We start from the raw sequence: 1,153,433 nt of genomic DNA, 5'->3' as shown, positions 1-1,153,433 counted from the left end.
GGGCAGGGAAAATGGAGTACGAGAAGAAACTTGCAGGGAACATTAAGACGGATTGCAAAAGTTTCTATAGATATGTAAAGAGAAAAAGGTTAGTAAAGACAAACGTAGGTCCCCTACAGTCAGAATCAGGGGAAGTCATAACGGGGAACAAAGAAATGGCGGACCAATTGAACAAGTACTTTGGTTCGGTATTCACTGAGGAGAACACAAACAACCTTCCGGATATAAAAGGGGTCGGAGGGTCTAGTAAGGAGGAGGAACTGAGGGAAATCCTTATTAGTCGGGAAATTGTGTTGGGGAAATTGATGGGATTGAAGGCCGATAAATCCCCAGGGCCTGATGGATTGCATCCCAGAGTACTTAAGGAGGTGGCCTTGGAAATAGTGGATGCATTGACAGTCATTTTCCAACATTCCATTGACTCTGGATCAGTTCCTATGGAGTGGAGGGTAGCCAATGTAACCACACTTTTTAAAAAAGGAGGGAGAGAGAAAACAGGGAATTACAGACCGGTCAGCCTGACATCGGTAGTGGGTAAAATGATGGAATCAATTATTAAGGATTTCATAGCAGTGCATTTGGAAAGAGGTAATATGATAGGTCCAAGTCAGCATGGATTTGTGAAAGGGAAATCATGCTTGACAAATCTTCTGGAATTTTTTGAGGATGTTTCCAGTAGAGTGGACAAGGGAGAACCAGTTGATATGGTATATTTGGACTTTCAGAAGGCTTTCGACAAGGTCCCACACAAGAGATTAATGTGCAAAGTTAAAGCACATGGGATTGGGGGTAGTGTGCTGACATGGATTGAGAACTGGTTGTCAGACAGGAAGCAAAGAGTAGGAGTAAATGGGGACTTTTCAGAATGGCAGGCAGTGACTAGTGGGGTACCGCAAGGTTCTGTGCTGGGGCCCCAGCTGTTTACACTGTACATTAACGATTTAGACGAGGGGATTAAATGTAGTATCTCCAAATTTGCGGATGACACTAAGTTGGGTGGCAGTGTGAGCTGCAAGGAGGATTCTATGAGGCTGCAGAGCGACTTGGATAGGTTAGGTGAGTGGGCAAATGCATGGCAGATGAAGTATAATGTGGATAAATGTGAGGTTATCCACTTTGGTGGTAAAAACAGAGAGACAGACTATTATCTGAATGGTGACAGATTAGGAAAAGGGGAGGTGCAAAGAGACCTGGGTGTCATGGTACATCAGTCATTGAAGGTTGGCATGCAGATACAGCAGGCGGTTAAGAAAGCAAATGGCATGTTGGCCTTCATAGCGAGGGGATTTGAGTACAAGGGCAGGGAGGTGTTGCTACAATTGTACAGGGCCTTGGTGAGGCCACACCTGGAGTATTGTGTACAGTTTTGGTCTCCTAACCTGAGGAAGGACATTCTTGCTATTGAGGGAGTGCAGCGAAGGTTCACCAGACTGATTCCCGGGATGGCGGGACTGACCTATCAAGAAAGACTGGATCAACTGGGCTTGTATTCACTGGAGTTCAGAAGAATGAGAGGGGACCTCATAGAAACGTTTAAAATTATGACGGGGTTAGACAGGTTAGATGCAGGAAGAATGTTCCCAATGTTGGGGAAGTCCAGAACCAGGGGACACAGTCTAAGGATAAGGGGGAAGCCATTTAGGACCGAGATGAGGAGGAATTTCTTCACCCAGAGAGTGGTGAACCTGTGGAATTCTCTACCACAGAAAGTTGTTGAGGCCAATTCACTAAATATATTCAAAAAGGAGTTAGATGAAGTCCTTACTACTAGGGGAATCAAGGGGTATGGTGAGAAAGCAGGAATGGGGTACTGAAGTTTCATGTTCAGCCATGAACTCATTGAATGGCGGTGCAGGCTAGAAGGGCCGAATAGCCTACTCCTGCACCTATTTTCTATGTTTCTATGTTTCTATGTTTCTAAGATTGGGAAAATTTTAAATGACAGCAAAGAATGACTAAGAAAGCAATAAAGAAAGGAAAGATAGATTACGAAAGTAAACTCGCGCAAAACATAAAAATAGATAGTAAAAGCTTTTACCGATATATAAAACGGAAGAGAGTGACTATAATAAATGTTGGTCCCTTAGAAGATGAGAAGGGGGATTTAATAATGTGAAATGTGGAATTGGCTGAGACCTTAAACAATCATTTTGCTTCGGTCTTCACAGTGGAAGACACAAAAACCATGCCAAAAATTGCTGGTCACAGGAATGTGGGAAGGGAGGACCTTGAGACAATCACTATCACTAGGGAGGTAGTGCTGGACAGGCTAATGGGACTCAAGGTAGACAAGTCCCCTGGCGCTGATGAAATGCATCCCAGGGTATTAAAAGAGATGGTGGAAGTTATAACAGATGCATTTGTTATAATCTACCAAAATTCTCTGGACTCTGGGGAGGTACCAGCGGATTGGAAAGCAGCTAATGTAACGCCTCTGTTTAAAAAAGGGGGCAGACAAAAAGCAGGTAACTATAGGCCGGTTAGTTTAACATCTGTAGTGGGGAAAATGCTTGAAACTATCATTAAGGAAGAAATAGCGGGACATCTAGATAGGAATAGTGCAATCAAGCTGACGCAACATGGATTCATGAAGGGGAAATCATGTTTAACTAATTTACTGGAATTCTTTGAGGATATAACGAGCATGGTGGATAGAGGTGGACCGATGGATGTGGTCTATTTAGATTTCCAAAAGGCATTCAATAAGGTGCCACACAAAAGGTTACTGCAGAAGATAAAGGTACGCGGAGTCAGAGGAAATGTATTAGCATGGATAGAGAATTGGCTGGCTAGCAGAAAGCAGAGTCGGGATAAATGGGTCCTTTTCGGGTTGGAAATCGGTGGTTAGTGGTGTGCCACAACTGTTTACAATATACATAGATGATCTGGAAGAGGGGACAGAGTGTAGTGTAACAAAATTTGCAGATGGCACAAAGATTAGTGGGTTGTGTAGAGGACACAGAGAGGCTGCAAAGAGATTTAGATAGGTTAAGTGAATGGGCTAAGGTTTGGCAGATGGAATACAATGTCGGAAAATGTGAGATCATCCACCTTGGAAAAAAACCAGTAAAAGGGAATATTATTTGAATGGGGAGAAATTACAACATGCTGCAGTGCAGAGGGACCTGGGGGTCCTTGTGCATGAATCCCAAAAAGTTAGTTTGTAGGTGCAGCAGGTAATCAGGAAGGCGAATGGAATGTTGGCCTTCATTGCGAGAGGGATGGAGTATAAAAGCAGGGAGGTCCTGCTGCAACTGTACAGGGTATTGGTGAGGCCGCACCTAGAGTACTGCGTGCAGTTTTGGTCACCTTACTTAAGGAAGGATATACTAGCCTTGGAGGAGGTACAGAGACAATTCACTAGGCTGATTCCGGAGATGAGGGGGTTACCTTATGATGATAGATTGAGTAGACTGGGTCTTTACTCGTTGGAGTTCAGAAGGATGAGGGGTGATCTTATAGAAACATTTAAAATAATGAAAGGGATAGACAAGATAGAGGCAGAGAGGTTGCTTCCACTGGTCGGGGAGACTAGAACTAGGGGACACAGCCTCAAAATACGGGGGAGCCAATTTAAAACTGAGTTGAGAAGGAATTTCTTCTCCCAGAGGATTGTGAATCTGTGGAATTCTCTGCCCAAGGAAGCAGTTGAGGCTAGCTCATTGAATGTATTCAAATCACAGATAGATAGATTTTTAACCAATAAGGGAATTAAGGGTTATGGGGAGCGGGCGGGTAAGTGGAGCCGAGTCCACGGCCAGATCAGCCATGATCTTGTTGAATGGCGGAGCAGGCTCGAGGGGCTAGATGGCCTACTCCTGTTCCTAATTCTTATGTTCTTATTATGTTCTTATGAATTGCCTTCAGGAAGAAATTTAAGGGAGCTTCTTATCTCTGAGGTTACTCGGTTCTCTCAGGACATTAGTCAGGGAGAGCCTGTGATAAGACAGGTTGGAGATGGTCTGTTTCAAAGGTCTAGATGGGCTGAATGGCCTTTTCACAATCCATACTTTCTTCTGTGCTTTTAAAAATATTTCCGTTGAGTCTCGAGTGTAATCCCTGATCTCAGCTGGCTGATGATAGGTCAGTGCTATCCAATACGTTAGCGCTAGCCGCATGTGGGTAATTGGGAATCCAGAGAGGGGCTAGGAAGTGTCTAGTCATGATGTTCCAGCCATTTTGAGTGTGGCGGAGACTTGATGGAGCAGCTGGTCTTTACCTGCCCGTCAGTGCCTGCGAAGAGACACTCAGTCACTCAACCAGGAAACACCAGGACTGGTTTGATGAGAATGACCAGGAGATCCAAGAGTTAATAGATCGCAAACGCAGGGCAGTTCTGAGCCTTAAACAACAGCCCAACTCGGGAGCAGCAAGACAGAATTACAGACGGCTTAAGGCCGAGGTCCAACAAAAAACTCGGGACCTAAAGAACAGGTGGTGGATGGAGAAAGCAGCTGGCCGACAGCCATGATGTGTGAGGATTCTTCATCGCAGTCCAGGTCACCTCTGCCCAAATACCCCACCCTGTTGCTGGCCAAGAATGGGGAAATATTCATCAAGGACACCGAGGCAGTCAGGGCCCGCTGGAAGGAGCACTTCAAAGATCTCCTCAATCGAGACTCTGCCTTTGACTTGAGTGTTCTCGACTCCATCCCGCAGCATGCTACCCGCCACCACCTCAGTAAAACCCCAACACTGCATGAGGTAGAAAAAGCCATAAGACAGCTTAAGAACAACAAGGCTACGGGAGCGGATGGAATCCCCGCTGAGGCACTGAAGTATGGCGGAGAGGCACTACTGGCGCAAATACACGACCTCATCTCTCTCATCTGGAGGGAGGAGAGCATGCTGGGAGATCGCAGAGACGCAGTGATCGTGACCAGCTTTAAAAAAGGGGACAAGTCGACTGCGGCAACCACAGAGGAATCTCCCTGCTATCAGCCACTGGGAAAGTCGTCGCTAGAGTCCTCTTCAACGGTCTAGAGGCTGAACTCCAAGTCATAGTCAACGTATTCACTGAGGCTTACGAAAGCTTGGGCCTTACGCTAAACATCTGTAAGACAAAGGTCCTCCACCAACCTATCCCCGCCACACAGCACTGCCCCCCACGGCGCGGCCCTGGACAACGTGGACCATTTCCCACACCTTGGGAGCCTCATATCAATAAGAGCAGACACTGACGATGAGATTCAACGCCGCCTCTTGTATGGCTCAAAGACATGCACCATGTACAGTAGACACCTCAAGTCGCTGGAGAAATACCACCAACGATGTCTCCGCAAGATCCTGCAAATCCTCTGAGAGGACAGACGCATTAACGTTAGCGTCCTCGACCAGGCCAACATCCCCAGCATTGAAGCACTGACCACACTTGATCAGCTCCGCTGGGCAGGCCACATTGTTCGCATGTCAGACACGAGACTCCCAAAGCAAGCGCTCTACTCAGAACTCCTTCACGGCAAACGAGCCAAAGGTGGGCAGGGGAAACAACGTTACAAGGACACCCTCAAAGCCTCCCTGATAAAGTGCAACATCCCCACTGACAGCTGGGAGTCCCTGGCCAAAGACCGCCCTAGGTGGAGGAAGTGTATCCGGGAAGGCGCTGAGCACCTCGAGTCTCATCGCCGAGAGCATGCAGCAATCAAGTGCAGGCAGTGGAACGAGCGTGCGGCAAACCAGTACCACCTTCCCTTACCCTCAAAGACTATCTGTCCCATCTGTGACAGGGACTGTGCTTCTAGTATTGGACTGTTCAGCCACCTAAGGACTCATTTTTAAAGTGGAAACAAGTCTTCCTTGATTCCGAGGGACTGCCTATGATGATGATGCTGGTGATCTGCCCGTCAATTCCATAAGTTTGTTTGTTGCCCTCCGATCCTCCTCCCTTTCCTTCTGTAGGTGCTGGCTCTCGCTGGGATACAGCCCCACCATTGCTGGGAGCCTTCTTGTTCCTCACAATGGGGTGAGCCTAGATTATGGGTGCCAACAGGTCTTTGAGAGTAACACAGCTGAGCCCAGCCCTGTCCTAACTCATTGTCCACAACCACACACATAGATTTTCCAACAAGGGTCATTGGTTAGCAACTAAGAGAGAGAAGTCCAGTTGATTTTTTTATTTTCCTTAGTCCCAGCACACATGAACTAACCCTGTCTATTCCAAAGTGCTCCTGGCTGGCCTCCTACATTCTACACTCCGTAAATTGGAGATCATCCGAAACTCTGCTACCCGTGTCCTAACTCGCACCAAGTCCCGTGCACCCATCACTCCTGTGTTCGCTGACCTATATTGGTTCCCAGTTAAGATTTTAACATTCTCATCCTTGTTTTGAAATCCTTCCATGGCCTCACCCCTCCCTATCTCTGTAACCTTCTCCAGCCCCACAAGCCTCCGAGTTCTCTGCGCCACTCAATTTTGGCCTCTTGAGCTTCCCCGATTTTAATCGCTCCACCATTGGCGGTCATGCCTTCAGCTGCCGAGGCCCGAAGCTCTGGAATAACCTCCCTAAACCGCTCCGCCTCTCTTTCCTATTGTAAGACACTGTTTAAAACCTACTCCTTTGACCAAGCGTTTGGTCGCCTGTCCTAGTGTCTCCTTATGTGGCTCGGTGTAAAATTTTTTTTGGAGCGCTCCTGTGAAGCACCGTGGGACATTTTAACTACGTTAAAGGCACTAGATAAATACAAGTTGTTGTTGTGTCATTTTTGGATAGAGTAGATAAGTAATTTGAGGCATGACGTGTAGTAGGTGTAGCGTGCTTGGGAGGAACTGGTGTCTTTGGACCTATGGTTCCTAAAGGTCTCCACCATTGGGGGCTTTGTTCACCTCATGTTTGGGTCTGTTGTGAACTAACTAATCAAGATTGATTGCTGTGATTGGTCAACAACTCCATTATAATTGTATCGTCGTCGATGGTAGAAGGCGAACCAGATGGACCTTGGTCTTTTCTCTGCCCTGGTAGCAATCAGCCCTCTCAGCTCAGACCCACGAATAAAATGACAAAAGCCAAACACTGTGGATGCTGGAAATAAAAACAGAAAACGCTGGAAACACTCAGTGGGTCAGGCAGCATCTGTGGAGCAAGAAACAGAGTTAACGTTTCAGGTCGATGACCCTTCGCCAGAACACAGAATGACAACGTTGTTTGTTGACCTGCTCTGAGCTTTGTCACCAAGGAATTTGGTCAACTTGCACCTCAAAGTTTCATTACCTAGTTCCGTTTGTTTCAAACCCCTCCATGGCCTCGACCTTCCCTACCTCTGTAATCTCCTCCAGCCCCACAACCACCGCACCATCCCCCACCCCCCCACCCCCCCCGAGATGCCTACACTCCTTTAATTCTGCCCTCTTGAGCATTCCTGATTATAATCGCTCAACCATTGGTTGCCTTCTGTTGCCGAGGCCCCAAGCTCTGGAACTCCCTCCTAAACCTCTCCGCCTCTCTACTTCTCTTTCCTCCTTCAAGATGCTCCTTAAAACCTACCTCTTTGACCAAGCTTTTGGTCACTTGCACAAATTTCTACTTATGCTGCTCGGTGTTAATTTTTCAAATCTCATAATACTCCTGTGAAATTCCTTGGGACGTTTCACTACGTTAAAGGCGCTATATAAATACAAAAAACAAGTACTGACTGTAGAAACTGCACTTAGCTCTAGATTCGAGAACAACACCATTTCCAGTTGCCGCATCTCGTAAATAGTCCAGAACCAATGACAGCTACAGTAAGGAATGAAGTCTGGAAACTATCAGGGCTGCGGTATCTCACAGGAAACATTCAATTTGACTCTGGCATAAACACTGCAATTTCTCTTGTTTACACAGAGCAGTTTTACCTCAGTTGGGACGTTCAGTCAGTTCCAGCTATTTTCAGAAGTTTCAATTCCTGTTTACTGCATATTTCCAGCAACCCCCTCCCCAAAATCTCATTCTCTTTCTTGTCCGGATTAGGCGCTTTTGTCCTGCTTGTAGTTTTGATCGGCACACGGCCCGCCTCATGGCTTGCACACACTGGATATTTTTAGAGCCACGCAGATAACAGCCGGCCAGATAAAAATAGTGGAAACAATGGCAAAATGGAAACCACTTTAGATCCATTCTAATGAGGCCAGCCTCCTGTGTGAAGTCAGCCACATTGACTGCAATCTCAGAGACTTGAACGTACAATGTAGGCTGATATAAAAACGGAAACACTCAGCAGGTCGGGCAGCATCTGTGGAGAGAGAAACAGAGTTAACAGTTCAGATCGATGACCCTTTGTCAGAACTGGAATAAGTTAGCAAATTAACAGGTTTGAAGCAAGTGCAGATGCAAGGAAAGGGGGGAGGGGAGGAAAGAACAAAAGGGAAGGTATTTGATAGGGTGGAAGGCAGGAGAGATTAAGAGACAAAAGGGATGGTGATGCAAGGCAAAAGGAGACAGTAATGGGACAAGTTAAGAAACAAAAGATGAGTCTAGATAGGGTGTAAATGGAAATGGCAGAATCATCAACAGCTGCCGTGGGAAAGAGAGAAAAAATAAATAAATAAAATCTAGGCTGACAGTTCAGCACAGTACTGAGGGAATGCTGCACTGTCGGAGGTGTCATCTCTCCGTTGAGGCGCTAAATCGAGGTTACACCCCGTCTGCTCTCTCAGATGGAGATAGAAGATCCCACAGCCACTATTTTGGGGAGCAGGGGAGTTATCCTTGGTGTCCTGGTCAATGTTCATCCCTCAGCCAACATCACTTAAAAAAAAGATTAACTGGTCATTATCTCTGGAGGACCTTAAATTAGCTGCAACGTTTCCCTACATTACAGCAGTGACTACACTTCATGAAAGAACGTCATTGGCTGTAAAGCGCTTTGGGGCACGCTGAGGTCATGGAAGGCACTATATAAATGCAAGTTCTTTCTTTATCTGTCCTCTGAGATGTACAGCAACAGGGTCTGTAATGGGAGTCTGATTTGTATCTGTTCCTGGAAATCATAAGGCTCCACTGACTTTTGGTTGGTGTCCAATCCTGAGACAATGGAAATTGTTCCAGTGATCTTTGAACAAGTAGTTTTGATTGTTTTGAGTCCCCTCCTCCTCCTCAGCCCCTCAGCCCAATTTAAGCTCCACTGCTTCTGATGGATGTTCCATTTTCTACCACTATAGCAGTACCTTGACCATTGAGAAGAGAGTAGTGACCTCTGTGGCTGACAGCTAGTGAGATGGGCCCTTCTTTTTCATAGAATCATAGACTGGTAACAGCACAGAAGGAGGCCATTCGGCCCATCGAGCTCATACCAATTCTCTGCAAGAGCACTTCGACGAGTCCCACTCCCTTTCCCCGTAGCCCTGCAAATTTTTTTCCTTCAGGTACTTATCCAATTTCCTTTTGAAAGCCATGATTGAGTCTTCCTCCACCACCCTTTCAGGCAATGCACTCCAGATCCTAACCACTCGTTGTGCCAAAAAGACTTTCCTCATGTCGCCTTGGTTCTTTTGCCAATCACCTTAAATCTGTGTCCTCTGGTTCCCTTCCGCCAATGGGAACAGTTTCTCTCTATCTACTTTGTCTATACCCCTCATAATTTTGAACACCTCTATCAAATCTCCTCTCAACCTTCCCTGCTCTAAGGAGAGCAACCCCAGCTTCTCCAGTCTATCCACATAACTGAAGTCCCTCCTCCCTGGAATCATTCTTGTAAATCTTTTCTACACCCTCTCTAAAGCCTTCACATCCTTCCTAAAGTGCGGTGCCCAGAATTGGAGACAATACTCCAGTTGAGGCCAAACCAGTGTTTTAGAAAGGTTCATCTTAACTTCCTTGCTTTTGTACTCTATTCCTCTATTTATGAAGCCCAGGATCCCGCATGCTTTTTTAACCACTTTCTCAAACTGCCCTGCCACCCTCAATGATTTATGTACATACACCCCCAGGTCTCTCTGTTCTTGCACTGCCTTTAGGAAGTGTCATCTATGGCTCAGTGAGTAGTACACTCGCCGCTAAGTCAGAAGGTTATGGGTTTAAGTCTAACTCGAGCATATAAATCTAGGCTGACACTCCAGTGCAGTGCTGAGGGAGCGCTACACTGTCAGAGGTGCCGTCTTTTGGATGAGACGATAAACCGAGGCCCCGTCTGTTCTCTCGGGTGGATGAGAAAGATCCCGTGGCACTATTTCAAAGACGAGCAGGGGAGTTATCCCCGGTGTCCTGGCCAATATTTATCCCTCAATCAACTTAACAAAAAAACAGATTATCTGGTAATTATCACATTGCTGTTTGTGGGAGCTTGCTGTGCGCAAATTGGCTGCAGCGTTTCCCATTTTACAACAGTGACTACACTCCAAAAAGTACTTCATTGGCTGTAAAGCGCTTTGAGACGTCCGATGGTCATAAAAGGCTCTATATAAATGTAAGTCTTTCTTACTTTGTACCCTTTAGTTTATATTGCCTCTCCTCATTCTTCCTGCCAAAATGTTTCACTTCGCACTTTTCTACGTTAAATTTAATTTGCCACGTGTCCACCCATTTCACCAGCCTGCCTACGTCCTCTTGAAGTCTATCACTATTCTCCTCACTGTTCACTATACTATATTCCTTTCGATTTCAAGTCTCACTTTAGGCTTGCTTAATTTTATTTTCCTCTAGTTCTGCACTGATAATCTAAATTAAAAAACTAATATTTACATTATTCATTACTTTCAGTGCTTCAACAAACTGGATCAAGTCACTCTCAGTCTTCTTTGCTCTAATGACGACCAGTTCAACTGCTCATATTCTAAGGGGAAGAAATTCGACCCGTTATGGGGCGCAAATGACTTATGATGTCATCACCGTGTGTAGCGACCCATTTTACCCCCGGAGCGAAAATTCGGGAGCGCCCTCTGAAGCGGCACCAGGCGATGCCAGCTTCAGTGGGCACGTACCGACCGGTCTGTCGGCCTCTCAAGGGGCGAAATTTAATGGAGAGGTGACGCGTTGAAGAACAAAATCATCTTACTTACCGGTCGCGGATTGCTACATGGTGGATCGCGGGGTTCCGTGCCGCGATCTGGCAGCCCGGCACTCCCCAGACTGATGCCATGGCACCCCCGCTCCCTGGTGGTCCAGGTAGGGACCAGCAGCCTGTCCCTGCCCTTTAATGAAGGGCAGGGTCCTTTCTACGCATCCCACCGTGTAGCGCTGTGTCCCCTCACTGATCCCTTCCTCCCCACTCGCGCCTCACAAAGCAAATGGTGCGCGATATTTTGCATTCCACCTGTTCTCGTGGGTGGTAATCTGTATATAGCTCGCAGGGCGGGACTTCAATGCCTGATGCAGGAAATCCTGCCTCGTGGCTGCTACCACCCCCCTAAACAGGGCGCTGTGCAATTCCCCCCCTCCCCAGAGACCTAAGTCTCAGTACAGAAAGAAGCCATTCAGCCTAACTGGGCTATATTTATGCTGCACATGAGCCTCCGCCCACCCTACTTCATCTCACCCCATCAGCATTTCTTCCTATTCCTTTCCCCCTCATGTGCTTATCTAGCTTCCCCTTAAATGCCTGTGGTTGCAAGTTCCACGTTATCACCACTCTCTGGGTAAAGACATTGCTCTTGAATTCCTGGATTTATTATCTATATGGACATTCATTTGCCATTTATACGCCCATTTTTCAAGTTTTTTAATGTTTCCTTGTATTTTGATGCAGGCGCCTTCAGTATTAATGATTACTCCCCATTGTTGGTGAATGATCCTGATCATTCCTTTCCGGGCCCATTCCGATGCATGGGTGTTATTGTAAGGTGGAGTGTGCAGAGCGGCACACTGTATTTCATATGTAGCTTCACCAGTGAACAGTTCAAAGTTAAAATAACTTGTTTCAATTTACAGTCAAATGCCCTTGACACACATCATTGTATTTGATCAGCATTGCTGATAACAACATGACATTATTAACATCACATTATTAACTGGAATTTTCTAAATGCTCAATAATCAAACCCTTTCTTTGCTAGTGGAGACCCTTAATTGTGTACTCTACACATTTGTGTTTCCTGTAACACTAATCTGCATCAAACTTAATTTGCTATTCCCCAATTGGCTCAGTCTTCTTGTATTTTTTAAAAATGTATTCGTTCACGGGATGTGGGCGTCGCCAGCAAGGCCAGCAATTATTGCCCATAAGGTGGTGGTGAGCCGCCTTATACAACTGAGTGGCTTACTAGGCCATGTCAGAGGGCAGTTAAGAGTCAACCACATTGCTGTGGGTCTGGAGTCACATATAGGCCCACACCGGGTAAGGGTGGCAGATTTCCTTCCCTAAAGGCCATTAGCAAACCAGATGGGGTTTTATGACAATCCAGTAGTTTCATGGTCACCATTACTGATACTAGCTTTCTATTCCAGATTTTTAAAAAATTTAATTAACTGAATTTAAATTCCCGAGCTGCTGTGGTGGGAACTCAGATCATTAGTCCAGCTCTCTGGATGAATAGTCCAATAACATAACCACTATGCTACAGTATCCGAGAAATACAATTCGTATTACAACAATAGCCCTTCAGACATTACAAGATGGACAAATAAAAAGGTGGATGGAAAAAGAAAGGGAGAGTGGAAACATTTAGAGATGGGAGCAAAAGAGAATGTGGAAGGTGAGGGTTTTTAGCAGTGTTTAAAAGCCAGGGGGTCAAGTGGCAATGTGACAGGATCGGTGGAGGGAGTTCCAGACTGCAGGGGCACACAAATCAAACCTTGAGGTGATGAAGGCCTTGACCAAGGGTTCAACGTCAAAAGGAGAAAGATAGGGAGTGGAGGTAGGCAATGCTGCAGAGAGAAGGCAGAAGGTTTGGTTATGTAATTGGATGTGAGTGGAAGTTCAGCACGAGTAGTATTTTAAAGCAAGGCGTTAGAGGACCAGGGTTTGCGAGCCTTGGTACAGGGTATAATACTGGCAGCAGAGTTCTGCGTGAGCTGAAGTTAACAGAAGGTGGCGGATGAGAAGCCTACAATGAAAACATTCCAATAGTCCAATCTAGAGGCAGTACAGGCTTCAGTGAGTTTCGATGGCAGATTTCTCGGGTTGGCATGTTACTTTGGTGAAAACAGTTAACAGGGAAGACACTGGATCTCTTTTGTTCCCATCACTAAAGTTTTCCACTCTCCCTTCCTTTTCCCACCCACCTTTTTATTTGTCCATTTTGTAATGTCTGAAGGGCGATTGTTGTAATACGAATTGTATTTCTCGGGTACTGTAGCAAAGTGGTTATGTTATTGGACTATTCATCCAGAGACTAATGATCTGAGTTCAAATCCCACCACGGCTCAGGGTCGCATAGGATACTGATGTCGGGAACAGTTTGATGCAGTGTTCACGGAGGGAATTGAGTTAGGGGCAAGTTTGTTGGAAGGCCAATGTTTAGCTGGAAGAAATTGCTGCTCAACCAAGACAGGATGGCAAACAAGCAGTTTGACAGCATAAAGCAATGGAGGGATTTAGAGAGTGGCAGAGAAAGAAAGACTTGCATTTATATAGTGCCTTTCACGACTACCGGACATCTCAAAGAGCTTTACAGCCAATTAAGTACTTTTGAAGTGTAGTCACTGTTGTAATGTGGAAAACACAGCAGCCAATTTGCACACAGCAAGCTCCCACAAACAGCAATGTGATAATGACCAGATAATCTGTTTTTGTTATATTGATTGAGGGATCAATGTTGGCCAGGACACCGGGGATAACTCCCCTGCTCTTCTTTGAAATATTGCCATGGGATCTTTTACATCCACCTGAGAGAGCAGAAGGCACCTTGGTTTAACGTCTCATCCGAAAGACGGCGCCTACGACAGTGCAACACTCCCTCAGCACTGCACTGGAGTGTCAGCCTAGATTTATGTGCTCAAGTTTCTGGAGTGGAACTTGAACCCACAACCTTCTGACCCAGAGGCAATGCGTTACCCACTGAGCCACAGCTGACAGAGAGGTAGAGACAAGACAAGTTGGCAAGAGTTGGCCTTGGGGATCCTGAGTTGTTGAAAGACTAATCAGTTAATGACCCTCAGCTTACCAGAAAAGACTACTGGTAAGCTTCCTACTGACTGCTTAGCCAAGACCATCATAGACATAGGAACAGGAATAAGCCAGTCAGCCACTCGCCATTCAATGAGATCATGGCTGATCTGTACCTCACCTCGATTCACCCACCTTAGCTCCATATCCCTTACCCTTATCTAACAAAAATTTATTGATCTCAGTCTTGAAAGCTCCAAATCCACAGCCTTTTGGGACGTTTTTCTCCTAGTTGTGATCTCTACTAACTTTTGTATAAAAAAAGTACTTCCTGATTTTGCTCCTGAAAGGCCTAGCTCTAAGTTAAAGATCATGTCCCCTCATTCTTGATTCCCCCGCTGGAGGAAATAGTTTATCGCAAACTCTAAACATGTTAAACACTCCTCATTCTTCTATAGTCAAGGGAATACAAGCCAAGTTCATATATAGGCTAGGGTTGTTTTCTTTAGAACAGAGGAGACTGAGGGGAGGCCTTATTGAGGTGTATAAAATTATGAGGGGCCTAGATACAGTGGATAGGAAGGATCTATTTCCCTTAGCAGAGGGGTCAACAACCAGGAGGCATAGATTTAAAGTAATTGGTAAGAGGTTTAGAGGGGATTTGAGGGAAAATCTTTTCACCCAGAGGGTGGTGGGGGTCTGGAACTCACTCCCACATTTAAAAAATACTTGGATGTGCACTTGAAGTGCTGTAACCTGCAGGGCTACGGACCAAGAGCTGGAAAGTGGGATTAGGCTGGATAGCTCTTTTTCGATCGGTGCAGACACGATGGGTCGAATGGCCTCCTTCTGTGCCATAAATTTCTATGATTCCATCTCTCTCAGAATTGGTTATTTAGAGATGACCGGGAAGAATTCCAGCTCTATTGTTCCATCCATCCTCCAAGGCCCATTAACAAGTTACACTGGATTGCCAATCAGAAATAGTGCCCTGGAAGACCTAGGATCTGCCTGACTTAAGTACTGGATAACTGAGCCTCCCACGGAGCATCCAACCTCCGATCCCCTTTGGTCTCCTTATCTAAGGAGGGATATACTTGCCTTGGAGGCGGTGCAACAGAGGTTAACTCGATTGATTCCTATGATGAGAGACTGTGTAGAATGGCCCTATACTCGCTGGAGTTTAGAAAAGTGAGAGGTGATCTCATTGAAGCATACAAGATTCTGAAGGGGATTGACAGGGTAGATGCTGAGGTTCCCCGGGCTGGAGTGTCTAGAACCAGGGGTCACAGTCTCAGGATAAGGGGTCAGCCATTTAAGACTGAAATGAGGAGGAATTTCTTCACTCAGGGGGTGGTGAATCTTTGGAATTCTCTACCCCAAAGGGCTGTAGATGCTGAATCTCTGAGTATATTCAAGGCTGAGATAGCTAGATTTTTAGAGTCTAGGGGAATCAAGAGATATGGAGATGGTGCAGGCAAGTGGAACTGGGGTCGATGATTAGCCATGATCTTATTGAATGGCCGAGCAGGCTCAAGGGGCCGTGTGGCCTACTCCTGCTCCTATGTCTTAAGTTCAGATGATGTCCAGCAATGTCTTAGAACAAACTCAATCTTAAAAAGTCTGTGCTAACTTAGAAAGGTGGAGCAGACAACAGGTGAGATTATTCTACTCAGTTAGTGATGGCAATAGACTCCAGTGCTGAGGTGTAATAAACTGCAATGGCACACCCAATCAAGACACTAAAACTACAATGGTCCACCAGATCTACCACAGTACTACAATTAAGATGCTGTGAACCAAATTAGTGCTGCAAATAAGCACCTTGGGCTACAGACAGGTTAGCTGGAGGATGCCACTCCTGTGTGCTCCATTCACCTAATGATGTCCAATTCATCCAGTCATCAAGTGCAGTGTTCTAAATGAAGAAGAATGAAAACATAAACTGATCTTTCTTGTGCATTCTGTAGCATGAGTGAGAAAGGGTTGTAGAATCATCTGTCTTACTTCTTAACAGGGTAGATGCAAGGCGGATGTTTCTCCTGGCTGGAGAGTCTAGAACCAGGGGTCACAGTCTCAGGATAAGGGGTTGGCCATTTAGGACTGAGATGAGGAAAAATGTCTTCCCTCAGAGAAAGAAAGACTTGGATTTATATAGCACCTATCACGGTCATCTCAAAGCACTTTACAGCCAATTACCTTTCAAGTGTAGTCATTGTTGTAATGTACAGGGTGGTGAATCTTTGGAATTCACGACCCCAGAGGGCTGAATCGTTGAGTATATTCAAGGCTGAAATAAATAGATGTTTGGACTCTTGGGGGATCTAGGGATAGTGCAGGAAAGTGGAGTTGAGGTCGAAGATCAGCCATGATCTCACTGAATGGCGGAGCAGGCTCGAGGGGCCGAACGTCCTATTCCTGCTCCTAATTTTTATGTTTTTATGTTCTTACTTGCATCACTGCAAAACATTACAATGTCTTGTGACAATCTAACATGACAATCTAACATATCCAGACGCTTGGAATTATTAATGTTTGTACAATTTGTACATTATTTGTAACAGTTCAATGATCAGATTGTTTAGATTACTAGGAGTAGGTACTCAGCTTTTATTACAATTATGAACTCTTTCCATCTGTCCTGATAATTTGAGATCTAATGTGACCTGCTACATATAGCTTTGCACTCAGAGCCTGCGTTACATCGGAACCATCAGTTACTGGATCTTTTGAACTGGCCCAGTGAGTTCAGCATCTGCCTCAGAAATCTCAATAAGAAGCATAGAATGGTTACAGCATGGAAGGAGGCCATTCGGCCCGTCGAGCCCATGCCAGCTCTTTGCTAGAGCACTTCAGCCAGTCCCACTCCCCCGGCCCTTTCCCCTTGGCCCTGAATTTTTTTTCCTTCAGCTACTTATCCAACTCCCTTTTGAAAGATAACATTGAGTCTACCTCCACCACCCTTTCAGGCAGTGCATTCCAGATCTTAAACATTGGTACATAAGAGCATAAGAATTAGGCATAGGAGTAGGTCATTCAGCCCCTCGAGCTTGTTCTGCTATTCAATGAGATCATGGCTGATCTTCTACCTCAACTCCACTTTCCTGCATTATCCCATATCCATATATGTAAAAAACAATTTACTTATGTCGCTTTTGGTTCTTTTGCCAATCACCAAAACCTGTGACATGAGGAAAAGTTGAGGAGGTTGGGCCTCTACTCATTGGAATTCAGAAGAATGAGAGGTGATCTTATCAAAATGTATAAAATTAGGAGGGGGCTTGACAAGGTGGATGCAGAGAGGATGTTTCCACTAATAGGGGAGACTAGAACTAGGGGGCATAATCTTAGAATAAGGGGCTGCCCATTTAAAACTGAGATGAGGAGGAATTTCTTCTCTGAGGGTTGTAAATCTGTGGAATTTGCTGCCTCAAAGAGCTGTGGAAGCTGGGACATTGAATAAATTTGAGACAGAGATAGACAGTTTCTTAACCAATAAGGGAATAAGGGGTTATGGGGAGCAGGCAGGGAAGTGGACCTGAATCCATGATTGGATCATCCATAATCGTATTAAATGGCGGAGCAGGCTCGAGGGATCATATGGCCTACTCCTGCTCCTATTTCTTATGTTCTTATGTTCTTATATGTCCACAGTTCCATAAAGGTAGCAGACCAGGTAGATAAGATAGTTAAAAAGGCATATGGAATGCTTTCCTTTATTAGCCGAGGCATAGTATATAAGAGCAGGGAAGTTATGCTAGAACTGTATAAAACACTAGATAAGCCACAGCTTGAGTACTGTATGCCATTCTGGTCACCACATTACAGGAAGGATTTGATTGCACTAGAAAGGGTGCAGAAGAGATTTACGAGGATGTTGCCAGGACTGGAAAACTTTAGCTATGGGGAAAGATTGGATAGGCTGGGGTTGTTTCCCTTGGAGGAGACTGAGGGGAGATTTAATTGAGGTGTTTAAAATTATGAAGAATCTAGATAGAGGGGATAGGAAGGACCTAGTTCCCTTAGCACAGGGGTCAATAGCCAGAGGGCACAGATTTAAAGTAAAGGATTAGAGGACAGTTGAGGTGAAATTTTTTCACCCAGAGGGTGGTGGGGGTCTGGAACTCACTGCCTGAAAGGGTGGTAGAGGCAGGAACCCTTACCTGGATGTGCACTTAAAAAGACATAATCTATAGGGCTACGGACCTAGTGCTGGAAAGTGGGATTAGGCTGGGTAACTCTTTTTCAACTGGCACGGGCATAGTGGGCCGAATGGCCTCCTCCTGTGTCGTAATGTTTCAATGATTCTATGATTTTTCGTCCCAATTTGTGCTCTTCAGTCTTCAAACGCTGGCCTACTGCTCCTTAAAATCTACCTCTTTGACCAAGCTTTTGGTCATCTGCCAAAATTTCCCTTTAAGTGGCTCGGTGTCAAATTTTTTTTTATAATGCTCCTGTGAACATTATACTGCATTAAAGGCGCTATGTAAATACAAGTTGTTGTCACTGTATGACACACCTTATTCTGTGCACTGTGCATACCAGCCGAAATAGCCCAGTTGGGAGAGTGTTAGACTGAAGATCTAAAGGTCCCTGGTTCAATCCTGGGTTTTGGCGGGGAAGGTGGCCCTTCTTTTGTGTCCCATTATCACCTCCCTTTGCCTTGCACCATCAGCCCTTTTGTGGCTTCATCACTCTTGCACTCCACTCTGTCCCTTTGTGTTCCTTTCCCTGCTCATTGTCTTCATCATTTTTCATTCCTGGAAAATAAACACCAATTGTTAAAACATTCAGAGGCAAAGTTAATGAAAGCTGCAAGAAAGAGAAAACTTATGACTCTACATTAGGATGGAGAATGAAACAGTTAATTCAGAGACCATGGTCCAGAACTTAAAGAAGGGTAACTTTGAAGGTATGAGGCGTGAATTGGCTAGGATAGATTAGCGAATTATATTTAAGGGGTTGACAGTGGATGGGCAATGGCAGACATTTAGAGACCGCATGGATGAACTACAACAATTGTACATCCCTGTCTGGCGTAAAAATAAAAAAGGGAAGGTGGCTCAACCATGGCTATCAAGGGAAATCAGGGATAGTATTAAAGCCAAGGAAGTGGCATACAAATTGGCCAGAAATAGCAGTGAACCCTGGGACTGGGAGAAATTTAGAACTCAGCAGAGGAGGACAAAGAGTTTGATTAGGGCAAGAAAAATAGAGTACGAGAGGAAGCTTGTAGGGAACATTAAGATGGACTGCAAAAGCTTCTATAGATATGTAAAGAGAAAAAGGTTAGTAAAGACAAACGTAGGTCCCCTGCAGTCAGAATCAGGGGAAGTCATAACGGGGAACAAAGAAATGGCAGACCAATTGAACAAGTACTTTGGTTCAGTATTCACTAAGGAGGACACAAACAACCTTCCGGATATAAAAGGGGTCAGAGGGTCTAGTAAGGAGGAGGAACTGAGGGAAATCCTTATTAGTCGGGAAATTGTGTTGGGTAAATTGATGGGATTGAAGGCCGATAAATCCCCAGGGCCTGATGGTCTGCATCCCAGAGTACTTAAGGAGGTGGCCTTGGAAATCGCGGATGCATTGACAGTCATTTTCCAACATTCCATAGACTCTGGATCAGTTCCTATGGAATGGAGGGTAGCCAATGTAACCCCACTTTTTAAAAAGGGAGGGAGAGAGAAAACAGGGAATTATAGACCGGTCAGTCTGACATCGGTAGTGGGTAAAATGATGGAATCAATTATGAAGGATGTCATAGCAGCGCATTTGGTAAGAGGTGACATGATAGGTCCAAGTCAACATGGATTTATGAAAGGGAAATCATGCTTGACAAATCTTCTGGAATTTTTTGAGGATGTTTCCAGTAGAGTGGACAAGGGAGAACCAGTTGATGTGGTGTATTTGGACTTTCAGAAGGCTTTCGACAAGGTCCCACACAAGAGATTAATGTGCAAAGTTAAAGCACATGGGATTGGGGATAGTGTTCTGATGTGGATTGAGAACTGGTTGTCAGACAGGAAGCAAAGAGTAGGAGTAAATGGGTACTTTTCAGAATGGCAGGCAGTGACTAGTGGGGTACTGCAAGGTTCTGTGCTGGGGCCCCAGCTGTTTACATTGTACTTTAATGATTTAGACGAGGGGATTAAATGTAGTATCTCAAAATTTGCGGATGACACTTAGTTGGGTGGCAGTGTGAGTTGCGAGGAGGATGTTATGAGGCTGCAGAGTGACTTGGATAGGTTAGGTGAGTGGGCAAATGCATAGCAGATGAAGTATAATGTGGATAAATGTGAGGTTATCCACTTTGGTGGTAAAAACAGAGAGACAGACTATTATCTGAATGGTGACAGATTAGGAAAAGGGGAGGTGCAACGAGACCTGGGTGTCATGGTACATCAGTCATTGAAGGTTGGCATGCAGGTACAGCAGGCGGTTAAGAAAGCAAATGGCATGTTGGCCTTCTTAGCGAGGGGATTTGAGTATAGGGGCAGGGAGGTGTTACTACAGTTGTACAGGGCCTTGGTGAGGCCACACCTGGAGTATTGTGTGCAGTTTTGGTCTCCTAACTTGAGGAAGGACATTCTTGCTATTGAGGGAGTGCAGCGAAGGTTCACCAGACTGAATCCCGGGATGGCAGGACTGACATAACAAGAAAGACTGGATCAACTGGGCTTGTATTCACTGGAGTTCAGAAGAATGAGAGGGGATCTCATAGAAACGTTTAAAATTCTGACGGGTTTAGACAGGTTAGATGCAGGAAGAATGTTCCCGATGTTGGGGAAGTCCAGAACCAGGGGTCACAGTCTAAGGATAAGGGGTAAGCCATTTAGGACCGAGATGAGGAGAAACTTCTTCACCCAGAGAGTGATGAACCTGTGGAATTCTCTACCACAGAAAGTTGTTGAGGCCAATTCACTAAATATATTCAAAAAGGAGTTAGATGTAGTCCTTACTCCTAGGGGGATCAAGGGGTATGGCGAGAAAGCAGGAATGGGGTACTGAAGTTGCATGTTCAGCCATGAACTCATTGAATGGCGGTGCAGACTCGAAGGGCCGAATGGCCTACTGCTGACAAAATGTCTAGAACATGAACTTGTTATAACCAACACCTTGTTCCGCCAGAGGGACAAATACAAGGCATCGTGGCAACATCTTCACTCCAAACACTGGAACTTGCTCAACTATGTCATCATCCGAGCCAGGGATCGCAAGATTGTGCACATCACCTGCGCCATGACAGGAGCTGACGACTGCTGGATGGACCACCGCCTAATCCGATCCATCAATGATATCATCATTGCCCCAAAATGGAGGGGGCAGCGGAAGCAGTGCCGCAAAAAAGTAAATGCCGGGGCACTTAAAGACCCAGCTAAGAGAGCCCTATACAGTCAGTGCCTCAAAACTAACCTGGCGTGCCTTGATGACTCCGAGATGCAGAATGCCCACAGCGCTTGGTCTGCCCTCCAGGCCTCCATAACCAGTGCCTGCGAAGAGACGCTCGATCATTCAATCAGGAAACACCAGGACTGGTTTGATGAGAATGACCAGGAGATCCAAGAGTTAATAGATCACAAGCGAAGGGTATTTCTGAGCCTTAAACAACAACCCAGCTCGGGAACAGCAAGGCAGCATTACAGACGGCTTAAGGCTGAGGTCCAACAAAAAAACAGGGACCTAAAGAATAGGTGGTGGATGGAGAAGGCACAGGAGGTACAACAGCTGGCCGACAGCCATGATGTGCTAGGATCCTTCATCCAAACACCCAAGGCCCCACCCCACTGCTGGCCAAGAACAGGGAAACACTCATTAAGGACACCGAGGCAGTCAGGGCCCGCTGGAAGGAGCACTTCGAAGATCTCCTCAATCGAGATTCTGCCCTTGACTCGAGTGTTCTCAACTCCATCCTGCAGCATGCTACCCGCCACCACCTCAGTAAAACCCCATCACTGCACGAGGTAGAAAAAGCCATAAGACAGCTTAAGTACATCAAGACTATGGGAGCGATGGAATCCCTGCTGAGGCACTGAAATATGGCGGTGAGGCACTGTTGGCACAAGTACATGACCTCATCTCTCCCAGCTGGAGGGAGGAGAGCATGCCGGACGATCTCACAGATGCAGTGATCGTGACCATCTTTAAAAAAGGGGACAAGTCTCACTGCGGTAACTACAGAGGAATCTCCTTGTTATCAGTCACTGGGAAAGTCGTCGCTAAAGTCCTCCTGAACCGTCTTCTCCCTGTGGCCGAGGATCTCCTCCCAGAGTCACAGTGCGGATTTCGTCCCCTGCGGGGCACAACGGGTATGATTTTTTTCAGCGCGACAACTGCAGGAAAAATGCAGGGAACAGCGCCAGCCCTTATACATGGCCTTCTTCGACCCTACAAAGGCCTTTGACACTGTCAACCGTGAGGGTCTATGGAGTGTCCTCCTCCACTTCGGATGCCCCGAAAAGTTCATCAACATCCTTAGCCTGCTCCATGACGACATGCAGGCCGTGATCCTTATCAACGGATCCATTACAGACCCAATCCACTTTCGGATCAGGGTCAAGCAGGGCTGCGTCATCGCCCCAACCCTCTTCTTAGTCTTCCTCGCTGCCATGTCCACCTCACAGTCAACAAGCTCCCCACTGCAGTGGAACTAAACTACAGAACCAGTGGGAACCTGTTCAACCTTCACCATCTCCAGGCCAGATCCAAGACCACCCCAACCTCTGTCGTCGAGCTACAGTACGCGGACGACACCTGCGTCTGCGAACATACAGAGGCTGAACTCCAGGACATAGTCGATGTATTTACTGAGGTGTACAAAAACATGGGCCTTACGCTAAATATCCGTAAGACAAAGGTCCTCCACCAGCCTGTCCTCGCCGCACAGCACTGCCCCACAGTCATCAAGATCCACAACGCGGCCCTGGACAACGTGGACCACTTCCCATACCTCGAAAGCCTCTTATCAACAAGAGCAGACATTGACGACGAGATTCAATACCACCTCCAGTGAGCCAGTGCAGCCTTCGGCCGCCTGAGGAAAAGAGTGTTTGAAGACAGGCCCTCAAATCTGCCACCAAGCTCATGGTCGACAGAGCTGTAGTAATACCCGCCCTCCTGTATGGCTCAGAGACATGCACCATGTACAGTAGACACATCAAGTCGCTGGAGAAATACCACCAACGATGTCTCTGCAAGATCCTACAAATCCCCTGGGAGGACAGACGCACCAACATTAGCGTCCTCGACCAGGCCAACATCCCCAGCATTGAAGCACTGACCACACTTGATCAGTTCCGCTGGGCAGGCCACATTGTCCACATGCCAGATACGAGGTTCCCAAAGCAAACGCTCTACTCAGAACTCGTTTACGGCAAACGAGCCAAAAGTGGACAGAGGAAACGTTACAAGGACACCCTCAAAGCCTCCCTGATAAAGTGCAACATCCCCACTGATACCTGGGTGTCCCTGGCCAAAGACCACCCTAAGTGGAGGAAGTGCATCCGAGAGGGCGCTGAGCACCCCGTGTCTCATCGCCGAGAGCATGCAGAAATCAAACACAGGCAACGGAAAGAGCATGCGGCAAATTGCCTCACCCACCCCTTCCCTCAATGACTATCTGTCCCACCTGTGACAGGGACTGTGGTTCTCATATTGGACTGTTCAGCCACCTAAGGACTCATTTTAAGAGTGGAAGCAAGTCTTTCTTGATTTCGAGGGACTGCCTATGATGATGATGATGAGTCGAGATTTCAGGAGAATGCCATTTTGATTCTACATCGTCTGCATGTTAATTCTCTAAATGTGCTATGCAAGGAAACGAGAGTTCAAAGGCTTTTTTTGTATAAAGATGAGAGTTTGACTTACACACGGTAGACACTGCACATTCGGAAGGTGTGTGCCTCACAAGTAGCCACTGGAAATCGGAACAAGCAGAAAGCTGGCTTGTGAAGTGTTTGTGTCTGAGTAGCATCATACTGGGTTTGTTTTATATGAATGTTTAAATAAAAGACCTAATCCTGCCATTACTACAACTGAGTGTGTGTGTAATTCAACGTTTAAAGCAACAAAGCAAAAAGAGCAAGACAGCTCTCCAATATCTTGGTGACCCCGACGTGATTTTCAAAAGTCCGTTGGCTGAGTTGTTCGAAGAAGTGTTTCCAATACATCAGTTCGAGGGGTAAGCATTCTTTCAGTGGTCAGAGCTCAAAGGGAACTCCAGTTAGTAATGGGAGGATCAGGGAATATTCCAGATGAGGTCCGGTCATTTCTTAATGAGTGGATTAAGTCGAAAGGGGGAACCTTATGGGATAGGGCAGGAAATGATGACAGGGGGATGGAGGGAGATATGGCAGTCCTTAGTGGAGAGTGTCCAGTTAAAAAAGATTAAAGTGGTTTGGGTTAAAAAGTGATAAAAAGAGAAAAGCGTTAGTGTTGCAGTGTCTAATGCTGGGGATTCAAAAGTTAGGAGAAGAAGCTGAGGCTAGAGATATGGAGGTCTCAGAACTCAGAGAGCAGCTAACAGCAGTGAGTAAAGAAGTAGAGAATTGGCGATTTCAGGCACTCGGAACAGCCAGGACTGTTCTGATGCTGGATCAGCATCTTTCTGATGAACAGAACCGTAATCAAGAGCTAGAGAAAAGATTATGTAAGCTGCAGAATGCAAAAATGGCGGAGACCCGAAGGAACATCATAGTTAAAGGGGTCTCTACCTCCCCATGTCCTGTGCAGGAGATGGGGGGGGCAGCAGGTATTAGTTTGCCCAGCGGAGACAGCAATTGATGAGGCCTGGTGGTATTCGGAGGATTCCCCAGGTCTGAGAGTTGAAAAGGGGATTAAGGGACAGGGAGAATACCCACCGTTCCCTTCCGCACCTCCGTTGTCTTCTCCGACTTCGGAGCCTCGAACCCGTGTGGTTCGCGTGGCAACGTTAGGTACAGAGGCGGAACAATTAGATGCCTCAGTTCCTCAGACACTTCACTCCCCGCAGCATTACACACGACCTTCCGGTAATGTGGAGAGTGGGAGAAGCACATTCGGGCAGACAAGGCGAGAGAAGGATCATGATTCCTCTACTCCCTATGTAGCTCGTGAAGGGAACACTATCTTAAGTGGTTTTGGGGATTCCTGGTATAAGCGAGGAGGGGTAAAGTAACAGGACATGAGAGCTATCCTTAGTGAAGTGGGACCTGCACCCCTTCAGGAGCTTAATAAGTTTGCCCAATGGTGGTGTAATATTCTGGGATGGTGGCAGTCAGGGAACATATCGGAAAAACAGAGGGTTCACATGGTTCTGCAAGCTTTAGGGAATCATTGGGGAAAGGTAGTAGGTTTTGAAACAACTTCCAGGGCTCTGGTTGGTCGAATCATAGTTGCAATCTTTGGTGCTCACTCAGGGCCATAGTTAATAAAAAGCGGCTTGCATTATTACCAGGGGAAGGACCCAGGGAAGCGAGGTGAACATATATTCCAGTTTTGTAAAAGTTTGCGAACTAATTGGATTACTATCAGTCATTACGGGGATGATACACATAGAGCGATCATTTTGACTCTCCTACCCCCTTCAGTAGTTCTGGAAGTAGCTGACTGGGGCGGGGATGATAGTTTTAATAAATGGTTGGCAAAGGTAGAAAGCTTGTATCAGAGAGTTGCAGGTATCCCAGTCATGGAAGTGAGACAGGGGTTACAGCGATGGAAGGCAGAAGGGCCTGAGTGGATAAATCCCGGGATGAGTTGTATGAAAGGAGTAGGACCAGGTGGTGCTTGGATCCCGACCCGTCAGTTGATAGAGGACAGGGATAGAATGGCTAAAGAATTGGAAAAGTTAAAAGAAAAACTGAAGAATCAGGAAAGAGAAGCTAGAGTCACAGACAGGAATGATACCTCGGTTCAGTTGGTGAGGTCAGGGGCAGATTCCCCAAGTGAGGGATGATTGCTATCGGGATGCCATGCCTCAACCACACATGACATTCCTTTAGGACCCGTACTTCAGGATAGGGGTGGCCATCCCCTTATCGAGGCATGTGTGGAGGGGCAGCGGGAAATAGTTTTGATTGATACAGGGTCCACGTTTACATTTGCAGATACTTCTGTTCCCCCATCTACTGTTACAACTATTCACGGTGCCACTGGTGTCCCAGAAGTCGTTCTCATTATGCATGATGTTTTGATTCAAATAGGGAATAGGATAGTTGTGGGTGAGTGTGGATGATTACCTTTACAGAATCCCATTTGATTTTTACTGGGGACACCGACCCTTACACAGTTAGGAGCAATTGTTGATCTGGTAAATATACAGTTATGGAGAACAGGATCAGGAAATGAGCCAGTTACAGTGTCAATGGCTAATGCAGTTGGGCCCGTTAAGCAGGTGGGTCCAAAGGAACCACCCCCTCTCCCCATGGGGTCCTTTGTTGGCAGTATGGGCACCCCACTCCTTGGCTGCTGGATGAATGAATGTTGAGATGGTCCTGGAGGGAGGGGATCTCCCCTCCGCAGAGACAATACCGCATACCTCCAGACGCGTGGGGAGCAATTATTGAGACCATGCAGGGACTGTTAGACGAAGGCTTGATTTGAACTTGTAGCTCCCCATGTTCATCGCCCATATGGCCTGTTCAAAAGCCTGATGGGAGGTGGCGTTTCACTGAGGATTATTGGGAACTGAACAAAGTCTCTAAGCGGGTGGCACCAGTGTTTGCAACTTTCCCTGAAATGATGGCGTGTTTGGATCCGGAATCCAAATGATTCACGGTTCTGGACATCGCTAACGGCTTCTGGTCCCTCTCCTTACATCCAGGCAGTCAGTATCGCACTGTGTTTACCGTGGCTGGAGTGCAGTACTGCTGGAATGTCTTGCCACAGGGGTACTGTGACACGCCTGTGACCTTTCACGTGGCGGTGAAAGGTGTTTTATAGCCCGGATTCCCTTTAGGGATCGAATCATTCAGTATGTGGATGACATATTGATCCAGTCTCCATCTGTGGAGCAACACAAGACTGAGGTCTGGTATGTACTCCAGACATTGTTAGAGGAAGGTTTGCTGTGTAATCCCAGTAAAGCCCAACTGTGCAAACCATGGGTTATATATCTGGGCGTTCAGTTGGAGGTCTATTGCGCAGGACCGAGTTAACCAACTGTTAAAATTACCCCTCCCCACCGACAATAAGGCAATGCAGTCCTTCTTTGGACTTAGGGGGTTTTGTAGAGAGTTTGTGCCCGACTATGCACGAATTGTTGAGCCGCTCCAACAGTTGTTGTGCAGCTCCTCTTTTGACTGGACGGAGGAGCGTACTGCTGCTATAACATGTCTGAAACAGCTGCTCAGTAATGCACCAACACTGATTGTCCCACACATGCATAAGCCTTTTATAATCTACCCCATGGCTTCTGATCTGATAACCGCAACTGTCGTTGTGCAGGCTGTGGGATCTCAGGAGCGTCCGGTTGCCTACTTGAGCAGAGTGTTGCAGTCCCCGCAGATCAAATTTGGCCCTAGTCATTGGAGTATTGGCAAAAATCAAATACCTGACTGGGGATCAATCCGTCATTCTACGCTCCCACCACGATCCTCTACAGTTAATGAGAGGTGGTAAAATTTGAGTACTGTTTCCAGCGTACGGATTCTGTCATGGATGTGTATTCTCCTGTCTGCTAATGTCACGTTTGAATGGCTAAAAGGGCCTCGCACGGAGGTTATGGGCCTTATAACGGGAGAAGTGCATGAATGTGAAGTACTCACAGCCCCTGCAGCACATCCAGTGTTTGTGGAGGGCCATGCAGTCGAAGCAGATTTTTAGATGGTAGTTCTTTTATTCAGGACGGTAGCCATCACACAGGATTTGCAGGCGCTCTTATTACAAAGGGCCAGGTCCAGCAAGAGTTTGGATTCAGAGTTAAAAATGGGGACGCGCAGGCTGCGGAACTAATGGCCCTGGTACACTTAGTGGTCGAGGTCTTCGACAAGAACCAAGATATTACAGTTGTTGTAGATTCGGATTACGTATTCAAGGGGGCTCTACTCACTTTAGAATGGTGGGCTTGCAACGGCTTTATGGCAACCAATGGGTCAGACATTAAGCATAAACAATTATGGATTGTTTCACATGATACAGCCGTGAGCAATGGTGGGAAAATCCGCTTGGTTAAGGTTAAAGCACACGTAAATAAACAGAATCGGTGCTCCATTCTGACATCAGGGAATGTGGTGGTTGATAAGAAAGCCAAAACAGCGGCTATCGAGGGTTCAATATGGCCAAAAGAAAATTCAATGGCCTGGAATAAAGTGGTATCAACTTTAATCGTGCAAACCAGGGGAATGCCTGCAGCAGCAGAGTATAATTGGTTAGGGGATATGCAGCGCTGTGATCCAGAGATAGCGCCTCTGTTCGAGGGCCCAGGGACCCTGTGGGGTAAGAAAACAAGTCGTGCATGATATGGTTATGGTAGAAGTAGAGGAGGGTCAGTGGGCGTGGTTGGTTCCTGAACCTATTGGAAGACTTCTCATGTCATGGATACATGGCTCAATAGTTGGGGGGCACCCGAAAGTAGAGGAGGCAGTTTCACGGTTAATGAAATTCGCTTGGAAGCTTTGTTTAACTTGTGCATAGCAAGATCCCGCACACTACAAATCAAGGGGGGGCGCTATTGCGGCAAGCTCGCAGGGGCCCTTGGGAACGGATTCAGATTGATTTTGTCAGACCTCTCCCTGAAATTCGAAAGAAAAGCTTTCTGTTGGTTGTGGTGGATGCACTCACTCGGTGGGTGGAGGCATTTCCTACGGTCAAGCAGACTAGTGCCACAACTGCTCGGATATTAGTGCAGGAAATCTTTGCACGGTGGGGATTGCCACAGGTGATTGACTCAGACAATGGCCCAGCCTTTGTCGGGGAAGTGTTCAAAGAGTTAAACGAATTCCTGGGAATCCCACAGCAATTTCATATTTCATATCATCCCCAGGCCGATGGGTAGGTGGAATGCATGAATTGCACACTTAAAGCTGAGTTATCCAAAGTATGTGATCGTGTTGGGGGAGATTGGGTTAATCTTTTGCCATTCGTACTCATGCGAGTGAGGTCCCGGGTGAATCGAATGATTGGGTTATCACCATATGAGGCCTTGTTTGGCTGATCCATGCCAACGTGGGAGAACCTGTTTGTACCCATGGACCCGAGCTTGACATCCTCGTGACAGAGGAGTGGGTCACCTCGCTCCAGAGGCACCGACATTTGGTTAATGGCTTGGCAGGACATATTGATGCTGAGCAAGCAGCTCGCATGAAAAAGGAATTTGATCAAAAAGCTGACCTTCGTGCCTATCAGGTCAGTGATCAGATTGTGGTGATAAAAGATAGGAAGAGGCAAAAATTCCCCAAGGGAGATTGGGATGGGCCCTACAGAGTAATCGATAAATTGAGTTCCTCTGTGTATCTAATCCCGATGGGCACTGCATTTGTTTGGAGACATGTGACGCAACTGAAGCTTTTTGGGAAAACAGCGGAGCGCACGGATTAATGTTGCGAATGAAGCAGAGAGGCGGATAATGTTGGGTAATGCATTTTTGCTGTTACGTGTTTACCCTTTCAGGATCAAGAAGTATGATACAGTATGTGAATTGGTGGTTGGGGCTGTGGGCGATGTCAGGACTTTTGTGTTACCCCTCCGGACAAATGCAATATCTCGACGAGCAACCTGACACTTAGTGCCTTCCTGGGACATCCCGTAAACGTGACATGGAGCTGGTCTGAGAGTGTCAGCTTGGTCCAGCTGGAACACAAAATGGGACGGATTGAACATTGCACCATGGTAAATTGTATTGTGTATAATCTGATTCTCGATTTAGCGCAGCACAGGGCCTTTCAGGAAAAGGAGCAGGTGTTTGTAAGCATGACGTTCAACACTATCACGGTGTCAATTGCAAACATTACATGATCCTAGTTGGGCATCGGCCAATTGACATCGAGCACGTTCCCATAATGTATCGGATGGATTGAGCACATAATAATCTTAGGTATGAGTGATCAGGCTGTGTAGCAGCCAGCTGGTCGTCTGCAGCTACAGCTTAATCACCCAATCCGTGTTATTCTAGATGCTCAGTTAAGAATGACCACTTAAAAATTTTCCCCAATTCTACCATGGTTGCTCAGTTGTACCCAGAATGCTCTGATTATATTAAAAATGAGGTGTCTTTTCAGAAGACGTGGTTCACCTCAGCACCGACAAAAAAGGGAATTGTTTGATACTGTCTTGAGATCCATAGGGGTCGGGACGGGGTTATTAAATTCAATGGATGTCGAAGTCCTGAGGAATAAACTGCTGGCGATGATCCAGGCTGAAACAAAGAGATGGGCACATGAGATTCTGATGACAGAGGACTGGAAGGTCCTAACTAATGCTTCAATTAATTTTAACCAGAATATCCACTCAGTCCTGATGGCTTTGGGGAATTTAACACTGCAGGGATTAAATGAGGCAGCGTGGGCTAGCCTTTGCCAAAATGTGCAATTGAGTCTGAATGAATTAGTCAGGAATATCGTGCAAGCTTTATTCCATCGGAATTGGCCACTGGATCTGGCTTGAACAGGCCTGGGACTATTTGAGCCTGAATGGGTTAAGGCTTACCTGGGAGATTGTCAGTTTGATGGTTGTTTATTTGTGGCCCTGTATCCATGTAATGGCAAGTTGCATTTCCCATCATAAATTTTGGTTATCTGAGTGACAATGTCACAATGAGAGCCCAATGTATGCTCTATATAACGAAGCCAGTCAGACCTACTTTGAAATTGATTTGAGATTTTGTCGAAGGTTTGACGACAAGTACACCTGCGATAATACCCATCAGAGCAATAGTAATTTAACATCTTGTATGGAACGATCTCGCTCATGCAATGTTGAGGTTCGGTGGTTAAACAAATCTATAATTGTGAATATGGGGTTTGGCCAATTATGTGTATATAATGTGCGTCCTTGTAACGGTTTTGTTGTTACTAATGACCAGCTACAAATATATATGCGTCTGAAGGTTGGATCTTATTGCTCTAATCGATCTCTTCTAATTGTGAAGTGTGGTCATTTACAATTCTATCGACACAAGGTGATCACAGACCAACAGACTTTAAAATGGCATCCTGAGAATTTGAATCTGCAGCAACCCTACTTTGACCCTAATCGTGCTGCTATTTGGAAGAAGGAAATGCGGAAATGGAGTACAAGATTTTAACAGCTACAAAGTTTGAATCAAGCAATTGTTGTGGACATTAACCATCACACTGTGGAAATTGAGAACTTTGGATCAGATTGGACATGTAAGCTGGTGGGAGTCATTGTTTGGATGGAGCCCAACGGCAACTGGTGTGATGAACACAATGACCCTGTCCTTATGCGGTGCTGTTTCAGTTGATTGTGCTGGTCATTTTGATTTACTATAGATGGCGTGTTCGAAAACAAGGACTACAACTGGAGAATGCTGCTGACCGAGCTCAAATGGCCATACAAATGTTACCCAGATAAGGCCTGGCAGACAGGCAAAGAGAAGAAGTGGGGGAATGTAGGAGCGCAAGCTCGCATTTCTGAAACGCTTTGCTTTGGCGCAGTCTGGAGATATCGAAAGGGTTAAAAGTTGAAGATTGAAGTTTGGATTAAAACAGGATGTTTGGATCGAAACAGGCTGCTAGACGATATGGAGCCAGTTAGCCATTGAAATGTGTCTATCTGACCACCTGTGTGTTTACAGTACTTCGTGGTGGGAGTCGATTTATGGCAGTGAGACTTGACTTCAGGATAATGAGTAGCTGGTCATTTATCTGTATGTTAAGTATTTGAATGTACCTTGCTTCTCGGCCTTTTGGCTAAGATCAAGTGTAGTATCTGTTCTTATCAGTTTAATATCCCCTATGGGGACATGATATTGAATTGATTTTTGGACAGGGAGCTGGATCAGGGGCATGCCCCGTCCACTCCATGCACCGACCTTGTATTGCAATATTTCCAGGAACGGTGCAACTTCGCCTCTCGGCCTTTTGGCCTAATATCAAACACATTGGCGCAAAGTGATCTTTGGCGTTAGAGTTGATCTGGAACGAAATTGGATATTAAAAAAAAAAATTTGAATGTACCTTGCCACTGGACCAAGACCTAGCTCTGTCAAGCCCGTGTGGTGGCTGGTGTGCAACGGCCACCACACATTAAAAAAATCTACTCACAGGCATCTTCCACCCTTCAGGATGTAGTTCGGGATCCGGAATATTAGGTCCTTCATTGAAACATCTGTGAACTTTTTTGGCGTGGAAGCAAGTCATCCTCGTTTTGAGGGACTGCCTATGCTGCTGATGATGATGGTGATGAGTACCTTTGTTACTATGTGAGGAAACGATCTGGTTTGTGTATAGTGGTTCAGAAAGCAGTTAGTTGTGATTTCAGGACAATGCCATTTTGATTCTACATCGTCTGCATCTTAATTCTCTAAATGTACTATGCAAGGAAACGAGAGTTCAAAGGCTTTTTTGGTATAAAGATGAAAGTTTGACTTACACACGCTAGACACTGCCCATTCGGAAGGTGTGTGCCTCACAAGCAGCCACTGGAAATCGGAACAAGCAGAAAATTGGCTTGTGAAGTGTTTGTGTCTGAGTAGCATCATACTGGGTTTGTTTAGTATGAATGTTTAAATAAAAGACCTGATCCTGCCATTACTACAACTGAGTGTGTGGTAATTCGGCATTTAAAGCAACGAAGCAAAATGAGCAAGACAGCTCTCCAACAGATGGTGCAAGGTAAAAGGAGTTAATAATGGGACAAGTAGAGAAACAAAAGATGGGTCTAGAAGAGGTGTAAATGGGAATAGCAGAATCACCAACAGCTGCCATCTGAAAAAATAGGAGCAGTAGTTATGGTCTGAAATTGTCGATGTTGAGCCTGGAAGGCTGTGAAGTGCCTAATCGAAAGATGAGGTGCTGTTCCTCGAGCTTACGTTGAGCTTCATTGGAACAGCGTAGGCGGCCGAGGACGGAGAGGTCAGAGTGGGAGTGGGACAGAGAATTACAGTGACAGGCAACCAGAATCCCGGGGTCACGTTTACGGACTGAACGGAGGTGTTCTGCAAAGCGGTCGCCCAATCTTTTACCTAAGATGTGAACATTGGAATGAAATGGAAACGTACGATGGTTCTGTATTTTCAGCTGCACCTACATCTCCTTAAACTTGTCTCCTTTATCTGCTCCTGTAACTTCCCTAGAAGATCTAAAATACGTAGCTAGGCCTGTATAGGGAATAGGATTTACTGGGCAACTGATTTGCATTTCTACAAAGTTACAAAGTATTTACAGGACAGACACAGGCCATTCTGCCCAACAGGTCCATGCCGGTGTTTATGCTCCACAGGAAACATGAGAAAGTAAAACGCATTTCCATTTTAAGAGCATCAATCACATGCATTTCTATAGCACCTTTAATGTAGTAAAATTATCCAAGGCGCTTCACATAAGAAATAGGAGCAGGAGTAGGCCATTCAGCCCCTCGAGCCTGCTCCGCCGTTCAATAAGACCATGGCTGATCTGATCATGGACTCAGTTCCACTTCCCTGCCTGCTCCCCATAACCTTTACTCCCTTATCGCTCAAAAATCTGTCTATCTCCGTCTTAAATATATTCAATGACCCAGCCTCCACAGCTCTCTGGGGCAGAGAATTCCGCAGATTTACTCAGAGAAGAAATTCCTCCTCATCTCAGCTCTAAATGGGCGACCCCTTATTCTGAAACTATGTTCCCTAGTTCTAGATTCTCCCATGAGGGGAAACATCCTCTCTGCATCTACCTTGTTGAGCCCCCTCAATATCTTATCTGTTTCAATAAGATCACCTCTCATTCGTTTAAACTCCAATGTGTATAGGCCCAACCTGCTCAACCTTTCTTCATAAGACAACCCCTTCATCTCAGGAATCAACCTTGTGAACCTGCTTTGAACTGCCTCCGATGCAAGTAAATCCCTCCTTAAATAAGGAGACCAAAACTGTATGCAGTACTCTAGATGTGGCCTCACCAATACTCTGCACAGTTGTAACAGGACTTCCCTGCTTTTATACTCCATCCCCTTTGCAATAAAAGCCAACATTCCATTTGCCTTCCTGATTACTTGCTGTATCCTTGTGTTTCATGCACAAGGACCCCCAGGTCCCTCTATACTGCAGCATTTTGAAACACAGGAGTGTTATGAGACAAAATTTGACACCGAGCCACATAATGAGATATTAGGACGGGTCTTGGTCAAAAAGGTAGGTTTTAAGAAGAGAGAGGTAGAGAAGCGGAGAGGTTTAGGGAGGGAATTCCAGAGCATAGGGCCCAGGCAGCTGAAGGCACGGCCACCAATGGTGGAGCAAAGGAAATCAGGGATGCGCAAGAGACCAGAATTGGAGGAGCGCAAATATCTCGGGGGGCTGGAGGAGATTACAGAGACAGAAAAGGATATTCAACAACTTCAGGACAAAAGAAGAATATTATTGGGAATTTATTTTTTAAATATAACAAATTCTTGAATTGGAGCGAGGAACTCTCGACCTGCCTGAATCTCCAGGCACTGACAATAGTTGGACAATTCATAACAGTCCTAACAGCCAGGCTCCAGTCTTGCAGTTCTAAAAAGTTACCCGAGGAGCAAAGTCCAGTAAGTTTTGGAAAGTGAAATGCCCCAGTCAAATGCATAGACATCGAGGAACACATCATATGAAAACCGCTCAGTGTAATTTTAATTCTAGGTTAATAATTGACCTGAATTTAAAGTCTGTACGTGCCTTAACAAAGCTTGCGGAACCATCTGCAGCAAGTGTGCCATGTTTGCTTATCACCTGAAAGACTCATGAGCTAGGAGACTTTCTCTGGAAACTAGGCGTGGCTGTAGTAATTTAGCTTTGAAGCTCAGAATTCCTTAAAGCCAGCACTTCAACCGCAGCAAATAAGAGGTTTGGGTCAAAAGCAAAATACTGCGGATGCTGGAATCTGAAATAAAATGCTAGAAATCTCAGCAGGTCAGGCAGCATCTGTGGAGAGAAACAGAGCCAAGGTTTCGGGTCTGTGACCTTTCGTCAGAACTGGAAAAGTTCGAGATGCAACAGATTCTTAAGGAAGTGCAGGGGCACTGAAAGGGGGAGGGGAGGAAAGAACAAAAGGGAAGGTCTGTGATAGGGTGAAAGACAGGAGAGACTAGAGAGAAAAAAGGGATGATGGGCAAAAATGAGATGGTAATGGAACAAGTTAGGAAACAAAAGATGAGTCCAGATGGGGTGTGAATGGTAGAATAATCACCAGCTGCCATGGTGATTATTTTGGGCTTGTAAAAATAAAGGGAGGAAAGGGGGAAAAAAATATGGGCAGAGGTTAAGGTCTGAAATTGTTGAACTCAGTGTTGAGTCCAGAAGGCTGTAAAGTGCGGGTAAACAAAAGATGAGGTGTTGTTCCTCGAGCTTGCATTGAGTTTCATTGGAATAGTGCAGAAGGTCGAGGACGGAGAGGTCAGAGTGGGAGTGGAGCAGAGAATTAAAGTGACAGGCGATCGGAAGCCGAGAGTCACAATTACAGACTGAACAGAGGTGTTCTGCAAAGCAGCCACCCAATCTGCGTTTGGTCTCCCCAATGTAGAGGAGACTGCATCGTGAGCAACGAATGCAGTTTACTAAATTGAAAGAAGTACAAGTAAATCGGTGTTCATCTGGAAGGAGTGTTTGGGGACCCTGGACAGTGGAAAGGGAGGAGGCAGAAGGGCAGGTGTTGTATGTAAGAGGTTAGGGTCATTGGGTCATTTTGAATGCATGAAGGATCTGACAGGTAGGGCCCTTCTCACCGCCAACTAAGCTACATCTTGGTGCTTGTGTGAAAACTCTGGCGATGAGACGTTCTGCCAGACGAGTTCGACAGTCTGCTCGGGGAACCACCCGACAGGGTCCACCCTCTCCTTTCGTAGGGTGTCCAGGACCTTACGTGCCGACCACTGCTTCATGGCCTTGTGGTCAAAGGGGTTTTTTCTGAAAAACTTTTCCACGAAGGACAGGTAGACAGGCATGGTGCAATTGGTGGGGGCATTTTGCGGCAGTGTGGCCAGACCCATCCTCCGCAACACCGGGGACAGGTAGAAACTCAGCACGTAGTGACACTTGGTGTTTGCGTACCGGGGGTCTGTGCACAGCTTGATGCAGCCGCACACAAAGGTGGCCATCAGGATGAGGGCCACGTTCGGAACATCCTTTCCTCCACTGTCCAGAAATTTGTACATTGTGTCTCTGCGGACACGGTCCATTTTGGACCTCCAAAGTGGAAGACGGCCCGGGTGACTGCCGCAACACAGGAGCGTGAGATGGGCCAGACCTGTGCCACGTACAACAACACCGAGAGCACCTCACTCCTGATGACCAGGTTCTTTCCTGCAATGGAGAGGGCGCGCAGCTTCCACCATCCCAGTTTTTGTTTCACTTTGGCGATACGCTCTTCCCAGTTTTTGGCGCACGCCCGTCCGCTCCGAACCATATTCCCAACACCTTCAGGTAATCTGGCTTAACGGTGAAGGGAATAAAGGATCGGTCGGCCCAGTTGCCAAAAAACATGGCCTCGCTTTTGCTGCGATTGACCTTTGCTCCCGAGGCCAATTCAAACTGGTCGCAGATTGTGAGCAATCTGCGGACCGACTGCGGATCTGAGCAAAAGACGTCCATGTACAGGGAGGTCTTGACCTGAGCGTCTCCGCTGCCTGGGATCGTCACCCCTCTAATGCTCGCATCCTTCCTGATGGACTCGGCAAAGGGCTCGATACAGCACACAAACAAGACAGAGGAGAGGGGACAGCCTTGCTTGACTCCAGACCTGATTGGAAAGCTTTCAGTTTCCCACCCGTTGATTAGAACTGTGCTACTGATGTCTGTGTAGAGCAGTTGGATCCAATTGCGGATACCCTCCCCAAACCCCATCTTTGTGAGCACGTCCATCAGGTACGTGTGCGATATTCTGTCAAAGGCCTTCTCCTGGTCCAAGCTGATTAAACAGGTGTCCACCCTCCTGTCCCACACGTAGGCGATCATATCCCTGAGTAGTGCGAGGCTATCAGAGATCTTCCTGCCGGGGACAGCACAGGTCTGGTCCGGGTGGATCACCAGCTCCAGAGCAGACTTGACCCTGTTTGCGATGACCTTTGACTGGATCTTGTAGTCCACATTGAGCAGCGAGATGGGCCGCCAGTTTTTGATTTCCTCCCTCTCCCCCTTCTGCTTGTAGATGAGGGTGATGATGCCTTTCCTCATTGATTCTGAAATACTGCCGGCCAGAAGCATACCCCCGTACACTTCCAGCAGGTCTGGGCCCATCCAGTCCCACAGAGCCGAATATAACTCGACCGGTAAGCGTCGTTTCCGGGAGTTTTATTCGTCGCGAGGGACCGGACAGCCTTTGTCAGCTCATCCAGAGTTAGCGGGTGGTCCAGACTCTTCCGCTCGCTGTCGTCTAAGACCTCTGAGATAGACAACAGGAAAGACTGGGAGGCTAGTGATCACAGAGCTCCCCCTGTGTACCTTTTGGAAGAAGAAATGCGAAAATGTCTCATCCTGCTCGACGGAGCAGACTCTGGAGTGGAAGATGATTTTGGAGGACTCTGAGGCAAGGAGCGAGGCTTGCTGGCCCTTCACCTTTTGGAGTTCCTCCACGACATCGACCCCCATCGACTGCAGCAGGAGCAGGTTTTGCATACTCTTCTGGAGTTGGGACAATTCCCTCCGTCTCCCTCTCGCCTCCTGAACACCTTTGAGGATGAAGAACCTCTTGATGTTTGTCTTGATTGTTTCCCACCAGTGCATCGGGGAATCGCAGAGGGGTTTTACGGTTCTCCAACTTTTGTAATCCCTCTTGAGTTCCTCAATGTTTTCCGGGGTCAACAGTTTCACGTTGAGCTTCCATATCCCCCTGCCAACTTTCTGGTCTTTCTGTGGGAGGCAGTTGGCCAGTAGGAGGCAGTGGTCAGAGAAGAACATCGGCGTGACGTCGGTGGATCTGGCCTTGAGCATGTGGGACACAAACAGGAAGCCTATTCTGGAACGGACGGACCCGTCTGGTCTCGACCAGGTGTATCTGCGCGGTGCTCCATCTGCAGGGTTGCTGAAGACATCGCACAGCTTGGCATCTTTTACCGTGTCCATCAGGAGTTTGGATGTGGTGTTCAGTTTGCTGTTGGCTCTGCTGGATCATTCAGCCGCATCGATGATGCAGTTGAAATCACCGCCCAGAACGACCGGTCTGGATGTCGCCAGCAGCAGTGGGAGCTGCTGGAGGAGGGCCAGCCGCTCGCTTCTGAGAGACGAGGCATACACGTTAATTAGCCTTAGAGGAACATTTTTATACAATGCATCTGCTACGAGGAGGCGGCCGCCCACCACCTCCTTAACTTTGGTGATGGTGAAGTGGCCTCCCCGCAGCAGAATGCCCAGGCCGGAGGAACGGCAATCGTTGCCTCCTGACCAGACGGATGGTCCGTGGGACCACCATTGCGACCACTGCTGGTAACTGCTGAAGTGCAGCAGGCTGCACTCCTGCAAGAACAGCAGGTCTGCCTTGACCTTGGCGAGCTATCCCAAGGTGGAAACACATCGCGTAGTTGACTTAATGCTATGCACGTTAATGGATGCAATCTTTAAACCCATTTTTAAATTGGTGATTACAATCCAAAACATTACATTTCGAACACGCAGTTCTTTGGCCCTGTGGCCTGTTCCCGTATACATAGGTTAACTTTAAACTTTTTTACTGCACCTTGGCTGAGATATGGTTCGACCAGGGGACGCCAGCAGTGTGGACGGGTGGTCCTCCATGTCAACTGGGCTGCCCTCGCCTGGTTGTTCCTCGTGTGCATCCCCTGTGGTGTCGTCACTCACAGTGTTCTGGAGCTGGGGTGCATCTATCGCTTCGTTGCTCCCAGAGATCCGGAGCGGGGGTGCATTGGTGGCTTCGTCGCTCCCGGACATCCGAAGCGGGGGTGCATCCGTTGCTTCTTTGCTCCCGGAAATCCGGAGCTGGGTTTCATCCGTTGCTTCGTCGCTCCCGGAAATCCGGAGCAGGGGTGCATCGGTGACATCACTGCTCCCGGGGTCCCAGAGCTGGACTGCGCTGGTCGTATTGGCGTTTTGCCTCTTCTTCTGCTGGTGGTAGTGGGGGCTTTTGCCTCGCCCTTCGTCATCGGAAGAGCTGCAGCCACTGCTGTCTGTCGTGGACACGGTAGCCGTCTTTTGCCTCTCGTTTCTGCAGGAGGCCTCTTTTCCTTTGACTGTGGGCCGCCTTCTTATTCTTGACGAGCTGCCATTCCTGTTTTCCTTCTGCTCCTGTTCCCTCATGTTCCATGGAGTCGGTGTCTCGGGGGGGGGGGGGGGCGGGGGGGGAGTTTCACTGCTGAGTGTTACTGTCTGGTGGCTTGCCGTGGCAGACTTCCCTTCTCCTCTCGGTCAATGTCGACTAGGGCAGTGGTTTGTTCGCACGGTGTCTTGGAGGGGAGGGAGGTGTCGGTCTCCTCTTGGGCGTTACACTACTCAGCTTTCTCCTCACATGTCACCATGTTCTTTGCCGCCTGCGCATAGCTGAAATTCCGCTTGGGGCAGGCCTTATACAGATGTCCAGCCTGACTACAAAGGTTGCAGCACTTGCTCTCTTTACAGTCCTTTGTCTGGTGTCCTTCCTTCTTGCAGTTGCGGCAAATGATTGCTTTGCAGCTTGCCACCACATGGCCTGCTTTTCCGCAGGTTTGGCACACATTGGGTTGTCCGGCGTACACCATGTAGCCCGACTTCCTCCGATGGTGAAGCTGGAGGGGGGGTGCAGGATGGTTCCACTGGCGTCCACTTTCATGGTGACCTGGATCTGGCGCTTGCTGGTCCAAATAAACCCCATGGAAGTCTTTCAGGTCGATGCTATTTCCTACCCCATCGACAAACCTGGCGAGGAATGTTAGCACATCAATGACTGGGATGTGGGGGTTGTACATGTGCACTGTGATAGTGAGTTTCCTCTGCGACGGGAGGGTGAACAGTGGTTCCCAAGTCAGCATTGACCGCAGTGGTTCACTCCCTTCAGGAATTTCAGGCATTGGGTGACATTTCTGAAGCTCTCTTTGGGATGTCCTGCAAGGCGAAGACATCCGCGACTTTCATGCCACAGGTTCCCAGCAGGATTTTCTTCACAAAGAGGTCCCGGTTGATCGTCGTCTGTCCTTCCACTTTCTCCACAGTCACTCTGATGGTGTTTCGGACGCCCTGGCGCTCGGTTGGCCGCCATCCAGATTGCAGATTCCTCCTTTCAGCTTGTGTTTTGGCCGAAGCTTTCAATCTTTCGTGGTGCCAGTCTGGCACCTTGGCAGTCCTCCTGGTCCACCCATTGGTCGGTCGACATGCAGATTTCTTCTTCTCTCCAATTGGTGCTTGTCCCGATCCAAAAGGCCAGACGCAGCCAAACTGGAAAGACGAGTTTCTGCAATTAGTCAATTAGCTCAAAATAATGGCAATGCATGAAAAGAGCCAGCACTCTCTTTCAGGCAAAACCTCTCCAGTCTCTCCACTTAACTGAACTCTTTCATCCCTGGTACCGTTCTAGTAAATCTCCTCCGCAACCTCTCCAAGGTCTTGACATCCTTCTTAAAGTGTGGTGCCCAGAATTGGACACAATACTCCAGCTGGGGCCTAACCAGGGTTTTATTACAGTTTAGCATAACTTCATTATTGTACTCTATGCCTCTATTAATAAAGCCAGCAATCCCATATGAATCATTGACTAGCGATCAAGAGCAGGAACCCTGGCTGTTTCTTGTCCCCTTCCTAGCCCATGGGGACTGCAGTGCTCTTATTTCTGCAATGAGTGAGATCAGCGAATCTCAGCAGAAATTGGAATCAAACCCAAGATCTTATACTCTACTATGGATCAGTACTAAACCAAACGAGCTTTCAGGGGAGCTACCCTGATTGTTATTAATCTGAAATACTTACTGCACGGGTCATAGACTCATACAAATTTACAGCACGGAAGGAGGCCATTCGGCCCATCGTGTCCGCGCCGGTCGACCAAGAGCTATCCAGCCTAATTCCACTTTCTAGCTCTTGGTCCGTAGCCCTGTAGGTTACCGCACTTTAAGTGCACATCCAAGTATTTTTTAAATATGGTGAGGGTTTCTACCTCTACAGGCAGTGAGTTCCAGACCCCCACCACTGTCTGGGTGAAGAAATTCCCCTCATATCTCCTCTAAACTTTCTACCAATTACTTTAAATCTATGCCCACTGGTTGTTGACCCCTCTGCCAAGGGAAACAGGTCCTTCCTATCCACTCTATCCAGACCCCTCATAATTTTATATACCTCAAACAGGTCTCCCCTTAGCCTCCTCTGTTCCAAATAAAATAGACCCAGTACCTCCAATCTTTCCTCATAGCCAAAATTCTCCAGTCCAGGCAACATCCTTGTAAGTCTCCTCTGCATCCTTTCCAGTTTTCTGTAATGTGGTGAACAGAACTACATGCAGTACTCCAGCTGCAGCCTAACCAGTGTTTTTTTTCCAAGTTCAAGCATAACCTCCCTGCTCTTGTATTCCATGCCTCGATGAATAAAGGCAAGTATTCCATATGCCTTCTTAACCACTTTATCTATCTGGCCTGCTCCCTTTAGGGATCTGTAGACCTGCACTCCAAGGTCCCTTTGTTCCTCTACATTTTTCAGTGTCGTACCATTTAATGTGTATTCCCTTGACTTGTTAGACCTCCCCAAATGCATTACCTCACATGTATCCGGATTGAATTCCATTTGCCACTGTTCCGTCCACTTGACCAGTACATTGATAGCTTCCTGCAATCTGCAGCTTTCTTCTAAATTATCAACCATAGCTTAATTTAGTGTCATCTACAAACTTCTTAATCATATCCCCAACATTCAAGTCCAAGTCATTGATGTATACCACAAAAAGCAAGGGTCCCAGCACTGAGCTTTGTGGAACCCCACTGGATACAGCTTTCCAGTCATAAAAGCACCCATCAACCATTACCCTTTGCTTCCTGCCTCTGAGCCAATTTTGGATCCAACTTGCTATTTTATCCTGAATCCCATGGGCTGTTACTTTCGTGACCAGTCTGCCAAGTGGGTCGTTATCAAAAGCTTTGCTAAAATCCACATTTTTCATTGACTTTATTCCAATTCACAGCATATCTTGTATATGCACTTAAAGTGCCGTAATCTGCAGGGCTTTAGACCAAGAGCTGGAAAATAGGTTTAGGCTGGATAGCTCTTTTTCGGCTGTCACAGACACAATGGGACACATGGCCTCCTTCTGTGCTGCACATTTCTATGATTCGCATCAAATGAAATTATTCGGAGATCCGTGGCAAATTTTCCTAGTTCCATATCCATTTGAGAGAATCCTGGTTCCAGCCCGGTGTGGACTGGGAATAGGAACATAGGAATAGGAGTTGGCCATTCATTTTGGTAGGAAGAATGAGGAGAGGCAATATAAACTAAAAGGTACAATTCTAAAGCGGGTGCATGAACAGAGAGGACTAGGGGTACATGTGCACAAATTGTTGAAGGTGGCAGGGCAGATTGAGAAAGCAATTAAAAAAAAGATTACAGGCCCCCATGCTTCATAAACAGAGGCATAGAGTACAAAAGCAAGGAAGTTATGATGAATCTTTATAAAGCACTGGTCGGCCTCAACTGGAGTATTGTGTCCAATTCTGGGCACCGCACTTTAGGAAGGATGTGAAGGCCTTAGAAAGGGTGCAGAAAAGATTTACAAGAATGGTTCCAGGGATGAGGAACTTCAGTTATAGAAACATAGAAAATAGGTGCAGGAGCAGGCCATTCAGCCCCTCCAGCCTGCACCGCCACTCAATGAGTCCATGGCTGAACATGAAACTTCAGTACCCACTTCCTGCTTTCACGCCATACCCTTTGATCCCCCGAGTAGTAAGGACTTCATCTAACTCCCTTTTGAATATATTTAGTGAATTGGCCTCAACTACTTCCTGTGGTAGAGAATTCCACAGGTTCACCACTCTCTGGGTGAAGAAGTTTCTCCTCATCTCGGTCCTAAATGGCTTACCCCTTATCCTTAGACTGTGACCCCTGGTTCTGGACTTCCCCAACATTGGGAACATTCTTCCTGCATCCAACCTGTCCAAACCCGTCAGAATTTTAAATGTTTCTATGAGGTCCCCTCTCACTCTTCTGAACTCCAGTGAATACAAGCCCAGTTGATCCAGTCTTTCTTGATAGGTCAGTCCCACCATCCCGGGAATCAGTCTGATGAATCTTCGCTGCACTCCCTCAATAGCAAGAATGTCCTTCCTCAAGCTAGGAGACCAAAACTGTACACAATACTCCAGGTGTGGCCTCACCAAGGCCCTGTACAACTGTAGTAACACCTCCCTGCCCCTGTACTCAAATCCCCTCGCTATGAAGGCCAACATGCCATTTGCTTTCTTAACCGCCTGCTGTACCTGCATGCCAACCTTCAATGACTGATGTACCATGACACCCAGGTCTCGTTGCACCTTCCCTTTTCCTAATCTGTCACCATTCAGATAATAGTCTGTCTCTCTGTTTTTACCACCAAAGTGGATAACCTCACATTTATCCACATTATACTTCATCTGCCACGCATTTGCCCACTCACCTAACCTATCCAAGTCACTCTGTAGCCTCATAGCATCCTCCTCGCTGCTCACACTGCCACCCAACTTAGTGTCATCCGCAAATTTGGAGATACTACATTTAATCCCCTCGTCTAAATCATTAATGTACAATGTAAACAGCTGGGGCCCCAGCACAGAACCCTGCGGTACCCCACTAGTCACTGCCTGCCATTCCGAAAAGTACCCATTTACTCCTACTCTTTGCTTCCTGTCTGACAACCAGTTCTCAATCCACGTCAGCACACTACCCCCAATCCCATGTGCTTTAACTTTGCACATTAATCTCCTATGTGGGACCTTGTCGAAAGCCTTCTGAAAGTCCAAATATACCACATCAACTGGTACTCCTTTGTCCACTTTATTGGAAACATCCTCAAAAAATTCCAGAAGATTTGTCAAGCATGATCTCCCTTTCACAAATCCATGCTGACTTGGACCTATCATGTCACCATTTTCCAAATGCGCTGCTATGACATCCTTAATAATTGATTCCATCATTTTACCCACTACTGAGGTCAGGCTGACCGGTCTATAATTCCCTGCTTTCTCTCTCCCTCCTTTTTTAAAAAGTGGGGTTACATTGGCTACCCTCCACTCGATAGGAACTGATCCAGAGTCAATGGAATGTTGGAAAATGACTGTCAATGCATCCGCTATTTCCAAGGCCACCTCCTTAAGTACTCTGGGATGCAGTCCATCAGGCCCTGGGGATTTATCGGCCTTCAATCCCATCAATTTCCCCAACACAATTTCCCGACTAATAAAGATTTCCCTCAGTTCCTCCTCCTTAATAGACCCTCTGACCACTTTTATATCCGGAAGGTTGTTTGTGTCCTCCTTAGTGAATACTGAACCAAAGTACTTGTTCAATTGGTCTGCCATTTCTTTGTTCCCCGTTATGACTTCCCCTGATTCTGACTGCAGGGGACCTACGTTTGTCTTTACTAACCTTTTTCTCTTTACATACCTATAGAAACTTTTGCAATCCGCCTTAATGTTCCCTGCAAGCTTCTTCTCGTACTCCATTTTCCCTGCCCTAATCAAACCCTTTGTCCTCCTCTGCTGAGTTCTAAATTTCTCCCAGTCCCCAGGTTCACTGCTATTTCTGGCCAATTTGTATGCCATTTCCTTGGCTTTAATACTATCCCTGATTTCCCTTGATAGCCACGGTTGAGCCACCTTCCCTTTTTTATTTTTACGCCAGACAGGAATGTACAATTGTTGTAATTCATCCATGCGGTCTCTAAATGTCTGCCATTGCCCATCCACAGTCAACCCCTTAAGTATCATTAGCCAATCTATCTTAGCCAATTCATGCCTCATACCTTCAAAGTTACCCTTCTTTAAGTTCTGGACCATGGTCTCTGAATTAACTGTTTCATTCTCCATCCTAATGCAGAATTCCACCATATTATGGTCACTCTTCCCCAAGGGGCCTCGCACAATGAGATTGCTAATTAATCCTCTCTCATTACACAACACCCAGTCTAAGATGGCCTCCCCCCTAGTTGGTTCCTCGACATATTGGTCTAGAAAACCATCCCTTATGCATTCCAGGAAATCCTCCTCCACCGTATTGCTTCCAGTTTGGCTAGCCCAATCTATGTGCATATTAAAGTCACCTATTATAACTGCTGCACCTTTATTGCATGCACTCCTAATTTCTTGTTTGATGCCCTCCCCAACATCACTACTACTGTTTGGAGGTCTGTACACAACTCCCACTAACGATTTTTGCCCTTTAGTGTTCTGCAGCTCTACCCATATAGATTCCACATCATCCAAGCTAATGTCTTTCCTAACTATTGCATTAATCTCCTCTTTAACCAGCAATGCTACCCCACCTCCTTTTCCTTTTATTCTATCCTTCCTGAATGTTGAATACCCCTGGATGTTGAGTTCCCAGCCCTGATCATCCTGGAGCCACGTCTCCGTAATCCCAATCACATCATATTTGTTAACATCTATTTGCACAGTTAATTCATCCACCTTATTGCGGATACTCCTTGCATTAAGACACAAAGCCTTCAGGCTTGCTTTTTTAACACCCTTTGTCCTTCTAGAATTTTGCTGTACAGTGGCCCTTTTTGTTCTTTGCCTTGGGTTTCTCTGCCCTCCACTTTTCCTCATCTCCTTTCTGTCTTTTGCTTTTGCCTCATTTTTGTCTCCCTCTGTCTCCCTGTATAGGTTCCCATCCCCCTGCAATATTAGTTTAACTCCTCCCCAACAGCACTAGCAAACACTCCCCCTAGGACATTGGTTCCGGACCTGCCCAGGTGCAGACCGTCCGGTTTGTACTGGTCCCACCTCCCCCAGAACCGGTTCCAATGCCCCAAGAATTTGAATCCCTCCCTGCTGCACCACTGCTCAAGCCATGTATTCATGTGGATAGACTGGAGAAGTTGGGGTTGTTTTCCTTAGAGCAGGGAAGGTTGAGAGGAGATTTGATAGAGGTGTTCAAAATCATGAGGGGTCTAGACAGAGTAGATAGAGAGAAATTGTTCCCATTGGCGGAAGGGTCGAGAACCAGAGGTCACAAATTTAAGGTAATTGGCAGAAGAACCAAAGGCGACATAAGAAAAAACATTTTTACGCAGCGAGTGGTTAGGATCTGGAATGCACTGCCTGAAAGGGTGATGGAGGCAGATTTAATCATGGCTTTCAAAAGGGAATTGGATAAGTACCCGCAGGAAATAAAATTGCAGGGCTATAGGGAAAGGGCGGGGGAGTGGGACTGGCTGAAGTGCTCTTGCAGCGAGCCGGCACAGGCTCGACAGGCCGAATGGCCTCTTTCTGTTCTGTAACCATTCTATGATTCAGCCCCTCGAGCCTGTTCCGCCATTCAATGGGATTATGGCTGATCTATATTCCAACTTGGTTCCATATCCTTTTATGCCTTTGGCTAGCAAAATGAAATATTCCCTGCTGTAAAGATTTTCAGGAGAATACAGAAATGATAAAAGGGGGTGACATCGTTAATTAAGGAGAAGATTCCAACTAAAGAAAGGGAGTTTGCATTGATGATGTTGCTTAGGGAAGGAATCTGTTACCATATTGAGGGAGCATTACAATCTACAAAATAATGGGATAGAAATCAAGAACGGGTTTGGTAGGCAACTTGGAAAGGGTTACTGTGCTATCTTCTACTGGAATCAGATAAAGATCATGGTCAAAATGGGAAGGGGTTCTTAGGAAATATCCAGGATTGGATGTTTTTTCCTTATTCGGTTAATAGCATGTCCAACAAGGAAGGTTTCAGTGCTAGATCTGATTCTGGGCAATGAAGCAGGTTGTGAGTGAAGCACATGGGAAATAGTGATCTCATTAAGTTTGTATTAAAAATAGATTAAAAAAATGTTGGACTGGGAATTAGCTAATTTCATTTCTGACAGCGCGGCACTCCCTCAGTACGAGCACTGAAGTGTCAGCCTAGATTTTTGTGCTCAAGTCTCTGGTGTGGGACATAAACCCACAACCTACTGAATCAGACGCACGAGTGCTACCCACCGGGACACGACTTGACACCTTTCTTCTTTGGAACCACTTCCTTTAAAGATCCTGGAGGCAAAGAATATGGATTTCATCACGTGCCAATTGGCTATGCTCTGGACAAGGGGTTGGGTAGACTTTGTTGCACCACTCAAAAGACTGCAAAGCTGTATCCCTCAGCTGTATTCTTCTCCTGGGAGAGTATGTTTCTATATCCAACGTCTCTCTGCTAATTTTAAGAATTGTACAGGCTCATTCAATGGATGCGTTTAATTTTTAACAACTTCAGATTGGCCAAAACAAGGTTGGTTCTCACCCCTGTGTTCGCTAACCTACATTGGCTCCCAGTGAATCAACGCCTCGATTTCAAAATTCTCCACCGTGTTTTCAAATCCCTCTATGGCCTCGCCCCCTCACTATCTCTGTAAACTCCTCCAGACCCACAGCACCACCCCGCCCCCCCCCCCGGGACATTTCACTATGTTAAAGGCGCTATATAGATACAAGTTGTTGTTGTTGTTGAATTGCATCAATCGGTTGCTACCGCTTTCTCACAGGCTTAATCTACTATTTGAGAGTCAGATTTTCCTCAGCCCTCAACTAAATATTAGGGTCTCAAGAGGCAAGGTTTGGTAAAGAAGACTTGGTAATAAATATTCTGGACATCTGCAAAATCTTTCCGTCAAAGTATTTCCACACAAAATCATTAAGGTTAGAATGGAAATGTCAAAATAGCCACTTCACATTTCTTGAACTGCGACAGCCCAGCAATCTTGCTTCATCTACAATCTTTAGCCAGGGGTCACAGTCTCAGGATAAGGGGTTGGCCATTAGGACTGAGATGAGAACTGGTGCTCTCCACTCTCTCGTCCTGCGACAGTTGGAGCTGGTGCTCTCCACTCTCTCGTCCTGCGACAGTTGGAGCTGGTGCTCTCCACTCTCTCGTCCTGCGACAGTTGGAGCTGGTGCTCTCCACTCTCTCGTCCTGCGACAGTTGGAGCTGGTGCTCTCCACTCTCGCGTCCTGCGACAGTTGGAGCTGGTGCTCTCCACTATCTCGTCCTGCGACAGTTGGAGCTGGTGCTCTCCACTCTCTCTCCTGCGACAGTTGGAGCTGGTGCTCTCCACTATCTCGTCCTGCGACAGTTGGAGCTGGTGCTCTCCACTCTCTCTCCTGCGACAGTTGGAGCTGGTGCTCTCCACTCTCTCTCCTGCGACAGTTGGAGCTGGTACTCTCCACTCTCTCTCCTGCGACAGTTGGAGCTGGTGCTCTCCACTCTCGCGTCCTGCGACAGTTGGAGCTGGTGCTCTCCACTCTCGCGTCCTGCGACAGTTGGAGCTGGTGCTCTCCACTCTCGCGTCCTGCGACAGTTGGAGCTGGTGCTCTCCACTCTCGCGTCCTGCGACAGTTGGAGCTGGTGCTCTCCACTCTCTCGTCCTGCGACAGTTGGAGCTGGTACTCTCCACTCTCTCTCCTGCGACAGTTGGAGCTGGTGCTCTCCACTCTCTCTCCTGCGACAGTTGGAGCTGGTGCTCTCCACTCTCCCGTCCTGTGACAGTTGGAACTGGTGCTCTCCACTCTCCCATTGGTGTAGAAGGGAGGGCTTTAGTTTCCTGAACAATTGGGACCGCTTCTGGGGAAGGTGGGATCTGTACAAGTCGGACAGGTTACACCTCAACAGAGACGGGACCAATGTTCTCGCGGGTGGTTTTGATAGTACGGTTAGGAGGGCATTAAACTAGCTTGGCAAGGGGATGGGAACCCAGGAGAGGGCTCTGAGCTAGTTAAAGTGGGTGAGAGCTCAGATGAACAGAACCCCAAGAAAGAATGCGAAAGGCAGGAGGCAACAGAGCAGAGTAGCACTGGGTTAAGTGTAAACCACAAGGTGATAGGAAGGGACAATATGTATGAATATAAAGGGGCTGTAGGAGGGGTCAAAACTAAAAATCGTGGTTTAAAAACTAGTATTAAAACACTCTACCTAAACGCACGCAGCATTCGAAATAAAGTAAATGAGTTGACGGCACAAATCATTACAAATGGGTATGATTTAGTAGCCATTACAGAAACGTGGTTGCAGGGTGGCCAAGACTGGGAATTAAACATACAGGGGTATATGACAATTCGGAAAGATAGACAAGAAGGGAAAGGAGGTGGGGTAGCTCTGTTAATAAAGGATGATATCAGGGCAGTTGTGAGAGAAGATATTGGCTCGAATGAACAAAATGTTTAATCATTGTGGGTGGAGATTAGAGATAGTAAGGGGAAAAAGGTCACTGGTGGGCGTAGTTTATAGGCCCCCAAAAAATAACTTCAAGGGAATAATGGAGGCATGTGAAAAAGGAACGGCAGTAATCATGGGGGATTTTAACCTACATATCGATTAGTCAAATCAAATCGCATGGGGTAGCCTTGAGGAGGAATTCATAGAATGCATACGGGATTGTTTCTTAGAACAGTATGTTACAGAACCTACAAGGGAGCAAGCTATCTTAGATCTGGTTCTGTATAATGAGACAGGAATAATAAACGATCTCCTAGTAAAAGATCCTCTCGGAATGAGTGATCACAGTATGGTTAAATTTGTAATACAGATTGAGGGTGAGGAAGTAGTGTCTCAAATGAGCGTACTATGCTTAAACAAAGGGGACTACAGTGGGATGAGGGCAGAGTTGGCAAAAGTAGACTGGGAACACAGACTAAACGGTGGCACAATTGAGGAACAGTGGAGGACTTTTAAGGACCTCTTTCATAGTGCTCAACAAAAATATATTTCAGTGAAAAAGAAGGGCAGTAAGAGAAGGGATAACCAGCCGTGGATAACCAAGGAAATAAAGGAGAGTATCAAATTAAAAACCAATGCGTATAAGGTGGCCAAGGTTAGTGGGAAACTAGAAGATTGGGAAAACTTTAAACGACAGCAAAGAATGACTAAGAAAGCAATAAAGAAGGGGAAGATAGATTACGAATGTAAACTTGAGCAAAACATAAAAACAGATAGTAAAAGCTTTTACCGATATATAAAATGGAAAAAAGTGACTAAAGTAAATGTTGGTCCCTTAGAAGACGAGAAAGGGGATTTAATAATGGGAAATGTGGAAATGGCTGAGACCGTAAACAATTATTTTGCTTCGGTCTTCACAGTGGAAGACACAAAAACCATGCCAGAAATTGCTGGTCACGGGAATGTGGGAAGGGAGGACCTTGAGACAATCACTATCACTAGGGGGGTAATGCTGGACAGGCTAATGGATCTCAAGGTAGACAAGTCCCCTGGTCCTGATGAAATGCATCCCAGGGTATTAAAAGAGATGGCAGATGTTATAGCAGATGCATTCGTTATAATCTATCAAAATTTTCTGGACTCTGGGGAGGTGCCATTGGATTGGAAAGCAGCTAATGTAACACCTCTGTTTAAAAAAGGGGGCAGACAAAAGGCAGGTAACTATAGGCCGGTTAGTTTAACATCTGTAGTGGGGAAAATGCTTGAACCTAACATTAAGGAAGAAATAGCGGGACATCTAGATAGGAATAGTGCAATCAAGCAGACGCAACATAGATTCATGAAGGGGAAATCATGTTTAACTAATTTACTGGAATTCTTTGAGGATATAACGAGCATGGTGGATAGAGGTGTACCGATGGATGTGGTGTATTTAGATTTCCAAAAGGCATTCGATAAGGTGCCACACAAAAGGTTACTGCAGAAGATAAAGGTACGCGGAGTCAGAGGAAATGTATTAGCATGGATAGAGAATTGGCTGGCTAACAGAAAGCAGAGAGTCGGGATAAATGGGTCATTTTCGGGTTGGAAATCGGTGGTTAGTGGTGTGCCACAGGGATCGGTGCTGGGACCACAACTGTTTACAATATACATAGATGACCTGGAAGGGGGGTGAAGAGAGTGTAGTGTAACAAAATTTGCAGATGACACAAAGATTAGTGGGAAAGCGGGTTGTGTGGAGGACACAGAGAGGCTGCAAAGAGATTTAGATAGGTTAAGCGAATGGGCTAAGGTTTGGCAGATGGAATACAATGTCGTAAAATGTGAGGTCATCCACCTTGGGGAAAAAACAGTAAAAGGGAATATTATTTGAATGGGGAGAAATTACAACATGCTGCGGTGCAGAGGGACCTGGGGGTCCTTGTACATGAATCTCAAAAGGTTAGTTTGCAGGTGCAGCAGGTAATCAGGAAGGCGAATGGAATGTTGGCCTTCATTGCGAGAGGGATGGAGTACAAAAGCAGGGAGGTCCTGCTGCAACTGTATAGGGTATTGGTGAGGCCGCACCTGGAGTACTGCGTGCAGTTTTGGTCACCTTACTTAAGGAAGGATATACTAGCTTTGGAAGGGGTACAGAGACGATTCACTAGACTGATTCTGGAGATGAGGGAGTTACCTTATGATGATAGATTGAGTAGACTGGGTCTTTACTCGTTGGAGTTCAGAAGGATGAGGGGTGATCTTATAGAAACATTTAAAATAATGAAGGGGATAGACAGGATAGAGGCAGAGAGGTTGTTTCCACTGGTCGGGGAGACTAGAACTTGGGGGCACAGCCTCAAAATACGGGGGAGCTAATTTAAACACCGAGTTAAGAAGGAATTTCTTCTCCCAGAGGGTTGTGAATCTGTGGAATTCTCTGCCCAAGAAAGCAGTTGAGGCTAGCTCATTGAATATATTCAAATCACAGATAGATAGATTTTTAACCAATAAGGGAATTAAGGGTTATGGGGAGTGGGCAGGTAAGTGGAGCTGAGTCCACGGCCAGATCAGCCGTGATCTTGTTGGGTGGCGGAGCAGGCTCGAGGGGCTAGGTGGCCTGCTCCTGTTCCTAATTCTTATGTTCTTCTGTTCTTATTAATGTTGGGGAAGTCCAGAACCAGGGGTCACAGTCTAAGGATAAGGGTTAAGCCATTTAGGACCGAGATGAGGAGAAACTTCTTCACCCAGAGAGTGGTAAACCTGTGGAATTCTCTACCACAAAGTTGTTGAGGCCAATTCACTAAATATATTCAAAAAGGAGTTAGATGTAGTCCTTACTGTTGTAGGAGGTAGGCACCTTTAGAATATACCAGAATACTAGGCATTAGGCATCTGCTAGATATATCTAACCGCATATAAGTTTAAAGTGGCCACACATAAAATGGCTGCCCAGGCATGATAGGAAATCAGGTAGTCAAGCTGTGAACTGTTGAATGTTCAATGACCGAGCAATAACCCTGTGAGGCCCACTATAGGAATGCCTTGGATGCAGGATAAGAATAATGAGGAGAGAACCCATCTCCCGTATTCAAGGCCATAAACCAATTAATTCCGCAGGAAGAAAGAGATAAGAGAACCCATCTCCTGTAAATAAGGTTATAAACCAATTATTTCTCCAAGAAGAAAGAACTAGTGAGAGAATCTATCTCCTGTAGTAAAGTTATCAATCAGCCCAAGCTGACAAGAACCAAAAACATGGTTCCTGAGACATAAGGGGAATTCTATTGGGTTAAAAGAACCTATATGTAATCTATAATCGTTGTGATTGGCTTGTGTCCAGCCGTGATGGGCTGTGTAACTGTAGTAAACTGTTTGTAACTGTTGTGAAACATATAAAAGTGCATGTAACCCTTTGTTCTGTGGAGAGAAGCCTGGACTCAGTCTTGTGATTTCCTCCCCGCTAAGCGTAATTAAGGCCGCGACGGCATTGGAACCGACTCTGAGTGTTGAGTGATTCTTCTGAGAAAACACTAACGGCTAACACTTACTATTAGGGGGATCAAGGGGTATGGCGAGAAAGCAGGAATGGGGTACTGAAGTTGCATGTTCAGCCATGAACTCATTGAATGGCGGTGCAGGCTCGAAGGGCCGAATGGCCTACTCCTGCACCTATTTTCTATGTTTCTATGAGGAGGAATTTATTCACTCAGTGTGTTGTGAATCTTTGGAATTCTCTACCCCAATGGGCTGCGGATGCTGAATCTTTGAATATATATTCAAGGCTATGATAGAGAGATTGTGGACTCGAGGGGAATGAAGGGATATGGGGATTGGGCGAGAAAGTGCAGTTGAGGTTGAAGATCAGCCACAATCTTATTGAATGGCGTGGCAGGCTCGAGGGGCCAAATGGTCTACTCCTGCTCCTAATTCTTATGTTCTTATGTTTACTCAAACTGAAACCCATCAGAGAGCACATTCACTTTCCTAACAGAAGTGATGAATACTGATGAGTAATGTTGCCCAGCACTGCTGAACTCAAGACCAGCTTGCTGCTTACTATTTGCCAGTAAGAGAGAATGTCAGACGTGTTAAACCAGGACTCAATCTATTACAAGAATGCCCTTGCGTATTACCCATGCCAAATTTTGTAATTGAATAAAGTTCAGGGAGCTGGATGTGCCCAGTGCTATCAGATTTCCGAAGCTCGGGATTAGGGATGGGTTGGGGAAAGGGAAAAAACAAGGAAAAGAAATAGAAAAAATTCTTTAAGCCAAACTATTTTTCCCAATTGACAGTGGTCAGAGCATTTAAAGTGAAAGGGATTTCATGTACATCTTTTCAACTCGTTTCAATATTTCTGCATCTCGTGTTCCGCTCCCCAGCCAGTCCCACATTTAGAGATTCACTTATTGCAGAGGGAGGCAACTCAAAACACATTATTTCTCTACAATACCCACGAACATAAGAAATAGGAGCAGGAGTAGGCCATACGGCCCCTCGATCCTGCTCCGCCATTTAATACGATCATGGCTGATCCAATCATGGACTCAGGTGCACTTCCCTGTCCGATCCCCATAACCCCTTATTCCCTTTGGCAGAAAAAAAATCAAAAAGCAAGTTATTATTTAAAGGAGAAAGATTGCAAAGTGTCGCAGTACAGCGGGACCTGGGGGTACTTGTACATGAAACACAAAAGGATAGTATGCAGGTACAGCAAGTGATCAGGAAGGCCAATGTTATCTTGGCCTTTATTGCAAAGGGGATGGAGTATAAAAGCAGGGAAGTCTTGCTACAGCTATATAAGGAATTGGTGAGGTCACACCTGGAATACTGCGTGTAGTTTTGGTTTCCATATTTACAAAAGGATATTCTTGCTTTGGAGGCAGTTCAGAGAAGGTTCACTAGGTTGATTCCAGGGATGAGGGGGTTGACTTATGAGGCAAGGTTGAGTAGGTTGGGCCTCTACTCATTGGAATTAAGAAGAATGAGAGGTGATCTTATCGAAACGTATACAATTATGAGGGGACTTGACAAGGTGAACGCAGAGAGGATGTCTCCACTGATGGGGGAGACTAGAACTAGGGGGTTTGATCTTAGAATAAGGGGCTGCCCATTTAAAACTGAGATGAGGAGAAATTTCTTCCCTCAGAGGGTTGTAAATTTTTGGAATTCGCTGCCTCAGAGAACTATAGAAGCTGGGACATTGAATAAATTTAAAACAGAAATAGACAGTTTCTTAAATGATAAGGGGATAAGGGGTTATGGGGAGCGGGCGGGGAAGTGAAGCCGAGTCCATGATCAGATCAGCCATGATCTTATTGAATGGCGGAGCAGGCTCGAGAGGCCGTATAGCCTACTCCTGTTTCTTATGTTCTTATGAGTTAAGAAACTATGTCTGTCTTAAATTTATTCAATGTCCCAACTTCCACAGCTCTCTGAGGCAGCGAATTCCACAAATTTACAACCCTCAGAAGAAATTCTGCCTCATCTCAGTTTTCAATGGGTGGCCCCTTATTCTAAGATCATGCCCTCTAGTTCTAGTCTCCTCGATCAGTGGAAACATTCTCTCTGCATCCATCTTGTCAAGCCCCCTCAATCTTCAATAAGATCGGCTCTCATTCGTCTGAATTCCAATGAATAGAGAACAGTGTGGGTCACACGGTGGATAAGTACTAACGTGTGACCTTTCCTGAAATAACAGAAAATGCTGGAAATCTTCAGCGGGTCAGGCAGCATCGGTGGAGAAACGGAATTAACGTTTCAGGTCAATGACCTTTTGTCAGAACTGGAAAAAGTCAGAGATGTAACAGGTTTTAAGCAAATACAGAGGCAGGAAAAGGGGGAGGGGGAGGAAAGAACAAAAGGGAAGGTCTGATAGGGTGGAAGGCAGGAGAAATTAAATGATAAATTAGAGCCAGACCTTTCAGGAGTGAAATTAGGAAACACTTCTACATGCAAAAGGTGGTAGAAGTTTGGAACTCTCTACCACAAACAGCAAGTGATGCTCGATCAATTGTTAATTGTAAATGGGAGATCGATAGCTTTTTGTTAACTAACGGTATTAAGGGATATGGGGCAAAGGCAGGTATATGGAGTTAAGTCGCAGATCAACCACAATCTCATTGAATGGCGGAGCAGGCTGAAGGGGCTAAATGGCTTCCTCCTGTTCCTATGGGAGGAAGGTGCAAGGCAAAAAGAGATGGCAATGGGACAAGTACAGAAACAAAAGATGGGTCTAGAGGAGCTGTAAATGGGAATGGCAGAATCAGCCATAGCTGCCGGTGCGAAAAATTTCCTGACTGCAGTAATAAATGTTCCCTGGACTTTGAAATCAATTCATAGCAGTATGATTGGACGGGACACACAAAGGTATCAGTTTTATGGCACAAACACATCTCAGGGTTCGAATACTAAGGCTGAATGAGCTGTGGGTGGGGAGGGCTTGTCTGCCAAGCGTGCTTATTTGGAAATAGCAGGCCGTGTGCCCACAATTTCTCCATTCAGAATTGGCTAATGAGGCAATGCATACTCAAGATTAATGGTCCTCTTTTTCCACTTGCGGTTTATAGAACAAAAGAAAGACTTGCATTTATACAGCTCCAAGCGCTTTACAACTAATTCGCTCTTTTGAAGTGTTATACTGTTGGGAAATGCAGTAGCTAATTTTGCAAACAGCAAGTTCCCACAAACAGCAGGTCAATTGTTGTTGTGATGTTGGGCGAGGGATAAATATTGGCCAGGGCACTTTATGCTGTTAAAGCCTTGAAATTGGACAAGGTAACTAGCAACTGAGCACTCCAACTTGAAGTAAAGCAGGGGATCAGAACGCTTATTAAAAACTTGCATTTATACATCAAATCCACAAGACATTTCACAGCACATCTCCATCAATAGAAAGAATGAATTTGCATTTACATAGCACCTTTCATGATCTCAGAACATCCCACAGCATTTTTGCACCCAGCGAAGTATTTTTGAAACATGATCACTGTTGTAATATAGGAAACACAGCAGCCATTTTGCGCACAGCAAGCTCCCACAAACAGCAATGAGATAATGACCAGACAATCTGGTTTAGCGATGTTGGTTGAGGGATAAACATTGGCCAGGACACCGGGGATAACTCCACCTGGAGCTATTTCAAAGAAAAGCAGGGGAGTTCTCCAGTGCCATGGGATCTTTTACAGCCACCTGAGAAGGTAGATAGGGCCTCAGTTTAACGTCTCATCCGAAAGACGACAGTGGAGCACTCCCTCAGTACTGCACTGAAGTATCAGCCTAGATTTTGTGCTCAAGTCTGTGGTGTGGGACTTGAACCCATGGCTATCCACTGAGCCACGGCTGAGATACTTTAAGAACCATCACTTATATAGTCAAACGTGGCACAAGGTCCCACAAACAGCAAATGAGATGAATTAATTCTTTTTTTGTTTGTGTCGTTGGTTTGGGGTAGAATCATGGCACAGGATACCAGAATTCCCTACTTCTTCTCTTCAAATAATCGCCATGTCTTTTATGTCCACCTGACTGGGCAGACGGGACCTCAGCTTCATCTAAAAGACGGCACTTCTAACAATACAGCGTTCCCTCAGTACTGCATTGAAATGTCAGCCGAGATTTTGTGTTCAAATCCCAGTAGTAGTATTGAACCTTTCAATTCAGAGACGAGCGCGTTACCAAACTGACACGAGGGAAAGTTAATGCAGAATATGACGCAACTTTCACAGGTCCTCGGAGTACAGGGGGAAGGAAACAACTTGAATTAAATTTTCTGATTAGCAGTCAGGCTCTGATAGAGCCAGGTTGCATGGACCAGTACTGACAAATTGAGAAGCAAATTTGGATTCTCTATGCACGGATCAGATTTTCATGTGAATTTTATTGCAGACTTACACACGCTTTCCTGGCAATGTGTTTGCTGCTTAAAAAGTGGCACCCGCAATTACCACACAAGGCTCGCTCATAGAGTGTACCCAACTCACAAAATCAGGCTTGTTCGTCATTGAACAGGGTATCTTGAGAAAATATGATAGTTCACTAGCAGACTACAACATTTTGAGTGTGGAGTACACATTTTTAGTGTCCTTGACCCCGAGGGACTGCCTATGATAACAACAACTTGTATTTATATAGCACTTTTATCGTAGTGAAACGTTCAAGACGCTTGGCAGGAGTATTAGGAGATAAAAAGTTTGACACCGAGCCGCATAAGGAGAAATTAGCGCAGGTGACCAAAAGCTTGGTCAAAGAAGTATTTTTTAAGGAGCGTCTTGAAGGAGGAAAGAGAGGCGGAGAGGTTCAGGCAGGGTTCCAGAGCTTGGGGTCGAGTCAACAGAAGGCCACCAATAGTTGAGCGATTATAATCAGGGATGCTCAAGAGGGCAGAATTAGAGGAGCGCAGACATCTTAGTGGGGTGTGGGGTGGGGCTGGGCTGGAGGAGATTTCAGAGATAAGGAGGCGAGGCCATGGAGGGATTTGAAAGTAAGGATGAGAATTTTGAAATCAAGACATTGCTTAACCGGGAGCCAATGTAGGTCAGCAAGCACAGGGGGTGATGGGCGAGTGGGACTTGGTGCGAGTTAGGACATGGGGCAGGCAGCCGAGTTTGGGATCACCTCTAGTTTACGTAGGATAGAATGTGGGAGGCCAGCCAGGAGTGCTTCGGAAGTGTCAAGTCAAGAGGTAACAAAGGCACAGATGAGGCTAAATGAAAAGAAATTCAGTTTACAATGTGGCAAATACTCCGATACTGTCGCAGATATTATGAGCAATTTAGTGTTGGTTATCTGTAACCTTTGGACTATGCTTTGCAGCTATAGTCCCACCACTATTGTCACAAGTGTACCAGTGCAGCCATTGGCCACCTGAGGAAGTGTATGTTTGAAGACCAGACCCTCAAAACTGCCACCAAGCTCATAGTCTACAGGGCTGTAGTAATACTTGCCCTCCTGTATGGCTCAGAGACATGGACCATGGTCAGCAGACATCAAGTTGCTGGAGAAATATCACTAACGATGTCTCTGCAAGATCCTATAAATCCCCTGGGAGGACAGGCGCACCAACACCAACGTCCAGGCTAACATCCCCAGCACTGACCACACTTGATCAGCTCCGCTGGGCAGGCTACATAGTTTGCATACCAGACGCGAGACTCCCAAGGCAAGAGTTCCTTCACGACAAACGAGTCAAAGGTGGGCAGCGGAAACGCTACAAGGACACCCTCAAAGCCTCCCTGATAAAGTGTGACATCCCCACTGATACCTAGGAGTTCCTGGCCCAAGACTGTCCTAAGTGGAGGAAGTGCATCCGAGAGGGCGCTGAGCACCTGGACTCTCAACGCCGAGAGCATGCAGAAATCAAGCGCAGGCAGCGGAAAGACCGTGCGGCAAACCAGTCCCACCCATCGCTTTCCTCAATGAATATCTGACCCACCTGTGACAGAGTCTGTGGCTCTTTTATTGGACTGTTCAACCACCAAAGAACTCACGTCAGGAGTGGAAGCAAGTCTTCCTCGATTCCGAGGGATTGCCTATGATGATGATGTAAATACACTGCATTGATGAAAGGTACATTTGAAAGTACAGGTTAGCACAGCCTGTGACGTAGGTTACAATCTAGCCCAGATTGCCGAGCTGAACTTGGACAGTTGGAACTCATTTCCAATATCCCCCACTAAAACAATCAAAAAAAACTATCAAGAATTTAGCTGTCTATAAAGCTGGCTGGAAAACAAACTTGTTAGACTGGTACAAATAGAACAGTAGGGGGTCCAAGGTTTTTGTTTTATCTTTATGAGCCAATTATAAGTGACAGCCTTGGCTCAGTTAGCAGCAGTCTTACCTTGGATTCAAAAGATTGTGGATTCAAGTCCCACTCCAGAGATTCGAGTGCAAAATCTAGGTCGGCAGCCCAGCACAGTCCTGATGGAGCACTGCACTGTTGGAGGTGCCGCCTTTCAGATGAGATGTTAAACAAAGACCCTGTCTGCCCCCTCAGGTGGACGTAATAGATCCCATGGCACTATTTTGAAGAGCAGTGGAGTTCTCCCCAGTGTCCTGGCCAATATTTATCCCTCAACCAACATCACAGATTATCTGGTCATTACCTCATTGTTGTTGATGTGATCTTGCAGTACGCAAATTGGCAGCCATGTTTCCCTACATTACAACAGTGAATACACTTCAAAAGTACTTCATTGGAGTGGAAGTGCATTAGGAGATCCTGATGTTGCAAGTCCTTTCTGACCACATAACCACAGCATAACTAAGACCGCTTTTTCCCACCTCCGTAACATCGCCCGTCTCCATCCTTGCCTCAGCTCATCTGCTGCTGAAACGTTCAACCATGCCAGTGTTACCTATGGACTTAACTATTACAACACACTTCTGGCTGACCTCCCGCATTCTATCCATTCAAACTTGTAATCCAAAATGCAGTTGCCCATGTCCTAACTTGCACCAAGTCCTGCTCACCGATCTACATTGGCTCCCGGTTAAGCAACACCTTGATTTCAAAATTCTCACCCTTCGTTTCAAATTCCTCCATAGCCTCAACCCTCTCTATCTCTATAACCTGCCCCACCCTGGAAGATATTTGTGCTCCTCTAATTCTGCCCTCTTGAGCATCCCTGATTATAATCGCCGTGCCTTCTGTTGCCTCGTCCCAAACACCCTGCCTAAACCTTGACGCCTCTCTACTTCTCTTTCCTCCTTGAAAACGCTCCTTAAAACCTACCTCTTTGACCAAGCTTTTGGTCATCTGCCCGAATTTCTCCTTATGCGGCTTGGTGTCAGATTTTTGTGTCTTATAACACTCCTGTGAAACGCCATGGGACATTTTACTAGGTTAAAGGTACTATATAAATACAAGTTGTTGTTGATATACTTCCAAAGAGAAAACTGCTAAAACTATAGAACTGCTCACATGCATCATGTGTATCACGCCACAAATCACTTGCCCTATTTAAGATGCACCAGTGAGAGAGGGCAGAGGAAGCTTCATCGCATACCTGGCTCACAATACAGCTCAATGAAAAGCAGAAACTATCCATTCTCTATTCAAACATTTTTCAACTTTTAAATCTTGCTCTCAAAATCTCAGGTAAAAGCACTTTTTTTGGTTTTGCTTCATACAATGCAGAAACGTCAAGGGTTCAATCCACCTTGACCAACCTCTAGCTGGGCAGCAGTGAGTTACTACAATTGGCTTGTGTTCCTCCCCCCACCACCCTGAAATAAAGGAAGAGGTGGAAATGGGGAGGACAGGACATTTTTAAAAAAATAAAAAGTCTGCTGGATTCCCACTTGGAACCACTATCTGTCCACCTCGACTGGACAACGTGATCAGGCTAGGGTTGCGATTTCTCTTCAGCTCGTAGTTAAAATGCATCATCATAGGTAGTAGTCCCCCAAAAATCGAGGAAGACTTGCTTTCACTCCAAAAGTGAGTTCTCAGGTGACTGAACAGTCCAATACAGGAATTACAGTCTCTGTCACAGGTGGGACAGAGTGGCTGGAGGAAAGGGTGGGTGGTGGTTCTGGTTTGCCGCACGTTTCTTTCACTGCCTGCGTTTGTTTTCTGCATGCCCTTGGCGACAAGACTCTAGGTGCTCAGCGTTCTCCTGGCTGCTCTTCCTTCACTTAGGGCGGTCTTTGGCCAGGGACTCCCAGATGTCGGTGGGGATGTTGCACTTTATCAAGGAGGCTTTGAGGATGTCCTTGAAATGTTTCTTCTGTCCACCTGGGGCTCGCTTGTCATGTAGGAGTTCTGAGTAGAGAGCTTGCTTTGGGAGTCTTGTGTCGGGGCATGCGAACAATGTGGCCCGCCCAACGGAGCTGGTCGAGTGTGGTCAGTGCTTCGATGCTGGGGATATTGCCTGATAAAGAACACCAATATTGGTGCGCCTATCCTCCCAGGGGATTTGCAGGATCTTGTGTACCAATAATGGTCATCAAGGATGGCTGCTGGGGCCAACTGCAGTCATACCCACATGAAAATGCTGATAACGCTGGGATCACTAAATGCCAAAACATTTTAAATGGTTCAGAACACTGTCATAAGTCAGGATACTACATGAAAACCAGCTTCAGCAGTGCACACAATACTGCGTTCGTACTTAAACACACATGCAGACAAAAAAGTTAAGTCATTGTGTATTAGTGCATAGCAATTCATGCTGTTTCAGGAGAGCAATCTCTCTACTGCTTTTATTCATTTGGGGAACCTGCATTACTTTAACTATCTCCTTTATCCCAACAGAATTGTAGATTAGATGGGGTAAATTATATTTGGGGGAGGCAACGCCTCAATTTCAAAATTCTCATCCTTATTTACAAATCCCTCCAAGACCTCACCGCTCAGCTTTAATCTCCTCCAGCATCACAACTGCCTCCCCACCCACACCCCATCCCCCACCTCTTTCCTCCTTCAAGACGCTTCATCAAACCTACCTCTGACCAACCTGCCCTCATTTCTCCTTATGTGACTGTCAATTTTTTTTCCATAATACTCCTGTGAAGCATCTTGGGACATTTTCACATTAAAGGTGCTATAATATAAATTGTTGGTGTTGAGGTGAAAGAGAAAGTTTTGTTGCAACCAGAATCAGCAATTTCCCCATTTCACTTAGTTACAGCTAAATAAAATGTATCCATTCATTATCAAATTCAATAGAAAATAGGAGGGGAAGAGAGAATGGAGAGGGGAGACATTAACACGGTTTACAACTTGCATTTATATAGCACCGTTAATGTAGTAAAGCATCCCAATGCAATTCACAGGAATGTTAATCAGACAAATGTCAACACTAAGCCAGACACATTAGGGCAGATGATGAAAAGCTTGGTCAAAGGTGGGTTTTAAGCAGCCTATTAAAAGGTGTAGAGAAAGGGAATGTCCAAAGCTTATGGCCTATATAGCTGAAGGCACAGCCACCAAGGAAGTGGGGATGCACAACAGGCCAGAGTTGGAGGAACACAGAGCTCTCATGGGCTGGAGGATAAGGAGGAGCAAGGCTATGGAGGGATTTGAACACTAGATTGGCAGATGGGGAGCCAACGTAAGTCAGTGAGCAACAATGAGTGGTGGACATAAAAACGTAATGATTTTGACACAAAATTGTGGAATTAAATCTCAAACCACTCGTAAAAGTCTCAGGAGCCAATGGAAAAAAAAAGGTAATTTTAATTTAATCACACCGATAGTTTAAATAAAAAACTAAAAGCAAAATACTGCAGATGCTGGAAATCTGAAACAAACAGAAAATGCTGAAATTACTCAGCGGGTCAGGTAGCATCTATGGAGAAAGAGTTGACTTTTCAGATCGATGACTGGAAAAAGTTAAAGATGTAACAGATTTGAAGCAAATGTAGATGCAAGGAAAGGGGGAGGGGAGGAAAGAACAAAAGGGAAGGTCTGTGATGGGGCGGAAGGCAGGAGAGATTCAATGACAAAAGGGGTGATGGCGCAAGGCAAAAGGAGATGGTAATGGGACAAGTAAAGAAACAAAAGATGGGTCTAGAAGAGGTGTAAATGAGAATAGCAGAATCATCAAAAGTTGCTGTCATGGGAAGAATTGGGGCAGAGGTTATGGTCTGAAATTGTTAAACTCGGAGTCCAGAAGGCTGTCAAGTGCCTAATTGAAAGATGAGGTGCTGTTCCTCGAGCTTGCGTTGAGCTTCGTTGGAACAGTGCAAGACAGCTGATAGTTTTAAGCTGCTTATATATTTGGTTGAGTAGGGTGCTGGATTGTTAGCTCCCCATCTCCTGGTCTTGTGTTGTGGCAACACCAACACCTGCTCCAGCCAAAGCAAATTTAACTCTTTAATGAAAAAACTGGGTCTTCCTGACAGTGTCTTAGCAAGCCTGGCAACTTTACTTTGGGGTTGCCACTGGCTGCAGGAGAGCCCGCCAGGTAAAAATTAATTTTTAAAAAATCAGCATAAACTCTGCTTTAAAAACTGCACCCTCAGCTCAAATAACCATATACCAGCACCAGTGTAAATACTCGGGTGATGAGAGACAGATATCAGCAAACCCTAGCAGCTGCGATGCTGTCCTGCTAATGGAGAAACAGCCGATGACTAATGTTCCCTGGAAGCTGTTCTTTCTCCTCCGCGGCCCGTCTCCATTAAATTTCTGCACACAATGTAAAAGCCAGTGAGTGGCCTGCGTGGGACCTTTCCGATTACCGTGTGGCCAGCTATATACCCTGTATTTAAAAGACAGGTTAGTGTGTTGAAGGAGGTCAATTTCAGCAGCAACGAGAAAAATTAGTTAAAAAAAAAAGTAAAATAAAAACCAAAGCACAAGAGACTCTTACCACAAAACAAGATTTTATTTATTTATGAACAGTTACGCACAGGAATACAGAGGTATTTGACATTTCAAATAATATGGAATGTTCGTGAAATATTTAAAATAAATAGATATCTGCGAGTGCCTTTCTGCGGCACCAATGTAGGAAATGCCCATTCCGTTGGTCTCCTGCCGATGAGTATCTACCACCGGGTCCACGAATGTCCATGACCTTGAGATTGGTCAGTCGATAATCTGACTACAAATAAAACCTATTCACAACAGCAGCGTTACGCTTTTCTATTTTATTCATTGTTGTCATCTCTTATTTCTTTAATAATAGTTATTAAATTTTGAAGTCCAAAGATATAGCCAGTGTCCTGCCCTTCGTGGACCACACTGTCTTCACCGAAATACTTGCACGTTGTGTGGGCGAAGTCAATCATGCGGACATCGACCATGCTGCTGCTGGAGTTCGAGTAAGCGTACGCACCCGCAGACTCATCAGCCGACTCCTCGGAAAGGTCCTCCGAGTACTCTGAATCGGAATCCACAGTCGAAGCCTTGCCGTCGTAAATGATAAGCAGGGAACTGGAGTAGAAACGATACGACTCCTGTTTCTCCAATACGGATTTGAGTTCAGACAGTTTCTTAAGAACAGGTTCAAACAGGTCCCTGCGTAAGTACTTCCCATTATTAAAAAACTGGTAAAGTGCTTCTTTAAACCCTTGTACGGAAAGCTTCCTTCCGTGGTACTTGTTCATGAACATGAGTTGGCCAGAGTCCAGTTGATATACCTAGAGAGAAAATAATGACATTGATCATCAAAATAAGACTGCTTTTCAATTACATAACATTTTATAAACTGGTCTGTACTTGAAAGAAAATGCTTCAAGCTTCTTGGTTGTCACGCAGTATCAGCAACTGCCAAGGAATAGCTTGAATTCTCACCCCAAAACCCAGTTTTAAAAATAGCACAACTGGTTGGACATTACTGTCCATCCTTTCGCACGTGTGCATAGCCAACTCAGGCCTTGCACCAATTTGATCACAAATCCATGCAAATCCCCAGGCACTTTTGTTCAATACCCGACAAATCCATTTCCAGCAAAATTGGTCATTATACCTTTGGATTACGAAATAAACTGGCCAAAGACAATCCTACAATTAACAGGATTGAGTCATTTCTGCTGGGAAAGAATGTGGTGTATTGCTGGTAGAAATATCTTGGGTCTACAATTCTTTTGTTAATTAAAGTACTGCACAACATAAAAAGTGGCAAAGCAAATACTGATTACAAAGACCTCACATTGTTCTGTATTACTTGACTACGACTATTGGACATATTCCAAGTGGAATGCAACATGGTGCCATTTTTCTCAAGCTCACAAACTTGGTCAATATGCTTATACCACTCCCTTAAAAGCTGTCCTTGCATGTTTAAGTAATTAAAGCCACAATATTATACAAACACTAGCAGAGAAGTTTACGCAATCTAGTTCTTTATGGCGATGTGCAGATTTTCACTTAAATCTCTTGGTGCTTAACCAAACAAGCATCTTGGTCAAGTTAAAAGAAACCACAGAGCTTAAAATTGTACACTTGCAGTACTAAAGGACACAGTTAATCATTAGTTGTTGAGAGCACTCTATGAACAAACTTGTAAATGTCCAATTGTTTTATTCCAGCTTACATTTCTCCAATGTATATTTTATGATGAAATTAGATCTGGAAATGTTAACTTATCAGCTGGTTACAAAACGCTTTCACTGCAGAGGTTTTCAAAGTAGAATCAAAGTCCGTGAGGGGATCCCCGCTCACCACATTTCTGCATTTGTTGACAGACTAGGATTGTGTGTTACTGAATACCAATAACTTTCGGCATTGATAGCACTAGTTTTCTTTTGAGTAGCTGACACTGTCTTTCAGAAGCTAGGACCAAGGTGTTTCCCCAGGAGTGTGTCTATAATTGCAAATCACAGCAATGATTAACAAAATCACTTACTGCAAACTTTCCTTCCCCTGGTAGTCTCCTAGTTTCAGTCTGCTGTACCCGGTATAGTTGTTCCATAACAGACAGAATACAGCCTCCTTTCATTCCCACCCACCGCCCCCGCCTTGTTCGAGCAGTCAGTATACATACCTGCATCCCACAGACTCGAACACCAATAACAGCTGAAGTACTCTGCTGACATTTACGGATTTGATTAGCCTTCTTTTCCTCCGAAGCATCGTCCCCATGCTGGCGTGTTCCCATTTTCAAGTCCAGAACACAGGGGACTTCATACCGGCAGGTCAAATTCTCCAGTAAAATAAATTCTGACAATAGCGTTAAGGCAACATACGGATTTTCAATACAAAAAGTTATTTAAATTCTGGTTCGGGGCCAATGTGTGATATCTAACTATGATGCAGACTGACTGGCATGTTGTAGTTTTAGAATACTGACTCACAATCCTGCAACTTCACTGCACGATGAACCCAAATAGGTCAAATATTAAAATCAGTTTTATGGCACTTTACCAAGCAAACAAAACCTCATATCTGCAATAAAATTAATCTCACTAGCAAAAGAAATCTTATGGATGGGAAATACCATCTTTCCTCTACAAATCCCTTCAAACAGAAGCGACGTAAACTCCTTCCACCATGCCCAAGACGGCATTAATAATTCATTTCACCTTCAAGATGCTCACTTCTAAATTCTGACTGAGCAGCACCTGAGCTAGGAAAGAATTGTGGCACCAACTGTTTGATTCTTAGAAGAAAAACAGCGCTCCTTTCCATGAGATCCTTTAAATACACATTGACACAAGTACTTTAAAAAAAAAAAGTTTTTATATATTTTGTTAACTTTTAACCAGACCCAACTCTTGGTTGAGGGCGAAGTGACTATAGCAAGAGAGAAATACACCAATTAAAACAAGTCAGGCTCAGTCTCCGACTGGAACTGCACACGTACCAAAATCAGTCTGGGCTCTTTCGTGGGAGGTTCACCAAGCACATACCACACCCACCACAAAAGGCAACAAGACATGATCGCTCGTATGCAGGACTTGCTCCTCATCCATCACCACCCCCAGAAATCAAATCAAGCAAGTTGCTTCAATGTCTCAACCAGCACTGCTCTCAGCATAAGCAGAGTCATGCTAAGACACCCAACTGTGGCAATACACTCTCAATAAGTAATCAAAATGTATAACTCCTTTATAAAATGTGAACCCACTTTCAGAAAATGTAGACAAGTGCACATTTTGAAAATTCAACTAAAATAGGAGAGAAGGAGCAACAGCGTGAGCGAGTTTTGTTGAGATGCCAGTGAAGAAAAGGATACTATATTGGTTTCTGTGCTTGGCATTATCCTTCATACGCTTCAGCTGTTGTTGGTGACACTTCATGCTCCAAGGATTATGCTTTACCTTCCCCGACTTCTTCTCGATACTATAAAACAACACCTCAGATTTCTTTGATTCAAATTCCTCGTCTAGTTTATGGCTACAAAGACAGAATCAGAGTTTAGTTGTTAAATTCAGTCTCTATTCTACTGAGATTTTTATTACATATATGACATAAAATGTAAATCATCACATAGTTCTTAATCTGTATACCACAAACAAAGCAGACCTCCTAAATCTGCATCTCTTTACTGGTTAAATACAAAACAGTGCTCATGTTTTAAAAAGGAAAAAAGTACACATTTCCTTTTAATAAAAAAAAGCAAAATCATGAATTGCAATTGTTATGGTATTGAAGTGGCATGTTGGAGGAAGTCAAAAGCTTCCATTTGATGTAAATGGAGTGAATGGTGTGTGACCTGTTCAACTCAAAAATTACCCTCCAGAAGACTGGCTTTTTGGGGAAGAACTGGGACACGGTTTCGTCCTGTAGCAGTTTCTGCCAAAACAGAGCGTTGTAACTACTTAGAAGTTCGAACAAGGAATGCCATAATTTTCCCAGATTATTTAACAGAAAAGTGGTACCAAAAATTGACAGCCGACAGGCTGCGCCAGTTTAATCCTTAAACGATCAATAAAGAAATAAAAGACAAAGGCAGGCAGGCTTTCTACAAGCTCCACTGTGGTGTAGACACATTAAAAAATGAGATTAAATCCAACCAGTTACAGGACCAGAGAGACCCAACCCAACCCAATAGTTTAAAAAAAAACACTGTGTTTAGTTATACAATACTTCATTTTAAAATACTACAGAATTTAAAAAAAAATCAAGTGCTTCACTTCTGAAACCAACCTTTTCATTTTCTCCTCTTTCCTGTTCTGCCTGCCCCGCTCCTTGCTGTAATTGTCATTTTCTAATAACACAGGTTTTTTATTACTCCATTTTATTAGCTTATTTTTAGGTTCACATTCGGAGTGATCTACATTTTCCAAATCAGCTTGGTCCCCTGATAATGGGTAGGCAATTAGGCATAGATTTCCTTCTTCATCTTCCTCAAAACTTACAGAAACGACTCCTACAAGAAGAGCAGAAAAGGCAACAATTGTCAGGGGGGCTGAAAGCAGACATGAAAAAATCCTTAGCAACTAGATGAAGTCACGAGATTGTACAGAGTAACAGTGACAACAAAAACAGCCTGTTTGCTTACCCAAGCCTTCAGTTTTTTTATGCAGTTGTGCCGGCTTTCAACCTAACAAATATCAAAAGAAAACTAGACAAAAGACACCTTTGTAACCTGGGAAAAAAATAAACTTCCAATTTATACCAAACAGCCCACCCCAAACACTGCACGTACATCAGCATATAATAAAATAGGAGTCAATAAAACAAGGGAGACAAAGAGACTTGAGGAAGTTGTTTATTGGAACTGAAGTTACTTTTTTGTGCAATTTATTGAGAAAAATGTATGCAATAGAGCAACATGGAAAATACTATTCCATCCAAATTTGAGGCCAATGAACCACAGTTCTCCAATTATGAAACAGATCATAGCAATGCAATTCACAAAGCCAAATGATAGAGGCTGATGCAGAATAGTGAATACAAAGCTTGCTGCAACATTCTGATACAGTGAAATACAGAATCCTGTAAAGCTTTGTCAAAACTCAGGTAAACTGCAATTATGAGACAGACAAGCCAGCATATAATCCCTTGCAAACAAACCCCATAAACTCTACATACAATTACAAGGTGAAATCAAGGAAAGGTATTACATTGCAATTTTTGCCAATTATGTTTAAAAAAACACCAATTCATAGTTCCATTTATTATTCTGCAATTCATTGTAGATGTAGTGCATCTCCCACCCCTCCTCCCCCAAAACGCAGTCAATGACCTGGGCTTGCTGCTTCGCAAGTTCATTGAAGAGGTCTGTAAGTAAATCTGAGGCCAGTCTTTGGTTTGGCTCAATAAGATTACAAAGAATTTGGTTCAGCTGTTGTTGACTGCTGCTTCAATCCTAACTTCGGCTTTTTTTTTTGGAACAGTCCAACAGCAGCCTGAATGGGTCTTTTGTCATCCTGCACGACTGCCAGACAGAGCATTCTGGATGAAGGAACCCGTAGTTCAGAGTCTCAGCTTCGTGCACTGAGCAGCTGGCCATGGAGTAAACGTCAAGAATGGACCTAACCAGGGGGTGGCGGAACGGAACCCAGGTTGTCCTTCAGACAGACAGGCAGGGTTAACTAAAGGAAGCTAGGACAAGGCCTCGGGCTTTATTCTGGAAAAGAAACATGAGGGGACGAAGAGGAGCTTTGAGCCCCACCTCCCCCGAAGCACAAGATAACACATCCCTAAAAGAGAATTCGAACTGTACATCAAGCACAAGTTTTACATGTTAATATTAACCTAAATTACTTCTGTTACTCAAACTTAATTTTACAAAATTCTCTTTAGCGATTGCTTATCTAAAAAATTCATTGCAACAGGGTTAAAAGCTTATGTCTTTCTGAAAATATACAACTTAATCTTTCACATTAAAGCATTCCAAATTACTGTTAAGGAAAATAAAACTACACCCCACACCCCAGTACTGAGCTTAACCTATTCATTTCACATTACTTTAATATTCCAAATACTGATAAGAAACTAAATCTGTGAACATTATTTCCTCTACAGTTTGTGCACATTACTTTCTTCCCTCTTAAAATGAAAACTGCATGTGAGATTGCAACATCCAGATGTCGTCACTTACTGTACTAGGAACTTCCCCAACTACAGCCTACAACAGAACTGGCTGACTCACACACCCTGGTGGAGCTAGTTGTTCCAGTCGGTCCCGTTCCCTCTAGATGAAAGGCGGCCGGCTCTGAATACTGCTTTTCCAGCTCTTACCTCAACTTTAAAAAGCCTGCTAAAGCCTACTGAAATCGTTAGAGAGAGAAAAACTCCAGCGGTTTCATTTACACTTCAATTTAAGAAAAACATACAATTTTGCAGATCTTTAGAAACTGCATTAATTTATTTAAAATCGACTTTATGTTCAAGATCAAAACCTAAAAGCAAACTTTACAAATATTTAACATTTGCTCCACCTTGGGTGAACTTACCTCCATCAGCAGAGCCACTAAAGCATAGCAGAATACAGGCTACTCAAGCGTCACGCAACTACACTGCGATCTAGCTGGCAACTGGGCCCCACCTGTCAGATCACGGCTTTCATCTGATAGATTTGGAAGAAAAACAAGAAACAAATTTTCTTCTCCCCACCCTCCCAAGATACCCCAACACCATTACAGACTTTGTACAAGAGCAATGAAGGAAAGAAAACTAAAAAAAAACACAGAACATGTATGCATTCTCAGACTAGAAAAGGTTTTTGTACTTACCTTTATATTGTGGTGTAAACCGGCGCATCTCTGGAGGCAGTGTTTCGTAAAACTGGTGTTCCCGTTGAATGAGGGGTTTGCAAATGGTCTTGTCATTAAAGCGAAGGACACAAGAATGTCCTCCCACCTGGTGAACAAACGGCTCTAGGAGGACTCCCTTTGCATAGTTCTCCACTTCCATTGCTCCTAGTGCTGGGCTCATCCTTAAAGCACATTAGACAAAACACGTACAGCGGGCTGTAAGAAGACTATGGCTATACCAAGCTGCAGTTTCTGTTCCCTCGGTGTACTGCCAGGATCCTGCAATAACAATGAAATTCCCAAGGTTTAGCTTCTTCCAACTACACAGCCAATATAATTCCCTCTTGAAGCACGCCAGGCAAGCATTCCAGTAAACAATCTCTTTAGTTAGCTGAAATGCAACTGAGCTGAAACACTGGGAAGAGCAATGAAATACTGAACTGTGAGGTCACACACACAAAAAAAAACTGATCCAATTATATCCCTCCTACGTCACAAAGTGTGACCAATTGACAGACACTTACTTTCAGTGGGAAGGCGGTGGCAGCGAGCCAAACAGGGAATGAGGGGGCGGGGAAAGCTGCAGAACATTGCTGCGCTCAGCTGCTTTCCATCCACTTCACAGCATTTCCTTATCGTGAAAGGATCAAAGTGCAACATTAATGCACTTAAACAATGCACACAGATCTAAGCTATCCTGAAAAAAGGCAATAAGCCTCAAGAATTTTTATCAAGATTAGTGAAAGATTAAACTAAAAAAGATTACTAATGCGCAGGATGCTTTCTCAGATCTAGAAGTTATAAAGAGATGAGCAAACACAGATATTTAACACTTCAGTAATGCAGAGAGCAACTCTGAGCAAAATCAATGTTTTGTGCCCTTCATCTTCTTCCAGCCGAAACTGGCAAACCTGGTCCTAAAGGGACTGGTTCCCCATGATCTTGTTGAATGGCGGAGCAGGCTCGAGGGGCTAGATGGCCTACTCCTGTTCCTAATTCTTATGTTCTTATGGAAAGGTCTCTTGCAACTGAACTGAACCCTGCTCTTCCAGCTGGGAGCCTGGTACTTCAGTGCTGCAACTACCAGATTTCGGCTCGTTGTTATAAAAGACTAATAACCATAGTATTTCATTAACTCCCAACACTGCACAGAATAAAAGCAAAAACAAATGGTCGAGAAGATGCCTTGTTACAGTCAGCTTTTAACCACTTCCTGATTCTACAATTATTGGCAATTATTTTCAGAAATCAAACTTAATTTTTAATGACTTTAATAACTGCCAATACAAGTCAGGAGACATGCTCTGGTGTTGTTTTGCACCCCCCCGAACAAATGCTGTAATTTTTCAAAACTGCAACCAGCAATCTGCGTATCCTCAAGTTTGCACCCAGTAAAATTAATGTAGCAAAAGTTTAAATATACAACAAAAATCAGCAATGCAGTCTGTGCATCGTAATAACATTAGTAGGCATTCAACAGGCCAAGAGAAGATAAAACGCTGCTCCAGAATCGATTAAACAAACTAACAGCACAAAATCTCAGGAGCAGTATGGGTTCTATAATGCAAAAATTCAGCTGTGTGCTTCAGCTACCTATTTGCCTCCAACAAGTTTGCTCTTAAATGATCTATTTACAGCTGTGGAGGGAGCAAAGATCAGAGACATCACTCCACTTCGCAGTAAAAGACAAAGTTCGATAAACTTTAGAATTCAGATCCAGCTCTAGTCGAAGACAAAGGATTTCACAATGAACTTAGACACAAACAAGTAGCACCATCTGCTGAGTCACGAGCTAATGAATCTCATTGCTGAATACTAATCTCGGCGAAAACTAAAGGCCACAGCCCCTGCTGTCTAAAAAACACGCCCTCGCAGCAAGAAAACAAGTCACATTACCCGCATACCTCAATGATGAAACCAACACAACCACCACAGTCCACAGCAACATACATTCCTCAACTACAATTCGAACGTGATTAATGGGTACGAGGATGACCAAATGGCAGACAGAACACAATGGTCCCTGTGCTGCTGCCCAGGGAATACGGAATATATACAATACAGCTGGTTAGAGCTGATAATATTGAAGGTTGCAAGAATGCAACAGATTACCGACTTTTTGCTTCAATGTGTTTGAAGTGTCAGAAACATGTCGAAAGTTTTACATTCGTGAGAGGTTTTTAGTTGTGATTGTTTACCTCTTTCAGGCGCATAATCGACCCAACTCATTCCAACCGATTTAACAGACCAGTTCATGACTCAGCAGGTTTTTTTGAAGCCTTAAAAGACTAAAATATTGATGGGAACCACTGTACCGTATACCTGGATGCCAGCAGACGCAGATCATATCTCTGCATTTCAAAGGACAGTTGCTAATCCCAATCCAACTTCAGCCATTTAACTTCTCCTCCCCCCACCACCCCCATCTCGTCATCAAGAATCTAATTATTTGAATGAAGATTGCATCTTCAAGTTTTCTTGTTAATCCCAATCCTGCATTGAAGGATTTCATCATAATGAGATCTAGGTAATTCCTGACCAAGAATGTTTTCCCTCAAGGCTTTATATATCGTCAAGGATCTGTCAATAAGTCTTTACGTACACCCAACTTTCTGCACAATATTGCACGATGGTGACAAATGCAAAAAGCCTGTTTTCCACCATGTTTAATGCAATGGAGCATTGGATTCGTTTCTGTCACTGGCCCTTTTCAAGCTAACTTTCCTTCTGAAAAGTCATTGTGGCTCGTTGACAGTTTAATGCTTCTCTGGTACTTTGCCCAAGTAGACAAGGTCATAAGCAAAACAACAGGGCCGTTTTTTCTAAGCCTACCTCAGGTAACCTTACAAAGCAGACTGTGAACAAACCTACAACGGGGAGTGGCCATTTTCTTCGTAACACTAGCGTGATGCTACTATTGGACGATAAGCCAGTTACTGGGATGAAGTGTGAGGATAGTTATGCAGCATGAGTTCAACAGAATTATTTGAAACCGTGAACAATGCATTCACACTGAAAAATGAAATCACCAAATTGTACGAAGAATCAAGGTACTTTGCATGGATACGAGTACATGCAAACCTATAGTCCACACAAAACTCAATTTAATGGCATAGCCAAGTTATCCAGAAGTCAAAGCTAACATTAGAACAGCTTTAAATAAATGCCAAATGTGGTTGCAGTTCATGGCTTCAGGATGGAACATAACATTCCATAAGATTAACAATTTTACAAATTATGATACTTAAAATGCTGTTTTGAGTTAGTTTGAAACAACCTTGTGGTACAAGTATACAAGGCTCTGGCAAATACAGCTAATTTGCTAATACCAAATTGGTCACAAAACTTACAACTATATGTTTTCCTTCTACACCCTCCCCCAATGGACTGAGTTGCCCTATTAACCTTCAAATAGGATAGCTTATAAACAGGGCAAGGACATTTAAAAAATTTGCAACCACCACCATCATTCCCCTTCACAAATCTTCTGCTGTCATGATCAATTAACAGCCAATGAAATTCCAACTATTTGATGAGATGAACATTCTTCAATATTTACTGAGATCTTTCCATCAGATCAGCCAAACGAGACTTCACATAGGTTCAAAGAATCATACAATACAGGCCATTCAGCCCATTGTGCCTGCTCTTTGAATTAGTCCCACTCCATGGCTCTTCTTTCCCCATAGTCCTGCAAATGTTCCCTTTTCAAGTATTTATCAAATTCCCTTAGACAGATACTATTGAATCTGCTTTCACCACCCTTTCAGGCAGTCGTTCTAGATCAGAACTCACTGCGTAAAACAAACTTTCAGCTTTTCTCTGTTTCTTTTTGCCAATTATCTTTAGTGTATGTCTTCTGGTTACCTGCCCTCCTGTTGGTGGAAACAGTCCGAGTACCTGGAACTCTCCAAGATACATAATATTTAGATACCAAAGAAGCAGACAGTGACTAGAACAGGGTGGTTCTTAGCATCACTGTGGACACCATGGAACAGATTACCAGGTTGTACAAGGGGCGATCAAAGCGGTAATGTGGGGATGGACTACTAAAGATAGGGGATTGGTAGCACTGGGAGATTCTATTTGCACTAGTACTGTAGACATGTCTGGGTGAAGGAGTTAATGGAACGGGGGCAGAGGGAAAATAATCTTGACTGTTGCAGCGGATTCTCACCATAAGCCCAGTGGCTGGGTTCTAACCCAAGCTTGGATTTCCACTTGGCCTTTGTAAGGCATGGGGGTCTCCATCCACCTCTTACAAGGCCAGTGCCGCAGACTGGACTAGGGGTAGGAACACCAGCGGTAATGGATGCAGAATATGAAAGTGTCCTACTTTATTCCTGTTTCTCTCTCCACAGATGCTGAGATTTCCAGCATTTTCTGTTTTTATTCCAGATTCCAGCATCCACAGTATTGTGCTTTTGTCCTACTTTATTGTTGCCTGCAACAATTCTAAAATTTGCTGCACTCATTAAGTACGGATGAGGGAGACCATTTGGCCCATCTAGCTCATCCATTCTCCGTCACAGTGTCTAACTGCCTTTCGAATGATTCCTCAATATTGGCCTCCAAAAGACCATTCCAGATACTGATCACTCTGAAGTGTTGCCTGACACTAGTCCTGAATGTGTCTTATACCAGGCTTCCCTCCATCTTCTGGTCCTACAATGGTGGTTTAATCTGAAACCATGCTCCGATTACATCTCGCTTAGTCGGGTGGGAATTCAGATCTGCGATACGCTGAACACCATTACACAGATGTTAACCCAAATGAAAATAGCACACACGGGAATGCAACACTAGCTCACTACGCGTCAGCTGTAATGCTTCCATTAAATCTCCAGTATGACAATTGGAACCCTCACAAAATGTCAGACAAACTCAGAATTCTAAATTTATGCATTCTGCTTTTGACACGAGATTAGGGAATGACTCATGGTCACAAAGAAACATTTTAAATGATGCACCACACATTGTACCATTAGGAAACCTTGAATGGACTCAAGCATGCATGTTTTGATATTTCTTCAGAGAATATTTAGGTATTTGGAGGAGTAAAATACAAAATTATTTGAACAGCTTCATTTGATGCGAGCAAGCAAAGTGATTCTTTATCCCGTAGGAGTGAAATTCTGCTGTGATGAAAGTTTAAAATTAACCACACACCTATTTAGCACAGAATCCAAGCAATAGTTGTTCCTACCCGCTACATAACTTAATACTGTGTGACACTCCAGTTCTGGGGGTTTCACTCAATGATTGCACATTAGATATAAAGTCTGGTATGCGCTGGATAGAAAAAGCTATAAAGACCCCAAAAAGAAAAAAAAATGCACAATGCATAAACTATACGGAAGGTAGGCAAAGGTAAAAATAATCCTAAACAGAATACAATGCTTAGCAATCTAGTAAGGAGGCCTTTTGGTGTAGGAGACTATAATCAACTATAGAAACAAATCAATACAGTAACTGCAGGGGTGAAAATACAAGTTCTTGAGCTGTATCCTTAGATAAATATGATGCAACATAATCAGTAATCACCCAAGAACAGATTTTGTTGCTGCAAGTGGGCAATGATCACAGGATAAGAATCAGAGAAATGCTTTTGGTATGTTAAATGTTCTTTTGGCACAAAGTCTAAATAGGCACCAGTAGCATGCACTGCTTTTTCAAGCTTTGTTTTTTGGGGGGAGGGGAGGGAGGGGAACAGTGATAACACAATGGGTTTCTTAGGAGTATTTCACTTAACGTACAGAATAAATTTCAATGGTAAAACATCTTTTCTATTTAAAAGACTAAGGGACTGCTTGTGACAAAACTTTGGGATTTGAATTTACTAGCCAACTGTATGAGCAAAAAAGTTATACACTAAATCTCACGTTTTACTGGTTAATGATATTCATTTGGATATAAAATTCAGCATTGCTTTCAAATGGAAGATACAAGCAAATCTGTACAGGATGCTGGGGTAAAAGTGGATCAGCAACCGATCAAACCATTTTAAAACATCAAGTACAGAGAGGAAATTTGAAATGTAAACAAGCTTTTGGGAGCTCAGAGAGCAATGTTCATCACCTGCTCACCATCTGTCAGTTTTATCCACGCAATGACAGGAGGTTCCTTTCAAATGTATACCGAATTGCGAACTATATTTACATCTAAATGAATGGTTGGGTGCTAGTGGCTGCTGTCAAATTAAAGCGTCAGACAACTCACCCAAGAGAAGTTAAGCAGGAATACGCATAACACGCTGAATGCAGAACAGGTTTTTCATAAACCACTGCTTTACCCTACAAATAATCATTCTGCAAAGTGCTAAACCAGTTTCCTGTCTGAGAAAATTTAGCCACGGGGAAAATTAAAACTGCAAAAATTTAAGTAAATAGAAAAAAAAAAGTGAAGCCCAAGCCCGAACATGTTTGGATTATTATTTTTCCAGCCACTAAAACAGGCCCACTGAACAAAAATTGAACATACAATTGTGTTTTGAATTGGATTACAAATGATTAGTGCAATGGTTTAATTCAAGTTTCAAGTGATGATCATTTGTAAAGCACTATTTTTCAGTAAATACTTTTTTCTTGTCAGCTGACCACACAGCTGGCACCATAAACTTGAAGAAAAAAAAACATCTTCCACATGGCAATATGAAGTACTATTAAAATAAAATTACTTAATTCTAAGAAAAAAGCAAGTCAGCTGATGGAACTGGGAACAGCAAAAAGGTCACAAAAACAAATTACACATGTTTGGAATGGAACACACAAGCTATTCTACCAACTCTGCCTGAACTTCACTTTTATGATCCAATCAGCCATTTAAATCCCTGGTATGTTGCTGTCAACATCTTGCCCTTTCGCCCAAATCATCTACACCAGCTCCTAATGCAGGCAGGGGTACTTGTACTTAGCCGCAGGAAATATACTTTCCGTCACTTGCAAGTGATAAAATGGCTGCATCCCAGCCATATACGGTCTCAGCCAGCCTATGACACTTCCACAAACTTTACATGAGTGGTTCAGGACTCATTATAAGCAACGTCCATCATAAACACTTAATTGCAAAACAAGGCTGGTTTAACAGTTCCACAGCTGTATTTTTGATAAAGCTAAACAAATGACTGAATTAATTGCCACACAATCTAAGCAAGTGTAATCCAACACCTGTTCATGGGAAAACAAATCCAGCTTTATTAGATGACGATTGCAATGGGAAATTAAATTCCCCTTTCGGATGCTGACAAACCTACTGTGTCCCACATTTTCTGTTTCTATTTTATAACTAAAAATGCCGAAAATACAATCCTTCAGTAGACTGTCAGCTTCCTAATAATTTTCTTGACAGAAGACAAACAAAATGGATTACAGTATTAATAGAACTAAATACAGTTAAGACAACCAGAAATATCCTCAACAGGATTAACATTCTAATCAACGGGTCAGTTTATTAACTATATTGACAAATACCTTATGGCCTTGAGAGAGAACGCAAGAGCTATTAAAATGAGCAAGGGATCTACTGCATGAAATTGTACAGAAGATAGCAAGTTTCTTGGCATTTATCTAAAATAATGTAATATGCTGAGGTCCGGATTCATTTTGCACCGAACAATGAAACAACTACTTATGAAATTCTCAGGGAGGGACCCAGAAGGAAATGGCAATGGGTTACAGGTAGCCATCCCAGTTTCTTGAGCTTTGTTCTCAGTTCCCTCGATTGAATTACCATTCCAGCAGCCTTTCTAAATTGCAGCTCACTGAAACTACAAACTAAACACAGACCCACAGAAACAGGTCACCTCCAGAGCAGGAAACTTGCACAGCAACCGAAAAGGTCTCTCCCTCCCCACCTCAAACATCTGATTTGATTATTAGAAACACGAAACCAACCAGTTAGAAAGGGGATGCGATTGGTTTCAGTATATGATCAGTGAAAAACCAATCAGAAAACTTAGATATGAGCCTAGTCAGTCACTGTTCCAACATTTATTTTCACAATTTTTCTTCTATCTTCTGAAGACACTAGTCTTGCTGAGATATGATTTCACAGATGCCAGCATTCTCCAATACTTCACCCAGACATTCACAGGTGTTGCTGGACAGCATACTGGAGTGCGAACCTGGCCCGATTTCTTCCCTAACCCCAATGTGGATCCCGCAGGCGAATTGTAGCCACCAACAACTACCTTGGCTAAGATCAAGTGACACGGCATTGACCAACAGTTAAACCTTCCAGGTCATATGATTTAGTATGACACCTTGTGACGTCTAATCACTAGGGTATCAAGGGAGCTGAAGTCTGTTTTATTGCAGATAAAGCAGGTGGATTGTAATATTACCCATTCTGATGCCAAAATTCTGACATCATATGAACTGTTTGGTAGACCTTTCTTACCATACAAGTCTTGATTGTTCAAAAGCCCTTGCAAAGATTTATTATCCAAAACAGTGTCCAGTCTGTAGTGCTAACAAGAGCTGCATCAGAGATTGATGGGTCAACAAGCGTAATAAATGTTGGCCTTGGCAGCGACACCCACATCCCATGAACGAATTAATTAAAGAAAAGTCCCTTTAGCCTCAAACTGCAGAATCCTTCAGGATGCAAAACAAACTTAATGTAGCAAATTGCTTAAGATATAGATGCTTTACACAAATCAGCTATCTTATTTTGATAATTGAAATCTCCTGAAACAGAAATGCCTTGAATTGCTAGTCATTCACTTTGGCACAATAGTATCATATTTTTGGAAATTGCAATTTCAGATTGTTCCAATTCAACAGCCCAAACAAACTAGATGCTCAGGTACATATTTAATAATAGAAATGCTATAAATCAATTTTGATAAAACTATAGATCGAACTGTGGGATAACTATGAACTTGAAAAGAAAGACTTGGATTTTATATAGTACCTTTCACAACCACCGGACGTCTCAAAGCACTTTACAGCCAATGATGTGTAGCTACTGTTGTAATGTAAGAAACGTGGCAGTCAATTTGCGCACAGCAAGGTCCCACAACAGCAACGTGATAACGACCAGATGTTTTTGTCATATTAATTGAGGGATAATATTAGCCAGGACACCAGGGATAACTCCCCTGCTCTTCGAAATAGTGCCATGGGATCTTTTACATCCACATGAGAGAGCAGATGGGACCTCGGTTTAATATCTCATCCGAAAGACAGTGCAGCACTCCCTCAGCACTGCACTGGAGTGTTAGCCTAGAGTGGGACTTGAACCCACAAGCTTTAAAAGTGGTGGAATCCAACACTTGACCTTTCCACTTGCACTCGATACTTCCATTAACCATGTACAGAAACCGATACGGGCAAATGAACTTTCCTGTCTCGACATTAGCTTCTTTAGCCACAAGCCGCACAAAATTATAAGAAAACTGCCAATAGGTTTTGAAACTACAATAGTTGAGGATATGATACAATTTTAGTGAACTTAGCTTAATAACCAAGAGACAAAACATTTCACATGAGTTAGCAATTATTTTGACGATACAAGGGAGATTCTACCCAAGCAGCTACCAGGTGAGCGAGAGCACAACTGTAAGGTTACACATCAATGCTAAGATTACTTGTAAATTTAAAGAGATTTTTTAAATCTCCCTTAAAGTAATAGAAACAAGCAACTAAAATATAGTAAGTGATTTTCTGCAGTTATACAAACAAAAATGCAGCTGGCAAAAAGCTGCAAGCACTTAGCCTGTGCTGATCTAATCTTGAACAGCTTTGATAGTTCGGAGAAAAAGTGCTCTCTGGGGGCCAAGCAGATTTTTCGATCAAAGTCCCATTTTTAGGCCAGTGGTGTCGAAAGTTACCAGATTTTGTTTTGTTGAAAGATACAGATCACATTAGACAAATACATTTCTCTTTCATTATAAGTATTACAAAAATGTTTTTAGTTCCACTCCTGTAAAAGTCACACTTCACACTTCAGTCTACAAGTGGACATTGATATATTAAATGTAAGATTTAGGACAGAGAGCAGGAGAAACTTTGTTTTTCCAAAAAAGAGAGGGTTGAGACACTGTGGAATGCACTCAGTTAATAACTGAAGCAGAGACCATATATACATTTAAAGAATATGGTGGGATAGATGGTTGAAAAAAGAGGGGAATAAAGGACTGGGAAAAGAGCAGACACATGGGATTAGAACTACTGCTCCTGTGGAGCATAAACACCAATGTGCATCGGTTTCCATTTTGTGATTTCTATGCAATTCATAAAACAATTATTGTAAAATCCAGTACTTAACAATTAAGTTGTTCCACATCGAATTATTACAAAATCAATGATAAAATGCTTTCAACTTGGTACCGATACAAATTCAAATAGTACAACTCAAGACAGGTTCAATCCCAAGCTCATCTGCTATTTGCTTCATCTTAATTATCCGCTTCAAAAATTACTGACGGACACCAAGAGGAGTGGAGGTACCTCGACGGTTAAGGCAGGAAAGAGAAAACACAACACACACCCCAGATTGCATTTCAATAACAAGGTGAAGAAGCCTGCCTATATCAACATCAGTTAAGGACAGATAGGCGAACAAGATCCATTATTCTCCCCGATTTGCATCAGTACACATCACCACTACGGCAATCGAAGTAAAATTTCAATGCAAGATTTCTAGAAACTAAATACAACAGAATCCAAATTATAGACAACACTTCAGGATTTTAAGAATTCATTCTTCAAATTACATATAAACCAGACAACTCTCAAGGGGGGAATATCAAGTACAGTCTTGGAAAAGAAAATTATATGCAAGCAAGTGCCGGCATAAATAATTCTACAAACTGCTGAAAAGTTCAGTTGATACTATAACTATAAAAGCCAGACCAGATCATGTACATTAGTCCATCTAATGAGTGGGAAACAAGGGGTTAGGTCCTAATCGGACTATATAATCTGATTAATAAGTAACATTTGACAACAATCTCACAAGATTTACCATGTTGGATTAAAATAAGGAGCAAACAACCTTCAAGCTTCAACAAAGTCTGTTGGATAATTAGTACAAGATATCAAATTTCAGTAAATTAGCGAGTTTTACAAATTGAAGGCATCTTGATCTTAAGCTTCTAACAAAAGAATGGCTTCCACCATAAACCCGGTAACAATCTCTCCATCACTGTCCACAGTTCGTTTTGCTTTAAACCAATCCGATCAAGAGACTAAAGCATTCTCCAAACTAAACTAGTTGCTCCAAAAAACTAGGAGCAACTCCACCTGAAACTTGGGCTCTAAATTACACCTTTTTAAAAACGTTGAAACTAGCACAGTATTTTGTAACACTAAGATTTAAAGATCTTATTCCAGTTGCAGGAACCGTTTTGAGTTGAATATATATCTACAGCCAACACTGTGAAAAACCACCGATTACAAGCTTCTACATAACAAATTATGTATAACCACTGCTCAGTAAATACAATCTTCAAATAAAGCAGAACCACAACAGGGCGACACCATGAGTGGTACCCCACAGTATAAACTTAAAATCTAACAACAAAAAAGATGAGCAGTCAGCATAACAGAACTGAATATTTTACACTATGGAGTACATTATTTTATATAAAAAAGGAGTTACTTGGCTAGGAACAAGTGCTATAGTACAACGAAAGACAATTCACCAACATCCCAAGAATTGGGACCAGTCAAGCACACCACGACCAGCTCTGCTGCTCTCCAGACATAGCAACAGTAGCCTTTCTCTAGCTAAAGTGACTATAAATGACAAATACCATTCTCTAAAATGGTCCTGTTTAGCATTCAAATTTCAAATGGTAGGCTCTTTGGGAAAAACATATTTCAAATTGATTTTCTCCATTGCTACAACTGCAATCGAGCACATTAACCATTTAATTTGAAAATAGAATCCTGGTGTAAATGGAGCCTTGTACAAAGTGTCCGAGTAATGCTGATCTCCAGGACTCACTAATTACGAAGAGCATTTCCCAGTTTCCAAGTGAAATAAACTACCCACTCAATTTGCACTTAAGCACAAATACCACTGCACTTTTATTAAAAGCAGGACATCAGAAGGTGGGGAACGTAGAAGTTATTCCTCCAAACCTCTCATCACAGCTGAAAATATTCCCCATCTCAAATACAGTTAACCTGCACAAAATTAAACCAATTGCCCTCATCGACTCTGGATATGTGCCAGTCAAAACAACACCCATGATGCTGCTAATCCTCTCGTATAAGGGCAGTAAACATTGCCAAAATTCTGCCTTCTATGGGAGGGACTTGAATAGAATTTATTACATCACCCATATCATTCGCATTTGACATCTACTGGGAACCAACAGATTCTATTATTCATCAAGCAAGGTGCAAACTGCAAACAATACAAAAAAAGCACGTACATTTTATAGTCCAAAACCAATGGTGACGTACACAACAGGCTGAATTATGTTTCCTGCTATGGAATTAAAACAGTCAACAATCTAACTGTACACCAAGTCCCAATCACTTTGAAAGATAATGGAACAAGACCCAGTCTGTTTTTAAGGGCAAGGTGCATACATAAAATTGGCATCCCAGGGAGTTGACTAATCGCCCCAGGATGAACCCAGGCATTGTGCATTCATAAAAGGCTACACAGGAATTAGATGACCCAAATGATATTAGTGAAGTAAAGCGAGATAGCGCAGCTGTGGTTAAACTCGCTCAATTTCATTTCCTAACACATTAATGTACAATTTGCTCAGTTGGGCTCCAAGATATACATTCCATTCAGTCTTAAGAGCTTATGGAGCAAATATCTACAAACTCTCCAAGAGAAAACTGGAAGGGAACAGATGATCCATATTGGAGTGCATCTTTAAGACTTTTGAGAAACATTTTAAATGCAATGTATGCTTAATACTGCCCATCTCACCCAGCAGACTGTGGGAATTCAAGTGCAACTTAATCCACCATAACACACGTTCTGTTTGGAACCTTGTTACTGCACTGGACTATCTCTGCCCACGAGCTTCAGGACACCTACGGCCGCCTGAGGAAGAGAGTATTTGAAAACCAGGCCCTCAAAACTGCCACCAAGCACATGGTCTACAGGGCTGTAATAATACCCCCCTCCTGTATGGCTCAGAGACATGGACCATGTACAGTAGACACCTCAAGTCGCTGGAGAAATACCACCAACGATGTCTCTGCAAGATCCTATAAATCCCCTGGGAGGACAAACGCACCAACATCAACATCCTCGACCAGGCCAACATCCCCAGCATTGAAGCACTGACCACACTCTATCAGCTCCGCTAGGCAGGCCACACTGTCCGTATGCCAAACACGAAACTCCCAAAGCAAGCGCTCTACTTGGAACTCTTTCATGGCAAACAAGCCAAAGGTGGGCGGAGGAAACATTAAAGGGACACCCTCAAAGTCTCCCTGAAAAAGTGCAACATCCCCAGTGACACCTGGGAGACCCTGGCCAAAGGCCGCCCTAAGTGGAGGAAGTGCATCCGGGAGGGCGCTGAGCATCTCAAGTCTCATCGCCGAGAGCATGCAGAAATCAAGCGCAGGCAGCGGAAAGAGTGTGCAGCAAACTAGTCCCACCCACCCCTTCCCTCAATGACTATCTGTCCCACTTGTGACAGGGACTGTGGCTCTCGTATTGGACTGTTCAGCTACCTAAGGACTCATTTTAAGAGTGGAAGCAAGGCTTCCTCGATTCCGAGGGATTGCCTATGATGATGATTGCAGCCCCAAAACATGGCAAAAACACAGTGGCATCTCATACTAAATACATGATAAGGGGGGAAAAAAAAGTTATTGTCGTCACTGGAAAACTGCACCAGATTTCACTCTGCTGCAAGCTGGAGAATGTAAAGGAAAATTAAACAGAATAAAACAGATTTCAAAAACAAAATTCTGCAGATGCTGGAATCTAAAATAAAGCAGAAAATGTTAGAAATAATTAGCAGGTCAAGCAGCATTAGTGGAGAGAGAAACAGGGTTAACGTTTCAGGTCAATGAACCTTCGTCAGCCGGTTTCTCTCTCCACTGATGCTGCCTGACCTGCTGAGTATTTCCAGCATTTTGTTTTGAAAAGTTTTCAAATGGACTGTGCAACTCATGGACTACTTAAATTTTATATTTAACATACATATAAACTATAAATAAAATAAAAGCTTAAAGAATGTGCCTTTTAACTTCCTTTAAAGGTTTTTCCATACAAAACAACTTGTATTTATGCAGCGTCTTTAAATTAATAAAACAAAGGCACTTCACAGGATTGATTAACAAAATTTGATACCGAGCCACATAAGGAGATATGAGGACAGGTGACCAATAGCTTGGTCAAAGAGGTAGGTTTTAAGGAGTGTCTTAAGGGAGATAATTCCAGAGCTGAAGGACTTGGCAGCTAAAAACACGACCACCAATGGTGGAGCAGTTAAAATCAGGCTTGCTCAAAAGGCCAAATTTAGAGAGCCGATATCTTGGAGCATTGTTGTGGGGCCGGAGGAGATTACAGAGATACGGAGGAGCGAGGCCATGGTGGGATTTGAAAACAAGAATGAGAATTTTTTAATCGAGGCATTGCTCAACTGGGAGTTAATGCAGGTCAGCGAGCACAGGGGTGATGGGCGAACGGGACGTGGTGCGAGTAAACTGTGCAAGAACATGTATTGGGGATTTTCTGTATGAGGAACGCTGTATTGGTTCAGAGTACAGGGTGAAAGAGAGGGATCCAGGTAATCCAGCTCTGTTGCTAGACTGGTATATTGGTTACTAATACATGAGAGTCAGGACATGGGCAGCAGAATTTTGGATGACCTCAAGTTTAAGGAGGGTAGAATGTGGGATGTCAGCCAGGAATGCGATGGAATATTCAAGTCTAGAGGTAACAGAGGCATGGATGAACTTGAAGTGAAATGAAACAAGACATCAGAGAAAGGTTTACACTGGTCTGCTGACAAAACAAACTGAAATTGCAATTGTTCATTCAAATGCTGAACGCAAGACACTGGATTCAATGTAATTTACATGTGATACTAATTCAGTGTCCACACCAGTTTGGCACTTTGTTTAAGAGGCAGCCGTTGAGAAACAGTAATATTCGGTGGTTTCCCCCTAACTACTATGGCTGCAAATGTTTTACTTTTTAAAAAAGATGCCAGATTTCTTTCAGGCGGTCCCCAATGACACAACTCGGATGTACAGGAGAACCACCAAGTAACAGCAGCATGGTAAAATGGCAGCCTTTTGGCAGAACTGGACATCAGTTTGCTCTACTAAATGGGGGGTTTGTTGCAACTTCTACACCCATGTGCGAGTACAATGTGGTATTGCATTTATATAACGTCTGAACAAAAAGCAAAACCTTCATGCATGAGCACAACACTTTGAACAGAAAACATCTATTGGTGCAAGAAATTGAGTTGTACTTTGGTTGAGCCACACTCATTTTTACAGATTGCAATGGTCCAGTGGACCAGCACAGCTTCTGATTCTTAAGTGGCATTCTTAGCTACTCAAGCATTAAAAGAGAAAATTCCCAGATCTTCAAAAAAAAGGCACTCAACATTAACATAAGAAACACACAAGGATTTCAACACGAGATTGGAAAGTTTGACAGATCGAATCTAATATTAGAAGTTTCCATGCTAATCCAGACTTCATTCATGTATGGCGTCAAGTATCGCATCCAATGTCTAAACATAGAACTTTGCAGCTATTATGTTCAACAGTATCTATTTACAGTATCTCATGAATATTTGGACACCCATTCTTCACATGTAAAGGCTCAATTCTATTTACAAAAGAACATTCCCTTAATCTCAAAAAAGGTCCTTAAACATTCCTGCTCTTAAAAGCATATTTTCCCTGCCTCCCCTAATTACCAGAGGATTTACATGCAGTACTAAATAGTTACCTAAATAATTCCATTTGAAAACAGAACTGAACTTTAACAGGTTTGATCATATGTTTCCATGCGCTGTGTGGTAGCTTACACTGATGTGATGAAAGATCATGGTAGATGTGATGAAATACCAAGTGCATCATTCTGACCATTTCACTTTCAAGATCATAGCAGCCCTCGTCAATGCCAAGTAACCACAGTTGCAATAAAACTTTGTGTTCTTGCTTAAAACCCAACAAGACATTTACAATATACTCTGCAGTACTATTGGTCAACATTTGTTTGAAAGTAATTAGTGATTAGGAACAGATATCACTTGCAAGTCATTATGTGATCAGAAAAATGCATACACAATTGCCTAATCATTTTACAACCATGTGTTAAACAAGGTGGTCATTTATCTTTGTGAATTATAGTCCAGGGCCATGTTCAACTAATAAATCATATCTTAATCTATCATTAGTTTGCATAGGGGATGAGGAGTGAGATTCCTTGGAACATATTGAAGGAACCAAGAAATGTGTTTAGTACACTTCCATAACTGTGGCATGGTGCAAGATGGCTGCCGAGGTGGCAGCTTCCCAGGGATCTCCACTGACCCTCCCAATGCCTTCCCCAACCAAGCATCAGACCACCTACCATCAAGGGTGCTACACAGCGCCAAGCCTGCGGCCAACATCTCTCCGTAGGCAACTAGGCCCATACAGCAGTGCCTGGTCTCCAGTCGTCTTCGACCCTCTTGCCACTGAATCAAGACCGTGCTCAACTAAGCCTGTCTGGTAGCCGGTGTGCAACGACCACCCCACGCACAGGCATCTTCCAGAAGTTCGGGACCTGGAACATCAGGGCCCTCATGGACAACTCCCAACAGCGACAGGCCGGAACGCTGCACGCCATAGCTGCCCGGGAACTTAAGACACCCACCCACCCTTTCCCTCAACGACTATCTATCCCACCTGTGACAGGGACTGTGGTTATCGTATTGGACTGTTCAACTACCCAAGGACTCAATTTAAGAGTGGAAGCAAGTCTTCCTCGATTCCGAGGGACTGCCTATGATAAAATAGTGAAAGCAGCCATATGATAAAACAAGATCGATCACAGCCACCAGTTGGGTAATTCTGGAACCTTTTCTATACCTTCACGCTTTCACTGGAGGTTACTCAGTATTTGTAATCATTGGCGATTTAATAAATAATCATTTTGACATCAGTTACTGTAATGCAACACAAAATGCACAATAGGCTAAACCTGCTGCTTCATGTGATCCAAAGACCAGCCTTGCAATATCATAGAGGCAACTTTTTTTTTTTAAAAGACCTCTTGTATAATCAGGTGCAACGAGGCAAAGATTGGAACCTCAAATTTTAAAAACTTTCAGATATTTTACTTGGGTCTTATGTTGCAAGGTGTAAACAAGATCAAGAAACATCTCAACTTTTCCAATTCTGACGAAGGGTCACAGACCTGAAACGTTAACTCTCTTTCTCTTCACAGATGCTGCTTGACCAGCTGAGATTTCCAGTATTTTCTGTTTTTATTTCAAGATTCCAGCATCTGCAGTATTTTGCTTTAGTATCAAGAAACATATGCCCTTATGTACACAAAATAATCTAAAAGTCCAAGGTGACTAAAATAACTGTCATTGGGGATTCATGTCATAGGTTTAAACTATTTGGAGCTTCCTCTGGGAGCAAGAATCACCACTTACAAAAATGAGATGCTAATCAATAATGCTCAAGAGATTTTACAGCAGTTTTATTAATATATTGCAATATGCATCACCACCCAAGTGTAAAATCCCATCACTTCTCACCAAGTTGTATAGTTCTAAAGAATTTAGTTACTTGAATTAACACAAGAGACCAAATAAATCACCCCCGTCACTTTGGTTTCAGTGCTGTTTTGAGACCTTCAACTAAGTCACCAAAGGGATGTCCAAAAAGAACAAAGTTTGACTCCATAATTTGTTTTATGAAATATAGCAATGAAGGATTTAAACATTTTCTGGGTCAATTCTACTGTAGTGTAGAAGCAGAACCAAGTTCACAGCAAGCAGTTCAGGCAAAAACATTCTTTACTAAATATGAAACTTCAATTAAATATGCAAGTTTCAGTGTGCAAGTTTCAGTTTCCTTTTTAGTCAAATTTAGGTCTTCTCCTTGCTGCTGAATATCTTTGGTTTACAATAGCTAGGATTTAGAGTGGGTATGGATTTTTCTTTTTAAAACAAGCTTGGAAAAGCTTAACATTTTGACATCAATCCAGTTTCGAGGAAAGGTTTCAGTTGCAAATTATTACCACAGATCATGAAAAATTTGAATCACGAAATGCAGTCCATCAAGCTTCAGATTTCATCACAAACAACTTAAGCCACTGAAACCATCAGAACTGACACCAGAAACTACCAGAGACACGTTCAAATCTCATTTTACAAAACACAACTGAAAGAACTGAAACAAATGTCAGTCATACTGTATGTACTCATAGCAATTAGCTGGACAAGTGACATGGTGTCTTGAAGAATGGAATCCAGCTCAGCTGCAGTACGTTCAATGTGACTATGTTACTGCAAAACACTGAATGTCTGTGCACGCTGGTAGTATATAAGAATTCATGTACCCAATCAGATTAAAATTACTTTCCCATTTCATTTATTTTGGATCAGACAATCAAAGTCAAGAAGTGTATCACAAGGCATTAATAACCAAAGGATTATTTTATTTAAAATATGCAAGACCACAGGTCTCGATATTAAGCTGAAAGTCTGGGGTTTCAGGCTGTGGGATTCTCCTAACCGCTGATACATATGCAGATAAACACATACTTGAGCCAAACTATAGTCCCACTTTTGATCCATACAAGGGGATGGGGAAAGAGGAAAGGGCAGCATTGATTTAAAGTACCTCTTGCATATCCCATAGCATTTTTCTTTTCACACCACCCCCAAGATCAGGTTTGGGCATCCACGTGCAGAAGAACCTCCAGCAACACTGCTGTTTCAATGCCATAAAGTTTGAAAATAAATCTAATAGCAACCAATAAAACACAACTTAACGGAACATTAGTTCACGGGTTAAATGTGGAACTCGATAACCTAAAATGATATAGATATAGAAGGTGCACTTAAACGCTCCCTTAATTCCTTGGTTCCACAATCCTTCACCGACCTCTAAATCCTGAGCCACCGTATTATCCTAATTATTGAAGTTCGCATTATTCAGTACCATGTTGCAAATCGTTAATCTCATTTTAATTGAGGGGAGGGACTAACCTGCAAGTAGTTTTTTTTAATTTTTAATTTAAGCATTCTAAGTTACTGGATTTAGAATATAGCTGAAAATGTTAAACAGCCACAAGTGGGGAATTCAAAAATCTCCAAATGAGGTAACCGTTAAGTTCTACATAGATGCCAGCTGCAACTCGGACACGGACACACCAATAAAATAGCACCACTTCCTGTTGCTTGTGTTACTGTATTGTACCCACAAATCCATTTTGAACAAGAAAGGCCCCTAACATTTAATCAAAGAACCGTGAAGGCAGTTTGAGGCTCGAGATACGTGGCCAAGAAATGTAACTCAATAACTTGCATTTAGTTAATGAGCACCAAGGTCTCAAGGCGCTTCACAGAGGCTTAATCAGAAACAAATAGATGCCAAGCCAAAGGAAGAGATTTTAGGAGGGGTGATCAAAGGCTTAGGAAAAGGTGGGTTTTAAAAGGAGGTGGTGGCAGTGGAGAGACAGAGGGGTTTATGGAATTCCAGAGGATAGGGCCTAGGCAGCTGAAGATACAGGCTCCCGAATGAAGGGAGTGGGATGCACAAAAGGCAAGAGTCAGCAGTTTTTTTTTGGGGGGGGGGGGAGGAGGGGGAAATTATGGTCTGGAGGAGGTTAGAGATAGACAGGGACATGAAAGCATTTAAATCAGAGAATTGGAATTTCAAATTCAAGAGATTGAGGGGGCCAGGAGCCAGTATAGGTAATTAAGGACAGGAAGATAGGTAAGTGGGCAGGATACTGATAGCAGAGTTTTGTATCAGCTAAATTTTACAAAAGAAGAATGGGAGGTCAGCCAGAGTGGAATAATTGATCTGGAGGTGACAAAAGGTATGAATGAGGATGGAATCGGTGGCGAGGGTACAGAGTTTGTGGTGGGAACCAAGACGATGATTTCAGTCTTTGACGTTTTAACTGGAGAAAATTGCAGCTCATTCATGACTGGATATCACAAGCAGTCTGACAAGAGGCATGGATGGATTGAGAGAGGTGGCGAATAGATTGAGCTGGACGTTGCCAGCGCTCGTTAGGAAACTGACACCATGTCTGCGAATGATGTTGCCGAAAGCAACATATAGATGAGGAACAGGAGGGGCCCCCAAAAGATGGATTCTTAGAAAACCCTGGAGGTCATGGCACAGGAACGACAAGAGAAGCCATTGCTGGAGGTGCTCTGGCTACGGTGGAATAGGCAAGAGTGGAGCCAAGCGAGGACAATTCCACAGAGCCGGACAACGGAGGAAAGGCATTGGAGGTAGATGGTGGGGTCGACTGTGTCAAAGGCTGTGGAACTGCCTTGTGATTTGAATCACTAGGTCTTGTGACGTCCAGCTTTACTCAACCCAAGCTCCATAGTGCTATTATTCAGGAGCTTTATTCGAAACCAACAACTGCATAACTTTCCCAGTACAGCTGAAAAAGACATGATGATAGCAAGAATATAGTTTGTGTAATGAGTTTGAAAACTAATGATCTACAAATCTCATTGGGATAATTGACCAACTAGTCTTTTACAGTGAACTGGTTTACCAGGCGATACATAACATTGCCTGGACTAATATTTTGTAGAATCAATACAACCAATAATCAATTAAATAATTTACACCAGACTATAAACCCATTTCACAGGCATGTGTTGTACAGTACAAGGAGGGATAGTGATGCCAAGTTCTATTTTTTTTTTAAAAAAGGTATAGTTTGAGGGAACACAACTCATTTCAGTATTCAACAAAATATTCTGTTCTATCATTTTGGCATGGCCAATGTCACGCAAACATTGTCACGCCACAGCCAACAAAGCCTACCCAATGAAAAACAGTGATCATTCATTGCTTAATTGGGCTTGGTGAAAATACACTAAACTTCCATTTGGCAAAGTGTCAGCAAGTAAAAGGTCATAGGATTAGCCCCATTTGAGGACTAGAGCACATAAACTAAGGTGATATTTCAGTGCAGCACTGTCAGAGCTGATGTATTTTGGATGGAAGTATTAAATTGCAACAGCCCCCAACCACACTCTTGCTCAGGTAGATGTAAAAGATTCCATGGCACCATTCAAAGAAAAGAAGGTAATTCTCGCAATGTCCTGGCCAATTTATTTTCGTCAACCAACACTATCAAAGCAGATTAAATGTGAAGTGCTCTGCAGTGTCCTATAAGTAAGTGCAAGCTCATCTAAAAACAAATTGCACTCTCCTGGAACTTTTTCTATTTTAAAATGTATTGAATCAGCAGAGTATTTAAACGCAGGATTATTCAGCTTCCATAAAATCACCTTTCCAGGTCATCATATGTTAGCGAGGATACTACTCAGCTTTAAGCTTGCCTTAATTCCCTCCCCTGCAAAAGATAACCTGCATCAAATCTTCCATTGTTAGTGCCAATGTAACTCCACACTGAACGGATAGATTATACTTACTGCAAAAAAGTTCAGATACAGTTTCTGTTCCATAGGTATCATTCAGCCAGGGTTAGAGTGTTAATTTTAATAGAGAGGGACATCCCAAGTCAGCTTGTGAGCTAGGGGCCGGAGGAACACCTTAACAATGTACGAGCCGAATTTCCGATTTCCACCTAAAAACCAGGAGGATCAGACCGGCAGGGCTCAAAATGCCTTTACCTGCACATAATGACACTGGAACTGTAACTAGCCAAGGGACTATACTGCAAAGCCAGAAGATGCTCATTGCACTCACAAATGAAGCTTTTTGTACAGAATTTTTTTTTTATATAAAAGAAAATGCGCCCAAATCTCAGTGTAATTACCACTAGACTCAAAACATATTGGGGCCTAACATATCAACAATAGTATCTATCAGTGCACCCACAACAGGAGTTTGTTTCTTACTAACAGAGACAGATCTTTACCTATAAAAGAACTTGTTTTTATATCTGCATTTATGATGTCTTCAGGGAATTACTCTAAAATATAACCCCACCATTACGTTGGGCAAAATGGCAGCTAATTTGAACATAGAAAGTGACCAAATCATCAGGATTCTTTTGATCTGTTTGAAGCAGGAGTGGCTCCCTTCATCAAACAGTGCCAAGGGATCTTTAACGGGGCTTCTGTTTAATATGGTGACAGGAAGTGTCAGCTTAGTGTTCATGTGCGCAGTGGGGGCTTGTAACCCACAACTTTCTGACTAAGAGCTAAGCAGACACTACAGTTCAGGAACATAAAGAAAGACTTGGACTTATATAGTGCCTTTCACAACCGCTGGATGTCTCAAAGCACTTTATAGCCAATGAAGTACTTTTGCAGTGTAGTCACTGTTGTAATATAGGAAACGCGGCAGCCAATTTGCACACAAGCAAGCTCCCATAAACAGCAATGTGATAACGACCAGATAATCTGTGTTTTTGTTATGTTGATTGAGGGATAAATATTGGCAATGACACCAGGGATAACTCCCCTGCTCTTCTTCGAAATAGTGCCACGGGACCTTTTACGCCCACCCGAGAGAGCAGACAGAGCCTCGGTTTAACGTCTCGTCCGAAAGACGGCACCCCCAACAGTGCAGCACTCCCTCAGCACTGCACTGGGGTGTAGATCTAGATTTTATACTGCTCAAGTCCCTTAGGTAAACTTGTCTTCATTAGCGCGAAACAGACTGTCAAATCTGATCAATTGAGGGAAATTAGACAACAAAAGCAATCAGAGAAAATAAGAGGAACAAAAGCAAGTACTGCACGTCAAACAGTGATTTTAACCAAAGCAGAAGACTCCAGGCATGATGCTATTCTGAAATTGCAGTGATGATCTTACAATGTTCACTGACAAGCAGGTCATAATCACAATCATCATCATTTAAGAAGCTGTGCTTTTCATATGATCATTATGCACCAGCAATGGGCACATGAATTTTTATGGATGATCACAGAATTTCTTCAAGTTGTCCCCTATTCTGAAGAGATCAGGATCGAGGTCAAAAAATCAAAGTGCTAGCTCTGGTGCATTTCATTTATCACTGATCAAAAAAAATGGGCATTTAAGAACATTTCAAAAAAGGACCAGCACAAAATAATTTGTTTGCTGACCGTGGACCCACGCAGGACACAAGCACATGCGCTGCAGGCGGTGAATTAGGAAACTCGCTCAGCAAGCAATTCCAACATTGGGTGTGTAATGGGAGCCAGTTACTGTTACGAAGCTCCCGTCAGATACAAGAACCCTGCAAGAGAGTTGCATTATCGATTAGTCAAAGCAATAAAATAAATAAAAATTTTGAAAAGAGTAATGCTCTCCAAACTGGCTGAGCAGACCAAGATGGTCATATTTAATCACACCTCAAGATAATGGGAGAACTGAGTACATTTAAGAACCTAAACTAATCCTGTGTTTACTGCTGTAGATTTAACGCATTCCATCTTAAAGTTTTTAATCAAACTTTGTTTTCTCACACTACTGGATGAATTGTAGAACCCAGCTCTACTTTAAAATATGCATTTGATATATACAAGATTTCAACCGTTCTTCAGATGGTTTTCTAAAAGGGGCAAGCAACCATCAAAAGCTTTATCCCTAATAGACAATACAACATCTTCACTGAACTTGCAACTAAACTGTGGATAAAAACATTTCCAGTGAATATGAATTGGTAAAAGGTCTATTTAAATCCAATTGAGTGGATTCTGATAAATTACATCCATCTGGTCATTCAGTATTCAATTATACATTTTTTTTTAAAGCTGCAAGGAAACAAAAAGCAGGAATATCCACTGGATATAAACTGGCAAAAGATCTCTATTTAAATCCAATTGACTGGACCCTGATAATTTACATCCATCTAATCATTCAGTGTCGAATTATATATTTTTTTCAATTTAAAAAAAAGGCTTAACAGGAAAACAAAAAGCAGGAATATCCAGTGAATATAAATTGGCAAAAGATCTCTATTTAAATCCAACTGAGTGGATTCTGATAAATTACATCCATCTGGACAGTCATTGTTCAAAATATGTAAATATATATATTTTTTTAAAGCCATAACAGGGAAACAGAACACAGGAATATCCAGTGAATATAAATTGGCAAAAGATCTTTATTAAAATCCAATTAATTGGATTCTGATCATTTACATCCATCTGGTCATTCAGTTTCCACATATTTTAAAACCCCAACAGGGGAACAAAAAGCAGGAACACAGATTTTTAAAAATAGACAGAAGAGCGATTTTGAGGAGACAATTCAAACAAGGGCACGGTCTCACACAAACACACAGGCAGGAAATGAAGACTAGAAAGAGCTTTGGCTTAAATTAATTCAATTAAAAAGATTTACAGGCAAAATATTAATTAAATTTAACTCGAAACTGGAAAAAAATACGGTACATTTTTACAAAGAGATGTAGGCACCCCTTTCCCAAGTCACTAAGCAACCAGAGAACCTCGCCTCAAAGATGCTGCAGGAAACCATTGATGATCAAATTTTTTTTAACCCCCGATATTTAGGGCGAGGGTTTATATTTACGCGGGGTATTTATGGTCGTTGTAATGTGTGGGATGTGCGCGTGTGGTGGTTTTTTTTCAGGGATAATCTCCTTACCTGCGTTAAGACGCCTTTATTTTTTTGCCTTCTCTCTCTCTCGCCGCTTCTTTCTTTGTTCTCTGACGCTATAAAATGGCGGCCGCCTCTTCCCGGGTGACAACAAGCGCTGCGGACCGGGGGGGGGGGGGGGTGTGGGCAACACCATCAGCCCCGCCCCCTCTTTCCCCCATTGGCTGCCCGTCTGGCCCAAAGCAGCTCCTACCCGCTTCTCACGCCCCAGCAACAGTCCTCCGATTGGACGGTGGCCCCCAAACAAAACACTGGCGCTCCTCCCCCCCCACGCCCATTGGTTGCCGCGGGAAAGCGCTGACGTCATTGTTGTTAACGTTTTTTTTGAACGACAGATTTTTTTTCCCCCCCTTTTCCCCCTCCCCCACTCAGAATAGTTATTTACAGCAGCCAATCTTACAATTTCTTACTATCTCCTATTTAAAGGAATATAATTTCTCTTTTTATAATGATCAATAACTATGTTTCCTCTTTCACCCCCAGTATGTTCAGATTCCCAGCATCTCTCGTATTTTGCTTTTATAAAAGAAAAAGGCAAACTTGCATTTCTATAGCGCCTTTCACGACCATCGCACCTCCTGAAGTGCTTTACAGCCGATGAGGCGTTTTTGAAGTGTAGTCACTGTTGTAATGTAGGAAAGGTGGTAGTCAAATTGTGCAAAGCAAGTTCTCACAAACAGCAATGTGATAATCTGATTTAGTGATGTATGTTGAGGGATAAATATTGGCCAGGACACCAGGGCGAACTCCCCTGCTCGTCTTCAAAATAGTGCCATGGGATCTTTTATATCCACCTGAGAGAGCAGACGGGTCCTCGGTTTCTCGTCTCATGCGAAAGACGGCACCCCCGACAGTGCAGCACTCCCGCAGCACTGCATTAGAGTTCCCCTCCCCGGCGTCCTGGCCAATATTTAAACCTCAATCAACATAACAAAAACAATTATCTGGTCATTAACACATTGCTGTTTGTGGGAGCTTGCTGAGTGCTAATTGGCTACCGCGTTACCTACATTACAACAATGACTACACTTCAATGACTACACTTCATTGGCTATACAGCGTTTGGGACAATCTGGTGTTCGTGAAAAGCGCTATATAAATGCAAGTCTTTCTTAAAACCTACAATCTGTCCTAATATCTCCTTATGTTCGCACTGTGTCAAATTCTGTTTGATTACGCAGCGCCTAGAGGCATTTTTCTACGTTAAAGGACTATATAAATGCAAGTTGTTGTTGAAATAGCACCAGACCTGTCAATATTGCTCCATTAAAAACCTATTTACATATAATTTGCGAAAACACACTCGGCTCCATGTATTGAATAGGTTTGCAATTAATCTCAATCTTCGTGATAGTTAATCTCACTCCTAACATTTCTCTAGCCCTAAATAAACTGATGCTATCTGACTGAAGGAAGTCATGGAATTATCACGTGGTGAGATAACATATCAACTGACATTACTTCTCCTTTCTAATTGCTGTTCCAATTGCTGCCTTAGGTGTACGACCTGCATTTAATGTTATGGTAAGATTGGTTCTCCAGCTCCCAATGCAAAGACCTCACGAAGCGAGCTGCAACCCAAATTAAACGGAGCCACCAGCAATGCTCCCACTAATTTGTTTTGGTCCGCTCAGCCCCTTTAATAGGCTGCGTGGGCCATTCAAAATTCTGCGCATGCATGATTTTTCTATTTAAACACTGGCTCACTGGCTGCTCGGGACCTTCAGAGCACAGCGCAGGCGCTCAGCTTAAAGTAAATGTTGGTCACAAGCAGAGTTCTTGGTTCAGTTTCCTACGTTACAAAGGTGTCAGCTGTGGCTCAGTGGGTAGCACACGTGCCTCTGAGTCAGAAGGTTGTGGGTTTGGGTCCCACTCCATAGACTTGAGCACGTAAATCTAAGCTGACGCTCCCAGTGCAGTGCTGAGGGAGTGCTGCACTTTCGGAGGTGCCTTCATTTGGATGAGACATTAAACCGAGGCCCTGTCTGCTCTCGCAAGTGGATGTAAAAGATCCCATGGCACTATTTTGAAGAAGTTTAGGGGAGTTATCCCCAGTGTCCTGGCCAATATTTCTCCCTCAATCAACATAACAAAAACAGATTAGTTGGTCATTATCACATTGCTGTTTGTGGGAGCTTGCTATACTCAAATTGGCTGGCCAGTTTCCCACATTACAACAGTGACTACACTCCAAAAGTATTCCATTGGCCGTATAGCGCTTGGAGACATCCAGTGGTCGTGGAAGATGCAATATAAATGAAAATCTTTCTATCTTTCTTTGAAAGTATCCCATTGGCTTTAAAGCGCTTTGGGGTGTTCTGAAAGGCACTATATAAATGCAAGTTTTTTCTTTCTTTCTTTTAGCAAGTTCTACCTGCCTTTCTTCCACCACGAACCCTCTCTGATTTGCCAGATTTTGCATGCTTCCCTCCCTATCTACTATTCTGTTGTAACCATTTACATTTCCGCCGGACCCAGCTGTCGTCTCTTCACTTGTTTCCCTTATCACCACTTTTTGCCTTGCAGCAGCATCTCTTTTGCCACTTGTTAAACAGACAGGGAGAGAATATTGGTAACCAGATCATCTTATGTCACTTTCCACAATCTTCTATCAGCCACACCCTCTCAAATTTGCCATTTACAACAGTGAAGCGTTCATACTACAACAACAACAACTTGTATTTATATAGTGCAACGTCCCAAGGCGCTTCACAGGAGTACTTTAAGACAAAACAAATACATTTGACACTGAGCCACATAAGAAGAAATTAGCGCAGATGACCAAAAGCTTGGTCAGAGAGGTAGATTTTAAGGAGTGTCTTCAGGAGAAAAGAGAGTTAGAGAGGCGGGGAGGTTTAGGAAGGGAGTTCCAGAGCTTGGGACCCAAACAGCTGAAGGCACGGCCACCGATGGTTGAGCGATTATAATCAGGGATGTTCAAGAGGGCAGAATTTGAGAAACAGACATCTCGGGGGATTGAGGGGCTGGAGGATATTGCAGAGATGGGGAGGGGCGAGGCCATGGAGAGCTTTGAAAACAAGGATGAGAACTTTGAAATCGAGGCATTGCTTAATCGGGAGCCAATGTAGGTCAGCGAGCACAGGGATGATGGGTGAGTGGGACTTGGTGCGAGTTAGGACACGGGCTGCCGAGTTTTGGATGACCTCAAGTTTACACAGGGTTGAATGTGGGAGGCCGGCCAGGAGTGCGTTGGAGTGGTCTAGAGGTAACATTGGCATACTAAAGAAAGAAAGAACAAAATCAAATACTGCAGATGCTGGAGATCAAATAAAAACAGAAAATGCTGGAAACACCCAGGGGTGCGTAGAGAGGAGCAGAGTTAACATTTCAGGTCAATACCTTTCATCAGAACTGGAAGATGTTAGAGATGAACAGCTTTTAAGCAAGCGCAGGGCCGTGGTGGGAAGAGGGGCAGGGAAAAAACGAAGGAGAAAATCAGTGATCGCGTGGAGAGCAGGACTGATTAAATGGCAAAAGGGCTGATGTTGCAAGGCAAAAGGGGGTTCTCATAAGGGGGGTCTACCCTCCTTGCTCCACCACATTCCCAGGCCGAGGGAGTCCATGTTACTCTCCCCCTCTGCTGTGACCATTTACAACTCCTCCTGATCCATCGTTTGTTTCTTTACTTGTCCCATTACCATCACTCCTATCCGCCACCCTACCACAGACAGCCGTGACTCAGTGGGTAGCACTATCTCGCCTGAGTCAGAAAGTCGTGGGTTCAAGTCCTACTCCAAAGACAAAAATCTAAGCTGACACTCCAGTGCGGTGCTGAGGGAGTGCTGCACTGTCAGAGGTGCTGTCTTTCAGATGAGACATTAAACCGAGGTCCCGTCTGCTCTCTCAGGTGGATATAAAAGATCCCACGGCACTATTTCGAAGAAGAGCAGAGGAGTAATCCCAGGTGTCCTGGCCAATATTTAACCCTCAAATTATCCCTCAAATCAACATAACAAAAGCAGATTATCTGGTCATTGTCGCATTGTTGTGTGTGGGAGCTTGCTGTGTGCAAATTGGCTGCCGCGTTTCCTACATTGCAACAGTGACTAACTTCAAAAGTACTTCATTGTCTCTAAAGCACTTTGGAACATCCGGTGGTTATGAAAGGCGCTATAGTAATGCAAGTCTTTCTTACTTTCTTTCTAATTCCACATGATGACAACAGAGTATCAGATGCCCTCTATCAGGGTAAGTACCAAAAGGGAATAAAAACACAAACCTAGAAATTCATCTCGACTGCTGACCATTATTCGTAGCGCCTCACATTCAGTTCCATTGCAGTGAACCTTCTTTGCACACCCTCTAAGGCAAGTATATCGTTCCTTAGGTAAGGAGACTACCTGTACTGCTTCACCCCTATCTCCCAGACTGTAATTTTAAATTGCAGGCGGCAAGGACACCTGCCCCAAGCCTGCGGGATCCTCTAAATATGCGGATCGGGCTCCAACGATGTAATCGGGGCCTCATCGTTCATTTTAACCTGAGGACGAAGCTCCCAGGAACAGCAGCCAGGGCCAGTTTCCTTGTGGACAGTAATGCTTCTCCAGGCCCCACAAGGAAACCTTGGGCCTCCTCTGCCCCGGGCTTCATACCCACCCCGCCCCTGTCGCTCCCCAATACCGGCATTCTTAGCACTTAGCTTGTGTCGGGGACCGTACATCGAGGCACTGCAGCCACTTCCCTCAAGTGGACAAGTGGATTGCTAATGAAATCCGGCCATTAAAATCGGCACTATTTTGAAAAGAAGCAGGGGAGTTCTCCCTGGTGTCCTGGCCAATGTTTATCCCTCAACCAACATCACTGTAACAGATTATCTAATTCTGGGGTCTTGCTGTGCACAAACTGACTACTGCATTGTCCTACATTACAACAGTGACGACACTTCACTGTTGTAATGTGGGACGTCCTGGGGTCCTGAAAGGTGCTAAATAAATGCAAATTCTTTCTTTCTGTTGTTTTTCATTGAGTGCAAGTCCCATTTCCTTGTCAGACAATCATCAATCTATCTTTGTAATAGGGTACAATAACATGAAGAGCATTCATTTTTCCAGTCAATCTCTATGTTACTGGGTGGAGACCATTAGCACAGAATCAAGAATTAGTTTGTTCTCTGAAAATCGACTTCTCTTACCTTTAACCTCTGACCGCTCTCTCTGTCACAACCTGTCTTGCCTTTCTTTACTTTATTGATAGCACCACGGTCATTGCTCGTCCAAACATTCCTCTCTATCCTGCTAAGTTCAGCATCTGCCATCACATCATTTTTTCTGCCTACTTGCATCTTCATGTTGTTGAAATCAAGCCTCAGTGCACTGTTTCCTTAATTCATTCTTTTCCAGTAAAAGAACGACTTGCATTTATATAGCGCCTTTCACGACTACAAGACGTCTCAAAGCACTTTATAGCCAATGAAGCACTTTTTGAAGTGTAGTCACTGCTGTAATGTAGAAAACGAGGCAGCCAATTTGCGCACAAGCAAGCTCTCACAAACAGCAATGAGATAATGACCAGATAATCTGTTTTTTGTTATGTTGATTGAGGGATAAATATTGGCCAGGACACCAGGGAAAATTCACCTGCTCTTCGAAATAGTGCCACAGGATCTTTCCCATCCACTTGAGAGAGCAGATGGGACCTTGGTTAACGACTCATCCGAAAGGCAGCACCTCCGACATTACAGCACTCCCTCAGTACTGCACTGACAGTTTTGGACAGGTAGCGTGTTGTGGTATTAACCTGGCTTGGTTTGTAGCACATATACCTCATTTAAGGGAATCACGCCTGGGTTGCCACTCCAGTGCTGCTTTGTCGAGGAGCTGCATTGTTGGCGTTGCTGCCCTTCGAAAGCGATATTAAACTGATGTCCTGTCTGCCTGCTCAGGTAGGCTGGCACGGATTGGTATTCTGAAAGGATGAGATGAAATGGACTAAAGAACCTTCTGCGTGTCATCCCAATCTACCTTTTAACTGGTACAGACACAGCTGCAGACGACTGCTGTAAAACAGAACAATAGGTGCAATGCCAAGAGATGATTGACTCAACCGTTCACAAATTACTGATTTTTGACTGTGTTATTGTGGCTCGTCTCAGATTATCTCATGTACAAGAAACAATTTGTTGCAATCTTTAAATTCACTCCAGCTTTTGCAGAGTTGCACGGAGGACAGAAAGCACCTGGGTGTTGTCAATGGCTCATCCAGCCAGCAACTATACAATTATAGCTGTTAATTGTAGCAAATACTCCTATTATTATACTTGTAAGATGATTATCCTGGTATATCATCATCTGCCCGCACTTCCATAGTCAGCATTTCATGTCTGGGGTGGAGCTCCAGTTCAGCTTGGGGTTTACACTCTATTTGTGGCAGAATCCCAAAGGAATAACTAATGGAGAACCGGCATTAGACTCTTACCTACACAAAGCCAAGGCTTCTTCGACAGAATCTCCCAAACCCGCGACCTCCACCACCTAAAAGGACAAGGGCAGCAGATCCATGGGAGCATCATCACCTCCAAGTCACACACCACCCTCGCTTGGAAATATATCGCTGTTCACTCATTGTCTCTGTCTCCTGGAACTCCCTCTCTAACAGCACTGTGGGAGTACCTTCACCACATGGACTGCAGTGGTTCAAGAAGGCAGCTCACCACCATCTTCTCAAGGGCAATTAGGGATAGGCAATAAATACTGGCCTTGGTCGCGACGTTCGTATCCCGAGAATGAATAAATATAAATACCAATACACGTTCACTAGACTCACAAGTTGCAATAGTGTAGGAGATGCAACGCCTGCCCTTTTACCTCCTCCCTTCTCACCATCCAGGGCTGCAAACACACCTTCCAGGTGAAACAGCGATTTACTTGTACTTCTTGCAATTTAATATACTGTATTTGCTGCTCACGATGTGGTCTTCTCTACGTTGGGAAGACCATCATCATTATCATAGGCAGTCCCTCGGAATCGAGGAAGACTTGCTTCCACTCTTAGAATAAGTCCTTAGGTGGCTGTACAGTCCAATACGAAAACCACAGTCCCTGTCACAGGTGGAACAGATAGTCGTTGAGGGTAAGGGAGGGTGGGACAGGTTTTCCGCACGCTCTTTCCGCTGCCTGCGCTTGATTTCTGCATGCTCTCGGCGATGAGACTCGAGGTACTCAGCGCCCTCCCGGATGCACTTCCTCCACTAAGGGCGGTCTTTGGCCAGGGACTCCCAGGTGTCAGTGGGGATGTTGCACTTTATCAGGGAGGCTTTGAGGGTGTCCTTGAAACGTTTCCTCTGCCCAGCTATGGCTCGTTTGCCGTGAAGGAGTTCCGAGTAGAGCACTTGCTGTAGGAGTCTCGTGCTGGCATGCAAACTACGTGGCCTGCCCAGCAGAGTTGATCAAGTGTGGTCAGCTTCAATGCTGGGGATGTTGGCCTGGTCGAGGACGCTAATGTTGGTGCGCCTGTCCTTCCAGGGGATTTGTAGGATCTTGCGGAGGCATCGTTGGTGGCATTTCTCCAGCGGCTTGAGGTGTCTACTGTACATGGTCCATGTCTCTGAGCCATACAGGAGGACGGGTATTACTACAGCCCTGTAGACCATGAGCTTGGTGGTAGATTTGAGGGCCTGGTCTTCGAACACTCTTTTCCTCAGGCGGCCGAAGGCTGCACTGGCGCACTGGAGGCGGTGTTGAATCTCGTCATCAATGTCTGCTCTTGTTGATAAGAGGCTCACGAGGTATGGGAAATGGTCCACGTTGTCCAGGGTGTTGGGGAGACCAAACGCAGATTGGGTGACTGCTTTGCTGAACACCTCCGTTCAGTCTGCAAGTGTGACCCTGAGCTTCCAGTTGCCTGTCACTTTAATTCTCTGCTCCACTCCCACTCTGACCTCTCTGTCCTCGGCTGCCTACGCTGTTCCAATAAAGCTCAACGCAAGCACAAGATACAGAACCTTATCTTTCGATTAGGCACTTTTACAACCTTCTGGACTCAACATCGAGTTCAACAATTTCAGACCATAACCTCTGCCCCCATTTTTTCGGACAGCAGGTGCTGGTAATAATTCTGCTGTTGCCATTTACAGCTCCTCTAGATCCAACTTTTGTTTCTTTAATTGTCCCATTTTGCTCCTTTGGCCTTGCACCATCATCCCTTTTGTCATTGGATCTCTCCTGCCTTCCACCCTATCACAGACCTTCCCTTTTGTTCTTTCCTCCCTCCCTTTCCCTGCCTCCGTACTTGCTTAAAATCTGTCACATCTCTAACTTCTTCCAGTTCTGACAAAGGGTCACCGACCTGACACGTTAGCCCTGTCTCTCTCTCTCTCTCCCCACAGGCGCTGCCTGACCTGCTGAGTACCTCCAGCATTTTCTGTTTATATTTCAGATTTCCAGCACCCACATTTTTTTGCCTTTTGTAGCTGATTTATTAGCTTCTGCTGTTTCAATTGCAAAAACATCCTGAATATAGGCTGATGACACAGTTAGACTGAAAGCGCAGTGCAGATTGTCACAACTGTTCTAGCCAACATTCCATCATTTGAACCACAGAAAATTCTGGCAAATACTTGTTTTTTTCCCCCTCATTTCTTGTGGTGAAAATGTGAGCCATTCAGGATATGTATTAGTAGTAAAAACAAAAAATGCTGGAAATACTCGTTAGGTCAGGCAGCATCTGTGGAGAGCGAAACAGAGTTAACATTTCAGGTCGATGACCCTTTGTGCATTGGTAGTCTTTGTTGCTAAACTTGATTACTGAATTTTTAAAAAATTGCATATTTGGTTGACACAGAAGTAATCTTTTCCCACTTCCCCATCCAACGCTTCTTCACCTCCACTCTTCAGTCCATACTGATGCTCTTAAGCACATAAATCTAGGCTGACACTCCAGTACAGTACTAAGGGAGTGCTGCACTATCGGAGGTGCTGTCTTTCGGATGAGACGTTAAACTATAACGCCTTTCATGACCACCAGACGTCCCAAAGCACTTTACAGCCAATTAAGTTCTTTTTGAAGGGTAGTCACTGTTGTAATGTAGAAAACAGGGCAGCCAATTTGCGCACAGCAAGCTCCCACAAACAGTAATGTCATAATGACCAGATAATCTATTTTAGTGATGTTGGTTGAGGGATAAGTATTGGTCAGGACGCCAGGGATAACTCCCCTGCTCTTCTTCACAATAGTGCCATGGGATTTTTTAATGTCCACCTGAGGTGGCAGACAGATCCTCGGTTTAACGTCTCATCCGAAAGACGGCAGCTCTGACCATGCAGCACTCCCTCAGCACTGCACTGGAGGGTCAGCCTAGATTTATGTGCTCACGTCCCTGGAGTGGGACTTGAACCCATAGCCTTCCGACTCAGAGGCAAGAGAGCGAGCAACTGAGCCACGACTGACACCAGACCGAAGCCATGGTCTTCGGCCCCCACCACCGATTCCATCCCTTTCCCTGGCCCCTGTCTCGGTCTGACTCAGACTGTCCTGAAACTTGGCATCCTATTTACCCTGACCGCCTACTTCCACCACTATAACATCACCTGCCTCCGCCCCTGCCCCTCTGTCACTGCTTAAAATCTCAACCGTGCTTTAGTTACCATCAGACTCAACTATAGGTTGTACCTCTCCAGTCCGGGACTCTTTGGTCCGGCAAGATCCCTGGTCCGGCATCATTCCCAGCAGGGGAGTCGCGACCTGCACTGTGTCCTGGGGCTGGCTGCTCCTCTTCTCCTCGCTGCCTCCGGTGTTCCCTCCTTGATCGGGTCAGCGTGGACATTAGAACATAAGAAATAGGAGTGGGAGTAGGCCATACGGCCCCATGAGCCTGCTCCGCCATTTAATACGATCATGGCTGACCCGATCATGGACTCAGGTCCACTTCCCTACCCGCTCCCCATAAACCCTTAATCCCTTATCGGTTAAGAAACTGAGGGAGAGGGAGCAAGGAGCGTGGCGGCTGACTGAGGCACCAAAGCTGGGCCTGAGAAATGCTGCGCAGTAAGCTTCTGTGCAGCGCATCTGCAGAACACGGCCGGGTCGTTGTCAGCAGTGTTGTCAGCAGTACCCGGTAAGTCTAGGGTACTGCTGACAACACTAGGGTCAGCATGACCTTCCGTGGTCTGGAAAATTCTCTGATCCGGCCCCAGTCAGATCCCAAGGGTGCCAGACTGGAAAGGTACAACTGTATTCCAATGCTTTCCTGGCCAAACCTCACTCCTTCCATTCTACATAAACTCGGGCTCACCCAAACTCCACTGCCTGGCTCCTAATCCGCAACAAGTCCCACTCACCCTGCTTGCTAATCTACATTGACTCCCGGTACAGCAAATTTAAAGTTCTCATTCTTGTGTCAAATCCCTCCATGTCCTCGCCCTTCCTATCTCTATAACCTCCTCCAGCCCAACAAACCTCCGAGAACGCTGCGTTTCTCCAAGTCTTGCCTCTTACGCACCACCCACTCCCTTTATCCCACCACTGGAGGCCATATCTTCAGCCATCTAGTCGCTAAGCCCTCTTCCACCCTCTACCTCTCTTTCTTCAATGTCTCATCCGAAAGATGGCACCTCTGACAGCGCAGCGCTCCCTCAGCACTGCACTGAGTGTGAGCCTAGATTTTTTTGTGTTCAAGTTCCTGGAGTGGGACTTGAACAACAAATTGTATTTATATAGCACCTTTAACTGAGTGAAACATCCCAAGGTGCTTCACAGGAGTATTATGAAATAAAAATTTGACACCAAGGCCCATAAGTCGAAATTAGCGCAGGGCTTGGTCAAAGAGGTAGGTTTTAAGGAGCGTCTTGAAGGAGGAAAAAGAGGTAGAGAGATGGGGAGGTTCAGACAGGGAGGTCCAGAGCTTGGGGCCTAGGCAACAGAAGGCACGACCACAGATGGTTGAGTGATTATAATCAGGGATGCTCAGGAGGGCAGAATTAGATGAGCGCAAACATCTCGGGGGGTTGTGGGGTTGGAAGAGATTACAGAGATAGGGAGGGGCGAGGCCATGGAGTGATTTGTAAACAAGGACCAGGATTTTGAAATCAAGGTGTTGCTTAACCGGGAGCACAGGGGTGATGGGTGAGCGGGACTTGGTGCGAGTTAGGACACGGGCAGCTGAGCAGCCACAACTTTCTGACTCAGAGGTGAGAGAGTGCTAACCATTAAGCCGCCGCTGACACTGAGAAAATTGGAGGGGTAGGGAGGGAGGAGAGGGAAGAAAAATCCTTAATGCGAGGGGAAGGGGGTTGGCTGCTGCACTCGTCTGATTCACTGTCAAACAGCGCAAAGACCGGCAGCTTTCACACTACCGTGACTTTCTAAATTTCCATGGTACGAGCCAACGGCACATTCCTCGTAGCAGGCAGGTCGGGTTAGTAATTAAGCTGATTTAAGATCAAAGGAGTCACTGAAGAATGACGAATTGGCGAAATACCAGACACTGGTTGCAGCCCATTGGAACCGTACCCCAGCAAGGAGTCAGCACCTTTGAGGGAAGAGGGGCAGAGGACTGGAGCACGAAACAAATCGTGCCGAGCAAGTCCCTTACACGCTGTCAGACATGACTCACTCGAACATTCTAAAATTCCTGGTCCTGCTCAGCTGACATTATCTCCTAACTCAGCCAGTCAAAGTAATAATTAGCTACTGGCACAATTCATAAGCTGCACAGTAGTCAGAATTGACGCTGAGGTGGTACTTACTGTTGCAAGCCACATTGTCCGCATGCCCGACACGAGACTCCCTAAACAAGTGCTCTACTCGGAACTCCTACACGGCAAATGAGCCCCAGGTGGGCAGAGGAAACGTTTCAAGGACACCCTCAAAGCCTCCTTGATAAAATGCAACATCCCCACCGGCACCTGGAGTCCCTGGCCCAAGACCGCCCAAAATGGAAGAAGAGCATCCGGGAGGGCGCTGAGCACATCGAGTCTCATCGCCGAGAGCATGCAGAAATCAAGCGCAGACAACGGAAGGAGCGTACCCACCCACCCTTTCCTTCAACCATTGTCTGCCCCACCTTTGACAGAGTCTGTAATTCCCATATTGGACTGTACTGTCACTTGAGAACTCACTTTTAGAGTGGAAGCAAGTCTTCCTCGATTCCGAGGGACTGCCTATGATGATGATGATGTCCTGCCACCTTCAAAGATCTATGCACATGAACCCCCAGGTCCCTCTGTCCCTGCACACTCATTACAATTGTGCCATTAAGCCCAACCAGTCCATGCCGATGTTTATGCTCCACTCGAGCCTCCTCCCATCTTTCCTCATCTAAATCTATCAACATAACCCTCTATTGCCTTCTCCCTCATATGCTTGTCTTGTCTCCCCTTAAATGCATCGATACTATTCGCTTCAACCACTCTCTGTGGTAGTGAGTTCCACATTCTCACCACTCTGGGTAAAGAAGTTTCTTCTGAATTCCCTTTTGGATTTCTTGATGACTGTCTTATCATTTAAACTAGCGGAGGAGCTGGGAGTCTACTTTCTGCTGAGATACCTGATAGTCCAAAGGGCATTGGTGTTGTGCTGGTAAGCTGATAGGGTGGTTTCAATGGCTATCATAATTCATATAGAATTCTGACAGTGTTTCGGCTTCAGCTGTTACACTAGCCAACACAGAAGTATTCTGGCATTAGGCCACTTGCATGAATGCTCTCAGTGGAGATAGAGCAGAGAAATTGGAATGCGATTCGGCAACTGATGTATAAATTCTAGGCAGTTTCCTCGAGGGTTTTCCCCATTGGCTGCCTTAACTTCATCGGAAGATCGGCGTAAATTCCTGATGGAAGTGTAAACAGGGTTTCTGGCGATCATCCGCCCAAGTTACGGCAGCCAATCGGAAGAAACCCCTGAGGAAAGTCCCAGCGGCATGGGGCGGACTCAATCTTATCTTTCAAAAGGGAATTGGGTAAGTATCTGAAGGAAAAGAATTTTGCTGGGCTATGGGGAAAGGGCAGGTGAGTGGGACTAGCTGAAGTCGGCACAGCCTCGACGGGACCAATGGGCTTCTTCCGTGCTTTAACCATTCATAAGAACATAAAAAATAGGAGCAGGAGTAGGCCACTTGGCCACTCGAGCCTGCTCCACCATTCAATAAGATCACAGCTGATCTGTTCATGGGCTCAGCTCCACGCCCTGCCCGTTCCCCATAACCCTTTATTCCCTTATCGCTCCAAAATCTGTCTATCTCCGCCTTAAATATATTCAATGACCCAGCCTCCACAGCTCTCTGGGGCAGAAAATTCCACAGATTTACAACCCTCTGAGAGAAGAAATTCCTCCTCACCTCAGTTTTAAATGGGCAGCCCCTTATTTTGAGACTATTGGGCTCAATTTTCCCCAGTGATTTGCACCGTTTTTTTGGAGCAGACTGCTTTTTTTGGCCTGTTAAAAAAACCACAGTTCCCCAATCAATTTGCACCAGCGTAACTCAGTTAGTTATGACTTTTTTTAGCTAAGTTTTTTTTCAGCCAAAGGGGGCACAACCTGCCAACCGCGCCAATTCTGGCCAATTAGGCAAGTTTGACCAGCTGCGAGTTACTCCAGTTCTGTTTAGGCCAGCGTATGTGGCCTCTGCAGAAAATCTTCTGGAGAGTTAAAAAATCGGCGCAGGTAAGGAAATCGGCGCATGTAAGTGCAGCAGATGTCCGGACAGCAGCAGCAGGAAAGGTAAGAGAGAGGGGGAGAGAGAGGTCGGGTGGAGGGGAGGGGAGAGAAAGGTGGGGGGAGGGAGAGGAGGTGGGGGGAAGCCTTTCGGGTGTAGTTAGGTGCGGGGACTGTGAGGGAGGAGGCCATTCGGCCTGGGATAGGGCAGGGGAGCGGACCGGGAGGCCACTCGGCCAGGGCCAGGGGCGGGGGAGCAGACTGGTAAGGCACTCGGGGCTCGGGGCGGGCTAGGGAAGCAGACCGGCAAGCCCTTCGGCCAGGGCTAGGGGCGAGGGTAGAGGGGCCGGCTTTAATAATTGGAGGTTAAGTTGCTGCAATATATTTTAATGTGTTTTTAACTTGATGCAATGTGTTTTAATGTGTTGCAAGCTGGCTGTATGTTTCACTTTGCAGCCTCAGCTCGTATTGTGGCCCTGATTACCATGGCAACCCGATCTTTTTGGCGCAGATCAAGGCTCCACCCCCAAAACTAAAGGACAGGTTAGGCCACGCCAAAATGAAGAAATTCAACGGGAAAACTTAGAACATTTTTTTTTTGGCGTACTTGGACCCCAAAAAACGTCCCCTAGTTTTAGTTTCCCCTATGAATGGAAATATCCTCTGTGCATCCACCTTGTCGAGCCCCCTTATTATCATATGTTTCGATAAGATCATCTCTCATTCTTCTGAACTCCAATGAGTATAGGCCCAACCTGCTCAACAGAGCTTCTATGATTCTATGACGTGACTTCACACTGCTACTGTCATGACTTTACCACAAATTCTAAAAGCCATAGGTTAACCACGAGAGGGTACAGAGGAGATTCACGAGGATGTTGCCTGGACTGGAGAATTTTAGCTATGAGGAAAGATTGGATAGGCTGGGATTGTTTTCTTTGGAACAGAGGAGGCTGAGGGAGACCTTATTGAGGTGTATAAAACTATGAGGGGCCTAGATAGAATGGATAGAATGGACCTATTTTCCTTAGCAGAGGGGTCAACAACCAGGGGGCATAAATTTAAAATAATTGGGGGAGGTTTAGAGGGGATTTGAGCGGGAATGTCTTCACCCAGAGGGTGGTGGGGGTCTGGAACTCACTGCCCGAAATGGTGGTAAATGCAGAAACCTTCACCACATTTAAAAAGTACTTGGATGTGCTCTTGAAGTGCCGTAACCTACAGGTCTACGGATCAAGAGCTGGAAAGTGGGATTAGGCTGGATAGCTCTTTGTCAGAGGCCTCCTTCCATGCTGTAAATTTCTATGATTCTATGATGTTAAACACTACAATCAGCACATGGTGACTGATTGTAGGATTATCGAATCAAGCCTACATATAATATTAACACTAGCCGAAGTAACGAACATTGAGCTGGATTTTTGGATTGTTGCCACCTCTGTTTGCACCCCGGAGGGGCGGTAATGTCGGCGGAAAGCATTTCCGGGCAGGCGGGCAGCTCCCAGCACCCCGCCGGGACATTCGGTGCCGGGTTTGTGGGGGGGGGGGGGGTGCACGGAGCACTACCGCCCGGGAGAGGCGAGCCGGTATGCAACGCCCCTGGTTGCGACACTGGCTTGAAATTTGAAACTTGCCCGTTCCGTAGCGCCCCACAGCGCTCCCTAGTGAGACCGCCTGTGAAAGCGGGCGGTCCGAGCCGTACCTGCCGCAGTGAGGGAAGGAACGTCTACCTGAGGTAAGTGTGATTGTTTTTTATTTTTTTATTTTTGCGATTCATGTGGATGTATTGGGAATATTTTTGGTGTTTTTTTAATCAGATTATTTTTCCCACGGAAGACTCTCTTGTGCACTCCGATGCCGGCTGTTTACCTCAGGATTTTCATTTGCTCATTCGGCCTAGCGCCCTAAAAGAGGTGTGGACCTCCCTTAGTGCTCTGTCCCACACAGGGCCCAGCTGGTGAATTTTGCGACTGGAGACGCAAACCATTCCCCGGTGCAAAAGTTACCGCCCCACCTGGGTTAACACCGCAACAGAGGCGCGACCGAATTTCCCCCCCATGGAGTTATCGTGATATGCTGTCCAACGTGTGGTGTGTGTGCAGATGGTGAAGGTTTGCTGGTGTCATGGCTGATCTCTGCTGGGGTGGGAGCACTATAAGTTTCCCCGGCTGGAAGGGTTCCTTCCTATCCCTGATCGCTATCTAGTGAGACTTACTGGAATTGTGTGCTTGAATGTCAAGTGAAAAGGGGTTTGTGGGCTTGACTGCAATGTCTCCCAAGTACAAATAGCCCGCTAATAGTCTGTCCAGGCTCATAAGTGTAACCGTACACCAGCACAATGGATGGGTGGGGATGGCTGGCTAAGCTGTCAATGTAGCCCAGCTGGTAGGACTTTAGCCTTTCAATCAGAAGATTGCGAGTTCAAGTGCCATTCTGGGACTTGGCTACATAAACTATACCGATACTTTAGTACAGTGTTGAGGCAGTGCTTCAGTGGAGGTGCTGTCCTTTGGTGGAGATATTAAACAGGAGTCCTTAATCTTCCTGTTCAGATGGACATTAAGGATTCCACGGCACTATTCAAGGAAGAGTTGGAAGTTCTTCCACTATTTTAGCCAACATTCCTACCTCGGCCAACATCACCAAAAATGAACAGATTGTCAATTAATCGTTCATCTCACTTTTACCCCTAAGTCACAAGTTTGTGGGTTCAAGTCCCACTTTGGGGACTTGAGCACATATTCTAGGCTGGCACGACAGTGCAGTGCTGAGGGAGCGCTGCACTGTCGGAGGCGCCATCTGCTCTCTCCGGTGGACGTAAAAGATCGCATGGCACTATTCAAAGACGAGCAGGGGAGTTACCCCCAGTGACCTGACCAATATTTATCCCTCAATCAACACCTAAATCAGATGCTCGGATCATTTATTTCATCACTGTTTGTGGGAGCTTGCTGTGCGCAGAGTGGCTGCCGCGATTCCCACATTACAACAGTGACTACATTTCAAAAGTACTTCATTGGCTGTAAAGCACTTTGGGACATCCTGAGGTTGTGAAAGGCGCTATATAAATGCTTGTCTTTCTTTCTTTCACTGCTGTTTATAGGATGCAGTGCACAAAATGGCTTCTACAATTACTTGCTTCAAAAAGTCACTGCATTTCAAAGTTTGTCATTGTTTTGAAGCACTTTGAGATATTTCTGAGAAGTGTGACAAGGTGATATGTAAATACAAATCTTAACCTAATAGCCACATTAGGATACAAACTGTCAGCAGGGTCGCTGGAAATCCATAAAAAGAAAATTGCATCGAATCTTTTAAGATGCTCCTTAAAACCTACCTCTTCGCCCAAGCTTTTGGTCGCCTGCCCTAATATCTTCTAATGCGGCTCGGGGTCAATTTGTTTTGCCTCATAATACTCCTGTGAGACGCCTTGGGATGTTTCACTAGGTTAAAGGTGCTATATAAATATAAGATGTTGTTGTTGTAATCTGCAAGGCATTAGACATTTAAAATATCCGCGAGTGGCTTCCTTTTATATTAAGCAACATGCTTACTGTCAAACATATGCTAAATTGTATCACTGTCCTCGGTTGTTCAAAGATGTCAGTCATCTGGTGTTGAATCAGTTGTTGACGAACTAAATAAAACATGACATTTCAGCAGGGCAATTTGACCAATAAATCACAGAGAGAGTAAAGCAACTCACTGAAGCTGCATACTGACAACATCAGTCACATGTACTTATTTTTCCTCATTCACTTAGTCACTGCCGATCCTTCGATTCTCGAACAAACTTGCTGCAGACAACTTGAGAACTTAAGATGCCTGCGACATTTGGCGATAAATGTAATCATCGTGTGAAAAGGTTTTCCCAAACAACTGGTCGATACATGCAAGTCCTATTTCCGGGCTGGGCTGCCGCACGCTGCTCCCTCCAATGGCACGGTCCTGGCCTGCAAGACCATCAGCAGGCCAAGGCCATTGGAGGGAGCAGCATGTGGCAGCAGACCACTGCAGGGAGCAGCGCAGTGCTGCTGCAGGAGGACGACGGCTGCGCAGCCAGGTCGCTGATTGCAGTGCGGGCAGGCACAGCAGGAGGGGCGAAGGAGCGGCAAGAATTTGTAGAGGGAAGTGACCGGGGCCCAAGAGAGGTGCGAGTTTGGGGCTCAGAAGAGGCGAGGGCCCAGGAGCAGCACGGGCCAGCCCTCACTGCGAAATGTGTGCACGCTCGGTCCGTGCAGCAGAGCAGGACTCCAGTCGGCTTGGGTAATCCTTGCCACTGGACCAAGACCTAGCCCTGTCAAGCCCGTGTGGTGGCTGGTGGGCAACGGCCACCACACGTTAAAAAAATCCACGCACAGGCATCTTCCACTCTTCAAGATGTAGTTCGGGATCTGGAATATTAGGTCCTTCATTGAAACACCTGTGAACTCATCCCTTTTTGGCGTGGAAGCAAGTCATCCTCGCTTCGAGGGACTGCCTATGATGATGATGATGATGATGACATGCAAGTGAGACAGCCAAACGGAAATTCCCCTTGGATTGGTAGCTCGCTGACAGATTGGGCGGATGAAAGGGATATTCTTAAATTCGCTCAGCCGACAGTGTCTCATTCACATCTGGGAAAAGTAACATTGTCTACTCAAGCTGGAAGATCACCAAAGGAATGCTCCATCATGTCATCATCGAGTATCTAAGAAATATTTAACTGCAATGGTTTCGCTACTGAGCGCAGGCAACATTGTGAAAAACATTACTTTGTTACGTTGATGTCTCTGTGTCAATTTAATTTCCATCTACATCTAAAATTGACAACTTCTAACTATAATGTAATGTACTTGTTGAACAGAATACACAATGAGAGCACCCTACTGTGGGTAACTGCATTGCCTGGCAAAGTACTTACATAGTCTTACTGCAATTATATAGGGCCCTGTTGAGACCACACTTGGAGTATTGTGTACAATTTTGTTCTTCTTACCTAAGGAAGGATATACTTGCCATAGGGGGAGTGCAACGAAGGTTCACCAGACTGATTCCTGGGATGGGGGAATTGTCCTATGAGGAGAGATTGAGTAGACGAGGCCTATATTCTCTAGAGTTTAGAAGAATGAGAGTTACATAGAAACATAGAAAATAGGTGCAGGAGTAGGCCATTCGGCCCTTCGAGCATGCACCACCACTTAATAAGATCATTACTGATCATTCACCTCAGTACCCCTTTCCTGCTTTCTCTCCATACCCCTTGATCCCTTTAGCTGTCAGGGCCACATCTAACTCCCTCTTGAATATATCTAACGAACTGGCATCAACAAATCTCTGTGGCAGTGAATTCCACAGGTTAACAACTCTCTGGGTGAAGACGTTTCTCCTCATCTCAGTCCTAAATGGCTTACCCCTTATCCTTAGACTGTGACCCCTGTTTCTGGACTTCCCCAACATCGGGAACATTCTTCCTGCATCTAACCTGTCCAGTCCCGTCAGAATTTTCTATGAGATCACCTCTCATTCTTCTAAACTCCAGTGAATACAGGCCCAGTCGATCCAGTCTCTCCTTATATGTCAGTCCTGCCATCCTGGGAATCAGTCTGGTGAACCTTTGCTGCACTCCCTCAATAGCAAGAACGTCCTTCTTCAGATTAGGAGACCAAAACTGAACACAATATTCCAGGTGAGGCCTCACCAAGGCCCTGTACAACTGTATTAAGACCTTCCTGCTCCTATACTCAAATCCCCAGCTATGAAGGCCAACATGCCATTTGCCATCTTCACCGCCTGCTGTACCTACATGCTGACTTTCAATGACTGATGTACCATGACACCCAGGTCTCGTTGCACCTCCCCTTCTCCTAATCTGTCGCCATTCAGATAATATTCTGCCTTCATGTTTTTGCCACCAAAGTGAATAACCTCACATTTATCCACATTATACTGCATCTGCCATGCATTTGCTCACTCACCTAACCTGTCCAAGTCACCCTGCAGCCTCTTAGCATCCTCCTCACAGCTCACACTGCCACCCAGCTTAGTGTCATCTGCAAACGTGGAGATATTATACTCAATTCCTTCATCTAAATCATTGATGTACATTGTAAATAGCTGGGGTCCCAGCACTGAGCCCTGCGGTACCCCACTAGTCACTGCCTGCCATTCTAAGAAGGACCTTTTTATCCTTACTGTCTACTTCCTGTCTGCCAACCAGTTCTTTATCCACGTCAATACATTACCCCCAATACGATGTGCTTTAATTTTGCACACCAATCTCTTGTGTGGGACCTTGTCAAAAGCCTTTTGAAAGTCCAAATGCACCACATCCACTGGTTCTCCCTTGTCCACTCTATTAGTTACATCCTCAAAAAAGTCTAGAAGATTTGTCAAGCATGATTTCCCTTTCATAAATCCATGCTGCTTTCCAAATGCACTGCTATTTCATCTTTAATAATTGATTCCAACATTTTCCCCACTACTGATCTCAGGCTAACCGGCCTATAATTCCCCGTTTTCTCTCTCCCTCCTTTTTAAAAAAGTGGTGTTACATTAGCTACCCTCCAGTCCATAGAAACTGATCCAGAGTCGATAGACTGTTGGAAAATGATCACCAATGCATCCACTATTTCTAGCGCCACTTCCTTAAGTACACTGGGATGCAGACTATCAGGCCCTGGGGATTTATCGGCCTTCAATCCCATCAATTTCTCTAACACAATTTCCTGACTAATAAGGGTCTCATTGACACAGGGTAGTTGCAGGGAGGATGGTTCCCCTGACTGAGGAGTCTAGAACCAGGGGTCACAGTCTCAGAATAAGGGGTTGGCCATTTAGGACTGAGATGAGGAGAAACTTCTTCACTCAGTGGGTGGTGAATCGTTGGAATTCTCTATCCCAGAGTGCTGTGGAGGCTCAGTCTTTGAGTACATTTAAGATGGAGATTGATAGATTTTTGGATTTAAGGGAATCAAGGGATATGGGGATCGTGCAGGAAAGTGTCGAGATAGAAGATCAGCCATGATCTCATTGAATGGCGGAGCAGGCTCAAGGGGCCGAATGGCCTACTCCTGCTCCTAATTCTTGTGTTCTTACATAGTATTTACAGCCTGAAACAGACCATTCAGCTCAACAGGTCCATGCCGGTGTTTATGCTCCACTCGAGCCTCCTTCCACCCTAGTTCATCTCACCCCATCAACATCTCCTCTGCTCCTTTCTCCTTCATGTCCTTATCTAGCTTCCCCTTAAATACTAGTTGCCTCAACCACTCCCTGTGGCAGCGAGTTCCACATTTTCACCATTCTCTGGGTAAAGAAGTTTCTCCTGAAATCCCGATTGGATTTATTGGATACTCTCTTATATTTATTTTCCTAGTTCTGGTTTCCCCCATAAGTGGAAACATCTTCCCTACGTCTACCCTAGCAAACCCCTTTTGAATCTTAAAGACCTCTATCAGGCCACCCCTCGGCCTTCACTTTTCGAGAGAATAGAGCCCCAGCCTATTTAATCTTCCTGAGTATTTAGTATTGAGCCAGGCAGATTCCCAGGAAGAGTCAGGAAGACCCCAGCCTCTGCTGTGTTACGTTTTTGGGGTGGGGTGGGGGGCAAGGGGACAGAGAGAGAAATTCTACAATTCAGCAAGAGAGAAGGCGGGGGGTTGGGGCAAGGAAATATAAGGCAGTGTTCCCCACTCTCGATCACCACCCAGTATCTCCTGCTGAAAAGCGTGCATGTTCTCGCATCGGATGGGGATGAGATCAGCTCCAGCTGTGAAGCCTCACATGCACGAATAGCTCGCCTACACTCGAACTCTGAAATTCCTGGCGGGCAGCTGCGCCACTGGAATTTCAGAGGGCGGGACTTCCGCCCACAAATCCGGGCTGGCATTGAACCCGTCCAAACACGAGGGGTGTGGGGGCATTTGCATAAAGGCGGCACAGGCCTATTTTCAGTACTTGCTGGCCGACTGCCCAACGAGAGTGACTTGTCCCTCCAATGGTGGGGAGGGGCTGAAAATGGAAGAAACCATCAGCAAAAAATCAAGCAGTGTTCTTGGTATGTATGAAGAAGGAGTTTGACTGGATACTGTGAGCTCAAAGTAAAGTGTGACCTTAGTCTTTTATTACAGGTCTCCAGAGTGCCTCTCCAACTTGTGGGGCGTCCTTAAGTACCTGTGCTCCCAAGGAATCATGGGATCCCTTGGGACTCCAGGGGATAAGCCCTCTGGTGGCTGTACAAGTTTATATATATAACAACACTGCCCCCCGAAAGTCAACAGTGTAACTATTTACAAGGTGAGTCGATCTGGGACCCTTCTTGCCCTGGTTGATCGTCTCAGTGCAAATGCTGTCACGCAAAATTGAAATTAATGATCCTGTATTTGCATTCAATTATGGACAAGGTCCCAAGTGGCTTCCCGGCACTGTTGTGGCCAAAGAAGGGAGAGGGTGTTTCGGGTCAAACTTTCAAATGGACTCATTCACCGGAAACACTTGGGCCAAATCAAACTCAGATTTATGGACTATCCTGATCACCCCACTTTGGACCCTACCTTCTTTGACCCCCCCAACATACACACCAGTGGCAACTGACACCGCGATTGGCCATGAAGCAGAACCCATCATCCACAGCAGCTCAGCAGGACTCACCACACCAGGCAGCCCAGCAAGGCCGGCTGCACAGCAGCCCAGCGAGGGCCCAACCAACGATTCAGATAGGTGAGTCTGCAGTGAGCCTTCAGTTACCCTCTTCAAGCCCTGCTTGATAGTTTGCACTTCTCTTTCTGCCTGACCGTTGGATGCTGGTTTGAACGGGGCAGATGTGACATATTTAATCCCGTTGCGGGTCATGAATTCTTTGAACTCGGCACTGGTAAAACATGGCCCATTGCCGCTCACAAGGACAGTGGACAGGCTGTGCGTGGCAAACATGGCCAACAGGCTTTCAGTGGTGGCAGCGGACATGCTTGCTGACATTATCTCACATTCAATCCATTTGGAGTACACATCTACAACCACAAGGAACATTTTATTCAAGAACTGGCCTGCATAGTCGCCATGGACCCTAGACCATGGTTTGGAGGGCCAAGACCATAAACTTAGTGGCGCCTCCCTGGGTGCATTGCATAACTGCGAGCAAGTGTTACATCAGTGCACGCAGGACTCTAAGTCCTCATCGATACCGGACCACCACACATGGGATCTGGCTATCGCTTTCATCATTACGATGCCTGGGTGGATACTGTGGAGGTCACTGATGAAGGTATCTCTGCCCTTCTTGGGGACCACTACCCGATTGCCCCACAGAAGGCAGTCTGCCTGTACAGACATTTCATCTATGCACCGCTGGAACGGTTTTATCTCTTCCTGCATTTCCACTGGACCAACTCCCGTGAAGCACACAGTTTTTAACTAGGGACAGTAAGGGGTCCTGGCTCATCCAGGTTTTAATCTGTCGGGCAGTGACGGGTGATTGCTCACTCCAAATGCTTCCATAACCATGACTAAATCTGCGGGCTATGCCATTTCCACACCCGTGCTGGGCAATGGTAGCCTACTGAGAGCATCGGCACAGTTTTCTGTGCCTGGCCTGTGGCGGATAGCGTAGTTGTATGCGGACAACGTGAGCGCCCATCTCTGGATGCGGGCCAATGCATTGGTATTTATCCCCTTACTCTCGGGAAACAGGGATATTAGTGGCTTATGGTCAGTTCTAATTCTAATTTTAGCCCAAACAGATATTGATGCATTTTCTTTACCCCATAGACACATGCTAACGCTTCTTTTTCAATCATGCTGTAGGCTCTCTCAGCCTTGGACAAACTTCTGGATGCATAAGCAACTGGTTGCAATTTCTCAAAATCATTAGCTTGTTGCAATACACACCCGATGCCATACGACGACGCATCACATGCTAGTACCAAACACTTACATGGATCATACAACACAAGAAATTTGTTTGAGCATAACAATTTTCTAGCTTTTGCAAAGGCACTTTCTTGGCTTTTGCCCCATACCCATTCATCCTCTTTATGCAGTAAGGCGTGCAGTGGTTCTAACAGTTTGCTGATTCCCGGTAAGAAGTTACCAAAGTAGTTCAGGAGTCCTAGAAACGACCGCAGCTCCATTACGTTCTGTGGCCTCGGTGCATTCTCGATTGCCTCCGTCTTCGCATCAGTGGGCCTGATGCTGTCCGCCGCAATCCTCTTCCCCAGAAACTTCACTTCAGGTGCCAGGAAAACGCACTTCGAGCGTTTTAACCTGAGCCCCACGCGGTTGAGACGACTAAGAACCTCCTCCAGGTTCTGCAGATGCTTGACTGTGTCCCGACCTGTAACCAAGATGTCGTCCTGGAAGACCACCGTGCGTGGGACCGACTTCAGTAAACTTTCCATGTTTCTCTGGAATATCGCCGCCGCTGATCGAAATCCAAACGGGCACCTGTCATAAATGAAGAGACCTTTGTGCGTGTTGATGCAGGCAAGGCCCTTCGATGATTTATCCAGCTCCTGCATCATGGAGGCTGAGGTCAAGTCCAGTTTCGTGTATGTCTTTCCTCCCGCCAGCATTGCAAAAAGGTCTTCAGCCTTTGGTAGTGGGTATTGGTCCTGCAGGGAGAAATGATTGATAGTTACTTTGTAATCACCACAGATTCTGACGGTGTTGTCTCCCTTGAGGACTGGAATGATCGGGCTGGCCCACTCGTTGAATTCGATCGGTGAAATGATGTCCTCTCTTTGCAGCCGGTCTAGATCGATCTCTACCCTTTCTCTCATCATGTACGGTACTGCTCTCGCCTTGTGATGAATGGGTCGCGCCCCCGTAATTAGGTGGATCTGCACTTTTGCTCCTTGCAATTTCCCGATGCCTGGTTCGAACAGCGAAGGGAACTTGTTTAAGACCTGGGCACACGAAGTGTCGTCAGCGGGCGATAGCGCTCGGACGTCGCCCCAGTTCCAGCGTATCTTTCCCAGCCAGCTCCTGCCGAGCAGCGTGGGACCATCGCCCGGTACCACCCAGAGTGGTAGCTTGTGCACCGCTCCATCATAGGAGACCTTTACAGCGGCACTGCTGATTACGGGAATCAGTTCCTTTTGTGTAAGTTCTTAGTTTTGTGCGAATTGGAGTCAAGACTGGCCTTGAGGCCTTGCTGCACCACAATTTTTTGAAAGTCTTTTTGCTCATGATGGACTGGCTCACGCCTGTGTTCAGCTCCATTGACACCGGGAGTCCATTGAGTTCAACCTTCAGCATTATCGGGGGACACTTTGTGGTAAATGTGTGCACCCCATATACCTCTGCCTCCTCGGTCTGAGGGTCTGCTTCGTCGTGATCCGCCGTGGATCTGTCCTCCTCTGCAACATGGTGGTTTGCAGGATTAACAGGATTTGCAACTTGCCTGCACATACGTTGGAGGTGTTCCATTGTTCCACAGTCCTTGCAAACGTACCCTTTGAAGTGGCATGAATCGAAATGATGATCACCCCCGCAGCGCCAACAAGATGTTCATGGCTTTGCATTCATCACCCTTGATGGTGGACTCTGAGACATCTGCAGACGTGCAGCTGTAGAAATGTGGGGCCTGCCCTGTACGTTGCGATTTGAAAACAACATCACTTTGTTCTCAGTACTTGTAGCAGCACTTGTGTGCTGAGAGATTTGCTTAGTATTGTCACTGGTGGCAATGAATGCCTGGGCTATCGCTATGCCTTACTCAAAGTTGGGGTCTCTACAGTCAAAAGTTTGCGAAGTATCAATTCATGGCCAATGCCAAGTATAAAAAGTCTTTGAGCATGTGCTCCAAATGTCCTTCAAATTGGCAATGTCCTTCAAGGTGTCTTAGCTCCGTGACAAAGCTTGCCACTTCCTGGCCTTCAGCCCTTTTGTTGGTGTAGAACCGGTACCTCGCCATCAGAACACTTTCCTTCGGGTCAAATGCTCCTGGACCAGTGTGCACAAATCATCGTATGATCTCTCTGTGGGTTTCGCTGGGGCAAGCAGATTTTTCAATAGGCCATACGTTGGTGCCCCCAGACAGTGAGGAGAATCGCCCTTCGTTTGGCAGCATTCACTTCTTCTTCCAGCTCATTGGCCATGAAGTATTGGTCGAGTTGCTCCACAAAGGTTTCCCAATCATCTCCCTCCGAGAATTTCTCCAGGATGCCCACTGTTCTCTGCATCGTTGGGTCTGTTATCTGTATCTCATCGCTAGTTGTTATGTATGAAGAAGGAGTCTGACTGGATACTGTGAGCTCAAAGTAAAGTGTGACCTTAGTCTTTTATTGCAGGGCTCCAGAGTGCCTCTCCAACCTGTGAGGCCTCCTTAAGTACCGTGCTCCCAAGGGATTATGGGATCCCTTGAGACTCCAGGGGATGAGCCCTCTGGTGGCTGTACAGGGTATATACAAGTTTACATACATAACAGTTCTGTTGATACTTTCCTAATGGCAATGGATCACTCTGGGAAATGGCATCCTGGGCTCCACCTATGCCATCCCATAGCTACCATGCCTGGATCAGGAAACTTTTCATCAGGTAAAGTAGAACTGGTGGGATTTCTGGTTAGGTTGGGGGGGGTGTATCATTTGGTGGGAAGATCTAAGCCATTGTTTTCGGTCCCCGCCTCAAACTCCGTTCCCTAACCACACCTGGAATACTGCGTACAGTTTTGGTTTCCATATTTAAGAAAGGATATACCTGCTTTGGAGGCAGTTCAGAGAAGGTTCACTAGGTTGATTCCGGAGATGGAGGGGTTGACTTATGAGGAAAGGTTGAGTAGGTTGGGCCTCCACTCATTGGAATTCAGAAGAATGAGAGGTGATCTTACCGAAAGGTATAAGATTATGACGGGGCTTGACATGGTGGATACAGAGAGGATGTTTCCACTGATAGGAGAAACTAGAACTAGGGGGCATAATCTTAGCCCAGTTAAAACTGAGATGAGGAGGAATTTTTTCTCTCAGAGGGTTGTAAATCTGTGGAATTCGCTTCCTCAGTGAGCTGTGGAAGCTGTGACATTGAATATATTTAAGACAGAGATAGACAGTTTCTTAACTGATACGGGAATAAGGGGTTATGGGGAGCGGGCAGGGAAGTGGACCTGCGTCCATGATCAGATCATGATCGTATTAAATGGCGGAGCAGGCTCGAGGGGCCGTATGGCCTACTCCTGCTCCTATTTCTTATGTTCTTATGACTCCATCCCTCTCCCAACTTCGGTCTGAGGCTGAACCACACAGTTCGCAACCTTGGTGTCACAGTTGACCCTGAAATGAGCTTTTGACCACATATCCACAGCATAACTAAGACCGCCTGTTTCCACCTCCGTAACATCATGGCAGATGACAAAAGCTTGGTTAAAGAGGTGGGTTGAAGGGAGCGTCTTAAAGAAGGAAAGAGAGGTGGAGAGGTTTAGGCAGGAAGTTCCAGAGCTTGGGGCCCAGGCAGCTGAAGGCACCGCCACCAATGGTTGAGCGATTAGAATCAGGGATGCTCAAGAGGGCAGAATCTGAGGAGCGCAGATATCTCGGGGGGTTAAGAGGTTGAAGGAGATTACAGTGATAGGGAGGGGATACAACAGTGACTGCATTTCAAAAAAATTACTTCATTGGCTGTCAAGCGCTTTGGAATGTCCTGAGGTAGTGAAAGGTGCTATATAAATGAATGTCTTTTTTCTTTTATTATCTTGCATGGCTCCTCCTTATGCAATCTCTATCAAGGGGTGCAATAAACATTAAATGGATGGAACGCTTCCAAAAAAGACACAAATTCCACCACACATCAATCAATAATAAGGACCAAATGAAACTCAGCAAACTACTTTTGCAATCTCAATGCACACATCAAATAATTCATAAGATTACTCACCAAAATAACTTGTGTTTCTAATTTTCTCCCCCATCTTTCCTGGAACCGTTGACTCATGTTATGAAACCATTGACTCATGCTACTCTCCACTTTCCATGTGAGGGTCTGGACAGGACTAGGGAGGGAGGTGGGGGTTTCTCCTTTTGGAAACAGAATTCCAGTGGGGGAGAAGGAGGTGCGATCTCCTACCCAACCCTCACCCAACCCAACCCAACCCATTTCCCTGGGTCGAAGCTCAGTAAATATGCACAATGCGATCCCGGAGATAAGAGTGAGCCCGTCAGGGCAAAGGACCAAAGTCCAGCGGTACTGCGACAGGGACGTGATCACAACACCAGAAGATGCGGTGAAGAAAGAAAGACTTTCTCTTTCCGATGCTGAGTGGCCTGCAGTTATTAGCTGTATAAAATGCAAGTCCTTTGCCTTTTTTTCTGACATTCACACATTCTTGTCTTTTATCTCTGATTGTTGTTTGCTGAGATAAGAAAGAAAGACTTGCATTTATATAGCGCCTTTCACCAGCACCAGACATCTCAAAGCGCATTACAGCCAATGAAGTACTTTTGGAGTATAGTCACTGTTGTAATGCAGGAAACGCAGCAGCCAATTTGTGCACAAGTTAGCTCCCACAAACAGCAATGTGATAATTACCAGATAATCTGTTTTTAGTGATATTGATTGAGGGATTAATATTGGCCAGGCCACCGGGGATAACTCCCCTGCTCATCTTCAAAATAGTGCCATGGGATATTTTACGTTCACCTGAAAGAGCAGATAGGGCCTCGGTTTAACGTCTCATCCAAAAGACTGCACCTCCGACAGTGCAGCGTTCCCTCAGCACTGCACTGCAGCGTCAGCCTAGATTTATGTGCTCAAGTTCCTGGAGTGGGACCTATTGTGTATGTAGGCACCTTTGGTAATGACTCCACGAGGCAGGGTATGGCACTTAAACTGTCTAGACTGTAGTCCTTTATTTGCAGCTCCTCGAATGAGGACACCGAGCTGTGAGTTTCCTTTTATATTGGGTTACCTGCAGTGTGCAGGTAACCCTTAGGTCTCCAGCAGCAGCACCCTCTGGTGTACAGGTAAGGTATGTACAGTGTAAAGGTACATTCAGTGTTACAGACATCATACAACAATACAAGCATGCATACATAACAACACTCCCCCCTAAGCATTTTTCAAGTCCTTATTATAATGACCTGGGGAGGTGATCAGTAGTGGGCTATGGGAGGTTGTGGTGAGGGTTGTGTGGGTGCCAGGTGTGATCCCTGTACTTGAGGCTGGCCTCATACATTTCCCTCCCCTCACACACAGACCATGTGGGTGTCACTTTTGTGGGATCCCTCAGTGGGGTAGCCATTGCAGCAGTGGGTAGGATGCATACTCTGTGATGTGGGTAATTGTGTGGTGCTGGGCAGGACCACAGGACTGGGTGGGCTGCTTGTCCTCCAATTGGGATGAGAGTCTGGTCATCCCAGGGTTTGCCAGGAAGGCTGGAGGATATTGGCCTCTCGCTCCTGGTGTTGGCCAGGGGGTGTAGGGCTGGTCTGGGGCAGGTTGCCAGTGGTGGTGGCTGTGCTGCCCATTGACCACTTTCCCTGTAGTGGGTCTGCTCCCACTAGGTGTGTGTGGGGCCTTCCTGGGGCATCACATTTGTTCCAAAGGTCCAGGCTACATGGTCTGGTAGCCAGCTGGACCTGGGGGTCTCCCACGGCGGGGGGTGGGGGAGGGGTTCCTCTAGCATTTGCATGGTTCCTGTAGAACCCAGTGTCCTTTAGCAGTGTCCTACCTGTATACACGACACCTTGGCTCTGATCACACATAGTCGAGCCTACATTATTGACGCCGTTACATTATTAATAACAGCATTTGCATCACTTTTTGGTGTCATGGTCTCACCAGACATGACTACATTTCAAACTCTCTATCATAATCCTCAAACATAACAAGCTTGTTCTTAACCTTACTTAAACAAGCATTCATTTCATTTTTCACATTAGTTACACCAGCATCACAACTCATGGTTACATTATCATACTTACACCCTTTTACTGCATTTTTAGTTTTAAGTCCCTGTCATCATTAAGTTGAAACTGTCCCTTTAAATTTTTTTGGTTACCTGTTTCCTTTAAGGGAGCCTTCCAATCCGATTGGCCGCTCGGTGCCACGTGTCGCTCCTCCAATGCTGCCCCTCATGGTTTGGCCGCGGCCATTTTGATTGCAGGTGCAGACGCCATCTTCTCGCTCTCCTCCAGATAGCCTGTGGTGGTCTTTACTTCCTCAGGTTCAGCCATGGACATCGGGAATCCACTTCTTTTGACGATGTTCACCTCTTGGAGTCCTGCCCCGGCCCGGAAAGTGGAATTTGGGTTTTCGGTCCTGGAGATTTCGCCGCGATGTTGTGGAGTCGTCACCACGCAGTCGAGCTGCACGGTGGGATCTCTAGATGCAGCGATGGATCCATGTTTGATGTCAATTGCTGGAGCCTGGAGGCCGTTGCCACTTCGATTGACTTAGACCGGGTTCATCCAATTCCTTTTCAGCATCGTGGGACCATCGCCAGCTACGATCCACAGGACGAGTTTGTTCAACACGCCGCCCTGGGAGACCTGGACGTCCACGCTGCCAACGACCGGGATTTTATCTTTGGTGTAGGTGAGCAGCTTCACTTGGACAGGATGCAGTTTTAGTCGATTGGCAGGATTTATCCAAATTTTTTCAAAGGTCGTTTGGCTCATCAGAGACTGGCTTGCCCCTGTGTCGATCTCCAGAGAAGCTGGGACCCTGTCGATGTCTACTTCCATCGTCCACTTTCGGTATAAATTCCATACTCTTCTTCCAGGGTTTGAGCAGCTTCATCTTCATCTGTGTCGGAGCCCCGGTGATCAGCCAATTCATCGGTGGCATGGTGAGCAAAGCTTTTTCTGCACATTCTTTGAAGGTGCCCTTTCTCTTTGCAGCCTTTGCATGTATAGTCTTTGTAGCGGCACTGGTGGGCCCTGTGGTTTCCTCCACAGCGCCAGCACAAGGCCATCCGGTTTGCCCCATATGGCGGACTCAGGGTTGTGGGACTAGGGGCAGCATTTCTGCATTTAGAAGTAGCCATGCGGTGCACTGCGTTCGCCGGTTTAGTGTCCTGGGTCAGTATTTGCCTGGGGTCGCCAGCTGAAACTATGTAGGCCTGGCTCACTTGAATTGCTTTCTGCAGGGTAACTGTGATGTCTGCAGAAAGCAATATGTGTAGGAGGCCTTCGTGGTCGATTCCGATGACAAATATGTCCCTTAGTGCTTCATTTAGGTAGTCGCCAGTCTCTTTAAATGTGCAGCATACTTAGCAATTTCTTGGCCTTCGGGTCGCCGGTAAGTGTAGAACCGGTGCCTGGCTGTGAGGATGCTTTCTTTTGGCTTTAGTTGCTCCTGTATAAGTGTTACAAGTTCCTCATAGCTCTTGGTGGTTGACTCTCCAGGGCTAGCAAGTTCCTGACGAGACAAGGTATAGTGGGCCCACGACTGCTGAGCAGGATCGCCCTGCATTTTTTCGGTCGTGTAACCAGTGTGTCCCCATCTAGGTCATTGGCTAAGAAGAAATGTTTCAATCTTTCTACAAAAGCATCCCAATCTTCCCCATCGGTGAATTGCTGACAGTTGCTGAGATTCGACATGCTGAGCGTGCAGTTCGTGACCTCGTCACCAGTTATTGTTTATGTAGGCACCTTTGGTAATGACTCCACGAGGCAGGGTATGGTACTTAAACTGTGTAGACTTTATTTGTAGCTCCTCGAGTGAGGACACCAAGCTGTGAGTTTCCCTTAGGTCTCCAGCAGCAGCACCCTCTGGTGTACAGGTAAGGTGTGTACAGTGTAAAGGTACATTCAGTGTTACAGACATCATACAACAATACAAGCATGCATACATAACAACACTCCCCCCTAAGCATTTTTCAAGTCCTTATTATAATGACCTGGGGCGGTGATCAGTGGTGGGCTATGGGAGGTTGTGGTGAGGGTTGTGTGGGTGCCAGGTGTGATCCCTGTACTTGAGGTTGGCCTCATACATTTCCCTCCCCTCACACACAGACCATGTGGGTGTCACTGTTGTGGGATCCCTCAGTGGGGTAGCCATTGCAGCAGTGGGTAGGATGCATACTCTGTGATGTGGGTAATTGTGTGGTGCTGGGCAGGACCACAGGACTGGGTGGGCTGCTTGTCCTCCAATTGGGATGAGAGTCTGGTAATCCCAGGGTTTGCCAGGAAGGCTGGAGGATATTGGCCTCTCGCTCCTGGTGTTGGCCAGGGGGTGTAGGGCTGGTCTGGGGCAGGTTGCCAGCGGTGGTGGCTGTGCTGCCCATTGACCACTTTCCCTGTAGTGGGTCTGCTCCCACTAGGTGTGTGTGGGGCCTTCCTGGGGCATCACATTTGTTCCAAAGGTCCAGGCTACATGGTCTGGTAGCCAGCTGGACCTGGGGGTCTCCCACGGCGGGGGGTGGGGGAGGGGTTCCTCTAGCATTTGCATGGTTCCTGTAGAACCCAGTGTCCTTTAGCAGTGTCCTACCTGTATACACGACACCTTGGCTCTGATCACACATAGTCGAGCCTACATTATTGACGCCGTTACATTATTAATAACAGCATTTGCATCACTTTTTGGTGTCATGGTCTCACCAGACATGACTACATTTCAAACTCTCTATCATAATCCTCAAACATAACAAGCTTGTTCTTAACCTTACTTAAACAAGCATTCATTTCATTTTTCACATTAGTTACACCAGCATCACAACTCATGGTTACATTATCATACTTGCACCCTTTTACTGCATTTTTAGTTTTAAGTCCCTGTCATCATTAAGTTGAAACTGTCCCTTTAAATTTTTTTGGTTACCGGTTTCCTTTAAGGGAGCCTTCCAATCTGATTGGCCGCTCGGTGCCACGTGTCGCTCCTCCAACGCTGCCCCTCGTGGTTTGGCCGTGGCCATTTTGATTGCAGGTGCGGACGCCATCTTCTCGCTCTCCTCCAGGTAGGCTGTGGTGGTCTTTACTTCCTCAGGTTCAGCCATGGACATCGGGAATCCACTTCTTTTGACGATGTTCACCTCTTGGAGTCCTGCCCCGGCCCGGAAAGTGGAATTTGGGTTTTCGGTCCTGGAGATTTCGCCGCGATGTTGTGGAGTCGTCACCACGCAGTCGAGCTGCACGGTGGGATCTCTAGATGCAGCGATGGATCCATGTTTGATGTCAATTGCTGGAGCCTGGAGGCCGTTGCCACTTCGACTGACTTAGACCGGGTTCATCCAATTCCTTTCCAGCATCATGGGACCATCGCCAGCTACGATCCACAGGACGAGTTTGTTCAACACGCCGCCCTGGGAGACCTGGACGTCCACGCTGCCAACGACCGGGATTTTATCTTTGGTGTAGGTGAGCAGCTTCGCTTGGACAGGATGCAGTTTTAGTCGATTGGCGGGATTTATCCAAATTTTTTCAAAGGTCGTTTGGCTCATCAGAGACTGGCTCGCCCCTGTGTCGATCTCCAGAGAAACTGGGACCCTGTCGATGTCTACTTCCATCGTCCACTTTCGGTATAAATTCCATACTCTTCTTCCAGGGTTTGAGCAGCTTCATCTTCATCTGTGTCGGAGCCGCAGTGATCAGCCAATTCATCGGTGGCATGGTGAGCAAAGCTTTTTCTGCACATTCTTTGAAGGTGCCCTTTCTCTTTGCAGCCTTTGCATGTATAGTCTTTGTAGCGGCACTGGTGGGCCCTGTGGTTTCCTCCACAGCGCCAGCACAAGGCCATCCGGTTTGCCCCATATGGCGGACTCAGGGTTGTGGGACTAGGGGCAGCATTTCTGCATTTAGAAGTAGCCATGCGGTGCACTGCGTTTGCCGGTTTAGTGTCCTGGGTCAGTATTTGCCTGGGGTCGCCGGCTGAAACTATGTAGGCCTGGCTCACTTGAATTGCTTTCTGCAGGGTAACTGTGATGTCTGCAGAAAGCAATATGTGTAGGAGGCCTTCGTGGTCGATTCCGATGACAAATATGTCCCTTAGTGCTTCATTTAGGTAGTCGCCAGTCTCTTTAAATGTGCAGCATACTTAGCAATTTCTTGGCCTTCGGGTCGCCGGTAAGTGTAGAACCGGTGCCTGGCTGTGAGGATGCTTTCTTTTGGCTTTAGTTGCTCCTGTATAAGTGTTACAAGTTCCTCATAGCTCTTGGTGGTTGACTCTCCAGGGCTAGCAAGTTCCTGACGAGACAAGGTATAGTGGGCCCACGACTGCTGAGCAGGATCGCCCTGCATTTTTTCGGTCGTGTAACCAGTGTGTCCCCATCTAGGTCATTGGCTAAGAAGAAATGTTTCAATCTTTCTACAAAAGCATCCCAATCTTCCCCATCGGTGAATTGCTGACAGTTGCTGAGATTCGACATGCTGAGCGTGCAGTTCGTGACCTCGTCACCAGTTATTGTGTATGTAGGCACCTTTGGTAATGACTCCACGAGGCAGGGTATGGTACTTAAACTGTGTAGACTTTATTTGTAGCTCCTCGAGTGAGGACACCAAGCTGTGAGCTTCCTTTTATACTGGGTTACCTGCAGTGTGCAGGTAACCCTTAGGTCTCCAGCAGCAGCACCCTCTGGTGTACAGGTAAGGTGTGTACAGTGTAAAGATACATTCACTGTTACAGACATCATACAACAATACAAGCATGCATACATAACATGACCCAGACCCATAACCTTCTTGAAGACTTCTACCACTGGGAACAATTAGAGCAGCAATGTTGTGGGAACACCCATCACCCCCAAGTTCCCCTTCAAGCCACATGCCATCCTGGCTTTTGCAGGTCCTTTCGTGGTCACTGAATCAATATTCGGGAATTCCCCACCTAGCACAGCTGTTCAAGGGGAAATCCCGTCACCATCTGGGGGCACTGGAGAAGGTGCAAAAAAGATTTACGAGAATGATGCCAGAACTGAAAGGTTATACCTATCAGGAAAGCTTGAAGAGGCTGGGGCACTTTTCTCTAGCAGAGAGAAGACTATGGGGTGACCTGGTTTTGGTCTTTAAGATTATGAAAGGGTTTGATGGGTTGACATAGAGGAGATGTTTCGACTTGTAGATGAGACCAGAACTAGGGGCCATAAATATAAGATAGTTACCAATAAATGCAAAAGGAAATTCAGGAGAACTTCTTTACCCAGAGAGTGGTGAGAATGAGGACGAGCATTCAAGGGCAGCTAGATAAATATATGAGGGAGAAAGGAATAGAAGGATATGTTGATGAAGTTAGATGAAGAGAGGTGGGAAGAGGCCCGTGTGCAGCACAAAACAACAGCATGGACCTGTTGGGCTGAATGGCCTATTTCTGTGCTATAAATAAAAGAAAGAAAGACTTGTATTTATATAACGCCTTTCACGACCACCGGACGCCTCAAACCGCTTTACAGCCAATATGAAGTACTTTTGTAGTGTAGTCATTGTAATGTAGGAAAGGCAGCAGCCAATTTGCGCACAAGAAAGCTCCCACAAACAGCAATACTATGTAAGGCTTTGTAATACCTTATCAGGGCAACTAAATGTGGCCTTGCTAGCCAGGCCGGAGGTCAGGGGGAGATCATGGGCCTGGCGGGGCGGGGCAGTCGGTTGATCACAGGGGGGCGGGGGGGGGGGTCCGATCGTGGGGAGGGTAGGCCGAGGGAAAGCACTCCTACTCCTCCTGGCCCACAAGCAGTGCGGGAAAGTCTTGTAGGCCAGTTGGATCCGGCCCTTCCCGCTCCCTCCCAACTGTCGGGTTTCCTGAGCTCTGGGAAACCCGGCCTGCCAGTTAAATTTAAACGTGTGCTAAAATTTGAGTTACGCAATCTCGTTATCATATTTAAATACAGACCTGCCTCTGGAGAGCAGATTAGTCGCCCATCCCCAACCTGCCTCTGTTAAAACTGGAAACTGGATGTGGGTTTCTGATTTTTGACATAACCCACCCCCTGCTGCTCTCCTGCTCGCCCTGGGGGATTAAAGTTACTCCCTTTGTCTCCTCAATCCTGCCTTCAGAATACCATGCAATAAATATGACATTTCACTTATCCACTCACTGTGAAGCAGTGGTCTATATTCCCCACAGATCAGCTATGATCTCATTGATCGCCCCTCCCTATCTCTGTAATCTCCTCTAGCCCCACAACCCCCGAGATGTCTGCACTCCTCTAATTCTTCCTTCTTGAACATCCCTGATTGTAATCGCTCAACCATCGGTGGCCATGCCTTCTGTTGCCTAGACCCCAAGCTCTGGAACTCCCTGCCTAAACCTCTCCACCTCTCTACCTCTCTTTTCTCCTTTAAGATGCTCTTTAAAACCTCCCTCTTTGACCAAGCTTATGGTCACCTAATTTCTTCTTATGTGGCACGGTGTTAAATTATTTGTCTTATACACTGCTGTGAAGCACCTTGAAAGAAAGAAACATTTACATTTATATAGTGCCTTTGCAACCACCAAACATCTCAAAGCACTTTACAGCCAATTAAGTATTTTTTTAAGTCTAGTCACTGTTGCAATGTGAGAAACACGGCAGCCAACTTGCACACAGCAAGCTCCCACAAACAGCAATGTGATAGTGACCAGATAAATTATTTTTGTTATGCTGGTTGAGGAATAAATATTGGCCAGGACACCGGGGATAACTCCCCTGCCTTGGGATGTTTTACTATGTTAAAGGCGCTATATAAATATAAATTGTTGTTGTTGATGAATGGCAGAACAGGCTCGAGAGGCTGAATGGCCTCCTCCTGTTCCTGTGTTCCATCCCACCACCAGGAACGCCAGTTGAAGAACTGGTACAATGTCGCAGGGCGCTAACAAATCCTGTCTGTCAGGTATATCTCTGCCACATCCAACTCTCTAGGCGTCACCTCAGCCAAACCGTGGCAGCTGCTTCTCTGTCCACACATCTGTCTTCTTCATTTGCCTCTGCTCTTTTATATAAGCTGCAGTATCTCCCCTTTGTAGGTCTTTATCTTATTGTTCAAGGGGTCCTTTTTTATATTAGTTCCGGGATGTGGGCGTTGCTGGCAAGGCCCGCATTTCTTTGCATCAAAAGAGGTTAGATTTATTACTGGAGCACTGGGTGTTGCACGAGATAAGAATACGGCTCCATTCAACCTCAGAGCCTCTGTGGCTGCATCGTTCAAACAACTCGGTGGAAATTGAGACTCATTACACTAACTCCTACTCAACTCATTCTAGAACATAAGAACATAAGAATTAGGAGCAGGAGTAGGCCATTCGGCCCCTTGAGCCTTTCCACCATTCAATAAGATCATGGCTGATCTTCAACCTCAACTCCACTTTCTTGCACTATCCTCAGATCCCTTGATTCCCTAAATGTCCAAAAATCTACCCCAGGGCTGCAAAACAGAGGAGCTCCTGATGTCTCCCCCTCCCTCAATCCGTCTTTCCTCCTATAATTAACAGGTTTTTAAGCTGACCTGTCAAGTCTCAATCTTTTGGAGTGAGAATCCCTCATTTTGGTTAAAGAATATTTTGATATATCGCCCAGCCATTGCAGTCAGTTTCACACTTTATGATCATAAATCTTACTCCCATTAATGTCGCCAGATCTATAGAAACCCAAGCTTGGTGTCCTCTAATCAGTAATTACATAAGAAATAGGAGCAGGAGTCGGCCATCCGACCCCTCGAGTTTGCTCCGCCATTCAATAAGATCATGGCTGATCTGATCTTGGCCTCACTCCACTTGCCTGCCCGCTTCTCTGAACTGCCTCCAATGCAAGTATATCCCTCCTTAAATAAGGAGACCAAAACTGTACACAGTACTCCAGGTGTGGTCTTACCAACACCCTGTACAGTTGTAGCAGGACTTCCATGCTTTTATATTCCATCCCTCTTGCAATAAAGGCCAACATCCAAATTGCCTTCCTAATTATTTGCTGTACTTGTAAACTAACTTTTTGTGTTTCATTTGCGAGGACACACAGATCCCTCTATACCGCAGCATTCTGTAGTCTCTCTCCATTTCTTGATTTACCATATCTTCTTTCCTATTTATTTCCACTATGGGCTTTGGCCCCTTACCTAGGTTTCTCAATGATAAAAATATACTGAGAGAATATCCTTTCCAATGGAGTGATGCAAGGAATTGAGATAAGAACATAAGAACATAAGAAATAGGAGCAGGAGTAGGCCCCACAGCTCTCTGAGGCAGCGAATTCCATAGATTCACAACCCTCTGAGAGAAGAAATTTCTCCTCATCTGAGTTCAAAATGGGCGGCCCCTTATTCTAAGATCATGCCCTCTAGTTCTAGTCTCCCCCATCAGTGGAAACATCCTCTCTGCATCCACCTTGAAAAGCCCCCTCATAATCTTATACGTTTCGATAAGATCAGCTCTCATTTTTCTGAATTCCAATGAGTAGAGGCCCAACCTACTCAACCTTTCCTCATAAGTCAACCCCCTCATCCCTGGAATCAACCTAGTGAACCTTCTCTGAACTGCCTCCAAAGCAAGTATATCCTTTCGTAAATATGGAAACCAAAACTGCACGCAGTATTCCAGGTGTGGCCTCACCAATACCCTGTACAGCTGTAACTTCCCTGCTTTTATACTCCATCCCCTTTGCAATAAAGGCCAAGATTCCATTGGCCTTCCTGATCACTTGCTGTACTTGCATACTATCCTTCTGTGTTTCATGCACAAGTACCCCCAGGTCCTGCTGTACTGCAGCACTTTGCAATCTTTCTCAATTTAAATAGTAACTAGCTCTTTGATTTTTTTTCTGCCAAAGTGCATGACCTCACACTTTCCAACATTATACTCCATCTGCCAAATTTTTGCCCACTCACTTAACCTGTCTATGTCCTTTTGCAGCTTTTTTATGTCCTCCTCACACATTGCTTTTCCTCCCATTTTTGTATCGTCAGCAAACTTGGCTACATTACACTCAGTCCCTTCTTCCAAGTCGTTAATATAGATTGTAAATAGTTGGGGTCCCAGCACTGATCCCTGCGGCACCCCACTAGTTACTGATTGCCAACCCGAGAATGAACCATTTATCCCGACTCTCTGTTCTCTGTTTGTTAGCTAATCTTCTATCCATGCTAATACCTCCCACCCCGTGAACTTTTATCTTGTGCAGTAACCTTTTGTGTGTCACCTTGTCAAATGCCTTCTGGAAGTCCAAATACACCACATCTACTGGTTCCCCTTTATCCACCCTGTTCGTTACATCCTCAAAGAATTCCAGCAAATTTGTGAAACATGGCTTCCCCTTCATAAATCCATGCTGACTCTGCCTGACCAAATGTTGCTTCTCCAAATGTCCTGCTACTGCTTCTTTAATAATGGACTCCAACATTTTCCCAAATGTTAGGCTAACTGGTCTATAGTTTCCTGCTTTTTGTCTGCCTCCTTTTTTGAATAGGGGTTACATTTGCAGTTTTCCAATCTGCTGGGACCTCCCCAGAATCCAGGGAATTTTGGTAAATTACAACCAATGCACCCACAATCCCTGCCGCTACTTCTCATAAGACCCTAGGATGCAAGCCACCAGGTCCAGGGGATTTATCTGCTTTTAGTCCCATTATCTTACTGAGTACCATCTCCTTAGTGATTGTGATTGTGTTAAGTTCCACCCCCCTATAGCCCCTTGACTATCCACTGTTGGAATATTGTTAGCGTCCTCCACTGTAAAAACTGATACAAATACTTGTTTAGAGTTTCTGTCATCTCCATGTTCCCCATTACTAATTCCCCGGTCTCGTCCTCGAAAGGACCAACATTTATTTTAGCCACTCTTTTTCTTTTTATATACCTATAGATACTCTTGCTATCTGTTTTTATATTTTGTGCTAGTTTACTTTCATAGTCTATCTTCCCTTTCTTAATCATTTTTTTAGTCATTCTTTGCTGACTTTTAAAAGCTTCCCAATCTCCTGTCCTCCCACTAGTTTTGGCCACTTTGTATGTCCTTGTTTTTAATTGGATCCCATCCTTTATTTCTTTAGTTAGCCATGGATGGCATTCTTTTCTTTCACACCCTTTCCTCCTCACTGGAATATATTTTTCTTGAGAGTTCTGAAATAGCTCTTTAAATGTACGCCACTGTTCATTAACCGTCCTACACTTCAATCTGTTTTCCCAGTCCACTTTAGCCAACTCTGTCCTCATACCTTCATAGTCTCCTTTATTTAAGCTTAGTACACTGGTTAGAGATTCAACTTTCTCACCCTCCATCTGAACTTGAAACTCAATCATGCTATGATTACTCATTCCAAGGGGATCCTTTACTAGGAGATTGTTTATTAACCCTGTCTCATTACACAGGACCAGATCTAAGATAGCCTGCCACGTGGTTGGTTACGTTACATACTGCTCAAGGAATCCGTCCCTTATGCACTCTATGAACTCTTCCTCAAGGCTACCCTGACCAATTTGATTTGTCCAATCAATATGGAGGTTAAAATCACCCTGATTATTGCTGTTCCCTTTTTACAAGCCCCCACTATATCCTGGTTTATGCTCCTACCAACAGAGTTGCTATTGTTCGGGGGCCTATATACTACGCCCACCAGTGACTTTTTCCTCTTATTATTCGTTATCTCCACCCAAACTGTTTCAACATCCTGATCCTTTGAGCCAATATCGTTTCTCACTATTGCAGTGATTCCATCCTTTATCAATAGAGCTACCCCACCTCCTTTTCCTTTCTGTCTGTCTTTCCGGATTGTCAAATACCCCAGAATATTTAATCCCCAGTCCTAGCCACCTTGCAACCACGTCTCTGTAATGGCTATCAGATCATACCCATATACACACTGCATCACATTAATGTTCCCGCTCATTTTTTCTTGTGCGGGGTCCCTTTAAGTTTTCCGCGCATGCACGGTATTTTCCAGTGGCAACAGCTTGTGAGCGGCCTGCGCAGGTCCTCCCGATCGATGTCTGGTTGTGTGCCCGCACACCTTCGGGGAACACCGCGCCACACACTGTAGTACAATCAAATTCACTGTATTACAGAGTGCACCAATTATCATAGCGTCTTAAAGGAGGAGGGAGAGATAGAGGCGGGAGGTTCAGGGAGAGAATTCCAGAGCTAAGGGCCTAGGCCAAGTCCCGCTCACCCATTACCCCTGTGCTCGCTGACCTACATTGGCTTCCGGTTAAGCAACGCCTCAATTTCAAAGTTCCCATCCTTATTTTCAAATCCTTCCATGGCCTTGCCCCTCCCTATCTCTGTAATAGTAGATGATATAAACATAGTGAGAGAGGAAGTATTAAGGGGCATTCAGTGCGGTGGCCCCAGCCTGCAAGGATCAGTGCAAGGTACAGTGTGTGCTGGAGAGCGATGGCTGTGAAGAGGACGACTGGATTGGACGTCACCAGAATCCAGGTCGGTGATTGGAGCGTGGGCAGGTACAGAAGGAACAGTGAGAGATTGCAGAGCGATGTGATCGGTGCCCAGGAGAGGCATGAGTTTGAGGCCCAGAAAAGGCGAGGGTCCAGGGCAGCAGGGGCCAGCCCACATTGCAATATGTGTACGGACTAGGTCTGTGCAGTCGTCCTGGTTAACCCTTGCTACTGGACCAAGACCTAGCTTTGTCAAGCCCGTGTGGTGGCTGGTGTGCAACGGCCACCACATGTTAAAAAAATCCACGCACAGGCATCTTCCATCCTTCAATATGTAGTTCGCAACCTGGAATATTATGTCCTTCATTGAAACACCTGTGAACTCATTAAACTCATAGCTATTTGGCGTGGAAGCAAGTCATCCCGATACGAGGGACCGCCAATGATAAATCTCCTCCAGCCCCACAAACCCCCCCAAGATGTCTGCGCTCCTCTGATTCTGCCCTCTTGAGCATCCCTGATTATAATTGCTCAACCATAGTGTTTGAAGACCAGGACCTCAAACCCGGCATCAAGCTCATGGTCTACAGAGCAGTAGTGATACCTGCCCTCCTATATGCTTCAGAGACATGGACTATGTACAGCAGGCAGCTCAAAATACTGGAAAAGTACCACCAATGTTGCCTCCGCAAGATCTTGCAGATCCATTGGCAGGATAGGCACACCAATGTCTGTGTTCTCGCTCAGGCTAACTTCCCCAGCATCGAAGCATTGACCACACTCGATCAGTCCCAATGGGCAGGCCACATCGTCTGCAAGACCGATACTAGACTCCCAAAACAAGGCTCGACTCAGAGCTCCAACACAGCAAGCGAGCCCCAGGTGGGCAGAGGAAATGCTTCAAGGATGCCTTCAAAGCCTCCTTGAAAAAGTGCAACATCCCCACCGACACCTGGGAATCCCTGGACGGGAGCACATGGAAGCCAAGCGAAAACAGCGGAAGGAGCGTACAACAACCCAAACACCCCACCCACCCGTCCCTTCAACCACTGTCTGCCCCACCTGTGACAGAGACTGCAGGTCCCGCATTGGTCTCATCAGTCACCTGAGAACCTGATATGTCCTTACTATACAGTATAAATGCACACGAGGCCCATACTTGAGAGAAGGTCACTCTGTGACCAGTAACCTTTATTTGCCAGCACTGAAGTGATGAAGGTGGGTGGAGCTTCCCCTTTTATACCTGAAAGTCCAGGTTAGGAATGTCTCCCACAAGTTCATCATCTAGTGGTCAATGTTCTCACGGTGTACAACTCAGGTCAGTTTACACATGAGTTACAATGACAGTTGAATACATGACATCACCTCCTCCCCAAAATCTTATTGGGATCACAGGTTAAGTCTCTCAGATGGTTTACGCTCCCTTGTAGAGCGCCTGAGTTGGGGCTCCGGTTGTTGGGAGCTGGCTGAGTGTCTGCTGTTTGCGGTGCCTCAGGCCTGTCAGGACTGCCCACAGTGACTGGGCTCTCCTCCACTTGGTTCCGGTGTTCGGTCACCTGTGGTGGAGTGAACTCTACATCGTGTTCTTCCTCTGCTTCTTCTGTGGGGTTGCTGAATCTCCTTTTTGTTTGATCCACGTGTTTGCGGCAGATTTGTCTTTGGTAAGTTTAACTACCAGAATCCTATTCCTCTCTTTGGCAATCACGGTGCCTGCGAGACATTTAGGCCCTGCAGCGTAGTTGAGGACAAAGACAGGGTCATTGACATCAATACATCGCGCCCTCGCATTCCCTTCATGGTAGTCACATTTTGACTGGCGTCTGCTCTCAACAATTTCTCTCGTGGTGGGGTGTATAAGGGATAACCTGGTTTTGAGCTTCCTTTTCATTATCAGCTCTGCGGGTGCACCCTGTGAGCGAGTGTGGTCGGGATCTATTGGCCAACAGGAGACGTGATAAGCGGCTTTGTTGGGAACCTCCTTGGATTCTGAGCATCCCCTGTTTGATTATCTGCACTGCTCGTTCCGCCTGGCCGTTTGAGGCTGGCTTGAATGGTGCTGTTCTGACATGGTTGATACCATTTCCTGCCATGAAGTCCTGGAATTCAATGCTTGTAATGCACGGGCCATTGTCGCTGACCAAGACGTCCGGTAGACCATGGGCGGCGAACATGCCCGTAGACTTTCTACCGTGGCAGAGGATGTGCTTGAATTGAGAATGTCACACTCAATCCATTTGGAGTAGGCGTCTACTACAACCAAAAACATTTTTCCCATGAAAGGACCTGCGTAGTCCACATGGATGCGTGACCATGGCTTGGCGGGCCAGGACCAGGGGCTAAGGGGGGCTTCCCTGGGTGCGTTGCCCAGCTGAGCACACGTGTTGCACCTGTGAACACAAAGTTCCAGGTCTCCATCTATACCTGGCCACCAAACGTGTGACCTGGCAATTGCCTTCATCATGACAATGCCCGGGTGCTCATTGTGGAGTTCCCTGATGAACATCTCTCTGCCCATCTGGGGCATGACTACTCGGTTTCCTCATAGTAGACAATCGGCCTGAATCGAGAGTTCATCCTTGCGCCTGTGAAATGGTTTGAATTCCTCAGGGCATGCCCTGTACATGGCTGCCCAGTTCCCATTCAGGACACATTTCTTGACTAAAGACAGTAGCGGGTCTCTATTTGTCCAGACTTTAATCTGGCGGGCCGTCATGGGTGAGCCTTCGCTTTCGAAAGCTTCAACAGCCATGACCATCTCAGCAGCATGCTCGGTTGCCCCCTCGGTGGTGGCTAGTGGGAGCCTGCTGAGTGCATCAGCGCAGTTTTCAGGGCCCGGCCTGTGCCAAACTGTAATAGTCATAGGCATGAGTGCCCACCTGTGTATGTGGGCCGATGCATTTGCATTTATGGCCTTGTTGTCGGCCAAAAGGGATGTTAGGGGTTTGTGATCTGTCTCCAGCTCAAATTTCCTGCCAAACAGGTACTCATGCATTTTTTTTTACAGCATATACACATGAAAGCGCTTCCTTTTCTATCATACCGTAGCCCCGTTCTGCCTGGGACAGACTTCTCGAGGCATAAGCTACCGGCTATAACTGACCATTGGCATTAACATGCTGCAACACACACCCGACCCCATAGGACGATGCATCGCATGTTAAAACAAGTTTCTTACATGGGTCATATAGCGTTAACAGATTGTTGGAGCATAACATATTTCGTGCTCTATCAAAAGCCCTTTCCTGGCTGTGCCCCCAGACCCATTCGCGACTTTTGCGTAGGAGCACGTGTAGCGGCTCTAGCAGCGTGCTCAATTTGGGAAGAAAGTTACCAAAATAGTTCAGGAGCCCCAGGAACAAACGCAGCTCCGTCGTGCTACGGGGTCTCGGTTCTCTCTGGATCGTTTCTGTTTTGGACGCAGTAGGTCTGATCCCGTCTGCTGCTACCCTCATCCCCAGGAATTCTACCTCTGGAGCTAGGAAGACGCACTTCGCCTTTTTCAGTCACAGACCTACCCGGTCCAGTCTGCGTAACATCTCCTCCAGGTTGCATAGGTGTTCTTCAGTATCACAACCCGTGATGAGTATGTCGTCTTGAAAAACCACTGTCCTTGGAATTGACTTGAGGAGGCTTTCCATATTTCGTTGAACGATCGCGGAGGCCGAACGAATCCCGAACGGACATCTGTTGTACTCAAACAATGCCTGTGTCGTGATGGTGGTCAGTTTCTTTGACTCACTTGCCAGCTCCTGGGTCATGTAAGCTGAGGTCAGGTCCAATTTTGAAAAAGGTTTGCTACCGGATAGCGTCGCAAAGAGGTCCTCCGCTCTTGATAGCAGGTACTGGTCTTGGAGTGACACCCGATTGATGGTGGCCTTGTAATCACCACATATCCGACCCATCCACCTTGAGCACTGGCACAATCGGGCTCGCCCAGTCACTGAACTCGACTGGCGAGATGATGCCTTCCCTCAGCAGGCAGTCCAATTCGCCTTCTATCTTTTCCCGCATCACGTACGGCACCGCTCTGGCCTTGTGGTGTACTGGCCTGGCGTCTGGGTTTATGTGAATCACTACCTTGGTCCCCATGAAAGTGCCAATGCCGGGTTGAAATAGTGAGTCAAATTTGTCCAGGACCTGTGAGCATGATACTCGCTCCACAGAAGAAATTGCATTGACATCGCCCCATTTCCAGTTCATGACAGCAAGCCAACTCCTCCCCAGCAGTGCGGGACCATCCCCCGGGACAATCCAGAGTGGCAACCTGTTCTCCGAATCTTTGTGGGTCATGACTACCGTGGTGCTGCCTAGCACCGGAATGATCTCCTTTGTATATGTCCATAGCTGTGTGTCAATTGGCAATAATCTTGGCCTCCTGGCCTTGGACGCCCACAACTTGTCGAACTGTTTGATTGTCATCAGGGACTGGCTGGCCCCTGTGTCTAGCTCCATTGATACTGGGATGCCATTGAGGAGCACTTCCATCATTATCGGTGGCATCCTGGTGTATGAACTCGCTGAACTTCAGCTTCCAGCGATTTCCCCCAGTGTCCATTTGGCCTCGTAGGACTTACATCAACCCGTCCTCCTCGTACATCAACCTGGCTGCAGGCTTCCTGCACATACGCGCCAAGTGACCGCTGACATTGCAGTTTCTGCAGGTATATTGCTGATACCTGCAAGCTCTGGCTGTGTGTTTGCCTCCACACCTCCAACATGAGCCGTTGTTGGAAACAAAAAGTCCATTACCAGTCGATCGTCTCTGACTGTCTCTGTAACTGTCCTTAAGCGCACCATTGACAGGTGTTGATGGCTCCATTACTGGCCGCATTGTCCCTTGCGATGGCATGAATCGCCGTTCAGCTAGCCATTGTCTCTGTTGAATTCCCCCTTTGGGTTTGACTACATGCTCGGGCATGTCCGATTGCCCCTGTCTGCCTGGAGAACTGTGTGCCGCATTAACAATGTTGACTCCCTGTTCATTTGCTGCATTTAAACCAAGATTTTTGCCAAACATCATTCTGGCCTCTTCCTCTCCTGAGATAAATATCTGGGCCATCAAAGACGCCGTTTCCAGGGTCAAGTCTTTGGTCTCAATCAATTTCCTGAAAACCCCAGCGTGCCTGATGCCCTCAATAAAAGATCTCGCAGCATCTCCGCTCTGCATGCATCTGGGAACTTACATAGGCTCGCCAGTCGCCGGAGGTCTGCCACGAAGTCTGGAATGCTTTGCCCTTCTCACTGCCGGTGCGTGTAAAACCGGTGTCTCATCATATGCATGCTACTCGCCGGCTTAAAGTGTTCCCTGATCAACTTACTGAGCTCTTCAAAAGTCTTGTCCGCCGGCTTCTCTGGCGCTAGAAGGTCCTTCATCAGGGAGTACGTCCTGGATCCACAAATCGTCAGGAGATGAGCCCTACATTTGTCAGCCGAATCCTGTCCCAACCATTCCTTAGTGACAAAACTTTGCTGTAGTCTCTCAATAAAATCGTCCCAATCATCACCAACACAGTACCTCTTGTCTGTGCTGCTAGTGGTCATGCTTGCATGGTTTAAATCCCAGTTTCTTGTCGCCAATGATATGTCCTTACTATACAGTATAAATGCACACGAGGCCCATACTTGAGAAAAGGTCACTCTGTGACCAGTAACCTTTATTTGCCAGCACTGAAGTGATGAAGGTGGGTGGAGCTTCCCCTTTTATACCTGAAAGTCCAGGTTAGGAGTATCTCCCACAAGTTCACCACCTAGTGGTCAATGTTTTCACGGTATACAACTTAGGTCAGTTTATACATGGGTTACAATAACAGTTGAATACATGACAGAACTCATATTAGTGTGGAAGCAAGTCTTCCTCGACTCTGAGGGACCGCCTAAGGGAGAGAGAGAGAATTAGTGGCCATGCCTTCTGTTGCCTAGACCCCAAGCTCTGGAACTCTCTCCCATAACCTCTGTGCCTCTCTACCTCTCTTTCCTTCTTCAAGACATTCCTTAAAACATACTCTTTGACCAAGCTTTTGGTCACCTGCGCTAATTTCTACATGTGGCACAGTGTCAAATTTTAATTGCATAATGCTCCTGTGAAGCGCCTTGAGACATTTCACGACATTAAAGGCGCTATATAAATACACGTTGTTGTCGTTGTTGCAGGCGGCTGAATGCACGGCCGGTAATAATTGAGCGATGAAATTCGGGGATGCTCAAGAGGGCAGCATTGGAGGAGTGCAGAGATCTTGGATTTTTGTAGGGCTGGAGGAGGTTACAGAGATGGGGAGGGTCGAGGAACCCATTACCTTTCAAGTTAACATACTCTCAATATTTAATTACAGAGACATACCCTATTTGTTCTGCCAACCTCAACATGCTGAGCATCCTCTATCCACACATTTCAGTTCCGCACCCAAAGAGCCTCTGTGTAAACATCCCATTACACAGATGGCAAAACTTGGCACAGAGTGGTTAATTTATGACATTGTGGCTTATGGATCATATCATGTTAAACAAATAAAAATAAAAGCTTAAACTTATATAAAACAAAGCATGACAGGTTCCCTGTTGGTTCCCAGTCTGGCAAAGTCTTGATTTTAAAATTCTCATCCTTGTATTCAAATCCCTCCATAGCCTCACCCCTCTCTACCTCTTTTGTCTGATTATGCTCCCGTGAAGCCTCTTGGGATGTGTTACTATGTTAAAGGCATTATATAAATGCAATTTTTTGCTGTTCGGATGAAATGTTAAACCCAGACCCCAGTCTGCTCTCTCAGGTGGACGTAAAAGATCTCACGGCACTATTTTGAAGAGGAGCAGGGGAGTGCTCCCCGGTGTCCTGGCCAATATTTATCCCTCAATCAACATCACTAAAACAGTTTATCTGGTCATTGTCACATTGCTGTTTGTGGGAGCTGGCTGTGCGGAAATTGGCTGCCATGTTTCCTACATTACAACAATGACTACACTCCAAAAAAATAGCACTTCATTGGCTGTATAGCACTTTGGGACATCCGGCAATCGTGAAAGGCACTATTCAAATGCCAGTATTTCTCTCTGTTGTTGTTGATGGTTCCCTTGTCAATCAAGTTAAGCCACAGGATCTCGGCTGCTGTCCTGATTAACCCTATCCATGCTGGTCTAATACGGTGTCCCTGTACAGTATCTATCAGATGTGGAAGAACGACTGATATAATACCGATGGGCTTTCCGAGGATAGAATCTTGACCTTTGGATGAAACCAGAAGTAATGAAACACAGAGATTTGACCAAACTGAGAAAGAAGGGCTATGAGCAAGGCAGTTGATTGAGGGGTGCGTCGCAGAACAATGGGCAGAACTGGACCCCCTGAATACTCTGCCAGTATCCTGCAACCCCGTGTCGTAAAGATGGAATTTGACATTCAGTCAATGTAATCAGCCGTCCTGTTTATCTGGTGATTAAAGGCAGCCAGATTGTGACCCACTTTGGCTTGCGTCACCCCATATGCCACTCAGCAGCTTGCAGGTTCAAGAACTGAATGCTGATCCCCTGCTGACATGCCGCAAATGGATGGATTAAAGATGGGGGAGTAGGAGATGCTGAGTTGTAATTTCTATACCCTATCTCTTAGCCTTTGAAGATTCCGATGTCAGGATGACGGAGCGGGTTTTTAGTAATGTAGACGCCTGGGCTTCATATGATGCAACATCTTTAAGCATCATTGCCCCACAAAACTGTCTATCTGTGGCTCAGTGGGTAGCATGCCTGCTTTTGAGTCAGAAGGTTGTGGGTTCAAGTCCCGCTCCAGACTGATACTCCACTGCACTGTCAGAGGTGCTGTCTTTTGGATGAGATGTTAAACCAAGGCCCCGTCTGCTCTTTCGGGTGGATGTAAAAGATCCCATGGAACTATTTTGAAGAAGAGCAGGGGAGTTGTCCCTGGTGTCCTGGCCAATATTTATCCCTTAATCAACATAATAAAAAAACAGATTATCTGGTCATAGAAACTTAGAAACATAGATAATAGGTGCAGGAGTAGGCCATTCGGCCCTTCGAGCCTGCACCACCATTCAATAAGATCATGGCTGATCATTCCCTCAGTAGCCCTTTCCTGCTTTCTCTCCATACCCCTTGATCCCTTTAGCCGTAAGGGCCATATCTAACTCCCTCTTGAATATATTCAATGAACTGGTATCAACAACTCTCTGCAGTAGGGAATTCCACAGGTTAACAACTCTCTGAGTGAAGAAGTTTCTCCTCATCTCATTTGTAAATGGCCTACCCCTTATCCTAAGACTGTTTCCCCTGGTTCTGGACTTCCTCAACATCGGGAAGATTCTACCCGCATCTAGCCTGTCCAGTCCCGTCATAATCTTATATGTTTCTATGAGATCCCCTCTCATCCTTCTAAACTCCAATGCATAAAGGCCCAGTTGATCCAGTCTCTCCTCATATGTCAATCCAGCCATCCCAGGAATCAGTCTGGTGAACCTTCGCTGCACTCCCTCAATAGCAAGAATGTCCTTCCTCAGATTAGGAGCCCAAAACTGAACACAATATTCCAGGTAAGGCCTCACCAAGGCCCTGTACAACTGCAATAATGCCTCCCTGCTCCTATACTCAAATCCCCTAGCTATGAAGGCCAACATACCTTTTGCCTTCTTCACTACCTGCTGTACCTGTATGCCAACTTTCAATGACTGATGAACCATGACACCCAGGTCTCGTTGCACCTCCCCTTTTCCTAATCTGCTGCCATTCAGATAATATTCTGTCTTCATCTTTTTTCCCCCAAAGTGGATAACCTCACATTTATCTACATTATACTGCATCTGCCGTGCATTTGCCCAATCACCTAACCTGTCCAAGTCATCCTGCAGCCTCTTAGCGTCCCCCTCACAGCTCACACCGCCACCCAGTTTAGTGTCATCTGCAAACTTGGAGATATTACACTCAATTCCTTCATCTAAATCATTGATGTATATTGTAAAGTGCTGGGGTCCCAGCACTGAGCCCTGCGGCACTCCACTAGTCACTGCCTGTCATTCTGAAAAGGTCCCGTTTATCCCGACTCTCTGCTTCCTGTCTGCCAACCAGTTCTCTATCCATGTCAGTACATTACCCCCAATACCATGTGCTTTAATTTTGCACACCAATCTCTTGTGTAGAACCTTGTCAAAAGCCTTTTGAAATTCCAAATACACCACATGCACTGATTCTCCCTTGTCCACTCTACGAGTTACTTCCTCAAAAAATTCCAGAAGATTTGTCAAGCATGATTTCCCCTTCATAAATCTATGCTGACTTGGACCGATCCTGTCGCTGCTTTCCAAATGCGCTGCTATTTCATCCTTAATAATTGATCCCAACATTTTTCCCTGATGTCAGGCTAACCGGTCTATAATTACTTGCTTTCTCTCTCCCTCCCTTTTTAAAAAGTGGTCATTATCACATTGCTGTTTGTGGGAGCTTGCTGTGTGCAATATTGGTTGCTGGGTTTCCTACATTGATTGGCTGTAAAGCACATTGAGACGTCCAGTGGTTGTGAAAGGCACTATATAAACCCAAGTCTGTCTGCCTTTCTTACAAATCAACAGTGACTGCACTTCAAAAGCAACTCGTTTGCTGTGAAGCACTTTGGGACCTCAGGATGTTCCATGCAGGACCACTCAATGCGTTTATATTAGAAAGAAAGACTTGCATTTATATCATCATCATCATAGGCAGTCCCTCGAAATCGAGGAAGACTTGCTTCCACTCTAAAAGTGAGTTCTTAGGTGACTGTACAGGCAAATACGGGAATTAGTCTCTGTCGCAGGTGGGACAGGCAGTCGTTGAAGGAAAGGATGGGGGGCGCGGGGGGTGGGGGGGGGGGGAGGGTGTGGTGGGGGGGCTTGGTTTGCCTTCTGCTGCCTGCGCTTGCTTTCTGCATGCTCTCGGCAACGAGTCGTGAGGTGCTCAGCGCCCTCCCAGCTCTTCCTCCACTTAGGGCAGTCTTTGGCCAGGGACTCCCAGGGTCGGTGGGGATGTTGCATTTTATCAAGGAGGCTTTGAGGGTGTCCTTGAACATTTCATCTGCTTACCTGGGGCTCGCTTGCCGTGTCGGAGTTCTGAGTAAAGCGCTTGCTTTGGGAGTCTTGTGTCAGACATGTGAACAATGTGGCCCGCCCAACGGAGCTGGTCGAGTGTGGTCAGTGCTTCGATGCTGGAGATGTTGGCCTGATAGAGGACACTAACTTTGGTGCGTCTGTCCTTCCAGGGGATTTGCAGGATCTTGCGGAGACATTGTTGCTGGTATTTCTCCAGCGATTTGAGGTGTACACGGTCCATATCTCTGAGCGATACAGGAGGGCGGGTATCACTGCAGCCCTATAGACCATGAGCTTGGTGCCAGATTTGAGGGCCTGATCTTCGAAAACTCTTTTCCTCAAGCGGCCGAAGGCTTCGTTGGCACACTGGAGGCAGTGTTGAACCTCGTCGGCGATGTCTGCCCTTGCTGATAATAGGCGCCCGAGGTATGGAAAGTGGTCCACATTGTCCAGGGTCGTGCCGTGGTTCTTGATGACTGGGGGGGGCAGTGCTGTGTGGTGGGGTTAGGTTGGTGGAGGACCTTTGTCTTACGGATGTTTAGTGTAAGGCCCATGCTTCTTTCACAACCACTGGACGTCCCAAAGCGCTTTACAGCCAGTGAAGTACATTTGAAGTATAGGTGCTGTTGTAATGTGGGAAATGCAGCCGCCAATTTGCGCACAGCACGATCCTACTAACAGCAATGTGATAATAATCTATTTTAGTAGTGTTGATTGAGGAATAAATATTGCTCCAGGACTCCAAGGATAACTCTCCTGCTTTTCTTTAAAATAATGCCATGGAATCTTTTACATTCACCTAAGAGAGCAGACGGGGCCTCAGTTTAACATCTCATCCAAAAGATTGCACCTCTGACAGTGCAGCACTCCCTCAGCACTGCATTGGAATGTCAGCCTAGATCTTTGCGTTCTAGTCTCAGGAATGGGATTTAGAACCCACAATCTCTGGCTCAAAGGTGAGGGTGCTACCCACTGAGCCACAGCTGACACTGAGAAAAGGTGAAGGTCTGTGATAGAGTGGTGGTCTAAATGCCAAATGTGATGATAGTGCACGGCAAAATGGGACAAGCATGGAATGAAAAGATGGGTCCAGATAAGGTGTAAGTAGTTAGAGAAAATGGGAGCAGTGATTATGGTCTAAAGTTGTTAAACTCAATGTTAAGGCCAGAAGGTTGTAATGAGCCCAATTGAAAGATGAATGGGTGGATTTTTGGGTCTTCTGCACTCCGTTTTTCGCCCTAGAGCGGCGGCAATGATGGCGGTGAGGTGTTTTGGCCGGGGGTTCAGCCTCCAGCACCCCGCAGCGATCCTCGGGTCTGGTTTTGCGGTGGCGCAGAGCAGCATTTCCCGGAAGAGTTGCCCTGGCGCGAGTTTTGATTCTTGCCCGACACATCCGCTGGAAAGCGCGCCTCGAACTGACCGCCTGGGAAATCAGAGCGGTCCAACCATCCCGTCAGCGAAGAGGTAATAATGGACTCCTAAGGTAAGTGTGATTGTTTGTTTCTTTTCATTTATTTTGCGATTTGTGCTGTGGTGGCGTGGGCAATGTATTGGGAATGTTTTTGTCGGGTTTTTAAAAGTTTTTTTTTTCCCCCAGGCGTCTCCTGGCCCGGCTCTTCAGCTCAGGAGTTTCCCATCCTAGCTCCCATGAGAGGTGCACAATGCCTCCCTTAGTGCTGAGCCCCCTGACGCAGGGCCCAACTTCCCAAACTTAATGGCCCTGAAATTCCGTTTTGTCTTTCCCGCGGGCATTTTAGAGAAAAAATACGCACCTACCTTTAGCTGCTGCCCACGTTCGACTTTCCGATGCTGAGGCCTCTCCTGACTGCGATTCGCAGCGCGTGCACATCGGGACATGCGCAGGCCTCGAGCTGGAGTCACATGGCTCTGGGCAGCCAATCAGGTAAAGTATCATAGTAATAGGAGTTCTGTAAGGTCCTAAACTCCTATTACATTGATTGAGAAACAGCCCCAAACACCCAAAACATAGCCCCAAACACCGAAAACACTGATAAAAAATAGAAAATATACACTACATTCATTTAAATTGAAGTTATTAATGTCTTAAAAAAATACATATTTTCCCGATTTTTAAAAAAGTTTTTAAAATAAACTTACCATTGTGGAGAGGGTTTTTAATGATAAAATATGTTCTCATAACTTTATTTTTATGTTTTTGTGTTTTTTAAAACACTTGCGCCTGTAAAAGTAGGCTATGTGCCTGATTTTTCAGACGCAAGATTTTTGAGGACAGTTGTATGCATAAATATTGGAAATTTGCACTTACAAAAGTCCTCGCTCCCAATCTGTGGATGATCTGTCAAGCCAGAAACTTGACAGATCGGAAAAGCTGGTTTTCAGCGCATGCGAAAACCGGCTTTTCTGATGCCTTCCCGGGTCTATACAGACTTCATGCGGACCCGGGAACATCGGAATTTCAGGGCCAATTACTGAGGCGCAAAATATTCCCTGGCGCTAACTTTCCCGCCCCGTCGCCATTATTGCCCCCAAAACATCAAAGCTGAAAATCTAGCTCGAGGTGTTGTTCCCTGAGCTGGCGTCAGGCATCATTGGAACAGTGTAGGTGGCGAAAGACAGAGAGGTCAGAGTGGGAGCGGGCCTGAGTTTCAGTCAGAGCAGTAGCGTGCTTGACACGTCCATATGGGATTCATGAGCTAACTAGTACAAAGTGCTATCGTCTCGTGATGTGTATTATTCTACACCCACTGGCTTTTGTTTTGCTATAGATGAGCTTTGAATGATTGCACAGCGAGGACTCAAAGCCTCTATTGTCCAATGAGTCTATTCCTACACACAACTGTTTCGGTTTTTCCAAAGTGACGCTCAAAGTTTAATCAATATGCAAATTTTGATATTTTAACAATAATTAAAATATCCTTGTGAAGAATCAGGTGCAAGCAAGTCATTGATAGCTCTGTAATGCAATTTAATTTAGTTAATAAATATTAATTATATGTGGACCTATATTCTATTGACAATAAGCTGTAAAGAGGCATGCTGGGGATGAGATCGTTATATCCCAGTTTCCATTGCTTGTCCAGGGAGTTTGTGAAGGCCCTTCATGATGTTTAGAAGGTGCTTCTGCAGTCTGGATCACAGGAGAGAAATGTCCGTGCATCACTCAGCACCATTACATCACGGACACCATGGGGCCAAAATTGCCCCTTCCCTTAAGGCATGTTACCGCCAGAAATCGGCAGCCATGTAGCTGATTGCAATGTCCGTCGATTTTTCGTGGAATGGCCGCTATTTTGAAAGTTATGCTCCTGCGGTATCCTGGTAGTGACCCGCTCCACTCCCACTACCGCTCCGCTGCTGCCGATCCGTCCTAAGTGCATCATCACAGCATCCACCCCCGATCGTGAAATTCCACCGAGGAAATCTTGCTCTTTGACAGATTTTTCTGTCAGTGCACGATGCTTGGAGTGCTTGCAAAATGGCGGTGCGGCTGCCATTAAAGGGGAGGACCTACTGCCACGGCCGCCATCTCAATTTTTTTTTGACTGCCATGTCGGGCCAACATTATGCCCCCGTGTTCGGCCGGGCCGCCATCAGGCAGCCTGGCACTCCCTCTTGTGTGCCAAGCCGCTGGCCCGGTGCTACACTGATGAGTGACAGTGGCGGACATTCCGCCCGCCCCCAACTTCCGCCTCTCTAGACTGTGAACTTGCGCTCACCGATTCACTTCCGCCCCCATTAGGACCGACTTCCGAGCCACTGGGAAAAAAAGCCAAAGAGCGGAATTTTGCTCAAGAGGCCACTACATCCACCGCGCCGGTAAAAACAGCTGAAAGAGGGTAAGTGCACCACGTTTCTGGCGGTGGTCAATTTTGGCCCTCAGCTCCCTTGTCACGACAGCGGAATCATTGTTCGACTAAATCTGGGTCAACGATCCTGGGATAAAAGAGTTGATTTTATCAATGTAAGGCTCGGATGATTCTCAGCTGTGAGCTGATTGAAGAGCAAGCATAAAAGAGCCTATAAATTGTACCACCAGCCCAGCACAGATAACAGGAACCCAGTAGTCATGGTGACAGAATGCACTTTCAAGTTAAATTCAGCTTGCAGGTGAGCAGAGTCAAACTGATGCCGTTAAGCCGCTCTCCTATCGCCCTTTGCCTCCACTTCTCCCGACCTCTTGGAGCTCGATTCATAAAATAGAAATTCAACACGGACACAGGTGCTGGTTCTCCATTTCTTGAATCAGCTTCCTCAAATGGGCTAACAAGAGAGTGGTAGCAAAAGATATCCGACCCTCCAAGATCTCTGCTCTCCTTCAATTCTGGCCTCTGATTTTCATTGCTTCACCATTGGTGGCCGTGCCTTCAGCTGCCAGGGACCCCAAGCTCTGAAATTCCCTCCCTAAATCTCTCTACCTCTCTACCTTTCTCTCCTCCTTTAAACCTACCTCTTTGACCAAGCTTTTGGACACCTGTCCTAATATCTCCTTGTACGGCTCAGTGTCAAATTTTGTTTTATAATACTCCTGTGAAGCATCTTGGGTCGTTTTATTACGTTAAAGGCACTACAAATTGTTGCGAGATATATTTTATCACCTTTGAATTGTAAAACTCCCCCCGAGCTCCTCCCAGATGGCCTAGAAATGGAGGCTGAACCTGTCTCAATGCTCGCATCATGATGGTACATTGTGCGGAAATGCAATCGTTGGTGTACTGAACCAGCTTAATGTGTGCATCAGGCCAAAGGAAGAGGTCACTGTTCTCATATACACATAGAATACATACATTGAATGTACAGAAACAGGCCATTCGGCCCAACAGGACTGCGGCGGTGCTTATGCTCAATATGAGCCTCCTCCCACCCTACTTCATCTAACCTTATCCTTCTATTCCTTTCTCCATCGTGTACTTGTCTAGATTGAGATTTATATAGACCTTGGCTGGAACTCATTCTAGCACAATGGTGTGAGAGAGCAGGCCAACGGTTAATCACGCCAAGTTCAGGCCAACTGCACGGGTTTGCATGGAATTAGACAGCCTTCACACCGCAGAAACAGGCCATTTGGGTCAACTTTCGCGCAGGAGAACAGGCAACCCCCGATAGTGTGGGGCTCTATTGGTGTTGGCTGTACTTTCTCTCAGAGGAGTATGATCGATTACTGGGGCACCACAGTTCAGCAGCCAACGCCACCCACATGAAGAAAAAACTTGCATTTATAGAGCGCCTTTAACAACCTCAGGATGTCCCAAAGCGCTTTACAGCCAATGAAGCTCCCCTGCTATTCTTCACAATAGCACCATGGGATCTTTTACATCCACCTGAAAGAGCAGACAGGGGCCTCGGTTTCATGTCTCACAATAGCACCATGGGATCTTTGACTTCCACCTGAAAGAGCAGACAGGGGCCTCGGTTTCATGTCTCACATGTAGCACGACACCTCCAACAGTACAGCACTCCCTCAGCACTGCACTGGGGTGTCAGCTTAGATTTTTGCACTCAAGTCTCTGGCATGAAACTTGAACTCACAACCTTCTGACTCAGAAGTGAGCGTGCTACCAACTGAGCTATGGCTGACACCAGGCTGGATTGTCAGCTTTGATGTTTTTGGGGCAGTAATGGCGGCGGAGTGGTAAAGTTTGTGCCCAGGAACAATTTGTGCCTCAGTAAGTAACATTGGGCCGCTGGGGCCTGAGTCAGTGGGTGCAGCGCTAAGGGAGGCGTTGTACACCTCTTTTAGCTGATAGCATGGGAAAATCCCGAGCCAAGGAGCCAGGCCGGGAGCGCTCTGAGAGAGGCCTGGGAGGGGGGGGGGGGGGAATGGTGGGGGGAACCCTAAAAAAAAGCCACAAAACCATTCCCTAAACATTGCCCACACCACCACAACACAAAGAAAAAACAATCACACTTACCTTAGGAGTCCATTTCTCACCTCTCTGCTGTCGGTATCATTGCATCACCTAATTTCCCAGGTGTTCACTGCAGGGCGCGCTTTGTGGCGTACGGGTCAGGCTGAAGTCAAAACTCGCGCCGATGTCACAACCAGGGGCGTTGCACACCGGCGCAGCTCTTCCGGGCAGTGCTGCTCTGCAAAACCGGACGCAAGGATCGCTGCGGGGCGTGGAGGCTGACCGCCCGGCCAGAACACCTCACCGCCGCCATTGCCGCCACTCCAGGGCGAAAAACGGAGCGGAGAGGATCCGAAAATTCTGTCCCCCCATATGTAAAAGCACCTTGAGGAAATCAACCTACAAGAGTGACACTGGCCAGCTGTCACATGCCACGCTGCACTTATACCACAACGGAGGCAGTGGGCAACAGTCAGTAACATAAAGAATGGATCACCCCATGCTGCCACTGCTGGACTCTGTGGGCTGCCACTTTATACCAAGGCTGATCCCTTAGCCTGCCTGAACAGGCGGGAAATGTGGTGTTTGTACTGGCGGTCTCAGACACTGAGGAGTGACCACACCCAGAAACCTCATATGTAATTGTGGCTTTTGCACAACTGCATGCTTTTATTCTAGGATATGGCAGTTATTTCATGAATTCTGCCCCACAATGCAGGCAAGGCAATTTCAGAGCACCCAGAGCTGAGGCATGATGCAATGGAAGCAGTTCCACGATAACCTAAATATAAACTAAAGGGTACAATCCTAAAGGGGGTGCACGAACAGAAAGGCCTGGGGGTATATGTGCACAAATCAGTGAAGGTGGCAGGGCAGGTTGAGAAAGCGATTAAAAAAGCTTTCGGGATCCTGGGCTTCATAAATAGAGGTTTCGAGTACAAAAGTGGTGGAGTTATGATCAATCTGTATAAAATACTGGTTCGGCCCCAACTAGAGTATTCTGTCCAATTCTGGGCACCACACTTTAGGAAGGATGTGAAGGCCTGAGAGAGGGTGCAGAAAAGATTTACTAGAATGATTCCAGGGATAAGAGACTTGTTACGTGGATAGACTGCAGAAGCTGGGACTGTTCTTCTTGGAGCAGAGAAGGTTAAGAGGAGATCTGATAGAGATGTTCAAAATCATGAGGGGTCTGGGCAGAGTAGATAGGGAGAAACTGTTCCCATTGGCAGAAGGGTCAAGAACCAGAGGACACAGATTAAAGTGATTGGCAAAAGAACCAAAAGCAATGTAAGAAGAAACTTGCTTGCGCAGCGAGTGGTTAGGATCTAGAATGCACTGCCGGAAATGGTGGAGGAGGCAGACTCAATTTTATCTTTCAAAAGGGAGTTGGATAAGCATCTGAAAGAAAAAGAATTGCAGGGCTACGGGGAAAGGGAGGGGGAGTGGGACTAGCTGAGAGTCGGCATGGAATCGACGGGCCGAATGGCCTTCTTCCGTGCTGTAACCATTCTATGGCTCTATGAATCTAACCAAGTCAAAAGATCATCAAAGCCGAGAAAGTACAGTGCAGAAGGAGTCCGTTTGACCCATCACACCTCATCATCATCATAGGCGGTCCCTTGAACGACGATGACTTGCTTCCACAAGAGTTCATAGATGTTTCAATGAAGGGCCCAATGTTTCAGTCCTGAACTCCAATTGAGAGGGTTGAAGATGCCTGTGCGTGGATTTTTTTAACGTGTGGTGACCGTTGCACATCAGCCACCACACGGGCTCGACAGAGCTAGGCCTTTACCCAGTGGCAAGGGTTGAACCAGGACAAATGGAGACCTGCTCTGCTGCACGGACCTAGTGCACACCTACGCCAGCACACCAACTGGCACCATCTATATAATCCCATTCCCAGTACTTTTCCCCAAACTTCTTCACCTACAAACATTAGCCACATAACTGAGCAGCTTGCCGATGTTATGGTGGTTATGGTGGTCAAGCCATGTTGATGCACACAGGGGCAGGATGTGGGCAAGGGTCGAACATTTCTGCACACGCCCAGTCCCTATCCTCAGCTATAATGCTATTTAGGCTAGAGATGTAGAATCAAGGCACAACCCTTTCCTCAAGCGGATGCAAAAGTGGAGAGTCTCGATCAAAAGAAAAGAAGGACTTGCATTTATATAGCGCCTTTCACATCCGCCGGATGTCCCAAAGCACTTTACAGCCAATGAAGTACTTTTTGAATTGTAGTCACTGTTGTAATGTAGGAAACGTGGTAGCCAATTTGCGCACAGCAAGCTACCGCAAACAGCAATGTGATAATGATCAGCTAATCTGTTTTAGATGTTGATTGAGGAATAAATATTGCCAGAACACTGGGGCAAACTCTCCTGCTCTTCTTCAAAATAGTGCCATGGGATCTTTTACATCCACCTGAGAGAGCAGAAGGGGCCTCGGATTAACGTCTCATCCGAAAGACGGCACCTCTGACAATGTAGCACTCCCTTGCTACTGCACTAGAGTGTCAGCCTAGATTTTTGTGCTCAAGACTCTGGAGGGGGATTTAAACCCACAACCTTCTGACTCAAGAGTGAGAGTGCTACCAACTGAGCCACAGTCAACATTGGCTACCTAGGGGTCATAGTCTCAGGATAAGGGGTTGGCCATCTAGGACAACTTCTTCAACCTGAGGGTTGTAAATCTTTGGAATTCTTGACCCCAAAGGGCTGTGGATGCTCAGTCATTGAGTATGTTCAAGGCTGAGATCGATAGATTTTTGGACTCTAGAGGAATCAAGGGATACGGAGATCGGGCGGGGAAATGGAGTTGAGGTCGAAGATCAGCCACGATCCCATTGAATGGCAGAGCAGGTCGAGGGGCCGAATGGCCTACTCCTGCTCCTAGTTCTTATGTTCTTATGAAGGGCGGGGGGGGGGGGGGGGGGCGGGGGTCTGTCCCACAGGACTCTTGGGAACGTTTCAGCAACTGGCTCAGAAACTCCTTTGTCAGGGTTGGGCAGTTTGCCAGCCTGGCTGGCTGTTGAAGAAAGAGAAATGACTCGGATATAAAATGAAGGAAAGCAGACGCTGAAGTTTCAGGAAAGTGCTGATGTTTCTGAATCTAGATGTACACAAGGCACTTGTTATGGACCAAGGCGCAGAGATCCAGTGACACAGCAGACATAACATCATCATTCTTGGAATCAGTGGGCTCCCACAGAAATAGACTGTTTCAGAACTGATCCAAAAAGCTTGCAGCAAGTTCCCAGTCGAGTTGGATTAACATTTCAGCAGCTGTGTGGAGATATGGGATACAACTTCAGAGACTGGTAGGAGAGATGCAAGTACTCAATCTTGGACTCTTTGACCCCCCCGCAGTCTTGCAATCAGCAGGCCTTTTAAAACCCAAGCCTAACATCATCCAGCCACAACTATGTGCCTTCTCTCCTACTCTTTCGAACATTAAGAACATAAAAACATAAGAACTAGGAGCAGGAGTAGGCCATACGGCCCCTCGAGCCTGCTCCGCCATTCAATAAGATCATGGCTGATCATCGACCTCAACTCCACTTTCCCGCCCGATCCCCATAAAACTTGATTCTCCTCGAGTCCAAAAATCTATCTATCTCAGCCTTGAATATATTCAGAGACTCAGCATCCACAGCCCCTGGCAGCAGAGACTTCCAAAGATTCACAACCCTCTGAGTGAAGAAATTCCTCCTCATCTCTGCCTTGAATGGCCAACTCCTTATCCTGAGACTGTTCCCCTATCTCTGGACTCTCTAGCCAGGGGAAACAAGCTCTCAGCTTCTACCCTGTCAATCCCCTTCAGAAATCTTGTACGTTTCAATGAGATCACCTCTCAGTCTTCGAAACGCCAGAGAGTATAGGCCCATTCTACACAGTCTCATCATAAGACAGCCCTCTCATCCCAGGAATCAAACTAGTGAACCTCCATTGCACCGCCTCCAAGGCAGGTATATCCTTCCTTAGATAAGGAGACCAAAACTGTGCATGTGCTCCATTGATGTTGCTCTGCACTCCCAGGTCTTGGCCCTTCACCAAGATTCTTCAATAAAAGCCGTAAATCTGAGTGAGGGGTTGAACCAAAAGAAAACATGTTCTTTTTCAACAAGATGCATTCTTCATTGTCACGTTAAACTGGACTGATGGGTTGTGGCGGCCAGGTACTTGACCAGTGCTCCAAAGCTAAGGGACCAAATTCCATCAGCGGGCAAACCGCTACCATGAGTGAAACGGATGCCCGCCCGGCATTTTTTTAAATTCATTCCTGGGATGTGGGCATCACTGACAAGGCCGACATTTATTGCCCATGTCTATTTGCCCTTGAGAAGGTGGTGGCGAGTCACCTTCTTGAACTGCTGCAGTCCGTGTAGTGAAAGTACTCCAGCGGTGCTGTTAGGGAGCAAGTTCCAGGATTTTGACCCAGCGACGATGAAGGAACGTATGTGTGGCTTGGAGGGGAACTTTCACGTGATAGTATTCCCATGCACCTGCTGCCCTTGTGCTTCTAGGTGGTAGAGGTCTTGGGTTTGGGAGGTGCTGCCGAAGAAACCTTGATGAGTTGCTTCAGTGCATCTTGTAGATGGTACACACTGCAGCCACGGCATGCCGGTGGTGGAGGGAATGAATGTTGAAGGTGGTGGTTGGGGTGTCAATCAAGCGGGCTGCTTTGTCCTGGACGGTCCAGCATAGTAAAACCAAAAATGGCCATGAAAACTTGTAAAAGGCAGGCCCATTATATTTTGTGACGGAACACACCATTCAGAATCCAAAATGGTCAGAACTGGACAATATAGTCAGACATTTCCAAGTGTTTCAATGTTAGGCCCAATTTGGATTTGATTTACAGGCCTGACTTGGGATGGTCAATGGATTTTTTGTTCTGTCTGAGATTTTGTTTCAAAGTGGCTCAACCTGACTGTTTCTCTGAGGAAAGAATCGGCTCCAAAGACTGTGACATAACTTTCTAGAGAGAACATATGATGACTTTACATTTTCTTTCCCCCAAAATATTAATCACGAAATACAGAGAAAATGTGCCATCGAAGTTGCAATTTATCATGCTTTGGATCAGATTGTTTGGTTGGATTTATTTGTCTGGGATGTCCAGAATTCCTTTTATTGGAAACGTGGGATTGAAAAGTCAGGAAACTCTGAGGGGCGGAATCCTGGCATAAGTGTCTGTCATGTATGTAACCTCTATGTAACACCACTGCAATACTGTATATACTTAAGCAATGCACACCTTGACCACAGGGGGTGAACTTGTGGGAGACACTCCTTACCTGGTCATCCAGGTATATAAAGGGAGATCCCACGCAGGGTGCAGGCTAGAAGGGCTGAATGGCCTCCTCCTGCATCTATTTTCTATGTTTCTATGTTTCTATGTTTCTATGGGCTCTCACGCTGGCTGCTTACGACTACTCCATCCGGCACCGGCCGGGCACCGAAAATTGCGCTGACGCGCTCAGCAGGCTTCCACTGGCCACCACCGAGGGGGCAGCGGAGCAAAGTGCTGAGATGGTCATGGCCGTTGATGCCTTTGACAGCCCAGGCTCCCCCATCACAGCCCGCCAAATCAAAATCTGGACAAACAGAGATCCCCTCCTATCTCTGATTAAGAAATGTGTCCTGACTGGGGATTGGGCGCCCACACATGGAGCATGCTCTGAGGAGGTCAGACCATTTCACAGGCGGATGGATGAGCTCTCCATCCAAGCTGACTGCCTACTATGGGGCAGCCGGGTAGTCATGCCCCAGAGGGGCAGGGAGGCATTCATCAGGGAACTCCACAGTGAGCATTCTGGCATCGTTCTGATGAAGGCCATTGCCCGGTCACATGTTTGGTGGCCGGGAATTGATTCAGACCTGGAACACTGTGTTCGCAGGTGCACGACGTGTGCTCAGCTGGGCAATGCCCCCAGGAAGGCCCCACTCAGCCCGTGGCCCTGTCCTACCAGGCTATGGTCACGTATTTATGTAGACTACGCGGGCCCGTTCATGGGAAAAATGTTTCTCATTGTGGTAGATGCGTACTCGAAATGGATCGAGTGCATCATTTTGAATTCGTGCACGACATCCACCACTGTGGAGAGTCTACATGTGGTCTTTGCAACCCACGGCTTGCCGGACATCCTTGTTAGCGATAATGGCCCATGTTTCACGAGCTACGAATTCCGGGAGTTCATGTCGGGCAATGGCATCAACCATGTCAGGTCAGCACCGTTCAAGCCAGCCTCCAATGGCCAGGCGGAACGTGCGGTCCAAATCATTAAACAAGGTGTGCTCAGGATTCAAGGACCCTCCCTTCAATGCCGCCTATCGTGCCTCCTGCTGGCCTATAGGTCCCGACCGCATTCGCTCACAGGGGTCCCGCCCGCTGAGCTACTTATGAAACGAACACTTAAAACTTGGTTGTCCCTCATTCATCCAGTCCTGACCGACATAGTTGAGGGCAAGCACCAGTCCCAAAACGAGTACCATGACCGAAACTCAAGGGGGAGATGTATAGAAATAAGTCACCCCGTATTGGTCCTCAATCACACCGTGAGGCCCAAATGGCTTGAGGGTACTGTAATAGACAAAGAGGGGAACAGGGTCATCGTGGTTAAACTTAACAATGGGCAGAAAAGCCGTAAGCATCTGGACCAAGTAAATAAAAAGGTTCAGCATAGACACTGAGGAACCCGAGGAAGATCATGAGATGGTGCTCACACCACCGCCAGTGAACGAGCAACAAGAACATTCAGCAGCATGCACAGTCCCGGCGGTCAGCCCGGACAGGCCGGAATCATCACAAGTGACAGACACTTACGCCAAGGCTCAACAACCAAAGCTCCAACTGCGGCGCTTCACGAGGGAGCGTAGACCACCTGAAAGACTTAACCTATGATCCCAATAAGACTTTGGGGGGGGGGAGGTGATGTCATGTATGTAACCTCTATGTAACACCACTGCAATACTGTATATACTTAAGCAATGCACACCTTGACCACAGGGGGTGAACTTGTGGGAGACACTCCTTACCTGGTCATCCAGGTATATAAAGGGAGGTCCCACGCAGGGTCATCACTCCTTAGTCACAGGAATAAAGGTTCAGGTTACAGAGTGATCTTGTCCATAGAATGTGCCTTGTGTGGTTTTTGTGCCATCGAGTAAGGACTTTACAGTGTCTGTAATGTATGCACCTGTAATAATGCTCACAGGTTTGTAGAGCTGCTGCATTGTGAGTGGCTCAGCCAGTCACATGATGTTCACAAGACTCAATAAAACCCCAGTCAGCTGGATCTAGATCATCCATGATGAGGTATGCAGTTGTGAGCCTGGTGAATGAACTGGTAATGTGTAGTGTGATTGTTAAACCTTTGTGAATAAACCAACTAAGTTCTTAATAGCAATGTGTTGCTATGAATTCTTAAGCAAAGAACCCATGAAGCAAATACATTACAGTGTCAGCTGGCAAAGTCCGCCACCAAACCTGGCAGAGTTCCTGGGGTCATGGAGGAGGTTCCCCTATTTCCAGACCAAGAGGAGCCATGGCACCTCACCCACGTACAGGCCCAGAACAGGTAAGCTCGACTGGTTTCCTTCTCTAAAGAACATCAGTGAACCAGTTGGGTTTTTACGACAATCTGACAACTTCATGGTCACTATTACTGATACCAGCTTTTTATTTCCATGAGGTGTACCGGTACCTGGCGAATCGGCAGACTGGAGACGAGGAAACAGCCGAGCTGGGAGTCCCCTCCCACCTTGACCCTGCTTCCCCCCTGATGTGGGTGACCTCACTTAGGGCAGCTGTTGAAAGGCCCTGTTGAAACCGATGCAGAAGGCTGAGATCTTGCAGCAGTGCCAGCCTACGGGATGGGCAGCATACAGGACAACCCACCTCGCATGCATCTCATACAGCACCACGTTAATATCAGCTGTAGGTCAGTGGGCAGCACCCCAAGCCTCTGAGTCAGAAGGTTGTGGGTTTGAGTCCCACTCCAGGAACAAGTACAAAGCTGAGGGAGCGCTGCTCTGTCAGAGGTGCCGTCTTTCGGATGAGATGTCAACCAAGGCTCCATCTGCGCTCTCAGGTGGTTGTAAAAAAGTTCCATGGCCCTATTTTGAAGAAGAGCAGGGGAGTTATCTCTGGTTTTTTGGCCAATATTTATCCTTCAATCAACACAACAAAAAAACAGATGATCTGGTCATTATCACATTGCTGCTTGTGGGAGCTGGCTTTGCGCAATTTGCCTGCCGCGTTTTGTACATTACAACAGTGACTACACTTCAAAAGTACTTCATTGCCTGTAAAGCGCCTTTGGACGTTGTGAACGGTGCTATATCAATGCAAATCTTTCTTCCTTTTCTTTTTTCAGCCACCAGGGTGGAGAAATTGGGTGCTCGGTCACGAGGGTTGCCAGCTCTGGTTGGCCATATTCCTGGAGGTTCCATCACATGACTTCCTGCCTCCAACCGCCTTGCCCCCACACTCCTGTCATTGGTTGGCCAACATGTCCAACGCCATTGGACCCCGCCTTCCCAGGGCCAATCGGAAAGCGAGGAGACTCACTATTCGATTGGCCGATGCTCGAATCTCCGTCGAACAGCCATTTTTCCCATGTCTGATATTTTTATAACTACTAAACAAAAATGTTCAAGTAATTTTTTGAAACAAAATCCACAATTTTTTTAATGCCTCAATGATTTTTCTCCTGGGTTTTGGCTCGCAGCAGCATCTTGGAGATGATTCTTTAATTCCTGGAGACTCGAGGGCAATCCTGGAGCATTGGCAACCCCATTTGTCGTGTCCGCACCAGCCAACAAGAGGCTATCCAGCCTAATCCCACTTTCCAGCTCTCGGTCCGTAACCCTGCAGGTGACGGTAGTTCAAGTGCACATCCAAGCACTTCTTAAATGTGGTGAGGGTTTCTGCATCTGCCACCCTTTCAGTAGTGAGTTCCAAACCCCCACAACCCTCTGGGTGAAGAAATTTCCCCTCAAATCCCGTCTAAACCTTCTACCAATTTCTTTAAATCGATGCCCCCTGGTTGTTGACCCCTCTGCTAAAGGAAATAGGTCCTTCCTATTCACTATATCCAGGCACCTCATAATTTTATACACCTCAATGAGGTCTTGCCTCAGCCTCCTCTGTTCCAAGGAAAACAAACCAAGCCTGTCCAATCTGTCTTCATAGCTACAATTTTCCACTCCCGGCAACACCCTCATAGATCTCCTCTGTACCCTCTCCAGTGCAATCACGTCCTTCCTGTAATGCGGTGACCAGAACTGCATGCAGTACTCCAGCTGTGGCCTAACTAGTGTTTTATACAGTTCAAGCATAAACCCACCTGCTCTTATATTCTATGCCTCAACTTTCTCTCTGGCTTCAGGTGTGGTGCCAGAGGACTGGAGGACTGCTAACGTGGTACCTTTGTCTAAGAAAGGAGAAAGGGATAGACCGAGTAATTACAGGCCAGTCAGGCTAACCTCAGTTGTGGGATATGTTTGCAGACTAACATGAATAGAGATTTTCTTCAATTAAATATTGGGAAGACCGAAGCCACTGTTTGTCTCGGGATTTTCAGTTGCTCAGCCAGCCTAGCGCCCTAAAAAAGGTGGGAACGCCTCCCTTAGCGCTCCGCCACACACTCAGGGCCCAGCTGGTGATTTTGCGACTAGAGAGGCAAACCATTTCCCGGAGCAAAATGTACCGCCCCGCCTGGGTTAATGCTGCAACGGAGGCACGACCAAATTTCCACGTCTTTGCCACCTGGCCTTATAATTTAACCCTTCTAGCCCGGTAATAATTCTGGTGTATCTGCAGTGTTCCTGCTCCAAGGCCAGTATATCCTTCCTGAGGTGCAGTGCCAAGAACTGAACACAGTACTCTAAATATAATCACTATATTACAGTAAATCACTGCTATTACCACATTCTGTTCCTGCCACTTGGTTAACCAGCTGACAGTAAGTCTGTCAGATTGAAACATTCTCCCTCAGATCCTCACAGGCTGGAATTACAGATTACTAGCCACATTCACCCTCCGTCGCAGATCATTTACTGACTTTCTCTGTGCCTGACGCCAGTTTTAGATCTTGTTTGACATCGCAGTAACTTAAACAGTTTGAAATGTTTACAGCATCCCGAATTCTCTTTTTTTGCTGGAGTCTCAGAACTGTGGGAGATTTAACTCCCTCACTCTTTTCTTTCTGTAATTTTTCAATCCACATAATTATTAACCCAAAGACTGATCAACATTGAGAATGGATTTCCAGGTGGGATAGTATTCATTCCTGGGATGTGGGCGATGCTGGCAAGGCCGACAATTACTGCCCATCCCTAACCAAGTGGCTTGCTAGGCCACTTCAGATGCCAGTTAAGGGTCAATCATGATGGGGTAGGACTGGAGTCACATGTAGGCCAGACCAGGGAAGGACAGCATATTTCCTTCCCTAAAGGACATTAGTGAGTCAGATGGGGTTTTTAAGACAATCCAAAAGCTTCATGGTCACTTTTACTGATACATTTTATTTCCAGATATTTAAAAAAAATCGAATTTAAATTCTCAAACTGCCGGGTTTCCTGCACTGCCATAACCTGGTAACCCCTGCCAGACAATGTTTTGCTGTGTGGATGTTGGATGAAAGCAGAATCTTGTTCAGCTGTGAAGCTCCCATGATGGAATAACTTGCCAACATTTACTGTCTGGGCTCATGCAAGTAGAGTGTTGAATTGGGCAAGGGCATGGAGGGTGGCAGAATCTGTGCAACTGAACCAATGCCTTTAAAGAAAGACTTGCATTTATATAGCGCCTTTCGCGACCTCAGGACATCCCAAAGTGCTTTACAGCCAATCAAGGAACTTTGAAGTAACTTGGTAATGTAGGAAACATGGCAGCCAATGAGCTCACAGCAAGCTCTCACAAACAGCAATTTGATAATGACCAAATCGTCTGTTTTTTAGTGATATTGGAGGAGGGATAAATATTTGTCAGGACACTGGGGGTAACTCCCCTGCTCTTCTTCTAGTGCCGTGGGATCTTTTACCTCCACCTGAGAGAACAGACGAGGCCTCAGTTTAACGTCTCATCTGAAAGACGGCACCTCCGACAGTGCAGCACTCCCTCAGTACTGGAGTGTCAGCCTGGATTTTATGCTCAAAACTCTGCAGTGGGACTTGAATCCATGATCTTCTAACTGAGAAGTGAGATTGCTACGGCTGACATGTCTCTGTCAGATTCACCGAAGGATACACCCCTACCTCCTCGGCAGAAATCCCGCCAGTTTTGCATTTCCCACAGCCAATGAAAATTTTCCTGATGCAGAGGAAGGCAATGGCCTCGGTTTAACGTCTCATCGAAAAGGTGGCATCTCTCACAGTGCAGCACTCCCTCAGTACTGGACACTGGAACGTCACCTGAGATTATGTGCTCAAGTCTCTGGAATGGGTCTTGATTCAGCAACCTTCTGACTCAGAGGCAAGAGTGCTACCCACATAGGAAACACAGGAAACAGGAAACAGGAACAGGAGTAGGCCATTCAGCCCCTCGAGCCTGCTCCATCATTCACTATCATGGCTGATCTGCGACCTAACTCCATGTATTGAGGCTCTGGAAAGGGGGCAGAAGAGGGCCACTAGACTCATTCCAAGTCTAAAGCATCTTAGTTATCAAGATAGGCTAAAAGTGTTGGGACTCTATACCTTAGATCAGCTTAGACTTAGAGGGGATATGATTGAGGTTTATAAGATAATGAAGGGAATAGACGGTGATCCAGATGACAGTTTATTTCAATTAAATAGGTTAGGCAGGACCAGGGGGCACAAATTTAAGTTGTATAGGGCTAGATCTAGGTTAGATGTCAGGAGGTGGATCTTTTCACAGAGAATAGTCAACCTCTGGAACAAGCTGCTGTTTCATGTGATGGATGCAGACTCACTGAATTCCTTCAAGCGAAAGCTGGATTTGTTTCTGGCAGTGGCGGAGATTAACTCTTACAGAAGATGGGTACTGCAGGGAATTTAATGGCCAGAGTGATCTCCTGGAAGAGTTTTGATCGCCTAGATGGGTCGGAGAGGAATTTCCCAGATTTTCTTTCACGAATTGGCCTGGATTTTTTATCTGTTTCTTTGCCTCTCCCAGGGGATCACATGGTTTGGGGTGGAGTGTATATGTTGTGATACACAAGGTATCGGGATTGTGTGGGACAGGCTCAATGGACGAGATGGTCTTTACCTGTCTGTCATTGTTTGTATGTTCGTACCTGCCTTTGGCCCACATCCAGTAATACCTTTGGTTAACATAATGTTATCAATCTCCGATTTAAAACTAACAATTGATCTAGCATCAATTGCCATTTGCGGAAGAGAGTTCCAAACTTCTGCCACACTTTGTGTGCAGAAGTGTTGCCCTAAGTGGAGCCCAGAATGCCATTTCCCAGAGCAATCAATTGCCATTAGGAAAGTGGCAACAGAACACTGCTTGATTACCTTTTAGATGATTTATCCTATCTAGGGGAGGATAGGAGAAAATTGGAGGACAAGAACAAGTGTAACTCCCCCTCTGGTGAGAAGCAATCTGAACGCGTTCTCTTCGTGTGTCTGCGCAAAGCAATAATACGCGAATCGTTTTTGCAAAGGTGAGCAGATGAATACCACTGCAATCTCTGTGTGGTTTTGTTTTGGCCACTTCCTGCTGTGTCTCAGCCGATCATACAGCAACGAGATTGCAGCAATAGGTCTCGTGCCATCTACTGAACCCACCGCTGTGCGTAACATCTAGACGCTTCTTCCTGTGCACGTCCTGTTTATGTCTAGAAGCTCCAAGTTGCGTGCAAATTTGAAACTGTGGCTTTTTAGAGGGTTAGTGCGACAAAGTTCTTTTTAAAGAGCAAGAACTCATATTTCTATAGCGCACTCAATGTCATAAAACGCCCCAAGGCGCTTCACAGGAGCTTAATCAACCAAAATTTGACACCGAGTAACATAAGGAGATATTAGGAAATATGACCAAAAGCTTGCTCAAAGAAGGAGGATTTAAGGGGAATCTTAAAGGAGGAAAGAGAGGGAGAGAGGCGGAGAGGTTTAAGGAGGAGTTCCAGAGGTTAGAGCCCAGACAGCTGAAGGCACGGCTGCCAATGGAGGAGTGATGAAAATCGGAGATGCACAAGAGGCCAGAATTGGAGGAGCGCAGAGATGTCAGAGGGTTGTAGGGCTGGAGGTGGTTACAGAGATAGGGAGGGCCGAGACCATGAAAAGGGTTTGAATGCGAGGATGAGAATTTTTAATTAGAAGCGTTGCCGGACCGAGAACCAAGGTAGGTCAGAGAGCACAGGGGGTGATGGGTGAGCGGGACTTGGTGCGAGTTAGGATACTGTAATGTATGCACTTGTGAGTATGCATACAGGTTTGTAGAGCTGTTGAGTTGGGAACTCCTATATAGCTCAGAGACGTGGACCATATACAGCAGACACCTCAAAGTGCTGGAGAAGTACCACCAGCACTGCCTCCACAAGATCCTGCAAATCCACTGGCAGGATAAACCACCACCGTCAGTGTTCTCGCTCAGGCCAACATCCCCAGCATCGAAGCATTGACCACACTCAATCAGCTCTGTTGAGCAAGCCTCATCGTCCACATGCCTGCACAAGATTCCCAAAACAAGCGCTGTACTCAGAACTCCTACATGGCAAGCATGCCCCAGATGGGCAGAGAAAACTCTTCAAGGTCACCCTCAAAGCCCCCTTGACCAAGTGCAACATCCCCCACAGGAATGCAACATCTGGCATCAGCAGCCCTGGGCTACGGAGGTTAAAATAAGTCAGTCAGCCAGCTCCTGATGGTGCCCTCTGGACGTTGAGTAAGGACAGGATTGGGCTTTGCTTTGATAACCCCACCCATGGCCCAATACACAGCTGAGATTCGATCTAGCCATTTGGCCGAGGTACCGGAAGGCTACTGGAGTCTGTGGGGCAACCGCATCATTGAGAACTTGATAAAATGCAACATCCCCACCAACACCTGGGAGTCGCTGGCCAAAGACCGCCTTAAGTGGAGGAAGAGCATCTGGGAGGGCACTGAGCATCTCGAGTCTCGTCGCCAAGAGCATGCAGAAAGCAAGCGCATGCAGCGGAAGGAACGTGCAGCAAACCAGACACCCCACCCACCTTTTCCTTCAACCACTGTCTGCCCCACCTGTGACAGAGACTGTAATTCCAATATTGGACTGTTCAGTCACCTAAGAACTCACTTTTAGAGTGGAAGCAGGTCTTCCTCGATTTCGAGGGACTGCCTATGATGATGATGATGATGATGATGAGAACTTACAGGAGAGGGGGAGGGGAGGTTGGGAAACTCACACAAAAAATGAAATGGACAATTTTCCACCTAAAAACATGCAGTGAATGATTTCATTTGCAATGTCATTCACTTTGTGTCAAGTATCATCACATCTGTTGATGTAATGCTTAAAAATCATGTCCCCTGAACAGCAACAGACTTTCTCACCCAAATGTGGGTTCCAGTTCCTGCCACACTTCTCTAAATGTCCTCTAACTTTCTTTTTATATCCTGCAGTTTCCATAAGCTCTTTCAGCCACCACTCAGCTCTCCCCTCTATCTGTTTTTGCAGCTGTACAGCTGTGTTTGCCTGGCAACAGATGAGAAGCCATTTTATTTTCAGAACTAAGGTTATACTCATCAGGAAAGGCCGATCAGGGTGGGGTGCTTTTCCCCAGAGAAAAGAGAAGGCTGAGGGGTGACCTAAAAGAGGTCTTTAAAATTATAAAGGGGTTTGATAAGGGTAGACAAAGAGAAGATGCTTCCATTTGTGGGGGAGACCAAAACTCGAGGCCATAAGTATAAAATAGTCACTAATAAATCCAAGAGAAACTTCTTTTTTCAGAGAGTGATGAGAATGTAGAATTCGCTACCACAGGGAAGGGTTGAGGAGAATAGTATAGATGCATTTAAGGGGAAACTGGATAAACACATGAGGGAGAAAGGAATAGAAGGATATGGTGATGGGGTGAGATGAAGAGGAGTGGGAGGAGGCTGGTGTGGAGCATAAACACCGGCACGGAGCAGTGGGGCCGAATGGCCTGTTTCTGTGCTGTAAGTTCTATGTCATTCTTGTTGAGTCTATGGGCTGATGGAAAGTTATATAAAGAAAGAAAGACTTGCATTTCTATAGCGCCTTTCATGACCTCAGGACATTCTAAAACACTTTTCAGCCACTGAATGTAGTCACTGTTATAATTTCGGAAAGGAGGGCAGCCAATTTGCGCACAGCAAGCTCCCACAAACAGCAATGTGATAATGACCAGATAATCTGTTTTAGTGATATTGATTGGGGGATAAATATTGGCCAGGACACCGGGGATAACTTCCCAGCTCTTCTTCGAAATAGTGCCCATGGGACCTTTTACATCCACCTGAGAGAGCAGACGGGGCCTCGGTTTAACATCGCATCCAAAAGACGCACCTCCGACAGTGCAGCACTCCAATGGAGTGTCAGCCTAGATTTTTGTGCTCAAAGCTCTGGAGTGAGACTTGAACTTAAAACCTCTGACTCAGAAGCAAGATTGCTGCCCACTCAGCACAACTGACACAGAGTCAAAGGGAGAAATAGTCCATTGTTTTCTAGAAATCCACCTGTGTCATTCTTCGACTGCAGGCCTCTGCCATTCCCACTCTAGAACTGGCCACTAGGAGTCCCTCAAGAAAGGTCTGACTGTCATTGTCAGATTGTCCCCCACCACCACCCACCTCGGCCACCTCCCACTGCCCCACTCCCCTGCGACCACCCCCCCCCCCCGCCTCCCACCACCCCGACACTTCCCACTCCCTCACTACCCACCATCGCGCCACTAAACACTCCCCCCCGCCATTCCCCATCAATTCCCCACACCCCCCGTCAATCCCCCCCACTCCCCCGTCACTCCCCCGTCAATCCCCCCCACTCCCCCGTCACTCCCTCATCAATCCCCCCCACTCCCCCCACTCCCCTGTCACACCCCCGCCACAGCCACGCAGCCTCCTCACTACCCCACAAATTGACTGCCACGTTTCCTACATTACGACAGTGACTACACTTCCAACGTGCCTCATTGGCTGGAGTGTTTTCCAGCATTTTTATGACATTTATTTCAGGTTTCCAGTCATCTTCAATATTCATCTTTTTTCTGTTTATTAATTTTGTAAAATGTGTCCAATTTGAAAGACCTTGCGCCCGAAATCGGTGAAACCGAAGGCCCGCCCAAGTGCCGCTCAAAGGACCGCCGATGGCCACTGAGAGACCAGGCCTTACTTTGCCAGGAAGATTCCACTAAAAGTAGTGGCAGTACCGCCCGGCGCAAAATAACGGCTTACGCCGTCAATCTGGGCAGCAGCGAGCAGAAGCTCTCAATCTCGGCGGCAAAGGCTCATGTTGCCCAAGTGCCGCCGAAGATGGAGTCGGGCCCAGGGAGGGTGGAAGAACTGAAAATAAAAAGCATCATAAAAAAAAAACAACAGAACACCTTCAGGGGATCCCATCCAGGTAAGTCGCTGTAAAAATGTTTTTTTAAAAGATGTTCATGAACCTTTTATTGCTGGTCTTCGTACTTACCATTGGGGTGAGACCTGCCTCCATGCAGCGGTCTTTTCCCCCCGCTGGCGCCCACTCCCTCTGACTCGCGCCCGCCCCAACCTGGCAGCTCGGCAGGCAGCAGGTCACTTATGCTACTTGGCCGCCAGAAGCCATCAGCGGGCAGCTCCTGGCGGTACTCCACTCCTGCCCGCTCCAGCCCGTGGAAACTGGCACAGAGGGGAGACCAGAGGCAAAACTCGGCAGCAGTCGGCGGCAGTGGGTGGCATTGGGCAGTAAGGCCACCAATATTGGGGCCCTTAATTCCATTCAGCAGATCGTCAGATAATTAAACTATTGTGTTTGTACCCTAATAACCCACGCTTCTTGGAGAGTCATTTCATGCTCTGGCTTTCTAAGAACTTACATCTGATAGCCTTTGAATACATTCTAGTACATCTGTCACTGTTACAGAAATAACGAGTCAATTTCCATTTACCGTGTGACTATAACACACTCTACGAAATTAATTTCAGTGAATCGAGGTTTTGTGTTTGTTTTCTTGGAGGGTTCTGACAGGGCCTGTCAGCCCATCCCGCTCTCACAGTATTTCAGCTATAAGGAGCCCAGCCTTGCTCCAAGTCCCAAACAACATCGAGGCAGCTAGAGATTTATAGCTTAGTGTAAAGTGATAGGGAAGAGGGAGGTGGGATCACACGGGCTGAGTGATAGGGTAGATAGAGAGAAACTTTTTCCACTGGTGGGGAAGTCTAGGACAAGGGGACATAACCTTGAAATCAGAGCCAGGCCATTCAGGAGGGAAGTCAGGAACACTTCTTCATGTAAAGAAGTGTGGAATTCTCTCCCGCAAAAAGCAGTGGGTGTTATTTCAATGAATTTTTAAAAAAAACACGTATAGCACTTTTCATGACCTCCGGACGTCTCAAAACACTTTGCAAGCAACGAAGTACTCTTGGAGTGCAGTCACTGTTGTAATGTACGAAACACGGCTGCTAATTTGTGCACAACAAGCTCCCACAAACAGCAATGTGATAATGACTAAATCATCTGTTTTAGTAATGTTGATTGCGGGATAAAGATTGGTCCAGGACACCGAGGATAACTCCCCTGCTCTTGTTCAAAATAGTGCCATGGGATCTTTCACATCCACCCGAGAGGGCAGACAGGGCCTCAGTTTAACATTTGATCTGAAAGATGGCACCTCTGACAGTGCAGCACTCCCTCAGCACTGCACTGGAGTGTCAGCCTTGATTTTTGTGCTCAAGTCTTGGAGTGGAACTTGAACCCACAACCTTCTGATTAAGAGGCGAGAGTGCTACCCACTGAGCCACGGCTGACACTTGCAGTTTTCAATCTGAGATCTTTTGCTTCATTGCACTCCTGTGAAGCGCCTTGGGATGTTTTACTATGTTAAAGGTGCTATATAAATATAAATTGTCATTGTTGTTGAGATCGATAGTTTTTTGCTCCACAAGGGTACAACAGGATGTGGAACCAAGGCAGATGGATGGAGTTATGGTTCAGATCAGCCATGATCTCATTGAATGGCGGAACAGGCTGAATGACCTACTCCTACTCCTATTCCTATGTTCCTATTATTATGTATGGAGAAAGAGTCAGACTGAACACTGTGAGCTCAAAGTAAAGTGTGACCTTAGTCTTTGATTGCAGGTCTCCAGAGTGCCTCTCCAACCTGTGAGGCCTCCTTAAATAACTGTGCTCCCAAGGGATTATGGGATCGCTTTGGACTCCAGGGGATGAGCCCCCTGTGGCTGTACAGAGTACATACAAGTTTACATATATAACAACACTCCCCCCATCCCCTACCTCCCAAAGTCAATAGTGTAACTATTTACAATGTGAGTCGATCTGGGGCCCTTCTTGCCCTGGTTGATCATCTCGGTGTGAAAGCTGGTGTTGTTGAATCACTTGTTGGGCCCTCGCTGGGCTGCTGTGTAGCTAGCCTTGCTGGGCTGCCTGGTGCGGTGGGTCCTGCTGGGCTGCTGTAGATGATGAGTTCTGCTTCGTGGTCAACTGTGGTGCCGGTTGCCACTGGTGTGTATGTTGGGGGGGTCATAGAAGGTAGGGTTCAAAGTGAGTTTGCTCAGGGTAGTCCGTGAATCTGAGTTTGATTTGGTCCAAGTGTTTCCGGTGAATGAGTCCATTTGAAAGTTTGACCCCAAACACCCTGCTCCCCTCTTTGGCTACGACAGCGCCAGGAAGCCACTTGGCACCTTGTCCATAAATCAGTACAAATAAAGGATCATTGATTTCAATCTCGCGTGACACATTTGCGCTATCATGGTTGTTGAAGCTGCCTGCTCTCTACCTGTTCATGCAGATCAGGGTGAACCAACGAGAGCCTTGTCTTAAGTGCTCTTTTCATGAGCAGTTCAGCAGGTGGGATCCCAGTGAATGAGTGGGGTCTCGTGCGGTAGCTAAGCAGGACTCGGGATAGGTGAGTCTGCAGTGAGCCTTCAGTTACCCTCTTCAAGCTTTGCTTGATGGTTTGCACTGCTCTCTCTGTCTGACCATTGGGCGCTGGTTTAAACGGGGCAGATGTGATAGTTTGATCCCGTTGCAGGTCATGAATTCTTTGAACTCAGCACTGGTAAAACATGGCCTGTTGTCGCTCACCAGGACATCGGGTAGGCCGTGTGTGGCAAACATGGTCCGCAGGCTTTCAGTAGTGGCAGCGGACGTGCTAACCGACATTATCTCACACTCAATTCACTTGGAGTACACATCTACAACCACAAGGAACATTTTACCCAAGAACGGCCCTGCATAGTCGATGTGTACCCTAGACCACGGTTTGGAGGGCCAAGACCATAAACTTAGCGGCGCCTCCCTAGGTACATTGCTTAACTGCGAGCATGTATTACATCTGTGAACGCAGGACTTTAAGTCCGCATCGATACCGGGCCATCACACGTGGGATCTGGCTATCGCTTTCATCGTTACGATGCCTGGGTGGGTACTGTGGAGGTCACTGATGAAGGTGTCTCTGCCCCTCTTGGGAACCACTACTCGATTTCCCCACAGAAGGCAGTCTGCCTGTATAGACATTTCATCTTTGCGCCGCTGGAATGGCTTTATCTCTTCCTGCATTTCCACTGGGACACTGGACCAGTTCCCATGCAGCATACAGTTTTTGACTCAGGACAGTAAGGGGTCCTGGCTCATCCAGGTTTTGATCTGCAGGATGCTAGATCAGCAGGGTGCGCCATTTCCACCCCCGTGGTGGGCAATGGCAGCCTACTGGGAGCATCGGCGCAGTTTTCTGTGCCTGGCCTGTGGCGGATGGCGTAGTTGTATGCGGACAACGTGAGCGCCCATCTCTGGATGAGGGCCGATGCATTGGTATTTATCCTTTTACTCTCGGAAAACAGGGACATGAGTGGCTTATGGTCAGTTTCCAATTCGAATTTTAGCCCAAACAGATATTGATGCATTTTCTTTACCCCATAAACACACGCTAACGCTTCTTTCTCAATCATGCTGTAGGCTCTCTAAGCCTTAGACAAACTCCTGGATGCGTCAGCAACCGATTGTAGTTTCCCAAAATCATTACCTTGTTGCAATACACACCCGACGCCATATGACGATGCATCACATGCTAGTACCAAACGCTTACATGGATCATACAACACAAGCAATTTGTTTGAGCATAACAATTTTCTAACTTTTGCAAAGGCATTTTCTTGGCTTTTGCCCCAAACACCTTCGTTGCCTTTACGTAGTAAGACATGTAGTGGTTCTAACAATGTGCTGAGATCTGGTAAGAAGTTACCAAAGTAGTTCAGGAGTCCTAGAAACGACCGCAGCTCCATCACGTTCTGTGGCCTCAGTGCATTCTCGATTGCCTCAGTCTTCGAATCAGTGGGCCTGATGCTGTCCGCCGCGATCCACCTCCCCACAGTTTGAGCGTTTTAACCTGATCCCCACGTGGTTGAGTCGACTAAGAACCTCCTCCAGGTTCTGCAGATGCTCGACTGTGTCCCGACCTGTGACCAAGATGTCGTCCTGGAAGACCACGGTGTGCGGGACTGGCTTCAGTAAGCTTTCCATGTTTCTCTGGAATATCGCCGCGGCTGATTGAATTCCAAATGGACACCTGTTATAAATGAAAAGTCCTTTGTACGTGTTGATGCAGGTGAAGCCCTACGATGATTCCTCCAGTTCCTGCATCATGTAGGCTGAAGTCAAATCCAGCTTTGTGAACGTCTTTCCTCCCACCAGCATTGCAAAGAGGTCATCGGCCTTTGGTAGTGGGTATTGGTCCTGCAGGGAGAAACGATTGATAGTTACTTTGTAATCGCCACAGATTCTGACGGTGCCGTCTCCCTTGAGGACTGGAATGATCGGGCTGGCCCACTCGTTGAATTCGATCGGTGAAATGATGCCCTCTCGTTGCAGCCGGTCTAGCTCTCGCCTTGTGATGGATGGGTCACGCCCCCAGAATTAGGTGGATCTGCACTTTTGCTCCTTGCAATTTCCCGATGCCTGATTCGAACAGCGAAGGGAACTTGTTTAAGACCTGGGCACACGAAGTGTCGTCAGCGGGCGATAGCGCTTGGACGTCGTCCCAGTTCCATCGTATCTTTCCCAGCCAGCTCCTGCCGAGCAGCATGGGACCATCGCTCGGTACCACACAGAGTAGTAGCTTGTGCACTGTTCCAACGTAGGAGACCTTTACGGTAGCACTGCCGATTACGGGAATCAGTTCTTTTGTGTAAGTTCTTAGTTTCGTAGGAATTGGAGTTAAGACTGGCCTTGAGGCGTTGCTGCGTCACAATCTTTCAAAAGTCTTTTTGCCCATGATGGACTGGCTCGCACCCGTGTCCAGCTCCACTGACACCGGGAGTCCATTTAGTTCAACATTCAGCATTATCGGGGGACAATTCGTGGTGAATGTGTGCACCCCATGTACCTCTGCCTCCTCGGTCTGAGGCTCTGGTTCGTCATGATCCTCCGTGGATCTGTCCTTCTCTGCAACATGGTGGTTTGCAGGATTAACAGGATTTTCAGCTCGCCTGCACATACGTTGGAGGTGTCCCATTGTTCCACAGCCCTTGCAAACGTACCCTTTGAATCGGCATGAATGGAAACGATGATCACCCCCGCAGCATCAACAAGGTGTTAATGGCCTTGCATTCATCACCCTTGATGGTGGACTCTGAGACATCTGCAGATGTGCAGCTGCAGGCATGTGTGACCTGCCCTGTACGTTGTGATTTGAAAACAATATCACTTTGTTCACAGTACTTGTAGCAGCACTTGTGTGCTGAGAGATTTGCTTAATGTTGTCACTGGTGGCAATGAACGCCTGGGCTATCGCTATGGCCTTACTCAAGGTTGGAGTCTCTACAGTCAAAAGTTTGCGAAGTATGGTTTCATGGGCAATGCCAAGTACGAAAAAGTCTCTGAGCATGTGCTCCAAATGTCCTTCAAATTCGCAATGTCCTGCAAGGCGTCTTAGCTCGGCGACATAACTCGCCACTTCCTGGCCTTCAGACCTTTTGTAGGTGTAGAACTGGTACCTCGCCATCAGAACACTTTCCTTTGGGTTCAAATGCCCTCGGACTAGTGTGCACAAATCGTCATACGATTTCTCCATGGGTTTCGCTGGAGTAAGCAGATTCTTCATGAGGCCATACGTTGGTGCCCCACAGACGGTGAGGAGGATCGCCCTTCGTTTGGCAGCGTTCTCTTCCCCTTCTAGCTTGTTGGCCACGAAGTATTGGTCGAGTTGCTCCACAAAGGTTTCCCAATCATCTCCCTCCGAGAATTTCTCCAGGATGCCCACTGTTCTCTGCATCTTTGGGTTAGCTATCTATATCCCATCGCCAGTTGTTATGTATGGAGAAAGAGTCAGACTTAAATACTTGTGCTTCCAGGGGATTATGAGATCCCTCGGGACTCCAGGGGATGAGCCCTCTGGTAGCTGTACAGAGTATATACAAGTTTACATATATAACACCAATAAACTGATCTGAAACCCTGAATTGAACAAACTAATTCCCAATTTATATAGAATTGTACAGCACGGAAAGAGGCCATTCGGCCCATTGTGCCTGTGCTGGCTCTTTGAAAGAGCGATCTAATTAGCCCCACTATGCCTATCTTTCCCCATAGCCCTGCAAATTCTTCCCTTTCAAGAATATATGCAATTCCCTTTTGAAAGTTACAATTGAGTCAGCTTCCACCGTCCTTTCAGGCAGTGCATTTGAGATCACAACAACTCGCTGCGTAAAAACATAATTCTCCTTCACTTCCCATTGGTTCTTTTGCCGATTACCTTAAATCTGTGTCCTCTGGTTACCAGCTCACCAATAAGACTCAAATACAGTAATGGGAATGTTCGGAATACTTATTTATATGCAACTAGATTGGAGAATAGCTTTTCTTATGCCTTGCCAGATTCCTGCTGTAATTTTGGTGGAACCTGCTGGAATATGGTTGCTCAGGTCCCAAGACCACTGATTGCCGGAATTTGTTTTATTCACTCACGGGATGTGGGTGTCGCTGGCAAGGCCGGCATTTATTGTCCATCCCTAATTGCCCTTGAGAAGATAGTGGTAAGCCGCCTTCTTGAGCCGCTGCAGTCCGTGTGGTGAATGTTAGGGAGGGAGTTCCAAGATTTTGATCCAGCGACGATGAAGGAACGGCGATATATTTCAGGATGGTGCGTGACTTGGAGGGGAACTTGGAGCTGATGGTGTTCCCATGCGCCTGCTGCCCTTGTCCTTTTAGTCGGTAGAGGTCATGGATTTGGGAGGTGCTGTTGAACAAGCCGTGGTGAGTTGCTGCAGTGCATCTTGTAGATGGTACACACTGTAGCCACGGTGCGTCGGTGGTGGAGGGAGTGAATGTTTAAGGTGGTGGATGGGGTGCCGATCAAGTGGGCTGCTTTGTCCTGGATGGTGTCGAGCTTCTTGAGTGTTGTTGGAGCTGCACTCATCCAGGCAAGTGGAGAGTATTCCATCACACTCCTGACTTGTGCCTTGTAGATGGTGGAAAGGCTTTGGGGAGTCAGGAGGTGAGACACTCGCTGCAGAATACCCAGCCTCTGACCTGCTCTTGTAGCCATAGTATTTATGTGTAGAGGCCTTGTAAGGTTTGAGTCCTCCACCCGCCTCTAACAAGGCCGATGATGTCGGGCAGTGGCTAGGGTTGTCAACCCTCCAGGATCGCCCTGCAGTCTCCTGGAATTGAAGATTAATCTCCAGCAAGAAACCTGGGAGAAAAATTACAGGAGCGTTAAAAAAATGGTGGTTTTTTTCATTTTCTTGGAACACTTTTGTTTATAAGTTATAAAAACACAGGAGGTAGAAAAAAATATCATAAAGAGTCTGTTCGCTTTCCAATTAGCCATGGGGAGGCGGGGCACCATGAAGATGGACCTGTTGGGCGACCAATGAACATCCCTGATTACAATCGCTCAACTATTGGTGGCCGTGCCTTCTGTTGCCTAGGCCCTAAGCTCTGGAACTCCCTGCCTAAACCTCTCCACCTCCCTACCTCTCTCTCCTCCTTCAGGACGCTCCTTAAAACCTACCTCTCTTTGACCAAGCTTTTGGTCAACTGCCGTCATTTCTTCTTATCTGGCTCAGTATCAAATTATTTTTTTTTGTCTTATAACACTCCTATGAAGCTTTACTACATTAAAGGGGCTATATAAATACAAGTTGTTGTTGTTGGTGTTTTAAAGCGCTTTGAGAAGTCCGGTGATCGTGAAAGGTGCTATATAAATGCAAGTCTTTCTTTCTTTGCTTATCAAGTAGCGATAATACCTGACATTTCTGACTCGGATGTGGTTGATGTGTGTGTGTGTGTGTGTGTGTGTTGCGGCAGGGGATAATGGGAATGGCAGGAGCTTGTGTTATGCTAACAATTCAGCCTTGACCTACAGCCTGAGATAGGCACTGCACCAGATGTCATTTCCATTTAGTCCTTGATCTCTCGCTAAGCTACGAATGCCATTTAAGCCCCAAATAAATGAATTAATTGTTTAGCCAGAGGTCGCTTATCTACTTAGTTTTTTTATTCTCAGTGTGGCTGCGTTGTGACATTGTCCATGTCCATCAGATGCTGTGCTGCTTTACAATAGCAGGAGTCACGTGATGCCCAATGTATTATTCTGCTCCTAAGGAGGAGCTTTAAATCTTAAAGAAAAAGGCTTGCATTCATATAGCACCTTATTTCATCCCTCAGAAATATGCCGAGGCATTTCACAACAATTGATTTGGAATGCGTGTTACGTTTTGGGTTTTTATGTGCAAAAAGAAAAAAGACTTGCATTTATATAGTGCCATTCATGACTGTCATGTATTCAATCAGCATTGTAACCCATGTATAATCTGACCTCCACCTAGTGGTCATTGTTCTCACAGTGTACAATTTAGGTCAGATTATACATGGGTTACAATGCTGGTTGAATACATGACAATGACCACCGGACGTCTCAAAGTGCTTTACAAGGGAGGGGCGAGGTACTGGAGCGATTTGAACACAAGGATGAGAATTTTGAAATCGAGGCATTGTTTAACCAGGAGCCAATGTAGGTCAGCGAGCACAGGGGGTGATGGGTGAACGGGACTTGGTGCGAGTTAGGACACGGGTAGCCGAGTTTTGAATGAGCTTAAATTGTAAACTGAAATTGTGATTATTGGTGGATATGCTGCCGTGGGGACATCAGCAGCCAACTACACTACTCAGTATCCTCAGTACCCGCAGTTAATCAGAGAATTAAACCATTGCGTCTGTACCCCAATCACCCACATTTCTCAAAGAATTATTACATGTTTTGGCTTTGACCACTTTACACCTGCTAATCTTTGAATACATTTTTATGTCATTACAAGATCCTCTCCGCTGTGACAAATCCAGCTAAGCCGAGCGATATTATAATGTTTGAGTACACCTGTGACTGGGTGCTAAGAATTTTAAATATGTACTTTAAATATATGAACTCGAGCCAATTTTCATTTACTGTGTGACTAATACATCCTTTGAAATTAATTTCAGTGAATCGAGGTTTTGTGTTTGTTTTCTCGGAGGGTTCTGTCAGGGCCTGTCAGCCCATCCCGCTCTCACAGTATTTCAGCAACAAAGAGCCCAACCTTGCTCCGAGTTCCAAACAACCCCGAGGCAGCTAGGGATTTATAGCTTAGTGTAAAGTGATAGGGAGGAGGGAGGTGGGGTCACAATGGGCTGAGTGATAGGGTAGATAGAGAAAAACTTTTACCGCGGGTGGGAGAGTCTAGGACAGCGGACATAACCTTGAAATCAGAGCCAGGCCATTCAGGAGGGAAGTTGGGAAACATTTCTTCACCCAAAGGCTGGTAGAGGTTTGGAATTTTCTCACCCAAAAAGCAGTAGATGCCAGCTCAATTAATAGTTTTCAACCTGAGATCTTTTGTTTGATAACGCTCCTATGAAGCGCCCTGGGACATTTACTACTTTAAAGGCGCTATATAAATGCTACTTGTTGTTGAGATCGATAGATTTTTGCTAGACAAGGGTCTGAAAGGATTTGGAGCCAAGGAACCTAGCCATGCTCCAAGTTCCAAACATCCTCAGCACCTCCTTCAGCTAGAGATTGATAACTTCGTGTAGAGTGAGGGACATCACATCAATCTGAGTAAAAATCTCATATAAATAGTATAAGCATCGGCTCCCCAAGGATTGTTGGGCATTATCTGGACATTGTGGTTTTAATATTTCTCACTGCAGAAAGAGCTGGCAGCCTGTTGTGGGAGGGGCCCAGGTATTTTTCCATGTTGTACACGAAATCCACATCTGATGGGCGAGGGTGATCTGGGACAAGTTACAATGGCCAGTAAAAGCAACTCATCACAGGTAATGGGCAAAGATGGAGGATCCATTGTTAAGCAATGTGAACTCGTCAGAGATAGATTGGTGGATGTAAACTGGTCAGTGATTAAGCCATTACCTGGATGAGATAACCCCAAGAGGCAGGAAACCAGAACAAAAGAAAGCCATTAAGCCCCAGACTGGTTGGAAGCAAAAACCCATCACCAGCCATCGCTAGAATACACATGAGCCACTCAGACAGAAGCCTCGAAACAAGGAAAAACTTCATTTGGCCAGAAGAAGCAAAGAGACTTTGGATATAAAAGGTGGCCGCATGGCCATTGCTCTCTTTTATTTGCTCTCACTTACTTCACCTCTACAAGGACGGAGCACTCTGTCTGAGACAGAGAGAAGAAACTACCAATGAGCAACCAGAGCCTCGCTATTCAACTGTGAGACTGGGACTTGGATACGATAGAAGAGACACGTTTTCACCAGGAGAAGCAGTGAGTAAGCCAACGAATCGGTGAGCATCATCCCTGCCCTCGCATCTTTAAGATCACAGCCATTGTGTGAGGAGGTGTTGTGTGTTCTCCCAACCAAGCCTTAGAAGGGTTTTATTGGGGAGGTTTTGCTGCAAGGACCGTAGGAGTACAGATTCGATGGTACACTGTGGATCCAAGCAGAGGGTTTAGACATTGGGTACTTCGCGATAGGGACGGTTTAGACATGCCAGGGTATTGGATTGTACTGCATCGTCACTGTATTTACTTGTAGTTTTGCTGCGTTGAGGTAGCTTTAATAAAGGTTGACGGTTCAGACCGAGGTATTTGTCCGTGACTCATTCATCTGTTCAGTACAGTAATCTGTTCAGTACAGTACAGCCTGAGGAAAAGAGTGTTTGAAGATCAGTCCCTCAGTTTGAAGACCAAAACTGTGCGCAGTACTCCAGGTGTGGTCTCATGAACGCCCTGTACAGTTGTAGTAGGACTTCCTACTTTTATACTTCAGGCCACTTGCAATAAAGGCCAGCATTCCATTTGCCTTCCTAATTACTTGCTGTGCCTGCATAAGGAGCGGCGTGCGGCCCAGGGTGCAGCGTGGAGGCCCCGACCTGCGAGAAACCATCAGCGGCAGGTCGGGGCCATAAAAGGGGCGGCTTGCGGCCCAGGCAGCAGCGTGGAGGCATGCCACTACAAGGTCCAGCGTGAGCTGGTGCAGGAGGGCGACGGCAGCGAAAAGTGATGTCAGCAAAGTCCAAGTCGGTGATTGGAGGGTGGGCAGATGCAGCAGGAGCGGCGAGAGACTGTGGAGGGATGTGATCGGGGCCCAGGGGAGGCGTGAGTTCGGGGCCAGGGACCCAGGGGCAGCACGGGCCAGCCCACACTGCGATAGGTGTGCGCACTAGGTCTGTGCAGCAGAGCAGGTCTCCAGTTGTCTTTGGTAATCCTTGCCACTGGACCAAGACCTAGCTCTGTCAAGCCCGTGTGGCGGCTGGTGTGCAACGGCCACCACACTTTAAAAAAATCCACGCACAGGCATCTTCCACCCTTCAACATGTAGTTCGGGTTCTTCATTCGAAACACCTGGGAACTCATCCTTTTTTTTTTTGGCGTGGAAGCAAGTCATCCTCGTTTCGAGGGACTGCCTATGATGATATGATGACAGTAATCACTCCCAGGTCTAGAACGAGTGTAACGTGGGGGTGCGTCGAAAACAGCTAAGGGAAACCACTTACAATAGAAAGACTTGCATTGATATAATGCCTTTCACGATCTCAGGATGTCCCTAAGGACTTTACAGCCAGTGAAGTACTTTTTGAAGTGTAGTCACTGTTGTAATGTAGGAAACGCAGCAGCCCAGTTAGACACAGCAAGATCCTACAAAAACAGTGTAGTCACTGTTGTGATGCAGCCACAATTTAACTTGCACCGCATTAATGGAGCCTCACTTTCAGGATCCTTTTCAAAATATACTCAGTTACAGTGGATGGTGATTGGAGGGTGGGCAGATGCAGCAGGAGCGGCGAGAGACTGTGGAGGGATGTGATCGGGGCCCAGGGGAGACGTGAGTTCGGGGCCAGGGACCCAGGGACAGCACGGGCCAGCCCACACTGCGATAGGTGTGCGCACTAGGTCTGTGCAGCAGAGCAGGTCTCCAGTTGTCTTCGGTAATCCTTGCCACTTCTTTTACTCCGTCCACTTCTGTCATTTATTGGGCTCAATTTTCCCCAAAGCTGTTTTGTGGCATACTTGAAGAGTTACGCCTGTTTTTTTGGGGCCCAAGTACGCCCAAAAAAAATCTTCCAAGTTTTCCCATTTGATTTCTTCATTTTGGCGCCACCTAGCCTGTCATTTAGTTTTGGGAGTGGAGCCCAAAATCTGCACCAAAAAGATCGGGTTGCCACGGTAACCAGGGACACATTGCGGGCTGAGGCTGGAAAGTGAAACATACAGCCAGCTCACAGCAACCTGCACAAGCACACTAAACATTGCAGCAACTTACCTCCATTAAATTATTAAAGTGGCCCCCCGCTCCCGTTCTCGGTCCCCGCTCCTATTCCAGGCCGACTGGCTCCCATCGCCAGGTCCCCGCACCTATCCCAGGCCGAATGGTCTCCCAGTCCCGGTCCCTGCTCCTATCCCAGACCGAATGGCATCCCCGTCCCGGTCCCCGCTCCTATCCCTGGCTGAATGGCCTCCCCCCTCAAGGTCCCCGCTCCTATCCCTTGCCAAATGGTCTCCCGGTGCCGGTCCCCGCTCCTATCCCAGGCCGAAGGGTCTCCCAGTCCCGGTCCCCGCTCCTATCCCAGGCCGAAGGGTCTCCCCCCGTCCCGGTCCCCGCTTCTATCCCAGACCGCATGGTCTCCCCCTTCAAGGTCCCCACTCGTATCCCAGGCCGAATGGCCTCGGCCTCTCCCGGTACCCTCACCTAACTATACCCGAAAGGCTCCCCCCCCTCTCTCCCACTCTCTCGTGCTGCTGCTGTCCGGGCATCTGCTGCACTGATTTACTCGCGACGATTTTCTTAACTCACCAGAAGGTTTTTCTGCAGAGGCCACCTGCGCTGGTCTGGTCTAAGAAGAACGGGAGTAACCCTGAGCTGGCCAAACTTGCCTAACTGGCCAGAATTGGCGCGGGTGGCAGGTTACGCCCCCTTTGACTCAACACAAAACTAACCTAAAAAAATCGTATCTAACTGCGTTACGCTGGCGCACATTGATTGGGGAAACTTGTATTTTTTAACTTAAGCCAAAAAAAGTGGCGTGCCCCCAAAATAAATCACTGGAGAAAATTGAGCCCATTATTTTTTCCCCCTCCCTCCATTTCTCTTGCCTTCGCTCTTGATAACACTGCTTTGTGCTGGGAGGTACTCCAGAGATACTGGCGATCCGCTTGTATCTCACCCAAGTTGTCCCTCTTGGTATACGGTGAAGCCATTTCGACAGAGAAGGGAAGTAGCACTGACGAGCCCACTGTTCTCACTCACGCCCTTTCCGATGGAGGTCACTGAATCGCGATCACCAGAGGGAACATTGGACGATTTCCTTTCCTCTCCTTCGCCCAAATCGATTGCATCATCATAGGCAGTCTCTCGAAATCAAGGAAGACTTGCTTCCACTCTAAAAGTGAGTTCTCAGGTGACTGTACAGTCCAATATGGGAATGACAGTCTCTGTCACAGATGGGACAGACAGTGGTTGAAGGAAAGGGTGGGTGGGATTGATTTGCCGCATGCTCCTTCCTCTGCCTGCGCTTGATTTCTGCATGCTTTCGGCGACGAGGCTCGAGGTGCTCAGCTCCCTCCCGGATGCTGTTCCTCCACTTAGGGTGGCCTTTGGCCAGGGACTCCCAGATGTCGGTGGGGATGTTGCACTTCATCAAGGAGACTTTGAGGGTATCCTTGAAATGTTTCCTCTGCCCACCTGGGGCTCGCTTGCCATGTAGAAATTCCGAGTAGAGCGCTTGCTTTGAGAGTCTTATGTCAGGCATGCGAACAATGTAGCCCGCCCAATGGAGCTGATCGAGCGTGGTCAGTGCTTCGATGCTGGGGATGTTGGCCTAATCGAGGACACTAACGTTGGTGCGTCTATCCTCCCAGGAGATTTGCAGGATCTTGCGGAGACATCGTTTCTCCAGCGATTTGGACTTCGCCTAAATCTATTGAAGTCAGTTGTAGCATTCGAGCTGCTCTCTGTCTGAACCAAACTATGAACCACCCTGGTTTGTACAGATCCGTCTTTCAGATGAGCGTTAAACCGAGGCCCCATCTGCTTTCTCAGGTGGATGTCAAAGATCCCATGACACTGTTTCAAAGAAGAGCAGGGGGAGTTCTCCCCACTGTCCTGGGCCAATATTTATCCCTCTAACATCACTAAAACAGATTTTCTGGTCATTATCACTTGCTGTTTGTGAGAAAGACTTTGAGACGCCCTGTGCTTATGAAAGGCACAATATAAATGCATTAAGAATAGAAAATGCTGGAAATCTCTGTGGGTCGGGCAGCATCTGTAGAGAGAAAAACAGAGTTAACATTTCAGGTGGGCGAGAGCAGGAAACTGCACTGATACCAATGTACCAGAAAAAGAGGTGAGACTCGGACTGGAACAAAGCATGTTCCACATATCCCACGGAAAGGCAGGCATAGCTAGGGCCCATGCGGGTTCCCATAGCAACACCTTTAATTTGGAGAAAGTGAGTGGAGTTAAAGGAGAAGTTGTTCAATGTGAGAACAAGTTCAGCCTGGCGGAGGAGGGCGGTGGTGGATGGGGACTGGTTGGGCCTCTGCTTGAGAAAGAAGTGAAGTTCTTTGTTCCTTTGGATCCGGTAATACATTTACCAATGAAGCCACAGGGGATCTCCATTGTGTTTTTGAAGTCAGTCAGTCAGAGAGAATATTCATAAGAACATAAAAAATAGGAGCAGAGTAGGCCATTTGGCCCTTGAACCCGCTCTGCCATTCAATAAGATCATGGCTGATCTGATCCTGGCCTCAACTCCACTTCCCTGCCCACTCCCCATAACCCTTGACTCCCTTATCGTTCAAAAATCTGTCTATCTCCGCCTTAAATATATTCAATGACCCAGCCTCCACAGCTCTCTGGGGCAGAGAATTCCAAAGATTCACGACCCTCTGAGCGAAGAAATTCCTCTTCATTTCCATTTTAAATGTACAACCCCTAATTCTGAAACTATGCTCCCTAGTTCTAGATTCCCCCACGAGGGGAAACATCTTCCCTGCATCTACCCTGTCCAGCCCTCTCAGAATCTTATACATTTCAATAAGATCACCTCTCATTCTTCTAAACTCCAATGAGTATAGGCCCAACCTGCTCAACCTTTCTTCATAAGGTAACGCTTTCATCTCAAGAATCAACCCCTTCATCTCAGGAATCAGTTAGGTAAGTAATGCCGACCTAAGGTAAGTGTGATTGTTTGAAAATAAAATTAGCGATTTATGTTGTGGTGGCATGAGCTATGTTTTGGGAATGTTTATGGTGCTTTCTCCCTCCTTTCCCCCTCCCTCCTCCCCCCCGAAGTTGGCTCTTTAGCTCGGGATTTTCCCTTGCTCAGCCATGCCTAGCGCCCTAAAAGAGGCTCACAATGTCTCCCTTAGCACCCCGCTCCAAACTCCGGGCCCAGCTGATGAATTTTGCGGCAGCAGACGCAAACCATTTGCCGGCGCAAAAATTTACCGCTCCGCCCGGGACACCACCCCAAGTGAGGCGCGACCCGATATGCACCCTAGTGTGTGTTAAACATTTGTACGCTGTTACCCCACGGTGTAAATTCGAGGGCAAAAAATAAATCAACCTGGCCTCAAGCAACTGCCTCCGAGGTGGCGTGCGTGACTCACAGTTGTGTTTACCTGGATATTTGCAACGACAGACACAAGTGGGCGAGAGTTAGAGCCCAGAGTGCATTGCTTTACACCACACCCTGGGTTATTAATTGCTTTGAGAAACAATCACACATGGGTTCTGATACAGACGCCGGATGGAATGCTCTTCAACTTCTCTCACGTAACCAAATGTTTTCTCACACGCTGCCAACGGAATATATATATTTTTTTTGCTGATGTCCTTTGAAACAAGAAGCCCTGGGGGGTGGGTGTTAGTCCAGCAGAGTTTAAATATAACATCAAGGCATGGCAGGCATCTTCTCTGGCAGTTTAACAGTCTCGCACAAACAGAGTCCTACACTGACCCTCTCCCCCTTCCCCCGCACCTCCCGCCACCCTCTGAACAACACAGAATGACCTCTGTATTAGCACCGTGCCACTGCGTCACTGTGGCACACTCAAACAGCATGCTAAATCTCTCCATAGACATTGGGCTTAAAACCTGCCACTGAATTCACAATCTGAATGTTTTTACAAACTATCTCGGCGTTACTGATTTGACCTGCAGTGCTTGGGTTAACTCTGCCACTTTTTTCTATAGACTCACTGGCCATGCTAAGACGTCACCTGTCAAGGAAGCCCAGGGGCTGTATTTTCGGTTCTGCTGATTTCGGGGCGGTAATGGCCACGGGGCGCTAAAGTTTGTGCCCCGGAAACAGTTTGCGCCTCAGTCAGCAAAATTCATCAACTGGGCACTGAGTGTGGGGCAGAGCGCTAAGGGAGGCATTGCACACCTCTCTTAGGGCGCTAGGCCGGCTGAGCAACTGATAATCAGGGAAGTGGAGCAGAGTCCATGATCAGATCAGCCATGATCTTATTAAATGGCGGAGCAGGCTCGAGGGGCCAAATGTTCTTATAATCCCGAGCTAAACAGCCGGCCTCGGAGTGCAATAAGAGAGGCCTGGGGGTGGGGGGGGGGGGGGGGAAACCTGAAAAAATCCCACCAAAAACATTCCCAATACATCATCAGCATTATAGACAGTCCCTCGAATTCGAGGAAGACTTGCTTCCACTCTAAAAGTGAGTTTTCAGGTGACTGTACAGTCCAATACAGGATTTACAATTGTTGTATATGCAGATTATGGATGTACTCTCTGTGTGGGTCACTGTGTGGTTGCATAAGGTGGAGACTTGTTTACCTGATGTACTTTCAATAAGGTTTACACTGTGTGTATACATGCTGGCACCACTAGAGGGTGCAACTGGTGGAGACCGGGGATTTCCTGCCCTGGTGGCAGGGCCCAGTCTAAAAGGCTGCCCACCATGCTTGTGCCTCACTCTGGAGTTTGGAATAAAGGTCAAAGGTCACAACAGTTTGAGTACAAAACATTGCCTCGTGGAGTCATTCATAAGTACATTACAGATGAGAATACGGACTTTCACGCGATCATGGCTACCTTTGGCACACTAAAAGACTTCGCAGAAGGTGCTGATTGGGATGCCTTCATGGAAAGGCTCGAGCTATATTTCGTAGCAAACGTCCTGGCAGGGGAGACGGGCGCATCGGCGGAGAAGTGCAAGGCTATACTGCTGACCAGTTGTGGGCCCGAGGTCTACCGCCTTGTCAGGGACTTGCTGGCACCTATGAAGGCCAAGGATAAGACATGCGATGAGCTGACTGAACTAATTCGCGACCAACTAAAACCAAAAGAGACCATCGTCACGGCCAGGCATAAATTCTACACCCACCACAGACCTGAGGGCCAGGAGATTGCAAAATAAGCTGCCGACCTCAGGAGACTTGTGGCACCATGTGATTTTAGCACGCACCTCAACGAAGCATTGTGAGACATCTTCATTATGGGAATTGGCCACGAGGGCCTCCTTCACAAGCTATTATCTGCCGACACCACAGTCAACCTGCAGAAGGCCATCAGCATCAGTCAGGCGTTCATGACCTCGACCTGCAGTACCAAGCAAATTATTCATTCTGTGGACTCAAACCCGGCAAGTACTGTACACACAATGGTGCCTTTCACAGGCAAGACTGTAGAACGTGGCTCTGCCCAGGGCAGCGAGCACAGACCTCAGGGATCCAGAACTCAGAGTCCGCTGAGGGGTGCTAATCAAGTAGCACCATGCTGGCATTGTGGAGGAAACCATAGGGCTCACCAGTGTCGGTTTGCTGAGTATGTATGCAAAGCCTGTAACACAAAGGGCCACCTCCAGCATATGTGTAAAAGAAATACGACTCACCGTCTTGCAGAGGAGTCAATAGATGACTTTTAATCCAGTGGGGTGTATGATGATTTGGCCAGAGAGGCAGCTCAGCCCCAAGAAGAAGTGTATGGAGTGTATACCTGCACCACCGATTGTCCTCCAGTGAAGATGGAAGTCGAGATAAACGGCGTTCCAGTCTTCATGGAAGTGAACACGGGAGCGAACCAGTCAGTGATGAGCCAGGATGCCTTTGAGAGGCTATGGAACGAAAAACGACCCGAACTGGTTCCAGTACAGGAAAAGTTGCGCACCTACACCAAGGAGCTGATCCCAGTCCTCGGTAGTGCGGATGTAAGTGTACTTCATAAGGGCGTGGTGCAGGTGATGGTCCAACGCTATTCGGAAGAAGGTGGATGGGGAAGATCCAGTGGAAATGGGAAAACCTCCTCACTACAGCAATCGATGTCCCCCATGCTCAGAGGCAGAGCAAAACCTCACCTTCGCTTGGGCCAGGCACCAGAGAACAGACCAGTGCAGCACCTGAGACATAGACCGTCCATCATGACTGCGTGGCAATGATCCGACCGGAACGACCAAAAGTACCTTCCCGGCTCCAGTGGCAGGACTGCTGGGGAGGAAGATCGAATTCACAGGCACTCTTCCAGCTTTTGTGGCAGAATTGAGGGAGAGAAGGGTCAAGGCAGTTGACCTCGAGGACAAAGGCAAGGTGGCGTCCCTGATGCAGCGAGGGGCAGCGTGGCTGAAAAAAAAGATGGCCACGGCCATATCACGAGGTGCAACGCTGAGGGACCAACACATGGTGTCTAACAAAAGATTAACAGCAGGGTTCTCTTAAAGGAGATTGCAACCAACTGAACTTAAAGAGACATTGTATGCATGGCAATCAATGTAATGAACCGATTAAGATTGTGAACAAAATGTTGTTGCGAATTGTCAGTACTATTCCTAATGTAAAGAACAAAATGTTGTTGCGAGATGTCGGGAATAGAGTGTCCCCAAAAGTAGCAAGCGAGCGGCCTCAGGAGGGTGAAGGCACTGATCCTGATACCCTGCCCCAGGTCTATCCCACGCTGCAGACACCCGATGGCACTATTCACCACGGACCTGGAAACGGAAACGGCGCCAATACGCGCAGTCGGCCACCGTTGCCCACCACCCGGGTGGAGACGGCACAGCCCCCAGACCCAGTCACTACCTCGGCCATGTCCCGGAGCGAAAGGTCAGAACCAACGAGTTCCCCAAACGGGACCTGGAACAGCCAGGTTCCCAACACCGTTAGAGAGCAGGCAGAAGATTCTGCAGCCCTCAAAGGAGGACAGGGAGGCCAAACACATCTGTGGCTCTAGCCACCACTAGGCAACGGCAAAGGCCCTGAGCCCTGGCTAGGTGAGCGAACCTAGCCCACCTCGCTAGCAGGGGGCGCGGCGCCACCATCGGATGACTAGGACCCCATTCGGTTGCTCTGGAACCAGCGTCCTCGCATACCTGTACTGCTACCTCAGTACTGACCATGACTGAACCATGAATGCAATCTACCCAATCCTAGCGCACGACCATAAAATGTAACGAATGTAAATCACTGCACCACGGTGTCACGATACAAACTTAAAAAATTTTTCTTCCTTTCTTTGTACTTGCTGTGTCCGATCCTGTATGATCTCGCTGTGTGGGGGGGTGGAAATGGATGTATGTAGCCATGGACACACACATGGATCACACCCAGAACCCACTGGAATCTCCACTGCATCATCGAACCATCCAATCTGGTAACCACAACCCAATGTTGTGGCAAAAGGACTTGGAGGTTAACAGGGAGAGAGAGCCAAGCCAAAGCACAGCCAAAGTGCAAGGGCTATTGGCACTTAAGTTTGGGGAGAGCTAAGCTGGAGCAGATAGTGCAAAGGTAATTGGCACAAAAGACTTGGGGGAGAGTGATGTTGTATATGTAGACTATGGATGTACTCTCTGTGTAGTCACTGTGTGGTTGCATAAGATGGAGACTTCTTTACCTGATGTACTATCAATAAGTTTTACACTATGTATATACATACTGGCACCACTAGAGAGTGGAGACCGGGGGTTTCCTGCCCTGGTGGCAGGGCCCAGTATAAAAGGTTGCCCACCATGCTTGTGCCTCACTCTGGAGTTTGGAATAAAGGAACAAGGTCACTACAGTTTGAGTACAACACATTGCCTCGTGGAGTCATTCATAAGTACATTACAGACATAATAACAGTCTCTGTCACACGTGGGACAGACAGTGGTTGAAGGAAAGGGTGGGTGGGGAGTCTGGTTTGCCGCACGCTCCTTCCGCTATCTGCGCTTGTTTTCTGCATGCTGTTGGCGACAAGACTCAAGGTGCTCAGTGTCCTGCCGGATGATCTTCCTCCACTTAGGGTGGTCTTGGGCCAGGGATTCCCAGTGGGGATGTTGCACTTTATCAAGGAGGCTTTGAGGGTGTCCTTGAAACGTTTCCTCTGCCCACCTGGGGCTCGCTTGCCGTGTAGGAGTTCCAAGTAGAGCACTTGCTTTGGGAGCCTCGTGTCGGGCATGCGAACAATGTGGCCCGCCCAACAGAGCTGGTCGAGTGTGGTCAGTGCTTCAATGCTGGGGATGTCGGCCTGATCGAGAACACTGACGTTGGTGCGTCTGTCCTCCCAGTGGACCTGCAGGATCTTGTGGAGGCAGCACTGCTGGTATTTGTCCGACGCTTTAAGCTGTCTACTGTATACGGTCCACGTCTCTGAGCCATACAGGAGGGCGGGTATCATTACTGCCCTGTAGACCATGAGCTTGGTGCCAGATTTGAGGTCCTGGTCTTCTCAACACTCTTTTCCTCAGGCGGCCGAAGGCTGCACTAGTACACTGGAGGCGGTGTTGGACCTTGTCCTGATAGTAGGCTCACGAGGTTTAGAAAATGGTCCACGTTGTCCAAGGCCCTGCCATGGATTTTGATGACCAGGAGGCAGTGCTGTGTGGCGGAGTCAGGTTGGTGGAGGATGTTATGTCTCAAATAAAGCAATGTGACTGAGTACTGTAGACTTGAGTAAGTGTGACCTTAGTCTCTTTATTCTAACTCCAGAGTGCTGGCACAGCACGGGAGGCCTGCTTATATGCAGTGCTCCCAAGGGATGCTGGGATCCCTTGGGAGTCCAACAGATGCGCCCTCTGGTGGCAGTAGAATGCTGGTTACAAGGTGTTGCATACATAACATCACTCCCCCCCAAAGTCAATAGTATACTTATTTACAGGGTGAGATGATCTGGGACTTTCCGCTCCCTAGTTCATCGTCTCGGTACAAACACAGGTGCAGGTGAGTTGGTTGGGCCTTCGCTGGGTTGCTGCGCAACTGGCCTTGCTTGACTGCTGGGGATGATGGTTTCAGCTTCGTGGTCGACCGTGATGTCAGTTGCCACTTGTGTGTGTATCGGAGGGTCAAAGTTGGTGATGTCCTCGTCAGGTTGCTCGTGGCTGTCTGTGAATCGCAGTTTGGTTTGGTTCAAATGCTTTCTGCAAGTTAGTCCATTTGCAAGTTTGACCTTCTTTGGCTACGATAGTGCCAGCAAGCCATTTGGGACCATGTCCATAGCTGAGTACAAATACAGGGTCATTGACTTCAATATCATGTGACAAATTTGCGCGATCATGGTACATACTTTGTTGATGCCACCTGCCCTCGACATGATCATGGAGATCAGAGTGGACTTGAGAGAGCCTTGTTTTGAGTGCCCTTTTCATGAGCAGTTCAGCAGGAGGAACCCCGGTGAGTGAGTGGGGTCTTGTGCGGTAGCTGAGCAGGACTCGGGACAGGCAGATCTGCAGGGCGTCTTCCGACACCCGTTTCACGCTTTGCTTGATGGTTTGGACTGTCCGTTCTGCCTGGCCATTAGATGCGGGACTTGAACGGCGCAGATGTGATGTGGCTTGATCCCATTGTGGGCCATGAATTCCTTGAATTCAGCGCTGGTGAAGCATGGCCTGTTGTCGCTGACAAGGACATCAGGCAGGCTGTATGTGGTAAACATGGCTCGTAGGCTTTCGATGGTGGCAGTGGACGTGCTTACAGACATTATTACACACTCAATCCATTTTGAATAAGCATCCACAACAACCAAAAACATTTTGCCTAGAAACGGGCCAACGAAGTCAACGTGGTTTGGAAGGCCATGACCACAAACTTAGCGGTGCCTCCCTGGGTGCATTGCTCAGTTGAGAGCAAGTGTTGCATTGGCGCATGCAAAACTCCAAATCTGAGTCAATGCCGGGCCACCACACATGGGATCTGGTTATAGCTTTCATCATTACTATGCCTGGGTGGGTACTGTGTAGGTCACGTATGAATGTTTCCCTGCCTTTCTTAGGCAAAACCACACAATTACCCCACAAAAGACAGTCCGCCTGTATGGACATTTCGTCTTTGCACCGCTGGAACGGCTTGATCTCTTCATACATCTCTGCTGGGACGCTGGACCAGCTCCCATAGAGGACACAGTTTTTTTACAAGGGACAGTAAAGGATCCTGGCTGGTCCAGATCCTGATCTGGCGGGCCGTAACGGGTGACTTTTCGTTTTCAAATGCATCCATCACCAAGAGCAAGTCTGCAGGCTGTGCCATTTCCACCCCGGTGGTGGGCAATGGTAGCCGACTGAGGGAATCAGCGCAGTTCTCTGTGCCTGGTCAGTGGCGGATTACATAGTTATATGCAGACAGCATGAGCGCCCATCTTTGGATGTGAGCAGAGGCATTGGTAGTAATACCTTTGCTCTCTGAGAATAGCGATATGAGCGGCTTATGGTCAGTTTCTAACTCGAACTTAAGGCCAAACAAATACTGGTGCATTTTTTTACCCCGTAAACGCATGCCAGAGCTTCTTTTTCAATCATGCTGTAGGCCCTTTCGGCCTTGGACAAACTCCTGGACGCATAAGCGACCGTTTGCAATGTTCCCGATTCGTTTGCTTGTTGTAACACACACCCGACCCTATACCAAGACACATCGCAAGCTAGCATTAAACATTTATATGGGTCATACAGAACAAGCAGCTTTGTTGGAACATAACAGATTTCTGGCTTTCTCAAAAGCGGTCTCTTGTGATTTCCCCCATACCCAGTCATCTCCCTTGCGTAGCAACACATGTAGAGGTTCTAGCAAGGTGCTTAACCTGGGTAGGAAATTACCAAAATAATTGAGGAGTCCCAGGAGACCGCAGCTCCATCACGTTCTGTGGTCTCGGCGCGTTCTTGATGGCCTCCTTTTTGGCGTCGGTGGGTCTGATGCCGTCTGCTGCGATTCTTCTCCCTAAGAACTCGACCTCTGGTGCCAGGAAAACACACTTCGAGCATTTCAACCTGAGTCCCACACGATCTAGCCGACTTAGAACCTCTTCCAGGTTCTGCAAGTGTTCGATGGTGTCCCAACCTGTGATCAATATGTTGTCCTGGAAAACCACGGTGCAGGAAACTCTCCACGTTCCTTTGAAAAATAGCCGCGGCCGATCGAATCTCAAATGGGCATCTATTGTAGATGAACAGACCTTTGTGTGTGTTGATGCTGGTGAGGCCTTTCAAAGGTTCCTCCAGCTCCTGCGTCATGTAGGCCAAGGTCAGGTCCAACTTGGTGAACATCTTCCCTCCTGCCAGCGTCGCAAATAGGTCGTCTGCCTTGGGTAGCGGGTACTGGTCCTGCAGCGAAAAACGGTTATTCGTTACTTTATAGTCCCCACAAATTCTGACTGTGCCATCGCCCTTGAGAACTGGCCCACTTGTTGAACTCAACCGGCGTGATGATCCCCTCTCGTTGCAGCCTGTCCAGCTCGATCTCCACTTTCTCTCGCATCATTTATGGCACCGCATGTGCCTTGTGGTGAATGGGTCATGTACCGGGAACCAAGTGGATCTTCACCTTCACCCCAGAGAAATTTCCGATGCCTGGCTCAAACAATGAAGGGAACTTGCTCAAAACCTGCGCACATGAGGCGTCGTCGACGGATGAAAGCACTCGGATGTCGTCCCAGTTCCAGCGGATTTTTCCCAGCCATCCATAATGGTAGTTCATGCACCGCTCCATCATAGGAGACTTTTAGTGCTGCACTGCCAATTACAGGGATTAGCTCTTTAGTGTAGGTTCTCAGCTTGGTATGAATAGGGCTCAGTTGGGCCTTTGTGCCTTGTTGCACCACAACCTCCTGAAGGCCTTTTTGCGCATGATAGACAGACTTGCACCCGTGTCCAATTCCATGGATACTGGAATTCCGTTCAGTTCAACTTTTAACATGCTCAGCGGACATTTCATGGTGAAGGTGTGTACCCCGTACACTTCTGCCTCCTCGGTTCGAGTCCCGAGTTCAGTTTGTTCTGCCATGGATCGATCTTCCTCTGCAACGTGGTGGTTTGCAGGGTTTGCAGCTCGTCTGCACATTCGCTGGAGGTGTCCCATTGTTCCACAGCTTTGGCACCCATAGTGTTTGAAGCAGCATTGATGGGCTCAATGATCTCCTCCGCAGCGCCAACAAGGTGTTAATCCGCGTTCACACTTGATGGCGGACTCTGAGTCATCTGAGGTCGTGCAGTTGCAGGCATGTACGTTCTGCTATATGCATTCCTGCCTGAAAACGACGTTACTTTGTGTACAGTACTTGCCGATGCATCTTTATGCTGCAAAATTTGTTTGGTGTTATCGCTGGTGGACATAAATGCCTGCGCTATCGTTATGGCTTTGCTCAGGTTCGGTGTTTCAACAGTCAATAGTTTGCGAAGGATAACCTCATGGCCAATGCCAAGCACAAAAAAGTCTCTTAGCATTTGCTCCAGGAATCCATCGAATTCGCAATGTCCTGCAAGGCTCCTTAGTTTGGCAATGTAGCTCGTCACCCACTGGCCTTCAGACCGTTGACATGTATAAAATCGATACCTTGCCGTGAGAGCGCTCTCCTTCGGATTTAGGTGCTCCCGGACCAGTGTACACAGTTCTTCATACGATTTGGTTGTTGGTTTCACCGGAGCAAGAAGATTCTTCATGAGGCCATAGGTTGTTGCCCCGCAAACGGTGAGGAGGATCGCCCTTCGTTTGGCAGCGTTCTCATTCCCTTCCATGAAGCCGCGAAGTATTGGACAAGTCACTCCAAGAAGGCTTCCCAATCATCACCTTCTGAGAATTTCTCCAGGATACCAACAGTTCTCAGCATTTTCGCGTGATGGTTCGTTATCTATTACTCGTTGCCAGTTGTTATGTCTCAAATAAAGCAATGTGACTGAGTACTGTAGACTTGAATAAGCGTGACCTTAATCTCTATATTCTGACTCCAGAGTGCTGGCACAGCATGGGAGGCCTGGTTATATACAGTGCTCCCAAGGGATGCTGGGATCCCTTGGGACTCCAACAGATGCGCCCTCTGATGGTGATAGAATGCTGGTTACAAAGTGTTGCAGACATAACAGAGGACCTTTGTCTTACGGATGTTTAGTGTAAGGCCCATGCTTTTGTACGATGGCTTGGAGTTCAGCCTCTGATTATGCGCAGACACAAGCGCGTCCACGTACTATAAGTCGATGACAGAGGATAGGATGACCTTGGATCTAGCCTGGAGGCGACGAATGTTGAACAGGTTCCCACTGGTTCTATAGTTTAGTTCCACTCCAGCGGGGAGCTTGTTGAGAGTGAGATGGAGCAAGAAGAGCGTTGACGCGATGATGCAGCCCTGCTTGACCCCGGTCCAGACATGGATTGGGTCTGTGGTGGATCCATTGGTCAGGATCACGGCTTGCATGTCGTCGTGGAGCAGGCGGAGGATGGTGACAAACTTTTGGGGACAGCCGAAATGGAGGAGGACGATCCATAATCCCTCACAGTTGACATTGTGAAAAGCCTTTGTAGGCCATATACAAGGGTTGGTGGTGTTCCCTGCATTTCTCTTGCAGTTGTCGCGTGGTGAAGATCGTGTCCGTTATACCCCATAGTGGACGGAATACGCACTGTGACTCCGGGAGGAGCTCCTCAGCCACAGAGAGAAGACGGTTGAGGAGGATCCTTGCAATGACTTTCTCAGTGGCCGAGAGCAGGGAGAGTCCTCTGTTGTTGCCGCAGTCGGACATGTCCCCTTTTTTAAAGATGGTCACGATTATGGCATCTCATGAGATCTCCCGGCATGCTCTCCTCCTTACAGGTCCCAATACATAGCTCACACCACCACGACATAAATCGCACAACAAATAAAATAAAAAAGAATCACACTTACCTGAGGTCGGCATTACTTACCCCACTGTGGCCGCTATAGCTCGGACTGCCTGCTTTCACAGACGGTCCCAGCAGGGCACTCTATGGAGCGCTACAGGTCGGGCTGGAGCCAAATATCAAACAGCTGTCGCAACCAGGGGAGTTGGTACCTCTTCCGGGCGATACTGCTCCGCGCCCCGTCGAACCCGGCACCAAATGTCCCAACGGGGTGCTGGAAGTTGGCCATCGCCTGGAAGTGCTTACCGCCACCATTGTCACCCCTCGGGGCGCCAACAGGGGCCGAAAATCCAGCCCCAGATGTTTTTTTTTTCCTTGGGCAATATATTAAAACTAATTTGTTTGCAGGCAAGGTAACTTTCTCTCCGGCCACCCGGGATGGCCCAACAACATGAGTGAGGTCAATGGCCTCAGACCAAGACGTCCTGAAAGTACCCGCCATGCTTGCCTCCTGATGATGTCTCACTTGTGACAAGGATTCCACCACCCCCAACCCCCAGGCAGGAAATCATAGAAATTTACGGCATGGAAGGAGGCCATTCGGCCCATTGTGACTGTGATGGCCGACCAAGAGCTACCCAGCCTAATCCCACTTTCCAGCTCTTGGTCCGTAGCCCTGTAGGGTACGCACTTTAAGTGCACCTCTAAGCACTTTTTGATTCAGATGAGTGTTTCTGCCTCTACCATCCTTTCAGGCAGTGAGCTCCAGACCCCCATCCCCCTCTGGGTGAAGGAATTTCCCCTCAAATGCCCTCTTAACCTCCTACCAATTACTTTAAATCTATGCCCCCTGGTTGTTGACCCCTTTGCTAAGAGAAATAGGTCCTTTCTATCCACTCTATCCAGGTCCCTCATAATTTCATACGCCTCAATCAAGTCTCTCCTCAGCCTCCTTTGTTCCAAAGTAAACAACCCCAGCCTATCCAATCTTTCCCCATAGCTGAAATTCTCCAGTCCTGGCAACCTCCTCGTGAATCTCCTCTGTATCCTCTCGAGTGCAATCACATCTTTGCTGTAATGTGGTGACCAGAACAGAGTAAAAGCTGGCTGGCTCTTCGCTTGGACGGTCTCCCGAGCTCTTGCGGAATTGCCAAGTATTCAGTGCAAAAACAAGTTTGCAAAGTTAACTGGGAAAAACATCGAGTGAAGCCCGTCAGGACCTGCCCAGCTCCATTATGTTGGTTTGTCAACTGGAATAAATCTAGTGGATCAATTGAAAACGTTGATTTTGTTTTTAATGTCGTGCCAGAAAATGGATTAATCCTGGAATTTCCCCACATCTGGTGTTTACGCCAAACCCAATGACCACAGGCTTTGCCTGTTACATAACAATTGACTTCTACGCTTTGGTTACTTCATGTGAAAGGCAAGGCAGGGCCTCGACAATAATTTTTTGGGTGCGGGGACCCTTTAAGGGGCTGCGCGGCCCGTTCAAAATACAGCGCTTGAGTGTTTTTTCTCACTGAAGAGCCAACTGCGCAGGATGTCAAGAGAGCTGCGCAGCTGCACGGCTTAAAGGGAACTTTGAGTTTTACCTCAAACAAACAGTACAGTACCGTGTAGAGCAGACATTACAGTACTGCAGAAGCTGAAATATCAGAACCAAACTTTAACATTTTTAAAAATTAAAAACTTGTCATTCTTAATCATATTAATGTAAAAGTTTGACATTCCACAAATATAAAATTAACTTTTCAGGGCTCTCTCAACAAGGCTTGAAGTTTTAGAAGGGTTTTAACAGCGATATTCCATCATTAAAAATGGGAAGCTTTCGTACTCGACCAGCTCCGTTGGGCGGGCCACATTGTTCACATGCCTGACACAAGACTCCCAAAGCAAGCGCTCTACTCGGAATTCCTACATGGCAAGCGAGCCACAGGTGTGCAGAGGAAACGTTTCAAGGACACCCTCAAAGCCTCCTTGATAAAATGCAACATCCCCACCAACACCTAGGAGTCTCTGGCCAAAGACCGCCCTAAGTGGAGGAAGAGCATCCGGGAGGGCGCTGAGCACCTCGAGTCTCATCGCCGAGAACATGCAGAAATCAAGCGCAGGCAGCGGAAGGAGAGTGTGATAAACCAGACTCCCCACCCACCCTTTCCTTCAACCACTGTCTGTCCCACCTGTGACAGAGACTGTAATTCCCTGTTCAGTCACCTAAGTAATCACTTTTAGAGTGGAAGCAAGTCTCGGTTTCGAGGGACTACCTATGATGCTGATGGTACAGGATCAATTGATTGTCGACTCTGGGGAGCTCCACAGCACTACCTGTGGTAGAGCAGTGAATGACTAGAGAAGGCTAAAAGGAGATTGTTTCCAATGGCTGAAGGGCCGATAACCAGAGGGCACAGATTTAAGGTGATTGGCAAAAGAACCAGAGGCGACATGCGGAAAAGCTTTTTTACGCAACAAGTGGTTCGGACTTGGACTGCGCTGCCTGATAGGGTGGTGGAGGCAGATTCAATAGTAGCCTTTGAAAGGGAATTGGATAAATACTTGAAGGAGAAAAAACTTGCAGGGATATGGGGAAAGAGCGGAGGAGTGGGGTTAACTGGATGGCTCTTCGAAAGAGTCGGCGCAGACTTGATGGGCCGAATGGCCTTCTTCTGTGCTGTACTGTTCTATTATGCACGGGTTTTAGGGGTAGGAAAAATACTTTGGAGGGTTGAAGTTAGGGCCACAGGGGGCTTAGACAATGGGTGGGGGGGAGTGGGAGTGGGGCGGGGAGGGGAGGGGTGGGAGGTTGAGGGAGAGGTGAAGGATGGTAGCAGATAGCCAGAGGAAGGTTTGTTCGAGGAGAGCTTCCTAGGGAGCTGCTATCCCATCCGCCAACTTGCTATGATTCTATGACTGACAGCAACTTCAGGATTTCTGTGTGTATCTGTGCATGCGCTAAATCCTGGTTTTGGTCAGTTTCAGCAGGGCAATGATGGCAAACGCTGACAGATTCGCTGTCATTATCATCGCAAAATCTGGGCCAAATTTTAGTAATGTTCTTTGAGGGACAAATGTCAGCAAGGGCAATGGGGAGAGCTCCACTGCTTTTCAAAATAGCTCTGTGGAATGGTTTGGTGTCCACCTGATTGGCTCCTCAGTTTAACTTCCACAAGATATCACCTCCCGACAGTACGGCTCTCCCTCAGCACTGCACCGGGAGCGTCAGCCTAGATCTTGTGCTTAAATCTCATGGAGTGAGATTTGAACCCACAACCTTCTGACTCAAAGCCAAGGGTACCGCCCACAAAGCCGCGGCTGAGAACTGTTTGCACTAGTATGTGTTGAGAGATCTCGAAGGTCGGGCGCCCGTTACGGAAACTGCTGAATGAACTTTCCGCTGCAAAGGGAATTGGACACTTTAGGGCTGTGGGGGAAGAGCGAGGTGGAGTGGGACTAATTGGAGAGCTCTTGAAAGAGCCAACACAGGCACTTTGGGCCAAAAGGCCTCCTTTTGTACTGCAGGATTCGATGATCCCAAGTCAACGGAATGGACAATTGGGCGGGGTGCTTAACCGGCGAAACGACCCACAGCGTCGGTCTCTTGCTCCGCGGGTGAGTTGAAAATGACTCCCCCACCCCCTTTTTCCCGAAGCCGATAGCAGGCGGATCTCTGTAGCTACGAGCGGCGTGGCAGTATTTTTGTTCATTGTGACTGCTCCGCGGTGAGAGAACACCACTGCTCTGATCCTCGGAGGCTCCGCTCCCTCTCCAGCAGCCCCACTTTTACATTCACGCCGTGCGTGTGACGCCCAGCTGGACCCCGGAACCACGAGAGACAAATATTTTTACACCTTTCTGTCCCATTCTCAGATTCCACCCGGGAGGCAGCATCCAGGAGACTCACGACTGAAATGGGACTTGAGCATGGGCCAGTGGCACGTTTCCACAGCAACCCTTCTTTTAATCATTTTTTTTAGGTCAACGGCATAAGAACATAAGAAATAGGAGCAGGAGTAGGCCATTGGCCCCTTGAGCCTGCTCCGCCATTCAATAAGATCATGGCTGATCTGATCATGTATTCAGCTCCACTTCCCTGCCCGCTTCCCATAACCCTTTATTCCCTTACCGCTCAAAAATCTGTCTATCTCCGCCTTAAATATATTCAATGACCCAGCCTCCACAGCTCTCTGGGGCAGAGAATTCCAGAGATTTAAAACCCTCTGAGAGAAGAAATTTCTCCTCATCTCAGTTTTAAATGGGCGGCCCCTTATTCTAAGACTAGGTCCCCTAGTTTTATTTTCCCCTGAGTGGAAATATCTTCTCTGCATCCACCTTGTTGAGCCCCCTCATTATTTTATAAGTTTCAATAAGATCACCTCTCATTCTCTCCAATGAGTATAGGCCCAACCTATTCAACCTATCTTCATAAGTCAACCCCCTCATCTCCGGAATCAACCTAGTGAACCTGAGTTTAATAATTCAATTTCTTATATCATATTGTTTTTCCACTTTTCTCCCTTGTCCTGTGTCAGCTGTGGCTCAGTGGGTCACATTCTCACCTTTGAGTTCGAAGGTTGTGGGTTCAAGTCCCATTTAAGTGACTTGAACACCAAAAAAATCTAGGCTGACACTCCAATGCAGTGCTGAGGGAGTGCTGCACTGTCGAAGGTGCCGTCTTTTGTTTGAGGTGTTAAACCAAGGCCCCGTTTGCTCTCTCAAGTGGACGTAAAAGATCCCATGGCAATATTTCGAAGAAGAGCAAGGGAGTTAGCCCTGGTGTCCTGGGGCCAATATTTATCCCTCAATCAACATTACAAAAAAACAGATTATTTGGTCATTATCACATTGCTGTTTGTGGGAGCTTGCTGTGAACAAATTGGCTGCTGCGTTTCCTACATTACAACAGTGACTACATTCTAAAAGTACTTAATTGGCTGTAAAGCGCATTGAGATGTCCGGTGGTCATGAAAGGCTCTATATAAATGCAGGTCCTTCTTTTTTTCTGAATGCAGAGCTGAGTCCCTGGCAACGCTCCCAGTACCTCACCCAAACAACTATCCTTCCTGCAAATGCCCCGACGAGTAAATTTAAAAGTTACCTATTACTCACACTTAAAAAAAAAGCCAACAGCATCTACATTTTAATACGGAGGCCATTTGACTGTGGTGGCATTACAGCTGAGTCTAATCCTCGCCGTCTTACAGCAGTTGCTGGAAAGTGATCAGGAGCAGGGATGATTTCCTGCCCTGCCACCCCAGCACCCCACTACGGAGACACTGAGGCAGACTGCATCATCCCGACTGGCTTTCCCAGCTGATGATCCATCTTTATATATATATATATATATATATATTGAAGTTAAGATCTTTTTTAGATCAATGATGACTGGGTCTGAACAAAACAAAAAGCAAACTAAATTGCAGTTAATGGGATGGATATTCCTCCGTTTTACGAAGTGGAGAATAGGAGGAACCACAGGCAGCCTTGGACACCTGGGCACTAAGCCCCTTTCAAAATGGAGCCGGTTGCGTTGCCGGGGGCAACCGGATGGTAAGGCTGTCGACTACATTTTGAGGTCTTTAATGCCCTGTTAACCCCAGGCAATGCAAGTGAAAATCGATCCCAATGCAGTACAGTTGCACCTGGGGGTACTTGTGCATGAAACACATAAAGTTAGTATGCAGGTACAGCAAGTGATCAGCAATGCCAATGGAATCTTGGCCTTTATTGCAAAGGAGATGGAGTATAAAAGCAGGCAAGTCTTGCTACCGTTATACAGTATTGGTGAAGCCACACCTGGAATACTGCGTGCAGTTTTGGTTTCCATATTTACAAAAGGATGTACTTGCTTTGGAGGCAGTTCAGAGAAGGTTCACTAGGTTGATTCCGGAGATGAGGGGGTTGACTTATGAGGAAAGGTTGAGTAGGTTGGGCCTCTACTCATTGGAATTCAGAAGAATGAGAGGTGATCTTATCAAAATGTATAAGATCATGAGGGGGCTTGACAAGGTGGATGCAGAGAGGATGTTTCCACTGATAGGGGAGAGTAGAACTAGAGGGCATAATCTTAGAATAAGGGGCCGCCCATTTTGAACTCAGATGAGGAGAAATTTCTTCTCTCAGAGGGTTGTGAATCTATGGAATTCGCTGCCTCAGAGAGCTGTGGGGCCTACTCCTGCTCCTATTTCTTATGTTCTTATGATCTTGCGGCTGGAGTGAGGAAATGAAGCTGTGGACAGTGACCAACCTGCGCTGAATCATGTAGTTTGTAAGGTAGATTATCTGGAGTTATGCTTGTTTTGGGGATCAGGGGTATTTATACACAACTTTCTCCCAGGGGATTCTATGAGTGGGATGGTCCATGCTTAATGGAAAATGTAAAAACTGAAATCCACAGAAACATAGAATCCTAGAGGGTTACAGCACAGAAGGAGGCCATTCGGCCCATTGAGCCCGTGCCGGCTCTCTGCAAGAGCACTTCAGCTAGTCCCACTCCACCACCCTTTCCCCGTAGCCCTGCAAAACAATTCTTTCAGGTACTTATCCAACTCCCTTTTGAAAGCCGTGATTGAGTCTGCCTCCACCACCCTTTCAGGCAGTGCACTCCAGATCCTAACCACTCGCTGCATAAAAAGGTTTTTTCATATGTCGCATTTGGTTCTTTTGCCAATCACCTTAAATCTGTGTCTTCTGGTTCTTGACCCTTCCACCAATGGGAACAGTTTCTCTCTATATACTCTGTCCAGACCCCTCATGATTTTGAACACCTGTAAGAGGTAAGTCATTTAGGACCGAGATAAGGAGAAACGTCTTCACTCAGAGAGTGGTTAACCTGTGGAATTCTCTACTGCAGAGAGTTGTTGAGGCCAGTTTGTTAGATATATTCAAAAGGGAGTTAGATGTGGCCCTTACGGCCAAAGGGATCAAAGGGTATGGAGAGAAAGCAGGAAAGGGGTACTGAGGTTGAATGATCAGCCATGATCTTATTGAATGGCGGTGCAGGCTCGAAGGGCCGAATGGCCTGCTCCTGCATCTCATTTCTATGTTTCTATGTTTCTATGTATCAAATCTCCTCTCAATCTTCACTGCTTTAAGGAGAACAAACCCAGCTTCACCAGTCTATTCACGTAACCGAAGTCCTTCATCTCTGGAATCATTCTCGTAAATTTTTTCTGCAACCTCTCTAATGCCTTCACATCCTTCCTAAAGTGTGTTGCTCAGAATTGGACACAATGCTCCATTTGAGGCCAAACCAATGTTTTATACAGGTTCATCATAACTTCCTTACTTTTGTACTCTATGAGGCCGAAATTGCCCCCTCCATAAGCTCCATTACCGCCTCTAAGAGGCAGGAAATGACCCCGTATCGAATTGCCCTGCGAGAGTGCCGCCGCTGGTCGGTGCCACTAACAGCTTTCCCCAGCGGGGAGCTGTCTGTGGCTGGGCGACGCATCCACTCTTAAAGGGGAGGTCACGCTACCACGGTCACCATATTTTTTATTGTCGGCCGACTGCCAGGACAATTATGCCCCCGGGGTTTGGCCGGGTCGCCAACAGGCAGCCTGGCATCCCCTCTTGAATTCCAGGCCACTGGCCTGGCCGAAACCCTCCCTGGTGGCCCAGTGGACCTAACTGAAAACTCTACAGAGCTCGCAGCTTCCCTCCCCTTTAACACGCCTGCGTCGTGCAGATGGTCCGGACGGCTGACCCGCTGCAAGGGCACTTTCTCAACCTGCCCTGCCGCTTCAACAATTTGTGCACATGCACCCCCAGGTCTCTCTGTTCATGCACCCCCTTTAGGATTGCCCCCTTTAGTTTATATTTTCTCACCTCATTATTTCTACCAAGATTTATCACTTCACACTTTTCTGCGTTAAATTTCATCTGCCACGTGTCATTCCACCAGCCTGTCTATGTCCTCTCCTCCTCACTGTTCACTATACCTTCAAGTTTTGTGTCTTCTGCAACTTTTGAAATTGTGCCCTGTACACCCACATCCAAGTCATTAATATATAACAAGAAAAGCAGTGGTCCTCGTACCGACCCCTGGGGAACACCACTGTATACCTTCCTCCAGTCCAAAAAACAACCGTTCACCACTACTCTCTGTTTCCTGTCACTGAGCCAATTTTGTATCCATGCTGCCATTGTCCCTTTTATTCTATGGGGTTTAGCTTTGCTGGCAAGCCTATTATGTGGCACTTTATCAAAAGCCTTTTGGAAATCCATGTACACCACATCAACTGCATTGCCCTCATCAACCCTCTGTTACATCATCAAAAATCTCGATCAAGTTGGTTAAACACGCTTTGCCTTTAACAAATCCGTGCTGAATTAATCCACTGTGACTGTTAATTTTATCCCTGATTATTGTTTCTAAAAGCTTCTCCACAACCGAGGTTAAACTATAGTTGCTGGGTTTATCTTTACACCTTTTTTTGAACAAGGGTGTAACACTTGCAATTCTCCAATCCTCTGGCACCAGCCCCATTTCTAAGGTGGATTGGAAGATTATGGCCAGTACCACTGCAATTTCTTCCTTCACTTCCCTCAGCCTCCCATCCGGTTCTGGTGACTTATCTACTTTAAGTACAGCCAGCCTTTCTAGTTCTTCAGCTTTATCAATTCCTATCCCATCCAGTATCTACTCTACCTCCTCCTTTACTATGTCTATGGCAGCATCTTCTTTCTTGGTGAAGACAGATGCAACGTACTCAGTTAGTACCTTAGCCATACCCTCTGCCTCCATGCGGAGGGCTCCTATTTGGTCCCGAATAGGCCCCACTCCTTCTCTTACTATTGCTAGATTTTTTTAGGGAAGGGTATTAAAGGTTACATTCAGAAACAGATCAGCCATGATCTAACTGAATGGTGGAACAGGCTCAAGGGGCTTAATGGCCTCCTCCTGCTCATAAGAATAAGAAATAGGAGCAGGAGTAGGCCATTTGGCCCCTTGAGCCTGCTCTGCCGTTCAATAAGATCATGGCTGATCTTCTATCCCAACTCCATTTTCCTGCACTATCCCTATATCCCTTGATTCCCTTAATATCCAAAAACCTATGGCTCTCTGTCTTGAATATACTCAAAGACTGAGCCTCCACAGCCCTCTAGGGTAGAGAATTCCAAAGATTCACCATCCTCTGAGTGAAGAAATTTCTCCTCATCTCAGTCCTAAATGGCCGACCCCTTATTCTGAGACTGTGACCTCTGGTTCTAAACTCCCCAGCCAGGGGAAACATCCTCCCTGCATTTACCCTGTCAAGAAGTTTGTATGTTTCAATGAGAGCGCCTCTCATTCCTCTAAGCTCTCGAGAATATAGGCCTAGTCTACTCAATCTCATCTACGCTCCTATGTTCCTATGATGGCAGATTTTACAAGGTCAGTGGAAGGAATGTGCATGACTGCGCTGTCGGAGGTGCTGCCTTTTGGATGAGATGTTATTTATCAGGTGCACGTAAAAGATCCCATGGCACTGTTTCAAAGAAGAGCAGGGGAGTTTTCTCCGATGTCCTGGTCAATATTTATCCCACAATCAACAGCACTAAAAAAAACTATTATCTGGCAATTATCACATTGCTGTTTGTGGGAGCTTGCTGTGTGTGCAAATTGGCTGCTGCGTTTCCTACATTATAACAGTGACTACACTTCAAAGAACTTAATGGACTGTAAAGTGCTTAATGGACTGTAAAGTCCTGAGGTTGTGAAAGGTGCTATATAAAAGAATTTTTTTTTTTCAACTGTCTATTTTTTGTGCAATATTGAGGCACATAGGGGAGGGAAAATTGTGGGGGTGGGAGGCCATTGCAAGAAGTTTCCTCTAGCCGTGATGGCGGGAGAGGGGAGTGGTGATGAATATGTTTATCCATATTTGTGTGAATGTATTTAAACCTTATGTAAATGAAGAATATCCTAATTGGATGCATTTACCTTCATTAATGTCTCAGCGTGCCGGTGTTGCTAAGGAGACGGCTGGGGGAGTGGGGATGATGGGTGGGGATGAGGGGCTTCAATAGTTAACGACCTGCAAGCCAAATTCAATCAACTCGGCGAGCGTGCTAATTTAAAAAGCTAGGACATCAAAAAGATTATGGACAAGGAATTCGACCACGAAACGCCCATTTCTTGGATACAAGACGACCTCCCAGACCTCCAATATGGCGGGCAGAAAATACACGCTCCTTACAGGCCTGAAGTGTGATGCCCGCCATATTGGTAAAGGTCAAAGAACTGGCGTGCGCTGCCCATGCCTGAAACAGGTGTGAGGCCCTTTGCAAATGCAAATGAAGAGCCTGCTGCGTAGTTGAGGCCCCCACTGCATGATTGCTTTGCCCTGAGGCTGCCTTTTTTCCCCATCTCCAACATTTGTTAAACAAACAAACAAAAGTGTCCGAAGAAACTGAAAGAAAAACACACCCGGTGGGCTGGATTTCCCGGTCCTTTGCGCTCGGGGTTTCACCCCGGAGCGGCGTGAAAGGCGGCCGTGAGGTCTCCAGCGCCCCCTCCGGTCGGGTTTTGCAGCAGCACTGCCAGGAAGAGCTGCGTCCGGTGTGCAATGCCCCTGGTTGCCACACTGGCGTGAGTATTGAGTCTTGGCCGACCTGTCCGCCTGGAAGTTTGCCCGCAATGGATGCCTGTAAAATCAGGGAGGTTCGTTAATCCCAGCGACACTGACTACAAGAGTAAGTGCGAGTGTTTCTTGTTTTAAATTTTTGTGTGATTTATGTTGCGGTGGCGTGAGCAATGTTTTAGGAATGTTTCTGTGGGGTTTATTTTTGGTTTCCCCCTCCCGCCCTCCCCAGGCCTCTCTCCTGGCCCGGCACTTTAGCTCCGGAGTTTCCCATCCCACTGCCCCAAGAGAGGTATACAACGCCTCCCTTGGCACTGCGCCCCCTGACTCAGGGCCCAGATGCCCAAACTTAAATACTAAAGTGCAAAATATTCCCGGCAGCTAACTTTCCCGCCCCACCGCCATTTTCGCCTCGAAAACAGAAAAGTCGAAAATCCAGCCCGGTAATTGTTTTCCATGTTCCCTATGATTTTCTCCTTGCAGCGGTGACCAGGAGATTGGTCTTTAATTCCCGGAGACTCCTGGACGAACCTGGAGAGTTAGCCACTCTACACTCCGCCCCTTGTTCCTAAGCGAGGGTACATGGAGTTAGGTCACCGATCAGCCGTGATCTCATTGAATGGAGGAACAGGCTCGAGGGGCCGAATGGCCTCCTCCTGTTCCTATGTTCCTACATTCCTTTCTTGGCCACCTAAGGAAAGTGGAGGAGGAACGTTGACATGGAATACATCGTTACCCCTTTAAGGACAGAACCAGCAGTTCTAGGTGAAAGTTCACTGTTAAGGGCTAACTATTACTGCTTCCAGCTTCCGAAGAAAGGAGTACCCTTCAAAGCTGACCTATGGAGGTTTTTGGTAACCCAAAGATTATTTACCTAAGATAATGAAAATCAAGAACAAATAAATATCAATCAGCTCATCCAAGTCTCCTATCACATAACAACACATAAACATAAGAAATAGGAGCAGGAGTAGGCCATTTGGTCGCTCGAGCCTGCTCCGCCATTCAATAAGATCATGGCTGATCGTGAGCCGCCCCGACCTATGTGAGAACACCACCTCAGGTCGGGGCTATAAGTAGAGCTGGAGCGCCGGGCCCTAGAACATCGTGGCGGAGGTGTAGCGAATGAGGGTATGGGGCCCAGAAGAGCCGAGGGCCCAGGGGCAGCACGGACCTGCCCACACTGGGATATGTGAGCGCACTAGGTCCGTGCAGCAGAGCAAGTCTCCAGTCGTCCTGGTTAATCCTTGCCACTGGATAAAGGCCTAGCCCTGTCAAGCCCCTGTGGTGGCTGATGTGCAACGGTCACGTTAAAAAAAATCCACGCACAGGCATCTTGCACCCCCTCAATTGGAGTTCAGGACTGGAACATCAGCTCCTTCATTGAAACATCTGTGAACTCTCTTGGAAGCAAGTCATCCTCGTCCAAGGGACTGCCAATGATCATGGCTAATCTGATCATAGACTCAGCTCCACTTCCCTGCCTGCTCCCCATTACTCCTTTACTCCCTTATTGCTCAAAAATCTGTCTATCTCCACTTTAAATATATTCAATGACCCAACCTCCACAGATCTCTGGGACAGAGAATTCCACAGATTTACAGCCCTCTGAGAGAAGAAATTCCTCTCCATCTCACTTTTAAATGGGCGGCCCTAATTCTGAAACTATGTCCCTAGTTTTAATTTCCCCTATGAGTGGAAATATCCTCTCTGTATCCATCTTGTCGAGCCCCGTCATTATCTTATATGTTTCAATAAGATCTCCTCTCATTCTTCTGAACTCCAATGTGAATAGGCCCAACCTACTCAACCTATCTTCATAAGTCAACCCCTCATCTCTGGAATCAATCTAACAGCCTCCAATGCAAGTATATCCTTCCTTAAATACGGAGACCAAAACTAGACGCAGTACTCCAGGTGCGGCCTCACCAATACCCTGGACTTCTCTGCTTTTATACTCCATCCCCCTTGCAATAAAGGCCATCATTCCATTTGCCTTCCTGATTACTTGCTGTACCTGCATACTAGCTTTTTGTGTTTCATGCACAAGGACCCTCAGGTCTCTCTATACTGCAGCACTTTGCAATTTTTCTCCATTTAAATTATAATTTGTTTTTCTATTATTTCTGCCAAAACATCACTTGCCTTAGACACAAAGGTTCACCAGACTGATTCCTTGGATGAGATGGTTGTCCTATGAGGAGAGATTGAGCAGGTTGGGCCTATAGTCTCTGGAGTTTAGAAGAATGAGAAGTGATCTCATTGAAACGTATAAAATTCTTAGAGAGCTTGACAGGGTAGATGCAGGAAGGATGTTTCCCCTGGCTGGGGAGTCTAGAACCAGGGGGCACTGTCTCAGGATAAGGGGTCGGCCATTTAGGACTGAAATGAGGAGAAATTTCTTCATTCAGAAGGTTGTGAATCTTTGAAATTCTCTACCCCAGAAGGCTGTGGATGCTCAGTCATTGAGTATATTCAAGGCCGAGACCGATAGATTTTTGGGCACTAATGGAATCAGGGGATATGGGAATAGGGTAGAAGATCAGCCATGATCTCATTGAATGATGGAGCAGGCTCGAAGGGCCGAATGGCCTACACCTGCTCTTATTTCCTATAACATCCAGCTGGATTTTGTACGCCTCGAGCGTTTTTTTTTCCACTACACTGCTGGGGAGATTTTTCCAAATATTTATCTCATGTCAAGTTAAGTTGTTCCTAATATCTATTTAAACTTGACTGTCACTGCTTTAAATTTCTGTCCTCTGGCCCAGCTTTCCAGGAATACTGGGTTCAGTAAATCTTTTTTTACAATTTGTCTGGGGGTGCATTTTCACAAATCTTTGAAGGTGGCAGGGCAAGTTGATAAGACGGTTAAAAAAGCTTATGGGATACTGGCTTTGTAAATAGGGACATTGAATACAAAAACAAAGAAGTCATACCAAACCCTTACAAATTACTGGTTAGGCCTCAGCTGGAGTATTGTGTCCAATTCTGGGCACCACACTTTAGGAAGGATGTCAAGGCCTTGAAGAGGGTACAGAGGAGGTTTACCAGGGTTGAGGGACTTCAGTTATGTGGAGAGATTGGAGAAGCTGGGATTGTTCTCCTTAGAGCTGAGAAGGTTAAGGGGAGACCTAATAGATGTTTTCAAAATCATGAGGTGTTTTTGATGCAAGTAGGGAGAAACGGTTTCCTCTGGCAAGCGGGTCAGTAACCAGAGATCATAGATTTAAAATAATTGACAAAAGAACTAGAGGGGAAATGAAGAGAAATGTTTTCAGAGGGTTGTTAAGATCTGGAACGCATTATCTGAAAGGGCGGTGGAATCAGATTTGCAGGGTTATGGGGAAAAAACTAGGGTATTAAATTGGACAGCTCTTTCAAAGAGCCAGTACAGGCACAATGGGCCGAATGGCCTCCTTCTGTGCTGTAAGGTACTATTCTATGATTCTCTGATGTGGGTGAACAGGCAAGGCAGATATTGCCCATCAATATTTGCCCAAGCAGGTGGTAGTGGGCCTTCTCCTTGAATCGATTCAGTCCTTGCAATTAAGATGTTTCCTTGATGGTGTTAGGGAGGGAGTTCCAGGATATTGACCCAGCGACAGTGAAGGAATGGCTGATATTTGTCCGAGTCAGGATGGGGTGTGGCTCGAAGGGAATGGTGTTCCCAGGATATTGCTGCCCATGTCCTGCTCGGATCAAGTGGAGAGAGCTGCCTTACAATGTAGATTGTACATACTGCAGCCGGTAGTGGTGGAGGGGGTTTGGTATTGAGTTCAGTGGTAGGGGCACTGATCAAGCAATCTGCTGTGTCCTGGATGGTGCTGAGTTTCTTGAGTGTTATCGGGGCTGCACCCATCCACACGAGTGGTGAGTATTCCAACACACTCCTACCTTGGACCTTGTAAGAGGTGGAGTGGATCTCAGAGGGCAAGCATTACAGTGGCTCAGTGGACAGAAGGTTGTGGGTTCAAGTCCCTCTCCAGAGACTTGAGCACAAAATCTAGGCTGACACTCCAGTGCAGTGCTGAGGGAGTGCTGCACTGTTGGAGGTGTCGTCTTTCGGATGAAACGTTAAGCCGAGGCCCTGTCTGCTCTCTCAGTTGGATGTAAAAGATCCCATGGCACTATTTTGAAGAACAGCAGGGAAGTTATCCCCGGTGTTCTGGAAAAATATTTATCCCTCAATCAACAGATCGACTATTTCGCAGTTTGTTTAGTCTAAACCCATGTTTGCCTTGTACCAGGAAATGGAAACTCCAGTGGGGCAGATAAACCCCAGCCTCCTCCTTGGCCCTCCAACCTCTTCCCTAGCTAGCCCCTGTCACATGAGTCATAACGTTCCTCTGTGATCAGGCTCTGACTGACCCCTGAACTTGCACATACTCTACTATGCAACTTGAACATGGTTGACACCAGCTTCTGTACGGTGCAATTTGTACTAAGGATTATTAATTGAGGATCTGGTGACTTGTGGAATGCTTTTAACCACAGCAAGCTCCCTGATATGCCCCTTCATTTTCCTTTGCTGTCTATCTTTAATTAAGAACATAAGAACATAAGAATTAGGAACAGGAGTAGGCCATCTAGCCCCTCGAGCCTGCTCCGCTGTTCAATAAGATCATGGCTGATCTGAGGAACAGAATTGAGGTGTATAAAATTATAAAGGGCCTAGATAGAGTGGATAGGAAAGACCTATTTCCCTTAGCAGAGGGGTCAACAACCAGGGGGCATAGATTTAAAGTAATTGGTCGAAGGATTATAGGGGAGATGAGGGAACATTTCTTCACCCAGAGGGTGGTGGGGGTCTGGAACTCACTGCCGGAAAGGGTGGTAGAGGCAGGAACCCTCATCACATTTAAAAAGTACTTGGATGTGCACTTGAAGAGCCGTAACCTACAGGACTATCGACCAAGAGCTGGAAGGTGGAATTAGGTTGGGTAGCACATTTTCGATCGGCACGGACACGATGGGCCAAATGGGCCTCCTTCTGTGTCGTAAATTTTCTACGATTCTATGGAGCCGAAATTCAGCTCCCCAAAAAGGTCGCTTACCGCCAGAAAGCAGCAGCCAAGCAAAATTCAGCTCGGGGACTTTTCTGGCGGTCCCCACTTCCGCCCCGCTGATACTGACCATCCTAAGCGCACTGCAAATCTCCCGCACCTCCATCACACCTCCCACCAAATTTAGCTGTAAAAATCTTTGATCCGCCGTGCGGTGCCCCCGACAGTTTTTTCTGCCGGTGCACCTTGCTTTCAGTGTGTGAGCCACAACAGCACGGCGGCCCTTCAAGGGGAGGGCACACTGCCGCGGCCGACTGCCAGGTTGGGCCAATAATTATGCGCCCGGGTTCGTCCGGGCCGCCAACAGGCAGCCTGGCACCCCCTCTTGGGTGCTAGGCTGCTGGCCCAATTTCGGTCCCTGTGATTCTATCCCCATTTTGGGCCTACTGGTACTGAGAGGACAGGACAGGTGGGCATGTGTCATGGTCCAGTGAGGACCATCCAACCAAGCAACGATAAATGACCAGGTAATCTGTTTTAATGATGTTGGTCGAGGGGAGAGCTCTTCTTTGATATAGTACCATGGGATCTTTTACGTCCACCTGAGAGGGCAGAGAGGGCCTCAGTTTAACGTTTCGTCTGAAAGACGGCACTTTTGGCATTGCAGCACTCCCTCAGTACTGCATTAGGTGCGTCAGCCTAGATTTATGTGCTCAAGTCTCTGGAGTAGGACTTGAATGCACAATCTTCTGACTCAGCGGTGAGAGCGCTACCCACCGAGCCATGGTTGACACCTTCCAATTCTTCAATCAACTGGAATCTCTGAAAGGACTGTGTTGTACCCAGTCACCTGTCAAATTGTCCTTAATTCATTGATATCATTGAATAAATAAGAATTAGGAGCAGGAATAGGCCATTCGGTCCCTCGAACCTGCTCCGCCATTCAATAAGATCATGGCAGATCTTCTACTTCAACTCCACTTTCCTGCACTATCCTCATATCCCTTGTTTTCCTTAACATCCAAAAATTTATCGATCACTGTCTTGAAAATACTCAAAGACTGAGCCTCCACAGTCCACTGGGGTAGAGAATTCCAAAGATTCATCACCCTCTGAGTGAAGAAGTTTCTCTCTGTTGTAGGAGGTAGGCACCTTTAGAACATACCAGAATACTAGGCATTAGGCACCTGCTAGATATATCTAAACGCATATAAGTTTAAAGTGGACACACACATAAAATGGCTGCCCAGGCATGATGGGAAATCAGGTAGTCAAGCTGTGAACTGTTGAACGTTCAATGACCAAGCAATAACCCTGTGAGGCCCACTGTAGGAATGCCTGGGATGCGGGAAGACAGAGATAAGAAGGAAACCATCTCCTGTGAACAAGGTCATAAACCAATTAATTCCCCAGGAAGAAAAATAAGAGGGAAACCATCTCCTGTAAACAAGGTTATAAACCAATTATTTCTCCCAGATGAAAGAACTAGGGAGAGAACCTATAAAGTCATCGATCAGCCCAAGCTGACAATAACCGAACATATGGTTCCCGGGATAATAGGGGAATTCTATTGGGTTAAAAGAACCTATATGTAATCTATAATCGTTGTGATTGGCTTGTGTCCAGCCGTGATGGGCTGTGTAGCTGTAGTAAACTGTTTTGTAACTGTTGTGAAACATATAAAGGTGCATGTAACCCTTTGTTCTGTGGAGAGAAACCTGGATACGGTCCTGAGTTTTTCCTCCCCGCTGAGCGTAATAAAAGCTGCATCAGCATTGGAACCGACTCTGAGTGTTGAGTGATTCTTCTAAGAAAACACTAACGCTAACACTCTCCATCTCAGCCCTAAATGGCTGACCCCTTATTCTGAGACTGTGACCCCTGGTTCTAGACCCCCCAGCCAGGGGAAACATCCTCCCTTCATCTACTCTGTCAAGCCCTGTAAGAATTTTGTATGTTTCAATGAGATCACCTCTCATTCTTCTAAACTCTAGAGAATATAGGCCTAGTCTACCCAATCTCTCCCCATCCCAGGAATCAGTCTGGTGAATCTTTGTTGCATTCCCTCTATGGCAAGTATATCCTTCCTTGGGTAAGGAGACCAAAACTATACACAATACTCCAGGTGGTGTCCCACGAGGGCGCTATATAATTGCAGTGAGGCATCTTTACTCTTATACTCAAATCCTCTTGTAATAAAGGCCAATATACCATTTGCTTTCTTAATTGCTTGCTGTACCTACATTTTAACTTTCAGTGATTCGTGTACAAGGACACCCAGGTCCCTCTGAACACCAACATTTCCCAATCTCTCACCATTTAAAAAATACTCGGCTTTTCTATTTTTCCTACAAAAAAAAGTAACATTTCTGGTTTTGGCAGAGAATTACTGATGCAGTAACCCTGAGGTTAATAAGCTGTCTGGGAATGAAACTAGTCATTATGAAAAGTGTGGGAAAACAAACAAGCTTTTCTAATGATGGTATCAGTGAGAGGACCACAAGCCCATTGTACATGTTTGTGAGCAGATGCATGAGGGTCGAAGCAGTTGGCCTTGTCATCTACATACTTTGCAATATCAACAACACAAAGGTTTCTCCATAGTTTGCTACGTAATTTGTTTACTGACTGCATTATTTTCCTTGAAATCAATCACTAACTAGTTCGAGACACTATTAATCTCTCAGTCCGCACCTTGCTCAATGCTTCCTGTGGTGATTGCTTTATTGAAGGATATTTTCATCTGGTAAGATCTGCTGGGGAGATATTTTTTTTTTGTGTGAACTTTGCACTTGTCCAAGACAGGGATGTCAGTGCTGGGGAGCTTGTCTATTTCAGGTATCTAGTGTCTGCATTGAGCACTCTCAGATCAGCTATTCGTTCATGGGATATGGAGGTGCCTGCTTATCAGACGAGACGTTAAACCGAGGCTCCGGCTGCCCTCTCAGGTGGAGGTAAAAGATCCCACGGCACTATTTTGAAGAAGAGCAGGGGGAGTTCTCCCCAATGTCCTGGGCCAATATTTATCCCTCAACCAACATGACTGAAACAGAATATTTGGTCATTATCACATTGCTGTTTGTGGGAGCTTGCTGTCCGCAAATTGGCTCCAAATTCCTACATTACAACAGTGCCTACACTTCAAAAGTACTTCATTGTCTGTAAAGCACTTTGCTGTGCCGTTAAAGGCATTATATAAATTCAAGTCCCTCTTTTTGTCTCCCTAAGACTCTCCGCGTCTCTACCTCTCTTTTCTCCTTTAAGATGCTCCTTAAAACCTACCTCTTTGACCAAGCTTTTGATCATCTGTCCGACATCGCCTTATATGGCTCAATGTCAAATTTTGTTTTGTTTGATAACACTCCTGTGAAGCACCTTGGGCCATTTTATTATGTTAAAGGCGCTATATAAATATAAGGTGTTGTTGTCTTTTGTTCTTCTCTCCTGAGTGGAGTAATTCATGTTGGAGTTCTGTTCCATACCTACACAGGTCAGTGGTCGAATGATTATACCCGAACCCAAACCTGTCCGTGATTCCTATATTACAACAATGACTACACTTCAAAAGTACATAATTGGCTGTAAAGCATCTTGGGACGTCCTGAGTTTGTGAAAGGCGCTATAGAATTGCAAGTTCTTTTGATGAGGAATTGCCTGCACACTGGAGGCCAGCCTGCATTGGTGTGGGACTGTATGTCAACAGGTTCAGGAGAGAAGGGGAGAAAATTCAAGGAGAAATTAAAAAAAACACTTCACTTGATTGACCTTATTTAAGAAAAATTGAATTTGAAATGGCAAAAGCACATTGCGCTGATTTACTGAACATTGCATGCTCAGACTTGACTGAGCGGCTTCAGGCGTCGTTGAGAGTACCCCCAGGAAATGCTCTAACACGCTTCAGTAACATCAACTCTGCACAACTCCCCCCCTGGGGTGTTAACATCACTACCAATAATCTTTGACATAGATGCATTCACGGGGAAGCTCGATAAACACACGAGGGAGAAAGGAACAGAAGCTTAGGCAGAAGGGGTTAGATGACATAGCGAGGGAAAAGACTCATGTGGAGCATTATCACTGGCACAGAGCATTTGAGCCGAATGGTCTGTTTATGTGCTGTAACATTCAATGTAATTTCTTTATAAACTGAGTGCCACATTCAAACTGCCTCGATTTCAAAATTCTCATCCATATTTTCAAATCCCTCCAGGGCCTCGCTCTTCCCAGTCTCTGTAATCTCCTCCAGCCCCACAATACCCCCGAGATGTCTACGTTCCACTAATTCTCTGATTATAATCACTCAACCATTGGTGGCCGTGCCTTCTGTTGCCAAGGCCCCAAGCTCTGGAACTCCCTACCTAAACCTCTCCGCCTCTCTACCTCTCATTCCTCCTTCAAGACGCTCCTTAAAACCTACATCTTTAATCTACGCTAATTTCTACTTATGCGGCTCGGTGTCAAATTTTTTATCGCATAATACTCCTGTGAAGCGCCTTGGGATGTTTCACTACGTTAAAGGGGCTATATAAATACAAGTTGTTGTTTTTGTTGTGCTCACACCAGATAAAGGCAGGAAGTCCGTGATGCCCACACCTGTCACAGGTCGCCACCTGCTATGTTCCGCTGTGTTCCCACCCACCCAATGAACCTCACATTGACCCCCATCTATAAATCCTGGGGCAAGCTCATCTCAACATTTCTGGGCAAGAGGCCCTGCCAGCAATCGCATAATTATGCTGAGAAGCCCACAATATATGTGGGATCCCCGAGGAAGTCTTTAAAGGGCAACAGCAAGATGCACTACAGCAACTCTATGACAGCACCTCCCAAACCCACGACCTCTACCACCTAGAAGGACAAGGGCAGCAAGCGCATGGGAACACCATCACCTCCACGTTCTCCTCCAAGTCACAAACCATCCTGACTTAGAAAAAAGCGGGCGTTCCTTTATCGTCGATGGGTCAAAATCCTGGAACTCCCTCCCTAAAAGCACTGTGGGAGTACCTTCACCACACGGACTGCAGCGGTTCAAGAAGGCAGCTCACCACTACCTTCTCAAGGGCAATTAGGGATGGGCAATAAATGCCGGCCTTACCAGCAACGCCCACGTCCCGTGAACTAATTTAAAAAAAAAACATGCAGGATTTAAAACTGAACTGCTCTTGAAACAGAACCAGCCTGCAGCAATTTGAAACCATGGATCGAAAAAGGAACCAGGAAGATAAAGCCTGAAACTTCTGGGAGGGTCATGTAAATATTGTTCTAAGTGAAGTTAGTCACAATGGTGGGGGGGGGGGGGGGAGGGGTAGGGGCAGTGTGGTGAATAATGGGAGTGGGTGGTAAGGGATCTGTCAATATAGCAGGTATATGGTAAGAAGAGGCACAAATATTCATTGGGAACTCCCTAACCCCTCCAAGACTTCTCTCCAAAGCAGGATGAGATTTAATGACCTCACAAGGTCACCAAAGATGAGTGCGATGGCTGAAAGCCGCTGTTAATGTATATTCAGGATATTTCAGACAGTCGACCTATATGTACCTTACAAGTGCGTTCGTTAATGGAAGGGTGATTACCCTGTGCACTAAATGAACTTTTAACAGAAAACATCCATTAAAAGGATACAAGATCCTGTAATACAATGTATGCCCACTGAAGCCTTGTTATCTCTGTGGAAAATACTGGAGAGAATTCTCAAATAGTTGGCAAATTAAACAGTCTGTGACTGGCAATAACAACCCTCCTTTTGTCATGCAGGAACAGATGACGCACATTTCCCAAGATGGACAGGTTAGAGGAGAAGGGACAGCGGGAGGAGGAAGCAACGGAAATCCCTGGAACTCACTCGGGTAATGCTGTAGGGAATGGATGTGTGGGAGTTTCTCCTGGCTGGGGAGTCTAGAACCAGGGGTCACAGTCTCAGAATAAGGGGTCAGCCATTTAGGACGGAGATGAGGAGAAACTTCTTCACTCAGAGGGTGGGGGTGGTGAATCTTTGGAGTTCTCTACACCAGAGGGCTGTGGATGCTCAGTTATTGAGTATATTCAAGATACAGATGGATATATTTTATGGATATTAAGGGAATCAAGGGATATGGGGATCTGGCAGGTAGGTGGAGTTGAGGTGGAAGATCAGCCATGATCTCATTAAATGGCAGAGCAGGCTCAAGGGGCCGAATGGCCTACTCCTGCTCCTAATTCTTATGTTCTTATGAGCAACCATTGCCATAATCGTCAACATCTGGTCCTGCCTGTAAACAACCAATTACATTTATATAGCACCTTCAAAGTAGCACAACTTGCTAAGCTGCTTCACAGAGGTGTAATCAGAACAACTATGAAAAATTGTCCCACTCCATCATGAACCCTATCACCTACAATCATTAGTTCAGAGAGGTTAGCTCAGGGAGATACAAAGAGGCTAGATGAAGGAGTGACCTAGGTTGATTCTCAATTCATTAGAGAGCCAGAGGATGAGATATTGGGCATGGAATATATAGGAACATAGCAACAGGAGTAGGCCATCCAGCTCCTCGAGCCTGTTCCGCCATTCAATGAGATCATGGCTGATCTGCGACCTAACTCCATATACCTGCTTTTGGTTCATATCCCTTAATAGCTTTGGTTGACAGAAAGCTAACAATCTCAATAAGCAAGCACTCTACTCGGTGCTCCGACACGGCAAGCGAGCCCAAGGTGGGCAGAGAAAACGTTTCAAGGACACCCTCAAAAGCCTCCTTGATAAAGTGCAACATCCCCACCAGCACCTTGGAATCCCTGGACCAAGACTGCACAAAGTGGAGGAAGAGCATCCAGGAGGGCGCTGAGCACCTCGAGTCTCATCACCGAGAGCATGCAGAAACCAAGTGCAGGCAGCGGAAGGAGCGTGCAGCAAACCAGTCCCACCCACCCTTTTCTTCAACCACTGTCTGTCCCACCTGTGACAGAGACTGTAATTCCCGTATTGGACTGTACAGCCACCTAACAACTCACTTTTAGAGTGGAAGAAAGCCTTCCTCGATATCAAGGGACTGCCTATGATGATGATGATCAAACTCCGGTTTAAAATTAACAATTGATCTAGCATCAGTTGCCATTTGCGGAAGGGAGTTTCAAACCTCTACCACCCTTTGGGGCCGAAATTGCCCACCACCTGAAAGGAGTCGCACCTACCGGAGCAATTCAGCACTTGGAACTTTTTTTAGGGCGCAGGGCGGAAGTGGCCTCATTATCGGGGCGGAAGTGGGGGCGGGTCGGAGTAGCCGACGTTCAAAGTCATCAGCGCTGCACTGATGATGTCATCGCGCTGGCACGTCACAACGTCCCCTCCCCATCAGTTAAAGGGGTGGGCCGCTGCAAGTTCTGCAGCCACTTTGGTGGCAAACACTGGGTCACCAGGGAGGATTTTGGCCATGCCTGCAGCCTGGCATCCAAGGGAGGGGGTGCCAGACTCCCTGTTGGCAGCCCGGCCGAACCCACGGCCAGCACCAAAGAAAACTGTCGCAGCCCAATGGCTATCCCGGGTAAGTTCTGCCGTGTCAGCGCATGTCAAACCGGGAAACCTCCCTAATCTGTAGGAGTTTAGCGACACACCAGGGCACACTTATCCGCTAAATCGCTACTTAATGCTATTACTGTATTGGCTGTAAGTAGGTTAAAACCACAGGGTGTGCAACCTTCCTGAAGCAGCTTGGTTTCAAACAGCAACACATGTTTGCGCTGTAGGCCCTGTTCTTGTGTGTTATTCGCAGAAGAAACCCTGGCACGAAGCCCAGAAGCTATTCTAAGAATCGGGCTATTGGACTCAATTCACAGTTCACAAGCCAAGGGCTTGGCTCCAACTGCTTTAAGGCAGATGGAAACTTTGTTTTTGTCAAATTGGTGCGGATCTTGTGTGAGTGCTGGGGAACGAGTACAAGCATCCAGTGTCCGCATCCAACACTCCCAGACCAGGTATGGCCAGCTTCGATTTCCAGAGGCTTTGAAATGATGCTGTGGGAAAACAGCTCCCAATGCTTGACATTTTCTTCACTTTGTTGAAGGCTCCTCCTGAGTAAAGCTCCCACTACCCTGCAGCAACAACATGCCCCGGTGCCAAAATAAACACTTCCACCTTGTGAGAACATTGTGTTTCCTCAGGTACGGTCGTGTTACGGCTGCGTTACTGGACTTGTCACCCTCAGAGCCTGAAATAACAGTCGGGGAAGAACGCAATTTCAAAAATCCCACCATGGCAGTTTGAGAATTTGAATTCAGTTTTTCAAAACCTGGAGTCGGTAAAAGTGATCATGAAGCTGTAGGATTGTCGTTCACAACTCCAACTGGGTGACTAATGTCCCTTAGGGAAGCAAAATCTGTCATCCTTATCTGGTCTGGCCTATAAGAACATAAGAAATAGGAGCAGGAGTAGACCATTCAGCCTCTTGAGCCTGCTCCGCCATTCAATGAGATCATGGCTGATCTTCTACCTCAACTCCACTTTCCTGCCCGATCCCATATAGCTTGGTTCCCTTAATATCCAAAAAATATATCCATCTCTGTCTTGAATATACTAAACGACTGAGCATTCACAGCCCTCTGGGGTAGAGAATTCCAAAGATTCACCACCATCTGAGTGAAGAAGTTTCTCCTCATCTCAGTCCTAAATGGCCGACCCCTTAAACGGAGAATATGACTTCTGACTCTAGACTCCTGTATGCGACTCCACTCTCACGCCACCGTGGTTGGCTCTTAACTGCCCTCGGAATTGGCCTAGCGAACCACATAGTTGCAGCTACTACTCAGGGCACCTAGACCTGGGCAATTGATTTCGGCTTTGTCAGCGGTGCACACATCCTGAGAACATATAAGAATAAGCCACCCCATAGCCTTTGAGCTAGGTTGTCACTTTAGGACTGAATTTGTGATGCAGGCCCATCTACACCAGGAACTGGCTTCAGCTAGCTCATTTCACATCACAGCCAAGAGAACAAAGAGACTTTAATCCAAATGATCTGGGTTGGATTTGAATCTAGGTGCCAGAAGTGAAAGAAAAAAAAGACTTGCATTTATATAGCGCCTTTCATGACCACCGGACGCTCCAAAGCGCTTTACAGCCAATGAAGTACTTTTGAAGTGTAGTCACTGTTGTAATGTGGAGAAATGCAACAGCCACATTGCGCACAGCAAGCTCCCACAAACAGCAATGTGATAACGACCAGATAATCTGTTTTAATGATGGTGATTGAGGGATAAATATTGGCCAGGACACCAGGGATAACGAAGGTCATCGACCTGAAACATTAACTCTGTTTCTCTCTCCACAGATGCTGTCTGACCAGCTGAGATTTCCAGCATTTTCTGCTTTTATTTCAGATTCCAGAATCCGCAGTATTTTGCTTTTGCACTAGGGATGACTCCCCTGCACTTCTTCGAAAAAGTGCCATGGAATCTTTTACGCCTACCTGAGAGAGCAGATGGAGTCTTGGTTTAACGTCTCATCCAAAAGATGACATCTCCGTTAGTGCGGCACTCCCTCAGCACTGCACTGGAGTGTCAGCCTATCTTTGTGTGCTCAACTCTCTGGCACGGGACTTGAACCCACAACCTTCTGGTGTTATCCACTGAGCTACAGCTGACTCTCGTGAATGTCTAGTAAGAGTGTGATCTTTATATGCCTGAATATCTGTACAAGTTAGATGCAGATATCATTTTTAATTTTTCCCAATTATTGAAAACCCAAAGTTCAAACAGTAGTCAAGTACTGTGACCTATCACATATGTACAATATCTCTTTCAATCTTGTGTTTTATCCACGGTTTTGACAAAATATATTAGAATTCATACTTTAGCACACATCTTGATGGTAATCCGCCACTTCAAATATTTGTTGGAAGCTTAATTCAACAGCCAAGAAAAATGAGACCATGTATTGATCTCACTCTCTAGTGTTTTGCATGTTTGGAATACAACAGTCGATGAGGAACTATGGAAAGAAGGAAAAGAACTTGGATTGATACAACGTCCTATCAAACTGCAGATAATTTAGGCCCAGGGTCCGAAATACGGCTGGACTCACAGACGCATTAGAAGTTTTGTTGTACTGAAGATACCCCATCAACTCTAGCTAGTGGTTAGGATCTGGAATGCATTGCCAGAAATGGTGGAGGCAGATTCAATCATACCTGAAGGATTTTTTTTTATAGGGCTACGGGGTTAGTGGGACTAGCTGAATTGCTCTTGCAGAGAGCCGGCACTGGCTTGACGGGCAGAATGGCCTTCTGTGCTGTAACCAACAATAATAACAACTTGTATTTGTATAGCGCCTTTAATGTAGTAAAGCATCCCAAGGTGTTTCACAGGAGTATTATGAGACAAAAAATTTGACACTGAGCCACATAAGTAGAAATTAGCACAGGTGACCAAAAACTTGATCAAAGAGGTAGGTTTTAAGGAGCATCTTAAAGGAGGAAAGAGAGGTAGAGAGGCGGAGGGGTTTCGGATGGGAGTTCCAGAGTTTAGAGCCTAGGGAACAGAGGGCATGGCCACCAACGGTTGAATGATAATAATCAGAGATGCTTAAGAGGGCAGAACTAGAGGAGTTCAGAATCTCAGGGGGTTGTGGGGCTGAAATTGATTACAGAGATAGGGAGGGGCGAGGCCATGGAGGGGTTTGAAAACAAGGACGAGAATTTTGAAATCGAGGCATTGCTTAACCGGGAGCCAATATAGGTCAGCGAGCAAAGTGGGTGATACGTGAGCAGGACTTGGTGCGAGTTAGGACACGGGCAGCCGAGTTTTGGATTAGCTCAAGTTTATGTAGGTAGAATGTGGGAGGCCAGCCAGGAGTGTGTGTTGCAATAGTCAAGTCCAGAGGTAACAAAGACATGGATGAGGGTTTCAGCAGCGGATGAGCTGAGGCAAGGATGAAGACGGGTGATGTTCATAATCATCATCATCATAGGCAGTCCCTCAGAGTCGAGGATGACTTGCTTCCACACTAAAAGTGAGTTCTCAGGTGACTGAAGAGTCTAATGTGGAACCTACAGTCTCTGTCACAGGTGGGGCAAATGATGGTTGAAGGGACGGGTGGGTGAGGTGCCTGGGTTGCCGCGCGCTCCTTCCGCTGTCGATGCTTGGCTTCGGCTTGCCCTCAATGAAGAGACTTGAGGTGTTCGGTGCCTTCCCGGATGCTTTTCCTCCACTTTGGGCGGGCTTGGGCCAAAGATTCCCAGGTGTTGATGGGGATGCTACATCTTTTCAAGGAGGCTTTGAGGGTATCCTTGAAATGTTTCCACTGCCCACCTGGGGCTCGCTTGCCGTGTCGGAGCTCCAAGTAGAGAGTCTCGTGTCAGATGATGTGGTCCATCCACCAGAGCTGATCGAGCGTGGTCAGTGCTTCAATGCTGGGGATGTTGGCCTGAGCGAGAACATTGACGTTGGTGCTTCTATCTTGCAGGATCTTGTGGAGGCAGCTTTTAATGGTACTTATCCAGTGTTTTGAGGTGCCTGCTGTACATAGTCCATGTCTCTGAGCCATATAGGAGGGCGGGTATCACTACTGCCCTGTAGACCATGAGCTTGGTGCCGGGTTTGAGGTCCTGGTCTTCAAACACTCTCTTCTTCAGGCAACCGAAGGCGGTGTTGGACCTTGTAGTCGATGTCTGCCCTTGTTGGCAGTAGGCTCCCGAGGTATGGAAAATGGGCCACATTGTCCAAGGCCTCAATTTTGATAACCGGGGGGCAGTGCTGTGTGGCAGGAGCAGGTTGGAAGAGGGCCTTTGTCTTACAGATGTTTAGTGTAAGGCCCATGCTCTCGTATGCCTCGGTGAAGGTGTTGACGATGGCTTGGAGTTTGGCCTCCGAGTGAGCGCAGTCGCAAGCATCGTCTACACGCTGTAATTCGATGACGGAGGATGGGACGACCTTGGATCTGGCCTGGAGGCGGTGGAGGTTGAACAGATTCCCATTTGTCCTATAATTTAGCTCCACTCCAGTGGGGAGCTGGCTGAGAGTGAGATGGAGCATTGCAGCAAGGAAGATCGAGAAGAGCGTTGGTGCAATGACATTGCCCTGCTTGACCCCGGTCCGGACGTGGAAAGGGTCTGTGGTGGATCCGTTGGTCAGGATCACGGCTTGCATGTCATCGTGGAGCAGGCGGAGGATGTGACAAACTTTTGTGGGCAGCTCAATCTGAGGATGATTGCTCCATAATCCCTCACAATTGAGAGTGTCGAAGGTTTTTGTGAGGTCAAAGAAGGCCATGTACAAGGGTTGCTGCTGTTCCCTGCATTTCTCTTGTATCTGCGCGTGGTGAAAATCATGTCCATTCTGCCGCTTAGTGGGCGGAATCCGCATTATGACTCCGGGAGAAGCTCTTCAGTCACAGAGAGAAAACGATTGAGGAGGATTCTTGCGATGACTGTCCCGGTGGTCGACAGCAGGGAGATTCCTCTGTAGTGACCGCAATTGGACTTGTCACCTTTCTTGAAGATGGTCACGATTACAGCGTCTCTGAGATCTCCTGGCATGGTCTCCTCCTTCCAGATAAGAGATATGAGGTCATGGATCCGCTCCAGGAGTGCTTCTCCGTCATGTTTTAGTGCTTCAGCGGGGATTCTATCTGCTCCTGATGCCTTGTTGTTCTTCAGTTGTCGGATGGCCTTTTCAACCTCAGGTCGGCTGGAGTTGTGCTGAGATGGTGGTGGGTGACATGCTGTGGACGATGTCACAGAGGTGGAAATAGGCGGTCTGAGTAATGCTGCGGATATGTGGTCTATGATTCTATGAATTCCCCCCCACCCCCCTGCCCTCAATTGAATAGTCTAAGCCAAAGTATTGGTGGGCCGAGTGAACTAAGTGTGTTTATGTAGCGCAGACAAAACCCACCCTGTGGGAACCCTGGCTGATTTTCTCTTTCCTCTCTATAATGTGAACTTCTACTGTGAACACTTCTGGTTGTGGAAGCACATTCAATATAACTTTCAAAAGGGAATTGGATAAATACTTGAAAAGGAAAAATATTGCAGAGCTGTGGGGAAAGAGCGGGGGATGTGGATCTAATTGGATAGCTCTTTCAAAGTGTCGGCAAGGGCACGATGGCCTCCTTCTCTGATGCCTGATTCTATGAATACCCTTTTGAAAGTTGCTATTGAATCTGCAGCAAAAAGGTGTCTTTTGTAAACAACCTGTGCACAAAACGGGTGGAAGTTCATGCCTCGAGTACAAGTTTCTTCAGTAGCAAAATATTTTGTCAGGAAATATTATCTAAAGTGACTCAGATTATATTGTTTGTTTCTGCACTTTCAGCAAATAACAAGCACTTGGAAATATTATACAGCCTGTTTCTTTATTAATTCTGAGTGTCAGTTGATAATTAATAATGAATTACCTGATATGCACTGGATGGTGTGATACGAAGCCACACAGACTACATGGCTGTAGCTTCAACAAAACAACTATGTTTGCATACATATAGCGCCTTTAAAACATATTAAAACATCCCCAGGTGTTTCACAGGAGTGTTATCAAAAAAGATTTGACACATGCCATATTAGGAGATGTTAGAACAGATGAACAAAAGCTTGATGAAAGAGGTAGGCCTTAAGGAGCATCTTAAAGGAGGAGAGAGAGGTCGAGAGCCATGTTTCCTATTAGCTGCGTGGCTGAGTGATCACGCAGCTCTCTGCAGCTCCCGCACAGCCTTAAAGGGGCAGCATGGGCCGGAAAATTAGAGGGAACATTGATAGAGAGGCGGCGAGGTTTAGGGAGGGAATTCCGGAGCTTGGGTCCTTGGCAACTGAAGGCTCAGCCGCCAATGTTGGAGCGATGAAAATCGAGGATGCGTAAGAGGCCAGAGTTGGAGGAGCACCGGGATCTCAGAGGGTTGTTCCCTGTAACGTTCCCGGCAATGTTGCCTGCAATTTCTCTGGGTGGTGCGGTCCATTCAAAAGTCTTCAATTTAACAGCCAGCTCACCGACCATGCGGGACCTGAGCAGCTCCGTGTAGCCACATAGCTTAAGGGGAACATTGGTAGCTGGGCTTTGCTGCTGAGTTGGTACAATCCGTACAATCTTCGATTTTCTCAGATGGTATCGAGGATGAGGGGCTTTAGTTGAGAGGAGCGACAGAGAAGGTTAAAGGGAGATGCGACAGGAGTGCTCAAAATGATGAATTCGTTTTGTTAAGCTAAATAGGCAGAAAATAGTTGGTGACTCAGTAACCAGAAGGTATAGATCATCACCAACCAAAGGGAGAAGTCAGGTTAAAAAATGTTTTTATGCAGTGTATTATTAAAACACCGAAAGTCCAACTAGTGGTGGAAGCAGAGACCATATAGGGAATGAGCAAGAGGAGTGGGACTAAATGGATAGATCTTTCAAAGAGCCAGCATGTACATGATGGGCCGAGTGGTCACTTTCTGTGCCGTATGATTCAATGAATTCCATTTTGAAAGTTACTATTGACTCCACAGTGAAAGGGTCCTGCACAATATTTAGTCCTCAACCAACATCACTAACACAGAATATTTGGTTATTATGACATCACAGTTGTGGAACCTTGCTGTGTGTGAATTGGTTCAACATTCATCATCATCATCATCATCGGCAGTCCCTCGAAATTGAGGAAAACTTGCTTCCCACTCTAAAAGTGAGTTCTCAGGTGACTGTACAGTCCATTGAGGGAATTACACTATCTGGGATAGACAGTAGTTGAAGGAAAGGGTGGGTGGGACTGGTTTGCTGCACGCTCCTTCCACTGCCTGCTCTTGCTTTCTGCATGCTCTCGGCAACAAGACTCGAGGTGCTCAGCACCCTCCCGGATACACTTCCTCCGCTTTGAGCGCTCTTGCGCGAGGGATTCCCAGGTATCGGTGGGGATGTTGCACTTTATCAAGGAAGCTTTGAGGGTCTCCTTGACACGTTTCCTCTGCCCACCTGGGGCTCGCTTGCTGTGTAGGAGTTCCGAATAGAGCGCTTGCACTTCAAAATAATCAGTTGGCTGTAAAGCGCTTGACGCCCTGAGGTCATGAAAGGCGCTACATAAATGTTTTCCTTTCTTTAATGCCTAGAAAACTGCTCCCCACCGTGAATCAGCATTAGCGCCTGTACAACCTAGTCCCAGTTTGAACCAGCGCCCAGAGCAGAAGGAGGGGAGACACTGGAGAAAGAAATGGACAGCTTTTCCTGTTATGTTGATAAACAGAAATTTAATTAGGGGTACAAATGAATCGGTGCATCATGTCACCATCCTCCGCCTGCTGCACGACGACATGCAGGCCGTGATCCTTACCAACAGATCCATCACAGACCCAATTCACGTCTGGACCGGGGTCAAGCAGAGCTGCGTCATCGCCACAACCCTCTTCTCAATCTTCCTCGCTGCCATGCTCCACCTCACAGTTGATAAGCTCCCCGCTGGAGTGGAACTAAACTACGGAACCAGTGGGAACCTGTTCAACCTGCGCCGTCTCCAGGCCAGGTCCAAGACCACTCCAACCTCTGTCGTCGAGCTACAGTACGCGGACGATGCCTGCGTCTGTGCATTCACAGAGGCTGAACTCCAGGACATAGTCAACATATTTACCGAGGAGTATGAAAGCATGGGCCTTACGCTAAACATTAGTGAGACAAAGGTCCTCCACCAGCCTGTCCTCGACGCATAGCACTGCCCCCCAGACATCAAGATCCACGGCGCGGCCCTGGACACCATGGACCACTTCCCCTATCTCAGAAGCCTCCTATCAACAAGAGCAGGAATTGTCGACAAGATCCAACACCACCTCCAGTGTGCCAGTGTAGCCTTCGGCCGCCTGAGGAAAAGAGTGTTTGAAGATCAGTCCCTCAAAACAGTCACCAAGCTCATGGTCTACAGGGCCGTAGTAATACCCGCCCTCCTGTATGGCTCAGAGACATAGACCATGTACAATAGACACCTCAAGTCCCTGAAGAAATATCACCGGCGATGTCTCCGCAAGGTTCTACAAATCCCCTGGGAGGACAGACGCACAAACATTCCCAGCATTGAAGCACTGACCACACTTGATCAGCTCCGCTGGTCAGGCCACATAGTTCGCATGCCAGACATGAGACTCCCAAAGCAAGCACTCTACTTGGAACACGTCCACGGCAAACGAGCCAAAGGCGGGCAGAGGAAATGCTACAAGGACACCCTCAAAGCCTCCCTGATAAAGTGCGACATCCCCACTGACACCTGGGAGTCCCTGGCCATAGGCCGCCCTAAGTGGAGGAAGTGCATCCAGGAGGGTGTCTCCGAGAGCATGCAGAAATCAAGCGCAGGCAGCGGAAAGAGCGTGCGGCAAACCAGGCTCCCTGCCCACCCTTTCCCTCAATGACTATCTGTCCCACTTGTGACAGAGACTGAGGTTCTCGTATTGGACTGTACAGCCACCTAAGAACTCATGCTAAGAGTGGAAGCAAGTCTTCCTCAATTTGGAGGGACTGCCTATGATGATGATGATGCATCACCCATTGAATCACTGCATCACCCATTGAATCTTGTTAACATAAGAACATAAGCACATAAGAATTAGGAACAGGAGTAGGCCATCTAGCCCCTCGAGCCTGCTCCGCCATTCAACAAGATCATGGCTGATCTGGCCGTGGACTCAGCTCCACTTACCCGCCCGCTCCCCGTAACCCTTAATTCCCTTATTGGTTAAAAATCTATCTATCTGTGACTTGAATAATTTAAATGAGCTAGCCTCAACTGCTTCCTTGGGGAGAGAATTCCACAGATTCACAACCCTCTGGGAGAAGAAATTCCTTCTTAACTCTGTTTTAAATTGGCTCCCCCGTATTTTGAGGCTGTGCCCCCTAGTTCTAGTTTCCCCGACCAGTGGAAACAACCTCACTGCCTCTATCTTGTCTATCCCTTTCATTATTTTAAATGTTTCTATAAGATCACCCCTCATCCTTCTGAACTCCAACGAGTAAAGACCCAGTCCACACAATCTATCATCATAAGGTAACCCCCTCATCTCCGGAATCAGCCTAGTGAATCGTCTCTGTACCCCCTCCAAAGCTAGTATATCCTTCCTTAAGTAAGGTGACCAAAACTGCACGCAGTACTCCAGATGTGGCCTCACCAATACTCTATACAGTTGCAGCAGGACCTCCCTGTTTTTGTACTCCATCCCTCTCGCAATGAAGGCCAACATTCCATTCACCTTCCTGATTACCTGCTGCACCTGCAAACTAACTTTTTGGGATTCATGCACAAGGACCCCCAGGTCCCTCTGCACCGCAGCATGTTGTAATTTCTCCCCATTCAAATAATATTCCCTTTTACTGTTTTTTTTTGCAAGGTGGATGACCTCACACTTTCCGACATTGTATTCCATCTGCCAAACCTTAGCCCATTCGCTTAACCTATCTAAATCTCTTTGCAGCCTTTCTGTGTCCTCTACACAACCCGTTTTCCCACTAATCTTTGTGTCATCTGCAAATTTTGTTACACTACACTCCGTCCCCTCTTCCAGGTCATCTATGTATATTGTAAACAGTTGTGGTCCCAGCACCGATCCCTGTGTCACACCACTAACCACCAATTTCCAACCATAAAAGGATCCATTTATCCCGACTCTCTGCTTTCTGTTAGCCATCCAATTTTCTATCCATGCTAATACATTTCATCTGACTCCGCGAACCTTTATCTTCTGCAGTAACCTTTTGTGTGGCACCTTATCGAATGCCTTTTGGAAATCTAAATACACCACATCCATCGGTACATCTCTATCCATTGTTGGGGAACAGTGCCCATAATATGGTAGAATTCTTTATTAAGATGGAGAGTGACACAGTTAATTCAGAGACTAGGATCCTGAACTTAAGGAAAGGTAACGTCAATGGTATGAGACGTGCATTGGCTAGAATAGACTGGCGAATGATACTTTAAGGGTTGACGGTGGATAGGCAATGGCAAACATTTAAAGATTACATGGATGAACTTCAACAATTGTACATCCCTGTCTGGAGTAAAAATAAAACGGGGAAGGTAGCTCAACCGTGGCTAACAAGGGAAATTAAGGATAGTGTTAAATCCAAGGAAGAGGCATATAAATTGGCCAGAAAAAGCAGCAAACCTGAGGACTGGGAGAATTTTGTAATATCGCAGAGGACAAATTAGGAGGGGGAAAATAGAGTATAAGAGGAAGTTTTCTGGGAACATAAAAACTGACTGCAAAGGCTTTCATAGATATGTGAAGAGAAAAAGATTAGTGAAGACAAACATAGGTCCCTTGCAGTCAGATTCAGGTGAATTTATGAAGGGGAACAAAGAAATGGCGGACCAGTTAAACAAATACTTTGGTTCTGTTTTCACGAAGGAAGACACAAATAACTTTTCGGAAATACAAGGGGACCGAGGGTCTAGTGAGAAGGAGGAACTGAAGGATATCCTTATAAAGCGGGAAATTGTATTAGGGAAATTCATGGGATTGAAGGCCGATAAATCCCCGGGGCCTGATAGTCTGCATCCCAGAGTACTTAAGGAAGTAGCCCTAGAAATAGTGGATGCATTGGTGATCATTTTCCAACAGTCTATCGATTCTGAATCAGTTCCTATGGACTGGAGGGTAGCTAATGTAATGCCACTTTTTAAGAAAGGAGGGAGAGAGAAAATGGGTAATTATAGATCGGTTAGCTTGACATCAGTAGTGGGGAAAATGTTGGAATCAATTATTAAAGATGAAATAGCAGCGCATTTAGAAAGCAGTGACAGGATCGGTTCAAGTCAGCATGGATTTATGAAAGGGAAATCATGCTTGACAAATCTTTTGGAATTTTTTGAGGATGTAACCAGTAGAGTGGACACGGGAGAACCAGCGGATGTGGTGTATTTGGACTTTCAAAAGGCTTTTGACAAGGTCCCACACAAGAGGTTGGTGTGCAAAATTAAAGCACATGGTATTGGGGGTAATGTACTGACGTGGATAGAGAACTGGTTGACAGACAGGAAGCAGAGTCGGGATAAACGGGTCCTTTTCAGAATGGCAGGCAGTGACTAGTGGAGTGCTGCAGGGCTCAGTGCTGGGACCCCAGCTCTTTACAATATACATTAATGATTTAGATGAAGGAATTGAGTGTAATATCTCCAAGTTTGCAGATAACGCTAAGTTGGGTGGCGGTGTGAGCTGTGAGGAGGATGCTAAAAGGCTGCAGAGTGACTTGGACAGGTTAGGTGAGTGGGCAATTGCATGGCAACGTAGTATAATGTGGGTAAATGTGAAGTTATCCACTTTGGTGGCAAAAACACGAAGGCAGCATATTATCTGAATGGCGGCAGATTAGGAAAGGGGGAGGTGCAACGAGACCTGCGTGTCATGGTTCATCAGTCATTGAAAGTTGGCATGCAGGTACAGCAGCAGGCGGTGAAGAAGGCAAATGGTATGTTGGCCTTCACAGCTAGGGGATTTGAGTATAGGAGCAGGGAGGTCTTACTGCAGTTGTAAATGGCCTTGGTGAGGCCTCACCTTGAATATTGTGTTCAGTTTTGGTCTCCTAATCTGAGGAAGGACATGCTTGCTATTGAGGGAGTGCAGCGAAGGTTCACCATGCTGATTCCTGGGATGGCAGGACTGACATATGAGGAGGGACAGGATCAACTGGGCCTTTATACACTGGAGTTTAGAAGGATGAGAGGGGATCTCATAGAAACTTATAAGATTCTGATTGGACTGGGCAGGTTAGATGCGGGAAGAATGTTCCCGATGATGCGGAAGTCCAGAACCAGGGGACACAGTCATAGGATAAGGGGTAAGCCATTTAGGACTGAGATGAGGAAAAACTTCTTCACTCAGAGAGTTGTTAACCTGTGGAATTCCCTACCGCAGAGAGTTGTTGATGCCAGTTCATTGAATATATTCAAGAGGGAGTTAGATATGGCTCTTGCAGCTAACGGGATCAAGGAGTATGGAGCGAAAGTAGAAAAGGGTATTGAGGTGAATGATCAGCCATGATCTTATTGAATGGTGGTGCAGGTTTGAAGGGCCGAATGGCCTACTCCTGCACCTATTTTCTATGTTTCTATGCTTCTATGTCACCTGTTGAATTACTGCATCACCCATTGAGTCATGTGTCACCCGTTGAATAGTGTGTCACCCAATGAAACACTGTGTCACCCACTTATTGATTCGATGCATCACCATTGAATCGTGTGTCATCCATTGAATCGCTGCATCACCCATTGAATCACTGTGTCACCCATTGAATCGCTGCATCACCCATTGAATCGTGTGTCACCCATTGAATCACTGCATCACCCATTAAATTGTGTGTCACTCATTGAATTGTGTGTCACCCATTGAATCACTGTGTCACCCATTGAATCACTGCATCACCCATTGAATTGTGTGTCACTCATTGAATTGCTGCATCACCCATTGAATCACTGTAGCACCCAAAGAATCGTGCGTCACCCATTGAATCACTGTGTCACCCATTGAATCGTGTGTCACCCATTGAATCACTGCATCACCCATTGAATTGTGTGTCACCCATTGAATCACTGTGTCACCCATTGAATCACTGCATCACCCATTGAATCGCTGCATCACCCATTGAATTGTGTGTCACTCATTGAATCGTGTGTCACCCATTGAATCACTGCATCACCCATTGAATTGGGTGTCACCCATTGAATCGCTGCATCATTCATTGAATCACTGTGTCACCCATTGAATCACTGTGTCACCCGTTGAATCGCTGCATCACCCATTGAATTGTGTGTCACCCATTGAATCGCTGCATCATCCATTGAATCACTGTGTCACCCATTGAATCACTGTGTCAGCCATTGAATCGCTGCATCACCCATTGAATTGTGTGTCACCCATTGAATCACTGTGTCACCCATTGAATCTCTGCATCACCCATTGAATCACTGTGTCACCCATTGAATCACTGCATCACCCATTGAATTGTGTGTCACCCATTGAATCACTGTGTCCCCCATTGAATCACTGCATCACCCATTGAATCGCTGCATCACCCATTGAATTGTTTGTCACTCATTGAATCGTGTGTCACCTATTGAATCACTGCATCACCCATTGAATTGTGTGTCACCCATTGAATCACTGCATCATCCATTGAATCACTGTGACACCCATTGAATCACTGTGTCACCCATTGAATCGCTGCATCACCCGTTGAATTGTGCGTCACTCATTGAATCGCTGCATCATCCATTGAATCACTGTGTCACCCATTGAATCGCTGCATCACCCATTGAATTGTGTGTCACCCATTGAATCACTGTATCACCCATTGAATCTCTGCATCACCCATTGAATCACTGTGTCACCCATTGAATCACTGCATCACCCATTGAATTGTGTGTCACCCATTGAATCACTGTGTCACCCATTGAATCACTGTGTCACCCATTGAATCGCTGCATCACCCATTAAATCACTGCATCACCCATTGAATCACTGCATCACCCATTGAATTGTGTGTCACTCATTGAATTGTGTGTCACCCATTAAATCACTGTGTCACCCATTGAATCACTGCATCACCCATTGAATTGTGTGTCACTCATTGAATTGTGTGTCACCCATTGAATCACTGTGTCACCCATTGAATCGCTGCATCACCCATTAAATCACTGCATCACCCATTGAATCACTGCATCACCCATTGAATTGTGTGTCACTCATTGAATTGTGTGTCACCCATTGAATCACTGTGTCACCCATTGAATCACTGCATCACCCATTAAATCACTGCATCACCCATTGAATCACTGCATCACCCATTGAATTGTGTGTCACCCATTGAATCACGGTGTCACCCATTGAATCTCTGCATCATCCATTGAATCACTGTGTCACCCATTGAATCACTGCATCACCCATTGAATTGTGTGTCACCTATTGAATCACTGTGTCACCCATTGAATCACTGCATCACCCATTGAATCGCTGCAACACCCATTGAATTGTTTGTCACTCATTGAATCGTGTGTCACCCATTGAATCACTGCATCATCCATTGAATCACTGTGTCACCCATTGAATCACTGTGTCACCCATTGAATCGTGTGTCACCTATTGAATCACTGCATCACCCATTGAATTGTGTGTCACCCATTGAATCACTGTGTCACCCATTGAATCACTGTGTCACCCACTGAATCACTGCATCACTCATTAAATCACTGCATCACCCATTGAATCACTGCATCACCCATTGAATTGTGTGTCACTCATTGAATTGTGTGTCACCCTTTGAATCACTGCATCACCCATTGAATCACTGTAGCACCCAATGAATCGTGCGTCACCCATTGAATCACTGCATCACCCATTGAATCGCTGCATCACCCATTGAATTGTGTGTCACTCATTGAATCATGTGTCACCCATTGAATCACTGCATCACCCATTGAATTGGGTGTCACCCATTGAATCACTGCATCATCCATTGAATCACTGTGTCACCCATTGAATCACTGTGTCACCCATTGAATCACTGTGTCACGCATTGAATTGTGTGTCACTCATTGAATCGCTGCATCATCCATTGAATCGTGTGTCACCCATTGAATCACTGTGTCACGCATTGAATTGTGTGTCACCCATTGAATCGCTGCATCACACATTGAATTGTGTGTCGCTCATTGAATCGCTGCATCATCCATTGAATCACTGTGTCACCCATTGAATCACTGTGTCACGCATTGAATTGTGTGTCACTCATTGAATTGCTGCATCACCCATTGAATTGTGTGTCACCCATTGAATCACTGTGTCACTCATTGAATCGCTGCATCACCCAGTGAATCACTGTAGCTCCCATTGAATCACTGCGTCACCCACTGAATCACTGCATCACTCATTAAATCACTGCATCACCCATTGAATCACTGCATCAGCCATTGAATTGTGTGTCACTCATTGAATTGTGTGTCACCCATTGAATCACTGTGTCACCCATTGAATTGCTGCATCACCCATTGAATCACTATGTCACCCACTGAATCGCTGCATCACCCATTGAATTGTGTGCCACTCATTGAATCGCTGCATCATCCATTGAATCACTGTGTCACCCACTGAATCGCTGCATCACCCATTGAATTGTGTGTCACCCATTGAATCACTGTGTCACTCATTGAATCGCTGCATCACCCAGTGAATCACTGTAGCACCCATTGAATCACTGTGTCACCCACTGAATCACTGCATCACTCATTAAATCACTGCATCACCCATTGAATCACTGCATCACCCATTGAATTGTGTGTCACTCATTGAATTGTGTGTCACCCATTGAATTGCTGCATCACCCATTGAATTGTATGTCACTCATTGAATCACTGTGTCACCCATTGAATCACTGTGTCACCCACTGAATCACTGCATCACTCATGAAATCACTGCATCACCCATTGAATCACTGCATCACCCATTGAATTGTGTGTCACTCATTGAATTGTTTGTCACCCATTGAATCGCTGCATCACCCATTGAATTGTGTGTCACTCATTGAATTGCTGCATCACCCATTGAATCACTGTAGCACCCAATGAATCGTGCGTCACCCGTTGAATCAGTGTGTCACCCATTGAATCGTGTGTCACCCATTGAAACACTGCATCACCCATTGAATCGCTGCATCACCCATTGAATTGTGTGTCACCCATTGAATCACTGTGTCACCCATTGAATCACTGTGTCACCCACTGAATCACTGCATCACTCATTAAATCACTGCATCACCCATTGAATCACTGCATCACCCATTGAATTGTGTGTCACTCATTGAATTGTGTGTCACCCATTGAATCGCTGCATCACCCATTGAATTGTGTGTCACTCATTGAATTGCTGCATCACCAATTGAATCACTGTAGCACCCAATGAATCGTGCGTCACCCATTGAATCACTGTGTCACCCATTGAATCGTGTGTCACCCATTGAATCACTGCATCACCCATTGAATCGCTGCATCACCCATTGAATTGTTTGTCACTCATTGAATCGTGTGTCACCCATTGAATCACTGCATCACCCATTGAATTGGGTGTCACCCATTGAATCGCTGCAGCATCCATTGAATCACTGTGTCACTCATTGAATCACTGTGTCACCCATTGAATCGCTGCATCACGCATTGAATTGTGTGTCACTCATTGAATCGCTGCATCATCCATTTATTCACTGTGTCACCCACTGAATCGCTGCATCACCCATTGAATTGTGTGTCACCCATTGAATCACTGTGTCATTCATTGAATCGCTGCAGGACCCAGTGAATCACTGTAGCACCCATTGAATCGCTGCTTCATCCAATGAATCACTGTGTCACCCATTGAATCACTGTGTCACCCGTTGAATCGCTGCATCACCCATTGAATTGTGTGTCACCCATTGAATCGCTGCATCATCCATTGAATCACTGTGTCACCCATTGAATCACTGTGTCACCCATTGAATGGCTGCATCACCCATTGAATTGTGTGTCACCCATTGAATCACTGTGTCACCCATTGAATCACTGCATCACCCATTGAATCGCTGCATCACCCATTGAATTGTTTGTCACTCACTGAATCGTGTGTCACCTATTGAATCACTGCATCACCCATTGAATTGTGTGTCACCCATTGAATCACTGCATCATCCATTGAATCACTGTGACACCCATTGAATCACTGTGTCACCCATTGAATCGCTGCATCACCCGTTAAATTGTGCGTCACTCATTGAATCGCTGCATCATCCATTGAATCACTGTGTCACCCATTGAATCGCTGCATCACCCATTGAATTGTGTGTCACCCATTGAATCACTGTGTCACCCATTGAATCTCTGCATCACCCATTGAATCACTGTGTCACCCATTGAATCACTGCATCTCCCATTGAATTGTGTGTCACCCATTGAATCACTGTGTCACCCATTGAATCACTGTGTCACCCACTGAATCACTGCATCACCCATTAAATCACCGCATCACCCATTGAATCACTGCATCACCCATTCAATTGTGTGTCACTCATTGAATTGTATGTCACCCATTGAATCACTGTGTCACCCATTGAATCACTGTGTCACCCATTGAATCGCTGCATCACCCATTGAATTGTGTGTCACCCATTGAATCACGGTGTCACCCATTGATTCTCTGCATCATCCATTGAATCACTGTGTCACCCATTGAATCACTGCATCACCCATTGAATTGTGTGTCACCCATTGAATCACTGTGTCACCCATTGAATCGCTGCATCACCCATTGATTCGCTGCATCACCCATTTAATTGTTTGTCACTCATTGAATCGTGTGTCACCTATTGAATCACTGCATCACCCATTGAATTGTGTGTCACCCATTGAATCACTGTGTCACCCACTGAATCACTGCATCACTCATTAAATCACTGCATCATCCATTGAATCACTGTGTCACCCATTGAATCACTGTGTCACCCATTGAATCACTGCATCACCCATTGAATTGTGTGTCACTCATTGAATTGTTTGTCACCCATTGAATCGCTGCATCACCCATTGAATTGTGTGTCACTCATTGAATTGCTGCATCACCCATTGAATCACTGTAGCACCCAATGAATCGTGCGTCACCCGTTGAATCAGTGTGTCACCCATTGAATCGTGTGTCACCCATTGAAACACTGCATCACCCATTGAATCGCTGCATCACCCATTGAATTGTGTGTCACCCATTGAATCACTGTGTCACCCATTGAATCACTGTGTCACCCACTGAATCACTGCATCACTCATTAAATCACTGCATCACCCATTGAATCACTGCATCACCCATTGAATTGTGTGTCACTCATTGAATTGTGTGTCACCCATTGAATCGCTGCATCACCCATTGAATTGTGTGTCACTCATTGAATTGCTGCATCACCAATTGAATCACTGTAGCACCCAATGAATCGTGCGTCACCCATTGAATCACTGTGTCACCCATTGAATCGTGTGTCACCCATTGAATCACTGCATCACCCATTGAATCGCTGCATCACCCATTGAATTGTTTGTCACTCATTGAATTGTGTGTCACCCATTGAATCACTGCATCACCCATTGAATTGTGTGATCCATTGAATCGCTGCATCATCCATTGAATCACTGTGTCACTCATTGAATCACTGTGTCACCCATTGAATCGCTGCATCACGCATTGAATTGTGTGTCACTCATTGAATCGCTGCATCATCCATTTATTCACTGTGTCACCCACTGAATCGCTGCATCACCCATTGAATTGTGTGTCACCCATTGAATCACTGTGTCATTCATTGAATCGCTGCATCACCCAGTGAATCACTGTAGCACCCATTGAATCGCTGCTTCATCCAATGAATCACTGTGTCACCCATTGAATCACTGTGTCACCCGTTGAATCGCTGCATCACCCATTGAATTGTGTGTCACCCATTGAATCGCTGCATCATCCATTGAATCACTGTGTCACCCATTGAATCACTGTGTCACCCATTGAATGGCTGCATCACCCATTGAATTGTGTGTCACCCATTGAATCACTGTGTCACCCATTGAATCACTGCATCACCCATTGAATCGCTGCATCACCCATTGAATTGTTTGTCACTCACTGAATCGTGTGTCACCTATTGAATCACTGCATCACCCATTGAATTGTGTGTCACCCATTGAATCACTGCATCATCCATTGAATCACTGTGACACCCATTGAATCACTGTGTCACCCATTGAATCGCTGCATCACCCGTTAAATTGTGCGTCACTCATTGAATCGCTGCATCATCCATTGAATCACTGTGTCACCCATTGAATCGCTGCATCACCCATTGAATTGTGTGTCACCCATTGAATCACTGTGTCACCCATTGAATCTCTGCATCACCCATTGAATCACTGTGTCACCCATTGAATCACTGCATCTCCCATTGAATTGTGTGTCACCCATTGAATCACTGTGTCACCCATTGAATCACTGTGTCACCCACTGAATCACTGCATCACCCATTAAATCACCGCATCACCCATTGAATCACTGCATCACCCATTGAATTGTGTGTCACTCATTGAATTGTATGTCACCCATTGAATCACTGTGTCACCCATTGAATCACTGTGTCACCCATTGAATCGCTGCATCACCCATTGAATTGTGTGTCACCCATTGAATCACGGTGTCACCCATTGAATCTCTGCATCATCCATTGAATCACTGTGTCACCCATTGAATCACTGCATCACCCATTGAATTGTGTGTCACCCATTGAATCACTGTGTCACCCATTGAATCGCTGCATCACCCATTGATTCGCTGCATCACCCATTTAATTGTTTGTCACTCATTGAATCGTGTGTCACCTATTGAATCACTGCATCACCCATTGAATTGTGTGTCACCCATTGAATCACTGTGTCACCCACTGAATCACTGCATCACTCATTAAATCACTGCATCATCCATTGAATCACTGTGTCACCCATTGAATCACTGTGTCACCCATTGAATCGCTGCATCACCCATTGAATTGTGTGTCACCCATTGAATCACTGTATCACCCATTGAATCTCTGCATCACCCATTGAATCACTGTGTCACCCATTGAATCACTGCATCACCCATTGAATTGTGTGTCACCCATTGAATCACTGTGTCACCCATTGAATCACTGTGTCACCCACTGAATCACTGCATCACTCATTAAATCACTGCATCACCCATTGAATTGTGTGTCACCCATTGAATCACTGTGTCACCCATTGAATCACTGTGTCACCCATTGAATCACTGCATCACCCATTGAATTGTGTGTCACCCATTGAATCACTGCATCACCCATTGAATCGCTGCATCACCCATTGAATTGTTTGCCACTCATTGAATCGTGTGTCACCCATTGAATCACTGCATCACCCATTGAATTGTGTGTCACCCATTGAATCACTGCATCATCCATTGAATCACTGTGTCACCCATTGAATCACTGTGTCACCCATTGAATCGCTGCATCACCCATTGAATTGTGTGTCACCCATTGAATCACTGTATCACCCATTGAATCTCTGCATCACCCATTGAATCACTGTGTCACCCATTGAATCACTGCATCACACATTGAATTGTGTGTCACCCATTGAATCACTGTATCACCCATTGAATCACTGTGTCACCCATTGAATCGTGTGTCACCCATTGAATCACTGCATCACCCATTGAATCGCTGCATCACCCATTGAATTGTGTGTCACTCATTGAATCGTGTGTCACCCATTGAATCACTGCATCACCCATTGAATTGGGTGTCACCCATTGAATCGCTGCATCATCCATTGAATCACTGTGTCACCCATTGAATCACTGTGTCACCCATTGAATCGCTGCATCACCCATTGAATTGTGTGTCACTCATTGAATCGCTGCATCATCCATTGAATCACTGTGTCACCCACTGAATCGCTGCATCACCCATTGAATTGTGTGTCACCCATTGAATCACTGTGTCACTCATTGAATCGTGTGTCACCCATTGAATCACTGCATCACCCATTGAATTGGCTGTCACCAATTGAATCACTGCATCATCCATTGAATCACTGTATCACCCATTGAATCACTGTGTCACCCATTGAATCGCTGCATCATCCATTGAATCACTGTGTCACCCACTGAATCGCTGCATCACCCATTGAATTGTGTGTCACCCATTGAATCACTGTGTCACTCATTGAATCGCTGCATCACCCAGTGAATCACTGTAGCACCCATTGAATCACTGCATCACCCATTGAATTGTGTGTCACCCATTGAATCGCTGCTTCATCCAATGAATCACTGTGTCACCCATTGAATCACTGTGTCACCCATTGAATCGCTGCCTCACCCATTGAATCGTGTGTCACCCATTGAATCACTGCATCACCCATTGAATTGTGTGTCACCCATTGAATCGCTGCATCATCCATTGAATCACTGTGTCACCCATTGAATCACTGTGTCACCCATTGAATTGCTGCATCACCCATTGAATTGTGTGTCACTCATTGATTCGCTGCATCATCCATTGAATCACTGTGTCACCCATTGAATCGCTGCATCACCCATTGAATTGTGTGTCAATCATTGAATTGTGTGTCACCCATTGAATCACTGTAGCACCCATTGAATCACTGCAGCACCCATTGAATCACTGCATCACCCATTGAATCACTGCATCACCCATTGAATTGTGTGTCACTCATTGAATTGCTGCATCACCCATTGAATCACTGTAGCACCCATTGAATTGTGCGTCACCCATTGAATCACTGTGTCACCCATTGAATCGTGTGTCACCCATTGAATCACTGCATCACCCATTGAATTGGGTGTCACCCATTGAATCGCTGCATCACCCATTGAATTGTGTGTCACTCATTGAAACGCTGCATCATCCATTGAATCACTGTGTCACCCATTGAATCGCTGCATCACCCATTGAATTTGTGTCACTCATTGAATTGTGTGTCACCCATTGAATCACTGTGTCACCCATTGAATCACTGCATCATCCATTGAATGACTATGTCACCCATTGAATCACTGCATTACCCATTGAATTGTGGTCACCCACTGAATCACTGTGTCACCCATTGAATCACTGCATCACCCATTGAATCACTGCATCACCCATTGAATTGTGTGTCACTCATTGAATCGTGTGTCACCCATTGAATCACTGCATCACCCATTGAATTGTGTGATCCATTGAATCGCTGCATCATCCATTGAATCACTGTGTCACCCATTGAATCACTGTGTCACCCATTGAATCGCTGCATCACCCATTGAACTGTGTGTCACTCATTGAATCGCTGCATCCATTGAATCACTGTGACACCCATTGAATCGCTGCATCACCCATTGAATTGTGTGTCAATCATTGAATTGTGTGTCACCCATTGAATCACTGTAGCACCCATTGAATCACAGTAGCACCCATTGAATCACTGCATCACCCATTGAATCACTGCATCATCCATTGAATCACTGTCACCCATTGAATCACTGCATCACCCATTGAAATGTGTGTCACCCATTGAATCACTGTGTCACCCATTGAATCACTGCATCACCCATTGAATTGTGTGTCACTCATTGAATCACTGCATCACCCATTGAATCACTGTCACCCATTGAATCACTGCATCACCCATTGAAATGTGTGTCACCCATTGTATCACTGTGTCACCCATTGAATCACTGCATCACCCATTGAATCGCTGCATCACCCATTGAATTGTGTGTCACCCATTGAATCACTGCATCACCCATTGAATCACTGTCACCCATTGAATCACTGCATCACCCATTGAAATGTGTGTCACCCATTGAATCACTGTGTCACCCATTGAATCACTGCATCACCCATTGAATTGCTGCATCACCCATTGAATTGTGTGTGACTCATTGAATCGTGTGTCACCCATTGAATCGCTGCATCACCCATTGAATTGTGTGTCACTCATTGAATCGCTGCATCACCCATTGAATTGTGTGTCACTCATTGAATCGCTGCAACACCCATTGAATTGTGTGTCACCCATTGAATCACTGTGTCACCCATTGAACCATTGCATCACCCATTGAATCACTGTGTCACCCATTGAATCACTGTGTCACCCATTGAATCGCTGCATCACCCATTGAATTGTGTGTCTCTCATTGAATCGTGTGTCACCCATTGAATCACTGCATCACCCATTGAATTGTGTGTCACCCATTGAATCGCTGCATCATCCATTGAATCACTGTGTCACCCATTGAATCACTGTGTCACCCATTGAATCGCTGCATCACCCATTGAATTGTGTGTCACTCATTGAATCGCAGCATCATCCATTGAAGCACTGTGTCACCCATTGAATCGCTGCATCACCCATTGAATTGTGTGTCACCCATTGAATCACTGCGTCACCCATTGAATCTCTGCATCACCCATTGAATCACTGTGTCACCCATTGAATCACTGCTTCACCCATTGTATTGTGTGTCACCTATTGAATCACTGTGTCACCCATTGAATCACTGCTTCACCCATTGAATCACTGTGTCACCCATTGAACCACTGCATCACCCATTGAATCACTGCATCACCCATTGAATCACTGCATCACCCATTGATTTGTGTGTCAACCATTGAATCACTGTGTCACCCATTGAATCATTGCATCACCCATTGAATCGCTGCATCGCCCATTGAATTGTGTGTCTCTCATTGAATCGTGTGTCACCCATTGAATCACTGCATCACCCATTGAATTGTGTGTCACACATTGAATCGCTGCATCATCCATTGAATCACTGTGTCACCCATTGAATCACTGTGTCACCCATTGAATCGCTGCATCACCCATTGAATTGTGTGTCACTCATTGAATCGCTGCATCATCCATTGAATCACTGTGTCACCCATTGAATCGCTGCATCACCCATTGAATTGTGTGTCACCCATTGAATCACTGTGTCATTCATTGAATTGTGTGTCATCCATTGAATCACTGTAGCACCCATTGAATCACTGTAGCACCCATTGAATCACTGCATCACCCATTGAATCAATGCATCACCCATTGAATTGTGTGTCTCTCATTGAATCGTGTGTCACCCATTGAATCACTGCATCACCCATTGAATTGTGTGTCATCCATTGAATCACTGTAGCACCCATTGAATCACTGTAGCACCCATTGAATCACTGCATCACCCATTGAATCAATGCATCAACCATTGAATTGTGTGTCACTCATTGAATTGCTGCATCACCCATTGAATCACTGTAGCACCCATTGAATTATGTGTCACCCATTGAATCGCTGCATCACCCATTGAATTGTGCGTCACCCATTGAATCACTGTGTCACCCATTGAATCGTGTGTCACCCATTGAATCACTGTGTCACCCATTGAATTATGTGTCACCATTTGAATCGCTGCATCACCCATTGAATTGTGTGTCACTCATTGAATCGCTGCATCATCCATTGAATCACTGTGTCACCCATTGAATCGTTGCATCACCCATTGAATTGTGTGTCACTCATTGAATTGTGTGTCACCCATTGAATCACTGTGTCACCCATTGAATCACTGCATCACCCATTGAATGACTATGTCACCCATTGAATCACTGCATCACCCATTGAATTGTGGTCACCCATTTAATCACTGTGTCACCCATTGAATCACTGCATCACCCATTGAATCACTGCATCACCCATTGAATTGTGTGTCACTCATTGAATCGTTTGTCACCCATTGAATCACTGCATCACCCATTGAATTGGCTGTCACCCATTGAATCGTTGCATCATCCATTGAATCACTGTGTCACCCATTGAATCACTGTGTCACCCATTGAATCGCTGCATCATCCATTGAATCACTGTGTCACCCACTGAATCGCTGCATCACCCATTGAATTGTGTGTCACCCATTGAATCACTGTGTCACACATTGAATCGCTGCATCACCCAGTGAATCACTGTAGCACCCATTGAATCACTGCATCACCCATTGAATTGTGTGTCACCCATTGAATCGCTGCTTCATCCAATGAATCACTGTGTCACCCATTGAATCACTGTGTCACCCATTGAATCGCTGCCTCACCCATTGAATCGTGTGTCACCCATTGAATCACTGCATCACCCATTGAATTGTGTGTCACCCATTGAATCGCTGCATCATCCATTGAATCACTGTGTCACCCATTGAATCACTGTGTCACGCATTGAATTGCTGCATCACCCATTGAATTGTGTGTCACTCATTGACTCGCTGCATCATCCATTGAATCACTGTGTCACCCATTGAATCGCTGCATCACCCATTGAATTGTGTGTCAATCATTGAATTGTGTGTCACCCATTGAATCACTGCATCACCCATTGAATCACTGCATCACCCATTGAATTGTGTGTCACTCATTGAATTGCTGCATCACCCATTGAATCACTGTAGCACCCAATGAATCATGCGTCACCCATTGAATCACTGTGTCACCCATTGAATCGTGTGTCACCCATTGAATCACTGCATCACCCATTGAATAGTGTGTCACCCATTGAATCGCTGCATCACCCATTGAATTGTGTGTCACTCATTGAAACGCTGCATCATCCATTGAATCACTGTGTCACCCATTGAATCGCTGCATCACCCATTGAATTGTGTGTCACTCATTGAATTGTGTGTCACCCATTGAATCACTGTATCACCCATTGAATCACTGCATCATCCATTGAATGACTATGTCACCCATTGAATCACTGTGTCACCCGTTGACTCGCTGCATCACCCATTGAATTGTGTGTCACTCATTGAATCGCAGCATCATCCATTGAATCACTGTGTCACCCATTGAATCGCTGCATCACCCATTGAATTGTGTGTCACCTATTGAATCACTGCGTCACCCACTGAATCTCTGCATCACCCATTGAATCACTGTGTCACCCATTGAATCACTGATTCACCCATTGAATTGTGTGTCACCTATTGAATCACTGTGTCACCCATTGAATCACTGCTTCACCCATTGAATCACTGTGTCACCCATTGAACCACTGCATCACCCATTGAATCACTGTGTCACCCATTGAATCACTGCATCACCCATTGATTTGTGTGTCAACCATTGAATCACTGTGTCACCCATTGAATCATTGCATGAACCATTGAATCGCTGCATCACCCATTGAATTGTGTGTCTCTCATTGAATCGTGTGTCACCCATTGAATCACTGCATCACCCATTGAATTGTGTGTCACTCATTGAATTGTGTGTCACCCATTGAATCGCTGCATCATCCATTGAATCACTGTGTCACCCATTGAATCACTGTGTCACCCATTGAATCGCTGCATCACGCATTGAATTGTGTGTCACTCATTGAATCGCTGCATCATCCATTGAATCACTGTGTCACCCATTGAATCGCTGCATCACCCATTGAATTGTGTGTCACCCATTGAATCACTGTGTCACCCATTGAATCTCTGCATCACCCATTGAATCACTGTGTCACCCATTGAATCACTGCATCACCCATTGAATTGTGTGTCACCTATTGAATCACTGTGTCACCCATTGAATCACTGCTTCACCCATTGAATCGCTGCATCACCCATTGAATTGTTTGTCACTCATTGAATCGTGTGTCACCCATTGAATCACTGCATCACCCATTGAATTGTGTGTCACCCATTGAATCGCTGCATCATCCATTGAATCACTGCAGCACCCATTGAATCACTGCATCACCCATTGAATTGTGTGTCACCCATTGAATCGCTGCTTCATCCAATGAATCACTGTGTCACCCATTGAATCACAGTGTCACCCATTAAATCGCTGCCTCACCCATTGAATCGTGTGTCACCCATTGAATCACTGCATCACCCATTGAATTGTGTGTCACCCATTGAATCGCTGCATCATCCATTGAATCACTGTGTCACCCATTGAATCACTGTGTCACCCATTGAATCGCTGCATCACCCATTGAATTGTGTGTCACTCATTGAATCGCTGCATCATCCATTGAATCACTGTGTCACCCATTGAAGCACTGTGTCACCCATTGAATCGCTGCATCACCCATTGAATTGTGTGTCACCCATTGAATCACTGCGTCACCCATTGAATCACTGCATCACCCATTGAATCACTGTGTCACCCATTGAATCACTGCTTCACCCATTGAATTGTGTGTCACCTATTGAATCACTGTGTCACCCATCGAATCACTGCTTCACCCATTGAATCACTGTGTCACCCATTGAACCACTGCATCACCCATTGAATCACTGCGTCACCCATTGAATCACTGCATCACCCATTGATTTGTGTGTCAACCATTGAATCACTGTGTCACCCATTGAATCATTGCATCACCCATTGAATCGCTGCATCACCCATTGAATTGTGTGTCACTCATTGAATCGCAGCATCATCCATTGAATCACTGTGTCACCCATTGAATCACTGCATCACCCATTGATTTGTGTGTCAACCATTGAATCACTGTGTCACCCATTGAATCATTGCATCAACCATTGAATCGCTGCATCACCCATTGAATTGTGTGTCTCTCATTGAATCGTGTGTCACCCATTGAATCACTGCATCACCCATTGAATTGTGTGTCACCCATTGAATCGCTGCATCATCCATTGAATCACTGTGTCACCCATTGAATCACTGTGTCACCCATTGAGTCGCTGCATCACGCATTGAATTGTGTGTCACTCATTGAATCGCTGCATCATCCATTGAATCACTGTGTCACCCATTGAATCGCTGCATCACCCATTGAATTGTGTGTCACCCATTGAATCACTGTGTCACCCATTGAATCTCTGCATCACCCATTGAATCACTGTGTCACCCATTGAATCACTGCATCACCCATTGAATTGTGTGTCACCTATTGAATCACTGCTTCACCCATTGAATCGCTGCATCACCCATTGAATTGTTTGTCACTCATTGAATCGTGTGTCACCCATTGAATCACTGCATCACCCATTGAATTGTGTGTCACCCATTGAATCGCTGCATCATCCATTGAATCACTGTGTCACCCATTGAATCGCTGCATCACCCATTGAATTGTGTGTCACTCATTTAATTGTGTGTCACCCATTGAATCACTGTAGCACCCATTGAATCACTGTAGCACCCATTGAATCGCTGCATCACCCATTGAATCACTGCATCACCCATTGAATTGTGTGTCACTCATTGAATTGCTGCATCACCCATTGAATCACTGTGTCACCCATTGAATCGCTCCATCACCCATTGAATTGTGTGTCACTCATTGAATTGTGTGTCACCCATTAAATCGCTGCATCATCCATTGAATCACTGTGTCACCCATTGAATCGCTGCATCACCCATTGAATTGTGTGTCACTCATTGAAACGCTGCATCATCCATTGAATCACTGTGTCACCCATTGAATCGCTGCAGCACCAATTGAATTGTGTGTCAATCATTGAATTGTGTGTCACCCATTGAATCACTGTAGCACCCATTGAATCACTGTAGCACCCATTGAATCACTGCATCACCCATTGAATCACTGCATCACCCATTGAATTGTGTGTCACTCATTGAATTGCTGAATCACCCATTGAATCACTGTAGCACCCAATGAATCGTGCGTCACCCATTGAATCACTGTGTCACCCATTGAATCGTGTGTCACCCATTAAATTACTGCATCTCCCATTGAATCACTGCATCACACATTGAATTGTGTGTCACTCATTGAATCGCTGCATCACCCAGTGAATCACTGTAGCACCCATTGAATCACTGCATCACCCATTGAATTGTGTGTCACCCATTGAATCGCTGCTTCATCCAATGAATCACTGTGTCACCCATTGAATCACAGTGTCACCCATTAAATCGCTGCCTCACCCATTGAATCGTGTGTCACCCATTGAATCACTGCATCACCCATTGAATCACTGCTTCACCCATTGAATCGCTGCATCATCCATTGATTCACTGCGTCACCCATTGAATCACTGTGTCACCCATTGAATCGCTGCATCACCCATTGAATTGTGTGTCACTCATTGAATCGCTGTGTCACCCATTGAATCACTGCTTCACCCATTGAATCACTGTGTCACCCATTGAATCGCTGCATCACCCATTGAATTGTGTGTCTCTCATTGAATTGTGTGTCACCCATTGAATCACTGCGTCACCCATTGAATCTCTGCATCACCCATTGAATCACTGTGTCACCCATTGAATCACTGCTTCACCCATTGAATTGTGTGTCACCTATTGAATCACTGTGTCACCCATTGAATCACTGCTTCACCCATTGAATCACTGTGTCACCCATTGAATCACTGCATCACCCATTGAATTGTGTGTCTCTCATTGAATCGTGTGTCACCCATTGAATCACTGCATCACCCATTGAATTGTGTGTCACCCATTGAATCGCTGCATCATCCATTGAATCACTGTGTCACCCATTGAATCACTGTGTCACCCATTGAATCGCTGCATCACGCATTGAATTGTGTGTCACTCATTGAATCGCTGCATCATCCATTGAATCACTGTGTCACCCATTGAATCGCTGCATCACCCATTGAATTGTGTGTCACCCATTGAATCACTGTAGCACCCATTGAATCACTGTAGCAGCCATTGAATCACTGCATCACCCATTGAATCACTGCATCACCCATTGAATTGTGTGTCACTCATTGAATTGCTGCATCACCCATTGAATCGCTGCATCACCAATTGAATTGTGTGTCAATCATTGAATTGTGTGTCACCCATTGAATCACTGTAGCACCCATTGAATCACTGTAGCACCCATTGAATCACTGCATCACCCATTGAATCACTGCATCACCCATTGAATTGTGTGTCACTCATTGAATTGCTGCATCACCCATTGAATCACTGTAGCACCCAATGAATCGTGCGTCACCCATTGAATCACTGTGTCACCCATTGAATCGTGTGTCACCCATTGAATTACTGCATCTCCCATTGAATCACTGCATCACACATTGAATTGTGTGTCACTCATTGAATCGCTGCATCACCCAGTGAATCACTGTAGCAGCCATTGAATCACTGCATCACCCATTGAATTGTGTGTCACCCATTGAATCGCTGCTTCATCCAATGAATCACTGTGTCACCCATTGAATCACAGTGTCACCCATTAAATCGCTGCCTCACCCATTGAATCGTGTGTCACCCATTGAATCACTGCATCACCCATTGAATTGTGTGTCACCCATTGAATCGCTGCATCATCCATTGATTCACTGTGTCACCCATTGAATCACTGTGTCACCCATTGAATCGTTGCATCACCCATTGAATTGTGTGTCACTCATTGAATCGCTGCATCATCCATTGAAGCACTGTGTCACCCATTGAATCGCTGCATCACCCATTGAATTGTGTGTCACCCATTGAATCACTGCGTCACCCATTGAATCTCTGCATCACCCATTGAATCACTGTGTCACCCATTGAATCACTGCTTCACCCATTGAATTGTGTGACACCTATTGAATCACTGTGTCACCCATTGAATCACTGCTTCACCTATTGAATCACTGTGTCACCCATTGAACCACTGCATCACCCATTGAATCACTGTGTCACCCATTGAATCACTGCATCACCCATTGAATTGTGTGTCACTCATTGAATCGTGTGTCACCCATTGAATCACTGCATCACCCATTGAATTGGCTGTCACCCATTGAATCGCTGCATCATCCATTGAATCACTGTGTCACCCATTGAATCACTGTGTCACCCATTGAATCGCTGCATCATCCATTGAATCACTGTGTCACCCACTGAATCGCTGCCTCACCCATTGAATCGTGTGTCACCCATTGAATCGCTGCATCATCCATTGAATCACTGTGTCACCCATTGAATCACTGTGTCACGCATTGAATTGCTGCATCACCCATTGAATTGTGTGTCACTCATTGACTCGCTGCATCATCCATTGAATCACTGTGTCACCCATTGAATCGCTGCATCACCCATTGAATTGTGTGTCAATCATTGAATTGTGTGTCACCCATTGAATCACTGTAGCACCCATTGAATCACTGTAGCACCCATTGAATCACTGCATCACCCATTGAATCACTGCATCACCCATTGAATTGTGTGTCACTCATTGAATTGCTGCATCACCCATTGAATCACTGTAGCATCCAATGAATCATGCGTCACCCATTGAATCACTGTGTCACCCATTGAATCGTGTGTCACCCATTGAATCACTGCATCACCCATTGAATTGTGTGTCACCCATTGAATCGCTGCATCACCCATTGAATTGTGTGTCACTCATTGAAACGCTGCATCATCCATTGAATCACTGTGTCACCCATTGAATCGCTGCATCACCCATTGAATTGTGTGTCACTCATTGAATTGTGTGTCACCCATTGAATCACTGTGTCACCCATTGAATCACTGCATCATCCATTGAATGACTATGTCACCCATTGAATCACTGTGTCACCCATTGAATCGCTGCATCACCCATTGAATTGTGTGTCACTCATTGAATCGCAGCATCATCCATTGAATCACTGTGTCACCCATTGAATCGATGCATCACCCATTGAATTGTGTGTCACCCATTGAATCACTGTGTCACCCACTGAATCTCTGCATCACCCATTGAATCACTGTGTCACCCATTGAATCACTGCTTCTCCCATTGAATTGTGTGTCACCTATTGAATCACTGTGTCACCCATTGAATCACTGCTTCACCCATTGAATCACTGTGTCACCCATTGAACCACTGCATCACCCATTGAATCACTGTGTCACCCATTGAATCACTGCATCACCCATTGATTTGTGTGTCAACCATTGAATCACTGTGTCACCCATTGAATCATTGCATCAACCATTGAATCGCTGCATCACCCATTGAATTGTGTGTCTCTCATTGAATCGTGTGTCACCCATTGAATCACTGCATCACCCATTGAATTGTGGTCACCCATTGAATCGCTGCATCATCCATTGAATCACTGTGTCACCCATTGAATCGCTGCATCACCCATTGAATTGTGTGTCACCCATTGAATCACTGTGTCACCCATTGAATCTCTGCATCACCCATTGAATCACTGTGTCACCCATTGAATCACTGCATCACCCATTGAATTGTGTGTCACCTATTGAATCACTGTGTCACCCATTGAATCACTGCTTCACCCATTGAATCGCTGCATCACCCATTGAATTGTTTGTCACTCATTGAATCGTGTGTCACCCATTGAATCACTGCATCACCCATTGAATTGTGTGTCACCCATTGAATCGCTGCATCATCCATTGAATCACTGTGTCACCCATTGAATCGCTGCATCACCCATTGAATTGTGTGTCACTCATTTAATTGTGTGTCACCCATTGAATCACTGTAGCACCCATTGAATCACTGTAGCACCCATTGAATCGCTGCATCACCCATTGAATCACTGCATCACCCATTGAATTGTGTGTCACTCATTGAATTGCTGCATCACCCATTGAATCACTGTGTCACCCATTGAATCGCTGCATCACCCATTGAATTGTGTGTCACTCATTGAATTGTGTGTCACCCATTAAATCGCTGCATCATCCATTGAATCACTGTGTCACCCATTGAATCGCTGCATCACCCATTGAATTGTGTGTCACTCATTGAAACGCTGCATCATCCATTGAATCACTGTGTCACCCATTGAATCGCTGCATCACCAATTGAATTGTGTGTCAATCATTGAATTGTGTGTCACCCATTGAATCACTGTAGCACCCATTGAATCACTGTAGCACCCATTGAATCACTGCATCACCCATTGAATCACTGCATCACCCATTGAATTGTGTGTCACTCATTGAATTGCTGCATCACCCATTGAATCACTGTAGCATCCAATGAATCATGCGTCACCCATTGAATCACTGTGTCACCCATTGAATCGTGTGTCACCCATTGAATCACTGCATCACCCATTGAATTGTGTGTCACCCATTGAATCGCTGCATCACCCATTGAATTGTGTGTCACTCATTGAAACGCTGCATCATCCATTGAATCACTGTGTCACCCATTGAATCGCTGCATCACCCATTGAATTGTGTGTCACTCATTGAATTGTGTGTCACCCATTGAATCACTGTGTCACCCATTGAATCACTGCATCATCCATTGAATGACTATGTCACCCATTGAATCACTGTGTCACCCATTGAATCGCTGCATCACCCATTGAATTGTGTGTCACTCATTGAATCGCAGCATCATCCATTGAATCACTGTGTCACCCATTGAATCGATGCATCACCCATTGAATTGTGTGTCACCCATTGAATCACTGTGTCACCCACTGAATCTCTGCATCACCCATTGAATCACTGTGTCACCCATTGAATCACTGCTTCTCCCATTGAATTGTGTGTCACCTATTGAATCACTGTGTCACCCATTGAATCACTGCTTCACCCATTGAATCACTGTGTCACCCATTGAACCACTGCATCACCCATTGAATCACTGTGTCACCCATTGAATCACTGCATCACCCATTGATTTGTGTGCCAACCATTGAATCACTGTGTCACCCATTGAATCATTGCATCAACCATTGAATCGCTGCATCACCCATTGAATTGTGTGTCTCTCATTGAATCGTGTGTCACCCATTGAATCACTGCATCACCCATTGAATTGTGGTCACCCATTGAATCGTTGCATCATCCATTGAATCACTGTGTCACCCATTGAATCGCTGCATCACCCATTGAATTGTGTGTCACCCATTGAATCACTGTGTCACCCATTGAATCTCTGCATCACCCATTGAATCACTGTGTCACCCATTGAATCACTGCATCACCCATTGAATTGTGTGTCACCTATTGAATCACTGTGTCACCCATTGAATCACTGCTTCACCCATTGAATCGCTGCATCACCCATTGAATTGTTTGTCACTCATTGAATCGTGTGTCACCCATTGAATCACTGCATCACCCATTGAATTGTGTGTCACCCATTGAATCGCTGCATCATCCATTGAATCACTGTGTCACCCATTGAATCGCTGCATCACCCATTGAATTGTGTGTCACTCATTTAATTGTGTGTCACCCATTGAATCACTGTAGCACCCATTGAATCAATGTAGCACCCATTGAATCGCTGCATCACCCATTGAATCACTGCATCACCCATTGAATTGTGTGTCACTCATTGAATTGCTGCATCACCCATTGAATCACTGTGTCACCCATTGAATCGCTGCATCACCCATTGAATTGTGTGTCACTCATTGAATTGTGTGTCACCCATTAAATCGCTGCATCATCCATTGAATCACTGTGTCACCCATTGAATCGCTGCATCACCCATTGAATTGTGTGTCACTCATTGAAACGCTGCATCATCCATTGAATCACTGTGTCACCCATTGAATCGCTGCATCACCAATTGAATTGTGTGTCAATCATTGAATTGTGTGTCACCCATTGAATCACTGTAGCACCCATTGAATCACTGTAGCACCCATTGAATCACTGCATCACCCATTGAATCACTGCATCACCCATTGAATTGTGTGTCACTCATTGAATTGCTGCATCACCCATTGAATCACTGTAGCACCCAATGAATCGTGCGTCACCCATTGAATCACTGTGTCACCCATTGAATCGTGTGTCACCCATTGAATTACTGCATCTCCCATTGAATCACTGCATCACACATTGAATTGTGTGTCACTCATTGAATCGCTGCATCACCCAGTGAATCACTGTAGCACCCATTGTATCACTGCATCACCCATTGAATTGTGTGTCACCCATTGAATCGCTGCTTCATCCAATGAATCACTGTGTCACCCATTGAATCACAGTGTCACCCATTAAATCGCTGCCTCACCCATTGAATCGTGTGTCACCCATTGAATCACTGCATCACCCATTGAATTGTGTGTCACCCATTGAATCGCTGCATCATCCATTGAATCACTGTGTCACCCATTGAATCGCTGCATCACCCATTGAATTGTGTGTCACTCATTGAATCGCTGCATCATCCATTGAATCACTGTGTCACCCATTGAATCGCTGCATCACCCATTGAATTGTGTGTCAATCATTGAATTGTGTGTCACCCATTGAATCACTGTAGCACCCATTGAATCACTGTAGCACCCATTGAATCACTGCATCACCCATTGAATCGCTGCATCACCCATTGAATTGTGTGTCACTCATTGAAACGCTGCATCATCCATTGAATCACTGTGTCACCCATTGAATCGCTGCATCACCAATTGAATTGTGTGTCAATCATTTAATTGTGTGTCACCCATTGAATCACTGTAGCACCCATTGAATCACTGTAGCACCCATTGAATCACTGCATCACCCATTGAATCACTGCATCACCCATTGAATTGTGTGTCACTCATTGAATTGCTGCATCACCCATTGAATCACTGTAGCACCCAATGAATCGTGCGTCACCCATTGAATCACTGTGTCACCCATTGAATCGTGTGTCACCCATTGAATTACTGCATCTCCCATTGAATCACTGCATCACACATTGAATTGTGTGTCACTCATTGAATCGCGGCATCACCCAGTGAATCACTGTAGCACCCATTGAATCACTGCATCACCCATTGAATTGTGTGTCACCCATTGAATCGCTGCTTCATCCAATGAATCACTGTGTCACCCATTGAATCACAGTGTCACCCATTAAATCGCTGCCTCACCCATTGAATCGTGTGTCACCCATTGAATCACTGCATCACCCATTGAATTGTGTGTCACCCATTGAATCGCTGCATCATCCATTGAATTACTGTGTCACCCATTGAATCACTGTGTCACCCATTGAATCGCTGCATCACCCATTGAATTGTGTGTCACTCATTGAATCGCTGCATCATCCATTGAATCACTGTGTCACCCATTGAATCGCTGCATCACCCATTGAATTGTGTGTCAATCATTGAATTGTGTGTCACCCATTGAATCACTGTAGCACCCATTGAATCACTGTAGCACCCATTGAATCACAGCATCACCCATTGAATCGCTGCATCACCCATTGAATTGTGTGTCACTCATTGAAACGCTGCATCATCCATTGAATCACTGTGTCACCCATTGAATCGCTGCATCACCAATTGAATTGTGTGTCAATCATTGAATTGTGTGTCACCCATTGAATCACTGTAGCACCCATTGAATCACTGTAGCACCCATTGAATCACTGCATCACCCATTGAATCACTGCATCACCCATTGAATTGTGTGTCACTCATTGAATTGCTGCATCACCCATTGAATCACTGTAGCACCCAATGAATCGTGCGTCACCCATTGAATCACTGTGTCACCCATTGAATCGTGTGTCACCCATTGAATTACTGCATCTCCCATTGAATCACTGCATCACACATTGAATTGTGTGTCACTCATTGAATCGCTGCAACACCCAGTGAATCACTGTAGCACCCATTGAACCACTGCATCACCCATTGAATTGTGTGTCACCCATTGAATCGCTGCTTCATCCAATGAATCACTGTGTCACCCATTGAATCACAGTGTCACCCATTAAATCGCTGCCTCACCCATTGAATCGTGTGTCACCCATTGAATCACTGCATCACCCATTGAATTGTGTGTCACCCATTGAATCGCTGCATCATCCATTGAATCACTGTGTCACCCATTGAATCACTGTGTCACCCATTGAATCGCTGCATCACCCATTGAATTGTGTGTCACTCATTGAATCGCTGCATCATCCATTGAATCACTGTGTCACCCATTGAATCGCTGCATCACCCATTGAATTGTGTGTCAATCATTGAATTGTGTGTCACCCATTGAATCACTGTAGCACCCATTGAATCACTGTAGCACCCATTGAATCACTGCATCACCCATTGAATCACTGCATCACCCATTGAATTGTGTGTCACTCATTGAATTGCTGCATCACCCATTGAATCACTGTAGCACCCATTGAATTGTGTGTCACCCATTGAATCGCTGCATCACCCATTGAATTGTGCATCACCCATTGAATCACTGTGTCACCCATTGAATCGTGTGTCACCCATTGATTCACTGTGTCACCCATTGAATTATGTGTCACCCATTGAATCGCTGCATCACCCATTGAATTGTGTGTCACTCATTGAATCGCTGCATCATCCATTGAATCACTGTGTCACCCATTGAATCGCTGCATCACCCATTGAATTGTGTGTCACTCATTGAATTGTGTGTCACCCATTGAATCACTGTGTCACCCATTGAATCACTGCATCACCCATTGAATGACTATGTCACCCATTGAATCACTGCATCACCCATTGAATTGTGGTCACCCATTTAATCACTGTGTCACCCATTGAATCACTGCATCACCCATTGAATCACTGCATCACCCATTGAATTGTGTGTCACTCATTGAATCGTGTGTCACTCATTGAATCGCTGCATCACCCAGTGAATCACTGTAGCGCCCATTGAATCACTGCATCACCCATTGAATTGTGTGTCACCCATTGAATCGCTGCTTCATCCAATGAATCACTGTGTCACCCATTGAATCACTGTGTCACCCATTGAATCGCTGCCTCACCCATTGAATCGTGTGTCACCCATTGAATCACTGCATCACCCATTGAATTGTGTGTCACCCATTGAATCGCTGCATCATCCATTGAATCACTGTGTCACCCATTGAATCACTGTGTCACCCATTGAATTGCTGCATCACCCATTGAATTGTGTGTCACTCATTGACTCGCTGCATCATCCATTGAATCACTGTGTCACCCATTGAATCGCTGCATCACCCATTGAATTGTGTGTCAATCATTGAATTGTGTGTCACCCATTGAATCACTGTAGCACCCATTGAATCACTGTAGCACCCATTGAATCACTGCATCACCCATTGAATCACTGCATCACCCATTGAATTGTGTGTCACTCATTGAATTGCTGCATCACCCATTGAATCACTGTAACACCCAATGAATCATGCGTCACCCATTGAATCACTGTGTCACCCATTGAATCGTGTGTCACCCATTGAATCACTGCATCACCCATTGAATTGTGTGTCACCCATTGAATCGCTGCATCACCCATTGAATTGTGTGTCACTCATTGAAACGCTGCATCATCCATTGAATCACTGTGTCACCCATTGAATCGTGTGTCACCCATTGAATCACTGCATCACCCATTGAATTGTGTGTCACCCATTGAATCGCTGCATCACCCATTGAATTGTGTGTCACTCATTGAAACGCTGCATCATCCATTGAATCACTGTGTCACCCATTGAATCGCTGCATCACCCATTGAATTGTGTGTCACTCATTGAATTGTGTGTCACACATTGAATCACTGTGTCACCCATTGAATCACTGCATCATCCATTGAATGATTATGTCACCCATTGTATCACTGCATTACCCATTGAATTGTGGTCACCCATTTAATCACTGTGTCACCCATTGAATCACTGCATCACCCATTGAATCACAGCATCACCCATTGAATTGTGTGTCACTCATTGAATCGTGTGTCACCCATTGAATCACTGCATCACCCATTGAATTGTGTGATCCATTGAATCGCTGCATCATCCATTGAATCACTGTGTCACCCATTGAATCACTGTGTCACCCATTGAATCGCTGCATCACCCATTGAACTGTGTGTCACTCATTGAATCGCTGCATCCATTTAATCACTGTGACACCCATTGAATCGCTGCATCACCCATTGAATTGTGTGTCAATCATTGAATTGTGTGTCACCCATTGAATCACTGTAGCACCCATTGAATCACAGTAGCACCCATTGAATCACTGCATCACCCATTGAATCACTGCATCACCCATTGAATTGTGTGTCACTCATTGAATTGCTGCATCACCCATTCAATCACTGTGTCACCCATTGAATCGTGTGTCACCCATTGAATCACTGCATCACCCATTGAATCACTGCATCACACATTGAATCGCTGCATCATACATTGAATCGCTGCATCACCCATTGAATCACTGCATCACCCATTGAATCGCTGCATCACCCATTGAATCACTGCAGCACCCATTGAACCACTGCATCACCCATTGAATTGTGTGTCATCCATTGAATCGCTGCATCATCCATTGAATTGTGTGTCACCCATTGAATCACTGTGTCACTCATTGAATCGCTGCATCATCCATTGAATCACTGTGTCACCCATTGAATCGCTGCATCACCCATTGAATTGTGTGTCACTCATTGAATCGCTGCATCATCCATTGAATCACTGTGTCACCCATTGAATCGCTGCATCACCCATTGAATTGTGTGTCACCCATTGAATTACTGCATCACCCATTGAATCACTGTCACCCATTGAATCACTGCATCACCCATTGAAATGTGTGTCACCCATTGAATCACTGTGTCACCCATTGAATCACTGCATTACCCATTGAATTGTGTGTCACTCATTGAATCACTGCATCACCCATTGAATCACTGTCACCCATTGAATCACTGCATCACCCATTGAAATGTGTGTCACCCATTGTATCACTGTGTCACCCATTGATTCACTGCATCACCCATTGAATCGCTGCATCACCCATTGAATTGTGTGTCACCCATTGAATCACTGCATCACCCATTGAATCACTGTCACGCATTGAATCACTGCATCACCCATTGAAATGTGTGTCACCCATTGAATCACTGTGTCACCCATTGAATCACTGCATCACCCATTGAATCGCTGCATCACCCATTGAATTGTGTGTCACTCATTGAATCGTGTGTCACCCATTGAATCACTGCATCACCCATTGAATCACTGTGTCACCCATTGAATCACTGTGTCACCCATTGAATCGCTGCATCACCCATTGAATTGTGTGTCACCCATTGAATCACTCTGTCACCCATTGAATCGCTGCATCACCCATTGAATTGTGTGTCACTCATTGAATCGCTGCATCATCCATTGAATCACTGTGTCACCCATTGAATCGCTGCATCACCCATTGAATTGTGTGTCACCCATTGAATCACTGTGTCACACATTGAACCAGTGCATCACCCATTGTATCACTGTGTCACCCATTGAATCGCTGCATCACCCATTGAATTGTGTGTCTCTCATTGAATCGTGTGTCACCCATTGAATCTCTGCATCACCCATTGAATCACTGTGTCACCCATTGAATCACTGCTTCACCCATTGAATTGTGTGTCACCTATTGAATCGCTGCATCACCCATTGAATTCTGTGTCACTCATTGAATCGCTGCATCATCCATTGAATTACTGTGTCACCCATTGAATCGCTGCAACACCCATTGAATTGTGTGTCACCCATTGAATCACTGTGTCACCCATTGAACCACTGCATCACCCATTGAATCACTGTGTCACCCATTGAATCACTGTGTCACCCATTGAATCGCTGCATCACCCATTGAATTGTGTGTCTCTCATTGAATCGTGTGTCACCCATTGAATCACTGCATCACCCATTGAATTGTGTGTCATCCATTGAATCGCTGCATCATCCATTGAATCACTGTGTCACCCATTGAATCACTGCATCACCCATTGAATTGTGTGTTACTCATTGAATCGCAGCATCATCCATTGAATCACTGTGTCACCCATTGAATCGCTGCATCACCCATTGAATTGTGTGTCACCCATTGAATCACTGCATCACCCATTGAATCTCTGCATCACCCATTGAATCACTGTGTCACCCATTGAATCACTGCTTCACCCATTGAATTGTGTGTCACCTATTGAATCACTGTGTCACCCATTGAATCACTGCTTCACCCATTGAATCACTGTGTCACCCATTGAACCACTGCATCACCCATTGAATCACTGTGTCACGCATTGAATCACTGCATCACCCATTGAATTGTGTGTCAACCATTGAATCACTGTGTCACCCATTGAATCATTGCATCACCCATTGAATCGCTGCATCACCCATTGAATTGTGTGTCTCTCATTGAATCGTGTGTCACCCATAGAATCACTGCATCACCCATTGAATTGTGTGTCACCCATTGAATCGCTGCATCATCCATTGAATCACTGTGTCACCCATTGAATCACTGTGTCACCCATTGAATCGCTGCATCACGCATTGAATTGTGTGTCACCCATTGAATCGCTGCATCACCCATTGAATTGTGTGTCACCCACTGAATCACTGTGTCACCCATTGAATCTCTGCATCACCCATTGAATCACTGTGTCACCCATTGAATCACTGCATCACCCATTGAATTGTGTGTCACCTATTGAATCACTGTGTCACCCATTGAATCACTGCTTCACCCATTGAATCGCTGCATCACCCATTGAATTCTATGTCACTCATTGAATCGTGTGCCACCCATTGAATCACTGCATCACCCATTGAATTGTGTGTCACCCATTGAATCGCTGCATCATCCATTGAATCACTGTGTCACCCATTGAATCGCTGCATCACCCATTGAATTGTGTGTCACTCATTTAATTGTTTGTCACCCATTGAATCACTGTAGCACCCATTGAATCACTGTAGCACCCATTGAATCGCTGCATCACCAATTGAATCACTGCATCACCCATTGAATTGTGTGTCACTCATTGAATTGGAGCATCACCCATTGAATCACTGTGTCACCCATTGAATCGCTGCATCACCCATTGAATTGTGTGTCACTCATTGAATTGTGTGTCACCCATTAAATCGCTGCATCATCCATTGAATCACTGTGTCACCCATTGAATCGCTGCATCACCAATTGAATTGTGTGTCAATCATTGAATTGTGTGTCACCCATTGAATCACTGTAGCACCCATTGAATCACTGTAGCACCCATTGAATCACTGCATCACCCATTGAATCACTGCATCACCCACTGAATTGTGTGTCACTCATTGAATTGCTGCATCACCCATTGAATCACTGTAGCACCCAATGAATCGTGCGTCACCCATTGAATCACTGTGTCACCCATTGAATCGTGTGTCACCCATTGAATCACTGCATCACCCATTGAATCACTGCATCACCCATTGAATTGTGTGTCACCCATTGAATCGCTGCTTCATCCAATGAATCACTGTGTCACCCATTGAATCACTGTGTCACCCATTAAACCGCTGCCTCACCCATTGAATCGTGTGTCACCCATTGAATCACTGCATCACCCATTGAATTGTGTGTCACCCATTGAATCGCTGCATCATCCATTGAATCACTGTGTCACCCATTGAATCACTGTGTCACCCATTGAATCGCTGCATCACCCATTGAATTGTGTGTCACTCATTGAATCGCTGCATCATCCATTGAATCACTGTAGCACCCATTGAATTATGTGTCGCCCATTGAATCGCTGCATCACCCATTGAATTGTGCGTCATCCATTGAATCACTGTGTCACCCATTGAATCGTGTGTCACCCATTGAATCACTGTGTCACCCATTGAATTATGTGTCACCCATTGAATCGCTGCATCACCCATTGAATTGTGTGTCACTCATTGAATCGCTGCATCATCCATTGAATCACTGTGTCACCCATTGAATCGCTGCATCACCCATTGAATTGTGTGTCACTCATTGAATTGTGTGCCACCCATTGAATCACTGTGTCACCCATTGAATCACTGCATCACCCATTGAATGACTATGTCACCCATTGAATCACTGCATCACCCATTGAATCACTGCATCACCCATTGAATTGTGTGTCACTCATTGAATCGTGTGTCACCCATTGAATCACTGCATCACCCATTGAATTGTGTGATCCATTGAATCGCTGCATCATCCATTGAATCACTGTGTCACCCATTGAATTGTGTGTCTCCCATTGAATCGCTGCTTCATCCAATGAATCACTGTGTCACCCATTGAATCACTGTGTCACCCATTAAATCGCTGCCTCACCCATTGAATCGTGTGTCACCCATTGAATCATTGCATCACCCATTGAATTGTGTGTCACCCATTGAATCACTGTAGCACCCATTGAATCACTGTAGCACCCATTGAATCACTGCATCACCCATTGAATCACTGCATCACCCATTGAATTGTGTGTCACTCATTGAATTGCTGCATCACCCATTGAATCACTGTAGCACCCATTGAATTACGTGTCACCCATTGAATCGCTGCATCACCCATTGAATTGTGCGTCACCCATTGAATCACTGTAGCACCCATTGAATTATGTGTCACCCATTGAATCGCTGCATCACCCATTGAATCGTGTGTCACCCATTGAATCACTGTGTCACCCATTGAATTATGTGTCACCCATTGAATCGCTGCATCACCCATTGAATTGTGTGTCACTCATTGAATCGCTGCATCATCCATTGAATCACTGTGTCACCCATTGAATCGCTGCATCACCCACTGAATTGTGTGTCACTCATTGAATTGTGTGTCACCCATTGAATCACTGTGTCACCCATTGAATCACTGCATCACCCATTGAATGACTATGTCACCCATTGAATCACTGCATCACCCATTGAATCACTGCATCACCCATTGAATTGTGTGTCACTCATTGAATCGTGTGTCACCCATTGAATCACTGCATCACCCATTGAATTGTGTGATCCATTGAATCGCTGCATCATCCATTGAATCACTGTGTCACCCATTGAATCACTGTGTCACCCATTGAATCGCTGCCTCACCCATTGAATCGTGTGTCACCCATTGAATCACTGTGTCATCCATTGAATCACTGCATCTCCCATTGAATTGTGTGTCACTCATTGAATTGTGTGTCACCCATTGAATCACTGCATCACCCATTGAATCACTGTCACCCATTGAATCACTGCATCACCCATTGAATTGTGTGTCACCCATTTAATCACTGTGTCACCCATTGAATCACTGCATCACCCATTGAATCGCTGCATCACCCATTGACTTGTGTGTCACTCATTGAATCGTGTGTCACCCATTGAATCACTGCACCAACCATTGAATCACTGTGTCACCCATTGAATCACTGCATCACCCATTGAATTGTGTGTCACTCATTGAATTGTGTGTCACCCATTGAATCACTGCATCACCCATTGAATCACTCTGTCACCCATTGAATCGCTGCATCACCCATTGAATTGTGTGTCACTCATTGAATCGCTGCATCATCCATTGAATCACTGTGTCACCCATTGAATCGCTGCATCACCCATTGAATTGTGTGTCACCCATTGAATCACTGTTTCACCCATTGAACCACTGCATCACCCATTGAATCACTGTATCACCCATTGAATCACTGCATCACCCATTGAATTGTGTGTCACCCATTGAATCAGTGTCACCCATTGTATCACTGCATCACCCATTGAATCGCTGCATCACGCATTGAATTGTGTGTCTCTCATTGAATCGTGTGTCACCCATTGAATCACTGCATCACCCATTGAATTGTGTGTCACCCATTGAATCGCTGCATCACCCATTGAATTGTGTGTCTCTCATTGAATCGTGTGTCACCCATTGAATCACTGCATCACCCATTGAATTGTGTGTCACTCATTGAATCGCTGCATCATCCATTGAATCACTGTGTCACCCATTGAACCGCTGCATCACCCACTGAATTGTGTGTCACTCATTGAATTGTGTGTCACCCATTGAATCACTGTGTCACCCATTGAATCACTGCAACACTCATTGAATCACTGCATCACCCATTGAATTGTGTGTCACTCATTGAATTGCTGCATCACCCATTGAATCACTGTAGCACCCAATGAATCGTGCGTCACCCATTGAATCACTGTGTCACCCATTGAATCGTGTGTCACCCATTGAATCACTGCATCACCCATTGAATTGTTTGTCACTCATTGAATCGCTGCATCATCCATTGAATCACTGTGTCACCCATTGAATCGCTGCATCACCCATTGAATTGTGTGTCACTCATTGAATTTTGTGTCACCCATTGAATCACTGCATCACCCATTGAATCACTGCATCACCCATTGAATCACTGTGTCACCCATTGAATCACTGCATCACCCATTGAATTGTGTGTCACCCATTGAATCACTGTGTCACCCACTGAATCACTGCATCACCCATTGAATCACTGCATCACCCATTGAATCACTGCATCACCCATTGAATTGTGTGTCACTCATTGAATTTTGTGTCACCCATTGAATCACTGCATCACCCATTGAATCACTGCATCACCCATTGAATTGTGTGTCACTCATTGAATTTTGTGTCACCCATTGAATCACTGCATCACCCATTGAATCGCTGCATCACCCATTGAATTGTGTGTCACTCATTGAATTTTGTGTCACCCATTGAATCACTGCATCACCCATTGAATCACTGCATCACCCATTGAATCACTGTGTCACCCATTGAATCACTGCATCACCCATTGAATTGTGTGTCATCCATTGAATCGCTGCATCATCCATTGAATCACTGTGTCACCCATTGAATCACTGTGTCACCCATTGAATCGCTGCATCACCCATTGAGTTGTGTGTCACTCATTGAATCACTGTGTCACCCATTGAATCGCTGCAACATCCATTGAATCAGTGCATCACCCATTGAATCGCTGCATCACCCATTGAATTGTGTGTCACTCATTGAATCGTGTTTCACCCATTGAATCACTGCATCACCCATTGAATCACTGTGTCACCCATTGAATCACTGCATCACCCATTGAATTGTGTGTCACCCATTGAATCACTGCATCACCCATTGAATTATGTGTCACTCATTGAATCGTGTGTCACCCATTGAATCACTGCATCACCCATTGAATTGTGTGTCACCCATTGAATCGTTGCATCATCCATTGAATCACTGTGTCACCCATTGAATCACTGTGTCACCCATTGAATCGCTGCATCACCCATTGAGTTGTGTGTCACTCATTGAATCACTGTGTCACCCATTGAATCGCTGCATCATCCATTGAATCAGTGCATCACCCATTGAATCGCTGCATCACCCATTGAATTGTGTGTCACTCATTGAATTGTGTGTCACCCATTGAATTGTGTGTCACCTATTGAATCACTGTGTCACCCATTGAATCACTGCTTCACCCATTGAATCGCTGCATCACCCATTGAATTGTTTGTCACTCATTGAATCGTGTGTCACCCATTGAATCACTGCATCACCCATTGAATTGTGTGTCACCCATTGAATCGCTGCATCATCCATTGAATCACTGTGTCACCCATTGAATCGCTGCATCACCCATTGAATTGTGTGTCACTCATTTAATTGTGTGTCACCCATTGAATCACTGTCGCACCCATTGAATCACTGTAGCACCCATTGAATCGCTGCATCACCCATTGAATCACTGCATCACCCATTGAATTGTGTGTCACTCATTGAATTGCTGCATCACCCATTGAATCACTGCGTCACCCATTGAATCGCTGCATCACCCATTGAATTGTGTGTCACTCATTGAATTGTGTGTCACCCATTAAATCGCTGCATCATCCATTGAATCACTGTGTCACCCATTGAATCGCTGCATCACCCATTGAATTGTGTGTCACTCATTGAATCGCTGCATCATCCATTGAATCACTGTGTCACCCATTGAATCGCTGCATCACCAATTGATTTGTGTGTCAATCATTGAATTGTGTGTCACCCATTGAATCACTGTAGCACCCATTGAATCACTGTAGCACCCAATGAATCGTGCGTCACCCATTGAATCACTGTGTCACCCATTGAATCGTGTGTCACCCATTGAATCACTGCATCACCCATTGAATCACTGCATCACACATTGAATTGTGTGTCACTCATTGAATCGCTGCATCACCCAGTGAATCACTGTAGCACCCATTGAATCACTGCATCACCTATTGAATTGTGTGTCACCCATTGAATCGCTGCTTCATCCAATGAATCACTGTGTCACCCATTGAATCACTGTGCCACCCATTGAATCGCTGCCTCACCCATTGAATCGTGTGTCACCCATTGAATCACTGCATCACCCATTGAATTGTGTGTCACCCATTGAATCGCTTCATCATCCATTGAATCACTGTGTCACCCATTGAATCACTGTGTCACCCATTGAATCGCTGCATCACCCATTGAATTGTGTGTCACTCATTGAATCGCTGCATCATCCATTGAATCACTGTGTCACCCATTGAATCGCTGCATCACCCATTGAATTGTGTGTCAATCATTGAATTGTGTGTCACCCATTGAATCACTGTAGCACCCATTGAATCACTGTTGCACCCATTGAATCACTGCATCACCCATTGAATCACTGCATCACCCATTGAATTGTGTGTCACTCATTGAATTGCTGCATGACCCATTGAATCACTGTAGCACCCAATGAATCGTGCGTCACCCATTGAATCGTGTGTCACCCATTGAATCACTGTGTCACCCATTGAATTATATGTCACCCATTGAATCGCTGCATCACCCATTGAATTGTGTGTCACTCTTTGAATCGCTGCATCATCCATTGAATCACTGTGTCACCCATTGAATCGCTGCATCACCCATTGAATTGTGTGTCACTCATTGAATTGTGTGTCACCCATTGAATCACTGTGTCACCCATTGAATCACTGCATCACCCATTGAATGACTATGTCACCCATTGAATCACTGCATCACCCATTGAATTGTGGTCACCCATTTAATCACTGTGTCACCCATTGAATCACTGCATCACCCATTGAATCACTGCACCACCCATTGAATTGTGTGTCAGTCATTGAATCGTGTGTCACCCATTGAATCACAGCATCACCCATTGAATTGTGTGAGCCATTGAATCGCTGCATCATCCATTGAATCACTGTGTCACCCATTGAATCACTGTGTCACCCATTGAATCGCTGCCTCACCCATTGAATCGTGTGTCACCCATTGAATCACTGTGTCATCCATTGAATCACTGCATCACCCATTGAATTGTGTGTCACTCATTGAATTGTGTGTCACCCATTGAATCACTGCATCACCCATTGAATTGTGTGTCACCCATTGAATCACTGTGTCACCCATTGAATCACTGCATCACCCATTGAATCGCTGCATCACCCATTGACTTGTGTGTCACTCATTGAATCGTGTGTCACCCATTGAATCACTGCATCACCCATTGAATCACTGTGTCACCCATTGAATCACTGTGTCACCCATTGAATCGCTGCATCACCCATTGAATTGTGTGTCACTCATTGAATCACTGTGTCACCCATTGAACCACTGCATCACCCATTGAATCACTGTATCACCCATTGAATCACTCTGTCACCCATTGAATCGCTGCATCACCCATTGAATTGTGTGTCACTCATTGAATCGCTGCATCATCCATTGAATCACTGTGTCACCCATTGAATCGCTGCATCACCCATTGAATTGTGTGTCACCCATTGAATCACTGTGTCACCCATTGAATCACTACATCACCCATTGAATCACTGTGTCACCCATTGAATCACTGCATCACCCATTGAATTGTGTGTCACCCATTGAACCACTGCATCACCCATTGAATCACTGCATCACCCATTGAATTGTGTGTCACTCATTGAGTTGTGTGTCACCCATTGAATCACTGTGTCACCCATTGAATCACTGCATCACCCATTGAATCACTGCATCACCCATTGAATTGTGTGTCACTCATTGAATTGCTGCATCACCCATTGAATTAATGTAGCACCCAATGAATCGTGTGTCACCCATTGAATCACTGTGTCACCCATTGAATCGTGTGTCACCCATTGAATCACTGCATCACCCATTGAATCACTGCATCACACATTGAATTGTGTGTCACCCATTGAATCGCTGCATCATCCATTAAATTGTATGTCACTCATTGAATCGCTGCATCATCCATTGAATCACTGTGTCACCCATTGAATCGCTGCATCACCCATTGAATTGTGTGTCACTCATTGAATCGCTGCATCATCCATTGAATCACTGTGTCACCCATTGAATCGCTGCATCACCCATTGAATTGTGTGTCACTCATTGAATTGTGTGTCACCCATTGAATCACTGTGTCACCCATTGAATCACTGCATCACCCATTGAATGACTATGTCACCCATTGAATCACTGCATCACCCATTGAATTGTGCGTCACCCATTGAATCACTGTGTCACCCACTGAATCACTGCATCACCCATTGAATCACTGCATCACCCATTGAATCACTGCATCACCCATTGAATTGTGTGTCATCCATTGAATCACTGTGTCACCCATTGAATCACTGCATCACCCATTGAATCACTGCATCACTCATTGAATTGTGTGTCACCCATTGAATCACTGTGTCACCCATTGAATCACTGCATCACCCATTGAATCACTGCATCACCCATTGAATCACTGCATCACCCATTGAATTGTGTGTCATCCATTGAATCGCTGCATCATCCATTGAATCACTGTGTCACCCATTGAATCACTGTGTCACCCATTGAATCGCTGCATCACCCATTGAATTGTGTGTCACTCATTGAATCACTGTATCACCCATTGAATCGCTGCATCACCCATTGAGTTGTGTGTCACTCATTGAATCGCTGCATCAGCCATTGAATCACTGCATCACCCATTGAATCACTGTGTCACCCATTGAATCACTGCATCACCCATTGAATTGTGTGTCACCCATTGAATCACTGTGTCACCAATTGAATCACTGGATCACCCATTGAATCACTGCATCACCCATTGAATTATGTGTCACTCATTGAATCGTGTGTCACCCATTGAATCACTGCATCACCCATTGAATTGTGTGTCACCCATTGAATCACTGTGTCACCCATTGAATCACTGTGTCACCCATTGAATCGCTGCATCAAGCATTGAATTGTGTGTCACTCATTGAATCGCTGCATCATCCATTGAATCACTGTGTCACCCATTGAATCGCTGCATCACCCATTGAATTGTGTGTCACTCATTGAATTGTGTGTCACCCATTGAATCACTGTAGCACCCATTGAATCACTGTAGCACCCATTGAATCACTGCATCACCCATTGAATCACTGCATCACCCATTGAATTGTGTGTCACTCATTAAATTGCTGTATCACCCATTGAATCACTGTAGCACCCAACGAATCGTGCGTCACCCATTGAATCACTGTGTCACCCATTGAATTGTGTGTCACCCATTGAATCGCTGCATCACCCATTGAATCACTGCATCACCCATTGAATTGTGTGGCACTCATTGAATCGCTGCATCACCCATTGAATTGTGTGTCACTCATTGAATTTTGTGCCACCCACTGAATCACTGTGTCACCCATTGAATCACTGCATCATCCATTGAATCACTGTGTCACCCATTGAATCGCTGCATCACCCATTGAATTGTGTGTCACTCATTGAATCATGTGTCACCCATTGAATCACTGCAATACCTACTGAATTGTGTGTCACCGATTGAATCGCTGCATCAACCATTGAATCACTATGTCACCCATTGAATCGCTGCATCACCCATTGAATTGTGTGTCACGCATTGAATCACTGTGTCACCCATTGAATCACTGGATCACCCATTGAATCACTGCATCACCCATTGAATTATGTGTCACTCATTGAATCGTGTGTCACCCATTGAATCACTGCATCACCCATTGAATCACTGCATCACACATTGAATTGTGTGTCACCCATTGAATCGCTGCATCATCCATTAAATTGTATGTCACTCATTGAATCGCTGCATCATCCATTGAATCACTGTGTCACCCATTGAATCGCTGCATAATCCATTGAATCACTGTGTCACCCATTGAATCGCTGCATCACCCATTGAATTGTGTGTCACTCATTGAATTGTGTGTCACCCATTGAATCACTGTGTCACCCATTGAATCACTGCATCACCCATTGAATCACTATGTCACCCATTGAATCACTGCATCACCCATTGCATTGTGTGTCACCCATTGAATCACTGTGTCACCCACTGAATCACTGCATCACCCATTGAATCACTGCATCACCCATTGAATCACTGCATCACCCATTGAATTGTGTGTCATCCATTGAATCACTGTGTCACCCATTGAATCACTGCATCACCCATTGAATCGCTGCATCACTCATTGAATTGTGTGTCACCCATTGAATCACTGTGTCACCCATTGAATCACTGCATCACCCATTGAATCACTGCATCACCCATTGAATCACTGCATCACCCATTGAATTGTGTGTCATCCATTGAATCGCTGCATCATCCATTGAATCGCTGCATCACCCATTGAGTTGTGTGTCACTCATTGAATCGCTGCATCACCCATTGAATCCCTGCATCACCCATTGAATCACTGTGTCACCCATTGAATCACTGCATCACCCATTGAATTGTGTGTCACCCATTGAATCACTGTGTCACCCATTGAATCACTGGATCACCCATTGAATCACTGCATCACCCATTGAATTATGTGTCACTCATTGAATCGTGTGTCACCCATTGAATCACTGCATCACCCATTGAATTGTGTGTCACTCATTGAATCACTGTGTCACCCATTGAATCACTGTGTCACCCATTGAATCGCTGCATCAAGCATTGAATTGTGTGTCACTCATTGAATCGCTGCATCATCCATTGAATCACTGTGTCACCCATTGAATCGCTGCATTACCCATTGAATTGTGTGTCACTCATTGAATTGTGTGTCACCCATTGAATCACTGTAGCACCCATTGAATCACTGTAGCACCCATTGAATCACTGCATCACCCATTGAATCACTGCATCACCCATTGAATTGTGTGTCACTCATTAAATTGCTGTATCACCCATTGAATCACTGTAGCACCCAATGAATCGTGCGTCACCCATTGAATCACTGTGTCACCCATTGAATTGTGTGTCACCCATGAATCGCTGCATCACCCATTGAATCACTGCATCACCCATTGAATTGTGTGCCACTCATTGAATCGGTGCATCACCCATTGAATTGTGTGTCACTCATTGAATTTTGTGTCACCCACTGAATCACTGTGTCACCCATTGAATCACTGCATCATCCATTGAATCACTGTGTCACCCATTGAATCGCTGCATCACCCATTGAATTGTGTGTCACTCATTGAATCATGTGTCACCCATTGAATCACTGCAATACCTACTGAATTGTGTGTAACCGATTGAATCGCTGCATCAACCATTGAATCACTATGTCACCCATTGAATCGCTGCATCACCCATTGAATTGTGTGTCACCCATTGAATCACTGTGTCACCCATTGAATCACTGGATCACCCATTGAATCACTGCATCACCCATTGAATTATGTGTCACTCATTGAATCGTGTGTCACCCATTGAATCACTGCATCACCCATTGAATTGTGTGTCACCCATTGAATCGTTGCATCATCCATTGAATCACTGTGTCACCCATTGAATCACTGTGTCACCCATTGAATCGCTGCATCACCCATTGAATTGTGTGTCACTCATTGAATCGCTGCATCATCCATTGAATCTCTGTGTCACCCATTGAATCGCTGCATCACCCATTGAATTGTGTGTCACTCATTGAATTGTGTGTCACCCATTGAATCACTGTAGCACCCATTGAATCAATGTAGCACCCAATGAATCGTGCATCACCCATTGAATCACTGTGTCACCCATTGAATCGTGTGTCACCCATTGAATCGCTGCATCACCCATTGAATCACTGCATCACCCATTGAATTGTGTGTCACCCATTGAATCACTGTTTCACCCATTGAATCACTGCATCACCCATTGAATGACTATGTCACCCATTGAATCACTGCATCACCCATTGAATTGTGGTCACCCATTGAATCACTGTGTCACCCATTGAATCACTGCATCACCCATTGAATTGTGGTCACCCATTGAATCACTGTGTCACCCATTGAATCACTGCATCACCCATTGAATTGTGGTCACCCATTGAATCACTGCATCACCCATTGAATCACTGCATCACCCATTGAATTGTGTGTCACTCATTGAATCACTGCATCATCCATTGAATCACTGTGTCACCCATTGAATCGCTGCATCACCCATTGAATTGTGTGTCACTCATTGAATTGTGTGTCACCCATTGAATCACTGTGTCACCCATTGAATCACTGCATCACCCATTGAATCACTGTGTCACCCATTGAATCACTGCATCACCCATTGAATTGTGTGTCACCCATTGAATCACTGTGTCACCCATTGAATCACTGCATCACCCATTGAATCGCTGCATCAACCATTGAATTGTGTGTCACTCATTGAATCGTGTGTCACCCATTGAATCACTGCATCACCCATTGAATTGTGTGTCACCCACTGAATCGCTGCATCACCCATTGAATTGTGTGTCAATCATTGAATTGTGTGTCACCCATTGAATCACTGCATCAACCATTGAATCACTGCATCACCCATTGAATTGTCTGTCACTCATTGAATCACTGCATCACCCATTGAATTGTGTGTCACCCATTGAATCGCTGCATCATCCATTGAATTGTGTGTCACTCACTGAATTGTGTGTCACCCATTGAATCACTGTGTCACCCATTGAATCACTGCATCACCCATTGAATCACTGTGTCACCCATTGAATCACTGAATCACCCATTGATTTGTGTGTCACCCATTGAATCACTGTGTCACCCATTGAATCACTGCATCACCCATTGAATCGCTGCATCACCCATTGAATTGTGTGTCACTCATTGAATCGTGTGCCACCCATCGAATCACTGCATCACCCATTGAATCACTGTGTCACCCATTGAATCGCTGCTTCACCCATTGAATTGTGTGTCACTCATTGAATCGCTGCATCATCCATTGAATCACTGTGTCACCCATTGAATCGCTGCATCACCCATTGAATTGTGTGTCACTCATTGAATTGTGTGTCACCCATTGAATCACTGTAGCACCCATTGAATCACTGCAGCACCCATTGAATCACTGCATCACCCATTGAATCACTGCATCACCCATTGAATTGTGTGTCACTCATTAAATTGCTGCATCACCCATTGAATCACTGTAGCACCCAATGAATCGTGCGTCACCCATTGAATCACTGTGTCACCCATTGAATCGTGTGTCACCCATTGAATCACTGCATCACCCATTGAATCACTGCATCACACATTGAATTGTGTGTCACTCATTGAATCGCTGCATCACCCATTGAATCACTGTAGCACCCAATGTATCGTGCGTCACCCATTGAATCACTGCATCATACATTGAATTGTGTGTCACTCAGTGAATCGCTGCATCATCCATTGAATCACTGTCACCCATTGAATCACTGTGTCACCCATAGAATCGCTGCATCACCCATTGAATCACTGCATCACCCATTGAATTGTGTGTCACTCAGTGAATCGTTTCATCACCCATTGAATTGTGTGTCACTCATTGAATTTTGTGTCATGTACTGAATCACTGTGTCACCCATTGAATCAGTGCATCACCCATTGAATCACTGCATCACACATTGAATTGTGTGTCACTCATTGAATCGCTGCATCACCCATTGAATCACTGTAGCACCCAATGAATCGTGCGTCACCCATTGAATCACTGTGTCACCCATTGCATCACTGCGTCACCCATTGAATCACTGTGTCACTCATTGATTCGACGCATCAGCCATTGAATCGCTCCATGCATAGAAACATAGAAACATAGAAAATAGGTGCAGGAGAGTAGGCCATTCGGCCTTCGAACATGCACCACCATTAAATAAGATCATTGCTGATCATTAAACTCATTACCCCGTTCTTGTTTTCTCTCCATACCCCTTGATCCCTTTAGCCATCAGGGCCATATCTAACTACCTCTTGAATATATCTAACGAACGGGCATCAACAAATCTCTGCGGTAGAGAATTCCACAGGTTAACAACTCTCTGGGTGAAGAAGTTTCTCCTCATAACGGTTCTAAATGGCTAATCCCTTATCCTTAGACTGTGACCCCTGGTTCTGGACTTCCCCAACATAGGGAACATTCTTCCTGCATCTAACCTGTCCAGTCCCGTCAGAATTTTATATGTTTCTATGAGCTCCCCACTCATCCTTCTAAACTCCAGTGAATACAGGCCCAGTCGATCCAGTCTCTTCTCATATGTCAGTCCCGCCATCCTGGGTATCAGTCTGGTGAACCTTCGCTGCACTCCCTCAATAGCAAGAACATCCTTCCTCAGATTAGGAGACCAAAACTGAACACAATATTCTAGGTGAGGTCTCTCCAAGGCCCTGTACAACTGCAGTAAGACCTCCCTGCTCCTCTACTCAAATTCCCTAGCTATGAAGGCCAACATACCATTTGCCTTCTTCACTGCCTGCTGTACCTGCATGCCAATGAGTGACTGATGAACCATGACACGCAGATCTCGTTGCATCTCCCCCTTTCCTAATCTGTCGCCAATCAGATAATATTCTGCCTTCATGTTTTTGCCACCAAAGTGGATAACCTCACATTTATCCACATTATACTGCATCTGCCATGCATTTTCCCACTCACCTAACCTGTCCAAGTCACCCTGCAGCCTCTTAGCATCCTCCTCACAGCTCACACCGCCACCCAGCTTAGTGTCATCTGCAAACTTGGAGACATTGCACTCAATTCCTTCATCTAAATCATTAATGTATATTGTAAAGAGCTGGGGTCCCAACACTGAGCCCTGCGGCACCCCACTAGTCACTGCCTGCCATTCTGAAAAGGACCCGTTTATCCCGACTCTCTGCTTTCAGTCTGTCAACCAGTTCTCTATCCACGTCAGTACATTACCCTCAATACCATTTGCTTTGATTTTGCACACCAATCTCTTGTGTGTGACCTTGTCAAAAGCCTTTTGAAAGTCCAAATACACTACATCCACTGGTTCTCCCTTGTCCACTCTACTAGTTACATCCTCAAAAAATTCCACATTTGTCAAGCATGATTTCTCGTTCATAAATTCATGCTGACTTGGACCGATCCTGTCACTGCTTTCCAAATCCGCTGCTATTTCATCTTTAATAATTGATTCCAACATTTTCCCCACGACTGATGTCAGGCTAACCGGTCTATGATTCCCCATTTTCTCTCTCCCTCCTTTTTTAAACAGTGGTGTTACATTCGCTACCCTCCAGTCCATAGGAACTGATCCAGAATCGATAGACTGTTGGAAAATGATCACCAATGCATCCACTATTTCTAGGGCCACTTCCTTAAGTACTCTGGGATGCAGACTATAAGACCCGGGGATTTATCGGCCTTCAATCCCATCAATTTCCCTAATACAATTTCCCACCTAATAAGGATTTCCTTCAGTTCCTCCTTCTCACTAGCCTCTCGGTCTCCTAGTGTTTCCGGAAAGTTATTTGTGTCTTCCTTTGTGAAGACAGAACCAAAGTATTTGTTCAACTGGTCTGCCATTTCTTTGTTCCCCATTATAAATTCACCTGAATCTGACTGCAAGGTACCTACGTTTGTCTTCACTAATCTTTTTCTCTTCACATATCTATAGAAGCTTTTGCAGTCAGTTTTTTATGTTCCCAGAAAACTTTCCTCATACTCTATTTCCACCTTCCTAATTAAATGCTTTGTCCTCCTCTGCTGAATTCTAAATTTCTCCCAGTCCTCAAGTTTGCTGCTTTTTCTGGCCAATTTATATGTCTTTTCCTTGGATTTAACACTATCCTTAATTTCCCTTGTTAGCCACGGTTGAGCCACCTTCCCCGTTTTATTTTTTACTCCAGGCAGGGATGTACAATTGCTGAAGTTCATCCATGTAATCTTTAAATGTTTGACATTGCCTATCCACTGTCAACCCTTTAAGTATCATTCGCCAGTCTATTCTAGGCAATTCACATCTCATACCATCGAAGTTACCTTTCCTTAAGTTCAGGACCCTAGACTCTGAATTAACTGTGTCACTCTCCATCTTAATAAAGAATTCTACCATATTATGGTCACTCTTCCCCAAGATTGCTAATTAATCCTTTCTCATTACACATCACTCAGTCTAGGATGGCCAGCCCTCTAGTTGGTTCCTCGACATATTGGTCTAGAAAACCATCCCTGATACATTCCAGGAAATCCTCCTCCACCATATTGCTACCAGTTTGGTTAACCCAATCTATATGTAGATTAAAGTCGCCCATGATAACTGCTGTACCTTTATTGCACACATCCTTAATTTCTTGTTTGATGCTGTCCCCAACCTCACTACTACTGTTTGGTGGTCTGTACACAACTCCCACTAGTGTTTTCTGTCCTTTGGTATTCGTAGCTCCACCCATACAAATTCCACATCATTCAAGCTAATGTCCTTCCTTACTATTGCGTTAATTTCCTCTTTAACCAGCAATACTACCCCACCTCCTTTTCCTTTTTGTCTATCCTTCCTGAATGTTGAATACTCCTGGATGTTGAGTTCCCAGCTTTGGTCACCCTGGAGCCATGTCTCCGTGATGCCAATTATATCATATTCATACCAACTCCTCATCGTCGGCATACCTGACATGACGTTCCAAAAACTAGCGCTCTACTCGGAGCTTCGACACGGCAAGCGACCCCCAGGTGGGCAGAGGAAACGCTTCAAGGGCACCCTCAAAGCCTCCTTGAATTAGTGCAACATCCCCACCGACACCTGGGAGTCGCTGGCTAAAACCGCTCAAAGTGGAGGAAAAGCATCCGGGAAGGTGCTGAATACCTCGAGTCTCTTCGCCGGGCGCAAGCTGAAGCCAAGCGTCGACAGCGGAAGGAGCGCACGGCAACCCAGGCACCCCACCCGCCTGTCCCTCCAACCACCGTCTGTCCCACCTGTGACAGAGACTGTAGGTCCCGCATGGGACTCTTCAGTCCCATGAGAACTTATTTTTAGTGTGGCAGCAAGTCATCCTCGACTCCGAGGGACTGCCTAAGAAGAAGACCAACTCCCTTAAATAGAGCAAATATTTGAAACACGTTTAGTCTCTACACTGCCATTAAATTGTCTGTTTTCTCTTGTGTGCTGCCTGGTTCAACCCTTTTCCTGCTTGTGTTTTGTCTTTAAACCCACCACAGATTCAAGATGATGCCATCAACGAGAGATGATGCAGCAACTCTGCGCCCGCCAACCCCCTCCTCTAAAATAACCCTCCCTCTCCCTCCCCCCTTGCATCCTGCTGTGCGCACTACCTGGGGAATTACCACGTGCCACAATGTCCCTTTAAAAAGTAAAATGTGCCGTGAGGATTGAGAGCTGCTCAACCTGCTATTTGATCTGGGATCCGGCAGGTCATGCCGGGGCTTCATTAAGTTTTAAAACAGAAGGAAATCTGAGAGAAGTAAATGGAGTCGGCTAATGCTCCTGAAGTCTGCAAATAACTCTTGTGAAAATTGAGCATCTGCCTGTGTAAGCGACATGGGGAGAGGCAGAGGGGAGTAGGGTCGCCAACTCTGCTCGGACGTATTCCTGGAGGGGTTATCACATGATCTTCCGCCCCACCCGCTCAAATAGTCTTTTTCCCCCCCATCCCCAATATTTTTTTGCAACTAATAAACCAAAGTGCTCAAAGCAAATGATGCAAATGCACATTTTTAAAAATTCCTCGGTGATTTATCTCCCGGGTTTTTGCTCGTAGCAGTATCCTGGAGATTAAGCTTCAATTCCTGGAGACTCCAGGGCAATCCTGGAGGGTTGGCAACCCTAGAGTAGCTGGGAGGGCAGGGGAGGGGAGTTGTTCTCCTGTCTGCCCTACAGATCACTCATTGCACCTAACTCAGCCCCCCCTACCCCCCGCCCCCCCAACCCCAAAACAAATGTGAAGTGCTTTGAGCTGTTTAATCCTCTATAAATATGAAGTATTTCTTTCTGTTTTTACAGTGTTAGCAGGGCTCAGTGGATAGCACCCTCGCCTCTGAGTCCAAAGGTTGTGGGTTCAAGCCAAATGGCCTACTCCTGCACCTATTTTCTATGTTTCTATGCAAGTCCTGCTACAGGTAGTTGAGCAGAAAAATCCAGGCGGACACTCCAGTGCCAGAACTGAGGGAGCGCTACACTGTCGGAGGTGCCATCTTTCAGATGAAATGTTAAACCGAGGCCCTGTCTGCTCTCTCAGATGGATGTAAAAGGTCCTATGTCACTAATTTGAAGAAAAGCAGGGGCGTTATCTCTGGTACCCTGGGGCCAATATTTATCCCTCAATCAACAAAAAACAAACAGATTATCTGGTCATTATCACATTGCTGTTTGTGGGAGCTTGTGCAAATTTTTGCTGTGACGTTTCTTACTTATAACAGTGACTGCACTTCAAAAAGTACTTCATTGGCTGTAAAGCGCTTTGGGACATTGTGAAAGGCGCTATATAAATACATGTCTTGGTTTCCACTTTCGAGGAGGTTTTTGAAGAGGTAATGTTTTTTTCTCCTGATAAAGGTCCCTCAAGTCGTTGTATCCCTGTTTATCCACAGTCTCATCACTCACTCCCACTGGCTGTTACAAGATTGTATTTTTTTCTTGCTTATGTTTTCATCAAAATATTAAAACTGCACTAAAAAATGACTACCCTCTAGATAGAAAAAACTCGCATTTATATAGCGCCTTTCACAACCTCAGGACGCCCCAAAGTGCTTCCCAGCAAATGAAGCACCTTTGAAGTGTCATCACTGTTGTAATGTAGGAAATGCAGCAAACAATTTGTGTACAGCAAGTTCCCACAAACAGCAATTAATGAATGACACCAGAACAACTATCCCCATTTCCCTCTCAACCACAAGGAGACACTTCTCAGGTGCATGCAAATCCCACAGTGCATTGCATGTATCCCATAATGCACTGCACAATGAAGTATTATGCATTATGGGAAAATTCCTACATTTCCTTTGAAAACTTTGCATTTTTGGTTTAAAAAGCAGACATAAGCTAACTAAAGTTTGCATCCTGCTTCTGAGGCTACCTAAATCTGTTACACCTTCTGAGTACTGAGCATTGCAAGTGATGCAGAAGAGACAAAAAAAATACAGACAGATCATGTGTGGTGAACTAATCAGTCCCATGGCACCAATTCCCATTGCTACTCTTGGTTCAGTCAACAAGCAAATGATCCCAAACAGAGCAGCCTTCGTACAATGAACTCAAAGGGTTTCCAAAAATGGAGCATTATTATCCTTCCTCTTCCTCCCCACCATTACCAAAAACAACAAACAACTTGCATTTGTATAGTGTAAAATGCCCCAAGGCGCTTAACAGGAACGTTATCAGACAGAATTTAACACCGAGCCACATAAGGAGATAATGGACAGGTGACCAAAAGCTTGATCAAAGAGGTTGGTTTTAAGGAGTGTCTTAAAGAAGGAAAGAGAGGTGGAGAGGTTTAACAACTGTAATGTATGCGCTTGTGAGTACGCTCACAGGTTTGTGGAGCTGTTGAGTTGGGAGTGGCTTAGCCAGTCACATGATGTTCACAAGACTCAATAAAACCCCAGCCAGTTGGGTTTGGGGGATTCACGATGAGGCAGGTGGTTGTCAGCCTGGTGGATGAACCGGTAATGTGTAGTGTGATTGTTAAACCTTTTGCTAATAAACCAACTAGTTCTGAATAGCAATGTGTTGCTATGAATTCTTAAGCAAAGAACCCAAGAAGCAAATTCATTTCAATAACAATAACTTGCATTTATATAGCACCTTTGACGTAAAGGCACAATCAAAAAATGGAGCTGAGCCAAAGAAGGAGATACTGGGATTGGGTGACCAAAAGCTTGGTCAAAGAGTTGGGTCTAAAGAAGGGCCTTACAGGAGAAGGGGGGGAGATGTTCAGGGAGGGACCCATGCAGCTGAAGGCACAGGCACGAATCAATGGGCAAAGGGAGACGAGGATGCGCAAGAGAATTAAAATTTGCATTTTAACTACTTTGAATAGCTGACAAAAATATAAGAATCAATTTGGGTTGGACATACTTGAACCAAAAATAGCACAATATAAATCAAGCATTTTATTAAAGTGTCTTATCTGATTGCCTGGGGTGACATACCGCCCTCATTCTAAAGCTACTGAAAAAAAGAACACTTAGAAAGTAAAAATAACTGAATGCTACAGGGATGGAATTTGTTTTTTTTTAAACTTTACCAATATACTGTGAAGGTCAATGAGTGGAATGTTGAACATCTGCAATTTCTAGTGGGTGTGGACGTGTGTTAGAGAGAGAAAGGAATGCGATGGAGAAAGCAAAGAGTGTTTGAGGAGGGAGGAGAGAAACAATTCCTCATTGACTTTCTTGATGTATTTATCAATGACTGGAAACATGCTACTTGTCTGCAAAATGGAGTTGCGTGAGGAGTCAGGATGGGAACAGGCATGACAGGAATGAGAAAGACATTGAGGGTCATTTTAACTCTGGGCGATGGTGTGAAATGGAAGCTATCGAATAAACTGCCCGTTGTACACCCCCCCTCCCCCGCTTTCCATTCCCGTTGAAGTCAATGGAAGGGTGGAAGGGGGAATTAAGTTGGCCGTATAATGGACCACCAATTCGATAGCGCCCACTTGACACTTGACATTAAACTTAAAATAACCCCCATTAAGTCTGATGCTTCCAACCGATCATCCACAACTTGCACTATAATGCAGCCCACCCCCGCCATGTAACTTCTTCTAAACCGTCAGGTAATTAAGCAAACCTCCACTTATCGAACTAGATTCTTGAACCCTGACCGACGGCATTCTGCAAATGACATCCCATGGAATCAAAAGCACTCAGTATGACAAGCATTTCCTCCCACAAAAGCTCTTAACTCTCTGAAGGCCAAACTGTCAGAACTTGTTCCCATATTTGGAGAGGCTTTTGTAGCACCTCTCGCACTACTTGATAGAAGAAATAAAAAAGCTTATCATCTGATAGGAAATACTTCTCTCACTTCAAGCCACCCCTCCACACCCGCCCCCCCCCCCCCCCCCCCCGCAACCTCTGAATTCTCCTATGTTCCAAATACTTTGTCCTATATTCCCTTTGTCATCCCTGTGTTAAAATAAAGAGTCATTTTTCTCTAACCTATTCCCCTCCCAACACTTCAAACCTTCACCTCCTGGGCAGCAGCCTTTCGGAGCAGGTTATCGAACCACCATTGTACAACTCGTCCAATTTTCAATCTCATACGGAGAGAGAGAGAAAGAGAGAGAAAGAGAGAGAAAGAGAGAAAGAGAGAAAGAAAGAAAGAAAGAAAGAAAGAAAGAAAGAAAGAAAGAACTGTGGGAGTGCTGCACTGTTGATCAGATGTCTTTCAGATGAGACGTTAAACCGAGGCCCCACCTGCTCTCTCAGGTGGACATAAAAGGTCCAATGGCACTATTTTGAAGAATAGCTGGCTGATACTCATTATCCCGACGCACACATGATAATTAGCCAGCTGGACAAGATACCAATGGGCTTCCTGTATCCATGGAACCATATTGCAATGAACCAGTATCATCAGGGGAAAGAGGAGGAAATTATCACACTGATTCTCCTGATTGGTCAGAGAAATCACAGGCCTTTAGCCCAGAATGTTCAGTCCCTTGATTTAGATGGATGGTTAAAGGTTTCCCATCCTGTCCTCACTGGGAGCACTGCTTATCAGGCCAGAATGCCTGATTCTGGCCTCTTCCTCCGCAGCTGTGGCTCAGTGGGCAGCACACGTGCCTCTGAGCCAGATGGTCATGGGTTCAAGTCCCACTCCAAAGACTTGAACACTTAATGCTGCAGTGCAGGGCTGAGGGAGTGCTGCACTGTTGCAGGTGCTGTCTTTTGGCTGAGACGTTAAACCGAGGCCCCGTCTGCTCTTTCAGGTGGACATAAAAGATCCCACAGCAATATTTCGAAGAAGAGCTATCCCCAGTGCGCTGGCCAATATTTACCCCTCAAACAACATCACCAAAAACAGATTATCTGGTCATTATCACATTGCTGTTTGTGGGAGCTTGCTATGTGCAAATTTGCTGCTGCGTTTTCTACATTACAACAGTGACTGCACTTCAGAAAGTATTTAATTGGTTGTAAAGTGCTTTTGGAAGTCCTGAGGGCGTGAAAAGCATAAATAAATACAAGTCTTTCTTCAAAACCAAACAAATACTGGTTTGCCGAAAACTTTTTCAGTGCAATACGCTGTCTCTTGAAGGCAAGGGAACACATTCACAACTTCCATAACTGCTAGGTGAAGCCTGGTGAAGGTGACCGGACGACAGGATGAAGAAAATGATTCAGTCCATTTAATAAACAGAACACAGAGTTCTCCCAGTATCCTGGACAACATTCCTCCCTCAAAAAAGACACAGACTTAGTGTTAATTCAGGTTGCTATTTCTGCTTGGATTCATCACAGGACCTCCCCACCTCCCATGCTCCCGTCATTGGTCACCCGATATGTCCATCCTCGCAGAGCACCGCCCTCCCTGGGCCAATTGGAACGTCAACGGGCTCTTAATTACTCAACTGAGGCCATCCAAAACTCTGCAGCCCATGTTCTAACTTGCACAAACCCCGTTCACCCATCACCCCTGTGCTCGCCGACCTACATTGGCTCCTGGTTAAGCAATTCCTCGATTTAAACTCTCATCTTTGTTTTCAAATCCCTCCATGGCCTCGCCCCTCCCTATCTCTGTAATCTCCAGCCTCACAAAGCCCCCCCCAACCCTGCCCCGCAGAGATATCTGCGCCCCTCTAATTCTGATTATAATCGCTCCACAATTGGTGGCCGTGCCTTCAGCTGCCATGGCCCGAAGCTCTGGAATTCCCCCCCTAAACCGCCTCTCTACCTCTCTTTCCTCCTTAAAACCTACCTGTTTGACCAGGCTTTTGCTCACATAGAAACATAGAAAATAGGTGCAGGAGTAGGCCATTCGGCCCTTCGAGCCTGCACCACCATTCAATAAGATCATAGCTGATCTTTCACCTCAGTACCCCTTTCCTGCTTTCTCTCCATACCCCTTGATCCCTTTAGCCGTAAGGGCCACACTTAACTCCCTCTTGAATATATCCAACGAACTGGTATCAACAACTCTCTGCGGTAGGGAATTCCACAGGTTAACAACTCTCTGAGTGAAGAAGTTTCTCCTCATCTCAGTCCTAAATGGCTTACCCCTTATCCTTAGACTGTGTCCCCTGGTTCTGGACTTCCCCAACATCGGGAACATTCTTCCTGCATCTAACCTGTCCAGTCCCGTCAGAATTTTATATGTTTCTATGAGATCCCCTCTCATCCTTCTAAACTCCAGTGAATAAAGGCCCAGTCGATCCAGTCTCTCCTCATATGTCAGTCCTGCCATCCCGGGAATCAGTCTGGTGAACCTTCGCTGCACTTCTTCAATAGCAAGAACGTCCTTCCTCAGATTAGGAGACGAAAACTGAACATAATATTTCAGGTGAGGCCTCATCACCAAAGCCCTGTACAACTGCAGTAAGACCTCCCTGCTCCTATACTCAAAACTCCTAGCTGTGAAGGCCAACATACCATTTGCCTTCTTCACCGCCTGTTGTACCTGTATGCCAACTTTCAGTGACTGATGTATCATGACACCCAGGTCTCGTTGCACCTCCCCTTTTCCTAATCTGTCGCCATTCAGATAATATTCTGCCTTTGTGTTTTTGCCACCAAAGTGGATAACCTCACATTTATCCACATTATACTGCATCTGCCATGCATTTTCCCACTCACCTAACCTGTCCAAGTCACCCTGCAGCCTCTTAGCGTCCTTCTCACAGCTCACAACGCCACCCAGTTTAGTGTCATCTGCAAACTTGGAGATATTACACTCAATTCCTTCATCTAAATCATTAATGTATATTGTAAATAGCTGGGGTCCCAGCACTGAGCCCTGCGGCACCCCACTAGTCACTGCCTGCCATTCTGAAAAGGACCCATTTATCCCGACTCTCTGCTTTCAGTCTGCCAACCAGTTCTCTATCCACCTGTGCTAATATCTCCTTATGTGGCTCGGTGTCAAATGTTTTGTCTTATAACACTCCTGTGAAGCGCCTTGGGATGTTTTATTACGTTAAAGGCACTATATAAATATAAGTTGTTGTTGTTGTTGATTGGATGATGGTTGACTGTCAGCCGAACAGCGTTTTTTATCCCGTCTCCAATATTTTTAGAACTAATAAATGAAAGCATTAATTGAAAATAAACAATTATTTACAATTCAAAATTCTCATCCTTATTTTCAAATCCTTCCATGGCCTCGTCCCTCCCTATCTCTGTAATCTCCTCCAGCCCCATAACCCCCCCTCCTACCTCCTGAGATATCTGTGCTTCTCTAATTCTGCCCTCTTGTGCATCCCTGATTTTAATCACTCAACCATTGGTGGCCGTGCCTTCAGCTGTCTGGGCCACAAGCTCGGGAACTCCCTTTCTAAAGGTGCATAATTTTTTTTTTAAAGTCCCTATGATTTTTCTTCTGGGCACTTGCTCTTTGCAGTATATTGGAGATTAATCTTTAATTCCTGGACAATTGTGGCAGGTTAGCAAACCTACTACTTGTTCATTTTAATATTGGCGCAAAATACTTGTTGCATTTGTCTTCATGCTTGTGTGTTTGCTGTGGCACTCTTGCCTCTGAGTCAGAAAGTTGTGGGTTGAAGTACCACTTCACATACTAGAGTACAAAATTCGAGACTCACACTCCAGTGCAGAGCCGAGGGAGTGCTGCACGGTTGTAAAATCTTAGATTGGTTACAACACTCAAGGAGGCCCATTGACCCTGTGCTGACTCTCTGCAAGAGCACTTCAGTTAGTCACCTTTCCCCGTAGTCCTGCAAATGTTTGTCCTTCAGGTACTTAACAAATTCCCTTTTGAAAGCCACAATTGAGTTTGCCACCAGGGCAATGCGGGTGATGTGGTATACATGTTCTTCCAAAAGGCATTTGATAAAATGCCACATAATAGGTTTGCCAGCAAAACCCGTGGAATAAAAGGGACAGTGGCAGCATGGATAAGAAATTGGCTAAGTGATAGGAAACAGAGAGTAGTGGTGAACGGTTGTTTTTCGGACTGGAGGAAGGTATACAGCGGTGTTCCCCAGGGGTCGGTACTGGGACCACTGCTTTTCTTGATATATATTAATGACTTGGAATTGGGTGTACAGGGCACAATTTCAAAATTTGCAGATGACACAAAACTTGGAAGTATAGTGAACAGTGAGGAGGATAGTGAAAGACTTCAAGAGGACATAGACAGGCTGGTGGAATGGGCGGACACGTGGCAGATGACATTTAACTCAAAAAAGTGCGAAATTATACATTTTGGTAGGAAGAACGAGTAGAAATTAAAGGGTACAATTCTAAAGTGGGTAGATGAACAGAGAGACCTGGGGGTATATGTGCATAACTCAATGAGGGTGGCAGGGCAGATTGAAAAAGCAGTTAAAAAAGCTTATGGGATCCTGGGCTTCATAATTAGAGGCATAGAGTACAAAAGCAAGGAAGTTATGATGAACTTTTATAAAACACTGGGTCAGCCCCAACTGGAGTATTGTGTCCAATTCTAGGCACCACACTTTAGAAAGGATGTGAAGGCCTTAGAGAGGGTGCAGAAAAGATTTACAAGAATGGTTCCAGGGATGAGGGACTTCAGTTACGTGGACAGACTGGAGAAGCTGGGGTTGTTCTCCCTAGAGCAGAGAAGGTTGAGAGGAGATTTGATAGAGGTGTTCAAAATCATGAGAGTCTGGACAGAGTAGATAGAGAGAAACTGTTCCCATTGGCGGAAGGGTCGAGAACCAGAGGACACAGATTTAAGGTGACTGGCAGAAGAACCAAAGGCGACATGAGGAAAAACCTTTTTACACAGCGAGTGGTTAGGTTCTGGAATGCACTGCCTGAAAGGGTGGTGGAGGCAGACTCAAAAGGGAGTTGGATAAGTACCTGAAGGAATAAAAATTGTAGGGCTAAAGAGAAAGGGCGGGGGAGTAAGACTAGCTGAAGTGCTCTTGCAGAGAGCCAGTACGGGATCAATGGGCTGAATGGCCTCCTTCTGTGCTGTAACCATTCTATGATTCTATGACTACACTTCAAAAAGTACTTTATTGGCTGTAAAGTGCTTTGGGGTGTCTGGTGCTATATAAATACAAGTCTTTGTTTCATAACATGCAATTACATTTTTGAAAGTAATTCCTGATGTGAAGTCTTTTGTGACATTTCAGTGCTATATCTGCAAAATATAAATGCAAGTAACATTTATATTATAACAACAATGGGGAACTAAATGATTATGAGGCAGTAATCAGACTTCAGGGCTCAGATGACAATTTCTGACAGCGCGGTAATCACATAGCAGATTTTTGATTGCGGTCGTCAGCACAGTTATTTTGACGATGAAGTCCTGACAACAGATCCAGTGTAGCTGTGTGCACAGAATCTGGAAGGAAGTCAAGTTCTGTTGATGTTTTGCTGCAATCTGGGAATGGCTCCATCCCAGATCACAGCACCATTCAGCTGTCCTAACTTATCCCGAAGTAAACCTGCACCTTGCCATCAGCGCCTCTGCTAAAAGTAAACATATTTAGTGGGTGGCGTATTGTGTTAGTGCATGGGTTCACATGCAGCGCAAACTAACGGAAGAAGAGTATCTTTGATCTCTTCGCGATAGCGGAACCAAGTGAAATTTATTTGGCCGTCTCGTCCCAATTTCTAGAAATGAACATAAGAACATAAGAAATAGGAGCAGGAGTGGGCCATACGGCCCCTCAAGCCTGATCAGTAAAATCATGGCTGATCTTCAACCTCATCTCCACTTTCCTGCCCGATCCCCATATCCCTGGATTCCCCTAGAGTTCAAAAATCTAACTCTCTCAGCTTTGAATATACTCAACGATTCAGCATCCACAGCCCTCTGGGGCAGAGAATTCCAAAGATTCACAACTCTCTGAGTGAAGAAATTCATCCTAATCTCTGCCTTAAATGGCTGATCCCTTATCCTGAGACTGCAACCCCTAGTTCTAGACTCTCCAGCCAGAGGAAGCAACCTCTCAGTATCTACCCTGTCAACCCCCCTCAGTATCTTATTGCCCTGGTTAATATTTATCCCTCACACAGCATGGCTTAAAAAAAACAGGCTCTCTGATCATTATCATGCTGCTGTTGGGAGCTTGCTGTGCGCAATTTGGCTGCTGAGTTTCCAACATTACAACAGTGACTCCACTCCAAAAAGTGCTTCATTGGCTGCAAAGCGCTTTGAGAAATCTTGAGATCATGAAAGGCGCTATAGAAATGCGAGTTCTTTCTTTGAAATTTCCCTCGTCACTGATTCCATACCCCCCCCCCCCCCAACATCTGTCTGAGGCTGAACCAGACTGTTCGCAACCTTGGTGTCATATTTGACCCCGAGATGAGCTTCCGACCACATATCCACAACATAACTAAGACCGCCTATGTCCACGGTGCAGGCTCAAAGAGCCTACTCCTGCACCTATTTTCTAGTTTCTATGTTTCACCTCTGTTACATTGCCCTTCTCCGCCCCTGTCTCAGAATTCCCCCACCCCACCAGTTTTCATGACCATTTTATTTATTTTTTGAAATGTCGATACAGTCCAAATCCAGACTTGCAGCAACCTCACTTTAAGAAAACAATAAGCATTAAGGTCATATGTGCATTTAGGCAGCCAAGTTTGCAAATCATTAATTATTATAGAACCATCAATCTGCCCCTTGTTTATCTGAAAGTGGGTGAAACTGTTGACAGCCTGGAGCTACAGGTGGGCATTCTGATAGTGCTCACAAATCATGGGAAATTACAGGGCGCGGACAGGAATAGTGAGTTATGAGCCAACGAACTATTCTTCCCCTTGCTAGAAATTAATCAGTTGTTTGTTCTTGATGTTAGGTTATACAATGGCCATAAATCCTTTAATCGGCACATTTAATTAAGGCTGCAAGGAAACAACATGGGCCATTAAATACTGTAATGTTCAATGTCTCGTTTAATCTCAACATTTCCTGGTTGCTTATCAGCTCATTTGACTTTAAATGGAGGTAGTTAATTACAATTACAATTGTTTGTTTGTGAGGAATGTGCTGCAGGTGTTGTGAAATTTATCGCACTTGGTCTTTGAGATGCTTGGCAATGAATCAGGAAAATCACCCCTTCCCCATCCACCCCCATGTGATCTTAGGCTTCCATTACAGGAGGCAGTACGTGAGGTTAGGTTTTTAACCAAACAGAGCATTCGCCCACTGTCCCCTCCACTTACTTCTGTGTCTAAGGTCAGGCGACTTATCCCCAGCATCCTGGGCTAATATTTAGCCCTCAACTAACATCAATAAAACTGATTATCTGGGTCATTATCACATTGCTGTTTATGGGAGCTTGCTGTGCGCAAATTGGCTGCCGCGTTCCCCACATTACAATGGTGACTACACTTCAATAAGTACATAATTGGCTGTAAAGCGCTTTGGGACGTCCTGAGGTCATGAAAGGCGCTTTATAAATGCAAGTTCTTTCTTTCAGTTTGACAATAAAAATGGCAAACTGCAAGGTCTATTCAAAGTGACATTCGTGTATAAGTGCATGCGATGTATATTTTCTGATGTATTCACCACTTTTCAGTAGTAACCCTCCTCATGTCTGCTCTCTAGGGGCACTACTTCTAAGCGCGCCCCCTAGCTGAGAGAGTAGCAATGACAGCTGTCAACCGGCCAGTTACACGAGACCGGTAAGGCGCGTCGCCTGTAGCTGAGACTTCCACCCAATGTACCTGCATTGATGTCGGGAAGGCCTTTGTTTGAGCTACTGGATGTTTCCAAAGACAATGCCTGCATGAGCATGGTGGAACCAAATCACACTGATACGAGTTGGCACTTCTTAAGCATTTCCACTCAAGCTACTGCTGGAGGGCAGGACCTCCCAAGTTCCCTGATCCCTCTGACACAGAAAGCCAAACCGCCAGGAGTTTTCTCAATCCTACCCTCACAATTGTTTGGCTGCTGAACCCCTCATCCATGCCTTTGTTACCTCTAGACGCACTCCTGGCCGGCCTCCCACATTCTACCCTACGTCAACTTCAGGTCATCCAAAACTTGGCAGCCTGTGTCCTAACTCGCACCAAGTCCCGCTCACCCATTAGCCCTGTGCTCGCTGACCTACATTGGCTCCCGGTTAAGCAACGCATTGATTTCAAAATTCTCAGCCTTGTTTACAAATCCCTCCATGGCCTCGCCCCTCCCTATCTCTGTAATCTCCTCCAGCCCCACAACCCCATGAGATGTCTGTGCTCCTCTAATTCTACCCTTTTGTGCATCCCTGATTATAAATCACCCAACCATTGGTGTCCGTGTCTTCTGTTGCCAAGGCCCTAAACTCTGGAACTCCTCTCCCCCTCTCTACCTCTCTTTCCTCCTCTAAGGGGATCCTTAAAACCTACCTCTTTGACCAAGCTTTTGGTCATCTGCCCTAATTTCTACTATTGCAGCTAGTTGTCAAGTGTTTTATCTCATAAAGCACCTTGGGACGTTTCACTATGTTAAAGGCGCTATATAAATACAAGTAGTTGTTGTTGATGTAAGTGAGTTTGAAGTCAGCTCATATTACCATGACAAATATTCGTACAACAGCCAAGTTGCTACGATATTGGATTAGCAAGTCCAAATCTCATCAAGTTGTGTATTTCAGTTTATTGTGTCTGATGATTGTGGGTTAACACCAGAAAAGTTATCATGGAAACCAAACGGGCTCAATAATGCCCTTCAGGGAAAGAAAGAAGAAAGAAAGAAAAGCTTGCATTTATATAGCACCTTTCACAACCACCAGACGTCCCAAAGCGCTTTGCAGCCAATGAAGTACTTTTCGAGTGTAGTCACTGTTGTAATGTGGGAAACGAGGCAGCTAATTTGCGCACAGCAAGCTCCCACACACAGTAATGTGATAATGACCGGATAATCTGTTTTTTGTTATGTTGATTGAGGGATAAACATTGGCCCCTGGACACCGGGGATAACTCCCCTGCCCTTCTTCAACATAGTGCCATGGATCCTTTACGTTGAGAGAGCAGACGGGGCCTCGGTTTAACGTCTCATCCGACAGACGAATGGGAAGGGAAGGGGACCCATCGGCCACTCCTCTGTCTGGCCAAACGTTGTGTGGTTGATTCTTACAGCCCTCAGGGCAACGAGCGTTGGGCAATAAATACGGACCTTACCAGTCTCGCCCACATCTCGAGAACAAAACCATAATCCCAAATGAATTTCAGCATTCTAACTTAATCAAGAGACTAGTTTCATAGACAGAGGATAGGTTAATAACAGGTAAATGTCATCTTGACATTTTGTACTGAAATGTTAAGTGCTTAATCAGAGTGAGTGTAATTTTAAGTGCAGTTATGTTTTTAATAGGATTGCTAAAGTGTGTCTAGTTGGTTAAGTGACTCCCTGTTGTGAGTCATGTACACTGCAGTACTGGAACACTAAATTAATCTCCTTGTTGAGCTCCCTGAACTCAGATGTCACCATCGTTTTACTCAGGAGGTGCTAAGTTCGCACCAAGATATGAACCAACCTTTTAAAGGGATGGATTGTAGAATACAGTCCACTGGTGGGATACCTGGGCATTAGGTTAAACCTTTGCTGTAAACACATTAATAAAGAAATGCAGTTGAAACAATCTTGTGGCTCTTTGTAAGTAAACAATTTATTTTTTGGCTCCTGAATCCCTAGGTCTGTCAATCTGTTCTAACCCAGATATGGCACTGCATAATTTAGCACGCTGAAATGAATTAATTTCTCTGCATTAGAAAGAGGTAGTAAAAAAGAAAGACTTGCATTTATATAGCACCTTTCATGGCCACCGGACGTCCCAAAGCACTTTACAGCCAGTGAAGCACTTTTGAAGTGTAGTCACTGTTGTAATGTGGGAAACGCGGCAGCCAATTTGCGCACAGCAAGCTCCCACACACAGCGATGCGATAATGCCCAGATAAACTGTTTTTGTTCTGTTGATTGAGGGATAACTATTAGTCAGGACACCGGGGAGAACGCCCCTGCTCTTCGACAAAATAAAGGCTGTAAGATCTTTTACGACCACCTGAGAGCACAGACAGGGCCTCAGTTTAACGTCTCATCCCTTAACAGTACCTCCAACAGTGCAGCGCTCCCTTACTACTGTACTGGAGTGTCAGCCTAGATTTTGTGCTCACGTACTCTGGAGTGGGACTTGAACCCACAACCTTCTGATTCAGAGGCGAGAGTGCTGACCACTGAGCCACGGCCGACACAAAAGAAATAGTTTGTAGAATACAATACATTGGTGGGATACCTGGGCATTTAGGTTAAACCTTTTCTGTAAACACATTAATTAATACATGTGGTAAAAACAATCTTGTGGCTCTTTGTAAGTAAACGATTTACTTTTTCTTAGCTCCTGAATCCCTAGGCCTGTCAATCTGTTCTAACCCAGAAATGGCCCTCCACGCCCCACACAGAGAGAATAATTTGGCACACTGAAATAAATTAATTCCTCTGCATTAGTACAAGGGAGCACATTAAACAGCCAATCCACGGAGGTGTGTGGGGGACCTGACCCATCCACCTCCATGGCGCGAACCTGGTATTGCAGTACTTCCAGGAACGGTGCAGTGGCTCTAGGCCTTTTGGCTAAGAGCATTGGCGCAGAGTGATCCTTGATGTGTGCAAGGTGACCTCTGGCGTTTGTGATTTGACAAAGAATTGGAACGATTGGCTACGAATTTCAAAAAAAAAAAAAATTAAACAGCCAATCTATATCAGCCCTTTACTGTTACATTGTATTATCTATGAGTACTGTGAAATTATGAACCCAAAGTTATAAAGCACTTGCCTTATCCCCAGACTAAATCTTACCTTCTGGGATATGGATCATGGGACCTGTATCAGAATGAACCAACCTAGCAATGCTCACAAAATTGCAAGATTCTGCTTTCACTATTCTTCTTATTCTCTTAGAAGGTAATTGTTGTGTATCTGTAAAGCACGCACTCCTATGTTCCGCCACCAGGGATCTTATCCCCTGAAGTTCCAAGGGATCCCAGTATCCCTTGGGAGCACTGTATATAAGCCGGCCCCTAAGGCTTGTTCCTCACTCTGGAGTGACTTATTAAAGACTGAGGTCACTGTTACTTTAACTGTGTGTAGCCTCATCTGTGTTAGGAACACAATAACTGGCGATGAGAATACGAATCCAATGCAAAGATACAGCAAACTGTGGGCATCCTGGAGAAGTTCTCGGAGGGTGAAGACTGGGAAGCCTATGTCGAACGGCTAGACCAGTACTTTGTAGCCAACGAGCTGGACAGAGAAGAAAGCGCTGCAAAAAGGAGAGCGGTCCTCCTCACAGTCTGTGGGGCACCGACCTACAGCCTCATGAAGAATCTTCTGGCTCCGGTGAAACCCACAGATAAGTCGTATGAGGAGCTGTGTACACTGGTTCGGGAGCATCTTAACCCGAGGGAGAACGTGCTGATGGCGCGGTATCGGTTCTACACGTGCCAGCGATCTGAAGGTCAGGAAGTGGCGAGCTACGTTGCCGAGCTGAGGCAATTTGCAGGACAATGTGAGTTTGATGGCTACCTCGAGCAAATGCTCAGAGGCTTTTTTGTACTGGGCATTGGCCATGAGACCATCCTACGAAAACATTTGACTGTAGAGACACTGACCCTCAGTAAGGTCATTGCGATAGCACAGGCGTTTATGTCCACCAGTGATAACGCCAAACAAATTTCTCAGCACACAAGTGCTAACATGTGATGCATCGTTGTACGGAGTCGGGTGTGTATTACAACAAGCTAATGTTGCTGGGAAGTTGCAACCTGTCGCCTATGCTTCCAGGAGCTTGTCTAAGGCCGAGAGGGCCTAAAGCATGATTGAGAAAGAGGCATAAGTGTGTGTGTTCGGGGTAAAGAAAATGCATCAGTACCTATTTGGCCTCAAATTTGAGCTGGAAACCGATCACAAGCCCATCACATCCCTGTTCGCTGAAAACAAGGGGATAAATACTAATACCTCAGCCCGCATACAAAGGTGGGCACTCGCGCTATCAGCATATAACTATACCATCCACCACAGGCCAGGCATCGGGAACTGTGCGGATGCTCTCAGTCAGCTACCATTGCCCACCACGGGGGTAGAAATGGCGCAGCCTGCAAACTTGTTGATGGTGGCGCAGCCCGCAGACTTGTTGATGGTCATGGAAGCATTTGGAAATGATAAATCACCTGTCACGGCCCGCCAGATTAGGACTTGGACCAGCCAAGATCCTCTGCTGTCCCTAGTAAAAAACTGTGTACTGCATGAGAGCTGGGCCAGCACCCCGTTGAAATGTAAGAGCCAATCAAGCCGTTCCAGCGGCAAAAGGACGAGCTGTCCATTCAGGCAGACTGCCTGTTGTGGGGTAACCGTGTAGTGCTACCCAAAAAGGGCAGGGAGGCGTTTACCTCGGGTCTCCACAGCACACACCCGGGAATAGTAATGATGAAAGCGATAGCCAGATCCCACGTGTGGTGGCCCAGTATTGACTCTGACTTAGAGTCCTGTGTATGGCAATGCAGCGTATGTGCTCAGTTGAGCAACGCGCCCAGACAGGCACCACTAAGTTTGTGGTCCTGGCCCTCCAGACCATGGTCGAGGATCCATGTCGACTGTGCAGGCCCGTTTCTCGGTAAAATGTTCCTGGTGGTGGTGGATGCTTTTTCAAAATGGATTGAATGTGAAATAATGTCGGGAAGCACCGCCACCGCTAGCATTGAAAGCCTGAGGGCCATGTTTGCCACCCACGGCCTGCCTGACATACTGGTTAGTGACAACGGGCCTTGTTTCACCAGTGCCGAATTTAAAGAATTCATGTCCCGCAATGGGATCAAACATGTCACCTCGGCCCCGTTTAAACCAGCTTCCAATGGGCAGGCACTACGGGCAGTACAAACCATCAAACAGAGCCTTAAACGAGTCACAGAAGGCTCACTCCAAACCCGCCTGACCCGAGTACTGCTCAGCTACCACACGAGACCCCACTCGCTCACAGGGGTACCCCCTGCTGAGCTACTCATGAAAAGGACACTTAAAACCAGACTCTCGCTGGTTCACCCCAACCTGCATGACCAGGTAGGGAGCAGGCGGCAGCAACAACAAAATGTAAACGATGGTCGCACCATTGTGTCACGGGAAATTGATCTGAATGACCCTTTGTATGTGCTAAACTATGGACATGGTCCCAAGTGGATTGCGGGCATGGTGATAGCTAAAGAAGGGAATAGGGTGTTTGTAGTCAAACTAGACAATGGACAAATTTGCAGAAAGCACCTGGACCAAACAAGGTTGCAGTTCACAGACTGCCCTGAACAACCCACAGCAGACACCACATTTTTCGAGCCCACAACACACACCCAAAGGATCAACGACACCACCCGGGACCAAGAAATCGAATCCATCACGCCCAACAGCCCAGGCTCACCTAACAGCCCTGCAGGGCCAACAACACGCCAGCCCAGCGAGGGCACAGCCAACACACCAGAACAGACATTTGTACCGAGGCGGTCCACCAGGGAAAGAAAGGCTCCCGACTGCCTCACCTTGTAAATAGTTTTCACTTTGACTTTGGTGGGGGAGTGATGTTGTGTATCTGTAAAGCATGCACTCCCATGTTCCGCCACCAGGGAGCGCATCCCCTGAAGTCCCAAGGGATCCCAGCATCCCTTGGGAGCACTGTATATAAGGCGGCCCCTGAGGCCTGTTCCTCACTCTGGAGTGTCTTAATAAAGACCGAGGTCACTGTTACTTTAACCTCCCTGTGTGCAGCCTCATCTGTGTTAGGAACACAATAGTAATCATGAGCAGCTGGGAGCCGAAATTCATCAGCCCACCGCCCGCTGCCACCGACTGCCGCCCACTCCCGCCGACATTCCTCCTGAAGATCCGCCCAGCGCCACTTTGGAGGTGGCCTGGAGCGGGCGGGAGGGGAGAGCCGCCAGGAACCGCCCGCTGAGGCCAGTGGACGGCCGAGTGGCGCAACTGTCCTCCCGCCCACCGAGCTCCCAGATTCCTGTGGGCGGGAGTCGGCGGGACCCGGCGGCAGAACAGGGGTGGACCGCTGGCTGGAGGCTGGTCTGTCCCCGACGGGGAGTCTGAAGAACCTGAAAAAAAGGTAAGTGAACAGTTTAATACTTTGTTTCAACAGCGACTTACCTGGATGGGGTCCCCTGAAGATCTCCGGATAGTTTTTGTATTTTTTGTTGGAGAATTTTTTTTTTCAGGTCTCCGACCCTCCGTGGGCCCGACTCCATCCTCGGCGGCACTTGGGCGGCAAGCATCTCTGCCGCCGGGAAAGCGACCTCCCACCCGCTGCCGCCCAGATTGGCGGTGTATGTCGATCATTTGCCACTCGCCGACCTTCGAGGGACCTCGGCCGTGAATATCCTGCCAAAGTACCGTCCGGTACCTCGGCGCCCACCGGCGGCACTTTGGGCGGCACTTGGGCGGGCGGAGACCTTGATGAAAATCGGCCCACAGGAATCCAAGCTGGTCTTGCTGTTTTCCAGCCCAATTTTGCAGAGCACAGTCCCAACAGGATGAATGGGCTGTTTTACATAACATAAGAAATAAGAGCAGGAGTAGGCCATTCGGCCCCTCGAGCCTGTTCCGCCATTCAATAAGATCATGGCAGATCTGAGCTTGGCCTCAACTCCACTTTCCTGCCCACTCCCCATAAACCTTGACTCCCTTATCATTTTGTTTGGTGGTGATGTTGACCAGGACAACTCTCTGCAGCAATACAAAATCAAAAAGCTGCAGGTGCTGGAATTCTAAAATAAAAACAGAAAATGCTGGAGGTACTCAGCGACTGTGGAGAGAGAAACAGAGTTACCAGTTCGTCAGAAAGGGGAGAAGGGAGGAGAACCCCACTGGTTGCTAACCAGAGAATGAACCATTTATCCCGACTCTCTGTTCTCTGTTAGTTAGCCAATCCTCTATCCATGCCCCCAACCCCATGAACTTTTATCTTGTGCAGTAACCTTTTATGTGGCACCTTGTCAAATGCCTTCTGGAAGTCCAAATACACCACATCCACTGGTTCCCCTTTATCCACCCTGTTCGTTACATCCTCAAAGAACTCCAGAAATTTTGTCAAACATGACTTCCCCTTCATAAATCCATGCTGACTCTGCCTGACTGAATTTTGCTTTTCCAAATGTCCTGCTACTGCTTCTTTAATAATGGACTCCAACATTTTCCCAACCACAGATGTTAAGCTAACTGGTCTACAGTTTCCTGCTTTTTGTCTGCCTCCTTTTGTAAATAGGGGCATTACATTTGCAGTTTTCCAATCTGCTGGGACCTCCCAGAATCCAGGGAATTTTGGTAAATTATAACCAATGCATCCACAATCCCTGCCGCTACTCCTCTTAAGACCTTAGGATGCAAGCCATCAGGTCCAGGGGATTTATCTGCCTTTAGTCCCATCATCTTACTGCGTACCACCTCCTTAGTGATTGTGATTGTGTTAAGTTCCTCCCCCTCATAGCCCCTTGACTATCCACTGTTGGAATATTTTTTGTGTCCTCTACCGTAAGGACTGAAGCAAAATATTTCTTCAGAGTTTCTGCCAGATCCATGTTCCCCATTGCTAATTCCCCGGTCTCGTCCTCTAAAGGACCAACATTTACTTTAGCCACTCTTTTGCTTTTTATATACCTATAGAAACTCTTGTGTTAGTTTACTTTCATAGTCTATCTTCCCTGTCGTAATCATTTTTTTAGTCGTTCTTTGCTTTTAAAAGCTTCCCAATCTTCTGCCCTCCCACTAGTTTTGGCCACTTTGTATGCCCTTGTTTTTAATTGGATACTGTCCTTTAGTTCTTTAGTCAGCCACGGATGGCTATCTTTTCTCTTACACCCTTTCCTTAGTACGCTGGTTAGAGATCCAACTTTCTCACCCACCAGTGACTTTTTCCCCTTATTATTCCTTATCTTTACCCAAACTGTTTCAACATCCTGATCTTCGAAATGCTGCCATGGGATCTTTTACGTCCACCTGAGAGAGCAGACAGGATCTTGGTTTAACGTCACATCCGAAAGACGGCACCTCCGACAGTACAGCGCTCCCTCAGATAGGAAACTAAATCAGTGGTAAGGTTAAAATATTCTTTTTATAGTGATGGGTGGGGGCAGGGAGGGCATGCACATGTGACACAGTGACATTTTAAGGACAGACAGGCGCACACAATGCATGACATGCTGCTGCAGGAGGTTGTTAAACCCAAAGGAAATGATAGTCCCAAACAGGACCATGTAAAAATGAATGCAAAATTTAATGAGCTCCCTTCACCCTTGAAGGAAACAGCTCTTCAAACGAGCCTCTTCACACAGAGATGTGGAAAACGTACATAATCACAACGAGCAGTCAGTCAGGCAGCTATGTCCCCAGTAGTAAACTAACTATTAACCACAACAGCTTTGCTGACATTCCACTGGATTGCCTGAACATTTGAGGGCATACACGCTGGAGATGGAAAGACAAGGGGGTGGAAATTCGGCCGCGCCTCATTTGGGGCGGGAACCCAGGCGGAGCGGTAATTTTATCGCCTTGAAAAAGTTTGCGCCCTCTGCCCAGAAATTTGTCTACGAATCAGGCGATGAGCTGACAGGGGCGATAAATCAGCCATTGCACACCAGAGCTGGGGGGATTATGCCATAATGAAAGTTTGGTCGGGAAATTTGGCAAAGCCATTGTGCATGCACCAAGCTCCGAGTCAGACCCCAGCGACAGCTGAGTCTAAAAGGCCTGGCAAAGTAATGCACCCATTACAGTTTTCAACCTGTACTGTTATGTCTGTCTGCCGCTGCAAACTCGGAGGTTCACACACCGTGCTGTGTGTAAACGTTGCACTGACTGTGACCTCCGAGGGAAGTGCTTCCTCATCCCTTTAAGTAGCCACCAGTTAATGACTCTGCAAGCCTGTACCGATGTTGTTCTTGGTGGGCGCTCAATAAGGCGGCCGCTCCTAATTTTCCAACCTGGGCACAAGCGTGTGCGTTGCACCAGTAATACGTCAGGATCAACTGATTGTCAGCAGCCGGGCACTACTGGTTTACTTTTTTTTTTGAAATTCGTAGCCAATCGTTCCAATTCTTTGTCAAATCACAAACGCCAGAGGTCATCTTGCACACATCAAGGATCACTCTGCGCCAATGCTCTTAGCCAAAAGGCCTAGAGCCACTGCACCGTTCCTGGAAGTACTGCAATACCAGGTTCGTGCCATGGAGGTGGATGGGTCAAGCCACCCCACCCACCTCCTATTTCCAAAAAAGCAAGCATATACCTTCCTGATCCAGGGAGAACCACCTTGGGGTTATGGTGGTTACTCCCCTGTCAGGTCAGTTACGCATGATCTTAGCCAAAAGGCCGGGCACTACTGGTTTACGCCCCTGGTGAGCCTCTCATGAATTTTCAGTCGGGATGCTAAACGTTGTGCTCTCGGTCAGTAACCTCTTATGCTCCCATTAATGCCCTCTCTGGCCGCTAACTGAGATGTTAGGCAACCGAAAAATCAGCCCAAGGAGTTGGAGTTGAAATTGAACTTTGCTAAGATCACCATCCAAATGCTTTGTCCAAACGCAAAATAGCGAAATGTACAGCAGGCACCTCAACGCACTGGAGAAGTACCAACAACGCTGCCTCCGCAAGGTCCTGCAAATCCATTGGGTGGATAGGCGCACCAACGTCAGTGTTCTTGCTCAGGCCAACATCCCCAGCATTGAAGCACTGACCACACTCGATCAGCTCCGATGGATGGGCCACATCGTCCACATGCCTGATACTGGACTCCCAAAACAAGCGCTCTACTCAGAGCTTCGACACGGCAAACCAGTCCCAGGTGGGCAGAGAAAACACTTCAAGGACACCCTCAAAGCCTCCTTGAAAAAGTGCAACATCCCCACACTTGGGAATCCCTGGCTAAAACCGCTCAAAGTGGAGGAGAAGCAACCAGGAAGATGCTGAAAACCTGAGTCTCGTCACCGAGAGCACGCAGATGCCAAGCATAAACAATGGAAGGAGCGCACAACAACCCAGGCACCCCACCCACCTATCCCTCCAACCAGCATCTGCCCCACCTACGACAGAGACTGTAGATCCTGTATTGATCTCATCAGTCACCTGAGAACTCATATTAGTGTGGAAGCAAGTCATCCTTGACTCCGGGGGACTGTCTTAGAAGATTTGCATATAGGAGCATTGCAAAATCATTTGTGCTATGCTGGAATAATATTGTTCATCAAGCTGAGGCTTGTCAGGGCTGGGTTTTGTCATCTGCTGTTAGGATGAAGCATTGCAAAGTTTGTTACATAGCCAGTTCGGTGCTGCCTACACTGGCCCGATAAGGTGCCTCAATATGAACTTCAGTTCTTCTGTCCAATGTTTCCATTTTCTAAATCAACTATTCATAGCATCATAGAATCTTACAGCTCAGAAGAGGGCCATTTGGCCCAATGTGCCCATGCCAGTTCTTTGAAAAGAGCTCTCCAACCAGTCCCACTCCCCCTGCTCTTTCCCCATAACCCTGCAAAATTTTTCCCTTCGAGTATTTATCCAACTCCCTTTTGAAAGTTACTATTGAATCTGCTTCCACCGCCCTTTCAGGCAGCGCGTTCCAGATCACAACAACTCGCTGCGTAAAATTACAACAGTGACTACACTTCAAAAAGTACTTCATCGGCTGTAAAGCGCTTTGAGACGTCCGGTGGTCGTGAAAGGCGCTAGATAAATCCAAGTCTTTCTTTCTTCTTTTAAAAAAAAATTGCCTCACCTCTCCTTTCTGTTCTTTTGCCAATCATCTTAAATCTGTTGTCCTCTGGTTACCGACCCTCTTGCCAGTGGAAATAGTTTATCTTTATTTACTCTATTGGAGCTTCCGAGTCCCTTGGAGCAAAGTTACAATTTGGGTTCCAGTGAGATTACAAACCCCCAAAGGCACATTGGTTCATCGCATCCATGCTCACACGACAACCTCAGTTGAGATCACTACGTTCCAGTCAGGATGATCTAAACTGAATTTGATACTCAAGGCCCAAAGTACAAGACACCACCGAGGTATGAAAGAGTAGGAGGGGGAGGCAAGATTGATCAAGCAGCAGTGGTCAGACAAACCATGCCTAGGTTTTGAAAGCCCACGAATTATAGGCGGAAAGGGAGACGGAAGGAGAAAAGTCCTAGGGTGTTGAGGACCTGAGAAAGAATGAATGCCTGGATTCACCTTACCTGGAATCCAGACCTAGGCACAAACAATTCCAAGGGATTCACCACAAAGCACTTAGATAATGCTTTTAACATAGCGGGATATCCCAAGGTGCAGAAAACTGTTACAGAAGCAAAGTCGCCAACTCTGATTGGGTGTTTCCCTGGAGGTTTGTTCAAATGAACTCGAACTACCTTTCCCCTACACGCCAGCCATTGGTCCATCCTCCAGGGGTCACCGTCTTCCCACGGCCAATTGAAAAGGAAACATACTCGTTACCCAATTGGATTAATCTTGACTGTTAGTGTCTGCGCTCCTCAAATTGTGCCCTCTTGAGCATCCCTGATTATAACTGCTCAACCATTGGTGGCCGTGCCTTCAGCTGCCTGGGCCCCAAGCTCTGAAACTCCCTCCCTAAACCTCTCCGCCTCACTATCTCTCTTTCCTCCTTTACGACGCTCCTTAAAACCAACTCTTTGACCACGCTTTTGGTCATCTGCCATAATTTCTTCTTATGTGGCTCGGTGTCAAATTTATTTGTTTTGTCTTAAAACACTCCTGTGAAACACCTTGGGACATTTTACTATGTTACAGGCGCTATATAAATACAAGTTGTTGTTGCAGCGAAACAGTCTTGTTTTCCCCATCTCCAATATTTACATCACTAATTACTGAAAATTGTCAAAGAATTTTATTTTTAAAACCACCATTTTGTTGAATGTCCCAATGATTTTTCTCCCTGGTTGGTCGCAACAGCATCCAGGAGATTAATCTTCAATTCCTGGAGACTCCAGAGCAATCCTGGAGGGTTGGTAATCCTTTGCAGAAGGGGGTGCTCCTCTGTGATTGGCCTGAGGCCCGATGTTAGAGTAGGAGGAGCTTCGGTTTGCTCCTGACTTTCCTACACCTGACCTGGAATTGCTCTGGTCTTGACACCGGATGCCTGTAATTGACGAGCACAATAGTCACAAAACGACCAAAGACTTGGTGTGACATGCACGGACAAAGTTCTTTGCCTCCAAAAAAAAGTTAAAGAAATCATCATTATTTTAAAAGGAACAAGTTCAATGGCACATTAAGTACATTTCTAAGACACTGGCTCGGCCTCAACTGGAGTATTGTGTCCAATTCTGGGCACCGCACTTTAGGAAGGATGTGAAGGCCTTAGAGAGGGTGCAGAAAAGATTTACAAAAATGCTTCCAGGGATGACTGACTTCAGTTACGTGGATAGACTGGAGAAGCTGGGGTTGTTCTCCTTGGAGCAGAGAAGGTTGAGAGGAGATTTGATAGACGTGTTCAAGAACGGTTCAAGAAGGTGGCTTACCATTAATCTTCTCAAGGGCAAGTAGGGATGGGCAATAAATGCTGGCCTTGCCAGCAACACCCACATCCCAGGAACGAATTTTAAAAAAATAATGAGGGGAGTGGATAGAGTAGATGGAGAGAAACTGTTCCTATTGACTGAAAGGTCGAGAACCAGAGGACACAGATTTAAGGTGATTGACAGAAGATCGGAAGGCAACATGAGGAAAAACTTGTGGCTAGGATCGGGAATGTATTGCCTGAAAGGGTGGTGGAGGCAGACTCAATCGTGACTTTCAAAAGGGAATTGGATAAGTACCTGAAGGAAAAAAAATTGCAAGGCTACGGGGAAAGGGCAGTGGAGTGGGATTAGCTGAAGTGCTCTCGCAGAGAGCCAGCACGGGCTCGATGGGCTGAATGCCCTCCTTCTGTGCTATAAGCATTCTATGAGTCTATGTTTGGCACTGATCGCTGCTGATCTGATTAGCGACTTGTGTATGTCCTGTTTTAGTTTTAAAAAAGAATGCATTTCCACTAACATTCTCACAGGGATGGGTTGTCTCTTGTGGGGGAGGATTAGAAAGGAGTGTGGGTGGGGAGGGAGGCGCAAGTCACTTGAGCCAGACAAACAAGAATTTTAAGTGCTCGTGTAAGTCACATGACTCCATCTATTTTTGGGCGTTGGGTGGGCAGGCTTGTTACAACTATTTTAGTTGTGCACTTTAATCAAGTGCTCCCTGGTTAAAGACGGGGGCACACTCCAAACACTTTCAAAACAACTGCTCCCTTGTTTTTGTTTTTTTTGAGGGCACTAAAAACACAAATTATACAAGTTCCCCCTGGCTCAAAGGGAAGGTGGGGGAGAGGGTGGGGGGAGCAGGCTTGTTACAATCAAATCAAGTGTCCTTGATTAAAGGGGGAAGGACACTCCAAAAACTTTTCAAGTGCCTCCTTGTTTTTGAGGGCACTGAAACTCAAATTATACAAGTGCCCCCTGGCTAAAAGAGGGTGTGGGGGGCACTAAAACCAGCAAATTAAACAAATTAACATTTAGACATAAAATCAAATTAAAATTTGGGTGCCGGGGGTGATGATGCACTCCAGTCCCTCCGGTGCCCACCTCTCGCGGAAGGCCGCGAGCGTACAGGTGAACACCGTGTGCTCCATCTCCAGGGACACCCTGGCTCGGATGGAACCGCGGAAGAGAGGCAAGCAGTCGGGCTGAATGGCCCCCTCGACCGCCCGCTGTCTGGACCAGCTGATGGCCCCCTTGGCCATGCCCAGGAGCAGTCCTACGAGGAGGCCATCCGACCTGCCCGCGCCCCTCCGCACAGTGTGCCCAAAAATCATAAATTACAAGTGACCTGGGAGCCTGTGGACCGACTTAAAAACTTGTTTCTCTGTGCACCACCCTCCAGGCCAAGTCCCCAGTAAATAGTGGGAGGACTCCCGTGTAGAGTCCACTCCTTTGAGGATCCCCGCCTCCTCCGGACGGCAAGATGGTGCGCCATGGCGTGTCCGGACAGCAGACGAGGATGGCAAGATGGAGAGTGTGTAAGAGCAGCCCATTCAGGAAACTCCTCCGCGCAGAACTGAAAGGCACGGAGGAGATTTCCCTGAGGAGGCTCAAGTTGTGAGGCTCCCGAGGGAGGTTTCGGGGTTTGGCTCCGATGAGGAATTCCGTCCGGACGGGGGTCAGTTCAGACGGGATCTCCCCACATGCTTGAGCCTCCTCGACACACCTAACGGAGTCAGGGTCCGGTGCTGTTTTTAGCGACTCGATGGCATTGGCCAAGCACTAGACATCGGCCCAGGATAGGCGCGTGCCAGCACATCTGGCACCATCCAGCCCGCTTCTCCGCCATCGAGCAGGTCCCTGACCCTGGTCACCTCGCCAGACACAGCCCTCTCGTCCGCCTGCCACCTAAAACCGCGGTCGTGGAGGTACGGATTCCTGAGCAGCGACTCTTGCAGGACAGCCGCCACTCCAGACGGTGAAGAGCTGCGCTTGGTGGTGACTCTGTTCCAGACCTTAATGAGTTCCTGGCAAAAGGCAGGCAGCCCCTGCACGGCGGTCCTGACGCCCCCAGGCTCACCATCAGGAGCTGCATATCATAATTGAGGCAGTACTGCTGGCGGAAGAAATACGTCGCCAGCGCTCACCATCTAGGAGGGGGCTCAACATAGAGGTATCTCTGCAGGGTCTGAAGATGGAAACTCACTAGCTGGGTGCTGACGCACACCAATGACTGACCGCCCTCCCTAAGCGGGAGGCTCAAGACCGCGGCAGAGACCCAGTGCTTCCTGTTGTTCCAGAAGAGGTCGACCAGCTTCTTCTGTATCTTGTCAACAAACGAAGGGGGAGGGGTCAAAGTGACCAGCCGGTACCACAGCATAGCGGCCACCAGCTGGTTTATGTCTAGCGCTCTACCCCTGTAGGACAGAACTCGCAGTCCTGTCCAGCGCCCTAGGTGAGCAGCGACTTTGGCCTCCAGCTCCTGCCAGTTCGCCGGCCAGGCTTCCTCGTCTGGGCTAAGGTGGACTCCCAGATAGAGGAGATGGGTCGTGCTCCAGGCAAACGGCCTGAGCTCCTCCGGCAGGGAGTCCACCCGCCATTAACCCACCAGGAGTCCGGAACATTTCCCCCAGTTGATCCTGGCGGAGGATGCGGCTGAGTAAATCTCCTGGCACTCACGCATCCTCTGCAGGTCAATGGGATCCTCAACCATGAGGAGCACGTCATCGGCGTAAGCCAAGAGGACGACCTCCACGCCCGGCCTTTGCAGAGCCAGTTCCGTCAACCTCTTCCACAAGAGGTGCAGGAAAGGCTCCACGCAGGTGGCATATAACTGGCCGGACATGGGGCATCCCTGGCGCACCCCTCTCCCAAAGAAAAGGGGCGCCATAAAAGACCCATCAACCTTAATCAGACACTCTGCAGCGGCGTACAAAAGTCAGATCCAGGCGACGAAATGTGTCCCGAACCCGAAAGCACGCAGAGTTCCGAACAGATACTCGTGATCCACCCTGTCGAACGTCTTCTCCTGGTCTAGGGAAAGGAAGGCGACAGACAGACCAGCCTCCTGAGAATGGTGTACAAGGTCACGGACCAGATGGATGTTGTCGTGGATTGTCCGGCCCGGGACCATGTAGGAGTGATCGGGGTGGATCATGTGATCCAGCACGGCGCCAAGGCGAGCAGACATCACCTTGGCAAAGATTTTGTAATCCGTGCTGAGGAGGGAGACCTGTACCAGTTCTTTAGTAGGTGGAGATTGCCCTTCTTAGGCAGCAGGATGATGACTGCCCTGCCCCAAGAGAGGGCCATCTCCCTGGTCGCCAGACTTTCCCCCGGGACCTGCGCGTAGTCGTCCCCCAAGATGTCCCAGAATGTCCTGTGGAACTCCACAGTCAGCCAGGCAACAGGAAAATCATCTGTCACCTGATTCGACTTAGCATAATTTATAGAAGTCAATTAGGTGGCTGTTTTCTGTCAGATTGTCACAACAGTATGAAACCCATTTAACCCTGGAGTACAAACCTCCCCGAGCCCACGTTATTTTGACTGTAACTAAATGCTATGAAATGGTATTTAATGAAGAGATGGTCCGTGTACATTACACTATTCACCTTCAAAATCAACAGAAAATGATGACAATGCTCAGCAGATCAGGCAGCAACTCCGGGGAGTAGAGTTGAGTTAACGCTTCTATGTGTGGATCCTTCGTGAAAACTCACACTATTCAACATTGCAGTTATTGCTGGACTGCCACTGGTCCAACAACAACTTGGATTTATATAGCGCCTTTAGCATAGTAAAATGTCCCAAGGAGATTCACAGGAGTGCTTTAAGACAAAGAAATAAATTTGACACCGAGCCAGATGAGAAGAAATTTCGGCAGGTGACCAAAAGCTTGGTCAAAGGAGTAGGTTTAAAGAGAGCCTTAAAGGAGGAAAGAGAGGTAGAAAGGTGGAGAGGTTTAGGGAGAGAATTCTAGAGCTTGGGGCCTCAGCAGCTGAAGGCACGGCCACCAATAGTTGAGCGATTATAATCAGGGATGATCAAAAGGGCAGAATTTGAGGAGTGCAAATATCTTGGGGGGTTGTGAGGCTGAAGGAGATTCATAGAAACATAGAAGCATAGAAAATAGGTGCAGGAGTAGGCCATTCGGCCCTTCTAGCCTGCACCGCCATTCAATGAGTTCATGGCTGAACATTCAACTTCAGTACCCCATTCCTGCTTTCTCGCCATACCCCTTGATCCCTCTAGTAGTAAGGACTACATCTAACTCATTTTTGAATATATTTAGTGAATTGGCCTCAACAACTTTCTGTGGTAGAGAATTCCACAGGTTCACCACTCTCTGGGTGAAGACGTTTCTCCTCATCTCGGTCCTAAATGGCTTACCCCTTATCCTTAGACTGTGACCCCTGGTTCTGGACTTCCCCAACATTGGGAACATTTTTCCTGCATCTAACCTGTCTAAACCCGTCAGAATTTTAAACGTTTCTATGAGATCCCCTCTCATTCTTCTGAACTCCAGTGAATACAAGCCCACTTGATCCAGTTTTTCTTGATATGTCAGTCCCGTCATCCCGGGAATCAGTCTGGTGAACCTTCGCTGCACTCTCTCAATAGCAAGAATGTCCTTCCTCAAGTTAGGAGACCAAAACTATACACAATACTCCAGGTGTGGCCTCACCAAGGCTCTGTACAACTGTAGTAACACCTCCCTGCCCCTGTACTCAAATCCCCTCGCTATGAAGGCCAACATGCCATTTGCTTTCTTAACCGCCTGCTGTACCTACATGCCAACCTTCAATGACTGATGTACCATGACACCCAGGTCTCGTTGCACCTCCCCTTTTCCTAATCTGTCACCATTCAGATAATAGTCTGTCTCTCTGTTTTTACCACCAAAGTGGATAACCTCACATTTATCCACATTATACTTCATCTGCCATGCATTTGCCCACTTACCTAACCTATCCAAGTCACTCTGCAGCCTCATAGCATCCTCCTCGCAGCTCACACTGCCATCCAACTTAGTGTCATCCGCAAATTTGGAGATACTACATTAAATCCCCTCGTCTAAATCATAGGCAGTCCTTCGGAATCGAGGAAGACTTGCTTCCACTCTTAGAATGAGTCCTTAGGTGGCTGAACAGTCCAATATGAGAACCACAGTCCCTGTCACAGGTGGGACAGACAATGGTTGAGAGTAAGGGAGGGTGGGACAGGTTTGCCGCACGTTCTTTCCGCTGCCTGCGCTTGTTTTCTGCATGCTCTCGGCAATGAGAGTCGAGATGCTCAGCGCCCTCCCGGATGCACTTCCTCCACTTAGGGTGGTCTTTGGCCAAGGTCTCCCAGGTGTCAGTGGGGATGTTGCACTTTATCAGGGAGGCTTTGAGGGTGTCCTTGTAACGTTTCCGCTGTCCACCTTTGGCTCGTTTGCCATGAAGGAGTTCCGAGTAGAGCGCTTGCTTGCTCTCGTGCCTGGCATGTGGACAATGTGGCCTGCCCAACGGAGCTGATCAAGTGTGGTCAGTGCTTCAATGCTGGGGATGTTGGCCTGGTCGAGGACACTAGTGTTGGTGCGTCTGTCCTCCCAGGGGATTTGTAGGATCTTGCAGAGGCATCGTTGGTGGTATTTCTCCAGCAACTTGAGGTGTCTACTGTACATGGTCCATGTCTCTGAGCCATACAGGAGGGCGGGTATTACTACAGCTATGTAGGCCATGAGCTTGGTGTTAGATTTGAGGGCCTGGTCTTCGAACACTCTTTTCCTCAGGCGGCCGAAGGCTGCGCTGGCGCACTGGAGGCAGTGTTGAATCTCCTCGTCAATGTCTGCTTTTGTTGATAAGAGGCTTCCGAGGTATGGGAAATGGTCTACGTTGTCCAGGGTCGCACCGTGGATCTTGATGACTGGGGGGCAGTGCTGTGCGGTGAGGACAGGCTGGTGGAGGCCTTTTGTCTTACGGATGTTTAGCATAAAGCTCATGCTTTCGTACGCCTCAGTAAATACGTCGACTATGTCCTGGAGTTCAGCCTCAGAATGTGCGCAGATGCAGGTGTCGTCCACATACTGTAGTTCGATGACAGAGGTTGAGGTGGTCTTGGACCTGTCCTGGAGATGGCGAAGGCTGAACAGGTTCCCACTGGTTCTGTAGTTTAGTTCCACTCCAGCGGGGAGCTTGTTGACTGTGAGGTGAAGCATGGCAGCGAGGAAGATTGAGAAGAGGCTTGGGGCCTCTAAATGGTTGAGCATTTATAATCAGGGATAATCAAGAGGTCAGAATTTGAGGAGTGCAGATATCTTGGGGGGTTGTGAGGCTGAAGGAGATTACAGCGATATGAAGGGTCGAGGCCATGAAGGATGAGAATTTTGAAATAAAAGACATTACTTAACCGGGAGCCAATGTAGGTCAGCGAGCACAGGGGCAATGGGTGAACGGGACTTGGTGCGAGTTAGGACATGGGTAGCAGAGTTTTGGATCACCTCTAGTTTATGTCGGGTAGAATGTGGGAGGCCAGCCAGGAGTGCGTTGGAGTAGTCAAGTCTAGAGGTAACAAAGGCATGGATGAAGATTTCAGCAGCAGATGAGCTGAAGCAGGGGCAGAGGCAGGCAACCTTACAGAGGTGGAAATAGGCGATTTTAGTTATGCCGCGGATAACAATCACTCTACACATTAGCAGTTCATCCACCAGACTCACAACTATCTGCCTCATTGTGAATCCGCCGAACCCAACTGGCTGGGATTTTATTGAGTCTTGTGAACATCATGTGACTGGCTAAGCCACTCCCAACTCAACAGCTCCACAAACCTGTGAACGTACTCACAGGTACATACATTACACCTCTCAATCTAGATTTTTTGATATTAAGGGAATCAAGGGATATGGGACAAGTGCAGGAAAGTGGAGTTGAGGTAGAAGATCAGCCATGATCTCATTGAATAGAGGAGCAGGCTCGAGGGGCCGAATGGCCTACTTCTGCTCCTAATTCTTATGTTCTTATGTTCTTATACAATTTGTTGAAACGCTATCCCTATCGTGCATACAGAGCTCACAAAGTCTGTGGCTCACATCGTCCCTCTCTCACTCTGTTACACCGTTCTTGTGCTTTACCGTAGCATTTGTCTGCAGAGACTGAAGCAAACTAACTGGAAAGAGTTACATTATCCTAAACATGACTGGAAATACTGGGCTCAAATCCATGTAAAGGCCCCGTGTGGAATGAGTTTGCATGGCCTCAAACCAGTTAGTAAGATTGGGAATAAAAACAGAAATGCTGCAAATCTCAGCAGTTCAGGCAGCATCTGTGGAGAGGAAGCAGAGTTAATGTTTCGGGTCGATGACCCTTCATCAGACCCAAAGCTGTCTCTAATTTGTGACTAAATGGCAATGTTACTCAATCAAGCCCAAGGCAATGGCTGTTGTGGGAAGTGGAAGAAAATGTCACCTTAGTGGGGGATGGGGAGGGAGGGGGGGCGGTATGGGAGGACAATTCTGACATTTGCACCTAAGAATGTAGAATAGAGGGACCTTTATCATGCGTCTGGCTGTGCTGTAGATAGAAACATAGAAACATAGAAAATAGGTGCAGGAGTAGACCATTCGGCCCTTCGAGCCTGCACCGCCATTCAACAAGATCATGGCTGATCACCCACCCCAGCACCTCCCCCCCACGCCCCCTCCACACTCCCCGCCACCCCCCCCCAGCCGCAAGGACCACATCCAACTCCCTCCCGAACACATCCAATGAACTGGCATCAACAACTCTCCGCGGCACGGAACCCCACAGGCCAACAACTCCCCGAATGAAGAGGTCTCTCCCAATCCCAGCCCCAAACAGCCCACCCCCCATCCCAAGAGCATGTCCCCCCCACCCCGTCTCCGGACCCACCCAACACCGGGAACACCCAACCCGCCCCGTCCCGTCAGAATCCTTCCCAAATGCCGAACACCCCCGGATGTCGAGCCCCCAGCCCCGGCCACCCCGGAGCCACGCTCCCGCGACGCCAACCACACCACATCCACCAACCGCCATCTGCGCAGTCAACCCATCCACCCCACTCTGAACACTCCCCGCACCGAGGCACAGAGCCCCCAGGCCCACCCCTCCAACACACTTCGCCCCCCCAGACCTCCGCTGCAATGTGGTCCCTCCTGTCCCCCGCCCTGGGTTTCTCCGCCTCCCACCTCCACAACTCTCCCCTCCATCCCCCGCCCCCGTCTCCCCTCAACTTCCCTCTGCCTCCCCGCACAAGCTCCCATCTTGGGGGCGGTAACCTTCTGGGTCAGGGAATTTTAGCCCCCAGCGTGGAAGTCCTGCTCCCGCCGCAGAATTGGCCTTACCACCCCTCAATGGAAGCGGAGTGCAATTTCCCACACTCCACTTCCTTTGGGGCAGTTACCGGGGCACAACTGGATGCTCCTGTGACAGTGGGAACTGGTGCTCTCCACTCTCCCGTCCTGTGACAGTTTGAACTGGTGCTCTCCACTCTCTCTCCTGCGATGGATGGAGCTGGTGCTCTCCACTCTCTGTCCTGTGACAGTTGGAACTGGTGTTCTCCACTCTCCTGTCCTGTGACAGTTGGAACTGGTGCTCTCCACTCGCTCTCCTGCGATGGATGGAGCTAGTGCTCTCCACTCTCCCGTCCTGTGACAGTTGGAACTGGTGCTCTCCACTCTCTCTCCTGATGACCTTGGAGTGCTTGATGCTCACCTCTGCATCTATGACTCCTGACCCTACTGGGTATTAACCCACCCCAGGCAATAAAGGAGGCGGGAAGCAAGATCACTTTCTTGCTTTTCTCAGCCAACAAGAGGGAGACAGGAATAGAAGGATATGCTGATATGGTGAGGTGAAGAGAGGTGGGAGGAGGCTGGTGTGGAGCATAAACACTGGCATAGACTAGTTTGGCCGAATGGCCTGTTTCTGTGTTGTAATTACATAGGATATACAGCTCAGAAACAGGTCATTCGGCCCAACCACTCCATGCCGGCGTTTATGCTCCACTCAAGCCTCCTCCCATTTTTCCTCATTTAAATCTATCAGCATAACCCTCTATTCCCTTCTCCCTCATATACTTATCTAGCCTCCCCTTAAATGTATCTATACTAATCGCTTCAACCACTCCCTGTGGTAGCGGGTTCCACATTCTCACTTCTCTGGGTAAAGAAGTTTCTTCTGAATTTCCTGTTGGATTTCTTGGTGACTATCTTATATTGATGGCCTCTAGTTTTGTTCTTCCCCACAAGTGGAAACACTCTCTCTGTATTCACTCTATCAAAACCTTTCATAATTTTAAAGACCTCTATTAGGTCACCCCTCAGCCTTCTCTTTTCAAGAGAAAAGAGACCCAGTCTGTTCATCCTTTCCCGATATTTATACCCTCGTATTTCTGGTATCATCCTTGTAAATCTTCTCAGCACCCTCTCCAAAGTCTCTGTATCCTTTTTATAATATGGCGACCAGAACTGTATGCAGTACTTCAAGTGTGACCGTGCCTTCTGTAGCCTAGGCCCAAAGCTCTGGAACTCCCTGCCTAAACCGCTCTGCCTCTCTATCTCTCTTTCCTCCTTCAAGATGCTCCTTAAAATATACCTCTTTGACCAAGCTTTTGGTCACCTGCGCAAATTTCTACTTATGCAGCTTGGTGTCAAATTTTTATACCATAATGCTCCTGTGAAGCACCTTGGGACGTTTCACTATTTTAAAGGCGCTATATAAATACAAGTTGTTGTTATGTCCATCATATGGAGCAGGACTTTCAGCACCTGAGCACCACGTGTCCTTGCTGTGTCATTGCGATCAATTAGTCCAGCCATTTGGTGAACAGCGGCTCTTTAAGAGGTGCAATGCTACTGCACCAGTAGCCTATCCAAATTTATCAGAGAGACTCCCATCGCAAGATTTAGCAAGGGCCATCACCCGCGTTGCTGATCGAGGCTCAAAAGAAAAAAAAGAGAAAGAAGCATTTCTAAAGTGCCTTTTATGACCTCAGGACATCTCAAAACTCTTTACAGCCAATGAAGCGTAGTCACTGTTGTAATGCAAGAAACGCGGCAGCTAATTTGCCCACAGCAAGTTCCCACAAACGCCAATGTGACAATGACCATATAATCGGCCCATTGACTCTGCACCGAAGAGCAATCCTGTCAGTTCCACTCCCACACCCCATCCTTGCAATTATTTCTCCTTCAATAGCGAAGGAAGTAAAGCTGAAATTGGAAAGCAAGAATGCAGAAAGTGAATCTGTAAGACAGAGGAAACAAGGGTTAGTAAGTAGTAATCAAGGAGGTCTTCCTGTGCTAAATGGTATATACTTCAATGCAAGGAGTATAGCAAATAATGCAGATGAGCTGAGAGCACAGGCAGATACTTGGGAGTATGATATAGCCATTACAGAGTCATGGCTGAAAGAGGGGCAGGTTTGGCAGCTCAATATTCCTGGTTACAGGATTTTTAGACAGGAAAGAGAGGAGGGTAAAAAGGGGGTGTGGGAGTCACGGTATTGATTAAAGAAACTATTACAGTGGTGAGGAGGGATCATCAAATGAGGCCATATGGGTCGAACTGAAAAATACAAAAAGGGCGATCACACTGCTGGGCGTGTATTATAGACCCCCAAACAGTGGGAGAGAGATAGAAGAGCAAATATGTAGACAAATTTCTGTGAAATCTAAAAACAATAGGTTAGTAATAGTAGGGGATTTCAACTATCCTAATATTGATTGGAACAAATATATTGTGAAGAATATAGAGGGTGCAGAATTCCTAAAATGCATTCAAGAGAGCTTTTTTAGTCAGTATGTCACAAGCCCACCACGAGAGGGGGCAGTTCTGGATTTAATTTTGGGGAATGAAGCTGGGCAGGTAGAAAGGGTATTAGTGGGAGAGCACTTTGGTACTAATGACCATAATTCAGTCAGATTCAAGATAGTTATGGATAAGGAAAAGGATAGACCAGGAATAAAAGTCCCAAGTTGGGTAAAAGCTAACTTTGCTAAGTTAAGGAGGATTTGGCCGCAGTGGACTGGAAACAGCTACTTGGAGGTAAATCAGTGTCGGAACAGTGGGAGGCATTCAAGGAGGAGATCCGGAGGGTTCAGGTCAAACATGTGCCCTTAAAGAAAAAGGGTGGGAATAACAATTCTAGAGCTCCCTGGATGTCTAGGGACCTACAGGGGAGGATAAAGTTAAAAAGGGAAGCTTATGTCATATACCGATGGTTACCGTAAATACTGTAGAATCTCTGGAGGAATATAGAAAGTTCAGAGGTGAAATTAAAAAGGAAATTAGGAATGCTAAGAGAAAGCATGCAACATTCTTGGCAAGTAAAATCAAGGAAAACCCAAAGATGTTCGATAAATATATTGAGCAAGAGGATAACTAAAGAAAGGGAAGGGTCTATTAGAGACCATGAGGGTAATCTGTGTGTGGAGGCGGAAGATGTGGTTATAGTTCTAAATGAATACTTTGCATCTGTTTTCACAAAGGAAAGGGGCAATGCAAATACTGCTATCGAGGAGGAGTGTGAAATTCTGGATGAAATAAACATAGTGAGAGAGGAGGTATTAAGGGGTTTAGCAACTTTGAAAGTGGATTAATCCTCAAACCCGGATGAAATGCATCCCAGGCTGTTGAGCAAAGCAAAAGAAGAAATAGCAGAGGCTTTGACCATCATTTTCTAGTCTTCTTTGGATTCAGACATGGTGCTGGAGGATGTGAATATGATACCCTTGTTTAAGAAGGGAGGAAGGAATAGGCCGAGTAATTACAGGCCTGTCAGCCTAACCTTAGTGGTGGGCGGTTTTGTTCAGGGAAGATCGTGTTTGAATAACCTGATTGAATTTTTCGAGGAGGTAACCAGGAGGGTTGATGAGGGTAGTGCATACGAGGTAGTGTATATGGACTTTAGCAAAGTTTTTGACAAGGTCCCACATGGTAGACTGGTCACGAAGGTAAAAGCCCATGGGATCCAGGGCAAAGTGGCAAGTTGGATCCAAAATTGGCTTAGAAGTAGGAAGCAAATGGTAATGGTTGATGGATGTTTTTGTGACTGGAAGAATGTTTCCAGTGGGGTTCCACAGGGCTCAGTACTAGGTCCCTTGTTTTTTGTGGTATACATCAATAATCTAGATTAGCACAGGCCAATAGCGAGGCTGTGAGGTCATGAGGCTCACATTGCGTACTATAAATTCCACATAGAGAGAGGTTCTATGGGAAGGAGGAAGGAAGGAGGAGAGTAGGAGTATGTTTGAGTCTGTGTGTATATTGGCACATGCGGCGTAGCCTGGTCTCCAGTCATCTTGGATCCCTTTGCCACTGGACCAAGACCTTGGTCCGTCAAGCCCTGTGGTGGCTGGTGTGCAGACTTCACGCATAGGCACCTTCCACCATTTAAAATGAGTTAATCAGTCACCTGAGTACTAATTTTTAGTGTGGAAGCAAGTCATCCTCGACCCCGAGGGTCTGCCTATGATGACGACGATGATGAATCTGTTTTAGTGATGTTGATTGAGGGATAAATATTAGGGATAACTCTTCCGCTTCTCTTTGAAATAGTGCCATGGGATCGATTATGTCCACTTGAGAGGGCAGACATCAGATTTAATGTCTTATCCAAAAGACAGCACCTCCGACAGTGCAGCGTCCCTCAGTACTGCACTAGAGTGTTAGCCTAGATTTTTGTGCTCAAGTCACTGGAGTGTGACTTGAACCCATGACCTTCTAACTCAGAGGCAAGTGTGCTACCCGCTGAGCCACGGCTAACCCTAACAAGCCTATTTAGCCTAAAAATTCCTGGATTTCCTAGACTTCTCCTTTCTCGCACAGGAGTGTAAAATTCACCACCCTCCAGTCCCATTCTGAAGGCGTGGTCAGTTTTGCTCCTGTTCTACGCTGACATGTGTCGATGCTCTCCATGGTTGAATAATCTGCTGGCCAAGTCGAGAACGATCACCTGGGCAAAGTTCCAAGAGGCTGCGGGCGCCCATGGGAGCATAGCCCACTCCGAGTGAGCACCTTCGGGGAGAAGATTGGGAATAACGTGAACGAAAAGACTCTCTCTGTCTCTGGCGAGACAGGCGATCTAATTAAACAGATTTCCGTCCCAGATTCCAGCTGCAGCCTGTTTATAAAAACACTTGTACATTTTGCTCTGTATCTGTGCCCTGTGAGTGCAGCAGTAAGGGATTTGTCCAACCGGCTGTGCTAGTACAAAGTGCTACAAAAATAGATCTGTTTATATCCCCTAGAGGTGCACTGTCAAGGTTCTGCCCAGTGTAGAGATTTACGACAGAGATTATGACATGATAAGGGCTTGAAATTACACAAGGCTTTTTGAGATGTGGCAGTAACACGGCCTAAATCTCCAGCCTATTAAAGGACTAGCCCGAGATAAGCCTTTTTCCAAGTGCCGAAATAGTTTTTGCTTGTTTTTCTAAGGGTGGGATTATCTTCTGTCCTTCAACTTCCTTGGGTTTCTCTGGGCCGTTAACATTCCTGACCTGGAGAACTGGAGTGGGGAAAGTGCTCAAAAGGCTCCTGTTGATGCTGTCTCTGAACCAGATTGATGCAGTGTCTCAGTGGGCACCATGTTGGAAGTATGGTTGTCAACCCTCCAGGATTGCCCTGGAGTCTCCAGGAATTGAAAATTAATCTCCAGGATACTGCTGTGACCATAGGAGGCATTCAATATAATCGTGTGTGATTTTCTTTGAACATTTATTAATTATAAAATATTGGAGACAGGATAAAAAGTTTGTTGGACAGACAGCCAAGTATCATCCAATCGGGTAATTAAGAGCCTGTCGGCTTTGCCATTGAGGGAGTACAACAAATGTTCACTAGACTGATTTCTGGGATGGGGGGATTGTCCTATGAGGAGAGATTGAGTAGACTAGGCCTATATTCTCATTGAAGCATACTAAATTCTTACAGGGCTTGACAGGGTAGATGCAGGGAGGATGTTTCCCCTGGCTGGGGAGTCTAGAACCAGGGGTCACAGTCTCAGAATAACGGGTCGGCCCTTTAGGACTGAGATAAGGAGAAATTTCTTCACTCAGAGGGTGGTGAATCTTTGGAATTCTCTACCCCAGAGGCCTGTGGATGCTCAGTCGTTGAGTATATTCAAGACAGTGATCGAAAGATTTTTGGATATTAAGGGAATCAAGGGATATGGGGATCGGGCGGGAAAGTGGAACTGGGTCCGTGATCAGATCAGCCATGATCTTATTGAATGTCAGAGCAGGCTCAAGGGGCCGAATGGCCTTCTCCTGCTCTAAATTCTTATGTTCTTTCCAATTGGCCATGGGAAGGCCGGGCCCCATGAGGATGGACGCGTCGGGCGACCAATGGTGGGAGCGCGAGGGCAGCGGTCGTAAGCAGTCAGTCATGCAAGGAAACCTCCAGGAATAAGTCCAACTAGAGCTGGCGGCCCAAGTGGAAAATCATCAATTTACCAACGTGCAAACAGAGCCCGGCAACTGGCAGTTCATCACCATGATTGGTTAACAGTGGGCTCTTCTGGTATTCAGAAAAGAGTTTTTCTTCTTAGAAAAAAAAACAGCTTGTTGTTTTCGGTATTTGAAGAGGAACTTTCTCTCCTCTCCCTGGAAGTCAACAAAGACTGTGTTGAAAGTTGGAACAGACTGTTCAAAGGAGAACGTAAACAGATTACATCAGCAGCCAAGTTCACTGTGTCCTGGTCATGCAACAGCAGAAAAGAGAGAATGTCACGGAGCAGCAGAGATTTTTTTTCGCTTGTTTATGCTAAAAATGAAAAAGTCGAGATTCTTCACCAACTAGCAGTTTTACCTAGATCAGCTAACAAGCTAGGTTTTCTTTTTTAAATATTCGTTCATGGGACGTGGGCATCCTAGCAAGGCCAGCATTTATTGCCCATCCCGAGTTGCCCTTGAAAAGGTCGTGGTAAGAAAGAAAGACTTGCATTCATATAGCGCCTTTCATAACCACAGGACGTCCCAAAGCGCTTTACAGCCAACGAAGCACTTTTTGAAGTGTAGTCACTGTTATAATGTAGGAAACACGGCAGCCAATTTTCGCACAGCAAGCTCCCACAAGCAGCAATGTGATAATGACCAGATAATCTTCTTAGTGATGTTGATTGAGGGATAAATATTGCAGTGCCTTTAATAGAAAGAAAGAAAGAAAGAAAGAAAGAAAGAAAGAAAGAAAGAAAGAAAGAAAGAAAGAAAGAAAGAAAGAGTGAGTTTTACAGCCATTGAAGTACTTTTGGAGTGTAGTCACTGTTCTAAACTGGAAAACACGGCAGCCAATTTGTGCACAGCAAGCTCCCACAAACAGCGATGTGATAATGACCAGATAATCTGTTTTTTAGTGATTTTGATTGAGGGATAACTATTGGCCAGGACACCGGGGAGAACTCCCCTGCTCTTCTTCAAAATATGGGACCTTATCGACCAGACAGGGCTTCGGTTTAATGTCTCATCTGAAAGACGACACTTCCGACAGTGCAGTGCTCCCTCAGCACTGCACTGGAAGTGTCAGTCTGGATTTATGTGCTCAAGTCCCTGGCGTGGAACTTGAACCCATTACCTTCTGTCGGGATTGGGTAAATGGAGTTAACGTACAGATCAGCAATGACCTAATTGAAGGGCGGAACCTGCTCGATGGGCCGAATGGCCTGCTCCTGATCCTATGTACCTATCAACCTGGCCAAGTTTCTAGGACCAAGAGCATTTCCGTAAAGTGAGCGAGTGCCCACACCAGTAGCAGCACAGCTGGGGTACCCCGCTAGGTGGGCAGGGGGTGGGGGGCGGTGTTTGGGGGTAGCGGGAGCAAATTCACAAGAGGATGTTGGCCGATTCTTTCCTAAACAGAAAGAAGCTGCTGTACCACAGATACCTGGCACCAACCCTTCGAGGCGGGAGCGCTTGATGCCGGAGCAGAGATCGCTGGAGTGGAAGCGGGCGGGGGGAGGGTGTGGGGGGAGGGGGTTTGGGGGGAGTAAAATCGGCAGAACTAGCGGGAATTCTGCTGGGTGCCATCACGTTGCGAGCAAGCGGACGGACGCAAGCCGGAGATGAAGGGGTTGACTTATGAAGAAAGGTTGAGCAGGTTGGGCCTACACTCATTGGCGTTTAGAGGAATGAGAGGTGATCTTATTGAAATATATAAGAGACTGAGGGGGCTCAACAAGGTAGACATAGAGTGGATGTTTCCTCTTGTGGGGAAATCTAGAACTAGGGAACATAGTTTCAGAATAAGAGGTTACCCATGTTAAAACTGAGATAAGGAGGAATTTCTTCTCTCAGGGGGTTGTAAATCTATGGACTTCTCTGCCCCAGAGAGCTGCGGAGGCTGGGTCATTGAATATATTTAAGGTGGCGATAGACAGATTTTTCAGCGATAAGGGAGTAAAGGGTTATGGGGAGCGGGTGGGGAAGTGGAGCTGAGCCCAGGATCAGATCAGCCATGATCTCATTGTATGGTGGAGTAGGCTCGAGGGGCCAAATGGTCTACTCATGGTCCTATTTCTTATGTTCTTACAACAGTAACGACACTTCAAAAGAGTACTTTATGTGGTTGACTCCAGTCTAGCAAGCCACTCAGTTGTATCAAATGGCTACAAAGAATACAGACTGCAGCGGTTCAAGAAGGCGGCTCACCACCACCTTCTCAAGGGCAATTGGGGATGGGCAATAAATGCCAGCCTTGCCGACGACACCCATATCCTGAGAACGTGTCATTTTTTAAAAACTGAGCCAATGAATCAGTCACACAGATCTCCAGGCCTGCACTCGCCAAGCTCTGCATCCTATGCAACCACTCACAGTCGTCTGATGTCTAAAACCACCGGGTCTGTCATCACTTCCTACCATAACATTGATGTCTCATTCACACATAAAACTCCTATTGCATAGCAACAGTGACTACACTTCAGAAGTGGTCATTATCACATTGCTGTTTGTGGGAACTTGCTGTGCACAAATTGGCTGCCGTGTTTCCCACAGGGCAGGAGAGAGTTCTCGATTTTCTTTTATTAATTTTAGGAGTTTTCCAAAAGTACTTCGTTGGCAGTAAAGTGCCTTGAGACATCCAGTGGTCGTGAAAGGCGCTATATAAATGCAAGTCTTTCTTTCTTTCTTTTAATTTTAGGAGCTCTCTTTTGAAAGAAACGGTGAATCAGGAATCAAAACTGACAGGTTGTTGCTTCCTGCTGGGAATACAGAACTGAAACTGGATCTCACTATGATTTCATTATTCCCCACTCCTTTCCTGTGCCCGACTAACTGTTGACATAGAAGGTTCGTCAGGCATTTGACAACACTCCTGGTATCTTCACCCCCACCCCCACCATTTTCTCGAGCATAACTAGGGATGGGCAATAAATACCGGCCTTGCCAGCGACGCCCACATCCAAAAGAATGTTTTTTTTTCCACAAAGTGTGCTGGGCCAATATTTATCCCTCAATCAACATCACTAAAACAGATTATCTGGTCATTATCACATTGCTGTTTGTGGGAGCTTGCTGTGCGCAAATTGGCTGATGCATTTCCCACATTACAACAATGACCACACTTCAAAAAGTACTTCATTGGCTGTAAAGCGCTTTGGGACATCCTGAGGTCGTGAAAGGCGCTATATAAATGCAAGTCTTTCTTTTTTTGAAAAAAAGTGGGGCGAGGGTACGGAGCACCACTAAAGCAACTGTCTTGACAATAACTTAATGAAAAATTCAGCACGAGCACAAAATGAAATCTCCCAGAATTTCAGACAGTTTTTTCTTGGTTTCTTTTTCTCGGAATGTGGGTGTTCCACCGGCAAGGCCGTCATTTATTCCCTGCCCCGTTCCTAGTTGCCCTGAGGAGGCGGTGGGGGTGTAAGCCTTCTCCTTGAACGCTGCAGTGCGTGTGTGTGATGGTCACTCCCTCTTCTTCTTCTTAGGCGGCCCCTCGTATCGAGGATGACTTGCTTCCACCAAAAAGCGATGAGTTCACAGGTGTTTCAATGAAGGACCTAATATTCCAGGTCCCGAACTACATATTGAAGGGTGGAAGATGTCTGTGCGGGGATTGTTTTAACGTGTGGTGGCCATTGCACACCAGCCACCACAATGGACGCTCCCACAGTGGTGTTCAGTCGTGAGTTCCCGCACGTTGACTCAGCGGCAATGGAAGAAAAGAAAGAAAGATTTGCATTTATATAGCGCCTTTCACGACCACCAGACGTATCAAAGTGCTTTACAGCCATTGAAATACTTTTGGAGTGTAGTCACTGTTGTAATGTGGGAAACGCGGCAGCCAATTTACACACTGCAAGCTCCCACAAACAGCAATGTGATAATGACCAGATTATTTGTTTTTGTTATGTTGATTGAGGGATAAATATTGGCCCCAGGACACCAGGGATAACCCTCCTGCTCTTCTTCACAGTTAATTCAGAAACTAGGGTCCTGAACTTAAAGAAAAGGTAACTTCGATGGTTTGAGGCATGAATTGGCTAGAATAGATTGGCAAATGATACGTAAAGGGTTGACGGTGGATAGGCAATGGCAAACATTTAAAGATCTCATGGATGAACTTTAGCAATTGTCCATCCCTGTCTGGAGTAAAAATAAAACGGGGAAGGTGGCTCAACCGTGGCTAACAAGGAAAATTAAGGATAGTGTTAAATCCAAGGAAGAGGCATATAAATTGGCCAGAAAAAGCAACAGACCTGAGGACTGGCAGAAATTTAGAATTCAGCAGAGGAGGATAAAGGGTTTAATTAAGAGGGGGAAAATATAGTACGAGAAGAAGCTTGCTGGGAACATAAAAACTGACTGTAAAAGCTTCTATAGATATGTGAAGAGAAAAAGATTAGTGAAGACAAACGTAGGTCCATTGCAGTCGGATTCAGGTGAATTTATAATGGGGAACAAAGAAATGGCAGACCAATTGAACAAATACTTTGGTTCTGTCTTCACGAAGGTCTACAAAAGGCCAGTGAGACCAGGAGCAGCGCGAGTTCGGCGAGAGGCAGGAGTTCCAAGGATCGGAGAGGCCTACAAAAGGCCAGTGAGACCAGGAGCAGCGCGAGTTCAGCGAGAGGCGGGAGTTTCGGGGATCGGAGAGGCCTACAAAAGGCCAGTGAGACCAGGAGCAGCGCGAGTTCGGGGAGAGGCGGGAGTTCCAAGGATCGGAGAGGCCTACAAAAGGCCAGTGAGACTAGGAGCAGCGCGAGTTCAGCGAGAGGCTTGTGCAGCTATAGGGGGAAGGCAAAAAAGAAGTAGAAAGAAACAGAAAGGTGACGTCACAGCCAAGGGGTAAGTGATTGGCTGGTGATTGGCGAGTAGTTTTTCTTTTTTCTCTTCTATAACAGCGAGTAAACTTTAGCATTGTTGTTGCCAATTTAAGGGTATCTAAGGGTTAAGTCATGGCAGGAGAGCTCGGTCACGTGATATACTCCTCCTGTACCATGTGGGAACTCAGGGACACTTCCGGTGTCCCTCCCTGACAACTACGTGGGCGGGAAGTGTATCCGCCTCCAGCTCCTGACGGTCCGCGTTGCGGAATTGGAGCTGAGGGTGGATTTACTCTGGAGCATCCACGATGCTGAGAATGACGTGAGTAGCACGTGTAGCGAGTTGGTCTTACCGCAGTTGAAGGGTCCACAGCCAGCTAGGGAATGGAAGACCAGCAGGAAGAGCAGTGCAAGGAAGGTAGTGCAGGGGTCCCCTGCGGTCATCCCCCTGCAAAACAGATACACTGCTTTGAGTACTGTTGAGGGGGATGACTCATCAGGGGAGGGCATCAGCAGTCAAGTTCATGGCACCGTGGCTGGCTCTGCTGCACAGGAGGGCAGGAAAAAGAGTGGGAGAGCGATAGTGATAGGGGATTCGATTGTAAGGGGAATAGATAGGCGTTTCTGCGGCCGCAACCGAGACTCCAGGATGGTATGTTGCCTCCCTGGTGCAAGGGTCAAGGATGTCTCGGAGCGGGTGCAGGACATTCTGAAAAGGGAGGGTGAACAGCCAGTTGTCGTGGTGCACATTGGTACCAACGATATAGGTAAAAAAAGGGATGAGGTCCTACGAGATGAATTTAAGGAGCTAGAAGCTAAATTAAAATGTAGGACCTCAAAAGGGATTGCAACCAGTGCCACGTGCTAGTCAGAGTAGGAATCGCAGGATAGCTCAGGTGGCTTGAGCAGTGGTGCAGCAGGGAGGGATTCAAATTCCTGGGGCATTGGAACCGGTTCTGGGGGAGGTGGAACCAGTACAAACCGGACGGTCTGCACCGAGGCAGGACCGGAACCAATGTCCTAGGGGGAGTGTTTGCTAATGCTGTTGGGGAGGAGTTAAATTAATATGGCAGGGGGATGGGAACCAATGCAGGGAGACAGAGGGAAACAAAAAGGAGACAAAAGCAAAAGTTAGAAAGGAGATGAGTAAAAGTGGAGGGCAGAGAAACCCAAGGCAAAAAACAAAAAGGGCCACTGTACAGCAAAATTCTAAAGGGTCAAAGTGTAATAAAAAGGCAAGCATGAAAGCTCGGTGCCTCAATGCAAGAAGTATTCAGAACACAGGAGAGGGATCTGAGCTAGTTAGAATGGGTGAGAGCTCAGATGAACAGGATCCCAAGAAAGAATGCAAAAGACAGGAGGCTACAGAGCAGAGTAGCACTGGGGTAAGTGTAAACCACAAGGTGATAGGAAGAGACAATATGTATGAATATAAAGGGGCTGCACAACTAAAACTAGTATTAAAACACTCTACCTAAACGCACGCAGCATTCGAAATAAAGTAAATGAGTTGACGACACAAATCATTACAAATGGGTATGATTTGGTGGCCATTACAGAAACGTGGTTGCAGGGTGGCCAAGACTGGGAATTAAACATACAGGGGTATCTGACAATTCGGAAAAATAGACAAGAAGGGAAAGGAGGTGGGGTAGCTCTGTTAATAAAGGAAGATATCAGGGCAGTTGTGCGAGACGATATTGGCTCTAATGAACAAAATGTTGAATCATTGTGGGTGGCGATTAGAGATAGTAAGGGGAAAAAGTCACTGGTGGGCGTAGTTTATAGGCCCCCAAATAATAACTTCATGGTGGGGCGGGCAATAGTCAAGGAAATAATGGAGGCATGTGAAAAAGGAACGACAGTAAATATGGGGGATTTTAACCTACATATCGATTGGTCAAATCAAATCGCACGGGGCAGCCTTGAGGAAGAATTCATAGAATGCATACGGGAACAGTATGTTACAGAACCTACAACGGAGCAAGCGATCTTAGATCTGGTCCTGTGTAATGAGACAGGAATAATAAACGATCTCCTAGTAAAAGATCCTCTTGGAATGGGTGATCACAGTATGGTTGAATTTGTAATACAGATTGAGGGTGAGGAAGTCGTGTCTCAAACGAGCGTACTATGCTTAAACAAAGGGGACTACAGTGGGATGAGGGCAGAGTTGGCTAAAGTAGACTGGGAACACAGGTTAAACGGTGGCACAATTGAGGAACAGTGGAAGACTTTTAAGGAGCTCTTTCATAGTGCTCAACAAAAATATATTCCAGTGAAAAAGAAGGGCGGTAAGAGAAGGGATAACCAGCCGTGGATAACCAAGGAAATAAAGGAGAGTATCAAATTAAAAACCAATGCGTATAAGGTGGCCAAGGTTAGTGGGAAACTAGCAGATGGGGAAAATTTTAAACGACAGCAAAGAATGACTAAGAAAGCAATAAAGAAAGGAAAGATAGATTACGAAAGTAAACTGGCGCAAAACATAAAAACAGATAGTAAAAATTTTTACAGATATATAAAACGGAAAAGAATGACTAAAGTAAATGTTGGTCCCTTAGAAGATGAGAAGGGGGATTTAATAATGGGAAATGTGGAAATGGCTGAGACTTTAAACAATTATTTTGCTTCGGTCTTCACAGTGGAAGACACAAAAACCATGCCAAAAATTGCTGGTCACAGGAATGTGGGAAGGGAGGACCTTGAGACAATCACTATCACTAGGGGGGTAGTACTGGACAGCCTAATGGGACTCAAGGTAGACAAGTCCCCTGGTCCTGATGAAATGCATCCCAGGGTATTAAAAGAGATGGCGGAAGTTATAGCAGATGCATTCGTTATAATCTACCAAAAGTCTCTGGACTCTGGGGAGGTACCAGCGGATTGGAAAGCAGCTAATGTAACGCCTCTGTTTAAAAAAGGCGACAGACAAAAGGCAGGTAACTATAGGCCAGTTAGTTTAACATCTGTAGTGGGGAAAATGCTTGAAGCTATCATTAAGGAAGAAATAACGGGACATCTAGATAGAAAGCGTGCAATCAAGCAGACGCAACATGGATTCATGTTTAACTAATTTACTGGAATTCTTTGAGGATATAACGAGCATGGTGGATAGAGGTGTACCGATGGATGTGGTGTATTTAGATTTCCAAAAGGCATTCGATAAGGTGCCACACAAAAGGTTACTGCAGAAGATAAAGGTACGCGGAGTCAGAGGAAATGTATTAGCATGGATAGAGAATTGGCTGGCTAACAGAAAGCAGAGAGTCGGGATAAATGGGTCCTTTTCGGGTTAGAAATCGGTGGTTAGTGGTGTGCCACAGGGATCGGTGCTGGGACCACAACTGTTTACAATATACATAGATGACCTGGAAAAGGGGACAGAGTGTAGTGTAACAAAATTTGCAGATGACACAAAGATTAGTGGGAAAGCGGGTTGTGTAGAGGACACAGAGAGGCTGCAAAGAGATTTAGATAGGTTAAGCGAATGGGCTAAGGTTTGGCAGATGGAATACAATGTCGGAAAATGTGAGGTCATCCACCTTGAAAAAAAAACAGTAAAAGGGAATATTATTTGAATGGGGAGAAATTACAACATGCTGCAGTACAGAGGGACCTGGGGGTCCTTGTGCATGAATCCCAAAAAGTTAGTTTGCAGGTGCAGCAGGTAATCAGGAAGGCGAATGGAATGTTGGCCTTCATTGCGAGAGGGATGGAGTACAAAAGCAGGGAGGTCCTGCTGCAACTGTATAGGGTATTGGTGAGGCCGCACCTGGAGTACTGCGTGCAGTTTTGGTCACCTTACTCAAGGAAGGATATACTAGCTTTGGAGGGGGTACAGAGACGATTCACTAGGCTGACTCCGGAGATGAGGGGGTTATCTTATGATGATAGATTGAGTAGACTGGGTCTTTACTCGTTGGAGTTCAGAAGGATGAGGGGTGATCTTATAGAAACATTTAAAATAATGAAAGGGACAGACAAGGTAGCGGCAGAGAGGTTGTTTCCACTGGTCGGGGAGACTAGAACTAGGGGGCACAGCCTCAAAATATGAGGGAGCCAATTTAAAACCGAGTTGAGAAGGAATTTCTTCTCCCAGAGGGTTGTGGATCTGTGGAATTCTCTGTCCAAGGAAGCAGTTGAGGCTAGCTCATTGAATGTATTCAAATCACACATAGGTATATTTTTAACCAATAAGGAAATTAAGGGTTACTGGGAGCGGGCGGGTAAGTGGAACTGAGTCCACGGCCAGATCAGCCATGATCTTGTTGAATGGCGGAGCAGGCTCGAGGGGCTAGATGGCCTACTCCTGTTCCTAATTCTTATGTTCTTCTGTTCTTATGTTTATGTAAGGAAGACGCAAATAACCTTCCGGAAGTAGTAGGGGACCGAGGGTCTCGTGAGAAGGAGGAACTGAAGGATCTCCTTATTAGGCAGGAAATTGTTTTAGGGAAATTGATGGGATTGAAGGCCGATAAATCCCTGGGGCCTGATAGTCTGCATCCCAGAGTACTTAAGGAAGTGGCCCTAGAAATAGTGGATGCATTGGTGATCATTTTCCAACAGTCGATCGAATCTGGATCAGTTCCTATGGACTGGAGGGTAGCTAATGTAACACTACTTTTTAAGAAAGGAGGGAGAGATAAAGCGGGTAATTATATACCGGTTAGCCTGACATCAGTAGTGGGGAAAATGTTGGAATCAATTATTAAGGATGAAATAGCAGCGTATTTGGAAAGCAGTGACAGGATCAGTCCAAGTCAGCATAGATTTATGAAGGGGAAATTATGCTTGACAAATCTTCTGGAATTTTTTGAGGATGTAACTAGTAGAGTGGACAAGGGAGAACCAGTGGATGTGGTGTATTTGGACTTTCAAAAGGCTTTTGACAAGGTCCCACACAAGAGATTAGTGTGCAAAATCAAAGCACATGGTATCGGGGGTAATGTACTGACGTGGATAGAGAACTGGTTGGCAGACAGGAAGCAGAGAGTCGGGATAAACAGGTCCTTTTCAGAATGACAGGCAGTGACTAGTGGAGTGCCGCAGGGCTCAGTGCTGGGACCCCAGCTCTTTACAAGATACATCAATGATTTGGATGAAGGAATTGAGTGTAATATCTCCAAGTTTTCAGATGACACTAAACTGGGTGGAGAGCTGTGAGGGGGACACTAAAAGGCTGCAGGGTGACTTGGACAGGTTAGGTGAGTGCGCAAATGCATGGCAGATGCAGTATAATGTGGATAAATGTGAGGTTATCCACTTTGGGGTCAAAAACGCGAAGACAGAATATTATCTGAATGGCGGCAGATTAGGAAAAGGGGAGGTGCAACGAGACCTGGGTGTCATGGTTCATCAGTCATTGAAAGTTGGCATACAGGTACAGCAGGCGGTGAAGAAGGCAAATGGTTTGTTGGCCTTCATAACTACGGGATTTGAGTATAGGAGCCGGGAGGTCTTACTGCAGTTGTACAGGGCCTTGGTGAGGCCTCAACTGGTATATTGTGTTCAGTTTTGGTCTCCTAATCTGAGGAAGGACGTTCTTGCTATTGAGGGAATGCAGTTAAGGTTCACCATAATGATTCCCAGGATGGCAGCACTGACATATGAGGAGAGACTGGATCAACTGGGCCTTTATACATTGGAGTTTAGAAGGATGAGAGGGGATCTCATAGAAACATATAAGATTCTGACAGGACGGGACAGGTTAAATGCGGGTCGAATGTTCCAGATGTTGGGGAAGTTCAGAACCAGGGGACACAGTCTTAGGATAAGGGGTAGGCCATTTAGGACTGAGATGAGGAGAAACTTCTTCACTCAGAGACTTGTTAACCTGTGGCATTCCCTGCCGCAGAGAGTTGTTGATGCCAGTTCATTGGACATATTCAAGAGGGAGTTAGATATGGCCCTTACAGCTAAGGGGATCAAGGGGTATGGAGAGAAAGGAGGAAAAGGGTACTGAGGGAATGATCAGCCATGATCTTATTGAATGGTGGTGCAGGCTCGAAGGGCCGAATGGCCTACTTCTGCACCTATTTTCTATGTTTCTTTGAAATAGTGCCATGGGGTCGTTTATGTCCACCTGAAAGAGCAGACAGGGCCTCAGTTTAACATTTCATTCAAAAGATAGCACCTCTGACAGTGCAGCCCTCCTTCAGCACTGCACTGGGAGTGTCAGCCTAGATTATTGTGCGAACCCTCAACTTTCTGACTCAGAGGCAAGGGTGCTACCCACTGAACCAGGGCGAAGTTAGGATGGTGTGTGACTTGGAGAGGGTACTTGGATGTTCAGTGCCCAGATGAGAAGCTATGGTTGCCCAGAAGCTGATGGGGGAAAGTACAGCACTTACCCCAGGCTCTAGTTAGTCTATTGGCCAGGAGGGACAGGATGCTCCCGTCCACGCTCAACAATCAATTACATGAAACTCACTGTGAAATTACCAGAGAACAATATCTTCGACTGTATAATAACATGAGCCATTCTTACACAGAAAAAATATCAAGCTCCAGTCTTAGGGCTCTGAGCAGCCTTGAATCACGCTGGTAAACAAACGGACAATTAGAATCGGTTTTGTGGGCCAGCTAGGGCAGGGGGAGGAACAAAGATGCTAATTCTGTAGTTTATGCATCTCACGTTGAACAGAGTCAATCAAATCCATTGCTAACTTTGACTGCTGCTGTGTAAAAGAAAACCATGCATTTATATAACACTTTTCACAACCCCAGGACGCTTTACAGCCAATAAAATACTCTTTGAAGTGTCACTGTTGTAATGTAGGACACACAGCAGCCCATTTTTGCAGTAAGGTCATAGACACAGCACGGTGATAATGAACAGATAATCTGTTTTAATTATGTTTTTTGAGGGATAAATATTGGCCCAGGAAACCAGGCATACGTCCCGTCCCCTCTGCTCTGCTTCAAAATAGTGCCTCTGTTTTAACATCTCATCAGAAAGACGGAACCTCCCACGGCACTATTTCGAAGAAGAGCAGTGGAGTTATCCCTGGTGTCCTGGCCAATATTTATCCCTCAATCAACATCACTAAAACAGATTATCTGGTCATTGTCACATTGCTGTTTGTGGGAGCTTGCTGTGCGCTAAATGGCTGCCGTGTTTCCCACATTACAACAGTGGCTACACTCCAAAAGTACTTCATTGGCTGTAAAGCGCCTTGGGACGTCTAGTGGTCGTGAAAGTCGCTATGTAAATGCAAGCCTCTTTTTTTAGTGATATTTATAATTAGATAACAATTCAGAAGAATGCAGCTCCCTGAAAGCACAGTGTGGACTTTGTTTGTGGAATTAGTTTATTGTGTGCACGTTGGTGGAGTGAAATCATCGACGAGACTCTCTGCAGGCCACAGATTTACATGCTACTCCATACACTAGGATTTGCTTTTCTGATTGGAGCTACAGATGGGTTCAGGTGCTCAGCGATGTAAGTGAGGTCACCTTAACCACCAAAGAACAAAGAACAGTAGTCAAATGAATCTCTTCTCATTCCTCATGCGATGTAACGCAAGTACAAAGTGTACCACCAGCGACCACACCACAACATAGCAGATCGATTTGCTCGGCTTTAATCCTTTCCCTTCCACACGCTGCCTGGGCTTCTGGGGCCCTTTCACGAGGCACAATTCTGATCATTGTTGTGACAAGTGCCCTTTTGCTAGGTCACATCTCCTTTTCCATGTTGGCATCGCCGGACCAGCCCCCTTCGGTGGCTGCGCCAACTCATGCCCATCAGAGTGTGCATCTGTGGAGAAGGTCTGGGTCTGGTCTAGCCAGCTTTCACTGTCTGCCTCACCATTGACATGCATTACATCATCCCCTTCGTAAACTAGAGGTGAACCAAAACCCGGCTGCCCCGTGTCCTAACTCGCACCAAGTCCCGCTCACCCATCACCCCTGTTCTCGCTGACACACATTGGTTTCTGGTTAGGCAAAGCCTTGATTTCGAAATTCTCATCCTTATTTTCAAATCCCACCATGGCCTCGCCCCTCCCTATCTCGTAATCTCCTTCAGCCCCACAACCCCCCCGCCACACCGAGATATCTGCGCTCCTCTAATTCTGCCCTCCTGAGCATCCCTGATTATAATCGCTCAACCATCGGTGGCCGTGCCTTCTGTTGCCTCGGCCCCAAGCTCTGGAACTCCCTGCCTGAACCTCTCTACCTCTCTTTCTTCCTTCAAGATGCTCCTTAATACCTATCTCTTTGACCAAGCTTTTGGTCACCTGCGCTAATTTCTACTTATGCGGCTCAGTGTCAAATTTTTATCACGTAACACCCCTGTGAAGCACCTCGGGACGTTTCACTATATTAAAGGCGCTTTATAAATACAAGTTGTTGTTGTTATTTTTGTTAGTCTAGCCAGCTGTCGCTGTCTGCCACACCATTGACCAGCATTGCATGTCGTGAAGTTGCTGTATTTGCGATACTAAGTCCTCCGCAGGTATTTAGAGCTAGTAATTATAAGAGTAAGCATCCTTTTAACAACATGAAAGGTGTTGATGACCTCTCTGGCACTGAAAATGAACAATTCTAAGTGCGGAGTCCCAATCCTTCAGGTTTTGAATTTTTCAGGGAGATTTTTAAAATGTCAGATTTTAAATTTATGTTTGTTTTTCTTCTGGCCTCTTTTTTGTCTGTCTCTCTCGCACTCCACTCTTTCTCTCTTTCCCTCTCTTTATTTCTCTTTCTGCACCTGATTTGACATTGAATTTGTCCCCTTTCTGCACAGTACTTACAATGGAGAAGCCGGTGAGTGGCCTGCCTGGGACCTTTCCCATTGCTGCGTGGTCATGCAGCTTAGAGAGAACATTGGTCTTCAGTCCCCACCACAAACTCCGTTCCCTGGCCACCAACTCCACCTCTCGCCCTGGCAACTGTCTGAGGCTGAACCAGACTGTTCGCAACCTTGGAGTTGTGTTTGACCCCGATCATCAACAACAACTTATATTTATATAGCGCCTTTAACCTAGTGAAACGTCCCAAGGCACTGCACTGGAATATTATGAGATTAAAAACAATTGACACTGAGTCGCGTAAGTAGAAATTAGCACAGGTGACCAAAAGGTTGGTCAAAGCGATGGATTTTAAGGAGCATCTTGAAGGAGGAAAGAGAGGTAGAGAGGTTTAGGCAGGGAGTTCCAGAGCTTGGGGCCCAGGCAATAGAAGGCACGGCCACCGATGGATGAGCGATTATAATCAGGGATGCCCAGGAGGGCAGAACTAGAGGAGTGCAGACGTCTCGGGGAGGTTGTGAGGCTGGAGGACATTACAGAGATAGGGAGGGGTGAGGCCATGGAGGGATTTTTAAACAAGGATGAGAATTATGAAATCAAGACGTTGCTTAACCGGAAGTCAACGAACACATGGTGATGGTTGAGCAGGACTTGGTGTAAGTTAGTACACAGGCAGCCAAGTTTTGGGTCACCTCTAGTTTACGTAGGGTAGAATGTGGGAGGCCAGCCAGGAATGGGTTGAAATAGTCAAGTCTAGAGGTAACAAAGGCCTGGATGAGGGTTTCAGCAGATGAGCCGATGCAAGGGCGGAGATGAACGATGTTACGGAGGTGAACTCGGCGTTTACCAAGATCACCTACCTCCATCTCCATAACAACGCCCATCTCTGCCCCTGCCTCAGCTCATCTGTTGCTGAAAAGCTCATCCATGCCTTTGTCACTTATAGATGTGACTATTCCAAAACTCTCCTGTCCGGCCTCCCATCTTCCATCCTACATACACTTCAGCTCATCCAAAGGTCTGCTGCCCGTGTCCTAACTCGCACCAAGCCCCCTTCACCTATCACCCCTGTGCTCGCTGACCTACATTGGCTCCTGGTCCGGCTACGCCTCGATTTTCAAATCCCTCCATGGCCTCGACCCTCCCTATCTCTGTAACCTTCTACAAGCTTCTGCACTCCTCCAATTCTGGCCACTTGTGCATCCCCGATTTTAATTGCTCCACCATTGGCAGCCGTGCCTTCAGCTGCCTGGGCCCTGAGCTCTGGAATTCCCTCCCTAAACCTCCCCGCCTCTCTCCCTCTCTTTCCTCCTTTAAAACGCTCCTTAAAACCTACCTCTTTGACCAAGCTGCCCTAATATCTCCTTGTGTGGCTCAGTGTTAAATTATGTTCGATAACGCTGCTGTGAAGTGCTTTGGGATGTTTTACTATGTTAAAGGCGCTGCATAAATACAATTTATAAGAACATAAGAATTAGGAGCAGGAGTAGGCCATTAGGCCCCTCGAGCCTGCTCCACCATTCAATAAGATCATGGCTGATCTTTTACCTCAACTCCACTTTCCTGCACTATCGCCATCAGTCTTGATCCCTTTAAGATCTAAAAATCTAGCAATCTCTGTCTTGAATATACTCAACAACTGAGCTTCCAAAGATTCACCACCCACTGAGTGAAGAAATGTCTCCTCATCTCAGTCCCAAATGGCCGACTCCTTATTCTGAGACTGTGACCCCTGGTTCTAGACTCCCCAGCCAGGGGAAACATCCTCCCTGCATCTATCCTGTCAAGCCCTGTAAGAATTTTGTATGTTTCAATGAGATCACCTCTCAGGCATATGAACACTGGGAACCTGAGCACTTTGAATGCCCAATATCAAACCAGGGATGTCACAGGGTAAATAAGGAGTGATTCCACAATGCGACAGTCTCAGGAAGCCTTTAGGAGATTGAAAGGCACACATTCATCTTAATGGATGATATTTCACAGCTGGGTGCCTGCGGTTTGCTGTGAGCACAACCGTTCACTGGGATCACCAGGTTACTGATGCAACCCTTGTACGGCACGGGTTAGATACAGAGAACAGCTCCCTCTGGACAGTTGCAGCAACATGCCTTATCTCCAAACTCGGATGGAAGACAATGAACAGTAAGAATGTTTACGATCCCATCGACTCTCTTTGCGGACCAACAAAAGGTCGTTGTACGTCGATGTACATAGAGGCTTTCACTGCTTCCAGAGTACGTAGATGGCGAGACAGTGAGTGTAGAGCTAGTTGTGGGATGTTGGCCTGCACCAGAGCACTTGCTCGGGATAGGTTAAGGCGAGGGCAAAGCAGCTTTACTGTTGAGTTCCTTGTTTATGAAAAATAAGACTGAAAGTTTTTTGTTTTTAGCCTGGTATTTGCTGACATCACCACACTGGAGGGAAAAAAAGGAAGCATTCAGTTGGCTGATGAATGCATGTTTTCATGAAATGCAGCCAGAAGTTCTTACAATGTACCCAGGGCAAAAGACAGATTAAGATTAGAGTTGTGCTCGGCCATGGAAACATGTGACATGAGGTCACATGACTAACAGAATGTGCTCTCGTAAATATAACCTGATGACTACCTCGGACAATCACAGTCTTCAATCGAGGTCACATGTGACGATACATTCTTACTGAAAGAAAGATTAGGATTCTATATTGCCTTTCACAACCTCAGCACGTCCCAAAGCGTCTTACAGCCAATGAAGTACTTTTTGAAGTGTAGTCACAGTTGTAATGTAGGAAACGCGGCAGCCAATTTGCGCACAGCAAGCTCCCACCAACAGCAATGAGATAAATGACCAAATAACGGGCCGTAATTGGCAGCCCCTACGGGTACGTACGAGGTGCACACATGCCCGTAGGGACTGCTCAAGAATTCTCTTGACAGATCCAACAAATCCCCAGGAAAAGGGCCTCCGTGGGCGGTGAGTTGGGCTATTTGCCCAACTTCTGGCCAAAGAATGCCCGTGAAATTCTTACGCCCGGTAAAGGCAGCCGTTAGGCCTACTTTTACCAGCGTAAGAGTTTTAAAAAACAGAAAAGTAAATTTTTAAAAATAATTTATACATTTAAAATCCTGTGCAATAAGGTAAGTTTATTTTTAGCCCCTTTAAAACATGTCAATTTATTTTTCAAAAAATTACATTTTTGTTTCAAATGTTTAATTAAATGCCATTTTAATTAATATTAAAAATGTGATGGTCTTTTATATTTACTTGAAGTGTAGATGTATTTTTGGGGTATTCGCATTCATGCTTATAGGGTTCCCGTACATACAGAATCCCCATAAGCATGAATGGGGATCCCCTTCTGTCATTGGTTGGGCCGGTCCATGTGATCCGAGGGGTGCTCGCGAACCGCCTGCTCCCCTGAGATACGTGAGCCTTGACCCGCGGGTACCCGGAGAGGGCCCAGGACCGCGAGTCTCCGATCCTCCTGGACCACCATTTTATTTGCAGGTCGGAGGTATTTCCTCGCGAGAAGCCTCCAACCTGCAAATTCAAGTCAGTCTGGTTTTTTTAAGTGATGTTGGTTGAGGGATAAATATTGGCCCAGGACACCGGGGAGAACTCCCCTGTGGCGGGGGGGGGGGGTGGGCTTTGTGCAGGTTGATGAGAGGAGTTAAACTAAATGAGCTGGGAACTGCTGTGGGCTCTGCGGTCTGGGCAAGGGACTGCTGCCAGCGATGAATGAACAGTTTGCCAGAAAACAAATAATACAGGGAGCAAATTATTTGAAGCTAAAACTGAATGGGAACAATGTTGGAAAAGAAAAGAAAGACTTACATTTATATAGCGCCTTTCACCACCACTGGATGTCTCAAAGCGCATTACAGCCAATTAAGTACTTTTGGAGTATAGTCACTGTTGTAATGTGGGAAACGCGGCAGCTAATTTGTGCACAGCAAGCTCCCACAAACAGCAATGTGATAATGACCGATAATCTGTTTTTGAGTGATGTGTTTGAGGGATAAATATTGGCCCGGATTCCACAGAGAACTCTCCTGCTCTTCTTCGAAATAGTGCCACAGGATCTTTTACATCCTCCTCAGAGAGCAGACTAGGCCTCGGTTTAACGTCTCATTCGAAAGACAGCATCTCCAACAGTACTGCACTGGAGTGTCAGCCTAGATTTTTGTGCTCAAGTCCCTGGAGTGGGATTTGAACCCATGACCTTCTGACTCAGAGGTGAGTGTGCTACCCACGGAGCCACGGCTGGTACTGAAGCAGTCGGCACGGATCTGGCAGTAGCAACAGGGAGGCTTGGATGACTTTAAACGCTACCCGGCCAACAAAACCAGGAAGCAGCTGCCCAGCTGTTAAAATTGGGCACCTCAGAAGCCGAGACCAGGGACCCGCAGGGATCTGCATGAGGAGAGTGGCTGTGAGAGGTGGGGTAGAAAACCGATGAGGGAGGTGAGGGAAGCCCAGGGCTGGGGAGGCCTAAGCTTCCCTCGTGGGGTCTGGAAGAATGTTCCTCCTCTTCCTGGTCCACATACAAGGAAACTTAAACAATTTTATAAACTTACCTCGTGGCCGTGGCTCCTGGTCGGGAAGGGAAGCTACCAATGCTCAGGCCTCAGGTTAAAATTGCAGACCGGTCCCCCTGACACCATCAAAGCCCAATCTGCATATTTAAAGGGGACCCCGCTGGCTTCATAGACTCATAAAATGGTTACAGCACAGGAGGCGGCCATTCGGTCCGTTGAGCCCCTGCCGGCTCTCGGCAAAGCACTTCAGCCAGTCCCACTCCCACTCCACTCCCCGCCTCAACCCGCCCTTTCCCCCATAGCCCTGCAAATTTTTATCCTTCAGATACTTATCCAACAGATTGAATCTGCCCCCATCACCCTTTCAGACAGTGCATTCCAGATCCTAACCATTCACTGCGTAAAAAAGTTCTTCCTCCTGTCGTCTTTGGTTCTTCTGCCAATCACCGTAAATCTGTGTCCTCTGGTTCTTGACCTTTCTGCCAATGGGAACAGTTCTCTCTATCTACCCTGTCCAGACCCCTCATAATTTTGAAAACCTCTATCAAATCTTCTCTCAACCTTCTCTGCTCCATGGAGAACAAACCCAACTTCTTCAGTCTATCCACGTAACTGAAGTCCCTCATCCCTGGAACCATTCTTGTAAATCTTTTCTGCACCCTCTCTAAGGCCTTCACATCCTTCCTAGGAGCTAGGAGCTAAATTAAAAAGTAGGACCTCAAAAGTAGTAATCTCAGGATTGCTACCAGTGCCACGTGCGAGTCAGAGTAGGAATCACAGGATAACTCAGATGAATACGTGGCTTCAGGAGTGGTGCAGCAGGGAGGGATTCAAATTCCTGGGACATTGGAACTAGTTCTGGGGAAGGTGGGACCAGTACAAACCGGACGTCTGCAACTAGGCAGGACCTGAACCAATGTCCTAGGGGAAGTGTTTGCTGTTAGGGAGGGGTTAAACTAATATGGCAGGGGGATGGGAACCTATGCAGGGAGACAGAGGGAAGTAGAATGGGGACAGAAGCTAAAGATAGAAAGAAGAAAAGTAAAAGTGGAGGGCAGAGAAACCCAAGGCAAAAAGCAAAAAGGGCCAAATTACAGCAAAATTCTAAAGGGGCAAAGTGTGTTAAAAAGACAAGCCTGCAGGCTCTATGCCTCAATGCGAGGAGTATTCAGAATAAGGTGGACGAATTAACTGTGCAGATAGCAGTTAACGGATATGATGTAATTGGCATCACGGAGAGATGGCTCCAGGGTGACCAAGGCTGGGAACTCAACATCCAGGGGTATTCAACATTTAGGAAGGATAGACAGAATGGAAAAGGAGGTGGGGTGGTGTTGCTGGTTAAAGAGGAAATTAATGCAATAGTAAGGAAGGACATTAGCTTGGATGATGTGGAATTGGTATGGGTGGAGCTACGGAATACCAAAAGGCAGAAAACGCTAGTGGGAGTTGTGTACAGACCACCAAACAATAATAGTGAGGTTGGGGAGCATCAAACAAGAAATTAGGGATGCGTGCAATAAAAGTACAGCAATTATCATGGGCGACTTTAATCTACATATTGATTGGGCTAACCTAACAGGTAGCAATGCGGAGGAGGAGGATTTTCTGGAGTGTATTAGGGATGGTTTTCTAGACCAATATATCGAGGAACCAACTAGAGGGCTGGCCATCCTCGGCTGGGTGATGTGTAATGAGAAGGGACTAATTAGCAATCTTGTTGTGCGAGACCCCTTGGGGAAGAGTGACCATAATATGGTAGAATTCTATACTAAGATGGAGAATGACACAGTTAATTCAGAGAGAAGGGTCCTGAACTTAAGGAAAGGTAACTTCGATAGTATGAGACGTGAATTGGCTAGAATAGACTGGCGAGTGATACTTAGAGAGTTGACAGTGGATAAACAATGGCAAACATTTAAAGATCAGATGGATGAACTTCAACAATTGTACATCCCTGTCTGGAGTAAAAACAAAACGGGGAAGGTGGCTCAACCGTGGCTAACAAGGGAAATTAAGGATAGTGTTAAATCCAAGGAAGAGGCATATAAATTGGCCAGAAAAAGCAGCAAACCTGAGGACTGGGAGAATTTTGTAATACAGCAGAGGAGACCAAAGGGTTTAATTAGGAGGGGAAAATAAAGTATGAGAGGAAGCTTGCTGGGAACATAAAAACTGACTGCAAAAGCTTCTATCGATATGTGAAGAGAAAAAAATTAGTGAAAACAATCATAGGTCCCTTGCAGTCAGATTCAGGTGAATTTATAATGGGGAACAAAGAAATGGTGGACCAGTTAAACAAATACTTTGGTTCTGTCTTCACGAAGGAAGACACAAATAACCTTCCGGAAATACTAGGGGACCGAAGGTCTAGTGAGAAGGAGGATCTGAAGGAAATCCTTATTAAGTGGGAAATTGTGTTAGGGAAATTGATGGGATTGAAGGCCGATAAATCCCCAGGGCCTGATAGTCTGCATCCCAGATTACTTAAGGAAGTAGCCCTAGAAATAGTGGATGCATTGGTGATCATTTTCCAACAGTCTATCGACTCTGGATTGGTTCCTATGGACTGGAGGGTAGCTAATGTAATACCACTTTTAAAGAAAGGAGGGAGAGAGAAAATGTGTAATTATAAACCGGTTAGCCTGACATCAGTCATGTGGAAAATGTTGTAATCAATTATTAAAAATGAAATAGCAGCACATTTGGAAAGCAATGATTGGATCGGTCCAAGTCAGCATGGATATATGAAAGGGAAATCATGCTTAACAAATCTTCTAGAATTTTTTGAGGATGTAACTAGTAGAATGGACAAGGGAGAACCAGTGGATGTGGTGTATTTGGACTTTCAAAAGGCTTTTGACAAGGTCCCACACAAGAGATTGGTGTGCAAAATTAAAGCACACGGTATTGGGGGTAATGTACTGACGTGGATAGAGAATTGGTTGGCAGACAGGAAGCAGAGAGTCGGGATAAACTGGTCCTTTTCAGAATGGCAGGCAGTGACTAGTGGGGTGCCGCAGGGCTCAGTGCTGGGACCCCAGCTATTCACAATATACATTAATGATTTGGATGAGGGAATTGAGTGTAATATCTCCAAGTTTGCGGATGACACTGAGGTGGGTGGCGGTGTGAGCTGTGAGGAGGATGCTAAAAGGCTGCAGGGTGACTTGGACAGGTTAGGTGAGTGGGCAAATGCATGGCAGATGCAGTATAATGCGGATAAATGTGAGGTTATCCACTTTGGTGGCAAAAACACAAAGGCAGAATATTATCTGAATGGCAGCAGCTTAGGAAAAGGGGAGGTGCAGCGAGACCTGGGTGTCATGGTACATGGTACAAAGTTGGCATGCAGGTTCAGCAGGCGATGAAGAAGGCAAATGGTATGTTGGCCTTCATAGCTAGGGGATTTGAGTATAGGAGCAGGGAGGTCTTACTGCAATTGCACAGGGCCTTAGTAAGGCCTCACCTGGAATATTGTGTTCAGTTTTGGTCTCCTAATCTGAGGAAGGACATTCTTGCTATTGAGGGAGTGCAGCGAAGGTTCACCAGACTGATTCCCGGGATGGCAGGACTGACATATGAGGAGAGATTGGATCGACTGGACCAGTATTCACTGGAGTTTAGAAGGAAGAAAGGGTATCTCATGGAAACGTATAAAATTCTGACGGGATTGGACAGGTTAGATGCAGGAAGAATGTTCCCGATGTTGGGGAAGTCCAGAACCAGGGGAGATAGTCTAAGGATAAGGGGCAGGCCATTTAGGATTGAGATGAGGAAAAACTTCTTCACTCAGAGAGTTGTTAACCTGTGGTATTCCCTACTGCAGAGAGTTGTTGATGCTAGTTCATTGGATATATTCAAGAGGGAGTTAGATATGGCCCTTATGGCTAAAGGGATCAAGGGGTATGGAGAGAAAGCAGGAAAGGGATACCGAAGGAATGATCAGCCATGATCTTATTGAATGGTGGTGCAGGCTCGAAGGGCCGAATGGCCTACTCCTGCACCTATTTTCTATGTTTCTATGTTTCCTAAAGTGCGGCGCCCGGAATTGGACACAATACTCCAGTAGAGGTCAAACCAATGTTTTATAAATGTTCATCATAACTTCCTTGCTTTTGTACTCTATGCCTCTATTGATGAAGAGCGGGGGTGGGAATTAAGTGGATCGGTCCCCTGCTTTATTTTAACTGTGCTGGGTTTGATCCTGAATTAAGTAATCTTGACTGGGATGGTGATGGGGTTCCTTCAATGGGCCCCTTTGTCACTGGGCTAGGGAAGGTGAAAATCAGTCAGACCACAGGCTCATTGGCTAAACTACGGCAGATGCAGTTTAATGTGGGTAAGTGTGATGTCATCCAATTGGTTCCCAATGTATCCTGGCTAACACAGCCTTTAAAATTTTATGGGAGAAATTATGTACATTTGCGCCTCCCTTTTGCTCCCCCGTGGGCACAAATGGGGCGCAAATGAGTTAACGACCAGGCACGGTGCTGGTAACGACTTCCCACCATATTGGACAGGAGTTTAGCGACGGAGCTACGGGTTTGTGCCCCGATCTCCTGCGCCAGGAGATCGTGACGTTATCACTACAAGCATCGCCCCGTTAGTGCCCCGGCTCCGGCCCCGAAATTGGCTTTTGCCCCCCCCCCCCCGCAGCAGCGCCGGGCGAAGACACCGACAGACGCAGCGCACACGTCTCAGGCGGCCGGCCGCTACCGGAGCGAAAATTGAAGGTGAGGCGGCCGAGTGGAAAAAAACCTTATCTTCTTGCTGCCACTCCTGATTTGGTTTCTTCGTGGGGTCATGGCCGCGATCGCTTTGTTTGAGTGCCGGGATAATCACGCGGCACCCCTGCTCCATGGTGGTCCAGGTAGGTCTCTTTCTCTCATGGAGAGTCAGCAGTGTGGGCCTTTCCCTTTAAGTAAGGGACGGGCCCCTCGGATACGGCCCAGTGTGCAGCGCTGTTGAGGTGTCCGCCCAGTTCGTGTCCCTGGAAGGAAGTGGAACGTTTGATTTAACGATGCACTTCCTTCCAGGGTCGGTAACCCAAATTTCTGGAGCAGGGCAAGACTTCAGCGCCTGCCGCTAAATCTCACACCTCCCGATTGTCACCGCCCCCAAACGGGGCGAAAGTGAATTTCTCCCCTTTTATGTTAACTCATTTACAAGAACATTTCTCTGAAGGTTGACATGTTCTTTCTACCCTCTAGATATTGCTACAGTCAGAGTTTTAGAAAAAGCTGGACAGAACCATTTTTAACCTCACCAAAAGAAAGCATTAATGGGGTAAAATATAAATGGCGAGCTACATTAAAGTTGGGCCTGGTGTATTGGGGCTTCAATGCAGAGCTGGTTACCAGCAATCCCCCCCCACATGGCGGGCCATGATTTCAACCTGGCCACAGTGGGAAGGCGTTGAGCTCATGCCAGGGCTGTCAATGGTTAAGTGAGAGGGGAAGAGCAAGGAAATGAAGGAACAGACACTATCACGCACCCGGATAAACACATGAGGGAGAAAGGAATAAAAGGGAATGTTGATGGGGTGAGATGAAAAAGGGTGGGAGGAGGCTTGTGTGGAGCATAAATGCTGGCAGGGACCTGTTGGGGCGAATTTGTAATATTTTGTAATACTATGTAATACGAGTTCAGGTCGATGGGAGGGGAGAGCCTAGGGGGTGGGTGGGCGAGGGGGAGTGGGGGAGTTTGGATTGGCGGGGTAAGGGAAGGTAGCAGTAACAGCTCAATGTTAGTGAAGCAGGTTAAAATATTTCTATAGAGGATAGTAGGAGTCAAGCAGCAGAAAAACACAAAATCCCCAGTGAATTCAACAAAGTCTTTGACAGAGTTTGACACTAAAATCCACTTAAGTTGCTGCACATTTGAACATACAACTTTCACGGACTGTTAAGGTGTCAGCCATGGCTCAGTGGGTAGTGCTCTTGCCTGAGTCAGAAGGTTTGGGTTCAAGTCCCATACCAGAGACTTGTGCACAAAAATCTAGGCTGACACTCCAGTGCAGTGCTGAGGGAGTGCTGCACTGTTGAGGGGCCGTCTTTCAGATGAAGCGTTAAACCAAGCGTGCTCTCTCAGGTGGATGCAAAAGATCCCATGACACTATTTCGAATAAGAGCAGGGGAGTTCTGCCCGGTGTCCTGGGGCCGATATTTATCCCTCAATCAACATCACTAAAACAGATTATCTGGTCATTATCACATTGCTGTCTGTGGGAGCTTGCTGTGCGCAAATTGGCTGCCGCACTTCCCACATCACAACAGTGACTACACTCCAAAAGTAATTCATTGGCTGTAAAGCACTTCGGGATAGCCTGAGGCAGTGAAAGACGCTTTATAAATGCAAGTCTTTCTTTCTTAATGCCTTCACTCAGAAAATATCCAATGAATCTTCCACAGGGGAGAAGGATAATATTGATAAAGGGAATAAAGTAGTGGTCACTGAGTCATGGTTCAAGAGTTGGAGAGGTGATGAAAGCTCGGTCAAAAAAATGAATGTAGCAAGTTTTCAAAGGTGGATAGAGTCGTGGTAAGCACTAGAGATAGTAGGGCCAAGGCAACTGAAGAGAATTGCTGCCAATGGTGGGACCAATGGCCTGAACTATTGCTTGGAAGGTTGTGGGAGGGTGCGCAAGGTTGGAAGTTGCAGAGATAAGCATCGCGAAGCCATGGAGAGAAATGAAGACAATGTTGAGGATTTTCAACTTGATGCTCAGTGAAATGAATCCAATGTAGGTCAGGGAGGAGTGGGGGTGGGACTGATAGGCGAAAGGAGCTTAATGCATGGCTTAATCTGGTGGGATGGGTTCTGAACAAGTTGAAGTTTGTCCCAGCCATGATTAAGATCTGTATGAATGAACAAAGAGAGGAGCTTTCGATGGCGTATCAGTGGTTCCAGCTACTCTTGGAATTAATTACCCTGTCTACTTTTCCCAGACCTCTACCTTACATCCTTATATTACACGTATATAAACCTCTCAATTAGATTACTGGATTTCTATCATTTCCAGTTACTGTTCCACCACAGACCCAATCCACGTCCAGACCGGGGTCAAGCAGGACTGCGTCACCGCGTCAACTCTCTTCTTGATCTTCCTCGCTGCAATGCTCCATCTCATGCTCAACAAGCTGCCCACTGGAGTGGAACTAAACTATAGAACCAGTGGGAACCTGTTCAACCTTCGTCGCCTCCAGGCTAGATGCAAGACCGTCCCATCCTCTGTCATCGAACTACAGTACACAGACGACGCTTGCGTCTGTGCACATTCAGAGGCTGAACTCCAAGCCATCATCAACATCTTCACCGAGGTGGACGAAAGCATGGGACTTACACTAAACATCCATAAGACAAAGATCCTCCACCAACCTGACCCCACCACACAGCACTTCCCCGCCCCCGGTCATCAAAATCCGCAGTGCGACCCTGGACAATGTGGACCACTCTCCATAGCTCGGGAGCCTACTATCAGCAAGGGCAGACATCGACGATAAGGTCCAACACCGCCTCCAGTGCGCCAGCGCAGCCTTCGGTCACCTGAGGAAGAGAGTGTTCGAAGATCAGGCCCTCAAATCTGGCACCAAGCTTATGGTCTACAGGGCAGTAGTGATAACCGCCCTCCTCTATGGCTCAGAGACATGGACCATATACAGCAGACACCTCAAATCACTGGAGAAATACCACCAACGATGTTTCCGTAAGATTCTGCCTTATCATAGGCAGTCCCTCGAAATGAGGATGACTTGCTTCCACGCCAAAAAGGGATGAGTTCACAGGTGTTTCAATGAAGGACCTAATATTCCAGATCCCGAACTACATCTTGAAGGCTGGAAGATGCTTGTGCGTGGACTTTTTTAACGTGTAGTGGCCATTGCATACCAGCCACCACACAGGCTTGACAGAGCTAGGTCTTGGTCCAGTGGCAAGGATTACCCAAAATGACTGAAGACCTGCTCTGCTGCATGGGCCTAGTGCGCACATATATCGCAGTGTGGGCTGACCCGTGCTGCCCCTGGGCCCTCGCCTCTTCTGGCCCCGAACTCACACCTCTCCCGGGTTCCGATCACATCCCTCTACATTCTCTCACCGCTCCTCCTCCCCGACCTCGTTGCTCCCACTGTACCTGCCTGCTTTCCAATCACCGACCCGGACCTTGATGACATCCCTCTTCGCTGCAAATCCACTGGGAGGATAGACGCACCAACATCAGTGTTCTCGATCAGGCCGACATCCCCAGCATCGAAGCACTGACCACACTCGACCAGCTCTGTTGGGCGGGCCACATTGTCCGCATGCCCGACACAAGACTCCCAAAGACTTGGAACTCCTACACGGCAAGCGAGCCCCATATGGGCAGAGGAAATGTTTCAAGGACGCCCTCAAAGCTTCCTTTATAAAGTGCAACATCCCCATCGACACCTGGCCAAAGACTGCCCTAAGTGGAGGAAGAGCATCCGGGAGGGCGCTGAGCACCTCAAGTCTCGTTGCCGAGAGCATGCAGAAAATAAGCGCAGGCAGCGGAAGCAGCATGCAGCAAACCAGACTCCGCACCCATCCCTTCCTTCAACCACTGTCTGTCCCATCTTGACAGACTATAATTCCCCAATTGGACTGTACAGTCACCTGAGAACTTACTTTTCGAGGGACTGCCTATGATGATGATGGGCGAATGGAGCTTAATGCGTGGCTTAATCTGGTTGGATGGGTTCTGAACAAGTTGGAGTTTGTCCCAGCCAAGATTCATCATCATCAGGTAGTCCCTCGAACGAGGATGACCTGTTCCACATGAGTTCACAGATGTTTCAATGAAGGACCCGATGTTCCAGTCCTGAACTCCAATTAAGGGTGTGGAAGATGCCTGTGTATGGATTATTTTAACGTGTGGTGACCATTGCACATCAACCAATACACGGGCTCGACAGAGCTAGGCCTTTATCCAGTGGATCTACTCTGCTGGATTAAGATCTGTATGAATGAACAAAGAGAGAAGCTTTCAATGGCGTAACAGTGGTTCCAGCTACTCTTGGAATTAATTACCCTGTCGACTTTTCCCAGTACTCTACCTTACATCCTCAGGATATTTTATGAGGTTTTTTTATTATGTATACAAACCTCTCAATTAGATTACTGGATTTCTATCATTTCCAGTTACTGTTCCCATATAAATATAAATCACAACAACTGCCTTGCAATTATTCATCATACTCTGTGCAAGGCAGAACTGATATATTCTGCACAGCACATTTTCCAGATGCCGTATTTCACTGCAACCTACCAACCAAACAGACTTTGACTAGACTGCCGCTCCTCTCACATCATTAAACCCTGTGTCCTGAGGCCTTGGTTCTTCATCACACAGGCCTGCATTCAAACTTGGACACCAGAGGGAAGCTGTCTCATCAAAGACACAAACCACGTAGCAGATCCAAACATTTAGATTCGGCACCAGGCAGCAATTCCTCAATAAGAAGATAAGAAATAGGAGCAGGAGTAGGCCCCTCGAGTCTGCTCCACCATTCAATAAGATCATGGCTGGTCTGATCTTGGCCTCAACTCATAATGTAAAAAAAAACTTAGTTTTTCCACAAAATGGGATTGGTGATTCAGGCCCACCTGATCTGGTCATCCCGCAATACCAATTGCAACATCTCCCCATTGCAGCACACATTGCGTTCTCTGCACCCACTGCCACTTGATTACTTTCAAAAAGATTTTACCACCGCCCCCTGGGTGCTTTCGGGAGAAAAGGGAATCAGACGTGAAAATTCACAAGAGGCAGGTTTCCATTGACATTGTAGGTTAGATGTTGGATCTAGGTTAGACGTCCGGAGGTGGTTCTTTTCCCAGAGAATAGTCGACCTCTGGAACAAGCTGCCGTTTCCTGTGGATGCAGACTCACTGAATTCCTTCAAGCAAAAGCTGGATTTGTTTCTGGCTGTGGCGGAGATTAACTCTTACAGAAGGTCGGTAATGCAGGGAATTTAATGGCCAGAGTGATCTCCTGGACTAATTGCGATCGCCTAGATGGGTCAGAGAGGAATTTCCCAGATTTTTTTGGCCTGGTTTTTTTATCTGTTTGTTTGCCTCTCCCAGGGGATCACATGGTTTCGGGTGGGGTGGATTGTATATATTGCGATACACACGGTATCGGGATTGTATGGGACAGGCTCGATTGACCAGATGGTCTTTACTTGTCTGTCATTGTTCGCATGTTCGTAGATTGCAGTGGTCCTGCCCCCTTAAATCCCCATTGGAGCTTTGATTGCCTGAGGGATTATCCAGCAAGGGGCAGGTCTCAAGATTGTATTGGAGCTCTGCAGTTCAATCACAATCCCGTAAACAGGTTGGAGAAACATTTCGATTCCACCAGTCAAGAGTCAGTAGCAGCATAATTGGTTTTGGGGGTGATATTCTTCAGTAGATACTCTCTTAATTAATTGCTGGTAAAAACTGACTTCAGATGCTATGCAGATCACTGCCCAATCCTCCTTGTCCAATGTACATTCAAGATTACATTTCCCCACCCCAACTTTCTCTCCTCCTGTCCTGAGGGCACCGATTGTTAGTGGGGTATGGAGTTATGAGTTCCAGGAGCCCTCGAGTACCTCACCGAATGGTTGTTCTTGAAGTAAGAGCCTATAATACCATTACAATCATAGAAATTTACAGCACAGAAGGATACCATTCAGTCCATTGTGTCTGTGCCGCCCGACAAAAAGCTATCCAGCCTAATCCCACTTTCCAACTCTTTGTCCGTACCCTTGTAGGTTACGGCAATTCAAGTACCTATCCAAGTATTTTTAAAATGCTATGAGGGTTTCTGCCTCTACCACCCTTTCAGTCAGTGAGTTACAGACCCCCACCACCCTCTGGGTGAAAAAAATTCTTCTCAAATCCCCTCTAAACCTCCTTCGAATTACTTTAACTCTATGCCCTCATTTTGTTGACCCCTCTGCTAAGGACAATTCCTATCCACTTTATCTAGGCCCCTCATCATTCTATACATCTCAATTAAGTCTCCTCTCAGCCTCCTCTGTTCCAAAGAAAACAATCCCAGCTAATTGGGGTTGGCAGGCAATTTAACATGGAGGGCAGCATCATCAACCCTGTGTGTCCTCACTGTACTGACTCGCACCCTCCAGCAGGGGGGAGTGAGAAACATGGCTGATGTTGCCTCTCCCCAGACCAGGAGAAGCCAAACCACACTGACTGTTGCTCCAAGTGAGAGGAGTTAACTCAACACAGACAAAGGAACTGAGCCACAGATCTTCTTTAGTATCAGCAGTGGCTCAGTGGCTAGCACACTCGCCTCTGAGTCAGAAGGTTCTGGGTTGAAGTTCCAATCCAAATCTAGGCTTACACTCCCAGTGCAGTGCTGCGGAAGTGCTGCACAGTCAGAGGCGCCGTCTTTCGGATGAGACATTAAACTGAGGACCCATCTGCTCTCTTGGGTGGACGTAAAAGATCCCATCGCACTACTTTGAAGAAGAGCAGGGAAGTTATCCCGGGTGTCCTGGCCAGTATTTATCCTTCAATCAACAGAACAAAAACTGATTATCTGGTCGTTATCACATCGCTGTTTGTGGGAGCTTGCTGTGCGCAAATTAGCTGCCGCGTTTCCCAGTGACTACACTCCAAAAGTACTTAATTGGCTGTATAAAGTGCTTTGAGACGCCTGGTGGTCGTGAAAGGCGCTATATAAATGCAAGTCTTCCTTTTTTCTTTCTTTTTCTGGTTTGTAGGAATTAGTGCTACACCAGGTGGTCCATTGCCAACCAGGCCAAGATTGGATTTTAATGCTAACTTCATCGAGTTCCAAAGCAAATCAACAGCACAAAGCAAGCTCATCAACATTACATCTGTCGGTTCAATGGTTATAAAATCCTCCAAAGTCACCAAGAAGTCTTTCAAAGTAAAATGTGCTCTGATAGAAGTCGAAAAAGTGTCAATGCCTACAAAGTGAAATTGTGTTGCAGTGATAAGATCCAGGCCTAGAAATTCGTTTGGAGCAGTGACATAAAACGGGCTGGATATCGGATTGACCTCCCGCTATATGCAACGTCTGATATTCACTCCCGTTGCAGTCAATATCTTCAGGAAATTGGTAGACATTTAAGGATCTGCTCTCCCAGAGGACACAGATTTAAGATGAATAGCAGTAGAACCAAAGGTGACAGGAGGGAAAACTTGTTTATGCAGCTAGTGGTGAGGATCTGGTATGAAGTGCCTGAGAGGGTGGTGGAGGCAGATTCAATCGTGGTTTTCAAAAGGGAGTTGGATAAGTACCTGAAGGAAAAAAAATTGCAGGACTACAGGGAAAGGGAGGGGGCAGTGGGATTGGCTGAAGTGCTCTTGCAGAGAGCCGGCACGGGCTCGACGGGCCAAATGGCCTCCTTTGTGCTGTACCCATTCTGTGCTTCTCTGTACCACTCCCCATTCCACACAGTTGGGTTGAGTATTAGTCACACAAGAGCGTCCTGTCGACCAAGACACAAGCGTTCAAACTATGGCCCATGGACCAAAGGCAACTTGAAAGCATCGGCACTCCAACCCACAAGCTAGCCAACTCAGTTCTACTTGACCATATGTTAAGTATTCACCGGTTTGTCCTGTTTGAATTCTGTGGACCTGGAATTTGGAAACGGCAGTTCCAAATTAAACTGTTTTGAAGACTTTTGGATACCCCACCTAATATTTCCTTGGCTCAACATTGCATTAAAAGAGGAAAGAGATGGCTCTGAATTGTTACATAATATCGGCGGCATTATCAAAACCGCCTATTTCCATCTCCGTAACATCGCCTGTCTCCGTCACTGCCTCAGCACATCCACTGCTGAAGCCCTCATCCATGCCTTTGTTACCTCTATACTTGACTATTCCAACGCACTCCTGGCCGGTCTCTCACATTCTATCCTACGTAAACTAGAGGTGATCCAAAACTCACCAGCCCGAGTCCTAACTCGCACTAAGACCCATTCACCCATCACCCCTGTGCTCTCTGACCTACATTGGCTCCCGGTTAAGCAACGACTCGATTTCAAAATTCTCATCCTTGTTTTCAAATCCCATCATGGCCTTGCCCCCTCCCTATCTCTGTAATCTCCTCCAGCCCCATAACCCTCCACAATGTCTGCGTTCCTCTAATTCTGACCTCCTGAGCATGCCTGATTATAATCGCTCAACCATTGGTGGCCATGCCATCAGCTGCCTAGGGCCCAAGCTCTGGAACTCCCTCCATAAACCTCTCCGCATCTCTACCTCTCCTTCCTCCTTTAAGGCACTCCTTAAAACCTATCTATTTGAACAAGCTTTTGGTCATCTGCCGTTTCTTGTTATGTGGCTCGGTGTCAAATTTATTTTTTTGTCTTATAATACTCCTGTGAAGTGCCGTGGGACATTTTACTATGTTAAAAGTGCGATACAAAAACAAGTTGTTGTTGTTGTAATCGTCAACGTTACGATGGGAGATTTTAGGGATCTATCCTTACCCGTGGCTCTGTCTTCCTTTGTTCCTGGTGTTTCATATTTTAAAACTGGTAGGCAGATGCAAACGGGGTATTGGGAACAAGTATTTTGTGCAAAGTCTGACCTTCAGTGCTCGAAACATAGGAACAAGAGGAGGCCATTCAGCCCCTCGAGCCGGTTCTGCCATTCAACGAAATCATGGCTCAGCTGCACCTTAACTCCATCTACCTGCCTTGACGTGCTGCCCAGCGACTGCTTGAAGTGAGAGCACCCATGGGCACAGAAAACTAAGGATTACATAAGAACACAAAAACAAACCTATCCTTCAGAGGGCGGCAGCTCTAAAGTACTCGAGCAAAACTTGTTTTGCTTGTAATCGTACAATACGATGACTCAGCTTACCCCAAAACACATGACATCATTTGCATGTTTTCTCATCCTTGTTTACAAATCCCTCCATGTCCTCGTCCCTCCCTATCTCTGTAATCTCCTCCAGCCCCACAAACCCCCCCCAGATGTTTGCGCTACTCTAATTCTGCCCTCCTGAGCATCCCTGATTATAATCACTCAACCATCGGTGGCCGTGCCTTCTGTTGCCTAGGCCCCAAGCTCTGGAACTCCCTCTCTAAACCTCTCCGCCTCTCTTCCCTCCTTCAAGATGGTCTTTAAAACATACCTTTGACCAAGCTTTTGGTCACCTGCGCTAATTTCTCCTTATGCGGCTCAGTGTCAAATTTTTATCTCATAATACTCCTGTAAAGAACCTTGGGACATTGCAGTACGTTAAAGGCCCTATATAAATACAAGTTGTTATTGTTGTTGTTCACGATGCTCCTAAAAACCTACCTCTTTGACCAAGCTTTTGGTCATCTGCTATCATTTCTTCTTATCTGGCTTGGTGGCAAATTTATGTTTTTTTCATAACATTCCTGTGAAGCGCCTTGGGACATTTTACTACATTAAAGGCACTATATAAATATAAGTTGTTGTTGTTGTACCAGCCTCATTCCAAAAATGGCATATCACTTGTGTGTTTTGCACTCAGACAAAATAAGGTTTGAAAAACGCTTCCTTCTCTGATGAAGACGAATTGGTTGTTTTTAAACTGGTTGTTTAAATCATTCTTTTAATTGGTTGTTTTTTGCTCTCTTGCCTCTAGCCACAACCTTTCACAGGCCTCTATTTTATTGATACCACTATCCTGTAAAACTTCTCCTCTTGTTCCTTCTAAGCTCCAAATATGTCAGTCTACAATCCCGTGCTTCTTCTTCTACCCTTGTTGTGTTAGAATAAAGACTTGTCGCACAACTAAATATTGGGAAGACCAAAGGGCTAGAAATTTGGTTGTTTAGCGCCACCATTAGCACCAAAGAGAGGCGCAAAGGGGCCGCTAAACACCTCCCTGTCGCGAACTTCAGTGAAGGTTTAGCGATGGCGCTGACAGTTTGCGCTGCGCTCACTAGCGCCCCCCACTGGGTGACGTCATCAAATGTGCAACGCCCCCGTAGCCCCGCGTTTGCGCAATTTACTCTTTCGCCTGTGGTAACGCCTGGTGCTGAGACCGGCGGGGGAAAGCAGTCGGTCCAGTGACGATCCTGGGGCGATATCGTCCACAGTGGAAGGTCAGTGCTGAAGTTTCACTTTTTAAACTTCTATTTATTTGTTGCAATAGTGGGGAAGTGTGGGTGAGGTTTATTGAAATTGTCACAAAGATTTTGTTTTCATCTTCTGGCACTAGGATGCCGGCATTCTATTAGCACCCAAAGAGGAGTGTGCAACGTTTCCCTTAGTGCTCCACTCTCCTCTTGGGGCGATACAACTGGATATCGCACTTTGAGGCGGTAGACATCGCCCTTCTCTAAAGGTAGCTCCCCGACGACATCACCGCCTCAAAGCAGGTGATACCGAATTTCTAGCACATAGTCTTTGGACCCCGCCACAATCTCCACTCCTCAGCCACCGACGCCACCCCCCTCCCTGGTCACAATCTGGGGCTGAACCAGACCATTCTCAGTGTTGGTGTTCTATTTGACCCCGAAATGAGCTTCTGCCCATATATGCGCTCCATCACCTCCATAATATCGTCTGTCTCCGACCCTTGCCTCAGCTTATCCGCTGGTGAAACCCTCATCCAAGCCTTTGTCACTTCTAGACTTGACTATTCCAACGTTCCCCTGGCCGGCCTCCCATCTTCCACCCTCCATAAACTTGAACTCATCCAAAACTCTGCTGCCCATGTCCTAACTTGCACCAAGGATTGCTCACCCTATGCTTGCTGACCTAAATTGTCTTCCGGTCCGGCAACACCTTGAATTTAAAATTCTCATCCTTGTTTTCATATTCTTCCATTGCTTTGCCCCTCCTTATCTCTGTAACCTCCTCCAGTCCCACAATCCCCCCCCCACCGAGATTTCTGTGCACCTCCAATTCTGACCTTTTGGTCATCCCTAATTTTCATCACTCCACCATTGACGGCCGTGTTTCCAGCTGCCTGGGCCCTAGGCTCAGGAATTCCCTCCCAAAGCCTCCAATTCTTTCTCCTCCTTTAAGATACTCTTTAAATCTACCTGTTGAACCAGGCTTTTGGCCACCTGTCCTAATATCTCTTTAGGTGGCTCCCTATCTGCTCTTTCTGGTCTTGATTGCGTTCTTTACCTTGTTGTCTTTGCGGGTGTAATGTATTTGTTTCATGGGTTCTTTGCTATTATGAACAAGTTGGTTTATTAACAATGGATTAACAATCACACTACACATTACTAGTTCATCCACTAGGCTCACAACTTCATATCTCATCGTGGATGACTGAGACCCAACTGGATGGGGTTTAATTCAGTCGTGAACATCACATGACTGGCTCAGCCACTCACAATGCAACAGCTCTACACACCTGTGAGCATACTCACAGGTGCATACATTACAGTGGGTTGCATTGATGTGTAGCATGTAGCCCCAGGGGTCACATACACAGTGAAATTGCACAGTGACTTGCCAACACTAAGGGATCTTGGTGTTCTGATTGAGGATTTATCCTCCCAATTAGCCAACAGCATTAGTAAAAGTTCTTTCCACACCTCCAGACCCACAAGTTAAAAATAAGAAAAGTAACTACAAATAGGATTAAATTGTCACATCTAAAGGGCTGCATGTGGCTCATGGTCCAGGGTTTGGATATTCCTACCCAAGGGCCTTGATCCTACAGCTCAGTCAATAATTATCTTGCTGTTCATTGATGCTAATCACTTGCTCCTCACGGCCATGTACTTCCACGTTGGCATCAGTTTGAAGGACAGAAAAATGAGCCGTGGACAAGGAGGTTTGAGGCAGCAGGGCTTTACTCGAGATCAGGAGTACAGCAGGCCAGCTGATACTAGGGCAAGGTTTACCCCGTGTGGCCATCGATTGAATTCAAACAGCAGCCCACCCGTACCTTAGCTCCCAGCTCCATTCCTAGGATTGTGGAGCGAGCGGCTTAACTACTCGATTCCTGAAAGTTTAGAATGTTTTTGTTGTGGAAAAAAGTAGAAATAATTAATCTACCGCTTGTGTTCAGTTACATGAATTAAATGCCTGTGATATCAGGGTAACATTGGATTACATAGTATATACAGCTCAGAAACAGACCATTCGGCGTTTATGCTCCACTCGAGCCTCCCCCCATATTTCCTCATCTAAATCTATCAGCATAACCCTCTATTCTCTTCTCCCTCATATGCTTGTCTAGTCTCCCGTTTAAATGCATCTATACTATTCGCCTCAACCACTCCCCGTGGTAGCGAGTTCCACATTCTCCCCACTCTCTGGGTAAAGAAGTTCCTTCTGAATTCCCTATTGGATTTCTTGGTGACTATCTTATATTGATGGCCTCTCGTTATGCTCTTCCCCACAAGTGGAAACACTTGCTGTGTGTCTATATCAAAATCTTTGATAATTGTAAAGACTTCTATTAGGTCACCGCTCAGCCTTCTCTTTCAAGAGAAAAGAAACCCAGCCTGTTCTAGAGCAAAAATCAAGACTATAAGGGAGATGACATATTTAATGCTTCTTTTCCCTCCCCTCCCTCAAATCATTTCCTCCCCTCCCTCAAATCATCTGCTCCCCTCCCCTTCCTCTAATCATCTCCCCTCCCCTCCCTCAAACCATCTCCTCCCCTCCCCTCCCTCAAATCATCTGCTCCCCTCCCCTTCCTCTAATCATCTCCCCTCCCCTCCCTCAAATCATCTCCCCTCCCCTGTTAATTACCAGCTCTAATTTTCTGCAGCAAATTTAATTCCAGTTTAACATGTAAATCGAAAACGTCTTATAAATGAGATGGAGGTTGGGGGCGAGATGCTGTTTTGTGCGAAGCTAACAATGGAGCGGCATAAATTGAGCAGCAAGTTCTGCCGATTCACAACTCACGGCGCGTCGCGTCTTCACCCGAACGTATTGGACAATTTACGTATTAATAATGGCGTGCACGTGAAGCCAACGCTATTTTTCCAGCGAGGTTTGAGAAAGTTGTCACAGAAACTTAACTAATTCCTTTGCTCGATTAAAAAAAACCAGACGAGAGCCATTCCCTGTGATTAAATGGTAAAAGTTATGAAGCGATTACTGGGGTTTGAATCCCCTTTAATAACAAAACAAATTTGAGAAAGTCAGCAAGTGTTAGCAGTTAAGTTATTCATTCCTATGTTTGTGATACTCAGCCACATACTGTTTTGTATCTTAAATTTAAAAAAGAAAATGCTAGTTAAAGAATGGAAAGCAAAGGCAAAAAGACAGACTTGAATTTATATAGCGCCTTTCACGACCTTGGGACACCTTTAGAGCCAATTAAGTAGTTTTGAAGTGTAGTCATTGTTGTAATGTAGGAAATGCGGCAGCCAATTTGCACACTGCAAGCTCCCACGCACAGCAATGCGTTAATGACCAGATAATCTGTTTTTGTGATGTTGATTGAGGGATAAATATTGGCCAGAACACCAGGGATAACTCCTCTGCTCTTCTTAGAAATAGTGCCATGGGATCTTTTACATCCAGTTGAGAGGGCAGGCGTCTCATCCAGATGACAGAAAGAAAAAGAAAGAAAGACTGTGATATATATTGTCTGGCCCCTGTAATCTAAGAAAAGCGAGCGCTTCAAATGCTTGTCCAATACCTGTAGCGCCCCCTCGCCTCTGGTTCTTGGTTATACATGCCAACATTAGTTGTGTCCCAGTGGCAGCACTCTCGCCTGAGTCACAAGGGCATGGATTCTGTCCCCACCCCATCTCTAGTTGTGAGAAATTACTTTTGGGCAATCAGAGAGCTGATGTCAAAGGATTGACTGAAGCGAGATGGAGGACTGAGTGAATTAAACAATTGTCAAATTATCAAGCTTGTTGCTGTTATATCTTGAGTAAAGAATCTGACCAAATTCTGTAAGCTTAAAGTAATGTATGACCATAGTCCTTTATTACAGGTCTCCAGAGTTCCTCTCCAGCTTGTGAGGCCTCCTTAGGTACAGGTGCTCCCAAGGGATTGTGGAATCCCTTGGGACTCTAGGAGATGAGCCCTCTGGTGGTTAAACAAGGTATTTACAGGTTTATATATATAACAGTTGCAATGAAATGAGTTATCATATTTTAAACAATGTCAATCGTGAATCTCGCCTCGGAGCGAGAAAGTCGTTGGTTGAAGTCTGATGCCAGAGATTTGAGCACATTGTAATGTATTTGCTTCATGGGTTCTTTGCTTCAAAATTCCCATTTGCTGTAAAGAACTAGCTGGTTTAGTAGCAAAGGTTTAACAATCAAACTGAACCCTACTAGTTAATTTAGTAGCAAAGGTTTCACAATCAAACTGAACCCTACCAGGCTCACAACTGCAGGCCTCATCGTGGAGAACCTGAACTCAATTAACTGGGGTTTTATTGAGTCTTGTGAACATCTTGTGACTGGCTAAGTCACTCACAGTGCAACAGCTCCACAACTATTTTAGTTGTATCAGTAATCAAATGCCCCCCTGATTAAAGGGGGGGGGCACACTCCAAAAACTTTTCAAGTGCCCCCTTGTTTTTTTGTGAGGGATTTTGAGGGCACTAAAACACAAATTATATAAGTGCCCCCTGGCTAAAAGGGAGGGGGGGGGGCGGTGATGGGAGAGGGGGGGACACTAAAACCGACAACTTAAACAAATTAAACTTTAGACATTAAAATAAAATTAACATTTGGTTGCCGGGGGGGTGATGATGCACTCCAGTCCCTCCGGTGCCCACCTCTTGCAGAAGGCCACGAGCGTACACCCGGTGGACACCATGTGGCAGCAGCTCCACAAACCTGTGAGCATACTCACAGATGCATACATTACACATATAATCTAGGCTGGTACTGAGGGAGTGGTTCCATTGCTGGAGGCGCTATCCCTCAATGTCCATCCCTCAGCTACCACAACAGCCGAGGTTCGTCTGGCCAATTGTCTAGCTAGTCATTCATTTGCTGTGTGTGAAATGAATGTGTAAAAGATCCTGCAGCACTATTTTGAAGAAGAGCAAGGGGATTTCTCCCGGGGGGGCGGGGGAGTCCTGAGTCCTGGAGCAGTATCCATCCCTCAATCAACATCACTTTATAAAAAAACATTTTCTGGTCATTATCTCATGTGGGAGCTTGTTGTGCACGAATTGGCTGCCGCGTTTCCCCACAGTACAACAGCGACCACACTTTAAAAGTATTGCATTGGCTGTCAAGCGCTTTGGGAAATCCTGAGGTGCTATATAAATACAAGCTTGCTCTTTCTTAAAGCTCTTTGGGACATTCTGATAGAGCGAAAGGCGTTATATAAATGTTCCTTTTTCTTTTCTGACCTGGTTTATGCTAGTCAATGCATGAAACAGACCGTTCGGCCTCGCAGTGCCAGATCTCTTGAAGACTCCAAGCTAGTTTTTAATCTTCCCTTCCTAATTCAACAACAACTTGTATTTATATAGCGCCTTTAACGTAGTGAAACATCCCAAGGCGCTTCACAGGAGTATTATGAGATAAAAGTTTGACATTGAGCCACATAAGTAGAAATTAGCGCAGGTGACCAAAAGCTTGGCCAAGGAGGTATGTTTTAAGGAGCGTCTTGAAGGAGGAAAGAGAAATAGAGCGGCGGAGAGGTTTAGGCAGGGAGTTCCAGAACTTCGGGCCTAGGCAACAGAAGGCATTTCCACCAAAGGTTGAGTGATTATAATCAGGGATGCTCAGGAGGGCAGAATTAGAAGAGCGCAGACATCTCGGGGAGTTGTGGGGCTGGAGGAAATTAGAGATAGAGAGGGGAGAGGCCATGGAAGGATTTGAAAATAAGTATGAGAATTTTTAAATCAAGGCATTGCTTAACTGGAAGCCAATGTAGGTAAGTGAGCACAGGAGTGATGGGTGAGCAGGACTTAGTGCGAGTTAGGATACGAGCAGCTGAGTTTTGGTTCGCCTCTAGTTTACATACGGTGGAATGTGGGAGGCCAGCCAGGAGTGCGTTGGAACAGTCAAGTCTAGAGGTAACAAAGGCATGGATGAGGGCTTCAGCAGTGGATGAGCTGAGGCAAGGGCAAAGACGGGCAATGTTACGGGGGAAGAAATAGGCGGTCTTAGTTCTGCTGCGGATATGTGGGTGAAGCTCATATCAGGGTGAAATATAACACCAAGGTTGCAAGGAGTCTGGTTTAGCCTCAGACAGAAGTTGGGGAGAGGGATGGAGTTAGTGGTGGGGCTGAAAACAATGGCTGATTGAAAAGCAGTGTCCATTTTTGGAATTTCCAGCAGTTCTATTTTCTAATGTAACAGGCCAATTCTTGAGTTTTGACAGATCAGACATATTACCGGGGAGGCTCAGTATAAATTCCTTCCTTTCATACCTTTAAGGTTTTCCAAACATGCGATAAATCTGAGTTTTTAATAATCAAACAAAAAGCTTAAATAAATATTGAGCTGCACTTGGCTTTAGTCAGCAGTGAAAATTTTTTTAAATTGTTATGTGAAAGATATTCTCCGTTTACATTAACCAGGTCTACAATGTTTATGAAATGTGACTGTGCCAATTATCACCTGCGCTGCTTTAATCCGGTTGGTTCACTGATCAATTAGGTTCCTGGAATTGATGTTCACAGAAGTGCAAAGGATTCATTCTTATAGAAGAAAAACAGTTAAAAAGAGAAAGCCTTAGAATCGTACAGCCAAGGAGGAGGCCATTTGGCCCACTGTGCTTGTGTCGGCTCTGTGAATGTGCTCTCCAACTTGCCCCACTCCTCCTGCTCTTTTTTTGTATCCTTGCAACTTTTTCCTTTTCAAATACATGTCCAATTCCCTTGTGAAAGTTACATAGAGTTACACAGCATTTACAGCACAGAAACAGGCCATTCGGCCCAACTGGTCCGCGCCGGTGTTTATGCTCCACACGAGCCTCCCCCCACTCCCCACCCCTCTTCATCTCACCCCATCAGCATATCCTTCTAATCCTTTCTCCCTCATGTGTTTATCTAGCTGCCCCTTAAATTCATCTATGTTTATCGTCTCAACTACTCCTCCGTCCTTGCAAATTGCCACCCCATCTCCAACCTCCATTTTCTCTCCAAAGTCCTGGAAAGCCTCCCAGCTGTGTGCCCACCTTTCCCACAACTCTATGTTTGAACCTCACCAATCGGGTTTCCGCCCCTCCCACAGCACTGAAACAGGTCTCATCAAAGTCACAAATGAAACCCTATGTGACTGTGCCCCTGGTAAACTATCCCTCCTCATCCTTCTTGACCCGTCTGCAGCCATTGACACAGTTGACCACACCATCCTCCTCCAATCCTCCGTTGTCCAGCTGGGTGCTACTGGTACTGCCCTCACCATTGCCCATCCCTAGTTGCCCTGAGAAAGTGGTGGTAAGCTGCCCTCGAAAGCAAATGTTTCCAACTAAGTGGCTTGCTATGTCACATCAGAGGACACTGACAATCAGCCATGCAATTTGGTCCTGGAATCACGTGTACGCCAGGCTGGGAACGGGGTGACTCGTTTCTTTCTCTGAAGGAAGTTATTATTGAATCTGCTTCCAGCAACCTTTCAGACAGTGCATTCCAAATCGTAATGAATAGCACCTGAAGGAAAAGAATTTAAAGAAAGAAAGACTTGAATTTAGATAGCGCCTTTCACGACCAGTAGACCTCTCAAAGCGCTTTACAACCAATGAAATACTTTTTGAAGTGTGGTCACTGATGTAATGAGGGAAATGCGGCACCCAACTTGCTCACAGCAAGCTCCCACAAACAGCAATGTGATAATGACCAGATAATCTGTTTTTTTTGTCATTTTGATTGAGGGATAAATATTGGCCAGAAAACCAGAGAGAACTCCCCCACTCTTCTTCGAAATAGTGCCAGGGATCTTTTACATCCACCTGAGAGAGCAGACAGGGCCTCGATTTAACATCTCATCTGAAAGACTGCACCTCTGGCAGTGCAGCAAGTCCCTGGAGTGGGATTTGAACCCACAACCTTCTGACTCAAGAGACAAGAGTGCTAGCCACTGAGCCATGGTTGACACTGGGCTCAAAAGGGATCAAAGTGCATCTGCCAATTAAAAAAAAATAAATACAGTTGGTTAGTTATCAGTTGAGATGGTTCAATCCCTGGCCTGTGCTGAAGTACCTAGGAAATGTGCAGTTTTAGATCAGAGCATATGTTGGGAGCTGGTAATGCGTTTCAGAGTTCAGTCACAGACAAAGCTTCAACTCACAAGCCAGTTATAAAAAAAAAGTTAAGGCCTGGAATTTGTGATCAGCGGCGAAATAAAGGTGTTTGCCACTGGCACCAAAGTACATAAATACCTCATGATCCCTGCATCGAGAACTCCGGGTTTTCCAACCTTCAATTTAAATCAATGGAAGTTAGTGGGGATTCCCTTGTGCGAGCTGCTGTGACATCGACAGGCTGTCTAAGCAGCCAATCAAAAGGCAGAATTCTCACAGTCAGCGAACAAGGAAGTGAGTAAGCTCTTAAAATTCTAACTTTTGGATACATTTCACACTGCACAAAAGTAAAAATAGTTTTCCAGGCCCTTAACCTTTGTTTAGTGGTAATAACCCCAGTTACACCTAATCCCTTTGGGTCTAACGTTTAGTGAAGAATTTATCAGCGTACTCACTGCGGAAGAGTCGAAGTTTCTATCAGTTTCAGTGATTTGGGTAATTACACTAATTGCCGGTTCTGTGTGGGGAGGGGGAGCGCACAGCGCAGCCTTGGAGGAGCAGTGAATGACAGACCACAACTTCAGGATTTCTGCATGCTCCAAATCCCGAAGTGCGGTCAGTTTCAAAGGCAAATTGATGGTCAACGCTGCCAGTTGTTCACTGTCACCCCGACGGCAAATTCCGGGCCGGTCACTGCAGTTTTAGGGCTTCGGTGCTGCAAGTTTTTTACCTACTGGTGAGAGACCGAGTGATCTTTCACTGTACTCAATCTACTTCTGGTAGTTACTTCTTAATGAACTTGGCTGTAAGTTTAGCCTGAGATATACAACACATCACAGCACAGCTATCTGTCAGAGATCTGGAGATGGTATTCCATGCTGTTTTAAATGGTTACAAGGGTTCACTATTGAGCCTGATATCCCTAGATTACTTCATATACAAGGTCACTTTTCGATGAATGGGGAGTGGGAGCCTGCTTGTGAAAATAGGCTTTTGCACGGAGCACAACAAAACTTATCTGATGAAACTTCAATGATGATTAATGGGCCTCAGTCCTTTCAAGTGGGAACCTGGCTCCCTGATCCATTCCAGGCATTTCTGAAAGATGATGCTTTGTTTGAATTCACTCGAGGAACTGATCCATTCCACTCACCATCTTGAACAGTGGGATACAGTGGTAGGTAATCTTAAGCACAGTATTATTGTTTGGCTCAAGAGGCGATCTCAAAAGCTATTGACTAGAAAATACAGGAAATCTCTCCTTAAACCTCTCTGACTATCTCTTCTCCTCGTCCTCACCAATCTACCTGTCGCAGATGCAACTGTCCATGACAGCATTCGTAGCAGTGACCACCTCACAGTCATTGTGGAAACAAAGTCCTGTCTTCACACTGAGGACACCCTCCATCGTGTTGTGTGGCACTACTTCCGTGCTAAATGGGATGGATTCAGAACAAATTTAGCAATTCAAAACCGGGCATCTTTGAGGCACTGTGGGCAATCAGCAGCAGAATTGCATTCCACCACGGTCTGTAACCTCATGGCCCGGCATATCCCTCACTCTACCATTACCATCAAGCCAGGGGACCAAACCTGGTTCAGTGTAGAAGAGCATGCCAGGAGCAGCACGAGGTGTACCTAAAAATGTACAAGGCCTTGGTGAGGCCACACCTTGAATATTGTGCACAGTTTTGGTCTCCTAATCTGAGGAAGGACATTCTTGCCATTGAGGGAGTGCAGTGAAGGTTCACCAGACTGATTCCCGGAATGGCAGGACTGACATACGAGGAGAGACTGGATCGACTGGGCCTGTATTCATTGGAGTTTAGAAGAATGAGAGGGGATCTCATAGAAACATATAAAATTCTGACTGGACTGGACAGGTTAGATGCAGGAAGAATGTTCTTGATGTTGGGGAAGTCCAGAACCAGGGGTCACAGTCTAAGGATAAGGGGTAAGCTAGTTAGGACCGAGATGAGGAGAAACTTCTTCACTCAGAGAATTGTGAACCTGTGGAATTCTCGACTGCAGGGAGTTGTTGATGCCAGTTCATTAAATATATTCAAAAGGGAGTTAGATGTGGCCCTTACGGCTAAAGGGATCAAGGGGTATGGAGAGAAAGCAGGAATGGGGTACTGAAGTTGCATGATTAGCCATGATCATATTGAATGGTGATACAGGCTTGAAGGGCCTAATGGCCTACTCCTGCGCCTATTTTCTATGTTTCTATGAGGTGCTAACCTGGGGAAGCTGCAACACAGGACTACATGCATGCTAAACAGCGGAAGTAACATGCTATAGAGAGGGCTAAGCGATCACACTATCAACGGATCAGATCAAAGCTCCACAGACCTGTCACATCCAGTTGTGGATGGTGGTGGACCATGAAACAACTAACGGGAGGAGGAGACTCCACGAATATCCCCATCTTCAATGATGGTGGAGCCCAGCACGTGAGTGCAAAAGTCAAGGCTGAAGCGTTTGCAATGATCTTCAGCCAGAAATGCAGAGTGGATGATCCATTATCAGCCTCCTCCCGAGGTCCCCACCATCACAGAAGCCAGTCTTTAGCCAATTCGATTCACTCCACGTGCTATCCAGTAACAGCTGAGTGCACTGGATACAGCAAAGGCATCCCGGCTGTCGTGCTGAAGACTTGTGCTCCAGAAGTAGCCGCGCCTCTAACCGAGCTGTTCCAGTACAGCTACAACACTGGCATCTACCCGACAATGTGAAAAACTGCCCAGGTATGTCCTGTCCACAAAAAACAGGACAAATTTAATCCAGCCAATTACCGCCCCTCCAGTCTACTTTTAATCATCAGCAAAATGAGGGAAGGTGTCGTTGACAGTGCTATCGAGCGGCACATTTAGGGTTAGGCTCACCGATGCCCAGTTTAGGTTCCGCCAGGATCACTCGGCTCCAGACCTCATTACAGATTGGTCCAAACATGGACAAAAGAGCTGAATTCCAGAAATGACGTGAGAGTGACTGCCCTTGACATCAAGACAGCATTTGACTGAGTACGTCATCAAGGAGCCCCAGTAAAACTGAAGTCAATAAGAATCAGGGGGAAAACTCTCCACTAGCTGGTGTCATACCTAGCACAAAGGAAGATGGTTGTGGTGGTTAGAGGTCAATCATCACAGCCCCAGGGCATCGCTGCAGAAGTTCCTCACGGCAGTGTCCTAGGCCCAACCATCTTCAGCTGCTTCATCAATGACCTTCCCTCCATCATAAGGTCAGAAATGGGGATGTTCGCTGATGACTGCACAGTGTTCAGTGCCATTCGCAACTCCACAAATAATGGAGCAGTCCATGCCTGCATGCAGCAAGACCCGGATGACATTCAGGCTTGTGCTGATAAGTGGCAAGTAACATTCGCGCCATACAAGTGCCAGGCAATGACTATCTCCCATATGCGAGAGTCTAACCACCGCCCTTGATATTCAACAGCATTACCACCGCCGAATCCCCTACCATTAACATCCTGGTGGTCATCATTGACCAGAAACGTAACTGGACCAACCGCATAAATACTGTAGCTACAAGAGCAGGTCAGAGGCTGGGTATTCTGCGGCGAGTGTCTCACCTCCTGACTCCATCTACCTTTCCACCGTCGACAAGGCACAAGTCAGGAGTGTGATGCAATACTCTCCACTTTCCTGGATGAGTGCAGCTCCAACAATACTCAAGATGCTTGACACCATCCAGGACAAAGCAGCCCGCTTAATTGGCATTCCATCCACCCCCTTAAACATTCACTCCCTCCACCACTGGTGCACTGTGGCTGCAGCGTATACCATCTACAAAATGCAACAACTCGCCAAGGCTTCTTTGACAGCACCTCCCAAATTTGCGACCATTACCACCTAGAAGGACAAGGGCAGCAGGCACATGGGAACACCATCATCTGCAAGTTCCCCTACAAGTCACACACCATCCTGACTTGTAAGTATATCGCCATTCATAAGAACATAAGAATTAGGAACAGGAGTAGGCCATCTAGCCCCTCGAGCCTGCTCCGCCATTCAATAAGATCACGGCTGATCTGGCCGTGGACTCAGCGCCATTTACCCGCCTGCTCCCCGTAACCCTTAATTCCCTTAATGGTTAAAAATCTATCTATCTGTGACTTGAATACATTCAATGAGCTAGCCTCAACTATTTCCTTGGGCAGAGAATTCCACAGATTCACAACCCTCTGGGAGAAGAAATTCCTTCTCAACTCGGTTTTAAATTGACACCCCCGTATTTTGAGGCTGTGCCCCCTAGTTCTAGTCTCCCCTACCAGTGGAAACAACCTCTCTGCCTCTATCTTGTCTATCCCTTTCATGATTTTAAATGTTTCTATAAGATCACCGCTCATCCTTCTGAACTCCAACGAGTAAAGACCCAGTCTACTCAATCTATCATAAGGTAACCCCCTCATCTCCAGAATCAGCCTAGTGAATCATCTCTGTACCCCCTCCAAAGCCAGTATATCCTTCCTTAAGTAAGGTGACCAAAACTACATGCAGTACTCCAGGTGCGGCCTTACCAATACCCTATACAGTTGCAGCAGGACCTCCCTGCTTTTGTACTCCATCCCTCTCGCAATGAAGGCCAACATTCCATTCGCCTTCCTGATTACCTGCTGCACCGCAAACTAACTTTTTGGGATTCATGCACAAGGACCCCCAGGTCCCTCTGCACCGCAGCATGTTGTAATTTCTCCCCATTCAAATAATATTCCCTTTTACTGTTTTTTTCCCCCAAGGTGGATGACCTCACACTTTCCGACATTGTATTCCATCTGCCAAACCTTAGCCCATTCGCTTAACCTATCCAAATCTCTTTGCAGCTTCTCTGTGTCCTCTACACAACCCGCTTTCCCACTAATCTTTATGTCATCTGCAAATTTTGTTACACTACACTCTGTTCCCTCTTCCAGGTCATCTATGTTTATTGTAAATAGTTGTGGTCCCAGCACCGATCCCAGTGGCACACCACTAACCACCGATTTCCAACCCGAAAAGGACCCATTTATCCTGACTCTTTGCTTTCTGTTAGCCAGCCAATTCTCTATCCATGCTAATACATTTCCTCTGACTCCACGAACCTTTATCTTCTGCAGTAACCTTTTGTGTGGCACCTTATCGAATGCTTTTTGGAAATCTAAATACACCACATCCATCGGTACACCTCTATCCACCATGCTCATTATATCCTCAAAGAATTCCAGTAAATTAGTTAAACATGATTTCCCCTTCATGAATCCATGCTGCGTCTGCTTGATTGCACTATTCCTATCTAGATGTCCCGCTATTTCTTCCTTAATGATAGTTTCAAGCATTTTCCCCACTACAGATGTTAAACTAACCGGCCTATAGTTACCTGCCTTTTGTCTGCCCCCTTTTTTAAACAGAGGCGTTACATTAGCTGCTTTCCAATCCGCTGGTACCTCCCCAGAGTCCAGAGAATTTTGATAGATTATAACGAATGCATCTGCTATAACTTCCGCCATCTCTTTTAATACCCTGGGATGCATTTCATCAGGACCAGGGGACTTGTCTACCTTGAGTCCCATTAGCCTGTCCAGCACTACCCCCTAGTGATAGTGATTGTCTCAAGGTCCTCCCTTCCCACATTCCTGTGACCAGCAATTTTTGGCATGGTTTTTGTGTCTTCCACTGCGAAGACCGAAGCAAAATAATTGTTTAAGGTCTCAGCCATTTCTACATTTCCCATTATTAAATCCCCCTTCTCATCTTCTAAGGGACCAACATTTACTTTAGTCACTCTTTTCCATTTTATATATCTGTAAAAACTTTTACTATCTGTTTTTATGTTTTGCGCAAGTTTACCTTCGTAATCTATCTTTCCTTTCTTTATTGCTTTTTTAGTCATTCTTTGCTGTTGTTTAAAATTTTCCCAATCTTCTAGTTTCCCACTAACCTTGGCCACCTTATACGCATTGGTCTTTGATTTGATACTCTCCTTTATTTCCTTGGTTATCCACGGCTGTTTATCCCTTCTCTTACCGCCCTTCTTTTTCACTGGAATATATTTTTGTTGCACACTATGAAAGAGCTCCTTAAAAGTCCTCCACTGTTCCTGAATTGTGCCACCGTTTAGTCTATGTTTCCAGTCTACTTTAGCCAACTCTGCCCTCATCCCACTGTAGTCCCCTTTGTTTAAGCATAGTACGCTCGTTTCTGACACAACTTCCTCACCCTCAATCTGTATTACAAATTCAACCATACTGTGATCACTCATTCCGAGAGGATCTTTTACTAAGAGATCGTTTATTTTTCCTGTCTCATTACACAGGACCAGATCTAAGATAGCTTGCTCCCTTGTAGGTTCTGTTACATACTGTTCTAAGAAACAATCCCGTATGCATTCTATGAATTCCTCCTCCGGGCTACCCCGTGCGATTTGAGTTGACCAATCGATATGTAGGTTAAAATCCCCCATGATTACTGCCGTTCCTTTTTCACATGCCTCCATTATTCCCTTGATTATTGCCCGCCCCACCATGAAGTTATTATTTGGGGGCCTATAAACTACACCCACCAATGACTTTTTCCCCTTACTATCTCTAATCTCCACCCACAATGATTCAACATTTTGTTCATTAGAGCCAATATAATCTCTCACAACTGCCCTGATATCATCCTTTATTAACAGAGCTACCCCACCTCCTTTCCCTTCTTGTCTATTTTTCCGAATCGTCAGATACCCCTGTATGTTTAATTCCCAGTCTTGGCCACCCTGCAAACATGTTTCTGTAATGGCCACCAAATCATACCCATTTGTAATGATTTGTGCCGTCAACTCATTTACTTTATTTCGAATGCTGCGTGCATTTAGGTAGAGTGTTTTAATCCTAGTTTTTAAACCATGATTTTTAGTTTTGACCCCTCTTGCAGCCCCTTTATATTCAGTGGCCCTTTTTGTTTTTTGCCTTGGGTTTCTCTGCCCTCCACTTTTACTCATCTCCTTTCTGTCTTTTGCTTTTGTCTCCTTTTTGTTTCCCTCTGTCTCCCTGCATTGGTTCCCATCCCCCTGCCATATTAGTTTAACTCCTCCCCAACAGCACTAGCAAACACTCCCCCTAGGACATTGGTTCCGGTCCTGCCCAGGTTTGTACTGGTCCCACCTCCCCGAGAACCTGTTCCAATGTCCCAGGAATTTGAACCCTCCCTGCTGCACCACTGCTCAAGCCACGTATTCATCTGTGCTATCCTGCGATTCCTACTCTGACTAGCACGTGGCACTGGTAGCAATCCCGAGATTACTACTTTTGAGGTCCTACTTTTTAATTTAGCTCCTAGCTCCTTAAATTCATCTCGTAGGACCTCATCCCTTTTTTTACCTATGTCGTTGGTACCAATGTGCACCACGACAACTGGCTGTTCTCCCTCCCTTTTTAGAATGTCCTGCACCTGCTCCGAGACATCCTTGACCCTTGCACCAGGGAGGCAACATACCATCCTGGAGTCTCGGTTGCGGCCGCAGAAACACCTATCTATTCCCCTTACAATTGAATCCCCTATCACTATCGCTCTCCCACTCTTTTTCCTGCCCTCCTGTGCAACAGAGCCAGCCACGGTGCCATGAACTTGGCTGCTGCTGCCCTCCCCTGATGAATCATCCCCCTCAACAGTACTCAAAGCAGTGTATCTGTTTTGCAGGGGGATGACCGCAGGGGACCCCTGCACTACCTTCCTTGCACTGCTCTTCCTGCTGGTCTTCCATTCCCTAGCTGGCTGTGGACCCTTCACCTGCGGTAAGACCAACTCGCTACACTTGCTACTCACGTCATTCTCAGCATCGTGGATGCTCCAGAGTGAATCCATCCTCAGCTCCAAATCCGCAATGCGGTCTGTCAGGAGCTGGAGGCGGATACACTTCCCGCAGATGTAGTCGTCGGGGACACCGAAAGTGTCCCTGAGTTTCCACATGGTACAGGAGGAGCATATCACGTGACCGAGCTCACCTGCCATGACTTAACCCTTAGATACCCTTAAATTGGCAACAACAATGTTAAACAGTTACTTACTGATATAAAAAATAAAAAGAAAAGCTACTCACCAATCACCAGCCAATCACTTACCCCCTTGGCTGTGACGTCACCTTTTGATTTCTTTCTACTTCTTTTTTGCCTTCTCTCCCCGCTGCAGCTGCACCGGCTGGGCCTTTATAGGCCTCACCAACGCCCCGAATTCCCACCTCTCGGACTGCCGCCGCGCTTTCATAGGCCTCACCAACGCCCCGAATTCCCACCTCTCGTTGTTTCTTCATTGTCGCTGGATGAAAATGCTGGAGCTCCCTCCCTAACAGCGCTGTGGGAGTACCTTCACCACACGGACTGCAGCGGTTCAAAAAGGCGGCTCACCATCACCTTCTCAAGGGCAATTAGGGATGGGCAATAAATGCTGACCTCGTCAGCGACGCCCACATCCCAGGAACGAATAAAAATACAAAGCTTTGAGTCACCCCTCCAAATATCTCGTGTGGTCCGGTGTCTGTTCCTGTCTGATTACGCTCCTGTGACGTTTTCCTGCGTTAAAGGCGCTACATATAAAATGTAAGTTGTCGCAGTTGGTGCTTCTAGGTTTGTGATCGATGGCCTTCCTTTGACATATGTGCAGGATCTAAGACAAGCTGTGAACGGGATTTATAACTAAGAGTAGGAGGCGGTTCCTGGTCTGTTTCTCAATATCTGCAGGAGGAAGTCAACCCGATGGCTGGCACCTCATTACCAAAAGCCCTTACACAAGGAGCTGCATTAACAACTTGTAATTCTATAACGCCTTTGACATAGTAAAACGTCCCAAGGCGCTTCACAGGAGCTTCATTGGCTAGAATAGATTGGCGAATGATACTTAAAGGGTTGACCGTGGATAAGCAATGGCAAACATTTAAAGATCACATGGATGAACTTCAACAATTGTACATCCCTGTCTGGAGTAAAAACAAAACGGGGAAGGTGGCTCAACCGTGGCTAACAAGGGAAATTACGGATAGTGTTAAATCCAAGGAAGAGGCATATAAATTGGCCAGAAAAAGCAGCAAACCTGAGGACTGGGAGAATTTTGTAATACAGCAGAGGAGGACAAAGGGTTTAATTAGGAGGAGGAAAATAGAGTATGAGAGGAAGCTTGCTGGGAACATAAAAACTGACTGCAAAAGCTTCCACAGATATGTGAAGAGAAAAAGATTAGTGAAAACAAACGTAGGTCCCTTGCAGTCAGATTCAGGTGAATTTATAATGGGGAACAAAGAAATGGCGGACCAGTTGAACAAGTACTTTGGTTCTGTCTTCACGAAGGAAGACACAAATAACCTTCTGGAAATACTAGGGGACCGAGGGTCTAGTGAGAAGGAGGAACTGAAGGAAATCCTTATTAGGCGGGAAATTGTGTTCGGGAAATTGATGGGATTGAAGGCCGATAAATCCCCAGGGCCTGATAATCTGCATTCCAGAGTACTTAAGGAAGTAGCCCTAGAGATAGTGGATACATTGATGATCATTTTCCAACCATCTATCGACTCTGGATCAGTTCCTATGGACTGGATTTCCCTTTCATATATCCATGTAACACCACTTTTAAAAAAAGGAGGGAGAGCGAAAACAGGTAATTATAGACCGGTTTGCCTGACATCAGTAGTGGGGAAAATGTTGGAATCAATTATTAAAGATGAAATAGCAGCACATTTGGAAAACAGTGACAGGATCGGTCCAAGTCAGCATGGATTTATGAAAGGGAAATCCTGCTTGACAAATCTTCTAGAATTTTTTTGTGGGTGTAACTGGTAGAGTGGACAAGGGAGAACCAGTGGATGTGGTGTTTTTGGAATTTCAAAAGGCTTTTGACAAGGTCCCACACAAGAGATCGGTGTGCAAAATTAATGCACATGGTATTGGGGGTAATGTACTGACGTGGATAGAGAACTGGTTGGCAGACAGGAAGCAGAGAGTCGGGATAAATGGGTCCCTTTCAGAATGGCAAGCAGTGACTAGTGGGGTACCGCAGGGCTCAGTGCTGGGACCCCAGCTATTTGCAATATACATTAATGATTTGGATGAGGGAATTGAGTGTATTATCTCTAAGTTTGCAGATGACACTAAGCTGGGTGGCAGTGTGAGCTGTAAGGAGGACACTAAAAGGCTGCAGGGTGATTTGGACATGTTAGGTGAGTGGGCAAATGCGTGGCAGGTGCAGTATAATGTGGATAAATGTGAGGTTATCCACTTTGGTGGCAAAAACATGAAGGCAGAATATTATCTGAATGGCGGCAGATTAGGAAAAGGGGAGGTGCAGCGAGACCTGGGTGTCATGGTTCATCAGTCATTGAAAGTTGCCATGCAGATTCAGCAGGCGGTGAAGAAGGCAAATGGTATGTTGGCCGTCATAGCTAGGGGATTTGAGTATAGGAGCAGGGAGGTCTTACTCCAGTTATACAGACCTTAGTGAGGCCTCACCTGGAATATTGTGTTCAGTTTGGTCTCCTAATCTAACGTTCTTGCTATTGAGGGAGTGCAGCGATGGTTCACCAGATTAATTCTTGGGATGGCAGGACTGACATATGAGGAGAGACTGGATCAACTGGGCCTGTATTCACTGGAGTTTAGAAGGATGAGGGGGGATCTCATAGAAACAAATAAAATTCTGACGGGACTGGAAAGGTTAGATGCAGGAAGAATGTTCCCGATGTTGGGGAAGTCAAGAACCAGGGGACATAGTCGAAGGATAAGGAGTAGGCCATTTAGGATGAGATAAGGAGAAACTTCTTCACTCAGAGAGTTGTTAATGCCAGTTCATTGGATATATTCAAGGGGGAGTTAGATATGGCCCTTACGGCTAAAGGGATCAAGTGGTATGGAGAGAAAGCAGGAAAGGGGTACTGAGGTGAATGATCAGCCATGATCATATTGAATGGTGGTTCAGGCTCGAAGGGCCAAATGGCCTACTCCTGCACCTATTTTCTATGTTTCTATGTAATCAAACAAAATTCGACACCAAGCCACAAAAGGAGCTAAAACGCCTTTCCACCATCTACAAGGCACAAGTCAGGAGTGTGATGGAATACTCTCCACTTGCCTGGATAAGTGCAGCTCCAACAACGCTCAGGTGAGGAGTAAACAACAACAACTTGCACTTACATAGCGCATTAAACATAGTAAAACATCCCAAGGCGGTTCACAGGAGCGTAATCAAACAAAATTTGATACCAAGTCACAGAAGGAGATAAAGAGGTAGGTTTTAAGGAGCATCTTAAAGGAGGAGAGGGAGCTAGGGAGGCTGCACAGCATTGAACTTGGACATCTAGAGCATCAAGCTGGCTGGCATGTTGCAGTCTTCCCTATAGTGGTCCTACCGCCAAGTGACGGCGAACTTCTGAAACTCGAGGCACCAGCTGGAACGCATCACCTGGAGATCTGGTGTGTGAACCAGGATTTGGTGAGCAGCTTATTAAGTTAAAATTTTTTTTAAATTATTTATTTGTTTACGGAATGTGGGCGTCACTGGCAAGGTCGGCATTTATTGCCCATTCCTAATTGCCCTTGAGAAGGTGGTGGTGAGCCACCTTCTTGAACCGCTGCAGTCCGTGTAGTGAAGTTACTCCCACTGTGACTTTGCCGTAGCAGTTTGGTAGGCCATTTCAGAGGGCAGTTAAAAGTCAACCACATTGCTGTGAACTGTAACGCGGCGAGCACTTACTGCTCGGAAGAAATGACTGAGGGGGGGGGGTTATAGTGTAAAACGGGCGATATCTGATCGACCGCCCGTTGGACACCTCGCCCGAGTTTCTGGTCTGAAAATTAAAATCGGGAGCGACGTATAATGGGCTGATCCGATCTTGCTTGCTTAACACTATCGGCCAACGTTAAAATTACCCCACACCCTTCCCCTGATGTCTTGTGTTCAGCGAGGGCTCAAACCCACATTTATCAGTTGTCTGATGAGCAACTTGTGACTATCTACCCCACCAGGGGGGGATGAGTGGGGTTGGGGGAAGGGCTCTGTGTGAAGGAACCCAGGACTCTTGGGGGTCAAATTGACTCCAAGGTGATACTTGGTGATGGGAAATTGGGATTCAGTCAATTTCGGCGACAGACCTGAGAATCTGTGATACTTAAACCCGACTGTTCATCCAGTCTCGGTTATTGCCCTCAGAATAAGAGGAGGAAATAAATGAGGCAAATAGATTCCTACCTGCTGTAACTGGCAGTGGCAAGCAACGAGATATCATGACATAGTAGCACACATTGATAATCTCTTAACAGTTGCTCTTGGCGCTCCTAGGTTTGTGATAGATGGTCTTGAACATGTGCAAGGTCCAAGTTGAGCTGTGAGGTGCCAAAACTGCGTTGAGTACATTTTTTTTAAATCACTTCAATTGCATTCAATAAACAACAAAGTGGTGAAAGGGCACATAACCCCACACTGGAGAGGTCCTGAGGAGGCACCAGTCTCATGGCGGACTGTGGTAGCATCATGTGTTGTCTCCCTCTGGTACCTCACCCACAGGGCTGATCACTGATTAAGTATTGGTAGCTGTTTGGCGCCTGTCCTGCAATGCGCCTGTGAAAGATGGGAATCACCCACTGATGATTGATGGGGGAGGAAATTGCATCTGTTTATAGGTGTTAGATAGAGTGCCAACAGGAAGCATTAACACTGGGACTTACTGCATAGCTATCCCACAGCCGCACTCCATGGCAAGAGCACATTGCTGTAGCTTCCGTAAAAGTATTCATGGAAAATGTTTGGACAAACGCTCTTACATATATCAACATAAAACAAAGCTCTTCAATTGTTAGTGATTACTAACATTAGGGGCGTAACAACTTGCATTTCCATAGCGGTTTTAACTTAGTAAAACATCCCAAGGCACTTCATAGGAGCCTTATCAGACACAATTTCACACCGAGCCACATAAGGAGATAGTAGGACAGTCGACCAAAAGCTTATTCAAAGATAGTGTTTTAAGGAATGCCTTAAAAGGAGGAGAAAGAGGAAGACAAACAAAGAGGTTTAGGGAGGGAATTCCAGAGCATTGGAACATTGCAACATTGGAACACTGCCTGAAAGAGTGTGGAAGCATCCAATTAGTCTGCTCTTTCTCCATAGCTGTTAATTTTTCTTCCCTTCAAGTATCTGTCCAACTCCCTTTTGAAAGTTACTATTGAATCTACCACCGCTATCCTTTCAGGCAGTGCGTTCCAGATCACAACTCGCTGTGTTAAAAAAATTCTTCTCATCTCCCCTCTGGCTCATTTGCCAATTACTGTACCTTAAATCTGTTTCCTCTCAGCCACTGGAAACAATTTCTCCTTATTTACTCTATCAAAACCCTTCATGATATTGAATACCTCTATAAATCTCCCCTTAATGTTCTGCTGTAAGGAGAACAACCCCAGCTTCTCCAGTCTCTCCACATTACTGAAGTCCCTCTTCAATGATATTCTTGTAAATCTCCTCTCTACCCTTTCCAAAGGTCTTAACATCCTTCCTAAAGTTTGGTGCCCAGAATTGGACAACACTACTCAAGCTGAGGCCTAACTAGTGATTTATCAAGCTTTAGCATAACTCCCTTCCTTCATTTCTCAATTAAAAAAAATACATTGTACTGTGTCCAATTCTGGGCACCAGACATTAGAAAGGATGTCAATGCCTTGGAGAGGGTGCGGAGGAGGTTTACGAGAATGGCACTAGGGATGAGGGACTTCAATTATGTGGAGAGACTGGAGAAGCTGGGGTTGTCTCCTTAGAGCAGAGAAGATTAAGGTGAGATTAAATCGAGGTGTTCAAAATTATGAACAGTTTTGATAGAACAGACAGGAAGAAACAGTGGCAGGAGGGTCGGTAACCAGAGGTCACAGATTTAAGATAATTGGCAAAAGAATCAAGGGGAAGACGATGACACTTTCTTTTACATAGGATTACATCGGATATACGACACAGAAACAGGCCATTCGGCCCAACCAGTCCATGCTGGCGTTTATGCTCCACTCGAGCCTCCTCCCGTCTTTCCTCATCTAAATCTATCAGCATAGCCCTCTATTCCCTTCTCCATCATATGCTTGTCTAGCCTCCCCTTAAATGCATCTATACTATTCGCTTCAACCATTCCCTGTGGCAGCAGGTTCCACATTCTCACCGCTCTCTGGGTAAAGAAGTTTCTCCTGAATTCCCGATTGGATTTCTTGGTGACTATTGATGGCCTCGAGTTATGCTCTTCCCCACAAGTGGAAACATTCTCTCTGTAGCCTGTCAAAACCTTTCATAATTTTAAAGACTTCTATCAGGTCACTTCTCAGCTTTCTTTTTTCAAAAGGAGACCCAGCCTGTTCATCCTTTTCTGATAGGTCGACCCTCGCATTTCTGGTATCATCCTTGTAAACCTTCTCTGCACCCTCTCCAGTGCCTCTGTATCCTTTTTATATTATGGTGACCAGAACAGTACGCAGTACTCAAAGTGTGTTTACACAATGTGTTGTTATGATCTGGAGTGCAATGCCTGAAAGAGCGGTGGAATCAGATTTAATAGAAAGTTTCATAAGGGAATTGGATAAATACTTGAAAAGGAAAAGATTTCAGGGCTATGAGAAAGAGCAGAGGAGCGGGATTAATTGGATAGCTCTTTCAAAGAGTTGGCACAGGCATGATGGGCTAATGGCTTCCATCTGTGTTGGAAGGTTTTATTATTATTGATGCAGTCACTATGATCAGTCGACAAACCCATTAAAATAGACAAGTCATTTACACTAGCCTTAAAAGTGTCGATGGCCTCTTAAGTTTTCCTCCTCCCCTGATCAGTGCTGATTCTATAACATAAGAAATAGTAGCAGGAGTAGGCCATTCGGCCCCTCAAACCCGCTCCGCCATTCAATAAGATCATGGCTGATCTTCTATCTCAATTCCGCTTTCCTACACTATCCCCCGATTCCCTTAATATCCAAAAATCTATGGCTCTCTGTCTTGAATATACTCAAAGACTGAGCCTCCACAGCCCTCTGCGGTAGAGAATTCCAAAGATTCACCACCCTCTGAGTGAAGAAACTTCTCCTCATCTCAGACCTAAATGGCCGACTCCTTATTCTGAGGCTGTGACTCCTGGTTCTAGACTCCCCAGCCAGGGGAAACACCTTCCCTGCATCTACCTTGTCAAGCCCTGTAAGAATTTTGTATGTTTCAATGAAATCACCTCTTATTCTTCTAAACTCTCGAGAATATAGATCAAGTCTACTCAATTTCTCCTCATCCCCAAGACAATCCCTCCATCTCAGGAATCAGTCTGGTGAACTGTAAAAGTGTAAAATTCAGGTAAAGGGCCAAGGTCCAAAGTGCAGGTCACCATAAAATTAGGAAAGAAAATGTAAAAAATTGAGACACAAAGCTGTAAATCTAGCTGACACTCCAGTGCAGTACTGAGGGTGAGCTGCACTGTTGGAGGTGCCATCTTTCGGATGAGACTTCTGCCCTCTCAGGTGGTCGTAAAAGATCCCATGGCACTATTGCGAAGAAAAGCAGGGGAGTTATCCCCAGTGTCCTGGCCAATATTTATCCCTCGATTAACATAACAGAAAACAGATTATCTGTTCATGAACACATTGTTATTTGTGGGAGCATGCTGTGCGCAAATTGGCTGTCTCGTTTCCTACATTACAACAGTAACTACACTCCGAAAATCACTTCATTGGCTGTAAACATAAGAAATAGGAGCAAGAGTAGGCCATTTGGCCCCTTGAGTCTGCTCCGCCATTTAATAAGATCATGGCTGATCTGATCTTGGGCTCAGCTCCACTTCCCTGCCCGTTCCCCATAACCCTTCACTCCCTTATACTTCAAAGATCTGTCTATCTCCACCTTAAATATATTCAATGACCCATCCTCCACAGCTCTCTGGGGTAGAAAATTCCACAGATTCACGACCCTCAGAGAAGAAATTCCTCTTCATCTCAATTCTAAATGGGTGACCTTGGGACATTGATGTCATGAAAGACGCTATGGAAATGCAAGTCTGTCTTTCTTTCTTAAAAACTCGAATTTTAAAAGCCTTTTTATTGTCACAATGTTTCCTAGAACTGAACAAGCTAGAGTAGAAGGCGATGCGATGGTTTTAACACGGTGTGACAGGCTTGTGAATTACACCGGATAACTACTTCTGTGAATTCACAGCCCCCTACTACCTGCAAAGTGTGGCCAAAGCTGCTTAATATAAACACACAGGAACTAGCCCCCAAACCAGGTACTACTTGTGTTCGAAGTATTTGATCAGAGTCCTGCACTGAGATGCAAGAGTTATCTTGGGCTGCTGTTGCAACAGCAAAGATCCTAAAGACTAGAGCTGGCATGGGCTTGAAATTACGGTTGCAGGACAACTAGTTGCCATAGTCACAGGCTTGGAAAAAAAACACTCATTCAGAACTGGTTTCAAATGAAAAATACGTCTTGTATATAGAGACAATTTGTTCTCGCAAACTACCACGCACCATCGCCAACCTCCCTTTCCTCTCCAAAATCCTTGAATGTGTGTCGTCTCCAAAATCCGTGACCATCTTTCCCCGTTTGAACCACTCTAATGAGGATTCCATCCCTGAAGTGCTTTATAGATACAAGTGTTGTGTACAAATCCTGCATAATATGCTTACTGCCTGGGTGAAAACTATGACAGTTGGAATACATTCACTAGTCTATTGGATCAGTCACACACTGTTCATTTTTCTTCTGCCGAAAGGGGCGAAGGAGCTGTGAGAAACTATGGAGGGATGTGATCGGGGCCCAGGGGAGGCGTGGGTTCAGGGCCAGGGCCAGCACGGGCCAGCCCACACTGCGATATGTGTGCGCATTAGGTCCATGCAGCAGAGCAGGTCTCCAGTTGTCTTGGTCAATCCTTGCCACTGGACCAAGACCAAGCTCTGTCAAGCCCATGTGGTGGCTGGCGTGCAACGGCCACCACACGTTAAAAAAAATCCACACACAGGCATCTTCCGCCCTTGAGGATGTAGTTTGGGTTCTTCATTCGAAACACCTATGAACTCATCCTTTTTTTGGGGGACAGCCTATGACGATGACTACCTGGACAGGGACTGTTCAAATTTATTTCACTTTGAACTTTTAAAAGCAACGTAGAGGCAATTTAAGTCCATCAGTGTCATTTGGATTTCAATTTAATATCCCCTCCTCGGCCACAGATTAAATAGGGAATATCCAAGTGACTGCAAGTCAGTAATGTCACTGAAAGATTCAACCAATACTCTAAACACATCCGTCTTTAGGATGAGACGTTAAACCGAGGCCCGTCTGCTTCCTCAGGTGGACGTAAAAGAGCCCATAGCACTATTTCAAAGAGGAGCAGCGGAGCTATCCCCGGTGTCCTGGCCAATATTTATCCCTCAATATTTACAATATACATCAATGATTTAGATGAAAGAATAGAGTGTAATATCTCCAAGTTTGCAGATGACACTAAGCTGGGTGGCGGTGTGAGCTGTGAGGAGGATGCTAGGAGGCTGCAGAGTGACTTGGACAGGTTAGGTGAGTGGGCAAATGCATGGCAGATACAGTATAATGTGGATAAATGTGAGGTTATCCACTTTGGTGGCTAAAACATGAAGGCAGAATATTATCTGAATGGCGGCAGATTAGGAAAAGGGGAGGTGCAACGAGACCTGGGTGTCATGGTACATCAGTCATTGAAAGTTGCCATTCAGGTACAGCAGGCGGTGAAGAAGGCAAATGGCATGATGGCCTTCATAGCTAGGGGATTTGAGTATAGGAGCAGGGAGGTCTTAATACAGTTGTACAGGGCCTTGTTGAGGCCTCACCTGGAATATTGTGTTCAGTTTTGGTCTCCTAATCTGAGGAAGGACATTCTTGCTATTGAGGGAGTGCAGCGAAGGTTCACCAGACTGATTCCCGGAATGGCGGGACTGACATACGAGGAGAGACTGAATCGACTGGGCCTGTATTCATTGGAGTTTAGAAGAATGAGAGAGGATCTCACAGAAAAATATAAAATTCTGACTGGACTGGACAGGTTAGATGCAGGAAGAATGTTCCTGATGTTGGGGAAGTCCAGAACCAGGGGTCACAGTCTAAGGATAAGGGGTAAGCCATTTAGGACCGAGATGAGGAGAAACTTCTTCACTCAGAGAGTTGTTAACCTGTGGAATTCCCTGCCGCAGAGAGTTGTTGATGCCAGTTCGTTACATATATTCAAGAGGGAGTTAGATATGGCCCTGACGGCTAAAGGGATCAAGGGGTATGGAGAGAAAGTAGGAAAGGGGTACTGAGGGAATGATCAGCATGATCATATTGAATGGTGATGCAGGTTCGAAGGGCCGAATGGCCTACTCCTGCACCTATTTTCTATGTTTCTATGTAACATAACAAAAACAGTTTATCTGGTAATTATCACATTGCTGTTTGTGGGAGCTAGTTGTGCGCAAATTGGCTGGCGTGTTTCTCACATTACAACAGTGACGACACTCCAAAAGTACTTCAATGGCTGTAAAGCGCTTTGAGACGTCTGGTGGACATGAAAAACGCTACATAAATGTAAGTCTTTCTTTCTTTAAACTAAAATAGATTAGAATTAAGTAATGGTAAACAAGACGTAAATGCTGCGTAAACATGCTGCGTTACCTTGGAGTTATTCCTGCTGTTAAAATGTTTGGAACCAAAGTGGTTTGCAATTCAGTATTAAAATCATATTCAGAAACTACAAGATGGCAAATATCATACTGGTGCAGTTGGGGCCCTCTTCCATATTTGGACTCAAGTACACAGTTGGTGCAGAGAAAGCGGACCTTTACTCTCTGCACCGTACCTGACCTGGGAGTGTTCGATGTGCACATGAAGTGCCCTAAAATGGAAAGCATTCCATTCATCAGAGCGAACACTTTCACCTTGACAAGAGCAATGTTACCCAAAAACAATGATGTGACGACATTTTAAAAAAAATGAACAGAATTTGTTGCGACACAGCTGAGTGAATGAAACCTCATGGTGCGTGAGTCAGTGACATCTTGTGGGCACAAGTACAAACTACACTAGCATAGGCGCACTTAAGGTACACAAGGGAGAAAGGAATAGATGATATGCTTTTAGGGCGAGTTGCAGTAAATAAAGTGGGGGGAGGCTCATGTGGAACATAAACACTGACACAGGCTGGTTGGGCTGTATCTGTGCTGTAAATTCTATGTACAACTACAACAACAACTTGTATTTATATACAGTGCCTTTAACATTGTAAAACGTCTCAAGACGTTTCACAAGTGTGTTATGAAACAAAATTTGATATCGAACCACATAAGCAGAAATTAGGGCAGGGTCAAAGAGGTAGGTTGTAAGGAGCATCTTAAAAGAGGAGAGAGAAGTAAAGAGGCAAGCAAGTTTAGGGAGAGAATTCTCGAGCTTAGGGCCTAGGCAGCTGAAGGCATGGCCACCAATGGTAGAGCGATGAAAATCGGAGGAATGCTCAAGAGGCCAGAATTAGAAGAGCGCAAATAACTCGGGGGGATATGGGGTTGGAGGAGATTACAGCGATAGGGAGGGGCAAGGCCATGGAAGGATTTGAAACCAAGGATGAGAATTTTAAAATCGGGGCGTTGTTTAATGTACACACCTTATGTGATAAATCAGTAAATGTGCTCAATGTGGAAACTAAACGGGTGAAAAATCAAAATGGGAAATCTTATTTTCCTCCTTTGACACTGAAAACAAGTAGGTTTTCAAAATTACACCTCGATTTCAAAATTCTCATCCTTGTTTACAAATCATTACATGGCCTTGCCCCTCTCTATCTCTAATCTAATTCAGCCTCACAACACCACCCCCCCGCACCCCTGCCAAGATATCTGCGCACTTCAAATTCTGGCCTCTTGAGCATCCCTGATTATAACTGCTCAACCATTGGTGGCTGAGCCTTCAGCTGCCTGGGCCCCAAGCTCTGGAACTCCCTCCCTAAACCTCCTCTACCGCCTCTACCCCTCTTTCCTCCTTTAAGTCACTCCTTAAAATCTACCTCTTTAACCAAGCTTTTGGTCATCTGCCATCATTTGTTCTTATGTGGCTTGGTGTCAAATTTATCTGTTTTGACTTAAAGCACTGCTGTGAAGTTTTACTACGTTAAAAGTGCTATATAAATAAAAGTTGTTGTTAATCTTACATACATACACTCATATGCAAAGCAAGAAATTGATCTCTATTATGGGCTAGGAGCAGGTGCCTCAATGCTGTCTCAGGTTTTTCTCACTTTCCCCCCCCCACCCCCCACAAGCAGGGCATAGACTGCAGTCTCAGTGTGTGATATTTCAATGGCAGCGTTCCCCCCCCCCCCAATTTGGCCCCTCGAGCCTGCTCCGTCATTCAATAAGATCATGGCTGATCTGATCTTGGCCTCAACTCCATTTCTCTGCCCGCTCCCCATAACCCTTGCCTCTCCTATTGTTCAAAAATCTGTCCATCTCCACCGTGAATATATTCAATGACCCAGACTACACAGCTCTCAGGGATATAGAGTTCCAAAGATTCACGACCCTCCGAGAAAAGAAATTTCTCATCTCCGTTTTAAATGGGCGGCCGCTTATTCTGAGGCTGTGACCTCTATTTCTATATTCCCCACGAGAGGAAACATCCTCTCTGCATTAATTTCAGGGCCTATGCTGTCGATGTAAAATTGGAAATGAGCACCTTCATCTTCAATACAGGGGAGGGATTTAAAATCAGCGGCAGGAGTCTGGAGCACAGTCAGGAGGCAAGCGATGCCATTTAAATATCGCAGTGCCGGTGGAGAAAGGCAACAGCTGAGAAGAACGCACTGGTTGAAATAAGATATGTGGATACCAGCCAAAGGCAGACAAGAATTTTGATGGATAGGAGCTGGAAATGTTGACCATCCTCTTACACATGGTGTTATGATACTTTGGACTTGTACACAAGCCCCACATAAAGTTGCTTAAGGGTAGTGTGCTCAACAACAAACCCCCTTCACTATTGGTGTGTACATTGGACATAATATAGTTCACCAGCAGAACTCATGGCCTCTCCAAAACAGGTAGAAAAAGAGTTAGCATGCAGATATAGCAAGCAATTAGGAAGGCAAATTGCACATTGGTCTTTATTGCAAGAGGGTTGGAGTACAAGAGTAAGGAAGTCTTGCTACAACTGTACAAGACTTTGATGAGACCAGACCTGGAGAACTGTGCAGTTTTGGGGCTGGATTTTTGGTTGTCTATAGCCTTAGTTAGCAGCCAGAGGGGGGCGTTAATGGGAGCGTTAGAGCTTAGCGACCGGGCGCGCAGCTTTTAGCGTACCGATGAGAAATTCATTAGAGGCTCACCGGGGGGCGCAAACCATTTGCGCCTGACTGCTAACGATCACTCCGATCATGACGTATTCCTGGTGCAACGCGCACACTTGCTAAAGTGCTTGCGCCTCATTGAGCGGCCGCCTATAACAACGTATGGAAAAACAGTCGGTCCAGGCTTGCATAGTCGTCAACTGGAGATTACTTAAAGGGATGAGGAAGCGCTTCCCTCGGAGGTCACAGTCAGTGCAACATTTACACACAGCACGCTGCATGAGCCTCCAAGTTTGCAGCGGCAGACAGACATAACAGTACGGGGGGAAAACAAGTGATTTTGAAAACTTTAATGGGTGCATTACTATGCCGGGCCTTTAAAACTCGGCTTTTCCCAGGTTCTGATTCAGAGTTCCGCTCACGCGCAGTGGATCGGTAAAATGTACTGACCAAACTTTCGTTATCGCGCCCCCCGCCAGCCTCTGGTCTGCAACGGCTGATTTATCGCCCCTGTCAGCTCTTTGACCAATTCTGACAAGCTTCTGAGCGGGAGACTCAAATATTTTCAAGGGGCTAAAAGTACCACTCTGCCTGGATTAACGCAGCAACAGAGGGAGACTCCCCTGCTCTTCTTCGATAGTGCCATAGGATTTTTTATATTCAACTGAGAGGGCAGACGTCTCATCCGAAAGTCGACACCTCCAACAGTGCAGCACTCCCTCAGTACTACACCTCCAACAATGCAGCACTCCCTCAGTACTGCACCTCCAACAGTGCAGCACTCCCTCAGTACTGCACCTCCAACAGTGCAGCACTCCCTCAGTACTACACCTCCAACAGTGCAGCACTCCCTCAGTACTACACTGGGAACGTTAGCCGAGATTGTGTGTTCAAGTCTCTGGTGAGAACCCATTACCTTCTGACTCAGATACAAGAGTGCTACCCACTCTGACACATAGGAAGTGCTGCAAACCTTGGTTGTATCTTTCTCTAACTTAAAGTCAATAAAAGCTAATGGGATTAAAGGGACAGTGGCAGCGTGGGTATGAAATTGGCTAAGAGACCGAAAGCAGACAGTAGTGGTGAATGGTGCAAGATATGCAGTGATGTCCCCCAGGGGTTAGTATTTAGGCCACTGCTCTAAGGAGAACAAGCCCAGCTTCTCCAATCTCTCCATGTAATTAAAATCCCTTGTGTAAAGTCCTGACCCTGCAGTACAGACGAGGCACATGCTGAAGTCAAAGTCACTCAGGACCTGCACCTTTATTTCACAGCTCTGCAATGCCACACTTGCCTGAGACCTGCCTTTATATAACTGTCTGGTGGTAAGGTGTGCTTGTGGTTACAGGTCATATCTAGTTACAGTCATGTATAGCATGGTAAGATATAGTTATGTACAGTAGTGTGAGATACATGACATCACCCTCCCCCAAGTCTTATTGTCTTTATAGATTCAGTCTCTCAGGTGGTCTACGCTCTCGTGTGGAGTGTCTTAGTTGTTTGCCTTGGTGCCTGTTTTTCTTTCGGTGTGATTGTTGGTATCTTGCCTGGGCTGTCTGTTTCGTTCAGTATGATTGTTGATATCTCGCCTGGGCTGTCTGTTGAGATTGCCCTTTCCTCAGGTTGTTCCCTCTGTCTGTCTACCAGGTGTGGTGTGAGTTCCACATTGTAGTCTGCCTCTGGTTCTGCAGTGTTGTTGGTGAATCTACTTTTTACTTGGTCTACATGTCTCCGGCAAGTTTGGCCATTGTCCATTTGTGCAACCAGTAGCCTGTTTCCTTCCTTGCCTGTTACTGTCCCTGCAAGCCATTTGGGACCCTGCCATAGTTCAGCACAAACACTTTGTCCCCTACCTCATTCCACCTCCCCCTCGAATTTTGGTCATGGTACTCAGTTAACTTTTGACACTTAGCCTCAATAATTTTACGCAAGTCTGGGAGGATTAACGAGAGCCTAGTCTTTAAGGTCCGTTTCATCAATAGTTGCGCAGGGGGAACCCCAGTCAACGAATGCTTACGAGATCTGTATGCCAGCAGCAGTCGCGACAGGCGGCTCTGCAGCGTGGGACCTTGAATTTTAAGCATGTCTTGTTTAATGATTTGCACTGCTTGCTCCGCCTGGCCATTGGAGGCCGGCTTGAACGGTGCCGTCTTAACATGATTTATGCTGTGGTCAACTATAAAATCTTGGAATTCTGCGCTGGTGAAGCACGGACCATTATCACTGACCAATATGTCAGGAATTCCGTGCATTGCAAACATGGTTCTAAGGCTCTCCACAGTGGTGGAGGTGGTGCTCAAGTTTAAAATGGTGCATTCGATCCACTTTGAAAATGCATCGACGACTATGAGGAACAATTTGCCCATGAATGGGCCCACATAGTCTACGTGTGCCCGCGACCACGGTTTGGTGGGCCAGAGCCAGGGGCTCGGGGGGCCTCCCCTGGGGGCATTGCTGAGTTGGGCACAAATGGTGCACCGTCGGACGCAGAGCTTCAAGTCCGCGTCAATGCCAGGCCACCAGACGTGAGATCTGGCTATGGCCTTCATGAGAACGATCCCCGGGCACTCGCGGGGGAGCTCCCAGACAAACGCCTCTCTGCCTCGCAAAGGCATAACTACTCGGCTGCCCTACATCAGGCAGTCTGCCTGTAGTGATAGTTCATGCATGCGCCTATGGAAAGGTTTGATCTCCTCGGGACAGGCATCGCGAGCCTCTGCCCAGTCACCAATTAGAACACATCTTTTGACTAAGGATAACGTGGGGTCGCTGGTCGTCCAGGCTCTGATTTGGCGAGCCATCATGGGCAAACCTGTGGATTCAAAGGCATTGATTGCCATGACCATCTCATAGTCCTGTTCATCGGACCCTTCCGTGGTCGCCAGGGGTAGCCTGCTAAGCGCGTCGGCAGTTGTCTGTGCCTGGACTGTGCCTTATTGTGTAGTCGTAAGAAGCCAGCATGAGTGCCCACCGTTGAATGCGCGCCGAGACGTTGGCGTTTATTGCCTTGCTCTCAGATAGCAGGGACGTGAGGGGTTTGTGGTCGGTTTCTAACTCAAACTTGGCCCCGAAAAGGTATCGGTGCATCTTTTTGACACCGTACACACACGCGAGCACCTCCTTCTCCACCATACCGTACCCGCGCTCCGCCCACGAAAGTGACCTGGAGGCATAAGCAATGGGTTGCAATTTACCCGCACCATTGACATGCTGTAAAACGCACCTGACCTCGTACACTGACGCATCACCTGGGTCAAAAAAAGCCAAAACACTGTTGGAACATAGAAGGTTGCATGCCTTATTGAAGGCACGCTCTTGGGTGTCCCCCCAAAACCAATCGCACCCCTTTCTGAGTAGCACATGGAGAGGCTCCAGCAGCGTGTTCAAGTTCTGCATAAAGTTCCCAAAGTAATTGAGTAGCCCGAGAAAGGCGTGCAGTTCCGAGACATTCCAGACGAATTGCTTCGGTTTTGGATTCTGTTGGGCGGATTCCATCAGCGGCAATCCTTCTGCCCAAAAATTCAACCTCGGGCGCGAGAAACAGATACTTGGATTTCTTAACTCTGAGGCCGACTCGATCCAATCGACTGAGTACTTCCTCCAAATTGCGGAGATGGGAGTCGGTGTCCCTGCCCGTGATGAGTATGTCGTCTTGAAACACAACCGTCCCCGGGATGGACTTGAGTAGACTCTCCATGTTGCGCTGGAATATAACAGCTGCCGACCTGATGCCGAATGGGCATCGATTGTACATGAAAAAGCCTCGATGTGTGTTGATGGTGGTGAGTAGCTTAGACTCTTTAGTCAGTTCTTGCGTCATATACGCAGATGTGAGATTTAGTTTCGAGAAACGTTTTCCTCCATCCAATGTGGTAAATAGGTCCTCCGCTCTTGGTAGCAGGTATTGGTCCTGCAGGGAGACTCTGTTTATGGTAGATTTGTAATCCCCACAGATTCGTACGGATCCATCAGGCTTCACGACGGGGACGATGGGACTTGCCCAGTCGCTAAATTCCACGGGTGAGATAATGCCTTCCAGCAGAAGCCAGTCCAGTTCATGTTCCATCTTTTCCCTCATCACATAAGGCACAGCTCTAGCCTTGTGATGGACCGGTCTAGCATCCTGCGTGATGTAGATTTTAACTTTAGCCCCTTTGAAGGTGCCCACATCTGGCTGAAAGAGATGTTCAAATCGACTTAGAACTGTTGAGCAGGAGATCCGTTCCTCTGACGACATGGCATGAACATCATCCCATTTCCAATTTAGTTTTGCCAGCCAGCTTCTCCCCAACAGTGCTGGGAGATCTCCGGGGACAATCCATAGGGGAAGTCGGTTCACCGTTCCTTTGTGTGTGACCGAGAGCCTGGCGCTGCCAAGGACTGGGACGATTTATTTGGTATAGGTCCTTAGTTTGGTGTCCACCCTTGTGAGTTTTGGTCTGTTGCTTTTGTGCGGCCACAGCTGTTCAAATTGTTAGACGCTCATGAGAGATTGACTCGCTCCCGTGTCCAGTTCCATGTTGACGGGTGTCCTGTTGAGTAGGACCCTCATCATTATTGGAGGCATCTTGTTGTAAGAACAGTGGACATTGATCGTGTTGACCCGCTGTACCTCGGTGTCCCGGGCACTGTCCCCCCCGTCTTCTGGTCCGCTTTCCAATTCGTATACCAGCCGAGCTGCTGTTTTTCTGCACATGCGGGCCAGATGCCCTGTATCGTTGCAGTTTCTGCAAACGGCATGCTGAAATCGACACCCCCTTGATGAGTGCCTTCCCCCACATCTCCAGCACAGACCGCTTCTATTGTTTCCGAAGGATGAGCTGCACCTGGCTGATCTCTCTTGAGCTTCTCTCAGTTTGTTGATTACTCGCATTGTGGGTTGATGAGGTGTGAACGGCCGTTCAGGTGGCCCTTGATGGCTTCTGGCGCCACTGCCTGCTGTTGAGGGCCTGCTCTCCTGCCTTTGTCTGTGTGTGGGGGTAACGGCTTGTTTCACGCTGTGAACCCCTTGTTCCGATGTTTCGTTAGTTGTCGTACCCGCAGCATATATCAACCTCGTTTCTTCTCCCGCCAAGAATGTCTGTGCGACCAGTGCTGCTGCCTCTAGGGTCAAGTTCTTGGTCTCTATGAGCTTTCAGAATATGCCTGCATGGTCTATTCCTTCAATAAAAAAGTCTCTCAGTATTTCTCTCCTTAGTTCATCGGAGAACTCACATAAACTAGCCAGCTTCCGAAGTTCTGCCACAAAGTCGGGTATGCTCTGGCCCACACAGCGTCTGTAGTTGTAGAACCTGTGTCTGGCCATGTGTGAGCTGCTCGCTGGCTTCAGGTGGTCTCTCACCAGTGTGCTCAACTCTTCAAATGACTTGCTTGCTGGTTTCTCGGGTGCCAGCAGGTCCTTCATTAAGGCATATGTTTTCGAGCCACAGCTGGTCAAGAGATGGGCTCTTTTCTTGTCTGCCTTATCATCGCCCAACCAGTCTTTGTTTACAAAGCTTTGCTGGAGCCTTTCTATAAAGTCCGCCCAATTATCTCCGGTATTGTATTTCTCACCTGAGCCGTTAGTAGCCATTCTGTGGATTCTGTGATCCCGTACCTCGTCGCCACTGTAAAGTCCTGACCCTGCAGTACAGACTTACATGAGGCACATGCTGAAGTCAAGGTCACTCAGGACCTGCACCTTTATTTCACAGCTCTGCAATGTCACACTTGCCGAGACCTGCATTTATATACCTGTGTGGAACAGGTATGCAGTGTCTCCTGCAAGTGCACCCCTGGTGGTAAGATGTGCTTGTGGTTACAGGTCATATCTAGTTACAGTCATGTATAGCATGGTAAGATACAGTTATGTACAGTAGTGAGAGCTACATGACACCTTATTCCTGGAGTCATCCTGTAAACCTCATTTGTACCCTTCCAAGGCCTTGACATCCTTTCTAAAATGTGATTCCCAGAATTGTACATAATACTCCAGTTGAGGCCTAATCAGTGATTGTAAAGGTGTACCATGACTTCCTTGTTTTTCTATTCAATGCCCTTATTTCTAAAACCAAGTGACCCATATGCTTTCTTAACTTGCCTGGATGAGTGCAGCTCCAACAACACTCAAGAAGCTCAGTTACCCTGCCACAAAATTAGTGACTATACAACACCAGGTCCCTGTGTGTTTGCCCCTCCACCCCTAAGATAGTATTATTTGGATAACACTGCCTCTCCCAAAGTGTGTCACTTTCCTTAGCCAAGCACATACCCAACTTACCAACATACTTTTAATATCATGTTTCCATTTTCCAAATATGGTGTGGTACATCATTAAATGCCTTTTGAAAGTCCATATATACATCTACTGACAAGATCAACAACCCTCTCCATTACTTCCTCAAATAGCTCAATCACGTTAGTGAGACACGATTTGTCTTTAATAAATCTGTACTGACTGTCCTACGCTTCTCTAAATGAGAATCAATTTTGTCCTTGACAATCATCTCGAGTAGATTTCCCACCACTGACATGACACTGGCTGCCCTGTAGTTACCTCTCCCCTTTTTGAATAGGGTGTAACAATTGCAATCCTCCAATCCTTTGTCCTCGACATTCAATGGCATTGCCATCGCCGAATCCCCCACCATCAACATCCTGGGGGGTCACCATTGACCAGAAACTTAACTGGACTGGCCACATAAACACAGTGGCAACAAGAGCAGGTCAGAAGCTGGGTATTCTGCGGCGAGTGTCTCACCTCCTGACTCCCCAAAGTCTTTCCACCATCTACAAGGCACAGTCAGGAATGTGATGGAATACTCTCCACTTGCCTGGATGAGTGCAGCTCCAACACTCAAGAATTTCGACACCATCCAGGACAAAGCAGTCCGTTTGATTGGCAGCCCATCCATCACCAATGCACCGTGGCTGCAGTACCGTCTATAAGATGCACTGCAGCAACGTGCCAAGGCTTCTTCGACAGCATCTCCCAAATTTGCGACCTATACCACCTAGAAGGACAAGGACAGCAGGCGCATGGGAACACCACCACCTCCAAGTTCCTCCCCAAGTCACACACCATCCTGACTTGGAAGTATATCACCGTTTCGACATCGTTGCTGGGTCAAAATCCTGGAACTCCCTCCCGAACAGCACTGTGGGGGCACCTTCACCACAAGGACTGCAGGTTTAAGAAGGCAGCTCACCACCACCTTCTCAAGGGCAATTAGAGAATGGGCAATAAATGCTGGCCTTGCCAGAGACGCCCACATCTCTGGAACGAATACAAATAATTCCCATATCCAAGGAGGATTGAAAGATTGTGGCCACAGTTTCTGCTTCCCTCATCAACCGAGGATGTATCTCATCTGGACCAGGTGACATGTTAACTGAGTGATGCCAATCTATTCAGCACCTCTTTTCTATTTTTATCCTATCTAATGTCTCTACAGCCTCCTCTTCAACTGTGACATAAACTTCATCCTCTTCTTTTGTGAAAACAGATGCAAAGTACTTGTTCAGTACCTCTGCCCTGCAAAAATATTCCTTTTGTGTCCTGAATTGACCCCACCATCCCTTTAACTATCCTTTTGCTTTTTATATGTTTCACATAGTATCTATTTGCCCTTCTTGTATCCCTTTTGAATTTTCCCTTACAACTCTGTATTCTGCCTGGTTTTCTGCTGCATTCTGTACCTGAATTTGTCATAAACTCCTTTTGTTGCTTTATTTTAATCTCTATTTCCTGTCACTTAGGGAGCTCTAGCTTTGAATGCCCATAGAATCATAGAATGGTTACAGCATAGAAGGCTAGTCAAGCCTGTGCTGGCTCTCTGCAAGAGCATTTCACCTTGTCCCACTCCCCCGCATTTTCCCCGTAGCCCTGCAAATCTTTTTCCTTCAGGTACTTAGCCAACTCCCTAATGAAAGCCTCAATCGAGTCTGCCTCCACTACCCTTTCAGGCAGTGCATTCCAGATCCTAACCACTCGCTGCGCAAGAAGTTTTTTCTTATGCCACCTTTGGTTCTTCTGCCAATCACCTTAAATCTGTGTCCTCTGGTTTCCGACCCTTCTGCCAATAGGAACAATTTCTCTCTATCTACTCTGTCCAGACCCCTCATGATTTTGAACACCTCTATCAAATCTCCTCTCAATCCTCTCTGCTCAAAGGACCTCCTTATGAGAATATGCTTGGTTTATATCTCTGCCTCGAAGGCCTGCCATTACTTATTTTCTGTTTTTTTGGTCAATCTTTGTTTCCACCTGTGCTAGATCTCTTCTCAAATCACTGAAATTGGTTCTCTTCCAGTTAGGTCATTTCACCTTTGATTTTCTTTGGCCCTTTCTGTAACTACTTTAAACACAATTATATGATGATCATTATTACCCAGATGTTCTCCCACTTAAACACATTCATTCCACTTGCATTATCTCATTCCTTGGAACTAGATCCAGCATGGCTTCCTTCCTGTTGGGCTAGCAACATACGGATTAAGGAAGTTCTCCTGTACATATTTTAGGAATTCTTCACTTTTCTTGCTCTTTACACTGTTCCTCCCCCCACCCCACCCACCACAGTCTACATTATGATAGTTGAAGTCCCCGTATATGAATGCTCTATCATTTTTACATTTCTGTGCCTACAGATTTGCTCTTCCGTCTCCTTCCCACAATTTGGGGGTCTAGAGTAAACACCCAGCAATATAACAACTCCTTTTCGGTTCCTTAACTCTAACCAAATAGATTCAGTCTTTGAACCTGAAATGACCAACTGTCCGCCTATTTCCACCTCCATAACATCGCCTCTGCCTCAGCTCATCTGCTGCTGAAGGCCTCATCCATGCCTTTGTTACCTCTAGACTCGACTATACCAACGCACTCCTGGCTGGCCTCCCACATTCTACCCTACATAAATTAGAGGTGACCAAAAACTTGGCTGCCCTTGTCCTAACACACCAACTTCCCATCACCCTTGTGCTCACTGACCTGCATTGGATTCCGGTTTAGCAATGCCTACATTTCAAAATTTTCATTATTTTCAAATCCCTCCATGGCCTTGCCCCTCCTTATCTCTCCAGCCACCCGCCCCCTCCCCCCTCCGAGATGCCTGCGCTCCTCTAAAGCTGCGCTTCTGAGCATTCCTGATTGTAATCCTGCATAGGACTCATTAGTCACCCGAGAATTCATTAGTGTGGAAGCAAGTCATCCTCGACTGAGGGACTGCCTAAGAAGAGGAGTACTAGAATGATGCAGATCAAGAATTATTCTTTCATTTTTTTTTTCTTTGCTCATCCTTCAAACTGTTTCAGGATGATTGGCTCAAGAGACCTTCACCTCCCAGAGTATCTGCCAATCCTAAAATTAACAACCCAAGACTGGTCTGCAACGTGACTACACAATGGATCAAATCCTAATGGAGCGGGGCATCTCTCAGCGAAAGCCATTGGACTTTTTCCTGCATCCTTCAGCTTGCAAGTTTTTTGTGGCGTAACTTAAGATAAGAACATAAGAATTAGGAGCAGGAGTCAGCCATTCAGCCCCTCGAGCCTGCTCTGGCATTCAATATCATGGCTGATCTTCTACATCAACTCCACTTTCCTACACTATCCCCATTATCCTTAGATCCCCCTAGAATCCAAAAATCTACCAATCGCTACCTTGAATATACTGCAGGAACTGCAAGCTGATAATGGCATGGTGGGGGCAACGGGGCATCTGGGACATTGAATGGTGGGATCAACAGTGTATCTCTATAACCAGTGGGATTTAAGGATTGAGAAAGAAACAGACGATGGAATTAAGAGTCAAATCAGAGAAAGACAAACAGAATTAAGAGGAAAAAAGACAGAACGGAAAATAATTTATTTTAAATTTAAAAAAAATTCTAACAATTGACATGTATGAATGAGGTTGAAAAGCTTAAATTGTTTCCTTTCTGGACCAGAGAGGTTGCTCAATTAACAATTATCACGTCATTAAAAAGGTACCTAATTTAAGTCATCTTTGATCCCGAGGGACTGCCCAAGAAGAAGACTCTTTTAATCAGCAGCTTTAACCTTCTGCAGCGAGTTTCATAGGCAATTAATGTACAAATCCAGCAAGCTAGTAAGTTCTTAAAAATAACAGCGAGGCTAAGGGCAAGATACCGTGTGTGCGAAGCAAATGATGCAGCCGCATAAATCAACCAGCAAATTCTGGAGATTCGTACCTCATGGCGTGTCTCTTAAAATCCTGAACTTGCTGCCCGATTTGCGCATTAATAACAACGCGAGTTGTTAATACGTCAATGGCCCTGAAATTCAGATGTCCTGGGTCTGTACGAAGTTTCTACGGACCCGGGAAGGCATCGGAAAAGCCGGGTTTCAGCGTGCAATGCGCATGCGCTGAAAACCGGCTTTTCCGATCTGTCAAGTTTCTGGCTTGACAGATCTCGTGCATATCGGGAGCGAGGACACTTGCAGGGCAAGATCCCTGATATTTACGAATATCTTGCCCTGCAAATGTCCTTTAAAATCTTGCACCTGAAAAAGCAGGCGTATAGCCTACTTTTACAAGCGCAAGTGTTTAAAAATACACAAAAACATTTTAAAATAAAGTTATAAAAACATTTTATTTTTTAAAACCCTCCACAAAGCGGTAAGTTTATTTTAAGGTTTAATTTAAAAAAAAGTTTTTTTTTTTAAATTCGGGAAATTTTTTTAAAATAAGAACTTTAATTTAAATGAATGTTAAATATGTAGTTTATTTTCTATTTTTTTTAAAATTGTGTTTTGGGTGTTTGGGGGGGGGGGGGGGGGTGGGGGTTCTCATTCATAGTAATAGGAGTTCCGGACTTACGGAGCTCCTATTACTATGAATGAGAAAATATACTAACCTGATTGGCTGCTGTCTACAGCTCCCGGCTTGCGCACATCCCCACGTGCACGCGCTGCGATGCGCAGTCACCAGGGGCCTCAGGCTCAGAAGTTCGAACGGGCGCAGCAGCAACAGGTAAGCGCGCATCTTTTTCCCCTATTTCACTCGTTGCCAGTGGGAAGACCTCAATTGGAATTTCAGGCCCAATTCCAGCAATCTTCGGCCCAATACATCACAATGACAATTGTCATTATATATCTGCCAAGGATACGTGATTTTAAAATGGAGATCATGATGTTTTTTTTTAAAATGGCAAGAGCCTCGATTCAAGTACAAAAGCAAATCAGTTTTGTTAATGAAACAACATCACTGAAATGAGAACACAACACATAGAATTCCATTTTTTATTTTCAATTTTATAGTCTTAGTAAAGGACAATCTTTTGTTTTCAAAAATAATAAAATGGGGCGGGGGGTGGGAAGAGGGGGCTTCAGAAGGAAAAAGATGTCATTGCTTTGACTGTACAGAAATCATTCCTTGGCTAGAGAGGTCAATGCTTGGAGCAGAAGGTCAAGAACCTTTCCACAGGCCTGCAGGTCCCAGTAGCAGAATTACTGGACACCATAAACACGGATACCTGAAATCCCAGCGGATACACAACAGAGCTGCATTAAGTCAACATGCAAAGTAGGATTTCTTTTTAAGGAGAGGGGGATGGGGTTGAGATTTAACCTCCCACCCATCCCGCTGTCAGTAGCCAACGAACCACCACACCAGAACGTCTCTTTTCCAAAAGGCAATGATACGGCAGCCAGCATTTTAAAGAAAAGATCAGATGTTCAGGGTCGGAAATCATATTGACCACTGCATTTTGCTTTTAAAAAGTGGCCCACTTGTTACATTAACATTACAAATGGTCAGGCCACCCAGTTTAACATTTCTAAACTGCAATCATTTTGTTTCCTCTTTGGGAGAAGGGTGAAGGTGATTTTCTGCCACTGCGAATACAATAACATGGTACAAGGTTCAAAATCCAAGAACACTTGCTGCTTATTTGAACCATCAGGAAGGTTTGTGTAAGCAACACAGCAGAGGCAGCATTCCATGGATGGTGCATCCCATGTTTTTTGTTTAAAACGATTTACCCCTACATCCATACAGGGTACAATACTGTGCAACGGCCATTTAAATACATATAATATATACAGGAGTGTTGTACCTCTATAAAACAGAGGGTTAGTATTTCTCAGTAACAACCTTCTCTTACTGTGATGCCGACCCCTACTAAGACTCTGGTCTAACATCGTTATGTTGTAAAGCTCTTCCCCAGCATGCTATACCCCAGCAGCCATAAAGTGGCAGTAACAAACTCCAATGGGAAAAGCTCCGAAGAGGTTGAAATAATAAAAAACTCAACTGCATATAATAAACAAATGGTGTTTGGAGTCTGCTCAAGGCTGCGGACTGGAGGCTCATCACTGCATGGTATACTCTTGGCTTTACTCTCTATGGAATGCATCACCTGCTGAAAACAGCAGAACCGGTAAAATAACAGATTCATAGCAATACTCGAACCGCACAATGCAGTGAGAAAAAGTTGAAGGTTAACACGATTCAGCGCAAGCCTTGCATCGGGACTACTCTGATGGAGCATCCCATCCAAAGTGTTAACCTCTGCCTTTTCTCTTTCAGAGGCTGAGTGATCTGATGCATATTTCAGATCAGCCATGATCTCATTGAATGCCCTACTCCTGTTCCTATGCTCCAGCTCTGTAATACACAGTTACAGCACTGCAACATAGGAACAGGTGCAGATCATTCAGCAGTATGAGCAGTAATACACGGTTTTTACATGGAGTTACCACTTTCAGTCATAGTAAAAAATGAAACGTCCTCTGCAGTCGGTCAACCCTAATACTCAAATAGTCCACTAGCGAAATAAAATGGCCGGTTTATTTCTTCTTTACATGAAGTATGAGATTTTAATATAAAAACACTGCAATCAACACGCAAATCCCTCGTTTCCTCCTCTCTTTCCGACAAACTAATAAGTATCCAGATGATGTTAGATAGAAAATAATTGATAACCTAAGTGTGATAACAAGACAGTAAGCTCACGAGGGAGGGACAGCTCATATGGCAGCAAAGCCCAAGATTAAAACAGTCAAAGTAAAAAGAGATGAAATGCTTCCGATCATTTTTTTTTTTATAATTGTTTTTGTACCACAGACTGGGTTTCATTATAGTTTATTCAGTTTTAGGGCCTTTTCGATAACAATACCTTTCAAGGTAATTATTAATGTCGTGGCAGCCAACATCTAGAACATGGGATGAAATTACTAAAACACTCAAACATGTTAATACCAATTTCTAAAAGGCAGCTCAATGCTTCACCAATCTTACAGAATTCTTTGAAAAACAGCGAGGATAAAGGAAATGCTGTGTATCGAGCACTATGGATTTCAAAAAAGCATTTGGGAAGGTGTCTCATAAGTGACTACAGCAAGGATAATGGTACATGGAATCAAGTGGAATGTGGCCGCATGGACAGAGATATGGTTTTGGGCAGAACGCATTGTTGCGATTAGTGGTGTTCCACAGGGAGTGCTATTGGGATTGCTCTGATTTACTATATAGACACATGATCTGGTTTTAGCAATTGAGGAAACAATATTGAAATTTGCTGAAGACATCAAATTGCCAACCATGCCAAACATTCTGAAAAAGTGTAGGAGCGCATCAATAGGTTAGCAGGATGGGTAAGTGAAGGCGGCAGATGAAGGTCAATTTTAAATAGTATGAAGCAATGTATTTTGGTTCAAAAGAACAGGAAAAAGAAATACAGCTTAAACTGTAATGGAGAAGAGGAGTAGAGAGACTTTGGTATGCAGATACAAATATATGTGCTTGGGGCAACGGACATCCTGTCCACAAACATTACTAGATCTAGTCACATTTACTATTGTAAACTACTATGGTCAATGTTTCCCATTCATTTCTGCAGTGCCACCTGTCACAATGTAGCAGGCTTTGGCCACTATAACTGATTGTGTTCAACATCACTGCCAATGCACTAATATGATTATATATACATTGGGTATACCCAAAGATGATTGGAAAAGCCCCTTTATGATACACAAAGACCTGTACAGTGTGGGCGACACGATCTTACCAATGTTGCCAGTATAAACAGAGTACAATTTTGTCTGCTGGGTTCTGTACTTTAGCTTCACCACCAGGGACTGCTACATTATAAAGTGTAGGTAAGTTCTTAGCCGAGAGGTTCGCTGCGATGCTACAACTGGACTTGGTGCCACTGGGTTAGAGGGTGGAAGCAAAAATAAAAACAGGCAGGGTTTCCACCCTGAGTAGCAATAATTCTGGTCAGGAAGTGCGCACATATGGACAATGGGGCAGTGACAGGATCGGGCTTTGCTGTGATGCATTCCACAGCCCACTAGCCTATCAGGACTCACTGTCCGGGCTCGCTCAGGCAGGGCGATTCCGGTGCCTCTGAAAATATACATAGAGAACCAGAACTACAAAAGGTAGCAAGTAAAAGTGGGGCAGGCAGCAGCCAAACTGTTGTGCAGCCATATAAAAAAATAATTGGCAAGGATCTAAGTCACCAAACAGTTTCCCTTTTAAAGGTGAACTAACTGCGGTCAGAATAGCCTTCTTTTCCTCCTCTACCTTCAGCGCCTTGTTGGAATGTCACTCAATACGTAGTTGAGATCAATAAATTCTAATGTTATAGCCCCTTCAATGTAATACACACAGCAAAACTAACTAGTATCTCTCTGTTCTTTTCCTTTTGAGGTCAGAATGTCAGGCTGAATGTCAATTCTGTGTTACAAGTTGTAAAAATTGAAGGAAAACAGGCTTGAATTGTGCAATGAGCTTGAATTAACATAACCTTGCAAGTCTCGGCACAAAGAACACGCACATTGATGGTGGATGGAAAATCGATTATCCACACAATACCAAAACCAAAGTGGTCCCATGTGGAACAGTGGATCAAAAGTCGAGTAGAACGGGACAAGTGGAGAACGCAATGTCCAAGCACTGCAGTGCTTCCTGCCACCATATTACTGGGCACGGAGGGCAGGGAGGGCAAGATGCTGCAGATGCACGCTGTTAGAATTCTCAACTTGCATACACACATACACCATATGCAAGGCTTATTATGGACCTGGATTTTGTTTAAGAGGCTTACCCCACGATGTAGCTAGAGTGCATCAACAGCACTGCAGCTGCTCAACACTTGTTACTCTTATCTGGAATTTATTCCCCATAGGCGGTCCAACTGGGCCACCTTGCTCACAGACCTTGATGCTGGTGCTGACCATCTCCCGAAAAAGACTGGCACCTTCAAACCACCACCAGCCCTTTAGGAGCTGCTGGTGCCAGAAATCTCATAGTGCAGCATGCACAACATGCTTTAACATCCTCTCCCCCCCCCCACCCCCTGCTAATTAGCTGACCTTGCATTATCCACTGATGGTAGCACTTGGCTCTCGGGCATGACCAGCGTATGATGTGCTGGAGTCCAGGCGTTGCTCCATCAAGACCGCATTATCAGCCCCCTATTGTTAAATCTAGCAGCAAATACAACAGGTGCACACCTTAGTGAAATGATAAGAACTCAAATTAGCACAAAATTCAAAAAATAATAATTATTAAAGCAAGCTTGCTCATGTCAAAGAAACCTTTAATTTATTTCTATCTTCCCCTGCCAATTTTCTCCCCTTCCTCATCTGAAGGTATCGACTCCTTGATGGGGTCTGGTTCCACAGACACCAGTTGGCCCTTCTGTATCTCACGCTTGTGGCAATTCTTCATGCACGAGTCTCAGCAATGAATGCCAACAGGATATTTGACCACCCCCGCCCCCCCCACACCTCCTCCCCATCAAGCATGACCCTGCCCTCACCCGATGTCCAATTCTCAGCAGGAGAGTGATCAAGAGTGGGAATGATAGCCAGCTCGCCTCTACCCAATCCATAGGTGTTGAACCTTTCAAAGATCTCCAACAGCAAACTGGCTTAGATGAACTAATTCAACCCAGGACCATCTTGACAAACTTACTACTTGTTAAGTAATTAAGCATCCAAGAAATCTTTGTAATAAAAGTTTGGTGAATTTTCACAGCAGCTTCTTGTATATTTACCAGTATTTCTGCACAGACAATAGCCAACTGCATCTACTATTACTATGGCCAAGTAAGAAAAACTCAAATGATTATATTGTTAGATTTATTGAAGGGTGAACCACAGGTTTACGGAAGGAAATATATACTAAACATAAAAAGTGACCTTAATCAAATTTTTCTATACCTTAGGACCCGGGAACTTCTCAACTTGAGAAGCTTGGAGAAATCATTTGGTCCTGGATAAAATGGTGGCTGTAATCACTTTATTGCAACCAGTTACACCACATTAATAAAAAAATTCTAAGACTAAGGCCAACAACAACCCTCATGATTCAATGATTGCAGGTACATCTGTATTGTGGGACAGGGCTCTCAATGAGTCCGGTCACACATCAAATCCTCAATAACCTTTCCTAATAATTACAGTTTAACAAGCCATGACTCTCGGCTAACTAGACGTGTGCCTAGATCTCTCAGTTAGGGGATATGAGAGCTCAAATATTAATCTGCCCAATACGTCCCTGATGGGGTGCAATTAGGTCAAGGGTTGGGGGGGGGGGGGTGGGGAAATGGGGAAAGAGAGCAGGTAGGGAAAGTAACTGGGTAGAGATGCTTCTTGCACGTCACTCAAGTGTACCAATTCCTGAACACCTGTCTGGTGAGCTGAAAACGCTTCATTCTTCCTTGCCTAAACATTGTGTGGATGCAGAAGGCATTGGGGAAAGGGAAGAAAAAAACGGAGACAAATATTGAGCAACAAAATGGAAGCAAAGGAACAAAAGCACAAAATTCCTCACCATCTTTTGCTTGTAGACACTATATAATAACACAAACTGCGAGCTACGGTGGCCACAAGTAACATGCACAAGGTGTACCAGATAACCAGTGCTCCTAAGCATTTGAGGCTCATTTGTTTAAAAAAGAAATGCACACTTTGACCCGAGCCCACTGCAAAACCTCAAGAAAAAAAGCTACAGTAAAGGACATCTGTGGACAGGTTTTAACAGAAACACTGGACGCAAGTGGATAGGAACGGCACTGTTGTTCCAGGATGTCTGTGTTGTTAAGTTAACCGCACAGAGCAACGGACTGGAGACCAGCCATACTGATGTAGTTGTGCAAATTGGCAATGTTTCTCCCCCCCTCCTCTCCCACTCCTTATTCTGAAGGACCATCACTTGTCATCTGACCTCTGGATTGTTTCATAATGTGGAACTGTACCATGCAGAATACCCACTATGGATGCACAACTGTTCATTTTGGAAACCCCTCGATTTTGGAAACCCCTCGATTTGAAGCAGCTCTTGTTGTCTACGTTTAACACAATTAAGAGAGCTTTAAAGAAGCCGGCTTTATATGAAACATTAAAACCTACCCAGATACTTTTCAAAGTAACACTCAGTGGTGAAGCGATCAAAGCTTTACAACAATCATACTTTTTTTTGTTTTTTTTTGGCAATAACTGGTCACCTACTTATAGAAGTAACAAAGAAACACTGAATCTGTTAATTTCATCTTATCAAAAATTACATTTAGTATGTGTCTTTGTGGTTCAGTTTGGTAATTCATAAATCAACATTTTTTTTTCTAGTTTTTTTGAAAAAAAAACAACCCAAGATACAGAATATGCTTTTAAACCCAAAAAGGCAGATAACAAAAAAACCCAGAACATATGCCACATATTTTCCCATCCCTGGCTGGGCGGTAATGTATTTCATCATCACATGGTGGTAGCCCCACGGGATGGAAAGAGGCAGAAAATGCTGCTTTGCCCATTTACTGCGTTTTCTGTGGGGAGTTTTTTTAAAAATGTGTCTGGATATTTTTCACTTTGTTTTCATCAAACTGAGAAGGCACTGGATAAGAACATGCCTATATACCAGGATTCTCCAAGTCCAAACTGGTACCAAACAAGGAGACAAGTTGTTCTTCATAATTCACTATATTTCTCTTCATGATGTCCATGCAAGGGCCTAGCAATCTTTCAAATGCTTGAATATCCATCACTGCAAAAGAGGAGGCAAACAAAAAAAATTATTTAAAACCTTTAACAAGCTTATTTATTAGACTGTTAAAAATTTTGCATTTGCGCTTGCTTAGGAGGCCAAAAACATAGAGGAGATGCGAGGGGGAAAATAGATCAAGGCAAGCTTCAGGAACAGTATCTTAGTGGCCAAGTTTCGGCCTGAGTTGCTCCTGTTTTTTTGGAGCAACTGGTTTAGAATGGAGTATCTTAGAAATTGCAATTCTCGGCATTTAGCTTGCTCCAGTTCTAGTCAGTTAGAACAGTTTCAGTTTGGAACAGATTTTTTTTCCAAAAGGGGGCGTGTCCAGCCACTTACGCCCGTTTTGAAAGTTTAGGCAGTGAAAACTTACTCCAAACTAACATGGAATGGAGTAAGTGTAGATTTTTGTACGCTCAGAAAAACCTTGCCCACACTTAGAAAATCAGGCGTAGGTTACAAATCAGACGTAGGGATGGGGGGAGGGTTTAAAGGGAAGTTTACAAACATTAAACACTTCAGTTTTACAAATAAAGAGCCATCATCAATAATAAATGATGAATACATCAATAAATCAACTAATAAATCAATCAGGGGGGGGCGGGGGGAGGGAAATCGGGTCGGGGGGGGGGTGGTTTGAGAGCCAGCTGAAGGGAGGAAGTGGGAGGGTGCAGCCTGATCCACGCCACCCCAGTGAGGCCAGTCGGCCAGGGCTAGGGGCTGCGTGATTCGGGCCCCTCTCACACAGTTTTGGGCGCCTAGGGCTACTGCACACGCGCACCCACTGTAGCGCGCATGTGCAGAGGTCCCGGCACTTTTTTCAGCCCAGGGACCTGGCTCCGCACCCCACAGCTCGTGCTGCACCACGCCCAGCTCCAGAGGACCTGCAGGAAGCCGGAGAATCGGTAAGTATTTTTTAGGCGCACTTTCGAGCGCGAAAAACGGGCGTCCAGGTCGGAGCTGCGCCGTTCTAGACGCGGCACGAAACTTGGGCCCTTAATCTTTGTTCTGGGCAATCTGCAGCTCCTTGAAATGAAACACTCCTTCGGGACAGCACTGAAACATCAGCCAAGATTATTTGTTCAAGTATCATATATACTATGAAGTAAACAGTACATGCTCCAGTAACCTAATATATTGCAAATCATGTTCCTACAGTACCACCCTTAGTGTATTTTCACCATCTCTATTGTACAAATCTCGTTATTGTGGATCCCCTTGGGGATGTGATAGGGAGTCCACAACATTATTAGATTTGGGTGTCCAAGGCGGAAAACATCCAATCACCAAACACAGACATTCATTGCAAAAAGAAAATCAATGGGAATGAAACTTACTCCTACTGCACTTATCAACAACAAGTTAAATCGGAAGGTAAAGAATACTTGCCTAAGCACTTGACATTTCCAACGGCATACGCTGAAGCCGCTCTGGGCTTGTTGGTAACCAGTGCTAACTCTCCAAAATACTGCCCCTTGACACATCTGGCAATCTCGACCTCTGCATTGTCCTCTTGATCTGCCAGTGTCTGGGAGAGGAACAGACACAGGAGGTTGGGTACATTAGGTAATGTAGAAATAAACGCAGTTTGAATCAAGACAGGTTGAAGAAAGCACTGAAATACTGTACTGCACAAGGGTTCTTCACAGGAATGGGCAGAAAGGCTTCAGCTTTGGAGGGCCCATATCCCTAATTTTAGTTCATATTGTTTCCTAGTCCTGCACCCTCTCTGAATAGACCTCCAAAGTTGAATTTGGATATTCAGATACCATAAAACAAGGTTCAACCACCCAAAGCCAAATCCTAAAAGCACAATCCTAGTTTTTGCAAACTGTCCATGGAAACTACAAGAGTGGCATCAATGTATTGGCCAATAAAAAGAGTTTGCTTTTTCTTTGGGTAAATGATAAAAGTTCGCTGATGCAGTAAGCTACATTCGCAATAAAGAAGGAAGCATGGCTTCAGTGACCAGAAGCAGAAAACGTTGCAAATGCAGCAGAATTAGCCAACATCTGAAAAACAAAGTCTGGTCGACATTTCACATGTGGCCCATCATCAGCTGACCCATTAACCTGCCTTTCTCATTCAGATGCTGTTCATCTGTGAATGCCAGTAGAATTATCTATTTTTGTTCCAGATTTCTGGAATTCCCTTAATCTTAGTTTCTATCTCCTAATATAGTTTTTTTTTAAAAAAAGCAGAGGAGGCAGCTTCAATCGGACTTGGAATGTCCTTCTCCCTTTCAAAGCTATTGTAATCCCACCCCTCAATAAACCCAGCTTCTATCCCTCTGTCCTTGCTAACTACTGCCTGATCTGCAATCCCCCTTTCCTCTCCAAAGAGCTCGAATGTGTTGCTGCTTCCCAGATCTACACCCATTTCTCCTGCAACTCCATTTTAATCCCTCCAATCCAGTTTCCACCCCGACCCCCCACAACACTGAAATGGTCCTAACCTCTGCACTGTAGACCACACCATTCTTTTTCAATTCCTCCCATTATCTAGCTGGTCTTGCCCCCATTTGGTTCGACACGTACACTGATGATATCCAGCTGTACCCCTTCACCACTGCCCTCTCCCCCCACCGGCCCCCCCCCCCCTTTTGTGCTGTCAGACTGCACATCCAACATGAAATCTTGGATAAGCCATAATTTCCTCCAGTTAAACACTGGAAAGACTAAAATCTTCGATCCCTATGACAAACTCTGTATCCTCATCACCAACTCCACACCCCATTTGAGCCACCATGTCAGGTTAAACCAAACTGTCGGGACACTCGGGCATCCTGTTTGGCCCTAAGCTGAGTTTCTGACCCCATATTTTAACTGTCACAAAGACCACCTATTACTTCAAACTCCATTTGCACTGTCCAACTCCACCTCAACCTATCTGTCGCTGAAACCCTTGTGCTTGCTACTGATTACTCCAATTACCACCGGGCCGGCCTCCCACACACTATAAATTTCAGCCCATCCAAAACTCTGCTACCTGTTTCCTATCCCATATCAAGTCTTCACTGAAAATTGTAGGAAAATTGGCTTTTGGCCCACGGCCCCCCACCAATGCCTTATAATTTAAAATTTTCCACCTTGTATTTAAATCCCTCCATTGCCTCAGCCCTCCCAAGATCCTCCATCCCTCTGTGCACATTTTTTTTTAAGCTTCTGTGAAGTGCCTTGGGACATTTTGCTACGTTGACGGCATTATATAAATGCAAGTTGTTATTACTGTAAGGGCAAGCGGGGGGGGGGGGCAACTTATACTTGGGCCTTTTGCTCAAGCATAATGCCAGGTAGCATGCGAGAGATGGGTAACTCACTGTGCCCCAACAGCATAGCCAAATTCAGCAATTCATCACAAGGAAAAAATTCCTCTTTGTAATATGTGTAACAAAATAATAAATATGTTTACAATTCTCTTACATTTGCTGCAGGGGAAATCTCACCACTTGAGGCAAATCATGAGCACATTCCTGCGGTCTACCAATCAATCACAAAATGTATTCGAGCATAGTTGTGCTTAAGCCTAAGTTGCCAAGAGATCACTTTTTTTTTGAAGTGTAATTGTAGAAATACCGACAGAGCAGCAAAGCGATCCAGCTGCAGCATGCACGCTCTCGGCCGCACCGACTCACTATTTTAGAGCTGTCCTGGTCCTTCGCTTCATCCAACACTTTAACAAAAAACTTTTTTTCTTTCCCTTCATGAGTCAAGGACTACAAGCGTCAACAACTCTTTAGATACCAACGCCCCTCCTGATCCTTTTTCCCCTTTCCTTTCCTCTGACCCCCCGATACTGAGGGGGCTCAACAAGATATATGCAGAGAACTCGTCGGGAAATCTGGAACTAGGGGGCATAGTTTAAGAATAAGTGGCCGTCCATTTAGAACAGAGACGAGGAACAATTTCTTATCTCAGAGGGTCGTAAATCTGTGGAATTCTCTGCCACAAGAGAGCTGTGGAGGCTGAGTCATTGAATATATTTAAGGTGGAGATAGACAGATTTTTGAACGATAAGGGAGTAAAAGGTGTCATGATTAAATGGCGGAACAGGCTCGAGGGGCCAATGGCCTACTCCTGCTCCTATCTCTTATGTAACATGATGCCGAGCTCTTCTTCCGTCGCCTTGATGCCCACTTCTTGGCCGAGGAGACATCCCACCGCACAGTAGACCCTTTTCCTGTCTTCAGAATTCCTATTCCACGTGGACTCCTCCTTCTGGCCTCTTACCCTCTCGTGACCTTTTCATTGAGAACTGCTGTTGCGACATCGGCTGTCTCAATTTCTCTATTGCCCTCACTCACTCTAGTCTATCTCCCTCCAAACTTGCAGCACTCTGTTCTCTCAGGTCTAACCCTGACATCATTAAACTTGTTGACAAGGGTGGCGCTGTTGTTGTTTGGCATCTGCTCCTATCCCTCCATCCCCGGAAGATGATTCCACCGCCGAACATCAAGCCATCGTTTTCCAGGCCGTCACTGACCTCATCTCCCCCCTCTTCCCCACACCCCCATAGTCTCGAAACTCAGTCCCCCCCCCAGAGCCTGCTTCTACCTCCTTCCCAAGTTCCACAATCAGGATTTCTCTGGCAGATCCATTGTTTCAGCTTGTTCCTGCCCCACGGAACTTATTTTTTCCGATCTCAACTCTATTTTCTCACCCCTTGTCCAGTCGCTTCCGACCTACATCCTCGACTCTTCCGATAGCCTCCGCCACTTTACCCATTTCCAGTTTCCTGGCTCTAACCGTCTCCTTTTCATCATGGAGGCCCAGTCCCTCTGCACCTCCATCTATCACCAGAACGGCTTGTGGGCTCGCCGCTCTTTCCTTGAACGGAGGCCTGGCTGAATTTGTTCTCACATTGAACAATTTCTCCTTTAACTCCAATCACTTCCTCAAAATAAAAGGTGTCGCTATGGGAATCTGTATGGGACTTAGCCACATGCCTGCCTTTTCATGAGATAAGTGGAACATTCTTTATTCCAGTCCTACTCAAGTCCACTTCCTCACCTATTTTTCCAATACGTTGATGACTATATCGGTGTCACTTCTTGCTCTCGCTCCGAAGTGGAAAATTTCATCAATGTTGCTTCTAATTTCCACCCCACCCTCGTCCATCTCCGACCCTTCCCTTCCTCGACTTTTCTAGCTCCATTTCTGAGAATAGGCTGTCCACCAATATCTACTATAAGCTCACAGACTCGCACAGCTACCACAGATCCTCCAACCCCATTTCCTGCAAGGACTCTTTCATTCTCCTAGTTTCTCCGTTTCTGTCGCATCTGCTCTGAAGATGCGGGCTTCCACACCAGTGCTTCCAATAGGGTCTTCCTTTTTCCTCATCTGAGGAATTCCCCCCCACCGTGGTTGACAGGGCCCTTGACTGTGTCCATCCCATTTCCCACACTTCTACCCTTAACCTTTCTCCTCCCTCGCAGAACCACGACAGGGTTCCCCTTGTCCTCACCTTCCACCCACCAGCCTCCACATTCAATGGATCATCATCCACTATTTCCGACACCTCCAGCGCGATGCCACCACTAAACACACCTTCCCCTCCCCTTTCAGCATTTCGAAGGGACCACTCCCTCCGTGACACCCTGGTCCACTTTTCCATCAGCCTCAACACCTACTCCCCATTCCCATGCAAGCACAAAAGATGTACACCTGCCCTATCAACTTCTCCCTTCCACCATCCAGGGCCCCAATCATTCCTTCCAGGTGAAACAGCGATTTACTTGTACTTCTTTCAATTTAGCATACTGTATTCACTGCTCACGATGTGGTCTCCTCTACATTGGGGAGACCAAACGCAGATTGGGTGAACACTTTGCAGAACACATCCGTTCAGTCTGCAAGTGTGACCCTGAGCTTCCGATCACTTGCCACTTTAACTCTCCATCCCACTCTGCCCTCGGCCTCTGAAACTGTTCCAATGAAGTTCAATGCGAGCTTGAAGGACAGCCTCTCAGCTTTCGATTCAGCACTTTACAGGCTTCCGATCTCAACATTTGAGTTCGGACCCATCTTTTGTTTCTTTACTTGTCCCATGACACACACTTTTGCCTTACACCATCATTGTTTTTGTCATTTACTCACTCCTGTCCTCCACCCTATCACAATCCTTACACATTATTCTTCACTCACCCTCCCCCACCTGCACCCCCCATTCATTTTCCCTGACTTTGCACTTATTTCAAAACAGTTAAACCTCTAACTTCTACCAGTTCTGATGAAAGGCCATTGACCTGAAATGTTAACTCTGTTGCTCTCTACTCAGATACTGCCTGACCCGCTGAGTATTTCCAGCATCCGCAGTATTTTGCCTTTGTATTTGTTGCATATGATCACTTGTTCTCTACTTGTGGCAGTGAAATTGCTCACCTTGCTCTTGATCATGATCTTCACTTCACCCGATTCTACAATGAAGAAACAGTCTGCTTTATCTCCCTGTGTAACAACAAAGAGATTTTTCAATATTATAACCTAACATAAATTAATTGTATTAAGGGTAGCACTGTACAATTATTCAAATTACTTAACTGCTGTAGCCTGAAGAACTAAACTTTTCTTTCTGCTGATAATTTTACGAACATATTATGAATAAACATTAAAATATAGATGAACTAGGTAGTGGAGTGGTTCAGATACTTTGTTCCTCCAGAACAAGAGGGCGTAATCTTAAAATTAGAGCTAGGACATCTAGAAGTGAAATCAGGAAGAATTTTTTTCCCACACAAAGGGCAGTAAAAATGTGGAACTCGCTCCCATAAAAGGCTGTGGATGCTGGGCCAATTGAAATTTTTCAGATTGATTTTTGTTAGGCAAGGGTTGGTTATGGAACAAATGCAGGTAAATAGATTTCAGGTACAGAGCAGAACAGACTAAAGGAGCTGAAGCCCTATTATTCTTCTTTGGTATGGTAGTAACAAAGCAAATCTAATGTCAATATCAGATATTCAGGCCAAAGCTCTAGCATGGATAGCTTGTCAACTGCCTGAGAATTTTCTCTGAGGGCAGTGCTTAATGATATGCACCAGGATCTGATTAGGAGCTCCACAGTGGCATGATGGAGATGCTGTAATCTTCCATCTATGGAGAAGATGGCAGCATCTTCCATGACCAGCTTGGATTCTGCCCTATTCACCTTTGGGACCAGACTTTAACTACAGCACAGACAGCATGACAGTCCTCTCCACTCGTTGGCTGTAAAGTGAAGTTGGACAGGAACTCAGAGTTCAAAGTGTGCATGTGCCAACTGCCCAATTCCCATATTGCAGGGCACTGGAAATAGTAAGAGGTAGCACCAAGCTTGGGTATGCAAAATCTGAAAATTGAGGGAGGAGGGAGACACTGATGGAGATAAATAATCCCACAGTTTCGAGTTTATGAGAAAGAATACACTAGAGCAGGAGTGTGCTGATCAGCTGTGATTTCAAGACAATGAGAGGGGGGACGAGGACTGAGAGGTAGGGGCTAGGACGCCATATATCAAACTTAGGAAGAACAAAAAAAAGTTCAGGAGTACTGGTTGTAGCGGCATTGATAAAACAAAGACTAGAAAGGTTGTAGCAGAGAGGCTAGATGGACTTCTCATCAAGAACTAACATTTTTCCGCCCGCCTTTGGGATTTACAATCTTTAGATCTTGGTAATCCTAAAGTTCAGTTGCTGCAGTAAATCAGTGATTTCAGAATCTCCAGGGTTAATCCAATTGGTTCACGAATGTCCTTTAGGGAAGGAACCCTGCCGTCCTTACCTGGTCTGGCCTATAGGCCATGCCAGTCCCACACCAGCGTGATTGACTCTCAAATTCCCTCTGATGTGGCCTAGTAATCTACTAAGTTGTATTACCAACTTCTTAGGAAGGGCAATAAATGCCAGAGACGCCCACATCCCCAAAATGAATAATAAATAAAATGCAAAAATCAGCATCGGCTTTGTTACCCATATGTTAAACAACTGGGTTATGGAACCTTTAGTTTGAAAGTTGCTCATCACCCAGTAGCTGAGCAGTTGTTTAAGCAGTGAGCAGCTGAGTCATACAAAACAGGAAGATTTGCTGTCTATGTGCAGTTAACAGATCTCGGTCAGGCCTTACAATTGATCTCAGCACTCCTGGATAAGGGATGGGAAAACGAGCCAGAGTTGCTACACCCGATCAGCATCAAGTGATTCCCTACTAGAAATTTTATAATAAATAACAACTTTTATTTATATAGCTCCTTTAACATAATAAAACATCCCAAAGTATTCATGCGAGGCCATGAAATGAGGATTAGCTCAGGGTCGTTTGTGCTGACTTGCATTGGCTCCCGGTTAAGCAATGCCATGATTTTAAAATTCTCATCCTGGTTTTCAAATCCCTCCATGGCCTCACCCCTCCCCATCTTTGTAATTTCCTCCAGCCTCACAAACCCAGAGATATCTGCGCTCCTCCAGTTCTGGCCTCTTGAGCATCCCCGATTTTAGCTGCTCAACCCTTGGTGGCTGTGCCTTCAGCTGCCTAGGCCCTAAGCTCTGGAATTCCCTCCCTAAACCTCTTCACCTCTCTACCTCTCTTTCCTCCTTTAAGATGCTCTTTAAAACCTACCTTTTGGTTATCTGATGTAATTTCTTCTTATGTAGTTCAGTGTCAAATTTATCTGTTTTGTCTTATAACACTGCTGTGAAGCACCTTGGGACGTTTTGCTACGTTAAAGGCGCTATATAAATAAAAATTGTTATTTTTGTTGTTAAAACTTACCTCTTTAACCAAGCTTTTGGTCATCTGACCTAATTTTTCCTTACGTCAAATTTTGTTTTATGACACTCCTGTGAAGTGCCTTAGGACAGTTTACTATGCTAAAGGCGCTATATAAATACAAGTAGTTGTTGTTTTTGTTGTGCTGTGCTTCCCCCTGCAGTTGAATAGCCTACTCACACACTCATCATCTAGGCTCACGTGTGAAGATTGGCTACTTGTATGCAGGAGTGGAGGGCAACTGGTGCCTCTGGTACCGTACTCTAGCAAGGACACCTTCCAAGGAGAAAATCAGCAGAGAATAAGTAAAAAAAAAACAAATGAAGTAACTGAACCTGGAGTTTGAAAGTTACTTACTCAAGTTGGTCAAAGAAAAAGGCCAAAGAGGCTGCATCCTGAACATGTAATAAAACTGATTTGTTACTGGGTGAACCAACTACTGACCTGTGAAATGATAAGTTCATCGTCGTGATACGATCTCTCTCCTATTACATCAACAATCTTCATTCTTTCTGAAAGCTGAAACACAAATAGTTATCACTGAGAATGCTATTAAAATTCTGCAAAGTGCAGTTAAATGGGAAACAAATAATTTGGCTAGGTTTACAATGTAATGAAGATAGGTTTAAATATCACATCCAGAAGTTGGATGGTTTTATTAACAGCATTTAAACCACAAGAGTAAAGAAATCTTTTAATATCAGTCTAAAGTACCTATTATTTAATAGCCACGTAAAACAGAAAAAGTAAATGGCACGATGAGGTACTGCTCAATATGGGTCGATTGAAATTGGGGAAAGCGGAGGTCACTCCCACACACCTCCAAGCATCCGCCGTAGAGTAACATTGTGGGTAAAAAAAAAGAGTTGCATTTATATAGCGCCTTTTATGACCTCAGGAAAACCCAAAGCGCTTTACAGCCAATGAAGTACTTTTTGGAGTGTAGTCACTGTTGTAATGTAGGAAACGCAGCAGCTACTTTGCGCACAGCAAGCTCCCACAAACAGCAATGTGATAACGACTAACTTGGCAGTCATTATAGCATTATAGGCTATTTTGTTCTCTTTGTTCCAGCCTGTACTGTACCCAACTCCACTTACTGCAGCTGAGATGGGCAGGCATCTAATCTTTTCCCCAAACTTTGCTTGTGTTCTGCCAGGTGGTCGCGCCAGAATGCAACATGAAGTGAAATCATCTAATTGGATAAACAAAATGGGCATAAACTTTTTAAAAAAAAGAGGTGACGGGGGGGCGCGGTTTCGCAGTTGTTTTGTTTTCTTTAAAAATTCCTTATGCGCTAAACACCTCACAGTCTCTTGATGCTGCACCTGGCGGTTCAAGAGACTGACATATCTTGGCTGGGGGCCTATTTGACCAACTGCAGTCGAGGATTTTCACCTTCCTTTTTAAAAAAAAACGTGATATTGATTGAGGAATAAATATTGGCCAAGATACTGGGGAGAACTCCGTTCTTCTTTGAAATAATGGGCTAGAACCTCCACTTTTGTACTTATTGCCCAAAAATGGGCGTTATTTCCGGCGTCGGCGGTAAAAAAGGGTTTTCAGACCGCCAGCTTCTCACCCATTCTCAAAGCACCGAGTCTCCATTTTTGAAAATGGGCGTTACCGCGAGCGATATGAAATGGGCGGTAGTGTTAAATTTTTTTGACCTTCTGCCGTAAAGTGTGGCCGTCCTTAGCAAAGGCATGGCAACACTCGATTCCCGCGATTCAGGAGGTCAAGGGTCAGCATGACATGTGCAGAAGAGGAGACAGAGAGGGAGGGAGCTCAGAGGGACTGAAGGCGTGTCTGCTTTGGAAGGAAGGAGGGAGACTTTAGGGTTTCACAGCAAATAGGCAAACAAAAATTAGCTGTCACCAGCCACATATTTGCCCGAATTTGGCCTATAATGGAGCGAGAGGAGGAGGCATGCTGTGGAGACTGTCGCTGGAGAGAGCAGTGAGGTGGGAGAGGAGCACATTGGAGGGCGTAAAAGAGCCAGGAGATTCTCTGACGAGGCAAATGCTTCCCTCCTGCAGGAGGTTAAGTTACGCTGGGGTGATTTGACACTCAAAGCCTCCCTGATACAGTACGACATCCCCACTGACACCTGGGAGTCCCTGGCCAAAGACCGCCCTAAGTGGAAGAAGTGCATCCGGGAGGGTGCTGAGCTCCTCGAGTATCGTCGCCGAGAACATGCAGAAATCTAGCGCAGGCAGCGGAAGGAGCGTGCGGCAAACCAGGCTCCACGCCTACCCTTCCCTTCAACCACCTGTGACAGAGACTGTGGTTCTCGTATTGGACTGTACAGCCACCTAAGAACTCATGCTAAGAGTGGAAGCAAGTCTTCCTCGATTCCGAGGGACTGCCTATGATGATAATGATGATGATGATGGATTGACACAGGGAGGGCGTGGGAAGCCCACTCCAAAGGCCTACCAGAGGATATGGACCGAGATAGCAGAGGTGGTCTCGTCGGCGACCAACGAGGTTCGTGAGGGCAACCAATGCAGCAAACGATGGAACGACCTTGTGGGATCCACAAGAGTGTTACATTGATTTACACGTACTTATGTATTTATATAATTTGATTTGTAATAGTCAATGACTATCATCAGGTGTGAGGTCTTTCACTTTTACCGGGAATGTTTTACTCAAAGCCTGTGGTCACGGTGCACGTTAGGTAAAGAATTTTCATAATAACCATGATTACATCTGTCGGTTATGTGTTACATCAGTCTCTCAGGCCATGTCGTCCTGTCATCTTTTATAGAAGAAGCTATCGACGATGAGGTCCGTGCAGAGGCGAACGGGTGGGGGGGGCCACTAGTCACCAGCTACATCACTGAGATGGAGGAGTGGGTGCTCGCACTCGTGGGGAAGCACCCACAGACAGCCATGGATGCATCTGCAGACCCTGAAGTGATGCCACGTGAGTAAAGCTTACACCATTGCGTGATATGAAGTCAATAGATGCCACACCCACTCATATCCGAACAATCATATTTGATAGATGATTTCTAAAATTGTCATAGAAATAATGATGGCCTAATGAAAATCATTGCAATGCAAATGTGTTGATGGTCATGAAATGTGATGTCTGCGCTGATTTTGAGAGCGGTGGTGCTTTTGTCATGCCTATGCTGTGTGTAGCGCTAGACTCACCTTGTGACCCCAGTACCCACTTCTCCTCTAATAACTTCATTTGTGTTTTGTAGCTCAGCCAGAAGCGCGTCCCAAGGCAAGACCAGAAAGACCAGAAGGTGGGGGAGCGGGGCCCGACTCTCTGGACAATCCAACATCTGATGCTGAGGAGCTCCGATTCTCACCAGTCAATCCGCTGGATCTGTTCTCCACGGATGAGAGCACGGACTTTGAGGAACTTGCATCGCCACGCTCCAGAAGCCATTCCACCCCAAGGCCATCTAGTGGTCCTCCGGTCATTCTCGCCTCCGCTCTGGAGGTACCGGCCCCAAGCCTCACCACAGGGCACCCCATTTGTCTCCAGGACGGCGCCGACCCCGTGGAGGTCTCATGGACGTGGCAGGTCTGTTCCACGAGTACCACATGACAGCGGAGAGATGGTACAGTTGTCCAGGAGGACTGTAGACATTGGTGACCAGCTCATCGAAGCATTGCGGGGCATATCCTGACAGCTGGCCACCATGACCGAGTACATTCCGCGGATGGCGGAGGCCCTGGGTGCGATAGCCAGGAACACTGCTGGCACAGGCCGCCCAGTGGTCCCCGAGCGGGGCACTCCACCCCTAGGTTCCGCACCACCACTGCGAATGGCAGATGAGAGCAAGGACCAAGATCCTGCTTCTGCATCAGAGAATGTTGCCCCCCTCGGCACCCGCCGCTCCCGTACCCCTGCAACGACTGCATCTGCCTTCATCCCCCCAAATGAGGAGCTCCTCGGCCAGGCAACATGGAGCGAGGAGGGAAAGGGGTAGAGGTGGGGAGTAGAAGGGGGGGGAAAGGAAAGTGAGGTGCATGTCCTCAGGTGATGGCTGTGTTATATCTCCATCTGGGTGTGTGCAATTTGTTGTAATGTATGGTGGCTGGGGACAACCCTCCTGTTTTGCCTTTGTATTCTGTGTTGCTGGACATGTTGAACATTTGATTGATGTCAATGGTGGAAAAAGTGGGGCGGAGGTTGGGTGTTATTGCCTGTGATACTTATAATTTCAGACCAATGTTGGTAAAATGTTTTTGTTATTGAACATAACCTTGTTGCGCATCGTCTCAGATAGCTGCACCGTTACACACTGGTGATTCCTTAACATGAAAGGATTAAATATAACTTAACATCAATCAACGTAAACTTTAACTGGCACCAAGATGATGGGCACCATTGATGTCTGAGTTGCACACACACAGCAGCGTGTCAGCGTTGTCACTCACATCAACGCTCTTTCAGGCAAATCGTTCAGATATCAGCTCCTCACTTAAGAGTCTTGCAGCTATGTAGCCACCACGGGCCCTTTCCTGCGGTCTGGAGGGGGTCGTGCGCATGGTTGCATAGCCAGCCTGATTGCCTGGCTCTAGGTCAGCATTCGGTCCCTTGTCGTCCTCTTCCTCGCTCTCCTGAGGTGAAGCATCAGTGCCTTCTGGCAATTCTTGATCTCTCATGATAGCCGTGGTTGTGCACACGACCATGGATTTGCCTACTTGCTCAGGATTGTATTGTAGCTCACCTCCTGAGTGGTCAAGACATCTGAAGCGCTGCTTAAGCACAGTTATTGTTTGGTGGCCCCATTGCATTGCAAGTATAATAGCGATTGATCAGAAGCAATGATTTCCTCACTAAAATACACCTGGAGTGAAGCCCCAATAGTCCAGAGTCTGAAAATATGTCTGTTCAGATGTTCACTTCACCTGAGAAGAACTCCAGAGTCAATGCAGACTTCCCCGAAGTTGAGGCAGCCTTTTGAATGCAGCGATTTAAAAAATGCCAGCCACACTGCTGGCATTCGTTCAGAATAGTTCCACTTTTTCTGGGTGTTTTTTTGGTCAAGCGATATTGTGGATGATATGTGCGCGAGGTGGTGAAAGTGACGGTGGGCGATCGATCTCCTGAGCGCTAGTTTCGGCAAATGTGCTCTTTACAACAAAAAAAGTGGGCGGGCGGTATTATTGAATCTCGGCGTTAATTCCGTGCGGAAAGTAACGCTGGGCGATATTCTGGGCGTTGATTTCACCCATTCTGAAGATTCCACCCTAAAAATGTGGCCGGGCGGCAATATATTTTCCCGGCGTTCAGCGATATATGGGCGTTATACATCATTTCAGCGGTAAAATGGGCGTTAAGCATACAAAAAAAGTGGAGGTTCTAGCCCAATGTCTTTTATATCCACCCAAGGGACCAGATAATCTGTTTTAGTGATGTTGGTAAGAGGGATAAATATTGGTCAGGACACTGGTGAAACTCCCCTGCCATGGGATCTTTTACGTTCACCTGAGAGGGCAGATGGGGCCTCGGTTTAACGTCTCACCTGAAAGACAGCACCTCTGACAGGGCAGCACTCCCTCAGTACTGCACTGGGACGGTCAGCCTCATGCTATTAATGCAGCTCAGTTTCCCTGGACAGTAAAGGAAGGTGCAAATCCTCGACAGATACGGTTGGTCAAATAGGCCCCCAGCCAAGAAATGTCAATCACTTGAGCCGCCAGGTGCAGCATCAAAAGACTGTGAGGTGTTTAGCGCATAAGGAATTTTTAAAGAAAACAAAATGACTGTGAAACTGCACCCCGCGCACCCCCCCCCCCCCCCCACCCCTCTATCACCTCTTAAAAAAAAAAAGCCCATTTTGTTTATCTGATTAGATGATTTCACCTCATGTTGCATTCTGACGTCTACCACCTGGCAGAACACAAGCAAAGTTTGGGGAAAAGATTAGATGCCTGCCCATCTCAGCTGCAGTAAGTGGAGTTGGGTACAGTACAGGCTGGAACAAATAACAAAATAGTCTATAATACTATAGTGACTGCCAAGTTTTAATTTATGTATATGTATTCTTTTTCTGATCCGAATAATGTCTTTTCTAAAAACTGGAAATCTTCCCACGCACAAAACCAAATTAACAATGTGTTTCACAGTGAAAGAAAAGCACCGAAATATGAAGAAAAATAAAATGTTAAACACTAATGCAGCATTTGCAATGGAAATTCTTACATAAATCTTTCTCGTCTCCCAAAGAACTATAACAGAATATATTCCCATAACAGCAGTGCAGTGCGAGTTTAAAGCTAGAAAGCTGCCTAACAATAGGGCTTTATGGTAGGTTTTTCTTACCCGGCATTATTCCTGCAAATTACTTGGGATAAGCACTTCATTATGAACATTAAATGTTGCATTATTAATTCCAACTAACTATTTGTGGATTCTATTCATGGTTGCAACCCCCACCCTGGCACCGTCACCTCCCCCCTATCCCAAGCTTCCTCCCTTCCTCTGTTGAAGATGCTCGCTCTTGTTCCAATAAGCACAGGCAAAACAGGACTCCAGTATCTCTCAGAATGAACGGGGGCGTAGAATTAAAGTAATTGATAGAAAGATGAGAGAGGAATTGAGGAGAGCTTTTTTCACCCAGAGGGCGGTGGGGATCTGGAACTCACTGCCTGAAAAGGTGGTAGAGACAGAACCCTCATCACATTTAAAAAGTACGAGGATATGCACTTGAAGTGCTGTAACCTACAGGGCTACGGAACAAGAACTGGAAAGTGGGATTAGGCTGGATGGATCTTTTTCAGCCAGCAGACATGATGGGCCTCCTTCTGTGCCGTAAATTTCTATGATTCTGTGATTTTTCATGTGTGAGTCTACACAATGCGCATTGTCAAGCTATTCGTAACAGGAGCATTAATGTGGTACCTGTTGTCATTCTCAACAACACCCATGCTTATTCAGCAGGAAGCCAGGCTGATTTCTCCATCACCTATCCTGACCCCTGTGGCCATTGGAGCACTTCTACTGATGCCTTGGCCAGGATCAGCCAATTCAGTACAGACAGGAATGAAACCTGGGACGTAACCGGGCTGTACGGCTCAGTTGTACATTACCTTTACCAACTGAGCCAGTGCGGAGCTTTGCTTCAAAGCTTAAGTATGGGATTGTCAACTTTGCATTCATTATTTTTCATTCCAGTTTTAACTGTTCTTAACAGCTCGGTTGACAGCAATGCTCCCTTTAAGCCGCGCAGAGTCTGGTGCTCCTGCACAGCCGGCTCACCAGCTTTTAAATGCAAAAACGACGCACGTGGGGACTTTTGAATGGGTCGGCAGCCCGAAGAAAGATTAGCGGGAACATTAGTTAATGGCTTTCTGGGCTCCTCCAATTCTGGCCTCTTTCATTGCTCCATCATTGGTGGCCATGCCTTCAGCTGCCTTTACTGGGAACAGTAGCCTCGTGGTTATGTTACGAGATTAATAATCCAGAGGCCTGGGCTGTTGATTTGGAGACTTGAGTTCAAATCCCACCACAGCAGCTGGGGGAATTTAAATTCAATAAATCTGGAATAAAAAGCTAGCATCAGTAATGGTGACCATGAAACTACTGGAGTGTTGTAAAAATCCATCTGGTTCACTACTGTCCTTTAGGGAAGGAAATCGGCCCCCCTTACCCGGTCTGGCTAATACATGATTCCAGACCCACAGCAATGTGTTTGACTCTTAACTGCCCTCTGAAATGGCCTAGCAAGTCACTCAGTTGTACCAAACCACTACAAAGATCAGCAGTTGAAGGTGGCGGCTCACCACTACCTTCTCCAGGGCAATTAGAGATGATCCAGAATTGCTGGCCTTGCCAGTGACACCCACATCCCATGAACGAAAAAACCCCCTCTGGAATTCCTTCCCTAAACCTCTCTGCCTCTGCACCTCTCCTCTTTTAAGACGCTCCTTAAAACCTCTCTCTTTGACCAAGCTTTTGGTCACCTTAGTGGCTTGGTGTCACATTTTGCTCCTGTGTAGCACCCTTGGGACATTTTACTAGATTAAAGCAGCTATATAAATGCAAGTTGGTGTTGTTGCTGCTCTTGGTTCTGTAAAATGAAAGGAAGACGACTGTACCTCCAGGGATTTCAACAGGGGTACTGATTCAATGAATGCTTCATATGCCCTCCTCTTTTTTGCATTGTTTTTTACAATTATTCTTCGAAACGTAACACGATCCTGCAAAGAAGGACAGGGAAATGAACCGATGGAAATCTAAACCAAGAGAAAACGCCACATGTTTAAAATACATGAATACTTCAGGTTACACGTCCCAGAAATCTCAAATAACCATTGTTTTTTTTTTTCTTTGTCTGTGTGCACCTACAGAGAAAAGACAGCAGCACGATTGTGTACCAGAGGCCGGTGCCCTTATTATCACACAATGAAATATATCACTATTTTAAATTCTCCTGATTCTTTTTTGGCATGAATAACTCAGTCTCATTAGGGTTGCCACCTCTCCAGCGTTCGGCAGCTTTTAAATGGCCAGCACAGAAAATTCAGAACTGTGAATCAGACGCCAAATGCCTGCAAAATAAAAGTCAGCTTTTCACTTATCTTTCTATTGAGATCATTGATAAATTTCTACCACCAAGAGAAATATCAAAATTAGGAACTTAGGAATCTCCTCCAGCTCTAAAAACCCACTGAAATATCTATGCTCCTTCAACTCTGGCCTCTTGAGCATCCCCTATTTTAAGCACTCCGCCACTGGCAGCCCTGCCTTCAGTTGCCTGTTCCCTCAGCTCTAGAATTTCCTCCCTAAACCGCTCCGCCTCTCTTTCCTCCTTTAAGCCACCCCTTAAAACTCTCGGCCCTAATATTATCTTATGTGGCTCTGTGTCAAATTTTGTTTGGTAACGATCCTGTGAAGCGCATTGCAATGTTTTACTACGTTACGTGCTATACAAATACTTGTGATTGTTATTGTAAACAAAAAAAGCTAGAGTGCTGGTGGAACTGGGTCCTATCCTAAACACCACCTCCACCCGCACCTCGGATGAGCCTCACGAATTTCGGGAGCGTGTGTCTCTTTAAATAAAATTTGAATTCTTTCCAAGAGAGCATAAAAGTAACTTGTGAAATTTTGCTCTTGTGTCAAGCGAAATACTTCCCACCTCTCAGCTTGATTTATAAAGAAAGATTGCAAAGGAAGGGAATTTGTTTCTCGGTCACTGATTCAGTTCAATTTAACTATTCGAGGACTGCAGTAGGTTTTTCCTTTCATCGCCTTAAAACAGCTTCACGTTTTCTGTGGAGTAAAAAAAATATAGTTCTGTACAGACAATAGCCCAGACATTTATCTCAGGGGAGGAAGAGACCAGAATGATGTATGACAAAAATCTTGGCTATCAGAGCCGCCGCTTCCAAGGTCAAGTCTTTGGTCTCAATCAGTTTCCTGAAAACCCCAGCGTGCCCGATGCCCTCAATAAAAAAGTCTCGCAGCATCTCCGCTCTGCATGCATCTGGGAACTTACATAGGCTCGCCAGTCGCTGGATATCTGCCACGAAGTCTGGAATGCTTTGCCCTTCTCGCCACCGGTGTGTGTAAAACCGGTGTCTCGCCATGTGCATTCTTCTCGCCGGTTTAAGGTGTTCCCCGATCAACTTACTGAGCTCTTCGAATGTCTTGTCCGCCGGCTTCTCTGGCGCTAGAAGCTCCTTCATCGGGGAGTACGTTCTGGATCCACAAACTGTCAGGAGATGAGCCCTGCGTTTGTCGGCCAAATCCTGTCCCAACCATTCCTTAGTGACAAAACTTTGCTGTAGTCTCTCAATAAAGTCGTTCCAATCATCACCAACACAGTCCCTCTCTTCTGTGCAGCTAGTGGCCATGCTCGCGTGGTTTAAATCCCAGTTTCTCGTCGCAAATGCTCACGAGGCCCATACTTGAGAGAAGGTCACTCTGTGACCAGTTACCTTTATTACCAAGACCTCAAGTGATGAAGGTGGGTGGAGCTTCCCCTTTTATACCTGAAAGTCCAGGTTAGGAGTGTCTCCCACAAGTTCACCCCCTTGTGGTCAATGTTCTCAAGGTGTACAACTTAGGTCGGCTTATTCATGGGTTACAATGATAGTTGAATATACGACACCCCTCATCTCCGGAATCAACCTAATGAACCTTCTCTGAACTGCCTCCAAAAGCAAGTATATCCTTTCGTAAATATGGAAACCAAAACTGCACGCAGTATTCCAGTTGTGGCCTCACCAATACCCTGTATAACTGTAGCAAGACTTCCCTGCTTTTATACTCCATCCCCTTTGCAATAAAGGCCAAGATTCCATTGGCCTTCCTGATCACTTGCTGTGCCTGCATACTATCCTTTTGTGTTTCATGCACAAGTACCCCCAGGTCCTGCTGCACTGCAGCACTTTGAATCTTTCTCCATTTAAATAATAACTTGCTCTTTGATTTTTTCTGTCAAAGTGCATGACCTCACACTTTCCAACATTATACTCCATCTGCCAAATTTTTCCCCACTCACTTAACCTGTCTATGTTCTTTTGCAGATTTTGTGTGTCCTGCTCGCACATTGTTTTTCCTCCTATCGTTGTATCGTCAGCAAACTTGGCTACATTACACTCAGTCCCTTCTTCCAAGTCATTGATATAGATTGTAAATAGTTGGGGTCCCAGTACTGATTCTTGCAGCACCCCACTAGTTACTGGTTGCCAACTTGAGAATGAACCATTTATGCCGACTCTCTGTTTTCTGTTAGTTAGCGAATCCTCTATCCATGCTAATATATTACCCCCAACCCTGTGAACTTTATCTTATGCAGTAACCTTTTATATGGCACCTTGTCAAATGCCTCGAAGTCCAAATACACCAAATTGTGACTGGTGGCCCAGGCCCACGTGATCCCGGGATGCGCGGGCCTCTGCGCTGGACTACGCAGCTAGGCCTCGGAGCACAAGTGTTTATTCCTCCGGGACCACCAGGTACTTTCGTAAAAACATTTTCAGCCGGAGGCATTTTTTGGAACATTGTATTAAAGATCTTATGTCTGCGTGCACTAGAAAACCTAATTTTCTGTCATAATTTTTTTTTTAAATCACTTTTGTGTCAACTATTATAAATTCCTATGTCCAGATTTGTCATGCTGTAATTACACCATTCAGCCAATGTCAGCACTCCAGGACCTCAGTTTGTATCTCCCAGCTCTTGGGCCTATACTGCAGAGAGACACGTATCCTCTCGCTAACGCTACTTCTTGGCTTCCCAAATTGCTGCAAGTATTTTTCTTTAGCTATAAATAAGAATATCAAAGTATTGTACAGAAATGACAGAATGGATGACTTGAAAATGGGGAGTGAGTTATGTCTACACATCATGGTCTAATTGTCCCCAACCCACTTCAGCTGAAGACGACATGGAATGCCATGGGAGTTTGAAGAGAGTATTTTAATTATATGTTGCGAGAGTACATAGGTGCAAGGCTGCAACTGGCCACAACGAGGATTTTTCAGTGAGTGACTGATAGAATTGTTTTAGGAAAACGATTGAATTCAAAAGTGACAAACAGTCATTGAAAAAGTGAAATTTTGTTGCCATGCACTCCAAATCATGAAAACATCTACCTTCTTCTGTAATGCACCTTTTCAGTGGTATGTATTCATGCTACACACTGTACACATAGGGCTGGAATTTGGTCAGCATTTCCGCCATGTTTTTCTGCGGTATTCCTGTATTTCGGTGGTAAACCGCCTGGTGCGAGTTTGATCAAAGTGTTCTGCCGACGGTTTTGAAATACCGCTGGGTAGCAGACCACCGGCATGCAACACCGGAAAAACCGCCACTGCCCGAGTTTGGTGGTAGCAGTGATCCATAGTTGCTGGGGAAAAAAAAATGCCCAGTAGAAAGCAGCCGGAGCAGCCCTCCGATCGGCGGTAGGTATGAAACCCTGCAAAAAAAAGATAAGTGGAAGCTTTTAAAAATTATTTTGCAGCGATTCACTGGAAAAGGGTCTTATGAATGTTTTCAGATTGTTTATTTTTTGTTTTGTTGAAAACTATTTTGTGTGTTTTGCCCCCTCCCTTGGCCCAACTCGCAGCCTTGGACTAAATTTCACTAAATATGACTGAATTTGACCAGCATCGCGTTTTCCGCCGAGAATCCACGTGGAACACTGATTTTTCCCACTGGGTGGAATTTAAAAACATGTTTTGATTAATTTTCCGCCGATCTTAATTAAATAATCACAGCGTTTTTTTGGGTGGTAATCCGCTGGTGGTAGTCCTAAGAGCTACATGAATTGTACGTTAAGTAAAAGGGGGTTCTATGACTCTTTTCCCCTCAGTTCCTTCCATTTATTCAAAGGCCATTTGCCTGCACATCAGTCACTGCACTTCAAAAGCAATTCATTAAACAAAGAGCTTTTTTTGAATCTTAGAGAAGTGACAAGGTTTCATAAAAATGCAAGTCTTTCTTGTCCTTTTAATTATTCTACTTTTCTTTTATATTTTTGAAGAGTTAAGAAGCACTTCATATTCAGCTGCTTCACCGATAGGCTTTAGAAAAAGGAATTCTGAGCCAGCAATGAAAGCATCGGAATAAATGAGCCTGGAGGTGACAAATGCATCATGATCTGAATTAATGCAAAGAAATCTGTGAAATTTTGAATTTTGCGATAAAAGGAGTGGTAATTTAAACAGGCACACACACATAAACACATGTGCAAATACAGATAGGTATTTATCCAGTATATATTTTATACAATTTCAGGTATTTATCGAGTACACAAGGGGCATTTTTTAGCTGGTTTGAATTGCTTGTGCAAGTCCGAAATTGCAATACATCTCCCAAGTTTTCCTCTATGTATTCAGTGACGTGTGTCTAGACAGATTAGATACACATCTATCACATCTTTTTGCAGATTCCTGTGAACTGGTCAGATTTTGTGTATATGCCCAAGTCTGATTGAATCCCTCACTCTCTGATTTACATTCTGATATTAAAAGGGTTAGAAGCATGTGCGTATGTCTGTGTTTAGAGGTTGGGACCAATCTCCTGATGATAAGTTCTTGCAAGCACAATCTTTTCCCCCAGCCTTAAAGCAACATTATAAGATTTAAAAAAAAAGCTTGGCTCCTCTGTGGTAACTCTCTGCGTGTCCTTCCGGTGCTTTTAGTAAAGTGCACAAATCAAAATTAGTTGGTACAATACTTCTGAAGGTCCAGCAGGTGGCGGTGTTGGAGTAGATTTCCAGTTTCCATCAAAGCTGCCAATCTAATTTGAAGTACTGTATAAAGAAATAAAAATAAAAAATGCTAGAAATACTCAGCAGGTCAGGCTACATCTGTGGAGAGAGAATTAACGTTTCAAGTCTATGACCCTTTGTCAGAATTTCTGACCTGAAACTCTGTTTCTCTCTCCCCACCTGACTTGGAGAGTATTTCCAGCATTTTCTGTTTTTATTTCAGATTCCAGCATCTGCAGTATTTTGCTTTTGTAGTACTGTATAAAGAAGTCAGATTTAGTGGTCCGGACTCGAGCCAGAACTGGTACTTGTGAGGTAAAAAATTTGCATAGATTAGTATCCTGCCGAGTTCATACATTTTTTTCTAAATTTCACAGTCAGCATTGGGAATGTATGAAGGGGCAAAGTTATACTGCAGCTGCCAATCATTGTCAACAGTACCTGATCCATACCATCAGAACGAAGACAGAGCTCTGCACTCAGTCGTTAAGATTGAAATCTATTGAGAGCGTAGGTGCCTATGTCCGGACTTGGTGCATTTTTTAAAAAGCACTGTGCAAGCGTCCAGGAGGTCCAAAGCATTCCCCGAGTAATTTGTAGACCAAGTTTGATACCACACTGCAGTTATACTCCACTGATCGTCAAATACGACCCGTCTGGCATCAGGTCAGAACCCAACTCTGAAGTTATATAGCAACTTCAGCGTTGCACCCTAAAATGGCTACCTTGTCAAAAAAAGCGAAAGCCAATTTAAAGGGAGGAAGCACTGACATTTCATGTACTTGGAGCTTGGTTAGTTACAGCAGAGTGTGTTTTTTTATGTGGTGTTGCACAAGAGTACAGGCAAAAACCATGGCACCTTGTGTGTTGGCAGAATGGGAAGCATACCTACATTTCACTGACACATAGTTGCAGACAATACATATGGCTTCAAGCATTTTAAGCCTGACTGCAAATATCTTCCCTCAAACCACTCAACTGGTAAGCAATATCAAGGAACACAGTCACAGTACCAGAGCAATCTTTGTGTGTCCATACACTTGTGTCTGAGCTTTCTCATCAGTTCAGTGCTTCTACTATCTGATGGATATCAAAGTTGTTTCGCATTTTTGCTTCCATGACCAATTCTAATTATATTTCACAAAAACAACTAAGCAAGGGAATGGGTAAAGAAATTGTTCCCTTTCAGCTGCCATGAGAGTTCCCTGCTTCAATCTCGATAGACAATTTGTGAAACCAAATTTCTAATTTAGCTCTGAAGTTCAGCAATGCCATAAACACCTGACCTGGCAGCTTGTTCCTTGCCAGTCCCTCTAACCGTACCAATACCATCACTACCAGAAATAAAAGAACAGAAAATTATGGAAATACACAGGTCAGTCAGCATCTGAATAGAGAAGAGGACATGCTATTATAAAAGCAAAATACTGCAGATGCTGGAAATCTGAAATAAACTAGAAAATGCTGGAAACACTCAGCAGGTCAGGCAGCAGCTGTGGAGAGAGAAACAGAGTTAACGATTCAGGTTGATAACCTTTCATCTGACGAAACGCTAACTCTGTTTCTCTCTCCCCAGATGCTGTCTGACCAGGCGGATTATTAGTCAGCATTTTATGTCCATATTTCTGTTTCATTTGCAGTTTTCCTTTTAATTTTACTGTCACCATCTTTGATTCCAATACGCTCCTCACTCATGTTACTAGCCAGACATTCCCCGCGCCCCCTACACCTCTCTGAACCTCTGATTAGCCTCGACCCATACCCTGCTGCTAACACCCCACTTGTAATGTATTTGCTTCATGGGTTCTTTGCTTAAGAATTCATAACAACACATTGCTATTAAGAACTAGTTGGTTTATTAGCAAAGGTATAAAAATCATATTACACATTACCAGTTCATCCACCAGCCTCATCGTGGATCCCCCAAACCCAACTGGTTGGGGTTTTATTGAGTCTTGTGAACATCACGCGACTGGCTAAGTCACTCCCAACTCAACAGCTCAACCAACCTGTGAGCATACTCACATATGCGTACATTACACCACCCTAGCCTGCTCTAGTGTCACCATCGATCACAATATGCTCAGCCTCATGCTTGAGCTGTGAGTAATGCACAGGGAGATGTACCTGTATATTGACTTCAGCAACGAGATTTCAAAAGACATAGAAAAATAGGTGCAGGAGTAGGCCATTTGGCCCTTTGAGCCTGCACCACCATTCAATAAGATCATGGCTAATCATTCACCTCAGTACCCCTTTCCTGCTTTCTCTCCATACCCCTTGATCCCTCTAGCCGCAAGGGCCATATCTAACTCCCTCTTGAATATATCCAATGAACTGGCATCAACAACTCTCTGCGGTAGGGAATTCCACAGGTTAACAACTCTCTAAGTGAAGAAGTTTCTCCTCATCTCAGTCCTAAATGGCTTACTCCTTATCCTTAGACTGTGTCCCCTGGTTCTGGACTTCCCCAACATCGGGAACATTCTTCTTGCATCTAACCTGTCCGGTCCCGTCAGAATTTTATATGTTTCTACGAGAACCCCTCTCATCCTTCTAAACTCCAGTGAATACCGGCCCAGACGATCCAGTCTCTCCTCATATGTCAGTCCTGCCATCCCGGGAATTAGTCTGGTGAACCTTCGCTGCACTCCCTCAATAGCAAGAATGTCCTTCCTCAGGTTAGGAGACCAAAACTGAACACAATACTCCAGGTGTGGCCTCACCAAGGCCCTGTACAACTGCAGTAAGACCTCCCTGCTCCTATACTCAAAATCCCCTTATGAAGGCCAACATACCATTTGCCTTTTTCACCGCCTGCTGTACCTGCATGCCAATTTTCAATGACTGATGTACCGACACCCAGATCTCGTTGCACCTCCCTTTTTCCTAATCTGCTGTCATTCAGATAATATTCTGCCTTCGTGCTTTTGCCACCAAAGTGGATAACCTCACATTTATCCACATTATACTGCATCTGCCATGCATTTGCCCATTCACCTAATCTGTCTAAGTCACCCTGCAACCTCTTAACATCCTCCTCACAGCGCACATCACCACCCAGCTTAGTGTCATCTGCAAACTTGGAGATATTACACTCAATTCCTTCATCTAAATCATTGATGTATGTTGTAAATAGCTGGGGTCCCAGCACTGAGCCCTGTGGCACCCCACTAATCACTGCCTGCCATTCTGAAAAGGATCCGTTTATCCCGACTCTCTGCTTCCTGTCTGCCAACCAGTTCTCTATCCACGTCAGTTCATTACCCCCAATACCATGTGCTTTAATTTTGCACACCAATCTCTTGTGTGGGACCTTGTCAAAAGCCTTTTGAAAGTCCAAACACACCACATCACTGGTTCTCCCTTGTCCACTCTACTAGTTGCATCCTCAAAAGATTCTAGAAGATTTGTCAAGCATGATTTCCCTTTCATAAATCCATGCTGACTTGGACCAATCCTGTCACTGTTTTCCAAATGCGCTGCTATTTCATCTTTAATAATTAATTCCAACATTTTCCCCACTACTGATGTCAGGTTAACCGGTCTATAATTACCCGTTTTCTCTCTCCCTCCTTTTTTAAAAAGTGTGTTACATTAGCTACCCTCCAGTCCATGGGAACTGATCCAGAGTCGATAGACCATAATTTGTAAAATTCAATTCTTGAACAAAGTAACTGAAGCACAATTTCAGAGGACCCGAGATACATTGTGCTTCAAGAATAACCAAACTAGGCAGACCTTCATAAACATATATATGCTGTAAATAGATACATTCTTCACTTTTAATGAGGGCCACCTTCTGAATGCTTGACCATAAGACAGCATTACTTACCAGCCCCCAGAGGGCTCCTTCTGTGGTAGCAACAATTGTAGCAGCTCTCGGAGTGTTGTACATCAGTGCCAGCTCGCCGAAGCTGCCATGATTGTCGTATTTGCCAACGAGTAGAGGCTGCCCATCTTTCATTACATAAATATCATATGTACCTCTGTCAGGAGAGATTCAAGAGAAAAAATTTGAGAATTTTGGCAAACTCAGATCTTGCACATTTCATGCCTTAAATAAAGTTTCAAAACATTCAAAACTTTGTGAGAAGCCCTTTTTTACAACAGTGAACATTAGCTGACTTGTTACAGGTGTTAGACCAATGTCGATAGTGGCCATGTGTTTTACTGGGATTTGCTAAAATCACCTATTGAATTATCGAGGAAGCTCTTCCAATGACTCAACATGTATTTATACAGCACCTTTAACATAGTAAAATGTCCCAAGGTGCTTCACGGGAATGTTTTAAAACAAAACAAATACATTTGTCACCGAGCCACACAAGAAGAAATGACAGATGAGCAAAAGCTTGGTCAAACAGGTAGGTTTTAAGGAGCGTCTTGAAGGAGGAAAGAGAGTTAGAGAGGCAGAGAGGTTTAGGGAGGGAGTTCCAGAGCTTGGGGCCGAGGCAACAGAAGGCACGGCCACCAATGGTTGAGCGATTATAATCAGGGATGCTCAAAAAGGCAGAAGTTGAGGAGCGCAGATATCTTGTAGGAGAGATTGTGAGGCTGAAAGAGATTACAGAGATAGGGAGGGATGAGACCATGGAGGGATTTGAAAACAAGAACGAGAATTGTGAAATCGAAGCACTGAAATCAAAATCAGTTGGTAAGTTCAACGTCTTAATGTGGATCAGAGCCATACAGAGCAGGAAAGTCAGAAATTCAATCGCCACTGTGCTACAGTAATGAATCTCAGATGGGGTTGGTAGTAGGAGCCTCACTGTGTGGGGAAAGGCTGAATAGTGCACATCCAGTGTTGGCTCACACAGCTGGTGATTTGAACGAGGTATTGGTCAATAGCACCATAACCCAGCCCTCGGCAGATAAAAGGAGGGAAAGTCAAAACAGCCTTCAGCGGGGCAAAGATAATGCAAGAAAGTGAAAGTAATTAGACAGAATTATGGGGTTACGGTCATGCAGAGTTTTGCAAATGTTTTTTAAAAATTATTTATTCATTCACGGGATGCGGGCGTCACTGGCAAGGCCGGCATTTATTGCCATTGCTATTGCTAATTGACCTTGAGAAGGTGGTGGTGAGCCACCTTTTCGAACCTTTGCAGTCCTTGTGTACTCCTAGTTCTAACTTTGTCATAGCGATTTGGTACAACTCAGTGGCTTGCTCGGCCATTTCAGAGGGCAGTTACAAGCCAACCACATTGCTGTGGGTCTGGAGTCACATATAGACCAGACCAGGTAAGGACGGCAGATTTCCTTCTCTAAAGAACATTAGTGAACCAGATGGGTTTTTACGAAAATCCAGTAGTTTCATGGTCGCCATTACAGATACCAGCTTTTTAATTCCAGATTTTTTTAATTAACTGAATTTAAATTCCCCCAGCTGCCGTGGTGGGATTTGAACTCATGTCTCTGGATTATTAGTCCAGGCCTCTAAATTACTAGTCCAGTAACATAACCACTGTGCTATAAAACGAGTCATAAAGCAGAACTGTCGGACAAAATATTAGTCTCCTATTTGCTGTTCAAGGAGTCTGTTTGGATTAAATGTTAGGCTTGGGTCAATGATGAGAGATGTTAATTCTAAATAGTTCAGTGAGCCTTTTTGAGCTGTACAGCTGTTCGAATCATGGCCATTTGAAATATTCAACTTGAGGAAGGAAGCAACTTTGAACGCGATCTTTGAACAGTGAAAAAAGCTCTCCAGAAGAAAGCTACATCATAATAAGAGTTATGTCACTAAGGGGTATGAAATTTCACCTTGTAAAGCAAAGAAAAAACAATGTGATTAAACGTGCACAACTGGTATTTATACCTAGATAGGTTTTTTGCATTTTTCCATTCATTTTCTACCATTCTATTCTGGGCTAGTTCCATAGGCACTGACTGTCTTCAAGTATCTCACCCCAGGGTTACCGCTCTTTATGCCCGAGGTGAATATCCGTAGGCTTGTGATCAGAGGGCATTCACAGCAGAGCCAGATCCTATGCTCACCACATGTTCACCCATGGGCCTTTTTTAGGAGCAGTCACTGAATGGAAAATTAGGAGTAGGGACCTTGGGTGATTTTTTTGTCACCCCTCCCAAAATATCCTGATTTATCACAGACAAGGAGACCTATTGGTCTGGATGTCTACCCCAGAAGGAGCCTTTAACCACTCAGCCATTGGGGGCACTGTATTTCTGCTCTTTGGAAATGTACATCAGCTATTCGTCAAAAGATTCACCCCTTGCATTGCCGAGGCACATTATCTTGACTGGGCTGCCAGCATTACAACGGTTAGCTTCTTAATTTGAAATTTAAACATTCATTTAAAAGTTGACCTGCACACACACACACACACACACACACCTATTGCATGACTGCATCAGAAGTGTTTTAGGATTTGAATGGGTGGAAATGTAGCTTTAGGGCATCATGCCCAAAATAGATAATGAAAGCAAGGACAAGTCAAAATATTTGAACTTTATTTTACAGCGTGACTGTGTGCGTGCGTGTGTGCCTACGCACGTGTACACATACATACACAAACTCACACACATGTATATTTAAGAGACCAGAAAATAAAATATTGATAAGCTACGATATATTTGATATACACAGATATAACAATAAAAACAGAAGGGGTGCAGGGAAGAGGAGAGAATGGGAGGGAGGAGGAAGGACAATTGGACTAGAGTGCCTAAACTTCATTTTTTAAATTCATACTCTAGTATTTGAAGGACTAAAGTACTCCTGACACTGAACTAACTTTTATCACAGTAATGTTGGACCTTGTTTCAGTCTCTCAGATTGTGAGCTGAAAACTTTGAAAATTGGCTGGTTCAAGGAGTCTGAAATTCACAGCAGTCAATGGGTTAAAACATAATATTGCAGTTGTAAGACTTCAGGAATTGTGTAGCAACAGTCTGCTTCATGAGGGCCATACACACATTGCGTATGCCCCCTCCAGCAAGTCAAGTTCAAATAAACACTACACTGTCATTCAGGGCCAGCTGAATAATCTTTAAACAAAGAATCTTTATTTCAGTTTATATCAGCACACTTATTTTGACAAGTTTAAGGATGGTGAGTGAGGGAGAGTAAGCAGAATTACATAACATAATAGGAGCTGCTCCGCCATTCAACAAGATCACGACTGATCTTCTACCTCAACTCCACCGTCCCGCACTATCCCCATATTCCCTTAGTTCCTAAAATTGTATCAACCTCTGTCTTGAATATACTCAACGACTGATCATCCACAGCCCTCTGGGGTAGAATTCGAAAGATTCACAACCCTTTGAGTAAAGAAATTTCTCCTCATCTCAATCCTAAATGGCCGACCCCTTATTACGAGACTGTGACCCCATGCTCTAGATTCCCCAGCCAGAGGAAACATTTTCCCAGCATTAACCCTGTCAAGCCCCTTAAAAATGTTATGTTTCAATGAGATTACCTCTCATTCTTCTAAACTCTGGGGAATATAGGCGTAGTCCACTCAATCTCTCCTCATAAGGCAATCCCCTCATTCCAGGAACCAGCCTAATGAACCTCTTCGAGATTCAGCATTGGGAGCAGAAAATCTACTACAGATATTTTTCTCATGAGCAACACTCTGGAAGATTAATTAACGAGAAAAATGTTAACTTAGTTAGGATTCTCCATGACAATTAACTTTGCTGTACAAATGTATTTCTTCTGAATATTTTCATCTCATTTCTTAACTTTAGACTGCTGTGCTTCATTCGATTTGGTTTAATTTGCTGTTTTTTCTCTCTTCATTTTTCCTTTTATTCAATCTTTGCTGAACTTAAGCTTGAACAAAATTAATGAAGATCTATTGTCATTTTCCAAGATTTGCGCCTGGGAGGAATTATAATTCAATTTATATTCTGATGTTGCTATTGAACTAAATTCAACCCCCAAGCGGTTAACCCGCAACACAAAAGTTATCTGGGAATGTTGATTCGGCCCATTAGTTGCGGCCAGATGAAATGGCTAACTGGCCTGTGCTTCTCACATACCATACCAGTCCGAGACAATGGGGTTTCATACATTTTCACTTGTAATGTTGAAATGGCTTCCCGTCATTGGACACAGCAAGGGTATTAGCTGAGCAGGCATTATAGGTGCTATGGGGGGAGGAGGGTGTTCTGATTTGAGATAGCACTTTTTAATCGGCAGCTCAACAAGCCACTCCTCAACACAGAGGTGGAAGGTCGTCAAAATCAGCTTTATCTATTCATGTCTCCATGGAAAAGACAGCCGGCAGGTAGTTTTGAATTTGAAACAGTCAGAGGGGCAAATAACTTCTCTTTCCCCTAAAGTTAGTGCGAGGCACATCAGCCACTGCCGACTTATAAAGTGAACCGAGGCCCATTTCAAGAACGAAGTTTGCATGATTTATTATTTTTGATGTTCCAAGGAGTGACAGTAAAAAGTCTGAGTTTCAATGGAAATTATATTCTGTTCAGTATTGTATAAACCGGTTTGTTGGTTTACAATTGGCCTCACCACGCCAGACTGCTCATCGGTCTCCCTTCCAGAAGATTGGAGAAAGATCGTGGATTCCAACACGCACAATGGAGGGATTGTATTGTTACGGCCCCCTGCTCAATCCAGCATGTGACTAAATATTGGGAGGTAAAGGTATCCCACAGATCATAGGGGGTGCTGGGTCTACTTACGGAGTAACCAGTGAGGCTGTGTCAGAGAGAATATTTAGTGCTGACCTGACATTTGTAATCCCTAGTCAAGCTGTAAACCCCCTTGCTGGTCCAGGCAAGCAGAGGCTTTACTGCCTGCAATGTGCATTTCCAATCTCTCGTTTAAGTGCAATGATTGTGAAGTCCGATGATATTGCACCAATGTAACAGACCTGAAATGTAACGATCCAAGTGTAATCCAAGTCCCAGCAAACCAAATATAGGAAGGTGTGTGTAAAATGTAAGCAGACATCTGTAAAAGCTGTTTGGAATACAAATTAATAAATCGAAGGAGGATTCAAAGCTGTAGTCTAGAACGTTTTGTTTGCTTTTAGCAAAAGAATGGTGAGAAATAAATCTATGCAAAACAAATATCTGACGAAAGGTGGCTTCATGAAAGTTGCATTAAAAAGCCAGCAAGTCAATAAGCTGAACTGTTCTCATCACCTCTTAATTTTCAGCTCAAAGTGACATAGGTAGGGGCAAGTGATTTGACACCGTGAAACAGCCGAAACATTTCTCGAATTACTGTGTGTAGTGCAACTTGCTACCTGGGAACTGTAATTTTTCATTAAAAGTTGTGGAGACAGCAGTTTCTGATCACAAACTTTATTTACCCTGGGTGTAATGTCAAGAAAGGGGTCATCATTCATCCTTTTTACAGTAAAGCAAGATGCGGTAAACTTAAAGGGGAGAAATTTGGAAAAATAATCTAAATCTTCCAAGGCAAGAACTGCTGTGCAATTAACACTTAGACCAGTTTTATATTAATAGAGGTGCTTTTAAGTCCAGTAATTATACTGGTTTCAATGGTGCCGAATCTACCCACTTTATAGAGTGCAACAGATTTGGCAACAAGGGTGTGAATTTTACGCATGCACAGCAGCGGAAAATTACATTTGCAACTTTGCAATGTGACTGCAGGTCTTCTCCAGCGCTGTCCAAGTATCTGCACAAGCCAGCAGTGTGGAAAATGCACTGCTGGCCTATATGTACAAGTGGAGGGGTCCGCCCGACTGCAGCCGGGCCCCAGCACAGTAAATAGCAGACTGGAACTTCGTGCCAACAACACTAACTGTTGACATTTGCCACCGCCGGAAAGGATACAGATGGTTGAGTTTGTGATCAGCCGGGAAAGAGAAAGGGGGAGTGGGACTAATAGCATAGCTCTTCCAAAGAGCTGGCGCAGTCACGAAGTGCCGATTGACCTTCTACTGTGCTGTATGATTCTGTGATTGCGGATTTTGGGAAGACAGTGAGGTGCACTAGAGAGAAATTGAGTCTGGAGGTGACAAAATGCAAACGGGAACGATTTCAGCAAATGGAGAGGCTAAATACAGTCAGAGGCAGGCAATGCTGTGGAGGTGTAATAAGCAGATTTGTTAATGAACAGATGCGAAGATCAGCTCAGGTTCGAACAGGATGCCAAGGTTTCACACAATCCGACTTAGGTCAGAGGAAATGAGTGAAAACCCCCATTCCAGAAGGCTGTCATTGTTTCTAACCAGGAATTGGAACGTTACTCATACTACAAGGTCACCACAGACTGTGCTCTTGACGTCACTGGCAATTTAGTGGCATAAAGGCAGCATTAAATGTGGAGCAGCTGTCTTTAAACAGTGCTCTTGGAAACTAAAAGATGACACCTTTACTCAAATTGGAATTTTACATTAGCTGTTGTGCGCATCGGCAATGGTTAGCAGAAAGGAAAGCTGCTCTCCTCACATCCAGTTTGACAGATTCATGCCATTTAAATGAGGTAATGGCTAATTGGCCAAATGTGCTCCTTTTCCCCGCTTCACGAGTGTCATTCACAGTCATAGAAACATAGAAAATAGGTGCAGGAGCAGGCCATTCAGCCCTTCTAGCCTGCACCACCATTCAATGAGTTCATGGCTGAACATGAAACTTCAGTACCCCCTTCCTGCTTTCTCGCCATACTCCTTGATCCCCCGAGTAGTAAGGACTTCATCTAACTCCCTTTTGAATATATTTAGTGAATTGGCCTCAACTACTTTCTGTGGTAGAGAATTCCACAGGTTCACCACTCTCTGGGTGAAGAAGTTTCTCCTCATCTCGGTCCTAAATGGCTTACCCCTTATCCTTAGACTGTGACGCCTGGTTCTGGACTTCTCCAACATTGGGAACATTCTTCCTGCATCCAACCTGTCCAAACCCGGCAGAATTTTAAACGTTTCTATGAGGTCCCCTCTCACTCTTCTGAACTCCAGTGAATACAAGCCCAGTTGGATCCAGTCTTTCTTGATAGGTCAGTCCCACCATCCCGGGAATCAGTCTGGTGAATCATCGCTGCACTCCCTCAATAGCAAGAATGTCCTTCCTCAAGTTAGGAGACCAAAACTGTACACAATACTCCAGGTGTGGCCTCACCAAGGCCCTGTACAACTGTAGCAACACCTCCCTGCCCCTGTACTCAAATCCCCTCGCTATGAAGGCCAACATGCCATTTGCTTTTTTAACCGCCTGCTGTACCTGCATGCCAACCTTCAATGACTGATGTACCATGACACCCAGGTCTCGTTGCACCTTCCCTTTTCCTAATCTGTCACCATTCAGATAATAGTCTGTCTCTCTGTTTTTACCACCAAAGTGGATAACCTCACATTTATCCACATTATACTTCATCTGCCATGCATTTGCCCACTCACCTAACCTATCCAAGTCACTCTGCAGCCTCATAGCATCCTCCTCGCAGCTCACACTGCCACCCAACTTAGTGTCATCCGCAAATTTGGAGATACTACATTTAATCCCTTCGTCTAAATCATTAATGTACAATGTAAACAGCTGGGGCCCCAGCACAGAACCTTGCGGTACCCCACTAGTCACTGCCTGCCATTCTGAAAAGTACCCATTTACTCCTACTCTTTGCTTCCTGTCTGCCAACCAGTTCTCAATCCACGTCAGCACACTACCCCCAATCCCATGTGCTTTAACTTTGCACATTAATCTCTTGTGTGGGACCTTGTCGAAAGCCTTCTGAAAGTCCAAATACACATCAACTGGTTCTCCTTTGTCCATTTTACTGGAAACATCCTCAAAAAATTCCAGAAGATTTGTCAAGCATGATCTCCCTTTCACAAATCCATGCTGACTTGGACCTATCATGTCACCATTTTCCAAATGCGCTGCCATGACATCCTTAATAATTGATTCCATCATTTTACCCACTACTGAGGTCAGGCTGACCGGTCTATAATTCCCTGTTTTCTCTCTCCCTCCTTTTTTAAAAAGTGGGGTTACATTGGCTACCCTCCACTCGATAGGAACTGATCCAGATTCAATGGAATGTTGGAAAATTACTGTCAATGCATCCGCTATTTCCAAGGCCACCTCCTTAAGTACTCTGGGATGCAGTCCATCAGGCCCTGGGGATTTATCGACCTTCAATCCCATCAATTTCCCCAACACAATTTCCCGACTAATAAAGATTTCCCTCAGTTCCTCCTCCTTACTAGACCCTCTGATCCCTTTTATATCCGGAAGGTTGTTTGTGTCCTCCTTAGTGAATACTGAACCAAAGTACTTGTTCAATTGGTCTGCCATTTCTTTGTTCCCCGTTATGACTTCCCCTGATTCTGACTGCAGGGGACCTACGTTTGTCTTTACTAACCTTTTTCTCTTTACATACCTATAGAAACTTTTGCAATCCGCCTTAATGTTCCCTGCAAGCTTCTTCTCGTACTCCAGTCAAACACTTATGAGGAATCTTACATAACTGAGCCAAGAATTGTAAACTTTAACAAAATTCCACTATTGTGATTTGTTGCGGCTTTTATTTTCCTCAAAACACATAAAACAGAATCCACTGTGGTGAGGAAAAAAGTACAGGACTAAACATTAGCTTGAGTTTATAAGAACATAAGAAATATGAACATGAGTAGGCCATTCAGTCCCTTGAACCTGGATTCAATACGATCTTGGCTGGTCTGATCTTGGCCTCAATTTCACTTTCCTGCCTGTTCCCCATAACCCTTCACTCCCCTATAGAATCGGTCTATCTCAGCCTTGAATATTTTCAATGACTCAGCCTCCACAGTTCTCTGGAGTAGAGAACTCCAAAGATTCATGATCCTCAGAGAAAAAAATCCTCATCTCTTGTGGGCGACCCCTTATTCTGAAACTATGACCCTGAGTTCTAGATTCGCCCACAAGGGGAAACATCCTCTCAGCATCTATGTAGCATATTTAACCTAGAAAATATCCAAATGCACTTTACAGAGCGAGGCCAGGCATGGGAGATACTTGAAGACAAGAATTAAGATTTTAAAGTTAGTATTGGGAGCCAATGATGGGCGAATGGGACTTAGCTAGGGACAGGATCCAGACGGTTGACTTTTGGACCGTTTGGAGGTTATGGAGGATGTGAGGCCAGTGTGGTGAATACAAGAGAAATCAAATGAAGAGGTGACAAAAGCAATGGGGAAGGGTTTCAGAGGTGGAAGGATTAGAAGCTATCAATGATTCAGATGTGGAAATAAACAGTCTTGCTGTTGGATAGGATGCGGATTTTGAAGTTCAACAAGATATGATGGTCTGGTTCAGCCCAAATAAATGGCCGGAGAGGGAGAGGGAATGGAGTTTGCAGCAAGGGGTGAAAACGATTACTTCAGTCTTCCCGCTGTTCAGTTGTAGCAAGCTGTTCCTCATCCATGACTTGATTATCGGACAGGCAGTCTGACAGCACTGTCATAGGTTCGGGAGAAGTGAAGGAGAGGTATCAGCCTGTAGCTGAAGGAGGAAGAGGAGGGGGTGAATGATCAAACACTGGGGTAATTCAGAGGTGGCAGCACAAAGGTGGGATGAGAAGCCATTGCTGGACAACAGAGGATAGGTGTTGGAGTAGGATGGTGTACTCGAATGCTATGGGAGGTCAAGGATGGAAAATGCACCACAGTCGCAGAGGATATAACTGCTGACTTTGCCTGGAGCAGTCTTGGTGTGGTGAGGGAGATCAGGGATGTGGCAGCAGTTGCAGAGGATGGATGGGTTGATGGTTGGTTTTTGCACGAGGAGGTTTTTTTGAAAGGGAGAAGAACGGTGTCTGAGGAAAGGGAGCCAATTATTATACCAGCTAACATGGGAGCCAGGATGCAGTGATTAGGTGAGGACAAGCTTGGGTTAAAATTCTTAAGACTGTAGGAGGAAGAGAAGAACGAGGGAGGTAAGCAGCTCACAGTGATTTTGAATGTGAATTCATGCTCGAGGTGGTCATGCATGGACTATGGAAGGAGCTGGGTTGATGGACTGAATGCCCCTTTCTTGTTGCAGGTTTAGATTTGGAAAAGGAAATAGTGTATTTAATTTTAATTTCAACATAGCATCATTTATTTTACTGTATTTACTATTAGAAAGGATGTTTTTTTTTTTAAAAAGATGGAAATGATCTCATAAAGACACACTTCATTCATATTATGCATCAATCCCCTAACGTGTAAGGTAAATAGGGAACATATTCCCAAAGCCACTGCCAAATATTGCCTTGCAACTGACTGCCAAGACATTGAGAACATGGGACTGGGTAGCAACTCGCACTTGAAAATATGGATAAAATCAGACCAAGAGCAGAATTGCAGGTGACCAAGTTTCTACTACTCTATTGCAATGCAGAAGCCCAATTCTAACATTCCATCAGCTGCTTTTAGGTGAAATAGCAAGCAAACTGGATAGAGGCAACTATGACAATTAAGTGATCAGAGGCATAACAAATGATCCACGATTCCTCCTGTTAAGGCTACAGCTATCAAATTACGCAGTTTTACTCTTTTCTCTTAGGCAGTCACCCGGAGTCAAGAATGATTTGCTTCCACACTAAAATAAGTTCTCAGGTGACTGATGAGACCAATGCGGGATCTACAGTCTCTGTCACAGGTGGGACAGACAGTGGTTGGAGGGACGGGTGGGTGGGGTGTAAGCTCCTTCCACTCTTTGTACTTGGCTTCCGCGTGCTCCCGGCGAAGTGACTCGAGGTGTTTGGCGCCTTCCTGGATGCTTCTCCTCCACTTTGAGCGGTCTTAGGCCAGGGATTTCCAAGAGTCAGTGGGGATGTTACATTTTTTCAAGGAGTGGAGTTAATCTACAGGACAAGAGGGAAACTGTTCAACCTCTGACGCCTCCAGTCCGGATCCAAGGTTGTTCCAACCTCTGTCATTGCAGTTTTACTATTACATCCTCAACTACACAAACATAGGTTGGTTACTAATGTTCCCTGTAAGCTGCGTGGTTACGCGACACTCCAGGGATCCCGTGCAGCCGGCTTTTCAATACAAAAACCGTGCACGCGCAGTATTTTGAAGTGGTCGCGAGGCGCCAAACAAAATTAGAGGGAGCATAGTTGGTGAGTAAGAAATGTTCAGAATTTGCTTCGCTTATTTGAGAGGCTCTGTTACGCCATCAAGCTACAGACAATTACTTAATTCTACAAGGCAGGGTTTCCAGTGGCAGGCCTGCTCCCTTTTAATAAGACTGACTTCTCCATTCTCCAGTCATAGAATAATTGCATATTGGATGAGGATCAGACAGTAATCTTACCAAAGGGTTCAAATAACATCAAATCATAAAGTGCAAAGCTCAAGTGGTTTATAACTATCATCTCAATCCCAAATACTGCCTTTTAACCACACTTAGGCATTCCCTATTTATATAGCTTTTGTACTGTGGGAACAGTTTTCAAGTGGTTGCACTCTACTATTTTGACAGCACCAGATGTCATAGATGTTCTGTCATTGATGGTTCGGCACACAGTGAAGCTGATGAGTGATGATACCTTCAGTAAAGAACCAGCAGCGATCAAGTAACCAAAACATTTGAGTATTAATGTTGCAGTTGATCGTCAGAAATTTACAGCCCGCAAACAAACACAGTTACAGTCAGTTAGATTCAATAACCTTAGTGGTAGCATTCTCATCTCGGAGTCACAAGTTCATGGGTTCAAGCCCCACTCCAGGACCTGAGTTTAGTACAGTTCTGAGAGTGTGCTGCATGGTCAGCCAGATAGGGCCAAAAATTGCAGTCGGATGCCTCCAACCGAATTTTTTTACGAAAGTACCTGGTGGTTCCGGAGGAACGAACACTTGCGCTCCAGCGCAGAGGCCCACGTATTCCAGGAGCATATGCGCATCCTGGGATCACGCGAGCCTGGACCACCAATCACAATGTAGTATCCTCATTCATAATAATGGGAGCTCCGAGCTAGGGTTTTTAAATATAACATTTATTTTTTTCTATCAATTAAAACTCTTACACACTAAGGCCTGCTTTTACCAAGCGTAAGAGTTTGAAGGACATTCGATGGGCAAAAGCTGGGCAAATAACCCAAATCTCCGCTTGCGAAGGCCCTTCTGCAGGGGATGTGTGCGATCTGTCAAAAGATCACAAGTGCTGGGTGCAGGTGCTTGCGGAGTCACTTCGGGCACGTGCACAGATCGTACATATCCGAAGAGGCCGCAATTGCAGGGCCATTGTCTTTTGGATGAGACTTTAAACTAGGTCTGTCTGTTCAGGTGGACGCAAAAGATTCCCGGATACTATCTGAAGAAGAGTGGAACAGCTCTCTTCATGCCCTGACCAACATTTATCCCGCAAACAACACTACCAAAAACATTTATCTCACTGCTGTTTGTGGGAGCTTACTGTGTGTAAAGTGGCTGCTATAACAACACTGATTACACTTAAAAGTAATTAATTAATTGATTATGAAGCACTTTGAGATAGGACCAAGAACTATACAAGTGTAAGTACTTTTTTTGTATGGGATCATCCCAAAGAGAAAAATGCTGCAAATTAACAAACCCACCGCACTCCAAAATATGAAGGCTATTTCTTCAGTCGGGTTAAAACCATCATTCGCAGAACTGGGACAATGAAATACAATTGGATAGCTGACTTTCCAAAAGATAGCCAGAACAATTCTCGATCTCAACAGTGACAATCGGCTACTATGCACCAAAAACACCTTGGATTAGTCCATCTTTTAGAAATCAGCGGAAATTCAAATATTCTGCGCTGTGCAGGGCTGAATCGGTGTCGACTTTTTTGCTTGAATTTAAACTTAAATTTGCTTAGTTTCTCTAAAATGTAAAGAAGTTTCGGGTGGGGTGGAATGTGTAGATTGTGATACACAAGGTACCGCAATTGTGTGGGACTCGATGAACTTTACTTGTCTGTCATTTTTCGTATGTTGGTTAAGTTCAGACTTCTGACTTCCAGTCCACCTCAAAGCGGGAAGGTGGGTTTGAGGCTGCATTGGTGGCAGCTGTAGGCACCCACCAGGCAAGCAGGGTTTTTTTCCACAATATTATAAGTTTGCTATCAGTCCAGATGATCCTTGAGTGAATCGATGTCAGCACTGATTTCAGGTTAAAGCGTTCCAAGAACCTCTAAGCCACCATGTACTATTTGATAGACATGACGGAAACATTTGCTGTTCAATAACTGAAGGAAAGAAGTGTTTATTGAAGCACAAAGTCGAAGATGTTGATCCCATGGAAGAAACAAGTAGAGCCAGGCAAAAGAAAAATACCACTTGGGATTCACATTGCCTGGTTTTTGATGAAACCCGTCTACCGCAATGTGGTGTTTGTGCTGAAGATCTTGCTCGGGATAGCATGAAATCAAGCCAACTAAAGCGCCACTTGGGAGACCAAACATCCTGCCCTCAAAGATAAGACACAAGAGCTTTTTCAAACTAAAGCTCTTTCAACTGACGATAATCAAGTCAGTTCAACTGCTTTCTCTTGGCAAAGTTTGGCAAGTATCCGTGAACTCGGAGTGCCACCACGTTTCTGATCGACTCTGAGTCATCACTTCACCATCATTCCGTCCACCAGCGCTTCCATGTTTTACTGGGCTTTTGACATATTTGACAGGCTCAATGAACTTAACCTTGCTTTTTGCTATGGAGTAGCTATGTGCAACAAGACAATGTAACTACATCTTCATCATTTTATTTTATTATTATGGACTGTAGAGTATTTGTCCTAGAAGTTTAAAATGTAATTCTGCAGCATGTGTCTCAGCTTTCCACAAAATTTTCCTTCCGATGTTCCTAAATTCAGCAAATATTTTCCTGAAAGAGGATTTCGCCTGGGTTCGAAATCCGTTTTCGGAGGACTTCATAGCAAAGGCCAAGATTTCCACAAGTCTAAATGAGAATTTGATCGATGGTGCTGGTGACTTCCTTTTTAAGACATGCTCCTTGATCAGTTCTGGCTCTCAACTGAAAAAAGAGTCCCCTGAATTGTCTCCAAGAGCCGTTGAAATATCGCTCACTTTGCCTCAATGTATCGGTGTGAAATGGGATTTTTTTTCACTTATTTGAACCAAAAACAAATACAGAAGCAGCTTGAATGTAGAGACTGATTTGCGGTTGAAACTCACTGAAATCAAACCGAGATTCCACAAATTGTGAGCTAGCAAACAGGCTCATCCTACATACTGAGATAAGGGGGAGTCATCAAGTGTTCATTTATGTTCAAGCTTATTCAGTTATATCAGACTGGTACTGTGCTACCTTATGTTGCTTGCTGTCTTAAGAAATATATTATGTTAGCTGAGAAAGTAAAATCCTCGTGTTCTATGCAAAAAATGCAGGGGCGGGTGCTGAAATTTGTCTAAGCAGTAGAGCCAAGTGGCCTCAAACGGAGTCGTTGACCTCAATGGAAAAGAAAACTGTGTGCATTGTAAAATGGGCTGAAGATTTGCTAACATAAGAACGTAATAAAAAGGAGCAGCAATAGGTCATTCGGTACTACAAGCCTGCTCCGCCATTCAATAAGATCGTGGCTTTTCTTCTACTTCAAATTCATCTTACAAAAACCCAGGACCTAAAGAACAGGTGATGGATGGAGAAAGCACAGGAGATACACAGCTGGCAGACAACGATGATGTGCGAGGATTCTTCATAGCAGTCAGGGCCACCTACGGGCCAAACACCCAAAGCCCCACCCCACTGCTGTTCAAGAATGGAGAAACACTCATCAAGGACACCGAGGCAGTCAGGGCCCGCTGGAAGGAGCACTTCGAAGAACTCCTCAATCGAGACTCTGCCTTTGACTCGAGTGTTCTCGACTTCATCCCGCAGCATGCTACCTGCCACCACCTCAGTGAGACACCAACACTGCACGAGGTAGGAAAAGCCATAAGACAGCTTAAGAACAACAAGGCTACGGGTGCGGACGGAATTCCCGCTGAGGCATTGAAGTATGGCGGATAGGCACTGCTGGCGCGAATACACGACCTCATCTCTCTCATCTGGAGGGAGGAGAGCATGCCGGGGGATCTCAGAGATGCAGTAATCGTGACCATCTTTAAAAAAGGGGTTAAGTTCGACTGGGGCAACTACAGAGGAATCTCCCTGCTACTATCAGCCACTGGGAAAGTCGTCGCTAGAGTCCACTTCAACCGTCTTCTTCCCGTGGCCAAAGTCACAGTGCGGATTTCGTCCCCAACGGGGCACAACGGACATGATTTTTGCAGCGCGACAGCTACAGGAAAAATGCAGGGAACAGCGCCAGCCCTTATACATGGTCTTCTTCGACTTTACATAGTCGACGTATTTACTGAGGCGTACGAAAGCGTGGGCCTTACGCTAAACATCCATAAGACAAAAGGTCCTCCAACAGCCTGTCCTCACTGCACAGCACTGTCCCCCCCAGTCATCAAGATCCACGGCGCGGTTCTGGACACCGTGGATAACTTCCCCTATCTCGGGAGCCTCCCATCAACAAGAGCAGGCATCGACGACGAGATCCACCACCACCTCCAGTGCGCCAGTGCAGCCTTCGGCCGCCTGAGGGAAAGAGTGTTTGAAGACCAGGCCCTCAAAACTGCCACCAAGCTCATGGTCAACAGGGCTGTAGTAATACCTGCCCTCCTGTATGGCTCAGAGACATGGACCTTTTACAGTAGACACCTCAAGTTGCTGGAGAAATATCACCAACGGTGTCTCCGCAAGATCCTACAAATCCCCTGGGAGGATAGGCGCACCAACATCAGCGTCCTCATTCAAGCAAACATCCCCAGCATTGAAGCATTGACCACACTCGATCAGCTCCGCTGGGCAGCCACATAGTTTGCATGCCAGACACGAGACTCCCAAAGCAAGTGCTCTACTCGGAGCTCCTTCATGGCAAAAGAACCAAAAGTGGGCAGTGGAAACGCTACAAGGACACTCCTCAAAGCCTCCCTGATAAAGTGCGACATCCCCACTGACACCTGGGAGACCCTGGCCCAAGACTGCCCTAAGTGGAGGAAGTGCATCCGAAAGGGCGGCAAGCACCTCGAGTCTCAATGTCGAGAGCATGCAGAAATCAAGCGCAGGCAGCGGAAAGAGCGTGCGGCAAACCAGTCCCAACCACCCCTTCCCTCAACAACTATCTGTCCCATCTGTGACAGAGTCTGTGGCTCTCGTATTGGACTGTTCAGGCACCAAAGTACTCACTTCAGGAAGCAAGTCTTTCTTGATTCCGAGGGACTGCCTATGATGATGATGATGATGATGACCTCAATGGAAAAAAAAACTGTGTGCATTGTAAAATGGGCTGATGATTCGCTAACATAAGAACATCATAAAAAGGCGCAGCAATAGGTCATTCAGTACTACAAGCCTGCTCCGCCATTCAATAAAATCATGGCTCATCTTCTACCTCAATTTCACCTTCCCGCACTATCCCCACATCCTTTGATTTCCTTAGTATCCACAAATCTGTCGATCTCAGCCTTGAATATACTCAACGCCCGAGCAGCCGCAGCCACAGCCCTCGGGTAGAGAATTCCAAAGTTTAGAAACATAGAAATTTACAGCGCAGAAGGAGGTCATTTCGGCCCATTGTGTCCGCGCCGGCCGACAAAAAGCCGCACGGCCCTTGGTCAACAGCTCTAAAGGTTACATATAAACCTATGAACAATGGCAGAAAGGCAAAGAGCACCCAGCCCAACCAGTCCGTCTCTCAACTGCGACACCCCTTATACTGAAACATTTTACACTCCATCCCAACCGGAGCCATGTGATCTCCCGGGAGAGGCAAAAAATCAGATAAAAACACATGCCAATTTAGGGAGGAAAAAAAAAATCAGGGAAAAATCCTCTCCAACCCATCCAGGCGATCGAAACTAGTCCAGGAGATCACCCTGGCTGTATTCAATTCCCTGCAGTACTTACCATTATATCTGCGCCATCCAACAAAAGGTCATCCAGTCTAATCCCAATTACCAGCTCTAGGTCCGTAACCCTGCAGGTTACTGCACTTCAAGTGCCTATCCAACCATCTCTTAAAAGAGAGGGTTTCTGCATTCACCACTCTTCCAGGCAGCGAGTTCCAGATCCCCACAACCCTCTGTGTAAAGAAGCCCCCCCTCAAATCCCCTCTAAATCTTCCCAAACCACCTTAAAACTATGCCCCCTCATAATAGACCCCTCCACCAATGGAAATAGACCCTTACTTTCCAGTATGTCCAGGCCCCTCAATATTTTGTACACCTCAATGAAGTCTCCTCTCAATCTACTCTGTTCCAATGAGAACAAACCCAGCCTATCCAATCTGTCCTCATAACGAAGATTCTCCATTCCAGGCAGCATCCTAGTAAATCTCCTCTGCACCCTCTCTAGTGCAATCATGTCCTTCCTATAATACGAGACTAGAACTGCACGCAGTACTCCAGCTCTGGCCTAAACAAAGTATTATACAATTTAAGCATAACCTCCCTGCTCTTATATTCTATGCCTCAGCCAATAAAGGCAAGCATTCTGTATGCCTTCTTAACCACCTTATCCACCTGGCTTGCTACTTTCAGGGATCTGTGGACAAGCACTGCAAGGTCCCTTTGTTCATCTACACTATTAAGTGGCCTACCGCTTCATGTGTATACCCGTGCCTTATTAGCCCTCCCAAAGTGCATCACCTCACATTTCTCTGAATTAAATTCCATTTGCCACTGCTCTGCCCATCTGACCAGTAGATTGATATCTTCCTGCAGCCCATGACTTTCACCACCTATTGAGTGAATAAATTTCTCCTCATCTCAGTCCTAAATGGCCGATCCCTTAGCCCGAAGCTATGACCCATTTCATGCTACCAGCGAAGACTAATTTCACCCACAGTGTTTGATATGTCCTTACTATACAGTATAAATGCACATGAGGCCCAAACTTGAGAGAAGGTCACTCTGTGACCAGTTACATTTATTAACAAGACCTCAAGTGATGAAGGTGGGTGGAGCTTCCCCTTTCACATTGTGACTGACGCCTGTCTCAACAATTTCTTTCATAGTAGGGTGTATAAGGGATAACCTGGTTTTAAGCATCCTTTTCATTAGCAGCTCTGTGGGTGGAACCCCTGAGAGCGAGTGAGGTCGGGATCTATTGGCCAACAGGAGGCATGATAAGTGGCTTTGTAGGGAACCCCCGTGGATTCTGAGCATCTCCTGTTTGATTATCTGCACTGCTCGTTCCACCTGGCCGTTTGAGGCCGGCTTGAACAGTGCCGTTCTGACATGGTTGATTCCATTGCCTGCCATGAAGTCCTGGAATTCAGTGCTTGTGAAGCACGGGCCATTGTCGCTGACCAAGACGTGGCGATCATTGCCCATAAACTTTCATGGCAGAGGATGTGCTTGAATTTAAAATAGCACACTCAATCCATTTGGAGTAGGCGTCTACTACAACCAAAAATATTTTTCCCATGAAAGGACCTGCTTAGTCCACATGGATGAGTGACCATGGCTTGGCGGGCCAGGGGCTAAGGGGGGCTTCCCTGGGTGCGGTGCCCAACTGAGCACAGGTTTTGCACCAGCGAACACAAAGTTCCAGGTCTGCATCTATCCCTGGCCACCAAACATGTGACCTGGCAATTGCCTTCATCATGACAATGCCCGGGTGCTCATTGTGAAGTTCTCGGATAAACACCGCTCTGTCCATCTGGGGCATGACTACTTGGTTTCCCCACAGTAGGCAATCGGCCTGAATCGAGAGTTCATCCTTGCGCCTGTGAAATGGTTTAAATTCCTCAGGGCATGCCCCATACGTGGCTGCCCAGTCCCAATTCAGGACACATTTCTTAACTAAAGACAGTAGCGGGTCTTTATTTGTCCAGACTTTAATCTGACGGGCTGTCACAGGTGAGCCTTCGCTTTTGAAAGCTTCAACAGCCATGACCATCTCAGCATCATGCTCAGTTGCCCCCTCAGTGGTGGCTAGTGGGAACCTGCTGAGTGCATCGGTGCAGTTTTCAGTGCCTGGCCTGTGCCGAATTGTGTAGTCATAGGTGCCCATCTCTGTATGCGGGCCGATGCATTCGCATTTATGGCCTTGTTGTCGGCCAAAAGGGACGTTAGGGGTTTGTGATCTGTCTCCAGCTCAAATTTCCTGCCAAACAGGTACTGATGCATTTTTTTTTACTGCATATACACATGCTAGCGCTTCCTTTTCTACCATCCCGTAGCCCCTTTCTGCCTGGGACAGACTTCTGGAGGCATAAGCTGCTGGCTGTAACTGACCATTGGTATTCACATGCTGAAACACACCCGACCTCATAGGACGACGCATCGCATGTTAAAATAAGTTTCTTACACGGGTCACATAACGTTAACAGTTTGTTGGAGCAGAACAAATTGCGTGCTCTATCAAAAGCCCTTCCTGGCTGTCTCCCCAGACCCAATCGCGACCTTTGCGTAGGAGCACGTGTAGCGGCTCTAACAGCGTGCTCAATTTTGGAAGAAAGTTACCAAAATAGTTCAGGAGCCCCAGGAACGAACGCAGCTCCGTCGTGTTACGGAATCTGGGTGCTCTCTGGAGTGCTTCCATTTTGGACGCATTAGGTCTGATCTCATCTGCTGCTACCCTCTGGAGCTAAGAAGACGCACTTCGTCTTTTTCAGTTACAGCCCTACCCGGTCCAGTCTGCGTAGGACCTCCTCCAGGTTGTGGAGGTGCTCTTCAGTATCGCGACCCATGCGGAGGATGTCATCTTGAAAAATCACCGTCCTTGGAATTGACTTGAGGAGGCTTTCCATATTTCGCTGAAAGATCACGGCGGCCGAACGAGTCCCGAACGGACATCTGTTGTACTCAAACAACCCCTTGTGTGTCGTGATGGTGGTTAGCTTCTTCGACTCACTCGCCAGCTCCTGGATCATGTAAGCTGAGGTCAGGTCCAATTTTGAAAAAAGTTTGCCACCGGATAGCGTCGCAAAGAGATCCTCCGCTCTCGGTAGCAGGTACTGGTCTTGGAGCGACACCCGATTGATGGTGGCCTTGTAATCGCCACATATCCTGACCGACCCATCCACCTTGAGCACCGGCACGATCGGGCTCGCCCAGTCACTGAATTCGACTGGTGAGATGATGCCTTCCCTCAGCAGGCGGTCCAATTCGCATTCTATCTTTTCCCGCATCACGTACGGCACCGCTCTGGCCTTGTGGTGTACTGGCCTGGCATCCGGGTTTACATGAATCACTACTTTTGCCCCCGTGAAAGTGCCGATGCCGGGTTGAAATAATGAATTAAATTTGCCCAGGACCTGTGAGCATGATACTCGCTCAACAGAAGAAATTGCATTGACATAGCCCCATTTCCAGTTCATGACAGCAAGCCAACTCCTCCCCAGTAGTGTGGGACCGTCCCCTGGGACAATCCAGAGTGTTCTCCGAATCTTTGTGGATCACGACTACCGTGGCGCTGCCTAGCACCGGAATGATCTCCTTTGTATATGTCCGTAGCTGTGCGCCAATCGGCAATAATTTTGGCCTCCTGGCCTTGGACACCCACAACCTTTCGAACAGTTTGATACTCATCAGGTACTGACTAGCGCCGTGTCTAGCTCCATTAATACTGGGATGCCATTGAGGAGCACTTTCATCATTATCGGTGGTGTCCTAGTATGTGAACTGTATATGTGCTCTACATAAACTCGCTGAACTTCAGCTTCCAGCGATTTCCCCCAGTATTCATTTGGCCTCGTAGGGCTTATATTGGGCCTGTCCTCCTCGTACATCAACCTGACTGCAGGCTTCCTGCACATACGCGTCAAGTGACCGATGACGTTGCAGTTTCTGCAGGTGTATTGCTGATACCTGCAAGCTCTGGCTGGGTGTTTGCCTCCACACCTCCAGCATGAGTTGGAGGCCCCGTTGTTGGAAACAAAGGTTCATTACTAGTCGATCGTCTCTGACTGTCTCTGTAACTGTCCTTAAGCGCACCATTAACAGGTGTTGATGGCCCCTTTACTGGCCGCATTGTCCATTGCGATGGCATGAATCGCCGTTCAGCTAGCCATTGTCTCTGTTGAATTCCCCCTTTGGGTTCGACTACATGCTGGGGCATGTCCGATTGCACTTGCCTGCCTAGAGAACTGTGTGCCGCATTAACAATGTTGACTCCCTGGTCGTTTGCCGCATTTGAGCCAGGATTTTTGTCATACATCTTTCTGGTCTCTTCCTCCCCGGAGATAAATGTCTGGGCTATCAGAGCCGCCGCTTCCAAGGTCAAGTCTTTGGTCTCAATCAGTTTCCTGAAAACCCCAGCGTGCCCGATGTCCTCAATAAAAAAAGTCTCACAGCATCTCCGCTCTGCATGCATCTAGGAACTTACATAGGCTCGCCAGTCGCCGGAGATCTACCACGAAGTCTGGAATGCGTTGCCCTTCTCACCACCGGTGCGTGTAAAACCAGTGTCTCGCCATGTGCATGCTGCTCGCTGGTTTAAGGTGTTCCCCGATCAACTTACTGAGCTCTTTGAAAGTCTTGTCCGCCGGCTTCTCTGCCGCTAGAAGGTTCTTCATCAGGGAGTACGTTCTGGATCCACAAACCGTCAGGAGATGAGCCCTGCGTTTGACGGCTGAATCCTGTCCCAACCATTCCTTAGTGACAAATCTTTGCTGTAGTCTTTCAATAAAGTGGTCCCAATCATCACCAACACAATACCTCTCTTCTGTGCTGCTATTGGCCATGCTCGCATGGTTTAAATCCCAGTTTCTCGTTGCCAATGATATGTCCTTACTGTATAGTATAAATGCACACGAGGCCTAAACTTGAGAGAAGGTCACTCTGACCAGTTACCTTTATTACCAAGATCTCAAGTGATGGTGAGTGGAACTTCCCCTTTGATACCTGAAAGTCCAGGTTAGGGGTGTCTCCCACAAGTTCACCCCCTTGTGGTCAATATTCTCAAGGTGTATAACGTAGGTCAGCTTATACATGGGTTACAATGATAGTTGAATACATGACACTGTTCCTTAAAAAGCAGAGGCGGAGGAGGGGGTGGCAGGAGGGAGAGGGGGATGAATGCGCATGGGACATTAATTACAAAAAGGGATCTCAACTAAAGAAGTTTGGGACCCTCTTGCCTAGTGTAAATCAGTCATTCAAGAGAGACGATGAGAGAAAGTCGAAAGCGGGGGGAAAGACAGTAATCTAATTATATTTACCTGGCCCCGCAGGGCCCTAGAGTAAACAACAAATGTGAATAAATACCATCAAAACAGGTTCTAAAAGCATTCACAAATAGAACAAAAAATAGAAAAGGCAGCACGTTGATTATAATGGTGTCGTTGGAACATTGCTGTAACATCTATTTTAAGTATGGTTAATACGGCAATGGGTTATTTTAATTGAAAACTCTCTACAATAACCAATACCAGCATATTTCAAAGGATTAAGTACACATTAGTGTTCACAGTTGCCTTCCCATGAAGTAGAAGCATTTCATGACCACACAAGACAATGGAACCTATGAATACTAACCCAAACAAATTGTTCCAAATGGTAAAGATAATCAGACATAACTACTTGAGTGTCAGCTTGGAAGAATTTTTATAAGAATCTTCCAGACCTGGTAGTCGCGACAAAAGCATCACTCGAGTTCAAAATTCAGTTGTGAAGAGAGTTTCGAGTATTCGAGGGCCGTTTGTTTAATGTTCTTCTTGTAGACTAGACAAGAGTTACTACCAATGTTCCCTTTATGCTGCATGGCCACGTGACACTCACCAGCTATTAAGTGGAAAAACCACACATACGTGAAATTTTGAATGGGCCGCGCAGCCAGTGAAAGGGACCGCACGGCCCCAACATTTTTTTTTTAAAAAGAGGGAACATCTTATTTTGGAGCAGATTGTCCAGTTTTGCAATTGAGCTATTTAGAAATTTCTCCAATGTAAATAGGAAACTAAATGGTCACATAACATATGGGCAATAGTTATTGATGTTTTAACAAAGCAAATTTGAAAACTTCAGCAATGATTCATCTCCCCGTCCAGTTTGGCTCATTGGATAAACCGAAATTTGCATCCAGTGCTAGTGGAACAGCTAAACACATTAGTATTTCAATTGCACAAGCTTACATGCCAATCACACAGAGCAGTCAGGAGGTGAGGATTTCGGTGAAGGTGGGCACAGAACTTGAATTGTTCTGGTGCCAGCAATAATTCTGGCATCTTGGTGCGCAAGCATGTTTGTTCTGAGAAGCTTTACTCAGTGACTGAAGTGGTCAATCGGGAGTCGCACAAGACTGCAAAAGCATTTAAGTCAGGTGATGTTTATTCAGAACTGGTCATTGTGCTTTTTTCTCTACTCTGAGAAAGTGCACCAAATAAGAATGGGCTGCATGATTTTATTAGGACCTTGCAGGAAATGGGCACTTCATATAGGAGAAATTGCTGTGAACAAAGAATATTTGGTACAAGTATTACCCTCAGCAATGATTTACTGCTGACTTTTCACTATTAATGCTCAGTTCAAGTGACGGCTAAAATGATTGGCATCACAACTTTCACCAGCAGGTATTTTATCTGTTAGCCAAGGACTTTTCTCTTTGAACTGAATGACATTGTAGTTCAAAATCCCTACCACGAATGAATCAACTGTTGCTTAAAATGTTTTTTTTTCTCCAAACTTTATATAAAAGGACTTTAAAAAAATCGGCATAGACTTTTAAAAACATTAAAATCATTAAAATGGAGAGCATCGTGGCTCCAAAATGGCTTTTATTTTGGAGAGGTGCAGATGATAGCAAGCGCACAGTTGTCCTGCCATCAGCTACATCTTAAATATAAAATAAATGACTTAACTTTTGTTATTTGTTTTCAGAATGTGGGCAGCTCGGAGGGGCGCCCGTTTTTTATCGTGTGGAAACTTGGGCCCCTTATCTCTACAACTGGATCTCTTTGCTCCATCTCCTAGATCATCAATGTTAAATGTGAATGAAGGAACGGAAGGCGAGGAGGAATTAGAAGGAAGAAAGGAGGTAGTGGACACAACAAATGCCTTTAGACTTGTTGCAAAAGATGCATAGATCTTCTCCACATTTTATGGACTCAACCAGCTGGATTGAAATGTGTACTTTAAGTGGCCCAAGTTCACCACAGCTATCACACTGGAGTTAAGCACCCACTCTTATTGCAGCCCAGAGCTACCTGTGAAGGTTCAACTAGAACTGTGTTAGGGTTGCTGATCAGTCTATATGTAAACAGCAAGAGTTTTCCAGTCATCCCATTACGATTTGATGTCAAATTTTTATCTCAATACTCCTGTGAAGCGCCTTGGGACGTTTCACTACGTTAAAGGCGCTTTATAAATACAAGTTGTTGTTGTTATAGTGCAGAGCAGATAACACTCTTGCTCCTTCTTCACCAGAAGTGCTTTAAGGTGTGGATTATTTTATTAAATACTGAATACATTACAAAGTCCATAAAGTCAAATTCAAGCAAAGTAGGAACAGTTTATCAATGGTATTTGAACCTAAACATAGTATGGGTAGAATGTTCAAAATCTAGAGTTCTAAAAGCCGAATTGTTCGAAAACCAGACATTGTGCAGATTGCAAGAGTCGTCGGGAATCCAGAAATATTTCCCGAAAACCAGACTTTAAAGCTGCACATACCTTTCTCCAAGCAGGAATCCCCAAATTACGCACCTGGCACGGCCTGGCCTTGAGGTTGCCATTGGATGTAATGTTCCAAAATCCGGAAATTCACAAAAATCGGTCCAAGAGTTTCCAGATTCGGGACGTCGGACTGTCTCCGAAATCTGGAAATACCCGAAACTAGGCCCAAGGGTGTCTGGATTCGGGACGTCGGATTGTCTCAGAAATCCAGAAATTCCAGAAATACCCGAAAATCATCCACGAGGTTTCCGGATTTGGGCCGTCGGATTTTCGGCTCCCAAATCCGGAAATACCAGAGACTCGGCCCAGGGGTTTCCGGATTCAGGGCATCAGATTTCTTCTCTGAAATCCGGAAAAATCCGAAAACCGGAATGGCCTTGGTCCAGAGGTTTCCGGTTTCGGGACGTTCTACCTGTTTTACAATACATTTAAATTTTTTATTTCACAATATAAACAGCCTTATTTGATACAGTACTGAGGATGTAATAAGCAGTGTGGATAAGGAGGAATCAGTGGATGTGGTATATTTGGATTTCCAGAAGGCATTCGATAAGGTGCCACATAAAAGGTTACTGCACAAGATAAAAATTCACGGGGTTGGGGTAATATATTAGCATGGATAGAGGATTGGCTAACTAACAGAGAACAGAGTCAGGATAAATGGTTCATTCTCTGGTTGGCAACCAGTAGCTAGTGGGGTGCCGCAGGGATCAGTGCTGGGACCCTAACTATTTACAATCTATATTAATGACTTGGAAGAAGGGACTGAGTGTAACGTAGCCAAGTTTACTGACAATACAAAGATGGGAGAAAAAGCAATGAATGAGGAGGATACAACAAATCTGCAAAAGGACATGGACAGGCTAAGTGAGTGGGCAAAAATTTGGCAGAATGGAGTATAATGTTGGAAAGTGTGAGGTCATGCACTGAAAAAAAAAATCAAAGAGAAAGTTATTAATTAAATGGAGAAAGATTGCAAAGTGCCACAGTGCAGCGGGACCTGGGGGTACTTGTGCATGAAACACAAAAGGATAGTATGCAAGTACAGCAAGTGATCAGGAAGGCCAATGGTATCTTGGCCTTTATTGCAAAGGGGATGGAGTATAAAATCAGGAAAGTCTTACTACAGCTATATAAGGCCACACCTGGAATACTGCGTGCAGTTTTGGTTTCCATATTTACGAAAGGATATACTTGCTTTGGAGGCAGTTCGGAGGTTCACTAGGTTGATTCCGGGGATGAGGGGGTCGAGTAGGTTAGGCCTTTAAGCATTGGAATGAGAGGTAATTTTATCGAAACGTATAAGATTATGAGGGGGCTTGACAGGGTGGGTGCAGAGAAGTCCTGCTATAACTGTACAGGGTATTGGTGAGGCCACACCTAGAGTACTGCATACAGTTTTGGTTTCCATATTTAAGGAAGGATATACTTGCATTGGAGGCTGGTCAGGGAAGGTTCACTAGGTTGATTCCGGAGATGAGGGGTTTGAGTTATGAAATAGGTTGGGCCTGTATTCATTGGAATTCAGAAGAATGAGAGGTGATCTCATTGAAACATATAAGACAATGAGGGGGCTTGACAAGGTAGATGCCGAGAGGATATTTCCACTCATAAGGGAAACTGAAACTAGGGGACATAGTCTCAGAATAAGGGGCCGCCCATTTAAAACTGAGATGAGGAGGAATTTCTTCTCTCAGGAGAGCTGTGGAGGCTGGGTCATTGAATATATTCAAGGCGGAGATAGACAGATTTTTGAACGATAAGGGAATAAAGGGTTATGGGGAGCGGGCAGGGAAGTGGAGCTGAGCCCATAATCAGATCAGCCATGATTTTATTAAATGGCGGAGCAGGCTCGAGGGGCCAGGTGGCCTACTCCTGCTCCTATTTTCTTCTACTATCTTCAGTTAGTATCGACTGTCAGTCCACAATGGAAATATTTTGACATTCTACTTCAAATAATGTGACCTGTTTTGTTTTAATGTGCTTAAATTAAGATAACCCTAGAATAAGGGCTTTATAGGAAAATAAGATGCATTTTGTGACGGTGTAAAGGATTTAATCAAAGGCTACGGTTAAACTATGATGCCTGTGTGAGACTGACATAGCTACAAAGATTACTGGCAGCCCTGCAGGACCCTATTTATATAGTATAACGGAAATCAAACTCCCACAGCCAGGAGGGAGCTGGTTTGTTTAATTGCATGTGATAGCCTCCACTCTCTGGCTGGTAAATTGTGTATTTTATTGATGCGGTAGCATCCAACTTTTTGAAAACATAACCCACAAAATCTGCTTAATTTTGTCAAGTACCCAGGAAGTTGAATAGACTCCGTCCTCCCTCCCTCCCAAACACTTCCTAAATCCAGTTTCAAACCACATCGGAGTTGCACGCCACATGGTGTAAAGCCCAAAATGAGAAGGTCTCATATCCCTATCCTTCAGAATCAGATTAGGACCCGAGTGTTGAATGATACTTCTGACGAAAAGTCATCGATCTGAAAACTTAACTCTGTTTCCACACATGTAGCCCGACCTACTGAGTATTTCCAGCATTTCAGGATTTTATTATGTTGAGTTATACTATTACTTTTATCTCATTGCAAAGAGGAAAATGCTTGTACATTACATGCTGACAAGCAATAACCTAGTGAAAAACTTTAGATGACATCGAGCCATGACAGCAAACTCAATATAAAAGTTAACTGAACACAAGATAAGATTCCTGGCTTGTAATCTTTAGGGCACTCCAAATGATCTTTCATCGTATTGTTAAATACATCAGATTGCTTCATTACCTATCTAACTGTCCCATTCGACATTACACCTTCTTTATTGATTATCCTCCTTGGTTTGATATCTTCAAGGTCTAAGCGGCTCGGAAACCTTCATGTTCCACACCACACTTGATTATCACCATCTATATTGATTCTTATAACCTTCAATTCTAATCCTAACTAGATATTAATCAAGCTAAAGGTCTCAGCCGCCACAGCATTAACCGTTGTAGCTGGGAGTCTATTGCACATGTCCAGCACTCTGTAGGCAACCATTTCTTCTCATCTTCGCCTTGTGCAAGGTTCATTAGCTTTCATCTCATGACTTTGAGTTGTACAATAGATTTGAAATGAAATAACCGGCTTGCATCCATGTTATCCATTCCTTTCAGCATGTTAAAAAAATAGATCTTTGCTCTCAATCGCCTTTACTGAAAACAAGCTCAGATCTTTATCATTTAAAGCCCCAATTCGCAGAATAATTAAAAAATATATATTAGTTCCTGGGATGTGGGCGTCACTGGCAAGCCAGCATTTATTGCCCATCCCTAATTGAGAAGGTAGTGGTGAGCCACCTTCTTGAACCACTGCAGTCTGTGCAGTGAAGGTACTCCCATGGTGCTGTTAGGGAGGGAGTTCCATGATTTTAACCTAACGACGAAGGAGGAACGTAATGGTGAATTTTCTTCAATAAAGCAATGTCCTTCTGAAGATAGGATACCCAAAACTTACATGTGAATTATTTGTTTTTATTTACAATTAAATGTCCTAAAAGTGTATCATTAGCCTCATGGACACCGACCAGACACTTTCAATGGATGGTTAACAATCTCACCCGAATCGTTTACAGGTTTGCTATATAGGCAAACAGTGTCATTGTGAATACATTTTACTTGTACTATTCCAATATACATAACCTTATGTTTATCTTCATCTGTCTACATGCTCAAATGTCAACAAAAATAATTCAGGATATCAAAGCTATAGTTTCATATCTTTGGCTTCAGTAAGTTTTTATGAGAGTGTGGAATCTACAAATTAAGCATATTGATATTTCTTATCTACATGCTGCCACTCGGTGACATCATCCGATAACACAGCGTCAGCTTGCACCCAGCTCGACCTTACCACCACCTCTCTCGATCCTACCACTGTCACTAAATTGTCAGATTGCTTGAAGAATCAGAGAAATTCACGGCATAGGAGGCCGCCATTCGGCCTATTGTGTCTGTGCCTGCCAAAAAAGAGCTATCCAGCCTAATTCCACTTTCCAGATCTTGGTCCGTAGCCCTGTAGGTTAGTTACGGCGCTTCAAGTGTATATCCAAGTACTTTTTAAATGCAATGAGGTTTTCTGCCTCTATCACTCGTTCGGGCAGTGAGTTTCAGACCCCCACCACCCTCTGGGTGAAAAAATTTCTCAACACCACTCTAATCCTTCTACCAATTACTTTAAATATATGCCCCCTTACCTCTCTGCTAAGAAAATTATAGAGTGGTAGAGTGGCAAGAAAGGGCCCATCTAGGCCCTTCATAATTTTATACACCTCAATTACATCTTCCTCCAGGCTCCTCTGTTCCAAAGAAAACAACCCCAGCCTATCCAATCTTTCCTCATAGCTAAAATTCTCCAGTCCTGGCAACATCCTCGTAAATCAGCTCTGTACCCTCTCTAGTGCTTGCCCAACATCCAGTACTGGATGAGCAAAAATATCTCCAACTAAATATTGAGAAGACTGAAGCCACTGTCTTCGGTCTCCGCCACAAACTCCGTCCCTAGCCACCGACTGCATACCTCTCCCTGCAACTGTCTGATGCTGAACCAGACTGTTCGCAACAGTGATGTCATATCTGACCCGTATCCACTCCATCACCACCTATTTCCATCTCCGGAACATCGCCCGACTCTGCCTCTGCTCATATGCTGCTGAAACCCTCACCCATGCATTCGTTGCCTCTAGACTTGACTATTCCAACGCACTCCTGGACAATCTCCATACCCACCATAAACTTGAGGTCATCCAAAACTCTGCTGCTCATATCCTAACTCACACCAAGTCCCGTTCATCCATTGCCCCTGTGTTCGCTGACCTACATTAGCTCCCGGTTAAGCAATGCCTCAATTTCAAAATACTCAACCTTGTTTTCAAATTCCTCCATGGCCTCCCCATCTCTCTAATCTCCTAGGTATGGTGGCATAATGGTTATGATACTGAATTAGTAATCCAGAGGAATGGACTAATAATCCGCAGACACAAGTTGGGGAATTTAAATTCAGTGAATTAAATAAATCTGGAATAAAAAGCTAGGTGACCATGAAACTATTGTTGTTAAAAACCCAACTGGTTCATGTCCTTTAGGGAATGAAACCTGCCATTTACATACCTGGTCTGGTCTATATGTGACTCCAGACCCACAGCAATGTGGTTGACTCTTAACTGCCCTTTGAAATGGCCACTCTTGGGTATCATAGATGACCTGGATGAGGGGACAGAGTGTAGTGTAACAAAATTTGCAGATGACACAAAGATTAGTGGGAAAGCAGGTTGTGTAGAGGACACAGAGAGGCTGCAAAGAGATTTGGATAGGTTAAGCGAATGGGCTAAGGTTTGGCCGAAGGAATACAATGTCAGAAAGTGTGAGGTCATCCACCTTGGGAAAAAAAAAAAACAGTAAAAGGGAATATTATTTGAATGGGGAGAAATTACAACATGCTGAGGTGCAGAGGGACCTGGGGGTCCTTGTGCATGAATCCCAAAAAGTTAGTTTGCAGGTGATCAGGAAGGCGAATGGAATGTTGGCCTTCATTGCGAGAGGGATGGAGTACAAAAGCAGGGAGGTCCTGCGCAAATGTATAGGGTATTGGTGAGGCCGCACCTGGATTACTGCGTGCAGTTTTGGTCACCTTACTTAAGGAAGGATATACTAGCTTTGGAGGGGGTAGAGACAATTCACTAGGCTGATTCCGGAGATGAGGGGGTTACCTTATGATGATAGATTGAGTAGACTGGGTCTTTACTCGTTGGCGTTCAGAAGGATGGGGGGTGATCTTATAGAAACATTTAAAATAATGAAAGGGATAGACAAGATAGTGGCAGAGAGGTTGTTTCCACTGGTCGAGGAGACTAGAACTAGGGGACACAGCCTCAAATACGGGGGAGCCAAATTAAAACAGAGTTGAGAAGGAATTTCTTCTCCCAGAGAAAACTGCTTCAATGTACTGCAGCAGTTCAAGAAGGTGGCTCACCACCACCTTCTCAAGGGCAATTAGGGATGGGCAATAAATGTTGGTCTTGCCAGCGACGCCCACAACCCATGAATAAAATTAATCTCCTCCAACCCAACAAACCTTCGAGATATCTGTGCATCTTCAATTCTGGCCTCTTGAGCATCCCCAATTTTAATCGCTCCACCATTGGCAGCTGTGCCTTCAGCTGCCATGACCCTAAGCTCTGGAATTCCCTCCCTAAATTTGTCCACCTCTCAAACTCTCTTTCCTCTTTTAAGACACTCCTTAAAATCAACCTGTTTGACCAAGTTTTTGGTCATCTGCTCTAATATTTTCTTATGTGGCTTGGTGTCAAATATTGTTTTATAGCACTCCTGTTGAGACTTGGGGCGTTTTACTACATTAAAGGCATTCTAACAAATACAAGTTATTGCTGTTGATAAATACATCATAAACAAGTCAACTAACCAATATCAAAAGTTGATTTTACTGTAATACAGTAGGCTATAGAAAGTTCAAAACTGTTTTATCATCACAGTTAAGAGAATGAATCATTGGCCTGTAATTTGCAGTCAGCAGCAAAGCAAAGGCGCTCACCGCTGGCCCCATAGAAAGCCTCCCACAAAGATCTCGTGAAGTTCCATTTTTGCGAAGTTCCATCGAAATCAGTGTGAGTTAATGGGAAATCTCATGTCATGTCAACAAGCTGGCTAAACAGCCAATCACAATACAGAATTCTCAGACAGGGAAGCAGGAAATGGGAACTTGCTTTTATCCCGACTTTAAAAAAAAAAGATAGATAGAGAGCAAAACAAAAATTGTGGCTCTTACATTTGGGAAAAGGGAAATCTGAAATAATGAACAAACATTTAAAAAAATAATTTTTTGTTAAAAGTTTCTTAAATACTGTTATTTTTATTAAAATTGATAAATTTGATACCATAAATTGTTTTGAAAATTTCAGGACCATAAAGTTTGTTTAGCAGCCAATACACTGTTAAAACCCCAGTTAGCCCCAGCTAATCCAACAAGATCTAACTTTTAATGGGGTATTTAACAGCAATGTTACTGCAGAAAAGCCCAAGTTTTCATCAGTTTCCCTGACTACACTGATTGCCGACTTGGGGGGGCCGGGGGGGGTAGAACCATGGTACAGTCTGTGTCGGAGCAGTGAATGACAAACCACAACTTCTGCATTTCTGTGATAGGATGCGCATGCACTAAATCCTGAAATTGTGGTCAGTTTCAAAAGTGTAATAACAGTCACTGCAAATTCCAGGCCATTATTCTTAACGATTGTGAAAGGCATAAATCCAGACAGGCAGAATGTAATTCCAAGCACAGATAGTATCTTCCAGTAGCTTAACGTCTTCCAGGAACTGCTGCTTAATCGAACGCTCCCAATGAAAATGACAGTGCAAGACAAATGGCTGCTTTCCACCACTTATCTACACGATGGCTGTGTTTTCAATTTACTGGGAAAGAGCCATATCCATTAACTCATTGAATCACGGTCAGCTCCAGGCAGAAAAAATCTCAATGCTACGACAGAAATCAAGGAAATGGTTGAATAGTTTGAGTCAGGATTTATCCAAATAAAGCAAGGGAGCGAATATTTCTGCAACACACCTATATATTTATAATATTCCCAGAGGGGCTCAACTCCATTTTAAAAGTGTAGCCAGCTTCCTTCCATAGACTGTACGAAACAGCTCACCAGTTTTACATTGTAGAAACAGAATACACTTAAAACAAACCTCCCAGGAGTGTCTTCGATAAGAAAAAAAAAGTCTGAAGCAATTTTGAATGACTGTGAATGGTTAAGAAACTGAACTTCTAATACTGAAGAAATGTTTTTTTTTTTAAAATGGAGTTGCTTCTCAAAAGGGTACTTTCCCACATCAAATGGATTTTTCTTAGAAATGTAGGGTATACTGTAGGCGCTTGACAAAAGAGTGGCTGTGAAGAACTTGATGTCTTCGTGAAAAAGTGAAGATCAATCGTAGATGACTCAATCATCAATAATGTAGAATGGAAAATTCAAAGAATTTCCAATGCCCTTCCCAGCAAAACACTTACCTTGGTTATTTGATCCATTTAACTAGAGAAATCATTTCATGAGGAAGCACAACATAAACAATGTACGTTGATAAGTAAAAGACTCCCAAAGTGCTGGATATACTAACAGAGTGTAGAGTATAAGACTCAAGAGGGCCTGTATCATGGCATTAGTCCAACACATTCTTATGGTTTTGATGAATTTAAGATCTCTTGAAGTTTCAAAATCAAAATTTAAAAAAAAGCATTAAAAATGCTTGGCAAGTGTTCATAGCTCAGCACGTACTTATCACCAGCCGCATTAAATCAGACCTGGCACACTATTTTCAAATTGCTCATGACACGATGCTCTTCGACAGTGGAAGAATATATTATCTGTCCTACTCACAACTCCACTTTAAGTGGGCATCAGTTCCACAGTACTAAAAGAGAAACTTGACAGCAAAAGTAAAACTGCTCGATAAGTTGTAGTGATTATAGAGAGGTTTCACACTTGCTAAAGAATAGGAATTCAATTCTTCTCAATTAGCTTCAAATTGATCTCTCTCAACTTATAATAGTATCATGGTACAGCACAAGAGGCCATTCAGCCCACAATGGCCTCCTTGAAAGAGCTATCCAATCAGTTCCGCTCCCCTGCCCTTTCCCCACAGCTCTGCAAATTTCCCCCCCTTTCAGTATTTATCCAACTCCCTTTTGAAAGTTAACATTGAATCTGCTTCCAGATACATATAAAGGAAACAGAAAAAAAACTAGGGGGAAAAAAATAAAAAGAAGAAAAAAAAAGTGAAGAAAACAAAGTATTTTTATACTGGGCAACATCCAACATTGCATTTTACCAAAATCAGTGATATCTGGTAAGATTCCTGTTTTATTTGATATGAATCACCTGTGTCTATCAACTCCACGCAAAAAGTGTACTTTGTGTCATTAGCCACAAACTTCAAAACTGTTGCTGCTTTGAATATTCTCATTCTCTGCTTATCTTTTGCAAATGGAGACCATGTGAGTAGTTTTGACCTTTCCACGTGACATCTGCTCAGCCAGGGAGTAACACAAGGGCTGGAATTTTGCCTACCTGGACGGGTCCGGTGCGGGTGGTGGCTTTGGCGGGTCGCGACCCCGCTGCTGGCTCCATTTCGCTGCTGAAAATGACTTTCCCTTAACGGGGCCTATTTTATTTGGACAGATTTATGTGCACCTTTGTAAGTGGCTGAGTGAGCTGCAGTGAATGATGAGATATAATGGTACCTCCAGCAATGGTGTTGTGTGTGAAAGGAATGGCTTGGTTATTGCAGGGATGCTTTCTGATGTTGCTGTGGGGTGGTGCCAACCTAGCACATCATGTAGCAGCCATATGGGTGTACAGCATCAAGTGAAGTAAATCTGGCCATGATGAGGCCATTCCTGACCTCCCGCGCAGCAATGTAGTCGGGGGCTGATGCCCTCTGTCCTGTGCAGCATCAGGTGATTGCGGAGAAGGTTGGTGGTGATGTTGTTGGTGCTGCTGATGTTGGGGCTCATCATGGTCAGATTCTGAGGACCAAGGTGAGACAATATAAACCGATGGAATAGATGGCAGGTGAAGTAGCAATGTCAATGATGAGAGAGGTTCTTCCATTGAGATCTCACTGGATGGAGACTTTGCTGGAAAGACTGCAGTCTGCAGAATTGTGTGCTGGGAATGCAGTGAGAAACAGCTTCTGCTGACGAAAGTGATCATCTGTCAAGTGGGATCTTTTACAGTACATTTGATGCTGTCAATCAATCAGCTGGAGTAATGGCCACTGAACTCCTGCCTCAGGTTCCTGAGCAGCGTGTTGCCCGTGGCCATGCAGTAAAATTTACAAGGCAAGGTGAAAACCACTCTTAACGGTCTGACAACTAGCAACCAATAATTTAAATTGGGTGGCCCACCTCTGCTGGTCGGGTCGGGTCTGCGCTGACAGATGCGCCTGTGGGAAGGGTGCATGGGAGCAAGATGACAGCGGGTTTCTGACCCACTCCCAAAAATATTTAAAAAATCAATTCACAAAATACATCATCAGTAATATAGTTTATGTTCTTAGCCAAAAAAGTTGGTGCAAGCAGATTCAATAGTAACTTGAAAAAGGGAATTGGATAAATACTTGGTAAAAAAAATCTGCAGGGCTATGGGAGTGGGATTAGTTGGATAGATCTACCAAACAGCTGGCACAGGCACGATGGGCCAAATGGCCTCCTTCTGTGCTGTATCATTCTTTGAGTCTATAGTAAGAAACAGTTGCAGAATCAATCAATGCAGGATTTGATTCCCATTTGCCGCTAGTAACATATTTGTTTAATGAAAAGGGATTTCCAGAAGTCTTGCACTGCAGAAGCAATTTATTTTTTCAGTAAAATATAACATGGCCACTAGCCCAAAATGCCTTAATCACTTGTCAATACAAAAATGTAAAAAAAAAATTAAGTTCTTCCAGGGTCTTGTATAAAATTGTATAAAACTAGTGCATTTAAAAATATTTTGAGAAAAGTGATCTTTCAAAATACTACAAATGTGCCAGCATGTTGTATGTAGTAGTTGATGGATCAATACATTTTCTTTACATAGTAAAAGTATCTTTCTTTACATTAGGTCACCAGACCCGACCTGGTTGGGAACAACAATGGAGCAGGAGTGGAGCCTGGTCTCCAGTCGTCTTGGATCCCCTTGCCACTGGACCAGGACCTTGCTCTGTCAAGCCTGTGTGGTAAGCTCGTGTGCAACGGCCACCCCATATTAAAATAATTCACACACAGGTATCTTCCACACTTTAAGATGAAATTCTGGACCTGGAACAATAGGATCCTCAGACAATCCCAACAGCAACAAACTTGAACGCCGCACCGCTATAGTTGCCCGGGAACTCAGACGCTTCGACATAGACATCACCGCCCTAAGCGAGACCCGGTGGGCGGGGAAGGCCAGCTCGAAGAACAAGGTGGTAGCTACACCTTCTTCTGGAAAGGCAAACCAGAAGTAGAACACCGCCTCCATCGGGTTGGCTTTGCTGTAAAAAAACGAGTTAGTGGGCCGTCTCAGAGACTCCCCATGCGAGATAAATGAACGCCTCATGACTCTTCGGCTCACCCTAGCCAGGAACTAGTGTACTACAGTCTTCAGCGCATAGGCCCCAACACTGGATGCTACAGACGAGACCAAAGAGGAATTCTATCCCTGTCCCGAATACCAGAGGACGACAAGCTGATCCTCCTTGGCGACTTCAACACCCGAGTTGGAAAGGACACTGACCTCTGGGGAGATGTGATCGGCAGAGAGGGGGTAGGGAAAACCAACTCCAATGGCACCCTCCTCCTGATGAAATGCTCAGAACACGGCCTCCTCATAACCAATACCCTGTTCCTTCAGAAGGACAAATATAAAACCTCATGGCAACACCCTCACTCCAAGCACTGACATCTGCTAGATTACATCATCATCTGAGCGAGGGACCACAAACACGTGCAAATCACCCGTGCCATGACAAGAGCCGATGATTGCTGGACGGACCAATGCCCAATTCGCTCAGTCATCATCATCAACATTGCCCCAAAACTGCAACGGCAACCTAAACAATGCCACGGAGAAAATCAATGCTGGAGCACTCAATGATCCTGCTAAGAAAGCCCTATTCAGCCAGCGCCTCGCTACCAACCTTACGCCTCCCAGTGGCCCAGAGACGCAGAGTGCCCACAGTGCCTGGTCTGCCCTCGAGGCCTCCATTATTAGCACCTGCAAAGAGACGCTCGGTCTCGCAACCAGGAAACGTCAAGACTGGTTCGACAAGAACGACCAAGAGATCCAGGAGCTAATATGCCAAAAGTGCAAGGCAATTTTGGACTGGAAACAGCAACACAACTCGAGGGCAAGAAAGCTACAAACATCTGAAGGCCGAGGCCCAACAGAAAACCTGCGATCTGAAAAACAGATGGTGGGTGGAGAAAGCACAAGAAATCCAGTAGCTAGCCGACAACCATGACGTGCGAAGATTCTTTAGCCCAAGCACCCAAGGCCCTACCTCACTATTGGCCAAGAATGGAGAGGTGTTCATCAAGGACAGAAAGGCAGTCAGTGCCCGCTGGAAGGAGCACTTCGAGGATCTCTTTAACCGAGACTCTGTCTTTGACGTGAGTGCCCTTGACTCCATCTCACAGCATGCCACCCATCACCATCTCAGCACAACCCCAACGAGGTTGAAAAGGCCAGCCGACAACTGAAGAACAACAAGGCATCAAGAGCAGATGGAATCCCCGCCAAAGCACTAAAACATAGAAACATAGAAAATAGGTGCAGGAGTAGATCATTCGGCCCTTCGAGTCTGCACCACCATTCAATATGATCATGGCTGATCATGCAACTTCAGTACCTCTTTCCTGCTTTCAAAATCTCCATACCACTTGATCCCTTAAGCCGTAAGGGCCACATCTAACTCCCTTTTGAATATATCTAACAAACTGGCCTCAACAACTTTCTGTGTTAGAGAATTCCACAGGTTCACAATTCTCTGAGTGAAGAAGTTTCTCCTCATCTCGGTCTTAAATAGCTTACCCCTTATCCTTAGACTCTGACCCCTAGTTCTGGACTTCCCCAACATCGGGAACATTCTCCCTGCATCTAACCTGTTCAATCCCGTCAGAATTTTATATGTTTCTATGAGACCCCTCTCATTCTTCTAAATTCCAGTGAATATAAGCCTAGTCAATCCAGTCTTTCTTCATATGTCAGTCTTGCCATCCCGAGAATCAGTATGGTGAACCTTCCCTGCACTCCCTCAATAGCAAGAATGTCCTTCCTCAGATTAGGAGACCAAAACTGTACACAATATTCAAGGTGTGGCCTTCCAAGGCTCTGTACAACTGCAGTAAGACCTCTCGCTAAGAAGACCAACATGCCATTTGCCTTCTTCAACGCCTGCTGTACCTGCACGCCAACTTTCAATGACTGATGTACCATGACACCCAGGTCTCGTTGCATCTCTCGTTTTACTAATGCGTCACCATTCAGATAATAATCTGCCTTCCTGTTTTTAACCACCAAAATGGATAACCTCACATTTATCTACATTATACCGCATCTGCCATGTATTTGCCCACTCACCTAACCTGTCCTAGTCACCCTGCAGCCTCCAGCATCCTTCTCACAGCTCACACTGCCACCCAGCTTAGTGTCATCTGCAAAGTTGGAGATACTACATTCAATTCCTTCGTCTAAATCATTAATGTATATTCTAAATAGCTGGAGTCCCAGCACTGAACCTTGCGGGTAACTCTACTAGTCACTGCCTCCCATTCTGAAAAGACCCGTTTATTCCTACTCTTTGCTTCCTGTCTGCCAACCAGTTCTCTATCCACGTCACTATGTTACCCCCAATGCCATGTGCTTTAATTTTGCATACCAATCTCTTGTGTGGGACCTTGTCAAAAGCCTTTTGAAAGTCCAAATACATCACATTCACTGGTTCTCCCTTATCCACTCTACTAGTTACATCCTCAAAAAATTCTAGAAAATTTGTCAAGCATGATTTCCCATTCAATAAATCCATGCTGATCCTGTCACTGCTTTCCAAATGTGCTGCTATTACGTCTTTAATAATTGATTCCAACATTTTCCCCACTACCGATGTCAGGCTAACCGGTCTATAATTCCCTGTTTTCTCTCTCCCTCCTTTTTTAAAAAGTGGGGTTACATTAGCTACCCTCCAGTCCTTAGGAACTGATCCAGAGTCTATAGAATATTGGAAAATGACCACCAATGTGTCCACTATTTCTAGGGCCATTTCCTTAAGTACTCTGGGATGCAAAATATCAGGCCCTGGGGATTTATCGGCCTTCAATCCCATCAATTTCCCCAACACAATTTCCTGACCGATAAGGATTTCCTTCAGTTCCTCCTTCTCGCTAGATCCTCGGTTTACTTCTTTTGAAGAGGGTAACTTCAGTTTGATTTGTTTTAGTGCAGTTCTGCCTGCAAGCTTATCAGAAGAATTTTATCCTCATTCACAAAAGCCAGCAAAAAAAAAATCAGTAGCCTGTTAAAACATTGGGCCAGAATTTGCAGTGAGTAATAACGGCAAACTAACAGCGTTCGTCGTTATTACTGCTTTGAAACTGACCGCAACTTCAGGATGTAGGATATGCACATCTAAACTTGGAAATCCTCTTGTTGGATTTTTCCGCAGTAATATCGCTGTTAAATACCCCATTAAATGTTCGCCTTGTTGGATTAGGTGTAACTGGGGTTTTAGCAGCGTATTAACTGCTAAACAAACATTGCGGCTCTGAAAAACTAATTTAAATTTTGTGGAGTGTCAAATTTCTCCATTATGATAAAAAGTTTAAAAAAATGTTTTTAAAACTTTTGAAAGATTTTTTTAAAAAAAATATATATTTTTTAAAAGGTTGTTAATATTTCAGATTCTACCTTATCCCCATGCGAGAGCCGCAATTTTGTTTTGCTAAGATTTTTTTAAAAAATCAGAATAAAAGCAGGTTCTCATTTCTTGCTTCCCTGTGAGAATTCTGCATTGTGATTGGTTGCTTAGACAGCTTGTTGCCATCACAGCAGATCGCTTTAGGGAGTCCCCACTATAGTGCACTGAAATCACTTACACGTCGAAAAAGGCAAACTTCTTGCTACAGAGATCGCAGCTCTCTTCGGGACCAGTGGCTTCGTCGCTGACCGTAAATTCTGGGACGTTATTAAAGACATTTAAATCAGCTCTACATAGTGGTGAGCAAGGGGAAGGGCGGTTGTGATAATTAGCTATCATATCATGTGTTTTAACCTCAGAAAAATATTTCCCTCAAGTTGGCTGAGCATTCATATTTATTGTAAAGCAGATTTATTGCAAGTGACAGAAATTTTTTTTTTTTAAATGTGCTGAATAAAAATTACTGGATAAAATATTAGAGATAAAGCAGGTAATAAATGCACAGCAGTTTATTTTATGGCACTGAAATAAAACTTTACATCGGGTTTGAATAAATCAATTCATGTAGGCATACGCATTTCCTTTCTATCTGTGTTTGGATAGTGGTAGGTCTAACTGATCACTGAACATTACAACTCAGCTTCCTTGACTTCTCTGCCACCAAAGCATCTTCTTCCAACCCTACAATGTTACTCCGTAAATCTTCTTTATTTAATATGTATAAATAACAAAAATGTGCAATGGCTTTTCAAGAGAGGATTATATCTTGTGTGTTAAGTGGAAGTTTATAAACCAAGCACTTGGTATAGAATTGTGACACTTCAATGCAGTATGCCTTGTTGCTATATAATCTATTCTTCATTTTTATTAAATATCTACCGCTGGTCAATCTCCCATGGCATTTCACACAGGGAGTCACAATCAAATACAGTCTTTATTTTGACAGATCGCAAGTTTTGGGTTTAGGCGCACATGTAGTGTGCGTCTGCGGGAGCATGCACACATCGTATGCACATGGAGAGGCCGTGATTTCAGGCCCAATATCTCAGAGTAGGAAGTACCTCAGGAGGGCTCCCTCCACACGACTGGGGGTGGGGGTGGGCGGGAATTAAACACACAGCAGGGAGAAAAAAGGAGAGAGAGCAGGAAAACTAACTCATTGGAGGGAGGACCAGCATTAAAACTACTTCAACTAAGGAGGGAGGAAGAGGAGGATAGCAAGAAAACCAAATCAGCTTGGTGGGGTGGGGGGGGGGTCTGCAGGGAGAGAGAGGGAAGTGATGGAAATAATACAAGAGGAATCAGTGCTGGGGAAGGGTTGTGCCTCGGGAGGAAATCAGGGAACACTATCAGTGGTTGGACAACAAAGTTAATTCAGCAGGAGGAAGGTCACACTGGCCCCAAGTTTCTGGACGTTCATTAAAGAACTAATGAAAAGGTCCAGTTTTTAAATTGCTTTGAAGGAGGTGCAGTTTTATCGGGCTCAATTTTCTCCGAGCCCGTTTTCTGGCATATTGCCTAAGTTGATGTTGCCTAAGAGAGGGTGTGGAGCCTGCGGTCTGCGCTGGAAAAAGGAGCCGGGCCTTCTGCGCATGCGCTGGGGAAAAAACTGATATTCTTGACGCCGCTGAAATGGCCGCGCATGCACAGTAGAGCTCCGAGTGAAGTGCCTTCTTGGTCAGCTGTGGCGAGTACCCTCCCCCGCCAAGCCTCTCCGGTGCCTTCCCACCGCTCTGTGGCACCCGATTTCGTGCCGGTCCATGTCTGCTCCGCTTCCCGCCCCTAGCCCAGGCTGAATGACCTCCGATGTACTTACCTGCGCTGATTTCTTTAACTCTCCGCAAGGGTTTTCTCGAGAGGCCACATACGATGGCCTAAGTAGAAATGGAGTAACTATTAGCTGGCAAAGTTGTCTAAATGGCCAGAATTGGCGTAAGTGGCTGGTAACATCCACTTTTGAGGGAAAAAAAACGTACCTAAAAAAAACGTAACTAACTGAAGTACGCTGGTGCAAATTGATTGGGGAAACTGGGGATTTTTAAATTAAAGCAGCCTCCTCCGAAAAAAATGGCGCAAATACTGGGGAAAATTGAGCCCATAGATTTTCAGGAAGTCCTGAATTTACCGTTTCTATGCAGGCTATGATTAGTTGTTAACTGCAGAGATAGATTTCTTAATTTCTATGCAAACAATGATGGGGAGTCAGGCCGTCATGTAATGTTAGTTCAGAGCTGTTCGGCTGTCGCATATCTTAAGCTCGAAGCTTGACCTATAGGTGTAACAAGTTTTGCCATGCAATGTGGTGGCCCATCTGCCAAATCAAATATATAATGGATAGATTTATATTATATTTGAAGCCTTAGAAAGAGGCGCTCCTAGTTCCTTGCACTAGATAGAGCTTAAGAGTTTTGAACACAAGTCATGAGGGATTGAAATATGAATCTGAAAGCATCTAAAATTATTACAGCAACAAAGCCAGTCAGTTGCGGATATCGACGGCAAATAAACTACAGTACAGTTCACAACAAGGTCTCAGAGACAAAAGAACGGAAGGAGATGACCTGATTAAGAATTTTGCCCCTTGCACATCCATCTCAAAGGGACAATGTGTTTCGACTTGCTCCCTCTCAGATGTCATGACCAACACTCCTATTTATATGTAATGACTGATCAAACTAGGAGAAATATAATTTGTTGCCTATATTGAAGCATAGTTAAACTTGCCAGCATACAGTGTAAATGGCTCCGTGAGTTCACAACTGCCTTTTTTCCAGTTTTCCTTGATGCAGGCAACATGCTAATCAACAGCAGCAACACATAAATGATTCTTTTTTTATTAAGACCCTGGGGGAGGAATTCGCATCCTCTGCACCCCCGTACCGCCTCCAGCGAAACTGCGCTGAGTTATCGGAGGCGCAAACTGACAGTACCACGCTCCCGCCAGTAGCACCCCGGGCCACTGTGCCGGCGGTGACGTCATTGCCGTGCGCATTGACCCGTTTTTGCCCAGGAGCGTGAGGCTGCCGCAGGCGATATTCGTGGGTTGTGAACCGGGCCGCACTCCGCTCACAGGGTGAAAATTATGCTGCTATTTTGTCTCAATGGCCAACTTACCGGTCGCGGCCTTGCATTGAAGATTTCGCGGGGTCTGTGCCGCCATGGTGGAGAAGTGGTGGCCCCCTCGCCCAATTGCAGAGCTCGCAGCATGCCCTCCTCTCTAACGAAAAAGCTGGAAAATTCCCGCGCTTTGTCCCCCCGACCCCGCCCCCGAGAGGAGGTGGAGCGCCCGATATTGCACTTCATTTCCTCTCGGAGCCGGGGCGGGACTTTCACACTGGGTGCAGGAAATCCCACCTCGCCACGGTTACTGCCCCCAAACGAGGTGTTACCGAATTCGGGCCTCTCATTTTAAAAAACAAACATCCAGTTATGATACTGCGATTTTGTAGCATAACATTAAACTTGCAGTGCAGTGCTGAAGCAAGCATTCAACGTGTTCAAGAACAGATACAATAGTTATTCAATACAAAGACAATGAGATTTTTAAAAACGCCCATGTCAACAAAGACCATTTTATTCTTCTCAAAAATACAAGCTGTAATGTTAACTGGTTGAAAATGAAAGGTCAGTGGTTAGACTTCAAAGTTAACCATTAGCTAAATTTTACTAACCTGGAAATGCATTAACAAGGATCTCATTGTTTTATATGTACATCAGTCTTCAGTTATAACATTCTGGTGAAATCCACCCAACATCAAAAGGGATTCTTCATTTACACAAGCATATTATAAAATAGTAAGTATCAAACAGAAACCCAGCACCACTACACGATTTAAATTCCTTACCGTTCAATTACATAGAAATTGTCTCCATCATCATTTTGATCAATGACGTGCTCTGAAGGCTCAACTTTCCTCTCGAACATTGCATCAAGGATTTCAAATATTTGTTCCTGTTAAAAATAATGGGGCATGATCAATTGATACAATTTAAAACAGAACATATTCCCAGCCTCTCCTTTCTGAAATGCCCCCCTTTTGTCTACCCTCTTTCAGCTATGTGAAAATAAACCATAATGAATGTAGTTTAGGCACCAAGGGAGTTTTTTGGTATGATGAAAAAGATCATGCATTTTTAGCCAATACTGCATCAATTCTCCAAACCTTCTGGTGACAAAGTATATTGGTGTAATGTTCCATTATTAAATACAATTCATAGTTGAAGAAGTATTCAAAACAACAATTATTTTAAAGCAAATTTGTGTATGGTTAACATTGATTTTTCAAAGTGTGCTACAATCATAATGCAATCAGCACAGATCTTCATACACATTCCATCCATTTATAATGTCTTGCACATAGCTCCATCTCCCCGTGTCACTTACTTCCTCTCTCACTTTGTTGATCAGCTCAAAATAGAGCAGCAGCAATTAGAACAGAAGAAATAAATTCAAAGCAAGGATACTGCCATGGGATACTACTAAGGATTAATGAAAACCACCAATCTTGAATTGGCAGTCAGAAGAACTACCAAGATAGGAGATGAAACCACTTCTTTCGGGGGGGGGGGGGGGGAATCAAACTTGCCTTTTTCTCAACAAGTGACATCTTCAATGCTCAAAATAAAAACAATCACAACTTTACTTAAACTTACAATAACATGGGAACATTTACTAAATATCAAATTACCTAAACCTCTCCGCCTCTCTATCCTCCTTTAAGATGCTCCTTAAAACCTACCTCTATGACCAAGCTTTTGGTCATCTGCCGTAATTTCTTCTTGTGGCTGAGTATCAAATTTATCTGTTTTGTCTTATAACACTGCTGTGAAGAGCCTTGGGATGTTTTACTACGTTAAAGGCACTATATAAATAAAAGTTGTTGTTGTGTGTTTCAGTATCTTCAGTCATGCTTTTACTTCAAGACCTTAATCTGGCTCAGCCCAGTTGTAGGGAGTTAACCAACCACACTTGTGCATTATGACCACAAGCAAATGGCAGAATTTCCCTCACTTAGCAGGAGGTTTCTCTGACTTTGTGTAGAAGGAATTTTTTTCTTGGAAATAAACTGAACATTGAATTCCCAAAACTTTATTTCAGGAATGTTTCATGTTTAAAGAAACAATAATTGCTCCTTTTCTATCATGAACTGAACATTAATGAATTAGAACAGAAAACTGCCAAATACAATTAAGAAAAACGTCTCAGGTATACATAGCCAATAAACTGTTGCTGGCTTGAAGAGACATGCAACAGACACAGACTGACACACACCAGAAAGGGTAGAAAATTGCCTGACCAAAAGTGCAGTTTACTTAAGGGAATTCTCCACATCACAAAAAAGTGGCAAATTTAAAACAGACCTAAAAAGTAGCTAAGATTATTCATTTTTCAATTGGGATCTATTTTACACTGGGGCAAACAAGTTGCATTCGCTGCATGTCAGCTAATCAAAATCGAAGCTGACAGTTTCGTAGAGAATTGTTTTCCGCCTGTGGTGGATGTCAAGTCACATCAGCATTCAAGATCAGGTCTGTAGAATTTTTACGGTGTTCGAACATAAATACTTAAATCATAATGAGTGTTAATAGGCCACAAAACCCACTGCAAATTTGCCAGTGCTTGTCCTTTTCAACAGAAGCCATCAGTGGAGGGGAAAAAATAAAGCATACTGCAGTCTGAGTTTAATTTAGACAAAGAGAAATGCAGCTGCTGGGCAGGTGCTTCTTACTGCAATGGACTAAATGTTCCAATTATGCTGGGATAGTCAAGTGTCTTGGTGTACAAATGTACCATTGAGTTGTAGAATATAGGCCGACGCTGAGATTTTCTCAATGGTCATGAACAACATGTTTAAGAAAGTATCAATCGGTGCTAATTTATAACCCTTTTCAGCATGTGAATAAAAAGTTCAGCAATTCAACTTGCATGGCCTTTGCACACCATAGGCTGCTGCTGTCAGCTGCAGAATTAATCATGGGGAAGCCTGCAAAAGGGGGTAGAAAATAACAGGTGTGCAAAAAAGTACAAAAGTATTTAGCATGAACAAGATCAATCCTGCAATTAACTACACAGAGCTTCAGTAATTAATTAAAAATCTCACTTCTATTCGAAAAGCAATTCGAAGGAAATACATGGCCGTACTGTTGAGAAACATAATTACCTCACACCGAACTACAACAGTTGAAGATGGCTACAATTGGTAGCACTTACCTCCAGCGGCGATTGTGGAGTTAGGCCCCACTGCAGTACTGGAGCACATAATCTAAAGGTGGTGCTACAATGCAGTGCTGTATTATTGAAGAAGCCATCTTCAAAGAGCAGCAGGGAGTTTCATCATTGCCGTGACTAACACCCCTCCTCTCAATAAACAACAGTAAACAATAAACAACAGATTAACTGTTCACTTATCTAACTTGCCATTTCCATCCATCATCCCTCCACTAACACTCAGAGAGCTATCCAATCAGTCCCCTTCCCCTGCCCTTTCCCATAACCTCTCAAATTTTTCTTTTTCAAATATTTAAGAAACAATTCTTCCACGACTGTTTCTCCCCAAATAATCCTCTTCAGAGTTAACCAATTATCTCTGTAATTGCAAATTTTGATATTGTACCCCTTATATGCAAGTCTAGATCACTGGACACATATTGTTTTATATATATTTTTTGAGAATAGCAATGGTCCTAAAAGCTGACCCCCAGAGGACAACACGGCTTCCATTGCTCAGGTGAAAAAAGTATCCATTAACCACCTTAATATTCATGCTGACAAATTCCCTTGATGATGCATCTCAATTATATCAATAAGCCTCCTATGTGGCACCTTGTCAAATGCCTTAAAATCCATATACATGGCAGACACCATTGTTTGATCAATATAATCTGTTATTCCTTCAAAGAAATCTATTAAATGTTAGATACGACATGGCTTTTACAAATATGCACTGGCTCTTCTTAAACAACCCATTTATTTTTAACTTACCCCATTTTATTACCATTGGATTAGATCCTAGTTATCTGGACTATTCCTTTGACTCTGCTTGAACAGAGGTGTTATAAAGGCAACCTTCAAATCCTCTGACACAACTTTGAAAGACTGCGGTCAGAGTCTCTGCTATTTCTCTCAGATTCCCCTAGGCATTCTAGGATGCGTGCCATCATGGCCCAGTTCCACCAACTTTTTTAAACAGGTACTCCTTCCTTACCCAGTTAGCCTATCTAATTGCTTCATCCCATCCTCTTGTACCCTTTCATAACCCTCTATTCCCTTCTTCCTTATGTTTGTCTAGCCACCCCTTTGTCTAGCTGCATCTATACTATTTGTTTCAACCACTCCCTGTGGTAGCGAGTTCCACATTCGAACCACTCTTTGGGTAAAAACGTTTCTTCTGAATTCTCTATTGGATTTCTTGGTGACTATTTTATATTGATGGCCTCTAGTTATGCTCTTCCCCACAAGTGGAAACATTCTCTCTGTATCCACTCTATCAAAACCTTTCATAATTTTAAAGACCTCTATTAGGTCACCCCTCAGCCTTCTTTTTTCAAGAGAAAAATGACCCAGCCTGTTCATCCTTTCCTGATAGGTCTACCCTCGCATTTCTGGTATCATCCTTGCAAATCTTCTCTGCACCCTCTTCAGTGCCTCTGTATCCTTTTTATAATATGTAGTACGCAATGTGGTCTAACCATGGTTCAATGCAGGTTTAGCATAACTTCCCAACTTTTCAATTCTATACCTCTAGAAATAAACCCTAGTGCTTAGTCTGCATTTTTTATGGTCTTGCTAACCTGTGTAACAACTTTTACTAATTTGTGTATTTGTACTCCGAGATCCCCTTGTTCCTCTACCCCACCAAGACTCGAACCCTCCAAGTAATAAGCAACCACCCTATTCTTCCTACCAAAATGCAATATCTCACATTTATCCGTGTTGAAATTCACTTGCAATTATATGCCCATTCTGCAAGTTTATTAATGTTCTCCTGTAATTTGTTGCAGTCCTCCTCAGTACTGACTACCTTGCTCCCAATTTGGTGTAATCCGCAATATCGTTAATGTAAATTGTTAACAACAGCACTGATCCTTGTGGAACACCACTACCCACCTTCTGCCACTGCACTCCACAGCTGACTAAGTACTTAATGTGTGCCTCTTTCCTTATCCTCAATTGTCCCCCTTAAGGCTTTATTCATCCATGGAGTCTCATTAGTGTTTAGTTTGTTCTTTTCTTTTAGTGGAATATATTGTTCCTGCACTCTGTTGAACACCGTTTTAAATGTTTCCAATTGCTGTTCTACATCGTTGTTTGCCAATATTGTTGCCCATTTTACTTTCCTCACGTTCTATTCTCTGTCCCTCAAAATCAGCATTTCTACAATCTATTAACAAGGCTTTTGTCATATTTATGTCCTTCTCAATTATTATCGTAAAGTGTATTATATTATGGTCACTATTGCCTAGATGTTCCCCTACTTTTACTTCTCTTATCTGCTCTGGTTCATTCCCCATTATTGATCCAACGACGAATCCTTCCTTGTTGGTCTTTTCGCATTTTGGGTTAGAAAAAAGTCCTGTACATATTGTAGGAACTCCATTCCCTTAACCCCTTTACCTACCTCTTCTGTCCAATTAGTATCAGGGTAGTTGAAATCCCCCATGATTATTATTCTATGTTTTTTACTAATTTCCCTAATTTGTCTGAATATTTCTTCCTCCACTTCCCTTCCACTATTAGGTGGTCTGTAGACTACGCCTATTAGTGACTGATCCTTTATTATCTTTTATCTCTATCAATATGGATTCTATTTTTGTCTTGCTGATATCTGTGTCACTTTTTCTACTGCCATATGTTATCCCTAATAAGTACAGATACTCCACCTCCCCTTTTTCCCCCCTCTATCTTTTCTAAATATATTATACCCGGTAATGTTTAATTTTCTTTTATTCGTTCACAGGATTTGGGCGTCGCTGGCTCAACTCCCCTGTTTTATTACGGACACTGTGTCCATTGCTGCACAGACAGTTTAAGTCATTTTTAATAGGATTTCCTCTCACTTTATGTTTAACCATCTTTTTAAATTCCTGTTCTATAACTCTATTTATTCCCTTGCTATCAATGTCCCCCCTTACTTTATTCTTTCCTATGCTCTCGTTTCCTGTTTTGTTTATATTTAGGCTGGTTACATTTCTTGTAGATCCCTTCCCCTATCTTACTAGTTTAATGCCTTTGCCAGCTCCCTATTTACCCTTTCCGCTCAGACATGGGTTCCATCCCGGTTCAGGTGGAGCCTGTCCCATCAGTACAGCTCCTCCGTGTCCCAGTACTGGGTCCAGTGTCCCATGAAGAGAAACCCCTCTTTCCCACACCAGTCCTTCAGCCACATGTTAATTCTCCTGCTCTGTCTGCTTCTATGCCCCATTTGCATGTGGCTCAGGCAATAATCCAGAGATTATTACCCTCAAGGTCCTGCTTTTTAATTTAGAGCCCAACTCCTGATACTCTTTCAGCAGGACTTCCTCCTCCCTGTTCCGACCGATGTTGTTTGCTCCAACATGGACTCCCTCCCTTTCTAAATTCCTTGCCAGCCCACCTCGAGATATCCCTCACCCAGGCACTGGGTAGGCAATACACCTTTCATGATTCTTGTTCTTGGCTACAGAGGACGCTATTATCCCCCTAATTATAGAGACCCTATTATCTCTCTTCGACACTGCTCTTCCCCTCCCCGCCCTCCCCACCCCCACCCATGGAGAGCCTTCTGCGCCTCGGTGCCTTGTGGTTGTCCTCTCTGCAGTCTTTCTCCTTGTCCTCACAGGTAGCGAGTACCCATACCTGTTGGACAGGACCAGTGTCTGCAGGACCTCCTTATCAACTTCTCCTAAATCCGCGCTCCTCAATGGTCACACCCTCCCTTTCCTGTCCTTTCACCTTCTTAAAAATGTGTTAACTCCAGCAATGACTTTACAGATCACTTTTTTTTTGCTGCAAAATGCAGCTGACTGTATTCTAGATGAAACTGTCCAGAAATTCCTCCCCCTCCCTTATGTCTCGGAGTGTCTCCAATTCGCACTCCAGCTCAAAGGACTGAGTGGGAGAGATTCGAGGTGAAGACATCTCCTGCAGACATGTGTGCTCAGGACAGTCTCGCTGTCCATAAACTCCCACATACTGCAGTCCAGGCACACAACCTGCCCTGCCATATCTTAAGTCTAGGCTTATTTTATTTATTTAATTTGTTAAAATCTTTATTTAATAATTACTTATAGATATATTACAGACTGGAATTTAGAAGAATGAGGGGATCTCATAGAAACATAGAAAATTCTGACGGGATTGGACAGGTTAGATGCAGGAAGAATGTTCCCGATGTTGGGGAAGTCCAGAACCAGGGGTCACAGTCTAAGGATAAGAGGTAAGCCATTTAGGACCGAGATGAGGAGAAACTTCTTCACTCAAAGAATTGTGAATCTGTGGAATTCTCTACCACAGAAAGTTGTTGAGGCCAGTTTGTTAGATATATTCAAAAGGGAGTTGGATGTGGCCCTTAAGGCTAAAGGGATCAAGGGGTATGAAGAGAAAGCAGGAAAGGGGTACTGAAGTTGCATGTTCAACCATGATCATATTGAACGGTGGTGCAGGCTCGAAGGGCCAAATGGCCTACTGCTGCACCGATTTTCTATGTTGTTATGTTTCTATTAATTAGTTTAACTGTTAAGCTATCAATTTAATACAGTACTTTTTAGTTTTCTAGTCCTAGTTTAAACCACTATCCTCGGCTCAAGAGAAAAAAACCTTCATATTCACCTACCTGCTGTCCTGTGACGTCACTCCTTGTTTTTTGGAGGAAATCGTGGAAGGTACCTCGCTGCTGCTTCCAGTTATTATTCTTCTTCTTGGCCGGTCCCTTGTATCGAGGATGACTTGCTTCCACACCAAAAAGGGATGAGTTCACAGGTGTTTCGATGATGGACCTGATATTCCCGGTCCCGAACTACATGTTAAAGGGTGGAAGATGCCTGTGCGTGGATTTTTGTAACGTGTGGCCATTGCACACCAGCCACCACACAGGCTTGACAGAGCTCGGTCTTGGTCCAGTGGCAAGGATTAACCAAAATGACTGGAGACCAGCTCTGCTGCACGGACCTGGTGCGCGTATCGCAGTGTGGGCTGGTCCATGCTGCCCCAGGGCCCTCGCCTCTGCTGGGCCCCGATCATGTCGCTCCATGATCACTCGCCGCTCCTTCGCCCCGACCTCGCCACTCCTGCCCACACTCAAATCACTAACCTTAGTGACCTCGCTTCCAGTTAGGTCCGCACTGTCTCTCCACTTGCTGCTTTATGTCCTGCTGCCACCGTCGCTTGGTTACAATTAGATAGTTAAAAGTGGAACCAAGTGAGGGTAGTCACACTCGGCTGGACAATGAAGGAGTGACGTTGGAGGAGGTTGGTGTGGTCAACCGTATCAAAGGCTGTAGAAGTGTTGAGACGGACAAGGAGAGATAGAGCACCACAGTTAAAGTCACAGAGGAGGTCATTCTTGTCTTTGATTTGGGCCATTTCAGTGTTGTGGTAGGGTTGGAAATCTGATTAGAGAGATTCAAACATGGAGTTGCAGGAAGGACGGGCATGGATTTGGGAAGCAACAACGCATTCAAGGAATTCAGAGATGAAAGAGAGAGAGGAAATTGGGTGTTAGTTTACAAGGACAGAGGGATTGAAAGCTGGGTTTTTCACGAGTGGGACGATGATGGTGGATTTGAAAAAAGAGGAAACCATTTACAATGCCAGGAAGCACATGGGCCAAGATGGGTAGATGGATGGTGAGCAGTTTAGTGGAAATGGGGTTGACAGAGCAGATGTTGGGTCTCGTGGATAAGATGACCTTGGAGAGGGCAGATGGGGAAGGATAGGAGAGAAACTAGAGAAAGACGCAAGTTTTAGGTATGTAAGAACTTTGGGGGATGCGTGGCTTGGTGGGCAAGGGGAAGGGGGGTTGTGACAAAGGCAACTGAATGGCTGGACTTAATCTGGTCCATGAGTTTTTCCACTCTGTTGGTCAGAGGGAGTAGGGAAGAGGGGTTTAAGGAGTTGGTTGTCAGTGCAGAAAAGTAGACCAGGGTTATCTTTGCCTTCTAGGATAATTCAGGAGCAGTGAGCGGTTTTTGCAGAGGAGGGCAAGGCCCAATACAATGTTCCCTTTAAGCTGTGTGGCAGTGCAGTGCTCTGAAGCTCTTGTGCAGCCGGCTCATCAGCTTTTTTTTTAAATACATACATACGCAGTATTTTGAATGGGCCATGCAACCTAGTAAAGGGGCCGCTCTCACAAAAAAAAAAGTAAAGGGAACATTGGCCCAATAGTGCTTGATGTGGTCCAGCCAGATCTGGCAATGGGTGGCTTAACCAGTTATGCACCAGATACACTGAAGTCTGTGCACCTTGGGCCCGAGTGTGAGAAAATGGGGGGCATACCAGACCGCACGACTAATGTGGGAGAGTGTTATGGGTTTGTACGGGGTGAAAGGGAATCAAAGACGGAGGTGAGGGAGTGATTGCATATATCGATAGCTGCACAAAGTATCATGGCGAATGGCGGGCTAAAGGCTGGACACAGTTGGGACTACATTTAATCTCTCTGCCACTCCTTCATCCTCTACAATATGTCCTGTTTTTCTCTCTAATTGCCCTACCTTTTCTTTAACCATTCTTTTGCATGTTTATAAAATCCTTGAATATTTTCTTCGTGTTATCTGCCTATCACATACCTTCAGCTTTTCCAATTATTTTTTGCTTTTCATCCATATTTTCTATTCTTCCTTTGATTTTATTTTGTACCGTTAGCCCTAAATTTCTCATGTGCCTCTAATTCTCCTTTCAATTTTTCTACTCAGCCTTGCTTGATGCATTTGCCAATTTTTCTTCCCATTTTATATGTAAAGTTCCCTTTTGTCTTGTTGAAATTTGTTATTTCCCCCACTCAATTATCTTAACCTTTCAGCATTCCCTCTCTTTTTCAATTTTATATCAAACCTAATTATGTTTGGTCACTGTTTCAGCTGTGGCTCAGTGGGAAGCACCCTCCCCTCTGAGTCAGAAGGTTGTGGGTTCAATTCCCACTGCAGAGATTTGAGCACAAAAATCTAATCTGACATGCCAGTGCAGTACTTAAACCAAGGCCCCGTCTGTTCTCAGGCAGACGCAAATGATCCCATGGCACTATTTCGAAGAAGATCTGAGGAGTTCTCCCCGGTGACCTGGCCAATATTTATCCCTCAATCAACATCACTAAAACAGATTATCTGGTCATTATCACATTGCTGTTTGTGGGAGCTTGCTGTGTGCAAATTGGCTGCCACATTTCTTACATTACAACAGTGACGACACTTCAAAAGTACTTTACTGGCTATAAAGCGCTTTGAGAAGTCCAGTGGTCGTGAAAGGCGCTATATAAATGCAATCTTTCTTTTTTCTTTCTTGCATAAGTTACTTGCCTCACTTCATTTTGTTGAACAAATTGGACTAAAAACACAATGATCTCAAAAGTAGTCCTGGAAGCACTGTAGAAACCACTCCCTTGTTTCTACTTGCATTACATATTATCCAAGGATAACTGAAGTCATCCATTTTATGGCCCTGTTATTTCCGCATATTTTCTAACATGTCTATATTTTACTGCCTCTATTTCCTTTCCACTGTTCTGGAATCTGCGACAAATTTCTAAAACAGTAGCAGCTTTCTTCTTATTGCTTAACTCTAACCAAATAGATTCCACTTGTGCACCATCCCTACATCGTGCTCACTTGCTTGTGTTGCAATGGTAACTTTGCTACTGCCACCCATCCTCCCTTTTTTCCTATTCTTTCCTCCCAGAATACTTTGTAACTAGGAATGTTTAGCTCCCAGTTCTACATTAGCCCAAGCCAAGTCTCTTCAAGCTTTTATGTCAGACCCATCCCCTCATAACAATTTGTGCCTCTCACTCACCAAGTTTATTTCGAATATACTTTCTGAATTTATATACGTACAACTCAAACCTATCACTATCCAGCTAACAGTTTTACTCTTTCAGTACTTTTCCTTCTGATCTGTTCTTAATCAATTTTCTGTTTAGCTCATGCTTCATTGATCACTCACTTTGCTTTCCTATCTGTTTTTGTCTCCTTCCCCCTGTTTGTAGTTGCACTCACAACGCATGCAGTGATACTGCACAGGTGAGCAACATTTGGATTCTTTGCATGTGCCTTTTGATTTTTTTTGTGGAAAGTCAGCAGTGCCATTGAACTTGATGTGAATTTGTGGAAATTTGGGGCCATCTGTTCAGCCTTATAATATTAGATTTTTGCAAATCAGCATTTAATTTGCGGGAAGTTTTGTTCGTCTCTATCTTCAGTGTCAGCTGTGGCTCAGTGGGTAGCACACTCACCTGAGTCAGAAGGTTGTGGGTTCAAGTCCCACTCCAGGAGGTTGAGCACATAAAAAAAAATCTAGGCTGACACTCCAGGGAGCGCTGCACTGTCGGAGGTGCTATCTTTTGGATGAGATGTTAAACTGGGATCCCGTCTGCCCTCTCAGGTGGATGAAAATATCCCATGGTATTACTTTGAAGAATAGCGGGAGTTATCTCCACTGTCCTGGCCAATATTTATCCCTCAATCAACATAATAAACAGATTGGTGGAGAAATTGCCCCACGCCCCAAAAGCACAATTTGAATTGAGTATTGAGCGCCGAGACGGGCCGCTAAATGTAGCTGAATTAGGGTCTTTGTCTGAAAATGAGTTGCGGGGTGGTATCGGAGGCATGATTCGCCTCCGTGGCGCGGTAGTGCGGCGTTAGCGGGCGTGAGGCTCAGCACCGCACTGATGACTTCATAAGGGGAGGGCCTCTTTGAACACTGCAGCTACTTTCCTGGCGCCCACTGAGCCACTAGGGAGCGTTTCGGCCGAGCTGTATGTTGGCATCCCAGCCGAACCAGCGGCTGCCATTGTCGGCCGACCAGAAAAAGATGGTGGCCATGAAACAAGGCCCTTCCCTTTCAAGGCAGCCGGGGCGTCCCAGCCACGACAGCTTCACGACCTGTGGGGCACAAAGGGGTCGGCACGCACGTCAATGACATCATCGCCGTATGTGCCCTGCCTGGGGCGAAAAGTAAGGGATGCAGCGCATTCGCCTGCGGCATCTAGAGGGCATCTCAGGGCGAGATGATAAATCATTAGCGACCCGTTAGTGCCTCCCAGAAGCGCTATAAAAAGGGGAAATATCGGCTCATTATCACATTACTGTCTATGGGAGCTTGCTGTGCGCAAATTGGCTGTTGTATTTCCCACATTTCAACAGTGACTACAAGTACTTCATTGGCTGTAAAGTGCTTTGCGACGTCTGGTGGTCGTGAAAGGCACTATATAAATGCAAGTCTTTCTTTCGTTAAGGCCAAAGTTCTCAAAGGGTCATTGGTTTTCAATAAAATCCAAACAAAATGCTCCAGATAAAAATATATACAAACCAAGAATGCCAATTTAAAGAATAAGTCAAATGTTCTAGCCATATTAAAAGTACTATTTATTCAAAGTTGGACACCAACGAACAGCGGCTGCTGTTGACCACCAACTTCTTATCAGCATGCATCCAGGCAGACTAAACCAACTTCCAGAGTCTCATGAAAACACCTCGTATAATACTGGAAAGGAAAATGAAATCCTCCCATTAACCTGGCACACCACTCTAACCACAAAGATTAAAATCTGCATTCCTCTACCAGACACAGGTAGATGAAGGCTCCAATTTTGGAGAAGCAGTACATCTTGGCAAACACGAAAGATTTCTACAGAGCTTGTGTCCGAATTACCTTCATTATTTAAAAAAATAGAAGCTCTCTCTACCGTACAGCATTCCTCGGCCTTTGTAAGCCAACATTCTTGGCTGCTCACCGGAATCAGCATAAGCAGCCCATGATGATTCAACCTCTGTTTTTCTCTAACATGTGCTCCGCATGGCCCCTCCCCAAACAGCTCAGTCAGGAAGTCACAGGAAAAGTCTTAGGCAAAAACAACATGCTGTCTTTGTATGCAAGAGGACCAATCCACTACGTCACTCAAGGTACACAATGAACAAAAATGCCAGCACCAACGTCAACTCCTGCCTCTGCCTCTGCCTCCGCCCCCCCGTGCCCCCCCCCGCCCCCACACCCCCACCTCCTCTTCACTCACGCCCTCCAAATTGTGGGAGAAATGAAGAATGGGTTAACTCAAGCACCAGCTTCTTTACCTCTTTCTTATTGCATCAATTTACTTGCAGAGTCCAGGAGACAAGCACATTTCTGGCTTCTTTCTCAGGAAACAATACACAAAGGGAGAGGATAGAAGGAGGAAGATATTCATTTTTGGGATCCTTACGAAGGATGTTTTGCCTTTATTGAAAGCACTACATAAATGCAAGCTGCTGTTATACTATTTACCACCCCCAATCAGTATGGCTATGATAATTTGTATGATGTACATTAACTCAATTATTTTAAATGGGTCAACACCTCCATTCAAATAGTGGAAAAAGGAATGTCATACCACTGTATCAAGCATTAGTTGACGAATATTGCCAACATCAGGCGGCTTTGATCTACTCTACAAATGAGCAGACTATTTCACTGATTCAAAATCGGCCTAGTTATGCCAAACAATTTTTCCGATGGAGGGGATAAAATAGACAGTAGTCCACATAAGACCCCAAATCATGCCCCCACCCGTTCCCAAGGGTACTTGCATACAAGCAATACTCACCACTGAGATGGGTCTAATTTTAACGAACACAAAAAAATTCATATAATCTGTCTAATCCAGCACAGTGCATCCTTGCCACTGAATGAAATGAAAATAAGACGAAACACGAGTTTGTACTTGTGCGCTTGATACATTATTATTTACATAACGAATACAATTAAAATAGATACTTGTGGTGACACAAATTAGAAATACATACACAAAGGGCCCAAGTTTCCACATGATTCGCGCCTGATTTTTAGGAGCAACTGGTGGAGAACGGACGATCTTAGAAATCGCAATTCTCCACATTTTTTTTTCTGCAGTTCTAGTCAGGTAGAACAGTTCTACTTTAGAACAGAATTTTTTCTTCAAAAGGGGGCGTGTCCGGCCACTGACGCCTGATTTGAAAGTTTCCACAGTGAAAATGTACTCCAAACTAAAGTAGAATGGAGCCAGTGAAGATTTTTGTAGAACTGAAAAAACCTGTTCTACACATTAAAAAATCAGGCGCAGGTTACAAATTAGGCGTCCAGAACGAGGTGGGGGGGAAGGGAACTCATTAAATTCGACAATAAATCCTTATTTATACTTCTACAAATATTATACAAATAAATCCAACCTGAATAAACATTTATAAGCCAAGAAAAGATTAAATAAACCATCTTCCTACCTGTGTGAAAGGGAGAATTCTGCAGCTGTTCGTGCTGCTGAGCGAGAGAGGGAGGGAGAGAGGGGAGAGAGGGAGGAAGGGGGAGGGGAGGGGAAGAGGAGAGGGGGGTCGGGGAACAGGAGCGGGGGTCGGGGGTCGGGGATCGGGAGGAGCGGGGCGGGGGGGGAGAGCGGGTGTCGGGTCGGGGCGGGGGGGAGCGGGTCTCGGGGGGAGAGCTGGTGTCGGGTCGGGGCGGAGAGCGGGTGTCGGGTCGGGGGGGGGGGGGGAGGAAAGAGAGCGGGTGTCGGGTCGGGGCGGGGGGGGGGGGGGGGGGAAAGAGAGCGGGTGTCGGGTCGGGGCGGGGGGGGGGGAGGAGGAGAGCGGGTGTCGGGTCAGGGCGGGGGAGCGGGTCTCGGGTGTCGGGTCTCGGTCGGGGGGGGGGAGCGGGTGTCGGGTCTGGGGAGGGGGTGTCGTGTCTCGGTCGGGGCGGGGGGGGGGAGCGGGTGTCGGGTCTGGGAGGGGGTGTCGGGTCTCGGTCGGGGCGGGGGGGGAGCGGGTGTCGGGTCTCGGTCGGGGCGGGGGGGAAGCGGGTGTCGGGTCTCGGTCGGGGCGGGGCTGGAGCGGATCTCGGGTATCGGGTCTGGTCGGCGGGGGGGAAGCGGGTGTCGGGTCTCGGTCGGGGCGGGGCTGGAGCGGGTCTCGGGTATCGGGTCTGGTCGGCGGGGGGGAAGCGGGTGTCGGGTCGGGTCGGGCGGGGAGCAGGAGCTGGGCGTGGGAGGAGCCTCATTCACGCAGCCCCAGTGAGGCCATTCGGCCAGGGCTAGGGGCTGCGTGCTTCGGGCCCCTCCCACACAGTTCGGCGCCTGGAGCTACTGCACATGCGTGCCGACTGTAGCGCGCATGTGCAGAGGTCCCGGCACTGTTTTCAGCGCCGGGACCTGGCTCCGCCCCCCCCCCCCCACAGCTCGTGCAAGTCGGTGGAGAATACCGAGGATTTTTTTAGGCGCCGTTTTAGGCGCGAGAAACAGGCGCCCAGCTCGGAGGGGCGCCCGTTTTTTTTCTTGTGGAAACTTGGGCCCATAGAAGTTACATATTTCTTCATGCCATTTCCTTCATCCACCTATCCAATCTAATCGCCTCTTCTCAATCTTCCTCGCCGCCATGCTCCACCTCACAGTTGACAAGCTCCCCGCTAGAGTGGAATTAAACTACAGAACCAGTGGGAAGCTGTTCAAACTTTGCTGTCTCCAGGCCAGGTCCAAGACCATTCCAACCTCCGTCGTCGAGCTATAGTAAGCGGACAACACCTGCGTCTGTGCACACAGAGGCTGAACTCCAGGACATAGTCGACATATTTACCGAAGCGTACGAAAGCATGAGCTAAACATCAGTAAAACAAAAGGTCCTCCACCAGCCTGTCCTTGCCGCAAAGTACTGCCTCCCAGACATCAAGATCCACGGCACAACCCTGGACAACGTGGACCACTTCACTCATCTCGAGAGCCTCCAAAACTGCCTCCAGTGCGCCAGTGCAGCCTTCGGCCGCCTGAGGAAAACAGTGTTTGAAGACCAGGTCCTCAAAACTGTCACCAAGCTCATGGTCTACAGGGCCGTAGTAATACTGCCCTCCTGTGTGGCTCAGAGACGTGGACCATGGACAGTAGGTGTCATGTATTCCACTGTCATTGTAACCCATGTATAAACTGACCTAAGTTGTACACCGTGAGAACACTGACCACTAGGTGGTGAACTTGTGGGAGACACTCCTAACCTGGACTTTCAGGTATAAAAGGGGAAGCTCCACCGACCTTCTTCATTTTAGTGCTGGCAAATAAAGGTTACTGGTCAGAGTGACCTTCTCTCAAGTATGGGCCTTGTGTGCATTTGTACTGTATAGTCAGGACATATTATTGTCGACGAGAAACTGGGATTTAAACCACGCGAGCATGGCCACGAGCAGCACAGGCGAGAGGTACTGTGTTGGTGATGATTGGGACGATTTTATTGAGAGACTACAGCAAAGTTTCATCACTAAGGAATGGCTGGGACAGGATTCGGCCGACAAACGCAGGGCTCATCTCCTGACGGTTTGTGGATCCAGGACATACTCCCTGATCCCTGATGAAGGACCTTCTAACGCCAGAGAAGCCGGCGGACAAAACTTTCGAAGAGCTCAGTAAGTTGATCAGGGAATACTTTAAACCGGCGAGCAGCATGTGCATGGCGAGACACCGGTTTTACATGCACCGGCGGCGAGAAGGGCAAAGCGTTCCAGACTTCGTGGCAGACCTCTGGCGACTGGTGAGCCTATGCAAGTTCCCAGATGCATGCAAAGCGGAGATGCTGCGAGATTTTTTTTATTGACGGCATCGGGCACGCTGGGGTTTTCAGGAAACTGATTGAGACCAAAGACTTGACCCTGGAAACGGCGGCTTTAATGGCCCAGACATTTATCTCAGGGGAGGAAGAAACCAGAATGATGTTTGACAAAAATCTTAGTTTAAATGCAGCAAATGGACAGGGAGTCAATATTGTTAACACTGCACACAGTTCTCCAGGCAGACAGGGGCAATCGGACATGCCCGAGCATGTAGTCGAACCCAAAGGGGGAATTCAACAGAGACAATGGCTAGCTGAACGGCGATTCACGCCATCGCAAGGGACAATGCGGCCAGTAATGGGGCCATCAATACCTGTCAATGGTGCGCTTAAGGACAGTTACAGAGACGATCGACTGGTAATGGATCTTTTGTTTCCAACAACGGCTCATGTTGGAGGTGTGGAGGCAAACACACAGCCAGAGCTTGCAGGTATCAGCAATATACCTGCAGAAACTGCAACGTCAGCGGTCACTTGGTGCGTATGCGCAGGAAGCCTGCAGCCAGGTTGATGTACAAGGAGGCAGGGCCCAATGTAAGCCCTACGAGGCCAAAGGGACACTGGGGGAAATCACTGGAAGCTGAAGTTCAGCGAGTTCATGTGGAGCACATATACAGTTCATACACCAGGACGCCACCGATAATGATGAAAGTGCTCCTCAATGGCATCCCAGTATCAATGGCGCTAGACACGGGGGCGAGCCAGTCCCTGATGAGTATCAAATAGTTCGACAAGTTGTGAGTGTCCAAGGCCAGGAGGCCAAAATTAGTGCCGATTGACGCACAGCTACGGACATATACAAAGGAGATCATTCCGATGCTAGGCAGCGCCACGGTAGTCGTGACCCACAAAGATTCGGAGAACAGATTGCCACTCTGGATTGTCCCGGGGAACGGTCCCGCACTACTGGGGAGGAGTTGGCTTGCTGTCATGAACTGGAAATGGGGTGATGTCAATGCAATTTCTTCTGTGGAGCGAATATCGTGCTCACAGGTCCTGGACAAATTTGTTCAACCCGGCATTGGCACTTTCATGGGGACCAAGGTAGTGATTCACATAAACCCAGACGCCAAGCCAGTACACGACAATGCCAGAGAGGTGCCGTACGTGATGCGGGAAAAGATAGAAGGCAAATTGGACTGCCTGCCAAGGGAAGGCATCATCTCGCCAGTCGAATTCAGTGACTGGGCAAGCCCCATCGTGCCGGTGCTCAAGGCGGATGGGTCGGTCAGGATATGTGGTGATTACAAGGCCACCATCAATCGGGTGTCACTCCAAGACCAGTACCCGCTACCGAGAGCGGAGGACCTCTTTGCAACGCTATCCGGTGGCAAACATTTTTCAAAATTGGACCTGACCTCAGCTTACATGACCCAGGAGCTGGCGAGTGAGTCGAAGAATCTGACCACCATCACAACACACAAGGGGTTGTTTGAGTACAACAGATGTCTGTTCGGGATTCGCTCGGCCGCCGTGATCTTTCAACGAAACGTGGAAAGCCTCCTCAAGTCGATTCCAAGGACGGTGGTTTTTCAAGACGACATCCCCATCACGGGTTGCGACACTGAAGAACACCTCCACAACCTGGAGGTGGTGCTACGCAGACTGGACCGGGTTGGCCTGCGACTGAAAAATACGTCTTCCTAGCTCCAGAGGTAGAATTCCTGGAGATTAGGGTAGCAGCAGATGGGATCAGACCTACTGCGTCCAAAACAGAAGCGATCCAAAGAGCACCCAGACCCCGTAACACGACGGAGCTGCGTTCGTTCCTGGGGCTCCTGAATTATTTTGGTAACTTTCTTCCCAAATTGAGCACGCCGTTAGAGCCGCTACATGTGCTCCTACACAAAGGCCGCGAACGAGTCTGGGGGGACAGCCAGGAAAGGGCTTTTGATAGATTGTTGGAGCATCAATGGGGTCAGGTGTGTGTTGCAGCATATTAATGCCAAGGGTCAGTTACAGCCAGTAGCTAATGCCTCCAGAAGTCTGTCCCAGGCAGAAAGGGGCTACGGGATGGTAGAAAAGGAAGCGCTTGCATGTGTATATGCAGTAAAAAAAAATACACCAGTACCTGTTTGGCAGGAAATTTGAGCTGGAGACAGATCACAAACACCTATCGTCCCTTTTGGCCGACAACAAGGCCAGAAATGCAAATGCTTCGGCCCACATGCAGAGGTGGGCATTCACATTAGCCGCCTATGACTATACAATTCGGCACAGACCGGGCACCGAAAACTGCGCTGATGCACTCAGCAGGCTCCCACTAGCCACCACCAAGGGGGCAACCAAGAATGCTGCTGAGATGGTCATGGCTGTTGAAGCTTTCAAAAGCGAAGGCTCTACCGTGACAGCCCGTCAGATCAAAGTCTGGACAAACAGAGATCCGCTACTGTCTTTAGTCAAGAAATGTGTCCTGAATGGGGACTGGGCAGCCATGTACGGGGCATGCCCTGAGGAATTTAAACAATTTCACAGGCGCAAGGATGAACTCTCAATTCAGACCGATTGCCCACTGCAGGGAAACCGAGTAGTCATGCCCCAGATGGGCAGAGGTGTCTTCATCCAAGAACTCCACAATGAGCACGCGGGCATTGTCATGATGAAGGCAATTGCCAGGTCACACGTTTGGTGGCTAGGGATAGATGCAGACCCTGAACTTTGTGTTCGCAGGTGCAACACGTGTGCTCAGCTGGGCAATGCGCCCAGGGAAGCCCCCCTTAGCCCCTGGTCTTGGCCCGCCAAGCCATGGTCACGCATCCATGTGGACTACGCAGGTCCTTTCATGGGAAAAATGATTTTTGGTTGTAGTAGATGCCTACTCCAAATGGATCGAGTGTGACATTCTCAATTCAAGCACATCCTCTGCCACGGTAGAAAGTCTATGGGCAATGTTCGCCGCCCATGGTCTACCAGACGTCTTGGTCAGCGACAATGGCCCGTGCTTTACAAGCATTGAATTCCAGGACTTCATGGCAGGAAATGGTATCAACCATGTCAGAACAGCACCATTCAAGCCTGCCTCATACGGCCAGGCGGAACGAGCAGTGCAGATAATCAAACAGGGAATGCTTAGAATCCAAGGGGGTTCCCTACAAAGCCGCTTATCACGCCTCCTGTTGGCCAATAGATCCCGACCACATTCGCTCACAGGGGTTCCACCCGCAGAGCTGCTAATGAAAAGGATGCTCAAAACCAGGTTATCCCTTATACACCCCACCATGAAAGAAATTGTTGAGAGCAGGTGCCGGTCACAATGTGACTACCATGACAGGAATGTGAGGGCGCGATGTATTGATGTCAATGACCCTGTCTTTGTCTTCAACTACGCTGCAGGGTCCAAATGGCTTGCAGGCACTGTGATTGCTAAAGAGGGGAATAGGATTCTGGTAGTTAAACTTACCAATGGACAAATCTGCCGCAAACACGTGAATCAAACAAAAAGGAGGTTCAGCAACCTTATAGAAGAAACAGAGGAAGAACACGATGTAGAGTTCACTCCACCACAGGTGACCGAACACCGGAACCAAGTAGAGGAGAGCCCAGTCACTGTGGGCAGTCCGGACAGGCCTGAGGCACCGCAAACAGCAGATACTCAGGCCAGCGCCCAACAGCCAGAGCCCCAACTCAGGCACTCTACAAGGGAGCGTAAACCACCAGAGAGTCTTAACCTGTGATCCCAATAAGACTTTGGGGGGAGGGGGGGGGGGGAGGGAGGTGATGTCATGTATTCCACTGTCATTGTAACCCATGTATAAATTGACCTAAGTTGTACACCGTGAGAACACTGACCACTCAGTGGTGAACTTGTGGGAGACACTCCTAACCTGGACTTTCAGATGTAAAAGGGGAAGCTCCACCCACCTTCTTCACTTCAGTGCTGGCAAATAAAGGTTACTGGTCACAGAGTGACCTTCTCTCAAGTAAGGGCCCCGTGTGCATTTGTACGATATAGGAAGGACATATCAGTAGACACCTCAAGTAGCTGGAGAAATACCACCAATGATGTCCCTGCAAGATCCTACAAAGCCCCTGGGAGGACAGACGCACCAACATTAGCGTCCTCGACCAGGCCAATATCCTCAGCATTGAAGCACTGACCACACTTGATCAGCTCCGCTGGGCAGGCCACACAGTTCGCATGCCAGACACGAGACTCCCAAAGCAACGCTCTACTCGGAACTTGCCCACGGCAAACGAGCCAAAGGTGGGCAGCGGAAACGTTACAAGGACACCCTCAAAGCCTCCCTGATAAAGTGCGACATCCCCACTGACACCTGGGAGTCCCTGGCCAAAGACTGCCCTCAGTGGAGGAAGTGCAACCGGGAGGGCGCTGAGCTCCTCGAGCATCGTCGGCGAGAGTATGCAGAAATCAAGCGCAGGCAGCGGAAGGAGCGTGCGGCAAACCAGGCTCCCCGCCCACCCTTCCCTTCAACCACTGTCTGTCCCACCTGCGACAGAGACAGTGGTTCTCGTATTGGACTGTACAGCCACCTAAGAACTCAAGCTAAGAGTGGAAGAAAGTCTTCCTCGTTTCTGAGGGACTGCCTATGACGATGATGATGATTACTGACCATCTTAGGTGGTTCCTCGAATCGAGGATGACTTGCTTCCACGCCAAAAAGGGAGTTCACAGGTGTTTCAATGAAAGACCTAATATTCCAGGTCCCGAACTGCATATTGAAGGATGGAAGATGCCTGTGCATGGATTTTTTTTTTTTTTTTTTTAAAAAACGTGTGGTGGCTGTTGCACTCCAGCCACCACACGGGCTCGACAGAGCTAGGTCTTGGTCCAGTGGCAAGAATTAACCAAGACGACTGGAGACCAGCTCTATTACATGGACCTGGCACATACACATATCGCAATGTGGGGTAGTCCATGCTGCCCAATGGCCCACGCCTCTTCTGGGCCCTGAACCCGCACCTCTCCTGGGCCCCAATCACATCGCTCTGCAATCTCTCGCTGCACCTTCGCCCCAATCTTGTCACTCCTGCTGTAATCCTCCAATTACCGACCTGCGTTATGGTGACGTCCAATCCAGTCGCCCTCCTCACAGCGTCGCCCTCCCGGACCGGCTCACGCTGTACCTTGCAGTGGGATGCCGCCACGCAGTTCATGGCCGCCGCTCGCTGCTCTTTTTATGGCCCCTAACTGCCGCTGATGGTCTCTTGCAGGTAATGGCATAGTGGGCAGTAAAGAGCACACGCCTGGGTATCAAGATGTTGGGGGGTCGGGTATTATATCTCCCCTCACCCTCCGAGGGGCCCATCACTTCTTCTTGCTGCTGTGTTGAAGATTCTTTTGGCACTGGATGCAGCCGTCATCTTTCGGGTTTTATGCTGGATTTTCTCTTGGATTAAGCTACTCCTGTAAGCGGACTCCAAGTTCCTTATTGACATAACTTCTGCCTCAACCACTAACCCTGGAAGCAAATTCTACAGCCTGAAAATTTTCCGTGTAAAGAAGTTTCTCTTCCTCTCTGTTCTAAATTTCTTACATTTAATCTAGTATCTGTGACCTCCTCATATACTGGAAACAGTCTACTTCTATCTATCTTATCCCATCCTTTCATAATTATAAACATTTATGTCAGCCCATAATCTGCATTGTGCTACCAAATTCAGTCCCAATTCTCCAAGTCTTTCTTTGTATATTTATTTCCTTACACAGGCATCATCCTAATGAATTTGCATTGTACCATCTCTGAAGCCTTAATATCTGTCCTATAACATGGAGCCCAATACTGCATGTAACTCTTAAAATTTTATTCAAATTTTATATAGTGTTCACTTTGTTCCAGTAGGCTGTAGTTAAGCAGTATGTCCACATGACCACACATCTGACCGATCAGAGCCGATTGCTGGGTTTGAGGCTCTTCTGCATTTATGTGTATAGCTTCTGGTTTTCCGAGAAACAATTATATTTAATCATACAGTGTCTGGGGGCTGCATATGATTTGAAGAATGAAGACACTTATAAAATACACAATCTAACTTTGCAGTGACCTGAATTTCTGCCTCAGCTGGGAAGGAATAAGCCTTGAAGGACCTTCGCAAAAAGAACAAATCTGGTCAGGTGTTAGTTTACTTTAAAGTAAATACGAGTGGTTATCATTTTAATATAATAATCTTACTGTGAGATACAAGAGCAACAAGATTTTTGTTAGCTCACAAGAACAAAAAACTATTCTCTATTTCTTCTAGATTTGATTGCAAGTTTCATAATTTTAGACTTTTCAACAGCATCCCCTGGCACAAAATTCAATTTTTTAAAAAAGCAAGTGAAGTTAGTCGTGTTAATTACACTAGCTTCTGTTAATAGTGCCTCAGGTGTGGATTCCACTTAAATTACAATCCTTTGCGTTATTTTAGTAATTATTAATTGATACTCAAATATTTGACATTTCTGACTGTTACGAATTATGATTAAATGACTATTCCTAATATGGAAAAAAAAAATCATAGAATCATACAGCACAGAAGGAAACCATTCGGCCCATTGCGTCCACGCTGGCTCTTTCGAAGAGCAACCCAGTTAGTCCCACTCCCCCCACTCTTTCGCCAGATCCCTGCAATTTTTTTCTTCAAATATGTATCCAATTCCCTTTTGAAGGCTACTATTGAATTTGTATCCACTACCCTATCAAGCAGTACATTCAAATTCTACCCACTCGTTCCATTAAAAACGTTTTTCCTCATGTTGCCTCTGGTTCTTTTGCCAATCAACTTAAATCTGTGCCCTCTTGTTATCGACCCTTCAGTCATTGGAAACAGTTTCTTTTTATTTACTCTATCTAAACCCTTCATGATTTTAAACACCTCTATCAAATCTCCTCTTGGTATTCTTTGCTCCAAGGGGAACAGATTTTGTCTCCTTAACCACAGGAGTTACAAAGGGTCAAATAAAATATATATTACAAAAAAAACAAAGCAGTACAACAATCTCACCTGGTTAAGCTAAACACCATGCATTGGACACTGTTTGATAGATTTGAGAAATACCAGGTTACTGCTGATTCACTCAAGTTAGCTTAACAAGTGATATGGACTTAGTTTTCCTTCATTGGAAACTACAAAATCTAGCTGGTATTTTTGCACTCCATGGCAGCTATTCTTCTATTTCCATATAGTTTTTATTTCAGATTTCCTGCATCTGCAATATTTCGCTTTGGTTTTACCTATTTCTTGTTCATTATTAGATAACATATTAAGCCACATGCATCATTTAAAGGATTGCATCCAATTGTGAAGGTTGTGGCAGCAAGACCCACTCCAGGGACTTCAGCGCATGATCTTGGCTGACTGAGGGAGTGCTGCTTTGGTGGATCTTTTGGATGTCGAGAAACCAAGACCCCGTCTGCTTGCTCAGGTGGGTATAAGTAATCCGATGGAACTATTCAAAGAGCAGGGACATTGTGTGTGTCCCAGCCAACATGTATTCCTCAACCTATGCTACCAAAATAGATTAATTTTGCATTTATCTCACTGCTGTGCCCTCTTGTTATCGACCTGAAAATACAGCCCGAAGTGATGTTGCAAAGGTCTCATGGCCCAGTGTTATACTTGCACAATTACACAGCTGGCTGACACCCGTGAACTCTTAAACGGCTACGTTCTTGATCTCAAAATATCGCTCAAGATATTTGAATTTAAACAATGACAAATTAATCCATCATTGACTGAATAAATCACAGTCCTCTTTCAAAGACCAGAATGCCGTCCCAAGAGATATCAAGAGCACTCGGTAATGATCCATTTTTCCAAGTAGAACGGGGTGAATTCATAACTGAAAACAAAACATTTAATACCAAAGGTCAATTGTGTAAGATTTCTGACAGTTACTAAATGTGCGTTTCCCAACAGTCACAGGAACTCTGTCAAATCAAGATAAAAACAACAGACTTTTCATTTGGCTCTCGGTAAATTTCCAACTCCCAATAACTAAGCAACTTCACCCTATGCGGATGGCTATAATATTTCAACTACAAAGATAATGGAATAAAGCTCTGATTTGGAAGAAGGGACCGAGTGTAACGTAGCCAAGTTTCTGACAATACAAAGATGGGAGGAAAAGCAATGTGCGAGGACACAAAAAATCTGCAAAAGGACATGGACAGGCTAAGTGAGTGGGCAAAAATTTGGCAGATGGAATAAGGGGCCCAAGTTTCCACATGATTTGCGCCTGATTTTTAGGAGCAACTGGTGGAGAACGGACGATCTTAGAAATCGCAATTCTCCACATTTTTTTTTCTGCAGTTCTAGTCAGGTAGAACAGAACAGAATTTTTTCTTCAAAAGGGGGCGTGTCCGGCCACTGACGCCTGATTTCAAAGTTTCCACAGTGAAAACGTACTCCAAACTAAAGTAGAATGGAGCAAGTGAAGATTTTTGTAGAACTGAAAAAACCTGTTCTACACATTAAAAAATCAGGCGCAGGTTACAAATTAGGCGTCCAGAACGAGGTGGGGGGGGGGGGGAAGGGAAGTCATTAAATTCTACAATAAATGCTTATTTATACTTCTACAAATATTATACAAATAAATCCAACCTGAATAAACATTTATAAGCAAAGAAAAGATTAAATAAACTATCTTCCTACCTGTGTGAAAGTGCTTCAGCCAGGGACAATTCTGCAGCCGTTCGTTGCCGCTGAGCGTGAGGGGGGGGGGGTGGGGGAGGAGAAAGCCGTTCGTGCCGCTGAGCGGGAGGGGGTGGGGGAGGGAAAGTCATTCGTGCTGCTGAGCGGGAGGGGGGGGGGGAAAAAGAGAAAGCCGTTCGTGCCGCTGAGCGGGGTGGGGGGGGGGGGGAGGAGAGAGAGAAAGCCATTTGTGCCGCTGAGCAGGGGGGGGAGGGGGAGGGGGAGAGAAAGCCGTTCGTGCCGCTGAGCCGGGGGGGTGGGAGAAAGCGGTTTGTTGTTGTGGAGGGGAGGGAGGGGAAGGAGACAGCTGTTTGTTGCCGCGGAGGGGAGGGAGGGGAAGGAGACAGTGAGAAGGGTAGCCTCAGTGTTGATGGCAATGTGATTTTATTAAAAAATTTTCAAAAATTAAACAGCTACAAAGAACGACAAAAATGGCCGAGTGCCAATGTTTTTTTTCCACACTGAGCATGCGCGAACGCTTCAACGCGCACGCGCAGCGTTGCCGGTAGGAAAAAAACTAATTTAAATAGTACCCGCCCCCTCCCACTTACAAAATCGGCGCGAGTGTAGGCTCCGCCCCCCCCGGGCGCCGCGCCAAACAGACAAGGAGCTGCAAAGCGCTCGAGAATAGCGCGTTCTTTTTCTGGCGCCGTTTTAGGCGCGAAAAACGGGCGCCCAGCTAGGAGGGGCGCCCGTTTTTTATCCTGTGGAAACTTGGGCCCATAATGTTGGAAAGTGTGAGGTCATGCACTTTGGCAGAAAAAAAAAATCAAAGAGCAAGTTATTATTTAAATGGAGAAAGATTGCAAAGTGCTGCAGTACAGCAGGACCTGGGGGTACTTGTGCATGAAACAGAAAAGAATAGTATGCAGGTACAGCAGGTGATCAGGAAGGCCAATGGAATCTTGGCCTTTATTGCAAAGGGGATGGAGTAGAAAAGCAGGGAAGTCTTGCTACAGTTATACAGGGTTTTGGTGAGGCCACACCTGGAATACTGCGTGCAGTTTTGGTTTCCATATCTACGAAAGGATATACTTGCTTTGGAGGCAGTTCAGAGAAGGTTCACTAGGTTGATGCCGGAGATGAGGGGGTTGACTTATGAGGAAAGGTTGAGTAGGTTGGGCCTCGACTCATTGGAATTCAGAAGAATGAGAGATGATCATATCGAAACGTATAAGATTATGAGGGGGCTTGACAAGGTGGATGCAGAGAGGATGTTTCCATTGATGGGGGAGACTAGAACTAGAGGGCATAATCTTAGAATAAAGGGCCGCACATTTAAAACTGAGATGAGAAATTTCTTCTGAGAGTTGTGGATCTTTGGAATTCGCTACCTCAGAGAGCTGTGGAAGCTGGGACATTGAATAAATTTAAGACAGAAATAGACAAGTTTCTTAAACGATAAGGGAATAAGGGGTTATGGGGAGCGGACAGGGAAGTGGACCTGAGTCCATGATCGGATCAGCCATGATCGTATTAAGTGACGGAGCAGGCTCAAGGGGCCGTATGTCCTATTCCTGCTCCTATTTCTTATGTTATGTTCTTATTTTACTGTGAGCAATGACCTACAACATCATTTATGTGGGAAACATCCCAAGGGGCTTTATAAAGGCAAAGAAACAAGCAGTTGTGGGGGAATTTGGCGAAATGACTGAAAGAGATGGTCAAAAAGATAGAGTTTGAGTAAGTTTAAAAAAAAAGATGGGGCAAAAAAAAAATTTGCATTTCACAACCTCAGGATGACCCAAAGCACTTTACAGTCAATTTACTTTTGAAATGTAGTCACTGTTATAATATAGGAAATGCAGCAAACAATTGCGCACAGGAAGCTCCCACAAACAGTAATGGGGTTATGACCAGATAACCTGCTTTTGTTACGTTGATTGTAGGATAAATATTGGCCAGGATACCAAGGACTACTCCCCTACTCTTCTTTGAAATAGTGTCATTCGATCGTTTACATCCTTGGTTTAATGTCTCATCCGAAAGACGGCACCTCCGACAGTGCAGCACCCCCTCAGCACTGTATTGGAGTGTCAGCCTATATTGATGTGCTCAAGTTTCTGGAGTGGAACTCGAACCCGCAACCTTCTGGCTCAGTAACGAGAGTACTACCCACTGAGCCACGACTGACACACTAATTTCAATTTCAATACAGGTGTAACAATACACTATTCCCCTCTTCCACGCAGCTAAAACCAACATTAAGACATCATCCCTCGGTGTCTCCACAATCATGTTTCCAATGGACCGCATTGTAGCACTGGAGCTGCGGGTGGATCCACGATGCTGAGAATGACGTGAATAGCACGTTTAGCCATTTGGTCTTACCGCAGTTTAAAGGTACACAGCCAAATAGGGAATGGAAGACCAACAGGAAGAGCAGTGCAAGGAAGGTAGTGCAGGGGTCCCCTGCGTCATCCCCCTGCAAAACAGATACACCGTTTTGGGTACTGTTGAGGGGAATGACTCATCAGGGGAGGGCAGCAGCAGCCAAGTTCATGGCACCGTGGGTGGCTCTGCTGCACGGGAGGGCAGGAAAAAGAGTGGGCGAGCTATAGTGATAGGGGATTCGATTGTAAGGAGAATAGATGGGCGTTTCTGCGGCCACAACCGAGATTCCAGGATGGTATGTTGCCTCCCTGGTGCAAGGGTGAAGGATATCTTGGAGCGGGTGCAGGACATTCTGAAAAGGGAGGATGAACAGCCATTGTCGTGGTGCATATAGGTACCAACAATATAGGTAAAAAACAGGATGAGGTCCTACGAGACAAATTTAGGGAGCTAGGACCTCAAAAGTAGTAACCTCAGGATTGCTACCAGTACCATGTGCTAGTCAGAGTAGGAATCACAGGATAGCTCAGATGAATAGGTGGCTTGAGGAGTGGTGCACAAGGGAGGGATTCAAATTCCTGGGACATTGGAACCGGTTCTGGGGGAGGTGGGACATCTGGGCAGGACCGGAACCAATGTCCTAGGGGGACTATTTGCTAGTGCTGTTGGGGACGAGGTAAACGAACATGGCAGGGGGATGGGAACCTATGCAGGGAGACAGAGGGAAATAAAATGGAGGCAGAAGCAAAAGATAGAAAGGAGAACAGTAAAAGTGGAGGGCAGAGAAACACAAGGCAAAAATCAAAAAGGGCCGCATTACAGCAAAATTCTAAAGGGGCAAAGTGTGGTAAAAAGACAAGCCTGAAGTCTCTGTGCCTCAATGCGAGGAGTATGAGGAATAAGGTGGATGAATTAACTGCGCAACTAGCAGTTATCAGATATGATGTAATTGGCATCACAGAGACATGGCTCCAGGGTGACCAAAGCGGGGAACTCAACATCCAGGGATATTCAACATTTAGGAATGATAGACAGAAAGGAAAAGGAGTTGGGGTGGCATTGCTGGTTAAAGAGGAAATTAATGCAATAGTAAAGAGGGACATTAGCCTGGATGATGTGGAATCGATATGGGTGGAGCTGCAGAATTCCAAAGGGCAGAAAACGCTAGTGGGAGTTGTGTACAGACCACCAAACAGTAGTAGTGAGGTTGGGGACAGCATCAAACAAGAAATAAGGGATGTGTACAATAAAGGTACAGCAGTTATCATGAGTGACTTTAATCTACATATTGATTGGGCTATCCAAACTGGTAGCAATGCAGTGGAGGAGGATTTCCTGGAGTGTATTAGCGATGGTTTTCTGGATCAATATGTCGAGGAACTAACTAGAGAGCTGGCCATCCTAGACTGGGTGATGTGTAATGAGAAGGGACTAATTAGAAATCTTGTTGTGAGAGGCCCCTTGGGGAAGAGTGACCATAATATGGTAGAGTTCTTTATTAAGATGGAGAGAGACACAGTTAATTCAGAGACTAAGGTCCTGAACTTAACGAAAGGTAACTTCGACGTATGAGGCGTGAATTGGCTAGAATAGACTGGCAAATGATACTCAAAGGGTTGACGGTGGATAAGCAATGGCAAACATTTAAAGATCACATGGATGAACTTCAGCAATTGTACATCTCTGTCTGGAGTAAAAATAAAATGGGGAAGGTGGCTCAACTAACAAGGGAAATTAAGGATAGTGTTAAAACCAAGGAAGAGGCATATAAATTGGCTAGAAAAAGCAACAAACCTGAGGACTGGGAGAAATTTAGAATTCAACAGAGGAGGACTAAGGATTTAATTAAGTGGGGGAAAATAGAGTACGAGAGGAAGCTTGCCAGAAACATAAAAACTGACTGCAAAAGCTTCAAAAATATGTGAAGAGAAAAAGATTTGTGAAGACAAACGTAGGTCCCTTGCAGTCAGATTCAGGTGAATTTATAATGGGGAAGAAATGGCAGACGATTTGAACAAATACTTCAGTTCTGTCTTCACGGAGGAAGACACAAATAACCTTCTGGATGTACTAGGGGACAGTAGGTCTAGTGAGAAGGAGGAACTAAAGGATATCCTTATTAGGTGGGAAATTGTGTTAGGGAAATTGATGGGATTGAAGACTGATAAATCCCTGGGGCTTGATAGTCTGCATCCCAGAGTACTTGAGGAAGTGGCCCTCGAAATAGTGGATGCATTGGTGATCATTTTCCAACAGTCTATCGACTCGATCAATTCCTATGGACTGGAGGGTAGCTAATGTAACACCAGTTTTTAAAAAAGGAGGGAGAGAGAAAATGGATAATTATAAACCGGTTAGCCTGACATCAATAGTGGGGAAAATGTTGGAATCAATCATTAAGGATGAAATAGCAGTGCATTTGGAAAGCAGTGACAGGATCGGTCCAAGTCAGCATGGATTTATGAAAGGGAAATCATGCTTGATGAAACTTCTGGAATTTTTTGAAGATGTAACTAGCAGAGTGGACAAGGGAGAACCAGTGGATGTGCTGTATTTGGATTTTCAAAAGGCTTTTGACAAGGTCCCACACAATAGATTGGTGTGCAAAATCAAAGCACATGGTATTGTGAGTAATGTACTGACGTGGATAGAGAACTGGTTGGCAGACAGGAAGCAGAGAGTCGGAATAAACAGGTCCTTTTCAGAATGACAGGCAGTGACTAGTGGAGTGCCGCAGGGCTCAGTGCTGGGACCCCAGCTCTTTACAATATACATTAATGATTTAGATGAAGGAATTGAGTGTAATATCTCCAAGTTTGCAGATGACACTAAACTGGGTGGTGGTGTGAGCTGTGAGGAGGACGCTAAGAGGCTGCTGGGTGACTTGGACATGTTAGGTGAGTGGGCAAATGCATGGCAGATGCAGTATAATGCGGTTATCCATTTTGGGGGCAAAAACACGAAGGCAGAATATTATCTGAATAGCGGTAGATTAGGAAAAGGGGAGGTGCAACGAGACCTGGGTGTCATGTTTCATCAGTCATTGAAAGGTGGCATGCAGGTACAGCAGGCGGTGAAGGCGGCAAATGGTATGCTGTCCTTCATAGCTTGGGGATTTGAGTATAGGAGCAGGGAGGTCTTACTGCAGTTGTACAGGGCCTAGGTGAGGCCTCACCTGGAATATTGTGATCAGTTTTGGTCTCCTAATCTGAGGAAGGATGTTCTTGCTATTGAGGGAGTGCAGCGAAGGTTCACCAGACTGATTCCAGGGATGGCTGGACTGACATATGAGGAGAGACTGGATCAACTGGGCCTTTGTTCACTGGAGTTTAGAAGGATGAGAGGGGATCTCATAGAAACAAATAAGATTCTGATGGGACTGGACAGGTTAAATGCGGGAAGAATGTTCCCGATGTTGGGGAAGTCCAGAACCAGGGGACATAGTGTTCGGATAAGGGGTAGGCCATTTCGGACTGAGATGAGGAGAAACTTCTTCACTCAGAGTTGTTAACCTGTGGAATTCCCGACCGCAGAGAGTTTTTGATGCCAGTTCATTAGATATATTCAAGAGGGAGTTAGATATGGCCCTTACAGCTAAAGAGAACAAGGGGTATGGCGAGAAAGCAGGAAAAGGGGTACTGATGGAATCATCAGCCATGATCTTATTGAAATGGAAGTGCAGGCTCGAATGGCCTACTCCTGCACCTATTTTCTATGTTTCTATGTTTGACTGCTCTGTTGATTGATCTGTGGACAGTTGATATGGTAATCAACAATCGAGTACAGGTTGAACCACCCTTATCCGGGACTCCCTTATCCGGCACCACCCCTCGTCCGGCACCATTCCCGGCCATCGGGTAGCACATGCGCAGAACTCCAATATGAACAAATTGAAGTCCTTCCTCGCTGTCGACTCCAGCAATCGCTGGCATGACCCCGCGATCCACCCCCGCGCCCGCGTTTCCCCCCGCCCCCCAGCAACCCGATCTGTGTGTCGCACTCCCAGCCCCAATATACCCTTGCTCAGTACCTGTACCATCCAATTTAACGTGACCTCCCCTCGTCCAGCAAAATCCCTTATCCGGCACAGACCAGGTCCCGAGGGTGCCGGATAAGAGAAGTTCAACTTGTATTACATTTCTATGGTGATGACACACTACTGTGCAAACATACACAGAAACTACAAGTAGCTGACAGAGATAGCAAGGCAAAGGGGTTTAGAGAGGGAATTTCAGAGAGTATGGCCGAAGTAGCTGAAGGTCAGGTTTTGTAAATGAGGATGAGGATTTTGAATATGATGTATTGGGAGGATGTGGAGCCAATGAAGGTCAGGCTGAAGGGGGATTGAGACCCAATATGAAACAGGAAGTTAGTGAGAAGAAAATTCAGCGGTGAAGAGGATCAAAGGAAAAGCCTTGTGATTTAAATATTTGTTCAATTCCAATTTGCAGTATTCAGTATTTAAATTCCTGGGATAATTACACATACATTTTATGAAAATTACCAGGGAATTTATTACTCAGTTAGTGGGAATATTGCTGCATGCACAACGACAATAAGTTAAAGGATGATCTTATGGTGTGAGATTTCAGATGAAATTAACCTTTTCTCTCCCGTTCCTCTCAGTCATGCAAACCAACTGAAACACTGGCTTTACTGGCATTAAAATTTATACTTCCTTCTCACAAATATGCTTGGAAGAAATGCACAGCATCAGCAAACATTAAAATATTTGTTTTCCTTCACCTTCTGACCAACGCTGCTTTTACAGCATTTTCTCTTTTTCGTTCAGATTTCCAGCACTCGTGGATGTTCAATCTACTCAATGCATTAATTTAATTTCAATACAGGCATTACAATACTATTCCCCTCCTCCACACAGCGAAAACCAACACTGAGATATCATATCCCTCAGTGTCTCCACAATCATGTTTCCAAGTGTTTGACTGCTCTGTTGCATGGCGCTGTGGACGGTTGACATGGTAATCAACAATCGACTATTACATTTCTAAGGTGCCAACATACACAGAAATCGCAAGTAGCAGAGTGAAAACGATGTTTACATGCTTACATTTGGAGTAGTTCACAGAACCCCTACTGAGTGTAATCATGTTTAGTTTAGTTTTGTTCAATCTCAGGAATACAGTATCCGAGAGTCTATGGCGTTGATTTTAACCCCTCTCGCCCAGCGAGAATGGTGCTTGGGAGGGGTTAAGATTAGGCCGTTTCCACACCAGCTGAGGCCATTGCATTAACCACCCGGCACCATTTTATCTTCGCCGACTTGAGCCCTGCTACGGGCAGGCAGGCAGCTACTTTAAATTCAAACACCGTAGCCCAATGACATCATCAGTGCTGCGACATGTTCACAGTCATGCATTTCAAAGCATTTTATGGGGTCTCCAATGTGATCAAGTCAAATCTAAATCCCAATTTCAAATGTGGAACTCTGACTTTAAGATTACTGAACTTGAAACTTGGGTTCAGATCTCTCACAAATGCAATCAGTAGCTATTGCAACACCTGACATTATGCTTATTTTGTTTGGTTACCAAGATGGTGTCTAATAGGCCAGTTATACTGTGCCGCTTGCATTGAAGTGAAGCAGTTTCAGCTGCACATCATTGTAATTCTGGTGTGATGTCACCCAATTGTCACTTCGGCAAACTGTGTGAAATCACCTTCTAGGAGTTAATCGCACACTGCTTCAGTTTCTCACGGGCTAAAGTGTAACGCATTATGGGGACTGTGCAGGCATGTGGAGTTCAGGTCAAAGATCAGCCATGATCTCACTGAATGGCAGAGCAGGCTCGAGGGGGCAAAATGGTCTACTCCTGCTCTTATTTCTTATGTTTTTATCCAGATAGTGTGTCTCACACTGCATGCAATCTAACAACCAAACCATGGTGGCAGGTGCAACCAGCCAGAAGAGGCTATGGTAAGTTTATAAAAATGACTTTTGTCAGAAATCCTTGTGGGCCAGGAGGAGCAGGTGCAGATTATGTCAAATATACTCATTATTCAGGATCTCTCACCATTGCATCCACACTCTTCAACCTGCACCATTGGATTTGACACTTCACTTAGCTTCCTTAATAGAAACAAAATTTTCTGAGGCCATGGAATAGTAAATCTTCCAACTGCTGCAGACTTCAGGCCATCGTTTATCTCTCGCTAGTGATATCGTTTCTAAATACCTGACACAGAATCATATGTTAGAGCATAGAAACAGGTCAAGTTAACGCTGATGGTTTTTCTCCATATGAGCCACTGAGTCCAGACCCATGGTCCTGTACATTCCCTATAATCTTTAATACTCTTTTTCAAGGAACTATCAATTCCTTTTTAATGGTTTGTCACAGAGAATTCCACATGCTAACCGCATTTGGTGTAAGAAACCTTTCTAATATTCTCTTCAATTCTTATTATCTTAAAATTGTGCCCTATCTACCAGTGGAAATAATCCATCACTATTTACTTCATCATAGCCCTTCACAATCTTAAAGCCCTCTATCAGTTCACCCCTTAACCTTCTGAGCTCTACTGCAAAAGACAATTATCCATGAATCATTTTTAATCAAGTCGGCACAAACATTCAGCTCCATGGCTTTCTAATCACGTGTTTTTAAAAAAAATCTGCCTGATGACCAAGGTGGCAGAAAGAATTTAGAAGCATTTGCAATGACCACCAAAGGAATTTTATTGGTTCGAGGTTTTGCTCAAACTGTCACGAGTAAATCAAGATTGTCAGATTATTGAAATTTAGCACTATAGTGATCTCAACCTCAAACCAAAACATGTAGACGCCCTACAAATTAGTTAATGCGGTCAGTTAACTGCTTTATCATATTCAGCAAGTTAACTCATCATGCCCAAGTTCAGACTGCTGTGTTGCAACTTTCCTTGTGCATTACAATTGCCCTTAATGTAAGTTATAACAAGTACTGTACAAGATGTAACTGATGGACCTATGTTTAACTTTGCCCTGAAGCATTAGTACAGCATCCAAAGAGATAACTGCTACAGAAGCCAATTTAATTGAGGATTAAAATATTATTGTTGGCCTCTCATCTTTAATTATTCTGGTTTAGCATGATGTGATAACAATGCAGCCAACTGAGGTCAGTGGAAAGATGTGCATTACAAAGGCCATTGGGAAGTTACTTGAGCACTGCACTGACAATTTGGTGCAATGACATTACACCCTAAATTTATCAGAGCTTCTCAACAAAACAACCAGGTGACCTTAATCAGGCCTGAAATTAGCCTGCGCTTCTTTTAGCAAATCTCCTTAGGTTGCCAACGGGTAGTCTGTGGCTTAGAGCAGGATTGTGATGTTTAGCTACAAAGATGGAACTGTGTCTAATCTGGCCTGACCTACGGAGGGTACTTCTCAAGTACTCCCTGTGGGGAAAGTAGTCTAAATAGGCAGGTCCAGGTAAATATAGCTGTTTGTGAATGCTTGAGCACACTAAGAGGTTAAGTATATATAAAAGCAAAATATTGTGGATGCTGGAAATCTGAAATAAAAACAGAAAATGCTGGAAATACTCAGCAGGTCAGTTAACATCTATGGAGAGGTCAATGACCTTTCGTCAGAACTGATAGGTTAAATATACCCATTTGTAAATGACTGATTCTGGGTCAGAAAAAACTGTCAGAATTTAATTTTGGATGCCAACGATTGTGCCTCTGTGAAATTCAATATAGATGCACAAGACTCATTATATAGGAACATAGGAACAGGTGTAGGCCATTTAGCCCCTTGAGCCTGTTCCGCCATTCAATGAGATCATGTCTGATCTGTGACCTAACTCCATATACCCGCCTTTGCCCCGTATCCCTTAATTCCTGTAGTTAACAAAAATCTGTCTATCTCATTTAAAATTAACAATTGACCAAGCATCAATTGCTGTTTGCAGAAGACAGTTCCAAACTTCTACCACTTTTGCATGTAGAAGTGTTTCCTAACTTCACTCCTGAAAGACCTGGCTCTAACTTTTAGTCTAGTCCTAGATTCCCCAACTTGCGAAAAGAGTTTCTCTCAATCTACCTTATCAGTTCCCATTAATATCTTGAAAAATGCAATCAAATCACCCCTTAACCTTCTACGTTCCAGGAAATACAACCCTAGTTAGTGTAATCTCTCCTTGTAACTTAACCCTTGAAGTCCAGGTATCATTCTGGTAAATCTACACTGCATTCCCTCCAAGGCCAAAATATCCTTCCTAAGGTGCGGTGCCCAGAACTGCTCACAGTACTCCAGGTGTGGTCTAACTCGGGCTTTGTATAGCTGTAGCATAACTTCTAGCTCCTTGTATTCTAGTCCTCCAGATATAAAAACCAGCATTCCATTAGCCTTTTTGATTATATTCTGTACTTGTTCATGACATTTTAATGATTACATGGACATGGAGCCTCACAGTTTCTCGCTTTTAGAAAGTACTCTGTTTTATCCTTTTTATGTCCAAAGTTGACGCCCTCACAATTGCCTACCCTGAAATCCATTTGCTACGGTTTTTCCCGTTCACTTAATCTATTAATATCTCTTTGTAATTTTATACTTCCATCTACACTGTTTACGATGCTGCCTATCTGTGTGCAAACTTGGGGATGTGGCTGTCTATCCCATCAAGTCTTTAGAGATTGAGAGACAGAGAGGCAGAGAGAAAAAGAGAGTATGTAGATCTCCCATTGAGTTTCTCCTGGAAATGTTGGAAACAATCCATTTTATAATGATATACAATGTAACATACAATGTATTATTCCATGGCATTGTTCAGAAAAATGTTACCTCTTCCTATAACTGCATCTCTGCTTCTTTCTCATTTCAAACCTTTGTGGCATGCTTTATGTCTTCCACCTTTTTTCTCTCTCTGCATGGCTATCACACACTTCTTACTAGGGTATCTCGGTCACTCTGTCCAACTCGTTCTCATTATCATCTCATGCTCTAATTGTGTCTTATAAGAGTCAACCTTTGCTCAGTAGTACCACTCACCCTCTGAGCCCCACTCAATTGAGCACATAATCCAAGCTGACACTAAAACAGTACTGTCGGAGATGCTGCCTCTCGGATGAGACGTTAAACAGAGGACTCGTCTGCCTGAAAGTAATATTGGAGGATGGAATGTGGAATCACTGGGGCCTAAAAGCACCTCAATAGCTTGTGATCTGGGTTCTGGGTTAGGTGCACTGGCGAGGACTAGGTTGTTTGCATGTCTGACAGCGGGCCATAGATAAGTCACAACTTTCTTCAGGTAAACATCAGAAGAGCAAAGCCATCCATCATTCTTGGTGCCTGCCATAAACATTGCTCCAGACACCGATTCCACCCTCCTCAGCCAGGCTAAAACAGATTATGCAAAACCTTGTGCATCTGTTTGAACCTGAGCATGGCTGCCTCCATCACCACTGAAACCCTTATTCTTGTTTTTGTCACCCCGTCCTCAGTTATTCAACTGCTCTGTTTCATTATTCATGTCGATGTTTCATTATTCCACCTTGTCCAAAATTCAGTTGCCCATAATCTGTCGTACACTAAGCTCGGCTCGCTCATTACTCCCTTCTTCATGGACCTAGACTAGCTCCCTGACCCCAAACATTTATTTTAAAATCCTCCTCCTTATCGCCAAATCCATTTGTAACCTTTTTCCACCCTATGCCTGCAACATCCTCCGGACTTTCTTTCCCTCTTCCACTCTCAGGTCTTTGGACTCTGGTGTCGTGTACATCCTCTCTTTCAACGAACTAGACGCAGCTCTCTGGAATTCTCTCCCTAACCCCTATACTCTCTCTGCTTCTCACTCATCCTTTTAAAAGCTTTTCATCCAAGCCTTCAATCACCCTGCTCTGGCTCAGCATTCCACTCCTCTTACTAATACTCTATTAAGTACCTTGGGACACTTTATATGTTAGCACCGATATATAAATAAAAGTCGTCGTTATATTTGCTCTCCTCTTTCACCTCTCGGCGGACCGGGAAATACTCTGGCTGTTGGGTGAGACAATGCATTTCAACAACAATTTCTTGTATTTATATAGCGCCTTTTACGTAGTGAAACGTCCCAAGGCGCTTCATAGGAGTATTATAAGACAAAAAATTTGACACTGAGCCACATAAGGAGAAATTAGGGCAGGTGACCAAAAGCTTGGTCAAAGAGTTAGGTTTTAAGGAGCATCTTGAAGAAGGATAGAGAGGTAGAGAGGTGAACAGATTTCACAAGCAGGTTGGGAAGATCAGTGATAAGATAAGCCAGGAAGCACATGGAGAGGTTGGGGAGGCAGGCAGGTTGGGAAACAAGTGGTCTATTGGGACAGGGTGAGATGTATTCAGGGTGGATCCTGGACCCAATAAGTGAGCAAGTAGGTGAATAAGCCCTCAGGCCAGACCGGGAACCACTCGGGCTAAATGGGTAGGCAAACAAGCACTCTCAAGGTCAGAAGATTATGGGTTCAGATCTCACACAAAGTGCACAAAGTGATGCATTGTCAGATGTATCATCTTTTGAATGAGCCACCTGCCCAATTAGGTGGATGTTAAATATTCTGGCGTTATACGAAGAAGAACGGGGATGTCCCTGTATTCTTGCTAACAACACTCCCTCAATGAATGCACTAAAACTGGTCATTTATCCAGATGTTTAGTCACTGTGCTTTCACAATTCAATGGTGTGATTAGGGGCTTGAAGAATACACTGAAGGATCAATTATGTCAATCTATTCAGAGCCAAAGATAAACTTAAAAAAAAAAAATCTACTCTAAATGGAAACGACATCCTCCAATGCTGCCTTATCACCTACAGCCCCACGGGAGACCTATTCCCTCTTGTAAAGCATGAGAAACAATGGGCCCAAGTTTCCACATGATTCGCGCCTGATTTTTAGGAGCAACTGGTGGAGAACGGACTATTTTAGAAATCGCAATTCTCCACATTTTTTTTTCTGCAGTTCTAGTCAGGTAGAACAGTTCTACTTTAGAACAGAATTTTTTCTTCAAAAGGGGGCGTGTCCGGCCACTGACGCCTGATTTGAAAGTTTCCACAGTGAAAATGTACTCCAAACTAAAGTAGAATGGAGCCAGTGAAGATTTTTGTAGAACTGAAAAAACCTGTTCTACACATTAAAAAATCAGGCGCAGGTTACAAATTAGGCGTCCAGAACGAGGTGGGAGAGAGGGAGGGGGAAGGGAACTCATTAAATTCGACAATAAATCCTTATTTATACTTCTACAAATATTATACAAATAAATCCAACCTGAATAAACATTTATAAGCCAAGAAAAGATTAAATAAACCATCTTCCTACCTGTGTGAAAGTGCTTCAGGCAGCTCAGCGATGTTCCCACGAACGGGGGGGAGGGAGGGGCAGGCAGAAACTGGCAGCAAACAGCTTTCCACTTGAGGTGGAAGCCTTAGTCAGCTCAGCGATATTCCCGTGAACGGGGGAGGGAGAGGGAGAGGTGGGGAGAGGGAGAGGTGGGGAGAGGGAGAGGTGGGGAGAGGGAGAGGTGGGGGGAGGGAGAGAGAGGGAGGGGCAGGCAATGTTTTTTTCACACTGCGCGTGCTCGAACGCTCCAACGCGCACGCGCAGCGTTGCCGGCAGGGAAAACTAATTTAAATAGTATCCACCCCCTCCCACTTACAAAATTGGCGCGAGTGTAGGCTCCGCCCCCCTGCACGCCGCGCCAGGCAGACAAGGAGCTGCAGAATGTTCGAGAATCGCGATTTTTTTTTTTAGGCCCCAGCTTGAAGGGGCGCCCGTTTTTTTTCTTATGGAAACTTGGGCCCAATAAGTGGCCTTAAATCCCAGTTCTATAATGCCAGGCACCATATGGACTTGTCTGTATCAGTTAGTGTGTTGATAAAATTGCAACAAACATTTTCTTCAAATACTATCACTTATATTTCCAGTTCAAATATGCAAAGCAAGATCTGTACTCAAGTAAAAGCAAGAAAAATCAGGAGTAGGAACCTTATTTTGAATAGGTTTTGATAAATATCACAATGCAGTCACGCCAACATTTTTGCTGAAGTAAACAGCATAAAAAAAGGTTTTGCTGAATTCGGAATCAGTAGGTCCTTCTTGCTACAAAGTCAGCACAAAGCACAATGTTTTCTTTTTGTTAGTTTTTTTGCACTAAATTTCAAAGAACTGTTTAATATTTTTTCTTAAAATTGCAGCCCAAATGTTATATGAAACTTTTTTCAGAAAGGGACGTTTTGCATACTACAATCTCTAGTAGAAATCTTCAAAACATGTGTAAAGCGACAATGAATCATGACATCCTTCTGTTCTATCTCAGTGAAAGCAATTGGAGTGCACCTTGTTTAACGAACCCACATGAAAGAGTCAGCGACGTTAATGAACATAATGCTCCTATTGTTTCCAGCAAGTCACTCATTAACAAAATAAATTTGCCAGTAATGTGACCTTGGGTAAATTACTGAACACCTTGAAATAAAATCTGTATTAATCCTCTTAACGTACACACCTTGCAACAACTTAGCCTAGCTTAATAGTGCCTACTTTCAGATACAAAAAAGCTCAACTGAAAATTTTAAATTCTGAGTTTTCAAAGCTAATATGCAAAGCTAAACCCTCCAGTCATATTTTCCACAAAATCTGCTGTCAGTCAATTGGTTCACAAAATGTAACTGCCATAAGAAGAATATTTAATATACAGGTGGAACGCCTGAAATCCAGAACCGAGACTGTTCTGGATTTCGGGTATTTCCGGATTTCGGAACGTCATTCCGCCATCCCTAAACTGGAAACATCCGGGCTGAGGTTTGGGAATTTTGGAACGTCTTTCCGATGTCCCCTAACCGGAAACGCCTGGGCCAAGGTAAGGAGCAGGGTGGGGGGACCGAGTAAGGAGCGGCAGGCCAAGGTAAGGAAGCAAGGGGGAAAAGAGAGCGTCGAGGTAAGGAGCGACAAGGAGTTGAGGTAAAGAGCAGGGGGGGGGGGGGGGCGATGTAAGGAGCGGCAGGCCGAGGTAAGGAGGGGCGGGTAGCATGCTGTGGGATGGAGTAGAGGACACTCACGTCGAAGACAGAGTCTCGGTTGAGGAGATCTTCGTAGTGCTCCTTCCAGCGAGCACCGACTTCCTCTCTGTCCTTGATAAGTACCTCTCCGTTCTTGGCCAGCAATGGGGTAGGGCTTCGGGTACTTGAGCCGTAGGTGGTCTTGACTGCGCTGAAGAATCCACGCATGTCGTGGTTGTCGGCTAGTTGCTGGATCTCCTGCACTTTCTCCACCCACCATCTGTTCTTTAGGTTGCGAGTTTTTTGTTGGACCTCGGCCTTCAGACGTCTGTAGAGCTGCTTTCTTGCTCTCAATTTGTGTTGTGTTTCCAGTCCAAGCATGCCTTACGCTTGTGGCTTATTAGCTCCTGGATCTCTTGGTTGTTCTCATCGAACCAGTCTTGGTGCTTCCTGGTTGAATGACCGATCGTCTCTTCACAGGTGCTAATTGTGGAGGCCTTGAGGGCAGGCCAGGCGCAGTGGACATTCTGCATCTCTGGGTCACTGGGAGTCGCCAGATTGGCAGTGAGGCATTGGCTGAATAGTGCTTTCTTAGCTGGGTCGCGGAGTGCTCCAGCGTTAATTTTTCTGCGGCATTGTTTCTGTTGCCGTCGCTGTTTTGGGGCTACGTTGATGGAGTGGCATCAGCAGACCTGACCTGTTGGGAAATACCAACAGCAACCCTGAAGATAGCAAGGGAGCAACACGAGCCACCCTGAGAATGCGACGGAACCACAGAGGGTGACAAAACCAGCGTCACAGGATCACAGGTAGCTGATTGGAGGTCGAGACCAGTGGTGGGGTCAAGACCCAGGAGAGATCGGCAAGGAGAGGTGAGGGAGGCCCGGAGGTCGGCAAGGAGAGGGGAGGGAGGCCCGGAGGTCGGCGAGGAGAGGGGAGGGAGGCCCGGAGGTCGGCGAGGAGAGGGGAGGGAGGCCCGGAGGCTGGTGAGGAGAGGGGAGGGGGGAGGGAGGCCCGGAGGTCGGCGAGGAGAGGGGAGGGGGGAGGGAGGCCCGGAGGTCGGCGAGGAGAGGGGAGAGGGGAGGGAGGCCCGGAGGTCGACGAGGAGAGGGAGGATCAGAGGTGAGCGAGGAGAGGGAGGCCCAGGGATCGGAGAGGGTAAGGAGGCCCGGAGGGCAAAGGGGAGAGGGAAGCTCGGAGGTCGGAGGGGCCCCAGAGATCGGTACCTCATCCACCACCTTCAACATTCACTCCTCCACCACCGGCGCACCGTGGCTGCAGTGTGCACCATCTACAAGATGCACTGCAGCAACTCGCCAAAGCTTCTTCGGCAGCACCTCCCAAACCCGCGACCTCTGCCACCTAGAAGGACAAGGGCAGCAGGCGCATGGGAACACCATCATCTCCAAGTTCACCTCCAAGTCACACAGCATCCTGACTTGGAAATATATCGCCGTTCCTTCATTGTTTCTGGGACAAAGTCCTGGAAATCCCTCCCTACCAGCACTGTAGGAGTACCTTCACCACAAGGACTGCCAGGGTTTGAGAAAGCGGCTCACTACCACCTTCTCAGGGGCAATTAGGGATGGGCAATAAATGCTAGCCTTGCTAGTGATGCCCAAAACCCGTGAATGAATAAAAAAGAGTGGGCATAGGACCAGTAAGAAATGCTACACAATTAAAACACAGCATTCTCACTCAGCACGATTTTAATCAAAAGATAAAAACAAATTGTGCACTCCAATTTCAGTTTAAAAAAAAATGAAATTCGATCTCGAGTGGCTGAGCTGGTTTATAGGAGAGTAGCTGAGCCATACAGAGCAGGTGGGTCCAAGTTTCGATTCCCACTCTGCTGAGTTACCCAATCTCAGTCACAACAGCTAAGGTGGGGGCTGCAATTTGCCTCAGAAATCCTGGATTGGGAACGAGAGAAAAAAATATCAGCTGGGGTTGTCGTCGTCATCGTTCCCTCCCCCCGACCATCCCTCTCAATCCCTATCCAGTAATTCCTGGGAATGGTGCATGCAAGTGATGTCACTGCCGAGTCGGCTTCTGTCTTTCATGGACTGAATAGCTTGCAAACAGTTGCAGAGAGGTTTAGAGAGGGAATTACGGAGCTTTGGCAGCTGAAAGCACTGCCGTCAATGGCAGAGCAAATAAAATCGGGGATGCCAAGAGGACAGAATTGAAGGAGTGCAGAGATCTGGAAGGGCTGTAGGAAGTGACAGAGCTAGGGAGGGATGAGACCATGCAGGGATTTGAAAACAAGGATGAGAATTTTTAAATCAAGGCATTGCCGGACCAGGAGCTAATGTAGGTCAGCGAGCACAGGAATGATGGATGAACGGGACACAGGCAGCAGAGCTTTGGATGAGCTTAAGTTTACGGAGGGGGCATAAGGAAAGCATTGACCATAAAGGTTAGGTGCCGGAGGGTACGTGTTCACCAAAGCACCAATTCTTTCCAGGGGTAGGGAATAGAAACATAGAAAATAGGTGCAGGAGTAGGCCATTCGGCCCTTCGAGCCTGCACCACCATTCAATAAGATCATGGCTGATCATCACCTCAATACCCCTTCCCTGCTTTCTCTCCATACCCCTTATGGGATCTTTTACATCCACCTGAGAGAGCAGATGGAACCTCAGTTTAACATCCCATCCAAAAGACAGCACCTCTGACAGTGCAGCACTCCTTCAGCACTGCACTGGGAGTATCAGCCTAGATTTTTGTGCTCAAGTCCCTGGAGTGGGATTTGAACCCCCAACCTCCTGGCCCAGAAGCAAGGGTGCTATCTACTGAGCCACAGCCGCCAATAAGGGACAAAGAGCAAGACAGAAATTATATAAATAAAATTATTTTGTTTCCTTCAGATTGTTAGCAGCTTTATGTTTTCATTGCCTTAAAACAGCATATTTACCATCATGCCCTACAGCTGAAACTGTAAAAAGGTATCCATACATTAAAATATTTATCTAAATTACACTTATAGCCCAAGATGAATAAATTATATCAACGGGCATGGACACAAATGATTATCTCTAAAACAGACAATTGATTTAAATTCTTTATATGCTTCTCTGCAAAGATTCTGTAATTCACTATTAAGAAATCTTTGTCATTATAATCTCAGTCGTAATGTACTTCAGAACCCGGGTCGATATTCCAAAAGAAAATTATTAGTAATCATTCAGAAATCCAACTTCATAATCACATCAAATTGTATATGTAAGATTACGCCTTGTGTTAGTAACTACTCGACACTGCTTCTCTTCTGGAAACTATAATGTAACGCTAGCGCTTTGTGACAAACTCAGACACAAACTAGAAGTTGCACATAAGCCAAGTCTGAAACAGACCTTCATCCACCATGTCTGCCGAATGATCAAACAGATTACATCTTGTAATGCGTCAGTTTTAAATACAGGGGGTCGCATTTACCCAACTAAACACAACACGCAATCTCGGCAGATTTATTTCTTTTCAGTCACAAAAATGAAAGTTGGTCTTGTTTTTTGGCACTTTTTATAATATTGCGACATCGTGTGTGTGTGTGTGTGTTTGTGTGTGTGTGTGTGTGTGTGTGTGTGTATAGCCCATCCTGTCCCCTTTTATGGAACAGAATTACTTTCAGAAGCTTCCTCCCTCCCGATAAAATCACATCAGTATGAGATGGGATAATTTTATGAGGGCAGTTTCAGCAGCAATCAAAGAAAAATCACCACTGCCTCCAGCTTAACCAGACAAAACCCTCCCGAGCACACTTGTACCCTCCCACACACGCCTCCTGTGGTTGCATTCAAGCATTCTCGTATGGTGTTTAGCTATCATCGTGAGAAATAAACTAATTTAGCAGGAATAAATGTGAAGATAAGAGACTAGAAGTTATATCACAATATAAATAAATAAATGGCAGGGGAGGGATAGGAAAGAAACAGGGGCCCTGATGCAGTGCCTCCTCTTCCTATCCCAGATGTAGTATTTTCTGTTCTTACACAAGTACCCAAATCACAAGTCACTATGGCATCTTTACTTGTTCCATTACCATCTCCTTTTGCCATCATCCCTTTTGTCACTTAATCTCTCCTGCCTTCCACCTATCACAGACCTTCCCTTTTGTTCTTTCCTTCCCTTTTTGTCATATGGAGACCAGAACTGCACATAGTACTCTAAGGGCTAGAAATTCCATTTTTAGTCATACTGGTATTTGTCCACCAAAAACAGCGAAATATCGCCGAAAAACCTGGCGCAAGGTTGGGGAATTTCCAGTCCCAAGTGTGGTCTAACCAAGGTTCTATACAAATGTAACATTACATCGCGGCTTTTGTATTCTATGCCACTGGAAATGAAACCCAGGAATTTTTAAGAACATAAGAAATAGGAGCAGGAACAGGCCATACGGCCCCTCGAGCCTGCTCCGCCATTTAATACGATCATGCCTGATCCGATCATGGACTCAGGTCCACTTCCCTGCCCGCTCCCCATAACCCCTTATCGGTTATGAAACTGTCTATCTCGGTCTTAAATTTATTCAATGACCCAGCTTCCACAGCTCTCTGAGGCAGCGAATTCCACAGATTTACAACCCTCAGAGAAGAAATTCCTTCTCATCTCAGTTTTAAATGGGTGGCCTCTTATTCTAAGATTATGCCCCCAACTGTTTGTGCAGCAACTCATATCAATTTAGCTAAGTCAGTTTTAAGTTAACAGAACCCGATATCCAAGCCTTTGTGATTTAGCCTTCCTGGAGTTCACATAGCACTGTCCCATCAAAGTTCAAGTTCGGTAACACCTTGAGGTCATTTCCATATTAAAGGACTCCTTTATTAACAGTCTTTCTTAAAAGAAAAGAAAAAGAACATCGATTGTGGCTTTCCTGCCAGCCCAATGGGTTAATTCATCAATTCTGACCCCCTTTCTGTTACGGAGGGAAACATCCACTCAAATTCGAAACTTAAAATGTTCTTAATTTTAAAAATGCTCAAAATATTTACATTCATCTCTGCACAAGGTGTCGCTTTCTGAAGTCTTGTGCAGAGATTACCATCTCTTTTTTCTGCATTTTAAAAGTTGCATTACCTTCTATACTCCATGCATATCAAAGGTTTTTACACAGACAGGCTTTCACACACAACACATTTCATGACTTCTCAAACATCTATAGTAGCAAATTCTATGTTTTATTTCTCTCAGCAGGAAAGTTAGAAGCTGAAGTGTCAGTTCACCTTCTTAGACTCCTAGAAAATGTATGCATTGTTTATAGCATTAACTTGTCTACATTTAGCGGTATATTTGTCTGTGTACCCAGATCTCTTTGTTGTTCGACCTCATTTAGTTTATCTTCCATGGAAAAAATGGCCTCCTCATTCCCCCTACCAAAATGAACTACCTCACACTTCGCTATATTGAATTTAATTTGTCTGTTATCCGTCCATTCTGCAACCTGTTAATGTCTTCTGTATTTTAATGCTGTCCTCCACATTATGAGCTCATCGCCCCCCCCAATTTAGTATCATATGCAAATTTCAATCCCATACCTCCAAATCATTTAATGTATATGGTTATCTGCTCAGTTTAATTTTGTATTGCTGGATCAAGAAAATGCTTCTTCCCTTGTGGTTGCTCTGTTTTAGATTCTTGTATAACTTCACCAATCAAAAATGTAAGTGTGAAATGCACCATTTTCTCTTCCACATACCCCAAGCTCCAGCTGAGAGGATGAGCATATGACTTTGTACATTTTCATACCATTTATGAATGCCACTGAGCAGCTAGCACTGAGAGACTAGAGAAGTACAACCCAAAGTGGAAAACTACCAATTTCCCCTTCTCTCATTATTGAAATGCCTCAGAGTACACCCAACATAGTCAAGTTTGGCATATTTCCACCTGAGGGGGATGCTTCAGTAGTTAAGTCTCTATTCAAGTTCGGGTGTCTCAGCCCATGATCTGCACACCCCAAGTGCAACACTTGAAAATATCTCAAATACCCTCAAAATTATTTATGGATTAATAGCTGAGATTTACTCGCAGCTCAGATCAGCACAAAAAAAACAAGGTAAGCCATGTTAAATTATAATGAACTTACCTGGTCAAGACTTTTGAACAGAACGATATCCTTACAGGCTTGCTGTAATCGAGTTCGCTGATCATCTGTCTTTGGGTAAACAACCTGAAACAGAAGGAGCAAGCTTTTACGAAAGTAATAAAATGTAAATAATGGTGCATAAATAAAAAAGGAAAGAGAGAATGATGGAATCTGCATTTTTGCATCACCGTACATTCTCAGGATATCCCAAAGCACTTAACCCTATAACATCAGGGTTTGTGCTTTATTTAGACGCTAAAGCCAAGGTCTAAATCTAGATTTAGGATACGAATCTCTGAAACAAAGCAGTAAATACACCCCAAGTTAGATAGATGGATACTGCAGCACAGATTTTTTTTAAAACAGAAAGTGGTACGAATAAGCACAGTATCTAGTTATTCATTTTTTAGATATACAAAATGAGGGTTTCAAAGGGGCAGACAACCTACAAAGCACAGCAGTGGAGGTGAAACACAGCAGTAAAAGAAAAAATCAATGCTACAACAGTAAGAGGACAGAAAAGCAGTTAAAATCCTAAAAGATATAAACAGGCTTGAACTTGCGGGGTGGGGGGGGGGTGGTGGCGTGGTAGGAGAGGAGGCGGCAAACACAACAGTAAATATTCTGATTACTTCCTCCAAGTAGTCACAAGGGAAGGGAGGATTACTTCCTCCGGCACAGGCTCAATGAGCCGAATGGCCTCCTCCTGTACTGTAGCCATTCTATGCATTATTTCCTCCAATTTTTTTGTGCGTGGTCCCTTTAACTGGCTGTGCAGCCCATTCAATTTTTTGTGCAGGCAGGGTTTCTTCCATGTAAAAGCCAATGTGCGGCCTGTGCAGGGCCTTCAGACCGCTACTCGGCTTAGCGGGAACGTTGACAACACACCCTTCCCAGAGATAACTCTAGAAAAAAGTGACTTTGATATAAATGATATGGAAGTTCTACAGATGCTAAAACAAAAAAATCATAAGGGCTAAATGGTATTTATCTCAGAGTGCCAACAGAGACGAGAAAAGAGATTTAAGAGATTCTAACATTTATTAATGTCAAAAATTAATGGGATTGAAAGCCGATAAATCCCTGATGGCCTACATTCTAGGGTTTTGAAAGAAGTAGCTATAGAAATAGTGGATGCATTACTTGTCATCTTCCAACATTCCATAGATTCGAGAAAGGATCCTGCGGATTGGAAGGTAGCAAATGTAACCCCACTATTTAAGAAAGGAGGGAAGAGAAAACAGGGAACTACAGACCAGTTGGCCTGAACATCAGTTGTAGGGAAAATGCAAGAATCTATTATTAAGGATATGGTAACAGAGCACTTAGAAAATAATAATAGGATTGGGCAGAGTCAACACAGATTTATGAAAGATTTGTCAAACATGATTTCTCTGTTCAGAGTTTTTTGAGATTGTAACTAGCAGAATAGATAATGGGGAACCAGTGGATGTGGTGTATTTGGATTTTCAGAAGGCATTCAACAAAAACTGATTGCAAAAGCTTCTACAGATATGTGAAGAGAAAAAGATTAGTGAAGACCAACGTAGGTCCTTTGCAGCCAGAATCAGGTGACTTTATAATGGGGAACAAAGAAATGGCAGACCAATTGAACAAATACTTTGGATCTGTCTTCACTAAGGAAGACACAAATACTAGGGGTTCGAGGGTGTAGCGAAAAGGAGGAACTGAAGAAAATCCTTATTAGTCAGGAAATTGTGTTAGCGAAATTGAAGGCTGATAAATCCCCAGGGCCTGATAGCTGCATCCCAGAGTACTTAAGGAAACATAGAAACATAGAAAATAGGTGCAGTAGGCCATTTGGCCCTTCTAGCCTGCACCGCCATTCAATGAGTTCATGGCTGAACATGCAACTTCAGTACCCCATTCCTGCTTTCTCGCCATACCCCTTGATCCCCCGAGTAGTAACTAACTTCATCTAACTCCTTTTTGAATATATTTAGTGAATTGGCCTCAACAACTTTCTGTGGTAGAGAATTCCACAGGTTCACCACTCTCTGGGTGAAGATGTTTCTCCTCATCTCGGTCCTAAATGGCTTACCCCTTATCCTTAAGACTGTGACCCCTGGTTCTGGACTTCCCCAACATTGGGAACATTCTTCCTGCATCTAACCTGTCTAAACCCATCAGAATTTTAAACGTTTCTATGAGATCCCCTCTCATTCTTCTGAACTCCAGTGAACACAAGCCCAGTTGATCCAGTCTTTCTTGATAGGTCAGTCCCGCCATCCCGGGAATCAGTCTGGTGAACCTTCGCTGCAATCCCTCAATAGAATGTCCTTCCTCAAGTTAGGAGACCAAAACTGTACACAATACTCCAGGTGTGGCCTCACCAAGGCCCTGTACAACTGTAGCAACACCTCCCTGCCCCTGTACTCAAATCCCCTCGCTATGAAGGCCAACATGCCATTTGCTTTCTTAACCGCCTGCTGTACCTGCATGCCAACCTTCAATGACTGATGTACCATGACACCCAGGTCTCGTTGCACCTCCCCTTTTCCTAATCTGTCACCATTCAGATAATAGTCTGTCTCTCTGTTTTTACCACCAAAGTGGATAACCTCACATTTATCCACATTATACTTCATCTGCCATGCATTTGCCCACTCACCTAACCTATCCAAGTCGCTCTGCAGCCTCATAGCATCCTCCTCGCAGCTCACACTGCCACCCAACTTAGTGTCATCCGCAAATTTGGAGATACTACATTTAATCCCCTCGACTAAATCATTAATGTACAGTGTAAACAGCTGGGAAGTGGCCCTAGAAATAATGGATGCATTGGTGATCATTTTCCAACATTTTATTGACTCTGGATCAGTTCCTATTGACTGGAGGGTAGCTAATGTAACACCACTTTTTAAAAAAGGAGGGAGAGAAAACAGGCAATTATAGACCGGTTAGCCTGACATCGGTGGTGGGGAAAATGTTGGAATCAATTATTAAAGATGAAATAGCAGCGCATTTGGAAAACAGTGACAGGATAGGTCCTAGTCAGCATGGATTTATGAAAAGGGAAATCATGCTTGAAATATTTCCGAGAATTTTTTGAGGATGTAATTAGTAGAATGGACAAGGGAGAACCAGTGGATGTAGTGTATTTAGACTTTCAAAAGGCTTTTGACAAAGTCCCACACAAGAGATTAGTGTGCAAAATTAAAGCACATGGTATTGGGAGGGTAATGTACTGACGTGGCTAGAGAACTGGTTGGCAGACAGGAAGCACAGCGTCGGAATAAACTGGTCCTTTTCAGAATGGGAGGCAGTGACCAGTGGGGTGCTGCAGGGCTCAGTGCTGGGACCGCAGCTATTTACAATATACATCAATGATTTAGATGAAGGAATTGAATGTAATATCTCCAAGTTTGCAGATGACACTAAGCTGGGTGGTGGTGTGAGCTGTGAGGCTGCAGTGTGACTTGGACAGGTTAGGTGAGTGGGCAAATGCATGGCAGATGCAGTATAATGTGGATAAATGTGAGGTTATCCACTTTGGGGGCAAAAACAGGGAGACAGAATATTATCTGAATGGTGACAGATTAGGAAAAGGGGAGGTGCAACGAGACCTGGGTGTCATGGTACATCAGTCATTGAAGTTTGGCATGCAGGTACAGCAGGTGGTGAAGAAGGCAAATGGTTTGTTGGCCTTCATAGCTATAGGATTTGAGTATAGGAGCAGGGAGGTCTTACTGAAGTTGCACAGAGCCTTGGTGAGGCCACACCTGGAATATTATGTTCAGTTTTGGTCTCCTAATCTGAAGAAGGACATTCTTGCTATTGAGGGAGTACAGCGAAGATTCACCAAATTGATTTCAGGATGGCAGGACTGATATATGAGAAAGACTGGATCAACTGGACTTGTATCCACTGGAGTTTAGAAGAATGAGAGGGCATCTCATAGAAACATATAAAATTCTGATGGGATTGGACAGGTTAGAGGCAGAAAGAATGTTCCTGTTGCTGGGGAGTTCCAGAACCAGGGGTCACAGTCTAAGAATAAGAGGTAAGCCATTTAGGACCAAGATGAGGAGAAACTTCTTCACTCAGAGTGGTTAACCTGTGGAATTCTCCAGCGCAGAAAGTTGTTGAGGCCAGTTCGTTAGATATATTCAAAAGGGAGTTCAATTTGGCCCTTGCTGCCAAAGGGATCAAGGGGTATGGAGAGAAAGCAGGAAAGGGGTACTGAGGTTGAATAATCAGCCATGATCGCTTCTCGGCCTTTTGGCTAAGATCTGCATAACTAACCTGACCAGCCACCATGACGTCCGGGTGGTTTCTCCCTGGTCAGGAAGGTATATGCTTACATTTTTGTAAAACAGGAGGTGGGTGGGATTGGTGACCCATCCACCTCCACGGAGGTGTGTGGGGGACCTGACCCATCCACCTCCATGGCACGAACCTGGTATTGCAGTACTTCCAGGAACGGTGCAGTGGCTCTAGGCCTTTTGGCTAAGAGCATTGGCGCAGAGTGATCCTTGACTGGTGCAGGGTGACCTCTGGCGTTTGACAAAGAATTGTAACGATTGGATAACGATTGGACATGAATTTAAAAAAAAAAAAAAAAAAAAAAAAAAAAAATCAGCCATGATCTTATTGAATGACGGTGCAGGCTCGAAGGGCCGAATGGCCTGCTTCTGCACCTAATTTCTATGTTTCTATGATAAGGTGCCACACAAGAGGTTATTGAATAAAATTAGAGCTCATGGAGTACTGTGTACAATTTTGGTCTCCTTCCCCAAGGAAGGATATACTTGCCATAGAGGGAGTGGAACGAAGGTTCACCAGACTGATTCCTGGGATTGGGGGGGCGGAATTGCCCTCTGAGGAGAGATTGAGTAGACTCAGCATATATTCTCTAGAGTTTAAAAGAATGAGAGGTGACCTCGTTGAAACATACAAAGTTCTTACAGGCTTGACAGGGTAGATGCAGGAAGGATGTTTCCCCTGGCTTGGGAGTCTAGAACCAGGGGTCACAGCGTCAGAATAAGTGGTCAGCCATTTAGCACTGAGATGAGGAGAAATTCTTTACTCAGTGCGTGGTGAATCTTTGGAATTTTCAACCCCAGAGGGCTATGGAGGTTCAGTTTTTGAGTATATTCAGAGATCGATAGATATTTGAATATTAAGGGAATCAAGGGATATGGGGATAGTGCAGGAAAGTGGAGTTGAGGTAGAAGATCAGCCATGACCTTATTGAATGGCGGAGCAGGCTCGAGGGGCCAAATGCCCTGCTCCTAATTCTTATGTTCTTCTTACGAGGGAGGTGCGCATATTCTAAAAGGGAATAAAACAGACTCAGGTAATCGAAAACCCACTAGTCTTACTTCCAGTTTGTACAAAATAAGGGAACTGATTATCAGGAATAGACTGACAATCTATACAACAATAACTCAGCAAACATCAGTGAACAGTTACAGAAGGGGAAGGTCTTGCATGACCAACCGTGGTATTTTTCCAAGGAAGTTCCATCCCAAATGGACTGTGCAAAGCCTGACATGGTGCCCCCAGACTTTCAAAAGGCATTTGACCAAGTTCCACAGAAAAGGCTGTTAATTAAACTCAAATTTGTAATAATTCAGGGTAATTCATGGCAATGAATTAGAAGTTACCTAAAACAACAGGTACTGGTTACAGGAGTTTTGTCAGTGGAAAGCAGCGAAAGCAGTGAGTGGGATGTCCCAGGGCTAAACGTGGGGGCCTACTACTGTTTTTAATTTACATTTCTGTCTTGGATTCAGAATTTGCAAAATGTACCCAACGAGCAAGGGCAGCTCAAAAATTGCAAATGAGTTGAACAAAATATTCAAATGAGCACAGCAATGGCAAATGAAATTGAATGCAGAAAATTGGACCTAGTGCACATAGAAAGAAAAAAAGTGACAACACATACTCCATGAATGGTGTTGAAGTAACTACGAGTGATGCCAACAGAGACCTAGATACCTTCCCTGTCTCAACATTTATCGGGCTGGATTTTCCGGTCCTTTGCGCTCCGGTGTGGCGTGATGGGCTGCGATCAGGTCTCCTGCGCCCCTTCGCGATCTTCCGGTCCGTTTTGCGGCGGCACGGAAAGAGCTGCGCCGGGTGTGCAACGCCTCTCGTTGTGACACCGTTCGAGTTTTGACTCGAACCCTACCCGTGCGCCTGGAATTGCGCCTCGCAATGACCGTCTGGGAAACCAGAGCGGTCCAGCCATGCTGGCGGCGGTGAGGAAGATAAAATGCTGTAAAGGTAAATGAGTGTTTGTTTTGTTTTATAAACGATTTGTGTTGTGGTGGCATGGGCAATGTTTTATGTTTTGTATTTCTCTGCACCCCCCCCACCCCCCGGCAAGGCACTTTAGTTCACAAGTTTCCCATTTTTGCCCCTCGAAAGTTGTACAATGCCTCCCTTCGCGCTGCGTACCCTGGTGCAGGGCCCAGATGGCGAAAATTCCTTAATAGAGTGCAGCCTATTCCCGGCTGGTAACTTTCCTGCCCCGCCCGTTTTCGTTATGAAAAGCCTAAAATCCATCCCAACATGTCCAACCAAACTGTTGGCAGAAGGGTCGAGAACACTAGGACACAGATTTAAGGTGATTGGCAGAAGAACCAAAGGCAACATGAGAGAAAACATTTTTACGCAGCGAGTGGTTAGGATCTGGAATGTACTGCCTGAGAGAGTAGTGGAGGCAGGTTCAATCGAGATTTTCAAAAGGGAATTGGATAAGTACCTGAAGGAAAAAAAATTGCAGGGCTACAGGGAAAGGACGGGGGAGTGGGACTGGCTGAAGTGCTCTTGCAGAGAGCCGACACGGGCTCGACAGGCCAAATGGCCTCCTTCTGTGCTGTAACCATTCTATAAAGCACAGCAGCAGCAACAAAACCATGAGAAAACAGTAGAATGCAAGTTAGATGACATCAGGTCCAAACTGTATATCTTATTTACTTAGAGATCAAAGGAATTATTTTTATTCACTTTCAGTTCAGCACAAGTCACCGGAGGAAATTAAAGACTCACCACGACCTTCTCAAGGCCCATTCGGGATCGGCCATAAATGCATCGTATAGATTGTGCTGTAATCTTGTGAACACACCCTTAACACACTTCAGATCGCGAAGAAACTGAGGAGAAAAACAAATTAGAGGGAGGAGGAGAATTTGGTCTCGCTCCTCACCCCATCTGCCTGTCAGAAATTGACAGTTATGGATACAGCCCTGTGATCCTTCAGTGAGAGAAAAGCAAGGGAATGCCATTGGTGGATAAGACTAGTGTATACTGTGACAATAGACCTCGCACTCAACCCGAAGTGTGAGTTATTACATGTAAGCCATGTAAATGTTTCATTTCAATCAGCATTTTCAATCACAAATAGTTAAAAAAAAAGTTTAAGAGCATTTTCACAAGATTGCATTGATCACTTTGTGTGAAGAATTTTCAGACCTTAATTTACCATATACTAGTTTGAATACATGGCCTCAATTTTGGCCCAGCCTGTTTTTCGGCGCACTTCCCAGAGTTGCGCCGCTCTTCTCCGTTCCGAAGTACGCCGAAAAATTTCCTTCCCACTTTGGCCGCTGTTCGGCCTCTTCCCTGTAGTCGCGCAACGTGGCCAGTCAAGTCGGGAGTGGAGCCAGCGTCCTGTGCCGAAAACAGTGCCGGAACGTCTGCACATGTGCAGTGGAGTGTCCGCACATGCGCAGCAGCTCCTCGCCCCCAGCCTCTCAGTGTGCTTGCTACAGCCGCTGTGTGGGACCCGATGCCGGCCAAATGTTGTGAGTATGGGTATGGAGTGGCAATTGCACGGATTGCTTAGTTCCATTGATCTATGTGAAACAGTGCTGCCTGAAGCATATGAGCCAGACTGTGTCAAATTGCTTGCTGAAGAGGTTGGCGGGTGACAGTGTGTTTGATAACATGCGAATGTATGGGGGAAGAAGGTAGAGGAGAAACATTGTGAAGTTTTAATAATTTGGTTGGAAAATGTCTATTTATGGACTTAAATTGGAAAATACATTGCTTATTGGGGAGCTGTGTGTGCATTAACAGGTGATGCAGTCAATTTAAGTAGCATGTTTCTTTAGATACCCACGTTGAAAAGCCTTAACCCTACTTTGGTAAATGCATCAATTTGAAGCTTTAATCACTTTAATCTTAGAAATCGCCAGGGCTAGGGGCGGGCGGGCAACAGAACTGATAGAAAGTTCTGCTGCCCGCCCGCCCCTAACCCTGGCTGAGTTGCCTCCCGCACCAGCTGGCCTGCTGCTTTCCCAGGCCGAATTTGAAGATGAAGGTAGGACTTCCTTCAATTTTTTATTTCTTATTGAATTCTTATTATTTGCTTACAAGGTTTGGTGGTTTGTAAAGCTTGGTGGTTTAGGTGCAGGCAGGTCTTCTCCGCTTCCTGCCCCTATCCCAGGGCGAATGGCCTCCGATGTACCTACCTGCTCCGATTTCTTTAATTCTCCACAAGGATTTTCTGAAGTGGCCACATACGCTGGCCTAGGTAGATTTGGAGGAACTATTAGCTGGCCAAAGTTGCCTAAATGGGAAGAATCGGCATAGGTAACGCCCCCTTTTGAGAAAAAAAAAACGAAACTAATAAAATCGTAACTAACTCAGTTAGACTGGTGCAAACTGATTGGGGAAAAGGGGAATTTTTAAAGTTACGCCAAAAAAACAAATTACTCCAAAAAAAACGGAACAACTCCTGGCCAAAATTGAGCCCCATGTCTCTTCACCCTACTCTCGCAAATAATATTCTGGATTTACCCTTCTATTCTCTTAACTATATAAAATACCTCCAAGATCTCCTCTCAGACACCTTCTTTCCAGACTGAAAAGTTCAAGTTCCTCCAGTCTTTCCTCAGACTTTTGACACTCGGCATTGAGTACTGAAGCTCTCCTCTACTGTCTCTAGCACTTGAATGTCTCCTTTTCATCTCTGTGACCAGGACTAGACAGTTGTACTCAAGATGTGGTCTGGCCAGAATGCTGTACAGTTCTTGAACCGCTGCAGTCTGTGAGGTGAAGGTGCTCCCACAGTGCTGTAGGGAGGGGGTTGCAGGATTCTGACACAGCGACTATGACGGAACAGCGATATATTTCCAAGTCAGGGGAGTGTTCCCATGCACCTGCTGCCCTTTGTCCTTCTAGGTGGTAGAGGTTATGGGTTTGGGAAGTATTGTTGAAGAAGCCTTGACGAGTTGCTGCAGCGCATCTTGTAGATGGTACACACTGCAGCCGTGGTGGAGGAAGTGAATGTTTAAGATGGTGGATGGGGTGCCAATCAAGCGGGACTGATATAATGGTATAAAGGTGGATTCCAGTCAGAATTCGGGTAGGTAGAGTGGTATTATATTGGTACCTTTTCATCTTGGACACAACATACAGGTTAATTTTTCTTTTAAACTTGTGACTTTTATCTGAAAAATGATGAATACTTTTTAAAAATTCACAACTGCAGACTGAGAAATTAAACTATGTCTTGACATTGTGAACTGATTCTAGTCTGAAGCTAAAATAAAAAGGTGGAAATGCACGAGTCCGGATGCTTGGCCTCTGCCCGAAAGGTTAGCAGGTTGACTGATCTGCGATGTATTGCATGCATTTGCTGGTTTTATTTCAGATTTCCATCTTTTTTTAAAAATATAAAACATGTTGAGCCTGAAGCTTTCAGATTTAAACCCACTTCTATTCTGATTGTACACTTGGCCCTCAGTGCAACGTTCAGGTATATAACGTGATCTCAACGATATTTATCACTGGTCTCCTTTATGGTGGACTAAATAGTCCTCAAATTCCATTTTTTATCCAGATATTATGATGGCAGTCACTTCACTGTACAATCCACCTCTCTCTTTCCCTCCTGTGAAGCACCTTTTGTTATGTGAAAAGCACTATAAAGTATAAATTGTATTAGAATGCCCAAGCTGCTAGTTTAGCTGTACAGTAAACTACAGGCATTGCAGTACTTAAAGACTTAAAGTTTCTGAATTTTTACAAATGAGCATGCATGGGTAAAACGTGAATCAAAATCGCAAAGACATCCAAGGTTATGTGACCAAACTTTTGTTAAACAAGTCTAAACATTAACTTGCTATTGAGATTTTATATTTTTTTCTGCACTTTGTGCCACTGAAGTCAGCAGTGTCTCCTCATGAGTTTGGGAATGAGACTTTAAACAACCCTCTAAACTTAAGCTTAGCTGACAATAATTCACACAGCTCAGTGCTGACCTGACCTTGTGTGGTAGGTATCACATCATCATAGGCGATCCCTCGAACGAGGATGACTTGCTTCCACACCAAAAGGGATGAGTTCACAGATGTTTCAATGAAGGACCCGATATTCTAGTCCTGAACTCCAGGGGTGGAAGATGCCTGTGCGTGGATTTGTTTTAACGTGTGCTGTCCATTGCACATCAGCCACTACACGGGCTTGACAGAGCTAGGCCTTTATCCAGTGGCAAGGGTTAACCAGGGCGAATGGAGACCTGTCTGCTGCACGGACCTCGTGCGCGCACACATCGCAGTGTGGGCTGGCCCGTGCTGCCACTGGGCCCTCGGCTCTTCTGCGTCCAACTGGTTGGCAGAAAATCAATTTCACAAGAACAAGGCAGTAGCTTTAATGGAAGAGGCAGAATGAGTGGAGCTACACAATCATTGCAGGAAGTCTACCCTGCAGAACAGCTAATTGGCATCGGCTCACCATTGTTTCCACTAATCAATTACATTCCCAATCCCTTTATCCCTAAAGCAACAATAATTACTTAGACTAAAACAATGGGTGGGAGCTAATTAGAAACATATGGCCAATTTACATTCAATCAATGCTTCAATAAACAAAACATACAGAACACACAAAGGCTCAGATGACCGTTTTCCAACACAGATACAGCATTTAGCACTAAACAGGAAATATGAAAGTAAAACAGAACACACAAAAGTGAAATAAAAGCCCTACTAGATATTTTCCTGCTAATTCTTCAATGTTTTTAAACTTCTCGCACTTAGGGGACTTTAGGCTTCCAAAATGATTAACTAATCCATTTAGAAATCTCAAACAGGTCTCGCTCAATTTCTGTAATGAAGCCTATATTGTAATTTGTCAAAAAAATTAGCTAAATATTATGCTGCATTAATTAATAGTTTCAAGATTGCTTCAGTACTGTGCTTGCCCAACTCCCCACCCGCCCGACAAAAATCAATCACACCTACCACAAAGAGAATGACTAGAGTAGTTAGTTAAAAATCTGTCCTAGCTCATTAAAAGTACATGCCACCAATTACGATAATTCTGCCAAGACAAATTGAGCCCATCAAAATTTTGAACACAGGGAACCCCTGCTTAATCTCAACAGTGATGCATCAGTTTTCCGATCAAGTGTTTTTTTAAAAATCAAGATTACATGCAAAGTCACAGGACTTTGAAAACATTTTCTGCTTGCGAAGAAAACCAATTCTTGCTTTATTTTTTTAGCTGGGGTGTTTGAGCAAGTTTAGGGGTACGGTAGCGTAATGGTTATATTACTGGACAAGTAATCCAGAGATCTGCACTAATAATTCGGAGGCACAAGTTCAAATCCAACTACGGCAGCTGGGGAATTTAAATTCAGTTAATTACAAACAAAAGCTAGCATCAGCAATGGTGACCATGAAACTACCGGATTGTTGTAAAAACTCATCTGGTTCACTAACGTCCTTTAGGGAAAGAAATCTGTCGTCCTTACCTGGTCTGGCCTATGTGACTCTCGACCCACAGCAATGTGGTTGACTCTTAACTGACCTCTGAGGTGGCTGAGCAAGCCGCTCAGTTGCACCAAATCGCTACAACAAAGTCACTGTGGGAGAACCCTCACCACACAGACTATATCGGTTCAAGAAGGCAGCTCACCACCACCTTCTCAAGGGCAATTAGGGATGGGCAATAAATGCTGGCCTTGGCAGCAATGCCCACATCCCATGAATGAATAAATAAAAAGAAAAAGTTTGCTCCTCTTTCACATTTCTTTATCTATCTGGTCTGCAGTGAGCAGGCAAAAGGACCGTGACAGGGCCCACACCCACACCACTGGAAGGGTATCAGGGACTGCCCAAGCATGATTCTCACTTTTAAATTTCACTCCCTTTTTTACACATGCCATAGTGCAGATTTGGAACCGAGTAGAAAATAAAATATTAGCAGAGTTTAAAGTTATTGCGGTTTTCAGATTCCATATTTATTAACTAAAATGTCCCAACTGAAGTGCTCACCCTGGGTTCTGTATCTTCATCGTCATCATCTGGGTTGAATGCTTCTGCACAAACTGTTTGGGAATGAAAAAACATAGTCGGAATCAACAAAAATGTAACTTGCAAGCATACACTTTAATTGCAATAGTCCCGGGGTTAAAATATTTCTTTTCATTAAACTAGAGGCAAAATACAAGAAAAGTGCAAAATACAAACAAAGCTGCTTCGGTTAACATTCACAGCACCTAACGTGAAGATTCATTTTCTTTCTTCAGCTACTCTCGTCCACCCCCTTCCTTAATTTTTACAATAGCGGGGGTTATTATTTAAAAACATCATTAATGGGTCAGGCAAATACATTTCAGAGCTGGTCATGGTCATTGAAAGGTTCATTTTAAGTTTCATATGAAGGTAGTAGCAAAAAGGAAAATATATACCTCACAAATATTACTTTCAGTACTTTTGATGTGAAGGATTCAATATTTTGAGAGTAACTGAGTTACAGCAGGTTAAGTCACTTGTCCTTTCAACTTCTAGGACAGAGAGCTCCAATCCAACCCGGACTGGTGGGATGAAAGAATCTTCTCAATAGGGGCTAAAATGAAATGAGTTTTCAGACAGTCTCTGTCCAGCTTCCAGTGGACTTGAATCCAAAAGCACATTGCCCGCAGGTTCAGCACAAATTCCTCTCAGTTGGCAGTGTCACTCAGAAAGTCACAAAGGGGGATATTGCAGGAAACTGCATGGTGGATAGAAAAGTACATGCTGGATGAGGGAAGGGGGAAAGCATGGAGATGTTCCATTCCCAAGAAAAATGAAATTAGCCCCAATTTATTTATAGTACATACGTTTTGATCAATTTTGGCCCACCCCTTTTTTCGGAGCACTTACCGGAGATGCGCCGCTATTCTCCGTTCAGAAGTGCGCCGAAAAAAATCACTCCCCACTTTGGCCGCTGTCCGGCCTCTCCCCGGTCGTCGCGCAGCATGGCCAGTCGAGTCGGGGGCGGAGCCAGCATCCTGCACTGAAAACACTGCCGGGACGTCTGCACATGCGCACTGGAGTCGATTCACGATGTCCACGCATGCACAGTAGCGCTGAAAGTTGGCAATCGGCCATTTTTAAAGGGATATGTAGCTGCTTGAGTTTTGGTGCCAGAAGGAGTGCTGTGGAATGAAATTAACTGCTGAATTCAAGAAGCAGTGCTCTGTGTGTTAATATCAATGCTGCATGCCAGCAGAAGTGCCAGAAGGAGTGCTGTTTTTCCGAAAATCATTGTTGCATGCAAAATAAGGACTGTTTGGAAAAATCACTGTGTGTCTAAGAGCAATGGAAAAGTGCTGTGTCAATACAGCAATGCAACAACGTGCACCAAGAACGAAGAATTTCTTGCATGACGAAGTGGAAATACTAGTTAATGTCAGTGAGAACAGATGGCAGGAGAGGTCGCACAAAAGTACCACCCAAAGAAATGAAGAAACACTGGAACCAAGTTGCAGAAGATTACTGCGCAATGGTGAACACCAAGAGATCTGGAAGCCAGTGTAAAAAGAAATGGCAGGACCTTGGTCAAGTAGTTACTGCAAGTAATATTTTCATTTATTCAATGCAATTGCAATTGTCAATGTGACCAGCTGCATATGCCCTACCCAGCAGAAAGACACCCTCTCTAAAAAGTCCCACAACAAAAGGGAAAGAACTCGAACAGCAGGAGGCCCGCCAAATCTGCACCTACTGACACCCTTGGAAGAGAGGATCGCTGCTTTGATGGGTCCTACCTGGAGAAAAGCAATCAGTATCTTACAAGCTGGGCCCACACGTGAGGGAGAGGGCAAGTCCTGAAAATTCATCGTGGCCCTTCAAATCAACTTGCTGCCTGGCCTGCTATGTGTGAGCCTACTCATTCCATCCATCCTGCCCCCTCTTCTGCTGCTAACCATTTGACTGTTGTTATATTTTGCAGAACCTGATGCCAATCGTGAAGATCCAGAAGAAGAGTCAGACGTGGACGCGGATGAGCCTGAGCACGAGAACATCTTACAAGCCAACCCTGCAGACCAACATGGGGGGGCGTGGATGGAGATGGATGAAGGGGACAGTGTTCTACTGAATATGGATGAGGTCGCGTTAATGGAGTTGGTATTGGCAGACCCTTCCATTAGTTCTGGTGCGACATTCCTTGGTTTCCCAGCGTCCGAGGTTGCGGGTCCCAGTGGTGGTGGGATGCAGCATGGAACACCCAAGTCCCCACCGTCCGAGGTTGCAGGTCCCAGTGGTGGTGGGATGCAGCATGGAACACCCAGGGCCCCATCGTCCCAGCCTGCACCTCCCACTGGGGTGCAGCGAGGCAGACCCAGGGTGAGGGGAAGGGGAAATCAACCACGCTCTCCTGAGATGCAGGATGCATTGAGTGGGGAAAGCACTAACCTTACCCGATCACTCGTGGACACCATCAATGGAGTGAGTGATGAGGTAGCGGGACTGTCGGGAGAAGTAACAGTAATCGCATGGGAAATGGGAACGATATCCGGGAACATCAGTGAGGGAATAGTGTCCATGAGGGAGGGAATATCAGAGGTACTAGAAAGGACGACACTGGCCACGAGGGAGGGAATGTCAAGAGTTAGTGGAAATGAACAAGGGAACACGTGCGCCATTGACAGAATCAACTGCCAATCCCCACACCAGCCTCTGAAGAGACCCAACTTTAGAGGTGATCTTAAAATTTGTGATCTTAGAATGTAAGTGTTTTCAAATTGAAAGTTTTTCGTAAGTTATGTAACTTTACAAGTTTATAAGTGATCTTAAAGAGTCATATTAAAGTAAAGTTTGATAGAAGAAGAATTTTATTACACTAAAGTACATTGTAAACTTTTGAATAAAATATATTTTACATTAAAATTGAATCATGTTTCATTAACACAACATTTAGGAACAGCTCCAAAAAATAAACATGTCCATGCAGAATAGTTGTCGCTGAGCCCTCAGGCATCAGTGAAGTGTTCACGGATGAGTTGCTGGCGCAAGGCTCGAGCAATCATTAAAGGAACACGATGGCCCGCCCTCCTCAGACGTCGTGCTCCGGCACTTGCATGGCTTCCTCATTCTCGTCATCATCCTCCTCCTGCTCGTCACCTGCATCTTCCAAATCATTATCATCAGCCACTCTTACTGCAGGTGGGTCGTCTTCTTCCATCGGCTGCTGCTGCCTCATGATGGCTAAGTTATGCAGCATGCAGCACACAACAATGAACTGACCGACAATCTCGGGAGTATTGCAAGTAGCCTCCGGAATGGTCCAGGCATCGGAAATGCTGTTTCAAGATGCCAAAGGTCCTCTCTATGATGCTGCGCGTTGTAATGTGCGACATGTTGCATTGATGGTCAGCTTCCGTCCAGGCTACGCATAAGGGCGTCATGAGCCAGGTGGCGAGGCCGTACCCTTTGTCTCCCAGTAGCCAGCTCTGCCCTTCTGGCTGCTGCTCAAACAGGTCAGATATGATGCTGTCACGAAGGATGAACGCATCATGGGTGCTGCCAGGCTATCTTGCATCGACTGACATGATGCGATGCACATTGTCACACACGAGCTGCATATTCACGGACTTGAAGCCTTTTCTATTCCCGAATAGCTCGGCATCCTCCAAAGGTGCTCGCAAGACGATGGGGGTACAATTAATGCAGCCCTGTACCTTTGGGAAGCCAGCAATCTTGAAGAACCCCACAGCCCTGTCATGGATTGCTTGGGCGATTATTGGGAACTTGATGAAGTCATTTCTCCACGCATACAATGCAGCAGTGACCTGGCGAATGGAGACATGTATTGCATGTTGAGAGATGGCGCACACATCTCCAGTTGTAGCTTGAAATGATCCCGAGGCATAGAAGGAAGGTGCAGCTATAACCTTCACTTCAACTGACAAAGCAGTCCACCTGCCGCTTCGCGGCTGTAAGTCTGGTCTCAGCAAGTCACAGATCTCACGGACAACTTCTCTGTGGAAACGCAGCCTTCTGACACACTCTGCATCACTCAGGTCCAGTTACGAACAGCTGACTCAAAATTGCCGAGGTGGGAAAGGCCTCCTGCCCAGCAGCTTACGGGCTTTGATGTTCTTGATGTAATGAGCTCCAATCAATTGTCTCCTACACAGCACAATGATGCAGAATGCTCGCAAAAGATATGGCATTGATATTATTGCCCCCATAGTTAAAGCTAAACTTTCAAGGGTCAAAATGGCAGGAAAGCAGGCAGCACAGCACAGCACAGGTTCGCAGTTCTCTGTCTGTCTGTCTGTCTGTCTCTCTCTCTCTCTCCCCCTCCCCCCCCCCAAAGGTCTTTTGTCCTCTTCCCCTCAAGTCATGTGACCTCTCTCTCTCTCTCTCTCTCTCTCACTCTCTCTCTCTCTCTCTCCCCCCACCCCACCTCAGCCTGAGTTTGCTTCCTGCAGCCTGTGTGTGCTCCGATGTCGGCAGTTTCCGCCCCTATCCCTGGCCAAGTGGCCTCCCGGTACGTTGTTGTCCTGCACCTATCCCAGGCCGAGTGGCCTCCCGCACCGGCCGGCCCGCTGCCTTCCCGGGCCAAGTTTTCAGATGAAAGTAGGACTTAATTTTATTTTTTACTTGTTCTTGAATGCTTATTACTTTTTGTGCTTTGATTAGTTGTATTGTAAGTCTTGGTGCTTTAAGTGCAGGTCCTCTCTGCTTGCCTTCCCGCCCCATCCCAGGCCAAATGGCCTCCGATATATCTATCTGCGCTGATTTCTTAACTCTCTGCAAGTGTTTTCTGAAGTGAACACATACGCTGGCCTAAGTAGATTTGGAGTAACTAATAGCTGGGCAAAGTGGCCTAAATGGCCAAAACTGGCGTTGGTGGCTGGTAATGCCCCCTTTTGAGAAAAAAAAGTAAACTAAAAAAATCCTAACTAATTCACTTACACTGGCAAAATGGGGATTTTTAAGATACTCCAGAAAAAGCAAGTTGCTCCAAAAAAAACGGAGCAACTCCTGGCCAAAATTGAACCAGTTATCACTAACAGCAGGAAATATTGCTCTCAATTACAATGGGATTATCCACCTGTCCATGGTATATGGAGCATATCTTCATTCCCAGGTGACTAGTTCATTGGAGTACTGCTAGATTATCATCCATAGATGTGAGCTTTCCAATTCTTCAGAAAAAAATTAACATTGGTATACCTAAAGATGCCCCTTTGGTTAAGTTATATTCCCTGCTCCATTATTTGCAAGGCCTTGACCTGAACTATAACCCCATTTCTTTGGCAGCAAACGCTCCTGTGACGAGGTAACTGAAAATAAGAGCTTGTGGCAGAGATCGTGTACATGCGGGAGAGAAAGAGGTAAATTGCTCAAGAATGCGCAATTGAGAGCGAGCGCACACAGATAGTGCTCACAGATGAGAGGAAAAAATGGAAGAGAACATTAGAGCGAGCACAAGCTCACACCTGCTTCCAGCATCATAAGAACAAAAGAAATAGGAACAGGATTAGGCCATTTGACCCCTCGAGCCTGCTCCTGCAATAAGATCATGGCTGAGTTGATCTTGGCATCAACTCCACTTCCCGGCCCGTTCCCCATAACCCTCGATCTCTTATCGCTCAAAAATCTGTCTATCTCCATCTTAAATATATTCAATGACCCAGCCTCCACAGTTCTCTGGGGTAGAAAATTCCAAAGATTCATGACCCACTCAGAAGAGATTTCTCCTCATTTCCATTTTAATTGGGAGACCCTTATTCTGAAACTATGCTCCTTAGTTCTAGATTCGCCCATGAGGGGAAACATCCTCTCTGCATCCACCCTGTCAAGCCCCTTCAGAATCTTGTACGTTTCAATAAGATCACCTCACATTCTTCTAAACTCCACTGAGTATAGGCCCAACCTGCTCAACCTTTCTTCATAAGACAACCCCTTTATCTCAGAAATTAACCTCGTGAACCTTCTCTGAACTGCCTCCAATGAATGTATATCCCTCCTTAAATAGAGACTAAAACTGTATGCAGGACTCCAGTGTGTGGTATCACCAAGGACCTGCACAGTTGTACCAGGACTTCCCTACTTTTATACTCTATCCCACTTGCAATAAAGGCCAACATTCCATTTGCCTTCCTGATTACTTGCTGCACCTGCATGCAAACTTTTGTGTTTCATGTACAAGGACCCCCAGATCCCTCTGTACCACCGCATTTTGTAATCTCTCCCCATTTAAATAATAATTTGCTTTTTTACTTTTCCTACCAAAGATAACCTCACATTTTCCCACATTATAGTCCATCTGCCAAATTTTTGCCCACTCACTTATCTCATTGCAGATTCTTTGCATCCTCCTCACAACTTGCTTTCCCATCTATCTTTGTATCAACAAATTTATTATTACTAACTTTTATTTATAAAGTGCCTTTAACATAGTAAAACGTCCCAAGGCACTTCACAGCAGTGTTACAAGACAAAACAGATAAATTTGACACCGAGCCACAAAAGAAGGAATTAAGGCAGATGATCAAAAGCTTGGTTAAAGAGGTAGGTTTTAATGAGCGTCTTAAAAGAGGTAGAGAGGCGGCAAGGTTTAGGGATGGAGTTCCAGAGCTTAGGGCCCAACAGCTGAAGGCACGGCCACCGATAGTTGAACAGTTATAATGAGGGATGTTCAAGAGGGCAGAATTTGAGGAGCACAGACAACTTTTTGGATTGTGAGGCTGAAAATTTGGCTATTTTACACTCGGTCCCTTCATCCAAGTCATTAATATAGATTGTAAATGGTTGAGGTCTCAGCACTGATCCCTGTGGCACCCCACTAGTTACAGTTTGCCAACCTGAAAATGACCCATTTATCCCGACTCGGTTTTCTATTAGTTAGCCAATCCTCTATCCCTGCTAATATATTACCCCCAATCCCATGAGCTTTTATCTTGTGCAGTAACCTTTTATGTGGCATCTTATCGAATGCCTTCTGGAAATCCAAATACATGACATTTACTGGTTTGCCCTTTATCCACCCTGCTCGTTACATCCTCAAAGAACTCCAGCAAATTTGTCAAACATGATTTCCCTTTCATAAAACCATACTGACTCTGCTTGACTACATTATGATTTTCTAAATGTCCTGCTACTATTTCCCTAATAATGGACTCCAGCATTTTCCCAACGACAGATGTTAGGCTAACTAGTCTCTAGTTTATTGTTTTCCGTCTCCCTCCTTTCTTAAATAGGGGCGTTACATTTGCGGTTTTCCAATCCATTGGGACCGCTCCAGAATCCAAGGAATTTTGATAGATTACAACCAATTGCATCCACTATCTCTGCAGCCACTTCTTTTAAAACCCTAAGATGCAGGCCATCAGGTCCACTTTTAGTCCCATTAGTTTGCCTAGTACTTTTTCTCTAGTGATAGTGATTGTTTTAAGTTCCCCCCTCCCAATAGCCCCTTTATCAATTATTGGAATGCTTTTAATGTCATTTACCGTGAAGACTGATACAAAATATTTGTTCGAAGTCTCTGCCACTTCCTTGTTTCCCATTATCAAGGCACCAAAATACTTAGTGAACGCAGGTAAGCTGTTACAAGCAGCAGGCTTGCAAGTAACAGGAGAAAACTTTATTCTAGTCTATCAGCATCCACAGCACGAGTAGAATAAGTTTACTTCTTCACAATTGATTACTGTAGGGCTAGGGAATAAAAGAATATAGATTGCATTATGCAAGTAGCTGTTCTCTGCTTAGTGATGGGTTTAATTCAGATTTTGTTCCCACAGGCAACAGTTGCTTGTTTTTCTGAGTTCTCCTACTTCTTTCCAGGTACAAGCTGTGCAGTAAATATACGATGCATTTAAGGGGATGCTAGCAATGTTCCCTGTAATTTTGGGGGGGCTGCTTGGCCCATTCAAAATTTTGTGCAAGCGCAGTTTTCCTACTTAAAAGCCAGCAAGCCAGCTGTGAGAGACCCATGGAGCGCTGCACAGCTTAAAGGGAACATTGGATGCTAGATTAACACGAGGGAGAAAGGAGCATCATTAGTTATGCTGATAGGGTTAGATATAGGAGGAGGAACATTGGTTTCCGTGCCATACTTTCTAAGTAATTCTGTGTTAAAAAGAATCGAAGAGACACGAGGTGGCAGGTCATGATAGCCTGAGATACGCAAAACTCAAAACTTCAGTAAAAATGACAGATGCTGTCTACTAAGCGATTTACCACTTGCAAAACGAGGTACAGTGGGTCTACCAAATACTCAGCCTCTTACTCCAACAGAGCCAGCAAATAGTTTTGAAAGAAAGTTACAATCATATAGGAACATTGGCTGGTTCAGAATCAAATTTAAAACCTAAACAGCAGTTACACGATGAACAAATGCCTCAACCGTTTAAGTACTTAATCTGGACTTTGTACGATGATTGGCAGTGACTTTCTGCCAACAAGTGGTAAGCCATACGGAGATAATTGGCCATACAGAGATAATTGGAATGTCACATCACAGCAGGTGAACATCTTGGATTTGGCAGTGTGTGAACCTTAATGTTTGAGACGTTTCCAGGTACCAACAGGCAAATTACAAATCTCTGGTCAAGCTGGTCACCTGAGAAGCCATGCTGTCAACTAAGAGTTTTACAAGTTGCTCTATTATATCTGGCCTGCTGGCTTTAATTTGATAGTGGTTAATTGTTGCTTAAGACTAGAATGTCAGAGAAGCAGGCCAATGGTAACTGTGGTTTCTTCCACCTGAATCCTGTATATTGCTCTGGGTATCAGAAAATTGAAAGAATGTAGACAGAAACCTCTAGTTGCAGTTATCTCAAGGCACACAGCCTAGCTGAGTCCACTCCTGTTCCAGAACCCATGTAACAAACTGTTTTGAAGTTTGCTATGACTGTTGTTAGAAAGCTTCACTTGTCAAAGATGACTAAAAGAAATAACTTGTATTTCTATAGCGCCTTTCACGACCTCAGGAGCAAAGTGCTTTACAGCAAATTAAGTGCATCTGAAGTAGTCACTGGTGTATTATCAGCACAAACATCTCCTTGTGTGGCTCGGTATCAAATGTTGTTCTGTGTTCTGCGAAGCGCCGAGAGACGTTTTAACATATCAAAGGTGCTATATAAATGCAAGTTGTTATGATTTTGTTGTAATGTAGGAAGCTATGGTCGCGGGGTTGGAGATCATATATTAGCATGGATACAGGATTGGCTAACTAACAGGAAACAGAGTCGAGATAAATGGATCATTTTTCGGTTGGCAAATAGTAACTTGTGGGGTGCCACAGGGATCGGTGCTGGGGCCTCAACTATTTACAATCTATATTAATGACTTGGATGAAGAGACTGAGTGTAATGTAGCCAAGTTTGCTGATGATACAAAGATTGCAACGGAACACGGTGGACGGCAGTTAATTGATGAACGAGGAGGCGTGGTGGGAAGAGGAAAAATATATCTCGAAAATTGATCAGGGCAACACGGGAACGAGTAAAAGTGAGGTGAGAAGCGTTTTTTCTCGGTTGAGCTCGGTCGGTGATCCGCTTTGGCCAAGTGACTGGGCCTCAGGCCATTAGCTCGAGCGCTGCCCGCGCACCCTGCCTGAGGGAGAGGCCGGGGTTTGACACGGGGCCGCTGTGTCTGTGAGGTGTGTGTGTGTGTGTGTGTGTGTGTGTGTCTCTGTGTGGGGGAGATGATCCATTCGCTCCGCAGGGCGGCAGTTGGTTTTGTTGAATCGTTTCTCAATGTGTTTGAGCAGCTGTTCGCAAGCCGGCCCGTGCCCGCGGTTTGATCTTTGGCGCCATTTCTGCGCCGCCAGCCAATGGGGGTTCTTTGCTTAGTGGGCCAATGGGGGCTCTCTGATTACTTGGCCAATGGAGGCTCGTTGCTTAGTGGGCCAATGGAGGCTCGTTGCTTAGTGGGCCAATGGGGGCCCGCCGGTTACTTGGCGAATGGGGGGGCTCTTTGGTTAGTGGGCCAATGGGGGGGCTCTCTGATTAGTAGACCAATGGGAACCCACTGCATACTCGGCCAATGGGGGCCTGCTGGTTACTCGGCCAGTGGGGGGTCCTCTAGTTAGTGGACCAATGGGATCCCCCACCGGTCAGTGGGCCAATGGGGAAGCCACTATTTTAGGGCACAAGTTTGGCCAAGTGACAGTGTCACGGGGCAGCTGCCCGCCATCAAACTATTGAAGGCTTCATATATTTTTTGTTTATATTTTGCGTATATATTTATCTTTAATATCTGTTTATAATGTACAATATTTTTTTTTTATTTGTTCCTGGTATGTGGGCATCGCTGGCAAGGCCAGCATTTATTGCCCATCACTAATTGCCCTCGAGAAGATGGTGATGAGCCGCCACCTTGAACTGTTGCAGTCCGTGAGGTGAAGGTACTGTTTCCCACAGTGCTGTTTGGAAGGGAGTTGCAGGATGTTGACCCAGCAACGATGAAAGAGCAGTGATATATTTCCAAGTCAGGGCAATGTGTGACTTGGAGGGGAACTTGGAGATGATGGTGTTCGCATGCACCTGCTGCCCTTGTCCTTCTAGGTGGTAGAGACTGCGGGTCTGGAAGGTGCTGTGGAAGATATATATATATGGCACAGAAACTGGTCATTTGGCCCAACTGGTCCATGCCGGTGTTTATGCTCCACACGAGCCTCCTCCCATCCTCTTTATCTAACCTCATCAACATGAGGGAGTGATCAGCCATGATCTTATTGAATGGCGGTGCAGGCTCGAAGGGCCGAAGGGCCGAATGGCCTACTCTAGCACCTATTTTCTATGTTTCTATGTTTCTATGGGTGGGAAAGAAAATTGTGAGGAGGACACTAAAAAATCTGCAAAAATTTGGCAGATAGAGTATAATGTGAGAAAATGTGAGGTTATCCACTTTGCCAGAAAAAATAGAAAAGCAAATTATAATTTAAAGGCAGAAAAATTGCAAGTGCTGCAGTAAGGAGGGACCAGCATGAAACACAAAATGTTAGTATGCAGGCACAGCAAGTAATTAGGAAGGCAAATGGAATGTTGGCCTTTATTGCAAGGGGGATAGAGTATATAAGCAGAGGAGTCCTGCTCCAACTGTACAGGGATTGGTGAGACCACACCTAGAGTACTGACTACAGTTTTGGTCTCCATATTTAAGGCAGGATATACTATACTTGCATTGGAGGCTGTTCACAGAAGGTTCACTAAGTTGATTCCAGAGATGAGGGGGAGGGGATTGACTTATAAAGATAGGTTGAGTAGGTTAAGGTTAAGGTTAAGTAGGTTACATCAGAACATCAAAAATAGAAGCAGTAGTAGGCCATAGCTCCTAGGGGGGAGTGTTTGCTAGTGCTGTTGGGGAGGAGTTAAACTAATATGGCAGAGGGGTGGGAACCTATGCAGGGAGGCAGAGGGAAATAAAAGGGAGACAGAGGCAAAAGATAGAGAGGAGAATAGTAAAAGTGGAGGGCAGAGAAACCCAAGGCAAAAAACAAAGGGGCCACATGACAGCAAAATTCTAAAGGGGCAAAGTGTGTTAAAAAGGCAAAGAGTATTCGGAATAAGGTGGATGAATTAACTGCGCAGATAGCAGTTAATGGATATGATGTAATTGGCATCACAGAGACATGGCTCCAGGGTGACCAAGCTGGGAACTCAACATCCAGGGGTATTCAACATTTCGGAAGGTTAGACAGAAAGGAAAAGGAGGCGGGGTGGCATTGCTGGTTAAAGAGGAAATTAATGCAATAGTAAGGAAGGACATTGGCTTGGATGATGTGGAATCAGTATGGGTGGAGCTACGGAATACCAAAGGGCAGAAAACACTAGTGGGAGTTGTGTACAGGCCACCAAACAGTAGTAGTGAGGTTGGGGACAGCATCAAACAAGAAATAAGGGATGTGTGCAATAAAGGTACAGCAGTTATCATGGGCGACTTTATTTTACATATAGATTGGGCTAACCAAACTGGTAGCAATACGGTGGAGGAGGATTTCCTGGAGTGTATTAGGGATGGTTTTCTTGACCAATATGTCGAGGAACCAACTAGAGAGCTGGCCATCCTAGGCTGGGTGATGTGTAATGAGAAGGGACAAATTAGCAATCTTGTTGTGCGAGGCCTGTTGGGGAAAAGTGACCATAATATGGTAGAATTCTTTATTCAGGTGGAGAGTGACACAGTTAATTCAGAGACTAGGGTCCTGAACTTAAGGAAAGGTAACTTCGTTGGCATGAGGCGTGAACTGGCTAGAATAGACTGGCAAATGATATTTAGGGTTGACGGTGGATAGGCAATGGCAAACATTTATAAATCACATGGATAAACTTCAACAATTGTGCATCCCTGTCTGGAGTAAAAATAAAACAACCGTGGCTCAACCGTGGCTAACAAGGGAAATTAAGGATAGTGTTAGATCCAAGGAAGAGGCATATAAATTGGCCAGAAAAAGCAACAAACTTGAGGACTGGGAGAAATTTAGAATTCAGCAGAGGAGGACAAAGGGTTTAATTAGGAGGGGGAAAATAGAGTATGAGAGGAAGCTTGCTGGGAACATACAAACTGACTGCAAAAGCTTCTATAGATGTGTGAAGAGAAAAAGATTAGTGAAGACAAACGTAGGTCCCTTGCAGTCGGACTCAGGTGAATTTATAATGGGGAACAAAGAAATGGCAGACCAACTGAACAAATACTTTGGTTCTGTCTTCATGAAGGAAGTCACAAATAACCTTCCGGATGTACTAGGGGACCGAGGGTCTAGTGAGAAGGAGGAACTGAAGGATATCCTTATTAGGTGGGAAATTGTGTTAGGGAAATTGATGGGATTGAAGGCCGATAAATCCCCGGGGCCTGATTGTCCGCATCCCAGAGTACTTAAGGAAGTGGCCCTAGAAATAGTGGATGCATTGGTGATCATTTTCTAACAGTCTATCGACTTTGGATCAGTTCCTATGGACTGGAGGGTAGCTAATGTAACACCACTCTTTAAAAAAGGAGAGAGAAAATGGGTAATTATAGACCGGTTAGCCTGACATCAGTAGTGGGGAAAATGTTGGAATCAATTATTAAGGATGAAATAGCAATACATTTGGAAAGCAGTGACAGGATTGGTCCAAGTCAGCATGGGTTTATGAAAGGGAAATCATGCTTGACAAATCTTTTGGAATTTTTTTGAGGATGTAACTAGTAGATAGGACAAGGGAGAACCAGTGATGTGGTGTATTTGGACTTTCAAAAGGCCTTTGACAAGGTCTCACATAAGAGATTGGTGTGCAAAATCAAAGCACATGGTATTGGGGGTAATGTACTGGCGTGGATAGAGAATTGGTTGGCAGACAGGAAGCAGAGAGTCGGGATAAATGAGTCCTTTTCGGAATGGGAGGCAGTGACTAGTGGAGTGCCGCAGGGCTCAGTGCTGGGACCCCAGCTCTTTACAATATATATTAATGATTTGGATGAAGGAATTGAGTGCAATATCTCCAGGTTTGCAGATGACACTAAATTGGCTGGTGGTGTGAGCTGTGAGGAGGATGCTAAGAGGCTGCAGGGTGATTTGGACAGGTTAGGTAAATGGGCAAATGCATGGCAGATGCAGTATAATGTGGATAAATGTGAGGTTATCCACTTTGGGGGCAAAAACACAAAGGCAGAATATTATCTGAATGGCGGCAGATTAGGAAAAGGGGAGGTGCAACGAGACCTGGGTGTCATGGTTCATCAGTCATTGAAAGTTGGCATGCAGGTACAGCAGGTGGTGAAGAAGGCAAATGGTATGTTGGCCTTCACAGCAAGGGGATTTGAATATAGGAGCAGGGAAGTCTTGCTGCAGTTGTACAGGGCCTTGGTGAGGCCTCACCTGGAATATTGTGTTCAGTTTTGGTCTCCTAATCTGAGGCAGATCGTGCTGGCTATTGAGGGAGTGCAGCGAAGGTTCACCAGACTGATTCCAGGGATGGCTGGAAGGACATATAAGAGACTGGATCAACTGGGTCTTTATTCACTGGAGTTTAGAAGGATGAGAGGGGATCTCGTAGAAACATAAGATTCTGACTGGACTAGACAGGCTAGATGCGGGAAGAATGTTCCCGATGTTGGGGAAGTCCAGAACCAGCGGACACAGTCTTAGGATAAGGGGCAGGCCGTTTAGGACTGAGATGAGGAGAAACTTCTTCACTCAGAGTTGTTAACCTGTGGAATTCCCTGCTGCAGAGAGTTGTTGATGCCAGTTCATTGGATATATTCAAGAGGCAGTTAGATATGGCCCTTACGGTTAAGGGGATCAAGGGGTATGGAGAGAAAGCAGGAAAGGGGTACTGAAGGAATGATCAGCCATGATCTTATCGAATGGCGGTGAAGGCTCAAAGGGCCGAATGGCCTACTCCTGCATCTATTTTCTATGTTTCTATATTCTATTCCCTTTGCAATAAAAGCCAAGATTCTATTGGCCTTCCTGATCACTTTTGTGCTTCATGCACCAGGACCTCAGGTCCCGATGCACTGCAGCACTTTGCAATTTTTCTCGGTTTAAATATCATGCTCTTCAATTTTTTCTGCCAAAGGGCATAACCTCACACTTTCCAATATTATATTCCATTCGCCAAATTTTTGTCCACTCACTTAGCCTGTCTATGTCCTTTCGCAGGTTTTTTTTATGTCCTCCTCACACATTGCTTTTCCTCCCATCTTTGTATCGTCAGCAAACTTGGCTACATTACACTTGGTCCCTTCTTTCAAATCGTTAATATAGATTGTAGATAGTTGGGAGTCCCAGCACCGATCCCTGCAGCACCCCACTAATATCTGATTGTCAACCCGAGAATGAACCGTTTATCCCGACTCTGTTTTCTGTTAGCGAATCCTCTATCCATGCTAATATATTACTCCCAATCCCGTGAACTTTTATTTTGTGCAGTAACATTTTATGTGGCACCTTGTCAAATGCCTTCTGGAAGTCCAAATATATCATTTGCAGTTTTCCAATCTGCTGGGACCTCCCCAGAATCCAGGGTATTTTGGTAAATTACAACCAATGCATCCACAATCCCTGCAGTTACTTCTCTTAAGACCCTGGGATGCAAGCCATCAGGTCCAGGGGATTTATCTGCCTTTAGTCCCATTACCGAGTATCATCTCCTTAATGATTGTGATTGTGCTAAGTTCCTCCCCTGCTATAGCCCCTTGACTATCCACTGTTGGAATATTTTTAGTGTCCTCTACCGTAAAGACTGATACAAAATATTTGTTTAGAGTTTCTGCCATCTCCATGTTCCTTGGTCTCGTCCTCGAAGGGACCAACATTTACTTTAGCCACTCTTTTCCTATATCTGTAGAAACTCTTGCTATCTGTTTTTATATTTCGTGCTAGTTTATTTTGAGAGTCTAACTTCCCTTTTTTAAATCATTCTTTGCTAGCTTTTAAGAACTTCCCAATCTTCTGTCCTCCCACTAATTTTGGCCACTTTATAGACCCTTGTTTTTAAATTGGATACTATCCTTTATTATTTCTTGTTAGCCACGGATAGCTATAATTTCTTTTACACCCTTTCCTCCTCACTGGAATATATTTTTTGAGAGTTATGAAATAACTCCTTAAATGTACGCCTCTGTTCATCAACCGTCCTACACTTTGATCTATTTTCCTCTACCGCGGTTGGCTACCACTTTAGCCAACTCTGCCCTCATACCTTTGTAGTCTCCTTTATTTAAGCTTAGTACGCTGGTTTGAGATCCAACTTTCTTGCCCTCCATCTGAATTTGAAATTCAACCATGCTATGATCGAATTTGAAATTCAACCATGCTATGATCACTCATTCCAAGGTTGAGCCTATACACATTGGAGTTCAGAAAAATGACAGATAATCTTATCGAAACATATAAAATAATGAGGGGGCTCAACAGGGTGGATGCAGAGAGGATATTTCCACTCATAGGGGAAACTAAAACTAGGGGACATAGTCTCAGAATAAGGGGCCACCCATTTAAAACTGAGATGAGGAGGAATTTCTTCTCTGAGGGGGCTGTAAATCTATGGAATTCTCTGCCCCAGAGAGCTATGAAGGCTGGGTCATTGAATATATTTAAGGCGGAGATAGACAGATTTTTGAGCGATAAGGGAATAAAGGGTTATGGGGAGCGGGCAGGGAAGTGCAGCTGAGTCCAAGATCAGATCAGCCATGATCTTATTAAACGGTGGAGCAGACTCAAGGGGCCAAATGCTTTTTATGTGCAACTCATGAAGAAACTATTTATGAAATTGGATAATCCATTCCTTCAATCCGTTGCATCTTCTATATTCTAGAACCGATCTTTTTTCCGATCTCCTCCTTAGTTTCTCCTGCGTGTGAAATCTCACATACTTTCACAAGAACTTTGCAGAATTCAGATGTGGGGGGAGGAATTAATTACACACATTGGAACATGGAGGCTCTTCACATGGATTCACTGGAGCCAGCAAGAATCACTGAGCACTAATCGAGCAAGAATCCGGCCCAATTCAAGGGTGCCAAGGTCAATTGTGGCACTTGGATAACTCAGCACGCACTGGTCATCAAACCTGAATCTTTCTTGATCCATTTGGCTCAGCATTCCTGTGATAAACACGCTGAACCATCAAGGGACCCTCAAACAGCTTGCTTATTAACAGCCCCAGAAAATTATTCATCAGGTCTCTCTGCCATGAATTTCCAATCAGCTGTGGTTTTGAATGGCATCCTCTCATGGATTGTTGTGGGGTATGAAATGCAATGGCTCTCAAGTAGCTTTTCTCTCTTTCCAAATTTCAAAGTACAGCACAACAAGTACAAGCTCATCTGCAGTGGCATAACTGCAGATGAGAAATGTTCAGAGTCATTACTGAAAGATAACTGCACGGTATTCTCCAAATAAAATTGAAGATGGAACATAAATTTAAAATATATTTTCCACGTATTAAAATTTTCACAGTAAAATGAAAGGTTAGCAAAGAATATGGAAAATAGCTATTCAATTACATTTTCAATTTGTGCCTTTCTTTGCTACATCATTGCAAATATGTTATAGGGTCTAACTTAAATGCAAATATTCCTTTTTAAAAAATGCTTTTCTGTTAACATTTGTGGTCAAGGCAATAGGCCCTAAATTGATTACATGTTCAACAGCCTGTATTATCAAGCTGTCCCAGTTCAGACAGATGTAGATTAAAATTCCCTCGGTTCTTGCCGAGTAATTACCTTATGCTGCACCCATGTGACACTTGCGTGTTCTACACCAGCTAACTTTTGAATATTTGTGCTAATTATGACAATTTTGTGCTGTGGGCTTGTGCCCAAGACAATTGACAGTAACCAAACTTATCTTTCACTGTACAATTAAAAAGGCAGAGAAAGGAGACTTTAATTTACTGTTTGCTTTTCATGCACGGGCATCTGGTATCTCCATCTCAGAGTGAGGCAATGGTGAACATATAACATGCTGAACACCAGGATCTAACGTATCCTTAAATTTGTCTTTAGCAAATGAAGTCTCAATAGTTAAGTATCCTGAGCAATCCAGGAAATCCTCTCTTCCGCAGAGAAAGGAAGAAGAAATGGTTAAATCCTGATATGGCCAGAATCTTTTGAGGTTGCACAATCTGGTGGATTTCAGCACATTACGCACCAAGTTCCCAGGCCTGGAATCAATTGAGCCTCAAGGGTGATGATTTGCAAAAAGTGTAGGGAGACTGCATAGATTATACGCTGTTTGCTTCAAAGGTGCTTATTTCCTGTCCCAAACAGGATGCACTATTAGTATGGCCCCAAGTTTCCACATGATTTGCGCCTGATTTTTAGGAGCAACTGGTGGAGAACGGACTATCTTAGAAATCGCAATTCTCCACATTTTTTTTTCTGCAGTTCTAGTCAGTTAGAATAGTTTCACTTTGGAACAGAATTTTTTCTTCAAAAGGGGGCGTGTCCGGCCACTGACACCTGATTTCAAAGTTTCCAGTGAAAACGTACTTCAAACTAACTTAGAATGGAGCAAGTGAAGATTTTTGTAGAACTGAAAAAACCTTGTCTACACATTAAAAAATCAGGCGCAGGTTACAAATTAGGCGTCCAGAACAAGATGGGGAAGGGAAGTCATTAAATTCTACAATAAATCCTTATTTATACTTATACAAATATTATACAAATAAATCCAACCTGAATAAACATTTATAAGCAAAGAAAAGATTAAATAAACCATCTTCCTACCTGTGTGAAAGTGCTTCAGCCAGAGAGAATGCTGCAGGAAGCCTCACAATTTGAGGCAGCCGTTCGTTCCCGACGGCAGGGGGGGAGGAGGCAGCCGTTCCCGACGGCGGATGGGGGGGGGGGGGGGGGAGGGAGGAGGGAGGGAGGGCCCGACCGACCACAGCGGGGGGGGTGGGAGGGAGTGAGTGAGGGCCTGACCGACGCAGCGGGGGGAGAGGCAGCCGTTCCCGACGGGGGGGGGGGCGGGGCAGTGAGAAGGCTGCAAGAAGCCTCAGTGCTAATCATGGAAGGGCAATGTGCTTTTATTAAAAAATGTTCAAAAATTAAACAGCTACAAAGAACTACAAAAATGGCCGACTGCCAATGTTTCCTTCACACTGCGCGTGCGCGAACGCTCCAACGCGCACGTGCAGGGTTGCCGGCAGGAAAAAAAACTAATTTAAATGGTACCCGCCCCCTTCCACTTACAAAATCGGCGCGAGTGGTAGGCTCCGCCCCCCTGGGCGCCGCGCCAAGCTGCCATGGAGCTGCAGGGCGCTCCAGAATCGCGCGTTTTTTTTCCGGCGCCGTTTTCAGCGCGAAAAACGGGCGCCCAGCTTGGAGGGGCGCCCGTTTTGTAGCGTGTGGAAACTTGGGGCCAATATGTCTACCCAGGTGTGAAACCTAAGATCAAGCATGACCTGCAACAACTCATTACAGCAATTTTCTGTACTGATTGCTAATTAAGCATGCTTAGGGCTTCTTCTCATAAATGCAACAAAGCCAACTCATGGAAAAGGGTGACGCATTCCTCGATTGACGCTGGAGTTACTTATTTAGCATCTTTATTAGGGACAACAATGTAGACTTACGCAAACACTGACATCAATGTAAATTATAAACTGTTGTTATATTAGTTGAGCGTCCCGAATCCGGCAACCTCGGGACCGAGGCCAAGCCGGTTTTCAGAACGTCTGGGGGTGGGTCGCCAAGCCATCAGCCCCCATCGCCGTGGAGCTGTTCGTGTGGGGCCCCGCTACCGAGGAAGTGTTCGGGCGGGCCAGCCTTGGAGGAACAGTTCGGGCAGGGCTCTGCCATCGTGGAGCTGTTCGGGCGGGTCCCTGCCACCGTGAGGTGTTTGCGGGGGACCCCGCCACCTAGGTGGAGTTCGGGCAGGGCCCCGTCCTCCAGGAGGTGTTTGTGAGGGGCGGGGGGGGGGGGGCACTGCTTAGGAGCTGTTTGGGGAGGGGGATCCCCGCCGCCCAGGAAGTGTTCAGGCGGGCTCTTATGTCGTGGAGCTGTTCAGGTGGGGCCCCGCCGCCTAGGAGGAGTTGGGACGGGCCATGCCAAGGTGCAGTTGTTCGGGTGGGACCCGCCGCCAAGGAAATGTTCAGGCCAGCGGGCCCCGTCGCAGATGAGGTGTTGGGGCGGGCCGGTGAGGAGGCCCCTGAGGTAAGGGCAGTGGCAGCGGGGTAGGCGAGCAGCGGCGGGGTAAGGTCAGCGGCGGCAAGGTGAGGTCCGAGGTCGGGCAGCGGCAGGGCCCCGAGGTAAGTGCAGCAGCGGCGAGCGGGGTGAGACGAGTGGAGGCGAGGCCCGAGGTCGAGCAGCAGCGGGGCAACGAGGTCAGCAGGTCCGGATTCCGGAACATTTTACAGATTCCAGACAACCCTGCCACTAATTGGTCCGGAGTCCGGATTTTGGACGCTCAACCTGTACTACTTGTTTAGCTCGGATCATGGGGACAGCTTTCATGTGGCAGCTTTCAGCATTTATATTATTTATTCCAATAGCTGAATCATTGACCCAGAGAAAAACGGGTTATAATTCTGCTGTCAAGATTAAGTGTGCCTTACATTTTCACAAAAACAGATGTGGATGCCTTGGAGATTGTGAGGAGTAGAGTTTAGGAGGCCAGCTAAGAGGATGCTAAAATGATTAAGCATTGTATCAACAAAGGCATGGCTATGGGTTTCAGCAAAGGTAGGCAGGGATAGGAGTTACGTTTTGGCAGTGAAAATAAATGATTTTAGTAATGGAGTTTGAAGCACAGCTCCGGATTGAGCAGAACACTAAAGGTTTGCACAGTCAGACTGAGCTTGAGTAGCCAGAGAAAAAGGTGGAATCAGAGACAAGGATAAGAGAATAGTGAGAACTAAAGATGATGATTTCAATCTTGCCAATGTTTAGCTGCAGGAAGTTCTTGTTCATCCACAACTTGATGTCACAGAGGCTGTTGGACAGCACAACTGTGGAGTTGAGGCTGATGCCAGTCAGGTAACGCCAAGTGTCCAGCCTTGGCTGAGTGGTAACACTCTCTAGCCTCCGAGTCAGGAGTTTGTTGGTTGAAGTCCCAATCCAGAGACTAGAGCACATAATTGAAGATGACACTTCAGTGCAGTGCTGAGGGAGTGCCACACGGTCTGAGGTGTATTAAGACATTAAACCGAAGTCCCATCTGCCCTCTCAGGTGGACATCTCGCGGCACGATTTCAAATAAGAGCAAGGGAATTCTCTCTGGTGCCAATATTTATCCCTCAACCTACATCGCTAAAATAGATTATCTGACCATTATCTCAACACTTTGTCCGACCTTGCTGTGCGTAAATCAGCTGCTGCATTCCCTACATTACCACAGTGACTACACTTCTAAACTGTCTGTAAAGCGCGATGAAAATTCCTGAGGTTGAGAAAAGTCTTGAAGCCGCTGAATAATGTCATCGAGGGGCAGCATCTAAAATGAGGAAGTGGGTATGGCCAAGGGCGGAATGTTGGGACAGAGTGCAGATAATTGTGCGGCTGCAGGAGCAGGAGCCACTGCAAGTGATTTGCTGGCTACTATGTGGGGCAGGGAAAACTGAAACTACAAGAGGGAAGTGCCAAAGAGAAGGACCAGAGCAGGATGGAGGGTGATTGAAACCGCAAGTTCAAGGCTCCAAAATCACTTATTTTGTTTTTGCTCCAAAAATAATTCTCAGATGTACAATCTTATTTTCTTTCCCACAATCTCTTGGAGGTAATATAGATCAAAAGCCCAACCTTCTGCTGAATGAATATCTTATAGTAACACTGTATATTTAGTAACACATATTTTCTTAACTTTATTACTTTTTTGTTCTTGAGATTTGGGAGATATCAGGAAGGCAGCATTTATTGCCCATGTCTAGGAGCCCTGAAGTGGTGCTGGGCCTTCTACAATAGCTTTTGTTTAAGTTACATAGAATTAGATTACATTGAAATTTCAGCACAGTAACAGGCCGTTTGGCCCAACTTGTCTGTGCCGGCGTTTATGCTCCACATGAGCCTCCTCCCACCCCACATCTCACCCTATCAGCATATCCTTCTATTCCTTTCTCTCTTATGTACTTATTGCGCTTCCTCTTAAAGTTGAGTAGTTTAGTGAAACTTTTTGGTTTTTAACCACAATCCGGAGGATCTCACGGCCATTTTTTTCTACTCTGGTAAATGTAATTTTACAACTTGCCTTGATGGGGATTTGAACTTTTGGGTAGCTCGTCTAGTATCGAAACCACTATATTACTGCACTCTAATAATCATTGCTGTTACCTTCACTGGTAACTCGGATCATTTCCCAAATTGCAAAATACGGTCACAGTAAAAAGAAAATGACGTATTACAAACTGAGATTTATTAAATTCAATGTTGCATATTTTTGAAGACAGTTTTTATGTGCATTGTGTGAGGAACACACCTGAAATTTTGCAAGTGCTGACCCTTGTAATTTTAAGAGCTTTTTTGGTTGCCTTTTATGTGTTTATAACAGAAAGCTGATGGATGGCTGTACCCGGTGAGTACAACATCACAATGGTGTGTAGTAAAAAAAGAGGCATGACCGAGTGCATTTTTCACACTCGAGCTGTTTGATTAATGCTCGAGCTTTTCAATCTTGTACTATAAATAGACAAACCTAGTAAGTTCACTAGAAAATAATTTTAAGAAACTGGAATAGGATATTTAACCCAAAAAGACAGTACCGTTTGACTTGGAATCATAGAATTTTATAGCACAAAATGGGGTCATTCATCCCTTTCCACTTCGTCTGATCCCCGGCCTTTTCTCCATTCCCTTTTAATACCTTATTCAAATATTTAACCAGTTACATTTCAAAAGCCATTATGGATTCTGTTTCTAGTAGGGCATTCCATATCCTAAACACCCTAAAACTGCCTAACCTCTCCTCTCATTCTTGGTGATTATTTTAAATTTTAGTTAAGACCAATGGAAATAATTTTTCCCAATTTACTTCATTAAAATCACATTTAATTTTGAACATCTTTCTTGGATCTCCTCATAGTTTTCTTTGTTCTAATGAAATATCCAAGCACCCATTTCTCTCAAGTCCTTGAACATTTAAATCCCTCCAATCCAGTTTCCACGCCTGCCACAGTACCAAAATGGCTCTCATCAACGTCACAAATGAATGATATCCTTTGTGACTGTGACAAAGGCAAACTATTCCTCTTCATCCTTCTCCACTTGTCTGCAGCCTTTTACACAGTTGACCACTCTATCCTTCGCCAACGCCTCTCCACCATCGTCCAGCTGGGTGGAACTGCACTCGCCTGGTTCCATTCTTATCTATCTAATCGTAGCCAGAGAATCACCTGCAATGGGTTCTATTCTCACCCCCACATTGCAACCTTGGTATCATATTTGACCCTGAAATAAGTTTTTGACCACATATTCGCAACATAACTAAGACCGCCTATTTCCATCTCAGTAACATATGCCCTTGCCTCCACTGCTGAAGCCCTCATCCATGCTTTTGGTACCTCTAGACTTGACTATTCCAACCCAATCCTGGCTGGCCTCCCACATTCTACCCGATGTAAGTTAGAGGTGATCCAAAACTTGGCTGCCCGTGTCCTAACTCGTACCAAGTCCTGCTCACCCCTCACCCCTGTGCTCGCCGACCTACATTGGTTTCCAGTTAAGCAATTCCTCGATTTCAAATTTTTCATTTTCAAATCCCTCCATGGCCTCACCCCTCCCTAATCTCCTCCAGTCCCACAACCGCCCCCCGCCCCCCCCCGGTCCAGAGAAGTCTGCCCTCCTGAGCATCCGTGATTATAATCATTCAATCGTGCCTTCTATTGCCTAGGTCCCAAACCCTGGAACTCCCTGCCTAAACCTCTCCACCTCTCTTTCCTCCTTCAAGACGCTCCTTAAAACCTCTCTCTTTGACCAAGCTTTTGGTCACCTGCGCTAATTTCTACTTATGCAACTCGATGTCAAATTTTTAGCTCCTATGAAGCGTCTTGGGACGTTTTACTATGTTAAAGGTGCTTTTTAATTGCCAGTTGTTTGTTGTTGTTGAAGAATCCCTGTTTCTCTAGTCTCTGAGAATACGTGTATATATTTTATGACTTCTTCATAATTTATCAAAGTATATCATACTTTACTTAAGGGAAAATATATTGCCACATTTGGGATTGTCCATATGTATACATACTGGGAATAATGTGCTTTTGGAGGTCAAGATCATTTGACAATAATCCCAGTGGGACTGGGTTCTTAAAGATGTAGGCCCCAAGTTTCCACATGATTTGCTCCTGATTTTTAGGAGCAACTGGTGGAGAACGGAGTATCTTAAAAATCAGAATTCTCCACATTTAAGTTTTCTGCAGTTCTAGTCAAGTAGAACAGTTTCACTTTTGAACAGAATTTTTTTTTCGGCCACTGACGCCTGATTTGAAAGTTTCCACAGTGAAAACGTACTCCAAACTAACTTAGAATGGAGCAAGTGAAGATTTTTGTAGGCTTGAAAAAACCTTGTCTGCACATTAAAAAATCAGGCGCAGGTTACAAATTAGGCGTCGGGAACGAGGTGAGGTGGGGCGGGGGGGGGGGGTAGCGGGGGGAAGGGAAGTCATTAAATTCTACAATAAATCCTTAGTTATACTTATACAAATATTATACAAATAAATCCAACCTGAATAAAAATTTATAAGCAAAGAAAAGATTAAATAAACCATGTTCCTACCTGTGTGAAAGTGCTTCAGGCAGGCCTTTCAGGCAGCGATTTGCCATCGGGACCGACCAACGGCAGGGGGAGGGAGGGAGAAAGCTGCAAGAAGCCTCAGTGCTTGAGGCAGCCGTTTGCCGTCGGGCCCGACCGATGGCAGGGAGAGAAAGCTGCAAGAAGCCTCAGTGCTGATCATGGAAGGGCAATGTGGTTTTATTAAAAAATGCTAAAAATTGAACAGCTACAAAGAATTTGAATAGTCTCAAACAAGTGCATGTGTCCTGTTTATCACAGTCTATCTTTAATTACAGAATGCACTCCCTCACCCTCACACACAGAAATATCAAGAAAATTAAAATGCAAGCCTTTGCAAGGGTTCAATAAACAAATTTTCACTTTTTCTGCAGCACTTTTTAAAATGGCTGAGTGCCAATGTTTACTTCAGACTGCGCGTGCGCGAACGCTCCAACGCGCACGGTTGCCGGCACGAAAAAAAACTCATTTAAATTGTACCCGCCCTCTCCTACTTACAAAATCGGCGCGAGTGGTAGGCTCCGCCCCCTGTGCGCCGCGCCAAGCAGACATCGAGCTGCAAAGCGCTCGAGAATAGCGCGTTATTTTTCACACGCCATTTTCAGCGCGAGAAACGGGCGCCCAGCTCAGAGGGGCGCCTGTTTTGCCGCGTGTGGAAACTTGGGGCCGTAGTGTCATCTTTCTAGTTATTTAGGACATTGACAAAATCCATAAAATATTTTTCAGTCCCCTAGATTATTTCAATGCATTATGTTGTTTTTGCCATTTCAGGCAGCTATTCAGCAAATACGATACCATTATAACATGGAGAAACAATGTCATTGCAACGATTGGAAAATATATGCTCAGCAGACATTTTATTCAATACTTCAGTTGTGGTCCAAGGAAGGATTAAGTGTTCTAGTTGTGACTAGTTTTGCTTGCAAATCTTTGTTAAATGAATGATGGCACAATTTTGGGTATCTAGAGCATTGTTTTCTCTTAACTGTTTAACATAAGAACATAAGAATTAGGAACAGGAGCAGGCCATCTAGCCCCTCGAGCCTGCTCAGTCATTCAACAAGATCCACTTACCCGCCCGCTCCCCGTAACCCTGAATTCCCTTATTGGTTAAAAATCTATAACTGTGACTTGAATACATTCAATGAGCTAGCCTCAACTGCTTCCTTGGGCAGAGAATTCCAGATTCACAACCCTCTGGGAGAAGAAATTCCTTCTCAACTCAATTTTAAATTGGCTCCCCCGTATTTTGAGGCTGTGCCCCCTAGTTCTAGTCTCCCCAACCAGTGGAAACAACCTCTCTGCCTCTATCTTGTTTATCCCTTTCATTATTTTAAATGTTTCTATAAGATCACCCCTCATCCCTCTGAACTCCAACGAGTAAAGACCCAGTCTACTCAATCTACCATCATTAGGTAACCCCCTCATCTCCGGAATCAGCCTAGTGAATCGTCTCTGTACCCCCTCCAAAGCTAGTATATCCTTCCTTAAGTAAGGTGACCAAAACTGCACGCAGTACTCCAGGTGCGGCCTCACCAATACCCTATACAGTTGCAGCAGGACCTCCCTGCTTTTGTACTCCATCCCTCTCGCAATGAAGGCCAACATTCCATTCGCCTTCCTGATTATCTGCTGCACCTGCAAACTAACTTTTTGGGATTCATGCACAAGGACACCCAGGTCGGGTGGCACCGTTTAATGTTTTATGTTTTGCAGGTGAACTCCAAAAAGAGTTTCATGCACAAGGACCCTCAAGTCCCTCTGCACCACAGCATGTTGTAATTTCTCCCCATTCAAATAATATTCCCTTTTACTCTTTTTTTTCCCCCCCAAGGCAGATGACCTCACACTTTCCGATATTGTATTCCATCTGCCAAACCTTAGCCCATTCGCTTAACCTATCTAAATCTCTTTGCAGCCTCTCTGTGTCCTCTACACAACCCGCTTTCCCACTAATTTTTGTGCCATCTGCAAATTTTGTTACACTACACTCTGTCCCCTCTTCCAGGTCATCTATGTATATTGTAAACAGTTGTGGTCCCAGCACCGATCCCTGTGGCACATCATTAACCACCGATTTCCAACCCGAAAAGGATCCATTTATCCCGACTCTCTGCTTTCTGTTAGCCAGCCAATTCTCGATCCATGCTAATACGTTTCCTTTGACTCCGCGTACCTTTATCTTCTGCAGTAACCTTTTGTGTGGCACCTTATCGAATGCCTTTTGGAAATCTAAATACACCACATCCATCGGTACACCTCTATCTACGTTATATCCTCAAAGAATTCCAGTAAATTAGTTAAACATGATTTCCCGTTCATGAATCCATGCTGCGTCTGCTTGATTGCACTAATCCTATCTAGATGTCCCGATATTTCTTCCTTAATGATAGCTTCAAGCATTTTCCCACATAAAGCATTATTGGCTCCTGGCTCTCATCTGTCAAAATTGCTCACTATTCCAGAAACACTTTGTAATGTAAAGATAAACCCCAGCTTCTATTCTCCACTGCTAACCGTCTTTTTAAACCCCTCTCCCCAGCCTCTACCCTCAGCTCCGACAATAAGTTTGAGGAGCTCATGGACTTTTGTCTCTAACATTGAGACCATCCGTTCGGCCGCCTCTGCCATTTCCCTTCCTTCCCCTAGCCCACCGAGCCAAACTTCATCTAAGTAGCCCCCTTGCCCTAGCCCTAGCCCTGACCTCGCATCTTTCTCCAGTTTCTCTCCAATCTCCTCCCATGATCTTTCTAAGCTCAGTGTCCATGAGACTCACTGCCTTCTCCCTTGACCCTATTCCCACCAAACTACTGACCACCCAACTTCCTTTTCTGTCTCCCATGTTAGCTAACATTGTTAATGGTTCTCTCTCCTCAGGTACTGCCCCCCGCCCCCCCGCCTCAAATCTGCCATCATCACTCTCCCCTCAAAAAAACAATCTTCAACCCATTTGTCCTTGCAAACTACCGCCCCATCTCTAACTTTTCTTTTCTCTCCAAAGTCCTTGAACGCGTTATCGCAAATCCGTGCCCATCGTTCCCACAATTTTATGTTTGAATCCTTCCAATATGGTTTCGGCGCCTACCACAGTACTGAAACAACTCTCACCAAAGTCACAAATGACATCTTTTGTGACTGTGACAAAGGCAAACTTATCCCTCCTCGTCCTTCCTGACTAATCTGCAGCCTTTGACACGGTTGACCACTCTATCCTTCGCCAACTCCTCTCCACTGTCATCCAGCTGGGTGGGACTGCACTTGCCTGATTCCATTCTTATCTATCTAATCGTAGCCAGAGAATCACCTGCAACAGCTTCTCTTCCAACCCCCGCATCGTTACCTCTCGTGTTCCCCAAGGATCTATCCTTGGCCCCCTCCTATTTCTCATCTACATGTTGCCCCTTGGCGACATCATCCGAAAACACAGCGCCAGTTTGCACATGTACGCTGACGACACCCAGCTCTACCTCACTGCCACATCTCTCGACCCCGCCACGGTCTCTAAATTATCAGACTGCTTGTCCGACATCCAGTTCTGGATGGGTAGAAATTTTCTCCAATTGAATATTAGGAAGGCCGAAGCCATTTTGTTTTCAGACCCTGCCAAACTCCGTTCCCTAGCTACTGACTCGATCCCTGTCTCCAACTTCTGTCTGAGGCTGAACCAGACTGTTCACAACCTTGGTGTCATATTTGACCCTGAATGAGCTTTCGACTACATATCCAAAGCATAACTTAGTCCGCCTATTTCCACCTCCATAACATCACCCATCTCTGTCCCTGCCTCAGCTAATCCGCTGCTGAAGTCCACATTCATGCCTTTGTTACCTCTAGACTGGACTATTCTAATGCACTCTAAGGTTACAAATCTTCAGAAAAGCACAGAACAATGCCACAGACTCAAAAGCTGATTACTTTGATTTGCTACAAGCTTTTGGAATTAACTGGACAATGGGAGCAAAAAAGCGGCAGCCTGAGGGCAGGTGGTGACTTACCTGGGGGTGTGTGTCCCGGGGCCGTACTGGGGGGCAGTACGCCAGCTGAACAAGACGTGCGGATAAACCTCCTAGGACTCCGACGAAAGCACCCCGCACCGGCCCACTTCGATCCCAGGCCGAAGGGACCCCGCACCGGCCCGCTTCTACCCCGGGCCAATAGGACCCCAAGGCCCGCTGGCTATTCTGGGCCTGCCAGCTCTTCCGAAGCTTGCCAGGGCCCACCGACTCTTCTGGGGCCCGCCAACTCTTCCGGGGACCGCCGACCCTTCAAGGCCCGCCGATTCTTCCGGGACCCGCTGGCCCGCCGGCCATAAGGAAAACGCCGTAGTGTGTTCCGGCAGTACTGTGAAACAATCTGCCCGGGACCAGCGGTGAACCAGCCGAAGGGACTCCGGCGCCGGCGCTGAACCAGCCGAAGGGACTCCCGCGCCGGCGCTGAACCAGCCGAAGGGACTCCGGCGCCGGCGCTAAACCAGCCGAAGGGACTCCCGCGCCGGCATCGAACGGCCGAAGGGACTGAATTTTTAAACTTTTAATCAACTTTTAAACTTCTTAATCAAGTCTGGAAAAATTTTACATTTTTTATCAACTTGGAGAACTTTTTTTCGATAACATGTAATCAACTCTTAATCTACTTATTAAACCTTCAATCAACCTGTATAACCTTTTTTTTTTAAATGATCTGGAAATACTTTTAAACTCAAACTTTTAAAACAACTTGGAAACCTCTGGGGAAATTTTTAATCTTGGAAGAAACTTCCCAAAACATCCCTCGGAACCCCAGCGGGCAGCAGACCTTCCCAATGCCTGCCCCCGAACCAAGCCTCAGGCCATCTACCATCAATGGCGCTACTCAGCGCCGAGCTTGCGGCCAACACCTCGCTGTAGGCAATTGGGCTCATAGAGCAGTGCCTGGTCTCCAGTTGTCTTAGACCCCCTTGCCACTGGACCAAGACCTTGATCAGCTGAGCCCGTGTGGTTGCCGGTGTGCAGCAGCCACCCCATGTTAAAAGAACTCACGCACAGGCATCTTCCACCTCACTCCTCTGAAGTTCTGGACCTGGAACATCAGGACCCTCATGGACAGCAACAGGCCGGAACGCCGCACCGCCATAGTTGCCCGGGAACTTAGAAGTTTTGACATTGACATCGCCAACTAAGCGAGACCCGACGGGCAGGAGAAGGCGTGCTCAAGGAACATGGTGGAGGTTACACCTTTTTCTGGAAAGGAAAAGCAGAGGAAGAACGCCACCTTCATGGAGTCGGCTTTGCCGCCAAAAATGAACTGGTCGATCGCCTCAAAGACTCCCCATGCGGGGTAACGAACGCCTCATGACGCTTCGTATTACCCTATCCTGGAACCAATGCGGCAGAGTCATCAGTGCATACACCCCAACACTCGATGCAACGGATGAGGCTAAAGAGGGTTTTTAGACCAACTCGAGACATCCCTGTCTCGCATCCCCACGGGCAATAAATTGATCCTCCGAGGTGACTTTAATGCCAGGGTCGGCAAAGACACAGCCCGCTGGGGAGGCGTGATTGGCAAAGAGGGGGTAGGGAAAGCCAACTCCAGCGGTACCCTATTCCTGACAAAATATCTATAACACGAACTCCTCATCACCAACACCCTGTTCCGTCAGAGGGACAAATACAAGGCATCGTGGCAACACCCTCGCCCCAAACACTGGCACCTGCTCGACTACGTCATCATCTGAGCCAGGGGTCGCAAGGATGTGCACATCACCTGCGCCATGACAGGAGCTGATGACTGCTGGACGAACCATCGCCTAATCCGATCCATCATCAATATAAACATAGCCCCAAAGTAGAGGGGACAGCAGAAGCAGTGCCACAAAATAGTTAATGCCAGGGCACTTAAAAGACCCAGCTAAGATAGCCCTATACTGCCAGCGCCTCACAGCCAATCTGGCGTGCCTTGATGACCCTGAGATGCTGAATGCCCACAGTGCTTGGTCTGCCCTCCAAGTCTCCATAACCGATGCCTGTGAAGAGACATTTGGTTACTCAACCAGAAAACACCAAGATTGGTTTGATGAAAATGATCAGGAGATCCAAGAACTAATAGATTATAAGCACAGAGCATTTCTGAGCCTCAAGCAACAACCCAACTCGGGAGCTGCAAAGCAACGTTACAGATGGCTCAAGGCCAAGGTCCAACAAAAAACCCGGGACTTAAAGAACAAGTGGTGGATGGAGAAAGCATGGGAGATACAACAACTGGCCGACAGCCACAAATTGCAAGGATTCTTCATTGCAGTCAAGACCACCTACGGTCCAAACTCCCAAGGCCCCACCGCACCTGACCAAGAACGGGGAAACACTAATCAAGGACAGCGAGGCTGTCAGGGCCCGCTGGAAGGATCACTTTGAAGATCTCCTCAATTGAGACTCTGCCTTTGACTCGAGTGTTCTTAACTCCATCTCGCAACTGCGACCAGCCACTAACTCAGTGAAATCCCAACGCTGCACGAGGTAGGCAAAGCCATAAAACAGCTCAAGAATTACGCGGCTACGAGTGCAGATGGAATTCCTGCTGAGGCGCTAAAGTATGGCGGAGAGGCGCTTTTGGCGCGGATACATGACCTCATCTCTCTCATTTGGAGGGGAGAGCATGCCAGGAGATCTCAGAGATGCAGTGATCGTGACCATCTTTAAAAAGGGGGACAAATCCGACTAAGGCAAGTACAGAGGAATCTCCCTGCTATCAGCCACTGGGAAGACTGTCACTAGAGTTCTCCTCAACCGTCTTCTCCCTGTGGCCGAGGAGCTCCTCCCGGGATCACAGTGCGGATTTCAGCCCCTACGGGGCACAACAGACATAATCTTTGCAACGCGACAGCTGCAGGAAAAATGCAGGGAGCAGCGCCAGCCCTTATACATGGCCTTCTTCGACCTTACAAAGGCCTTTGACACCGTCAACTGTGAGGGTCTATGGAGCTTCCTCCTCCGTTTTGGATGCCCCCAAAAGTTTGTCAACATCCTTCGCCTGCTCCAAGATGACATGCAGGCTGTGATCCTTATCAGCGGTTCCATTACAGACCCAATCCACATCTGGACCTGGGTCAAACAGGGCTGCGTCATCACTCCAACCCTCTTCAAAATCTTCCTCGCTGCCATGCTCCAGCTCAGTCAACAAACTCCCCGCTGGAGTGGAACTAAACTACAGAACCAGCGGGAAGCTGTTTAACTTACACCGCCTCCAGGCCAGGTTCAAGATCACCCCAACCTCAGTCGTTGAGTTTCAGTACATGGATGACGCCTGCGCCTGCGCACGCGCACATTCTGAGGCTGAACGCCAGGGTATAGTTGATGTATTCACCGAGGCATATGAAAGCATGGACCTTACGCTTAACATCCATAAGACAAAGGTCCTCCACCAGCCTGTCCTCGCCGCACAGCACTGCCCCCCCCAGTCATCAAGATTCACGACGCAGCCCTCAACAACATGGACCACTTCCCATACCTCGGGAGCCTCTTATCAACAAAGGCAGACATTGATGCGGAGATTCAACATCGCCTCCAGTGCAGCCTTCGGCCGCCTGAGGAAAAGTGTTTTCAAAGACCAGGCCCTCAAATCTACCACCCAGCTCATGGTCTGCAGGGCTGTAGTAATAGCCGCCCTCCTGTATGGGCAGAGGCATGGACGATGTACAGAAGACACCTCAAGTCGCTGGAGATATATCACCAACGATGTCTCCGTAAGATCCTGCAAATCCCCTGGGAGGACAGGCGCACCAATATCAGTGTCCTCGCCCAGGCTAACATCCCCAGCATTGAAGCACTGACCACACTCGATCAGCTTCGCTGGGCAGGCCACATAGTTCACATACCAGACACGAGGCTCCCTAAGCAATTGCTCTATGCGGAGCTCCTTCATGGCAAATGAGCCAAAGGTGGGCAGCGGAAACGTTACAAGGACACCCTCAAAGCCTCCCGAGTAAAGTGCAACATCACCATTAACACCGAGGAGTCCTTGGCCAAAGACCACCCTAGGTGGAGAAAGTGCATCCGGGAGGACGTTGAGCTCTTCGAATCTCAACGCTGCGAGCATGCAGAGGTCAGGCACAGGCAGCAGAAGGAGCGTACGAAAAATCAGTCCCATCCCCGCCTTTCCCCGACGAATGTCTGTCCCACCTGTAACAGGGTCTGTGGCTCTCGCATTGGACTGTTCCGCCACCAAAGGATTCACTTTAGCAGTGGAAGCAAGTCTTCCTTGATATAAACATGCGAGCTAGAAGCAGCTCAGAACACCACCAGTCAGCCATCATCGTTCGGCGGGAAACGGAAGAGTGGTACCGAAACAAAGCGAGGTACGGAATGTACACGGAAGAAACAGCACTGCAGAGAACGGCCAGAAGAAGAACCAACCAGTCATGGAATCAACGACCACGAACCTACAATAGCTACAACCTGGAAGGATGATTGTATGTCTTCAGTTGATTTGTCTCAGAAGTCTAGTTCTGTAGTTTTAGTTAGTTTTTGCATAATAAAAGACTGCCTATGATGATGATGATGATGGCAACTCACCACCAATTAAGGATACTCTCTGTGGTCAGGAACCAGACTGACTTTATGCATACCAATGGAGTTGTTACATTTTTATAAGTTAACTGATAATGCCGTGAACTTGATTGGCGGGGGGGGGGGGGGGGCAGGACACAAAGCTCGCTGGAGACACCAAGTCTGCAAGAAGACCGGACAACAAAGAGATCCTATCAGGTGCACGTTTTTAGGGAACGAGGTGTTAAGATGAGGAGTCATCTTGAGCCTTGAAGACTCGGTGTGCAAACTGGGAACAGTCGAGTCCCTTATTGCAGTCAATCAACCAAGATCACCACAAAACAACGTATCGATGCAAACACATTATCTGAAACCGCACTGGCGGGAGATCAGTCATAACTTGGATATAAACATGCGAGCGAGAAGCAGCTCAGAACACCACCAGTCAGCCATCATCATTTGGCGGGAAACGGAAGAGTAGTACCGAAGCGAAGCGAGGTACAGAACGTACACTGAAGAAATAGCACTGCAAAGAACGACCAGAAGAACTACCAACCAGTCATGGAATCAACGACCACAAACCTACAATAGCTACAACCTGGAAGACGATTTCTGTGAAGTCTAGTTCTTTAGTTTTAGTTAGTTTTTGCGTAATAAAACTGACACTGGGTTAAGCCTAAATTTTGTGCCACGTGTTGTCCTTTTCCCGAAAAGTCCTGAGGTCTAAGAATCAGGGTAAACACCCCTACAACTCCTGGCTGGCCTCTCACCTTCTACCCTATGTAAACCAGAGGTGATCCAAAACTTGGCTGCCCGTGTCCTAACTCATACCAAGTCCCGTTCACCCATCAACCCTGTGCTCAATGACACACGTTGGTGACCGGTTAAGCAACGCCTCGATTTCAAAATTTCCATCCTTGTTTTCAAATCCCTCCATGGCCTCGCCCCTCCCTATCTCGAATCGCCTTCAGCCCCACAACCCCCGCCTCCTCCAGAGATCTCTGCACTCCTCTAATTCTGCCCTCTTGAGCGTGCCTTCTATTCGTTACGCCTTAAGCTCTGGAATTTCCTGCCTAAACCTCTGCACCTCACTTTCATGCTTCAAGACGCTCCTTAAAACCTACCTCTCTTTGACCAAGCTTTTAGCCACCTGCCCTAATTTCTCCTTTTGGGGCTCGGTGTCAAATTTTTTTATCTCAATACTCCTGTAAAGCACCTTGGGACATTTCACTATATTAAAGGCGCTATATAAATACAAGTTGTTGTTGTTTGTTCTTCATTCTGCAAACCTTGCTGAATGCACAACACAACACTGTTACTCTGCTCATGTTAGTCACATATGGTTGTTGAAACTTTAGCAAGGGCTCAAGACTTTTCTTCATTACCTGTTCCTCATGTAATATGGGTTAAAAAACTGACATACACTCAACCTCTACAACTAGTACAATCAGTAGAACTGTGTATCAACTCACCGAATAAAGGTAAGGAGGACTGATAACACCCTACTGCACTCAAGAGTTCAATGCAGAGACACATTTTCATCTGCACTTATATCCTGTCAGTAACAAACCTTGGCCATTCGCCCAGGTCAGTATGACGTCAAACCACTAAGTGGTTTTTAGCAAGATATAAAGAATAGCATTTGAAACATGCTCATGCTTTCCAATCTCCCCATCTACCTAGATTAATTGCAGCTTATTAAAATACTGCTTAAAACAAAGCTGGACCACAAAGGAGAAGGTAATGATGTTTTCACTCTTCAGTTCTTAATGAACGGGGAAAAAAAAGATGAGCAGCTTGGACAGATGTTCAGGATGTAATGTACTCCCAAAAGGTTGTTAAATAATTGATTACGGGTCAGTGTTATGGTCTCTTTGATTAGCAGATTACAAACAGTACCAAACAGGTGCTCTGTGCCTCTTCAAACAAGGCATGCATTTCACACTTGGGAAGATCAATGGCATTGTCCAAGATAGAAACATAGAAACATAGAAACATAGAAAATAGGTGCAGGAGTAGGCCATTCGGCCCTTCTAGCCTGCACCGCCATTCAATGAGTTCATGGCTGAACATGAAACTTCAGTACCCCATTCCTGCTTTCTCGCCATACCCCTTGATCCCCCTAGTAGTAAGGACCTCATCTAACTCCTTTTTGAATATATTTAGTGAATTGGCCTCAACAACTTTCTGTGGTAGAGAATTCCACAGGTTCACCACTCTCTGGGTGAAGAAGTTCCTCCGCATCTCGGTCTTAAATGGCTTACCCCTTATCCTTAGATGGTTCAGGAACAATTCACTTGGATACTGAGAGTTTCCCCAAACATCAGGGGATCACCTATGCAAGCCAGCAATGCCAAATCTTGCCTCCCCCGCCCCCAATCTTTCTTTGTACCAAGTCGAACGCCAACCACAAAAGCTATTACAGCGCAGATATCATGATCGCTATCCACTTATGTCACTTCCCTGCAGTACCTTTCTCTCTATATCCACTGCACAATCGGTTTCAGTAAAGCCTTGCAAGTTGCTATGGAAAAAATTAAATTACTCCAAATTATTCAAAAGCAGCTACTGGCTTAATAATACTGTACCCGAGTTGTGCAGTTAGTCAACAATGAATCAAACCTAGAATATTTGAGGAAACAAAGCAAAGTATCATATCTTAGCTTTTAAGATTAATCAAAAGGATTGAAACTGGTATGGGGAGTGGCACACATTTTTACTATTATTAATCATCATCATCATAGGTAGTACCTCAGAATTGAGGAAGACTTGCTTCCACTCTTAAAATGAGTCCTTAGGTGACTGAACAGTGCAATACGAGAGCCACAGTCCCCGTCACAGGTGGGACAGATAGTCGTGGAGGGAAAGGGTGGGCAGGACAAGTTTGCCGCACTCTCTTTCCGTTGCCTGCACTTGATTTCTGCATGCTCTCGGCGATGAGACTCGAGATGCTCAGCGCCCTCCCGGATGCACTTCCTCCACCTAGGACGCTCTTTGGCCAGGGATTCCCAGGTGTCAGTGGGGATGTTGCACTTTTTCAGGGAGGCTTTGAGGGTGTCCTTGTAACGTTTCCTCTGCCCACCTTTGGCTCGTTTGCTGTGAAGGAGTTGAGAAGAACACTTGCTTTGGGTGTCTCGTGTCCGGCATGTGAACGACGTGGCCTGCCCAGCGGAGCTGATCAAGTGTGGTCAGTGCTTCAATGCTGGGGATGTTGGCTTGGTCGAGGACACTAACGTTGATGCGTCTGTCCTCCCAGGGGATTTGCAGGATCTTGCGGAGACATCGTTGGTGGTATTTCTCCAGCGACTTGAGGTGTCTACTGTACATGGTCCATGTCTCAGAGCCATACAGGAGGGCAGGTATTACTACAGCCCTGTAGACCATGAGCTTGGTGGCAGTTTTGAGGGCTGGTCTTCAAACACTCTTTTCTTCAGGCAGCCGAAGGCTGCACTGGCGCACTGGAGGCAGTGTTGAATCTCGTCGTCAATGTTTGCTCCTATTGAGAAGAGGCTCCCGAGGTATGGGAAATGGTCTACCTTGTCCAGGGCCCCGCCGTGGATCTTGATGACTGGGGGACAGTGCTGTGGTGGAGGACCTCTGTATTACAGATGTTTAGTGTAAAGACCATGCTTTCATACGCCTCGGTAAATACGTTGACTATGTCCTGGTGTTCAGCCTCTGTATGTGTGCAGCGAGGAAGATTGAGAAGAGGGTTGGGGCGATGACAGCCCTGTTTGACCCCAGTCCAGACTGGATCCGTTGGCAAGGATCATGGCCTGCATGTCGTCGTGGAGCAAGCGGAGGATGGTGATGAACTTTTGGGGGCATCCGAAATGGAGGAGGACACTCCATAGACCCTCGCGGTTGACAGCGTCAAAGGCCTTTGTAAGGTCGAAGGAGGCCATGTATAAGGCTGGTGCTGTTCCCTGCATTTTGCCTGCAGCTGTCGCGCTGTAAAAATCATACCCGTTGTGCGCTGTAGCGGACGAAACCCGTACTGTGACTCTGGGAGGAGCTCCTCAGCTACAGGGAGAAGACGGTTGTGAAGGACTCGAGCGACGACTTTCCCAGTGGCTGATAACAGGGAGATTCCTCTGTAGTTGCCGCAGTCGGACTTGTCCCCTTTTTTAAAGATGGTCACGAAGACTGCATCTCTGAAATCTCCCCACTCCAGATGAGAGAGATGAGGTCATGTATTCGCGCCAGCAGGGCAGTTGTGAGAGACGATATTGGCTCTAATGAACAAAATGTTGAATCTTTATGGGTGGAGATTAGAGATAGTAAGGGGAAAAAGTCACTGGTGGGTGTAGTTTATTGGCCCCCAAATAATAACTTTGCGGTGGGGGGGCAATAATCAAGGGAATAATGGAGGCATGTGAAAAAGGAACGGCAGTAGTCATGGGGGATTTTAACCTACAAATCGATTGGTCAACTCAAATCGCACGGGGTAGCCTGGAGGAGGAATTCATAGAATGCCTACGGGATTGCTTCTTAGAACAGTATGTTACAGAACCTACAAGGGAGCAAGCTATCTTAGATCTGATCCTGTGGAATGAGACAGGAAAAATAAACGATCTCCTAGTAAAAGATCCTCTCGGAATGAGTGATCACAGTATGGTTGAATTTGTAATACAGATTGAGGGTGAGGAAGTTGTGTCAGAAATGAGCGTACTATGCTTAAACAAAGGGGACTACAGTGGGATGAGGGCAGAGTTGGCTATAGACTGGAAACACAGACTAAACGGTGGCACAATTGAGGAACAGTGGAAGACTTTTAAGGAGCTCTTTCATAGTGCGCAACAAAAATATATTCCAGTGAAAAAGAAGGGTGGTAAGAGAAGGGATAACCAGCCGTGGATAACCAAGGAAATAAAGGAGAGTATCAAATCAAAGACCAATGCGTATAAGGTGGCCAAGGTTAGTGGGAAACTAGAAGATTGGGAAAATTTTAAACAGCAGCAAAGAATGACTAAAAAAGCAATAAAGAAAGGAAAGATAGATTACGAAGGTAAACTTGCGCAAAACATAAAAACAGATAGTAAAAGTTTTTACAGATATATAAAATGGAAAAGAGTGACTAAAGTAAATGTTGGTCCCTTAGAAGATAAAAAGGGGGATTTAATAATGGGAAATGTGGAAATGGCTGAGACTTTAAACAATTATTTTGCTTCGGTCTTCACAGTGGAAGACACAAAAACCATGCCAAAAATTGCTGGTCACAGGAATGTGGGAAGGGAGGACCTTGAGACAATCACTATCACGAGGGGGGTAGTGCTGGACAGGCTAATGGGACTCAAGGTAGACAAGTCCCCTGGTCCTGATGAAATGCAGGGTATTAAAAGAGATGGCGGAAGTTATAGCAGATACATTTGTTATAATCTACCAAAATTCTCTGGACTCTGGGGAGGTACCAGCGGATTGGAGAGCAGCTAATGTAAAGCCTCTGTTTAAAAAAGGGGGCAGACAAAAGGCAGGTAACTATAGGCCGGTTAGTTTAACATCTGTAGTGGGGAAAATGCTTGAAACTATCATTAAGGAAGAAAAAGCGGGACATCTAGATAGGAATAGTGCAATGAAGCAGACGCAACATGGAGTCATGAAAGGGGAAATCATGTTTAACTAATTTACTGGAATTCTTTGAGGATATAACGAGCATGGTGGGTAGAGGTGTACCGATGGATGTGGTGTATTTAGATTTCCAAAAGGCATTCGATAAGGTGCCACACAAAAGGTTACTGCAGAAGATAGAGGTACGCGGAGTCAGAGGAAATGTATTAGCATGGATAGAGAATTGGCTGGCTAACAGAAAGCAGAGAGTCGGGATAAATGGGTCCTTTTCGGGTTGGAAATCGATGGTTAGTGGTGTGCCACATGGATCGGTGCTGGGACCACAACTGTTTACAATATACATAGATGACCTGGAAGAGGGGACAGAGTGTAGTGTAACAAAATTTGCAGATGACACAAAGATTAGTGGGAAAGCGGGTTGTGTAGAAGACACAGAGAGGCTGGAAAGAGATTTAGATAGGTTAAGCGAATGGGCTACGGTTTGGCAGATGGAATACAATGTCGGAAAATGTGAGGTCATCCACCTTGGGAAAAAAAAAAACAGTAAAAGGGAATATTATTTGAATGGGGAGAAATTACAACATGCTGAGGTGCAGAGGGACCTGGGGGTCCTTGTGCATGAATCCCAAAAAGTTAGTTTGCAGATGCAGCAGGTAATCAGGAAGGCAAATGGAATGTTGGCCTTCATTGCGAGAGGGATGGCGTATAAAAGCAGGGAGGTCCTGCTGCAACTGTATAGGGTATTGGTGAGGCTGCACCTGGAGTACTGCGTGCAGTTTTGGTCACCTTACTTAAGGAAGGATATACTAGCTTTGGAGGGGGTACAGAGACGATTCACTAGGCTGATTCCGGTGATGAGGGGGTTACCTTATGATGATAGATTGAGTAGACTCGTTGGAGTTCAGAAGGATGAGGGGTGATCTTATAGAAACATTTAAAATAATGAAAGGGATAGACCAGATAGAGGCGGAGAGATTGTTTCCACTGGTCAGGGAGACTAGAACTAGGGGGCACAGCCTCAAAATACGGGGGAGCCAATTTAAAACCGAATTGAGAAGGAATTTCTTCTCCCAGAGGGTTGTGAATCTGTGGAATTCTCTGCCCAAGGAAGCAGTTGAATGTATTCAAGTCACAGATAGATAGATTTTTAACCAATAAGGGAACTAAGGGTTACAGGGAGCGGGCGGGTAAGTGGAGCTGAGTTCACGGCCAGAACAACCATGATCTTATTGAATGGCGGATCAGGCTCGAGGGGCTAGATGGCCTACTCCTGTTCCTAATTCTTATGTTTCTTATGTTTCTCTCCGCCATACTTCAATGACTCAGCAGGGATTCCATCCACTCCCGCAGCCTTGTTGTTCTTAAGCTGTCTTATTAAACAAGTATAATGATGTACCCTCACTGCAATTCTTTAGCATTACTGAAACTTAAACCCTGCCAACGCCACTTTTCTTGACTCAGTATCTAAGCCATGAAGCAACAAACATAGAAATGAGGCTATTATTTCTTGCTGCTGTACAACATTCCACCAGGGTAAACAGTTCAAGCTGTACTCAGCCACAAACTCACAGCTGATGTTCCCTTGATACGGATATGTACAAAATGGCTGTTGTGCGTTCATAAGAGCAGTATTTTTCTCAAAATTCATTTAGGATATGCAGCAGGGATTGCACTAATCTTATTAAGGGATTCTGATGGCATCATGAACCACGAGAGTGAAGCTCAAGCAGTTTATATCAATTGAATTCTGAGATAAAGTTACTTTGTTTGGAATCATGCCCAGAACGGGTTTTTTAAAATATATATAGTGCAGAGTTGTTGGGAAGCTTTGTAACATACACAAATCTTTAAAGTTGGTAGGACAAGTCGATAAATCTAGTAAAAACACACCTGGGATCCTTGGGTTTAGAGGCATAGAGTACAAAAGCAAAGAACTTATGGTAAACTGTTCTAACTCACCAGTTGTGCTTCAGCTGGAGTCGTGTCCAATTCTAGGCACTCCACTTTAAAAGGAACGTAAAGTACTTGGAGAGTGCGGAGGAGATTTACTCGAATGGTACCCGGGATGAGGGACTTCAGTTATGTGGAGACTAGAGAAGCTAGGATTGTTCTCCTTAGAACAGAGAAAGTTATGGGAAGATTTAACAGAGGTTTTCAAAATTATGAGGGATTTTGATATAGTAGATAGAGAGAGAAAGTGTTTCCACTGGCAGGAAGGCCGATAATGCAGCGAGTTACTGTGATCTGGAACGCATTGCCTGACAGGGCGGTGGAAGCAAACTCAATAATAACTTTCAAAAGGGAATTGGATAAATACTTGAAGTGAAAACATTTACAGGGCTGTGGGGAAAGAGCAAGAGAGTGGGACTAATTGGAGAGCTCTTTCAAAGATCCAACACTAGCACGATGGGCCAAATGGCTTCCTATGCTGTACCATTCTATGATTCTATGGGGGAAGGAGAATATCATGCACTATCTTTATGAAAATTTGGGCAAACAAAAGTATATTCAGTTTTATCTGGAAGTGATAAATTTGAGCTAGTGCTCTTCTAAGCTGTTTTCTTCAATTCCAATCTCGAGATCACCAAGAACGTTAGCTGAGTGAAATATTTGCAAACAGATTTTGCGGATAAATTTTACACTACTTTCCTAAACTTCATATGCCTTTCACCATTCTGAATCATGAATTTCACGGTGTATTAAACTCAAAATTCTTTAGGACAGCAAGCTGTATTTATCAGGTACATTCAAAAGGAATCAAATTTGGAAAAAGAAAATGCTGAATTGCGTTAAATTGACAAAAGGAAAATCATGACAAGGATATGTCATCGACCCAAAACGTTAACTCTGTTTTTCTCTCCACAGATGCTGCCTGGCCCACTGAGATTTTCTCTGTTTTTAATTTCAGATTCCAGCATCCGCAATATTTTGCTTTTGTATGTAAAATATGTTTGGTTTGCGGAACTGCTGACACTGTCGGGAGGCTCCAAACCAACTGAACTACATCAACACCACTTACTTTCTGGGTTACGGTTTCATTCAAGACTCGTAACACACAATGAACTCGAGTATTCTAAAGCAGAATGTCATAGATCTGTGAAAGCATTGAACTGTCACATACGGTTAGAGTATGTGAACGACTGCTGCTTTAAAGTTTTCAACTATAAGCTCAAGGGAAGAGAGGAAGCAGACTTAATATTTTTACAACAGCTCTCACTAGTGCTTGGATTCCTTGCTCTATAAAACATAATTTTTACATATTTAAATGGCAAAAGCTAACAAAAGAAAATCGACACTAATTTAAAGCATGAAGTATTAAATAATAGCAAAATGAACATTTTTAAAAAAGCTTCACAATAAAATCTGAAAGTCATCATCATCATGGGCAGTCCCTCGGAATCGAGGAGGACTTGCTTCCACTCTTAAAAATGAGTTCTTCGGTGGCTGAACAGTCCAATACGAGAACCACAGACTCTGTCACAGGTGGATCAGATAGTCGTTGAGAGAAGGGTGGGTGGTACTGGTTTGCCGCACGCTCTTTCCACTGCCTACACTTGATTTCTGCATGCTCTCGGCGATGAGACTAGAGGTGCTCAGCGCCCTCCCGGATGCACTTCCTCCACTTAGAGTGGTCTTTGGCCAGGTACTCCCAATTGTCAGTGGGGATGGTGCACTTTATCAGGGAGGCTTGGAGGGTGTCCTTGTAACGTTTCCTCTGCCCACTTTTGGCTCGTTTCCAGTGAAGGAGTTCAGAGTAGAGCACTTGCTTTGGGAGTCTTGCGTCAGGCATGTGGACAATGTGGCCTGTCTCGCGGAGCTGATCAAGTGTGGTCAGTGCTTCAATGCTGGGGATGTTGGTATTCAATTGGAATATAGAAAACTAGGTTGCTTCATTTCAAGGAGCCGAAGAGTCCTGAACTGATGGACGACTTCATTTTATTTACATGAACAAATCACATTCGACCACGAATTCCACCATAGGATTTTGTGAATACCATTGAATTGCTTTGATGATTTCTCGAGAACTTGCATTTATGTTCTGCCTTTAACACAGTGAAAAAGTCTTGCGTCGCTTCAGGTGAAAACAGACAGGGTGGTATGCAAAGACACGGTTAGAGGTGTTTTTTTTTGACGATTGCAAGGAAGAGCCAGAGGATGGACCGATGGAGGTGCCACCACTGATGAGGGAGCGGACAGGGGATGATGAGGAGGTAAGTCAGAAGAGCGAAAAGTGTGCACTGGCATGCAGGCCTTGAAGAAGCTGCATAGGGAGTACAGGGCAAGACATAAAAGTATTTGCAAACAAGGACAAAGATTTATGTTGCTGTGTGAAATAAGAGTGACTGCCCTTGACATCAAGGCAGCATTTGACAGAGTGTGGCATCAAGGAGCCCGAGTAAAACTGGTGTCAATGGGAATCGGGGGAAAATTATCCACTGGCTGGAGTCATACCTAGCACAAAGGAAGATGGTTGTGATGGTTGGAGGTCAATCATCACTGCCCCAGGACATCGCTGCAGGAGTTCCTCAGGGCAGTGTCCTAGGCCCAACCATATTCAGCTGCTTCATCAATGACCTTCCCTCCATCATAAGGTCAGAAGTGGGGATGTTCGCTGAAGCCTGCACAGTGCTCAGTGCCATTCGCAAGACCTCAGATAATGAAGCAGTCCATATCTTCATGCAGCAAGACCTGGACGACATTCAGACTTGGGCTGATAAGTGGCAAGTAACATTCGCGCCACACATGTGTCAGGCAATGACTACCTCCAACAAGCGAGAGTCTAACCACCACCCCTTGACATTCAACGGCAATACCATTGCCGAATTCCCCACCATCAACATCCCAAGGACCAGCATTGACCAGAAACTTAACTGGACCAGCCGCATAAATACTGGGGCAACAAGAGCAAGTCAGAGGCTGGGTGTTGTGCGGTGAGTGACTCATCTTCTGACTTCCCAAAGCCTTTTCACCATCTACAAGGCACAAGTCAGGAGTGTGATGGAATAGTCTCCACTTGCATAGATGAGTGCAGCTCCAACAGCACTCAAGAAGCTCGACACCATCCAAGACAAAGCAGCCCGCTTGATTGGCATCCCATCCACCACCTTAAACATTCACTCCCTCCAAAACAGATGTATCATGACTGCAGTATGTACCATCGACAAGATGCACTGCGGCAACTCGCCAAGGCTTCTTCAGCAGCATCTGCCAAACCCACGACCTCTACCACCTAGAAGTACAAGGGCAACAGGTGCATGGGAACATCACCACCTTCACATTCCTCTCCAAGTCACACACCATCCTGAATTGGAAGTATATCACCATTCCTTCATCATCGCTGGGTCAAAATCCTGGAACTCCCTCTCCTTAACAGCACTGAGGGAGTACCTTTACCACAAGGACTGCAGCGGTTCAAGGCGGCGGCTCACCTCCATCTTCTCAAGGGCAATTAGGGATGGGCAATAAATGCTGGCCTTGTTAATGATGTTCACATCCCATGAACAAATAAAAAAAATGTTTTTTAAAATCTTGAGCCCAGAATGAAGTTGGAGAAGTTGAGCCAAAACAGGCTATTCAAAAGTCACCAAGCTACGTTATTTCAAAACCTTTTAATTAATTATTCCAGATATCCCTTTTTATACGACATTATATTCTAATTTGGATCTGCAATTTATATACATCATCTTGCTTGAAATGTGTTGATCACCTTGCCACTTGTGGTCGTGACACAATTGCTTATCCATCACCGACATGTAATGATGATCATTACACATCAACTAGACCAAGTGCACCAGTTACCATGACAGCCTGGAGCAGAAACAAAACCAACTGACGCAAATCAGAATAAACCCAACCCACAAACTTCAGTGCATGCATTTTGTTTTGAAGTTACACACAAAAGATTTGGATTATTGGTTTAACTATCAAGATTCAGTCTCATTGCTTATAACAAAACCTAAATTCCTCAATAAGATTACTGCTAAAAAAAAAATCACATATCTATTTCACGAGCAATGGAGTTTGCTTATTTTTTTATCTACAGTGTACCCAAGGGTATTACTATTTCCCAATAACACTGAGTGCTAATCTAGGATTGAGAGGAGAGGGAAGGACGCAGTAAGCAGACTGGATCAAGAGTAGGAAGTGGATCCACAAAACAGCAACTGCAGAAAGGGACAAGAGATTGCCCAAGAAGTTTTGGTATAGCTTTAATATAATTAAAAAGGAGCAAAAATAAAGTTTAGTTAAAACATGTTTTATAACAAACCCTCCCCTTCATTTTAAAATGTAATTCATAAAAGGCAGAGATCAAAACGGCAAAGCACAAAAGATTTAGCGGTCGAAATTGCCCTTCGTCCCAAACGGAGTGCACATTTCGAAATAAATGATTATTCTCCATTCCAATCCAATGGAGCGGAGAATAGCGGGAAATTGGCCTCTTTAAATGTTTTAATTTGTCCGAGCGGTGTTTTGGGCAGCTGAGGGGCAGAAGTGGTTTCGGAGCAAGGTGGAAGGTGAGCGGTGTCGTCAGTGCGACACAGACGTGCCTCGTCGTACTGACACGTAGCAACGTTCCTCCTCTTCAGTAAAAGGGGAAGGCTGCTGCAAGCTGTGCAGCCACTTTAATGGCACCCACTGGGCAACCAGGAGGGTTTCAGGTACCAGGCCGCTGGCTCGGCCAAGAGGAGGGTGCCGGGCTGCCAGGCTGTCGGGCTGACTTCAGAGTTGGCCAACAAGTAAAATAGAATGGTGGTTGTAGCGGAGTGCCCTCCCCTTTAAGGGCGGACGCGCCATCCAGCCACTGGCAGTTTCCCGCCCTGAGAGGCGGACCTTAAGGTGGAGGGCAATTTCTGAGAATACAAGCTCGGAGCAAGCAGAGGCATAATTGAAAAAGGGGTAGAATTTTGAAATGCAGGAGAGCAAACAACCCTTGAGGTGTTCAGGAATTGTTACAGCCCTAATTTAAATTCATTAAGTGTCTGTATTTTCTGAGCTGTCAAAACTGAAGCGTCAATAATAAACTGTGCTCGCTGTAACAAGGCTGCTCTTGTTGGAGAGTTTATTTGAACAAGTTGTTTTAACAAGTTATTTATCCATGAGGGGCCTGGATAGAGTGGATAGGAAGGAACTATTCCCTTAGCCGAGGGGTCACCAACCAGTGGGCTTGGAATTAAAGTAATTGGGAGGAGGTTTAGATGGGATTTGAGGAGAATTTTTTTCACCCACAGGGGGGTGGGGGTCTGGAACTTACTGCCTGAAAGGGTGGTCGAGGCAGAAACCTTCCCAATATTCAAAAAGTACTTGGAGGTACACTTGAAGTGCCATAACCTACAGGGCTACAGACCAAGAGCTGGAAAGTGGGATGAGGCTGGATAGATATTTGTTGGCTGGCAGGGACACGATGGGCCAAAGTGGCCTCCTTCCATGCTGTAAATTTCTATGAATAGTATTATTTTTCTCCGTGGGTAGCACTCTCACTCGAGTCAGAAGGTTATGGGTTCAAGTCCCACTCCCAAGACTTGAGCACAAAAAGCTAAGCTGACACTCCAGTGCAGTGCTGCGGGAGTGCTGCTCTGTCGAAGGGGCCGTCTTTCAGATGAGACGTTAAATTGAGGCTCCATCTGCTCTCTCGGGTGGACATAAAAGATCCCATGGCACTATTTCAAAGAGCAGGGGAATTATCTGCAGTGTCTTGACCAAAATGTATTCTGCAATCAACATAACAAAAGAGAGGTTGTCTGGTCATTATCACAGTACCGTTTGTGGGAGCTTGCTGTGCTCAAATTGGCTGCTGCGTTTCCCACATTATAACAGTGACTACACTTCAAAAAGTACTTCATTGCCTGCAAAAGGCTTTGGGACGTCCTGAGAGCATAAAAGGTGCAATATAAATGCAAGTCATTCTTTTCTTTCTGATGCAAGATCAAATACAACATCCTCAGATGTCAGTTGAAATACAAAGCCCTAAAATGAGGAACCTTTTGATATAGCACAGAACCGCCATTACTTTAAAAAGCTGTACTACCATCCAGTGACATTAGGTAACTGCGGCACTAGGCTTTCCATAATCCATCAACAGCAAAACAGATACACCGTTTTGGGTACTGTTGAGGGGGATGACTCATCAGGGAAGGGCAGCAGCAGCCAAGTCCATGGCACCGTGGGTGGCTCTGCTGCTGAAAGAGTGGGAGAGCTATCGTGATAGGGGATTCTATTGTAAGGGGAATAGATAGACGTTTCTGCCGCCGCAACCGAGACTCCAGGATGGTATGCTGCCTCCCTGGTGCAAGGGTCAAGGATGTCTCAGAGCGGGTGCAGGACATTTTGAAGGGGAGGGTGAACAGCCAGTTGTCGTGGTGCATATAGGTACCAACGATATAGGTAAAAAACAGGATGAGGTCCTACAAGACAAATTTAGGAAGCTAGGAGCTAAATTAAAAAGTAGGACATCAAAAGTAGTAGTCTCAGGATTGCTACCAGTACCACGTACTAGTCAGAGTAGACATTGCAGGATAGCTCAGATGAATAAGTGCCTTGAGGAGTGGTGTAGAAGTGAGGAATTCAAATTCCTGGGACATTGGAACCGGTTCTGGGGGAGGTGGGGCCAGTACAAACCGGACGGTCTGCACCTGGACAGGACCGGAACCAATGTCCTAGGGTGAGTGGTTGCTCGTGCTGTTGGGGAGGGGTTAAACTAATATGGCAGGGGGATGGGAACCTATGCAGGGAGACAGAGGGAAGTAGAATGGGGGCAGAAGCAAAAGCTAGAAAGAAGAAAAGTAAAAGTTGGGGGCAGAGAAATCCAAGGCAAAAATCAAAAAGGGTCACATTACAGCAAAATCCTACAGGGGCAAAGGATGTTTAAAAAGACAAACCTGAAGACTCTGTGCCTCAATGCGAGGAGTATTCAGAATAAAGTAGACGAATTAACTGCGCAGAGAGCAATTAATGGATATGATGTAATTGGCATCACGGAGGCATGGCTCCAGGGTGACCAAGGCTGGGAACTCAACATCCAGGGGTATTCAACATTCAAGAAGGATAGACAGAAAGGAAAAAGAGGTGGGGTGGCGTTGCTGGTTAAAGAGGAAATTAATGCAATAGTAAGGAAGGACATTAGCTTAGATGATGCAGAATCTGTATGGGTGGAGCTACGAAATACCAAAGGGCAGAAAACGCTAGTGGGAGTTGTGTACAGACCACCAAACAGTAGTAATAAGGATGGGAACAGCATCAAACAAAAAATTAGGGATGCGTGCAAGAAAGGGACAACAGTTATCATGGGCGACTTTAATCTGCATATTGACTGGGCTAACCAAATTGGCAGCAATGCGGTGGAGGAGGATTTCCTGGAGTGTATTAGGGATGGTTTTCTAGACAAATATGTTGAGGAACCAACTAGAGGGCTGACCATCCTAGACTGGGTGATGTGTAATGAGAAACGACAAATTAACAATCTTGTTGTGCGAGGCCCCTTGGAGAAGAGTGACCATAATATTCTTTTAAATTCTTTATTAAGATGGAGAGTGACACAGTTAAATTCACAGACTAGTGTCCTGAACTTGGAGAAAGGTAACTTCGATGGTATGAGACGTGAATTGGCTAGAATAGACTGGCGAGTGATACTTAAAGGTTTGACGGTGGATAGGCAATGGCAAACATTTAAAGATCCCATGGATGAACTTCAACAATTGTACATCCCTGTCTGGAGTAAAAATAAAATGGGGAAGATGGCTCAACCATGGCTATCAAGGGAAATTAAGGATAGTGTTAAATCCAAGGAAGAGGCATATAAATTGGCCAGAAAAAGCAGCAAACCTGAGGACTGGGAGAATTTTGTAATACAGCAGAGGAGGACAAAGGGTTTAATTAGGAGGGGGAAAATAGAGTATGAGAGGAAGCTTGCTAGGAACATAAAAACTGCTGCAAAAGGTTCTATAGATATGTGAAGAGAAAAAGATTAGTGAAAACAAACGTAGGTCCCTTGCAGTCAGATTCTGGTGAATTTATAATGGGGAACAAAGAAATGGCGGACCAGTTAAACAAATACTTTGGTTCTGTTTTCACAAAGGAAGACACAAATAACCTTCCGGAAATACTAGGGGACCGAGGGTCTAGTGAGAAGGAGGAACTGAAGGACATCCTTATAAAGCGGGAAATTGTTTGGGATTGAAGGCAGATAAATCCCCAGGGCCTGATAGTCTGCATCCCAGAGTACTTAAGGAGGTGGCCATAGAAATAGTGGATGCATTGGTGATCATTTTCCAACAGTCTATCGACTCTGGATCAGTTCCTATCGACTGGAGGATAGCTAATGTAACACCACTGTTTAAAAAAGGAGGGAGAGAGAAAATGGGTAATTATAGACTGGTTAGCCTGACATCAGTAGTGGGGAAAATGTTGGAATCAATTATTAAAGATGAAATAGCAGTGCATTTGGAAAGCAGTGACAGGATCGGTCCAAGTCAGCATGGATTTATGAAAGGAAAATCATGCATGACAAATCTTCTGGAATTTTTTTGAAGATGTAATTAGTAGAATGGACAAGGGAGAACCAGTGGATGTGGTGTATTTGGACTTTCAAAAGGCTTTTGACAAGGTCCCACACAAGAAATTAGTGTACAAAATCAAAGCACATGGTATTGGGGGTAATGTACTGGCGTGAATAGAGAACTGGTTGGCAGACAGGAAATAGAGAGTCGGGATAAACGGGTCCTTTTCAGAATGGCAGGCAGTGACGAGTGGAGTGTCGCAAGGCTCAGTGCTGGGTCCCCAGCTCTTTACAATATACATCAATGATTTAGATGAAGGAATTGAGTGTAATATCTCCAAGTTTGCAGATGACACTAAACTGGCTGGAGGTGTGAGCTGTGAGGAGGACGCTAAGAGGCTGCAGGGTGACTTAGACAGGTTATGTGAATATACTGCATCTGCCATGCATTTGCCCAATGTGGATAAGTGTGAGGTTACACGAAGGTAGAATATTATCTGAATGGCGGCAGATTAGGAAAGGGGGAGGTGCAACGAGACCTGGATGTCATGTTTTATCAGTCATTGAAAGTTAGCATACAGGTACAGCAGGCGGTGAAGAAGGGAAATGGTATGTTGGCCTTCATAGCTCGGGGATTTGAGTATAAGAGCAGGGAGGTCTTACTGCAGCTGTGCAGGGCCTTGGTGAGGCCTCACCTGGAATATTGTGTTCAGTTTTGGTCTCCTAATCTGAGGAAAGACATTCTTGCTATTGAGGAAGTACAGCGAAGGTTCACCAGACTGATTCCCGGGATGGCGGGACTGACCTATGAGGAGAGACTGGATCAACTGGGCCTTTATACACTGGAGTTTAGAAGGATGAGAGGGGATCTCATAGAAACTTACAAGATTCTGACGGGACTGGACAGGTTAGATGCGGGAAGAATGTTCCTGATGTTGGGGAAGTCCAGAACCAGGGGACACAGTCTTAGTATAAGGGGTAGGCCATTTAGGACTGAGATGAGGGGAAACTTCTTCACTAAGAGTTGTTAACCTGTGGAATTCCCTACTGCAGAGAGCTGTTGATGCCAGTTCATTGGATATATTCAAGAGGGAGTTAGATATGGCCCTTACGGCTAAAGAGATCAAGGGGTATGGAGAGAAAGCAGGAAAGGGGTACTGAGCGAATGATCAGCCATGATCTTATTGAATGGTGATGCAGGCTCGAAGGGCCGAATGGCCTACTCCTGCACCTATTTTCTATGTTTCTATGTTGAACTGTTTTTTGGCTTTAAAGCAGGAGATTTAATTATTTGCCATCATCGTGCACTTCTTGCAAATCACTGCAGGCGTATACAAAAACACAAAGGCATAATAAACACACGTTATAGCTAAAAGAATTTGGCTTGACTGCAAGATTCAATGCTTTCAAGATAACCATGTTAACATGCATTGCAAATAACCCTGAATCCCCGAGGTACAACCTGTACTTGTACCACTCACACTCAAACCTGACTAGAACCTGACCCAAGGAAACAGCAAGACCTTGACCAACTCCAATAAAGATTTTGGTGGATGAGTAAACAAACACAATATTCAACTAGCTTTTTTAGAAAATCAAAAGATTTTCCAGCTTTTCATGATCAAACACTATGGTCAACAGTTTTAATCTACTGTATCTTCATATCCATTTAACTGGCAACTGATCAAAGCAATGTTTAACTTCATCTGCTCCAATTCGCAGAATTAAGTTATTTCCTTGAATCTAAAAATTGAAGGTGACATCATACCCCAAAGATTGAAAAATGTTTCTGACCTAGACAGAAGTTTGGGTTAGAGCAAAAGTTGTTAAGTACATTGGAATATCATACCATAATAAAAATGCAAGCTCTTTCTTATATGGTAAATGTTCATTGTCTAACTCTTTATTTTGATATGTTTTGTGAAGAGCCTGTACAAAACTCCACAGAATTATGATAGTGATTCTTTAAATCATCACAACAGACTGTAACACTATGGTTGCAGTGTGTACCATCTCCAAGATGCACTGCAGCAACTCACCAAGGCTTCTTCGGCAGCATCTCTCAAACCCAAACCTCTACCATCTGGAAGAACAACGGCAGCAGTTGCTTGAGAACACCATTACCTGCAAGATCCCCTCTAAGTTACACATCATCCTGACTTGGAAATATATCGCCGTTCCTTCATCGTCAAAATCCTGGAACTCCCTCCCTAACACTGTGGGAGTACCTTCACCACACAGACTGCAGCGGTTCAAGCAGGCAGCTCACCACCACCTTCTCAAGGGCAATTGGGTATGGGCAATAAATGCCGGCCTTGCCAACGATGCCCACGAATAATTTAAAAAACATGCTAATGGCCACCTCTGGTGTCGGATGAGTGCTGCGTTTGCTGAATAAATTATGTTGTGGCTTAATATCTCAATGATACACTAATTGTTTCCAGCACTTGTGTGATTACCAATAGGATATGTTTCTGAAATAATACAGCACTGGTTTCTTTCTGATATACTTGAGGCCAAGTCAAAAGAATCCGGCCATCATGGCATGGGGCAGGCTTGATGGACCTAACTGGTATTTTCCTGCATGTCAATTTTGTATGTCCGTAATTTAAGGCAATTTAAAAATGTGCAGCTGCAGAAGCCATTGAGTGTGGTAACTTTCTTAAAAGAATTTGTTTTTAAGTTAAGGAATAGAAACATAGAACCATAGAAAAATAGGTGCAGGAGTAGGCTATTCGGCCCTTCTAGCCTGCACCGCCATTCAATGAGTTCATGGCTGAACATGCAACTTCAGTGCCCCCTTCCTGCTTTCTCGCCATACCCCTTGATCCCCCTAGTAGTAAGGACTTCATCGAACTCCCTTTTGAATATATTTAGTGAATTGGCCTCAACTACTTTCTGTGGTAGAGAATTCCACAGGTTCACCACTCTCTGGGTGAAGAAGTTTCTCCTCATCTCGGTCCTAAATGGCTTACCCCTTATCCTTAGACTGTGACCCCTGCAGCACTGGTTTCTTGCAGTAGAGAGGATCCATAAACAATGAATAAAAATATTCCAGTTATGTTCAATCCAAATTCGTAATAAAGATCTCTGTACGCACAAACATAAGCAAAAAAAAATATTGTGAAATGGTTACATGGAGTTGGTTTCATTTCACCAACTACATGCACAGACAAAGGCCTTTGCAACGGAATTCCAGTCAAACAGATGATTTTATATATTAGCAGTGTTCATCTACATGAAATGCTTCAAATTACAGTTATGAAGCATAGGTTATAATACAGCTGCTGAGATAATTGAAATAGCCCCACAATGAACGCCTGATATAAACACAAAGACATTTCCAATCATCCCGATATATTGCCAACACCACACAGCAGTTTAATGATCTTTAGATTAGCGACTACATGTATTGGCTTTAAGTGCGGTTTAATCTGTATACAAAAATGTGTCTTTGAATTAGGCATGGGGGAAGGAAATAAGGACACTGCCTCTAAAAATGTGTCACAAGAGGACCTGTCAAAATTGTGTGATCACTCCTGACTTACCTCTTGATGTACTCAGTGCTTCTTTAAGAATAGCTTTCCCTACCGCCCACCGCCCCCGATATATGGCGACATCAATGGGCCCAATTTTGGCCAGGAGTTGCTGTTTTTTTTTGGAGTAACTTGGTTTTTCTGGCGTCACTTAAAAATCCCCATTTTGCATATTCAACTTGCACCAGTGTAAGTTAGTTATGATTTTTTTTTAGTTTAGTTATTTTTTTCACAAAAGGAGGCATTACCAGCCACCTACGCCAGTTCTGCCCATTTAGGCAACTTTGGCCAGCTAATAGTTACTCCAAATCTACTTAGGCCAGCGTATGTGGCCACTTCAGAAACCCTTGGAGAGTTAAGAAATCAGCGCAGGTCGGTACAACGGATAGGGACAGGAAGGGAAGCAAAGAGGACCTGCACTTAAAGCATCAAGATTTACAAAGCACCAAACCTTGGAAATAAAAAGTAATAAGCATTCAATAACAAATAAAAAATTGAAGTAAGTCCTACCTTTTTCTTAAAACTCAGCCTGGGAAGGCAGCAGACTGGCCGGTGCGGGAGGTCACTCGACCTGGGCTAGGGTCGGGATGACAACGCACCGGAAGGCCACTCGGCCTGAGCTAGGGGCGTGAGCAATTGAATTGCCGACTCGGGGGCACACAGAGCGGCTGCAGCAAGCAAAATCATTGGAGAGGCTGTGGGGGGGGGGGGGTAGCGGCGGAGGGAGAGGGAGAGGAGGTCACAAGACTCATGGGGTGGTGGGGGGGGGGGGCGGGGGAAGGAGAGAGGACACAAGACTCAGGGGAGAGGGGAAGAGGAGAGGACAAAAGACCTTTGGCTCTGGTCTATATACAGACCTGGGCAGCAGGGCGGGGGGGGAAAGAGAGAGAGAGAGAGAGAGAGAGAGAAAGAGAGAAAGAGAGAAAGAGAGAGAGAGAGAGAGAGAGAGAGGGGGAGGGAGAGAGAGGAGAGAGAGAGAGAGAGAGAGAGAGAGAGAGAGAGAGAGAGGGAGGGGGAGGGGAGGGGGAGAGAGAGAGAGAGAGAGAGAGAGAGAGAGAGAGAGAGAGAGAGAGAGAGAGAGAGAGAAAGAAAACTGCAAACCTGTGCTGCCTGCTTTCCTGCCGTTTTGACTTCTTGGTTTAACTTTAAGTATGGGGGCAATACTATCAATGCCATACCTTTTGCGAGCATTCTGCAGCATTGTGCTATGTCGGAGACAATTGATTAGAGCTCATCACATCAGGAACATCAGAGCCCGTAGGTTGCTGGGCAGGAGGCTTTACCCACCTCAGCAATTTCAAGTCAGGCGTTCGTACGTGGAACTGAGTGATGCAGATTGTGCCAGAAGGCTGCGTTTCCGTAGAGAAGTTGTCCGTGAGATCTGCGAGTTGCTGAGACCAGACCTACAGCCGAGAAGTGGCAGGTGGACTGCTTTGTCAGTTGAAGTGAAGGTTACAGCTGCATTTTCCTTCTATGCCTCGGGATCATTTCAAGCTACAACTGGAGATGTGTGTGTCATCTCTCAACATGCTCCATTCGCCAGGTCACGAGTGCATTGTGTACGCGGAGGAATTATTTCATCAAGTTCCCAATGACCGCCCAAGCAATCCATGACAGGGCTGTGGGGTTCTTCAGGATTGCTGGCTTCCCAAAGGTACAGGGCTGCATTGATTGTACCCCCATCGTCCTGCGAGCACCTTTGGAGGATGCTGAGCTGTTCAGGAATAGAAAAGGCTTCCGCTCCGTAAATGTGCAGCTCGTGTGAGACAACATGCATCGCATCAGGTCAGTCGATGCCAGATACCCTGGCAGCACCCATGATGTGTTCATCTTTCGCGACAACATCATATCTGACATGGTTGAGCAGCAGCCAGAAGGGCAGAGCTGGCTACTGGGAGACAAAGGGTACGGCCTTGCCAGCTGGCTCATGATGCCCTTACGCGTAACCGGACGGAAGCTGACCATCAATACAACATGTCGCACATTACGACGCGCAGCATCATAGAGAGGACCATTGGCATCTTGAAACAGCATTTCCGATGCCTGAACCATTCCGGAGGCTTCTTGCAATATTCCCGTGAGATTGTCACTGTTGTGTGCTGCATGCTGCATAACTTAGGCATCATGAGGCGGCAGGAGCAGATAGTGGAAGAAGAAGACCCACCTGCAGTGAGAGTGGTTGATGATAATGATTTGGAAGATGCAGGTGACGAGCAGGAGGAGGATGATGACGAGAATGAGGAAGCCATGCAAGTGCCGGAGCACGACGTCGGAGGAGGGCGGGCCATCGTGCTCCTTTAATGATTGCTCGAGCCTTGCGCCAGCAACTCATCCGTGAACGCTTTACTGATACCTGAGAGCTCAGCGACAACTATTCTGCATGGACATGTTTATTTTTTGGAGCTGTTCCTAAATGTTGTGTTAATGAAACATGATTCAATTTTAATGTAAAATATATTTTATTCAAAAGTTTACAATGTACTTTAATGTAATAAAATTCTTCTTCTGTCAAACTTTACTTTAATATGACTCTTTAAGATCACTTATAAACTTGTAAAGTTACATAACTTACGAAAAACATTCAATTTGAAAACAGTTACAACAGTATCAACAACAACAACAGCAGCAAAGAAAGGCTGCACCCATCTCTCATCCCCCTTAGTCTAACACTGCCCGCCGCACTTGGTTTTGGACTCTTCACCACTCCTGCCCACAGGCGGTGGCGCAGTGTATTTTGGCTTGGTACCAAGCTTAGTCCTTCGAACACCTCGGTGCACTTCTTCATGGGTGGTCGGGGCGGGGGATGGGTCAGGTGTTAGTGGAGTGCCCAGCTTGGGTCTCTTCAGAGGCTGGTGTGGGGATTGCAGTGGGAATGGCAGCTGATTCTCTCAATGGGCGCATGGTCTGGGTGTGTTCCTTTATTTCAGCAGCTAACTCACACATGCCCTCCCTCATGGCCTGTCTCATTGCCAGTGTCATCCTTTCCACTACCTCCGACATTCCCTCCCTCATGGCCACTGTCGTCCTTTCCACTACCTCTGACATTCCCTTCCTCATGGACACTATTCCCTCACTGATGTTCCCGGACGTCGTCCCCATTTCCCGTGCGATTACTGTTACTTCTCCCGACAGTCCCGCTATCTCATGACTCACCCTACTGATGTTGTCCACGAGTGATCGGGGTACGGTCAATGCTCTCCCCACTCAATGTCATGATCTGAACCACATCTGTTGCATCCTGCATCTCAGGAGAGCGTGATCGATTTCCCCTTCCCCTCACCCTGGGTCTGCCTTACGGCACCCCAGTGGGAGGTGCAGGCTCGGATGGTGGGGCCCTGGGTGTTCCATGCTGCATCCCACCACAACCTCGGATGGTGGGAAACCATGGAATGTCGCACCAGAACTCAAACCACTAGTCACAGAAGGGGCTCTGATCGCCAACTCCATTAAGGCGACCTCCTCAAGATTCAGTAGAATAGTGTCCCCTTCATCTATCTCCATCCCCTCCCCCTCCCTCCCCATGTTGGTCTAGAGGGTTGGTTTGGAAGATGTTCTTGCCCTCAGGCTTGTCTGCCCCTGAATCTTCTTCTGGATCTTCACAAATTGGTATCGGGTTCTGCAAAATATAACAGAACAGTCAAATGGTTAGCAGCAGAGGAGGGTGCAGGATGGATGGCATGAGTAGGCTCACACATAGCAGGCCAGGCAGCAGCTTGATTTGAAGGGGCACGATGAATTTTCAGGACTTACCCTCTCCCTCGCGTGTGGGCCCAGCTTGTGCTGCACTGATTGTTTTTCTCCAGGTAAGACCCATCAAAGCAACGACCTTCTCTTCCAAGGGTGGCAGTAGGTGGAGATTTGGCGGGCCTCCTCCTGTTCGAGTTCTTCCCTTTTTGTTGTGGGACAATTTTTTCTGCCAAGATGAAAATGCAACTTTTTAGAGCGTGTGCCTTTCTGCTGGGTAGGACCTATACAGCTGGTCACATTTGCAATTGCAATTGCATTGAATAAATGAAAATATTACTTACAATAACTCATTGACCAAAGTCCTGCCATTTCTTTTTGCACTGGCTTCCAGATCTCTTGGTGTTCACCATTGCGCAGTAATCTTCCAGCATTTTCATTTCTTTGGGTGGCACTTTTTTGCGACCTCTCCTACCATCTGTTCTCAATGACATTAACGAGTATCTCCACTTCATCATGCAAGAAATTCTTCGTTCTTGGTGCACATTGTTGCATTGCTGCAGCTGCTCGGAGACACACAACATTTTTCCAGTGCTCTTAGACACAGTGATTTTTCCAAACAGTCCTTATTTTGCATGCAGCAATGATTTTCAGAAATACAGCACACCTTCTGGCACTTTTGCAGGCTTGCAGCACTGATATTAACACACAGAGCACTGCTTCTTGAATTCAGCAGTTAATTTCGTTCCATAACACTCCTTCTGGCACCAAAACACAAGCAGCTACGTATCTCTTTAAAAATGGCCGATTGCCAACTTTCAGTATTACTGCGCATGCGCGGACATCGGCACCAGACTCTATTGCGCATGTGCAGACGCCCCAGCACTGTTTTCGGCGCAGGACGCTGGCCCAATCCTCGACTCGACTGGCCACGCTGCACGACCACAGGGAGGAGGCCGCACAGCGGCGAAAGTGGGAAGGAATGTTTTCGGCGCAATTCTGAACGGAGGAAAGTGGCACATCTCCAGTAAGTGCGCCGAAAAACAGGCTGGGCCAAAATTGAGCCCAATAAGTTGAGACAATAAAAACAGCTGTAAATGCGATCATAAACAGAATCAAAAGGGTAGCTGTGCAGAGAGCGAAATCCATTCAAAGAAAGATTGTATCGATGATACACAACTGGTATTGTTGTTCATTTGTTCAACCTCCACTGACAAATGAATTGCATCAAAGTAATACACAAACACAGATGTGAGATTGTTTCCAACCTTCAAACTTAATTGCACAGAGTAGAAGAGGAGTGCCAGTGTTTTCCTTGCAAATCATAACAACAATGCTTTATGAAAATAGACAACTTAGTCCACACAGAATTTTTAAAAAAATACACAGAAAATACAGTGGGTCAAGAAATCTGAAATTTGAGAGAAGATAGATCGAAACTCTGGGTATGAAGTGTCGCACTCAATTTTAAACTGCCTTTGAGTTGCCTACTGACCAACTCTGCATTTCTCTTAATTTGTTTTTAAAGCCTTGAACTGTAAATTAGCCCACAATGTGGACCCAGAACAAGTTCCAGAATATTGAACATTTCTTTGCAATTCCCTAATAATTAAGAAATCACATAATGGGATACATTCTGCATTCCATTGGCAAAACACCATTTTGTAGTGGGTTTACCTCCATATTTGTTACCAATTCCCTGGACTGGCAAATGTCCTCAGTTCTGTCGACTTGGTGAATGTCAAAGTGAAACTCCCTTTCAAGCAGAAACTGTGCTGTGGCACACAAAATTTCCACACCCAACGAAGAAACTCATTTTAGCAATGAATTCTAAATGTGGTCTGAACGACTACATGCCAAACTAAATAAGATCGCACTCCCACAAGAGCATTAAGCACATTTATTTTGGCTCAAAAGGTAATGCAAGTGGATTAAGTCTTAAACATCAAAATCAGAAGCAACTACTGGTTCAAATATGTTGAACATAAATCTGTGCAAAACAATGTTAAAATCACAGGCAGATGTGGTTCGCCATTCCCAGGATTTATTTCCCATGCATTTAACAAAAACCGAGATCTCAAGTGTTGGACTACCCACCAACAGAGACAATAGGATGCAATCACTATTTTATGAGACCTTAATAAACTAACCAAATGGTCTTTATTAAGTAAATACTATAGTTACAAGAGTTTTTTTATTTCAAGCACAAACCACAAAAAACATCGACAGACACTGGCCAGCTGTTATGACAACTTGGCTCAAAATATGCAAATTAACAGCACAGAAGGAGGCCATTTGGCCTATCGTGTCTGTGCCGGCCGAAAAAGAGCTATCCAGCCTAATCCCACTTTCCAGCTCCTGCTCTGTAGCTTTGTAAGTTACAGCACTTCAAAGTGAATATCCAAGTACTTTTTAAAGAGAATTTCTGCCTCGACCACCCTTTCATGTAATGAGTTTCAGAACCCCACCACCCTCTGGGTAAAAAGAGTTCTCAACTCCACTCTAATCCTTCGACTAAGTACTTTAAATCTGTGCCCCCTGCTTATTGACCTCTCTGCTAAGGGAAATACTTTCTTCCTATCCACTCTATCTGGGCAACCTCATAATTTTATACACCTCAATTAAATTTCCCCTCAGCCTCCACTGTTGCAAAGAAAACAACTCCAGCCGATTCAATCTTTCGTCGTAGCGAAAATTCTCCAGTCCTGGCAATGTCCTTGTAAATCTCCTCTGTACCCTCTCTAGTGCATCACATCTTTCCTGTAATAGAAATATAGAAAATAGGTGCAGGAGTAGGCCATTCGGCCCTTCGAGCCTACACCACCATTCAATATGATCATGGCTGATCATGCAACTTCAGTACCCCATTCCTGCTTTCTCTCCAAAATCCTTCATCCCTTTAGCCGTAAGGGCCACATATAACTCCCTTTTGAATATATCTAATGAACTGGCCTCAACAACCTTCTGTGGTAGAGAATTCCACAGGTTCACAATTCTCCAAGTGAAGAAGTTTCTCCTCATCTCAGTCCTAAATGGCTTACCCCTTATCCTTAGACTGTGACCCCTGGTTCTGGACTTCCCCAACATCGGGAACATTCTTCCTGCATCTAACCTGTCCAATCCAGTCAGAATTTTAGATGTTTCTATGAGATCCCCTCTCATTCTTCTAAATTCCAGTGAATATAAGCCTTGTCGATCCAGTCTGTCGTCATGTGTCAGTCTTGCCATCCCGGGAATCAGTCTGGTGAATCTTCGCTGCACTCCCTCAATAGCAAGAATGTCCTTCCTCAGATTAGGAGACCAAAACTGCACACAATACTCAAGCTGTGGTCTAACCAAGGCCCTGTACAACTGGAGTAAGACCTCCCTGCTCCTATACTCAAATCTCCTCGCAATGAAGGCCAGCATGCCATTTGCTTTCTTTACTGCCTGCTGTATCTGCATGCCTACTTTCAATGACTTATGTACCATGACACCCAGGTCTCGTTGCACCTCCCCTTTTACTGATCTGTCATTATTCAGATAATAATCTACCTTCCTGTTTTTGCCACCAAAGTGAATAACCTCACCCTTATCCACATTATACTGCATCTGCCATGCATTTGCCCATTCACCTAACCTGTCCAAGTCCCCCTGCAGCCTCCAAGCATCCTCCTCGCAACTCGCACTGCCACCCAGCTTAGTGTCATCTGCAAACCTGGAGATATTACATTCAATTCCTTCATCTAAATCATTAATGCATATTGTAAATAGCTGGGGTCCGAGCACTCAACCCTGCGGCACCCCACTAGTCACTGTCTGCCATTCTGACATTAATTCCCACTCTTTGCTTCCTATGTGCCAACCAGTTCTCTATCCACGACAATACATTACCCCTAATACCATGTGCCTTAATTTTGCACAGGAGGGCAGGAAAAAGAGTGGGAGAGCAATAGTGATTGGGGATTCAATGGTGAGGGGAATAGATAGGCGTTTCTGCGGCCGCAACCGAGACTCCAGGATGGTATGTTGCCTCCCTGGTGCAAGGGTCAAGGATGTCTCGGAGCGGGTGCAGGACATTCTAAAAAGGGAGGGAGAACAGCCAGTTCTCATGGTGCACATTGGTACCAACGACATAGGTAAAAAAAGGGATGAGGTCCTACGAAACGAATTTAAGGAGCTAGGAGCTAAATTAAAAAGTAGGACCTCAAAAGTAGTAATCTCGGGATTGCTACCAGTGCCACGTGATAGTCAGAGTAGGAATCGCAGGATAGCGCAGATGAATACGTGGCTTGAGCAGTGGTGCAGCAGGGAGGGATTCAAATTCCTGGGGCATTGGAACCGATTCTGGGGGAGGTGGGACCAGTACAAACCGGACGGTCTGCACCTGGGCAGGACCGGAACCAATGTCCTAGGGGGAGTGTTTGCTAGTGCTGTTGGGGAGGAGTCAAACTAATATGGCAGGGGGATGGGAACCAATGCAGGGAGACAGAGGGAAACAAAAAGGAGGCAAAAGCAAAAGACAGAAAGGAGATGAGGAAAAGTGGAGGGCAGAGAAACCCAAGGCAAAGAACAAAAAGGGCCACTGTACAGCAAAATTCTAAAAGGACAAAGGGTGTTAAAAAAACAAGCCTGAAGGCTTTGTGTCTTAATGCAAGGAGTATCCGCAATAAGGTGGATGAATTAACTGTGCAAATAGATGTTAACAAATATGATGTGATTGGGATTACGGAGACGTGGCTCCAGGATGATCAGGGCTGGGAACTCAACATCCAGGGGTATTCAACATTCAGGAAAGATAGAATAAAAGGAAAAGGAGGTGGGGTAGCATTGCTGGTTAAGGAGCAAATTAAGGCAATAGTTCAGAAGGACATTAGCTTGGATGATGTGGAATCTATATGGGTAGAGCTGCAGAATACCAAAGGGCAAAAAACATTAGTGGGAGTTGTGTACAGACCTCCAAACAGTAGTAGTGATGTTGGGGAGGGCATCAAACAGGAAATTAGGGGTGCATGCAATAAAGGTGCAGCAGTTATAATGGGTGACTTTAATATGCACATAGATTGGGTTAACCAAACTGGAAGCAATATGGTGGAGGAGGATTTCCTGGAGTGCATAAGGGATGGTTTTCTAGACCAATATGTCGAGGAACCAACTAGGGGGGAGGCCATCTTAGACTGGGTGTTGTGTAATGAGAGAGGATTAATTAGCAATCTCGTTGTGCGAGGCCCCTTGGGGAAGAGTGACCATAATATGGTGGAATTTTGCATTAGGATGGAGAATGAAACAGTTAATTCAGAGACCATGGTCCAGAACTTAAAGAAGGGTAACTTTGAAGGTATGAGGCGTGAATTGGCTAGGATAGATTGGCGAATGATACTGAAGGGGTTGACTGTGGATGGGCAATGGCAGACATTTAGAGACCGCATGGATGAACTACAACAATTGTACATTCCTGTCTGGCGTAAAAATAAAAAAGGGAAGGTGGCTCAACCGTGGCTATCAAGGGAAATCAGGGATAGCATTAAAGCCAAGGAAGTGGCATACAAATTGGCCAGAAATAGCAGCAAACCCGGGGACTGGGAGAAATTTAGAACTCAGCAGAGGAGGACAAAGGGTTTGATTAGGGCAGGGAAAATGGAGTACGAGAAGAAGCTTGCAGGGAACATTAAGACGGATTGCAAAAGTTTCTATAGATAAGTAAAGAGAAAAAGGTTAGTAAAGACAAACGTAGGTCCCCTGCAGTCAGAATCAGGGGAAGTCATAACGGGGAACAAAGAAATGGCGGACCAATTGAACAAGTACTTTGGTTCGGTATTCACTGAGGAGGACACAAACAACCTTCCGGATATAAAAGGGGTCAGAGGGTCTAGTAAGGAGGAGGAACTGAGGGAAATCCTTATTAGTCGGGAAATTGTGTTGGGGAAATTGATGGGATTGAAGGCCGATAAATCCCCAGGGCCTGATGGACTGCATCCCAGAGTACTTAAGGAGGTGGCCTTGGAAATAGTGGATGCATTGACAGTCATTTTCCAACATTCCATTGACTCTGGATCAGTTCCTATGGAGTGGAGGGTAGCCAATGTAACCCCACTTTTTAAAAAAGGAGGGAGAGAGAAAACAGGGAATTATAGACCGGTCAGCCTGACATTGGTAGTGGGTAAAATGATGGAATCAATTATTAAGGATGTCATAGCAGTGCATTTGGAAAGAGGTAATATGATAGGTCCAAGTCAGCATGGATTTGTGAAAGGGAAATCATGCTTGACAAATCTTCTGGAATTTTTTGAGGATGTTTCCAGTAGAGTGGACAAGGGAGAACCAGTTGATGTGGTATATTTGGACTTTCAGAAGGCTTTCGACAAGGTCCCACACAAGAGATTAATGTGCAAAGTTAAAGCACATGGGATTGGGGGTAGTGTGCTGACATGGATTGAGAACTGGTTATCAGACAGGAAGCAAAGAGTAGGAGTAAATGGGGACTTTTCAGAATGGCAGGCAGTGACTAGTGGGGTACCGCAAGGTTCTGTGCTGGGGCCCCAGCTGTTTACACTGTACATTAATGATTTAGACGAGGGGATTAAATGTAGTATCTCCAAATTTGCGGATGACACTAAGTTGGGTGGCAGTGTGAGCTGCGAGGAGGATGCTATGAGGCTGCAGAGCGACTTGGATAGGTTAGGTGAGTGGGCAAATGCATGGCAGATGAAGTATAATGTGGATAAATGTGAGGTTATCCACTTTGGTCGTAAAAACAGAGAGACAGACTATTATCTGAATGGTGACAGATTAGGAAAAGGGGAGGTGCAAAGAGACCTGGGTGTCATGGTACATCAGTCATTGAAGGTTGGCATGCAGGTACAGCAGGCGGTTAAGAAAGCAAATGGCATGTTGGCCTTCATAGCGAGGGGATTTGAGTACAGGGGCAGGGAGGTGTTGCTACAATTGTACAGGGCCTTGGTGAGGCCACACCTGGAGTATTGTGTACAGTTTTGGTCTCCTAACCTGAGGAAGGACATTCTTGCTATTGAGGGAGTGCAGCGAAGGTTCACCAGACTGATTCCCGGGATGGCGGGACTGACCTATCAAGAAAGACTGGATCAACTGGGCTTGTATTCACTGGAGTTCAGAAGAATGAGAGGGGACCTCATAGAAACGTTTAAAATTCTGACGGGGTTAGACAGGTTAGATGCAGGAAGAATGTTCCCAATGTTGGGGAAGTCCAGAACCAGGGGACACAGTCTAAGGATAAGGGGTAAGCCATTTAGGACCGAGATGAGGAGGAATTTCTTCACCCAGAGAGTGGTGAACCTGTGGAATTCTCTACCACAGAAAGTAGTTGAGGCCAATTCACTAAATATATTCAAAAAGGAGTTAGATGAAGTCCTTACTACTAGGGGAATCAAGGGGTATGGTGAGAAAGCAGGAATGGGGTACTGAAGTTGCATGATCAGCCATGAACTCATTGAATGGCGGTGCAGGCTAGAAGGGCCGAATGGCCTACTCCTGCACCTATTTTCTATGTTTCTATGTTTCTAATCTCTTGTGTGGGACCTTGTCAAAAGCCTTTTAAAATTCTAAATGCACCACATCCACTGGTTCTCCCTTATTCACTCTTACTAGTTACATCCTCAAAAAATTCTAGAAGATTTGTCAAGCATGATTTCCCTTTCATAAATCCATGCTGACTTGGACCGATCCTGTCACTGCTTTCCAAATGCGCTGCTATTTCATCTTTAATAATTGATTCCAACATTTTCCCCACCACCGATGTCAGGCTAACCGGTCTAAAATTCCCTGTTTTCTCTCTCCCTCCTTTTTTAAAAAGTGGGGTTACACTAGCTACCTTCCAATCCATAGGACATGAACCAGAGTCCATGGAATGTTGGAAAATGACCACCAATGCATCTACTATTTCTAGGGCTACTGCCTTAAATAGTCTGGGATGCAGACTATCAGGCCCTGGAGATTTATCGGCCCTCAGTCCCTTCAATTTCCCTAACACCATTTCCTGACCAATAAGGATTTCTCGCAGTTCCCCCTGCTCGCTAGACCCTCGGTCCCCTAGTAATTTCGGGAGGTTATTCGTGTCTTCCTTAGTAAAGACAGAACCAAAGTATTTGTTCAATTGGTCTGCCATTTCCTTGTTCCCCATTATGATTCTGACTGCAAGGGACTTACATTAGTCTTCACTAATCTTTTTCTCTTCACATGTCGAAGAAGCTTTTGCAGTCAGTTTTTATGTTCCCTGCAAGCTTACTCTCATTCTGTATTTTCTCCCTCCTAATTAAACCCTTAGTCCTCCTCTGCTGAATTCTAAATTTCTCCCTGTCCTCAGGTTTGCTGCTTTTTCTGGCCAATTTATATGCCTCTTCCTTGGACTGAACACTTTCCCTAATTTCCCACGTTAGCCACGGTTGAGCCACCTTCCCTTTTTTATTCTTATGCCATACAGGGATGTACAATTGTTGTAGTTCATCCATGTGATATTTAAATGTCTGCCATTGCCTATCCAGCATCAACCCTTGAAGTATCATTCTCCAGTCTATCCTAGCCAATTCACGTCTCATACCGTCAAAGTTTCCCTTCTTTAAGTTCAGGACCCTAGTCTCTGAATTAACTATGTCACTCTCCATCTTAATGAAGAATTCTACCATATTACGGTCACTCTTCCCCAAGGGGCCCCGCACGACCAGATTGTTAATTAATCCTCTCTCGTTGCACAAGACCCAGTCTAGGATGGCCTGCTCTCTAGTTGGTTCCTCGACATATTGGTCTAGAAAACCATCCCTTCTACACTCCAGGAAATCCTCCTCCACAGTATTGCTACCAGTTTGGTTAGCCCAATCAATATGTAGATTAAAGTCACCCATGATAACGACTGTACCCTTATTGCACGCATCCCTAATTTCCTGTTTGATGCCATCCTCAACCTCCCTACTCTGTTTGGTGGTCTGTACACAATTCCCACTAAGGTTTTCTGCCCTTTGTTGTTTTTCAGCTCTACCCATAGATTCCACATCATCCACGCTAATGTCCTTCCTTACTATTGCGTTAATCTCCTCTTTAACCAGTAACACTACTCCACCTCCTTTTCCTTCCTGTCTGTCCCTCCTGAATATTGAATACCACTGGATGTTGAGTTCCCAGCCTTGGTTACTTTGGAGCCATGTCTCCGTAATCCGAATTATATCATATCCATTAACAGCTATCTGCGCACAGTCAATTCATCCACCTTATTACAAATGCTCCTTGCATTGAGACTCAGAGCCTTCAGGCTTTTTTTTAAACGTGGAAATGAGTTTGTTTTAACTATGGTATTTACTTAATGAAGACTTTTTGGTTAGTTTATTGAGATGTGTTGATGAGGTTAGATGAAGAGGGGTGGGTGGAGGCTCGTGTGATGCATGAACACCAGCATGGATCTGTTGGGCCGGAATGACCTGTTTCTGTGCTGTAAATACATCGTAATACTTTGTAATGTAAAAGTCTACACCAGCAGTTGCAGCTCATTGTATAACCTCACCATCAAGTGTTGTTTCATATGGCAGGAAAAGCTTATAAATGACATGTCCAGTTTGGCTCTCCATTCAATGCCTCCTGAGATACTGGGTGGAGAAATGAGATGCCTCCCGCAACAGATCTCAGTGGGCAGGTTGATGAGGCGTTCCATGATCTGGCACTCATGGCCATAGTCGCACTTCGGGTTGTCCCTCACCTTCCACTTATAGAGCAGGTGGCCGCATTCTTCCATGCCCTGTGCGGATTGAGTTGAGCGCTGTCCACTGTCCTCGCGGGAGGTCGAACTCAGGGACCTCTGCTGGGTCAGTGAGGAGGTGTTGAGCCCCAGAGTCAATAAACTTGTTTTTCATGTTTTTGTTCTTTGTAGGCCCAAGTACAATTTTCCATCCCTTGCTTCAATGGATGTCGTCAAGATTTTGTTTCAAGTCGGTCTTCTGAGCACAATTGTACAGCAGCACGCAGGTTGATCACCAGTTTGCTCAAATTGCCAGATTACACAAATGGTCCACTTTACAGATGCCATGGGGATGTTCAAGCCCAGCACGCTTCCTTGAAGAACACAATCGATTTTATTTGCTGTAGATGTTGAAAGCTTTATTCAGACTTCAATGGGACAATTTGACAGATTAAAATTGAACCACTTCTGCAACTGGTCAAAAATATCTTCAAACCTCAATGTCCAAACTCATCTAAAGCCCCATTAATAGCTGCAGCTACAAATGATACAGCACTGCTACTAAGATTCCCATATATATGCTAAGTAAGCAAGCTGTGCTATGACCTCACAAAATTCACATTCTGAATAGTTTATCTGAAGACTATGAAATAAATGCTTCTGTCAAACAGCTGTTAATAGATTCTGTTACCTTGCGTATAACACTTAAGTGATATTGGACGATAATAGCATATGTTATACTTGCTCTTTTTAGGATACTGGAGATACCAACTGTATAGCACTTGTAACACATATTTTTCAGTCTAAACTGCATACTGCTAAGCCGCACCTTCAATGAATCAGAGGGGTGATCAGCCACTGCAGAAACGGAGCACTTTTCAGCAGGTGTTTCAGAATATCTCTTTTTGCATCGCTCTTTGTGTTTGTATATGCTTGTTGAAGCAAAATATCAAGTGGCCAAGAAGTCACTTATTCCTTCAGCAACAATGGAACAAATTGCTTATTCTAAATGTGTAGACAGTGAGAATATCTAATCATCACATTTAAAAAAAAAATGGTATGTTGATTATTGGTTGCCACTCTGAAGACAAATTCTATCCAACATAAAATACCAATGGCATTGTATCTAGACAGCAAACAATGCATTGCATATCAATTGCAGAAACATTTTTTCTTCCTTTCAGGAGTCAAGGATCGCAAGCTTCAACATCTATTGGACACCAATGCCCCCCTGTAAAATCTTCTTCCCCATCACTTCCCTCTGACCCCATTCTCTTCTTCTAATCTCACCCACTGCAGTGCTTTCAACATCCCTTTTGACCAACCCCTCTCTGACCCCGAACGCCTGAGCTTCATCTCCATACGCCTCCACCTCAATGAATTTGCTCTTTCTCCGTCACCTTCGTCTCCGTGCCCACTTCTTTAGCCAAGAGTCTTCCCCCCGCACAGCAGACCTTTTCGCACACTTTCAGAATTCTCGTTCTACCTGGACCCCACTCTGTGGCCTCTTACCCTCTCTATACCTTTTCATTGCTAACTGATGGGGCGTCTAGAACCAGGGGTCACAGTCTCAGAATAAGGGGCCGGCCATTCAGGACTGAGATGAGGAGAAACTTCTTCACTCAGAGGGTGGTGAATCTTTGGAATTCTCTACCCCAGAAGGCTGTGGAGGCTCAATCTGAGTATATTCAAGATAGAGATCGATTGATTTTTGAATATTAAGGCAATCAAGGGAAATGGGGACAATGCAGGAAAGTGGAGTTGAGGTAGAAGATCAGCCATCACCTTATTAAATGGCGGAGCAGGCTTGAGGGGCCGAATGGCCTACTACTAATTCTTATGTCGACGTGACATCGGCCGACTCAATTTCTCTGCTCTCCTCACTCACTCCAACCTACCTCCCTCTGAACTTGCAGCATTCTGTGCTCTCAGGTCCTACCCCAAAATAGTCATTAAACCTGCTGACAAGGACGGTGCTGTTGTTGTTTGGCAAACCTACCTCTACCATGCGGAGGCTGAATGGCAACTCTGACATCTCCTACCTCCCCCTGGTCCATGGCCCCACTATCAAATACCATCGTTATCAAGATCGCATCTGCTCTGGAGATCTTCCCTCCACGTCATTATCAACCTCATTATCCCCCAACTGCATATAGCAGGCTTCCACCTCAGTTCCAAGATCCATAAACAGGACTGTCCTGGTAGACCCATCCTTTCAGCCCATTCTTGCCCCACGGAACGGATTTCTTCCCATCTCGATAAATTTTTTCTCCCCTTGTCCAGTCTCTTCCCACCTACATCCGTGACTCTTCCAATGCCCTCTGCCACTTTAACGGTTTCCAGTTTCCTGGCCCCAACCGTCTTCTTTTCACTATGGACCAATCCCTCTGCACCTCCATCCCCCACCAGGACAGCCCGAGGGCGCTCCTCTTCTTCCTTGAACAAAGGCCCAACCAGTGCCCATCCACCATCACCCTCCTCCAACTGGCTGAACTGATTCTCACATTGAACAACTTCACCTTTGACTCCACTTACTTCCTCCAAATAAAAAGTGTTGCTATGGGAACCCCCATGTGCCCTAGCTATGCTTGCCTTTTCATAGGATATATGGAACATTCTTTGTTCCAGTCCTCCTCAAGTCCCCTCCGTCACGCCTTTTTCCGTTATACTGAAGACTGTATTGGTGCCATTTTCTGCTCTGGCTCAGAACTAGAAAATTTAATTCACTTTGCTTCCAATTTCCACCCTTCCCTCACCTTCGCATGGTCCATCTCAAACTCTTCCCTTCTCTTCCTCCACTTCTTGTCTCCTTTTCTGGGGATAGGCTATCGACAAACATCTATTATAAGCCCACTGACTCCCACAGCTATCTTGACTACACTTCCCTGCCCCCCAACCCCGTTTCCTGTAAGGACTTTATTCCATTCTCCCAGTTTCTCCGTCTCCGCCGCATTTGTTCTGATGACGCCACCTTCCACACTCATGCTTCCGATAAATGTTCCTTTTTCCTCGACCGAGGATTCTCCTCTACTGTGGTTGAAATGGCCCTCGACCATGTCCGAGCCATGAATAACTTCTGAACTAAATACTTTTTTTTTTTTAAATGGCTTTGCACATCTCCCAGTAAATCATGTGGCTCAAGAATGTACCCGATGACGGTGGTATTTTAAACTGTGCTGCATTGTGGCAATGGAATGCAATGATTTAGAGTCACCCAAGAATCTATCCTTGGCCCTCTCCTCTGTCTGATTAATATAAAATTTCTCAGTGACAATACCCACATTCAGGGGGTTAGCTTTCACATGTACAACTGACATTCAGCGATAGAAGGATTTAAACATCAGAACAAGGAGTTCAAATTTAATATTGTGGGTGATAGGGAACTGATGTAGGCCAGCGGCAATGAGGATGATGGGTGAGCAAGATAGAGAGGCTGCGTGTTGGACAAGTTAGCATTTGTGGAGGTGGAAGATAGGAAGCCAAAAAAGAGCACACTAGAATAAGAGGCTAGAGGTCACACAAACATGGTGTGGTTTCAGCAGTGATGGGGTTGAGGTGGAGATGGACAATTTAGCACACAGAAATGGGCAGTTTTGGTGATGGACAGGATATGGGTTTAAAGGTCAGCCAGCTCAAGGTCATTAGAACTCCAGTGTTTTGCATAGTTTGGTTCAGTCTGAACAACTGGCCAAGAAGGATAGATTCGGTGACAAGGGATCAGAGTTTATGGCGGGATCCCAAAACTATGATTTCGCCTTGCCAATGATAAGTTGGAGAAAACTGCGGGTCAAACTAAAAAAAAAAAGTGCTCTGCTTCATCATCAGATAAGTAAACTATTCCGTCCCATCTGCCACTGCGTTGTTGTCCATGTTCCTTGCCACCAGGAGGGTGCTGTGCCCAGAACAAGCATGCTGAAGGAACATTTCTCTCTCAATCTCTCTTCTACCCTCGAGGCAGAAGTTCACTTCATCTCAGTCCTCCCGACCAAGAGTCTCCCTCATCCGTTCCCAAATTAGATGGGAGAATTCCACCTTCTCTACATTATTAAATGCCAGCCTCTCTGGATTCATATTCTTGAACACTGAATTCACACAGCGAAAGAACACAGATGGCTCCTTTGATCGCCATGACAGAACAATAAGCTTCAATCTGACAACGGTGTTTGTCAATTTCATTTTTGATGTGATACAGAAGCTGATCTCCAAAGTCAGATCAGTTCCTCGAATTAAATGGCAAATGACTGTATCATAATGAATAGCAGGAGTTTTCTGTGAATTGGGAACATGAATTGAGTGCATCTCGGTAGACAAAACTATGTACCTTCTGTATAAAATGCTGCTGTATACATTTCATTTAATACAAGTAGGGAACAGTGTTCACATGCTCAAGAAATCATCTACGGGCCATCCCTTATACTAATGCTACACGTCTTTATTTAATTTGACCCGAGACAGACAATGTTTGAGATTTTCCAGGACGGATGCTTTGATACCTAATAGGTTAAAAGCATGAGTACGTCAGGGTCACTACTGATTCTTTCCGAAACTCTGGTACACAAACAAAGGCCCTTCTGCTCCATGGAAGATTTCCGTCCTCCCTTCGGACACCTACGTTACACTGTGACAGGTGTACCGTGCCAGCCTGAGTGACACATAAAAACACAGAAACATAGAAAATAGGTGCAGGAGTAGGCCATTCAGCCCTTCGAGCCTGCACCACCATTCAATAAGATCATGGCTGATCATTCATCTCAGTACCCCTTTCCTGCTTTCTCTCCATACCCCTTGATCCCTTTAGCCATAAGGGCCATATCGAACGCCCTCTTATCCAAATCCCCAAAATAACAATTTGCCATTCAGAAACAACTTTGTTCAATATTGATCATATTTTTGTATTCGAGCCAAATATGTTTACAAAGGTTAACTGATCCATCACAGACTTTCCTTTTATAGTCAGGCTTGCATAATGTTAAATCACCTTTGTTATAATCTGCATTCGGCGGTCAGTCCTGGTCATGTTTGATATGTTTTGTACCTAGTTCAGTTTGTGTATTGTTACATTTGTAAAATGTTATCATTCATGTAATGTATGTAAATTTGCAGTCTTGTTAACAAAAGATTGAATAAGGTTATAACATATTTCAATTCTCTCAGGTTTTCAGTGCGTATGCAAAATTTAACAACCACAGATTTACCTGACTGAGTCCATTTGCTCATAATTGCTCTAATCGCTTAGCAGGCTGGGGATGTTATTTAGGAGAAGCTGTTAAAGTACAATATTTTAGTGCCCACAACAACTACAGGCAACTCTCGATTATCTGCACATGGATCCAACAGGAAACCATTGTAACAGGATTTAAAATTTCGGCCCGGGAAGGCATTGGGCCACTGACATCAGAGTCCTTTCAACCCGGGAAGGCATCGGGTTTTAACTTTATAATGTCAATCGCTCTAACGGAGAAATCGTTGACCCGGCATAGCCCAATTCCCGAGGGACTCGGATAATCGGGAGTTGCCTGTATTATTTTTGTGAAAATAGAATCAAATTAAAAAAAGAAAGCAAACAGCTGAATTTGAGGCACAAGTACATTGGTCTGGGCAAAAAGCTATGATATCCTGAATCAGCAAAAGAACGTGGAGTCACTCAGACAGCCATCAGCAAAACCTACAAACAACAGATTTCTGTGATGAAGTGAGTCAGAAATGAAATAAAATAGTCGCGCTCTTCTAAACTTGATGTTGGAGCAGAACTTCTTGAATGCTTCAATTCAGCGAGTGATGATAAATTTCAGAACAAAGTTCATTGCACAGCCATCAATATTTCAGAAGAAATCAGATTTATCAATCTCTCCAAAGTTAACTTGAGATGGATCAAGAGATGAAACAAGTTCATGCCATAACTCAAAGAAATGGTCAGAAAAGCCAAGTGACCTCTTAAATCACAAATGAGTATCTTTCACCAATTCTGCCCGCATTACTCCAGAAGTGCGAGACTTGTGATGAGGTTCTGTCAGGGCAGACTTGCACCTTTCACAACAGGAAGTGCGCTGGTTGAGAAACAAAACAAAGCTGCACACGCCTTTTCTTCTGGACGCCAATACAGATGGATCTGAGAAGCTGCTGTTTTTATTCATCGAGAAAAGTCAGCAGTAAAGGCGTTTGAGAAATGCTCAACACTTCAGTGATTTTGGATGGCTTCTGAGATTTTTTGAAGGGTACACTTGATCTCTGGACAGAAAGGTTAGAGCTCAGGGTAGAAGCGTGTTCAACATTAGGGATAAATGTCCTGCGCATCCTGAAATTTCTGGTTTAACGTATGTGGTACTTGTCAGTCCTCCAAAGAATACCACATCTAAGCTTCAAGCCAGTAGATGCTGGAGTCATCAAGCTTCTCGAGGAGGAGAAGGGTGAGGAGGAGGAGGAGGAGGAGGAGGGTGAGGAGGGTGAGGAGGGTGAGGAGGGTGAGGAGGGTGAGGAGGGTGAGGAGGGTGAGGAGGGTGAGGAGGGTGAGGAGGGTGAGGAGGGTGAGGAGGGTGAGGAGGAAGAGGAGGAAGAGGGTGAGGAGGAGGAGGAAGAGGGTGAGGAAGAGGGTGAGGAGGAGGGTGAGGAGGAGGGTGAGGAGGAGGGTGAGGAGGAGGGTGAGGAGGAGGGTGAGGAGGAGGGTGAGGAGGAGGGTGAGGAGGAGGGTGAGGAGGAGGGTGAGGAGGAGGGTCAGGAGGGTGGTGAGGAGGAGGGTGAGGAGGAGGAGGAGGAGGAGGGTGAGGAGGAGGGTGAGGAGGAGGAGGAGGAGGAGGGTGAGGAGGAGGAGGAGGAGGAGGAGGAGGGTGAGGAGGAGGAGGAGGGTGAGGAGGAGGAGGAGGGTGAGGAGGATGAGGAGGGTGAGGAGGATGAGGAGGGTGAGGAGGAGGAGGAGGGTGAGGAGGAGGAGGAGGGTGAGGAGGAGGAGGAGGAGGAGGAGGGTGAGGAGGAGGAGGGTGAGGAGGAGGAGGGTGAGGAGGAGGAGGGTGAGGAGGAGGAGGGTGAGGAGGAGGAGGGTGAGGAGGAGGAGGTGAGGAGGAGGAGGTGAGGAGGAGGAGGTGGGTGAGGAGGAGGAGGAGGGTGAGGAGGAGGAGGAGGGTGAGGAGGAGGAGGAGGAGGAGAGTGGGGGGGAGGAATGAGGAGGGTGGGGGGAGGAGGAGAGGGGTGGGGGGAGAGGAGGAGGAGGAGGAGGACAAGGACGACGACGAGGAGGGAGGAGGGAGGAGGGAAGGAGAGAGGAGGGAGAGAAGAGGAGAGGAGGGAGGGAAGGGGAAGGGAGAGAAGGAGGCTGAACGGCTGGGCCCCAAGACTTCGGGCTGGATTTACATTTGGTGGTGTCGGGGGGGGGGGGGGGGAGGGGGAGTCGCGGAGGGGGGGTGGGGGTAAGTCGCAGAGGTCGGGGGGGGGGGGGGGGGGGAGAGAATGTAGGTCGAGTCGCGGAGGTCCAGGGGGGGCGGGGTCCGGTCGGGTGGGAGGAGCCTTATCCACGTAGCCCCAGTGAGGCCATTCGGCCAGGGATAGGGGCTGCGTGCTACGGGCCCCTCCCACAGTTTTGGGCGCCTGGAGCTACTGCACATGCGCGCCCACTGTAGCATGCATGTGCAGAGGTCCCGGCACTGTTTTCAGCGCAGGGACCTGGCTCCGCCCCCTACAGCTCAGGTTGCGCCGCGCCCAGCTCCAGAGGACCTGCAGGGAGCCGGAGAATAGGCAAGTTTTTTTTAGGCGCACTTTCTGGCGCGAAAAACGGGCGTCCAGGTCCGGGCTGCGCCGTTTTAGGCGCGGCCCGAAACTTGGGGCCCAATAATTCTAGAACCCCTCGATGTCTAGGGGCTTACAGGCGAGGATAAAGAAAAAAAGGAAAGCTTATGTCATATACCAATGGCTAAATACTGTAGAATCTTTAGAGGAATATAGAAAGTTAAGAGGCAAAATTAAAAAGGATATTAGGAATGCTAAGAGAGAGCACGAGAAATTCTTGGCTAGTAAAATTAAAACCCTAAGATTTTCTATAAATATATTAAGCGTAAGAGGGTAACTAAAGAAAGGGTAGTGTCTCTTAGAGACCAGGACGGTAATCTTTGTGTGGAGGCGGAAGATGCTGGTAAGGTTCTTAACAAATACTTTGCATCTGTTTTCACAAAGGGACAATGCAGATGCTGCTATCGAGGAAGTGTGTGATATTCTGGATGAAATAAATATAATGAGAGAGGCAGTATTAAGGGGTTCAGCAGCTTTGAAAGTAGATACGTTCCTAGGCCTGGATGAAATGCATTCCAGGCTGTTGAGCGAAGCAAGAGGAAATAGCAGAGGCCTTGGCCATCATTTTTCAGTCCTCTTTGGATTTGGGCATGGTGCTGGAGAATTGGAGGACTGCTAATGTAGTACCCTTGTTTAAGAAGGAAGAAAGGGATAGGCCAAGTAATTACAGGCCTGTCAGCCGAACCTCAGTGGTGGGAAAATTATTGGAAAAAATCCTGAAAGACAGGATAAATCTACATTTGGAAGGGCAGGGATTAATTAGGGACAGTCAGCAGATTGTTAAGAGAAGATCGTGTTTGACTAACCTGATTGAAGTTTTTGAAGAGGTAACCAAGAGGGTCGATGAGGGTAGTGCATACGACGTACTGTATATGGACTTTAGCAAAGCTTTTGATAAGATCCCACATGGTAGATTGGTCAACAAGGTTAAAGCCCATGGAATCCAGGACAAAGTGGCAAGTTGGATCCAAACTTGGCTTAGAGGTAGGAAGCAGAGGGTAATGGTTGATGGTTGTTTTTGTGACGGAAGAATGTTTCCAGTGGGGTCCCACAGGGCTCAGTACTGGGTCCCTTGCTTTTTGTGGTATATATCAACAATTTAGATTTGAATATAGGGAGTATGATTAAGAAGTTTGCAGACAACACTAAAATTGGTTGTGTGGTTGATAATGAAGAAGAAAGTCATGGGCTGCAGGAGGATATCAATCTACTGGTCAGGTGGGCAGAGTAATGGCAAATGGAATTTAATTCAGAGAAGTGTGAGGTGATGCATGAATGAGGTGAGGTGAAGGGCGAATAAGGAAAGGGTATGCACATTAAGCAGTAGGCCACTTAATAGTGTAGATGAACAAAGGGTGCTTCAGGCCAGGTGGATAAGGTGGTTAAGAAGGCATACAGAATGCTTGCTTTATTGGCCGAGGTATAGAATATAAGAGCAGGGAGGTTATGCTTAAATTGTATAATACTTTAGTTAGGCCACAGCTATAGTACTGCAATCAGTTCTGGTCGTCATATAATAGGAAGGAAGTGATTGCACGAGAGTGACCAGAATGTGGTGGAATTCTACATTAGGATGGAGAAGGAAACAGTTAATTCAGAGACCATGGTCCAGAACTTAAAGAAGGGTAATTTTGAAGGTATGGCTAGGATAGATTGGCGAATGATACTTAAGGGATTGACATTGGATGGGCAATGGCAGACATTTAGAGACCGCATGGATGAACTACAATAATTGTACATCCATGTCTGGCGTAAAAATCAAAAAGGGAAGGCGGCTCAACCGTGGCTATCAAGGGAAATCAGGGATAGTATTAAAGCCAAGGAAGTGGCATACAAATTGGCCAGAAATAGCAGCGAACCCAGGGACTGAGAGAAATTTAGAACTCAGCAGAGGAGGATAAAGGATTTGATTAGGGCAGGGAAAATAGAGTACAAGAGGAAGCTTGCAGGGAACATTAAAATGGACTGCAAAAGCTTCTATAGATATGTAAAGAGAAAAAGGTTAGTAAAGACAAACGTAGGTCCCCTGCAGTCAGAATCAGGGGAAGTCATAACAGGGAACAAAGAAATGGCAGACCAATTGAACAAGTACTTTGGTTCGGTATTCACTAAGGAGGACACAAACAGCCTTCCGGATATAAAAGGGGTCAGAGGATCTAATAAGAAGGAGGAACTGAGGGAAGTCCTTATTAGTCGGGAAATTGTGTTGGGGAAATTGATGAGATTGAAGGCCGATAAATCCCCAGGGCCTGATGGTCTGCATCCCAGAGTACTTAAGGAGGTGGCCTCGGAAATAGCGGATGCATTGACAGTCATTTTCCAACATTCCATAGACTCTGGATCAGTTCCTATGGAGTGGAGGGTAGCCAATGTAACCCCACTTTTTAAAAAAGGAGGGAGAGAGAAAACAGGGAATTATAGACCGGTCAGCCTGACATCGGTAGTGGGTAAAATGATGGAATCAATTATTAAGGATGTCATAGCAGCGCATTTGGAAAGAGGTGACATGATAGGTCCAAGTCAGCATGGATTTGTGAAAGGGAAATCATGCTTGACAAATCTTCTGGAATTTTTTGAGAATGTTTCCAGTAGAGTGGACAAGGGAGAACCAGTTGATGTGGTGTATTTGGACTTTCAGAAGGCTTTCGACAAGGTCCCACACAAGAGATTAATGTGCAAAGTTAAAGCACATGGGATTGAGAACTGGTTGGCAGACAGGAAGCAAAGAGTATGAGTAAATGGGTACTTTTCAGAATGGCAGGCAGTGACTAGTGGGGTACCGCAAGGTTCTTTGCTGGGGCCCCAGCTGTTTACGTTGTACATTAATGATTTAGACGAGGGGATTAAATGTAGTATCTCCAAATTTGCGGATGACACTAAGTTGGGTGGAAGTGTGAGCTGCGAGGAGGATGCTGTGATGCTGCAGAGTGACTTGGATAGGTTAGGTGAGTGGGCAAATGCATGGCAGATGAAGTATAATGTGGATAAATGTGAGGTTATCCACTTTGGTTGTGAAAACAGAGAGACAGACCATTATCTGAATGGTGACAGATTAGGAAAAGGGGAGGTGCAACGAGACCTGGGTGTCATGGTACATCAGTCATTGAAGGTTGGCATGCAGGTATAGCAGGCGGTTAGGAAAGAAAATGGCATGTTGGCCTTCATAGCGAGAGGATTTGAGTACAGGGGTAGGGAGGTGTTACTACAGTTGTACAGGGCCTTGGTGAGGCCACACCTGGAGTATTGTGTACAGTTTTGGTCTCCTAACCTGAGGAAGGACATTCTTGCTATTGAGGGAGTGCAGCGAAGGTTCACCAGACTGATTCCCGGGATGGCGGGACTGACATATCAAGAAAGACTGGATCAACTAGGCTTGTATTCACTGGAGTTCAGAAGAATGAGAGGGGATCTCATAGAAATGTTTAAAATTCTGACGGGTTTGGACAGGTTAGATGCAGGAAGAATGTTCCCCATGTTGGGGAAGTCCAGAACCAGGGGTCACAGTCTAAGGATAAGGGCTAAGCCATTTAGGACCGAGATGAGGAGAAACTTCTTCACCCAGAGAGTGGTGAACCTGTGGAATTCTCTACCACAGAAAGTTGTTGAGGCCAATTCACTAAATATATTCAAAAAGGAGTTGGATGTAGTCCTTACTACTAGGGGGATCAAGGGGTATGGCGAGAAAGCAGAAATGGGGTACTGAAGTTGCATGTTCAGCCATGAACTCATTGAATGGCGGTGCAGGCTCGAAGGACCGAATGGCCTACTCCTGCACCTATTTTCTATGTTTCTAGAGAGTGTGCAGAGGAGATTTATTATGGATAGCCTGGAATTGAGAATCTTAGTTATGAGGACAGATTGGATCGGCTGGGTTTGTTCTCATGGAACAGAGGAGGTTGAGAGGAGACCTCATTGAGGTGTACAAATATTGAGGGGCCTGGACATAGTGGACATAGCCTATTTCCATTGCTGGAGGGGTTTATTACGAGGGGGCATAGTTTTAAGGTGGGTGGTGGAAGGTTGAGGGGATGTGAGGGGAGCTGGAACTTGCTGCCTGGAAGAGTGGTGGATGCAGAAACCCTCACCACTTTTAAGAAATGGTTGGATGGGCACTTGAAGTGCAGTAACCTGCAGGGTTACGGACCTAGAGCTGGTAATTGGGATTAGACTGGATGACCTTTTGTTAGCAGCTGTAGTATTAATGGTAAGTACTGCAGGGAATTGAATACGGCCAGGGTGATCTCCTGGACTAGTTTCAACCGCCTGGATGGGTCGGAGAGGAATTTTCCCAGATTTTTTTCTCCCTAAATTGGCCTGGGTTTTTAATCTGGTTTTCGCCTCTCCTAGATCACACAGCTCCAGTTTGGATGGAGTGTAGAATGTTTTCGTATAAGGGGTGTCGCAGTTGTGTGAGGTGGACTGGTTGGGCTGCATGCTCTTTGCCTCTCCGTCATTGTTCATAGGTTTATATATAACTTTCAGGGCTGCTGACCAAGGGCCAGCTCTTTGATGGCCAGAGTGAACACAATGGGCCAAAATAGCCTCCTTCTGCCCTGTAAATTTCTATGTTTCTATATGTTCCTGTGTATCTAGGATCCATATATATATATATATAAAAATATACCAGCTGGTGTCTCAGTTCAAATTTAAAAAACACTTGTATAAATGAAAAATTAATTGCCTTAAATTTACATAAAAAACAACTGTAGTTGTATGGCAAGACCTGTGATGGGGTCAAGATTTCTTAGGATGCTTCCAATCATGGTTGATCTGTACCACAACTTCACTGACCTGCCTTTGCTCCATATCCCTTAATACCTTTACCTAATAAAAATCTATCATTCTCAGTTTTTAAATTTTCAATTGACCCAACCTCAGTAGCTTTTTGGGTAGAAGAGTTCCAGATTTCCACTACCCTTCGTGTGAAGAAGTGAGAAGTGCTTCTTGACCACCCCTAAATGGTCGAGCTCCAATTTTAAGGTTATGTCCTCTTGTTCTGGAATCTCCCACGAAAGGAAATAGATTCTCTCTATCTACCCTAGCAAATCCTTTAATCATCTTAAAATATCTCAATTAGATCACCCCTTAATCTTCTCTGCTCAAGGGAAAGAAGCCTCGTCTATGCAACCTCTCCTGATAATTTAACCCTTTTAGCCCCAGCATTCTGTGAATCTGCGCTGCAACTCCTCCAAGGCCAAAATATCTTCCGAGGTGTTGTGCACAGAACTGAACACTGTACTTTAGATGCTGTCTAACTAGAGCTTTATACAACAGTAGCATAACTTCCACCTCTTTGTAATCTACCTGCTTAAGATAAATGCCGACATTCCATTAGCCTTATTCATTATTTTTGTTACCCGTCCAAAATCTTACATGGATCCCTAAATCTCTGTTCTTAAGAACATAAAAAATAGGAGCAGGTGCAGGCCATATGGCCCCTCGAACCTGCGCCGCCACAATGACTGAGCATCAGCAGCCTTCTGGGACAGAGAATTCTAAAGATCCACAACCCTCTGAGATGAAGAAATTTCTCCTCAATGGCCGACCTCTTACCCTGAGACTATGACCCCCTAGGGCTAGAAATTTGGTAGCGCCCCATTTAGGGCACTAATTTTTGAAAACTTGAAAAATTAGCACCAGGCGCTAATGATTGAGCTTCCAGTAAATTGGTTGTTTGCACTCCAGGAAAAAAACTGGTGTGCTAAATCAAGTGCAAGTGACCTCAGTGGGGCACTACAGGGGCGCTCCCAGCAGAGCGATAATGAATTTAAGGCGCAATGCAATCGGGAATGATCCCTTCCCACTGGCTCCTTCCAGCTCTTAAAGGGGAGGTTCCATCATTGTGCAGATCCTCCTTCCAGCTATTAAAGGGGAGGTTCCATCATTGTGCAGATCCTCATCGTCAACATTGCTGGCTGTGAAGGCAACCGGCAACATACTGAGTCCGGTGATCGTCATGGCTGATCCCACTCCAAGGGAGAGAGCTTGCAGTTTCAGTGACCAGGCATCGGAGGCATTGGTCACAGGAATGAACAAAGGAGGGCAGTGCTGTCCCCAGCCACTGGAAGGAGGCCATTGCCCCAGTTTGTCCTAAGTCTGAAACAGTGCCCGAAGAAATTCAACGACCTCACTCGGATGGTCAGGGTGAGTGCATGCTTCAACAGGTCCGACATACCAGCATCTGAACCCTACTCTGTAGACACTGCACAAACCACCACAACCCCGCCATACATCTGCACCTACTAAAACTCACATCCACATATCACGCCTTGCCTACAATTACAACTATTCAACTATGGCACGCACATCTCCAAAACACACAGCTGAACTCTCACTCACACACATTTGTTTCGCTTGCAGGCAAAGATGACCCTCATTCGAAGGGAGCAGCAGAGAACAGGCTGGGGGGTGATATGCAGCTCCAGCAACTTACAGACCTGGAGGAGCAAGTGCTGCGATTCATTGGGCACCAAGTGGCCGGCGCCGTGGCTGTCGGGTACATGGACCCCATTGGGGGCAACAACAGTATCTTCATCCCCTGTCCTCTCATCCCACTTCCCCCTCACATCACAAGCCTGTCTCACTTTCCAGCTTCTGATACTGTCAGCATCCCTTGCTCCATTCCTGCCCCCCTGCCTGAGTGTTGTGCCTTCTTTGAGGATATAACGAGCATGGTGGATAGAGGTGTACCGATGGATGTGGTGTATTTAGATTTCCAAAAGGCATTCGATAATGGTGTTACACAAAAGGTTACTGCAGAAGATAAAGGTACGCGGAGTCAGATGAAATGTATTAGCATGGATAGAGAATTGGCTGGCTAACAGAAAGCAGAGAGTCGGGATAAATGGGTCCTTTTCGGGTTGGAAATCGATGGTTAGTGGTGTGCCACAGGGATCGGTGCTGGGACCACAACTGTTTACAATATACATAGATGACCTGGAAGAGGGGACAAAGTGTAGTGTAACAAAATTTGCAGACGACACAAAGATTAGTGGGAAAGCGGGTTGTGTAGAGGACACAGAGAGGCTGCAAAGAGATTCAGATAGGTTAAGCGAATGGGCTAAGGTTTGGCAGATGGAATACAATGTCGGAAAATGTGAGGTCATCCACCTTGGGAAAAAAACACAGTAAAAGGGAATATTGTTTGAATGGGGAGAAATTACAACATGCTGCGGCGCAGAGGGACCTGAGCATCCTTATGCATGAATCCCAAAAAGTTCGTTTGCAGGTGCAGCAGGTAATCAGGAAGGCGAATGGAATGTTGGCCTTCATTGCGAGAGGGATGGAGTACAAAAGCAGGGAGCCCCTGGTGCAACTGTACAGGGTATTGGTGAGGCCGCACCTGGAGTATTGCGTGCAGTTTTGGTCACCTTACTTAAGGAAGGATATACTAGCTTTGGAGGGGGTACAGAGACGATTCACTCGGCTGATTCCGGAGATGAGGGAGTTACCTTATGATGATAGATTGAGTAGACTGGGTCTTTACTCGTTGGAGTTCAGAAGGATGAGGGGTGATCGTATAGAAACATTTAAAATAATGAAAGGGATAGACAAGATAGAGGCAGAGAGGTTGTTTCCACTGGTCAGGGAGACTAGAACTAGGGGGCACAGCCTCAAAATACAGAGCCAATTTAAAACCGAGTCGAGAAGGAATTTCTTCTCCCAGAGGGTTCTGAATCTGTGGAATTCTCTGCCCAAGGAAGCAGTTGAGGCTAGCTCATTGAATGTATTCAAATCACAGATAGATAGATTTTTAACCAATTCGGGAATTAAGGGTTATGGGGAGCGGGCGGGTAAGTGGAGCCGAGTCCACGGCCAGATCAGCCATGTTGTTGAGTGGCGGAGCAGGCTCGAGGGGCTAGATGGCCTACTCCTGTTCTTATGTTCTTATACTTTCAGATAATTAGCAACCAGATGACTCGCTTGTCCCCGAGCCTCCCAGTGAGAGTGAGGAAGAAGAGGAGGAGGAGCAAAGCAACGCATCACTACATCTCTCACCTCCAGGCACCACCTCAGATACTGGCACTACGTGATCTTTAGAGACAAGTTTAGTGGAGGGGGCTGCACTGAGGATGAGCGGGCTGCAGCAAGGTCAGGGGAAAAAAGGTAGCTCGGGAGCCAGCTCCCCAGAGCGAACGTTCACGGGCGGGTTCGGCTGCACAGGAGTCAGATGAGGACCTCGATGGGGATGTGTTCACAAAAAGGGTGATGGTCATGCACTTGCAGATACGAGGTGCAATGGCAAGAGTGCTCGAGCGCTTCTCGGCAATGCTGAGGAGCATGGAGGAATCAACCTCAAACATTGCGCCATGCTCTGCACACACCACTCTGCAGAGGATGGTGGGCTCCCAGAGAATGTATGGCTGCAGACCTCATTATGACGTGGTAGCTTCCATTGCAGCACAGGTGGAAGCCACGCAACGTCTTAGTGTTGGAATGCAGACAATGGTTGGTGGCATCAGTCTCAGATTGCTCTCATGCAGTCTCAGCTGGATGCCACGCAAGCTCGGACTGCTGTAATCGTTGCTGGGTCCACCACAGTCCACCGGGGATCTCATGGTGTCGCAGCAGGCCACTAATCTGTATCCGTGCTCAAGCAGATTGGTAGGAATATTGAGGTGCTCCCCCGGGGGAGTGGCAGTGGGTTAGTGGAGCAGGAACCTGCTGTTCTCTCTCAGGATGACAGCATTCCTGATGCCACTACTGCCACTCCGCCATTGCACGTCGCTGCCTGTTATCCAGCCAGCCCACCCTGTCGCCACCCATTCTGAGGTGGTGCAGTGTGCAGCTGGGCCTGCCACGCCCTGAGCTGATCCGAGTGTGTTCTGCAAGACCATCTGTAGTCTCTGGCACGGACACACAGGAGCCTTCCACCAGCCCTGCAGCAGCCACTGGGGAAGCACTTCATAGGAGCAGTAGATTAGGAAAAGGTACTTTAAAGAGGGGAAGTAAGAGTTTGCAAAAGGTGATTAGTTAATATTATTGTTGTATATATGCGGTTACTGATTTGGATAAATCTATTAATGCAATGTGGCAAATTTGGTGCTGTGGCTCATTTCAACTTTGGGGTGTGATGTGAAACGAAAAATTGATGGAATGATCGAAACATGCTGAGCAACCAGAAAGTGGCCTCGAGTTCATTGGAACCGAAGCCTGATGAGGCGGTCACGGACCACCCTTCCACAGGCCGATTGAGTGGCTGCCTCCTCTCTTGCTGCTGTTCGTCCTCCTGTTTCTCCTCCTCCTGATCAACCTCATCCTCCTCTTCCCCCTCCTGAGGTGGTACGGCTATGCCTGGTGGCAATGGCTGCGCTCTCATGATGGCCAAGTTGCGCAGCAAGCAACGACGAAAAGGGACACCCGCTCGGCCGAGTACCGGAGGGCTCCTCCCGAGCGGTCAAGCCAGCCGAACCATTGCTTAAGCACTCCGATGGACTACTCAATGATGTTCCTGGTGCTGGGCATGAGTATTGGGGATGCAGAGGGGACTCATGAGCCTGATGGAGAGCGGATAGCCCTGGTCTCCCAACAGCCAGCCGCAAGCTTCATGTGGTGGCTGGAACAGAGCTGGCACACCGGTCTGGTGCAGGATGAAGGCATCGTAGCTGCTGCCAGGAGAGCGGGCATTGACAATGAGGATGCGTTGTGTGTGGTCGCACACCAACTGCACATTAAGTGAGTGGCAGCCTTTGTGGTTACGGAATATCCCAGGATTGTTATGCGGTGCACACAAAGCGACGTGGTGCTTCTCTCTGTTGATGGGGAAAGAAATGTAGTCCTTTCACCTTCTGTAGAGAACATTTGTGACTTCGCCGATGCACGACAAACTGCGATGTGTTCGATATATCTCCTGTTGCACACTAGAAGGATCCGCTGACTTAGAGATTGAGGGCGATGGTGACATTGACACAGAGAGCCATTGTCATCCTGGTCTGAGGTTGGAGGTCTGGTTGCAGGAGGTGGCAAAGCTCTGTGACCATGTCCTTGGTGAAGCAGAGCCTTCTAAGACACTGTTCCTCTGTTAAATTGATGTAGAGGAAATGTTCCCAGAATACCCTGGGAGGGCAAGGCCTCCTGTTGGCCCTCCTCTTCCTGGCCATATTTTGCAATCTTTCTCTCTGCCTCAGCTGCCTCTGACGTTGAAGCTGAAGCTGGAGGGCGAGGTTCAGTGCTAGTACAGCCCCTGATCCGGAGCAGTAACAGGGCACTGCGCATCGGATGACGTCATGATCAATGGGGTGCAAGGAACCAAAGCGGTAAATCTTAGCTCCAGCGCAAAACCAGGCCGGAAGTTCGCGGGTGTCTTTGAATTCGCCGCGCCAGGTCGGAAATCCATTTGTGCCGCCCGCACCCCCCCCCCCCCCCCCCCCAACTATGAGGTGCTGATGAGAAGCGCAAATCAGGGCAATTTCTCCCCCCTCGATCTTGACTCTCCAGGTGAAACAGCCTCTCACGTCCTCTAAGAATTTGCTACATTTCAATTAGATCACAGTTCTAGCTTCCTCCAGTTACTAGTTTCTTACTATTTAGAAAATACTCTGATCTATCTTTCTTGGTACAAAGTGGATTATCTCACTCTTCCCCACATTGAACACCATCTGCCACAGTTTTGCCCACTCACTTAGTCTATCAATGTCCCTTTGCAACATTTCTGCTCTCATCTACATTATTGTGCCACCTAATTTACTGTCGACAGCAAACTTGGATACACTGCTCTCCATTGCTCCATCTAAGGTCGTCATTGATAGAAACATAGAAACATAGAAAATAGGTGCAGGAGCAGGCCATTCAGCCCTTCTAGCCTGCACCGCCATTCAATGAGTTCATGGCTGAACATGAAACTTCAGTACCCCCTTCCTGCTTTCTCGCCATACCCCTTGATCCCCCGAGTAGTAAGGACTTCATCTAACTCCCTTTTGAATATATTTAGTGAATTGGCCTCAACTACTTTCTGTGGTAGAGAATTCCACAGGTTCACCACTCTCTGGGTGAAGAAGTTTCTCCTCATCTCGGTCCTAAATGGCTTACCCCTTATCCTTAGACTGTGACCCCTGGTTCTGGACTTCCCCAACATGGGGAACATTCTTCCTGCATCTAACCTGTCCAAACCCGTCAGAATTTTAAACGTTTCTATGAGGTCCCCTCTCACTCTTCTGAACTCCAGTGAATACAAGCCCAGTTGATCCAGTCTTTCTTGATAGGTCAGTCCCACCATCCCGGGAATCAGTCTGGTGAATCTTCGCTGCACTCCCTCAATAGCAAGAACGTCCTTCCTCATGTTAGGAGACCAAAACTGTACACAATACTCCAGGTGTGGCCTCACCAAGGCCCGATACAACTGTAGCAACACCTCCCTGCCCCTGTACTCAAATCCCCTCGCTATGAAGGCCAACATGCCATTTGCTTTCTTAACCGCCTGCTGTACCTGCATGCCAACCTTCAATGACTGATGTACCATGACACCCAGGTCTCGCTGCACCTTCCCCCTTCCTAATCTGTCACCATTCAGATAATAGTCTGTCTCTCTGTTTTTACGACCAAAGTGGATAGCCTCACATTTATCCACATTATACTTCATCTGCCACGCATTTGCCCACTCACCTAACCTATCCAAGTCACTCTGCAGCCTCATAGCATCCTCCTCGCAGCTCACACTGCCACCCAACTTAGTGTCATCCGCAAATTTGGAGATACTACATTTAATCCCCTCGTCTAAATCATTAATGTACAATGTAAACAGCTGGGGCCCCAGCACAGAACCTTGCGGTACCCCACTAGTCACTGCCTGCCATTCTGAAAAGTACCCATTTACTCCTACTCTTTGCTTCCTGTCTGACAACCAGTTCTCAATCCACGTCAGCACACTACCCCCAATCCCATGTGCTTTAACTTTGCACATTAATCTCTTGTGTGGGACCTTGTCGAAAGCCTTCTGAAAGTCCAAATATACCACATCAACTGGTTCTCCTTTGTCCACTTTACTGGAAACATCCTCAAAAAATTCCAGAAGATTTGTCAAGCATGATCTCCCTTTCACAAATCCATGCTGACTTGGACCTATCATGTCACCATTTTCCAAATGCGCTGCTATGACATCCTTAATAATTGATTCCATCATTTTACCCACTACTGAGGTCAGGCTGACCGGTCTATAATTCCCTGCTTTCTCTCTCCCTCCTTTATTTAAAAAGTGGGGTTACATTGGCTACCCTCCACTCCATAGGAACTGATCCAGAGTCAATGGAATGTTGGAAAATGACTGTCAATGCATCCGCTATTTCCGAGGCCACCTCCTTAAGTACTCTGGGATGCAGTCCATCAGGCCCTGGGGATTTATCGGCCTTCAATCCCATCAATTTCCCCAACACAATTTCCCGACTAATAAAGATTTCCCTCAGTTCCTCCTCCTTACTAGACCCTCTGACCCCTTTTATATCCGGAAGGTTGTTTGTATCCTCCTTAGTGAATACTGAACCAAAGTACTTGTTCAATTGGTCTGCCATTTCTTTGTTCCCCGTTATGACTTCCCCTGATTCTGACTGCAGGGGACCTACGTTTGTCTTTACTAACCTTTTTCTCTTTACATACCTTTAGAAACTTTTGCAATCCGCCTTAATGTTCCCTGCAAGCTTCTTCTCGTACTCCATTTTCCCTGCCCTAATCAAACCCTTTGTCTTCCTCTGCTGAGTTCTAAATTTCTCCCAGTCCCCAGGTTTGCTGCTATTTCTGGCCAATTTGTATGCCACTTCCTTGGCTTTAATACTATCCCTGATTTCCCTAGATAGCCACGGTTGAGCCACCTTCCCTTTTTTATTTTTACGCCAGACAGGAATGTACAATTGTTGTAATTCATCCATGCGGTCTCTAAATGTCTGCCATTGCCCATCCACAGTCAACCCCTTAAGTATTATTCGCCAATCTATCTTAGCCAATTCACGCCTCATACCTTCAAAGTTACCCTTCTTTAAGTTCTGGACCATGGTCTCTGAATTAACTGTTTCATTCTCCATCCTAATGCAGAATTCCACCATATTATGGTCACTCTTCCCCAAGGGGCCTCGCACAATGAGATTGTTAATTAATCCTCTCTCATTACACAACACCCAGTCTAAGATGGCCTCCCCCCTAGTTGGTTCCTCGACATATTGGTCTAGAAAACCATCCCTTATGCACTCCAGGAAATCCTCCTCCACCGTATTGCTTCCAGTTTGGTTAGCCCAATCTATGTGCATATTAAAGTCACCCATTATAACTGCTGCACCTTTATTGCACGCACTCCTAATTTCCTGTTTGATGCCCTCCCCAACATCACTACTACTGTTTGGAGGTCTGTACACAACTCCCACTAACGTTTTAGTGTTCTGCAGCTCTACCCATATAGATTCCACATCATCCAAGCTAATGTCTTTCCTAACTATTGCATTAATCTCCTCTTTAACCAGCAATGCTACCCCACCTCCTTTTCCTTTTTTTCTATCCTTCCTGAATATTGAATACCCCTGGATGTTGAGTTCCCAGCCCTGATCATCCTGGAGCCACGTCTCCGTAATTCCCAATCACATCATATTTGTTAACATCTATTTGCACACTTAATTCATCCACCTTATTGCGGATACTCCTTGCATTAAGACACAAAGCCTTCAGGCTTGCTTTTTTAACACCCTTTGTCCTTTTAGAATTTTGCTGGACAGTGGCCCTTTTTGTTCTTTGCCTTGGGTTTCTCTGCCCTCCACTTTTCCTCATCTCCTTTCTGTCTTTTGCTTTTGCCTCATTTTTGTCTCCCTCTGTCTCCCTGCATAGGTTCCCATCCCCCTGCAATATTAGTTTAACTCCTCCCCAACAGCACTAGCAAACACTCCCCCTAGGACATTGGTTCCGGTCCTGGCCAGGTGCAGACCGTCCGGTTTGTACTGGTCCCACCTCCCCCAGAACCGGTTCCAATGCCCCAGGAATTTGAATCCCTCCCTGCTGCATCACTGCTCAAGCCACGTATTCATCTGCGCTATCCTGCGATTCCTACTCAGACTAGCACGTGGTACTGGTAGCAATCCCGAGATTACTACTTTTGAGGTCCTACTTTTTAATTTAGCTCCTAGCTCCTTAAATTCTTTTCGTAGGACCTCAACTCTTTTTTTACCTATGTCGTTGGTACCAATGTGCACCACGACAACTGGCTGTTCTCCCTCCCATTTCAGAATGTCCTGCACCCGCTCCGAGACATCCTTGACCCTTGCATCCTGGAGTCTCGGTTGCGGCCGCAGAAACGCCTATCTATTCCCCTCACCATCGAATCCCCTATCACTATCGCGCTCCCAATCTTTTTCCTGCCCTTCTGTGCAGCAGAGCCAGCCACAGTGCCATGAACTTGGCTGCTGCTGCCCTCCCCTGATGAGTCATCCCCCCCAACAGTACTCAAAGCAGTGTATCTGTTTTGCAGGGGGATGACCACAGGGGACCCCTGCACTATCTTTCTTGCACTACTCTTCCTGCTGGTCTTCCATTCCCTATCTGGCTGTGGACCCTTCTCCTGCGGTAAGACCAACTCACTTCACGTGATACTCACGTCATTCTCAGCATCGTGGATGCTCCAGAGTGAATCCACCCTCAGCTCCAATTCCGCAATGATAAACATAGTGAAAAGCTGAGGCCCCAGTACAGATCCCTGGGGGAAAAACACTAGTCACATCCTGCCAATTGAAGTACTTACTCATTATCCCTACTCTTTGTCTTCTACTTCCGAACCAATTTCCTACCCAGGGCAACAGGTTGCCTTAATTTCCATGCACTTTCATTTTTGCTAACAGTCTGAATAAATATGTTTATAACCATGCTTATAATCTGAAATTCATCCCAAATGAAAAGATCCCAATCTGGCAAGTTTATTTCTGAAGGTATTAGCGTTCAAAGTTGGCAGCCCGATTTGAAGGGTTAAAATTTGCACGCAAATGTTGCATTTGGTCTCTCATTCAGTAATCTTTGCAAAACTCAAAATAAGGGAAAAATAAACGAAGTGACTATTTGTACTAATGCTGTTCTTGTCCTTTTGCGCCTGTGTTCTCCGGATTCCGCACCCCCCCGCCCGAAACTGGAACCAATTGATCCTGACCACATTGACCAACTGAGCGGCAAGCCGCTGAGTCTCCCGCCGAGTTGAAAGCCGCCAAGCCCTCAAGCCCTGAGCCCCCCCACTGAGCCGCCGAGCCCTGAGCCTCCCGCAGAGCCCCGAACCAGCCACCGAGCCGCCTGCCGAGCCCTAATCATGTTTGGAGAATTTTGCACAATGCAACTTGATTGTCTTTTATGGTCAATAAATTTCATTACGTTTTTTACATTATTTCGGTGTCATTTGGGTCAGCGGCTATTGCCAGCTCCTAGGAATGCACTTGTGCTAAGGTAAGGGACTTTGGCAGGGGGAAGGATGCACTTGTGCAAGAGACTTCGGCTGGGGGAGGCAGCACTTGTGCTGAGGTAAGGAACTTCGGCTGTGGAAGGCAGCACTTGCGCTGGAACTTAGGAGGCTTTTGCTGGGTTGTTCAAGATCTGTCCTCTATGGCTTCAGAAGGCAACGTGGATCAAATTACAATTTGCAAAGTCAGTGAGAACTTGGGCTGGGCGGTTCCATTTACACATTCCAGAGAAACTACAGGGTGTGGCTTATCCTCCAAGGGGACCAATCAGTAATAGGTTATGTGATAATGGAGAGCCAATCAGAGACATGGCGGCCATTTTATGAGTACAAATAGTTGTGTCCAAAACTAAAAGCATATTATTGTAAATTGTTTTCTCTCATAAATGTAAAAATCCTATAATCGATAACAGATGTCTGCAGCAATTCTTGTCCACAAAACCTTATTTGCTGTTGTCAAATTTTGTAACACTGCCAACATTATCATTCTAAATTCCTTTGTCTATATTTATAATAGAAACTGCATATCTAAACTTGTCACCCTGTAATCCTACCCTCCTGAAGTAGTGGCACGAGAGCACTTTAGTTTTGCTTCTCACAGCTCCTCAGCCTGGACTGCATAGCAACTGCTATTCTCCCAACCAGCTCCACTTCCCAAATTGCCATAGGTTTCGCTATTTAATGATAAATAATATAAAATCGAAGTATTATACAAAATAAGGATAGAATGTAAACATTCTAAATGGGGACTAACTTATATCTGCATGCCCTGGTCCAATCCCCCCTGCCTTCTAACTCACTTCACCTAAGACTGCGCTTGGTCCTGACTCCCCAGGTACAATGTCACAGGTGTGTGTGCACGTGTGAAGAAAAATAGGACTGTTTGTCAGAGTGGCTGATTAAATTAATAGATTTAGAACAATCTGAGATAAAGGCAAAGATAACAAGTGTAAATCACCGGCTGTAGCTTTGAAACCTGGTTAAAACTAACTATGGTACAAGCCAGGCTTGTTGGCTTATTGAGCACTCTCAAACTCATGTCAAACAATTTTGAAAAATATCTACAATGAAGTGCCCATTACAACGAATCATCTATCTGTTCGATCACAAAGTATTTACAAAGTCAACATCGCTATATTTGTGTTTTGGCTCAGTCTGTATTGGCAATACCGCAATCCGATGTAATTAGGCTGAACATTCTTTGTGTGGTGTAATTGAAGAAGTAAATGTGTATCTGATATAGCTATTACCGAAATTACATATTTCAACAACTGCACATGCAAGATGAAGATCTAGATACATGGCTCCTACCCATCAAAATGTGTTGCCAAAGTAAAATGGAAACTGCTTATGGGCCCAATTTTGGCCATGACTTGCATCAATTTTTTTTTTGGAGTAAGTTGTTTTTTTCTGGCGTAAGTTAAAAAATTTCATTTTCCCCCAAAAGTTTGCTCCAGAGTAAGTCAGTTAGGTATGATTTTTTTTAGTTCAGTTTTCTTTTCAAAAAGGAGTGTTCCCAGACACTTACTTCAGTTTTGGCCATTTATGCCACTTTGGCCAGCTAAAACTTACTCCAAATCCACTTAGGTCAGCGTATGTGGCCAGCTCTGAAAAACCTTGCGGGCAGTTAAGAAATCGGCGCAGGTTTGTACATTTAAAGCACCAAGACTTACAAAGCACTAAACAAAGCATAAAATAATAAGCATTCAATAACAAATAAAAAATAGAAGAAAGCTGAGGACCTGCACCAAGACTTTCAAAGCACTAAACAAAGGCCAAAAAGTAATAAGCAATCAATCAATAACAAATAAAAAAAGAGAAGTCCTATCTTTATGCCACAATCAAGTTTTTTTTTTAGTTCCTCCCGCCCCATCAAAACACTTTCTCCCCGCCCCCAAAACACTCTTTCGCTCTTCCCCCCACCCCCCCTCCCCATCCCCCCACCCAAATCAAAACTCTCAAGCAGAACCATCAATGAATACAAAATAAAACTGAAATCCTACCTTGCCCGGGAACTCAGTGGGCCAGCCGGCCGGGGATAGGGTGCGGCGAGATCGGGGCGGGGATAGTGGCTGTGAGCATTGGGTTCTGCTCACAGCTCACAGGACACGCTGGGAGGGCAGGAGCATGCGCGCAGACTTCACTGCACATGCGCGCAAGTGCCGGCATGGTTTTCGCCGCTGGCCTGTTGCTCCGCCCTCCACTTCATAAAGCACGCCACGCTCCCCACTTCACAATGCACGCCACGGGGACTCGGATGAGCAGCCAGGATGGGGCGACTTTTTTCCGGCGCCGTTTCCAGCGCGCAAAGTCGGCGCACTTAAAGTAAGTGCACCGAAAAAAGGGGTTGGGCAAAATTGAGCCCAAACTACTGCCAGCTACTGTTGAATTTACTCAGATTCCTCTCTTGACCACAGAACAAAACACAATGGGCTCAATTTTCCCCCAAGCTTTTTTTGGGCGTACTTGAAGAGTTGCGCCCGTTTTTTTTGGAGGCCTAAGTACGCCAAAAAAGAAAGTTCCAAGTTTCCCCATTGGATTTCTTAATTTTGGCGTGGTCTAACCTGTCCTTTAATGTTGCAGATGGAGCCTTGATCTGCGCCAAAAAGATCGGGTTGCCATGGTAACTAGGGACACAATACGAGCTGAGGCTGCAAAGTGAAACATACAGCCAGCTCGCAACACATTAAAACACATTGCATCAATTTAAAAAACACATTAAAATATATTGCAGCAACTTGCCTGCCGGTCCACTTCCCCGCCTGACATCCCAAAAAACGGCATCTCTCCATCTCTCTCTCTCTCTCTGCGCCGATTTCCTTACCTGCATCAATTTCTTTAACTCTCCAGAAGGTTTTTCTGCAGATGCCACATCCGCTGGCCTAAGCAGAGCTGGAGTAACTCTTAGCTGGCCAAACTTGCCTCAATGGCCAGAATTGGCACGGGTGGCAGGTTACGCGCCCTTTGGCTGAAAAAAAAAATAACCTAAAAAATCGTAACTGAGTTACGCTGGTGCAAATTTAGTGGGGAAACTGTGTTTTTTTTTTAAAACAACTTAGGCCAAAAAAAAAGCAGCCTGCTCAAAAAAAACAGCACAAATCATTGGGGCAAATTGAGCCCTATATGCCTAATTATTTACATTAAGTATAGTGTTTTTCTGTCTGAGATCTGGACATCGCCATTCCTTCATCTCCGGTCAAAATCCTGGAACTCCATACCAAACATGGGAGCACCTTCAGCACACGGACTGCAGCAGTTCAAGAAGATCCACCAGTACCTTCTCAAAGGCAACTGGAGGTGGACAATAAGTGCTGGCCTTGTCAATGAGAATTTTTTTTAAATTAGCTTGATATTGATCCGTGATTAAGGGATACATGTCAGTTCTGGGGACTGGGCAGCATAACCAAATGTTTACAAAGATCCCATGGTTTTGCCCGGACAATGTTCCTTAAACTCACCTTCAGCAGAGAACCACCTATTAACCCAGTTATCCTTACTTTCTCGTTGAGTAGGGTTGTCAACGATTCAGTCCAAATTAACAGCTTTGTAATGTGGCCCCCACCAATGTAAACTGTTTTATTTCACAACAGTATCAGAGAGACACAGGCTTTTGTTCCATCGGTGTTGGCTAGTTTCAAACTTAAGTTCTCTAGAGGGAACAACGGTAGGCTAACCAACAGAACCACCGCAGTTTACAAATGATGAACTAATGCTGCATTCCCTTGACATCAGTAATCATGGGGGACCGCTGGGATTAAGCCTACTCTAGCTAATTATAATGATATTTTGACATGATCCTCAATTGTACATGTCCCTGATTTCTGTTCCCCTCTATTAGTACTGCACATTCAACCAGAATCAATTTCTTAAGGCAAAATGAACTAATCTGGAGCAGAACTTCAGCTTTCAGGCTCCCAAAATATAATTTCAAGGTAGGGGTTCAGGAAGAAAGAGCAAGAACAAAAGGTTTTCTCTTCAATCTGAGGCAACCACTACTTACCAAGATTTAAATCAGGCTGGAAGATGGGCAAGTTGAACAGTAACATGTACTGGCACTTTTCTTCAGTACAATGTTTTTACATCAGTTGTTACAGCCAAATTCATGAGGGTGCATGTGGTGCCTTACTAGCATTGACACTGGAAAGGCTAAATGTAGATTTTAAATCAGTAACTGACTTATTAACCGTAACATTTTCATGCTATTTTATGTTGATTTTTTTTTTCTCTCTTTGAGGCTATCCTTTGGTTTCAAAGAAGGCATACCTTTTTCATCAAGGAGAAGACTCTGATTCTTATGTGAAATAGATTTGGCAATCTGCCCAGTACCACATGGATGGGGGCCTATACTACAAAGCTGTAAATTTGTACTGAATTGTAAACCAGCAGTCCTTAAAATAATCAAATAACATTGGGCTAATTCTATATATTCAAGACCAAAACCATCCATAATAGTTGCACAATCTATGAAGACCATATGTGGCAGTCCTGAACAACTTACAGTGCATTTAACATAGCAAAACGTCCCAAGGCACTTAACAAGAGCAAGATCAACAAAAACAGGAGGTGGTATCAGGACAGCTGACCAAAAGCTTTGTCAAAGATAGGTTTAACAGAACATCTTGAAGAAGAGAGAGGCTGAGAGGTCTCGGGAGGTAATTCCAGAGTTTGGAAGGTGAAAGCACGGCTGCCAATTTTGGAGTGATTAAAATCGGGGATAAAGAAAGACCTATATGCAAGAGGGATGCACAAGAAGCCAAAATTGGAGGAGCGCAGAGATCTCGAAGGCTTGCAGGGTTGGAGGAGGTCACAGAGATAGGGAGGAGTGAGGCTGTGGAGGAATTTGAAGAGAAATGCAATGCTAATATATTTCAGTAGTGCGTGTTTATTTTACTTTCACTGAGTACATAATTTATTTATTTTCCAGCAACCTCCTGTTATTAACTAAACGGCTAACCTCTTCAACTCAAAATTAGAGATTTAGTTTTAATTCCGAGATATAAAAAAATCAAATCCTAAAACATCTAATTCTGAAAATAAACAAGTCAGTCAGTACCTTAGAAAACATTGATATAATTCTTAAGTAAAAGTGACCCCTCTTTCTTTGGCAATTGCTAACTGACCTGTTATGCTTTTCTAGCATTTTCTGTTTTATTGTATTCTAATTTTCTGCAAATTTGAGAAAGAAATTTGCCGCAAAGACATCTAAATCTATACAGAAACAAACAACTTTAATATATCTCTCATTGATGAACACATATAGGAATCAATTCAGGATTAAAGTAAATATCAGTGCATCAGGAGCTTCAAAAATGCAGATAAAATTCAACAACTGAACTACAAAAAGGACAAATTAGTAAATCAAACTATAGTCCAGAACATAATCTTTCTCAAAGATGGAAGGCACAACAGCTTCAGATAAAGGCTTCACTTCTGCTACAGCCTAACTATTAAATGTTCCCCATGCTCTTGTCCTTACTAAAATGCTGTTGATATCAGTGTCCAAATGGGTAATTAATTTAGTATTAATTCAGCCAGGTAAGGGCAAGGCTCTTCCCAACAATAAATTAAACCCTAATTAGAGAAATTGGGCTTAATCTAAAACTTTTGTAACGCAAATCCAATCTGATGTGGTAAGATTAAAATCAGTGTAAGACAAGGCTTACCTGAAACCCTTCTGTTGAATCTGTTAATAACTGGTTCTGTAAAAAAAAGTAAACAAAATTAATTCTCTGAAACCCAACTTAGCATTTCTACAACAACTCAATAGAGCAAGTTGATGTGTTTACAATATGCAACAGTCTTACAATAATACATTAGGTAGTACAGCAATGGCTGCTATTTGTTTTACCACGTTTGTTTTACTGCCATTATGATTTTAGCATATTCGAGACCTTGGTATGTAAAGTCAAAGCCAACGAGCCCATCCTTATTCCCTCAACTCCAAAGGCATACAAGTAAAACAACATTTAGGCATCACCAAATTAAAGTGATCACTTTACGTCCGTGTCAATATACCCAATATACTCAGACTGAAAGCCAGCATGCAAAAGCTGATTCACTAACTTTCAAATTCTCTTGTCCCTTTTAATGTATTGATGCTTTTAAATGCTGCTTTTTAGCCTGAGTATATTGGGTATATTGACACGGACATAAAGTGATCACTTTAATTAGTTGTCCCTTTCGTGCTGGAAGAAAATCTGCACATGCTCACTCAGGGTCTTATGAATGTGTGAGGAGGAGTGGAGGAGAAGACAACCCAATATTTATCCTCTACAAATATCTACTTGTGGGATTATGACTGGGAAAAACACACAGCGTACATTGTTATTTTCCTAATAGTAATTAAATATTATACATATATTTAAGAGAACTAATGTATTTTTAACATGTGCCCTGATTCTGTATATGCCAACCTGGAAAGTACCATAGAAAGTTAGCCACTAAAATCTCAATACAGGGTTAGTATTTAATCGTTAATTTTTTTTTAAATACCTAGTTAAAAAATTGAATTTTATATTATATTCGGCTTCTTGCTGTAAATATCAGTATTCATTCGCAAGGTCAAACAAAGCTTCCATCACCTCCCCAAACACCAGGCACAACATAATATTGCTGCTGAGAGGAACATGAACAGCAACAGATAACAAAGCACATCCCATGGGATTCATAAGCAGCTATCAATCAAACCTCAAGCTCCAGATCACCCCATCTGCCCTATTAAAAGAGCCAATCGCTAGTACTATACCATGTAAGCAGATATATACCCATTTACTTTTGTTGTGAATAGCCAGGACTTAAGTATTAGCACAGAATGATACAGAATTTAAAGTTTCTGGAACTCGGATTACTTGAGCCCCATCATATTGGCCCCATAACCTTGGCTATTCTATTGGGGAAAAGCCTCAATTTTCCAAGCAGCCACTGCACATGCCGGAAACACTAAAGAAGGTTCGGAGAGAGGAAAGTAGGTTAAACCTTTCAGTTCGAAGACCTTTCATCAGCCCCCAATTTTTCAAGCCTTTCTTCATATTTGTATTTCCCACCAGCTAGCATCCCAGCAAATCGGTATTGTACCCTCTCTAATGTCTCAATATCCTTCTGAACGTGTGGAGACTAACACTGCACCTTTATACTCTAAACCTCAAATAAAACCTAGAATTCCATTTGCATTTTTCATGCCCTGTGAACCTGTAACTCCCATATCAACCTGTTCTTCCGCAGCACCAAGCTGACTCCCATTCAGAATAGAATTACTGTTATGTTTATTTAGCCAAACTGTATTGCTGTGCATTTACTGAATTCCATCTGCCACTCTTTAGTCCACAAACTGACATGAGGGAAAACTTTTTTTTAAACCAACGAGTGGTTAGGGTTTGGAATGTCCTGCCTGATAGGACCATCAAGACCATCAGCAGGTCGGGGCCATGAGAGGGAGCAGCGTTCGGCAGCATACCACTGCAGAGAACAGCGCATGCTGCTGCAGGAGGGCGACGGCTGATTGCAGTGTGGGCAGGTACAGCAAGAGTGGCGAGGTCGGGGGCGAAGGAGTGGCAAGAGTTCGTAGAGGGATGTGATCGGGGCCCAGGAGAGGCGAGAGTTCAGGTTTTAGGGGCAGCACGGGCTAGCCCACACTGCAATATGTGCGCGCACTAGGTGCGTGCAGCAGAGCTGGTCTCCAGTCGTCTTGGTTATTCCTTGCCACTGAACCAAGACCAAGCTCTGTCGAGCCGTGTGGTGTCTGGTATGCAACAGCCACCACACGTTAAAAAAATCCACGCACAGGCATCTTCCACTCTTGAAGATGTAGTTCGGGATCGGGAATATTAGGTCCTTCATTGAAACAGCTGTGAACTCATCCCTTTTCAGCGTGGAAGCACGTCATCCTTGTTTCGAGGGACTGCCTATGATGATGATGGTGGTGGTGCAAACATACTGAATAGTAGATTGCAGGGATTCAGGGAAAGAGCAGGGGAGTGGGAATCACTGGGAGCCAGCGCAGACTCGATGGGCCGAATGGTCTTCTGTGCTGTACTATTCTATGTTATGATTCTATATACAAGTATGCTGAGAGCTAGGGAACAAAGTCAGTTCATGGCATCCAACATTACCTGTGGCAACAGTTTGCTTTTGCCACTGGTAGTGCGAAGAAGGGGGTGGGAACCCTGATGTGGGTCTCCAGGCCGTCCCCATGCATTAAATGAAATTTAAAGTAGATTACTCTCTCTACAAATATCCAGACATCATCTCGACACGCAAAAGCTGCGCATGAATGGAATCCCTTCTAATAACATTTAATGCGATAGAAACATAGAACATCGGTACAGGAGTAGGTCATTCGGCCCTTCGAGCCTGCACCACCATTCAATATGATCATGCAACTTCAGTATCCCATTCCTGCTTTCTCTCCATACCCCTTGATCCCTTTAGCTGTAAGGGCCACATCTAACTCCCTTTTGAATATCTCAAACGAACTGGCCTCAACAACTTTCTGTGGTAGAGAATTCCACAGGTTCACAATTCTCTGAGTGACGAAGTTTCTCCTCATCTCGGTCCTAAATGGCTTACCCCTTATCCTTAGACTGTGACCCCTGGACTTCCCAAACATCGGGAATATTCTTCCTGCATCTAACCTGTCCAATCCCGTCAGAATTTTATATGTTTCTATGAGATCCTCTCTCATTCTTCTAAATTCCAGTGAATATAAGCCTAGTCGATCCAGTCGTTCTTCATATGTCAGCCCTGTCATCCCGGGAATCAGTCTGGTGAACCTTTGCTGCACTCCCTCAATAGCAAGAATGTCCTTCCTCAGATTAGGAGACCAAAACTGCACACAATACTCAAGCTATGGACTCACCAAGGCCCTGTACAACTTCAGTAAGACCTCCCTGCTCGTATACTCAAATCCCCTCGCTATGCAGGTCAGCATGCCATTTGCTTTCTTTACTGCCTGCTGTACCTACATGCCTACCTTCAATGACTGATGTACCATGACACCCAGGTCTCGTTGCATCTCCCCTTTTACTAATCTGTCACCATTCAGATAATAATCTGCCTTCCTGTTTTTGCTACCAAAATGGATAACCTCACACTTATCCATATTATACAGCATCTACCATGCATTTGCCCATTCACCCATCCTGTCCAAGTCCCACTGCAGCCTCTGAGCATCCTCCTCGCAGCTCGCACTGCCACCCAGTTTAGTGTCATCTGCAAACTTGGAGATATTACATTCAATTCCTTCGTCTAAATCATTAATGTATATTGTAAATGGCTGGGGTCCCAGCACTGAACCCTGCGGCACCCCATTAGTCACTGCCTGTCATTCCTAAAGGACCCGTTTATTCCCACTCTTTGCTTCCTGTCTGCCAACCAGTTCTCTATCCATGTCAATACATTATCCCCAATAATGTGTACCTTAATTTTGCACACTAATCTCTTGTGTGGTACCTTGTCAAAAGCCTTTTGAAAGTCCAAATACACCACATCCACTGGTTCTCCCTTATCCACTCTACTAATTACATCCTCAAAAAACTCTAGATTTGTCAAGCATGATTTCCCTTTCATAAATCCATGCTGACATGAACCGATTATGTCACTGTTTTCCAAATGCGCTGCTATTACATTTTCAATAATTGTGGGTTTGCGTGTGTGTAGAGAGATGTGATCGGGGCCCAGGGGAGGCATGAATTCAGGGCCAGGGGCCCAGGGGCAGCACGGGCTAGCCCACACTGCGATATGTGTGCACACTAGGTCCGTGCAGCAGAGCAGGTCTCCAGTCGTCTTGGTTAACCCTTGCCACTGGACCAAGACCTAGCTCTGCCAAGCCCGCATAGTGGCTGGTGTGCAACGGCCACCACACGTTACAAAAATCCACACACAGGAATCTTCCACCTCTCAGGATGTAGTTCGCGACCTGGAATATTAGGTCCCGCATTGAAACACATGTGAACTCATCCTTTTTTGGTGTGGAAGCAAGTCACCCTCGTTTCGAGGGACCGCCTATATGATGAAGAATAATTGATTCCAGCATTTTCCCCACCACCGATGTCAGGCTGACCAGTCTATAATTCCCTGTTTTCTCTCTCCTTTTTTAAAAAGTGAGGTTACATTAGCTACCCTCCAATCCATTGCAACTGAACCAGAGTACATGGAATGTTGGAAAATGACCACCAATGCATCTACTATTTCTAGGGCCACTTCCTTAAGTACTCTGGGCTGCAGACTATCAGGCCCTGGGGATTTATCAGCCTTCAGTCCCATCAGTTTCCCTAACACCATTTCCTGACTAATAAGGATTTCCCTCAGTTCCCCCTTCTCGCTAGACCCTCGGTCCCCTAATATTTTCAGGAGGTTACTCGTGTCTTCCTTAGTGAAGACAGAACCAAAGTTTTTGTTCAATTGGTCTGCCATTTCCTTGTTCCCCATTATGAATTCACCTAATTCTGACTGCAAGGGACCTACATTCGTCTTCACTAATCTTTTGTTCTTCACATATCTACAGAAACTTTTGCAGTCAGTTTTTATGTTCCCTGCAAGCTTACTCTCATACTCTTATTTTCCCCCTCCTAATTAAACCCTTCGTCCTCCTCTGCTGAATTCTAAAATTTCTCCCAGTTCTCAGGTTTGCTGCCTTTTCTGGCCAATTTATATGCCTCTTCCTTGGATTTAACACCATTCCCAAGTTCTCTTGTTAGCCACAGTTGAGCCACCTTTCCTGATTTATTTTTATGCCACAGGGATGTACAATTGTTGTAGTTCATCCATGGGAGTCTGCCAGTGCCTATCCACCATCAACCCTTTAAGTATCATTCTCCAATCTATCCTAGCCAATCCACGTCTCATACCGTCGAAGTTTCCTTTCTTTAAGTTCAGGACCCTAGTCTCTGAATTAACTGTGTCACTCTCCAGCTTAATGAAGAATTCTATCATATTATGGTCACTCTTCCCCAAGGGGCCCCGCACAACTAGATTGCTAATTAATCCTCTCTCGTTACACAAGACCCAGTCTAGGATGGCCTGCTCTCTAGTTGGTTCCTCAACATATTGGTCTAGAAAACCATCCCTTATACACTCCAGGAAATCCTCCTGCACAGTATTGCTACCAGTTTGGTTAGCCCAATCAATATGTAGATTAAAGTCACCCATGATAACTACTGTACCCTCATTGCATGCGTCCCTAATTTCCTGTTTGATGCCATCCTCAACCTCCCTACTCTGTTTGGTGTCTGTACACAACTCCCACTCACGTCTTCTGCCCTTTGGTGTTTCGCAGCTCTACCCATATAGATTCCACATCATCCACGCTAATGTCCTTCCTTACTGTTGCGTTAATCTCTTCTTTAACCAGTAACGCTACCCCACCTCCTTTTCCTTCCCGTCTGTCCTTCCTGAATATTAAATACCCCTGGATATTGAATTCCCAGCCTTGGTTACCTTGAGCCATGTCTCCGTAATCCCAATTACATCATATCCGTTAATAGCTATCTGCGCAGTCAATTCACCCACCTTCTTACGAATACTCCTCGCATTGTGGCACAGAGCCTTCAGACTTGTTTTTTAACACACTTTGTCCTTTTAGGATTATGTTGTAATGTTTGCCCTTGATTTCTCTGCCCTCCACTCTTGCTTTTCTCCTCCCTACCTTTTGCTTCTGCCCCCTTTTTCCTTCTCTCTGCCTCCCTGCATAGATTCCCATCCCGCTGCCATTTTAATTTAAACCCTCCCTAACAGCACTAGCAAACACTCTGCCTGGGACATAGGTTCCGGTCCTGCCCAGGTGCAGACCGTCCGGTTTGTACTGGTCCCACCTCCCCCAGAACTGGTTCCAATATCCCAGGAATTTGAATCCCTCCCCCTTGCACCACTCCTCAAGCCACGTATTCATCCAAGCTATCCTGAAATTCCTACTCTGATTAGCACGTGGCACTGGTAGCAATCCTGAGATTACTACCTTTGAGGTCCTATTTTTTAATTTAACTCCAAGCTCCCTAAATTCAGCTTGTAGGACCTCATCCCATTTTTATCTATATTGGTGGTACCTATATGTACCACGACAGCTGGCTGTTCACCTTCCCCCTCCAGAATGCACTGCAGCTGCTCAGAGACATCCTTGACTCTTGCACCAGGGAGGTAACATACCATCCTGGAGTCTCGTTTGCTGCCGCAGAAAAACCTATCTATTCCCCTTACAATAGAATCCCCTATCACTATAGCTCTCCCACTCTTTTTCCTGCCCTCCTGTGCAACAGAGCCACCCCTGGTGCCATGGACACCACCTCCATATCCTCTCATCCTGTCCCAAGTGCTCTATAAATTTGTTTTAAATAAAACACAGCTCCAGCAAATACACACCAACACAAATCAGATATTGGCACTTGGTTCACAACCTACAGAAACAGTCGCGGCCCTTGATTTACTACTGACATTCACAAAGGTGGTTTCCCACTCCCCGTGTGTACATTTTTGTGCTTTCAAAGTGAATGCCATCACTACTAGAGAACAGAACACTTGTCTGGCGTGCAGATACATTCGCGCAGTGGTTGTTATTATTGGACAAATAATCCAGAGAACGTCAATTCAAATCCCACCATGGCAGTTTGAGAATTCGAACTCAGTTTTAAAATAATCTGTAAAAGTGACCATCAAGCTGTTGGATTGTTTACAACAATGTCACAAATGTCCTTTAGGAAAGGAAACCATCCATCCTTACTGGGTCTGGCTATGTGATTCCAGTTCCACACTGACGTGGTGGATTGGCAACTATCCTCTGAAGTGGCCGAGCAAGCCACTCAGCTGCATCAGTGCAACCAAGGAAGTGTCCACGACTGAGTGTTGCAAACTGGTACATTCCAAGGTCCAGGACTAGCTGCTGAGAAATACACTGAAGCTTGGTGCAGCCGCCGCAAAGGTTCAATGGGGAGAAAAGTCACAGTTTAAGCATTTCTGGCCCCTTTTAAGCCCCCCAACTGTTATAGGGCTGGAACCCTATAAACCCTGCCTCGGGCTGAATATATAAGAAAAATGTTTAATGTAATGCAACTGTAATCTGTACTGAATGTGGAATAAGGCACCCTGGAGTGCCATGGACTGTATTTACCCTGTAGGATCTGTATTGTCTTATTTGAATTGTGACATTTGGATTGTACTGAACCTACATTTGCAAATTTTATGAATAAATTGCATTTTATTTTTTTTAAATGGGCAAAAAATGCCAGCCTTGCCAGCAACGCCCACATCCCAAGAATGAATATTTTTAAAAATCCTGAAGATAGACGTTGAATTAAAGTACTTAATCCATTGAGTATAGGTTTTTCTTTCTCATTGCAATTCCAGCCATTATCAACCCTTCCCGTTAACAGCATTTTCATGTCAGATGGTATCTGTTTTAGCACCTGAAAGCATGTCAAACAAATTAAATTGCATCACACACTTAACACGGACACGATGGGCTGAAATGGCCTCCTTCCGTGTTGTAAACTTCTATGACTAGATAGAAATTCTTAAACAAAATTGTAGTCTCAGTGCCAATCAAATCTGTTAACGTCCGATTATACCAAAAACTGTGGCTCACCTTTCAAAAACACAATCCCACTCAATACATAAAAAGTGAGAATCAAGCACTCCTAGCTGCCCTCTGCAAGCAACTTCTATTATGGCAGAGATTCCCAAACTGTGGTACGCAAGATATCTCTGGGGTGGGGGGGCGGGGGGGTTTACATGGGAGAAATTGTCTAATTATATTAATTAATTATTTTCTCTATGTATTTATTGCATTTTTATAATAGGCTACTCAGACGAAGCTTTAAAACTCTGGAAATTTGTTATGTAAAGAAGTTAATTTACTTCAACGTGCACTAATGTTTGGGCAATAAAGTGATTAAAATGTTAAACCTGTATGTCGGTGAGGGTACACGGGCAACTGGTCGATCTGGAAGTCAGTACGCAGCAAGTCAAGTTTGGAAACCTTCATTATGAGATACCAATCTAAATGTTAATAATGATCGACAATTGTTCAATGAATGCAGCTTCTCTCCATAGAAAAGACAGCGCATGACAAATAAAATGTCACTTCTTCAACCATATCTGGGCCTCGTGTTCATGACAACCACAGAGACAAAAAGTATGGTAATTTTTTTGCTTCAACTTTACAAATGTATTCCATTATAAAAGGGTAACCTTCATAAACTTCTTAAATGCTGACAGATGTTAATTAGTTCCTTTATTTTAAAAAGTTTGTAAAAGGTCTAAAATTTGACCTTGCAAAAGTCGGTGCTTTCAATTTCTGGTCATGCAATCAACACAATCTTTCAATTTGCACTGAATTCCCTTTTCGTTCATTATATAACTTTGAATAAATTAGTGGCTTCATAAAATAGAATACAAAAACAGTTAGTCATATTCTACAGATATAAAACGGAGCACAACAAATTTAAGGAAAGCAAAATGGTGATAAATTTGTTTTGCTGATTTCAGATCACAGTCAGAATTCAATAGAAATGCAAAAATATCAATCCTAATCAGCTAGATCGTAACAGCTTCTAACAAATTCTCACACCTCTACTCCCATATTTCAAACTACTGCTTTCCTCTCAAATGGCATTTGTATTCATTGTATTCCTGAGGCGAGGGGAGGCGAGTAAAGCCGATCATCATTCCTATTTCCTTGATGCCACCATTAACTGCTGTTACTCCAACGTGCAAATCGATGCAGAACAGCATACTCTTGTAAAGAGACTCTCACTAGATCCTCCAAAGGCACTTTAATAATAACTAAGAACGTGTTCCCATCTTGAGAAAATAGCCTGTGAGAAGCTGCCTTGCAGGTGTTGCGCCTGCTTTTATTACAGTGCTGCATTCCAATGCGTAATATTGAGACCCAATTGCCTACAATGATAACCAGCTCCCCAACATCATCAAATCAAAGAAATTTACGGCACAGAAGGAGGCCATTTGGCCCATCGTGTCTGTGCTGGTAACAGGAAAGCAGAGCCCAACGTCAGACTCATCAACCCATATTTTAATGATTCTGCAATGCTAGTACTCCTGTAATGTAAAAGTTCCTTTAAAAGAGCACACTGAACCATCAACACACCTCATGGCACCAGAATACCTTGAACGGCAGGGACGAGCACAAGAAACAGTCAATGGATTTTGTTTTGAGAATCTATAGACTTGATGTCTGAATGATGGCTAGCAATACAATTTTGAATTTTTCCTTTGTCCACAGACCATCTGGAGTCTTTCCACTTGTTTTGGAAGGCTTGGGGTGAGAAGAAAAGGGAAGCTTATGAAGCAATGCAAATAGAAATTTAGTCTTGGCTTTATCAGCATCGAGATACTGTTAAAGATTTGGCAAATGCAACAAAGTCCACCTTTTAATAGAATGCCAAGGCAACCCAACTTCGGTCATTGGATGAGCGGTGGCACAATGGCAGTGCATTGTGATGGGGTCTCCAACACACAAGTTACAATGTTGAATCATGTCCGCTGGTTTGGGAATCCCAAGTACCCTGTAGCACAACGTTCCAGTTATGGGATCTTTGTTATTTTCACAGATGACCAGAATTGTTATTTTTGCAGCCATTTTGCTCACCTTGGCCTTCTGAAATAAGCACCAATGACCATAAAAGAAAGCCTGCACTTCAAATTGGCACTGAATCCCCACATCAACATCCTGGGGGTCACCATTGACCAGAAACATAACAGGACCAGTCACATAAATATTGTGACTACAAGAGGCTGGGTATTCTGCGGCGACTGTCTCACCCACTGACACCCCAAAGCCTTGCCACCATCTACAAGGCACAAGTCAGGAGTATGAAGGAATATTCTCCACTTGCCTGGATGAGAGCTCTAACAACACTCAAGAAGCTCGACACCATCCAGGACAAAGCAGCCCACTTGATTGGCACCCCATCCTCCACCTTTAACATTCACTCTCTCCACCATCAGCAAACTGTGGCTGCAAGTGTGCACCATCCACAAGATGCACTGCAGCAACTTGTCAAGGTTTCATCGACAGCACCTCCCAAACCCATGACCTCTGTCACCAAGGGCAGCAGACGCATGGGAATATCATCACTTCCAAATTCCCCTCCAAGTCACACAACATCCTGACTTGGAACTACATCGCTGCTCCTTCATCGTCACTGGGTCAAAATCCTGGAACTTCCTCCCCAACAGCACTGTGGGAGTACCTTTGCCACACGGACTGCAGTGGCTCAAGCCGGAGGCTGGCCATCACCTTCTCATCCTTAGATATGGACGGGGTGCCAGAGGACTAGAGAATTGCAAATGTTACACCCTTGTTCAAAAAAGATGCAAGGATACAAAGTGGGCTGCTTTGTCCTGGATGGTATCGAGCTTCTTGAGTGTTGTTGAACCTGTACAAAACACTGGTTTGGCCCCAACTGGAACACAGTGTCCAATTCTGGGCACCACACTTTAGGAAGGATGTGATGGCCTTAGAGTGCAGAAGAGATTTACGAGAATAATTGCAGGTATGAGGGACGTGTATAGACGAGAGAAGCTGGGGTTGTTCTCCTTAGAGCAGAGAAGGTTGAAAGGAGATTTGATGGAGGTATTCAAAATCATGAGAGGTCTAGACAAAGGGAAACGGTTCCCATTGGTAGAAGGGTCGAGAACCAAAGGACACAGAATTAAGGTGAACGCAAAAGAATCAAAAAGTACAACATGAGGAAAAATATTTTTACAAAGTGAGTGGTTAGGATGTGGAATGCACTGCCTGAAAGTGGTGGAGGCAGACTCAATCATGGCATTCAAAAGCAAATTGGATAAGTACCTGTAGGAAATACATTTTCAGGGCTACGGTGAAAGGGCGGGGGAGTGGGACTAGCTAAAGTGCTCTTGCAGAGAGCCGGCAAGGACTCGATGGACTAAATGGTCTACTTCTGTGCTGTAACCATTCTATGATTCTCACGGGCAATTAGGGGTGGGCAATAAATGCTGGCCTTGCCAGCGATGCCCACATTCCATGAACGATTTTTTAAAAAAATCTATAGCAATCCACCCAGCAGCACAGCCCTCATGTCAACTGGACCAGGCTGAACCTGTGTGAACTCAGAACAGGACAATAGGAGAAACGGCACTACGTAAAGGTACAGGAAAGTAAAAATTATGCAACATGAATGCCCGCTCTCAATAAGCCTAAAAGCTCATGGACGGTACATGGAGAATAAGGAATACAAGAACCTGGCAAGGGATTAGGAGTACTGTTCATGTGAAGAATAAACACCAACACATGCTAGTTGAATCAAACAGCATGTTCTGTGTTGCAAACTCCATGTAATCTCAATTCATCCATCCAGAGAGATCATGTTCGCCATCCAGTTTATCTCCGGTTGGTGAAGATGGCTCCCAGACTGGCAGCTCCTGATTGAGTTATTCTCTTTTGCAACTCTATCCATGGTCATTCATTGCCCTTTCCCCTTCCCACTCCCCACCCCCAACTGCTCAACCTTTCCTTCCTCCAATAATGGGAACATTTTAACACAAGCTACACGTATAGAGCACATTGCTCCCTTCACCCTAACCCAGCTTCTTCTGTAGTTCAACTGTGTTCTTTTTAAATGGATTGAACTCTACTCAAATTTAATTTCTTGGACGTGTCTGCCATCAGTGCGCAGGTGCTCTGCTAGACTATACTGTATACTTCAGCCTACCTTGGCCTACTGATTGCTGTTAACCAGATTATTGTTCTACGGATTTATACAAATTTACTCCTGATAATTGACTCCATTACTTTATATAGAATGGAAGTGGGACACATGGATCTGTAGTTGCTAGCATCTGTTTTATTACCCTTTTAAATATGGACACCACATTTCCAATCTCGTGGTACCTCCCCAATGTCCATTCAGTTCCCCCCTTCCAAATAACAATCAATAGGTCACAGATCTTCCTGGAGTCTCTCAGCGCCCTGGGAGGATCTATCCCTGGCAGGATTAGCAGCACAGAAATGTAAGTAAATGATTCATCTCACATTTCTCTGAACAGGTTTGCCATTTCTTTGTGCCCCACAAGTCTCAGAACATTCTTGTGCACATCCAGAAACCAATATGAAAATAATCTGCTCATCTTAAAAAGTAGTATGAAGATGTAACCTCAATTTGTAATATGAGATGTTATGGTTATGTGAAAATCACCACTAGGGAGTACAACGTACCACAACATCTTGAAGTTCCTCTAAACTTAGTATTAATTATAAACTTTGTTTCATCTACCTCTGCTGCATATTAATTTTATATAACATCTGTGGAAACTGAAAACCACTACACCCTTGAATAAGCACAAAAGCATGTAAAACATTATTCATGTCATTTGAGGTTTGAACAATTATCATCCTGGCAATGTTTTTGAATATCCAAGAAGCTGTAATGTTATTGTTTTTATCAGGATGATTCCTCGTTACTGAACTCAGAGGTCTCAGCATTTTCTAATTCAAATTCAATTAAGACCAACTTTTCAACATTGCTCAACACAAACATTTCAATGCACTATCGATACAACACATATCTTAAAACTTGTGTTTGCAGTAAGTTATAAACAAATTAATTAATTTCCAAAATGTTGCCATACAGTTTGCTCATTTTAATTTAGCAGGATTCAAAAGAGATGAAAACTTACCCTGACAGTAGGAATATATTGTGAACTTGAAAGATCAGTAATTCATAAACTTCAGCGGAACAGGTTCTTGCTGAATTAATTAGCTAAACTGCACATGGTGCTGTCACAGTGAGTTATTCTCCATTATGCTAGTGCCTATTTTAAGACAAAATGCGCAGTTAATGGCAGGAAGCCTTTTTTAAATTGCTTATGATGATTGTAGTAAGGTGGAGGAATAGTAAGATTTACGATTGGGTATCACCAAGTCATTACTGTCCAAGAACTGTTTTTTTAGGCATCAATAGAAAAATATACGTGGAAAGCTTAATAGAAACGCACAATACTTTGTAATCTACCAGAGCCTACTCCATTATGCCTCGTATAAACTCAAACTCATACACTGAATGCCAGTAGCTGTAGAGCAACCAGACTGATACTCTACAAAAAAAGCATCTCACCACGATGTCCCTTCAGGAATATGCTAGACTTTCCACTTAGATTGCTAGTGCTCTAAAAATGGCCAATGTTCCAACCTTAGCAATGTTTCAGCCTTCATGATCGCTGGAACATCACCCATTTTTGGAATCGCAATTTTCGGCTTTTTTGGGGAGGCGATAGCCCAGCGATGTGAAATAGGCCCTAGCGATGCGAAACGGGCCTCAGCGATGTGGAAGGCCAGGCTTCCCAAGCAACTGCACATACGTTTTTTTTTGCAAACAGGTTTTCCCGTGATTCGGGAGGTCAGGGTTCATCCACCCAAGAGCAGAAGGCAAAGGGAGGGGGAGAGCGAGAGGCAGACAGAGAGAAAGACAGAGAGGATAGGGAGAGGAGGAAAGGCAGTGACAGAGAGGAGAGAGAAAAAGAGCAGTTTGAGTTAAAGATAACGAGCAGTTTGAAATGTCTGATTCAGATCATAGCTTGCAAGATGTGGAGGAGGAGGGTCAAGCCCTTCACTGACGAGGCGAACAAGGCCCTAGTTGCTAAGGTGCTCTCCCTGTGGGCCGAATTAACCCGGGGTGGGCGTGGGAAACCTCCACCCCGGGTCTACAGAAAAATATGGGGCGAGATCGCCGATGTAGTCTCGTCTGCGTCCCACGAGGTCAGGGATCTGACCAGTGCCGGAAGCGCTGGAACAGCCTGGTTGCTTTGGCAAAAGTATAGATTTTAAATTGTAATGATGCAAATTGTAATTATAATTATAAATCTCCAGGATTGAAATTAAGCTAGTCATTCTTACATATATTCCCTGCCAAGATCTGGACAGCGCTCGGAACCTGCGCCCTTTTTAAGTCTCTCCGGCTGCTGTCACTTACACAGTGACCCAGCCTGGACTGGGGGAAGAGATGCCCTTGCTCACTGATTGCCCTGGGACACTTTACCTCCTGTCATTGCTGAATTCACCAACTATCCTGATTCCGACCACCCCCAGTGGGCCCTTCAATGGAGATTGTAGTTGAGAGAGATGTTTGTGGCAAGCATTCGATCCTAAACACGATCTTTGTTATAACCATGCATCAATTGTGGATACAAACCCTATTAGCATATAAAGTTGGAATCTGCAGTCTTTATTTGATAGTACCTAGTCAATTAGTTTATGCCATGCTCTTTTCACATTTGCAGAAGAAGTTATCGAAGAATCGGGCTGAGCACAGGCACACCGGAAGAGGCCCTGCCCAGCTAACTCCGCTCAGAGTTAGAGGAACGAGCTGCGACACTAGTCGGAAGCCACACTTGTTCGGCCACCCATGGTGAGGCAGAGCCCTCACTTGCATCACGTGCGTAATGCGTCAAGCAGTGTTAAAGTAATGTAACATAATTTCATTATAATATACAAATGATGTTATAAGAACATAAGAAATAAGAGCAGGAGTAGGCTATTCGGCCCCTCGAGCCTGCTCCACCATTTAATACGATCATGGCTGATCCAATCTAGGACTCGGGTCCATTTCCCTGTCCGCTCTCCATAAACCCTTATTCCCCTATCGTTTAAGAAACTGTCTATTTCTGTCTTAAATTTATTCAATGTCCCAGCTTCCACAGCTCTTGGAGGCAGCAAATTCCACAGATTTACAATCCTCAAAGAAATGTTTCCTCCTCTCGGTTTTAAATGGGCGGTCCCTTATTCTAAGATTATGCCCTCTAGTTCTAGTTTCCCCTATCGGTGGAAACATCCTTTCTGCATCCACCCAGGCAAGCCCCCTCATAATCTTATATGTTTCGATCGATAAAGGGGAACCAGTGGATGTGGTGTATTTGGACTTCCAGAAGGTATTTGACAAGGTGCCACATAAAAGGTTACTGCACAAGATAAAAGTTCACAGAGTTTTGGGGTAATATATTAGCATGGATGGAGGATTGGCAAACTAATAGAACAAAGAGTCGGGATAAATGGTTCATTCTCTGGTTGGCAACAGTAATTAGTGGGGTGCCGCAGGGATCAGTGCCGAGACCCCAACTATTTACAATCTAGATTAACGACTTGGAGGAAGGGACCGAATGTAACGTAGCCAAGTTTGCTAACGATACAAAGATGGGAGGAAAAGCCCTGTGTGAGGACACAAGAAATCTGCAAAAGGACAGAGACAGGCTGAGTGAGTGGGCAGAAATTTGACAGATGGAGTATAATGTTGGAAAGTGTGAGGTCATGCACTTTGGCAGAAAAAAATCAAAGGGCAAGTTATTTTTAAATGGAGAAAGATTGCAAAGTGCCGCAGTACAGCAGGACCTGAGGGTACTTGTGCATGAAACATAAAAGAATAGTATGCAGGTACAGCAAGGTGATCAGGAATGCCAATGGTATCTTGGCCTTTATTGCAAAGGGCATGGAGTATAAAAGCAGGGAAATCTTGCTACAGCTATACAAGGTATTGGTGAGGCCACACCTGGAAGACTGAATGCAGTTTTGGTTTCCATATTTACGAAAGGATATACTTGCTTTGGAGGCAGTTCAGAGAAAGTTCACTAGGTTGATTCTGGGGATGAGAGGGTTGATTTATGAGGAAAGGTTGAGTAGGCTGGACCTCTACTCATTGGAATTCAGAAGAATGAGAGGTGATCTTATCGAAAGGTATAAGATTATGAGGGGGCTTGACAAGGTGGATGCAGAGAGGATGTTTCTGCTGATGGGGGAGACTAGAACTAGAGGGCACGATCTTAGAATGAGGGGCCACCCATTTAAAACAGAGATGAGGAGAAATTTCTTCTCTGAGGGTTGTAAATCTGTAGAATTCGCTGCCTCAGAGAGCTGTGGAAGCTGGACCATTGAATAAATATAAGACAGAAATAGACAGTTTCTTAAACGATAAGGGGTTATGGGGAGCGGGCAGGGAAGTGGAGCCGAGTCCATGATCAGATCAGTCATGATCTTATTGAATGGCGGAGCAGGCTCAAGGGGCCGTATGGCCTACTCCTGTTCCTATTTCTTATGTTCTTATGTTCTCCTCTCATTCTTCTGAATTCCAATGAGTAAAGGCCCAACCTACTCAACCTTTCCTCAGAAGTCAACCCTCTCATCTCCGGAATCAACCTAGTGAACCTTCTCTGAACTGCCTCCAAAGCAAGTATATCCTTTCGTAAATATGGAAACCAAAACTGCACGCAGTATTCCAGGTGTGGCCTCACCAATACCCTGTACAACTGTGGCAAGACTTCCCTGTTTTTATACTCCATCCCCTTTGCAATAAAGGCCAAGCTTCCATTGGCCTTCCTGATCACTTGCTGTACCTGCATAGTAACCTTTTGTGTTTCATGCACAAGTACCCTCAGATCCCGCTGTACTGCAGCACTTTGCAATCTTTCTCCATTTAAATAATAACGTGCTCCTCAATTTTTTCTGCCTCAAACTTTCTAACATTATACTCCATCTGCCAAATTTTTGCCCACTCACTTAGCCTATGTCCTTTTGCAGATTTTGTGTGACCTCCTCACACACTGCTTTTCCTCCCACCTTTGTATCGTAAGTAAACTTGGCTACGTTGCACTCAGTCCCTTCCTCCAAGTCGTTGATATGGATTGTAAATAGTTGGGGTCCCAGCACTGATCCCTGCGGCATGTTATGCATGCAGCTGTGCTGATTCCCATGCAGCCTCTGTGCCTCTCTCAGGTTGACAACAGAAGAGGTAAGAGCAGGAGCAGGCCATCTGTCCCCTTCTCTGTCCGCTCCCCATAAACCTTCACTCCCTTATCATTCTGTCTATCTCCAACTGATCCAGCCTCCACAGTTCTCTGGGTCACTGAATTTCAACTTGGATTTACTACCATATGTACTTCCATGTGATGTGTTATTATGTAACGTCTCTTGGTCTCATTTATTGTAGTCGTGCTGCTCCTCCTTCGTATGCCAGCACAGCACAAGAATGTGTACCCTTCCGTTCTAATAAGCTCAATTGTATGTTGCAGGTCCCACAACAGCAATGCACAGTGAGGCAAGACCTGAACCTGCACCGTTGCAGGTGGTCCTCATCACAGGTGGGGAGGAGGAGACAACCGAACCTGAGGAGGATGAGGATCTGTTGGAAACGGAGGAGGACGCCCCTAGCATCCCCCTGCCTCTGCTTGATATACCTGTGGGACCTGCAGCCATAACGTCAGCTTCGACAGAAGAGGTAGCGGGACCGAGCGGCTTGCAGCCAGCGATGCCAAGGCACGTTAGTGCTCACGCCGACCCTACGGAGGTTGAGTCAGCGAGGTCAGCACACCTCTGGCCGATCGTAACGAGTGCTTGACCAGACTGTGCATGGAGAGTTTCGCGATAAGTCACGAGATCCTCCAGGAGTTCGTGGTATACACGAGGGACATGTCCCAGGCGTCAGGTTGGACAGGTTAGAGGCAGGAAGAATGTTCCCGATGTTGGGGAAGTCCAGAACCAGGGGTCAGAGTCTAAGGATAAGGGGTAAGCCATTTAGGACTGAGATGAGGAGAAACTTTTTCACTCAGAGTGTTGTTAACCTGTGGAATTCTCTACCGCAGAAAGTTGTTGATGCCAGTTCGTTAGATATATTCAAAAGGGAGTTAGATATGGCCCTTACGGCTTAAGGGATCAAGGGGTATGGAGAGAAAGCAGGAAAGGGGTACTGAGGTTGAATGATCAGCCATGATCTTATTGAATGGTGGTGCAGGCTCGAATGGCCTACTCCTGCACCTATTTTCTATGTTTCTACGTTTCTATATCTGCTCGCAATTCGGAGGATACGCAGCAGATGATCCGGGAGATGCGTGCGCGCCTGCCTCCGTCCATGCCTTGTGGCATGCGATAGTGGCAGGACACGGCACTGCACTCCAAGGTGCCATCGCACAAAACCACCAGCACCAGCACACAAGCGAGTCAGGAGTAAGCACCTCCTTCTGACTAGGAAGGCGATTCCACAGCTACGTCTCCCACTCCAACACCCCAACAGCCGATCGAGCCACCGTCACCACCCCCACGGCAGGAAGTCTTGCCGTCGCATGCCAGACTCATCTCAGTGCCCGGGGACCAAAACGGGTGAGGGGGGTTAAGACACGCCTAAAGGACCTGGAGGGAAACATGGCCGCAGGTAGGGAGGGGGGGGGTGCTTTATTGTTATTTTACTGTTGTTGCTGTTATTGTTGTTATATTGTTCATTGTTGTTTTTTTTTAATTTATTGTTGGTTCATTGTTGGGGTTGGGGTGGAGGGGCGGGGGGGGGGGGGGGTGTTGCAGTTAAATTCTTAAATTTTGTTAAATAATTTTTTTTAATTATTTCACTTCACTGCAGTGTCTTCTAATAATGTACGATAAGGTTAAACATGAATACGATTGTCGGAAAACAATGGCCAGGCCAGACCAGACAAGGATGAAACTTGACGCAACTGCAACTGTTGTTTTTCTGTCACTGTAACTGTAACTGTCCCAAATGTAAGTTCATGCAAAGCGTTCATTCATGAATTGCTGGTGCAAAAGCTTTGCAGTCGGGTAACTCCCACAGGACTTTTCCAGTCTTGTGGGGGGCGGAGGGGCCATGGATTCATCGCCAGACAATTTGTCCTCTCAGAGGTCCTCACCAGCCTCCTATTCCTCCTCCTCCTCCTCCTCCTCCTCGTCTGCCTCTTCCGCCTCCACTCCTTCCTGAGGTGGACCGGCAGCCCCATCTGGCAATTGTTGTCCTCTCCTTATAGCTAGGTTATGCAACATACAGCACACCACAATAAACTCAGTGACCTGGTCAGGGTGATCTTGTAGGTTGCGTCCAGAGTGGTCCAGGCATCTGAAGCGCTGCTTCAGCACCCCAATTGTCTTTTCGACGATATTGCGTGTGGCTACGTGGCTTTCATTGTAACGCTTCTCGGCTTCCATCTGGGGATTACGCAGGAGGATCATGAGCCAGCTGGCAAGGCTCCTTTATCCCCCTGCATCCAACCATGACCTTGTGGCTGACTGTTACAGGTCAGAGACAGTGCTCTCACGCAGGATGTGTGCATCATGGATGCTGTCTGGAAATTTAGCATTTACTGCCATGATTATTTGGTTGTGGTTGACAACGAGTTGCACATTCAGGAAGTGGAATCCCTTTCGGTTATGAAACACCTCTGCAGCTTGTAAAGGGCTTGAGTCACCTGTCGAATGGAGCAATGTGTGGCATGATGAGATATACCACAGATGTTGCCAGCTGAAGCCTGAAAGGAGCCCGATGCATAAGATCGTGCCGCAGTCACCTTTACCTCAACGGGCAGTGCGGTCCTGATGGGGCTGGTAGGCTGCAGATCACCCTTGATGAGCTGACATATCTCATCGATGACCTCCTTTCGGAAGCACAGCCTCCTAAGGCACGTGTTATCGGACAAGTTGAGGTATGATTGCTTTTCCCTGTAAGTTCGTCGGGTGTACGTTCTCCTCCTCCGCATTAGTCTGCCACCTCTTTGATTGGGCCCTTCACTAAACCCAACTTCAGACTCCAGCACGTGAGCACTTACAAGTAATGGTAGGGAAGTTACAGATCACATCACTATCATTATTGCTATAAATGCCCTTTGTACTAAAATAAATATAAATGTGAGTGGATTAATCAGTAACTAAGCCCTTAAATAACTCACAAATTATAAGCCCCTTCTTTAAGCAGCCTCTCACTTCCTCCAACGTTCAAAATGGCATCCGTAGTGCCAAGATCTGTGAGGAACACCAGGTAAGAGCAGCTTTTCTCCAGCTATTTTCTCGGCGAGCGATCAGCCCGGCGATGTGCAAAATGTTGCGCTGGGCGATCACCTTGGCGATGTGGCACGAACATTGGGCCGGCAATTTTTTGGCGATGTTCCGGCCCAACATTCGCTTTTCAAGCGAAATGGGCGATAGCCTGCTTTTTTGGGTGATAAATGGGCGCTAGCCCAGCGATCTCAAGTGGAAAGCCCATGGTCTCCAAACGGTCACAGATCAGCATCTTTCTGCTTACAAAATGTCCACCAACAGCTATGAAATAACTCTTCAGTACAGGATTACTGTTCACATGTGCGAGTTAGAAACAAAGGGGCCGTAATTGCCCATCAGAATGGCCCGAGCGGGGCGCGGTGGCCAGAGCACCTCCTTTCTCCGTGCCCCCCCTCCCCCCATCCCCCAGGAATTGCCCCGGGGCTCTGCCAGCATGGCACAAACACAGCAATGACATCATTCATCATGCGCGCCAAGCCCTTATCACCCGTTACCGTCCCCAACATTATTTTTTCCCGAAGAGGCGAATTCTAGGCCTGTGGCAGCACTTCCTGCCCCAGCGCTAACCTAATAAACTGATAAGCAACACTTTAAGAATATACTTGGGAAAGAAAAATGAAAGAAATATTCCAAATCCAATTTTGAAAATAATCCTCTGTCACATTTCTGGATTTCCTTGACCATTTTTTCCACAGAAAGAATTTGGAAAATCTGCAGGGTTTTTGAAAAAGCAACATATATTTTCATGAGTCTAAAAAAAAGTCATCTGCCAAAAAGGCGGTGAATATGCAAAAGAAATGTTGCTTCTCCCCAAGGCCAAGCAAAGAGTGATTTGTTGGCTTGTCTGGATATTCGGAAGACACCCCTCACCACTGTGTTAGAAAACCCTTTGATTTCAGTTGATCTGCAAAGAAGACAAGCTTTTGACACAATGAGAGGCGCTTTTTAAAAAAAAAGTCATTAACAGATACCAGAAATCAGTCGCTAGAAGTTTTAAAAAAGGGCATGTTCAGCAGGGAGTGAAGTTGTGTCTGGGACTGTAGGACAGGATGCAGAAGTATTAATCCGTTCAAGTTAGGTAAAGTACTTCACTGAAGTAGTGGTTGTGTTGCAGTTTCTTATTTAAGGCAGGAAATACTTGCTTTGGAGGCTGTTCAGAGAAGGTTCACTAGATTGATTCCGGAGATGAGAGGGTTGATTTATGAAAATAAGTTGAGTAGGTTGGGCATTGGAGTTCAGAAGAATGAGAGGTGATCTTATCGAAACATAAAGATAATGAGGGGGCTCGACAAGGTGGATGCAGAGAGGATATTTCCACTCATAGGGGAAACTAAAACTAGGGGACATGGGGCCCAAATTTGGTCCTCCATCCTTTGGAAAGCGGTGACATGATAGGTCCAAGTCAGCATGGATTTGTGAAAGGGAAATCATGCTTGACAAATCTTCTGGAATTTTTTGAGGATGTTTCCAGTAGAGTGGACAAGGGAGAACCAGTTGATGTGGTATATTTGGACTTTCAGAAGGCGTTCGACAAGGTCCCACACAAGAGATTGATGTGCAAAGTTAGAGCACATGGGATTGGGGGTAGTGTGCTGACATGGATTGAGAACTGGTTGTCAGACAGGAAGCAAAGAGTAGGAGTAAATGGGTACTTCTCAGAATGGCAGGCAGTGACTAGTGGGGTACCGCAAGGTTCTGTGCTGGGGCCCCAGCTGTTTACACTGTACATTAATGATTTAGATGAGGGGATTAAATGTAGTATCTCCAAATTTGCGGATGACACTATGTTGGGTGGCAGTGTGAGCTGCGAGGAGGATGCTGTGAGGCTGCAGAGCGACTTGGATAGGTTAGGTGAGTGGGCAAATGCATGGCAGATGAAGTATAATGTGGATAAATGTGAGGTTATCCACTTTGGTGGTAAAAACAGAGAGACAGACTATTATCTGAATGGTGACAGATTAGGAAAAGGGGAGGTGCAAAGAGACCTGGGTGTCGTGGTACATCAGTCATTGAAGGTTGGCATGCAGGTGCAGCAGGCGGTTAAGAAAGCAAATGGCATGTTGGCCTTCATAGCAAGGGGATTTGAGTACAGGGGCAGGGAGGTGTTGCTACAATTGTACAGGGCATTGGTGAGGCCACACCTGGAGTATTGTGTACAGTTTTGGTCTCCTAACCTGAGGAAGGACATTCTTGCTATTGAGGGAGTGCAGCGAAGGTTCACCAGACTGATTCCCGGGATGGCGGGACTGACCTATCAAGAAAGACTGGATCAACTGGGCTTGTATTCACTGGAGTTCAGAAGAATGAGAGGGGACCTCAGAAACATTTAAAATTCTGACGGGGTTAGACAGGTTAGATGCAGGAAGAATGTTCCCAATGTTGGGGAAGTCCAGAACCAGAGGTCACAGTCTAAGGATAAGGGGTAAGCCATTTAGGACCGAGATGCGGAGGAACTTCTTCACCCAGAGAGTGGTGAACCTGTGGAATTCTCTACCACAGAAAGTTGTTGAGGCCAATTCACTAAATATATTCAAAAAGGAGTTAGATGAGGTCCTTACTACTAGGGGGATCAAGGGGTATGGCGAGAAAGCAGGAATGGGGTACTGAAGTTGAATGTTCAGCCATGAACTCATTGAATGGCGGTGCAGGCTAGAAGGGCCGAATGGTCTACTCCCGCACCTATTTTCTATGTTTCTATGTTTCCACGCACCTTCGAGCCCACCGCAGACTTTTTACCTTAAGAGCTGCACTGAAAAAAACTTGTTGCGATCATGGCCGCTTCTCGGGCCAACTGTGGAGCTGGCATGGCGTACAGAGAGGGGGGCGGAGCTAGGTCCGTGCTGGCCACGCAGAGCCGGCAGGGCCTCCTAATCAGAGTGACTGTGTGATTGCCAGCAGCACACGCATGCGCGTTGCAGCGTTCATGCATGCTCAGTGGGGCATTAACATTGGCAATTGGCCATTTTTAAAGGGGCTACCTCCTCACTGAGTTTTGGATGCCTGCTTGATGTTTTGAAAGCTATAGGAGTGCTGTTTGGAGTACTCTGCAATAAATCAGCTGCTAAACCTCCACAAGGAGTGCTGCATAGGTGAGAATAATTCACTGCTGCAAGCAAAATGAGGACTGTGTGTTTTTAAAAATCACTGAGTGTCAATTCAATAGAGCAATGCAACACCGTGTCCCAAGAACGAAGAATTTCACGCATCAAGAAGTGGAGGTACGAGTGCATATAAATCAAGGAAAGATGGCAGGAGCTGGATACGAGCAAGAGGTCAGGTAAAAATGCCACCCAAAGAAATTAATAAACGCTGGAACAGACTTGCAGAAGATTACTGCGCAGTGGTGAATATCACGAGAAGTGGAAGGCAGTGTAAAAAGAAATGGCAGGACCTTGGTCAAGCAGTTAGTGTAAGTAATATTTTCATTTATCAATGGAATTGCATCTGTAAATGTGACCATCTGTAGATGTCCCACCCAGCAGAAAGACACCCTCTCTAACAAGTTATGTTTTAATATTTGCAGAAGAAATTGGCCCACAACAAAAGGGAAAGAACTCGAACAGGAGGAGGCCCTCCAAATCTGCACCCATTGACACCCTTGGAACAGAGGGTCACTGCTTTGATGGATCCTAACTGGAGAAAAGCAATTAGTACTGCACAAGCTGGGCCCTCAAGCGAGGGAGAAGGCAAGTACTGAAAAGTACTCGTGGCCCTTCAAATCAACCTGCTGCCTGGCCTATGTGTGAGCCGACTCATGCCACCCATCCTGCCCCCTCCTCTGCTGCTAACCATTTGACTGTTCCGTTATATTTTACAGAAGATGATTCAGACGCGGGCAAGCCAGACCAACTTTGTAAGGGGGGGGGGGGGGAAGAGGGTGGCCATGGAGAGGTATGAAGGGGAGAATCATGAACTTGCAGCATGGAACACCCAAGGGCTCACTGTCTGAGCTCTGGGTCCCACTCCTGCTGGAATGCAGCATGGAACACCCAGGGACCCACTGTCCCAGCGCTGGTGATTTCTGATTCGTCATTCCATGGTTTGAGCGCGGCCCAGTCCCTGCATAGCGGTTTAGGGTCTGGTTCGACATTACGTGGTTTCAGCTCATCCCAGTCCTTGCATAGTGGTTTACGGTCTGGTTTCAGCTCGTCCCAGTCCCTGAATAGTGGTTTAAGGTTTGGTCCGACATTGGATGCTTTCGAAAGTCCAGAGGTTGCGGGTTCCAGTGCTGCTGAAATGAAGTATGGATCATTCAGTGCCCCAATATCCCAGCCTGCACCTCCCAGTATTGCTGGAATTCAGTATGGAACACTCAGGGGCCCACCATCCGAGGTTCTGGATTCCAGTCCTGCTGGAATGCAGTATGGAACACCCAGGGACCCACTGTCCCAGCCTGCAACTCCCACTGCTGGTGGAATGCAGCCTGTAACCCTCATGGCCACACCGTCCCAGCCTGCACCTCACACTGGAGGGATTCCGTTAGACAGACCAAGGGCGAGGCCAAGGAAAAATGTACCATGCTGTCCTGAGCTGGAGGGTGCAACAGATATGGCTCAGGTGATGGCATTTGGTATGGAGACCAATGAGCTTACCCGATCACTTGTGAACGTCAGTGGGGTGGGTGATGAGGTAACGACACTGACGGCAGAAATAGCAATACTGTTACGGGACATGAGGGAGGACATTTCAGAGGCATAGGCCATCAGGGAAGGAATTTCAGAGGCAGCAGGAATGACGGCACAGGCCATCGGGGAGGGAAGTTCAGAGGCAGCCGAAACGACGGCACATGCCATCAGGGAGGTAGCTGCTGCAATAAGGGAACACAGCCAGGCCAATCCACTGCCACTCCCACGGCAATCCCCGCACTAGTCTCTCTCGAGACCCAAGCCATAGCTGCCCCCCATCCCCACCACCACCACCCCGGATGAAGCAGTGCACAGAGATGTGGATCTGAGATGGGTGCAGCCTTTCTTTGCTGCTGTTGTTTTTGTTGGTTTTACTCTTGTAACTGTTTTCAAATGTAAATTGTTTTGTAACTTTACAACTTAAGTGATCTTAGAGTGTAAATGTTCTCACATTTTGTAAGTTATTTAATTTCGCACCGAAAAAGTGATCTTGAAGTTTAAGTGATTTTAGAGTGTAAGATTTTTCATACTGAAATTGTTTTGTAGCTTTTGTAACTTTTGTAACTTTACAAGTTTTTAAGTGATCTTAAAGAGTCATATTAAAGTAGTCTGATAAAAAAATTATTTTATTACACTAAAGTGTACATTCTAAAATTTTCAATAAAATAATTTTTACATTGAAACTGAATCATGTTCCATTAACACAACATACAACCCAGCTCTTCTCACTCCCAAAACAAGGTAAGAAACCCAAAGGTCTTTTTGTTCTATCCCCCTCCAGTCATGTGACTTCTCTATCTCTCCTTGTCAGCCTCCCCACCCACCCACCCCCCCAGCAGAGTTCTGCCTTCTCCCTCCCTCTCACCACCACCAGCTCCCCCCGCCCCACAGCCTGCAGAGTTCTGCCTTAACCCCCCCCCCCCACCGACAGCCTGCCGCATTCTTTCTCACTCTTCCCGCCCCACATTCTCCCGATTCTTCGAGTCTTGCCCTGGCCGAAGGGCTTGCCGGTGTCCCGCACCTTGCCCGAACGGACTGCAGCACGGCCAGCCTTCAGTTTAAGGTAAGATTTGATGCAGTACTTTTATATATTACTTTAATTATTTACTTTACTTCTTTATTTTTTGTCAAATTGTTATTACTGCTTGTGCTTTCTTTGGTGCTTGAAATGTTGTTTAGGTACAGGGTTCCTTCTTTTTTTTTAATTTATTGATTGCTTATTACTATGGTCTTGGTGCTTTAGGTGCAGGGTTGCTTCTATTTTATTTGTTAATTAATTGCTTATTACTTTCTTTGCTTTGTTTGGTGCTTGGTGGTGCTTGAAATGTAGTTACTTGCACCGATTCCTTAACTGAGTACGGTCTTTCTGTGCGGACAAAAGTGGACACATACGCTGCCCTAAGTTAGTTTAGTACAACTTTTTTCTGGCCAAATTGGCATAAATGGTGTAAGTGGCTGGGAACGCCCCCTTTTTGAAAAAAAAACTGACCTAACAAAAAACCTAACTAACTCACTTACACTGGCGTAAATTAAATGGCCATATTTGCAACTTAAAAGATACACCAGAAAAATCAAGTTACACCAAAAAAAACGGTGCAACTCATGGGAAAATTTGGGCCCATGGTCTCAGAATAAGGGGACCGCACATTTAAAACTGAGATGAGGAGGAATTTCTTCTCGGAGGGTTGTAAATCTGTGGAATTCTCTGCCCCATACAGCTGTGGAAGCTGGGTCATTAAGTATATTTAAGACAGAGATAGACAGATTTTTCAGCAATAAGGAAATAAAGCGTTATGGGGAGCGGACAGGGAAGTGGAGCTGATCAGCCATGATCTTATTAAATGGCGGAGCAGGCTCGTGGGGTCAAATGGTCGACTCCTGCTCCTATTTCTTATGTTCTTTACTTTATGCCATGATGCCATTCTCAGATCTATACTCCACATACGCTGGCAAGACCGGGTGTCAAACCTTGATTGTGCTCTCTCCAGAACCTCAACTAATATTGAGGTGATGATCATGCGAGCCCAGTTCCGGTGGGCTGGACATGTCTTCCGCATGGATGAGTCAAGGATCCCTCATCAGCTTCTTCACGGCGAGCTCGGTGAAGGCTGAAGACACCAAGGGTGCCCCCGCAAGCGCTATAAAGATTGCATTAAGGCTAACCTCCAGTACTGTGGCATCTGACCAAAGGACCTCGAGAATACAGTAGCTAATAAAATCCAGTGGCGAACCCTCACGAGGACTGCTTGACAGACCTGCGAAGAAAGCCGATGTCAACGCCTGCGGGACACTAGAGATAGATGACATCAGGTCAGCATCAGGCATACTAAAGTTCCCTTGTCCGGTGTGCGAGACTATGTGCATCTAGAATTGGCCTATACAGCCACTTGAAGACACATGCCATTGATGATTAGCACAACAACGTCTTTGTTGGATACGACAGACCACCAAGATGATGCCAATATAAGTTGCTCCAATTAAACGAAGCAATTCTGCTGTTCTGTACATTTCACCTAACATGGGAATAAAGCAGCGTAACAATTCAAACCAAACTTCACCTCATCTAGGGGTCAAGTTTCGGGCCGCGCCTAGAATGGCGCAGCCCCGGCCTGGACGCCTGTTTTTCGTGCCTAAAAGTGTGACAGAAAAATACCTCTTAATTCTCTGGCTCCTTGCTGGTCCCTGGGAGCTCGGCGCGGCGCGCACATAGCAGCAGGGGGCAGAGCCACAGAGTCGTGCCGATTCTGTAAGTGGAGGAGGGCGGGGCCAAGTTAAATGAGGAGACGTCGTGCCGGCAGCCCTGAGCGTGCGCGTTGGAGCGCGCGCAGTAGCCCAGAAATATTGGCACTCGGCCATTTTTAAAGGGACCTAAAGAAAAGTGTTGATTTGTTTCGTGGATCCCTGCAAAGGCTTGGGATTGAATTGGTGATTTTTTTTTGTGTCTGAAGGAGTGCTTTTAGCAGCACTGTTGAATAAATCACGTGCTGAAATCAGTGAGTGCTGCTTTTCACTGCTAAACCTCCAGAACAGGTGCTGCATTGGTGCATGCAAATTAAGGACTGTGTGTTTTGAAAAATAAGAGTGTCAATTCAATACAGCAATGGAACAAGGTCCACCAAGAACAAAGAATTTCTTGCATGAGGAAGTGGAGATATTAGTCAACGTCATTGAGTAGAGATGGCAGGAGCTAGATACCAGCAACAGAGGTCGCATAAAAGTGCCACCTAAAGAAATGAAGAAACGCTGGAACCAAGTTGCAGAAGATTACTGCGCAGTGGTGCATACCATGAGATCTGAAAGCCAGTCTAAAAAGAAATGGCACGACCTTGGTCAAGTAGTTAGTGCAAGTAATATTTTCCATTTTTAATGTAATCAAAATTGTAATGTGACTATCTGTATGTCCCATCCTGCAGAAAGACGCACTCTGTAAAAAGTTGTATTTTACTCTTTGCAGAAGAAATTGGCCCACAACAAAAGGGAAGCAACTCGAACAGGAGGAGGCACGCCCAATCTGCATCCACTGACACCCTTGGAACAGAGGGTAGCTGCTATGATGAGTCGTACATGGAGAAAAGCAATCAGTACAGCACAAACTGGGCCTGCACGCGAGAAAGAGGGTAAGTCCTGAAAATGCATCGTGGTCCTTCAAATCAACCTGCTGCCTGGTCTGCTGTGAGAGTACTCATGCCACCCATCCTGCCCCCTCCCTTGCTGTTAAACATTTGATTGTTCTGATGTATTTTTCAGAACATGATGATGATGATGATGATGATGCTGCTGCCGCCAACCCTGAGGATCCTGAAGATACAGAAGAACAACCAGTACAACCAGTTTCGGACAATCCAAACTGGATGATGGTGGCGATGACTGAAATGTCTACAGGGGAGAGTTTCCAAATTAATGTTTATGAGCCCCCATTAAGGGACATCAGAGTTTCAATCCCTTGCATAGGTTCTGGTTCCACCTTCCATGGTTTTGATTCCGATGTTGCGGGTCCCAATGGTGCTGCTGGTGTAATGCAGCAGTTTACAGCCAGTGCACCACCGTCCGAGCCTGCGCCTCCCACTCGCATAGGTTCTGGTTCCACCTTCCATGGTTTTGATTCCGACATTGTGGGTCCCAGTGATGCTGGTGATATAATGGAGCAGTTTACACCCATTCACCCACCATCCCAGCCCACCGCTCGCACTCAAGTGCTGCCATCTGGAACACAGAGCATCCCACCATCCGTGATCGCGCCTCCCAGTGTAGTGGTGCCACGAGGCAGACCCAGACAGAGGAGAAGGAGATTGGAGACACGCTCTCCTGAGATTCAGCGTGCAACAGATGCGGCTCAGGTTGCGGCATTGGGTATGGAGACCAATGAGCTTACCCGATCACTCATTGGTAGCGTCAGTGCAGTGGGCGAAGAGGTGACGGTCCTGACAGGAGAAATAGCAGTAATGACACGTGAACTTAGGGAAGGAATGTCCGAGGGAGTGCAATCGACGGCACAGGCCGTCAGGGAGGGCATGCAATCGACGGCACAAGCCATCATGTAGGTAGCTGCTGCAATAAGGGCACACAGCCCCGCCAATCAAATGACACCCCCATGAAGTGAACATTCACCGAGATGTGGATGAGAGATGGTTGCAGCCTTTCTTTGCTGCTTTTGTTCTTGTTCTTGATGTAGCTGTAGTAGTGTTTTTCAAATTTAAAATGTTTTGTAAGTTTTGTAACTTTACAAGTTATAGCGATCTTAGGGTTAAGTGATCTTATATTGTAAATGCTCTCACATTTTGTATCTTATCTAATTCTGCACCTAAAAAGTGATCCTGAAGTCTAAGTGATCTTAAGAGTGTAAGATTTTTCAAATTGAAATTGTTTTGTAACTTTACAAGTTTTTAAGTGATCTTCAAGAGTCATATTAAAAAGTAAAGTTTGATACAACAAATATTTTATTATAGTGACGTTAACTTTTCAATAAAATATTTTTTCATTAAAACTGACTCATCTTCCATTAACACCACACGACGTAGCAACAACTGCAAAGAATAAGCATGTCCATGCGCAACAGTGGTTGAAGAGCCCTCAGGCATCAGTAATTGAAGCGTTCACGGATGAGCTGCTGGCACAGGGCTCGAGCAATCGTTAAAGGAGCGCGATGGATGGCCCTCCTCCGACCTCGTGCTCTGGCATCAGTCACTTGCATGCTTTCCTGATCGTAGTCATCATCCACATCCTGCTCTTCCGTAATACTATCATCATGCACTGGACCCTCACGTGGGTCTTCTGGTTCCACTACCAGCTCCTGCTGCCTCATGATGGCCAAGTTATGGAGCATGCAGCACACAACAGTGAAGTGACCGACAATCTGAGAAGAGTATTGCAAGTGGCCTCCGGAATGGTCCAGGCATCGGAAACACTGTTTCAATATGCCAATGGTCCTCTCAATGATGCTGCGCGTCGCAACGTGTGCCATGTTGTATTGACGGTCAGCTTCTGTCCGTGTCACGCGTAGGGGCGTCATGAGCCAGGTGGTCAGGCCGTACCCTTTGTCTCCCAGTACCCAGCTCTGACCTTCTGGCTGCTGCTCAAACATGTCAAATATAACGCTGTCGTGTAGGATGAACGCATCATGGGTGCTGCCAGGGTATCTCGCATCGACTGACATGATGCGCTGCTTGTCGTCACTCACGAGTTGCACATTGATGGAGTGGAAACCTTTTCTATTCCTGTACTGCTCGGAATCCTCCACAGGTGCTCGCAAGGCTATGTGGGTACAATCAATGCAGCCCTGTATCTTTGGGAAGCCGGCAATCCTGAAGAAGCCCACAGCCCTCTCATAGATCACTTGTGCGGTCATTGGGAAATTGATGAAGTCATTCCTCCGCGCATACAGTGCAGCCATGACCTGGTAAACGCAGGCATGTATTGCATGTTGAGAGATGGCGCACACATCTCCAGTTGTAGCCTGAAACGATCCCGAGGCATAGAAGGCAAGTGCAGCTGTTACCTTCACTTCAACAGACAAGGCAGTTGGCGTTCTTCCTATAGGCTGCAAATCTGCTCTCAGCATATCACAGATCTCAACGACAAGTTCTCTGCAGAAACGCAGCCTTTTGACACAATCAGCCTCGCTCATGTCCAGGTACGAGCGCCTGGCTTGATATTGCCGACGTGGGTAAGGTCTCCTGCTCATCAGCCTACGGGCTATGATGTTCCTGATGCGGTGAGCTCTAATCAATTCTCTCCTATGCAGTGAATTGCTGGCGAACCATTGCACAATCCGTGGTATTGACAATGCAGCACCCATTCTGCAAATTTAAGTTCCAAACTGGCTATCTGGCTGCCTCTCCCTGTCCCTGGCCGAATGGCCTCAGTCTCCCTCGCAGTTCGAAGGCTGCTTGCTTGTGGTGTCTTCGGCTGCCGTCGAGTCACTGACGCCGCCCCTGTCTCCAACATGGAAGGCCTGCCTGAAGCACCGCAGGTCGAAGGTTGCTGCTGCTTCATACAGGTAGGAATATTCAATATTTTGTCTTTGCTTTGTTTATCATTTTTTAGTCAGGATGGCTCTTTATTTGTATAAGTAAGACTGTTGAATGCTTGTAGAATTTAATTACTTCCCTCCCCCCCAGCCCCTCGTTCCCTACGCCTGATTTGTAACCTACGCCTGATTTGTAAAGTGTAGGCAAGGTTTTTCTGAGCATATAAAAATCTACACTTACTCCATTTTAAGTTAGTTTGGAGTAAGTTTTCACTGCCTAAACTTGCAAAACAGGTGTAAGTGGCCGGACACGCCCCTTTTGGAGAAAAAAATCTGTTCCAAAATGAAACTGTTCTAACTGACTAGAACTGGAGCAAACTAAATGCCGAGAATTGCAATTTCTAAGATACTCTATTCTAAACAAGTTGCTCCAAAAAAATAGGAGCAACTCAGGCCAAAACTTGACCCCCTAGTCTTAACTCAGTCCACCTTTGGAGAGACTAAAGAAACGGGGATATCCAGTTCAGGTCACAAGGGGGGTTCCTACTGTTAGTTTCACAATTCCCACTATCGTATAAGTAAACATAAGGCAGCGCAAGTCAACTCCCATTAAAGAAACAACACACAGATCGCTTGCGGGAATGAATCTAATGCCACTGAACGAGAAATTATCCACAGCAGACTGAATTTTTAACATCCATATCCGGAGTGCTCCTGCTGATCAGTCAAGCCGAAGTTCCTACATTTCAACGATGAAGTAATGCAGGAATTGGGTCCACCACAGTTTAATAGCTTGCTAACAGTCACTAACTTGGCTCACATATGACAAAAGACCTCAGCAAAAAGAGCTGTCGGTACTAAATAAACGACTCCAGCATAAAACAGCATTTTTTTTTAAATAAAAGAGGGGGTAAAATTGGAGGGACAAAATGTAAAAAAAATCAAGCATCAGCAGGAAAATTGTAGCACTATCTACTTATTAGTTACATTTCCACTCAATTTATAATTAAACATTTGGATTAATTGCACCGAACTCAAAGCAACCAGTTCAAGTCCAAATTAGCTGTTCCCAAGAGAGAATTCCAACTTGAATTAAGCACTTTTGCCAATTGCATATTTAAGTCCTTCACCTCTGCCTAGAAATGTACCATCCTACTTCTGATAAATTTGAGGTTTCCGACATTAAAACCATATCCTCAGTTTTCTTAAGTCCACATTTGTCAACATTCACATTTTTGAATTGTACGAGATCAAGCCTATAGGTAGCCTAGCAAAAAGTCTAAATGAGGTGACCTGAAAAAGCATGAGTTAGATATAAAATCTTCCTGCAATTACTACAAATAGAAGTTCAGTCAGCTCTAACACTGCATTTTTATGCCAGTATTTTAAAAGCCTGTTCGTAACCTGACGGCTCAGCAAGTTTATCCAGTAATTAGATAAAACCTGCAGACCAAGAAAACCAAGTCAAAGTCCAAATGCAGTTCAATTCTAGGTTTGTGCTGAAATAGCTGATCTCATCCAGAGCACCAGCAAGACACTGAAATTGGCCTCAGCACCCATGGGTTAAGAAGGATAAAATTGGCCAAATCCCGACTATCCAGCAAGCCTTGATAGAAACAGGTGCAGATGGGTGCAAGGTGAGGAGAGGACTATGATTGAATCCCTCAACAATTCAAGATGCTCTTTGTAAATATAAAATCCATAACTGTGCTTCTATGTACCTTTCCAAAGTTCAGGTGAACACAGCATGTAAATTTCACACCCTTATAGTTACACTTTGCAGAAATTCTATTGACAACACTTTCAATCTTTGGATTTAAGGGGAAAAGGTTCTAAAACAAGATAGATAATGGAACTGTTTCTGCAAAATACTTGTACTTGAATAAATCTGTAAGAGTCAACATACTTGCCTGAAAATGATCCAAACTCAACAATTTAAAAAAACACAAATCCGAGCCATGCCTGACTGATTACTTCACAAACACCAGGATCAAGATGTCAAATACTTTTAGTATGACCGAACACAACAATCATTTTCAGTGAAATTCTCATATTTCTTCAAACTGTACACTTGAGAATATAATAAACAGTATGCATCAAATCCCTGCCTTTGTGGTAACACCAGAGTACTTCAGTTTCATGCCTGCCAGTACCCACAGAGCCAATTTCTCACCAGTCAGACTGTCAAATGGGCACTATATGTAAAAGGAAGCACAAATATTGGACAGCAAGTCAAGTCAAGCCAACCAGTTCTCCGTGGCCTCTTGGGGTCCATTTACAGCACACCTGCAGCACCAGTGCAAAACTACTTGTTTTGCACCAACAACCTAAATCCAACCCACCACCAGACTTACACAGGGTGGTGTCCGGCTGGGCTTCTACTCCAGATTTGCACTATACAAACTTAGCATTGGGAGCAAGCAGAAACAATCTGCACCAACATCAAGTGTAAGTGCACCCTTTGTAGTCTTGCAAAGGAACACAGGTAGAAATTGCAAGAGTCCTGTACCTACCTTTTCAGCAGCAATAACATGGGAACATATTTCTACCAGAAACAGCACATCGTGGGACCATTTCCAACTCCCTCATTGAACCTGATGCAGTGCCCAACCAGACGGTTTATCACCTGGATGTCCTGTTTGAACAGTTTCAGATCCCATATCCTTGCCATCACAAGGACTGCTTACTTTCACCTCTGACAATGCCTGCCCTCGCCTGTACATTAGCCGCTTCAAAGCTGAATCCCTCGTACATGCATTGCTCACCTTTAGACTAGATTACTCCGAAGCTCTCCTATCTCAGCCCCTTCCTCCATCGCCCATGAACTCCAACTTATCCAAAACTCTGCCAAACACAGCCTGTTCCTCTTGCCAAATCAATCACCCATTTCCCTGCTGTTCTACATTGGTTCTGTGTCAACACTAGAAATTTAAAAGGGTAATTTTTAAATCCCTTTGCAGCCTCTCTTCCACTCTATCTCCTCCACTATATCCTTTCTGAACACTCTATTCCTCTGATGCTGGTCTTTTAATGAATTACTGTTAAAAGTGTACACACTGTTAGAGCGCATTGTTGGTTAATCTATGAGCAAAACCCCATGAAAGTGATGCTATTTCTACGTTCTGGCTGAATTCTTCAAGTCTGGTAATATGAGTAACATGGAGTTTTTGTAGTTTTACTCCAGCCAAAACAAGTTGAATTACAGTACGTATCTCAGATAAAAATACCAGGTTGTGCAGACTACAATTTGTCAAAGTTGGTTTTAAAAACATGCGGCTGACAAACAGACACAATCTGTCAGTGGAGCATGGCCCTCAAACAGCTGTGTATCTATTTAAATTTGAAGGGCAGAGCAAAAGATACCATGTCCTAGACCCGTAACAACTTCCATATATGCTGTTAAATATCAAGGCCAATCAGGTCAAGAGAAAAAGCATCTTCTCTCAAGTATGATGTAGGACAGAAATTTCACTGCAAGACATACTTAGATATTTTAATCCTCTGCTAAAATAAATTTAAATGGGAAAAAATTGAGTGTTCTAAAATGGTGCCAATTACAAAAAAGCACATGGAAACAATCATTTTACATGTTGGTTGGTGAACAAATAGATTTTTTTTTAAACATGTAATTTCCTTAACTCCACTTTTCCATTGATTTATTTTAAATATTTTTTAATTGGGATCTGGTCAGCTTTAACTAGCCCGTCCTACTTCCATCCATCTGTACTGATGAGATAACAAGCTCATCACTGAACCACAAGCTGTCCAGGTAATACGGTCAACCTTCAGGTGCTTAGATCTCCCACAAGCACCATGTTTTTCTCCTATTATAATTGATGTAGCATAATCATTACCACAGTATGATCTCATAATTGTACAGTGGTACTTGCCTGTGTGTTGAATGCCTTCAAGATTCCTTATCCAGCTCTAGAACAGAACAGCATGCGTTTAAGTGCATAACGGCTGCATTCGGACACTGAACAATCGAAGCTGCGAACTGCCCCAAAAACAGAATGCGATCTACTTGTACATGTATACTTCAATGTCAAAAGTTCTGTGTCAATGTTATATCTTATGAGAAATGCAAACTCATTTCACTCAATTTGCCTCATTGGAGAGAGGATATTTTGGTTGCCTCAGTTCAGGCTAGATTTCAAACCAGACCCTGTAGGTGAAATTGCCTCATTTTAATCCATTACATCCATCAAGAATTATATTTGACCATTACTGATAGATCAGTGAACAGTTCTTGTTCTATTCTACAGGTACTCGAAGTTCTACTGGATTTGAGACTAAACAAACTTTTAAACTTCATCGCACCATTGTTCTATAGCTGGAAAGAAAGAATGTTGAAGGCATTCAACACACAGGCAAGTACAATTACAGGATCCTGCCTTTCAGTTCGGATTGCAGGAAGCCAGTCTCCGTGCACTCACTCACCACATTTGCACTATTAAATCTCTATTACAGACCCACAATTTTGTTGTCAAGGAGAGAGAAGATTTTGCAGTATGTACCTGGGAAATTGGCATTTAAAGAAAGACTTGCATTTATATAGCATCTTGCACAACCACCGGACATTCCAAAGCACTTTACTGTCATAATGCAGGAAACACAGCAGCCAAGTTGTGCACAGCAAGCTCCCATAAACAGCAATGTGATCATGACTTGATAATCTGATTTAGCAATGTTGATTGAGGGATAAATATTGGCCAGGACACCGGGGATAACTCCCCTGCTCTCGTCAAAATAGTGCCATGGGATCTTTTACCTGAGAGAGCAGACAGTGCCACTAATCCGAAAGATCGTAGCTCAGACAGTGCAGCATTCCCTCAGTACTGCACTGGAGCATCAGCTTAGATTTTTGTGCTCACTTGAACTCACAACCTTCTGACTCAGAGGCGAGGGTGCTACCAACTGAGCCACAGGTGACACATAAACAAGTGCCATCATAAAAGTGCTTTAAAAAGTTGAATATAATGCTGCGATATCACTTATCGTCATAGTTATGGTGTCAAATTAATTCCTGTACAGCAACAAGTATGATGTTATCTTTTACTGTCTTCCCTCACCAAGTGATCAAAACTCTCAATCATATAACTTCCTTGCTTTTGTATTCTATGCCTCTATTAATAAAGCCAAGAATCCCATAGGCATTTTACAAAAAGAAAACAGCCTTTTCAAATTGTCCTGCCACCTTCAAAGATTTGTGTACATACACCTCCAGGTCTCTCCATTCCTGCACCTTCTTTAAAATTGTACCATTTAGTTCATATTGCCTCTCCTAAATCTTCCTGCCGAAGTGCATCATTTCACACTTCTCTGCGCTAAATTTCCTCTGCCATGTGCCTGCCCATTTCACCAGTCTGTCTGTCCTCCTGAAGTCTGCTACTATCCTCCACGTTGTTGACTCCATTTCAGAGTTTCGGGTCATCTGCAAATTTTGAAATTATACCCGGTATATCCACAGTGATATGCACAAACCCATTCCATAATTAAACCAGAGGTATACGTACTTTCCGAACATCTGAAAATGACGGACATGAGCACAAGAACATAAGAATTAGGAACAGTAGGCCATACGGCCCCTCAAGCCTGCTTCACCATTCAATAAGATCATGGCTGATCATCTACATCAACTCCACTTTTCTGCTCGATCCCCAAATCCCTCGATTCCCCTAAAGTCCAAAAATCACTATCTCAGCCTTGAATATACTCAATGTTTCAGCATCCACAGCCTCTGGAGTAGAGAATTCCAAAGATTTACAATCCTCTGTGGAGACATTCCTCTTCATCTCAGTCTTAAATGGCCGGCCTCTTATCCTGAAACAATGGATCCAATCCTAGCCATGACTTGTATCAATTTTTTTTTGGAGTAAGTTGTTTTTTCTGGCGTGAGTTAAAAAATGCCATTTTCCCCAAAAAATGTGTTCCAGAGTAAGTCAGATAGGTACGAGTTTTTTTAGGTCAGTTTTTTTTTCCCAAAAGGGGACGTGCCCAGACACTTATGCCAGTTTTGGCCATTTATGCCACTTTGGCCAGCAAAAACTTACTCCAAATCGACCTAGGTCAACGTATGTGGCCAGCTCTGAAAAACCTTGCAGGCAGTGAAGAAAAAGCAGTGCACATTGGGCAGACATTAGGCAGGGATAGGGGAGGGAAGGGAACTGGAGAGGACCTCAAACAACCAAGCACCAAACATTACAAGGAAAAGCTCAAACAAATAAAATACTAATAAAAATTAAGTAAATCCTACCAGAGAAATGCGAAGCTGCTGGCCGTGATGTCACGGGAGGGGGGGGGGAAGCCAGAGAGACACTCTTTCTCTCCCTCCCACCCCCAATACACTCATTCTCTTCCCCCCCCCTCCCGCCCAAAACTCTCCTCCTCCCTCCCACTCCACCCCGCCCCTCCTTAAACTCTCCTCCTCCCTCCCACAACTCTCCTCCTCCCACCCTTCCCTGCCCCTCCCCAAATCAAAAGTCTCAAGCACAGCCACACAAGCATAGCCACTAAATAAAAAATAAAAGCGAAGTCCTACCTGCCCGGGAACTCAGCGGGCCAGCCGGCCGGTGCAGGAGGCCACTCGGCCGGGCATAGGGTGCGGCGAGATCAGGCGTCCCTTCGGCCTGGGATAGGGGTTGCGAGCATCGGGTCCTGCTCACAGCCCACAGGACGCGCTGGGAGGGCAGGAGCATGCGCGCAGGTACCGGCAGTGCTTTCTGCGCTGGCCTGTTACTCCATTCCCCCCCCCTTCAGTCTCCACGCCACAACACGACTCCGGGGACTCCGATGAGCGGCCAGGATGGGGCCCCTTTTTTCTGGCGCCCTTTCCAGCACGCAAAGTCGGCATGCTTCAGCTAAGTACACCGAAAAAAGGGGTTGGACAATGTTGGGCCCTCTGTCCCCTAGTTCTCGACTCTCCAGTCAGGGAAAACAATCTTAGCCTCTAATCTGTCAATCCCCCTCAGAATTTTCAATGTTTCAATGAGATCACCTCTCATTCTAGGCCAGTCAATCCATCAAGCCTGCCCCACACTCCATTCCTTTTCCCCGTGCCAATTAATTTTGGGATTAGTAAGTTGCAACAATCTCAAGGAGCAGCCAGCGACAGTCGGAGAGGCCCATAAAAGGGCGCGACCATCGGGGAGCGGCCACAGGAGCAGCCAGTGGGAGTTCGAGGAGCTAGCTGGTGCAGGGGCAGAAGGTAAAAAAGAAGTGAAAAGAAATCGAAGTGTGACGTCACAGTCAAGCGGGTAAGTGATTGGTGAGTATTTGATCTTTTTCTTTTTTTTTTAAATCAGTAGAAATACTTTGGCATTGTTGCCAAATTAAGTTAATCTAAGGGTTAAGTCATGGCAGGAGAGCCCAGACTCGTGTCATGCTCCTCCTGTGCTATATGGGAAATCAGGGTCGCTACCAGTGTCCCTGACTACTATGTGTGCAGTTGCAGCTCCTGACAGACCGCATTGTGGCATTGGAGCTGCGCATGAACTCACTCCAGAGCATCCGCGATGCTGAGGATGTCATGAATAGCACATTTAGTGAGTTGGTCACACCACAGGTAAAGGTTACTCAGGAAGATAGGGAATGGGTGACCATCAGGCAGAGCAGTGGAAGGAAGGTAGTGCAGGGGTCCCCTGCAGTCATCTCCCTCCAAAACAGATACACAGTTTTGGATACAGTTGGGGGAGATGACTCATCAGGGGAAGGCAGCAGCAGCAGCCGCCAAGTTCATGGCACCATGGATGGCTCTGCTGCACAGGAGGGCAGGAAAAAGAATGGGAGAGCTATAGTGATCGGGGATTCTATTGCAAGGGGAACAGATAGGCGATTCTGCGGCCACAAACGAGACTCCAGGATGATATGTTGCCTCCCTGGTGCAAGGGTCATGGATGTCTCGGAGCAGCTGCAGCACATTCTGGAGGGGGAGGAGGAACAGCCAGCTGTCGTGGTGCATATAGGCACCAACGATAGAGGTAAAAAACGGGATGAGGTCCGACAAGCTGAATTTAGGGAGCTAGGAGTTAAATTAAAAAGCAGAACTTCAAAGGTAGTAATCTCAGGATTGCTACTAGTGCTACGTGCTCGTCAGAATAGAAATTGCAGGATAGCTCAGATGAATACGTGGCTTGAGGAATGGTGCAAGGAGGAGGGATTCAAATTCCTGGGACATTGGAACCGGTTCTGGGGGAGGTGGGACCAGTACAAACCGGATGGTCTGCAACTGGGCAGGACCGGAACCTATGTCCTAGGAGGAGTGTTTGCTAGCGCTGTTGGGGAGGGGTTAAACTAATATGGCAGGGGGATGGGAACCTATGCAGGGAGGCAGAGGGAAGTAAAAAGGGGGCAGATGCAAAAGGTAAGAAGGAGAAAAGCAAGAGTGGAGGGCAGAGAAATCAAGGGCAAAAATCAAAAAGGGCCACATTACAACATAATTCTAAAAGAATAAAAAGTGTTAAAAAAAACAAGCCTGAAGGCTCTGAGTCTCAATGCGAGGAGCATTTGTAATAAGATGGATGAATTAACTGTGCAGATAGCTGTTAACGGATATGATGTAATTGGGATTACGGAGACATGGCTCCAGGATAACCAAGGCTTGGAACTCAACATCCAGGGGTATTCAATATTCAGGAAGGACAGGAAGGACAGGAAGGAAAAGGAGATGGGGTAGCATTAATGGTTAAAGAGGAGGTTAACGCAATAATAAGGAAGGATATTAGCTTGGATGATGTGGAATCTATATAGGTAGAGCTGCAAAACACCAAAGGGCAGAAAACGTTAGTGGGAGTTGTGTACAGACCACTAAACAGTAGTAGAGAGGTTGGGGATGGCATCAAACAGGAAATTAGGGACGCATGCAATAAGGGTCCAGCAGTTATCATGGGTGACTTTAATCTACATATTGATTGGGCTAACCAAACTGGTAGCAATACGGAGGAGGAGGATTTCCTGGAGTGTATCAGGGATGGTTTTCTAGACCAATATGTTGAGGAACCAACGAGAAAGCAGGCCATCCTAGACTGGGTCTTGTGTAACGAGAGGGGATTAATTAGGAATCTGGTCGTGCGGGGCCCCTTGGGAAAGTGTGACCATAAAATGGTAGAATTCTTCATTAAGATGGAAAGCGACACAGTTAATTCAGAGACTAGGGTCCTGAACTTAAAGAAAGGAAACTTCAATGGTATGTGACGTGAATTGGCTAGGATAGACTGGCATATGATACTTAAAGGGTTGACGGTGGATAGGCAATGGCAGACAGGTAAAGATCACATGGATGAATGACAACTATTGTACATCCCTGTCTGGCGTAAAAATAAAACAGGAAAGGTGGCTCAACCGTGGCTAACAAGGGAAATTAGGGATGGTGTTAAATCCAAGGAAGAGGCATATAAATTGGCCAGAAAAGGCAGAAAACCGGAGGACTGGGAGAAATTTAGAATTCAGCAGATGAGGACAATTGGGAGGGGGGAAATAGAGTATGAGAGTAAGCTTGCAGGGAACATAAAAACTAACTGCAAAAGCTTCTATAGATATGTGAAGAGAAAAAGATTAGTGAAGACTAATGTAGGTCCCTTGCAGTCAGAATCAGGTGAATTCATAATGGGGAACAAGAAAATGGCAGAACAACTGAACAAATATTTTGGTTCTGTCTTCACTAAGGAAGACACGAATAACCTCCCGAAAATATTAGGGGACCGAGGATCTAGCAGGAAGGAGGAACTGAGGGAAATCCTTATTAGTCAGGAAATGGTGTTAGGGAAATTGAAGGGACTGAAGGCCGATAAATCCTCAGGGCCTGATAGTCTGCATCCCAAAGTACTTAAGGAAGTGGCCCTAGAAATAGTAGATGCATTGGTGGTCATTTATCAAAATTCCATGGACTCTGGATCAGTACCTATGGATTGGAAGGTAGCTAATGTCACCCCACTTTTTAAAAAAAAGAGGGAGAAAACAGGGAAATATAGACCGGTTAGCCTGACATCAGTGGTGGGGAAAATGCTGGAATCAATTATTAAAGATGTAATAGCACCGCATTTGGAAAGCAGTGACAGGATCAGTCCAAGTCAGCATGGATTTATGAAAGGGAAATCATGCTTAACAAATCTTCAAGTTTTTTTTGAGGATGTAACTTGTAGAGTGGATAAGGGAGAACTAGTGGATGTGGTGTATTTGGACTTTCAAAAGGCTTTTGACAAGGTCCCACACAAGAGATTAGTGCGCAAAATTAAGGCACATGGTATTGGAGGTAACGTATTGACGTGAATAGAGAACTGGTTGGCAGACAGGAAGCTAAGAGTGGGAATAAACGGGTCCTTTTCAGAATGGCAGGCAGTGACAAGTGGGATGCTGCAGGGTTCAGTGCTGGGACCCAGCTACTTACAATAAACATTAATGATTTAGACAAAGGAATTGAATGTAATATCTCCAAGTTTGCAGATGACACAAAGCTGGGTGGCAGTGTGAGCTGTGAGGAGGATGCTAAGAGGCTGCAGGGTGATTTGGACAGGTCAGGTGAATATACTGCATCTGCCATGCATTTACCCAATGTGGATAAATGTGAGATCATCCACTTTGGTGGCAAAAACAGGAAGGCAGATTATTATCTGAATGGTGACAGATTAGTAAAAGGGGAGGTGCACGAGACCTGGGTGTCATGGTACATCAGTCACTGAAGGTCGGCATGTAGGTACAGCAGGAAATAAAGAAATCAAATGAAATGCTGGCCTTCATAGCGAGAGGATTTGAGTATTGGAGCAGGGAGGTCTTACTGCAGTTGTACAGGGCCTTGGTGAGACCACATCTTGGAGTATTGTATGCAGTTTTGGTCTCCTCATCTGAGAAAGGACATGCTTGCTATTGAGGGAATGCAGCGAAGGTTCACCAGACTAATTCCCGGGATGGCAGGACTGACATAGGCAGAAAGACTGGATCGTCTAGGCTTATACTCACTGGAATTTAGAAGAATGAGAGGAGATCTCATAGAAACATATAAAATTATGACGGGACTGGACAGGTTCGATGCAGGAAGAATGTTCCTGATGTTGGGGAAGTCCAGAACCAGGGGTCACAGTCGAAGGAAAAGGGGTAAGCCATATAGGACCGGGATGAGAAGAAACTTTTTCACTGAGTGGTGAAGCTGTGGAATTCTCTACCACAGAAAGTTGTTGAGTCCAGTTCATTGGATATATTCAAGAGGGAGTTAGATATGGCCCTTACGGCTAAGGGGATCAGGGATATGGAGAGAAGGCGGGAGTGGGCTACTGAAGTTGCATGATCAGCCATGATCATATTGAATGGCGGTGCAGGCTCGAAAGGTCGAATGGCCTGTTCCTGCACCTATTTTCTATGATTTTATGTTTCAACTCCACTGATGTTTGTTCGTAGTATATTTTATATTGTTTTGAGTGGCCCTAGTTTACTGCCTCCGAGTATTACCAATGGAAGGGCATGTTAAGCAATGCCCTGCTAATGTGCACACTTCCAATGAGACTTCCAGTAGACTCAGCTGTAGTTATCGTGCCAGAGCTCGAACCCAACATCTTCAACAAAACTGCACTGAGATCGTAAAAGGTAAATCAGGTCATTCCATGACATTGAAAAAAAGTACAAAGCAACAATCGAATTTATTGTGCTCTTACTTTATGTCATTGTCAGCAAAAGCAGTCAGAACTTGAGCTGCAGCACAGTAAATTAAACAAGCCCAATGTTGATTTCACCGGAGAGATAACTGGAGACCCACCAGAAGAGGTTATTTCCCCCATGGCCATCTCTAAAGACAGAGAAAACCGTGACAGGAATATCAACATTACACCATGTTATCAGGATACCAGTGGCCAGTCTATCAAACAGTTCAGCAATGTTGGTTTGCACTTGCTGGCCTATATGTACCTTCATCGTCCATTGGAGAAGATGTGGCAGTCTGAGAACGCTGGAAATCACAAACAGATTAGGCTCTGCATTGTTGAGGTCCTGATGAAACACTACAGAATTGTTTCTTGCAGTGTCTCTTGGATAGGTAAGTGCGATTCGATACCATTTAAGATACCAATGCAGTGATAATGCACCATCACATTGACATTCCCCAGACTCTGGCTTACAATTGGCTTAAAAAAAAGAGCATAGGTGATGAGCTCCAGCCGCTCTTCCTTGCATCTACCCAGTTATCTAACAAGTCGAACCACTGGTAAGGTCAGCCATCCTCACTGCTTAGTAAAGATTTAATCCATCATGGCGGGAATCCTGGATCCAAGCTAATGGAATATTAAGGTTGGTTTATTGTCAATAAGTGATGAAAGCTGCAAACTAAAAAACAAGTTGGGCCAATTGTGGAACTAGTATTTGAAGGCTTCGGCTTCTCTCCCACTTCACCAGTCACTTGCTCATATCCAAAATATGTGGCCAGGTTGTGAAGACCAAGAGATTCCAAATACAATTAAAAATACAAAGCCAAATCACTTAAAAGCAAAGCTATGAACATACAAAAATGTCAAACAGGAATAGACTAGCTGGTCCATCAAGCCTGCCCTAAATTCATGATGGCTGGAATAGAGGAAGACTTGCTTCCACTCTTAGAATTTCTGAGTCCTTCGGTTCAATACGAGAGCCACAGTCCCTGCCACAGGTAGGACAGATAGTCGTTGAGGGTAAGGGAGGGTGGGACAGGTTTGCCGCACGTTCTTTTCGCTGCCTGCGCTTGTTTTCTGCATGCACTCGGCGATGAGACTCAAGGCGCTCAGCGCCCTCCCGGTGCACTTCCTCCACTGATGGCAGTCTTTGGCCAGCGACTCCCAGGTATCGGCGGTGATGTTGCACTTTATCAGGGAGGCTTTGAGGGTGTCCTTATAACATTTTCTCTGTCCAACTTTGGCTCGTTTGCCATGAAGGAATTCCGAGTAGAGCGCTTGCTTTGGGAGTCTCGTGTCTGGCATGCGGACAATGTGGCCTGCCCAGCAGAGCTGATCAAGTGTGGTCAGTGCTTCAATTCTGGGGATGTTGGCCTAGACGAGGACACGAATGTTGGTGCGTCTGACCTCCCAGGGGATTTGTAGGATCTTGCGGAGGCATCGTCGGTGGTATTTCTCCAGTGACTTGAGGTATCTACCGTACATGGTCCATGTCTGAGTCATACAGGAGGGCGGGTATTACTACAGCTCTGTAGACCACGAGCTTGGTGGTAGATTTGAGGGCCTGGTCTTCGAACACTCTTTTCCTCAGGCGTCCGAAGTCTGCACTGGTGCACTGGAGGCGGTGTTGAATCTCTTCATCAATGTCTGCTATTGTTGATAAAAGGCTCCCGAGGTATGGGAAATGGTCCACGTTGTCCAGGGCCAAGCTGTGGATCTTGATGACTAGGGGGCAGTGCTGTGCGGCGAGGACAGGCTGGTGGAGGACCTTTGTCTTCCGGATGTTTAGCGTAAGGCCCATGCTTTCGTACGCCTCAGTAAATACGTCAGCTATGTCCTGGAGTTCAGCCTCTGAATGTGCGCAGAAGCGGGCGTCGTCCGCGTACTATAGCTCGATGACAAAGGTTGGGGTGGTCTTGGACCTGGCCTGGAGGCGGCGAAGGTTAAACAGCTTCCCACTGGCTCTGTAGTTTAGTTCCACTCCAGCGGGGAGCTTGTTAACTGAGGTGGAGCATGGCAGCGAGGAAGATTGAGAAGAGGGTTGAGGCGATGACGCAGCTCTGTTTGACCCCGGTCCGGACGTGGATTGGGTCTGTGATGGATCTGTTAGTAAGGATCACGGCCTGCATGTCGTCGTGGAGCAGGCGTAGGATGTTGACGAATATTTGGGGGCATCCAAAACGGAGGAGGACGCTCCATAGACCCTCGCGATTGCCAGTGTCAAAGGCCTTTGTAAGGTCGAAGGCGGCCATGTGTAAGAGTTGGTGCTGCTCCCTGCATTTTTCCTGCAGCTGTCTGGACACTTCCCAGCCTCCACTTTCCTGCAGCTATGTGCTCTCTTGGGAGAGGCAAAAAAAAGAGAAAAACCCAGGGCCAATAATGGAAAAAACACTCGGCAAATGTCCTCACAGAGTCCCTCAGGCAATCGAACCAGTCTGGGAGATCACATTGACATGCGTAAACTGTTAATTCACTTTCCTTCTATATGAGGTGATCTCTGCCCCAGCCAAGAACCATAACAGTTCTCTCTTGGAAGCATGCAGACAGTCAGCAAACTACGCAACAGCCAGCAACACATTCCAGAAGCTCACTTCACAGCTGCTCAACATCTAACCTAGTCTTACTTCTGTACATATCCCCTGGTCCACCCCAATCGGTCAAACACAGATAGAAATAATCTATCCCAGCAAGCCCTGCATTATTTTATATACCGCTATCAGATCAACTCGGTCTACACTGCTCAAGAGTAAATAAACCCACTTCTTTAAGCCTATGTAACAAAGATTCCTCAAGCTTGCTCTCCTTTGAAACTGTTCCAAGGCCACTATATCACGAACCATGTGAGGGGGGCAAAACTATGTGTAGTACTCCAGATACAGTCTAACCAACAACTGCATAATGACAGAATGGTGTCCTTTGTTTTATACTGAAAGGTTCCACTAATACAACCCTGTTTGCTTTATTTACAGCTTCTCTGCATTGGTAATGAAGCTTGAATGATCTGTCCACAACAACACCTAGATCCTTTTCTCTCTCTCAACTGCTTTCAGTGTTGTTACCTGTACATGATGCGTATTCCATGTTGATTCCACTTGCATACATGGCACTGCACTTATCTGGGTTAAATGCTATTTGCTATAGTTTAGCCTATTTCCCTAGCTCATCTAAATCTCTCTGCATTAGATTATACTCCTCTACTGTCGTAACCTTTGCAAAGATTTCAATATTACAGTATCTGCAAACCTACTGAACATACCACAAACACATGTCCAGGTTATTAATAAAAAAATGTGAACAGTAGTGGGCCTAACACTGATTCCCAGAGAATACAACAATAACATGTATTTCTATAGCGCCAATAACGTAGTAAAATGGCATTATAAAACAACATTTGACACTGAGCCACATAAGGAGATATTAGGGCAGATGACCAAAAGTTTGGTCGGAGAGATAGGTTTGAAGGAGCGTCTAAAGGAGGAGGAGAGGTAGAGAGATTGAGAATTTAGGGAGGAAATTCCAACGCTTAGAGCCATGACAGCTGAAGGCCGGCCAACAAGGGCTGAGTGATTAAAATCGGGGGTGCTCAAGAGGCCAGAATTAAAGGAACGCAGATATCTCAAAGGGTTGTGGGGCTAGAAGAAATTAGAGATAGGGAGGGGTGAGGACATGGATGGATTTGAAACCAAGAATGAGAATTTTGAAATCGAGGCGTGGCTTAACTGGGAGCCAATGTAAGTCAGCGAGCACAGAGGTGATGGGTTAACAAGACTAAGTACGAGTTAGGACATGGGCAGCAGAGTTTTGGATGAACCCAAGTTTACAGAGTGTAGAATGTGGGAGGGCGGCCAGGAGTGCAATGGAATAGTAAATCTAGAGGTAAAGGCACAGATGAGCGTTTCAGCAATTAGATGAGCTGAGGCAAGGACAGAGTCAGCCGATGTTCCGGAGGTGAAACAGGCGGTCTTAGTGATGGTGCAGATATGTGGTCAGAACCTCAACTCGGGGTCAAATACGGCACCAAGTTTCTTCCAGGCTGATCCACAACTGTTAACTACAACTTTGTGGCTGTGGGATTGGAGCCAATTCCTAATATAGCGCATTCTCATAGGCGGTCCCTCGAACGAGGATGACTTGCTTCTACGAGTTTACAGGTGTTTCGATGAAGAACCCGATGTTCCAGTCCTGAACTCCAATTGAGGGGGTGGAAGATGCCTGTGCGTGAATTTTTTTTAAACGGGTGGTGACCGTTGCACACTAGCCACCACACGGGCTTGACAGAGCTCGGTCTTGGTCCAGTGGCAAGGATTAACTAAGATGCCTGGAGACCAGCTCTGCTGCACGGACCTAGTGCGCACACATATCGCAGTGTGGGCTGGTCCGTGCTGCCCTTGGGCCCTCGGCTCTTCTGGGCCCCATACCCCCATCGGTCGCACCTCCGCCACGATCTATCGCTGCTCCTCCGCCATAAACATTCACCGCTCATCCGCCCTGACCTTCCCACTCCTCTGTACCTGGGTCCTGCCGATGTTCCTGCCCACGCTCCAAAGCGGAGACCAGGGTTTTGATGACATCTCAAAATCAACACACACTTGGAACAGTTCGTGCTGGAGGTCGAAATGGTATGATCCAGTTCTTTTACTTCCCAACCTGTGGAGCTGTTCTCTCGCAGGTCGGGGGGGCACAATGTCCCAGGCCCGCCACTCCAGCTCTTTTACTTCCCGATCTGCGGAGCTGTTCTCTCATAGGTCGGGGGGCCACAATGGTGTTTAGACCTGAATGTACGGGGTATGATTAAGAAGTTTGCAGATGATACCAAGATCCGGCCGTGTGGTTGATAATGAAGAAGGAAGCTGTCGACTGCAGGTAGATATCAATGGACTGGTCAGGTGGGCAGAACAGTGGCAAATGGAATTCAATCTGGAGAAGTGTGAGGTAATGCATTTGGGGAGGGCTAACAAGGCAAGGGAATACACATTACATGGTAGGAGGAACTAAGGGACCTTGGAGTGCATGTCCACAGATCCCTGAAGGTTGCAGGCCAGGTAGATAAGGCGGTTAAGAAGAAAAAGGAATAGTTGCCTTTATTAGCCGAGGCATAGAATATAAGAGCAGGGAGATTATGCATAAACTGTATAAAACACTAATTACGCACAGCTAGAGTACTGCGTGTAGTTCTGGTCACCACATTACAGGAAAGATGCGATTGCACTAGAGTGGGTACAGAGGAGATTTACGAGGTTGTTGCCTGGACTGGAGAATTTTAGCTGAGGAAAGATTGGATAGGCAGGGTTTGATTTCTTTGGAACAGAAGAGGCTGAGGGGAGACCTTATTGAGGTGTTTAAAATTATGAGGGGCCTAGAGAGTGGACAGGATGGATCTATTTCCCCTAGCAGAGAGGTCAACAACCAGAGGGAATAGACTTAAAGTGGTAGAGGGTTTAGAGGGGATTTGAGGGGAAATGTCTTCACCCAGAGGGTGGTGGAGGTCTGGAACTCACTGCCTGAAAAGGTGGTAGAGGCAGAAGTCCTCATCACATTAAAAAATACTTTGATGTGCACCTGAAGTGCCGAAACCTACAGGGCTATGGATCAAGAGCTGGACAGTGGGATTAGGCTGGAGAGCTGTTTGTTGACTGGCGCAGACACAATGGGCTAAATGGCCTCCTTCCGTGCTGTAAATTTCTATGATTCTATGATAACTTGATTGAATTTTTTGAAGAGGAAACAAGGATGGTCAATGAGGCTAATGCGTTTGATGTAGTCTACATGGATTTTAGCAAGGCTTTTGATAAGATCCCACATGCAGACTGGTCACGAAAGTAAAAGCCTATGGGATCCAGGGCAAAGTGGCAAGTTGGATAGAAAATCGGCTCAGTGGCAGGAAGCAAAGGGTGATGATCGATCGGTTATTTTGTGACTGGAAGGCTATTTCCAGTGGGATTCCGCAGGGCTCAGTACTAGGTCCCTTGTTTTTTGTGGTATATATCAATGATTTGGACTTGAATGTAGGGGGTTTGATTAAGAATTTTGCAGATGATACAAAAATTGGCCGTATGGTTGATAATGATGATGAAAGTTGTAGACTGCAGGAAGATATCAATGGGCTGGTCAGGTGGGCAGAACAGTGGCAAAATGGAATTCAATCCGGAGAATTGTGAGGTAATTGTAATGTATGTATGCCTGAGTTTACCTGCCACTAGGGGGAGTGACCATCGGAGGTAATTGGGCCACAGACACACACGTGCAGCCCTTGTATATAAAGAAAGCCTCCATGTTTAATCCTCACTTTGAGAGCTAATAAAGTAGAGTCAGGTCGCACCTGATTGCATTCACGGTACTCAACCTATTGAGTTATTGCATACGCAACATTTGGCGAAGAGGCACAAGACAAACTTTCACGCACACAAATAAAAATGAGCACCGTTGGAATCCTGGAGTAATTCGTGGAGGGAGAAGACTGGGAGGATTTTACAGATCGCCTCGATCAGTACTTCGTGGTCAACAAGATGGATGAAGACGCTGACGCAGTTAGGCGCAGGCCGGTTTTCTTCACAGTTTGTGGTCCAAAAATCTATGGCCTCAAAGAATCTGCTCTCACCTGCACGTCCAACGGAAAAGACCTATGAGGAATTGTGTGCTCTGATTCGGGACCATCTCAAACCTAAAGAAGACATAATTAGCTCGAGGTATCACTTTTACAAGCTTGTTCGTTCTGAGGGCCAGGACGTGGCGAAATTTGTTGCCGACCCGAGACGTCTCGCTGGGCCATGTAAGTTTGGAACCGTGTTGGAAGACATGCTGCACAATGTCTTTGTAATAGGCATAAACCACGAGGTGATCCTGCGGAAGCTGCTGGCTGCGGAGACGCTAGATCTGAGCAGGGCCATCACGATCACCCAGGCTTGCCTGACCATGGTCGATAGTACAAAGCAGATATCCTCAGAGTCGAAACTCCACGGCATGTACTGTGCACTAGATTGTGTTGTCGGTTGGCAGAGCTGCACCTAGAAGGGCCTACCCGACTACCTTTGCGAAATCTGTGGCTGCTCAAAGTCCGCCATTGGGAACGAATCAGATTTCACCCTGTTGGCGCTACAAAGAACCGTGAGTTACGCATTTCAGGCTCTGCTTGATGGTTTGGACTGCTCGCTCTGCTTGACCATTGGATGCGGGTTTGAATGGTGCTGACCTTATGTGCTTGATACCATTGAGTCTCATAAGCTCTTGAAACTCCAAACTCGTGAAGCACGATCCATTGTCGCTCACGAAGGCTCTCAATGGTGGCTGTGGATGTGCTGGATGACGTGATTACACATTCTATCCATTTGGAATACGCATCCACCACCACCAAAAACATTTTGCCCAGGAAAGGACCCGCATAGCTGATGTGGATCCTCGACCATGGTTTGGATGGCCACTACCACAGATTTAGCAGAGATTCCACTGGTGCATTGCTTAACTGCATGCAAGTGTTTCACTGATGCACACATGATTCCAAATCAGAGTCAATGCCAGGCCACCAAACGTGAGACCTTGCAATGGCCTTCATTATCACAGGTATCACAATCCCACTGATAGTACAAATATTCTATCTTGTGAAGTAACTTGGTGTGAGGCTTTCTACAAGTCCAGATTATCCTCATCCGCTATCTTAGAGTAACACCTTCAAAGAACTCAATCAAGTTTGGAAGACACAAACTTATTTTCCAGCATCCATGTTGAGCATCTCTAATAGAGCACCTTCTCTATCCCATTGATCATAAAGGGCCACCTTGGGCATAATGTTCACCTTGAGAATAATGCTAAAATAAAATTAACTTCATACTATTTTTTTTAATTTCTGGAGCAGTAACATTTACTACAAGTATCGTCACTGGTCCAGCAGAGTATCTGGATGAAAAAAAGACACAGGAATGAACCTAATCTACCCACTGAACAGTTTTCAATATTTCACATCAAGCTTTCAGTCAAATATTAACTAATTTCCTGACAAATTCAACACCAACCTACCATGAACATCAATTGTAGCTTTAAGCAAATACATCAAAAGGTTTACTACCTAATTTTCTAATCCCCGTTTAGTGACGAGTTTGACCACGGTATAATTTCCATAGGAAGCAGTTGTCTCATTTGACAATTACTTCTGTGCCCCCTTTATAATGCATAAGTGGTTCGCTAATATGCTAGTGTTGTTGGTGCTGTGCAATCCACCCTATTTTATTGGTGCAGAGGGTCGCAACAGCAAATAAATTGGGTGTGCACAGGTTATTTTGATCACCCTCATCATTTCTGCCATCAAATATTGCTTGAGGTTTTCACACATTATTCGTGAATGCACTCCCCCTCTCAGCTACATTCATTCTCAGTCCTGGAGCTGTAGGTGAGCTTCTTGGTAGAAACAGAAGTCAACACTTCTTTGCGGTTAGATAAATCAAATTTAGACTATGTGCCGGCAAGAGATCTCCAACAAATCAAATCATTGCAACAAGCCCTTTCACTGAGCTTTGAATAAGCTGGAGATAATTCAAAATTTATTCAATGATTAAAGAACTACAGATGTCCTATGCATGCATATACTTTGCAAGACCCATGACATTGAATGCAGAACTCAAAACCATAAGGCGGCAAAAATGAATCTCTCAGATCGAATAACATGAAGTAGGCCTCAATGGGCCAATACCAAGGCACAAAAAATATAAAAAAGTAGGTAAAAGTGTTGGTTTTGGAAACTTCTGAATCAAACAGTATTTATTGAAAACTCAATAAAATATATTGCATTTCTAAAATTGAAAAGCACTAGGAAACATTACAAAAGCACACAAAAACATCAAAAATGCTTAAAATAACTTATTCCTGTGTCAGGGCAGTGATAGTGCATACTCCCCATAAAATAAACCCCATTAACTACATCCACAGAAACAGCTATAAATGGGGTTAATCTTACAATGGAGGCCGTCTCAGACTTGGCTCAGTGGGTGGCACACTCGCCTCAGAGGCAAAGTCATGGGTTCAAATCCCAATCCCGAGACTGGAGCACATAATCTAGGCTGGGCTGACACTCCAGTGCAGTGCTGAAGGAGTGCTGCACTATTGGAGGTGCCCTCTTTCAGCTGAGACATCAAACTGAGGCCCCATCTGCCCTGTCAGGTGGATGTAAAAGATCCCATGGCACTATTCAAAGAAAATCAGGGGAGCTCTCCCTGGTGTCCTGGCCAATATGTACCAGTCAACCAACATCACAAATTGGTCATTATCAAGTGGCTGTTTGTGGGAATTCATTGTGCGCAAATTGGCTGCCGCATTTCCAACATTACAACAGTGACTACACTTCAAAAAGTACTTTATTGGCTGTAAAATGCTTTGGGACGTCCAAAGGTCATGCAAGGCACTATATAAATAAGTTTTCTTTCTCAGAGCAATTAGATTTACGTAAACCATCACTGTACACAACTGGCTATATAGACCACATGCTTCCCTCAAAATTGTGTTTCCAGTAAATTTAACAGATGTTGAGTGCCTGATTGTTCTCCGATAATAAACTGAGCAGTTCACACGTCAAGAGGTTTTGGCTGATAGGCAACAATCTCAAAAGCAGGTGCTAAAAACAAAGGGTGAAAAATTGATTAGCGATTATTTTGAGGCCCTAATATCGCCTGGGCGCTAATTGTAGTGCTGGGCGATATTTAGGGCCGGCGGTAGCGATATTGATTTTTAACGCCCTAGGATTGGAGTGGAGCGCTAAGGGAAGTGTTCCACACTTCTCCGGGCGATACTGAAGTTCTGCCGCTATAATACCGGCAAAGTAGCGCTCAAAGGGGAGGTTAGCTGGAGCACCTGAAAACCTTTTTTAAAAATTGCAAGGGAGCTAAATAGAACATTAGGAAGATCAAAGAAAGTGAAATCAGTGCAAAATAATCAAATCAAATATCTAAAATTTACCTCATCTACTCATCCCTTTCATTAGCGCCCCGAGACCACCGTGAACGGCAGCTTTTTCTGGCATGATTAGCGGCAGGCGGTAAGGCAGGCGAAAACATTCAAGTTGGCTTCCGTGGCGCTACCGGGGTGTTGCACACTGTCCTGGTGCCAAGCATTAGCGCCGCCGCTAAACCCTATTCAATTTGCGAGCAGCGCTATTATCACTGCGCTCGGGCAATAATCCTTTAGCGCCCTTTGCCAGTGCTAACAGGTGGCGCTAATCTATTCAATGTTTAGCCCACAGCATATTATGTCCCAGCCACTGTTCAATAACAATAAATTGGCATTTGCTTCAAAGCATAACTTTGGAAAGTATGCACGTTCATAATAGATTTTCCAGGGACAGCTCAACTAGCTAGCCAGCCTAAATTGAAATACATTAATTTTTTTTTTAAATCATTGACAAGATGTGGGCATCCCTGGCAAGGCCAGCACTGCTGGCCCATTCTCTCATTTTCCTTGAAAACTTCTTTCCTTGAGCTACCTTCTTGAATTGCTGCAATCCGTGCAGTGACGGTAATCTCAAAAAAAGTGCTGTTAGGTTGGGATTCCAGGATTTTGACCCAGGAACGGCGATATATGTCCAAGTCAGGATCACGTATAACTTGGAGGAGAACTTGCAGGTGATGGTGCTCCCATGCACCTGCTGCCCTTGCCCTTCTAGGTGGTAGAGGTCGGGGGTTTGGGGAGATAGAAACATAGAAAATAGGTGCAGGAATAGGCCATTCAGCCCTTCGAGCCTGCACCACCATTCAATAAGATCATTGCTGATCATCACCTCAGAACCCCTTTCCTGGTTTCTCTCCATATTCCTTGATCCTTTTAGCCATAAGGGCCATATCTAACTCCCTCTTGAATATATCCAATGAACTGGCATCAACAACTCTCTGCGGTAGGTAATTCCACAGGTTAACAACTGTCTGAGTGAAGAAGTTTCTCCTCATCTCAGTCCTAAATGGCTTACCCCTTATCCTTAGACTGTGTCCCCTGGTTCTGGACTTCCCCAACATCGGGAACATTCTTCCTGCATCTAACCTTTCCAGTCCGCGTCAGAATTTTATATGTTTCTATGAGATCCCCTCTCATTCTTCTCAACTCCAGTGAATAAAGGCCCGGTTGATCCAGTCTCTCCTCAAGTCAGTCCAGCCATCCCGGGAATCAGTCTGGTGAACCTTCGCTGCACTCCCTCAATAGCAAGAACGTCCTTTCTCAGATTAGGAGACCAAAACTGAACACAATATTCCAGGTGAGGCCTCACCAAGGCCCTGTACTATTGCAATAAGACCTCCCTACTCCTATACTCAAAAGCCCGAGCTATGAAGGCCAACATACCATTTGCCTTCTTCACCGCCTGCTGTACCTGCATGCCAACTTTCAATGACTGGTGTACCATGACATCCAGGTCTCGTTGCACCTCCCCTTTTCCTAATCTGCCACCATTCAGATAATATTGTGCCTTTGTGTGTTTTCCCCCCCAAAGTGGATAACCTCACATTTATCCACATTCTACTGCATCTGCCCACTCACCTAACCTGTCCAAGTCACCCTGCTGCCTCTTAGCGTCCTCCTCACAGCTCACACCGCCACCCAGTTTAGTGTCATCTGCAAACTTGGAGATGTCGAAGAAGCCTTGGGGAGTTGCTGCAGCGCACCTTGTAGATGGTACACACTGCAACCATGGTGCGCCGGTGATGGAGGGAGTGTCAATCAAACAGGCTGCTTTGCCCTGGATGGTGTCGAGCTCCTTGAGTGTTATTGGACTGCACTCATCCAGGCAAGTGGACAGTAATCCATCATACTCCTGACTTGTGCCTTGCAGATGGTGGAAAGGCTTTGGCGGTGAGTCACTCGCCGCAGAATACCCAGCCTCTGACCTGCTCTTCTAACCACAGAATTTATGTGGGTCGTCATTGACCAGAATGTTGATGGCAGGGAATTTGACAATGGCAGTGCCTCTGAACATCAAGGGGACTGGTTTGACTTTCTCTTGTTGGAGGTCATTGCCTGGCAGTTATGTGGCATGAATCAGCCCAAAAACTTGCCATTTATCAGCCCAAGCATGAATGTTGTCCAGGTCTTGCTGCATGCGGGCTTCATTATCTGAGGAGTTGCAAATAGAACTGAACACTCTGCAATCATCAGCGAACATCCCCAATTCTGACCCTATAATGGAGGGTAGGTCATTGATGAAGCAGCTGAAGATGGTTGGGCCTAGGACACTGCCCTGAGGAACTCCTGCAGTGATGTCCTGGGGCTGGGATGATTGGCCTCCAACAACCACACCCATATTTCTTTGTGCTAGGTATGACTCCAGCCAGTGGAAAGTTTTCCCCGATTCCCATTGATTCTAATTTTACTAAGACTCCTGGATGCCACACTAGGTCAAATGTTGCCTTCATGGCAAGGACAGTCACTCTTGTCTCATCTCTGGAATTCAGCTATATTGTCCATATTTGGACCAAAAAAAAGACTTGCATTTATATAGCGCCTTTCACGACCACTGGACGTCTCAGAGCGCTTTACAGCCAATTAAGTACTTTTGGAGTGTAGTCACTGTTGTAATCTGGGAAACGGGGCAGCCAACTTTCAGACAGCAAGCTCGCACAAACAGCATTGTGATAATGACCAGATAATCTGTTTTTATTATGTTGATTGAGGGATAAATATTGGCCAGGACACCAGGGACACCAAGTAGTTGCCATGGGATCTTTTACGTCCACTTGAGAGGGCAGACAGGGCCTCGGTGTGGCGTCTCATCTGAAGGTTGGCACCTCTAACAGTGCAGCACTCCCTCAGCACTGCATTGGAGTGTCATCTTAGATTTATGTGCTCAAGTTCCTGCAGTGGGACTTGAAACGCCGACCTTCTGACTCAGAGGTGAGTGTGCTACCCATTGAGCCATAGCTGACAAAGCTGCAATGAGGTCTGGAGCCAAGTGGTCCTGGCAGAAGCCAAACTGAATATAGGTAAGCAGGTTATTGGTGACACCTTCCATCATTCTGCTAATGAGATACATGACCTCATCTCTCTCATTTGGAGGGAGGAGAGCATGCCGGGAGATCTCAGAGATGCAGTGATCGTGGCCATCTTTTAAAAAAGGGGACAAGTCTGACTGCGGCAACTACAGGGGAATCTCCCTGCTATCAGCCACTGGGAAAGTGGCTAGAGTTCTCCTCAACCGTCTTCTGCCTGTGGCTGAGGAGCTCCTCCCGGAATCATAGTGCGGATTTCGTCCCCTACGGAGCACAACGGACGTGATCTTTGCAGCGCGACAGCTGCAGGAAAATTGCAGGGAGTAGCGCCAGCCCGTATACATGGCCTTTTTCGATCTTACAAAGGCCTTTGACACTGTCAACTGTGAGGGTATATGGAACGTCCTCCTCCATTTTGGATGTCCTCAAAAGTTTGCCTGATCCACGACGACATGCAGGCCGTGATCCTTACCAAAGGATCCATTACAGACCCAATCCACGTCCGGACTGGGGTCAAACAGGGCTGCGTCATCGCTCCAACCCTCTTCTCAATCTTCCTCACTGCCATGCTCCACCTCACAGTCAACAAGCTCCCCGTTGGAGTGGAGCTAAACTACAAAACCAGTGGAAAGCTGTTTAACCTACGCCGCCTCCAGGCCAGGTCCAAGATCACCCCAACCTCTGTCGTTGAGCTCAGTACACGGACGACGCCTGCGTCTGCGCACATGCTGAACTCCAGGATATAGTTGATGTATTCACCGAGGCATATGAAAGCATGGGCCCTACGCTTAACATCCGTAAGACAAAAGGTCCTCCACCAGCCTGTCTTCGCCACACAGCACTGCCCTCCAGTCATCAAGATTCACTGCGCGGCCCTCGACAACGTGGACCATTTCTCATACCTCAACAAAAGCAGACATTGATGCGGAGATTCAACACCACCTCCAGTGCGCCAGTGCAGCCTTCGGAAGCCTGAGGAAAAGAGTATTCGAAGACCAGGCCCTCAAATCTACCATCAAGCTCATGGTCGACAAGGTTGTAGTAATACCCGCCCTCCTGTATGGATCAGAGGCATGGACGATGTACAGAGACACCTCAAGTCGCTGGAGATATATCACCAACGATGTCTCCGCAAGATCCTGGGAGGACAGGCACACCAACATTAGTGTCCTCGTCCAGGCTAACATCCCCAGCATTGAAGCACTGAGCACACTTGATCAGCTACGCTGGGCAGACCACATGGTTCGCATGCCAGACACGAGACTCCCGAAGCAAATGCTTTATGTGGAGCTCCTTCACGGCAAATGAGCCAAAGGTGGGCAGCGGAAACATTACAAGGATACCCTCAACATCTCCCTGGTAAAGTGCGACATCACCATTGACACCTGGAAGTCTCTGGCCGAAGACCTCCCTAGGTGGAGAAAGTGCATCCGGGAGGGCATTGAGCTCTTCGAATCTCAACGGCGAGAGCATGAAGTGGTCACGCGCAGGCAGCGGAAGGAGCGTGCGGCAAACCAGTCCCACCCAACCCTTCCCTTGGCGAATGTCTGTCCCACCTGTGACAGAGTCTGTGGCTCTCGCATTGGACTGTTCAGCCACCAAAGAACTCACTTCAGGAGTGGAAGCAAGTCTTCCTCGATTCCAAGGGACTGCCTATGAAGAAGATTGAGAGTAGATTGATGGGGCGATAATTGGCCGAATTGAATTTATCTGGCTTTTTGTGGACAGGACATGCCTGGACAATTTTCCACATTTGTCAGGTAGCTGCCAGTGATGCAGCTGTACTGGAACAGTTTGGCTCGAGTGATTCCGTCACTCCCTTACTAGCTCTAAAGCTTTAGACGGTTTCTCAGCAACTGCCAAGTGATCCAGAAAGTCTCTCAATTAAGTTGAGAAAATACTTGCCCTCAAATCCATTGTCTTGGTCTCCAGGCTGGTGTCAAATGTACACCTATTTACCCAAGGAACAAGATTGCTCACACAAGTCACAGCTATGCTTTGAAGGTCAGAAAAACTTGCAAAAAGGTGCAACTTATGTGCTGAATTTGACAGTACTTCAGATCTGGTCATCATTTGTGATTGGGCACGAGTGCTTCAGAAATCATGTAAGCACTCGTCATTTATCCCTTCTTATGCAGGCATAAAATTATAAACAATTCCATTTTATTATCACACCTGCCTGCATGTTCAAGCAATGCAGCCCTGCATGCTCCATTCACAGGAGTCAATTCTTAAAACTCTTGCTGCAGTTCCAGTTCAGTTTTTGTGCTCAAGATGCAAAGTGGAACATCTTTACCGATTTCTGCACAAGTTTTACCACCAAGCAGTCACGGAACGGATAAAGTTCCCTCAACACTGCAAGAGTACCCCTTCTTGTTCCCGTGTGACATTTCCCATTTCTATTTTCTGCAAGTACTATCATGTGGCATCTAAATGAGATTGTTATTTTCGTGTCATTGTGCCAAATTAATAACAGCTTTGTGGCTCACACCACTGGGTACTGGATGGAGATGGCCACCAACTACAACTCAGTTCACAGAATATCTCAAGAGACTTGGATTATCAATGACATAACATTCAAAATAGCAGTGGAATTCATCATCCTGGGAACCACTTATTTCAACCCACAGAATTAAGGATAGAAAATGATTAGCTGAAGATTTAGTATCAGTTTCTGCTCCAAAAATGCACAATTAAACCAAGTAGTTCATCAATGAACATCTCTCCATTGTTGCTTGTTCCAAATTTAGTATGTTTTCACTATTCAGAAGACAGCTTCAGCAAGAACTACAGAACTAATATTTCTTTGCAATTGCGATTTACTCGAGAGTAATTTCATTGATGGTACTGTCCTACTAATAGAAAGACAGCATTAAAATATTCTAATTACAACTATTCATTACGAGAGTTTGAGCAAAAATAGTTTTTACCTAAATGTAACTAATTACGTAAAGAACCATCAAGGATTGAACTCGTTAACCAACCAGAAAATCCGATGTACTAGGTTTACTACAGTGAAATATATTTTGTTTGCTAATCTGGCACCGGTAATTTTGTTCCAACATAAAGACTTTTCATAACTGAACTCTCAAATCTTGCCATATTTGCTGGAAAGATAAATACAAAATTGCTCAGCCACTGGAAATTGTACAAATTAATTGGAGAAACTTAAGACTCTATTTTTGATTAGTTATATAGCTGCATAGCACAAAAGTCTAGGCTGACACTCCAGTGCAGTGCTGAGGGACTGCTGCACTGTCGGAGGTGCCGTATTTCAGATGAGACGGCCGTCTGCTCTCTCAGGTTGACGTAAAAGATCCCGTGGCACTATTTCGAAGAAGAGCAGGTGAGTTGTCTCCAATGTCCTGGTTAATATTTATCCCTTGACCAACATCACTAAAACAGATTATCTGGTCATTGTCACATTGTTGTTTGTGGGATCTTGTTGAGCGCACAGTGGCTGCTGCGTTTCCCACATTACAACAGTGACTATACTTCAAAAAGTACTTCATTGCCTGTAAAGTGCTTTCAGACATCCGGTGGCCGTGAAAAGCGCTATATAAATGCAAGTCTTGTATTTCTTTCTTAAATGATAGACCAAAGAATACTGCAGTGTTGTTCCAACACAACAAGCATCAAAACAAACTCGCCCTCTGCCAGCCCAGGAGATGTTACAAGCTGGAAGAAGTCCTGATTTATCACTTCTCTCTGGACGAGTCTACGTTATTCAACAAAATCTAGCAAAGAAAAGATTCAAGGTACTGAAATCATATGATGTGCCTCAGCTGTGACTTAAAGCAACAAACAGACCTGCCCTGAATGTATGTCAACATATCTGAGAAAATTGAGCTCGGTCTAGAAATTTTTTTCCAATGCAGAAGCCAGATTGGTGAACTTTACAAAATTACAAAATGAGTTCTGCCATATCAAACAGGCCAAAAAAAATGAAACAGTCATCAGGTATCCAAGAATAGATTTGGTTAAATTAACTTAAAATATTTTTGTTCCAGTAACAAATAAGATAAATCTGTTTTCACCACTGTATTGGATTTTGGTACAGTAGTTATTTCTAAATCAGTGAGTTATTGCAACTCAGGCCAAGCAATGAACACTGAAACAGAAGTGGTTGCAGAGCTCTATATTTCCTCAATTTCTGACTAAGTGCATTGGTTTGCAAATTTTTCACTTCCCCGCCGCACCCCCCCCCCACTTTCCGACAGAATATCAGAGGAGATGGACTTCTGATACAGCATCTCCATTTTTACAACAAAAAAAAACTGATAATGTATTCCTCCCCTCTTTCTACCCCACAACAGGACAGTGAGCAGACAGGGAAATAACTTTTCAAAATTACAATTACAATTTTAACAATTTGAAAAAGGGAGGGAAATAAATATCGGTACAGTAGGAAAAATAACCCTAACCGTCAACACAATTCAAAAACTTAAATGGTTGAAGCTGGGCAGAAGCAACAGGCCAGTGAAATTTACTGAAAACGGCATGGGCCATTAACTTGGCTGTAGCAGGCAGAGTTTGCTACACAGGCACCACTTTGGGCCCAAGTTTCGGCCTCAGTGCTCCTGATTTTTTGGAGCAACTGGTGTAGAACGGAGTATCTTAGAAATTCAAATTCTCGGCATTTAGTTTGCTCCAGTTCTAGTCAGTTAGAACAGTTTCACTTTGGAACAGAATTTTTTTTTCAAAAGGGGGTGCGTCCGGCCACTTACGCTTGTTTTCAAAGTTTCGGCAGTGAAAACTTACTCCAAACTAACTTAGAATAGAGTAAGTGAAGATTTTTGTACGCTCGAAAAAACCTTGTCTACACTTTAGAGAATCAGGCGTAGGTTACAAATCAGGGGTAGGGAATGGGGGGGGGTGGGGGTTTAAAGGGAAGTTTACAAACATTAAACACTTCAGTTTTACAAATAAAGCGCCATCATCAATAATAAATGATAAAAACATCAATAAACCAACCAATAAAATCAAAAAAATGAATAAGAAATTATTTTTTTTGAAAAATCAACAAATAAAACATTTTCTACTTACCGACTGCAGCACCGGGAGCCCTCCAACAGCGTGCTGGGATTTCCCCCCCCCACCCAGTGTGTCTCTGTATCTCTGTCTGTCTGTATGTGTGTCTCACTCTCTGTCTGTCAGTGTCTGTGTTTCTGACAGCGAGGGGAGGGGGAGCAGGGGGTCAAGAGGGAGGGGAGGGATGGGGAAAGGGGAAGGGGGTGGAAAGGGGAAGGGGGGGAAAGGGGAAGGGGGGGAAAGGGGAAGGGGGGGGAAGGGGAAGGGGGGGGGAAAGGGGAAGGGGGGGAAAGGGGAAGGGGGTCAAGAGGGAGGGGAGGGATGGGGAAAGGGGAAGGGGGGTGGAAAGGGGAAGGGGGGAAGGGGGGTGGAAAGGGGAAGGGGGGAAGGGGGGTGGAAAGGGGAAGGGGGGAAGGGGGTGGAAAGGGGAAGGGGGGAAGGGGGGTGGAAAGGGGAAGGGGGGAAGGGGGGTGGAAAGGGGAAGGGGGGAAGGGGGGTGGAAAGGGGAAGGGGGGAAGGGGGGTGGAAAGGGGAAGGGGGAAGGGGGTGGAAAGGGGAAGGGGGGAAGGGGGGTGGAAAGGGGAAGGGGGGTGGAAAGGGGAAGGGGGAAGGGGGGTGGAAAGGGGAAGGGGGGTGGAAAGGGGAAGGGGGGAAGGGGGGTGGAAAGGGGAAGGGGGGTGGAAAGGGGAAGGGGGGGAAGGGGGGTGGAAAGGGGAAGGGGGGGAAGGGGGTGGAAAGGGGAAGGGGGGAAGGGGGTGGAAAGGGGAAGGGGGGAAGGGGGGTGGAAAGGGGAAGGGGGGAAGGGGGTGGAAAGGGGAAGGGGGGAAGGGGGTGGAAAGGGGAAGGGGGGAAGGGGGGTGGAAAGGGGAAGGGGGGAAGGGGGGTGGAAAGGGGAAGGGGGAAGGGGGGTGGAAAGGGGAAGGGGGAAGGGGGTGGAAAGGGGAAGGGGGAAGGGGGTGGAAAGGGGAAGGGGGAAGGGGGAAGGGGGGTGAAAGGGGAAGGGGGAAGGGGGGAGGGGGGTGGAAAGGGGAAGGGGGAAGGGGGAGGGGGTGGAAAGGGGAAGGGGGAAGGGGGGAGGGGGTGGAAAGGGGAAGGGGGGAGGGGGGTGGAAAGGGGAAGGGGGAAGGGGGGTGGAAAGGGGAAGGGGGAAGGGGGGTGGAAAGGGGAAGGGGGAAGGGGGTGGAAAGGGGAAGGGGGGTGGAAAGGGGAAGGGGGGTGGAAAGGGGAAAGGGGGTGGAAAGGGGAAGGGGGGTGGAAAGGGGAAGGGGGGTGGAAAGGGGAAGGGGGGTGGAAAGGGGAAGGGTGGTGGAAAGGGGAAGGGGGGTGGAAAGGGGAAGGGGGGTGGAAAGGGGAAGGGGGGTGGAAAGGGGAAGGGGGGTGGAAAGGGGAAGGGGGGTGGAAAGGGGAAGGGGGGTGGAAAGGGGAAGGGGGGTGGAAAGGGGAAGGGGGGTGGAAAGGGGAAGGGGGGTGGAAAGGGGAAGGGGGGTGGAAAGGGGAAGGGGGGTGGAAAGGGGAAGGGGGGTGGAAAGGGGAAGGGGGGTGGAAAGGGGAAGGGGGGTGGAAAGGGGAAGGGGAAGGGGGGTGGAAAGGGGAAGGGGAAGGGGGGTGGAAAGGGGAAGGGGAAGGGGGGTGGAAAGGGGAAGGGGGAAGGGGGGTGGAAAGGGGAAGGGGAAGGGGGGTGGAAAGGGGAAGGGGGGTGGAAAGGGGAAGGGGGGTGGAAAGGGGAAGGGGGGTGGAAAGGGGAAGGGGGGTGGAAATGGAAAGGGGAAGGGGGGTGGAAAGGGGAAGGGGAAGGGGAAGGGGGGTGGAAAGGGGAAGGGGAAGGGGGGTGGAAAGGGGAAGGGGAAGGGGGGTGGAAAGGGGAAGGGGAAGGGGGGTGGAAAGGGGAAGGGGAAGGGGGGTGGAAAGGGGAAGGGGGGTGGAAAGGGGAAGGGGAAGGGGGGTGGAAAGGGAAAGGGGAAGGGGGGTGGAAAGGGAAAGGGGAAGGGGGGTGGAAAGGGGAAGGGGGGTGGAAAGGGGAAGGGGGGTGGAAAGGGGAAGGGGGGTGGTAAGGGTCGGTTTGGGTTGGAGGGGGACGGGGGGAGAGCGCCGGTCCGGTCCGGTCCAGGGGCGGGGGGGTGGCGGGAAGTGGGAGTCGGGTCAGTGTCGGGGGGGGGGAGCGGGAGTTGAGTCGGGAGGAAGCAGGATCTGGGAGTGGGAGGAGCCTTATGCACGCAGCCCCAGTGAGGCCATTCGGCCAGGGCTAGGGGCTGCGTGCTTCGGGCCCCTCCCACACAGTTTTGGGCGCCTGGAGCTACTGCACATGCGCGTCCACTGTAGCGCGCATGTGCAGAGGTCCCGGCACTGTTTTCAGCGCAGGGACCTAGCTCCGCCCCCTACAGCTCATGCTGCACCGCGCCGAGGGCCAGCAGGGAGCCGGAGAATCTGGAAGTTTTTTTAGGTGCACTTTGTCGCGAAAAACGGGTGTCCAGGTCAGGGCTGCGCCTTTCTAGGCGCGGCCCAAAACTTGGGCCCAATGTGCTCACTATAATGAGCCTTTTCATGTAGCTTTCAAAAGCAGCACAGGGTATTTAGAAAGGGTGCAGATATCTGCAGTTGCGAATAACCTGTCATCAACACAAGAATGTTGCTAATATTAGCAAAACCAGAATTTACTTGAAAAATGTTACGCAAGATCAAGGGGAAGCAGTGGGACAATAAAACCTTTCTACTGCGGCACCTACCATTTAATCTTAAATCCAGTAAAATTAATTGTCAGAATCAGAGTAAACTGCTCTGCCCACCCAACTGCTTTCGTCATTTCAATCTGTGTTAGCTGTACTGTTTCACAAAAAAAAATCCGTTTTCACAGGACTTGAAGGTGACCTAATCAACCAGACCAGATAGAAGATGGAACTGTCCGAACCATTGGACACAAAAATGGAGCCCCTCAGAGCCAATGAGCTTAGTAAAATGGTGGAACAGGAACCCATCAGAACCAGATTTGACTTTATTTGAGTTAGCTGTGCACATACTCAAGGCAGAAAACTTTTATTACAGTTTGAGACTTGCGATTATAGATAAGTTTTATTTTGTTTTTGTCCCCAAAGAACTTGCATCTAAAACTAAACGACAAGAATTAATTTTTTATTTTGTTTTTCTCAAATAACTTTCTGGGGCAAGTTCAGGTGTTGCCTTCTGTGAAGGTTTATTTTCTTCAAGACCAGTTGCAACCAATTCTTTTCCCTCTCAGATAAGGAAGATAGTCCCTTATGTGAATGAACTAACTGGTTTTATTTGACCATTCCCTCCACAGCACTTGCAGATTTGCCAGGGTCTGGTCACAAAAGAGGGAGTGGTGTCAGCGTAGTGATACGTTTTACTTCAGTTAAGATTTTAACCACAATATACCACTGTTAACATGTGATACGGGCCATAGTAATGCCTGGTTACGTTTTCTAACTTTAAATGCTGTTTCCAATGTGCTTCTGCACTCACAGTGGAGGTCCTTCTGTTACCGTGCAGTAGCCAGGAGACAGGCTGCACATATTACAGCAGTGAGCATTCGTAGGGAGATGTGAGAAGCAACATAAAAATCTTGACAGCAGAGAATTCAACACCCAATGCCTGTTCCTACAAAGCACATTTTCATGCACTTGAACCTTAAAAAAAAAATGGCATGGTGCAATTTTTTTTACATTTCCAGTACAAGTAAATAAACTGTTTTTGTAGGGTTAAATTAAGACTATATGCTACAAATTGCTGGTGGCAGCAAAAACAGATTTTCCCCATTTGTATGACATTCCTCTGTTCCTCACTTTAATAAAGACATCAAGCCGTTTCTTTTAAGCAGTTCAATTGAATCCGCAACATGTTTAAAATGCCTGTTACCTCTCTGCAATAAATTATTTTTGGCTTGAAAGAAAGAATTATAGTACATTCCAAAATGACATAAAAAGGTACCAAATAGTGTCAAAAAAAAAAATCGACATTTTCTGGGGAATACCCTGGTCCCCACCCTAGAGAATAAATCTATCTCACTGCGGTGATTTCTAAATCCAACTTGACTTTCATGTATCTTGTTTTTCTTCCGCTCGCATTAAAAATGATGAAAAATATTGAATAACCAAGCATCTTAACCTAAGAACATAAGAACAAAAGAAATAGGAGCAGGAGTAGATCATTTGGCCCCTCGAGCCTGTTTTGCCATTCAATATCATGGCTGTTCTGATCTTGGCCTCAATTCCACTTCCCTGCTCGTTCCCGATAACCCTTGACTCCCTTATCATTCAGAAAACTGTTTATCTCCACCTTAAATATATTCAATGACCCAGCCTCCACAGCTCTCGGGTAGAGAATTCCAAAGATTCTCGATCCTCAGAAGAAATTCCTCCTCATTTCCGTTTTAAATGGGCGACCCCTTATTCTGAAGCTATGCCCCCTAAGTTCTAGATTCCCCCACGAGGTGAAACATCCTCTCTGCATCTACCCTATCAAGCCCCCTCAGAATCTTATGTTTCAATAAGATCACCTCTCATTCTTCTAATCTCCAATGGGTATAGGCCCAACCTGCTCAACCTTTCTTCATAAGACAACCCCTTCATCTCAGGAATCAACCTAGTGAACTTCCTCTGAACTGCCTCCAATGCAAGTATATCCCTCCTTAAATAAGGAGACCAGTACTCCAGGTGTGGTCTCACGAACAGTACTGTACAGTTGTAGCAAGACTTCCCTGCTTTTATACTCCATCTCCTTTACAATAAAGGCCAAGATTCCATTGGCCTTCCTGATCACTTGCTGTACCTGCATACTAACCTTTTGTGTTTCATGCACCAGGACCCCCAGGTCCTGCTGTACTGCAGCACTTTGCAATTTTTCTCCATTTAAATAATAACTTGCTCCTCGATTTTTTTCTGCCAAAATGCATGACCTCACACTTTCCAACATTGTACTCCATCTGCCAAACTGTTGCCCACTCACCTAGCCCATCTATATGTCCTTTTGCAGGTTTTTTGCATCCTCCTCACACATTGCTTTTCCTCCCATCTTTGTATCATCAGCAAACTTGGCTACGTTACACTCGGTCCTTTCTTCCAAGTCGTTAATATAGATTGTAAATAGTTGGGGTCCCAGCAATGATCCCTGTGGCACCGCACTAGTTACTGTTTGCCAACCCGAGAATTAACCATTTATCCCGACTCTCTGTTCTCTGTTAGTTAGCCAATCCTCTATCCATGCTAATATATTACCCCCAACCCCATGAACTTTTATCTTGTGCAGTAACCTTTTATGTGGCACCTTGTCAAATGCCTTCTGGAAGTCCAAATACACCACATCCACTGGTTCCCCTTTATCCATCCTGTTCCGGCTATTTTTTTAACTATTAGTTGGCAATATGGAGCTGCCTTTTATTTCCTAACCCATTTCTGCTTTGGGCCCAAGTAGTTCTGGGTTAGCATATGAACAGGAACTCGACTGACAACCGCTGATGGAAAGGACACAACTTTCTGTTGGCTTACTTATCTCATCATAGAACCTACCAAAAATGTCTGTAACAAAGGCAGCTTATGGGGATTCAAGATAAAAGGCAAAAATCTAGATAGGAGGCATAAAGGACAAAAACATATAGCAGAAGCTACTTCTCTATACATTACACTTCTCCTTTAAATTAGGGTACCTCCTTGATCTTGTCATTTCAATATTGTATGCAATTCCCCTCGAATCTGTTTGTAATGTTTTGCACATTACAACAGTGACTACGCTCCAAAAGTACTCAATTGGCTGTAAAATGCTTTGAGACGTCCAGTGGTCGTGCAAGGCGCTATATAAATTGAGTCGGCCACATCCAGTGGGAGAGCAAAAGTCTTGGTAGCAGGAAGGTCGATCTGGATGGCAAATCCAGTGCTCACAGATGGAGGCAAGGAACAGGCATGGTTGGGGGATAGGCAGTGGGCTCAGGTAGCTGCCCTTGCAGCATAGAATTTTAGGGGTAAGAAATGCACCACTATTAGGGCTGGGGGAAGCTTAAACAGTGGGGATGAGATTGGGGGAGAAAGAGTGAAGGATGGCAACAGATGGCCAGGGGTAAATTTGTTCAGGGAGAGCTTCCCAGGGAGCTGCCATCCCAGAGGCCATCTTGAAACACCCTCTCTCATGGGCAACTCAACTCTCTCTCTCATGGGCAACTCCTTCTCCCAGTTACTTCCTTAAATTGTCCACATTTGGCATTATAATTATTTTATTTTTAATGGTAAAGTTGTGAACAAAAAGATGATAATCTTAATGACAGCTGTTTGCAAAAAGGCGTGATGTTTACCAAGGAGTCTTGATGGTGATTTCATCTTGAAAAATCTACAATTTCCTAAAATGGATGTTCTTCCATATTATATTCTTGTAAAACAATGCTCATCAGAAATGTATTTTACTAAAACAATCCTCTATTTTCACTGAATACTTGCTCTAACATTTTGTGCTCCCATGGCCCAAATCCAAAAAGGAACATGTTCAACAGAGAGATTTGGCTTCCTGCGTCAGACATGATTAACATATCCAACTATACAAAAAGCTTTCAATGTTTCACAAATTGCACAAAAGATCATGTGGACTCATTTGTGCAAACAAGTAAGCTGTGTGATAAATTCTTTATTTGCCGTTTAATATACATGAAAAAAATAACTGTTTAAATAAATAAACTAGGAACTCAATATTTACCAGTAGTACTGTAAAGATTTAATGTTGGTATGCAAACCATAACTGGAGGAACAATAATGAAGTCGCCACTGACTGGAAACTGCAATTATTTCATGTGAAGCACATAGTTTGCCGCAAATATGTTTGGGATTATCCTTGATCACACTCAGAAAATTGCAGTTGCTGAGATGGTCACAGTCAAGAAATAGAACAGCAAGAACTCTGGCAGTTTCACCTGTGGCCCACATAGATTGGTTCCATGGAACCTTGGAAAACACGTTTAAATCCATGTTCCCATTCATTTACGCGCATTTCAAGCATTGTTTCCTTTAAGCTGCGGGGTCGTGCAGCATTGAGGACATTCTGCGCAGGTCACTTGCCAGCTTTACAATAGGAAAAACAGCGCATGCGTGGAAATATGAATGGCCACGCAGCCTGTTAAAAGGACCGCACATCTGAGAACACATTCAAAGGAACATTGATCTGAAGTTTACTGATATTACTAGATACTAGTTTCTGATCAAGTTTTATCCACCAGAGACACCAGTGCTTAAAAAGTCTTTTCTATAGCTCCAGACCACAATTTTTTTTTTAATAAAAAGGGCACAACAACATGAAGAATTATAAGTACAAAGAGGCATGAGTTGTCCAGGCACCAAAGGCCGGACTGTCAAAACTCAAAGGACCGCACTTGAGACACCCGAGAGTTAGAGGCTACAGCCAAGATTAGACCAGCATCTCACTTTTCGTATTGTCAGAGCTGAAATGCAGAAATGGGCACTACCCAATGGTCTTGTCTTTGCATGGTAGACACACAAAACAATGAAATGCCTTCACATAGTTAGAAAGGAGACTTTTTTATTGTTTTCATAAAAATATTTTGCTGTTTTCTTTGACTGGGATATAGGAACATAATGTGCTATGATTAAATTACGTCTTATATGCAATTATTTCTTATAAACAAACACATCTCATTGAGTAATGAAATGAGTGGGCAGGCAAGGCATTTTGTACGGAACACAATATTCATGTTGCTGTTTGCACACCCATTATTATTTTTTTTAAGTGCCAATGCGAGTCTCTGCAGTAAATTACACTGAAGTTGGCAGCCAGAAAATGATACTGAGTGACTACCGTGGATCTTGGATTTTTTTGAATCTATTGATTTAAGGGAGGAAAAAGAGGTAGAGAGATTAATGCTTCATGCCGATATTGTATATACACATTGTAACTTCTTTTTTTAAAACTAGTTTTGGAGAACAGGAAATAATTATTTTCTTAGTACTCATGCAAAACTGACTAACGCGCCTTTGCTTGGTTGGAAGTACTTTTCCCTCGAGTCATAAGATTGTGGGTTCAAGCCCTACTCTAGGATCTCATCACATAGCGGGCCAATACTTCAGTGGAGGACTGACTGCATTCTTAGAGATGCTGCCCTCTAGAAGAGATGCTAAATCAAACATCTATCTGGAAGAAAGAGACCACAAGGCACCATTTCAAAAGCAAGGAGTTTTCCCAGGTGTCCTGACCAATATCCCTCCCTCAACCAACACCAGCAAGATCAAATTAACTGGTCATTGATCTCACTGCTGTTCGTGGAATATTGGCGTACACAAAATGGCTGCTGTATGTGCCGACATAACAAGAATGACTGCACTTCAAAAGTATCCTATTGTCTGTGAAGTGCTTTAGGACACCGAGTGACCTGCTAAGATTCTATATCAAAGCAAGTTCCATTTCAATGGCCCCCAAAGTAAAACATTCATTGAAGTAATCAAACGTTATATAACCATGATTTGCTGTCAATCTGACCACAATGAGAGGATAGTATAAAAACTTGCATTTAGATAGCACCTTTCAAGGCCAAAGTCCCAAAGTGCTTTACAGCCAATTAAGTACTTTTGAAGTGTAGTCACTGTTGCAATGTGGGAAACAAGACAGCTAATTTGCACACAGCAAGCTACCGCAAACTGCAATGTGATAATAACCAGATCATCTGTTTTTGTGCTATGTATAGTGCTTTGGTTGCATGCAACCAAATTAGCCACTCTTGGTGTGCAAGGCTCGACAGTGAGTACTAACAAGCTACTGAATGATGGAGAGCTTCACAGCTGAGCTCCACATGTGCACACGTTCCAGTACTGGTCAGTGGATAGTGATCAGGAACTGATTTTTTTTCCCACTCCTAGCTTAAGGGCCATGTGCTCACTCGCAATGCACTCCACCTTGGCTTCACCGGAGATCAGCCAGTTCAGCACAAACCAGGTACCAAGTCTGATACCTTTCTAGTCTAGCTGCCTCACTACCACACGGGGCAGTGCACCTGTAAGCCATTAAAGGACATCAGACTGAACTACCTACTGTGATGTAAAATGGCATTCCAACAAGAAATTAGTCAACCCCCAAATTTCAGTTTATTTTAGTTCGTACACAAAGAAAAACTATAACCTACATTGCAACAGTGACTACAATACAAAAGTACTTAATTGGCTGTAAAGCGCTTTGAGATGTCCGGTGGTCGTGAAAGGCGCTATATAAATCCAAGTCTTTCTTTTATAACAGAATAGGTGAAAGGGAGACAGAACAGCCCAAAGTTAATCTTCACAGAAGCCAATGACACAGGAACGAGGTTTTGGAAAGGGTGCTTAAAGAGCAAGATGCTAAATTAAAGAACAGTTTCAGGGCTACTCCCAGTACCACAGCCTAAGCCAGTAAGGGCGAGGTAGATACTTCAGTGCTTCAGAGATGGTGAAGAAAGGAGGGTTTTAGATTTCTAAAGTGTTCGGACCAGTTCTGGGTCAGGTGGAAGCTGCACAGGAGAGTTGAGTTTCACCTGAATTGAACTGGAACCAATGTCGTTGTGAAAAAGGTAAAGTGGGGAGATTTAAACTAGAAAAGCAAGGAGGGATAAACAGATTTTTTTTTTTTTTTAAAACATACCATACAAGATGAGTGAGGAAAAAAAAGAGTTGAGGTAATACAGGTGCAAAGTTTGACATAAGTTAAGCAAGTTAATAAATTAACAGAGCAAGGCAAAGAATGGGTAGGAACAATCAAGAGGAAAAGAAGTCAGCCAAGCAAATTGTCTTAATGCCAATGCTAGAAGTATTACAAATAAAACAGAGGAACTAAGAGCACAACATTAGCTGAAGGAATATTACCTGGCAGCAATTGAAGAACTCGGTGCAGACTGGGAGTGAAATATCCTAGGGTATAGGATTGAAAAAGGATATGGGGAGTAGGTGAGGTGGGAATCGGGGGTACTCATAAAAGTCAGTGTCATGGTGACTGAAAGGAGGGATTTAATAAGTACTGAGCAAGAGGAATCAATTGGATAGAACTAACAATATGAAAATAATACAAAATGCTAGAGGGAATATTTTATAGATCTTCTGACTGTGACAACTCAAGGAGAGATGTGTATGTACAAATCAGGGAGGTCTGCAAAAAGAGAAATGCAGATATACAGGAAGATTCCAATCTGCATGTAGACCTAGAAATAAATAGCAGCAGCACAAGAAAGAATGGCAAAAAATGCAATACTTTCTTAAAGCAGCATGTTTTCAACCAAACTAGGAAGCAGGCAGTACATGATCTAGTTATGAATAACAATCCAGAAATAGCACCTTGAATGTAGAAACAGCAACACAACAAGCTGATAGTACACTAGCAATTAAGCTTAATTACATACAGTGGAAAAAAAGTTTGCAATACTATCCTAAAGCATGTTACAAAGTTCCTTTTAGTACTGTCTAGAGAAGCTTCGTGGCCTGACTATCTCTCTTTGAAAGAAAGTATTTTTGTTAAGACAGATAACACACTGTACTGTAATACCTTTAAAGAGTGACTCTGATCACATTCTGATCAGATAACCATCTGTTACATTTTTTTTTAAAGTCAAACACATATTTGAACAAATCCCAAAACCTATTTGTTTTTAAATTGAATGGCTTGGCCCCTTCCTCAGACAACAAACTATTGTTGCAAAGTGCCTCAAGTTAAGCTGGTACATAATTTCTGTGAATGGGACTTTATGGTATTGTGACAGACTAAAATAAGCTTTTTATGCTAAAAGTTGCTCAAAAATGTTTTTTGTTTTATTACAAGAGGTGATTGTCAATTGTGAACACAGCAGAACATTGCAAATGGTCATAAATATTTTAAACACATGAAGGAAATAATGGTACAGTTTTAACAAAGTGTGAGTTAGTACACTTAAGGTGTAAGACTGCCAAAATAAGAGAATAAACTAATGGGAATGTTCTGGAGAGGGGAATAAACAAACCAAGGGATGTAGGAGCCCAGGAACATTAGGCATTAAAAGCTAACACACTCAAAATCCTAATGGGATGCTGGGTTTCATCACAGACATTTTACAATCGTACAGAATGCTGGCCAAATCTGGTACAGAATATTGTTTGCCGTTTTGGTCACACTTGAGCTGAGAAAGAGTGCACTTGGCAAACGTCCAGCAACAATTCCCCAGGATGAAGTGATTTGAGTTACGATAAGAGACTAGATAAATGTAGTTTATATTCAGAGAAGATGAAGTGGTTAAGAATGATCTGATTGAAATGCTTAAGATAAGAATGATCTGATTGAAGTGTTTAAGATAATGAAGGAATTGACGTGATAGATAAGGAACAGCTTTCCACTCCAGTAAGCTACAAAATCCAGAAGAAGGGCCCATCATTTTACAATTCAAGCTGAGCTAGTTAAAAGGCAACGAAGGAAATCTTCACAGAAAGTCATCATCATCATCATCATCATAGGCAGTCCCTCGAAATCGAGGAAGACTTGCTTCCACTCTAAAAATAAGTTCTTAATTGGCTGAGCAATCCAATAGGAGAACCACAGTTCCCGTCACAGGTGGCACAGATAATCGTTAAGGGAAGGGGTGGGTGGGACAGGTTTGCTGCACGCTCTTGATTTCTGCATACTCTCGGTAATGTGCTCAGCGCCCTCCCGGATGCACTTCCTCCACTTAGGGCAGTCTTTGGCCAGGTATTCCCAGGTGTCAGTGGGGATGTTGCACTTTATCAGGGAGACTTTGAGGATGTCCCTGTAACGTTTCCTCTGCCCACCTTTGACTCGTTTGCCGCAAAGGAGTTCCGAGTAGAGCACTTGCTTTGGGAGTCTCGTGTCTGGCATGCGAACGATGTGGGCTGCCCAGCGGAGCTGATCAAGTGTGGTCAGTGCTTCAATGCTGGGGATGTTGGCCTGGTCGAGGACGCTAATGTTGGAGCATTGGTCCTCCCAGGGGGCATCGTTGGTGGTATTTCTCCAGTGACTTGAGTAGACACCTCAAGTCGCTGGAGAAATACCAGCAACAGAAAGGTGTATGAGCCTGTGGAAAGCACTGCCCTAGAAGGCCATACAGACTAAATGAGCTTTTCAACAGGGATAGATCTTTACCTTGTAAGGGCATCAGAAGTGACGGTTTTGAAGGGTAAAAGATATAAGGCAGTGAATTGTGATTAAAAATATAGAGCTACCATAGATAAAGGGCTCAATAGATCCTCTCCGTATCTTAGCCTTTGGCACATAATTTTGTTTTTATAAATGTTTTTCACTCTCTTACTGAGATGATCTTTCATACCATTAAACAATGACCTACTTTTGTTTTAAGTAGGGTACAGGTCATTCAACCCATTAACATCCCTTCTGTGACTGGAATATTTGTTATCTTCCTCCCCACATCTCCTTTCATTCCAAATTCTACTAACATGCTTGTTTATCTTTCAGTTTTCAATTCTGAAGGATTCTACTAGGATCACTTGCCTTTTCACGCCACAGATACTGACTGGCCCGAGTATTTTTTTAGCATCTTCTATTTTCTTGCAGATTTCCAGCATTTAGTTTTATCCCCTCATTTTGATACATCACTTCCAATCGATTAAAATCTAAACATTAGAAATGTAGAAAGCTGACCTTCGGCGATCCTCACCTCCAAATTCAAGTACATCGTAGAAATCAAGGGCGATGTTTCAAACAGATGTTAAATGCTCATTCTCATCCTAATATCTAGAATGACCTGCCCTTCATTCCCCTTAAGCAGTCAGAAAACATTTAAAAGGGTGTACATGACCTTCTTAATCAAGTTCAGTTACAGTGGTTGATACGAACGCACTTATCTAAGTGTTTTTGGTACAGTTGCTTTGCAAATCAACTAAAAGGGAATTAGGTTTCACAGTTTTGACAATATGAATGCTGTAAAAGGGATTTAAAGACAGAGTGGAAGACAAGTAAAGACCAAGAAATAATTAGTCTGAGACCAGCAGAGACACAACTGCAAAAGGCAATTTAAATTAAATTGGCACTGGCAGATCATTTAGTATCGACTTATGTAAAAATGACCAAACAAAATACATATTTTGTTTTCGGGAAATACCGAGGAAGTTTAAGATCATGATTAGTTCCGGAGCTCTTTGCACACCATAGATTATTTTAGCTATTCCAACTATTAAATGAAACAATCTGAAGCATTTTGCCAATTATTACAGTAGCTCAATTTGATGTAATCGCAAAACTTTCCCAGTGAAAAAATACGCGCAGTTTATCTTAGGAAAAATGAACACAGTAACATTAGAGTGCGCTTTTGTTGTGGAATTAACTCTTACCTAGAACTTTGCGTAATTAATAGCACTATAATGGCAAGAGGCTGAGAACCAGTGTTTGATTTCAGCACCCGCCAGTGTGAAATTTCATGCTTTGAAATTAAATTAAGCGGAGAATACAGGTGAAAGATGAATCTGATGTGTGGTTTCGGACATCCTCCACTAATCATGTCTGAACAAGTTAGTATATGAAATGTGCTACTGATCTTATTTTTACATCAATATTTATCACTTAGTTGTGTTCTCTGGTGAAAACAACCTGCTCAACAGTAGACAGAGTGGATAGGAAGAACCTATTTCTCTTGGCAGAGGGGTCAACAACCTGGGGACATAAAGAATTAAAAGATGCCAAAATTGGAGGAGCACTAAAAGTAGCAAATGGTGGAGTAGGCAGCAGTTATACACCTTTTAAAAATATACTTGGTCTCTATTGAGATCAAGACAATGGAGTCAGGAGAACCTATAAGATCAGATAACCCTTATAATCCACATTCAAAACAGAAATACAGCCAAACTCTGCATTAAAAGAATGCCTTAAAGATTTATAGAACAGTAATTTAATTATCTGTACCTTACAATGCAAAATTCAGTATATTTTGAGAGTCTGTAAGCAGGAAAGATTAAAATTTGGCGGATTACTTTCCTATGAGACAAGGAATTGCATCTGTAGAATTGTAGAAACTTAGTAATTGTTTGTAAATCATATTTAGGTGTGAAAATGCCATTCAATTTTGATTTTATTATCGAGTTAAAAGACGTGCTAACTTTAAACGGTGGCTCCATCTGCTCTCTCAAGTAATGGATCCCATGGCACTATTTCGAAGAAGAGCAGGGGAGTTATCCCCGGTGTCCTGACTAATATTTATCCCTCAATCACCATCACTAAAAGAGATTATCTGCTCATTATCACATTGTTGTTTGTGGGAGCTTGCTGTGTGCAAATTGTCTGACACGTTTCCGACATTACAACTGTGACTACATTCCAAAAAGTACTTCATTGACTATAAAGCACTTTGAGACGTCCGGTGGTCATGAAAGGCGCTATACAAATCCAAGTCTTTCTTTCCTTAGAAAAAAACAATGGTGACAGATTGAAGGTCGAGACAGGAAGTTGAGAAATGTATCAAGCTACCAGCCTGAACACAAGAACGTAACAATTAGCAACAGGAGTAGGCCATATGTTAATAAAGGATGATATCAGGGCAGTTGTGAAAGATGATATTGGCTCGAATGAACAAAATGTTGAATCAGTGTGGGTGGAGATTAGAGATAGTAAGCGGAAAAAGTCACTGGTGGGCGTAGTTTATAGGCCCCCAAATAATAACTTCACGGGGGGGGCGGACAATAATCAAGGGAATAATGGAGGCAATGGTGAAAAAGGAACGGCAGTAATCATGGGGGATTTTAACCTACATATCGATTGGTCAAATCAAATCGCACGGGGTAGCCTTAAGGAGGAATTCATAGAATGCATATGGGATTGTTTCTGAGAACAGTATGTTACAGAACCTACAAGGGAGCAAGCTATCTTAGATCTGGTCCTGTGTAATGAGACAGGAATAATAAACGATCTCCTAGTAAAAGATCCTCTTGGAATGAGTTATCACAGTATGGTTGAACTTGTAATACAGATTGAGGGTGAGGAAGTTGTGTCTCAAACGAGCGTACTATGCTTAAACAAAGGGGACTACAGAAGGATGAGGGCAGAGTTGGTTAAGGTAGACTGGGAACACAGACTAAACGGTGGCACAATTGAGGAACAGTGGAGGACTTTTAAGGAGCTCTTTCATAGTGTTCAACAAAAATATATTGCAGTGAAAAAGAAGGGCAGCAAGAGAAGGGATAACCAGCCGTGGATAACCAAGGAAATAAAGGAGAGCATCAAATTAAAAACCAATGCATATAAGGTGGCCAAGGTTAGTGGGAAACTAGAAGATTGGGAAAATTTTAAACGACAGCAAAGAATGACTAAGAAAGCAATAAAGAAAGGAAAGATAGATTATGAAAGTAAACTTGCGCAAAACATAAAAACAGATAGTAAAAGCTTTTACCGATATATAAAACGGAAAAGAGTGACTAAATTAAATGTTGGTCCCTTAGAAGATGAGAAGGGGGATTTAATAATGGGAAATGTGGAAATGGCTGAGACCTTAAACAATTATTTTGCTTCGGTCTTCACAGTGGAAGACACAAAAACCATGCCAAAAATTGCTGGTCACGGGAATGTGGGAAGGGAGGACCTTGAGACAATCACTATCACTGGGGGGGGGAGTGCTGGACAAGTTAATGGGACTCAAGGTAGGCAAGTCCCCTGGTCCTGATGAAATGCATCCCAGGGTATTAAAAGAGATGGCGGAAGTTATAGCAGATGCATTTGTTATAATCCACCAAAAGTCTCTGGACTCTGGGGAGGTACCAGCGGATTGGAAAGCAGCTAACGTAACGCCTCTGTTTAAAAAAGGGGGCAGACAAAAGGCAGGTAACTATAGGCCGGTTAGTTTAACATCTGTCATGGGGAAAATGCTTGAAGCTATCATTAAGGAAGAAATAGTGGGACATCGAGATAGGAATAGTGCAATCAAGCAGACGCAACATGGATTCATGAAGGGGAAATCATGTTTAGCTAATTTACTGGAATTCTTTGAGGGTATAACGAGCATGGTGGATAGAGGTGTACCGATGGATGTGATGTATTTAGATTTCCAAAAGGCATTCGATAAGGTGCCACACAAAAGGTTACTGCAGAAGATAAAGGTACGCGGAGTCAGAGGAAATGTATTAGCATGGATCGAGAATTGGCTGGTGAACAGAAAGCAGAGAGTCGGGATAAATGGGTCCTTTTCGAGTTGGAAATCGGTGGTTAGTGGTGTGCCACAGGGATCGGTGCTGGGACTACAACTGTTTACAATATACATAGATGACCTGGAAGAGGGGACAAAGTGTAGTGTAACAAAATTTGCAGACGACACAAAGATTAGTGGGAAAGCGGGTTGTGTAGAGGACACAGAGAGGCTGCAAAGAGATTTAGATAGGTTAAGCGAATGGGCTAAGGTTTGGCAGATGGAATACAATGTCGGAAAATGTGAGGTCATCCACTTGGGGAAAAAAAAACAGTAAAAGGGACTATTATTTGAATGGGGAGAAATTACAACATGCTGCGGTGCAGAGGGACCTGGAGGTCCTTGTGCATGAATCCCAAAAAGTTAGTTTGCAGGTGCAGCAGATAATCAGGAAGGCGAATGGAATGTTGGCCTTCATTGCGAGAGGGATGGAATACAAAAGCAGGGAGGTCCTGCTGCAACTGTACAGGGTATTGATGAGGCCGCACCTGGAGTACTGCGTGCAGTTTTGGTCACCTTACTTAAGGAAGGATATACTGGCTTTGGAGGGGGTACAGAGACGATTCACTAGGCTGATTCCGGAGATGAGGGGGTTACCTTATGATGATAGATTGAGTAGACTGGGTCTTTACACGTTGGAGTTCAGAAGGATGAGGGGTGATCTTATAGAAACATTTAAAATAATGAAAGGGATAGACAAGATAGAGGCAGAGAGGTTGTTTCCACTGGTCGGGGAGACTAGAACTAGGGGGCACAGCCTCAAAATACGGCGGAGCCAATTTAAAACCGAGTTGAGAAGGAATTTCTTCTCCCAGAGGGTTGTGAATCTGTGGAATCCTCTGTCCAGGGAAGCAGTTGAGGCTGGCTCATTGAATGTATTCAACTCACAGATAGATACATTTTTAACCAATAAAGGAATTAAGGGTTATGGGGAGCGGGCGGGTAAGTGGAGCTGAGTCAATGGAAAGATCAGCCATGATCTTGTTGAATGGCGGAGCAGGCTCGAGGGGCGAGATGGCCGACTCCTGTTCCCAATTCTTATGTTCTTATGTTCTTATATGGCCCTTCGAGTCTCCTCCGCAATTCAATATCAGGACTGATCTTCGACTCCAACTCCACATTCCCAACCAATCTCCATATCCCTCAATTCCTCTAGAGTCCAAAAATCTAGCAATCTCAGCCTTGAATATACTCAACGATTCAGCATCCACAGCCCTTTAGGATAGAGAATTTCAAAGATTCACAATGCTCTGGGTGAAGACATTCCTCCTCATCTCAGTCTTAAATGGCCGACCCCTTAACATGCCCCCTATTTCTAGATTCTTCAGCCTTGGAAAACAACCTCTCAGCATCTACCGCGACAATCTCCCTCAGAATCTTGTATGTTTCAATGAGATCACTCCTCATTCTTCTAAACTCCAGAGAATAAAGGTCCAATCTCAATCTGTCCTCATGACAATCTCCCCATCCCAGGAATCAATCTAGTGAACCTTTGTTGCCTCGAAGGCAAGTATATCCTTCCTCGGTTAAGGAGACCAAAACTATGCACATTACTCCAGGTGTGGTCTCACCAAGCCCCTGTACAATTGTACTAAGACGTCCTTATTCTTGTACTCCAACCCCCTTACAATAAAGACCAACATGCCATTTGCCTTCCTTATTGCTCGCTGTGCCTGCATGCTAACTCTCTGTGTTTCCTGTGAAAGGACATCTAAATCTATGTGAACATTGAAAAGTTTCTCACCATTTAAAAAAATGTTCTGTACCTCTACTCTTGCTACCAAAGTCTGGCATGATTAAAATCAGCTTTCATAAAAGCAATACATTTGGCTAAAAAAAAAGATTTGGCTGATTCTAGGCGAGGGATTTATTGGCCTCCATGCCCCTCTCAGCTTGGTACGGCAAACATTACAGAACCTCCCAAATATCTACAATAGCTTTTGCTAATGTCAACTTCTTATTTCATTTTTCCCTCCCAAAAAAGTAAGATGATTAAAGAAGCTATATTTTTATATTAAGTTTTTGTTCAATCTGCTTGAGTTTGAGATAAAATCTTGTAAACAAACATGAGATCAAGCCTCGGTCATCACAAACAGGACTTCAAAATCTGCTGAAAGCAATGGAATCTTGGATTCTTTTTTGGTCAGATTCCTCAGAAGTTGCTGATGCGAGTCACCCACATCATTAAAGCCTGAAGAATCGGATACTAGTGTCAGCTGTGGCTCAGTTGGTAGCACATTTGCCTCTGAGTTTGTGGGTTCAAGTCCCACTCCAGGGACTTCAGCACACAAATCTAGGCTGACACTCCAGTGCAGTGCTGAGGGAGCGCTGCACTGTCGGAGATGCCGTCTTTTTGATGAGATGTTAAACCGAGGTCCCGTCTGCCCTCTCAGATGGACGTAAACGATCCCACGGCACTATTTCAAGAAGAACAGGGGAGTTATCCCTGGTGTCCTGGCCAATATTTATCCCTCAATCAACATAACAAAAACAGTTTATCTGGTCATTGTCACATTGCTGTTTGTGGGAGCTTGCTTGTGTGCAAGTTGGCTGCTGTGTTTCCCACATTACAACAGTGACGACGCTCCAAATGTACTTCATTGGCTGTAAAGTGCTTTGAGACGTCCAGTGATCATGAAAGGCACTATATAAATGCAAGTCTTTCTTTCTTTAGTATATAAGTTGCTGGAAAACAAAATACTGAAAGAACAGGAAAGTGACCATGCACATGAACTGCAATGTTTGGTCATCAGTTTTTGTAATAAATGGCACACAATTGTGCAAGTTTAGAAAAATATTGTTACTTGATGTGAAATACCATATGTGAAGATTGATCAACAGAAATTACATAACATTCATTTCCTTCACATTTTACACAAAATAGCCAATGGTTGGCAGAAATTCGATTATCTGGTCCAGTTGTGTTTTTTTGTGAAAGTTATCCTTCTTATTGTAATTTCTTTCCAGATGATCTGGTCATTATCACATTGCTGTTTGTGGGAGCTTGCTGTGCGCAAATTGGCTGCCGCATTTCATAAGAACATAAAAAATAGCAGGAGTAGGCCATTTGGCCCCTCAAGCCTGCTCCGCCATTCAAGATCAAGTCTGATCCTTCAGCTTCACTTCCTTGCCTGCTCTACATAACCCTCGACTCCCTTTTCATTCAAAAATCTGTCTATCTCCACCTTAAATATATTCAAAGACCCAGTCTCCATAGCTCTCTGGGGTAGAAAATTCCAAAGATTCACAACCTTCAGAGAAGAAATTCCTCCTCGTTTCTGTTTTAAATGGGCGACCCCCTATTCTAAAACTATGCTTCCTAGTTCTAGATTCCCCCCATGAGGGGAAATATTCTCTCTGCATCTACCCTCTCAAGCCCCCTCAGAATCTTGTATGTTTCAATAAGATCACCGCTCATTCTTCTAAACCACAAGGAGTGTAGGCCCAACCTTTCTTCATATGACAATCCCTTCAAATCATTACAACTGTAACTGCACTCCAAAAATAGTACTTCATTGGCCGAAGTGCTTTGGGACGTCCTGAGGTCGTGAAAGGCGCTAAATAAATGCAAGTCTTATTTATCTCTTTCCCCCATCTCATCCAAAACAGAGCATAGAGGAGGGTAGATGGTCTGCTCCTGAGCCGCTGCTACTGCTCTTAACCAAGTGGAGGCACCTATGCTTTTGCCTTCCATGGCAGTGTTGCCTAACTGCCACAGCACTATCCACACAACCCAACAAAACTTAAAAACTCAATACCGTTGGAGCTACAACTTGCATGACTCCACAATTATGCTCCAATGAGCAAGATTGACATGCTATCTGAATCAAGTTCCTTTCTGAAAATGTCCCTCAACTCTCCAAAGTTCAAGATTGAAGAGGTGCATGAATGGCAGCATCATCCCACACACTGGCAGTTAGGCCTACAGTGTGCTGAAGTGTAGATAACTTTTTTTTTTAAATCTGAACATATTCCACATATATAATTATATACTCACTGGCAGACAGTGGAATTACTTAGCGTGCTTTTCTTATGTACTTCAATAACCTCATGAGAAATGACAGCCTCAAGTTGAGGAATTAAACATTTATGTACTTTATATACTAATAAAAATAAATGGAATGCAATTCAACCCAAACCGTTGCTTCAGAATGTGCAAGGCGTCATAAGCAATTTCTGATGAATAAACATTTAGACTAACAGTTCAAAATTAATTATGCCATGGTTGAGATATTTATTATTCTTCTAATGTCTCAACAGCAAACATCTACTTCAGCTCGTCACTATACTACAATCGCATCATTTTTCTTTAAAGAAGCAAACTGCAGAAATGCTATGATGCAAATCAGTGCAAGTTTGAATAATCACCCTCACTGCATTGCCAGAGAATGTTATTGTCACTGCATATTCATGCACAATTAGAAAATTATACTCGATATTAAAATCAAGCTTCAGTTATTATGTGCAAATTATTAAAAAAATAAATGCACACATATTTAGTGCACAGGTTTTTGTATTTTTCTTCTAACAAGCTTCAACTGCTTACTGAACTCACTCACTGACGATCATTGATGGTTGGCTAATTGTTCCATGTTTTCTTCTACTTGTACATCATATTGGTTTTTATATTTAATATGACTAAAACATACTAGCAAATCTTCTGAATATGATAAAAAAAATCATTTTCAGCCTCTACTGTTCAATTAAACTTGCAGAACCAGATTTCACTGTCCTGCCTGCTGCATTGTACAACTCAGTAATGTCCCAAACAGTCTTTCACAGACATGGAGACATGAGGCAATAGCCCAATCTTCTTCTCTTTAAAATTCACCATCCAATCCTCATTTCAGAAACCAAATGAATTCAGTTATTAATCTATTTTGAGGGCGTCAGTCTGATTCCCACCTTGATCAAAATAATACTGTTCAACTGCGCCAACGCCTCGTCTCTCCCCATGTCTGTAACCTCCTCCAGCCCTACAACCCTCCGAGAATTCTAGCTTCTTGTGCATCCCCCACTACCTTCGCCCCACAACTGGCAGCCATGCCTTCAGATGTCTCGGCCCCAAGCTCTGTAAATCGCTCCCCAAACCTCTTCGCTTTTCCACCTCTGTTCCTTTAAAACCTACCTCTTTGACCAAGCATTTGGTCATCTGTCCAAAAGTCTCCTTCTTTGGCTCGGTGTCAATTTATGTTTGATTACAGTCTTGTGAAGTGCCTTGGGAGGTTTTATTACATTAAAGGCCTATGTAATTCCATATTGTTCTTGGTTATGCAATAAAGACCCGAAATTCACGAGTTCTGCAAACCCATAAGTTAGATAAAACCATGAGGAACTAAGAGTTATTAGTAATGTCTCAGTCTACTGAAAATTTTCATAACGAACTAGGAGAGACAAATGAATCAATGGTGACAGCTAAGGAATTAAAACGTGATTTACACAAAATATCTAAATGGGCAGATCAACAGCAAACAACACTTAAATACACTTAGGAAGAAAAACAGGTAACATAAATACTCCACAAATGAGGGTGAAATAGCCAAGAATATATTTGAAAAAGATCTAGGGGATTTAGTAGACTCAACAAGTCAATTCACTCCAGATTAGCCACTAAGGAAAGAGATTGACGAACTGTACAAGATCCCAGTCAAACCACACCTAAAGTATGGTGTCTACTTGTGGTCAGTGAGTCACAGCAAGATACTGAAGCCCTGGAGACAGTTCAGAGAAGAGCCACTAGACTGATCCCTCATTATCAGTGGACTGCTGAAACCCTTATCCATGCCTTTGTTACCTCTAGACCTGACTACTCCAGCACACCCCTGGCTGGCCTCCCACATTCTACTCTATGTAAACTTGAGGTCATCCAAAGCTCGACAGTCCGTGTCCTAACTCGCACCCAGTCCCGCTCACCCATCACCCAGTGCTCGCTGACCTACATTGGCTCCCAGTTAAGCAACGCCTCGATTTCAAAATTCTCATCCTTGTTTACAAATCCATCCATGGCCTCGCCTATCCCTATCTCTATAAATCTCCTTCAGCCTCACAAACCCCCCCTTCCCCCCACCCCAAGATATCTGCGCTCCTCAAATTCTGCCCTCTTGAGCATCCCTGATTATAAATCGCTCAACCATCGGTGGCCGTGCCTTCAGCTGCCTAGGCCCCAAGCTCTGGAACTCCCTCCCTAAACCTCTCCGCCTCTCTACCCTCCTTCAAGACGCTCTTTAAAACCTACCTTGTTGACCAAGCATCTGCCGTAATTTCTTCTTATCTGGCTCAGTGTCAAATTTATTTTTTTGTCTTATAATACTCCTGTGAAGCGCCTCGGGATGTTTTACGACGTTAGAGGAGCTATATAAATACAAGTTGTTGTTGGTGACTGGAGTTCACAGGAAAAAGTAAACAAACTTTGGCTGAATGGCCTTCAAAAAATAGGTGGAGCATTAGCTTTAGAGCAAGATAAATAAGATAATAATAAAAGGTACAGAAAAGGCAAGCTGGAATACTATTTCAAATTAAGCAGTCAGTGGAACGAGAGCACAAGTTCAAGTTTTTCTTCATATAAACAGTGTCAACACAAGAAATTGACTTCAGGCCAGAATAAGCGCGATGAAAACTCTGGAACCATATAATAAACAGTTATTAGCTGCGGTAAAGGGACTGTAGGATCTTTTGAATGGATGAGCCAAGATAATACAATCTCTGCTTCCGCATTTATCTTGCCATCGGATATCTTCAAGGGGAACTAATAACTAAAAGGTAGAATACAAATAATTAAAAAAAGATTATATAGCATTTATACTGACTATTCCTGACCGGAAGAGATCAATAACCTTCCTAAAATAATTTTCAAATCTTATTCCTGTGTGTTGGGACTTTTACTGACATTTTTTTTTAAGTTATGCATTCTCAGCTTCTTCCCATCAAACTACTGTTAGACACTAAAATCTGATCCCAGTGCTGCTAGACTTCTCATGTCCAGAGAACAATACAACAGGCTGCAGGTCAACTGCTCCATTTCTTCTTTTTGAAAAATAAATATTTCCCAGAGCAGCTTGCCGTGATTGATATGGACAACAGTCAATCAGAACCAATTAATAATTCAAACATCTTCCAGCTAGGTCAAAATCAATTTGGAAAACAAACATAGATCCTTTTCACCATTTAACTAAAAACAAAACCATTTCAACAAACAATCTTTTTTGTCTCTTTACAACGATCAGCAAAGAAACCATATCTAGTCTAAACACAGTTGTTACTTGCGAGCAATAATGCATGCGACTTGCCTAAAAATAAACTTGGAGAATTAAATTTCCAGTTTACTTCAAAGTCTTTGGGAAAAAGTGAAGAAACTCTGCAAGCCCTGCAGTAGCAGAGGGCACAGCTTTGTATATCAACTCCTGCCGAGATGATTGCACACTGAGAAATTCTGCAAACGGCACATACTCAGAATGCACAGATGTGGTTGGAACTTCAATCCAACTGTTCATTGTTAAAACAAATATCGAGCCAAAGCCCAAAAGCTTTTGAGACAGGCTGATATCTTGAAGTAAAAACTTTAAAGAAGCTATTAAAAGAGACAGAGACATTCAATGGGTAAATGTTGTTTGTGAATTTAATATCGTGTTTAAAACTTTATTTTGGAAATAGACATTTTTAGAGACAAATGGCAGATTGAAACTTTTCCAGAAGAAGTATTTTGAGTTAATCAATTGGTTCGTTGCTGTTTGTGGGAGCTTGCTGTTTGCAAATTGGCTGCTGCATTTCCTACAATTACAGCAGTGACTGCACTTCAATAGTACTTCATTGGCTATAAAGCACTTTGGGAAGGTCCCGAGGTCATGAAAGGCGCTATAGAAATGCAAGTTCTTTCTTTCATCAACAGTGTGACGATGAAATGGTGACATGCTGTTGCTCCATTCTATATGTTGACACAAGATGCCGTTCACATAATGTTTCTTTCATTATAAATGTTGACATAAAAGCATTACAGGTACTCAGAAATCATGACACAGGAAACAACGATAATGTGGACAGGAAGTGTAGGCAGTCACATGATTTAGATCTGTGTGACATTCCTCACATTGCATAGGAACATACACTGTTGTGTAATAATAGGAACATTACACTGTAACACAAGATGTATTATTATATAATAAAAGCTGGCTCACAAAACAGTTACCAAGCCCATTATAACCAAGCAACAGATGTGGTGAGAATGTGGAACTCGCTACCACAGGGAGTGGTTGAAACGAATAGTATAGATAAATTTAAGTGGAGGCTAGATAAGCATATGAGGGAGTAGGGGTTATGCCGAGAGTTAAATGAGGAAAGACAGGAAGAGGCTCAAGTGGAACATAAACAGTCATAGACTGGTTGAGCCAAATGGCCTGTCTCTGTGCTGTATATCCGATGTAATCCTATACATCAACTTTAAAGAGGGGGACAAACGTTTTTAAAATTTGATCAAAAATAGGAATAAATTTCAGAAAAACTAATCACAGAACAGAAATTGGGCCTAAAGCAAGTGGCAGGCACCAGGGGAGGGAGTGGGGTGTCTAAAATTAATACATTGGGCATCAAACAAGAAAAGGAGCAATGACTTTAAGAGACTGCGGTGGAAATAAGAGAGGAGGAAAGAATTGGAGAGCGGTAAGCTTTCAGATCAGCAGCAGGAACAAAGCGCAGAGAAAAGCAAAATTAAAATTTTGGGTTGGAAGCCTCGGAAGGAGAAATTAAAACGAAGGCAGAGGGGAGCAAAAAGCAGCAAGGGAACCCTTGAATGGAGAAAACGAAATTGTGGCCTCAAGCTCAGGAGAGCAGGTTAAGGAGCCAAGAAAAGCAAAACTAAACAGGACCTTAAATAAAATGACAGGGCAAAACTGGGCAACTCGCACAACAGCAACACCAGTGGTGGGTAGTTTGCAACTGCATGGTGACAGGTTACTGTTGACATAGAAATTCCCACGATAAATATTTACATAGCATTTTACATTGTTAGTCTATCAGAAATCTTGTATCTATGCACACCTTCTGTATACAAAATCTTACTTACTGCGGTCAATTTTCCCCATTATAAATTCCTATGTGCATATTTATAATGAAAACTCATCACGCTACAACTGCACTTCTGTCAGTGGGAGGTGCAGTCACTAGCACCTCAATCTTGAATCTCCGAAATCCTCAGCCTATACTGCAGAGAGACTCCCGCTTCATCCCGATCCATATCTTTGCTCGCAAATTGCCACAAGTTTTGCTAGTCAACGGTAAATAATATAAAATCAAAATATTATGTACACATAGAGACAAAATGTATGACTTTAAAACGGGGATTGAATTGCATCTGTACAGCCTGGTCCAATTATCCTCCACCCTCTAGCCCCACTTCAACTGAACTGACCACAATTGATCTCCACTGCCTTTGTACGACACCACGGTTGATTTACTTAATATTGCTAGTCAAAAACTTTGACAGCCACAAGAAATATTTGAGGACAGGAAGTTTATGTCATGCAAACTTTTATTAATATCGAGATGGACAATAATCCCAAGATCAATATGTAAAAATGGCCATTCATTTTCCCAACACACACCCTCTTTCATTTCAATGAAATTCCTGTTTGCCATTTATTATATTAAATTACATTCAACTAAAGCCTTGCAATTATATTTGCAAATATTTCCTATGATAGATATTTCCTTCATTTTTAGTATTTTACAAAATATTCATTTGTACCTTACAATAATTCACGTGGCATTCATTTATAAATTATGAAATCACAGAGCAATTAATTTATAAAGGATCTCATAAACTGCCCATAGGTGAAGTGCAGTTGATGAATTTAAGTCTTTTTTTAAATAAACATAATGGTGAGGGTGCAGAGGAGATTTACAAGAATTATGCCAGGTATGTGGGGCTTGAGTTATTTGAAGAGACAAGAGAAACTGGGATTGTTCTCCTTATAGAAGAGCAGGTTATGGGGAGATTTAACAGAGGTGTTCAAAATTGAGGGGTTTTGATAGAGTAGCCAGGGAGAAATTATTTCCAGTGGTAGGAGGGTCGATAACCATAGACACAGATTGAAGATAATTGGCAAAAGAGCCAGAGCGGAGATGAGGAGAAATTGTTTTACACGGTGAGTTATGATGATCCGGAATGCACTACCTGAAAGGGCGGTGGAATCAGATTAAATAGTAACTTTCAAAAAAGATTTGGATAAATACTTGAAAAGGAAAATTTAACAGGGATATCGGGAAGGAGCAGGTGAGTGGGACTAATTAGATAAATCTTTGAAAGAGCCAGCACAGAAACAATGGGCCTAATGGCATCCTTCTATGCTGTATGATTCTATGGTTTTATGAGTTGGAGTTGGGAGACAGTCTCCAAAAACCTGTTCCACTGCACTACATCGTGGCCACAACATTGTTACAGGCAACAGTTTACATTTAGGATTTCCATTCTATAAAATTTACAAGAACAGTTTCAATATTTATATTAAGGAGTGACCAAAAATAGTGACAATGGAAAGTTGGGAAGGAAGTGTGCGCATGGATAATATGCATGAGGCAGCAATAAAGAACAGGGGTGTAAAATGCAAGAGTTGGCAGATCTGAAGTGGGCCTAAAGTAAGTGACAGACAGCAGAGGAGCTGAGAGAGCTGAGAGCAAGAACAGAGAGATGCTAATAATTTCTGAACCTCCATTCTAATTCCACTTACTGGTGATAATTTGAGTTATTCAGCAAGGTCAGTGATAAATTGCAATATAGGTCACTCTGCACTTTGTGGATTGCAGTCGTAATTCATGCAGAGTCGAGGTCTCATTAAATACTCCTGTTACATGTTTATAGAAACAGCTATTATCCCATGTTTGATTCTACAGACATGTGTATATATATATATACATACACACACACACACACACACGGAATAATGTGGTTAAGAATTAACAAGGGAGTAATTTATTCAAGGGTTTTAGATGACAGCATAAACCACTAAAGTTCATTTTGAGCAGTTACTAAACATCTGGACCAGGAGATAAAATAACGGTCCTAGATCCATTTTCATCCATACCAATAGGTGAAGGGAAATACAAACAGCTAATAACAATTCTGAAGTTTCATTAACGTAATAGTCCAGACAAAATGACAAAACTACAAAATACAATCACACAATTCACAGCAGGGTATATGAAGAATGATCTTGCACTGTTAAAATAACACAAGAATAAAGAGCCCAGCTACTGAACCAAGTAGACTAAAATAGCTTAATCTGAACGTAACTCCAATGACACGACAGTTGTATACTCACATTCGATACAAGCAACAACTTACATGTGTGTATATATATATATATATATATACACACTATATATGTATAGTTCTGACGAAGGGTCATCGACCTGAAATGTTAACTCTGTTTTTCACTCCACAGATGCTGCCTGACCCGCTGAGATTTCCAGCATTTTCTGTTTTTATTTCAGATTCCAGCATCCGTAGCATTTTGCTTTTGTACATGTACATAGTGTTCGTCGTATAGAAAAATGTCTCAGGACACGTTGCAAGGGGAAGAGCTGGGCACCAAGAGAGAAGGAACTGGGGGTGAATAGAAGGGAAATAAGACCAAATGTGCAGTCAGAGTGATAAATTAGTAATAGACTTTTTTAAAGTTGGGGAAGAGAAATGACAAGGAAAAGTAATTGTAGAAGAGAATTCCAAAGCGCAAGTACTAAATGATCAGACACCAACGGTAGAGTCGAGGACCACAGAATAAGCTGCAATCTAAAAATCACAGTAACTGTCACAGGGCTGGAGAAGATTTCCTGGAGCAGTTAGCACAAGGGTCTGGAGGGATTTGAAGATGGAGGCAAGCAGTTAGGAAGACAAATGGTATGTTGGCCTTCTTGCAAGAGGATTTGAGTACAGGAACAAGGATGTCTTACTACAGTTATATAGGGCCTTGGTGAGACCGCACCTGGAGTATTATGTGCAGTTTTGGTCTCCTTATCCAAGAAAGGATATACTTGCCATAGAGGGAGTGCAGCGAAGGTTCACCAGACTAATTCCTGGGATGGCAGGACTGTCGTATGAGAGATTGGGTCAACTAACATAGAAACATAGAAAATAGGTGCAGGTGTAGGCCATTCGGCCCTTCAAGCCTGCACCACCATTCAATATGATCATGACTGATCATCCACTTCAGTACCCCATTCCTGCTTTCTCTCCATACCCCTTGATCCCTTTAGCCGTAAGGGCCACATCTAGCTCCCTTTTGAATATATCTAATGAACTGGCCTCAACAACTTTCTGTGGTAGAGAATTTACATACTCACAACTCTCTGAGTGAAGAAATTTCTCCTCATCTCGGTCCGAAATGGCTTACCCCTTATCCTTAAAACTGTGACTCCTGGTTCTGGACTTCCCCAACATCGGGAACATTCTTCCTACATCTAACCTGTCCAATCCCGTCAGAATTTGATATGTTTCTATGAGATCCCCGCTCATTCTTCTAAATTCCAGTAAATATAAGCCTAGTCGATCCAGTCTTTCTTCATATGTCAGTCCTGTCATCCCGGGAATCAGTCTGGTGAACCTTCGCTGCACTCCCTCAATAGCAAGAATGTCCTTCCTCAGATTAGGAGACCAAATCTGTACACAATATTCAAGGTATGGACTCACCAAGGCCCTGTTTTCTCTCTCCCTCCTTTTTTTAAAAAGTGGGGTTACATTAGCTACCCTCCAGTCCAAAGGAACTGATCCAGAGTCTATAGATTGTTGGAAAGTGATCACCAATGCATCCACTATTTCTAGGGAATTATAGACTGGTCAGCCTGACATCGATGGTGGGGAAAATGTTGGAATCAATTATTAAAGATGTAATAGCAGTGTATTTGGAAAGCAGTGACAGGATCGGTCCAAGTCAGCATGGATTTATGAAAGGGAAATCATGCTTGACAAATCTTCTAGAATTTTTTGAATGGACAAGGGGGAGCTAGTGGATGTGGTGTATTTAGACTTTCAAAAGGCTTTTGACAAGATCGCACACAAGAGATTAGTGTGCAAAATTAAAGCACATGGTAGTGAGGGTAATGTACTCTGGGATGCAGACTACCAGGCCTTGGGGATTTATTGGCCTTCAAATCGCATCAATTTCCCTAACACAATTTGCTGACTAATAAGAATTTCCTTTAGTTCCTCCTTCTCGCTCGTCCCTCGATCCCCTAGTATTTCCGGAAGGTTATTTGTGTCTTCCTTAGGTGAAGACAGAACCAAAGTATTCAATTGGTCTGCCATTTCTTTGTTCCCCATTATAAATTCACCTGATTCTGACTGGAAAGGGCCTACATTTGTCTTCACGAATCTTTTTCTCTTCACGAATCTGTAGAAGCTTTTGCAGTCAGTTTTTATGTTCCCTGCAAGCTTACTCTCATTCTATTTTCCCCCTCCTAATTAAACCCTTTGTCCTCCTCTGCTGAATTCTAAACTTCTCGTAGTCGTCAAGTTTGCTGCTTTTTCTGGCCAATTTATATGCCTCTTCCTTGGATTTAACACTATATCTAATTTCCCCTGTAAGCCACGGTTGAGCCACCTTCCCAGTTTTGTTTTTACGCCAGACAGGGATGTACAATTGTTGAAGTTCATCCATGTGATCTTTAAATGTCTGCCATTGCCTATCCACCGTCAACCCTTTATGTATCATTTGCCAGTCTATCCTAGCCAATTCATGTCTCATACCATCAAAGTTACCCTTCTTTAAGTTCAGGGCTCTAGTCTCTGAATTAACTGTGTCACTCTCCACCTTAATGAATAATTCTACCATATTGTGGTCACTCTTCCCCAAGGGACCTCGCACAACAAGATTGGTAATTAATCCTCTCTCATTGCACAACACCCAGTCTAGAATGGCCAGCTCTCTCGTTGGTTCCTCGACATATTGGTCGAGAAAACCATCACTTATGCACTCCAGGAAATCCTCCTCCACCGTATTGCTACCAGTTTGTTTAGCCCAATCTATATGTAGATTTAAGTCACCCATGATAACTCCTGTACCTTTATTGCACGCATCCCTAATTTCCTGTTTGATGCCATCCCCAACCTCACTATGACTGTTTGGTGGTCTGTAGACAACTCCCACTAGCGTTTTCTGCCTTTTGGTGTTCCGCAGCTCTACCCATACAGATTCCACCTCATCCACGCTAATGTCCTCCCTTACAATTGCGTTAATCTCCTCTTTAACCAGCAATGCTACCCCACCTCCTTTTCCTTTCAGTCTATCTTTCCTGACTATTGAATACCCCTGGATGTTGAGTTCCCAGCCTTGGTCACCCTGGAGCCATGTCTCCGTAATCCAAATTACATCATATCTGTTAACAGCTATCTGTGCAGTTAATTCATCCACCTTATTACGAATGCTCCCTGCATTGAGACACAGAGCTTTCAGGCTTGTTTTTTTAACACTCTTTGTCCTTTTAGAATTATGTTGTAATGTGGCCCTTTTTGTTTTTTGACCTCCACTTTTACTTTTCTCCTTTATACCTTTTGTGACTAGGCTTGTATTCACGAGAGTTTTTACAAGAATGAGAGGGGATCTCATTGAAACGTATAAAATTCTGACTGGGTTGGATAGACTGGATGCAGGGAGGATGTTTCCCCTGGCTGGGAAGTCTAGAACAAGGGGTCACAGTCTCAGGATATGGGGTAGGAAATTTAGGACCGAGATGAGGAAAAAAATTTTTCACTCAGGAGGGTGGTGGACCTGTGGAATTCTCTATGATAGAAGGCTGTGGAGGCCAAGTCACTGAATATATTTAAGAGGGAGATAGATAGATTTCTAGAAACAAAAGGCATCAAGGGGTATGGTAGAAAAGCGGGAATATGGTGTTGAGATAGAGGTACAGCCATGATCATACTGAATGGCGGTGCAGACTCGAAGGGCCGAAAGGGCTACTACTGCTCCTATTTTCTATGTTTCTAAGCAGATTTTCTGGGATACAAGGAACCAGTGCAGCTTGGTGAAATTCAGGGTGTTTGGTGCATGGTTTTATAAACGATGGAGATAGGAATGTCGCCGATGGTATTATTTGGCAAATCAATCACGAGGTGAAGACAACATGGCCAATGATTTCAGCATTGTTGCAGGTGAGGTAGGGGTGCAAGTGAGCAATGCTCCACAGGTGAAACAAAAATCGGTCTGGTCAATGAACCACAGGAGTGGTTTAAAAGTTCATTTTAGGATTGGGCAGAACACCGAGAATACACACCACCAAGGCTCACATTGAGCATCAAGGGAGGCTGTTGCAATTGGACCTCAGGACACACAGTTGCCAGCAAGAGCCCAGTTAGTTAGTTTTAGCCTCAATGACGAGGTGTAGGAAATTTGAACTCCATCAGCAATTGAGTTTAGTCAAGCAGTTTGATATGACAGCAGCAGCCCTGGAATCAGTAGTAATGAAAGAGGTTTGTGTTGTCTATCTGTGGAAGTTGACCCCATGGTTACAGATGATGTTACTGAAGAATGCGTGTCGATAACAAATAAGAGGCAACCAAAGATGCTGTAAATGTTTCTACGTTATATCTAGTGTTTTTTAATTTAAAAATCTAAAGGTACAAATCAACAACTGGGTACAATTTATTAAGCAATTTCTGGGTATACCTCAGAAAACTAACTTTTACCAAAGTCATTATTATATTTGCACACATTGCATATCTCAGTCCTTTTTATACCACCTTTATCACAATGCCCAGAGTATTTACAGTGCTGGATATTCAAAGAATGCAATTATACTTATTAGATGGCCAGCCAATATCGATCCAAGACAACATGTCAATCTATAAATTTACTTTGAAAATATAGACTTCCGCATTCAAACTGGTTTCTTAATATTTCTAGAACACTACAGAGACTGTTGAATCTCCATTGGCAAGGTATAATAGTATTTGTGCTATGTTCAGCAAACAGATCAAGCACTTTGTGGAAGTAGAACGTTGAACCTCAGAACGGGGATAAGTTAGCAATGCCACCCCACCACATGTCCCATCAAAAGACAAGCGACAGTCACAATCATAGCCTAGAATGTCTCAACAGACAATAATATCTAAAACAAATTCCATGTCTAAATGTAAATTTAGTTTGCAAATCTGTCCTGCCTCAGGCAAAAGACATCCACCCTTGAGCACCATTTCACAGCTTCGGAAGGTGCTCCAGTGTTGGGTAAATACAAAACACAGAAACTTTAGCTCCATAAAACAGAATATTTGGTACTAGCTGATTTTGTGACTTTACTGTGGACCCACAGCTTTGTGACTTGCACATGTGCCTGCTCAAAAACATCACACTCCCTGTGATCCATGACACACATCAGTTTTTTTTTAAATATTTCATTATTCCTCTATTTGATTTGGAGCAAATGAAGCAATTGATCATTAACGGAAGTATACCACCACCAGTGCAACAACACAATAGATGGTTTTGTATAAGACAACAGCAATTAATTTATTTTCAAGGATACAGTTGGTTCAAGGAACATCTTACATGTATTTCAGTTCTACCACCAGACTAATTTAGCCTACTGGTATCAGTACACTATGGGGAAAAAATAACTCCTGTCAATATTTATCCTGTATGATACTCCAATGTTGTTACTTCTGCGAGGTGTAATTCTCAGTGTGTAACATTGTTATGTAGCCGCACTATAACAATGTTTATTTGCCCCAACTAGGATCTCAATTAATTGTAATGGTAGGCATTTGAAATGTTCATATTTTGACTGCTTGAACTTTACAATTGTTGTGCACTAATAGACTTTGTCTTGCAGTTCAAAATACACCCTGCAGAGAGGATCTCAAGATTGGAAGGACAATATCTGTAAATTGTACTCCTGGGTGTTTTTCCACAGGTTAAGTGGGCATAATACAAATATTTAACAGGCTCACAATTATACTTTGTTGAAATCCCAGTGACAAAATTGAAGATTAACTCTGGGACTGGGAAATGAATAACAGTTAATTGAGTGTCTGCAAACAACACTGAAGAAAGAGGCAAAATGACAATTAATAACACTATAAAACAGGTCAAAAAGGATTAAAAGCTTAACTGAAAAGGTCAAGCTATTCACAAGTCTGTTTTATTACAAGTTGGTAAGCAGGGCGCTAACACAATTATATTTGGGTGCTTTTACACTACAGCAGTGCAGCTAACCGCACTCCATACCGTAAACACTATGGCCCTAAAATCGTGCCCCTATGATCCCGTAGGGGCCGCCCAAGTTCCGGGTTTAGGCATGCACTGCGTATGCGCTTAAACCCAGAACTTGCGATCTGCCAAGATTTCTTTTGACAGATCGCAAGCATCCCCGGGAGAAAGGCCTCCACGGACAGAGATTGGCCAACTCCTGCCCAGCAAATCTTCTTCAAATTGTTACGCCTGATAAGAGTTTTAAAAGATACAAAAATAAAATGTTATCACTAATTTTTATATTAAACCCTGTCCATTAAGGCAAGTTTTTTTAAATTATATTTAAGGTAAATACATTTTTGTCTAAAACATTTAATTAAATTCAATTTCAATTAATTTTAAATATGATATGTTTTTTTTATTTATTTAATGTGTTTCCGTGTTTTGGGGGGTATTCTCATTCATAGTTAAGGCAACTCCGTACAAACAGAATTACCATAACTGTTAATGAAATACTCCATTTTGATAGGTTGGAATGGACCTCGTGATCCCACTGATGAGTACAAATCGCCTATGCAGATTTGATATGTGAGCCTCTGTGCCTGGCTGCGTATCTAGGCTCAGGACCAGAAATTTTAATACCTCTGGGACCACCAAGGTACTTTTGTAAAAAAATATTTGCGGTCAGAGGCATCCGCCCGCGGGAAGCCTCCAACCACAATTTCAGGGCCTATGAAATTCAGCGAACAGAAAACATTGTAGATACACAAAAGTGTGGGTCTTTCAATAGCCCATTGGGTTCCAGTAAAGTAAATACAGAGAGTCAACCCCATGTATTTGCACTCTGGGTCTCCGTACTGAACAGTGGAGCCTGGTTCCATTCTTATCTATCTAATCGTAGCCACAGAAATTTTCTCCAATCATATATTGGGAAGATCGAAGCCATTGTTTTCGGTCCCCGCCACAAACTCCATTCCCTAGCCACTGACTCCATTTCTCTCCCCAACTTCTGTCCGAGACTGAACCACACTATTTGCAACCTTGGTGTCATATTTGACCCGAAATGAGCTTTCAACCACATATCAGCAGCATAACTAAGACCGCCTATTTCCACCTCCATAATATTGCCCATCTCCGCCCTTGCCTCAGTTCAACCGCTGCTGAACTTCTCATCCATGCCTTTGAGACTTGACTATTCCAATGCACTCCTGGCTGGCCTCCCACATTCTACCCTACGTAAACTAGGTGTGATCCAAAACTCGGCTGCCCATGTCCTAAATTGCACTCAGTCCCGCTCACCCATCATCCCTGTGCTCACTGGCCTACATTAGCTCCCGGTGAAGCAACGCATCGATTTCAAAATTTTCATCCTTCGTTTCAAACCCCTCCATGGCCTCATCCCTCCCTATCTCTATAATCTCCTTCAGCCCCAAAAACCACCCCCCCCCCCCACCCCCGAGATATCCATGCTCCTCTCATTCTGCCCTCTTGAGCATCCCTGATTATAATCGCTCAACCATTGGTGGCCGTGCCTTCTGTTGCCTAGGCCCCAGAATTCTCTGCCTAAACCTCTCCGCCTCTCTTTCCTCCTTTAAGATGCTCCTTAGAACCTATCTCTTTACCTGCCCTAATTTCTCCTTATGTGGCTCAGTGTCAAATTTTGTCTCATACCGTGAAGTGCTTTGAGACGTTTCACTACATTAAAAGGTGCTATATAAATACAAGCTGTGTTGTTGTTGACCGACTCTATTGAGATTGGCTTCCATCCTGGTGCGCTGCCCATCAAATCAAAATGGTAGCAAAATTAAGCGGACTTGCAGAGCTGAGAGATTTAAAAATTAACAGGTGACTGCAACGTCAGAAGGCACAAAAGAAGTTTAAAAGCTGAATTAAGCCATCACGATGAAATGTACTTCAAACATACTATTCGCAACTGTGCCCAGTACTGTTGTACATTGTTGATGGCGGGGAGGCGGGGGGTGAAAGAGGGGAAGCGTAATACCTGTACAACAATAAACACTTGAAAGACATATTGAAAAAATCCTCCTAAGTGTTGCTAATCTTTGAAGATTTTGATTTGGGAAAATGCTGCTGGGCATTATAGCACTAATATTCAAGGGTACAAAGTGAAGAACAAGCATTGGTTTAGAGGATAACGTGGTTCGGCTCATCTACCTTTCACCTTTGGAAGTTGTCTTTGAATCCAGCCCAGGTGGAAAGAAAGGCTGTACTCTAAGAACATTTGAAATTGATGGGCAGGAAAAGACCAGCTGGTCCATCAAGTCTTCCCTACACCATGATCATAGAATGGTTACAGCACAGAAAGAGGCCAGTCGGCCCTTCGAGCCCATGCCGACTCTCTGCTAGACCACCTCAACCAGTCCCACTTCCCTCCCACCCGCCCCCCTGCCCCGCCCTTTCCCCGTAGCCCTGCTATTTTTTTTTTCTTTCAGGTACTTATCCAACTCTCTTTTGAAAGCCATGATTAAGTCTGCCGCCACCGCCCTTTCAGGCAGTGCATTCCAGATCCTAACCCCTCGCATCACGACTAAACACTCCCTCTCTATTCTCTATCCCTCCTGCCCCTACAGCCATGCCTGGGAAAGACAAAAAGAGAAAAAACCCAGGGCCAATAAGAGGAAAAAATACCCTGAAAAATTCCTCACCGACCCCCTCAGGCGATCAAAACCGGTCCAGGAGATCACATGGATCAATTAAGTTTGGATAGTACAATTCTCAGTGGTTTGTAGGCCTTTAGCACAAAACTCAATCTAATCAGGCAACCTCACTCAGACACCAAAAGAAGGGGTGGCATTTGAAACAGTGAATGTAACAATGCTACTGCCCTCAGTTCCCCTCAGGTTCGGGCTCAGCTACATTATTGGAGTGGAGTCAAGAAAGCTTTACTCAGCCTCTAATTCATTCACTACCCAACAGAAGTGATTGAGACTTGGTACTTAAGGAAGTGGCCCTAGAAATAGTGGATGCATTGATGATCATTTTCCAACAATCTATCGACTCTGGATCAGTTCCTATGGACTGGAAGGTAGCTAACGTAACACCATTTTTTTTTTTAAAAAGGGAGAGAGAAAACAGGGAATTATAGCCTGATATTAGTAGTGGGGAAAATGTTGGAATCAATTATTAAAGATGAAACAGCAGCACATTAGGAAAGCAGTGACAGGATCAGTCCAAGTCAGCATGGATTTATGAAAGGGAAATCATGATTGACAAATCTTCTAGAATTTTTTTAGGAAGTAACTAGTAGAGTGGACAATAGAGAACCAGTGGATGTGGTGTATTTGGACTTTCAAAAGGCTTTTGACAAGGTCCCACACAAGAGATTGGTGTGCAAAATTAAAGCACATGGTATTGGGGGTAATGTATTGACGTGGATCGAGAACTGGTTGGCAGAGAGGAAGCAGAGTCGGGATAAACGGGTCTTTTTCAGAATGGCAGGCAGTGACTAGTGGGCTGCCGCAGGGCTCAGTGCTGGGACCCCAGCTCTTTACAATATACATTAATAATTTAGATGAAGGAATTGAGTGTAATATCTCCAATTTTGCAGATGACACTAAACTGGGTGGCGGTGTGAGCTGTAAGGAGGATGCTAAGAGGCTGCAGGGTGACTTGGACAGGTTAGGTGAGTGGGCAAATGCATGGCAGATCAGTAGAATGTGGATAATGTGGGGTTATCCACTTGGTGGCAAAAACACGAAGACAGAATATTATCTGAATGGCAGATTAGTAAAAGGGCAGGTGCAACAAGACCTGGGTGTCATGGTACATCAGTCATTGAAAGTTGGCATGCAGGTACAGAAGCAGTGAAGGCGGCAAATTGCATGTTGGCCTTCATAGCTAGGGGATTTGAGTATAGGAGCAGGGAGGTCTTACAGGGAGTTGGACAGGGCCTTATTGAGGCCTCACCTGGAATATTGTGTTCAGTTTTGGTCTCCTAATTTGAGGAAGGACGTTCTTGCTATTGAGGGAGTGCAGCCAAGACTGATTCCCGGGGTGGCAGGACTGACATATGAGGAGAGACTGGATCGACTGGGTCTGTATTCACTGGAGTTTAGAAGGATGAGAGGGGATCTCATAGAAACATATAAAATTCTGACGGGACTGGACAGGTTAGATGCAGGAAGAAGGTTCCTGATGTTGGGGAAGTCCAGAACCAGGGGTCACAGTCTAAAGATAAGGGGTAGGCCATTTAGGACCGCGATGAGGAAAAACTTCTTCACTCAAAGAGTTGATAACCTGTGGAATTCTCGACCACAGAGAGTTGTTGATGCCAGTTCGTTAGATATATTCAAGAGGGATCAAGAGGGAGTTAGATATGGCCCTTATGGCTAAAGGGATCAAAGGGTATGGAGAGAAAGCAGGAAAGGGATACTGAGGTGAATGATCAGCCATGATCTTATTGAATGGTGGTGCAGGCTCGAAGGGCCAAATGGCCTACTCCTGCACCTATTTTCTATGTTTCTATGTACTCAAAATGGAGAGTGAACATGTGAGCAACTACACAAACCAACACTGCCTATTTCTATTAATTGAACCAGAATTGTCTTATCAAGCACATACCATACAATATAAAACTCATTAAAATTAATCTACTTGTGCTAGTATTTGGTAACATAAGTATAGATAAAATTTGCTATTTGATTTTATCAAGGGTCTAATAGTACTTTGTTATGTACAAAAGACTTGATTGGACAGACAATCATTTAAAAATGTTAAGCAATATAAGTCTGGCAATCACTCGTTGCTTTGCAAGCAATAATTGTTTTTCCGTGTTAAAATTCTCAATGCAATTCCAATCTGCTCGTGAACACTTGCTTGAATTCTGAAAAACCCAAAGATCTAATACAGTCTCCAAAATATAACAGACCACAGTGTCTGTACATCGATCTATCTGTATTGATCTTGGCACAAGTGATCCATATTAGGTGTAATAGTTCATCTACATGGATGAACTATGGTAGGTTTGTACAACGGTGGAAAAAATAAATAAATAAAAACAATTTAAAATGGCGCCCCCGAGTGATCAGAGAACATTAAACTGACTAAACCAATACTTAAATATTTTCTTTCTGTAGCAAAGCAATTTAAAAGAAAGGATAGAGCTTTAAAAAGATCCCCAAACCAACTAAGTGTAAGGTCTGAAGTAGGGCAGATGGATTTCAATGTAAACATATACAAATACACTACTCTGATTCGACAAGTAGTTAATGGGAAGCCCAATCCCACTGGGATAGCCATCGTGAAAGAGTTCAAAACGATGTATTACGAGACACTACGTAGTCTTTTTTAGAAACTGGCGAAGAAGATATGGCAAACATTTAATGTAATGACGCAACTTAGCAACTTATTCTACTTGCACATGACGACTGCATGATAAAATGACTTGTGACAGTTCCAACCTTCTCAGAACAAAGGCACTATCACTTTAAACGGTACAATACTTCCTTAAGAGAACTTTACATTTACTTTAATATAATAATGTAGTGCTCTAAATTGAATTATTTAATTTGAGAAATTAATTGCAGCTGTATTAATAATGTCATTTTCTGCTAGAAAATATCATTCAACAGAATGTAGAATTCATTGCTATTGAATTGCGATGCACTATCAGCCTGCACAACGATACAAAGTTAATCCTCTTTACAAAATATGATCCCACTTCTAAAATGACAAACCAAAATTAATTTGCATCCAGCCACAGGCTTTGAAGTCTCTTCTAAATTCTCATTTCCTCTACAAGTCTTAAAATGTGTCTTCATCTATTCTTTGCCAAACATGACTGACCACCCGTAACAATCTTTCCTCTCAGCATCTTTCTGTGTCCTTTTTCTCTTGGACATTGCCATTTCACCTTTCTCTTTGCTCTATTTACTCTCTGTGTGGCTTCTGTCCTTGTGTCCTTTACCTTGTACTCCATCTCTTCATACAGATAGCTCACAACTCTCCCTGTGGTGGCCCCCATCCTTTTGCTCTACCTCCTTATTTTATCCTTCATCTCTCACCTCCTACCAACTCATGCCATCCATCTGTAACTCCTTCTCTCTTTATTTACCCCTTTGAGCACTTGTCTCATTTTTCCCTCCTCCCTTCAGTGATCCATCTATTCTTCCCTTACCATCTCCCCACCCTCCCATCACCCAATTATGTGCCGATGCATTTGCTCTCCCTCTCTGCATACCCACCTCTCCTTTTCTCTCTTATCTTTCTCGTTGCCCTTTCTTGCCAAACTCCTTTCTCGTTAAGATGTCCTACCTCCACCTAATGAGAAAGGGATTTAGGGAAGAGATGTCCCATTCCCACCTGATGAGAAAGGGGCTCCCACCTGATGAGAAAGGGGGGGGGGGGGGAAAGAGATGTCCCATCCCCACCTGATGAGGAAGGGGTTTGGAGAAGAGATGTCCCATCTCCACCTCTCTTGACTGTTTAACCCCCTCCCTCTTCTTGCTCTGGAGGACATCCTCTTGTTCGAGTGTGTGTGTCTCTCTCAGGCTTGCTATTTTCTTCCTTACCTTCAAAATCAGAATCAGAATCCGACTCGTTTTCGTCGCCGTTGGAGTCGGTCTGCATGGGATCTCCATCGGTGGCCCTGTGGCTACTAGAGAGCTCCTCCTTCTCCTTCAGCTGGGTGAAGTACTGGATGGCAAACTCCACCAGATCGGGAGGCCGATGCCGCAGCACCTCCACCGTGTAGCCCTGCAGCAGGTCCGTCAGCCCGGGCGGGATCTCGATATTCATTCTCTCTCCCTCTCCACACAACAAAAAAAATAAAAAAAACTCCCCTGATAATTACCGATTATTGGCCGATTAGTCGGTGCCACCCCCTTTTCCCCTCCCTCCCCCCTCCTCCTCACTCCCGCCCGCGCACTCACCGACACCGCCGTCCGATTAACCGGCAACAAAAAAAATCCCCGATACCAAACCGATACCTTCCCGATTAGTCACCGATTAAACCACATTTACCGCCCGAAAACACGATTAAACCGTTTATCGGGGGTTTGTTTCATTCACAAACTTTAGATTTACGCTTAAAAATGTATATTTTGTATAGATTTTTTTTGGCCTCAAGAGTCCATTCGCTCGGGCTCTCGCGCTCCGCTCTGTCACGCCGTCCAATCAAACTTGTTGGCAGGAAGTGATCGGTTTGGTTGATTGGCATGGCGGCGGACCAATGGGCCCTGGAGAAGTGGAGGGAGTCCGGCCAATCGGCACTGGGAGCCACGCGACGAGGGGGCGGGACCTGCTCGCCCCGCCTCCCCTCCCACCAGCAGGTTAGGTTGAGCGCGGGGAGCCCAGCTCCGCCCCCTCCCTCTAGCTGATTGACAGCGCGCACACCCCGCCAGCCAATCAGAGCCGCGCCGCCCGCATTGACGTCATGGACTCAACCCTTGGCTTAGCCTCCACTGTTGTCATGGGAACTGGTATTGAAAAAAACAAGGGGGGAATCCCTTGCACGGGAAAGAAAATGGGAATTCCTGCAACAGCAACATAAAGAAAGAAATGCAACATTTATGCAATTCTTTATTTTTTTAAATATTGCAAGGGTGGTGTTTAAAGCTAAATTCCAATGCAATCATTCTTTTAAACCATCAAAGCAAAAATGCCAAGAATGGATAGACCCGTCTCAAGAATGACTTTTCATAAGAAAATCTAGTTGATAGAGATAGAGATATATACACTAAACATCAGTAAGACAAAGGTCCTCCATCAGCCTGTCCTCGCCGCACAGCACTGCCCCCCAGACATCAAGATCCACGGCGTGGCCCTGGACACCGTGGACCACTTCCCTTAACTTTGGAGCCTCCTAGCAACAAGAGCAGGCATTGACAACGAGATCCAACACCGCCTCCAGTGCGCCAGTGCAGCCTTCGGTCACCTGAGGAAAAGAATATTTGAAGACAAGGCCCTCAAAACTGTCACCAAGCTCATGGTCTACAGGGCTGTAGTAATACCAGCCCTCCTGTATGGCTCAGAGATGTGGACCATGTACAGTAGACACCTCAAGTCGCTGTAAAAATACCACCAGCAATGTTTCCGTAAGATTCTACAAATCCCCTAGGAGAACAGACACACTAACATTAGCGCCCTCGTCCAGGCCAACATCCCCAGCCTTGAAGCACTGACCACACTTGATCAGCTCCGCTGGTCAGGCCACATAATTCGCATGCCAGACACGAGATTCCCAAAGCAAGCGCTCTGCACGGAACTCGTCCACGGCAAACGAGCCAGAGGAAACGTTACACACTCAAAGCCTCCCTGATAAAGTGCAACAGCCCCACTGACACCTGGGAGTCCGTGGCCAAAGACTGCCCTAATGGAGGAAGTGCATCTGGGAGGGCGCTGAACTCCTCGAGTATCGACGCCGAAAGCATGCAGAAATCAAGCGCAGGCAGCGGAAGGAGCGTGCGGCAAACCAGGCTCCCCGCCCACCCTTCCCCTCAACCATTGTCTGTCCCACCTGTGACAGAGACTGTGGTTCTTGTATTAGACTGTACAGCCACCTAAGAACTCATGCTAAGCGTGAAGCAAGTCTTCCTCGATTCCAAGAGACTGCCTATGATGATGATGATGATGATAGTTTTAAATTAAAAACAAAATCTGCAGAGGTTGGAAATATCAAAAGCAAATGTTGGAAATGGGTCAGGTCAGCAACTTACAGAAAGACAGGTTAACATTTTGCACAATGAAAGAAAGACTTGTTTTTATATAGCGCCTTTCATAACCTCAGGATGTCCCAAAGCACTTCAAAGCCAATGAAGAACTTTTGGCGTGTAGTCACTGTTGTAATGTAGGAAACATGGCAGCCAATTTGCGCACAGCAAGCTCCCACAAATAGCAATGTGATAATGACTGGATAATTTGTTTTTAATACATTGGTTGAGGGATAAATATTTGCCAGGGCACTGGGGAAACTCTACAGCTCTTCTTCGAAATTGTGCCATGCAATCTTTTACATCTATCTGAGAGGGCAGACAGGGCCTCGGTTTAACATCTCATCTGAAAAACAGCACCTCTGACAGTGCAGCACTCCCTCAGTACTTCAGTTGAATATCAACCTAAATTCTTGTGCTCATGTCCCTGGAGTGGGCATAAACCCACAACCTTCTGACTCAGAGGCAAGGGTGCTACTCACTGAGCCACGGCTGAGTATAGGCCTTGACAGAAATGGGAACTTAAGAAAGATTGTGGGGTGCCATACTTGTAATTCTGCCGAAATATAACTGATATTGTGAAGAAACCTGAATGAGATGGAAATATTATAAAATTATATTTCATTTGTGCTTGTATCATAATACAATTGCCTGTTATACCACGAAGCCATACAGACCAAAACATGTAAGGTTTGAATACCAGTCTGTGTTGAGCTTAGTGACCTCAGCCAAGCAGCAGTTTGGGTGCTGCAATTGATCTCAGCAAGCCCTGGGGTGGGGGATGGTAAAATTAGCCAGGGCTCGCTGTCCAGCCACCCCTGCTGGAAAATGTCGACATGTGGACTTTATGTGTGGACAGGATTGGGCTTAGCCATGATGCCCTTCACAACCAAATAGCCTGCCGACACTCACTGCCTGGGCACCTGAATGAAGAATGGCCACTTCGTGTGAGTTACTGGAGGGTAGCTGGTGGTCCTGAGCATTGTATCCCAGCATCAGCCAAATCCTTCGGGAAAGTGGAAGAGTAAATTGGGGAATAAAATTATATATATATATCGTACATATATTTAAATATCACATTACTAAATCATGAACAACTAACGGTGGAAGTTGCAAAGGTGGGCTGAAGCAGGATTCTTAGTGATTACTCAGAGAGCATCATGTTGAAGTCATACAAGCTTCCCCCAGACACACACCTAAATATAACAAGACGCCTGGCGACGGGGAGTGTGGGAGCTCTGTGCTTTCTAGTTGCACATGTTTTAGCAAGTGTAGCAGCTGTTGAGTACTACTGAATCATAGTTGAGTTGAATTCCCAAATCACTACAAAGCGAGGTTGTGCCCATTTATGAAGAGGCAAATCTTTCAGGAGAAAGTGCCATGTTTATTTTCAGAGTGATGTGCCTTGGAACATATTGAATTCTTTAACCAAAATGAGTATCAAAATGAGGGAGACTTATCCATGCATTTACTTCACTGACTAGTGTGATTCCTGTTTTCAGACTGTAGTGTGATTCCTATTTTCAAACCTTATTATGGTTACTAAGAGATCTTCTCTGATCACCTGGAGTAAAACTATTTCCAGCTCATTTAAAGCATTTTTATGTTTAAAAACTGGATCCAAAGGCTGCCTGTGCAGCTCTGTCACTGGTGACTGTAGTTACCAATACAACCTACCCTCTTGACCCTGTTGTGGTGATTTTGTCAACAACAACTCTCATTATCTTCATCTATGCAAACATATCTCAGAGTTGATAGTAAGAAAGACTTGCATTTATATAGCACCTTTCACAACCACTGGACATCCCACAGCACTTTGCAGTCAATTAAGTACTTTTTGGAGTGCAGTTACTGTTGCAATATCAGAAACACAGCAAACTCCCACAAACAGCATTGTGATAAGGAAATGACAGATAATCTGCTTTTTTGTTAAGTTGATTGAGGGACAAATATTGACCAGGACACCAGGGAGCAGCGCCCCTGCTCTTCTGCCATGGGATTTTTTTATATCCACCTGAGAGAGCAGACAGAGCTTTAATTTGTCTCATCCAAAGGACAGCACCTCCGACAGCGCAGCATTCCCTCCGTACTGCACTGGAAAGTCAGCCTAGATTTTTTTTTATGTTTAAGTTCTTGGAGTGGGACTTGAACCTACAACCTTCTAACTCAGAGGCGAGTGTGCTACCCACTGAGCCACAGCTGACACCAAGCCCTGACAATCCAATCACGAGGCCCAGGCAAATCACGTTCTATTTGTACTTGCATTGTTTATTTGTTTGAATTTCATGGCTCTGGGGCCTTGGAAAGGGCTGTTGTTACATTTGTAGATAAATCCTAAATCGCAACACCAAGACCTGCCAGTAGAAGCAATCTGAGAAACATGCAAATTTAACAAGAACATGGATTTGAACTTTCTATGTCATGTTTCATTATTTCTGGGTGTGTACCCATCCTACATTGTGGACGGGGAGAAATTTAGGATTCAGCAGAGGAGGACAAAGGGTTTAATTAAGAGGGAGAAAATAGAGTATGAGAGGAAGCTTGCCGGAAACATAAAAACTGACTGCAAAAGCTTCTAGAGATATGTGAAGAGAAAAAGATTAGTGAAGACAAACGAAGGTCCCTTGCAGTCGAATTTGGGTGAATTTATAATGGGGAACAAAGAAGTGGCAGACCAATTGAACAAGTACTTTGGTTCTGTCTTCACAAAGGAAGACACAAATAACCTTCCAGATGTAATAGGGGACCGAGGGTGTAGTGAGAAGGAGGAACTGAAGGATATCCTTATTAGGCAGGAAATTGTGTTAGGGAAATTGACGGGATTGAAGGCCGATAAATCCCCAGGGCCTGATAGTCTCCATCCCAGGGTACTTAAGGAAGTGGCCCTAGAAATAGTGGATGCATTAGTGATAATTTTCCAGCAGTCTATCGACTCTGGATCAGTTCCCATGGATTGGAGGGTTGCTAATGTAACACCACTTTTTAAAAAAGGAGGGAGAGAGAAAACGGATAATTATAGATGGGTTAGCCTGACATCAGTAGTGGGGAAAAGGTTGGAATCAATCATTAAGGATGAAATAGCAGCGCATTTGGAAAGCAGTGACAGGATTGGTCCAAGTCAACATGGATTTATGAAAGGGAAATCATGCTTGACAAATCTTCTGGAATTTTTTGAGGATGTAACTAGTAGAGTGGCCAAGGGAGAACCAGTGCTGTATTTGGACTTTCAAAAGGCTTTTGACAAGGTACCACACAAGAGATTGGTGTGCAAAATCAAAGCACATGGTACTGTGGGTAATATACTGATGTGGATAGAGAACTGGCTGGCAGACAGGAAGCAGAGAGTTGGGATAAACGGATCCTTTTCAGAATGGCAGGCAGTGACTAGTGGAGTGCCGCAGGGCTCGGTGCTGGGACTCCAGCTCTTTACAATATATATTAATGATTTAGATGATGGAATTGAGTGTAATATCTCCAAGTTTGCAGATGACACTAAACTGGGTGGTGGTGTGAGCTGTGAGGAGGATGCTAAGAGGCTGCAGGGTGACTTAGACAGGTTAGGCGAATGGGCAAATGCATGGCAGATGCAGTATAATGTGATAAATGTGAGGTTATCCACTTTGGGGGCAAAAACACAAAGACAGAATATTATCTGAATGGCGGCAGATTAGGAAAAGGGAGGTGCAGCGGGACCTGGGTGTCATGGTTCATCAGTCCATGAAAGCTGGCATGCAGGTACAGCAGGCGGTGAAGAAGGCAAATGGTATGTTGGCCTTCATAGCAAGGGGATTTGAGTATAGGAGCAGGGAAGTCTTACTGCAGTTGTACAGGGCCTTGGTGAGGCCCCACCTGGAATATTGTGTTCAGTTTTGGTCTCCTAACCTGAGGAAGGACATTCTTGCTATTGAGGAAGTGCAGCGAAGATTCACCAGACTGATTCCAGGGATGGCAGGACTGACATATGAGGAGAGACTGGAGCAACTGGGACTTTATATACTGGAGTTTAGAAGGATGAGAGGGGATCTCATCGAAACATATAAAATTCTGACGGGACTGGACAGGTTAGATGCGGGAAGAATGTTCCCAATGTTGGGGAAGTCCAGAACCAGGGGACACAGTCTTGAGATAAGGGGCAGACCATTTAGGACTGAGATGAGGAGAAACTTCTTCACTCAGAGAGTTGTTAACCTGTGGAATTCCCTGCCACAGAGAGTTGTTGATGCCAGTTCATTGGATATATTCAAGAGGGAGTTAGATATGGCCCTTACGGCTAAAGGGATCAAGGGGTATGGAGAGAAAGCAGGAAAGGAGTACTGAGGGAATGATCAGCCATGATCTTATTGAATGGTGGTGCAGGCTCGAAGGGCCGAATGGCCTACTCCTGCACCTAGTTTCTATGTTTCTATGTTTCTATATGAGCAAATACTCTGAAACAATTTTTTTGATAAGATGCTTGTGTCAGCTGTGGTTCAGTGGGTAGCACCCTCGCCTCCAAGTCAGAAGATTGTGAGTTCAAGTCGTACTCCAGGGAGTTGAGCACAAAAATCAATGCTGAGGAAGCGCTGCACTGTCGGAGGTTCCGTCTTTCAGATGAGACGTAAAACCAAGGCCCCGCCTGCTCTCTCAGGTGGACGTAAAAGAACGTATTTCGAAGAAGAGTAGGGGAGTTCTCCCCAGTGTCCTGGCCAATATTTATCTCTCAATCAACATAACTAAAAAACAGATTATCTGGTCATTATCACATTGCTGTTTGTGGGAGCTTGCTGTGCGCAAATTGGCTGCCGTGTTTCCAGCATTACAACAGTGAGTACACTTCAGAAAATACTTAATTGGCCTAAAAGCACTTTGGGACGTCGGATGGTTGTGAAAGGTGCCACATAAATGCAAATCTTTCTTTTTTTATATATATATAATTTTTGCAAAAGTCACAAAGGAAACAAAATTATGCAACAAAGTAAATGCAGTAAGGTAAAATATAATCATTGACGCATCCACAAGCTAATCGAAACTGGGGCATGTCACCTCGCAAAACCTTTAAGTAAATTGCAAACATTGCGTTTTTGCAGGGCAGAGGGCATACTATTCCTGTCTTGTCTAGCATGGTGGTAATATTGTTTAAAGCATATTCTGGAATCATTAGATAACAACAACCACAACTTGCATTTATATAGCTCCTTTAACATAGGTAAACATCCCAAAGCGCTTCACAAGGGCGTTATCAGACAACATTTGACATCGAGCCACATAAGGGGATATTAGAACAGGTGACCAAAAGCTTGGTTGAAGTGTTTTAAGGAGCATCTTAAAGGAAGGAGAGGCAGAGAGGTTTAGGGAGCGAATTCCAAAGCTGAGGGTCCTAAGCAGCTGAAGACATGACCATCAATAGTGGAGCGATGAAAATCGAGAATTTGCAAGTGACCTACCTAGTTGTTACTTATGCCTAACTGGTAGTAGTTGTACTGGGTGTGCGAAAAGCAGGCAGACAAAGATCCAGTCTCCACAACCTGCACTCCCAACGGAATTTCTTTATTAAAATGGCTCTGTAAAAAGCACACACGGTACCCACTTTCAATCGGGTTCCCTGCAGAATAGGGAGAACCTGCCTGTGATTTCCATAATAATAGAATCATAGAATCATAGAACAGTACAGCACAGAATGAGGCCATTCGGCCCATTGAGTCTGCACCGACTCTTTCGAAGAGTAATCCAGTTAGTCCCACTCCTCCGCTCTTTTCCCATATCCCTGCAATTCTTCCTCCATCAAATATTTATCCAATTCCCCTTTGAAGGCTACTATTGAATCTGTATCCACCGCCCTATCAGGCAGTGCGTTCCAAATTCTAGCCACTCGTTGTGTAAAAATGTTTTTCCTCATGTCGCCTCTGGTCCTTTTGCCAATCACATTAAATCCGTGCCCTTTGGTTATCGACCCTTCAGCCATTGGAAACAGTTTCTCTTTATTTACTCTATCAAATCCCCTCATGATTTTGAATAGCTCAATCAAATCTCCTCTTAGCCTTCTCTGCTCCAAGGAGAACAACGCCAGCTTCTCTAATCTATCCACGTAACTATAATTCTTCATCCCTGGAACCTTTCCAGTCAATCTCTTCGTATCCTCTCCAAAGCCTTCACATCCTTTCTAAAGTGTGGTGCCAAGAATTGGACACAGAATTAGCTTCTCCGAATCAGCTACTTTCCAGTATAGTTCTGACCAGGCTCTAAGCGGAATGGCCAATTTACTTTTCCAGTTTCTGATTTTTGAGGTTGTTATTTGGGTTTATGGAGTAAGTATCTTCAGTTTGTTCAGACTCGCTATACTAATCTCATTCTTTCCCAAACCACAAGCCTAATAAAGTGTCAGCTTTAGCTCAGTTGGTAGCACTTTTGACTCTCAGCCAGAAGGTTATGGGTTCAAGTCCCACTCCAAATATCACAGCACAAAATCTCAGCTGACACTCCAATGCAGTGCTGAGGGAGCACTGCAGGAGGTTTTATCTTTCAGCTGAGATGATAAACTGAAGTCCTGACTACTCTCTCAGGTGGATATAAAAGATCCCACAGCACTGTTTCACAGAAGAGCAGGGGAGTTATCCCCAGTATCCCAGCCAACATTTATCCCCCAATCCACATCACTAAAACAGATTATTTAGTCATTATCACATTGCTACCTGTGGGATCTTGCTTGCACACGTGGGCTGCTGTGTTTCCGACATTACAGTGACTGCACTTCAAAAGTTACTTCATTGGCTGTAAAGTGCTTTGGAATGTCCTGATGTCGTGAAAGGCGCTATATAAATGCAAGCACTTTCTTTAATATTCTTGAACTCCTGCTTCCCTTAAACCCCAATCTTAGGATTATCTAACCACCACAGACCAGAACTTCCGGGTGTAATGTATTAGCTTCATGGGTTCTTTGCTTAAGAATTCATAACAACACATTGCTATTAAGAACTAGTTGGTTTATTGGCAAAAGGTTTAACAATCACACTACAAAATAAAACTGAGATGAGGAGAAATTTCTTCTCAGAGGGTTGTAAATCTATGGAATTCTCTGCCTCAGAGAGCTGTGGAAGCTGGGTCATTGAATATATTTAAGGCGGAGATAGACAGATTTTTGAGCGATAAAGGAGTAAAGGGTTATGGGGAGCGGGCGGGGAAGTGGAGCTGAGTCCATGATCAAATCAGCCATGATCTTGTTGAATGATGAAGCAGGCTCGAGGGGCCAAATGGCCTACTCCTGCTCGTGTTTCTTATGTTCTTATGTTCTTATTACCAGTTCAACCACCAGGCTCACAATCACCTGTCTCATCATGGATCCCCCGAACCCAATTGGCTGGGGTTTTATTGAATCTTGTGAACATCGCATGACTGGCGAAGCCATTCCCAACTCAACAGCTGTACAACCATTTTGGCTATTTTGTGTAAAAGATAAAATTCCTTATTAAAGGGGCACTAGAACCAACAAATTAACAAATAAAACTTTTTAGAAACTTTAAATAGTCAAATTAAAATTCGGTTGTGGGAGTGAGGATGCACTCCAGTCCCTCCGGTGCCCACCTCTCGCAGAAGGCGGCGAACGTTCTGGTGGACACCGCATGCTCCATCTCCAGAGACACCCTGGTGCGAACGTAGCCACGGAAGAGAGGCAGGCAGTTAGGCTGAACGACCCCTTTGGCCGCCCGCTGCCTGAACTGGTTAATGGCCACCTTGGCCAGGCCCAGGAGCAGTCCTACGAGGAGGCCCACTGACCTGCCCACTCCCCTCTGCACTGGACGCCCAAAGATCAGGAGTGTCTGTAATGCACTTATGAATGACTCCACGAGGCAACGTGTTGTACTCAAACTGTTGTGACCTTGGTCCTTTATTTGTAACTCCAGAGTGAAGCACAAGATTGGTCAGCCTTTTATACTGGTCCCTGCAAACCTATGTAGGTGACCCTCAGGTCTCCCACCACAGTGCCCTTTGGTGGACAGCCTCTGCCACAGGGGCAGGAAACCCCAGTCTCCACCAGTTGCACCCTCTAGTGGTGCCAGCATGTATATACACAGTGTAAACCTTATTGATAGTACATCAGGTAACAAGTCTCCATCCTTTGCAACTAGACAGTGACGACACAGAGACTATAGTCTGCATATATAACAAGGAGTGTGGGACTGAAGTGCATCAAAAATCAAGGAGCAACTCCTTCAAATAATGGAACAGGGGCTGCAACCTCACACATTGCACATATACATGGAACACGGACTCATCCAGACCGCAAAAATTGCAGGCTCAACAGCTCTACCGGAGGCGGAGCGGCAGTCATCGGAGGCGGAGCGGCAGTCGGGAGTTCGTTGCTGGGGCCTACAAAAGGCACAGCAGGGAGTCCGGGGAGCAGCGTCGTCGGAGGCGGAGCGGCAGTCGGGAGTTCGTGCTGAGGCGGAGCTTGTGCAGCTGCAGCAGGGGTAGAAGTAGAAAGAAATCAAAAGGTGACATCACAGCCAAGGGGGTAAGTGATTGGCTGGTGATTGGTAAGTAGCTTTTCTTTTTTCTTTTCTCTTTCAGTAAGTAACATTTAGCATTGTTGTTGCCAATTTAAGTTAATCTAAGGGTAAAGTCATGGCAGAACTGCTCGGACACATGTTATGCTCCTCCTGTACCATGTGGGAAGTCATGGATGCCTCCGTTGTCCCTGACGACTACGGGTGCGGGAAGTGCATCCGCCTCCAGCTCCTGACGGACCGCATTGCGGAACTGGAGCTGCGGGTGGATTCACTCTGGAGCATGCACGATGCTGAGAATGATGTGAATAGCACGTTTAGTGAGTTGGTCTTACCGCAGGTAAAGGGTACACAGCCAGATGGGGAATGGAAGACCAACAGGAAGAGTAGTGCAAGGAAGGTGGTGCAGGGATCCCCTGCAGTCATCCCCTGCAAAACAGATACACCGCTTTGGGTACAGTTGAGGGGGATGACTCATCAGGGGAGGACAGCAGCAGCCAAGTTCATGGCACCATGGCCCGTTCTGCTACACAGGAGGGCAGGAAAAAGAGTGGGAGAGCCATAGTGATAGGGGACTCAATTGTAAGGAGAATAGATAGGCGTTTCTGCGGCCGCAACCTAGACTCCAGAATGGTATGTTGCCTCCCTGGTGCAAGGGTCAAGGATGTCTCGGAGCGGGTGCAGGACATTCTGAAAAGGGAGGGTGAACAGCCAGTTGTCGTGGTGCATATAGGTACCAACGACATAGGTAAAAAATGGGATGAGGTCCTACGAGATGAATTTAAGGAGCTTGGAGTTAAATTAAAAAGTAGGACCTCAAAAGTAGTGATCTCAGGATTGCTACCAGTGCAACTTACTAGTCAGAGTAGGAATCACAGGATAGCTCAGATTAATACGTGGCTTCAGCAGTGGTGCAGAAGGGAGGGAATCAAATTCCTGAGACATTGGAACCGGTTCTGGGGAAAGTTGGACCAGTACAAACCGGACGGTCTGCACCTGGGCAGGACCGGAACCAATGTCCTAGGGGCAGTGTTTGCTAGTGCTGTTGGGGAGGAGTTAAACTAATGTGGCAGGGGGATGATAACCTATGCAGGGAGACAGAGGGAAATAAAATGGAGTCAGAAGCAAAAGATAGAAAGGAGAATAGTAAAAGTGGAGGGCAGAGAAACCTAAGGCAAAAAACAAAAAGGGCCACATTACAGCAAAATTCTAAAGGGGAAAAGTGTGTTAAAAAGACAAGCCTTAAGGCTCTGTGCCTCAATGCGAGGGGTATTCGGAATAAGGTGGACGAGTTAACTGCGCAGATAGTAGTTAACGGGTATGATGTAATTGGCATCACGGAGACATGGCTCCAGGGTGACCAAGGCTGGGAACTTAACATCCAAGAGTATTCAGCATTTAGGAAGGATAGAAAGAAAGGAAACGGAGGCGGGGGGGCATTGCTGGTTAAAGAGGAAATTAATGCAATAGTAAGGAAGGACATTAGCCTGGATGATGTATAATCGGTATGGGTGGAGCTACAGAATACCAAAGGGCAGAAAACACTAGTGGGAGTTGTGTACAGACCACCAAACAGTAGTAGTGAGGTTGGGGACAGCATCAAACAAGAAATAAGGGATGTGTGCACTAAAGATACAGCAGTTATTATGGGCGACTTTAATTTACATATTGATTGGGCTAACCAAACTGGTAGCAATGCGGTGGAGGAGGATTTCCTGGAGTGTATTAGGGATGGTTTTCTCGACCAATATGTCGAGGAACCAACTAGAGAGCTGGTCATCCTCGACTGGGTGATGTGTAATGAGAAGGGACTAATTAGCAATCTTGTTGTGCGCGGCCCCTTGGGGATGAGTGACCATAATATGGTAGAGTTCTTTATTGAAATGGAGAGTGACACAGTTAATTTGGAAACTAGGGTCCTGAACTTAAGGAAAGGTAACTTTGACAGAATGAGGCGTGAATTGGCTAGAATAGACTGGCAAAGGATACTTAAAGGGTTGACGGTGGATAAGCAATGGCAAACATTTAAAGATCACATGGATGAACTTCAACAATTGTACATCCCTGTCTGGAATAAAAATAAAACGGGGAAGGTGGCTGAACCATGGCTAACAAGGGAAATTAAGGATAATGTTAAAGCCAAGGAAGAGGCATATAATCTGGCTAGAAAAAGCAACAAACCTGAGGACTGGGAGAAATTTAGAATTCAACAGAGGAAGACTAAGGGTTTAATTAAGAGGGGGAAAATAGAGTACGAAAGGAAGCTTGCAGGGAACATAAAAACAGACTGCAAAAGCTTCTATAAATATGTGAAGAGAAAAAGATTAGTGAAGACAAACGTAGGTCCCTTGCAGTTGAACTCAGGTGAATTTATAATGGGGAACAAAGAAATGGCAGACCAATTGAACAAATACTTCGGTTCTGTCTTCACGAAGGAAGACACAAATAACCTTCCGAATGTACTAGGGGACAGTAGGTCTAGTGAGAAGGAGGAACTGAAGGATATCCTTATCAGGCGGGAAATTGTGTTAGGGAAATTGATGGGATTGAAGGTCAATAAATCCCCGGGCCTGATAGTCTGCATCCCAGGGTACTCAAGGAAGTAGCCCTAGAAATAGTGGAAGCATTGGTGATCATTTTCCAACAGTCTATTGACTCTGGATCAGTTCCTATGGACTGGAGGGTAGCTAATGTAACACCACTTTTTAAAAAAGGAGGGAGAGAGAAAATGGGTAATTATAGACCAGTTAGCCTGACATCAGTAGTGGGGAAAATGTTGGAATCAATCATTAAGGATGAAACAGCAGCGCATTTGGAAAGCAGTGACAGGATTGGACCAAGTCAGCATGGATTTATGAAAGGGAAATCATGCTTGACGAATCTTCTGGAATTTTTTGAGGATGTAACTAGCAGAGTCGACAAGGGAGAAGCAGTGGATGTGGTGTATTTGGACTTTCAAAAGGCTTTTGACAAGGTCCCGCACAAGAGATTGGTGTGCAAAATCAAAGCGCATGGTATTGGGGATAATGTATTGACGTAGATAGAGAACTGGTTGGCAGACAGGAAGCAGAGAGTCGGGATAAACGAGTCCTTTTCAGAATGGCAGGCAGTGACTCGTGGAGTGCCGCAGGGCTCAGTGCTGGGACCTCAGCTCTTTACAATATACATTAACGATTTAGATGAAGGAATTGAGTGTAATATCTCCAAGTTTGCGGATGACACTAAACTAGCTGGTGGTGTGAGTTGTGAGGAGGACGCTAAGAGGCTGCAGGGTGACTTGGACAGGTTAGGTGAGTGGGCAAATGCATGGCAGATACAGTATAATGTGGATAAATGTGAGGTTATCCATTTTGGGGGCAAAAATACAAAGGCAGAATATTATCTGAATGGCGGCAGATTAGAAAAAGGGGAGGTGCAACGAGACCTGGGTGTCATGGTTCATCAGACATTGAAAGTTGGCATACAGGTACAGCAGGCGGTGAAGAAGGCAAATGGTATATTGGCCTTCATAGCTAGGGGATTTGAGTATAGGAGCAGGGAGAACTTACTGCAGTTGTACAGGGCCTTAGTGAGGCCTCACCTGGAATATTGTGTTCAGTTTTGGTCTCCTATTCTGAGGAAGGACATTCTTACTATTGAGGGAGTGCAGCGAAGGTTCACCAGACTGATTCCAGGGATGGCTGGGCTGTCATATGAGGAGAGCTTGGATCAACCGGGCCTTTATTCACTGGAGTTTAGAAGGATGAGAGGGGATCTCATAGAAACGTATAAGATTCTGACAGAATGGGACAGGTTAGATGCGGGAAGAATGTTCCCGATGTTGGGGAAGTCAAGAACCAGGGAACACAGTCTAAGGATAAGGGGTAAACCATTTAGGACTGAGATGAGGAGAAAATTCTTCACTCAGAGAGTTGTTAACCTGTGGAATTCTCTACCGCAGAGAGTTGTTGATGCCAGTTCATTGGATATATTCAAGAGGGAGTTAGATATGGCCCTTACGACTAAGGGGATCAAGTGGTATGGCGAGAAAGCAGGAAAGGGGTACTGAGAGAATGATCAGCCATGATCTTATTGAATGGCGGTGCAGGCTCGAAGGGCCGAATGGCCTACTCCTGCACCTATTTTCCATGTTTCTATGTTTCTATGTTACCAACCTGTGAGTATACATTATACCTGAGGCACTTGCTTAAGGTGGGCGCCAGAAATTCGGAGTGGATACTTGCCGCACTGTCGAAGGTGGAGGGGTGACTGAGGGCAGGAACAGGAGGGCTGATGTGGCCATAGAGGCTTTAAGTTTCCAATTCAGTGGTGATCCTTTGCTTCGATGTCTCTCTCTCCTCACTCTGTCTGAGATCAATTGCTGTGTACCAAGTCCCGCTCACCCATCACCTCTGTGCTCACTGACCTACATTGGCTTCCGGTTAAGCAACACCTTGATTTCAAAATTCTCATCCTTGTTTTCAAATCCCTCCATGGCCTGGCCCCTCCCTATCTCTGTAATCTCCTCCAGCCCCACAACCCTCTGGGATGTCTGTGCTCCTCTAATTCTGGCATCTTGAGCATCCCCAATTTCCATCACTCCCCCATTGGTGGCCGTGCCTTCTGCTGCCGAGGCCCCAAGCTCTGGAATTCCCTCCCTTGGTGCAAGGCCAATGCCGCCCTTGGCTAAGGCACAACTTCAAGAAAGTTTTGCTCTGCATGTGACTTGTACTATGTTATATTACTATACTTACTTATACTACCTCAAATTCTGACCTCTTGAGCATCCCTGATTATAACTGCTCAACCATTGGTGGCCGTGCCTTTCGTTGCCTCAGCCCCAAGCTCTGGAACTCCCTGCCTAAACTTCTCCGCCTCTCTATCTCCCTTTTCTCCTTTAAGACGCTCCTTAAAACCTGCCTCTTTGATCGAGCTTTTGGTCGCCTACCGTAATTTCTTTTCATGTGGCTTGGTGTCAAATTTATCTGTTTTGTCTTATAACACTGCTGTGAAGCATCTTGGGAGGTTTACTACGTTAAAGGCGCTATATAAATAAAAGCTGTTGCTGTTGTTGTTATTACATCGAGGCCTGATCCTGTAGTGTTTAATGCTGAAATGTTCTGTTCCTCAGCACTTAATGTGCTCAAAATTCATTCTTCCTTCCAAAAAAAAATGTACAATTCGCCACATAATTGAAAAATTTCCTTGCTTCAAAGTGACAAAAACAAAGCAATAAAACCAGAAGCTGTAAATAAATGACTTCAGTGGGTGTCAAAGTTCTCTTCATGTTAATATATCAGAACCTCTGCTGGAAACAAGACTTAATTGAAGATGTTTTTTATGATTTCAGAAAAGGTCAAGGTACTTACAAATAGAAAGCTGTCAAATATTGACACGATATTATGTATTAAGAAGTTATTTTTTTTCACCAAAATCAAGTGGATCACAGTATGAAGGCTGTCGTAGCAATGTCAGTTTGGCTCAGTTGGTTGCACTCGTCTCTCAGGCCCCACTTCAGAGTTTGAGCACATAATCTCAGCTGAGGGAATCCCCCCAATCCACACTTCAACTCACACCCCAACAGTGAAATAACAATAAAAACAACAATAAACAATGAACAATATCAACATATAAAAAACGATAAAGCATTCCCCTCCTTACCTGCGGCCACGTTTCCCTCCAGGTCCTGTACTCCCCCATGTCCTAGCCCCACTCACCCACCCGGGTACCGAGATGAAGCTGGCGTGTAGCGGGCAACAGCAAGACATCCTGTCATGGTGGGGGTGATGATGGCGCGATCGGCTGTTGTAGGGGTGTTGGAGGGAAAGACAAAGTGAGGGAATTGCCTTCCGAGTCGTCTTCCTCCTGACTCGCTTGTGTGCTGGTGCTGGTGGTATGTTGGATGACGGCACCTTGGGGTTCAATACCGTGTCCAGCCACTATTGCCGCAAGGCATCAACGGAGGTAGTCGTCGCACGCATCTCCCGGATCATCTGCTGCATATCCTCCGAATTGCGAGCACATGCCAGGGAGATGTCCCTCGTAAATTCCACAAATGCCTGGAGATGCTCGTGACTAATCACGACACTCTCCTCGCACAGTCTGGTCAAGCCTTCGATTCGATCAGCCAGAGAAGGTGTGTGTTGACCTCGCTGACCCGACCTCCGTGGGGTCGGCGTGTGCACTAAACACCTTGGCGTCACCGGCTGCACGCCACTTGGTCCCGCTACCTCTTCCATCGAAACAGACGTTGTGGCTGCAGGTCCCACAGGTACATCAGGCATGGGGATGGTAGGAGCATCCTCCTCTGTTTCCATATATTCCTCCTCCTCCTCATGGTCTGTGCTCTCTTCCTCCTCCCCTCCCGTGGTGAGGACCATCTGCTGCTGGAGGGGGAGGGGTTCCGGTCGCGCCTCGCTGCACATGGACGTTGGTGGACCTTCAAAACACAATTGAGCTTATTAAAACAGAAGGGTACACATTCTTGCGCTGAGTTGCGCTGGCATACGAAGGAGGACCAGCACTACTACAATAAATAGAGACCAAGAGACGTTACGTAACATTGCATCACATGGTGGTACATATGGTGGTAAATCCAAGTTGAAATTCAGTGACCCAGAGAGCTCCGGAGGCTGGATCAGTTGGAGAAAGACAGAATGATAAGGGAGTGAATGTTTATGGGGAGCCGACAGAGAAGGGGACAGATGGCCAGATCGCCTGCTCCTGCTCTTATCTCTTGTCAACTTGCGAATAGCACAGAGGCTGCATGGGAATCAGGATAGCTGCATGTATAACATGACATCATTCGTATATTATAATTAAATGACCTTACATTATTTTAACACTGCTTGACGTATTACTCACGTGATGCAAGGGAGGGCTCTACCTCACCATGGGTGGCCGACCGAGTGTGGCTGCCGACCAGTGCCGCAGCGCGTTCCAACTCGGTGAGCTGCATTAGCTGTGCGGGTCCACCTCCGCTCTGCCCGATTCTTAGATATCTTCCTCTGCAAACATGACAAGAGCATGGCATAAGCTAATTGACTAGGTACTATCATGGAAAGACAACAGTTTCCAACGTTATATGCTAATAGGGTTTGATGCATGGTTATAATCAAGATCGTGTTTAGGATCTAATGCTTGACACAAACATCTCTCTTGACTACAATCTCCATTGAACTTGCCAATGAAAGGAGCTAATGTCCCAAAGAATCCCAGGGCAGACAGTGAGCAAGGGCAGCTCTCCCTCAGTCCATGCTGGGTCATCATCATCATCCATCATCATAGGCAGTCCCTCGGAATTGAGGAAGACTTGCTTCCACTCCTGAAGTGAGTTCTTTGGTGGCTGAACAGTCCAATACAAGAGCCACAGACTCTTTAACAAGTGGGACAGACATTCGCCGAGGGAAGGGATGGGTGGGACTGGTTTACCGCACGCTCCTTCCGCTGCCTGCGCTTGACCTCTTCACGCTCTCGGCGTTGACATTCGAAGAGCTCAATGCCCTCCCTGATGCACTTTCTCCACCTAGGGCAGTCTTCGGCCAGGCACTCCCAGGTATCAGTAGTGATGTTGCACTTTACCAGGAAGGCTTTAAGGTGTCCTTGTAACGTTTCCGCTGCCCACCTTTGGCTCGGTTGCCGTGAAGGAGCAATACAGAACGGGCCTCAGCGATGTGGAAGGCGGGGCTTCCCTCGCAACGGCTCTCTGCGCAGCCCAAGGAAGTGGCATACAAATTGGCCAGAAATAGCAGCGAACCCGGGGACTGGGAGAAATTTAGAACTCAGCAGAGGAGGACAAAGGGTTTGATTAGGGCAGGGAAAATGGAGTACGAGAAGAAGCTTGCAGGGAACATTAAGACGGATTGCAAAAGTTTCTATAGATATGTAAAGAGAAAAAGGTTAGTAAAGACAAACGTAGGTCCCCTGCGGTCAGAATCAGGGGAAGTCATAACGGGGAACAAAGAAATGGCGGACCAATTGAACAAGTACTTTGGTTCGGTATTCACTGAGGAGGACACAAACAACCTTCCGGATATAAAAGGGGTCGGAGGGTCTAGTAAGGAGGAGGAACTGAGGGAAATCCTTATTAGTCGGGAAATTGTGTTGGGGAAATTGATGGGATTGAAAGCCGATAAATCCCCAGGGCCTGATGGACTGCATCCCAGAGTACTTAAGGAGGTGGCCTTGGAAATAGTGGATGCATTGACAGTCATTTTCCAACATTCTATTGACTCTGGATCAGTTCCTATGGAGTGGAGGGTAGCCAATGTAACCCCACTTTTTAAAAAAGGAGGGAGCGGGAAAACAGGGAATTATAGACCGGTCAGCCTGACATTGGTAGTGGGTAAAATGATGGAATCAATTATTAAGGATGTCATAGCAGTGCATTTGGAAAGAGGTAATATGATAGGTCCAAGTCAGCATGGATTTGTGAAAGGGAAATCATGCTTGACAAATCTTCTGGAATTTTTTGAGAATGTTTCCAGTAGAGTGGACAAGGGAGAACCAGTTGATGTGGTATATTTGGACTTTCAGAAGGCTTTCGACAAGGTCCCACACACAAGAGATTAATGTGCAAAGTTAAAGCACATGGGATTGGGGGTGGTGTGCTGATGTGGATTGAGAACTGGTTGGCAGACAGGAAGCAAAGAGTAGGAGTAAATGGGGACTTTTCAGAATGGCAGGCAGTGACTAGTGGGGTACCGCAAGGTTCTGCGCTGGGGCCCCAGCTGTTTACACTGTACATTAATGATTTAGACGAGGGGATTAAATGTAGTATCTCCAAATTTGCGGATGACACTAAGTTGGGTGGCAATGTGAGCTGCGAGGAGGATGCTATGAGGCTGCAGAGCGACTTGGATAGGTTAGGTGAGTGGGCAAATGCATGGCAGATGAAGTATAATGTGGATAAATGTGAGGTTATCCACTTTGGTGGTAAAAACAGAGAGACAGACTATTATCTGAATGGTGACAGATTAGGAAAAGGGGAGGTGCAAAGAGACCTGGGTATCATGGTACATCAGTCATTGAAGGTTGGCATGCAGGTACAGCAGGCGGTTAAGAAAGCAAATGGCATGTTGGCCTTCATAGCGAGGGGATTTGAGTACAGGGGCAGGGAGGTGTTGCTACAATTGTACAGGGCCTTGGTGAGGCCACACCTGGAGTATTGTGTACAGTTTTGGTCTCCTAACCTGAGGAAGGACATTCTTGCTATTGAGGGAGTGCAGCGAAGGTTCACCAGACTGATTCCCGGGATGGCGGGACTGACCTATCAAGAAAGACTGGATCAACTGGGCTTGTATTCACTGGAGTTCAGAAGAATGAGAGGGGACCTCATAGAAACGTTTAAAATTCTGACGGGGTTAGACAGGTTAGATGCAGGAAGAATGTTCCCAATGTTGGGGAAGTCCAGAACCAGGGGACACAGTCTAAGGATAAGGGGGAAGCCATTTAGGACCGAGATGAGGAGGAATTTCTTCACCCAGAGAGTGGTGAACCTGTGGAATTCTCTACCACAGAAAGTTGTTGAGGCCAATTCACTAAATATATTCAAAAAGGAGTTAGATGAAATCCTTACTACTAGGGGAATCAAGGGGTATGGTGAGAAAGCAGGAATGGGGTACTGAAGTTGCATGTTCAGCCATGAACTCATTGAATGGCGGTGCAGGCTAGAAGGGCCGAATGGCCTACTCCTGCACCTATTTTCTATGTTTCTATGTTAATGCTGCATTGTCAGGAGGCATTTCAGGTGAGACGTTAAACCAAGGCCTGATCTCTCTGTTCGTATGGGTTTGAAAGAGAGGGGGAGCTCTCCTAGTTTCCTATTTCCTGCAATTTTCCTCCAAAAAAGTTCATGCCACTTCCCCTCCCCCGCCCTCCCACCCCCATACCACCCCAAATTGTCCCAGTTTCATCAAGTGAGCATCGTACACTTGTGCTTCAGGCATTCTATTTAGCTTTATTCTATTTGGACAATAAATAGTCTTCCTTGCTTTCTTTAGTTTTTTTTATCACTTTATCGCTGCACTGTCAGAGGTGCCGTCTTTTGGATGCAACGTTAAACTGAGGGCCCGTCTGCACTCTCAGGTGGACGTAAAAGATCCCATGGCACAATTTTGAAAAAAAGCAGGGGAGTTATCCCCGATGTCCTGGCCAATATTTATCCCTCAATCAACATAACAAAAAAACAGATTATCTGGTCATTATCACATTGCTGTTTGTGGGATTCTTCCTCCCTCCCTCCCTTCCCTCCTTTCCTTTCCCCTTCCTCCCCTTCCCCTTCCTTCCTTCCTTCTTTCCTTCCTACCTACCCTCCCTTCCTTCCCTTCCTTCCTTCCTCCCTCTTTCCCTCCATTCCCTTCCCTCCCCTCTCCTACCCTTCTTTTCCCTGACCAACAATTTAACTGGTAATTTATTTCATTGGGGTTTGTGTATAAATTGGCTGCCTTGTTTGCTCAGATAACGGAGAACTTCAGGACTTCAGGAGTGCCCTTTTAGGACGTGCAAAGGAGGTCAAAAGCTGTATATGTGCAAGTTCTTCCTAACTTTCAAGAGGTTTGGGTGATGCAGTGATTCAGATCCTTGCCTTTTACCTTTCCGACCTAGGTTCAGATTCAAACCAAGAATAATTGATTTATTGTTATTCGTTCAGGGGACGTGGGTATTGCTGGCAAGGCCAGCATTTATTGCTCATCCCTAATTGCTCTTGAAAAGGTGGTGGTGAGCTGCCTTCTTGAACTGCTGCAGTCCGTGTGGTGAAAGTGGTGGCGTTCCCATGTGCCTGCTACCCTTGTCCTTCTAGATGGTAGAGGTCGCAGGTTTGGAAGGTGCTGCTGAAGAATCTTGTAGATGGTACACACTGCAGCCGCGATGCGCCGGTGGTGGAGGGAGTGAATATTTAAGGTGGTGGATGGGGTGCCAATCAAGTGGGCTGTTTTGTCTTGGATGGTGTCGAGCTTCTTGAGTATTGTTGGAGCTTCACTCATCCAGGCAAATGGAAAGTATTCCATCACACTCCTGACTTGTACCTTGTAGATGATGGAAAGGCTTTGGGGAGTCAGGAGCTGAGTCACTCGCCGCAGAATACCCAGCCTCTGACCGGCTCTTGTGGTCTTGCTGAAAAGTCTCCACCCAAAGCCTATTAGGCATGGGGCCAAGGAAGTTGGTAATACTTAGCGCTACAGGATAAATGTTTGGATTTAGTTCTCATGAGAGAGAGCTTTATGTGCCAGGAGGGCATGTTGAGAATCGGGCATGCATCTGAAATCCCAGTACACATTCCCGGTGGATGAAACTCTGGGATGGGAGAGCTAGAGATGAAAATTTTTCCTTAAATTGTCAACCTCACCGTTGTTGAAAATGGGAAAGTGTCACACTGGTACAGGGGGTACGGTAGCATAGCGGTTATGTTACTGGCCTAGTAATCCAGAGGCCTGGACTAATAATCCAGAGACATGAGTTCAAATCCCACCATGGCAGCTGGGGAATTTAAATTCAGTTAATTAAATAGATCTGGAATACAAGCTAATATCAGTAATGGTGACCAGGAAAGTACCGGATTGTTGTAAAAATCCATCTGGTTCACTAATGCCCTTTAGGGAAGAAAATCTGCCGTCCTTACCCGGTCTGGCCGAAATGTGACTCCAGACCCATAGTAATGTGGTTGAATTGTAACTGCCCTCTGAAGTGGCCCAGCGAGCCACTCATTTGTAACAAACTGCAAAGATGCAGTTCAAGAAGGCGGCTCACCACCATCTTCTCAAGGGACAAGTAAGGATGGGTAATGAATGCCGGCCTTGCCAGCGACACCCACACGTCCCGAGAATGAATAAAAAAAGGACATTGTTGGATTGAGAAAAGTATCAAACTGGTACAGACATTGTCAGATCAGACAACAGAGAACTTAACACGTTAAGTCTATAAGCCCCCTAACACTAATAGTAGCTACACTGTTGGACGGAGTATAAATCAAGAAATAATAAAGGCTTGTAGGAAAGGAATGGCACGAATCATGGGTGACTTTAACCTTCATGTTGATTGGACAAAGCAAATTGGCCAGGTAGCCTCTCCTTGAGGAAGAGTTCATAGAGTGTATCCGGGATAGTTAACTTGAACAGTCCATTGGGGACGAACTACGGAGCAGCCTATCTAGATCTGGCACTGTGTAATGAGACAGGATTAATAAATGATCTCCTAGTAAAGGATCCGCTAGGAATGAGTGACCATAACATGGTTTAATTTCAAATTCAGTTGGCAGTGAGAAAGTTGGTTCTCAAACCAGTGTCCTAAGCTTAAATAAAGGAGACTACAAAGGTATGAGGGCAGAGTTGGCTAAAGTGGACTGGGAAAATAGATTAAAGTATGGGACGGTTGATGAGCAGTGGCAAACATTTAAGGAGATATTTCATAACTCTCAACAAAAATATATCCCAATGAGAAGGAAAGATTGTAAGAGAAGGGATAACCATTCGTGGTTAACTAAGGAAATAAGGGTTGGTATCAAATTGAAAACAAGGGCATACAATGTGGCCAAGACTAGTGGGAGGCCAAAGGATTGGGAAACTTTTAAAACCTAGAAAGAATGATGAAAAAATAATAAAGACAGGGAAGCCAAATTATGAACATAAACTAGCATGAAATATAAAAACAGATAGTAAAAGTTTCTACAGGTACATAAAAAGGAAAAGATTGACTAAAGTAAATGTTGGTCCCCTAGAGGATGAGACTGGGGAATTAATAAATGGGAACAGGGAAATGACAGAGATTTTGAACAAATATTTTGTATCGGTCTTCACGGTAGAAGACGCTAAAAACATCTCAATAGTGGATAATTAAGGGGCTATAGGGAGGGAGGAATTTAATACAATCACCAAAGAAGTTGTACACAGTAAAATAATGAGACTAAAGGCGGATGGTTTGCATCCTAGTGTCCTAAAAGAAGTGGCTGCAGAGATAGTGGATGCAATGGTTGTAATCTACCAAAATTCTCTGGATTCTAGGGCTGTCCCAGCAGATTGGAAAACCCCTATTTAAAAAAGGAGGCAAACAGAAAGCAGGAAACTATAGACCAGTTAGCTTAACATCTGTCATTGGGAAAATGCTGGAGTCCATTATTAAGGAAGCAGTAGCAGAACATTTGAAAAAGCATAATTCAATTAAGCAGAGTCAGCATGGTTTTATGAAAGGGAAATCACGTTTGACAAATTTTCTGGAGTTATTTGAGGATGTAACGAGCAGGATGGATAAGGGGGAACCAGTGGATGTGGTGTATTTGGATTTCCAGAAGGCATTCGATAAGGTGCCACATAAAAGGTTACTGCACAAAATAAAAGTTCACGGGGTTGGGGGTAATATATTAGCATGGATAGAGGATTGGCTAACTAACAGAAAACAGAGAGTTGGGATAAACGGGTCATATTCCAGTTGGTAAACTGTAACTATTGGGGTGCCATAGTGATCAGTGCTGGGGCCTCAACTATTTACAATCTATATTAATGACTTGGATGAAGGGAGCGAGTGTAATGTAGCCAAGTTTGCTGATGATACAAAAATTGGTGGGAAAGCAAATTGTGAGCACACACAAAATTTGCAAATTTTGACAGGCTAAGTGCGTGGGCAAAAATTTGGCAGATGGAGTAGAATGTGGGAAAATGTGAGGTTATCCATTTGGCAGAAAAAATAGAAAAGCAAATTATTATTTAAATGGAGAAAAATTGTTAAGTGCTGCAGTACAGAGGGACCTGGGGGTCTTTGTGCACGAAACACAACAAGTTAGTATGCAGGTACAGCAAGTAATCAGGAAGGCAAATGGAATGTTGGTCTTTATTGCAAGGGGGGTAGAGTATAAAAGCAGAGAAGTCCTGCTACAACTGTACAATCATCATCATCATAGGCAGTCCCTCGAAATCGAGGAAGACTTGCTTCCACTTAAAAGTGAGTTCTTAGATGACTAAACAATTCGATACGGGAATTACAGTCTCTGTCACAGGTTGGACAGACAGTGGTTGAAGGAAAGGGTGGGTGGGGGGTCTGGTTTGCCGCATGCTGCTTTTGTTGCCTGCGCTTGCTTTCTGCATGCTCTCGGCAATGAGACTCGAGGTGCTCAGCGTCCTCCCGGATGCTCTTCCTCCACTTAGGTCAGTCTTTGGCCAGGGACTCCCAGGTGTCGGTGTGGATGTTGCATTTCATCAAGGAGGCTTTGAGGGTGTCCTTGAAACGTTTGCTCTGCCAACCTGGGGCTCACTTGCCGTGTAGGAGTTCCGAGTAGAGCACTTGCTTTGGGAGTCTTGTGTCAGGTATGCGAACATTGTGGCCTGCCCAGCAGAGCTGGTTCAGTGTGGTCAGTGCTTCGATGCTGGGGATGTTGGCCTGATCGAGAACTGTACAGGGTATTGGTGAGGCCATACCTAGAGTACTGCGCACAGTTTTGGTCTCTGTATTTAAGGAAGGATGTTGGCCTGATCGAGAACACTAACGTTGGTGCATCTGTCCTCCCAGGGGATTTGCAGGATCTTGCGGATACATTGTTGGTGGTATTTCTCCAGTGATTTGAGGTGTCTACTGTATATGGTCCATGTTGCTGAGCCATACAGGAGGGCGGGTATCACTACAGCCCTGTAGACCATAAGCTTGGTACTAGATTTGAGGGCCTGATCTTTGAACGTTCTCTTCCTCAGGTGGCTGAAGGATGCGCTGGAGACGGTGTTGAACCTCGTCATCGATGTCTCCACTTGCTGATAATGGGCTCCCGAGGTATGGAAAATGGTCTACGTTGTCCAGGGCCATGCCGTGGATCTTGATGACTGGGGGGGCAGTGCTGTGTGGCGGGGTCAGGTTGGTGGAGGACCTTTGGCATAAACGGATGTTTAGCGTAAGGCCCATGCTTTTGTATGCCTCATTGAAGATTTGACGATGACATAATCTCGATCTCAATCAGGCCAACATCCCCAGCATCGAAGCACTGACCACTCGACCAGCTCCGTTGGGCGGGCCACATTATTCTCATGCCCAACACAAGACTCCCAAAGCAAACGCTCTACTCGGAACTCCTACACAGCAAGCGAGCCCCAGGTGGGCAGAGGAAACGTTTCAAGGACACCCTAAAAGCCTCCTTGATAAAGTGCAACATCCCCACTGACACCTGGGAGTCCCTGGCCAAAGACCGCCCTAAGTGGAGGAACAGCATTCGGGAGGGTGCTGAGCACCTCAAGTCTCGTCGCCGAGAACATGCAGAAAACAAGCGCAGGCAGCGGAAGGAGCGTGTTACAAACCAGACTCCCCATCCACCCTTTCCTCCAACGACTGTTAATCCCACCTGCGACAGAGACTGTAATTCACTTTTGGACTGGAAGCAATTCTCCTCGATTTTGAGGGACTGCCTATGATATGATATTTAAGAAAGGATATAATTACATTGGAGGCTGTACAGAGAAGGTTCACTCGGTTGATTCTGGAGATGAGGGGGTTGACTTATGAAGCTAGATTGAGTAGATTGAGCCTATACACATTGGAGTTCAGAAGAATGAGAGGTGATCTTATAAGAACATCAGAACATAAGAATTAGGAACAGGAGTAGGCCATCTAACCCTTCGAGCCTGCTCCGCCATTCAATAAGATCATGGCTGATCTGGTCATGGACTCAGCTCCACTTACCCGCCCTCTCCCCGTAACCCTTAATTCCCTTATTGCTTAAAAATCTATCTATCTTTGACTTGAAAACATTCAATGAACCAGCCTCAACTGCTTCCATGGGCAGAGAATTCCACAGATTCACAATCCTCTGGGAGAAGAAATTCTTTCTCAACTCGGTTTTAAATTGGCTCCTCCGTATTTTGAGACTGTGCCCCCTAGTTCTAGTCTCCCCCACCAATGGAAACAACCTCTCTGCCTCTATCTTGTCTATCCCTTTCATGATTTTAAATGTTTCTATAAGATCACCCCTCATCCTTCTGAACTCCAAGCAGTAAAGACCCAGTCTACTCAATCTATCATCATAAGGTAACCCCCTCATTTCTCGAATCAGCCTAGTGAATTGTCTCTGTACCCCTTCCAAAGCTAGTATATCCTTCCTTAAGTAAGGTGACCAAAACTGCACGCAGTACTCCAGGTGCGGCCTTACCAATACCTTATACAGTTGCAGCAGCACCTCCCTGCTTTTGTACTCTATCCCTTTCGCAATGAAGGCCAACATTCCATTTGCCTTCCTGATTACCTGCTGCACCTGCAAACTAACCTTTTGGGATTCATGCACAAGGATCCCCAGGTCCCTCTGCACCACAGCATGTTGTAATTTCTCCCCATTCAAATAATATTCCCTTTTACTGTTTTTTTTCCCAAGGTGGATGACCTCACACTTTCCAACATTGTATTCCATCTGCCAAACCTTAGCCCATTCGCTTAACCTATCCAAATCTCCTTGCAGCCTCTCTGAGTCCTCTACACAACCCGCTTTCCCACTAATCTTAGTGTCATCTGCAAATTTTGATGCACTACACTCTGTCCCCTCTTCCAGGTCATGTATGTATATTGTAAACAGTTGTGGTCCCAGTACTGATCCCTGTGGCACACCACTAACCACTGATTTCCAACCCGAAGAGGACCCATTTATCCCGACTCTCTGCTTTCTGTTCGCCAGCCAATTCTCTATCCATGCTAATACATTTCCTCTGACTCCGCGTACCTTTATCTTCTGCAGTAACCTTTTGTGTGGCACCTTATCGAATGCCTTTTGGAAATCCAAATACACCACATCCATCAGTACACCTCTATCCACCATGCTCGCTATATCCTCAAAGAATTCCAGTAAGTTAGTTAAACATGATTTCACTTTCATGAATCCATGCTGCGTCTGCTTGATTGCATTATTCCTATCCAGATGTCCCGCTATTTCTTCCTTAATGATAGTTTCAAGCATTTTCCCCACTACAGATGTTAAACTAACCGGCCTATAGTTACCTGCCTTTTGCCTGCCCCCTTTTTTAAACAGAGGCATTACATTAGCTGCTCTCCAATCCGCTGGTACCTCCCCAGAGTCCAGAGAATTTTGGTAGATTATAACAAATGCATCTGCTATAACTTCCGCCATCTCTTTTAATACCCTGGGATGCATTTCATCAGGACCAGGGGACTTGTCTACCTTCAGTCCCATTAGTCTGTCCAGCACTATCGAAACAGATAAGATAATGCGGGGCCTCGACAAGGTGGATGCAGAGAGGATAGTTCCACTCATAGGGGAAACTAAAACTAGGGGGCATAGTCTCAGAATAAGGAGCCACCCATTTAAAACTGAGATGAGGAGGAATTTCTTCTCTCAGAGGGTTGTAAATCTGTTGAATTCTCTGCCTCAGAGAGCTGTGGAGGCTGGGTCATTGAATATATTTAAGGCGGAGATGGACAGATTTTTGAGCGATAAGGAAGTAAAGGGTTGTGGGAAGCGGGCAGGGAAGTGGAGCTGAGTCCATGATCAGATCAGCCATGATATTATTGAATGGTGAAGCAGGTTTGAGGGGTCAAATGGCCTGCTCCTGTTCCTATTTCTTATGTTCTTATCTATACAAAACGCTTCAAACTGGCGCTCCTAAAATGGAAAGCACTCCAGCACGAATGAATCTGAACTTGCTGAATGCAAAGTTTACAGAAAGGATTAGTGGTGAACCACTGTCCCAAGGGCAATTATACGGTGAGCTTCAATCTCCAGAAACAAGAAGCAATTTAAGACGACAAATTACTTGTCAATAAAGAAAGTGTAGCAATAATTCAAGTTAACCTCAGTTTGTACTATTTTATGTTTGTCAGAATGAAGTAACAGATTAAAGGTTTTGGGCTAGAAATTGCCCGTCGCCCTGATTGGGGGCGGTAACCTTCCGGGGGTGGGACTTCCTGTGCCCGGTCTGGAAGTCCAGCCCCCAATGCAGAATTGGGCCATACACCCCTCAAAGAAATTGGAGCGCTGTCTCCAGTGCTTCGCTTCCTTTGAGGGGCGCTCCCGGGGCATCAGCGCAGCGCTGAGTCGAGAGTCGGCCAGCAGTACACGGATGCTCCACATAGTGGGAGGGTCGATGCACTCTCTGCATGGCCCTTTGGTGGCCACCACTGGGCCACCAGGGACGCGATCGACCAGGCCAGCAGCCCAGCACCCAAAGCAGAATGCCGGGCTGCATGAAGGCGGCCCGGTCGACGCAAGGGCCACCATTGTCAGGCCGACTCTTTAAGAGACGCCCCGGCGGGGGATGTCCACCAGCCTCATGGCCCACGAGGCAATTTCCTTCGTGAGGCGTTAAGAGATCAGCGTGAAGCAGTGAGGGGTTGCGCGCTGACGTCATTGCTGGTTGCGTGTCGGCCCGGGGCATTAATCACGGGGCACGTGTTGCCGGGACAGCGCCCCCCAAACCTCCGGTGCAATTTCCCGGCAGGCAGTAGTGCCCCCTCCTCCTCCGGCGAAAACGCCATTGCGCCCCGTTAGCACCCCCTGGAGATGCTAACGGGGCTATAAAAGGAACAATTTCACCCCCTCTGTCCTCTGTATGCTCCACTGATTGACAATTGTTGAACAACTTGCCATTCACGAAAAAATATATTTAATATTAAATAAAGCTACAACGTCCCAAATCCGGCAACCTCGGGACCGAGGCCATTCCGGTGTTTAGGTTTTTCCGGATTTCGAAGAAGAAATCCGACGGCCCGAATCCAGCAATCTCCGGGACGATTTTCGGGTATTTTCGGATTTCAGAGACAATCCGACATCCCAAATCCGGCAACCTCGGGGCCGAGACCAAGGCCGGGGCCAGGCCGATTTTCCTATTTATATATGAAAAGGTATGTACTTAAAATGTACTTAAAATATGAAAAGGAATGCACTCAAAGCATGAAATAGAATAAATAAAGGTTTTTATTTGGTAAACAGCGTACAGGTATGAAACAGAATACCGGTACCCTGTCATGTATAAAGAATAATATTCTTCCTGTGATCCACTTCCTAAGTCAGCTGCACAGAAATAGGTACAGGTTACAATTGGTTGGAGGCTGTGCTTGAAGAAGAGCTTGGGGTAGAGGGCTCAGCTATGATGTCTGGGGTTGAAGATGGACCAGCAGTAGGATTTTCAAGTGTAGAAATTGCTGGTGCAGTTGCAGGCGGTCGGTCTTGGGCACTCTGCTGAGATACCCTCTTAAACATATTGATTAATGTTAATTGTTTAAGTAATGTGGGCTTTTGCTTGACTAATCTTTCACAAATTTTATATAGGTGCATTATTTCCTCTTCACTTATAACGTTTCGTTGCCCTAGGGCGTTAATTAATTCATGACAAAGATTGATAGCTTCGTCAATGGACACTTTGTCCACTTGATTATCAACATCAGCATCGTCATCCTCACTGCTTTCATCCTTTTCCTCTGGACGCAAAATCATGTCCAGAATTTCTTCATCTGTCACTGCATGCACAATGGGAACATCATTGTCTATATCCATGACTTCTGTGACATCATCTTCATTCAATTCTAGCGCAGTTTCACAAGTCAGCCCTTTTGCGTATTCTAAAAGTTCAGCAACTTTTTTCTTCTCTCTGGACACATGAAAACCTTCAAAGTCATCAGTAGTGTCATTGTCATCTTCACTAAACATCGTTGCTGGCCACAGGTAATGCCAAGCATTGGCCAAGGTGTTTCTAGTTACCTCATTCACATATCCTCAGCTGCCCATATGGCGTCTTTCACAGAGAAACCTTTTGAGAACGCTGTTATTCTCATCCCTCTGTTCACATCACTAAGCAAACACCTCATGAATTATTTTTGTAGAGACACTTCATTGATCTCAAAATTCCTTGGTCCATTGGCTGTACCAGAGATGTACATTGGGAGGTAAATAGACTCGGAGCTCCTTCACAGCAAACGAGTCAAAGGTGGGCAGCGGAAACGTTACAAGGGCACCCTCAAAAGCCTCCCTGATAAAGTGAGACATCCCCACTGACACCTGGGAGTTCCTGGCCAAAGACCGCCCTAAGTGGAGAAAGTGCATCCGAGAGGGTGCCGAGCACCTCGAGTCTCAACGCCGAGAACATGCAGAAATCAAGCGCAGGCAGCGGCAAGAGCGTGCGGCAAACCTGTCCCACCCACCCTTTCCCTCAACAACTATCTGTCTCACCTGTGACAAAGTCTGTGGCTCTCGTATTGGACTGTTCAGCCACCAAAGAATTCACTTCAGGAGTGGAAGCAAATCTTCCTCGATTCCGAGGGACTGCCTATGATGATGATGATGATGATGATAAAATAGATTCCATGAACATTATCCTTTACTAGAAGTTAAGCATCAGAATGTGCTGATCAATTGTCTAGCAGCAAGAATATTTTGCAGTTTTCTTCAAGGACGGCTGCTGTGCAATGAGCACGTACCTGGGGAACAAAATGCTTCTCAAACCAGTTCAGAAAAATTACCATAGAAACATAGAAACATAAAAAATAGGTGCAGGAGTAGGCCATTCGGCCTTTTGAGCCTGCACCACCATTCAATAAGATCATGGCTGATCATTCACCTCTGTTCCCCTTTCTTGCTTTCTCTCCATACCCCTTGATCCCTTTAGCCGTAAGGGCCATATCTAACTCCCTCTTGAATATATTTAACGAACTGGCATCAACAACTCTCTGAGTGAAGAAGTTTCTCCTCATCTTGGTCCTAAATGGCTTACCCCTTATCCTTAGACTGTGACCCCTGGTTCTAGACTTCCCCAACATCGGGAACATTCTTCCTGCATCTAACCTCTCCAATTCCGTCAGAATTTTATATGTTTCTATGAGATCCCCTCTCATTCTTCTAAACTCCAGTGTATACAGGCCCAGTTGATCCGGTCTCTCCTCATATGTCAGTCCTGCCATCTCGGGAATTAGTCTGATGAACCTTCGCTGCACTCCCTTAATAGCAAGAACGTCCTTCCTCAGATTAGGAGACCAAAACTGAACACAATATTCCAGGTGGGGTCTCACCAAGGCCCTGTACAACTGCAGTAAGACCTCCCTGTTCCTATACTCAAATCCCATAGCTATGAAGGCCAACATGCCATTTGCCTTCTTCACTGCCTGCTGTACCTGCATGGCAACTTTCAATGATTGATGTACCATGACACCCAAGTCTCGTTGCACCTCCCCTTTTCCTAATCTGCCGCCATTCAGATAACACTCTGCCTTCATGTTTTTGCCACCAAAATGGATAACCTCACATTTATCCACATTATACTGCATCTGCCATGCATTTGCCCACTCACCTAACCTGTCCAAGTCACCCTGCAGTCTCTTAGCATCCTCCTCACAACTCACACTGCCACCTAGCTTAGTCTCATCTGCAAACTTGGAGATATTACTCTCTTATTAGCATGCTCTCTTACTAGCATAATATTGCACTGGGAATACTCTCATGCCCTTGAAACATTTTAGATGCTGGGTTCTCCCGATGACCATAAGCTTACACTTATATGTCCCAGCCGCATTTGCAGCAGCAAGCACAGTCAGTCTATCTTTGGTGTCTCTTACACCTGCTGGCTGCGATTCTTCTGCTGTTGCTAATGTCTTTCTCCGTATATAGCGCCATAACACTGCTGCCTCTTTAGCATTATAGATTTGCTCAGCCAAAAGGTATTCATCAGCAATTAGTTTAACAAACTCATCTATATAACTTTCAGCTGCATCATGAGGCTTTTTCACCACACACTTTCAATTGCCTGATGCCATGATGCCTTTTAAATTTGGTTAGCCAACCTGAAGAGTACTCGCATGGAGTTTCAATCTTCAGTTCTGCGTGGAATATCTTGGCTTGTTGGATCACCATTGGGCCAGACAAAGAAACCTTTTCACTTCTCCTCAGTCGTCACCACTGCATCATTACTCGGTTCAACTCATCACTTTTAGGCTTATGCATACTTTTTCTCGTACTCATTTCTTTCTAAACGTCACTTTCTGCATAAAACTTCATGATCCGTTCTTTCTGGTTTTTTGTATCATAAATGGTGGAGATTCCAACACCATACTCCTCACTCAGTCTTCTCACTGAAGCACTTCTATCTAATATCTGGAGTAACTCCACTTTCTTGGCAATTGACAATGAATTATGCTTCCTCTTTGCACTACCTGTATCACCCATCGGGGTACATTTTTGACATGGTTGTAATGGCAAACAACACAAATACGTTTAAATTGGAAAAAACACCACAGCGCTTGAGTCAGGTCGGGTGGGGTTTGATCGAGGGGTGTACGTGGGTCAGGTGGGGTCGGCTCGGGTCGCACGTGGGTCGGGGTTGTGGGTCATTCCGAAAGGCTCGGACCGATCACAGGTCTGTAATGCGTCGTTTTAATGGCTGGTTTTCGGACAATATTTACGATTCTGGACAACTCCATCTGCGATGTGCAATTCCGGTTTTTGGAATTCCAGATTCGGTTGTTGTACCTGTACTTGCATTTATGAAGACATTTTTCAGCTTGAAAGGCCTCAAAGCATTTTGGGCAATGAATTACTTCTGACAGCGGACACTCGTACAGTGCTGAGGAAGAGCTACATTGTCAGAGGAGCTGTTTCGGATGTTTAATCTGAATTCTTGTCACTGTTCAACTGGATGTTAAAGATGTCACAGCACTTTTGGACGATGAGTAGGGAGTTTATCTGGAGCTCTGGTAAATGTTCTTCCCTCAACCAATACCACCAAAAAACAGATTAACCGTCATTTGTCTCATTGCTGTAAATGGGATCTTGCTGTATACAAAATGTCTGCCACATTTGTCTGCATTACAACAGTCACTGTACTTCAAAGTAATTTGTTGTGTGTAAAGTGAAAAGAAAGACTTGCATTTCTATAGTGCCTTAACCAACATCAGGATGTCCCAAAGCGCTTTACAGCAATGAAGTACTTTTTGAAGTGTAGTCACTGTTGTAATGTAGGAAACGCGGCCGGCAATTTGCGCACAGCAAGCTCCCACCAACAGCAATATGAGAATGACACAGCACAATATCTCTGTTTAGCGAATCATCAAAAAGACAGCACCTCTGACAGTGCAGCACTCCCTCAGTACTGCACTGGAGTGTCAGTCTCGATTTGTGTGCGCAAGTCCCTGGAGTGAGACATTTTGGAGTGCTTTGAGAATGATACGATCTATAAATTAAAGTCTTTCTTTCAATGTTAGAGCTCCCTGAGAGCAAAAACCTTGGTTAGTAACGATCACTCTGCATCTCTTTTCCCAGTTTTCTCTCCTCCTCCTGAAGCTGCTGGTTCATGCTGCTGTACATAAGAATAAGTAATTAGGAGCAAAAGGAAAAAGAAAGACTTGCATTTATATAGCGTCTTTCATAACCACTGGACATCTCAAAGCGCTTTACAGAGAATGAAGTACTTTTGGAGAGTAGTCACTGTTGCAATGTGGAAAATGCAGCTGCCAATTTGCGCACAGCAAGCTCCCACAAACAACAATGTGATAATGACCAGATAATCTGTTTTAGTGATGTTGATTGAGCGATATATATCAGCCAGGACACCGGGGATAACTCACCGGGTCTTCTTCAAAATAGTGCCATGGGATTTTTTACGTCCACCTGAGAGGGCCTTGGTTTAACATCTGACAGTGCAGGCTCCCTCAGCATAAACTGTAGTGTCAGCCTAGATTTGTGTACTCAAATACCTGGAGAGGGATTTGAACCCACTATCTTCTGATTCATAGTTGAGTGTGCTACCCACTAAGCCACAGCTGACACTTAGGAGCAGGAGCAGGCCATAAGGCCCTTCGAGCCTGCTACGTACAATATCAAGGGTGCCAGCAGTTACTCTGTGATATGCCCTAGAGCCCTGGATACTGAAAGTCTGGAGGCATTTTGCCCATGGACACATCACAACCAAGTCTCACCCAAACTTGACAAACTAACTTCAGCAATCGTGAGTCAGGGCCCCAATAGAGTTTCTTGTGCTCCCCAGCCCAAGCTGAGGTCAATTTTGATTTGCCCCAATTTCTGCAGCACTTGAGTTCAAGTTACCACAAAGCGGATCAACCTGATCCTTCCTGTACAGGACAATACTATAATACCCGAAGTGGTCCATTTTCCCACTAAGCCATCTGATTGCTCAACAGTTTAATTGGCCATTCCAATTACAGGACATAGTTACTAATGGACACTTGTGCTTTGGGAATGTCCTGAGGTCGTGAAAGGTGCTATAGAAATGCAAGCCTTTCTTTCATTCTCTCTGGGTAAAGAAATTGTTCCTGAATACCCTCATGGATCTATTAGTGACTATCTTACATTTTCTCTCATTGCAGGAATCCATTTGAAGTTGGGCAATTTTGATTAATAATGAAGGATAACGCTTGAATTTTCCATTGTGGCAGCTCGTCCATCAAAGGAAGAAGATCAGGTTCTTCGGTTTCCCAATTGTGCTGCGTCATTATATTGCAGCCTGGTCCTCTGTTCAAAAGGTTTCTGAATTTTCATTCTTTTGAAACAGTTTAATCTTCCTGTGAAAGTTAGAACTGTATCACTGATCTAACTTGCTCTGTGGATATTCCTCGTAGATTAGCTGAAATATATGGCCTGTTTGAATAGAGAGAAGAAATTCCAATTGGTGTTGTTCACTTATGAACATTCAATGCACTCACACTGCATTCCTACATGCGGTATTGTAATGTATGTATGCCTGGGTTTACCTGCCACCAGGGGGAGCGACTGTCGGAGGTCATTGGGCCACAGACACACACGTGCAGCCCTTGTATATAAAGAAAGCCTCCATGTTTAATCCTCACTTTGAGAGCTAATAAAGTAGAGTCAGGTCGCACCTGATTGAGTTCATGGTACTAAGCCTCTTGAGTTATTGCACATGCAATATTTGGCGACGAGGCACAATACGAATTTTCACACACAAAAGAAAATGAGCACCGTTGGAATCCTGGAGCGATTCATGGAGGGAGAAGACTGGGAGGATTTTACAGATGGACTCGACCAGTACTTCATGGCCAACAACATGGATGAAGACATTGATGCAGATAGGCGCAGGGTGGTTGTCCTCACGGTTTGTGGTCCAAAAATCTATGGCCTCATAAAGAATCTGCTCTCACCTGCACGTCCAATGGAAAAGATCTATGAGGAATTGTGTGCTCTGATTCGGTACCATCTCTAACCTAAAGAAGGCATCATTATCTCGAGATATTGCTTTTACAAGCATGTTCGTTCTGAGGGCCAGGACATGGCGGAATTTGTTGCCGACCCGAGATGTTTCGATGGGCCGTGTAAGTTTGGAACCGCGTTGGAAGACATGCTGCGCGATGTCTTTGTAATAGGCATAAACCACGAGGTGATCCTGCGGAATGGTAAACGTTCAAATGCTTGAGGCTGCTGTGGAGGGACAAAATTCGTCTGAACAATGCTATCTGGCGGGCCTGGTATACCCAGTATGTAGAGAAGAGGAAGAATCAAGTATGTGGGTTTATCACTCCATTGGAAGGCACTAAGGCCGATGAACACCGTAAACCAGAGGCAATCGTATTGGAGGGCAACTATTGGAAAAGGAAGATTGAGGTTGTAATTGAAGAATATAAATGGAGGATCTATTTTAAAAAGAGATTACACAAGAATAAAGATGATGATTTGTCCAGCAAAGGAGGATATCATTGCAAAGAGTGTGGAGAAATGGTCAAGTTAAATATTACAAGATTCAGTCCCCATGGAGGAGGGGGACACAATTCTCTGCGACTTAAAATACCTTCTTTCCGATATCTCGGATACGCTGTTCACCATGACGCAGGAGACAAAGCCATGGCCAAATGCAGGTGAAGTTGCAGGCTGGGGCCATTAGAGGGAGCAGCGTGCGGCGACATACCACTGCAGGGATCAGCACGTGCTGCTGCAGGAGGGCGACGGCTGATTGCAGTGCGGCCAGGTACAGCAGGAGTGGCAAGGTCGAGACGAAGGAGTGGCAAGAGTTCGTAGAGTTCGTTGTGATCGGTGCCCAGGAGAGGCGAAAGTTCGGGACCCAGAAGAAGCGAGGGCTCAGGGGCAGCATGGGCCAGCCCATACTGCGATGTGTGTGTGCACTGCGTCCGTGCAGCTGGTCTCCAGTCATCTTGGTTAATCCTTGCCACTGGACCAAGACCTAGCTCTGTCAAGTCTGTGTGGTGGCTGTTGTGCAATAGCAACCACGCGTTAAAAAAAATCCACGCACAGGCATGTTCCACCCTTCAGGATGTAGTTCGGGATCCGGAATATCAATGAAACACCTGTGAACTCATCCGTTTTCGGCGTGGAAGCAAGTCATCCTTGTTTCGAGGGACTGCCTATGATGATGAAACCATGAGGTGATCCTGCGGAAGCTGCTGGCTACGGAGACACTGGATCTGAGCAGGGCCATCATGATCGCCCAGGCTTGCCTGACCACGGTCGATAGTACAAAGCAGATATTCTTGCAGAGTCAGAACTCCAAGGCAAGTACTGTGCACCAGATTGTGTCGTCGGTTGGCAGAGCTGCACCTGGCAGGGCCTACCCGACTGTTTGCGAAACCTGTAGCTGCTCGATGTCCGCCATTGGGCAAGAATCCAATTTCACCCTGTTGGCGTTGTGGGGGCAATCATTGGCTTCACCAGTGCCATTTCAGACAGTATATTTGTAGAAGCTGTGCGAAAATGGGGTACCTTCAGCAGATGTGTCTGCAGCTCAGCAAGCGTGCTGATGACCGATCCGGAGCGGATCCGGCAATGCAACCCGAGATACCCGAGGAGGAAGTGTATAGTGTACATTTGTTCCTGACAAAGAGCCAACCGATAATGATTGAAGTAAAATTGAATGGCGTGCCGGTATCTATGGAATTAGACACAGGTGCGAGTCAGTCAATAATGAACCAGAGAACTTTCGAAAAGCTGTGGGACACCAAGGCTGTGAAACCCAAGCTGAGTCCAGTAAATGCACCAAAGAGCTCATACCAGTGATTGGCAGTGCAGCAGTCAAGGTGTCGTACGATGGGGCGGTTCATGATCTATCGCTGTGGATCGTTCCAGGCAAAGGTCCAATGCTGTTCAGCAGGAGTTAGCTCAAAAAAATTAAGTGGAACTGGAACAATATTGAAGCTTTGTCATCAGTAGATGATGCTTCGTGTGCTCAAATGCTGAGCAAATTTCCCTCGCTGTTTGAACCGGGCATCGACAACTTCATCGGAGCCAAGGTGCAGATCCACCTGGACTCAGATGCAAGACCCGTCCATCACAAATGCAGTCCCGTACATGATGAGGGAGAAGGTCGAAATCGAACTGGCCAGAGTCCAACTTGAAGGGGTCATTTCACCGGTCGAATTTAACGAATGAGCTAGTCCCATTGTTCCTATGCTAAAGAGTAATGGCACTGTCAGGATTTGTGGAGACTACAAGGTTACGATCAACCGAGTTTCGAAACAGGATCAGTACCCATTACCAAAGGCTGATGACCCGTTTGCAATGCTAGCCGGGGGAAAATCATTCATCAAATTGGATCTGACATCGGCCGATATGACACAGGAGCTTGTCGAATCATCGAAGAAATTTACTTGCATCAATACGCATAAAGGGCTGTTCATTTACAACAGATATCTTTTCAGAATTCGCTCGGCTGCAGTCATATATCAGAGAAACATGGAGAGTTTACTGAAGTCCGTCCCTAGAACCATAGTGTTCCAAGACAACATTCTGGTTGCAGGTCATGACACTGTCAAACACCTGCACAACCTGGAAGAGGTTCTACGTCGTCTGGACAAAGTGGGGCTCAGGCTGAAACGTTCAAAGTGCGTCTTTATGGCACTGGAAGTCAAATTCCTGGGAAGGAAGATTGCTGCAGACGGCATCAGGCTTACGGACTCGAAAACAGTGGCCATCAAAAATGCACCCAGACCCCAGAATGTGAGGGAGCTACGATCGTTCCTTGGTCTTCTCAACGACTTCGGTCATTTCTTAGCTAAATTGAGCACATTATTAGAGCCACTGAACATGCTGCTCAGAAAAGGTAACAACTGGGTTTGGGATGTATCTCAAGACAGGGCCTTCGAGAAGGCTAGAAATCTGCTTTGTTCCAACGAATTGCTGGTACATTATGACCCGTGCAAGCGTTTAGCATTGGCCTGTGATGCTTCATCACATGGGGTTGGTTGCGTGCTCCAACAATCCAATGAGTCGGGCAAACTCTTTGCGTACGCATCAAGAAGCATGTCTAAAGCGGAAAGAGCCTATGGCATGGTCGAGAAAGAAGCTTTAGCCTGCGTATATGGGGTTAAAAAGATGCACCAGTATCTGTTTGGGCTTCGTTTCGAGCTTGAAACTGATCACAAGCCACTCATATTTATTTTTAGAGCATAGAGGTACCAATACCAACGCATCATCCCGCATCCAGAGGTGGGTGGTGACATTATCTGCCTATGATTTTATCATTCGCCAGAGACCTGGCACCGAGAATTGTGCCGATGCATTGAGCCGTTTACCGTTGCCCATGCCGGAGGTGGGAACGCCACAGCCCGCAGACCTACTGTTGGTCATGGATGCCTTTGAGAGTGAAGGGTCGCCTGTCACTGCTCAACAAGCTAGGATCTGGACCAGCCAGGTTCCGATCTTATCGGTTGTAAACGTTGTGTCGGTAGTGGTGATTGGTCGGCCATTCCCAGGGAAGTGTATGATGAGACCAAACGTTACAACCGTCGCAAAGACGAACTATCCATTCAATCTGATTGTTTGCTATGGGGTAATCGTGTTGTTATGCCCAAGAAAGGCAGGGAGAGATTTGTACGGGGTTTACATAGTACCCATCCCGGTATGGAGATGATGAAGGCCATTGCAAGGTCTCACGTTTGGTGGCCTGGCATTGACTCTGATTTGGAGTCATGTGTGCATCAGTGCAACACTTGCATGCAGTTAAGCAATGCACCAGTGGAATCTCCGCTAAATCTGTGGTAGTGGCCATCCAAACCATGGTTGAGGATCCACATCGACTATGCGGGTCCTTTGCTGAGCAAAAGATTTTTGGTGGTGGTGGATGCGTATTCCAAATGGATAGAATGTGTAATCATGACACCCAGCACATCCACAGCCACCATTGAGAGCCTTCGTGCCATGTTCGCCACTCATGGTCTGCCCGATATCGTTATGAGCGACAACGGATTGTGCTTCACAAGTTTGGAGATTCAAGAGTTTATGATACTCAATGGTAGCTAGCACGTAAGGTCAGCACCATTCAAACCCCCATTCAATGGTCAAGCAGAGCGGGCTGTCCAAACCATCAATCAGAGCCTGAAACGCGTAACTCACGGTTCTTTGCAGACTCGATTGTCACACATACTGCTTAGTTACAGGACGAGACCTCACACGCTTACCGGGGTCCCCCCTGCTGAACTGTTAATGAAGAGAGATCTCAAGACCAGGCTCTCGCTTGCCTACCCTGATCTTAATGATCGTGTTGAAAACAGATGTCAACATCAGCAGTGGTATCATGATCACACTGCCGTGTCACGCGACATCTCTATTAATGATCATGCGTATGTGCTAAATTATGGTCAAGGCCCCAAGTGGGTCACTGGCACTGTTACGACCAAGGAGGGTAACAGGGTGCTTATTGTCAGGCCCACTAATGGGCAAACATGCAGGTGGCACATTGATCAGATGAAATTGTGGCACACAGACGAACCGGAACAGCTTGAAGAAGACACCGTCAATGACCAACCGATTCATATTCAGCCATCAGAAGACCCTGCTGTTGTCAATGAATCTGGACCTTCAATCCCCGACATGGACACTGCCACTCCCGTTAGATCGGCTACCCAGCCTCAAGTCCTGAATGACTCGGAGAGCTGACCCAGATCTGGAATTGAACTGAGACAATCAACTAGGGAGTGTAAAGCCCCGGACCGTCTCAATTTGTAAATAGGACTGATACCAAGATCTTGGGGGAGGAATGATGTAATGTATGTATGCCTGGGTTTACCTGCCACCAGGGGGAGCGACCGTCGGAGGTCATTGGGCCACAGACACATACGTGCAGTCCTTGTATATAAAGAAAGCCTCCATGTTTAATCCTCACTTTGAGAGCTAATAAAGTAGAGTCAGGTCGCACCTGATTTAGTTCATGGTACGAAGCCTATTGAGTTATTACATACGCAACAGGTATTTTAACATATTTTAAAATAAATGATCTGACGCTTGCATTAAAAGAGTGGCACATTAGAATGTAGCGCAGCCCGTGCCCCAACTCACACCAAGTCCCGCTCACCCATCACCCCCTGTGCTCGCTGACTTACATTGACTCCCGGTTCAGCAAGACCTCGATTTCAAGATTCTCATCCTTGTTTACAAATCCCTCCATGACCTCGCCCCTCCCTATCTCTGTAATCTTCTCCAGCCCCACAACCCCCCGAGATGTCTGCGCTCCTCTAATTCTGCCCTCTTGAGCAGCCCTGATTATAATCGCTCAACCATCGGTGGCCGTGCCTTCAGCTGCCTAGGCCCCAAGCTCTGGAATTCTCTCCCTAAACCTCTCCGCCTCTCCACCTCTCTCTCCTCCTTTAAGATGCTCCTTAAAACCCACCTCTTTGCCCACCTACCATAATTTTTCCTTATGTGGCTCGGTGTCAAATTTATTTGTTTTGTCTTATAACACTGCTGTGAAGCGCGTTGGGACGTTTCACTACGCTAAAGGCGCTATATAAATACAAGTTGTTGTTGTTGTATGAGTGCATTCAATTTTCTGGCTTGAGCTTCAACGATTGGAGTTTCTACCCTTGAGAGCCTACAGTGGACAATCCATATTACAGCCTCGTACATCCCAGCGATTGGAGGGTCGGCTGTTGGCCTCAAGGCACGCGCACGAGACGTGTAGCTGCTGCTCACGGAAGTTGAGCGCTGTGGCAACGAGTGTTGCGAGCAGGCCAACTTGCGCCAGTGCTCGCACCAGGCTGCTCTGGACAGGCTTCAGCCTTTGAAATACAGGCCCGTCTGCACGAGCATTGTGAGCCAGTTATATTGAAAGCGTCCTTATTTGCAGTAAAGACATTCGGGGAGCAATTTGGTCTCGTCCCGTTTTGGGGGCTGGTGATGGTCGGGAGGCGCGACACTTGGCGCCAGGCGCCGAAGACTTGCCCCTCTCTCGAAATTCGGGTTGCAGCCCCTGGAAGGAAGTGGAGCGCTAAATCAAGCACTGTACTTTCTTCCCGGGACGCTAACGGGGCAGACGTCTCAGCAGCGCTGCGCACTGGGCCGTGTTCGAGGGGTCCTTCCCTCACTTAAAGGGAAGGGCCCACGGTGCCAACTATGCAAAAGAAAAGGGGACCCACTTGGACCACCATTGAGCGGGGGAGCTGTGCAATCAGCCCGGCACTCAAGCAGAGCGATCGCGGCCAGGACCCCACGAAGAAACCGAATGAGCAGCGGGAAATCGAAGGTAAGTTTGTTTTTTGACTCCGCCACCTTGCCTTTAATTTCGCCCCGGTCGCGGCCGGCCGCCTGAGACACGCCCCCCCCCCCCCCCCCACAGCTGCCGGTGTTTTCGCTTGGCGCTGTTGCAGGGAGTGGAAGTCAATTTTGGGGCCGGGGCGCTAATGGGGCGATGCTTGCGGCAATGACATCATGATCTCCGGGCACAAAGCCGTAGCGCCGCTGCTAACCTCCTGCCCAATATGGCGGGAGTCATTAACAGCGCTGCATCTGGGCACTAACACATTTGAACCCGTTAGTGCCCCCCGGGGGTGCGAACGGGAAGTGCAAATGAGTTGAATTTCAACCGCATCAGCTTTAACACCATTTCTGTTCCTCGAGAGTTATTGCAGCTAAAATTGATAATGTGGACATTTTTGAGCTAGACTGGCCAGAACTGTTACTTAAATACGTATTTAGGTTTAATCTGTACATCCATAAGTCATAAAATATTTAATTACATTGCAGTACTTTTACATGTACTTTTTCTAACTATAAGGATGCAATTTTTGGCTGCGCGCAGAATAGCTAATTTCTTTGTTGCCAGTCTCAGTACATCAACTCTACAGCACAGAAACAGGTCATTCGGCTCAACTAGTCCATGCCGGTGTTTATGCTCCACACCAGCCTCCTCCCACCTTTACTTCATCTCATCCTATCAGCATATCCTTCTTTTCCATTCTCCCTTGTGTATTTATCCAGCTTCCCCTTAAATGCATCGATTGTATCCGCCTCAACCACTCCCTGTGGCAGCGAGTTCCACGTTCTCACCGCTGTCTATGTAAAGAAGTTTCTCCTGAATCCTCTGTTGGATTTATTGGTGCCGATCTTATATTTATGGCCTCTGGTTTTGGACATCACTGCAAGTGGAAACATCTTCTCTACATCTACCCTATCAAACCCCTTTAATCATTTCGAAGCCTTCTATCAGATCACCTCTCAGTCTTCTCTTTCCGAGAGCAAAGAGACCCAGCTTGTTCAGTCTACCCAGATAGTTGTAGCCTCTCTGCTTTGGTATCATGGGCTCAATTTTCGCTGCCATTCTGCGCTGGTTTTTTGGCATCCGCTGTTTTTTTGGAGCAAACTAAAATCTGCAAGTTTCGCCAAAGTTTCCGCACCATCGTAAACTATTTATGGACGATTTTTTTTGGTTCCTGATTTTTTGCCGGCTGAGGGATAACTGTTGGCCTGGATACCGTGAGAAATTCCCCTGCACTTCTTCGAAATGGTGCCATGGGATCTTTTACGTCCATCTGAGGGAGCAGATGGGGCATGGGCTTAACGTCTCATCCGAAAGATGGCACCTCCGACAGTGCAGCACTCCCTCAGTAAGTGTTAACGTAGATTAGGTGTTCAAGCCTCTGGAGTGGGACTTAACCTTCTGACTCAGCGACAAGAGTGAGCCTCTGCTAGCACCCATGTATATAAATGCTGGTTCTTTCAATCATCAAAAACTCAAATTGATATGAAATTCAAAAGAATAACTGAATCATTTTTATTTCTTTTTGAAAGGTTCTCAGTTACCGTGAAGACCACTCAAGAACAGAAAGCAAATGAATGGCAGTAGAGGCACAAAAAAATACTCTCTTAGCTCAGGGAGGCAGTTCATAGAAGGTTCACCAGGTTGATTCCTGAGAGGAAGCCATGAACTTATTATAGGTTGGGCCTATACTCATTGGAGTTTAGAAGAATGAGAGGTGATCTTATTGAAACGTATACGATTCTGAGGGGGCTTGACAGGATAGATGCAGAGAGGATATTTCTCCTTGTGGGGGAATCTAGAACTAGGGGGCATTGTTTCAGAATAAGGGTTCGCCCATTTAAAACGGAGATGAGGAGGAATTTCTTCTCTCAGAGGGTCGTGAATCTTTGGAATTCTCTGCCGCAGAGAGCTGTGGAGGCTGGGTCATTGAATATAATTAAGGCAGATTTTTGAACTGCAGAGGACTCAAGGATTATGGGGAGTGGGCATGAAAATAGAATTGAGGCCAGGATCAGATCAGCCACGATCTCATTGAATGGTGGAACAGGCACAAGGAGCCAAATGGCCGACTCCTGCTCCTATTTCTTCTGTTCTTATGAATGGAGGGATGGGTGGGGGAAATCAGCCTGGATTCACGTTCCTGGTCACTATCCAGTGAGCTCTGCCAACAAGTGGAGCATGGCAGCTTGAGCAAGCAACATCAGGAAAGGAGGGAAGGAACTGAGAGAAAACCAGGGAGTAACTCGAGCAATGTTGCCCACAATGTTGGTTAAAAAACCCCACAAGATCCAAGGTGGGCATGGCCTCAGCAAAGAGATAACAAGGTGAGAACACGACGCAGAACATGCATTAAAACGAGCATGGTACTAATGCAGTGATTCAGAATGGGTCGAACTGACGAGCGGCTGAGTGACAAACCCTACTGCTTTTAAACCAGTAAGCTGATTGGAAGTGTCACTATCAGCTCGTCAACCGAGGAAGGATGAAGTGTCAAATGACAATAACAGCACTTGACTGTAATAGGATACGATTTTCATCAGAATATAAAATGTACAAGGTGAAAACCTTGGCACTAGGATTAATGGGGTGGCGGGGAGTGGGTGGGGAAGTCAGATCTGTTTCGAAGCGGCTGCTGCTGCAGCTTGTGAAGGTTTGGATCACGCTGCCCTGTCAGAAGGAGTTTCAAATGACCACAAGCATCTGACAGGCATTGAAATAACATGTGAATGAAATGTAGGAAACGCGACAACCAAGTTGCGCACAGCAAGCTCCCACAAAAAGCAATGAGATAAATGGCCAGATAATCTGCTTTTAGGCGGGGGTTGAGGAATAAATATTGGCCAGGACACCTGGGAGAATGCCCTGCTTTTCATTGAATAGTACCACGGGATCTTTTTCATCCATCTGTGAGGGCAGACGGGGCCTCAGTTTAACTTCTTATCCGAAAGATGGTATAAGAACATAAGAAATAGGAGCAGGAGTGGGCCATACGACCCCTCAAGCCTGCTCCACCATTCAATAAGATCATGGCTGATCACTGACCTCAACTCCACTTTCCATATCCCTTGACTCCCCTAGACTCCAAAAATCTATCTATCTCAGCCTTGAATATATTCCGCCAGTGCAGCACTCCCTCAGTAGCTGGTGTGTTGCAATTGGCTCTATCATCTAAGGGCAAAAGGAGAGGGAAAAACCAAATTCCTGATTGCTGTTCAATGATCCCTGATGAAAATGTGCATGTGTACATTGAATGATACCACACTGACTTTACCACACATGAGACACTGGAACAGCACATGAGCTGTTCTTGAGTTATACAACCAGAAAGGTTCCCTCGCCCTCTGTCCGTTCTGACTGATCTCACACAGCAGAGGCTGATCCAATTGGCTTCAGCAGCCCTGACTGCTGGTCACGATCGATATTCAGTGACTCCTGTGTGAGTGTGTGTGTGTGTATGAGTGTGAGTGTGTGAGTGTGTGTGAGTTTGTGTGTGCGAGTGTGTGTGTGTGCGACTGTGTGTGTGTATGCGAGTGTGTGAGTGTGTGTGTGAGTTTGTGTGTGCGAGTGTGTGTGTGTGCAACTGTGTGTGTGTATGCGAGTGTGTGAGTGTGTGTGTGCAAGTGTGTGAGTGTGAGTGTGCGTGTGTGAGCATGTGTGAGTGTATGAGTGCAAGTGTGTGAGTGCGAGTGTGTGTGTGCGCGAGTGTGCATAAGAACATAAGAACATAAGAATTAGGAACAGGAGTAGGCCATCTAGCCCCTCGAGCCTGCTCCGCCATTCAACAAGATCATGGCTGATCTGGCCGTGGACTCAGCTCCACTTACCTGCCCACTCCCCATAACCCTTAATTCCCTTATTAGTTAAAAATCTATCTATCTGTGACTTGAATACATTCAATGAGCTAGCCTCAACTGCTTCCTTGGGCAGAGAATTCCACAGATTCACAACCCTCTGGGAGAAGAAATTCCTTCTCAACTCGGTTTTAAATTGGCTCCCCCGTATTTTGAGGCTGTGCCCCCTAGTTCTAGTCTTCCCGACCAGTGGAAACAACCTCTCTGCCTCTATCTTGTCTATCCCTTTCATTATTTTAAAGGTTTCAATAAGATCACCCCTCATCCTTCTGAACTCCAACAAGTAAAGACCCAGTCTACTCAATCTATCATCATAAGGTAACCCCCTCATCTCCGGAATCAGCCTAGTGAATCGTCTCTGTACCCCCTCCAAAGCTAGTATATCCTTCCTTAAGTAAGGTGACCAAAACTGCACGCAGTACTCCAGGTGCGGCCTTACCAATACCCTGTACAGTTGCAGCAGGACCTCCCTGCTTTTGTACTCCATCCCTCTCGCAATGAAGGCCAACATTCCATTCACCTTCCTGATTACCTGCTGCACCTGCAAACTAACTTTTTGGGATTCATGCACAAGGACCCCCAGGTCCCTCTGCACCGCAGCATGTTGTAATTTCTCCCCATTCAAATAATAGTCCCTTTTACTGTATTTTTTCCCAAGGTGGATGACCTCACACTTTCCGACATTGTATTCCATCTGCCAAACCTTAGCCCATTCGCTTAACCTATCTAAATCTCTTTGCAGCCTCTCTGTGTCTTCTACACAACCCGCTTTCCCACTAATCTTTGTGTCATGTGTGTGCAAGTGTGTGAGTGTGCGAGTGTGTGTTGTGCGAGTGTGAGTGAGAGTGTGTGAGTGCAAGTGTGCAAGTGTGAGTGTGTGTGTGTGAGTGTGACTGTGAGTGTGAGTGTGTGTTGTGTGTGTGTGTGTGTGTGTGAGTGTATGTGTGTGTTGTGAGTGCGAGTGTGTGAGTGAATGTGTGTGAGTGCATGTGTGTGTGTGTGAGTGTGTATGTGTGTGTGAGAGTGTGTGAGTGTGAGTGTGCATGTGTGAGCGTGCGTGAGTGTATGAGTGCAAGTGTGTGAGTGCGAGTGTGTGAGTGTAAATGTGTGAGTGTGAATGTGAGTGTGTGTATGAGTGTGTGAGTGTGTGAGTGAGTGTGAGTGTGTGTGTGTGAGTGTGTGAGAGTGTCGGCATGCCCAACACAAAACTCCCAAAACAGGGGCTCTACTCAAAACTCCTACACGGCAAGCGATCCTCAGGTGGGCAGAGGAAATGTTTCAAGGACACCCTCAAAGCCTCCTTGATAAAGTGCAACATCCCCACCGACACCTGGGAATCCCTGGCCCAAGACCGCCCTAAGTGGAGGAAGAGCATCCGGGAGGGCGCTGAGCTCCTCGAGTCTCGTCGCCGAGAGCATGCAGAAATCAACCACAGGCAGCGGAAGGAGCGTGCGGCAAACCAGACTTCCCACCCACCCTTTCCTTCAATGACTGTCTGCCCCACCTACTACAGAGACTGTAATTCCCTCATTGGACTGTACAGTCACCTGAGAACTCACTTTGAAAATGGAAGCAGCCATGATCATATTGAATGATGGTGGAGGCTCAAAGGGCCGAATGGCCTACTCCTGCACCTATTTTCTATGTTTCGATGTTTCTATGTTTCCTTGATTTCGAGGGACTGCCGATGACGATGATGATGTATAAGAGTGTGATTGTGAGTATGTGAGTCTGTGTGAGTGTGTGAGTGTGTGTAAGTGAGTTTGTGAGTGTATGAGTGTGAGTGTGTGTGAGTGTATTTGTGAGTGTGTGTATGAATGTGCGAGTGTGAGTCTGTGTGAGTGTGTGTGTGAGTGTCTGTGAGTGTATGAGAGTGTGTTTGTGAGTATGTGAGTGGCTGTGTGAATGTGTGTGTGAATGTGAGTGCGAGTGAGTGTGAATGTAAGTTGCTACCACAAGGAGTAGTTGAGGTGAATAACATGGATGAATTTAAAGGAAGCTAGATAAACACATGAGATGGAAAGGAATAGAAGGTTAGGTGGAGAGAAATAGGATGGGCGGAGCATAAATGCTGGCATAGCCAAGTTGAACTGAATGGCCTGTTTCTGTGCTATAGACTGTAATTCTAATAAAATCTTTGGGGGAGAAATTGGGTACATTTGCAATTCCCATTAGCACCCTCGGGAGGCACTAGCTACGGTGTTGCACCTCGATCTCCAACACCTGGAGATCGTGAAGTCATCACTGTGTGCATTGTCCCGTTAGCGCCCTGGCCCCTAAACTGGGTTCCGCGCCCTGAAGCTGTGCGGGGCGATGACAGCGGCAGTTTCAGGGGCCGCGTACATATAAATGTAAAGTCAGGAGGTCAGTAAGTAAGGAAAGGGCAGTTGTAATAAAGCACCCTCTTTGCTAAAACTAAGACAATAAAATTCTCGAACAACAGATCAATGATCATTAGTGGAATTTGGTGCACCATGAAACATATCTCGGTAAAGCATGACAAATAAATTATTTACGTAATTAATATAAACATGATACGTTTTGCAAAGCCTGGGAGCTATGACTTGTATCCCTCTCGTGCTACTGACTATAGTTCACTCTGGGATGTGTGAGTCACCAAGTCAGCCCACTCGTGGGAATAAGTCAATTCTAACTGGTGTCCTCTGTATGTTCTGCACAACCAGTTACTCTGCTGTTACGCCTGATTCGTGCAAGTTCTTTGATTTATTATACATTATTAATATATCAGTGCCCCTGTTATTAGTTCTTATGTATTTTGGAGCTGGATTTGCTCAGTCCTCATCACCACCCCCACCTCCTCCCCACACCCCCATCCCAAATGTAAAATTTCCCCCCTCTCTTGTAGCTAAAAGCCTAGAAATTTGGGGGCGGGAACACTCGGGAGGCGCGAGACTTTGCCCAAGGCGCAGAAGTCTCGCCCCTTGAGGCGGTCGGATGCTACCGGGGTGAAATGTAAAGGGGAGGTGGCCGGCTGTTGGTGGAAAATAATCCCCCGTTTCCCTTCCCGCTTGGCCGCAGGGTCGGTGCCGTGAGCGCTCAGTCCGGCTCTCTGCTTGAGTCCCGGGCTGATCGCGCGGCACCTCCCCCGCTCCCCGCTGGCCCAGATCGGTGGGTTCCCCAATATGCAGAGTATGCAGCCTGGGACCTTCCCTTTAATTCAGGGACGAGCCCCCTGTACACGGCAGTACTGCGCGGCCCAGTGCGGAGCGCTGCTGAGCTGTGCCCCCCGCTCCCACCCCAGGAAGGTTTAGCTCTCCACTTCCTTTTGGGGGGCGGTAACCCGAAATTATCTCAAGGGGCGAGACTTCTGCGCCTTGGGCAAAGTCTCGCGCCTCCCGAGTGTTCCCGCCCCCAAATTTCTAGGCTTTTAGCTACAAGAGAGGGGGAAAATTTTACATTTGGGATGGGGGTGTGGGGAGGAGGTGGGGGTGGTGATGAGGACTGAGCAAATCCAGCTCCAAAATACATAAGAACCAATAACAGGGGCACTGATATATTAATAATGTATAATAAATCAAAGAACTTGCACGAATCAGGCGTAACAGCAGAGTAACTGGTTGTGCAGAACATACAGAGGACACCAGTTAGAATTGACTTATTCCCACGAGTGGGCTGACTTGGTGATTCACACATCCCAGAGTGAACTATAGTCAGTAGCACGAGAGGGATACAAGTCATAGCTCCCAGGCTTTGCAAAACGTATCTTGTTTATATTAATTACGTAAATAATTTATTTGTCATGCTTTACCGAGATATGTTTCATGGTGCACCAAATTCCATTAAAGATCATTGATCTGTTGTTCGAGAATTTTATTGTCTTAGTTTTAGCAAAGAGGGTGCTTTATTACAACTGCCCTTTCCTTAATTACTGACTTCCTGACTTTACATTTATATTATCCCGCATAAAGAATATGTGGTAAATTGTTGCAGTGAGTGAGCTTAACTAAGTGGCTGGGTCTGAGAAATGACTTGAGGATGGTGTAATGTATTTGCTTCACGGGTTCTTTGCTTAAGAATTCATAGCAACACATTGCTATTATGAACTAGTTGGTTTATTAGCAAAGGTTTAACAATCACACTACACAATACCAGTTCATCCACCAGGCTCACAACCACCTGCCTCATCGTGGATCCCCTGAACCCAACTGACTGGGGTTTTATTGAGTCTTGTGAACATCACGTGATTGGCTAAGCCACTCACAATGCCACAGCTCTACAACTATTTTGTTGTTGAACATTAATACAAGTGCTCTCTGATTAAAGGGGGTCACTAAAACCAACAAATGTAAACAAATTAAACATGAGACATTAAACGTTCAAATTAAAATTTGGTTGCTGGGGGTGATGATGCACTCCAGTCCCTCCGGCGCCCACCTCTCGCGGAAGACCGCGAGCGTACCGGTGGACACCGTGTGCTCCATCTCCAGGGACACCCTGCCTCGGGCTGAATGACCCCCTCGACTGCCCGCTGCATGGACCGGCTGATGGCGCCCTTGGCCGTGCCCAGGAGCAGTCCTACGAGGAGGCCTTCCGACCTGCCCGCTCCCCTCCGCACAGGGTTCCCAAAGATCAGGAGTGTGGGACTGAAGTGCAACCAGAATTTGAGGAGCAGCCCCATCAAATATTGGAAGAGGGGCTGCAACCTCACACATTCAATAAAAACATAGAACATGGTCTCTTCCAGGCGACAGAAATTACAGCCGGCCTGGGAGCCCGTGACCCGACATAAAAACTTATTGCGTGTGACTGCTCCGTGCAACACACTCCAGGCCAAATCCCAAATAAATAGAGGGAGGACTCCCACGTAGAGTTCACTCCACTGGGAACCTCTGCCTCCTCCGGACGGCAAGATGGTGCGCCATAGCGTGTCCAGACGGTGGAGAGCTGCGCTTGGTGGTGACTCTGTTCCAGACCCTGATGAGTTCCTGGTAAAAGATGGGCAGCCCTCACATGGCGGTCCTGTCACCCCCCAAGCTCACAAACAGGAGCTGCGTGTCGTCATTGAAGTTGTACTGCTAGCGGAAGAAATACGTCGCCAGTGCACACCATCTAGGAGGTACTCAACGTAGAGGTATCTCTGCAGGGTCTGAAGACGGAAAGTCGCTAGCTGGGTGCTGACGCACACCAACGCCTGACCGCCCTCCCTAAGCGGGAGACTCGGAACCGCAGCAGAGACCCAGTGCTTCCTGTTGTTCCAGAAGAAGTCCACCAGCTTCTTCTGTATCTTGGTGACAAATGCAGAGGGAGGGATCAAAGTGACCAGCCGGTACCACAGCATAGCGGCCACCAGCTGGTTTATGACTAGCGCTCGACCCCTGTCCTGTCCAGCGCCCTAGGCAAGCGCCGACCTTGGCCTCCAGCTCTTGCCAGTTCGCCGGCCAGGCTTCCTCGTCTGGGCTAAGGTAGACTCCCAGATAGAGGAAATGGGTCGTGCTCCAGGCAAAAGGCCTGAACTCCTCCGGCAGGGAGTCCACCCGCCACTGACTCACCAGGAGTCTGGAACATTTCTCCCAGTTGATCCTGGCGGAGAATGCGGCCAAGTAAATGTCCTGGCACTCACACATCCTCTGCAGGTCAACGGGATCCTTGACCGTGAGGAACACGTCATCGGCGTAAGACAAGAGGACAACCTCCACACACGGTCCTTGCAGAGCCAGTCCCGTCAACCTCGTCCGCAAGAGGTGCAGGAAAAGCTCCACGCAGATGGCATATAACTGGCCAGACATGGGGCATCCCTGGCGCACCCCTCTCCCAAAGCGAAGGGGCGCTATCAAAGACCCGCTAACTGTACAAATTTGGATCCAGGCGACGAAATGCGTCCCGAACCCGAAAGCGCGCAGAGTTCCAAAAAGATACTCGTGATCCACCCTGTCGAACGCCTGCTCCTGATCTAGGGAAAGGAAAGCGACCTACAGACCAGTCCTCTCAACAGCTCTACAACTATTTTTGTGCAAAACTTTTAAATCAAGTGCCCCTTTTTTAAGGGCACAATCAACAGGTCTACAACCATTTTAGTTGAAACCATCAATCAAGTGCCCCCTTATTAACAGGGGACACTAAAACCGACAAATAAACCAATTAACTTCTGGCCAGAAAAATAAATCAAATAAAAATTTGGTTGGCGGGGGTGACGATCCTTCCGGCACCCACCTCTCGCAGAAGGCCGCGAGCGTACCGGTGGATACCGTGTGCTCCATCTCCAGGGACATCCTGGCTCGGATGTAACAACGGAAGAGAGGCTGGCAGTCGGGCTGAACGACTCCCCTTGTCCGCCCGCTGCCTGGAGCGGCTGATGACCCCCTTAGCCATGCCCAGGGGCAGTCTTACGAGGAGGCCTTCTGACCTGCCTGCCAGGGTGCCCAAAGATCGGGAATGTGGGACTAAAGTGCAACCAGAATTTGAGGAGCAGCCGCTTCAAATATTGGAAGAGGGACTGCAACCTTCAGTGGGGACCCCTGCCTCCTCCATATGAAAGTGAGTGCACAATGACAAAAAGTAATCAGAAAGGCTAATGGAATGTTGGCCTTTATCTCAAGGAGATGGTGCGCCATGGCGTGTCCGGACTGCAGACGAGGATGGCAAAGTGGAGAGTGTGCAGGAGCAGCCCGTACACGAATCCCCTCCATGCAGAACTGAAAGGCACAGAGGGGATTTCCCAGAGGAGGCTCAAGTTGTGAGGTGCCGGCTCCCGAGGGCTCTACAACTCTTTCGTTGCAAAAAAATAGGCAGTTAATCCAAGTGCCCCCTCATTAAAGCGGGGGGGGTGGGGGACATTCCAAAAACTTTTCAGATGCCCTCGAGGGCTCTACAAACCTGTGAGCATAGTGAGAATCTTGGGGCTGTGGAGAAGTAAAGGGCTTTAGGTGCTCGTGTGCACAAATCACTATGAAAGTGAGTGCACAATGACAAAAAGTAAGCAGAAAGGCTAATGGAATGTTGGCCTTTATCTCAAGGTGATTGGAATTCAAAAGTTAGGAAGTGATGTTTTAGTTGTACGGAGCGCTGGTCAGACCCCATCTGGAGTACTGGGTTCTGGAGTTGGGCACTGAACCTTAGGAATGAAGTTTTGAACTTGGAAGGGGTGAGCCAGAATTATACCAGGGCTTAAAGGGTAAAATTATGAGGAGAGATTGCTGCAGTAGAGAGACCTGGGGGCCCTTGTGCATGAAACACAAAAAGGTAGTATGCAGGTACAGCAAGTAATCAGGAAGGCAAATGAATGTTGGCCTTTATTGCAAGGGGGATAGAGTATAAAAGCAGAGAGGTCCTGCTACAACTGTACAGGGTATTGGTGAGGCCACACCTGGAGAACTGCGTACAGTTTTGGTCACCGTATTTAAGGAAAGATATACTTGCATTAGAGGCTGTTCAGAGAAGGTTCACTAGGTTGATTCCGGAGATGAGGGGGGTTGACTTATGAAGATAGGTTGAGTAGGTTGGGCCTATATACATTAAAGTTCAGAAGAATGAGAGATGATCTTATTGAAACATAAGATAATGAGGGGGCTCGACAAGGTGGATGCAGAGAGGGTATTTCCACTCATAGGGGAAACTAAAACTAGGGGACATAATCCTAGAATAAGGGGACCGTCCATTTAATACTGAGATGAGGAGCAATTTCTTGTAAATCTTTGGAATTCTCTGCCCCAGAGAGCTGTGGAGGCTGGATCATTTAATATATTTAAGGTGGAGATAGACAGATTTTTGAGCGATGAGGAGTTATGGGGAGCGGGCAGGGAAGTGGAGCTGAGTCCATGATAAGATCAGCCATGATCTTATTGAATGGCGAGCAGGCTCGAGGGGCCAAATGGCCTACTCCTGCTCCTATTTCTTATGTTATGTTTTTAAACTTAGGTTTTATATCCTTGATTTTAGAAGATTGAAGGGTGATCTGATCAAGCATTTCAAATAATAAAAGGATTTTGTAGGGTAGATACAGAGAAACTATTTCTCCAAGAACAAGAGAGCATAACTGCCTCAACTCCATTTACCCGCCTTTGTTCCCTATCTCAGTCAAAATCTCTGGGCTGATTTTTGGTTGTCTATCCCCTCAGTTAGCGGCCAGAGTGGGTGTTAATGAGAGCGTTGAGCTTAGCGACCGGGTGCGCAGCTTTTAGTGCCCCGACGAAAAATTCGTTAGAGGATCACCGGAGGCGCTATATAAATGCAAGTCTTTCATTTTCTTTCTTTCTGAACGATGACTCAGACCTGTGACAATGCCAGTTAGCCATATTTTAACTCTAAATGAGAGCGTTGATATCTGTCATTTGAAACTCCTAAAAGGGCAGCATTATCAAAACCGTCACAAACAGCAGCCACTTTAAGCACATCTGACATTTCTCCTCCCCAATAATTTTAGTACAAAAGCTTTTACCTTGTACATTTTCGCCTGATGAAAGTCAAATCCTCTTGCGAATAAATGCAAATCTTTCTTTCTTTTCCTTTCCAGATATTGCCTGAATAGTGAATTTGGAATGTGTTTCAATCTCCTTCACATTTCATTCTTTTTCAGAGTACAATCTTCAAATTGCTGTTTGATACCAGCCCCCCCCCACCCTCCCCGTCGCCCCGGCCCACCTCCCAACTTCACACTGATGCTGGGGGATAAGGAATGACAGAAAAGTAGTAAATTGGTAGCATCTGAATCATCCTTGTGAAAAGACCATCTACAAGGCACAAGACAGGAGTGTGATGGAATACTCTCCACTTGCCTGGATGAGTGCAGCTCCAGCAACACTCAAGAAGCTCGACACCATCCAGGACAAAGCAGGCCGCTTGATTGACACCCCATCCACCGTCTTAAACATTCACTCCCTCCACCACCGGCTCACCGTGGCTGCAGTGTGTACCATCAACAAGATGCACTGCAACAACTCGCCAAGGCTTCTTCGGCAGCATCTCCCAAACCCGCGACCTCTCCCACCTAGAAGGACAAGGGCAGCAGGCGCTCCATATTCCTCTCCAAGTCACATACCATCCTGACTTGGAAATATATCGTCGTTCCTTCATCGTTGCTGGCTCAAAATCCTGGAACTCCCTCCCTAACAGCACTGTGGGAGTAGCTTCATCATCATCATAGGCAGTCCCTTGAAATCGAGAAATACTTGCTTCCACTCTGAAAGTGAGTTCTCAGGTGGCTGTACAGTCCAATGTGGGAATTACAGTCTCTCTCACAGGTGGAGTAGACAGTGGTTGAAGGAAAGGGTGGGTGGGGAGTCTGGTTTGCCACATGCGCTTTCCGCTGCCTGCATTTGATTTACGCATGCCCTTGGCAACGAGACTCGAGGTGCTCAGCGTCCTCCTGGATGCTCTTCCTCCACTTTGGGTGGTCTTGGGCCAGGGATTCCCAGGTTTTGATAATGCTGCCCTTTTAGGAGTTTCAAATGACAGATATCAACGCTCTCATTTAGAGTCGGTGGGGATGTTGCACTTTATCAAGGAGGCTTTGAGGGTGTCCTTGAAATATTTGCTCTGCCCACCTGAGGCTCGCTTGCCGTGTCAGAGTTCCGGGTAGAGCACTTGCTTAGGGAGTCTTGTGTCGGGCATGCAAACGATGTGGACCGCCCAACGGAGTTGGTCAAGCGTGGTCAGTGCTTCAATCCACGTCCGGACCGGGGTCAAGCAGGGCTGTGTCATCGCACCAACGCTCTTCTCGATCTTCCTTTCTGCAATGCTTCATCTCACTTTCAACAAGTTCCCCGCTGGAGTGGAACTAAATTATAGAATCAGTGGGAACCTGTTCAACCTTCACCGCCTCCAGGCTAGATCCAAGGTCGTCCCATCCTCTGTCATCGAACTACAGTATGCAGACGACTGCGCACATTCAGAGGCCAAACTCCAAGCCATCATCAAAACCTTCGCTGAAGCGTATGAAAGCATGGGCCTTACATTAAACATCCGTAAGACAAAGGTCCTCTACCAACCTGACCCTACCACACAGCACTGTGGGAGCACCTTCACCACACGGACTGCAGCGGTTCAAGAAGATGGCTCACCACCACCTTCTCAAGAGCAATTCGGGATGGGCAATAAATGTTGGCCTTGCCAGCGACGCCCACATCCCAGGAACAAATTTTTTTTTAAACTCTAGGGGCAGTAATGTGGGGCCGTGCTATAAACTATGCTTCAGCCAAAAAGGAAGGAAGAAGCAGAGACTGGCTAAGCTGCTGGCACAGGCTGATCTCACAGGAGATGCAGCACCAAACTGCCTACTCTGGTGAAGCACTCAAAAGTGAGAATCAACAGCGAAAGCATCTCCTTCACTCTCCACTGACAGAACAAACAAGGCATAGGCAAAGGATCTTTGTCCAGGGAAATACAGCGCTACGATCACTGAATCAGCCTGAAGCATTTAGAACCATACTAACAGGATAATGGAGGCTTCAGACAGAGACTGTTAAAAGTAACAAGGAATGCTGTGAGTTTTGCAGACTATTGCACCAATCTGAGTTGTAGGCACAAGCCTCTGAGTTTTGTTTTGTTTTGACGCCCATATGATTCCAAAGCTAAACCCTAGCTGATCAGTTGGTGTGCACCCTTGTAATGTATTTGCTTCACGGGTTCTTTGCTTAAGAATTCATAGTGACACATTGTTATTTAGAAATTGTTGGTTTATTAACAATCACACTATACATTACCAGTTCATCCACCAGGCTTACAACCACCTGCATCATCTTGGATCCCCCGAACCCAACTGGCTGGGGTTTTATTGAGTCTTGTGAACATCACATGACTGGCTAAGCCACTCCCAACTCAACAGCTCTACAAAGCTGTGAGCATGCGTACATTACAGCTTTCGTGCTAAGTGGGGTAGGAAGGGTGAAAGATGATATGCGGCGGGGGCAAAGGGAGGAAGTTGGTAATCCAACTTCTTGGTCGCACACTTGCCTCTGAGTCAGAAGGCTGTGGGTTCAAGTCCCAACCCAGAGACTTAGGCAGAAATTTAGGCTGACACTCCAGTGCAGTACTGAGGGAGTGCTGCACTGTCAGAGGTGCCGTCTTTCGGATGAAATGTTAAACCAAGGCCCGGTCTCCCCTCTCAGGTGGACGCAAAAGATCCCATAACACTATTTTGAAAAAGAGCTGGGGAGTTATCCCCATTGTCCTGGCCAATATTTATCCCTTAATCTATATCACTAAAAACAGATTACTGGTCATTATCAAATTGCTGTTTGTGGGAGCTTGCTATGCGCAAGTTGGCTGCCGCATTTCCTATATTACAAAAGTTGCTACACTTCAAAAAGTACTTAATTGGCTGTAAAGCGCTTTGGGACGTCCAGTGGTCGTGTAAGGCTCCATATAAATGCAAGTCTTTCCATTACCAAATAAGCCACCCTGAGGGGAATTGGAGTATGACTTGAACCCACAACCTTCTGACTCAGAGGTGAGAGTGCTACCCACTGAACCACAGCTGAAACTCTAAAGAGAAGAGATAAACACAAGCAGGAAACAGATAGAAGATTTACACTCAACTATTGTGAAAACAAATTCACTAAATAAAATTAATCCACTTTTAGTGAATTCTGCAACAAAGTTACCTGGCTGAGCTTAGCACAGGAACAGTACATGGGTAGGTGTTAGGTTCCCCGGCAGGTGTGCCACTGGAACCACTGAGATCAGGAGGAGCTGTCAATCATCTGCCAGGTTGTGTCATGGCAGAGAAGGTCATCACTGCCCTCAACTTCAGTGCCAAAAGGGATCTTCTTGGCACCCACATGACAAGATGTCAGACTTTTGCACCATTGACGCACAATGAAAGAATGACAGACTGCACGGTCTACTAAGAACATAAGAACACTTATGTTATGTTCTTATGTTCTTAGTAGACCGTACAGTCTGTCATTCTTTCATTGTGCGTCAGTGGTACAAAAAACTGACTCCTGTCATGTGGGTTCCGAGAAGGTCCCATTTGGCACTGAAGTTCAGGGCAGTGATGACCTTCTCTGCCATGACACAACCTGGCAAATGATTGACAGTTCCTCCTGATCTCAGTGGTTCCAGTGGCACACCTGCCGGGGAACCGAACACCTACCCATGTACTGTTCCTGTGCCATTCTCAGCCAGGTAACTCTGTGGCAAGGGGATGGGAACCTATGCAGGGAGACAGAGGGAAGTAAAATAGGGACAGAAGCAAAAGATAGAAAGAAGAAAAGTAAAAGTGGAGGGCAGAGAAACCCAAGGCAAAAATCAAAAAGGGCCACATTGCAGCAAAATTCTAAAATGACAAAGTGTGTTAAAAAGACAAGACTGAAGGCTCTGTGCCTCATTGCAAGGAGTATTCGTAATAAGGTGGAAGAATTAACTGCACAGGCAGCAATTAATGAATATGATATAATTGGCATCATGGAGACATGGCTCCAGGGTGACCAAGGCTGGGAACTCAACATCCAGGGGTATTCAACATTCAGGAAGGATAGAAACATAGAAATAGAAAATAGGTGCAGCAGTAGACCATTCGGCCCTTCGAGCCTGCACCGCCATTCAATAAATCATGGCTGATTATTCCATCAGTACCCCTTTCCTGCTTTCTCTCCATACCCCTTGATCCCCTTAACCGTAAGGGCCATATCTAACTCCCTCTTGTTGAATGAACTGGCATCAACAACTCTCTGCGGCAGGGAATTCCACAGGTCAACAACTCTCTGAGTGAAGAAGTTTCTCCTCATCTCAGTCCTAAATGGCCTACCCCTTATCCTAAGACTATGTCCCCTGGTTCTGGACTTCCCCAACATCGAGAACATTCTTCCCGCATCTAACCTGTCCAGTCCCGTCAGAATCTTCTATGTTTCTATGAGACCCCTCTCATCCTTCTAAACGCCAGTGAATAAAGGCCCAGTTGATCCAGTCTCTCCTCATATGACAGCCCAGCCATCCCTGGAATCAGTCTGGTGAACCTTCGCTACACTCCCTCAATAGCAAGAACGTCCTTCCTCAGACTAGGAGACCAAAACTGAACACAATATTCCAGGTGAGGCCTCACTAAGGCCCTGTACAACTGCAGTAAGACCTCCCTGCTCCTATATTCAAATCCCCTAGCTATGAAGGCCAACATACCATTTGCCTTCTTTATCGCCTGCTGTACCTGCGTGCCCACTTTCAGTGACTGATGAACCATGACATCCAGGTCTCGTTGCAACTGCCCTTTTTCTAGTCTGCCGCCATTCAGATAATATTCTGCCTTCATGTTTTTGCCCCCAAAATGGATAACCTCACATTTATCCACATTATACTGCATCTGCTATGTATTTGCCCACTCACCCAATCTGTCCAAATCACCCTGCAGCCTCTTAGCGTCCTCCTCACAGCTCACACCACCACCCAGTTTAGTGTCATCTGCAAACTTGGAGATATTACACTCAATTCCTTCATCTAAATCATTGATGTATATTGTAAATAGCTGGGATCCCAGCACTGAGCCCGGCGGCACCCCACTAGTCACTGCCTGCCATTCTGAAAAGGACCCATTTATCCCGACTCTCTGCTTCCTGTCTGCCAACCAGTTCTCTATCCATATCAGTACATTACCCCCAATACCATGCGCTTTGATTTTGTACACCAATCTCTTGTGCGGGACCTTGTCAAAAGCCTTTTGAAAATCCAAATACACCACATCCACTGGTTCTACCTTGTCCACTCTACTAGTTACATCCTCAAAATATTCCAGAAGATTCGTCAAGCATGATTTCCCTTTCATAAATCCATGCTGACTCTGTCCGATCCTGTCACTGCTTTCCAAATGGACTGATATTTCATCCTTAATGATTGATTCCAACATTTTTCCCACTACTGATGTCAGGCTAACCGGTCTATAATTACCCTTCCTTTTTAAAAAAGTGGCGTTACATTAGCTACCCTCCAGTCCATAGGAAATGATCCAGAGTCGATAGATTGTTGGAAAATGATCACCAATACATCCACTATTTCTAGCGCCACTTCCTTAAGTACTCTGGGATGCAGACTATCAGGACCCGGGGATTTATCCGCCTTTAATCCCATCAATTTCTCGAACACAATTTCCCGCCTAATAAGGATATCTTTCAGTTCCTCATTCTCACTAGACCCACTGTCCCCTAGTACATTCGGAAGGTTATTTGTATCTTCCTTTGTGAAGGCAGAACCGAAGTATTGGTTCAATTGGTCTGCCATTTCTTTGTTCCCCATTATAAATTCACCTGAATCCGACTGCAAGGGACCTACATTTGTCTTCACTAATTTTTTCTCTTCACATATTTATAGAAGCTTTTGCAGTCAGTTTTTATGTTCCCTGCAAGCTTCCTCTCGTACTCTATTTTCCCCTTCTTAATTAAACCCTCAGTCCTCCTCTGTTGAATTCTAAATTTCTCCCAGTCCTCAGGTTTGTTGCTTTTTCTAGCCAATTTATATGCCTCTTCCTTGGTTTTTATATAATCCTTAATTTCCCTTGTTAGCCATGGTTGAGCCACCTTCCCAGTTTTATTTTTACTCCAGACAGGGATGTAAAATTGCTGAAGTTCATCCATGTGATCTTTAAATGTTTGCCATTGCTTATCCACCATCAACCCTTTAACTATCCTCTGCCAGTCTATTCTAGCCAATTCACACTTCATATCATTGAAGTTATCTTTCCTTAAGTTCAGGACCCTAGTTTCCGAATTAACTTTGTCACTCTCCATCTTAATAAGGAATTCTACCATATTATGGTCACTTTTCCCCAAAGGGCCTCGCACAACAAGATTGCTAATTAGTTCCTTCTCATTACACATCACCCAGTCTAGGATTGCCAGCTCCCTAGTTGTCTCCTCGATATATTGGTCTCGAAAACCATCCATAATACACTCCAGGAAATTCTCCTTCACCGCATTGCTACCAGTTAGGTTAGCCCAATCTATATGTAGATTAAAGTCGCCCATGATTACTGCTGTACCTTTATTGCACACATCCCTTATTTCTTGTTTGATGCTTATCCACCATCAACCCTTTAACTATCCTCTGCCAGTCTATTCTAGCCAATTCACACTTCATACCATTGAAGTTATCTTTCCTTAAGTTCAGGACCCTAGTTTCCGAATTAACTTTGTCACTCTCCATCTTAATAAGGAATTCTACCATATTATGGTCACTTTTCCCCAAAGGCCTCGCACAACAAGATTGCTACTACAGTTTGGTGGTCTATACACAACTCCCACTAGCGTTTTCTGCCCTTTGGAATTCCGCAGCTCCACCCATACCGATTCCACAACATCCAGGCTAATGTCCTTCCTTACAATTGCATTGATTTGCTCTTTAATCAGCAATGCCACCCAGCTTCCTTTTCCTTTCTGTCTATCCTTCCTAAATGCTGAATACCCTTGGATGTTGAGTTCCCAGCCTTGGTCACCCTGGAGCCATGTCTCCATGATGCCAATCACATCGTATCCGTTAATTGCTATCTGCGCAGTTAATTCATCCACCTTATTCCGAATACTCCTCGCGTTGAGGCACAGAGCCTTCAGGCTTGTCTTTTTAACACACTTTGCCCCTTTTGAATCTTGCTGTAATGTGGCCATTTTTGCTTTTTGCCTTGGGTTTCTCTGCCCTCCACTTTTACTTTTCTCCTTTCTATATTTTGCTTCTGCCCCCCTTCTATTTCCCTCTGTCTCCCTGCATAGGTTCCCATCCCCCTGCCATATTAGTTTAACTCCTCACCAACAGCACTAGCAAACATTCCCCCTGGGACATTGGTTCCGATCCTGCCCAGGTGCAGACCGTCCGGTTTGTATTGGTCCCACCTCCCCCAGAACCGGTTCCAATGTCCCAGGAATTTGAATCCCTCCCTTCTACACCATTTCTCAAGCCACGTATTCATCTGAGCTATCCTGCGATTCCTACTCTGACTAGCACGTGGCACTGGTAGCAATCCTGAGATTACTACTTTTGAGGTCCTACTTTTTAATTTAACTCCTAGCTCCCTAAATTCGTCTCGTAAGACCTCATCCGGTTTTTTTACCTATATCGTTGGTACCTATATGCATCACGGCAGCTGGCTGTTCAACCTTCCTTTTCAGAATGTCCTGCACCCGCTCCAAGACAACCTTGACCCTTGCACCAAGGGGGCAACATACCATCCTGGAGTCTCAGTTTCAGCCGCACAAACGCCTATCTATGCCCCTTACAATTGAATCCCCTATCACTATTGTTCTCCCATTCTTTTTCCTGCCCTCCTGTGCAGCAGAGCCAGCCACGGTGCCATGAACTTGGCTGCTGCTGCTCTCCCCTGATGAGTCATCCCCCTCAACAGTACCCAAAGCGGTGTATCTGTTTTGCAGGGGGATGACCGCAGGGGACCCCTGCACTACCTTCCCTGCACTGCTCTTCCTGTTGATCTTCCATTCCCTATCTGGCTGTAGACCCTTTACCTGTGGTAAGACCAACTCACTAAATGTGCTATTCACATCATTCTCAGCATCGTGCATGCTCCAGAGTGAATCCACCCGCAGCTTCAGCTCCGCAACGCACTCCATCAGGAGCTGGAGGCGGACACACTTCCTGCACATGTAATCATCAGGGACACCGGAAGTGTTCCTGACTTCCCACATAGTACAGGAGGAGCTCTCCTGCCATGACTTAATCCTTAGATCCACTTAAATTGGAAACAACAATGCTAAAAGTTAATTACTGATATATATAAGGATGGGAGAGTGGAGGGCACCAGTTCCAACTGTCGCAGGAGAGAGAGTGGAGAGCACCAGTTCCAACTGTCACAGGACAGAGAGTGGAGAGCACCAGTTCCAACTGTCGCAGGAGAGAGAGTGGAGAGCACCAGTTCCAACTGTCGCAAGAGAGAGAGTGGATAGATAGAAAGGAAAAGGAGGTGGGATAGCGTTGCTGGTTAAAGAGGAAATTAATGCAATAGTAAGGAAGGATATTAGCTTGGATGATGTGGAATCTGTATGGGTGGAGCTGTGGAATACGAAAGAGCAGAAAACGCTAGTGGGAGTAATAGTGAGGTTGGCGACAGCATCAAACAAGAAATTAGGGATGCGTGCAATAAAGCAGTTATCATGGGCGACTTTAATCTACATATAGATTGGGCTAACCAAACTGGTAGCAATACGATGGCGGAGGATTTCTTGGAGTGTATTGGGGATGGTTTTCTGGACCAATATGTCGAGGAAGCAACTGGAGGACTGGCCATCCTAGACTGGGAGATGTGTAATGAGAAAGGACTAATTAGCAATCTTGTTGTGCGAGGCCCCTTGGGGAAGGCTGACCATAATATGGTAGAATTCTTTATTAAGATGGAGAGTGACACAGTTAATTCAGATCTAGGGTCCTGAACTTAAGGAAAGGTAACTTTGATGTATGAGACGTGAATTGGCTAGAATAGACTGGCAAATGATACTTAGAGGGTTGAAGGTGGATAGGCAATGGCAAACATTTAAAGATCACATGGATAAACTTCAACAATTGTACATCCCTGTCTGGAGTAAAAATAAAACGCGGAAGGTGGCTCAACCGTGGCTAACAAGGGAAATTAATGATAGTGTTAAATCCAAGGAAGAGGCATATAAATTGGCCAGAAAAAGCAGCAAACCTGAGGACTGGGAGAAATTGAGAATTCAACAGAGGAGGACAAAAGTTTTAATTAGGAGGGGGGAAATAGAGTATGAGAGGAAGCTTGCCGGGAACATAAAAACTGACTGCAAAAGCTTCTATAGATATGTGAAGAGAAAAAGATTAGTAAAGACAAACGTAGGTCCCTTGCATTCAGATTCAGGTGAATTTATAATGGGGAACAAAGAAATGGAAGACCAGTTAACAAATACTTTGGTTCTGTCTTCACGAAGGAAGACACAATTAACCTTCCGGAAGTCTCCGAGGGTCTCGTGAGAAGGAGGAACTGAAGGATATCGTTATTCGGTGGGAAAGTGTGTTCGGGAAATTGATGGGATTGAAGACCGATAAATCCCCAGGGCCTGATAGTCTGCATCCCAGAGTACTTAAGGAAGTGGCCCTAGAAATAGTGGATGCATTGGTGATCATTTTCCAACAGTCTATCAACTCTGGATCAGTTCCTATGGACTGGAGGGTAGCTAATATAACACCACTTTTTAAAAAAGGAGGGAGAGAGAAAATGGTAATTATAGACCGGTTAGCCTGACATCAGTAGTGGGGAAAATGTTGGAATCAATTATTAAAGAGGAAATAACAGCCCATTTGGAAAGCAATGACAGGATCGGTCCAAGTCAACATAGATTTATGAAAGGGAAATGATGCTTGACAAATCTTCTGGAATTTCTTGAGGATGTAACTAGTAGAGTGGACAAGGGAGAACCAGAGGATGTGGTGTATTTGGACTTTCAAAAGGCTTTTGACAAGGTCCCACACAAGAGATTGGTATGCAAAATTAAAGCACATGGTATTGGGGGTAATGTACTGACGTGGATAGAGAACTGGTTGGCAGACAGGAAGCAGAGAGTCGGGATAAATGGGTCCTTTGCTATTGAGGGAGTGGAGCGAAGGTTCACCAGACTGATAGTAGTCCATAGGGTCCCTGAGCCTGCTCCGCCATTCAATAAGATCATGGCTGATCTTCGACATCAGCTCCACTTTCCCAACCGATCTCTATATCCCTCAATTCCCCTCAAGTCCAGAAATCTATCAACCTCAGTCTTGAATATGCTCAATGATTCAGCATCCACAGCCTTTACCGGTAGAACATTCCAAAGATTCACAACCTTCTGAGTGAAGAAATTCTCATCATCTGTGACACCCTAGTTCAAGACTCTCCAGCCAGGGGAAACAACCTCTCAGCATCTACCCTGTCAATCGCCCTCAGACTCTTATATGTTTCAATGGTGGCATAAATGAAGTTAAAGGCCAGGGCATTCTATTCCCAAGCCCATGTCCTTCTAATCCTGCCATGTATCCTACAGCAACCATGTGGGAAAGGTCACATGAACATTGGCTGGCATCGCATACAAGAATCCATTTTTACGGATATTACATTTTTGTTTATTAAGTTTTGACCTCTTTCCTCAGTTCAATCAGTCCAAGGTCATACTCTGTATTGTTAATGAAGGAGCATACTGCTTGTAGGCTGCAAGGAGCTAAGCTAGAATGCATAGACAAGATAGAGGCAGAGAGGTTGTTTCCACTGGTCGGGGAGACTAGAACTAGGGGGCACAGCCTCAAAATACAGGGGAGCCAATTTAAAACCGAGTTGAGAAGGAATTTCTTCTCCCAGAGGGTTGTGAATCTGTGGAATTCTCTGCCCAAGGAAGCAGTTGAGGCTAGCTCATTGAATGTATTCAAGTCATAGATAGATAGATTTTTAACCAATAAGGGAATTAAGGGTTATGGGGAGTGGGCGGGTAAGTGGAGCTGAGTCCACGGCCAGATCAGCCATGATCTTGTTGAATGGTGGAGCAGGCTCGAGAGGCTAGATGGCCGACTCCTGTTCCTAATTCTTATGTTCTTATGTTCTTATGTTGCTTGGAATCATATCACTCTTAGTACTGCCTTCTCTTCTGCCACCACCTCCATACAATGCAGCTTATATTGAGAGCTTTCCCATAGGATATCTCAGGCAAAAATGACAACACACGTGGCCTTTCTCAAAGGTAAGGGATAAATTGAGTGCATGAACATAACATAAGAACATAAGAAATAGGAACAGGAGTCGGCTATACGGCCTCTCAGCCTGATCCTCCATTCAACAAGATCATGGCTGATTTGACCTTGGCCTCAACTCCACTTCCCTGCCTGTTCCCCATAAGCCTTGACTCCCTGATCGTTCAAAAATCTGTCTATCTCCATCTTAAATATATTCAATGACCCAGCCTCCACAGCTCTCTGGGATAGAGAATTCCAAAGATTCACGACCCTCTGAGAGAAGAAATTTCTCCTCATTTCCGTTTTACCTGGGTGACCACTTATTCTGAAAAGTAAGGGAACATCTTGCAAGAGGCATACATAGAGAGCGTGGGGTGCTAGAGTGAAAGGAAACAGGTGAGAGAAGGTGAGAGTTAGAGAGAAACGAGAGATTAATTTGGAAACATGAAGAAAGAGTAATATGTGAGTCATACCTAGCACAATGTGAGAATCATATCTAGCACAAGCGAAGTTGTGGTTGTTGGAGGCCAATCATCTCAGCCCCAGGAAATCACTGCAGGAGTTCCTCAGGGCAGTGTCCTAGACCCAGACATCTTCAGCTGCTTCATCAATGACCGTCCCTCCATCATAAGATCATATTTGTGTTAGGTATGACTCACACATTACTCTTTCTTCATATTTCCAAATTAACCTCTCTGTTTCTCTCTCTAACTCTCACCTGTATCTTTTCACTTCAGCACCTCACGCACTCTCTGTATGTCTCTTGCAAGATATTCCTTTACTCATTTACTCAATTTGTGTCTTACCTTTAAAAAAGCCATGCCGTATAGAGGTGGCAGCCAACATGTATCCGGTGTGCCGATGACTGCACAGTGTTCATTTCCATTCACAGCTCCTCAGATAATGGAGCAGTCCATGCCCGCATGCAGCAAGACCTGGAAACCTTCAGGCTTGGGCTGATAAGAGGCAAGTAACATTCGCGCCATACAAGTGCCAGACAATTACTATCTCCAACAAGTGAGAGTCGAGCCACCTCCCTTGACATTCAATGGATTACCATCGCCGAATCTCCTACCATCAACATCCTGGGGGTCACTATTGACCCAGAAACTTAACTGGACCAGCCCCATAAATAATGTGGCTATAATAGTGGGTCAGAGACTGGGTATTCTGCGGCAAATGTCTCACCTCCTGACTCCCCAAAGCCTTTCCACCATCTACAAGGCACAAGTCAGGAATGTGATGGAATACTCTCCACTTGACTGGATGAGTGCAGCTCCAACAACACTCAGGAAGCTCGACAAAGCAGCCGACTTAATTGGCACCCCATCCACCACTTTAAACATTCACTCCCTCCACCACCGGCACACCGTGGCTGCAGTGTGTAACATCTACAAGATGCACTGCAGCAACTCGCCAAGGCTTCTTTGGCAGCACCTCCCAAACCCGTGAGCTTTACCACCTAGAAGTACAAGGGCAGCAGGCGCACGGGAACACCATCACGGCAAGTTCACCTCCACGTTACACACCATACTGATTTGGAAACACATCGGCCGTTCCTTCATCGTCGCTGGATCAAAAAACTTAAACTCCCTCATTAACAGCTCTGTGCAAGTACCTTCACCACACGAACTGCAGTTCAAGAAGGAGGTTCACCACCACCTTCTCAAGGGCAATTAGGGATGGGCACCTTGCTAGAGATATCCACATTCCATGAATGAATTAAAAAAAATATAGAAAACGGGGACACAGTGAAAGCTAGAACCACAGAGTGAGGCAGAGCAGATGGATCATTACAGGAACAGAGATACTTTGTTTTATAATTTTGGAAAAAATAGCCTTGCATTTATATGGTGCCTTTCATGTGCATTCACTGTTATAATGTAGGAAACGCGACAGCCAATTTACGCACAGCAAGCTCCCACAAACAGCAATGTGATAATGACCAGAGAATCTGTTTTAGTGATGTTGATTGAGGGATAAATATTGGCCAGGACACCGGGGATAACTCCCCTGCTCTTCTTCGAAATAGTGCCATGGGATCTTTTACGTCAACCTCAGAGAACGGACGGGGCCTCGGTTTAACGTCTCATCCGAAAGATGGCACCTCCGATAGCGCAACGCTCCCTCAGCACAGCACTGGAGTGTCAGCCTAGATTTTTGTGCTCAAGTCTCTGGAATGTTGTCAATAAGCAACTCTGAAGCAGCTCAACTTGCATTATCTTGTTAATATGCAAATGTAAGACACCTGGAAAATTTGCAAGTGGTGACATGATATAACATGAAAATATGTTACACCCTATGGGGGTGCAATTCGGTTGTTTAGCACCACCCGTTAGTGCTCCAGAGGGATACTAAAGGAATACTAAGCTCCTCCTGCCCGATCGCCGTGCTGTCAGCGCCCACCGCGAACATCGGTGAAGATTTAGCAGCGACACTGACAATTTGCACTGCGCTCGCTAGCACCGCCCACTGGGTGATGTCACCGAACGTGCGATACCCCTATAGCCCCGCGTTTGCACAATTGACTCTTTCGCCTGCCGTATCGCCTGGCGCTGAGACCGGTGGGGGAAAGCAGTCGGTCCAGCGACGATCCCGGGGCGATGTCGTCCGCAGTGCAAGGTCAGTGCTGAAATTTCACTTTTTAAACTTAGATTTATTTGTTGCAGTAGTGGGGAAGCGTGGGTGAGGTTTATTGAATTTTTCAACAGGATATTTTGTTTTCATTTTTAGGCATTAGGATGCCGGCCTCCTAGCGCCAAAAATTGAGTTGGCCTCCTGCGCTATCACTCCGTTAGCACCCTAAGAGGCGGGTGCAACGCTTCTCCGAGTGCTCCACTCCCCTCTTGGGGCGATACAACTGAATATCCCAATTTGAGGTGGTAGACGTCGCCCGGCACTGAAGGTAGCGCCCCGACACCATCACTGCCTCGGAGCAGGCGAGACCGAATTTCTAGCACATGTGTTCACCCGGATCTTATTGCTTCTCTGGGTTTTAGAGGCTGGGAAAATGCCTGCCTGACTGGTTTCTTGTAGATCTCTGCTGGCATCTAGTGGTACCATTGAACTCCAAGGTTACAATTCCTGAGTCAAAAGAACCTGAAGTTAGTCCACATTCCGAATAGATCCATTCTTCTCAAAATCACTGGCCTGCAGCTTCATTCCAATCAGCTAGCCTTGTGTCTGTGACAATTGTCAGAACTTATTCCCCCTACTCCCCTGGGTTTTATTGGGAGCCCAACTATTACGATGCTGGATTGTACAGTTGAATGCGGCAGCATTCATGAGTTGTTCAGCTCAGGGTCTCGATCTCTGCCCTGTGGCAGGAGCTGATGTTACAAAACTCTCAGCGGGTCCGCAGGAATGCCCAAGTTCCAATGTTCCCAGCTGCCCATCCCCAGCTAGATCCTTGCAAACTACCACCCCTATCCCCAACCTCGCTTTCCTCTCCAAATTCCTTGAACGTGTTGTCGCCTCCCAAATCCGTGCTCATCTTTCCCGGAACTCCATGTTTAAATCCTTCCAATCTGGTTTTCACCCCGACCACAGTACTGAAACTGTGACAAAGGTAAGCTATCCCTCCTCGTCCTTCTCGACCTGTCTGCAGCCTTTGACATGGTTGATCACTTAATCCTCCTCCAACGCCTCTCCATCATCGTCCAGCTGAGTGGGACTGCACTCGCCTGGTTCCATTCTTAGCTATCTAATCATAGCCAGAGAATCACCTGCAATGGCTTCTCTTCCTGCTCCTGCATTGTTACCTCTGGAGTCTCCCAAGGATCTATCCTTGCCCCCCTCCTATTTCTCATCTACATGCTGCTCCTCAGTGACATCATCGGAAAACACAGCATCAGTTTCCACATGTACGCTGATGACACTCTCACTACCATTTCTCTTGACCCCCTCCATGGTCTTTAAATTGTCAGACTGCTTGCCCAACATCCAGTACTGGATGAGCAGAAGTTTTCTCCAATTGAATATTGGGAAGACCAAAGCCATTGTCTTTGGTCCCCTCTACAGACTCTGTTCTCTAGCCACTGACTCCATCCCTCTCCCTAGCATCTGTCTGAGGCTGTACCAGTCTGTTCGTAACCTTGTTGTCATATTTGACCCTGAAATGAGCTTTCGACCACATATCCACGTCATAACTAAGACTGCCTATTTCCACCTCTGTACCATCGCCCATCTCCGCCCCTACCTCAGCTCAACTACTACTGATATTCTCATTCATGCCTTTGTTACCTCTAGACTTGACTATTCCAACACACTCCTGGCCGGGTTCCCACATTCTACCCTACGTAAACTTGAAGTCGTCCAAAACTCGGCTGCCCGTGTCCTAACTCGCATCAAGTCCTGTTCACCCATTAACCCTGTGCTCGCTGACCTACATTGGTTTCCGCTTAAGCAACGGCTCGATTTTAAAATTCTCATCCTTGGCATCATCCCGCCCTATCTCTGTAATCTCCTCCAGCACCCAGATGTCTGCGTTCCTCTGATTGTGGCCGCTTGAGCATCTCTGATTATAATCGCTCAACCATCGGTGGCCATGCCTTCTGTTGCCTAGGCCCCAAGTTCTGGAATTCCCTCCCTAAACTTCTCCGCCTCGCTACCTCTCTTTTCTCCTTTAAAGTGCTCCATAAAACCTACCTCTTAAACCAAGCTTTTGGTCATCTGCCCCAATGGTTCCTTATGTGGGTCGGTGTCAAATTTTGTCTTATAATGCTCTTGTGAAGCGTCTTGGGATGTTTTACTGCGTTAACAGCGCTACATAAATACAAGTTGTTGTTATTGAAGAGAAAGCCAATTGGGAAGTGAATCCTAAACATCTCCCGCTGGCATTAGGTTTGTTTGCCAACCCTGCAGGATTGCCCTGAAATCTCCGGGAATTAACGAATAATCTCCAGGACACCTCTGCGAGCAAAAGCATCGGGACATTAAAAAAATTGCGAAATAAATTTCTTTGTGAACACTTTTGTTTACTAGTAATAAAAATATTGGACATGGTGAAAAGAGGCTGTTTGACTGACAGTCAAGATTCATCCAATCGGGTAGCAAAGAGTCTATTTGCGTTCCAATTGGCCGTGGGAGGATGGACATGTCGGGCGACCAATGGCGGGAGTGTGGGGGCGGGGCCATTGGAGGCAGTCAGTCATGTGATGGACTCTCCAGGAATATGTCCAAGCAGAATTCGCAACCCGACCTGGCAGGCCGCCCTCTCCCCCCCCCAGTGAGTAGAACCAGGCCAATGTTGAGTTTGGAGGGAATCAAGAGAGCTTTACCAAAATAAAGTATCTTTTTGTAAATAAAATGTCAGTGAGCCTCATATGTTTGCATGGAAATATTTAACTTTTTTGTTCCTTTTTAGAAATACATTAGTTCCATTTTGCACTCATCAGGGTACAGGTCTCGTGGCTGAGAAACGTGAAACACTTTGCAGGCAATTATCAGCATCAAAGAGACCCAGGTCAGCAGGAGCACATGCCCATGTCAGTGTTCACAACAACAACTTGCATTTATATAACGCCAGGAGAAGGAGCGGATGGAATCCCTGCTGAGGCACTGCAGTATAGCGGAGAGGCACGACTGGCGCGAATACATGACCTCATCTCTCTCATCTGGAGGGAGGAGAGCATGCCAGGAGGTCTCAGAGGTGCAGTGATCGTGACCACCTTTAACAAAGGGGACAAGTCCGGCTGCGGCAACTACAGAGGAATCTCCCTGTTATCAGCCACTGGGAAGGTCGTCGCTAGAGTCCTCCTCAACCCTCTTCTCCCTGTGGCTGAGGAGCTCCTCCCGGAGTCACAGTGCGGATCTCGTCCTCTACGGGGCACAACGGACATGATTTTTGCAGCGGGACAGCTGCAGGAAAAATGCAGGGAACAGCACCAGCTCTTATACATGGCCTTCTTCAACCTTACAAAGAACTTTGACACCGTCAACTGCGAGGGTCTATGGAGCGCCCTCCTTCATTTCAGATGCCCCCAAATGTTCGTACCCATCCTCCGCCTGCCCCATGACGACATGCAGGCCGTGATCCTTATCAACGGATCCATTACAGACCCAATCCATGTCCGGACCAGGGTCAAACAGGGCTGCGAAATCACCCTAACCCTCTTTTCAATCTTTCCAGCTGCCTAGCTCCACCTCACAGTCAACAAGCTCCCTGCTGGAGTGGAACTAAATTACAGAACCGGTGGGAAGCTGTTAAACCTTCACCATCTCCAGGCCAGGTCCAAGACCATCCCAACCTCTGTCGTCAAGCTACAGTACGCGGACGACGCCTGCGCACATACAGAGGCTGAACTCCAGAACATAGTCGACGTATTTACTGAGGGGTATGAAAGCATGGGCCTTACGCTGAACATCCGTAAGACAAAGGTCCTCCACCAGCCTGTCCTCATCACACAGCACTGCCCCCTAGTCATCAAGATCCACGGTGTGGCCCTGGACAATGTGAATCATTTCCCATACCTCGGGAGCCTATTATCAACAAGAGCAGACATTGACAACGAGATTCAACACTGCCTCCAGTGTGCCAGTGCAGCCTTCGGCCGCCTGAAGAAAGGAGTATTTGAAGACCAGGTCCTCAAAACTGCCACCAAGCTCATGGTCTACAGGCTGTAGTAATACCCGCCCTCCTGTATGGCTCAGAGACATGTACCATGTACAGCAGACACCTCAAGTCGCTGGAGAAATACCACCAACGATGCCTCAGCAAGATCCTACAAATCCGCTGGGAGGACAGACGCACCAACATTAGCATCCTTGACCAGGCCAACATCCCCAGCATTGAAGCACTGACCACACTTGATCAGCTCCGCTGGGCAGGTCACATTGTTCACATGCCAGACACGAGACTCCCAAAGCAAGCTCTCTACTCAGAACTCCTTCACAGCAACCAAACCAAAGTTGGGCAGAGGAAACGTTACAGGGACACCTTGAAAGCCTCCCTGAAAAAATGCAACATCCCCACTGACACCTGGGAGTCCCTGGCCAAAGAGCACCCTAAGTGGAGGAAGTGCATCCGGTGGGTGCCGAGCACATCGAGTCTCATGGCCGAGAGCATGCAGAAATTAAGCGCAGGCAACAGAAAGAGCGTGCAACAAACCTGTCCCACCTACCCTATTTGTCCCACCTGTGACAGGGACTGTGGTTCTCGTATTGGATGTTCAACCACCTAAGAACTCATTTTTAAGAGTGGAAGCAAGTCTTCCTCAATTCCGAGGGACTGCCTATGATGATGATAAAGTAGTAATACATCCAAGTGACTTCACAGGAGCGTTAACAGAATTTGTCACTGTTGCGTTCAGAATAAATTCACAGGACTATATTGTAAGCTCAAACTGTTGTGACCTTGGTCTCTTTATTCAGACTCCAGAGTGGGGAAGCAGCATGGTGAATCACCTTTTATACCTGCTTGCCCCAGGTGCACATGTGACCCTTAGGTCTCCCACAGGTGTGCCCCTTGGTAGCAAGTCTTACATTTTGGTAAGGTTTACATACATACATAACATCACTCCCCCCCAAAGTCTCATGTGCAAGTTATTTGCAACTTGAGGCAATCTGGCGCCCTGCGTCCCCGGGTCAATCGCCTGGGTTGAAGTCCTGATGTGGTGGGTTCATCCACGTGATTGACGGCGAAGTTGATCGTGTTAGTGGGTCACTGGGGACCATCTTCCCCATCCATCTCCTGCCAAGCAATGTTGGCCCATCACCTGAAACAATCCACAGTGGTAAATCGTGCACTGCTCCCTCATGGAATACTCCTTTGTCCACAATCCCAATAACTGGTATCAGTTCCTTAGTGTAGGTGCACAGCTTTGCCTGAATCGGGATCAGCTCGGGTCGCTGTGCTTCGTCGTTCCACAGCCTCTCAAAAGCCTTCTGGCTCATAACTGATTGACTTTCCCCCGTGTCTAGTTCCATGGAGACGGGAGTGCCGTTAAGTTCAACTTATAACATTATCGGAGGGCTTTTGGTGGTGAAGGTGTGCATCCCATATACTTCCTCTTCATCCTCAGGTTCATTTGCCTCTCCTGCTCATTCATCGTGATCCTCGCTGGATCGGTCACCCTCTCCTGACTCTGCCACGTGGTGAGTCAGAGATCGTTTGAACATTCGCTGGAGCTGCACCATTGTTCCACAGCCCTTGCATACATCGGGCTTGAATCGACATTGATGAGCTCTATGGCTTCCCCCGCAGTGCCAACATGGTGCTAATGGATATGCATTCACGCCCCATGGCGGACTTTGAGTCACTCTAGGCCTAGGTCTGGCCTCTGCAATCATGTGGGCCCTGCCCTGTGCCGTTCTGCCTGCTGAAAACATTATTTTGTGCACGGTGCTTGCTGGTGAGCTTCGATTCTGTGAAGATATCTGTTTCGTGTTATCGCTCGTGGATATGAAGGCCTGGGCTATCGTGATGGCCTTGCTCAGATCTCGGGATTCAGCAGACAGCAGTTTGCGAAGAATGACCTCGTGGTCAATTCCAAGCACGAAAATGTCCCGCAATATTTCCTCCAAGGATCCTGCAAATTCGCACTGCCCCGCAAGGCGTCTTAGGTCGGTGACAAAACTCGTCACGTTCTGGCCCTCAGAGCGACGGAGCGTACAAAAGTGGTATCTGGCCATCAGGATGCTCTCCTTTGGCTTGAGGTGTTCCTTAGCCAGCGTACACAGCTCTGAGTAAGATTTGTCCGTTAGTTTGACCGGTGCCAGAAAATATTTAAGGAGGCCATATATCGATGACCCACATACAGTGAGGAGAATCACCCTGCGCTTGATCCCCGTTTCAGCCTTGTCCAATTCATTGGCCACAAAGTACTGGTCGAGATGCTCAACAAAGGCTTCCCAATCATCACCCTCAACAAATCTCTCAAGAATACCAACGGCAGCCATTACCGCATGAAAGTTCATGATCCGCCAATTTGTTATGTTCAGAATAAATCCACAGGATTATATCACAAGCTCAAACTGTTGTGATCTTGGTCTCTTTATTCAGACTCCAGAGTGAGGAAGCAGCATGGTGAATCACCTTTTATACCTGCTTGCCCCAGATTGCACAGGTGACCCTTAGGTCTCCCACAGGTGTGCCCCTGGTGGCAAGTCTTACATTTTGATAAGGTTTGCATATATACATAACAGTCACTGAACCATATAAGGAGATATTTAGGATCAGTGACCAAAAAGCTATTAGTTATAAGCAGCATCTTAAAGGAGGAGAGAGGTAGAGAGGCGGGGATTAAAGGAATCAAAGAATATGGCGATAGTGCAGGAAAGTTGAGGGAGAAGATCAGTCATGGTCTTATTAAATGGCAGAGCAGGCTCAAGAGGCCGACAGGCCGACTCCTGCTCTTATTTCTTATGTTCTTATGTAGAGGTTTAGGGAGAGAATTCCAGAGCTTACCGGTGGAGCAATTAAAATCAGGGATGCACAAGAGACCAGAATTGGAGAAACTCCGATTTCTCGGAGGGTTGTAGGTTACAGAGATATGGAGGGATTTGAAAACAAGGATGAGTATTTTAAAATTGAGGCATTGCCGGACCAGGAGCCAATGTAGATCAGCGAGCACAGGGGAGATGGCTGAATGGGATTTGTTTACAGTTATGCCCAAATGTCACCGGTTGTTGGCAATATTCAGCGTCTGTAGCCCAGTCTCTTCCACCTTCTGCAGTTGTAGCACAATCCCTCGCCCTTCTGCTCTGTGCCTGCGCACGAGAGTTTGCGTTCATGGGTTCCACCTACCTTGAAGTACCGGATGCTGTTAACAGGAATTCAGTAATTTGAGATGGCACTTCTTGTTTCAAACACCCAACTTAACAAAGAAAATACTTGGACACTGCCGGGTGCTATCATGAACCAGTGTGGAAGCCATATGCTTGGGTTCTGTTGAAGTTCTGTGTATGTGATAATAATATTGCTGGAGCATTCTGACAAGAGCCAGGCAACGTGACCCACAAGGCCTTTTGATTCGCAGGTACTGGCACGCGGTTGCAGTACAAGAAGCAATGAGAGTCGGTGCAAAATGCTGATGATTGGAAGGTATGGAACCAGGGACGAGGGACTTCAGTTATGTGGAGATTCTGGAGAAAATGGGATTGTTCTCCTTAGTGCAGAGAAGGTTAAGGGGAGTTTTTATATGGGGTTTTGCTCGAGTACATAGGGAGAAATTGTCTCCACTGGCGGGAGGATCGGTAACCAGAGGACACAGATTTGTTCAATTTGTTCTTTGGGCTATGGGCAATGCTGCAAAGTTATCCTGAGAGCATTAAGAGTCAACTACATAGAATGGGATTAGAGCTATGTGTAGACCTGACTACCACGGGGTGGCTGGTTCCCTTCTCTGATACAAGGGTAGTGCCGGAGTACTGGAGGGTTGCTAATGTTATGTCACTATTCAAAAAAGGGAAGAGTGATAAACCAGGAAACTACAGGCCAGTCAGCCTGACATCAGTGGTGGGGAAGTTATTGGAAACCATTACCAGGGACAAAGTAAACTTCCATTTCGAAAGGCTTGGGTTATTCAAGGACAGCCAGCATGGATTTGTTAAAGGCAAATCGTGTCTGACTAACTTGATTGAATTCTTTGATGAGGTAACAGAGACGGTTGATCAAGGTAATGTAGAAGCATATATGGACTTGAAGGCATTCGACAAAGTACCACACAGGAGGCTTTTTGGAGGAGGAGCAGTTTGGAACATGAGGCTGGAGCTGTGGGCAAATCAAAAAAAGCTAGCCACCACAGCAGCAGAATCAACAATGCGGAGGTCGGAGGCAGCTAGGAGCGGAGGTCGGAGGCAGCTAGGAGCGGAGGTCGGAATTGGTGAGGAGCGGAGGTTGGAATTGGCGAGGAGCGGAGGTTGGAATTGGTGAGGAGCGGAGGTTGGAATTGGCGAGGAGCGGAGGTTGGAATTGGCGAGGAGCGGAGGTTGGAATTGGCGAGGAGCGGAGGTTGGAATTGGCGAGGAGCGGAGGTTGGAATTGGTGAGGAGCGGAGGTTGGAATTGGTGAGGAGCGGAGGTCGGAATTGGCGAGGAGCGGAGGTCGGAATTGGCGAGGAGCGGAGGTCGGAATTGGCGAGGAGCGGAGGTCGGAATTGGCGAGGAGCGGAGGTTGAGACCAGCGAGGTCCGGAGATCGGAAGCAGAGAGGAGAGGACAGATGAGGTACATTGGAGTGGAGAGGTTAGAGCCCAGAGTTGGAGCAGCGAGGACAAGACCAAGGGAAGGCGCAGTGTGGGCCAATAGCGAGGCTGTGAGGTCGTGAGGCTCACATTGCATACTATGAATTCCACATAGAGGTCCTGTGGGAAGGAGGAAGGAAGGACATTAGGAGTATGTTTGCATTTGTGTGTATCTATTGGACTATGCAGTGGAGCCTGGTCTTCCACCATTTAAAATGAGCTCATTTTTAGTGTGGAAGCAAGGGACTGCCTATGATGATGATGATAACACAGGAGGCTTATTAAGAAGATGGAAGCCCATGGAATTACGGGGAAAGTGCTGTCATGGATACAAAATTGGCCGGAAGCAAAGGGTGGTGGATGGATGCTTTTCAGACTGGGAGGTTTGAAGTGGTGTTCCCCAAGGGTCAATTTGGGTCCATTACTACACACGTGTGTAGTGAGCTGCATTATAAAGTTTGCAAATGGTACAAAACTTGGCAAAGTGGTAGACCATGGTGAGAATAGTTTAGGCTTCAGGATGACATAGACAGAATGGTGAAATGGGCAAAGCATGGCAGATAGAGTTTAATGTGGAGAAGTGGGAATGATGTACTTTTGGAGGACTAATATGGAAAGACAGTATATTATAAATAGCACCATTTTGAAAAGTGCAGATAAGCAGAGAGACCTTGGTGTCCATATACACAAATCCTTAAAGTTGGCAGGGCAAGTTGATAAGATGATTATAAAAAGCATATGGGTTACTTGGGGCTTATAAATAGAGGAATAGAATATAAAAACGAAGAGATCATGCTAGAACTTTATAAATCACTGGTTAGGCCTCAGCTGGAGTATTGGGCACAATTCTGGGCACCACACTTGATGAAAGATGTAAAGGCCTTAGAAAAGGTACAGAGAGGGTTTACCAGGATGTTATCAGGGATGAGGGGCTTCAGTTATGAGAGGTTGGGAAAGTTACGACCGTTCTCCTTGGAACAGAGAAGGTTAAGAGGTGAACTAATAGAAGTTTGCAAGATGATGAGCAGTTTTGATAGAATATTTTTCCCAAGTTACTCTCTTTGGTGAGTGGAGCAATAACGAGAGGTTCTAGATTCAAAATCATTGGCAAAAGATCTAGAGGGGAGATGAGGAGAAATGTTTTCACTCAAAGAGTTGTCGAGCTCTATAACGCTCTACCTGGAAGTGATTCATTAATAATTTTAAAAGGGAGTTGGACAGGTACTTGAGGATAAGGAACTTACAGGATTACAGACAAAAAGCAGGGACGTGGGACTAAGCACAACTGGCCTCCTTCTGTGCTGTAAGTTTCTAAGATTCTATGAAACACATCAGTGTATCAGTTGGAGTTTTCCTACAATTTGGCAGCTCTCATGGTCACTTTTTAAAACCAGCCCTTAAATTAGCAGATTTGTTGAATTCCATTTCACAACTTGTCGTGCTGGGATTTGAAATCACCATCTCTGGGTTACTAGTGTAATGTACCGATAGAGTAATGGAAGGCACACAATTAGGGAGGTGATTCAAATCATCCGGCAGCTTTTGACTGCTGCTTTAAGTAGTGGTGGGGTGGGAAGGAATGGCAATGGTCGGAACATGCGCAATAGCTGCCTTTTATGAGGCTGGTAAATACAATTTTTTATTGCAGGCATGCATAACGCATTGTTCCTGAGCAGTTGTGGCTTTTAGTGACAAGAGATTCTTGTGAGCTTGAAACCTACCAAAGAACCTGTGATAAAAACAAAAAATGCTGGAAATCTCAGGTCAGGCAGCATCTGTGGAGAGGAAGCAGAGTTAATGTTTCGGGTCGATGGCCCTTTGTCAGAACTGGAGAGTGTTCGAAAAGAACAAATTCTTAACAAGCACTGAAAGGGGGAGGGGAAGAACAAAAGGGGAGGTTTGATATAGGTTGGAAGATAGGAGAGACAAAAGGGATCATGGCCCAAGTTCAAATGGTAATGCCAGGAGTTAGAAAAACATTAGTCAAGATAGGGTGTGAATGGTGGGATAATGACCAACTGCCATTAGAAACAAGGAGAAAATAAGAAACAGGCTCTGAGAGAGGGAAGGGAGCCAAAGATTGGCAGTGGTTACGCTCTGAAATTTTTGAACTCGATGTGACATCGGCAGCTTTTAAGGTGCCTGATGTAGCATAAATCTTGGACATTACAGAGGTTGGATTGTGCAGTCCAGGAGTATGTAGGGTAGGTTGTAGTTTAATACGAAACTGTAGAATGTCCATAAGTCTCATGGAAAACCATCAAACTGCTTTGATTGCAAATCCTGGTGCCTTCTGCAGTCCTCACAAAGAAGTTAGAAACTACACGAGTATCAAAACAAATCTTGGACTTTCGCTGACTTGTGCAGTCCAGCTCCAGGACACTCACCGAACCCATCCCTCTCTCTCTCAAAAGAGGAGTCAGGCGAGATTTATCCGCGGTCACCCATCCCATGTGATGGATGGAATCGCAAGGGATGCTCTTGGAGTGTCTGTGCTAAGAATTGCTAAAATGCACTCCTTTCCACACGATATTGTGCTGTTGATGGACTCACCTGGGCATCAAGTGCGCTCCACTCACCATCATCGTTAAAAACAGAATTACAGAGAAGTCCAAAACGCTGGAAATTGCATCAAAGTGTCAAAAATCAATATTCTCGGGAGCGGAAGGATGGCATGCTGCAGACACCCTCTAAAGAGGATGCACTATCCCTTTTCCCCTTCAGAAATTCGTCATTCTGCCACAATTTCCCGACAATACAACCGAAGATTGAGTATGCCTGCAACTTTAATTCCAGACTCATGTTTCACTTTGATCTAGAGTCGAAAAATTAGAGCCAGACCTTTCAGGAGTGAATATAGGAAACACTTCTTCACACAAAGGGTGGTAGAAGCTTGAAACTCTCTTCCGCAAACAGCAATTGATGCTGGGTCAATTGTTAATTTTAAATCTGATTCTTGTTAACCAAAGGCATTGTGATACAGGCCAAAGGTGGGTATATGAAGTTAGGTCGCAGATCAGCCATGATCTCATTGAATGGCAGAACAGGTTCATGAGGCTGAATGGCCGACTCCTGTTCCTATGTTCAGTGTAACTACATAATTTTGCATGTCATAGGTAAGGACTGAAGTTACATAGACTGGAGAAGCTGGGATTGTTCTCCCTGGAGCAGAGAAGATCGAGAGGAGATTTGATAGAGGTGTTCAAAATCATGAGGGATCTAGACAGAGAGAAACTGTTCCCATTGGCAGAAGGGTCGAGAACCGGAGGTCACAGATTTAAGGTGATTGGCAGAAGAACCAAAAGCGACATGGGGAAAACTTTTTTACGCAGCGAGTGGTTAGGATCTGGATTGCACTGCCCGAGAGGGTGGTGGAGGCAGATTCAATCGTAGCTTTCAAAAGAGAGTTGGATAAGAACCTGAAGGAAAATAATGTGCAGGCCTACGGAGAAAGGAACTAGCTGAAGTGTTCTTGCAGAAAGCTGGTACGAGCTCGATGGGCCAAATGGCCTCCTTCTGTGCTTTAACCATTCTATGTTGTTTGGTTTCGATTTTCACAGAAAAATATCTGAATCCTGGAACACAATCCCCAACACAATGAATAATTTTTATTCGATGGGACTTTTACCAGTCACCTTAAAGCATTAGCGTCATTCATAGACTTGTATTCAGGGATGATTCTCAGTTCAGCTACACTTTTCAGCTGGAAGAGTTCTTGCGAGTGCAAGATGTCTAGTTACAGAAGGTAGCTAGACTGCCACGTTTAATCCTATCAGTTACTCCTGGAACTTGTTTGATCGCCTTTGAAGATCGGAGAGGAATTTCCCAGTTTTTCCCTCCAAAATGGGTCTATGGTCATTTTGCCTCTCCGAGGAGATTGCACTGCTGGGGTTGAACATGCCCTGTCTAGATGGGACCAGTTGGCCTTTTCCTCTCACCTCTTTCACATATAATCAATGGATTTACTTTCAATTGGACCAATGCAGTTTATTAACACATCTAAACAAAATAACAACTGTTGATAACTAGCAGAGCTTCTGATGAAAAATATCTATCCAAGAGTGAGGACATAGAAGACTATCCTCATTGGGGTTATGTTTAATTGATTCCAACATGACATTCGTGGTGACGGGAGCCTGGAACTGGGCCAATGATCCAAGTGAGACAGGTCTGCAGTACTTCAGGATGCTGTTGATTAATTCTAGCTCAGCTCAGTAATGTGTTCTGGAGGGATACTCCTGTGCATTGGGGTGGGGCCTCTAATTTTTTTTTCCAAACTTGTCAATAGATAACTCTGACAAGCCAGTGCAGTCCCAGCTCGATAAACGGTGAGAAGGTTGCCACTGTTCTGACATGGTAAGCTGTGTGGTTTTAGCTGGTTAAACCACAGTCGCACCTCTCTACACTTGTGGGTACCCGAGAACAGTCTCTTGCCAACGTGTCCAAGTTCTCTGATGCGCAGGTTAAGTGGGATGCGTCCCGATGGGGAAATTGTGATACCCTTCAGAACAAGCAAACAGAAACTCTGCCTGGGTGGCTTTTTCCAGTCACTTACCTTGGAGGCGCCAAATCAGGGCAATGGTTATCCACAACACACACATTAAATACACTGAAACCAGGTTTATTTAGGTGTGAAACAGGATATTAAACAACAAAATAAGACAGATTATTGACTTATTAATTCACTATAGATGAGGTAATTGGTTTCTGTACAAAAGAATCCCCCAGATTTACACTGGCACAATTCACTAATTTTAAAACAAGTAATTCCAGGGAAATCTTTTATACAGTGGTGACTTAAATCCAATGCTTGTCAAAGATTGAATCTGTTACAATACCACAATTCTGTCACATTGCTTCAATTATAAAACATTAAAAATTAAGAAATCAGATGAATGATACAATCTCACCCCATCCCCACAGAAAAAAATCAATTTATTTATAAGTACCTGGTCAGTTAAAATAAATTGTATTTATATAGCGCCTTTCATGACCTCAGGACATCCCGAAGTACTTTTGAAGTGTAGTTACTGTTGTAATGTAGGAAACGCACAGCATAGTCTCCAAAACAGCAATGAGATACATGACCAAACCATCTGTTTTAGTGCAGGTAATTGAGGGATAAAGACTGGCCTGGACACCAGGTAGAACTCCCCTGCTCTTCAGAAAGCGCCAAGGGATCTTTCATGCCCACCTGAGAAGGCAGATGGGGCTTCGGTTTAACTTCTTTTCTGAGTGACGGCACCTCTGACAGTGTGGCACTCCCTCGGTACTGAGACCGGAGTCAGATGGCCAATCTAGGGTAGTTTTGTACTATGGCCTCTTCTATGCAAGTGCCCGTCTGAACCCATTTCACACAGGATCCGTTCAGCGAGAAGGGATGGTCAGCCCATTCGCCAGCGTTAAATTTGAATCTAGGCATCAGAGGTGAAAGGGGCAGTGTCTCGCCCACTGCAAAACAGCCCCATTGTATTCCACACCTGGATGGTTCTGTGCGTTTAGGCACACCAATGCACTTCACCTTCTGGTGGCTAGATATAGCTTCGCTATTCACAAAGCAGGATACCCGCAGCATCATAGGGCAGAGGCCAGGCACTGCATCAGCTGGGCAGGAGACGGGAGTGGGCAAGGTGCTCAGGCCACTTTCAGGCATCTCACAGTGGCCAGCTGTACAACCACATAGCCTGGGCAGAAGTCATTGGGTCACAGACTGTGTCAGGGGTGTAAGTGCATAGGTATGAGACAACACAGTTTCCTCCTCTCCAAAGATGGGAGCAATAACATCAACATATTCACCAGGCAGCTGTAAACAGTTACAATTCCTCTCAAGTGATTGAGAACAATTTTGAGGTAATGTTAGCTAGATCCAACAAGAGGCATCAAAATAATACTGCCTCTTCACAACAAAAATAACAGAAGGAGTGCAGGCAAAAAGGCTCCCAAATGTTGTCTAGTTAATTGCATTGATAGCTGCATTTCTCTTCTAAATATGCAATGCGAACATTCAGACAAGTAATTTCCAAGGCCAGTGCTATTTCACGGAAAATTTTATATTTGGTTTCCAAATGGATGGAATCGGAGAACGTGATTGCCAAAGCAGCTGCAGAAAGCCTGGAATCCCATTTAAGAAACCTGACTTAAATCGATCAGTGGCCGAGCAAAGAAACTCCTAATCCACTGACTGCTTTATTTCTCCTTTGCTCATTTCCTCCAGTAGTTCGAACCTCAGCATCCAATATTAAGAATTTAAAACTAATTAATGCCGATTGATCTGCCACCATGCAAAGCATTGAAACAGGGCTGTTGATAGGATCGTAAATGAGTTAAAACAAAAGGCACAGATTAAAAAGTTGATATTGCTCCTAAATCATTCCATCAAAATTACATTCAAGTGTCACAGTTCCAAATGGTTTCATTAATGCATTTGAAGAGAATTACATCTCAGAGCGGGGAGCATAAACCCAAGTGCTTTAAGGCCTGCGCTTCCCAACAGAATGCAGCTTTTAAAAAATTATAAAATAGCATTCGGGATTCACCAGGTACGAGCAACCCTGCAGTAAAGCTTCACAAGCTACACCAGAAAGACAGCACATTGTAAAAATAAGGCCAGATAATGGTATCTTCAAATAAATCCCCTCACATCCAGTTCTGACTCTATCTATGATTGCCTTGTCTTTTGCAGCCCCTCCACCAACCCCCGTCCCTCCACCTCATATAAATGGACGTTGGGATTTTAAAACGAAACACATCAGCAATTTTGGGCACTAAGGAAATCAAGTGATATGGGGATCGGGCGGGAAGGTGGAGTTGAGGAAGATGATCAGCCATGATCTTATTGAATGGCGGAGCAGGCTCGAGGGGCCGAATAGCCTACTCCCAATGTTCCCCCAATTTTCTTTTAGGTGCGTGGCCCATTCAAAATTTTGCGCGTGCACAAAATGTCCCATTGTAAAGCCGGTGATGGGTTTGTGTGGGACCTCCAGATAACCGTACAGCTGAATGGGAACCTTGCCGCTGCCTGCTCCTATTTATGTTTGAGTCACCTGTTGGAGCACTGGCCCATACTTGGGAAGGTTTCACATTGACCTCTGGTCAGCACCGATCTCACTGAATTCGGCCATGCCAGCGATGGAACAACTGGCCTCACTGCCCCTCGGGCGTTTTGTTGGTGGGTTGGGAGGACATGATCAGCCGAGGGTTGCCGGTCACTATTGAGTAACCCGAGCTGGACGATGTGCATGCAGGCGGACATGAGATCAGCACAGAATCAAGCTCAGCTCTGATTCGCTGCTTTCTGAAATGGTCTAAGGACACTCAAGACTAGCCCCCTATAGCAGTGCCACCGTTGGATGGCTGGCACCCAGTTAACCATGCCGCAGTATCAGTCTGTCTGCAGAAAGAAAGATCAGGAGGTAAAACTGTAATGCCAGTCCTTGAGATCAGAGGTTTGAGAAACCTACACGCCTACCACTGCCAGCGGGAACATTTTCTGCTTGTGCACCAAATCATTTCTGCCTTCTTCCTACTTTCTCATCCCATTTTAATATCTTTTTCAGTCTCCCATTTTTCCTGACGCTGTCCCTGACCAAAGAGGACAGGTGGAGCGACCGGTTACCATGCACTCGAAGGCACCTATTCACAGGCGTACGATCACTGCGATCATGGGGGACTGCCAGGTGCCAATTGTCCCCATACCCGAGAGAACGCAACTGGCTTCCATTCCCCACTGCCCGATGGCACAGCTCAAATTGTGACTTCACATCCCATCATTCCACAGAACAGCTCGGTGTTATCCCCAAATCTTCCTGATCTAAACACCCATCCCAGGGAATTCTCGTCCCTGTCTAAAATCCAATATTCCGTAGCGCCAAATGGACCCAGTGTCAAGATTTTAAAATCAAAATTCAGCTACGTTAATGTGGAGCACAAGTATGTTTAGTCACCGAGACTGTTCACCATATTAAACAAAGTCGTTAAATGAACAGAAAATTATAAATATAGCAATTATCCAATATTATAAATCACCCTTGATTTCTGCTGAGATCATCAGTCTAAATCCAGAGAACATTGGAGGCAGTTAAATTCTGAATGTACATGTGCAGGTTCCAATAAGGTTCTAATTTGCAGGTTCAGACCAAGACCAAGCTGGATCAGCACTGAAAGGTAGAGCGCCCCCCCGGTACAGATACTGAAAGAGAGAGCGCCGTCTGGTACTGATACTGAAATAGAAGTGTCCGGTACAGGTACTGAAGTCCATACAAATTGTGGTACAGGAGCCAATGTTCATTTCCTGTCTGTAGAGGATGAAGCACAGCTCTCCTTTCAGGCCCAACAATGCAACTGCAGAGCATTCTTTCCAGTGCAAATCTCTTCCTTGCTGTCAAAAATGCCTATCACCAAAAAAAAAAGCAAAGCTAGCCGTGCCAAAGGAAGTCCAGTTAACTCCATTTGTTTCATCCCTCAGAATTACATTCAAAATAAGGTTTAATTGTTGAAGGGCCGCACCGAAAATATGAACCCACCTTTCCCTTCAGGTATTGCGCACGTCCAGCAGTTTCTGTTTTTTTTTGTTAATTGCAGGTTTGTATTGCAGAGGGGAAGGTTTAACAATGATCACCAAAGGACGGTCCTGGGATAATGAAGACTATCACCAAGAACCACTTTGATGAAGTTAGATCCATAATTCCTCATGTGCATACTGCGTTCTTTAGAAGTTATGGCTCAAAGCCAGCTGAATGCCAAGGGCTCAATACCGAACCCCACAAGCATTTCTGCTGAACATAATTAAGGCAATTATGTAAATATATTTCTTTATAAAAAGATTACGATAAAATTTTAATGCAGCAGCTATTAGATAATGAAACCCTGATTTTGTATGTTGAAAAACACGTCACGCCCTTCTGGTAAGTGACTTCGGGATTTCAACCTTGATCCATTTCACATGCCGGGTGCAATCCAGTTCAGAAACTTCATGGCAACCTCAAAGCCAAGGAAACAGGCCTGAAACAGAAACAGGAAGAGGGACACAACAAAAAAAAGTTGCCATTTTGTTTAGAAATATGGTTTAATTTCATCATGGTCTAATGATTAAACAAAATCCCAAACACCTTTCATATTGTTTCTGAGAATCCCATCACATATCCGTGGTCTATGACCTCTCCACCGCCCCCGCCCCCGCCCCCGCACCCCCCCAGTTCAATTCAATTAGATTGCTATTCAATTAGATCAATGCTGATCTGTATCGCGACTCCATTTACCCGCCTTACCTCTAAATACCTCGATACTCTTACCAATAGAAATCCAGCGATCTAGTTCTTGAAAGCCCCAATTGACCCATAGTATCCATATCATCATCATCATCATCATCATCATCATCGGCAGTCTCTTGGGGTTGAGGATGACTTAGTATCCACAACCTTTTGGGGGAGAGCATTCCAGATTTCTACTGCCCTTTGTGTGGAAAAAATGCTTTCTAATTTCCCTCCTGAATGGCCTAGCTCTAATTTTAAAATGATGTCCCCTCGTCAGAGGAAATAGTTTCTTGGCATTATGTTTAAATGGTAGTCACTGTTATTCTGTAGGCAAAGGCAGCAACACTGACCAAAGGATATGCTTTCAGGTCTGTGTCAGTGCTGCTTCTTCCTGGCTGCTGGTGGTTCGACTGTCTCTGATTGTCCATCCCTCCATGTGGGATGTGTCAGTCCTCAATGCCTCCTTATAGCACAGTCCAGGATAAGAACGGACTGCCTCACAAAGTGTAGACACAATCTAGTGTGCTACTACTCTGTTGGACCATGAGCCAAAGCCCATTTAATCAAATTATTATTTGTTAACCTAAAAAGATTGTTAATCTTCCATAAGAACATAAATAGAAGCAGGAGTAGGCCATTTGGCCCCTTCGAGCCTGCTCCGCCATTTAATAAGATCATGGCTGATCTTCTACCTCAACTCCACTTTCCTGTACTATCCCCATATCCCTTGATTCCCTTAGTGTCCAAAAATCTATCGATCTCCGTCTTGAATATACTCAAAGCCTGAGCATCCACAGCTCTCCGGGGTAGAGAATTTCAAAGATTCACCAGTCTCAATGAAGAAATTTCTCGTCATCTCAGAGAGAAAGCAGGAAAGGGGTACTGAGGGAATGATCAACCATGATCTTATTGAATGGCGGTGCAGGCTTGAAGGGCCAAATGGCCTACTCCTGCACCTATTTTCTATGTTTCTATGTCCTAGATGGCTGACCCCTTATTCTGAGACTGTGACCCCTGGTTCTAGACTCCCCAGTCAGGGGAAACATCCTTCCTGCAGCTACCCTGTCAAGCCCTGTAAGAACTTTAGATGTTTCAATGAGATCACCTCTCATTCCCTGTCCTTGAAAGCCTCGACCACCGGCTGGTGCGTTTCATCCAGTAGTCATGTTTCAGGAAAGAGCCTTGATGGTGACATCAACATTTCTGATCGGGTAGGGGGAGGATATTAACAGCTCAATCTGATCCTCAACAGACATGCAGATTTGCATACTTCCAGCAGAAGTTATTGGATAGCAATCGAGAGCAGGAACCTTGGCCGATTTTCCGCTCTCTACCCCTAGATTGTGGAGGCCAACCTAAAACAAAGGCCTGGGATAATCCTGAAGCTGAAGCCAAGAAAATCTTTCTGAAATTATTCCTAATTTCACAACAACCAGAACACAATACGGTACTTACAAACATGGTTGTAAAAACAGTTAAGCAGGATATATAGTCCCCGCTTTGTGAGCGTTGCACATTTCCCTTCACAGTTCTATCAGAGAAGAGTATTTGGCTCAGTTGAAATGATAATTGCAGTTAGTCCTTACCGCATTGGCGGGGAAAGCTCGAAGCATGACAGCTGTGAAACCTTTGTACAGAGAGCCAATACCCTCATCCCTGACCAGCTCTCGAAGAACATCTCGGAATCCATTGGGATATAGCCCTTCAGGAGCTAGGAGTTGAGGGAAGTAAGGAAAGTGATTTCTATGTAATTCCAGTAAGTATTTACAGCAGAGAAACAGGCCATTCGGCCCCGATGTGTTTATTTTCCACATGAGCCTCCTCCCACCTTACTTCATCTCACCCTATCTGCATATTTTTCCAGTCTATCTTGGATCCCAATAAAGAACACAAAACAATCGAAAGGCTTCTTATTTCCTACTTTTTCTGCCCCAATCTGAATCATATACAGTTTCACAGCTCCCAACAATCTTTTAGCGTTTTCTTCAAAGGACCATCCCTCATGTGCGAGCCCAGGCAATGAGTAGCAACGTGCGGTGTGACCACGCATTGCCAAGACCAATCCTGCCCTGTCCTGAAGTCCACACACACACACACATTCCAGCATGAGTCACTATATTGTGATCAGGAACAGGAGCAATGGCTGATTACCCCTGCTACCCCTTCACCTAAATATACTCGGGGCAAATATTACAGCCCTGGCTGAGAACTGACAAGGTGGTAGAATAGCGATCTAATCTGGGACCGTCTGGTCTACATGTTTACTGCTCCTGCAGGCCGTCAGGCTATGCCACGTCCCCAAACCAGGTCATCGGAGAGATTAGAAAGGAACTTCAGAAGAGTAAACTGACCCGTCTGGAATCTGGACTTCAGCACATCTGGAGGAATTGCAACTGCCCAGTTGAAGATTCCGGCCATTCCACCAGCAAACAGGATTCGAGGAACACTCAGATCACTCGCACTGAAGCAAAGACAAAGACAAAAACAAAAGTGATTCACGGGACTAAATTCCTGTAACCACTCCCTCACCTCTATTTCCATTTCCTCCCTTCCTTTAATACGATACACAGGCACCAGCCCATTCATAAACTAGAGCTGATGCAAACCTCGGCTGCCTGTGTCCTAACTCGCACCAAGTCCCGCTCACTCATCACCCCTGTGCTCCCTACATTGGCTCCCGGTTAAGCAACGCCTCGATTTTAAAATTCTCACCCTTATTTTCAAATCCCTCTCTGGCCTCGCCCCTCCCAATCTCTGTAATCTCCTCCAGCTCCACAACCCCCCACACCACCCAGAGATGTCTGTACTCCTGAGCATCCCTGATTATAATCGCTCAACCATTGGTGGCCATGCCTTCTGTTGCCTCGGCCCTCAGCTCCGGAACTCCCTGCCTAAACCTCTCCACCTGCCCTAATTTCTACTTATGCAGCTCAGTGTCAAATTTATTATCGCATAATACTCCCGAGAAGCGCCTTGGGACATTAAAGAAAGACTTGCATTTATATAGCGCCTTTTATGACCTCAGGACATCCCAAAGTGCTTTACAGCTAATAGGGATCTTTTTTGAAGTGTAGTCACTGTTGCAATGTAAGAAAAGCACTGGAGAGGGAGTGAAATACCCCTGTACACTCCTTGACCCCACTGCAATAGGCCAGCAGGGACCAGTAGCTCATCAAATGGAGGAAACTCATGCGTACACAGAAGTGCCGTCACACTGTGACATAATGTGGTGCTGCACTCATCATTATGACCCTTCTCTCTCGGTTCCTCAGGAACATTAAAAACACCGAATATTGCATAGCCGCTTCCAATCCAAATAATGAAGCAGAGCAAGAATATCCCCAGGTACTTTTTTGAACTGGGAATCTAGAGGTAGGATCGCTGCATGCCAACAACTCACCCCGGCCTAGAATACACATATATTACAGAGCTACTGACCTCTGGCCCTCAGGAGTAAGTGAATACTTCAGCCACTCATAAGTCATGAAGTACATTCCACTTGCAGGGACATCTAACAAAACAAAAGGAATAGTTGAAAATTTAAAAGCGAAACATTCATACAGCTAAAATAGCAAGACGAGGGTTCATCACCCTTAATATTTTAACAATCCAGCTCACATTTTTACCTTTCAATTTCTCTCTCTCTGCCCATCACTACTGATCGTACTAGTATGGTCATTGCTCCTTTCAATTTTCCTTTCCAGAGAAGGTTGAGGGGAGATTTGATAGAGGTGTTCAAGATCATGAGAAATCTGAACAGAGTAGAGAGAGAGAGAAACTGTTCCCCTTGACAGAAGTGTCGAGAACCAGAGGGCACAGATTTAATGTGATTGACAGAAAATCCAAAGGCGACATGAGGAAAAGGATCTGGAATACACTGCCTGAAATGGTGATGGAGGCAGACTCAATCGTGGCTTTCAAAAGGGAATTAGATCAGTACCGGACGGAAAAACATTTGCAGGGCTACGGGGAAAGGGCGGGGGTGTGGGACTAGCTGAAGTGCTCTTGCAGAGAGCCGGCACAGGCTCGACGGGCCGAATGGCCTCCTCTGTGCTGTAACCATTCTAGGATTCTATATTCCTTGCAAGTTCCAAACACGCCTGCCGTACACAAAGTTCTTCTTTCCTACATCCTCACTGTGTTGAGAGTAAGAGAGGCAGGTTCAGAGCAGCAGTGACTGTAGACTGTAGAAACAAGAAAGGCAGCGAAGAGTGGAAAGAGAAGTTGAAGGACTCATCCCATTATCTCCCTCTCTAAATTTCAAGACCGCAGGACTCTTCGTTACATTTTCAGGCTTTACTCAGATATTTCTCTCATGTTTCAAGCCAAGAACCATTTCCACAAGCGAGCTCCTCCTCCCTACAAACCCAAACAGCACCAACTGACCTGAAGACAAGTAAAAAGAACCAAAATCAAAGTGTGACATCACAGGAAAGAAGGGAAGTCATTGGTTGGTGAGTTTCTCTCTCTTTTCTGGGACATTCATTTGAATTAAGAGCTGGGATTAAAAACAAAACTTGAAAACCTAATTAACTAAGTACATGGCAGGACAGGCGATGTGTTTCTGCTGTTGCGTGTGGGATCTGGTTGACCCCATTGAGGTCCCCGTCGACCACATCTGTAGCAAGTGTCTGCAGCTCGAGGAACTTCGGCCCCGTGTTGATGAGCTGGAGTCCGAGTTGCAGACAACATGACACATCAGCGAGGGGGAAGAGTTATCTGGACACTGTGTTCCAGGAGGCAGTCACACCCCTTAGTTTACTTAATTCAAATTTGTCCGTGCGCACGGACAGGAGGGTACGACAACAAGTGAGGCAGGTATAGGTACCCAGGATGTAGTGATGGAGGAGCCTCAGCCCTTGTCCAGCAGGTTTGAGGCTCTTACTCCCTGTGTGGACGAGAGCAAGGATTGCAGGAAGGATGAGCAAATTGAATACAGCACTATGATACAGGGGAACAATCAAGTGGCGGGAGTAAAAAAGAAACATTGTAGTGGTAGGGGACAGTATCATTAGGGAATAGATAAGGTTCTCTGCAACCTAGAGCGCGAGTCCTGAAGGTTGTCTTGCCTGCCTGGTGCCAGGGTTAAGGACATCTCCTCTGGGCTGAGAGAGGAACTTGGAGTGAGAGAGGGAAGACCCAGTTGTCGTGGTCCACTTGGGTACCCAACGATATAGATAGGATAAAGAGGTTCTGCTGAGGGAGTATGAGCAGCTAGGGGCCAAATTAAAAAGCAGAACCACAAAGGTAATAATCTCTTAGCCACGAGAAAATTTGCATAGGGTAAATATGATCAGAGAGTTAAACACGTGGCTCAAAGACTAGTGTGGGAGAAATAGATTTTGGTTGATGGGTAACTGGCATCAGTACTGGGGTAAGAGGGAGCTGTTCCGTTGTGACGGATTCCACTTAGGCCGTGCTGGGATTAGGGTCCTGGCAAATCGAATAACTAGGACTGTAGAGAGGGCTTTAAACTAATTATTTGGGCAGGAGGGTTCAGGTGAGCGAAAATTTAAAAAGTCAAAGAATAAGGAGAAGGCAATAGAGGAGGGTAGCTCTGGGGAAATAATAAATCAGAGTATGACAGGAAGGGAGAGAATGTATAAACATAAAAGTGAATCAGAAAGTGGGGTCAAAGCAGGAAAAACACAATTTAAAAAGCTCTTTATCTGAATGCAGCATTCGTAACAAAATATGACATAGGTAAAAAGCGAGATGTGGTCCTACGAGACGAATTTAGGGAGCTAGGAGTTAAATTAAAAAGTAGGACCTCAAAAGTAGTAATCTCAGGATTGCTACCAGTGCCACGTGCTAGTCAGAGTAGGAATCGCAGGATAACTCAGATGAATACGTGGCTTGAGGAGTGGCGCAGAAGGGAGGGATTCAAATTCCTGGGACATTGGAACCGGTTCTGGGGGAGGTGGGACCAGTACAAACCGGACGGTCTGCATCTGGGCAGGACCGGAACCAATGTCCTAGGGGGAGTGTTTGCTAGTGCTGTTGGGGAGGAGTTAAATTAATATGGCAGGGGGATGGGAACCTATGCAGGGAGACAGAGGGAAATAAAATGGAGTCAGAAGCAAAATATAGAAAGGAGAATAGTAAAAGTGGAGGGCAGAGAAACCTAAGGCAAAAAACAAAAGGGCCACATTACAGCAAAATTCTAAAGGGGCAAAGTGTGTTAAAAAACAAGCCTCAGTGCAAGGAGTATTCGGAATAAGGTAGATGAATTAACTGCGCAGATAGCAGTTAACGGATACGATGTGATTGGCATCACAGAGACATGGCTCCAGGGTGACCAAGGTTGGAAACTCAACATCCAAGGGTATTCAGCATTTAGGAAGGATAGACAGAAAGGAAAAGGAGGCGAGGTGGCGTTGCTGGTTAAAGAGGAAATCAATGCAATTGTAAGGAAGGACATTAGCCTGGATGATGTAGAATCGGTATGGGTGGAGCTGCAGAATTCCAAAGGGCAGAAAACGCTAGTGGGAGTTGTATATAGACCACCAAATAGTAGTAGTGAGGTTGGGGACAGCATCAAACAAGAAATAAGGGATGTGTGCAATAAAGGTACAGCAGTAATCATGAGCGACTTTAATCTACATATTGATTTGGCTAACCTAACTGGTAGCAATGCGGTGGAGGAGGATTTCCTGGAGTGTATTAGGGATGGTTTTCTAGACCAATATGTCGAGGAACCAACCAGGGAGCTAGCCATCCTCGACTGGGTGATGTATAATGAGAAGGGACTAATTAGCAATCTTGTCGTGCAAGGCCCCTTGGGGAAAAGTGACCATAATATGGTAGAATTCCTTATTAAGATGGAGAGTGACAAAGTTAATTCAGAAACTAGGGTCCTGAACTTAAGGAAAGGTAACTTCGACGGTATGAGGCATGAATTGGCTAGAATAGACTGGCAAAGGATACTTAAAGGGTTGACGGTGGATAGGCAATGGCAAACATTTAAAAGATCACATGGATGAACTTCAGCAATTGTTCATCCCTGTCTGGAGTAAAAATAAAACTGGGAAGGTGGCTCAACCATGGCTAATAAAGGAAATTAAAGGATAGTGTTAAAGCCAAGGAAGAGGCATATAAATTGGCTAGAAAAAGCAACAAACCTGAGGACTGGGAGAAATTTAGAATTCAATAGAGGAGGACTGAGGGTTTAATTAGGAGGGGGAAAATAGAGTATGAGAGGGAGCTTGCAAAGAATATAAAAACTGACTGCAAAAGTTTCTATAAATATGTGAAGAGAAAAAGATTAGTAAAGACAAACGTAGGTCCCTTGCAGTCGGATTCAGGTGACTTTATAATGGGGAACAAAGAAATGGCAGACCAATTGAACCAATACTTCAGTTCTGTCTTCACGAAGAAAGATACAAATAACCTTCCGAAGGTACTAGGAGACAGTGGGTCTAGTGAGAAGGAGGAACTGAAGGATAGCCTTATTAGGCGGGAAATTGTGTTCGGAAATTGATGGGATTGAAGGCCGATAAATTCCTAGGGCCTGATAGTCTGCATCCCAGAGTACTCAAGGAAGTGGCCTTAGAAATAGTGGATGCATTGGTGATCATTTTCCAACAGTCTATCGACTCTGGATCAGTTCCTATGGACTGGAGGGTAGCTAATGTAACACCACTTTTTAAAAAAGGAGGTAGAGAAAACGGGTAATAATAGACCGGTTAGCCTGACATCAGTAGTGGGGAAAATGTTGGAATCAATCATTAAGGATGAAATAGCAGAGTATTTGGAAAGCGGTGACAGGATCGGACCAAGTCAGCATGGATTTATGAAAGGGAAATCATGCTTGACGAATCTTCTGGAATTTTTTGAGGATGTAACTAGCAGAGTGGACAAGGGAGAACCAGTGGGTGTGGTATATTTGGACTTTCAAAAGGCTTTTGACAAGGTCCCGCACAAGAGATTGATGTGCAAAATCAAAGCACATGGTATTGGGGTAATATACTGACTTGGATAGGAAATTGCTTGGCAGACAGGAAGCAGAGAGTCGGGATAAACGGGTCCTTTTCAGAATGGCAGGCAGTGACTAGTGGAGTGCCGCAGGGCTCAGTGCTGGGACCCCAGCTCTTTACAATGTACATTAACGATTTAGATGAAGGAAGAGAGTGTAATATCTCCAAGTTTGCGGATGATACTAAACTGGGTGGCGGTGTGAGCTGTGAGGAGGACGCTAAGAGGCTGCAGGGTTAGGTGAGTGGGCAAATACATGGCAGATGCAGTACAATGTGGATAAATATGAGGTTATCCGTTTTGGGGGCAAAATCATGAAGGCAGAATATTATCTGAATGGCGGCAGCCTAGGAAAAGGGGAGGTGCAACGAGACCTGGGTGTCATGGTCCATCAGTTACTGAAAGTGCAGGTGCAGCAGGCGGTAAAGAAGGCAAATGGTATGTTGGCCTTCATAGCTAGGGGATTTGAATATAAAAGCAGGGAGGTCTTAATGCAGCTGTACAGGGCCTTGGTGAGGCCTCACCTGGAATATTGTGTTCAATTTTGGTCTCCTAGTCTGAGGAAGGACGTTCTTGCTATTGAGGGAGTGCAGCGAAGGTTCACCAGACTGATTCCAGGGATGGCTGGGCTGTCATATGAGGAGAGACTGGATCAACTGGGCCTTTATTCACTGGAGTTTAGAAGGATGAGAGGGGATCTCATAGAAACATATAAGATTCTGACGGGACTGGACAGGATAGATGCGGGAAGAATGTTCCCGATGTTGGGAAGTCCAGAACCAGGGGACACAATCTTAGGATAAGGGGTAGGCCATTTAGGACTGAGATGAGGAGAAACTTCTTCATTCAGAGAGTTGTTAACATGTGGAATTCCCTGCCGCAGAGAGTTGTTGATGCCAGTTCACTGGATATATTCAAGAGGGAGTTAGATATGGCCCTTACGGTTAAGGGGATCAAGGTGTATGGAGAGAAAGCAGGAAAGGGGTACTGAAGAAATGATCAGGCATGATCTTATTGAAGGGCCGAATGGCCTACTCCTGCACCTATTTTCTATGTTTCTATGTTTCTGATGGCACAAATAGATACAACTGGGTATGATCTGATAGCCATGAGACGTCAGAGACGTGGCTACAAGGTGACCAAGGCTGGGAACTAAATATTCAGGGGTATTTGACAATTCGGAAGGACAGACAGAAAGCAAAAGGAGGTGGGGTAGCACTGTTAATAAGGAATGAGATCAGTGCGTTAGTGAGAAACGATATTGGCTCACAAGATCAAGATGTTGAATCAGTTTGGGTGGAGATAAGGAATAATATGGGGAAAAAGTCAATGGTGGGCGTAGTCTATAGGCCCCCTAACAGTAGCTACACTGCTGGACGCAGTATAAATCAAGAAATAATGGAGGCTTGTAAAAAAAGGAATGGCAATAATCATGGGTGATTTTAACCTTCACGTTGATTTGACAAAGCAAATTGGCCAAGGCAGCCTTGAGGAAGAGTTCATAGAGTGTATCAGGGATAGTTTCCTTCAACAGTATGTTGTGCAACCAACCAGGGAGCAGGCTCTCTTAGATCTGGTACTGTGTAATGAGACAGGATTAATAAACAATCTCCTAGTAAAGGATCCTCTAGGAATGAGTGACCATAACATTGTTGAATTGGAGGGTGAGAAAGTTGGATCTCAAACCAGTGTCCTAAGCTTAAATAAAGGAAACTACAAAGGTATGAGGGCAGAGTTGGCTAAAGTGGACTGGGAAAATAGATTAAAGTCTGGGACGGTTGATGAACAGTGGCATATTTAAGGAGATATTTCATAACCCTCAACAAAAATATATCCAAATGAGAAGGAAAGACTGTAAGAGAAGGGATAACCATCTGTGGCTAACTAAGGAAATAAGGGAGGGTATCAAATTGAAAACAAGGACATACAATGTGGCCAAGACTAGTGGGAGGCCAGAGGATTGGCAAACTTTTAAAAGCCAGCAAAGAACGACGAAAAAAATAAAACAGGGGGAAGATAGATTTATGAAAGTAAACTAGCACAAAATATAAAACAGATAGCAAGAGCCTTTCCATAGGTACATAAATAGGAAAAAAGACTGGCTAAAGTAAATGTTGGTCCCCTAGAGGATGTGACTAGGGAATTAATAATGGAGAACAGGGAAATGGCAGAGACGTTGAACAAATTCTTCGTATCGGTCTTCATTGTAGAAGACACTAAAAGCATCCCAATAGTGGATAATCAAGGGGTTATAGGGAGGGAAGAACTTAATGCAATCGCTATCACTAAAGTAGTAGTACTCGGTAAATTAATGGGACTAAAAGTTGGACAAGTCCCCTGGACCTGATGGCTTGCATCCTCGGGTCTTAAAAGAAGTGGCTGCAGAGATGGTGGATGCATTGGTTGTAATCTACCAAAATGCCCTGGATTCTGGGGTGGTCCCAGCAGATTGGAAAGCCGCAAATGTAACGGCCCTATTTAAAAAAAGGAGGCAGACAGAAAGCAGGAAACTATAGACCAGTTAGCCCAACATCTGTTGTTGGGAAAATGCTGGAGTCCATTATTAAGGAAGCAGTAACAGGACATTTGGAAAAGCATAATTCAATCAAACAGAGTCAGCATGGTTTTATGAAAGGGAAATAATGTTTGACAAATTTGCTTCAGTGTAACGAGCAGGTGGATAAGGGGGAACCAGTGGATGTGGTGTATTTGGATTTTCAGAAGACATTCGATAAGGTGCCACATAAAAGGTCACGGGGTTGGGGGTAATATATTAGCACGGATAGAGGATTGGCTAACTAACAGAAAACAGAGAGTTGGGATAAAGGGGTCATTTTTCGGTCAGCCAACAGTAACTAGTGGGGTGCCACAGGGATCGGTGCTGGGGCGTCAACTATTTACAATCTATATTAATGATTTGGATCAAGGAACCAAGTGTAATGTAGCCAAGTTTGCTTATGATACAAAGATGGGTGGGAAAGCAAATTGTGAGGCAGACACAAAAAATCTTCAATGGGATAATATAGACAGGCTAAGTGAGTAGGAAAAATTTGGCAGATAGAGTATAATGTGGGAAATATGAGGTTATCCATTTTGACAGAAAAAAAAATAGAAAAGCAAATTATAATTTAAATGGAGAAAAATTGCAAAGTGCTGCAGTACAGAGGGACCTGGGGGTCCTTGTGTATGAAACACAAAAAGTTAATATGCAGGTACAGCAAGTAATCAGGAAGGCAAATGGAATGTTGGCCTTGATTGCAAGGGGGATAAAAATAGAAGTCCTCCTATAACTGTACAGGGTATTGGTGAAGCCACACCTAGAGTACTGTGTACAGTTTTGGTCTCCGTATTTAAGGAAGGATATACTTGCACTGGAGGCTGTTCAGAGAAGGTTCACTCGGTTGAATCTGGAGACGAGGGGGTTGACTTATGAAGATAGGTTGAGTAGGTTGGGCCGATACTCATTGGAGTTCAGAAGAATGAGATGAGATCTTATTGAAACATATAAGATAATGAGGCAGCTCGACAAGGTGGATGCAGAGAGGATATTTCCACTTATAGGGGAAACTAAAACTAGGGGACATCGTCTCAGAATAAGGGGCCGCCCATTTAAAACTGAGATGAGGAGAAATTTCTTCTCTCAGAGGGTCGTAAATCTATGGAATTCTCTGCCCCAGAGAGCTGTGGAGGCTGCGTCACTGAATATATAAGGCGGATAGACAGATTTTTGAGAAATAAGGGAATAAAGGTTTAAGGGGAGCGGGCAGGGAAGTGGAGCCGAGTCCATGATCAGATCAGCCATGATCTTATTAAATGACGGAGCAGGCTCGAGGGGCCAAATGGCCTACGTTTGCTCCTATTTCTTATGTTCTTATGATTCTACAAGCACAGTATCTGGCAATGTAGGATTTCCCAGGGCCAGAATGGAAACCCTGGTTAATTGACACGTCACAAGCCTTCATATCATCTCTTAGACTTTAGGCAACGATTGAAACCATAAACTATGGAACAATTTTATTTAATAAAAATACCATTAGCAATAGCCAATAAAGCAGATATGAAAGTTTACCTACACCCCAATGCAATCCTTCCCTAATGCTCACAATAGTAGATGTTACCAGCATCCACAATATAATGTAAATGTGGTGTTTCACTGAGTCTCCAGCTCCTATCCATATGGCCTTAGAAGAATGTTGGATTGGGCCCATGTTCCCCAATATTTACCTTTGATACCCTTTAAAGTTCAGACTTGGGGAACACGAAACCAGCATGGTATTGCACCCAGATCATCCAACTGTCACTCAGTAGAGGTTTCAAAGACAACAGGACTGCACTTCCCAGAATCTGTCTCCACGGTAACAATCAAGTGATCAGCCTGAATCAATAGATTGATCATTTTGTCTGCAGCTAACAGGAAATAGTTGCAAAAGATACGCTTTAAAAGAACTAATGACGTTCAGTTACTGTACCTCTCATGAGGGTGAGGACAGTCCCCTTGTAGATGCCCCTAATGCCAGATGTGTTGTAGATCTGTTTCGCACAATCCAAAGGGCCAGCGTACTTCTTATCACCAGTAGCAGCCTGGATCTGAAAATTTGTACAACCGGTTATAAACATTATTAAAAAATAAAACAAGGAAGAACTTAATCCCAAGGAAACTAGACAGTGGGAAAGAAGGACCACAAGATATTAACTACCTGCATTGCGTCCTTTTTTTTAAAACACACACAACACAAACTAGAGACATAGACACTTTGGTGAGGTACCAGAGGGCCTCTGGCACCTGTGGAGCATACTTCAGCATTTCTACTTCTATATGGTTCACTTTCCAGAGTGTATTCCAAGATGCAAAAACTTTTGTTGTGTGTCTTTTTTTGCTTGCAGCACCAGACCTAAATAAAAACCTAGTATTTATTAACGCGGCTAATGTGTGCACCCTGCCCGCCCACTATTCATTGAGGAGCAAAGGGGTTGCGGGGCAGGGGGGGCCATCCTCAAGACTGGTGCTAAATGAAGGAAGATCACATTTCAACCAGCCACTTTAGAGAGAAAGAGAGAGAGAGAGAGAGAGAGAGGGGGAATGAGTGGGTGGGAGGAGGGAAGGAGAGTGAGAGAGGGGGAGGAAGGGAAAGGAGAGAGATGGGGAGGACATCAACTTTGATTCATATAGACGAAGAAGATAACAGTCTAAATAAGTACTGTTGCAATAAAGATATTAATTTGACTGCAAATGTTTTGAGGGTTTCTGCTACTCTTTCAATAATATCATTTTAGGCCTTCACCGTGGAGTGTTCCTTCGACTAGTAACAAATTCAAACCTGTAGAAGACACTTGATCCTTTCTCCTGGTGTCATTATTGCAGTGGTGAAAACCCCAGACAGCATCCCTGCACCAAACAGCTGTGGATACCTGTCCAGTAAAACACAAATGGGGAGACCCGCAGTCACTCCAAATCACTTTGGTTACAATATTTGAGATTCCCAGAAAAAAAGAAAGACAGAGAGCATGCTCAACCTTGACGCTTCAGTGTGTGAATAAGAACCAGATGTTCCAAGGTTGAATTGTTGGTCTGTGTTCGGTTAGCTGATTTCAGCTGGGGTGGCAGAAAGAGTGCTAAATTAGGCCTCATTGCCCTCAACTTGGGGAGGGTGGTGGTGCGTGTGGGGGGGGGGGGGGGGGGAGAAAGAGAGGAAGAGCATTCCCGCACTCCCAGAACAGGTTGCATGAAGCAAGTGTCGGATTTGGGCAAGGATTGGATCAGGTTCGGCCATGATTCCTCTGCCATGGTTGAAAAGCCTGTTGATACTAATTGGGTGAGGTAATGTGGAAACACGCAGATTCTTCCATAGGCAGAGTGAAGGAAAGGTTTGAAATGTGGGTGATTGGAGCAGATTCTTCAGAACTCGACAAGGCCTGATCAATCGTCTCCCTCGAGCTAGAGAACTGTAACCTGTGAATTCTCCAATAAATATTATCGTAAGTGTGCATTTAAGTATGTGTGTCATTATTATTATGGAGTGACTGCTGCCAACGAACTGGAAGCTGCGCAGAGGCGTTTTGTGCATGAGCGGCTTCTGGTTTGCTACGTCACACGCGTGCGACCCAATTGAAAACTTTTGTGCATACGCAAATGTCGGTGAGGTTTTGCACAAATGTTGCTCTGTCGAATTCTCCCTCTTCTCATTCCTCCTCTCCTCACTCTCTAGGCCCATCATGCATTGCAGCCGTTTGGAACAAATGAGTCTTTCGTCACACACGTGATATCGTAACGAACTGGAAGCAAGGCATGCGCAGAACACTTCTACATAGTTTCCGGTTCGTTGGCAGCAGTCGTGTCCCAATAGTTATCATTGTGCACTTAATTCCTATGGAAGCCAATAAATGCTTTGAACCCTATTATTTTACATAGAATATATGACACAGAAACAAGCCATTCGGCCCAACTAGTCCATGGTGGCGTTTATGCTCCACTCGAGCCTCTTCCATCGTTCCTCATCTAAATCTATCAGCATAACCCTCTATTCCCTTCTCCAGCATATATCTAGCCTCCCCTTAAATGTATCTATACTATTCGCTTCAACCACTCCCTGTGGCAGCGGGTTCCACATTCTCACCACTCTCTGGGTAAGAAGTTTCTTCTGAATTCCCTATTGGATTTCTTGATGACTATCTTATATTGATGGCCTCTAGTTATGCTCTTCCCACAAGTGTAAACATTCTCTCTGTATCCACACTATCAAAATCTTTCATTTTGAGGAGTAACTTGTAAGATCATCCATTCTCTGATGAGTGCCCCAGCAAGAAAACAACACCTTCAGGAGGGAAGAGACAACAATGAGAGGAAGTAATTAAAAAAAAAACTTGCTTAGTTTCCGGCACAGACATGATGGTCTGAATGGCCTCCTTCTGTGCCATACAATTCTACGATTCTAGTACAACCCAACCTGGCTAATGTAGCAGAAAACCAGACGCTTTTGCCTGTTAATATCTGCAGATAACATGTATTCTTATACACAATGTTAAGTTGTTCTCGTAATGTTAGGAATGATTTGTATAAAGACTATATTGGAGTCTGTAAAGCACTATTCGGACACAGTATTTTCGTGGTGGGTGGGGGGGCGGGGGGTTGTTGGTTATTAAAGGATCACCGAGACCTCAGTGTCAGCCCCTGTTTTATAATCTTTCAGACAATAGTTCTATGCATATATCGATAGTCCAGTGCTGCTTAGCAGTGGATCAGATCAGCAAACGCTTGCTAGTTATTTGGAAATCCACACTTGCGGCACAGTGGGATAAAAGGATATACGCAGTTAGAAGCACCAAGCGTCAAGAGCTTGCTGACTGACAGCCACCCCTCACAGAATGCTCAGGCGGAGTGAATCGTAACAAACTTTAGGTGTACCTTATTAGCCCCATCTCTACATTAGTGAGTGAATCCCGTGAGCGCTCTCGGCTGCTTTTTGCTGAGCGAACAATTACCTGCAGTGAGCACTTGCTGTGATTGCCAAGGCCCAGTAATATATCCTGTCGGTCAGCAAACTCTTCAATCGGTAATATAGTTACTTTATGGGGAGGGAGGAGGCAGAAGATGCTCCTGTATTTGCACTATAAGCTCCAACCAAGATGCATTTTTGATTTATTTTATCTGGTGTTCTCCCACATTTTTGAAGTTAATTGTTTTCTCGGCCAGTTGACCTGCCCATGAGCAAGGACAGGGAGATAACCCACTTCTAACTCTGTATTAAAGGTCTGGTTGATTTGGCTGTTTAAATGTGAGCAAAAATCACCCACGATAAGCAAATTTGTCCTCGTCAACTATGGGAAAAATCCTGTGCCCACTCCGCTCTTTCTCTTGTGCACAAGATGATTCAGGAACCCTTAGACAAAAGCCATGTGCTGAGGCTGAGGGGAAACTTAATTGAGATGTATAAAATTACGAGGGGCCTAGATAGAGTGGATAGGAAGGACCTATTTCCCTTCGCAGCGAGGAGGTCAATAACCAGGGGGCATAGATTTAAAGTAATTGGTAGAAGGATTAGAGGGGATTTGAGGAGAGCTCAGAGGGTGGTGGGGGTCTGGAACTCACTGTCTGAAAGGGTGGTAGAGGCAGAAACCCTCATCGCATTTAAGAAGTACTTGGATATGCATAAGTGTCGTAACTTACAGGGCTACAGACCAAGAGCTGGAAAGTGGGATTAGGCTGGATAGCTCTTTTTCAGGTGGCATGGACACGATGGGCTGAATGGCCTCCTTCTGTGCCGTAAACTTCTATGATTCTATGTCCGACCACACTGTGAAACCCCACTAACAGTTAGCCTTTACATTTCCTTAATTCCTCTTGAAAGCACAGATGCTTTCTGGAGTACTTTTGCAGCCGTTGGCAATTCTTCATCAGCTGGCCTAAATGTCCGACCTTCACATGCGAGGCTATTCAACTGATAAGGGAATCACAGCCAAGTCTGATCTTGTTCTCACCTCACCTCCACAGGCATCACGCAACGTGACCAGAACAGGAACCATGCTCAATAATAACTCTCCCCAGGAGGCAACAGCCTTGCAGGAAGGTGAAGATCGAGACAATATAAATACTCTAGAGTGATGCACAAAAGGCTGGTTAAGCCTCAATCTCTCAAAACCTGGACTTAGGTGTTAAAATGCCTATACCCTTCACTAAAGGCAGCTCAAAGGCAACACTGGCAGACACATGGATACAGGTGGTCTTGGTTTGGGAAGACCCACAAATTAAAAAAAAAATGTAATACTCCTCTGTGCCCACCTACTTCTTTACGTGTGTGTTGGGCAGCACAACAGAAGACAGACTTGCATTTATATAGCACCTTTCATGACCACCTTTGCAGCCAATGAAGTACTTTTGGAAGTGTGGTCACTGTTGTAATATGGGAAACGCGGCAGCCAATTTGCACACAGCAAGGCCCCACAAACAGCAGTGTGATAATGGTCAGATAATCTGTTTTTGTTATGTTGATTAAGAGATAAATATTAGCCAAGACACCAGGGAGAACCTCCCCGCTATTCGAAATCGTGCCATTGGATATTTTACATCCACCTGAGAGAGCAGACGGGACCTCAGTTTAACGTCTCATCCAAAAGACGACATCTCCGACAGTGCAGCGTCCCTCAGCACTGCACTGGAGTGTCAGCCTAAATTTTTGGGCTCAAGTCTCTGGACTGGGACTTGAACCCAAAGCCTTCTGACTCAGGAGGTGAGGGTGCTACCCACTGAGCCACGGCAGACACTATCAAAATGTCTTCTAACCTGATGGAACACCCCATTTCCTAGTGGACCTCAGAATCTGCTGCTCCACTGATTGTGCATACCCTGCGGATAGGTTAACATTATTTCTGGTTTCCTCCCTGGAGTTGAATTTCACCCATTTCTGTTAATTTGTTACATCAACAATAACAAATAAATTGCAGAAAGCTACAAACAATTAAAAAAAAACCTTCTGCTTCAATCTCCAAGATTACTCACGTAAGGATATCGTCGGGCTTCTTCTGCTGAAGTTTTTTGCCCAAGCCAAAGCCAAAGAAACAGACAGCAAACATAGGTGTCACGCCAATAATTGGGGCAGCCATTCCCTTGTATAAACCTCGGACACCCTAAAGGAGAACATCACAGGATTCAATTAACAGACTGCGGCAATTTCAATTGAAGCTGAAAAATTTCCACTCAAAATAATTGACATTTTTTCCCCAAAGGAGGATTTGCATAGTTGTCAACAGGCATATCTCACAATATGTACAAGATAGATTATTTCTGGTCACTTTTTTAACAAGGTTTAACATTGAAACTATGTAAGCATTTATAATGAAAATCATGTATGTAAACAGCTGCCTGTAACAATGCAACTGCAGGCTCTGGTCAGCATTGGGCATTGTGGATTGAGCTTCTAAAGTTCCTTATATATAAAAATATATTCGTCAACTAACTCTATTTAGAATATTCATACAAATATTATAAAATCAAGGGGAGAAAAATCACACTTAAGCGAGTACACGTCAATGTTGTAGAAGACTCGTATCCGTCACTACAAACTGGTTCCATGCTGCCATCACCAGTGACAAATCTGCAACGACCAGTGCTTCAACCTAGTGTTACAAAGTTTGAAATGCGCTCTTCAGGAACAGCCCAGGTTCGAAGGTCAGCTCACTTTCCCCCAGTTCAAGTGGACAAGGTAGGAAAGTTTCACATGCTAGTCTTGAAATCAATTTTATTGTCAACGCCACTCTTCCAAACTCTTACCCCTCTCCTTTCCCTCCTGATTTCTCAGTTTTCCTAAATAGGAATTCCTGTTCAGGTACAATGTCCGAAATCCGGAATCCTTGGGACCGAATCTGTGCCGGTTTTGGGGTTTTTCCGGATTTCAGACAAGAAAATCAATAGTCTGAAATCCGAAACCTCGACCAAATCAGTGCCGGATTTCAGGTTTTGCCTCAAAAATGTCCTGTTTTCAGACAATAATTCCGGACGACTCCATCAGCTATGCGCAAAATAGCCGGTTTTTGGACAATTTCGGTTTTCAGACTTCCGACTTCGGGACTTTGCACCTGTATATTACGACAATTCATTACTGTAATGCAAAGTGGGATACACTTCAGGTATACGAATAGCAATGCACAGCACGCAAGTGCAACAAATCCAGAATCAACTGCCTCACCCGCAACAATGCTGAAATCATTGGTCATGTCTTTACCTCCTGATTGATTTGGCAAATACCATTGACGGCATTCCTACCTTCACCGTTTATAAAACCATGCACCAAACATCCTGAATCTCACCAAGCTGCACTGGTCCTTTGTATCCAAGCAAATCTGTTTCAAGACCGCCATCTTCAAATCCCTCCACACCCTTGTGCTAACTGATCCAGGAAATCTTCTCCAGTCCCGTGACTGTCACACTTGATTTGATTGCTGCTCATTCTCTGCTTCTCCACTCTACCGTTGGTGTCTGATCATTCAGTACTTGCGTTCTGGAATTCTCTTCCACAATTACTTTGCCTCGTCATTTCTCTTCCCTAACTTTAAAAAAAAGTCTACTAAAAATTTATCACCCTAACTCTGCATTTGGTCTTATTTCACCTCCTCTTGGCCCCCAGTTCCTTCTCTTGGTGCTCAGTTCTTCCCCTTGCAACGTGTCCCGAAACATTTATCTACATGAGTAACGCTATATACACGTCTTCCTTCTTAGGCAGTCCCCCGGAGTCGAGGATGACTTGCTTCCACACTGGTATGAGTTTGAAGGTGACTAATGAGTCCTATGTGGGATCTACAGACCCTGTAGGATCTGTCACAGGTGGGACAGGTGGTGGTTGAAGGGACGGGTGGGTGGGGTGCTTGGTTTGTCATACGCTCCTTCCGTTGTTGGTACTTGGCTTCCGCGTGCTCCCGACAAAGAAACTCAGTGTTCGGTGCCTTCTCAAATGCTTCTCCTCCACTTTGAGCGGCCTTAGGCCAGGGATTCCCAAGAGTTGGTGAAGATGTTACAATTTTTCAAGGAGGCTTTGAGGGAGTCCTTGATGAGTTTTCTCTGCCCTCCTGGGACTTGCTTGCCATGACGGAGCTCGGAGTGCTTGTTTCAGGAGTCTTGTATCAAGCATGCGGACAATGTGGCCCATCCATTGGAGATGATTGCGCGTGATCAATGCCTCGCTGCTGGGATTGTTGGCCTGAGCGAGAACTCCGACGTTGGTGCACCTATCCTGCCGGTGAATTTGCAGGATTTTGCAGAGGCAGCATCGGTGGTACTTCTTCAGTGCTTTGAGGTGCAGATTGTACATTGGCCATGCCTCTGAAGCAAATAGGAGGGCAGGTATAATTGCTGCTCTGTAGACCATGAGTTTGGTGCCAAGTTTGAGATCTTGGTCTTCAAACACACTCTTCCTCAGCCGACTGAAGGCTGCACTGGCACACTGAAGGCGATGTTGGATTTCAACATCGATGTCTGCCGTTGCTGATAGAATGCTCCCAAGGTATGGAAAGTGGTCCACGCTGTCCAAGGTCTCGTCATGGATCTTGATAATCAGGGGGAAGAACTGTGCGGTGGGGGCAGGTTGGAGAGAACCTTTGTTTTATGGATGTTTAATGTAACAACAACTTGTATTTATATAGTGCCTTAAACATAGTGAAACGTCCCAAAGCGCTTCACAGGAGTATTAGGAGATAAAAATTTGACTCCGAGCCGCGTAAGTAGAAATTAGCGCAGATGACCAAAAGCTCAGTCAAGAGGTATGTTTTAAGGAGCGCCTTCAAGGAGGAAGGGAGGTACAGGGGTTTAGATAGGGAGTACCAGAGCTTGGGGCCCAGGCAACGGAAGGCATGGCCACCAATCAGGGATCAGGGATGCTCAAGGGCAGGATTAGAGGAGCGCAGACATCTCGGGGGGGGGGGGGGGGTTGTGGGGCTGGAGGAGATGATAGAGATAGGGAGGAGTGGGGCCATAGAGGGATTTGAAAATAAGGGCGAGAATTTTGAAATCGAGGCATTGCTTAACCAGAAGCCAATATAGGTCAGCGAGCACAGGGATGATGGGTGGGCGGGACTTGGTGCGAGTTAGGACATGAGCAGTGTGGAAATGTATTTTTATCTAAGCTGATACCATACGGTATTTGTGTGCCCTTTGCAATATATATATATATATATCAAAATGGAGTCCTGGTCTTTCCAGAACTTTCTGCATTTTAGCAGTCAGCTTGCATAAACAGCTAAACCTGGTTTGAGATGGCTGATGGCCATCAGACAGCTAGGAGACAAGTCATGCTGAGACAAGTACCCCCCATGGTGCTCTCCTATTGTCTACACGACAAGAGTTCCATGTCACCCCACCCTTTTCTATGTACTCAAACCACCAGCCACTATCTCTTGTAGAGACCTCATCCTTTTGATGGAAACGATAAACTGACCAGGAAATTGAACAATCCTGACACAATACAAGACAGGTGATAGCCCATTCCCTATGACTCATGGAGTAATGGCCGGCTGGCCAACTGATAACCCTGACAAAAGGAAATATCTGTAAACCATGTCAGGACCAGGATATAGTAATTAACTCTTTATCTGTATTCACTGACTGTGAGACAGAGCAATACACAGGGAGAGGCCATAACTTAGGTTTTACTGCATAAATATCTTGTGAAACTGTACCATTGCGGAGGTGTTCACTTAGCCCTTGACTGAGTGTGACCTGCCCCTTGATAGCAAGTGAATTAAAGAAACTTCTGCCGGAGCTGTAAGTGTCAGAGTCATTCTTTTCGGAGGTCGAGATTTCGACAGCAGCCAAATTTTGGATCATCTCTAGTTTACGCAGGGTATGTGGGAGGCCAGCCAGGAATGCGTTGGAATAGCCAACTATACAGGTGACAAAGATATGGATGAGGGCATCAGCAACAGATGAGCCGAGGCAAGGGCGGAGACGGGCAATGTACCGAGGTGGAAATTGGTGGCTTTCGTTATGCTGCGGATATGTGGTCGAAAGCTCATTTCAGGGTCAAATATGACACCAAGATTGCTAACAGTCTGGTTCAGCCTCAGACAGGAGGTGGGGAGGGGGATGGAGTCAGTGGCTAGGGAAGAGAGTTTGTGGCAGGGATCAAAATCAATGGCTTCGGTCTTCCCAATATTCAATTGGAGAAAATTTCTGCTCATCCAGAACTGGATGACAGACAAGCAGTCTGACAATTTAGAGACCATGGAGGGGTCGAGAGAAGTGGTAGTGAGGTAGAGCTGGGTGTCATCCGCAGACATGTGGAAACTGAGGCTGTATTTTTGGATGATGTCGCCAAGGTGCAACATGTAGATGAGAAATAGGAGGGGGCAAAGGATGGATCCTTGGGAGGACACCAGAGACAATGATGCAGAGGCCGTCTCTTGTACGCTTCAGTGAAGGTGTCAATGATGGTTTGGAGTTCGGCCTCCCAGTGTGCACAAACGCAGGCGTCGTCTGGATACTGTAATTCAGCGACAGAGGTTGGAACAACCTTGGTTCGGGACTGGAGGCGATGGAGGTTGAACAATTTCCCGTTCGACCTGTAGGTTCTCTCCACTCCAGCGGGGAGCTTGTTAAAGGTGAGATGAAGTATTCCAGCGAGAAAGATTGAGAAGAGCATGGGTGTGACGACACAGCCTGCTTGACCCCGGTCTGCACTTGTATTGGGTTTGCGGTGGATCCGTTGGTAAGGATCACGGCTTGAATGTCGTCACGAAGCAGGCGGAGGATGGTGACAAATTTTTGGGACAGCTGAATTTGAGAAGGATACTCGATAATCCCTCTAAGTTGACAGTTGAAGGGCCTTTGTGAGGTCAAAAAATGCCACATACAGAGGTTGATGCCGCTCCCTACATTTTTCTTCAATTTGTTACACAGTGACAATCATATCCGTTGTGCCTCTTAGTGGGTGGAATCCACATGCAAGTTGTTGCTTGTTGTATCTAATGTGAGTATACAACTGTAGTGTCAATGGAGTTGCATCCAGATGAAGCTATTTTAGTCTATTTGGTTCAATGCTGGGTTCTTCATTCTTCATTCTTATGTCATTTTAACAGTGCAAAATCATTCTTGACATACTCTGCTGTGAAAGGCGGGTAAAATGGAGTTGAGGTAAAGATCAGTCATGATCTCATTGAAGGGCTGAATAGCCTACTCCTGTGTTTTTACATTCCAATGACCATCAAGATCATTATTTTTCTTTTCTCATTGGTCAATGATCTGTATTTCTCTTACTGGTTATTTTCTATTTTCATTGTTCAACAATCATATTGCGCAAAATAAACCTCTCTCTCCAATTACACTCCTTGATAAATGCTGTCTCCACAGTTAATTCCTGAAATCCATGGATTCAGCACAAACATGCCATTCTGGCTGAACAATGTTTAACCTCTCACCTACATTCCAGTTTGTTTACTTTTGCATCATCTCATGCAAGGCAGCAACCACTGCAGAATATTTACACTAGAACACACTAGGGCCAGAGAGTTACAAAAGATCACAGCTCAAAAGTGGTGACAGTCACTTCAATTTTACGAGTCTCCCTTTTTTCCCCCTCCCACCCTTTAAAATCTGAAATTGCTTGCGAATTAGATTTCTAATTCTTGCGGTCAAATGTTGCCATTTTAAAAACTTAAAAAAAAGAATTTTCCCCATTAAATCAAGCCCTCATTTTTCTTCCTCGATCGGACATGGATTTGTGGCTCTGTAGCCAAGAGGGCAGATTTCTACAAATGCTGGTCACTGACTAGGAGGCACAAGGTACCACCTGGACAGGACATGTCTAATTCCGACCCCGCCTAAGCCTCAGCTCGACTTCTCCCAGCTCTTTAAAGCTCAAATTGAGAACTAAGCTGAAAGGTAGGAATCAGATCTGCGTTCTGCGTCCATTTAATGCTTCCATCCTTAATCCAAAAACCCTCCGAGGGACAACACTGGGAAACCTGGCAAATAACACACCAGAGAAGCCATGGCACTGATCAGCAATCATCTTAATGGGGTACAGAAGGTTAGTGTTTTTTTTATTATTGCTTTTGTGATGTAGGTGACATTAGCAAGGCCGCAGTTACTGCCCATCCCAAGTTGCCCGAGGGAACTAAGTCAACCACATACTGGGACTGGATGAGTGACCCAAAGTTCACAGGGTTCAAAAACCACCATGGCAAATTATGGAAAACAACCCAAGTGGTTCACTAATGTCCTTCGAGGAAGGAAGCCCAACATCCCTCTGAACTGACTGAGGAATAGACAATGAATGCAGCCCTGCCCGCTGACACTTATTAAAAAATCACTATTCAGAACACAGATGACAAGATACGCAATGTTAGCCGTAGTCTCCAAAGAGGCGCAAGTCTTCCTCTTGTCAAAAGTATGGACTTCAGGCCTGTCCCCCCCGCCCCCCTATCTCTGCCAATGTGCACACGAGATGTGGTGAGAGAATAGTCCGTTCTGGGTTTGTTCCGCGGCCTGGACTCTGAGCACCAGCTGATGGTTGCAGCATAGCTCGGATTGTTGACGTGGGCCCAATTTATAGCATTCTGTAGCTCAACAAATTGCAGCTGCTCTATGTTGTCCGGCCACCTTCTTCCACCAGACTCCTGAACCACTGCAGTCTGGTTTTCACGTTCCTTCCTCTCCAACTTAACTAAGCTGTTTTAACTACCCACACACTCACTCAGTCTCGTATGTGCCTTCTACTTCTCTCATCATGCCTCCTTTTGTTTTGTGCTGTCATCACTTCTGTCATTTAACCATCTCCTATTCCCTAACTTCACTTTACAGCTCATTCTTTCCCATTTCTTATGCATATGTTCTCTCCCACCCTCGCTCTATTCATCTGTGATATCCTCCAGTTTTGATGAAGGGATGTGTCTGAAATGTCACCATTTTTCCATTCTTTATAGATACTGCCTGACCTGCTGAGCGCTTCCAGCATTTTCTGGTTTTCTTTCAGAGATTTCCATCAGCTGCAGTATTTTTATTTCCAGTTGCATCATTTGTTGTGTCATTTAGAAGGTATTAAAGATGCCTTATTTTAAGTAAAGGGCTACAAAAAGACACATCCACTAACTAAAACAACTTTTGTGAAATTGTGTGGAACCAAATGCAGATTGGGTGAGCATTATGAATACCTCCATTCAATCTGTCAGCATGACCCTGAGCTTCCAGTCACTTGTCCCTTTAATTCTCTGTCCCGCTCTGACCTCGGCCTCCTGCACTCTTCTAATAAAGCTCAAGGAAAGCTCGAGTAACAGCACCTCATCTTTCAATTAGCCTTCCCGACTCAACATAGAGTTCAAACAATTTAAGATTATGACCAGTGCTCCAATTTTTCAGACAGCAGGTGCTAGTAATTGTCATGTATCTCACACTACTGTATATAACTATCTTACCATGCTATACATGACTGTAACTAGATATGACCTGTAACCACAAATGTACTTTACCACCAGGGGTGCACTTGCAGGAAACACTGCATACCTGTTCCACACAGGTATATAAAGGCAGGTCTCAGGCAAGTGTGGCACTCGAGAGCTGTGAAATAAAGGTGCAGGTCCAGAGTGACCTTGACTTCAGCATGTGCCTCATGTCAGTCTGTACTGCAGGGTCAGGACTTCACAGTAATGATTCCACTATTGCCCAATTTACAACTTCTCTAGACCTATCTTTTGTTTCTTGTCCCTCTTTTGCCTTGCACCTTTTGTCATTTAATCTTTCCCGCCTTCCACCCCATCACAGGCCTTCCCTTTGTTCTAAAAGGACAGAGGGTGTTAAAAAAACAAGCCTAAAGGCTTTGTGTCTTAATGCAAGGAGTATCCGCAATAAGGTGGATGAATTAACTGTGCAAATAGATGTTAACAAATATGATGTGATTGGGATTACGGAGACGTGGCTCCAGGATGATCAGGGCTGGGAACTCAATATTCAGGGGTATTCAACATTCAGGAAGGATAGAATAAAAGGAAAAGGAGGTGGGGTAGCATTGCTGGTTAAGGAGGAGATTAAGGCAATAGTTAGGAAGGACATTAGCTTGGATGATGTGGAATCTATATGGGTAGAGCTGCAGAACACCAAAGGGCAAAAAACGTTAGTGGGAGTTGTGTACAGACCTCCAAACAGTAGTAGTGATGTTGGGGAGGGCATCAAACATGAAATTAGGGGTGCGTGCAATAAAGGTGCAGCAGTTATAATGGGTGACTTTAATATGCACATAGATTGGGCTAACCAAACTGGAAGCAATACGGTGGAGGAGGATTTCCTGGAGTGCATAAGGGATGGTTTTTTAGACCAATATGTCGAGGAACCAACTAGGGGGGAGGCCATCTTAGACTGGGCGTTATGTAATGAGAGAGGATTAATTAGCAATCTCATTGTGCGAGGCCCCTTGGGGAAGAGTGACCATAATATGGTGGAATTCTGCATTGGGATGGAGAATGAAACAGTTAATTCAGAGACCATGGTCCAGAACTTAAAGAAGGCTAACTTTGAAGGTATGAGGCGTGAATTGGCTGGGATGGATTGGCGAATGATACTTAAGGGGTTGACTGTGGATGGGCAATGGCAGACATTTAGAGACCGCATGGATGAACTACAACAATTGTACATTCCTGTCTGGCATAAAAATAAAAAAGGGAAAGTGGCTCAACCGTGGCTATCAAGGGAAATCAGGGATAGTATTAAAGCCAAGGAAGTGGCATACAAATTGGCCAGAAATAGCAGCGAACCTGGGGACTGGGAGAAATTTAGAACTCAGCAGAGGAGGACAAAGGGTTTGATTAGGGCAGGGAAAATGGAGTATGAGAAGAAGCTTGCAGGGAACATTAAGACGGATTGCAAAAGTTTCTATAGATATGTAAAGAGAAAAAGGTTAGTAAAGACAAGCGTAGGTCCCCTGCAGTCAGAATCAGGGGAAGTCATAACGGGGAACAAAGAAATGGCGGACCAATTGAACAAGTACTTTGGTTCGGTATTCACGAAGGAGGGCACGAACAACCTTCCGGTTATAAAAGGGGTCGGGGGGTCTAGTAAGGAGGAGGAACTGAGGGAAATCCTTATTAGCCGGGAAATTGTGTTGGGGAAATTGATGGGATTGAAGGCCGATAAATCCCCAGGGCCTGATGGACTGCATCCCCGAGTACTTAAGGAGGTGGCCTTGGAAATAGTGGATGCGTTGACAGTCATTTTCCAACATTCCATTGACTCTAGATCAGTTCCTATGGAGTGGAGGGTAGCCAATGTAACCCCACTTTTTAAAAAAGGAGGGAGAGAGAAAACAGGGAATTATAGACCGGTCAGCCTGACATCGGTAGTGGGTAAAATGATGGAATCAATTATTAAGGATGTCATAGCAGTGCATTTGGAAAGAGGTGACATGATAGGTCCAAGTCAGCATGGATTTGTGAAAGGGAAATCATGCTTGACAAATCTTCTGGAATTTTTTGAGGATGTTTCCAGTAGAGTGGATAAGGGAGAACCAGTTGATGTGGTATATTTGGACTTTCAGAAGGCGTTCGACAAGGTCCCACACAAGAGATTGATGTGCAAAGTTAGAGCACATGGGATTGGGGGTAGTGTACTGACATGGATTGAGAACTGGTTGTCAGACAGGAAGCAAAGAGTAGGAGTAAATGGGTACTTTTCAGAATGGCAGGCAGTGACTAGTGGGGTACCGCAAGGTTCTGTGCTGGGGCCCCAGCTGTTTACACTGTACATTAATGATTTAGATGAGGGGATTAAATGTAGTATCTCCAAATTTGCGGATGACACTAAGTTGGGTGGCAGTGTGAGCTGCGAGGAGGATGCTGTGAGGCTGCAGAGCGACTTGGATAGGTTAGGTGAGTGGGCAAATGCATGGCAGATGAAGTATAATGTGGATAAATGTGAGGTTATCCACTTTGGTGGTAAAAACAGAGAGACAGACTATTATCTGAATGGTGACAGATTAGGAAAAGGGGAGGTGCAAAGAGACCTGGGTGTCATGGTACATCAGTCATTGAAGGTTGGCATGCAGGTGCAGCAGGCGGTTAAGAAAGCAAATGGCATGTTGGCCTTCATAGCAAGGGGATTTGAGTACAGGGGCAGGGAGGTGTTGCTACAGTTGTACGGGGCATTGGTGAGGCCACACCTGGAGTATTGTGTACAGTTTTGGTCTCCTAACCTGAGGAAGGACATTCTTGCTATTGAGGGAGTGCAGCGAAGGTTCACCAGACTGATTCCCGGGATGGCGGGACTGACCTATCAAGAAAGACTGGATCAACTGGGCTTGTATTCACTGGAGTTCAGAAGAATGAGAGGGGACCTCATAGAAACATTTAAAATTCTGACGGGGTTAGACAGGTTAGATGCAGGAAGAATGTTCCCAATGTTGGGGAAGTCCAGAACCAGAGGTCACAGTCTAAGGATAAGGGGTAAGCCATTTAGGACCGAGATGCGGAGGAACTTCTTCACCCAGAGAGTGGTGAACCTGTGGAATTCTCTACCACAGAAAGTTGTTGTGGCCAATTCACTAAATATATTCAAAAAGGAGTTAGATGAGGTCCTTACTACTAGGGGGATCAACGGCTATGGCGCGAAAGCAGGAATGGGGTACTGAAGTTGAATGTTCAGCCATGAACTCATTGAATGGCGGTGCAGGCTAGAAGGGCCGAATGGCCTACTCCTGCACCTATTTTCTATGTTTCTATGTTTCTATGTTTCCTCCCTCGCTTTCCCTGCCTCAGTACTTGTTTAAAACCTGTTACATCTCTAACTTTTGCCAGTTCTGACAAAAGGTCATCGACCTGAAACATTAACACTGTTTCTCTCTCCGCAAGTGCTGCTGAGTATTGCCAGCACTTTCAGTTTTTAGTTGTGAAATTCTCTTTTTTTTTAAAAACAAGCAGTGCGCGTGTTACCTCTCCAACCAGCGTCTTGCGGAAGCAGTCAAAGGTCCCTTTGAACATGGGAGATTGGCCAGGTAAGGGCTTTGGTTGTGTCTGTAACCGCACCTAAACAGGGAGCACCACGAGAAGGAAGCGATTAAGTTTCACCTCAAAGACAGCTTTAGGTGATCTTACAAAGCAGTAGTTCATCAACAAATCAGAGAAGAGGCAAAAGCTCCAAAACAATAAGTTTAAAAAAAATTCTTGCATGGGATGTGGGCATCGCTGGCAAAGCCGGCATTTATTTCCCATTCCTAATTGCCCTGGAGATGGTGGTGGTGAGCCTTCTTGAAAAAAGTGCTGCAGCTAATTGGCTGCAGTCATCACTATTCAACATCAAACTGAGAAAATTCATTTTTAGTAGTTTCTTCCTGCTCTGACAAACACACTGTCATTGAAGATGTCATTGAGGGGGAGGGGGAGAAACAGTAAAATAATTTCAATTAAGCTCTGACAAAACTGCCCTTAATTTGGTACTAAATCGGCAATTCTCAAACAGGCCAATGTGGCAAATGGAAAAGTGTTGTGAAGACAGCAAGGGTGTTCTTCTGAATTTGGGGCTGAAGAGGGAGGGGGTTGGCACTCATCTAACTTTTGCTGTACTTGATACAAGACAGCTCGATGCTGATACTGAAATAGGAATCGGCTTGCATTCTCCATCAGTAATGTCCTTCACCTTGAAGGACACAAAAATCGCCGAGCCAAAAATGTATCTATTTTTAAAAGGAGGGGGCGGGGAAGAGGAGAGGAACTTTTAAAAATAATTGTACCCATTATAATTGCCTTGGTGTGACAAAATTATGCACAGCCGAGCAACAAAAGATCTGTGTAGTGATAAAACCATAGGTTTCAGAACCTAAGGTTGCAGTATCAGCTTCAGAATCTCTCAGTGTTCAATCAATAGCCAATTCCCCCAACATCTAGAAAAACTTACTCTCAACATTGACTCCTGATCCATCAATGCCTCAAATTTAAAATTCTCATCATGGTGTTCAAATCCCTCTCTTTCAATGCATTCCAATGACCCACCTTACTGGAAAGTGGAGGCCAGGCGATGACTTCCACGGTCGAATAGCTGGCTCGAGTGTGCTGATTTCAGTATGTGCCCTCCGGAGCAGAGGGGTGACTCACCCAGTGCGTGAGCAAATCTCGCACTCAGCCCTTAAAGGGATTGGTGTACGGGAGCGAGAGGATTCCTGCTCAGGTGGAATATAAACAGATCCCAGGGCCACTATTTCGAAGAAGAGCAAGGGGAGTTTTCCCTGGTGTCCTGGACCCGATATTGATCCCCCATCCAAAATCACAAAAAAAAAAGAGATTGTCTGGTCATTATCACATTGCTGTTTGTGGGAGCTTGATGTGCGCAAATTGGCTGCTGCGTTTCCCACATTACAATAGTGACTATACTTCAAAAGGTACTTCACTGGCTGTAAAACGCTTTGATACATCCTGAGGTCATGAAAGACGCTATATAAATGTAAGTTCTTTCTTTCTTTATGGCCTTGCATTATCCTAATACTGTAAACTCCTCCAGCCCCACAACCCTCCAAGAACTTTGTATTCCATCAATTTTTGCCTCATGTGCATGCCCAACTTCCTTAGGTGGGCAATTAAAATCAGGGATGCACAAGAGCCTAGAATTGGAGGAGCGCAGAGATCTCGAAGGGTTGTTAGTTACCGTGATATGGGGATGGGGAGGGGGGGGGCTAGGCCATGGAGGGATTTGAAAACAAGGTTGAGAACTTTACAATGGAGGTGATGCCAGACCAGGAATTGGTGCAAGTTAAGATACGGACAGCAGGACCTTAAAAAAAAAAGGGGTGGGGAGTAAATATATTGAAGGGGAAAACTAGATCAACACAGGAGGGAGAAAGGCATAGAAGGCTACGCGGACATGGTTGGAGGCTCGTGTGGAGCATAAACACTGGTGTGGACCAGTTGGGGACGTTTCTATGCTGTAAATTCTATGTAATGTAATATGAAATAATCAAACTCAGTGGTTTGTGATTTTTATAAGAATCTGAGGAATGCAACTCCCCCCAGTAAAAATACCACACTCCCCTGCAATAAAACAGATGGTAAAATTACGCAAGAACATTTTAAAGAAAGACTTGCATTTCTATAGCACTTTCCACATCCAACGCAACATCCTAAAGCCCTTTACAGCCAATTAAATACTTTTTGGAGTGTAGTCACTGTGGTAATGTAGGAAATGCAGCAGTCAATTTGCGCACAGCAAGCTCCCAAAAACAGCAATATGATAATGGCCAGACAATCTGTTTTTAGTGATGTTGACTGAGGGTATAAATATTGGCCCAGGACACCAGGGATAAATCCCCTGCTCTTCTTCAAAATAGTGCCACGGGGTCTTTTATGCCCCCTGTGAGCAGATGAGGTCTTGGTTTAACATCTCATTTGAAAGACGGGAAAAAAATACACGCAAATAAATAAAACAAACAAACAAACAAATAAATAAAGATAAACAGAAATATACAGTAGAGTATATATTAGTCATAAAATATAATGTGCAAAATGTAAAAACAATGAAATGTAAACATTACAATTTTTAAATTGTATTTGTTAATTTAGTAATCTGTTTTTGTTATGTTGATTGTGTCAGCCATGGCTCAGTGGGTGGCACCCTCACCTCGGAGTCAGAAGGTTGAGGGTTCAAGACCTACTCCAGGGACTGGAGCACAAAAATCGAGACAGACACGCCAGTGCAGTACTGAGAGAATACTGCATTGTCGGAGGTGCCGTCTTTTTGGATGATATGTTAAACCGACAACCCGTCTTCGCCCTCAGGTGGACATAAAAGATCCCATGGCACTATTTTAAAGAAGAGCAGGGGAGTTCTCTCCGATGTCCTGGCCAATATTTATCCCTAACCAACATCACTAAAACAGTTGATCTAGTCATTATCACATTGTTGTTTGTGGGAGCTTGCTGTGCACAAATTGGCTGCCGTGTATATTACAACAGTGACTACACTTCAAAAAAGTACTTCATTGGCTGTAAAGTGCTTGGGGACGTCCGGTGGTCGTGAAAGGCGCTATATAAATGCAGGTCTGTCTTTCTAGTGCAATTTAAGCTGCATTAGTTAATTTAGTATAATTAAGGCTATATTAGTTAATTTAAGAAAGGCGCTGCCAGCGCCTTTCATGGCCATCAGATGTCTCAAAGCGCTTTACAGCCAATTAAGCATTTTTTTTTAAGTGTAGTCACTGCTGTAATGTAGGAAATGTGACAGCCAATTTGTGCACAGCAGGCTCCCACAAACAACAATGTGATAATGACCAGACAATCTGTTTTTAGTGACATTGATTGAGGGATAAACATTGGCCCAGAACACTCAGGGTAACTCCCCTGCTCTTCTTCAAAATAGTGCCGTGGGATCTTTTACATCCACCCGAGAGAGCAGACAGGGCCTCGGTTTAATGTCTCATTCAATTAGACGGCATTTCCAACAGTGCAGTACTCCCTCAGCAATGCACTGGGAGTGCCTGCCTAGATTTTTGTGCTCAAGTCCCTGGAGTGGGTCTTGAACCCACAACCTTCTGACTCAGAGGAGAGAGTGCTGACCATTGAGCCACAGCTAACATTTAGTATAATTTGTTAATTCAGTATAATTTAAGCTGCATTTGTTAATATACATAAGAAATAGGAGTAGTAGTAGGCCATTTGGCCCTTTGAACCTGCTCTGCCATTCAATAAGATCATGGTTGATCTGATCATGGGTTCAGCTCTTCTCCCTGCCCACTCCCCATAACCCTTTATTCCTTAACACTCAAAAATCTGTCCATCTCCGACCTTAAATATATTCAATGACCCATCCTCCAGTTCTCTGGGGCAGAGAATTCCACAGATTTACAACCCTCAGAGAAGAAATTCCTCCTCATCTCAGTTTTAAATGTGCGACCTCTTATTCTGAAATTATGCCCCCTAGTTCTAGATTCCCCCATGAGATTCTCCAATGAGTTAATTTAGTATAATTTAAGCTGCATTAGTTAATTTAGTATAATTTAAGCTGCATTAGTTAATTTAGTATAATTTAAACTGTTAGTTAATTTATAGATTAAACTGCATAGTTAATTGATATTTAGTATAATTTAAGCTGCATTAGTTAATTTAGTATAATTTAAGCTGCATTAGTTTAGTATAATTTAAACTGCGTTAGTTAATTTAGTATAATTTAAGCTGCATTAGTTAATTTAGTATAATTTAAACTGTTAGTTAATTTATAGATTAAACTGCATAGTTAATTGATATTTAGTATAATTTAAGCTGCATTAGTTAATTTAGTATAATTTAAGCTGCATTAGTTAATTTAGTATAATTTAAACTGTTAGTTAATTTAATATAATTTAAACTGCGTTAGTTAATTTAGTATAATGTAAGTTGCATCAGTTAATGTAAGCTCGGACAGTATCGCCCTCAGGTTGTCACTGGCCAGGTGCAAACTTGCCCTGCTGGGGAAAGAGGGTTCTTATGACAGCCCCATCCCCGGGCCCAGGGCCGCACCGCCCCGACTCCTTACTTTGATGGTGTCCAGCGGGTGTCCGGCGAACACCAAACACATCCCGCCGAAGCCGCCGGCGAAGAAATTCTTGACCGGGCTGACGGCCTGCTGCGGCGGCGGCCTGCTGATCTCCTTCTTCTCCGCCGACATTTTCACACCTCTTCAGGAGAGAGACAGTGAGCTGAAGCCCTGGCAACTGAGCTCGCCCTTTGCCCTACAGTGGGGGAGGGAGGAGCTCCGCGGACCGCTTTGGGTGAGGGACACGCCCGCCTCAGCCACGTCAAACCGACGCGGGGGGCACCCACCAAATACCGCCCCCGAGCGGCGGATTTCAGGCTTCTGAGCAAGTTACTCATTGACGTTGTCTTTTTTTTTAAAAATGATCCATAAAGATAACACTGGATTGCCCCAGTAAAACAAAATTGCATCTGCCTCCTAAAAAGACTTGCATTTATATAAAGAAAGGAAGACTTGCATTTATATAGCGCTTTTCACAACCACAGGATGTCCTAAAGCACTTTACAGCAATGAATTACTTTAAAAAAAAGTGTAGTCACTGTTGTAATGTGGGAAACGTGGCAGCCAAATTGCGGGCTGAGCAACAGCCGACATTTAGTTTTAATGATGAACAGCTAATTATGAGGGGGTTTTGATAGAGTGCTCTGATTATGTTACATTGATATCTCTTAGTAATTCCATAAATGAAATCATAGAATGGTTACAGCACAGAAGGAGGACATTCGGCCTATCAAGCCTGTGCCAGCTCCCTTCAAGAGCACTTCTGCTAGTCCCACTTCCCTGCCCTTTCCCCGTAGCACTGCAATTTTTTTCCTTCAGGTAATTATCCAATTCCCTTTTGAAAGCCACGATTGCATCTGCCTCCACCACCCTTTCAGGCAGTGCATTCCAGATCCTCACCACTCGCTACCTACGAAAGTTTTTCCTCATGTCGCCTTTGAACCTTTTACTAATCACCTTAAATCTGTGTCCTCTGGATCTCGACCTTTCCACCAATGTGAACAGTTTCTCTCTGTCTAGCCCCCTCATAATTTTGAACACCTCTATCAAATCTCCTCGCAATCTTCTCTGCTCTAAAGATAACAATCTCGGCTTCAATATATACAGGTAACTGAAGTCCCTCATCCCTATAACCGTTCTTGTAAATCTTCTCTGCACTCTCTCTAAAAGCCTTCACATCCTTCCTAAAGTGCAGTGCCCAGAATTGGACACAATACTCCAGCTGTGGCTAAATTAGTGTTTTATAAAGGTTCATCATAACTTCCTTGCTTTTGTAATCTATGTTTCTATTTATAAAGCCCAAGATCCCGTAAGCTTTTTTAACCGCTTTCTCAACCTGCCCTGCCACCCTCAACGATTTGTGCACATATACCCCCAGGCCTCTGTGATCATCCACCCCTTTTAGAATTGTATCCTATAGTTTATATTGCCTCCTTATTCTTCCTACCAAAATGTATCACCGCACTTTTCAGCATGAACCTTCATCTGCCATGTGTCCGCCCATTAATGATTTGGATGAGGGAATTGAGTGTAATATCTCCAAGTTTGCAGATGACACTAAGCTGGGTGGTGGTGTGAGCTGTGAGGAGGACGCTAAAAGGCAGCAGGTGGACTTGGACAGGTTAGGTGAGTGGGTAAACACGTAGCAGATACAGTATAATGTGGATAAATGTGAGGTTATCCACTTTGGTGGCAAAAACAAAAAGGCAGAATTTTATCTGAATGGTGGCAGATTAGGAAAAGGGGAGATGCAACGAGACCTGGGTGTCATGGTACATCAGTCATTGAAAGTTGGCATGCAGGTGCAGCAGGCGGTGAAGAAGGCAAATGGTATGTTGGCCTTCATAGTTAGGGAATTTGAGTATAGGAGCAGGGAGGATTAATGCAGTTGTACAGGGCCTTGGTGAGGCCTCACCTGGAATATTGTGTTCAGTTTTGGTCTCCTAATCTGAGGAAGGATGTTCTTACTATTGAGGGAGTGCAGCGAAGGTTCACCAGACTAATTCCCGGGATGGCAGGACTGACATATGAGGAGAGACTGGATCGACTGGGCCTGTATTCACTAGCGTTTAGAAGGATGAGAGGGGATCTCATAGAAACATATAAAATTCTGACAGGACTGGACAGGTTACATGCAGGAAGAATGTTCCCGATGTTGGGGAAGTCCAGAACCAGGGGACATAGTCTAAGGATAAGTGGTAAGCCATTTAGGACTGAGATGAGGAGAAACTTCTTCACTCAGAGAATTGTTAACCTGTGGAATTCCCTACCGCAGAGAGTTGTTGATGCCAGTTCATTAGATATATTCAAGAGGGAGTTAGATATGGCCCTTACAGCTAAAGGGATCAGGGGGTATGGAGAGAAAGCAGGAAAGGATTACAGAGGTGAATGATCAGCCATGATCTTGTTGAATGGTGATGCAGGCTCGAAGGGCCGAATGGCCTACTCCTGCACCTATTTTCTTTGTTTCTATTCCACCAGCCTATATATGTCCTCTTGAAGTATATCTCTATCCTTCTTACTGTTCACTATTCAAGTTTTGTGTCGTCTGCAAATTTTGAAATAGTGCCCTTCATCTAAGTCCAAATCATTAATATATATCAAGAAAAGCAGTGGTCCGAGTACCAATTCCTGGGGAACACTGTATTCTAGTGCATACATCGTTAAAGGTACACGAGCAATGCCATGCAGTGACAGCTAGGGCAAATAGGGTGTTGGGTGTATCTATAGGACAATTGAGTCTAAGATGAGGCGTACTGTTTTGTCCTTGTACAAGACCTTAGTCAGGTCGCACTTGGAATACTGTGTCACATGGTGTGTGATACTGAGGCTCTGGAAAGGGTGCAGAAGAGGGCCACTAGACTAATTCCAAGTCTAAAGCATCTTAGTTATCAAGATAGGTTAAAAGAGTAGGGACTCTTTATCTTAGAGCAGGGTAGATGTGGGGGGGATATGATTGAGGTTTATAAGATAATGAAGGGAATAGACAGTGTTCCAGCTGATCATTTGTTTCAATTTAATAGGTTAAGCAGGACCAGGGGGCACAAATTTAAGTTGTATAAGGTTAGATCTAGGTTAGATGTCAGGAGGTGGTTCTTTTCTCAGAGAATAGTCGAGCTCTGGAACAAGCTGCTGTTTCATGTGGTGGATGCAGACTCACTGAATTCCTTCAAGCAAAAGCTGGATTTGTTTCTGGCTGCGGCGGAGATTAACTCTTACAGAAGGTAGGTACTGCAGTGAAATTTATGGTCAGTGTGATCTTCTGGACTAGTTCCGATCGCCTAGATGGGTTGGAGAGGAATTTCTCAGATTTTTTTCCCAAATTGGCCTGGGTTTTTAAATCTTTGCCTCTCCCAGGAGATCACATGGTTTCGGGTACGGTGTAGTGTATATATTGTGATACACAAGGTATCACAATTGTGTGGGACAGGCTCGATGAACCAGATGGTCTTTACCTGTCCATCATTGTTCATATGTTCGTATACTTTCCTCCAGTCCGAAAAATATCTGTTCACCACTACTCTCTGTTTCCTGTCACTCAGCCTATTTTGTATCCATGCTGCCACTGTCCCTTTTATTCCATGGGCTTCAACTTTGCTGACAAGCCTATTATGTGGAACTTTATCAAATGTCTTTTGGAAGTCCATGTACACCACATCAACCGCATTGCCCTTATCAACCTTCTCTGTTACCTTATCAAAAAATTCAAATAAGTTGGTCAAACACTATTTGCCTTTAACAAATCCGTGCTGGCTTCCACTAATTAATCCACACTTGTCTAAGTGGCTGTTAACTTTGTCCTGGATTATCATTTCTAAAAGCTTCCCCACCACTGAGGTTAAGCTGACTGGCCTGTTGTTGCTGCGTTTATCCTTACAACTTTTTTTGAACAAGGGTGTAATATTTGCAATCCTCCAGTCTTCTGGCATCACCCCTGTATCCAAGGAGGATTGTAAGATTATGGCCAGTACCTCTGCAATTTCCACCTTTACTTCCCTCAGCATCATAGGATGCATTCCATCCAGTCCTGGTGACTTATCTACTTTTAAGTACATCTTCTAGTACTTCTTCCTTATCAATGTTTATCCCATCCAATATCTCAACTACCTCCTCTTTCACACTGCAATTGTTAGTCATGTTAAGAACAGTTCATAATTAATTAGTTCACTTCGATGTTTTTATGTACCAAGCTTTATTTTAATGTATTGGAGATCCAAAAGGAAAGTTTGGAAAGATTTGGACCATAGCTGTGGTTTTCACCTCTGCTCTAAACTATTGTCTTTTCTTTTTTTCATGTTGACAAATATTTATCAATCTATCTTGGAACCTGTCATATATTGATGCTTGGGGTCACTAGGCACCACGGGGCGCCACTGGCGGAGGTCATCAGGTTGTACGCGCGTGTGTGTGGGACGTGGTATATAACTGCTGGTACCAAGTCTTGTAGTCATTTTGGGCGCGAATAAAGTGGACCAGATTTACACCTGAGTGAGTTTACAGCAACAAGTCTTTTGAGTCATTATATACATAACATTTGGCGACGAGGTAACTTAAGAACCTTCGCATGAACAATGGGCACTATTGGAATTCTGGAGAGATTTGTGAATGGCGAGGATTGGGCGAATTTTATCAACCACCTGGATCAGTATTTTGTTGCCAACAACATGGCGGGAGACAATGATGCAGTTAGGCGCCGGGCGGTTTTCCTCACTGTTTGTGGTTCAAGAATATATGGCCTCATGAAGAATCAGCTCTCGCCTGCATGTCCAATGGACAAAGAATACAAGGATTTGTGTGCTTTGGTACATGACCATCTCAAGCCAAACGAGGAGATCATCATATCATGCTATCGCTTCTACACACATGTTCGTGCTGAGGGCTAGGATGTGTCGGGATTCGTTGCCGACCTGCGACATCTTGCTGAGCTGTGTAAGTTCGGAACCGTGTTGGAAGACATGCTGCGAGATTTCTTCGTGAAAGGCATCAACTATGATGTGATTCTCCAGAAGTTATTGGCTGTAGAGATGCTGGATTTGAGCAAGGCCATCGCGATTGCCCAGGCATGCATGACGACTAATGATAATTTGAGGCAGGTATCATCGAAAAGTCGGAGCTCCACGGCAAGTACTGTAAACAAGATTGTGTCGTCGTCTGGCAGAGCTGCTTATGGCAGGGCCTACTCGACTGCTTATGTGAAACCTGTAGCTGCTCAGAGTCCGCCAACTGGTACGAATCCTATTTCACCCTGTTGGCGTTGTGGGGGCAATCATCGGCCTCATCAGTATCGGTTTAGGCAGTACATCTGTAACGGCTGTTCCAAAGTGGGGCACCTTCAGAGAATGTGCCCACAACTGAGCAAGCATTCTGACACTCATCACATTGGTGATGATGACCAGTCTAGTGCTGGCCCAGATTCACAACCTGAGGAGGAAGTGTATGGTCTGTATTCGTTCTTGGAAAAGGGCCAGCCGATAATGGTTAATGTGAAACTGAATGGCGTGCCGGTGTCAATAGAGCTGGACACGGGTGTGAGTCAGTCGATAATGAGCCAAACGACATTCGTCAAGCTGTGGGACACTGAGGCGGTGAAGCCGAAGCTGAGTCCAGTCAATGCCAAGTTGCGTACTTACACTAAGGAACTCATACGGGTGATTGGCAGTGCAGTAGTCAAGGTGTCATATGATGGTGTGGTTCATGATCTTCCGTTATGGATCGTCCCAGGCAATGGTCCAACGCTGTTCGGCAGGAATTGGTTCGAGAAAATCAAGTGGAATTGGAACGATATCAAAGCGTTGTTATTGGTGGATGACACTTCGTGTGCTCAAGTGTTGAAGAAGTTTCCTTCTTTGTTTGAACTGGGCATTGGAAATTTTACGGGAGCCAAGGTGCAGATTCATCTGGATTCTCATCAAGGCCTGTCTATCATAAAGTTCGGTCTGTTCCCTAATGAGAAGTTTGAAATTGAGCTTGACAGACTCCAATGTGAAGGGGTCATATCACCGGTTGAATTTCACGAATGTTCCATTGTTCCTGTGTTGAAGAGTGATGGCACTGTCAGGATTTGTGGAGATTACAAGGTTACGATTAACTGATTTTCGAAACAGGATCAGTATCCGTTACCGAGAGCTTGATGACCTGTTCGCCATGCTAGCTGGTGGAAAGTCGTTCACTAAACTGGATCTGACGTCGGCCTATATGACACAGGAGTTTGTCGACACTTCGAAGAAACTTACCTGCATCAACACCCATAAAGAACTGTTTGTCTACAACAGGTGTCCTTTTGGAATTCGTTCAGCTGCGGCCATATTTCAGAATATGGAAAGTCTACTAAAGTCCGTCCCTAGAACTGTCGTGTTTCAAGATGACATTCTGGTCAGGCCTAGGAATTCAAAAACCAAGGCCATCAAAAATCACCCAGGCCTCAGAATGTGACGGAGCTGCTTTCATTCCTTGGGCTACTCAACTATTTTGGAAATGTTTTACCCGGATTGAGCACTTTACTAGAGCCACTGCACATGCTGCTCAGAAAAGACAACAACTCGATCTGGGGTGTATTTCAAGATAGAACTTTTGAGAAAGCTAAGAATCTACTCTGCTCAAACAAGCTGCTGGTTCACTATGATCCGTGTAAGCGTCTTGTATTGGCCTGTGATGCTTCATCATATGGGGTTGGCTGTGTAACATAGAAAACATAGAAAACATAGAAAATAGGTGCAGGAGTAGGCCATTCGGCCCTTCTAGCCTGCACCGCCATTCAATGAGTTCATGGCTGAACATTCAACTTCAGTACCCCATTCCTGCTTTCTCGCCATACCCCTTGATCCCCCTAGCAGTAAGGACCTCATCTAACTCCTTTTTGAATATATTTAGTGAATTGGCCTCAACAACTTTCTGTGGTAGAGAATTCCACAGGTTCACCACTCTCTGGGTGAAGAAGTTCCTCCGCATCTCGGTCCTAAATGGCTTACCCCTTATCCTTAGACTGTGACCCCTGGTTCTGGACTTCCCCAACATTGGGAACATTCTTCCTGCATCTAACCTGTCTAACCCCGTCAGAATTTTATATGTTTCTATGAGGTCCCCTCTCATTCTTCTGAACTCCAGTGAATACAAGCCCAGTTGGTCCAGTCTTTCTTGATAGGTCAGTCCCGCCATCCCGGGAATCAGTCTGGTGAACCTTCGCTGCACTCCCTCAATAGCAAGAATGTCCTTCCTCAGGTTAGGAGACCAAAACTGTACACAATACTCCAGGTGTGGCCTCACCAATGCCCTGTACAACTGTAGCAACACCTCCCTGCCCCTGTACTCAAATCCCCTTGCTATGAAGGCCAACATGCCATTTGCTTTCTTAACCGCCTGCTGCACCTGCATGCCAACCTTCAATGACTGATGTACCATGACACCCAGGTCTCTTTGCACCTCCCCTTTTCCTAATCTGTCACCATTCAGATAATAGTCTGTCTCTCTGTTTTTACCACCAAAGTGGATAACCTCACATTTATCCACATTATACTTCATCTGCCATGCATTTGCCCACTCACCTAACCTATCCAAGTCGCTCTGCAGCCTCACAGCATCCTCCTCGCAGCTCACACTGCCACCCAACTTAGTGTCATCCGCAAATTTGGAGATACTACATTTAATCCCCTCATCTAAATCATTAATGTACAGTGTAAACAGCTGGGGCCCCAGCACAGAACCTTGCGGTACCCCACTAGTCACTGCCTGCCATTCTGAAAAGTACCCATTTACTCCTACTCTTTGCTTCCTGTCTGACAACCAGTTCTCAATCCATGTCAGTACACTACCCCCAATCCCATGTGCTCTAACTTTGCACATCAATCTCTTGTGTGGGACCTTGTCGAACGCCTTCTGAAAGTCCAAATATACCACATCAACTGGTTCTCCCTTATCCACTCTACTGGAAACATCCTCAAAAAATTCCAGAAGATTTGTCAAGCATGATTTCCCTTTCACAAATCCATGCTGACTTGGACCTATCATGTCACCTCTTTCCAAATGCACGTTTAAAAAAAATGTTTCCTCATGTCGCCTTTGGATCTTCTGTCAATCACATTAAATCTGTGCCCTTTGGTTCTCGACACTTCTGTCAAGGGGAACAGTTTCTCTCTCTCTGCTCTGTTCAGATTTCTCATGATTTTGAACACCTCTATCAAATCTCCCCTCAACCTTCCCTGTGGAAAGGAAAATTGAAAGGAGCAATGACCATACTAGTACGATCAGTAGTGATGGGCAGAGAGAGAGAATTTGAAAGGTAAAAATGTGAGCTGGATTGTTAAAATATTAAGGGTGATGAACCCTCGTCTTGCTATTTTAGCTGTATGAATGTTTCGCTTTTAAATTTTCAACTATTCCTTTTGTTTGTTAGATGTCCCTGCAAGTGGAATGTACTTCATGACTTATGAGTGGCTGAAGTATTCACTTACTCCTGAGGGCCAGAGGTCAGTAGCTCTGTAATATATGTGTATTCTAGGCCGGGGTGAGTTGTTGGCGTGCAGCGATCCTACCTCTAGATTCCCAGTTCAAGAAAGTACCTGGGGATATTCTTGCTCTGCTTCATTATTTGGATTGGAAGCGGCTATGCAATATTCGGTGTTTTTAATGTTCCTGAGGAACCGAGAGAGAAGGGTCATAATGATGAGTGCAGCACCACATTACGCCACAGTGTGACGGCACGTCTGTGTACGCATGAGTTTCCTCCATATGATGAGTTACTGGTCCCTGCTGGCCTATTGCAGTGGGGTCAAGGAGTGTACAGGGGTATTTCACTCCCTCTCCAGTGCTTTTCCTACATTGCAACAGTGATTACACTTCAAAAAAAATCTCTATTAGCTGTAAAGCACTTTGGGATGTCCTGAGGTCGTGAAAGGCACTATTTAAATGCAAGTCTTTCTTTGATGTCCCAAGGCGCTTCTCAGGAGTATTATGCAATAATAAATTTGACACCGAGCCGCATAAGTAGAAATTAGGGCAGGTGGAGAGGTTTAGGCAGGGAGTTCCGGAGCTTAGGGCCGAGGCAACAGAAGGCATGGCCACCAATGGTTGAGCGATTATAATCAGGGATGCTCAGGAGGGCACATTAGAGGAGCGCAGACATCTCTGGGTGGGGTGGGGGGTTGTGGGGCTGGAGGAGATTACAGAGATTGGGAGGGGCGAGGCCATGGAGGGATTTGAAAATATGGGTGAGAATTTTGAAATCGAGGCGTTGCTTAACTGGGAGTCAATGTAGGCCAGCGAGCACGGGGTGATGAGTGAGCGGGATTTGGTGCGAGTTAGGACACAGGCAGCCGAGGTTTGCATCAGCTCTAGTTTATGAATGGGCTGGTGCCTGTGTATCGTATGAAAGGAAGGGAGGAAATGGAAATAGAGGCGAGGGAGTGGTTACAGGAATTTAGTTCCGTGAATCACTTTTGTTTTTGCCTTTGTTTCAGTGCGAGTGATCTGAGTGTTCCTCGAATCCTGTTTGCTGGTGGAATGGCCGGAATCTTCAACTGGGCAGTTGCAATTCCTCCAGATGTGCTGAAGTCCAGATTCCAGACGGGTCAGTTTACTCTTCTGAAGTTCCTTTCTAATCTCTCCGATGACCTAGTTTGGGGACGTGGCACAGCCTGACGGCCTGCAGGAGCAGTAAACATGTAGACCAGACGGTCCCAGATTAGATCGCTATTCTACCACCTTATCAGTTCTCAGCAGGGGCTATAATATTTGCCCCGAGTATATTTAGGTGAAGGGGTAGCAGGGGTAATCAGCCATTGCTCCTGTTCCTGATCACAATGCAGTGACTCATGCTGGAATGTGTGTGTGTGTGTGGACTTCAGGGCAGGGCAGGATTGGTCTTGGCAATGCGTGGTCACACCGCACGTTGCTACTCATTGCCTGGGCTCGCACATGAGGGATGGTCCTTTGAAGAAAACGCTAAAGGATTGTTGGGAGCTGTGAAACTGTACATGATTCAGATTGGGGCAGAAAAAGTAGGAAATAAGAAGCCTTTCGATTGTTTTGTGTTCTTTATTGGGATCCAGGATAGACTGGAAAAATATGCAGATAGGGTGAGATGAAGTAAGGTGGGAGGAGGCTCATGTGGAAAATAAACACATCGGGGTGGAATGGCCTGTTTCTCTGCTGTAAATACTTACTGGAATTACATAGAAATCACTTTCCTTACTTCCCTCAACTCCTAGCTCCTGAAGGGCTATATCCCAATGGATTCCGAGATGTTCTTCGAGAGCTGGTCAGGGATGAGGGTATTGGCTCTCTGTACAAAGGCTTCACAGCTGTCATGCTTCGAGCTTTCCCCGCCAATGCGGTAAGGACTAACTGCAATTATCATTTCAACTGAGCCAAATACTCTTCTCTGATAGAACTGTGAAGGGAAATGTGCAACGCTCACAAAGCGAGGACTATATATCCTGCTTTTACAACTATGTTTGTAAGTACCGTATTGTGTTGTGGTTGTTATGAAATTAGGAATAATTTCAGAAAGATTTTCTTGGCTTCAGCTTCAGGATTATCCCAGGCCTTTGTTTTAGGTTGGCCGCCACAATCCAGGGGTAGAGAGCGGAAAATCGGCCAAGGTTCCTGCTCTCGATTGCTATCCATTAACTCCTGCATGTCTGTTGAGGATCAGATTGAGCTGTTAATACCCTCCCGCTACCCAATCAGAAATGTTGATGTTACTGTTGTGTTCCTAACACAGATGAGACTGCACACAGGGAGGTTAAAGTAACAGTGACCTCAGTCTTTATTAAGACACTCCAGAGTGAGTAACAGGCCTTAGGGGCCGGCTTATATACAGTGCTCCCTTGGGACTTCAGGGGTTGCACTCCTGGTGGCAGAACATGGGAGTGCATGCTTTACAGATACACAACATCACTCCTCTCCAAAGTCAAAGTGAAAACTATTTACAAGGTGAGGCGGTCGGGAGCCTTTGTTTCCCTGGTGGACTGCCTCGGTACAAATGTCTATTCTTGTGTGTTGGCTGTGCCCTCGCTGGGCTGGCGTGTGTTGGCCCTGCAGGGCTGCTGGGTGAGCCTGGCCTTGCTGGGCTGTTGGGCGCGATGGGTTTGATTTCCTGGTGTGGCGTGGTGTCGTTGATCCTTATGTGTGTGTTGTGGGCTCAAAAAAGGTGGTGTCTGCTGTGGGTTGTTCAGGGCAGTCTGTGAACCACAGCCTCATTTGGTCCAGGTGCTTTGTGCAAATTTGTCCATTGTCTAGTTTGACTACAAACACCCTACTCCCTCTTTAGCTATCACCGTGCCCGCGATCCACTTGGGACCAAGTCCATAGTTTAGTACATACACGGGTCATTCAGATCAATTTCCCGTAACACAGTGGCGCGACCATCGTTTACATTTTATTGCTGCCGCCTGCTCTCTACCTGATCATGCAGGTTGGGGTGAACCAGCGAGAGTCTGGTTTTTAGTGTCCTTTTCATGTGTAGCTCAGCCGGGGGCACTCCTGTGAGCGAGTGGGGTCTCGTGCGGTAGCTGAGCAGTACTCGGGATAGGCGGGTTTGGAGTGAGCCTTCTGTGACTCGTTTGAGGCTCTGTTTGATTGTTTGTACTGCCCGCTATGCCTGCCCATTTGAGGCTGGTTTAAACGGGGCCAAGGTGACATGTTTGATCCCATTGCGGGTCATGAATTCTTTAAATTCGGCACTGGTGAAATATGGCTCGTTGTCACTGACCAGTATGTCAGGCAGGCCGTGGGTGGCAAACATGGCCCTCAGGCTTTTAACGTGGCGGTGGTGGTGCTTCCTGACATTAGTTCACATTCAATCCATTTTGAAAAAGCATCCATCACCACCAGGAACATTTTACCGAGAAGCGGGTCCGCATAGTTGACATGGATCCTTGATCATGGTCTGGAGAGCCAGGACCACAAACTTAGTGGTGCCTCTATGGGCGCGTTGCTCAACTGAGCACACACGCTGCATTGCCACACACAGGACTCGAAGTCAGAGTCGATACCGGGCCACCACACGTGGGATCTGGCTATCGCTTTATTTATTACTATACCCGGGAGTGTGCTGTGGAGATCTGAGATGAACATCTCCCTGCCCTATTTGGGTAGCACTACGTGGTTACCCCACAACAGGCAGTCTGCCTGAATGGACAGCTCATCCTTTCACCGCTGGAACGGCTTGATTGGCTCCTGCATTTCAACGGGGATGCTGGCCAAGTTCCCATGCAGTACACAGTTTTTGACTAGGGACAGCAGAGGATCTTGGCTGGTCCAAGTCCTAATCTGGTGGGCCGTGACAGGTGATTTATCATTTTCAAACGCTTTCCATGACCATCAACAAGTCTGCGGGCTGCGCCACCATCAAAGTTTGCAGGCTGCGCCATTTCCACCGCCGTGGTGGGCAATAGTAACTGACTGGGAGCATCCGCACAGTTCTCGGTGCCTGGCCTGTGGCGGATGGTATAGTTAGTTATATGCTGATAGCTCGAGTGCCCACCTTTGTATGCGGGCTGAGGCATTAGTATTTATCCCCTTGTTTTCAGCGAACAGGGATATGAGGGGCTTGTGATCAGTTTCCAGCTCAAATTTGAGGCCAAACAGGTACTGATGCAATTTCTTTACCCCGAACACACACGCTAATGCCTCTTTCTCAATCATGCTGTAGGCCCTCTCAGCTTTAGACAAGCTCCTGGAAGCATAGGCGACAGGTTGCAACTTCCCCGCAACATTAGCTTGTTGTAATACATACCCGACTCCGTACGACGACGCTTCACATGCTAGCACGAGTCTTTTACACGGGTTGTACAATATAAGCAGCTTGTTGGAGCATAGAACGTTTCTGGCTTTCTCAAAAGAAATTACTTGGTTTTTTCCCCATACCGAGTTCTTACCTTTACGCAATAACACATGAAGGGGCTCTAAGAGGGTGCTTAACCCCGGTAGGAAGTTACCAAAATAGTTGAGGAGTCCTAGGAACGACCGCAGCTCTGTGACGTTCTGTGGCCTGGGCACGTTCCTGATAGCCTCTGTCTTGGCATCTGTGGGACGAATGCCGTCCGCCGCAATCTTTCTCCCCACAAACTCCACTTCTGTTGCCATGAAGACGCATTTCGACCTCATCAGCTGCAGCCCTATGCGATCCAGTCGCTGGAGTACCTCCTCCAGGTTTTGTAAATGCTCGACGGTGTCCCAACCCGTGACCAATATGTCGTCCTGAAAAACCACCATGCGTGGTACTGACTTGAGTCGGCTCTCCATGTTTCTCTGGAAGATCGCTGCAGCCGACCGAATTCCAAACGGGCATCTGTTGTAGATGAACAGTCCCTTGTGCGTGTTGATGCAGGTGAGGCCCTTCGAAGACTCCTCCAGCTCCTGCGTCATGTAGGCCGGAGTCAGGTCGAGCTTGGTGAACGTCTTGCCTCCTGCCAGTGTCGCAAATAGGTCGCCTGCCTTAGGTAGTGGGTATTGGTCCTGTAGTGAGAAACAATTAATAGTTACTTTATAATCGCCGCAAATCCTGACCGTGCCAACACTTTTGAGTTCTGGAACAATCGGGCTGGCGCACTCGTTGAATTCCACTGGGGAGATGATGCCCTCGCATTGCAGCCTGTCCAGCTCGATTTCCCCTCTCTCCCTCATCATGTGAGGTACCGCTCGCGCCTTGTGGTGAATGGGTCGTGCCTCTGGGACCAAGTGGATCCGCACCTTCGCCCGGAAAAGTTTCCAATGCCTGGCTCAAAAAGGGAAGGAAATTTGTTCAGAACCTGGGTACATGAGGCCTCATCGACTTGTGATAGCGCTCGGATGTCATCCCAGTTCCAGCAGATTTTGCCCAGCCAGCTCCTTCCAAGCAGTGTGGGGCCATCGCCCGGGACAATCCAGAGTGGCAGTTCGTGCACCGTGCTATCGTGGGTGACCTTGACCATGGCGCTGCCCAGGACAGTGATAAGCTCTTTGGTATACGTTCTCAGTTTCGTGTGGATGGGGCTCAGGGCTGGTCTGAGTGCCTGTTGTACCACAGTCTCTCTAACATCTTTTTACTCATGATGGATTGGCTATCGTCAGTGTCCAATTCCATGGCTATGGGTAAGCCATTCAATTTTATGTTTAGCATTATAGGTGGACAATTCGTCGAAATTGTGTGCACCCCGTGTACTTCAGCATCTGCCTCCTCTCTCTGAGGCTCGAAATTGCTTTGGTCCACCATGGGCTGATCTTCCTCTGCCACGTGGTGGTTAGCAGGTTTTGCAGAGCTTGCAGCTCGTCTGCAAGCTCGTTGGAGATGCCCCATTGTTCCACAGCTCTTGCAAACATACCCTTTGAAGCGGCATGAATAGACTGAATGGAAGCCTCCAGAACGCCAACAAGGTGTGAATTGCCTTGCATTCATTCTTTGTTGCAAACTCTGAGTCATCTGGGTCACCTGAGGCCTGCTGGCAGTTGCAGACTCGTGGTTTCTGCCCTGTTCATTTCTGCTCGCAAACACAGTTCCAGTTAATTTATGAACATTGCTAGCACTTGTGTGCTGAGAGATTTGTTTGGTGTTCTCACTGGTGGGCATAAATGCCTGTGCTATCGCAATGGCCTTACTGAGGGCCGGTGTCTCTACAGTCAAAAGTTTTCGTAGAACTGTCTCGTGGCCAATGCCCAGTACAAAAAAGTCTCTGAGCATTTGCTCCAGGTAGCCATCAAACTCACATTATCCTGCAAGTCGCCTTAGCTTGGCGTTGTAGCTCGCCACTTCCTGACCTTCAGATCGCTGGTATGTATAGAACCGATACCTCGCCATCAGCACGCTCTCCCTTGGGTTAAGCTGCTCCCGAACCAGTGTACACAGCTCCTCATACAACTTATCTGTGGGTTTCACCGGAGCCAGAAGATTCTTCATGAAGCTGTAGGTCGGTGCCCCGCAGACTGTGAGGAGGACCACTCTCCTTTTTGCAGCGCTTCCTTCTCCGTCCATCTCGTTGGCTACAAAGTACTGGTCTAACCGTTCGACACCAGCTTCCCAGTCCTCACCCTCCGAGAACTTCTCCAGGATGCCTACAGTTTGCTGCATCTTTGCGTTGGATTTGTATTCTCGTCACCAGTTGTTGTGTTCCTCATACAGATGAGACTGCACATAGGGAGGTTAAAGTAACAGTGGCCTCAGTCTTTATTAAGACACTTCAGAGTGAGTAACAGGTCTTAGGGGCCGGCTTATATACAGTGCTCCCAAGGGATGCTGGGATCTCTTGGGACTTCAGGGGATGCACTCCCTGGTGGCGGAACATGGGAGTGCATGCTTTGAAGATACACAACACATAGCACTCATCCTGGCATTGTCATGATGAAAGCCATTGCCAGGGCTCATGTTTGGTGGTCTGGAATTGACTCTGATTTGGAATCATGTGTGCATCAGTGCAATACTTGCATACAGCTAAGTAAAGTACCAGTGGAATCTCCGCTGAGTCTTTGGTCGTGGCCATCTAAACCATGGTGAAGGATACACATCGATTTTGCGGGCACTTTCCTGGGAAAGATGTTTTTTGTTGTGATGGATGCATATTCAAAGTGGATAGAGTGTATTATTATGTTATCCAGTACATCCACAGCTACCATTGAGAGCCTTCGTGTCCTGTTTGCTGCTCATGGTTTGCCTGACAAAGTTGTGAGTGACAACGGATCTTGCTTCACAAGTCTGAAGTTTCAAGAGTTCATGAAACTCAATGGTATTAAACATGTGAGGTCAGCTGCATTCAAACCTGCTTCTAATGGTCACGCTGAGTGTGCTGTTCAAACGATCATGTAGAGCATGAAACTTGTAACTCAGGGTTCACTGCAGACTCGTTTATCACGCATATTGCTTCGTTACAGGACAAGACCTCACATGCTCACCGGGGTCTCCCCTGATGAACTACTGATGAAGAGAAGTCTCAAGACCAAGCTCTCGCTTGTTCATCCTGATTTTAATAATCGTGTTGAAAACAGACGTCAAAGTCAGCAATTGAATTGTGATCGTGCTGCTGTGTCACGTGATATTTCTGTCAATGATCCGGTTTTTGTATTGAACAAGGTCAAGGTCCAAAGTGGATCGCCGGTACTGTCACAGCCAAGGAGGGTAACAGAGTGTTCATTGTCATGCTCAAGAATGGGAAAACATGCAGGAAACATGTTGATCAAGTGAAACTGCAGCACACGGATGAACTGGAACCGCTTGAGGAAGATGCCGTCAGTGACCAACCAACCAATGGTCATTCATCAGAGGACTTTGCTGTCATTACCGAACCTGGACTTTCAGTCTCTGACATGGTCATTACCACTTCCATCAGATCGATTACTCAGCCTCCAGACATAACTGACTCAGAACACTCGCCCAGAACTGGAGTTGAACTGAGACGATCAACTCGTGAGCAGAAAGCCCCAGACTGTCTTAATTTATAAAGAAACTGATACTAAGATCTTGAAGGGGGATGTTGTCATGTGTTGATGCTTGGGGTCACTAGGCACCAGGGGGCGCTACTGTCGGAGGTATTCGGGCTGTATGCGCGTGTGTGTGGGGCCTGGTATTTAAGTGCTGGTACCATGTCTTGTAGTCACTTTGGGCACGAATAAAGTGGACCAGGTTTATACCTGAGTGAGTTTACAGCAACAAGTCTTTTGAGTCATTATATACATAACAGAACCATAACATGCTTGAGGGAAAGAGACTTATTGGTAAGAGTTGGCAATTTTAACAAGTGTGTTAAATAATTGGAGAAATATTGAACTCTGCCACAAAACAAAGTTCAGACCTCTTATTGGCACTTTCTTATCTACCCCACTACGTGGCTGTATAAACAGGCAGAGGCTATTGAGAACTTTGAGACTTTCAACAGCAAATGTCATAAAGGGTAGACTTGGTAAAGACCAGTTAAAGAACGAAACAACTGCCATTAATCCAATTTACAAGGTTAAAGTTTCTCGGTTGGCTTGGTCATGTGCTAAGAATGTAAGACTCCAGATGGCCATAACAGTCACTGAAATAGTCACTGAATAGAAAAGAGAAGTATAGAAGACCAAATAACCTGGTAAAGAACTACAAAGCAAGGCCTCACAGCAGCTGGCATCACAGCAAAGAGGGTGGATTGGAAGAGACTGGTACTGGCCTTATGTGCCTTGTTACAGACAGAGGCTCCCCTAATGACACCAAACTATCCGGACAGGAAAGTCCCATGTTTGATCTATGTTCAGTTCGCTCATCTCCGGCCAGGAGAGTGTTAAACTAGCAAAACCTGACCAACAGCTTAAAAAAAAAATTGACACAGACTCCAAAAAGCTGACCATTTTTAAGTGGCCCTGAATGAAAGCCTGAGTAAAAGACATATATGACAGCAAATATTTGCACTGAACATTCAGTGGGACATAGGTTTAAAAGTTAGGCATTGATACTTGCAAAGATTTTTGGCCCTTACGGCTAAGGGGATCAAGGGGTATGGAGAGAAAGCAGGAAAGGGGTACTGAGGGAATGATCAGCCATGATCTTCTTGAATGGTGGTGCAGGCTCGAAGGGCCGAATGGCCTACTCCTGCACCTATTTCCTATGTTTCTATGTATCACTTTTAAATACCTGAAAGCCCAAAGGGGAAATAGAAATGCTAAAGGTTTTACCTTCAGGGATGGTCCGGAGGCCTGCCCGGAAAATGTTGATTTTTGTCAATTTATTTGGGGCACTTTCTCATGTTTTGAAATCTACAATGTAATAAATCTAAAAGAAAAAGATTTTTAATCATTTTTATTGAAAAATACTCTCTCGTTGTCTTTGGAAGTGGTGAGCAGGAGGAAATGACAGAAGCTGCATTTGGGGATGGAGAGGAAGGAGAAGCCAGGAGCAGCACTTGGGGAGGGAGTCGGGGAGAGGAGGGTGGTGGTGGGGAGAAAAGAAGCGGGTGTGGCGGGGCGTGAGAGGGAGAGGAGAATTGCAATACATTGCCCGGTAACCACACCTCTTAAACATAGAATCATAGACACTTACAGACTCTTCAAGTCCATATCCAAGTACGTTTTAAATGTGATGCGGGTTTCTGCCTCTACCACCCTTCAGGCAGTGAGTTGCAGACCCCCACCACCTTCTGGGTGTAACAAGTTCTCCTAAACTCCCCTCTAATCCTTCTGCCAAATATTTTACACTGTACCTTGCATTACCATTGTAAATAAACCAGAGTGTCAGCCAGTGGCTCAGTTGGTAAGTCCCTTGACTCTGAGTCAGAAGGTTGTGCTCCAGACAGTTGAGCAGAAAAATCTAGGCTGACACTCCCAGTGCCAGTACTGAGGGAGTGCTGCATTGTCGGTGGTGCCGTTTTTCAGATGGGACGATCCTACGGCACTATTTTGAAGAAGACCAAGTTATCCCCGGTGTCCTGGCCATTATTTATTCCTCAACCACCATCACTAAAATAGATTATCTGGTCATTATCGTTTTACTGTTTGTGGGAGCTTGCTGTGCGCAAATTGGCTGCTGCATTTTCTACATTACAACCATGAACACATTTCCAAAAAAAGTATTTCATTGGCTGTAAAGGGCTTTGGGACGTCCTGAGTTTGTGAAAGGCGCTATTTAAATGCAAGTCTTTCTTTCTTAATGCCAGGATTGACAGACTTTCAAATTTGTTATCTCTAGACTTGACTCCTCCAATGCACTCCTGGCTGGCCTCCCACAATCTACCCTACGTAAACTTGAGGTCATCCAAAACTCAGCAGCCCGTGTCTTAACTCACACCAAGTCCAGCTCACCCATCACCCCTGTGCTCCCGTTTAAGCAACGCCTCGATTTCAAAATCCTCATCCTTGTTTACAAATCACTCCATGGCCTCGCCCCTCCCTATCTCTGTAATCTCCTTCAGCCCCACAACCCCCCAAGATGTCAACGCTCCTCAAATACTGCCCTCCTGAGCATCCCTGATTATAATCGCTCAACCATCGGTGGCCGTGCTTTCTGTTGCCTAGGCCCCAAGCTCTGGAACTTCCTGCCTAAACCTCTCCGCCTCTCTACCTCTTTCCTCCTTCAAGATGCTCCTGAAAACCTACCTCTTTGCCCAAGCTTTTGGTCACCTGCGCTAATTTCTTATGTGGCTCGGTGTCAAATTTATTTGTTTTGTCTCATAACACACCTATCAAGCGCCTTGGGACGCTTCAGTACGTTAAAGGCGCTATATAAATACAAGTTGATGTTGTAGAGTAGTTGGGACTACATCTCCCGTGCTGCATTGCGGGGCAAAGCCCAGTGCGCAGAATCAGAGCCCTCGACGAACTACAACTCCCAGAAATCTCGCGCGTCTCGAGCATGCGCAATGCGAGCTCCCGGCCGCCTTTTGGCAGTTGATGGAGGACATGCCGGCACTACTTTATCCAGTGCACAGGTGGAGGGAGGTATTCCTGGGCCACTCGCTTTGTTTGGATCTCGACCGTTGCAAGCCATTGCCTAATGTTTCAGGGGATATTGTGAGGCAGTGTGCTTTATTTTGAGATCTGGGGAAATTGTATCCTGTAGTTTTTTTAAGAGCGCACTGTTTTGCCATGGCGTATTGATATAGCCTAGGCGAGGGAGTGCTGCGGTCTCTGCTGTTAAGCTCCAACCTGGGGAGAGGCTCAGCCCAGCTTCCCTCAATAAACAACAGTGTTTTTACCAACAAATAAACAGAAACATCGCTGTAATACAGTAACAGCAACTATGGATGAAGAATATGATGTGATTGTCCTGGGCACTGGATTGAAGGTGAGCTTCTGTCAATAATTAAAATCAGCCTCTTGTATTAATATTTGATAGGGGTGGGTGGAGGAGATGGAAGGAGAATTGCAATGTCTTGTCGACTAACCTCATGCATATTATCTGACTTGCAGAAAACAGCACAAGAAAATTGCAGAAATGTTTTTTATATATATATAATATGTGTGTATGTTATATGTATAATATATTCACATATAAATGTATATATGTATGTATTGTATTTATGTGTGTATTTATTTGTTTGTGTTATATTTCTTTATATATACGTATGTTTTTTATATATATGTATGTTTTTTATATGTATATTTATATACATATGTGTGTATTATATTTATTTATGTATTTGTATTTATATATAATATGTGTGTGTGATTAGAACTATTGATTGTTACATGAATCTTGTAATGATTTTAGCTTTTCGGAATCCAATTGTAAAGTTTAAAATTATTGGTGGGGCAGGAAAAAAAACAGATGCTGCTTGGTCTGATGTGTGTTTCTAGTATTTTCTGTTTTTTAATCACAAACTGTGTTTCTAAATTGGGTTAGAATGGTATATCGAAGCCAGAAATATTGCTGTGAATTAATGGTATATCAAAACTAGGAAAATTGCTGTGAATTGTGCAAAATACCATTCAAGTTAATAAAATATTTAAGAAACTCATTACACAGTCAGCTCCATTTGATATTTTTCTTCACTAAACAGAACTTGAAAATCCTAAATTATTCTCTTCTTGCCCCTGTCGTGATCAGTGCTATAGCGTGATTTTTAAATGTGGAAATATTTTGAAAATGAATACTTTAGTTTAATGCAATTCATAGAATTTTCTTTCCCTAGTGTGTTATGTAAGCTCCTATTTTTAAAATTTATAAGCCAGTAGCAGGAATCAACAAAGGCACTAACATTGGAGAAAGTGGGATTATAATTTAAAAAGTAGTTGAGAAATAATTCCACAGGATATTTATTTTACTTACGACTGTGAATCATGGATCAGTGAATAAAATATTGTGAAACGTGAGTTGTGCGTCTGTTATGAAATTTCCAATTTAATCCCACACCATATAAATACAAGTTATTGTTCCTGTTGTAGCTTTTCCATCCCACACCAAATCCTGCTTGCCCCTATCCTTTGGGCCTACATTGACTCCCGCTCGCCCAGTGCTTCAAATTTAAAATCCTTATCCTTATTTAAATCCCTCCATGGCCTCGCCCATCCCTGTCTTTGTAACCTTCTCGGGTATTACAACTCGCCTCTTCCTCACCCCAAGAGCTCGCTCTGATTGTGGCCCACTTGTGCATTCTCTACTCCCTTCGTCCCTCCATTGGCGGCTATGCCTTCAGCGGCCTAGGTCCCATACTCTGGAATTCTCTCCCTGAACCCCTCTGCCTCTCTACTTCCTTCCTCATAAAATTCTGAAAACCTACTTCTTTGGTCACCTCTTCTAATATTTCCTCATTTGGCCTGTCATCCATTTTTTCCTCCTCCATGCCACTGAAGCGCTTTGGGTACTTCTTTTCTAGCTTAAAGCTACAACAGCACCTTTAACTTTATTTGTATTTATATAGCACCTTTAAAGGTCCAAGGCGCTTCACAGGAGTGTAATAGTCAAGATTTCACACCGAGCCACATAAGGAGAAATTAGAGCAGATGACCAAAAGCTTGGTCAAAGAGATAGGTTTAAAGGAGTGTCTTAAAGGAGGGTGGAGAGGTTTAGGGAGGGAATTCCAGAGCTTGGGGCCTAGGCAACAGAAGGCACGGCCACCAATGGTTGAGCGATTTTTATAATCGGGGATGCTCAAGAGGGCAGAATTAGAGGAGTGCGGACATCTTGGGGAGTGGAGGACCTGGAGGAAATTACAGAGATGGAGAGCGGCGAGGCCATGGAGGGATTTGAAAACAAGGGTGAGAATTTTGAAATCGAGGCATTGCTTAACCGGGAGCCAATGTAGGTCAGCGAACACAGGGCTGATGGGTGAGCGGGACTTGGTGCGAGTTAGGCACGGGCAGCCGAGTTTTCGATGATCTCAAGTTTATGTGGGTTCAAGTTACATAGATACTTTGGTGGTTTGAATAGTGGTTTGGGCAGACTTCATACCTAGATTAGCCTACTCCAGAATCATGAAGTCTAGTTGTATGTTTTCCCTTTCTCCAACTCCATGCCCATCCCGAAGGCAGTGGCTTAAGCTGGGATATGGTTACATGGGAGTCAGCTGCCCATGCCCAAAATGGCCATTTTCATCCACGTGACCATCCCACATGCGGGTGCCTTGATCTGAGTCTTTGTGGACTCTTCAACTGTAGAAGGCATCACCCTGGCCTTGCTCTGATGAAGAAATGGGAACGACAGCAGCCATTTTCCCTCCCGAGGGGCTCAATTTTCCCGGGTCATCTGCGCCCTTTTTTTGGCACGTGCCGTTTTTTCTGGCGTAACTAGTTCATTCAAAGTTTCCCCCTGGAATCAGCGCCAGCGTAACTGCTTTAGTTACGATTTTTCTAGGTTAGGTTTTTTGACGTCATGTTCGCGCCAGTTTTCAGCATTTTTCGCAGTTTGCCCCAAATTTTTTTATCCTAGGTCGGTGTTTCTGGCCACTCCCGAAATCATTCTTGAGTTCACAGAAAGCCATGCGGATTGAAAAATCGGTGCTGAAAGATGCCATTATTTTTCATCAAAGTTTTTGGAGAGAGTCTCCATAACACTTGAAGTATCCATAATAAAGTTCAATTTTTTTTTTACCTTTCAACGGAGTACATGGAAGTTTCTTGGATTTCTGAAGTTTTTTTAAATTCGGACACCACCGCCGAATGTCTTCAAGCAGGGCTGGAGGTTCGTAGCATCGGCCGTCAGAATCGGCTCCGTGCGCGGACACAGTGGCTTGGGGCTCGGCTGGAAAACAAGCCCGGGGTGGGGAGAGGTGTCGATTGAGCCTGGGGAGGGAGATGGCGATCGGAAGGCTTCTGCACTGAGCCCGGGGAGGGAGGTGCCGGACTGAAGGCTGCTGCACTCGGCACAAGACTGCAATGAGTTTGGGGGAGGGGGATAGAAGGGGAGCAATCACAAGACTGCAATGAGTTGGGTGGGCGGAGAGAAGTCCATCCATTCAGACCTTGGGGAGAGAGAACAAAGAACTGTCCTGCCTGCTGTGTTAATAATGGAACAAATAATGAAAATGATTCAGATTTAATGTAAAATATATTTTATTCAAAAGTTTAACAAACAGTTTGTACTTAACTTAACATTAATAAAATTATTCTTTTACCAAACGTTAATGGTCACTTACAAACTCTAAGATCACTTAAAAACTTTAAGATCACTTACTAACTTTTAAACTTGTAAATTTATATAACTTACAAAAATCTTTTAATTTGAGAACAACAGTTACAACAGTAATAACAACAACAGCAGTAGCAGCAAAGAAAAGCTGCACCCATCTCTCCTCTATCTTATTCTAAGACCGCCCGCCACGCTTGTTCTTGATGACTCAACCACCCTTGCCTGCAGGCGGTGGCGCAGTGTTTCTGGGGTTGGTACCAAGCTTATTCTTTCTAAGATCTCAGGTAGTACGCATCTGTTGAGGGGCGGAGGGGACACGGCAGACGGCAATGTGGAGAGCCCAGCTTGGGGCTCTTCAGAGGCTGGGCTGGGGTGGGGATTAGAGTGGGAGTGGCAGTTGATTCGTCAATGGGCGCGGGGTCTGGGCATGTTCCCTTATTGCAGCACCTAACTCCAACGTGCTGTCCCTCGTGCGCCCTGACAGTGTCTCAGCGACCTGCAACATTCCCTCCTTCATGTTGAGCAAAACCGGCTAACTACCTGTGACATTCCGTCCCTCATGTTCAGTGATAGTATTTGCACCATCTCTGACAATCCCTCCCTGATGTTCACTGACAGCGCATCAGCTACCTGTGACATTCCCTCCCTCATGGTCGCTGACATCGTTCCCATTTCTCGTGAGATTGCTGTTACTTCTCCTGACAGTCCCGCTACCTCATCACCCACCCCACTGATGGTGTCCAGGAGTGATTGCATAAGGTCAGTGCTCTCCCCACTCATTGCCATCATCTGAACCACATATGTTGGATCCTGCACCTCAGGAGGGTGTGGTCGAGCTCTTCTTTCCCTCCTCCCCCCTGCTACCCCCCCCCCCCCCAAGGGTGTGGAATGTCCCACTAACACTCAAACCACCAGTCACGGAAGGGGCTGGCACCTCAATGGACGGCACCTGCACCTCCACCAAAGTCAGCAAAACAAATGGGGGCTTCATCCATCTGCATCCCCTCACCCTCACCCCCGTGCTCTTGGTCTGGAGGCTGCGATTGGAAGATGTTCTCCTCTTCAGGCTCGTCCTCGTCTGAATAATCTTCTGCATTGTCGGGGTTGGCCTCAAGTTCTGCAAAATATAACAGAACAGATAAATGGTTAGCAGCAGAAGAGGGGGCAGGGTGGGTGGCATGAATAGGCTCACACAGCGCAAGGAGCAGGCTGATTTGAAGGATAATGATGAATGATAGCACATTTCATCAACCGAAGCGTAGCTGACGGAGACATCCCCAGGAACCGAAGCATGGCTAGCCCGCGCAGTACTAAACATTTAGCAAAGCCAGAATGTGGAATTTGCAGGACTTGCCCTCTCCTTCGAGTGTGGGCCCAGCTTGTGCAGTGGTGGTTGCTTTTCTCCAGGCAGGACCAATCAAAGCAATGACCCTCTCTTCCAAGGATGTCAGTGGGTGCACATTTGCTGGGCCTCCTCCTGTTCGAGTTCTTTCCCTTTTATTATGTGCCACCTTCCTCTGCAAAGATGAAAATGCAACTTTTTAGAGAGAGTGTGTTTCTGCTGGGTGGGACATATACAGCTGGTCACATTTACAATTGTAATTCCATTGAATAAATGAAAATATTACTTACACCAACTACTTAACCAAGGTTCTGCCACTTCTTTTTACACTGGCCTCCAGATCTCGTGTTGGTAATCATTGTGCAGTAATCTTCTGCAACTTGGTTCCAGAATTCTTCATTTCTTTGGGTGGAACTTTTATGTGATCTCTGCTAGTGTCCAGCTCCTGCCATCTGGTCTCAATCACAGTAACTAGTGCCTCCACTTCATCCTGTAAGAAATTCTTAGTCTTTGCACCGCGTTGCATCTTGTATTGCTGCAGATCCGATTTTTCCAATGCTCTCACACAGCACTCCTCCTCACACGAACAACTGGCTCTTTAAAAATGGCCGATTGCCAACCTGGAGCTGTACCGCGCACGCGCATCCATTGAAATAACGTAAAAAATGGCCCTTTTTTTTGTGTATGCGCAGAAGGTGCGGCATCGTTTTTTCAGCCAGAAAACAGGCTTGGGCAAAATTGAGCCCAATGTTTTGCCATCCTGGCTGGGATCGGCTAATTTGACACAGATCGAGGATTAAACCCGGAATATTCCAGATTGTTATGGGCCACGTGGTGTATTTACCCTCACAGACATTTGGGGCTGGTTCAGTTAATTTTTTAAGCACAGTGGAATGGCTTTTGTGTTGGGTATAATGGGTAACGTGATTAATGTAATTGTCATTATTCTCTTCTGTATACAAACTTGGTAATGACTTCTTGATGGTTTAATGAGTAAAAGTGGCGTCCATTTTAATATGGCACCACTTGGAACAATAGGTCCCAAATTCTGTGCTGAGCTAGCTCATCTTGGCTGGGGTAGCAGTTGGGGCTGCGATACAAATGTTTGCACCATCGTTGTGCCAGGCAATAAAACCCTGGTAACTAGGGATTCAGTTTACACAGCAAGGTTGACAGTGCGCCTTTAAATAAATAATAGATCAATATTCTATTTTAAGGAGCAAAATAATTTCATTTGTTTTTTTCATAACGTACAAGCAGGTTAATAAAAAAGGATGCGAAAGCAAACTAAAATTAATTAAGCACTGCTGTTTTTTTACGCGAATGAAATTAGTAAAAACAAATCAGTGAGGACCATAACACTGTAATTACTATGATAATGCAAGTTGTAATCTTGTAGCATATTTTGTGCCACAGAATGTTTAGAAATCAAATCTGGTGTAGTGTTGTCATTAAGTATTAATAAAGGATGTGTGAGCAGAGATAATGCAGAGTGTTACAGGTTGTACTCAGTGGAGAATGGATAGATTTCCACTGATAACTTGCAAAGCTCCTTTTCAATAAAAATACACACTGTACATGCAAAGTTGTATTGTGTATAGTATAGTACCGGATATTATATAGAGGGCTAACACTTCACAGGGACTGAATAAATAAGATTCAGCATTTATTACATGGGATTCCTGGAGTTTTGCTGGCGTTTCAGGGATTGTGTCCCAATCCTTAGAATTATGGTCGCTGTTTTACGATGACGGAATAAGTCAAATACTAGATTCATTATATGGTATTTCTCCCAGTGTTTTGGGATCACATTCTGCGATCGCATCCAATTTTTCCACCTTGATTGATGTTCTGCCTCGAGTAAATTTGCCTTTGTTCGAGTTGAGAAGAAAACTTTGGGGTTACTATTTGAATTGAGGTCAGGTGCTGCCACGTAACACCTGTTGCTGTGTCACCTTGATCTTTGTGAACCCATTAATTTGCAGGAGGCCACTTCCAACTGCACAGCGGGTGCACTGGTTGTAACAGTTGCAAGAGAACACACAAGGAAAACTAGTGTGATAATAAGCAGCCTGTTTGGCTGTGAGATTAAGGCAGAAATTCAATCTGTGGTTTGGCAATCACATCGCCTGACCTAATCAGATCTGCTCAATTGGATAACTGTCTCAGCTCTCTTCCCACTGTCTTAATTCCCCATCATCAAGTTTCTTTGATGCCTCATATTTATATATTTTTTATTTCATTATTTTAAATAAAATTTTCTCTTAAAACAAAAAAAAAATAATTATTTCTCTGGATGTGGGTGTTGTTGGCCAAACCAGCATTTATTGCCCATCCTTAATTGCTCTTGAGAAGATGGTGGTGAGGTTTCTTGAACCACTGCAGTCCATGTTGTGAAGGTGTTCCCACTGTGCCGTTGGATAGGGAGGTTCTTTTTGGCATCTTTGTAGGCGCTGAGCAAATGGTTTGGGTCAGTCAGCATCTACAGAGAGAAAAAACAGGTTACGATTTAGCGCGGGTACCCTTCCTCAACACACTTTTCTCTTCCCTTCCCTTCTCTCTGCCGCTGAGACACCCAGAATTCCTTTGCCAAACAGAACTTTGACTGGGGATGTGCCTGAGAGGGAGGACTGGAGTGACTTTCTCTCTCTCCAATTGGTGTTTTTTTTTCTCTTGAAGGTGATTCTGTCCCTTTGCTTTCTCAGTTGGATTTCCTGTGCTGTGCATCATCTTCAGTTGAAATGAGCGATTGCGCAGCCTGTCATCCAGGCCATGTGAAGTTCCTTCCTAGCTTTCAGGGACTTGAGCACGTAAATCTAAGCTGACACTCCAGTGCAGTGCTGAGGGAGCGCTGTACGTTAGAGGTGCTGTTTTTCGGGTGAGACGTTAAACTGAGGCCCCATCTGCTCTCTCAGGTGGATGTTAAAGATCCCATGGCACTATTTTGAAGAAGAGCAGGGGAGTTATTTCCAGTGTCCTCACCAATATTTATCCCTCAATCAACACAGCAAAAAACGATTATCTGGTCATTATCACATTGTTGTTTGTGGGAACTTGCTGTGCACAAGTTGACTGCCATGTTTCTCGCAGTGCAACAGTGACTACATTCCAAAAATTCCTCATTGGCTGTAACACGTTTTGAGACGTCCGGTGGTCGTGAAAGGCACTATATAAATGCAAGTCTTTCTTTCTTTCTATACTCTAGACCCTTCCCTTTCCTATATAATCTCCCAAGGTAGCTGAGATTGGCGGGAATATTCTGTTGCTCTTGTCCACTACACATTGGTGCTTCAGCGCGCAGCACCATAACCGCATACACCTGGTATTTTCCTGCACGAGGAACTCTGGTTTCCTGCAGATATCCACAACGGCTCGTTGTGTCAGCCTCTCCTTTAAGTGGTCTGGTTGCTTGCTTCTTGGGGAAGTTGATTCCCACTGCCCTATATCTACTGCACAGTAACTGGACCCGGGAGTGTAATAACAAAACTCCTTTTAAGTTCTAGACAGGATTTTTGTGTCTTGCGCATGTGTACTCCTTCAGTCTGTCCAGAGACAGACCGAGTTAACACAAGGTGAGCTAACATTTTGTTCAATTGGTGATCTACTTCATTTCACAATAGATAAACCATGCAGAATGTAAGCATGATGAGAGACACTTGGTGCCATCAGTATAACTTCCGTTTGCGTGCTATTTGAAAAATGAATAAAGAACAGGTGAATATGAGCCCATTTTGGGCCCTTTACTTAAAAGCACAGGACAGAGGTTTCCCCTTGCAGTCTGCTGCTGTCTGCTTTTTGTAACCTAAAGTTTTTATAAGTCCTTCTTTAATATTTGTTCTTGGGATGTGGGCATCACGAGCAAGGGCAGCATTTATTGTCCATCCTTAGTTGCCCTTGAGAAGATGATGATGAGCCTCCTTCTTGAACCATTGCAGTTTTTCCACAATGCTGTTGCATAGGTAGTTCCAGGATATTGACCCAGTGATGATGAAGGAATGGCGATATATACCTCAGTCGGGATGTTGTGTGACCTGGCGGGGAACTTGGAGGTGATGGTGTTCTCGTGTACCTATATAAGAACATAAGAAATAGGAGCAGGAGTAGGCCATTTGGCCCCTCGAGCCTTCTCCGTCATTCAATAAGATCATGGCTTGGCTCCACTTCCCTGCCCGCTTTCCATAACCCTTTACTCCCTTATCGCTCAAAAATCTGTCTATTTCCGTTTTAAATATATTCAATGACCCAGCTTCCACAGCTATCTGGGGCAGAGAATTCCACAGATTTACAACTCTGAGAGAAGAAATTCCTCCTCATCTTAGTTTTAAATGGGCAACCCCTTATTCTGAAACTATGCCACCTAGTTCTAGATTCCCCCTTGAGGGGAAACATCCTCTCTGCATCTATCTTGTCGAACCCCCTCATTATCTTATAAGTTTCAATAAGATCACCTCTCATTCTTCTGAACTCCAATGAGTATAGGCCCAACCTACTCTGCTGCCTTTGACCTTCTAGGTGGTGGAGGTCACGGGTTTGGGAGGTGCTGCCAAAGCAGCCTTGGCGAGTTGCTGCAGAGCAACCTGTAGATAGTACACATTCAGCCACGGTGCGCCTGTTTGGAGGGAGTGGATGTTTACGGTGGTGGATGACTGGTTCCTGTAGTATACAAGAGTTTGTCTACACCAAGGTGCTCGATGTCTTCCTGAATGGCCAGTCGTTGCTGTGGTTTGGGATCTGTGCAAAACAACTGCCCATGGCACAATTTAAATGCTCATCAGCTAATGCATTCACCAGTCAGCGAGGGGCTGTCCTGAAAGATTAACCCTTTTCAGGCATCTTTTTGCTCAGAATATATATCACAAACCACTTTATGTCCCAAGTTTTTACTGTGGGGTAAAATGGCCAGAGAATCTCAAACTGTGACGCTCCCGCTTTTAATCTACCTGTGCCGATTATTTGCCTGCAGCCCTGAATGTTACCTGTCACTTGTGATGCTTAACAGCCACTGCTTCTCATTGCTCGGTGAGGGGGGGTTACTCGATAATCAACTCAGCCAATTGGAAAATCAGACATTAATTTGCATATGCTCTGCCTTTATAGGTTTATCAGGAATGCCTGATTAGTCTTGGGTTAATAATGTTAAGAATGACTCGGGGGTACAGGCACCACTATTGTATCCCTGGCCATGGATTATTCATAATGCCTTGAATTTGCTTTGTTGCGTTGCAATTAATCAGTGTACGTGGGGAATAATGTATATCCCTCCGTGGTGATTTATAAAGCAAGTTGTAATGGGGAACTTCATTGCCCCCTTCTCCAGGAACTGACTATCTTTTGTTACCACGGGCATGGTTAGGTGAAACCAAAAGCAGTTTGTTGACAGAGAAAGCAGATTACAAATTGGTACAAGAAATCATCGGGAATAAAAATGGGATAATTAGTTGGAGTTCCAACAAATGCTCTGACGGTTGCTGTTGGCAGCCATTATAACAAGGTGATGCGGAAGCGAGGGAAGAACGATACCTGGGTAAAACTCTGCTCAACATATCCCGTACTGCATCGTGCTGCTTGCCCATCACCCCTTCCTTGATGATTTTCATTGGCTCCCTGTCACCCCAATGCTTGAAAATTAAAATTTTCTCCCTCATTCCTTCATGACCTCATCCCCACTACCCTCCACAACCTCCTGTGGTCCTGTATTTTCCCCAAATATTTTGTCCCTCTTGCTTGTGCCTCTTGTGCATCCTCCACTCCCTTTGCCTCACCACCGTGGTGGAACCAGACGTCTAGATCCTACGCTCTGGAGTTCCCTGCCTAAACCTCTCTACCTTTTTCCTCCTTTCAAAACCTACCCAAAAACCATCCTTTTGACCAAGGTTTTGATCAGCCTTTTGAATCTCTCCTTTCCTGGCTCAGTGTTTTATTTTTCTTACACTTATTCTGTGAAGTGTCTTTTGGATATTTATCTTGTTTATTAAAAAAAACAATACATTTTTAATTGTTTTTGCACTCATCGGGTCTGTACTGGTATATTGAAACTTTTTGCACCCAGGACTGTTTCTTTACTGCTCCCAAGATGCGTATTAAGAGGATTCGAATCATACAGTGCAGAAGGAGACCATTTGGCTCATCGTGCCTTTGAAAGAGCTCTCCAATTAGTCCCAATCCGTTGCTTTTTCGCCATAGCTCTGCAGATTTCTCCTTTGCAAGTATTTATCCAAATCCCTTTTGAAAGTTACTCTTGAATCTGCTTCCACCACCATTTCAGATCCTAACTCGCTGCATAAAAAAGAACATTTCTCCTGACCTACTTTAGCAGGTCTTTAAAATCTCTCTTTTTAAAAAAAAAAATTACCTTTTAAAACTGTGCAATGAGTACTCCAAATAACCCAGTCACTTTTCTATTTGATTTCCTGTGTGTAAAGTTTGCAAAAACTGGGAGATACAAAACTGAGGTGCTACAGTGCCACCATTGGTGGGAGGGTGTTAATACAGCGTGACAAGTTTACATAGGCTGTTTTTGATTATAAGCGTGGATGTGGGAATTGATGATGGGGTGGGTGGTGGTGATGGTGGCAGGGAAGGTTGAACCAAAAGTGCGAGATACAGGAAGTTACATTTTGTAGGCAGGAGGTGTGTGGAGATCCAAGATTTTCAATTTTATTGTAGATGTGTTTCTAATTTATTATATTCTGCCTGCTCCATGATGAAATGCAAGCCGTGATCCTGATCAACGGATCCATCACAGAGCCAATCCACGCCCGGACCGGGGTCAAGCAGGGCTGCATCATCGCACCAACGCTCTTCTCAATCTTCCTTGCTGCAATGCTCCATCTCACTCGCAACAAGCTCCCCGCTGGAGTGGAACTAAAATATAGAACCAATGGGAACCCGTTCAACTTTTGTCGCTTCCAGGCTAGATCCAAGGTCGTCCCATCCTCTGTCATTGAACTACAATCCACGGACGCCGCTTGGGTCTGCGCACATTCAGAGGCTGAACTCCAAGCCATCGTCAACATCTTCACTGAGTCATGCGAAAACATGGGCCTTACACTAAACATCCGTAAGACAAAGGTCCTCAACCAACATTACCCCGCCACACAGCACTGTCCCCCCACCCCCCCTCCCGGTCATCAAAATCCATGGCGTGGCCTTGGACAACGTGGATTATTTTCCATACCTCGGGAACCTACTATCACAGCAAACGCAGACATCGATGACGAGGTCCAACACCGCCTCCGGTGTGCCAACGCAACCTTCGGTCGCCTGAGGGAGAACATACATAAGAACATAAGAATTAGGAACAGGAGTAGGCCATCTAGCCCCTCGAGCCTGCTCCGCCATTCAACAAGATCATGGCTGATCTGGCCGTGGACTCAGCTCCACTTACCCGCCCGCTCCCCATAACCCTTAATTCCCTTATTAGTTAAAAATCTATCTATCTGTGATTTGAATACATTCAATGAGCTAGCCTCAACTGCTTCCTTTGGCAGAGAATTCCACAGATACACAACCCTCTGGGAGAAGAAATTCCTTCTCAACTCGGTTTAAATTGGCTCCCCCATATTTTGAGGCTGTACCCCCTAGTTCTAGTCTCCCCGACCAGTGGAAACAACCTCTCTGCCTCTATCTTGTCTATCCCTTTCATTATTTTAAATGTTTCTATAAGATCACCCCTCATCCTTCTGAACTCCAACGAGTAAAGACCCAGTCTACTCAATCTATCATCATAAGGTGACCCCATAATCTCCGGAATCAGCCCAGTGAATCGTCTCTGTACCCCCTCCAAAGCTAGTATATCCTTCCTTAAGTAAGGTGACCAAAACTGCACGCAGTACTCCAGGTGCGGCCTCACTAATACCCTTTTCAGTTGCAGCAGGACCTCCCTGCTTTTGTACTCCACCCCTCTCGCAATGAAGGCCAACATTCCATTTGCCTTCCTGATTACCTGCTGCACCTGCAAACTAACTTTTTGGGACCCCCAGTCCCTCTGCACTGCAGCATGTTGTAATTTCTCCCCATTCAAATAATATTCTCTTTTACGTTTTTTTTTCCAAAGGTGGATGACCTCACATTTTCTGACATTGTATTCTATCTGCCAAACCTTAGCCCATTCGCTTAACCTATCTAAATCTCTTTGCAGCCTCTCTGTGTCCTCGACACAACCCGCTTTCCCACTAATCTTTGTGTCACCTGCAAATTTTGTTACACTACACTCTGTCCCCTCTTCCAGGTCATCTATGTATATTGTAAACAGTTGTGGTCCCAGCACCGACCCCTGTTGCACACCACTAACCACTGATTTCCAACCCGAAAAGGACCCATTTATCCCGACTCTCTGCTTTCTGTTAGCCAGCCAATTCTCGATCCATGCTAATACATTTCCTCTGACTCCGAGTACCTCTCTCTTCTGCAGTAACCTTTTGTGTGGCACCTTATCGAATGCCTTTTGGAAATCTAAATACACCACATCCATCGGTACACCTCTATCCATCATGCTCGTTATATCCTCAAAGAATTCCAATAAATTAGTTAAACATGATTTCCCCTTCATGAATCCATATTGCGTCTGCTTGATTGTACTATTCCTATCTAGATGTCCCGCTATTTCTTCCTGAATGATAGCTTCAAGCATTTTCCCCACTACAGATGTTAAACGAACTGGCCTATAGTTACCTGCCTTTTGTCTGACCCCTTTTTTAAACAGAGGCGTTGCATTAGCTGCTTTCCAATCTACTGGTACCTCCCCAGAGTCCAGAGAATTTTGGTAGATTATAACGAATGCATCTGCTATAACTTCCGCCATCTCTTTTAATACGCTGGATGCATTTTATCCGGACTAGGGGACTTGTCTACCTTGAGTCCCATTAGCCTATCCAGCACTACCCCCCTAGTGATAGTGATTATCTCAAGGTCCTCCCTTCCCACATTCCCGTGACCAGCAATTTTTGGCATGGTTTTTGTGTCTTCCGCTGTGAAGACCGAAGCAAAATAATTGTTTAAGGTCTCAGCCATTTCCACATTTCCCATTATTAAATCCCCCTTTTCATCTTCTAAGGGACCAAGAGAGTGTTTGAAGACCAAGACTTCAACTGTGGCACCAAGCTTATGGTCGACAGGGAGGTAGTGATACCCGCCCTCCTATTTGGCTCAGACGTGGACCATATACAGTAGACGCCTCAAAGCGCTGGAGAAGTACCACCAGCGTTGCCCCCGCAAGATCCTGCAAATCCCCTGGGAGGATAGACGCACCAACGTCAGTGTTCTCGCTCAGGCCAACATCTTCAGCATCGAAGCAATGACCACACTTGACTAGTTCCGTTGGGCGGGCCACATCGCATGCCCGACATGAGACTCCTAAGCAAGCGCTCTACTAGGAACTCCTCCACGGCAAGCGAACCCCATGTGGGCAGAGGAAACATTTCAAGGACACCCTCAAAGTCTCCTTGATAAAGTGCAACCTTCCCACCGACACCTGGGAATCCCTGGTCCAAGACCACCCAAAGTGGAGGAAGAGCATCTGGGAGGACATTGAGCACCTAGAATCTCGTCACTGGGAGCATGCAGAAATCGAGCACAGACAGTGGAAGGAGCGTGCAGCAACCAGACACCCCACCCACCATTTCCTTCAACCACTGTTTCCCACCTGTTAGAGACTGTAATTCCCGTATTGGACTCTACAGTTACCCGAGAACTCATTTTTAGAGTGGAAGCAAGTCTTCCTCGATTTCTAGGGACTGCCTATGATGATGATTTTATTATGGTTTCCACAAATCTAATTGCACATTAAAGAGAGATTTGGTCTGGCACGTGATAACTTGTTTTTTTTCTCCTGCATTTTTTAATGAGTGATTAGCATCTCATTGTATATTAGTGGTTCATGGATTATCATTTTAATTCCTCTGGCTAAGAAGTGCATTTGTTAATTTTTTAAAAACCAAGCAGTTGTTATACCTCCTTCATCCTCAAACTCCTGTAATTCCAAAAAGATGACTTTGGAATAGCAATTATAGACTTGAGAAATTTTAAAATTTAAGAATGCTGCTCAAAAAGTCTTTGTAGCGAGAACAAGATTGAAACTCGCCCGCAAGCTTGTACAGTCCCGATTCAGCGGTGTTACTGATGCGCTGGTGTTTTGAGCTGACGGCTGGGAGGTGACTGTCCTGCTGATTTTTGTTTACCGTGAGGAAGTGGCTATCTCCACTCCACTCAGTGCCTTCACAGTGATGCTGCTGAGATTTAGAACTCTGCAGGACAAAGAAATGAATCTGTGCCTTTCCATTTCTATGGCAACACATGTTGGTGCTCTATTGGACTATCCTGCTACATCAACTTGCACCACTCATTTTAAGTGTAACTTTTAACTAAAATAAGTTGAAACTCTGCCAAGAAGTAGCTTTATTGGCCCCAAGTTTCCACATGATTTGCTCCTGATTTTTGGGAGCAACTGGTGTAGAACGGAGTATCTTAGAAATTGGAATTCTCGTCATTTAGTTTGCTCCAGTTCTAGTCAGATAGAACAGTTTCACTTTGGAACAGAATTTTTTTTTCAAAAGGGGGCGTGTCCGGCCACTTACGCCTGTTTTCAAAGTTTCGTCAGTGAAAACTTACTCCAAACTAACTTAGAATGGAGTAAGTGAAGATTTTTGTACACTCTCAAAAACCTTGTCTACACTTTAGAAAATCAGGCGTAGGGAATGGTTGGGGGGGGGGGGGGGTTGTTTAAAGGGAAGTTTACAAACATTAAACACTTCAGTTTTACAAATAAAGCGCCATCATCAATAATAAATGATAAATACATCAATAAATCAACCAAAAAAAATTAATAAGAAATAAAAAAATTTTTAAATCAATAAATAAAACATTTTCTACTTACCGACTGCAGCACCGGGAGCCCTCCAACAGCGTGCTGGGATGCCTCCCTCAGTGTGTCTCTGTCAGTGTCTCTATCTCTCTCTGTGTTTCAGAGAGAGAGAGAGACGGGGGAAAGGAGGTGGGGGGTAAGGAGACTGGGGGGGGGGGGGGGGTAGGAGAAAGGGGAGGGATGCTGAATGGGCCGGGCCCGTCCCCAGCACCAGATTTACAGGTAGTGGAGGGAGGGCGGTTCGGGTCGGGGGGAGGGAGGTCAGGTCGGATCCTGTCGCGGGGGGGCAGGCGGAAGCGGGGTTGGGGAGCGGGAGTTGGGTCCGGTGGGGCGGGTGGGGGAGGAGAGCGGGTGTCGGGTCCGGGCGGGGGGTGAGTGGGTGTCGGGTGCGGGGGGGGGAGCGGGTGTCGGGTCTGGGGGGAGGGGGGGTGGTTCCGGTCCGGAGGCGGGAAGCGGAAGACGAGTCTGGTCGGGAGGAAGCAGGAACTGGCCGTGGGAGGAGCCTTATTCACGCAGTCCCAGTGAGGCCATTCGGCCAGGGCTCGGGGCTGCATGCTTCGGGCCCCTCCCACACAGTTTCGGGCGCCTGGAGCTACTGCACTTGCGTGCCCACTGTAGCGCGCATGTGCAGAGGTCCCGGCACGGTTTTCAGCGCAGGGACCTGGCTCCGCCCCCTACAGCTCCTGCTGCGCTGCGCCGAGGGCCAGAGGACCTGCAGGGAGGTGGAGAATCTGGAGATTTTTTTAGGCGCACTTTGTGGCGCGAAAAACGGGCGTCCAAGTCGGGACTGCGCCGTTCTAGGCGCGGCTCGAAACTTGGGCCCATTGAACCTGCTGCAAATAGTATTGTAAATTATATCTCTTCGCTTTCTGTGAAATTTTCAGACAGGTTGTTGGTGATTGAGCAACAACAGGTTATTTGTGCTGTTAGATTTTTGCCTGAGGGTTGGGGGTTCTGTATGAATTATCAAACAGAAGCAAGTTAGGAACATATTTTATGGGACAAGATTATTTGTCCGCTTTATACACGAGATCGAGTATTGTTGGAAATGATAAATCCTGAATTAAATCTGAATTTGATGTTGGAAAGAATAATGCAGTCGATAATAAAAACAGAAAATGCTGGAAATCTCAACGGGTCAGGCAGCATCTGTGGAGAGAAAAAAAGTTAATGTTTCAGCTCGATGACCCTTCGTCAGAACTCCAGTAAGTAGAAAAGCAGTATTTTGCTTTTGTAATAATGCGGTAGGTGATGGGTGTTATGTATTTAACCCTTTGTAACCTGCATGACACCTGACCACCAGAGGGCCCACTTGTTGGAGTCCCAAGGGATCCCAGCATCCCTTGGGAGCACAGTATATAAGCAGGCCATCCACGAGGTACCGGCACTCTGGAATTTTATTAAAGGAGCTAAGGTCACACTTGCTCATTGTACACAGTACTCAGTTTCCACCTTTATTATGAGTGTACCAATTGGCGACGAGGTAACGAACAATCGCGTGAGAATGCAAAGAGCAGTCGGCATTCTGGCGAAGTTCTCAGAAGGGGACGATTGGGAGGCCTTTGTGGAGAGACTCGACCAATACTTCGTGGCCAACGAGCTGGATGTCGACGAGAACTCGACCAAATTAAGGGCGTTCCTCCTAACTGTCTGTGGGGCAACAATCTATGGCTTCTTGAAGAATCTCCTGGCCCTGGCAAAACCAACAGAGAAATCCTACGAAGAATTATGTATGCTCGTCCGGGAGCACCTAAATCCTAAGGAAAGCATTTTGATGGCGAGATATCGGTTCTACACGTGTCAGCAATCGGAGGGCCAGGAAGTGGCGAGCTACGTCGCCGAACTAAGGTGCCTCGCAGGACATTGTGAATTTGGGGGATTCCTAGAACAATGCTCAGAGACTTTTTTGTACTAGGCATTGGACATGAAACAATCCTTCGCAAACTGTTGACTGTAGAAACTCCGAATCTAAGTAAAGCCATAACGATAGCCCAGGCATTTATGTCCACCAGCGACAACACCAAGCAGATTTCACAGAATAAAGAAGTTTCGGCCAGTAATGTGCATAAAGTAACATCGGTCTCGAGCAGAAATGTACATGGCAGAACGTACACCGCTGGCTGCTGCTGCACGACCTCAGATAACCCAGAGTCCGCCATCAGTTGTTAATGCGAGGCAGTTAACGCCCTGTTGGCGCTGCGGAGGTGATCATCGGCTCCATCAGTGCTGCTTTAAGCACCATGCGTGCAATGGTTGCAGAACAATGGGACACCTCCAACGAATGTTCAGGTGAGCTGCAAACTCTGCAAACGGTCACGTTGCAGATGAAGTTCGATTTACTGTGCATCAGGCTGAATTGGAGACTCGTACTGAGGAGGCAGAAGTATATGGGGTGTACACATTCACTAGTAAATGCCCAGCAATAATGTTGAACTGAACGTTATTCCAGTATCTATGGAGCTGGACACGGGCAAGTCAGTCCATAATGAGTAAAAAGGCCTTCAACAGGCTGTGGGGCAAAAAGGCACAAAGTCTCAAGCTCAGCCCCATTCACACCAAACTAAGGACTTACACCAAGGAACTAATCCCTGTAATTGGCAGTGCAGAAGTCAGAGTCTCGCATGACAGAGCAGTACACGAACTCCCGCTGTGGATTGTGCCAGGGGATGGCCCCACGTTGTTTGACAGAAGCTGGCTGGGAAAAATCCGCTGGAACTGGGACGACATCCGAGTGCTTTCGTCCATCGACGGCACCTCTTACCCAGGTTCTGAGCAAGTTCCCATCATTGTTCGAGCCAGGCATTGGAAGCTTCTTGGGGACGAAAGTGCAGATCCATTTGATTCCTGATACGCGACCCATCCACCACAAGGCTCGGGCGGTACCGTACATGATGCGTGAAAAAGTAGAAATTGAGCTGGACAGGCTGCAACGTGAAGGCGTCATGGTGCCGGTGGAATTCAACGACTGGGGCAGTCCCATTGTCCCGGTACTCAAGGTGGACGGCATTGTTAGAATTTGTGGGGATTATAAAGTAACGATTAACCGTTTTTCGCTGCAGGACCAATACTCGTTACCCAAGGCAGATGACCTATTTGCGACCCTGGCTGGAGGGAAGGCGTTCACCAAGCTGGACCTGACCTCGGCCTACATGACACAGGAGCTGGAGGAGTCTTCGAAAGGCCTCACCTGCATCAACACGCATAAAGGTCTGTTTATCTACAACTGGTGCCCGTTCGGGATTCAGTCTGCGGCGGCGATCTTCCAGCGGAACATGGAGAGCCTGCTAAAGTCGGTTCTGTTGTGTATCTGTAAAGCATTCACTCCCATGTTCCGCCACCAGGGAGCTCATCCCCCTGAAGTCCCAAGGGATCCCAGCATCCCTTAGAAGCAATGTTTATAAACAGGCCCCTGAGGCCTGTTCCTCACTCTGGAGTGTCTTATTAAAGACTGAGGTCACTGTTACTTGAACCTCCCTGTGTGCAGCCTCATCTGTCTTAAGAACACAATAACTGGCGACGAGAATACGAATCCAACGCAAAGATGCAGCAAACTGTGGGCATCCTGGAGAAGTTCTCGGAGGGTGAGGACTGGGAAGCCTATGTCGAACGGCTAGACCAGTACTTTGTAGTCAACGAGCTGGACGGAGAAGGAAGCGCTGCAAAAAGGAGAGCGGTCCTCCTCACAGTCTGCGGGGCACCGACCTACAGCCTCATGAAGAATCTTTTGGCTCCGGTGAAACCCACAGATAAGTCTTATGAGGAGCTGTGTACACTGGTTCGGGAGCATATTAACCCAAGGGAGAGCGTGCTGATGGTGAAGTATCAGTTCTTCATGTGTCAGCGATCTGAAGGCCAGGAAGTGGCGAGCTACGTCGCCAAGCTAAGGCGACTTGCAGGACAATGTGAGTTTGATGGCTACCTGGAGCAAATGCTCAGACTTTTTTGTACTGGGCATTGGCCATGAGACCATCCTACGAAAACTTTTGACTGTAGAGACACTGACCCTCAGTAAGGCCATTGCGATAGCACAGGCATTTATGTCCACGAGTGATAACACCAAACAAATCTCTCAGCACACAAGTGCCAGCAATGTTCATAAATTAACTGGAAGTGTGTTTGCGAGCAGAAATGTACAGGGCAGAAACCAAGAGTCTGCAACTGCCAGCTGGGCTCAGGTGACCCAGATGACTCCCGAGTCCCCAACAAAGGATGAATGCAAGGCAATTCACACCTTGGTGTTGTGGAGGCTTCCATTCAGCCTATTCATGCCGCTTCAAAGGGTATGTTTGCAAGAGCTGTGGAACAATGGGGCACCTCCAACAAGCTTGCAAACGAGCTGCAAGCTCTGCAAAACCTGCTAACCACCACGTGGCAGAGGAAGATTGGTCCATGGTGGATCAAAGCAATTTCAAGCCTGAGAGAGAGGTGGCAGATGCTGAAGTACACTGGGTGCGCACATTTTCGACCAAATGTCCACCGATAATGCTAAACGTAAAATTGAATGGCTTACCTGTAGCCATGGAACTGGACACTGGTGCTAGCCAATCCATCACGAGTTTAAAAAAAAAATGTTTGCGAGACTGTGGTGCAACAAGGCATTCAGAGCCCCATCCACACGAAACTGAGAATGTACACCAAAGAGCTTATCACTGTCCTGGGCAGCGCCATGGTCAAGGTCACCTATGAGGGCACGATACACGAGCTGCCACTCTGGATTGTCCCGGGCGATGGCTCCACACTGCTTGGAAGGAGCTGGCTGGGCAAAATCCGCTGGAACTGGGATGACATCCGAGCGCTATCACATGTCGATGAGGCCTCATGCACCCAGGTTCTTAACAAATGTCCTTCCCTTTTTGAGCCAGGCATTGGAAACCTTTTCCGGGGCGAAGGTGCGGATCCACTTTGGTCCCAGAGGCACGACCCATTCACCACAAGGCGCGAGTGGTACCCCACATGATGAGGGAAGAGAGTGGAAATCGAGCTGGACCGGCTGCAACGCGAGGGCATCATCTCCCCAGTGGAATTCAGCGAGTGGGCCAGCCCGATTGTTTCAGTACTCAAAAGTGATGGCACGGTCAGGATTTGCGGTGATTATAAAGTAACTATTAATCGTTTCTCGCTACAGGACCAATACCCACTACCTAAGGCAGATGACCTATTTGTGACGCTCGCAGGAGGCAAGATGTTCACCAAGCTCGACCTGACTTCGGCCGACATGACGCACGAGCTGGAGGAGTCTTCGAAGGGCCTCACCTGCATCAACATGCACAAGGGACTGTTCATCTACAACTGATGCCCGTTTGGAATTTGGTCGGATACAGCGATCTTCCAGAGAAACATGGAGAGGCTACTCAAGTCGGTACCACACACGGTGGTCTTTCAGGACGACATTGGTCACGGGCCGGGACACTGCCGAACACCTACAAAACCTGGAGGAGGTCCTCCAGCGACTGGATCGCTTCGGGCTGCGGCTGAAGAGGTCGAAATGCATCTTCATGGCAACAGAAGTGGAGTTTTTGGGGAGAAAGATCGCAGCGGACGGCATTCAGCCTCTGTCTTGGCGTCTGTGGGCCATCAGGAACACGACCAGGCCACAGAATGGAGGTTAAACACCCTTTTAGAGCCCCTATATGTATCATTGCGCAAAGGTGAGAACTGGGTATGGGGAAAAAAAACCAAGTAGTTGCTTTTGAGAAAGCCAGAAACATTTTATGCTCCAACAAACTGCTTGTATTGTATAACCCGTGTAAAAGACTTGTGCTAACATGTGACGCGTCGTCGTGCGGAGTCGGGTATGTATTACAATAAGCTAACGTTGCGGGGAAGTTTTGCAACCTGTCGCCTATGCTTCCAGGAGCTTGTTTAAGGCCGAGACGGCCGACAGCATGATTGAGAGAGGCATTAGCGTGTGTGTTTGGGGTAAAGAAAATGCATCAGTACCTGTTTGGCCTCAAATTTGAGCTGGAAACCGATCACAAGCCCCTCACATCCCTGTTCGCTGAAAACAAGGGGATAAATACTAATGCCTCAGCCCGCATACAAAGGTGGGCACTCGCGCTATCAGTGTATAACTATACCATCCGTCACAGGCCAGGCACCGAGAACTGTGCGGATGCTCTTTCAGCTACTATTGCCCACCACGGGGATGGAAATAGCGCAACCTGCAAACTTGTTGATGGTGGCGCAGCTCGCAGACTTGTTGGTTGTCATGGAAGCGTTTGAAAATGATAAATCACCTGTCGTGGCCTGCCAGATTAGGACTTGGACCAGCCAAGATCCTCTGCTGTCCCCAGTTTTTAAAAAAACTGTGTACTGCATGGGAGCTGGGCCAGCATTCCTGCTGAAATGCAAGAGCCAATCAAGCCGTTCCAGCGGCTAAAGGACGAGCTGTCCATTCAGGCAGACTGTCTGTTGTGGGGTAACCGCGTAGTGCTACCCAAAAAGGGCAGGGAGACGTTCATCTCGGATCTCCACAGCACACACCCGGGTATAGTAATGATGAAAGCAATAGCCAGATCCCACGTATGGTGGCCGGTATCAACTCTGACAGAGTCCTGTGTACGGCAATGCAGCGTATGTGCTCACTTGAGCAACACGCCCAGAGAGGCACCACTAAGTTTGTGGTCCTGGCCCTCCAGACCATGATCGAGGATCCATGTCGACTATACGGGCCCGTTTCTCGGTAAAATGTTCCTGGTGGTGGTGGATGCTTTTTCAAAATGGATTGAATGTGAACTAATGTCTGGAAGCACCGCCACTGCCACCATTGAAACCCTGAGCGCCATGTTTGCCACCCACGACTTGCTTGAAATACTGGTCAGTGACAATGGACCATGTTTCACCAGTGCCGAATTTAAAGAATTCATGTCCCGCAATGGGATCAAACATGTCACCTTGACCCTGTTTAAACCAGCCTCCAATGGGCAGGCAGAGCGGGCAGTACAAACCATCAAACAGAGCCTTAAACGAGTCACAGAAGGCTCACTCCAAACCTGCCTGTCCCGAGTACTGCTCAGCTACTGCACGAGACCCCACTCGCTCACAGGGGTGCCCCCGGCTGAGCTACTCATGAAAAGGACACTTAAAACCAGACTCTCGCTGATTCACCCCAACCTGCATGATCAGGTAGAGAGCAGGCGGCAGCAACAAAATGTAAACGATGGTCGCGCCACTGTGTCATGGGAAATTGATCTGAAGTCCCAAGGGATCCCAGCATCCTTTGGGAGCACTGCATATAAGCTGGCCCCTAAGGCCTGTTCCTCACTCTGGAGTGTCTTATTAAAGACTGAGGTCACTGTTACTTTAACCTCCCTGTGTGCAGCCTCATCTGTCTTAAGAACACAATAGGTTCCTTGCACAGTGGTCTTCCAGGACGACATATTGGTTACAGGTCGGGTCATGGAGCACTTGAAGAATCTGGAGGAGGTTCTTAGTCGGTTGGATCATGTGGGGCTCAGGTTGAAACGCTCGAAGTGTGTTTTCCTGGCACAAGATGTCGAGGTTTTTGGGAAGGAGAATTGCAGCAGACGGCATCAGACCCACTGACGCCAAGACGGAGGACATCAATCTTGACGAAACTTGGGTGTCCAAGGGAGTTTGTCCACATCATCGAGCTGTTTCATGACAACATGACAGGTGAAGTGCTCTCAGACGGCACAACCACGGCTCCATTTGCCATCTCAAATGGAGTAAAACAAGGTTGTGTACTCGCTCCAGTTCTGTTCAACCTATTTACCTGCGTCTTGAACTATGCCATGAAAAACTTGGAGTTTGGGGTCTATCTGAAATATCGATTAGATGGTTCGCTGTTCGACCTCCGCCGCCTTGCTACAAAGACCAAAGTACGGAAACGACTCATCCTAGAGGCACTCTTTGCTGACGTCTGCGCCCTCATGGCACACAAGGAGAGTGACCTACAATTCATGCGCAGCAAATTTGCTGAGGCAACAGAACTGTTTGGCCGAACCATCAGCCTTAGTAAAACCGAGGTTCTCTCAGCCTGCCCCTGGCACCACAGCACCTGCTCCCACAGTCTCCACCGGCAGTAGACAACTAAAGTCAGTGGACAGATTCAAGTACCTTGGCAGCACCATATCAAGTGATGGGTCCTTGGACAAGGAGATTGATGCAAGGATCTGTAAAGCCAGCCAGGCACTTGGTCGCTTGCGCACCAAGGTGTTGAGTCACCACCACATCCGACTGTCAACTAAACTGTTGGTGTATAGAGCAGTCGTTGTCTCATCTCTCCTTTTATGGATGTGAGACCTGGACACCCTACAGACGACACACCAAAAAGTTGGAAGCTTTCCACATGCGCAGTCTCAGATCAAGACGCCACATAAGCTGGCAAGACCGGGTGTCAAACCTTGAGGCTCTGGAGAGAGCATAGTCAACTAGCATCGAGGTGAACATAAGAACATAAGAATTAGGAACAGGAGTAGGCCATCGAGCCCCTCGAACCTGCTCCGCCACTCAACAAGATCATGGCTGATCTGGCTGTGGACTCTGCTCCACTTACCTGCCCGCTCCCCATAACCCTTAATTCCCTTATTGGTTAAAAATCTATCTATCTGTGACTTGAATACATTCAATGAGCTAGCCTCAACTGCTTCCTTGGGCAGAGAATTCCACAGATTCACAACCCTCTGGGAGAAGAAATTCCTTCTCAACTCGGTTTTAAATTGGCTCCCCCTTATTTTGAGGCTGTGCCCCCTAGTTCTAGTCTCCCCGACCAGTGGAAACAACCTCTCTGCCTCTATCTTGTCTATCCCTTTCATTATTTTAAATGTTTCTATAACATCCTTCTGAACTCCAACAAGTAAAGACCCAGTGTACTCAATCTATCATCATAAGGTAACCCCCCTCATCTCCGGAATCAGCCTAGTGAATTGTCTCTGTACCCACTCCAAAGCTAGTATATTCTTCCTTAAGTAAGGTGACCAAAACTGCCCGCAATACTCCAGGTGCAGCCTCACCAATACCCGATACAGTTGCAGAAGGACCTCCCTACTTTTGTACTCCATCCCTCTCGCAATGAAGGCCAACATTCCATTCGTCTTCCTGATTACCTGCTGCACCTGCAAGCTAACTTTTTGGGATTCATGCACAAGGACCCCCAGGTCCCTCTGCACCGCAGCATGTTGTAATTTCTCCCCATTCAAATAATAATCCCTTTTACTGTTTTTTTTTTTTCCCCCCAAGGTGGATGACCTCACACTTTCCGACATTGTATTCCATCTGCCAAACCTTAGTCCATTTGCTTAACCTATCTAAATCTCTTTGCAGCCTCTCTGTGTCCTCTACACAACCCGCTTTCCCACTAATCTTTGTCATCTGCAAATTTTGTTACACTACACTTTGTCCCCTCTTCCAGGTCATCTATGTATATTGTAAACAGTTGTGGTCCCAGCACCGACCCCTGTGGCTCACCACTAACCACCGATTTGCAACCCGAAAAGGACCCATTTATCCCGATTCTCTGCTTTCTGTTAGCCAGCCAATTCTCTATCCATGCTAATACATTTCCTCTAACTCCGTGTACCTTTATCTTCTGCAGTAACCTTTTGTGTGGCACCTTATCGAATGCCTTTTGAAAATCTAAATACACCACATCCATCGGTACAGCTCTATCCACCATGCTCGTTATATCCTCAAAGAATTCCAGTAAATTAGTTAAACATGATTTCCCCTTCATGAATTCATGCTGCGTCTGCTTGATTGCACTATTCCTATCTAGATGCCCTGCTATTTCTTCCTTAATGATAGTTGCAAGCATTTTCCCCACTACAAGAGGTGATGATCATGCAAGCCCAATTCTGGTGGGCTGGACATGTCATCCGCATGGATGAGTCAAGGATCCCTCGTCAGTTTTTCACGGCGAGCTGTGTGAAGGCCGAAGACACCAGGGGCGCCCCCGCAAGCACTTATAAAGATTGCATTAAGGCTAACCTCCAGTACTGTGGCATCCGACCAAAGGACCTCGAGAATACAGCAGCTAATAAAATCCAGTGGCGAAACCTCACGAGGACTGCTTGCCAGACCTTCGAAGAAAGCCGATGTCAACGCCTGCGGGACACGAGAGATAGACGACATCAGGTGGCAGTACTGTCAGCATCAGGCATACTAAACTTCCCTTGTCCGGTGTGCAAGAGACTATGTGCATCCAGAATTGGCCTATGCAGCCACTTGAAGACACATGCCATTGATGATTAGCACAACAACGTCTTTGTTGGATATGACAGACTACCAAGGTCATCAATGCGTTCATGAGAAGGGATATGCGTTTGCTGGAGACTTGCATATCCATAATATGTTAAGTCTCGTGTATCGTGTGCATTTCCTTTTGTCACATTTACTTCTTGTAATCCTTTCGCCGTCATACTTTTTTGAGTCACCGTGAGTGTCATGTATTCAACTGTCATTGTAACCCATGTATAAACTGACCTAAGTTGTCCACCGTGAGAACACTGACCACTAGGTGGGGAACTTGTGGGAGACACTCCTAACCTGGACTTTCAGGTATAAAAGGGGAAGCTCCACCCACCTTCATCTTTTCAGTGCTGGCTAATAAAAGGACTGGTCAAAGAGTGACCTCTCTAGTATGGGCCTCGTGTGCATTTATACTGTATAGTAAGGACATACTATTGGCGACGAGAAACTGTGATTTAAACCACGCGAGCATGGCCACTAGCAGCACAGACGAGAGGTACTGTGTTGGTGATGATTGGGACGATTTTATTGAGACGACAGCAAAGCTTCGTCACTAAGGAATGGCTGGGACAGGATTCGGCCGACAAACGCAGGGCTCATCTCCTGACGGTTTGTGGATCCAGGACGTACTCCCTGATGAAGGACCTTCTAGCGCCAGAGAAGCCAGCGGACAAGAGCTCAGTATGTTGATCGGGGAACACTTTAAACCGGCGAGCAGCATGCACGTGGCGAGACACCGGTTTTACACGCACCGGCGGCGAGAAGGGCAAAGCGTTCCAGACATCATGGCAGACCTCCGGCTACTGGCGAGCCTATGTAAGTTCCCAGATGCATGCAGAGCGGAGATGCTGTGAGACTTTTTTATTGAGGGCATCGGGCACGCTGGGGTTTTCAGGAAACTGATCGAGACCAAAGACTTGACCCTGGAAATGGTGGCTTTGATGGCCCAGACATTTATCTCTGGGGAGGAAGAGACCAGAATGATGTTTGACAAAAATCTTGGTTTAAATGCAGCAAATGGACAGGGAGTCAACATTGTTAACGCGGCACATAGTTCTCCAGGCAGACAGGGGCAATCGGACATGCCCGAGCATGTAGTCGAACCCAAAAGGAAATTCAACAGAGACAATGGCTAGCTGAATGGCGATTCATGCCATCATAAGGGACAATGGGGCATAGAAACATGGGATTGAAGGTCAATAAATCCCCAGGGCCTGATGGTCTGCATCCCAGAGTACTTAAGGAGGTGGCCTTGGAAATAGCGGATGCATTGACAGTCATTTTCCAACATTCCACTGACTCTGGATCAGTTCCTATGGAGTGGAGGGAAGCCAATGTAACCCCACTTTTTAAAAAAGAAGGGAGAGAGAAAACAGGGAATTATAGACCGATCAGCCTGACATCGGTAGTGGGTAAAATGATGGAATCAATTATTAAGGATGTCATAGCGCATTTGGAAAGAGGTGATATGATAGGTCCAAGTCAGCATGGATTTGTGAAAGGGAAATCATGCTTGACAAATCTTCTGGAATTTTTTGAGGATGTTTCCAGTAGAGTGGACAAGGGAGAACCAGTTGATGTGGTGTATTTGGACTTTCAGAAGGCTTTCGACAAGGTCCCACACAAGAGATTAATGTGCAAAGTTAAAGCACATGGGATTGGGGGTAGTGTGCTGACATGGATTGAGAACTAGTTGGCAGACAGGAAGCAATGAGTAGGAGTAAATGGGTACTTTTCACAATGGCAGGCAGTGACTAGTGGGGTACTGCAAGGTTCTGTGCTGGGGCCCCAGCTGTTTACATTAATGATTTAGACGAAGGGATTAAATGTAGTATCTCCAAATTTGCAGATAACACTAAGTTGGGTGGCAGTGTGAGCTGCGAGGAGGATGCTATGAGGCTGCAGAGTGACTTGGATAGGTTAGGTGAGTGGGCAAATGCATGGCAGATGAAGTATAATGTGGATAAATGTGAGGTTATCCACTTTGGTGGGAAAAACAGAGAGACAGACTATTATCTGAATGGTGACAGATTAGGAAAAGGGCAGGTGCAAAGAGACCTGGGTGTCATGGTACATCAGTCATTGAAGGTTGGCATGCAGGTACAGCAGGCGGTTAAGAAAGCAAATGGCATGTTGGCCTTCATAGCGAGTGGATTTGAGTACAGGGGCAGGGAGGTGTTACTACAGTTGTACAGGGCCTTGGTGAGGCCACACCTGGAGTATTGTGTACAGTTTTGGTGGTCTAGCTTTAGGAAGGACATTCTTGCTATTGAGGGAGTGCAGCGAAGGTTCACCAGACTGATTCCCAGGATGGCAGGACTGACATATCAAGAAAGACTGGATCAACTGGGCTTGTATTCACTGGAGTTCAGAAGAATGAGAGGGGATCTCATAGAAATGTTTAAAATTCTGACGGGTTTAGACAGGTTAGATGCAGGAAGAATGTTCCCAATGTTGGGGAAGTCCAGAACCAGGGGTCACAGTCCAAGGATAAGGGGTAAGCCATTTAGGACCGAGATGAGGAGAAACTTCTTCATCCAGAGAGTGGTGAACCTGTGGAATTCTCTACCACAGAAAGTTGTTGAGGCCAATTCACTAAATATATTCAAAAAGGAGTTCGATGTAGTCCTTGCTACTAGGGGGATCAAGGGATATGGCGAGAAATCAGGAATGGGGTACTGAAGTTGCATGATCAGCCATGAACTCATTGAATGGCGGTGCAGGCTCGAAGGGTCGAATGGCCGACTCCTGCACCTATTTTCTATGTTTCTATGTTAATGGGGCCATCAACATTTGTCAATGGTGCGCTTAAGGACAGTTACAGAGACAGTCAGAGACGATCGACTGGTAATGGAACTTTTGTTTCCAACAACGGCTCATGTTGGAGGTGTGGAGGCAAACACACAGCCAGAGCTTGCAGGTAACAGCAATATACCTGCCGAAACTGCAACGTCAGCGGTCACTTGGTGCGTATTTGCAGGAAGCCTCCAGCCAGGTTGATGTACGAGGAGGACGGGCCCGATATAAGCCCTACGAGGCCAAATGGACACTGGGGGAAATCGTTGGAAGCTGAAGTTCAGCGAGTTCATGTGGAGCACATATACAGTTCATACACTAGGACGCCACTGATAATGATGAAAAGTGCTCCTCAATGGCATCCCAGTATCAATGGAGCTGGACACGGGGGCCAGCCAGTCCCTGATGAGTATCAACCAGTTCGACAAGTTGTGGGCGTCCAAGGCCAGGGAGCCAAAATTGACGCACAGCTATGGACATAAACAAAGGAGATCATTCCGGTGCTAGGCAGCGCCACGGTGATCGTGACCCACAAAGATTCGGAGAACAGGTTGCCACTCTGGATTGTCCCGGGGGATGGTACGGAATGCTGGGGAGGAGTTGGCTTGCTGTCATGAACTGGAAATGGGGCGATGTCGATGCAATTTCTTCTGTGGAGCGAATATCATGCTCACAGGTCCTGGACAAATTTGACTCACTGTTTCAACCCGGCATCGGCATTTTCATGGGGGCCAAGGTAGTGATTCACATAACCCCGGGCCCCAGGCCAGTATACCACAAGGCCAGAGCAGTGCCGTACGTGATGCGGGAAAAGATAGAAGGCGAATTGGACCGCCTGCTGAGGGAAGGCATCATCTCGCCAGTCGAATTCAGTGATTGGGCGAGCCCGATTGTGCCGGTGCTCAAGGCGGATGGGTCGGTCAGCATATGTGGTGATTACAAGGCCACCATCAATCGGGTGTCACTCCAAGACCAGTATCCGCTACCGAGAGCGGAGGACCTCTTTGCGACGCTCTCCGGTGGCAAACCTTTTTCAAAATTGGACCTGACCTGCGCTAACATGACCCAGGAGCTGGCGAGTGAGTCGAAGAAGCTGACCACCATCACATACAAGGGGTTGTTTGAGTACAACAGATGTCCGTTCAGGATTCGCTCGGCCGCCGCGATCTTTCAACGAAACATGGAAAGCCTCCTCAAGTCGATTCCAAGGACGGTGGTTTTTCAAGACGACATCTTCATCACGGGTTGTGATACCGAAGAAGACTTCCACAACCTGGAGGAGGTGATACGCAGACTGGACCGGGTAGGTCTGTGACTGAAAAAGGCGAAGTGCGTCTTCCTAGCTCCAGAAGTATAATTCTTGGGGATGAGGGTAGCAGCAGATGGGATTAGACCTACTGCATCCAAAACTAAAGCGATCCAGAGAGCACCCAGACCCCGCGACATGACGGAGCTGCGTTTGCTCCTGGGCTCCTGAGCTATTTTGTTAACTTTCTTCCCAAATTGAGCACGCTGTTAGAGCCGCTACACATGCTCCTACGCAAAAGTCGCGAATGGGTCTGGGAAGACAGCCAGGCAAGGGCTTTTGATTGAGCATGCAATTTGTTATGCTTCAACAATCTGTTAACGCTCTATGACCCATGTAAGAAACTTGTTTCAACGTGCGATGCGTCGTCCTATGGGGTCAGGTGTGTGTTGCAGAATGTGAATGCCAAGGGTCAGTTACAGCCGGTAGCTTATGCCTCCAGAAGTCTGTCCCAGGCAGAAAGGGGCTTCGGGATGGTAGAAAAGGAAGCACTTGCATGTGTATATGCAGTGAAAAAAATGCACCAGTACTTGTTTGGCAGGAAATTTGAGTTGGAGACCGATCACAAACCCCCAACGTCCCTTTTGGCCGACAACAAGGCCATAAATGCAAATGCGTCGGCCCGCATACAGAGGTGGGCACTCGCGTTCGGCGCCTATGACTATACAATTTGGCACAGACCGGGCACTGAAAACTACGCCGATGCACTCAGCAGGCTCCCGCTAGCCACCACTGAGGGGGCAACCGAGCATGCTGCTGAGATGGTTATGGCTGTTGAAGCTTTCGAAAGCAAAGGCTCACCCGTGACAGCCCGTCAGATCAAAGACTGGACAAATAGAGACCCGCTACTGCCTTTAGTCAAGAAATTTGTCCTGAATGGGAACTGGGCAGCCACGTACGGGGCATGCCCTGAGGAATTTAAACCATTTCACAGGCGCAAGGATGAACTTTCGATTCAGGCCGATTGCCTTCTATGGGGAAACCGAGTAGTCATCCCCCAGATGGATAGAGAGGTGTTCATCCGAGAACTCCACAATGAGCACCTGGGCATTGTCATGATGAAGGCAATTGCCAGGTCACATGTTTGGTGGCCAGGGTTAGCTGCAGACCTGGAACTTTGTGTTCGCAGGTGCAACACGTGTGTCCAGCTAGGCAACGCGCCCAGGGACGCCCCCCCCTTAGCCCCTGGTCCTGGTCCGCCAAGCCATGGTCACGCATCCATGTGGACTACGCAGGTCCTTTCATGGGAAAAAATGTTTTTGGTTGTTGTTGACGCCAACTCCAAATGGATCGAGTGTGACATTCTCAATTCAAGCACATCCTCTGCCACGGTAGAAAGTCTACGGGCAATGTTCACCGCCCATGGTCTACCGGACGTCTTGGTCAGCGACAATGGCCCGTGTTTTACAAGCATTGAATTCCAGGACTTCATGGCAGGAAATGGCATCAACCATTCTGAAATGGGAGGGAGAACAGCCAGTTGTCGTGGTGCACATTGATGCCAACGACATAGGTTTAAAAAAAGGGATGAGGTCCTTCGAAACGAATTTAAGGAGCTAGGAGCTAAATTAAAAAGTAGGACCTCAAAAGTAGTAATCTCGGGATTGCTACCAGTGCCACGTGCTAGTAAGAGTAGGAATCGCAGGATAGCGCAGATGAATACGTGGCTTGAGCAGTGGTGCAGCAGGGAGGGATTCAAATTCCTGGGGCATTGGAACCGGTTCTGGGGGAGGTGGGACCAGTACAAACCGGACGGTCTGCACCTGGGCAGGACCGGAACCAATGTCCTAGGGGGAGTGTTTGCTAGTGCTGTTGGGGAGGAGTTAAACTAATATGGCAGGGGGATGGGAACCAATGCAGGGAGACAGAGGGAGACAAAAAGGAGGCAAAAGCAAAAGACAGAAAGGAGATGAGGAAAAGTGGAGGGCAGAGAAACCCAAGGCAAAGAACAAAAAGGGCCACTGTACAGCAAAATTCTAAAAGGACAAAGGGTGTTAAAAAAACAAGCCTGAAGGCTTTGTGTCTTAATGCAAGGAGTATCCGCAATAAGGTGGATGAATTAACTGTGCAAATAGATGTTAACAAATATGATGTGATTGGGATTACGGAGACGTGGCTCCAGGATGATCAGGGCTGGGAACTCAACATCCAGGGGTATTCAACATTCAGGAAGGATAGAATAAAAGGAAAAGGAGGTGGGGTAGCATTGCTGGTTAAAGAGGAGATTAATGCAATAGTTAGGAAAGACATTAGCTTGGATGATGTGGAATCTATATGGGTAGAGCTGCAGAACACCAAAGGGCAAAAAACGTTAGTGGGAGTTGTGTACAGACCTCCAAACAGTAGTAGTGATGTTGGGGAGAGCATCAAACAGGAAATTAGGGGTGCATGCAATAAAGGTGCAGCAGTTATAATGGGTGACTTGAATATGCACATAGATTGGGCTAGCCAAACTGGAAGCAATACGGTGGAGGAGGATTTCCTGGAGTGCATAAGGGATGGTTTTTTAGACCAATATGTCGAGGAACCAACTAGGGGGGAGGCCATCTTAGACTGGGTGTTGTGTAATGAGAGAGGATTAATTAACAATCTCATTGTGCGAGGCCCCTTGGGGAAGAGTGACCATAGTATGGTGGAATTCTGCATTAGGATGGAGAATGAAACAGTTAATTCAGAGACCATGGTCCAGAACTTAAAGAAGGGTAACTTTGAAGAAATGAGGCGTGAATTGGCTAGGATAGATTGGCGAATGATACTTAAGGGGTTGACTGTGGATGGGCAATGGCAGACATTTAGAGACCGCATGGATGAATTACAACAATTGTACATTCCTGTCTGGCGTAAAAATAAAAAAGGGAAGGTGGCTCAACCGTGGCTATCTAGGGAAATCAGGGATAGTATTAAAGCCAAGGAAGTGGCATACAAATTGGCCAGAAATAGCAGCGAACCCGGGGACTGGGAGAAATTTAGAACTCAGCAGAGGAGGACAAAGGGTTTGATTAGGGCAGGGAAAATGGAGTACGAGAAGAAGCTTGCAGGGAACATTAAGGCGGATTGCAAAAGTTTCTATAGGTATGTAAAGAGAAAAAGGTTAGTAAAGACAAACGTAGGTCCCCTGCAGTCAGAATCAGGGAAAGTCATAACGGGGAACAAAGAAATGGCAGACCAATTGAACAAGTACTTTGGTTCAGTATTCACTAAGGAGGACACAAACAACCTTCCGGATATAAAAGGGGTCAGAGGGTCTAGTAAGGAGGAGGAACTGAGGGAAATCTTTATTAGTCGGGAAATTGTGTTGGGGAAATTGATGGGATTGAAGGCCGATAAATCCCCAGGGCCTGATGGACTGCATCCCAGAGTACTTAAGGAGGTGGCCTTGGAAATAGCGGATGCATTGACAGTCATTTTCCAACATTCCATTGACTCTGGATCAGTTCTATCGAGTGGAGGGTAGCCGATGTAACCCCCTTTTTTTTTTAAAAAGGAGGGAGAGAGAAAACAGGGAATTATAGACCGGTCAGCCTGACCTCAGTAGTGGGTAAAATGATGGAATCAATTATTAAGGATGTCATAGCAGCGCATTTGGAAAATGGTGACATGATAGGTCCAAGTCAACATGGATTTGTGAAAGGGAAATCATGCTTGACAAATCTTCTGGAATTTTTTGAGGATGTTTCCAGTAAAGTGGACAAAGGAGAACCAGTTGATGTGGTATATTTGGACTTTCAGAAGGCTTTCGACAAGGTCCCACACGAGATTAATGTGCAAAGTTAAAGCACATGGGATTGGGGGTTGTGTGCTGACGTGGATTGAGAACTGGTTGTCAGACAGGAAGCAGAGTAGGAGTAAATGGGTACTTTTCAGAATGGCAGGCAGTGACTAGTGGGGTACCGCAAGGTTCTGTGCTGGGGCCCCAGCTGTTTACATTGTACATTAATGATTTAGACGAGGGGATTAAATGTAGTATCTCCAAATTTGCGGACTACACTAAGTTGGGTGGCAGTGTGAGCTGCGAGGAGGATGCTATGAGGCTGCAGAGTGACTTGGATAGATTAGGTGAGTGGGCAAATGCATGGCAGATGAAGTATAATGTGGATAAATGTGAGGTTATCCACTTTGGTGGTAAAAACAGAGAGACAGACTATTATCTGAATGGTGACAGATTAGGAAAAGGGAAGGTGCAACGAGACCTGGGTGTCATGGTACATCAGTCATTGAAGATTGGCATGCAGGTACAGCAGGCGGTTAAGAAAGCAAATGGTATGTTGGCCTTCATAGCGAGGGGATTTGAGTACAGGGGCAGGGAGGTGTTGCTACAGTTGTACAGGGCCTTGGTGAGGCCACACCTGGAGTATTGTGTACAGTTTTGGTCTCCTAACTTGAGGAAGGACATTCTTGCTATTGAGGGAGTGCAGCGAAGATTCACCAGACTGATTCCCGGGATGGTGGGACTGACCTATCAAAGACTGGATCAACTGGGCTTGTATTCACTGGAGTTCAGAAGAATGAGAGGGGACCTCATAGAAACATTTAAGATTCTGATGGGTTTCGACAGGTTAGATGCAGGAAGAATGTTCCCAATGTTGGGGAAGTCCAGAACCAGGGGTCACAGTCTAAGGATAAGTGGTAAGCCATTTAGGACCGAGATGAGGAGAAACTTCTTCACCCAGAGAGTGGTGAACCTGTGGAATTCTCTACCACAGAAAGTAGTTGAGGCCAATTCACTAAATATATTCAAAAGGGAGTTAGATGAAGTCCTTACTACTCGGTGGATCAAGGGGTATGGAGAGAAAGCAGGAAGTGGGTACTGAAGTTTCATGTTCACCCATGAACTCTTGAATGGCGGTGCAGGCTAGAAGGGCTGAATGGCCTGCTCCTGCACCTATTTTCTATGTTTCTGTGTCAGAAATGCACCGTTCAAGCCGGCCTCAAACGGCCAGGCGGAATGAGCAGTGCAGATAATCAAACCGGGGATGCTCAGAATCTAAGGGGGTTCCCTACAAAGCCGCTTATCACGCCTCCTGTTGGCCAATAGATCCCGACTACACTCGCTCACGGGTTTCACCCGCAGAGCTGCTAATGAAAAGGATGCTCAAAACCAAGTTGTCCCTTATACACCCCATCATGAAAGAAATTGTCGAAAGCAGGCACCGGTCACAATGTGACTACCATGACAGGAATGCGAGGGCGCGATGTATTGATGTCAATGACCCTGTCTTTGTCCTCAATTACGCTGCAGGGCCCAAATGGCTCGCAGGCGTTGTGATTGCCAAAGAGGGGAATAGGATTCTGGTAGTTAAACTTACCAGTGGACAAATCTGCCACAAACACGTGGATCTAACAAAAAGGAGGTTCAGCAGCCCTATAGAAGAAGCAGAGGAAGAACACAATGTAGAGTTCACTCCACCACTGGACAATGGAACCAAGTGGAGGAGAGCCCAGTCACTGTGGGCAGTCTGGACAGGCCTGAGGCATCGCAAACAGCAGACACTCAGGCCAGCGCCCAACATCCGGAGTCCCAACTCCGGCGCTCTACAAGGGAGCGTAAACCATCAGAGAGACTCAACCTGTGATCCGAATAAGACTTTGTGGGGGAGATGATGTCATGTATTCAACTGTCATTGTAACCCATGTATAAACTGACCTAAGTTGTACACCGTGAGAACACTGACCACTAGGTAGTGAACTTGTGGGAGATACTCCTAACCTAGACTTTCAGGTATAAAAGGGGAAGCTCCACCCACCACCTTCACTTCAGTGCTGGCTAATAAAGGTTACTGGTCACAGAGTGACCTTCTCAAGTATGGGCCTCGTGTGCATTTGTACTGTATAGCAAGGACATATTAGTGAGCAATACCAATGGATTACTACAGTTGTACCTCTCCAGTTCGGCACCCTTAGGACCTGACCGTTGGCGGACCAGAGAATTTTCCGGACCATGGGAGGTCACGCCGACCATAACATTGTAAACTTACCGGCTGCTGCTGACAACGACCTGGCCGCATTCTGCACATACGCTACGCAGAAGTCTACTGCGCAGCATTTCTCAGGCCCAGCATGGGCGCCTCAGTCAGCTGCCACACTCCTCGCTCCCTCTCCACGCCAATCTGATCAAGGAGGGAACACCGGAGGCAGCGGGGAGAAGAGGAGCAGCCAGCCCAGGACACAGCGCGGGTCGCGACCACCCCCCCCCCCCCCCCCCCACCGGGAATGTTACCGGACCAAAGAGTCCTGGACTGGAGAGGTATAACCTGTACCAGTAACTAGAATTTATTTAATGCATTGGCTGTCTTCCCTCCTCTCCCATTTCCCAGGTTTTTCCCCTCCCCTTCTGATAGTGATGACTTGTGTTGCAATGCTGTTCCAGAGTACATCGTCTAGGTGACCATACGTCACGTGTGAGATGAGACATCGAATGTCAGCAGGCTGTTTGGCAGTAGGAGGTGGTCCTGTTGCTCAATATGTGCACACGCAAGGACTGCTGTGTTGCAGTAAAGAGCAGGAACCCAGGCTGACCTCTCTCCATTCCTTATCCCAGAGGCACTGAGGGCAATTGTAGCATCTTTGCCATCACTCAAGCTGAGGTCAGCTAACTGAGCACAGAGGAGGGTTTGCATTTATTTTGCTTTATGTAGCTCAGTACCACTTCTTGAGACATCAGGAGGAGCTAAGAGACATAAAATGGGTGAATCGGAAAATTCCATTTTGCAGATTTTAAGTTCCTTTGCCAATTAAATAGGCCACTACTTGCTCAATACTATTTGATATTCATACCAGAATAAACCAGTTGGACTGTGCTTTATTTTCAGGGTGCTACAGCGAAACCATATTCTGGTACTTTCTGACCGTGAGCTAACCAGGTGATTCAGTGCAAGAGCTCTGCATTCCTTCCTCTTGTGCATCCAACACTCTTCGCCCCACCATTGGCAGCCATGCCTTTAGCCGTCTAGAAATTGCCTCCCTAAATCATTCCATCTCGCCACCTCTCTATTCTCTTTTAAGACCCTCCTTAAAATCTACCTCTTTGACCAAGCTTTTGGCCACTGTCCTTTTTGACTTGTTAGTTTTTGTTTTAATTGATCATCATCATTGGCATTCCCTCGGAATCGAGGAAGACTTGCTTCCACTTAAAATTAGTTCTTAGGTGGCTGAACAGTCCAATTCGAGAACCACAGTCTGTGTCACAGGTGGGACAGATAGTCGTTGAGGGAAGGGGTGGGTGGGACTGGTTTGCCACACGCTCTTTCCGCTGCCTGCGCTTGATTTCTGCACGCTCTCGGCGATGGGACTCGAGGTGCTCAGCGTCCTCCCGGATGCACTTCCTCCACTTTGGACGTTCTTTGACCAGGATCTCCCAGGTGTCAGTGGGGATGTTGCACTTTATCAGGGAGGCTTTGAGGGTGTCCTTGTAATGTTTCCTCTGCCCACCTTTGGCTCGTTTGCCGTGAAAGAGTTCAGAGTAGAGCGCTTGTTTTGGGAGATCCACTGTGCGGCCCTGGACAACGTGGACCATTTCCCATACCTCGGGAGCCTCTTATCAACAAGAGCAGATATTGATGACGAGATTTAACACTGCCTCCAGTGTGCCAGTTCAGCCTTCGGCCACCTGAGGAAAAGAATGTTTGAAGACCAGGCCCTCAAAACTGTCATCAAAGCTCATGGTCTACAGGGCTGTAGTAATACCCGCCCTCCTGTATGGCTCAGAGACATGGACCATGTACAATAGACACCTCCATTCGCTGGAGAAATACCACAAACGATGTCTTCGCAAGATCTTACAAATCCCCCGGGAGGACAGACGCATCAACATTAGCGTCCTCGATCAGGCCAATATCCCTAGCATTGAAGCACTGACTACACTTGATCAGCTTCGCTGAGCAGGCCACATTGTTCACATGGCTTAATTATGCTCCTGTGAAGTGTCTTGGGACATTTTCCTTCTATAAATGCAAGTTGTTGATGATGTAATATACTAACACTTGCTGGATGCTGATCAGGCATCTGAGCTGCGCGTTCAAACTGGCGGGCAGGAAAAAACCAGTTGGTCCACCAAGTCTGCCCCTCACTCATGATGCTTGGAGTATGATGACTAGACCCTTTTTTACCCTCCCCAACACTTGTGGGTATCACTCCAAGTCCATATCAATGACTTGGACTTGAATACTGGGGGTATGATTAAGAAGTTTGCATATGACACTAAAATAGGCTGTGTGGTTGATAATGAAGGAGAAAGCTGTGGACTGCAGGTTGATATCAATGTACTCGTCAGGTGGGCAGAACAGTGGCAAATGGAATTCAATCTGGATAAGTGTGAGGTAATGCATTTGGGGAGGTCTAACAAGGCAAGGGAATATGACACTGAAAAGTGTAGAGGAACAAAGAGACCTTGGAGTGCAGGTCCACAGATCCTTGAAGGTAGCAGGCCAGGTTGATAAGGTGTTTAAGAAGGCATATGGAATACTTGCCTTTATTAGTCGAGGCATATAATATAAGAGCAAGGAGGTTATGCTTGAACTGCATAAAGCACTGGTTAGGCCGCAGCTGGAGTACTGTGTGCAGTACATTACTGGAAATATGTGATTGCACTGCACTGGAAAGGTTGCTGAGGAGATTTACAAGAATGTTGCCTGGACTGGAGAATTTTGACTGAGGAAAGATTGGAGATGCTGGGTATGTTTTCTTTGGAACAGAGGAAACTGATTGAGGTGTATAAAAATTATGAGGGGCCTGGATAGAGTGGATAGGAAGGACCTGTTTTCCTTGGTAGAGAGGGTCAACAACCAGGGTGCATAGATTTAAAGTAATTAGGGGGAGGTTTAGAGGAGATATGAGGGGAAATTTCTTCACCCAGTGGTAGGAGTCTGGAACTCACTGCCTGAAAGGGTGGTAGAGGCAGAAAGCCTCACCACATTTAAAAAATACTTGGATGTGCACTTGGAGAGCCGTAACCTACAGGGCTATGGACCACGAGCTGGAAAGTGGGATAGCTCTTGGTTGGCCAGCGCAGACACGATGGGCCGAAATGGCCTCCTTCCGTGCTGTAAATTTCTATGATTCTATAAACAAAAAAAACAGACCCAGAGCCTATAATGGGGGTAAAACAACATCAGGAATATTTCTCTTCGACCCCCCCCCCCGCCCCAATTCCCTGAATTACTTTTGCGGTTTTCCAATCTGCTCGGACTTCCCCAGAATCCAGGGAATTTTGGCAGATTACAACCAATGTATCCACTATTTCTGCAGCCACTTCTTTTTAGACCCTAGGATGAAAGCCATCAGGTCCAGGGGACGTCGGCCTTTAGTCCCATTATTTTACCGAGTACTACTTCTTTAGTGATAGTGATTGTATTAAGTTCCTCCCTCCCTATAGCCCCTTGATTATCCCCTATTGGAATATTTTTAGTGTCTTCTACCGTGAAGACCAATACAAAATATTTGTTCAACGTCTTGGCGATTTCCCTGTTCCCCCTTATAAATTCCCCTTTCTCATCCTCTAGGGGACCAACATTTACTTTAGCCACTCTTTTCTTTTTTATGTACATGTAAAAACTCTTACTATCTGTTTTTATATTTCGTGCTAGTTTACTTTCATAATCTATCTTCCCTCTTATTTTTTCGTCATTCTTTTGCTGGCTTTTAAAATTTTCCCAGTCCTTTGGCTTCCCACTAGTCTTGGCCACATTGTTGCCCTTGTTTTCAATTTGATACCATCCCTTATTTCCTTAGTTAGCCACGGATGGTTATCCCTTCTCTTGCAGCCTTTCCTTCTCATTGGGATATATTTTTGTTGAGAGTTATGAAATATCTCAAAATTCTGCCACTGCTATCAACCGTCCCACTCTTTAATCTATTTTCCGAGTCCAATTTAACCACTCTGTCTTCATACCTCTGTAGTCTCCTTTATTTAAGCTTAGGACACTGGTTTGAGATCCAAATTTCTCACCTTCCAACTGAATTTGAAATTCAACCAGGTGATGGTCACTCATTCCTAGTACTTGCTAGTCAATTTCTTTCCCAGATTTAAGACAGTAGATTAATGAGTTATAGATTGGATGTGCACAGGGATTAATCCAAGAGCTTCTAGGGTGATAGTCCCAGAAGATAAACTAGTCTTGTTGTCTGTTTTTGAAAATGTTGCTGAGGCAGAAGTCTTCAGCTTCCACCACCCCCTGCCCCCCCCCCCCCCCACAATGGCTTGGTGGATAACTGCATTTCTTACTGAATGGCGGAGCAGGTTCGAGGGGCCAAATGGCCTACTCCTGCTCCTATTTCTATGTTCTTATATTTTATGGTGTTGTACAAAGCCATACAGGTCAGAATGTCCTAGAATCCATTTCTAGCCTGTGCTGTGTTGGCTGGTCTCAGTTGGGGGGGATGGGGGGCAAACTAGTGACTTGTGGGCAAATACACAACAAAGTTTCTGCATTTTCTCTACACTGGTGGGTGCTCACTTCTGCTTGCTGCTCACTGCACAGCAAGTCAATCTAAAGCCAGCTGGGGTTTGTGGGTGTCATTTTAACGCGGCACGAGAAATCATATTTACCTTTTGGCATCTGTGTCCCTAGAGCTAGGGAAGGAAGGACGAGGGGGAAAAAAATCAGCTAGGACATTGTGTGGATTGAGCATTATCGTTGAGCTCAATCCACATGTACTTCCCAGCAAAGGTCATTCAACAGCTGTTCAATGACCTTGGGTGGAAAGTGCTGTGTGGATGAGCATTGCGTGTGGATTGAGCTTGACAACGCTCTCTGAAGTTGAATAGCCTGCCAACATTTTAGGTTCAAGTATGAAGGTAGCCACTTGGATAAGATACCAGAAGGCACCTGCTGCCTTTGGAACTGTACACTAGTCAGGACCTTCAAGAAGAGGGGAAGAAATTTGAAGGGGGAAAAATATTCTAATTCCAAGAACAGTCATACCATATATTAGTTTTACATCATCCCTCCGAACAAGAGATGTAATGCAAGCAGATTGTCCTGCATCCTTCATTCAGAATGTTGCAACGATCGGTACTGGAAACAGCTGGCGTTATTAAGTATATCACTGCATCATAATCGTGTCAGCTCTGTGTTTGCACTAGTTCCCAAGACCTCTGTTCTCATTTTTCTAAATACTCAGTGACAATTAAGCCATTTTAATCCGCTCCTGTAGCCGTTAGGTTACCACCTCAATGACTAAAGTGGCCTTGCCTGTCATTACTATTTATAAATATGTCAAGCGCAGTATCGTTTTAAATGGGATAAATTGAGGAGATGTGAGGATTTTCCATTTGAAAGATTTTATAGCTATTTGAAATCTACTGTTAAGCCAGCTCTGATTTAATTTCTGCAGCCTAAGGCTGACAACCAGATCTCCACAAACATGCTCTTTCTTATTCAGATTCCTCTTTTTCCCCTCCTTGAATCTCTTTGTATCACTCACCTTCCCTTGCCAAATGATCAGACTGGTGGCCTATTCCAGAACATAAGCAGCTGTCGGCCCCCTCCAAGACCTCCAATGAAGACTGATTTTTTTCTTTTTAAAAGAACACACTGATGACGTCTGCAAGAGTGGTCAGGTTGACTGACTGCCTGACTGAAGCAGATTTCCTGCAGCAGAGCACTTTAGATCCATTTCGCTCTTTAATACAGCAGGATAGCCATGATCAGGAACTTGCCCTGTGGGGCATTGTGAATGTGAACTTGCTTCATATCATTCCACGATGCAGTACCTTGAATGATCAATGCACTGTACGACTGAGACCTTTTTGAGGATTAGTTTTGATCATTGTACTGGTCGCAATACAAGTGGTTATTAAAGCTGGTTGCATTTGAGTGTGTAGTGGTAGAGTGGAAATACACAGCAGGTCAGTCAGCATCAGAAAGAGAGAAGACATCCCACAACCGTTTCAGTGAAGGATCCCATGTGAAAAGCTAACACCATCTGCAGTTTCCCTGTGTTTTCTGGCTTTATTTTAAGTTTTAAATCCGATCCTAACTGGCTCAAAAATCAGCCTTAAAGGCCTTTTTTAAAGACCAATTGAAGAGACCGAAATCTATAATTTGGTTGTATCATTTGAGGGACCTGATCAAACTGTTGCAGTGTGTTTGGGCCAATAGTCAAGAGAACCTAAATGATCCAAGTACACAATGAGACAGCACCTCATCTTTCGATTAGTCACTTTTACAGCCTTCCGGGCTCAACATTGAGTTCAACAATTTCAGATCATAACCTCTGCCCCCATTTGTTCCTGTTGGTGATTCTGCTTTATTCCTATTGACACCTCTTCTAGACTCATCTTTTTATTTATTTACTTGTCCCATTATCACCCCCTTTTGCCTTGCACCATCATCCCTTTTGTCCTTTAATCTCTCTGGTCTTCCCTTTTGTTCTTTCCTCCCATCTGCCCTCACCTTTCTCTGCCTCTGTACTTGCTTAAAACCTGTTGCATTTCTAACTTTTTCCAGTTCGGATGACTGTAAAGTCCTGTCCCTTCAGTACAGATTCACACGAGGCATGTAGTGAAGTCAAGGTCACTCTGGACCTGCACCTTTATTTCACAGCTCTGGAATGCTGCACTTGCCTGAGACCTTTCCTTATATACCTGTCTCTTGCAAGTGCATCCCTGGTGGTAAGGTATGCTGGTGGTTGCAGGTCATATCTTATTACAGTGATGTATAGCATGTTAGGATAGTTATATATAATAATGTAAGGTACATTACACCGACCTAAAACGTTAACTCTGTTTCTATCTCCACAGATGCTGCCTGACCTGCTGAGTATTTCTAGAATTTTCTGTTTTTATTTCAGATTTCCAGCATCCACAGTATTTTGCTTTTATATTATTAATAGTTTGATACTTATGTTAACTATTTGTATTAATTTATTTGCATTGGATATTTCATGGTAGTTGGAGCATTGCAGAAAAATTATAAATAAAATATTGGAAAGGAAAGAAGTGATTGGAATTTTTTTTTAAATACTGCTGCATCTGCCTGTTCCGGTGAATGTAATAGACCCCATGGCACGTTTGTGTTCAGAGCAGGGAATTCTGTGTTACCTGGTCAATATTTGAATCTCCACCAATGCCACCAAAACAGTTGAAACTGGTCATTCGTCTCTTTTTCTGCACATGCTTAAATAGCAATAGTGACTTCAATGCAAAAGGACTTCATTGGCTGTGAAGTGAGTTATTATTTAAATGGAAAACAAATTGCATAGTGCTGCAGTACAGCAGGGCCTGGGGGCCCTGGTGCATGAAACACAAAAGGATAGTATGCAGGTACAGCAAGTGATGAGGAAGGCCAATGGAATCTTGGCCTTTATCGCAAAAGGGATGGCGTATAAAAGCAGAGAAGTCTTGCTACAGTTATGCAGGGTATTGGTGAGGCCACACCTGGAGTACTGCGTGCAGTTTTGGTTTCCATATTTAAGAAAGGATATACTTGCTTTGGAGGCAGTTCAGAGAAGATTCACTGGGTTGATTCCAGAGATGAGGGGGTTGACTTATGAGGAAAGGTTAAGAAGGTTGGGCCTCTACTCATTGGAATTCAGAAGAATGAGAGGTGATCTTATCGAAATGTATAAGATTATGAAGGGGCTTGACAAGGTGGAATGCTCAGAGGATGTTTCCACTCATAGGGGAGACTAGAACTAGGGGCATAATTTTCGAATAAGGGGCCGCCCATTTAATACTGAGATGAGGAGGAATTTCTTCTCTTGGAGGGTTGTAAATCTGGAATTCGCTGCCTCAGAGAGCTGTGGAAGCTGGGACATTGAATACATTTAAGACGGAGATAGACAGTTTCTTAACCGATAAGAGAATAAGGGGTTATGGGGAGCGGGCAGGGAAGTGGACCCGAGTCCATGATCGGATCAGCCATGATCTTATTGAATGGCGGAGCAGGCTCGAGGGGCCGTATGGCCTACTCCTGCTCATATTTCTTATGTTCTTATGTGATTTGGGATCTCTTGAGCTGCAAGTTTTCTTTCATTCGTGACTCGGCATTGCCTTTCCAGAACCTGAGATACTTACTGGTCAGCTATGTGTTAAACAAGTGGACCATGTTTGAATTGGTTTTACCTGATGGTATAGTATTGTGGTCCTTTAATGGTGTCTCTTCTGCTTATGAGGAGAAGGCCCTTAAGAACAATGTATCATCTTTATTGCAATGAAGTCTTGCTGATTTGATGCAATTTATGTCAAAGTGTATTTGTAAACAACGGGGGTGGTGGTTGGGCGGAGGTGGTGGTTGGGTGGGGGGAGGAGGAGGAGGAGGGAGGAGGGAGGGTGGGGGGGGAGGGAGAGTGGGAGTGGGTGGTTGGGGGGGGGGCGGGTGGGGTGGATGTAAAAATTGTATTTTCTTTTGGGCTCCACAGTCAAATAATTTAGTTAGTGGGCTGCCAGTCACCCAGTGCATGCTGGCACTTCTCTTCCTGTAGGCTCCTTGCATTTCCTAAAGCCCCTCTGTGTAAGCAGTTATAAAGGAGGAATGCAAGAACAGCGCAGTATGATTCTCTCGTTCCTAACCGGTGGGGAATTGCCTCACCACAGTTCAGGCCATGGTTGAGAATTCATTGTATGGTGGTTGAAGAGGATGAAACCATTAACACATGACCAGTTTGTGGCACAGCACTCCAGTGTCAACATTGATTTGACAGCTTTTAGTTGAACAAAATGTGAATAATCAGTTTGTTCATTTTAGTACTGCACAAGAAGTGTACATCGGGTTCAACTGTATCGATACATGAGATCTCATTAAACATTGTTTGACAAAAAGCCATGAGCACTGCAGTCCATGTGGGGGGAGAAAATAGGCTAGAGGTGAGAGTTGGCATACCCATCAGATAACACTTTTTTGATTTTTGTATCCTATCCAAGAATGGAACAGGGCTTCTAGAAGAGGCTCCTGATACAGCAACAGTATTCAAATCTTGGGTAGGCTTGAATTTATACAGAGCTGAGAGTTTTTGAGGGGGAGAAATTGGCACAAGAACTTTTTGAAAGCAAATTTCGCAATGGAGGATGGGCTCCCACTTCAGAACAGATAGTGAGGTGAAGAGCCTTAATGGCATCGTGCCCCATTCTTGGCCTTGAGCGCATACTTCAGTGCAGTACTGAGGCAGTGCTGCATCATTGCTAAACCAAGACCATGGGTGTAAAATATCACTCGTCATTATTCAAAGAAGAATACAGTGTTAATGTCAATCTTCCATATCCTCCCCCTGCCCCCTCACAGATATATTTATTTTATTCTTTAGCAATTTCATTGTTTAGCAATTCTAATCACACCACATGCCAAACATCCTCCAGCATTTACTGTCCGAGAGCAATCATCGTTTCCATTTTTGCCCAGGAGTTCGCCTGGTGTCCTGGCTAACTTCATCCCTCAACCTGCGCCAAAATAAAACCAATTTAACTGGTTACTAATCTCATTTGCTGTTTCTGTGGGATCTTGCTGTGCACAGATTACCAGCCATAATGATCATATAAATAATCTGCTCTTGAACAAGTAATTGTTTGGATGCAAAGTGCTTTGTGGTGTTGTGAGGATATGATAAAATGCAAAATGTTCTCCCTCGCCCTCTGAATTTAACTCCTCATCCTTTCCAGCATAAAAGCAGCCTTACTCTTTTTCAGATGTTTATTTTATCTCTTTTGCTTTGAAGGAATGTATCTTGTCTGGTATCATGTCGGTGAATGGAAAGAAGGTGTTGCATATGGACCGGAATTCTTACTATGGAGGAGAAAGTGCTTCGATAACTCCTTTGGAGGATGTAAGGAGATGTTGTTTTTCTTTTTGTCTTTTTAAAATGGATGTGGTCTTAAGGGGTATTGTCATCCTCCTTGGAACCGCATGTTCGGACTGTCTGCTCAGCTCAGTCCCTGTGGTGACTGCTGGGATGGTGAATGTTATAGCAGATGCTTTATCCTTCTACAGCATACAGCTCCTTCCAATATTATACAGCACCTTTCAACATTTTATAATCTATCAATAGACAATTAAATCCTTTTGCTACCTCCTTGTAAAAATAGTTAGCATATCTGCACACGACTTCTTGTTGTATCCTCTCCCCTCCCACTTTCTGTCTTGTGATATTAGTACTGTTGTCTGCACATGAAGGAATTTCTCCATACTGACTGCTGGTTCAAATGAAAAGTCCTACTCAAAATGCCAACTTGTTTTTCTCTTTCAGGTGACTGCCTTTGCAAAACTTTCCCTTTCAGTTCACGTTGTGCCGTTTCTCCTTTTCTTGCCATCAAAATGACATTTAGCTGTGTCCCAGCTAAATATCTCCTGAAGTGAAGGTTATGGGGTGGGGAAGAGGGGTGAATCCGGGGGGGGGGGATAGAAAGTCAAGAGGAAGTGCGGGCGGTCAATCCATTACAATAGTCATGCATGGGCTCTGAATAGAGCAGGACTGAGCTGCAATAGACTTCTTCGTTTGTCTTTTTCTGTTTGTTTTATGTATTCTCACAATGTTATTGTTAAGACTTTCTGAGCTGAGGCAGACATGCTAAGATTTGGATTGGATTCACTAAGCTACTGACATACTTGCCCTCTACTGGCTAAAGAACATAGGCAGTCCTATATATTAGATCATTTATCTTGTAATTCATTACAGGATGGAGGATTGGGAGGATAATGAGAAAAGCTGGCAGTGAGAGAGAGGGATCCTAAACGCAGACCATTCACTGATTTTATTGATTTTATAACTTGGATATAACTGGTCTAGTGAAGCAAGACAAGAAGCAGATGTTCATTTTCCATTGGGCTGTTAGCAATCATTACTAAAGTTACAGTTCCCAGTGCAAGGACCCAGTGTCAGAGTTACGCATGTAATGTGGTTCATTGGTCTCGACCAGGTCTGATTGCTGCACTTATTTCTATGCATTTTAGCAAGGTATAATATTTTTATGTTTCTATTGGTGCAATTACATTTCTAGCACACAGGAACAAAGCAGGACACGTACGAATGTGAGGAGATGTACGAAGGAATCCTGCTTCTGGTTACTGTCCATAAGCTCACATACTTACACTAGAAAGCTGTGGGAATATAGCCGCTGTAGAATGTGGGAGGATAGTGCCAAGGGTCACTACAATGCAATGCTACAAACAATACAGCCCAGGCACCACTCACCACCCTTCCCCCTTCGCACATGGCTCTCGATAGATTGGTTGCTCCTTGTGCCATTAGGCCTCCTGTCAAGCTGTGGAATATTAATGGACTGTTTATTCTCTCCTCCTCCTCCTCTTGCTATCCAACAAAAGAAGGAAGGGAATGCTATTAGGGGACTGAATTCTCGGCTTCTCTGGGACAACTGAAACGGACCCTGATAAAATAGAACTATATTTTATGGAGCTGTTCATTCTCATTGCTTTTCGATTGGGAAGTACATGGCCAGCATTCAGCAAGTGCACACAACGGTACAATTGAAAGTTGGATCTTGCTGTAAAGAATTGCAGGCCATGGCTCCCCGTGATGTGTCAGTGATGGCTCAGTGATAGCACTCTCTTTGAATCAGAGGTTGTGGGTTCAAGTCCTACTCCAGAGCACATAATCTGGGCTGGAATTGCAATGCAGTATTGAGGGAGTCCTGCACTGTCTGAAGTGTCGTCTTTTGGATGAGATGTTAAACCGAAGCCCTATCTGCCCATTAGGGTGGAGGTAAATGATCCCAAGGTGCTATTTTGGAGAAGAGCAAGGGAGTTCTCTCGGGATCTTAGCCAATATTTATCCCTAAACCACCATCACTAAAAATACTGGTTATCTGGTCATTATCGCAATTGATATTTGTGGGACCTTACTGTGCACAAAATTGGCTGCAATTTCCTGCATTATAACGGTGACTATTTAAAATTGGCTGTAAAGTGCTTTGGGAAGTCCTGAGGTTGTGAAAAGCGTTACATAAATGCAAATTCTTCCCCTTCAATGCACGTTAGTGGAGTGGACCTCAAATGATCAGCCCTCAATACAAAAAATAGCGAGCAACACCGCGCTGGGTATAAAAAGCCACCCAAAAAATGAAACTAAATATGTTTTCCTTTTCCTTTAGCTGTTTAAAAAATACAAGGTTGCCGGGGGACCTCCGGAATCTATGGGAAGAGGCAGGGACTGGAATGTAGATCTGATACCCAAATTCCTTATGGCAAATGGTAATGAACAACATAATTTTATTCATTGTAAATATATGAAAATGAAAAGTCGCAGCTGAAATTAAAAGATATTCAAACTATAAGGGCAGGTGGTGGGCATGTTAACTTGAATCTCTGCCATAGTGTGCAATTGGCTGAGTTGGTTGCATGCTTGCCACTGAGTCAGAGGAAACAAGTCCAGCAGCAGCACTCGAGTCCATTATATAAGCTGACATTCCAGTACAGCGTTGACGCCTGAGGAAAAGAGTGTTTGAAGACCAGGCCCTCAAAACTGTCACCAAGCTCATGGTCTATAGGGCTGTAGTAATACCCGCCCTCCTGTATGGCTCAGAAACATGGACCATGTATAGCAGACACCTCAAGTTGCTGAAGAAATACCACCAACAATGTCTCTGCAAGATCCTACAAATCCCCTGGGAGGGCAAACGCACCAACGTTAACGTCCTCGACCAGGCCAACATTCCCAGCATTGAAGCACTGACCACACTTGATCAGCTCCGCTGGGCAGGCCACATAATTCACATGCCAGACACGAGACTCCCAAAGCAGAACTCCTACTCTGAACTCCTTCACGGCAAACGAGCCAAAGGTGGGCAGCAGAAACGTTACAAGGACACCCTCAAAGCCTCCCTGATAAGGTGCAACATTCCCACTGACACCTGGGCGTCCCTGGCCAAAGACCGCCCTAAGTGGAGGAAGTGCATCCGGGAGGGCGCTGAGCTCCTCGAGTCTCGTCGCCGAGAGCATGCAGAAAACAAGCACAGGCAGCGGAAAGAGCGTGTGGCAAGCTAGCCCTACTCACCCCCCTCCCTCAACAACTATCTGTCCTACCTGTGACGGAGACTGTGGTTCTCGTATTGGACTGTACAGCCACCTAAGAACTCGAGCTAAGAGTGGAGGAAAGTCTTCCTCGTTTCTGAGGGACTGCCTATGATGATGAGGGAGTGCTGCATTGTTGGAGATGCCATCCTTTGGATGAGATGTTAAACCAAGACCCCCATCTGCCTGTTCAGATGGATGTTAAAGATCCCATGGTACTGTCTGAAGAGCAGAGAGTTCTCCTGGTACGGTTGTCCCTCAACTGACACTACCAAAATAACAATTTGCTTGTCATTTGTCACTTTGTTGTTTTGTGTATCAGAGTGCTATGTGCAAAATGGCACATTTCACTAACCTCATCATAGGCGGTCTCTCAAACGAGGATGACTTGCTTCCACGAGAGTTCACAGATGGTTCAATGAAGGACCCGATGTTCCAATCCTGAACTCCATGCCTGTGTGTGAATTTTTTTTTTTAACATGTGGTGACCGTTGTACATCAGCCACCATTCGGCCTTTATCCAGTGACAAGGATTAACCAGGACGATTGGAGGACCTGCTCTGCTGCACTGACCTAGTTCTCTCATGGGTCAGGGCGGTCCATGATGTTTCAGGGCCCGGCGCTCCTGCTCTATTTATAGCCCCGACCTGCGGTGCTGTTCTCACATAGGTCGGGGCTCACTAACAAAGCAACAGTAACTGCACCTCAAAGCAATTAATTGTATATGCAGTACTTTGGATGTCCTAAAGCATGTAATCTCCTAGAAATGAATGTAAGATCTTTTCTTTTTCTGTTCCCTGGGTTTGAATTTCGTCTAGAATAATGAGATGAAAGATTCAGTTCTCTCATTACTCTAGTTAAATACGCAGTCTCTATCTAATGCTCCAGTCCTGAGTACATTGTACAAATTTGCCCATAATCTCACTTCGAGGCCACAACATGGGTGGCATAGGAGACGACAGTGGTGTAGGAGAGGGCACTGTTGTGACTTGGCATCCATTACTGGGCATAGAGCAGAGGGAGTTTTACTCTGTTACTCGTGATCTACATGGTGAGAGTGTTCAATGTTTTTGTGTCAGAAATGGACAGCGGTGACTATTTAGCGAATAAAGCACAACTGATATTGTGTGGTGCCCACAGTGTGTCTGTGGGAGAATGGAGTGTGTTAGCTCCCTGGTTCCCAACTAATCTCCACAAATGTCACTTTTGAACAACACACAAGGATTCAGTGTGTTGCTGGGACATCTATATATTTTATATGGCTGTTGATGGTTGTCTTCTCAGGCCAGCTTGTTAAGATGCTGCTTTACACAGAAGTCACTCGATACCTAGACTTCAAGGTGGTCGACGGAAGTTTTGTCTACAAAATGGGGAAAATCCACAAAGTCCCATCTACAGAGACTGAAGCTTTAGCTTCTGGTGAGTAAAAGCACCTGATCGCTAACCATTTTGAAGATGAGGGTTGTATATATTTTTTTGAGGCATTTATTTTTATTTTCCTGTAAAGGGTTTTCATTTGAAGAATATTAATTAAAAAAAACGTTTCTCATTTTAATTTCTGTTATGGTGTCAGTGGCACTTGAACTGAAATACAATGCAATATTCATGCTATTGTCAGCCTTAACTTTGGGGTCACAATCTCATCTCTGTGAGAAGGCTATGGTTTCAAACCCCAATACAGAGACTTGAGTATGTAATCTAGGCTGGCACTTCAGTAGAGTGCTGCACTATATCGGGAGGTAAATCTTTTGGATTGTTGTACAAGAATAAAGATGTCTTACTGCAATTATATAGGGCCCTGGTGAGGCTACACCTGGAGTATTGTGTACAATGTTGGTAGAGAGCCGAGTGGAAAGGATATACTTGCCATAGAGGGAGTGCAACGAAGGTTCAACAGACTGATTCCTGGGATGGGGGGGATTGTCCTATGAGGAAAGATTAAGTAGACTCGGCCTATAGTGTTTAGAAACCGAGAAATATACAGCACAGAAGGAGGCCATTTCGGCCCATCGTGTCCGCGCCGGCTGGTAAAGAGCCACACGGCCCTTCGTCAGCAGCCCTAAAGGTTAAAAACAAATCCATGAATAATAACGGAAAGGCAAGGAGCATCCAGCCCAACCAGTCCGTCCCACACCACTGCAACATCCCTTGTACTAAAACATCTACACTCCACCCCAACTGGAGCCATGTGATCTTCTGCGAGAGGCAAAAGCCAGATAAAAACCCAGGCCAATTTAGGGAGAAAAAAAATCTAGGAAAATTCCCCTCCGACCCATCCAGGCGATTGAAACTAGTCCAGGAGATCACCCTGGCCGCATTCTATTCCCTGCAGTACTTACCATTATATCTGCGCCGACCAACAAAAGGTTGTCTAGTCTAAACCCAATTACCAGCTCCAGCTTCATAACTCTGCAGGTTACGACCCTTTAAATGCCCATCCAACCATCTCTTAAAAGTGGTGAGGGTTTCATATCCACCACTCTTCCAGGCAGCGAGTTCCAGATCCCCACACCCCTGTGTAAAGAAGTCCCCCCTCAAATCCCCTCTAAACCTTCCACCAACCACCTTAAAACTATGCCCCCTCCACCAATGGAAATAGACCCTTACTATCCACTATGTCCAATATTTTGTACACCTCAATGAGGTGGTCTCTCAACCTCCTCTGCTCCAATGAGAACAAACCCAGCCTGTCCAATTTGTCCTCATAACTAAGATTCTCCATTCCAGGCAGCATCCTAGTAAATCTCCTCTGCACCCTCTCTAGTGCAATCACATCCTTCTTTAACACGGTGACCAGAACTGCATGCAGTACTCCAACTGTGGCCTAACCAAAGTATTATACAATTTAAGCATAACCTCCCTGCTCTTATATTCTATACCTTGGCCAATAAAGGCAAGCATTCCGTATGCCTTCTTAACCACCTTATCCACCTGGCCTACTTTCAGGGATCTGTGGACAAGCATGAGACCCCATTCTGGGACCCCAACTATTTACACTCTATATTAACGACTTGGAGGAAGGGACCGAGTATAACGTAGCCAAGTTTGCCGACGATACAAAGATGAGAGGAAAAGCAATGTGTGAGGAGGACACACAAAATCTGCAAAAGGACATAGGCGAAGTGAGTGGGCAAAAATGGAGTATAATGTTGGAAAGTGTGAGGTCATGCACTTTGGCAGAAAAAAATCGAAGAGCAAGTTATTATTTAAATGGAGAAAGATTGCAAAGTGCTGCAGTACAGCGGGACCTGGGAGTACTTGTGCATGAAACACAAAAGAATAGTATGCAGGTACAGCAAGTGATCAGGAAGGCCAATGGAATCTTGGCCTTTATTGCAAAGGGAATGGAGTATAAAAGCAGGGAAGTCTTGTTATAGTACAGGGTATTGCTGAGGCCACACCTGGAATAATGCGTGCAGTTTTGGTTTCCATATTTACAAAAGGATATACTTGCTTTGGAGGCAGTTCAGAGAAGGTTCACAAGGTTGATTCCAGAGATGAGGGGATTGAATTATGAGAAAAGGCTAAGTAGGTTGGGCCTCTACTCATTGGAATTCAGAAGAATGAGAGGTGATCTTATCGAAACGTAAAAGATTATGAGGGGGCTCAACTTCTACCTTAACCCCATGTGTGTTCCTCACTTTTTTTTATCTCACTCTCTGTAACCTTTTTTAAAAGTGCAGATAATCACTGCTTTTTATTTCCTGATTTGCTGTCTGTGAGAATTCTTCAATGAGATTGGCTTCTTAGGCAGCTTGATGATATCACTGCTGCGGTTCGCTGAAGTTCCCCTATTAACAGCAGTCCAATCAAATTCATGTCGAGGAAGCTAAAGCTGTCGCCACAGAGATCACGATTTCTGTGGCCAGCTTTCTTCGAGGTTAGTGGCAATCGTCGATCGGTGCTAACTGAAGATTATTGGCTAATTTGTATCATTTACTGTTTGACGCACACTCTGTTGTTGCGTCCTGTGAGAAGTTTTTTTTTAATCCTTCAATTGTTGTTGAAATCTGATACATAAATAGCTACATCCATCCAGCGTTTAGTCACGTTAAAGAGGGCATTGACGCCCATAAAGTGGTGTCTGTGAACAGTATACACTATGGTATGTTGTCATTTAGCATAAGTGCCTTTTTATTGACTCCTTGTTTTCTTGTTTTACTGATGTTTCAAAAAGTAGACAATTATTATATTAAATATTTTTTGAGTGGTCCACTTCTCTTCCCCCTATCTGCTGATTTATTTCCCCATTTTTTGACAAAAAATAAAACCTAAAAAGCACCCAAAGCAGAGATTCTTAAATCGGCCATAAAAACTATTAATTTTAAAATATAAATGTCCCATTTGCTGTGGCGACAAGAAGGATGAGGGTTACAATTCCTTCAGTGTGTTCAATGGAAAATGGCTAAACAATTTACCTTTATCCCGTAAACTGATGGAAGCTGAATTTTTATAGTTTTTCCAGGCCTCATGTCATTTAAGGGCTGCTCTGCCTGATGTTACTTGTCCTCGGGTGGTACTGTCTGAATTGCAACTTTCCCATACTTCAAAATGGCACCCATGGAAAATGAGCAGCAAGGGATTCATCGAGGTATTATCTGAATATTGAGAAAGTTGGGTGCAAGGTAGTTTAGGACAGGAATGAGGCCTGAGAGAAGGTATAGGTAGTAACGCCAAATTTGAGTTTTAACAGCCTGTAGATAATACAAGGGGAGACTGAGGAAGCTATGAACGTGAGTGAAAGTAGGAGGAGATGGTGCGATTAATCTTGATTTCAACACTGAGAGTCGGCTGGCTTTACTGTTTTGTACTTGGGAAAGAGAGGATATTTGTTTTTTATTGAATCTGGGCCAAGTGTGAATTCCATACAACTATCTAATGGAATCCGCACTAGAAAGTTTGAATTTGCTTCTGAAATAATTGATGACCTGATACCAGGAAATATGACTTTAAACTTTGCTCCAGGTTAATTTTATTGTGTGCAAACTGAGGAAAATAACTTGGAGATGGCTTACAGCTGAGAAGTAAGTCAGAACTCAGACTTGACTCTCTTTGCTGTCTTCAGTTGGTTTCATTCCAGCTTTATGTGATCAAGATAGATAATACGGTCTAAAATCTATGAACTGCTGCGTCTGGCTATCCCATCACCTTTCCACATTACTTGCACGTTCTGCTGATGAGTCTGTGAACTGGTTTTAGAGGCATGTTGTTTACATACTTTCTGACAACATTTTCCTGCTTCTAATGCCTTTACCTGAAAAACGAGCAGCATCTTGAATAGGTGCTAGGTGGATACTGTAACAGCTGGGTGCTGTCCAGACAAAATGGTACAGTTGGTAGTTTGAAAGGATGGGATCAAATGGGCTGAGCAGCCTTCAACCAAGCCTACCATATGCATAAAGTGGAGCATAGTGCTGTCAAATAATGAGGTGATGAAGGGGTAAAGGAAAGAGGGAAGTCAAAGTGTACACAAAACCAATAAATATTCACAATTTTTCCCTTTCTCTTCAGATCTGATGGGCATGTTTGAAAAACGCCGTTTCCGAAAATTTTTAATGTTTGTTGTCGGTTTTGATGAGCATGACCCTAAAATGTACCAAGGCATTGAGCCCAAAAAGACCACAATGCGAGAGGTGTACAAGAAGTTTGAGCTTGGACAAGATGTCATTGATTTCACAGGACATGCTTTGGCTCTGTACAGAACAGATGAGTACGTTACATTTGACTTTTATACAGGTAGAGTGTCCGAAATTTGTAAATCTCGGGACCAAGGCCGTTCCGGATTCCGGGTATTTCCGGATTTCGGAACGTCTTTACCTGGGCTGAGGTAGGGAGGGGGGGGTCGGGTCGGGCGGCCGAGTTAACAGGCGGGTTGGGGCCACCGAGGTAAGGTGGGGGCGGGGGTGGGCCGAGGCGGGGGGAGGCCGAGGAGGGTGAGTCCGGATTTCGGAACATTTTCTGGTTTCCGGACGACCCTACCACGGATCGGCCCGGTGTCTGGATTTTGGAAATCCAGATTTCGGAGCTCAACCTGTACATTTAATTCATGTTGTGCAAATAATATATTTATCCAAAAAAAAAGTATTATCCACATTTGAATTATCATTTAAAGAATAAACTTCAAGTTGGTCTGGCTGAAGTTTTCAAGGTTATGAAGGAGATCGCCTAAGTTGGTCGTAGCAGATTGTTCACTTTGGTTGATGAGATGCTCAAACGCCAATGAGACAAGTTAAAATGATGATGTTGGGAGTCAGAAAGGAAGGAAGTAGGTAGGAACTTTTTCACCCAAAGGGTAGCAAACCTGTGAAATAAGCCAGCAGGAAGGTCATTGAAGTGAAGTTGGTTCAAAACACAACTGGGTGAAAATAATAGCTGCTCATACTGTCACTTGGCAATGCTCTCGCTTCTGGGCCTGAAAATTGTCTGTTTAAGCACCACACCAGCGATGGTGTCCTTGAAACAAAGAAAATTAAGTGATGATTTCAAAATTATGCAAAGTTTTGAGAGGGTAAATAGTGAAAGATTCGTTTTACAGATTTTCAAATCAGTAGTAAGAGGAAGTTTGACCTTTTGTTTTTCCCCGACTAAGGGTTATTTGGGTATTGAGTGCTTTACCAAAGGGACTATTGAGGCAGAGACTATAACACTTCTAATGGAATTAGATAAGATTTTAAAAGGCTATGGGGAAAGGGAATGGAATTGGACCAGACAGCTCTATTGAAGAGCCATCACTCATTGGTGGGCTGAATGACCCCCTTCTGTGCTTAATTTCTATGATTCTTGGGTGCAGTATGGAGGATGTGTCCACTGTCAGGGCTGCTGTCTTACAGACAGGACACTAAACCAAGTTTTTGACAGGATTGAATCAAATGAGCTGAATGGCCACCTTCATCCCAAGTTATCATATAATGGCTGCTCTTTCCTTAGTTTTCCCAACTTCCTCACCCAAGAGAATGGGCCAAGGGCTTGCTTCAAAGCCTCTGCTAGTTGCTGACTGGCAGGATAAATGAGAGCAAATTGACACTTGGTATAATGGAGGATGCCAGTCGTCTAAATGTTTCACACAGTCGAGGAAGTGTGACAATCCTACACTGAGGTATTAATCATTCTGATATAGGGCATGTGGCAGCTGGGTGTACTTTCTACTCAGTCACCAAGGTTTTGAGTTTGAGCCCTACACCAGGAGTTTGAGCACAAAATATAGGTTGACCCTCCTAGTGAAGTACTAGAGGCAGTGATGCATTGTTAAATGCACCATCCACTGGTTAAGACATTAAACCGAGGCCTTGTCTGCCGATTCAGATGGATGTGAAAGGTCCCACGGCACATATTGAAGCACAGGGAGTTCTCCTGATATCTTGGCCAACATTCTCCCACAAACAACACCACCAAAGACTAGAGGACACTGGCATAGATTATGACATGCTGACTAAATCCACACTGATCAGAGACCATGCAGGGATCCTTCTGGTTTATTGGTACCTCACCAAGTACTGCATTTTCCCACTAGATTATCAGGGGAACAAACTCTTTGATTTTTGAAAGAAGACTGGTTGAATAATGTGGGGGTTTTTTGTAGCAAAGGTATCTGACCTTTTCCTTTGTGTTGCCAGTTACTTGGACCAACCATGTCTGGATGCCATCAATCGAATTAAACTGTACAGCGAGTCATTGGCTCGGTACAGCAAGAGTCCCTACCTCTACCCACTCTATGGACTCGGGGAACTGCCGCAAGGCTTTGCTAGGTAACTGAATCTGTGTAATGTATTAAATCTGCTATGTTTGTCATGCACTCCTTATGTCGGCATCACCATTCTGTGACACAGTCACTCCTGCAACTACCACCAGATGGAGCTTCAAAGCTGCAGATCCCCTCCATTCCCATACCGACAGCATCACTAATGCATTCGGCGGCAAAACCGATCTGACCTGACTTTCCATAAGCAAAACCAATGCGAGATCCACTAGTTTTAATTTTAAGCAATACCCTCATTCATAGTATTTTTGATGGGGTTGCTTTTTTTTTTGCTGCAGATTGGGACAACTCTTCCGTTTCTGGTACCCAGTATCGGCGCTGAGCATGCCTCCTGGGTCTAGTATAGCAAAGCTTTTAATGAAATAGGAAAGTTCCCTAGTACTGCTCTAATAATGCAACTTGAGTCCAACCTCGAATCGCCTTGAAGTGTGCCATTTACATTTTTATGTCAGTGATATTTGATAATTTAGTACCTTGTTATGGCTAAATGTGTTCAGCTCTGTGTTGTAGATTCTCAGCTCAGTCAAACTGGGTCGACAAAGCCTAAGCTCCTTTCACGTCGGACCCTTCTAGGTTTTTTTAATTTATTGTTTCACGGGATGTGGGCGTCGCTGGCAAGGGCGGCATTTATTGCCCATCCCAAATTGCCCTTGAGAAGGTGGTGGTGTGCCGTCGCCTTGAATCACTGCAGTCCGTGTGGTAGTGCAACTGAGTGGCTTGCTAGGCCATTTCAGAGGGCAGTTAAGAGTCGACCACATTGCTGAGGGTCTGGAGTTACATATAGGCCAGACTGGGTAAGGACGGCAGATTTCCTTCCCTGAAGTGACATCAGTGAACCAGATGGGTTTTTATGACAATCTGTTAGTTTCATGGTCACCATTACTGATACTAGCTTTTTATTCCAGATTTATTTAATTAACTCAATTTGAATTCCTCAGCTGCCTTATGGGATTTGAACTCGTATTTATGGATCGTTAGTCTAGTAACATAACCACTACACTACCGTTCCCGTGAAACAGAATGTGGCAAGTTTCATGCTGTTGTTCTGGGCTAGATATTCACTGACTTCAGCGGTACGAGAGGATGGAGCACAAGGTTGTAGCATCCAATGCCAATGTTGTTATAAAGCTGGAGTCCTGAGACTCTACAGATGGATAGATATTGGGATGTTGCTAGGTAACCCTGTATTTGGTCTATTAGATGGCACTAATTATCTTCTTTCTCAGACAATCTGATGTGTCTTTGTTTCTCATGTTTTCTTTACCAGACTGAGTGCTATCTACGGGGGCACTTACATGCTCAACAAATCAGTGGATGAAATTGTATTTGAAAAAGGCTGTGTGGTGGGGGTCAAGTCAGAAGGAGAGGTAAGAACCCTTTAAAGATTAGATTAGTGAGATTTAGAGGCTATAAATATAAGGTAGTCACTAATAAATCCAGCCCAGTCATACCAAAATTTAGGAGAAACTTCTTTACCCAGAGAGTGGTTAGAATGTGGAACTTGTTACCACAGGGAGTGGTTGAGATGAATACATAGAATGCAACGCAGAAACAGGCCATTCTGACCAACTAGTCTGAGTCTCCTGAATTACAACAGTGACTACACTTTGTGGGTGCTTCATTGCCTGTAAAGCGCTTTGTGACGTCCTGAGGTTGTGAAGGGTGCTATATAAATGCAAGTCTTTCTTCCTCCCATCCCTCTTCATCTAATCCTATTGGCCTAATCTTCTGGTATGGCATAAATACTATTTAAGAGGAAGCTATACAAATACATGCGGTTGAAAGGAATAGAAGGATTATGCAGATAGGGCTAAATGAAGTGGGGTGCGAGGAAAGAAGGTGGCTGGAATGGGCAGTTTCTGTGTTGTAAATTCTATGTAAGGCAAGGAAAGGAGAAATTGTATTTGGAGAAAAACGTGTTACTGAGCTGTGGTGCATGTAACACATGTTCTCAACCAACATCAAAAGAAGAATGTGATTTGCTTTGATCACCTCACAAAACTGACACAAAGTGGAAGATGCTGTCATGGTGCTTTTATAAGTGCTGGCTTGGCTCAGTGGTAGTAATCTTGCCTCTGAATCTCCTAAAGTGGTGGGTTCAAGCCCAACTCTAGAATTTGAGCACAGCCTAGGGCTGGATTTTCAAGAGGTTTGCGAACGGGATTTCGCCGCGATTTTACCCTCCGTGGCAAAAACCCGGTCGTAAAGCCTGGGTGGGATCCTCGGTACTTGTTTACGGTGGCGTTTCCAAGTATCAGCGGGGAGAGGTGCTCCGACGTGCAATGACTCCGATTTCATTTGCGATCGATTTTCGGCACTCTCCCGACCCGTATGCCGCGCCCAGAATAGCGACAGGTCAAACCAGTCGGTGCAGCACTGCCAGCAGCGGTAAGTACGAAAGCCTGCAAAAAAGGTATGTTAAAGTTTTAATTAATTTTGTTGCAGTGATTACTGAAGGGTCTTGTAAATGTTTGTGGAATGTGTTTTGGATTTTTTTTCCCCCTCCCAAGGAGCCTCTTTCAGTACAAACGACCTAAAGTTATTGAAACTCACGTTTTGCACTGCGAATGCTTGTGCAACGCCTTCCTTACTGGCTGGTGCAGACGTAAAGGTCGAAAGTTCGGCCTAGTAACAGTAGTACAGCGAAAACGGTTATTTTCATGAAATGCTACCATTTTCGCTGAAAATCTGGCCCCTAGAGTTTTTGTTCTTAAAACACACACTTGACTATTTTAGAAATGAATGGATTATCATATTTGGAATTTCTGTTTCAAAAAAAAATTCTCCTTACTTATTAACTCTTTGCTTTGGATCTCTACACTCTTTCCCGCGCCGCCCCCCCTCAATTCCACATTCTCTGGTCACTCTGTGTAAAGTCCATTATTTCTCGTTTATTCAATCCTGTTTTCAAGTTTGTTGACTTTGATTCCCGCTTCCAACTATTTTCCGTGCCTAGTTCATAGGCACATAGGAAATAGGAGCAGGAGTAAGCCATTCGGCCCCTTGAGCCTGCTCTGCCATTCAATAAGCTCATGGCTGATCTGATCATGGGCTCAGCTCCATTTCCCTGCCTGCTCACATAACCCTGGACTCTCATCATTTAAAAATCTGTCTATCTCCACCTTAAATATATTCAATGACCCAGACTCCACAGCTCTCTGGAGCAGAGAATTCCACAGATTTACAACCCTCCGAGAGAAGAAATTCCTCCTCATCTCAGTTCTAAATGGGCAACCCCATTTCCATTCGCTTTCAGAACATGTGACTTGTCCCAAACCTATCTTGACTGTAATTCGATCCCTTAAGCTTCAGGGGATCTTTCCCTCGGGCTCTGCAGTTGGATGGCTACCAGGAAGTATGCGACTTTCTCTCCCAATTGTTCCTTCCTCCTTGGTTGAAGTGCCTGGACTGACCTCAGCAGCACAGTTGAGATTGGGTAATCACTGGTGCAGATCCCCATCGTACGCTCCTCCTGGCAACTTTATAAATGGATGGAGTTGCAAAATGTTCACAGTAAGCAGAAGAATTGCTAGATGATAAAAGACCACGGTCCATCGAGTTCGTCTTCTACTATCCCGGTTGTTGCGAGATACAATGATAATGAAGTTGTTGATTAATTGTAGCAATCGATCATGATCTAAAAGTCTACAACAGACCGAGACATGAGATGAGATAAGGATGGTGGAGAGCTTTGGAAACCTTGGGTCCTAACTCGCCTGTCCCTCCCAAGCATGTTGGATTTTCAAAATGAAAGAACGTCTTGTCTTTCACGACCTCGGGACGTCACTGTTGTAATGTGGGAAAGTACAGGTGCAGTGTCGAGAATTCGGGACCCAGGCTGTTCCGATTCCGGGCTTTTCCGATTGTCTTTCTGACAACATAAATGTTTGGGCCGCCGGCCCTGTCGATGACATCGTCGGCCACTGCCCCGCCGCCAAGGAGCTGTTCGGGCGGGACCCCGCCAGGGAGGAGCTGTTCGGGCGGGACCCCGCCAGGGAGGAGCTGTTCGGGCGGGACCCCGCCAGGGAGGAGCTGTTCGGGCGGGACCCCGCCAGGGAGGAGCTGTTCGGGCGGGACCCCGCCAGGGAGGAGCTGTTCGGGCGGGACCCCGCCAGGGAGGAGCTGTTCGGGCGGGACCCCGCCAGGGAGGAGCTGTTCGGGCAGGCCCTGCTGCCAAGGAGGTGGTAAGGGCAGTGACGGTGGGCAAGCCGAACGGCAGCAAGTTAAGGGCAGCCTGGGTGAGGCGAGGCCCGAGTTCGGGCAGCGGCAGTACCCAGGGTCGGCGGGTCCGGATTCCGCAACATTTTACAGATTCTGGATGACCCTGCCACCGATCAGTCTGGATTCTGGAACATTGCAGATTCCGGAACTCCGGATTTTCGACGCTGCACCTATACAATCGTGTTTCAAATTACTCATGTACTGTATCACATAGTATTCTGAGAAAAAATCAACCTAGTTTGCATTTGAATGAATCAACACTCTGCTTCCACTGTCTCCCAAGAGAGCCTCTTCCACTTTACCAGTTGCTCATTGAAAATGATTTCTGCTGATTAGTTTTGAATTTACCTCCTCCAAGTGCAGCCACGCCCTCTGGTCCTACTGTTCTGGACAAGGTGATGCAGTCGGTGATGGTCTACATTAGCAAAAATTAATGCTGTTTGTTTTGGTAGCTTTTATTTATAATCTGTTCTTTTCTGTGGTGAATGACCCAGGGTTCGGTTTATTCCCCCCTAGAGAGGTGGGATTTATATTGATTTCATTTTCAACGGTGGGAGGGAAGCACTGTTGGGGAAGAACAATCGCATTGAATGTAAAATACTACCCACCCCCATGAAGATTTGTTTTCTTGCATTGTTTATCTTGTAACTTTTTTGAGGGGAACTTAAAAGTTTTCAGTACTGAGGCAGCTGGTTCAGGGGCCAAATGTCTGGCTCGCTAACTGGGAAATCATTCATTCAAGTCTTTAATTTTTTTTTTCTTTTTGCATATCAAGATTGCTCATTGCAAGCAGCTGATCTGTGACCCCAGCTATGCGCCCAAGTTGGCAAAGAAGGTCGGGAAGGTCATAAGGGTCATCTGCATCCTCAGCCATCCAATCAAAAACACTAATGACTGTAACTCCTGTCAGATCATCATTCCACAGGTGCAGGTCAACAGGAAGTCAGGTATTTAAAGCGACATAAATCACATCTTGAATGAGGGAAAGGGAATTGTATAAATCATGTAGGGTCTTTGATGTAATGTATGTAATGCATTTGCTTCATGGGTTCTTTGCTTAAGAAATTCATAGCAACACATTGCTATTAAGAACTAATTGGTTTATTAGCAAAAGATTGAACAATCACACTACACATTACCAGTTCATCCACCAGGCTCACAATCATTTGCCTCATTGTGGATCCCCTGAACCCAACTGGCTGGGGTTTTATTGAGTCTTGTGAACATCACGTGACTGGCTAAGCCGCTCCCAACTCTACAACTATTTTAGTAGAAACTTAAACAAGAGACCCCTTTTGGCACTAGAACCCACAAATTAATTATTTAAAACTGTAACGAAAACCTTTAATCAAATTAAAATTTGGCAGCCGGCGGTGATGATGCACTCCGATCCCTCGGAAGGCCACGAGCTTACCGGCGGACACCGCATGCTCTGTCTCCAGGGACACCCCTGGCTCGGATGTAACCGCGGAAGAGAGGCAGGCGGTCGGACTGAACAACCCCATAGACCGCCCGCTGCCTGGACCGGCTGATGGCCCCCTTGGCTGTGCCCAGGAGCAGTCCTACGAGGAGGCCTTCGGACCTACCTGCTCCCTTCCGCACAGGGTGCCCAAAGATCAGGAACGTGGTACTGAAGTGTAACCAGAATTTGAGGAGCAGCCCCTACAAATAATGGAACAGGCGCTGCAACCTCACACACTCTACATAGACGTGGAACACGGACTCCTCTAGACCGCAGAAATTACAGGCGACCTGGGAGTCCGTGACCCAACTTAAAAACCGATTGCATGGGACTGCTCCGTGCAACGCCCTCCAGGCTAAGTCCCCAATATATAAAGGGAGGACTCCCGCATAGAGAGCAATCCATTGGGGACCCCGCCTCCTCCGGATAGCAAGATGGTGCGCCATGGCGTGTCCAGACGGAGGACAAGGATGGCAAAATGGAGAGTGTGCAAGAGCAGCCTGTACAGGAATTCCCTCCGCGCAGAACTGAAAGGCATGGAGGGGATTTCCCGGAGGAGGCTCAAGTTGTGAGGCGCCAGCTCCCAAGGAAGGTTTCGGGGCTTGGCAGCGATTAGGAATTCCGTCTAGATGGGGGTCAGTTTGGACGGGATCGCCCCACGTGCTTGAGCATCGACACACCTAACTGAGTCAGAGCCCATTGTTGTCTCAACAACTCTACAACTATTTTGTTGTTGATCTGTAAATCATGTGCCCCTGATTAAAGGGGGGCACTAAAACCGACACGTTAAACAAATTAAACTTTGGACAGTAAACTTAATTAAATTAAAATTTGATTGCCGGGGTGATGATGCACTCCAGTCCCTCTGGTGCCCACTTCTCGCGGAAGGCCGCGAGCGTACCGGTGGACACCGCGTGCTCTATTTCCAGGGACACCCTGGCTCGGATGTATCCGTGGAAGAGAGGCAGACAGTCGGGCTGAACGACTCCCTCGACCGCCTGGACCAGCTGATGGCCCCCTTGGCCATGCCCAGGAGCAGTCCTACGAGGAGGCCTTCTGACCTGCCTGCTCCCCTCCGCACAAAGTGAAGTGTGGGACTGAAGTGCAACCACAATTTGAAGAGCAGACCCTTCAGATATTGGAAGAGAAGCTGAAACCTTGCACACTCAATAAAAACATGGAACACGGACTCCTTCAGACTGCAGAAATTACAGGCGGTCGGGGAGCCCGTGAACCGACTTTAAAAACTTATTGCACGGGACTGCTCTGTGCAACACCCTCCAGGCCAAGTCCCCAATAAATAAGGGGAGGACTCTCGTGTAGAGAGCACGCCATTGGGGACCCCACTGTCATGTATGTATGCTTGGGGTTACTAGCCACCAGGTGGCACCACTGGTCGGAGGTCATTAGGCTGTATGCACATGTGTACGGCCCAGGTTTTAAAGGCAAGCCATCATGTAATGTAATCACGTTGGGCCCTAATAAAGCAGAGCCAGGTTTGTACCTGTGTTAGTTTACAGTATTCAGTCTATCGAGTTATTACATACATAACATTTAGCGACGAGGTAACTTCAGAATCTTCGCATGCAAAAATGAGCACAATTGGAATTCTGGAGAGATTCGTGGAGGGAGAGGACTGGGCAGATTTTGTAGCTCGCCTGGACCAGTACTTCGTGGCCAACAAAATGGAGGAACCCACTGACTCAGTTAGGCGCAGGGCGGTCTTCCTTGCAGTTTGTGGTCCAAAAGTCTATGGACTCCTAAAGAATCTTCTCTCGCCTGCAAGTCCAATAGACAAGGACAATGAGGAATTGTGTGCTCTGGTATGTGACTATCTCAAACCAGAAGGCATCATCATCTCACGATATCGATTCTACAAGCACGTTCGTTCTGAGGGCCAGGATGTGTCGGAATTCATTGCTGACCTAAGATGTCTAGCTGGACCATGTAAGTTTGAAAACACGTTGGGAGACATGCTGCGGGACTTCTTTGTAATCGGCATCAACCACGAGGTGATCCTGCATATGCTACTAGGGGCAGATTTGAGCAAGGCCATCACGATTGCCCAGGCATGCATGACGACGGACAAAAACTTAAAGCCAATATCATCGAAAAATCGGAATTAGGCAAGTACTGTAAACAAGATTGTATCGTCGTTTGGCAGAGCTGCATGTGGCAGGGCCTACTCGACTGCGTATGCGAAACCTGTGGCTGTCCAAAGTCCGCCAACAGGAATGAATCCGATTTCACCATGTTGGCATTGTGAGGGCAATCATCGGCCTCATCAGTTTCGGTTTAAACAGTACATTTGTAAATGCTGTTCGAGACTGGAGCATCTCCAGCGTATGTGGCCGCAACTGAGCAAGCGTGCTGCGACACTCCACTTGGAGGATGATGATCGCGGATCCGGTTATGCAATCCGAGATACCAGAGGAGGAAGTGTATGGACTGTGTTCGTTCCTAACAAAGAGCCAACCGATAATTAATGTGAAACTTAACGGTGTGCCGGTACCGATGGAATTGAACACTGGTGCAAGTCAATCAATAATGAGCCAGAGGACATTCGACAAGCTGTGGGATACTAAGGCTGTGAGTCCAGTCAGTGCCAAGTTGCATATGTACATGAAAGAACTCAAAACGGTGATTGGCAGTGCAGTAGTCAAGGTGTTGTATGATGGTGCGGTTCATGATTTACCTTTATGGATTGTTCCAGGCAATGGTCCAACGCTGTTCAGCAGGAATTGGCTAGAAAAAATCAAATGGAATTGGGACGATATCAAAGCGTTGTCGGAGGAGGATGATACTCCATATGCTCAAGTGTGAGCAAGATCCCCTCGCTGTTTGAACCAGGCATCGGCAATTTCACGGGAGCCAAGGTGCAGATTCATGTGGACTCGGATGCAAGACCTGTCCATCATAAAGCTCGTGCGGTTCCGTACATGATGAGGGAGAAGGTCGAAATTGAACTGGACAGACTCCAGCGTGAAGGTGTCATATCACCGGTTGAATTTAACGAATGGGCCAGCTCCATTGTTCCTGTGTTGAAGAGTGATGGCACTGTCAGGATTTGTGGAGACTACAAGGTTACGATCAACCGAGTTTCGAAACTGGATCAATACACGTTAGCGAAGGCTGATGACCTGTTTGCAACACGAGCCGGGGGGAAGTCATTCACTAAACTGGATCTGACGTCGGCCTACATGACACACGAGCTGGTCGAGACATCGAAGAAACTTACGTGCATCAACACTCAAAGGACTGTTTATCTACAACAGGTGTCCTTTCGGAATTCGCTCGGCTGCAGCCATATTTCAGAGGAACATGGAGAGTCTACTGAAGTCCGTCCCTCGAACCGTCGTGTTCCAAGATGACTTCCAAGTCACAGGTAGTGACACCGCCGAACATCTGAACAATCTGGAAGAGTCTGGACAAAGTGGGACTCGGGCTGAAACGTTCAAAGTGCGTCTTCATGGCACTGGAAGTCGAATTCCTGGGGAGGAAAATTGCTGCTGACGGCATAAGGCCTACAGACTTAAAAAAAACCAAGGCCATCAAAAATGCACCCAAGCCTCAGAATGTGACGGAGCTGCGTTCGTTCCTTGGTCTACTCAATTACTTCGGTAATTTCCTACCGAGATTGAGCACTTCATTAGAGCCACTGCACATGCTGCTAAGAAAAGGCGACAACTGGGTTTGGGGTACGTCTCAAGATAGAGCTTTTGAGAAAGCTACTAATCTGTTTTGCTCTAACAAGCTGCTGATACATTATGATCCGTGTAAGCGTCTAGTATTGGCCTGTGATGCTTCGTCATATGGTGTTGGTTGCGTGCTCCAACAAGCTAATGAGTCGGGTTGCATATACTTCTAAAAGTTCGTCAAAGGCGGAAAGAATGGTAGAAAAAGAAGCATTAGCCAGTGTATGGGGTTAAAAAGATGCATCAGTACCTGTTTGGTCTTCGGTTTGAAATGGAAACGGATCACAAGCCACTCATTTCATTGTTTTCGGAAAACAAAGGTATCAATACCAATACATCGTCCCGCGTCCAGAGGTGGGCGCTGACATTATCTGCCTATGATTGTCATTTTCCATAGACCTGGCACTGAGAATTGTGCTGATGCACTGAGCCGTCTGCAGTTGCCCACACCGGAGGTGGAGACTCCACAACCTGCAGACCTACTGTTAGTTATGGATGCTTTTGAAAGTGAAGGAACTCCTGTCACGGCTCAACAAGTTAAGACCTGGACCAACCAGGACCCGATATTATCGGTTGTGAAACGTTGTGTCCTCAGTGGTGATTGGTCTGCCATATCCAAGCAAATGGGTGATGAGACCAAACCTTACAACTGTCGCAAAGACGAACTATCCATTCAGTCAGATTGTTTACTGTGGGGTAATCGTGTTGTTATGCCTAAGAAAGGCAGAGAGAAATTTGTACATGATCGACATAACACTCATCCTGGTATTGTCATGATGAAAGCCATTGCCAGGTCTCATGTATAGTGGCCTGGAATTGACTCTGATCTGGAATCGTGTGCATCAGTGCAACACTTGCATGCAGCTAAGTAAAGCACCAGCGGAATCACCGCTGAGTCTGTGGTCGTGGCCATCTAAACCATGGTCCAGAATCTACATCGACTTTGCCGGTCCCTTCCTGGGAAAGATGTTTTTAGTTGTGGTGGATGCGTATTCCAAGTGGATAGAGTATATAATCATGTCATCCAGCACATCCACAGCTACCATTGAGAGCCTTCGTGTCATGTTTGCCACTCATAGTCTGCCCGACATCGTTGTAAGCGACAACGGACCTTGCTTCACTAGCCTGGAGTTTCGAGAGTTCATGAAACTCAATGGTATCAAACATGAGGTCAGCACCATTCAAACCCGCATCTAATGGTCAAGCAGAGCGTGCTGTCCAAACCATCAAGCAGAGTATGAAACGTGTAACTCAAGGTTCACTGCAGACTCGCTTGTCATGCATATTGCTTAGTTACAGGACAGGACCTCACATGCTCACCGGGGTAGCCCCTGCTGAACTATTGATGGAGAGGTCTCAAGACCAAGCTCTCTCTTGTCCACCCTGACTTGAACGATCATGTTGAATACAGACGTTAAAGTCAGCAGTGGTGTCATGATCGCGCGGCTGTGTCACGCGACATTTCTGTTAACGATCCTGTGTATGTACTAAATTATGGTCAAGGTCCCAAGTGAATCGCCGGTACACTTGGGACCTTGACCAAGGAGGGTATGGCCAAGGAGGGTAACAGAGTGTTTATTGTCAAGCTCAAGAATGGGCAAACATGCAGGAAACATGTTGATCAGATAAAGCTGTGGCACACAGTCTGAGGAAGACACAATCAGTGACCAACCAACCTACCCTCAGTCATCAGAGGACTCCGCTGTCATCAATGAATCTGGACTTTCAATCCCTGACATGGTCATTGCCACTCCCATCAGATCAGCTAGCCAGCCCCCAGTCAAAACAGACTCAGAACGCTCGCCCAAGGGTGGAGTTGAACTGAGACGATCAACTCTGGAGCGGAAAGCTCCGAACCGTCTCAATTTGTAAAAAGACTGTTACTAATATCTTAAAGGGGGATATTGTCATGTATGTATGCTTGGGGTTATTGGCCATCGGGTGGCGCCACTGTCGGAGGTCATTGGGCTGTACGCACGTGTGTGTGGCCAGTTATAAAAGGCAAGCCATCATGTAATGTAATCACTTTGAGCCCTAATAAAGCAGAGCCAGGTTTGTACCTGTGTTAGTTTACAGTATTCAGTCTATCGAGTGATTACATACATAACACCTGCCTCCTCCGGTCAGCGCCATGGCGTGTCCGGAAGGCAGACGAGGATGGCAAGGGGTCAGTTAGGACGGGATCTCCCCACGTTCTTGAACCTCTTCGACACACCTAACGGACTCGGGGCCCAGTGTTGTTTCAACAACTCTACAACTCTTCATTGTGAACAAAAATAAACGTTAAATCAAGTGCCCCCCTTTTTGATTTTTTTAAAGTTTTTTTTTCGGGCAGTAAACACACAAATTATATAAGTGCCCCCGGGCTAAAAGCGGGTGGGGGACACTAAAAACCGGCACAATAAACAAATTAAACTTTAAACAAAGGTAATCAAATTAAAATTTGTGATGATGCACTCCAGTCCCTCCGGCGCCCACCTCTCGCGGAAGGCCGTGAGCGTACCGGTGGACACCATGTGCTCCATCTCCAGGGACACCCTGGCTCGGATGTAACCGCGGAAGAGAGGCAGGCAGTCAGGCCAAACGACCCCCTCAACCGCCCGCTGCCTGGACCAGCTGATGGCCCCCTTGGCCATGCCCAGGAGCAGTCCTTCGAGGAGACCCTCGGACCTGTTCGCTCCCCTCCGCACAGGGTGCCCAAAGATCAGGTACGTGGGACTGAAGTGCAACCAGAAATTGAGGAGCAGCCCCTTCAAATAATGGAACAGGGGCTGCAACCTCGCACACTCCATAAAAACGTGGAACACAAACTCCTCCAGCCTGCAGAAATTGCAGGCTGCCTGGGAGCACGTGAACCGACTTAAAAATTTATTGCACGGGACTGCTCCATGCAACACCCTCCAGGCCAAGTCCCCAATAAATAAAGGGAGGACTCCTGCGTAGAGAGCACTCCATTGGGGACCCCCGCCTCCTCCGGACGGCAAGATGATGTGACAACGTGGAGAGTATGCAAGAGCAGCCCGTACAGGAATCCCCTCCGTGCAGAACTGAAAGGCACGTAAGGGATTTCCTGGAGGAGGCTCAAGTTGTGAGGCGCCGACTCCCGAGGGAGGTTTTCAGGGCTTGGCGCCGATGAGGAATTCCGTCCGGACGGGGGTCAGTTCGGACGGGATCTCCCCACGTGCTTGAGCCTCCTCGACACACCTAACTGAGTCAGGGCCCAGTGTTGTTTCAACAACTCTACAAACCTATGAGCATACTCACAGGTGCATACATTACACTTGGCATTGAACAAATATCAACACAGCTGAAAGTACAAGGAAAAGCTCCATTGATGTCTCAATGAGTAAATACACTGTGCAATACCCGAGTGAGGATGTTGACCAGCTTCAGTCGCCCCATTCTGAAGTAACTGATCCCTGCCAAGGCAATGCTAGAGGATCCACAACTGGCCTTCATGACCTGAGCTAGTGAGAGGAAAATACAGTTAAGGTTTCCAGTCCTGATGGCTCTCCAATCATCTCCACTGGAAAGTGTATATGTGTGTGTGGATGTTGGGTGAGGACAACATCTCCCTTCCACCCCCCACATCACAGTTGAACAGCCTCCTATTGCCCCGTGTCTAGATTCTCACACAAGGATCAGCCACTTGAGCATGTCAGAGAACCGCCAGTGCCTGTAGAATCATACTGCAGCAGAATTGGATGGCATCCTGAAAGGAAGGGGGGAGGGGGGGGGAGGAAACTGATCACTGCAGGCATTGGGGGAGTGCTAATCTTGCTGAGTTCGATTTCTTCAAACATCGGGCAATGTCATAAAACAAATTAATTCTTCCTTCAGATATCTATGTTTGCGTCATGTCGTACGCACACAACGTGGCAGCTGAAGGAAAGTACATTGCCATTGTCAGCACCACCGTGGAGACCAACAGTCCTGAGAAGGAGGTTCAGCCAGCGCTAGAACTTCTGGAGCCCATCGACAAATCGTAAGGCACTTTCTCTATCACGGAGGTTGTCATTTATAGATGTAAGGATTGTTGAAATCTGTTTTACATTGTGTTACGTAGTATTTACATCACAGAAGCAGGCCATTCTGCCCAACAGGTTCATGCCGGTAGTCATGCTATACACAAGCCTTCTCCCACCCTTCTTCATCCAGCCCCATCAAATTATCCTTCTATTCCTTTCTCCCTCGTGTTTATCTAGCTTCCCCTTAAATGCATCTGTGCTATTCGCCTCAACTACTCCTTGTGGTAGCAAGTTCCACATTATCACCACTAATTTCTCCTGAATTACTACTAGCTTTATTAGTGACTATCTTATATTCATAACTCCTAGTTTTTGGATTCCCCACAAATGGAAACATCTTGTAGGATTCTGTTTCTTCAACTGAGAAGCTTAAGTGGTTGACCCATAGGAAAGACCCAACAACAGGTATCTTAGTTCAACTATGTTACTTGATTAGTCAGTACTAAGCAAGCAATACATAGGCTTCCTTGGTACAAGTCCAAACAATTGATTAGTTTGGTTGAGCTCTTGTAGATCTCTGTCTGGGGAATCAACCCACCCCACTGCAGTACAGTTGCTTCGTCTCACCGTCCTTTATGTCCCCTGGGTCAGTCATATGGCTGGGATGATCTTTGCAATGAGGGTTTTGACCAAGTCCCAACATGGACTTGATGGCTTGCATTCTAGGGTCTTAAAAGAAATGGCTGCAGAGATAGTGGATGCATTGGTTGTAATCTACCAAAATACCCTTGATTCTGGGGAGGTCCCAACGGATTGAAAAACCGCAAATGTAACACCCCTATTTAAAAAGGAGGCAGACAGAAAGACTAGTTAGTTGGGAAAATGCTGGAGTCCATTATTAAGGAAGCAGTAGCAGAGCATTTGGAAAAAGTATAATACAGTCAAGCAGAGTCAGCATGGTTTTATGAAAGGGAAATCATGTTTGACAAATTTGCTGGAGTTCTTTTGAGGATATAACGAGCAGGGTAGATAAGGGGGAACCAGTGGATGTGGTGTATTTGAAGTTCCAGAAGGCATTCAATAAGTTGCCACATAAAATGTTACTGTACAAGATAAAAGTTTATGGGGTTGGGGGTAATATATTAGCATGGATAGAGGATTGGCTAACCGACAGAGAGTCGGGATAAATGGGTCATTTTCCGGTTGGCAACCAGTAACTAATGGGGTGCCGCAGGGATCGGCGCTGGGGCCTCAACTATTTACAATTTATATGAATTACTTGGATGAAGGGACTGAGTGTAATGTTTGTTGATGATACAAAGTTGGGTGGGAAAGCAAATTGTGAGGCAGACACACAAAATCTGCAAAGGGATATAGACAGGCTAAGTGAGTGGGCAAAAATTTGGCAGATGGAGTATAGTGTGGGAAAATGTGAGGTTATCCACTTTGGCAGAAAAAATAGAAAAGCAAATTGTAATTTAAATGGAAAAAAATTGCAAAGTGCTGCAGTACAGAGGGGCCTGGGGGGTCCTTGTGCATGAACCACAAAAAGTTAGTATACAGGTGCAGCAAGTAATCAGGAAGGCAAATGGAATGTTGGCCTTGATTGCAAGGGGGATAGAGTATAAAAGCAGAGCAGTCTTGCTACAAATGTACAGGGTATTGGTGAGGCCACACCTAGAGTTGTAGAGTTTTAGTCTCCGTATTTAAGGAAGGATATACTTGCATGGGAGGCTGTTCAGAGAAGCTTCACTAGGTTGATTCAGAGATGAAAGCTTGACTTATGAAGGTAGGTTGGGCCTATACTCATTGGGGTTCAGAAGAATAAGAGGTGATCTTATCGAAACATAAAAGATAATGAGGGGGCTCGACAAGTTGGATGCAGAGAGGATATTTCCACTCATGGGGGAAACTAAAACTAGGGGGCATAGTCTCAGAATAAGGGGCCGCCCATTTAAAACTGATGAGGAATTTCTGGTTGTAAATCTGTGAAATTCTCTGCCGCAGAGAGCTGTGGAGGCTGGGTCGTTGAATATATTTAAGGCGGAGATAAACAGATTTTTGAGCAATAAGGGAATAAAGGGTTATGGGAAGCGGGCAGCTGCAATTCTCCATCTCACTCTCAACAAGCTCCCTGCTGGAATGGAACTAAACTATAGAACCAATGGGAACTTGTTCAACCTTCGTCGCCTCCAGGCTCGATCCAAGGTCGCCCATCCTCTGGTCATCAAACTACAGTACGCGGACGGCGCTTGTGTCTGCGCACATTCAGAGGCCGAACTCCAAGCCATCGTCAACATCTTCACTGAGGTGTATGAAAGCATGGGCCTTGCACTAAACATCCGTAAGACAAAGCTCCTCCACCAACCTGACCCTGCCACACAGCACTGCCACCCGGTCATCAAAATCCACGGCGCGGCCTTGGACAATGTAGACCATTTTCCATACCTTGGGAGCCTACTATCAGCAAGGGCAGACATCGATGACTAGGTCCAACACCGCCTCCAGTGTGCCAGCACAGCTGTCGGTCGCCTGAGGAAGCGAGTGTTTGAAGACCAGGACCTCAAATGTGGCACCAAGCTTTGTGGTCTACAGGGCAGTCGTAATACCCGCCCTCCTATATGGCTCAGAGACATGGACCATATATAATAGACACTTCAAAGCGCTGGAGAAGTACCACCAACGCTGCCTTTGCAAGATCCTGCAAATCCACTGGGAGGATAGATGCACCAGTGTCAGTGTTCTCGCTCAGGCCAACCTCCCCAGCATCGAAGCACTGACCACACTCGACCAGCTCCGTTGGGTGGGCCACATATTCCGCATGCCCGACAGGAAACTCCCAAAGCAAGCGCTCAACTCGGAACTCCTACACGGCAAGTGGGCAGAGGAAATGTTTCAAGGACACTCTCAAAGCCTCCTTGATAAAGTGCAACATCCCCACCAGCACCTGGAATCCCTGGCCCAAGACCGCCCTAAGTGGAGGAGGAACATCCGGCAGGGCACAGATCACCTCGAGTCTCATCATCGAGAACATGCGGAAATCAAGCACAGACAGCGGAAGGAACGTGCGGCAAACCAGGCTCCCCGCCCACTCCTTCCCTCAACTACTGTGTGTCCCACATGTGGCAGAGACTGTAATTCCCGTATTGGACTGTACAGTCACCTGAGAACTCACTTTTAGAGTGGAAGCAAGTCTTCCTCGATTCCGATGGACTGCCTGTGATGATGATTATTGAGCTGAGTCCAAGATCAGATCAGCCATGATCTTTTAAATAGCGGAGCAGACTTGAGGGGCCAAATGGCCTACTCCTGCTCCTATTTCTTATGTTCTTATGTTCCGCTCTTGACTCGAGGTTTCAAATACAATCATATCTTCTTTCAACACATCACATAATCAAGGACATTCAGGATTCAGTGTTGGCAAACTCAATCAATAGCAGTAATTTAAATGTAAGAGACATAATCAAGTTGGAGTTTATGAATTGAATAAGTCTTCATCATTCCTCGGTACTTATCACAAAGAGCAGCATAAGATCTAATCAACAGCCAAAGCCTCAAGGACAAGCCTCTCTCCTTGTTAGCTGCAATTGTTTCAAGTAAACCATACATTTAAATGGCGTCCACATCCTTATAAATACATGATTGTGTACAGTTTCTTCACTCCCTGCATCTCCCAAAAATGGTACAAGTTATACATACACTCCCGCAGTCCGCCCTTAAGTGGATATGTTAAGCCATTACACATGAACACTTTGAATACGATATGAAAAATGAAAAGGATATTTAAATTTTGTACAATATTAGTCTTGATGTTTTCTACATTGCGGTAGTGTTGAACATATGCACTCCACGCCAAAGCCCTTGGTCTTGCAGTGCACAAGATATACTAACACTCCTTCAATTTCTACATCTACACTATCAAACCTCTTCCTAATTTTAAAGACCTCTAATAGGTCACCTCTAAACCTTCTCTTTTCTAGAGAAAAGAGCCACAGCCTGTTCCGTGTTTCCTGATAGTTATAATCGCTCAGTTCTGGTATTATCCTTATAAATCTTTTTTTGCACCTTCTCCCAGTGCCTATATAGCCCTTTTTATTATAGAAACCAGAACATTGCACTGTGTGGTCTAATTAAGGTTCTACACAAAGTTAACATAGCTTCTCTGATTTTCCATTCTATCCCTCTACAAATGAATCCGTGCTTTGTTTGCTTTTTTGTGTCTTTATTAACCTGCCTCTCTACTTTTAGTGATTTGTGAATGTGTGTCCCCAGAATCCATTGCCCCCTACCCCATTTATTTTCCAAGGAGCATGTGGCCTGCTTATTCTTCCTGGTGTTTATCTATATTGAAGTTCATTTTCCAATTAAACACCCACTCTTCAAGTTTATTAATGTCTTCCTGTATTTTATAGCAGCCCTCCTTTGTATTAACTGCACCCCCCAATTTGGTGTTGTCCGCAAAATTTGAAATTGTACTTCCAATCCCTGAGTCCAAATCGTTTATGCAAATGGTGAACAGCAGTGGTTTCAGCACTGATGCTAGCGAAACACCACTTCTCACCTTTTGCCAGACTGAGTAACTACATTTAATCCATAATCTCTGTGTTCTGCTTTGTAGCCAGCTTGTTATCTATTCTGCTACCTGTCCCCTGCCTCCACATGTTCTGACTTTAGTCATGAGTTTACTATACCGTAGCTTATCAAAGTCCTTTTGAAAATCCAAATATATGACATTATCTACATTACCCTTATCCACTTCAAAGAATACAACAAGGTTGGTCGAGCATCACCTCTGCTGCCCTCTTCATAGGATTTGTGGAGTGTGTGAGCAAGAGCGTGATACTTCAACCAATTCAGTTTGAAGAATCCTCACTGAGACACGCAGAATCTAAACCACGAAGTATAAATGTTAATATTTAATTCCTTGTATAATCATGTACAGAAAGTGAAATAGAGAGGCAAAGAAAGATGGGGTTAAGAGACAAAGAAAAATTAAAAATCTCCAAGAATAATTAAATTCTGAAGGAATGAGACGCCACACTTCTAAAATTACATTTTCAGGGCTGGAGAGGTTGTTTGGCAGTAATTAAGACTTAGTGTCGTGAAAAATTCACTTCCACCTTAATGCACCAGCCCTAACTTTTTCTAGCGTGTTTAGTGGGTAACTAATGGGCAAGTACAGCAACTTCACGCTCGTACATAGATTTCGATGCTGAGTCTATTAGCATGGTACCGGTGGAGCGCAGCTTGTGGAGGTCCAGGCCAAATTGAACAGAAACTTCTGAATTTTCGCATTTAACTGCGCATGTGCGGACTCTGGAAGTTACTGTCCGATTTATTCCAGAATAATGGTAAGCCTCACAGGTATTATTACCACAAATTCAGGGCCATTATACTTTGTTTTTCTGTTATATCTTAAGGATTCCATTACCTCTCATCACCAACATTAAGCTAATTGGTCTATTGTTCCCTTTTTAAATATAGAAATCATATTAGCTTGTCCGCCTGTCCTCTGGCGCAATTCCATTTTCGAATTAATTTTTATATATATATATGTAATAGTGCCTCTGCTATCTCTTCCCGAACTTCTTTTAATATGCATAGATGCAATCCATCTGGACCTGGGGTTTTATTCTCTCTAAGTTTGATCAGTTTATCAATTATCTCCCCCTTTCGATCTTAAATATATCTATCTTTTTTGATCTCTTCTTCAAATGTCATGTCCATCATGTTAGTTTCCCTGTTAAGTAATTATTTAATATTTCTGCCATTTCATAGTCATCATCTGTGAGTTAATGTGTATCTCAGTGGCCCTATCCTAATTTTTTGTTATTTCTTTTTATATTCCTAGATAATTTATTTTCGTAGTTTCTCTTTGCTTTCCTAAATTTTTTTTTTTACTTTCCTAATCTTTTCATATTCCCATTTGTCATCATCATCTTTATGTACTTAGTATGCTTTTTACTTTAATTTCAGTTTTGGTTTTATTCATCCATGGTGTATCATTATTGGCTAGTTTGTTCATGCTTTTTAGTGCAATATATTTTCCCTGGACTCTTAATCATCTTTTTAACTGTTTCCCACAGTTGTTCTATTTCTTTGATTGTTTGTAAATTTTTCCATTTTATTTTCCCTAGTTTCCCTAAATCAGCTTTTTTTCTCCAATGTATTACTTTTCTTTGTCTAACTTATGTCTTATGTCTAATTTATATCTTGTATCTTATTATGTTGTAATCACTATTGCTTTCATGTTCCCCTACACTTACTTCTCTATCTGTTCTGGTTCATTTCCCATTACTAGGTCCAGCAGTGCTCCATCTGTTGGGCTTTTTAAATACTGGGTAAGAAAGGAGTACTGCGCATACGTTGTTAAAAACTTCATTTCCTGTACTCTTTTTGCTATCTCTTCTTTGGGGGTAGTTAAAATCTCCTATGATTATTATTCTATGTCCTTTACTCATTTCACACATTTGCTTACATATTTCTTCCTCCACCTCCTATTAGGCGGTCTGTCGTATACCCCTATTAGCATGATCAATCCTTACTTATCTTTTATTTTTCAATAACGCCCCTCCTGTGTCCTATTAAAAACCCTATTTATCCTTTCTGCTAGGACACCTGCCCCATTCCAGTTCAGGTGGAGCCAATCCCAATACTTTTGAGCTATATGTTGTGCATACTTTTTGTGAACTCTGTTCTCCTCAACTTGGCTCGTAGTATATACAATGTCCTATCTTTGGGGAGTGGGAGGGGGAGGTTGTGGTGGAGAGAGCTGGATTGCAACACTTGCACCAATGCTAACTTGTAGGGACTGATGTACAGCCAATGTAACATCTGTCATGAACGTTTAGATTGCCTTGGGCTTGTTGCCTGTGCAGCTCACAGTCCTGACTCCTGGCTTGTGAAGGAGGGTATTGTTTTGATTTATTTTCTGTCTCCAGTGGTTGGTTTGTGACTTTAGTCGACAGCGTGAGGGTGGAACTGTATGTTGTTCTTGATTGCAGCTGCAACTCCCTGCACCATGTCTGATGAGCTGGCAGGTCACATGGGTAAAGAGTCAGGAAACCAGGTCTGGCTGCTTTCTTCACGTGACTGTGCATAGGCACTGACTTGGAGGGGGGAAGCTGGAGAAAAGCTGCCATGATTCCCAGTTAGGGGCTCCTCTTATATCAGCAGGACCCCCAGTGCCATTGTGATGAGATGTGTCTTTCAACCTAAAAGTAAATTGATGCGTACTTAAGGTGGCATGATTCAGATGCACCTGAGGGAGGGAGGCACCATGCAGAAACTGATGGGTGGAGGATTTTAAGGCGAGGTTGGGTAAATAATCCAGAGGGGCGCACCTTTAATATCCTGGTAACTCAGACTTGCCACGTTGTATTGGCTTGATTTTATTATTGGATTCGGGTACAGCTCAGTAGAAAGTAGTGTTATTATAAATTGGCTGACTTTTTTTTACTTGACAATTCAGTGTGAAAGGCTATGTCACACCATGCAAGGCGCAGCCAAGATTAGAAGGAATCTGAGAAACTGCAAAATAAAACAAGTAGTAGTAAGAAAGAAAGACTTGAATTTATATAGCGCCTTTCATGACCACCGAATGTCTCAAAGCACTTTACAGCCAATGAAGTACTTTTTTGGAGTGTGATGTGGGAAACGTAGCAGTCAGTTTGCGCACAAACGAGCTCCCACAAACAGTAATGTGATGACCAGATAATCTGTGTTTTTGTTATATTGATTGAGGGATAAATATTGCCCAGGACACTGGCGATAACTTCTCTGCTCTTTTTCGAAATAGTGCCATCCACCTGAGAGGGCCTCGGTTTAACATCTCATCCGAAAGACAGCACCTCCGACAGTGCAGTGCTCCCTCAGCACTGCACTGGAGCGTCAGTCTAGATTTTTTAGTAATTAGAGTTTGGATTTTAAAAGTCTCTGGATTATAGGATGGACTAAGGGAGGTAGAACAGTGCAGCCTTTTTATTATACTGGATGCCTGTAGCATAGGCTTATACCAGCAAAACGCAAATACAGGACTAACATCGGTACATTTCCTCCCAGAAAGTGATAACGTGGAATGGATTTCCAGGCAGGACAGTGGGAGACAAAAATACTGGAATCATTTAAGCAACAGTCTGAAGCTTTTGGCAGGGTCTGTAGACTCTGGATGGAGGGGTGAGTTTGGATTGGCCAAATGGTCTTCCTCATCAGTATCTTACTGAAAAAGTTTCCAAGAAAAATTTAATTTTTTTTCTTTTTGAAATGGCCTCAGTCGAGTGACTCCACTTATTTCACTGGAAAGTCTAAATCCTTCCCAATAGTTCCGCCATCAATCTGTTCACTGTTTAAACTCCTCTGTTTCATTTGAGGGATTATGGTAAAGGGGGTTGCTATTAATTCTGCTGCATCTTGCACAGTAATTGATTTTATAAGGTGGTATTTGTGCTAATCATTGAGGCCCCATGTTCAAATTTAAATAAATGACACTTTGCCAATAATGCAGTTCTCTCATAAAGGGGAAGATTTATTTTTTATATTTGATTGTCTATCATCAAATTTTACATGCAAAATTTTCCGTGCATTAAAAAAATGCAAACAAAGCACTGGTTCATTCCTTGAGGAATAAGAATTAAAAAGCAGCACATACGTTATGTTAAACTAATGTAGAACTTTGGTTAGACCACACTTGGAGCACAGTGCACAGTTCTGGTCTCCATATTACTAAAAGGATATAGAGGTACTAGAGAGAGAGTGCAAAAACATGTATAAGGTTGATACTGGAACTGAGAGTTTATACCTATCAGGAAAAACTGAACAGGCTGTGAATCTTTTCTCTAGAACAGAGAAGGCTGAGGGGTGACCTGGTAGAGGTCTTAAAAATTCTGAAGGGGTTGATAGGGTAGACAAAGAGATGTTTCCAATTGTGGGGGAATTCAAAACCAGGGGTCATGAATATAAGTAGAAATCCAGTAGTATTTCAGGAGAAATGTATTTACCCAAAGAGTGGTGAGAATATGGAACTCGCTACCACAAGGAGTAGTTGAGGTGAAAAGCATAGATGCATTTAAGGGGAAGCTAGATAAGCACATGAGGGAGAAAGAAATAGAAGGATATGCTGCTTGGGTTAGATCAAGTAGTGTGGGAGGAGGTTCGTGTGGAGCATAAATACCGGCATAGACCAGTTTGTCCGAATGGCCTGTTTCTGTGCAGTAAATGGTATGTAATTCTACATTTATGTTGCCGCCGCCTTCTTTGGTTATGATTATTCTGTCACGTCTCTAGGTGGCCTGTTGATGGGATTTTCCCATTGTATCGCTACCTGTCATTCAGTCACACCTGCAGCTATCACCAGATGGAGTGTTCGTAACGTACTCTTGAAAGAAAATCACTTTGTCCTGATTTTTCTTGGGTAATGCCACAGCATTGGGGTAGAATCTCCGTGGGAGTTCTTCCGCTGTAACTTACTGGATATGCAGGAGGAATAGTCATTCATGTTGTTGCTCCAGGGTTTCTGCCAAAGGTGTGAGATTAGGTGACCCCTGCGGAAGTGCTCCCCCAGTATGTCCAGATGTCACTCTCTAGATGCTGAGCTCTTCTGTCCTGTGACCGAAACAGACAAACAATTTGCTAGCTGTAAAGTTCCCTTACCAAATAACAATTGAACTCTGCTTAACCTGTGCCTATTTTTACTTAGCAACATGGACTTAAGCAGGCTGACCCCTACATTATCAGAATAATACATTGTACATTGCATACACTAATTCTCCTGTTCTCCTGAAGTAATTGTCTGACTTGCTGTGAGCAACACCACAGAAGTGTTTGTGGACAAACCTCTATCAGTGAGTTTACAATCTTGCTACAGGAAGTGAGCCTCCATAATTCTTTGCTAAAAATGAGGTGCAGCACATGTAGATATGTTTTACGGTAGTTGCCACTATCGAGTCCTCTTTCCCAGCTGAACCATGTAGAGAACTGTTGACCAGGTGGGTTAATGCATTCCAGTTACTTGCCAAAGTCACACCAAATTGGTTGTTATGTGACTGATCTGTGCCTTGAAATGACATTTTATATGAAGAACGTGTATAAGAAAAACCTTTTTGACGCAGATTGCAGTTTGTAATTTTATCAAATCATATTGTTCTTTTCGGTCAATGCATTTCCAGACACCCAAAGGAGGCACCATGGGGGAAGGAGGAATGGTTGCTGGTTCGATCCCCTATTTTACATAGGATATACGTGTTGGGGTAAAAAGACTTCTCTTCCTTTAGGTGGACTCCCTGATATAATGAATCGACACCCGCCCTCTCGTATAGCGACCACGGAATCACTCAGACGAAACCTCGGTTAACCGGTTTTTATTCAAGCATGCTAGGGAAGGGTTCCGATGAACACTTCTCCGATCAGAGGTTTTACAATTATACATTTTTCGAGTTGTGTGACCCTCTTACAAAACTACCGATTGGCCTACTGCTATCAGCGAAGTTACATTGATTTGTTGACCCTTATCAGACCGGCTCTGAGTGGTTCTTCCCCACCTATCCATCTCCCATCACACGTCACCCTTCTGGAATGTGTTATTCAGTGGTGTCAACTTTGCCTCATGACGTGTTGATTAACTTTGTTTTCCAGGGTGGTGCCTCCTTATCCCTCTTCCAAAAACTCTAGTCAAAACTACCAGTCAATACTATCCTGTTCCCATGCTGCGATAATCTATCTTCCCAAACATTTTACTGTCCTGGTTCTGTACTGAATGTTAGTTTCCATGACTTTGTACTAAGGTTAATACAACGGATGGTTCATTAACCATCAAACTTTGTTGCGTAGCTTCCCCTTCTTAAAACCCATTCAAGCAAGTGGATAAGCGTGCTTTACATACAATCTGGACCATGTGTCAGATCAATTCACTATCTTCAGTATCCACTTTAGTAACCATTTTTTATCCCCTTACAATCCCCCATAATGGCCCTTGGCTAAATGCCAAGATAGGCCATTTCCTAGTTAATTCCTCATGGATGAGCCTCCAGGGTTGTCCTTTCACTTGGGTAGCGCTACTTCCCGAACTACAGGACCTACCTGTTGGCTTTCACATCAAGGGTCGATAAGTCCTTTTTGTCGGACTGTCTATATTCCCTTTATTCAATAGGTTGGTAGATGAGTCTTCAGCCTTTGACAGATCTCCTTCCCAAAGTCAGCTTCAGTCTATGTATTGAGCTAGCCAGCGGAAACCTTCTCCATAACCTTGTCTCTTTAGGACACTGCACATGAAGACTTCTAGTGGTCGTGCATTAAGCTCCTTCACGGAAATAATTTAACTATAGTTTGCGCTATGGTCTGCCTCTTAGTCAGTTACACCTTTTACAGGCTAACAATAGCAAGATGACCAGTATGATCCCTTGCACTGCAATCAGTACATTGAGTCCAGCATAGTTTGTGTACCAAGGCTATCTAGCCAACATTTTCCTAGTGTTCGAATTATGGCCCGCCTGGGGTATCCTCTGTTTCTTCTATCTTTACTGATCTTCCCCCATCTGGGGTCTTCTCTCTGTTGCTTTGGATATTCTCTTTCATTGTATTCAGTTCACTGCTCCAGTCGGGTTTGTTCCTCATTCAGTTTGGGTATTGGTTTTCCTTCTCGTGCCCTTCTCTGATAGTGTCTATCATTGTCCCATTGATGGTTTCTTCCATTAGTTCAGGGTTTATAACGTATCCCTTTAAACGTGCGGGGTTAAAGCAGAAGTCCGTATCCATTGATGGCGCATGAGGTATCTCCTCCCTTATTTGTGACCGGCATTTCAGTCGCTGTGGTGCTCACACACCATTCCCCATTTCCTCGTGGAACAAGCGGTAGTTTCGTAGTCCCATGCTAGGGGGGTGATACTCAAGGTGCCATATCCAACAATCCCTGTAAGGTTCAGGTTAGGGTGTTGACCTGATCATCTAGCAGGTGCAGGTCTATAGTGTTTACTGTAGCGTATCCCGCGCCTACCATTTCTAGTATCCCTTTTTTCCCCGGTCCCGCTTTTTACCTGACCCTCTTTCCACATTAGACTTCATGGTTTTGGCCATATCCACAGTCGTCTTTGATCATTCGTAGTGGATCTCGACATAAAGCAACTTGGTTATTGTTATAACAATCATCTATGCTGAGACTTAGTACTGTTGCTCTCTTCAATTACATATCTGGATTGTCATGGTACCGCACGTGAGTTTGATTTCTTATATCCTCTATCTTATTTGTTTGGTATAGGGGATCTCCCTTTGTCACATCATACTGTGGTATTGATAGTACAAAACCTATTATTAATTGATATCCAATCTGGCACCTTTCCATTTTGAAGTTGCTCTAGGTTATGTTGTATACCACTGAGTAACCATGCTCTGTACCCTGCACAAACTATTTCTGTCTGTCTGGTTCCGCTCAAGTTTCTTTCCGCTCTAGTTCTGGCGTGGTCTCTCAACATGTGACAATTCTCTCTCCAACAATCCCTGTAAGGTTCGGGTTAGGGCGTTGACCCGATCATCTATCGTGTGCAGGTCTATAGTGTTTACCGTCGCAACTCCCGCTGCATATCCCCCGCCTACCATTTCTAGTATCCCTCTTTTTCTCCGGTCCCACTTTTTGCCTGACCCTCTTTCCATATTAAACTTCATGGTTTTTGATTCAGGGCCTTGCTCGCAGGGTCAGGTTTTTATACAGGCTTCTCGTTTGACCCGCAGAAGCTGGGGATGGTTAAGTCTGTTAAATTATTCGCTGACGTACCCCGAAGTGTATCTTATCCATGGTCTGCCTTATTACCAATCCCCCTTTTGCCCCAGCGTTCAAAGTTGGACACGGTGGGGGTGTGGTGGTCGGGGCCCTAGCAGTGCTTACTGTTGCTAAAGTAGTGGGTGGGGCTATGGTGGGAGATAACCCTCCAACCCCATTCATTGAGTGAAATCTGCACCCTCTTCCCCCGGGTGCAGCATTCTTGTCCCCCACTCCTAGTTATAAAACACACCGTGGTCTTATTCGCACTAATTATTGGTCCCGTATTACTGACCCATCCCCAATGTTGTTTCGTTTTCTCGTTACGTTGTTTTATGCCCGTTATTTAAGTCTACTGTTGCTCTGTCCGTCACCATCAGCGTTTTTGATTCTTTATCACAACCAATGTCGCCCGAGTCCATCAGCCTGTTGTCCTTGATATGAGGATTAGTTACCCCACGTTGTTCCCATGAGCACCAGAATCCTGCAAAAAACAATATTTCCCGGTCGTAACCAGTTAGTTAGTGACTACATTTTTCAACTGGGTCCAGTGTTTCCACTTGCAGATAACGACGCAGGCGCATGTGTCGCTTACCATTCTCACCATCACCTGACTGCCTACTTGGGGTATTTGGATCTTCTGTTCTTTAGTGTCGTTCTTTAAGTCCTTGATTACTTGTTAATCTCTAGCCGATGCTTTTAAGTCATTAACTGCTTACAGAGTTCCATCACAAACCTCTGTATCCTATCTAAGGTCTTATGTCCTCGCTTCCTGTAACCAAGACTTCTGGCAGTCTCATAGCCCTTTCGGTCATTAGTTCAAAGGGTGTCAGTCCTGTCGTCTGACTAGGGGTTGCCCTGAGTTTCATCAGTACTCTGGGTAACCTGTCTACCCATCCCGTTCCAGTCTCTTCGATCTTCCCTGTGAAGTGTGTACCTTGATCTGAGTCCAGCTGTAGTGGCATTCCCCCTCTAGGTATTATAACTAGGCAGTATGTCTTCCCCTTGTTGCTGGGTAACAGTCCAGTAAAATCTATATAAGTTTCGGTGGGGGCTGATGTCCCATTCTGACCTTTATTTTCCCCCTGGGTTGTATTTTGTGCATGGCACGCATCTTCTACAGTGGTTCTCTATATCTCTACCCATTCTGTTCCACCACCACCACCTGGACATCGAGCTTACCATGTTGGTTCTCCTTTATGGACATACCCATGGTCCAAATTCTTATCTTTCCTCCATACCCCTTCGGCCCCTTGTTGGGCTCCTCTCTGCTTCCACCCATCCTTTTCCTGTGGAGTGGCTTCTCCCTGTACCCTAAGCATGTTTCCTTCCTCAGGCCTGATGTACATGGGCTTCCCCGGCCAGTGTACCTGTCTCCGCCATTCCCTTGGCTGCCTCGTCTGCCCATCGCACACTCTTGGGATAGGAGGGAGGCTTCCACTAATTTCTTAACAATCATACACTACTCCAAAAGCATACCGACTGTCAGTATAGATGTTTACTTTTTTTCCCTTAGCCATCCTCAAGCCTCGGTGAGAGCCACCAATTCAGCCACTCGAGCCGATAGGCCCCCTTCTAGCCGTCCTACCTTTCTAACCTGTCCGCTGCTATCTACCACTGCCCATCCCGTCCGTGCTGTTCCGTTGATATTGCACCGGGACCCATCTACGTATAGATCCATGTCTGCCTCCTCAAACAGGGTTTCACTAGCCTGACTACTTCCTGCATTTCTCCTGTCAGGCAACACTGATGCTCCTCTCCCTGTGTAACGATCCACCCTGCAGAGTTGTTACAGTTGTCTTTTATTGTTATAATCCCGTTGGGGGGGGGGGGGTAAGAGCATTGCTTCCCACCTAGCCCTTTGTATGTCAGATACCATTTTTAGCCTTCCTGTGTTAAGCACTTCTACTAAGGTATGCTGGGTATGTAGGATAACTTGTCCCGATATTACTATGCCACTGGCCTATGTCTGTCCCCCTGTAATTGAGTCACTGCCATATTATGATCGTTACTGTGGTATGTATAGATTCTGGTCGGGTAATCCCAGGGCTGGAGCACTTGAGAGCCTGTTTTAACTTTACAAACGCCGTATCCTGATCAGGGCCTCAGTCCACTGGCTCTTGGCCAGGTCCTGTATAGGTTAGGCCATCTCTGCATATTCGGGGATAAAATTTCGGCAGTAGTTGAATAGCCCTCGTCCCTGGCTTTGGTATCGATCTAATAGCCTCCTTTTTGTCTTTGGGCATTTGTTTTACCTTGTGTTATGAAGTATTCTAGATATGTTACTTCACTCTTTATTTAAAAACATTTTTATAACCGTTGTAATTTTATTTTCCTTCTGGCACGTGGGAAAATATTCACTTCAAATTAAGAAATCCAAATTAATAATGTCCATTAATTTTTTTAATTCCATGCAGCGTTGCTAAAGTTGTTTGGTGAACTAAACAAAACAGCTGTCAGTGGAAAGGGTTAACTCCTTTGCAGGTTTGCATGAAGGCCTGACGTCATTACGTGACTTCGCGTAATTTATTTTTTAAAACCTTTCCCGATATCAGAATATGGCATCCATTTTAAAAAGGTTTTCAAACCCGAAATTTAAATCTCCTTTACTGAAGTAGAATTTCCCATAATTTAAAATCATTATCAACATAGAGTGTCTTTTATCTCATTTCCAATGTGGTGAAGGTTTCATATTCATACTTTGAAAGGGAACCGGAATTTCACCGTGGCCACAATGGAAGTCCGGTTTTCATTGGTTAATTACCTTCAATAATCCAATTAAATCAATTATCTTTTTCATAACCTACTGGATGCTATTTTATATTGGCTATGTCATTTTCCTTTGTTAATTTAAACTGCATAAGACAATCACAATTTTTTTTACTCCAATTAAATGTTCAATTTGTGTTTCTTTTAGCAACTCTAGCTTCAAGGTTGAGATTTTATCTTTTGGTAAACAACTTGTTCTTTGTGCATTTAATTTTCCGTAAATAATCCAATTAACTCTGCATCTGCGTTTCTAACTTAAAATCTAATTCAATTCCAGGTGCACAATGAACATTTTAACACCACTCCATATCCGAAAAGTGGGGGAGCTAGAACAAACAAACAGACTCATTGTCTTCCCCCTTCCCTTTGAATCCTAATTTAATAATCTTTTGATGGCCTTCCTCCAGTCCATCGTTAAACATTTTTGTTTTCTCTTTCTCGGCACAAAAACTGCAGCTTCTGTGTTGGTTTTTAACTCGTAAGTTTTTTTTGATTATTTTCACATTCCTGCTAGCATTTATACTCGAGACCCTTCTGGTCCATATCTCAGAGACACCCCCGGTCTTCATTTCATCCCACTGGCCAGTTTTTTCCCAACGATCCTGGGCACCCACCACCCCTTTAAGTTGTATTCCTCCTTGTTTGCGGCGCGCACAATCAATATAGGCTTCTCCCTGTTAATCATCATCATAGTCAGTCCCTCGAAGCGAGGATGACTTGGTTCCATGCCAAAAAAGGATGGGTTCACAGTGTTTCAAAGAAGGACCTAATATTCCAGATCACAAACGACATCCTGAAGGGTGGAAGATGCCTGTGCGTGTATTTTTTTTGCACATCAGCCACCACACAGGCTTGACAGAGCTCGGTCTTGGTCCAGTGACAAGGGTTATCCAAGACAACTGGAGACATGCTCTGCTGCACGGGCCTAGTGCATATACATATTGCAGTGTGGGCTGGCCCGAACTGCCCCTGGCCCCGAACTCACGCCTCTCCTGGGCCCCATCACATCCCTCCACACACTCTCACCGCTCCTGCTGTACCTGGCCACACTCCAATCACTGACCTGGACCTTGATGACATCACTCTTCACTGCCGTCGCCCTCCTGCACCAGTTTGCGCTGCTCCCTGAAATGGCCTCCACGTTGCTCCCGGGCCTCCACTCCTTTTATGGCCCCAACTTGCAGCTAGTGTTCTCACGCCTCCACCATGCTCCATGCTGTTATTACCGTGTCACCCGTCATGCTTTAGGACATACACCTATCCTACCTCTGTTTTCATCCTTCCGTGGTTCGCTATAACTTAGTTATACAGATTACCCCCTTTTAGTTCTTTATACAGATTACCTCCTTCCCCATCAATGCTACAGCTCTGCAGGTGGTACAAAAAAGCATACTCACTGCAATTGCTAGCTGCCACATCGTCCGGGACCCTGCTCGCAGCGCCAATTGTTGGGGTAAAAAGAAGACGACTTCTCTTCCTTTAGGTGGACTCCCTGATATAAGGAATCGACACCCCACCCTCTCGTACAGCGACCATGGAATCACTCAGACGAAACCTTGGTTTAACCGGTTTATTCAAGCATGCTAGGGAAGGGTTCCGATGAACACTTCTCCGATCAGAGGTTTGACAATTACAATTATAGTTTGAGGTGTGCAACCCTCCTACAAAACCACCGATTGGCCAACTGCTATCAGCGAAGTTATATTGATTTGTTGACCCTTATCAGACTGGCTCCGAGTGGCTCTCCCTCACCTGTCCATCTCCCATCACATGTCAACCTTCTGGAATGTGTTATTCAGTGGTGTCAACTTTACCTCAGTTCCTCATGACAGGTTGATTAACTTTGTTTTCCAGGGTGGTGCCTCCTTATCCCTCTCCCAAGAACTCTAGACAAAACTACCAGTCAATACCATCCTTTCCCCTGCTGCTATAATCTATCTTCCCAAACATTTTACTGTCCTTTATTCTGTACTGAATATGAAAGTTTCCATGGGCTAGATTTTACACTTTTGTGCAGATCGCCCAAAAATGGGTGTTATTTCTGGCGTGGACGGTAAAAATGGGTTTTCAGATCGCAGGCTTGTCGCCCATTTTCAAAGCCCCTAGTCTCCATTTTTAAAATTGGATGTTTCAGCGAGCGATATGGAATGGGCGTTAGTGTTAAATTTCTTTGACCTTCTGCTGTAAAGTGTCGCCGTTTTTAGCAATGGCATGGCAACGCTTGATTCCTGCGATTCAGGAAGTCAAGAGTCATCATGACATGCACATAAGAGGAGACAGAGAGAGGGAGTGAAGGCGTGTGTGGGTGTGGTGTGGCTGCTTTGGGAGGAAGGAGGGAGAGTTTCGAGCTTTGTAGCAAATTGTGCAAAAAAAATTAGCCAGATATTTTCCCGAATTTTGTGCCTATAATGGAGGGAGAGGAGGAGGGGACACAGCATGCTGTGGAGACTGACGCTGGCGAAAGCGGTGAGCTGGGAGAGAAGCATATTGGCGGACGGAAAAGAGCGAGGAGGTTCTCGGACGAGGCAAATGCATCCCTCCTGCAGGAGATCGAGTCATGCTGGGGTGATTTGACACAGGGAGGGTGTGGGAAGCCCACCTCAAAGGCCTACCAGCAGATATGGGCTGAGATAGCAGAGATGGTCTCGTCAGTGACCAACGAGGTGCGTGAGGGCAACCAATGCCGTAAGCGATGGAACGATGTTGTCGGATCCGCAAGAGTAAGTGTTACATTTATTTACATGTACTTATGTATTTTTATAACTTGATTTGTAAGAGTCATGGTGACTATCATCAGATGTGAGTTCTTTCACTTTTACCGGGAATGTTGTAATCAAAGCCTGCTGTCACGGTGCATGTCTTTAGGTAAAGAATGATAATTATCATAATAATCATGATTACATCTGTCGGTTATGTGTTGTATCAGTCTCTGACAATACCTAGCAATGATATCACGCAATGATCTCATGCCATGTCGTCCTGTTGACCTTTTACAGAAGAAGCTATCGATGATTAGGTCCGAGCAGATGCGAACGGGTGAGGGGCCACCAGTCCCCAGCGACACCACTGAGATGGAGGAGCGGGTGCTCGCACTCGTGGGGAAGCACCCCCGAATGGCCACCCAGACTCTAAAGTGATGCCACGTGAGTAAAGTATACACCATTGCGTGATCTAAAGTCAATTGATGCCACACCCACTCATATCCGACCAATAATATATGATAGATGATTGCTAAAAGTGTCCTCTAAATAATGCTGGCCTCAAGAGAATCATTGCAATGCAGAATGTGTTGATGGTCATGAAATGTGATGTCTGTGATGATTTTGATAGCGGTGGTGCTTTTGTCGTGCATATGCTGTGTGTAGCACTGGACTCGCCTTGTAACCCTAGCACCCCCTTCTCCTCTAATAACCTCATTTGCATTTTGCAGCTCAGCCAGCAGCACATCCCAAGGCAAGACCACAGAGGCCAGAAGGTGGGGGCGCGGGGCCAGACTCTGCAGACAATCCTACATCTGGTGCTGAGGAGGTCTGATTCTCGCCCGTCAATCAGCTGGGTCTGTTCTCTACGGATAAGAGCACGGACTTTGAGGAATCTGCATCGCCATGTTCCAGAAGGCATTCCACCCCAAGCACATCGAGTGCTCCTCCGGCCATTCCCGCCTCCACTCTGGAGGTACTGGGCCCAAGTATCTCGCCACAGGGCACCCCATTTGTCCCCGGGATGGCACCAACCCTGCGGAGGTTTCGTGGACACGGCAGGTCTGCTCCACGAGTGCCAGATGAGAGCAGAGAGATGGTAAAGTTGTCCAGGAAAACTGTAGACATAGATGACCAGATCCTAAATGCATGGTGGCCGGGGGGGGGCGCATATCCCGACAGCTGGCCAGCATCTCCGGCACCATGACGGAGTACATTCCGCGGATGGCGGAGGCCCTGGAGGCGATAGCCAGGAACACTGCTGGCACAGGTCTCCCAGTGGTCCCGGCGCGGCACTCCTCCCCTGGGTTCCGCACCTGCAGTGCCAATGAGAGGGGCAGGAGCAAGATCCTGCTTCTGGCGTGGAGAATATTTCCACCTCTATGACCCCCGTACCCGTGCAACCACCGGTTTTGTCTTCATTCCCCCCCCAATGTCGCACCGTCTAAGGAGCTCCTCGGCCAGGCGACGTGGAGCGAGGAGGGGGAAGGGGTAGAGGTGGGGAGAAGAAAGGGAGGTGGGAAGGAAAGTGAGGTGCATGTCCGCAGGTGATGGCTTTGTTATATCTCCATCTTGGTGTATGCAATTTGTTGTAAGGTATGGGGGGAGGGGGCCACCTTCCTGGTTTGCATTTGTGTTCTGTGTTGCTGGACATGTTGACCATTTGATTGATGTCAATGTTTGAAAAAGTGGGGTGGGGGTGGGGTGTTTTTGCCTGTGCTACTTATGATTTCAAATCAATGGTCAGTCATATTAAATGGTTTTTATTCAGCATAACCTTGTTGCGCATTGTCTCAGATTGCTGGACCGTTCCACACTGGTGATTCCTTAACATGAAAGGGTACAATTAAACTTAACTTGAATCAACTTAAACTTTAACTGGCACCAAGGTGCTGCCCACCATTGATGTCTGAGCTGCACACACACAAAAGTGTGTCAGCTTTGTCAATAACAGCAACGTTCTTTCAGGCAAATCACTCATTTATGAGCTCCTGACGTAAGAGTCTTGCAGCTATGTAGCCACCACAGGCCCTTTCCTACAGTCTAGAGGGGGGGCGTGGGCATGGTTGCATAGCCAGCCTGATTGTCTGGCCTGAAGTCAGCGTCCAGCCCTTGGTCCTCCTCTTCCTCTCTCTCCTGAGGTGGACTATCAGTCCCTCCTGGCAATTCTTGTCCCCTCCTGATAGCCAGGATGTGCAGCATGGAGCACACGACCATGAATTGAGCTACTTGCTCAGGGTTGTATTGTAGTTCCCCTCCTGAGTGCTCCAGGCATCTAAAGCGCTGCTTATTTACACTAATTGTTTTCTGGACCACATTGCGTGTGGCTCTGTGGCTCTTGTATCGCTTCTCGGCCTTGATGTGGATGTCAAGCAGAGGGGTCATCAGCCAGATGTCTAGGCATATCATTTGTTACCAAGCATCCAGCATTGCCCTTGTAGCTGACTGGAAAACATGTCAAGACAGCGCTCTCACGCAGGATGCGAGCCTCATCGAAGCTGCCCGGACATTTGGCATTCACTACCATGATTATCTGGTTGTGGTCGACAACTAGTTGGACCTTCAGGAAGTGAAATCCTTTTATGTTGCGAAAAATCTCTGGGTCCTGAGAAGGTGCCCGCATGGCGATGTGAGTACACTGTATTCCTCCCTGCACCTTGGGGAACTTAGCAATGCCTTAGAATGCTCCAGCCTTGTCAATCTGAGCCTCCGTGGTCATGGGGAAGCTGATAAAGTCCATCCTACATGCGTACAGGCCTCCGTGACCTGTCTAATGCAGCAATGTGTGGCATGGTGAGACAGAGGGGAAATGTCGACCAGGGAGATCCGAAAGGAACGTGACGCGTAGAATGACAGTGCCACGGTGACCATGACCTCGACGGACGGTGATGTCCTGAAGGTGCTGGCAGGCTGCAGATCTGCCCTGATGAGATGGCATATTTCACTGATCACCACTTTCTGGAAGCGCAGTCTCCGAAGGCAGGTGTTCTCGGATACGTCGAGGTAAGACCGCTTCTCTCTAAGTGTGGGATGTGTATGGTCTGGACATCCTCCTCAGTCTGGCACATCTTAGATTGGGCACATAATGCTGTGGATTAGACGTTGTGCCATTTGCACTCTGCAGCATCTGCGTAGTAATTGATGCAGGCTGAGAAATGGCTGGCCCCATTTCAATAAAAGTATAATGCTGATTGTTCACAAGCAATAAATTTCTACGCTAAAAGACACCCACAGTAAAACCCAATCATCCACAGTATGAAAAGATGTCTGTTCAGATGGTCACTTCATCTGAGCCAATCCAAACTCCCCCGAAGTTGAAGCAGCCTTTTCAATGAAGCGACCTGCGATTTGAAAAATGCCGTCCACACCACTCTGATTAATACAGAACAATTCCACTTTTTCAGAGTGGTGTTTTTGGCGAGCAGTATTGTGGGCGAGATGTGTGTGAGGTGGTGAAAGTGACGTTGGTCGATATACTGGGCATTAGTTTCGGCAAATGTGATCTTTATGACAAAAAAAAGTGGGCGGGCGGTATTTTTTCCTGGTGTTATGTACATGCTGAAAGTAATGCTCGGTGATAAGTGTCCAAAAAATGGGTGTCAGTTTCCATTTTGTGGCTACTGGGCGTAACACCTCATTTCAGCGTTAAAATGGATGTTAAGTGGGCATTATGCGTGCCAAAATCATGGAAAAGCTAGCCCAATGAGTTTGTACTAAGGTTAATACAACAGATGGTTCATTAACCATCAAGCTTTTCTGCATAGCTTCCCATACATACATAAGTGAGTTTTACATACAATCTGGACCATGTGTCAGATCAATTCACTACCTTCAGTGTCCACTTTAGTGACCATTTTTTATCCCCTTACGTACAGCACAGAAACACGAAATTCGGTCCATGCCGGGGTTTATGCTCCACTCGAGCCTCCTCCCGTCTTTCGTCAACTAACTCTATCCCCTTCTCCCTCCTATGCATCTCTAACTGCCCCTTAAATGCATCGACACTATTTGCTTCAACCACTCCCTGTGGTAGCGAGTTCCACATTCTCACCACTCTGCGTAAAGATTCTTCTGAATTCCCTTTTGGATTTCTTGGTAATTATCTTGTATTGCTGGCCTCCAGTTATGCTCTTCCTCACAAGTGGGAACATTCTCTTCGTAACCACTCTATCAAAACCTTTCATAATTTGAAAGTCCTCTATTAGATCACCCCTCAGCCTTTTTTCAAGAGAAAAAAGACCCAGTCTGTTCATCTTTCCTGACGAATATACTCTCGCAGGTATCATCCTTGTAAATCTTCGCTGCACCCTCTCCAGTGCCTTTAATATCATTTTTATAATATGGTGACCAGAATTGTACGCAGTACTCCAAGTGTGGTCTAACCAAGTTTCGATACAAGTTTAGCATAACTTCACTACTTTTCAATTCTATCCCTCTAGAAATAAACCCTCAAGCTTGGTTTGCTTGGGTTAGGTGAGCACTAGTCAGAAACAAAAGTTATCACCTTTTTAAAAAAAAAAACACTAAGTCTGGCTACCAGTGACCTGTGTTGCTACATTGTGATTTGTGTATTTGTACTTTGCTGAATTACTGATCTTGACGGCATTATTGAGAAGTGCCGAGAAGAAGCCAGGTGCCTCCACAGTGAGGGAAGGAAAATCGAAGTGTCTTCTGAAGGCTCTTCACACCACTGAGTGGAGAGATAGAAAATAGATGCAGGAGTAAGCCAATCAGCTCTTCGAGCCTGACCACCATTCAATAAGATCATGGCTGATCGTTCACCTCCGTACCTCTTTCCTGCTTTCTCTCCATACCCCTTGATCCCTTTAGCCGTAAGGGCCATATCTAACGCTCTCTTGAATATATCCAATGAACTGGCATCAACAACACAACACTCTGCCGTAGGGAATTCCACAGGTTAACAACTCTGAGTGAAGAAGTTTCTCCTCATCTCAGTCCTAAATGGCTTACCCCTTATCCTTAGACTGCGTCCCCTGGTTCTGGACTTCCCCAACATCGGGGACATTCTTCCTGCATCTAACCTGTCCAGTCCCGTCAGAATTTTATGTTTCTATGAGATCCCCCCTCAGTCTTCTAAACTCCAGTGAATACAGGCCCATTCGATCCAGTCTTTCCTCATATGTCAGACCAGCCAACCCGGGAACCAGTCTGGTGAACCTTCGCTGCACTCCCTCAATAACCAGAACGTCCTTCCTCAGATTAGGAGACCAAAACTGAACACAATATTCCAGGTGAGGCCTCACCAAGGTCCTGATGCTGCTGGAGACCCGGGGATAGGCGTTGCTCAACCTGGGGAAACCCCAAGTCGGGTGAGGAAGAACAAACGCAGGACATTTTGCTTAATCACATGATTTGTTGAATAGTTATCGATGAGAAGTGGCATTTGGCCCATCCTAGCACATCCATCGAGGAAGAGCCTACAGTTCCCTCGTTCACCTCCACCCACTCCTGGTCACAGTATCCTGTTGTTTCTTAAAGGGATCCAAGGGTTTTGACCCTACTGCCCTACACAGTAGGCCATTTGGCATGTGTTCTCTCTCTCTCTCTTTCCGCCCGCCCACCCCCCAAATGTAAACCATGTTGTTGGACTTCCTTTTGCCAATTTCAACCTGTGCCCCCCCCCCCATGTCCTTTTGTGAGTTGAATTTAAATAGTTCTGGATTCACCATTTTCTATACGGTTGTGTACCTCTATGTAATCCTGTCCATTACAAGTTGTGTTTCTGTTCCGTTAATTGATGTCTCAATTGGATTCAGTGCAGTGGTGGTGGGCTTCATACATAGACAAGCACGACGCTCAGACTAATGAATCACCACAAAATTCTGTGTACTTTTGCAATGGGGGTAGTAATTGTCCACTTTACCAGATGCTGAAATCCATCTCGTTGATTTTGGTAACCTAACGTTTTCTTATTTAATCAGATATCGAAAACCTCTAACTTGAGTTTTACCTGCTATTCCAGATTTGTTTCAATCAGTGACTTGTACCAACCAACAGATGATGGAAAAACAAGTCAGGTAGGGGGCTGACAATTACATAAGTGACATTTGGTTCATTCAAAGCGTGCATTGAATTTTACACGAGTTGCCGTTACAAATTTGTCAAACGAGGAATATGCTGGAACTCCATGGCCTAGCATTTCTGATCATATTGCTGACCGGAACCCATCCATTTTAAATGGGTGGCCATTGACATTAAAGTCGAAAAATCTAAGTGCGTATGTCTGAAGTCGTCATTGAAGCTGTTTCTAATCGATGGGGCTCTATAGCCTTTGTTCCTAACCCTCTGTGAAACATCCTAGAGTTAAAACAACAGGCTGGATGAGGCTGCAGACTTCTCCACAACTGTCACTGGTGCTGCTCCACGAGCAAGCAGGCTGACGACGCATCTGTAACTGACCATGAAACAGATGGTGTCCGATTTTCCCCCGCTACCAAGAAGATTTGGACATTGCACCCCAGCCAAGATCCAACAAAAATCATTCAGCTGAGGCAGGCAAATCTGAGTGTCAATCTTGGAACTAGAACCCCCTCTCTCTTAGGTGGTCCCTCATATTGAGGATGATTTGCTTCCACATCAAAAAGTGATGAGTTCACAGGTGTTTCAATGAAGGACCTGATATTCCAGGTCCCAAACTACATGTTGAAGGGAGGAAGATGCCTGTGCATGGATTTTTTAACGTGTGGTGGCCATTGCACACCAGCCACCACACAGGCATGACAGAGCTAGGTCTTGGTCCAATGGCAAGGATTGACCAAGACAACTGGAGACCAGCTGCACGGACCTAGTGTGCACACATATCGCAGTGTGGGCTGGCCCATGCTACCGCTGGGCCCTCGTCTCTTCTGGCCCCTGAACTCACGCCTCTCCTGGGCCCCGATCACGTCGCTCTACAATCTCTCGCCACTCTTTCATCCCAGCCTTGCCGCTAATCTGCTATGGTGATCACCACCCCCTTCACAAAGAACAGCTTAACCATGGTACACAACCATACAGCTCTTTCATTACTTACACCCCATGAAAACCTACACGCCAGCACGAGGCTGTTCAAACCACCCACTTGAGAAGTCACTGAGATAACTGGCCACCTGCTTTTAATAATAACAATGTAACAGGTGGATAAATTGCATTGATTAGCAAGTAGCACAGGATATTGGTGTGCTGGTATCCTGTGGCACAAAGCTGTGAGTTGCAGATTCTGCCCTGTACCTTCCTTCTCGATAAATTCATGCTCTCAGTTGGAATATGTAGGAAGAGGTTGTCAACAAGGGTTTTATAAACCTTGAAATGTGCCATATTCACGGGGACAACTGACAACCCCATTCAAGTCACTTTGACTTTGCAACTGAGTTCATCATTCATCCATATTGATGGATGCAATAATTTGCTTCGAATTACAGCAGCAGTAAGATATTAAATCGAAGCAAAACATAGTTGCTGCCCCCCTGCAATGTCCAAGATGTTGAAACTTTTCTTGTGATGGAAAGATTGCTCAGTACCTGTGAAACTGATTTTAATTAACTTGCAGACATGTGAACTAACCCAGGTTTATGCAGTTTGTAAATCCCCCTACAGATTTGAAGAAAAGGCTTGACAAATTGGGTATGGTATCATAGTAGTTATGATACTGGACTAGTAATCCTGGCTGGAACATTGTGGGCCGCCCTGACCTGTGTGAAAACACCACCGCAGGTCAGGGCTATAAATAGAGCTGGAGCGCGGGGCCCTGGAACATCGTGGGCGAAGGTGTGGCAAATGAGGGTACGGGCCCAGAAGAGCTGAGGGCCCAGGTGCAGCACGGACCTGTCCACACTGCGATATGTGTGTGCGCTATGTTCGTACAGCAGAGCAGGTCTCCAGTCATCCTGGTTCAACCCTTGCCACTGGATAAAGGCCTAGCTCCGTCGAGCCCGTGTGGTGGCTAATGTACAACGTTTAAAAAAAAAAAATTTAAAAATCCACGCACAGACATCTTCCACCCTCTCAATTGGAGTTTGGGACTGGAACATCGGGTCCTTCATTGAAACATCTGTGAACTCATGTGGAAGCAAGTCATCCTCGTTAGAGGGACCGCATATAATGATGATGATGAGTAATCCTGGAATAATAATCCAGAGACACGAGTTCAAATCCCATCTCGGCAGCTGGGGAATTTAAATTCAGTTAATTTTTTTAAATCTGGAATTAAAAAGCTAGTGTCAGTAATGGTGACCATGAAACTACCAGATTGTCATTAAAAACCCAACTGGTTCACTAATGTCCTTTTTAGGGAAGGAAACCTGTTGTCCTTACCCGGTCTGGCCTATGTGACTCCAGACCCACAGCAATGTGGTTGACTCTTAACTGCCCTCTGAAATGGCCCAAGCAAGCCAGTCAGTTGTATCAAACCACTGCGACAAAGTCAGTGCAGTGGGAGTACCTTCACCACATGGACGGCCGGGGTTCAAGAAGGCTGCTCACCACCACTTTCTCAAGGACAATTGGGGATGGGCAATAAATGCCGGCCTGGCCAGCGAAGCCCATATCCGTAAACAAATAAATAAAAAAAATATATAAAACATTTTTTGAGAGAGATTTAACATTAACTATGAATTAGTTGTTGCTGAGGTAAACTTGGCAGCAGCAGTTTCTGGTCTTGGCTGGAGGAACTGTTGACCAGGGGGCCAGGCCTATCCTTGGGGAGAGACACATTTGTGTTACTCTTGCACATCTCCTCTCAGTTGGCTCACGAGCCATAGCAGCAGCTTGCTGCCTGGTCATGTGAGTTTGAAGACTTGGCACACGAGGCAGGAATATAACTCCTTTTATTTTTAAATAAAAATAACGAGCAGAGGGAAGGGGAATAACAAAGAATGCCTTCTCTAAATGATTTCTTTGACTTTTGCTTGCAGATTTTTATCTCTACTTCCTATGATGCCACCACCCACTTTGAGACCACTTGCGACGACATAAAAAGTATCTACAAGCGAATGACGGGCACAGACTTTGACTTCGAGAACATGAAGCGCAAACAGAATGACGTGTTTGGGGATGATGCATAGTCATCATACACTAGGTTGTGTTCTGTCCCTTCACAGCACTTTCATATGAAAATACTGACTGAACTATTAGCGAGTTAGATTACAACTTGCAGGGATGCGTACAGTTGTCCAAAGAAACACCCATGTCTTCATTTTAATTTGTATTTCCAAATGTTCTGTTTTTCTTTGGGGAGGGGGGGCGGTGCAAGGTGGGGGGGGGAAGAGACGAGATTTCCAAGCCTAGTCTGGCCTATGTGGTGCTGCACGATTGACAGGTTTGTCACATATCGATCGGTGCTTCTGTTGCTGTGAAATCGGTCGCGAGGCCTGGCTGTATGAAGATTTTAAGTCTCGCTTTCATGAAATGCCCACTATTTGCATGTGAATAAAATGAATTCCTCCCTGTGAGTGCAAACAGAGGGTTTGTGCAAACCGGTCTGACTGAATTTTTCATTCCACCGCCCACCCTCCCCCCATGCATTGTAGTGGAGAATGGATCAACATCATCTCTGGTGGTACAATTGGAGAGGTAACTCTCTTGATATGTCCTGTTACTGATCAGTATTCAGAGCATCTCCCTAGTTTGTGACTTTTTTATTGTTCATAAAATCCTGTCGTATAAGGCTTCTGGAGATCTGTACAAACCCCTTCCCATCTGCACAGATTGCAGCACCAATCGCAGTAAGCAGAGCAATATTAGCAAGGAGATTCCCTTGCAGCGTCTCTGCTCTGATGTATTGGTGCCAGTCTTCTTAACATCTTTAGTGACTTGGCACAGGCTGGCAGTTTAGTTATTTTTTAGTTTCGCTGAAACGCAAGGTCCCCGTAGTCACAGCACCGGTCAGCAACTAGGCAAATCCCAGCTACTGGGGTGGGGGAAAGTTTTGAGGAATGAATTGACAAGCTGGGGCTCTTCATTCTGGAAGAGTTGCCTCGGAGGTGACCTTCTGGAGATGCACAAGTTAATTAACGAGACACAAACAGTAAACCCAAAGTAATATTTTCCTGTAGGGCAGGGATGGTCAACAACTGGAATGGGTTGCTAGGGAGAACGGTTGAGCCAGGACTCTGGATTTATTTAAGAAACATTGATGATGTAATGGGCATACAGAAGGAAGTGTTAAAATGGACTGAAAACTCTTTGTAATTTAAATCTCTCGTGATTAGGGAACAGGCAGTCTGTTAAATATTTGTGAATAATAAAACAAACTTAATTACTGATGCTACTTCCCTATCCAGTTACTTTCTCCCAGTCACTTTCCCCTAAATAGCTCTTCCTTGTTTGTATTTGTGTTTATTTCCATTTGTATGGAATTAAGTTCCAGCCAAAGCATTTGAGCCCGAACCCACTTGTCAAAAAGCAGCAAGGCAAATGTCTAGCTGGGAATCAAACTGATAGTGGTAGGGTTAGGTTAGGACTCAGGTGATTAAATGCACCATGAGACACAATGGTCCCTCTGTTGCTGGGTGTGGTGGAAGAGTGGTGGTGTTGTCTGGAACATAGCGGGCCAGGATTGAACCATGTGACGACGGATAAATCTTTGGAGTGTTACTTGATTATCTTTGAAGATCAGGGAATATTTATACAGGACTTTCCTTCAAGAGATTGAGTGAGGGCCCATGATAGGATAGATTATATCCTATATGAAGAGGCCTCGTGGGACATATAGCCTCCTCATATTCTCATGTTTTCTTAATTACTTGCATTTCCCAACTCTTCAAAACCAAATTAAATGAATCTCTGACTCCGCACTGGTTGTAAATGGGTTTCACTAAGTTTTGATAAATAGCATGTCAAATATTCACGAGGCTAATCTTTCCTGAACACAAAGGGCAGCAATGAAACACTGAGGCAGGTCACAGTACAACAAGATCAATCTCCTATAAGGTCGTTACAAGTTCCAGAAACTAGATCTCATCGGAGTTTGTAAATTTACTATTTTTGTAATGGTTATGTGGCAGAAACATTTCTCATGTGAAAGAGCAAGTAGACATGTTTTAATTGTAAAGATTTTAAATATCTTGTCTATGATGAGACTCGTAACTAGATTTTGATCAATGTTTATATGGATTTAGCTCCTTAGTCCCTCATCTTGCATAGAAAATACTGTCTTGCAGCTGGCCGCTTGAATTTTAGTTGTGGTCGATACTTACACACGTTACTCTTAAGGTTCCTTGTTCTATAGAATGAAACTGGACATGCAGTCAGCAGATAAACTTAACCAACTTTACTTGTGCGTAGTTAACCCATCAGATAAACTTCAGTCAACAGTTCTGCTTTGTTTTTCTGTCTCTTCTCGGTCGCTGTGCACGTGCTGCAAGGCAAACTATTCCTGTGACAGAATGCTGCACTGCCCTATTATGATCGTTAAACTAAGCAGAGTTCTATTTACTGTCTAGCTATTTTAAATGATCATAATCCGACTTATCCCCATTGAGGTGAAGCAGTCTAGCATTCTTACAAAACGTACTTTTCAAATAATGTATTTTTCTTTCTCCCTCTATCTTGACATTTGAGAACCGCCAAGACTGGCCAGAAACAATGAGTACTTGTTAGGAGTTATGTCGGGGTAGAGGAAAGTACTGGGTGCGTACCTTAGGGCTTGGTGCTGGGACCACTACTAATTTGCATCAATGACCTGGATTCAGTAACTCAATACAAAGTGGTCAGTTTTGCAGATCATAGCAAACTTCGGAGTGGCAGTGGAATTGAAGGTGGCAGCTTAGAAATTACAGCATGATTTGGACAAGATATGTAAGTGGGCAGAGCAATGGGAAGTGATATTTAATGTGGATGTGTCAAATGTGACACATGGAGATGAAACACATAAAATGGTTAAAGAGTAAGTTGAAAGAAATCTAGAAGTTTTGGTAGACTTAATGCTAAACATGTCCAACCAATGCAGATCTGCAATCAACAAAGTCAATAGGATGTTCAACTACATAACCAAAACCATAGCATACAAACAAGTCAGAGGAGGAAATAATCAAATTATATAGTGCTCATTGCATTGAATACTGTGTCCAATTCTCGCTAAGAAACGAGAGAAACATTTCAAGCGCTGGAGGCAGTGCAGAGAAGAGCACAAGGCTGATTTCACCCCCCTCCCAGTGTCCTGGGTCTTGAGTTATGTGGAAAGACAGGAATGAGTTGGGCTTCATGGCTTGGAAAGGAGGTGTCTGAGAAATGATCTGCCAGAGATGTACAAGATTGTTAAGGACATGGAGAAAGTTAACCCAGACTATCACTTTAAATGAAACTGTGGGATGAGAACAAGGAGACACTTGTCCAAAGTAGGAAACGGTAAATTTATGATTGATATCGGGAAATCTTCTTGACAGAGTGATTAATCTGTGAAATAAGCTTCCAGATAAAGTCGTGGGAGCAAATACCTGGAATCATTTAAGAAACATTTGGATGATACACTGCGGGGTGATTCTTGGTGGATGGGTGAATTAAGATGGCCAGAATTGCCTTCTTCATCTGAAATTAACTTGTGAAAGTGGCAGCTAAACATTGCCCAGACAGGGCTCCTGAATACTCTTTACCTAGACTTTTATAGATAGGAGTTTGTACCAGCATAGTCTGGCATTTATCAATTGACTCACGGGAGGTGCAAGAGTCTTTCAAACCTATTGGTTAATACTCTCGGAGGTATCTGTAAAGGATATTTTTCTTGTGACTTACCACTTATAAACTCTCAATAGCCTGCTGCACAATATATAACCAAGAAAGGAATTTTTAGACATTTATTATCTGTTAATTTAATGCAAGCAGTTGAGTTGGTTGCTTAACTCAAAATTATTGGCACCATTAAATTTTTAAAAGTTCACATTTTCTTTAATGTAACGGTGCCATGCTTCTCATTGATAGGGAAGTATTGAGGGGAAGATCATCTTTCTATTGAAAGTGTCCCAATGTGTTGAAGGCTAAGCTTGCCATCTTCCAGCTGTTTACAAAAGTTGAGACCCTTGAATGCTGTGATCGTGTCTGAGGGGGAAATGGTGCTGTTATTTGGTTCTTGACGTGCTCTATTCTAACATAACAACTAGGTTGGCCACTCGAGTCTCGCATGCATCCAAGCTGCTCGACACTGGAGCTTTGCTGACTCCAAAAGGTCTTCACATCATCATCTAAGCAACACTGACACGTGAGCACTCTGCTGGAGAGCCACTGTACCTTGGTGTAAAAGACCAGATGCTGATGTTCATCTATATCTTTTGAATAGTGTAGAATCTAGGATGTTGCTTTGTGTTTGCAGGTTTGCACAAGAATTCTTTTCTGAGTTTGGGTATGACTGTCCCATATGATGTCACTGGAAGTCCCCACTGAGTTTGGGACATAGTCTTAATATTTTCAAATATTAATTCCCCCATATTGCCCCATTGAGTAAATTAAGTTATCAAGACAGTCTTTTTTGACCTTTCTTTTTAATACAGATAAATTATCTACAACAATAAGCTCTACTTTTTAAACCTAGTTCTCAATGTACAGGGGAGCTTTAACTCCCCAGGCCACATTGTCTGAAATTGTTCAAGAAGTAGCAGTCAAAGTTAGTCACAAATGGAGGAGATGACCATTCTATCCTATCTTCAAAGTGCATGTTGGCTACCGTGGCCTTTGATTCTACCTGGGGTCTGCAGGCTTGAAAAGATAAATGTAGGACTGGTTGCAGGAATGAGTGATCAATGCACGGAATGGAATTTAGGTCGGGGAGTGGTGTTAAAAACCCTACGCTCATTTAAGAAGAAGTTGGATTCTAAGGAAGGGAGAAACTAGATTGCTTATGTATGGAAGAGCGAAGGTGGACTTGGAGGGAGTGAGTGTTTTAGTTAAGTGTCGGGCTTATTTTTTAAAAATGTGTGTAATTTCACCCGATGCTGACTCCCATTCACGTATGAAACATTTGTTTGGCTTGTTTTTGTTTTCCTGTAACCGTCTGAATTTTAACAGTACATTGTATAACAAAATACACCTGGAAATTAAACCACAGTATTAAGTCACACATTACAAATCAGGTACATTTGATCAGTGTGGGAGGAATTGGGTTCTTGCAGTTTTTGGATCTGCTCCCTGTACTCTGTGAGACAACAGCCACCCTTACTGCTATAGTACAAGAATACATTTGGCTTTTTGAAAGAAATCCAGCATGCTGGTTTACAGTAATATCAGCCTGCCGACTTGAGTGGATGAAATTCATTTTATAGATACTTCTAATCTCACTACTCAATGATGTCTAGTGGTTCTCTGGACAATCTTGTCTTGCAAGTGATTTCTGCTAATTGCTGATTGGATTCGTATTGTCTTTTAAAGGCTGATTATAGTTTCTCTCATCCCCTCTTAAATGTTCTTGTAGCTTATTAATTAAATTGGTCTGTAATTGTAGTTAAATATTGATTTGAGACCATAATATGTAATTCTGCACTTAGTGCTTCAAAGAGTGGTATCCATTTTCTGGAATAATTTCAAATTACTTCCCCTGTGTAACCTGTGCATAACCTGAACGTTGCTGCTTGCACACTCTGAGCAAAGCTGCCCACTATTAAGTTAATTTCCGGTCTTTCACATCGCCTCCTACCCTATGACCAAACTTATTTACAGTCCCATCATCAGTGGTTACCTTTAAACCTAAGGGCACGCTGATTGGCAAATGTTTCCGCATTGAGCCAATGTTCCTGTTATTAAGCGCTGAGGCTGCGTTCAGTGAGGAGGGGGACTAGTTGGGCCGAGCTGCCTGTCTCTGTTGTAATTATCCTATGTGATTTTAGAAAAATTTGCGTAATGCAGAGATGCCATTATTTGCATCACCACTGGCTTCAAACATGAGCAGTCAACAGGCCCAGCACTCGCTTGTCCAAGGGGATAAAGACTGTTGAGCTTTTTTTTTTAAAAAAAGGGAATTTTTTCAATAAGTTACCAGCGCAGACTGTTGAAGCAGACCATGTAAATAGGACAAAGACTGTTACATGTGTTTACGGAGAGACGAGGCTTAGTGATAACAGATGGTGAGGTTGACTTATTAAAATGGGGGAAATGTGTTTTCGGCCTAGGCTTTTTCCTGTTCTGAGAAATGTTTCATATTTTATTAAAACTGTACTTTTACAAATTGAGCACCATTTAATTTTAGTTGACTATCTTTGAAAAAATATGTTTCTTAACATTAAGAATGTCAGATCGTACCAGCATCTAGAACCTGTAGTCTTTTTTCGCTTCTTGATGTTTATTATTCAGAGAAAAAATAATTAACTTAATTTTTAGTGGACTGTTTTTTCTTTCCTTTAGAGTGCAGGTTTGAATGCACTTCAGACAGAGGGCAGCAAAGGTCTTCCCTTGACAGTCATTACTGGCACTAAATTAAATTAGGGTTGTCCAGTTTTTGGAGAGGGTCACAGCCAAGCCCGATATGTCAAGTCGTGGTCCCAGTTCCTGTCCAATTTTCGATTAGGCAGGAAGTAGGGTCACTAGTTGGACATTAGCAACAAACTCTGGGATTTATCTATGAGGATTCTCAAAGCACCTTGGAGACGCCGATCTACACCTTTTTAATGAGGTGCTTAAAAGTGAGAGTCTGAAAGCACTTTGGACCTCTCCCCAGGTGGGCAGTTTGAACCAATTATCCACATAATTTTAGATTGGTTGAATTATTTCTGAACATTAATCAACAGTATTAAACAATGAATGAAAATACATTTGTTAATTTGAATTAAAAAACATTTTTAATTTGAATGATTTGCTTTGTAATACTATTTGAAAAGAAATACTTGCTTTTATATATTGCCTTTCATAAACTCAGGATGGTTGAAAGCCAATGAAGTACTTTGAAGTGTAGTCACTGTTGTAATGTAAGAAACACGGCAGCCATATTGCGAACAGCAAGCTCTCACAAACAGCAATGAGATAATGACCAGAAGTTTTAAAAAAAATTGATGTTGGTTGGGCGACAGGACACCAGAGAGAACTCGCTTGCTTATTCTTTGAGAGGGCAGACAGCATCTCTGACTCCCTCAGTACTGCACTGAAATGCCGGCCTAGATTTTGCGCACAAGTTTGTGGAGTGGGACTTGAGCCCACAACCTTCTGACTCGGCCGAGAGTGCTACCAACTGAGCCACAGCTGATACCTTTTAAATTGCAATGACTTCACACAACTATCTCTCATGTTTGATTTTACACTGCTCTGTGCTTTAAGAAAATAAAATTTTATTGTCAGTTTCTCAGTGGTCGCAATCTCAACTCTATAGTCTAAAGGTTGTGGGTTCTAGTCCCACTGCAGGACTTGAACATATAATCAGGTCTACAATTTCAGTGCACTACTAAGGGTGTGAATTCTCCGATAGAGATGTTAGGCTCTCGGCCTTTCACGTGGATCTTATGGTACCATCCAGCCAAAGTATGGGAGTTTTCGGTGTCCTGGGCAATGTCTATTCCTCAACCACCACAATCAAAGCAGATCAGCTGGTTGTTCGTCTCATTTACAATTTGTGGGATCTTGCTGTGTACACACTGGCTGTTGCGTTTGCCTACGTAACAGTGACTACATTTTTTTGAAGTAATTGGTATTGGTTGAGGAATATTTTGGGACATACTGAGGATATGAAAGGCAATAAAAATGCAAGTCCTTATAACATTCCCTGCCGTGAATTTGAATGGTGAACTTGCTTGTCTCGATTTTAACTGGCAGGAAAATTCTTACAGGACTAATAATTCTGCACAAAATGGTTGTCGAAGCCAAGCTATGACCAGCTTTGTTTTCCACCTTGAGGGGTAGAATTACGATCAACCCTTCAGTACTTTTTCCAAGTAGCCAACCATCAAATGCAGTCCAGACATTGAGTGTCGACAGGCTATTTAACTGTGAAAAGCATCACGACCAAATCCAATATCCTAACCTGATGTGCACACTTTCCAGCACAGACCGTTGGCTAATGCTCGGGAGTAGAGAACCTTTTATTTTTCCTCTTGCCCTGTTGATGCCGTGGCTAAAATCAGGTACAAGCGCTGACTTATCATTCAAGCCTGGGACTTTCTTGGTCTGCAGAATTCAGTACCACACCCTAGTGGTGCACTTATCCACTGAGCCAAGGGGGAGCTTCAAACCTCAAAGCAGAGACCAAAAAGGACTGAGACCAGTGATGACCAAGATTATGTGATGATTATCTTGCCATTTTAGTGAGTCATTGGTTAATTACAGTCATTAATTTAATTTAAGAAAAGGTTATCGTGTTTTATACGCCACAAAGCTAATGACCAACTTCGAAGCTGCACGCCTCACAGAACCACGTCACGGAAGTGTGAGTTCTGTCCAACACGTGCTTGCTGTGTGTTCACTGTTTTAGATGGCTTGTGGATTGCTCTATATTCTAAACACTTCCCTGTGTAGTAAGAAAAATCTGAGCATGTGCTTCTGTTCGGACCGGAATTATCAAACACTTAAAAAAAAAAGTATTTAAGAAAAAAACAATGAGTCTTGTTTGTTTCTTCTGATAAGATGTGGTTTTTTTTTAAGTGAAATAGAAAGTATAGAGCTGCTACTGGTGACCTTGTTTAGCAGGAATGATGTTTAGGTTATTGCTTTCTACTTTAAGCTTCACTTAAAATAAACCACATCTTCGTCCAAACTGATCGAGAAGACATGGTAAATCAGAATATTACGGCTGGTTAATCATAGGAATTCCAGCATAGAAGGAACTGTGCATGGTCTGGCATTGGCTCCTTAACTGGAGCTATCTGCTGTAATTAATTTCCCCATATTCTTTTACATTCACCAACTTAGATTTATATAGTGCCTTTAATGTAGTAAAATATCCCAAGGTGCTTCAACAATAACAACTTGTATTTATATAGCGTCTTTAACGTACTAATACGTCCCAAGGCGCCTCACGGAAGTATTATGTGATAAAAATTTGACACCGAACCGCATAAGTAGAAATTAGTGCAGGTGATCAAAAGCTTGGTCAAAGAGGTAAGTTTTAAGGAGTGTCTTGAAGGAGGAGGAGAGGTTTAGGCAGACAGTTCCAGAGCTTGGGGCCGAGGCAACAGAAGGCACGCCACCAATGGTTGAGCACTTATAATCAGGGATACTCAGGAGGGCAGAATTAGAGGAGCGCAGACATCTTGAGGGGAGGGGAGGGATAGCATTGTGGGGCTGGAGAAGATTACAGAGCTAAGGAAGGGCGAGGCCATGGAGGGATTTGGAAAAACACGGAGAATTTTGAGATCAAGGCGTTGATTAACCAGAAGCCAATGTAGCGAGCACAGAGGTAGGTGATGGGTGAATAGGACTTGGTGCGAGTTGGAACGCAGGCAGCCGAATTTTGGATCACCTCTAGTTTACGTAGGGTTAGGGTAGAATGTTGGAGACCAGCAGGAGTGCGTTGGAATAGTCAAATCTAGAGGTAACAAAGGCATGGATGAGGGCTTCGGCAGTGCATGAGCCCAGGCAAAGGCGGAGGCCGTCAATGGTGGGGCGATGAAAATCGGGGATGCGCAGGAGGCCAGAATTAGAGGAGCGCAGCGATCTCGGATGGTTACGTGGCTGGAGGAAATTGCCCAGATAAGGAGGGGTGAGGCCATGTAGGGAGGGATTTGAAAACTGATGAGAATTTTGAGTATTTTCAAATAATTGAGTTTCCTTTTTTAAATGACCTCATTCGCCCTACCTCAAGAGCCACTTGTGACAAAGCATTATAACAGATGATTCTTCCATCTCCCCCTTCATTGTTCTAGTGATGTTCTTGTTACTAATTTGGCAACCAGTCGCCAGAAGTTTGACCCTCTCAAAACTTTTAATGATTGTGAAAATGTCTGTTGGATCCCTTTTTAATTTTGCTCTGTCCCAGTGGATAAAACAAAAAAATTTCCAGCCTTCATAACAATCTTTCATTCTTGGCATCACTCCAACCAATCTATTGCTCTAATATCCTTTCTGTCACAGAGGTGCCCAAAACTGCATGTAATACTCCAACTATGGCCTAGCCAATCAATACCTTTTACAAATTTAACATCATTTCCTTGCATTTTTTATTTACCATATAAAGTATATAAATTCCCTTTTGCCTTTTTCATAATGGCTTTTTATCAAAGCACTTGTAACTTCTTAATCTTTAAGCTTGGGTTGGAAAGACGATAAACATCAGTCAGAAACAGAGTAAGAGAGTTAAGGAGTTCCATGGCATTCAAATCCTGCGATAGAAAGTTAAAGCAAGGCACAACATGATGTGTTGATTGGAAACTGAGGATAAAAGAGTTAATACTTTTACTAGCTGACTTGTAACTCTTACAAGAGATGAGATGAAGAGAAATGTCTTTACTGAGGACTGCAACAATGGAGAACTGGAGTAGCCCAGCAGGACAACAAACAGCGGGAGATCAGGAGCGGTGATAAAAGGGCGGGAGAGGAGAGCCCAGCAGGACAACAAACCACTAGCCCTGAGCAGCACCAACCAACCTGGGAGGGTAAGAAGTAAAAAGAATCAAAGTGTGGCATCACAGGAAAGCAGGGAAGTGATTGGTTGGTCAGAATTTTCTCTCTTTTCTTGGGCATTGGTTTTAATTAAGAGCTGGGATTAAAAAACTAAACATTCAAAATTTGAAAACCTAATTAATTAAATACATTAGAGATGGCAGGGCAAGCGATGTGTTACTACTGTTACAGGTGGGAGCTGGTTGACCCCATTGAAGTCCATCATCCAACATAGGCAGTCCCTCGGAATCGAGGAAGACTTGCTTCCACTCCTGAAGTCAGTTCTTTGGTGGCGGAATAGTCCAATACAAGAGCCACAGACTTTGTCACAAGTGGGACAGATAATCGTTGAAGGAAGGGGTGGGTGGGACTGGTTTGCCACATGCTCTTTCCGCTGGCTGCGCTTGGTTTCTGCACACTCGCCGTTGAGACTCTCGGTGCTCAGTGCCCTCCCGGATGCATTTTCTCCATGTGGGCGGTCTTTGGCCAGGGACTCACAGGTGTCAGTGGGGATGTCGCACTTTATCAGGGAGGTTTTGAGGATGTCCTTGTAACGTTTCTGCCCACCTTTGGCTCATTTGCTGTGAAGGAGCTCCACGTAGAGCACTTGCTTTGGGAGTCTCGTGTCTGGCATGCGAACGATGTGGCCTGCCCAGCGGAGTTGATCGAGTGTGGTCAGTGCTTCAATGCTGGGGATGTTGGCCTGGACGAAGACGCTGATGTTGGTGTGTCTGTTCTCCCAGGGGATTTGTAGGATCTTGCGGAGACATTGTTGGTGATATTTCTCCATCGGCTTGAAGTGTCTACTGTACATGGTCCATCTATCTGAGCCATACAGGAAGGCAGGTATTACTACAGCCCTGTAGCCCACGATCAAGACGGCAGTTTTAAGGGCCTGGTCTTCAAACATTCTTTTCCTCAGGTGGCTGAAGGCTGCACTGGCGCACTGGAGGCGGTGTTGGATCTCGTCGTCAATGCCTGCTCTTGTTGATAGGAGGCTCCTGAGATATGGGAAGTGGTCCACGGCATCCACATCTGTAGTAAGTGTCTGCAGCTCGAGAAACTTTGGCTCCGTGTTGATGAGCTGGAGTCCGAGCTGCGGACACTGCGACACATCAGGGAGGGGGAGAGTTACCTGGACACTGTTCCAGGAGGCAGTCATACTCCTTAGATTAATTAATTAAAATTTAGTCTGTGGACAGGGACAGGAGGGTGTGACTACGAGCAAGGCAGGTATGGGGACCCAGGATATAGTGATGGAGGAGCCTCAGCTCTGGCTCTTGTCCAACAGGTACGAGGCTCTTACTCCCTGAGCGGACGAGGGTATGGATTGCAGGGAGGAGGAGCACACTGAACATAGCACTGTGGTACAGAGGGCCATTCAGGTGCAGGGAGTAAAAAGAAATGTTGTAGTGGTGGGGAACAGATAATTATTACACTCATAATAAAGGATGAAACTGAGTACTGTAATCAATGAGTAAGTGTGACTTTAGCTCCTTTAATTAGACTCCAGAATGCAGGTACTGTGTGGGTGGCCTGCTTATATACAGTGCTCCCAAGGGATGCTGGGATCCCTTGGAACTCCAACAGGTAGGCCCTCTGGTGGTGTGATACAGGTTGCCAAGGGTTAAATACTTAACATCACTCCCTCGTAAAGTCAATAGTATACTTATTTACAGGGTGAGACGATCTGGGGCTTTTCGCTCCCTTGTCGATTATCTCGGTACAAATGTAGCTGTGGGTGAGTTGGTTGGTTCTTAACTGGGCAGCCGGCCTTGCCAGGCTGCTGGGGATAGTGAGTTCGGCTTCGTGGTTGACCATGATGTCGGTTGCCACATTTGTGTGTTGGAGGGTCGAAGTTGGTGGTGTCCTCTTCGGGTTGCTCGTGGCTGTTAGTGAACCGCAATTTGATTTGGTCCAAATGCTTTCTGTATATTAGTCCATTGGCCAATTTAACCTGAAACACCCTAGTCACTTCTGTGGCTATGACCGTGTCAGCGAGCCATTTGGGACCATGTCCATAATTGAGTGCAAACACAAGATCATTGACTTCAATATCGCGTGACAAATTTGCGTGATCACGGTATATGCTTTGTTGATGCCGCCTGCCCTCGACGTGATTATGGAGATCAGGGTGGACAAGAGAGAGCCTTGTTTTGAGTGCCCTTTTCATGAGCAGCTCAGCTGGGGGAACCCCGGTGAGCGAGTGGGGTCTGGTGCGGTAGCTGAGCAGAACTCGGGTCTGCAGGGAACCTTCCGACACGCGTTTCAAGCTTTGCTTGATGGTCTGAACTGCCCGTTCTGCCTGGCTGTTGGATGCAGGCTTGAACGGGGCAGATGTGACGTGCTTGATCCCATTGTGGGTCATGAATTCCTTGAATTCAGCACTGGTGAAACACGGCCCATTGTCGCTGACTAGGACATCAGGCAGGCTATGTGTGGCAAACAGGGTTCGTAGGCTTTCGATGGTGGCGGTGGACATGCTTACAGACATTATTATTACAGACATTTTGAATAAGCATCCACGACAACCAAGAACATTTTGCCAAGAAATGGGCCCGCATAGTCAAAGTGGATTCTGAACCACGATTTGGAGGGCCACAACCACAAACTTAGCAGTGTCTCTCTGGGTGCATTGCTCAGTTGAGAGCAAGTGTTGCACTGGCGCACGCATGACTAAGTCTGAGTCGATGCCGGGCCACCACACATGGGATCTGGCTATGGCTTTCATCAATACAATGCCTGGGTGGGTGTTTTGTAGGTCACGGATGAACGTTTCTCTACCTTTCTTGGGCAAGACTACGCGATTACCCCACAAAAGACAGTCTGCCTGTAAGGACATTTCGTCTTTGCACCTGTGGATCGGCTTAATCTCTTCCTGCATCTCCGCTGGAACGCTGGACCAGCTCCCATGGAGGACACAGTTTTTTTTTACCTGGGACAGTAAAGGATCCTGGCTGGTCCAGGTCCTGATCTGGTGGGCCGTAACGCGTGACTTTGTTTTCAAATGCATCCATCACCATGAGCAAGTCTGCATTTCTGTGCCATTTCCACCCCGGTGGTGGGCAATGGTATCCGACAGAGCATCAGCGCAGTTCTCTGTGCCCGGTCTGTGGCGGATTACATAGTTGTATGCCGACAGCATGAGTGCCCATCTTTGGATGCGGGCCGAGGCATTGGTGTTAATCTCTTTGCTCTCTGAGAATAGCGATATGAGCAGCTTATGGTCAGTTTCAAGCTCACACTTGAGACCAAATAAATACTGGTGCATTTTTTTCACCCCGTAACCGCACGCCAGAGCTTTTTCAATCATGCTGTAGGCCCTTTCGGCCTTGGACAGACTCCTGGATGCATAAGTGACCAGTTGCAAAATCCACAATTTGTTAGCCTGTTGTAACACACACCCGACCCCGTATGACGACGCATCGCAAGCTAGCACTAATCGTTTACATGGGTTATACAGAACAAGCAGTTTGTTTGAACATAACAGATTTCTGGCTTTCTCAAAGGCAGCCTCTTGTGAATTCCCCCATACCCAGTCGTCTCCCTTGTGCAGTAGCACCTGTAGGAGTTCTAGCAAGGTGCTTAACCTGGGTAGAAAATTACCGAAATAGTTGAGTCCCAGGATCGACCACAGCTCAGTCATGTGCTGTGGTGTCGGCGCGTTCTTGACGGCCTCTGTCTTGGCATCGGTAGGTCTGATGCCACCTGCTGCGATTCTTCTTCCCAAGAACTCGACCTCTGGCGCCAGGAAAACACAGTTCGAACATTTCAACCTGAGTCCTACGCGATCTCGCCGATTTAGAACCTCATCCAGATTCTTCAAGTATTCGATGGTGTCTTGACCTGTGACCAGTATGTCGTCCTGGAAAACCACAGTGCGTGGAACCGACTTTAGCAGGCTCTCCATGTTCCGTTGGAAAATTGCCGTAGCCGACCGAATCCCGAACAAGGTGTTAACTGCCTCGCATTAACGATTGATGGCGGACTCTGGGTCATCTGAGGTCATGCAACAGCTGGCGTGTACATTCTGCCATGTATATTCCTGCTCGAAAATTACGTTACTTTGCACAGTACTGGCTGAATTCTCTCTGTGCTGCGAAATTTGTTTGGTGTTATCGCTGGTGGACATAAATGCCTGTGCTATCATTATGACTTTGCTCAGATTCGGTGTTTTAACAGTCAATAGTTTGCGAAGGATTATCTCATGGCCAATGCCAAGCGCAAAAAAGATTTTCCAGCATTTGTTCAAGGAATCGATCAAATTCGCAATGTCCTGCAAGGCGCCTTAATTCGGCGATGTAGCTCGCCACTTCCTGGCCCGCCGACCGTTGACACATGTGGATCCGATACCTCGCCATCAAAACGCTTTCCTTAGGATTTAGGTGCGCCTGGACCAGCATACACAATTCTTCATACGATTTGGTTGTTGGTTTTACCGGAGCTAGAAGATTCTTCATGAGGCTATGGGTCGTTGCCCCACAGACGGTAAGGAGGATCGTCCTTCATTTGGCAGCGTTCTCGTCCCCTTCCAGCTCGGCCACAAAGTATTGGTCGAGTCTCACCACGAAAGCCTCCCAATCATCCCCTTCTGAGAACTTCTCCAGGATACCAACTGTTCTTTGCATTTTCGTGCGGTTGTTCGTTACCTCATCGCCAATTATTACACTCATAATAAAGGATGAAACTGAATACTGTATGCAATGAGTAAGTGTGACCTTAGCTCCTTTAATTAGACTCCAGAGCGCAGGTACCGTGTGGGTGGCCTGCTTAGATGCTGGGATCCCTTGGGACTCCAACGGGTAGGCCCTCTGGTGGTGTGATACAGGTTGCCAAGGGTTAAATAAATAACAATAATGTTCTCTGCAGCAGAGTGTGAGAGTTCTGAAGGCTGTGTTGCCTGCCCTGTGCCAGAGTTAAGGACTTCTTCTCTGGGCTGGAGAGGAACTTGGAGCGGGAGGGGGTAGATCCAGTTGTTGTGGTCCATGTCGGTACCAATGACATAGGTAGAACAAAGATAGAGGTTCTGCTGGGGGAGTATGAGCAGCTAGGGGCTAAATTAAAAAGCAGAACCACAAAGGTAATAATCTCTGGATTACTACCTGAACCACAAGCAAATTTGCATAGGGTAAATAAGATCAGAGAGATGAACATGTGGCTCAAAGACTGGTGTGCGAGAAATGGGTTTCTATTCATGGGGCACTAGCATTAGTACTGGGGTAAGAGGGAAGATGTTTCGTGGGAATGGGCTAGTGTCCTGGCAAATTGAATAACCAGGGCTGTAGAGAAGGCTTTAAACAAAATAGTTGGGGGGGGGGGGGGGTTCAGGTGAGCGGAAATTTAAAAAGTTACAGAGCAAGGAGAAGGCAATAGAGCAGGGTAACACTGGGGGAAATGACAACCAGAGTGTGACAGGAAGGGACAGAGCAATAAACACACAAGACTGCATCAGAAAGTGGGGTCAAAGCAGGGAAAATGGTAAAAAGACAAATTTAAAAGCTCTTTATCAGAATGCACGCAGCATTCGTAACAAGGTAGATGAGTTGATTGCACAAAAAGATATAAATGGATATGATCTGATAGCCATTACAGAGACGTGGTTGCAAGGTTACCAAGGTTGGGAACTGAATATTCAGGTGTATTTGACAATTTGGAAGGATAGAAAGAAATGAAAAGGAGTTGGGGTAGCTCTGTTAATTAAGGATGAGATCAGTGCAGTAGTGAGAAATCATATTGGCTCAGAAGATCAAGATGTAGAATCAGTTTGGGTGGAGATAAGAAATAATAAGGGGAAGAAGTCACTGGTGGGTGTAGTCTAAAGGCCCCCTAACAGTAGCTACACTGTTGGAGTATAAATCAAGAAATAATGGAGGCTTGTAATAAAGGTACAGCAAAAATCATGGCGATTTTAATTTTCATATTGATTGGACAAATCAAATGGTTTCTGATGTGTTTGTAACTACAATGTAACACCACTGTATTACTGTATACACTCAACACAGATGCACACCTTGACCACGGGGTGAACTTGTGGGAAACACTCCTTAACTGATCACTCAGGTATTTAAAGGGAGGTCTCACGCAGGGTCATCACTTCTGGAGTGCTGAATAAAGAATGAAGGTCACTGAGTGGCCTTGTCCCTGGAATGTGCCTCGTGTGGTTTCATGCTGTAGAGTAAGGACTTTACATTGGTGACGAGAAATGGGAATTCACGACCCACGAGACTGGCCACCGGCTTATGCCTCCAGGTCGCGCACTCAAGCAGAACGGGGATATGGGATGGTCGAGAAGGAAGCGCTTGCATGTGTCTATGGTGTAAAGAAAATGCATCAGTACCTCTTTGGTAGGAAGTTTGAATTAGAGACGGACCATAAGTCGCTCACATCCCTGTTGTCAGACAGCAAGTCTGTCAATGCCAACGCATCATCTCACAAACAGCGATGGGCTCTTACGCTAGCGGCCTATGATTACTCCATCCGGCACCGGCCCGGCACTGAAAATTGCACTGACGCGCTCAGCAGGCTCCCACTGGCCACCACCGAGGGGACAGCTGAGCAAAGCACTGAGATGGTCATGGCTGTCGATGCCTTTGACAGTGCAGGCTCCCCTATCACAGCCCGCCAGATCAAAATCTGGACGAACAGGGATCCCCTCCTATCCCTGATTAAGAAATGTGTCCTGACTGGGGATTGGGCGTCCGCACACGGAGCGTGCCCTGAGGAGGTCAGACCATTCCACAGACGGATGGATGAGTTCTCTATCCAAGCTGACTGCCTACTATGGGGCAGCCGGGTAGTCATGCCCCAGAAGGGTAGGGAGGCATTCATCGAGGAACTCCACAGCGAGCACCCAGGCATTGTGATGATGAAGGCCATTGCACGGTCACACGTTTGGTGGCCCGGAATTGACTCAGACCTGGAACACTGTGTTCGCAGGTGCACGACGTGCCCAGCTGGGCAATGCCCCCAGGGAGGCCCCGCTCAACCCGTGGCCCTGGCCCACTAAGCCATGGTCACGCGTTCACATTGACTTCATGAGCCCGTTCATGGGGAAGATGTTCCTTATCGTTGTAGATGCGTACTCGAAATGGATCGAGTGCATCATCCTGAATTCATGCACTTCATCCACCACTGCGGAAAGCCTACGTGCGATCTTCAATACCCATGGCTTGCCCGACATCCTGGTTAGTGATAATGGCCCGTGTTTTACGAGCTATCAATTCTGGGAGTTTATGTCGGGCAATGGCATCAACCACATCAGGACTGCGCCGTTCAAGCTGGCCTCCAATGGCCAGGCAGAACGTGCAGTCCAAATCGTTAACCAAGGGATGCTCAGGATTCAAGGACCCTCCTCCCTACAATGCCGCCTATCGTGCCTCCTGCTGGCCTATAGGTCCCGCCCGCACTCACTCACGGGGGTCCCGCCCGCAGAGCTACTCATGAAATGGACACTCAAAACTCAGTTGTCCCTCATCCACCCAGTCCTGACCGACATAGTTGAGGGCAAGCATAAGGCACAAAACGAGTACCATGACTGTAATTCGAGGGGGAGCTGTATCGAAATAAATTATCCTGTGTTCATCCTCAATCACGCCATGGGGCCCAAATGGCTTGAAGGTACCGTAATTGATAAAGAAGGGAATAGGGTCATTATGCTAAAACTCAACAAGGGCCAGAGATGCCGTAAGCATCTGGACCAAGTTTTTAAAAAAAAGGTTCAGCAATGACACGGAGGAACCTGAAGAAGACCATGAGATGGAGCTCACACTAATGCTAGTGCACGTGCAACAAAAGCAATCAGAGGAATGCACAGTTCCTGAGGTCAGCCCGGACAGGCCGGAATCACCACAGGCAACAGACACTCACGTCAGTGTCCAACAACCAGAGCCCCAATTGCAGCGCACCACGAGGGAGCGTAGACCACCTGAAAGACTAAACCTATGATCCCAATAAGACTTTGGCGGTGGGGGGGGGGAGGTGATGTCATGTTTATAACTACAATGTAACACCACTGTATTACTGTATACACTCAACACAGATGCACACCTTGACCACAGGGGGTGAACTTGTGGGAGACACTCCTTATCTGATCACTCAGGTATTGAAAGGGAGGTCCTACGCAGGGGCATCACTTCTGGAGTGCTGAATAAAGAGTTAAGGTCACTGTGTGGCCTTGTCCCTGGAATGTCCCTGGTTTCATGCTGTAGAGTAAGGACTTTACAGTTTCCTTGAACAGTATGTTGCAGAATCAACTAGGGAACAGGCTATCTTGGATCTGGTACAGTGTAATGAGACAGGATTAATAAATGATCTCATAGTAAAGAATCCTGTTGGAAAGAGTGATCATAGCGTGGTTGAATTTCAAATTCAGTTTGAGGGTGAGAAAGTTGGATCTCAAACCTGATCTTAAATAAAGGAGTTTACAAAGGTATGAAGGCAGAGTAAGCTAAAGTGGACTTGAAAAATAGATTAAAGTGTAAGATGGTTGATGAGCAGTGGCAGACATTTAAGGAGATATTACATAATTCTCAACAAAAATATATTCCACTGACAAGGAAAGACTTTAAGAGAGGGGAAAACCATCTAATGAAGTAAAGGATGGTATCAAATTGAAAACAAAGGCATACAATGTTGCAAAGATTAGTGGGAGGCCAGTAGATTGGGAAATTTTTAAAAAACCAGCAAAAGACAACTAAAAAAATAATAGAGGGAGAAGATAGATAAACTAGCAAGAAATATAAAAACAGATAGTAAGAGCTTCGACATATAATAAGGAAAAGAATAGCTAAAGTAAACATTGGTTCCTTAGAGGATAAGCCTGGAGAATTAATAATGGGGAACAGGGAAATGGCAGAGACTTTAAACAAATATTTTGTATTGGTCTTCACGGTAGAAGTCACTAAAAATATCCCAATAATAGATAATCAAGAGACTGTAGGGAGGGAGGAACTTCAAACAATCACTATCACTAAAGAAAAAGTACTCGGTAAAATAATGGGAGTAAAGGTGGACATGTTCCCTTGACCTGATGCCCTGCATCCTAGGGTCTTAAAAGAAGTGGCTACAGAGATAGTGGGGACATTGGTTGTAATCTACCTTGGATTCTGGAGAGGTCCCAGCGGATTGGAAAACGGCAAATGTAACATCCCTATTTAAAGAAGCAGACAGACAGAAAGCAGGAAACTATAGACCAGTTAGCCTAACATCTGTCGTTGGACAAATGCTGGAGTCCATTATTCAGGAAGCAGTAGCAGGACATTTGGAAAAGTATAATGCAATCAAGCAGAGTCGGCACAGTTTTATGAAAGGGAAATCCTGTTTGACAAATTTGTTGGAGTTCTTTGAGGATGTAACGAGCAGGGTGGATAAGGAGGAAGCAATGGATGTGGTGTATTTGGATTTCCAGAAGGCATTCGATAAGGTTCCACATAAAAGGTTACTCCACAAGATAAGAGCTCACGGGGTTGGAGGTTATATATTAGCATGAATAGAGGATTGGCTAACTAACAGAAAACAGAGAGTCGGGATAAATGGGTAATTTTCCAGTTGGAAAACGGTAACTAGTGGGGTGCCACAAGGATCGGTGCTGAGGCTTCAACTATAAATAATCTATATTAATGACTTGGATGAAGGGACCGAATGTAATGTAGCCAGCTTTGATGATGATACAAAGATGGATGGGAAAGCAAATTGTGAGGATGCTACATAATCTGCAAAGGGATATAGACAGGCTAAGTGAGTGGGCAAACATTTGGCGGATGGAGTATAATGTGCGGACATGTGAGATTATCCACTTTGGAAGGAAAAATAATAAAGCAAATTATTATTTAAATGGAGAGAGATTACAAAATGCTGCGGTACAGAGAGACCTGGAGGTCCTTGTGCATGAAACACAAAAAATGAGTATGCAGGTAGTCAAATCAGGAAGGCAAATGAAATAAAAACAGAAAATGCTGGAAATCTCAGCAGGTCAGGCAGCATCCGTGGAGAGAAAAACAGAGTTAATGTTTCGGGTAGACGAAAGTCTGCGTCAATAGATGCTGCCTGACCTACTGAGATTTCCAACATTTTCTGTTTTTATTTCAGATTCCAGCATCTGCAGTATTTTGCTTTTGTATTAGAGACAAATGCAATGTTGGCCTTTATTGCAAGGGGGATAGTGTGTAAAAGCAGAGAAGTCCTGCTACAACTGAACAGGGCATTGGTGAGGCCACACCCAAGAGTACTGCGTACAATTTTGGTCTCCTTATTTAAGGAGGGATATACTTGCATTGCAGTTCAGATAAGGTTCAGTAAGTTAATTTCAGAGATGAGGGGGTTGACTTATGAAGAAATGTTGGGCCTGTACTCATTGGAGTTTAGAAGAATGAGAGGTGATCTTATTGAAATATATAAAGTTCTGAGGGGGCTCAACAGGGTGGATGCAGAGAGGATGTTTCCCCTCGTGGGGGAGTCTAGAACTAGGGGGCATAGTAAGATAAGGGGTCGCCCATTTAAAACTGAAATGAGAAGGAATTTCTTCTCAGAGTCGTGAATCTTTGGAATTCTCTACCCCAGAGAGCGGTGGAGGCTGGGTCTTTGAATATATTTAAGGTGGAGATAGACCAATTTTTGAATGATAAGGGGGTGAAGGGTTATGGGGAGCAGGCAGGGAGGTGGAGCTGAGTCCAAGATCAGATCAGCCATGATTTTATTGAATGGCGAAAGAGGCTGGAGGGGACAAATGGCCTACTCCTGCTCCTATTTCTTATCTTCTTATATTCTTAAATTACAGGAGGATATTAATAAACTTGCAGAATGGGCATATAATTGTCAAATGAAGTTCAACACAGATAAATGTGAGGTATTACATTGGTAGGAAGAATAATAGTGGGTGCAAGTAAAGGTGGGGTAGAGGAACCAATGGATCTCTGAGTAAAAATACACAAATCACACAAAGTTGCAATACAGGTTAGCAAAGCCATAAAAAAGCAAACCAAACACTAGGGTTTATTACTAAAGGTACAGAATTCAAAAGTAGGAAAGTTATGCTAAACCTGTATCGAACCTTGGTTAGACCACAGAATACTGCATATAGTTCTGGTCGCCATATTATAAAAAGTCTTCCTCAATTCCGAGGGACTGCCTGTGGTGATGAGAAACAATAAGTAGGGACAAAATTAACAGTCATTTTGACAAGTGTGGATTAACTAAAGAAAACCAGCACGGAATTTGTTAAAGGCAAATTGTGTTTAACCAAATTGATTGAGTTTTTGGATGATGTAACAGAGAATTGATTGAGGCAATACAGTTGACGTGCTGTATAAGGATTTGCAAAAGGCATTTGATAACGTGCCACATAATAGGTTTGCCAGCAAAGTTGAAGCCCATGAAATAAAAGGGACTGAGACAGCATGGGTACTAAATTGGCTAAGTGACAGGAAACAGAGTAGTGGTGAACAGTTGTTTTTTTGAGACTGGAGAAAGGTATACAGTGATGTTCCCCAGGGGTCAGTTCTAGAACCACTGCCTTTCTTGGTGGTAGTGCTGGACAGGCTAATGGGACTCAAGGTAGACAAGTCCCCTGGTCCTGATGAAATGCATCCCAGGGTATTAAAAGAGATGGCGGAAGTTATAGCAGATGCATTCGTTATAATCTACCAAAATTCTCTGGACTCTGGGGAGGTACCAGCGGATTGGAAAGCAGCTAATGTAACGCCTCTGTTTAAAAAAGGGGGCAGACCAAAGGCAGGTAACTATAGGCCGGTTAGTTTAACATCTGTCGTGGGGAAAATGCTCGAAACTATCATTAAGGAAGAAATAGCGGGACATCTGGATAGGAATAGTGCAATCAAGCAAATGCAGCATGGATTCATGAAGGGGAAATCATGTTTAACTAATTTACTGGAATTCTTTGAGAATATAACGAGCATGGTGGATAGAGCTGTACCGATGGATGTGGTGTATTTAGATTTCCAAAAGGTATTTGATAAGATGCCACACAAAAGGTTACTGCAGAAGATAGAGGTTCGCGGAGTCAGAGGAAATGTATTAGCATTGGATCGAGAATTGGCTGGCGAACAGAAAGCAGAGAGTCGGGATAAATGGGTCATTTTCAGGTTGGAAATCGGTGGTTCGTGGTGTGCCACAGGGATCGGTGCTGAGACCACAACTGTTTACAATATACATAGATGACCTGGAAGAGGGGACAGAGTGTAGTGTAACAAAATTTGCAGATGACACTAAGATTAGTGGGAAAGCGGGTTGTGTAGAGGACACAGAGAGGCTGCAAAGAGATTTGGATAGGTTAAGCGAATGGACTAAGGTTTGGAATACAATGTCGGAAAGTGTGAGGTCATCCACCTTGGGAAAAAAAACAGTAAAAGGGAATATTATTTGAATGGGGAGAAATTACAACATGCTGAGGTGCATGAATCCCAAAAAGTTAGTTTGCAGGTGCAGCAGGTAATCAGGAAGGTGAATGTAATGTTGGCCTTCATTGCGAGAGGGATGGAGTACAAAAGCAGGGAGGTTCTGCTGCAACTGTATAGGGTATTGGCAAGGCCGCAACTGGAGTACTGTGTGCAGTTTTGGTCACCTTACTTAAGGAAGGATATACTGGCTTTAGAGGGGGTACAGAGACGATTCACTAGGCTGATTCCGGAGATGAGGGGGTTACCTTATGATGATAGATGGAGTAGACTGGGTCTTTACTCGTTGGGGTTCAGAATGATGAGGGGTGATCTTATAGAAAATAAGATCACCCCTCATCTAAAATCATGAAAGGGATAGACAAGATAGAGGCAGAGAGGTTGTTTCCACTGGTAGGGGAGACTAGAACTATGGGGCACAGCCTCAAAATATGGGGGAGCCAATTTAAAACCGAGTTGAGAAGGAATTTCTTCTCCCAGAGGGTTGTGAATCTGTGGAATTCTCTGCCCAAGGAAGCAGTTGAGGCTAGCTCATTGAATGTATTCAAGTCACAGATAGATAAATTTTTAACCAATAAGGGAATTAAGGGTTATGGGGAGAGGGCGGGTAAGTGGAGCTGAGTTCACGGCCAGATCAGCCATGATCTTATTGAATGGCGGAGCAGGGTCGAGGGGCTAGAACTCCTGTTCCTAATTCTTATGTTCTTATGTTCTTATGTAATGACTTAGACTTGGGTGTACAGGGCACAATTTCAAAATTTGCAGATGACACAAAACTTGAAAGTATAGTGAACAGTGAGGAGAATAGTGATGGATTTCAAGAGGACATAGACAGACTGGTGGAATGGGCGGACACGTGGCAGATGAAATTTAACACAGAAAAGTTTGAAGTGATACATTTTGGTAGAAATAATGAGGTGAGGATATATAAACTAAAGGGTACAATCCTGAAGAGAGTGCATGAACAGAGAGACCTAGAGGTATATTTGCACAAATTGTTAAGAAAGTGGTTAAAAAATCTTATGGGATCCCGGGCTTGATGAATAGAGGTATCGAGTATAAAAGCAAGGAAATTATGGTGAACCATTATAAAACACTGGTTTGGCCTCAACTGGAGTATTGTATCCAATTCTGGGCACTGCACTTTAGGAAGGATGTGAAGGCCTTCGAGAAGGTGCGGAAAAGATTTACAAGAATAGTTCCAGGAATGAGGAACTTCAGTTACATGGATAGACTGGAGAAGCTAGGGTTGTCCTCCTTCGAGCAGATAAAGTTGGGAGGAGATTTGATAGAGGTGTTCAAAATCATGAGGGGTTTAGACAGAGTAGATAGAGAGAAACTGTTCCCATTGCGGAAGGGTTGAGAACCAGAGGACACCGATCTAAGTTGATTGGCAAAAAAACCAAAAGCAACATAAGAAAAAACGTTTTTAATGCAGTGAGTGGTTAGGATCTGGAATGCACTGCCTGAAAGGGTGGTGGAGGCAGATTCAATCACGGCTTTCAAAAGGGAGTTGGATAAGTACCTGACAGAACCAAATTTGCAGGGCTATGGGGGAGTGGGACTAGTTGACGTGTTCTTGCAGAGAACCGGCACGGACTTGATGGGCTGAATGGCTTTCTTCCGTACTGTAACCATTCTATGATTCTATGAATTCTCGTTACTCAACAGCGTAGCATACCAAGGCTGATAAACACAGACCAAAAGACACAATAAAAACTTAGGGACTTGCTGCAGTTCAGTTACAAACTTGTACAGTGCCGCTGGTGGCTACCTTATTACCGGCACAGACCAGTTGGGCCAAATGGCTTGTTTCTGTGCTGTACATTCTATGTAATTCAAAATGCGGTTGAGGCGAATAGTATAGATGCATTTAAGGAGAATCATAGAATGTTACAGCACAGAAGGAGGCCATTCGGCCCATCATGCCTGTGCTGGCTCTTTGAAAGAACATTCGTGCTTTAGTCCCACCCTCTGTCGGCACCCACACTGTTTTGTCCATAACCCTGCAACTTGCTCATCCTTGAGTTCCTGTCCAACTCCCTTTTAAAATTATTTATAGAATCAGCTTCCACCACCTTTTCAGGTAGAACGTTCCAGATCCCTACAATTCTCTGAGTGAAAAAATTTCTCATCTCCCCTCACGATCTTTTGCCAATGATTTTAAATCTATGACCTCTATTTATTGACTCACTCGCTAGAGGGGTAGTTTTTCTCTGCCTACTCTATGAAAATTGCTCATCATCTTGAAAACCTCTATTCGTTCACCTCTTAACCTTCTCTGATCGAAGAAGGACAGTCCTAACTTTTCCAACCTCCCCTCATAACTGAAGCCCCTCATCCCTGGTAACATCCTGGTAAATCTCCTCTGTACCCTTTTTAAGGCCTTTAGACATTTCCTGAAGTGTGGTGCCGTGAATTGCACACAATACTCCAGCTGAGGCCTAACCAGTAATTTATAATGTTCTAGCATGATCTCTTTGCTTTTAAATTCTATTCCTCTATTTATAAACCCCAGAAACCCATATGCTTTTCATCACCTTATAAACTTGCCCCGCCACCTTAAAGGATTTGTGTATATGGACACCAAGGTCTCACTAACGCATTTCAAAATCGTGCCATTTACGGTATACTGTCTTTCCATAATTGTCCTCCCAAAGTGCATCACTTCACACTTGGCATTGAACTCCATCTGCCATGCTTCTGTCCATTTCACCATCCTGTCTATATCTTCCTAGTATCATAGAATCATCAAATAGTACAGCACAGAAAGAAGGCCATTTGGCTCATCGAGTCTGCGCCGGCTCTTTCGAAGAGCAATCCAGTTAGTCCCACTACCGCCCTGCCCGGCGCTCTTTCACCATATCTCTGCAATTTGTCTCCTTCAAGTATTAATCCAATTCCCTTTTGAAGGCTACCACTGAACCCGTATCCACCACCCATCAGGCAGTGAATTCCAAACCCTAACCTCTCGTGTAAAAAAAGCTTTTCCTCACGTTGCCTCAGGTTTTCGCCAATCACCTTAACTCTGTGCCCTCTTGATATTGATCCTTCAGCCATTGGAAACAGTTTCTCTTCACAAATGCCCTCAGAAGCAGAGCCTTGTCGATTGAGAGTACGTTATGGAAATTCCTGGACGCCCTCCTCGAGGTTTCCCGCCCGTCCTCAGGCGATTGTAGACAATACTTCCCCCACCCCACCTCCATTCCCCCTCCCGATACCTCTTTCCAACCTCCACTGAAAAGTCGGCTCTGATGTGGCAGCCTAGATCATCAGGGATGTTCGACTGTGCGGGGCATCATCCCCGACAACCAGACCCACGTGGACTTTGCTTCAAGGGGTGACTGATGGTGATCAGGCTGAGGCTAATTGTAAAGGAAGAGAGAACTTGCATTTCTACATCCATCATCATGGGCAGTCCCTCGGAATCGAGGAAGATTTGCTTCCACTCCTGGTGAGTTCTTTGGTGGCCGAACAGTCCAATACGAGAGCCACAGACCCTGTCACAGGAGGGTCAGACATTCGTCAGGCGAAGTGGGGGTGGGACTGATTTGCCGCATGCTCCTTCCACTGCCTGCGTTTGACCTCTTCAAGCTCGTGGCGTTGAGATTCAAAGAGCTCAATGCCCTCCCGGATGCACCCTCTCCACCTAGGGCGGTCTCCGGCCAGGGACTCCCAGTTGTCAGTGGTGATGTCGCTCTTTACCAGGGAGGCTTTGAGGGTGTCCTTGTAATGTTTCCGCTGCCCACCTTAGGCTCATTTGCCGTGAAGGAGCTCCGCATAGAGCAATTGCTTAGGGAGTCTCGTATCTGGCATGCGAACCATGTGGCCTGCCCAGCGAAGCTGATCGAGTGTGGTCAGTGCTTCAATGCTGGGGATGTTGACCTGGGCAAGGACACTGACGTTGGTGTGCCTGTCCTCCCAGGGGATTTGCAGGATCTTGCAGAGACATTGTTGATGATATATCTCCAGTGACTTGAGGTGTCTTCTGTACATCATCCATGCCTCTGACCCATACAAGAGGGCGGCTATTACTACAGCCCTGTAGACCATGAGCTTGGTGGTAGATTTGAGGGCCTGGTCTTCAAACACTCTTTTCCTCAGGCAGTCGAAGGCTGCACTGGCACACTGGAGGCGATGTTGGATCTCCACATCAATGTCTGCCTTTATTGATAAGAGGCTTCCGAGGTATGGGAAGTGGTCCACATTGTCGAAGGCCGTACCGTGAATCTTGATGACTGGGGGGGCAGTGCTGTGCGGCGAGGACAGGCTGGTGGAGGACCTTTGTCTTAAGGATGTTAAGCGTAAGGCCCATGCTTTCATATGCCTCGATGAATACATCGACTATATCCTGGAGTTCAGCCTCAGAATGTGTGCAGACGCAGGCGTCATCCGCTCAACGGCAGAGGTTGGGGTGATCTTTGACCTGGCCTGGAGGCGGCGTAGGTTAAACAGCTTCCCACTGGTTCTGCAGTTTAGTTCCACTCCAGCCGGGAGCTTGTTGACTGTGAGGTGGAGCATGGCAGCGAGGAAGATTGAGAAGAGGGTTGGAGCGATAACGGAGCCCTGTTTGACCCCGGTCCGGATGTGGATTGGGTCTGTAATGGATCCACTGATAAGGATCACGACCTGCATGTCGTCTTGGAGCAGGTGAAGGATGTTGACAAACTTTTGGGGGCATCCAAAACGGAGGAGGATGCTCCATAAGCCCTCACAGTTGACAGAGTCAAAGGCCTTTGTAAGATCGAAAAAGGCCATGTATAAGGGCTGGTGCTGGAAGGAGCACTTTGAAGATCTCCTCAATCAAGACTCTCCTTTGCCTTGAGTGTTCTCAACTCCATCCTGCAGCATGCGACCCGCCATCACCTCAGTGAAACCCCAACACTGCACGAGGTAGGCAAAGCCATAAAACAACTCCAGAATAACCAGGCTACGGGTGCGGATGGAATTCCTGCTGAGGCGCTCAAGTATGGCAGAGAGGTGCTGTTGGCACAGATACATGACCTCACCTCTCTGATTTGGAGGGAGGAGAGCATGCCGGGAGATCTCAGAGATGCAGTGATCGTGACCATCTTTAAAAAGGGGGAAAAGTCCGATTGCGGCAACTACAGGGGAATCTCCCTGCTATCAGACACTGGGAAAGTTGTCGCTAGAGTTCTCAACTGTCTTCTCCCTGTGGCCGAGGAGCTCCTCCCAGAATCACAGTGCGGATTTCAACCCCTACGGGGCACAACGGGCATAATCTTTGCAGCGCGACAGCTGCAGGAAAAATGCATTTCTACAGCGCCTTTAATGATCTCAGGATGTCCCAAAGCACTTCAGAGCCAATGAAGTACTTTTTGAAGTGTGATTCACTGCTTTAATGTAAGAAACGTTACAGCCAATTTGTACACTATAAGCTCCCACAACAACAAATGAGACTTAATCTATTTTTTTTTAGTGATGCTGATTGAGGATAAATATTGATTTAAATAGGGATAAACATTGGCCCGGAACACAAACATACAGAAGTCTGTAAGAAACCGTGGAAGTTTTTTTTTAATTGAATTACCGAAGCCTATAAATATCCTCATAACTATCTACTGCTTTGCCAAGTTTCACACCTCTGCAAACTTTATAATGCTGCTCCCAACACCCGAGACTAAGTCATTTATAAAAATTGCAAAGAGTGATGGACCCAAAGCTGACTTGGGGAACAGCACTGCAAACCAGCTCCCAGTCTGAAAAACATCTATCTACCAATACCATTTGCTTCATGTTCCTGAGCCAATGTTGTATCCATACCACCACTTAACCCTTAATTCCATGAGTTCCATCTTTGTAATAAGCCTTGTAAGAATAAAAGTATATATTAATGATAAAATTGATTCTGTGTGTACATATAAATGTCAAAAGTGCAGATTGCAGACAGGCTGTGATTTGAAGATATATCGAAGTTCATGTTTTCTCTGGTTGGGCGGAACTTAAGGAACAAAAGGAGCATGGCTTTGAAACTCACCAAACTAGAAAAGTTGTTAATGGGAAAGTGATTAACTTAATCAAGGAACGGCTCCAATTCCTGCAGACAGTCACATGTGTGAGGAAAGCTAATAAAGGACTGCCCTGAAACCAAGATCCAATCCTGGGGCTTTACCAACTTATGTTGAGAGACAATGGGCTAGAATTTCCATTGCTTCGCCGCCCGGTTTCTCAGCGGTATGGTTCGTTTTGGGTGAGAACCGGGCCGTCGAAAAATTCCACAGCTGAGTTCCGCTGGCGGTTTTGAAGTGCCGCTGGGGAGCGGACCACCGGCGTGCATCGTCCATAGATCACAGCCTGATTTTTTGCTCAGCGGTGATCCGTAGGTAAGTTGAAAAAAAAACGCTCACGAGAATCAGCGGAGCTGGGCGGTAGCCCTGCAAAAAAAGGTAAGGTTTTAAATAATTATTTTAAAATTCTCTTGCAGTGATTTAAGTGAAAAGGGGCCTGACAATGTTTTTCCATTTTTAAAAAATTTTACGTTTGTTGAATAAATACTTTTTGTGTTTTTCTCCTCCTAGGCTCAACCTGCAACCTCAGTGTTAATTTTAGTAATTATCGCCCATTTTTTTTTTTAAGAACCTCCCAATCAGCCCAAGATTCCACTTTTTCGTCGAGAATCAGGGGGGATAAGGAACATTTTTGTTCGTTGGGCATATTTTTTTCTTTTTTTAATGGAATTTTTCGCCAGCGATAGTTTTGGGAATCTTAGCGGTATTTTGGGCGGAAATCCGGCGCTGGCGGGTTGTTTGGAAATTCTAGCCCAACGGACCTTGTGAGAATAAAAAGGCAAGCGCAAAGCCTGCTCTCTCTCTTTCTCTTTTCAGACCACACGGCAGAGCAGGAAACCTCCCTCTCCACAAGACCAGACCAAGAAGCAAGGAAGAAGGCCACATGCTTGCTTGACTCAGAGGAAAGTATATGTCTCTGTAAATTTGTAACTCCTTACCTTACCTGTTGTAATTAAGTAGAGTTTGTCGGATACTAAAAGTTAATCTGCAGGTACAGCAAGCAAATTAAATGTTGGCCTTTATTGCAAGGGGGATAGAGTATAAAAGCAGAGAAGTCCTCCGACAACTGTACAGGGTATTGGTGAGGCCACACCTACAATACTGCGTACAGTTTTGGTCTCCATAGTTAAGGAAGGTTATACTTGCATTGGAGGCTGTTCAGAGAAGGTTCACAAGGTTGATTCTGGAGATGAGGGGATTGACTTATGAAGATACGTTGAGTAGGTTGGGCCTAATCATTGGAGTTCAGAAGAATGAGAGGGGTGATCTTATCGAAGCATATAAGATAATGAGAGGGCTGGACAAGGTGGATGCAGAGAGTATATTTCCACATGGGGGAAACTAAAACTAGGCGGCATGGTCTCACAATAAGTGGCCGCCCATTTAAAAGGAGGAATTTCTTCTCTGAGGGTTGTAAATCTGTGGAATTCACTGCCCCAGAGAGCTGTGGAGGCTAGTTCATTGAATATATTTAAGGTGGAGATAGACAGATTTTTGAGCGATAAGGGAGTAAAGGGTTATGCGGAGTGGGCAGGGAAGTGGAGCTGAGCCCATGATCAGATCAGCCATGATCTTATTAAATAGCGGAGCAGGCTCAAGGGGCCAGGTGATCTACTCCAGCTCCTATTTATTGTGTTCTACAAGACTGCTGTAGTGTTTGATAGGCTATGTGAATGTGTGTGTGTTTAATAAACTTATTCCAAATTGTTTTGCTGTCAATTTAATGCCAGAGAGATTTAGAAATCTTGCAGCTTCCGGTGTGGAACTTGGTTAAATTCCTTCCAAAAGTCCATATACAACATATACTGCATTACCTTGATCAACCTTCTCTGTTACCTCATCAAAGAATTCAATCAAGTTAGTCAGACATGATTTGCCTTTAACAAATCCATGCTGGCTCTGCTTGATTAACCCAAGCCTTTCCAAATGAAAGTTTATTTAGTCCCCGATAATAGTTTCCATTAATTTCCCCACCACCGATGTTAGGCTGACAGGAATTCCTCAGGGCAGTGTCCTAGGCCCAACCATCTTCAGCTGCTTCATCAATGACCTTCCCTCCATCATAAGGTCAGAAGGGGATGTTCGCTGATGACTACACAGTGTTCAGTTCCATTTGCAACTCCACAGATAATGAAGCAGTCCATGCCCGCATGCAGCAAGACCTGGACAACATTCAGAAGTCCATTATTAAAGAAGCAGTAGCAGGACATTTGGAAAAGCATAATTCGGTCAGGCAGAGTCAGCATGGATTTATGAAGGGGAAGTCATGTTTGACAAATTTGCTGGAGTTCTTTGAGGATGTAATGAACAGGGTGGATAAAGGGGAACCAGTGGATATGGTGTATTTGGACTTCCAGAAGGCATTTGACAAGGTGCCACATAAAAGGTTACTGCACAAGATAAAAGTTCACAGGGGTTGGCATGGATAGAGGATTGGCTAATGAACAGAAAACAGAGCGTCAGGATAAATGGTTCATTCTCAGGTTGGTAAATCAGTAACTAGTGGGGTGCCGCAGGGATCAGTGCTGGGACCCCAACTATTTACAATCTATATTAACGACTTGGAGGAAGGGACCGAGTGTTATGTAGCCAAGTTTGCTGATGATACAAAGATGGGAGGAAAAGCATTGTGTGAGGAGGTGTAAGAATAAAAGTGTTTATTAATGATAACATTGATTCTGTGTATATATAAATGTTAAAGCTGTAGATTATACAGAAAGGCTGCAATGTTAAAACAAAATGAAAGCTCACAGGCTTCCAGCATGGCCTGTTTGTGTAATGTGTTAATTGGAAAGCAATTAACCTAATCAAGAGATGGCTGGGCCAGTCCAGACAGACACATGGGTGAGGAGAGCCAATAAGAAACTGCCCTGGGAACAAGATCCAATCCTGAGGCTTTCTGAGGAACCATGACTTTGAGAGGTATAAGAACTGACTCAAGGCACAGTTTGCTCTTTTTTTCTCTCCTGGACATATGGCAAGACCTCCTGCTCAAAGACCAGCCAAAACAGCAGGCCGTGTGTTCATCCAGCCAGCCAGAGAGAAATAAAGTATATCGCTTTTTATTATAACCTCATTGTATCTGTGTTGTAACTAAGGTAGATCCGTAGGCTAATTGATGACTGTGTGCATGTGTGTGTGTTTTTAATAAACTGTTCCGAATTGTTTTAAAAGAATCGTCTCACTGTCAATTTAATGCCAGAGATTTAGAAATCTTACAGAGGACACACAAAAAGGACATATACAGGCTAAGTAAGTGGGCAAAAATTTGGCAGATGGTGTGAGGTCATGCACTTTGGCAGAAAAAAATCAAAGAGCAAGTTATTGACCCAGAAATCCCGATCGAGGTCTTCCCATGGGCAAACTACTGAAAAAAGGAAAAAAAATGAGCACTTACCTGAAGGTGCTGCGCCCGCTTGAGCTTCCGACCTGAGGCCTTCACTCCATACACATCGGAGCGCGTGCACGTTGGGACATCCATATGCTGGAACTGGAGTCACATGGCCCTGGGCAGCCAATCAAGGTACAGTATATTTTCTCATTCATAATAATGGGAACTCCGTAAGTTAGAGTTCCCATTATTATGAATGAGAAGCCTCCCCAAACACACAAAACACTAATAAAAAATAGAAAAATACACGACATATTTAAGATTCATTTAAATTAAAGTTCTTTAAAAAAAATATTTTCCCAACTTTTTAAAAAGTTTTTTAAATTATGCCTTAAAATAAACTTATTGTAATGGGGAGGCTTTTTAACAATAAAATAAGTTTTCATATGTGTTTATTTAACTTAATTTTAATGTTTATGTATGTTTTCAAACATATGCCTGCTTTTTCAGGCGCAAGATTTGCGTAAATATCTCAAATCTTGCCCTTGCAAGTGTCCTCGCTCTCAATCTGGCTACGATCTGTCAAACTCCAGCTTGATAGATCAGAAACGTCGGTTTTCAGCGCATGCGCATTGCGCACTGAAAACCGGCTTTTCCGATGCCTTAACTGGTCCATAGAAACTCCGTACGGGCCCGGGACGTCGGAATTTCAGGCTCATGATTTAAATGGAGAAAGATTGCAAAGTGCTGCAGTACAGCGGAACCTGGGGGTACTTGTGCATGAAACAGAAAAGGTTAGTATGCAGGTACAGCAAGTGATCAGGAAGGCCAATGGAAGCTTGGCCTTTATTGCAAAGGGGATGGATTATAAAAGCAGGGAAGTTTTGCTACAGTTATACAGGGTATTGTTGAGAACACACCTGAAATACTGCGTGCAATTTTGGTTTCCATATTTACGAAAGGATATACTTGCTTTGGAGGCAGTTCAGAGGAGGTTCACAAGGTTGATTCTTAAAATGAGGGGGTTGACTTATGAGGAAAGGTTGAGGAAGTTAGGTCTCTACTCATTGGAATTCAGAAGAATGAGAGATGATCTTATCAAAACGTATAAGATTATGAGGGGGCTTGACAAGATGGATGGAGAGAGGATGTTTCCACTGATAGGGGAGACTAGAACTAGGGGGCATAATTTTTAGAATAAGGGGCCGCCCATTTAAAACTGAGATGAGGAGGAATTTCTTCTCTGAGGGTGGTAATTCTGTTGAATTTGCTGCCTCAGAGAGCTGTGGAAGCCGGGACATTGAATAAATTTAAAACATAGATAGACAGCTTCTTAAACGATAAGGGATTAAGGGGTTATGGGGAGCGGGCAGGGAAGTTGACCTGAGTCCATGATCGGATCAGCCACGATCGTATCAAATGGCGCAGCAGGCTCAAAGGGCCAAATGGCCTACTTCTGCTCCTATTTCTCATGGTCTTATGTAACATTCGCGTCACACAAGTGTCAGGTAATGACTATCTCTAACAACTGACCAGAAACATAACTGGACTAGCCACATAAATACTGTGGCAATAAGAGCAGGTCAAAGATGGGTATTCTGCAGCGAATAACTCAGCTCCTGACTCCCAAAAACCTTTCCACCATCTACAAGGCACAAGTAAGGAGATGGATGGAATATTCGCCACTGGCCTGGATGAGTGCAGCTCCAACAAAACTCAAGAAGCTCGACACCATCCAGAACAAAGCAGCCCACTTAATCTGCACCCCATCCACCACCTTCAACATTCACTCCCTCCACCACCGGCGCACCATGGCTGCAGTGTGTACCATCTACACGATGCACTGCAGCAACTCGCCAAGGTTTTTTCGACGTCACCTCCCAAACCGGCGACATTTACCACCTAGAAGGACCAGGGCAGGAGGCACATGGGAACACCACCACCTCCATGTTTCCTTCAAGTCACACACCATCCTGACTTTGAAATATATCGACTGTTCTTTCATTGACGCTGGGTCAAAATCCTTTAACTCCCTCCCTAACAGCACCATGGGAGAACCTTCACCACACGGACTGCACCGGTTCAAGAAGGCAGCTCACCACCATCTACTCAAGGGCAATGCTGGAACCTGCCAGTTACACCCACATCTCAGGAATGACTAAAAAGAAAACTTCCCTCTCCTCTTTTAGTGTAACTTTCACATCATCCACTTCCATAAAAACATAAGAAATAGGAGCAGGAGTAGGTCACACGACCCCTAGAGCCTGCTCCGCCATTGAATAAGATCATGGCTGGTCATTGTCATGTATGTAACCACAATGTAACACCGCTCTATTACTGTATACACTCAACCTAGATGCACACCTTGACCACAAGGGGTGAACTTGTGGGAGACACTCCTTACCTGATTACACGGGTATAAAAAGGGAGGTCCCAAACAGGGTCTGGGTCTTTGGAGTCCTGTGAATAAAGAGTTAAGGTCACAGAGTGACCTTGTCCCCAGAATGTGCCTCGTGTGGTTTCATACTGTAGAGTAAGGACTTTACAGTCATTGACCTCAACTCCACTTTCCCGTCCGATCTCCATATCTCTTGATTCCCCTAGAGTTCAAAAATCTATCTATCTCAGCCTTGAATATAGTCAGAGGCTCAGCATCCACAGCCCTCTGGGGCAGAGAATACCTTTGTGAAGACAGATGCAAAGTACTTATTTAATACTTTAGCCATGTCTACTGTGCCAACATGAATATTTCCCTTTGGGTCCTTAATCGACCCAACTTTTTCCCGAGCAAGCCGCTGACAATTTATGGGGGCGAAATTCCCCAGCACCCCAATTGGGGACGGAAACTGACTCGGAAATTGCGATTACCGCCCCTCAGAGGAAGTGGAGCGCAATCTTGCACGCTGCACTTCCTGTTGGGGCGGGTTACAGGGCACGTAGCACTGACGCGTTTCAACGCCCCTCCCCATCAGGGCGGGGTGGTGCTGAGGCCACAGCCCAGCACCTAAGACGGAGTGTCGGGCTGTACAATGGTAGCCCGGACCCCCGGCCACACAATGGAAGAAGAAGTCGGGCAGACTAGTGAGTTGGCCAAACCAGCAAGATGGCGGCGTGGGGCGCTTCCAACCTCCCCTTTAACTGCCGCCCCACGAGCGGATGTCGGCCCAGTTCACTACTCACGAGGCTGGCGCTGACACCTGCTCGCGGGGCGCTGGTCAATGTCCGCCACAAGGCGGAAGGGGGTTGGTGGGCGCCGGTAAGGGGTCGCCGCAGATGGCGATGACGTATTCACCGGTTGTGCGGCGACCCGGGGCACTACTGTGGCAGCACTCTGTTAATTCCCATGAAGCGTCCCCCCAACTCCCAGACAAAAATAATTTTGTGCTCCATTAGTGCCCCCCCAGTATCGCTAAACAGGGAAATTTCAACCCTATATGTTTGTAACATATTTTAGGGTTCATTTTAATGTTACCTGATAATCTTTCCCCGTAACCTCTCTTTGCTTCCTATATTAACTTTTTCAATTCCTTCTTGTACTTTCCATAATCTTCCTTGTTATTAACTGAATCTTGCTCCTGACATTTGTCATAAGTCTCCTTTTTCTGTTTAATTTAAACTTTTATATCCTTTGTCATCCAGGGTGCATTAGCTTTAGACGCTCTAACTTTTCCCTTCAAAGGAATGTGCCTAGTTTGTACCTGAAGCATTCCCTGAATGCCCTCCATTGCTCCATTACTGCCTTACCGTGCAATCGCCTTTTAAATCTACCTGTGCTAGCAATGAAATTAGCTCTTACAAAAGCAAAATACTGCAGGTGCTGGAATCTGAAATAAAAACAGAAAATGCTGGCAATCTCAGCAGGTCAGGCAGCATCTGTGGAGAGAAACAGAGTTACAGGTTCTGTACGTTTCGGGTCTGTGACCCTTTGTCAGAACTGGAAAAGTTCGAGCTGTAACAGGTTCTTAAGGAAGTGCAGGGAAAGAGGGAGGGGGAGGGGAGGAAAGAACAAAAGGGAAGGTCTGTGATAGGGTGGAAGGCAGGAGCGATTCAGAGACAAAAGGGATGATGGGTAAAAATGAGATGGTAATGGCACAAGTTAAGAAACAAAAGATGAGTCTAGATGGGAAATCATCACCAACTGCCGTGGGAAAGAGAAAGAAAAGCGGCGAGAGTGTGGGTGGTGGAGGGTTTGTGAAAAAAAGGGGGAAAATGGGGCAGAGGTTATAGTCTGAAATTGCTGAACTCGATGTTGAGTCCAAAAGGCTGTAAAGTGCCAAAAGCACATGAGGGAGAAAGGCATCGAAGGCAATGCTGATAGGGTCAGATGATGTAAGATGGGAGGAGGCTCGTGTGGAGCATAAACACCGGCCCAGACTGTTTGGGCCAAATGGCCTGTTTCTGTGTTGTAAATACTATGTAATATTTGGAGAGTTGAAGTACGAGCTAGGTTTACTTCGATCGGCTGAATGGCATTCTTTGTCTTTGATTGTTCTCGTTTACTTATGAGGTAAGAGCTCATCTCTCAACTTTAATAGATCTTTAGGACGGGGGTGGAGAAAACAGAGGCTTCATATAAGAGCAGAGTTTGTTAAATTGGCAGAACATTTCCAGTTTTTGAATACTTTTATTCTTCTTTGCAGTAAATTAATTTAATAAAATCACAGAAGGAGGCCATTCTGCTCATCGTATCTACGCCAGCTCTTTGAAAGAATTTGCCAATTAGTCTCACTCACCCAGCTCTTTCCCTACTGCCCTGCCAATGTTCCCTTTTCAAGTACATATCCAGTTGTCTTTTGAAAGTTACAGGCTCTGAAATTCCATTTTGGCCTTCCCGCGGGCATTTTAGAGAAAAAATACGCACCTAGCTTAAGCTGCTGCCCACGTTGGACTTTCCGATGCTGAGGCCTCTCCTGACTGCGATTCGCAGCGCGTGCACGTCGACACATGTGCAGGCCTCGAGCTGGAGTCACATGGCTCTGGGCAGCCAATCAGATAAAGTATCATAGGGTCCTGAACTCCTATTACTATGATTGTGATAGAGCCCGAAACACCCAAAGCACAGTCCCAAACACCCAAAATACTAATAAAAAATAGAAAATAATTACACTACATTCATTTAAATTAAAGTTATTAATGTCTTAAAAAGAAATAATTTCCCGATTTTTAAAAAAGTTTTTTTAAATAAACTTACCGTTGTGGGGAGGGTTTTTAATGATAAAATATGTTTTAATAACTTTATTTTTATGTTTTTGTGTTTTTTAAAACACTTGTGCCTGTAAAAGTAGGTTATGCGCCGGCTTTTTCAGGCGCAAGATTTTTGAGGACATTTGTAAGCATAAATATCGGAAATTTACACTTACAAATATCCTCGCTCCCGAGATGTGGCCATCTGTCAAGCCAGAAACTTGCCGGTTTCCAGCGCATGCACATTGTGCACTGGAAACCAGCATTTCTGATGCCTTCCTGGGGCCGTAGGAATTCCATACGGACCTGGAGAGGCCGGAATTTAAGGGCCATTGTTTCCTCCACCTTTTCAGGTAGTGCATTCCAGCCAACAACTCACTGCGTAAAACAAATTATTCTCATCTCGCCTCTGGTTCTTCTGCTGAATTATCTTCAATCTGTGTCCTCTGGTTACCGGCCCTCCTGCCAGTAGAAACAGATTCTGCTTATTCATTCTGTGAAAACACTCATTTCTTACTGTTACAGTAACCAATCTCACTGTGCGCCCCTGAAAAACAAAGAAACTTCAGCTGTGTTGAATGCTTTCCTCAGTCATTTTATTTTTAGGCAAAGCAGCTGACAACCATCTTGTTTATTCAACTGGTAGCTGCCAGAGATGCTGCCAAAAAGCTCATCTCTTGACAACAAGACAACCGATTTGTCACTGGCCCGTTCTCTGTTTTAAGGTCGTGGCTTCCTTGTGTATCTTCCTTTCCACACTTTAAAAAATCAGTTCACCTAAAGTAAGTTTTGGAGTGTGCCTCAGTTAGGTGTCAGCAACTCGCATGTGCTGAGCCTATTAGGGAATATAAAGAAGAAAGAAAGACTTGCAATTATATAGCGCCTTTCATGACCACCAGACGTCTCAAAATGCTTTATAGTCTGTTGTGTCTGTAAGCACTCTAGTAATGACTCCACGAGGTAAGGTATTGCACTTGAACTGTTGTGACCTTAGTCCATTTATTGCAGCTCCTGAATGAGGTTACAGTAAGGTGAGCTCCCTTTTATACTTGGTTACCTGCAGTGTGCAGGTGACCTCTAGGTCTCCACCAGTTGCACCCTCTGGTGGTACAGGCATATTGTATACAGTGTAAAGATACATTTAATGGTCTTATGTAACTGTATATTGAGTGTACAGGGTATATACATACACAACATCACTCCCCCCTAAGTCTTCTGCCTCTGGCCTTTGCACTGTGTGCTCTGGCCCTCAACTTGAGTGCCCAAAGCCCTTGCACTTTGTCTGTGCTTGGTAATGGCTCTCTCCCTATGGACCCCCAAGTCCTCATTGCCGTGACATTGGGAAATAGTCAGCAGTGGACGGTTGGAGGTTGAAGTGGGGGTTTGAGTGGGTTCTGGGTGTGATCCATGTGTGTCCATGGCTATGTGTGTCCATCCTCCCCCCATACATACATAGACCATGTGTGTTGCTCGACATTTGCATTTACAGACATGTACAGAGAATGGGGAAAAAAAGTAGGATTGGTTACATCACTGTTTGGGTTTAGCAGTAGTGGAACAAGTGCATATTGCATGTAACGTTAAAACGTGGTATTACAGTCTTGCCCCTGGTGTGTAGGTGCAGGTGGGTGAGGACGCTAGTTCCAGAGTAACCGGAATGTGTCCAGGTTAGCTGATGGCGGCGCTGCACCCCCTGCCAGCTGGGTGGACTCGGATTGCTACCCTGGCTGGGTCTCAGGACCTTTGCCGTTGCCTAGTGATGGGCAGAGTCACAGGAATGTGTGGTCTCCCTGTCCTCCTTTGAGGGCTGCACGGTCTCCCTGCTGCCCTTCAGTGGTAGTGGGAGCCTGGTCATCCCAGGTCCCGTCGGGCAGGCTGGAGGGTTCTGGCCTCTTGCTCCCGGTGCTGGCCCTGGTGGCCAGAGAGGTAGGGCCGATCTGGGGCTGGGTGCCAGTAGTGGTGCCTGTGCCCTCCGCTGATCACTGGCCCTGCAGTGGTATGCTCCCACTGTGTGTGGCTACACTCCCTGGGGCAGCACATGATTGGGTAGCCCGCTGCACCTGGGTGCTTCAAATGGAGGTTGCCCTTAGTTTTGTCAGCATGTGTATTGAACCCGGCATCACACATTATTCCATCGTTTACATTCATGATACATTGGCTCCGATCGCACTCAGGTACTAATTCACATTTGTTAATTACATCTTTTCCCTCAATTACATATTTTCCCTGTATATTACTGGCATCGCTGTTCAACGATACATTTAGATACTTAAATTTGTTAATTACATCTCTCACATTAGTATCACCGGCATTGCTGTACAAAAAGTGGAACTGTCCCTTTAATTGTTCTGGGTTGCTGGTCCCTTTTAAGAGGGCCTTGTAATCTTTACCCCAATCCGATTCGCTGCTCAGCCTCACGAGTTGCTCCCTCAACGCTGCCCCTCATGGTCTGGTCGCAGCCAACTTGATTTCAGGCGCTTCACCTCGTGGTGCGGGCGCCATCTTCTTCTCTCCACGAGGTAGGCTACTGTGATCCTTTTCTCCCCAGGTTCTGCCACTGAAGCCGGGAATTTATCTTCTGCGTCGACCTTTTTCCTTTAGAGTCCTGCCACAGCCCGGAAGGTGAGGTCTGGTCGTTCGGGTTGGATCATCTCGCCGTTGGGTAGTGCGGTCTGTGTCGTATCCGTGCAGTCGAGTTGGACTGTAGGATCTTCAGGTGCTGCGATGAATCCAAATTTGTGGCCACAAAGGACGTCGGTCACCGGGGCCTGGAGGCTTTCCCAGCTCCAATAGATTTGGATTTGTTTCATCCATCTTCTTCCTAGCAGCGTTGGACCATCACCAGCAATGATCCACAAAGATAGCTTGTGCATCGCACTGCCGTAGGACACCTGGACATCCACGCTGCCAACGACTGGGATGGTGTCGTTTGTGTAAGTGAGCAGCTTCACCTGGATCGGTAGCATTTTGGGTTGTTCGATAGGATTGTCCCAGAGTTTCTCGAAGGTCGCCTGGTTCATCAGCGATTGGCTCGCCCCTGTGTCGACCTCCATCGAGACTGGAACACCGTTGATTTCAACTTCTATTTTCAACGGGGAACTCTCGGTGGAGCAGATAAACACTCCGTACACCTCTTCCTGGGGCTGAGCTGCCTCCTGGACACTCTCTTCGTCTTCATCATCGCTGGAGCCCGGGTGATCGGCCAACTCTTCAGCGACTTGGTGAGTAAAATGTCTTTTACACATCCGCTGTAGATGGCCTTTAGTGTTACAGCCTTTGCAAGTATAGTCTCTGTATCGGCACTGGTGGGCTCTCTGATTTCCTCTACAGCGCCAGCATAGGGCTGGCCTGTTGGCCCCCTGCGGTGGACACAGGTTTGCGGGGCTCTGAGTCACAGTCTTGCCTCTGAAGGGCACCATTCGGTTCACTGTACTTGCCGGGTTAGAGTCCTGGGGTTGAGTCATCATCCTGGAATCGCAGGCCAAGGCCATGAACGCTTGGCTCACATTAATTGCCTTCTGCAGGGTGACCGTGGTGTCCGCAGAGAGCAGCCTGTGGAGGAGGCCTTCATGGCCGATTCCAGTAACAAAGATGTCCTTCAGTGCTTCGGCGAGGTGGTCGCCAAAATCACACGGTGCAGCCAATCGCCTCAGGTCTGCAGCATATTTCGCGATTTCTTGGCCTTCAGACCGCCGGTGTTTGTAGAAGCGGTGTCTGGCTGCAAGGATGCTCTCTTTCAGCTTGAGCTGTTCCTGTATCAACATTACGAGCTCCGTGAATGTTTTCGTTGTCGTCTTCTCTGGGGCTAGCAAGTCCCTGACAAGGTCATGAATGGTGGGCCCACAACTGCTGAGCAGGATAGCTCGGCGCTTATCAGCCAGCGAGGTCGGTGTGTCTCTAGCCAGGTGGTTCGCGATAAAGTAGTGTTCTAATCTTTCTACAAAGGCATCCCAATCTTCCCCATCAGCGAATTGTTGAAAGTTGCCAAGGTTAGCCATTTTTCGCATGGAAATTCGTATTCTCGTCGCCAATTGTTGTGTCTGTAAGCACTCTAGTAATAACTCCACGAGGTAAGGTATTGCACTTGAACTGTTGTGACCTTAGTCCATTTATTGCAGCTCCTGAATAAGGGTACAGTAAGGCGAGCTCCCTTTTATACTTGGTTACCTGCGGTGTGCAGGTGACCTCTAGGTCTCCACCTGGTGGTACAGGCATATTGTATACAGTGTAAAGATACATTCAATGGTCTTATGTAACTGTACATTGAGTAAACAGGGTATATACATACACAACACAACCAATGAAGTACTTTTGAAGTATAATCACTGTTGTAATGTGGGAAACGCGGTAGCCAACTTGCACACAGAAAATTCCCACAGACAAATATGATAATGACCAGATAATCTGTTTTACTGATGTTGACTGAGGGATAAACATTGGCCGGGACACCAGGGATAACTGCTCTTCTGCAAAATAGTGCCATGAGATCTTTTACGTCCACCTGAGAGAGCAGACGGGGCCTCGGTTTAAAGTCTCACCCGAAAGGCAGCACCTCCGACAGTGCAGCGCTCCCTCAGCACTGCACTGGAATGTCAGCTTAGATTTTTTGTGCTCAAGTCTCTGGAGTGGGACTTCAACCCACACCCTTCTGACTCAGAGGCCAGTGCGCTAACCACAGAGCCACAGCTGACACTATAATAAAAACGAAGGGTTGTGTTGCAGACTTTGAACCATGTGGCAATGTCATGCAAACAAAGGTAGAAGCTACAACATTACTCTGTCTTGCCTATTGATCCCAAAGTTTTCCACTTCATTTCTCAGTGAACTTGCCATCAGCAGAAGCTATCCTGTTGGATTGTTTGACGGAGAGGGAGCGAGAGGGGGAATGAACGAGGGAAGTGGAGGAGGAGGGAAGAGAAGATGAAGGAGGGGGAGGAGAAGGACAGGGGAGGAGGAGAACAACAACAACTTGTATTTAGATAGCGCCTTTAAAGTAGTAAAATGCCCCAAGGTGCTTCCAAGGAGTGTTATAAGACAAAAAAAAATTAACACCGGGCCACATATGGAGAAATTAGGGCAGGTAACCAAAAGCTTGGTCAACGAGGTAAGTTTTAAGGAGTGTCTTAAAGGAGGAAAGAGAGGTAGAGAGACGGAGAGGTTTAGGCAGGGAGTTCCAGAGTTTAGGGCCTCGGCACGACCACCAATGGTTGAGCGATTATAATCAGGGATGCTCAAGAGGGCAGAATTAGAGGAGCGCAGATATCTCAGGGGGGCGGGGGGGGGAGGGGGGGTTCTTTGCTTAAGAATTCATAGCAACACATTGCTATTAAGAATTAGTTGGTTTATTAAAGGTTTAACAATTACACTACATGTTACCAGTTCATCCACTAGACTCACAACTGCATACCTCATCGTGGATGACCTAAACCCAATTGTCTGGAGTTTTATTGAGTCTTGTGAATATCACGTGACTGGCTAAGCCAGTCACAATGCAACAGCTCTACAACTATTTTGTAAAACCTGTAAATCAAATGCAAATCAAATGCCCCCTTATTAACGGGGGCACTAAAACCGACAAGTAAACAAATGAAACTTTAGACACTAACAGATCAAATTTAAATTTGGTTGCTGGGGGTGATAATGCACTCCAATCCCTCCGGTGCCCAACTCACGCGGAAGGTCACGAGCGTACCGGTGAACACCGCGTGCTCCATCTCCAGGGACACCCTGGCTCGCCTGTAACCGCGGACGAGAGGCAGGCAGTCAGGCTGAACGATCCCCTCAACCGCCCGCTGCCTGGACAGGTTAATGGCCACCTTAGCCATGCCCAGGAGCAGGTCCATGAGGAGGTCTTCCAACCTGCCCGCTCCCCTCCGCACAGGGTACCCAAAGATCAGGAGGGTGGGCCTGAAGTGCAACCAGAATTTGAGGAGCAGACCCTTCAAATAATGGAATAGAGGCTGCAACCTCGCACAGTCAACATAAATGTGGAACATGGACTCCTCCAGGCCGCAGAAATTTCAGGCGGCAACAGCTCTACAAACCTGTGAGCATACTCACAGCTGCATACATTTCAGGGTTGAAGTGAATTACAGAGATAAGGAGGGCTGAGGCCATGGAGGGATTTGAAAACAAGGATGAGAAGGAGGAAAGGAGGAGGCGAAGGGAGGGGAAGGTGAGGAATGGGGAGGAGGAGAGGGAAGGTAAGCTCTCCCAGATGCTGTGTACTACAGAGGTTTTGAGCGGAACTTGTGGACAGGAGACTGAGGAGAGGGGTTCCATAAGCTGAAGATACTGCTTTGTGGTGGAGGAAGTTAAAATTCCGCACCGTGGGTGGAGGGCTGGGAAAGGGCAGGCTAGGATTACTAAGGATTGATTGCTCTGTCAGAGGAAGGCCAAGTGTTGGAACTGCTGCTCGGGGCATGGGGTAAGCTTCTTCAAGGTTGTGGAGAAGATGCTGAAGGGGGAAGGGTCCACAGACGGGAAATACTGCTAAGTGGTGTTGGGGAGGGCGGCAGGGGGTTGGTGGGGGGGGGTGGGTGCGGCAGCTGGATATGCTGCTTGGAAAAGCGAAAATAGAGGTTCCTTGCAGAATATATTCTGTGCAACCACAGTTCAGTGGCAGCATTGAGGTGGAGGAGGGAGTACAATATACCTGGCAGCACTGCTCACTGAGTGGTGGTGGGCGCCAAAATGGAATTTTAACTCACTGGTGTTACTCTAGGCTTGGAGTCTGGAATAAAAAGCTAGTATCAGTAATAATGATCATGAAACTACCGGATTGTCGTAAAAACCCATCTGGTTCACTAATGTCCTTCAGGAAAGAAAATCTGCTGTCCTTACCCGGTCTGGCCTTTATGTGACTCCAGACCCACAGTAAAGTGGTTGATTCTTAACTGCCCTCTGAACTTGGCAAGCAAGCCACTCAAGGGCAACTAGGGATGGGCAATAAATGCTGGCCTTGCCAGCAATGCCCATATCCCATGAACACATAAAGAAAAAGAAAAATGTGGCCATCGCTTCTGATTCAGACTCACTACAAAGTGTCTTCCCTGGGACCATTTCTTTGACGTTGCAGGTTCTGGGCGATTTTGTAAACGTTGAGCTTGCTGTTCTTTATCTTAAGCCTGTGGACACGGGGTGGGAGGGGGAAGAGCAACGCTTAGATTAAAGTTCACGTTGGCAACCTTGCAAACTTTTTCTAAACTTGTAGTGAAGGGAGGTCTAGGTTCAGTCGAGTGGGGCTTTCACTTAACGTTAGTTGAGCCCCACTATACTTAATGGGTCACCTAACGTTAGCCCTCACAGTATCACCTTCGGACGCATTCAAAATGCGGCGGCCACTCAAGATTGTTTTTATATATAAATGGATTATGTGCCTTTTCTTCCAGTTACAATTCTGTTCTGAAATTCAACCTAGTCTTATGTAAATACAACAACAACTTTGGTTTAAGAAGCGCCTGTAACATAGTAACATAGTGTTAGAAAACAAAATTTGGCACTGTGCCATAGAAGGAGATATTAGGTCAGATGACCAAAAACCTGCCCAAACAGGTAGGTTTTAAGAAGCGTCTTAAAGGAGGAAAGGCAAGTCGAGAGGCGGAGAGGTTTAGGGAGGGAATTCCAGATTACTCTGAGACTGTGACTCCTGGTTCTAGACCCCTCAGCCAGGGGAAACATCCTCCCTGCATCTACCCTGTCAAACCCTGTAAGAATTCTGCATATTTCAATGAGATCACCTCCCATTCTTCTAAACTTGAAAGAATATAGGTGTAGTCTACTCAATCTCGCCTCATAAAACAATCCCCCATCCCAAGAATCCATCTGCTGAACCTTCGTTGCACTCCCGCTATGGCAAGTATATCCTTCCTGAGGTAAGGAGACCAAAACTGTACACAATACTCCAGGTGTGGTCTCACCAGGTCCCACACAAGAGATTGGTGTGCAAAATTAAAGCACATGCTATTGGGGGTAATGTACTGATGTGGATAGAGAACTGGTTGGCAGACAGGAAGCAGAGAGTCAGGATTAACAGGTCCTTTTCAGAATGGCAGGCAGTGACTAGTGGGGTGCCGCAGGGCTCAGTGTTGGATCCCAGCTCTTTACAATATACATTAATGATTTAAATGAAGGAATTGAGTGTAATATCTTCAAGTTTGCAGATGACACTAAGCTGGGTGGCGGTGTGAGCTGTGAGGAGGATGCTAAGAGGCTGCAGGGTGACGTGGACAGGTTAGGTGAGTGGGCAAATGCATGGCAGATGCATTATAATGTGGATAAATGTTAGGTTATCCACTTTGGTGGCAAAAACATGAAGGCAGAATATTATCTGAATGGCGGTAGATTAGGAAAAGGGGAGGTGCAACGAGACCTGGGTGTCATGGTACACAAGTCATTGTAAGTTGGCATGCAGGTACAGCAGGCGGTGAAGAAGGCCAATGGTATGTTGGCCTTCATAGCTAGGGGATTTGAGTCTCGGAGCAGGGAGATCTTACTGCAGTTGTACAGGGCCTTGGTGAAGCCTCACCTGGAATATTGTGTTCAGTTTTGGTCTCCTAATCTGAGGAAGGACGTTCTTGCTATTGAGGAAGTGCAGCGAAGGTTCACCAGACTGATTCCCGAGATGGCAGGACTGACATATGAGGAGAGACTGGATCGACTGGGCCTGTATTCACTGGCATTTAGAAGGATGAGAGGGGATCTCATAGAAACATATAAAATTCTGACGGTACTGGACAGGTTAGATGCTGGAAGAATGTTCCTGATGTTGGGGAAGTCCAGACCCAGAGGACACAGTCTAAGGATAAGGGATAAGCCATTTAGGACTGAGATGAGGAGAAACTTCTTCACCCAGAGAGTTGTTAACCTGTGGCATTCCCTGCCGCAGAGAGTTGTTGATGCCAGTTCATTGGAAATATTCAAGAGGGAGTTAGGTATGGCCCTTACGGCTAAAGGGATCAAGGGGTATGGAGAGAAAGCAGGAAAGGGGTACTGAGATGAATGACCAGCCATGATCATATTGAATGGTGGTGCAGGCTCGAAGAGCCGAATGGCCTACTCCTGCACCTATTTTTTATGTTTTTATGTTTCTATATAATGTCAGTAAGATATCTTTACTTAGAAAAGCAGACCTGCTTGCAATGGCCGGGCATCAGAACACAAGATGAATTATTCGATATGCCAAACCAACTTCAGGAATTGGTCTCAAATCTAACGACTGCAGGGTCGAGGGACTCCAGTCATGTGGCGAGATAAAACAAAACTGGGATTGTTCTCCATCGAGCGAGAAGGTTATGGGGAAATTTCATAGAGGTATTCAAAATATTGAGGGTTTTTTTTGACAAGGGTAGACAAGGAGAAACTGTTTCCACTGACAGGAAGGTCGGTAACCAGAGAACACAGATTGAAGATAATTGGCAAAAGACCCAGAGGGAAGATGAGGAGAATTTTTTTACGCACCGAGTTGTTGTGATCTGGAATGCGCTGCCTGAAAGGGTGGTGGGAGCAGATTCAATAGTAACTATCAAAAGGGAATCGGATAAATACTTGAGAAAGGGCTATGGGGAAAGTGCAGGGGAGTGGGACTAACTGGATAGCTCTTTCAAAGAGCCAACATAGTGCTGTATGATTCTATTATTGATTCTAGGCTGAGCTGTAAGTAGGCATACTTTGACCTGAACCCTAACTTTATCCCTAACCCCTTTCACCACATGTGCATTACCGTAGTTCCTGCTGTTCAAAATAACATCCCAGCTCCCTGCTGGCTTAGTCAGTAAAGCCACCGCCTCCAATTCATTTACTCGGGCTACGATAATACGTCAGGGACACTCAGTTAAACTACTTTTCTAACTGAATTCATGCTAGGGTTGCCAACTCTGGTTGGGTGTATTCCTGGAGGTTTCATCACATGACCTCTAACCGCCCCACCCCCATGCTCCCACCATTGGTTGCGCAACTCGTCTATTTTCAAGGCTCCAATTGGACGACGAGCAAACAATTCCTCACCCAATTGGATGATTCTTGACTGAAAGAAGACCTGGATTTAATAGCACCTTTCACGACCACCGGACGTCTCTTTACAGCCAATGAAGTACTTTTGGAGTGTAGTCACTGTTGTAATGTAGGAAACGCGTCAGCCAATTTGCGCACAACAAGCTCCCACAAACAGCAATGTGATAAAGACCAGATAATCTGTTTTAGTGATATTGATTGAGGATTAAATATTGGTCCAGGACACTGGGGATAACTCCCCTGCTCTTCTTCGAAATAGTGCCGTGGAATAATGAACTGTCAGTCAAACAGCCTTTTTTTTCCATCTCCAATATTTTTATAACTAATGCATTAAACTGTTCACAGAAAATGGACAATAAACACACAGGGTGAAATTGTCCCTTTTGCGATGCCCGTTAGCACCTCCGGGAGCATTAAAGGAGCGCAAAGCACTTCTCGCCCGAAGGACTCTTCCGGGAAATTGCCTGGGAGTTTGTGGTGCCGCTGTCACGGCAGCGGTGTGCCCCGTGGGTAGTGCCCCGGGCTGCCGCGCAACCGGCTGTGACTTCATCGCCGTGTGCGGCGACCCCTTTCCGCTCCTGTGGGGAATATTGCCCCACGCCACACGAGGCTGGCGCGAGTGGGTGTCGGTGCCAGCTTCACGGGTCGCGAAGCTGGCCGACATCCGTTTGCGGGTTGGAAGTTAAAGGGGAGGTAGCCAGCGCCCCGGGACGCCTTTTTGCTGATTCTCGGGTGGGCTCTGTTGGTTCCCCCCGAGCATGGTCCGGGCCTCCATTGTGCAACATGCCACTCCGTTCTGTGTGTCGGGCTGCTCTGGTGGCCCAGTGGAGGCCATCAGAGGCTGTGCAGAGTGCGCAGCGGCCCTCCCCTTTAAGCGAAGGGGAGGGGCGTTGAAGCGCGTCAGCAGAGCATCCGCGTAGCGTTCCCGATCGCGCCCCGTTAGTGCCACTGGTCCCGCTCCGCATCCTTTGAGGGGTGGGTAAGCCCAATTCAGCGGTCGGGGCGGGACTTCCTCGCCGGGCATAGGAAGTACCGCCCCGAGCAGGTCACCGCTTCCAATCGGGGCGCAGGGCAATTTCACGCCCACTATTTTTTCAATGGCCCCGATGATTTGTGTCCTGGGTTTTTGCTTGCGGCAGTGCCCAGGAGATAAATCTTTGATTCCTGGAGACTCCAGGATAATCCTGACGGGCTGGCAACCTAAAATCATGCTGAAACATAATCAGCAATATGAAAAGATAAATACCTCTGGTCGTGAGATGATGATAGCCCATTTGTGACTCAACAATCCTGTGTTTTCTGGTCAGACTTATGGTGATATTTATAACTTTGGCTCGCCAATACGTGATCTCTATAACAGTAGTCGTGGGTTTTCAGTTTAGAAATCGGGAATTTATGCGAGCATTTTTGTAGTCCAAAATAATCAGATAAAACTCCTTTGTGACGCTGTCATTTTAACTTCCTACCTCTGAATACAAACATTCTACTGTTCAGTTTAAGTATTCACCATTACAGGTTAAGCACAGTGCTCGGCTGCAGTATGATATATTAGCCGAATGGTCAACCTGCATTAATTCAAACCAGGCCCCGAGTGAAGCAACATTACTGCCGTCTGGCTGTATCAGTTACATTGCGTGACATCAGCTAGACTCTGTAGACTGGCCCTGGCAGACAGACCACGTTATGTCAGACAGTTGACAGCAGACCGCATTGCTCCAGCCTAACCGCTGACATCTGCTTCTCTTGCCCGAGCCTGATGCTGACAGTTAGGTGGCACTGCCTGGAGAGTTGCCCTGAGGTCACTGGAATCTACCGCTCCAGTTTGACTCTAACGCAATGCTGCGTTGCCTCTGTGTGTCACTGAGCTTCGTTGCATAAGTCGGAAGAAGTTAAATGACTAAACCGCGTTGATTATAGTCTGGCACAGTAGTCGCTGAGCTGTGTTGGTCCAGTTTGACACCAACATCCCTGGTTCTGGAATTCAGCTCTGGGAAGCTGCTTGCTTGGGTATGTGGACAACATGCCCAGCTCGCTGGAGCTGAGTCTGTGTAACAATGACTTCAATGCTAGCGATATTGGCTCGCTGCAGCACGCTGCTATCTCTAGAAAGAAAGAAAGGCATTTATATAGCGCTTTTCACGACCTCAGGATGTCCCAAAGCGCTTTGCAAACAATAAAGTACTTTACAAGTGTGGTCACTGTTAGTGTAGGAAATGGTTCTATCTATTTCATATGCTGACGGTGAAGAGTTCAGGTTTCACAGCCATACAACAGCGTAGTGAGGACAGCTGTCCTCTACAACCTCGGCTGTCGGCTGCGCCAGTTTTGAACATGCTTGCACCAGGTGGTCGCACAGTACAGTGGCTCTATGATGCAGCTGTTGTGATTTGCTGGAGCAGCTGTGCAGCGGGACTGAGCGTGACTGAGAATGCTGCAGCGGCACGTAACACTATCCACAGCATTCCGCTATGCACGTCTTATCGTGATGTTGGGTTAGTTCTAAGATTGACTAGATTGCAATCTGCTGCATACTGTTGGTTTTTTATCATCATCATAGGCAGTCCCTCGGAATCGAGGAAGACTTGCTTCCACTCTTAGTATGAGTTCTTACGTGGCTGTACAGTCTAATACGAGAACCACAGTCTCTGTCACAGGTGGGACAGATAGTCGTTGAGGGAAATGGTGGACAGGGAGCCTGGTTTGCCGCACGCTCCTTCCGCTGCCTGTGCTTGATTTCTGCGTGTGCTCGTCGACGATACTCGAGGAGCTCAGCGCCCTCCCGAATGCACTTCCTCCACTGAGAGCGGTCTATGGCCAGGGACTCCCAGGTGTCAGTGGGGATGTCACACTTTATCAGGGAGGCTTTGAGGGTGTCCTTGTAATGTTTCCTCTGCCCGCCTTTGGCTCGTTTGCCGTGGACAAGTCTCATGTCTGGCATGCGAACTATGTGGCCTGCCCAGCGGAGCTGATCAAGTGTGGTCAGTGCTTCAATGCTGGGGTTGTTGACCTGGATGAGGACGCTAATGTTTGTGCATCTGTCCTCCCCAGGGGATTTGCAGGATCTTGCGGAGACATCGCTGGTGGTATTTCTCCAGCGACTTGAGGTGTCTACTGTACATGGTCCACGTCTCTGAGCCATACAGGAGGGTGGGTATTACAATGGTCCTGTAGACCATGAGCTTGGTGACAGTTTTGTCGGCCTGATCCTTAAATACTCTTTTCCTCAAGCGGCCAAAGGCTGCACTGGCGCACTGGAGGCAGTGTTGGATCTCGTTGTCAATGCCTGCTCTTGTTGATAGGAGGCTCCCAAGATAGGGAAAGTGTTCCATGTTGTCCAGGGCCTCGCTGTGGATCTTGATGTCTGGGGGGCAGTGCAGTTTTTTTAACCTAACGCCTGACCCACAACACATTGTAGATTGGCATCCCAACGTGCCAGTGTAGTGCAGTAAATGGAAAATAAAGTTCACAAATAACATGCTGCCTTACCTTTGTTTTTGCTCTTAGTCTGCTGAAGATGTCTATGTCATATTGCTCCAGGTTCACACTGGACTGGACTGCTTTAGGCTTATACTGGGCTGCACTGCTCCCTGAGTGGGATTGGGCTGCTTTCTTTGTTACAGCCTGTGTTAGATAGCACGTCTTATAGGCTGGAGTGCGTGCTATTGGATGGTTACTGTTCTATCTTGGATAAAGAGTCAGACTAGATACTGCAAGCTCAAAATAAGAGTGACCGTAGTCCTTTATTACATATCTCAGAGTGCCTCCCCAGCCTGTGAGGCCTCCTTATATACAGGTGCTCCCAAGGGATTGTGCGATCCCTTGGGACTCCAGGGGATAAGCCCTCTGGTGGTTAGATATGGTAATTACAGGTTTACATACATAGCAACACTCCCCCCCGCAGCCCCCCCAAATTCAATAGTGTAACTATTTACAATGTGAGTCGATCTGGGGCTTTCCTTTCCCTGGTTGATCATCTCAGTGCAAATGCTGGTGTTGGTGAGTCGTTTGTTGGGCCTCGCTGGGCTGCTGCACAGCTGGCCTTGCTGGACTGCTGGGGGTGGTGAGTCTTGCTGGGCTGCTGCGGGTGATGGGTTCTGCTTCGTGGTCAACCGCTAGGTCGGTTGCCACTTGTGTGTGTGTTGGAGGGTCGAAAAAGGTTGAGTCTATTGTGGGTTGTTCTGGATAGTCAGTAAATCTGAATTTGGTTTGGGAGACAGAAATAACCTTCCGGAAATGCTAGGGGACCGAGGGTCTACTGAGAAGGAGGAACTGAAGGATATCTTTATAAAGCGTGAAATTGTGTTTGGGAAATTGATGGGATTGAAGGCCGATAAATCCCCGGGGCCTGATAGTCTGCATCCCAGAGTACTTAATGAAGTGGCCCTAGAAATAGTGGATGCATTGGTGATCATTTTCCAATCACCAATGGAATCAGTTCCTATGGACTGGAGGGTAGCTAATGTAACACCACTGTGTAAAAAAGGAGGGAGAGAGAAAACGGGTAATTATAGACCGATTAGCCTGACATCAGTCGTGGGAAAAATGTTGGAATCAATTATTAAAGATGAAATAGCAGCGCATTTGGAAAGCAGTGACAGGATCGGTCCAAGTCAGCATGGATTTATGAAAGGGAAATCATGCTTGACAAACCTTCTGGAATTTTTTGAGGATGTAACTAGTAGAGTAGACAAGGGAGAACCAGTGGAAGTGGTGTATTTGGACTTTCAAAAGACTTTTGACAAGGTCCCACTCACAAGATTGGTGTGCAAAATTAAAGCACATTGTATTGGGGGTAATGTACTGACGTGGATAGAGAACTGGTTGGCAGACAGGAAGCAGAGAGTCGGGATAAACGGGTCCTTTTCAGAATGGCAGGCAGTGACTAGTGGGGTGGCACAGGGCTCAGTGCTGGGACCACAGCTCTTTACAATATACATTAATGATTTAGATGAAGGAATTGAGTATAATATCTACAAATTTGCAGATGACACTAAACTGGGTGGCGTGTGAGCTGTGAGGAGGACCCTAAAAGGCTGCAGGGTGACTTGGACAGGTTAGGTGAGTGGGCAAATGCATGGCAGATGCAGTATAATGTGGATAAATGTGAGTTTATCCACTTTGGTGACAAAAACACGAAGTAGAATATTATCTGAATGGCGGCAGATTAGGAAAGGGGGAGTGCAACGAGACCTGGGTGTTATGGTTCATCAGTCATTGAAAGTTGGTATGCAGGTACAGCAGGCGGTGAAGAAGGCAAATGGTATGTTGGCCTTCATAGCTAGGGGATTTGAGTATAGGATCAAGGAGGTCTTACTGCAGTTGTGTAGGGCCTTGGTGAGGCCTCACCTGGAATATTGTGTTCAGTTTTGGTCTCCTAATCTGAGGAAGGACATTCTTGCTATTGAGGGAGTGCAGCGAAGGTTCACCAGACTGATTCCCGGGATGGCGGGACTGACATATGAGGAGAGACTGGATCAACTGGGCCTTTATACACTGGAGTTTAAAAGGATGAGAGGGGATCTCATAGAAACTTATAAGATTCTGACGGGACTGGACAGGTTAGATGCGGGAAGAATGTTCCCGATGATGGGGAAGTCTAGAACCGGGGGACACAGTCTTAGGCCATTTAGGACTGAGATGAGGAGAAACTTCTTCATTCAGAGAGTTGTTAACCTGTGGAATTCCCTACCGCAGAGAGTTATTGATGCCAGTTCATTGGATATATTCAAAAGGGAGTTAGAGGCCTCTATGGCTAAAGGGATCAAGGGGTATGGAGAGAAAGCAGGAAAAGGGTACTGAGGGAATGCTCAAAGGACCAAATTGCCTACTCCTGCACCTATTTTCTATGTTTCTATGTTTCTATGTCTAAGTGTTTTCTGCAGGTGGGTCCATTTGCTAGTTTGACCACAAACACCCTACTCCCCTCTTTGGCCAAAACAGTGTCAGCAATCCACTTGGGACCTTGTCTATAGTTTAACACAAATATAGGATCATTTACTTCAATTTCGCGTGACACATTTGCGTGATCATGATATGTATTCTGTTGAAGCTGCCTACTCTCTACCTGTTCCTGTAGATCAGGGTGGACCAATGAGAGCCTTGTCTTAGAAGTTCAGTGGGAGGGACCCCGGTGAGCGAGTGGGGTCTTGTGCGGTAACTAAGCAGGACTCTGGATAAGCAAGTCTGCAGTGAGCCTTCAGTTACACTTTTCAAGCTCTGATTGATTGTTTGAACTGCTCGTTCTGCCTGACCGTTGGACGCTGGCTTAAACGGGGCAGACGTGACATGTTTGACCCCAATCTGGGTCATGAATTCCTTGAATTGGCACTGGTAAAACACGGCCCATTGTCACTTACAAGGACATCAGGCAGGCCGTGCATGGCAAACATGGCCTGTAGGCTTTCAATGGTGGCAGCAGACGTGCTTGCCGACATTATCACACATTCAATCCACTTGGAGTACGCATCTACAACCACTGAAAACATTTTTCCCAAGAATGGGCCTGCATAGTCGACATGAACCCTAGACTACGGTTTGGAGGGCCAAGACCATAAACTTAGTGGTGCCTCCCTGGGTGCATTGCTAAACTGGGAACATGTATTACATTTGTGCACACAGGACTCTTAAGTCTGCATCGATATCGGGCCATCACACATGGGATCTGGCTATCGCTTTCATCATTACAATGCCTGGGTGGGTGCTGTGGAGATCACTAATGAAAGTGTCCCTGCCCTTTTTTGGCACAATTACCCAATTACCCTATAGGAGGCCGTCTGCCTGTATAGACATTTCATCTTTGCGCTGCTGGTATGGCTTTATTTCTTCCTGCATCTCTAACGGAGCACACAGTTTCTTTACTAAGGACAGTAAGGGGTCCTGGCTCATCCAGGTTCTAATCTATTGAGTGGTAACTGGTGATTGCTCACTTTAGAATGCTTCTATTACCATAACTAAATCTGCAGTCTGTGCCATCTCCACCTCGGGCAATGGTAGCTTACTGAGAGCATCGGCAGTTTTCTGTGCCTGGCCTGTGGCGGATGGCGTAGTTGTATGTGGACAACGTGAGCGCCATCTCTGGATGTGGACCGATGCATTCGTATTTATCCCCTTATTTTCAGAAAAGAGGGATATAAGCGGTTTATGGTCAGTTTCCAATTCAAATTTGAGCCTGAACAGATATTGATGCATTTTCTTTACCCCTTAAACACACGCTAACGCTTCTTTTTCAATCATATTGTCGGCCCTCTCGGTCTTAGACAGATTTCTGGATGCATAAGCAACCGGTTGCAATTTCCCAAATTCATTAGCTTGTTGCAATACACACCCGGCCCCGTACAACGACGCATCATGTGCTAGTACCAAATGTTTACATGGATCATACAACACAAGCAATTTGTTTGAACATAACAGCTTCCTAGCTTTCTCAAAGGCATTTTCTTGGCTTTTACCCCATACCCAATCATCTCCTTTACGCAGTAAAGAGTGCAGGGGTTCTAAAAATGTGCTAAGACCTGGTAAGAAGTTACCAAAATGGTTCAGGAGTCCTAGAAACGACCACAGCTCCGTCACGTTCTGTGGTCTCAGTGCGTTTTTGAATGCCTCCGTCTTCGAATCAGTGGGCCTGATGTCGTCTGCCGCAATTCTTCTCCCCAGGAAAATGCACTTCGAGCAGTTTAGCCTGAGCCCCATATGATTAAGCCGACTAAGAACCTCCCCCAGGTTCTGTAGGTGCTCAATGGTGTCCTGACCTGTAACCAAGATGTCGTCCTGGAAGACCACGGTGCACGGGACCGACTTCAGCAGGCTTTCCATGTTCCTCTGGAATATCGCCGCGGCCGATCGAATCCCAAACGGACATCTGATGTAAAGGAAAAGACCTTTGTGCGTGTTGATGCAGGTGAGGCCTTTCGAAGATTCCTCCAACTCTTACGTCTTGTAGGCCGAGGTCAAGTCCAGCTTTGTGAACGTTTTCCCTCCCGCCAGCATCGCAAATAGGTCATCTGCCTTTGGTAGCGGGTATTGATCCTGTAGTGAGAAACGATTGATAGTTACTCTGTAATCACCACAGATTCTGATGGTGTCGTCTCCCTTGAGGACTGCAACAATTGGACTGGCCCCGTCATTGAATTCGATCGGCAAAATGATGCCATCTCGCTGCAGCCTGTCCAGCTCGAACTCCACCCTCTCTCTCATTATGTAAGGTACCACTCTCACCTTGTGTTGGATGGGTCGCGCCCCCGGAATCAAATGGATCTGCACTTTTGCTCCTTGGAACTTCCCGATGCCGGGTTCGAACAATGAGGGTAACTTGCTTAGGACCTGGGCACATGAGGTGTCGTCGACAGACGAAAACACTTAGACATCGTCCCAGTTACAGCTTTTCTTTCCCAGCCAGCTGCTGCCGAATACCGTGGGGCCATCGCCCGGTACCACCCAGAGCTGTAAATCGTGCAGCACTCCATTGTAAGAGACCTTTACGGTAGCACTGCCAATTATGGGAATCAGTTCCTTTGTGTACGTTCTAAGTTTGGTACGAATGGGAGTCAGGACTGGCCTTGAAGCCTTGTTGCACCACAACTTATCGAAAGTCTTTTTACTCATTATGGAGTGGCTTATGCCCGTGTCCAGCTCCATGGACACTGTGATTTAGTTCAACCTTCAGCATTAACGTGGGACACTTTGTGGTAAATGTGTGCACCCCATATACCTCTGCCTCCACAGTCTGAGGCTCTAGTTCGTCGTGATTCTCCGTGGATCTGTCCTCCTCCGCAACATGGTGGTTTGCAGGATTATCAGGGTCTGCAGCTTGCCTGCACATACATTGGAGGTGTCCCATTGTTCTACAGCCCTTGCAAATGTATCCTTTGAAGTGGCATGAATGGAATCGATGATCACCCCCGCAGCGCCAACAAGATGTTAATTGCCTTGTATTCACCAACCTTGATGGCGGACTTTGAGTCATCTGTGGACGTGCAGCTACGGGCATGGAAGTCCTGCCTTGTACATTTCGATTCAAAAACAACGTTACTTTGTTCACAGTATTTGCATCAGCACTATTGTGCTGGGAAATTTGTTTGGTATTGTCACTAGTGGAGATAAACACCTGGGCTATCGCAATGGCTTTACTTAAGGTTGGAGTCTCTACAGTCAAAAGTTTGCGAAGTATTACTTCATGGCCAGTGCCAAGTACAAAGAAGTCCCTGAGCATATGCTCCAAGTGTCCTTCAAATTCGCAATGTCCTGCAAGGCACCTTAGCTCGGCGATGTAGCTCGCCACTTCCTGGCCTTCAGACCTCTTGTACATGTAGAACTGATACCTCGCCATGAGAACGCTTTCCTTCGGGTTTAGATGCTCCCGGATCAGTGTGCACAACTCATCGTATGACTTGTCTATGGGTTTTGCTGGAGCGAGCAGGTTTTTCATGAGGACATACATTGGTACCTCGCAAACGATGAGGAGGATCGCCCTTCGTTTGGCAGCATTCCCTTCTCCTTCCAGCTCGTTGGCCACGAAGTATTGGTCAAGTCGCTCCACGAAGATTTCCCAATCATCTCCCTCTGAAAATTTCTCCAGGATGCCTACAGTTCTCTGCATTGTTGTGGTGGGGTTCGTAATTTGTATCTCGTCGCCCGTTGTTATGTCTTGGATAAAGAGTCAGACTAGATACTGCAAGCTCAAAGTAGTTGTGACCGTAGTCCTTTATTACAGATTTCAGAGTGCCTCTCCAGCCTGTGAGGCCTCCTTATATATAGGATTTTGGGATCCCTTGGGACTCCAGGGGATAAGCCCTCTGGTGGTTAGACAAGGTAACTACAGGTTTATATACATAACAGTTACTTGTACTCTCTTGTTGATTTTTAAGTAAAGGTTACCCTGTGAGGGCAATCGAGATCTCTGTGTCTTGAGTTATCTGTTCCACGAGTCTGAACTCTAGAATCTGTTAGACAGCACGTCCTCTCAAGCAATTCTAAACATGCACAGATCTACCCTATAAGATGTGCTGTCTAACACCTGCCACGGGCTGCCTTGCTCCAGGCTGGCAATATGCTGCATCACGTTACTTCAGGCTAACGTTGAACTGCTTTGTCCACACTGGCATTGAATTATACTATAATCCTCCAGGTGACAGTAGGATGCATTGTACTGCTCCAAGCTGACACCACAATGTAGGCATTGCTGAAGGCTGAAACTTGGCTGCATTGCATTTTTCCAGGTTACATGTATTGTTCTGAGGTGTCATTGCTTTGGCTGACACTCGGCTGCAAGCTTTTCATTCCTCTGGGCTGATAATTGGTAGCATGCATTGCTTTAGGCTGGCATGGGGCTGCATGCATTGCTCCGGGCTGACATTGGGCTGCATGCATCGATCTGGGCTGCTATGGAGCCACGTGCATTGTTCATGGCTGAATGCACTGCTCTATGCTGAAATGTGGCTGAATGCATCGCTCCGGGTTGCATCATCTGGGCTGATATGGGCTGCATGCATCGCTCCGTTGATACTCAACTGCATGCATTGCTGCAGACTCACATGTGGTTGCATGTATTGCTCTGGGTTGACACTGGGCTGCATGCACCGCTTCAGGACGACTTGGGGTTGCATGCATAGCCAGGGCTGATATGGGGCTGCAGGCATTGCTCAGGGCTGACGCTGAGTTGCATGCATTGTTCCAACAACAAAAACGTATTTATATAGCGTCTTTAATGTATTAAAACGTCCCAAGGTACTTCACAGGTATAAGACAAAAAAATTCACACCAAGCCACAAAGGAGAAATTAGGGTAGGTGAGAGTCACAGAGGTAGATTTTAAATAGTGTCTTAAAGGAGGAAAGAGGCGGAGAGGTTTAGGCAGGGAGTTCCAGAGCTTGGGGCCGAGGCAACAGAAGGCATGGCCACCAATCGTTGAGCGATTATAATCAGGGATGCTCAAGAGAGCAGAATTAGAGGAGCGCAGACATCTCGGGGGTGGTGGGGGGGGGGGGCGTGGGGTTGTGGGGCTGGAGCAGATTACAGAGATAGGGAGGGGCGAGGCCATGGAGGTACTTGAAAACAAGGATGATAATTTTGAAATTGAGGTGTTGCTTAACTGGGAGCCAATGTAGGTCAGTGAGCACAGGGATGATGGGTGAGCGGGACTGGGTGGAAGGTAGAACACAGGCAGCTGAGTTTTGGATGACCTCAAGTTTACGTAGGATAGAATGTGGGAGGCCAGCTAGGAGTGCGTTGGAATAGTCAAGTCTAGAGGTAACAAAGGCATGGATTTTTAAATTAAAATTTTTTTTTAAAAAATAGGTGCAGGAGTAGGCCATTCGGCCCTTCGAGCTTGAATTCATGGCTGAACATGCAACTTCAGTACCCCATTCCTGCTTTCTCGCCATACCCCTTGATCCCCCTAGTAGTAAGGACTACATCCAACTCCTTTTTGAATATATTTAGTGAATTGGCCTCAACAACTTTCTGTGGTAGAGAATTCCACAGGTACACCACTCTCTGGGTGAAGAAGTTTCTCCTCATCTCGGTCCTAAATGGCTTACCCCTTATCTTAGACTGTGACCCCTGATTCTGGATTTTCCCAACATTGGGAACATTCTTCCTGCATCTAACCTGTCTAAACCCGTCAGAATTTTAAACGTTTCTAGGAGATCTCCTCTCATTCTTCTGAACTCCAGTGAATACAAGCCCAGTTGATCCAGTCTTTCTTGATATGTCAGTCCCGCCATCCCGGGAATCAGTCTGGTGAACCTTCGCTGCACTCCCTCAATAGCAAGAATGTCCTTCCTCAAGTTTGGAGACCAAAACTGTACACAATACTCCAGGTGTGGCCTCACCAAGGCCCTGTACAACTGTAGCAACACCTCCCTGCCCCTATACTCAAATCCCCTTGCTATGAAGGCCAACATGCCATTTGCTTTCTTAACCGCCTGCTGCACCTGCATGCCAACCTTCAATGACTGATGTACCATGACACCCAGGTCTCGTTGCACCTCCCCTTTTCCTAATCTGTCACCATTCAGATAATAGTCTGTCTCTCTATTTTTACCACCAAAGTGGATAACCTCACATTTATCCACATTATACTTCATCTGCCAAGCATTTGCCCACTCACCTAATCTATCCAAGTCACTCTGCAGCCTCATAGCATCCTCCTCGCAGCTCACACTGCCACCTAACTTAGTGTCATCCGCAAATTTGGAGATAATACATTTAATCCCCTCGACTAAATCATTAATGTACAATGTAAACAGCTGGGGCCCCAGCACAGAACCTTGTGGTACCCGACTAGTCACTGCCTGCCATTCTGAAAAGTACCCATTTACTCCTACTCTTTGCTTCCTGTCTGCCAACCAGTTCTCAATCCACGATGAAGGTTTCAGCAGCAGGTGAGCTGAGGCAGGGGTGGAGACGGGCGATGTATAGAGGTGGAAATAGGTGGTCTTAGTTATGCCACGGATATGTGGTCGGAAGCTCATTTCAAGGTCAAACATGACACCGAAGTTGCGAACTGTCTGGTTCAGCCTCAGACAGATGTTAGTGAGAGGGTTGTTTGTTACAGGGAATGACAACAATGACTTCAGTCTTCCCAATATTTAATTGGAGAAAATTTCTGCTCATCCAGAACTGGATTTCGGATAAGCAGTCTGACCATGGAGGGGTCGAGAGATGTGGTAGTGAGATAGAGCTGGGAGTCATCAGTGTACATGTGGAAACTGGCGAGTGATGTCGCCAAGTGGTGGACCCATGGACCATCCATTTGGTCAGGGGGCAACGACAGCCGAGCTTCCGGCTTGGGCATTCTGCTGCGGGGAGGCCACTTCACCATCACCGAAGTTAAGGAGTTGGTGGGCGGCCGCCTCCTCGTAGCAGATGTAATGTACAAAAACTCCCCTCTCAGGTTAATTAATGTTTACGCTCCAGCTGTGAAGAACGAGAGGCTGGCCCTCTTCCAGCAGCTCCCACTGTTACTGGCAACGTCCAGACCGGTCATTCTGGGTGGTGACTTCAACTGCATCATCGATGCGGCTGGACGATCCAGCAGAGCCGACAGCAAACTGGACGCCACGTCCAAACTCCTGATGGATGCGGTAAAAGATGCCAAGCTGTGCGACGTCTTCAGCAACCCTGCAGACGGAGCACCGCGCAGATACACCTGGTCGAGACCAGACGGGTCCGTCCGTTCCAGAATTGACTTCCTGTTTGTGTCCCACACGCTCAAGGTCAGATCCACCGACGTCACGCCGGTGTTCTTCTCTGACCACTGCCTCCTACTGGCTGACTGCCACATGCAGGACAACCAGAAAGTTGGCAGAGGGATATGGAAGCTGAACGTGAAACTGTTGACTCGGGAAAACATTGAGGAACTCAAGAGGGATTACAAAGGTTGGAGAACCGTAAAACCCCTCTGCGATTCCCCGATGCACTGGTGGGAAACAATCAAGACGAACATCAAGAGGTTCTTCATCCTCAAAGGTGTTCAGGAGGCGAGAGGGAGACAGAGGGAATTATCCCGACTCCAGACAAATATGCAAAACCTGCTCCTGCTGCAGTCGATGGGGGTCGATGTCGCGGAGGAACTCGAAGAGGTGAAGGGCCAGCAAGCCTCGCTCTTTGCCTCGGAGTCCTCCAAGATCATCTTCCGATCCAGAGTCCGCTCCGTCGAGCAGGATGAGACGTGTTCGCGTTTCTTCTTCCAAAAGGTACACAGGGGGAGCTCTGTGATCACCAGCCTAAAGGAAGAAGACGGTTCTGTGACGTCTTCGCAGCCTGACATGCAGAGGATCAGCGAATCCTTCTATGCCAGGCTGTACGAAGTCAAGCCCACAGACCGCGCGGCCTCCCAGTCTTTCCTGTCGTCTATTTCGGATGTCTTAGACGACGGCAAGCGAGAGAGTCTGGACCACCCGCTAACTCTGGACGAGCTGACAAAGGCCGTCCGGTCCTTCGAGACGAATAAAACTCCCGGAAGCGATGGCTTACCGGTCGAGTTGCACTCGGCTCTGTGGGACTGGATAGGCCCGGACCTGCTGGAAGTGTACGGAGGTATGCTTCTGGCCGGCAGCATGTCAGAATCGATGAGGAAAGGCATCATCACCCTCATCTACAAGCAGAAGGGGGAGAGGGAGGAAATCAAAAACTGGCGGCCCATTTCGCTGCTCAATGTGGACTACAAGATCCTGTCAAAGGTCATCGCCAACAGGGTCAAGTCTGCTCTTGAGCTGGTGATTCACCCGGACCAGACCTGCGCTGTCCCCGGCAGGAAGATCTCTGATAGCCTCGCGCTACTCAGAGATATGATCGCCTACGTGCGGGACAGGAGGGTGAACACCTGTCTAATCAGCTTAGACCAGGAGAAAGCCTTTGACAGGATATCGCACACGTACCTGATGGACGTGCTCTCCAAAATGGGGTTCGGGGAGGGCATCCGAAATTGGGTCAAACTGCTCTACACAGACATCAGTAGTGCAGTTCTAATCAACGGGTGGGAAACTCAAAGCTTTCCAATTAGATCTGGAGTCAGGCAAGGCTGTCCTCTGTCGTCTGTCTTGTTTGTGTGTTGTATCGAGCCCTTTGCCGAGTCCATCAGGAAGGACGCGGGCATCAGAGGGGTGACGATCCCAGGCAGCGGAGGCGCCCAGGTCAAAACCTCGCTGTACATGGACGACGTCGCCGTCTTTTGCTCGGACACGCAGTCGGTCCGCAGATTGCTCGCAATCTGCGACCAGTTTGAACTGGCCTCGGGAGCAAAGGTCAACCGCACCAAAAGCGAGGCCATGCTCTTTGGTCACTGGACCGACCGAGCCTCCATTCCCTTCACCGTCAAGTCAGATTTCCTGAAGGTGCTGGGAATATGGTTCGGAGCGGACGGGGCGTGCGCCAAAAACTGGGACGAGCGCATTGCCAAGGTTAGACAGAAACTGTCATTTTGGGAGCAGCGCTCCCTTTCCATCACAGGCAAGAACCTGGTCATCAGGAGCGAGGTGCTCTCGGTGTTGTTGTACGTGGCGCAGGTCTGGCCCATCTCACGCTGCAGCGCCGCGGCAGTCACCCGAGCCGTCTTCCACTTTGTCTGGAGATCCAAAATGGACCGTGTCCGCAGAGACACGATGTACAAATCTCTGGACAGTGGAGGAAAGGACGTTCCGAACGTGGCCCTCATCCTGATGGCCACCTTTGTGTGCGGCTGCATCAAGCTATGCACAGCCCCCCAGTACGCAAACACCAAGTGTCACTACGTGCTGAGGTTCTACCTGTCCCCATTGTTGAGAAGGATGGGTCTGGCCACGCTGCCGCGAAACGCCCCCACCAGTTGGACCATGCCTGTCCACCTGTCCTTCGTGGAAAAGTTCTTCAAAAGAAACCCCTTTGACCACAAGGCCATCAAACAGTGGTCAGCACGTAAGGTCCTGGACGCCCTCCGAAAGAAGGAGACGGTGGACCCTGTCGGGTGGTTCCCTGAGCGGACTGTCGAACTTGTTTGGCAGAACGTCTCATCGCCAAAGCTCACACACAAGCACCAAGACGTAGCTTGGTTGGCGGTGAGGGGGGCCCTACCCGTCAGAGTGTTCATGCACAGCCGACGCCTCAGCAGCACGGCACGGTGCCCCCGGGCCGGCTGCGGGGCGGACGAGACTGTCACCCATCTCCTTCAGGATTGCGCCTTTGCAACGCAGGTCTGGAAAGAGATGCAGTGGTTGCTGTCGAGGTTCATCCCAAGCAGCTCCGTAACACAGGACTCTGTGCTCTACGGGCTGTTCCCAGGGACACACACCGAGACAGACATCACCTGCTGCTGGAGGGCCATCAACTCGGTCAAAGACGCTCTTTGGTCTTGCCGAAACTTGCTGGTCTTCCAGAACAAGGAGATGACCACGTCCGCATGTTGCAGACTGGCGCAATCCAAGATCCAGGAATACGTGCTGAGGGACGCACTGAAAATTGGTGCAGTCGCCGCAAAGGCACGGTGGGGTAGGGCCACAGTCTAAAACCCTTCCGCCACGGAAAACCTGGGGGCAGAAATCAGCACCAAACTCCCTCGGGCTGTATTTGTATTTGTATGTGTAATTTACACTTTGTGTACATAGAGCACCAAACCTGTAAACATCAATGTAGTGCCATGTACAATGTAAGGTGTGTTATGAAATGCAAGTTTGAAAAGAAAAAATGTAAATGTACCATCACCCATTCCGGGCTCTGTATTGTAACACATGAAATGTAATTTGTGTAAATGTACCACAATGTACCCTGTTTATTGTACTGAATCGCAGTTGAACAGAAAAACGAGAAATGTAACGAACGAAACTGCCGTCGGCACCCAGATGTATTGTATGGGATTGCTGACCGCAGCGAAATGTAATGAAATGCCATTGAATGTACTGTACAGATTCTTTTTATGAATAAAGTATATTTTGAAATAAAAAAAACATAGTATTTCGGCCTTTTGGCTAAGATCTGCATAACTAACCTGACCAGCCACCATGACCTCCGGGTGGTTTCTCCCTGGTCAGGAAGGTATATGCTTACATTTTTGTAAACAGGAGGTGGGTGGGATGGCTTGACCCATCCACCTCCACGGAGGTGTGTGGGGGACCTGACCCATCCACCTCCATGGCACGAACCTGGTATTGCAGTACTTCCAGGAACGGTGCAGTGGCTCTAGGCCTTTTGGCTAAGAGCATTGGCGCAGAGTGATCCTTGACAGGTGCAAGGTGACCTCTGGCGTTTGTGATTTGACAAAGAATTGGAAACGATTGGCTACGAATTTATATTAATAATTTAAAAAAAAATAGTATTTGTTTCTCGGCCTTTTGGCTAAGATCAAGTGTAGTACCGTTTCTGACCAGCCACCATGACCTCATGGTGGTTTCTCCCTGGTCAGGAAGGTATATCCTTGCATTTTTGGAAACAGGAGGTGGGTGGGGAGGGTTGACCCATCCACCTCCACGGAGGTGTGTGGGGGACCTGACCCATCCTCCTCCATGGCACGAACCTGGTATTGCAGTACTTCCAGGAACGGTGCAGTGGCTCTAGGCCTTTTGGCTAAGAGCATTGGCGCAGAGTGATCCTTGACAGGTGCAAGGTGACCTCTGGCGTTTGTGATTTGACAAAGAATTGGAACGATTGGCTACGAATTTAAAAAAAAACATAGTATTTGTTCTTATCAGTTTAATATCCCCTATGGGGACATGATATTGAATTGATTTTTGGACAGGGAGCTGGATCAGGGGCATGCCCCGTCCACTCCATGCACCGACCTGGTATTGCAATATTTCCAGGAACGGTGCAACTTCGCCTCTCGGCCTTTTGGCCTAAGATCAAACACATTGGCGCAAAGTGATCTTTGGCGTTGGAGTTGATCTGGAACGAAATTGGATTAAAAAAAACATGTAGATGAGAACTAGGAAGGGGCCTAGGATAGATCCTTCGGGGACACCAGAGGTAATGATGCGTGAGGGGAAGAGAAGCCGTTGCAGGTGATTCTCTGGCTACAATTAGATAGGTAAGAATGGAACCAGGCAAGTGCAGTCCCACCCAGCTGGATGATGGTGGAGAGGTGTTGGAGGAGGATGGAGTGGTCAACCGTGTCAAAGGCTGCAGACAGGTCAAGAAGGACAAGGAGGGATAGTTTACCTTTGTCACGGCCACAAAGGATGTTATTTGTGACTTTGCTGAGAGCCGTTTCGGTACTGTGGTAGGGGCAGAAACCAGATTGAAGGGAATGAAACTTGGAGTTGCGGGAAAGATGGGCAGGGATTTGGAAGGTGACAGCACCTTCATGACTTTGGAGTGGAAAGGGATGTTGGAGATGGGATGTTAGTTTGCAAGGACGGAGGGGTCGAGGGTTGGTTTTTTGAGAGAGGAGTGATGACGGCAGATTTGAGGGAGAGGGATACAGTACCTGAGGAGAACCGTTAACAATGTCAGCTAAGAAAAGAAAGTTAGGTGGTCAGCAGTTTAATGGGAATAGGGTCAAGGGAGCATGAAGTGGTTCTCATGGACAGGATGAGTGTGGAGAGGTCATAAGGGAAGATCGGCGAGAAACTGGAGAGTACATAACTAGGGCAGGGAGGGACCTTCGAGGGAGTTTGGTCCATTGGGCCAGTGGAAGGAAGGGAAGTGGCAGAGGCAGCTGATCGGATGGTCTCCATCTACGAGACAAACAAGTCCATGAGCTCCTCACACTTGTTGTTGGAGGTGAGGGTGGAGGCTGGGGAGAGGGGTTTAAAAAGATGGTTAGCAGTGGAGAATAGAAGCCGGGGTTTATCTTTACATTCCAGACTGATTCTGGAATAGTGAGTGATTTTGGCAGACGAGAGCAGGACCCAATAATGCTTTATGTGTTCCAGCCAGATCTGGTGGTGAATGGCTAAACCAGTTGTCCGCCAGATCCATTCACATCTGCGTCCCTTGGACTTGAAGGAGTGAAGATGAGGGCCGTACCTGGGGAATAGCCAGTCTGAGAGAAATTGTTGTAATAGGGACTCGGGCATCAAAGGTGGTGGTAAGGGTGAATTGAGCAGATCGGTAACTGCAGAAATGCCGCGGCGAAGAGTGCCAAAAGCTGGACAGTTGGAATTTCGTAAGTGCAGTTGTAAGAGAATTGGGAGAGAGTTTTTCCCAGGCTGATATGGGGCTGCATGCATCGCTCTGGGCTGACACTGGGTTGCAAGCATCGCTTTGGGCTGACTTGGGACTGCATGCACTGCTCCAGGCTGACATGGGGCTGCATGCATCACTCCGGGTTGATATGCAGTAGCATGCATAGCTCTGTGCTGTCACTGGCTGCATGCATCGTTCTGACTTGTGGCTGCATGCATCAATTCGGGCCGCAAGAACGCTCTGGCCTGATTTGGGACTGCATGCATCCCTCCAGACTGATTAGGGCATCATGCATCGCATTGGACTGACAGCACTCTGGGTTTATTTGATGCTGTATGCATCGTCCTAAACTGACTTGGGGCTGCATGCATTGCTCCGGACTGACTTGGTGCTGCATGCATTGCTCCAGACTGACTTGGTGCTGCATGCATTGCTCCAGACTGACTTGTGGCTGCATGCAGGGCTCCCTGGTTCCGGAAGTGACGGAGGAGGGCCTGCCAGTTCCGCTGGCGCTGCGTTTCCAGAGCGGCTGAAGGAGCGCGAGTGTCCGGACAGCAGCAGCGGGACCGGATCCCCGGGACCCTCACACACAACGCGCCCCGGCTCATGGGAACTCGAGCTTCCCGCCGCATCGCCGCCAGCAGCCCCAGCCCGCTGGCCCACCGAGCCGGGTAAGTGTCGGGCAGCCCGAGCTCAGGCCTCGGCGGCAGAGAGAAAGAGGTAGAGGTAGAGGTAGAGGGAGAGCTCCCCGCGTCCCCCGGGCTGGAGTAGAGGCCGGCCACCCGGGGCGGAGGAGGAGGGAAGAGGGAGCTGTGGGGGGGATTAGAGCTGGTTATTCATAACCACCGTTAACTAGAGTGATAAAGAACACCAGTAACGTAAGTAACCGGTATTAACCAGACCAATATCCATTATTAACTAGAGTAATAGGCACTGGCAACATTAGTAACTGATACAACAGCATTAATAACCAGCATTAACTAGAGTAATAGGCACCAGCAACATTAGTAACTGGTACAACAGCATTGATGACCAGCATTAGCCAATGTAGTATATGGTTCCAGTATTAACCAGAGCAATAACATCAGTATCTATTATTAACTAGAGTAATAGGCACTGGTAGCATTAATAACCGGCATTAACTAGAGTCCTAGGCAGTATCAGCAACATCAATGATACAACCAGCATTAATACCAGCAAAATTGTCAGCATGGATTTATGGTGGCAATACCAACAGCATTAATTATTCTAATTCGGCACAATCACAGCAGGGTAACAGAGAAAGTGCTTTGTTGTCAGAAGGACTGCTTCCTCTTATCAGAAGCCTCCTGTGTTGTGCCCAACAATGGGATGTGCAAAGATTGCTTCAGGGTAGGGAGTAAGTAGTTTGCAGCAGGATTATAAGTTAACATTGCATAGATTACCTGAAAAGAGACAAGGCAGGTTAGCACTTTAGGATGGATCCTTTACCAGCGCTCATATAGACAATGCTTTGTAAGAATTTTGGAAACTCCTTTTGCTCGCCCCTCCCTATCTGTCATCTCCTCCAGTCCCACAACCCTCCCCGAGATGTCTGTGCTCCTCGAATTCTGCCCTCCTGAGCATCCCTGATTATAATCGCTCAATCATTGGTGGCCATGCCTTCTGTTGCCTTGGCCCCAAGCTCTGGAACGCCCTGCCTAACCTCCGCCTCTCCACCTTTTTCCTCCTTCAAGATGCTCCTTAAAACCTACCTCTTTGACCAACCTGCCCTAATTTCTACTTGTGCGGCTTGTTGTCAAATTTTTATCAATACTCCTGTGAAGCGCCTTGGGACGTTTTACTTCCTTAAAGGTGCTATATAAATACAAGTTGTTGTTTGGTATCTGATTTTAGATCCTGGATTTTAACTGGCTATTTTCCAAGATCATTTTAAAATGTAATATGACTTGGTTGGTTTGTAGAGAATGCAAGCATGTATTAAGAAATTAAATTGTAATTTTTTTTCCTCCCCCCCCCCCCCCGCCACACGTTCTATTTTTTTTTCTTCTCTTTCTCCACTTCCCTCCTGCTGGCTTTGCTGATCGCTAGGATACGGTACTACGAGTGCTGACGGCAATTCATTCTTTCCCCAAATGACTGCTATTCACGTGTGAGCCAAGATAGTGAGTGTCATCAGGCTATTCAACCAAGGAGTGTATCACAGCTCCGTCTGCTTGTTGTATTCCCACTTTGCAGTTGGTTGAATAGCGATCAGGAGCAGAACTCTAGCTGTTCTTTTCTTAACCCCCCTCCCCTGGGCTCTCGGGTTAATTGCTGATATCAGCTAACTCAGTACATGCTTGACAGGGATATACTTACCTTGAAGGCAGTACAACGAATGTTCACTAGATTGATTCCTGGGATGAGAGGGCTGTCTTATAATGAGAGATTGTGTAGAATGGGCCCTATACTCTGGAGTTTAGAAGAATGAGGTGTTCCCATTGAAACTGAGAAGTTGTTCCCCTTGGCTGGAGTGCTTAGAACTAGGGGACATAGTCTCAGGATAAGAGGTTGGCCATTTAAGACTGAGATGAGGAGGAATTTCTTCACTGAGGGTTGTGAATCTTTGGAATTCTCTGCCCCAAAGGACTGTAGATGCTGAGTGAATATATTTAAGGCTGAGATAGATTTTTGGATTTCAGGGGAATCAAGGGAAATGGGGATTGGGTGGGAAAATGGAGTTGAGGTCGATGATCAGCCATGATATTGAATGGTGGAGCAGGCTCTAGGGGCTGTATGGCCTCTGCCTGCTCCTATTTCTTATGTTCTTATGTTATGTCTTTTCATGGCATTATACTGTTTCCAGGTTCATGTGTATGAAATGTGGTGCAGTGGAATGATTTTCTTGTGCACTGAAAGGAGCTGGTTAATAACTCGAGCTCTATTAACCCCCGTGTTGTGAAAGTTTTGCTACAGCCCACTGCTTATTGATGGCCGAGACTTCACCGCTAATTCAGAACTTTGTCAAGTCCTTTAGAAAGTTTTTTTTTCCCTCTACTTAAGACATATTGAAGGGCCAAGATCCAGTGTTGAGATGTCAAAAGTTGAAAAGAGTAGGAGAGAAAATGAGGTCGATGCAATAATAGTTAGATAAAGCTGAGTGTGGATTTAAAAACCTGTAGATTATAAGGGATTGGGAAGACTGAGGGAGATGGTGAGTTCTACCTGTGGATGTTCTGGGAATGAATGAACTGAACTGGGATACAGTTCAGTGAGTTTTCTCTTAGAAAGGATAAATGGAGAAAGATAAGAGGAACAATAACTATAGTAGTATTGAAAAAATAGAAGAAAAATGTGTAAATATATCAAATCAGAATTGTATGAATTTAAAAAAGGGGAAGGTCATTTTCAAGTTTTTACCCTCTATGTAAATTTTTACTTGCCAAAAAAATGTTTTTACGAGATCAGTTCTCCAGTGGAGATACTTGAGTAAGGTTTCTGTCCCTGCAAAGGTATCAATAATGGAGTATGTGTCCCATGTGTCTGTATATGGAAGTAGGACTCGATTGCAAACAACAACTACTATTTATATTTATGTAGCATGGAAAAATATCCCAAGGTGCTTCAGATGCATAAGGAATAAAATGGATGCCGAGCTGAAGAAGGAGATATTAGGAGGAGTGATCAAAAGAGAGGTTTTTTGTGCAGATAGAGAAGAGATATTTGGGGAGTGAATTCAAGTGTGGGCCTGAAGTGACTGAAAGCACCCTGCCAAGGATGAGTCGAAGTGTGGAGGTATGTTAAAGGCTCGACTCAACGATGGAGAGTTCTGGCGGAGGTGGGGTGGTTTGTAGGAGGTTAGAGGTTGAGAGAAACAAGGCCATGAAAGGATTTAAACACAAGGATAAAGATTTTAAATGTGAGGGATTGGGCAACTGGGATGTAATGTAGGTAAGCGAGGACAGGGGTGATGGGTGAGTGGAACGGTGCGGGAGAGGTTAAGGGCTGTGGTGTTTTGGGTGAGCTCCCTCGAAGAGCATTGGGAGTCTGGAGGTGACCGAGACATTGAAGGTGGTTGAGATGGAGGGAGCAAGAAAATAATTTGGACCCAGCTTTAGGACTGCAAAGTAAATTTGGCTTCCTAGCCTGTCGTTCTAGTACTTTGGGACGTTCTAATGTTTGAAAGGCGCTATAGAAATGTAAGTTTGTTCTTAAAGCTGGGTTGAAGTTACACCCCTCCTGCGTGCAAGGGAGACACTACAGGGCATTTCCAGGATGATGGTCTAGCAAGGGAAGACACCCCATTGAGAGTCTCCATGTCCGAAGGAAAATTTCAAGGGTCAAGGACCTTGTGTGAGGGTTTTCCTTTTTTTTTTTAAAATGAGTAATGTACATTTTCAAACAAAATGTACAATTTCTCCTCCCTCCTCCCCAGCTCCCCCCGCCCCAAACACCTTTATGCGCCTCTCAGTGATTATACTGTGAATGTATTACACATTCTTCAGCGTTGGTTGGCATTCCTCCAATCATGTTTCGCCCCTGCCACAAAACCGAAACGACTATTGTCAAAGCCACAAATGGCATCCTATGTGACTGACCCATGTAAACTATCCCTCCTTGTCCTTCTTGACTTGTCTATTGCCATTGACATGGTTGACCACAGGGTCTTCCTCCAACGCCTCTCCTCCATCATTGAATATATTTAAGGTGGAGATAGATAGATTTTTGAGTGATAAGGGAGTAATGGGTTATGGGGAGCAGGCAGGAAAGTGGAGCTGAGTCCATGATCAGATCAGCCATGATCAGATCAGCCATGATCTTATTGAATGGCGGAGCAGGCTCGAGGGGCCAAATGGCCTACTCCTGTTCCTATTTCTTATGTTCTTATGTTATCATGGGACTGCACTCGCTTGTTTCCATTCTTGTCTATCCAGTTGTAGCAAGAGAATCACCTGCAGTGACTTCTCTTCCCGCTCCCGCACCATTACCACTGGTATCCCCCAGGATTCATTCTTGGCCCCCTCCTACTTCTCATCTGCATGCTGCTCTGCAGCGACATAATCTGAAAACACATCGTCAGTTTCCACATGTACGCTGCCGACACCCAGCTCTACCTCACCACCACTTCTTGCGAACCCTCCACTGTCCCTAAATTGTTAGACTACTTGTTCGACATCCGGTACTGGATGAGCAGAAATTTCCTCCAGCTAAATATTGGGAAGCCATTATCTTCGGTCTTCGCCACAAACTCCGTTCCCTAACCACTGACTCCATCCCTCTCCCTGGCAATTGTCTGAGACTGAACCAGACTGTTTGCAACCTTGGTGTCGTATTTGACCCCAAGATGAGCTTCTGACCACATCACTAAGATCTATAGCATCGCCCAGCTCCGCACCTCCCTCAGCTCATCTGCTGAAACCCTCATCCATGTCTGTTAGCTCTAGACATGACTATTCCAATGCACTTCTGTCTGGCCTCCCATCTTACATGCTCCATAAATTTAAGCTCATTCAAAACTCTGTTGTCCATGTCCTAACTCGCACCAAGTCCCGCTCACCCATCACCCCTGTGCTCGCTGACCTACATTGGCTCCTGGTCAAACAAAGCCTTGATTTTAAAACGATCATCCATGTTTTCAGATCCCTCCATGGCCGTGCCCTTCCATATCTCTAACCTCCTGCAGCCTTACAACCAGTGTTCCCTTTGAGCTGTGCAGCTTCACACCGCCAGCTCACTGGCTTTTAAATAGGAATAACTGAGCATGTGCGGTATTTTGAATGGACCACTTGGGCCCAAATCAAAAATTAAAGGGAACATCGTCTACAACCCTCTATATCTGCGCTCCTCCAATTCTGGCCTCTTGTGCATCCTCGATTTTAATCATTCCTCTATTGGAGGCCATGCCTTCAGCAGCATAGGCCCTAAACTCTGGAATTCCCTCCCTAAACCCCTCCGTTTCTCTACCGATCTTTCCTCCTTTAAGATGTTCCTTAACACCTACCTCTCATCTGCCCTAATACCTCCTTATGTGGCTCGGAGTCAAATTTTGTCTGATAACACTCCTGTGAAGCGCCATGTTTTACTATGTTAAAGACACTATAGAAATACAAGTTGTTTTCATAGGACATAAGAGGCATTAGTGTGTACATGCTAGTTCCTAATTTAGAGATTGCAATCATAACAGTTCCGTTCCTTGCTCCTCCTCCTCCCCCTTAAAGGCAGAGGGTATTTTAAACTTGTAACTATGCAAATAAGGAACTAATACAGGCCATTCACTCTCTCACGTACAGCCAATTATAAGGTGTCATTGTCCAAGGTTTGGCTAAAAGTAGCCTGCTCAATCTTGGGTAGGAATTAGTTCAGATATTAGGAGAAAAAAAATTGAATGGTTCCAACCCGAATGTAATGTGTTCATCAAGTGTTTGACCTCCTGTTCTTCTGTCATGCTTTAATTTGAAGTGCTGTTCTCAATTTACCGTTCCTAAACCACTTACTGTCTTGCTGTACTGCTATACCCTTGAGCTCAGTTTCCTCCCCCTCATGTTTCTGTTACTGAAAACTGTTTTCTTACACCTCTGCAACATTGTTCACCTCCATCCACTATCTCTGCTGCTGAACCCTGGTTCCTGTCATGTTCACCTCCAGTCTTGACTTCTCCACTCCCCTCCTAGTATCGACTGTCTAAAAATTTCACTTTATCCATAATGCCGCAGTTCCTGTCCTCACCTGCTCGAAGTCCCACATTCCCATTACCCAATTGTAATAATTTACGAAGTGTGACCTAATTGGGTACAACAGTTCTTTATTTTAAGCACAGGTGAGTATTGATACATTTCAGTATTTAAGCAGCAATTTACAGAGAAGTGAAAAGGCATTATCCCGTTCCGCCTCCGGGTAGAAGGTAGAATGTGTAGTCCAGCTGCCCCTTCCAGTATGGCATCTTAACTTTTACAACTGGAAGCTGCTTCATCTATGTTCTTGCACCCCTTTCAATCACACCACCCTCGAACCATCAAAACTGTTGGGGTTAGCACCTTCCCAGTTTCATCTTCCCTCCTCGGGCAGTGTGTACACTGTCTGCTTTCTGACTTGGCTGCTTGATCAAGTTAACCTATCGAATAACGTGACATGTCTCGCTCATTTCCTGGACCTTTAATGTGATCAGGGGCCAGTGTTTTACCAGTCGTGCTTTTCCCATTGTTTCAGGTAATCACAGATATTAGCACTTCTTTATCCAATGATCACCTCCTGATGCAATTATGCATGTTCCAATAGTCTTTCATGCATGAGTAGTTGCTTTAAACTAGGTCTGTTTGACTACATAAGTAGACAGCAAAAGATGTCAATTTCTAAATCCTTACACTATCTTCTGCCTCTACTGGTAATCTCTGCCAGTGTGTATCTCAAAAATCTTATCCCTGTTTTCAAATCTCTCCATGGCCTTGTCCGGCTGTGTGTTGGCTGCTTGTTCAGCTACTCTGCTCCTGTTCTTTGAAATTCTCTCCTCAATTCCCTCCGCCTTAACATCTATTTCCCTGCTTTGAAAAGCTTCTTTAAACCCGGGGTGGTGGTTCTTGGAGCAGAGAAGGCTTAAAGGACATTTGATGGAGGTGTTTAAAATAGTGAGGAGTTTAGAGAGAGTAAGTAAAGAGAAACTGTTTCCACTGGCTGAAGGGTCAGTAACCAGAGGGCAGAGATTTAAGGTGATCGGCAAAAGAACCAGAGGTGACACGAGGAAAAGATTTTTTACGCAGTGAGTGGTTAGGATTGGGAATGCACTGCCTGATAGGCTGGTGGATACAGATTCAATAGTAGACTTCAAAAGGAAATTGGATAAATAATTGAAGGAGAAAAAATAGTAGGGATAGGGGGGAAGGGCGGGGGGTGGGACTTGCTCTTCGAAAGAGCCGAAGCAGTCTCGATGGGCCGAATGGCCGCCTCCTGTGCTGTACTATTCAATGATTCCAACACTTCCTCTTCTACCATTGTATCAGTTCCCCATCCCAGCCTCTCCATTCCCCTCCTCTTTCTTACTCTCATGCCCACTGTGTCCCTTTCCTTCCTATTGTAATGTCCTGCGATGTCTTCCTACATGTGAGGAGAGCAATATAAATGCACGTGCCGCTTAGTTGTCTCGTTTCAAGGATGAAAGCCCCCAAGTTTCTCCAATCCTTCCTCATAGATCAGTGCACTGTGACTAGGAACCTTCTCTGAATTGCTTCTCAGGAGTGAATTATATCCCCCTTATATCTGTGACCTGAACAGTACTTGAAATGCAGTACAGGGTATCAGGAAAGGTTGAGCAGGCTGGGGCTTTTTTCTCTCAAAGAGAAGACAGAGGGGTGTTTCCATGCTGTGAATAGCACGTAATGCAGTCTGAATAGAGCAGTATACAGCCTGAGCATGACTTCTTTGCACTTGTACTCTTACTGTTTAGTTTATACAGTTCTTATTCTGTTGTTTTTTTTTAATGGTTGGCCCGCAGTGGTTGGAGCGTCGAGTCTACTGCATCTACCAGATTTTTAAAACTTTACTCACGGCTGTTTGCAGTTGTCCATGCTCAATTTCATTTGTCATTGTTCTGACCACTTGCATAATTTGGGCGTTACTGACACCACGAATGCAAAGTCAAATGATCATTTGTTCTACCACTCTGTGGTGTACGACTATCGAATGTTAGTCAAGACTCAGGTTTCACCTGGGATGCCAGGGGCAACCAGTTGATTCATGTGGCCAGTCACATTTTCTTCAGGATACTGGTGCCGTTGCACAAGATCGTGCACAAAAATTGAATATTTTTGGTCTTTGGTTTATTGTTTCAGTACTTTGATATGTGAACGGACTTGAAATCTGAGCCTGCCAAGGATCATGAAGCATGACAGGATTTCTGTCTGCTTTTTCAGGTGCTTGATTAAGTAAGTGATCTGGTGCATTTTGCATACTTTAGGTTTGATAAGTGCACGGCTGTTGGAAGTGTTGAGTTTACTGGCATGTCCACTGATCATTTATCTCGCTGACAAGCTCAGTAGTTTTATGCTATGACAAAACTATAGCCAAACCTTTAAATAAGATACCGCCCCCTTTTTCACAGAACAGTACAGCACAGAAGGGGGCCATTGAGTCTATGTCAGCTCTTTCAAAGAGCAATCCAGTTAGTCCCATATCCCTGCAGTTTTTCTTCCAAGTATTTATCCAATTCCCTTTTGTAGTGGAAAGGGCGTGCAGCAAACTTGTCCCAGCCACTCTTTCCCTCAACGACTATCTGTCCAACCTGTGACGGGGACTATGGTTTTTGTATTGGACTGTTCAGCCACCTAAGGACTCATTTTAAGAGTGGAAGCAAGTCTTCCTCGATTCCAAGGGACTGCCTATGATGACTATTGAATCTGTGTCCACCACCCTATCAGGCAGTGCATTCCAAATCCTAAACATTGCGTAAAGCAGTTTTACCTCGTATCGCCTCTGGTTCTTCTGCCAATCACCTTAAAGCTGTGTCCTCTGGTTACCGACCCTTCAGACATTGGAAACCGTTTCCCTTTATTTATTCTGTCTAAATCCTTCATGATTTTAAACACCTATCAAATCTCCTCTTGGCCTTCTCTGCTCCAAGAAGAACAACCTCAGCTTTTCTAGTCTCTCCATGTAACTGTAGTCCCTCATCCCTGGAACCATTCTCGTAAACCTCTTCTGTACCCTCTCCAAAGCCGTCACATCCTTTCTAAAGCATGGTGCCCAGAATTGGACAAAGAATTAGCTTTTCTGAATCAGCCCAGAATTGGGCACGGTACTTTATAAATGAGAAATGTGCAGAAATTCAGGTTGGGAGGAAGATGTTTTGTGCTTTATATTAATAATACTTTATGTTCGGTTGGGCGGGCCACGTTGTTCGCATGCCTGACACACGACTCCCAAAGCAAGCGCTCTACTCAGAATTCCTACACAGCAAACGACCCCCAGGGGTACCCTCAAAGCCTCCTTGATAAAATGCAACATCCCCACTGACACCTGGCCAAAGACTGCTTGAAGTGGAGGAAGTGCACCCGGGGAGGGCACTGAGCACCTCGAGCCTTGTCGCCAAGCGCAGGCAGCGGAAGGAGTGTGCGGCAAACTAGTCCCACCCACCCTTTCCTTCAACCACTGCCTTCCCACCTGTGACAGAGGCTGTTATTCCTGTATTGAACTGTTCAGTCACCTAAGAACTCACTTTGAGTGGAAGCAAGTCTTCCTCGATTTCGAGGGACTGCCTATGATGATGATGACTTTATGTTACACAATTAAATACAATCATTTTACTTACAATTATGCCCCTCATTTACTTCCTCTTCTGGATATAAGAACCTCTTCTTTCTGGAAAAGAGTAGACAGAGAGTTGACCTGATAGTGATCTTTAAAAATTATGAAAGGGGTTTGATGGGATAGATGTAGAGGAGATGTTTCCCTTGTGGGAGAGAGCTGAATGAAGGACCGTAAATATAAGACAGTCACTAATAAATCCAGTAGGGAATTCAGGAGACACTTCTTTACCCAGAGAATGGTGAGAATGTGGAACTTGCTACCACAAGGAGTAGTTGAGGTGAATAGCATCGGTATATTTAAGGGGAAAGAAGAATAGATGGTAATGCTGATAAGGTTAGATGAAGAGGGGTGGGAAAGTGCAGTTTCTCTTCCCTGTGTCTAGCCAGTATGTTCCTCGCACTTGTGTAGGTCTGGCTTTTAAACCAGCTGCTAGGAGATGGTGCCAACCTTGGGTGACTCGTGTGTTTTTCTTTTCCGTATGATGTAAAGTGTCTATCCTCTATTTGGCACTTTCCCGTGATGGGTTTGGGAACTCCGTGTGATGGGAAACATTGTGTAATCTCGCTTCCTGCCACCCTTGTGCAAAGTATTTAAGCTTTTTTGTTTTTTTTCTTAGTGCTGCATTATCCAGTAGAATAATGCATTTGCTGCCTGTTTTTCATTCAAGTTTTAATAATTGTGAATTTGAACTCCTTCAGCTTAGTCAGATAAATGGTTCGATCCCTGGTCTGTCGCTGCGAGATCTCAGTCAGGGCGGCAGTGAGTGAATTACGATGGGCCTCAATGCTCTGAGCTCGGGATGGGGAAACCACTGTTCCCATTCTGTCCAGTGATCCCTGTTGGTGAGCAGCCAATCGGGGACATGGAGAGCTAGAGGTGACTCGGCTCTGAAGCCAAGTGGTCTGGCAGCTCTCGCTATTTATGGCCACTCGGACCAAGGTACCAGGTGTGGCTCAGTGGGTAGCACTCTCGCCTCTGAATCAGAAGGTTGTGGGTTCAACTCTCACTCGAGACTTGAACGCAAAATTTAGGCTGATGCTCTAGTGCAGTGCTGAGGGAGTGCTGCACTATCGGAGATGTCATCTTTCGGATGAGACGTTAAACAGAGGCTACGTCTGCCACCTCAGGTGGACGTAAAAGATCCCATGGCACTATTTTGAAGAAAAACAGGGGAGTTCTCCCCGGTATCCTGGCCAATATTTATCCCTCAACCTACATCACTAAAAACGGATTATCTGATCGTTATCACATTGCTGTTTGTGGAAGCTTGTGGGAGCTTGCTGTGTGCAAATTGGCTACCGTGTTTCCCACATTACAACAAAGACTACCCTTCAAAAAGTATTTCATTGGCTGTAAAGTGCTTTGGGATGTCCTGAGGTCGTGAGAAGCGCTACAGAAATGCAAATTCTTTCTTTTTACCCGAAGTAGCTGACACTCGTGAACCATATCCCAGCATGAATTGGTGACTTTAGGCGAGGAGGATAAAAATTTGTCAGAAAAATAAAAAATGAATTGAGATTTTAAATAAATTGAGGGAGAGGGTTGCCTGACGGATTCCAAGTTCTATCCCAGCCTGGACCCTTTTCTGGTTTGGAGCTGGAGAGGAGATAAAAGCCCCCCTTGGATTGGATTCTTGGTACCCCACAGCCATTACATGTTAGAGTTACCACTGCGGGGTCGGGGGGGGGGGGTGTATATTGCTTATGCTAAAATCAGATGTCATTTTTACTGCTTATTGCATGAGATGCATAACTCTTAGACATCAAAGCAATCCACCAGTGGATTAAGAAGCGAGTTAATATCTCCTGGGACTCGGTGTCAATTAAACAAATGAATTTGTGTTGTGACGTTGGGAGCAGGACACATTTATGAAAATGATCGCCCTTGCTCTGTGGAGGCATTATAGTTTAATGCGAAAGACAGTAAACAGTTGTACTGCAGCTATTTTTAATTGCTAACATTTGCAGGGATACATTTTAAACTAACGTTTACCTGCTAGCAATTTATTAATTCCTCTAAATAATTAAAGACAAAATACTGCAGTCGGTATGAATGTACTAATTAGTGCAAGGTTGAATGAGTGTTATAAATGGAATTTCAATTCTCAACCACTCAGTATTAACCCACCAGCTGGATATTAACTGTTATCTTTCACATTCTTCGAAGTGCAACCCGTGCCAGGTTTCTTCTCCTTCATTCCCCCTCTCTTTCTCCACCCCCCCCCCCCCCGGAGATGCTGACTCCTAACTGGGCTGTGCCTTACAGTTGGAGGTTGCTCTCGTATGTCGCCAAAGTAAACAGTGAGTGTTGGCCGACTATTCAACTGGGCCATGCATCACAGTCGAGTCTGATCCTGCCCTCATCCGGCATCCACACATAAGCACTTGTAACTGAGGTCAGTGGGTGGCAACCAGTGGGAAGATCCCAGGCCATTTGTTTTCTTTTCTCGAAATCAGGTGCCCAGTTATGGGCCCTTATCTGACTTGGATCAGCTAGGGATTAAACGGGAGACCTTCCGAGCCTGTATGGCTCAGCTACTCACTGCCAGTGGAGATGCTGCACCAACATAACTTACACATGTTCAGCAGAGACAAAAGTGAAATGTCTTTACAGATGGACAAGAGTTAGAAATATCAAAAATCAGTTGTCAAGTGTCAGTTGCATTAAATCCCTGAAAACATGTTTTTTTGTCTGTGATGTAAGTGGCAAGTTGAATGAGAACAGTATTTGTTTGGTGTGCCATTGATGTTTGATTCTTGACTGCCAATAACTTGGCACCAAGGCAGGAAGGGGGAAGTGCGTCTTCTACACAGACCTAAACAACAAGAGCTGGGATGGTTTGAATAATCTTTTGAATGCTCCTTCAGTTAAAAAGTATTGTAAAGAAATACCAGCACAGAAACGGGACATTCGGCCCAACAAGTCATTGCGTTGTTTATGCTCCACACGAGCCTCCTCACATCCTTCAAACCCCATCGACATATTCTTCTATTCCTTTCTCCCTCGTGCTTATTGAGCATCCCCTTAAATGCATCTCTGCTATTTGCGTCACGAGTACCACATTCTCACCACTCTTTGGATAAAGAAGTTTCTCCTAAATTCCCTATTGGATTTATTAATGATTATCTTCTATTTATGGCCCCTAGTTCTGGTTTCACCTGCAAGTGGAAACATCTTCTCTATGTCTACCCTATTGAACTCTTTCATAACCTTAAAGGCCACCCCTCTGTCTTCCCTTTTCTCGAGCAAAGAGCCCCAGCCTGTTCAATCTTTATCTTATACTTGTTCTAATGTCTGATCCTCAGATTATGTGGGTGTTGTAGGGGCCTTTCACCTCATGAGATCTGGGCTCAGATTCAACGCAGACCAATTGGATGGAAATCCCTTCTCTATGTAAAGGTCCTGTGTAAAACTTAGAGTTTCTCAATCTGGTTCCGAATAGGTGTTGGTCCACAGCATAAAAGCAACGAGAATTTGACAGAGTTTCCAGTCTCGCTCAGATATCACAGGATGTCTGTTGGTAGGGGGGCGGGTGGGGAGCCTGCGAAAGCAGAACATTTTACCCGAGTGCTGTAGGTGTGCACTTCTGAGGCTGGAGACCGGGTGGGAGGTGGGAGGTGGAAGTTCTCCTGAACAGCTAACCACATATACTTGACCTGTGGATGCCTCATCTTGAGTGCAACAATTAAAGGGGCGGGGGTGTGGGGCAGGTGATTAGAACAAACTGATGGCAAACAACTACAAAAACTTTTAAAAAGGGGACAAGTTTGACTGCGGCAACTACAGAGGAATCTCCCTGTTGGCAACTGGGAAAGTCATCGCTAGAATCCTCCTCAACCGTCTTCTCCCTGTGGCTGAAGAGCTCCTCCCAGAGTCACAATGCGGATTCCACCCACTACGGGGTACAACGGACATGATCTTCAGCGCGACAACTGCAAGAGAAATGCAGCGGACAGCACCAACCCTTGTACATGGCCTCCTTTGACGCTTTTAACCGCGAGGGACTATGGAGTGCCCTCCTCCGTTTTGGCTGCCCCCAAAAGTCTGTTGCCATCCTCCACGTGCTCCACGGCGACCTGCAAGCTGTGATCCTGACCAACGGATCCACCACAGACCCAATCCCCGTCCGGACCGGGGTCAAGCAGTGCTGTGTCTTCGTGCCAACCCTCTTCTCGATCTTCCTCGCTGCAATGCTCCATCTCGTGCTCAACAAGCTTCCCGCTGGAGTGCAACTAAACTCTAGAAGCAGTGGGAACCTGTTCAACCGTCATCGCCTCCAGGCCAGATCCAAGACCGTCCCATCCTCTGTCATCGAACTACAGTACGCAGACGACGCTTGCGTCTGCTCATATTCAGAGGCTGAACACCAAGCCATCGTCAACATCTTCACCGAGGTGTACGAAAGCATGGGCCATACACTAAACATCCGTAAGGCAAAGGTTCTCCAACCTGACCCCGCCACACAACACTGCCCCTCCTTCCCCCCCCCCCCCCCCCCCCGTCATCAAAGTCCATAGCGCAGCCTTAGACAACGTGGACAACTTTCCATACCTCGGGAGCCTACTATCAGCAAAGGCAGATATAGACGACAAGGTCCAACGCAGTCCTCGGTCGCCTGAGGAAGAGAATGTTCGAAGACCAGGACCTCAAATCTGGCACCAAGTTTATGGTTTACAGGGGCTGCAGTGATACCCGCCCTCCTGTATGGCTGAGACATGGACCATGTACAGTAGATACCTCAAATCACTGGAGAAATACCATCAATGCTGTCTCCGCAAGATCCTACAAATCCCCATGGAGAATAGACGCACCAACGTCAGTGTTCTTGATCAGGCCAACATCCCGAGTATCGAAGCACTGACCACACTCGACCAACTCCGTTGGGCGGGCCACATCGTCCGCATGCTCAACATGAGACTCCAAAAGCAAGCGCTCTACTCTGAACTCCTACAGGGCAAGCGAGCCCCAGGTGGGAAGAGAAAACGTTTCAAGGACACCCTCAAAGCCTCCTTGATAAAGTGCAACATCCTCACCGGCACCTGGAATCCTTGACCCAAGACCGCCCTAAGTAGAGAAGGAGCACTGAACACCTCGAGTCTCGTCGCCGAGAGCATTCAGAAAACAAGTGCAGGCAGTGGAAGGAGCGTGCGGCAACCAGACTCCCCACCCACCTTCAACCACTGTCTGTCCCACCTGTGACGGAGACTGTAATTCCCGTATTGGTCTGTACAATCACCTGAGAACTCCCTTTTAGAGTTGAAGCAAGTCTTCCTCGATTTTGAGGGACTGCTGATGAATGACATCTCGGCTCACTGTAAATTGCAAGTAGTGTCTGTTGAGGCTAGACAGTTTGTCACGTAAAAGTTTTGAAATTAATTTTGATCTTTTGAAGTACATTGTAGACAAATAATGCTGATGCTGTCCTTGGCATACTTGTGATGCCTGAACATACATGGAAAACAAAGTGTTTACCTCCTGAGGGCAATATGTGAGCTTATGCGAGGTGAAAATAATTAAAAACCATGCGATTAGATTGGAGCGGAAAGGTCAGCTTGCTCCTTATTCACCTTGCTTGTCTTTAACCCCTCAGCCCTAGGACACAAGTTTAAAGGTCAGCTTCCTATCATTCCACGTTCAACACACTAGTGTACACAGAATATATTGTGTGACTCTCGCCACCCCTGTGCTACAATATTATATTGACACCAATATGCTTTAGGGAAAAATCGCACATGTGCCGACTTGTATTAATGTTGTACCATGTTCTACTTGTGTGATGCTCTTCATCAGCACCCACTGCTCCCATGGTTAGTACGCATGTCAGACAGCTAGTCACCTGCCCTTCACACTAGTGTTACATAGGTAAAGATGCTCTCTCCATTCTCTCCCAAGTTTCAACTTAGTATAAGTTCCACACTATCCGCATTATGTTTCTAGAAATCCCTGTTGAGGAAGAAAGTTTACCAATGCAGTTGAGCGAAAATTTCACAGCCACCATTAATTCTCTCTCTCTCTCTCTCTCTCTCTCTCTCTCTCTCTCTCTCTCTCTCTCTCTCTCTCTCTCGCTCTCTCGAACACCCTCTCCTCTCTCGTACACCTGAAATTCTCGTGACAACATGCCAATATCTTGTACACTTAGCTAAATGTAACTGAATTAATCTTTGGTGTTGAATTTTGCAAGTGCCTTCCTTTCTAGAATTTCCCATACTGTTTCTAAAAACGTTTTTTAAAAAACAGTTGTGAAATCATTGAATCCAACTGATTTTACGTGGTGTGTTAGGTTCTTCAACCCTGAAGGTCATTACAACCAAACCCAATCCTTGCTTGACGCCATCTCATACTAAGATCATCGGATGGTGATCAAGAGCAGAATCTCCAGCTGATTTCTCTTTCCCCCACCGCCCCCCCCCCCCCCCCCCCCCACCCCAACCCCACCCACGATCAGTCCAATTGTTGGAATCCCAACTGCTGTCTCTTGAAATCAGCTAACTCCACACATCCCGTGGATGTAACCTGGGACCATTGTGGTCTGGGTGGCTCGCTATCGCACCAGGCATCCATTCAACCACCAGAGAGCTAATAAACCAGGATTAAAACCCTCTGAGCATTGTTGCAGCATTTCTACATCAAGACAGGTGTTTTTCTCGCGTATGCTGACCATAATTAATTACAAAGTATTACGAACTATTTACATCACCGGGACAGGTTTTCAGCCCAACAGATCTATGCCGGTGTTTATGCTTAACACCTTGGAGTGCATGTCCACAGATTCCTGAAGATAGTAGGACAGGTAGGTAAGGTTGTTAAGAAAGCATATGGGATGCTTTCCTTTTTAGCTGAGGCATAGGGTATAAAAGCAGGGAGGTTATGCTAATACTGTATAAAACAGTAGTTGGGCCAGAGCTAGAGTACCGTGTACAGTTCTGGTCGCCACATTACAGGAAAGATGTGATTGCACTAGAGGGGGTACAGAGGAGAATTATGAGGATGTTGCCAGGACTGGCAAATGTTGGCTATGAGGAACGATAGGATAGGCTGGAGTTTTCTTTGGAGCAGGGGAGGCTGAGGGGAGATTTAATTGTGCTGTATCAAATTATGAGTGGTCTAGATAGCATGGATAAGAAGGATCTATTTCCCATAGCAGAGAGGTCAATAACCAGGGGGCATAGATTTAAAGTAATTGGTAGAAAGATTAGAGGGGAGTTGAGAACTTTGTTCACCCTGAGGTTGGTGAGGATCTGGAACTCACTGCCTGAAAGGTGGCAGAGGAAGAAATCCTCAACACTTTAAAAAAAAAAAAGTACTTGGAAAGGCACTTGAAGTGCCGTAACCAACAAGGCTGCGGACCAATAGCTGGGAAGCGGAATTAGGCTGGATTGCTCTTTGTCAGCTGACACAGACTGAATGGCCTCATTCTGTGCTGTAAATTTCTGTGATACTGTGACCAGTACATATCAATGCTTTCAGGAGATGAGGGAAGGAAATAAAAGAGAGTGTTACCTTATTGTTGTAGGTAACTTTCTTTCATTTATCATGACATAAGAAATAGGAGTAGGGCATCCGGCCCCTCGAGCCTGCTCCGCCATTCCATAAGATCATGACTTAACTTCTATCTCAACTCCACTTTTCCGCCCGATTCCCATATCCCTTGATTCCCTTAGTTCCCAAAGATCCGATCTCCGCCTTGAATATACTCATTGACTGAGCATCCACAGTCCTCTGCGGTAGAGGATTCCAGAGATTCACCGCCCTCTGAGTAATAACAGTTCTTTTTTTTTTCTTCCAGTCATCCAAACGACAGATGAAGAGTGGAAGTGACCACTGACTCGTAAATACTGCATTTTATTTTTGGGTTTGGTAAAGTTTGTGGTGTATTCTCACAGCTGCGACCATGTCGGTGGATATGAATAGCCAGAGTTCTGATAGTAATGATGACTATAATGGAGACTCTGAGGAGGAAGATCAGGTCGATATGAGTGACTATTACGAAGGGGTAGCAAGCGATGTGGAGCAGCAAGGTGCAGACTCCTTCGATCCAGAGGAATATCAATTTACATGTCTGACGTACAAGGAGTCCGAGAATGTACTAAACGAACAAGTTGACACCATGGCAGATGCTCTAAAGGTAAGCCTTTAGAAGAAGTTGAGTGCATATTTCTGACAAATGTTGACCATTTCCAAATGTTAGGGGACTAACTTTCGAAAATGAGAAGAACTCAAGCTCATGTAATGAGTCGTGCTCATTTTAATTTTAATTTGAGCAAAATAATTTCTAGTCTAGTTTCCACCCTTTGTAAACAAACTCTTGCTGTGGTATAGTTCCTTGGGTGGCAGCAGTCCAACTGGCACTTAGTCACATATGAACTGTGTCGGTGTTGGCAGGCTATTTGACTATACATTGTTCGAGTTGATTCCTGCCCTCACGTGATTCCCACACATGCGCACTTTGCAGTCGGTGTTTCTGGATGGCAATCAGCATTGGGAAAGTTGCCGGTTATTTTTCTCTCTCTGCCCTCTCCTTGTCCCTTAAGTGGTAATCTTGCAGCTGACACAGCATAGAATTAGGCCATTCGACCCTGTGCCGGTTCTTTGAAATAGCTATCTAATGCTGGCTCTTTGCAACAGCTATCCAGTTAGTCCCACTCCCCCAGATCTTTCCCCTTGACTCGGTTAAATTTTTTCTCTTGTATAAATCCGCTTCTCTTTTGAAAGTTACTATTGCTGGCAACGTACCCAACATGGTGAGCAGACAGTGCTGCACATACCTCTGTATGGCAGTGTAACATATGTGGTGCCGGACTAACCAGGTTACACATCTAGCATAACTGCGCATGTTGTACACCAAGCAGATTATTGGAGATACTGGGGGTACATCATGGTAAATGGATGTTGGGGCATATGTCATACCCTCGGGGCTTGTGGTCAATAAAACACTTTAGAGGGGCTACTTGGGTGTTGCATTTTACGGTCCCCTCGATCTGAATTTTTATTGTATCCTGGGCCATGTTCCCTCTAATTTTTTTCCCTTTAACTTTGCGGCACGGCTGTATAGTATGTGCCATATCTCTTCCAGCGGAGCAGCTGGTGAGCGGCCTGCGCAGGACCTCGCGATTGGTGCATGGCCATGCTGCACCTGACTGGGTAACATTGATCCTGGGTCTGTTTATGCTTGCTCACGTTTTGCTTTCAGTTGAAATGTTTTTAAATACACGTATTTTGTTTCTTGGGTGTTTTTAGAAGAGGTGTGATCAAAAGACATGTATTGCTTTTTGGAGCCTAGGGACAGGAAAATGAGGTTAAACCAGTTGATTTGAACACCATATATAATGGTCTTTGATTGTTTGAAATAATTAGAAATTATATCCGAGAAGTCAAATGCTGTGGGTAACAGGTATAGTAGTGTAGTGGTTATGTTACAGGGCTAGTAATACAGAGAACACAAGTTCAAATGCCACCATGGCAGTTTGAGAATTTGAATTCAGTTTATATTTTTAAAAAAAAATAATAAAAACCTGAAAATAAAAAGCTGGTATCTGTAAAAGTGACAGTGAAAACTGTAAAACCCCAACTGATTCACTAGTGTCCTTCAGGGAAGGAAACCTGGCGTCCTCACCCAGTCTGGGCCTATACGTGATTCCAGTCCCATACTGATGTGGTCGACTCTCAACTGCCCTCTGAAGTAACCGAGTAAGCCATTCACTCTGTCGCAGGATGAGCAATAAATGCCGGACTTGAGAGCGACACTCCAATCCTGAGAATGAATTTGAAAAGGTGCAACCCTTCTACTGGCAGTGTTGTGTTCAGTGGTGTCACCACAGCTCTGTTTAATTTTTCAGTGACTGAAACGTCAGAGAGAACACTAGAGCCTGTGGGGTGGGAAGGAAGAAAAAGAACGAGGCAATTGGTTTGCGTTTCACCCAAGACAAAATGGCCAAAATCACAATGCGATCCTTCAAAGGCCAGTAAAATCCCGAAGCTTCATGCAGTAAGACTTTATTCAGTCTGAGATACCACACTTGATCTTCTGTTGCATGCGACTCCCTCCCACTCAGTGTCAGTCGTGGATCAGTGGGTATCACCCTCGCCTCTGAGTCAGAAGGTTGTGGGTTCAAGTCCCACTCCAGAAACTTGAGCATAAAAATCTAGGCTGGCACTCCAGTCCAGTACTGAGGGAGCTCTGTACTGTCAGAGGTGCTGTCTTTCGGATGAGATGTTAAATGGAGATCCAGTCTGCTCTCTCAGGTGAATATTAAAGATCCCATGGTGCAATTTTGAAGAAGAGCAGGGGAGTTATCCCGGTGTCTGGGGACAATATTTATCCCTCAATCAACATTACTGAAAAATAGATTGGTCATTATGACATTGCTGTTTGTGGGAGCTTGCTATGCACAAATTGGCTGTTGCTTTTCCTACATTACAATAGTGACTACACTTCAAAAAGTACTTCATTGGCTGTAAAGCGCTTTCGGAGGTCCAGTGGCTGTGAAATCCAACTCTTTATTTCCAACTCAATCTCCAGTTGTATTAAGTCTCCCTTCAAACTGAGTGGCAACATGGGATGAATTTAATTCAGATCATTTGTTTTTGGTATTCTGTTACAATACATGGATATTTATTACCTCTAGATGGGAAACCAGCGGGATCTGATGGGACCATGTTATGGTGCCACTTGGTCAATGAAAGGGCTGTGGTAATTGAATAAGTCAAATTCAAGGTCTATGGGTTTTGTTCCAGTATTTGGGGGATTGCGTACTGCGATTTCCATTTCATTCTGCCTAAAATAGAAAACCACTGGCCTTATTGTTAGTTACATCAAGCAGCTTCCTTTTCATGACCACTAAAGATTCATTAAACTAGTCCTTCAACGCACCCCTCTTTTTCCTCTTCAAGTTCACGTTTAAATAAATGCAGCACAATGCTTTTGAAACTTGCGGCATAACAGATCCCACATTGCTAATGGTGGGGTATGATATAATCTTAACCAATTCATCGAGACCCCCTTGATTATTGTGGAGTATCTTTGCGATGTGTGATACCCTAATTAAACCGAGGATGTATGGTTATCCTTTGTCCGATTTCATTTTATCCACTTTGATACTTTCCTGAGGCCTGAGTGAATGTCGTCTTATTTTTTATTTTTCCCATTCTGGGGAAGTGCTAAACCACAGCTGTGTCTTTCCAAGTTAGCATTGTTGAAATAGGGAACTTCTGTCTAATGGAGAACAATTCCAAACTGGAATCTACCATCCCATGATGCAGGGAGTTAATATGTGGCACAGAAATGTGACTGATCTGTCTCCATTTTACATGTTCTGCTTACTACAATGCTCTCGTAGTCAGTTGTGATTGAGGCACTATTTTTCAATCTACCTGTTCTGATATTTTATGTACAAAAATTGTGTGTCCCACATTTATTGTCTGAATTGGACCTGTGTGGAGTAAGTGCATGAAACTTGAACACTTCTCTCAATCCACAAGAAATATTCACATCATAAATTAGAGCTTGATTGACAATTGCGGCATTATTTGTCTTGTTTTGATTTCCAACATCTATTCCGGAGGTTCTCAACTACTGACCAGTGATGCTTTAATCTTAAATAATAATCTTTAAGTGACCAATGTGTTTCAAAATCTAGTTGTGAAATGTTTTTTAATCCCTGACAGTCTCTGCATATACTGTACAGGTTATTGGTGAGGCCATACCTGGAGTACTGCCTACAGTTTTGGTCTCCATATTTAAGGAAGGATATACTTGCATTGGAGGCTGTTCTGAGAAGGTTCACTAGGTTGATTCCGGAGATGAGGGGGTTGACTTATCAAGATAGATTGAGAAGGTTGGGCCGATACACATTGGAGTTCAGAAGAATGAGAGGTGATCTTATCAAAACATATAAGATAATGAGGGGGCACGACAAGGTGGATGCAAAGAGGATATTTCTACTCCATAGGGGAAACTAAAACTAGGGGACATAGTCTTAGAATCAGGGGCCACCCATTTAAAACTAAGATGAGGAAAAATTTCTTAGAGGGTTGTAAATCTATGGAATTCTCTGCCCCAGAGCGCTGTGGAGGCTGGGTCATTGAATATATTTAAGGCGGAGATAGACAGATTTTTGAGCGATAAGGGAGTAAAGAGTTATGGGAAGTGGGCAGGGAAGTGGAGCTGAGTCCATGATCAGATCAGCCATGATCTTATTGAATGGCGGCACACTCTGGCCAAATGGCCTACTCCTGCTCCTATTTCTTATGTTATACTAACTATGCTAATCTTTATCTTAATTTTGGTCAATATATTCTCGCTAGTTATTTGTTGAGGGTGTAACTGTCCAGAAGTGCCTTGCTTTATGGTTCATGGTCATGAATGCTCCACAGATTGGTGAGACACAGTTTTGTGTCTATCATTCTCCACAAGAATCTCGTGATTTAGGTGATGCCACTTGCAGGTCCTGTAATTCAAGTAGTCCTTTCACCTGTTCTGTGGATGTTGGTGTTGGCTCTGCTGCCTAACTAGTATTCCCTGGCAAGGACTTGAGCACATGAATCTAGGTTGACACTCCAGTGCAGTGCTGAAGGAGCGCTGCACTTTCGGAGGTGCCATCTTTCGGATGAGACGTTAAACCGATGTCTGCTCTCAGGTGGATGTTAAAGATTCCATGGCATTAGTTCAAAGATGAGCAGGGAGTTATCCCTGGTGTCGTGGGCCAATATTTATCCCTCAATCAACATAACAAAAACATTATCTGGTCATTATCACATTGCTGTTTGTGGGAGTTTGCTTTGTGCAAATTGGTTGCTGCATTTCCCACATTACAACAGTGACTACACTCCAAAAGTACTTCATTAGCTGTAAAGCACTTTGAGATATCCGGTGGTCATGAAAGGTGCTATATAAATGCAAGTCTTTCTTTTCACGCTGAGCAAGAGGGAAGAGAGGGGGCTTTGTCAACATGAAAGTCAGCACTGATTTGTTAAAGGCAAATTGTGTTTGACTAACTTGATCAAGTTCTTTGAAGTAATGGTGAGCGTTCATGAAGGTAGAGCGTGGTAGTGAACAGTTATTTTCAGACTGGAGGAAAGTGTTCACCAGAGATTGGTATTGGGGCCATCGCTCTTTTTGATATATATTAATAACCTGGACAGGGCATAATTTCAAAATTTGCAGATAACATAAAACTCAAATGTCGTAAACAATGAGGAGGATAGTAACAGACTTCAGGAGGATGTAGACAGACTGGTAAAATGGGCAGACACATGGCAGATGAAATTTAACGGTGAGCAGTGTAAAGTGATGCATTGTGGTCGGAAGAATGCAGAGAGGCAATATGAACTAAATGGTACAATCTTAAAGGGGTGCAGAAACAGAGAGTCCTGGGCGTTAATGTACACAAAACTTTGAAGGTGGCAGGCTAAGTTGAGAAGGCTGTTAAAGCATAGTGGATCCTTGGCTTTATTAATAGGGGAATAGAGTACAAAAGCAAGGAAGTTATGCTAAACCGTTGGGCCTCAGCTGGAGTATGGTATTCCCCGTTCTGGGCACCACACTTAAGAAAGGATACCAAGATCTTGGAGAGGGAGAAGAGGAGATTTACTGGAATGATACAGATATGAGGGACTTCAGTTATGTGGAGAGGTGGGAGAAGCTGGGGTTGCTCTCCTCAGAGGACAGATGGTTAAGAGGAAATTTGATAAGAGATGTCGAAAATCATGTAGGATTTTGATGGAGTAAGTAAGGAGAAACTGTTTCCATGGCAGAGGGGTCAGTAACCAGAGAACACATATTAAGGTGTTTAGCAAAAGAACCATAGACAACATAAAGAAACATTTTTTTAATTCTGAGTTGTGATCAGGAATACACTGAAATGGAAGGGTGGTGGCAGCAGATTCAATAGTCTCTTTCAAAAGAGAATTGGATATATACTTGAAGGTGCAAAAATTTACAAGGCTGTGGGAAAAGAGCAGGCAAGTGTGCAAGCTCTACTAAAGAGCCGGCCGGCACAGACACGATGGGCTGAATGGCCTCCTGTGCTGTACAATTTTTTGATTCTAACATCTCTGAGCCAGACAGGCAATGGATTGAGGCACAGCGGTGCACAAAGCATCAAATCTGATGAAGCCAAAGTGACTCCCTCCTCCTCCTACTCAACCCCCAGTCATATTGAGCACTTAAGATGTTGCATATTTTGAAAAAAGAAGCCATACTTGCTTCAGGCATTTTTATTTGTTGAGCCAAGTGATTGATGTGGTGAAATACATTGAAGTTTCTGTTGCCTTTTAGTTTAGAGCCTCTGTTACATCTGACTCCAGATTATAATGATTTACCTCAGACCTCAGATATAATCTTGAGGTGAGATTTCATCTTCACTATTCCCTCCGCCCACCCTGACCATGCATCAAGGGTGGGGGGGGAGAACAAACTATTTCTCCACATGGGTGGGAAATTGTCAGAGATGGACTATGCTGCTCTTGTGCAATTCCCAAAGGCTTGATTAAGAGATGCTTTGGCAGAAGGCCCACTCTATCTGCAGTAATCGATGCAGGTTGTGAAGCAAAGTATAAAACCCCGCACTGAAGAAAAGCTGGAGTACTGTGGTTTATAGATCAAACAGTAGACAGTGTCACATTTCTGTGGTAAGAAAATCCATTGTTCAAATAAAAAGCTAATTGTTTCTGGTTTGCTAATTGCAGTAACATTGTCATGTCTGACAACCTGATTGCAATCAATTAAGAGAGCAATAGATGCAATGCAAAAGATCAATGGTTTTATCAGACATCACAGCAAAACAACATGAAGGCTCAGACACTCAAATAGCAGCATGCATACATACCTCAGACTTGTGGAGTTTCTAACTCTGATCTTCGTTCCGTTGATCGCTTCGTGCAGAGGTTACCAAACTGGGGAGGGCGGAAGAGGTTATTGAGGGGTGCAAGAAGGACCCCATAGTGGTTGGGAAGTTCCTAGGATCTGTTCCTGCTTCGCCGGCGTCACGTTGACATAAGTGCAATGGAATCACCGTGTAAACGGTGTAAACAGAACAGACTTGTTGGGCCGAATGGCCTGCTTCTGTGCTGTATGTAAACGGAGGATGCCAGCCACAAGAGCAAAGAAAGAAAGACTTACATTTCTATAGCGCCTTTAATGACCAACGGATGTCTCGAATGCTTTGCAGCCAGTGAAGTACTTTTGGAGTGTAGTCACTGTTGTAATATGGGAAATGTGGCAGCTAATTTGTGCACAGCAAGCTCCCACAAGCAGCAATGTGATGAACAGATAAACCTTTTTTTGTTGCTTGGGGGTAAATATTGGTCAGGACACCTGGGATAACTCCCCTGCTCTTCAAAATAGTGCCATGGGATCTTTTACGTCCACCCGAGAGAGCAGACGGGCGATGCTGCGGAGGTGGAAGTAGGCAGTCTTGGTGATGGGGAGGATATGGGATCGTAAGCTCAGCTCAGTTAGGATGTCAAGGTTACGAACGGTCTGGCTCCGCCTCGGATATTGGCCAGGGAAGGGGATGGAATCGGCTAGGGAATGAAGTTTGTAGCTTGGATGGAAGATGATGGCTTTGGTCTTCCCATATACAGTATTCAATTGGAGGAAACTTCTACTCATCCAATATGTCGGGCAAGCAGTGCAACAAATCAGAGGCAGTATAGGGGTCAAGCAAGAGTAAGGTAGAGCTGGTTGTCGTCAGCATACGTGTGGAACCTGATGTGTTTTCAGAAGGGGGCCCAGGATAGATCCTTGTGGGGGGGGCGGGGGGGCGGGGAGGAGACTCCAGACGTATCAATGTTGGAGCAAAAGTGTAAGGATGCAGAAATAAAACAATCAAAGTGACAAAATTGCTGAACTATTCTGATCTACCAGCTGTATCTGCACTAACATTAATTATGGAAATATCCTTCTTAAAAAGAATAGGTAGTGGCTGGGACATGAAACTCTGAAGGGGGCGCAACAACAAAAAAAACATTTGGGAACCCCTGGATAAAAGTGGTGTGACACTAGGATATACAAATGAGAAAGCCCCAGATCCCTGTTTAGTGAGGTAGCCCACCCCAGCAGGAGCAGCTATGATTATCCTCTGGGCACTCCGCAGGCGCTACATTGTCAGAGTGAGACATTAAGCTCCAATGAATATAAATGGTCCCATGGCACTACTCGAAGAGAAGGTGAGTTCTCCCTTGGCCAACATTTATCCCTCAACCAACGCAACAAATTGTCTGATCAATCATTTGCTGTTTATGGGACCTTGCTATGCACATAACATTGAATATACTTCAATGGAACCGCTACCACAAGGAGCAGTTGAGGTGAATAACATAGATGCTGGGAAGCTGGATAAACACACGACTGAGAAAGGAAAAGAAGGATATGTTGATTGGGTGAGATGAAGAGGTTTGAGAGGAGGCTTGCATGGAGCATAAACACTGGCATGGACTTATTGGGCAAAATGGATGTGTGTTTGCTCTAAATACTATATAATATGTAAAAGTAATTAATTGGCTTTAAAGCACTTTGAGATAACCTGAAGATGTGAAAGGTGCTATATAAATTCTTGTATTTCTCGCTCTCCCTCCCTCTTGCTCTCTCATTCAGACTTTCTCCTGTCCTTGTATATATGTGTCTCTACATCAGTACATATGCAGGTGAGGAATTTAGTAGAATCAAGAGCAGAACTGATTTTGTGCAACTTTTTTTTACTTTATAAAATCAGTTATCACATTGAAATAAATCTCTGTAGAATACCGGAGGCATCATTTTGAAATGTACCAGATACTTTAATCCCATGCAGCTCAAGAGTCTGATGCACTTTCGCATGTGTGACGGAAAAGTTAAATTCAATCATGTGCAGCACACATTCATTTTGAAACCTAGTTAATAGAGAATCAATCCTGAGAGTTTCTCAGGATTATGTGACTTGATGACTACAAATAGTTGCTAGACCACTTCTCTTTCTCTCTCTCTCTCTCTCTCTCTCTCTCTCTCTCTCTCTCTCTCTCTCCTTTTTTCTCTCTCTCTCTCTCTCTCTTTTTTCTCTCTCCTCTCTCTCTCTCTTTCTCTTTCTCTCTCTTTTTCTCTTTCTCTTTCTCTCTCAAATTTTATCTCACCCATTTGTTTTATCCTGCACACTTGCTTCTCGCTGTATCGTTGAGATAAGAGGTCCGAAATTTAGGTCCGCCAGAAAGCTTGCGCACCTGAGTTTCCTACCTGGTTTTACTGCTGGGATCTATGAGGAGGCCTGATGATTGATTTTCAGGACTTTTTTCAAAGTTTCACCGGAAGTCGGTCATAGTGGGGCAGGAGATCGACAGGAAGGCAGGCTGAGGTGCTGAATTTTGGTTGGGACTGGAACTCTACCGTTGTCAATCAGTGGTGGAGCGATGGTGACGTCACAGCGTGCATGCATCACCACGCTCTCTCCCCTCTGTTAAAGGGGGGAGACACTCTCATTTTTTAATCTTTGGCCACTGGACCACCAGGGAGGGATTCAGCCGGGCCAGCGGCCTGGCACCCAAGAGGGGGTGCCTGGCTGCCTGGCCAAACCCATGGGCACTATCTTGCCAGCCAATTGGGTGGTCGGCCAACAAAAATAAATACATGGCGGTCGTGACAGTGGGCCCTCCCCTTGAAGGGCCGCCGTGCTGCCAGGCAGCATTCACTTCGGAAAAGGTGCACGGATAGAAAAAACTGTTGGGGCACCACGCGGTGGGGGATCACTTTTTTGGGGGGGGCGGGGAGGATGAATTTCGGGCGGTTTATTTTACAGGTAAGGGAGAGCGGTGGTTCGCGTTCTGATGACGAGCTTGTGGCAGTCATCATCATCATGGCGGAAACGGGTCCAGGCCAAAAAATCCCCGACCTGAATTTAGGTCGGGGCGGCCATTTGATCACAGCAGTGGCCACGGGATTCCGCCGCATGGCCGCTGCAAACGGGCAGTATCGAGTATTTCTGAGACCCTTAATTTCGGCCCCAAGGACTTATTCTACCACCTCCTATTATGGACTAATGCATTCTATCCCAGGATCCACAAAACTGAACATCTTTGCCCTCTTCTCCCCATCAAGATTACAGAAACTTGGGTTGTATTCCCTGGAATTTAGACGGTTAAGGAGTGATTTGCTTATAATTTACAGGATATTCAGGGGAACTGGTAAGGTAGCTGGAGAGAAACTATTTCTGCTGGTTGTGGAGTTGAGGACGAGGAGACATAGCCTAAACATAAGAACCAGGCCTTTCAGATAATGAAGCAGTCCATGCCGCATGCAGCAAGACCTGAACAACATTCAGGCTTGGGCTGATAAGTGACAAGTAACATTCGTGCCAGACAATGACCATCTCCAACAAGAGAAAGTCTAACCACCTTCCCTTAATATTCAATGGCTTTACCATCGTAATGAATCCCCCACCATCAACACCATTGACCAGAAACGTAACTGGACCAGCCATATAAATACAAACCTTTCCACCATCTACAAGGCACAAGTCAGGAGTGTGATGGAATACTCTCCACTTGCCTGGATGAATGTAGCTCCAACAACACTCAAGAAGCTCGACACCATCCAGGACAAAGCAGCCTGCTTGATTGCCACCCCATCCACCACCTTAAACATGTACTCCACCAACGCACAGTGACTATAGTATGTACCATCTACAAGATGAACTCCAGCAACTGCGACCTCTACCACCTGGAAGGACAAGGGCAGCAGGCACACAGGAACACCATCACTTCCAGGTTCCCCTCCAAATCGCACACCATCCTGACTTGGAAATATATCGCCGCTCCTTCATCGTCACTGGGTCAAAATCCTGGAACTCCCTCCATAAGCACTTGGAGCACCTTCACCACACAACTGCAGCAGTTCAAGGCAGCGCCTCATCACCACCCTCTCGAGGGCAATTAGCGATGGGCAATAAATGCTGGCCTTGCCAACGATACCCACATCGAATGAAGGAATAAAGAAATTAGGAAACACTTCTACATGCAAAGGGTGGTGGCAGTTTGGAACTCTTTTCTGCAACTGGCAATTGGTGCTGGATCAGTTGTTAATTTTAAATCTGAGATTCATTTTTTGTTAACTAAAGGTATTAAGGGGTATGGAGCTAGTTTACATCAGCCATGATCTCATTGAATGGTGGAAGAGGCTCGAGGGGCTAAATGTTGCAACTCTTATATAAGAACGTAAGAAATAGGAGCAGGAGAAGGCCCCTTGTGCCTGCTCCGCCATTTCATACGATCTTGGCTGATCTGATCATGGACTCGGGTCCACTTCCCCGCCCGCTCTCCATAACCCCTTATTCCCTTATCGGTTAAAAAACTGTCTATTTTGGTCTTAAATTTATTCAGTGTCCCAGCTTCCACAGCTCTCTCAGGCAGCGAGTTCCACAGATCCACAACCCTCAGAAGAAATTTCTTCTCATCTCAGTTTTAAATGGGCGGCCTCTTATTGTAAGATCATGCCCTCTAGTTCTAGTCTCCCCATCAGTGGAAACATCCTCTCTGCATCCACCTTGTCAAGCCCCCTCATAACCTTATACGTTTTGATAAGATCACCTCTGAATCTTCTACATTCCAATGAGTAGAGGCCCAACCTACTCAACCTTTCCTAATAGGTCAACTCCCTCATCTCTGGAATCAACCGAGTGAACTTTCTTTGAACAGCCTCCAAAGCAAGTATATCCTTTCATAAATAGGGAAACCAAAATTGCACGCATTATTCCAGGTGTGGCCTCACCAATACTCTGTACAACTGTGGCAAGACTTCCCTGCTTTTATACTCTATCCCCTTTTGCAATAAAGGCCAAGATTCCATTGGCCTTCCTGATCACTTGCTGTACCTGCATACTAGCCTTTTGTGTTTCATGCACAAGTACCCCCAGGTCCTGCTGCACTGCAGCACTTTGCAATCTTTCTCCATTTAAATAATAACTTGTTCCTATGTTCCCCTCCAAGTCACACTTTTCACTTCCTCCTGTAATTTGTGGGCATTTTAAACCCAAGCTTCTACTTCGAACTCTTGTCAGCTATAGCTCAATGGGTAGCACCCTTACCTCGGAGTCAGAAGGTTGTGGGTTCAAATCCCACTCTAGGGACTTGACTTAAATCCCTGCTTTTGTGATACGTTAAACTGAGGCCCCTGCTGTCTGCGGTGGACTTAAAAGATCCCATGGCACTATTTTGAAAAACTGGTGTTCTCCCTGGTGTCCTGGCCAGTATTTATCCCTCAATCAGTGTCACTAAAAACAGATTTTGTGGTCTTTATCAGATTGCTGTTTGTGGGAGCTTACTGTGTACAAATTGGCTACCGTGTTTTCTACATTTCAACAGTGACTACACTTCAAAAAGTACTTAATTAGCTATAAAGCGCTTTGGGACGTCCAGTTGCTCTAAGTGCAAGTCTTTCTTTCATTTAATTATTTCATAATTTCTCCTAATCTTTTCATTTGGTGTCATTGCCTGGATTTATCAAGAGAAGAAACTCCATTTAAAAAAAAAAAAAAATACTTTTCCAGTAAATTGGAGCTCCATTTTGTTTCTGCAGAACTTGATGCAGGTGTGGCAATGGTTCCTAAATGTAATAAGTAGCTTGTTGGCAAGATTTCAGTTCACAAGCTGCTTAAGCAACTGGATGATTTCTGCATAAATGGCATCCTTTCAGGCCAGTATCGTATCTTTTTTGAGCAAAGATAAAAGTTACCTCTTGACACTATTACTCTGATCTACCAAAGCTCCGATCAGCTGATGTAAAAACAAGAGCCACATACTGCGGATACTGGAAAGCTGAAATAAGAACCGAGAATGCTGGAAATACTCAACAGCATCTGTGGAGAGAGAAACAGTTAACGTTTCAAGTTGATGACCTTTCAGTTCTGATGAAAGGTCATCGACCTGAATAACACTCTCTCTGTCCACAGATGCTGCCTGACCTGAGTATTTCCCGCATTTTCTGTTTTTATCTCGTGATATAACTTGAACCAATGCTGGAAAACTGTGTGCAAGTGTTAATGACTCAGGAATACCTGTGAAAGTACAAATTCTCAAAGCAAAACTCAAATCTACAAACTCAAACTGTACTTTTGTATTTTTTTTTTTAAAAAGACGATCCTGTATGGAGTGAGATATTTCAAGGCTTTTGGAGTTTGTGTGGTATTTGCTTTTGTTTCAAGTCTTTCAGGAGGAAAAAGGAGCTTTTTTATCACCTTTCCCCCACCCCCTCCACTGAACACTGACACCTTGGCCCCAAGTTTCCACACATTACAAAACGGGTGCCCCTCCGAGCTGGACGCCCATTTTTTGCGCCAAAAACGGCGCCTGAAAAAAAAACCGCGCGATTCTGGAGCGCCCTGCAGCTCCATGGCAGCTTGGCGCGGCGCCCAGGGGGGCGGAGCCTACCACTCGCGCCGATTTTGTAAGTGGGAGGGGGCGGGTACCATTTAAATTAGTTTTTTTCGTGCCGGCAACCCTGCATGTGCGCGTTGGAGCGTTCGCGCACGCGCAGTGTGAAGGAAACATTGGCACTCGGCCATTTTTGTAGTTCTTTGTAGCTGTTTAATTTTTGAACATTTTTTAATAAAAGCACATTGCCCTTCTATGATTAGCACTGAGGCTTCTTGCAGCAGTGAGAAGGCTGCAGGAAGCCTCAGAAGTTGAGGCAACCGTTTCCCGACGGCCTCTCTTTCTCCCCCCCCCCCCCCCCCCCCCCCCCGTCGGGAATGGCTGCCTCAACTTCTGAGGCTTCCTGCAGCCTTCTCACTGCCTCCTCCTCCGCCCCCCCCCCCCCCCGCCCGTCGTCGGGAATGGTTGCCCCCCCCCCCCCCTGCTGCGGTCAGGCCCTCACTCCCTCCCCCCCTCCCCACCCCCCGCTGCGGTCGGTCGGTCAGGCCCTCACTCCCTTCTCCCCCCCCCCCCCCCCCAGCCCGCCGTCAGGAACGGCTGCCTCCTCCCTACCTCCCGTTCGCGGGAATGACGCCACACCGCTGAGCTGACTGTAAGGCTTCCACCTCAGGTGGAAGGCTGCTTACTGCCCCTCCCTCCCTCCCGTTCGCGGGAACAACGCCACACCGCTGAGCTGACTGTAAGGCTTCCACCTCAAGTGGAAGGCTGCTTGCTGCCTGCTTAGTGCCCGACTGCCCCTCCCTTCCTCCCTCCCGTTCGCGGGAACGACGCCACACCGCTGAGCTGACTGAACCTGCCTGAAGCACTTTCACACAGGTAGGAAGATGGTTTAGTTAATCTTTTCTTTGCTTATAAATGTTTATTCAGGTTGGATTTATTTGTATAATATTTATATAAGTATAAATAAGGATTTATTGTAGAATTTAATGACTTCCCTTCCCCCCCCGTTCTGGACGCCTAATTTATAACCTGCGCCTGATTTTTTAATGTGTAGACAAGGTTTTTTCAGTTCTACAAAAATCTTCACTTGCTCCATTCTAAGTTAGTTTGGAGTACGTTTTCACTGTGGAAACTTTGAAATCAGGCGTCAGTGGAAAATTCTGTTCCAAAGTGAAACTGTTCTAACTGACTAGAACTGCAGAAAAAAAAATGAGGAGAATTGCGATTTCTAAGATAGTCCGTTCTCCACCAGTTGCTCCTAAAAATCAGGCGCAAATCATGTGGAAACTTGGGCCCTTTAAGTGGCTATTCTTCATGTGTGACCTTAGACAGTGAGCTGTGGTACTTCGATTCAGCCCCTGTGTTGCATTAACCTGGGAAGCTCAGTCGTTGCAAAATGTTAGAAACTCCCCCGAGTTTCACCCCTGATCTTTTTGTAATCCCTGTTGCTTGAGTTGTCTGACAGCTGATCCCAAAACATACTGTAGTACTTTAAAAAAAAAACTGCATGTATAATTAATTTACAGTACACCATTGCTTGCTCTATAGGTAGGTGACTCTTTTTGAAAGTTATTGTTGAGCAACTACTGATCAAAACCACGATCAGAAATAGCTTAACACTTTAGAAAACTTTTCGCACACACGAGAGAGGTAGCAAGCGGAAATACTTTCAGAAATCATGAACTAATGTGCCCAGAACAGTTTTGTGTCAAGTGCAACCAATAGATGAGTAGAAGAATAAAAAAACAAATACATGAAAAAAGACTTGTATTTATATAGCATCTTTCACGACCACCGGACATTCCAAAGTACTTTACAACAAATTATTTTTTTGAAGTGTAGTCACTGTTGTAATGTAGGAAACACGGCAGCCAATTTGCGCACAGCAAGCTCCCACAAACAGCAATGTGATGATGACCCAGATAATGTGTTTGTGATGTTGATTGAGGGATACCTCACCTGTTCTTTGAAACAGTACCATGGGATCTTTTACGTCCACCTGAGAGCAGACGGTTGGGGGGCGGTGTCTCGGTTTAATGTCTCATCCGAAAGACAACACCTCCAACAGTGCAGCACACCTTCAGTCCTTCATTGGAGTGTCAGCCTAGATTTTTTTTGTGCTTATGTGTCTGGAGTGGGACTTGAACTCGCAACCCGAGGAGAGGGTGCTAACTAGCTGTGTGCTCCAACAATGGCCAGATTCTGCTGTCAAAATAACATTGAGGCTAATGGCGCTTGCTATTATTTATGCGCAAATGGTACAGCAACATCAGGCGAGGGGCAAATGCACGGTTAAACGCGGACATCCAAAAGTTGCTGTCCGAGTTATCCGTTCTACGGTTAGCTTGGCGAATGTACCATCTTGCTGCCTGCCTCAGCATTGAAATGCCTTGAATGGCGAGTACTTGCTGTATTTACATAGTGGGTACGAACTAAACTCGCCACAGAATCTTGTCAATTCATTTCAAGTCTTAAGTACACTTTTAATGACAAAGTTAGGTACTGCCAACATCTGCCACTGAAATTTGTACAAGTGTGGAACCTGTTCCTTCAGCTTTTAATTGTTGGAGATTTTAAAAATGTTAAATTTAACTTTCTTTTAACTTTTCCTTTCTGTCTCTTTTCTTTCTCAATGCAATCTTACCCTTTATTTATCTTTCTATACCTGAATTTGTGCTGTCAATTCCACAGTTGCTTGCTCTGTTCACATGGGTCCCAGATGCCCTGTTTCCATTGCTGTCACGTTATCAGCTTGCACTTTCAGCAACTTGCCATGCAAAACAAAACCTAAACATGCAAGGGCATGTCTAACCAGCGGTAGATGCTGTTAGATGTCCTGCTACAACAAAATCTGGCAGAGAGCTTGTGTTGATGTGCAGTCACTGTTGTGTAGACAAATGTGGCAGCCAGTTTGTACACAGCAGGATCCCGCAAAACAGTGAATGAACAAGAAACGTGACTACCTGTTTTGGATGATGGCTGAGGGAGGAATGTTGACCAGGAGACTGGGAGAATTACCCAATCATTTTTAAACATGGGTTCTTTTGTATCTACCCGAATAGAGAAATGTGGCTTCAGTTTAACATCTCATCTGAAAGACCGTACCTCTGACGGTACTGAAGTGCCAGCCTAGATTACTTGCTTAGGTCCTAGAGTGGAGCTTGAACCTAAAACCTTCTGACTCGAAACAGTGCTACCAACTGAGGCAAACTGCCACATATGTAAATCACTTGCTGTATTCCCAGCAAGATTAGATAGAATCAAAGAATAGTACAGCACAGAATGAGGCCATTCGGCCCATTAAGTCTGTGCTGGTTCTTTCGAAGAGCTATCCAGTTAGTCCCACTCCCTCACTGTTTAGAAGAAGCCTCCTGTCTTTCAGTGTTTGAAAATGTATATCTATAGAATTTCTTAAAAGTAATGCTGAAAAGCCAAATTAGTGCAACTTGAACTTTTATAATTGCACTGTAACTTTGATATGTCCTGTAAATCTACAAGAATGGTGTATGTAGTTTTAAAGAATGTACAGGAACCTTTAAAGAGTGGAGTGATCTATTTTACAGTAGCTGAGGAGATGATGCCTATGTGGACACAGTGGTGGGTGTTACAATAATATATGTACGTTTAGTCTTTGGAATCATTTACTTTTTCAAGCATTTATGAAGCGTTCAATAATTTAAATTGATCTAAATTTTACATGTGAAAGAATATTTGAACACTTATGAGGAGCAGAGATAAATGCAGAATTAGGGAATGGGTTGGGTGGGGAGACACGAGACCAAAAAGAATGGGGGTGAATTTTTAGGAATTTTTTTGAAGGTAGGGGAGAAGAGATGATGTAGTGGTTTAGGTAATCGGACTCTACGACTAGTCTGGTGTCATTACTTTCCCAACAAGTTAATTTGAAGATAAAGATATCTCATGGCTTCGATGTTAGCACGCTGCTGCTAAATTGTTCTCTGCTTGCTGTGCCTGATCATTTATTTGGAGGCCCATTACATCAGAGTTGTGGTTTTAGGATGTGTTTACTCTGGTTACAGCGCACGTGATTGTGCATTTGGCAAGAGAACATAGAAACATAGAAAATAGGTGCAGGAGTAGGCCATTCGGCCCTTCTAGCCTGCACTGCCATTCAATGAGTTCATGGCTGAACATGCAACTTCAGTACCCCATTCCTGCTTTCTCACCATACCCCTTGATTCCCCCTAGTAGTAAGGACTTCATCTATATTGTGTGGGACATGCTGGATGGATCAGAAGGTCTTTTCCTGTTTGTGTATTTTTGTACAAACTTGACTTCAGCCAGCAAGTAACGCTTGTCCCTTTGGCTGTAAAAATGAAATGCTACCTTAGCTGCAGTTATAAAATCTCCCACCAGCTTGAAACATTGTGGATTTTTTAAAACAATAGCTGAACAAAGACAGCACTGTAATTTGAAGGAGAAACAATAAGGGTGACTTTGGGCACTGACTCCTTAGATAAAAGGCTTCCATCGAAACATTAACCGGCCGCTTTCTCTGTCACGATAACTAATGTGCTGTGCATTTCCAGTGTTTTCTGTTATTTTTAAATTTGTTTTTCAGCAGTCCTAGTTTTTATTTTACAGCTGGACTTCAATAGATGAGTTCAGACCCACATCAGACTGATTGCAGGTTGCATCTGCTAACTTGTGAAATGTTGGTGAAAGGCTTTTATTTTTGAGACTGCCCAGATAAAGATGTTGCTCTCAATCTTTTCAAATTGTGATAAAAAAGTAAATCTTTGTACAATGCAGCTATTGCTAACATGCTTGTTTGAAAACTGAGATGTAGACATTACATTTCTGAGGAATCTGTATTCCGGTAGTGTGCATGGCCTTTCAGTCACTCTCATCTCTCCACATTGTGGTCTCGCTCAGTTACCACTGACTACTGTCTTTCAAATGAGTGAAATCTGCTAATTAAAAAATATCTTCGGGCTCAGTATCCTTATTGTACAGAGTGTTGCTATTTTTAACTGTTGGTTTCTGTTTAGAATAGGTGAAGGAAGGACATTCGATTGAATTGTGCCACATCTCAATTTGTATTTTGAGCTTTGTGTTTATTAAGCTGACGAGGGTGTTAGTCCTATGGAATGGAACATGTTGCCATGTTGGGTACCCTATACCAGCTTCAAGTGCTCTTCAGATTTGATAAAATTCATGTTAGATGCCGAGCAAAGCTCCCGATAGCCTGTCCTCATGCACACCCCTAACTCCAACCTAAACCAACTCGTAACCCAAAGCAAGCACTCTATTCGGAACTCCTACACGGCAAGCATTCCCCAGGTGGGCAGAAGAAACGTTTCAAGGACACCCTCAAAGCCTCCCTGATAAAGTGCAACATCCCCACCAGCACCTGGGAATCCCTGGCCCAAGACCGCCCAAAGTGGAGGAAGAGCATCCGGGAGGGCACTGAGCACCTTCAGTCTAGTCGCTGAGAGCATGCGGAGAGCAGGCAGCGGAAGGAGCGTGCGACAAACCAGACTCCCCACCCACCCTTTCCTTCGACTGTCTGTCCCACCTGTGACAGAGACTGTAATTCCCGTATTAGACTGTTCAGTCACCTGAGAACTCAATTTGAAAGTGGAAGCGAGTCTTCCTCGATTTCGAGGGACTGCCTATGATGTTGATGATGATGAAACCCCTAACTCCAACCTTCAGCACAGTAAATATTTCTCTCGCGAGTTGTCATGGCTTCTCTGAGATTCCACAATCAAGTATCAGTTTATTTCACCCAGCGCCCTTACAGCCAACAGAAGGAGATTTTCATTGCTCAGCCTGGATTCAATTAGGACTTAGACAACTGCTGAAAAGAGCATCTGCTAAATGGCTGTGCCATGCAACTCCCCCTTCCCCTCCCCTTTATTTCTTCATGTCTGGGTACGGTAGCATACTGGTTATGTTACTGGACTAGTAATCCAGAGGCCTGAACTAATGATCCAGAGATGTGAGTTCAAATCCCACCACGGCAGCTAGGGGAATTTAAATTCAGTTAATTAAATGAATCTGGAATAAAAAGTTATCGTCGGTAATGGTGACCATGAAAGCTACCAGATTGTCGTAAAAACCCAGCTGGTTCACTAATGTCCTTCCCTGAAGGAAATCTGCCGTTCTTACCCAGTCTTGACCTATATGTGAGTCCAGCCCAACAGTAATGTGGTTAACTCTTAACTGGTCTAGGAAGTCACTCTGTTGTAACAAGCTGCTACAAAGAAGTATCAAGGACTGCAGCGGTTCAAGAAGGCAGTTCACCACAACCTTCTCGAGGGCAATTGGGGATGGGCAATAAATGCTGGCCTTGCTAATGGCGCCCCTTGTGAAGAAATTAAAAAAAAATGTTGGCAATTAATCAATGGCCAAAAACAACATATTGCTCCACATGGGAAATATTAAAAAGTAGTGCAAGTTGTGCAGTGATAATGTAAGAGTTGTATTTGGGCTAATGGTATCAATGTCTTATAGTACCATTGCAATATAGAGTTAAGGAAGCATCTTAAAACAAGTTTGCCATCCAGTCAATCTGTATTATGGACATGAGAGATCTGAAGGTTAGTTGCATTGAAGCTTCTAAGTAGTGTTAGACTTGATACAGATTTATTTATTCGTGACCTAGTCTGTCAAATTTACAGGTGTCTCATTCACTTCTGTTTATTTTCAGGTTCAACCATCTGTAGCCAAGCTTATTTTAGTTAACTTCCATTGGAAATCCTCCGATATTTCAGAAAGGTAAGAAATATCCCTCAGCTGTTGAGGTTACTTCGTATCTACAGCCTTGTATGTTTGCAGAGCAGCCTGACTCTGTCTCTTACTATAACCCATGGTTTGTTGGCTGAAAATACTTGGCTTTAAATAAACTCTCCTGACTGCAGCCTGTTCTCAGCTCTGAAATAACTTTTATATGTATTAAAACAGTGGAATAGATCATAATGTTTATTATCTGTAGCAAGTTAAATTTGCATTGAGTGACAGTGCAATAAATTTCCAAACTTTTTGACATTCCTGTTTTTGTTTTGGTACAAACTTTTTTTTGTCCTAAGGGGGTTATATGAACAATTTATAAATTGAGAAACCTAGGTGAAGGACTATTGTGGAGGACTAAACCAAGTTGGATAAATCAAACAGTGGCAATCAAAATCAAAACTGCAGTCTCTCATCCCTGGAATCGTTATTGTAAATCTTTGCTGCACCCTCTCTAAGGTCTTCACATCCTTCCTAAAGTGCGGTGCCCAGAATTGGACACAATACTCCAGTTGAGGCCGAACCAGTGTTTTATAAAGGTTCATCATAACTTCTTTGCATTTGTACTCTATACCTCTATTGATGAAATCCGGGATCCTGTGTGCTTTTTTAATCACTTTCTCAACCTGTCCTGCCACCTTCAATGATTTGTGCACATATACCCCCAGGTCTCTCTGTTCGTGCACCCCCTTTAGATTATACACTAGTTTATATTGCCGATCCTTGTTCTTCCTACCATAATGTATCACTTTTCTGCATTAACCTTCATCTGCCACGTGTCTGCCCATTCCACCAGCCTGTCTCTGTCCTCTTGAAGTCTATCACTATCCTCCTCACTGTTCACTATACTTCCAAGTTTTGTGTCATCTGCAAATTTTGAAATTGTGCCCTGTGCACCCAAGTCCAAATTATTAATATATATCAAGAAAATCAGTGGTCCCAGTATCGACCTCTGGGGAACACCATTGTATACCATCCTCCAGTTGTCACATGTATTAAATGGAATTGCTGTGTTTCGAGGTAATGTCAGAAGGGCACGTTACACATGTATCAAGGTAGGTAGCAGCCCTTGGGGAATCCACAACCCAGGTTATCCTGCGTTGCAGGACTAATGTGGCTATAGGAAGGTTACCTAGAATTTATTGCATAGAAACAGTCCATTTGGCCCAACTGGTCTGTGCCGGTGTTTATGCCCCACACGAACATCCTTCCAGTCGTCTTCTTCTAATCCTAGCAGCATGTCTTTCTATTCCTTTCTCCCTCAGGTACTAATTAGCTTCCCCTGAAATGCATCTATGCTATTTGCCTCAACTACGCCACAATCTAGCCACTTCCTAGGTAAAGAGTTAACTGACCATCAATGTTCCCACTAAGATGCGTTGCCGCGCAGTAATTTGAAAGGTCCCACGCTGGCCGCTCACCACCTTTTACATTGTAGATACCATGCATGCGCAGAAATTTAAAGGGGCTGCTCATTAAAAGAAACGGACTGCATGGAACAAAGCGCAGCTTAGAGGGAACTTTGCTGAACAAAGGTGAAGGGCAAAGAAATCACTTGAGTCTGATCCTCTTTCTTTCAGGCACAAATCTAATCCGACTCAGCTACTGGTGGAAGCCAGAGTTCAGCCGAAAACAGCAAAAAATGTAAGTGTTCATAGCGAACAGCTGGATTTAGCTTTGAGTTGTTTCAAGATATGGAAAATACTGTTGGTGTAAAGTGGTATTGGTGTATCAACGCAGTTTGTGTATTTCGTTTGTTTCCCCAGACGTTTATCCATTCTTCCCATCATTGTGGCGTGTGCCTGCAGTCAGTGCGGAAGGAGAACTTGCTGTCCTTGCCCTGCCACCATCCGTTCTGCCGCAGTTGCTGGGAGCAGCATAGTACTGTACTGGTGAAAGATGGCATCGGAGTGGGTGAGTCAAGGATGCAATGTTATAATACACGAGAGGATCATGGCAGTCATTCTTGCTAATGTCTGCCTGCAACTTTCAGATGTTGCAAGAGTTTTTCCGTCTGTTGTTCAAATGGGTTGATGTCCAAAAATGCCTTTTTAAATTTAGCAGCAACATGTGTCTTTGGAAACTTCATCCGACCCCCGCTACACAGCCAGCTGGTTGAGGCATTCCTTTTGGCAGCATGGCGGCAGGACTTGGGTTCATACCTGAGATTCCCCAAGTACCTGACCTTGTTTATACCATCAGAGTGGGATGTCAAATGGAAACAATGATTTTTTTGCCTTGTGAGTGGGCCCATCATCCTGGGCCCCTCTTCCACCTGTTACTGACTGGCTCCAGGCTAGTGTTGGTAGAGGCCTTGGTGCTTATCTTGGCTGTTGGCTTAGCTCGGGGTGAAGGATAAAAATATTTTCATATCCACAAATCTAGCCCAAAAGATGTGTTTTTAATCAGTTATTGGTCAGGCTTTTTAATGGGAAGCCGGGCCAGGAAATTAATATTATCAATGTGTGGTGATTTAAAAATCTCTACCTACCCATAATGGAAACTTTAAAAAAAACTGCAAAAAATATTTTTTAAATGATGTCATTATTTTGGTCCCGTTTCTCACCCTGGAGAGAGGGAGGCAACGAAGGGTCCTTCTTTCCCACATTATCCAAGTGAGGAGTCACAATGTCATAAAATCCACAATTTGTCCACCATCCCAGCTTCAAAAGTTTAAAAATTGGGGTGGAATTGGGTACGTTGGGGGTGAATGGCCTCTTGTCAATCTGTGATGTGACAACAGGGCTGAGGTGTAGGGTTTGTTCTCTGGTTACCAATGTTCCCACTAAGGTGAGCGTGCAGCCATGTAATAATCTGCAAGGTCCTGCGTAGGTCGCTCACCGGTTTTAAATTGTAAATACCGCACATGTGCAGAAATTTAAAGGCCTTGCAGAACAAAGTGCAGCTTGCAGGGAACATTGCTCTAGGGAGATGCAAAGCGGAAATAAAATGCCTGTTTTGAAAGAGAAAGTTGAGTTGGGAGTATGCATCCCAGAAAGTGGTTGGTTGGGCATGAAGCCTTGCTCACCTTGTCCTTGAGAATGGTGCCCGAGGCAAGACTCAAGAAAATTTGCCATAAATACTCCCCAAGTTTAGAAAGTTGTAAAAAGCTGACCCTGAAGGCATGCATCCGACAGTGAAGGAATCATTTTACGGAACACACTACCTCAGAAGAAACGATTGATTTGATATCGTGAACAAGTACAAAACATTCCTGTCTTGTGATTGAAGAGAAAATTAATGAATGCTGAAAACGCACATTGCATGAGCCAGCAGCTGAAAAGGGAAAACGGCTACTGTTTTGAGTTTAAGGCTCTGCTCGAAATGTTAAGGATTAACTGGAATGGAGTGGAATGGAGATGTAAATGTTAAGTTTTTTCCCCTAGATAATTTTATTTCCAGTACTTGTTTGTTTCTAAATGTTGTCTGGGTAAGTAAATGAAAGCTGCTAGAGTAAGGCTTGTGATTTATACATTATGATCCAGTGGACTCTAAACCAATTTAAAATTGGGAATCGCATCTTGTTCTTTAAACCCTCAAAGATATGTTCCTTCCTGTATTTGTAATGCTGCATTTTATCAGGGGATATGATTGCATGTTGCACTTCAGATCTTTGATAAGCCTACAAGTGTAGTAAATTAGATATAAAGCAATCAAGTATGACAAACAAATGATTGCAATGGTCAAATGTAGGGATAATCTGAGGCAGCACAGTAAATCCTGTCTAATGACCATCTTTGGGACTTGTGTCAGGAGACATTTTTTATAGACCAGTGTTTGTTTTTGTAATCCAGAAACATTGGCTTCCTAATATCAGCATGTTTCTATTACAAGCTTCTGTCTCCAAAGATTGTAATTTCAACTGGCCATGAACTACATGGCTGTCTAATGCACTCTCTTAAATTGAAAGCAATAATCCATAAAAGTTTACACACTCTAAATTGTGTTACGTCAAAGCAAACCTTTTGCGGTCTACCTTGTTCTGAAGCTTTAACAGCCGATCTTTCCCTTATTGTTAATTAAATTGAAAACTTGGATAGTGCACCCCTGATTGCAGCAACTAGACAGAGTGCTCTTGTGAGCGGCTAGTCGCATACATGTTATCCAGAGCATTCATGGTATCTGCCCATTACTGTGACTCTCACTTTGAAGAATGCTGTAATACTTTGGCTGTGGTCACTTTTAACCATTTTGATTCCTTTGTTTGCTTCTGGGTGGTTGCTTATATTGTCTGGCTGCTGTTGCTGCTTTCCAAGCGGACTGTAATTTGCTGCTACTTATTATTTCACTTCAGACCCTTGAGTCACTGTTAAATACCATTTTTGGCCCGTCTCGTCTGGGCTGTATTTGAATCCTGGTGCCGGAGTATTAATTTATCCCGCCACCTACCTCCTCAGATTTCCTGAATGTGATGACTCTTGGGCTAATGCCCATGGGCACGAGAAGCTCTATGATGCACACTTCCAATGATGATGGATATTAGCAAGTTATTTAAAAACATTTTTTTTTTTTTTACCCCTTTGGCCATCTTTCTCCTTTCTTGTCTTCTGAAGATGCTGATTCCTGGCTGAGGTGCAGATTCACAGATGTCGGGCACTCTCTGGTCTCTTGTCCAAGTGGCCATTATTTATGTTTGGTGCTTGAGCGTGAGTGCCAACAGGACTTAAACCACTAGGAGCAGCACAGCCGAGTGCTGCTCCAACTGCCACAGAGGCACACTTCCAACACAGGCTGAAATATGTTAACACTTAGCCAGGGATCAAATCAGCTCCACCTTATCTGTGATAAATGCTACACAAAAAATTATTCCACCCACTAGGCCCGAAGGAGCATATCTACATTTTTATTTAAATAAATTGGAGGGCACGAGTCCCTCTCTCTTATCCTTCAGCTCCAGCATCCAGTGGGACTTAAGAACCTCCTCCCAGGTTTTTGCTAATATTGCTGTGATCTGAACAGAACAATTGGTTGTGGTTGAATTTGAAGTCTCCCTCCCTGTGGGAAGTGCCTGACATCTAGTTGGTCCTTCCACATGGTGGTACAGCTGAGACCGGGAGTATACTGCTGTAACCATGAACCCTCCTGCCTAGGCTGAGTATCGGCATATGCAGTTGTTCTCCATCAAAGGGCAGGGCGCTGTTCACCCAGTCCCTACATGTTCTGTCTGAAAGAATTGCTCATCGTATGGTAAGCAATGCAGATGGGTGGTTTGCAAGATGTTTTTTTCACTGCATAATCTCTATCTGAAAAGTGGATAACCTGATTATATTGTAAGAATTAGGAGCAGGAGAAGGCTATACTGCCCCTCAAACCTGCTCTGCCATTCAATAAAATCATGGTTGATCTTCAATCTCAACTCCAACTTCCTGCCTGATCCCCATATCCCTTGATTACCCTAGAGTCCAAAAATGTATATCTCAGCCTTGAATATACTCAATGGCTCAGCATCCACCATTCTCTGGGATAGAGAATGCCACACATTCACAACCCTCTGAGTGAAGAAATTCCTCTTCATCTCAGTCTTCCTAGTTCTAGATTCTCCAGCCAGGGGATACAGCTTCTCAGCATCTACCCTCTCAATCCCCCCTCAGAATCTTATGTTTCAATGCGATCACCTCTCATTCTTCTGAACTCGAGAGTATAGGCACAATCTACTCAATCTCTCCTCAAAGGGCAACCCTCTCATCCCAGGAATCAGTCTAGTGAACCTTCATTGTCCCGCCTCTAGGGCAAGTATATCCTTTCACAGATAAGGAGACCCAAACTGTGCTCAGTACTCCCAGCTGATAACAGATTTTATTTTTAATGACTGACTGTAACCAGTGTGTGTGTCTTACTAGGGATATCCTGTATGGCGCAAGACTGCTTGCTCAGAACGCCTGAGGACTTTGCTTTTCCTTTGATTTCTAACGAAGAACTGAGAGAAAAATACAGGCGCTACCTCTTCAGAGATTATGTCGAGGTGGGTGATTTTAAACTTATTTTAAACTTTTGTTGTGGGGCAGGGAGGGCGTGCGGAATAATTGATATGTGATGCATGTGTTAAAACCCTGTCGACATAAAAACAGGAGGAGGTGACTATTCTTCCGATTGCGTATTTAATTATAAATTCACATCAGAAATCAAAAATAAACTGGATATTCTGAATCCAAACTGGGAATGTTTTCTAGGACTTGGGGCTTGTATGAATGTCAAGATGCGACTCTACTGCCGTGGCTAATCTCGGGTGGTGGAATCGCAATTGACATCAATGTCCCTGGTCCTGAGTAGGGTGGGAGGTGAGATCAGAAAATGTTCCCACATGGCGGAAAGCACGTGGTCAGATGTCGGGCAAGGACTAGATCGAGCTTGGTCCTGAAGCTGTTCACCTGTGAATAGGCTGCCAAAGCTCTCTGCCACATGGGTAAGGTACTCTCGGGGCTGATGGCACACCAGGAAAAGGACAGTGGCAAGAGCTGATCACCTCCAGGGAGGTGCGGGAGAACGAGGGGAAAATCACACCACCAGCAATTCAAGTATGTTTACTCCTAAATTTAATGATTTTAGAATTGAGTTTGTGTTTTTTCTGGATCGCTCATTTTTCCATGTTTACAGTCCAAATGGCATAAATCTGACAAGCAATACTGTGAAACACCATTTAAATTTTGAATGAGAGAAATTGTTCAAAATGATCCGACAGGAAATTATTGGGAGATATTTCAGTACACATCCCCGATGGAGCTGTCATGGAAAAACTAGTTGTTCCCTCAACAGGAATTGATTCTCTGCCTTTTAATAGGTAATAATTGCATGTTGCATTGCAGAATACTGCATTGAGACCCGAGAGTTGAAAGTGATACTGAACTTGCAGATTAATTCATGTACTTGTCATTGACCAGAAATAGAAGTGCTTTCAAGTGTGACCCCTGCAATTGGAATTAATAAAGCAGTGCTGTGTTTTCTCATCCCCCTCTTGGATTGCTTCAGTTGAGCAGGACTTTCTTATCTCTACTTGCAGTTTAGCTGGAGGAAACTTAATTCCTAAAGAATAAAATACACTTCATTCAGCCTAGGGAATTGTTTGCCGCAGAGAAAGGTGTTGCGGGAATGGGAAAGCAAAGCCATAACGTTTGAGCTGGAGGAAGAAGGCTGTAGTGCAGAAGTGCTGAATCAATATTTTTTTTGGTCACGGACACAATCTTGAACAGTGAGTTGCTCGATGGCCATTCTCTCGAACCTAACCTAAAGCAGCTCTGTGATTTCTTTCTTTAGCCCACCTCCATCTAACTGTAACTATAGCAATATTGCAGAGGTGGTGGGCTGTGAATTATGGCTCCCAGACAGGTGAAGCCGCAACAATAATAAAACCAGAAAATGCTGGAAATACTCAGCAGGTCAGGCAGCATCTGTGGAGAGAGAAACAGTTAACGGTCCAGGTCAGTGACCTTTCATCGGAACTGGGAGACGTTCGAGACGTAACAGCCCTAAGCGAGACCTGGCGGGCAGGGGAAGGCCAGCTCAAGGAACAAGGTGGAGGTTACACCTTCTTCTGGAAAGGGAAACCAGAGGAAGAACACTGCCTCCATGGAGTCAGTTTCGCCATCAAAAACGAGCTGGTCGACCGCCTCAAAGATTCCCCCTGTGAGGTTAATGAACATCCCATGACTCTCCGACTCACCCTATCCCGGAATCAGTGCGTATGCCCCAACACTCGATGCGACAGATGAGACCAAAGAGAGTTTTTACTCCAACCTCAAAATCCCTGTTTCACATCCCTGGGACGACAAACTGATCCTTGGTGACTTCAATGCCAGGGTTGGCAAGGATGCAGCCCTCTGGGGAGGCGTGATTGGCAGAGAGGGGGGAGGGAAAGCCAACTCCAGCGGTACCCTACTGAAAAAGTGCCGAGAACGTGAACTTGTCATCACCAAAACCTTGTTCCGCCAGAGGGACAAATTCAAGGCATTGTGGCAACACCCTCGCTCCAAACACTGGCACCTGCTTGACTGTCATCGTCCGAGCCAGGGATCACAAGGATGTGCGCATCACCCGCACCGTGACGGGAGCCGACGACTGCTGGACGGAGCACCACCTAATCCGATCCATCATTGACATCAACATAGCCCCAAAGCGGCAAGGGCAGCACTCAGCCAGCTAAGAGAGCCCTACACAGTCAGCGCCTCGCAGGTAACCTGGCGTGCCTTGATGACCCTGAGACGCAGAATGCCCACAGCGCTTGGTCAGGCCTCCATAACCAATGCCTGTGAAGGGACGCTCGGTCTATCAACCAGGAAACACCAGGACTGGTTTGATGAGAATGACCAGGAGATTCAAGAGCTAATAGATCGCAAGCGCAGGGCATTTTTGAGCCTTAAACAACCTAACTCTGGCGCATCAAGGCAGCATTACAGACAGCTTAAGACCGAGGTCCAACAAAAAACTCGGGACCTAAAGAACGGGTGGTGGATGGAAAAAGCACAGGAGATACAGCAGCTGGCTGACAACCATAATGTGCGATAATTCTTAATCGCAGTCAAGGCCACCTACCTTCCAAACACACAAGGCCCCACACAATTACTGGCCAAAAACAGGGAAACGCTCATCAAGGACACCGAGACAGTCAGGGCCCACTGGAAGAAGCACTTCGAAGATCTCCTCAATCGAGACTCCGCCTTTGACTCGAGAGTTCTCGACTCCATCCCACAGCATGCTACCCGCCACCGCCTCAATAAAACCCCAGCACTGCATGAGGTAGAAAAAGCCATAAGACAGCTTAAGAACAACAAGGCTATGGGAGCGGATGGAATCCCCGCTGAGGCACCGAAGTATGGTGGAGAGGCACTGCTGGCGTGAATACATGACCTTATCTCTCTCATCTGGGGGGAGGAGAGCATGCCGGGAGATCTCAGAGATGCAGTGGTCGTGACCATCTTTAAAAAAGGGGACAAGTCCGACAGCGGCAACTACAGAGGAATCTCCCTGTTGTCAGCCACTGGGAAAGTCATCGCTAGAGTCATAGAAACATAGAAAATAGGTGCAGGAGTAGGCACTTCGAACCTGCACCACCATTCAATAAGATCATGACTGATCATTCACCTCAGTACCCCTTTCCTGCTTTCCATACCCCTTGATCCCTTTGGCCATAAGGGCCACATCTAACTCCCTCTTGAATATATCCAATGAACTGGCATCAACAACTCTGCGGTAGGGAATTCCACAGGTTAGCAACTCTCTGGGTGAAGAAAGTTTTGCCTCAGTCCGAAATGGCTTACCCCTTATCCTTAGACTATGTCCCCTGGTTCTGGACTTCCCCAACATCGGGAACATTCTTCCTGCATCTAACCTGTCCAGTCCCATCAAAATTTTATGTTTCTATGAGATCCCCTCTCATCCCTCTGAACTCCAGTGACTACAGGCCCAGTCGTTCCAACCTCTCCTCAAATGTCAGTCCTGCCATCCCGGGAATCCGTCTGGTGAACCTTCGCTGCACTCCCTCAATAGCAAGAACATCCTTCCTCAGATTAGGAGACCAAAACTGTAGACAATATTCCAGGTGCGGCCTCACCAAGGCCCTGTACAACTGCAGTAAGACCTCCCTGCTCTTATACTCAAATCCCCTAGCTATGAAGGCCAGCATACCATTTGCTTTCTTCACTGCCTGCTGCCAACTTTCAATGACTGAGGTCCACCTCAATAGTCTTCTCCCTGCGGCTGAGGAGCTCCTCCCGGAGTCACAGTGCGGCTTTTGTCCCCTACGGAGCACAACGGACATAATTTTTACAGTGAGACAGCTGCAGGAAAAATGCAGGGAACAGCACCATCCCTTAAAGATGGCCTTCTTTGATCTTACAAAGGCCTTTGACACTGTCAACCGCGAGGGTCTATGGAGCGTCCTCCTCCGTTTCAGATGCCCCCAAAAGTTTGTCACCATCCTCCGCCTGCTCCACGACGACATGCAGGCCATGATCCTTATCAACGAATCCATTACAGACCCAATCCACGTCCGGACCAGGGTCAAACAGGGCTACATCGGAAACTAGGGTCCTGAACTTGAGGAAAGGTAACTTCGATGGTATGAGGCATGAATTGGCTTGAATAGACTGGCAAAGGATACCTAAAGGGTTGATTGTGAGATAAGCAGTGGCAAACATTTAAAGATCACATGGATGAACTTCAGCAATTGTACATCCCTGTCTGGAGTAAAAATAAAACGGGGAAGGTGGCTCAACCATGGCTAACAAGGGAAATTAGGGATCGTGTTAAAGCCAAGGAAGAGGCATATAATTTGGCTAGGAAAAGCAACAAACCTGAGGACTGGGAGAAATTTATAATTCAGGAGAGGAAGACTAAGGGTTTAATTAAGAGGGGGAAAATAGAGTACGAAAGGAAGCTTGCAGGGAACATAAAAAGTGACTGCAAAAGCTTCTATAAATATGTGAAGAGAAAAAGATTAGTGAAGACAAACATAGGCTCCTTGTAGTTGGATTCAGGTGAATTTATAATGGGGAACAAAGAAATGGCAGACCAATTGAACAAATACTTCATTTCTGTCTTCATGAAGGAAGATACAAATAACCTTCCGAATGTACTAGGGGACAGTGGGTCTAGTGAGAAGGAGGAACTGAAGGATATCCGTATTTGGCGGGAAATTGTGTTCGGGAAATTGTTGGAATTGAAGGCCGATAAATCCCCAGGGCCTGATAGTCTGCATCCCAGAGTACTTAAGGAAGTGGCCCTAGAGATAGTGGATGAATTAGTGATCATTTTCCAACAGTCTATCGACTCTGGATCGGTTCCTATGGACTGGAGGGTAGCTAATGTAACACCACTTTTTAAGAAAGGAGAGAGAGAGAAAATGGGTAATTATAGATGGGTTAGCCTGACATCAGTAGTGGGGAAAATGTTGGAATCAATCATTAAGGATGAAATAGCAGCGCATTTGGAAAGCAGTGACCGGATCGGACCAAGTCAGCATGGATTTATGAAAGGGAAATCATGCTTGACCAATCTTCTGGAATTTTTTGAGGATGTAACTAGTAGAGTGGACAAGGGAGAACCAGTGGATGTGGTGCACTTGGACTTTCAAAAGGCTTTTGACAAGGTCTTGCACAAGAGATTGGTGTGCAATCAAAGCGCATGGGTATTGGGGTTAATGTACTGACGTGGATAGAGCACTGGTTGGCAGACAGGAAGCAGAGTGTCGGGATAAACGGGTCCTTTTCAGAATGGCAGGCAGTGACTAACGGAGTGCCGCAGGGCTCAGTGCTGGGACCCCAGCTCTTTACAATATACATTAACGATTTAGATGAAGGAATTGAGAGTAATATCTCCAAGTTTGTGGATGACACTAAACTGGGTGGCGATGTGAGCTGTGAGGAGGACGCTAAGAGGCTGCAGGGTGACTTGGACAGGTTGGGTGAGTGGGCAAATGCATGGCAATATAATATGGATAAATGTGAGGTTATCCATTTTGGGGGCAAAAACACGAAGGCAGAATATTATCTGAATAGTGGCAGATTAGAAAAAGGGGAGGTGCAACGAGACCTGGGTGTCATGGTTCATCAGTCCCTGAAAGTGGGCATGCATGTACAGCAGACGGTGAAGAAGGCAAATGGTATGTTGGCCTTCATAGCTAGGGGATTTGAGTATAGGAGCAGGGAGGTCTTACTGCAGTTGTACAAGGCCTCACCTGGAATATTGTGTTCAGTTTTGGTCTCCTAATCTGAGGAAGGACGTTCTTGCTATTGAGGGAGTGCAGCGAAGGTTCACCAGACTGATTCCAGGGATGGCTGGACTGTCATATGAGGAGAGACTGGATCAACTGGAGTTTAGAAGGATGAGAGGGAATCTCATAGAAATGTATAAGATTCTGATGGGACTGGACAGGTTAGATGTAGGAAGAATGTTCCCGATGTTGGGGAAGTCCGGAACCAGGGGACACAGTCTTAGGATAAGGGGTAGGCCATTTAGGACTGAAATGAGGAGAAACTTCTTCACTCAGAGTTGTTAACCTGTGGAATTCCCTGCTGCAGAGAGTTGTTGATGCCAGTTCATTGGATATATTCAAGAGGGAGTTAGATATGGCCCTTACGGCTAAGGGGATCAAGGGGTATGGAGAGAAAGCAGGAAAGGGGTACTGAGGGAATGATCAGCCATGATCTTATTGAATGGCAGTGCAGGCTCGAAGGTCCGAATGGCCTACTCCTGCACCTATTTTCTATGTCATCGCCCCAACCTCCTTCTCAATCTTCCTCGCTGCCATGCTCCACCTCAGTCAACAAACTCACCGCTGGAGTGGAGCTAAACTACCAGAACCAGTGGAAATTGTTCAAACTTTGTCGTCTCCAGGCCAGGTCCAAGACCACCCCAACCTCGATCATCGAGCTACAATACACAGATGACGCCTGCGCACATAGAGGCCGAACTCCAGGTCATAGTCAACGGTTTTATTGAGACGTACGAAAGCATGGGCCTCACGCTAAACATCTGTAAGACAAAGGTCCTCCACCAGCCTGTCCTCGCCGCACAGCACTGCCTTCCCAGTCATCAAGATCCATGGTAGGGCCTTGGCAACGTGGACCATTTCCCATACCTTGGGAGACTCTTATCAACAAGAGCAGACATTGACGATGAGACTCAACACCATTTCCAGTGAGCCAGTGCAGCCTTCGGCCGCCTGAGGAAAAGAGTGTTTGAAGACCAGGCCCTCAAATCTGCCACCAAGCTCATGGTCGACAGGGCTGTAGTAATGCCCGCCCTCCTGAATGGCTCAGAGACATAGACCATGTACAGTAGACTGCCTATGATGATGATGAACAGGTTTTAAGCAATTATAGAGGCGAGGGGAGGAAAGAACAAAAGGGATGGTCTGATCAGGTGGAAGGCACTAGAGATTAAATGACAAAAAGGATGATGGTGCAAGTAAAGAACCAAAAGATGTGTCTAGAGGAGGTGTAAATGGGAATAGCACAATCATTACCAAAAGCTGCTGTTAGAAAAATGGGGGCAGAGGTTATAAGAACATAAGAAATTGGAGCAGGAGTAGGCCATACGGCTCCTCGAGCCTGCTCTGCCATTCAATAAGATCATGGCTGATCTGATCATGGACTCAGCTCCACTTCTCTGCCTGCTCCCCATAACCCCTTATCTCATCGTTTAAGAAACTGTCTATTTCTGTCTTAAATTTATTGAATGACCCAGCTTCCACAGCTCTCTGAGGCAGCGAATTTCACAGATTTACAACCCTCAGAAGAAATTTCTCCTCATCTCAGTTTTAAATGGGCGGCCCCTTCTTCTAAGATTATGCCCTCTAGTTCTAATCTCCCCCATCAGTGGAAACATCCTCTCTGCATCCACCTTGTCAAGCCCCCTCATAATCTTATACATTTTGATAAGATCACCTCTCATTCTTCTGAATTCCAATGAGTAGAGGCCCAACCTACTCAATCTTTCCTCATATCAATCCCCTCATCCTCTGAATCAACCGAGTGAACCTTCTCTGATCTGTGTGAAACTGCAACTCTCTGCAGGACCAGATGTGAGGGGAAGGTGAGCCGCAGATATTCCAGGTCCATATTGTGAGCACTGGTGCTCCAATGTAGTCCTAAACTCCTCCCAATGTTTTTTATTCCTGAAGTACATGCTTTGCGGGGTGGTAAAGGACCAAGTAATCATAGGAGTTCACAGCCTAGAATGAGGTTGTTCGGCCACTTGTGCCCATGTTGACTCTTTGCAAGAGCAATCCAACTAGTTCCACTGCCCTGGTCCCTCCCCAATAGTTGTGCATCTTCCTCTGTTTCAGTGCATTGTCCCTCTTTTTCCTAATGTATTAACAAAACTACCATTTTTGTGAACATTACACAATATGGTCTTGGGAGCAATATCTTTTCTAATCTGGACATTGTTAGCTGAGAAGTGGTGATTATACAGGTTTATGAGTAACATTTAAAAGAATGACACTGAAAAATCATAGTGCCCTATAAAATAGCCTTTAAAGAACCAGATGCAGGTGGAAGGCGAGTCGCCGATGATTCCAGATCCATATTGTGAACACTGTTGCTCCAGTGTACCGAGAGATTGAAGAAAGGTTTTGATTGTGGTAGCATCATTAAGAATTGTTTGCACTGATTTTTCAGTTGTCGGCCAGTTCAACATTATGAAGCTTAGGAGATCATATTGCTCAGCCTTCCAGCTTTATTATAATGTCCAGGAGGAGCAGATTATTTCGATTTTACGTAACTAACCAACCTTGCGTTTAATGGATTGCGTTGTTGGTGGCTTATGAGCAATAGACTATTAGCCAACTTATTCAATGCAGATTTGTCAGATTTACAAACCTTAAATTAACACGAGACAGGAACTGCATAATTCAGGGCTGTATGTTGAAATGATTTTGGTTATGACTACATCGTTCTGCATTATCTGCTAGACAATAGTGTCTGACGTCAGAGGGACCTCAAACAAGAGCATGGCTTTGATTCATGCATATAATTAAAGGGGAAATCATCTTGGGAGTACACTTTTATAAAAAAAAATTCAGATTGCTTCCTCATTCTATATTTAAAACATCTTTCTGTCCTTCCTCCTCCCTCTTCTCTCCTTCTCCTCCCCCCCCCCCCCCCCCCCCACTGTACTTTCACCAGTTTGAGCTGTTGGGTTTTCCTACCTGTCAAAGGTTAATCAGGCTGATCCAATCAATCATGAGCCACCAAGACCTGGATGACCAAGCATTCAAATCGTCTTGTTTTTTTTCCAAAGCTATCAATCAGGAACTAGAAACTGTTGCTAGCAATTTTTCCCCAAATTTCATTTGGTTTCCACATTTCCCCAGCTAGTTAACTAATATATGCAGGTTTAAAAAATGTAGTTGTAGTTTATGCCACAAGAAATAATAATTCCCAGAGAAATAACAATGTCTATATTCTATTAAAAATCTGTCTTGTTCCCAAAGATCTAACCAATGCTGAAATCCTTATCTATGATTTTGTCCCCCTCAGCTCTTTCTTCCTAGTGGACCTCCCAAACTTCACCCTGTAAAACTCCACCTCATGCAGAACATGATACTCACATCCTAGTTGGTAGAAAGTGCTGCTCATTCATCGCCTATCTTTGTTGACCTTCACTGTGTCATCATGTTCAGCTCATTGATTTCAAATTCCTTGTCCTAGTTTCTAAGTGTCTCCTTGACCTTGCTGCACCCTATCTCTGTAGCCTCTTCCTTGGAGAAGAAATTTATTAAGGAGTACAAGAGGAAGGTGGGCTTGGTATGTGAAGAAGAAATTAGTTTGTTGAACCTAGAATCATAGAAATTCACAGCACAGAAGGAGGACATTTCGGTCCATCATGTCCACGCCGGCCGACAAAGAGCTATCTAGCCTAATCCTACTTTCCAGCTCTAGGTCCATAGCCCTGTTACGGCACTTCAGGTGCACATCCAAGTATTTTTTTAAATGTGGTGAGGGTTTTTGCCTCTACCACCCTTTCAAACAGTGAGTTCCAGACTCCTACCACCCTCTGGGTGAAGAAATTTCCCCTCAAATCCCCTCTAAACCTTCAACCAATTACTTTAAATCTATGCCCCCTGGTTGTTGACCCCTCTACTAAGGAAAATAGGTCCTTCCTATCCACTATATCCAGGCCCTCATAATTTTATACACCTCAATAGGGTCTCCCCTCAGCCTCCTCTGGTTGAAAGAAAACAACCCCAGCCTTTCATGACCTCAGGATGTTCCAATAAAGTATTTTTGAAGTTGCCACAATTGTAATGTAGGAATATATTTTAAAAGAAGGTGGTTACTACTTTGCTAAAGAAATCTTCTTAAAATATCCGCAATGTCACCGTATGAGGTGTGATTCCATTTTCAATCCAGCGTGAAGCGACACTCACAGGGAGCCCACCTCCCCACGGGGAAATGACCTCTGTAGCGTTGCAGAATTCCTGCAGCAGCCAAGATAAGGTCCTAATAATGGTTTCAAAAAATTCATTCCGGGAGCTGGGCATCGCTGACGAGGCCAGCATTTATTGCCCCTATTGGCTTTGCCATATTTGATCACGAGTTGAGCTTCTTGCCTCGTATATCCGTTCCATAACTAAGACTGTTTCCGCCTCCGTAACATCGCCCATCTCTGACCTTGCCTCAGTTTATCTGCTGCTGAAATCCTCATCCATGTGTTGCTTACCTCTAGACTTGATTATTCCAGCACAATCCTGGCCGGCCTCCCTAATTCTACCCCCCATGTATGTTAAAAAGACAAGCCTGAAGGCTCTGTGCCTCAATGTGAGGAATATTCATAAAAAGGTGGACAAATTAACTGCGCAGGCAGCTATTAACGAATATGATATAATTGGGATTACGGAAACCTGGCTCCAGGGTGACCCAAGACTGGGAACTCAACATCTAGGGGTATTCAACATTCAGGAAGGATAGACAGAAAGGAAAAGGAGGTGGAGTAGCATTGCTGGTTAAAGAAGAAATTAACGCAATAGTATGGAAGGACATTCGCTTGGATGATGTGGAATCTGTATGGGTAGAGCTGCGGAATACCAAAGGGCAGAAAACGCTAGTGGGAGTCATGTACAGACCACCAAACAGTAGTAGTGAGGTTGGGGACAGCATCAAACAAGAAATTAGGGATGCGTGCAATAAAGGTATAGCAGTTATCATGGGCAACTTTAATCTACATATAGATTGGGCTAACCAAACTGGTAGCCGTACAGTGGAGGAGGATTTCCTGGAGTGTATTAAGGATGGTTTTCTAGACCAATATGTCGAGGAACCAACTAGAGGGCTGGCCATCCTAGACTGGGTGATGAATAATGATAAAGGACTAATTAGCAATCTTGTTGTGCGAGGCCCCTTGGGGAGGAGTGACCATAATATGGTTGAATTCTTTATTAAGATGGAGAGTGACACAGTTAATTCAGAGACTAGGGTCCTGAACTTAAGGAAAGGTAACTTCGATGGTATGAGACGTGAATTGGCTAGAATAGACTGGCAAATGATACTTAAAGAGTTGACGGTTGATAGGCAATGGCAGACATTTGTAGATCGCATGGATGAACTTCAACAATTGTACATCCCTGTCTGGAGTAAAAATAAAACTGGGAAGGTGGCTCAACCGTGGCTAACAAGGGAAATTAGGGATCGTGTTAAATCCAAGGAAGAGGCATATAAATTGGCCAGAAAAAGTAGCAAACCTGAGGACCAGGAGAAATTTAGAATTCAGCAGAGGAGGACAAAGGGTTTAATTAGGAGGGGGGAAATAGAGTGAGAGGAAGTTTGCAGGGAGCATAAAAACTGACTGCAAAAGCTTCTATAGATATGTGAAGAGGAAAAGATTAGTGAAGACAAACATAGATCCCTTGCAGTCAAGTAGCGTTTGGGAAATACTAGGGGACCGACGGTCTAGCGAGAAGGAGGAACTGAAGGAAATCCTTATTAGCCAGGAAATTGGTTGGGGACAAAAATGGGATTGAAGGCCGATAAATCCCTAGGGCCTGATAATCTGCATCCCAGAGTATTTAAGGAAGTGGCCCTAGAAATAGTGGATGCATTGGTGATCATTTTCCAACAGTCTATCGATTCTGGATCAGTTCCTTTGGACTGGAGGGTAGCTATAATGTAACGCCCCTTTTTGAAAAAGGAGGGAGAGAGAAATCGGGAAATTATAGACCGGTTAGCCTGACATCAGTAGTGGGGAAAATGTTGCAATCAATTATTAAAGATGAAATAGCAGTACATTTGGAAAGCAGTGACAGGATCAGCCTAAGTCAGCATGGATTTATGAAATGGAAATCATGCTTGACAAATCTTTAGAATTTTTTGAGGATGTAACTAGTAGAGTGGACAAGGGAGAACCAGTGGATGTGGTGTATTTGGACTTTCAAAAGGCTTTTGACAAGGTCCCACACAAGAGATTAGTGCAAAATTAAAGCACCTGATATTGGGGTAATGTATTGACGTGGATAAAGAACTGGTTGGCAGAGAGTCGGTATAAACGGGTCCTTTTCAGAATGGCAGACAGTGACAAGTGGGGTGCTGCAGGGCTCAGTGCTGGGACCCCAGCTATTTACAATATGCATCAATGATTTAGATGAAGGAATTGAGAGTAATATCTCCAAGTTTGTAGATGACACTAAGTTGGGTGGCAGTGTGAGCTGTGAGGAGGATGCTAAGAGGCTGCAGGATGACTTGGACAGGTTAGGTGAGTGGACAAATGAATGGCAGGTGCAGTATAATGTGGATAAATGTGAGGTTATCCACTTTGGTGGCAAAAACATGAAGGCAGAATATTATCTGAATGGCGGCAGATTAGGAAAAGGGGAGGTGCAACGAGACCTGGGTGTCATGGCGCATCAGTCATTGAAGGTAGGCATGCAGGCGCAGCAGGCGGTGAAGAAGGCAAATGACATGTTGGCCGTCATAGCTAGGGGATTTGAGTATAGGAGCAGGGAGGTCTTGCTGCAGCTATACAGGGCCTTGGTGAGGCCTCACCTCGAATATTATGTTCAGTTTTGGTCTCCTAATCTGAGGAAGGATGTTCTTGCTATTGAGGGAGTGCTGCGAAGGTTCACCAGACTGATGCCCAGGATGGCAGGACTGACATGAGGAGAGACTGGGCCTGTATTCACTGGAGTTTAGAAGAATGAGAGGGGATCTCATAGAAACATATAAAATTTTGATGGGACTGGACAAGTTGGATGCAGGAAGAATGTTCCCGATGTTGGGGGAGTCCAGCACCAGGGGTCACAGACTAAGGATAAGGGGTAAGCCATTTAGGATCGAGATGAGGAGAAACTTCTTCACTCTGAGTTGTTAACCTGTGGAATTCTCTACCGCAGAGAGTTGTTGATGCCAGTTCGTTAGATAAATTCAAGAGGGAGTTAGATTTGGCCCTTACGGCTAAAGGGATCAAGTGCTATGGAGAGAAAGCAGGAAAGGGGTACTGAGGTGAATGATCAGCCATGATCTTATTTAATGGTGGTGCAGGCTCGAAGGGCCGAATGGCCTACTCCTGCACCTATTTTCTATGTTTCTATGTTTCTATGTTTCCATGGACAGGAGGTCATCCAAAACTCTGCTGCCCGTGCCCTAACTCACACTAAGTTCCGCTCACCCATCTCCCCTGCGCTCCTGACTACATTGACTCCCAGTTAAGCAACGCCTTGATTTTAAAATTCACATCCTTGTTTTCAAATCGTTCCATGGCCTTGCCCCCTCCCTATCTCTGTAATTTCCTCCAGCCCTATAATCCCCAGAGATCTCTGCGCTCCATCAATTCTGGCCTCTTGAACATCCCCGATTTTAATCACTCCACCATTGGTGGTCGTGCCTTCAGCTGCCTCGGTCCTAAACTCTGCAATTTCCTCCCTAAATGTCTTCCCCCCCCCCCCCCACTTCTTTAAGACCCTCCTTAAAACCTACCTCTTTGACCAAGGTTTTGGTCAGCTGCCCTAATATTTCCTTATAAGACTCTCTGAAATTTAGTTTTTTTGTTGACGCTTCTGTGAAACCTCTTGGGAGGTCTTATTATGTTAAATGCTATATAAATGTAAGTTGTTCTTGTGAGCTCCCAACAAAAGTTGCCAGAACCATTGCTTTTGAGTAGAAGCTGCTCAGCTCTGCCTTCAAGTCTTGGACAGAGACACTCAAATATTGCTTGCTGACAGTTTTTCTTCACTGTCCCTAGCTGTCGATCAATAGCTTTTCATCTACCAGCGACCGATGGAATGAGTTTTTCTCCACTCTGCTGAGTGTGGCTGGTCTTGGGTGTTTTGAATAGCCTCTGTTCTGTCCACAGCAATAAAACAAAAATTGGCAAGCAATTCCATGTTAAGCTGGAAGTGTCACTTGGATTATCTGGTTGGGGAGTGGAAATGTCACAATTGTTTGATACTCTCACCAGGTTGGGGTTGGAAAAGTGGAAGGTGCTTCATTCTGCACCAGATTCTCAATACTTGCCCTGGGAATGCTTGATGCTGACACTGATGCAAAACAGAGAATTGATCGACTCTCTGCCACTGACAACCATGCCATGACACAGCATTAAAAAGCCCTGAAGAGGGCTATAACCACCACCCCCTCCCCCACACCTCCCTGAAATCCCCCACCAAGTATGGCACTGACTTTTTCAATGCTTTATTATTTGAAGTTCTGTTTTTTTTTTCTTCGTCATAACCATGTGGTCAGGCTGGCTGGCTGAGATGGTAAATTTGCCACCTTGTTTCTCAGTTGGACCAACTTTTTGAAGATCTGCAGGGAACGAAAATCTCTGCGAATTTGCAAATAGTTCTACCACTTTGACTGACATGTTAGGACCTCTAACCTTATCATTGATTCAGTCTGTTTTTCATTCTAAACTTGAACATCAAGCGCAGTGCCTGGCATGGCTGCTATAGGCTCCAGTTATTCGTTTCATGGTTAGGAGATAACCTTCACTTTCTCTTCTAATTTGATTCAATAGAAATCTACCGTGAAGTGCATGTGATCTCAAAAGAAAACCGTTCTGTCTAATTAATTTTTCTCCCATTGATGCTTCTGACAAAAGTTGAAGATACCGAATATTGGGAGCAACAGAACAAAGCAGTGATTCAAAGTGCTGGTCATTGGCTGTAAAGCGCTTTGAGACGTCTGGTGGTTGTGAAAGGCGCTACATAAATGCAAGTCTGTCTGTCTTTTTCAAGAAGCCGGCTCACCACCACCCTGGGCATCCAGGGATGAACAATAAATACCAGTGATATCCACATCCCGAGAAGGAATTTTAAAAAATGCAGTGTGTTGATGGTGTGCTGGAGGGCTTAATTCAAACATGCATGTAGTGAGACACCAGGGGAAAAAAGTGTAATGCAGCTTGTACATAATTCCTGTCAGTTATATTTATTACTGTGATAAAACAAGGATGTATTATAATCTGACACGGTATCTGCTCCTTCTACATGCCTGTAGCACTGTGACGTCCCTGAATAATAAATAATATGACCTTTATATTGATTTGTTTTAAAATCATAGAACAGTACAGCACAGAAAGGAGGCCATTCGGCCCATCGAGTCTGTGCTGGCTCTTTCGAGGAGCAATCCTGTTAGTCCCACTCCCTTGCTCTTTCCCTATATCCCTCAACTTTTTTTCTCCTTTAAATATTTATCCAATTCCCTTTTTGAAGGCTATTGTTGAATCTGTATCTGCCAACCTATCAGGCAGTGCATTCCAAATCCTAACCACTTATTGCACTAAAAAGTTTTTCCTCATGTCGCCACTGGTTCTTTGGCCAATTGCCTTAAATCTGTGCCCTCCTTCCCATTGGAAACCATTTCCCTTTATTCACTCTATCTAATTCCTTCATGATTTTAAACACCTCTCCCCTTAGCCTTCTCTGCTCTAAGGAGAACAACCCCAGTCTATCTACTATTTTACTATTTAAATGACTTGTATAATTCTATTCAAAGTCGTTGGACGTCAAACCTTACCATTCAGCATTCTTTACTCTGCATGGTATCTTATCTGCAACGATGCAAGAATATATCCTTATTAAAAGTGTCAGCCTTGGCTTAGTGGTAGCATTCTTGCCTCTGAGGCGGAAGGTCATATGTTCAAGCCCCACTCTGAGAGACTTGAGCATATTACGTAGTCCTACACTTCAGTGCAGTCGTGAAAGATTTCTGTGCTTTCAGACGTGCCATCTTTCACATGAAATGTTAAACCGAGGCCCCGTGTTCCCTCTCGTGCACGTGTTAAAGATCACATGGCGATATTCAAATAAGAGCAGGGGAGTCCTGCCAATATTTATCCTTCGACCAACATCACTAAAAACAGGTTATCATGATCATTGTCTTCTTGCTGCATGTGGGATCTTGCTGTGCGCAGTTGGTTTCTCTATTTTACAACAGTGGCTACACTTCAGCGGTGCTTCTTGAGGTCGTGAAAGGTGCTAGAGAAATGTTTTTGCATGAAAATGAAACCCTTTAAACGACAAATAGTTGAGGGAAGAGTACTTTTCTACACTAAGTACTCCCTAGTGTCAGCCGTGGCTCAGTTGGTCGCACCCTTGCTTCTGAGTTAAAAGGTTGTGGGTTCAAGTCCCACTCCCAAGACTTGAATACAAAAATCTAGGCTGACACTGCAGTGCAGTACTGAGGAAGTGCTGCACTGTCAGAGGTGCTGTCTCTCAGATGAAACATTAAACCGAGGCCCTGTCTGCCCTCTCGGGTGCATGCAAAAGATCCCATGGCACTATTTTGAAGAAGAGCAGGGGAGTTCTCCCTAGTGTCCTGGCCAATATTTATCCCTCAATCAACATCACTAAAATAGATTATCTGGTCGTTATCACATTGCTGTCTGTGGCTGTGCGCAAATTGGCTGCCACGTTTCCTATATTACAACAGTGACTACATTTCAAAATAATTCATTGGGTGTAAAGGGCTTTGGGGCATCCGGTAGTTGTGCAAGGCACTATATAAACCAAGTCTTTTATTTTTAGTTGCTAATTTACCACACATTTATGCCTGTTTGGAGATTATTTTAGTTTCTGGCACGTAGCAGGTTTGTTTTATGCTCCCCCTTTTGAGCCACTGCTGAGCAAGGTACTGAAAGTGACTCATGTGATTTCAGAGCAGTTCCTTCAATAATGTAAGCACTGGCTTCAGACTTGATATAGCACTTGGTCTGATGCCACCAGAACCAGGAAAAATCTCTGCCAGAAGCTGCTGCCACTGGCTGGTATTGGCTTTTCCAGGACCAGGTACCCATGTGTTCTCCAGAGAGACACTCCCAGCCCCCAACCCCCCAGCAAAGGGCCTTCTGCACTGCTGGCTCTTGACTGCACTATATCCGACCAGCTGTGGCGGGAAATTAAAGCTTAAAATGTAAGGCTTCACGAGCCCCACAATAGTCTATAAAAATCATAGGTAGGAGATATTTTGGTGTTACATTATTTTAAAGTAAATAGTCAAGAGATGGGGGTATTCTTTTGTATGAAAAATGCATTCCTCCCTCTCCCTCTTCCCAATCCTTGCTTCACACCTTTTCGTCGCCTTTGGGAGTTCTCCCGGTGTCCTGACAAACATTCCTCTCTTAACCAGCACCACCAAAATAATTAGACCGCATTCCCATTATTTGCTGTCTGCTGAACCTTGCTGTGTGCAGTTGGCTGCTTTGTTTTCTCACATAAGTGACTGCACGTCAAAGGCTATTAATATGTTGTGAAACACTGAGGTGTTATTTTCTTTCCTTTCTTTGATGTTTTAACAGCTAGTGTAGATTTTATTTGCAACTTATGCTAGCATGTTTTTGTGTACCAGCCACAGTACTGAAACAGGTGTTATCAAAGACACAAATGACATCCAATGTGACTGTGAATGTGGTAAACTATCCCCCCTCATTATTCTCAACCTATCTGCAGCCTCTGACAAGGTTAACCACACCATCCTCCTCCAGCGCCTCTTCTCTGTTATCCAGCTGGGTGGGACAGACGTAGCCAAAGAATCACCTGCAATGGCTTCTCTTCCCACTCTCGCACGGATACCTCTGGAGTCCCCCAAGGATTTATCCTTGATGTACATGACCGAAAAGGCCTTTGTTCTGAATCGGACTGCTGAACAATTTTATGCTCACCTTGGGTTGCTTTGTGTAATTTTTGTGTCTGCAAGGCAGAGATAAATGGCTGTGGTCATGCTGAGCTCTTGGATGCCATAGTTAAGGGAAAGGTTAAAGGTTTATAGAGAGGCAAGGAGTTCTGCCGGTGTTCTATACAGAATGGATCTCCGTGATGCTACCAAAAAATTGCCGTTTTAATTCTGTTTGTGGGATCTTGCTATGTACAAAATGCTTGCTGCTTCTCCCTGTATGTGAAGTCACCACTTGTAAGTGACTAATTGTATGGGACATTCAAAAGACATGCTGAGGTGCTACATTAATGCAAATTGTCCTTTTTTTGTTTGGTGATCTCAGCCGGATCTGGTTTGGATCACGTTTGTCAAAAAGACACTACTTGTGTCAATCTTTTATCTGATTATCTTCCTGAGACGTGCCTTGGGCATTTTCCTACATTAAAGACACAATATAAATGCAAGCCATTGTTGTGGAATGTGAAAGTGTCATGCTACTTTCTCTCTGCTAATTGTTGCTTTGATTGTTAAACTAGAGCCATTATCAGCTGCAGCTGTGTCCTGGAGCTGACTGTCCGATGGTGATCCAGGTACAAGAGCCCAAGGCTCGGCGTGTGCAGTGCAGCCGCTGTAATGAGGTCTTCTGGTAAGTGTCTTATGTCAAAGTTTAACCCGTGAAACAAAGATTGATGCTGCCCTTGGATAAAACATGAAACTAGGGCCCTGATTTATAAGAACATAAGAATTAGGAGCAGGAATAAGCCATTCGGCCCCTCGAGCCTGCTCCGCCATTCCATAAGATCATGGCTCATCTTTTACTTCAACTCCACTTTCCTGCACTGCCCCTATATCCCTTGATTCCCTTAATATCGAAAAATCTATCGATCTCTGACTTGAATTTACTCTCAGACTGAGCCTCTACAGCCCTCTGGGGTAGAGAATTCCAAAGATTCACCACCCACTGAATGAAGAAATTTCTCCTCATCTCAGTCCTAAATGGCCAGCCCTTTATTCTGAGACTGTGACCCCTAGTTCTAGACTTCCTGGCCAGGGGAAACAGCCTCCCTGCATCTACCCTGTCAAGCCCTGTAAGAATTTGGGTAGACGTTGAAGCTCTTTATGCACCATTTGAAGAGTAGCAAGAGTTCCCCTGGTATCTTGGGTAAAGTTCCTCCTCCCGCCAATACCACCAAGAGATGAATCTCATTACTGTTTGTTGGATCTTGCTATGCAGAAAATAGAACACTCGTTTGCCCAACTAAGTCCCTGCACTCCTAAGGTTATTAAAGCTGACACTCCAGTGCAATACTGAGGGAGCGCTGCACCGTTGGCGGTGCCATCTTTTGGATGAGATGTTAAACCAAGGCCCTGCTCCGATTGCGCGCTCAGGTGGACGTGAAAGATCCCGTGGCACTATTTCGATGAAAAGCAGGGGAGCTATCCCCGGTGTCCTGGCCAATCTTTATCCCTCAAACAACATCACTACAAAAAGCAGATGATCTGGTCGTTATCGCATTGCTGTTTGCGGGAGCTTGCTGTATGCAAATTGGTTGCCGCGTTTTCTACATTACAACAGTGACTACACTCCAAAAAGTACTTCATTGGCTGTAAAGTGCTTTGGAACATCCGGTGGTCATGAAAGGCACTATATAAATTTAAGTCTTTCTTTGACTTTGAGATGTTTGAATGATGTAATGAGCTGCGATATAAATGAAAGCCACTCAATCCCTTGAATAGTGGGGGTACCCATCACTATTCAAGGTTCCCCTTGTATACTTGTCGATGCATAAAAGTGGATGTTTTTTTTTTAAAGCTCCATATAGTGAGCTCTGGCTTACCCTTATAAATTCTGCCAACCTTTCAAAACTCTGAATAAGTCGGCAGAGGTCAGTTTTACACCTCGATAGATCCTGTTATGCTTGTTTCCCACCGACTTAAGGTTGCAACTCACTAACACCCACTTTCACCAGGAGCCTCATTAACATTCACTCTAACGTTCTTCCTTCAACTAATCTTGGAGCTCTGTAAACAAACTGGTGTGTTTGGGTGCTGCCTGTTGACAATCTGCTATTATTTGTGCTGTTGCAGGAATGCATCTTATGGCAGCCTTGACTTTCAGTCCCAATCTCTCTCCCAGCTGTACTTATTTTTGGTTGAGACTGAATTGCATGCAGCTATGCAAAAGCTGCTGATTTTATTTTGGGTGGGGACTTGGGATAAACCTGAGGTCATTTTAGAATGACCATGTGCAGCTTTGCTAGAGAATTTAGGAACCGGTTCTCCAGTCAGTACATACTCGAAGACCAGAATTTAGCGCTTGGGCCTTCATTTCCTTTCGGAGATGGGGATCCTGTTTTCCCCAGTGGCTGGTGGGTTAAGACGACCACTGTTCTAATGAAAAAGGAGTCTCTAGGGGGTGTACTTTTTGTTCAGTGGACTCTTCTAGCCCCACCTACATGTCTTTTTTTTAATTGCATTTTTAAACCAAAATAAAATCATTACATTTCTCCTCTGGGCCAGGAAAGCCTCCCCATGCTAGTAATATTACAGATATGGTTCCCACAAAGACTGCTGGTTTGTTTTAAGCAAACTGCATCAGTATTCCTGGGGTTATGTCCGTGATAAGGCCCCAGCGCAACCTTGAGGGAAGGAGGCCCAAAATGGTGTGTCTTTGGAGAGAGGAATTTGGCCTTTTGTTTAAAAGGGATAGCAACATTTTATTCCCTCTCTAAACCTCTGTGCCTCTCTACCTTACCTGTCTTTCCTCTTTGAAGACGCTCCTTAAACCTACCTCTTGACCAAGCTCTGCCCTAATATCTCCTTATGTGGCTCGGTGTCAAATTTTGTTTGATAATGCTCCTGTGAAGTGTCTTGGGGCATTTTACTATGCTGAAGGTGCTATATAAATCCAAATTGTTGTTAACTGTAGAGGACAGTCAAGTGCACTCTCAATGCCATGCAAAGAAAGGCTACCATTCAATGTTCAGGTGCTATCTTTATGCACACCATTGGCCGTTATTGAGGATCACTTATCATAAGTAGAAGTCCACAGTGGCTGCATTTTTGGAGGGAAAAAAAAAATGTTGTGGGGAGGGGAGGGGAGGGAAGAAATTACTCTTGGATGATCAGGCCTGACCTCTGCATCCATGTCTGTTGCATCCATTGAGAAACCCCCAAACAGTAGAAGACCAGGCCCTCAAATCTGCCATCAAGCTCATGGTCTACAGGTCTGTAGTAATACCCGCCTTCCTGTACGGCTGAGAACTGGATCATGTACAGTAGCCACCTCAAGTCGCTGGAGAAATAGCACCAACGATGTCTCCGCAAGATCTTACAAATCCCCTGGGAGGACAAACGCACCAACGTTAGCGTCCTCGACCAGGCCAACAACCCCAGCATTGAAGCACTGACCACACTTGATCAGCTCCGCTGGGCAGGCCAGACATGAGACTCCTAAAGAAGCACTCGATTCGGAACTCCTTCGCGGCTAACGAGCCAAAGATGGGCAGAGGAAATGTTACAACGACGCCCTCAACGCCTCCCTGATAAAGTGCAAACATCCCCACTGACACCTGGGAGTCCTTGGCTAAAGACCGCCCTAAGTGGAGTGAGTGCATCCGGGAGGGCGTTGAGCACCTTGAGTCACATCGCCGAACTCATTGAATGGCGGTGCAGGCTAGAAGGGCTGAATGGCCTGCTCCTGCACCTATTTTCTATGTTTCTATGAAAGCATGCAGAAATCAAGCGCAGGTAGCGGAAAGAGCATGCGGCAAACCAATCCCGCCCACCCTTTCCCTCAAAGACTATCTGTCCCACCTGTGACGGACTGTAGTTCTCGTATTGGACTGTTCAGCCACCTAAGGACTCATTTTTAGAGTGGAAGCAAGTCTTCCTCGATTCTGAGGGACTGCCTATGATGATGATCTTTGCTTACGAATTCATAGCAACACATTGCTATTAAGAACTAGTTGGTTTATTAGCAAATGGTTTAACAATCACACTACACATTACCAGTACCTGCCTCATCGCGGATCCCTCGAACCCAACTGGCTGGGGTTTTATTGAGTCTTTTGAACATCACGTGACTGGCTAAGCCACTCACAACTCAACTGCTCGATAAACCTTTGTGCATACTCTCAGGTGCATACATTGCAGGCTCGAAGTCTGAGAATCTGTTTTTCTCCTATATCTACCACCTCCACCTGCAAGAGAAGTGCGCAGTGCAGCTTTGACATGATGAAGGCGAATCTGTGTCTGGTCAACGGTTGATCTGGTACTTCCTAGAGCGTGCGCAAGTTCCCATCGTAGTTTGCACCATGCTTAGTGCATCCACAAGAAATGTGCTCAACATTGAGGACATGCTTGTAATGTATTTGCTTCAAGGGTTCTTGCTTAAGAATTCATAGCAAGACATTGCTATGAAGAACTAATTGGTTTATTAGCGAAAGGTTTAACAATCACACTACACATTGTCAGCCTGGTGGATGAACTGATAATCACCTGCCTCATCGTGGATCCCCGAACCTAACTGGCTGCGGTTTTATCAAGTCTTGTGAACATCACGTGACTGGCTAAGTCACTCCCAACTTAACAGCTCTACAGCTATTTTGTTGTATCGGTAAACAAGTGGCCCCTGGTTAAAGGGGGTGGCACACTCCAAAAACTTTCAATCAAGTGTCCCCTTGTATTTTTTTCTGAGGGCACCAAAAACACAAATTATACAAGTGTCCCCTGGCTAAAAGGAGGGGGGGGGCACTAAAACCGACAAACTTAAACAAATTAAACTTTAGATATTGTGGTTCAAATTAAAATTTGGTTAGCGGGAGTGATGATCCACACCAGTCCATCCGGTGCCCACCTCTCGCAGAAGGCCGCGAGTGTACCGGTGGACACCGTGTGCTCCATCTCCAGAGACATCCTGGCTTGGATGTAACCATGGAAGAGAGGCAGGCAGTCAGGCTGAACAACCCTCTTAGCCGCCTGCTGCCTGGACCGGGTGATGGCCCCCTTAGCCATGCCCAGGAGCAGTCCTACGAGGAGGCCTTCCGACCTGCCCGCTCCCTTCTACTCAGGGTGCCCAAAGATAAGGAGCGTGGGACTGAAGTGCAACCAGAATTTGAGGAGCAGCCCCCTCGCATGTTCAAAATATACATGGAAAACGGACTCCTCTAGACCACTGAAATTACAGGCGGCCTGGGAGCCCGTGAACTGACTTAAAAACTTATTGCACGGGACTGCTCCTTGCAAACCCTCCAGGCCAAGTCCCCAATAAATAGAGGGAGGACTCCCGCGTAGAGAGCACGTGACAGTTCAACAACTATTTTGTTAAAATTTCGCGCAGTGAGTTAATTGACCACAGCAGGAACCTGTGAGCATACTAACAGGTGTAAACATTACACTACTGACCATCAATTCTTCTTTTGACACCTTCTTCACTTACACCCAGGTGCAACCTTCATTCATATCGCGTGCAGCAGTGCTTCTATTGAAGAGCAAACTCCAGCCCCCGCCCTGCCACATGCTAAAATTGTAATTCCAGCTGTAGAAAATGAATCAAAGGGAGGAATGTTGCCCGCATGTCATCTTTGTGATCAGTTAGGCCATTTTTCTGTTCTCTTCACAACTTGCCCTTTGATGCTTAGCTGTGGCCCTTCACAGCTGCTACCTACCTGAGTGTGCCTGCTGGCCAGGTTCTGTGTGGGCAAGCTGTTCCTGTGCTTGTAGCCTCTTCAAATTGGGGAAAGGGAGTTATTGGGTCAGGCCAGGTTAGCCTTCTCTGCTGAGGAGGCAGTGGGGCCAGTTCAAACCTATTTTCCTCTGGGGGTGGTCCACGAAATAATGGCCACCTGCTTACCGAGCAAGGCCGGCCTTGCACCTAAAATCGAAAGTTAAAGGAGAGTTTGGCCCACCTTGCTTCCTTCACTCAAAAGATCGCATAGAAAGAAAATAATACGGAGATCTCTCGCTTGTCTTCTGTAGCCGCATACATTGTTGAATAAAATTAGAGAGATGAGATGAACAGAAAATGGCCCACATTAATTATAATTTGGTGACAGTTTATGAAATCAAATGCTTCTACTTAACATGGTTGCAAATTCAAATTCTGGAAACCTGTTTATAATGACCTGTTACTTGCCTGTTGTGCTGAACTGCACCTAGCAATTGCTCATTTAAATAGATGTACAATTGTAGATGAGCATTGATGTAGATTTCACTGCTCCCACAGGGTGCTGGAATTCCTGTAGTGACACAATCCATTCCTCGAATAGGCAGAGGCTGCCTGATACAAAAACCAGCAACTAACACGAACACCACCGAGACGGTATTAGGGATGTTCGGCCTACGAGAAATCACATCTGTGTTAAATAAGCAAGCATGATTATACATTTATAGGATTTTAATGACGCATATTAATTTAAATGCATATGTGCATCTCAAATAACCCGCAATAAAAACACAGGCAAGCTACTTACTTTAATAATGACTAAGAGAAATGGTTAGCAAGACAGTCCTCAAATCAGTAATATAATTCCTTTCTTGTTATTTATACATGATAAACCTTTTTTTTTTGTAGTGGTATATAAAAATGTCCCCAAATTAGCTAAAATGCAATAATCTATAACGATATAGTTTCATTGGTAGCCAACAAATCGCTGGCTAGCAAAGTATATGTTTTTAAAATGTGCAAATTTTTGGACATTCTTAAAACAAGCAATAAAAATAGTAAGCACACACAAATTATGGATTGGCTTTAATAGAAACTGCAGGTCGTAGTTTTATTATTGAATATTTTTAGTTTAATTCAGTTTTTTTTTGCTGAGAAGTGCTAAAAAGAAATATGACATGGGAGAAGGAGCAATGCTTTAATAAAACACTTCATATGGGCTAGAAATCCAGTTTTTGGCTATTTTCCCCCCCCCCCCCTGTTATTTTACAGAAAAAATAAAACTAAAAACGTCGCCATTTTTTAAGGGGCAAAAGTGGCAAAAAAATGCGCCCGGCAGTAAAAAATCAGCGTTGCACGAGGATTCGCGGTAGAAAACGCGGTCCTCGCCGACTTTAGCCCGAAGCTTATCACTGCCAAAAAATATAGTCCCTGGGAGGGGCGAAAACACAAAAAAAATTGCAAAAAATCAGAAAGCATTCACTATACACTTAACTAATGAATTGCTGAAACAGAATTAAAAAATAAAAGCTTCAACTTACCTTTTTTGTAGGTCTTCAATGTAGGGTTTTCTCGGGCGTTTTTTTTTCACCGTGTCATCATCATAGGTGGTCCCTTGTATCAAGGATGACTTGCTTCCATGCCAAAAAGGAATGAGTTCGCAGATGTTTCAATGAAGGACCTAATATTCCAGGTCCAGAACTACATGTTGAAGGGTGGAAGATACCTGTGCGTGGATTTTTTTAACGTGTGGTGGCCGTTGCACACCAGCCACCACATGGGCTTGACTGAGCTAGGTCTTGGTCCAGTGGCAAGAGTTAACCAAGACGACTGGAGACCAGCTCTGCTGCACAGACCTAGTGCGCACACACAACAATGTGGGCTGTCCCGTACTGCCCCTGGGCCCTCGCCTCTCCTGGGCCCCGATCACGTTGCACCGCGATCACTCGCTGCTCCTGCTGTACCTGCCCATGTTCCAATCAGCAACCTGGACCTTGGTGATGTTCAATCCAGTCGCTCTCTTCACAGCCGTCGCTCTCCAGCATACGCTGTACCTTGAAATGGTGTGCTCCTTTGAAGGCCGCGACCTGCTGATCCCCAGGCCAGACCAGGAGAAAGCCCTGCATCTGCCGCCCGCTCGGGGCAAATGTCAGACCCGCAGGTGGTTCTTCGAGGCCTGAGGCCCGCACGGGTTCGCTGAATGGCCAATTTTAAGTAGTCCGTTTCTTTTTGGCGTCGCATGTCGTCAATCTGCTTTTTGGTGATATTTCAAAACTGCCATTCGTTAACTTTGGCCAATTTAGGTGAGAATCTTTTACCGGCAAAAAAGGCGAAATATTGCAAAAAAAAAACGTGCGCAAGGCTGGCCAATTTTTTCCCCCCTTAAGTATTATATAGTATTATAATTTAGATGTGGGGTCCGTGATTACTAATCCATTTGAAAATGGATCCTTCAACCAAAAAAAGACTTGAGAGCCACTGCTGTAGGGCATAAATCATTTATTTTATGTACCTACATGTACTAGCTTATAATATCTATATAATATATTAAAAACCTTGCATCTGTACACATCCTGTCATCGTTTCAATTATAAGTAGCTTGTCCATATTTACTGGTGGAGAATGGACTATCTTAGAAATCGCAATTCTCCACATTTCTTTTCTGCAGTTCTAGTCAGGTAGAACAGTTCTACTTTGGAACAGAATTTTTTCTTCAAAAGGGGGGCATGTCCGGCCACTGACGCCTGATTTGAAAGTTTCCACAGTGAAAACTTACTCCAAACTAAAGTAGAATGGAGCAAGTGAAGATTTTTGTAGAACTCAAAAAACCTGTTCTACACATTAAAAAATCAGGCGCAGGTTACAAATTAGGCGTCCAGAACGAGGTGGGGGGGGAAGGGAAGTCATTAAATTCTATAATAAATCCTTATTTATACTTCTACAAATATTATACAAATAAATCCAACCTGAATAAACATTTATAAGCAAAGAAAAGATTAAATAAACCATCTTCCTACCTGTGTGAAAGTGCTTCAGGCAGGCCTTTTGGGACCGAAGGCTGAACGGGCTGGCCCGAGACTTCGGGTAGGGCCCGTCCCAGCACCAGATTTACAGGTAGGTTGGTTCGGTTCAGTGAGAGAGCGAGAGAGCGAGACAGGTCGGATCCAGTGCGGGAGTCGGGTCGGGTCCAGTGGGTGGGGGTCGGGTCGCGTCCAGTCAGGGGGGCGGGGAGCGGGAACAGGAGCGCGTGTCGGGTCAGGTCCAGTCGGGGAGGCGGGGAGCGGGAACAGGAGCGCGGGTCGGGTCCAGTCGGGGAGGTGGGAGCGGGAACAGGAGCGCGGGTCGGGTCCAGGCGGGGAGCGGGAACAGGAGCGCGGGTCGGGTCCAGTCGGGGGGGGGGAAGAGCGAGTGTCGCGTCTGGTCCGGGAGCGGGTGTCGGGTCTGGTCGGGGTAGGGGGGGGAAGCAGGAGCTGGCCGTGGGAGGAGCCTTATTCACGCAGCCCCAGTGAGGCCATTCTACCAGGGCTAGGGGCTGCGTGCTTCGGACCCCTCCCACATAGTTCGGTGCCTGGAGCTACTGCACTTGCGTGCCCACTGTAGTGCACATGTGCAGAGGTCCCGGCACTGTTTTCAGCGCAGGGACCTGGCTCCGCCCCCTACAGCTCCTGCTGCGCTGCGCCGAGGGCCAGAGGACCTGCAGGGAGGTGGAGAATACGGAGGATTTTTTTAGGCGCACTTTGTGGCGCGAAAAACGGGCGTCCAGGTTGGGACTGCGCCGTTCTAGGCGCGTGTGGAAACTTGGGCCCAAACTGTCTATGTAAACTACATCATGCTGTAACTGCAGCCTTCTCCCCACCCCTTACAATTGGAGGTGCTGCATAAGAGCATAAATAGAAGCTGGAGTAGGCCCTATGGCCCCTCGAGCATGCTCCGTCATTCAATAAGGTCCTGGCTGAATATCGACCTCAACTGCACTTTCCCGCCCGATCTCCATATCCCTTGATTGAATATATTCAGAGACTCAGCATCCATATACTTCTGGGGCAGAGAATTCCAAAGATTCACAGCCCTCTGAGTGAAGAAATTCCTCCTCACCTCTGCCTTAAATGGCCGTCCGCTTATCCTGAGACAATGCCCCCAAGTTCTAGACACTCCAGCCAGGGGAAACAACCTCTCAGCATCTATCCTGTCAATCCCCTTCAGAATCCTGTATGTTTCAATGCGATCGCCTCTCATTCTTCGAAACTCCAGAGTGCATAGGCCCATTCTGCACAATCTCTCATCATAAGACAGCCCTCTCATCCCAGGTATCAATCTAGTGAACCTCCGTTGCACCGCCTCCAAGGCAAGTATATTCTTCTTTAGATAAGGAGACCAAACCTGTGCACAGTAGTCCAGGTGTGGTCTCACCCGGGCCCTGTACAATTGTAGCAAGACTTCCTTACTCTTGTACTGCAACCCCCTTGCAATAAAGGACAACATGCCATTTGCCTTCCTTATTGCTTGCTGTACTTGCATGCTCGCTTTCTGTGTTTCTTGCACATTGACACCCAAATCTCCTGCAACGACAAGCGGGTGCAGTTACAGCGTAGCAAGTTCACATAGGCACTCAATTATAAATGTGGTCTTGGGAATTTATAATGGAAATATATAAGAATACAGTAAGAATATATGACTTTAAAATAGGGACTGAATTATATTTGAGTTCTGTGGTGCAATTATCCACCACCCTCTAAACCCCACCACTTGAAGCCCACAATTTGTCTTGACTCCCGCTGCGCAATGCTGTGGAGGATTGACTAGCAATATTACAGAAAATAGAATTACGTAGAAGTTTAAAGCATAGATCTATGCCAGTATTTATGCTCCGCACGAGCCTCCTCCCACTTCACTTAATCTCACTTAATGACCTGGCTGGTGTGTGGGAGCACTGGGAGGGACATGATACTTAATTGCAACATGACTGTGTGGGACATGCTCAACAGACTAGTTGGTCTTTTCCTGTCTATCATCACATGTTTGTATAGACTTAACTCTCAAGCATTACATTAAGATAAAAAGTGATAGGAAAGAGTGCTACACAAATAATAAAAATAGTCAAATAATAATAAAAAAAGATGAGCAAGTGTAAATTGACACCTGTGAAAGAACCCTCACTGATTACAGTTTAGGCTTTGTTCCTCTATTTTCCTTGTCCCCCTTCAATCTCCTCTTCTGGAGGTGCCTTGGGGATTGGTTCATGGTATGGCCTTTTGTACCTCACCCAAGTTATTGTCATCATGTGTGAACCTAGACTATTGGGTGTTGGCAGTTCATTTGACTGTGACGTTGTCTCCTGAAGTCCATATGTGCACCCTTACCAGCAAGGATTGCTGGATAGTGAACAGAAGTTGGACCCCATTCATCTGTGTTTTTATTTGTCCATCGCGCCCCCCCCCCCCATTCTTAGCCCAGGTGCTAGTTGTGACGCCTCCACTACTTGCGGTGCTGAATTCACCACATTCACACATGCCAGGGATTGATCCAGGGACCCCCGTGTGCAGTATGGCTTTTCCTGGCTTTTTTTTCAAACCGTGACCTTCAATTTATTGAAGTCGAGCACAGAATATCAAGTTTGTCAAAAAACTATTGTGCTGGGATCTGCGTAACGGTTATAAAAAAAAAAGCCATTATAAAAATGCCTTCTAAAGAGTGCAATCATAGTTTTCAAACGCTCCTACTGGGAGCCCTGATGTATTGCTTCTTTTCACAGATCTCATTGTCCACAAGTTCAACTAGTGGCCAAATCTTTAAATTGCGCTATAACTGTTGATTGAAGCTTGTGGTGTTGGGTGCATCATCGTTTGGCTGGCTCCAGAAATTTACTAAATGCTTGGATGCTTTTACAACTCTTGGGCAAATGATCCTTTATTAGATGCACGAAAACTTGCCATTAAAGTATTGTGTGTGTGTGTGTGAGATTGTTCTTATTGCTTATAGTATTGTAGCTGCCCCAGTTTGGGTTGCCACCTGTCCCATGTTTTGGTCCGGACAGTCTGAATTTTTGACTCTGCTATCCAGAAATATAGAAGATGCAAACTCAGCACATGAATCCTGCTTGTTTTAAAATAAAAGTCCACTTTCTCCACTTTTGTATCTCAACATGAAGGCATTCATTATTGAAGTTTCTAATGAATTTTCCTCAGCAAAGCAAATTTCCGAATTGTGCCCATTATTTCTCTCTTTCCCGCGCCCCTCCCCTCCCCTCCAGGATTTTGGAGTTGGCAACACTAGCGCCAGCCTTATTCCAACATTAAAACTTCACAGTAAGCAGAAACATTGGAACTCCGATACTCCGAGTCTGAAATTGATCGAAGTATTTCAGCACAGCTGGGCTGCTCAGCAGCACCTTGTGGCTTTAGAACTATCCTGTGCTCCCCGCCAAGGGCTTGGGTAGAACTGACTTGTTTATGCTGTGATATGGGTCACTGAGCTAGCTGTGGTTAAAGGGACATCATTTAAAAAAATATATATATATGTTTCTTTCCTCCTGGAAATAAACTACAGATTGTAGCAGCTGAGATGAACTGACTTGGGCTGGAACTTACTACCTGTAGCCTTCCAGTAGCTGGTCATGTTCTCTTCAAAATAAGAGATATGGACTAGTTGGTGCAGTAGGTCACATGTCCATTCAGCCCTGGGACTTGGCTTCAACACCAGCCCAGACAGATGCACTAAACTCTTATTGGCTGTAAAATGAAATTACATAGAATTTACAGCACAGAAATGGCCATTTGGCCCAACTGGTCTAGCTGGTGTTTATACTCCACATGAGCATCCACCCCCACCCTACTTCATCTCACTCTGCATTTCCTTCTAATCCTTTCTCCCTCATGTACTTATCTAGTTTCCCTTTAAAGGCATCTATGCTATTCGCCTCGATCACCATGTGGTAGCAAGTTCCGCCTTCTAACCAATCTCTGGGTAAAGAAGTTTCTTTTGAATTCCGTATTGGATTTATTAGTGACCATCAGTAACTACTGGGATGCCGCAGGGATCAGTGCTGAGACCCCAATTATTTACAATCTATATTAACGACTTGGAAGAAGGGACTGAGTGTAACATAGCCAAGTTTGCTGATGATACAAAGATGGGAGGAAAAGCAATGTGTGAGGAGGACACAAAAAATCTGCGAAAGGACATAGACAGGCTAAGTGAGTGGGCAAAAATTTGGCAGATGGAGTATAATGTTGGAAAGAGCGAAGTCATGCACTTTAGGCAGAAAAAATCAAAAGAGCAAATTATTATTTAAATGGAGAAAGATTGAAAGTGCTGCTGTACAGCGGGACCTGGGGGTACTTGTGCATGAAACACAAAAGGTTAGTATGCAGGTACAGCAAGTGATCAGGAAGGCGAATGGAATCTTCTACTTTATTGCAAAGGGGATGGAGTATAAAAGCAGGGAAGTCTTGCTACAGTTGTACAGGGTATTGGTGAGGCCACATCTGGAATACTGCGTGCAATTTTGGTTTCCATATTTACGAAAGGATATACTTTGGAGGCAGTTCAGAGAAGGTTCACTAGGTTGATTCCAGAGATGAGGGAGTTGACCTATTAGGAAAGGTCGAGTAGGTTGGGCCTCTACTCTTTGGAATGTAGAAGATTGAGAGGTGATCTTATCGAAACGTATAAGATTATGAGGGGGCTTGACGAGGTGGATGCAGAGAAAATTTTTCCACTGATGGGGGAGACTAGAACTAGGGGGCATAATCTTAGAATAAGGGGCCACCCATTTAAAACTGAGATGAGGCGGAATTTCTTCTCTCAGGGTTGTAAATCTGTGGGATTCGCTGCCTCAGAGAGCTGTGGAAGCTGGAACATTGAATAAATTTAAGACCGAGATAGACAGTTTCTTAACCGATAAGGGTTTATGAGGAGCGGGCAGGGAAGTGGACCCGAGTCCATGATCGGATCAGCCAAGATTGCATTAAATGGCGGGGCAGGCTCGAGGAGTTGTATGGCCTACTCCTCCTATTTCTTATAGTTATGGCCCCTAGTTTTGGTCTCCCCCCATAAGTGGAAACATTTACTTCATTTATTAGCGGGCACAAGTCGATAGGACACAACTACCCTTAGCTTATCACTAATTGACTTGGGGAGTCCAGGGTAAGAAATGGAAATGGTGCCCTGATAGAGTGCTATTCTGACGGGTGTAGTTAATACAGAGGAGGACTGCGACAAACAACAACTTTTATTTATATAGCGCCTTTAACGTAGTAAAACGTCCCGAGGTGCTTCACAGCAGTGTTATAAGACAAAACAGATAAATTTAATACCGAACCACATAAGAAGAAATTATGGCAGATGACCAAAAGCTTAATTAAAGAGGTAGGTTTTAAGGAGCGTCTTAAAGGGAGGAAGGAGCGATGGAGAGGCGGATACATTTAGGGAGGGAGATCCAGAGCTTGGGGCCCAAGCAACTGAAGCCACGGCCACTGATCGTTGAACAGTTATATTGAGGACTGTTCAAGAGAGCAGAAATTAATAGACTTGCAGAATGGGTGTGTAGTTGGCAAATTAACTTCAGCATAGATAATGTGAGGTGGTACGTTGTAGGAAGAATGAGACCGCATACGCCATGGCAAATAAGCATCTAAATGGGGTAGAGGAGCAGAGGGATTTGGAGGTATAGAGACCTGGGTGTCATGGTACATCAGTCATTGAAGGTTGGCATGCAGGTACAGCAGGCGGTTAAGAAAGCAAATGGCATATTGGCCTTCATAGCGAGGGGATTTGAGTACAGGGGCAGGGAGGTGTTACTACAGTTGTACATGGCTTTGGTGAGGCCACACCTGGAGTATTGTGTACACTTTTGGTCTCCTAACTTGAGGAAGGGCATTCTTGCTATTGAGGGAGTGCAGCGAAGGTTCACCAGACTGATTCCCGGGATGGCGGGACTGACATATCAAGAAAGACTGGATCAACTGGGCTTGTATTCACTGGAGTTCAGAAGAATGAGAGGGGATCTCATAGAAACGTTTAAAATTCTGATGGGTTTAGACAGGTTAGATGCAGTAAGAATGTTCCCAATGTTGGGGAAGTCCAGAACCAGGGGTCACAGTCTAAGGATAAGGGGAAAGCCATTTAGGACCGAGATGAGGAGAAACTTCTTCACCCAGAGAGTGGTGAACCTGTGGAATTCTCTACCACAGAAAGTTGTTGAGGCCAATTCACTAAATATATTCAAAAAGGAGTTAGATGTAGTCTTTACTACTAGGGGGATCAAGGGGTATGGTGAGAAATCAGGAATGGGGTACTGAAGTTGCATGTTCAGCCATGAACTCATTGAATGGCAGTGCAGGCTCGAAGGGCCGAATGGCCGACTCCTGCACCTATTTTTTATGTTTTTAAATCATTAAATGTAGCGATGCAGGTTAATAAGGCCATAAAAAAGCGAACAAAGCACTGGGGTTCATTTCTAGAAAGATAGAATTGAACAGCATGGAAGTTATGTTAAACCTGTATACAACCATTGTTGGACCACACTTGGAGTAGCGTGAACAGTTCTGGTCTCCATATTATAAAAAGGATATAGAGGTACTGGAGAAGGTGCAAAAAAGATTTACTAGAATGCTACCAGAACTGAAAAGTTACACTTATCAGAAAAGATTGAACAGGTTGAAGCTCTTTTCTCTCGAAAAGAGAAGACTGAGGGGTGACCTGATGGAGGTGTTCAAGATTCTGCAAGGGTTTGACGGGGTAGATGTAGAAACATTTCCACTTGGCGGGGTGGATGGCGGGAGAACAGAACTAGGGGACATGAATATAAGATAGTCACTAATAAATCCAATAGGGAATTCGGGGACATTGTCTTTACCCAGAGAATGTGGAACTCGCTACCACAATGAGTGGTTGAGGCGACTAGCATAGATGCATTTAAGGGAAAGGTAGATAAACACATGAGGGAGAAAGGAATAGAAGGATATGTTGATGGGATTATGAAGAGGTGGCTGGTGTGGAGCATAAACCCCGGCATGGACTAGTTGGGCTGAATAGCCTGTTTCTGTGCTGTAAGTACTATGTAATATCTGCAGTCTGCTTTATGGGAATTGAGTTTGTTGGATAAACAGAAGTGAAGCATTGTGCCTCTCGATTTAAGGGGAAATCCTATGCACTCGTGAGCAATACAAGAAATGTTTCTTTGGTCAGCTGGAAATGGTTACATCTTGGAAGGCACAGTTTCAATTCATTAGAGGATAGATTGGGCAAAGATAAAAGCAGTTGCATTGATATAGTGGCTCCTCACAGCACATCACATCTTCCAAATCTCTATGTACAGTGTATTGCTTTGAAGTGCAATTACCGTAGGTGCACTTGGCAGCTGTTTTGCACAGTGCAACCTCCCACATGAGAATAACCAGTTAATCTATTTTAGTGGTGTGTGTTGACAGAAAGGTATTGGACAGAGGACATCAGAACTCCGTGCCCTCATTTGAATAGTGCAATAAGGTATTTAATTATTTTCTGAATCATCAGGACAAGCAGGTGGGACCTTGGTTTAATATTGCGTCCGAAGAACACCACCCCAGCAGTGAAGCAGTCCGTTTGTTCTGCACTGAAGTCTCCACTTACGTGCTCGATTCCTGGAGTGGGGCTTGAACCACGAAGGAGAGAACATTGGAAATATATCCATTTTAACTGTAGTTGCTGTCCAAATTAATCTGTTAGCAATGTTATTACTTGGATCCTAACCAGCATTTCTTGTTTTGCAGCTTCAAGTGTCGCCAGATGTACCATGCTCCCACTGACTGTACCACTATTAAAAAATGGCTCACCAAATGTGCTGATGACTCGGAGACAGCAAATTACATCAGTGCGCATACAAAAGATGTAAGGAGATACCAATATAGTGCTGTGGCTGTGGTGTTGGTCTAATGACCCAGAGATGTTTGTTTTTTTAAACTCATTCTCCGAGTTTGGGCAAGGCTGGCAATTATTGCCCATCCCTATTTGCCCTGAGAAGGTGGGCCTCCCTCTTGAACCACAGTGGTTTGCTACAACTGAGTAACTTGCTAGGCCACTTCAGAGAACAGGGAAGAGTCAACGACATTGGTGTGGGACCGGAGTCACGTGCAGGTCAGGTTTCCTTCCCTAAAAGGACATTTACGTGGTCACTTCTACTGATACAGCTTTTCACTTTCAAGATTTTAAAAACTGAATGAAAACATTCAAAACTGCTATAGTGGGTCTTGAAATCATGTATTCTGGATTATTAGTTCAGGCTTCTTGATTAGTACTAATAAAAACTGAAAATGCTGGAAATACTCAGCTGGTCGGGCAGCATCAGACGAAAGTCATAGACCTGAAACATTATCTCTATCACTCAATGCTGCCTGACCTGCTGAGTGTTTCCAGCATTGTCTCTTTCTATTTCAGATTTTCAGCATCTGCAGTATTTTGCTTTTGTGCTTCTAACTAGTCCAGTGACATAACCACTAGAACTGCCATAACCAGTACCATGGCAAGTTATGAAATTGAATTCAGTTAATTTCATCTGGTCAATTGTGGGTGGTATCAGAATAAGCAATATGCTTGTTTTATAAACTGATCTAATTCATCGAAAAGGAGTCTCAGCCCTAAGCAGAAAATCTATCGATCTCTGTCTTGAATATACTCCAAAGACTGAGCCTTCACATCCCTCTGAAGAAGTTTCTCCTCATTTCAGTTGTAAATGGCCAACCCCTTATTCTGAGACTGTGACCCCTGGTTCTGGACTCCCCAGCCAGAGGAAACATCCTCTCTACATCGACCTTGTCAAGCCCTATAAGAATGTTGTATGTTTCAATGAGATCAACTCTCATTCATCTAAACTCTGGAGAATATAGGCCTAGTCTACTCAATCTCTCGTCATAGGACAATCCTCCCATCCCATTGGATATGGGGACAGTGCAGGAAAGTGGAGTTGAGGTAGAAGATCATAGAAGCATAGAAAATAGGTGCAGGAGTAGGCCATTCAGCCCTTCGAGCCTGCACCACCATTCAATAAGATCATGGCTGATCATTCACCTCAGTACCCCGTTCCTGCTTTCTCTCCATACACCTTGATCCCTTTAGCCGTAAGGGCCATATCTAATTCATAGCTCTCTTGAATATATCTAATGAACTGGCATCAACAACTCTCTGCGGTAGAGAATTCCACAGGTTATCAACTCTCTGAGTGAAGAAGTTTCTCCTCATCTCAGTCCTAAATGGCTTGCCCCTTATCCTTAGACTGTGATCCATGATTCTGGCCTTCCCCAACATTGGGAACATTCTTCTTGTATCTAACCTGTCCAGTCCCATCAGAATTTTATATGTTTCTGTGAGATCCCTTCTCATTCTTCTAAACTCCAGTGAATACAGGCCCAGTCGATCCAGTCTCTCCTCATATGTCAGTCCTGCCATCTTGGGAATCAGTCTGGTGAACCTTCGCTGCACTCTCTTGATAGCAAGAATGTCCTTCCTCAGATTAGGAGACCAAAACTGAACACACTATTCCAGGTGAGGCCTCACTAAGGCCTTGTACAACTGCAGTAAGACCTCCCTGCTCCTATACTCAAATCCCCTAGCTCCGAAGGCCAACATGCCATTTGCCGCCTTCACCGCCTGCTGTACCTGCATGCCAACTTTCAATGACTGATGTACCCTGACACACAGGTCTTGTTGCACCTTCCCATTTACTAATCTGTCACCATTCAGATAATATTCTGTCTTCATGTTTTTGCCACCAAAGTGGATAACCTCACATTTATCCACATTATACTGCATCTGCCATGCATTTGCCCACTCACCTAACCTGTCCAAGTCACCCTGCAGCCTCTTAGCATCCTCCTCACAGCTCACACCGCCACCCAGCTTAGTGTCATCTGCAAACTTGCCAGGATCTTATTGAATGGCGGAGCAGGCTCGAGGGGCTGAATGGCCTACTCCTGCTCCTAATTCTTATGTTCTAAAGGGGCGGTGCAGGGCCCCAAAAAATTATAAGCAACATTGGTACAGGGTCCTTTCTCTTTCTCTCCACCCCTGCCCTCCCCAATATTACTTCCTCAAGGTCATTGTTAATTCTCTTTTTGGTGCCTTTTTCCTGGAAGAAATGGGGAACTCTCTGCCTGGGAATTTGAAGAGGTTAATTCCCCCCCCCCCACACACAATGATGTGACACATTACTAATTCAAACTGATAACACATTCTGACCACAGTTCTAGTTTTTAATGGGAAGTTATTTTCTTGTGTAAACTGAAGTTTGGGAATTTGGCTGTGGTACACTCTTAGACTTTTATTCCTGGGGGTCTCTGGCAACAATCTCATGCTGCTTTCAGCAGAATGTTTACTGCGATACATCCAGCACCTGGAATAAACTAAATACAATAGGTGCTGCTCCACACTGCAGCTGCAGTTTGCATTATCCACAGGATGCGCTGCAACAACTCACCAATCTCGCTTTAGCAGCCCCTCTCTGCTACTTTACCTGTACCACCAAGGAGAACAAGAACAGTTCTGACGGGGGTGGGGGGGGGGGGGGGTCACCATCTTCTGCAAGTTCCCTTCCCAAGTCATGCATACCATCCTGACCGGGACATGCATTACTGCTCTTTTAACATCACGGTATAAAAATACTGCAGTTTTCTACCCAACGCTCATCAACCGAACATCAACATAGTCTCAGCCGTGGCTCAGGGGGGTAGCACTCTCATCTCTGAGTCCCACTCCAGATACTTGAGCACAAAATCTAGGCTCACATTCCAGTGCAGTACTGAGGGACTGCTGCACTCAGAGCTGCTGTCCTTCGGGATGAGATGTTAAACCGAGGTCCCATCTGCACTCTCCGGTGGGCGTAAAAGATTCCAAGGCACTATTTCAAAGAAGAGCCGGTGTCCTGGACAATATTTATCACTCCGTCAACATCACTAAGAAAAAAAACATGATCTGGTCATTATCACGTTGCTGTTTGTGGGAGCTTGCTGTAAGCAAATTGGCTGCCGTGTTTCCTACAGTACAACAGTGACTATACTTTTAAAATGCCCCATTCGCTGTAAAGCTTTTTGAGACGTCCTATTAGATGTGAAAGGTGTTGTATAAATGCAAGGTTTTTTTTATCATCACATGGGCTGCAGTGGTTCAAGAATGCGTCCCAACGCCACTTTTTGAAGGCAATCGGGGATGGGCAGTAAATGCTGCTGCTGATGTCCCGAGATCTAAAATAAAATAATGCCAATGGTTTAGTTTGGTTGTGAAGTAGCTCCGTGCTGGAGGTAGAATGCTAATGAATATTATATTGCTGGTGAAATCATTGTAGATGTTGGAATCTATGTTGCACCTACTGCAGTTCTTGTGGAACTCTGGATTCTACTGTATCATCGTTCTAACCATAACTCGAGGATTTATGTCCAAACTGGGGCAGGGATCAAAACTGTATACTCAGCAAGGATAAGCATTTAGGGAAATAATCAGTCAGAACAACTTTTTGCAAAATGTTTTGTTAGGTCAATGTTCTTTGGTACTCTTTTTATTTGCCCGATCTTAAGATTTTATTTGTATAGTTAAACTATTGAGACTGCAGTTAAGGACTAACCAACTTTAGTGCCTTCATTACAGGGATAAAAGTCAATCATTGACAATCGCTCTCCAATAAAAGGCCACTAAAGTCAGTCTTCCCATATTTTACAATTGCCGTACTTGGATCTAGATTTGTACCAATGTCTGTTTTATAGATACTTCAATCTTCTGAGATGACTTAATGTTAATATCTGATACTTGTGCTGCCATGGCGATTTTTGAAGTAAAGCTGTACTGCCTTGCTTTCCATCACTAATACATTCATAGGACAAATCCATGTCTTTTGTCTGGCGTAGTGTTCAATCCCTAATGCTGCATTCCCAAGTCACCTCCATTTTCCAATTATGGTTTTAAAGGGCTTTGCTTAGCTATTAGCATTCTTCCCCCTGAGCTGGAAGGTTGAGGGTTCCAGCCACATTCCAGGACCTGTGCACATAATCTCGGCTGACACTTCAGTGCAGTACTGAGGGAATGATAAATTATCAGAGGTCCCCTTTTACAAATGAGACTTTGAACTGGTGAATGTAAAAGATCTCATGGCACTCGTCGATGAGCAGGTAATTCTGGTGTCCTGACTATCATTACTTTCTCCGTGTGTACCAAAGGGCATTAAATGCATTTGAGACTACTGAAAACCATCAAAAGAAATAATATGCAATGGATTACAGAAAAATATTCATGCAGGAGATTTTTTTTCTTCCTCCTAAAGCCACTTCCTGCAATGCATCATTCAGGACAACTGCAGACCCAACACCCAGATATTTGCCAGTGCTCTTTCACAGTTCACTGCGAGGAGGTACAAGAGGAGTATGGACTAATGGGCTTTTCAGTTTTTCCTTTATCTGTGTTTACAAGTACCTCAACCAACACCACCAACATACATTCATTCCTGAGCATGTACCAAAGGGCATTACAAATTATTTCTGTTGAAACCCATTAATATCCTTTTGGTGCAGGTCAAACTGCACTAGATTTACCCGTCAATTTACGCCATAACCAATGTTCTCTTCCCCTCCCCGCAGCAAATTTAAAGACGCGTGCAGGGGAGTGTGGGGGCAGGGGAATTAGAGGGAGCAGATTAACAAATGATGCAATGCAACAAATGTTAAAGGTTAATCACTGGTACATCTGAAATAAGTTAAAACCTCTGGGTTAATGGTGTCTGGTATCTACTGTTCATTAGCTCCCTTGCATTGTTGGGATGCGTAACCCCTCCAGGGTAGCTCTCTGACGTTGGTATTCACAGGTCAAGTTCAAAGAATCAACAAAAATGGAAAACTAATCCATGAGAATGCCAGTTTATCACACTTTGTGATGTTTTTGTTATAGGTGCTGCTGATGGTAAAACTTTAGTGCATTAACCTGCTACGGAGATACTTTTTCTAATTGCTTATTTGTTTTAAAATCTTGCAGTGTCCAAAGTGCAATATTTGCATTGAGAAGAATGGAGGGTGCAATCACATGGTGAGAGAATGATGGATGCATTATTCATTGTTTTTATAGATTTTCCATTGTGCTGATTGCCCTGTTTTATTACTGATCCTCGATTTCTGTTTCTCTCTTTCAGCAATGCTCAAAATGCAAGCACGGTGAGTAATGAAAAATGCAAATAATATGAAAGGTTACGTTTTACACTGCTTTGGGAGTGCGTATCTTGAAACTGCACACCCTCAGTCAGTGATTTTTCATTGATGAAAAGCATGGGCTGAGTTTGCAATTCCTCAGTGTGCCTTGGGAGCACAGAAGCAGACATCTTGCCCTTTACTATCTACAACATACATTTGTCACTTGAAAATGGTAATTTTTGTGGACTGATACTTCAGTGCAGTACTAAGGAAGCGATAAATTATCGGAGTTGCCGTTTTGCAAATGAGACCATAATCTGATGGATGCCAAACATCTTGTGGCACTATTCGATAGATTCTGGTGTCCTGGCCAGCATTCATTCATTGCTGAGCATATACCAAAGGGCATTACTGATCCAGTCCTATTTTATTGCATTTAATATTGATGCAATCTATGGTTCATAGGTTCCCTTGATTCTATTTTTATTCTAACATTCTCACTACATAATTTTCTAGACATGGTGGAAAAGTACAGTGTACGTTTTTGAAAGTTTTATCTTGAAGGGTTAATCAAAGGGGGAACTAAACTAGCACAGGTCGTCGGATGGACCAAGAGCTGCTACTGTAAAACCCACCCTGTTTGTATTGTGCTACTCTGAAGATGGCATGAACCAGGGTCTTAGAATTACACCATCAACATGCATTTATATAGTGCTGTTAATGTAAGAAACTGTCCCATTTCGGCCCATCCTGTCTGCTGGCCGAAAAACAGCTATCCAACCTAATCCCACTTTCCAGCTCTTGGTCCATAACCTTGTAGGTTATAGCACTTCAATTGCATATCCAAGTAAAATGGACGTTAACTTGTTTAAAATAAATGGACTAGTTGAAAAAGTATATGTTTACAATATGCCCCATGGTGTTGTACACAGGGAGTCAAGACCAAGTGCAGTCTCTTCAGGTGATGAAAGGGTTTAAGGCTGGGGAATAAGTAGGCCAAGGCTTATGTAATTCAGTTCCCCTATTAAAGTCACACATTGCCTTTATAGGTTCTCATGCCCACATTTAGGATGGAAGCTGTCAATATAGACTACTCCCCCTGTAATTCCACCCTATTAGCAGTGATGGTGCAGAGGCAGTGTCCATTTTAAACATGGACATAGGAACTTCTAATGAATAACATTGACAACAAGTGTCGAAAAAGTTGACGTTGAGCGTAGTGTGTTTGCAGAGCGAAGATTTTTAATGCATCGCAGGTAGGATTATTTTCTTCTTCCCTGCTTTCACTCAGAGGGTTGTGAATCTTTGGAATTCTTTACCCCAAAGGGCTTTGGATGTTCAGTTGTTGAGTATATTCAAGGCTGTACTAGACAGATTTTTGGACTCTAGGGGAATCTAATGATATGGGGATCGGGCGGGTAAGTCGAGTTGAAGTTGAAGCTCAGCCATGATCTTATTGAATGGCGGAGCAGGCTCGAGGAGCCATTTGGCCGATTCCTGCTCCTAATTCTTGCGTTCTTAACAGTGCAGAAGTGCTGAGAACTATTGTGTGTCCCTACCACTGCCCTGACTATTTTAGCTAATAGATTGAACCAAGGACCTTCCTGTTCTGCATGTTCCTCCCAGGGCAGTGCATTTAGCAATTGGACCAGGTAGAGAGTGATTTTTGGGATATCCTTAGAGTTGGAGCTTAAAGGAGCGTCGAACTTTAATGTCATAGTTCTCCGGAGGGGTAAAAATTTCAGGGCCAGCCACTTGATTATGTAATGTTGAAATTTACCAAGCCAAACTCTCCATTTCATAATTCTGATAATTTCTGTTCAGATTTCTGCTGGATGTGTCTGGGAGACTGGAAGACACATGGCAGTGAGTACTACGAGTGCAGTCGGTACAAGGAGAATCCCGACATTGTGAACCAGAGCCAGCAGGCACAGGCTAGGGAAGCCTTGAAGAAATACTTGTTCTACTTTGAAAGGGTAAGAGTTAGATTGGCTGGATGGATGTTAGAAAGTACCTTCAGTGTCAGCTGTGACTCAGTGGGTAGCACTCTCACCACTTGAGTCAGAAGGTTGTGGGTTCAAGTCTCACACCAGGAACTTGAGCACATAAACCTAGGCTGACATGCTCAGTGCAGTGTTGAGGGAGTGGTGCACTGTCGGAGGTGCTGTCTTTCGGATGAGGCGTTAAACCGAGGCCCTACCTGCTCTCTCAGGTGGGTGTAAAAGATCCCACTGCACTATTTCAAAGAAGAACAGGGAAGTTATACCCAGTGTCCTAGCTAATATTTATTTCTCAATCAACTTCACCAAAATAGATTATCTTGCCATTATCACATTGCTGTTTGTGGGAGTTTGCTGTGTGCAAATTGACTGCTGCGTTTCCTACGTTACAACAGTGACTACACTTCAAAAGTACTTCATTGGCTTTAAAGCGCTTTGGGATATCCCGAGGTTGTGAAAGACGTTATATAAATGCAAGACTCTTTCTTCTCTCCTGAAGGTGTCGACACTTGCTGGTTAAAGTCCCATGGTGCCAGCAGCCTCCATTAGCCATTGATCACATGTAGTTTCAGGTTGTGATTGTAGGCGGTTTAACTTAGGGAGCCTTGCAGCCATGCCTGACCCTGTTCTCTTCCCACTCGCTCACTCATTCACCCTCACTCCTGCTTATTCTTCGATGATCTTTTTTCGTACGGCAGTAGCGATAAACAAATTAAATATTGATATCCAAGTCAGATATCCAGGCCAAAGCTTCTGGTAAAACCGGGTGGATATCTTGTAGACTGCCTGTGATTTTCCTCTGAGGCCAGTGTCAATGATGTGCTCCAGGGTCTGATTTGGAGCGCTGCAGTTGCATGATAGGGATGCTTTAATGGGGATGCTGAATTAAGAGGCAGGAGTTTGAATCCCAATCCTGTGGAAGATGAAGTGTTGAGCATGGAATTTCCTTATAGTCTATGAAATAGGAGCAGGAGTGGGTCATACGGCCCCATGAGCCTGTTCCGCCATTTAGAAAGATCATGGTTGATCTTTGACCTCAACTCCACTTGCTCGCCTGATCCCATATCCTTTGATTCCCTTAATATCCAAAAATCTATCTATCTATCTTAGCCTTGAATATACACAGCTACTGAGGATCCGCAGCCCTCTGGGGTAGAGAATTCCAAAGATTCACCATCTTCTGAGAGAAGAAATTTCTTCTCATCTCAGTCCTAAATGGTCGACCCTTATCCTCAGACTATAACCCCGAGTTCTAGACTCTGCATCCAGGGGAAACAGTCTCCCAGGATCTACCCCGTCAAGCCTCTTATTCCTCATTGTTGTCGATGTCATTTCTGGAAGGAAGGACTATAAATCCAGTGATGATCTAGGGTCCTTTCACTGTCATGGGCATTTTTTTTCTCCCCAAGGGAGGTGGGGTGTTAGAAGTGCAAATGAGTTTTACCTTCCCTATTTCTCTCTCTCATCTTTACAGTGGGAAAACCACAATAAGAGCCTGCAGCTAGAAGCACAGACATACCAGCGGATCCAAGAGAAAATCCAGGAGCGAGTTATGAACAATCTGGGAACGTGGATCGATTGGCAGTACTTACAGAATGCTGCCAAGCTCCTTGCCAAGGTATTTAGTGCTCCCTGAGTTGCTTGCCCCCACACGAGCAAAACTAGGACACTCGGCTAGTTGTGGGCTAGGCCGAGTACGAAGTGTCCATGAAAACACCAGTCAATCCTGAGTTAATGAGGTTGCTGCAGTTGTTCCAGTGCGTTGCTTTTGTTCACTACAATTTCAAACTTAAATTATGGAGTCTCCTATTGAAACCGCCCAATCAAAAAATAATTAGGGAGGCTTTAACCCCAGGTTCCCCCTATCTCGATAACTACCTCCAGCCCTTTGAGCTCTCGCCGCTCCTCCAATTCTGGCCTTTTGCACAATTGGTAGACTGATGAAAATCAGGGATGCGTAAGAGGCCAGAATTGGAGGAACGCAGAGATCTTGGAGGGTTGTAGGGCTGGAGGAGCCAACAGAGATAGGGAGAACCTGGGTTAAAGCCTCCCTAATTCCTATTAACTGCCTGGGACCTAAGCGCAGAAAATTCTCTCCCTGAACCTCTCCGCCTCTCCCACCTCCTTTAAGATGCTCATGAAAGCCTACCCCTTTGACCAAGCTTTTGGTGCTAATGTCTCCTAGTGTGGCTCGGTGTCAAATTTTGATAACACACCAGTAAAGCACCGTCGGAATATTTACTATGTTACATAAATGCAAGTTCTTTAATTCACGGTCTAGAGGGTAAATGCACTGCCCCGTCTGCTAATCAGTCATACACACCAAGGCTTTCCAGGTTTAGAATTCCGATGTATTCTGAGTTGCCCTTGGCTAAGGTTCTTATTGGTTATCTGGTGACCTCTGTTGGAATGTTCCTGTGTGCAGGCATCTGGTGACCACAGAATCAGCGGCGAACACTCGACAATTAGATTGTGACTGTAGATGTTGCAGTAAGGAGATCTTAACCCCATGTTTGGGCTGGATTACAGCCCAGTTTAAAGGTATGAGAAAAGGCATTTCTAACACAGTGGAGTCTTGTGCCCTGGGAATTGATCATAGTAAGTGCCATTTGGCCCATCAAGCTCATCCCTTCCTTCCCCCATCGGAGCATTTTTTGTGGTGCTGCTCTCGGTGGGTCGGAACGTACTCTGTTTTGGAAGGATTGGAACATTTTACCATGTAAGTTGCGAATATTATTCTGCTGCTTGGATAGTTTTACATAGTAGTAACTGTCTTTTAAATGACTCCAGAAAAAAATTAGAATTAGTCATTATGATTTCCTGAGTATTCATTACTATGAAATTAAAGAGGACAAGTCCTACCAATAGATGTCACTTGTTTGGTTTCTAAGTACTGAATGCCAATGTTTAAGTATGGCGAAGGTTGAAGGGTTCTTGTTAAATTTATCGTCGCTTGTTGCTCCAGTTGATTGGGTTGTGCTTTCCTGTGGCGGGCAGGGATAATAACGGGGATGATTCCTACTTGCTGTCCACTAACCCCTAATAGGAAGTACGTGGGCTGTGGGTGTGGACAGGATCGAGCCTGCTTGTTGTAGCCATGTGGTTAAATAGCTTGTCGACACATACTGTCTAGACTGAAAAACAGCCATTTGGACAAAGTACTGGAGGGCTGCCTCCACTTGTGGAATATCCCTTAGCATGAGTCACTGACTCTGGGGGGGTGGGTGGGGGGGGGCGGTGCAGTTTGAGTGGGTGGGAGAGGGAAAGCATGGAGCACCTCTGTGAACCTGGGCTGGGCAATAGAAAAAAATGTTTTGCGAATGTTGGAGGGAAGATTTCTCTTTTTCTGAGGTCACTGACCTGTATCTTGTGCTCAAAAGAAATGCAGCCAGTAATACTGTGCATTCTTGCCATCGTATGTTGAATGAGGCCATTATACGTCATCTATTCTGGGAAGGCTGATGTAATTGTGGCTGGCTTGCCATCTTTAACTGTTAAAACCTCTCAAGATGACTTAGAATCATAAAAATATACAGCACAGAAGGAGGCCATTTCAGCCCATCATGTCCAACATAATCCTACCTTTCCAGCTCTTGATCCGTAGTCCTGTAGGTCACGGCACTTCAAGTACACATCCAAGCCCTTTTTAAATGTGATGAGGGTTTCTGCCTCTACCACCCTTTCAGGCAGAGAGTTCCAGACCCCCACCACCCTCTGAGTGAAGAGATTTTCCCTCGTATCTCCTCCAATCCTCCGACCGATTACGTTAAATTTACGCAGTTTTGAATTTACATTCACTGGCTAACGCTCCACAGTCAGTCAGTTATTTTTGTGATCGCATCCACAGAGCTACAGCTGGCTGCAATTTCACCCACCCACCCACTCACTGAAGCCACAGCATCCCTTTAGTGGTGCGAATGAAATGGAGCAGTTGGATTTCTTCTGAGACGTGGTTTCAAATATATTTCATGTTTTTTTTTGTCAGTCAGCAAGCAATAATTGTTGTTCACCCGTGAATCTTCCACGGCACTGCTCTCGGTGTGTCGGAGGATATCCTGGTTTGCAAGGACAGGAGCATTATACCATGAATATTCTGCTGCTTCAGTGAAGCTGTTTGTAACTCGTGTGTCATAAGAACATAAGAAATAGGAGCAGGAGTAGGCCATTCGGCCCCTTTGAGCCTGCTCCACCATTCAATAAGATCACGGCTGATCTTCTACCTCAGCTCCACCTCCTGCACTATCCCCATATTCCTTGATTCTGTCGGGTCGAACGGTCTGATTGCTGTTGAGGAACATCCAGTGGTCAGTTGCAGGCTACGTGTTCCTGTGCAGAGGCTGAAGTCAATTAACAGATAGTTCCGGCTCCAATTTCTTAGTAGATTGGCAGGTGCTTGTAAATTCTCAACTACTCCCGAAGATCAGGGAAAACATTACAGAAAATTACTTGACTTCTTTCTCTTTTTCTTCTTCTTTTTTTCTAAAGTGACAAATTTGCATGTGCAACACCTGGGTGGTGGAGCAGGCTCGAGGGGCCGTGTGGCCTACCTTTTATTTTATTTATTTGTTCACGGGATATGGGCGTCGATGGCAAGGCCAGCATTTATTGCCCATCCCGAATTATCCTTGAGAAGGTGCTGGTGAGCCGCCGCCTTGAACCTCTGCAGTCTGTATGGTGAAGGTTCTCCCATAGTGCTGACTTTGTTGTAGTGGTTTTGGCAGTTAAGAGTCACAGAAACATAGAAAATAGGTGCAGGAGTATGCCATTCAGTCCTTCGAGCCTGCACCACCATTCAATAAGATCATGGCTGATCATTCCCAGCACCCCTTTCCTGCTTTCTCTCCATACCCCTTGATCCCCTTAACCGTAAGGACCATATCTAACTCCCACTTGAATATATCCAATGAACTGGCATCAACAACTCTCTGCGGCAGGGAATTTCGCAGGTTAACAACACTCTGGAGTGAAGAAGTTCCTCTTCATCTCAGTCCTAAATGGCCTACCCCTTATCCTAAGACTGTGTCCCCTGGTTCTGGATTTCCCCAACATCGGGAACAATCTACCCGCATCTAACCTGTCCCGTCCTGTCAGAATCTTGTATGTTTCTATGAGATCCCCCCTCATCCTTCTAAACTCCAATGCATAAAAGCCCAGTTGATCCAGTCTCTCCTCATATGTCAGTCCGGCCATCCCGGGATTCAGTCTGGTGAACCTTCGCTGCACTCCCTCAATAGCAAGAACGTCCTTCCTCAGATTAGGAGACCAAAATTGAACACCATATTCCAGGTGAGGCCTCACCAGGGCCCTGTACAACTACAATAAGACCTCCCTGCTCCTATACTCAAATCCCCTCGCTATGAAGGCCAACATACCATTTGCCTTCTTTATCGCCTGCTGCACCTGTATGCCAACTTTCAGTGACTGATGAACCATGACACCCAGGTCTCGTTGCACCTCCCCTTTTCCTTCTCTGCCACCATTCAGATAATCTGTCTTCGCATTTTTGCACCCAAACTGGATAACCTCACATTTATCCACATTATACTGCATCTGCCATGCATTTGCCCACTCACCTAACCTGTCCAAGTCACCCTGCAGCCTCTTCGCGTCCCCCTCACAGCTCACACCGCCACCCAGTTTAGTGTCATCTGCAAACTTGGAGATATTACACTCAATTCCCTCATCCAAATCATTGATGTATATTGTAGTGGGATCCCAGCACTGAGCCCTGCGGCACTCCACTAGTCACTGTCTGCCATTCTGAAAAGGACCCGTTTATCTCGACTCTCTGCTTCCTGTCTGCCAACCAGTTCTTTATCCACGTCAGTATATTACCCCCAATACCTTGTGCTTTGATTTTGCACAACAATCTCTTGTGTGGGACCTTGTCAAAAGCCTTTTGAAAGTCCAAATACACCACATCCACTGGTTTTCCCTTGTCCACTCTACTAGTTACATCCTCAAAAAATTCCAGAAGGTTTGTCAATCATCATTTCCCTTTCATAAATCCATGCTGACTTCGACTGATCCTGTCGCTGCTTTCCAAATGCGCTGTTATTTCATCCTTAATAATTGATTCCAACATTTTCCCCACCACTGATGTCAACCACATTGCTGTGTGGATCTGGATTCACATACCGGCCAGAGCGCTTAATGGTGACAGATTTCCTTTCCTAAAGGACATTAGTGAACCAGCTGGGTTTTTCCGACAATGCGGTAGTTTCATGGTTATCATTGATACTAGATTTATTTAAATAACTGAATTTAAATCCCCCCCAGCTGGGATTTGAACTCTCGTCTCTGGATTACTAGTCCAGTAACATAACCACTATGCTCCTGTATCTCAACTGCTCCTAATTCGTATGTTCTTATAACCACAGATTATATCAATAACATTTTTTTAGAACTTTATAAAATGTGGTTTTCAGCCATGGAACTCCTACACCTATAAGTCGATTGGCAGATGTCTTTCTGTTGACAATACAGGTCTTCCTCCCTCCTGCGCCCCCAGGTGTATTCTCCAGTTGATCGTTTTTGAGTTTTTTCTGCACCATCCTGCCTGACTGGATGAGCTGATCTTAAATTTCCACTGAGCCTGTCTGAGTAAGTCTAGTATCAGTAATGATAACCATAAAAGCAAGTATCAGTAATGATAACCATGAAACTACTGGATTGTTGGAAAAACCATCTGGCTCATTAAGGAAATCTGTCATGCTCACCCGGTGTGGGCCTATATGTGACCCCAGACCTACAGCAATGTGGTTGACTCTTAATTACCCTCTGAAATGGCCTAGTAAGCCACTCAAGTTAAGGGCAGTTAGGGATTGCCAATAAATGCCAGCAACACTCACATCCCGTGAATGAATTACAAAAAAAAATGTTTTACAGCAAAGAAGTTGGCCCTTCTGTCCATCATACTTGCACCAGTTCTCAGTGCTATCTTGGTGATACTGAGAGAAATAAATAATTTTTATTTTCTCTTTTTTTCCCCCCCCCCCCAAAAAAAATATGAACTGCTTTTTCTTACTAAATTCACTGTAAATTAACCTTTTAACATACAACTTCTACAATCATTTTCATTTTTGTTTTCCTTTCTATAGTGTCGTTACACTTTGCAGTATACGTATCCATATGCGTACTATATGGAATCTGGGCCCAGGAAGAAACTGGTAAGAGCTTTTCACAGACACCTTTTGAACCTATCTAAATAACAAACCGTAATTGTCCAAGAATGTAATTTAGCAACTTGTGGAGCACAGGCCCTTTCGCTTTTAGATGCAATCCATAAACTGTGTTTCAATGATTTGGTCCATCCTGTTTGAGGTACAGGAGTTTTGTGATACCTGGTCCGTACCATGTGGCTGTGAATGGGTTGCAGCCGTTGCACTGGTTACAAAAACAAGAACACCGAAGTACAGAATTGTAGTATAAACAGAAAATGATGGAAATACTCAACAGGCCAGGCAGCAGCTCTGGAGAGAAAAGCAGAGTTTGCAATGTTTCAGGTCGATGACCCTTCGTCCAAACCTAAACTCCAAGCTGCCTGACCTGCTGAGTATTTCTGTTTATATTTCAGATTTCCAGCATTCACAGCATTTTGACTTTGTATTGCAGCATTTTAGTACTATGCTATTCAAAACATTTTGTCCTAAAAAGCTGATAAAATGTATTTACCTTGGCAGTGGGACTGGGAACTTTCAGTCATAGAAAAAAAATTTATGCTGCGTTCGCTGAGCTCTCCGACTGAAGTGTACGGGCTTGTACAAAAAATTTATGTTTGTGAGGTAACCGATATGGTGTCATAATAATGGCTTCTCAGTTGGATGCTTTATGATGTAATTTAAATATAAAATATAAGGCATTTAAAAGTAGCAGAGGATCAGAAGAAAAAATGAAATCAAACTCAATGGAGTAGGAAAATAAGTGGAGGGGGAGAAAATAGCCCTGTAATCATTCCACCATACTAAAATGTCAGACAGGAAAAGATCAGCTAGTCAATCCAGCCTGTTCCTTATAGTTGTGATGCATTGCATCACGATTCAGATACTCCCTATCCACCAGAAGCCATTAATCTCCTGGGCGATGCGGAAAAAACAGGAAAATTCCACTCTGTTCCCCGAGGTGATTGAAATTAGTCCAGGAAACCAGATTGAGCATGAACAATATTTCTTGGCACCTACAGCGTGATCTCGAGCCCAGTCAGAAACCGGTCCAGCTGTCTTGAAGGTATACAACACTCGTTGCACGAACCAGCAACTGTCCTTTGCGAAAAGAACAGCAGTCTAACAGTTAACATAGGTCTACTCGTGCTTAACTTACAAATGTCACCCCTGGTCCTTCCCCAACCTATCAAATTGAAATCATTTGTCAATGTGAGCACAATAAAGTCCATTCATTATTTTAATTGACCTCAATCTAATCGGCCCTGAGTTTCCGCATCACCGAAGGAATCAGGACACTAGTGGAGAAATTGATGGTGTTCCTTATTTTCTTGCAAAGTGTAATTGCAAGAATTTTTAGAAACAGGCAAATGCCATTTGGTCCAACAAGTATGTTTTTGATAGACTTGACCTTCTCACCATGTCCATCAATCGCTTCTCTTCAGAAACTCAACTAATTATATGTTGAACCCATTAACACTGCCCACGTCAAAGGTCCTCCCTGGTAACTGGCGCTATAGCTCTATTTTGGGTAAAAAGGCCCAGCCTGACATCCTTTCTCCAAGCCATCTAATTTTTACCTCTGTCCCTGGGAATTGAGCAAAGTGATGATTTCTTTCCCAAACGGGTCCGATAGTTTTCTTTCAGCTCTTGGTCTTGACTGATCGGGAGAAGGTGGTTTTGATCCCGGGAGCTGTACCTCACTACCCAAATGTCCACAAATTTCTGCCGATGGAAAATGCCAATATAGTAAAATGAAACTTGGAAAAAGGTAAAGGCCATTCGCACAGCTTTCCTTGCGCTCCCGCACACTTGCACCCACCCTCCTCCTCTAGCACAGCATCCCCCTCTCTCACACCCAGCCACCCACCCTCGCCCACCCACGCGCCCGTCCACCCTCCCCCGCGCCCAAGCCCACCCTCCCTCGCGCACATCTTCCCTCCCGCTTGTGCGCATTTTCTTTTTAAAGGTATCAGTTGACCCAGAATTAACCACTTTTACTGGTAGCATGTAACATTACCTTGCATGTGAAGCTAACATGCTTTGAATCTCACTCGGCTTGTGAATTTTGTCACTGCGCTAGCAAGTTCCTGTGTCCATTTTCAAACTAAATAACCTGTAAGCTTTTACCTTGTGATCTGCTGTATGTGGTCTCAAAGCTGATTTTGTTTCCTTCTATCTGGTAAAGTACAGGTTGGTTATGTGGCTTTGTCGGCTCCTGCTGTCTGTGTGCCACGCATTCTAGGCCACTGTAGCAGAGGGGCATTGATTTCTAACAACAGGACAGACTGTTAGTGATGAAGGAGCCGTTACTCATTTGATAAGAGTCTCCCTATGAATTGCATATATCTGTACAAATGCCACACCAGACTTAATAGATGCATTTTTTCTTGTTTTATGCACCGTATCATTTTTGTGCATGTACTTACTATCGAAGGCAGGTTTGTGGGAAACTACCCTCTGTTGAACTCCAGCTCAAATATCTTAAGAAATACAAAAATGTGTATAATTTTTAATTTAAAAGATTTTCTTAACCCAACAATGACCAACCATTTTAGGTCCATTTATCTCCAGTCTGCTTCCATACTGGTAGTGGAAAGGCGGGTCTACCTGTGTCCTGAGATGGATTTATTTAATGGGGTTTGTGACTGACCCATTGGGAGCTATTCCAGAGCTGTCAGACGCTAGGGAAATGTATTATTACCAAGGGTTTTTTTTTTAAAAACAAAGTTGGACACTTTGGTAAGAGCATAAGAATTAGGAGCAGGAGTAGGCCATTCGGCCCCTCGAGCCTGCTCCGCCATTCAGTAAGATCATGGATGATCCTCTACCTCAACTCCACTTTCCTGCACTATTCCTATATCCCTTGATTCCCTTAATATTCAAAAAATCTGTCGATCTCCGTCTTGAATATACTCGAAGACTGAGCCTCCACAGCCCTCTGGAGTAGGGAATTCCAAAAATTCACCACCCTCTGAGTGAAGAAATTTCTCCTCATCTCAGACCTAAATGACCGACCCCTTATTCTGAGACTGTGACCCCTGTTTCTAGACTCCCCAGCCAGAGGAAACATCCTCCCTGCATCTACCCTGTCAAACCTTGTAAGAATCTGTAGTAATGTATAGCATCAGAAAGGACCGTTACTGTCCATCAGTATATGGGCGGGGGTGGGGTGGAGATGGAAATACGCCCTCTGGTAACATCCAGACATGTTAATCCTCTTAAGACCTTAAGGATTCTAACAGTTCCTCCTGCTGATCAGACTCTCTGTCAGCATTTCCCCCTTTATCCTCACTGATTCTGGTGCTAATGGGCAGAATGTTCGGACAATTTTGGGCGCCACACTTCAGGAAAGATGTAAAGGGAGGAGGTTGGCCAGGATGTTACCAGGGATAAGTGACTTCGGTTATGAGGAGACGTTGGGAAAAATTATGATTATTCTCCTTGGAACAGAGGTTAAGAGGTGACATAATAGAGGTTGTCAAGATGATGAGAGGTTTTGATAGTGTAGAGAGAGAACAGCTATTCCCTCTGGCGAGTGGGTTAATAACTAGATTTAAAATCATTGGCAAAAGATTGAGATGCGGAGAAATGTTTTCACCCAGGATTGTTGGGATCTGGAACGCTCTACCTGAAAAGGTGGCAGAAACAGATTCCATAAATAACTTTAAAAGGGAGTTGGGTAAGTACTTGAGGATGAGGAGCTTAAGACAAAAAGCGGGGGTGTGGGGCCAATGTTTCCCCTCATTTTGGGGGGGGCCACGCGCCCCCTATAACTGTCTGCGTGCCCCATTCAAAATTCCGCGCAGGCATGGTTTTTCCATTTAAGAGCCAGTTGCACGGGACCCACAGAATGTGGGAACAGTGTGTGGGGCTGAGCAAGACTGCTAAGAGCCAGCACAGCCACGATGGACTGTATGGTCTCCTTCTGTACTGTAAATTTCTTATGGTTCTATGAAATCTGAAAATGGCGGAACAGTAGCGGATTTAACCTCCCTGCCGTGCTGGTTTTGTATCGTTGCTGACTTGAAATGTTGTCTTTTCCAGTTTGAGTACCAGCAAGCACAGCTGGAAGCAGAGATTGAGAACCTGTCCTGGAAGGTGGAGCGAGCAGACAGTTATGACCGAGGGGTAAGCTGTGTATTGAGGTGGATTTGTGTATCTAACTGCTCTCGAGTACAAGATCTGTGTACTTAGAGTAAAAAGTAGTAATAATTTGACATTTACACATGAGAACCCAGTGGTGGAGACACGAACAGTTAAATCATGACCGTGACTCCTTCCGTGTCAGGTTTGTGCAGAAGCTGCAGGAAGTTGAGTAATATGGTTTAAAATAGTGGAAAGGACAAGCAAATAATAGTTTATTTTTTTCAAAAATGTGTAGTATTGATATTGAAGGCAAGATGTGAGGTGTGAGATGGTTTTTCTTGTAAATGATGGAACAGTGAGTGGCACTTCAAACATTTACGAAAAATGTGAATGTGCAAAAGGACTGTTGTAACCTAACTGTTTTTAGTACAGTGTGCGCAATTTGCACTGTTCTGGTGTCTTATTCCCTAACCCTGTAAATCTTGGAGTGTCATCTGCACTCCCCTTCCATCCCTATCGCTTCCCCCAGAAATATCAAGTGTTTGTGCACTGTTGTGTGTATATTATACATGAGGGCCTAAGAAATAGGAGCAGGAGTAGGCCATATGGCCCTTCGAGGCCTGCTCCGCCATTCAATAATATCATGGCTGATCTACCAACATAGAATGATATAGAATCTACAGCACAGAAACAGGCCATTCAACTCCACTTTCCCGCCTTATCCCCGTAACCCTTGATTCTCAGTGTCCAAAAATCGATCGATCTTGGTCTTGAGCATCCACAGCTTTCTGGGGCAGAAAATTTCAAAGATTCCCAATCCTCTGAGTGAAGAAATTCTTCCTCAACTCAGTCCTAAATGGCTGACCCCTTATCCTGCGACTGTGCCCCCTAGTTCGAGAGAGTACCAAAATATACCTGCAAAAAATCCTAGAATTTTGTAGCCTTGGGTATGGCTAGCTAAGTATACATGAGGAGGTCAAAGATTTCTGGCATTTCACATTAATAGAATTAAATAATACACTAAATTTCTCCCGTCCGCTCCCAAATCCCCGAAAATAGAGTTGGGTTAAATTCCAGGATGTACATCGAACACTGCGATTTTTCTGGAGGATTTTTGAATGGAGCAGAACAATTGCTTCTAGCAAGTGGTAGCAGTGTTTCCACCAATCCTAAGAGTGTCACAGAAATTTACGGCACAGAATGAGGCCATTCGGCCTATCGTGTCTGGGCCAGTCGAAAAAGAACAATCCAGCCTAACCCCACTTTCCAGCTCTTGGTCGGTAGCCTTGCTATTTACGACATCTCAGGAGCTTATCCAAGTACTTTTTAAACATGCTGTGGGTTTCTACCTCTACCACCCTTTCAGGTATTGAGTTCCAGACCCCCAACACCCTCTGAGTGAAGAAATTTCCCTTCAAATTGTCTGTAAACCTCCTTCCAATTACTTTAAATCTATGCCCCTGGCTATTGACCTCTTTACTAAGGGAAATAGGTCCTCCTTATCCACTCTATCTCGGCCCCTCATAATTTTAAACACCTCAACTAAACTACCTCAGCCTGTCCAATCTATCTTCACAGCTAAAATTCTCCAGTGCTGGCAACATCCTCACAAATCTCCTCTGTACCCTCTCTAGTGCAATCACATCTTTCCTGTAATATGGTGACCAGAACTGCACGCAGTACCCTCGCTGTGGCCTAACTAGTGTTTTAAAGAAATGCAACGTTTCATTAGAACTATCAGATATTTAAAATTAAAGTATTGAAATAATATGAGAAGTGGGGATCTAAACCAAAATCATTAGCTTTCATTTAACTCAAAAATATTGCTTAGGAGTTGCTGAATTTCACAAACATAAAAATTGAAGATAAGGGAGCCATTCAGCCTGTGTCTGTGCTGCTGCTAGATCCACACGAGAGTTAACTAGTCCCATTGTCCTACCTTTTGTTCACTTAGTTGGTTGCGCGATCACCTGAGCATTGGGAAGCTGTGGGTTCAAGCTCCACTCCAGGACTTGAGCACATGACCTAGGGTGAAACCTCAGTGCCTGGTCAGCTAGCTGTAAATTTAAAGAAGAGTATTTAACACTTCGCCCAATATCCTGGCCAACAATCATCCCTCAACCAGTGTCGCCAAAATAGATTAATTGGGGGCTTACCTCATTTACGGTTTGTGGAACCTTGCTGTGTGCAAAGTGGCTTATGCCTTTGCCTATCGACCTGACTACATTTCAAAAATATAGCGTTTGGGATGTCCTGAGGCTGCGAAAGGTCCATATGAATCCAAGCTCATTTTTCTTCCACTTGAACAACAGGATGTGGGGGGGGGGGGGGGGGCGTTGGGGTTGGGGGGTGGGGTGGGGGCGGTCCAGCATATGTTTTATTCCAGTCTTGTGTTGTGTATCATCTGTTGGAGATGTTTGCCTGTATTTTGACCACCATACTTCTGCTTTGCTTTTCAGGATCTAGAGAATCAAATGCATATAGCAGAACAGAGACGTAGGACACTGCTAAAGGATTTTCATGACACATCAGACTAACGGAGCCCTGTGGATGTGGTGGCACGTTGAAAAAGACGTTGGCTGGGGAAGATGATGAAACATTGTTTTTAGTTCCTTGATTCTTTTTTCATCTGTCGTTCCTTTGGTCCTCTTTTATTATGTTTATTTTTGCCAGAATAGTCAGCGACGCTCGTGCGTGGTTCCATTTATGAGCTGTAATAGTGTTAGACTTTTTTTTAGAAAAAAAGGAATGTATTTCCTTTTCTTAAAAAAAAAGAATATGCATTAACATTGAAAATGGAGGTTCTTTAAAACTTTTAAGAAGTCTGGGTTTTTACAAATACTTTCACGGAGACTGGAAGGATTGCAGAAGCCCCAACTTCCCACCGATTTTTACATTAATGTGTGTTTTCACCAGAACAAAAATATTTTGGGGCATTCGTGGCACAACTGAATTCTAGTGCATACTGGCACCAAGGCACTCTGCTTGGGCCACTGCTGGGAAATGCAGACTGCTTTAAGAAGAAGTCATTTGGGAATGGTTTGGTTTTCTTGCTTTAAACGTGCATTCGTTGCCTGCTTTGGCTGGGAGCAATTTTTTTTGAGTGGGGGGGGGGGGGGGATATGTCAGCAATTGATCTGCACGTTGGTGAAGGTGGTGATCTGTGAACGAGGTGCCGTATACCGTAAGGTGCTTCCTAATGCCTTCTGGACAACGTGGAAAAAGTCCCCTACACTTCTGGTCTGGGGTGAGGGGGGGAAGGCGATAAACAAGTATATGCTGTTACTACCTCCATACCTGGAATAGAACAGCAGCTGGCTTTACACTGCCTTGCTAGGCGGTGAGCTTCGTGAGTTTTTGAAAGGTACTCGACTCGCCCACCCTCAGGTTTGTTCCGACCTTGTTATCCAATCCGCTTCACCAATATTTTTTTTTTAATAGTTTATATTTGTTTATAAAATAGAAAAAAATATAATGAATTGAGATTTTGCTCCTCCCGTCACCTTCTTGTAATGGTTTAGTGATGTACTTGCTATTGGTGAGATGGGGCCCAGGTTGTGTACATGGGTTACCGGGATATCTAATAATGTTTTTATACATTTCATATTTGTCATGCTACCTCGAGTGCCCTCAGCACTCTGATCCACAATGGTAAGAAGAGTGAACTATTATTTTTTTGGAGGGTATTTATGATGTGTATCTGTTTTCTCCCCCCTTCCCCCAGACATTGCAGCTAAGAGGTTGTGTAACTTCTGTAATGTTTTCAACTACTTGTGCTTTTTGCAGCAATAGAACCACTGTATCTTTCAGTACTGATATAAAGTTATTTAATTCCACTTGCTTGCCATTTGTCTGAAACCTTTCCAGACTCCCTTTCCCCCTCGAGGGGCAAGTTCTCATACGTGACGACGTGCTCTGCATCTGTGCTGAATTTGCTTTTTTTTTTTTTTGTTTCGTTTTGATTCCGTTCGCCCTCTGGCTCACCGGTGACGCCCTTCTGAGATGTCAGCTAGCTCACCGGACAATAAGAATATAAGAAATAGAAGCAGGAGTAGGCCATTTGGCCCCTCGAGCCTGCTCTGCCATTCAATAAGATCATGGCTGGTCTGATCTTGGCCTCAACTCCACTTGCCCACTCCTCATAAACCCTTGACTACCTTATCATTCAAAAATCTGTCTATCGCCACCGTAAATATATTCAATGACTTAGCCTCCACAACTCTGGGGTAGAGAATTCCAAAGATTCATGACCCTCTGAGAGAAGAAATTCCTCCACATCTCTGTTTTAAATGGGCGACCGGTAGTTGTGAGATTCCAACTGCTTGCCGAGCTGGCATGTGTCACCATAACCAGCGAGGCTGGCACCGATGCCACCGCGGATCAGCTGCTACAGAGTGTGTGGCAACAGTGATGACTGTCCCCCTCAATTTAATTTTTCCTTCTCCTGATAGCAAGGTGGAGCGCAACAGCCTAAGGAATCAGACCTGTGATTTTCCCTCTCCCTTTTCCCCAATGGCGAGGAACCCCAATTTAGTTCTTTTTGAAAGCAATAAGTCTTTGCTATTTTACAGCATAACTAGTTTTGATAGATTTCAACAATAATTTAATCTTGAGCTTGTTGATGTGCATGCTCAAGGTTTTGCAGTGTTATTGAAAACCACTTGAATGAATTATTACCTTGTAGCTGCTGCCCTCTTATCCCTGGTGTTATCCATATGACTCAGCTCACATTGAATAAATCTAGTAGCCATGTAGAGTAAATCGTAACCCTTCTGTTTCCTGTTTTTATTTTGATTTTAGATTATGCGCTGGAGTAGGGCAAATATCTCAATAAAAACTTGCTGTAGGGCAGGGAAGGTTGTGACTGAAAGTTAGAGTGGCCAACCTCGGTATATTCCTGTGTTTCATCACATGACCTGCCTCCAATCGCCTGCCCCCTCTCCACACTTCCGCCATCGATCGCCTGAGACGTTTACCGTTGCTCTCTTCCCCCCCCCCCACCCCTTTACTGGAAAGTGAATAGACTCTTCATTACCTGATTGGATGATTCTGCACTGTCAGTCAAACCAGTTTTTTTCCAATCTCCAATTTTTTTTACTAACTAATAAATAAGTGTTCAACGAAAATAGAAACAAACTTTAAAAAAAAAAGTACCCTGTTGCTTTTTCTCCCTGGTTGGTCGCACCAGTGTCCTGGCGATGAATCTTTAATTCCCAGAGACTCCAGGGCACTCTTGGAGTGTTGGCAACCCTCTGAAAGTTTATAATGCTGGCTACTGCACAGAAAGTAACAGTAATTATTGATGACCTCTCTGACCCTGCCTTCGAAAACAAAGCATTTCGATTTAGTGGTCTATTGGCTACTAAATGGTTTAGTTTTATGTGCTGCCCATTAATTGGAACGTAACCCTATCTATTTTTGAAAACCAAATTGGCCATGTGCATTCTCCCAGCTGAAGTTGGCTACTCGTGTTCGAGGAGCCGTCAGATAAAGGTCTCACTGTCTCATACTCATACTGATGTACTCTGAACAGTGGCCCAGGCTGAAATGCTCACCTGTAGATGAGTGTTGGCACAGTGTATAATCAGAAACGTAAAAATAGAATCAGTGATCCAGCACAGAAGGAGGTCATTCGGTCCATTTGTACCTGTGTTGGCTCTCTGGTAGAGCTAATCCCACTTCCCTGCTTTTTCTCCATTGCATTGTAATTGTTTTCCCTTCCAAGTATTTATCCAATGTACTAGTGAGTCTGCCTCCACCACCCTTTCAGGCAGTGTAGTCACAAGTAGTGACTCCTTTTTATGTTACCATTAAGTGTTCACCTTGTCTTTCCTTTGTTCAATATCCTCCCCAAGCAAATTTGAAAATCTTCCGAGAGGTGTGCTCGAAAGTTGAGTGAATGTTTACCTCATTGTCCCGTTGCCTCCTTTCCACACCCTGTCCTTCTGAATAACGCGAGAGTTCTGGGAGTGAATTTCCACAGGGATGTGTGGGACGAGGGGGGATTCTCCTGCTGTGACTCCGGAAGAGCCGCTGAAACGGCGTAAACAGTACTCCTCTCCCTCCCTCTCTCTCCAGTGGCTCTTCCACCAAGGTCACGGCAGACGAGTGGGAGAATCCACCCCCCCCCCCTCCCCAGTGCTAATTTACTGCCTCCTGTTGTTTAAGAATTCCCACTCCAGCGGCTTAAGCACAAAATCGATGCCAACACCCCGTGCAGCGCTGAAGGAGTGCTGCACTGTCGGAGGTGCCATCTTTTGGACGAGACGTTAAACCAAGGTCCTATTTTCCACCTCAGTTGAATGCAAAAGATCCGATGGCACTATTGCGATGATGAGTGGGGGTAGTTTCCCCCCCCACCATCACCACCATTGTCCTGGCCAATATTTATCCCTCAATCAACAAACATCACTAAAACAGATTATCTGGTCATTATAACATCGCTGTTTTGGGAGCTTGCTGTGTGCAAATTGGCTGCCACGTTTCCTACATTACAACAGTGACCACACTTCAAAAAGTACTTAATTGGCTGTGAAGCATGTTGGAACATCCTGAGGTCGCAAACGGCACTATATGAATGCAAGTTCGTACTTCCTTTCTGATGCTAACCGAACACTGTGATGATTTAGGTTTTATCTACTGATAAGGCAGCTGTGCTTAAAAACACCTCCGCCTAAAACTTCAGGCCACCCAAATACAAACAGGGCAAGCCAACGATAAGATAATTAAGCATGAAAGAAAGGGCTGGATGGCGGTGCTTGGCTGTGGAGAGCTGAGTGGAAATGATGTAGGGAAGGATATGCTTGCCATTGAGGGAGTGCAACAAAGGTCCACCCGACTGATTCCCTGGGATGGAGGGATTGTCCTATGAGGAGAGATTGAGTAGACTAGGCCTATATTCTCTAGAGTTTAGAATGAGAAGTGATCTCATTGAAACATACAACATTCTTGCGGATTGACAGGGTAGATGCAGGGAGGATGTTTCCTCTGGCTGGGGAGTCTAGAACCAGGGGTTACAGTCTCAGAATAAGTGGTCGGCCATTCAGGACTGAGATGAGGAGGAACTTCTTCACTCAGAGGGTGGTGAAACTTTGGAATTTTCTACCCCAGGGGGCTATGGAGGCTCAGTCTTTGAGCATATTCAAGACAGAGATCGATAGATTTTTGGATGTTAAGGGAATCGAGGGATTTGGGGATAGTGCAGGAAAGTGGAGCTGAGGTAGAAGATCAGCCATGATCTCATTGAATAGTGGAGTAGGCTCGAGGGGCCGAATGGCCTACTCCTGCTAATTCTTATGTTCTTATGATCTTCAAATGGAATAGCAGAGTGTTGCTTTTCTGTACCCGAGACCATCCTGTAACTATTTCTTCCCTCAGTGGTCAAGAATGAACTATAGTGCACGGCCATGCAGTTTGGACAGCTTCTCGGATGACTATTTAGTACGTTGCACCAACTAGCAGCTACTCATCACTGCTCCCGATGGCTAGACATGTTAATCAGAGCTGTTGGAGTTCTGTGTGTGTACTGGAGCATATACGACCTCTGGTGGCATTTTCGACAAAGACAGATTAGCAAGTTTCTTAATAATCCAGTTTTGTAGCCGTGCAGAAGGGAAATATAATGTGGATCAGTGTTGGAGCTGTTTCATGAGGTTATTCCAGGGCCAGCAAAGCACATGAAATCGTGTGGCGCTTTGACATCCAAGGAGCAAGGTCTGACCTACTTTGCACTTCCCAGTCTTTTTTTGTGATCGCAGTTGATGATCTATCGTTCAGTCTCCTAATCATAGAATCATACAGCACAGAAAGAGGTCGTGCCTGTGCCAGCTCTCAAAGACCTATCCAATTAGTCCCACAATGACCCCCCCCCTCCCCCTCTGCTCTTTCCCCGTCGCCCAGTAAATCTTTCCTTTTATAAGTATACATCAATTCCCCCTTTTAATATCCTAATCTTGCCTTTTTATGGGTAACCCATAAATTGAAAAGAAGTGCGAGGCGCAGTGTGTTAGTAAAACCTCGTTGCCCCCTTACGTTCTTGTCATACATTGCTATTTCTTGCGTCAGGGTATGTGTACTGCATTCTGTGAACAGACTAAATGACCAGCATGTAGATGGGCATGCTGAAGCTTTAAAGGATTATCTTTTTTGGGAACCAAAACACAACCCTTAACAACAAGCAGCTACTTGTATTTATATAGCGCCTTTAACGTTCCAAGGTGATTCACAGGAGTGTTATGCGATAAAAGTTTGACACCGAGCCGCGCAGGTGACCAAAAGCTTGGTCAAAGAGGGACGTTTTGAGGAGCGTCTTGAAGGAAGAAAGAGGCGGAAAGGTTTAGGCATGGAGTTCCAGAGCCTGGGGCCTAGACAACAGAAGGCACGGCCACCAATGGTTGAGCGATTATAATCAGGGATGCTCAGGAGGGCAGAATGAAATAATCGAACACCACTAGAGAATTCAAATCTGCCAATCTCAATTCTTTCCATGCTTATTGGCCACTGCAGTCTCTTACTTTTTATATTGGCCTTGTTTTCATTTAGCTTCCAGGATACCGGCTTCAAAAACAGCTAAATCTGGCTCCTTTATTTCTGCAGCAGAATAACGGTGCTATGGAAAATGGGGTCTACGATTCTCTTGCCGGGATAAGCTGGTGCTGGATTCAGCAGTGTCGATGCCAGAAGCTTGCTCGTGAGTGCCAGTCTCCTGGAATCTGAATTAAAACCAGCCCAATAATAAAGCAGCTATTGATGGCGAGATGTTTTCATTAAGAATTTGAGTTGACCGTGTTGTCGCGAAGCTTATTTAGCATGTTGGCAATACACTATTGGGTGGGGATACAGCACGTAAGCTAGTGCACTTGTAACAGACTTAGTTTGTCACAAGTTTCTCCTCTTGCACAATCACACACCAGTGCGTGTGTTGCAACACATTCGACCTCTGGTAGCATTTTTGACAAAGACAAGATTAGTGAGTCTCTAATCAGTGCCGTGGCTGTACAGATGGGAATGTAATGTGGATCAGTGTCGGAGCAGCTTCAGGGGCTTATGCCAACAATCGCATGAAATCATGCTTCACCCTTTGTGTCTGCAGTGGCAACCCAAGGTTAAAGAGACACACGTTTTTCCACAGTTCAAGTGGACATTGTATGGCAATTTGACACACCCCTTCCATTTATGTTTTGCTGTGATGAAGCACTCCTGATGAAGCCTCCTTTCAGTTTAATCACCTCCAGTGTCCTGAGTGGATGTAAGTGACGACAAATCACAATTTAGCCATGAAATAGCTCTTTCTGTACATTACAGCATGTCACTTATTTTCCCTAGTTAATCTTGCAGCTGCAATATAATGGGACCTATTCCTAAGTGCTCATGAAATGCACCGACTACATAAACACCATGACCTTGAAAACTCGATCCCCTTCCCACAGTGGTGCCACCCCCCATTTCCTGAAAGGCTGTAACAATATTTGCAAGGGAAAGTGATGTGGCGTTATCCATAGGAAGTGGAGCAATTATATGGCTGTGCCAAGTGATTTGTTGCCACTTAGATGCGTTGGGAACTAGCGTTATCACCACCACTGTGACTCAAAGCAAAACTAGTGAGTGGACAGCAAATTACACTGGGTGATAAATATAAAAATGGGCAGAAATGTCACACTACTCACTTGGTCTATTCCTGGCACTGACATGCAACAAAACTGTTGAGGTTTTGTTTTTGGCACATTTAAGTTGTACACATCCAAAAATATTGATGCCTAGTCACTGACCTTAATAAGGTTGCTATTGTGACTTGCGTTTTCCTCCTTTTTGAGTCCCAACATGCTATTCATTAACTGAAGATAATTGGCCAATTGGCTCCCTGGGCTTCTGTACTAGATCTGAGTTTATTCAACAACAACTTGCATTTATATAGTGCCTTTAATGTAATAAACCGTCCCAAGGTGCTTCACAGGAGCAATTATCAAAACAAAATTTGACGCTGAGGAGATACTGGGTGAAGTGACCAAATGTCTGGTCAAAGAGATGGGTTATAAGGAGCATTTATTGGAGGAGGGAGAGGTTTCGGGAGGGAATTCAAGTTTAGGGTCCAGGCAGCTGAAGGCACGGCCGCTAATGGTGAAGTGTGGAAAATCGGGGTTGTGCAAGAGGCCAGAAGTGGAAGAGCAGAGAGATCTCGGAGGGCTATAGGTCTGGAGGCAGTTTCTACCTTGCAAGACAAAAACTGGTGAACAAAAGTTTTCCGCCAACCTAACTGCTCACAAATGTCACTGATGGTGCAGCATAGGTTGGGTTAGTTCCAGTTTCCCCAGTAAATATACCAGGCGGTAGTAAAAGTTTATTTTAACAAAGGAAGCGATTCTTAACACCGTCAATAATGTTCTAAGTGCAGTATAAAAACTTCGACTAGCTCAATTTGGTTTACCTCTTGTCGCTATGAAACCTGCTCCATCTTACAGCTATTGGAAATATGATTTAAAATTTTATTTTATGCAGGCACAAAACTTGGTGATCTATTTGCCTTTAAGTTTCTTCTAACGGATTGTTTGGAAATTTTCTGATTTTTTTTTTAAAAAAGCTGCTTTTTATGAAAGTAGAGAAAGCAGCGCTATTTTGGGTTGAAGGACAGAAAGAGGCGAGAGAGCTCTCTAGTTCCTCGAGCATCTCAGTCCCAATGCATTCCTCACCAAGTGAGAGGATATAGACACAATTCAGTTGGTGTGTTCCACAGGCATACCTTTTGGTTCAAATAAAGGAATGTGTGTTTCTTTCCCCCCCCCCCCCGCCCCCCTCTACTTCCCCTCCTGTGAGTGTGTGTATACACGAGCACTCTGGCCTGAGTCAGAAGATTGTGGGTTCAAGTCCCACTCCAGAGACTTGAGTCGTTAAACTGAGGCCCCTGTCTGCCCCCCTCAGGTGGACTTAAAAGATCCCGCGGCCACTATTTCGAAGAAGAGCAGGGGAGTTCTCCCTAGTGTCCTGGGCCAATATTTATCCCTCAATCAACATCACAAAAAAAAACACATTATCTGCTCATTATCACACAGGCTAATTTTTGATTGTGGTGTACAACCAAAAATATCTCGATTTTGATTTTCATACGCAGAGTTGCCTCCTCATTGCAAACTTGGCTCCCCCACTTGGTGTTAACCTGTACAGATCTTATTGCTGCATATATCTCGGGCACGGCTCTCTGCTTTCTATTTATGGGTCTAAACATATATTTCTTAGTAGCAATACTTGCTACTAAGTATGCAATATTGATGTGTTGTACCACGAAATCCTTCTCCCACCCTCCCCAATCAATTACATTGTTTGCATTTAAAATAAAGAATAAAGCTTTTCTACTTTGTCGATGGCCATTAATACCCTGTTTTTTCTATTTTTAAAAAAAAGTTCAGAGGCGATATTGATACACTTTCTACTCTAACGTGTAGAATTCTTTTCCTGGATTTTTTTTCTCCCCTTGGGAACCATGATCAGTGTTGTGCAAAAAGTTTTCAGATTTTGCTCGTCCAAATTGAAAAATATTTGAGCCCTGATCTCTTGTCCGTATTGTTTTTATAGATTTGTTTGTTTTCTTCTCTAGAATGGGATTTATTTATTTTTTGTGGAGGTAGGTGGGGGGGGGGGGGGTGGGGTGGTTTGGCAGGGACCGATTGTAATTGTTATATTGTTACTATAGTTGAGGAGAAAGCCCTTTCGACTTGTGGAAACCAGTGTTTTGAGAAAAAAAAATGTTTTTCAAAGAAAACTGTTGGCTGAGCTGACACGCGTTTGAGAATCCATTCTGACCGGACACATTTGAGTATTTTCAAGGATAAATACTTGAAGGGGAGAAAATTGCAGGGCCCTGGGGAAAGTGCAGGGGAATGGGACTAATTGGATAGCTCTACCAAAGAGCCAGCACAGGCACGATGGACCAAATGGCCTCCTTCGGTGCTGTATCATTCTATGATTTTAATCGTGTGCAACCTTTTGTCCATTTATGAACAACCAACCGTGTTCAACGCTATTCAGTTATAAGCCATACTTTGAATCCCTAATGCCCTGTTCCTCTGCCCCCACTCTACATGCTCTCCTTTTGGTTGGGTGCATTAGGAGGTTCAGGCCAGGGAAAGGACAGCCTGTTAACTGACACTGATGTTCATCAGTGACCTGACTGGGAGGGGCATGTGGTGGGAGTTGGGCCTTGCAGAGTTAGGGCATGACGATATCCGCCTATGTTTATTTTCCAAGGCCCATACAATTTAATTAAAAGCTCTTGCCTCTATTTGGATCTCTTGGGTATTTGAAACAGTTCTTGGTTCACAAATGTATTTGAAGCAATGTGTGTGTGTGTCCCAAATGATTACCGTGTAAAATGAGTTATTAAGAGGTATGGTAGGGGCCCTGCTCTTCAGAATGCTGTGCAGTGGGCTGATTGGGTTATTTGTCAAAAACATTTTTTTTTAAACCGTGCATTTGTTCCTAAATTTAATTTCAATATTTTCACATTAAAACATAAATTGATCAAATATAAACCCAGTTCAGATCTATAGCTCCAATGTTTTTATTTTAGGAAATGTTTATTTTTAAACAGTCCAATACACTCCTTAAAATGTTTTTTTTGCATAGATGTGTTTTACTATTATACAAGTACAGATTCTGTTGAGATGGAACACAGAGGAACGTGCCCCTTATTGATAATTAACTTCCCGATACTGTGTTTAGCAGAATGGGGAAGACCGATATGGAAATCAACTGCTATTGGACTAAGGCTTGCACAGATACAACTTATATCCACACACATACACACACACTATGGAATCGACTTGTCTCCTTCACAGTTCTTGTATTGGGGAGAGTTGTGCATGAACACCATTCTACCGTGGACTTTGTGTAGAGAAGTAGACATTTATGGACAAGCCACAGATGTATTAAGTGAATTTATTTGAGGTTTTCACTTTTTTTAATGTGGTTAGCAGGAGCACACAGTCCTGTTTTGGCCACCTGTGTGTTTTACCGAGACGCAATTGCTTAATCTTTTGTTCCTACTCCAGCTCCCCACCCCACCCAGCTTGACTTGATTTATGAGGCTTCTGCCAAACTGTTTCTGCGCACACTGAAATTTAAGCTGGATTATTTGAAATAAATAATTTAAAGAATTTCTAAATATTGGCGTGCTTCACTTTCATGTTTAGTTTGAGGGGAATGAGCTTGTTTGTGTAAAATTCAATGATTTTTCTAACAATCAAAGCGAATAGCATAGTTGCATTCAAGGGAAGGCTAGATAAGCACGAGGAAGAAAGGAATCGAAGGATATGTTAACGGGCTGGATGAAGTAGAGTGGGAGGAGACTCGTATGGAGCATAAAGACCGGCATGGACCTGTTGGGCGGAATAACCTGCTTCTGTGCTGTACATTCTATGTCATTTGTAGAAATTACAGTTCTGGTTTGTTCCTCTCTTGTCTTTTGTAAGTTATTTTATTTTGGTTGCCCCATGCTGCTGACTGATGCGAAGACGGGTGGGTGTGATGCATGGGAGTCGATATCTCACCACCTCTTACCTTTTAACAAACACATTCTTGTCAATTTTCTCCTTTAGAAACATAGAAATCTATACTGCAGAAGGAGACCATTTCAGCCCATTGTGTCTGTGCCGGCCGACAAAGAGCCACACGGCCCTCGGTCAGCAGCCCTGAAGGTTACATATAAACCTATGAACAATGGCAGACAGGTAAAGAGCATCCGGCCCAACCAGTCCGCCCCACACAACTGCAGCACTGCAGCACTGCAACATTCTACACTCCACCCCAACCGGAGCCATGTACTGGGGTGCAGTTCCCTTGCCACTGGTGCCTCCCTTAATCTGCCTAAGTGGCCACGTATGAACCAGAATGACTGCTGGCAGACCATTCCACCACGGTCGTTGCCCGACAGCCATCCTCCCAGCAGGGGGCAGTGGATGGTGATCAGGCAGCAACTTTCCCCACTTTTTCTCCTGCACCAAGCGGAATTCGAGCCTGGGATCTTGCTGATCGATGTGGCCCAGCTGGATGAACTCGGACAATCAGGAGATTTTTATGTTTTAAGTTTGATTCATTCTCTGATTTTTTTGTTTGTTTCTGCCCTTCACCCTCCCTACTCTCCCTGTAGGAGAGAATTGCCCCAAACCTGGCCGTGGTCCAGCCACAATCAGATTGCGTCTCCTGGCCGACCTAACGCCCTCCGTAAACTCGAGGTCATAAAGTTCTGCTGTCCGTCCGCTCACCCATCGCCCCTGTGCTCGTTGACCTACATTGGCACCCGGTCCAGCAATGCCTCGATTTTAAAATTCTCATCCTTGCTTTCAAATCCCTTCATGGTCTCGCCCCTCCCTATCTCTGTAATCTCCAGCTGTACAAGCCTCCGAGATCTCTGCGAATCTCCAATTTTCTTTGCTCAACCGTTGGTGGACCGTGCCTTCCGCGACATGAGGGAAAACTTTTTTATGCAACAAATGGTTAGGATTTAGAATGCAGTGGTGGATACAGATTCAGAAGAAAACATTGCAGGGATATGGGGCAAGAGCGGGGGAGTAGGACTAACTGGATTGCTCTTTGAAAGAGCTGGCGCAGACTCGATAGGCTGAATGTCCTCCTGTGCTGTACTGTTTCTAGTCCTTCAGACAGGTTACTATTTGGGGGGTGTAGTTCTGACGTTGAAGGGTTATCCCATCAAACTTTGGCCTCATTTGGATGCTAGTGCATGTCCTGTTGTTTGATTTCCAGCTTTTGTGGGTTTCAGTAAATCACCCAGTCAAAAGGTTGAATTGGCCTCTTGTCGTTTTCACATCTGGCAGAACTGATTCCCTCTGATCAATCCTTGGGGTTTCAGTGTTCTGTATTTTAAAAACAACTTTAAATGATGATTGTTCTTTCTAGAAGATATGCAGCATACATTTCAGCTCCAACAGAACCAAGAAATCACAAGGGTGTCAAGTATGCGGAAACGCAGCAGTACAAAGAATGACTTGTTGTAAATTACATATTGCCTTTGATGTATTAAAAGACCCAATGACCTTTCCAGTGTCAGCCGCTGGCTCAGTGGGCAGCACACTCTCGCTTCTGATTCAGAAGGTGTTGGGGTCAGGTCCCACTTTAGCGACTTGAGCAGAAAATCGAGGCTGACACTCCCAGTGCAGTGCTGAGGGAGCGCTGCACTGCCGGAGGTGCCGTCTTTCGAAGGAGAAGTTAAACTGAGGCCCCATCTGCGCTCTCGGGTGGATGTAAAAGATTCCATGGTACTATTTCGAAGAGGAACATGGGAGTTATCCCCAGTGTCTTGGCCAATATTTATCCCACAACCAACATAACAAAAACAGTTTATCTGGTTGTTATGGTGTTTGTGGGAGTTTGCTGTGCGCAAATTGGCTTCTGTGTTTCCCACATTACAACAGTGACTACACTCCAAAAATACTTCTTTAGCTGTAAATCGCTTTGAGATGTCCGGTGGTTGTGAAAGGCACTATATATCCAAGTCTTTCTTTCCTAAGACAAAAAATAGACACTGAGCAGTGATGGAGAAAGTGTTGGGGTGGGGATGTGGGAAGGGAATGAACGATGTATACTTGTGTATATAACCTTGGCTGAGTGGTAGCACACTCACCTCTGCCTCAGAAGGTGTGAGTCTCACTCCAGAGACTCGAGCATTTTATCTAGGCTGACACTCCTGTGCAGTTACTGAAGGAGAAAAATTCTGTGTTGATTCAAATGACACTGTCCATTTAAAAGAGTTGGGTGCAGCTCTGAAGATCACACGGACAGTTCAAGACCGGCAGCTGGCAGTGGATAGGTTCTGTGCCAACCTTTTCATAGAGCCACGACAGGTCTATGTCTAAAACGGGGAAAACTCATCGCACTCAATCTGAGGAGGACCAGGCTGGCACCAAATTTAACACTTCTACAAGGTGACTTTAATCAACCTGGCAAACGAAATATACCATAGCCATGATAGGAGTTCAATCCCCCCCACCCCCACTGCCACCGGGCATAAACTAGCATTCTTCCAAACCACTTCTGAGCAAACTGCTTATTCTCATTCTTTAATTACCTGTCCTATGAAGAAAGGTTGAGCAGGTTGGGCCTATACTCATTGGAGTTTAGAAGAATGAGAGGTGATCTTATTGAAACGTGTAAGATTCTGAGGGGGCTTGACAGGGTAGATGCAGAGAGGATGTTTCCCCTCATGGGGGAATCTAGAACTAGGGGCATAGTTTCACAATAAGAGGTCGCCCATTTAAAACGGAAATGAGGAGGAATTTCTTCTCTCGAGGGTCGTGAATCTTTGGAATTCTCTGCCCCAGGTGGAGATAGGACAGATTTCTGAGCGATAGGGAGTCGAGGGTTATGGGGAGAGGGAAGTGGAGTTGAGGCCAAGGTCTGATCAGCCATGATCTTATTGAATGGCGGAGTAGGCTCGAGAGGCCAGATGACCTACTCCTCTTTATAATGTATGTTCTGCTCCAAGCATCTCCATAACTTAGGAACAGGAGTAGACTATTCAGCTCCTCGGGCCTGTTCCACCATTCTATTAGATCAAGGCTGATCTGTATCTTAACTCCATTGACCCGCCTTGGTTACAGATCTCGTGATGTCCTTACCCAACAAAAATCTATCGATCTCGGTCTTGAAAGCACCTATTGACCCCCAGCATCCACAGCCTTTTGGGGGGAGAGAGTTCCAGATTTCTACTGTGCTTTCTGAGGAAGAAAACACTGATGGTTGCCAGTGCACCAGGTTAGATTTACCAATCTGGGTGCAATTTACACCAGAATGGTCCGAATAGGGTGTTAATTGTACCAAAAGAGAAATGTGCTGTTTGCCCCCGATTTTCTACAATTATATTTATGCAGAGCTTCAGAGGCAGCTTTAGATGTGTGGAGGGAGCACTCTAGTGGTGAGAGTAGGAAATTGCAAGTAAGTGTTTGTTAGTTAAAGGTGTGCAGGAAATTAACGGGACTGTTCAGAATCAGGAGGCAAAATTCTTAAGATAGAATCATAGAATGGTTACAGCATGGAAGAAGGCCATTCGGCCCGTCGAGCCCGTGTCGGGTCTCTGTAACAGCGCTTCAGCTAGTCCCACTCCCCCAATGTTCCTACATTGCATTAGTGACTACGCTCCAAAAGTACTTATAAGAACATAAGAAATAGGAGCAGGAGTAGGCCATACAGCCCCTCGAGCCTGCTCCGCCATTCAATATCATGGCTGATCTGATCATGGACTCAGCACCACTTCCCCGCCCGCTCCCTATAACCTCTTATCCCCTTATCGTTCAAGAAATTGTCTATTTCTGTCTTAAATTTATTCAATGTCCCAGCTTCCACAGGTCTCTGAGGCAGCAAATTCCATAGATTTACAACCCTCAGAGGAAATTTCTCCTCATCTCTGTTTTAAATGGGCGGCCTCTTATTGTAAGATCATGCCCTCTAGTTCTAGTCTTCCCCCATCAGTGGAAACATCCTCTCTGCATTCACCTTGTCAAGCCCCCTCATAATCTTATACATTTCGATAAGATCACTTCTCATTCTTCTGAATTTCAATGAGTAGAGGCCCAACCTACTAACCTTTCCTCATAAGTCAATCCCTGGAATCAACCTTGTGAACCTTCTCTGAACTGCCTCCAAAGCAAGTATATCCTTTCGTAAATATGGAAACCAAAACTGCACGCAGTATTCGAGGTGTGGCCTCACCAATGCCTTGTATAGCTGTAGCAAGACTTCCCTGCTTTTATACTCCATTCCCTTTGCAATAAAGGCCAAGATACCATTGGCCTTCCTGATCACTTGCTGCACCTGCATACTATCCTTTCGTGTTTCGTGTACAAGTACCCCCAGGTCCTGCTGTACTGCAGCACTTTGCAATCTTTCTTCATTTAAATAATAACTTGCTCTTTGATTTTTTTCTGCCAAAGTGCATGACCTCACACTTTCCAACATTATACTCCATCTGCCAAATTTTTGCCCACTCACTTAGCCTGTCTATGTTCTTTTGCAGATTTTGTGTTTCTTCCTCACACATTGCTTTTCCTCCCATCTTTGTATCATCAGCAAACATGGCTACGTTACACTCAGTCCCTTCTTCCAAGTCGTTAATATAGATTGTAAATAGTTGGGGTCCCGGCACTGATCCCTGCGGCACGCCACTTGTTACTGGTTGCCAACCAGAGAATGAACCATTTATCCTGACTCTCTCTTTTCTGTTCGTTAGCCAATCCTCTATCCATGCTAATATATTACCCCCAACCCCGTGAACTTTTATCTTGTGCAGTAACCTTTTATGTGGACCTTGTCAAATGCCTTCTGGAAGTCAAAATACATCACATCCACTGGTTCCCCTTTATCCACCCTGTTCGTTACATCCTCAAAGAACTCCAGCAAATTTGTTAAACATGACTTCCCCTTCATAAATCCATGCTGACTCTGCCTGACTGAATTTTGCTTTTCCAAATGTCCTGCTATTTCTTTAATAATGGGCTCCAACATTTTCCCAACCACAGATGTTAGGCTAACTGGTCTATAGTTTCCTCCTTTTTGTCTGCCTCCTTTTTTTAAATAGGGCATTACATTTGAAGTTTTCTAATCTGCTGGGACCTCCCCAGAATCCAGGGATTCAGGGATACTTAAAGTGCTTTGAGATTCCGGTGGTCGTGAAAGGCACTATATAAATCCAAATCTATCTTTCTTTATGCCCCGCCTTTTCCCCGTAGCCCTGCTAATTTTTTTTCTTCCAGGTACTTCCCCCAATTCCCTTTTGAAAGCCACGATTGAATCTGCCTCCACCGCCCTTTCAGGCAGTGCATTCCAGATCCTAAACACTCGCTGCGTAAAAATGCTTTTTCTTGTGTCACCTTTGGTTCTTTTGCCAATCACCTTAAATCTGTGTCCTCTGGTTCTCGACCCTTCTGCCAATGGGAACAGTTTCTCTCTATCTACTATGTCCTGACCCCTCATGACTTTGAACACCTCGATCAAATCTCCTCTCAACCTCTCTGCTCTAAGGAGAATAACCCCACTTTCTCCAGTCTATCCACATAACAAGTTCCTCATCCCTGGAATCATTCTCGTAAATCTTTTCTTGCACCCTCTATAAGGCCTTCACATCCTTCCTAAAATGCGATGCCCAGAATTGGACACAATACTCCAGTTGAGGCCGAACCAGTGTTTTATACACATTCATCATCATTTCCACGCTTTTGTACTCTATGCCTCTATTTATGAAGCCCAGGATCCCATATGCTTTCTCAACCTCCCCTGCCACCTTCAATGATTTGTGCACATATACCCCTAGGTCTCTCTGTTCGTGCACCCCTTTAGGATTGTACCCTTTAGTTTATATTTCCTCTCCTCATTCTTTCTACCAAAATGTATCACTTCACACTTTTCTGCGTTAAATTTCATCTGCCATGTGTCCGTCCATTCCACCAGCCTGTCTCTGTCCTCTTGAAGCCTATCCCTATCCTCCTCACTGTTCACTATACTTCCAAGTTTTGTTTCATCTGCAAATTTTGAGATTGTGCCCTGTACATCCACATTCAAGTCATTAATATATCTCAAGAAAAGCAGTGGTCCCAGTACCGACCCCTGGGGAACACCACTGTATACCTGCCTCCAGTCCGAAAAACAACCGTTCACCACTACTCTCTGTTTCCTATCACTTAGCCAATTTCTTATCCATGCTGCCACTGTCCCTTTTATTCTATGGGCTTTAACTTTGCTGATAAGCCTATTATGTGGCACTTTATCGAAAGCCTTTTGGAAATCCATGTATACCACGTCAACCGCATTCCCCTCATCAATCCTCTGTTACCTCATCAATAAACTCAATCAAGTTGGTTAAACATGATTTGCCTTTAACAAATCCATGCTGGCTTTCCTTAATTAATCCACACTTGTCCAAGTGACTGTTAATTTTGTCCCTAATTATTGTTTCTTAAAGCTTCCCCACTTCCGATGTTAAACTGACCAGCCGATAGTTGCTGGGTTTATCTTTACACCCTGTTTTGAACAAGGGTGTAACATTAGCAATTCGCCAGTCCTCTGGTACCACCCCGGTTTCTGAGGAAGATTATGGCCAGTACCTCCGGGATTTCTTCCTTCACTTCTCTGTGTCCTACGATGCATCCCTTCCGGTCCTAATGACTTATCTACTTTAAGTATAGCCAGCCTTCCGAGTACCTTGTCTTTATCAATTCTTATCCCATCCAGTATCCCCTCCTTTACTATGTCTATGGCAGCATCTTATTCCTTGGTGAAGACAGATGCAAAGTACACATTTAGTACCTCAGCCTCCATGCATAGCTCCCTTTATGGACCCAAAAGCTTTTATAGATATGTAAAGAGAAAAAGGTTAGTAAAGGCAAACGTAGGTCCCCAGCAGTCAGAATCAGGGGAAGTCATAACAGGGAACAAAGAAATGGCAGACCAATTGAACAAGTACTTTGATTCGGTATTCACTAAGGAGAACACAAACAACCTTCCGCATATAAAAGGGGTCAGAGTGCCTAGAAAGAAGGAGGAAATGAGGGGAATCCTTATTAGTGGGAAATTGTGTTGGGGAAATTGATGGGATTGAAGGCCGATAAATCCCCAGGGCCTGATGGTCTGCATCCCAGAGTACTTAAGGAGGTGGCCTTGGAAATAGCGGATGCATTGACAGTCATTTTCCAACATTCCATAGACTCTGGATCAGTTCCTATGGAGTGGAGGGTAGCCAATTCAATGTAACCCCACTTTTTTAAAAAAGGAGGGAGAGAGAAAACAGGGAATTATAGACCGGTCAGCCTGACATCGGTAGTGGGTAAAATGATGGAATCAATTATTAAGGATGTCATAGCAGCGCATATGGAAAGAGGTGACATGATAGGTCCAAGTCAGCATGGATTTGTGAAAGGGAAATCATGCTTGACAAATCTTCTGGAATTTTTTGAGGATGTTTCCAGTAGAGTGGACAAGGGGGAACCAGTTGATGTGGTATATTTGGACTTTCAGAAGGCTTTCGACAAGGTCCCACACAAGAGATTAATGTGCAAAGTTAAAGTACATGGGATTGGGGATAGTGTGCTGATGTGGATTGAGAACTGGTTGTCAGACAGGAAGCAAAGAGTAGGAGTAAATGGGTACTTTTCAGAATGGCAGGCAGTGACTAGTGGGGTACTGCAAGGTTCTGTGCTGGGGCCCCAGCTGTTTACATTGTACATTAATGATTTAGACGAGGGGATTAAATGTAGTATCTCCAAATTTGCGGATGACACTAAGTTGGGTAGCAATGTGAGCTGCGAGGAGGATGCTATGAGGCTGCAGAGTGACTTGGATAGGTTAGGTGAGTGGGCAAATGCATGGCAGATGAAGTATAATGTGGATAAATGTGAGGTTATCCACTTTGGTGGTAAAAACAGAGAGACAGACTATTATCTGAATGGTGACAGATTAGGAAAAGGGGAGGTGCAACGAGACTTGGGTGTCATGGTACATCAGTCATTGAAGGTTGGCATGCAGGTACAGCAGGCGGTTAAGAAAGCAAATGGCATGTTGGCCTTCATAGCGAGGGGATTTGAGTACAGGGGCAGGGAGGTGTTACTACAGTTGTACAGGGCCTTGGTGAGGCCACACCTGGAGTATTGTGTACAGTTTTGGTCTCCAAACTTGAGGAAGGACATTCTTGCTATTGAGGGAGTGCAGCGAAGGTTCACCAGACTGATTCCCGGGATGGCAGGACTGACGTATCAAGAAAGACTGGATCAACTGGGTTTGTATTCACTCGAGTTCAGAAGAATGAGAGGGGATCTCATAGAAACGTTTAAAATTCTGACGGGGTTAGACAGGTTAGATGCAGGAAGAATGTTCCAAATGTTGGGGAAGTCCAGAACCAGGGGTCACAGTCCAAGGATAAGTGGTAAGCCATTTAGGACCGAGATGAGGAGAAACTTCTTCACCCAGAGAGTGGTGAACCTGTGGAATTCTCATACAACAGAAAGTTGTTGAGGCCAATTCACTAAATATATTCAAAAAGGAGTTCGATGTAGTCCTTACTACTCGGGGGATCAAGGGGTATGGTGAGAAAGCAGGAATGGGGTACTGAAGTTGCATGTTCAGCCATGAACTCATTGAATGGCGGTGCAGGCTCGAAGGGCCGAATGGCCTACTCCTGCACCTATTTTCTATGTTTCTAATTGGCCCCACACCACCTCTTACTACCCGTTTACTGTTTATATGCCCATAGAAGATTTTTGGATTCCCTTTTATGTTGACTGCCAATCTATTATCGTATTCTCTCTTTGCCCCTCTTATTTCCTTTTTCACTTCTCTGAAGTTTTATTCAGCCTGATTCTCAGATGTATTCTCGACTGACATCTGTCATACGCGCTCTTTTTCTGCTTCATTTTACTCTCTCTCTCTCTCTCTCTCTCATCGTCCAGGGTGCCCTGACTTTGGTTGCCCTACCTTTCCCCCTCATAGGCTATACCCAAACTATTTCCTCTTTAAAGGCAGCCCATTGTTCCACTATAGTTTTGCCTGCCAATCTTTGATTCCAATTTACCCAGGCCAGATCTGTTCTCAACCCACTGAAATTTGCCTTCCTCCAATTAAGTATTTTTACTCCAGATTGCTCCCTGTCCTTTTCCATAGCGAATCTAAACCTTATGATACTGTGATCACTGTTCCCTAAATGTTTCCCTACTGATACTTGCTCCACTTGACCTTTCTCATTCCCCAGAACTAGATCCAGCAATGCCTCCTCCTTCGTTGGGCCGGAAACATATTGATCAAGAAAGATCTGAACACACTTCAGAAATTCTTCCTCCTCTATGCCCTTTACAATATTACTATCCCAGTCTATATAAGATAGTTGAAGTCCTCACTTATCACTACTCTATAGTTCTTGCCCGACTCTGTAATTTCCCTGTAACTTTGCTCCTCTATATCCTTCCCACTAGTTGATGGCCTATAGAATACACCTAGCAGTGTAATGGCACCCCTATTGTTTTTCAACTCTAACCAATTAGATTCTGTCCTTGAACCCTTCAGGACATCCTCTCTCGACAGTAATGTAATTTTCTCCTCCATCAATATTGTCACCTCACTTCCTTCCCTATCTTTCCTGAACACTTTATATCCAGGAATATGTTGCACCAAAACTCCATCAAATTTTATTTTATAAAGCTCCTGTGATGCACCTTTGGACATTTTACTACATTAAAGGTGCTATACAAATGCAAGGATGAACAGGCTGGGTCTCTTTTCTCTTGAAAAGAGAAGGCTAAGGGGTGAACTAGTAGAGGTGTTTAAAATTATGAAAGATTTTGATTGAATAGAGAGAGAGTGTTTCCACTTGTGAAAAAGAACAAAGCTAGAGGCCATCAATATAAGATAGTTAGCAAGAAATCAAATAGGGAAGTGAGTAGAAACTTCTTAATGCAGAGAGTGGTGAGCCTGTGGAAATCGCTACCACAGGGAGTGGTTGAACATAAGAACATAAGGTATAGGAACATATATAAAACGGAAAAGAGTGACTAAAGTAAATTAAGGTCCCTTTGAAGATGAGAAGGGGGATTTAATAATGGAAATGTGGAAATGGCTGAGACCTTAAACAATTATTTTGCTTCGGTCTTCACAGTGGAAGACACAACAACCATGCCAAAAATTGCTGGTCACGGGAATATGGGAAGGGAGGACCTTGAGATAATCACTATCACTAGGGGGGTAGTGCTGGACAGGCTAATGGATATCAAGGTAGACAAATCCCTTGGTCCTGATGAAATGCATCCCAGGGTATTAAAAGAGATAGCGGAAGTTATAACAGATGCATTCGTTATAATCTACCAAAATTCTAAGGACTCTGGGGAGGTACCATCGGATTGGAAAGCAACTAATGTAACGCCTCTGTTTAAAAAAGGGGGCAGACAAAAGGCAGGTAACTATAGCCGGTTAGTTTAACATCTGTAGTGGGGAAAATGCTTGAAGCTATCATTAAGGAAGGAATAGCAGGACATCTAGATAGGAATAGTGCAATCAAGCAGATGCAACATGGAGTCATGAAGGGGAAATCATGTGTAACTAATTTACTGGAATTCTTTGAGGATATAACGAGCATGGTGGATAGAGGTGTACCGATGGATGTGGTGTATTTAGATTTCCAAAAGGCATTCGATAAGGTGCCACACAAAAGGTTACTGCAGAAGATAAAGGTACGCGGAGTCAGAGGAAATGTATTAGCATGGATAGAGAATTGGCAAACTAACAGAAAGCAGAGAGTCGGGATAAATGGGTCCTTTTCGGGTTGGCAATCGGTGGTTAGTGGTATGCCACAGGGATCGGTGCTGGGACCACAATTGTTTACAATATACATAGATGACCTGGAAGAGGGGACAGAGTGTAGTGAAACAAAATTTGCAGATGGCACAAAGATAAGTGGGAAAGCGGGTTGTGTAGAGGACACAGAGAGGCTGCAAAGAGATTTAGATAGGTTAAGCGAATGGGCTAAGGTTTGGCAGATGGAATACAATGTCGGAAAATGTGAGGTCATCCACCTTGGGGAAAAAACAGTAAAAGGGAATATTATTTGAATGGGCAGAAATTACAACATGCTGCGGTGCAGAGGGACCTGGGGGTCCTTGTGCATGAATCCCAAAAAGTTAGTTTGCAGGTGCAGCAGGTAATCAGGAAGGCAAATGGAATGTTGGCCTTCATTGCGAGAGGGATGGCGTATAAAAGCAAGGAGGTCCTGCTGCAACTGTACAGGGTATTGGTGAGGCCGCACCTGGAGTACTGCGTGTAGTTTTGGTCACCTTACTTAAGAAAGGATATACTAGCTTTGGAGGGGGTACAGAGACGATTCACTAGGCTGATTCTGGAGATGAGGGGGTTACCTTATGATGATAGATTGAGTAGACTGGGTCTTTACTCCTTGGAGTTCAGAAGGATGAGGGGTGATCTTATAGAAATATTTAAAATCATGAAAGGGATAGACAAGATAGAGGCAGAGAGGTTGTTTCCACTGGTCGGGGAAACTAGAACTAGGGGGCACAGCCTCAAAATAAGGGGGAGCCAATTTAAAACCGAGTTGAGAAGGAATTTCTTCTCCCAGAGGGTTGTGAATCTGTAGAATTCTCTGCCCAGGGAAGCAGTTGAGGCTAGTTCATTGAATGTATTAAAATCACAGATAGATAGATTTTTAATCAATAAGGGAATTAAGGGTTATGGGGAGCGGGCGGGTAAGTGGAGCTGAGTCCACGGCCAGATCAGCCATGATCTTGTTGAGTGGCGGAAGGCTTGAGGGGCTAGATGGCCTACTCCTGTTCCTAATTCTTATGTTCTTATGTTCTAGGAACACGAGTAAGCCATTTGACCCCTCGAGCCTGCTCAGCCATTCAATAAGATCATGACTGATCTGATCATGGACTCAGCTCCATTTCCCCGCCCGCTCCCAATAACCCTTTATTCTCTTATCGCTCAAAAATATGTCTATCTCCACCTTAAATACATTTATCCTGACTCTGTCTTCTGTTAGTTAGCCATACCTCTATCCATGCTAATATATCACCCCCAACCCCTTAAACTTTTATCTTGTGCAGTAACCTCTTATGTGGCACCTTATCACGTGCCTTCTGCCAATCCAAATACAACCACATCCACTGGTTCCCCCTTATCCACCCTGCTCGTTACATCCTCAAAAAAGCCAGCAAATTTGTCAAACATGATTTCCCTTTCATAAACCCATGCTGACTCTGCTTAATTGAATTATGCTTTTTCAAATATCCCGCTACTGGTTCCTTAATAATGGACTCCAGTATTTTCCCAACAACAGATGTTAGGCTAACTGGTATATAGTTTCCTGCTTTTTGTCTGCCCCCTTTTAAATAGGGGTGTTACATTTGCAGTTTTCCAATCCGCTGGGACCACCCCAGAATCCAGGGAATTTTGGTAGATTACAACCAATGCATCCACTATCTCTGCAGCCACTTCTTTTAAGACCCTAGGATGTAAGCCATCAGGTCCATGGGACTTGACCATCTTTAGAAACATAGAAACATAGAAAATAGGTGCAGAAGTAGGCCATTCAGCCCTTCGAGCCTGCACCGCCATTCAATGAGTTCATGGTTGAACATGCAACTTCAGTACCCCATTCCTGCTTTCTCGCCATACCCCTTGATCCCTCTAGTAGTAAGGACTACATCGAACTCCTTTTTGAATATATTTAGTGAATTAGCCTCAACAACTTTCTGTGGTAGAGAATTCCACAGGTTCACCACTCTGGGCGAAGAAGTTTCTCCTCATCTCGGTCCTAAATGGCTTACCCCTTATCTTTAGACTGTGACCCCTGGTTCTGGACTTCCCCAACATTTGGAACATTCTTCCTGCATCTAACCTGTCTAAACCCGTCAGAATTTTAAACGTTTCTATGAGATCTCCTCTCATTCTTCTGAACTCCAGTGAATACAAGCCCAGTTGATCCAATCTTTCTTGATATGTCAGTCCCGCCATCCCGGGAATCAGTCTGGTGAACCTTCGCTGCACTCCCTCAATAGCAACAATGCCCTTCCTCAAGTTTGGAGACCAAAACTGTACACAATACTCCAGGTGTGGCCTCACCAAGGCCCTGTACAAGTGTAGTAACACCTCCCTGCTCCTGTACTCAAATCCCCTCGCTATGAAGACCAACATGCCATTTGCTTTCTTAACCGCCTGCTGTACCTGCATGCCAACCTTCAATGACTGATGTACCATGACACCTAGGTCTCGTTGCATCTCCCCTTTTCCTAATCTGTCACCATTCAGATAATAGTCTGTCTCTGTTTTTACCACCAAAGTGGATAACCTCACTTTTATCCACATTATACTTCATCTGCCATGCATTTGCCCACTCACCTAACCTATCCAAGTCACTCTGCAGCCTCATAGCATCCTCCTCGCAGCTCACACTGCCACCCAACTTAGTGTCATCCGCAAATTTGGAGATACTACATTTAATCCCCTCGTCTTAATCATTAATGTACAATATAAACAGCTGGGGCCCCAGCACAGACCCTTGCGGTACCCCACTAGTCACTGCCTACCATTCTGAAAAGTACCCATTTACTCCTACTCTTTGCTTCCTGTCTGCTAACCAGTTCTCAACCCACGTCAGCACACTACCCCCAATCGCATGTGCTTTAGTCCCATTATTTTACCGAGTACTACTACATTAATGATAGTGATTGTATTATGTTCCTCCCTCCCTATAGCCCTTTGATTATCCACTATTGGAATGTATTTAGTGTCTTCTACCATGAAGACCAATATAAAATATTTGTTCAACATCTCTGCCATTTCCCTGTTCTCCATTATTAATTCCCCAGTCTCATCCTCTAGAGGACCAACATTTACTTTAGCCACTCTTTTCCTTTTTATATACCTGTAGAAACTCTTATTATCTGTTTTTATATGTTGTGTTCGTTTACTTTCATAATCTATCCTCCCTCTCTTTATTTTTTTAGTCATTCTTTGCTGGCTTTTAAAAGTTTCCCAATCCTCTGGCCTTGGCCACATTGTATGTCTTTGTTTTCAATTTGATACCATCCCTTATTTCCTTAGTTAGCCACGGATGGTTATCCCTTCTCTTACAGTCTTTCCTTCTCATTGGGATATATTTTTGTTGCGAGTTATGAAAATTCTCCTTAAATGTCTGCCACTGCTCATCAACTGTCCCATTCTTTAGTCTATTTTCCCAGTCCACTTTAGCCAACTGCCTTCACACCTTTGTAATCTTCTTTATTTAAGCTTAGGACACTGGTTTGAGAACCAACTTTCTCACTGCCAACTGAATTTGAAATTCAACCATTATTATGGTCACTCATTCCTAGGGGATCCTTTACTAGGAGATCATTTGTTAATCCTATCTCAGATCTAAGAGAGCCTGCTCCCTGGTTGGTTCCGAAACATATTGTTCAAGGAAACTATCACAGATATACTCTGTGAACTCTTCCTCGAGGCTACCCTGGCCAATTTGCTTTTAACAATCAATATGAAGGTTAAAATCAACCATCATTATTGCCATTCCTTTATTACAAGCCTCCATTATTTCTTGATTTATACTCCGTCCAATAGTGTAGCTGCTGTTAGGGGGCTTATAGACTAGGCCCACCAGCAACTTTTCCCCCTTATTATTCCTTATCACCACCCAAACTGATTCGACATTTTGATCCTCTGAGCCAAATAGTTTCTCACTAACACACTGATCTCATCCTTTATTAACAGAGCTACCCCACCTCCTTTTCTTTCTGTCTGTCCTACTGAATTGTCAAATATTCCAGAATATTTAGTTCCCAGTCCTGGTCACCTTGCAACCACGCCTCTGTAATGGCTATCAGATCATACCCATTTGTATCTATTTGTGCCGTCAACTCATCGATTTTGTTATGAATGCTCCATGCATTTAGATGAAGAGCTTTTGAATTTGATTTTTTACCATTTTTTCCTGCTTTGATCTCACTTTCTGATTCACCTTTATCTTTATACATTCTGTCCCTTCCTGGCACGCTCTGCTTTTAATTTCCCCCAGTGCTACCCTGATCTATTGCCGCCGCCTTGTTGTTTGACTTTTTAAATTTTTGCTCATCTGAATCCTCTCTTTCTCCCCCCCCCCCCCCCACCACCCCCCACTAATTAATTTAAAGTGAATAACATAGATGTATTTAAGGGGAGGCTGGATAAGCATATGAGGGAGAAGGGAATAGAGGGTTATGCTGAGTTAGATGAAAAAGGAGGCTCGAATGGAGCATAAATGCTGGTTGGGCTGAATGGCCTCGTTCTATAATGTGTATTCTATGTAAGTCTCTGTTGTTGTCGTTCAGTTAATTGAGATGTTTCTTTGAAGCTAAAGATCCTCCATGTATCACATTGTTTTCCAGATGAGACGTTAAACCATCTGCCCTCCCAGGTGGACGTAAAAGATCCCATGGCACTATTTTGAAGAAGAGCAGGGGAGTTATCCCTGGTGTGCTGGCCAATATTTTCCCTCAATTAACATCATAAAAAACAGATTATCTGGTCATTATCACATTTCTGTTTGTGAGAGCTTGCTGTCAAATTGGCTGCCACGTTTGCCACATTAGAACAGTGACTGCGCTCCAAAAGTACTTCATTGGTTGCAAAGCGCTTTGAGACATCCGCTGGTCGTGAAAGGCGCTATATAAAAAAGCAAGTCTTTTCTTTCTTTCTCATGGCCCACCTGCCTCTTTGCTCCCCCTCAGCGCAACCTCTGGAGCCCGGATGGATTGCGATCAGGGCCTCCTTTATGCAGGTGCCAGTTAAAAACAAGAAATGCTTGGAGGGGTGAACGGAGGGTGCTCCTTGGGTGGTTAAGAGGTTCCCATGATCTCCAGCTGAGGCTATCAATGGCTCCAAGATAAGTGGCTGTAAAACGGGCAAGTTGTCAATGTGCACAATCCTGGACAGGTGCGATGAGAATTAAACCTGGGTGACTGGCCATCATACGGAGGACCACCAAGTTTGTGAGCGGTAGGAGGAGAGATGAGGATCATCAGGTAGTAGGAATCAATTGACATAAACTTTAAAAAGCTGGAGGTTAAAGAGTTAACCTAGCTATAAGGGGCTCTGTGGTTGTGGGGCCTGGGAAATGATTCTGCATAGGAAGTGCTGCAATGAATCCAGGCTGTAAAACTGTGAGGAGGAATGTTGGATGAGGTACGATAGCGCTAGTAGTTATGTTACCAAACTAGTAACCCCAGAGGACCAGACTAATATTCCAGAGAGCGGGAATTCAAATTCCATTGAGAATTTGAATTCAGTTGGAAAAAAAACCCAACTGGAATTAAAAAGTTGATTATCAGTAAAAGTGAGCATGAAGCAATCGGAATGTTGTAAAAATCCAACTGGTTTACTGACGTCCTTTAGGGAAGGAAACCTGCTGTCCTTGTCTGGTCTGGTCCGGTCCTATATGTGACTGCAGTCCCACTGAAGAGGCACACCTAACAGTTCGAGAAGGTGGCCCGCCACCATCCAATGTTCCCATTATTTTGTATTTGGGTGCGTGGCCCCTTTAATGGGCTGCACGGCTCATTCACATTTCTGTGCATGTGCGGTTTATCTATTCAAAATCCGGTGGGTGGCCTGTGTAGGACCTCCAAATCACCGCGCGGTCGTGCAGATTAACGGGAGCATAGCCACCGTCAGCTCAAGTGCGACTGGGGGTGGCCAATAAATGCCCACCTTGCCAGTGATGCTCGTAATCCTGCAAAATCATTGGCAGGATTGTCAGCTTTCTCTCTTAGGCCGACATCCCCAGCCTCGAGGCACTGACCTCACTCGATCAGCCACATTGTCCGCATGGCTGACCGGAGTCCCGAAACAAGCGCTCCATTCCGAGCTCCATCATAGCTGGCGAGTTCCAGGAGGGCAGAGAAAATGCTTTAAGGACACCCTCAAAGCCGCCTTGAAAAAAATGCAACATCCCCACTGACACCTGGGCGTCTCTGGCCCAAGACCGCCCAAAGTGGAGGAGAAGCATGCGAGAAGGCGCCGAACACTTCGAGTCTCTTCGACAGGAGCACGCGGAAGGCAAGTACAAACAACGGAAGGAGCACACGACAAACCAAGCGCCCCATCTATCCGTCCCTTCAACCACCACCTGCCTCACCTGTGACAGAGACTGTAGATCCCACATTGGTCTCATCGGTCACGTTAGAACTCATTTTAGTGTGGAAGTAAGTCTTCCTCGACTCCGGGGGAACTGCCTAAGAAGAAGAAGAAGAAAACCAGAACTAATTTTTAAAACTGTGGTGGGGTAGTTTACCTGGAGCATAGAGGAGGCTGCAAGGAAGTAACGTTCTAAGGAGCAATGATCATAGCAGCTTGGAGTAATAGTGTGGAGGCAGACTAGGGTAGGAGAAACGTTTTAAATATATATATAAAGAAAGAGAAACATTTGGAAAGTTTGAAAGAGTGTTGTTTGTGGCTTTAATGGACCAGCCAGACCCAATAAAGATATAACAACAACAACTTGTATTTATATAACGCCTTTAACGTAGTGAAACATCCCAAGGTGCTTCACAGGGGTGTTATGAGATTTAAAAAATTGACACCGAGCCACATAAGTAGAAATTAGCGCAGGTGAGAGGAAGGTTTGACGGAGCGTCTTGAAGGAGGAAAGAAGTAGAAAGGCGGAACGGTTTAGGCAGGGAGTGCCAGGGCTTGGGGCCTCGGCAACAAGGCACGGCCACCAATGGTCGAGCGATTATAATCAGAGATGCTCAAGAGGGAAGAATTGGAGGAGTGCAGACATCTCAGGGGGTGGGGGTGGGGGGGGGGGGTTGTGGGGCTGGAGGAGATTACAGAGATAAGGAGGGGCAAGGGCCATGGAGGAATTTGAAAATAAGGGTGAGACTAGCGAGACTTGGTGCGAGTTAGGAAACGGGCAGCTGAGTTTTGGATCACACCTAGTTTACGTAGGATAGAATGTGGGAAGCCAGACAGGAATGCATTGGAATAGTCAAGTCTAGAGATGATAAAAGCACGGATGAGGGTTTCAGCAGTGGATGAGCTAAGGCAAGGGCGGAGAGGGACGATGTTACGGAGGTGGAAATAGGCGGTCTTAGTAATGCTGCGGGTATGTGGCCGGAAGCTCATCTCTGGGTCAAATATGACACCAAGGTTGCGAACAGTCTGGTTCAGTCTCAGACAGAGGTTGGGGAGAGGGATGGAGTCAGTGCCTCGGGAACGGAATTTGTGGCGGGGACTGAAAGCAATGGCTTCAGCCTTCCCAATAGTCAATTGGAGAAAATTTCTGCTCATCCAGAACTGAATGTCGGATAATAAACAGTTACAATAACCAGCTGGGGGCTACATTCAACACACACTTTGATCACCACCGCAAGGTCGCCTCTAACAAGGCGGGTTCTGAATTGATATTGACTTTGGAAGCTCTGCAATGTTGACCTTCTGGAGCTAATGAAGAGGGCTATTAAAAATCCAGAAATCTCTGTCGATGCATGAGTTCCTTTTTGATCTATTTCAGATGGTTTACTGTGCAGAGCGGTTTGGTGGGAACTGGATCATTTTCAGGCCTTTCTATGGTATTGATACAGAGACCTGGAGAGCTACATTCCATCTGAAAATCATCCATTTTACTGTACATTCAGTGTAATGTTAGCGGTATTATTCTTCTTCGGCAATGCCCCAGAGTCGAGGATTACTCCGCACTAACATGAGTTCTGAGGTGGCTGATGAGACCAATGCGGGATCTACAGACTGTCACAGATGGGGCAGGTGGTGGTTGAAGGGACAGGTGTGTGGGGTGCTTGGGTTGTCGTATGCTCCTTCCGTTGTTTGTACTTGGCTTCCGCGTGCTCCTGGCTATTATGTCTGTAATGCACTTATGAATGACTCCACGAGGCACTGTGTTGTACTCCAACGTAGTGACCTTGGTCCTTTATTCGTAACTCCAGAGTGAGGCAGTCGCATGGTGGCTCCCCTTTTATACAGCCCTTGCCACCAGGGCAGGAAACCCCGGTCTCCACCAGTTGCGCCCTCTAGTGGTGCCAGCATGTATATACATAGTTTAAACCTTATTGATAGTACATCAGGTAAGCAGTCTCCATCTTATGCAACTATACAGTGACTACACAAGAGTATATCTATAGTCCGCATATATAACATCACTCTCCCCCAAGTCCTTTGAGCCAATTACCTTTGCACTATGTGCTCTGGCTTAGTGCTCCCCAGACTTAAGTGACAATAACCCTTGCTTTGCTTTGGCTTGGCTCTCTCTCTGTTAACCCCCAAGTCCTTTTGCCACAATGTTGGGTAGTGTTTACGAGATTGGAGGGTTCGATGATGCAGTGGAGATTCCAGTGGGTTCTGGGTGTGATCCAAATGTGTGTCCATGGCTACATACATCCACTTCCCCCCCCCCACCCCACCCCACAGCAAGATCATGTAGCTGGCCCGTTACATTAACATACAAGATCAGACACAGTGCAAATACAAAGAAAGGAAGAAAAAACATTTTTTTTTACAGTTTGTATCATGACACTTTGGTTCAGTGACTTACATTCATTACATTTTACGGTCGTGCGCCAGGATTGGGTAGATTGCATTCATGGTCAGTACTGAGGTACCAGTACAGGTATACGAGGACGCTAGTTCCAGAGCAACCGGACGGGGTCCTAGTCGTTTGATGGCGGCGCTGTGCCCCCCTGTTAGCAGGGTGGGCTTGGTTCGCTCACCTTGCCAAGACTCGGGGCCTTTGCCGTGGCCTAGTGGTGGTCAGAGCCACAGATGTGTGTGGCCTCCGTGTCCTCCTTTAAAGGCTGCAGAATCTTCTGCCTGCTCTCTAAAGGTGTTGGGAACCTGGCTGTTCCAGGTCCCGTTTGGGGAGCTTGTTGATTTTGACCTTTTGCTCCCGGACATGGCCGAGGTAGTGACTGGGTCTGGGGGCTGCACCTTCTCCACCCGGGTGATGGGTAACGGCTGCCGACTGCGCGTAATGGCGCCGTTTTCGTTTCCAGGTCCGTGGCGAATAGTGCCATCGGGTGCCTGCAGCGTGGGATAGACCTGGGGCAGGGTATCAGAATCAGCGCCTTTACCCTCCGAATTCGCTCACTTGCTACTTTTGGGGACACTCTATTCCCAACATCTCGCAACATTTTGTTCCTTACATTCTTAATCGGTTCGTTACATTGATTGCCATGCATACAATGTCTCTAAGTTCAGTTGGTTGCAGGTCTCCTTTAAGAGAACCCTGCCACGCCACACTGCACCTCGCTGCAGCAGGGACGCCATCTTGCCTCTGTCTTCGAGGTCGACTGCCTTGATCCTTCTCTCCCGCGATTCTGCCACAAAAGCTGGAAGAGTGCCTGTGAATTCGATCTTTCTCCCCAGGAATCCTGCCACTGGAGCCGGGAAGGTACTTTTAGGTCGTTCCAGTCGGATCATTGCCACGCAGTCATGATGGATGGTCTGTGCCTCAGGTACTGCGCTGGTGCCTGACCCAAGCGAAGGTGAGGTTTTGCTCTGCCTCTGAGCACGGGGGACATCGATTGCTGGAGTGAAGAGGTCTTCCCATTTCCACTGGATCTTCCCCATCCACCTTCTTCCGAGTAGCGTTGGACCATCACCTGCAACAATCCACAGAGGTAACTTGTGCACCACGCCATTATGGATTACACTTACATCCGCACTACCAAGGACTGGGATCAGCTCCTTGGTGTAGGTGCGCAACTTTTCCTGTACTGGAACCAGCTCGGGTCGTTTTTTCGTTCCATAGCCTTTCAAAGGTATACTGGCTCATCACTGACTGGTTCGCTCCCGTGTTCACTTCCATGAAGACTGGAATGCCGTTTATCTCGACTTCCATCTTCACTGGAGGACAATCGGTGGTGCAGGTATACACTCCATACACTTCTTCTTTGAGCTGAGCTGCCTCTCTGGCCAAATCATCATATTCCCCGCTGGATTCAAAGTAACCTACCGACTCTTCTGCTAGACGGTGAGTCGTATTTCTTCTACACATACGCTGGAGGTGGCCCTTCGTGTTACAGGCTTTGCGTACGTACTCAGCAAACCGACACTGGTGAGCCCTATGGTTTCCTCCGCAGCGCCAGCATGGTGCTATTTGATTAGCACCCCTCGGCGGACTCTGAGTTCTGAAACCCTGAGGTCTGTGCTCTCTGCCCTAGGCAGAGCCACGTTCTACAGTCTTGCCTGTGACAGGCACCATTCTGTGTACAGTACTTACCGGGTTTGAGTCCACAGGATGAATAATTTGCTTGGTGCTGCAGGTCGAGATCATGAACACCTGACTGATGCTGATGGCCTTCTGCAGGTTGACGGTGGTATTGGCAGATAATAGCTTGTGAAGTAGGCCCTCGTGGCCAATTCCCATAACAAAGATGTCTCGCAATGCTTCGTTGAGGTGCGTGCCAAAATCACATGGTGCTGCAAGTCTCCTGAGGTCGGCAGCATATTTCGCAATCTCCTAACCCTCAGGTCTGCGGTGAGTGTAGAATCTGTGCCTGGCCGTGAGGATGCTCTCTTTTGGTTTTAGTTGGTCGAGAATTAGTTCGGTCAGCTCATAGTATGTCTTATCCTTGGCCTTCGTGGGTACCAGCAAGTCCCTGATGAGGCGGGAAAACTCGGGCCCACAACTGGTCAGCAGTATAGCCTTGCGCTTTTCCGCCAATGTGTCCGTCTCCCCTGCCAGGTCGTTTGCCACGAAATATTGCTCGAGTCTTTCCGTGAAGGCATCCCAATCATCACCCTCTGCAAAGTCTTTTAGTGTGCCAAAGGTAGCCATAGTTGCGTGAAAGTCCGTATTCTCGTCGCCAATTATTATGTCTGTAATGCACTTATGAATGACTCCACAAGGCAATGTGTTGTACTCAAACTGTAGTGACCTTGGTCCTTTATTCGTAACTCCAGAGTGAGGCAGCCGCATGGTGGCTTCCCTTTTATACAGCCCCTGCTGAAACCCCAGTCTCCACCAGTTGCACCCTCTAGTGGTGCCAGCATGTATATACACAGTTTAAACCTTATTGATAGTACATCAGGTAAACAAGCCCTGGAACTCCCTGCCTAAACCAGGAAACCCTGGTAAACAAGTTTCCATCTTATGTAACTATACAGAGCCTACACAGAGAGTATATCTATAGTCTGCATATATAATGAAGAGACTCGAAGTGTCCGGTGCCTTCTTGGATGCTTCTCCCCCGATTTGAGCGGCCTTGGGCCAGGGATTCTGAAGAGTCCGTGGGGAGTGGGGATGTTGCATTTTTTTCAAGGAGGCTTTGAGGGCGTCGTTGAAGGGTTTCCTCTGCCCTGCTGGGACTCGCTTGCTGTGATGGAGTTCGGACACTAGGAGAATGGCACTGTTCAGCCCCATCACTGCTTTGATAGTTAATCTGATTTCTATGATTTGACGTTGTAGTTAATAAGAAAGGTTGAGCTGGATTAAAGAACTCCAGCAGAAAAAAAAAATAAACTTCTCCTCACTGCTGTATCTATTATTCATTCTGAGATGCACCGGGGGAGGCCATACTCCAACAAGCAGTAGTGGGCTGGAGTAAAATCTAGCAGCAAGCTAGAAATTACCTAATTTTGCTCTCCTTTCTCCAGTTCTGCTCCTCTCTATCTTGCCCGATGAGTATAAATTATACCTTGCATATCCTGCATATTCAGAAACCAATGGCTATTGGTTCAGGTTATATATCATTCCCCTTTATGAGACTATGTACAACAATGGAGCGTGTGACTTCTGATAAGAACATAAGAAATAGGAGCATGAGTAGGCCACATGGCCCCACGAGCATGCTCCGCCATTCAATGAGATCATGGCTGATCTTCTACCTCAACACCGCTTTCCTGCCCGATCCCCATATCCCTTGATTCCCTTAGTGTCCAAAAATCTATTAATGTCAGCCTTGAATATACTCAACAATTCAGCAACCACAGCCCTTTGGGGTAGAGAATTCCAAAGATTCACAACCCTCTGACTGAAGAAATGTTACCTCATCTTAGTCCTAAATGGCCGAGCCCTTATCCTGAGACTATGCCCCCTGGTTCTAAACTCACCAGCCAGGGGAAACAATCTCTCAGAATCTACCTTGTCAAACAAACCCTGTACGAATTTTGTATGTTTCAATTCAATCACCTCTCATTTTCATTATGATTTTCTAAGTGCCGTGTTACCACTTCCTTAATAATGAATTCCAGCATTTTCCCGATGACTGGTCCACAGTTACCTGTTTTCTCTCTCCCAGCATTCTCAAGGACTTTTTCTCTACCAATATTAATTACTTTAAGTTCCTCACTCTTATTAGCCCCTTGGTTCCCCACTATTTTTGGTATGCTTTTTGCATCATCGAGTGTGATTGTTACACTCAAGGCTAAGTTTGGAAATGTTGTTGCTGCTGAAAGCAACTAACGGTCTAGGCTTCACTTCTTCAGTTGGTTGGAGATGCAATCCTGCAAGGTTAATGGCTTTGGCTCTGCGGCCGAATCTGGATTTGGAAATTTTGAAGCTGCAGTTATTCAGGTTTACCACCAGATGGCAGTTTACATCACTGCACAGCCAATGCAGAGGCCCTGAATAAGCTAAATACTGTTTCTGCAGAATGGCCTTTCTCAACCTCAGGATGTCCCAGAGTGCTTTACAGCTAATGAAGTACTTTTTGAAGTGTTGTCACTGTTGTTGGCA

The 1,153,433-nt window shown here is 45.4% G+C and overlaps 4 protein-coding genes, 2 long non-coding RNA genes, 1 other non-coding gene and 5 pseudogenes across 10 annotated transcripts; 9 read left to right on the top strand and 3 right to left on the bottom strand.

The window, feature by feature from the left end:
* Positions 1–18,500: 18,500 nt before the first annotated feature.
* trnaf-gaa (transfer RNA phenylalanine (anticodon GAA)) lies at positions 18,501–18,573 on the top strand. The gene has a single exon. It is a non-coding gene; the product is annotated as a tRNA-Phe (tRNA).
* A 13,212-nt stretch (positions 18,574–31,785) lies between these two features.
* On the top strand, positions 31,786–31,964 carry LOC139277879 (U2 spliceosomal RNA; annotated as a pseudogene).
* A 31,684-nt stretch (positions 31,965–63,648) lies between these two features.
* On the bottom strand, positions 63,649–95,243 carry LOC139277311 (inositol hexakisphosphate kinase 2-like). Of its 2 annotated transcripts, XM_070895606.1 has the most exons (7): positions 95,148–95,216; positions 93,641–93,774; positions 70,412–70,711; positions 67,878–68,100; positions 66,964–67,124; positions 65,773–65,948; positions 63,649–64,426 (listed from the first exon to the last, which is right to left on the bottom strand). In XM_070895606.1, exons 3-7 carry the CDS (start codon positions 70,611–70,613, stop codon positions 63,935–63,937), a joined length of 1,254 nt encoding a protein of 417 aa, XP_070751707.1. In that variant the 5' UTR covers positions 70,614–70,711; positions 93,641–93,774; positions 95,148–95,216; the 3' UTR covers positions 63,649–63,934. The 2 variants fall into 2 exon arrangements, with proteins under 2 accessions (XP_070751707.1, XP_070751706.1); XM_070895605.1 differs by lacking the exon at positions 93,641–93,774 and having other exon boundaries at positions 95,148–95,243.
* A 201,779-nt stretch (positions 95,244–297,022) lies between these two features.
* Positions 297,023–297,225, bottom strand: LOC139277826 (U2 spliceosomal RNA; annotated as a pseudogene).
* Positions 297,226–393,424: 96,199 nt separating this feature from the next.
* On the bottom strand, positions 393,425–836,612 carry slc25a20 (solute carrier family 25 member 20). 2 transcript variants are annotated; one of them, XM_070895604.1, is made up of 17 exons: positions 836,401–836,612; positions 831,837–831,929; positions 820,936–821,063; positions 816,761–816,851; positions 815,912–816,029; positions 806,907–806,979; positions 717,585–717,811; positions 616,939–616,974; positions 522,453–522,505; positions 510,199–510,282; positions 464,223–464,329; positions 421,117–421,270; positions 412,156–412,257; positions 404,527–404,601; positions 401,725–401,790; positions 396,731–396,869; positions 393,425–395,344 (listed from the first exon to the last, which is right to left on the bottom strand). In XM_070895604.1, the coding sequence occupies exons 1-17, from the start codon at positions 836,530–836,532 to the stop codon at positions 395,211–395,213; spliced, it is 1,812 nt and encodes a 603-aa protein (XP_070751705.1). In that variant the 5' UTR covers positions 836,533–836,612; the 3' UTR covers positions 393,425–395,210. The 2 variants fall into 2 exon arrangements, with proteins under 2 accessions (XP_070751705.1, XP_070751704.1); XM_070895603.1 differs by lacking the exons at positions 393,425–395,344; positions 396,731–396,869; positions 401,725–401,790; ... (6 more) ...; positions 616,939–616,974; positions 717,585–717,811 and adding exons at positions 798,823–803,217; positions 805,055–805,179; positions 805,820–805,929.
* Positions 514,425–514,655, top strand: LOC139277806 (U2 spliceosomal RNA; annotated as a pseudogene).
* Positions 836,613–844,787: 8,175 nt separating the features above from the next.
* Positions 844,788–846,686, top strand: LOC139276931 (uncharacterized). Its single transcript, XR_011595994.1, has 3 exons — positions 844,788–844,862; positions 845,853–845,962; positions 846,603–846,686. It is a non-coding gene; the product is annotated as an uncharacterized lncRNA (long non-coding RNA).
* Positions 846,687–855,819: 9,133 nt separating this feature from the next.
* On the top strand, positions 855,820–959,332 carry LOC139277309 (rab GDP dissociation inhibitor alpha-like). 2 transcript variants are annotated; one of them, XM_070895601.1, is made up of 11 exons: positions 855,824–856,117; positions 901,562–901,669; positions 903,951–904,050; positions 906,154–906,288; positions 910,381–910,579; positions 912,483–912,614; positions 913,893–913,992; positions 917,622–917,793; positions 925,844–925,988; positions 950,168–950,222; positions 953,097–959,332. In XM_070895601.1, the coding sequence occupies exons 1-11, from the start codon at positions 856,073–856,075 to the stop codon at positions 953,244–953,246; spliced, it is 1,341 nt and encodes a 446-aa protein (XP_070751702.1). In that variant the 5' UTR covers positions 855,824–856,072; the 3' UTR covers positions 953,247–959,332. The 2 variants fall into 2 exon arrangements, with proteins under 2 accessions (XP_070751703.1, XP_070751702.1); XM_070895602.1 differs by lacking the exons at positions 950,168–950,222; positions 953,097–959,332 and adding an exon at positions 934,033–934,122 and having other exon boundaries at positions 855,820–856,117.
* On the top strand, positions 943,904–944,951 carry LOC139276930 (uncharacterized). Its single transcript, XR_011595993.1, has 3 exons — positions 943,904–944,205; positions 944,482–944,628; positions 944,916–944,951. It is a non-coding gene; the product is annotated as an uncharacterized lncRNA (long non-coding RNA).
* A 58,105-nt stretch (positions 959,333–1,017,437) lies between the features above and the next one.
* On the top strand, positions 1,017,438–1,017,672 carry LOC139277711 (U2 spliceosomal RNA; annotated as a pseudogene).
* A 60-nt stretch (positions 1,017,673–1,017,732) lies between these two features.
* Positions 1,017,733–1,017,937, top strand: LOC139277722 (U2 spliceosomal RNA; annotated as a pseudogene).
* A 1,804-nt stretch (positions 1,017,938–1,019,741) lies between these two features.
* Positions 1,019,742–1,120,990, top strand: arih2 (ariadne homolog 2 (Drosophila)). Its single transcript, XM_070895600.1, has 15 exons — positions 1,019,742–1,019,916; positions 1,037,289–1,037,627; positions 1,057,512–1,057,579; positions 1,059,172–1,059,235; positions 1,059,358–1,059,505; positions 1,063,432–1,063,553; positions 1,081,707–1,081,816; positions 1,097,587–1,097,704; positions 1,102,823–1,102,873; positions 1,102,977–1,102,998; positions 1,104,799–1,104,950; positions 1,106,449–1,106,592; positions 1,112,075–1,112,143; positions 1,116,182–1,116,265; positions 1,118,683–1,120,990. Exons 2-15 carry the CDS (start codon positions 1,037,394–1,037,396, stop codon positions 1,118,758–1,118,760), a joined length of 1,464 nt encoding a protein of 487 aa, XP_070751701.1. The 5' UTR covers positions 1,019,742–1,019,916; positions 1,037,289–1,037,393; the 3' UTR covers positions 1,118,761–1,120,990.
* Positions 1,120,991–1,153,433: the final 32,443 nt, after the last annotated feature.

The sequence above is a fragment of the Pristiophorus japonicus genome, chromosome 12 (assembly GCF_044704955.1).
Source record: "Pristiophorus japonicus isolate sPriJap1 chromosome 12, sPriJap1.hap1, whole genome shotgun sequence".
Classification (NCBI taxonomy): domain Eukaryota; kingdom Metazoa; phylum Chordata; class Chondrichthyes; family Pristiophoridae; genus Pristiophorus; species Pristiophorus japonicus.
The sequence above is the reverse complement of the archived record's forward strand: the minus strand, read 5'-3'. Positions and strand labels throughout refer to the sequence as shown.

Bases quoted from the DNA above. Each gene is read 5' to 3' on its own strand.
- LOC139277311 (XM_070895605.1), bottom strand. From the start codon at position 70,613: ATGAGCCCAGCACTAGGAGCAATGGAAGTGGAGAACTATGCAAAGGGA. The intron at 65,949-66,963 runs GTATCCTTTTCT...CGCTATTGTCAG, and splicing joins CAAGCACAGAAACCAATATA to AATTTATTTTACTGGAGAAT. The intron at 64,427-65,772 runs GTATGTATACTG...TTTTCTCTCTAG, and splicing joins TTCGAGTCTGTGGGATGCAG to GTATATCAACTGGACTCTGG.
- slc25a20 (XM_070895604.1), bottom strand. From the start codon at position 836,532: ATGTCGGCGGAGAAGAAGGAGATCAGCAGGCCGCCGCCGCAGCAGGCC. The intron at 821,064-831,836 runs GTAACACGCGCA...GTTCTCCTTTAG, and splicing joins GCAAGACGCTGGTTGGAGAG to GGTGTCCGAGGTTTATACAA. The intron at 816,030-816,760 runs GTTTGAATTTGT...ACAAATTTTCAG, and splicing joins GGATCAAGTGTCTTCTACAG to ATCCAGGCTGCTACTGGTGA.
- LOC139277309 (XM_070895601.1), top strand. From the start codon at position 856,073: ATGGATGAAGAATATGATGTGATTGTCCTGGGCACTGGATTGAAG. The intron at 856,118-901,561 runs GTGAGCTTCTGT...TTTGCTTTGAAG, and splicing joins TCCTGGGCACTGGATTGAAG to GAATGTATCTTGTCTGGTAT. The intron at 912,615-913,892 runs GTAACTGAATCT...TTTCTTTACCAG, and splicing joins CTGCCGCAAGGCTTTGCTAG to ACTGAGTGCTATCTACGGGG.
- arih2 (XM_070895600.1), top strand. From the start codon at position 1,037,394: ATGTCGGTGGATATGAATAGCCAGAGTTCTGATAGTAATGATGACTAT. The intron at 1,081,817-1,097,586 runs GTAAGTGTCTTA...CTTGTTTTGCAG, and splicing joins CGCTGTAATGAGGTCTTCTG to CTTCAAGTGTCGCCAGATGT. The intron at 1,104,951-1,106,448 runs GTAAGAGTTAGA...TCATCTTTACAG, and splicing joins ACTTGTTCTACTTTGAAAGG to TGGGAAAACCACAATAAGAG.